This window comes from Hyperoodon ampullatus, assembly GCF_949752795.1.
Source record: "Hyperoodon ampullatus genome assembly, chromosome: 9".
NCBI lineage: Eukaryota > Metazoa > Chordata > Mammalia > Artiodactyla > Ziphiidae > Hyperoodon > Hyperoodon ampullatus.
Window position 1 is genome coordinate 18,181,312 of NC_136922.1, and position 1,153,433 is coordinate 19,334,744.

Consider the following 1,153,433-nt stretch of genomic DNA (forward strand, 5'->3'; position numbering starts at 1 on the left):
GCTACAGACCCACATTTTTCACTATCTGCTGAACACGTGGAGCAGGATGAAGGGGACACAGCTGGCATCCCGGCCCCCTACAACTTGGCTCTAGCCAACTCCCCCACCCCCATGTACACCTCAGTTTGTGGAGCTGACTTTTGATTCCCAGGGTGGTATTTCCCGCCTCCGCCCTCCCCCTTCAGGAAAATTCCTCCCATCGCTGCCTGAACCCCCCTCAGCCTTCCCAGGTAGAATCAAAAGTCAGCGATGGATTCCTCAGCGAGGCCTTCTCCTCCACCCTGCCCCACCCACGGCCACCACTCCTGGAACAGACGGCAGTGCCGGCACTGAAAACTGAATTCAGAAGGCGGAGCATCTGGGGGTAAAGAAGAGGTGAATTGGGGGACCACGCGAGAGGAGGTGCCTGTGGGACACCCAGGAGGAGAGCAAGCTGCCTCTCTCAGACGCTATCTCACTCCTCGCCCAGCACCATTCTTCGCAACGCCTGACTAGCTACCCCGGCGTCCGGCTCCGCTCACCTGCAACTCCTCCACTCCCGCCCAGATACCGTCGACGTCACGGGATTCCCGCTATCTCATTGGTCGACATATCCTCTCCCAGCCCGTGCGTGGGAAGGAGGGCGAGCGATGGTCCCTGGGGGTCAGGGAAGGGGGTTTCCGTGCTGATTGCAAACTGGCTGCACCCGAAGCGCCCACGTGGGCCTCCCCCAGTGCGCTCTACTGGACGAGATTCCCCCAGGGCAGAGGTTGCTACATCCGCTGTGCCTGGAAACCGGAAACCGGATTCGCCCTCCTCCCGACGGGACCCCTAGCACAGCGCGTCGAGGGAGGCTCGAGCGCCCAGCCTCCAGCAGAACTAGAGTCTGGTGGCCTCTAGATTTGTTTTTCGCATCATGGCCTTGGATTAGTCTCTCCTCTGGGCATGTGTTTCTTATGTCTAATCGGAGAAAAGGGACTGTCCGCTCTGATCCGCGAGCAGCTTCCGCGTCAGAATGAGAGGTTCTTAACCAGGAGCCTGCATTCCTAACCCGGCCTTGCCTCTGGCCTCAGTTTCCTCACCTGTAAAATATGAATGTTGCGATTTGGAACATGGGAGAGGGGCTGGAGGGGTACTAGAGCCCTTCCAGGCCTGTGGCTGTAAGCCTGGGATCTCTCTCAATGGCCAGGTGTCTTGGAGGGGTTCAAGATGAAGGCACCTGCCCCAGGTCCCACAGTTATGAAGTGACTGAGTCATTTCCAGCTCTTCTAAACAGCAAGACACTGAGTGATCTTTCAGAGCCTCAGTTTCCTCATTTGTAGACTGAGGACTGTGAACCCCTCTTCCCTGGGGTGTCCCTATAATTATGTGAAAAATACGTAGAGTAAGTGCCAAGCACAAGGTCCTTAATAAAAGCTCATTATAATGGATTTAATTAATTTTTAATAACGAAAATGCAGTCTCATTGACTATGTATTCACTGTTGTGTTCCCACGCTTATTCTGTTAAATCTCTTTTCCCCTTTGGCTGGTCTGGTTTCTCGTGCTCTTCTCCCCCACCCCCGCCCCCATTTCTGTTATTCCCAGGGACTCAGCTTGCTTCTCTCTCATGCTGGTCACTTTACAATCCCCTCCTTGAGATCTGTACTGCAGCCTGCTGTAGAGTCGAATAAAACCCTATCTCTTCCTGTCCTCACTATACCCAAAGGCAAGGGCACACAACTTTGCTATAATTAGGGGTTATGTAGTTTTTACTATAGGAACACAGTTGGGGACAGGAAAAGTAAGGAACCAGGGGCAATTATGAAGCTCAGGGAAATGATACCAAGATGTAACATGACTCCTCTGTCAGGTACTTAAATAGTAGCATCCCTCTGGGTACTGACCCAAGCTCACTTCTCACCTCAAGTGCCATCTCTACAGATAGTCCCCAAATCTCTGTTGCCAGCTGACCTATGGACTGAGCTGTGTATTGTATAACGTCCTCATTCTTTCATTCAAGAACATGGATCTCTCCACTTCCCTGGGTAGGTCTCCAGAGGAATAGGCCAGTGAAAGACCAGTCCCCACTTCTGATCTAACGGCCTGCAGAGGGATGGACCAGACAGGAACCAGCCTACCTCTGCCAACAGGAATGAGGCCATGCCCTGTGAGAGAACCAAGTCCCCTGAAATACACATTTTGCTTGTTCTTTTTTTTTTTTTTAATATATTTATTTTTGGCTGCGTTGGGTCTTCGTTGCTACACGCGGGCCTTCTCTAGTTGCGGCGAGCGGGGGCTACTCTTCATTGCGGTGCATGGGCTTCTCGTTAAGTTGGCTTCTCTTGTTGCGGAGCACGGGCTCTAGGTGCACAGGCTTCAGTAGTTGTGGCTCGCGGGTTCTAGCGTGCAGGCTCAGTAGCTGTGGTGCACGGGCTTGGTTTCTCCGTGGCATGTGGGATCTTCCCGGACCAGGGCTCGAACCCTTCCGTGTCCCCTGCATTGGCAGGTGGATTCTCAACCACTGCGCCACCAGTGAAGCCCCATTTTGCTTGTTCTGATGATGAATTGAGACCCGCTAGACTCTGTTCCCCGCCCCAGGGAAGAACTGAAAGTAGACCCCAGAGCAGTGAAGCCTTGGTCCCAGAGTGGTCCATGTGGAACACAGAAATCTTTCCATATGCTGTTTTCTCCTTTCTCACTCCTCTAGTTAATTTAGGCCTTCTGGAACCCAAGGCTCACAAAACCTTTCATGAAAGGGCCACAGTTTACGTCATCACACTCATCTCTCATGGATCCCTTTCTCCTCAAAATGTACCTTGAAGTCTTTGCACGAGAGCTTCCTCCTGCCTAGAACTTGCCCTGCCCCTTGTTCCAGCCCTGCCACCTGCATTTCACCAGGCTCTTTGCTGCTACCCATCTTTCTGACCTCAGCGTAGACGTCACGTCCTCTAGGAAGGCTTCCTGAACCTCAGAAATTGGTTGAATATTATTCACAGGTGCCTATCAAAGGATATAGGAATGCAGTGACACAATGTGTAGGATTTGTTTAAAATACAAGAAAGAAAGAGAAAGAGAGAGTTAGGAAAGAAGGAAGGAGGGAAGGAAGGAAAGAAGAAAGAAAGAAAGAGAGAGAAAGGGAGGAAGGTTGGTTATCAAGGGTGGGCAAATTTTTATACTTATTGAAGTTGGAGAACTGTTATATGAGGATTCATTATACTATTCTCTCTACCTTTGCATATATTTGAAATTTTACCAGTTAAAAAAAAAGAAAAGGAGGGACTTCCTTGGTGGTCCAGTGGTTGAGACTCCACACTTCCACTGCAGGGGGCATGGGTTTGATCCCTGGTCTGGGAACTAAGATCTCACATGCCGTGCAGCACAGCCAAAAAAATAAATAAATAAAATAAAATAAGATAAAAACATTCTTAAAAAAAAGAAAGAAAAAAGAGGAAAAGCACATATACACATACACAAAATCTTGATTAGAAGTGACAAGGCCAGACACAGACCCTTCGACTTTTGTGTCTCTGGCCAATGTCCTGTTTTTTGTCTCATGAGTGATTAACTAAGATGAGAACTCTCATCCCCTTGAAACTAGCTAGACACAGAGATAAACATTTTCCGTTTAGCTGACTGAGACTTCCCCTGATGCAAAACCATCCCAACTGTAAATTCCTCACACCTGTAACCTATCTATTCCTCCCTATAAAAGTCTGAATCAAAACCACCCTGCCTAGACACTCTGATCTTTGTATCTGTGGGGCTCTCCCTGAGGAAATGGACTGAATAAAATCAATCTCCTTATTTGTCCACATTGTCTTTGACAGGAGTCCCTTCTATGGTTTTCATAGAATTCTTCTCCATCATACATGTCATGCTGAACTGTAACTGCTTGTCTGTCTTCCCCAGTATCCAGCATGATAAAAATGGGGAATTCCTTCGATGTCCAGTGAAGGAAGGACTCAGCACTTTCACTGCTGTGGGCCCAGATTTGATCCTTGGTTTGGGGAACTAAGATCTCAAAAGCCATGCAGCATGGCCAAAAATAAATAAAATTAATTAATTAATTACATTAATTTAAAAATGGTCAATCTGTGACTGTTCTTTCTGGTAATGACTATCTACCGGACAGCGTAATATTTTATTCTGGCCCTCCTAGTTTGAAGGAATAATGCATACCAAATGTTTATTGCAGAAAGCTTATCTTTCTGTTCTCTGTAACAAGAAAATGGAACCCAGCCCATTTAGAAATTTTATACTTTTAATAAACAAATTGAAAAAAAGGACGGCCAGATCACAGCCTTGTGTTGGGTTTGCTGACAGTTCACTTTGAAGACTGTTTCCATAGAGATCTAGCCTCCCCTTTTCCAGTGACAGACAGCTAACAGTGGTTCTCAATCTTAGCTCACCTGGGAGTCTTAAAAAATACTGATGCCTGGGCCCCAGCCCCAGAAGTTCGGATGCAGTTGATCCAGTGTGTGGCCTGGGCAACAGATTCTTGAAAGTTCCTCAAGTGATTCCAGCATGCAGCCAAAATTGAGAATCACTGTTAGATCGAAGCACAGCATCATCAGTGTTCCCTCCTGGCAGACGGGTGGGAGCATCCTTGGTGGGACAGTGGATGGCACACTTGGATGGCACATCACTGGGACTGGCAATCTGACTGGCAGTGATGCCAGCAATCTCAGTGAAGACAGTGCTAGACAACTACAGATAACCCAGCATCACCAATCTCGACTGGTGGCAGGAAGCCAGCTCTGATCTCATCACCAAGAGGCCCAGACAGGGAGACTGATCTTCAGCCAGACAACAAAAGCAGCTGAAGGAGCTGGATGAGGACCAAGTGGAGTAGGGAGGCTTGTGCTATCCAGGTCTGTGCAGTTGTCAATCTCAGTTTCCTCATCTGTAAAATGGTGATAAAAATACTACCTGCCTCATAACCCTCTCAGACTTCAGACAATACTACAAAACTATAGTAATCCAAACAGCATGGTACTGGAACAAAAACAGACGTATGGATCAATGGAACAGAATAGAGAGCCCAGAAGTAAACCCACACACCTATGGTCAATTAATCTTTGACAAAGGAGGCAAGAATATACAATGGAGAAATGACAGTTTCTTCAGCAAGTGGTGTTGGGAAAGTTGGACAGCCGCAAGCAAATCAATGAAGTTAGAACACACCCTCACACCATACACAAAAATAAACTCAAAATGACTTAAAGGCTTAAATGTAAGACATAACACCATAAAACTCCTAGAAGAGAACATACGCAAAATATTCTCTGACATAAATCATACCAATGTTTACTTAGGTCAGGCTCCCAAGGCAATAGAATTAAAAGCAAAAACAAACAAATTGGACCTAATCAAACTTAAAAGCTTTGGCACAGCAAAGGAAACCATAAACAAAATGAAAAGACAACTTACGGACAGGGAGAAAATATTTGCCAATGATGTGACCAACAAGGTTGCAAACAGCTTACACAACTCAATAACAGAAAAACAAACAACCCAATCCAAAAATGGGCAGAAGATCTAAATAGACATTTCTCCAAAGAAGACATACAGATGGCCAATAGGCACATGAAAAGATGTTCAACATTGCTAATTATTAGAGAAATGCAAATCAAAACTACAATGAGGTACCACCTCACACTGGTCAGAATGGCAATCACTAAAAAGTCTACAAATAATAAACCCTGGAGAGGGTGTGGGGAAAAGGGAACCCTCCTACACTGTTGGTGGAATGTAAATTGGTGCAGCCACTATGGAAAACCTCCAGTATGGAGGTCCCTCAATAAACTAAAAATTGGGCCATATGATCCAGCAATCCCACTCCTGGGCATATATACAGAAAAAACTATAATTCAAAAAGATACATGCACCCCAATGTTCATAGCAGCACTATTTACAATAGCCCAGTCATGGAAGCAACTGAAATGTCCACTGACAGTTGAATGGATAAAGAAGATGTGGTACATACATACAATGGAATACTACTCAGCCATAAAAAAGAATGAAATAATGCCATTTGCAGCAACATGGATGGACCTAGAGATTATCATACTAGGCAAAGTAAGTTAGAAAGAGAAAGACAAATACCATATGGTATCACTGATATGTGGAATCTAAGATATGACACAAATGAACTTACCTACAAAACAGAAGCAGACTCACAGACACAGAGAACAGTCTTGTGGTTGCCAAGGGGTTGTGGGGAGGGATGGATTGGGAGCTTGGGATTAGCAGATACAAACTATTATATATAGAATGGATAAACAACAGGTCCTACTGTATAGCACAGGGAACTATACTTAATATCCTGTAATAAACCATAATGGAAAAGAAAAAAAAAATACTAACTGCTTCATAAGTAGTTATAGGGAATAAACAAGTTAACATATATGAAGTGTTACTAAGTGGTTTGTAAGTCGTAGCTGCTGTTGTGGTTTGGAGAGCTGAGGAAATTGGGCACTGTTTCAGTGGATAAAATAAGATTTTTTACATACATCTCCTCCCCGACCAGTATGGTCTCCTCATATGAAGGTGTTCACAGTTTACATTGTTTTTAGTTCCTATCATAATGAAAAACATTGTAATGTTCATACTGTCTCAGTGTAAATGAACTTTGGCTTCATAAGTCATGTAGTTTTCATGTATTGATACCAACAGGCTTCATGTTCTGGCAAGCTTGTGATCATTGCAATTTCCTCCTTTGGAGCATCAGCAAGACACTGGGGTTTATACTAGGACTTGCTGTGTTGGAGAAGGCAGCTCTTACCCGCTGGGGCTGTGGAGTGGGTTTGGAAGGGACCCCAGGTTTCTCTACCAACCAAATGCTGTGCTTATATCTGTGGCCTGAACCCCTGGTTTAGCTTATCGGAGAAAAGACACTTAAGAGGCTGAAACTTTGGGGCCAGGACGGTTGGGAGTGGCAGGCCCTGTCTGTGCAAAGTCACTAGGTTATCTACCTGAGTAGAGAGATAGAATGATGAAGGCACCCACCTGCTATTCTCCAGGGATGCTGACCTATGCTGGTCAGGTCTGTGTTACCACCAGAGCGCCTCCTATTTCCCTGAGGTGTTGGCTATTCAGGTATCAAACATGGAGCACAGGCACAGCAACTCCACCTGCTGACAGGATTAAACTAGAATATTCTGTCCTCACAGGGCAATCCCATTTCTCTTGCCCAGCTGAAGGAGAAAGGCCCAAGAAGTGTCAACAATTTTGATCAAAAGCAATCGACACAAGGGAAAAAAATACTTTATCAGAACAAGAGAGACTGTAGACTATTTTCTAATCCCCTGGAAAAGTAAGCATCTTTTGAAAGGATTTGTTGTATCTGAAATCCAAATTCTGAAATTCAGTTCCTGGTACCTACCAAAAGCAGGGCAGTGACATTCACTGGTGTCTCAGTCAAGGATAAATACTTTACATATGTTGAATCATTTAAAATCCTCTTAACATAATTATCTTCATTTTTATTGGTCTGGAAAAGGAAGCTCTTAAATTGAGGTAACACCTCCAAAGTAGCACATCTAATATGGGGTTGGGGCCAGAACACCATTCCAGATCTGTCCATAGACTCTGGCTTCTCAGGGAGGAAATTCATCTGTTTACCTAAGACAGTTGGGCTGTCTTAACATGAATAAAACGATGAAATGTCTTTTCAAAGATATGAGTTTTATGGAAAAGTCAGAAAATATACAGAAGCAAATGGAAAAATAATCATTCATCATCTCCCATCCAAGTTACTGCAGAAAACATTTTGGGGTTATATTTGAAAACGTTAATATGTTTACCTGCTTTTGTCATCTGAGCCTTTAGAATGAGGTTTTTTTTCTAGGTCAATAAATGTAGATATAGGGGCTTCCCTGGTGGCACAGTGGTTAAGAATCTGCATGCCAATGCAAGGGATACAGGTTCGAGCCCTGGTCTGGGAAGATCCTACATGTTGCAGAGCAACTAAGCCTGCATGCCACAACTACTGAAGCCCACGTGCCTAGAGCCCGTGCTCGGCAACAAGAGAAGCCACTGCAATGAGAAGCCCGCGCACCTCAACGAAGAGTAGCTCCCACTCACTGCAACAAGAGAAAAGCCCGCACACAGCAATGAAGACCCAACGCAGCCAAAAATAAATGTAATAAATAAATAAATAAAAATAAATGTAGATCTATACCATCTACAGTTGGCTGGGTAGTATCTCAGTGTACATGTGCCCTAAATTATTCACCTGGTTCCTCTATCATTAGACATCTAGGTTGTTTCTAATTTTTATTTATTATAAACAGTGTTCAATACATATCTTTGTACATCTTTGGGTGCTTTTGTTTCTTCAGGGGAAAAAAATCCTAAATGTGAAATTGCCAAGTCAAAGGGAATGCACGTAACTTTCTTAAAATACAAACTTTTGTTTTATTTTATTTTGTTTTTGAAAGGCTTTTTAAAAATATTTATTTATTTATTTGTTTGTTTATTTTGTTGTGCTGGGTCTTAGTTGCAGCAGGCAGGCTCCTTAGTTGTGACATGCAAACTCTTAGTTGCAGCATGCACGTGGGATCTAGTTCCCTGACCAGGGATTGAACCTGGGCCCCCTGCATTGGGAGTGTGGAGTCTTAACCACTGTGCCACCAGGGAAGTCTCTGAACTTTTTTTTTTTAATTTTATGTACAAACAGCTAGCATTGTTTCTGCTGTAAGGATGTCCTGGATGACCCATTCAAGGAAGTTTACTTGGTCCAGTTTAATGAAGCCAATATCCTTTGTGTACTGACAGATCATACTGTGCTGGTTTGAGCAGAGGCAGCAAGAGCAAGAACCCTGGCTGAATTTTCTCAAATGGCTCCAGAAGAGCTGCTGGCTACCCATCTTGTTTCTCGAATGCAAGGAGGCAAAAGGAAAGAACTCCAAAAACAAACTTTTAGATTCAAGTATGTCATGTATACAGAAAGTGCATAAGTTATAAGTGGACAGTTTGATCAAGTATCACAAAGGGAGCACACCTGTGTAAATACCACCCAGATCAAGAAATAGAAAACTATGATCCCCCTCAATCCCTCTCAGGCCTCCCCCCAACCTTTCCTGCTCTCACCTTTCCAGACATAACAACTCTTCTGACGTTTAACATCACAGATTGATTCTGACTATCTCTTAACATATAAACATTATCATCCAGTGTGTACTCATTTGTGTCTGATTTCTCTCACTCAGTGTTATCTTGGTGAACTTATGTTGATGAGTATAGTGGGAGCTCATTTTCATTGATGTATTTTTTTTAATTCTAATATTGAATTTTTAGAAAGTGAATACTCACGGGCAACATCATACCAGAAGCATCTCTTGTGCCTTCTACCAGTCATTGCTTTCCTAAAAGGTGACCTCTCTTCCGATTTCTATAACACTCGATTTGTTTTACCTTTCTTTAAATCTTATATATAAGTAGATCATACAGTAAGTACTCTTTGATGACCAGCTTTTCACTCATATTTTTACCTATTGGATTCACCCACATTTTTGGGTGTAGCAGGTGTTCATCCTTTATTGTATAGTAGATCCGTTTATGAACATGCAGTAATTTATCCATTCGACTGTTGATAGGCATTTGGATTTTATATGATTTTTGGCTATTATCAATAATGCTACTACGAACATTCTTGTGCATGTCTTTAATGTTTAGAGGGGGGCATGTCCCCCCTTTCATTATTTTTCTTTTTCAGAATTTTTGGGCTATCTTTGCATATTATTCTTCATAGAGATGTACTTTAGTATCATTTGGTAAAAATCTTAGAAAAGTTAATGTTAGCATTTTGATTTGGATAGTGCAAAACACACAGGTTAACTTAATATTTTAATTTTGCTGATTCTCATTCTGTGTTTATTAAAATCCTATGTCTCTTGACAAAGTTTTACAGTTTTCTTCATATCATTTTCAAGCATTTATTTTTAAGTTTATTCCTCAGTAGTTTATACCTTTGGTTGCTTTTGTGAATAGGATCTTCTTCCAGGGAGGTCTTTCAATGACACTGTATGAAAGAAATAAATGAGTGCTGTTTAGAAATTCAGTATGTTACAGAAATTCTGCTTGTCTCTTTTGTTTGTAAACAACTATTTAGAACTTTCATAGTTGCTTAGTAACGTGTCCCCTTGGCTTTTCATTCTGTGGTGGTACAAAGATAACATGGATTTCTGGAGAAATCCAAAATTGCATGGCGGTGTTGGAAGCTTTCCCAGCTCATGAGTCCCTGCACAAGTTTCTACTCAGGCTGACGGGAAAGAACACCTAAAGCCTGGGCCATTTCTAGGTACTTATTCTGTACCAGTTACTACTGAGTGTGGAGAAAACAGACAGATGATCCTCAGAAACATGTATAGAGCTTTCAGTTTTCTATGGAGAGAGATTCAGCCTGTAAGGCTGAAGTACTTTCCAGCAGGGGACCTGCATGGGGAAAGGCCCTGAGGTGGGAGGGATTTAGCACATTCAGAGAAGGGAAAAGAATGCAGGGCAGGGATGTGCTGAGTGAGGGGTGTGTCCTGAGATGAGTCATGATTGGGGAAGTGCAGGCAGGATTATCTGCTGAGATGATGCTCTTCCCACTCTGGCTGATGGGGACCCAAGCAAATGCGATGGGCTGGGGGCTGGCAGTCAGGCGGCCCTGGCTGCAAGGTGGTGTGGGCCCAGGGAGACTGAGTCTCAGCCCCAGGGTTGCCTCCTTCTAGCTGTGGGAATGAGGGCCAGTGGCCTAACTCTCCCTGGGTCCCATACTGAACTGGACATCTGGCATTGTAGCTTCATTGTAGCTACATTACATAGAGAATGGATGGACAACAAGGTCCTACTGTATAGCACAGGGAACTATATTCAATGTCCTAGGATAAGCCATAATGGAAAAGAATATAAAAGAGAATGTACATATATGTATAACTGAGTCATTTTGCTGTAGAGCAGAAATTAACACAACATTGTAAATCAACTATACTTCAATTAAAAAGAATTACTAATGAAATTAACATTTAAAGATCAACATATAAAAATACTTTTGGGACTTCCCTGGCGGTCCAGTGGTTAGGACTCCACACTTCCACTGCAGGTGGTACGGGTTCAATCCCTGGTCAGGGAACTAAGATCCCGCATCCTGTGGCATGACCTAAAAAGAAATAAAAATATATTTTCTAGCATCATCCTTGCAGACTAACTTTATCTTATTTTTAAACTACATTTAATAAGCAGCAAGTTGGAACAGTTAAGCTTTGGGTTCCTCCCTCTGTTAAGCATGTAACCATCTGTAAGTGTACACATGAGAAGCTGCTTCTTCAAGGGGCCCTTTTGAAATACGGGCAAGCATTTTCTCATGGGAATAACATCACCCTCTAATTGGATGCAGTAAGAGAGGAAACGGTTTGATCATGCAGAAGACAGCCTAGTGAGGGAGAGGGTATGTTTATACACACAGGATTCCTTTGATTCACACTCTGCTGTGTCCTGTGTTTCTATGACAGACATCCGGTCATTCCCCTCCCAGAAAGCCATTGTGTGGCACCAAAGAGATAAAGCGTGTGAAGAGGCTTTTTAACAGAAGCGCTAGACAGGTTGGGGGTTATAATTAGGTTGGATGACTTCCTGGGGTCCCTGAGCATCTGGGGAAACGGGTGATAAGGGCCCTGACAGGTAACCCACTGAGAAAGCAGAGGCCATGCCAAAACTGAGATAACTGAGGCAGCTGGAGATCAAATAAGACCTTTAACTTGTAATTGTTTCTAAGCTGGCCTGCCCACAGTTCAAAATTTGGCACTAGTTCCCACGGAAGAATGCTGGTTGCATCAACCATGAGACCTTTCACTGCCCCTTCACCCTCACCTTGTCCAGCTTCGACCTGGGCTCAGCCTAGCCAAACCCAGCTCCTGAATGCATGTGGGCCCAAGTGTTGCAGGAAAACGCGTGGGGCCAGCGAGGATGGCCACGTCCCACGTCTCAGGCGAGTCCCTGGGACGGCCGCCAAGTGTGGGTTCTTAGCTTCGCACAGGAAAGAATTAAACAGCGAGCCATAGTAAAGTGAAAGAAGGTTTATTCAGGGAGATACATATTCCATAGACAGAATGTGGGCCATCTCAGAAGATGAGAGTGGCCCCAAGGTATAGGGTTGCCAGTTTTTATAGGGGTGGGTTTTTATAGTGGGTAGTTTTATAGGCTAATGAGTGGGAGGAATATTCCAGCTATTTTGGGGAAGTGGTGGGGATTTCCAGGAATTGGACCACCGCCCACTTTTTGACTTTGTATGGTCGGCTTGGAACTGTCATGGCACCTGTGAGTGTGTCATTTAGCATGCTGATGTGTTACAATGAGCATATATTGAGGCTCAAGGTCTAGTGGAAGTCAACTCATCAGCCATCTTGGATCTAGTTCGTTCTAACCCATTTATGTTGTGTCCTCAATGGCCGTCATTCTTTTAAAGGTTGTGTCCTGCCCCCTTCCTGTCTCACAAGCACCCATGTGGCTCAGAGATGGGGTGAACACATCTGGTTTTCCTGTGACCCTCCCCATTTGTGCCTGTTGCCCTGGTGCCATTACTAATACTCCCCCTTTCATTCTCCGCAGTGCTCCAATATAGGTGATAAATTATAAGTTCTCCTTATTGAGAACCCAACTACGGTCTGTTACCTCAACAGTCAGCAAGACTTGGAAGCCTAGGTTTGGAGAGCAAGGGTTCAGGGATACAGCACTTGTTCCCAAAAGGTAAAAGGAATGGACAGCAGAGGAGGGTCTAAATTGTTCAGCCTAACATAAGAAAGACCCAGAAGGCAGTGATAATGCTCTGGGTCACCTCCCCATCCCAGGCATCCTCATCTGTTTGAGCACCAGTACTGCTGCCTTGCGTACTAGGAATCTAGATGCGTAAAGCACGGTACATGATCAAAGGCAATCAGACATTCATTCCATCTCACAAAACTGAGTCCAAGCTCGCTTTGCGTACCACACAACAGGCCAATGAATCTGGAAACGAGGTGTTGAGGCAAGGAATAGCGACTTTATTCAGAAAGGCAGCAGACCAAGAAGATGGTGGACTAGTGTCCCCCAAAAACCATCTTATCAGGGTCTGGATGCCAGTTTCTTTTATAGAACAGAGAGGGGGAGGCAGTGAGGAACTAAAGTAAAAAGGGCCATTAGTTTTGCCTGGCTTGGCCAGCATCAGGGAGGGGATGTGTTCATTTCTTCTTTTCTGCAGCCATCCACCGGTGGGCAGGGTCAGATCGTCTCCCTGTGAGCTGAACAAAGGCACTTTACTTTAACATTCAGGCAGAGGGGCAGGGATCCCTGAGGCAGGCCATTATGGATGATTATAATAACAAAAGCAACGAAAAGCAAAGGTTAAAGCCAAAGAAACAGACCCAACATGGAGTCAGATTTTGCTCTTCCCTGTTACACATTTACTGACACGCTACTTTGGTCCAGGAACAGACATAGATACTGGGAATCCAAAAAGGATTTCAGGCAAGTCACTGGACTTATAGTGCAGTGAGGTAAACACTATGAGGTAAGCCCAAGGGGTCATGGGAGCCCAGAGGAAGAGCTGGCTCACTTTTCCTGGAAAGCCGGCGGGGGGCAGGGGGTGGTGCGGTTACCAGGAAAGCTGTCACAAAGGAGCTCTTGGAGCCAGGCTCTGCAGACAAGACAAGGTACCAGATATCTCCCTGTGGGGGCAGGGAGTTCTCAGCTTTCAAGAGCCAAACAACCAGTGTGATGAATTGGGAAATGGGGATTGACATATATACACTAATATGTATAAAATGGATAACTAATAAGAATCTGCTTTATAAAAAAATACATAAAATAAGATTAAAAAAAAAAAGAGCCAAACAACCAGAATTGCAAGTATGTGTGAGCCAGCAGGAGGACCCAGGCAGGCAGATGAAGCCATGGATGATGCAGTCCCGGGAGGGTGGGGCTGGTGTTCCTTTCAGACCTTCCCCTTAGGGGCAGCTTGTGCCAGGCCCCAAGCCGGGTCTGGGGCTGAAGTTCAGAGCATCCAGATGGCCTGCGGGAGGTGAGAGTGGGCCTAGAATCAGGCAGGCTCTGAAAGAGCTGATCCGCTAACAGATAAACTTCCTGGGAAGAAGGGTGGAAATCTCGAGTGTGGCCATTCCGAGAAGCAGAAAGAATAGGCAGGCCCCAAGGCACTGGTTTCCCCTTAACTAGAGGGCAAGATTGAGAAACAGGCTGGCCCCAGCTCACCCTTCCCACCCCTCCACCCTCTGCAATTTCTACCACTGAGGATGCCATTAGGTTTTAGGGTCTGGTTGAGGTAACCCAGTGGTTCTCAAGTTTTAGCATCACCTGGGGAGGCCTGTTAAAACACAGATGCCGGGCTTCCCTGGTGGCGCAGTGGTTGGGAGTCCGCCTGCCGATGCAGGGGACACGGGTTCGTGCCCCGGTCCGGGAGGATCCGGTGAGCCATGGCCGCTGAGCCTGCACGTCCGGAGCCTGTGCTCCGCAACGGGAGAGGCCGCAGCAGTGAGAGGCCCATGTACCGCCAAAAAAAAAAAAAAAAAAAAAAAAAAACCACAGATGCCTGGGGCCCACTCCAGAGTCCATAGGTCTGGGGTAGAGACCCCAAAACTGTACTGTATACAAGTTCCTAGGTGCTCTGGTTCTCATGGCGCTTTTTGGTTTATTTGCTTTTCATTGAGGTATAATTATACAATAGTATACAAATTTCAGGTGTACAACATAGTGATTCACAATTTTTAAAGGTTATATTCCATTTATAGTTATTAGAAAATATTGGCTATATTCCCAGTGTATAGTATATCCTTGGAGCTTCTTGATTATATTCTCATGTTTTGAGAAGCACTGAGGTAACCCAGGCGTGGTCTCTCTTTGATGGGGCCCCCAGTGAGGCTGCCTGGGGCTGAGGACGTGGGATTCGGAAGCGGGAACTGGGCTTGTGGGCTGGCTTGTAAGACTCCTCAGTTTCTACCTCAACAAAACGGTCATTCTGGGGAATATCCTGGCGGCCCAGTGGTTAGAACTCCGTGCTCTCACTGCCGAGGGCTTGGGGAACTAATAAATCCCACAAGCTGCGCAGCATGACCGAAAAAAAGAGAAAAGGGTCATTTTGAGTCCCAAACAAGACCTGTGATATAAAAGCCCTCTGTAAACTGAGAGGTGAAATTCAATGTCAGTTATCATGCCCAAGCTGAAACTGTGTAAAACTCAGATTGGGACTCGAACCCACGCAGCCGGGGCTCAAACCCGGCCAAAACCCAGATTGGGACTTCAACCTACGTGGCCAGGATTTGAACCCGGCCAAAACCCTGCTTGAGACTCTAACCCACCGTCTTTTAATTAGAATCACTCACCTGACGTCTGGACTTACTGAGGCTCAGGTTCTTTGTGTCTCTGCACAGAAGGAATTCAGCGAGAGGCAAAGTGATAGGAAAGAAGTAGATTTCTTAACTTAGGACGCTTGTAAGAGATGCAGGCGGGCAGGCGAGGCAGCTCTGCCCTGAGAATTAAGTGGGCTACAATTTTATGGTCAAAGGAAAGGGGGAGGGGAAAAGACGGTTTTCTTCCAGTAGACATGAGGCTTACATCACTAGTTCCTCCTTCATATCAGGCAGGAGAGTGTCTGACCCTATGAAGTCAAACTAGGATTATCACAGCGCTTATTCAAATCAGTAGAAGGGTGGTGACATTTTTCTTCCACCTAATGGCCTGGGGCATATCTCGTACTTTTATTTATGGCTTTATAGTTAAGCAAGCCTGCTTCGTTCCAATAGCTTTCTTGAGCGATCATTAACTTACGGTGGTCTCCCAAAGTTTCCTAGGTTTCCCTCTCTATCTATAATCCCCTACTGGGACTTCTACAACTACCTGTATAACTATCCTATTCTATGCGTATCACAAACCTGAAGTTGTGAAATGTGCTTGTTTCTCCAAAAATAATTATGGCTGTGACCTAAGGACCACACCTACATCAGGATCCCCTGGGGTGCTTCTTTCAATGTGAACTTCATAGATCTGAATCTTGGGTTGGGGCCCATCATTACATTTACATTTTCAAAACGTCTTGGGTGGTTCTTGGACACCCCAAGGAGTTTAAGAACCACCAACTTATTTGAGGAGTGAGTGGGAGATGGAAAAAAAAAAGTCATTCTTCATTTTTCTGATTTGCCGTTGGGCCAGTAAGGTCCCTCCCACCGCAAACCCCGCACTCCCTCAGTCTCCTTGCTGCCAGCAATGCTGGAGGAACCTCACTTCTCTGGAAGGTCATGGCTCACCGGATTCACTTTTCCAGAAAGCTGCTTCTCCGTTGCCAGGCTCCCAGCTGCACGCACGCCAGACGCCCCCTCCTGGCCACATAGTTTTGTCACTTTTCCTCCGATGGTGCTAATCTGATCCTCCCACGTATGAGTTCAGAATCCTTTTAATGTCAGAAGGAAATATGATTCTCTTGCATTTAAGAAGTTTGAATGCCTCTTCAAATGTCTCAGCTACTTGTGATTTTACTGTTCCAGTGTTCTGGAATGAGCTCTCAAGAAAAAAGAGGTTCACGCATTTAGTTTGCAGAAGTGAAATCAGATTGGGGAGGGGGGGTGGTGCGGGCGGGGTGGACTCCACCTTCCGTAGGTGGGGTCTTTTCTTTAAAAGGGCCACATCTGCCAGGGTGTAGCTCATAACTCAGAAGTGAACTTGGTCCGTGGAGGATGTTGGAGGTGTGTACCTGTGTGCAGTTTCCTTCCGTGGCTTTATTTCAGCAGTATGTGGTTTTCTGTGTTCAGTTAGCGTTTCTTGCAGAAGAAATCATGCATAAGCAATGTAAAATTCCCATTATCCTCAGATAGTTCCCTAATGTATCAATTGTACTGGCACAAATTCGTGCTCTTTTATAGCAAATCTGACTGTAATGCATCATTAAGAATGTGCTGATATGAAAATACCTCTGAAATAGATTGTAGAGTGAATAAAACCAAGGTGCAAAAAAAAAAATGCCACATTTCGGTAGGCTGGCAGAGAAAGTGTTCGTGGATTCAGAAAATCTAATTAACAACATGAGACTTCCTCTGAGTCTTCTGTTGACTGTCTGGTCACTTTCATCACAGCATCCTGGAGCTGGAGGGTGTCCTAGAGCTGTTCTTCCCAACTGTGTGCACACCCAGCACATAGTGACTGTTAGAAGATAAACTGATAAACTAAGGCACATTACACCTTTGAAGAGTTTATTTGAGCAAACATCAGTTTGAATCGGGCAGTACCAAACCAAAAGCTGTTAGGAGCACTCCACCTACAGGAGCTAGTAGAAAGGCTTTTATAGGAGGAGACTTGGAAAGAAAGCAAAGAAATTATTTGATTGGCTCTAGCTTGAGCAGTTGCTTTTTTGGGGGGAAAACTAGCTGACTGTTCTTGTGTTTTTTTGTTTTTTTTGCTTTTTGGCATGTGGCATGTGGGATCTTAGCTCCCCGACCAGGGATCAAACTCACACCCCCTGCATTGGAAGCGTGGAGTCAACCACTGGATTGCCAGGGAAGTCCTGACTGTTTGTTCTTAAATTTTATTTTCTGGGATTTGAGTGGCTAGGTTTTGGTTTACTTAGATAGGCTACCAAGGCATTTGAGTCACCTTAGTCCATATATACATTAGGGGCCACCCTTGGTGTTGTACATTCTATGGGTTTGGACAAATGTGTAATGACGTGCATCCATCATTAGAGTATCACACAGAGTATTCTCACGGCCCTAAAAACCCTCTGTGCTCCCACGTAGTCAATCTCTCCCTTCTCACTAACAACCATTGATCTTTTTATTGTCTCCACAGTTTTGCCTTTTCCAGAATGTCTTATAGTTGGAATCATATAGTACATAGCCTTCTCAGATTGGTTTATTTCACTTAGTAATATGCACTTAAGTTTCCTCCATGTCTTTTCATGGCTTCATACCTCATTTCCTTTCCGTGCTGAATAATATTCCATTGTCTGATGTACTGCACTGTACTTACCCACTCATCTACTGAAGATTCCAGAACTTTTTCATCTCCCCAAGAGGAAGCTCTGTACACATTACACACTTACTCCGCATTCCCTGGCCTCCCCAAGCCCGGGCAACTACTAATTTACTTTTAGTCTCTATGGATTTGCCTATTCTGGATATTTCGTGCAAATGAAATCTCATTAATTCTTTGTACCTTCCTTACTATACAGTCTTTTTTTTTTAACATCTTTATTGGAGTATAATTGCTTTACAATGGTGTGTTTGTTTCTGCTTTATAACAAAGTGAATCAGTTATACATAAACATATGTTCCCATATCTCTTCCCTCTTGCATCTCCCTCCTTCCCACCCTCCCTATCCCACCCCTCTAGGTGGTCACAAACCACCTAGCTGATCTCCCTGTGCTATGTGGCTGCTTCCCACTAGCTATCTATTTTACATTTGGTAGTATATATAAGTCCATGCCACTCTCTCACTTTGTCCCAGCTTACCCTTCCCCCTCCGCATATCCTCAAGTCCATTCTCCAGTAGGTCTGTGTCTTTATTCCTGTCTTACCCCTAGGTTCTTCATGACCTTTTTTTTTTTTCTTAGATTCCATATATGTGTGTTAGCATACGGTATTTGTTTTTCTCTTTCTGACTTACTTCACTCTGTATGACAGACTCTAGGTCCATCCACCTCACTACAAATAACTCAATTTCGTTTCTTTTTATGGCTCAGTAATATTCCATTGTATATATATGCCACATCTTCTTTATCCATTCATCTGTTGATGGACACTTAGGTTGCTTCCATGTCCTGGCTATTGTAAATAGAGCTGCAATGAACATTTTTTGATACATGACTCTTTTTGAATTATGGTTTTCTCAGGGTATATGCCCAGTAGTGGGATTGCTGGGTTGTATGGTAGTTCTATTTGTAGTTTTTTAAGGAACCTCCATACTGTTCTCCGTAGTGGCTGTATTAATTTACATTCCCACCAAGAGTGCAAGAGGGTTCCCTTTTCTCCACACCCTCTCCAGCATTTATGGTTTCTAGATTTTTTGATGATGGCCATTCTGACCGGTGTGAGGTGATATCTCATTGTAGTTTTGATTTGCATTTCTCTAATGATTAATGATGTTGAGCACTCTTTCATGTGTTTGTTGGCACTCTGTATATCTTCTGTGGAGAAATGTCTATTTAGGTCTTCTGCCCATTTTTGGGTTGGGCTGTTTGTTTTTTTGTTACTGAGCTTATACAGTCGTTCTTTCATTTGCTCTTCACTTCCAACCTCTCCTTTTCCCGAGGTCCCCCAGGCTCCTCTGCTGCACGACACTGTGTTATCTTTCCTTGGAATATGTGCACTTTAAACCCATGTGAATATGGCAAGTATAAGGCAAAACGATATTTGAATCATATTTCTGGGCCTCACTGTGACCCTGGAGATCCAGTGGTTAGGACTCTGTGCTTTCACTGCTGAGGCCGTAGATTCAATCCCTGGTCAGGGAACTAAGATCCCACAAGCCCCTTGGCATGGCCAAAAAAAAAAAAAGAGGCCTAATACTTGGAACAAATAGAGCCAGGGAACTTGGGTCAGCCTCAGAGTCACCTGGAAAGTTTCATGAAATGCAGATTCTAACTGCCCACCGGGGAAGTCTCATCCAGGGTGTCTTTGGTATGGTTTCGACAATGTCTTTTTTCTTTTTTTTTTTTTTTTTTTTTTGCGGTACGCGGGCCTCTCACTGCTGTGGCCTCTCCCGTTGCGGAGCACAGGCTCCGGACGCGCAGGCTCAGTGGCCATGGCTCACGGGCCCAGCTGCTCCGCGGCATGTGGGATCTTCCCGGACCGGGGCACGAACCCGTGTCCCCTGCATCAGCAGGCGGACTCTCAACCACTGCGCCACCAGGGAAGCCCTCGACAATGTCTTTTTGTTCATGCACACTTGTGAGCACTCTGGGGAGGGGCTAGAAGTACAGTAAGGGCAAACCCTGGGGCACAGCATTTAGGGAAGCACTTGCCCTGTACCCCTTGCATCACCCAGTCAGGGCCCTGCACTGGGGGCTTCTAAAAATGTGTGGAGGAAAATGGGTCTTTCCAGTGAGCTGGAACCAGTGACGAGGGTCAGAAAAACCCAGGTTATACCTATAAGGTCTCCTGACATGGCAACTCGATGAGTTTTCACTGTTATCTTTTAAAAACTCATATCTTTAAAGGTCACAGGCATAAGGCAATATTTCCACCTAAATCTCAGACCTAGAGATGTCTAAGAACTAATTAGAATTAATGACATTGACTTTTCTCAAATGGATGATTTTTAACATGCTGTATTAGTTTCCTAGTGTTGCTGTAACAAAGCACCATAAATGAGGTAGCTTAGAGTAACTATTCTCACCCAGTTCTGGAGGCCAGAAGCCTGAAATCAAGGTGTTGGCAGGACCATGCTCCCTCTGAAACCTGTAGGGGAGAATCTCTCCTTGCTTCTTCTAGCTTCCAGGGGTTACTGGCCATCCTGGGGATTCCTCAGCTTGAAGTTCCATTACTCCAGTCTCTGCCCCCACGGTCTCATGACCTTCTTCTCTCTGTGTCTGTGTCTCTGTCTCCCTCTGGTTATAAGATGGCCTATCCCAATCCAACATGTCCTCATCTTAACTTGATTATATCTGCAAAGATCCTATTTCCAAACAAGGTCACATTCATAGGTCACGGATAGACATGAATTGGAAGGGAGGAGGAAGGGGACACACTTCAACCCAGTCCTTGTGCTCGCTTTGGCAGCACATATACTAAAATTGGAATGGTGCAGAGAAGATGGGCATGGCCCCTGCACAAGGATGACATGCAAATTCGTGAAGGGTTCCATGTTTTTCAGATATCATATATCACATATATGGAATCTAAAATATGACACAGATGAACTTTCCTACGAAACAGAAACAGACTCACAGACATAGAGAACAGACTTGTGGTTGCCAATGGGGAGCGGGGGTAGGGGAGGGAAGGATTGGGAGTTTGGAATTAGCAGATGCTAATGATTATATATAGAATGGATAAACAACAAGGTCCTACTGTACAGCACATGGAACTATATTCAATCTCCTGTGATAAACCATAATGGAAAAGAATATGAAAAAGAATATATATATATACATATATATATGTATATAACTGAATCACTTTGCTGTACAGCAGAAATTAACACAACATTATAAATCAGCTATACTTCAATAAAAAAAAAAATTTTGGAGGGAGCTATGCCACGCAGCTTGTGGGATCTTAGTTCCACGACCAGGGATTGAACCCAGGCCACGGCAGTGATAGCGCCAAGCTCTAACCACTGGACCGTCAGGGAACTCCCGAATAAATTTTTTAAAAAATTGTTCACCTCTTGGTTTTTCATTTGATTTGGATTCATTCTCTTCACTTACCTCCAAATAAGCGGGGGTCTTTTATAAGGATTTTAATGGATGTTGCCCATCATCTAGCACCAGTTTAAAAGATGAGAAGATCCTATTCTCCACAGGTGAACTAACACAGCAGATTATCAATGTGTTCTGCTCCCGTACAGAAACGCACATTTATAGGGGAGCAGCCTTGAGGGTTTGACCACCTGTATCCACTTGTATGTTTCCAAATGTAGGAGACAGTATACCGACAAAGGAGTTTCTATTTCTAGGAAGGTTGGGAAAAAATAAATAAAACTCCTACTCTTTACTTGAATCTAGAAAGGAATGAAAGCTCTCTTTAAGTTAGCAAAGGAATGAGATAGTGACAGGCAGACCTAATGGGCGAATTTTTATTGTAAGCGAAACAACAAGGAATCATCACTGTTTCTCAGTCTTAAGGACCACCAGGTTCACCTCAGTTTATAGTCAATGGAAACCCAGAGAAGCTAAGTGATTTCCCAAGGTCACACAGTTCGTCAGTCACCTGAAAAATACTTACTGATCCTCGGCTACATGTAAATTTCTATGCTGGGTAGCATAGGGGCCAAAACAGAACACTTGACTCCAGGTTCCTAGTCTCTTAAAATTGCTGGTGCCTCAACACCAATCAAGGGAGCGGCACCAAACCACCAGCAGCTACGGCATTCTTTACCTCCATGTACTTTTTTAAAAAGCCAGTATCACTTAAGAATGTTCTTGATCAAGCAGTAAAAAGTCATTAATTTTATCAAATCTTGATCCTTGCATACACATCTTAATATCTTGTGTACAAAATAAACAGGCATAAAGCACTTTTGTTGCATCCTGAAGTTGTCCACGAAAAGCCCTTGAGTTGCAAACTGAACGAGTTGCATTCTTCATGAAATACCATTTATACTTCAAAGAACACCTCCCCAAACTAGAGTTATTCACATTTGAGTATTTGGCAGGCATTTCCTCAAAAATGAATAAAGTGAAGACAATTAACAGCATTTGTTGCCCATGATAAGATTTGAGCCTTCAAGTAACAAGTGAAATTTTGGAAAACTTGTGCCTACCACCATGAGCTTGACAGGTTCCCAATGTTTAAAGACTTTTCTAATAAGATCTATAGTCATATTCCAAAGGTAATCTTTTCTATATTATATAATGAAGTGTGTTAACTTTTATAAGACTTGCATAACTCAGTTAATCAATATTTCCCAAATTATCAATCCATGATGTTAAAAACCAAGCATGGGTAAAATATCTATTCAAAGTGCAAGATAAAAAAAAAAGTGCAAGATGGATTTTAATGTAGCAGAGTAGGAAAAGTTCATTGATATGGTTTTAGATTACACACTGCAACTTAGGAAACCACCACTTGTCAAGCATTGGGGGTAGTATCACACAATAGTCACAATTATCTAATAATCATCTAAAAACAAAATTTTCTTCCCCTTTCTAACTACATACCAGTGAGGATGAATTTTCTTCAAACACTTTAACCAGAACAACACATTGCAACAGACTAATGAAAAAGTAGATGAGAATCAAACTGTCTTCTATTAGGTGAGGCCTTAATAAAACATTTTTAATGTAAAAAAACAACATTCTTCTCACTAAATCCTTCCCTATTTTGAAGAAGATCATTATTTTTTATTTTTAAAAATGTGTTGGGACTTCTCTGGTGGCACAGTGGTTAAGAATCCGCCTGCCAATGCAGGGGACACAGGTTCGAGCCCTGGTCCGGAAAGATCCCACATGCCACGGAGCAACTAAGCCCGTGCGCCACAACTACTGAAGCCCACGTGCCTAGAGCCCGTGCTCCACAACAAGAGAAGCCACTGCAATGAGAAGCCTGTGCACTGCAACAAAGAGTAGCCCCTGCTCGCCGCAACTAGAGAAAGCCCGAGTGCAGCAACGAAAACCCAATGCAGCCAAAAATAAATAAATAAATATATTATTTTTTTAAAGTGTTATTGTTTTACCTAACATGAAATGGGTTTATTATTGGTATTGTTCTGGTCATCCCATGGAAGTATATGGATCCCACAAGCAAACTTTGACTCCGGTTTTGAGACTGACACACCACACACACTAAGAGGGTATGAAGAATGCTATTACTCACATAATCAGGCTTTCTGGGAAGAGCAGGGCAGGCTCCAAAAGAGGTCCCAAAAACAGCTGAAGAAAGCAGGGAGAGGCGACTGGAGTCTTCTGGTGGTTAGGGGTGGGGCTGGAGTGAGGGCTCCCTCACATGGACCAGATCGTGCGTGGGCTGAACTTTTCCTTGGCACAAAGGGAGGCAGCTCCTTGAGCTTTGTCACTGGCTTCAGCTGGGGGGGTGAGAGGGCCAGGTTAGGCACAGAGGCTGGAAGGTGTCAACACTCAAATAGCAACAACGGGGTCGGACTCCTTATTAAAATTCACCCTTGATAGTGGACTGATGACTGAAATGTGGCCATGTTTCATTTAATTGAATTTGAACTTGTAAGAAACAAACCATTATGGTGTTCTATGAAGCCTGTAGGCTGGTTAGGGAGGTGAAAGTTCTGCTGAATGCCTTAAGAGCCCAGTGTTCTGTATTTTGCAAAGTGAAATGTGTGCATTGGTCGCTATCAATAATATTTAGAACTGCAAAGGAGATAAGAAGGGTCCTGGTGAGCCCTCATATTGTGGCTTTCGAAGGTGCAGAGATATGGGTGACCTTCGTTTATATTTTGGGTATCTGTGAAGCAAGAGATTCCTAGAGTTTTTGACCCATAAAGATGCAACCTTGGATAAGGAATTGTTGCTGCCACTTGGCTGGACCAGATGGCTGACTATTGGCAATGAACAACCCACGCATCTGTAAACATGTGCAGCTGAAGCTGATTGTTGGCTAGGGATCAGGGCTAAGATGACTGCCTGAAGTCCAGCTAATTGTGCTGACACTGTGTCCTGTCCTTAGTTAGGGATGACCCCATAAAGGGATAAAAAGCAGTAGCTCTCCAGAGAGCTCCATCACGTATAGTGATGGCAGTGATGTCTGTAAACCATTCAGACTCCCATTGCTATTCACTGTATCGACCCCAAGGCTCCCCAAGTAGCCATGAGGTCTGGAAACGGGTGACATCTTCCAGCATGGTAGCATCTGGCAAAGGCTGTGAGACAAATGACCCAGGGCTACTTGAAAGAGGGTCTCAATGACATTCTCCAGGCCTTAAACATCAATTATCAAAACTTTCAACTTAGGTTGATTACATGTGTAACAGAGGTGGACTTGGGTGGACTCAGCAGATGCAGCATGAAGCAGCCAACTCAGGGTGTAAGCTCCCTAGCAGGCAGCAACACTGCTCAAAGAGCACACTGGCCAGCCAGCAGGCAGCAGCTCAGAATGCATGCCTGCCAGCAGGTAACAGACCCAGTTAGCAAATCAAAGCAGGAGAAGAGAGACACTTGGTAGTGGTCACCACCTAGATACTTAATGGTTGGGTTCACTCTGCCTCCTTGGGGTGATCACAACATTTATTTACACAGAAATAAATAAACAAATCAATCATTAATTTTAAAATAAATTTTTGAATTCTCAGTTTTAATTTCTAATACAGTAAACGTCAATAGAAATATCCCCACATAAACAACTTTTTGACGCCCTCTCTATATTTTAAGGGTGTGAAGAGATCCTGAGACCAAACAGTATGAGACCCATTGGCATATCTATTTGTAAAACTGAAGCAAAAGTCTCACAAGACAACAGTCACTCATCTATCATGGGATACACCCGGTTTTCTCCTCTATTCTTTTCTATTTCATCCTATAACAAATGCTGTTCATGCCCACGAATGGTTCATTAGCTACAGCTTGAAATTCACAAGTAAAGCATGAGGATAGTATAATGTCTTTGTGGGGCACTTTTTACTTAAATTAAACTTGGTTATTGTTGGAGAAAGAAGTGTCTAAGGTCACATTGCCCCTGAGAATCAGGTTCTCACTTCTAAACAGAGTTGAATATACCGTGAAGTTAATGAAGCTTGGCTTTACATCTCCTCATTCGCACAGCCCTTCTAGGGTCCTGTACCTATTTTTTACGGGTAATTTGGCATTCCTTTTTTTTTAAAGATGGCCACCCAATCTGTATAAGCTTCAGGCCTCACCAAACCTAGATCCATGCCTGCTTCTAAACCATTTTTCCCCCAGTATATAAGCTGGATTGTTTTAAAATAAATGCTTTGCTTTCCTAACTAAAAACAATGGTAGCAATTAGAAACACAGCTGCTGTTCGCATCAGGTCCCTTTAAAGAAACCCACATGAGTTACTTATTTCAAGAAAAAGGGAGTTGATTCTAAGGATACATGTGCACTGGGACTTGAGAACCATCCAGAACAAGTCCGTCCCTTTTTCCCCTTAGCAGCCCCATGGACTCTCTGCTTCTTTCTTGTGAGTCTGTCCGCCTCTCTTTACAACCAGCCTTCTTCAGACCCTCAACCCCGTGGTCCACAGTGAGCCCCTACTTAGTTCTCATCCTCCATCGACCCAGCCTGCTTCGGTTTACTCCCTTGATTTACAAATTGCCAACCCCTGGATGAGCAATCTGATTGGCTCATCTCAGGGTTCCAAGCCTGGCCATGTCATAGGTTGCTGGGGAGCCTGAGATAGGCCATCCTTGGACCAAGTGCCCAGTAAACCACAGCGGGGAGTGTGGGCACAGGGCCGGGCGACACAAACCTTAGCCAGTTAGGCCACAGAATCTGTAGACAGGGCCTCATCCCTTAGAAGGGCTGCTCAGCAGACAGAAGTTATTCTGGTCATTCAAGCTTTGAGTTTTTGCTCTATATTCTTCATTAGATTTTAATTCAATTTTAACTTGAATGTTTTTGCAGTGCTGCTTCCAAATGTATGTGTATGTGTGGGTTTGTGTTGACCTCACTTTTCACTGTTTAATTTTGGAGTACAAAGGAGAATTTTTATTTTTGGTATTTTCTATTTTTAAAAACATGTTTCTTTCAGAGCATACTGATGTTCCAATTGTATTCCTCCTGGATTTTTTGCTAATCATTGGACAGTTGATGCAAGTGAATTATTTCAGAGAAGTATGTGCTACTCAGTTTCACCTAGATGTCACTCTAAAAAGGTGGTTAAGACAAAAGAATCAATAGTATGTGTAAATAGGAGTTTCATTACGATATTCTTAGCTGCTGGAGAATTTAATTTGTGAGAAAGACACACAAACTCACTGTGAGATCAGTTCCAAAAGGTCTCCAATTTCCTTTGTCTCTCTTTGGTGACACCCTAGGATTCCCTGAGTGTGTTGTGGGCTGCATGCCATTCCATGTTATTGCTTTGTTTGTTGTTGATGGCAAAATGTGTCTATGACTTTTTTTAAAATCTGGAAGCAGAAGTACCACATGAAGCATGTTTACAAATTTTAAGCCCTTCTGGATAGTTGCAGGAAAGAAGGCAGGAGAGAAAGGGAATTCATGCACAAGAAAGCCTACTATGGGCTTGGCACTATTTTTTTATTTTATAGCTGGTCTCAGGTAAAATTCTCAGGTATTACCCCTTTCTGAAGGTCAGCTCAGTAGAAGACTGCTAGACCCCATCTTTCCTCTGTAGCACACACCCCTGTAGGGCCGTGGTTTTCCAAGTGGGGTCCTAGGACCAGCAGCATCAGCATCACCTGAGAACTTACTAGGAAAGCACATCTCCAGGCTCTGCCCTAGACCTACCTAATCAGAAACCCTGGGGGTGGGATCTGACACTTGGTTTTAACAAGCTCCCCCAGGTTTCTGACGCAGGCTAGAATTTGAGAACCACCATTTACAGCAGCAGTCCCCAACATTTTTGGCACCAGGGACCGGTTTCTTAGAAGACAATTTTTCCACAGACAGCTGGAGGGTGGGGGGTGGGGATGGCTCAGGAGGTAATGTGAGCGATGGGGAGTGATGGGGAGTGGCAGATGAAGCTTCACCTACTCGTTCACCACTCACCTCCCGCTGTGCAACCTGGCTCCTAACATGGAAGTACTACTATGGACCAGTACCAGTCCACGGCCCGGGGGTTGGGGACCCCTGATTTACAGGCTTACATGTCAGGATATAAGGATATGCAACACAAACAAACAGTACTTGGAGTAGGATCACAAGGGCCTATAACTCACATGTTACTTTGCTACTTTCCTCACTGAGTCCAAGCTCACACTTCTCTCGGCACAAATAGGCCAATAAATTGAGAGACGAGGTGTTGGGGCAGGAATAGCAAGTTTATTAGGAAAGCCAGCAGACAGAGAAGACGGTGGACTTGTGTCCCAAAGAACCATCTTGTCCGAGTTAGAATTCAGTCTTCTTTTATACTAAGAGGGGTGGGAGTAAAGTCAAACATTTCCTGGTTCCCATCAGCCTCCAGAAGGGATGTGTTAATTTCTTCCTTCCTGCAATCATTCATAGGTTTGCATGGTCAGGATGTTTCCTGTAGCTAAACAAAGGTATTTCAGCTTCATGCTCATTACCTGGGAGGCAGGGGTCCCAGAGATGGGTCATTATGTGTAATTTAAGCTTATAGGCAACATCCCTTTGGTGATTAACTTGTAATAGAATACAAAGGTTCTTCCCCATTACACTTTCAGGCCTTTATTTAGGTTACTCCTCTAACTAGAATACTTTCTCTCTCCATGTCCAGGCCCATCTGTTGGAACCTTGTTTGTTTTTCAAAGTCAAACCAATTCAAAAGCTACTTCCTCTAAGAAATTTTTCCAGACTCATTCACTCCTCTGAAATGTGGTGTCTGTCTTCTATAGGGAGTTCAAAATAGAACAAATTTTGGTCAGGAAGAAAAGTTAGAAGCTGACACATTTCCTTTGCTTTCTATCAGCAAGTCATGCTGCTGCTCCTGCCTCAGGGTCTAACTGTTCCCTCTCCTGGAATGTGTTTACTTGAGAGCAGGAATCAGAGATCAGAGGTCAACAAACATAGCTCACTGCCTATATTTGTACAGCCTCTGAGCTAAGAGCGTTTTTTACATTTTAAAAGGGTTAGAAAAAAATCAAAAGAAAAATAATGTTTTGTGACACATGAAAAGTACATGAAATGCAAATTTCACTGTCCATAGATAAGGGATCGGTAGAACACAGCCTCACCCATTCATTTATATTGTCTATGGCTGCTTTCTTGCCCCAAGGGCAAAGCTGAAATAGTTGCAACAGAAATTGCATGGCCTGCAAAGCCAAAAATCATTACTGTCTGGCCCCTTACAGAAAAAGTTTGCAAACTCCTGCTCTAGGTAACCTCATGTTTCATGCTTTCACTTTATTTGTCTCTGCTCAGATCTCACCTCATCAGAGAGGTCTTCCTGGACCACCCTACCTAAATGAAACAGATGCCTCTCGACCTGTCCTGTCCATCCTTAAGATGATTTGTTTTTCTCTGTAGCCCTTATCTTTCGTAGTTGTTATGTATTTTTAAATTATGGGTCTCTCCTCATCAGAATCCAGCTTCATGAGATCAGAGTCTTTGTTTTGGTTCATTACTACATGCCCAGAATGCTCTTAATTAACATTTAAATGAATTAAATAAATATTCTCTAATAAGAATTCCTCCTAAAACATTTCCTGGTAGTTAAATTATTTTACTTTTATATTTGAAGGGACATGGGGTCATGTGTAACTAAGTGTAGTCTCTAGACTAAGTGATAGTAACAGAGGAAACTGGAGATATTGTTTGCCTTAACAATAATGAACATACATTGTAGAATTTTTTTTAATTAGAAGAACTGGAGGCAAAGCTTTCAGACATGGAGGCCATTTATCAAAACAACTCCTCTAGTTTGTAATAAGAACATCCAGAGTTGCTGACTGGAATTCTAGAAATTAATTTTGACCACTTGTCTTTTTAAAGAGGTTTTAGAGACTACTTTGTCCCATTCCGTTTCTATTTCAAAATTCTTCCACATTTTAATCCAATTTTACAGATGTAGAATGTAGGCAAAAAAATGGGTTTCAAGACATAATTGCTGTTTGCTTTAGGGTAAGGAATTTTCTGGAGAAGTAGCCAGCATCACTCAAGAGCCTCAAGTGATCTTCCCATGCTCTCCCAATTAGAAGTCAGAACAGAGTTTGTAAAGGAATAATTCATCTGCCTTTTCCTCCTTTTGTAAAGGCGTGGTGTCTTCTGTAGTTTTTTTTTTTTTTTAATTTATTTATTTTTAGCTGCATTGGGTCTTCGCTGATGCACGGGCTTTTCTCTAGTTGTGGCGAGCGGGGCTACTCTTCGTTGTGGTGCACAGGCTTCTCAGTGCAGTGGTTTCTCTTGTTGCAGAGCACAGGCTCTAGGCATGCGGGCTCAGTAGTTGTGGCGCACAGGCTTAGTTGGTCCGCGGCATGTGGGATCTTCCCGGACCAGGGCTTGAACCCGTGTCCCCTGCATTGGCAGGTGGATTTTTAACCACGGTGCCACCAGGGAAGCCCCTGTAGTTTGTCTTTTAAACAGATTGCCTCATGTTTACTTTGTGCTGGGTGAAGATAGCATGTTCACTAGGAATATGCCCTCTTCCCTTCCCCACTCAAATAAAAAGAAGTATAGGAAAACAAACAAAAAATAAATAAATAGATAGAAGTATCCACATGAAAGGACAGGCTTTATCATTACATTAGGGAAGTTTATACAAATGACTTCTATCTGGAAAATCTGAATTGTGAGATTACAGACTTAGGGTGGTTCTCTCAGGAAGACTGTCACTGTCACTTTGGGGAGAATTATGACTTTTGTATTAAATTCTGAAAGTTTTTTCTTGGATATCATAGTCTAACTCCCAGAAAGTATAAGCAACTTGGCTGTGGTCACACAGCTAGATTAGGACCTGGATGTCCTGCCTCCATCTCTGAGGGCTCTTTCCTCTTCCCTGCATCCTTCAATGCTTTCCAGAAACACTTTCCTGCATTTTCCTCCTTTAAACCTACATGACAATGCAGGCAGGGTTTCCTTTGTTTATTATTAGTCTAGTTGTTGATTAAAAATGGAAGAGACATTTCAATGCAATTCTTTTTTTTTAAGGCATTTCTGGTCTCTGCTTAGTGGAATGTAAAAAGTTTACTACAGAAAATAAAAAGGAGTACATTTCTATATCAAGGAATAGTAGAACATTTTGAGGTTCAGCGACTAGTGGAATAAAATGTGTGTGCTTGAAAGTACACTAAACAATTAGGTTCAGAAAATACTTTTCCAAATACTCTTTGGATCTAAAACAAGAAATCAGTTTGTCCTGGTACAGACACATCTGACAGAGCTAATGTTACTGGGCTTCAAGGAACTGCCCATGAGGATTTCCCTGGTGGCGCAGTGGTTAAGAATCCACCTGCTGGGCTTCCCTGGTGGCGCAGTGGTTGAGAGTCCGCCTGCCGATGCAGGGGATGTGGGTTCGTGCCCCGGTCCGGGAAGATCCCACATGGCGTGGAGTGGCTGGGCCCGTGAGCCATGGCCGCTGAGCCTGCGCGTCCGGAGCCTGTGCTCCGCAACGCGAGAGGCCACAACAGTGAGAGGCCCGCGTACCGCAAAACAAAACAAAACAAAACAAAAGAATCCACCTGCTAATGCAGGGGACACGGGTTCGAGCCCTGATCCGGGAAGATCCCACATGCCACAGAGCAACTAAGCCCATGCGCCACAACTACCGAGCCTGAGCTCTAGAGCCCATGAGCCACAACTACTGAAGCCTGCGCGCCTAGAGCCCGTGCTCCACAACAAGAGAAGCCACCGCAACGAGAGAAGCCCACACGCCACAATAAAGAGTAGCCCTCGCTGGCCACAACTAGAGAAAGCCCGCGTGCAGCAACGAAGACCCAATGCAGCCAAAAATAAATAAATAAATGGATAAATAAATTTAAAAAAAGAAACTGCCCAGAGACAGGACTGAGAGCACGGAAACAAGACTGAAGATCTGTTGTGACAGCAACTGACCATTCAGAAGCTTTACAATCCGAAGAAAAATGAGCTTGAGAAGAAACATGGGACAGCAACAAATCATCACCCTACACGGCGAGCCCTCCGATTTCTATGAAAGATGAAAATTCTGACATTTGAAAAGGCAGGAAAAAATAAACATTCTAGAAAAAAAAAGAAGAAAAAAAACAAAAAAATAAACATTCTAACAATGAAACTTCTTAAGATTTTCTTTTTGTGATAAACTGAGAGGAAAGTAGCACCTAAGTTATTTTAAAAAGATCACAATTTCAGAAGTCCTGTGGCTTGGAACAAAAAAACCCTGAGTTTAAGTTTTTGCTTGAGTTAACACTTTGTAAAATGATTTCAAGTACATACTTTTATTTTTTTAGGACATACTTTTCAAAAGGCCTGCACTTGCCCAGCGTTAAGACTGAAGGAAGAGGGACTTCCCTGGTAGTCTAGTGGTTAGAACCCCACACTTCCACTGCTGGGGGCCCGGGTTTAATCCCTGGTTGGGGAACTAAGATGCAGCAAGCCACGCCATAGTGGCCAAAAAATAAAAAGACCAAAGAAAGAGCCCCAAGTCAGCAACAGAGACATCAATGGTTTAATGGATGGGGAACTTACACGTCTGAAGCAAGGTCCTGGAGTGACACCCCATCATGTACCCAGCGGGCAGGACTCGGCGGCAGGCTTTACTCCCTGGGGAAGGGGAGATTCCCAGTTATAGGGGAATTGACATCAGATGGGCTCACTGGTTACCAGGGAAACCAGCAGAGAGGCACGCCCCCTCACCGCCCCTTTGATAAGAACAATCACCAGCTGGAGCTGGGGCAAGTAGGAAGGTCAGTCATACAAGTAGGTGTAGGTGAAGCAGGCCCTGGTCAGGCAGGGGGTGTACAGAGAGCAAGAGGACAGCCCCCTTGACTGGCCTGACCATACGATAGGCCGTTTCCTGCTGCTACCTAGAGCTGTTGTGATTAATTAAATTAAAACACAAAATAAAATTAAACAGAGGCTGTACCTAGATCAAAATATCTCTGTGCTATGAACAAAAGAAGGGACATTAAAACATTAACTGCATGAAAATGAAAAATGAGGTTGGAGTCTACCTATGCTCTAGTTTTGATAGATTTGTTTTTGTTTTGCCAAGCTCAGTAGACATTTGTTGTTTTGGTGCATATGTGTAGGTTGGATATCCGTTAAGGGGAGAGTGTATTGGATATTTGTTGTTGCTGCTGTTGTTTTTACCCAGCTCTACTCTGTAGTAATAGTTCCCTGATTTTGCTTTGGGGAACCACCCCCTACGCCACACTCTGAGCCCACATGTTTCAGGTGAACCTGAATCCACTCTGGCTCCTGGGAAGAAGTATGTGACCCAGGGTAAGCTGATCAGCAAGCCTATGTCTCCTGACAACAGTAATTGGTTCAGAGAAGAACACATGAATCAAATCAGACCAATCAGGGCATAAAAGATTCAGTTCCAAGAAACTGAGTTTATTGGTGGGTGACCTGGACCTATTTTTTCTCATTGGATGTGAATAAGAATAGAGCTACTCTTGTAATACATTCCGGGGGGGAATGCAAAATGTTACAACCTTATGGAGGAGAATTCAGCAACATATAAAGAGACTGACAATAGAATGCAACTCAAAACCTGTGATTTTTCCCCCTATAAAAGGTGTTATTGGAACAATTAGTGAAATCTGAGTTATTATATCAAGTTTAATATCTTGTTTTTATCACTGTGTTTTGATAACTATACTGTGGTTGATAGTCTTGTTTTTAGATAATACACACTGACGTATTGAGAGATAGTCATCACATTTGCAACTCATTACCCATGGTTCCAAAAAATTACACTACACACATACACACGCAGATAGTATATGTATCAAGTAAGGGACAAGAAAAAGAATGATAAAACAAATGGGGTAAAAAGTTAACTAGGGAACCTGGCTAAGGGGTGTGGTATAATGAGAAATATATTTGGTCTTTGTCATAGCTCCTGGCTCTGAGCTCCTAAAGCCCTTGCCGTTCCCTGAGTGACAGGAGGGTCTGATCTCTCATAAGGAGTCCCTCTCATGTACACCTGAGTTTATGCTAATGAGGTGACTTAGGGTGGGCCCCGAGATAACCTCTGGATGGAGCTGGTCACCAGAAAGGCAAAGTGATTAGAAGGCTGGAAATTTCAGCCATACTCACCAACCTCTGGGAAGGTGGGGAGGATGGAGATTAAGCTCCATAAAAACTCCTGAACAAGATTTGATCAGCTTCCTAGTTGGTGAAAGCTTCCACACACTGGGAGGTGGTGCACCCCAGTTCCGTGGGGACAGAAACTCCTCTCCTCAGGACCCTTCCAGACCTTGCCCTATATACCTCTTCATCTGGCTGTAAATTTGTATTCTTTATAATAAACTGGTCAATGGAAATAAATATTTCTCTGAGTTCTGTGAGTCACTCTAGCAAGGTAATTGAACTTGGGGAAGGGGTTGTGAGAACCTCCAATTTATAGCCAGTTGGTCAGAAGCACAGGTGGCAACCTGGAATTTCTACTGGCATCTGAAAAGGCGAGGGTGGGGAGGAAGGGGGCGCAGTCTTATAGGACGGAGCCCTTAACCTGTGGGGTCCGGCGGTATCTCCAGGCAGTGTCAGAACTGAGTTAAATGATAGGACACTCAGCTGGTGTTGCGGAATTGCTTAACGTGTGGAAAAAACTACCACACACTTGGTGTCAGAGGTGGAGTGTGCGAGTGGAAGGGTGAAGGACACACAAAGGAAGTGAGTTTTCCTTTACAGACGGGCACACAGAAATCCCTTATGCTATTCTCGTAACGCTTCTATAAATCTGTAATTATGTCAAAATAAAGTTTACTTGAGGAAGAGCAGGAGAGGGAGGAGGAAAAAGAAGAAGGTGGCTGTTGGCAGCCATTTAAAAGCAAGCGGGGAAAGGCGGTCTCAGAATGGAACAGACCCAGAAGCAGCAGAGCAAGAAGTGGATTGGGGTGACTTTATGGGAACCCTGTGCTAAGACTTAAATGAGTGAATCTGCTGTACCTCTGTCCTTTTCAGCTTGCATGAGTCAAATGATTCCTTTTCACAAGACTTGCTTGTGAAATATATAATTCACCAAATTCCAGAAGCTACCACGTGTCTTTTGCTTTCTTTAATTCTTTTTTTTTCAGTTGTGTGTTTTCATTCCTAAATGAACACTGAAACTACACACCAGAGTTCTAAGAAGCTACACACTTTGCTGAAAAGAAAAAAGAAGAAAAGGAGGACAAGGACAAAACTTACTGAAACACAACCATCAGGAATTACATGGACAGGGGTTTCCCTGGTGGCGCAGTGGTTGAGAGTCCGCCTGCCGATGCAGGGGACACGGGTTCGTGCCCTGGTCCAGGAAGATCCCACATGCTGCGGAGCGGCTGGGCCCGTGAGCCATGGCCGCTGAGCCTGCGAGTCCAGAGCCTGTGCTCCACAACGGGAGAGGCCACAACAGTGAGGGGCCTGCGTACCGCAAAAAAAAAAAGAAAAAAGAAAAAAGAATTACATGGACAGGACTTCCCTGGTTATCCAGTGGTTAAAACTCCATGCTTCCACTGCAGGGGGCACAGGTTCAATCTCTGGTGCCCCTGGTTGGGGAAGTTCCACATGCCATGCAGTGCAGCTGAAAAAAAAAAAAGAAGAATTATATGGACAACTCAACAACAAAAAACAACCTGATTTAAAAATGAATAAAGGACTTGAATAGGTATTTATCCAAAAAAGACATACAAGTGGCCAACAGGTATGTGAAAAGATGCTCAACATTGCTAATGATTAGTAAAATGCACATAAAACCACAATGAGGTATCACCTCACACCTATTAGGATGGCTACTATTAAAACGACAACAACAACAACAGAAAATAACAAGTGCTGGTGAGCATGTGGAGAAATTGGAATTCTTGTGCACTGGTGGTGAGAATGTGAAATGGTGCAGCCACTGTGGAAAATAGTATGGCAGCTCCTCAAAAAATTAAACATAGAATTACCGTATGATGCAGTATATACCCAAAATAAATGAACCAGCATCTCAAAGAGATATTTATACATTCATGTTCACAGAAGCATTATTTGCAATAGCCAAAAGATGAAAGTAACCCAAATGTCCATTGATGGATGAATGGAAAAAGAAAATGTGGTATATACATACAATGAAATATTATTCAGCCTTAAAAAGGAAGGAAATTCTGGGGCTTCCCTGGTGGCGCACTGGTTAAGAATCCGCCTGCCAATGCAGGGGACACGGGTTCGAGCCCTGGTCCGGGAGGATGCCACATGCCGCAGAGCAACTAAGCCCGTTCGCCACAAGTACTGAGCCTGCGCTCTAGAGCCCACGTGCTACAACTACTGAAGCCTGTGTGCCTAGAGCCCGTGCTCCACCACAAGAGAAGCCACCGCAATGAAAAGCCCACGCACCGCAATGAAGAGCAGCCCCCACTCGCTGCAACTAGAGAAAGCCCACACGCAGCAACGAAGACCCAACACAGCCCCAAATAAGTAACTAAATACATAAAAATTAAGAAAAAAAAGAGGAAATTCTGACACCTGCAACAACATGGATGAACCTCGAGGACATTATGCTGAGTGAAATAAACCCATCACAAAAGGACAAACACTGTGTGATTCCACTTACATGAGGTTCCTAGAGGAGTCTAATTCACTATGAAAGTGAAATACAGAAAGTTAAATGGTGGGTGCCAGGGGCTGGAGGGGAGGGGAGAGTGGGGAGTTAGTGCTTAATAGGTACAGGTTTCAGTTTTGCATGATGAAAAGTGTTCTAAGGATGGATGGTAGTAGTGGTAGCACAACACAGTCAGTAAACTTTTTAAAAAAATTTATTTATCTATTTTTGGCTGATTTGGGTCTTTGTTGCTGTGCGTGGGCTTTCTCTAGTTGCGGCCAGTGGGGGCTACTCTTTGTTGTGGTGCACGGGCTTCTCATTGTAGTGGCTCCTCTTGTTGCAGAGCACGGGCTCTAGGTGCGCAGGCTTCAGTAGTTGTGGCACACAGGCTCAGTAGTTGTGGCTCGTGGGCTCTAGAGGGCAGGCTCAGTAGTTGTGGTGCATGGGCTTAGTTGCTCCACGGCAGGTGGGATCTTCCCAGACCAGGGATTGAACCCATGTCCCCTGCATTGGCAGGTGGATTCTTAACCACTGCACCACCAGGGAAGTCCCAAAGTCAGTAAACTTAATGACGCTGAACTGTACATCTAAAAATGGTTAAGGTGGTAAACGTCATATCATGTGTATTTTACCATTTAAAAAAAATAGTTACAAGGACAAAGAACTTGCTGCCAGACAGACTGAACAACTTACATAGTTCGGCCAGAGAACAGCTAGAGTAAAAAAATAGATCACCTGGGGCTTCCCTGGTGGCGCAGTGGTTGAGAGTCCGCCTGCTGGTGCGGGGGACACGGGTTTGTGCCCCGGTCCGGGAAAATCCCACATGCCGTCGAGCGGCTGGGCCCGTGAGCCATGGCCGCTGGACCTGTGCGTCCGGAGCCTGTGCTCCGCAATGGGAGAGGCCACAGCAGTGAGAAGCCCGCGTACCACAAAAAAAAAAAAGATCACCCAAAGGAAGTAAAAATTTATAAATCCTGAGGAAAAATAAAATTTATTGTAAAACTGTAAGGTAAATTTATGTAGAAAATGTAGCAGAGGGCTTCCCTGGTGGCGCAGTAGTTGAGAGTCTGCCTGCCGATGCAGGGGACACGGGTTCGTGCACTGTTCCGGGAAGATCCCACATGCTGCGGAGCAGCTGGGCCCGTGAGCCACGGCTGCTGAGCCTGCACGTCTGGAGCCTGTGCTCCGCAGCGGGAGAGGCCGCAATGGTGAGAGGCCCATGCAAAAAAAAAACAAAAAACAGAAAATCAGGAAAGCAAAGTATTGTGGTGGCGAGGGGAGGAAAAGGATAAATTAGGAGTTTGGGATTAACATATACACATTACTATTTATAAAATAAACAACAAGGACCTACTGTACAGCACAGGGAACTATACCCAGTATTTTGTAATAACCTGTAAGGGAAAAGAATCTGAAATGGAATATATATATATATATATATGAATCAGCTGTACACCTGAAACTAACACAGCATTGTAAATCAACTATATTTCAATAAAAACAAAAACAAAAAAACAAAACAAAAAAAAACAAAAAAGTATTACTAAATATGCATCCCTAGACATGGGCCCTCTCTGCTATTCTAGAAATTCTGAGAAAGATTACCTTCCCCTGACATACCCTTCCAACCTTCTCACTGATGCCTTAAATTTCAGTCATGGAGGTTTATAACTTTGGCTTAAAGCCTTTCCCTCTGGCCTAACCATGATCCTAAGTTCAGAACTACAGTACAAAAGCCTAGTCAACGTTTTCCACCAGGTCTTCAAACCAACATATCCAAAAGTATTACCTTATTCTCCTCAGAATTCGCTCCTTCAGACCTTACCAGTTCTGCCAGTCGCTCCCCTATTCCCTCCAAATCCCGCAGTAATTTTCCCTCCTCCACCTCCCTTGCCCTAACAGGCACTTGGCAGTTGGGTCCTGGCATGTCCCTTCCCTGCCATTTCCATCTCTTCCACTCATCCCCATTGTCACTACGCTTTGTCTCCTCATTCCTAGATTGCTGTAACAGAATCCAAATGGGCTCAGCCTCTGCCTGTCCCACAGTAGGAAGACTAAACAGAGCCTACAGCAGCAGGAAAGCAAGACAGAAGGAAGAAAGGAAGAGAGGGAGGGAAACAGAGGAAGAGAGGGAGGGAAACAGAGGAAGAGAGGGAGGGAAACAATATTGGAAAATGTTCAATAACTTGAAAATAAAATCAAAGGATGCATCATGAGAAAAATATAAAAGCTACCTTGCTTAACAAATTCCATTCCTCAAACACAATCCTTGTACACATATATTTCACACTTTTCCCCCAAATTTTCAAAAGATAGTCATGGATACTTCCTAGTAGTCTAGTCAGACGCTAGTCTATGAATCACTGTAATTAAAGAAAGCCTGTAAGAATCAATCTGAATATATAACATAATGTATTGAGCCTGAGATATTTTTTATCAAAAAATGTTCTCCAAGAATTACCAGCCTTTTAGAGTCCAGGGTGTCTTAAGAGGTTATAATACAAAGATTATTGTTTAATAATAATTTTACAGGTTCTGATTTAAATGTGCTCTCTGTATCACTGGATCCTTAGGTAAAACTTGAGGGAAAGGGAGTCTCAGCTCAGTATAAGAAAGACATCAACAACAATAGTGTCAGGAGTTCCCTGGTGGCCTAGCGGTTAGGATTCTGGGCTTTCACTGTCGTGATCCAGGTTCAATCCCTGGTCAGGGAACTGAGATCCTGCAAGTTGTGCGGTGTGGCCAAAAAATAAAATAAAATAAAATAATAAAATACAAACCCCCCCAAAACAACAATAGTGTCTACAACAGAATGGGCAGAATCCGAGGAAAGTAAGCTGGGGATGGGGTGGGGGATAAGTATTTGTTAGGAAATTGTAGGACCGACTTAAATATACATTAGTGGAGAAAAGTAAAGGAACTCCTTGATCAATGGTTTCTCAACCTAGCCAGTCATCAGAATCACTTGAAGAGCAGGTTACAGTTCAGATTCCTTGGCCTCACTCATAGAAATTCTAATTTAGCAGGTTTGAGATGGAGCCCTGGCTCATATATTTTTACAGAAATCCTCAGAAGACTCTAACACAAAGCCAGCTTTGGCATCCACTACCCTATGTTGGTTTCTCAAACTGGAGAAACCATGATCTCCCCCAAATATGTCCATAGATTGCATGCCTCATCCTGGGATCCACAGACCTCATTTTAAGAAATATTGCACCTAATCACCCTGCATTTGTGATTTTATTTTGGTAGAATTATTTTATTCAGTTATAGAGCTAAACCTGTATGTTTTCCAGCCTGACACTCTTAGCTTTATTCTGTACAGCTGTATATATAGCTGGCCAAGCTGTGTGGCATGTGGGATCTCAGGTCTGCGACCAGATGTTGAACCTGTGCCCCCTGCAGTGGAAGCATAGAGCCTTAACCACTGAACCGCCAGGGAAGTTCCCACACAGCTATATTCTTAATAGTGAACATATTCACTATATTTGTAACCCAAGCTCATAGTTGGAGAAACCAGTTTGAGAAACATTGTATTAGAAATTGTCTAAAGGCCCTGAGATTTAACAATGTGGTAACTGGAGTTTCTGATTTGGGCTCAATTAATTCCTAAAGAAAGTTCTTAGGGGGAAAAAAAATGAGGACTGTGCGTGGGGGTCCAGGTGGGGGGCAGGGAAGGGAGCAGGTAACATATTAGTCCTTGAGGACAGAAGCTGTGGCTTTTAAAAGCCCTTTCACCAGGGCCTGGAGCAGGGTCTGGCATAGTAGGCAGTCAACAGATACTTAGGAAGGAAGGAAGGGAGGGAGGGAAATTATGTTTGTCATAACCAGATCCTTTGCGTGTATTTGTGGCTTAGCAAGCCATATTAAAAAAAACCTACAAAAAGCCATTTTTGAGATAATCAAGGACATTTGAATAGGGTTTGAGTATTGCATGTTATAAATTTATTGAAAATCTTATTAATATTAGTTTATTTTTTTTTAGATGCTACTAATTTACTATGACTTTTGCTAGGTGCAATCATGGCATAGTGATTTATTAGCGATGTAAAAGGTCCTTTCCAGTGAGAGATGTATGCTGAAGAATTTATGAGTGAAATTTCAGGATGTCTCAAGCAATAGATGAAACAATATTCACAAATCGTTGCTAATTGCTGAAGACGAGCGGTTTGTATTCAGGGGTTTGTTACAGCACACACTGTGCTAGTCTTTCTATGTCCCTGTACGTAACAAAAGGTAAACCGCCTCTTTCCTGAGAGAAACCGTCTTCCTGTGCTAAGGCATGCGTATGTAATGAATTAACTTTGCTGCTACATAACCAGATCAAAGCATTTCTGCGTGGTCCCTGTGGTTCCTCCTCAACGACTGAGAACATTCTAGAGAGAAGTAAAACCCGTAATCCAGAGGGGGTGCCCCGTGAGGAAACAGGAAGGCACAGTCAGGGCTTACCTAACCTTTCTTTGCCTCAGCTCATGCACATGTGAAATGGGGATAATAATACCCACCTTGTAAGTGGTTGAGATGAACTGCCTGTCCTTCTTGTTGTCCTGGACAATTGATTGTGCACTGTCTGAACATGGTGGCTTCTGCCCAAGGCCAAAACAGGGGATGAGGGAAGAGGAACCATTGGAAGCAACGGTTGTGGGCACACGCCTCTGGACACAGCCCACAAGGACCTGCTTTCCTATCCTGACCCCATGACCCTTAAGCTGTGTGATTTAGGGCAATGACTTAACCTCTCAACATCAACTGCTTCTCCCGTGAAACAGAGATGGTATCACCCAACGTGCTGTTGGGAAGACTGAAGCACTGTAGGTAATGGGTTTGGCGGTCTGCATGGTATACAGCAGATGCTCCATAAGTTAGTGATACAGGCAGGAAAAGCCTCTCACGGCTGATCTCCCACCATGACCACTCAGACCTCACAGGATTCTTTGCCCCTTGGGTTCTAGATGCTGGTAACTGGTTTCTGTAAGGTGAGGTCAGGGCAGAGAAGACCCAGGGAAGGGTTGGTAGGCTGCTCAAAAGACACCCTCCATAAGGGCTGATGGTGGGGTTTTAGGTGAGGGAGATGAGAAGGAGAATGCTTGCAAGAGAGGCCAGGGGAATTCCTGGAGCAAATAGTGAGGGGAAGGAGGGCAGAGGTCTGCTCCAAGGAACACACGGAGAACTGGCATTACCTGTGAATATGAGCATCTCCTATAAATAGAGAAGAAAGTTAGATCGTGCTTATTATATGCCGATGATTATTCAAGGTGCTTTATGTATGTTAATTCATGCAAAACTCTCAGCAACCTCTGAGGTATGTACTATTATCACCTCCATTTTACATGTGCGTGAACTGAGACAAAGAGCAGTTAAGTAACTTGCTTAAGGTCCCCCAGTTGGTAAGTGGTGGGGCCGGGTCACACCAGGTAGGCTTATTTTAATGTCCTTCCACCAAACCATGAAACTGATTGTGATTGTGCGCCCCTGTGTTAGGATGTCACAAAAAGTCAGGGTTACCACATCTTGGTTGATCTTTCTTCCCCTGAAAATTGGGTCACCCTAACAGTCCCTGGTTTACTCAACCAGGGCACTTTCAGTCTCCAGCATCTTTTTCCTTTTTTTTCCCCTTGGCTTGTCCATTGTCTGTTCTCAGATGGGATGTCCTCTCCATTCCCGTAGAGCAGTCAGGGTTCAATTAGAGAAAAAAACACCACCACTAGGAGTGATATATAACATTATAAGCACTAAATAATGTTGTGAGCTAAACAGCCTATGTACTGGGGCCTGAAGTCTCCAGGGCAGGTATTCCAGAAGTGAAGATGAAGATGGCTATGAAGTGGGGGAGATCAAGGACAAACTGGAATGCACAAGCATGAAGCTGGAACCAGAGGACAGACTGGAACTCACATATGTCTTCTAAAAGCCTCCAAGTTCAAGGGAGTGGGTGTCCTGTAGGAAAAGCCAGAGCCCTCCACTGTGGAATTAACCACACACCTGGCTCAGGAGTCAGAAGCTGAAGGAGGCTCCCACGGGGATTGGAGGGGGCAGTGAGCTCAGTGGCTGCCCACACCAACGAGTTGAGCCAGGAGCTTGGACTGCGACGGTGCCTCACACCCCAAACCAGTCTCCGGAGAAGGAATATGGCTCCTGTTTCACTTCTGCCCTCCAAATTCCACCCCAGAATGTCTCTTGCGGTCCACGCCATCCTGGAACTGGGCAGGGAAGGGAATTTGGGGAAGCGTAGTTCCAGTTTAACTAAATTGCTACAATGAGGGTCACCCTACTTTTGCCGGGGAAGCCCCATCATTCTTTCTCTGGCTGTCAAGCTGAGGGGGAAAAAAATACCTCCTGCCCAGGCAGTTTCCTCTTTTTAACATTTACTTTATGTTTTGTTTTAGAGCGAAAGTGGACTTATTCCCTGCTGCCAGCCTCTGCTCTGGACCCCTGGGTGTGTCCCCTGCCTCTCTTCAGAGCCACCGACACCCTCTGACCTTGGGCCTCTTCTCTCCAGAAGTAGGTTGTTATCCTAATCAAAACAGTCACCAGTGGTTTGATGAGTTTTGGAAATGAAGCTAATTTTATTAGGGTCTTAATTATATAATTGCTATGTTCCAAAAAAGAAAAAATATATATATATATTTTTAAGTCTCGGAAAGTGTCTTTTGAATATGCCATAATTATATGAAGTAACGTAAACAACAGTGTAATATGATCTACCATACTGATCTCCAGGGTAGATGTAGGCACAGAGTTGCTTTTATCTAAATATACTAACAATTAGAGGTAGCATAGCCTAGATGAGTGGTTGTCACACTTTGGCCTGTGGCAGAATCCTCTGGAGGGCTGGTTAAAACTCTGCCGGTTCCCATCGCCAGAATTTCTGGTTCAAAAGGTCTGGGGTTGGCTTCCCTGGTGGCCCAGTGGTTAAGAATCCGTCTGCCAATGCAGGGGACACGGGTTCGAGCCCTGGTCTGGGAAGATCCCGCATGCCACGGAGCAACTAAGCTCATGGGCCACAACTACTGGGCCTGCGCTCTAGAGCCCACGAGCCACAACTACTGAGCCTGTATGCCACAACTACTGAAGCCCACACACCTAGAGCCCGTGCTCTGCAACAAGAGAAGCCACTGCAATGAGAAGCCCTCGCACTGCAACAAAGAGTAGCCCCCACTCACTGCAGCTAGAGAAAGCCCGCGTGCAGCAACAAAGACTCAACGCAGCCCCCATCCCAAAAAAAAGGTCTGGGGTAGGGCCTAGGAACTTGCAGTTCTATTGAGTTTCCAGGTAATGATGGTGCTGCTGGTCTAGGGGCCACACTTTGAGAACCACTGGTCTTGTGGTTAAGATCACAGGCTTCTAGGCCAGACATCATGGGTTGGACTCCCAATTCACCATCTGTTTGCTGTGTGACCTTGAGCAAATTTCAGTATCTCCATGCCTCAGTTTCTTTATCTGTGAAATGAGGATAATAATGACACTTACCTTTGGGGGTTATTGTGAGGCTTAAATAAATTAATCCACATAACATATGGATACTTTATTTTTTTATTTTGTAATTTATTTATTTTTGGGTGTGTTGGGTCTTCATTGCTGCGTGTGGGCTTTCACTAGTTGAGGCGAGTGGGGGCCGCTCTTTGTTGCAGTGCGTGGACTTATTGCAGTGGCTTCTCTTGTTGTGGAGCATGGGCTCTAGGCAAGCGGGCTTCAGCAGTTGTGACACGTGGGCTCAGTAGTTGTGGCTCGCTGGCTCTAGAGCGCAGGCTCAGTAGTTGTGGCACGCAGGCTTAGTTGCTCCACGGCATGTGGGACCTTCCCGGACCAGGGCTCGAACCCGTGTCCCCTGCTTTGGTAGGCAGATTCTTAACCACTGTGCCACCAGGGAAGTCCATATGGATACTTTATGCATCTATAAAATACTTTTATCCACATAAAATATGGATATGGCACACGGTAAATATCAAATGTTTGCCATTATTTTAATTCAGAATGTTTTGTGGGTCAGTGATTACATAGCAAATGCATATTATAAAATATTCCAGATCCACAGATCTTTTACAGTCACAAAGGCTGAGTCTAGAAAAAAATGGAAGTTTTAAATTTAATTTCTAAGTAATCGGTTGTGGACTTCCCTGGCAGTCCAGTGGTTAAGACTCCGTGCTGCCAATGCAGGGGGCTCGGGCTCGATCCCTGGTCAGGGGAACTAAGATCCCACATGCCACGGCGCCAAAAGATTCTTTAAAAAAAAAGAAAAAGTAATCAGTTGTGAAACTGTCATGTCTCTTCCTATTTGTCCCTTAGTATTTCTCTAATGATCACGGAGCTTGGAAATACCCAGCAAATGCATTAGGAAAAAAGAGAAATATAGCAAATGCCAGTTCTTTTACAAAACGTTATCATTTAAGGGAAAAGGTAGCATTATGGCAAAGTTTGAGTTCAATTTCCTAGTTGACCACAGGGCGGCAGCACCACACGGGATTTTGCAGAAGAGTAGTATTGCTCAATGTCACCTCCCGCATACCCCCTGCACGAGGCTGCCCTCTTGGACTCTGAACTCCACTTCCTGGATCTCAGTCCCTTTCTTATCCTTGTTTAGGCTTTAGACCATCCGTGGACCGAGCCCCATTCCTGTTGGGCACTCGAGGGTCAATTCACGGGTTAGAAAAACAGAGTTTCACTGCAAGACTAACCTGATTTGTAATTCGGAACAGCTCCCTGTGCGACTCTGAGCCTCAGTTCCCCCGGTGTAAACTAAGACAGTGGAATAGGGGCTCTCCGTGGTCATCAGCCCAGCGTCCCAAGTTCCGAATCAGGCTTGTAGGAGGTGTCCACAGCAGGCAAGTGGGTTCACAGTCCCCGGTGATTTCTGGCTGCAGGAATCCAGGACCCGCCACTGTGTGCCAGAGGCCAGCACGACGCCCTCCGGAGCATCCTGTTTAGGGCCTAAGAAATGTAAAACGTTGTGTGCTATATTAAAGCAAACCAGGATGTATCAGGAGATTCCGTGGAAAGTCGTGTCAATTTTTAACGTAAAACGGATTACTTCAATGAGATTACATGCCTCAGAAGACTTTTTCAGGGACCACCTGTCCACTCTCTTCTGCCTTTAGGGTTACCTCGGTGGAGCCTGTCGCTTTGAGCAAATGCTTTTGTTTAATTGACGCCTAAAGGGTTTTGTTGAACTGAAACTTCTTTTGGAGAAGGATGCTCCGGCGCCCTCTGGTGGCTTATCCCAAGTAATGCACCACTCGCCTTAAAACGCCTTGCTTTCAACTTCTTACACCAAATAATCCAGTTTTTGCTTTCTGAGTCCTATGTTAGCCTGCTTCTGGATTATTACTTTTATTGCTAACTCTATGAACCACACCCCCGCCAAGTATGGTTATGAGATTCCGTGTTGGAAATATAGACTCCAGGCGAGCTTAGAGCGGAAGCACGAATAAACTAACCTGGCAGGAGTGCCAAGTCTTTGACGTTGGCTCATTTCATAGGAAAAGAACATGCCTTAGGAGAGATGGCTGTCAGTCCCAGCGGGGAGAGGGAGTGTCTGTGACGAGCCTCATATTTTCTGTGCTTACGGTCCAGGTAGCTGGCTCTCTGGAATCCCCCTGCCCTTTCCTCTACCTCCCATCTCCTTGGTTCATGCGGTATGACTTGGTGGCCACCCAGTTCCTCGCAGGCTGGCCCCTCTTGGGACCCTGACTCTATCCTAGCGCTCCTGGCTAGTGAGGGGCCAGATCCTGATCCTTGTGCCTGGAAATGTTGCTAGAAATACCGTATTTCTCCAGGGACCAACGGCATCAGGATCTCCTGGGATGCTGCTTACATCCAGACTCCTTGGGTCCAGCCCCGGACTTGCTGCATTAGAATCTCTGAAAGTAGAGATGAGAATTATGCATTTTAAACAAGATCCCTGGGTGATTGTTAGGGAAGCCAAGATTTAGAAATTGATTCATAGACGTGTGACTTCACAGACATGATGATGATCACGATACCCTCTGTCCACATAACAAGTGTCTGCGTTTCCGCTACCACTTCCCCACCCCACCGCCAATATGATTGTGCACCTTCTTAGATCTGAGCATCAGCCAGAGTGCACAAGCATGAACCTCCTGGCTTCCGCCCCAGGAAGCACATCATAGAGTAAGTTTTCTATCTCTTTCCTGAACCCCTTTTTTCATCAATCAGGTTAGTGTTTCTGACCAAGACTCTTTGCTGAGCAACCTTTAATTATACCCCTAACATTAAACTTAAAATGTCAAGGATTAAGAAGTTGATCTTCTATGTGGTACATATGTACAATGGAATACTACTCAGCCATAAAAAAGAACAAAATAATGCCATTTGCAGCAACATGGTTGCAACTAGAGATTATCATACTAAGTGAAGTAAGTCAGAAAGAGAAAGGCAACTACCATATGATGTCACTTATATGTGAAATCTAAAATATGGCACAAATGAACCTATCTATGAAACAAAAACAGACTCTCAGACATAGAGAACAGACTTGTGGTTGCCAAGGGGGAGGGGGAGAGGGAGCGGGATGGACTGGGAATTTGGGGTTAGTAGGTGCAAACTATTACATTTAGAATGGATAAACAACAAGGTCCTACTGTATAGCACAGGGAACTCTATTCAATATCCCGTAGTGAACCCTAATGGAAAAGAATATGAAAAAGATACATATATATTCAGTTATATATATATAACTGAATCACTTTGCTTTACAGCAGAAATTAACACAACATTGTAAATCAACTGTACGTCAATAAAATAAAGTTTAAAATAAATAAAAATAAGTAAAAGCTACCTACCAAAACAGTTGTGTGGTATTTTGGTAGCTTTGCTGAGGCACCTTTTGTCTATCTGTATCTGTCTGTCCTTCTGTCTATGGAGGGCAGGGCATGCCATTGTGCACTTGACATTAACAGGAATAACATGAAATTGAGCACCTGCTGTTTCTGTTAGACAGAAACTATGAGGTCCAGGGCCTGAAACCCACCCTAGGGTTCAGGGACTCCGTGGTGGGAAGGACAGTGAAGTCCAGTTTGTTGGCCAGGGCAGGAATCCCATCCCCTCACGCTCGCTGAAGGGACATTGTCTGAGATGCCGACTTCTGCAGCTGCCTGCCCTTGGACCTATTTTCAGGTATAATTTTCACCCGAGTACCCAAGTCCTTCCTCACCCAGCAAGGCTCAGAAAAGAGGTGGTGAACAAAATAGCCTAGGAGGTCACTAACACTGGTCACTAGTGCTATAAGTGCGGACACTCATCTCAGACTCTGAGCAGTGCCGTCCAACATGGTAGCACAAGCCACATGTGGTCACTGAGCACTTGAAATGCGGCTCATGAAGAATGTGCTGCAAGTATGAAAACATAAACCAGACTCTGGACACACAGTAAGAATATAAAATATCTCCTTGACAGTTATAGATAGATAGATAGACAGATGGATAGATAGATAGATGGCATGCTGAAATGATAATATTCTGGATATATTGGGTTAAACAAAATATATTATTAAAATTAATTTTACTTATTTGTCATTTTCAAATTTGGCTACAAGGCAATTTAAAATTATATAACATGGCTCGGACGCTACTGGTCTGGACCCATGGTATTTATCTGATGGTTTCCACTGTTTCTAACCTTTTGGAACTTCACCACTTCCCTAACATGACCCTTCTGGTTTCTCCTAGTTCTTTCCCTCCTGGACAGCCCTATTCTATTGCCCATGGAGCTGTGCGACACATGCCAGCTCTTGCTAAAAAGTCCTGCTGGAGGGCCCCAAGTTGCCCACTCCATTGCTACATGACTCTAGCTGTTAGAAGATTCTTTCTTATACATAAACCAAAATAGGCTTCCCTGAGACAGCTTTCCATGAGAATGAATGAGCCATGGTTAATAACCTGATAGCAACACATTTATGCCATTTATTTAGTTGATTCCCTATTTAGTTTGTTTTCAGGTTTCTAAAATGTGTATTATGATAATCATCCTTATGCTTAAATCTTTATACACATATTAAATAATTTCTTTTGGATAAATTCTTACTAATATAATTTTTTAAGCTTTTGACACTGTTCTGTATTACATGAACAACATTGGGTATTATAATTTTTAAGATCTCTGTAATTCTTATAAAATGGTAAATTTGTTAAAAATTTTACATTAAAATGGTTTAAAATAAGTTTAAAATGGTAATTTATTGTTTTCTTTTGCTTTAGTGTTAGTATATTTTAACTTTCGTTGTTTATTTAGAACTTAATTTCATCTCAAGCTCCCTTTCTGTTGATGGTAGAAATTAAACAGAATTCAAATGCTAGTTCCTATGTGCGTGTTTTCTTCTAGAGGTGATCTATGCATTTTCTACACAAATGTACCATATAATACACGTTTTTCTATGCCTTTCATTTTCATATTTTTTAACATCTTTATTGGAGTATAATTGCTTTACAATGGTGTGTTAGTTTCTGCTTTATAACAAAGTGAATCAGTTATACATATACATATGTTCCCATATCTCTTCCCTCTTGCGTCTCCCTCCCTCCCACCCTCCATATCCGACCCCTCTAGGTGGTCACAAAACACCGAGCTGATCTCCCTGTGCTATGCGGCTGCTTCCCACTAGCTATCTTCCTTACGTTTGGTAGTGTATATGTGTCCATGCCTCTCTCTCGCTTTGTCACAGCTTACCCTTCCCCCTCCCCATATCCTCAAGTCCATTCTCAAGTAGGTCTGTGTCTTTATTCCTGTTTTACCCCTAGGTTCTTCATGACATTTTTTTTCTTAAATTCCATATATATGTGTTAGCATACGGTATTTGTCTTTCTCTTTCTGACTTACTTCACTCTGTATGACAGACTCTAGGTCTATCCATCTCATTACAAATAGCTCAATTTCGTTTCTTTTTATGGCTGAGTAATATTCCATTGTATATATGTGCCACATCTTCTTTATCCATTCATCTGTTGATGGACACTTAGGTTGCTTCCATGTCCTGGCTATTGTAAATAGAGCTGCAATGAACATTTTTTGATACATGACTCTTTTTTTTTTTTTTTTTTTTTTTTTTTTTTTTTTTTTTTTGTGGTACGCGGGCCTCTCACTGTTGTGGCCTCTCCCGTTGCGGAGCACAGGCTCCGGATGCGCAGGCTCAGCAGCCATGGCTCACGGGCCCAGCCGCTCCGCGGCATATGGGATCCTCCCAGACCGGGGCACGAACCCGTATCCCCTGCATCGGCAGGCGGACTCTCAACCACTGCGCCACCAGGGAGGCCCCATGACTCTTTTTGAATTATGGTTTTCTCAGGGTATATGCCCAGTAGTGGGATTGCTGGGTCGTATGGTAGTTCTATTTGTAGTTTTTTAAGGAACCTCCATACTGTTCTCCGTAGTGGCTGTACCAATTCCCATTCCCACCAGCAGTGCAAGAGTGTTCCCTTTTCTCCACACCCTCTCCAGCATTTATTGTTTCTAGATTTTTTGATGATGGCCATTCTGACTGGTGTGAGATGATATCTCATTCATTTTCATATTTATTCTGTTTTTAAAAAAGAAAATCCTAGGCTGGCTTTTAAAAAATACTTAGTTGGCTGCACTGGGTCTTAGTTGTACATGGGGGATCTTCGTTGCCATGTGCAAGATCTTCAAGGGCCTGGGGATCCAGTTCCCTGACCAGAGATCAAACCCGGGGCCCCTGCATTGGGACTGTAGAGTCTTAACCACTGGACCACCAGGGAAGTCCCTAGGCTGACTTTGTAAAAAGCCCTCCTTCACAAATGTCACTGATTACCTTAGTCTTGTAATAAACACAGGAATCCACTTTAAGCAGCAAGTTAGTTTCCTTTTTTTTTTTTTTTCATTTCACCCTTCTTTCCTTTATTTCTACTTGTCTTTTCTTCAGATGGAAGAGTAAGCAGTCAGATCCTGAGTGTCCCGGAACCCCCAGTGGACAAGTTTGCTCACCCCTGCATCTTGTGAGCTGGAAACAGTGGGTATGAAGGCCCTGGGCCAGGCTGCAGAATCTCTCCACTAAGACCTGCTGGTGGAGGCAACAGGTAAGAAATGACTGAATTCTTCTTCTTGTAAGAAGTCCCAGCCTCTCCTCCTCAACCCCCCAGGTTCATTCCTTTCTTTTATCTCTTTATCTCAGTTTAACAATGCTTTACATATAACTGGCACTATATAAATACTTGTTGAATGAATGAATTAATAAATGTAAATATCAATGGGTGAATGCTAACCCTGGAAATATCTGGTTAGGCTTGTTAAAGCAACACCAAAGATTTTCATCTGTGTGAATGACTTACCATGAACGACCAGTGATAGGGTAGCACAAACACCATTGGGATATCATAAAATCATATATTGTTAGAGCTGGAAGGGGCCCTTGAGCTTCTCATGTCCCAAGGTTCCCAACTGATGAATACCATAAGAATTTAGCTGGCAGATGTATTTATTTAGCTTGTATAGTCTTGCTGCTGATGTTGGTTTTCACCTTTGAATTAGTTACCAACATATAAATACTGGAAGACTTCATAAAAAGTGTTTTAAACTGGAAAGTCTGGCACTGCTAGGTCCGTAGCTACACACAACAACCTGGGCTGAGTCGCTGCTGCCCTATTTTAGATGGGATGTGTTCTATTCATCGACAGAGCCCCCAGCTGCACACAGTGCACCTGACACACACACAGGACTTGTCCGGCCCTGGTAGAGGTTGCACTTGTGATGCCTAACCTAGTCCAATGCCAATGTAGATAAGGAAACTGAAGCCCACTGAATTTACCTCCCTCAACAGTTGGCTTGATTTTAGCCTCATCCCTGCACTATCTTCCATCTACTTCTAGAGTAAGCTCTGGAAAATACAAATTTGGCTAGGTCACACCCCTGATTAAAATCCTTTGGTGGCTCTACTAGACCTAAAGATCCCAATCTTCTTATCAGGGATTATGAGACCTTTCAGTGGAAAGCCTGCTTTGCCAACTTTAACTCAGACAACTCTGACTCACCGGCCACACCAGGTACCTTCATGTTCCTCTACTCTGCCATGTCCTCTTGTGCCTCAGGGTCTCCATATCCGCTGTTCCCTTTTCCTAGAAGGCTGCTCCCTATCTGTTTATGTGTCTGACAATGTATTCATATTCAGTACGTAGCACAGGCACCTGTGATTCTCCCCGGTGAATCCTTCCACCCTCACTTCATCGTCTCTGCCATGGGACACAGTTCACAGTCCTCTTTATAGCTCCTGGAACAGTTATTATGACTTCCCCACTAGACTATGTGCTCCTTGAGGAAAGGACCCATAAATCATTCATTTTTATCTTCATTATTTATCCCAGTGCTCAATAAATGTTGAATGAATGAATGACAGCCTTGCTCCAGGTGACTTTGTTAGTGACATAGCTGTGAGACACTATGGTCTTCCCCTGATTTCCTGTAGGGTTATGACCAGGAGTCCTTTGCAAACAGAAGAGAGTGTAGGGACAAGCTTCACTCTTCCCATATTACCAGACTGTCTCAGGAACCTTAGTCTTCAGTGTTTGTTGATTTTATTCCTTCTCTTTCTTCTATGCATATTGTATAACTCATCTTGGCTTCAGCTTCTCACTTAAAAAATTGACTCCCAGGGCTTCCCTGGTGGCGCAGTGGTTGAGAGTCCACCTGCTGATGCAGGGGACACGGGTTCGTGCCCCGGTCCGGGAAGATCCCACATGCCACGGAATGGCTGGGCCCATGAGCCATGGCCACTGAGCCTGCGTGTCCGGAGCCTGTGCTCCACAACGGGAGAGGTCACAACAGTGAGAGGCCTGCGTACCGCAAAAAAAAAAAAAAAAAAAAAAAAAAAAAATTGACTCCCAAACATCCATTTGACTCCAGATAATTAATACAAGCCAATCATGGAAATTCTATACTCCTTGCTAGTGGGTTCATAAATGGTTTGTGGCCAAAACCTGGCCAGTGAGACGTGAGGAGAATCCTGCTGGATGGAAGACAGCTCTGAGACATTGTCCGCCATCCTAAAGAAAAGCCATGAGAACAGATGTCTCCTCCCTTTATCATCTGGACATTGTCATTTCAGAATTTGATGTATAGAAGTGCTAAAAATATCTTCACAAGCCTGAAAATGAAGCCAATATCAAGGATGACAGAAAGATGGGAAAAATCTGGAATGAAGGTATCACTGAACAAATGAATTAACCAACCCTGATTCTTATTACCGAATGAGGATATATTGGGTTAATTTTATTTTATTTTATTTATTTATGTAGTTATTTATTTTTGGCTGCGTTGGGTCTTTGTTGCTATGCGCGGGCTTTCTCTAGTTGCAGCGAGTGGGGGCTACTCTTCATTGCGGTGTGCGGGCTTCTCATTGCAGTGGCTTCTCTTCTTGCAGAGCATGGGCTCTAGATGTGCGGGCTTCAGTAGTTGTGGCACACGGGCTAAGTAGTTGTGGCTCAAAGGCTCTAGAGCGCAGGCTCAGCAGTTGTGGCTCACAGGCTTAGTTACTCCATGGCAGGTGGGATCTTCCTGGGCCAGGGCTTGAACCAGTGTTCCCTGCATTGGCAGGTGGATTCTTAACCACTGCACCACAAGGGAAGTCCCTGAGGGTATACTGTTAATTGCTACTTTAGATAATAAACTTCCTTCCTGTTAAGCCAGTTTAAGTCTTGTTTCTATAATTTGGAACCAAAACATGTTACCTGATGTAGTTCTTCAATTCCCACTATCATTCCTAAAATAACTACATATAATCCTCAACTTTCTATTCCCTTTTTTAGTCTGTGAATAGAGTATTAGATAAGCTTTGGATGATCTAAAATTGAGCACCGAGGAGGAACCAAGATGGCGGAGTAGAAGGATGTGCTTCCATTCCCTCTTGCGAGAACACCAGAATCACAACCAGCTGCTGGACAGTCATCGACAGGAAGACACTGGAACTCACCAGAAAAGATACCCCACATCCAAAGACAAAGGAGAAGCCACAATGAGACGGTAGGAGGGGCACAATCACAGTAAAATCAAATCCCATAACCACTGGGTGGGTGACTCACAGACTGGAGAACACTTATACCACAGAAGTCCATCCACTGGAGTGAAGGTTCTGAGCCCCACATCAGGCTTCCCAACCTGGGAGTCCGACAATGGGAGGAGGAATTCCTAGAGAATCCGGCTTTGAAGTCTAGTGGGAATTGATTGCAGGACTTCAACAGGACTGAGGGAAACAGAGGCTCCACTCTCGGAGGGCACACACAAAATAGTGTGCACATCGGGACCCAGGGGAAGGAGCAGTGACCCCAGGGGAGACAGAACCAGACCTACCTGCTAGTGTTGGAGGGTCTCCTGCAGAGGTGGGGGGTGGCTGTGGCTCACCGTGGGGACGAGGACACTGGCAGCAGAAGTTCTGGGAAGTATTCCTTGGTGTGAGCCCTCCCAGAGTCTGCCATTAGCCCCACCAAAGAGCCCAGGTAGGCTCCAGTGTTGGGTTGCCTCAGGCCAAACAACCAACAGGGAGGGAACTCAGCCCCACCCATCAGCAGTCAAGTGAATTAAAGTTTTACTGAGCTCTGCCCACCAGAGAAAACAGTCAGCTCTACCCACCACCAGTCTCTCCCATCAAGCCTCTTAGATAGCCTCATCCACCAGAGGGCAGACAGCAGAAGCAAGAAAAACTACAATCCTGCAGCCTATGGAACAAAAACCACATTCACAGAAAGATAGACAAGATGAAAAGGCAGAGGGCTATGTACCAGATGAAGGAACAAGATAAAACCCCAGAAAAACAACTAAATGAAGTGGAGATAGTCAACCTTCCAGAAAAAGAATCCAAATTAATGACAGTGAAGATGATCCAGGACCTCGGAAAAAGAATGCAGGCAAAGATCAAGAAGATGCAAGAAATGTTTAACAAAGACCTAGGAGAATTAAAGAACAAACAAACAGAGATGAACAATAAAATAACTGAAATGAAAACTACACTAGAAGGAATCAATAGCAGAATAACTGAGGCAGAAAAATGGATAAGTGACCTGGAAGACAGAATGGTGGAATTCACTGCTGCGGAACAGAATAAAGAAAAAAGAATGAAAAGAAATGAAGACAGCCTAAGAGACCTCTGGGACAACATTAAACACAACAACATTTGCATTATAGGGGTCCCAGAAGGAGAAGAGAGAGAGAAAGGACCAGAAAAAATATTTGAAGAGATTATATTCGAAAACTTCCCTAACATGGGAAAGGAAATAGCCACGCAAGTCCAGGAAGCACAGCAAGTCCCATACAAGATAAACCCAAGGAGAAACACGCCGAGACACACGGTAATCAAATTGGCAAAAAATAACACAAAGAAAAATTATTGAACGCAGCAAGGGAAAAATGACAAATAACATACAAGGGAACTCCCATAAGGTTAACAGCTGATTTCTCAGCAGAAACTCCACAAGTCAGAAGGGAGTGGCATGATATACTTAAAGTGATGAAAGGGAAGAAACTACAACCAAGATTACTCGACCCAGCAAGGATCTCATTCAGATTCGATGGAGAAATCAAAAGCTTTACAGACAAGCAAAAGCTAAGAGAATTCAGCACCACCAAACCACCTCTACAACAAATGCTAAAGGAACTTCTCTAAGTGGGAAATACAAGAGCAGAAAGGGACCTACAAAAACAAACCCAAAACAATTAAGAAAATGGTCACAGGAATATACATATCAATAATTACCTTAAACGTGAATGGATTAAATGCTCCAACCAAAAGACACAGGCTTGCTGAATGGATACAAAAACAAGACCCATATATATGCTGTCTACAAGAGACCCACTTCAGACCTAGGGACACATACAGACTGAAAGTGAGGGGATGGAAAAAGATATCCCATGTAAATGGAAATCAAAAGAAAGCTGGAGTAGCTATACTCATATCAGATAAAATAGACTTTAAAATAAAGAATGTTACAAGAGGCAAGGAAGGACACTAAGTAATAATCAAGGGATCAATCCAAGAAGAAGATATAAGAATTATAAATATGCACCCAACATAGGAGCACCTCAATACACAAGGCAACTGCTAACAGCTATAAAAGAGGAAATCAACAGTAATACAATAATAGTGGGGGACTTTAGCACCTCACTTACACCAATGGACAGATCATCCAAAATGAAAATAAATAAGGAAACAGAAGCTTTAAATGACACAGTAGACCAGATAGATTTAATTGATATTTGTAGGACATTCCATCCCAAAACAGCAGATTACACTTTCTTCTCAAGTGTGCATGGAACATTCTCCAGGATAGATCAAATCTTGGGTCACAAATCAAGCTTCAGTAAGTTTAAGAAAACTGAAATCTTATCAAGCATGTTTTCTGACCACAATGCTATGAGATTAGAAATGAATTACAGGGGAAAAAACGTAAAAAACACAAACACATGAAGGCTAAACAATACGTTACTAAATAACCAAGAGATCACTGAAGAAATCAAAGAGGAAATCAAAAAATACCTAGAGACAAATGACAATGAAAACACGATGATCCAAAACCTATGGGATGCAGCAAAAGCAGTTGTAAGAGGGAAGTTTATAGCTATACAAGTCTACCTCAAGAAACAAGAAAAATCTCAAGTAAACAATCTAAACTTACATCTAAAGGAACTAGATAAAGAAGAACAAACAAAACCCAAAGTTAGCAGAAGGGAAGAAATCATAAACATCAGAGCAGAAATAAATGAAATAGAAACAAAGAAAACAATAGCAAAGATCAATACAACTAAAAGCTGTTTCTTTGAGAAGATAAACAAAATTGATAAATCAATAGCCAGATTCATCAAGAAAAAGAAGGAGAGGACTCAAATCAAAATTAGAAATGAAAAAGAAGAAGTTACAACAGACACAGCAGAAATACAAAGCATCCTAAGAGACTACTACAAGCAACTCTATGCCAATAAAATGGAAAACCTGGAAGAAATGGACAAATTCTTAGAAAGGTATAACCTTGCAAGACTGAACCAGGAAGAAACAGAAAATATGAACAGACCAATCACAAGTAATGAAATTGAAACTGTGATTAAAAATCTTCCAACAAACCAGGACCAGATAGCTTCACAGGTGAATTCTATCAAACATTTAGAGAAGAGCTAACACCCATCCTTCTCAAACTCTTCCAAACAATTGCAGAGGAAGGAACACTCCCAAATTCATTCTATGAGGCCACCATCACCTTGATAGCAAAACCATACAAAGATACTACAAAAAAAGAAAATTACAGGCCAATATCACTGATGAATATAGATGCAAAAATCCTCAACAAAATACTAGCAAACAGAATCCAACAGCACATTAAAAGGGTCATACACCACGATCAAGTGGGATTTATCCCAGGGATGCAAGGATTCTTCAATATACACAAATCAATCAATGTGATACACCATATTAACAAATTGAAGGAGAAAAACCATATGATCATCTCAATAGATGCAGAAAAAGCTTCTGACAAAATTCAACACCCATTTATGATAAAAACTCTCCAGGAAGTGGACATAGAGGGAAACTACCTCAACATAATAAAGGCCATATACAACAAACCCACAGCAAACATCATTCTCAATGGTGAAAAACTGAAAGCATTTCCTCTAAGATCAGGAATGAGACAAGGATGTCCACTCTCACCACTATTATTCAACATAGTTTTGGAAGTCCAAGCCATGGCAATCAGAGAAGAAAAAGAAATAAAAGGAATACAAATTGGAAAAGAAGAAGTAAAACTGTCACTGTTTGCAGATAACATGATACTATATATAGAGAATCCTAAAAATGCCACCAGAAAACTACTAGAGCAAATCAATGAATTTGGTAAAGTAGCATGATACAAAATTAATGCACAGAAATCTCTTGTATTCCTATACACTAATGATGAAAAATCTGAAAGAGAAATTAAGGAAACAGTCCCATTTACCATTGCAACAAAAAGAATTAAATACCTAGGAATAAACCTACCTAGGGAGACAAAAGACCTGTATGGAGAAAACTATAAGACACTGATGAAAGAAATTAAAGATGATACCAACAGATGGAGAGATATACCATGTTGTTGGATTGGAAGAATCAATATTGTGAAAATGACTCTACTACCCAAAGCAATCTACAAATTCAATGCAATCCCTATCAAATTACCAATGGTATTTTTTACGGAACTAGAACAAAATGTCTTCAAATTTGTATGGAGACACAAAACACCCTGAATAGCCAAAGCAGTCTTGAGGGAAAAAAACGGAGCTGGAGGAATCAGACTCCCTGACTTCAGACTATACTACAAATCTACAGTAATCAAGACAATATGGTACTGGCACAAAAACAGAAACATAGATCAATAGAACAAGGTAGAAAGCCCAGAGATAAACCCACGCACCTATGGTCAACTAATCTATGACAAAGGAGGCAAAGATATACAATGGAGAAAAGACAGTCTCTTCAATAAGTGGTGCTGGAAAAATTGGACAGCTACATGTAAAAGAATGAAATTAGAACACTCCCTAACACCACACACAAAAATAAACTCAAAATGGATTCGAGACCTAAATGTAAGATTGAACACTATAAAACTCTTAGAGGAAAACATAGGAAGAACCGTCTTTGACATAAATCACAGCAAGATCTTTTTTGATCCACCTCCTAGAGTAATGGAAATAAAAACAAAAATAAACAAATGGGACCTAATGAAATTTCAAAGCTTCTGCACAGCAAAGGAAACCATAAACAAGACAAAAAGACAACCCTCAGAATGGGAGACAATATTTGCAAATGAATCAATGGACAAAGGATTAATCTCCAAAATATATAAACAGCTCATGCAGCTCAATATTTAAAAAACAAACAACCCAATCCAAAAATGGGCAGAAGACCTAAATAGACATTTCTCCAAAGAAGACATACAGATGGCCAAGAAGCACATGAAAAGCTGCTCAACATCACTAATTATTAGAGAAATGTAAATCAAAACTACAATGAGGTATCACCTCACACCAGTTAGAATGGGCATCATCAGAAAATCTACAAACAACAAATGCTGGCGATGGTGTGGAGAAAAGGGAACCCTTTGCACTGCTGGTGGGAATGTAAATTGATACAGCCACTATGGAGAACAGTATGGAGGTTCCTAAAAAAACTAAAAATAGAATTATCATATGATCTAGCAATCCCACTACTGGGCATATACCCAGAGAAAACCATAATTCAAAAAGACACATGCACCCCAATGTTCATTGCAGCACTTTTTACAATAGCCTGGTCATGGAAGCAAACTAAATGCCCATCGACAGACGAATGGATAAAGAAGTAGTGGTACATATATACAATGGAATATTACTCAGCCAGAAAAAGGAACGAAATTGAGTCATTTGTTGAGACGTGGATGGATCTAAAGACTGTCATACAGAGTGAAGTAAGTCAGAAAGAGAAAAACAAATATCATATATTAACGCATGTATGTGGAACCTAGAAAAATGGTACAGATGAACCTGTTTACAGGGCAGAAGTTGAGACACAGATGTAGAGAACAAACGTATGGACACCAAGCGGGGAAAACCGTGGTGGGGTGGGGATGGTGGTGTGCTGATTGGGGGATTGGGATTGACATGTATACACTGATGTGTATAAAATTGATGACTAATAAGAACCTGCAGTATAAAAAAACAAACAAGCAGAAAAACAAGTAATACTAATTTTTCTTTGGGTTATTTGTATGGAAATATGTTAATATAAATGTTTCAGACATTACATGGAATTTCTAAAACTCTTATATGTTCTGGTATAATGTTATAAGTCATAATTCTATTTATTACTTTAAAATGTACATCTCAGAAATAACTAAATTTCCTTGTCAATTGCATTATTTTGAACTTTCATCAAATCTTTAACCATGGTCATTTTTAAGTCTTTTGTCATTACAGACAGTTCTGGGTGTATTCTGATGCTTTTGCAAAAATGTTCCTATAAAAGGGTTTCACCTTCAAGGAATTCATGGAAAAGACTCTGACAAGTACAGGTTTCTGGTAACTGACTATACTGCTGAACTGAATGAATAAGCATTTTCAGAACTCTAATGGAAAACTGATGAATTCATAAAAGTGCTAACAAAAGATCAAGATGAAAAAAAATTAATTACATGGGACTGAGTGAACTGATGAGGATGATTATAATTTTTGTGACTTTCTGTTTGAATAAAAAAAAATCCCACAAGGACTCAGAGGCAAAAAATATACAAATCAATTTTCACTGCAAAGTAAAGGAGCTGTTACTGTGGAGGATTACTGGACTGAATGTGAACATTATGACATAGTATGAGTGTGTTTCGTGTTTGGTAATTGCAATCATTGTTGCTTTTGTCGTGGTCATCCATTTACAGTGCTTGGTGTCAGTATATTAAGCTCTTGTAAAAATAAAATACAATGTGTGTGAAAAAAATTAATTAAATAAATAAAATTGAGCAACTATAAAGGGGGGAGTGACATGAAAAGGAATTCTTTAAGTATTAGTTTTCTTTGTATCAGTTCTACACATGGCTCTTAATTATTAATAAGGCATATCTTAGAGGGGGCCACGAGTGAGCCTCACTTCATTATTCCCTACTGTGGGCCACGCTGTCAGTTTCTCTTCAGGCTTCAGCCACAGTTTTTCCTTCCTAACTCCACCCAGGTTTTGTTTATAAGAATACCCATCCTCTTTATAGTCACAGTACCCCCAGTTCTAAGAGTAAAGCCTGATTCTTCCATGGATAATCCCTCTGCCCCTTGTCAACGATCAGTTATGAGTGATCCCATGACTGAATTCTGGCCAGGGAGACATGAGGGGAAATCTATCAGGAGGCTTCTGGGAAAACTTCCCTCATGCCTAAGAGAGAAGTCATCCTTTTTCCTCTTATTTCCCTGTGGGAATGTCGATACTGGAATTGCTGCTGCTATTTTATTATGAGCTTGAGAATAAAGCCAACTCCAAGGATTTCAGAAGAGAAAGATGAAAAGAATCCACGTCCTTGACGGCACATTGAACTGTTCAATGGACCAATGCTGAAGCACTCCCCATCTTAGTTGAAACCTTTCGTAGTGCAAGATAATGAATTTTCTTATTTTTAAGCCAATTTGATTTAGACTTTCTGACATTTGCTCTTAAAACATCCACATGATACATCTCCAAAATGTGGAAGATGTCTTGCACTTAACCACTTATTACTTTCCTCATAGCCCTAAGTTATTTTTGTATATTTTGTTTGCTGGTTGAAAATCAACTTTTCATTAAGCATCTGACATGTGGGTGATATGACTTGAAAAGGATATTTCAGGAATCAGCTATTGTTCAGTTCTCCTTTCCAACACAAATCAAATGGTACATAATTGTGTTAGTCAGGATAGGATAGGATATGATGCAGTGACAAACCCTAAATCTCAGTGACTTGGCATATATTAGACGAAAGCTCTTCTCCATCTGGCGACTCAAGAATCCAACTTTATTCCAGGCAGAAATGCCTGCCTTCTCAATCTGGGGCTCCCAAGGTCACCATGGCAGGAAATATAGTACAGGGAGACAGCACACCAGCTATTAAATATCTCCATCCAGAAGTGACACACATCACTTACATTCACATTTCTTTGGCAAGAACTGGATACACATCTTGCCATCTTTAATAAAGGGACTATATAAAAGATGATGGAAGTGATCCTGTGCCAGCTCCAAGCTTTGAACCTTAAGAAGGTCTGGCATCCTCTGATTTTGCAATTTGGGGATCCCCCGAGCCACCAGGTCCTGCTACTCTTCTGGCGGGACCACATAGGGAGACCCTGTGGAGGGGCCACACGGAGAGGGCGAGGCTCTAGGACTACTTGGGGGGGTGAGAGAAGTCTCATCTTCTCAGAACTTCAGCTGAGCCCAGTCTTCCTCTGCCTTCACCCAGGGGCCAGACATGAGAGTCAGGACATCTTGGACATTCCAGCCCCCGCTGGCAGGTGACTGCAGCTTTATGAGAGACTATTCATAAGACCAGCAGAAGAGGCATTCAGCTGAGCTTTAGTCAACTCACAGAACCAAGGAAAATAATAAAATGGTGGTTGTTCTAAGTCACTAAGGTTTGTGACGTAACTAAAATGGCCACCAGGCAGCAACGCCCCCAGAGAGGGAGCCTGGGGATAAACATTTCAACCTCACTCTTCTCTCTCCCTCTGATCTCCTTGTAGGTGCTCCCCATAAATTGAACCTAATTGGAAGCAGAGGGCTAGGGAAGCTTTGATGTTATCCATAAAGGTCAGCCTCTCAGGGCACAGATCAGGGGAGAGAAGAACGGAGACTGGATCTGGAGAGGCGACCAGAAGCTGTTCAGTAGGGTTCACCTCCTGTGCCCTGCAGCATCAACTCTTGATCTCTGTGCAGGTGAAATTTTGTCTCCCAATCATGGGAGATACTCAAAGTCCTTCAGCTTCCATATTACCATAGGAAAATGTTTATTCAGTCATAGTCCCAACTGAACCTAAAATATTAGCAATACTAGAGCTTTTTATTTTATTTTTTGGCCATGTCTTGAGACATGCGAGATCTTAATTCCCCGACCAGGGATCGAACCCGTGCCCCCGGCTGTGGAAAGTTGGAGTCTTAACCACTGGACCACCAGGGAAGTCCCGACTCTAGCATATTTCATATCAGGTGGCTAGGACAAGGGGGAAAGGGATGTGGAAAAATAATTAATTGATACGTAAAACATAGCTATGACCATCCCTGCTTCTGTGACTGGTCATGAGGTCTAAGCAGGTGGTAATTATAGCTGCATTCTTCCAGATTAGCTTCATGTTTTTCTTATCCTCTGATACCATGTCAGCTGGATGGGATCCTTTACCCAGTAGGGTGACTCAAACCTTCTTTCCCGTGGGGTTTCAGTTCTTAGTGGTTTTGCTTTATTGCGCCGCTACAGTTTCCCATTGACTAGGAGAGCTGGCCAAGTGAGTACTACGAGGCCTCCAGTGAATCCTCTGGGCTCCAAACATAGTTCTCTGCCTTCCTTCCTTGTGTAGCAGCAACCCAATTTCTCCCTGGTCATCAGGATCAATGACCCAACCAGCATTGTAGCCTCATTCTCTGCATTCCTCCCTTGGGCACTAGGATCTCTAAGGGACGCTAAGGTCACAGAGACGGAAAGCAAAAATTCTTCACGTGTACGGTGTAATAGGGAGAAGAGGCACTCTCATCTTTGACCCTTGGTGCCCACGCATTCTGGCTAGGACAAAGAAGGCACCAGAAATTGACCACCGGTTAAAAGCATACCTCGATTTATAAATCGGCAGCCCAACCTCACAGGGTGGTGTCTCCCAGCTGGTGTCTGGACTGAGCCATCAGCAAGCCACTCCACTGTTCTGTCAAGCAAGCTACTCCTGTGTAATGGAGCATGTGGTAAGGTCAGTGAAGTCCACAGATGCTGAGAGCAGTGCTCCACTTACTGCCATAAGATGCATCCCCTCGTCTCAGGCAATGCCGTGTGGGATACGATGGTGGTGGATAAGGTGTTCCGAGAGAACAGAAGCTGGTGGAGCTGGTAGAAGCACTGAGCTCTTGCCACTGATTTTCCAAGATTGATCTTTCCAAGCTCCTGACCAACTGAGTCACTGTCCATGTGTCACTATAGTTTTGCACCTCAGGCTACCTCTTCTTTTTTCTTTATTGAAGTATAGTTGATTTACAATATCGTGTTAGTTTCAGGTGTACTGCACAGTAGGTCCAACAAGAACCTACTGTACAGCACAGGGAACTATACTCAGTATTTTGTAATAACCTATAAGGGAAAAGAAACTGAAATGGAATATATACGCATACTCTCACTATATATATTGAACTATACTCTCTCTCTCTATATATATATACACTCAATTGAGTATATATATACATTGAGCAGAGTTCCCTGTGCTATACAGTAGGTCCTTGTTGGTTATCCATTTTATATATAGTAGACAGGCTGACTCTTCTTCCACAGGAAGTGGACCACCAGACGCAACATCCAGAGTTCTGCCCATGGGGACTTTGCCACTGTGTCTCTGGGCCGCCCTGCGGCAGAATGCTAGTGCGGCAACCCTCACTTCCGGCTGGTGATGGTACAACAGGCAGGTCCATCAATAAATCTGGCCTATGTTTTTCCCTTTTCTGTCAACTGGCGGTATGGAACTCCTTGCAAGGCACTGGTGTGGATTGAGAAAGAGGCAACAAAGCAGAAGGAGTTTTATGCAGTTTCCTTGTGTCTTCCTGACCTGCTTATGAGACCGGGCATACCATTTCTATTTTATAAGAAATCTGCTGTGCACGTCCAAATTTTGATGTTTTGGTAGAACACATACCGCTGAGTTTCTTATGGGCAGTTTGGGTCACAGGTGCCTGTCAGGGCCTAGTTATCCAGGAGCTTTGTTTTGTTTTTCAGTACATAGTAGTTGATGGCCTTTTAGGAGCTGAATCCTTCTGTTGAGGGATGCAGCTGAGTTCTTAGAAGGGGGCTGGAGGAGTAAATATCCTAACGTCCCTCTTCTTCCTCTCTCTGAGCTCCTGGTTTGTCATGGGCTGAACCCAAATGGAATCCAGAGAACAGGGGGTTCATTGGTGATTGTAGACCATATAGGTCACCCTCCCAGGGCACAAAGCAGGGTGGAGAAGGGTGGACGGTGGATCTAGAGAGGCAAACGGAAGATATCCTGCACATCGGGTGAGTACAGTAAAGGGAGACACAAAGGAATTAAGAATGAAGTGAGGGACTTCCCTGGTGATCCAGTGGTTAAGACTCCGCGCTCCCAATGCAGGGGGCCCGGGTTCAATCCCTGGTCAGGGAACTAGATACTGCCTGTGGCAAAGAAGATCCCGCGTGCCGCAACCAAGACCCGGCACAGCCAAATAAATAAATAAATAGTAAAAACAAAACAAAACAAAAAAAAGAAGTGAAAGATAACATTTAAGCTGGGTAGGGGGAGTGATGAGGACGTGGGAAGAGGGGGACAGCAGTGAGAAAGATGCAGGATCTTATAACTACAGCTCCAATGGGGGTTACAGAGTATTTAAGTGGGAATACTAGGGCAAGTTGGGAAGACAGAAGGTGTCTGTCAGAGAAGGGAACCGTTTAAAATAAAACTCTTGTGTGAAATACTGGTCATGATAAGGTTTAGAATAGCCCTGGCCCGTGGAACTTTCTGTGTGATGGGCGTGATCTATATCTGTGCTGTCCAGTTCTGTAGCCACTCGCCACATGTGGCTATTAAGCACTTAAAATGTGGCTAGTGTGAGGACATCCCTGGTGGACCAGTGGCTAAGACTCCATGCTCCCAATGCAGGGGGCCCAGCTTCAATCCCTGGTCAGGGAACTAAGATCCTGCCTGTGGCAAAGAAGATCCCGTATGCCGCAACTAAGACCCGGCACAGCCAAATAAATAAATAAGCATTAAAAAAAATGTGGCTAGTGTGACTGAGAAAATGAATTTTAGATTTTATTTCATTGTAATTAATTAATTTTAATTTTGATAGCCAAATGGGGCTAGTGACTACTGAATTGGATAGTACACGTCTAGAGTGTGATCACGTCAGCTGCTTTATTGGGAGGTGCAATCTAAGGGCAGCAAAGAATGACGGAGAGAAGGGAGCAGAAGCAAATACACGTGGTGAGTTACAGAGCTGGTCACAGCCTCACAGGAAAACACGCCGGTCACACAGGACATCTCTGGAGGTGCCACGTGGCAGTGCTGTGGGAACAGCCCGTCAAGGGGAGGAAGGAAGATACACTTGTTTGCTGGCTTCTTCTCATCTCCAAGGGTGCCCCACAGGGTGTTAATTACTCCACACTTCGGGGCTGTGCTGGGAAAGCAGCGCTTCATCTAATCTGGAAGCTGTGCAAGGAGCCAGTCAGTGGGTCACTTTGGACCTGGGTGCTGAAGCTGTGGCTTCCTGAGTGGGCATGAGGGACCTCAGGCCAATGCCATGCTTTCACCCCCAGGGAGTCTGAGTCACCTGGGGCATTAGGAGATGAAGTGAGCTCCACTGAGCAAGAGGCCAAGGTCAGGAGGTAGCATCAGGGGGAGCCAAATGAGTCTGGAGTAGTGTATGAACTCAGTCTGGTATACTGTGAGGGACCTTGGGCAGGTTGGCTAAGTGCTTCAAGTCTTAGCTCCCTTTTTTGTACAATGGTAACAGGCCCTACCTCGTATGCTGGTTCATATTATTCATGCACATTACTCAGTATTATTTACAAGAGCTTTGTAACAATAGGTGAGACAGCCATCATTCTGGCCATTTCACAGATGTGGAAACTGAGGCTAAGAGAGAGTAGATGAAAATACTTACAAATGCTATAGCCAGAGTCCCTCTGACTCAACCTCTTACTCTTTCCACCCCGTCACATGTCCCCTTGAGATTTCATCCGAGGACTGAATTTCAAAACCCTAAGAGAGAGGATTCAAACGTGAAAGTGAGTTAAACGTTATACACAGGGGCAGATATTATAAAGGGTAAAATGTGTGTCCAACGACATTGACTTTATAAAGTAAAGCGTACTTTGAAATCAGTTTACAAGCATAGTTTTATTTATTTTTAATTTTTTTCTTTTTTTTAATTGGAGTATAGTTGCTTTACACTGCTGTGTCAGTTTCTGCTGTACAGCAAAGTGAATCAGCCATACGTATACATATATCCCCTCTTTTTTGGATTTCCTTCCCACAAGCATAGCTTTAGAAGCACTCCAAAAAAATGTTTGTTTTGAACAAAGTTATTTCTGTTGAATCGTAGTGATCTGTTGAAGCGTAAAACATAAGACCTGCTCTTCCAAGCAATTTTCAGAGGACGCAGTCTCCTTTGCCAGGCGAGCGCAGCAGGACAGCTGCTATCATTGAGACCACACATGCTCTGACTTGTCAAGACCTACCTTCGTGTTTCCCCCTGCCAAGTAACAGGCTCAGCTATCATGATCTCTAATCCCTTGGATGCAGCTGCCTGTCAAAGACTGTTAGAGCCCAAGCCACACAGCTTTCACTGACAGCAAACCTCTTTCCGATCTGAGTTCCGAGGAAAAGAACGCAAGATGGAGGGATTAATTGAGCAAAGACCCTCCAGACAGTATGAGTAAAAACTTAAGGATGAAAATGAGATGTGAACTGTTAATTTTTTGCACTTAATGTACATATAGAGTGAAATCAAGACTCTCTTAAAAATAGGGTTATTACCTTGTAGCCTTCAAACTCTCTGAGTAAGACGATATGGGAGTGACAGTATGGGACATAGACAGAGCTCTTAAAGAAGGCTGGCAGTTCCCGGGAGTACACAGCACAGATGAGCCCTTTCAAAACTGAAGACATTTCCTGTGAATCATACAGACGCCATAGGGCTATGGAAACAGAAACTGGCACCTATCAACTGATGTTCTTACCCTGAGAAGCAAATGGTGGAAGGGATGAGAAGGTCATCCAAATGTTAGACTGAGTCAGGTGTCCTGGAGACCCAGGGCCTCCTCATCAAGAGAGAGGCAAATGGGGGCTCTGCGTCTCCAAACTTGCTCCCCTAGTCCTAAACCAGAAGGTGATGGTGGCAGTGCCAAGATACAGTGAGGATCAGCACGGGCTCCCTTCACGGGAAGCTAAGAGGTCGCCTACTACTGATGTAAACACTTCCACTTCCATGAACTATCTCCAAGGCCACTTTTTTTTTTTTTTTTTTAGTAAATTTATTTATTTACTTTTGGCTGCTTTGGGTCTTCGTTGTTGCACACGGGCTTTCTCTAGCTGCGGCGAGCAGGGGCTACTCTTTGTTGCGGTGCGTGGGCTTCTCATTGAGGTGGCCTCTCGTTGCAGAGCATGGACTCTAAGCACGTGGGCTCCGTAGTTGTGGCACGTGGGCTCCGTAGTTGTGGCACGTGGGCTCCGTAGTTGTGGCACGCGGGCTCAGTAGTTGTGGCATGCGGGCTCAGTAGTTGTGGCTCGCAAGCTCTAGAGCGCAGGCTCAGTAGTTGTGGTGCATGGGCTTCGTTGCTCCGTGGCATGTGGGATCTTCCCAGACCAGGGCTCGAACCCGTGTCCCCTGCATTGGCAGGCGGATTCCCAACCACTGCGCCACAGGGAAGTCCATCCAAGGCCACCTTTAATGATAAGGAAAGAGAGTCTCAAATATGTTATAGTCTGGAATGGTAGAATTTCAAATAAACTTTCCACCAGAAGAGATAGAAATGGTGCTGTCAGAGAAGATACATGTCTGCTTTACGTGTTTGTGTTCTTGTGTCCAGAACGGTGCCTGCCATGGATACAACAGGCCAATCTCTGTCATCAATGCTGATAGTAACAAGGCTTGATTTAAAAAAAAATTTTTTTTCCTGGGCTTTCTGGAGTAATTATTTGTTTACCTTTCACTTTCAGTGGTCAGGAGATGAAAACACATATGTTTTGACTTCACATTATCTTGTGAGGCATTAACCAGCTGTCCTTTCATGAACAGCTGTGAATGAACATAAAAATGTTTCAATACTATTATGTCTTCTTTAGACAAATTCTCATTTTATCCCCCCCTCCTTTCTCCTTAAGTATACAGATATCATTCAAGGTTCTGCTAGTTATATGATGTTGAGAAAATTATCTAGTTTCTTTGATGTTACATTTCTACATTTGCTTAATAGGGATGATAGTAATGCCTATCTCACAGGGGTGTTCTGAACAGTAAATGAGTTATTATCTGTGAGTGTCTTCAGCAGGAGGTTTGGTGGACTGTAGGTATGCATAGGATTATTGGATTAAAAAACATGCAAAAATGGGACTTCCCTGGCAGTCCAGTGGTTAGGACTCCGAGCTTCCACTGCAGAGTGCGATCCCTGGTCAGGGAACTAAGATCCGGCATGCTGCGTGGTGAGGCCAAAAGTTAAAAAAAAAAATGTAAAAATGACAATGAAGTTTTACTTAGCTGACATTTAAAATTTCTCTTTTGAATCTGCTGTGAATATCAGAAGAAAAAGGGAAAGGAGCAGGAAATAGTCAATATTTTGGAAAATACTTCAGAAGAAAATCAATGTCATATGGCCCAAACTTTTTTTTTTCAGATTTAGGCCAATTCTACCTTTCCTGAAATATGGTCAGTTTGAATTTTCTTTTGATTTTGAGGAATTTTCTTTAAATCAAAGACCACCAAACATCTAGATTTTTCAGAGAAAATACAAAGAATTAGGAAAAGAAAATCCTGCAGCATTTCTGGTTTCATCTGGATTGGAATTTATAGATTCTTTTTAAAAATTTTTACAGATTTTTAAAATTTATTTATTTATTTTTGGCTGCATTGGGTCTTCGTTGTTGCACGCCGGCTTTCTCTAGTTGCAGCGAGTGGGGGCTACTCTTCATTGTGGTGCACGGGCTTCTCACTGCGGTGGTTTCTCTTGTTGTGGAGCATGGGCTGTAGGTGCATGGGCTTCATTAGTTGTGGCATGTGGGCTCAGTAGTTGTGGCTTGCAGGCTCTAGAGCGCAGGCTCAGTAGTTGTGGCACACAGGCTTAGTTGCTCCGCAGCATGTGGGATCTTCCCAGACCAGGGATCGAACCCGTGTCTCCTGCATTGGCAGGCGGATTCTTAACCACTGAACCACCAGGGAAGTCCCTGGAATTTATAGATTCTTATCAAATGTTTTACAATTTTTTTATAAAATGGGAAAACTATTTAACTTGCATGAATCTTGTCATTCTCAATTAAAATTTTGTGCAACAAACCTCATACAGTAAGTTACTGCTAATAACTAGAGAGGTAAATGGAAATCAAGTTTTTAAAAAAACATCAGCAATAAATATTTAGTGATTGCCTACTACTTTATGCTAAGAAATGGGAATATAATTCAAATTTTCAGGAAACTAACATTCAAGTCATTCAAAAGGACAGTTAGAAGAGTTGACTGTGAGTGCATTATTTTATGAGAAAACAATCCTCTTTCTTTGGTAGAAATTTTGTTTGTTATGTTTTTTCTACTTGATTTTGTGTAATTTGGTGTTTACCCGGGACACCCCTTGTGGGGAGTAGAAACAGGGTGATTGGATGTAAAGGGATTTGAGGGTGAGGCTAGGCAGAACAGGCAGGGGCTTGATTATTCATCAGGCTTGGAATTTGTCTGGTTTATAAATGAGCTGAGAACTAAAGTCATTATTTAGAAACAAAAGGAGAAACTTTCTCATTAAGACCAAATTTATGGTCATAAGATTAAAAGTCCGCTGGGGAAATTAGGGTCAGGAGAGAATGAGTGAAGATGCCAATCTAGGATGAATTATCCAGTAAGATGCTGTGGAAATACCCAAGACAGCATGTGGAAATACCCAAGATAGCATACATCTCAGCTTTGGAGAGATGAAGAAAGTCCCTCCTTGGAGGAGGGGAGACTTAAGTTGAACTTTTGTGGGCACATAGGAGGAACACAGGAGTCAGCCATGGGAAAGAGGATTGAACAAGGAAGGAACCACGACCAGGAGCTCTGGTTCAACGACCAGCAAGCAACACATTTGGATTGACTGGGATGCTGAGAGGTGAGGCCAGAAAGGTGAGCAGAGATTAGATAAAGAAAAACCTTCAATCTGTCATGAAGGCAATAGAGATCCATTAAGGGATTTAGGTTAGGGGAAGACTTTAAACAGATTTGCCTTTGAGTAAGATCCCTCAGGACTAGTGTGAAGAAGAGATTGAGGGAGATAGTCTAGATATTGGCCAATATCAAAGTCTTAGAGGGAAGAAAGTGACATATAATAAACCTGTTTTTCAAGTTTAATCCAATTTTAATTTCCTCGTGTTGCTCTTAGAAGCAACACAGACATCTTTTTTTTAAATTAATTAATTAATTAACTTATTTTTGACTGCATTGGGTCTCCTTCGCTGTGCGCGGACTTCTCTGGTTGTGGCGAGCGGGGGTTACTCTTTGTTGCGGTGTGCAGGCTTCTCATTGCAGTGGCTTCTCTTGTTGCAGAGCATGGACTCTAGGCATGCAGGCTTCAGTAGTTGTGGTACGCGGGCTTCAGTAGTTGTGGCCTGTGGGCTCTAGAGCACAGGCTCAGTAGTTGTGGCACACAGGCTTAGTTGCTCCACTGTTTGTGGGATCTTCCTCGACCAGGGCTCGAACCCATGCCCCCTGCATTGGCAGGCAGATTCTTAACCACTGCGCCACCAGGGAAGTCCCAACCCAGACATCTTGAGTAACTACCTAAATACATAAATTCAATTTGCAACCTTCATGTAAATATATACTGCTAATGTGTTGGTAGATTTTTATAGAAACAAGAATTTCAAGACAAGCTGGATGTACTTCTAGATATGATTTTCCCCTTGTGCAAGCTCAGTGGCTGGATTCCTTTGATTTATCATTTAAAATCATTAGTCATGTCAGATGTTATGAACAATTGTATAATTAAGGATATATATTCCCTCTCTGAAGGGCACAAGTATCTCTATGAAACACAGATGGCACTTTCAGGGTTTTTCATAGATGATTTAAAAATGAATTCACCAGTGATTTAAAAATGAATTCTTAATTTTTTAGTTCCTTGACATTGTAAACCATAACATTATGAAACTCAATGGTTTCATTTCTATAGTTTAATGCAGACTCAGGATTAAGGACTATCATGATCTTCATAAAGATAAATTCTGGGAAACATAAAAGTGTGGAAACGTGTACATTCTGTCTGTTCTTTGAAAGGTACTAAAATCTATTTTTCTCCAGAGACAGGAAGTGCCTTCTGCTACTCCTGGAAACTTTACTCAGCCATTGGCCTCTTCTATTATTACTGGCAGAAAAATTTAGTTCCTTACCTTCGAGAGCAACTTCCTGGCAAGGCTGAGAGTAATACCTACCTACCTTTCAAAACCAAAGAATATAAAAGAACTTATAACTCAAAGTAACAGTTACCTGCCCCACCCCTGGACCATTTTCCAGAGGCAACTACTTGGAATCATTTTCTTGCTATTAATCAAAGTTAGACATTGTCTTTTTACTTCCTGCTACGACAGGAGAGTATTTAGCACACTTATACCTCAGCTCAGTTCACTTACTCCCTTCTCATTTCTGTTAGTCATCTTCCTACACTGTATTTAGTTTCTCTATTGCAGAGGTTGCAAATGGATGGCCTGAAGGCTAGATCTGACTGTAGATGTGTTTTGTTTGAATTGCAGTGAGTTCAAAAACAAAACAAAAACCAAACAAACAAAAAACCCCAACATGAAAAAAATGATAAGATTTAACATTTAAAAATTCCAGGGCTTCCCTGGTGGCGCAGTGATTGAGAGTCCGCCTGCCGATGCAGGGGACACGGGTTCGTGCCCCAGTCCGGGAAGATCCCACATGCCGTGGAGCGGCTGGGCCCGTGAGCCATGGCCGCTGAGCCTGCGCGTCCGGAGCCTGTGCTCCGCAATGGGAGAGGCCGCAACAGTGAGAGGCCCGCATACCGCAAAAAAAAAAAAAAAAAAAAAAAAATCCAAATGTTTAGCCCCACAAAAAAGTCAGATGCAGGGGACTTCCCTGGTGGTGCAGTGGTTAAGAATCCGCCTGCAAAGGCAGGGGACACGGGTTCGAGCCCTGGTCTGGGAAGATCCCACATGCTGTGAAGCAACTAAGCCTGTGAGCCACAACTACTGAGCCCACGAGCCACAGCTACTGAAGCCCATGCGCTTAGAGCCCCTGCTCTGCAACAAGAAGCCACCGCAATGAGAAGCCCGCACACCACAACAAAGAGTGGCCCCCACTCGCCGCAACTAGAGAAAGCCTGCGCGCAGCAACAAAGACCCAATGCAGCCAATAATAAATAAATAAATTAATTAAAAAGTCAGATGCTGCATGTTTTAGTTTCCTAGGGCTGCCATAAGAAAGTACCACAAACCAGGAAGCATAAAACTTAAAACAACTCTCACTGTCCTGGAGGCTCAAAGTCTGGTATCAGGCTGGTAGCAGGACCATGCTCCCTCTGGAAGCTCTAGGAAAGAATCCTTTCTTGCCTCTTCAGCAATTCCTGGCATTCCTTGGTTTGTAGCTGTATCACTGAAATTTCTTCCTCTCTCCACATGTGGCCTTCTTCCCTCTGTGTGTCATGTCTCTTAGTCCAAATCTCCCGTTCTTGTAAGGACACCAGCCATTGGATTTAGGGCTCACCCTAATCCAATATAACTTCCCTTTACTAATTACATTTGCAAAGACACTTTTTCCAAATAAGATCTCTTTCTGACGTTCCAGGCGGACATGAATGTTGGGGGGACACTAACCGAATACATGGCAAATAAGGCCCCTTTCCCATGAATTCACCAAAGCTGGTTAAATGGCTATACTCTCCAGATGGGGCAAGCACTGACTCGTATGCCACAGTTCTCTGCACATCTACCAGGTAAACACAAGCAGCAAAACCTGAGCCCTGTTTCTCATTTATGTTGCTTGCTTTTCTCCTATAACTATTTCAGTTTGCTAATCATGCTATTGGTCATCTTTATAACTTTTAAATAATATACCCAAACTCCTATTTCATGTTTTATAAACTTTTGTCAATATCTCATGGCCACCTTCCTGTTTTGTGGTACCAGGATATTAGGGTTTTCTCCCACGTTTCCCTCTATCTCTTCTGCTCCCTTTCCACCTCACGGATTTTTGTCGGTAGCATCTTAATTATTGTTATGGGTTGAATTGTGTCCCCCCCACCCCCACCAAAATTCATATGTTGAAGTTCTAATCCCTAGGACCTCAGATTGTGACCTTATTTGGAAATAGGGTGACTGCAGATGTAAGTAGTTAAGGTGAGGTCATACCGAAGTAGGGTGGGTCCCTAATCCAATATGACTGATGTCCTTAAAAATGGAGGGGGAAATTTGGAGACAGATACACACACAGGGAGAATGCCATGTCAAGGGAAAGGCAGAGACTGGGGTGATGCAGCAGAAGCCAAGAAATGCCAAAGACTGCCAGCAAACCTCCAGAAGCTAGGGGTGAGGCATGCAAGAGATTCTCCTTCATAGCCTTTAGAAGGAACCAACACTGCTGGCACTTAGTTCTTGGATTTCTAGCCTCTAGAACTGTGAGACAATAAAATTTCCATTGTTTTCAGTCCGCTGTTTGTTGCACTTTGTTACAGCAGCCCTAATGAATTAATATAACTTCATTATACATACATATTCAATGTTAGAGCACTCATATTACATTCTAAAATTTTAAGTATACTTTATGCTCTATGGCTCTCAAATGTCTGCTGATTCTGGTTTATCCATTCATGTTCAAAATGAGGTGATAGACTTTCTGCTTCTGCTCATGAGGAGGTTACCAGTATGGGGCTGGCCACCTGCTGTAAACAACTAGAAAACTGGACACAATGGATGAAATAAATGTTCAAAGCCATTTATTTTTAGCCACTGAAAGAAAGGAGGGAATTCCCTGCCAGTCCAGTGTTTAGGACTGTGTGCTTTCACTGCCGAGAGCCTGGGTTCAATCCCTGGTCAGGGAACTAAGATCCCGCAAGCCATGCAGCGCGGCCGAAGAAAGGAAGGAAGAAAGAAAGGAAACCGATAAGGTACACCTTTTGACGGTTGCAGCTTTCTCCCTGGGGGCAATTTCTGGACCATAGTGCCAGGAGGAGAAATCCAGACATCACCTGGGAGATATCACTGTGTTGAAATCCAGAAATAAGGACTTGGGGAGGCTGAGGTGGCTGCAGTTTGTGGGGCAGAACACCAAAGAGGAGGGAGACATGCATAGGGAGTCCCTTGATTATTTGCCAGGATAATACTCTGAACCTATGTAAGATGAAACTACATGAGGCTGGGCAAAGAACAAAAGCTGGGAGCTATGAGCTAAACGAATCTTAGTGCTCACACAGGGCTAAGAGACATTTGATCTCCTACTAACTAGAGCGAAGAAAACATATGAAAAACCTGGGGCATTCAACAGAGAACCCAAAAGTGTTATGTCTTAGTAGTTACGCTAAATAAGCATTAGAATAAAGCTACTTTAGATCTACTCTAACAACGCGGAAAAGTAGGCCTTGATGTGATCAAGCTGATCCCCAAGTGACTAAGTTGCCTGCCAAGCAAATTTAACATTAATTAAATAAGACAACAAAATTCAAATTTTCAAAAATATAACATTCATAATGCTCAACTTCTAGTCAAAAATTTCTAGACAAGTGAAGAAGGTGAAAATATCCCTAGCCAGGAGAAAAATTCAGTATGAAAAAAAGGGGTGGGGGTTAAATTCATCAGGCAGATATAATTTCTCAATGTGTATGCACCTAATAACAGCATTTCAAAATACATGAAGCAAAAATTGATAGAATTAAAGAAGTGAAAAATCCACAATTGCAGTAGATTTCACTCAGCTCAGTAAATGACAGATTAAGTAGCAATCTGTGAGAATATAGAACACCTATAAGCCAAATTAACCTGTTGACCCTTATAGAACACTACCCTCAACAACAGAAGAGTACACATTTTTTACGTGACTATAGAATAATCACTAAAATAGGCCATATATTGAACCATAAAACAAGTTTTGATAAATTTATACATATTGAAATCATAGCGAGCATGTTCTTTGACCATAATGGAATTAAATTAGAAACTAGTAGTCAAAAGATATATGAGAAGAGTCTAACTATCTGGATAATCTGTATATTTAAAAAATATAGCATTTGGGGCTTCTCTGGTGGTGCAGTGATTAAGAATCCACCTGCCAGTGCAGGGGACACAGGTTTGAGCCCTGGTCTGGGAAGATCCTACATGCTGCAGAGCAACCAAGCCCGTGCACCACAACTACTGAGCCTGCGCTCTACAGCCCGTGAGCCACAACTACTGAGCCTGTGTGCTGCAACTACTGAAGCCCACGTGCCTAGAGCAGTGAGAAGCCTGTGCACCAAAATGAAGAGCAGCCCCCGCTCGCCACAACTAGAGAAAGCCCGCGCGCAGCAACGAAGACCCAACACAGCCAAAAGTAAATAAATAAAATAAATAACATTTAAAAAATATATAGCATTTGTCATTAGGGAACTTCAAATTAAAACAACAATGAGATACTACTACATACCTATTAGAATTACGAAAATCCAAAAAAAGTTGACAACACCTGTTGCTGGTGAGGATGTAGAGAACAGGAACTCTCATTCACTACTGATGGGAATGGAAAATGGTACAATTTGGCAGCTTCTTACAAAGTTAAAAATAGTCTAAACATAATCTTACCATATGATTCAGCAGTTGCACTTCTAAGTATTTACCCAACTGATTTGAAATTTTATGTCTACCCAGAAACCTGCACACAAATGGTTATATCGTCAGCTTTGTTCATAATCACACAAAACTTGGAACAACCAAGACATCCTTCAATAGGTGAATAGATAACCAAACGGTAGTATATCTGTACAGTGGAATATTTTTCAGTGATTAAAAGAAAAGAGCTATCAAGCCACAAAAAGACGAGGATGAATCTTAAATACACATTGTTAAGTGAAAGATGGCTGTCTGAAAAGACTAAATACTGTACAATTACAATTACAATTACATTCTGGAAAAGTAAAACTGTAGCGATGTTCAAAAGATCAGCAATTGCCAGAGGTCTGAGGGGAGTGAGAAATGGTTAAATAGTAGAAGCACACGGGATATTTTTAGGGCAGTGAAACTATTTTATATGATACTCCAGTGGTGGATACATGAACTTCATAGCAGTCTTATTCATAATAGTCCCAAACTGGAAACAACCCGAATGTCCAACCACAGGTGAATGGATAAACCATGTGGTATATCCATACACTACTACTCAGCAAGAAAACGAACTGAATTACTGATACAGACTACAACTTGATGAATCTCAAAAACTTTATGCTAAGCAAGAGAAGCCAGAACCACATACTCTATGACTCAATTCATCAGAAATTCTAGAACATGAAAATTCATCTATAGTTAGTTGCCTGGGACTGGTGGTGGTAGGGATTGATTTCATAGAGGTAGGAGGAAACTTTTTGTTTTTGTGAAAAACTTTTGTTTTTGTTTTACTTTGATTGTGTGGTGTTTATATGCCTTATATATTTGTCACTATATTATACATGAATTATACATCAATTAAGTTGCATTTGTTTTTAAAAAGGAAGCGATGGCAAGACTGGATGATTTGTGCAGAGAAGAGATTCGCAATTCATAGGCCTTTATTGAGAGGTCAAGGGCTGCCCTTTACGCAGGAAGCTTCTCTCATGCCACAGTGGAGAGATTTTCTCCGCTATACCGAGTCCTTCCTAGCACCCCCAGTTCTCTCTAGGCTGTTCTTTACAAAGGAATTCTCCTGTCCTCCCTAACCTCCACCACCGCCCACCCAGGTGTAACCACCTGCCTGCCAACAATTTTGTTTCACGGAACGGGTGCGGCTGGTCTGCTCCCTATAGACCTTGAAATCATTCGGATTCTGCCCCAATTCTCTTTCCTTCCTTCTGTAATACTTCCTATACCCAAGTCCAGAACCGCTCCAAAGTTCTGCAAATCCAAAGTTGTTAATTTGTTCTCAAGATTTTTACTTCTTGATGTGCATCCATTGATTTAATCCCAGTTGAAAGTGTATTTGTTGTCTATCACTGCATGACAAATACCATAAAATTTAGTGGCTTAAAACAACAATAAAAAGGAAATGAGGATCACTGGGGATCATCTTGGAGGCTGACTAATATACAGTCAGTAAATGCTTACTTGTGTATTTATGTCCATCTACTTCATTTTATTCCTCAGCGAGCGTTTTACCTGCTACTTGTGAAGAAAATGCCAGTCATTCTTTATTAGTATGATGGATACTATGATAAACTTAACTAAGAAATATATACTACTTAAAAATTACAAGTGTATTGATACATAATTCTCTCTTTTAAAAAATTAATATACTTAAAAAAAAGCCGTTGTATTAAAAATTGAGCTCTAAGTTCCCGTATATACCCCACTCCCAGTTTCTTCTATTAACGTCTTGCATTAGCACAGTACATTTGTTACAATTAATGAGTCAATACTGATACATTTTTATTAACTAAAATCCAACTAAAGTTTATATTAGGGTTTATTCTTTGTGTTGTACATTCTATGGATTTTGACAAATGTATAATGACATGTATCCACCTTTACGATATCATGCAAAACAAATTTCACTTCTTTAAAAGTATCTTTTGCTCCATCTATCAATCCCTCCCTTGCCCCTGAAACCCTAATCTTTTTACTGTTTCTAGTTTTGCCTTTTCCAGAATGTCATATAGTTGAAATCATAAGTACGTAGCCTTTTCGAACTGGCTTCTTTCACTTCGCAAAATGTACCTAATTTTCCTCATGTTTTTCTGTGACTTGGTAACTCACTTCCTTTTATTGCTGAGTAATATTCCATTGTCTGAATGTACCAGTTTGTTTATCCAATCACTTATTGAAGACTATCTTGGTTGCTTCCAAATTTTGAGAATTATGAATAAAGCTGCTATAAACATTGATGTGCAGGGTTTTGTGTGGATGCATACTTTTTCACCCCTGGTTCTTCAGGTTTACACTGGACTTTCTTTCTTAGATGGTGCATTTCTTCCATAGCTAAGAAAAACCCTTCATCTTGTTTATATGCCTCCAAATTCCTATTGGGTTTTCAATAAACATTAATTACCACAAGGTTTCCTCAAAACTCATATAGACATTTACAAATTTGTTGAGTGATTTTCAGTCTTTTGGATTTCTAGGTTGATGGCTATTTCCACAGGAAGGTAGAATTGTGTGCTATAATTGAGATTGGAGTCTCACATAACTTCTGTGTAATGTAACTAAAAGTATTTTAAGTTCTTTTCAGTTTACGTTTTAAATGTCTACTTTGTAATTTCTCTTTCTATCCTTAACTGAGCACTTCATTAAGTAAAACTTCTAGCATAGCCATATTTGAATTACTGAATATTCCATTTGACTACAGAATGAAGATTATGTTTCTCTAAAAACATCACACTCAATTCATGTGTTTTTATTATTTTTTAAGCCATTCTAGAGGCCTTAAATACACACATGGCACCAAAACAAACTGTTCTGTGTGGGAACACATATTTTGCTCTAGTTCTAGACAGCTGTAGCAGACAGCTGTACTTTCTTAGCTGCACTGTATCCAACCCTTCTTCCCGTTCGAGGAATTCCTCCACAGTCTTGGTGAAAGGCATGCTCTCCTTCCCAGTCTGAAAGCGTGAGAGGCCCTACCCTGATGTTCCTCAGCTCTAGCAGCCTGGGCATGGCACATGATCTTTAGCCAATGATCACTTTTCCAGAAATTTAAATCTTGACCAAGAGACACAAAGGGGCAATGAATCTTTTTTAAACATCTTTATTGGAGTATAATTGCTTTACAGTGGTGTGTTAGTTTCTGCTTCATAAGAAAGTGAATCAGCTATACATATACATATGTCCCCATATCTCCTCCTTCTTGTGTCTCCCTCCCACCCTCCCTATCCCACCCCTCTAGGTGGTCACAAAGCACCGAGTTGATCTCCCTGTGCTATGCGGCTGCTTCCCACTAGCTATTTTACATTTGGTAGTGTATATAAGTCCATGCCACTCTCTCACTTCATCCCAGCTTACCCTTCCCCCTCCCCATGTCCTCAAGTCCATTCTCTACATCTGCGTCTTTATTCCTGCCCTGCCCCTAGGTTCTTCAGAACTTTTTTTTTTCTAAGAATCCATATACATGTGTTGGCATACAGTATTTGTTTTTCTCTTTCTGACTTACTTCACTCTGTATGACAGACTACAGGTCCATCTATCTCACTACAAATAACTCAATTTCGTTTCTTTTTATGGCTGAGTAATATTCCACTGTATATATGTGCCACATCTTTATCCATTCATCTGTCGATGGACACAGGTTGCTTCCATATCTTGGCTATTGTAAATAGAGCTGCAATGAACATTGTGGTACATGATTCTTTTTGAATTATGGTTTTCTCCGGGTATATGCCCAGTAGTGAATGGGTCATATGGTAGTTCTATTTTTAGTTTTTTAAGGAACCTCCATACTGTTCTCCATAGTGGCTCTATCAATTTACATTCCCACCAATAGTGCAAGAGGGTTCCCTTTCTCTACATCCTCTCCAGCATTTATTGTTTGAAGATTTTTTGATGATGGCCATTCTGACTGGTGTCAGGTGATATCTCATTGTAGTTTTGATTTGCATTTCTCTAATAATTAGTGATGTTGAGCATCCTTTCATGTGTTTGTTGGCAATCTGTATACCTTCTTTGGAGAAATGTCTAGGTCTTCTGCCCATTTTTGGATTGGGTTGTTCATTTTTTTGATACTGAGCTGCTTGTAAATTCTGGAGATTAATCCTCTGTCAGTTGCTTCATTTGCAAATATTTTCTCCCATTCTGAGGGTTGTCTTTTTGTCTTGTTTATGGTTTCCTTGGGACAATGAAATTTAATTCCCAGCAGTGGGGAGATTATCTCCAAGGGCAGTTGAGGTGGAATCCCAAAGAGGCAGCAGCAGGGCCCTAAAACAAAGGTAACTGTGTCCTTCCCAGGCTATTGGGCTATTCTTGCTAACATTTTCCAGCTTCTTGGCTGCTCGAGTTACCTGGGTCTTTACCTATTTTTCCAGCCTGGTATTACAACTTCCTGTCAATTCATGAGCCCTTTATATCCTTCCAACAAATTCCTTTAAGATTGTTAAAGTAGCTGTTACTTTCAACAGAAGTCTTTTAATTGATCAATCAGCAAAATCAATCCATTCATTAATTCTCCCATTATTCATTCAGAAACTACCAGGTACCGTACATTGGGGGAGGCTTAATATGATGGTGAGTAGACACTGTTTCTGTTGTGTTGCAACCTACAGTCTATTGGAGGAAACAGACAAGGAAAGAGAAGACTGCAGTACATGCTTGATGGGGAAGGACATTATTCATCAGGAACACAAAAGAAGAACATTTAATCCAACCTTAGTGATGGTAGTGGTGGGGGCGGTTGGAGAAAGCTTCAAGTGGTACCTAAACCTGACATTCGAATATGTAAAAATTACACCTAGGGCTTCCCTGGTGGTGCAATGGTTGAGTCCGCCTGCCCATGCAGGGGACATGGGTTCCTGCCCCGGTCCGGGAGGATCCCACATGCCGCAGAGCGGCTGGGCCCGTGAGCCATGGCCGCTGAGCCTGCGCATCCGGAGCCTGTGCTCCGCAAGGGGAGAGGAGAGGCCGCAACAGTGAGAGGCCCGCGTACCGCAAAAAAAAAAAAAAAATTACACCTAGTTGGGCGGTAAGAGGTGGGTTGAGTATTCCACACAGAGGGAGCAGCCCATGTGAAGGCCCAGTGTTGAGAGACGAACAGGACCTTCAAAGAACTGAAAAGAAGTTCCAGATGACTGAAGTGCAGAGTTTGAGCAGAGAGAGAAAAAGAGCAGTCTGGAGCCATAAGTGGGACTCGGATCATGCAGAGTAATGTGAGCCCCCTGCTGGCGTTAGCACTTTCTCTTAGAAGCAGTTGGGAGCAACTGCAGTTTTAAGCAGAAGCCTCAGTATACACGAGCCTGGTGCCTGGGTGCCTGCAGAAATTGTGTAAGAAAATAAAAGGTTGCAAAGTTTAGGAGTGGGAACAAAAATCTCTATTTCATGCCTTTAAAAATCTTTTTTTTTTAAAGAACAATGATAACGTGCTTTCCTCTATGTGTGGAAATGATAATATTGAGTTAAAAATTAGCAGACAGGTTTGTTGAGAATTTTTTTCTATAATGGCAATGGATTTACTATGAGTCATCAATATTCTACAAAGGATTGCTTATGACAGTGGTCTTCAGGTTTTTTTGCTTATACTTCCTAAAATGATTTGAAAAGCCTATATATACCTTTGCACCTTTTTATGTTGACATTTAAGATTCTTATATCACTCCTGTGTGTATCCAAAAGACTCAAACGATGGCTGTTTGATACCAACTATCATTCTTTTAGAAAAACTATACCTAACCTTCAACAGCCAGAATTTTACATTGTTCTCTTTTCCATTCCACTTCTCTCACATAATTTTATCCTAATGTAATATACTAACATACTTTTTTTGCTTTAAAGTCTTTTACTCATCACCTTATCATACATCCTGCCATAAGAAAAAAAGTAAGTGAAAACTGGTAAGTGTTAAAATTTTTCTTCTAGATTGAGTCATAATTTCAATTATCAGTAATATATAATTGATTAAAACAGCAAATACATTTCATGTTTTTATTAATCATTTTTAAATATTAGTAAAGTTAAAGGAGTTCCCTGGTGGCCTAGTAGTTAGGATTTTGGGGTTCCACTGCTGTGGCCTGGGTTCGATACCTGGTGGAGGAACTGAGATCCCACCAGCCACATGGGGCCCAGCAAAAAAAAAAAAAGTAAAGCTATTCTATGTGTTCAGAGAGGAATATTACTTATTGCTACAATGAGACAGGTTGTCTTGATTAAACAAGTCTTTCCCAGACACAATGTTTCAACTGTGCCTTGGTTTGTCTTTGTTCTTACGCTTTTGGGCAATGTGCCATTAAGATTAGAGAATGAGAGTTCTGTCTTTGTTTTATAAAGTCGGAGAGAGAACCAGCAAGACACCTTGACTGCAAGAACATTCTCAGGCAGATCAATTTTAGAAGTATGGAAGTTGATCATTCGAAAACACATTTCCTCAAAACTTTCCCAGCCTATGTACTCCTTGGAATGTCTTTGAATACCGCCAGCGAGTTTGAAAACCATGAGTCAAATGTAAAGAGTACTGGATGGGAGACAAAATAAACAAGGCTTCTTTTACAAAATAGCTTTGGGACCTTAGACAGGACATTTGATTTGTGTAAATCTCAGTTTCCATCAATAAAGTGAGTTGGGGGGGGGTGAACTTAAATTTTAAAGATTCTTTCCAGCTCTAAAACCCCTTGGTTTCCATTGGAAAATTTTAGCTATGCCCAGGACACTGGGAAGAAGGCCAGGCACCAATACAGAAAGGGAAAAGGGAAGATGGATAGCATTTATGTGGTCACTAAGGACATGATAAAGGAAAAGGAAGGGATTGTGTGGATATAGATCAAGAAATTGTTTTGTTTTTTTTTTTTTGCGGTACGCGGGCCTCTCACTGTTGTGGCCTCTCCCATTGCGGAGCACAGGCTCCAGACGTGCAGGCTCAGTGGCCATGGCTCATGGGCCTAGCTGCTCTGCGGCATGTGGGATCTTCCCGGACCGGGGCACGAATCCGTGTCCCCTGCATCAGCAGGCGGACCCCCAACCACTGCGCCATCAGGGAAGCCTAAGAAACACTTTTTTTTTTTTTTGCGGTATGCAGGCCTCTCACTGTTGTGGCCTCTCCTGTTGCGGAGCACAGGCTCCAGACGCGCAGGCTCAGCGGCCATGGCTCACGGGCCCAGCCGCTCCGCGGCCATGTGGGATCTTCCCAGACCAAGGCACGAACCCGTATCCCCTGCATCGGCAGGCGGACTCTCAACCACTGCGCCATCAGGGAAGCCCAAGAAACACTTTTTAAAAAGTGTTTTTATTTGTGTTTAGGGTATGTTTTGGGGTTGAAAATTCAAGTTTCACATTACTGTTTATGTGGCTGTAGACAACTCAATCCCCTTGAGCTTTACTTTCCTCAACTATTAAATGGGAATAATACTGTATACTTTGTACCTTAGGTGATGATTAAAAGACAGAAACTAAGGCTTATTTCCCTTAGCAGAATATTTTCAAAGGTCCTCCATGCTATAGCATGTATCAGAAATTCATTCCTTTTTATTGCTGAAAAAAAATACTATATTGGGCTTCCCTGGTGGCGCAGTGGTTGAGAGTCCGCCTGCCGATGCAGGGGACGCGGGTTCGTGCCCCGGTCCGGGAAGATCCCACGTGCCGCGGAGCAGCTGGGCCCGTGAGCCATGGCCGCTAAGCCTGCGCGTCCGGAGCCTGTGCTCCACAATGGGAGAGGCCACAACAGTGAGAGGCCTGCGTACCACAAAAAAAAAAAAAAATACTATATTGTAAGGATGTGTCACATTTTGTTTATCCATTCATCTGCTAATGGACATTTGGGTTGTTTCCACTTTTGGGCTATTATGAATTATGCTGTTAACATTTGTGTACAAGTTTTTTCATGGAGATATGGTTACATATCTTGTGGGTACATAGCTAGGATTGAATTTGCTGGGTCATAGTGTAATTCTGTGTCTAACATTTTGAGGAACTGCCAAACTGTTTTCCAAAGTGGTTGTATCACGTTTACATTCCCACCAGCAATGTATGAGGGTTCCATTTTCTCTGCATCTCTGACAAAACTTGTCTATTGACTATAGCCATCCTGGTGTGTAAAGTGGTATCTCATTGTGGTTTTTATCTGAATTTCCCTAATGGCTAATAATACTGAGCATCTTTTCATCTTTCCTTTTTGGCCATTTGTATGTCTTCTTTGGAGAAATGTCTATTCAGATCTTTTAACCATTTTAAAATTGGGTTATTTATCCTTCCAGTGTGGAGTTGCAGGAGTTCTTTATATATTCTACATGCAAATCCCTTACCACATAAATAATTTGTAAAGATTTATGCACTGTCGTTTTCATTTTCTTGATGGTGTCATTTGAAGCAGCACAAGCTTCTTAATTTTGGTAAGTCCAATTTATCATTTTTCCTTTTGTCATCTGTACTTTTGGTGTCTCATCTGAGAAGGTTTTGTGTAACCCAAGGTTGCAAATATTTATTCCTATGTTTAACTTCTCAGAGTTTTACAGTTTTAGCTCTTATATTAGGCCTCTGATCCATCTTGAGCTAATTTTTGTATATTGTATGAGGTTGGGGTCCAACTTCATTCTTTTGCATGTGGCTGTCGAGTTGGCCTAGCACCATTTTTTTCTTTGCTATTATTTATATTGTGATAATGGGGAAAATGGAAATGAGGAGGGGGCTGGGCAGTTGTTGTTTACACCTATCAACAACAATCTCCTTCACCATAACCATTTGTTGAATAGACAATTCTTCCCCATCAAATTGTCTTGGCACCCTTGTTAAAAATCATCTGACCATAAATATAAGGGTGAATCAATTATTAAATGCCGATTCTAATAATTTTATTGCAATGCTCTGAACACAAAATAAGATTCACATTGTCAGTTAAAAAGTTCTGGTAGAAATTATTTCCTTTGACCTATATCTCCAATAGTGTATTTTAAGGCTATAATGACCTTATTAATGAGAACTTTTAACACAACATAAATGAATTGTTTGCTTGTTTATCCTTTCTCCATCAAATGTTAGTTGATATAATTAGAAATTTAAAGTATTCTTTTTTTTTCAGCTTGAAAAGTTTTTTATTTATTTCTATCTTATATCCACTTCTCTCCTAAGCATTTTCACACTTGCCCTTAAGTCCTTAAACTTTTAAAAATAATTGTTTTTAAAGTCTTGATGCACTAATTCTATCATTTCAGCATTTTTAGGTCTATTTCTTTTTTTTTTTTTTTTTTTTTTTGCGGTGCGCGGGCCTCTCACTGCTGTGGCCTCTCCCGCTGCGGAGCACAGGCTCCGGAAGCGCAGGCTCAGCGGCCATGGCTCACGGGCCCAGCCGCCCCGCGGCATGTGGGATCTTCCCGGACCGGGGCACGAACCCGTGTCCCCTGCATCGGCAGGCGGACTCTCAACCACTGCGCCACCAGGGAAGCCCCTTTGTTTTTGTTTTTAACATCTTTATTGGAGTATAATTGCTTTACAATGGTGTGTAATCTGTAGTCAAACTTCCAAATATTCCTGAATAACTATCTCCTAAGAGTACATAAATATTCTTATGAGATTAGACATTAACAAAATATTGATTCCAATAAATTACGTACCCTTTAAATCTTGACATAATTCAATGTATTGATTTGTCTCTATAACAAGGCATAACAATATAACATAACTAAGACATGTAGTTTTGTGCCAGGGTGTGAACCCTGAGTTTTTGGACCAGGCAATTCCCCAAATAATGACAAAAATTGCTCCAGGACAAGCCTGAAAAATAATTTCATTACTGGTATCATTTCTGACTCAGAGGTAGTAGGCTTCTGAAACTGTGTGAAAAATGAGCATGGGAGTGACACATCGCTTCAGTTTTACTAGTGAAATTGATCTTAAGTTTTCATTGCAAATTTTGTGTTATATTTTCTTTTATTCTGGAATATATTGCTCTGCGTGTGTGTCTATGTCCCAGGCTTCTTTACTTAAGAACAAAGTGATGAATGACATGGGGATTATAATCAGGAGCATCCCTGAACTTCACCTTCCCTCCAAACTCCCTGTCCCCACACCTTCTCTGCTGCCAATTCTTTTCGTAGTGAATAAAGAACTTAATCCCCAAAGCCCTGGTAGAAACCCCAAGGTTTCCCCCTAGCTCTTCCCTTTCCTTTGGCCCCCATTCTTCGGTTTGAAGGCATGGGAAAGCCCAGAGTGGTGACAGACACAGAGGGAAAGGCTTCACTCTCACGGAAAGAGACTGAGGAGTACAGCGTAGTGAAGTGAGGGTCCCTACAGCCTGGGGTGACAAAATAGGGCCCTGGGGCCAGAGGAGAGGGTACTGGTTCCCCTGAGGAAGGAGACTGCCCAATAGCCTCAAAATCCTCTCAGTACGAATATTCACTTGCGTGATCCTTTGCCCTTCTGGTGACAGTTGCAGAACCATACTTGGACCATGTCCTTCTCAAGCCTGAGCTGCTGGACGATGTGGCTGATCTGCTGCAGTGTGGGTTTTAGACACTTATGTTGAGACAGATTCTGAGGCTATATTTAGGATGAGCAGGAAAGAATGCTCTCATTAATGATATCCACCACTGAAGTGGGATGGGAGCATGGGGTCACACTGCAATAGTTAGGAATTTAGTTTATCTGTAATAAAAATGGAAAAAAACAGTGGCTTAAACATATTACCAGTTTTATATGTCTTTTTCAGTCCAGGGTTGATTTGATAGATCCACAATGTCCTCAGAGAGCCAGGTCCTTCTCTCTTACCTTCACCTAGCCACATGTGCTTGTTCCTTTGTAGTCACAAGATGGCTGCTCAAACTCCAGTATTGCATTTGAGTTCCAGATGTAAAGAAAAGTAAAAGGCAAGGTCAGCTAAATTGGCCTTCCATTTTAAGAAAGCATTCCCAGACGCCTCACCCAACAACTTCTACTTACATTTCGTTGGCCAGGACTGCATAGCATGGTCAGGTCCTTCATCTGCAGGGAGTGCTGGGAGATGTAGTTTTAAGCTAGGCACATTTATACACCCAACGAAACTCGCGTTCTGTTACTTATGATCAGGGAGAATCCCTATTAGGAAGGTCTCTAACAGTTTGGTCCACCTTTCCTGTTTTATAAATAGGCATCCTTCAGCTTTACTGAACCAGCAAGAACTGCACTCCCCCGCAAGCCCCAACACAGAAGCAGCATTGGTTTTCTGCAAAGTGTTGATAGCAAGTGTGCACCTCTGAACTGTGTAAAAGATGAGTGTCAGAACAGCACATCTATCACATTAGTGTTTTACAACTGAAACTGAATTTAAAATTTTATCATAAATTTCTGTGTTCTACTTTCTTTTATTCTGGAATATATTACTATAGTTGGGGTCAACATAAATCTCAGGAGCATTGATATCAGTCAAACAGTTTGTAATTCTTTAAAAGGCTGAACTACAAAGCTAGACAGACCTGGGTTAGGATCCCACACCCACATTTACTAGCAGTGTACTTTGGGCAAGACACTCAATCTCTCTATGCCTCAGTTTCCTAATTTGTAAACTGTGGATAGTAATTTTTACAGGGAGGGTGATCAGATAATTTATGTCCAAACTTATGTGCTGGCAGGGGGATATTATTAATAATTATATTTGAACAAATGGCATAAACCAGGACCACCCCAGGCAAACTGAGGACTATGGTCACCCTATTTTTAGGCACTGGAGAGAGGATTAAATGAGAAGATAAATATAAAGCACTTAGCACAGAGCCTGACACATAGTAAGTGCACATAAATACTGGCCACTACTGTTTTTTTTTTTCACTACTTGTTTTTATAATTAAATTGAAAAGTTCCATTGTTTTGGCTTTGCTTTTCTCTCTTTTAACAATAATATGCTTGATATTCTTCCTTATGATAAAGAATAGTGGGCTGAAGTAAGGAGAGCTTAAACTTTTTCAAGACTGAGAAAAACCTAATAAAAACTCAAACAACCAATTTCTCTAAAGGAGAAGCAATGTTGAAAGACACTGCAGAAACTCCTAGTTATAAGGAAGATTCTGGAATGATAGTGCATGACCTATCTGTGAACTGTTTGCACCACTAGAAGCATGAACAGAAGCACTGGAATTTTAATGATTTTGTATGGCATTTCTCAAAGGTTTTGCTCTGAAGATCCTTTTACACTTAAAAAAATTCCTGAGGACCACAAAAGAGCTTTTGTTTATATGAGTTATATCTGTTGATATTAGAAATAAAAATGGAGACAATTTAAAAATATTCATTTAGGGAATTGCCTGGCGGTCCAGTGGTTAGGACTCTGCACATTCACTGCCGAGGGCCTGGGTTCGATCCCTGGTCTGGGAGCTAGGATCCTGCAAGCTGTGCAGCGCGGCACCAAAAAGAAAAAAAAAAAGTCATTCAAATTAACAATAACTTCATCATATAGTAACACAACTAACACATTTAAATGAAAGAAACTATATATATATATATATTTTTTTTTGCGGTACGCGGGCCTCCCACCGTTGCGGCCTCTCCCGTTGCGGAGCACAGGCTCCGGACGCGCAGGCTCAGCGGCCATGGCTCACAGGCCTATCCACTCCGCGGCATGTGGGATCTTCCCGGACCGGGGCATGAACCCGTGTCCCCTGCATCGGCAGGCGGACTCACAACCACTGCGCCACCAGGGAAGCCCGAAAGAAACTATCTTTACAAAACAAAAATATTAGAGGATTAATGTGTTACCTTTCTACAGATCTCCTTTCGACTGGTTTAGTAGGACTGAAACTGATTCTCATATCAGCCTTTTTATGCAATTTGTTGCAATATGTTATTTTGGTGGAAATGTATGAAAAAGATATGTTGTTGGAAAAGCGAGGGAGTATTTTAATAGCTTTTCCAGATAATTGTGGTTATTCTTTGATACTACACCAAAACTCCACAGTAGCTTCTTTATTTATTTATTTAATTAATTTATTTTTGGCTGCATTGGGTCTCCGTTGCTGCGTGCGGGCTTTGTCTAGCTGCGGCGTGCGGGGGCTACTCTTCGCTGTGGTGCGCCGGTTTCTCATTGCGGGGGCTTCTCTTGTTGCGGAGCACGGGCTTCAGTAGATGTGGTTTGCGGGGTCTAGAGCGCAGGCTCAGTAGTTGTGGTTTGCGGGCTCTAGAGCGCAGGCTCAGTAGTTGTGGTTTGCGGGCTCTAGACCGCAGGCTCAGTAGTTGTGGCACACGGGCTTAGTTGCTCCGCGGCATGTAGGATCTTCCCGAAGCAGGGATCGAACCCGTGTCCCCTGCATTGGCAGGAGGATTCTTAACCACTGCGCCACCAGGTAAGTCCCCACATTAGCTTCTTAAAGGTTAGTTATAAAGTGGAATCTGAGGTCAGATCTATGAACTTTTTGTATGGTTACATTAAAAAACATCAGTCTGTCCTGCACTTTGAATGAATCTTTTGCTCATAATTTTGTAACATCATCCATTAGTCAGTTGGAAAATATCGGGTCACTGAGTTAGGCAGATATTCCAAATGTTTACACATTTCAGAAACTTAATACCTTAGAACATTCTAGAAAACATACGAACACACAAGCACACATTCCATTAGCCATCAGAACAATGATGTCATCACATGTCATGTTGCCTCTGGAAAACTCCATGGTGCATTTGTGAAAAAATAAGAATGCTAAAGACAAATCATGTCTTACTATGAAAATAGCTTTGACTGCATGATTCATTGAAAAAGCATTAGTCTCAGGCCACACTTTAAAAACAGGTGATTAGGGCTTCCCTGGTGGCGCAGTGGTTGAGAGTCCACCTGCCGATGCAGGGGACACGGGTTTGTGCCCCAGTCCGGGAAGTTCCCACATGCTGCGGGGCGTCTGGGCTCATGAGCCATGGCCGCTGAGCCTGCGCGTCTGGAGCCTGTGCTCCGCAACGGGAGAGGCCGCAACAGTGAGAGGCCCGCGTACCGCAAAAAAAAGAAAAAAAAAAAGAACAGCTGATTAGGTATGTTATGACCCATCAGATAAACAAAAAAAGCAAAAAACTTACCACCTCCTTCTCTCTCTCTCCCTCTCTTAAACCAATAGACAGTATGTCATAACACACAAACAGTAAAATACTAAAACACAGTCCCAAGTGGCAACTTCAAATCTCTTTACATGAAGATAAGTAGACAAGCTTATAGAAACAGATGGCTTCTAATTTAAAGGTCTTTCTCATTTTTTGGAGTTTGAACCCTGTTAATCATTAGCATTTCAATGCATGGGGGGCAGGTATCTTTGGGGAGTTCAAAATGCTTCGCTTCTGCCTCTTTTCCCCATCTCACCCCCCAGACTCTTTGCAGAAACATATGGGGTGGCAGAACCCCACTAAAAATATTTTAGTACATGTTTTCTGTTTGCAACCTGGACTGGAAGCTACCCATTTACTTCGGAACATGTTTTCTTTGCAAGTATAGAACAGAAGATGATATTCTTACCTGGAGTTGGTCATATGTGACGGACTGCTAGATAAATCCATTTTGCTCTCCTTGTTCTGCTACTCCAGGCTTTTCAAAGTAGGATGATGGGGCAGGTTGATCGTATTTTTTTGGAAAAAGCCATTCGCTAACTGGTTTAGGCTGTAGGAACTTCAGGCAGCAATACTGCCAAGGAGAAACGTTTTTAGGCACCTTGTCCCTTACTTTTCTATTCAGTTTCCCAGTGCATTTACCATATCCTTCTGGCTGCGTGGTAGGTCCCACTGTGTGGCCCACCCGGGGCCTATCCTCCTGGGAAATGAACTGCCTTCAAGATTACCTACTCCTTTGCCTCCTCCTTTATTCTGCAGCAAACACCCTTTGTATTCTTTCAGTGAAGTCTGATTTTAGCTTAGGTGAGTCCAGACTGAGATACAGTGTTAGTGGATGTCAAGCCAATTAAAATTATTTACACGAAGGCATGAATGATGGATGGGTACCAAGTGTTTAAGAACTAAGAACCAACTGATGCACTGAACAAATAAACTTGAAAACGGGTGACTACATGTAGCCATTGAATGCACTGCTCAGCTTCTCTTTGCAACCATATTAAAACCCCATAAGCCACTAATAAGGACCTGCTGTGTAGCACAGGGAACTCTACTCAATACTCTGTAATGGACTATATGGGAAAGGAATCTAAAAAAGAGTGGGTATATGCGTACGTATAACTGATTCACTTCGCGTACACCTGAAACACAACATTGTAAATCAACTATAATCCAATTAAAAAAAAAAACCCAAACCAATAAGCCATTTAAGTTTTAATCTATGATAATTGTCCCAAGTGCCCACTCTGTAACTGAAAGGCTAACCTGGTAATGCAAGAAATGAGACGTGAGGTCACCGAATGGTTATGCTTTGCAGCCCCACAGGTTTGGATAGTTAAGGTGAAAGAGGGTGAAGTGCCAAGAGGGCAGCTCTCATTTGAGCGAGATGTTTTGACTTCAAGGCCGCCGGTAAAAATTCTGGGGTTTCCAGGAGTTCCTCTCGACGTTTCATTATTCCTCGTATTAACTTTTTTTTTTTTTTTTTTTTAAACTTCAGTGTTATGGAAGCGCCAGACTGGGATTTCCAACTGTGTTTTTAGGTCAAGATGGGGCCTGGAACTTGGGTGTACAAGAGATAGTTTAAGCTAACGCCATCTCCGCCCTCCTTTGCAGGGTGCCCTCTCTTCCTCTCTCGCAGCTGTTCCAACCTCCGTCCGGGCTTGGCTGAGGGGAGACGACGGGGTGATTATCCAGCCCAGAAGGCCATTAACGGCATTATTCCTGAGTCTCCAGATTCTCGCTCTCGCCGTGACCTGTCAACAGGCAGGCGGTGCGGTGCCTGCGAAGATCCAGAGCCGGTGCTGCGCGCTGGACGCAAGCAACAGGCACGACCGGCGTGCCGTCACTCCGAGACTCTCCAGCGACAGCAGAGGGCGGCGCACGAACCCTCTCCTTTCTTTAACTCTTCTTCACAGAGTCCCACCCCCATCGGAAATGGAGACGTCTCTACGTTCCCTCACTTCCGGGCCAGACGCCCGTCGCTTAGCGGGAGCGAGCACGCCCGTGCGCGGCAACTTTGTTCCCGCCTCCTTTGCCCCTGACACCACTCACCTTGGGCTTTCTCGGAGCGCGACGTGCGTGCGCGTCTCCGGCCTTGCGTCAGGGCCGAAGAGGGGAAAGGCCGAAAGAGCGAGGCTAGAAGGAGGGGTTGTGGAGGTTAGGGCCCAACCAGCAAGTCCCATCTCCCTCCCTCCTCCTGACGAGGAGCGGAGAGGGAAGGGGAGGAGCGAGCTGGGCCGGCCGCGCACATCAGGAGCCTCCTCGTGGAGGGGGGGGGAGCGGAGGAAAGGGGCAGCACCGCCACCTCTGCTCGCCGCGCCGAAGGAAGAAGAAAGTCAGGGCCCATACCCACCCCTACAGACTCAGAAACGCCCCCCCCGCCCCCATCTCCCCGGAAACAGCCCCCCGCCCAGCCCCGCACACTCGCTGCCCCAACCGTGAGCCGCAGCCCGGTCGCCCCCGCCTCGCCCCGCCCCGCCCCGCCGCCCGTCCCTGTGGGCCGCAGAGTGCGCGAGGCCCTAGGCCGGGAGTTGTTGTCAGGCCCAGGCCACTTCTGAGGCGCCCGCCGTGTGTCGCCGCCACCACAGGAGGACAACGTCGACGAGGAGAAGGAGGTGGCGGAGGCGTGTTGTTGTCTCGCCCACTCCCCTCCCCTGAACTCGCACCCAACGTCAGGGCCCGATGGAGTGAAGCGAAGACGAAGGTGGTACTTCCGCGTTGCGCTGCCCGAGCCGAGAGCGCGGCCGAGGTCGCTCTCCCCCACCCCCGGGGGCACTTGGAGGACTCCGGACTCCCCCGCAGGTCAGCGCCCGGCGCATCTGGTGTTTTTGCTGCCGAGGCTAGGAAGACGAGCACGATCGGGAGCTCCTTCGCCCGGATTCCTTGCTTCCCTCGGGCCCGGAGGCCGCTGCGTACCCCACTGTGATCTGGAATCCAGGGACCCGAGTCCCGACCCGGATTATCGTGGCGCGTCTCCCGGCCGGCCCTGGTGCTCGGTGTCCCTCCGCCACCGCCGCCGCCGTTCCCGTTTCCGGCGGGAGAGATGGCCAGGATCTGACCCGGGAGGAGGCCGCACCCGCGCCGCGCTCTGCGGCGGGCTCTAGGCGATGCCGAGCAGCTCGGACACGGCGCTGGGGGGAGGCGGGGGCTTGAGCTGGGCGGAGAAGAAGTTGGAGGAACGCCGCAAGCGGAGGCGATTCCTGTCCCCTCAGCAGCCGCCGCTGCTGTTGCCGCTCCTGCAGCCGCAGCTCCTGCAACCGCCGCCGCCCCCGCCGCCTCTGCTCTTCCTGGCTGCTCCCGGCACGGCCGCCGCCGCAGCCGCCGCCGCCGCGGCCTCCTCCTCTTGCTTCAGCCCGGGCCCCCCTCTGGAGGTCAAGCGGCTGGCGAGAGGCAAGAGGCGCGCAGGAGGGCGGCAGAAGCGGCGCCGCGGGCCCCGCGCCGGGCAGGAGGCGGAGAAGCGTCGGGTCTTCTCGCTGCCCCAGCCGCAGCAGGACGGCGGTGGCGGTGCTAGTAGCGGCGGGGGTGTGACCCCGCTGGTGGAGTACGAGGATGTAAGCTCCCAGTCCGAGCAGGGGCTGCTGCTGGGGGGGGCCAGCGCGGCAACGGCGGCGACGGCTGCCGGGGGAACGGGGGGCAGCGGCGGGAGTCCGGCCTCCTCCTCCGGCACCCAGCGGCGCGGGGAGGGGTCGGAGCGCAGGCCCCGCCGGGACCGCCGCAGCAGCAGCGGCCGCAGCAAGGACCGCCACCGCGAGCACCGGCGGCGGGACGGGCAGCGCGGCGGCGGCGGCGGCGGCGAGGCCTCCAAGTCCCGCAGCCGCCACGGCCACGGCGGCGAGGAGCGGGCCGAGGCCGCCAAAAGCGGCAGCAGCAGCAGCAGCGGCGGCCGCCGGAAAAGCGCCTCGGCCACGTCCAGCAGCAGTAGCAGCCGCAAGGACCGAGACCCGAAGGCCCACCGGAGCCGGACTAAGTCGTCCAAGGAGCCGCCGTCGGCCTACAAGGAGCCGCCCAAGGCCTACCGGGAGGACAAGACCGAGCCCAAGGCCTACAGGCGGCGGCAGCGGTCCCTGAGCCCGCTGGGAGGCCGGGACGACAGCCCGGTGTCCCACAGGGCCTCGCAGAGCCTGCGGAGCCGCAAGTCCCCCAGCCCGGCGGGAGGCGGCAGCAGCCCCTACTCGCGGCGTCTTGCCCGCTCCCCGAGCCCCTACAGCCGCCGCCGCTCCCCCAGCTACAGCCGGCACAGCTCCTACGAGCGGGGCGGCGACGTGTCCCCCAGCCCATACAGCAGCAGCAGCTGGCGCCGCTCCCGGAGCCCCTACAGCCCTGTGATCAGGTGAGTCCGGCGTCCCGGCGTCTGTCTCGGGCTGGGCCGGCCAGAGCCCCGGAGGCAGGGCAAGAGGCGATGGGGCGCTGCAGCATTCCAGTCGGCCGGCGAGGCGAGAAAACCTCACCTGGCACGGGGCTTCCGGTGGGGAGGGGCGTTTTCGCGCGCCCCGAGCACCTTGTGGGGGCTTCGGAGGGGACAAAGCAACAGGTCCGGCAGAGTTTCTCCTCGCTCTGGCGGGGAAGGGTTCTGGGGAAGGGTTCACCGTTTTAAACGTGTTGCGTTAATCCATTTAAACGGGTTTCTCTGAACTGCTCTTTGCTTTTCCAGCGCAGTTGCTTTGGGTCAGCCTGGAGGGTGATTTGTCACAGTTTTGAAAGCCCTCCGAACAGGTTTCGTTGCTGGAGACTTAGGAGTAGATTGCAGTTTAGGGAGTAAGCATTTGTAAAGGAGAATCGGCGCCAGGTGCTGATGTCAGAGTTAGATGTGGGTTGCAAATGTTTCATATGATTAGTATAGCGGTGGGAAAAGCAGCCTTTCTGTCAAGTTCATTCTTTCAATATGTGAAAAAGCTTACGGTTCTTAATTCGTAAGATAAGGAAGATACTCATTTTATGGTATTCTTGTGTGGAATAGTTTTTTTTTTTTTTTTTACCTGATCTTCCAAAGTCATGATTTTAAAAAGTAGAAAAAAATGATGAGATTGTGGTTTCTGTGTTGGTTTGTGGTGACACCCAGTTGCTAATAACGTAATATAAACATAAGCTAGTTGGTGTAATCCAGTGTAGCCACCGAGTGAATGGCTTAGTACTGGACGTTTCTTAAACTATCACACTATCTGCTAGTACTTTAAATTACTGTTTACACTTACTTTAAAGTTAACTAGACCTTTAAGTGTCAGGATCTTTGTTCAGATATCTTTGAAAGGTATACTTTAATCTAGTGAAATTGGAGTAAATCTTTAATACAGCTGTTAATGCCTTGCCTGTTATATAATGCTGTTCTCCAAAAACGGTGTGTGCATTGATATATATTTATCTGTTAAGCAAAATGAATTAAAAGTAACTTCTGAGGATATTACAGGTTCTTAAATTCTTTTAGATGTCTAGAAATTCTAGGCCTTATAGTTTAGGGTATTACGAATTGTTTGCATCCGTTGTTTTTTCCTATTGGTTTTACTTTTCAGTAATGCCCAGCAGCTGCTGAGTACCTCTAAGCACGGTTATGTTGAATCTCAATACAACATGTGTACCAGTAAAATTAGATCTCTTTGAAGCGTCAGCCTAGTAAGTGTAAAGATGTGATGCGAGTGGAGATCTGTGTGTGTTTGTCTTTAAACCAAACCAGCTGTATAAATCTCTTCATTCTTGCAGGGTTCAAGCACACTTTCAATGCTAGTAGATGCCTTAAGCAAAGACTATCAACATTGAAAACTCATTTCACCATATCTAGCTTCTGTGTCTTGTACGAGTTTATATTTTACTTAATTAAAATAAGTTTGCCAAAAGGCTTGCATTTTTTGCAGATGAATTTGTTTTTGACGGAGTAGGTCAAAGTTTCAGTGCTTTAGATAGCAATTTTAAGTGTATGATGCAATTTTAGGAATGGATTTTGTGTTTATCAGGCCTTTTAGTTGCTGGATACTTCAGTGAGGTCCTTTATTATCTGATAGTGCTGTGTATTTTATATTTATTTCAGAGCAGTGGTATGTGCATTTGGGATTATTTGTATTTAGCAAATATTTATTGAGCACGTATTATATGCCAGATACTGTTTTAAGGACTGGAATATAGCGATGAAGAGAGACAAGGTCCTTGCCCTCATGAGGCTTGCGTTCTAGAGGACCATTCGTTACTGAATCTTTTCCTGGTGTCTGTATTGACCACCAGTGTTTCTAAGTGGATGGATTTGGAAGAAGCTTTAGAATATTTTGGCCAACATTCCTGACATCCAGCCTTTTGGTTGTGTGCCTGTATACATCTAGAGGTGGGAAGATGTTACTTTGAGACAGCTTATTCCATTAGAATTCCATGTATTCTGGTTTGCCCAGTGTCTTAACAACACCCTTGGAGACTCAGTTTCCTAAACTGTAACAGCGAAATACTTGTTTTTTTTGATTATTCCAAAGATTAAATGAAAATTTGTGTTTTATGTACACTTAAAATTGGTGAATTTTGCTGTACTTAAATTACATCTCAATAAAGCTGATTTTTTTTAAAGGGAAAAAAAGAAGATTTGTGTTGTATTCCTAGTGCTCAATGTAGTATCTGGCACAAGTAGACTCAGTAATTGTTGAATGGGTGAAGGAAGGGATGATGGCGTTTATTGAGCATGTGAAATATTGTGGGCCTGGATATGTAAGGATTTAATAGAGACTGTGTGTTTTGCTATAGGAAATAGCAGAGTGGTCTTTTTCCAGCCCACATGGAGCTTATATATGAATGAATTGTCACTGTAGATATTTTTAAGGAAATGCATGCACATTCAAAATGGTATTGAGACCATGGAAAGAAGATTTTCTCTGTGTTAGTTCCTAGAATAAATCCTCTCTATTCTATTGACTTCTACTTCACAACCTGCTCTTTGCCACCATCTGAATCTTCAGCCCTCTGTTGCTCATGCTTTTCATCAAGTCCCTTCTTAGCTTTCCTTTTTCCCCTGTATAACCGGGTTACCGTATTTTCTTTGCTACTTGACTGTTGGGATGTGAGAAGTCATATAATTCTGCTGATTGACCTTATAATAAATGTACAGGTGGACTGAAGAGACGGGCTGTTCAGAATGAGAGGCAGCAGTACTGACATTTAGGTTTTACTGAATGCCAGGCATTGACAAATACTTAACATATATTCACCTCCAAAACCCATGTTGTGGTTGGAACATTCCTGTTGATAGATTGGGAAACGGAAGCTCTAAAAAGTTAAGTGATTTGTTAAGTTAAGTTAAGTGATTTAAGTTAAGTGATTTGTTCCAAGGTCAGCTTGGATTCAAACCCTGGGCTGATTCTGAAGTACTAGCTCTTGATATTGTGCTGTATTGAACGTCACATGGGGTTCAGGGGAGCTGACTACCTCACTTAATGATCTCTTTTGCTAAAATTCACCCCGTTTGGATATTTATGCGTTAATTTCTGTTTCCTGGCCATCTTTGCAGCATTTTGAAGATTAAAAAAACCAAATTATTCTAAAGGTTCTTTCAGCTCATTTTGTCTTTTAATTTGTAGGTTTTATGAATAGGAGGCTAAAAACATTTTTTTTTTCTTTGCGGTTCGCGGGCCTCTCACTGTTGTGGCTTCTCCCGTTGCGGAGCACAGGCTCCGGACGCGCAGGCTCAGCGGCCATGGCTCACGGGCCCAGCCTCTCCGCGGCATGTGGGATCTTCCTGGATCGGGGCATGAACCCGTGTCCCCTGCATCGGCAAGCGGACTCTCAACCACTGCGCCACCAGGGAAGCCCCTAAAAACATTTTTTGAAGACACTAATAATAGTTATTGAGGGTTGTTTTGCAATGGGATGTCTTGGTCTGAAGTCACTCAAGTCAGACCAGTTACAATCAGTACAATAAATTGTTATATATAATTGATTTCTCTCTCTGAGCCTGTGGAAGTTCTCTCCCACCAAGAAGCAGCAGAAACCTCTGTAATGGAATAATATTGAGACCCTGAGAATCTAAAAATGGGCATACCCTAGGTGGAAATTTAAATGAATTTATTAGTATTCACTTGCATATGATACGCGGTATCTCTTGTTGTGGATTATTTAGTGTTTTGTCCTAAAAACTAGTGCTCAAAAATATATGAAATGAAGACATTCCAGAATTTTAAAAAAGCTATTACTCATAAAATACTGATTTGATATGTACTTACTGGAAATAAGTCATGAATATCCCTAGATGAATTGAATTCTTAAAATGCTTTTCAAAAGTGTTAAAAATACAGGATAGTTGGATAAATGCAGAAACACTCAGAAGGCATGGGAATTTAAATGAACTGTCTTAAGTCTCCCAACTGTAATCCTCTCATTCCCAGGATGGGCTTGTGTTTTGCTGCTTCTCTGACCCAACCTTGCCTGACATGTACATCTACTCGTTCTCTATCACATGTTTGTTCTAACACTAATATTTATTCCATTTCCAGTACCTTGGTTCAGGCCCTCATTTGTAATCAGACTTCCTGTTATTCTTTTCTTCCCAATTCATTCTTTATTCAGGAGAGTTTGCTGAAAATTTTGGTTAGATTGTATCACTTCCATTAATTAAGTTCAAATTTTCTAATGCATTGTCAGGTAATGCCTTTTATATCTGGTCCCATTGTATCAGAGTTCTATTTTTAGAGGCACTTTTATTTCTCTACATTTTTCCTTTTGCTGTTCTTTTAGCTTGAAATGCCATTTTTCCTCTTCTCTGCCTCCAGCTTTGCGTTCAAAACCCTGCTCAAATTCCACCATCTTGAGACCTTTACTCCATTCATCCAGAAAAAGTTAATTCCTTTTCTTATATTCCTATGGCACTTTGGTTTATCTTTGCTGTAGAGCTTTTAAAAGTTTGTGTTTTTCCTACGAGATTGTAAGCTCCTAGAGGACAGATTCCAAAGTGTATTTATTAGTGGTTGAATTAATTTGAATATTTTTGTCTGCAGATTAAGGCAAACCAGCTTTTGCATAAATGCCAGTTGTATCTCTAAATTTAGTTGCTGTTTTGGTTTACGTATACTCTAGGATGGGGGACTAATTGTTTTGATTTATAAGGAGAAAATTTAAGAACCTCCCCCTTCTAGCTCATGCTTTACTGGAATGAGTCAAGGATGCTGGGAGTCATTTTTAGTGTGAACAGAATAAATTCAGGGACTTCCCTGGCAGTCCAGTGGTTAAGACTCTGCATTTCCAATGCAGGGGGCACGGGTTCCATCCCTGGTCCGGGAAGTAAGATCCCACATGCTGCCTGCCCAGCGCTGCCAAAAAAAAAAAAAAAAGAATAAATTCAGACTTAGTATTTATATTTGTACTCTGTTGTATGATCAAGATAAATGATCTGTTTTTCTTGGTGAAAATTTTCTGAGTAGACTGTATGTCAAGCTTTTATTTCCTGACTCTGAAAAATTAATAGCTATTTTTGAGAAACCAGCTGAAAATTAATGTTGCTTAATATTCATATTTATGGTCATTTAAATCTTTTCTCTTATTCTGTATGTTTTCTATGAATATCACTTAAGTGTTTGTTGTTATTTTTGTTTTCGGTTGGCTTTGTTTCATATGTAGATATCTGTGAACTTTAAAGTGGGTGTTGGAAGCAAAAGTATTATGAAAAGTATTACTTATTCGCAGTGATTTTGTTCCTTGGATTTCTGCACATGCAAATTATGGTAGAATCTAGTGTTCTTAATATATTTGGAAAATAAATGTAGGTTAGAGGATTAAAGTCTAGGTTAAAAATTGGAATTTGCATAAAATGGAAATGAAAAAGGTGCTGAGAGGAACTGAAAACGAAAGTAGTTAATGGGCTGCATGCCCATTTTCTGTTTCTTTTCCGTTTTTTGCATTTTCAGTTGCATAGGGATACTTTCACTGAAGTATTTTATTGACACTTCAAACTTAATTTATCCACCATTAAATTAATTATTTCACTTCTCTTGGAGTCATTTCTTTTTCTGATATTGCTCTTCATTATTTTTCACACAGCTACAAAGAATAATAGAGGCTCATGGTAGAAATTTTGTTAGTGCAGAAAAGTATGAGATTAAAAGTCCCTTTGAATCCAGCTACCTGAGATGATCATCCCCATGACATTTTGATGAACATTCTTCTAGACTTCTATGTGTATATGCATAAGGACATAAGATTTTACATAACATACTACAATGCTATTTTGTACCCTGTACTCCATAGTATATTCTTTATATTGGCTCCTAGTATTCTGTTGTATGGATATACCATAACTTCTTTGGCGAAGTTCATTTTGCTAGATTCTTATTTTTTTTATTTTTTTTCTATGTTTATGCATCTGTCGCAGAATTTTTGTGTGCATTTGCCCATTATCTCCTCTAGATTGGATTTCCTAGGTATAAAATTGCTGGGGTCAAAAATGGTTTACAGGTTTATAGTTCTGATACACTGTCATATTGCCCTTTTAGAAAGGTTTTACTAATTTATATTTCCCAACAGTGTGAGAATGCCTGTTTCTTCAGTCCCACGATCACTTGGAGTTGTCAGATGTCCTGTTATTTTTTTTCATTTGTGTTTCTTTAATATCTAATAAGGCTGCCTTTCTTTTCATCTGTATGTTGGATGTTCTCATTTCTTGATTCATTATTTGATGTTTTTCTAATTTGTAAGAGCTCTTTGTATTAGATATTAAGTGTTTTTTGTGGTATTAGTATTTTTGTGAGTCTTTTAACCTTGTTTGTGTAACGTCTAGTTTTAAGAACTTTTTGATTTGTGTGTGCGTGCACACGTGTTTTAAGTGGCAGTAGTTTCTCCGAAGCATCCAGTGCCAAAACCTTAGTAACCTTAGTAAAACCTTCTTAGTAACCTTAGTAAAAGGTTAGTACCTTTACCTTAGTAAAACCTTCTCTTAGTAAAACCTTCTTAGTAACCTTAGTAAAACCTTCTCTCCTCTCCCTCCTGAGTTCTACTGAATTGCTTGTTCTAATTTGTCCTTCTGTAATGGTCTTTGGTCTACTCTTTAAAAAAAAAAAATTGATTAATTATTTTTGGCTGCGTTGGGTTTTCATTGCTGTGCGCAGGCCTTCTCTAGTTGCAGCGAGCAGGGGCTACTCTTCGTTGCGGTGCGTGGGCTTCTCATTGCGATGCGTGGGCTTCTCATTGCGGTGGCTTCTCTTATTGCAGAGCACGGGCTCTAGGCACGTGGGCTCAGTAGTTGTGGCTCACAGGCTCTAGAGTGCAGGTTCAGTAGTTGTGGTGCACGGGCTTAGTTGCTCCATGGCATGTGAATCTTCCTGGACCAGGGCTTGAACCTGTGTCCCCTACATTGACAGGTGGATTCTTAACCACTGTGCCACCAGGGAAGCCCTTTTATTTAGTTCGAAACTCTTATTTAGTTCGAAACTCTGTAGCTTACATCCTTATTGTTGATTCTGATTGCATTTGGGCTTTTCCTCTTTGAGCCCTTCCTGTTTTCTGCATTCAAATTAATCTCAAAATACCACTTTGATTCTGTCATTTTTTTGTAAAACATTTTTACAGAGTCAAATTCTTGAACTGGGCATTTAAGATTTTCCACCATAGACGGACCCAAAATAACCTTATTTCTCACTGTTTGTGTTGATGACAATGCAAACTGGACTCCTTACCATTTTAAAAACATGGAGTTGTAAGCCCCCTGTACGTTAGTTTATGCCCTACCCTCAATTGGCCAATCCTACTTGTCCATTTTTTCAACCGTAGTTCATGTGTCATCCTATCTATGAAGTCTTCATTAATCTCATCCCAAAGTGATTTCTCTTAATGCTTATTGCCCTGAGATCACTTTTATGAATCCTTATTATATCCAGGGTTGGATTAATTAGAGTTCTCCACCCCCACCCCTGTATATTGGACATGTTTCATTCATTCATTTTAAAAACTAGTTTTATTGAGGTATAACTTTACATATAGTACAGTTCACCAGTTTTAAGTGTACAATTAAATGGGTTTGATGAATCACCACAGTCATGATAACTGGAACATTTCTATTGCCCCCAAAAGTTCCCTGTGCCTCTTTGCAGTCAGTCCCCTACTCTTATCTGTGGTCCTTGGCAACCACCTATTTACTTTCTGTCACATTAGTCTTACCGTTCTTGATGTCATATAAATGGAATTATATGGTATGTAATCTTTGTTGTCTGCCTTTCACTTAGCCCACTTTTGAGATTCACTGATGTTGTTGCATGTTCAAGTGGTTTGTTCCTTTTTATTGCGGAGTCATATTCCATTTATGAATATACTGCAATTTGCTTATCCCATTACCCAGTTGATAAACAATTGAGTTGTTTCCAGTTTTGAGATGTTATGAACAAAGCTGCTGTGAACATTTGAATATAGATCTTTTGCTCTTATTATTTGTGAGCAAGTTAGGGGTGGGACTACTGTGTTGTATGGTTAAGTGAATGTTTGACTTTATAAGAAAATGCCAGCCTGTTTTCCAAAATGGCTGTACCATTTTGCGTTCTAGTCAGCCGTGTATGAGCATTCCAGTTGCTTCACATTCTCACTGAGACTTCAGTTTTTGTCAGTCTTTGATTTTAGCTGTTCTAGTAGAGGTATAGTATATCATTGTGGTTTTATTTGCAATTCCCTAATGACTAATAATGTTGAGCATCTTTCTGTATGCTTATTTGCTCTTCATGTCTTTTGAGAAGTGTCTTAAAATGTTTTGTCCATATTCTTTATGAATTGGGTTGTTTGTCTCATTGAGTTCTGTAGATATTCTGGATACAAACTCTTTATCAGATACGTGTTTTGCAAAGGTGAGCCACTGGCTCACCTTTCCTTAAGAGTAATTTCAAAAGCAGAAGTTTTAAATTTTCATGAAATCTCATTTGGCAATTTTTTCTTTTATGATTTGTGTTCTTTGTCATCACCTGTGCCCTCAAACTTTGCCTAACTCATGTTCACAGGTTTTTTTCTCCTTGGGTTTTTTTTTAACTTTTTTTTTTTTTTAATTGAAGTATAGTTGATTTACAGTGTTGTGTTTCTGGTGTACAGTGAAGTGATTCAGTAATTTATATATACTTTTTCATTATAGGTTATTATGAGATATTGAAAATAGTTCCCTGTGCTTATACATCCTTGGTTTTGTAATATACATCTTTAATTTATCACAGTCTACCTTCATGTATAATATAACATTACAAGAACATACCTCCATTTTCTTCTTCTTGTCTTTTGTACTGTTCTTGTCATATGTTTTATTTCTACATATGTATAACATGTATGTTATGTGTAGACATGAAATATAAAATGAGAAAAGTATTTACCTACTTTTATACATACCTTTTCAAACATTTCTCTTTCCTTTGTGTAGATCCAATTTTTTTTTTTTTTGTGTGGTACGCGAGCCTCTCACTGTTGTGGCCTCTCTCGTTGCGGAGCACAGGTTCTGGACGCGCAGGCTCAGTGGCCATGGCTCATGGGCCCAGCCGCTCCGCGGCATGTGGGATCCTCCCGGACCGGGGCACGAACCCGTGTCCCCTGCATCGGCAGGCGGACTCTCAACCACTGTGCCACCAGGGAAGCCCCCAAACTTTAATGTAATATTTTTCTCTGGCCAGAGGGATGGCTTTGAACATTTCTTTTAGTGCAGGTCTGCTGTTTTGTCTGTCTGAAGAAGTCTCCATTGTGAAAGATATTTTTGCTAGGTATGGAATTCTGTATGTATGTATTTTTCCCCCCAGGTACTTTGACTTATTTCACTCCTGGCTTGCGTAGTTTGATGAGAGTTTCTGTCATAATTTGTTTTTGTTTCAGCCACTGGATTTTTTAAAACATTTGTTTTTATTTATTTATTTATTATTTTTGGCTGTTTTGGGTCTTCGTCGCTGTGCGTGGGCTTTCTCTAGTTGTGGCGAGCGGAGGCTACTCTTCGTTGTGGTTCGCGGGCTCTAGAGCACGCGGGCTTCAGTAGATGTGGTGCATGGGCTTCGTTGCTCCACGGCATGTGGGATCTTCCCGGACCAGGGCTTGAACCCGTGTCGCCTGAATTGGCAGGCAAATTCTTAACCACTGCGCCACCAGGGAAGCCCCAGCCACTGGATTTTAAGTTCCATGAGTTTCTTTTTTAATCTTAGTGTCTCTTAAGTGCCTGCCACCTGTTGTATCTATAGGTGATAGATACCTGACAAGTAATATTAAATTGATTTGGATAATAAAATATCAGTACCTCAGAATTTAAACAATTTCACAGGGATTGCATTGAATCTGGAGATTAATTTGAGAGTATTCCTATCTTAATAATGTTGTCATCTTATACATGAAAATGGAATGTCTTTCCATTTATTTAGATTTCCCTTAATCTTTTCAATTTTTAAAAAGTGTTTCAGGGTACAATCCTTGAACTACTTTTAAAAATTCCTAGGTATTTTTTAAGGCTATTATAATGGGTATTTTTGTAATTTAATTTTGAGTGTCCATTGCTAGTGTATAGAACTGCAATAAATTTTGCTATCACCAGGGTCTAATATTGGCCTATGAATAAATTCATGATGACTAGAGTTAGACTAATCAAAAGTATGTGCCTTCGTGCAAATCAAGTATTAAGCCCTTCCTGTGCTATTCTCACCATCTTTCCTTTTTCTCTCTTCAAAAACACGTGTCAAGGGCTTCCCTGGTGGCGCAGTGGTTGAGAGTCCTCCTGCCGATGCAGGTGACACGGGTTCGTGCCCCGGTCCGGGAAGATCCCACATGCCGTGGAGCAGCTAGGCCCATGAGCCTTGGCCGCTGAGCCTGCGTGTCCGGAGCCTGTGCTCGGCAACGAGAGAGGCCACAGCAGTGAGAGGCCTGCGTACCGCAAAAAAAAACAACAAAAAAACACGTCTCAAGACATGATTCAGTGAAACATGAAGACAGGGTTATGCTCAGTGGATTAGAACTTGTTTGCCGGAGCATATCTGCAGAAAGTCAGCCATCTGTCTTTTTTTTTTTTAACTTTCAGTGTTCCATTAGGAACATAAAGGAAAGGAAATACACTTTTAGAATAAACATGAAACATTTCAGTGTTACGTTATTTACTTTTTCTAGTTTTTGAAATAACTATACAATTTACTTTTATTTTAAATAGTACAATCAGTGGTCTTTAATGTATTCACAGAGTTGTGCAACCATTGCCACTAATTTTAGAACATTTTATCAAACCTGGAAGAAACTCCGTGGTAGTCACTCTGCATTCCCACCTCCCCAAGTCTCTGACAACCGCCAATCTACTTTCTTGTTTCTATGGTCTTGCCTTTTCTGGACATTTCGTATAAATGGAATCATACAGTTTATGGTTTTCTGTGACTGGCTTTTTCCATTAAACTTAATGTTTCTAAGGTTCATATATGTTGTAGCATGTATCAGTACTTCATTCCATTTTTAGCAAAGTAGTGTTCCATTATATGGATATACCATATTTTACCATCAGTTGATGGATACTTGGGTTGTTTACACTTTGGTCTGTTATGAATAATGCTCCTTTGAACACTTGTGTACAGTTTTTGCATGGAGATATGTTTTTATTTATCTTGAGTATATACCTAAGTGTGGAATTTCTGAGTCATATGGTAAGCTTATGTTTAACATTTTAAGAAACTGCCAAAGTATTTTTCAGAGTGGCAGCATCAATTTTTATATTCCAACCAGCAGTATGTTAGAGTTCCAGTTTTTCCACATCCTTGACAATAGTTGTTTTTTTTTAATCATAGACATCCTTATGTTTAAAGTGCTATCTTATTGTGCTTTTGATTTCATTTCCCTAATGACTAATAATGTTGAGCATTTTTTCATGTGTTTATTGGCCATTTGTGTATCTTTTGGGGGGAAATGTTTATTCAAATCCTTTACCTATTTTAAAAGCTGGTTGCCTTCTTACTGTTGAATCTTAAGAGTTCTTTGTATATTCTGGATCCAAGTCCCTTAATATGACTTGCAACATTTCTCCTTCTCCTAGAGAGACAAACTCTTGTGTTTGGGAGAGTCAACTTTAATTTAGTACAAAGAAATGGAGTCTTCCACAAGTAGCTTGTTGGCAACCACTTGGGCTATTGTAGCAGTATAACTTTGGACAAGTCACTTAGCTTTTGAGACATTGTTTGTGGACCCAAAAGAAGAAGAAGAAAAAAGAATTCCTAGGGCAGCGGTCAACAGAACAACCAAAAGACTACTATGTGGTTGGCAGATCTTGTGCCTTGGGTTGTCTGGGTAGAGATACAGTATAAAGGAAAAAGCAAAGACTTAGAAATAATACAGATGTGAATTTAGGCGCTAACTCTGGTGCTTTTGTAGCAGAGCAATATCAAGCAAGTTATTTACTTAACCTTTTTGAGCCCTAGTCTTTCTACTTGTAAAATGGATTGAGTAATTCCTACCTAATAACGAAAACTGGAAACAACCTAAGTACTCTGAATAGGGGGGCAGATAAATAAATTATGGTACAGATACTTGATTTGCAAATATTTTCTCCTGTTGTATCACTTTGTTGATGTCTGTTAAGCACAAAAGTTTTAAATTTTGATGAAGTCTAGTTAATTTTTCTTTTTGTTGCTGTGCTTTGGTATCATACCTAAGAAGGCTTTACCTAATTAAAAGTCACAAAGATTTGTTCCTATATTTTCTCCTAAGAGTTTTATAGTTTTAGTTCTTACATCTTGATCTTCGATTTATTTTCAGTTAATTTTGTGGACTCTCAGTTCTATTCCATTGATTTACATGGCCATTCTTATGCCAGTATGACACAGTCTTGATTATTCTAACTTTGCAGTAATTTTTGAAATCAGGAAGTATGAACCTTCCAAATTTTCTCTTTTAGATTAGATTTCTCTTTTAGATTTAGATTTCTCTTTTAGACTTTGTGTTTTTTGTCTTTTTTTTGTGGGGGCAGGGGAGGGCGGTGGGGATATCCTTTGCACTTCCACACAAATTTTAGGATCAGCTTGCCAATTTGTGCAAAAAAGGCAGTTAAGGATTTTCATAGGGATTGCATTGAATCTAGAGATCAGTTTGGGAGTATTACCATCTTAATAATTTAAGTCATCTAATACCTGAACATGGAATGTCTTTCTGTTTATTTAGATTTTCCTTAGTATTTTCAATGGGGTTTTTAAGTATTTTCAATGGTGTTTTTTGTTGTAGCTACAATCCTTGCACTTCTTTTGTTAAATTTATTCTTAGGTATTCTATTTAAGGCTATTGCAATGGGAATTATTATTGTAAGTTAAATTTTTGGGGGTAAATTAAAAAAAATTGTATTGAAGTATAGTTGATTTACAATGTGTTAATTTCTGCTGTACAGCAGTTACTTAGTTATAGATATATATATATTCTTTTCCATATTCTTTTCTATTATGGTTTATCATAGGATATTGAATTAGTAGTTCCCTGTGCAATACAGTAGGACCTTGTTTTGTAAGTAAATTTTGATTGTCCATTGCTACTGTGTAGAACTACAGTAGTGTTTTTTTTTTTTTTTGGCTGCTTCGCGCATCTTTCAGGATCTTAGTTCCCCGACCAGGGATTGAACCCCAGGCCCTGGCAGTGAAAGTGCTGAGTCCTAACCACTGGACTGCTAGGGAATTCCCTACAGAGGATTTTTCTATATTGATCATGTATCCTGCCATCTTTCTGACTTATTAGTTCTAATAGTTTTTTAGTGAATTCCTTAGGATATTCTATATACAAGATATGTTATCTGCAAATAGAGAATGTTTTATTTCTTTATTTTCCCCTGGTCTAGTTCTTTTTCTTGCCTAATTATAACAGCTAGAATTTCAAGTTCAGTGTTGATTAGAAGAGGTGAAATTGGACTACCTTGCCTTGTTCCTGATTAGGTATGGAAGACATTTAGTCTTTCTCCACAAAATGATTTTAGTTGTGAATTTTTCATAAATGCCTTTGTTTTATTTTTTGATTAAAGTTGTTTCCCTCAGAGTCTAATTTTTGGTGTCAGAAAAATTCCAGATGCTTTGGTTGTCCTTTATACACAAGCCTGTGTAATTATCCACTATTGTCCTATGGTGTCCTTTATACACAAGCCTGTGTAATTATCCACTATTGTCCTATGGGCTAGGAAAAGAGGAAGTCTCCTGTTTTGTAGTATGTGCGTAGTGATTGGCCACATCAGTTTCCTCATAGACTATGCTGGAAGAAACATATGAAATATGTTTCATTATGGAAAATATATGCATTAATATTGATAGTGTTTCCTTTAGTGTTACTTAAGCATACATGATTTTCTAAATTTAATTCTTTGGAGTTAAGCAGTTGGTGTACTGGAGTAAATAAATTGATACAACTTTTTTCACTTTTATTAAAGAAAGTAACATTGTAAAATACCATACATTCTGGTTTGTAGTGATTTCTGGTAGTGTTCATCTTTAAAGTTTTCTGTTGGTGTTTATCCTTAAATTTTTCTGCATTTTTCAGTTTTATACAATGAAATTGTGTGACTTTTTTTAACCTATACTCTTTTTATATTTAAAACATATGAAATGCTTGAAAACTGTACAGAGGTGTAGCAAGATGTGAAAGCTACCCTCTATGCCCTTTTCATTCCCATTTCCTTCCAAATATATAACCTTTTAAATAGATTGGTATACATCCTTTTTCTGCATATATACTTACATACAAACATATATACACATAAACATTAAGAATGTTATTATGCCATAAGTGTTGTTTTTTACTTTTTTTTTTTTAACAGTATGATTTGAAGATCTTTCCAAACGGCCACATGGAATTCCATAATGAAATCTATCAGGCTTTATTTAACCATCAACTGTTGGGCACTAAGCTGTTTTTTTGTTTTTTTCTTATATTACAAACAGTCCTTTAAGGGATATCTGAGTGATAACTTTTGACACATTTGGAAATGTTTTTGTAGGATATGTTCTTATAAATGAAATTGCAGATCAAAAGCATTTGATAGGTACTACCGAATTGTCTTTTTTAAAAAGGCTTAGTTAGCAATTTTATATTCCCTCTGATAATTTATATGAGTGACTGTTTCTCTAAATTCTGGTGAATACTTGATGTTTTCAGAATTTTTCTTTTTGCCATTGTGATGGTTATAAATTTATTACCAACATTTTATTTTGCCTTTTCTGGTTACCAGAGAGGAGACAACGTTTAAATTTCTTAAATGGCCATTTGTATTTCTTCTGTGACTGAATTATTTTTTTAATCAAGAAGACCCTCTAGTTATTAAAAAGAAGGAATAAATATAGTTTTACATTAGAAAAATTAGTTTTGCTTATTAAGTCCCTGTGGGATAATGGATGTAAAATGTTTGGTTGTTAATAAAAATAATAAATTTATCTCAATGTTTATATGAAGAAGCTAGTTAACTAAATGTAATTCTGTCTCCTAAATCTTCTTAGTTTAAGTAGAATTTTATCAGTGGACCTATGCCTATTAGTTAACTAGCTGGGTATCAGTTACCCAAAGCATTCTGCTAGTATTTGCAGACTTTCAGAGAAGTAGATAACTTGTTCTTTACTTTTATTAATCACTTCAGTAAATATCTTTTAACCTCTTATTATATGCCAGACATAGTTTTAGGCACTGGGGTTATAGTGGTAAATAAGACATTGGTGGAGAAGAGGGGTGTATATGTGCTAATTTATCTTTCTAATTTATCAACCTCACTATGAAGTTGATAATTAAATGGAGACCTAAATGACAAGCGTCAGCTATGTGATGATCTAAGCATCCCAGGAAGATAAAAAACAATGTTTTAAGGTATCAAATCAAGAAGAAGTGTGACTTTCATTTTCTTTTTTCTCATTTTTTAAAAAATTGAAGTATTTATTTACAATGCTGTGTTGGTTTCAGGTGTACAGCAAAGTGATTCTGTTATACATCTCTGTCTCTATCTCTATCTCTATATATCTGTTCTCATTCAGATTCTTTTCCATTATAGCTTATTATAAGATACTGAATATAGTTCCCTGTGTTATACTGTAGGTCCTTATTGTTTATCTGTTTTATATACAGTAGCGTGTATCTGTTAATCCCAAACTCCCAATTTATCCCTCCCCTCCCTTTCCCCTTTGGTAGTTTGCTTTCAATGTCTATGAGTCTGTTTCTGTTTTGTAAATAAGTTCATTTGTATCATTTTTTTTTAGATCGCATATAAGTGATATCATATGTTTGTCTTTCTTTTTCTGACTTAACCTCACTTAGTGTGATCAGCTCTAGGTCCATCCATGCTGCTGCAAATGGCCTTATTTCATTCTTTTCTATGGCTGAGTAATATTCTATTGTATATACCTCATCTTCTTCTTCTTTTTTTTTTTTTGTGGTACGCGGGCCTCTCACTGTTGTGGCCTCTCCCGTTGCGGAGCACAGGCTCCGGACACGCAGGCTCAGCGGCCATGGCTCATGGGCCCAGCTGCTCTGCGGCATGTGGGATTTTCCCGGACCGGGGCACGAACCCATGTCCCCTGCATCGGCAGGCGGACTGTCAACCACTGCGCCACCAGGGAAGCCCCTACCTCATCTTCTTTATCAGTTCATCTGTTGATGGACATTTAGGTTGCAAAGTGTGACCCTTTGAAGACTCAGAAAAGAGGCTTGTGTGGCTGGAGCCTAGTGAGTGAAGGAGGGTATAATAAAGATGAGAGGCAATTTGGGTTTTGTGGATCACAAAAAAGATTTTTATTTTATTCTAAATGCATTGAGAAGCCATTGGAGAGTGTTAGGCGAAGGTGTGGTATAATCCAATTTATGTTTTTAAAAAACAAAGACATAAAATACAAGGCAGTATGTAACAAGTGTTATATGATTTCAGCAAATGAGAAGGCCCATAAAGACAGATAAGAATTAAATAAATGGAGGGGAAGGGTGTAGTATGGTGTGGTAGCAATAAATAATGCCTGGCTTTGAACTGGAAGACTTGCTCTTGAGTATTGACTCTACCTTTTCATAGCTCCTGGCCTCTAAGTAAATTTCTTGACCCTCTTTATCTTAGTTCTTCCATCTGCTTCCTCTATGCCTTGGTTGATATAAAGAGCAAGTCAAATGAAAAATGCCTATAAAAGTATTTTGTAAACTGTGGGGTTCAGTGTGGTATGCTTGTTTATTTAATAAAAGACCACCATCTGTGTGTTCTTACTTTAAGGGCTGTGGAGTGATACAAAAATGAATTAGATCTGGTCTTTGCTCCTTACAGAGGATATAGTCTAGTAGATAATGTAGTAATATCTAAAGTGCAATGTTACGAACGATAAAGATCTTAAGACGGACGCAGATAAGGTGCCATAGGGATTCAAAGAAAGGAGAGCTTGCTTTTTTCTTGGAGTTGGTGGTACGGCTTTATGAAGAAGGAAGGACTCTTGAACTAGGCCTTGAAAGGTGGATAGGACTTCAGTAGAAGATGGAGGAGAAGAAGATAACCTCAGTGGGTCAATCTGTGGGAGTAATGGTGTGGAGCATTAGGCAAATTCAGAACTTGATAAGGAAAAGTAGGTTAGGACCAGACAGATTATGCAGCACGTTAATATTAGACTACGGAAGGTGAATTCTATTCAGTAGGAATACTACCAGCAAATATTTATTGAGCATCTGCCAGTGCCAGGCCTGTGCTAGTCAGGGCTTTGAGAATTCAGTGATCTCAGTTTAGTTGGGGAAGACAGATTATTATTTTAATGAAATGTGAATGAAGTGTTGTAGGATCATAGTTCCAGGAACATCTGCAGCTGCCTGGCATCATAAGGGGAGGCTTTATAGAGGTGTGGTAGACATTTGTGCTTAGCTATGAAGTATCCCTTTGCTTAGCAGATAAAATAGGGAAAGAGAGGAACATGAGAGAAACATTCTAGACCTGGCACTTCATGTGCTTTGGGATGGCTGGACAAGGTTTTGTGTGCAGTGCAAGGCTATGAAGAATTTTGATAGAGGGTAACTGAAAGATTCAGGTGGCAGTAAATTGGAAAAGGTAGAGACTCGAGGTGGGGAAACTGGTAAGGAGACTATTACACTGGGCAAAGTAAAAGATGAGGTAGGACCTCATGTGAAATAGTAGCCAAGGGGATAAAGAGCCTCGAAAATTGGAGACATTGCTTGAGATGTAGAATTGACAGAAGTTGGAGATCAGTTGGATATGGGAGAAGGGAGGAAAAGGATCAGGTGGAATATGGAATGACTTCCGGATTTCTGCTACTTCAGTGGATACCATTGCCTGAGAATAGGGTATATTTAAGGAGAAAGGGGGTGGATTTGGAGAGGAAACCTAATAGCCTCAGCTGTATTGTGTTGAAGGTGCGTTTAGGATAATTGGGAGGGGTAGAGGATGACTTCGGCCGGGGGGGGTAATCACTGTTTAGGGGATAATTTAAGCCATACCTACGTATGAATTAAGTTATCATGGGGATGTGGGAGAATGGGTGTAATGAAGAAGAGGAGCCTTAAGGGGCACTGAGAAACGGCCATAGAAGTAAAAACACCATCAGGGAAAAACGGTAGTGGAAGTGGTTAGAAAGCGTTTTTTAGGGGTATAGTCAACATTGTCATCATAGAGATTGATAGTTTTCTTTCTTTTTCCCTTTATTTTTCCTCCAGAGGTAGGTCATTGGTCACCTCAGTTATTACAGTGAGGACATATAAGCCAGATTAGAGTGGTTTGAGGAGTATGTGGGGTGGATGAGAATTTGGCTGTAATTGGAAGGAGAGATAAAGATACAATATCAAGGTACCATTTATTGCTTGTTTTTTCTTGTCTGTTTTTAAAGATCTTAGAGTCTTGAGTTACTTATTTCCTGAGGGGAAATAGTGAATAGACAGCAAAAGGTTGAAGTCACAAGTAATGGAGTAGCCATAGAGGAGCCTAGCATAGAGCATCTCAAACTATAATGGGGATTTTGTTGAAATGCAGATTCTGAATCAGAAGATCTGGGTTGGGGCCTGAGATACAGCATTTCTCATAAACTTCCGGATGAAGCTGATGCTGCTTTGGTTTGTGGGCCAAACTCTGAAGTAAGGATCTAAAGAATATGGGATTGAAAGTATTATTACAAGAGTTAGTCTTAGATAGAAAGAGGACCATCTCTGCTCTGAGATCAGGTGGAATATAAAGTGGATGGAGATACGGATTAAGTTTGCAGGCAGGGTGGAGCAACTAAGCCCACGTGCCACAACTACTGAGCCTGCGCTCTAGAGCCCGCGAGCCACAACTACTGAGCCCATGTGCCACAACTATTGAAGCCCGCGTGCCTAGAGCCCATGCTCCGCAACAAGAGAAGCTACTGCAGTGAGAGGCCCACGCACCACAACGAAGAGTAGCCCCCGCTCGCCGCAGCTAGAGAAAGCCTGCGCGCGTGCAGCAACAAAGACCCAATGCAGCCAAAAAAAAAAAAAAAAAAGTTTGCAGGGAGGAAACATGCCCAATAACCTTTGTTTTTTTCTGTTAAAAAGTGATTTTAAGAAAAGACTGGGAATGTTGTGAGCTTGAAGAAGGTGTGAAGGTTTGGAATAGTTACTAAAAAGAGAAGGAAAGTGAGTGAATTTGAGACATGTAATAATCACTGAAAAGTGAGGATTAGTGTGGTTATGGTGTCTGTAGAAATAATTGGGGCAAGGAGAGATTTGATTTAAAGAGATCAGTTATTTTTAAGATGATAAGGTAACCTAGAGGAGAGGTAATGAGGTCTGAAATAGAACAGTGGCCTTGAGAATAGAAGAGGAAGATGTGAATAATGGCCCCCTCAGAGATGTCCATGTGAACCTGTGATATGTTACTTTACTTGGCAAAAGGGACCTTTGTAGATTAAAATAGGGATCTGGAGATGGAGAGATTATCCTGGATTGTAGGTCCTATGTAAACACAAGGTCTTTGTAAAAGGAAGCAGGAAAGTCAGGGTCAGAAAAGGCCATGTGATGATAGAAGCAGAGGGAGAGGGGAAATGTGATGATGGAAGGACCATGAACCAAAGTCAGTTGATGTGGGACCATGAACCAAGGAACGGACAGTCTTTAGAAGCTGGAAAGGGCAAGGAAACAGATTTTCCCAAGAGACTGTAGAAGGAACAAAGCCCTGGTGACGTGTTGATCTTAGCCCAGTGAGACTGATTTTGGACTTCTGACTTCCAGAACTATAAGATAATACATTTGTGTTGTTTAAGCCGCTAAATCTGTGGATAATTTTTTACAGCAGGAATAGGGAACATACAGGGAATTAATGGATGTAAGGGAATGTAGAGTTAGAATCAATAAAATGAGACCGTTGATGGCATGTGGTATGGGCAGCAGAAAACTGGGAAGATTTCTAAGCTGGGTAAATGGGTAGAGGAGAGTGGTGAAATTAAAAATACAGAATGGCAGGGAGCAGATTTTAGAGGAAGGTGTTCACTTTGCATGTAAGTCTGGATTAGATACAGATTAGTTTTGAAACAAGGGGTAAATTTAAGAGGCTGCCATAGTACTGTTAAACTTAATAGAGCTGTTATAATACTAATGCATGGCAAATTTTACAGGAATATTTAGAGTTTTGACTGAGAGAGTGACTAAAGGGATGATTGAGAGAGACCGGTTTTTGAAAAATAATACCACGTTTTATTTATTTAGTGCTTGTTTTCTCTTTGGGAATCATTCCCCCCCACCCCCCGGTTTGTTGAGATATAATTGACAAATAAAATTGTAATATATTTCAGGTGTCCACAGTGATGACTTGATATATGTATACATTGTGAGAGGCTTCCCACAATCAAGTTAACACATTCATCACCTCACATATTTACCTCTTTTTTGGGGGGGAGGTAAGAATACTTAAGTTCAACTCTCTTAGCAAATTAATTCTAATTATACAACACTGTGTTATCAGCTATAGTCACCATGTTATATACATTAGGTTCTTAGACCTTATTCATCTTTTTAAAAAATATTTATTTAGTTGGTTGCACTGGGTCTAAGTTGTGGCAGGCGGGCTCCTCAGTTGCAGCTCCAGGACTCCTTAGTTGCGGCTTGCCAGCTCCTTAGTTGCGGCACGTGGGCTACTTAGTTGTGGCATTCAAACTCTTAGTTGCACCATGCATGTGGGGATCTAGTTCGCTGCCCTGGGATTGAAGCCAGGCCCCCTGCACTGGGAGCACGGAGTCTTACCCACTGTGCCACCAGCGAAGTCCTGACCTTATTCATCTTAAAACTGAAATTTGTACCTTTTTACCAACCTGTCCCCATTTCCCCCACCCTCTAGCCCCTGGCAATCACCCTTCTCTTCTCTCTTCCTTTGAGTTTGACTTTTTTTTTTTTTTTTTTAAGATTCCACATATAAGTGATACCATGCAGTATTTGTCTTTCCTGGCTTATTTCACGTAGCATAACACTCTCCAGGTTCATCTGTGTTGTCACAAATGGCAGGATTTCCTTCTTTTTTTAAGGCTGCATAATATTAAACACATGCCCACATTTTCTTTATCCATTCATCTGTTCATAAACACTTAGATTGTTTCCATATCTTGGCTCTTATGAATAGTACTGCAGTGAACATGGGGGTACAGGCATATCTTGTTTTATTGTGCTTCTCAGACACTGTGTTTTTACAAACTGAAGGTTTGTGGCAACCCTGCATTGAACAAGTCTGTTGGTGCCATTTTCCCAACAGCATTAATTTTTAAAAGTAAGGTATGTACATTGTTTTTTTAGGCATAATGCTATTGCACACTTAATAGACTATAGTATGGTGTAAACATAGCTTTTTATGTGCTGGGAAACCAAAAAGTTTGTGTGACTTTATTGAAAATTTGCTTTATTGTGGTGGTATGCCGGTACAGATATTTCTTTGAGATAGTGATTTCATATCCTCTGGATATATGCCCAGAGGTGGATTGCCAGTAGTTCTATTTTTGACTTCTAGATTCGCTTCCACATGGTTTTCTATGGTGGCTGTGTCAATTTACATTCCTAAGAACAGTGTACCAGGGTTCCCTTTTCTCTACATTCTCACCAGCATTTGTTACCTCTTGCCTTTTGATAATAAACATTCAAGCAGGTGGGTGGAGGTATCTCATTGTGGAATTGCATTTCCCTGATGATTAGTGATATTGAGTACCTTTTCAGGTACCTGTTAGCCATTTGGATGTGTTGCAAAGTCTCTTCAGGTCCTTTGCCCACTTTTTTTTTTTAAACAAATGTTTTTTAAAATTAACTAATTAATTAATTTTTGGCTGTGCCACATGGCATGTGGGGTCCTAGTTCCCTGATCAGGAATTGAACCTGCACTCCCTGCATTGGAAGTGCAGAGTCTCAACCACCGGACCACCAGGGAAGTCCCCTTTGCCCACTTTTTAATTGGTTTATTTGCTTTTTTTACTCTCTGAGTTGTATGAGTTTCTTGTATATTTTGAGATTTATTTATTTATTTATTTTTGGCTGCGTTGGGTCTTAGTTGCGGCATGCGGGATCTTTGTTGCATCGCGTGGGCTTCTCACTAGTTGTGGCGTGTGGGTTTTCTCTTCTCTAGTTGTGGCACACAGGCTACAGGGCACGTGGGCTCTGTAGTTGTGGCGCGCGGGTTCCAGAGTGCGCGGGCTCTGTAGTTTGCGACACACAGGCTCTCTAGTTGAGGTGCGCGAGCTTAGTTGCCCCGCTTCATGTGGGATCCCAGCTTCCTGGCCAGGGATCAAACCCATATCCCCTGCATTGTGAGGCGGATTCTTTACCACTGGACCACCAGGGGAATCCCCCTTGTATATTTTGGATATAAACTCCTTATCAAAAATATTTTCTCCCATTCTATAGGTTGATTTTTTGTTTTGTTGGTGGTTTCCTTTGCTGTGCATAAGTTTTTTAGTTTGATGTAGTCCCACTTGTTTATTTTTGCTTTTGATAAACCTTTGCTAAGATCAGTATCAAAGAGTTTACCCCCTTCTTTTTCTTCTAGGAGTTTTATGGTTTCACATCTTATGTTCAAGTCTTTAATCCATTTTGAGTTGATTTTTGTATATGGTATAAAATAGGGGCCCAGTCTTATTCTTTTGCATATAGCTATCCAGCTTTTCCAATGCCATTTATTGAAGAGATCATCCTTTCCTCATTGTATATTCTTGACTCCTTTGTAGAAAATTAATTGGCTATATGTGCATGGGTTTATTTATGGACTCTCCATTTTGTTCCATTGGTCCATGTCTCATACTGTTTTGATTATGGTAACTTTGTAATATAGTTTGAAATCAGAAAGTTGATGCCTCTAGCTCTGTTCTTCTTTTTCAAGATTGCTCTTGCTGTTCAGGGTCTTTTGTGGCTCCATATGAATTTTAGGGTTTTTTCCTATTTTTATGAAAAATGCCATTGGAATTTTGATAGGGATTCCATTGAATTTGTAGATTACTTTGGGTAGTATGGACATTTTAATAATTCTTCCAGTCCATGAGCATGGAATATTTTTCCTTATATTTCTTTTTCAATTTCTTTCACCTCTTTGGTTAAATTTATTCCGAAGTACTTTATTCTTTTTGATACTGTTATAAATGGGATTGTTTTCTTACGTTTTCTTTCCAATAGTTTGTCATTAGTGTATAGAAACACAACTGATTTTTTATACTGATTTTGTATCCTGTAACTTTACTGAAATTGTTTATTCTAACAGGTGTTTGGTGGAGTCTTTAAAGGGTTTTCTGTCTGTAAGTTCATGTCATCTGCAAACAAAGAACATTTTCCTTTTTACTTTCTGATTTTGATACCTTTTATTTCTTTTTCTTGCCTAATTGCTCTGGCTAGGGCTTCCAGTACTGTGTTGGATAAAAGTTGCAAGAGTGGGCATCATTATCTTATTCCTGATCTTAGAGAAAAGTTTTCAGTTTTTCACTGTTGAGTATAATATTAGCTGTGGGCTTGTCATGTATAGCGTGTATTGTGCTGAGGTGTGTTCCTTCTGTGCCCAATCTGTTTAGTTTTTATTTTTATTTATTTTATTTTATTAAAATTTTTTTTATTGGAGTATAGTTGATTTACAGTGTTGTGTTAGTTTCAGGTGTACAGCAAAGTGAACCAGTTATACGTACACATCTATCTACTGTTTTTTAGATTCTTTTCCCACGTAGGTCATTACAGAGTGTTGAGTAGAGCTCCCTGTGCTGTACAGCAGGTCCTTATCAGTTACCTGCTTTTTTTTTTTTTTTTTTTTTTTTTTTTTTTTTTTTTTTTTTTTTTGCGGTACGCGGGCCTCTCACTGTTGTGGCCTCTCCCGTTGCGCAGCACAGGCTCTGGACGCGCAGGCTCAGCGGCCATGGCTCACAGGCCCAGCCGCTCTGGGGCATGTGGGATCTTCCCGGACCGGGGCACGAACCCATGTCCCCTGCATCGGCAGGCGGACTCTCAACCACTGCGCCACCAGGGAAGCCCCAGTTACCTGCTTTATATGTATTAGTGTGTATGTGTCAACCCCAACCTCCCAGTGTATCCCTCCCCCGCTTTCCCCTCTAGTAACCGTATGTTTTGTTTTTATAGTGAAAGGATGTTGAATTTTATCAGATGCTTTTTCTGCATCTGTTGAGATACTCATATGATTTTTATCCTTCATTTTATTAATGTGGTATATCACATTTATTGATTTGTGTATGTTGAACCATCCTTGCATGGGAAGCACTTTCATACCTTTATGGGGGGCTTAGCAACAAGTGTTTGAATGGACATAGCTACTATTAGCATGTGAAATAAGCAGGGTAGAAAAATTAGGCTAAAAAATATTGTGAATAGTGACTACCATAGGGGACATCACATGTATTGAACGTTTCCACCATCCCAGAAAGTTCTATTGGATACTGCTGTTACATATTATTTTATATAATGAGGGATTGAATATTATTATAGTAAAAATTTTAAGAATCAGTGTTTGCTTATTAGGCACAATTGCAGAAGATCTGGGCTCTTGGAGAGATTGTGTGATGGAGTCCAGTGAACAGTACACCATGCTCTCTCTCTAAGGAACACTAACCAAATTAACAGTGAGCACTAACCAGTTGGGTTTTAGATACTGGCTTTTTATCCTGGTTCTGCTTTTTTTTTTTAAAAATAAATTTATCTATTATTTATATTTGGCTGCATTGGGTTTTCATTGCTGCGCGCGGGCTTTCTCTAGTTGCGGCGAGCGGGGGCTACTCTTCGTTGCGCTGCGCAGGCTTCTCATTGTGGTGGCTTTTCTTGTTGTAGAGCATGGGCTCTAGGTGTGCCGGCTTCAGTAGTTGTGGCACGCGGGCTCGGTAGTTGTGGCACACGGGCTTAGGTGCTCTGTGGCATGTGGAATATTCCTGGACCAGGGCTCGAACCTGTGTCTCCTTCATTGGCAGGCGGATTCTTAACCACTGTGCCACCAGGGAAGCCCCCTGGTTCTGATTTGAGTTGTATGAGTTTGGGAAAGCTTCTAAAAAGATTCTGTAACTTCTTTTTTTTTAATTAAAAAATTTATTTATTTATGGCTGTGTTGGGTCTTTGTTGCTGTGCACGGGCTTTCTCTAGTTGTGGCAAGTGGGAGCTACTCTTCATTGCGGTGTGCAGGCTTCTCATTGTGGTGGCTTCTCTTGTTGTGGAACACGGGCTCTAGGCATGTGGGCTTCAGTAGTTGTGGCATGCAGCTGCAGTAGTTGTGGCTCGCGGGCTCTAGAGTGCAGGCTCAGTAGTTGTGGCGCATGGGCTTAGTTGCTCCGCAGCATGTGGGATCTTCCCGGGCCAGGGCTTGAACCTGTGTCCCCTGCATTGGCAGGCAGATTCTTAACCACTGCGCCACCAGGGAAGCCCCGTGATTCTGTAACGTCTTAAAAACATTAAAAACAAACAAGAAACAGCTAATATATGGTCACTGTAAATTTTACAGCACAGAAATATTAGAAAAAACATTTTTAAAAAGAAGAAAAATCTTACCTATAAAACAAGGATGTGCTATCTCCTATCCATTTAAGTTCTTTTTATAAGACATGACATAATTCATTATGTAGTCTTAGAGATCCACTTCTCTCTTACTCTCATAACTTTGTATGGCTGAAGTGTTAGATCATTAGTAAAAATAACCTAAACTTGAGTTTTGTGTTTTTATTTAATTTTAGATCCCCAAAATATGTTTGTTATAAATAGTAAATATGTAATTGAAATTGATTAGCAAATATGTAATACCTGAGAGAATACAAGTTTACTAGGGCAGGAAATTTGAAAAGTTAAGGAACTTCTGAAGAGAAATAGAAAAATTGGAGAAGAATGGAGTGTGTGTCTAGAAGAATTTCAGTTGGTTTAGGGGTCAAAGACCATAAAAATGTCATTTCTGAAATATGTATTTTATAGGTCAAAAATTTTTGTCTTTACTGATAACTTCCTTATCTAGATTCTGTGCAGAAGAGAATAAGAATTTAATAGGCCAGAGGAGTTAATTGTGTTGGGATTTTATCTTTGTATCTGTTTTCTTAAGTAAAGTTTACTGATTATAAATTTCTTAGTTAAATATAATTTCTGTGTTTGTATGAAGCTGATGACCAGAATCTTGCTAGTGTGGGAAAGTTAATTTAAGAAAAGTTCTGTGCTGTTACCTCTGATGAGACAACAGTCTCTTTGCTTTCTCATGCTATGTACCTTTCTACTTCTCATTATTACCTGATCAGGGGATAGAAACTTGACATAGCAGACTTATTTTGAGGTCCAGGATTCTGAAGGCAAAGGAAATTAAAAGTGTGGCCAAGTGTTTCATATTACGACACTTTTTGTTCCTATATTAAAGTTATCCAAGATATTTTATAACCAACTTATTACTTTATATTTAGCTAAACATTTCCTCTCATTTCCATGAATAGTTGTAAGCTCATTGATGATTTTAATGATTGATGTATATGAATATTTAATGTTAAGCGTTAGATTAAAATGTTTACTAGGGGCTCCCCTGGTGGCACAGTGGTTGAGAATCCGCCTGCCAATGCAGGGGACACGGGTTCGTGCCCCGGTCCAGGAAGATCCCACGTGCTGCAGAGCGGCTGGGCCCGTGAGCCATGGCCTTTGAGCCTGCGGGTCTGGAGCCTGTGCTCCGCAACGTGAGAGGCCCGCGTACTGCAAAAAAAAAAAAAAAAAAAAAAAAAAAAAATAGTTTACTAAACCAGTGTTCCTGTTAACCTAAAATAATGTTACATAAATACTTTATGTAAAGTATGGGGTTTGAAACACTAGCTCAGTGCTGAACACTAATTGGCCCTACGTACATTTTGAAATATTTCTGAAAGAATGAGGGAGAAGTTGAATTTGTATTTGAGTTTATCCTAAATCTAACCATCAGTTTTTCTTCATACTAGAATTGTGAAATGTATTGGATAATATATATGTATATATTACATAATATATTAATGCCAAATATAAACAAAAATTTCTAGTTCTTCCTTTTCTCTTCCCACTTTTAATTATGGGTTCTTAGGAATCTCTTTGCTTCATTTACCACATCCCCATACAAAATTTCAATAAGAACTATCTCCATGGTAGTGTGTTAATGTGTTGAATGTGACTCTGCCTACTTTAGAATCAAAAGATCTGGGTTTAAGATCTGGCATACAGTTAGGTTCTAGAAGGTAACAGAATCCAACTCAGATGGTTTAAGAAACTTTAATGGAGGACTACAGAGATAGAGGTGGATTGAGAAAACTGGCAAGGGATGTTTTCGTTAGTTACAGAGGGAAGCTCGAAGGGGCAAGGAAAATATAGTGTTATTAGAGCCTGGTGAGAGCTGTGGAGAAGGTGGTGCCTGACAGGAGCCAAGGTGGTAGAGGGCCAGAGCTTCTGCCACAAAATGTGACCAGTAGGAAGGAGGGAGCTGGAAAGAAATAATCCAGCTTTTCGCTGCCTTCTGATCTGCCAGTGATGGATAGCACTGGAACCCAGAAGATGCATCTGTTGAGGTCAGCCTCCTTTGGGCACAGGGTAGGGCAGAAGAGTATTGGAGGGATGGGGTAGTGGCAGTAAGATAATAACCAGTACAGCTACTGACGAGATTGGGATTTGACTTCAGGTAGTATTTTAGATTCAAGTTTTATCTACAAACTGCAGATCCTTTACTGGGGTTGATGTGAGCATTAAGTGAGCCATATCAAATATGTCAAAGTACTCTAATAGTGCCTTGGTCTTATATTTTTTAAAAGTTTTGATAAGGTGTGGATTTGAAAAGCTCAGCTTCATTTCTCTTGGTGCTGTGCTGCATTTGTTTCATAGACACTTTGGTTGCCACCATACTTTTGAATATATGTTAATTTTTGTGTTTTCCAGCGATTTTGGAGAAGTGAAATGAACAGTCATTGTTAGATAGTTCCCAAGATTTAGACTTTTTCTTACTGCCTAATGACAGGTTTCGTTTTTTTCACCCTTGGTGTAGACGGAACACTGCTTACTCCTGAACTTATGCATGGGGGGCGTTTGAGTTGTAGAAATTGTCTCCCTGGTAAAAGTTTGGTCAGACTTCACCCTGCTACTTCTGTCATTGGTGTTGTCCTTGTTGACTGCTTCTGTTTTCTTGAGACAGCAGTAGTAGTGCCTTGTCATAGTTTTTCCTCTTAATTCTTACAGTATTTCTGTTCATAGAGATCTACTTTCATCCAGCCTCATCTTTGAGCATTTGTAGGCCAGACTGAGATCAAGCATTGAGTCTATTGTCAGGAAAAGTATAACCAGCAGTTAATATTCTACTTAAAAGCACTTTCTGCTTTTTAAAAATTCTCTCACAAAAACTATATTATGATTTTGAAATTAAGTAATTTCTATTTCATTTCACAGGCTCAAGTTTTTGTACACTTCAAACTGAACTTTTCTGAGTTACTGACTAAACCTTAATTATCTTCCACCAGACGGTCTGCCAAATCCCGAAGCAGAAGCCCATATTCATCTAGGCATTCAAGATCTCGTAGCAGGCACAGATTGTCTAGATCCAGAAGTCGTCATTCTAGCATTTCTCCTAGCACACTAACTCTGAAGAGTAGCCTGGCAGCTGAATTGAACAAGAATAAAAAAGCACGAGCTGCAGAGGCAGCACGAGCTGCAGAGGCAGCGAAAGCTGCAGAAGCAGCTAAGGCTGCCGAGGCTGCTGCCAAAGCTGCCAAAGCTTCAAACACTTCTACACCTACCAAGGGGAACACAGAAACTGGTGCCAGTGCATCACAAACCAACCACGTGAAGGATGTGAAGAAACTTAAAATTGAGCATGCACCTTCTCCCTCAAGTGGTGGAACTTTAAAAAATGACAAGGCAAAAACAAAGCCACCTCTTCAGGTAACAAAGGTGGATAATAATTTGATTGTAGATAAAGCCACCAAGAAAGCAGTTGTAGTTGGAAAGGAGGGTAAATCTGCTGTTACAAAGGAGGAGCCAGTATCTCTTAAAGAGAAAACCAAACCACTTACACCAAGCATAGGAGCCAAGGAGAAGGAGCAACAACATGTGGCTTTAGTGACCTCTACCTTACCACCCTTACCTTTGCCTCCCATGCTGCCTGAAGATAAAGATGCTGATAGGTAAGTGCAAACAATTTTGTCAGTGACTGTTTAAAGAAAAAAAATCTAAGTTTGAAATGAGAAATTATTTGACCCCCACCAAAAAAATTTTATAATGACTGTTAGTAAGTGAATTAATTGTCTTTATTGTGTACAACTTAAAATGAAGCACATGGCTTGTAGGATGAAAAAATTATAGCTTATGCTAAGAATTCCAGGTAAAAATTGCCATTGTCGTGGGATACAATGTATGTTTCAGCTTGAGTTTGAGAATTAGAAATGTTGGTATTTTCTTTGGCTGAGTATTCCTTGGTGATACTGCCTACCGGAGACAGGACATTTTATGAGAAAGTCTGTCCTGGTTGATAATAGCATGTCTCTTGGTTATTCTAAGTGTTTTCATTGGCCTTATAAATTTATTACTTTAGGTGGCTTTATGAATACATCACTTTTTAGTGTTTTGTTGACTTAATGTTTTGCAATTAGAGATTAATTACATATTACGGAAATGTGTTTATGCTTTTGTGCTTTATGCTTTCCTTTAAATTGTTTACACATTTCTGCTGTGAATGTTGGGGGTGTGGCTTGTACTTTATTTTGAAACATTTTTAAGAGGATGAAGGTAAGAGTAAATGTAAATGCAGTTCTAAGAATGTTTCTCAGATGTATGCTAGGATAGAAGCTTTATGCTGTTGTGTGATATTTGCCAGTTGACTTAACCTTTTTCATTCTTATTTTTATGAAGAAATTATAACTGTTCCCCTCCCCTTCCCCTTTTTGTTAAAAAGCAACTATATGGTCAGTTTTCCTAGCTGACATCTGAGAATTTGAAAACAAGTGGATAGAAATTCCATGTGGGCAGGTCTTTCAAGTGCTCACTTTGGCTAGCATTATGACCATTTTATAATTTAAAACAAACAGAACATAAAGTATTGAATATAATTTCTGTGTTTCATGCCCTCTGAGGCATCTTTTTTCTACAATCAAAAATGTTGCTGAGGGACCCCAGCCAATTTGATCAGGTGTTATCCAGTTATACTATTCTAATTGTGGTATTTGCAGGTTTGACTGTTCTCTAGGAACACCAAAGGGTCATAACAGTAGTGATTTGTAATTTTGATGAGTCCTTCAATGGGCTGTCCAGGACAGAGAGGCATGAATGCAGAATTGAGTCACTTCATTAGTGAGAATAAGCCAGTTGCTGAGAATCTAGTGATTCTGGACCAGTGAGACTGGTTGTTCTCTGCTTTATTTTTCATATGTGCTTCAGGGGTAAATTTTTAGTGGTGATGTTTTTAAGAGCTCAGGATGTGCCCAGGTGACTGCTTATTAAGGAGGATATTCTTTGTGCATCTGTTTTTAACAAGATGGTGGCACATTTCATACTTGGCCATTAAAAAATTTTTTTGACCCACCTTCTTTTCTGTCTTTTCTCTTTTATTGTGTCTTTGCTCTTTTTGCTTTGAAAGTGTTTGTGTGTTTCAAGCATATTGAAGTTTTTTAAGACTCCTGAGTACTACTACTGACATATGCGGCCAAAGATTGATTCAACATCACTTATAGCCACTCTTCTTTTTTTAAAATAATTTTATTATATATATATTTTTAACATCTTTATTGGAGTATAATTGCTTTACAGTGGTTTGTCAGTTTCTGCTTTATAACAAAGTGAATCAGCTATACGTATACATATATCCCCATATCCCCTCCCTCTTGTGTTGCCCTCGCACCCTCCCTATCCCACCCCTCTAGGTGGTCACAAAGCACCGAGCTGATCTCCCTGCGCTATGCGGCTGCTTCCCACTAGCTAACTATTTTACACTTGGTAGTGTATATATGTCCATGCCACTCTCTCACTTCGTCCCAGCTTACCCTTCCCCCTCTCCGTGTCCTCACGTCCATTCTCTACGTCTGCATCTCTATTCCTGTCCTGCCCCTAGGTTCATCAGAACCATTTTTTTTTTTTAGATTCCATATATATGTGTTGGCATATGGTATTTGTTTTTCTCTTTCTGACTTACTTCACTCTGTATGACAGACTCTAGGTCTATCCACCCCATTACAAATAGCTCAGTTTCGTTTCTTTTTATGGCTCAGTAATATTCCATTGTATATACATGCCACATCTTCTTTATCCGTTCCTCTGTCAGTGGACACTTAGGTTGCTTCCATGTCCTGTCTTGTAAATAGAGCTGCAGTGAACATTGAGCCACTCTTCTTTTTGATGCTCCAAGTTTGATTGTCTGAAATTTGGCCAGTGGGAACTCCTTTATGCTACCTCCTTTGTCCTTTTGATATGACTCATTTTATTTTTGAGCGCTTCCTTGCTTCCTAGCCAAACAATATCTTTTAGGCTTACTTTGAACTTTGCTTCTCTCCCAGCCCTGGAATCCATTACTCTCCGAACATCATAAGGTAGACTGTTAACTATATGTTTGCATTTAATAAATCATTTTTAAAAAAAATTTGGATCATACCATGCATAATATTCCTTCACTTCTTTTTTTTTTTTAATTTAATGTGTTGTAGATCTTTCCAGGTTGGTCGAGATAGGTTCAATATTCCTATACATGGAAGTGGATGCATCACTCTCTTATTAACTATTCTGTTGATCAGTGGATACTTAGATTTATAATTGTTTGCTATTAAATTCTCCTTATACATTAATATTTTATGTACATGTGAGCAATTTTTATAGGATAGTTGTGAGGTCAAAGTATCCACATTTAAAAATTTGATGGAAACTGCCAAATTGTATCTTAGTAAGATTGTGTACCAATTTATGCACCCAAGTATATGAAATTGCTTCAACTAACACTAAATATTGCCAATTTTGAAATGTTGAAAATCTTTAAAATATATGATTAATTTTGCATTTTTCTGGTTTTTGAGATATAGCATCTTTCTAAACACTTGTTAGCTTTTTTTTTCAGTGAATTGCTTGTTCATGTTTTATACTGACTTTTCCTTAAGATTATTATCCTTTTTCTAATTGATTTATAGGTACTGCTTATGTTAGGGATCTTGACCTGTGCCTCTCACAGTCTGTTGCTTGTCTTTGAGACTTATTTTTGTTTTTGGCTACATGGGTGTTTGCCGTTATGAATGTAGTTGGATCTATAATTTTTCCTTTAAAACTTACAGGTTTAAAACATTTTTAAAAGTTAACTCACATCTCACAGAAATTTGTTTTTGGTTATTATATGTAGAAGAAAGACATGGTCTGATTATGTGCTGTCCTGCATCACCCCATGGACTAATAGATCAGTTGTTGCTAATGTCATTTATTGAATAATCTATCTCACTGATTTGTGGTGCCATATATAAAAATTCTTATAGACATCTGTGTGTTTCTGGACTCTTTTCTATTAACATGTTTTATTATTTCTTTGCCAATACCTTTTTGTTTTAACTTCTTTAGGTGCATAGTATTTTGGCTCTCAGAGTCAGATTTCTATTATAGGAGTAGGCAGGTAATGTAAAAGTAAAGGGATGGAGTAAATTACTGGTTAGTGAATAACCCGGCCATTCAGCCTCAACTTCAGCACTGCTATAAATGAACTTGGGCCCAGTGTTGGCATTTTTTGCCTTTATTCTTAGACAGATTTTATGATCATTTGGCTTGTCTTGCTTGATTTTTGTTTGGGACTTGGTTAAATGCAATGCTTAATTTGGAGACTGACAGATTTACAGGATTACGGTTTCCCATATGAAAACATCATTTCTTTTCATTCATTCTGGTCTAGTTTTATGTTCATCAGCCATATGTTTTAATTTTCTTCTCTTGGTCTTATACATTTCTGGTTAAAGCATTTTGTTGTTTTTTGTTTCCGTAGTATATGGAGACTTTTAAAAAACTCATCACATACCCTACTTGGTTATTGCAGGTATTCAGTGAAAATATAATGTTTTTAATTATATAGTGTTATTTTTGGAAACTAATATTTCATTTCTCTTAAGTCTGGGAGCCTTGCTGAATTTGGTAGTTCATATAATGATATATTTGAATATAGGCAGTCTTTTAAATGTTAAATTATAAGTAAAATTAAGACTTCTAGTCTCCCCTCCCCCCCTCCATTGATTTGAATTTTTGGACAAATGCAAATTTTGGACTGAGTTCTAATTACAAGTTAGAGACTACAGTTCTCTAAATAAATTATTTTAAATAGTATTATTTTCAGACAGAGTTCAAGTGGTACCTTTTCTAGAAAGAAGCTTTTACTGTCTTTCAGTCCTGAGTTAGCTACCCTTTAGTACCATAGTACTCTGGAAATTAGTCTGTACAGTACTTTATCCTGCTGCTTTCTGATGTCCTCCAAAAGACTGTAACCTCCTTTCTGAGAGGAACTGTATGTATCTTAATGTATTTGTGAATTGTTTTTGTTGTTAATCTATAGTGCCTATGTAATACCTAGCACATAGACGTGTATAATGAATATTTGTTGAATGGAGGGACATGAAAATTGAAAAGTGGGCTATATGACACCATTACTATAAAAATAAAACTGCAATCCAATTTCCTTTTGAGCTTGTTTTCCCTATTAAAGATTACTTTCTAGTAACACGGGGTTGTGAAGAAAAGTCACAATTTTATTGATAAATAGTTTTTATCAGATGGTATTAAAAGACTGTATTGTACAATAATATTAAAGTCCAACATGAGTAGGAGAAGTTATAATTAAAATGAAATGATTTATATTGTTAACATCATTAGTAGCTTCTGACCACAGCAGTGTAGTTTCACTAAAGTTTTTAATTCTGGGACTCATAACTGCTATGAAAGTATGTGAAGTCCAAATTTTATTATCATTATAATATTCTCTTTCAACATGTTCTATTGTTAAACAGATTTTGTAGTGTCTGGGAGGTTTAAAATAATCAATTACCAGGTTAAGATATAGTTTAAAAAATCGGAGCTCTTAATACATTCAAAAAAGTATAAAACTAACTGAGCTTAATTTTCACCTGTAATTCTGATAAGCTAGAGCCTTAAAAAAAATTTTAAAGAATCATTGTCCAATTCAGGAAAAATTAATTCTGGAAAGGGATGAAGCTAAATTTGTTATTTGTAGTTATTTAAATGGAGCAGATAAATAATAGCATGTGGTTTACTTATTTCTTACAACAAAATAGCTTTTCGTCTCTCTACCAGACTCAAACCAAATGCTATTATAAAACTAATGAATTTTCCCATAAAGCATGACTAGTTGACTTTCAGTTTTAATTTACAGTTTTATAGTAATTCTATATCTTTTTAAAAAGTAGACTATTTTTTAGAACAGCTTTAGATTTACAAAAAAGTTATAATGATATTACAGAGGGTTCCCATATACCCTCCATTCAGTTTCTTCATTATTAACATCTAGCATTATTAGTATAGTACATTTGTTACAATTAATGAACCAATATTCATACATTATTAGTAACTAAAGTCCATACTTTGTTCAGATTTCCTTAGTGTTTATCTAATTCTGTATCGTTTTTGCCCCCAAATTTTATATTTTTGCAGTTGAATATAGTATATTATTTTAGCTGGAAAGTAAAGAAACTCAGTTTAGTCTTTTGCCATTGTGTGCTATATAAATGCATTTTTATTTCTCAGTGAAATAAATTTTTGTGTTTTATTTGTCTGACTCCTTTCTTTTTAGCTTACGAGGAAATATTTCAGTAAAAGCAGTTAAAAAAGAAGTAGAAAAGAAACTACGATGTTTACTTGCTGATTTACCACTGCCCCCTGAGCTACCAGGAGGAGATGATCTCTCAAAGAGTCCAGAGGAAAAGAAAACAGCAACACAGTTACATAGTAAAAGGAGGCCTAAGTATGTGCTTACTTTCTACCTGCTCTTAAATTGGCCAGAGATGATTCCGGATCATCATAAAATCATAAAATCCAAAATTAAGATTCAAAATAATAAAAAGTGTCTTTATTCTTTCAACTTAAGTATATGAATAACTTTTATTGGAGCTTTGAAAAAATTTTTTTCATAATTGCCTGAGTACTTATTCAAAATGACTAATAAAACCAAATTAAATTTTCTCTCTCAGTTTGTAATGTATTAATTTCTTGAGATATATGTTGAAGAAAATTTCTATAATTAAGGTATTTAAAAAACAAATACTGAAATTGGGCAAGGTGGAAATCAGCATTCAGTGAGCCCAGACAAAATTAGTAATGGGCAAGCTGCTATGTTTTCCTTTGCTTTTAGCTCCATTTGCTCCCATAACTAAATGACTTCTTGATTTTGCAAGAGGTGGAGTGGAAGAAGGTTTGAAATCTGTATCCTAAATTAGCTTCAAGTAAGTGCCTAGAGATAACTCTTTCCCTTGAAACCTGTTCATCAGTTAAGGACCGAGGGAGAATGATGCTTCCTTTTTTTTTACTTCTGCTTAACCAAGGGAAAGTGTAAGTAAGACTTTGAGTTAGATCTGGTTTTAGAATTGCTGTTTCAGGTAGTGTCTAGTGTAAGAATATGAGGTGATTTTCTAGTGTGGAGTAGAAAGCTAGAAAACTTTTAAAGTAGTCTCTCCTTGAGTACTGTAGCTTTATTCCTTTACTTAAATTCTCTTACCTGCCAGAATATTAAGATACTACAGAATTACATATCTTTTTGAAGAATATCAAATATTTGTTATATATAATACATACTTAAAGTATAGATTCCTAAGGGTTGATAATATTTTTATACTCTCCTAGACTGAAAATCTTTCTGGTGCTTCCATTTTAAAAATAATTTTATCTAGCCATAAGTCTAAATTTGTCAATATGCTTTATAGTTAGATTTTTGGTAATGTTCATTATTAAACTTCTGGTTTTTGAAAGCAGATAAATATATACACGTTGTCAATGAATGAAAAAATACTCTGGAGGTTATTTAGAGAACTTTGAGTCTTTGAACCAGTGTTGGTTTTGTCCCCTCGCTGAAAAATTATATTGTATTTCTGAAAGTCCTTCATACAAACTTTATTACTTCTCTTTCCCACTGTAAGTGTTAGTCTACAGAAGGAGAGTCAGTATGGAGAAATACCTTGACTTTCATGCTAATTTATAATACCACCTCACAGTGTTGCCTGTCTTGGATGATCACAAATATGCAAGGGTGAGGGGAAATAAATGATTTAAGATTGGGTATGGAGGGTGGATATTGAGTATTAAACAGTTTATTCACTTTGCTTGATTGTATATAAAAACTTCAGAACTATATTTGATAGAATATGTGGGCCTCGCTATGGTGAAATCAAAGAAAAAGACATTGACTGGGGAAAACGCTGCGTGGATAAATTTGATATCATCGGAATTATTGGAGAAGGTACCTATGGACAAGTTTACAAGGCCAGGGATAAAGACACTGGTAAGAATGCCAAATGCTTTGGATCTTTGGGCCTATGGAATGTGCTTAATTCATGTTTCTCTTCTAATGTATAACTTGAGGAATTTTCAGAAAAAAAAGTTAAATTTGAATTTATCATGCTATTGTTTCATCTTGTTTTTTGTTTCATTTTATATATGCACTTATGTAAGATATGGGTACATGTAATGGGGTGTATATACATATATGTTTTTTTTGTTTGTTTTTTTTTGGCTGCATTGGGATCTTCGTTGCGGCACGTGGGCTCTTTGTTGTGGCATGCAGGCTTGTCTTTGGTTGTGGCGCGCAGGCTCCAGAGCATGTGAGCTCAGTAGTTGCGGCACACGAGGTCTCTAGTTGTGGTGTGTGGGCTCCAGAGCACGCAGGCTCAGTAGTTGGGGCACACGGGCTCAGTTGCCCCACGGCATGTGGGATCTTAGTTCCCCAATTGGAAGGCGGATTCTTCTTCTTTTTTTTTGTTTTTAATAAATTTATTTTATTTATTTATTTATTTTTGGCTGCATTGGGTCTTCGTTGCTGCGCGCGGGCTTTCTCTAGTTGTGGTGAGAGGGGCTACCCTTCCTTGCGGTGTGCGGGCTTCTCATTGCGGTCGCTTCTCTTGTTGCGGAGCATGGGCTGTAGGCGTGCGGGCTTCAGGAGTCGTGGCTCACGGGTCCTAGAGCGTAGGCTCAGTAGTTGTGGTGCATGGGCTTAGTTGCTCCGTGGCATGTGGCATCTTCCCGGAGCAGGGCTCGGACCCATGTGCCCTGCATTGGCAGGGGGATTCTTAACCACTGTGCCACCAGGGAAGCCCCGGAAGGCAGATTCTTAACCACTGGGCCACCAGGGAAGTCCCCTGAGAGAAAGTTTTAAAAGGCCTTGGGGCAGAGGAAAAAGTAACTGTTAGACGCCGTGTATTTTACTAGTAAATAGTGCTTAGAGTCAGTGTTTAATCTTTATTTATAATTTCTTGTTGAAGTAAATGAATAGATAAAATAGCGTAGGTGTTTGAGGGCGCTTAGCATAAGCGAGGTTACCTTATGCATAGAAACTCTGAAGGCAGTTATAGCATGCAGCAATAAAGTAATATTTATCATGATGATTCTGCATTATCAAAAGAGATTAAATTATAAAACAAGGAATCATACATTTTAGATTTCTATTAAAAAAATCAAGTAATTTTTAATGATTAAAAGGAAAAACGTCCTTCCTTTGGAAAATTTGTAAGTACAGAATTCCTTTTTTTTCCCCTACAAAGACGTGGAATGAGCAAACTTCTATTACAGTGAATTTTTTCTTGTAATAGGATTTGTGGGTGTTTCAATATTTAGATTATCTGATACAAAACTCACTCATATGTAAGTTATTAGGCCATTTAGTGTTGTGGGAAGAGCACATAGTTTTGAGAGAGCTAAACCAGATTTTGAATCCCAGTTTTACTACTTGGGTAACTGGGCATCTTTGGACAGTTAATATATCTGAGCATATTTTCTTATCTGCACAATGTCCAGAGTTTTCTCATCTGTTCACAGAGGTTTTATGCATGTATAAGCATATTAGGTATATTTAGCCTCCCCTCTTCACTTTTTAAAAAATGGCAGTGTAATATATCTACTCTTCGTTATCTAGCTTTTTTCATTTAATATATCTTAGTATAAAATAACAGTACATATAGACCTACTTTATCCTTTTTAACAGTTGTATAATATTCCATAGTTTGATAAATACCCCTTAATTTATTTAACCAGAGACTTTTTGAACCATAAACATTGTAATTTGGTATATTGGAAACTAAGATATATTTTGTGGTTTGTAAGTTCAAGAGGTAGGAACTGAAATTACGAATTAAAATAAAAATTTAGGTAATTCCCTGCTGGTCCAGTGGTTAGTACTCCACGCTTCTACTGCAGGGGGCGCGGATTTGATCCGTGGTCGGGGAACTAAGATTCCTGCAAACTACCTGGTGCAGCTGAAAAGAAAAAATAAAAATAAAAAAAAATATTAAAAAATAAAATAAAAATTTAAAATGTTACTTAGTTTTGTCAGCTGGTAACCTGATTTTATTTACTTTTCTAATAGGAGAAATGGTAGCCTTAAAAAAAGTACGCCTGGATAATGAAAAGGAAGGCTTTCCCATTACAGCAATTCGAGAAATTAAAATTCTCCGGCAGCTTACCCACCAGAGTATTATCAATATGAAGGAAATAGTGACCGATAAAGAAGATGCTTTGGATTTTAAGAAGGATAAAGGTATGTGTGCATATTTACATAACCAATTCTGTGTATTCATGATTTTTCTAACTTATAGATTTTGATATTGACCATTTGAGTTTTTATTAGGTACATTAAAAATATTGCCTTAATATCAAACTCTATTAAAAATTTTTTAAAATTTATTTTATTGAACTATAGTTGATTTACAATGTTGTATTAATTTCTGTACAGTGAAGTGATTCAGTTTTACGTATATATATTCTTTTTCATATTCTTTTCCATTATGGTTTATCACAGGATATTGAATATAGTTCCCTGTGCTATAAAGTAGGACCTTGTTGTTTATTCATTATATTTGTAATAGTTTGCATCTGCTAATCCCAAATTCCCAATCTATCCCTCCCTCTGCCTTCCATCCTCCTTGGCAACCACAAGTCTATTTTTTATGTCTGTGAGTCTGTTTCTGTTTTGTAGGTAAGTTCACTTGTGTCATATTTTAGATTCCACATATCAGAGATATCATATGATATTTGTCTGACTTATTTAGTATGATAGTTTCTAGGTCCATCCATGTTACTGCAAATGGAATTATTTCATTCTTTTTTATGGCTGAGTAGTATTCCATTGTATGTATGTACCACATCTTCTTTATGCATTCATCTGTTAGTGGACATTTAGGTTGTTTCCATGTCTTGGCTATTGTAAATAGTGCTTCTGTGAACACTGGGGTGCATGTGTCTTTTTGAATTATAGTTTTGTCTGGATATATGTCCAGGAGTGGGATTGCAGGATCATATGGCAACTTCAGTTTTTAGTTTTTTGAGGAGCCTCCATACTGTTTTCCATAGTGGCTGCACCAATATACATTCCTACCAACAGTGTAGGAGGGTTCCCTTTTCTCCACACCCTCTCTAGCAATTTGTTATTTGTAGAGTCTTTAATGATGGCCATTTTGAACTGGTGTGAGGTGGTACCTCACTGTAGTTTTGATTTGCTTTTCTCTAATAATTAGTGATGTTGAGCATCTTTTCACATGCCTGTTGGCCATCTGTATGTCTTCTTTGGAGAAATGTCTGTTTAGGTCTTCTGCCCATTTTTTGATTGGGCTGTCAAACTATTTTTTTAATTTATGTTTTTGAATTTTATTTTTTTATACAGCAGGTTCTTATTAATTATCTATTTTATACATATTAGTGTATATATGTCAATCCCAATCTCCCAATTCATTCCCGCCCTCAACCCCCATTTTTTGATTGGATTGTCAAACTATTTTAAAATAGTTGAGTTGAAGAATTATTTTACATGTTTTACTTTACTGGTTTTCGAGTCACCTAGGTAACATCATACTTATTGGTATTACAGATGAAGTATTCACTAGCAATATTTTTTGGGGGGGGGCCTCAATATGTACTTTTTAGTCTTTATTTTTTAGTGATTTAGAAGCAGTTTATAGTAGTATTAGAATATATTTACCTTACATTTTTAATGTTATAATGCCTCAACATACAAGGAAACTTTGTGGTAGGCATATGTATTATTTCTAAAAGTATGGTGGCAAAAATGTCAAGCTGAAATTGCTTTTGATAATCTATAGTGGTATATTGTTGGCTTTTAGCAAAAAAAAGCTGAAAAGAAATTAGTGTGCTTTTTAAAGTAGTTAACATAGGGTATTTGAAGGGTGAAAGAAATGCTCTACTTCCAGCAGGTTTTAGATCTTTAGTGTAAGATTTTGGAACTAAGGTTGACTCCCTTACAGTCAGTGGTTTTCAAAGAGCAGAATTCTTTTTGAAACTAAACCTAACATAAAACAGATTAAAAAGTAGGTATGTTCTGACTGAACATGGTGCTTATCCTCCTCCCATCCCCAGCTATAAACATGCACCATCTTATTCTTCTGGGGAACACAGTAGAAAAATGATTGTTGTTATGTATGGTAACCATTTTTTATGAAGGAACCTCTGTTTGAAAGTATTCTGTATGCCCTGTGGAGATCATCAGAATCATCTTTTTAATTGATATAACTTCCATTAGTTGTTTTCCCATAATAAAGCCCATATTTCTTAGTCTGACTTTGAACTGGGTTTGTCTTTTTCATGTTATTTTTCACTACTTCTTATTGTGTAGTAGAAAGGTTACCTGTTTGACTTGGGTTAGAATGTCTGGGATTAGAGACTTAGCTTTTCAGCAAGGCCTTTAGCCCTTCTGAGCCTGTTATTTCTTTACCCATTAAAGGGAAACATTATTTCTCTTACTGTGTAGTAAGAATTAAATTAAGATTTTATGCATGAGGGTGGTGTGCAAATACTGTTTTTCATTAATCTTGTTCTATAGCCAAATTAATATAGTTGCTTTTCCTCCACATACCCTGGACCTCTGTTTTACTGATCTGTGTGATCACATCCCTGTTTATTTCTCCAACCTCAACCCCAATCAGTTTTTCTCATTGCTCACCAAACTCCATTCACATCACTCGTTTGAGTCATCAGATATGCCAGTGCACTTCTCTGCCCTGAAGCCTTTCTTTACACTGGGCATACTCCTCTCCAGCCCCAACACACACACACACACACACACACACACGCACGCACGCACGCACGCGCGATTTAAAAGGCAAATTTCTCATTCTCTAGCTCTCTGCCTGAATGTTGCTTTATTCATTAGTGAGGTCTTACCTGACCAGTCTTCCCACTTTCCACCACAGTGGCCTTAAGAAAACAGGGTTAAGTGATTTCACCATGGGTATATTTTTGTGCAGAAACCTATAGATGCTGAAGGAGCTTCCTCTGAAATAATCAAGGGAATGCAGGCGAGACAGACAAACTAATTCTAAATTTTATTCCTAATGTTTTCATCTTCAAGCAGTTCCATTTCTTTTTATTCTCTTTGAGGGAATCTTTGAACTATTTTGTCTGTTTCTCAGTCTTTTTATTGTTAGTGTGAGGTATAAGAAAACATTTCCTATACCTCTAGGTCTTTAGTTTCTACGTGGGATGCAGTTACTTGTATTAATTTCAGTAGTCTTGTGTTCATACTTCCCTGTTCATAAGGTCTTTGAACTAGACAATTATTTTGCAACAGAAGCTTTGCTTTGTTATTTTCTCCTTTCCACTGAGGATTATGAATTTACAGAAAAATAATTTCTGAATGAATGTAATAATATTCAATGAAAAATTTTAATGCAGTTTCTAATTCTCTGGGTAGAGGACACTTTTTGTTTTGCAGTTATATGCAGTATAAAGTAAAACGTTAGTCATTGATCTCCATATCAAAATGTAAATATTTAGTATTCAGATGAAAAACAAACACTGAAATAATGGTATCACTACAACAAAATAGTATTTTGGTACTTAAAATTAACATAATATCCTGGGTAACGAAAACCAGTATTAAAATTACTTTGCACAAATTAAGTTAGCTGTAATGCTCTCAGTACTAGTGTTGGTTTAATGAGGGAATTTGAGTAATCTTTTAATTTGGAATTTTTCTAAAAATCAATAAAACAGTTTTCTATAGTAATGCTTATGGCAGAGTGTCATTATATGGTTGAGGGAAGCAGTCTTAAGTGTCACTTCCTCTGTAATCTCTTGATTCTCACATGGTGCTCCCCTATGCTTGCATTCCAGGTTATACACAGTTCTATAACGATATTTTCTATTTCAACTTAGTCATTATGTTTTTATATCTTATTCCTATTGAAGTGCCTGCCTGAGGACAGAGACTGAGTTTTATTCTACTTTGTGTTCATAGTGTGCAGCACACAGTAGGTTATCATTAAATTTTGAATAAATGAATGAATGAAATACAGAGGTGAGAATGTTCTGTGGAGTAGATAGAAAGTTAAAGATGGGTGCTATTTGGATAAGTAGAGAGGAGGCCATTCTAATTCATAATTGTCATAACGTGTTTTATGAGGCAATGAAAAATTGGCATATCCCTTAAAACAAAGTCTTGCTTCAAAATTATCTTCCCTGTCTCATTTTCCTAAAAATCTGAATTCATTCCCATAATATAGAACTGCTAATATTTTGTGGGTTTTGTGATGAGAGCATTGTTGATTGATTTGTTCGTTCTTTCCATACATGTTTATTGTGTCAGTTCTAGACTTGGGCTGGCCAATACAGTAGCCACTAGGCAATATGTTTATTTAAATTTAAATTAATTAAAATTAAATAAAATTAAAAGTTCAGTTCCTTAGTTGCATTAGCCACATTTCAGGTGCTCTGTAGTTATACATTACTACTGACTGCATTTTGGATAGTGCAGCTAGAACATTTTCATCAAATCAGCAAGTTCTAATGAATAGTGCTTAAGATATACAAGGTAAAAAAAAAAAAAATCTGGTCCCCGACTCAACTGAGTTTCTGGGAACCAGGTGGATCAGTACTTGCTAGAACTAAATCAGACTAATATATGAATGACAGGCTTTTTTCTGCCCAGAAGTTTTCCCTTATTGTTAACTCTGTTAATCTGTAATTGCCAGAATTTCAGTTGTAGGTGGTGAGTTTCAAAAAAAGAGAAAAAATTTAATGCAGGCTGTGGGATCTACCAAATAAGGAAGAGAACTTTGTTAAGGAGTCTGTACTTACCAACTGTGTACTGTGTCTTCTTTTTTTTTTTTTTCCTACCTTAAAAAAGAAGTGAACTTGCAGGTTATTTTATTAAAGATAAAATTTTCCTGTGATGGTGGGGCCTCCAGCAGCATGTTGAGGCAGGATGGAAAGTCACTTGTAAGTTTAAATTTTTTATATATGAGGGCTGCCTATATTATGTTATTCATTTTGTCATGTAAAAGATAAAACTTAGTCTCAGTTGTACAATTTATTTGTATCTAATATTTTATGTGAAGTTTCCAGTTAAGGCTCTAGGCCAGGGATGCATAGTTTTAAGATCCTATACCCTCTTTTTGTGCAGCAGTACTAGAATTAGTAACTTTTTTTGAGTGGGGCAGGGAAGGAGAAAGAAAAATTAGACTTTCTTTTCTTGATTATAAAAGTGATGTTTATTGTTATAAATTTGGAAAATAAAATGACCCAGATATTATCACTATTAAAATTTTCTATATTTTTCCTAATATGTCTTCTCTCATATTTATGATTATTTATTCCCAAGCTGAGGTTCTGCTTCTTTCATTAATAACATGCTTTTTTATTGGAATAATATGTCACTTGGATGGACCATATTTCATTCCTCCATTGTTGCATATTTAGGTTCTTTCAAGGCATTTCAACTACTGTTTTCTATATTGAAGTGTTATACTGGGAAATTCTAGCAGTGATTTGTAGCTGTTCATATACCTTTAACCAAACAAGGGACTTTATCTGCTAGAAAAAGTCCTAATGAATTCTGAATTATAGGTTTGGTGAGAAATGAAGTAGTGAGTGACGTAGTGAATGATAAAGGTCCTGTATAATGAGCATATATAATCCTAGCAGTCAGTGAGTCCATAGACATTGGAACCAGATTTCCTTCCATTCTAATGTCCTTTTGCATAAAACTTTTATTCACATCTGATTATTCCCTTAAATTGATTATAGAAATGGGATTATTAGGTCAGAGGATTTGAACTTTGAAATTTCTTAACACATATTATCAAGTTGTTTTCTAGAAGGGTTGTGCCAGTTTACACTCTCAAATGTAGGGCAGGAATAGAACAGACTAGGAATAGAAGGGAACTGCCTCAACTTGTTAAAGGGCCTCTATGAAAAATAAGGATGTCTGCTCTTGCCACTTCCGTTCAACATTGCCAGAGAAATAAGGTAAGAAAATGAAATAAAAGGTAACCAATTGGAAAGGAAGAAGTAAAACTATCTCTAATCAATTTGTGTGTGTGTGTGTGTGTGTGTGTGTGTGTGTACATACACACAATATAGAATTCTATGTAATCCACTAAAAAACTCTTAGAACTAATAAATGAGTTCAGCAAGGTGGCAGGATACAAAATCAATATACCTAAATCTGTTGTAGTTCTGTACACTAGCAGTGAACAATCTAAAGTGAAATTAAGAAAACTTTAATTTATAATAGCAGTAAAAAGAATAAAATATCTAGGAGTAAATTGACAAAAAAAATGTAAGGCTTTGTACCTTGAAAGCTACAAAATATCATTAAAAAAAATTAAAGAAGACCTAAATAAATGGAAAGACATTACATGTTCATGGATCAGATGCATACTACTCCCCAAATTGATCTACATATTCAATGCAGTCTCTCTCAGAATCCCAGCTAGCTTCTTTTCAGAAACTGACAAGCTGATCTTAAGATTCATATGAAAATTCAAGAGGTAAATTGTCAAAAAATTTAGAAAAACAAAATTGGAGGACTCACACATAGTGATCTCAAATCTTACTACAAAACTAGAATGGAATAGAATTGAGGGTTTAGAAACCAACCCTCATGTTTATGGTCAGTTGATTTTTGATGACGATACCAGCACAAGTCAATGGAAAAGAACAGGCTTTTCAACAATCAGTGCTGGGTCAAGTGGATATACACATGCAAAAGAATGAAATTGGATCCCTTTCTCGCATCATACACAGTAATTAACTAAAATGGATCAGTGATCTAAATATAAGAGCTAAAATCACAAAACTCTTAGAAGAAAATGTAGGAGTACATTTTCATGATGTTGGATTAGCCAAAGCCTTTTTTTTCTTCTTTTTGAAAATATTTATTTATTAATTTTATTATTTATTTGGCTGTGCCGGGTCCTAGTTGCGGCATGTGGGATCTTCTAGTTGCAGCATGTGGGCTCTTAGGTGTGGCATGCGGGATCTAGTTCCCTGACCAGGGATTGAACCCAGGCCCCCTATATTGGGAGTGTGGCGTTTTAACCACAGGACCACCAGGGAAGTCCCTCCAAAGCCTTCTTAGTTATGACAAAAAAAGCAGAAACTAAAGGAAAAAAATATATTGGACTTCATCAAAATTTAAAACTTTTGTGTTTTGGTGGACACCATTGGGAAAGTGAAAAGACAACTCAGAATGGGAGAAAATATTTATAAATCATGTATCTAAGGGGCTTGTCTCTATAATATATGAAGAATTCTTACAACTATATAATAAAAAAGATAGCCTGTTTAAGAAGTAAGCAAAGGATCTCAAAAGACATTTCTCCAAAGAAGATATGCAAATGGCCAATAAGCATATGAAAAGATGTTCAGTATCATAGCCATTAGGGAAATGCAGATCAAAACCACAATGAGATACCATCTTATACACACTGTCAGATGGCCATAATAAAAAGGAGAAGTATTAACAAGTGTTGGGGAAGATGTGGAGAGATTGGAAGACTCATACATTACTGGTGAGATTGTAAAATGTTACAGCTACTTTGGAAAACAGCCTGACATTTCCTCAAAATGTTATGTGTAGGGGCTTCCCTGGTGGCACAGTGGTTGGGAGTCCGCCTGCCGATGCAGGGGACACGGGTTCGTGCCCCGGTCCGGGAGGATCCCACATGCCGCAGAGCGGCTGGGTCCGTGAGCCATGGCCGCTGGGCCTGCGCGTCCGGAGCCTGTGCTCCGCAGCGGGAGAGACCGCAGCGGTGAGAGGCCTGTGTACCGCAAAAAAAAAAAAAAAAAAATGTTATGTGTAGATACCATGCGACCTAGAACTTCTACTCTTAAGGATATATCCAAGAGAAATAAAAACATGTCCACACAACAACTTGATACCAATGTTCGTAGCAGGATAATTCACAGTAGTCCCAAAGTGTAAACAACCCAAATGTCAATCTGTTGATGAATAGATAAACAAAATCTGGTATATCCATACAGTTGAATATTATTCTGCCATTAAAAGGATTGAAGTACTTACACCAACAAATTGGATAACTTACATGAACTGGACACATTTGTAAAAACACACAACCTACCAAGAATCATGAAGAAATAGAAAATCTGAACAGACCAGTAAAGAGATGACTCTGTAATAAAAAATCTCCAACAAAAAAAAGCCCAGTACCAGATGGTCTTACTGGTGAATTCTACCAAACTTTTAATGAAGAATTAACACCAGTCCTCTCCAGACTATTCCAAAACACTTCAAACTCATTTTATAAGGCCAGCATTACTCTTGTACCAAACCTAGGCAAAGACTACAAGACAAGAAATCTATAGACCAATAATTTTTCTGATGGATATTCAGCAGACTAAATTCAGCAGTGTATTAAAAGGATTATACATTATGACCAAGTGAGATTTATTCTCGGAATGCAAAGATGATTCAATATATGAAAATCAATCAATGTAATATACTACTTTATTACAGTGAAGAGGAAAAATCTACATGATGATTTCAATAGAGACAGAAAAAGCATTTGACCAAGTTTAACGCACTTTCATGATAAAAACACTCAACAAACTAGGAATAGAAGGAAACTGCATCAACATATTAAAGGCCATATATGAAAAGTCCACAGCTAACATCATACTTAGTGGTGAAAGACTAAAAACTTTTCTAAAGTCAGGTGGAAGACAAGGATATAGTTTTCCCAAGCTATCCGAAAGTAGAGTGTTCTTGTGAAACCCTTTGTAAGCTCAAATGGCATAAAGGGAAGAAGCAATTACCTTAGGACACATCTTGCTAATGGAATCACAAAATAAATTGAAATAAAGCACAGGTGCTCACAGACACAGTTCAAAGTTATGATGGCTTGATGCTGAGTGTACTTGCCAGGGAGGGGGCTTGGTAGTGCCACTCTCACTGCTTAGGGTACATGCTGCCTCTATAACAGCTCACTGCAAAATCAACACTGAATGCTATTTTTGCTTTTTACCTTTCTTTTGTAAAAGCAAAATTCCTCTGATTTCTTTTGGTTAGCGAAAACATACTAATGCAGGTCTGTCATAAAAGCAAAGTGGCATAAAGCAAGCTTTTCAGAAATGGGGGATACCTGTACCTGCTTTTGTTGCTTCTGTTCACAGTAGTGCGGGAAGTCCTACTCAGAGCAAATAAGCAAGACAAAGAATAGATGCCCAGATTAGAAAGGAAGAAATAAAATTACGTCTGTTCATAGACAGAATGATCTTATGTGTAAAAAACCCTAAAGATTTCACATACACACACACAAAGTTAGAATTAATAAATGAATTCAGCAAAGTAGCAGGAAACGAAATTAATATGCAAAAATCAGTTGCGTTTCTATACTCTTAACAGTGAAAAATCTGAATAAGAAATGAAAACAATTCCATTTACAATAGCATCAAAAAGAATAAAATACTTTGGAATAAGTTAATCAAGGAAATGAAAGTATTGTACACTGAAAATTACAAACCAAGAAGTTAAGAATGATACCAATAAATTACAGATATTTGTGTTTATGGATTAGAAGACTTAATAGTGTTAAGGTATCACTACTACTCAAAGTGATCTTACAGATTCAGTGCAGCTCTTATGAAAATTCCAACATTGGTTTTTGCAGAAAAAGGTTTATTTGCTTTATGTAATTTTAAAAGTATTATGTAAAATATCAAACATATACATAAATTTAAAAATGGTATAATGAAATAACACTCCATGTACCCACTGCCCACCTTTAACAATTATCAACTCACGGCCAATCTTGTTTACATATAGTCCCATATCACAGTGATCTAAACTACAATCTTGGGCTTCCCTGGTGGTGCAGTGGTTAAGAATCCGCCTGCCAATGCAGCAGACACGGGTTCGATCTCTGGTCCAGGAAGATCCCACATGCCGCAGAGCAACTAAGCCTGCGTGCCATAACTACTGAGCCTGTGCTCTAGAGCTCGTGAGCCACAACTACTGAAGCCCGCATGCCACAAGTACTGAAACCTGTACTCCGCAACAAGAGAAGCCACCACAGTGAGAAGCCTGCACACTGCAACGAAGAGTAGCCCCTGCTCACTGCAAGTAGACAAAACCCATGTGCAACAACGAAGACCCAATGCAGCCCCATGCAAAAAAAAAAAATTTAGGCTATTATCACAAAAGTAAAAATAAAAACAACAAAAAATAACAAGTGACAAGATGTGGAGAAATTGGAACCCTTGTTCTTTGCCAGTGGGAATCTGCAACAGTAAAGCTGCTATGGAAAATGATAACGGTGATTCCTCAAAAAATTAAAAATAGAATTACAATACCATATGATCCAGCATTTCCACCTTTGGGTTTATACTCAAAAGAATTGAAAGCAGCATCTTCAAGAGATTTTGTACCCCATGCTTATAGCAACATTATTCACAGTACCCAAAAGGGGAAAGCAACCCAAGTGTCCTTGTATTCATGTATTGATAAGCAAAATATTTATATGTAATAAAGTATTATTCAGTCTTAGAAAAGGAGAGGATTCTGACATATGCTACAACATGGATGAACCTTGAGGACATTATGCTAAGTGAAATAAGCCAGTCACAAAAGGACCAATATTGTGTGATTTCACTTCTATGAGGTACCTGAGGTAGTCAGATTCATAGAAACAGAAAGTTGAATGGTGGTTACCAGGGAGGGAGGTGAGAATGGGGAAGTATTTATTGTTTAATGGTTGCAGAATTTCATTTTTGCAAGATGAATTCTGGAAATAGATGGTGGTGATGGTTGCACAACAGTGTAAATAAGCTTAACGCCACTAAACTGTACATTTAAACATAGTTAAGATGGTAGATTTTATTTTTATTTTACCATGAGTTTTAAAAATGAGAAGGAAATATTGATATATGCTGCAACATGGATGAACCTTAAAAATATTATGCCAAGTGAAAGAAGCCAGTTACAAAATATGATGTATTGTATGATTCTGTTTATATAAGATGTCCAGAATAGGCAAATCGAGAGAGATATAAAATAGATTGGTGGTTGCAGGAGACTTGGGGAGGGGCTTGGAACTTGAGAGTGACTGCTAATTGGGTATGAAGTTTTTTTGAGGTGATGAAAATTTTCAAAAATTCGTTGTGGTGATGGTTGGATGACTATGAATACATTAAAGATGTTACTTATGACAAGAAAACCCCAACTAGCTCCCAAGAATTTTGATAAAAATACTATATAAATTGAGAGGGGTAAGTATTGTGGGGAGGGACAGGGTCTTTTATAGAAGATGAGGCTGGAAAGGTAGGTTAGGACCAAAAATGATGTTTGACCTTAAATACTATGCAGAGGAACCAAAATATTAATTTGCACTTTTTTCCAAAAAAAAAATAGTGTGTTTTGACCAATGTTTATAGTGATTTTATTTGATCTTTGGCAATCTGATAAGTAAAAATAGTATTCAATCTTTTTAGTAATTATTTTTATTACTATGCAGGTTGACTGAACAGTTTTCTGTGTAGAGGCCATTTATATTTCTTTATCCATATATTACCTTTTGTGTCCTCTGCCCATTTTTAAATTAGAGTATCAGTGTTTTTCTTAATTGATTTTAAATGTTTTTTTTTTTTTTTTACCTAGTACAAATGTTCATCTTTTGAGTGATTTACATAAAAACTATCCTGCCATCTGGTTTTCTTGCTCTCCATGTGTTTCTTAGGTTACTGATCAAAAAGTGTTTGTTGAGTTGAATTGAGGAGAAAAATATTTATGAAACAGATTGTAGTGTGTTCCAGAATAACTAAATGAACCTTTCATGATTGTGAATTTTGCATGATCAGTAAAAGTTATAGGAAGGTGCTTTAGTTACATCAATAAAATATAGCAAATAATGCTTTTAAAGGAAAAAAATTAAAATCTTAACTAGTAATGACTTCCTCCTTTGGGTTACAAGGAAATACAGAGTTAGCATCATGTGTTGAAATTTAGAGGTAAAGAACATAGATCAGAATGTGTAGGTGCCTGTCAGGAGATACGATCTATGACGAAAGGATTGTCAGGAGTTTAAAAGGAATCTGTAGGAAAGTAGGTAAGGGGTAAGTGGAGATGGAAGGGGGCGGGGGTTTCTTTTCCCTGCCACTATTTCCTGAATAGCTGAACAAGAAATATGTTATTTTGGGACAGATGTTATAAGGTAATAGTAATGGGAACTATGTATAATGGTTAAGAGTATAGTTGGAATCCTTGCTTCTTCCACTGTTACGTACTCTCTGTTTTCCTCATGTGGAAAACGGAATAACAGTACCTAACTCATAGGTTTGTTGTATCAAATGAGATAAACTGTGTGAAGCACTTAGGTTAGAATATTGCACATAGTAAGCACACAGTAAAGTTTACTGTTATTATAGCTTGGTGGTAGATTGATTGTGAGGGCAGAAATAGATCAATTATATAATAATTTTTTATAATTAAGCAGAGAGGGTGGATGTTTGGGAAAAATGAATATTTCAGTTTTAGTTCTTTAGTGAAATTTTATTTTGTGGATATCATATATCAGGAATGGTGCTGACCCAGAAGTTAAAAATAGAGAAACTTTTTCCTGAAAGCTTAGAAGTAGTCGCTATTTCTAAAAGTTGTCAAGAAGGGTGAAAAATTTGTCACGTCTGACTAGCTGTGATTGATTGGTTAACCCACCAGAAGTTAAAAAGTGAGTTCATTGGTTGATCAAACCCAGGCAGCGAAAAGGAATTCAGGAGTGTGAAACTCAATATCAGACAGTAGGACAGATGCCAGTTGCAGAAGCCATAGATTGCTATGACCATCAATAAGGGGAAAGAATTCTGCTACATTCTGTGGTGGGGAAAGGCAGGTGGTGCGGGGTGGAAGTGGCAGAGCGCCACGTAGGGCATCATTACCATGTAGGGCACTGAAATAAAAGACAGCTGTTATATCGCCCTGTGGTTTTTGAGCCCTCTCTGAGGAAGCGAATAACCCCCTTTTCTTCATGGCATAAAGAGGATGGGACACTCAGGCTGGGGGATTGTTTCACTTTTGCCATTTCGTAGGTGTGTGATAATGGGCAAATCAGTTAGCGTCTCTATGCCTTGTGTGTTACAAGGAGATAATAATACTTTTTGAGTAATTGTGAAGCTTAAATGAGATAATATGTGAAGTATTTTCACCTCTGTAGTAGTTTCCCATTCTTTATGCTTACCATAAAGTCAGCCTACGTACTAGCATGTCTTAATATGCTAGCACTACAGTACTAGAGTGCACTACAGTACTAGAGTACTCTAGAGTACTAGAGTGCTACGTACTAGCACTCTTAATATGATACGTTATGGAAGAGACTTAATATAATAGTTGATCTTTCATGCAGTTACTACGTAAGACTTTCAGATTTCTTATTTCTTTTAGTTTGTGTGTAGAATTTTGTTGAAAATCAGATGTTAGAATTTGGAGGGTATTATGCCATGTGTCATACCTTTAGAGGTATATCTCATGTTAAAAAGAAATATCTGTGGCACAAATGTCCTTTTTAATACATAGGCACAGTCCTCCTTTATAGCTCAGAAAAGGACATGAACAAGGAACAAAAAACCGATAATTTCCAGTAAATATTAGCAAAAATATTCAGCCTCACTGTAGTTAAAGGAAACATAATTTAAGTACAACATATTTTTTACCTGTCAAAAACTGGGAGTGTTTTTAAAAGAACTTCTCTTACCTGATACTTTTTAGAATTATTTAAATAACATATCTGGTTGAAATAAAACCCTGGACACGTAGAAATAAAAAACATAAATGGGTAGACGAGAGACATATGCATAGATGCTCTGACATTTGGCCAACAATGAAGAGACACCAGCGGCTCCCTCTTCTTTAGTTTCTTTTCAGACATTTTTTTGTGAAAAACAAGTATACACCTTGTTTAATCATTAATTTTTACAGAGTTGAGGACATAATACGCAATGTTCTGTAAAATAGACATTTTGTGTATCATGCAGCCATTTAAAAAAACCAAGATAGTGTTTTGTAGTTTGTTTTTTTTTTAATTCTAATGTGAATTTATTTATTTACTTATTTTAAATATTTATTTATTTATTTTTTTACTTGGCTGCATCAGGTCTTAGTTGTGGCATGCGGGATCTTTCGTTGTGGCGTGTGGGCTCTCCGTTGTGCCTTGTGGGGCTTCTCTCTAGCTGTGGTGTGTGGGCTCTAGAGCTCATGGGCTTAGTTGCCCAGTGGCATGTGGGGTCTTAGTTCCCTGACCAGGGATCGAACCCTTGTCCCCTGCATTGGAAGGCGGATTCTTAATCACTGGACCATCAAGGAAGTCCCTGTAGTTTTGTAATTTGGATATATTTTATTTTACTAGACTTTCCCCGTAAATGGGTCTTTAGGTTATTGGTTTTTAGCTTTTATTAACAGTGCTTTATCAAACATCATTAAATGTAAATCTGTGTGTATTTCTTTGAGTCTTTCTGTAGATACATTCTTTTTTTAAAAAATTAATTTATTTGTTTTTATTTTTGGCTTTGTTGGGTCTTCGTTGCTGCTTTCTCTAGTTGCGGTGAGTGGGGGCTACTCTTCGTTGCAGTGTGTGGGCTTCTCATTGTGATGGCTTCTCATTGCAGAGCATGGGCTCTAGGCACACGGGTTTCAGTAGTTGTGGCGTGTGGGGTCTAGAGCGCAGGCTCAGTAGTTGTGGCGCACGGTCTTAGTTGCTCTGTGGTATGTGGGATCTTCCCAGGCCAGGGATCGAACCCGTGTCCCCTGCATTGGCAGGCGGATTCTTAACCACTGGGCAACCAGGGAAGCCCTGTACATACATTCTTAAAAGTGGAGTTGTTAGGTTAAATGATACAATTCTTTTTTATGTTACTAATTATAGCCCAATTAACTTATAAGAAAGCTTATACCAGTTTACATACTCATTACAACTTTGTGTGAATGGCTAGTTTACTGAATCACAGTACATTATTGATTTTACATTTTTTGTCCAACTCATAAGAGAAATTAATACTTTTTTTTATTATTACTTGTGAGGTTAAATATTTTTTTCATGTTTTTTCCATTTCTTCTGTGAAGTGCCTCTTCCTTTGGCATTTTCTTACCAACTGGAGAGATTTATTAAAATATGGATATTAATGCTTCATGTGTTTCACATATCGTAGATAATTTTTCTCCTTTTTGTTGCTTGCCCTTTTTCTCTGTTCTTTGTTAATTTAAATCTTGTATATGGTCATTCTGTCAGTTTTGGGGCTTTTTGAGGGAAAGTGGTTCGTCTGATGCTTAGCCTTTTGGAAAATTACAAGAATATTTTTCTGTATTTTTTTCAACTTCTATTCTAGTTCAAAAATTTTAGATATTTAAATGGTTTTTATTTTATTCTCTTATGCTGTCTTTAAACAAGTTACCATATGTTCTGGGCTCTCCTGTTTTACTGATCCTTTTGCATATCCTGCTGCCATATCACTTTGTTTCAATTATTGCAACCTTATATTACCTTTTAATTTCTGTAGATAAGGGTCTCCTCTCCTCTCCCCCCTTAAGAGAAGATCTTGCGTATTTTCATGCATTTAGATGGATATGAGCTGTGAAAACTTATCAGTGGAGATTTGACTGGAATTACATTGAGGTTTATTTGGAGAAGGGCAAGGATTTTTTAAAAATCTTGGTCAGTGTATAGACCATAGATGGGTATATTTATGTAATGCTTGAGAGTGAAAATTGGTATAACTTTCAGAGAGAGTTTAAGGGCATGGTAGGGTATGTGGCACATACTAAATGCTCTGTACATATTTGACGTTGATATTATAATATTTCTTAGAAGGTAATGTGTCTTGTAAATTAGCAATTCTATTTTTAGAAGCATATAAGGAAGTAATCATGACTTTACATAGATGTAGCTATGAGACTTCTTCATAGCATTGCTTATAAGTAGCAAAATGTTGGAAACAACTTAATCATCTAACAGTAAAGGATTATTAAATAGAATTATGGCATATTATTACTGTGAAATACCATATAGCTATTAAAATTAAGTAAAAGTTAAATGATAATAAGGAAGATTGTTTACCCTCTGTATTATGAACTGAAAAAAGTTTAGAAAGGAATATATAAAGTTTATTCCAATTTTTGTTTTACAGATAGATATATTCTGGGAGTACTAGGAAACCTGTTGGGGTGATAGATGTGTTCAGTATCTTAATTGTAGCCACAGTCTCACAGGTGTATACCTGTGTGAAAACTATTTAAAGTATACCTTCTGAATATGTGCAGTTTATTATTGTCAACTAATATATCAAATCTGTAAAAAAATTTTTGTTCTTTAAAATGTAATAAACTTAAGGAAAACTATTGAGCTTATTGCTTCAAGAATTAAAACCATTAGGATATATACATATATACAGAGAGATTGATTTTAAGGAATTGGGTCACATGATTGTAGAGGCTGGCAAGTCTGTCATTTGTAAGGCCTACTGGCAAGCTGGAAATTCTGGCAGGAGTTGCTGTTGCAGTCTTGAGTTCAAAGACAGTCTGGAGCACAATTCCTTCTTCTTTAAGTGAACTCAGTCCTTTCTCTTAAGACTTCAAATGATTGGATGAAGCTCACCCACATTTAAGCTCTCCTCAAAGTCTCCTGATTTAAATGTTAATTAAATCTAAAAATACCTTTACACAACATCTAGACTGGTTTTGACCAATCATCTGGGTACTATAGTGTAGCTAAGATGACACATAAAATTAGCCATCTCACTTGTATTAGAGTGATTTCAGCAGAGTAACAGAAAATCCAATTGGAATGGTTTAAACTGTGTGGAAGTCTCTTAGCTTTCGTAGGAAGAGGTCCAGAGATTGGGCAGGCTTTAGGGTAAGTTGATTCAATGGCTTAAGGATGTCACCAGAGACCCAAGTTATGCTATCCATACTGTCTGTTTCATTCTCACTGTAGTATGGCTTGGAGAGGCAGTTGTTCGTATCTGGTGAGAGACATCCTGGCTTCCCATGGCTCTTTGAAGATGTACTTATGCCTGCATATCTGTAAACCAGTAACCAGCAGGAGGGTTGCCAAGAACCTACTTAACATAAAATGTACCCAAATTAGAATATCATAAAAAGGAAAGAAACTAAGAAAAGTACCACTTTCAGAACTCAGGCGCTTACTTGGCGAGAAAGAGATAGCTGAGTTATACAGAGGTTGATTCATTGGCTTTACGTGAAATCTGAAGACACTAGAGTATTATGTAAGAAGATTGAGAAATACCTGCTCTGCTGAGCAAAATAAAGGTTACACACATTTTTTTTTTCATTTAAGTTAGTCTGTATCTGTAGGACAGGTGGGAATTGGCAGCCAAACATGCTGAGTTATAAAGGTAATGGAATTATTGACCATTTTTAATTTAGGATGTGGAAAGTTGCATTGATATCCTCTTTTTTTAATGTTCTGACTTTAGTGTTTTATTTTAGTGAACGTAATAGTTATTTACTGACTTGTCTTCCATCATTGGACTTGTTCATAGGATTTAAGTTCATTTCACTCCTAGGTTTTCAGGTACCAGACTTCCAATTTGGGGATTTGGGGTCATTTTAGTGTATAAAGGGATTTTCTAACAACTGTTATACACTCATAAGATTTGTCCATTTTTACAGATACTTGGGGTAGTAACAGGAATTGAATGATTTTTGTACTTCAGAAAGCTTTTTTGTTATTTGTCTCTGGCTTTACATGAGTTTTCTAAAAGGGAATTGGAATTTGACATGATGTTCTAGATTTAGTATAACTTGAAAAACTGAGCTTCATGAATATAGCTTGATATTGGCCCTACTTTGGGGTAGATATTGTATTGGACATGTTTTGGTGTCCGCTACCACCAATTTACCCTACTTCCTATTTACTTCATATAATAACCTTGAGCTTTTTGTTTTTGTTTTTGAGGTTCCAGCTTTTTCCTCTTCTTAGTCCATGTAACTGTGGAACTCACTTCACTTCTAGCTCCCGAGATGCATGTCATTCAGGTCTGGCCAATTAGAGCCTTACAGTCTTTCTGTCGCGAGGCTGAGACTTTTCCTGAGATCTCACGTATTTAGTGAGGTCCTCTTACTTGCGAGGTGTGAGCCCGAGAGCAAGAAGGGGCTATTGCTGCAGCAACCACCTTGAGCACCGCAACAAAAAGTAGCCCCCACTCCCCGCAACTAGAGAAAGCCCAAACGAAGACCCAACACAGCCAAAAAAAAAAAAAAAAAAAAAAATAATTTCCCATTTCTCTTGCTACTTTGCCCAGCCCAGCCAGGGTTAACAGCCTGTTATATATCCTTCAAGACCGTTGTCTATGCACAAAAATGGAAATAGAAATAATAAAAACATATATTTAAATATATAAACAGAGAGAGAGAGAGAGTCAGTCAGGCAGTCAGTCAAGTGGAGATACAGAGTCCAACAAAAACACAGTTTGATAGACCCACAGACGGGGACACAGAGAAAGAGAGATAAAGACAAGAGGCATAGAAAGCCCCACAGAGAATCTGACAGGAACACACACACACACACACACACACACACACACACACACTTACTTTCACTGTCTTAAAAATCCTGTGTTCTACCTATTCCTTGCCCACTCCCACCCCCAACCCCAGTAAACACTTGATTTTTTAACTGTCTCCATAGTTTTACCTTTTCCAGAATATCATCAAAGTTGGAAACATACAGTATGTAGCCTTTTCATATTTGCTTCTTTCACTTAGTAATATGCATTTAAGTTTGCTCTATGGATTTTCATGGCTTCATACCTCATTTCTTTTTAGTGCTGATCAATATTCCATTGTCTGGATGTACCACGGTGTATTTATCCATTCACCTGCTGAGGTCTTGGTTGCTTCCAAGTTTTGACAGTTATGAATAAAGCAGCTCTAAACATTCATGTGCAAGTTTCGGTGTAAATATAAGTTTTCAGCCTCTTTGGGTAGATGTCAAGGAGTGTGATTGCTGGATTGTATGGTAAGAGTATGTTTGCTTTTGTAAGAAACTTCAAACTGTCTTGAAAAGTGGCTGTATGATCTTGCATTCCCACAAGCAATGAATGAGAGTTTGTTGTTCCATATCCTCACCAGCATTTGGCATTGTCATTGTTATGGATTTTTTCATTCTGATAAGTATGTATGGTATCCCATGGTTGTCTTAATTTGCCATTCTCTATTGAAATATGATGTTGATAATCTTTTCATATACTTATTTGCCGTCTGTGTCTTCTCTTTGGTGACGTATCTTTTCAGATCTTTTGCTCATTTTTTTAATTGGGCTTTTTGTTTTCTTGTTGTTGAGTTTTAGGGTTTCTTTGTATATGTTGTACACCAGTCCTTTATCAGATATGTGTTTTATAAGATTTTCTCCAGTCTGGCTTGTCTTTTTGTTCTCTTAACAGTGTCTTTTGCAGAGCTGAACTTTTTAATTTTAATCAACTCCAGCTTCTTTCACAAGCACACCATTTCTTTTTTCCAGATTGTGATTTTGGTGTCATTGTCAAGCCCAGGATCACCTGGGTTTTCTTCCTTGTTATCTTCCAGGAGTTTTTAGTTTTGCATTTTGCCCTTAGGTCTGTGATCCATTTTGAGTTAATTTTTGTGAAGTGTGTAAGGTCTGTATCTAGATTTGAATTTTTTTTGTTTTTCCCGGCATGTCTGTGTCTGCTTGTTAAGCAGCATTTATTGAAGACTTTCCCTTTCGTACCAAAGCGCCTTTGCTCTGTTGTTGAAGATCAGTTGTCTGGTTTTGGTATTAGAGTAATGCTGGCCTTATAGAATGAGTTAGGAAGTAGTCTGTCTCTTTGTATTGTCTGGAAGAGATTGTAGAGAACTGGTACAATTTCTTCCATAAATGTTTGGTGGAATTCACCAGTAAAGCCATCTGGGCCTGGTGCTTTCTGTTTTGGAAGGCTATTATTGATTCATTTTCTTTAATAGATTTGGACCTATTCAGCTTATCTATTTCTCATTGTGTGAGTTTTGATAGATTGTGTCTTTCAAATTATTGGTTCATTTCATCTAGAATATAAAATTTGTCGGCATAGAGTTGTTCATATATTCCTTTATTATGCTTTTAATGCTTTGGGGTGCAATAGTGATGTCCTATCTTTCATTTCTGATATGAGTAATTTTTTCCTTAGTTAACCTGGCTAGAGGCTTACCAATTATATTGTTCTTCTCAGAGAATCAGTTTTCGGTTTCACTGACTTTTTTTTTTCTCTTGATTTCCCATTTTCAATATCTTTGATTTCTGTTCCAATTTTTATTATTCTCTTCTGCTTACTTTGCTGTTTTTCTGGTTTCCTAAAGTGGATGTGTAGGTTACTGATTTTAGGTCTTCTTTTCTAATATGTGTATTCAGTGCTGTAATTTTCCCCTAAGCAATAGTTTTGTTGTATTCCATGTACTTTGGTAAATTGCATTTTTATTTTTATGTACTTCAAAATATTTAAAAATTTATTTTTAGACTTCTTGTTTAACCCACGTGTTATTTAGAAAAAAATTTAAAAAGTATTTTGCAGTTTTCCAGCTATCTTTCTGTTACTGATTTCTAGTTTAATTCCATTAGCATACTTTGTATGATTTCTGATCTTTTAAATTGGTTTAGGTGTGTTTTATGCCTGTGACTGTGGTCTGTCTTGGTGAATGTTTCATGGGAAGTTGAGAAGATGTATTCTGCTGTTGTTGAAATATTAATATAGTTATAAATTAGATCCAGTCGATGGATGGTGCTGTTTAAATACATTCTCACTGATTTCTTCCTATTGCATTTGTCAATTACTGTTAGAGGAGTCTTGAAGTCTCCAGCTGTGATAGTGAATTTATCTATTTGTGCAGGTCTATAAGTTTTTTCCTAACACGTTGTGACACCGTTTTTAGGAGTATACACATTAAAGCTTGTTATGTCTTCCTGGAGAATCGACTCCTTTATCATTATGTACTGCCCCTCTTTATTCCTGATAACTTCTTGTGCTCTTAAGTCTGCTCTGTCTGAAATTTAATGTAGTTACTCCTGCTTTCTTTTGCTTAGTGTTACTCTGTCTTTATATTTAAAGTGGATTTCTTGTAGGCATCATACAATTGGGTCTTTTTTTCTTTTCTTTTTTTAATTCACTCTAACATTCTGTGTGTTTTAATTGGTGTATTTTAGACTGTTGGCATTTAAAGTACTTGTTGATATAGTTGGATTATTATCTCCTGTATTTGTTATGTTTTCTGTTAGTTGCCCTTGCTTGTTTTTCTTCTACTCTTTTTCTGCCTTCTTTTGTCTTAGTCTTTTTATATGACTCTATTTCTTCTCTTTTCTGAGCATATCAACTATTCTTCTTTTAAAATTTTTATTTAGTTGTTGCCCTTGTGTTTGCAATATACATTTAGAATTTGTCCAAGTCCTCTTTAAAATAACATTTTACTACTTTTGGGCTTCCCTGGTGGCACAGTGGTTAAGAATCCACCTGCCAATACAGGGGATGTGGGTTCGAGCCCTGGTCTGGGAAGATCCCACATGCCACAGAGCAACTAAGCCCATGCACCACAACTACTGAGCCTGCTCTCTAGAGCCCACAAGCCACAACTACTGAGCCCGCGCGCCACAACTAGTGAAGCCCGCATGCCTAGAGCCCCTGCTCCACAACAAGAGAAACCACTGCAATGAGACGCCTGCTCACGACAATGAAGAGTAGCCCCTGCTCGCCACAACTAGAGAAAGCCCACGCACAACAGTGAAGACCCAGTGCGGCCAGAAATAAAATAAATAAAATAAATTTAAAAAAAAATAACATTATGCTACTTTAGGTTGTATAGGTACCTCATAACAGAGTATTCCCATTTCCTCCATCCCATCCCTTATAACATTGGTTTTCATTTTACTTATCCACAAGCTATACTCAGTGAAAGCATTTTTTTTTTTTTGCGGTACGCGGGCCTGTCACTGTTGTGGCCTCTCCCGTTGCAGAGCACAGGCTCCGGATGTGCAGGCTCAGCGGCCACGGCTCATGGGCCTTAGCTGCTCCGCGGCATGTGGGATCTTCCCGGACCGGGGCACGAACCCGTGTCCCCTGCATCGGCAGGTGGACTCTCAACCACTGCGCCACCAGGGAAGCCCCAGTGAATGCATTTTTGCTATTATTATTTTGAACAGACTGTTAACTGTTTGGTCAATCAATAAGAAAAATAAAGATTTTATTTTACCTTCATTTAAGTTGGTAGGTTTTTTCTTTCAACACTTTAAATATTTCATTTCAATCTCTTCTTGCTCGTATGGTGTCCGAGGAGAAATCCAGTATATATTTTATCTTTGCTCTTGTAAAGGTAAGCTGTTTTTTTTCCTTCTGGCTTCTATCAAGATTTTCTTTTTGTCTTTGATTCTCAGTAGTTTGAATGTGATATACCTAGGTGTAGATGTTTTAATATTTCTCCTCCTTTATATTCTTTAAGTTTCCTGGATCTGTGGTTTGATATTTATCATTTGGGGAAATTTCAGTCATTCTTACTTTTAGTATTTTTTCTGTCCTCCCTCCCTCCCTCCTTCCCTTCCTTCCTTCCTCCCTTCCCCCTTTGATTCTAGTATTCCCATTTACATGTATGTTGTAATTGTCCCACATTCTGGATATTCTTTTTTTCTCTTTTTATTTTCCTTTGCATTTCAGCTTTTGGAAGTTCCTTTTGACATATCTTCAAGCTCACTGATTCTTTGCTCGCGTATGTCTGGTGTATTGATGAGCCCATCAAAGGCATTCTTTATTTCTGTTACAGTGTTTTTGATTTCTGTCATTTCCTTTTGGTTGTTTCTTAGAATTTCCATTTTTCTGCTTACAATACGCATCTGTTCTTGCATATTGTCTATTTTTTCCATTAGAGCCCTTAGAACATTAATCATAGTTACTTAAAAATTCCTGGTTTGATAATTCCAATTTCTCTTCTATATCTGAATCTCCCTAATGCTTGCTTTTTCTCTTCAGACTATGTTTTAGCATGCCTTGTAATTTTTCATTGAAAGGCAGATAAGAGGTATTGGATAAAATAAACTGAGATAAATCGGCCTTTAGTGTAAGGTTTTATGTTTATCTGGCTAGCAGTTAGGTTGTGTTTATTGTTTGCTGAAGCTGTGTCAGAGGCTAAGATTTCCTCCCCTGTTGTCTTTTGGTTTCTCTGGAGACTTCTTAAATAAGGTCTGAGATATGCAGTTCTTTCAGATGTTGTACCCTGTTATTATATATGATGGTAAGTTATGGGGGGAGGGGAAGTGTTCTGTAGTCCTGTGATTTGGTCTCAGTTTTTTAGTGAGCCTATATCCTTCAGACATGTTTATCAGTTTTCTTGTTTCTTTTCCCTCTGAAGTGAGACAGGAATGCTAAAAGGTGCTGGAGTTCAGTGTTTCTTTCCCCTAAGTCAAAGGCTAGAGTGTTCTGGAGTTGGATCTTTCCTCTTTGCCAGGCTGATAAGGCTCTTACTGAACCCCAGTTGGTTAGGCTCTGGTAAAATAGTTTCTCTTGAGGGCAGACCTTGTTAAAGAACAGAATGCTTTGGGTGTATTTCATCATAACTGTTTTTCCTCTCCCCTTGCTGAAGAACAACTTGATTTATCTCTGATCTTCAGTTTGATAAGCTGGTAGGGTTCCTGGTGATAAAACTCACAAAAGGTGGTGGTGGGGGCTTCCCTAAGACTGGAACCCCTGGAGTTTTTAACTCTTAAACTTGTTCACGCTGAGCCTCTAGCAATTTGTCAATTACAGTTTAGGTTTTCCTACCAAGGTAATGGTTCTTGTGGAGGTTTCTGCTTCTGGGCCTCTGCTCTGGTGAACTGGTGATTCTCTGTATCTGCCTGTCTCTCTTACCAATTTTGGGGGCAGTGCTTTGCTCTGTGACCTCAGTCTCTGATGGATCTAAGAAGAACTGTTGATTTTTAGTTTGTTTTGCTGTTTTCTCATTGTGAGGATGGGTGTGGTGACTTCCAAACTCCTTACTGTTGGACGAGAAACCATAAGTCCTCTATGCTAATTGTGGTTTTGTTTTTTTTTAGTTCTGTATTTTACTTTTCTTATTAAGGAATACAACACATGTCTAGGTGATAAAACTTTCTTTTATCTAGCTGCATAATATGCCATGGTATGGATATACTGGGCTTATTCAACCATTATCCCTTGATGGGCACTCAATTTTCCCCATCTTTTTTCCATTACAAACAATACTGCTAGAAATGTGCTTATACATGTATACTTGCATACTGGTGCTGGTATTTCCTTAGGTTACTTCCAAAAGTGGGATATTCAAGTCAAGGGATATTTTCTTTTGTCAGCATACTTTGCCAAAAAATTGTAGCAGTGTATGAGTTTCCTTTCATTTGGACATCACTGGATATTGCCAATCTGATAGGTGAAAATGGTTTCTCATTGTTTCTTTGATTAGTACTTTCCTGATTACTAGTGAGGTCTGAAGCACCTTACATATGTTTACAATTTTGATTTCCTATGTGCATCTTTATTTGTGATATTGCCATTTCTTTCATTTGGGTTATTTGTTTTTTCCTTATAAATGTGTATATTAGGCACAGTTGTTAATATATTTAGAAATTATTAGTTGTGCTCCTTGTAGAAAAGTCAGAAAATGGCAGCATAAGAAGAAAGTAAAAATCACCCATCTGCTCACACAGAGATAAACTGCTCTTACAATTTTGATATTGGACATTTTTCTAAGCATATGTATGTATATAAATTCCTACCAAAGTGAAATTTTACTTGGCATGCTATATAAAAAATATTATTACGTATGATTTTATTAATGTTTAAATACAACATAGGAAAAAATATCAAGCAATAGAAAAAACTTTTTGAAATGCAGATCATGACCTACTAAACTGATTTCATGACCCACAGTTTGAAAACATTGCTTAAAACTACGTAAATATACAACCTCGATAGAAATAAAAAATATGGGAACAATAAATATATCCCTTAATTCAGCATAATTTGAATGCCTTCTAAAATGTTCATTTATTTAGTTTTGTTTCTGACATTTAAAAAATTCAGTATTACTGAAATGTTCAAACATACTTAAAAGTAGAGAAGATGGCATGATGAATCCCAGTGTCCCCATCCCTCACATTTAGCAATTATCACATTTTGCTAATCTTGTTTATTTCTCTCCCCTGACTTGTTTTTATTTTGCTGGGTTATTTTTGAGTGAATCCCATGCATTATATTGTAAACATAAATTCTTGATTATCTACCTATAATCTATAATGAAATTGCTATTATGTTAAAAAAGACAAGAAAGAGGCCTACCTAACAAAATGGGCAATTTTATAATATTATCTAACTGTCCATATTTAAATTTATGTAGTTGTCTCAAAAATATTTTTAATAGTTGGCTTTCTTTGAATCAGGATGCAAACAAGAAATCTGCACATTGTATGTGGTTAATTATTATCTTAAGTCTGTTGTAATCTACAGTATTCACTCTTGCCTTTTAAAATTTTTACTCCTTTATTTGTTGTAGACCACAATTTGGATTTGACAGATGCTTCCTTTTGGTGGCGGGTAGCTTGTTCTTCTAACCCTGATATTTCCTATAAATGGAAGTTAGATCTAGATGATTATTTAGATATAAGTTCACTTCTTTGGCAATTGTACTTCAGAGGTGATGCTGGAAGCTATTATCTCTTACAGTTTCTCTGGGAAGGAATTTGGGAGCATCTTGGCTGGGCGGTTTTGGCTTGGATTCTCTCATGAGATTGCAGTGAGATGTTGACTGGAGCTGTAGTCACTAGAAGGTGTAACTAGGCTTGGGAGAATCTACTCCAGGGTGGCTCCCTCACGCTAGCAAACTGTAGTTCCACTGTTGAGGGGAGGTCTCAGTTCTTCTTAGCACGGGCCTTTCAAAAGTGTTGCTTAACTTTTCTGACAGCTTGGTGGCTGGCTTCTCTCGGGGCAAATGATCCAGGAAAATAAGATGGAAGCTGCAATATCTTTATGACCTAGCCTTGGTGGTCAGTGACATTACCACGTCTTCAATATTCTGTTGGTCACACAGGCCATCCTTGAATGGACGGCATGGATACCAGCAGATGAAAATTACTGGGGTCACCTTAGAGGCTGGCTACTGTAAATGATTTTAATTTAAAATTAAAAGTGCAGGATTTATAAATTTTTGATCCTATACTTCTCTTTTTTTTAATACTAAAAACCTTGGTTCCTAAGAAATGAGCATTGTCCTACAATATACATAGAATAATCTCAAGATAACAATGTTAATGTTAATTACTAAGAAGACTACTGAATGCAGTTTAAGATTTCTTATTGGTTCTTTTTGTCCTTAGCATATGCCCCACTAGGGATAATATAGTCAGAATACCATAATCAGTTAATGTTAATATAGATGGTTTGATACACATGTAGGTTCATCTGTTTCTAATTTTTCAGGTACTGTTTTTTTAACCTTTTCAGTTTGATGATGTATAGTTAATCATGTGAAACATTTACATGGTTCCAAACTCAAAACTGTAAAGCAGGGCACATTCAGAGTAGTCTCATTTTCATTCCTTTTTCCAGTTCTCTCCCTTACCCAGGGACACCCCTTTTTTTTTTTTTAAGTGTTCATCCTTACAGCTTTTCTTTGCTACATATTCACCCTCCCCCTTTTATATAAAAGATGTCCTATTAATAACTGCTCTACTGTTCCTGGTTCTTTTCATTTAATTATATATACTGAAAATTACTCCATATCAGTAGATAGATATGGCTACACAGTACTCTGCTGTGTGGATGTATCATAGTTTATTCCGTTAGTTTCCCACTGATAGATGCTTGCATTGTTTCCAGTCTTTTGCTATTAGAAATAATGCTGCTTTGAATAGCTCTCTGCCTACACCATCTTGTATTTTTGTCAGTGAATTGTTGGGACAGGCCCCTAGAATTGGGCTTGTTAGGTCAAACAGAAATGGAAATGCTAAATATGATTAAGCTAGCTAGATATTGCCAAATTCCTAGCAGTGTATGAGAGTGTTCCTTACAGCTTTGCCATTAGGGTCTGGTGTCATACATTTGAGTTGTTGTCAGTTTGTTATTGTGGTGAAGTTTTAGCTTGAGAAATAAATTTTTATTATGAGCAAGGCTAAGCGACTTCCCATTGGTTTAAGGGCAGTTGGCTACTGCTTGTGTGTGTGTGTGTGTGTGTGTGTGTGTGTGTGTGTGTGTGTGTGTGTGTGTGTGTGGTGTGGTCTGGGTTATCTCTGTCTTTTGCCCACTTTTCTGTGCGGTTATTAATCTTTTTCTTTTCAATTTAGAGAGGCTTTTTTAGTGGGTATAAGTAATTTATCTGGAATAAGTTGCCAATGATTTTTTGCCAGTTTGCTATATTTTTCTAAATTTGCTTACAGTGTTTTCATCCACTCAGTAGATTTTTGTTTTTACATAGTCACATTATCAGTCTTTTCCCCCTTTTCCCCTGTTGCATCTTGGTTTGATTCCTAGTTAGGAAAGTTTGCCCCACTCTGAGTTTATTAAGGAATTCATGTTTAAAAAAATACTTTCATGGTTTTATTTTTTATATTTAGAACTGGTTCATTTGCTTTTTATGCTGGTATATATGTTGTGAGGAACAGACCAGTTTTAACTATTTTTATCTGGCTATTCACGTTGTCCCAATATTGCTGATTTATACTAAGTTGATCTTTTCTCCCACTGAATTAATATGATGCCATCTTTATCATTTACTGAAGTTCCATATATACCTGGGTATAATTCTGGATTTCTGTTTTATTCCATGTTCCATTCGCAGTATCACACTTTTTAATTATAGGAATTCACTATTCTGTCGTAAACTGTCTGGGCTGCTAGAGCCTAGTGCCCACCCCGCCTTTCTCTTTCAGATATTTTCATTGCTATTCTTACTTAGTTATTTTCCTATGTGGATATAACGTCAGCTTATCTAATTGTAGGAAGAAAACAAGGTATTTTTAAAAATAGAGCTTTGTTTAATTTATAAATTACTTAGGGAAAATCTTTATCATGTTGAGCCTTCCTAAGAATGTATCCATTTTTTTCATTTATAGTTCTTTGCCTTTTAAAAGTGTTTTGTAATTTATCTCTGAAGTATTTTGCACATTTCTTAATGTTTTATTTTTTTAGATCTTTTTTTAAAATTTATTTTATTATTTATTTTATTTTTGGCTGCGTTGGGTCTTCATTGCTGTGTGCGGGCTTTTCTCTAGTTGCGGAGAGCAGGTGCTACTCTTCGTAGAGGTGCACAGGATTCTCATTGCAGTGGCTTCTCTTGTTGCGGAGCACAGGCTCTAGGCATGGGGGCTTCAGTAGTTGTGGCTCACGGGTTCTAGAGCGCAGGCTTAGTAGTTGTGGCACACGGACTTAGTTGCTCCATGGCATGTGGGATCTTCCCGGACCAGGGCTCGAACCCGTGTCCTTCGCATTGGCAGGTGGTTTCTTAACCACTGCGCCACCAGGGAAGCCCAATGACTACTGTATGTTTTATTTCTGCTGTTTTTCTAAATTGTGTCACTGTTTTTAACAGTTTTTTAAATTGGACGTATATGTCCTTTCAGAGAACAGACATTCAGGTCATCTGCATGCAGAGATAGTTTCAGCTCTTCTGTTTCAGTTCTTACTCTAATTCAGTACTGTCTAATAGAAACAGAATGCAAGACATTATATTTTAATTTAAAATAATCGGTTAGTCTCATTTTTTAAAGCTCTGTTCATTTTTTTTTTTTTTTTTTGCGGTACGCGGGCCTCTCACTGTTGTGGCCTCTCCTGCTGTGGAGCACAGGCTCTGGACGCGCAGGCTCAGCGGCCATGGCCCACGGGCCCAGCCGCTCCGCGGCATGTGGGATCCTCCCGGACCGGGGCTCGAACCTGTGTCCCCTGCATTGGCAGGCGGACTCTCAACCACTGTGCCACCAGGGAAGCCCCAAGACTTTGTTTTATATTAAGAAAATTAATCTGTTATGTTGCAAATAGGTTTCTTCAGCTTGTCATTTATTTGCCTTTTACTTCTATTTCATATTTATTTCTTACATATGTGTTTCTAAATTTTTATTTAGTGAAATTTGTCAGTTTTTTAATAGGTTTGTTTTTGGTATAATTCCCAATCTGCCTTTGGGGTTACACATTTGTCCTAGTACTATTCTGCCTCTTTTTTTCCTTCACTGATTTAAAATGGCTGTTTCCATAGTTAGTAGATAAGTATTTGGGATTTTTTTTCTGGTATATATTATATGCATTTTTCTGTCTGTCCCAATAGTACAGTAGGTCATATTAATTTCTGGTAGGGCAAATGTTTATTTTCAGAAACGTTTTGGTTGATACTCTGGTTTTTTTTCTTCAAGGTGAACTTTAGAATTAGTTTTTCAAGTTAAGTGTTCTTTCAGCAAAAGAAGTAACAAATCATTGGTCCTTTTACTGAAACTGCATTAAAATACAGAATTTTACAATTTGGTGAATCCTTAGTAAATTTGTATAATTGTTAAAGTTTATTCCTAGTTGTTTGTAGTATTTCTTTTTCTATTGCAGAGTCATTTAAATTTGACTTTCTAATTGTTTCTAATTTTAATTTCTAATTGTTGCTGGCTTATATAAAGTCTTATTTTTTGTGTATGATTTTTTTCTAATGCAGCTACTTTTTTTTTTCTTTTGGACCTTTTAGAATCATCATCTCATCTACCAATAATCATGTTTTTGTCACTTTCAGTATTTATACTTTGTTTTTAATTTTACTTACTAACTTCTAGAATAGTTAGTAATAATGAACATTCTTGTCTTGTGTACAGCATCTGGCATTTTACTATTAAATATGACAATAGTTGTTGGTTTCAGAGAGGTACCATTATAAACTTTTAGGAAAGAATCTTTCTATTGCAAGTTTTCTGTGAAATCTTTGCTCTGTTCTGTTTTTTTTTTTTTTTTTTTGGCCGTGCCACACAGCTTGCAGGATCCCCTGGACCAGGGATCAAACCTGGGCCCCGCCGTGAAAGCACTGTGTCCTAACCACTGGACTGCCAGGGAATTCCCTTTGCTCTGTTTTTAATCACGAACTGATCATTAACTTTCTTCAGATGCCTTTTTTTGGCATATTGATAACTGTTTTACTTTGAAAGATAGATATATTGAATTTTATTAGCTTTTCCATTCTTGAATTAATAAATTAAACTGCCTGATTGAGATATTTGTAGATATTCAATTTGTGCAAGTTTCATTTAGGAATTTTGAATCTATTGTATGTATGTTGTGTATGTGCCATGTGCTGTTTTAGGTTTTAGTAGCAGGATTAATAAGCTGGTATTAAAAAAATAAAGTTGTAATTTGTATGCTTTCAAATGCTCTGGAGCTGTATAAAAGAATTAAATTATATGTTTATTGAAAACTTAATAGAAGTCATCTAAAGCCCGACTGGGCCCAGACTCTTTTTTTTATTAAAAGTAATTCTTATAACATCTTTAAATTTTCTTTGATGAACTATACTGATTTTATTCAGCTTCTGCTGAGAGACAATTTGTTCAATATGTAAAACAGCTAAGAATTTATTTTACATCAATCATACCCAGAAACTATGCAGTGTGGAAATTAGCAGTGTTGATTTTATATCATAGCAGTTTTCTTTGGGAGAAGAAAACGGGCTAGATAGTTCCTTGGGATGGTATTGATATTAAATTCAGAGAGAAGGGGATGAACATTATTAAATGACAGAAGTAGCAGTTCTTTTCAAGGATTAATTTTCTCCCCAGCATTTTATTTTTTAAGAACTCTGAACCTATAGAAAAGTTGTAAGAACAAAATCTTTAATGTATTAATTGTTGTCCTTAGGTGCATTTTATCTGGTGTTTGAATATATGGACCATGATCTGATGGGACTACTGGAATCAGGCTTGGTTCATTTTAATGAAAATCACATAAAGTCATTTATGAGACAGCTCATGGAAGGTCTGGATTATTGTCATAAGAAGAACTTTTTGCATCGAGATATTAAGTGTTCAAATATTCTTCTAAATAATAGGTATGATGTGAGTTTGATATATATATATTTAAAATTAGTCTTTTATAATGTATACCTTGATTCTGTTAAAAAGATTTAAAATTTAGGTTTTTATTGCTCAGACTATTTTAACAAAATCAATATTACAGCTTGGGCTACGTCTGAAGTTGTGTTAAACATACTTTAGTTAATTAACTTCCAATAATAGTTTGTAATGTATGTAAAATAATACTTAGTTGACTTGTTGAAGTTCCATCCATCCCCTCAGTCCAAGCAATTTAATAGGATTAATTGGATCAAACCTCTAAAGAACTTTACAGTCCCTTTGACCTTATATAAATAGGGATTTTCGAGTCATAAAGACCTGAGTTTGAATCCACATAATAGCTTGAATCAATATACTAGTATACATAAACCATATATTAGTTTAAGTGACCTTGGGCAAACTACTTAACCACTCCTTTTCTTTTGTTGTTGTTACTCAGTAACAGCTGTCATACCTCCATGGCGGGGCAGGGAGGGAGGGAAGTAATAAAGATTATAGGCATCCCCCCAACCAAAATACTTAGTTGACCCTCTCATTTGATAGTCTTCCAAATAATGTGAATGGTTCTTCTAATAATTAATGATGTGATTTCAGTTTTAGGTTAAGAATAGGTTTTAGCATCTTTTTTAATTTGGAATTTTTTTTAAAAAACAGTCATCACAGTTTTAAAGTGAACTTTTTTTGAAGTGTATATGCACGTACATACATACATACATATTCTAAGCTTATGTTAAATATTTCACTGACAGCATAACCTGAACTCTGATAATTCTCTTGTAATTGGTACTATTTGTTGGTTTAAGTGAGGCATGCCTGGTCCTGATTTTAGTTAGTAGAAGGTGTTCTATAGAGCACCATGTCACTCTAAGAACTGGAAAGTTAAACATAAATTTAAAATGATGTGATTAATTTCTTGCGCATTATTGTGTGGAATTGAACAAATAATTCGTCTTATTACTAAAGTAGTATGAATTACCTCATTTTGTTTTATTTTCATTGAAGTGTACTTTTCTAAATAGGAACTGAATAGTACTGAGAAACTGTTATATTAGTACTATTATTACTATATATAATAATATAGTATATATATATCATAATAATATAACAACAGTATAGTGTAATAGTAGCTGAAATTATCCAAAGAAAAGTACTAATTTTTGCCTTATATTGTTGTGAGTTTATCTATTTGCCTTTTCCTGTAGAACCTTGGGTACTGCAGTATAATCGAAGTTTCAGTTATATCAGTGAATTTTTGGTTAGTTCTAGGAATAGAACATGAATATGTAAGATCAATTCAGAGTAGACTAATATTTTTTGTTCATTTTATCTTCCTTCCACCAGAGGGCAGATAAAACTTGCAGATTTTGGACTTGCTCGGTTGTATAGCTCAGAAGAAAGGTAAGAATATTTTCAAATGAATATTATAGACATTAGTGACCAGTTTTAGAAGCTATATTAAGAATACCATATTGATAGTTTATTTTTTAACAAAAGGGAAATTTTCTTTTCATGGTTAAATACATAAAATAATGAAGTTTTATACCATGTTGGGTTGACTATTTTAATTACAAAATTTTATACATTAAATCAATGTAAAAATAATAGATTTTTTCATACTTAGAGGTAAATATAATTTCTTTTAAAATGTGCCATTTTAAATGTTTCTTAAATGAACTTAGGAATTTTTAAATAAAATTCATGCTTAAATTTCTAATGCATGTCCAGACATTAAGATGTTTGTAATTTTTGTGTTTAATGAAAAACCTTAGTAAATGCTTTTTATGTTACATGTTTAAACTTGTATATTTTGTTTTAATTATTATTTTGGACTTACTTAAAACTTTTTTTTAACTATAGTTATATCTATGTATAGATGTGTGTTTGTTTTAAACTCCCTAGAACCTTTTATTTAAACAAACTATTGTGAGGAAGTTCAGTGTATAACTTCTTTATGTGGAACTTCTGTGGCTAAAGTTAGGGATTCGTATCCCTCTTGGCTCATTTTGTGCCTGATGGTAGTGAAATTGATTTGTCTTATTAGGATTATTCTTAGAAGAATAATACGGAATTTCAAAATAAAGTATTTTTGTGAAGTAGGGAATTTTATATAAACTATGAAATTAACTGGGTTTAATATCTCCAGTTTATTAGCCCATTCCTTTCTTGTCAGACAGCATTATTTCTTTATATATAATATATATACATATATGTATAAATTCCTTATGACAGTTCTATAATTTATTTAGTATAGTCATAATTGGATATAATAAAATATCAGTTAATTGGAATTGTTAGCAATAGTTATTTATGTTCACTGAATCTTTGCCAGTTTCTGGTTAGTTGAAAAAAAATCCCCTTTTTGAATTTTTTTTTAAGAGTGAAAAATTTGTTTGTTTTTTAATCTTGCAGTGCCTGTGACATAATTCTGAAAATTATTTTTAGTGTTTAGAGGTTTTTAAATGGTATGTTTTGGATACATTAGAGTTCTGTTAAACTCAGACTGTGGTATGGACAGCTTGTTATGGACAGGGCTCCAGTCCCCTATACCTACTTTAGCCAGAGCTTTTCGGCCTTTATTTAACTTACTACACTTCTAATTAATATTTTATTTTAAGAAAAGGTTGTATGTTTTTGCTTGTTTGTTTGTTTGAAGTTGTTCTAGAGCTTAACAGCTCTAACCCTCATTTTGCGTTTGAGAAAACAGAGACCTAGAAAGGGTTGAGTGACTTGAAAGATCCAAAAATATTTGTTAGTATCATCAAGAGTGTATAGCTCAAAGTTTCCAACTCCCAATTATTTATTCTTTCCATTGTGTATAATAGTGCCTTTTGATAGAATTTCAAGGAAAAAAATAAATTGGTCCTTAAGTATACTTAACCCAAAACTTCACTTGAAGTATACTTTTTGAATGACTAAATTTCAATGACTGTTCTTTAGGGGGCAGTTCTTCTTAATTAAGGATTCTACCTGCTTAGCTGGTTAACTGAGATTTCACTGTAGTTTGGTTATCCTTTCTTAATAGAAGTATATGTCTATCATACTTTGACTATAAATCCCTTTCTTCTTGTTTTCGTGTTAGGTTTCAGTGGAGATGGAGAACAGCTAAATTACCATTTTCCATCTCATAGATTCTTTTTATGCAGATATTTGTTCACATTGGAATAGATATGTTCCAGAAGAACTGACTGTAGAGCCAAATTTTATATGTCAAAATCCATTTTCCCATTGATTTTTTTTTTCTCTTTTAAAATGGAATGTTGGGTTTCAGTGGAGTGTCAGGGGTGTGGCGTGTTCACTGAACCTTGGTCCCCATTGCCTTGCTGAATTGATATAAGAATTTTGAACTTAAGGAAGTAGGAAATTTAAAATCCCATAACTTTGCATCTTCAGGTAATGTATACTGAAATTTTCTGCTTAATCAAATTTGTAAGTTAAAAACTTGGTATATCATTTTGTTTTATAAGCAAATATCCTTTCCTTCAGGGTTATGTACGTCTTTAAAACTACTCTTTTTCAGATTCGAATAATTCTAGTTTCTTTAAAATCAGTTAGAAAAGTAGGCTTAATTTAATGGAATGACTTTAAAATACACATACTGTTCTAGTAAATTTTAATAACATACTGAAATTCACTGCCTTTAGCAGATTCACTGTATTATCCTAAGTTTTCTAGATATTTCTTGAAATAAACATACAGCAAATGATTTCCATCCATATTTCTTTGTTATTATAAGCAGAAAGAAACCATAATACCCCCATCCAAATATTTTTTTTTTTGCGATACGCAGGCCTCTCACTGTTGTGGCCTCTCCCGTTGCGGAGCACAGGCTCCGGACGCGCAGGCTCAGCGGCCATGGCTCACGGGCCCAGCCGCTCCGCGGCATGTGGGATCTTCCCAGACCGGGGCACGAACCTGTGTCCCCTGCATCGGCAGGCGGACTCTCAACCACTGCGCCACCAGGGAAGCCCCCAAATATTTTTTGAAGTATTTTCTAAGTAATTAGCTATTACAGGTAGAATGAAGTGTTCAAGAAATTATTGTAGGGTTTCTTGTTTTTTTCAAAATAGAGCAGATTTCAGCTTATCACTGTAATAGCATCAATTACATCTCTCTCACTTATTTGATTTGGTATATCTTTTTTTTTAATAATTAATTTTTATTTTTGGCTACGTTGGGTCTTTGTTGCTGCGCCCGGGCTTTCTCTAGTTGCAGTGAGCGGGGGCTGCTCTTGATTGCGGTACGCAGCCTTCTCATTGCGGTGGCTTCTCTTGTTGCGGAGCACAGGCTCTAGGTGCACGGGCTTCAGTAGTTGTGGCACATGGGCTCAGTAGTTGTGACTCACGGGCCCTAGAGCGCAGACTCAGTAGCTGTGGTGCACGGGCTTAGTTGCTCCACGGCATGTGGGATCTTCCCACGACAGGGATCGAACCCGTGTCCCCTGCATTGGCAGGTGGATTCTTCACCACTGCACCACCAGGGAAGTCCCGGTATATCTTTTTTGAATATGAGGAAAACTTGATGGAACTACAGCTAGTATGTAGGAATTGAGCATGGGGTTGTGGGTGACCAGTGTGGATCTCCTCTGTCATGTGTGCTACAATAGAGGAAAGGAGAACCACTGGGCTAACATTAGGGGGGAAAATGATTCCTTTAAACGTGAAGAATCATTTTCTTGTTTTGAACATCAGTATTCATGCTTTGCTCTATTTGGCCTTGGGAAATATAGAACTTGAGAACAGAGGTTTTTGCCTCATTTCTTCATATCTGTTCAGTTTTTTAGTAGCTGTTTTAAGTCCATCTTTCCCCAAGACTTTTAGCCACAATGATAAATCCTCTTCTGAGTTTTTATTTTACCAAGTCTTAGCTACAATGCTTTTCCAAGTAACAGAGTATCTTTTTCTCTTTATGTGACCGTCTCATATGAAAAAATATGCACTTTACATGTAAGTTGAAATTAATTTCACTTTCTAGAGAAGAAACTAACTTAACACATTTACTTTTTTAATGGAAGGAACTCAAAATCCTAAGGCCTAAATTAGGAAACTTTGGCTCTAGTCCCGGCATTTCTATTTTACCAGTTGTGAAATATTGGACAAGTCACTTAATATCTCTGTATGTCATTATTCTCAACTTTAAGATGAAGGATTTCAAATCTCTAAGATATTTATAGTGTATTGGAAAGCATTTCTTTCGTGGTTTTGAAAGTTACAGTGAACAAAATAGCTTTTTAAACATTTTTGAAGGCAATATCGCCATCTAGTGGCTTTTCATAAAATTGCCATTAAAACCAAAACTAAATTTTCCCAAACCTATGTAGGGTGTGAATGGAAGAATTACCTCTTGCTGCTTGTCCAGGGACTAGATGAAATTATATTCAGAATTAAAATTGCCTCCTTGGTGCTGGTCTTTTTACTTTTGTTCTTGTCTTTTAACTACAGCTAGGATTGTAGTTATTTTAAAGACAGGGATCATTATTTTAAACTTTTGTGTTTTATATGCCTTAAAGCATAAAACACATTCATAGTAACTGCTCGATTAAGTCTGATCCTTCAAATGTTATATTAATTATATTAATATTAATTGTTGGCCCTTAAAATATTATATTTTATTTTTGCCAAATAAAGTATGCTCATTTAGTCTTCTAGAAAGTTGTATGATATTTCCATTTCTGAATCTCCCTTAAAGCTCCTCATGTATCTAATAAAGTCTATAAATGCGAAATATTTTGATAGCATCAAATATTTAACATTACCTGAGATTTCATGAAAGTTTTATGATGACTTTACACTTTAATATCTTGTTAACCACATTAAAGTAGAAGGTTTGAAAAATAAAAGAAGTATTGCTGGTGGTGGTGCCACTTCCCTAGTAGACAAAGAAATAGTGTCTGCTTTCTTTTCAAAAACTTAATGAGACTTATTTACAGACGAAGATATTCAGTAGAAGTTGAAATTCAGAATATTTAATGTCGAGACCATTATTTCTGGATTTTTACAAAGGTAGTTTCTAGCCGTCCAAGAGGAACAGCTTGTTGGAGTTACTGTTTTCTTTTTCTAATTTAATGTCAGAGGGATTTTATGTGTGTGTGTTTTGCTAGGTTATGGAATTATTGCTTGGGATTTAACTTTAATTGTGGGAATAAATTGGAGTGGTTATTTTTCTATTCTTAGGGTTTTCTTTTTAAAGTATTAATTTATTCTGTAACACCTAAGAACCTCACTATATGTTTTTCCATCCTGTTTCTTTTTCAGTAGGGATGAATTTGTTTTTTGTGAAAAGACTGGGTAGATATCTCAATAATGTAATTTTTTTTTAGTCCATGAAAGAAAAAAAAAATCGCATGTGTGATGTCACATCAGTTTGTGTCTTCTCTTTGTGATGTAAACAAGACTGTCTTTAGGATGTTGACAGTGGGTAGCCAAACCTAGTAGCCCAAGTCCTAAATGTTCAATTTTGAGGATTCTGGATTTTATTTATCTGTCTAACTTTGGATGAACTATTTTCATTATTACATCAGTACTTTAGTTTTCTTGGGATTTAAATGTCCTAGTTTCAGAACAGTTTCAGTGTCTTATACTTCTCTCTTTACATTGGTAAGCACAACAACCTAATCATACCGTGGAATATTTTCTTCATAATACTATAAACGAATATTGAATTGGGTGATTTGGGATTGGCTTTATTCTCTGCTAACTCCACCCACCTTGGAATTTTCTTTTATGATTAAAGTCCTTCTGTCTGCATACTTTCTCAGTGTTTGCTTTTTCCTCATTAAGCACTAAGGTAAAAAGTTAGGTATGGCACCTATTTTGTAAAAATTTTGAGTAAATTATCATGAATTTTTCCTTGAGTTTAATAAAACCATCATTTTCATTGTCTTTTGTCAGTGTTAACTTTGAAAAGTACATTAAAAAGCTTATTTAGGGCTTCCCTGGTGGCGCAGTGGTTGAGAGTCCGCCTGCCGATGCAGGGGACACAGGTTCGTGTCCCGGTCCGGGAAGATCCCACATGCCACAGAGCGGCTGGGCCTGTGAGCCATGGCCGCTGAGCCTGCGCGTCCGGAGCCTGTGCTCTGCAATGGGAGAGGCCACAACAGTGAGAGGCCCGCGTACCGCAAAAAAAAAAAATGTTTATTTAAAACATAATTACAGCACCACTATCTTCTTGAAAGTTTTTTTGCCAGCTCTGTTCTCTCCCTGGCTCTATCTCCTAGCTCTAGAAAGTGAGCATTTGCTCAGCCTTCTCAGGGAACTGATAGTTCAGTGTGGGCAGAGCAAGAGCCAAGTAATAATTTTGTAGGTCTTGTGTGGATATTCTCCCAGAGGCAGCAGTGTGTATTGAAGGTGTAAACATTGGCATTTCATTTTATACTATCACTTTGCACTTTGGAAAGTAGATTGACCTTGTAAGTCTGCAAGCAAGGGTAATCAGTTAGAAAGGGGTTGCAATAAACCTAGGTAGGATATGGGGGACTTACTTCCCTGGCTGTCCAGCGGTTAAGACTTCGCCTTCTATTGCAGGGGGTGCGGGTTTGATCCTTGGTCGGGGAGCTAAGATCCCACATGCCTCGTGGCCAAAAAACCAAAACATAAAAGAGAAGCAATTTTGTAACAAATTCAATAAAGAATTTAAATATGGTCCACATCAAAAAAAAAAGTAGTGATTATTAAAAAAAAACAAACAAAACCTAGGTAGGATAATTATGGCTTTAACTAGGCATAGGTGTTGGAAAGATGGAGATGAATTATATCATAAGATATAGAATAGTTAGAACTTGATGGTTGACTATTGTGTTGGTAGATACATCCTGCCTTTACCCCTACAGTAAGATTTCTGCTTAAGGAATTGTATAAATGGTTTATTAATTAGGAGAAGCTAAACTTAAAACAAAGAGAACCTCAAAATTCAGTGGCTTAAAGAATAAGAAATTTATATTTCTCACTCAGTAATCTGGAGCAGTTGTTACTTTACCTTGCTGCACAATTGATAATATTTCACCATATTGTTTGATCAAATGGTGACTCTGCTTCATACAGTCATTTAAGGATCCAGATTGGAAGATTTGCTGCCTTTCTTCACATGCTTTCCAAGTCTATCACCATGTCTGTCAGCTAGAAGCTAGAAAAGAGGAGGGAGGGGTGTTATGAGCCAGGCCAAGAAATGGCACCTGTGTTCACGTTCCATTGGCGAGAACTTGGTCATGTGGCCACACCTAACTGCAGTGAGGGTGGGAAATGTAGTGTAGGTGGGCAGCTCCCATTGAAGAAAGGAAGAACAGATTTTAGAAGACAGCTTAGCAATCTCTGCCATAAACTGTGATGCTGTTTGCTGAGACAGGAAACGGGAAGCAGGTTTACGGCAGAAGATATAAGTTTCCTTTTGGATATGTTAAAATACAGGTACTTATAAGACCTCTAAATTTGCATGTGTAATAAGAATACGCAAGTGATCCTAAGGTAACATCAATTGGAAAAAAATTACTTATGTTTTTCTGTAGCAATGTTATGGTACAGAAATTTAAGTCATTTTTCTGAGAAAAAATCAAAAGGAGGAAAGTAGGGTAAAATTAGAAGGGAATGGGGAAAGGGCATGAGGGAAAAGACTGTGTTTATTGTTATGTAGTTATGGCATAAATCAGTTGATTAAAAAATATTGATAAGTACTTACTGTATGCCAGACACTGACCTAGGTAATACCTATTGGCTGCGTAGTAGAGATATGAAAGACAGATCAATCCCTGGTCTCATTACATAGTCATGAAAGAAGGTAGACAACGAACCTGTTGGATAGTGGAAAGAATTTAAAGTACCAAGTGCTACAAAGCAAATAAAATAGTTTCTGTAAGGACACTATGAGCTTGGGGGTGGCTGCTTGGCTAATTTTGGCTAAGGCAGTTAGGATAGAATTCTTTGAGAAGTAAAATTGAGCTAAGACCTGAGTGATGAGGAGAGGATAACTTAATGAAGACCTAGGCAGATAACATTCCAAGTAGAAGGAACTCAGCAACTGCAAGGCCTGGAAACAGACTTGGAAAGTTTAAGGGGGCCAAGATGTTGCCCAGTGTAAAACTAGGAAGTGAGATACTCCAGGGTATAGTCTTATCACCTGAGGTAAAGTATAAATTTTATTTAGTTGCAGTGGGAGATCATTGGACAGTTTAAGCAACTAACTGATATGACTTGGTTTTATGCTTAAAACACTTAAAAGTGGGGGAGGAAAGCTAGAGATCGAGGCCAGGAAACTAATTAAGAGACTGTTGCAGTAGCACCAGAAAAAAGATAATAGTGGCTCCGACTAAAAGTTGGTAGTGGCTCAGATTTCCTTGAAATCGTGGGAAATGGTTGCATTTAGGACCTATTTGGATGTAGAGTTGACAGAAGTTGTTGATAGATTAGATGTGAGATTTGAAGGAGAAAGGAAACAAGGATGACTCCTGGGTTTTTGACCTTAGAAGTTGGGTTGGTGTTAAAAATAGGTCCCAAATTTCTTTTGTAGTTTTGGTAGGTGTTTACGTAGTGGATTCTGAAGGAGACATGGCATTTGGGCATACGATGAATTTAGTTAGCTGAACTCTTTCCATGTTTTTCTCAAAAATATAAGTTATGCTCTAAAATAAGTGTAGACTTTATGTATTGTTGGAAAAGTGAAGCATTTTAAAGCTAATTTAGGTATTTCCTATTATATGGTGTTTTTTTCATTTCTTAGAATGGTCTTTAACAGAGTTACCAACTGTGGTTTGTGAATTTTAATTTGGATTATCCAGGATCTCCAAATACTTCAAGGGCCTAAAATCTTGCTCTGATCATCTGTTTGCCTTTTACCTATTCAGACCAGACAGGAGGCTGAGCTGCCTGCCAGCCTGGGGATATACCTTTAAGGCAGTGCTCCTTGTGGTGTGTAGGGTAGGGAAGACCATTATCATGTCACACCTCCGCTGAAGGGCAAAGTGTTGGAATCTATTACTGAGCAGATAATCTTTGATCTCTATTCTGTTGATACTTCATTGATTGTAAAGAGAAATGTTGGGATGGTACTTTGTTTTACAAAAAATATATATCAGTTTGAGTATTTATTTACTTCATAAATGAAAGAATTTCCACAAGTTAGATATTATATTAGTGTTTTAAAATTGAGCTTTCTATGTCAAATTTTACTGTTGAATGTTTCCAGTCTTTACGTAGTTCTTATTTTTCTTCTGACAGAAACTGAGCATTTGGATATATTTGGAAAAGCTGTTAATTGGTATATATTAAGTACTTTTGCTGTACACTTAGAAGTATAGTTCATTTAGTTCTATGTTTAATCATTTTTGAAAATGTACTAAATATTTTCACTTCTGAATTTGATGAAAGTTAATGAAAAAGTGAACTAGTCTAATTTTAACTGCTAAAGATGACTGTGTTCTAAATGTTGCCTAGAACTTGATATATAATATGGTTAAAAACCAAAATTCAACTGAGTAAATTTGAAGATCTAATTGGTTTTATTAAACACTTCCTGAATCAGGCCACATCCCACCTAGTAAGTAGAAGGGAGCTCTGAGGAGCTATACAAAATGGAAGGTTTTTAAAGGCAGAAGGGGCAGGGACAAGAAAGTTATACTAGCAGAAAGCAGATTGGCAAGGTCACTTTCCTTTAAGGGATGGGAGGGGTCTGTGTGTGGCAGGTGACCTCGATAGTGCTGACCAGGAAATTCCAGACCGATTGGTTAAGATGCCTGTCCTGGGAGGGGCTGAATCTGCAGTTAGGTTAGGTAGTAAGTCTTGGTTTGCTGGTGTGGGAGTTACACAAGTAACTCCATTTTGGATCTGTTGTTTCTTTTTAACACACATATAAAATAATCTTTTATTTAAATATAAAATTTACTAATCTTAATTTGTGTAATTTCTCCACATAATACAGCAGACTTTTATTTTTTAAAAATATATTTAAAAACATTTCTAAACATAAAAAGATAAAAAATTAACTATTTACTGACAGATTTACATTAATTTAAACATTTTTCTTGAGACTGTAGATACCTAGTTATACCTTAGTAGCAAGACCATAGGTTTCACATACTCATAGACCTTTGAAATGTTTTAGAAAACTACTTATCATAATTTTCCCAGACTTTGTTCCCCCACCCAGCTAATTAATGTATGTCACCTAAAGTTGCAGGGCCATATACAGTAAAAGGTCTGACCTATGCCCAACATTGTTCTGGGCTTAGTGTGGGGGTACTATTTTTTTCATAATAAAGAATGGTCTCTGAGGTCTTTTGATTTTTTGGGAACATAGAGAAAACAAAATAGTTCATTACAGTGGTAAGTATGGTATAAATTTAAGAATATGAAAACAAATCTTTCTTTAAAAATAAATCTGTTGTTAATAAAAGATTAGACTTTATGGAGATGGGTCTTTCACCATGTTTTAAATAAGCTTGAATGAGAAAAATGGGAAGGAATTTCAAATTTAAAAGGTGTTAAGACATAAAGAGGTGAACATATTTTTAAATGATTAAATCCAGCTTAATTAGAATAGCTAGAGTTTAAAAGATTTCCTCGTTATGTGAAGATAAGTGATGCTAGTGAAAACAAGCAAAAATCGCTAAGAAAAGTAATTTAATAATGTTAGAAAAATCTAATCCTAGTTGGCTATCCAAAACATACTTCTTAGACTATCTTCTCTTTTCACAATTTATACCAAAGTCAAGTATCCTTTTTTCCTGACTTTGGCACACTGTTACTATAGTCCTATCTGTGGTAATGCTGTGGTGTCCTTGATGGCTTACAGTCTAAGTGTTTAAATTATTTGGAGAAATTTGGCAGTGTGGGAGCAGGCTACTCAGGTCTTAGGCTGCCTGGAACTTCAGACCTACAGTTGGCAAGAGGGAATTGCTTCATAAATTATATGCTCCTTTTTTTCCTTCCCCAAACTGGTCCGAGTCCAAGCCAACCTCAGGTAACTGGGCTTGGAATACAGCCATTCTGGGAAATTTCCTGTGATATAGCCTTTGCATCCTTGTGATTTGGAGGATATTTGGAAAGGAAGAGAAGTTTAGAATTGACCTAAAGACATACGTGATCACACAGAACAGTCGAAGAACTACCTCTAACTTCTTAGACCGTCTTTACTCATGTGAGTCAGCTACAACAGGATCATTCTCGGAGGAGTGAAAACACTTATACAGCTTACTAGATAATATCTTCTATGACAAAGTGGTAGTAGTATATATATGTATGTCCTCATTGTCAGAAGGTGACAAAGGAATCATCTGATAAAGTATCTTCCCTATCATTAGTGGTTCCTGGCAGAGTAGACCTGAACTACTACAGTCTACATTTCTGTACTTTCTATTCACATACCAAAGTGGGTTAAAATCAATGAAATATTGCCAAGGAAAGATATGCCCAGTTGAAAACTTTTGTTAGGTGGTGGTTACAGTTTGAACTGTATCTTGCCATACATTAGTGATTTGCCAGATTTGGTCAAAATCATCAATGCCAACAGTTGATATAAAGATCTTTCTTTGACCGTATTACAGTTAAAATGAGCCAACAACTTTTAATTTTTATATATTAAGGGAATTTTTCAGGTAATCACATTGCTTTCAGATGTATTTTATGATCATATATTAGATGCCATAGCATGTCTGTAGGCAGATGAAAGTAGTTTTAGTTAGGATTGTAGGATTGCTTTGATTAGGCAAAATAATATTTCTTAGAAGATTTTCTCTTATTCTAACACATACTAGCTCTAAAGAGTGCTTTCTGTGTTTTTTAGTCGTCCATATACCAACAAGGTCATCACTTTATGGTACCGTCCGCCTGAACTGCTGCTGGGAGAAGAAAGATACACACCAGCTATTGATGTATGGAGCTGTGGGTAAGATAGGCTTATTGACTGGTTAATTTACTTGAAACTTGGTAGTGAAGTAAAATCATACCATTTGGTAATGGTGGATATTTTTCCCATTAGATGTATCCTTGGTGAACTCTTCACTAAAAAACCTATATTTCAAGCAAATCAGGAGCTTGCACAACTAGAATTAATAAGGTAAGCTTGTGATTTTAATATTTGTAATATCTGTAGGAAATTAAAATTTTTTCACGCTTGTGTTTCTAGGAGAACATCATGTTTCTATTGAAGGCTGATGATTGCTGAATGGAGGAGAAACTAGAATGCAGGCACTCTGATAATTGTTCAAGTAAAATTAAGGATCTTAAAGTCCCTAGATATTTTGTGATTAGATTAATGTGTTTGAGTCCCTAAAGATAAGACTGGGAAGGAGGAGTGAATATGAGGGGGGAGAGAATGAATGGTAGATTCTGTTTTTTTCGGAGTGTGGCAGTATGGAAGAATTAATGTTTGGGGATATTTTAAAGATATACTCTTTTATATATGTATATGCACATGTGTTTATATGTATATGTGTATGCAGACACACCAAAATACATCTATGTACTCACTAGCATAGGTCTTCATTATTTGGAGCCTATTATAGGACCTAGGTCATAGGACTTACGTGTTAATCATCTCTCTCTTTATCTAATATTTTAAATAAATTTCTTTTTTATAAAAGAGCTTTGGTTTTCATATATAATAATATTAATTTGCAACTTGTAAGATTTGCATGAGTGTTTCAAAATATGGATGAGAATTTTCAGGGAAGATATTGGTATAAGGCACATACATACCCATGTACTGTGAACCTTCCCTTCAGCAGAGGTATTGGACTAATTGATGCTCTACATTCCATCTGTAAATAATACTAGCTTGATAACATAGCAAGCTGAATACTTGCAGCTAGTAGATTACCACTCTATAGTAAGACTACGTATTTATTCTACCAGTTGAAGAGTATGACAACCAAGAGGTAGTTTCCCATTTTGTATACAAACATTTTATTATTGTACATATGTTGTTTAATTAACTATAGACAGATGCAGTGCTTTGCAAAGACTTAACAGAGTTGGCTAATGTAGAATCCCATTCAGTGAGTCCTCTGATGAAAGAGAAGGCCATGGCCCTGTGTCAGAAAGTTGGGAAATAAATGCACATTTATACATTTTTAGTTAAAATAAAAGGTTTAAATCATGTATCTGTGTATCTTTCTTTTTCTTTCTTTTTTTATTTTGGTAATGATTTTCTCTAACCCATTTTTTCAGTTAGCCAACTATTGTTCCTAATTGTATTGGATACTAGGGTTTCTATTAATGATGTTAGTATTTATTAGTTTATACATGATACAAGTATTGTTTTAGGAATTTCACCTGAATTACTTCAGTTAAGTTGTGTCTTGTTTTTATAGTTAAGAAAACTGAACCTTACAGAGGTGAAGAATTTGCTCAGAGTCATACAACTAGCAAGTGGCAAAATTGAGATTTGAATCTAGATAGTTTTACCTTACTATCTAAACTTATAACCAATTCTCTATACTATGTAGGAAATAAAACTTCCTGGAACTTTTAGTTGGTATGACACAAACACCAAGAATTAACAAAGACAGCATGAAAAATTTCTGCAGAATATTAATACAAAATTTCTAAAAGGAGTGATTAGCCAGTAGTATGTAATGTTTTATTAAAAATTAACTTGCAGAGTCAAGTAGGGTCATCTTAAGAATACAAGAATGTTTTAGTTTTAGGAATTCCATTATTATAATTCATCATTTTAATAGACATAAAATAATATGTCTATCTTGATAGTGTTGAATAGGCATTTGCTGAAATTATAAACTGCTAGTTAAGTGTAGAGGCATATTTCTTTAACACAATAAAATATGTATCACAAACGGACTAAATAATATTTAGTGGTGAAATACTAGAAGTAAAGGCAAGAATGAGAAAAAATTGACTAGCAGTATCATTTTAAGAGTGTTTTAGAAGCACTAACTAGTTAACTAGTAGTGTTAGAAAAGTGAACCCAATAAAAGGTATACTATCATAATTTGTATCTGATAGCATTGCATACATGCAGCGTGCAAGGAAATCACCTGAAATTCCTTGAATAAAAAATTTCTAAAGCAATAGCTTTTAAAGACTATGTACCAGTAATAACCAGTTAGAAACATAGGGAGTGGAGAGCATGTTTAACAAAACCACCACCATATATACTCCAGGAATATTGAAAACTATAATGTTTCACCTAAAATTGTAAAGAAGATTGGAAAAGTGTTGGAGAGGCATATCTCATTTTTGGCTAGGAAGCCTTTTTTTTAAACATCTTTATTGGAGTATAATTGCTTTACAATGGTGTGTTAGTTTCTGCTTTATAACAAAGTGAATCCGCTGTGCATATACATATATCCCCATATCTCCTCCCTCTTGCGTCTCCCTCCCACCCTCCCTATCCCACCCCTCTAGGTGGTCACAAAGCACCGAGCTGATCTCCCTGTGCTATGCGGCTGCTTCCCACTAGCTATCGATTTTGGTAGTGTATATATGTCCATGCCACTCTCTCACTTCATCCCAGCATACCCTTCCCCCTCCCCGTGCCCTCCAGTCCATTCTCTACATCTGCATCTTTGTTCCTGTCCTGACCCTTGGTTCTTCATAACCATTTTATTTCTTTAGATTCCATATATATGTGTTACCATATGGTATTTGTTTTACTCTTTCTGACTTATTTCACTCTGTATGACAGACTCTGTGTCCATCCACCTCACTACAAATAACTCAATTTCGTTTCTTTTTATGGCTGAGTAATATTCCATTGTATATATGTGCCACATCTTCTTTATCCATTCATCTGTCAGTGGACACTTAGGTTGCTTCCATGTCCTGGCTATTGTAAATAGAGCTTCGATGAACATTGTGGTACATGACTCTTTTTGAATTATGGTTTTCTCAGGGTATATGCCCAGTAGTGGGATTGCTGGGTCATATGGTAGTTCTATTTGTAGTTTTTTAAGGAACCTCCATACTGTTCTCCATAGTGGCTGTATCAGTTTACATTCCCACCAACAGTGCAAGAGGGTTCCTTTTTCTCCACACCCTCTTCAGCATCCATTGTTTGTAGATTTTTTGATGATGGCCATTCTCACTGGTGTGAGGTGATAGCTCATTGTAGTTTTGATTTGCATTTCTCTAATGATTAGTGATGTTGAGCATTCTTTCATGTGTTTGTTGGAAATCTGTATATCTTCTTTGGAGAAATGTCTATTTAGGTCTTCTGTCCATTTTTGGATTGGGTTGTTTGTTTTTTTGATATTGAGCTGCATGAGCTGCTTGTAAATTTTGGAGATTAGTCCTTCGTCAGGTGCTTCATTTGGAAATATTTTCTCCCATTCTGAGGGTCGTCTTTTCATCTTGTTTATGGTTTCCTTTGCTGTGCAAAAGCTTTTTATGTTTCATTAGGTCCCGTTTGTTTCTTTTTGTTTTTATTTCCATTTCTCTAGGAGGTGGGTCAAAAAGGATCTTGCTGTGATGTATGTCATAGAGTGTTCTGCCTATGTTTTCCTCTATGAGTTTGATAGTGTCTGGCCTTACATTTAGGGCTTTAATCCATTTTGAGTTTATTTTTGTGTATGGTGTTAGGGAGTGTTCTAATTTCATTCTTTTACATGTAGCTGTCCAGTTTTCCCAGCACCACTTATTGAAGAGACTGTCTTTTCTCCATTGTATATTCTTGCCTCCGTTATCAAAAATAAGGTGACCTTATGCGCATGGGTTTACCTCTGGGCTTTCTGTCCTGTTCTGTGGATGTATATTTCTGCTTTTGTGCCAGTACCATACTGTCTTGATTACTGTAGCTTTGTAGTATAGTCTGAAGCCAGGGAGCCTGATTCCTCCAGCTCCGTTTTTCTTTCTCAGGATTGCTCTGGCTATTCGGGGTCTTTTGTATTTCCATACAAATGGTGAAATTTTTTGTTCTAGTTCTGTGAAAAATGCCAGTGGTAGTTTGATAGGGATTGCATTGAATCTGTAGATTGCTTTGGGTAGTATTCTCATTTTCACAATGTTGATTCTTCCAATCCAAGAACATGGTATATCTCTCCATCTATTTATATCATCTTTAATTTCTTTCATCAGTGTCTTACAGTTTTCTGCATGCAGGTCTTTTGTCTCCTTAGGTAGGTTTATTCCTAGATATTTTATTCTTTTTGTTTCAGTGGTAAATAGGAGTGTTTTCTTGATTTCACTTTCAGATTTTTCATCATTAGTGTACAGGAGTGCCAGAGATTTCTGTGCATTAATTTTGTATCCTGCTACTTTACCAAATTCATTGATTAGCTCTAGTAGTTTTCTGGTAGCATCTTTAGGATTCTCTATATATAGTATCATGTCATCTGCAAGCAGTGACAGCTTTACTTCTTCTTTTCTGATTTGGATTCCTTTTATTTCCTTTTCTTCTCTGATTGCTGTGGCTAAAACTTCCAAAACTATGTTGAATAAGAGTGGTGAGAGTGGGCAACCCTGTCTTGTTCCTGATCTTAGTGGAAATGCTTTCAGTTTTTCACCATTGAGGATGATGTTGGCTGTGGGTTTGTCATATATGGCCTTTATTATGTTGAGGAAAGTTCCCTCTATCCCTGCTTTCCGGAGGGTTTTTATCATAAATTGGTGTTGAATTTTGTCGAAAGCTTTTTCTCCATCTATTGAGATGATCATATGGTTTTTAATCCTTCAATTTGTTAATACGGTGTATTACATTGATTGATTTGCATATATTGAAGAATCCTTGGATTTCTGGGATAAACCCCATTTGATCATGGTGTATGATCCTTTTAATGTGCTGTTGGATTCTGTTTGCTAGTATTTTGATGAGGATTTTTGCATCTGTGTTCATCAGTGATATTGGCCTGTAGTTTTCTTTCTTTGTGACATCTTTGTCTGGTTTTGGTATCAGGGTGCTGGTGGCCTCATAGAATGAGTTGGGGAGTGTTCCTCCCTCTGCTATATTTTGGAAGCGTTTGAGAAGGATAGGTGTTAGCTCTTCTTTAAATGTTTGATAGAATTCACCTGTGAAGCCATCTGGTTCTGGGCTTTTGTTTGTTGGAAGATTTTAAATCACAGTTTCAATTTCAGTGCTTGTGATTGGTCTGTTCTTATTTTCTATTTTTCCTGGTTCATCCTCGGAAGGTTGTGCTTTTCTAAAAATTTGTCCATTTCTTCCAGGTTGTCCATTTTATTGGCATAGAGTTGCTTGTAGCAATCTCTCATGATCCTTTGTATTTCTGCAGTGTCAGTTGTTACTTCTCCTTTTTCATTTCTAATTCTGTTGATTTGAGTCTTCTCCCTTTTTTTCTTGATGAGTCTGGCTAATGGTTTATCAATTTTGTTTATGTCCTGAAAGAACCAGCTTTTAGTTTTATTGACTTAGACTTAACTTAGTGTGTTTGGGGTCTCCTTTTCACAGCCTGCAGGTTCGTAGTTCCTGTTGTTTTTGGTGTCTGCCCCCAAGTGGCTAAGGTTGGTTCAGTGGGTTGTGTAGGCTTCCTGGTGGAGGGGACTAGTGCCTGTGTTCTGGTGGATGAGGCTGGATCTTGTCTTTCTTGTGGGCAGGACCACGTCCGGTGGTGTGTTTTGGGGTGTCTGTGACCTTGTTATGATTTTATGCAGCCTCTCTTCTAATGGGTGGGGATGTGTTCCTATCTTGCTAGTTGTTTGGCATAGGGTGTCCAGCACTGGAGCTTGCTGGTCGTTGAGTGGAGCTGGGTCTTAGCGTTGAGATGGAGATCTCTGGGAGAGCTTTTGCCATTTGATATTACGTGGAGCCGGCAGGTCTCTTGTGGACCAGTGTGCTGAACTCGGCTCTCCCACCTCAGAGGCACAGGCCTGACACCCGGCCGGAGCACCAAGACCCTGTCAGCCACACGGCTCTCTCTGGGCTTCTATTTCGGCAGCAGCAATGTGACTCTGGACGGTGTGAGCCACTTTTCTCGCCAGTTGTCCAAGGAGAAGTGTGAGGGCGCCCAGTGTCTCTTGAAAGTCCAAAACCAGTGCTGTGGCTGTGCCCTCCTCCAGGATGCGCGGAAGCCTTCTCAAGATGAGTGGGGTAAAACCCGGGACACTGTGGAAGCCGCCATCCTTAGGGAGAAGAACCTGAACCAGGCACTATTAGATCTGCATGCCCTGGGTTCTGCCTGCCCCCCCCTTTTTTTTAAGATGGCACTTCATCGTATATTAGTCATTATAGTCCTATTGAGAATTTCAAAAGACTTTTTTAAAACAACAGTTGATTTTAATGTTTATCTGGAGGCGTGAACCTGAAAATAGCTAGGACAATTCTTAAAAAATAAGGACAATTTGGCATATCCTATGTTAAATCAAAATTTTAGTAACTAAAACCATTTTGTACTGGCACAAGATACACAGTTGAATTAGTACAATTATATGGGAAATTCAGAAGTAAACAAAGTTCATATGGACCTTAGAATATAATACAGTAGACATTTCAAATCAGGGAGTTAATTGAATAGTATTTATTGATTGCTGGTTGTGTACCAGTTACCAGTACTGAGGATGCAGTGGAGGTTGGGTGCCTAGTAACTGGCACACAGCTGTTTCTGCTTTCTTGTTGGGGGAGACAGAGAAAACAAACAGATTAATAAAATACATCAGGTGGTGATGAGCGCAGGGGATAGAAAAGGATAGCAGGAAGCGCTGTGTATGGAGCCAGGGAAAATCTCTCCCGTAGGTACCATCTGAGCAGAGAGCTGAGTGAACAGCAGAGTCATGATCCTGCGGGGGGCATGAGTGTGTTTGGATTATTTTATGGACATGTTAAGTCACTTAGGGAACTGTATGGGAAACAAAAAGAAAGCTCAAGCCATCCAGTTAGTGGCATACTGTACAGTTACTAAAAAGGAAATGGTAGATCTGGAGATGTTGATATGCAAAAGCAACACCGTCACGTGAAAAGAGCAGTTTTACAGAAGGCTCTGTTTGGTTTGATCCCACATGGGTGAGACAAATTAAACACATCAAAAGAGTCTGGAATTGTTAATCTGAACATGGACTTGTGAGAGGGTTAGGGAAAAGGGACTGTTTTACTTTCTACTTTATATGTTTCAAAATGTCTTTGGGTTTTGGTAAGATATCAAATATTTATAATAATACAAAAAAGATGCTTCAATTTTGATTTTATAGCATTAATTATTTTTAAAACATGAAGAAAAAAAGGACGTTTCTGGTAAAAGAGACACGTCTCCTTGATTTGAAGGAGGTGGCAGAGTATACTAAAGGGGCAGGCTTTGGGATCTTACAGGCCTGGGTTCTAATGCCAACTCAGCTACTTCCTGCTCTTGTGACTTAGGGTAAGTTCCATAATGCTATAAGTTTCTTTCTTCAGAAGTAAAACAGGACAAATAATGTGCTTAGGATTGTAAAAACTAATGTGTTTCCTGGTACATATTTACTTCTTCCCCTCATCTTATTTGCGGTAATGCTGGAATGTTTCCCCAATCTAAAGCCCCAGGAATGATGAGTTCTAGGGTCTACATTGTACAAATACATACAAATGGATCAAGGATGGTAATCCTAATGAGAATCTGTCAAAAAGAGCTTTACACTACAGTGGTCAAGTTATTTGTACTTTACCTGGTTCCAGAAAATACTTTAGGCAGATTACAAAAATTTTGTGATAAGAAGTAGCATGAATTAAAAGTAATGGCAAAGAGAGAGAAAAACATAGGTGGGGACAAAAAAGGGATGAATGAGAGCAAAAATGTTTTTACATGAGAGTAACACTTTTAACTCTAAGTGTTCTGGCAGCCAGTGAAAGAACCTTTATATCACACAATGTATATTGCTTATGGAATAAAAAACAATCATGGAAGAAATTAAAAGTAGATTTGGAATGAGAAGAAGTCCCCGCACACATGCACAAAGCCTCAGGTCACACAGGTAAAATTTTTACAACTTTAAAGGCATAGGCTTTGGTTGTTCCAGAATATAGGAAGAGAAGGAAAGTTCCCATATTTTAAAAAGTGAAGCATGTATACCTTCATAAATCAATAGCATAAAAATTTGTTTAGACTTGTACTTCTTAATCTTTTCGGTCTCTTCTTTATACTCTTAAACATTGTGAAAGATACCAGGAGCTTGTTTATGTTGATTGTATGTATTGAAATTTAAAACTAAGAAGTAAAAATATTTATGAATTCATTTTAAAACAATATATTAACATAACATTTTAATTGTAAAAAGTTTATATTTCCCAAACTAAAATAAGTGTTGGTGAAATGAATAGCATTGTTTCACATTTTTATAAATCTTTTAATGTCTGGCTTAAACATCTGTGATATGCTGTTTTCAATAGTCTTTTCAGATAATTGTGCATATTCTTCCTTGAAACTTCAGTAAGTGGCAGTTTTTTTTTACAGGTTAGTTGTAATGTGCAGTCTGTAACCACAGATTTTGTACTCTGATATATTGAAATCCATTGGTTTATCTTACACTCTGAATAGATCTTTTACCTGTGATGATTTTATAATATTATGTATTGGTCATTTGATAATATTGGATCACTGAATTGAGCAGATCTTCTAAAGTGTAACATTTCATTATATAGTATTTGTTATGACCACTAATCTCATTAGAAATGCCTTTAGGTATTTATTTTGAAGCTGTCAAGTTCATGGTGTAGATATAAGTCTTCTAGTATTCTGATTTTCTCCTGAAACCTTGAATTTTATAATTGACAGTAAATGCTGCAATTGTCTTCCTTGAAGTAATAAGCTGACTTTGTTCCTGTTTAAGAAAATGTCTGGCAAATACCCAAGTATGAATGACCATAGTTTGTTAGTTGTTTTTGCAGGTAAAAATGGTGGTTCATGAAAAAAGCAGCTACTTCAGCTTGCAACTCAAATAATTGCACAAGTGCTTCTCAAGATAACTATCACTTTGTTGTGCAACTGAAGTGCTTTATGAGTATTTTCTATTTCATTACTCAGAATATTGAAAAGATACGTACTCAAGTATAAGGGTTTAATAATAATTTTTACTGCTTCAACAAGTACCTTCTTAAGTGAAACTGTCCCCCTCTCTGCCCACCAAGATTGTGTGGTAGTGAAGAGTATTTACTGCTAATAGTCTGGTGCCACTGCCTCAAGTCATGCTAAGGTGCCAGTAGTTTTACCCACTACTGGCTTAATACCATCAGTGCAAAGTCAACACATTGAAAAGTATAAATAATGTCTTAATAATACCTTTGGCCTTCCAGACCCCTGAAGGGTCTAGGGGACACCGAGTGGTCTTTGGACCCCATTTTTGCAAACTGTTGATGTATACCAACTAAAAAGTAGAATACAGTATTACACTAAAATAACAGTACTTTGATTAGGCCCAAGTGGTATTCCTCTTTTGAACGTATGGATGACTAAATATTCGAAAATCTCTTAATCTCTTACTAATGTCATAAATATAATTCATGACATTAGTAACTCAGGGAAGAAAATGCAGGTGATGATTATAATAGAGTTTCTAAAAATCAAACTGATAGAACTAAAGAAGTATCCTTTTAAAATTTAAAAGCCACAAAAATAAAACCCATAGTCAAAAGGAAGAAATCAATGCTTTCTAAGCAGGAGGTATATGTGAATTTGTATGTGTCTGTGAATATCTTGACTCTGTGTTGTGTTTCTCAAACTAAAAGTTATCATCTTTCCCAGTTGTAAACAATGAAAGTACTCCCATTAAAATCAGAAACCAAACAAAATTACCTAATATTGTGTGGCATGATTAGCATTTTAACATTGTTCGGAAATTGCCACATAATGTAGCATACCATGATGATAAAGAGGAATACATGTTTGAAAAATGTAGATGAATTGTGATTATAGGTGATGATAATAAACCTGGAAAGCCTCAAAGAAACAACTGTTAAAAGAAAACTATGTTAGGAACCATAGGATCTCAGATGGCGATCTAAATTTTTTATGTCAAATTTCAACCATTTCCTATAACAAAACTCTTCTAGTTATTGCTTAGGAAATATAATAGGGATAGGAACACATTCAAAAAGCAAAAAGTAAAACCCATAAAAGGAAATATACAAGATCTAATTGAAGAAATTTATAAGTATACCTTGGAGATATTGCAGGTTTGGTTGTAGACTACCACAATAAAGCAAATATCAAAATAAAGTGAGTCACACAAATTTTTTGGTTTTCCAGTGCATTTATGTTTACACTATACTGTAGTCTGTTAGGTGTGCAATAGCATTATGTGTGTATACCCTAATTTTAAAATACTGTATTGCTAAAAATACTAACCATCATTTGAGCCTTTGGCAAGTTGTAGTCTTTTGGCTGATGGAGGGTTTGAAATACTGTGAGAATTACCAGAATGTGACACAGAGACACAAAGTGAGTAAATGCTGTTGGAAAAATGGCGCCAATAGACTTTCTGACACACGGTTACCACAAACCTGAAGTTTGAAAAAAAAAAAAAATCTACAAAGCACAATAAAATGAGGTATGCCTGTATAAAACCAAAGGAAGTATAAAAATGGAAATATTAAGCTTTGTAAAGATAGCAGTCCTTTCTAAATTGATAAATTCAGAGCAGCAGTGGAATCCCAACAGGATTCTCTTACTTTTGGAGTGTGACAGTATTGATTCTACAATTCATCTATAAGGAAATACTGAAAAGAATAATTAGAGGAATGAGTAGATAGAGGGGTTTGTCCTTTAAGTCTTATAAAAAATGTAAAGGTATCATATGATATTGACACCCGAGTAGATAAATCAGTAAATCAAAATAGATTCTCAAAACAGACCTCAGATATTTAGGGATTTAGCATATGATGCATTTCAAAATGTCTTCAGTAAATGATTTGGGATAGGTAATTGACCATCAGGCACTGATTTTGCCAATATGCAATTATCAACTGCTGTCATGTCTGCTTACCTAATTTCTAAAACTCTTCCCTGTCTTAGAATGTCTATTTCATCCTGTATGCTGCTACCAATTAGATAACTTTCCCACTCAACTGTCTTCCCAGAACACACAAAAAAATTAAAACTCTTTAGCTAAGAGGTATTGAAACTGATTTTTATTATAAGGCTATTAATGAGCCAGGTGTTAGCTCATTTAATTTCACAGGTCCAAAGTAAAATTAATCCCCATTTTACAAAAGAGCAACAGATTGTAAGCAATGCAATTTCACCAATATCACAGACAGGATTCAGTTCTAAAGTTTGTTTTCAAAGTCTGTCTCCATTATAGTTAGGCAGACTGCCTCTTGAAACTGTATTGTATGGCCCCTGTCTAATGCTTCCAACTAAATGTCCCTTAGCCCTAAATTCCACCTATACTGATTTCCTTAGTCTTCCTCCCACAAATGTTTATACTTTGCTACTTCCATGACTTTGCCTATGCACTAATCTTTGCCAGTAACGTAGTTCTCTTATTCCCTTTCCCACCTGTCTATTGTTTACTTATCCTTTGAGTTGTAGGCAAAATTCTGCACCTCTTCTCTAACTTGAGTACGTTTTCTTGTATTTCTATAGTTGAAAGTATCCCTCATTTTCTTTATTCCATTATATTTTATACTTCTGTTATGGTGCACATAAATCTGCCAGGGATTGATTATATTCATCTAGTTACTTGGGTATATTATGTAGTATACAAAAGTGAGAGAGTGGTTCCGACATAGTGTTCTTAAGCTCTGCTAAAGGATGTCTGGCAACTTTGTCACTTGCTTATGTACATTGGTGCATGTGTTTATATTTATGTATATATGGAATATTTTTACTTTTAGTCAGTGATGCATGGACGTTTTCTTTTTCTATTTGAAGACTAGCTGATAATTTTATATAAAATGTACATTTATTCTTGAGATTCAGTATACTCAAGTTAAGCATATTTAACCAATTTTTCATCTACATATTACCAAAACATTAGTTTTAAATGTTTACCAGCCAGAGCTATCTATTTGTTATAGCATTTCTTCAGTTTACCATAACAAGGACTTACTAATTAATATAAAAATAATGAGGGATTTCAAGATATAGATAGAGAGTAAAGCAGTTAAAATTTCTAAATACCTTGAAATCAGAGGCACTACTGAAATTGAAGAACTTCTATGTTTCAGGAATGTGACTTTTAGGCTCCTCCTGTTGATCGAACAGCAGCAGTCTATAGTTCAGTTAGCTTCTTCAGTGTAGGAAATCTTTTCTGCTATTATTGCAAACTTCCTTATATTCATAAGAGGTGATGATTAGGTACCTATAAAACCAGAGAAAGACATATACTAAACTCTAGTTCCTCAGTTTATTGGCATAAGAATTTTAAATTTTGGTTCAAAATATGCTCAACATATTTTGAATGTTGCCTGTGTTTTTAAGATTTGATTTTGCAGATATGAAGTTTTCTTTCTAGGAATTGGAATGTTTGGAGTGTTAGAAGCATTCACTGAAAATAAATTGAATTCTTAAAGCAAGTAATTGATTTGGGATGACTAAAATATTTAATGAAACTAGTATACATTGTATCAGGACTTCAATATTTGTATATTTAAAAATGAGTTGATGTTTTATATAGCAGTTGTATGTATGATTTTTTTCTGTGTAGTTTATATTGATTTACTTCTTTTTGTGTGTTGTTCAGCCGTATATGTGGAAGTCCATGTCCTGCAGTGTGGCCTGATGTAATCAAACTACCATATTTCAACACCATGAAACCAAAGAAGCAATATCGTCGAAAGTTAAGAGAAGAATTTGTTTTGTAAGAAGGGGATGCTTAAACATCCATATTGCGTTGATTTTTTTTTTAAGTTATTTCATGAGAATTCTAAATGTCACTGTAGCCTCTGTTGACCTAAGGTCGACCTATCACAATTCTTCTATGTCATTTAATTTTGAGTTCCCTTTGCTACATGCAAATTACCATTTCACCATCATTATGAAATCAGTGCTTTGGAGTTACGTGTTTGATTTAGTGTTTACCTGAAAGAAGTTTAATAATACCATTTAAAATTTTAATGAAACCGCTTACAAGATACTTGAACTGAGTTTTTTACTTTGTTGTAGGAAACTATTCTGTTAAGTTTTTAATTTATGTTAAAATAGCAAATTGCCCATAGAGCAGTAAAATATACTATTGTTTGCCAAATTTCAAATTATTTAGAATAATAATTATAAAATTATGTAAAAATAAATATTTCTTTAAAGGGATATTTGGAACTTACTGGAATAAAGTATCACAAACATGTTATAAAATGCTAATATTTAAAATAAGCTCCTAAAGAAACATTAAGCTTGAGTCAAAGAACATGCATGACTTTTGTAATCCTCTCATGCCAGTATTCCTGCAGCTGCACTAGACTTATTTGATTACATGCTCGCCTTGGATCCTAGTAAGCGCTGCACTGCAGAGCAGGCTCTTCAGTGTGAGTTCCTACGGGATGTGGAACCCTCAAAAATGCCTCCACCAGAGTAAGTGACTTTTTACTATATGCAGAATCTGGACAATATTAATAACATCATTATGTAGCTATCAAAAGCTATTCCATGATTAGTTAATTCAAAAGAAAGAATAAATCAAAAGGAATAGAATAGCAATAGTGTACATAATTTGCACATCTAGAATGCAGAGCCTTGCTTTATGTTCAGCTAACCATAGTACTAGCAAAAGCAGCCTTCCTCTAGTTACTTTTATTAATATATTTCCACCCTAAAAAAAATGTTATTGCTGCTGCTCTTGTAGTGCTGTTTCTGCCAACACTAGTTGCTTAGCTAAAATTTTGAGTGCTATGCTAAGCATTTCTCATGTATTACATTAATCTTTATAATCTTAACAGGTGAGTATTATTATCACCATTTTACAGAGAAGGAAGCAGGCTCAGAGAGGTTAAGAAACTTGCCCAAGAATACAAATCTAGTAAAGGGTGAAGCCAGCTCTCAAATTCAAGTTAGTTCTATAACAAAAAGAGGTTCTGAAATACTCCTTAGCAGACTCTACAGTAGAAAATTCTTATCATTGAATAAAAATATTAGTGTCAAAAGCCTGTATGGAATGAGTCTACTGTCTGATGGTGGGAGGTGGGTGTCGGGAGGCGGGGAATGCACAGAGTCTGGGTGTCAGAGTGGCTGGGTTCTTGAACCTTCACTCCCTTGTGGCTCCTGTAATTTCTCTAGGATTGATTTGGGGAAGGGGACAGAGCAGTCTATCTGGTTCTCCTTGATAGGATCTAGAAAGTTTGTAGAGATTTTCTTAGTAATTTTAAAAATGATGATGAGTGTCACAGAAACAAGCCTGTCCCTATAATAATAAAATGTGTCCATGTAATAACAATTAGCATATTGTGAAGGAACAGATATGGGATTTGGAGTTCAAATCCTGGCTCTTCCACTTAATTAGTTAGATTGGTCTTATTATAGTTCTATGAGACCATCATGTTTGGCTTTAGTTTTTACTGAATTGTATGTGAATAGCCTTTGTGAGATGATTTGGAAGGCAAAAAGGATCTATCATCTGACATGTTGAGGGACCTGAATCATTCACTGTTGAATTGTTTCATGGATTTTTTTGCTTATCAGTATATATCAGCAGTCTTGAAACTTTGGCTTTAGTACCCCTTTAAAGAATTTTTTTTAACTTTTGATTTGGAAAAATTTCAACTCTATACAGAAAAATAGGAAGAATATTACAATGAGCAGTCATATGCTCATCTAGATTCAACACTTAACTAAAATTTGGACACATTTGATTTATCACTCCATATCTTTTTTTCCTGAACTATTTGCATATTATATTGTGGGAATGACATTTCACTTATAAATAATTCACCATGTTATCTATAAGAACTGGGACTTTATTCTGTATAACTACAATATCATTATAAAGTATAAGAAATTTAACATTGTGTTAGCTAATAGTTTATATTCAGATTTCTCTAGTTGGCACAGTAGTTTCCTTTGTAGTCTGTTTTTCTGTTTGTTTTGCTTGGGTTTTGGTTTGGGTTTTTTTAGATGAAGAATTTATTCCAGGCTCACACATTTCATTTAGTTGTTATGTCTCTTCAGTCTCTGGGGAAGACTTCTTACGATATTGACATTTTTGAAGAGCTAGCTGTTTTGTAAAGCATTCTACAGTCTGACTTTAACTACTTCCTCATGATTAGTAATTAGTGTTTCTTTGTTTTTCTGGCAAGAATTCTACCTAGGGTAGTGATATGTGCTTCCTGCTGTATCACATCAAGAGGAATATAATGTCATTTTTCTCCCATTGTTGGTAGTACTAAATTGATATCTTGGTTTAAGTGGTCCACATGAAAGAATTCTGGTAAAACTGTATTGAACACATTTTAAATAGACATCTAAATTTTTAAAATCAAGGGTTCAAATAGTTGCAAAAGGTATAATTTTCAGTGTATAAGTGTAGACACTTTAAAATAGAGCAGTTACATCATCTTGTAAATGTATTCAGTGGAATCAAAATACCTTAGCATTTGATATTCATCAACATTCACTCAGAAAATGTATGAACAAACTCTTCAACAATTGGACACCATTGGGTTTTTGTGTGTGTGTGTGTGTGAACTTACATTGCTTCTGCACATTTTTAATGTAGCATATATTTATGCTTGAAAGTATTTTATTGATTACCCTATAGTACTTCTTTAAAACAAATATATGTATATAAATGGAAATTTAATTTAAAAATTTCCTCTGACTACAAAGCTCTTTTTTCTTGATTAAATTATTGTGCATGTATTAGTAGTGCGCATTTCAGTTAAAAAAAAAAGAAAAAAATTAGTAAATTTTGTTGGAGATGCAGCCTTAATGAAATAGCACTGAGATTTTTTTCCTCAAGTAATTTGCATATCCATTAATTAATATTACTTATTCTAGAGTGAGATATAGTTCCACATTAATTGTAATTTAAAAATTTTTGTAAGTACTCTTTTAAATAATCATTTGAGACTGGATGGAGTTTTGTCATAGTTAAATCACTGAGTTCTTTGAACTTCTTCCACATTATGTCCCCAAAATCACAGTGCTCTGTCATCAAAAATTATTTTAATGACCTTTCAGATGTCAACTTAAGATTCTTTCTCTAATTTTCATGACAGTAAAGAATTGGAAACCACATGACTTGCCAAAGATTTCTTATCCAGTCATTAATCTTTTTTTTTTCAAATTTTAAGAAAATAAACCAAAGAAGCTTTACCAGTATTTATTACATGACTTCTTCTTATACTTGTTGCTTTTTCTTTTATTCACACTTTCTTAATCCAGTATACTTAGAAAAGGTTAGGAAGTCAACATGTAATTTCAGTGCTACTTAACCAATCCATTTGCTAAATTGTGTTTCTTATTACACTTAAAAAATATATGCTTTTGTCAAAATCTTGGAACTGTAGATGTATCCCATTCAATTTATGGAAAATGTTTGCCACATAGTAGGAAATTCTGTTCATATTGTCAAACACATCACCTAAATTCACTTAACTTTTATGAGAACACACCCGACTGTACTTTTGCATTAAAAATAAACATGTTAGTACACATTTTGGTAAACATTCTGTAAACCAGCAATAAATTATGGTATATCTTTGTTAAGTACATCACTAAAGCAATCAGGTTGAAATTATAGTGATATTGATGTGATATTTAAATAAAAAATTATATAAACAATATAACATCTCATTTTGTCATATGTAATGGGTAGTTAAAATTATAAAATGTGAAGGTAAGGACTATGAAGAAAGGCATTGGTATTCCTTTGGGAAATAGCTGTGTGTATTAAACTCGTTATCAGTTTTTTTAGGAATAAGCAAATGAGTGGGGTAATAAAAAAAAACTCCCATTAATTTTATTAGATGTCCTGTCACACTTTTTTAATGTACTTAATGAAAAGAGTATGTATTGCTAAGAAGTGAATTAAGCCAGCAGCTTGTCTATAATTTTATTTTTTCTTAAAAGCATTAAACAATTCATAAGATAAATATGATCAACTATAATTGGAATAAATATTTCATGATATGATATGATAAAAAATACTTTTAAACTACCTTGCTGAATGATGAAACATGAATATAATTCTTACTATGTGAGAGGCACTGTCCAAGCGCTTACATATGTTAACATATATTACCTGAACTCCACAAGGTAGATTGTCTTGTTAACCCCATTTTTAAAGATAAGCAAACTGAGGCACCGAGGTCAAGTTACTTGCCTATGAGACACAATAAGTAAGAGGCTGAGCTGGTATTTGAACCTTTAGAAAAGAACACATTAAAAATTTGGTTGTCCTGGAAACATTCCTGGTACATCTAATAGTCAGCATCACTAACCTCTCTATCCTGTTTAGCTATTTGTTAGGTAATGTTTATCTTTCCTACTGTTGAGATCATCCATAAAGAATCTCTTAACGTCTTAATTGTGGGAGGGAACAGAAGCCCTTTTTAGTGGATTTCTTTGCTTTATTCTCATGGGACTCTCCCACAAGAGCAATGCATTCCTTGAACATCAGGATGGGAAAAAAATGAAATCACTCCAGTCCCCCCACTCTGCAATACTGCAGTATGTCTGAATTCAGAATAACCCCAACAGAGGCTAAGGTTACACATCTTGTAATACACAGACACACACACACACACACACACACAGAGGAAAGTCTTTGGCAGGTTTTTGATGCCTTAAAGCTTCCCAATATCAATATTTCAAATTGTCCCTTTGTTTGTTACTCCAGGAGGTTTTTACACGCTGAGGCAATGCACCATAGTAAGATGGCTGAGAGGTATGCCTTTGTTTTGTTTTTGGACCTCAGGTGCATAGACTTGGTTTAATCATAATCCTTGTGTCACTCATCATTAGTCCATGCATGGCTCTCTTTTTTTCTTTTAGTTACTTAATTTAATTAGTTATTTTAAATGATGTTAATAAGCAGCCATGAGCTTACCAAATAAAAGCTAGAATCTTGACAATAACCTACTTTACTCATATCATACCCTCTCCGCCCACGACCTATCCCCTTGCCTTCCTCCACCTGAGGTAACCATCATCCCTGTTTTCTTTTGTATATACTTTTTGTTGCCATCTATATGTACTCATAAAAAGTTATATTTTACAATTTTAGTTGCTTTTAATTTTATGAAAGAGTGTCATGCTGTTTGTAATCTGTTGGGAATGACTTTTTTTTCACTTAATATTATATTGCTAAGATTTGACCATATTGTTGCATATGCCTTTATTTTATAACATGAGATAAGACTAATTGTGAAAGAAGACGTGTGAAAGAACTTTCTGAACATGCAGGCCCTTCTCAAAGATCCATTTTAGGAAAGAGGACATATGGATATGGAATTTCTTTTAGAATAATTCCAGGTAGACTCCTTCAGAAAGTCTTCATGTATCCCTAGAGGTAAACATATCCAGGTTGAAGACCAGGTTGGGGCTGCTTAAGGGAATTTGTAGATATTCTGGGCAAGTTTATTAACCTTTCCAAGCCTCAATTTTCTTATCTTTAAAATAGATATCATAGTAACTTCCCACTGGATTTTTTTATTAGGGTAAGAAGAAAATATTTATAAATCAAATATTTGTCTTTCTTTAAACAAAAGTTATTCTGCAGTGTTTCAGTTTTGTGAAATTACACGAGGTAGAATTGTTTTAGAATTATGGATAACTTTGGTAGTTGCTAGTTATTCAGAACTCTCAATGATGATTGATGAACCTGGATTACAATCTATTTTTGAAACTCCTCTGTAGCATCAGTTTAATTCTAGAGCATTTGACTATAGAAGCAAATAAGAGGGTCTCAAAAAGTAAAAAGCTTGTACTAGAAGGTTTTTCGCAAATTTATGTCCTAGCCTTTGCTACTTTTTAGTTCCGTGTCTAGTTCCTGCAAGTGGCATATTTTTCACCTTTTTTTTTCCATGTCCTATTCAATGTATGTTGTACTATGATAAGAATTGGCTTTAAAAGATTGCACCAAGGCTAATAGTAACCTATTTTTGTGAACATATATTCTTCATTCATAGTTTTAATAAGTTATTATGCATTGGTTATCCAGAAGCCACAGACAAATTGTTTGTCTGTATAGGTGAAGCCCTGAAGGAGGGGGTCATTAAGGGTGATTTGTGTTGGAGGAGTTTACAAAGCCTGTGTGTGAAATCTTCAAGAATGACTTGTGGGGGAGTGGGGGTGGCAGCTTTGGGGCTATGTAGTAAATACTATCATTTTGTTGTTGTTGTTGTTAAGAAATGCCATTGACAAACAGTTTAATACTTTTTTTTCCAGCCTTCCTTTATGGCAAGATTGTCATGAGTTATGGAGTAAAAAGCGAAGAAGACAGAAGCAGATGGGCATGACTGATGATGTTTCCACAATTAAAGCCCCCAGAAAGGACTTGTCTCTGGGCATGGATGACAGCAGAACTAACACGCCTCAGGGTGTGCTGCCGTCTTCACAACTGAAATCTCAGGGCAACTCGAATGTAGCACCTGGTCAGTAATGCTTCCATGGGTTGATTTTCTTCACATTGTTTTGTGGCTGGCGTTAATTATATTGCTGTAGTGTTAAAGCACTTGTGGCTAAAAGTTGAACACTGAATTCAACATTTCCTTGTTATTCAGTTGTGCCAGTACAGATGTTTCACTGCTACCGGCACCACAATATTAAGCAATCTCAAGGTAAGATTAATTTATAAAGAAGGCATCAAATTACATATGATTAGTGATGGGTCAGGTTTCTCTGTTTTCTTTTTTTCCCTAGTGCAAGAGTCAGTAGGTCTTTTACTGACACTATTCTGTGAGGCTCAGCATTGAATGTCTGTGGATGCTTTTCAGGAGTAAGAAGAAAGATAAAGGAAAACAGCCAGGAATCAGAGTAGAAGCTCTTTCATACTGTTTGTAATGTCCTCAGGTCACTTTTAATATATTTCCCAATATATTATAGAATTTCAGACTGGAATCTGATATTGTGCCAAAAGTGACTTGAAGTATGATAAAGAAGGGTATTTTGGGGAAAGTTAAATTTCTTCGTCTGACTCAATCTGTTATAAGAGTAAGCTTCTTCATGAGGAACGAACCTCTTCAATGTTGTCAGAAGTGCTGTTAAATTCATTCTCTCATTCAGTTAACGACTTTTAAAAAAATGGAATCCACTCCCTCATTTTGCCTCAAGAATCCAGAAAGCATTCAGCTTTAATGTTTTTATGAAGACAGAGATGATAAGAAATAAATACATGTATGTGTGGAGGTGGTGTTTTATTAAACATGAAAACTTATTAAGAGATGAGTAAGTATTGACTGATCAGTTAGGTGATTAAAACAGATCTGTGGATCAGATTGAACTTTTGGTGGTTGAATGTAGATTAGCTGAGAAAGCTTGAGAAAGATTACCTTAATGCTTTCCCATGTAGTCTACAAGCTTAGAGTTGACCTTGGTCAGACTACATTAAGGTGCTAATAATACATGTTACTTTAAAAACCAAAATTAATTGTTATTTGTTGTTCAAAAGTATTCTTCAGAGTTTCTTGAAATAGTAAATTCCTCTTGTACATGAAAATATTTGATGTATATGTAGCTTAGGAGAAAACACATTTATTTGTTGTACAAAGTGAGGGTTGTCTATATCAAGTTCAGTATTATTTCTCTTCATGGTAAAAATATGTAAAATTTGGAGAAAGACAGAAGCAACAAGAAGTTATCTTGGTTTGTGTTTATGTCACCTGTTTTATATACCATCTACTACTGAAAAAGGATTTGAGATGGTTGTAAAAGGAAGTTTGGATGGTGGTCACTTGTCCCAGGCAACAGTTGTCATATTCCTTAATAAGACTACCAGGTGTTTATTTCTGCTTCTCTTCATGGAACTGAAGAGGAAGCCTAGTGGAATAGAGGGTAGTTATTTTACTCTATTTTAGCTGATAAAAAATGAATTCTGGGCTCATTTTCTTATTGTTTCTTAGCTTTTGCATATTTGAAACTCTGTTAATTTTAGAATTTCATTTTATCCCTCCCTCCCTCCTTCCCTTCTCTTTTCAAACTGTCACTATTAAGAAGTGAGGGTTCTAGTTTTGTTTTTTTTTTTTTTTTTTTTTTTGTGGCACGTGGGCCTCTTACTGTTGTGGCCTCTCCCGTTGCGGAGCACAGGCTCCGGACGCACAGGCTCAGCGGCCATGGCTCATGGGCCTAGCTGCTCTGCGGCATGTGGGATCTTCTCGGACCGGGGCACGAACCCGTGTCGCCTGCATTGGCAGGCGGACTCTCAACCACTTGTGCCACCAGGGAAGCCCAGGGTTCTAGTTTTTTGAAATAGGAATGAATCCTCTTTGCTCCATTTTCTACATCATCAATAAGTGCCATGAAATAAAAATGCCCCTTCTGTGTAGATGAGACACCACAGTTAAAGTGTACTTCTCTGAGCTCACATGGAGACTACCTCTGTTAATAGAGAAATGAAAGGGAAAATGAGGAAAACTGGCACTTGGGGTGTAGCAAACAAGCATGGTTCCTTATTAATACCTGTGGATCACAAGAGGAACTTGCAAGAGTTTGTTTTGAATTATTCTAAAAATATTAAGAAGTAATAAAAAGTATCTCAAAATATATAAAGAGAGAATATATTTAAAAAAAGCATTAATCATCACTTTTTCATCTTGGAGTACTATTAGTCTGTCATCTGTGGTTATGGAAATTGCTTATCAGTATCTGTATTATCACTTAGCTTATATAGTATTATGTACATTTGAGCCTTGTTATGTATGACTCAGATAAACTTGCACAAGAACCTACGTAAACCATCACAAGTCTAAACTGAATATTAGAAAAAGAAAAACAACTGTTTTAGTGGTCATGAATTAATGCCACCTTATATGTACATGATAAGCATGCTTCTGTAGTAGTTCCTAATTTACCAAGAGTGCTTAACTTTAAAAAAAGCAGTTTGAATAAAAGACATTATATCAGACAGTCTACAAATTCCCAGTTTGAATTTACTGCAAAGATAAGGTTAGGTTTTTAGAAAATACATGTTATTTTATATAAGCAGTACAGGGAGTGGTTAAGAGTTCAGACTCTGGGGACTTCCCTGGTGGCGCATTGGTTAAGAATCCGCCTGCCAATGCAGGGGACACGGGTTCAAGCCCTGGTCCGGGAAGATCCCACGTGCCACAGAGCAACTAAGCCCATGCGCCACAATTACTGAGCCTGCGCTCTAGAGCCCGTGAGCCACGGCTACTGTAGCCTGCGCGCCTAGAGCCCGTGCTCCACAACAGGAGAAGCCACCGCAATGAGAAGCCCGTGCACCGCAACTAGAGAGAGGCCACACACAGCAGTGAAGACCCCAAACAGCCAAAAATAAATAAATAAATAAAATAAATTTATAAAAAAAAAAAAAGAGTTCAGACTCTGGAATCAGAATACCTGGGTTCAAATCTCAACTCTGCCACTTACAGAGTTTGTGACCTTGAGCAAGTTATTTAGTCACTCTGGATGTCATTTTCTTCTTCAGTAAAAAAAATGGGGCCAATAATAAAGCATGCCTTATAAGGTTGTTGTGAGGAATAAAGGATATAAAATGCTCAGAAAGGAACCTAAAATTGTAGTCGTCATCGTCGTCGTCGTCGTCGTCATGATCATCATCCAGTACCCATTCTCAGGTGCTATTTCCTGGTCATGTCTATAGTATGGGGTTCTAATGGTGGTCTTGGTTTTCCTTTCGAAGTATTTACCCTTAAAGATAATTTATTCAAAAGGCACTGCAGTTCTTTTTCTTTTTTTGTTTTAATTTATGTGCCGTTACATCTTAAATGTACGTGAAATTGAACTAGAAAGAGATTCCCTTTTCACAGTATTTCTCAAACACTGTCCCACGAATGTACATTTTAATAGGGTAATAAAGAGCCATTCTGTGGGGTGGGGAGAGCTGTGAATCATGGCAATTCTAATTAATACACGTTTTGTCTTTAGTAAAAACAGGCCCTGGACAGCAGTTAAACCACAGTGAATTGGCAATCCTACTAAACCTACTACAAACTAAAACAAGTGTTAGTATGGCTGATTTTGTCCAAGTGTTGAACATTAAGGTAAACTCTGAGACTCAACAGCAGCTAAATAAAATAAACCTTCCTGCTGGAATTTTGGCAACAGGTGAAAAACAGACAGATCCATCAACACCACAACAGGAGTCTTCGAAACCGCTGGGAGGAATTCAGCCTTCTTCTCAGAACGTCCAGCCTAAAGTGGAGACTGATGCTGCCCAGGCGGCTGTGCAGAGTGCATTTGCAGTTCTGTTGACTCAGTTAATAAAGGCTCAGCAGTCAAAGCAGAAAGATGTGCTACTGGAAGAGAGGGAAAATGGATCGGGACATGAAGCGTCATTACAACTCAGGCCACCTCCAGAACCTAGCACTCCGGCGTCGGGTGAGTGTACAGATAGCAGACCACTAACACGGCTGCATTCACACTGTTTTCTTGCTGTTGATGATTAGCTATAACGCATAGTGTTTAGTAGCTTTGCTAGGAGATGTCCTGAAAATTCTCAGGTCACTGGTTATAGGTTGGTTTCGTAGTCTGTGTACTCCTAGGAGTTGATTCCTTAACGAATTATCTGTGGGTGATAGAATTCATTATGAATGCTCTCAACGTTTCTCATGTGAACCTATGGTTAAGAAATCATCTTTCACTCCAGTTGCAGCAGGATGATTGACCAAGGCAGAAACTTTATGTATACAGTAGCTTTTGTTCTTCAGGCAGTAAATAGGTACATGTGAGATGCCTTTGAAAAGTCAAATACAACAAAAATTTTCTGTCACCATAGACTCAAATGGTAGCAGGCGATATTTTAATACTTACATATACCTTTTTCTTTTTCATTTGACTTTTGGGTTGTTTTTGTTTGTTTGGTTGGGTTTTTTTGTTTGTTTGTTTTGTGTGTGTGTTTTTTTTTTTTTTTTTTTTTTTGCCAGAGATATAACTTCTAATGCTCTTTAGAAAACATTAACTATTTTGAAATTTTTGTTTTCCATGGTAACTTTCGACTCTCTTTTTTTGCCTTGTTTCACTTAGGGCAAGATGACCTCATCCAGCACCAAGACATGAGGATATTGGAGCTCACGCCAGAACCTGATCGGCCTCGTATTCTGCCTCCTGATCAGCGACCTCCTGAGCCACCTGAACCACCACCAGTCACTGAAGAAGATCTAGATTATCGGACAGAAAACCAGCATGTACCCACCACTAGTTCTTCGTTAACTGACCCTCATGCTGGCGTGAAAGCAGCCCTGTTACAGCTACTTGCTCAGCACCAGCCCCAGGATGATCCCAAAAGAGAAAGTGGCATTGACTACCAAGCAGGAGACACTTACGTACCCCCTTCAGACTACAAGGACAGTTTTGGATCCTCCTCTTTCTCTTCTGCTCCTTATGTTGGCAACGATGGTCTAGGAGGCGCCTCTGCCCCACCATTGGAACGACGTAGCTTCATTGGGAACTCAGATATTCAGTCCTTGGATAACTACAGTACTACTTCATCTCATTCTGGTGGTCCACCTCAGCCTTCTGCCTTTTCTGAGTCATTTCCCAGTTCAGTAGCTGGATATGGAGACATTTACCTCAATACAGGTCCCATGTTGTTTAGTGGAGACAAGGACCATAGATTTGAATATAGCCATGGCCCCATTGCAGTCCTGGCAAACAGCAGTGACCCTTCCACAGGGCCAGAGAGTACTCATCCTTTGCCAGCAAAGATGCACAACTATAACTATGGTGGTAACTTACAGGAAAACCCAGGTGGTCCTGGCCTCATGCATGGACAGACCTGGACTTCTCCTGCCCAAGGACCTGGGTATTCACAAGGATACAGGGGACACATTAGCACATCAGCTGGCAGAGGTCGAGGCAGAGGGTTACCATACTGAGTATCTGTTTTTCCTCAGGCACATCATTTTTATCTGGAAAGACTTTTCTAGCTGCAGTTTAAGGCAGCGATCCAAGAGACTTGAATAATATTAATTCAACAACAGCTTTATTTTTATGTGGAAAAGGGTCTTGCATACAATAGTTTAAAAAAAAGACAAAAAAAACCACCTTTGCTTAAATTCATGCTGTTCTAAAAAACTAGATCTATTGATTGTACATCTTCACAAATTCTAGTTAACAATTTTATTTTGTATTCTTGCAGTTTTAAGTGGATGCTAATCTTAGGGACATAAAAGTCTTTTATGGCCCTCTTGCAGATCTTCTGAACTATGCACATTTGTGCTTTTTTGTAAGTTTGGACCAACTTTTATGTAACAAACAAACAACCCCTCCCCCCCTCCAGTTTTACAACAATCAGAAAGGGCACTGATTTATTTGGTATTTTTCTTTTTACAAAGCTACCTTTAGTCAAAGGTCACTGTCAGTCTTTGCACCTGCTTTCAGTGTTATTGTGAAAGGTGTACTTTGTGCTCATTTCAGAAAATAAAACACAACCTTTCTCTTGATGCAACAGTTTTATAAAAAAAAATGGTCAACGTTATTTTTGTTTTATTTTGCAGATTATCATAGCCTAGCAAAATGCATTCAAATGAAATAGCGGGTTTTATATGAAAAATATGGGTGGGGTGGGGAGGGTAAGTAAGTGCCTTAACAGGTAAGCTTAAGGTCTGAGAAAGTAGTTAACCTTTACACCCATTTGTCTACTAAAGGGAATCAATGCATTGTATTGAAGAGACAGGGAGCTCTCAAGTGTCTAGGGGCTGCCTGCTCGGTTCCTGTTAGGTTCATTCCCTCTGCCTATCACACTTTCTCCTTTTCTTTGGGTTGTGTTACCTTCCACTACCACCTTCTCTTGATAGGGGAGTGAGAGCAAAGAAAGGGAGTCCAACTCCCAACAGTACCTTTTGTTACTTCTGAGAAAAAGTTCTGAAAAGTTGTGTCATTTAAATGGTTGAAAATAATAGCTAAATGAGAATTTTAGAGTACCATTTTCTTTCAGGCTGCCACATTGTCCCTGTTTCCTTTTGCCATGCATAATTGGAGGGCAGTAGCATAGAAACAAGACTTAATAACAGAATTGGCATAATTCTGTTAAAGTTCATGGGGGGAGGGATGGCGAACACCATATTTTAAGTTATACAGTTGCCATTTTAAGACGAAGTTAACTGTTCATTTTACTCGTTAACTAGAAGCATTGCTTAGGTTGAATTTACTGAAGTAAAAAGAAAAAGTAGTGCAAAAAAACCCTCTTATTCTCTCTCCTCTCACTTTCTACGAGGTTTACTACAACTTCTGCCACACTTAGAGTAACTTTATTTTAGTCCATTTTAGAATGATGGATAACCCTTATTTCAACTGTAATGGTGTCAAGTTTAACTAACTTTGTGTGTGCACTCAAACACACATACCATTATAATAATCCTAGAAAGGAACCAAAGGTAAACAACCAGTGTTGCCATTAGCACTAAATGGCAAAACAGACTCTGGAAAGGAGAGCTGTGCCAACTCACCGTTTTAACTGTTCTCCTGGTAACTTATTTTTTGATTGGAATCTTAAATTGGAACAACTGTTATCAAATGGAAATGGCTCCAGTTCTAAAGTCAGTCTTTAATCCTGTGCCCTCTATCTGACTTGTGAACCTTCATTTCAAAACAGTACATGGGAAGCATTATAGTTTGGTAACAGTAAGAATAGTTTAAAGTGAATAATTCACCATTTTACTGCTATAAAATGAGTTGATGTCTTTTGATGGAATTTTTGTTGGGGAGAAAGAAATGAATGGAAGAAAAATTATTTTGCTTTTATTTGAACATTGAATACTAACAACTTATAATAAAACTACATTGCAGGAAGTGAAGAAATATTTTGAAATTTAGCAAAATAGCTACAGTATTCAAGTATCTGGAATTTTAATATGGTGAGTCTTAGAGCTTTAGACTTTCCTATAAGTGACAGTATCTAAGTTATTCTTAATAGTCACACTTGATAATTCTGCTGACCGTAGCAGCTAACCTAAAATTGAAGATATTTATGTGACATGAATAGCCTGTGTTTTAAAAATTAAATATTTTATATAAAATTGAACTGTGTTTGGATAGTTTTTCCTAACATTTCAGTTACGTATTTATGTTGGGAGAGTGGCTGGGAGGACAAGGAAATTGTTGCTTGAAATTGAAGATTTGAACTATAGCTCCTAATATTACCCTAAGACAGCATTGATTGTGAGACAACAATATTTTATGCACTAGTTAGGAAAAGTGTTGCCAGTTAAACCACAACTCAAGGCTAAGATACATCAATTGTAAGATACTTCCCAAGTTCAGAGATGTTATATGAAAGAATGTTTCTTAAAATTGATGAAATATGGTAGTAAAAATCTTAATGCATCCTTTCATATCATTTAATACTTAAGTAAATTTGGATTAATGAAAAGAACAGGGTTGGGAAATCACTAATTCTGTATGTTATAATAACTGCAGTAATCACTGAGTATTCTTGGGTGAAATTTAAGGAACATAAAATGTTAAGTTTTTTTTGAAAGAAACAGGTAAGTCAGATTGCAAATGAGAAGATGAAAATAGAAAAAGATTGGACCTACCAAAAGAAGAAAATATTTATTATCTCCCATGTGAAATTCCCTTATGTATTTCTTGATACAGCAGCTTTTTCTGCATGCAACTCGTGTTTCCCAAGTCTTCATTATTTGTTAGAGAGTTGCTGTCACCCATGAAATTTTAAGACTCATTTTAAGGGTTTATTGATTAAAATAGTTTGTGGATTGTGAATTAAGATAGTGCTTTAGCTGTGATTCAGAGCTCCACTCCTTCAGTAAATATATATTCAGCGCCTACCAAGTGCCAGGTACTATTCTAGTACTTGGGGTACATCAATCAACATGAAAGGCTTTAAATCCTACTTCTAGTGGGCTGACAGCAAGAATATTTAAAAAGTGGAGAAGCTAATAGTACTTGCTACTCTTGAGCTGTATCTAAATTACACCTAAGTGAAAGTAAGATGAAAATGTGTAAAATTTTAAAGTCAAATTTGAATAGAGAAAGTTCTGGAAAGAAATAGAACAATTGGAAACTCATTGATGAAAACAAAATTTAAGTTGGAGCTGGCCAGTTTACAGTAGGCCAATTTGTAAGAAGTATCAAGACTTCTTGAGAAAAATGGAAGGTAAATGGGTTAAATGCTTCCAAACTAATCTTTCTGGTTCTTCTGAGTTAAAGTTTTGCTGTATTTGCTATGAACTTAATCCAATTTTAGGTGATTTTTCTCCTGAGTGCCCCCCCCCTTTTTTTTAAAGGTAAAGCTGAAATAGATTTGAATAAAGATCTCCTGATTCCCTGGGATAATGATTTTGATATTTTAAAAGTCGGAACAGGATGTCCCAAAAATCTAAAATCATCTGGTCCATCTCTTCACTTTACAGCTAAGAAAAATGAGATTTAGATGGATTACCAGGGTTGTTCCTCTAAGCCATAACTAAATTCTGTAGTAAATACTTAACTTTTTAATGAGAAAATTGACTGTTAAAATACTTAACCAGTGTTATAGTAAAATAAAATAATTAAATTTAGAATATTGAACAGCTAGTTTAACACAGATGGCTTTGAAAAGTCAACTTAAAAAAAGGCTTCAGAAAAAACAGGGAAATAAAATTTTAGAAGGCTTAATTAGGACCCTGTAGAGGCTGTTTGTTTCATATATAGATAGTCTTTAAAAAGGAGGTGCCTCATTTTCTTTTTTTAAAACAATGGTTACCTAAATATCTAACAATTAGATAATAAGACTGAATCTTTCGCTTAAACATATTTTTTGTTTGTAGGAGCAAGGTCCATATCAGCAGGCCTGCAAACACTGCCTTTAAATTCTTGCAAGTTTTTATAGTTTTAAGCGGTTTATAAGGGGAGCAATGGTTTGTCATTTACCAAAGGCCTCTCCAGATAATTTCTTAAACTGTTTCTAGTTTAATTAAAAATAAAAACTATTAAGAGAAAAGCTATCAAGGGATCTAGTTGAAGGTGGGGAAAACAAAATTTTGATCATATGAGAAAAGAACTTGCTCTTTGAATTGTGTAGACTAACACTTTGTGGGTCTTATTCCTTTCACCATATCAAATGTCCCATTAAAAAATTTTTTTCTTACTGAAAATGCCACATTGAAAATGAGGCTCTGTAGTGAATCACACTTTAATTTTTTCACAATTAAGTTAATTTGTTGTAAAGGTGTTCTTTTTTGCAAGAATTTTTAGTAAAGTCTCATAACTCCTAAATCTAATGTGTTTAATATAAGCCATTTGTTTAACAAAAGAAAAAAGACTGTATTTGATAGTCTGTAAATAAACTGCCCTAAAAATCCAGGCTATTTTTATCCTTGTTTTCTTCTTGCTCATATACAGAACAGACTCTTAGAAATAATCTTATCTGATGAGGATGAGCACTTGTTACAACCGCTGTGTCATGCTTTATAGACAACGCTTTAAACCTGGAACCCTTCTTTTTTCCTTTTTGTACATATCCGAAAATGTAGGAACACATCCAGAGATAACCACCATTAATATTTTGTGTGTGATGGATGTCTTTTCTTAAAACAGTGGGATTATACTACCCATAGCTTTGTAATTAGAGTTTTTCATTTAATAATAATTTGTGGACATCCTTCTATGTCAGTAATTAAATTCCGTCCTCTTTTTAGTGATTGTAAATTACTCCTTTATAGAAGAACCAAAACTTAACAATTCCTCATTGCTGGACACAAAATATTTCTAACTTTTCTGTTATAAATAACAATGTGAGGAAAATCTGCGTAAGTACAAACACACAAATGTATGTAATTTCCTTGGAGTTGCTGACCTAAAGAGTGCCCATCTAAACTTTTGCTATATCCATATAGCCCTCAGGAAAGGTTTGCAAGTTTTACATTCCTATTACTTTCCCTTTTCATTTAGTTATGCTGGGTATTTAAACATTTTAAATCTTTGCCATTTTGACAGGTGAGAAGTCATCTTGTTTTAATTTGTATTTCTCTGATTAGCAGTGAAATTTATATACATGCTAGCTGGGTGTCTTGTTTATTAACTATTCATATGTTTAGCTATTAGGTATTTCCTCTCTGTTGCTTTGAAGAGCTTTTTATAGAAGGTAGGTAGCCCTTTGTGAACTATAATCTTAAAAATACTGTGGTGTGTTTTGATAAAGGAAAATTTAATAGGTACATGTAGTCGAATCTATTCATCTTTTCCTTTTGGTTTCTCCTTAGAAAAGTTTTCCGTAGTCCAAGGTTATTTTACTTTTTACACAATTTTATTTTACTTCTCTGGCTTTCTGCTTTTACACTTAATTCTAAACTGTTCTAGAATTTATTTTGCTAAATGTAGTGAGGTAAGGATCCAACTTTATACTTTTTCTGAATGGCTATACTAACTATGCCAACAGCATTTGTTAAATAGTTCATCCTATCCATAGTTTTAAAATGTCATCTGTCTTATTTGGGTCTGTTTCTGGGCTTTTCGGTTATGTTCCACCCTGATATTTCTCTTCTGGTTAGAAGTACATTTGTATTATATCTTCATAAACTACGTGTAGCACATAGCAGGCGACAGTATTTGTTTTAAGATGGAACGTAATTTAATTGTCCATTGTTTCAAAGCTTGTCTATTTCTGCCTGTTTTTCCTTGGGACTTTCTGAATCACTTTGATCACTTTCACCAAGTATCCTTTTAGGATTTTAACTAGAAACATATTAAGTGTTTAAATTAGTGTGGGTTCTTTTTGTTGTTTGTTTTTGTTTGGGTTGGTGGTTTTTTGCATGTTCCTCATTAAAAGTTCTGAAAGTTTCCTTACTGTAGTTCTGATATGTTGGTTTTTTTAAGAGTTTTCAAAAAAATTTTTTTTGTTTTTGCTTCTAGAAATGGGCTCTTCATATTGTTATAAATAATATAATATTTTAAACTAGTCTGCTTATATAGGAAAGCTGTCATTTTTTAAAAACTGGCCACATTACTTCTATTATTTCTAATAGTTTTCAGTTGATTGAATATGATAATGGGCATTCTTGTTTCTGATTTTACGAATGTCTTAATTTTTTAGTATTTCACTCATGTATAATTTAAGCTATAGATTAGAAATAGAATAGTTTATTATGTTAAGAATATTCATGAAGCCCATTTATCATGATTAGATGTTAAATTTTTTTAAATGCTTTTTCATTGTAAAGCATTTTCTCCTTTGATCTATTGATGATAGGCACCAGTTATATTAGTAGAATCTAATACTGAGCCATTCATTAGAAATACTGCTGTATTCTATTGACTAACCCTGTATTTAGTATTTTGTAGTTATGTTTATGAGGTAAGTCTGGTTTTAATTAACAGGTTTTGATAGTGTTGCAGAAGAAACTGGAAAACTTGTGTTTTATTTGATTTAGAATGGCTTATGTGTCCTGAGAATGATTTTTTTTTTGAAGTTGATGCTGTTTTATTTATATCCAAATACACCTGACTTTTTTCTTGAAGGTGATTCTTTCACTGTTTCTCCATTTCCTCATGTGTCCTTGATCTTTTCAGGGTTCTGTTTCTTGAGTAAATGTTGGTAATTTTATTTTTTCTGAAATTCATCATATAGTCCATCTTATATTTAAAATGTTTTTAGCATACAGTTGTACTTAATAATCTCAGTGTTTTAAAAACATTATCATCTATTGTTACATATCCTTTGTGTGTTTTTTCTCTTTTCCCTGATTAGACTAGTTAGGATTTGCCCCATTCTACCTCTGTCCTCTCACCACCAGGGAATAAAAATCTATCATTTACTTCTCGTTTAACAGTTTGATTTTGATTCTTTTCTTCTACTTCCCTTATTTATCCCTACCTCTTGAGTTGAATAATTGGTCCATTTGTTTTTCTTCCTTCCAATTCTAAAAGAAACCATTTTAATGCTATGAATTCTCTGATTATTTCTTTGCTTCCATCCAGTAGGTTAAGAATGTTGTGTTTTCAGAATATTTAATGGTTGCAAATTTGACTGCTTGTTTGATCCAAGGATTATTTAGAATAGGGTGTTTCAATTTCCAGGTCGTTGGATATATTTTATTTTTTATTTTTTTGTTAATAACAGATTTTCTGTTACATATAGTCAGTGTATGTAGTCTGCTTTGGGGAATTTATTAAGGATTTCTTTTAAGCCTGCCAAGCAAATAAATTTTGTAAATACTTCTTTAGGATAAGTATGTCATTTGATATAATTTGTCATATAAGCATTAAATCAATATTATTAAACACTGGTAAGATTCTCTATATCTTTACTTATTTCTCAAGGAGTGAGAAATGTAAAATAAATTCTTATACTGCTATTACATATTTTTCCTTATATGTCTAATTCTTTTTGCTTTATATATTCAGTGCTATATTCAGCACATATAGGTTCATAACTACTTAATCTCTGTTCCATTTATTCAAGCTTTTAAAACTTTTATTTCTACTAGGTCCAGTTTTAATATTACTACAATTGGTCTTCCTGTGAGTTTATTTCACACTCTCTCTGCTTGCCCCCCCCCCCCTAATGCTACCGTGCTGGCTTTGTTTTTAATCTTTTGCTAAAACTGTTTTTTTCTCTTTTTTAGAAATTTGTATTTTGAGGCCTTCTGTTGGTTTGTAATGTGTATACAGACTTTTCTACTCAGCTTTAAATATTTCAAAGACATACACCTATTTCTTGAATGAATAACTTCAGAAGTTACGTAAGAGTTGCTACAGACTGTCTGCTATAAAAAGGTTGCCAAATCAGTCACCAAAAAGAGGAATGGGATTACCATGACTGACTTAGACCAGGGTCGAAGGAATGTTGGAGAGTCACTTGTAATTATTATTAGGCATTCATCTAAAAAAAGGCTGACAAAGTAAGGATCAGTGTTCTTGGATGTTAAAAACATGATTGTAAACAAACAAAAAGTGGATGGGCTGTAAAATAGAATATCCACAGCTGAAGATCAAATTAGTGAGCCTGAATATCAAGCTGAGTGATGCTGGGAATGATCCTCCCTAAAATTCACTACTAAAAAATTAAAGTTTAAAGGGAAAGTTGAGAAATGGAGGCTAGATCTAGATATCCCAATATTCATCTGATAGGAGTTGCAAAAAGAGAGAACAGGTAGAATGGAGATAAATAAATACTAGAAGAAAACTTTCCAGAGTTGAAAAAGACATGAATCTTGTATTGAAGAGGTCCACGGAATGCAAAGCAAGATATATGATGAGAGTCACACTTGATATACGTCAAAATAATATCTCAGAATTTTAAATTTTATTGGAACTTTACATTTATTTATTGTATACTGAGAAAATAAAAACAGATTGTTTGCAAAAGACAGAGAATCATACTGGCACCACACCCCCTCACCATTAACACTGGATGCTAAAAGTTTCTGCAAAGTCTAAGGGAAACAACTTTGACCTTAGAATTCCATCCTCAGTGTGTTAGGGAATAGTGGTGTTCCCTCGGCCTTCTTGCTTTGACTGAAATCTAGCTCTTCCCTGAGGGGACGGACTGCCCTGCGGCCTTCTCAAGGGATGGCTGTTTTTTCTCCCTTGGACCACTGGGCCTGGAATCTAGTTAAGTGTCCTTTTTGATGCTCATTTTCACTTTCAGACTGTTCTTGTTGCTCCCTTAAAACTATGGAGATTTGCCGCTTGTGTCATCAGACTGCTTCACTCATGCCTCCCTGCTGCAGTTATTTACTGACCTCTGACCTGTCCTTCCCCTTTCACCCTCCCTGCCTTTCTTTGAAGATTTTAATTCCTGGCTCACTCTCACTGTGCCCTATTTCTATCTTGATTTCAGCATCCGTGTGGATGATCCTTAAAATCTTGGCTTCTCTGTTTCTCTGCCGCTCCTCTAATGATCTTATCCTCCGCCTCATCTCAGCTACTCATGTCCTTGTCATACCCTCGACTTTATGGCCACGAGTTCCATGACCCCTGCAAATCTCAATTCAAGCACACTACTTACCCTACGCTGGAACCGTCCTCCCCCCACCCAAGTTTGCAGCCCACTCTGATACTCTTACTCCAACCACCTTTCTCACTCCCTTATACACATTCTGCAACTGCCTTGTCATGCTCTTGCTTTCCTGTATTCATGTGAAAAAGCCAAAACTGTTCAGACCCAACATCCCCAAGGTTTAAATCCACTCTGTCTGCATCCGTGCAGCTGAACATTGCTGGAAAAACACTCAACCATGCCCACTAGTTTCACTTTACTTCATGATCACTAATCTCACATGGGCCCTTAAGGCTACCCAACAGTTATACTACCATGGTTCATCAGTTCTAAAGCATAGATTTTCACACTTAATATCTCTGAAATGAGGATGTGTCTTATATATGCCACTATGGTATGTCATACTTTAATTGGTAGAGTTTTCCCCTTTTTAGTGTTACCTAAAAAATAGTGTGTCTTACAATCAATGGCATCTTTGATAAAGTAAAGCATAATTACCTCATACTTTTCATTCTCTCGTTTTCCCACATGATCATTTAATACATTTTTCTTCTCTACTCAGATCTCCAGTATTTCCTTCCTGTATTAGTTTGCTAGAGCTGCCAAGGCAGCATTCTTGCTGTGTCCTCACATAGTCTTTCCTCTGTGTGAGTGCATGTCTCATGTCTGTGTATCCAAATTTCCTCTTCTTATAAGGAAATCAGTCATTGGATTAGGGCCCACATCAAGGGGCCTCTTTTTTTTTTTTTTTTTTGCAGTACGCGGGCCTCTCACTGTTGTGGCCTCTCCCGTAGTGGAGCACAGGCTCCGGACGCGCAGGCTCAGCGGCCATGGCTCACAGGCCCAGCCGCTCCGCGGCACGTGGGATCCCCCCGGACCGGGGCACGAACCCGCGTCCCTGCATCGGCAGGCGGACTCCCAACCACTGCGCCACCAGCTAAGTCCAAGGGCCTCATTTTAACTTAATAACCTTTTAAACGACCTTATCTCCAAATATAGTCACATTCTGAGGTACTGAGGGTTAGGACTTAAACATGTAAAGTTTGAGGGGACACAATTCAGCCCATAATGCTCCCCCATTCTCACTTTCAGTTGGTGACTTTGTTCCCTATTTCCACAGATACAGAAATAAATGAGAGAAATACCAAAGTTCCTACTGTATCACCCCCACCTTTCACTGTCTTCATTTCATTAACTTCTTTCCTGTTACTATGGACAAACTATCCGTATTCCTAGAAAAATCTCTTGCCAAACAAAGAAGTTCCTTCCAGCTCAACTTTCTCTATGGCATTAACAATTTTTTTCCATATAAGTTCTAAGGGGGCCAGAGTTTTGTTGTTTTGTTCTTCTCTACTCCTAGCACCTAGAAAAAGCTCAATATTTAATGAACAAATACAGATATATAATAAATATGTCCCTTTATATGCAAGATAAAGGAATGCACTTAGAAGGGAAACCCTTCACTGGAAGCAGAATTATAAGAGTATATCAAGTAAGAGAATAAAATGGAACAAAGTTAAGTCAATCAGTTCTAGAAAGGCAGAACACTTCATAAGAACAAGAAGTAGGTTGCTAAAGAGTGGCAGTCACTTGAAGGATAAAGACTCCTCAGTGAGCATCTAAGATATGGTCATATAACAAGGACAGAGGGGATTCAGAGAGGAGAACCACAGCTGATCAAAAGCCTCACTTTACTGCCAAGACAGGGAGTCTTTGCTATTCTTCTCAATTAGGATATGTTACATGTATATGGTGAGCACTGTATGTTTTCATTTGTCTCCCATCCTAATGGAAGTTTCTTTTTTCTTTTCTTTGCCTTCTTTCTTTTCTCTCTTCCTTCCCTCCTTCCTTTTTTCTCTTCCTTCCTTCTTCTCTCTTCCCTCCCTCTCCCTCCCTTCCTTCTCCTCCTCCCCTTCATGTCTTTGTCTTCCTCCTCCTCCTTTCAACTGCAATTACTCTGTTTTCTTTCTATCACTGCATATTAAGTATGGTGGAATTGATTGAGTGTATAATTTAGCCATAGTTTGCCATAATGAGTTGTGCTATATCTAGAATGGAAAAGAGAAATACAAATCATCCAGAGTTCTGAACTCCAATATGAATGAATAATGAGACTCTGAGTTTTCTTTATAAGGAGATGTTTTGTCATACATATACATTAGTTACATTTTATGAGGTGTGACTATTTTTAAGAAGTGTATCTATGCTAAATGCAATGTGGAATCCTGGGTTGGATTCTGGAACAGAAAAGAGATCATTGTTGGAAAGACTGATGAAATCTAAATAAAGTCTGCATTTTAGTTTTAGTTTAGTATTCTCAGTTTTAACAAATGTACTATGGTTATGCAAGATGTTAATACCAGGCAACGTTGTATGAAGGCTATATGGGAACTCTCTGTACTATCTTCACAACTTATCTGCAAATCTAACATTCAAAATATAAAGTAAAAACAAAACAAAACCAAAAAAACTACAAAAAAAGTGTATAGAAGGAAGCCTATATATGGAACTTGGGCTGCTGGGAGGTGGAATGTCTTTTCTTACTTAGCATTCATTCCCCCTTTGTCAATAATATTCTGCTTTCTATTAGGAAACTATGCGTCCTTCTACTTTCAGTCTCTGTGGTTCAGAGGGGACTACTAACTTTACCTCTGCTTCTGTGATGGCAAGTGCCCCAGGCTTGACCCACTGATCGACAAACACCACATTCTCTTGGTCACAGTTGCAGATTCAGGGATGGACATACGACTCAATCAGTGCCAGTAAGACTCAATTCCAAGACTCTTGGAACACTGTTAAGAAGCTAGAATCTCTCCTTTCCACTGGGGTTGCTAAGAGGGGTTGTATCAGCCTTACTGTAATCATGAGGCAAGAGTCTGCTGGAAAATGGGACCAAGACAAGAGAAGAACAAATAGCAAGAGACAGCAAACCCAAGAGAAAGCATCTTAGCTCCTCTGTCCAGACAGGACCTAGACTTTGTCAATAAAATGTTTGCTGTATAAGTCAATTTACGGTGGAGTTTCTGAACCTTGCAGCTTGATGGAATCTAGACTAGTACAAAACTTAACTGTAGTGGGGTACTGCAAAACTGCTCATCTAGTATGACACCATTTTTTAAAAAAAGGATTTGTTTTTGCATATAAAATCTTTTGAAAGATTTAAGCCGTTAACTGGACTGGGGTTACAAGAGATTTTCACATTCTGCTTTACACATTTCTGAATTGTTTGAGTTTTTCACCAGGAAAAAACATTATTTCCATCATCAGAAGTAGCAAATGTTAACCAGAACTGCTGTCTTAGGAAGTATCTATGATAAAGAAAAGCAGACAAAGAAACCAAAACCAGTTGAAACCTTAGTAATTTTAATTTACCTTGTTCAGTTAGTCAGATGATTTAATCAATTCAAGTTATAGACTGAGACCCAAAAGTTTTCTTTTTTTTTTTAAACGAATGCCATATAGCTGGAAAGTGATAAACACTTTGCTCATGACAGTATATAGAATTTTTCTTGAAAGATAGGCATGAAAATGTGTGGCTTTTGAGATAAAACTCTAGCAATGTAGAAACTATTTATTTTGTTAACTTCTCCCTAAAGCTTTGAATTTTAGTCCAGTTCATTTCCTAGGGTCATAAACTTAAAATGATTACAGCGTAGTGCCAAAGTTTGAGAAGAAATCTGCCGTTACTTTAAATTCAGGGTTTGTAATATAATAGTATCCTTCAACAGGAATCTCATCCCATATTCTATAGGCTCATGTGGTGTTAGTTACATTAAAGAAAAAAAAATAATCACAATCATTCATTCCCAATAAACTGTTGAATTTCAAAATGGCCCTAATATGTAGAATGTCAGCCAACAAGAATTCCTTTGTAGCTACATATAATGGGAATATTTACAAAATTTACTCAATTGTTTCCAGTCCCATCTTAAAAAGCAACCCGCCCCCCCCTCCAGAACCCTGGTCTAATAAATTTATAAAAAGCATTTACTAAAAATGTGCACATTTTTCTGTTAATTACTCAGAACAAAGATCTTAAACTGGTGATCCAGGGTTGGGATTCAGCTTATAGGTAGTTTTGTTTGATTCAGTGCTTAAACATTAAAAAAATTAGTTTAAAACTGGGAGGGTTTGTGTAAAAAAGTCCAGATTTCTGCCAGTTGTTTAAAAAATGGGAAAATCTGGCAACACTGCACTTCTGTATTGGGCATTAAGTTAGTACAAATATAAAAAGTGACTAATTTCTCAGCTTTCACATGTAATGAGAGCTAGGAAAAAGATGGCAAGTGTTTCCTCTTGCCCCTTCAGTCCTCTCTGGTAGCTGAATGTTGAAGATGCTTCAATAACATTAGGGATTCTGACTTTCAAAGGATTAATAACATTTTAAAGACCAAAGGGAAAGGTAATATGCAATATTTATTTCAATGTTGCTTTTGCATCATCAAATTACAGATATGTTTAAGAGTCATTTGATAAAATCAAAACAAAACCAAAGAAAGTCATGCTGATATTTTTTTATGATGAAAGCTTACCCTAATTATAAAGTAAAAAAAAAAGAAATGAAATTTGAGTGCTGGAGTCATAAAACCCAACCAAATACATTTATCCCAGATAATGTGCTCGCCTAAAGAAAAATAAAACTCTGGCAGTTTCCTTTGAACTCCTATTATTATCTAGCCTCATAAGCATTGGGTTTGATGTCATTTCTTTAATTACTTTCTTATTTATTTAATTATTCTTTATTTTTATTTATTTCTTAACTATCAAAAAGTTAGTGACCCATCAAGATTTGGGTATTCTATGTGGCCCAGACATTCATTGATATTGTACACTAATGTAATGCAAGTTGGTCTGAAATTTAACAACTTCAGCCTCACAGGACATCCCTGTGTTTTTCTCTTCCCATTTCTCATTCCTCTTTCCAGAAACAAACAGGGATTTCCAGATAACAGATAAACTTTTACTTTTAACATCTCTATAGATTGTGATATATTTAATCAATCGGGGTTCAAGGCATAAAACAAAATTCACTGTAAGTATTAAGTGGGAAGGGACAGACATTCAGGTTATGACAAAACCACTGGAAAGCCTGAAGGAGCAGGATCTGAGTTGGGCCTTCTGGAATGCTCTCTGAAAATACAGAAAGTAGTCCGCTAGAGAGGCTACTGCATCTAAGGCCAGGCTAAAACTGGAAGACCCCACCACCAGCAACAGCATCCAGACAACAGGAAGACAAATGAAGCTGCAATGAGGAACTAGAGAATTAGATCAAGAAGCTGGAGACACCTAGGAAGCTGCCAAACGAACACTGGAATCTCAGGAAAACTGCAACCTTCCTAACCACTGGTGACAGCCAGAAGCCAATTGAAGACGGCCTCTGACTCACTTTTGTTTTCTAAATCTTAAGCAAGTGCCTCTAATTGGAAAGCATGAATTTATATTCAGAACTCTGTGGGTGCAAGGGAGTCAGGGCATTCAAAAAAAAATTTTTTTTTTTCTAATCTTTCCAAATGGAAGGTGAAATGAAAGTTGAGGACCAATTTAAGTACTTACTATATACATAATTTTTAAAATAATTTGTATTGAATAATTTTTACAAATGTATACTTAAAAGTATACTTAAAAGTATACAGAATTAAAGGATTATAGTGACAGTTCAATCTGTGGCATTGGCATATACAAATATTTAACACAGATTATACATAAGGACTGAGAGAAAAACAAAGAAGGAATTATACTTCCTCTCACACAGAGACAAACGACAGGATTAATACCTTCAACCTTCTTATGCCTGGAACCGTCCATTTCCAGCTCTACTGTCATTACCTTAATGTAATGCACAACCATCTCTGACCCTGACTATTTCAGTAGTTTACTGAATGGTCTTTGGGAATCTACTCTGTCAATCTTCTATTCTGTTTTCCACAGAGAAGCTGGAGCAAAACAAATTTTTAAAAATCAGTAGACTTTATTTTTCTGAGCAGCTCGTGTTTACAGAAAAATGAGGAGGAAATACAGAGAGCTCCTCCATACCCTCTCATTCTCCTCCCACTTCCAGTTTCCTCTGTTATAGACACCTCGCATTAGTTGCACATTTGGTACAATTGATGAACCATTATTGACACATGATTAACTAAAATCACAGAGTAGACTCTGTAGTGTGTTGTACATTCTATGGGTTTGGGCAAATGTATAATGACATGTATCCACCATTACAGTACCATAAGAGAATAGTTTCACTGCCCTAAAAATCCCCTGTGGTCTACCTGTTCATCCCTCCCTCCACTTATCCACCCCTCGCAACTCCTGGCAATCTGATCTTTTTACTGTTTTTGTAGTTTTGTGTTTTCTGACTGTCAAATGTTGGAATTATATAGTATGTACCCTTTTCAGTTCAGCTTCTTGCACTTAGTGTTATGCTTTTAAGGGCCGTCCATGACTTTTTGTGACTTGATAACTTTTTTTTAAATTGCTGAATAACATTCCATTGTATGGATCTACCAGTTTGTTTATCCATTTACCTACTGAAGGACTTGACTTGTTGGCTGCTTCCAAGTTTTGCAATTATGAATAAAGCTGTTATCAACATTTGTGTGCTGGTTTTTGTGTGGACAAATATTTTCAACTCATCTGGGTAAATAACAAGGAATGAGATTGCTAGGTTGTTTGGTAAGAAAGAGTATGTTTAGTTTTCTAAGAAATTGCCAAACTGTCTTCCAAATTGGCTACACCATCTCGCATTCCCACCAGCAATGAAAGTTCATGTTGCTCCACATCCTGTCAGCATTTGGTGTTGTCGGTGTTTTGGATTTTTGCCGTTGGACTTAACCATAGTAACAATGGTATCTCATTGTTTTGCAAATATTTTCTCGCCACCTGTGGCTTATCTTTTCATTCTCCTAACAGCATCTTTTGCATAACAGAAATTTTCAGTTTTAATGAAGTCCAACTTATTTTTTCTTTTATGGATCATGCTTTTAGTGATGTATGTAAAAAAGTCGTCACTAAACTGAAGGTTACCTAAATTTTCTATGTATCTTCTTTATAGGTTTGTGTTTTACATTTAGGTCTCTGATTCAAGTTTATTTTGTGAAAGGTGTAAGGTCTATGTCCAGATTCACTTTTTTTTTTTGCATATGGATTTCCAGTTGTTCCAGCACCATTTGTTGAAAAGACTATCCTTTCTTCATTGAATTGCCTTGATCCTTTGTCAAAGATCAGTTGACTACATTTTTGTGGGTCTATTTATGGTCTCTGTATTCTGTTCCATTGACCTAGTTGTCTGTTCTTTCACTAATACCACGTGGTCCTGGTTACTGTAGCTTTATAGTAAGTTGACATCTGGTAGTGTCAGTCATGCAACTATGTTCTTCTCAATGTTGTGTTGGCTATTTTGGGTCTTCTGCCTTTACAATTAAACTTTAGAATAAATTTGTCAATATCCATAAAATAACTTCCTGCAGTTTTGATTGAAATTGTGTAGAATCTATAAAGCAAGTAGGGAAGAATATCTTGACAGTATTGAGTCTTCCTATCCATGTATATGGGATATCTCCATTAAAAAAAAAAATTTCTTTCACCAGTTTTGTAGTTGTCCTTATATAGATCTTACACATATTTTGTTAAGATTTATACCTAAGGTTTGTTTGTTTTTCTTTGGTGCTAATGTAAGTGGTACTTTTTTTTTTTTTTTTTTGCGGTATGCGGGCCTCTCACTGTTGTGGCCTCTCCTGTCGCAGAGCACAGGCTCCAGACGCGCAGGCCCAGTGGCCATGGCTCACGGGCCCAGCCGCTCCTCGGCATGCGGGATCCTCCCGGACCGCAGCACGAACCCGCGTCCCCTGCATCGGCAGGCGGACTGTCAACCACTGCACCACCAGAGAAGCCCGGTACTGGATTTTAAGTTTCAAATTCAAATTGTTCATTGCTGGTATATAAGAAAGTGATTGCCTTTTGTATATTAACTTTGTATACTGAAACCTTGCTGTAACTGTAACTGCTTAATCCTGCTTCCAGTTTTTTTTTCTTTTTTCTTTGTGATTTTCTACACAGTCATGACATCTGTAAATGTTTTATTTCTTCCTTCTCATTCTTTACCTTTTACTTCCTTTTTTTGGTCTTATTGCACTGCATTAGCATGATATTGCAGTATTATGTTGAAAAGCAGTGGTAAGAGGGGACATTCATGCCCTGTTCCTGATCTTGGTGGAAAAGCATTTAGTTTCTATTTAGTATGATATTAGTTGTAGGTTTCTTGTAGATATTTTTTGTCAAGTTAAGGAAGGTCCCTTCTATTCCAAGGTTGCTGAGTTTTAATCATGAATGGGTGCTGGATTTGGTCAAGTGCTCTTTCTGCATGTATTGATAAGATCATATGATTTGTCTTCTTTAGTCTGTTGATGTGATGGATTACAGTAATTGATTTCTGAATGTTGACCCAGCCTTGCACACCTGAAATCCCACTTGTGTATGGTGCATAATTCTTTTAATACAGTTAAGTATAAAAACAATGAGGTCATGGTCAGCAGGTTATTATACAAAGTTCATGAGCAAATTCAACCTACTATAACAACTCTAAGTAAACATAAGTTTTATGCACAAATATTTTTTAAAGTTTCCTTTTCTATCATCTCATGTTGACAGGTTACAATACTTGGAGGACAATATTAAATATAAATCTAAGAATGTTATAGGAATAGTCTTTGTTCTTCTGAGTAAACACATAAGTACATTTAACCTAGATTTTATGGTAACTGCTACGTAAATATTCTCTGACCTTTAAAAAAAACCTCTAAACATATTTGCATTCCCCAAAGTACTTCTGACAGTCTTAGAAAGCTTTCTCATTACATCCTATTCTGTACAATTTTAGACAAGTCTCAATTGCATTAATTGGGGTTTATAATTTTTTTCATAATCACAAAAAACTGACCTATTACCACTTATTATCTGTCCTTTCCCCACTCATTTGTAGTGTTATATTAACAAAATATCAAGTTTTTATGTATGTGTAAATTTGTTTCTGAGTTCTCTATTTTTGTTTCTTTAGTCTGTTTACTCTTACACCAATCAGTCATTAGATTTACAAGTTTCTTTATCTGGTAGAGCAAGCCTGCTTACATTTTTCTTCTTCAACATTTTTATGACTAATCTTGACACTTTTCCCTTCCATATAAATACTGGAATCATTTTGCAAGGTCCACAAAACTTATTTTGAGATTCGATTGGAGTTGAATTTATAGATTTAGGGAGAATGGACATATGTACAATATTGTATCTTTCCATCTATGAATAATATCTCCCTATTTAGTTGTGCTTTTTAAGAAGTTCTTAAAAAATGCTTTGTAATTTTCTCTGTTGTCTCCCCCAACCCCCTTCCCACCGAGATTTATTGCAGATTGCTATTTGGAGGCTGAGGCATTTTATTACATTTTTTTGACTGATGTGTAGGAATGCTGTAATTGTATATTTTTCTTGGATCCAGAATAATAGTTCAAAAAATTTTGCCTCCCTTGGAGTTATACAGACAGTAATATTATCTGTACATAAGATCAGTTTCATCTCTTCCTTTGTAACTTTCACACTTCAGATATCTTCCTTTCCCACTTCTGGAAGACTTCTGTGTATTTAATTTTAAGCAATGCTTTTTCTTCATCTACCGAGTTATTAGTATAGATGTTTTCCTTTAATCAATAAGATTATAGAAATAAATTTCCAGATGCTGAGCCATCACTGCAATGCTGAGATAAACCCTATCAGTTCTTTTTTGGTTTGTTTGTGAGCAACTGCTGAATTGTCATATCTTGTTTAGGATTTTTAGCAACTATGTACATAAGTGAAATGATCTATAATTTCCATTTATACTGTCCTTGGCCTGGTTTGAGATCAGTTAATACCACAGGTGTAAGATGTGCTGGATACTTTTTAACGAAAAGTTTTTAACCAAAAGTTTTTATAATACAGGAATTAAGTATTTCATGAAGGCTTAGTAAGTCTGTATCATCTGTGGGGAGTACTCATGATTATCAACTCAGTCTCTCTCATGGTTATTGGTTTATTCTGACTTTCTATTCCTTTCTGAGTCAATACTGATAATGTCAATATTTTTTTAAAATATAACACATTTCATCTATGCTTTCAAATACTATGGTGTAAAGTTGGTCATCCTGTGTTTGCGTGACTTTCAAAGCCTTTATTGGTACTAATATGACTTCTTCATTTAATCATCAGTATACCAGAAAAAATTAGTCATCATTTGTCATCTGGGTCCAATGGACCCTTTTAATTTTTAAAAACGTTTAAAGTTATTTAGCAAAATGTAGAGAATAAAGAGATAGTTAGAAAGAAGTTTGTTAGACATCTTAATAAGAATGTAAACATAGGAAACCCAAATTTTTATTCAGTATTTTCGTGGTTTTGGAAGTATTTAATACATAAGATGGGTAGCATCTTAAACATAAATAGGTGTTCATCTACTGTCACAAACTTAGAATATATTCATCTTATGAACCTTGATTCCAGAGTTTAAATATATCTCTAATGGGCTTTAGTTTATTATTACTTCTAGTTCTTTTTACACTTGCATCTTCAAAATGCAATACATTTAAGAACTATGATGTTATATTTTTGTTAAGGAAAGGATGGTCATTTCTTTTTGCTTCGTAATTGCAAAACACTTTCACTTTCAGATTTATAAACACCAATCAGAATGGTAAATCCAACTGATTTTTCACTTTTACATCATCTATTTCCTTTTAATCAATTCTGAATACACACCTGCCTTTAGTATTTGTCTACCTACAATTCTGATTAACAAACATAAAAGATGTTCGTCACAAAGTTCTGTTATGAAGTCTTTCCTTTTGGATGACTGAGTAAATGAGAATATCATAATTCTTTCGTCCTTAGAAATATATTGTTCACTCATTGATTCTTGAATTTGAGAAAAATTTTTCTAGGATATTATCATCTGAAAATTTATAGTCTGAGAGTTTGCTTATAAGAGACCAGAGTGCTGATTAGTTTAATAATCATGAAATACCTGCTAATTTTCTTTTCTTTGCCATTATGGGTGAAAAATGAAAAACGCCAAATTCTTAATTGTGCCCAAATAAAAGCTTAAAAAAACATTTACAGAGATTGTGTCCCTAGACTTCTTTTATCCCTTCTTTAAAGATGATGCAGGATTTAGGGCAATGCAAAGAAAACAGAAGGATGATGATCCTTGCATTATCCTTCTAGGTGATTCCATCACTTTGTTTTCTTACTGTAGTTCTTTTTTTTAAGCATAGTTCCTGATGTTACACCAAAGGTTAACATTGTTTATATTTTTCCTTTTGTCCTTTTTTCATCAATCTGTTTCTTTTTTCTTTTTCTTTTTTTTTTTGGCTCCACAGTGTGACTTGAGGGATCTCAGTTCCCCGACCAGGGACTGAGCCCGGGCCACAGCAGGGTAGGCCTGGAATCCTAACCACTAGGCCACCAGGGAACTCCCTTTTCATCAATCTTTATCGACTTTAGTTAATCCAAGGAATAGGCTTTTTTGTTGACAATCTCTATAGCTTTGCCTTGTTTCACTGACTTATTTTTTTGAGGGTACTTTTTGTTTTTAAATTTATTGAACATTTTGGTCAGAAAACATGATCTGCCTATCAATCAACTCTTTGAAATTTGCAGTCTTTGTGATTTAGAACACTTATAAAAAATTTATTATATACTTGTGTACTTGAAAAAATGTGTATTGTATATAAATATATAATTTCTATTTTATATACCAGTTCTTCATATCCCTACAAATTCTACATCTGCTTGTTATATCCATGTCTAGTAGAAATGCGCTAAAATCCCCACTGTGATTGTGAATTTCAATCTTTTTATAGCTTTTTATTTCAGACGTTATCTTTTCTAAACCAACAAATAGATTGATACCATCTATCTAATCCAATCTGAAAATCTGCCTTCTAAGATTTTACTTTTTTAAGATTCATTGTTATTACTGGAATATTTGGACTTACTGCTGTCATTTACTTCTTTTCCTGACTTCTCTTGGATTTATGGTTTACTATATTCCTCTTTCTCCCTCCTCTGATGATTTGAGAGCTTTAAAAATTTTAGTCATATATTCCCTAAAGTAATTTTGAAAAGTGATGTCCCCTTTCATATTTTTCAAGTCAACATAAATACACTTTTATTGTAAGTTTCAAAAATTGCAAAGGAAGTCATTTCAGTAATATTGATGTTTTAAGCTAAATCCATTACATTATTAAAGAATCCAACTGAATCTAATTATCACAGTAATTTGCTATCTAAAAACACTCCTTAACACAGTAGGAAATTTTACACTATTTTATTCCCAACTCATATTTCCATTTTACTTTCCCACGTAATTTTTATCTCATTGTAATAGTGTAATGCTTGAAAGTCCTTTACTAATATCTTGTCATACATCTGTTTCTCAAAAATGTATGAAAAATACATTTATTGAAATTAAAAAATATTTTTGGAAATAAAAAAAAAAATTTCCAATGGCTATGAACTACAAAGTGTTGAAGTTATCTGTTATCTGGATTATCATTACTATTTAAACAATAAAAACACCATAAATACTGCTAATTGCTAGAATGAGACATTAATTTTATTACTATTTTTAAACTATAGATATAAATGCTGAGAAAACTCATTTACGCATACAAATAAAAAGGGACAGACTTTTGTTATAGTGATGTCGCTTAATTCTTGTACACCTTTTAAGTTATATGCCAAAAATAATAAACTGATCATCAAATTATTTTTAATGATCTTTAACTAACAATCTGATTAAGTTTTCTTCAATTTTGTTGAAAACAAAGAATTGAAAAACCACCCTCACTGAAGACCTTGCTGTTCAGGCCATTTTCTTTCTCATATCCTTGGAAAGTTAACCAAAGGCTTTACTGAGACTTATCTATAACTTTTTCACTGACAGTCATCTTGTTTATGGAGCCTAAAATTAAGACAACCCTGAGTATAAACACCCCCATAAATTCCATATAATTATTGAGGATAATTCTACATAGATTAGAGAACAGAATATAAATACCTGAGAAGGAAGAATTAATCCTAACTAAGTAAAGCTGGTTTTCCAAAGTTAAATGCACTGTCCTCGACTATGTTTTGTGGACATTTACACCCAAACCTATACGTAAATACATGTTCTGCTTTTAAAAGTATTGTTTATGGTATTTTATCAAACTAAGATGTACATTTTAACATCTCTGAAATTGGGATGTATATTATAGTTGACAGCATATTATAGTTTAGTTGGCAGTGTTTTTACTAAGTGGTATATAATGGATTATATATAATTATAAATAATTGTTTCTTAGGTTAGATGAAAAATTAGACTGTGGAAATTAAGAGCAAAAAAGAAAAATGTTGGGTCACTACTAAGTTCTGGGTTTATATAACGTATACTTAAGACTATCATGTGTTTTATTTACAGTAAAATCCACAATATATTTCTGTTAATTTAAACTAAACACATAGTAGGAATGAAAAATAAAACAGAGAAATGGCTCAGAGACAATAAGCAGGAGACTTGGGTCAGGTAAAAAATTAATATGGATTTATAGAATCTAATAATGAACTGGCAAAGGATAATAAAAATGTTTCTCCTAAGAATCTGAAAAATGCTCTAGAAAATATAAAAATCATGAACTTACCTCTGAAATATGATCTTTTAACTTTAAGATGTAAGGTTAATATGTCAGAAAGAAACATGGAAATTTTAACTTCTTCCTCCTTGAAATCATGCAAATTATGCTATTAAGACAGGTTTGAGACATATTCATCAGGTTCTTTATCATTATTGAAAATGGGGAAAAGACAGTTTGCTTGACAGCAGATTCACCAAAACACATCATGCTTGTATACCAATCTTAAATATTCTAAGATAAATGAGGCAAGCAACTTTTTCATTGTTTCCTAAAAATAAAGTGCCTTTCCCTTCATATTATGTTCATGCTCTTTGATTTCACATGATTCACCCACAGGAAAAATGATTTTTGAATAGTTAGGAGACAAAAAAGGCAAGACCTATAAACAAAAACTGTCATCACTCTATCTCCCTACTTGACAACACATCTGAGTTCTGAATATCTCCACATGGGCCAACATAACTCATTTCTAAGACCACACTTCACCTGTGATGAAAATACGTTAACTTCCACTGTACTTCCTTGGGCAGTCTGCTTGAGTTCAAAGGGCAGGGACATAACTCTCTATCTTGATGAGGTAGAGGCAAGGTTCTGGAAGAGTCTGAGGGACCTGAAATATTGTTGGCATCATTTTTGAAAAACACAACCTGCCATAGGTTTCTTCTGTCAAGTGGGAGAAGGGTAATTATGAAAAGGCAGAAGGGAGAAAAAGAGAACTGGCATAATCCACTGATCATGCAAAAGTTCTTTAAGCACATCATTTAAACTAAAGAGTGCATTTGGGATTTGAGGATCTGGATCAAAATCCCCTTAAAGCTATCTTTGCCTTTACAGTTAAATACTCCCAGAAGTATAAACACCCGTGTTTGAAAATCCAGCTATAGATTATACTTCCATTCTTTAATTATATAAATATTTAAGATGCATACTTAACTATAAATTTCCCTAACACAGTTATTTAGCATCTCTGCGGAGGTAAAAATGTGTATTCTGGAACAATTTAAAAAATCATTTTCCGGGGCTTCCCTGGTGGCACAGTGGTTGAGAGTCCGCCTGCCGATGCAGGGGACACGGGTTCGTGCCCCGGTCCGGGAAGATCCCACATGCTGCGGAGTGGCTGGGCCCGTGAGCCATGGCCGCTGAGACTGCGCGTCCGGAGCCTGTGCTCCGCAACAGCAGAGGCCACAACAGTGAGAGGCCCGCGTACCACAAAAAAAAAAAAAAAAAAAATCATTTTTCATTTAAAAGAATGATCAATTCCTTTCACTCAGCTAAACAAAAATAGGCTAGTAATATAAACAAACCAATATCAATGTCGAAAGACCTTTGATAACTATATACACTACCAATCAGAGCAATAAAGCAATGTATCTTTCCTGAGGACAAAAATGTTTCTCTTAAAATCAGGAAGGTCAGACCTCTGGAAGATGTTGGTAACTTGGCAGAAGAGAAATTTTACATTTAGTTGTTTAACATTACACTTATAAAGTAGTAAAATAAAATACACATAAGCCATTAGAACAATTATAATTTGAATGTTTTCCAAATATGATACGAATACATTAGCATAAAACCTTTCTTGACTTCCTTTTTTATTTTTGCCAATAATCCAGTGATCTCCAAGCAATGGCTTAATAATTATTTCTAAATGTCACTTCCTAGAGATAATATTTCTTACCTATTAAGTTCAATAAAACGTATGCAAAAGTATTGTACTTGCTCTAATTTTCATCATACATCATGACCTCAAATCATCTAGAAAGACAAGATGTTAGAAAATAAGGACATTCCCTTTAAAACATTGGGGGGAAAATTACTATTCTCTTTATATATAGGAAATAAAGGCAGAGCAATATAGTAATTATAATCAGAATGTCTGCATCCACTCACCAAATATTTATTAAGCACCTACTATTTTCCAGGCATCATTCTAAGAGCAGAGGATATAGGGGTAAGTGAGAAAGTAACAGCTACCATTTAGAGTGCTTACTATGTGCCAGGCTCTGGCCTAAGAATTTTCACACATGTAAACCCATTTAATCCTCAAACACAACACCTCTATGACATGGGTACTGTTAACTTTTTCATTCTATATATAAGAAAATTGAGGCACAGAGAAGTTAAATAATTCACCAAGCTAGTAACTGATAGTAGTCGTCCTGGGTGTCATGGAGCTTTTATTAATCTAAAATCCTTCCCTTTTCATTTTCTGTTTTGCCTCTGTGAAAAGACCTAACATACAAATAGAAGTGGTTATGGCTCAAATAGGTGGTGTAACCTTTTCACTTTTAAAGCTTTCTTTCTGGGAATGTTTAAACAAAATTTTAGCTATACTTGCATCATATATTGTGACCCTAAAATATCTAAAAAGCCTGACTGTTATAAGACAGTTGGGGAAAATGAAAATCCCCAACATTTTCATTTTTCTCTCCATTACTGTAGGTATAGGTACATAGCATTCCTTCCTTTGGAAAGCCTTTCTTAATCCAGGGAGGCCTGGTGGGGCTGAAGACCATGGGACCCTGCCTCATTGTAGGGGTGAATCCATGTCCAAGCTAATCATGCCACACTGCCTTGATCATAGTTATTGGATTAAGACTCTAAAATATGACCTAAGCATGGCCAATCTGTCTTCACTGAGATTGACAGAGCTGGGAAATGTTCTCTTCACAATGGAAGTGACTTCAGACTGCTAGTAGCCATCTTCCTGGGCCTCAAGAGAAAATGACTCCACAATACTGAGCGATGTGGAGTAGAGAAATTCAGACGCAGAATTCTTTAATATAGCTATGCAAGAAGTAGGTCTATCCTTGTCCTCTGCAGTTAAATGAGTATAAAGGGTATGAATACTTTTTTTTATTTAAGCTTAAGCGGGTTTCTGTAACTCTCAATCAAGTTTCAATGCATTTTTACAAAAGCATTACATAAAATATGCATGCAGAACAATGATTATAATATGAATAGAAATCTCCTTTATTCTTTTCCTTTACCCCCTTTCCCTATGAACAAATATAGAACTGTCTACAGGACAAAGGACAGTCTATTTCATTTTCAAAAGTAGTATGCAAAATATATACTTACGAATTCTAACTGTGTGATTACAAAGCATTATTTTAATAATTTTTTGGCATATGACAAAAGCACAATATAGCTAGAAAGACAAAATGTTTTATTTTGAAACATTGGAAAAACATTAAAAGACAAATGTCCATCGTATAACCAAGAATGTTAAGTATTTGGAAACTGTCAATCTTCTAAAATTGGTAGGCACTTCCAGAGAGCTAAATATTGCAAATTATCCTACCATATGTCTTCTCTAACACCAAAAATACTTGGTATGATGAAGGAAGACACAACTAATTATTCAAAGTCACCATGTTAGGGTTCAACTTAATTACAAGCAAAAGTTTTGTCCAAGATGTTCCTGACAAATGAAGCTTCCAGTTGAATTTCAGAAATGTTAACAAAAGTATCTTCCTTTTTTGCCTGTGAATGTTTGAGTATTGCTGTATTGTTGGCTTATATCCACTACAGATACTGGTTCTAGGCCAGCCCAAGGGTCTTCAAGCATTGAAGGCTTGAAATAACTTTCCAACTCATTAGACATTCTCTTTTCTCTACCACGCCCTGATCCAAATGGTGTAGATGTCCTTGGAGAACCCTTTAGAAAAAAAATCATCAGTTAAAAAGACATTTAGTAGAGGTAACTGGTACTTTTTCTTTAGAGGCTAGAGGGGATCACACTGCTAGTTAAAAGTTGTGTCTGGAACCCAAATACGTTCACTTGCAAAGTCCATGCTTCGTTCACTCTAGTGTTTTAAAAAAGTATTTAAACCTATTTGATATACTAATTTATTGATAGTTTTATGCCCACTGTCACTTCAAATCCTTTTGGGTTTCTAATGTAATAACTTTCCCAAACTATAAACTGGTGATGAAGTAATAAATTACTTGTACTGTAGTCTTCCCTCAGTATTTCCCTATTGCTTCTGGAAGCAAATTAAACTTTTTTTTTTTTTTAACCCTACAGCTTCAAAATTTCTAGAACCCTCCCATCTCATTAGCTCCACACTCAAAGGGATGGGTTTGGTTTAGCATAAGTTGGAAAACTACCAAGCATATTTAAGATGTAAACCACAGAATCCTAGACATACCAGAAAGAAGCCTTAGAGCAGAAGCCAATGTAGTTGAAAAACTAAGGCCAAAAGGAAAAAAAAAGAAAAAAAAGAAAAGAAAAAAAAAGGGAAAAGGTGCCAGCAACAGCAGAAGAAAAAAAAAAAAAAAAAAAAGGGAAAAGGTGCCATCAGTAGGATGATGGCACTAGCCTGTAACCCTAGAGATGAGCTCTATGCTGGGGATTCATTCGCTTTTTTTCCTCTTTGAAGACCGGGGACTCAGAATAATTTACTGCAACGAACTGGCCAGGCCCCTGACGAAGGAGAGGGAATTAGGGAAATCTGTGTTTGAGCGGCAGTGTACTGGCTAAAAAAGCAGGAAGACTATAGAAACAAAGCACAGCTCTGCAACTTTTTAGAGCATTCTAAAGAAAGTTATACTTAACTTCTCTGAGCCTCAGTTTATTCATCTGCGACATGGGGCTAACGATAGTATCTCACTTCATAGAGGATTCAAAATAATCCACGCAAAGGGATTATTAGTACCATGCCTGCCATACAGTAAGAGCTCGGCAAACGCTGACTATTATTACCTGGGGGTGGGTCTGCTGCTGCCCTGGGGAGTAGCCGAATTGCTGCTGGGACCCCGCGGGGGACTTGGAGTAGTTGCCAGGGTAGCCGCCAGGGGACGGAGACCCGAATCGGCCCCCAGGGAAGCTGCCGCCGTGTCGCGGAGAGTGGCTGCTCCCGTAGGGCCTAGACCTGGGCCCGTACGGCGGCGTGTGGTGTGGACTCCCGTACCCGTCCCGCGGGGATGGCGGCCGCGCTCCGCCTCCGCCCGGGGTACCCCGGAAGCTGCTCCCGCTACCCCAGCCTCCTACACCCGGGCCGGGGCAAGGAGGAGTCGGGGGTCGGAAATTCTGTCGGTGCATCTCAAAAGACGAAGACGAGTACCTCACTGGCGCGTTCTCCCGCCGGAACTGTCGCGACCTAACGTTCACAGACACTTGGTGGTCCTTCACCAAAACAGTCCTCCGCCCGCCAGCCCCATAGAGCACATTGGTTCCGGCCTCACAAAGGTTCCTCTGGGGCGGCGGGATAAGTAGGTTATCGAATTGGGTACAGATTCAGCTGATTTAAGTGAAGGAAGGAGGAAGAAAAAGGATAAAGGAAAGGGCGAATCCCATTGCTGGGTCCAAGCAATGGCCTTTGCAGTGTCGCGGGCTTTGGTTGCCACTGACTGACGGACTAGACTCCCGCCGACCGGATAGAGGGGGGCCCGGAGCGCTCGGCAGGGCCGAGCCCCTCCCACCTGGCGGGGGGCGGAGACCGAGGTGTCCGCGGGCGCCCCCAGTGGCTGCGGGTCGCGCGCGCACTTCGTTCTCCCCTCACGCAGGGAGCGAGGATTTCAGAGGGGTTCGCGATGCTGGCGACGCTGGCGAGGGTCGCGGCTCTGCGGAGAACCGGCCTTCTCTCCCGCCAGGGCGGCGGGAGGGGGCTGTGGACCGGCCGCCCGCAGTCAGGTATCCTCCGAGACTCGGTCCGGGCGGCGAAAGGGACCCCAGCCCCAGCCTCCCCACTCCGGCGGCATCCCGAGGAGAGCGCCGCGCTTTCCAGAAGTATTCGCTGCCCCCTCCGCCCGCCCTTTGGCCTTTCGCGTCTCCCCTTGCCCTGGCTCCGCGGTCGCCCCGTGGTCACCCTGCCCGGCGTCCGGGCCTGGGTCCGGCCCCTGCGCGGTCCTACTGGGCTGACTCGCCTCTCTCCCTTACTCCTCCCCCCTCGTCCCCCAAGTTTAAATACCTTGAAAAATGCACCCCCAGCCACATTTCAGGAAGGGTTTCAGACTGCACTTTAAATAACTCGGGGGCGAGGCTGTGCTCGCAGAGGCCGGGCTTTACTCCCTTCCTTGTTCTTGTTAAATGCAAGCGGGTAGGCGAGTTGGTTAGGAAGCAGAGAGCCTGATTTTCAAAAGGAGGAACATTTGGCTAAAGCGCTTAAAATAACGATCGTTTCACAGACTTTTGGTTAAAAAGAAAAGTGTGATCATTCAAGAATGACCCCTAATGTATAAACCCACCTTTGTACCGAATACCTGTCTCAGAATTTTATTTAGAAGATGAAATTTAGATTTACTCCAGTTTTCTAGAACTTTCTTTACACCCTCCGAATCTGGGAATGATAGTCCACTGTGAGTCTTGAAATCATCTTGTAGGAAACAGAATCTTAAAGAATTTTCGGACTCATTTAATCATAGCCTAATGGGTAGCCTGGACCTGTGCTTTTCAGCCTGTGAACCTTCTTGCAGGTGCCACTCCTCACTGTACATTTGACACATTCTGTGATGTGGCAAGCCGCAGAATGGGATGTTTTCTCAGCTTCCATCCTTGATGAATGGAGATACACACTTTTCTGTGGTTGTTTGTTCTGAGGGAATTCGGTTCATCAAGCTTTTCCTTTAGATACAAGTTGTAGAATCAATCAAGGCAGGATAATGCCATCAAGGCTTTGTGATGCAGTTAAGGCCCGGGGATCCCAGATTATTCACTTTATTATATACTTTTGTCCTGGCCAAAGCTAAGCACCTTTCTGGACATTGTCTTTGGTGCTTAGCTTAATGCCTGGTAATTGAGCTGTCAGATATTTATTGAATGAATGAGTGGGTCACATCATATTGGTCAGTGATTCTCACCTATAATGCCCCCTTTAATATCATCAACTAATCTACATTTTGGGGGGAGGGAGCAGAAAAATGAGGGTGGCAGGGATCAAAATTACCTTTGTTAATTTTTAAATAACTGGCAAATGTTTTACAGAATTGAATGAAGTACTGTAAGTTGTCATTTTACTTGCCTTACACTTTTGGAATGCTCTTTCCTATAGTGATACACTGCTATCTTCTACACATATGAACTTGCATTAGAAACGGGGGAGGTAGATTTTGACAGGTAGATTGCACATGACAGTGTGCCTGTCATTATGTTTTCAGGTATATAGGAGGATTGAGGAAGAGTACATTCTTAACAATTATGTGAAAACTCCAGATTCCACTTGGATCACTTCTGAGAATAGGCAACTTGCCTTTTCACAGATGAGAAATTGTCCAAGAAAAGTGAAGTGACTTGCTTGAATTCACATAGCAAATGGATGTGGGACCAGAACTCAGGCTTCTTGAATCCCAGGCAGTTGTCTTTTTTCCTAGGTAAAGAAATATGAATTGACACTCAGTCCATCCTTTGAAAAATGCAATAGATAAATAAACATGTAAAATTCTGATAGTGGTACCACGTAGCATATTATTTTAGATATTTAGAGATTAGTAGATACAACCTTAGTATTGAACTTTTGTGAATGTAGCTAGAATCTTCCTGAGTATTAACCTGGGAATTGCAGTCTGGCTGCCTGAACTGGTGGGTCTGAGGTCCCCGGATACATACTTGTGTTGGTTATTTATATGGTGGTGAGTTCAGGGGAAGAGAGATGAAGGAAGTTTTATGTTGCATTACCCGGAAATAGAAAAGTGAATTGGGGTGATGTATATGAGAGTTTGGTGGCTGCCCCATGAACTAAGTCTGACTCCTGTGGAGAGAAAAGAGCACGTTAACATTTTTGTGAGTAACACAGATATTGTTCCCACAAAAAGAGAATTGCAGCACTCTTTAGGGAGGACCAGCATTAGAAAACAGGATCCTCAGTAGGATAGTGCTTTTATTGAAGACGCTGTCAGTGGCTAGGTGCTGTCTTCAAGTGGCAATGTACACAGAGGACATCAACAGGCAAAACGTCAGGAACTTTCTCAGTTCCCATGAGTTATATGGGGAGCCCCCAGATTAATTGGTTAACTTTGTGGTGTTGCATGTTTTATAAGTTTTGCATGAATACAAGTAAGAGTACCACTAAGGAAATTTAAGTGTAAGTGAAAATGGGGCCTTGTCTATTTCTGTAAGACTGAGGATCTTCATTTGGGTTACCTAAGATTTTTTGGTGTGTCTTTTTTCAGTAGATTAAACAAATTTTTTTTTTTTTTTTTTTTTTTTGTAGAGCCTTTATGAGAGCAGAAGGCTTTGTGTTTGAAGCAGGAATTGGGGTCTCGTAGCTGCTCCCTCTGTCCCCTACTTTAACTGCCTCCCTGAAAAGACACTTCTGGGGCACTGCTAAGGAATTCCTAGGGCTCTCCAGAAAGGGTTTGAAAGCCAGTATTTTAGGTAGCTGTCAGGTATTAATGAGTGCTGCAAAAGTAAATACTTTGGCTAGTTTTTTTTTTTTTTTTTTTTTTTTTGCGGCACGCGGGCCTCCCACTGTTGTGGCCTCTCCCGTTGCGGAGCACAGGCTCCGGACGCGCAAGCCCAGTGGCCATGGCCCACGGGCCCAGCCGCTCCGCGGCATGTGGGATCCTCCCGGACCGGGGCACGAACCCGCATCCCCTGCATCGGCAGGTGGACTCCCAACCACTGCGCCACCAGGGAAGCCCTACTTTGGTTAGTTTTACTACTTATTACCAAGGAGTAAATATTTTCATGTTTCTGCATCGTCAGGGCTTTCTAAGCCAAGGAAACTAGAGCCTGGGTTAAAGGGCAAGCCTTGGAAGTTAAAGGGCAAGCCTTGGTAGTTAAAGGATGACTGAAATGATTGTTAGAGAACTCTCAGGAAGTTTATGTTTATATTTCAAAGGGGTATAAAACTCAGAGCCTTGGGGCTTCCCTGGTGGCGCAGTGGTTGAGAGTCCGCCTGCCGATGCAGGGGATGCAGGGGACACAGGTTCGTGCCTTGGTCCGGGAAGATCCCACATGCCGCAGAGCGGCTGGGCCCGTGAGCCATGGCCGCTGAGCCTGCGCGTCCAGAGCCTGTGCTCCGCAACGGGAGAGGCCACAACAGTGAGAGGCCCGCATACCACAAAAAAAAAAAAAAAAAAAAAAAAAAAAAAAAAAACTCAGAGCCTTGGAGACATTCCCGAGATTGAGATTGTAAACCCAGGGAAGTTTATCTTTCCCCCTGGAGACATTTATTTATATTCCAAAGGGTTAGAACCCAGGGACTATCCCCTTTTCTTCCAAAGGAGAATTTGCTTACATTAGGGAGATAAGCTTTCTCTGCTTTTCTTGGGGGAAGGTGGCTGCTGGGCAGCTATCCCATACAAACTAATAGATTTATAATTTTGGGGACCTTTCCTGTGGTTCAGTCCTTGGATGTGCACGCCTAGTCCACCAGCTCTCATGACGCCTGTGGCATATTAGGTGTGGGAAAAATGGTGCATTTCTTGATGTAAGTAATAGAACTCTGATCTCTGCTTCAAAAACTCATGTTTTTTTTTTTAGATGTTGCGGGCAGGAGTTTATTAATTAATTATTTTTTTTGCTGTGTTGCGTCTTCGTTTCTGTGCGAGGGCTTTCTCTAGTTGTGGCAAGCGGGGGCCACTCTTCATCGCGGTGCACGGGCCTCTCACTATCGCGGCCTCTCTTGTTGCGGAGCACAGGCTCCAGACGCGCAGGCTCAGTAGTTGTGGCTCACGGGCCTAGTTGCTCCGTGGCATGTGGGATCCTCCCAGATCAGGGCTCGAACCCGTGTCCCCTGCATTAGCAGGCAGATTCTCAACCACTGCGCCACCAGGGAAGCCCCAAAAAAACTCATGGTTTTGAATACATATAGATATTAAAAACATATATATATATATATATATATTTTTTTTTTTTTTTTGCCACGCCACACGGCCTATAGAATCTTAGTTCCCTGACCAGGGATCGAACCCGCGACCCCCTGTGTTGGAAACACAGAGTCTTAACCACTGAACCACCAGGGAAGTCCCCCCCAAAATTTATTTTTGATGATGAAAGCACTTCTTAGGACAGAAGAATGTATTTAATAGTTTCTATGTATAGAAATTTTTGTTCCGATTTTAGTATATGTGCTGCTGAAGGGAGCCCTAGAAATGTTTGTACAGTCATCCCTCGATATCTGCAGGGGATTGGTTCCAGGAACCCCTTTGGATACCAAAAACTGAGGGTGCTCAAGTCCCTTACTATATAAAATGGTTTAGTATTTGCATATAACTACACAACGTGTGTATACCTAAAATCATCTCCATATTACTTATAATATCTGGTACAATATAAATGATATGTAAATAGTTGACAATACGGTACAACTGCTATGTAAATAGTTGAGGGAGGTGCAGCATATTCAAATCGTGCTTTTTGGAATTTCTTGGCATTTTCTTCTCCCAAATATTTTCGGTACACTGCTGGTTGAGTCTGCAGTTGGGGAACCCACAGATACAGAGGGCCTACTGTATGTATACTTAGAGCATAAGCTTTGTCTTAATATTTCCTGAAGCCTTTCAGGTTACCTCAGTTTTCCTTATATAGGTTCTGTTGTCAGCTGTTTCATGTTGAAGGCTGTCAGTCGTAGAATAGTAAAGGCATCTCTGGGATTGATTAGCTCATTTACTGATACGGTGAGGCCTGCCTTGAATGCAGTAGACCACTTAACTATCACTTATGTAATGTTCTCATTGATAAAGCAGGTATTAGAAGTAACTTGTTTTTGCCTCTGAGAGCCAAACTACTGTTAATGATCTTCTTTTCAATTCTAAGCATGTATCCACCGTCCATAGTAGTCAAGCACAGGTGAAAAGTATTATACATATTTATTTCTTTTAGACTAATATTCTTCACCCATGGGTAATGCAAGTGTTAATGCATTAACTCACACTTATAAAAGTTTTCATTGAAAATAATAAAATTGTTGACAGAATACTTTGACATGAAGAAAAATGTAAAAGTATGATTATTCTTTTCCAGACACAAATGTTTGTTTTAAAAGGAGTAAGTAAAATTTGAATGTCGCCAGAACTGGTATCTTTGTATTTTTCCAATTGTAAAAACAATATGTACCTTTTGTAGAAAACCTGAAATGTTTAGGAAAATAGAAGGCAAGAAAAAATATTAGTCTCTTATCTAAGAAGCAAATACTTAATATATATATAGAAAAAAATAAACCTCACATACTTTAAATCTTCAAATCGGAAAATAAAAGCTTTTTAAAAGGGAAAACCAACTATACATGAGTATTTATATAATGTGGGGTTGGAAAAACATAATACCTGTACAGAAAAGAGTTAACATAGCAGGCCTCAGGCTGCTATCTTTAGGAAGACCTTCTTACAAGTGTGGCCCTTGTTTGGTATCTGGGAACTTGGCACTCCAACTGCTTCCTAATTAATAAGGGTGCCTAGATGATTTGTACAATCAGTGTGATTTATGGATTTATGGTGAGCACCTGCTTTTCTTCTGGGAGTCCAGAATTTTGGTGCATGATGAGCAGAGAGTGCCTATGTGAAAAGCCCTCAATAAAACCTTTGGATTCTGGGTCCGTAATAGACTTCCCTGAGCAGAAACATTGCACATGTTAACTGAATTTTTTTTGTTGCTGGAGAAAGAAGCAACAAAAGAAGCTTGGCGTGGCCCCTCATGGGAGGGAGAGAACATAAGAAGCCTGTGCATGGATTTTTCCAGACTCTGCCCGTCTTTTTCACTGACTGATTGGGTCATATATCATTTTGCTGTAATAAACCTTTAGTCATGAATACAACTATGTGCTGAGTCCTTTTAGCAACTCACTGAAGGTGTGGGTAGTCTGAAGGAACCCTGAAACAATAGCAAAGGCAGAAAGTAAAAGAAATGATTTTTTGAAAGTGAAATTCCAAAACCATCTAAAAAACCAAACAGCAGATAAAGAAAAATTACTTTTGCTAATTATGACTCATAAAAGGTTAATATTCTTATTACACGAAAAATCCATACAAATTAATAAGAAAAAAGATAAACATGCCTGTAGAAATATGGGCCAACAAGAAGAATAGATTATTTTTGAGAAGAAAAAGAGCAAGTATTAAAAACAATGTAATTTAGAGGTCATTAAATAAATGCAAATTAAAATGGTAGTAGCATGCAAATTTGTAACTGTTAAATTTACAACAAACAAGTAAACAATATGCTCCCCAAACCAAGTGATCGTATGCAGGGTTATGGAAGATGGTGGAGAACACTGTTTTCATATACTGCTGGTGCCAGTATATGTTAATACTGCCTTTCTGGTGGACAGTTTGATGAAATGTGTGAAAAGTTTGAAAGAGTTTATAACATGAACATGGCTAGGCCACCTTAAGACCTTCCTCTGTCCTTGGAAGCATGCTCTTCATCTCCTTTCTCCATCCCCCAAAACTCTAAAAGCCTTAGAGAATAATTTTTATCTTTACTCCTTAAAGAGAAGTTCCTGGGAGGGCTCTGTAGCCCTTCACAGAAAGCATCCTAAATTCCCTCTAGACATCTCCTGCTTGTCAGAATTACCCATTGGAAGCTGTTGAAAACAAATCATGGGCTTGTTTCTTTATTGTTTTTGGCCCTGCCATGCAGCATGCGGGATCTTAGTTCCCCCACCTGGGATCGAACCTGCGCCCCCTGCAGTGGAAGCGCGGACTCTTAAATCACTATTTCATAGTGATATTCGATCAGTTTGTTTTATGATGACTTTTTTTTTTTTTTTTAATGTCTCAGTAGTTGACTAGTACCGTGGGGGAGGGATGCCATGATTGCTGTCATACAGATGAGCTACTTGTGTGGGCATCTGTCAATTATATCTACTCTGGTGCTGCTGAAGTTTCTTTGTGTCGTGGAAACCTTAGGGCCAAATACCAGGGGAGTTCCTAGAAGCAGCTCTGGCAAGCATAGATTTGATGGCAACTTCATTGTAGTTATACTGCTTTATATGGTTACTCAGCTGTGATCATCATAATAGCTTTCCATCCTAGAGGCCAAATAAGTTAGAGCAATATACTAGCTGCTCAGTATATCTTAACAAATTATGTTATAATAGATGCTCTTTTCAACTGTTTTTTCCCCCCGTAATCAGCCTATTCTGGTCTTTCACAAACAGGCAAAATATGGCTGTAGATATCTTTTTAAAGTATAGAGTATTGAGAATCATATATGTTATTTTCTGTTCTTTGAAATAATCATGAGTCATGTGTTTTTCTTTTGTTTTCAAATCTGGATTATCTACTTTAATGGGTATTGTGACTGTATAATACAATGATGACGATGATGATAACAACAATTGTTGATTTTTAGTGAGCATTTACCATGTGCCAGGAAGTGTACTATGCACTTTACACACAACGTTCCATTTAATCCTTGCAAGCTCTATGATATAGGTGTTTCAAATGAGGAAACTGAAGCTCAGAGAAGTGAAGTTACCTTGGTCAAGGTCACTAGGGTAGTAAGTAGTGAAGCAGAGAATTAAATCCAGTCAGTCTCCAGGGTTTATGCTCTTAACGTTTAAAACTCATTAATTGATTTTGACTTAATTGTGCTCTAGAAGTCCTTTCTGGTTATCTTCTCAGATAATAAAAGTAAAATTCTATTGCCTGATGTTAAATTAATTCATTTGAAAAGTTTTGTGTCATTAAACAAAATTTATTATGGTTGTGAGTTGATATTGGTAGAGAAATATAGACTTCTCTTTATAGATTTATAATGAAATGAGATTTATGGGTTGAAGAGACTTCTAAATATATTTCCTGCATCATTTGAAATAAAACAAGGGCCCCAAAAGAGATGAGTACATAAGACCAGTAGTTTTGGAGTCTTATGTAACATAAAGAATTACTTGTCCATTCATTCCTAATGATGTCAAAATATCTTCTCACATTTGAGGTCTTTTTCTATGTTTTATTTTCTCTAAAATATCTTGTTTTCTCTCTCATTTTGTTCTTTATGTTTTCACTTTTTGATTTTCCTTTGTCTTTTTTTTTGCTGATTATACACTTAATCACAGTTAAGCAAAATTACAGAAATAAATAACTTAGCTAGTGAAAGTTCTCCATAAATTCTTACCGCAAGATTTAACCACCAGTAGAATTTTATGAATGCTCCTAGAAATACCATGTATTATTAATATTATTATGTATCTTTACAAATATAGGATCATATTATACATTCTATTCTACAGCTTGATTTATTTTTTAACTTAGGAATATATCTTGGTGAACTTTACATGTCAGGGTATGTAAATGTCTCATTTTACTTGACATCGGCACGGTATTTTTTTATATGGATGTGCCGGTGCTTATTTAACGTTTCACCTGTTGGTGGATTTTTGCACTGTTTTGAATATTTTGCTTCAGTATTGAAAACAGTGAGGCAGGGGAAGGGGTAGTTAGGGAGTTTGGGATTGACATGTACACACTGTAATATTTAAAATGGGTAACCAACAAGGACCTACTGTATAGCACAGGGAACTCTGCTCAATATTATGTAACAACCTAAATGGGAGAAGAATGTGAAAAAGAATAGATGCATGTATATGTGTAACTCAGTCACTTTGCTGTACACCTGAAACTATCACAACATTGTTAATCAACTATACTCCAATATAAGATAAAAAGTTAAAAAAATAAAAGCAGTGAGGCAATTCACAATAGAAGATATATGAATGGCCTATTATTACATGAAAAGATTTTTAACAGCATTAGTCAACAGGGAAATGCAAGTTAAAACCACAGAGAAACATCATATACGCATTAGAATGGCTAACCTTTAAAAGATTAACAGTACCTAGCGTTGTGAGGATGTGGAGTTTCTAGAACTCGCACTGTTGTACAAACACTTTGGAAGTCTGTTTGACAGTTTCTTAGAAAGTTAAGCATAAACTTACCATATTACCCAGCCATTCCACTAGGTATTTACTCAAGAGAAATGAAAACATGTCCACACACGGACTTGTACACAAATGTTCATAGTAGCTTGATCCACTGTAACCTAAAACTGGAACCAACCCAGTGTCCATCAACAGCTGAATGGATAAACAAATGTGGTATATCCATAGAGTAGGATACTACTCATAAAAATGCAATAACGTTGGGCTTCCCTGGTGGCGCAGTGGTTGAGAATCTGCCTGCTAATGCAGGGGACACGGGTTCGAGCCCTGGTCTGGGAGGATCCCACATGCCGCAGAGCAACTAGGCCCGTGAGCCACAACTACTGAGCCTGCGCGTCTGGAGCCTGTGCTCCACAATAAGAGAGGCCGTGACAGTGAGAGGCCCGCACACTGCGATGAAGAGTGGCCCCCGCTTGCCACAACTAGAGAAAGCCCTCACACAGAAACGAAGACCCAACACAGCAAAAATAAATAAATTAATTAATAAACTCCTACCCCTAACATCTTAAAAAAAAAATGCAACAACGTGGATGAGTCTCAATATCATAATGCTGAATGAAAGAAGCCAGACACAAAAAGGGTACATAGTGTATGATTTCATTTATATAAAATTCTAGGAAATGCAAACTAAAATGACAGAAAGCAGATCCATGGTTGCCTGAGGTTGGGGATGGAGGGAGAGGTAGTTTGCAAAGGGCAGGAGAAAACTTTCAGGTAATGGAAAGTTCTGTTTCTCAATTCTGGGTTTGGACAAATGTGTAATGACATGTATCCATCATTACAGTATACGGAGTATTTTCAGTGTCCTAAAAACCCTCTGTGCTCAGCCTATACACCCTGTCCCCCCATTTTTAAATTTTTCATTAGTTTGTCCCATTTAAAAATTTTTCATTAGACAGACTATCTTAAGTGTAGCTTTGGACTTTATTAAATTGGGAATAATCTGGTCTTAGAGGCTTTAATTTTTACCGATTGATTTCGTTGGACTGGGTCAAGGTTTCTGTGTTACATATAAAGCAGAAATGTGAAGGAAAATTTATTTATTTGGTAGTAATAGATATTACTAAGAATATGAAGAATTCTGCATTATTCCTTCTGACAATTAGTAATCAATTTAAGTATTTTCTGTCTTTGCCAGATACTGACAATATGAAGCCATTGGAGGGTGTAAGAATTCTGGATCTAACAAGGTTTGTATTGGTTCACTTGTGTTTTGGTGATTGAGTTTTCCCCCTTCTTTAAAAAGACATTTATTTCTTGGATTATAAGAAGGTGTTTATAAGCTTATCATTGAAATTTTGGAAAGAAAAACCAAGAAACTTTCTTGCAATTTCATCATTCTACGAGACAATTAGTATAATACTTATACATTTCTTTCCAATCTGCATATTTATATATAACTTTTGAAAATAAAAATTGGAACCATATTGAAATTACAGGTTTATCCACATTTTAAACATAATGTTATATTTTGAGTATTTTTCCATGTCATTCAAAATTCAACAAAAAATATAAGATATTTTATTACAGTATATAGTTATCACATAATTACTTAGTCATCCCCCAGTGTTTTTATATTATAAATGAGAGACTTCCTTGTACATAAATCTTTGCCTCAGGAAATCGTTCAGTTTCTTCCTTAGGATAGAATTCTGGAAGTAGAATTACTGCATCAAAGGGAATATACTTTTTAAAGCTCTTGATACATATGGCCAAATCACTTTTTTGAACAGTTTTAACAATTTTAATTCTTACTCACATTATATGAGCTTGTCTATGTTGATGGACTATTAAGAAAAGAATTAATATAAAAATCTTAAAGATGGTAATGAATTTATCTATCATTGTTAACATTGTAGAGTACTGGCGGGACCTTTTGCTACTATGAATTTAGGAGATCTTGGAGCAGAAGTTATAAAAGTGGAAAGACCAGGTAAAACTACTGCTCTCTTTTTTTTTTTTTGCGGTACGCGGGCCTCTCACCGCTGTGGCCCCTCCTGTTGCGGAGCACAGGCTCTGGACGTGCAGGCTCAGCGGCCATGGCTCACGGGCCCAGCCGCTCTGTGGCATGTGGGGTCTTCCCGGACTGGGGCATGAACCCGTGTCCCCTGCATCAGCAGGCGGACTCTCAACCACTGTGCCACCAGGGAAGCCCAAAACTACTGCTCTCTTTAAAACATAGAAACCAACTAATAAATATTTTTAATAGTTCTTTAAATGTCCATGTACCTGTATGTGGGATGAGGAGAGAATTGAAATGAAGCGATTATTTTCCCTTCTCCTTTCTTTATTTTCCTCTGAACCTATACTAATATTAGATCTCTTTCTACTCTTTATACGTGCCAAGGGCTAAGGCCTAAGCCAGGTCCTTCACATGCACCTGGAAGCCTCTGGTAGAAACTGACATGCAACACGTAAATAATGATGATGCTAACAACAGTTAGTGCCAGGCACAATTCTAAGCACTTTGCCCGTATTAATTTATTCAGTCTTTACAACAGCCTGTGAGCTGTTATTATTCCTAGATTATAAATAAGAACACAGAGACACAGAGAGGTCACGGGATTTATCCACGGTCACACAGCTAGTAAGGAATATCCAGACACTCAGCTCTGATCCTGGCCCTCCTGAGCCCCACACAAGCCTTGCTGCTGAGACTGAGGTTAGAGTGGGCCTGGCCACCTTCCCTCACCGGGGGACGAAGAGAAGGCAAGATATTAGCATTATTATTTATTCTTCAAGATATGTTGCTTATGGATCTGGAACAGAATTCCCAAATTAGTGAAAATGGTCTAGTCTTGAATAGTGTGCATGTATCTATAAGACCCATAAGAGACTAATTTATAATTACATCAACATATTAATTTACCGTAAGTGATTAAACGCTATAAAGTAGAACACATGATCTAGAAGATTCAACTTTCTGCTACATAGATCTTCTTAAGAGGCCAAAGCAGTTAGCAGAAGATTCTCTGATCAGCATGGGGAATGTTATATATTTTATATTATATTTATCTGGCCCTGTGCTTGTCAGGCTCCAGGTGATAGAAGAGCCTGGTGAATTCTGCTTTCCAGAGATAATGCTTCATTTATCCAGTCAGTGATATTTATCGCTTTTGGTCATTGCTGGATACATGCTGAATAATGTTTACTTTCTAGCTGAACATCTTTTTTTTTCTTTTACAGGTACCACAAAACTTCTAATTTTCACATTGCTATCCAGTTTTAATACCACATACTTTCTAATTTCAAGCATTGGGTCTTCCATTTCTAGATGGAATAGCCAATCTAATTTCTGTTGCTATTTCATTTGATCACTAGGTTAAATATTTGTACAGTTGGCCCTTCGTATCCACGGGTTCTGCATTTATGGATTTAGCCAGCCACAGATTGGGTACTTTTATGATCTGCGATTGGTTGAATCTGCGGGTGCTGTTCTGGTGGATATGGAGGGCCAATTATGGGACTTGAACATCTGCCAATTTTGGTGTCCTCAGCGGGTGCTGGAGGCAGTCCCTCATGAATACTGAGGGAATGACTTTATTTTTATTAATTTTAGAAATCACTACTCCCTGTTTGCTTAGTCCTGTTTCTCCTTTGTACTTTTTCATTTCCACCCTGGGGGACCCTTTCCTCAGTCTAGGCCTTTATTATGTCCCATAGCCATACACTAGGCATCAAGCTTTGTTCCTAGCAGACGTTCATTGCTCTTTTTCTTACTAATTGGTCTCTCTCCTTTAACCCTTTTGCTCAGTACGTTTTAATGTTCATATTATGTATTTTGTTTTTTCGAGATAGTTATTCAACAGACATGAAGAAAAGTCCCTTGGCAGTATTTTCACATTTCAGTCTCTTTTAGTGTCCACTTCCTCAGTTCTTAAATTAAATTTCGTTGTAGTTTTCTGACTTGGGACTTAGATTATTCTTATTTGAGTAATCAAAGAGCATATCAAGCTTAAGTATATTTTTTTCTTCTCTTTTTAGAGTCTTTCGGTGGGTGTAAATGCTATGCCTGCAGGGCCAGGCAGGTAACCTAAATGAATGAAGGGGGCTGGGCAACCAATGATGCTGCTGTTACTCCAGGGTTGTCACCAGGAGGCAGGCATACCCAGGCAGGGATGTTGGTCTTTGTTCACTGCTGTGTCTGCTCTGCAGAGAGCAGTGTTTGTGACATAGTAGGCACCCAATAACTATTTGCTGAATGGATGAATGTGTTGAAATATCATATAAGAAAGGCAGCCTGAATTTTTATACTATCTCTAGATTTTGAAATCACGGCAGATAGTTAAAAACTTTAGGTTGTGTGTGGGTCAAATAAAACATGTCTCTCAAATTGCCAGTTTTACCAGTTTGTGACCTTTAACCTTTATTTCATTTCATGGGCCGTCAGCACATATCCTATCCTTCCGCGTCTCTTAAACCCAGGTTATACACCAGGACCAGGTGGGGCAGGAAAGCCATGTAGGCCTCCAGTTTAGATTTCTGACATTATTTCCACCCAAGAGATGAATGTAAACATTTAAAATAAGCTGTCTACTTTTGGCCTTATCTTGACATTGCTCTCTTAAAAACAAAAATTTTTTTTTATTTAATGTATTGAGACTTTGGAAAAAATGGATGTGGCTGGACTCTCTCCTGCCTCTGGGAGGTCCTGTCTGATCTTGAAGATCCAGATTCACACATACATTTTTCCGTGAAGCCTATAACCGGTTTATTACTAGGAGGTTGTCTTTGTGGATTCTTGTAGTTTATTTTTTCCCCTGACGTTTTGAGCATGCTGTTCAGTTTGATACTTACTATTTATTGCTTTGTGTTGTTTATCAGTTCATCCCCAGTTAGAACTAATGCTTCTTTTCTCCTCTGTCCTGTGTTCTCTCTTTCTCTTGTGAGGTTTTTAGATTTTTGTTTTTAAGTAAAGGAGTCTATTCTTTAGCTTCTGTTTTGTTTTCTAAAAGGCTGTGTCTGTTTTTCTTGATCAGTTTCAGTGGGTAAAGTCTAATGGGCTAATAAATTAATTATATCATTTAAATGAGATTAGAATGTAAACTTGAACCCATATTCACAAATTCTCTCTTATTGGGGGGCTAGTAATACTTAGGTAGTGATTAGTTTCTAATATCAATATTTAATCAGAAGTCATAAAAATCTTAATTTAAGTAATACTAATTTGTGCCTATTAATTGTTGATTCACTTCTGAGCTCCATCTACATTGTTTGCTTTTTGTGCAAAGAAAACTTTTTTTCTGTAACTTGATAGTGTTATCTTTGAATCAAACACAGGTACTTTTCAGAATCATTTGAAGTAGATGTTTCGAATAAAATACCCTATTTTTTATGTTTTTAAACTTTTACTTTGAAGCAAGACATTTGAAGCAAGACCTAGACGACTAAAACTTTATTCTAAATAGCATCTTAAATTATTGACATTTACTATTCAGTAGCTTATTTTGCTTTTTCTGATTTATTGCTACAGAATTTTAAAAATAGAGTTATTTATCATTGTTTTATACCTAGCCTCAGATACCACTTTATCATAAAGACTTACTTATCATTATCCTGATTTAAATTATATTTAACAAAAATATTTTGTAGACCCAACATTTTGTTTGCACATTTAATGCTAAAAACATTGAAAGAGCTGACTTGTTTGTTGAAGTAGGAGAGTAATTTTTTTCCCCCTCAGACTTGCCATTTATTAAATCTGAAGACTGCCAGTAGGATGTTCCCTTCCGGATTTTGACTTTCAGGGATGGATTTTAGTGAAAGAAGCTATGGGAGGATTTAGTGATTTACATGAGCTTTTAGCCTTAAAGAGTTTGGGCAGTCCTAACAAGGTCCCAAGGCCACTTTAGGTTGCTAATTCCGCTGATCTTGTTTAGGCATCTGTGAACTTACATATGAGTAAGCCTGTTGATTTGAAATGTCTCATGATGTTTCAAGGTTACATAGTTCATACTATTATTTTCAGGAGCTGGTGATGATACACGAACTTGGGGTCCACCTTTTGTGGGGACAGAAAGTACTTATTTTCTCAGTGTTAACCGAAATAAAAAAGTAAGAATATTATCCCCTTTTTGCTTTCTTTGTGTAATTCTCTCTTTAAAAAAAAAATATTTATTTATTTATTTATTTATTTTTGGCTGCCTTGGGTCTTCGTTGCTGCACGCAGGCTTTCTCTAGTCATGGTGAGCGGGGGCTACTCTTCGTTGCGGTGCGCGGGCTTCTCATTGCAGTGGCTTCTCTTGTTGCAGAGCACGGGCTCTAGGTGCACGGGCTCAGTAGTTGTGGCTCAGGGGCTTAGTTGCTCCGTGGCATGTGGGATCTTCCCGGACCAGGGCTCGAACCCGTGTCCCCTGCATTGGCAGGCAGATTGTTAACCACTGTGCCACCAGGGAAGCCCTGTGTGATTCTCTTGTAATAACAAAACTTTTGATATCATTGTGGCTTGTTTATTTCTACCCCTTTTTGTAGATATAAGTAATATTCCCAATAAGGTGAAATTTTATTTTATTTTATTCATTCACCAGTTACCAAGTAGAAACAGTAGAGCTTTTTATTAATTTTCCTTCTCTACTAACTTAAAACATTTTTTGAGAATTTATAATGGTTTTTAATGGAAATGATTTTATTAAAGTGAGGAATCACTTGATTTGTTACATTTGTTATTCTTTTGGAGATTACTAATTGCCTACATTTGGTATTATTATTTGAAAAATTTTTACTGTAATCCTTACTATCATCCTAACATATCTGAATTGAAAATAAAATCAGTAAAAATTATTTAAATGTTTCTTCGTGAGGAAAATGCATTTACTTTAAGAGGAGAAATCTATAATATGAATGGCTCTCTTATTGAACTGTCAGCAATAAGAAAAATTTTTAAGATACTATTTTAATATATATATTTTTAATTTTTAGAGTATAGCTGTTAATATCAAGGATCCAAAAGGGGTGAAAATCATCAAAGAGGTACAGTATGCTCTATAGAAGGCATCTTGTCACCTGGGTTGTAACTAGGGATTTGAATATGAGTAAAAATGTTTTAAAACATTATTTCATTGGCAATCTGAAATTTTGCTTTAAATGCCATTTGAGTTTAACTTCGTTTTTATACTAAGTATAATTTGCTTTATAATTTCTGGTATATTGTGTTTAACATTTCTCCATAGTGTCAGAGTGTTCAGTTATGGCACTAGTGTCCATTGACTGAGTGCCTGCCCTGTATCAGATCTTAGGCCTGGGTACTTTATTCGTATTATCTTCTCAAATCTTCAGAATTTTCCTTGTAAATGAAGTATTATATCCTCATTTTCACAAGAGGTGAAATGAGTCTCAAGGGGCTTGAGTGATTGTCTAAAGATCACATAGCTAGTAAAGGGAGGAGCTGAAATTTGTACCCTAGGTCTACATCACTGTAGAGCCCAAGATTTTTCTAACACTTATTCAGATGGCTGATGTGTGCAGACCTGATCTTGGCATCTTTCCTTGAGGGGCCAGCACAATGGTTAGGGGCATACCCCAGTGCTCTACTGCTGGGATTCAAATCCTGCCTTCTTTACTTACTAGCCATGTGACTTCAGGCAGGTTACTTAACTTCTTTATGCCTCAGTTCCCTTATTAGCAAAATGGGGACAGTAATAATACCTACTTCTTAGGGTTGTTAGAATTGAGTTAATATTGTGTAAAATGTGAAGAAGGGTGCCTGCCGTAGTCATAGTCAGCACTCATTCAGCATTAACTATTATTATTGTTCCCGGTGCACATGAAGGTGGATTCATCATGTGAGATAAAACTTGTTTGCCATACTTGTTTTTTTTTTTTTTTTTTTGCGGTACGCAGGCCTCTCACTGTCGTGGCCTCCCCTGTTGCGGAGCAGAGGCTCCGGACGTGCAGGCTCAGCGGCCATGGCTCACGGGCCCAGCCGCTCTGCAGCATGTGGGATCTTCCCGGACCAGGTCACGAACCCGTGTCCCCTGCATCGGCAAGCGGACTCTCAACCACTGCGCCACCAGGGAAGCCCTGCCATACTTGTTAAAGTTTGAAGTCTAGGGCTTCCCTGGTGGCGCTGTGGTTAAGAATCCGCCTGCCAAGGCAGGGGACACGGGTTCGAGCCCTGGCCCAGGAGGATCCCACATGCCGCGGAGTGGCTGGGCCCATGCGCCACAACTACTGAGCCTGCGCTCTAGAGCCCGCGAGCCACAACTACTGAAGCCGCACTTAGAGCCCGCGCTCTGCGGCAGGAGAGGCCACTGCAATGAGAGGCCCGTGCCCCCGCTCACCACAGCTGGAGAGAGCCCGTGCGCAGTGGCGAAGACCCAACACAGCCATAAATAAATAAATAAAATTAATTAAAAAAAAGTCAAATGTAATGGATGTAAATCTCCTTGATTAGAGAACCAAATGTAATGGATGTAAATCTCCTTGATTAGAGAACCAAATCCCCAAATTTGTTTTATAACAAAGTACCAATTTTAGCTTCATTGCTCTGATGCTTCTTTCCTTATCATCTGGCTGATTGAAAAATAACGTCTTCTAATTATTAAGATCAGAATCAGTGATCATCCGCTCTGGTTCTGTTGGATCAGTCCAACAAATTTAGAATTTTACTAGATATATGTTGAACCCAAAGCTTGATAATTGTCCTGATCTCACTGTCCTGTTTTCCTACATCTTTTCTATAGCATAACTTAGGTTTATTTGCTTGTTTTTTTCTTTTTCAGTTGCAACTTAATATGATTTTTCTAAATTATTCTTTGTTATTATTGCCTTGCCTTGTTTTTTTTTTAATACATTTATTTATTTTATTTTTTAATTTTTGGCTGCATTGGGTCTTCGTTGCTGCGTCCGGGCTTTCTCTAGTTGCGGCAGGCGGGGGCTACTCTTTGTTGCGGTGCGCAACCTTCTCATTGCAGTGGCTTTCCTTGTTGCGGAGCACTGGCTCTACGCATGCAGGCTTCAGTAGTTGTGGCATGTGGGCTCAGTTGTGGCTCGTGGGCTCTAGAGCACAGGTTCAGTAGTTGTGGCGCACGGGCTTAGCTGCTCCACGGCATGTGGGATCTTCCCAGACCAGGGCTCGAACCCGTGTCCCCTGCATTGGCAGACGGATTCTCAACCACTGTGCCACCAGGGAAGCCCACCCTGCCTGCCTTGTTTTTCTATGGCAGCGACCCTCATCTTGGACTCAACTCCCATTGTCTTCATTCTCAGGCCCTTCTTTTTATCTTTTCAGTAGTTGTTATTATGATGATGATGATGATGGTGATGATGATGAATCATCTAGGAGATTGTTCTTAATTCTTCTCTTTCTGGTTTATGTTTCTCAGTTCCACCTTCAATGTTTACAGTTCCTGCTTATTTGCTTCCATTTCAGAACATTTTGATATTTTATCCTGAATAGTGAAGGTTTCAGATTTGATTTAACAAATACTTTACAAGTTCATTAGGGTTTTTCAATGGGGCAGTGTTAGGTGGAATTCATAACTCTTGCTCCTAAGACATCAGTATACATTGGAGTATTTTAGGCCTACATGTATAATTCTAACCGAAAGAAATGAATTTGCGGGGACATCTTTCTCACTCTCTTTGGATCCTGCCTGTGTCCTCCATCAGATTGTAACAGTTTTAAATTGTTTCATTATGGGCATGGTTTCTCTTCATGTCTGATAACAATAAAGTACATTTCAACTCATATTAAACTTTAATAGATTGTCTGCAGTCATTTTTCATATCTATTGCTTTCAGCTAGTTATACAGTTCATAAGTTATATATCTTACTGCCTAGAGGAAAAGTTATTTTTTGCCTAGTCTTTTTATTCTTTCTGGCATGGATTTCTCTTTTGGTCTTAAGAGTAGCAAAACAACCTTTGTATTCAGAACTTGGTGGCTATGATTGCTAATCTAATGAGTCTAGTTTATAGATACAGTTCCAGAGTATTATACAAAGCAATCAGCTAGATACATGAGAGCTCCAAAAAGTATGACTCCTTTGTCAACCAGGCTAACCAAAAATAGGTTGTGTAGAAAAGAAAGCTCTGGTTAGAAAAGTCTATGTATTTTCATGGCAATATGATTTGATAACTTCCTAACACGTCATCTATATTTCAAATAATTCTCTATGTTAATTAGTTGACAGTGACAGTATGCATATTGTGGGTGTGAATCATGGCCAATAGAGCAGTGTCATGGGTTTTATTTTCCTCCAACATCTTATTATGAAAAATTCAAACATACAGAAAAATGGAAAAAGTAGTATAATGAACTCTTATTTACTCTATGCCTAGATGCAACAGTTTTAAGGTTTTGCTATATTTGTTTATTTACATATGAATACATGTGGTATGTGTGTGTCTGATTTTGAACTATTTGAAAGTAAGTGAAAGATATGAAACTTTGTCCTTAAATCCTTCAGGAGACATCTCCTGGGGGGTATAGCTCAGGGGGAGGAGCATTTGACTGCAGAATACATCTAAGAGTAAGGACATTCTTTGACAAACATTTAAAAATTATTTTATGATTTTTTTTTACTGATAAATTATTATTGTCACCTCCCCTCTATTTCTGATCTTGCTCATCCAGTCTGTTCCTAAATTTTTTTTCCCAGAAGAAAAGAAAAAGATGATGAGTTCTCTAACATGCAAAATTGTGCTTGTTTCTTATTGTGGGTGAGATTCTAGAATAGATTATTAGGTGATCTGTGAGAGCCAAGATGAGGAAGAGGTGATCACCAGCAAAACTGGGAACAAGTCTTTTCTCCCCCCTCACTTTATTTCCTAGTAGATCCTTGTATCAGGGAAATGCGATAAATGTTTGGTCTCCACTGAAGCAGTTGACTTATATATTACTTGTGTGGAGATCCATATAACTCAGGGAGGTTTGTGATGTCTCTGATTTCAGCACTGCACTGCTTAGACTTTTAACGAATGCCTTGGTTAACGCTTTAGGGAACATACGTGATCTTGAAATGGGTAAATATCCCGAAAGAGAGAGGGAGGGAGAATATGTTGGATGGCAGACTCGCTAAGAATCAGTATCTAGTAAATAGATAGTATGTGTTTATTTAAAATAAATATTTATAAAATGGAGCAAAGAATAACTTCTGCGCTATACACTTTTCTAGGGATATTTTATCAATAAGTATCATAATGCATACATATTGAGTTCTTGGGTAATAATAAAAAGCTACTGGGCATCTTTATCAGTGAAAGTCTTTAGCTTCTAAATTCAACTTTTCCATATTTTTCTTATAACTTTGGAGAGTCATACTACATGGTACTCTGAGCACACCTCTTTTTAGCTTAAATTTTTTTTCTGTTGCTATACAAGTAGTATCTGCTCATGGGCAAAAAGATTAACATTTTAGTGTATCATATCAAACCTTTTTATGTCCTTGTATACTCATTTTTTCCAATAAACATGAGATAATACCATGTATATTGTTTTTTAATGTTTTTTGTTTATACATTCTGAATACTTTTCTATTAATATAACTTATTCATTATATTTATTTTCTTATTGAAACAGTGAATTTGTTTGTGATCCATCTGAATACTTTATGTGAATTGAAATGTGATTTATGATGGTATAGAAATCTAAAAATACAAATATCATTCCTCTTCTGATAGGTGGTCAACTGGGCCCCTGGTACCTCAGTTTCAGGAGCTCTGGAGGATAACAGCTTATTTCCCTGAGATGCCTCCTAAGATCTCCTTCCCCTAAATTTTGTTAAGTCAAACAGTTCCATGTATACACTCCAAATTTGGTGACACAATAACAAACAGGCACTCAATTTATTTACATGTTTCCTTCTAAAGTTTATGTAAATTCAGTTATTTTCCATCTAGAGCAGAGGTTGGCAGACTGTGTGGGCCAAATCAAGTTTGTTTTCGCACAGCCCATGGACTAATGGTGAATTTTACATTTTTAAAGATTTTTTACATTTTTTACATTTTTTAACATTTTTTACATTTTTAACTTTTTTTAAAGATTTTTTTTTTTAAAAATCACACTTTTGTTTTTGTGTGTTAAAGAAAAATAAAGAACATGTGACAGGGAATGTATGTGGCCTGAAAAGGCTAAAATATTTACTTTTTGACATTTTATGAAAAATGTTTGCCCACCCCTGGTCCAGAGTCTTATTCTATTACATTAGTTTGATGTGTGAGAATATATCTATGTCAACATGGCAATTAAAAAATTATTGAATAGTTATTAGGCACTTGGATATGTTTAAGAATTACTGTAATGAATTTTTCTGGATGACCTAGTACAATTTTTGTGATGACTTTTCAAAAGATATGTAGTCACAATTGAAATTTGGAAAGAATTTTAAGATTAAGGTTTACGATGGCTTGTTGCAGTGATCTGGGAATCAGAGTTGGGGTTTTGTTTCTGACAGTTACTGATTTACTGGGTTATAGTTTAGCAGTTTTTTTTTTTAATGGTTCATTAAATACATATAAAACTCTTTGGAAAGAAAGCATCTGGAAAGTGTGAAAGCCATTCAGAATCATGTTTACATGAGTTAAGTGCCTATATGTACATGTCGTAATGAGGAATATTACATAATAAGGATAGAGTAGTAAAGACATCGTATTTAGTTTTATTTTAAAGGGGTTAAAAGATATTTTTCATATATTTTATGTACTTATATTCTAATTTTTTTACCTAAACTTCTGAGAATATATTTTGATAGACCATGTAGCCTAGATATTTCTTACATTTAATGTAAGCAGAATCCACTTAATACCATGGTAGTAACTGAAAATTTTAATAGCCATTGTTTTACTGGCAGTAATACCTCAAGTAGTTGACCAGAGCCTTTGTGTTTATCTAAGAATACTTTGTAATTCTACTTTTCCTGTGATTTTTCTGGGCTTTTACAAAGCGAGGATCAATTGTGTTTACTGAAATCAGAATTCTATCATGTGGGGATTTGTTGAAAGCTGGGAAGTCCCTTAAGAAGTCTGACTCATCTTCACCTCTTCTTTCAGCTTGCAGCTGTTTGTGATGTATTTGTGGAAAACTATGTCCCTGGCAAATTGTCTGCAATGGGACTGGGCTATGAAGATATAGACGTGGTAGCGCCTCACATGGTCTACTGTTCCATCACAGGTATTTCAGCACCACACCCTCGTCAGCGGCGAGGTTTTCCAGTTTCTGTGTATATAAGAAACCTCTCGCTAGTGTTGGTTTTCTTGAGGTGGTTCTGCTCTCCCTCCCTGCCAAGCCATTTTAGGTTGTTGAAAATCACTAAAGAACATTAACCTAAATGAACATTTTTCATATTTCTTCTGTGAATTGTCTGCCTGTAGTTTTGCTAATTTTCCTATTGATATTTCACAAATACTGACAAGGTACTATTATTAACTTATATGTAGAATTACAGGTGAAATATTAATTGGCTTTAAGATAACATAGGATCTCAACATACTGCTTCAATATATTCAAAAGTGCTAAAGCCAACTGAAGGAAAAGAGTGCTATAAAGTCTTTTAGATTGTTCAGCCCTTGATGGTGAACTCTGTGTGTGTGTTTGTGTGTGTATAAGTATGTCTTTAGGCTAAAGGGAAAAAAGTCATTGTATTAGTTATCTTTACATAGTTTATAAGCATTTAGGTATTAATTAGGAATACAGTATTAAAAAGTTATTCTTAAAATAGAAAGTTACATTAATAGCTTTTGTCAGAATAATTTATAAGATTTTCATAGTTTTTAAATTCATCCACCAAATATATACTGCAGACCTGTGATCTGCCAGGCAGTATTCTAAGCTTCTGAGATACGGCAATGAATAACACATATCGATGCTCTCCAGCAGATTTACATTCTAGGTTAGGGAGATAGATAGTAAATAAGTAAACACATTCTTTTGTGTTTTGTTTTTTGTAATTGAGTGCAGTAGTGATAAGGTCAAAAGAGAGAAACTAAACAGGGCAAGGGGGATGAGGTGAGGAGGGTCTATTTTATACTGGGAGGTGAGACAAGGCTTCATTGATAAAGGGGACATTTAAGCCGAGACCTGAACGAAGTAAAGGAGTGAATCGTATCATTATTGGCAGTGAGGGTTTCGGGCAAGGGGAACAGCAAGTGCGAAGGACCTGGGGCAGGACTGTGTTGGGCCTGTTTGAGGACCAGCAAGGATGGCTGAAACGGAGTGAGTGAGGGGGAATGTAGTAGGAAGAAAACCAGAGAGGTAATGGTTAGTTAGGGCTTGTGGGCTGCTCTTAAGGAATTAGGCTTTTACTTCGAGTAAGATTGTAAGCTAATGGAGAGTTTTAAGCAGAGGAATGATGTGATCTGACATTTTAAAAAGGATCACTCTAGCTACTGTGTTAAGAATAGACTGTCGAGTACAAGGGTAGTGGGAGAACAATTACAAAGCTATTGAAATAGTCCAGGGTAGAGATGATGGGGGCTTGAATTAGAGTAGCAGTGGTCGAGGTAGTTAAAGAGTGATAGAATTCTGAATGTTTTCAAGAAAAGGGGGTAAGGTTTGCAGATGGATGAGATGTGAGTATCAGAGAAAGACTAGAGTTAAGGATGTCTCTAGGGTTTTGGCCTGAGCGATTAGAAGAATTGCTGTTTACAGAGTCGAGTAGGACTTTGGAAAGAAGCTTTGGGAGGGAGAACATCACATTTGGACTTGGAATGTCAAGTCCAGGTCTGGCTTGAAATGTAGAGCAAGGGCTTGGATCTAAGAGTCAGGAGATGTAAAATTTTATAGTTATGAGCAAATACATGGTATTTGAAGCCTGTATTTCATCTTTTACAGAGTGAGTGTAGATAGAAAAAGGAGAGTCTGAGTGGCTGAGCCTGATGCACTCCCATGAGTAGATGTTTAGGAGACGATGATGACGCAGTGAAAGAAGTTGTGAAGGAATCATCAGTGAGGTGGGAGGAGAACCTGGAGGCGAAGTGAGGAAAGGGTTTATTTTCATAGACAGTTTAAGCAGAAAAGCATAAAGCATAAAGCACTTATGGACCTGAATTACTCGCATCTCCTAAATGCATCACCCTCGCTCTCACGGCAGAGGCTTTACACACGATGTTCCCGTTGCTTGTAACACTAATCCCCTGCCACACCTGGTAACTCTGTCTTTGTCCTTTAGATCTCACCTTGGATGTCATTGCTTCTGTGCAGACTTTTTCTCTCGATCCCTGAAGACTGGGTTGGCTGTTTTCTACCATGGTTTACTCTTGTCTGTCTCCCCCACTATCCTTCAGGCTCTTGTTCAGCACACAGTATAGAGCACATGGTAGGGAGTTTCTTACCTCAATGAATGAATAATCAGAACTTGGCTAAAGAGTTTTTAATAGCTGCCTTTTTTTTTTTTTTTTTGCATTGTACTTTTCAGAGATAAGTGTAAGTGGTAAATGTTATGTTTACATTTTCCAAAGAAACTTTCAGAGGATAGCCTGGGGTTAGGGCATAGTTGGCCTAATCTGTTATTTCTTATGTAGTTCATCCATAGCACTAACGTAATGGTCATTGCTTTAAGGTACCAAAAGAGTCAGTACCATGAAGTAAATATTCACTTATTGTCATTAGGTCCCTATGCATTAGGTTTTTTCCGAAGGCAGTAAGGAAACTAGTACATTTAAAAAATATTTTAAAAGGGAACCAAACAAAAACTTTACTCCTTATATTTCAGTAAATTTATCTTAAAATAGGTATCTGAAAATCTTGTTTTACTATAAAAGCCACAAAAATGTTATCTTAAACATGTTTGTTATTCGTAAAATTATAAGAAACAAAATACTCCTATTTCTGTGCATCCAGGTTAATTGAGATATTATAATACTTTGACTGTGACACATTACTTTAGTATAAATAGTGCTTTTCATGGTATAATTGTCTTTGTGGTGGTATTTTCATATAAAATAAGCTATAATTGCAATATTTGGACAATTGTTATTATTTTAGATTTAGATCAAAGAGCCCAGTGATCATTAACTTCTCTGCTGAACAGCATGACAGATAGGTTCTGTACATAGTAGATCTTTGCCACTAGATCTGACTTTTTCAGATGTACTATTACATAGATCTGTAATCACACTTTTGTTTTTGTGTCTGTGTATCGAATACTTATATGTGTGTGAGAGAGGGAGAGATTTATCCTTAGAATCTCACAATCTAATGGAAATGCTGAGGTCTAAAATATTAAAATAGGTGAACTATTATCTTCTGAATTACCCTATAACCATAAAAATTCTGCATAACTAACAAATGCAAAATCTTACATGACAGTAAGTATTTATTTCTCATTGTCATAAATGTGGATTGGCTGGGATTCAGCTGATCTAGACTCGTTAGGTTTGGCTCCAAGTTGCAGGTCTGCTCTGCACGTGTCTTACACTCCTTGGACCAGTGGCTACCAAGTACGTGTTCTCCTTATAGTGAAAGGCAAGAGCACAAGAGAACAAACTTAATCTCACAAGCACGTTTAAAGCCTCTCTCTGCTCACATCACATCTGCTAGTATTCATTTGGTCAAGGCAAGTCATATGGCCAAGCCTAATACCAAGAGGTGGTTAAATATAATACTCTAGTGGCAGGAACTACAAAGTTGCATTGAAAAGGGCATGGGATCCGGGAAGGGTGAAGATTGGGAATAATAATGTATTTCATCACATCATCCAGCTAAATGAAATGCTAATCCACTTGGGAAGCCTCACACTTCCCCAAAGTTTCACATCTGTATCTAACTACGGTTAGAATCAAAAGTTCTTCTGGGCCTTGTCTTGTGACTGGAGAATCTCTTAAGTTTTCTTCCAGTTCTCAGATCCTGTATTAACATTTTAGTGTGGCAAAGGCCCTTAGAGATAGATTATAGTTCTCAGTAGTTCTCAGCTAAGGGGAAAATGGGAGTATCATATGCTTTTCGGTAATAGGGATGGGGCATAAAGGGGTGATGGGGAGAGGCATGTGTAGTCTGAAAAAGCAGCGCTCTTTATTCTCTAATCCTGTGTATCCCCACCTCCTGACAATCCTTAGAAAAACATTCACACAGCTCTCCTTTATTTCCTGATAAGGAAGCAGACCCAGAACAGCTGAGGGACCTAAGGTCACACAGCTATTAAATGGCAAATGGGTTTAAAACTCAGGCTTCTTGACTTGGTATTAAGTGCTTCTACGCTTTCTCTGTTTAGACATGTATCATTGTTAAGTGATGACATGGACTTTGTGATTACAAGACACTGAACAGGTCTCCTTGAGAATATATATTTTTGTTATTCTCTTTCATTTGTTGTGGATCATATTGGCAGCGGTTGGAGTCATGAACAGAGTTGCTCATCAGGGAGTCTAAATTTCAACGGATTCTTTTGGAAGCAGCCGTCATTTGTGAGTCATGAGTTTGTGTGTATATAAAGCAAGGGCCATCTCTCTTTTTTTTAGAAGTTTGATATTCTTGGTAATCAATGTTTGTTTTTTTTAATAAGACTGATTAGATCAGTCTACAGTTGCACATGTTATTATTGGGATCCTAGACTTTTCTGATGTTTCCCAGTGGTATTGATGTCTTGTCAGTGCTTTCCAAGCCCAAATGGTCTGTTCTCACTCACATGTTGCCCTTACTGCTGATGAGAGTGACCTTGGAGTGGTTGGGAGTTTACTCTAATGCATTCTGACCGTTGTGTGGCTGAGACTGCCTCAGTCTGTGAAATCTGGTCTACAGGACAAAACTGCTACACTGATCACAAGGAAGGAAGGACCCGATTATTTTTATTAGCACGGTCCTCTTGTCATTTCAGAAGGAGCTGAGTATGAACATTAGGGGGCAGTGTTTAAAAAGCTATCAATAGAATTCACTACGAATTCCTTTTTGAGAAAACTGTAGTGTTTCCTGTGTACCACTGGGTGGAGAGAATCTCTGAAAGAACATATCTATATTTTTTCAAAGTATTTGTTTTTTCAAAGTGACCATTCTCTACCTTTCTATACTTTTAGAAGTACCATGATATTTTCCTTAGCAATTTAATTTAAACTTTTATCTTCTTTCCTTCGTGTCTTCTGTGCATGTTATTAATTATACACACTTAGCAATAAGAATGCTACCACATTTTAAAGAATTTACTTTTTTTCTTCATGTTAACTTCATTACTCTTTCTTTCTAAAAGGATAAACATTTCATTATGTTATTTACTAAACTAATTTTGTGGTAGGAACATTGTGTTTACCCTTTAAATAAAATTTCTCGTCTTTTTTTTTAAGGAAAGTAGTTTGCAAAGCAGTTTTTTAATTTTTGAGAACAAGTTACAAAAGATGATATACAGAATGATATTATTCATACAGAGTTAAAATTATATAAAATATATATTTTTTGGTAGTTTACTTGTATGTGAGTAAAATATAAAAATACTCATAGTAATGAAAAATACTAAACTCAAGAGAATGATTACCCCTGGGGAGTGGGGAGGGAGGGAAGGGGGACAGGGACACACACAGGACTTCAGCTATATTTGCCACATAGCCAGCTGGCAGGTGCATGAGTATTTGTTATGTTATTCTGTATACCCTTATTTATTTATTTATTTTTGGCTGTGTTGGGTCTTCGTTGCTGCGCACGGGCTTTCTCTAGTTGCAGCGAGCAGGGTCTACTCTTCGTTGCGGTGCACGAGCTTCTCACTGTGGTGGCTTGTCTTGTTGCGGAGTGTGGGCTCAGTAGTTGTGGCACACGGGCTCAGTAGTTGTGGCACGCGGGCTCAGTAGTTGTGGCTCGCAGGCTCTAGAGTGCAGGCTCAGTAGTTGTGGTGCACGGGCTTCGTTGCTCCGCGGCATGTGGGATCTCCCTGGACCAGGGCTCGAACCCGTGTCCCCTGCATCCACCAGGGAAGCCCCATTCTGAATACCCTTTTATGCTTGAAATAACAACAGCAAATGATTCAGAAATGCCCACATAATCCCTTCCTTTCTCATTCCTTTCCTTTGTCTGCTCCTCACCCCCACCACTCCAGTACATGTGTCTTGAGCTTCTGTAGATTCCTGGCTGTGTTGAGTGTACAGAGTGAACAATGCAGACATGGTTCCTGCCTTTAAGGAGCTTACAGCCTAGTGTGAGAGACACTGCATAAACAGGTTAAGAAGAGAGTATGGCATGTACTAACAAATTGTGCTGTCATGAGAGAATCAAACAGGGTACTGGAGTGGAGGTTAGTAGAGCAGGAGATGCATAAGTAAATGGGATGGTCAAGGAAGTCCTTTCTGGGGAGGTAACATTTAATAGACTTAAAGTATGAGAAGGAGCCAGCCATGCAAAGAGCAAGGGGAGGAGTGATTCAGGCAGAGAGAACACCACGTGCAGAGGTAGGAAAGATCTCGCTATCTTTAAACATGTTTTTATTTTTATTTTTTTTTGCGGTAGGCGGGCCTCTCACTGTTGTGGCCTCTCCCCTTGCAGAGCACAGGCTCCGGAGCACAGGCTCAGTGGCCATGGCTCACAGGCCTAGTCGCTCTGCGGCATGTGGGATCTTCCCAGACCGGGGCACGAACCCGTGTCCCCTGCATCGGCAGGCGGACTCTCAACCACTGCGCCACCAGGGAAGCCCGATCTCGCTATCTTTAAAGGCCTAAGAGAAAGCCAGTGTGCCTTGAATACCAGTAACTGGGAACAGCATGCTTGAGAAGACACTGCATAGAGGTGTGCAGGTGCCATGGTGTGCTGGAAGTGGTTTGAGCAGTAGAGGAATATGATTCAAATTACACCAAAAATGATCTTTGAAAGAGGTGGGAATGAAATACTGATTGTCTCATTGAAGAATTTCGTTATAAACATTGGTCTTGAAATAAGGTTCATGTTTGAGAGAGTAGCTATAAAGATAAAATTTCTTTAGATTACTAAAGGCTCCCATGGTGTTTCAGAGTCAATAACAGAGAATGATGAGCCCAGATGGATATGGCAAATCATCTAGCAACTGCATCCAACACTATATCATGGCAACGATAATACAAAACAAAACACTGCTGCACTTGGATTCTTATGGAGTGAGTTAGTCTGGGTATATGTATATTCCATCATTTTCTACATATTCACCACATAACCATGTCTTTTAAAAAAGAATAATTAGAAATCTGCCTGTACTCCAAACCCATAAAAATTTTGAAGGGGAGAAAAATAAGAAAGAAAGGGAGGGAAGGAGGGAGAGAGGACAAAAGGGAAGGAGGGAAGAAGGAAAGGAAGGAAAGAAGGAAGGAAGGAAAGAAGGGAGGGAGAGAGGAAGGAAGGAAGAAAGAGAAAGAATCAGAACTAAGTCAAATGGAATAACAATGGGCAAGTTGTTTTTAACCTCTGAAAATAATAGTCCAGTTTAGTTCATTAAGCATCCTTTCTAGATTGAATAAACAACCAGTTACAGACACGACATTAAAAGAGGTCCTCACAGTCAAAATAACTGGAAACCACGGGTCTAAATTATAGATGTCTCTGTCGTCTCCCCTTCTAACAGAACACTTTTTTGCCCAGAATTTTGGAGTGTTGTGGTCATCTGTCCAACTTTATAGTCAGTGATCCCTAAAAAAAGTGTGGTTTAACATATTTACCATTTCGTACCAAACTCATTGTTTAAACAATGACACCGTCTCTGCAGGGGAAGAGAAACTGAGCACATAAATACAAGATTTCAAAGCACAGCCCATAAAACTAGGGACTGAGATTATATTTTGTCTGTAGACATGGACAGACTCCAGAAAGTGACTTTATGCCTTCATTTTATCCCCCAAGGGCATAATCTTTTTATCTTTAAATACTTCTTTTTACCCTTACACATATAACAGATGTGTTGTACAAGTTGGACTCAGTGGAGTGTAAGCAGAAACTTTATTCTTTCCCACCCTACCTCTGCAAACCTGCACTCCTGACTCATTTTCCTTGCTCACTGGTGAAATCCCAGGAAAGTCCTACAGACATTTTTTCGGGTTATTTTATTTCAAGTATTACAAATTCCAGTCCAATCTAAAGTCAAAACTTCAGACTCTTGTACAATTTATGACTTTTCCCTTTCTCCAACTTGTCCTGACTTCTTGGAAACCTGAAGAGAGAGAGAGAGAGAGAGAGAGAGAGAGAGAGAGAGAGAGAGAGAGAGAGTGTGTGTGTGTGTGTGTGTGTGTGTGTGTGTGTGTGTGTTGGAAGAGGATAGTTTCTTCATTCCTCCATGATCCATCTCTTCCCTGTTGCTAGCTTCTCTTTGTGATTCCTTCCGAGTCAGGCCCTCTTAGGGAAGAGAGTGAGTTAATGGGTATAAAAGAGCTTCTGCTTGATGGGGGTAGTTGGGCCCTGCATTGCGGCCTACTGTGTGCCTGAAGCTCAGTTGGTGGCAAATTGTACTATGGGGAGCTTTGTAGGCTCCTCAGAGACTTCAGACTGTAGTTCTCCCTCTTTAGTCCTTGGCTTTGTGCGGTCTTATGTATACAGAGGCCACCTGTTCAGGTCAAGGTCACTTTGTCCTATAGGCAGCCCTCATGGATAGAATTCCTTTTTTATTTTATTTTATTTTTTTTTGTGGTATGCGGGCCTCTCACTGTTGTGGCCTCTCCCGTTGCGGAGCACAGGCTCCGGACACGCAGGCTCAGCGGCCATGGCTCATGGGCCCAGCCGCTCCGCAGCACGTGTGATCTTCCCGGACAGGGCCACGAACCTGTGTCCCCTGCATCGGCAGGCGGACTCTCAACCACTGCGCCACCAGGGAAGCCCTAGAATTCCTTTTTTAATTTTTTAATTTTTTTTTTTTTTTTTTTTTTTTTTTTTGCGGTATGCGGGCCTCTCACTGTTGTGGCCTCTCCCATTGCGGAGCACAGGCTCTGGACGCTCAGGCCCAGCGACCATGGCTCACGGGCCCAGTCGCTCCATGGCATGTGGGATCTTTCCGGACAGGGGCACGAACCCGCGTCCCCTGCATCGGCAGGCGGACTCCCAACCACTGCGCCACCAGGGAAGCCCTAATTTTTGTAATTTTTTAATTGCAGTATAGTTGATTTACCATGTTGTGTTAGTGTAAGGTGTACAGCAAAGTGAATCAGTTTTATGTGTGTGTGTGTGTGTATGTATATATATATATATATATGTATTCTTCTTCACATTCTTTTCTGTTATAGAAACATTCCATTATTAGTACAAGATATTGAGTAGAGTTCCCTGTGCTCTACAGTAGGTCCTTGTTGATGATCTATTTTATATACAGTAGTGTATGTATGTTAATAGAATTCCTTTTACAATGAGCTAGTTCTGCTCTCCTGTTGGCCCACTTAGCCCATGGGGAAAACTCCTCCTTGCTCTTCCTCAGCGTTGGGAGTGAAGTTTACTCCCAAATCTTTCAGTTCTGCTGCCTTACACTGATGTAACCATAGCCTCTTGCTTTTGGTACTTTTTTAGGCACATGTCCAGTCCTTATGTACTTTCGTATTCCTAAACTATAGGCCCAGACCTCAGATGCTTTTTTTGAAGTGTCCCTCATGTGGCTTGAAGTAAAGAGGAAGCAGCTTGCCCCTACCCTATGGCAGGGTGAAATGCACAGCATGCTGACAACGCTTTCTTTTATTTTTTAAAATTTATTTTATTGAAGTATAGTTGTTTTACAATGTTGGGTTAATTTCTGCTGAGCAGCAAAGTGATTCAGTTATACATATATACATATATATATATATATACATTCTTTTTCATATTCTTTTCCGTTACGGTTTATCACAAGATATTGAATATAGTTCCCTGAGCTATACAGCAGGACCTTGTTGTTTATCCATTCTCTATATAATATTTTACATCTGCTAATCCCAAACTCCCAATCCTTTCCTCCCCCACCCCCCTCCCCCTTGACAACCACAAGTCTGTTCTCTATGTCTGTGAGTCTGTTTCTGTTTCGTAGGAAAGTTCATTTGTGTCATATTATTTATTTATTTTATTTTTTCTTTTTTAATATCCTTATTGGAGTATAATTGCTTTACAATGTTGTGTTAGTTTCTGCTGTATAACTCCTTTTTTTTTTAACATCTTTATTGGAGTACAGTTGCTTTAAAATGGTGTGTTAGTTTCTGCTTTATAACAAAGTGTATCAGTTATACCTATACATATGTCCCATATCTCTTCCCTCTTGTGCCTCCCTCCCTCCCACCCTCCCTATCCCACCCCTCTAGGTGGTCACAAACCACCGAGCTGATCTCCCTGTGCTATGCGGCTGCTTCCCACTAGCAATCTATTTTACGTTTGGTAGTGTATATATGTCCATGCCACTCCCTCACTTTGTCCCAGCTTACCCTTCCCCTCCCCATATCCTCAAGTCCATTCTCTAGTAGGTCTGTGTCTTTATTCCTGTCTTATGCCTAGGTTCTTCATGACCTTTTTTTAGATTCCATATATATGTGTTAGCATATGGTATTTGTTTTTCTCTTTCTGACTGATTTCACTCTGTATGACAGACTCTAGGTCCATCCACCTCACTACAAATAACTCAATTTCCTTTCTTTTTATGGGTGAGTAATATTCCATTGTATATATGTGCCACATGTTCTTTATCCATTCATCTGTTGATGGACACTTAGGTTGCTTCCATGTCCTGGCTATTGTAAATAGAGCTGCAATGAACATTTTGGTACATGACTCTTTTTGAATTATGGTTTTCTCAGGGTATATGCCCAGTAGTGGGATTGCTGGGTTGTATGGTAGTTCTATTTTTAGTTTTTTAAGGAACCTCCATACTGTTTTCCATAGTGGCTGTATCAATTTACATTCCCACCAACAGTGCAAGAGGGTTCCCTTTTCTCCACACCCTCTCCAGCATTTATTGTTTGTAGATTTTTTGATGATGGCCATTCTGACCGGTGTGAGATGATATCTCATTGTAGTTTTGATTTGCATTTCTCTAATGATTAATGATGTTGAGCATTCTTTCATGTGTTTGTTGGCATAAACCCACGCACATATGGTCACCTTATCTTTGATAAAGGAGGCAAGAATATACAGTGGAGAAAAGACTGTCTCTTCAATAAGTGATGCTGGGAAAACTGGACAGCCACATGTAAAAGAATGAAATTAGAACACTCCCTAACACCATACAGAAAAATAAACTCAAAATGGATTAAAGACCTAAATGTAAAGCCAGACACTATCAAACTCTTAGAGGAAAACATAGGCAGAACACCCTATGACATAAATCACAGCAAGATCCTTTTTGTGTCATATTTTAGACTCCGCATGCAAGTGATATCATACAGTATTTGTCTTTCTCTTTCTGATTTACTTCATTTAGTATGATAATCTCTAGGTCCATCCAGGTACCTCCCAGTGGCATTATTTTATTCTTTCTTATGGCTGAGTAGTATTCCAATGTATATATGTACCACATCTTCTTTATCCATTCATCTGGATAAAGGTTGTTTTCATGTCTTGGCTATTGTGAATAGTGCTGCTGTGAACATAGGGGTGTATGTAACTTTTTGAATTATAGTTTTGTCCACATATATGCCCAGGAGTGGGATTGCTTGATCATATGGCATCTCTATTGTTAGTTTTTTGAGGAACCTCCATACTGTTTTCCATAGTGGCTGCACCAATTTACATTCCTACCAACAGTGTAGGAGGGTTCCTTTTTCTTCACAATCTCTCCAGCATTTGTTACTTGTAGTCTTTTAATAATGGCGATTCTGACCGGTGTGATGTGGTACCTCATTGAAGTTTTTATTTGCATTTCTCTAATAATTAGTGATGTTGAGCATCTTTTCATGTGCCTGCTGGCCATCTTTATGGCTAACAACTCTTTGTAAGGAAATTCATGCTAAAGGTCTCATTTATCTTTCCAGCTTTTCTCACATACCCTGAAATGGATGGTAAGCTAAGAGCAGCAAAACTGGTTTCATAGTCTTTAGCATGACCTGCATTGGTGTTCTGGCACTTACGGCATTCTTTTTGGGTTTGAAGCCTCAGCTGAAACTGAGGCAAGAGAGTCCTATTTGAACATTCTTTAACTCAAAGTTTGTTGAAGAAATATGTTTTTCAGGTAGTAAAGAATAGCATTAAGTAGAGTAAACCTGAGATATCTGTGTTCGAAATTTTTAAGTATGAAAAGATAATATTTAGTAAACTAAAAGTGTTTTGACTAATTTTGTATACATTTTAAATTATTTAGACACAAATGAAAAAGGTCAGTCATTTCCATATACATAATTTCTAAATCAATATTTTTTCCCAATAGCAAATCCCACTTTAAAGCTGATACTGAATTGTTACTGGGTATAAGGAACATTATGTTAATTTTCCTTGGGATTAAGAAAATCTACTGGACTGGAACATGGATAAAATGATTCCCCATTATGCTGAAAGAGACAAAATTGCTGTTCTTAAAAGATCTCTGCTGGGTATAATTAGGGATATGCAGTGAGCACCATCTCATGACACAATTTTATACATAAATATGTGTTTGAGCTTCTTCAGTTTTCAGACACTTTCATTTCTCTCGTACCATTGATCGATTAAAGAGAAACCCATGACTTGAAAAGGAACTTCAGTTGTTTTCTCAATGCTTTAAAATTCTAAAAGCAAAGAGATAACCTGAGCCTAGAAATATGGTATAAATCTAGAATCAGTTGGTTTCACCTTTGGTCTCTGATTTCTAATATATGGATATATTGGTTCCCAGTTCAAAGAACCACTTGGGGCCAACAAAAGGGAAAAAGATGACAATGTTAGTTAATGTCAAAGCAGTAGTTATTTCAAAACCTTCACAAATCGAATGTTTCATAGATCGTGCCAGATAAACATGCCAAGACTTAGCCACAGTCCAAAAATCCTGTCATCAAAACTAAATTGTTTCCCCTTATGGTAATAGGTCTGGGATATAAATCCACAAATTAAAGAAGCAGTGCTAGATAGGAAGAAATGTTATGCTTAAAAGGATAAAAAAAAGAATGTTAGATAAAATTTAGATAGCATTTATTTCATGAATGCTAATGAATTTTTTCATTCTTTGGATGGCCTTCCAAGCCAGCATTAGTGCAGTACTACAACTTTTAGCCCTTAGTTGAACCATAGTAGCTTCACAAAGGTCGAAGTATGTTGAGTAAGTAACAGTTATACACCCTGAAAGATAAGGGATGTTGATAGAATATCAGATTGTGGAATAAGTGAATTCATTTTGTAAAGAACATAAAATTCACAAAAATTTATCAAGTGAAAAATAACAAAGTTTAAAAAATTTGGTAAACATTTGGTTATAAGAAAGACTAATAAACAGTCTGATTAAAAAATGGGTCAAGGGGGCTTCCCTGGTGGCGCAGTGGTTGAGAGTCTGCCTGCTGATGCCGGGGACATGGATTCGTGCCCCAGTCCAGGAAGATCCCACATGCCACGGAGTGGCTGGGCCCATGAGCCATGGCCGCTGAGCCTGTGCGTCCGGAGCCTGTGCTCGGCAACGGGAGAGGCCACAGCAGTGAGAGGCCTGTGTACTGCAAAAAAAAAAAAAAAAAAAAAAAAAGGGTCAAGGATGTGAACACATTTCTCCAGAGAGAATATACACATTGCCAATGAGCACATGAAAGGATACTCAACATTACTAATTATTAGGGAAATGCAAATCAAAACCACAATCAGATACCACTTCATACCCACTGGGATAGCTACTATCAAAAAACCAAAAGTTAACAGTGTTGGTGAGGATGTGGAAAAATTGGAACCCTTGTTCACTGTTGGTAGGAATGGGAAATGGTGTAAGCCACATAGGGGGTTCTTCAAAAAATTAAACATAGAATTACCATATAATTCAGCAGTTCCACTTTTGATTATATATCCAAAAGAATTGACAGCAAGTACTTGAACAGATGTTTGCATTATGTTCCTAACAGCATTATTCAAAAAGAGTCAAAAGTTGGAAGCAACCCAAGTGTCCATCAGTGGATAAATGGATAAATAAAATGTGTTATACATACAATGGGATATGATTTAGCCTTGAAAAGGAAGGGAATTCTGACACAGGCTCCAACATGGATGAACCTTGAAGACATTATGCCAAGTGAAATAAGCCAGTCACGACAGGACAAATACTGTATTACTCCACTTCTATGAGCTACCTAGAGTAGTCAGATTCGTAGAGATAGAAGATAGAATGATGATTGTTAGAGGCTTGGGGGAAAGAAAAATGGGGAGTTACTGTTTAACGGATGTAGAGTGTCAGTTGGGAAGATGAAAAAGTTTTAGAAATGAATAGTAGTGACAATGTGAGAACCACTGCACTGTACACTTAAAAATGGTTAAAATGGTAAATTTTGTGTTATGTATACTTGATCATGATCAAAAAAATTAAAGTTAAAAAAAAAGAAAAAATTTAAAAAGTAAAAAAAGAAGGCTAGTCTAAACTACAAAGTGTACTGTGAAATTCTAATTACTATGTCACAACCACAAGAAAATGTTGTTTGTACTGTGTTTTAAATAGTGGTCTACAAATACAAATATTTGATGACTAGGTATTGAATATATAAAACACTCCTTTGTTTAATAATCAATTGATTCATGTATGTATAAATTAAAAGCCCTTTTTGTCTTTTATTTCTTTTCAGTCTGATGGGATTAGCTTATAGTTGTCATTTGCTTAATACTAAATATTGACTAAAATACCAGGTTTTTTTTGTTGTTTTGGTCAAAATCTTACTCCATATGCTAATCTTTAGATTCTTATTGCTATTCACCCTATATTTATCATTCTGTTGTAAATAATTTCGTGTTCCTAACATTGTTTAGGAAATACTCAAAGGACTGAGGAAAGAGAATTTAAATGAATTCTTTCTGAAGAGAAGAATTGCCTGTTAGGATGAACAGTTATAATAATGAGAGTTCTATGAGAATTGCTGATTTTACTTCAAAATAAAAATATTATAATTATTTTAAAAATTTCAATCTGAGAAATGAAATTTTACAGTCCCAAATATTTCTAGGAGGGCACATTTCTCCTACTCCAGTCAGAAACTTCAATCATGTTTCTTGCAGCTCTCCGAGGAAAGCCACGATGGTAGTGTGGGACATGCTCTCACCTCAGTTACATACACCCAGAATCTTATTTGTTCAGTTACCATCTTTGTATTTTGAATCTTTCATTCTATTTCTCCGACAGTAACTTGGGCCCTTGCCTTCCACATACCTTCAGTTCTGTTTCTAACCCAGCATATGGAGGCAGTGACTACACTAATGTGTACATGTCCACAAAAATACCCTCATTTAGAGCTTTTACCTATCAGTGTTTAGTTGAAGGTACACAGTATCAATTGTGAACAACAAAGTCCTCAGTTGTTGTCTTCAGTGTTTCTGTGGGTCTTTTACTTCTTTCAGTGGGATACGATATACTTCTGCCCTCTAATCCCTCTGCCATTTCATATCTGATCTGTCATTTGGACTTGAACTACTTATTACTCCTGAAGGTCATGGGGATTACTGGACATAAGCTATTTGGTCCATTATTTTGACTATCTTGAGTCACAAAGTTATCTAAAACAATCAAATTCTAATTAGAAAAGCATTGAACAAAGGACAATGTGACCTAGACACTCCTCAGGTGAAGGTAGTGGGGCACAAGTGGGACAAGGCACAGGAGGAATCTCAGATTGTGAGACACAGGTGTGGAGAGGCAGTATGTTAAAATACATTTCCCTCTCATGGCCCTACCTCTCCCACCTCCGCACTCCCGACATTTCATTGGATTCCTTGCAGTTCTCAGACTCGCTTATTTAGAGCAGGGGGCTGGAAGTGCCTGTGGGCCAAATATGACCAGCTGTCTCTTTTAAAAAATAAAGTTTTATTGGAACACAGCCACGTCCATTTGTTTACATATTGTCTATGATTGCTCTTGCATTGCAATAGCAGAGATCAGTAGTAGCCAGCAGAGACCCCCAAACCCCGAAAAGTCTAAAAAATATTTTCTGTCTGGCCCTTAATGGAAGAAATTTGCAGGTCCCAGATCTAAGGCATTTGGTATTCATGGCTGGAAGGCAGGATGACACAACAGAATGGACAGAAAAAAAAGTACTTTATTTGTTCCCTTTTGAGTGTAGGCCCTGAGGATACTTAGGTTAGAAAATACATTATGATGTAAAAGCCAGGAATCTGAGTCCTGTGCCCACATTCCCAAGAATGAAAGTAATTCTCTACAATGAAAAGGCTTACAGAAGTAGGCAGAAATGGAAACATGAAAAACTTTACATTTGGCTTGGCTATATGAAATAATATCTAATATTTATTGAGTGTTTACTATGTATGAGACATGGTGCTAAGCATTTATTATATATTATCTCATATAAAATAATACATAATTGACATAATTTATATATAGGCAAGTCTTGTAATCATGGTATCAATATTAATTGCTTAGCAGTTATAAAAAATATCATGCAACATAATTGAGAGCGTTCAACAAGGTTTTATGAGACTTGTATTATAGTGCCATGTGACCTTGGAGACATCATTACACCGATCTGAGCCTAAATGTCCTTATCTCTAAAATGGGAATAAATTTGTCCTGCTTACTTCATAGGCTGCTAGTGAGTCTGAGATGTAATTCATAAAAATTCTTTCAGAACTGCAAATTATTCTATAGATATTAAGGACATGAAGTCACTAAGTATATTTCAGATTGTGTTATATAAGTTTTATATTGGGTATATCCTAGTCATAAACTCTTTTTCATGAGATTACATAATGGAAAGCAAAGGCTTGGTGGTCAGAGGACCTGGGTTGAATTTCCAGTCCTGTCATCATTGGTTATGTAGCTTAGGTCAAGTAATTTAATCTCTTTTAACCTGTGTTAGCTGGCTGTAAAATGGGGACAGTGATGCTGGTGCCTCCCCCTAAAATGTTATTGTAAGGATTAAATAAGAGCGCAAATGGAATCTACAGAAGTGATGCAACCTTAACATGAAGAGGACTATAAAAAAAAATAATTATGAGATACAGTGGCACCACCCTGAGATAACTACATAAGATTTGGTGCATTTTTCCATAGTCATTTTTTTTTTTTTTACAATGACAGATAATTTATTATTCAACAAAAACTGAGGCATAAGGACTCAAGTAAAGAAGTTAACAGAAAATATTTTACAAGGGACCGTGAAGACAGAGCCCAACTAAAACAAAATTAATGCTTTACCATATACTACAATAGGGATTGAAAAAACAAATTTTTCCATTCCACGTTCATAAATACATTGGAAAATTTTTTTTTATGTAGCAGGTTCTTATTAGTCATCAATTTTATACACATAAGTGTATACATGTCAATCCCAGTCACCCAATTAATCACACCACCACCCCACCCCCCTGCGGCTTTCCCCCCTTGGTGTCCATACGTTTGTTCTCTACATCTGTGTCTCAATTTCTGCCCTGCAAACCGGTTCATCTGTACCATTTTTCTAGGTTCCACATATATGCGTTAATATACAATATTTGTTTTTCTCTTTCTGACTTACTTCACTCTGTATTACAGTCTCTAGATCCATCCATGTCTCAACAAATGACCCAATTTCGTTCCTTTTTCTGGCTGAGTAATATTCCATTGTATATATGTACCACAACTTCTTTATCCATTTGTCTGTCGATGGGCATTTAGGTTGCTTCCATGACCTGGATATTGTAAATAGTGCTGCATTGAACATTGGCGTTCATGTGTCTTTTTGAATTATAGTTTTCTCTGGGTATATGCCCAGTAGTGGGATTGCTGGATCATATGGTAATTCTATTTTTAGTTTTTTAAGGAACCTCCATACTGTTCTCCATAGTGGCTGTATCAATTTACATTCCCACCAGCAGTGCAAAGGGTTCCCTTTTCTCCACACCCTCTCCAGCATTTGTTGTTTGTAGATTTTCTGATGATGCCCATTCTTTTTTTTTTTTTTATTAGTTTCTGCTTTATAACAAAGTGAATCAGTCATACATATACATCTGTTCCTACATCCCTTCCCTCATGCATCTCCCTCCCTCCCACCCTCCCCATCCCACCCCTCCAGGCGGTCACAAAGCACTGAGCTGATCTCCCTGTGCTCTGCGGCTGCTTCCCACTATCTATCTACCTTACGTTTGGTAGTGTATATATGTCCATGCCTCTCTTTCGCTTTATCACAGCTTACCCTTCCCCCTCCCCATATCCTCAAGTCCATTCTCAAGTAGGTCTGTGTCTTTATTCCCGTTTTACCCCTAGGTTCTTCATGACATTTTTTTTTTAATTCCATATATATGTGTTAGCATACGGTATTTGTCTTTCTCTTTCTGACTTACTTCACTCTGTATGACAGACTCTAGGTCTATCCACCTCATTACAAATAGCTCAGTTTCGTTTCTTTTTATGGCTGAGTAGTATTCCATTGTATATATGTGCCACATCTTCTTTATCCATTCATCCGATGATGGACACTTAGGTTGTTTCCAACTCCGGGCTATTGTGAATAGAGCTGCAATGAACATTTTGGTACATGTCTCTTTTTGAATTATGGTTTTCTCAGGGTGTATGCCTAGTAGTGGGATTGCTGGATCATATGGTAGTTCTATTTTTAGTTTTTAAGGAACCTCCATACTGTTCTCCATAGTGGCTGTACCAGTTCACATTCCCACCAGCAGTGCAAGAGTGTTCCCTTTTCTCCACACCCTCTCCAGCATTTATTTTTTCTAGATTTCTTGATGATGGCCATTCTGACTGGTGTGAGATGATATCTCATTGTAGTTTTGGTTTGCATTTCTCTAATGATTAATGATGTTGAGCATTCTTTCATGTGTTTGTTGGCAGTCTGTATATCTTCTTTGGAGAAATGCCTATTTAAGTCTTCTGCCCATTTTTGGATTGGGTTGTTTTTTTTTTTTTTTTTTTTTTTTTTTTTTTTTTTTTTTTTTTTTTTTTTTGCGGTAGGCGGGCCTCTCACTGTTGTGGCCTCTCCCCTTGCGGAGCACAGGCTCCGGAGCACAGGCTCAGTGGCCATGGCTCACGGGCCCAGCCGCTCCGCGGCATGTGGGATCTTCCCAGACCGGGGCACGAACCCGTGTCCCCTGCATCGGCAGGCGGACTCTCAACCACTGCGCCACCAGGGAAGCCCGGTTGTTTGTTTTTTTGCTATTGAGCTGCATGAGCTGTTTATAAATTTTGGAGATTAATCCTTTGTCAGTTGCTTCATTTGCAAATATTTTCTCCCATTCTGAGGGTTGTCTTTTGGTCTTGTTTATGGTTTCCTTTGCTGTGCAAAAGCTTTGAAGTTTCATTAGGTCCCATTTGTTTATCTTTGTTTTTATTTCCATTTCTCTAGGAGGTGGGTCCAAAAGGATCTTGCTGTGATTTATGTCATAGAGTTTTCTGCCTATGTTTTCCTCTAAGAGTTTGATAGTTTCTGGCCGTACATTTAGGTCTTTAATCCATTTTGAGCTTATTTTTGTGTATGGTGTTAGGGAATGATCTAATCTCATCCTTTTACATGTCCCTGTCCAGTTTTCCCAGCACCACTTATTGAAGAGACTGTCTTTTCTCCATTGTATATCCTTGCCTCCTTTGTCATAGATCAGTTGACCATAGGTGCGTGGGTTTATCTCTGGGCTTTCTATCCTGTTCCATTGATCTATATTTCTGTTTTTGTGCCAGTACCATATTGTCTTGATTACTGTAGCTTTGTAGTATAGTCTGAAGTCAGGGAGGCTGATTCTTCCAGCTCCGTTTTTTTCCCTGAAGACTGCTTTGGCTATTTGGGGTCTTTTGTGTCTCCATACAAATTAAAAAAATTTTTGTTCTAGTTCTGTAAAAAATGCCATTGTTAATTTGATAGGGATTACATTGAATGTGTAGATTGTTCTGGGTAGTATAGTCATTTTCACAATATTGATTCTTCCAATCCAAGAATGTGGTATATCTTTCCATCTGTTTGTATCATCTTTAATTTCTTTCAACAGTGTCTTATAGTTTTTTGCATACAGGTCTTTTGTGTCCCTAAGTAGGTTTATTCCTAGGTATTTTATTCTTTTTGTTGCAATGGTAAATGGGAGTGTTTCCTTAATTTCTCTTTCAGATTTTTCACCTTTAGTGTATAGGAATGCAAGAGATTTCTGTGCATTAATTTTGTATCCTGCAACTTTACCAAATCCATTGATTAGCTCTAGTAGTTTTTTGGTGGCATCTTTAGGATTCTCTATGTATAGTATCATGTCATCTGCAAACAGTGACAGCTTTACTTCTTTTCCAATTTGTATTCCTTTTATTTCTTTTTCTTCTCTGATTGCTGTGGCTAGGACTTCAAAACTATGTTGAATAATAGTGGTGAGAGTGGACATGCTTGTCTTGTTCCTGAACTTAGAGGAAATGCTTTCAGTTTTTCACCATTGAGAATGATGTTTGCTGTGGGTTTGTTGTATATGGCCTTTATTATGTTGAGGTAGATTCCCTCTGTGCCCACTTTCTGGAGAGTTTGTATCATAAATTGGTGTTAAATTTTGTCAAAGGTTTTTCTGCATTTATTGAGATGATCATATAGTTTTTATTCTTCAATTTGTTAATATGATGTATCACATTGATTGATTTGTGTATATTGAAGAATCCTTGCATCCCTGGGATAAATCCAACTTGATCGTGGTGTATGATCCTTTTAATGTGTTGTTGGATTCTGTTTGCTAGTATTTTGTTGAGGATTTTTGCATCTATATTTATCAGTGATATTGGTCTGTAATTTTCTTTTTTCGTAGGATCTTTGTCTGGTTTCGGTATCAGGGTGGTGGTGACCTCATAGAATGAGTTTGGGAGTGTTCCTTCCTCTGCAATTTTTTGGAAGAGTTTGAGAAGGATGGGTGTTAGCTCTTCTCTAAATGTTTGATAGAATTCACCTATGAAGCCATCTGGTCCTGGACTTCTGTTTGTTGGAAGATTTTTAATCACAGTTTCAATTTCAGTGCTTGTGATTGGTCTGTTCATATTTTCTATTTCTTCCTGGTTCAGTCTTGGAAGGTTATACCTTTCTAAGAATTTGTCCATTTTTTCCAGGTTGTCCATTTTATTGGCATAGAGTTGCTTGTAGTAGTCTCTAAGGATTCTCTGTGTTTCTGCGGTGTCTGTTGTAACTTCTCCTTTTTCATTTCTAATTTTATTGATTTGAGTCCTCTCCCTCTTTTTCTTGATGAGTCTGGCTAATGGTTTATCAATTTTGTTTTTCTTCTCAAAGAACCAGGTTTTAGTTTTATTGATCTTTGCTATTGTTTTCTTTGTTTCTATTTCATTTATTTCTGCTCTGATCTTTATGATTTCTTTCCTTCTGCTAACTTTGGGTTTTGTTTTTTTTCTTTCTCTAGTTCCTTTAGGTGTAACGTTAGATTGTTTACTTGAGATTTTTCTTGCTTCTTGAGGTAGGCTTGTATAGCTATTAACTTCCCTCTTAGAACTGCTTTTGCTGCACCCCCTAGGTTTTGAATCATCGTATTTTCATTGTCATTTGTCTCTAGGTATTTTTTGATTTCCTCTTTGATTTCTTCAGTGATCTCTTGGTTATTTAGTAATGTATTGTTTAGCCTCCATGTATTTGTATTTTTTACGTTTTTTTCCCTGTAATTCATTTCTAATCTCGTAGTGTTGTGGTCAGAAAAGATGCTTGATATGATTTCAATTTTGTTAAATTTACTGAGGCTTGATTTGTGACACAAGATGTGATCTATCATGGGGAACGTTCAGTGCGCACTTGAGAAGAAAATGTAATATGCTGCTTTTGGATGGAATGTCCTATAAATATCAATTAAATCTATCTGGTGTATTGTGTCATTTAAAGCTTCTGTTTCCTTATTTATTTTCATTTTGGATGATCTGTCCATTGGTGTAAGTGAGGTGTTAAAATCCTCCACTATTATTGTGTTTCTGTCGATTTCCTCTTTTATAGCTGTTAGCAGTTGCCTTACGTATTGAGGTGCTCCTATGTTGGGTGCATATATATTTATAATTGTTATATCTTCTTCTTGGATTGATCCCTTGATCATTATGTAGTGTTCTTCCTTGTCACTTGAAACATTCTTTATTTTAAAGTCTATTTTATCTGATATGAGTATTGCTACTCTAGCTTTCTTTTGATTTCCATTTGCATGGAATATCTTTTTCCATCCCCTCACTTTCAGTCTGTATATGTCCCTAGGTCTGAAGTGGGTCTCTTGTAGACAGCATATATATGTGTCTTGTTTTTGTATCCATTCAGTAAGCCTGTGTCTTTTGGTTGGAGCATTTAATCCATTCACGTTTAAGGTAATTATCGATATGTATGTTCCTATGACCATTTTCTTAATTGTTCTGGGTTTGTTTTGGTAGGTTCTTTTCTTCTCTTGTGTTTTCCACTTAGAGAAGTTCCTTTAGCATTTGTTGTAGAGCTGGTTTGGTGGTGCTGAATTCTCTTAGCTTTTGCTTGTCTGTAAAGCTTTTGATTTCTCCGTGGAATCTGAATGAGATCCTTGCTGGATAGAGTAATCTTGGTTGTAGGTTTTTCCCTTTCATCACTTTAAGTATATCATGCCACTCCCTTGTGGCTTGTAGAGTTTCTGCTGAGAAATCAGCTGTTAACCTTATGGGAGTTCCATTGTATGTTATTTTTCATTTTTCCCTTGCTGCGTTCAATAAGTTTACTTTGTCTTTAATTTTTGCCAATTTGATTACTATGTGTCTCAGTGTGTTTCTTCTTGGGTTCATTCTGTATGGGACTCTCTGTGCTTCCTGGACTTGGGTGGCTATTTCCTTTCCCATGTTAGGGAAGTTTTCGATTATAATCTCTTCAGATATTTTCTCTGGTCCTTTCTCTCTCTCTTCTCCTTCTGGGACCCATATAATACGAATGTTGTTGCATTTAATGTTGTCCCAGAGGTCTCTTAGTCTGTCTTCCTTTCTTTTCATTCTTTTTTCTTTTTTCTGTTCTGTTCCGCAGCAGTGAATTCCACCATTCTGTCTTCCAGGTCACTTATCCGTTCTTCTGCCTCAGTTATTCTGCTATTGATTCCTTTTAGTGTAGTTTTCATTTCAGTTATTGTATTGTTCGTCTCTGTTTGTTTGTTCTTTAATTCTTCTAGGTCTTTGTTAAACATTTCTTGCATCTTCTCGATCTTTGCCTCCATTCTTTTTCCGAGGTCCTGGATCATCTTCACTATCATTATTCTGAATTCTTTTTCTGGAAGGTTGCCTATCTCCACTTCTTTTAGTTGTTTTTCTGGGGTTTTATCTTGTTCCTTCATCTGGTACATAGCCCTCTGCCTTTTCATCTTGTCTATCTTTCTGTGAATGTGGTTTTTATTCCACAGGCTGCAGGACTGTAGTTCTTCTTGCTTCTGCTGTCTGCCCTCTGGTGGATGAGGCTATCTAAGAGGCTTCTGGAAGCTTCCTGATAGGAGGGGCTGGTGGAGGGTAGAGCTGGCTGTTTCTCTGGTTGTCAGAGCTCAGTGAAACTTTAATCCACTTGTCTGCTGATGGGTGGGGCTTGGTTCCCTCCTTATTGGTTGTTTGGCCTGAGGCAACCCAACACTGGAGCCTACCTGGGCTCTTTGGTGGGGCTAATGGTGGACTCTGGGAGGGCTCACGCCAAGGAGTACTTCCCAGAACTTCTGATGCCAGTGTCCTTGTCCCCACGGTGAGCCACAGCCACCCCCTGCCTCTGAAGGAGACCCTCCAACACTAGCAGGTAGGTCTGGTTCTATCTCCCCTGGCATCACTGCTCCTTCCCCTGGGTCCTGATGCGCACGCTACTTTGTGTGTGCCCTCCCCCAGTCCTGGCGAAGTCCTGCAGTCAAATCCCACTAGGCTTGAAAGTCTGATTCTCTAGGAATTCCTCCTACCGTTGCCGGACCCCCAGGTTGGGAAGCCTGATGTGGGGCTCAGAACCTTCACTCCAGTGGATGGACTTCTGTGGTATAAGTGTTCTCCAGTCTGTGAGTTACCCACCCAGCAGTCATAGGATTTGATTTTAGTGTGATTGCACCCCTCCTACCATCTCATTGTGGCTTCTCCTTTGTCTTTGGATGTGGGGTATCTTTTTTGGTGAGTTCCAGTGTCTTCCTGTCGATGATGGTCCAGCAGCTAGTTGTGATTTTGGTGTTCTCACGAGAGGGAGTGAGAGCACGTCCTTCTACTCCGCCATCTTGGTTCTCCATAGTCATTTTTAAATGAAAATTGTTTATCAAACATTTATAGTTTCAAAAGAAATAGTTCTATAAAATGTATAACCTCAAGCCAAGAGAAGGAGCCTTCAGTGGAACCTCTGGGAGGATTTGGTTTTTGTTCCCCAGAGCTTTGTAGATAGTAGATGATATGTGATTCATGCCTGCGATATTTAGAGAGCCAGAGGATGTCTGGAGGGCTGTGGTTTGGGAAGCCACTGCTGTCCTGCGGATCAGGGTGAGAAAGAGAAAAACATTGTGTGGTTAAGACCCTGTCCAAGAGATCAGGAGGAAGCTCGTGGTGCTGATGACACCTGGGACTGAGGAAGGACTCAAAAGTGTTCAGCTGGAAAAAAGATAGATTCACCCTGGAGGTGAGAGATGCCCACTGATGGGGTGGGGGAGGTCTTTGAAGAACCCAGTGAAGTGCCCCATGTGACAAGTAGGCTTTAAACTCCTGTCAAGCCCAGAGAGCAACCAAACTAACTCACCATGATAGTACCAGTTAAGTAAGACCTTTCTTGCTGACCATACCTCTTCTTTTCCTCACACCCCTCCAGTTCTGGCCAACCATGCAGGCATTAGAAACTGAGCAAATGGGGAGCTACAGAGAGCTGTATTCTGTCACTCTTGGGCACTCATGGTTTTTCCCAAGTGCTACTGATTTTCTTGAAAATACTATTTCCACATAGTTGATGTTCAGTAGCTATTTATCCAATCAATATTAGTGGAGCGCACTGTTGTAACTAATTTATTAGACATGAAATGACTATCCAGGTTCCTATTTGGGATCTGAGCACTGTGGTCAGTGCTCTTTTCCTTTCTCAAGTTTTGCTTTAAGGCCCTAGAGTTGGCGAGCAGCTTTAATTAGCTTGCCCTGATCTCTTTATAACCTTAGTCTTGTGTCAGAGATAAGTGATTCTCTAAGTGCAGCCAGGAACATCGTGAGGGAGAATAGTGTAATCTAGTGTTCTGAGGTTATCACACCTTTTCTTCAAATATCTTACATAGAGACCCAACGCAGATAAAGGTGGAACTGTTCAGATTCAGACAGGGCAAAGAGAGGTGGGGGCATTGTCCCCTGTAGATTGGTTGAAATATTGGCTCCACCACTTATAACTTAGGTGACTTTGGATAAGTTAGTTAACCTTCCCAAGTGCAGTGGTCTTACCTGCAAATTCTAGGGTTTATTGTAATGTCTTCCTCTTCTTCCTCAAACATGGGGGCAAGTTGAATGGTTTTCAGGTTCCTGTTCTAACTAATTACTTGTACAGTCTATTATTCCATGGATGTGGATATACAAATAGTTTTGCTTTATCCTTTCTGCTTGTATCTGTGTATCTAGCCGTGTATCTATCTACCTACCTACCTATCATCTGTATCATCTATCTAATCTACTTACATTTTTTATGTACCGTATAAGACACAGACATGTGATGCCTTTTCACCCCTTCATTTTTCAGTTTGTATTTTATAAAAAAATGGAATTCTGTTATGTAGCCGGAGTACAATTACCAAAATCAGTAAATGAATACTGAAACAATATTAGTGTATAACTTACAGACCTTATTGATAATTTGTCAGTTGTTTCAATTAAGTCCTTTATAGCAAAGGAAAACCCAAACTCTGCATTGTATTCGATTGTCATGTCACGTTAGCCTCCTTTAATCTGGGTTTTTCTTTGTGGTTCTTGGGTCTTTCTGTGTAGTTCATGGTTTGACATTTTTTGAAGCGTGCAGGTCAGTTATTTAGTAGAATGCTCCTCAATTTGGATTTTTCTCATGTTTCCTTATGAGTAGATTCAGGTTAAGTACTTTTGATAGTCATGCCACAGAAGTAATGCTGAGTTCTTCTTGGTGCATTGTATCGGGTAACACAAGCTGTCTGTTGCTAGCAATGTAACTGTGATGATTGGGTTAAGATGGTATCTGCTAGGTTTCTCCGGTGTAAAGTTATTGTTTTACCTGTTACAGTTAAAAGAATATAGTGTTGGCAGGGGGGCTATACTTTAAGACTATGTAAATATTCTCTTACTTGCTCAAACTATCTCCACTGTTTTTATCATACATTGATGATTCTTGCCTGAGTTTACTATTATTATGATGTTGTTAAATAGTGATTTTCTAATTCTACCATTTCTTTTACATTTATGAACTGACTTTTTTACTACAAGGGAGAGCTCTCTCTTTCCTTTATTTATTTACTTATTTATATCAGTTTGGACTCTTTTATTCATATGTTATTCAATCAGTTACAATCCTTTACTATCATGATTTATTTTTGATGCTCAAATTGTCCAGATTTGGCCAGTGGGAACACCTTCAAACTATCCCCTGTATATTTTTGATATGTCCTCATCATCCTTTGAGCACTTTCTTAATTTTTGGCGCAAGATACTCCACATTTATTTAGGTCCTCCCCCACACCCCTTCCCCCAAGCCTGGAATTAACCATTTCTCCAAGGAGCCCTGGTTCCATTGAGGGGCGAATTGTATTTAAGAACCAAGATCTGAGCACTAGATGTGCTCATAACTGCAAACTTTTAAAACCCATTAGTTTATTCTACAAGTGATTATTTTACCCAGCACCATTACATGTTATACTGTTTTTCCTGGCTTCATGTAATTTATTTCTCTGTTTTTGGCTTTGGTGTAACTATGTGTATTTGCTTACTCAGGAAGCACTGCTTACTCAGAAGTCTGCATTTTTGGAAAGACTTTGTTCCCAACTTTGGGCAGTTCAAAGATTACTGGATTTTGTTTGATATCATTCTCACTTGGGTCACTTTTATTCTTTTTTTTCATTGATCTCTATTAAATAAAGATGTAGACTGTGCTTAATTGAGTACTTTTCTCTTGGCAGTGGAACAAGGCTAAAGGTGATTCTTGTTAATTTGTTACTCAATTGAGTTATCCATTTATCTGGATTTGATTTGAGATGATGTTTAGTCTCTGTAAAGAGGTCAGTACTGAACATTTCTGTGTTCTTTGCCTAAAATGTCCCTTCATAGGCTGACGTAGTGCTGCTATTTGGAGTGTGGGAATCAGCTATAGGGAATTGGTTTTATGTGAGAGTCTGGCTGGGTTTTTATTTTCTTTTCTGCTCATATTTTATCTACTCATGTTTTATATTTATGTCATTTAAAATTTGATTTTTCTCCTGAAAATGAAAAATATATAAAATGGTAATTCTCTTTATTCTTTAATAATTTTATGGGGCATCTGTCAGAATGTGAGCTGCATTCATCTCGTACAAAATACTGTCTCTTGGTATGTAGATGTAACTCCTAGTAGTTTCTTTCGAATAGATTCCATGAAAATATATTTGAATTCTTAATTTAAGGGCAGATTCTGCAATTTATTTTCATTATATCATTGTGATTTATGATAGTTTTTTCCCTTCCTATTTGAATAAGTTCTGAGATTTAGGATAATCTGTGTGTGTGTGTGTGTGTGTGTGTGTGTGTGTGTGTGTATGTGTACTTACATGATTGGGCATGTAGTTAAAGTCACTTTTAGCGGGATGCGTTGGCATGATCACCAAAGTTTTTGCAATTGTAGACTGTTTGGATGATGAGAGTTTTGAAGACTTTTAATTTCTTTTCCGTAAAAAACACACTGTATATTATAAGCAAGATAGTATCTTGACACCCAATTACCTCTTACTCTTGTCTGCCCTGTAAAAAAACATTTATTTTGATAGTTCATGTGAAGAATATCATAGGCATGCATGAAATAGTATAAAATACAAAAATATGCACCAGTCAGCTGATGAGTATTTATTAAGTTTCCACTGTCTGCTTAGTGTTATACTAACTAGTTGGGGAAAATGAAACCTATGCATAAGAAGCAATTGTCAAACAAAATATATTTTCAAATATTAGTATCATCAAATTGGATATCATAAAAAAATGGTAATTCCGTATTACCAGCTATCATCAGTATAAGCATTTTTCTTAGTATGCTTCTTTTTGCTGCATTGTAGTAATACTGCTTAATTTACAAATTTATTTGCCTTTTCTGACTAGGAACATATACTTATTAGTATTTCACATGTTTTAGGTGCTGTATGATTAATCAACCAATTTTGCTGCCTCTCTGTGATAGAGATTGGGGGATATAATTTCATAGGTTATTGAGGTAGCAAACCATATTAGTCACATTTTTGGTCTTTGAACAATGTGTAAACTATTAATACTCATGGAAATACTTTTCAAAAATGGTTACATTGTAATGAGTGTCAAAACGTCAATAATTAGTTACAGAATCACAGCAAATAGCTTTGTGACCTTGGGTAAGGCACTTAATCTCTCAGAACCTCATTTTTCTCAGTAGTAATTCAAATAGGATAATAAAATTTACCTCATGTAATTCTTGTGAGACTTAACTCAGATGACACCTACAAAGCACCAGCACAGTTCCTGGAACATAGCAAATGCTCTGTACATGTTAACTATTATTATTATCATTATTATTACCGCCATCACCCTCAATTACCACTCTTGCTTTATGGAGTCCTTGGTTAAGTGTTAGTTTTGATTGGTTAGCATGTTTGCAGCGGGGTCTCTTGCCCTATTGAGGTTTACAGGAATCTCAATGAATCCTGCTGAGGTTAGTTTTGTAATCTTGCATGTAGAAAGGTACGTATCTTACAGTTAAAAATGCTGTATCTGTGACCTGAGGGAAAAAGAAAAAATAATCCACCAAAACAGGGTGTGACTGTGAGACTCTAAATCCTTATGCATGTGACAGAAGGACAAACCCTATTAAACGCGAGGTGTGATTGTGGGGAATCTTTCAAATCAACAGGAAGGTTTTTCACAATGCCAATTGCAAAAGTTGAGTGAAAAGCCATAAGAATGTGAAACTTTGGCCCATTTACTAAATGTCTCATTTAATTGTCACGGTGGAGGAAAAAGGTATGATAAGGGAGATGTCTACAAAACAAAGCACGCAAATTAGAAAAACCAAAAACATTTATTGAGACTGGGTCTTGAATTTGTTTCTGAATTAATCCTATAAAGTATAAAGTAGAAAGTGGCTAAGAGTCTTCAGACATCCTGTTCAGATGAAGGAGAACCAGATTGGGAAACTGAAAACTTCAGTGTTCTAGTTTTGCTATTGACTGGCTTTATGACTTTAGACAAGTCACTTAACCTCTGTGGGCCTCAGTTTTCTCATCTGTAAAGCAAGAATTTTTGCCCCAGGTCCGTTCAGCTCTAATATTCCTTGGGGTACTTTTAGACATACAAAATGAAATTTGCATGCCATTCTTAAATTTATTTGTTTTTTGGCATTTTATGGTGGAAAATTTTAAGGTTACATAGAAGTAGAATGAATAGTATAATGGCTCTTGAGGTGCACATTATCCAGCTTAATAATTATCAACTCATGGCCAATCTTATTTTGCCTACAACCCCACCTATTCTCCCTCCCCTGATTACTTAAAAGCAAATCTCAGACTTCATATCATTTCATTTCTAAATATTTCAGAATATGTTTAAAAGAAAAGGACTCTTTTTAAAGCATAAACACCCAGTATCATCACATGTAAATTAAAAACCCCCTATAATTCCTTAATATCATCAGATATGCAGTTGATGTTCAGATTTTCCCAATTCTCTCTCTCTTTCTTTTTATAGTTTGTTAATTTGAATTGGGATCCAAATGAAGTCTAATCATTGTGGTTGATTGATATGTCTCTTAAATCTCCTTTAATTTATAGTTGCTTCTCAATCTCTTTTTTCTTAAAATTTGTTTAAAAAAACCCACTTTGTCCTGTTGGGTAGGTTGAATTTTGCTGATTACATTCCCATGTTGTTCAATTTTTGTCATTGTTATTATTTACAAATTGACATATCTATAGGTTTGCTCAGATTTTGGTTTGAGTTTTTTTTTTTTTTTTTGGTCAAGAATATGTCATAGAAGGTGGTGTGTAGTTCCCCTGGAGCATATGGGCTGGCTATTGCTCTTGTTTGTGATGTTAGCAGCCATTGATGGTGATTGCCTAGATCTGTTAATCCATTAGGAGTTACAAAATGATAACACCCTGATTCTGCCGTTCCTTCTTCATATATTGATCGGAACACTTCCAGAAAAATAATGTTCCCTTCATCAACTGTCTGATTACCCTGAGTATAGATCATTAAGGAGAGGCAGGATAGATGCAAATTCTTTCTATTTACCAATTGTCATAATAATGAATTTATTCCCTAGTATCTTCCAAGGGTGACTAATGATTAAAAAAATATCATTAGGAACTCAGAGAATTTAACATATTTGTTGTGTTTCAGTCCACTGCAGCTGTTATCCTTACTGATACTCAAAATGGTCTCATCTTTGGCCAGTGGAGGCCTTTTTAAGTTGGCTTCTGCATACTCTTGACATGAGTAATAGTCTGATAGCTTCTTTGATTTCTGGTATAACAATATATTCCAGGTGCATTTTGTACATTTCCTGCCCTATCCTGTAATCAACCATTTCCCCAAGGAATCTTAATTTCTTTTAGTGGAAGATGGCATTTAGAGACCACCGTCTGGATACTGGTGACCCTCACTGCTGCTGGGTTAGTCTTTGCTTCTAGGCCTTTTCAGTGGACAGATAAGAAAATAAATATTTTTAAAAAATAAAATGCATTGAGTTCATAATCTTTTAATTCAGAAACAAAATTCAGAAACAATCTATACACTAGAAAATGATCAGGGAAAGAAGTCCAGATATTTGTATACATTTGGAAGGATTACATTATTTACTGTAAAATATTTTATTGCTTCTGTTCTCCTTTCAAGTAAACAATCTATTTTTGGAGTTTCTATAGCTGCTGGAATGATACTAACTTTAAACATACTCCTGTTTTGGTTAAGGAGAAAAGGGAAACAAAAAGTTAGACATGATTAAGAAGAAAAATGAGTGAAACCAGGAGTGGGCAGGCCAGAGCATCTGGTATTCAGGGCAAATATTAAAAGACAAGAAATCTTTTCCATTTAGTTTCCTTCCCTTGCATTTTTTACTTATGTCTGGAAGTTCAAGTTTTGGTTTATAGTCAGTGTTCGTAAAAGCCACAAGATGGCGAGATTGCTCCTTAAAATGAATGTGGGTGAGTAAGGGGGTGGGGTAGTGGAGAGAGAGAGGAGAGAGAGAGAAAGATGTTCCTCTCTGATTTTCCATAACCTCCTTGGTTTTCCTTACCTTCTTTACTTGAATATAAAATAGAACTAACATGCTTAAATTTTTCCTCTGTAATTTGGATTTTGATCATGGTCTTTTTTGGAATTGTAAAACTAAAAATAAAATTAAAAAGAACTCTCTGGATCCTGTGCTTACCATTTTTTCAGCTCTTTGTTAAATTATTAATAAATGATTCAGTCTTCACATTGCCACCAGAGTAATCTTTGCAAAATACCATTTTGGTAATGTCAGTGTCCTGTTTCAAATTTTAAAATTTATTGTTATAAATATTTGTTGATTGTGGTATTGGTTGTCAGTATTTAAGTAGTTAAGGCAAGTGTAAGGTGAAAGGTGGAATAATTTTTGACTCCTATTACCAAAAATATATGTTATTATTATCAAGTTTCTTTTCTCAAATGAACATGTGCTAGTTTCCAAGTACAAAAACTTTCAATTTTAATGGGTTGTTAAACAACATAATTGCAATGCTTAGAATATTTATTCTCCTCATCATTTAAACATACCTCAAGGCAATTTTTGTTATTCTCAGTATTTTGTGGAAAGGGCAAGCTACTATGTTATTAGTATATTAATCAATGCACATTTATTAACTAAGTATATTTAGCTCTCAATGTAAAATGTACTTCGCTTATGCTGTGTTATCAAATTGAATCCTCATAATATATCTATGAGATAAATGTGAATACTGTGGACATTGAGGCTCAGGGAGATTAAATGAATTGTTGAAGATTTAGTAGTTAGCAGAGCTATAATTTCAATTCAGATTTTTTTCAATCCTAAAACTCATCCTCTTATTCACTATGCCATACTGCCTCCGTGAGAGTAACTATTTATATTTCTCTTTAATAGAAATACTTGGAAGCGGTAATTTAAAGTAATTAGGATATTTGTGCCTCCCCCTTGTTGTAAGCTGAACAAGCGAATTTATATCACAAGGCAAGTATTATGGTGCCTTTTTATTTAGCAAACTGCTCATTTTTTTGAGCATGTTTTCCTGCAGGCCTTTGTTTAGAAGACTTCATTTAGAGTTGTGCTGATGGGTGAGGGGCCTCTCTTTGTCTCATTTGAGGCATTTGGGCTCCTGGCCAGAAGCCTGAGCTCCTGATATTCTCTACCTAGAGTGGACTGAAGCTAATTCATTCTCTTGACTTCCTGTTGAGATAGCAGGTGGTTCACTAGCACTTAGTGTTCCTGCCTTACGGCGGAGCTTCTCTCTGCTCCTGGAGGCCTGTTTTATGCTGGGGATACTGGTGGTTTAAAAGCCATTGTGTTCAAGACTGGAAGTCTGGTCTAGGTTGCCCTTTACAGCTATAAACTAGCTGCTCTGGAATAGAAATTATTTAAATATTTTGTAGAATTCACTAGTGAAGCCTCTGGTCTTAGACATTTGTTTGTTGGGTGGTTTTGGATTACTGACTTAATCTCCTTACCAGTAATTGGTCTGTTCAGATTTTCTGTTTCTTCATGATTCAGTCTTGAAGTTTCTAGAAATCTATCCATTTCTCCTAGGTTGTCCAATTTGTTGGTGTATAATTGTTCATAGTAGTCTGTTTTGATTCTTTGTATTTCTATGGTGTCAGTTGTAACATCTCTTTCATTTCTGATTTTATTTACTTGAGTTCTTGCTCTCTTTTTTTGGTGAGTCTAACTAAAGGTTTGCCAATTTTGTTTACCTTTTCAAAGAACCAGCTCTTAGTTTCAGTGATCTTTTCTATTGTATTTTTAGTCTCTCTTTTATTTATTTCTTTTCTGTTCTTTGATATTTTCTTCCTTCTAGTAACTTTGGGCTTCATTTGTTCTTGTTTTTCTGGTTACTTGAGGTACAAAGTTAGGTTGTTTATTGGAGATCTTTCTTGTTTCTTGATATAGGAGTTCATCATATGAACTTTGCCCTTAGAACTGCCTTTGCTGCATCCCATAATTTAGGTAGGTTGTATTTCCATTTTCATTTGACTCAAAGAATTTTTAAATTTATGTTTTGATTCCTTCTTTGACACATTGGTTGTTCAGTAACATGTTGTTTAATCTCTATATATTTGTGAATTTTCTACTTTTCTTCTTGTAATTGATTTCTAGTTTCGTACCATTGTGGTCAGAAAATATGCTTGACATGACTTCGGTCTTAAGTTTATTAAGACTTGTTTTGTGGCACATGATTTATTCTGAGACGGTTCCATGTGTGCTTGAGAAGAAATGTGTATTTTGCTGCTGATGGATAAATGTTCTGTAAATGTTTGTTAAATCCATCTGGTTTAACATGTAGTTTAAGTCCAATATTTCCTTATTATTTTCTGTTTAGATGATCTAGCCATTGTTGAAAGTGGGTTATTGAAGTACCCTACTGTTATTGTATTGCTGTCTATTTCTCCCTTCAGGTCTGTTAATATTTGCTTTATATATCTAGGTGCTTCTCTGCTGGGTGCATAAATATTTACAAATATTATATCTTCTTGTTAGACTGACCCTTTTATCATTATATCAATATAAAGACCTTCTTTGTCTCTTATTTTAGTCTTTGTCCTAAAGTCTACCTTATCTGATATAAGTATAGATACCTCTGCTTTCTTTTGGTTTCCATTTGCATGGAGTATCTTTTTCCATGCCTTCACTTTCAGTCTGTGTCCTTAAAGCTGAAGTGAATCTCTTGTAGGCAGCATATAGTTGGGTCTTGTTCATTTTATCCATTTAGCCACTTTGTGTCTTTTGATTGGAAAATTTAGTCCATGTGCATTTAAAGTAATTATTGATAGTTATGGATTTACTATTGCCGTTTTGTTAATTGTTTTCTGGTTGTTTTGTCATTTCTTTGTTCCTTTCTTTCCCTCTTGTTTTTCTTCCTTTGTGATTTTCTATAGTGGTATGCTGAGATTTCTTTCTCTTTCTCTTTTGTGTATCTACTATAGGTTTTGCACTGTGTTACCATGAGGCTTACATAAAATATCTTATAGCTAAAATAGTCTGTTTTAAGCTGATAACAACCTAACTTCAAATGTATAAGAAGATTCTACATTTTTACACTCTTCTCCAACATTTGATGCTTTTGATGTCACAATTTAAATATTCTTAATATTGTGTATTCATTAACAAATTATTGTAGTTATAGGTGGTGTTAATATTTTTAATTTCAATCTTTATACCAGAGTTATGTAATTTACCCACCACCATTACAATATTCAAGTATTCTGAATTTAACCATATATTTATCTGTACCAGTGAGTTTTACACTTTCATATGTTTTAATGTTACTAATTAGCATCCTTTTGTTTCAGCTTGAAGAAATCCCTTTAACATGTCTTGTAAGACCGGTCTAGTGGTGATAAATTCCTTCAGCTTTTGTTTGTCTGGAAACTCTTTATCTCTCTTTCAATTCTGAAGGACTGTTTTGTTGGGTAGAGTATTCTTGTTTGGCAGTCTTTTTTATTTCCTTTCAGCACTTTGAATGTCTCATCCCACTGCTTTCTGACCTGCAAGGTTATTGTAGAATCCACTGATAGTCTTATGAGGGTTCCCTTGTATGTAACAAGTTGCTTTTCTGTTGCTGCTTTTAAGGTTTTTGTCTTTGACAATTTAATTATAATGTCTGGGTGTGAATTTCTTTAGATTCATCACATTTGGTACTTCTTGGGCTGCCTAGATTTGGATGTCTGTTTTTTTCCCCCAGGTTAGGGAAGTTTTCAGCCATTATTTCTTTGAATAAGGTCCCCCCTGTCTTCTAGGATCCTTATAATGTGTATATTGACCCATTTTTTAGTGCGCTATAAGTCTCTTAAGCTATCTTCACTCCTTTTTTAGTCTTTTTTCTTTTTTCTTCACTGAGTGGATGTATTTCACTGCTCTGTCTTCTAATTCACTGACTCTTTCTTCCACTTGATCTAGTCTGCTGTTGAACCTTTCTATTGAATTTTTCAGTTCAGTTATTTTATTCTTTATCTGTGTACTTTCTGTTTGGTACTTTGTAATATTGTCAGTCTCTGTTGAAATTCTCACTTTGTTCATGCATTGCTTTCCTGACCTCTGTGAGCATCTTTCTGAGCATTATTTTGAACTCACTTTTCTCTGTTTCATTAAGATTGGTTTATGGAGATTTATATTGTTCTCTTGTTTGGAACATATTCCCTTGTTTCTTCATTTTCCTTGAATGCTTGTGTCGGTTTTTGTGCATTAGCTAAACAGCACCTCTTTCAGTCTTGAGAGTATGGTCTTGTGTAGGAGATGAATCCTGTTAATCAACCCAGCCTGAATTCCTGGATGCCTCTCAAACCTTTGTGACTATCCAAGCCACTGTCCTTCTTCATGCCTTTTAGTAGTTGAGGGTATGAGAAGACCCATCTAAGTTCCAAAGGGGATGATTGTAGTCAGCACTTAGATACAGGCTGATTAGAAGCCAGACCCTCAGGCAACAGCTGGGAAAGTATGCCATCAGGCACTTTCTGGGGAGAAACTGGGAGGTAGGCTTTTTGTCTTCTCCCTTGCACTGAGCCCTGAGCCCATTACAAACTGCTTATTTGTTTGCTATAGTCCAGTGGGACTTGTTAACTGCAAGCACTGTTGACAGTCAGAGCCAGGTGATCTGGGGGCCCATCTCCCAGGTGGTAGCTGCAAAAGGTGGGGCACGAGACATGTGTAGAAGGTCCTTCTAGAGAGATGATGGTGACCTGGTTTTATTGTTGGAGTGAGCTGGATGGAGAAAGTGGGGTAAGTGCCCACTGATTCTTTCAGGTTCCAGGTAGGATCAGTTAGATGTTGTCAATTAGTGTCTAGATCCTTAGGCAACAGCTTGTAAGTATGAAGTCAAACCCTTTCCAGGGAAAGACTGGGAGATGGATGTTTTTGCTGCTCCTTCAGTCCTGAGACCTAGGGGGATAGTTGCGGTTAGTGCTTATGATCCTATCAGTAACTTCTTTGTTTGCCGTAGTCCTATAGGACTCATGAATGCTGGCTATCAGAGATAGGAGTTTTAGGGGTCTGTTTCTCAGGTGGGAGCCTTAAAGGTTGGGACACTAGGTGTCCGTACTGCCTGTTCCTCAGGGAGAAGCTGGGAGTTTGGGGTTTCCTCCTGATTGTATGGTTCTATGCCTGGAGTGAGGTTTATGATGAGAGTGTCTCAGCCTTTCCTACCAGTTTTGATATGGGTATTGTCTCTGTTGCCCAATGTATAGGAGTCATTCATCTGGATTTCTCTAGTTTCTCAGTTCCCAGATTTCTCTCAGAGAGAAGTGCTTTGTGTGTAGCTGTACAATCACTGTGTCCATGGGAGGAGGAAATTGGCCTCCTATATCATCATTTTGGTCAAAAACAAAACAAAACAGAAAAAAAGCCTCTTTAGTTTCTTTATTAATTTGTTTTTTAAAGATAATTGTTTTTATATAACCAGTACTCATTCATTTATTCATTTGGTAACCGTTACTGAATTCTATTCTAGATGCTGGCCATACAGCAGTAAATTAAATAGGAAAAACTCTTTAGAGCATACCTTTGAGTAGGGAGGATACAGAAAATAAATAAATAAACTGTATTATATATCTTGTGGTGATAAGAGGTGTGAAGTCAAATATAATGAGGTAAGGGGGCTTAAGAGTGAAAAGTGAGAGTGATCTTTCATAAAAGTTCTTCAGGGAAGACCTCTCTAGTAAGGAGACATTTCAGTGCAGACTTGGAGGATGTGAGGGAGTGAGGTATGTACATATATGGAGTGAAATAGAGGGAGAGTGTTCCAGGTTGCTGGAGATTTGGAGACAGAGTTATGTAGCTCTTCATATAACCTTTATTATCCAACAATAAGCACCAGGACTGAGGAGAGCAGGATAAAATATTTTTATGTTCTTTTCTTTCCTTTTATTTTAAAAATATTTACTTATTTATTTGGCTGCGCTGGGTCTTTGATGCGGCATGCGGGATCTTTTAGTTGCAGCACGTGGGCTCTTAGTTGCAGCATGTGGGATCTAGTTCCCTGACCAGGGATTGAACCTGGGCCCCCTGCATTGGGAATGTGGAGTCTTAACCACTGGACCACCAGGGAAGTCCCTTTATGTTCTTTTAATTTTTGCCGATGGCAAAAAAAAAGTGACACCTTCACCTCCTCTTTGTAATCCTAAAAAACACTGGCAGGAGATGTATTAATTCTATTTATGTTCAAATTTTAAATTATCATTTATATTTTCTTTGCATACTTGAAAAAATATGTAAATAGAACCTAGGGAGACATTGTTTTCTTTTACTTTGTATATTGTTTTATATACAGCAGGAGTAGCAAATACCTATTGGAGTCTGGAAGGTCAGTTAATGATTGAATCACACTGAAGCATAAAGGATTAAGGAGGGGTGCAGAGTGCGGCAAATTGGAGAATTTATGCCCTGTGTAAAGGGAAGAACTATTACTCAACTCTAATTGATTATTGCCGTGTGAGGATGTGAGCCTAGTTTTGAATGTATTTTCTGGTTTTTCAAGAAAAGCCAGAAATTTGTGTATTATGTGCTATCTCCTGATCCTTAAATGTTGGAAACTAAGTAAAAACATTTCAAAACACTCTTCAGGCCAGACAAAACATTTGTACAATGGTGATCTGGCCCACGAGTCACCAGTTTGCAACCTTCTGGGGTATAACACCATAATTAAATTTTACAGCCTCCTTCAAGGGATAGCATAGACCTAATAGTAACAAAATGCTGTAGGATTTCTAGATACAGGTGGTTTTAACATACTATTGTACTGTTGCTCTCCCTGGGTGGTGCTGAATATATCTATTCTTGTTGTCTTAGGGTATGGTCAGACAGGTCCACTGTCTCAGCGAGCTGGGTACGACGCTGTTGCCTCTGCTATTTCTGGTCTGATGCACATCACAGGGCCTGAGGTAGGTATCCTTCTTTAGAATATTCATATTTTTTCCCCTATTTATTTCAAAGAGATTTTCATCTTTACTAACCCCATAGGCTTAAATATGAGTTAATTTTAGGAAAAAACCACGGAAAGTGAATGACGTTAAAAATGGAAATGTTTGGGCTTCCCTCGTGGCGCAGTGGTTGAGAGTCCGCCTGCCAATGCAGGGGACATGGGTTTGTGCCCCGGTCCGGGAAGATCCCACATGCCGCGGAGCAGCTGGGCCCGTGAGCCATGGCCGCTGAGCCTGCGCATCCGGAGCCTGTGCTCTGCAACAGGAGAGGCCACAACAGTGAGAGGCCCGTGTATGGCAAAAAAAAAAAAAAAAAAAAAAAATGGAAATGTTTATTATGAATGTACTTGAGGCTTAATGTCATTATGGCCCCATGGAAAAGAACAACCTTTTTAGCAAGAAGCAATAGATCAAGTGGTGAACACATTTTCCATAGGTATTATATCATTCAAGCTTAGTAAAGGCATCTTTGTGTGACTTAGGAATATTCCTCGTGTGAAGTAGAATGGCTGACCAGACTAGTCCGCGGATGTCCATTTCTACCAGAGTACTTTCATTTGATGTATATACGTAGTGGAGGGTTTCTTTTTCCCTCTGGAGTATTATAAGTGGTTGTTTATTTTAAAATTGTTACTTAATGCTCGGACATAGTTGTGTCTGATTGTTAATGCATTAGATTCTGACAGTGAAAGAATTATTTGATTTTATAACCACATTCCTTCTCCATTGGTGATAGGAAGTTCCCCAAAAGTATATATAGACGACCAAAATGTGGATGGTTAGATCAAAGACTCTTAGAAAATGGACTCTTGGGAAAAACTAAATAAGCCATTAAATAAAGTAAAAAAAAAGTGTGAAAGCTTAGTAAATAAAAATACTAAAAAAATCCACTTCCAAAACAAATTAGATTGATAGCCTTAAAAAACTTTTTCCAGTAGGTATTCCTTCCCTGAACCACTTTCTTCAGTTAATTCTTCAGGAAATATTGCTGCAGTGTTGGGATAAAATGAGGCAGAATGACCTCAAGTCTTTTATTTCTTTTACAGATTTTACTTCTTTTTATTATTTTAAAGTAGGTGTTGGGATTTCAGTGACTTAAAATATATGGTCTTTGTACTTTTTTTCTTTGTTTCATTTTCACAAGTCTTAGAAAGAATGTGTGTGGCTTTTCCTTACAATATTCAAGGACACCAATTTTCTTTCTATCCATTGAGAGAATGAAGCATGGATATATATACATCTCTTTGCTCTTTCCCATAGAGATACTTATATGGTCAAGACATTATTTTTGTGAGTGGTTTTATTTAATAGCATTGTACTCAATTGTGAATATGTGGAAAGATATGGGACTTTTAAATTTGTATATTCAAATATTAAAATGAATTAACTCAAAAACACCTGAGGTGGATGAGGTGAAAGCTTACTCCTTTAGTACACTGCGCTGTATTCTGACAGGAGTAACCACACAGCGTGTGCTCAACCATATTATTTATCAGTCAGTAACTCACCTCTTGTATTATCCTCAGGAGATTTTTGTCCTGGCTAACAAATAACAACAACACTAATTGCATGCTTACTATGTGCCAAGCATTATTTTAGGTACTTCACGTGTATTACATTAAATAAACTCGGCTTCCATATACTGTGTTTCTTTCACATGGACACATCTCTCACTTCTCAATTCATCCACCCAATGAATGGTTATTGTACATATACAGAGGGAATCCTCTGTATGCTGGCTACTATGGCAGTTACTGGGAATTAAACAGGCAACAGGTAGGCACGGTCCTTAAGTGGAGAAGACAAACACTAACAGAAAAGAAATATTAAACAAGTAAAAAGAGCTCTAAAGAAGATTACAGGATGCTACTGACGTATGTAACAGTGTGCCTCAGGCCATTTTAATACTTCCAGGGATTCTGCAAAATGTGGTTTGACAGCAAAGGATAAAAGCAGCCTGAAGAGAATCAGTCCATGCTGGGAGTCCTCCTTTAAGGGGTTGTTTCCCCCTGATATCAGCAGCATATGACAGTTCACTAAGCCTCTCAGCAGAGGTTCCGCAGGAGGGCTCACCTCTGAGAGCCCTGGCTAATATTTTTAACCAGCCAATGCTGATGCACTGTTGCCAGTTATATCATGTTGCGTATGAAGTTTTATCTACCTGCCCAGCTGTGTATCTGTGCTGTAGCGTAACTCCATGTTGTCAGATGACTGATTGGAACCCATGCTTCCTCACCCTGTTCAGTGCAGCCTAATGTTGTCAGGATGGTTGGTCAGGAAAGGCTTCTCTGAGGGCCAGATATTTAAGGTGGGACGCAATTAAGCACTAACCTGGTGACTCTAGGGCAACACCATGCATGACATCTAAATGCTGGAGAGTCTGGTGGGTTTGAGGAGCTAGTCTCATTGGATTATTGTGAGCTAGCAAAGAAGAGGAAGAGTGAGGTTGGAGTTGCAGGGAACTTATTGTTTATGGACCTGCTATATTAGTTAAGAGTTTGTAGAGACGGAAAGGTATGTTATCATATATACATATTTTTAGTGATGATCTAATATATTTCTGCCTGGAAAATGAGTGATGTTCCCAAAGTATAGACTATTATTATGATGAGAAAACTCAAAATGCGTGGTTTTTCTATAGTGGACTCATAATATTATTTTTATCCCAAAGGGGCATCAGCTAAATGTGTAATATAGGATAAAATCTATGAAAGTAGTCTTTATGGTGAGATTTAAACAAACTAGTTACAGTTACCTCCAACTAAATCTAAAATCTAGCCTTTAGGTAATGCTGTGGTATTGTTGGATATAATTCAGATTTGATAATGGAGAAAAGAGAACTGGCGTTGAGTACCTACACTGTGAGAGACCCATGTGCGATGTTTTCCATGTGCTTTTACGTTTTCATTCTTACATTGATCCTTCCAGGTGTAGGTAATGATAAATTCTGTAACTGAAGCTTAAGGGCTTAGGTAACTTGTACAGGGTGCCCAGGTATGTAAAATGCTAAAGCCATGCTTTGAGCCCAGTGTGCTTTACATCTTCTAGCTATATATAGTACCTTCTGTACTATAGCCACTCTCCATGCTGCCTGAAGAATGAAGCCTGATTTTTATTGTATTTGCATCTTGCTTATGCTTGCTATTGATATGATATGTTGCACTGTAGTGAATAGACCATTTGGTGGAGTGAGAAAGCAGTCAACTAAGAGTCTGGAGGCCTGGCTGTGTCGCATTCACTCCTGTGTAATGTTTACCTGGCTGCATAAAAGGGGCACCAGGAGGGCATAAGCCTCATAAGACCATGGTCTTTGCTTGCTCACTGCGGTATCTCATTGCCTAGAACAGAGCCTGGCACTTTCTAAGCACTCAATAAATAAATGCTGAATGAATGAATAAATGAATACTTGGCACTGTGCTGTGTGATCTGGAACATATCGTATAGCTTCTCTCTTTCGGTGAAGTGCATCTGGAAGTGATGTTCACACAGCTCCTCTTCCAGATACTGTAAAGAGAAAATTAATGTCTTTTATAGAATGTAAGAGTATAAACATGTATAATGTAATGTAGTACCCATAAGAATCAGCAATTGCTTGGTATATCTGTAGATTCCTCAGTTCCACCCTCAGAGATACTGATTTGTGGGTAGAGCCCACAAATACGCATATTTAATGATGGCCCCAAGCACTTCTGATGGAGATGGTTGTGGATCGCACTTGGAAACATTGTGAGAGGTGTTATTATTAAAAATCCCTTTGCACAGACTCTGACAGAAGTTAATGACTTGTTAAGGTCTATATATTATGTTTAAATTAGAGTCTTGTGCTCCAAATAAAATGATGTTCCATTATTTTTTATGTTCATGGCTCTATGCTAACCAGTTATTACTCAAAAGGGATATCATCTATCTTATCTATCTATCTATCTATCTATCTATCTATCTACCTATCTATCTGTCTATCATCTATCTAATTTTTTTAATGCATAGGGAATATGGAGAAAGTATTGAGAATGAAACCAATGAGTATGAGAGATTCTGGAAAGTAAATGACTCAGACATATGTAATACATGTTCTAAGTAATAATTCACCTTACATTTAAACATCAAGAATTATATCAATCAATGAAAAAGATGTATTGACCATATGTGAATAGTATTGTTTTACATACCATAAAGAATTTAATAAGTTACTCTAAAAGTAATAATTTGACTGACTAGATTAGATACATACTCATGGAAAAGTTAGAAAATGATAGAAAACTGCATAAAATTAAGTGGAACATTATGTAGCAGGCAATATAGAGAACAGTAAGATAGAGAGTTTCTAATCCTTTCTTGGGAATAAACAGCCTTTGAAAGCCCTTGAGTTTTATGATCCTAGAGGCCTGGGGCTGGGGAATGTGTGTGTATGTGTGTGGGTGAGTGTTTGGGTGTGTGTGTGTCTGCATATGTGATGCTGGCAATGAGGTAAGTTTTTTGCAAGCAGCCAGGAGGGGTAGATGTGTGAGGGCAAGGGGTATGGTGCCAGTTGTGAGCTATTTCTGTGCGAGCTTCCAGGGTAGGGAAAACCTCTTCTTCAACTTTATGTCCTTGTGCCCCGTATAACAGATGCTCTTCAAAAAAATTTTTTTAATTTAATTAATAAAATCTTCAAAATCTAATTTATGGCCTACATGGAATCTGTTGGAGAGAAATCACTATAACTTACTGCAAGTAAAATATAAATGTGGCTCAGAGTGGGATTTCAAAAAGGTGGTGGGATTTGAGTTGAATGGTACCTGGAAAGGTGAATAGGATTCAGATGGCTTGAGGCATTCCTAGTGGAGATCGCAGAGTGAACAAAGATAGGGAAGTAGAAGGGAATCAGGCATACCTAGAGAAGAGCAATAGGCCAGCCACGGAAGAGCTGAGAGTTAAAGTTTCAGAATAGTGGGGGAAACTTGATTAAGGCCGTGCTTTGGAAAGTCTTCAAGGTCAAGCCAAGAAATTGAGATGTTATTTGCTCACAGTGAAGTTAGGGAGGTTTTTCAGAAGGGGAGTGACATGATGAAAGCTGTGCTTCATAAGTTAGTTTGGTCCATATGTGCAGGATGGATTACATCAAGTTTACAAGCGATGCTTCTTAGATATTTATCTCCTCCTTTAAAAACTAAGGACACGCAAACAATTACACAAAAGGAAAATAGTCTTACATTGCTATCCAAAGGCACTGTATTGTATTTAGTTTGTATTTTTGAAGAGGTAATACATTCATATAATGCTAAATCTACAAGAAACAAGTATGTTGACTATATAATTTATCATACAAATCAGGACTCTTTTAAGAGTGAAAGAGAGCTCTCTATATAATAACCAGGTTTGTCTTTGTCACTCTGTATCTGAGTTTACAATGTAAATCTCCTTCCCTCTGTCCTCAATTCACCTGCTTCTCCTCAGAGACAGTCAATGCTATCATTTTTTTTGCATCCTTTCAGAGATGTTCTACTGAAAAACAAGCACAATAGTCTTCCCCCATCTTTTTTTTTTTTAAATAAGTGGTTCTTTTTAAAAAAATATTTATTTATTTTATTTTTGGCTGCGTGGGGTCTCAGTTGCAGGACGTGGGATCTTTGTTGAGGCATGCGGGATCTTTCGTTGTGGTGCGTGGGCTCCTCTCTCTAGTTGTGGCGTGCGGGCTCTCTAGTTGTGGCGTGCGGGCTCCAGAGCACATGGGCTCTGTAGCTGTGGCACGTAGGCTCTCTAGTTGTGGCTCACATGCTCAGTAGTTGCGGCGCACAGGCTTAGTTGCTCTGCGGGACGTGGGATCTTAGTTCCCCGACCAGGGATCGAACCTGCATCCCCTGCATTGGAAGGTGGATTCTCAACCACTGGACCACCAGGGAAGTCCCTAACCTACTTATTTCTTATGTCATTTCTGAGCTTGAGGTATCCTATGCTCTAGCAATGGTTTTCATCTGTGGATAGTCATCTTCACCCCCACTCCAGGGGAGTTTTAAAATGATGTGTGGGATGGTTGGGTTGTACTGGCATTTAGTGCTGGGGTAGGGATGAGTAAACATCCTTAAGGTATGGGACAGGCTCATGAATCTAGAATGTCACCTCCAAAATGCCAGTAGTGCCCCTATTGAAAGCCTTAACTAGATACACAGGACTTTTGTTCATCTTTTATGACTTGTTTTTTTTCTTAGCTTCCTTAGGGAAAATTTGCCACTTCTTTCTCTATGCTCCAATGTAATTTTCATTATGTTGCTTATTGTATGTCGATCTGTCTCTGACTTTGGAATGTAAGTGCCTGAATTCAAGGAGTGTCTTTGGGATACTTTTTTATATCCCTAGAGTATAACACAGATCCACTACAGAGTTGGTGCTCATTGATTATTTGTTATATATGAATTTGGAATCTTTAAGGATTCAACTTCAGTTTGATAATAACAGGTTGATACATGTAACAATAGCTATAGTATTTGAGATTCCTTTTGGAGTTCTTTAAGGGACATACTTAAAAATAAAAAGAGAGTCTTCTGTTAGGTGGAACACTTCATATAAGCCTCATACTCAGAAAATGTGAATAGGGAATTTTTGGGTTGTGACTGGAAAAATATGGTAAAAAATATTTGGAAAAAACATTCAGCTTGAGGTAACGATTAAAAGTCATTTAAACAAGTTTCTTCCTAATGTTTTTGCTTTCTGAATCTTATGAAAGAAAAAACCTCCCCCTCTTTTTTTTTTCCTATCTCAGTAAGTGGTTACTTTTGAGAGCATTGTGTTTGTTTTGAGTCATCATACTTTGAAAAAGTGTTATAATCAGAGAAAATCCTAAAAAGAATGGCCAAAATTATCCCAGGGATATAAAATAGTTTCTCCAGTGAGAAAGTCTATAGGGACTGGATTTGTTTGCCATAGATAAGGCAAAGAAATGATTTGAGTGCCGTTTTCATCTGTTTTGGGGAGGACGTGGAAGAGTTATTTTTATTGTTCATAGAACAATGAATAAGAGAAAATGAGCTCATATCAGAGAAGATATTTTAGTTAGCTAAGTGAAGAGCTTTTGGACCATCAGGGTATTGAACCTTGCCATGCATGAAGAAACAGGTCATGCGGTTTCTGTTAGCATGGCAGAGGGGAAGATCCTGTCCTGGCTTGAAATCCCAGTCCCACATGACATCTCTGAACCTTGTTTTTTTCATGTGTAAAAATGAGAGTACTAACACACGTCCTGGAAAATGTACTCAGATTAAATGAGATAATGTGTAGGCAAACACCTGGGAAATAATGCTAGTTCCTTTTCCCTTTCTGGTGCATGCCTGGCATGTATTAGATACTCAATAACTGCTCTGTTTCCTCTGGAGATCTTTAAGGAGAGAGGGATAAGCATCTTCCTGGATGATTTAGAAATTTACCTGCCTAAAGGCAGGAAGTTGGACCAAATGATCCTTTGAGAGTTTTTCAGCTTCAAGAGTCTTTATGTACTGTTTTATTTTGGAAACTAATACAATAGAATTTCTTTCTCTTTTTTAAAAGTTCTTTTGTAGGAAAGATTGGCTAGTCAAGGATGTACTGTTTAATTCATACTGTCATTTTACACAGTAAAAAGGAAAATGCAGAGCGTCTTGAGTGGCTGTATGAACCATAGAGACTTTTGATGGAAAGTTAATGAGAGCTTAAATTCTGAGTCAGTAACTTCTCTAGGAGACTGGACTGCATGACAAATCACAATGTGTATTCTACACTCAAGCATTTTCATCTAAGTAAAATCAGGGTGAAGTGACTATAAAGGAGGAGCTTAAAGAGGTCCCTGAAGGGGCAATTGTGCAGCTTTGAAGAAATAAAGGGAAATAAGGTTTAGCTCAGTTAGTCTTAGTTCTGAGCCATGTTCTTCTCACCCATGTTGCCCCCTGGACTGGCTGTCGAGAACCATAACCCTGTTTAGTTGTAACTGAGGAATAGTTTCCACGTTAACTTTTGAGAAAATAGTTTAATTTCTGTCTTTCATTGCATGTTCAAGGAGGAGGAGACTTCTGCACTTTTGGCATGAAAAGTTCTAAAATATTAGGAGGATTAATATTTATATTAATTTATATTATATTTATATTTATATTATAATTATATTTATATTAATATTAATAAAATCTGTGTAAAAACGATGCCTTTAAGTAGAGTCAGATGTACTTTTAGTCATCTCTAAGTCATTCCTTTTATAGATTGAGGATAAGCAAGTGCAAAAATAATAAATACTTGGCCTGAAGTCATGGTCACTGGAAAAGAACTTTGAACTTGTAATAAAGCTAACATTTGTGCTAGTAAATCATAATTCCTGTCCTGAGGGATAAGAAATGTTGAGAAACTTTTCACTACAGAACTATGGGATGTAATCCTACAAGACTTTCAGAGCCTGATTGAGTTAAGGATTTTCAGGTTTAGGCACACTGATTCTGATTTTACTCTATACCAGAAGTCTTTAGAATTGCTTAGACAACTCTAAATGATACATAAATTCCCATGTCTTAGACCTAATGAAACAGAAACCTGAGGTGGTGTTACTTGTATATCTGTATTCTTGAAAAGCCTTCTGAGTGATTCTGATAATCCACCTGGTTTTGGAATCACTGGTTTAAGTAATAAGAGGTACTGTTAATACTTTGTGAAAAAAGGGCATGTGGTTTCTGTTTCTTTTCTCCATCCATTGCATTCTGGCTTCCATAGCCCCCTCACCAATGAAATTGCTCTTGGGAGGGTTACCAGTGACCTCTTAATTGGAAGCTACAGTGGATACTTTTCCTTTCTGTTTGTTTATTTATTTATTTTTTACAGTAGGTCCTTATTGGTTATCTGTTTTAAATATAGCAGTGTGTACATGTCAATCTCAAACTTCCAATCTATTCCTCCCCCCACGTTTCCCCCCCAGTAACCATAAGTTCATTTTCGAAGTCTCTGAGTCTGTTTCTGTTTTGTAAATAAGGTCATTTGTATCATTTTTCTTTTAGATTACACATATAAGCGATATCATATACTTGTCTTCCTCTGCCTGACTTACTTTTCCTTTCTTATCTCACTTTTTTTTTTTTTTGAGGTACACGGGCCTCTCACTGTTGTGGCCTCTCCCGTTGCGGAGCACAGGCTCCGGACGCGCAGGCTCCGCGGCCATGGCTCACAGGCCCAGCCGCTCCACGGCATGTGGGATCTTCCCAGACCGGGGCACGAACCCATGTCCCCTGCATCGACAGGCGAACTCTCAACCACTGTGCGACCAGGGAAGCCCCTACATATGTACTTTTTATTTTGCTCACCTTATATTTCTATTGGGTAGCACTGTTCAATATGTTCCTCCTAGATAATATCTCAAACCTAGCGTGGTTCTAACTACCACACATAATGTTTTGGCTCTTGAATTTGTATCTTTCACCCAGTTCTTTTTCCCTTGGGTTTTAGGTTTGCATATTCAACTCTTGATTGGACATACTCCTTAAACTGAACAAACAAAAAACCAGTTCAGCAGACTTATTTCTCTTTTCCTTTATCCTATCTCAATTGAACTATTAACCCAAACTCAGAAACTTAAACTTCTGTCCAAACATTCACTAAGTCTGGGTTCTGTGTTCTAACTCTTGTGACCATTTGTTCCATCCTGTCATTCCTACTGCTGTTGACTTAGTTTGGCCTCTGATCTTTTTCATGAATAATTGCAGTAATTTTCTCCTTGGTTCCCTGCCTCAACTCTCAAACCTTATGATTCTTATGACTCCTCTCTAATCTACAAAGTGATGCCAGTGATATTTAATTTGTATTCAATAAAACTGACCTTGGAACTATATTTTTCTGGAAACCTTTCAGTTATTTCCTATCATAGTTAGGGAAGCAAATGAACAAATAAACCTAACCTCATTAGATATATAATATCAGGCCTTCATGATTTGTCTTTGGTTGCTATGCAGCCTCATTTCTTTCTTTTTTTTAAATTTTTTAATTTAATTTTATTTATTTTTTTATACAACAGATTCTTATTAGTTATCCATTTTCTACATATTAGTGTATACATGTCAATCCTAATCTCCCAATTCATCACACCACCACCATCCCTGCCTGCCACTTTCCCCCCTTAGTGTCCATACGTTTGTTCTCTACATCTGTGTCTCTATTTCTGCCCTGCAAACCAGTTCATCTGTACCATTTTTCTAGGTTCCACATATATGCGTTAATATATGATATTTGTTTTTCTCTTTCTGACTTACTTCACTCTGTATTACAGTCTCTAGATCCATCCATGTCTCTACAAATGACCTAATTTCATTCCTTTTTATGGCTTAGTAATATTCCATTGTATATATGTACCACATCTTCTTTATCCATTTGTCTGTCGATGGGCATTTAGGTTGCCTCCATGACCTGGCTATTGTAAATAGTGCTGCAATGAACATTGGGGTACATGTGTCTTTTTGAATTATGGTTTACTCAGGGTATATGCCCAGTAGTGGGATTGCTGGGTTGTATGGTAATTCTATTTTTAGTTTTTTAAGGAACCTCCATACTGTTCTCCATAGTGGCTGTATCAATTTACATTCCCACCAACAGTGCAAGAGGGTTCCCTTTTCTCCACACCCTCTCCAGTATTTGTTGTTTGTAGATTTTTTGATGATGCCCATTCTAACTAGTGTGAGGTGATATACCTCATTGTAGTTTTGATTTGCATTTCTCTAATGATTAGTGATGTTGAGCAGCTTTTCATGTGCTTCTTGGCCATCTGTATGTCTTCTTTGGAGAAATGTCTATTTAGGTCTTCTGCCCATTTTTGGATTGGGTTGTTTGTTTTTTTAATATTGCGCTGCATGAGCTGTTTATATATCTTGGAGATGAATCCTTTGTCCGTTGATTTGTTTGCAAATATTTTCTCCCATTCTGAGGGTTGTCTTTTCATCTCGTTTGTAGTTTCCTTTGCTTTGCAAAAGCTTTTAAGTTTCATTAGGTCCCATTTGTTTATTTTTGTTTTTATTTCCATTACTCTAGGAGGTGGATCAAAAAGGATCTTGCTGTGATTTATGTCGAAGAGTGTTCTTCCTGTGTTTTCTTCTAAGAGTTTTATAGTGTCCAGCCTTACATTTAGGTCTCTAATCCATTTAGAGTTTATTTTTGTGTATGGTGTTAGGGAGTGTTCTAATTTCATTCTTTTACATGTAGCTGTTCAGTTTTCCCAGCACCACTTCTTGACGAGACTGTCTTTTCAGCCTCATTTCTTATCATACCTTCACATTCATTGTTTGCTTCAGTCATCCAAACTAGTTGCAAAGTCTTCTCCAAAATTATAAATCAATTTTTAATATATCTTAAAAGAGTCATAGACTTCTTTGAGGATTTGATGAAAGCTATGAAACGTCTTCTAGGAAATTAACATACAGAATTTTTGCATATAGTTTCAGAGGGAAGTTGGAACACCTAAAACTGGGATAAGAAGTGTAGTTTATATCCTTTTATTTCCCAGGTATTCCTTCTGCATTGTAGCCTAGTTTTCTTCTTGGTCATTTGTAAGCCTTGATCTCTATTCTGCTAATAATTATTGTGTAAAAAATCACCTTGAAACTTAGTAACTTAAAACAAGAGCAATCGGGGCGTGGTTGAGAATCTGCCTGCTATTGCAGGGGACACGGGTTCGAGCCCTGGTCTGGGAGGATCCCGCATGCCGTGGAGCAACTGGGCCCGTGAGCCACAACTACTGAGCCTGCGCGTTTGGAGCCTGTGCTCCGCAACGAGAGGCCGTGATAGTGAGAGGCCCGCTCACCGTGATGAAGAGTGGCCCCCGCTTGCCACAACTAGAGAAAGCCCTCCCACAGAAACGAAGACCCAACACAGCAAAAATAAATAAAATAAATTAATAAACTCCTACCCCCAACATCTAAAAAAAAAAAAAACCAAGAGCAATTATTTTATGAACTCTCATATTTTCCATGGGTCAGGAGTTTGGGAAGGACTCAGTTGGGTGGTTCTGGCTTGGGGTTTCTCAAGCAGTTGCAGTCAAAGCAGGAACAGTGGGGGCTGGAGCAGCTTGGGGCTGCCAGGCATCTCCCCATCTAATCTCAGGACTTTTTCACAGCATCTCTCTGCATGGGCTAGTTTGAGCTTCCTTACAGTATGTGGCCTTAGAGCAGTCAGACTGTTTATATGGGGGCTCAGGGCTCCACTAACACAAGTGTTCCAGTAAACAAGGCAAAGTCACCAATACATATGTTCTATGACATACTTGTGGAGGTCATGCTGTAACCTTTCTGCAAAATTTTATTGGTTACAAGCATGTCACAAACCCACCCAGAATGAAGGAGAAAGGAATTAGACTCCACCTGTTGATGCGGGCAGGGAATGTTAAGGTACTAAAAGGGCATGTGGAAGGGGATATTGCAGCCATCTTTGGAAAATACAATCTGTCACAGTCTCTCAACATGCTGCAATGCTACGTAAAGAGCAGGTGGGATTTAGGCACAGTCTTTCCACTTGGTGGAGAAATCTGCTAGTAACAATGGACTTTTTGTAGCTTTAAATGATCTTTTCATGGCTTTGCCTGTGGCAAAAATTGGTTATGGACTAAGCTTTATGATCTCAATATAAACATTTTCTACTCTTAGTGTCTGAACCTAATTATCAAAGAGAGAACCAGAATGAAAGGAACAGAGAAGCTATCTCTTGATACATTAGATAGCAATTTTGAGCGAGTAAAAAAGGATATGTTTTCCACTTTTTAAAACTTGTATCTTAATGACTTGATAATCCATTTGGATGAAACAAATGTACTGCCATAGACAGGAGAAAGTTAAATGTTCTCCTATGTGCTGATGGTTTATTATTGTGTTCCGAGACTGGCCTTAATAGGTCACTGGTTCCATCTAATTTTTGTCATAACTAAATAAGACTAAAATAATTTTTTAAACCAGATCATCTGCTGCATTTATTTGGCTTATTCTGGCAACTCCATGCATGTAGCCACCACAACTACACAGAATGATTCTATCCAGTTTATCTTGGAGGGTTCAGGAAGCACTGTATTGGATAACTTGTAACACTGGTGTAGAAAGATTTTTCATTCAAAAGTAATTGCATTCAAAATCCATAGTGTAGTTCTTTGAGACATCATTTATTGATGAGAAATGAAAATTAAATGAAATAGGTAAAATTATAGGACAGGGAACATCCTCAAGAGTTCATCTGTTTTGTTGCTTCTAGGTATGGCTTACCTAAATCATACCGGAAATAGACAACTCTTATAAAGGTCTGGAGCTACTTCTGGAATATGTAAGACTGAGTTCAGAGGAGGCCTGTTAAATATAGGATTGACTATATGCCGATCTTTTTTTTTTTTTTTTTTTTTTTTTTGCGGTAGGCGGGCCTCTCACTGTTGTGGCTTCTCCCTTTGCGGAGCACAGGCTCCGGAGCACAGGCTCAGTGGCCATGGCTCACGGGCCCAGCCGCTCCGCGGCATGTGGGATCTTCCCAGACCGGGGCACGAACCCGTGTCCCCTGCATCGGCAGGCGGACTCTCAACCACTGCGCCACCAGGGAAGCCCTATATGCCGATCTTAGTGGGTGTGAAAGTTGTTTTGTCTCAGAAATTAGAGATCTTGATGTTTAGATTTGTTTCTGCTTTTCTCTGATCCATTAGCACTGAAAGCTGTAGCACAGAAAGTATAACTAGGAAACTTTTTCTTGAAGAACAACATGGAAAGAAGCAAAATAACTTTTCAAATAGTTTCTTAGGCCATCCCTTAAAATATCACAATTCCCCAACCATCCATTCCATTTTCTCTCAGTCTAGCCCTATTTAAACTCAAGAGGACAGCCAGGCTAGATGATATTTTGGGCATCTCACTGTGGGAGCTAACTCAGAATAATTTAGATGGTATTTAATCTCTGGACAAGAAAATAGTATGTTTGGCGTGTTAAGGGATCTTTGAAAATTTGTAGTTTTGTCTACTTCAAAAATTTTTTAAATTTTAAAATAAATAAATTTATTTATTTATTTATTTATTTATTTATTTATGATGTTGCTGTTGCTGTTGTTGTTGTTTTTGGCCGTGCTGTGCAGCATGAACGATCTTATTTCCCTGACCAGGGATCGAACCTGTGTTCCATGCAGTGGAAGTCTTAACCACTGGACCGCCAGGGAATTCCCAGTTTTGTCTACCTTTTTAATTTAGCAGGCTCCCAGTGAATGGATTCTTCCAGTTATTTTCTGAAAAAGGTTTTGGTTTACGTTTTTCAGAGTGGTAAAAGCATGTTTTTCTGTAGATGCATTCGATTGCTTGCCATTCACTTAAATTTTGTAGAACAAACCAGCCCACATCAGAACTGATTATTTCTTAATTGTAGTTGTAGAAATGACAAATCAACTCACTCATTTAAAATTTTTGCTTTCTAGTGATTGTCTGTAAAGGAGAGATGATGAATATTGGAATTATTCATGGAGGCAAGGTGGTAGTGAAAAGATCAGGAGCTTTGGGGTCAGAATTTCTGAGTTCCAGTTCTAGTTGTACCATTTGCTCTCTGTGACTTTGACAAGTTAATTCATCATCTAAATGTTTCTTTCATAATCTGTAAGATGGAGATACTATTGGTACTTACAGAATTCTTACTGAGAGCTAAATGTAACAGCATATGTTAAAGCACTTTGAAGAGCATGAAGTTGTACATGACATTATGGACATGCAGGAGACCCGAAGCTAGCTTCTTACTGGTTTACTAAATACAAAATAGTTAAGTATCCAGACCTGGTCATGAAACCTTAAGGAAGGTAACTGAATCCAGTAATGTGGTAGAGGCAGTGGACTCAGGGTCACTTGGGGTCTCCTTCTGACTTAGCTGCTAAACGCTTGTAACATCTTACGGTATTTAGGTAACCTTGCTGTTCCTCATCTGTAACAAGGATTGCTTGCTCCTAAGTGTTGTGCAAAAAGTTAGGTACTGGTTTTAAAGTGCAGTATAGAATTTTGCCTTCTATAAGTCCGATACCTCTAAGTTGTACCTTTAATGTTTGGAAGGGTAGAAAGTTTTAATTTATTATCAGAAAGAAATTCTTAGTATTAGGTCAGCAAGCATCCACGTGGGATCCAGAGAATGGCACAAGTCAGTTTGTTACGTTTTCTCTTGAGTCGCCTATCTGGCGTGGCAGGTGCATCAGGAGGATGGACTCTTCTCTCCCTCATCTTCTTAAATCTTTCTTTACTTCCCTCCTTCTGGCATCCCAATTTCTTGTGTTTGTGGCTTCTGCCTTGTGCTCTGTCGAGGCTGAGAAGGAGGTATGTGGGTGGGAGGTGGGGTGGAACTTTGAGCCTTTCAGGATGTGATTAAAAAAAATAATCTTCCTCTTCCAGGCTCTAGGTGAACATTCTAAAGACTTTCTCTTGTTGGTATTGTGCAACACTGTTAGCCTAAAAGAAGTGCATTACAATGCTAGCTCTCTTTTCTCTATCTTACCAGGGATCTGTTTGCCGGTAAGTAGCAGAGACTGATCTCTTAACAACTGTATACTTTCCTGCTTCTCTGCCTCCATTGATATGGGGATTTAATTATAGGATCCTTTCAAGTTCTAAAAATATGTGATTTAGGTTGGAGGACTCCATAATGTCACTGAGGCACATAGGTGATAGATTTTGTTATGCCTATTTATAGGTGAAAAAGTGAAGGCACCTACTAGTAGAATTTACAGCTTTGAGTTCCGTGTTTTAGCCATTCAACAGAACTTCCTTCATGTAGGGGAAATGTTACTCTGTGACAATTTGTATGTAACTGTGCTAAAAGCATATTCTTTAGCATCAGTGAATGGCTCGAGTAGATTTTGTGCTTGGAACAGAAGGTTCAGATACTGTGTAGTTCCAGAATCTGTGCTCATCAAGCGTGAAGGCAGTGACTGTGGTGTCGCTAAAACCCTCGTTTGATCTGAATATACCACCTTTTGTTCTCTGTGCTGCTCTTTCTATTTCTGCTAACGATACTTTTCCTAACTAGGGCTGCAAGTCATACTTATGGTGGCTTTCATAATCAAAATATTACCGTCATATTAAGAAGCTTAATTTCCTATTGATTTCCCCCCAATTGATTTAATTTAACCCCTCCCTCACCCAATCAATAATCCAAGTCTATGAATTCAAATTTCTAAGTATCTCTTGAATACATCCGTTCCCTCTTTCCTCTGTCCTTGATTGAGGTTCCCATCTTGGCTCTCTCCCCTGAGCCCCTGTCAAATCTTTCTGATGGGTCTTCTAGAGCACTACACCAAGTATCTTGAAAAAGTCACATTTGTGCAGCCTTTTACATTCATAAAAAGTTTTTTTATACACCTTTTCTTATTTAATCTTCATACCAACTGATGAGGTAGATTTTGTTATTAGCAAGATTTTACAATTGACAAAAAAACTAACAAAGGCTAAGAACTTGCCAAAGGTTATGCAGTTAGTAAATAGTAGAAGAATTCATATTTCGGAAAATAGATCATTAAAAAATTCATGTGCCCTAGAGTAAAAACAAAATTTTCTGTAGATTACATTTATATAGTGAATGCCTCATTTTGAAATAAAAATATGACATAGAGACATGGACATATTTAACAATAACTTTTTATTTTGAAAATGAAGCCAACTACTTTAAAAAAGTTTTAACATTTTTTGTTGTTTTATGAAGTAATTAGGTTGAGTAATATGATTAAGGAGAAAAATTCTTGGTGACTTTTCAAATTCATGCCTCTTTATTGAACGTGTGCCAGAACCGATTTAAAGTTTCTTATGTACTTTTTAACCAGATGAGGTTTTAATGAATAACTTAGAAAAACACGTCATTTTTCTTTTTCATTTGGCAAACTCCGAAAGTAGTGAGAATAGATATGGAGAAATGAATGAAATGTTAAAACAGTCTTAAATTGTGTTTGGGAAATAAACTTTTTAAATTCTTAATTTTATAATTTAGGAGATTGTGATGTAAAGGAAACAAATGAACACCTTTCTAGGTGGTTACCTATTTTTTTCCCCTTCTTTAGAGATTGCATACTTTTCTAAAAATAAAAACCATTTTGAAATTGTCAAACTTTATTTTCCAAAGAACTAATTCAGGTTCTACTTATCAACTTTAAAATTTTAAAACAATTTTGTACTTACAGAAGAGTTGCAGACATAGTACAGAAAGTTCCTATACCCTTCATCCAGTTTCCTCTAATGTTAACACTTTACAAAATCATAGTACAATGATCAAAACTAAGAAATTAACACTGGTATGATACTATTAACCAAACCCCACATTTTTTTCAGACTTCCCTAGTTTTTCCACTAATGTTCAGGTTTTACCTGTAATGAGTTTTTGAATACATGAATGAATGGGGGATGAGAAAATATATGAAAATAACATGGAAACAGTGAGAATGGAGAGATACTCAAATGAATATGTAAAGTGAATGATCGGGAAGACTCTTAATATTTTTATATTATACTTTGTCCTCTAACTATAACTCTGTGTCTTAACTCTTAAGTAGAATCTTCTTTTTCTTGTACTTTTGTTGATGAGAGGCACACTCATTTTAGTTTTATAGGAAAATCATCATAAATTGCTCTTACAAAAAGGTTACATTAACTTATCAAAAGAACCGAATACACTTAAAGCAGTTTCTAAGTGACCATGAAAAACAAAATTCTACTATTGATTTCTAGAATTAAAATTTAATAAAATAAAAATTTTACTTCATTTCCAAAAGCCTACTTATAAGTTTAAATCCACTTCTTCCAACAAACTATGATGAGATTCTAGGGCGTATTGCTTAACAAGGTCAGTTACCCATTTTTCCTCAAATATATTTTTACTAAAGATTGTGAGTGATGAATTCCTGTACCCATTGACATAAAAAGTACCACCCCATTTATCCCAGATTTGAGGAGAAGAGGCACACTGGTTAGTACTGTCACGGCATTAGGGCTCCTATGGAGCTCCAGATGGGGAAGGGGAGTTTGATTCCATGAGAACACACAGCCCCTTCTCTGATACTGCCTGATTGCACCTGGGAAGACCTAGTCACTTCACAGCCACAATGTGGTTCTCTGTGGGATTTTCTGCTTACTAAATGGTAATTTATTTTCACTTTCTTATTCCTCTGGCATGCTGACAATTCTTAGATGACAGGAATATGATTATAAGGGATTTCCAAAGTATGAGCATAGTCATCTCTGAATTACAATAGAATACAAATGGTACATCTTCTTTAATTATCGCCACCAAGCAGCCTTGAATGAAATGTAACTTCTAGAGTTCCCACTAAATACATGTTCTTTAGCAGGCCTTTAAAAAGATTTTTTAAATTTATTTTTATTTATTTCTATTTTTCTGCTTTAATTACCAGCATTATAATGGTATTTAAAAAATAAAACAGCTTTATGGAGATATAATTCATATACTGTATAATTCACCCATTTAAAGTGTACAATTCAGTGGTTTTTTTTTTTTTTTTTTGCGGTACGCGGGCCTCTCACTGTTGTGGCCTCTCCCGTTGCGGAGCACAGGCTCTGGACGCGCAGGCTCAGCGGCCATGGCTTATGGGCCCAGCCGCTCCGCGGCATGTCGGATCTTTCCAGACCGGGGCATGAACTCCTGTCCCCTGCATTGGCAGGCGGACTCTCAACCAGTGCGCCACCAGGGAAGCCCCAATTCAGTGTTTTTTAGTATATTCACAGAGGTGTGCAATCAACTTTAGAACATTTTCATCATCCCCAGAAGAAACCCCAGGCCCATTAGCAGTACTCCCTATTCCTACTTGCCCCCAGCCCCCAGTTCTACTTTTTCTCTCTGTGGTTTTGCCTATTATGGATATTTCATAAAAATGATACCATATAATATGTGACATTTTGTGACTGGTTTCTTTCTCTTAGCATACTGTTTTCAGAATTCTTCCATGTTGTAGTATGTATTAGTACTGTTTTTATTGCCTGAAATATCCCGTCATCTGGCTGTACCACACTTTATTTATCCATTTACCAGTTGATGGGCATTTGGGTTTCTTCCACTCTTAGGATATTGTGAATAATGCTGCTATGGAAATTTGTACATATGTTTCTTGGGAGAACATATGTTTTCATACTCTTGGGTATATACCTAGAAGTGAAGTTTCTGGGTCATATGGTAACTCTATATCTAAGTTTTTGAGGAACTGCCAGTCTCTTTCCACAGTGACTACACCATTTTACAATCCTACTAGTGGCTTATGAGTTTCGATTTTTTTCACATCCCTGCTAACACTTGTTATTATTTCTCTTTTTCATGAAAGCCATTCTAGTGGGTGTGATGTGGTATCTCGTTGTGGTTTTGATTTGCATTTCCCCAGTGACTAATGATGTTGAGCGTCTTTCAATGTGCTTATTAGCCATTGGTATATCTTCTTTGGAGAAATGTGTATTTAAACCCTCTGCTTATATTTTAATTGGGTTGTCTTTATTGTTTTGAGTTATAAGCACATTGTGGTTTTCATGTGCATTTCCCTGATGGCTAATGATGCTGAACATCTTTTCATGTGCTCAATGACCATTTGTAGATCTTCTTTGGAGAAATGTCTGTTCAATTCTTTGCCCATTTAAAAAATGGTTATTTGTCTTCTTATTGAGTTGTAAGTATTCTTTATAAATTCTGTTTATAAGTTCCTTATCAGATATGTGATTTGCAAAAACTTTCTCCCATTTTTTGTCTATTCATTTCCTTGATCATTTACTTTGAAACACATGTGATTTTTATTTTCATGATGTACCACTTATCTTTTTTCTTTTGTTGCTATTAGGTGTCATATCTAAGAAATCAATGCCAAGTTGAAGATCATGAGGATTTACTCGTATATTTTCTTTTGTTTTATAGTTTTAGCTCTTATATTTAGGTCTATGGTCCATTTAGAGTTAATTTTATATATAGTGTGAGGAGGGAGTCCAGCTTCATTCTTTTGCATTCTTTTCACCAATTTTTGAGTACGTTGTTTACCGTCCACATATTTTTGAGTTTCTCAGATATGCCCGTTATTGATTCTAATTTCATTTCATTGTGATCTGAGAATATATTTTGTATGAACTCACTCATTTAAAATTTATTTTAGCTTGTTTTCTGGCCTAGGATATGGTCTGTCCTAGAGAATGTTCCATGTGCACTTGAGAATGTGCATTTTATATCTATTAGGTATACTTGGTTTATGATGTTGTTTAAATTTTTTATTTCTTTTTGATCCTCTATCTAGTTGTGCTGCTCACTATTCATATTTCAGTATTGACATCCCTACTGTTATTCATGAAGGGTTTATTTCTCCCTTCAAATCTGTCACTTTTGCTTTTTGTATTTTGGTGGTTCAATTTTTGGGTGCATGTATGATTTTAATTGTTATATCTTCTTGATGCATTGACCTTTTCCATTATAAAATCTCTCTCTTTTTCTCTAGAGCTTTTTTTGTTTTAAGTTTATTTGTCTGCTATTAGTATAGCCACTCAAGCATTCTTATGGCTGCTGTTTGCATGATATATCCTTTCTCATGCTTTTATTTTCAGCCTATTTATATCTTTGAATCTAAAATGTGTTAGCAAGCCTCTTTAAATTAGTATTTCACTAAACATATTTGGCACAAATGGTCATTTTTAACAGTGACAATGTTGTCTCTAATATATGGATGACAATATTTATTTAATGTTCATACATATCATGCTATTATTCTGGATAATGTATTGATATTTTTAGAATATTGGGTATAGTCTTTGTTTTTCAGGAGACTTAAAATGTAATATAAAGGACTTATTATATGATTTGTTCCTACTGGCCTGAGAAGTATAGAAAACTTCTCAAGAAATGTGATTATATTAATATTACAGTAAGAAAGCAGATGATTTCTATAAACTTAAATTTGAACTTACCTCTCACTTTTAATACATTAAATAATCTTAAATCCAAATGACGGTATTAATTTTAAATTTATGGATTCACGCCACTACAAGTTTTTCCAATAATAATAGTTAGAAGGCCCCCAGAAGTTTCCAATTTTTATGGCAATATCTTCCTTGAAATTGTGTTGAAAATCAGGGAAAAATAGTTTAGTCGCTATACAGTCTCACTTGCTTTAAACAAATTTAGCTGTCTTGTAAGATGATTAACATAGTTTATGTATGGGCTTCAGAAAAGGAAAAACTAGCTTCTGAAAATGACTGAACAATAGCTGGAATTAATGAATAAGGAAGTGAATGAATGAATAGATCAACTAGGTGAAATATAGGTTTTTTAGGCATTATGTGCAATGAAAGACTTGGCAGAATTCAAGGTAGTGAAAAATAGGAACTATCTGATACAACAATGATTAATAATAATGTTGATGAAAAATTTGATAGCTAATTTTTATAGGGCACTTATTGTTTGCCTGGTACTGTTCTAATATCTTTACATATGGGTCAAGGATTGGATTGTCAATAAGACTGACATGAATTGGTATCAAGCTTTACTTGTAATTTTAAGGATTCAAGCAATAAAAAGGCACAGGAGAAGCAGAAGGAGCTCCTGGACATTGAGATAAGCCCCCAGTGCCTTTCTTCTCACAATAACAAAATTCTCAACCCCAGAGCAGTAGATAAGATCTGAAATGGAGTTCATGGGTTACCTCATATTACACTAAACTGATGGGCTATTGGAACATTTCCATTTTATACCCAGATAGTTGCATAGCTCATGCCTTATGCCCCATAAATCTATAGATGCTAGGTTTCTTCACCATAGTAATTCTAAAGCAGGAGTATCCTGCTAAAAGCCTTTTATATATAAATACTGTCTGTTTTTTTTTTTTTTTTAAAGCAAATACCATTAGTGTATTTGCCAGTTATTAGCATGCTTATAAGGAGATTAAACCAGGTCTTCTGCCCTCTTCTTTCCTGGGAGAACCTCCTAAGCCAACAAGAAAAAAATACTTCTTTAACTCTTTCCTCTCCAACAGATTAACTCATTTAAATTCAAATTCACTTATTTACTTTTTTTGGTATAAATAATGTAAAATAGATTAAGAAGGAACTTTAGACATGTTTTTAAAAGTCTTTTATTTCATTTGGTTTGGTTTAGTTTGGTTGGTAGGGGGTGGGTTCAGAAAAATAATAAATATACAGCAAATGTAAATATATCCTTACCACCAACAGATATCCACAACAGCAATTTGTTGTATTTCTTGTGTGTGTATGTATGTGTGCACATGATATATAATTCTTTCTTTTATTTGACCTTAGGATATTTGTGAACTCATATGATGGTTTTAATTTTCAGTTTCTCTGTTTTTCTCAACCTAACCCTCAAATCAGGATGGAGATCCAGTTCGTCCAGGAGTGGCCATGACTGATCTTGCCACTGGCCTTTATGCATATGGAGCCATTATGGCTGGATTGATACAAAGATATAAAACCGGAAAAGGACTGTTCATTGATTGTAACCTACTGTCATCCCAGGTACCAATCCAAATAACATTTTAGATAGTGGCATAAAAACATGTATCTCTGTTACACTTTTTCATACCAAATCCTGTGGTCACATGTGCAAAAACAAAAAACAAAACAACAGAATTTCCCCCACCCCCCAAAAAAACAAAACAACAACAGCAAAAGCTGTTCTGTTTTGGTGTCCTTGATATTGTCATATTAAAATAAATGGACCACGAAGGTTTTGTTATAATGTAGACATTGCTGTTGAACCAGAATTTTAAAGACTGTTTTTATTAGAATAGGTCTATTACTGTTTTTGAGACAGGAGTACAGTTGTTTCTATTTCATTGTCATGCGAGCTCTGTAACTTCTTTTTACCAGAGTTTATTCATCTTTTTTGCGCTATGGACCCTTTGGGTAATCTGGTGAAGTCTGTGGACCTTTCCTCAGAATTATGTTTTTAAATGCATAGAATGAGATACTTAGGATTACAGAGGGAGCCAATTATATTGAGATGTAGTTATTTCAATGTAAAAACCAATTTTGTGTTATAATAGTACATGTGATGTTTTATTAATACATTAAAACAGGATATCTGTTAGTGGGTTCAATAACTTGCAATTTTGAGGTAATGTTGAGCATGAATAATATTTTGAGATATCTGCAACTATAATATAAGAAAATATGTAGAATATGTACTGGTGATCAAGTCATACTTAGGTACTGCTAATACTCCTGTGGTTTGTTGTCTACATTCATAATTGAAAAAAATGCTAAATTTTAGTTAGAGGTTGATGAAAATAAAGATATAATTTTTTTTCCATTCAAGTTAATTACTTCCCCAAATTTTTACCATAAGCTCCAGATTAAGAACCCTTGGCTTAGATAGCTGTCAGTTATGTTATACTAAATACTAAGCTGGTGGAATAAAAGGGTTAACTTACTCCCAGATTGACTCTTTGCCTCCTTTTCACTGGATCAGACCTAGATGCTGTACCATATGTGGAAGTTGATTTTGAATAGGTAATTTTTCAAGGAGGGGAAAAAAAGAAAATATCTAACTTGTACAAGGAGACATTTTACTGTGGGAAAAATTACTTCATAGACAAAAACCTCAGTTGGGAATTTCAGATTTAAATGGCATACATGGGAAAATAGTAATCTTGGAACTCTGCTTTGGAGATTTTTTTCTTTTAGACAAAATTAAGGTAGTGCATAGAAGTAAAAAAACATTAATACGATTGAAGGCGAAATACTATTTATGAGTTTTCAACACTAGCTTTGAGTCATAGTCAGGGTTTTAATGGTTATAATAAAAGGCTAAAAGAACTCTTTCTCCAAATGAATGATCTCTCTTCTTAACAGAGAAGCAGATGTCAGGTCTGGGAAGAAGCTGAAAGTTTTTTCCTTCCTCCCCTAATTTTATAGCTGTAAGGAACCTGAGGTAGGTTAAGTGATTGGGTAAAATTGCACATCCAGTAAATATGGAAGCCGTGAAGATTTCATAGGTGTGTGACCTATGCAGTCACAGAAGGCACTAGGCTTAACTTAAATGCTCTGCTGTCACTGCCTTGGAATTCTTAATATTTTTTGAATGAGAGGCCCTACATTTTTCATTTTGCACCAGTACTCACAAATTATGTAGCTGGTCCTGTATTTGGGGCTCTGCTTAGGTCTTCAGATCTCTACCCAGATTGCTTTTCTTATGTCAATGATGAATTAATTAGCTTTGGAAAAAATTCTCTTGTAGAGTATTATAGAGTTGAATTCTCTTCTAGCACCTAACACAGTGATTCACAATCTGGAGGTGTGTGGTTCCATGGGGGTGGGCATGGAGGTGGGTGGAATCACTGGTAGGGCTGTTTCAAAGTGAGGGTACAGTAAATGCAAACTCATGCACACTTTGGTTGTGTGTCTATATTTAATTGTTCATGTTGCTCCTTGAGGCTGTAAGTTCCATGTGTGCAGGAATAATGTTTGTTCTTGCTTACAGCAGTATCCTCAAAGCCCAGCCCAGTATTTGTCAAAAAGCAGGTCTAACAATCTTTGGAGATCAATCAGAGAACCACTGTTACCAATGGGTATGCCTCATAACCCTTAAACTTGCTTAGGGAAAATTAGAAAAAAGTAGAAAATCATCGACTTAGGGTAAGTCCTCGATAAACAACAAATGATGAAATGATTTGCTTTTGGCAAACATGGTAGCGGTGGTTTAGCCTATTGTGCTGTAGCTAACCCAGTCAAAGGTAGCTAAAATTATTAGTGTATTTAAGGCTCATTAGCTACCTTTTTATAATTGACATATAACATTATATTAGTTTCAGGTGCAAACATAATGATCCGGTATTTGTATGTATTGTGAAATGGTCACCTCAATAAGTCTAGTTAGCATCCATCACCATATATAGTTACAAAAAATTTTTTTCTTGTGATAACTTTTTTTTTTTTTTTTGCGGTACACGGGCCTCTCACTGCTGTGGCCTCTCCCGTTGCGGAGCACAGGCTCCGGATGCTCAGGCCCATCGGCCATGGCCCACGGGTCCAGCCATTCCACGGCACGTGGGATCTTCCCGGACCGGGGCACGAACCCGTGTCCCCTGCATCGGCAGGCGGACTCCCAACCACTGCGCCACCAGGGAAGCCCCTCTTGTGATAACTTTTACGATCTACTCTTTTAGCAACTATCAAATATGCAGTATAGTGTTATTAACTGTAGTCACCATGCTGTGCATTACATCCCCGTGACATTTATTTTATTATTGCAAGTTTATACCTTTTGATGCACTTTGCCCATGCCCTGTCCCTCACCTCTGGCAACCACCAATCTGTTCTCTGTAGCTATGAATTTGGTATATTTTTTAAATAAAAATTTCAAAAAATTTTAGATTTTATATATAAGTGAGATCACATGGTACTTGTCTTTCTCTGTCTGACTTATTTCACTTAGTGTAATGCCCTCAAGATCCATCTATGTTGTTGCAGATGGCGAGATTTCTTTCTTTTTTATGAATGAATAATATTCCAGTGTATGTACATACCACATTTTCTTTATCTCTCATCCATTGATGGACAATTACATTGTTTCTATATCTTGGCCATTGTCATTAACTACCTTTTAACAATAAAAATCTGTTATGCCTTATTTTAGAGCTTTGCACTTACACACCTACTATTTTATTTTGCTCTCATAATTATCATTGGAGGTACGTAGGTAGATCAGGTATTTCTATTCTCATTTTACTTATAAGAAAACTGAGGCTAGGAGAGGTTGACCTACTTGAGCAGCAGAGTCACCGCAAGACCTCTGGTTTCTGACATCCTGAATCATTCTCTTTCCCCTGCGTAATGAAGGAAAAGCTTTGACATGGAGGGACAGGCAAGCTCCAGCTTTCCCGTGGTGAAGCTAAAGGGGAGAAGGCAAATTGAGTAAGAGGCAGGGGAAGCAAAAGAGCATTCAGTAATAAGGAAACACATAGTAAGACTGCCCCCGCCTCCCAAAAGCATGCCAAGAGCTACAGTAAGGTCGTGCAACAAAGTGGGCTTTTCTGGGTCATTATCTAATCATGTTTAGACCCACTGAGTGAAAGCCATCATGGACTTTAACCTGATGGACAAGTGTGTTTTTTTTGAAATATGAGAATTTTGAGAAAAAATAGCATTTGGAGTCATGGGATGACTGGATTTTTTGTTTCAGCTCTAGTCCACTGAGCACTAACTGTATCCCAGGCTCTGTGCTAGGTAGCTTGGAGTGGGAGGTGACATAGCTCTTCAAAGTTTAGCAGTAGGGGTAGCCAAGTTGTATGGGAGAGTTGGAGGTGATATATAGTTCCCTCTGTTTCCCTAACGGGGTTGCAGAATGTGGTTGGGCCTCATATATCATGCTTAGGAATCTGGATTTTAACTTTTTAAGGCTTCTGTTAGGTGATGGTCTTTCAACCAAAGACTATGTCTCCTTGGATACTGCTACCGTTGCCACATTCATAATAACCCCTGAGCTGTGAGCAGTGTTACAGAGTTTCAAAGGGCAGTGGTACAGGTAATAATTTATGCTGAAGCCTTCCTGAAGTGCAACACCATGGGTGATAAAAGCCTTTTCATTCTCTGAACCCACTACAGCCTAAGCTCCATTTTTTGTTGATCCTTTGCCTCTGCCCTATTCTTTGGCTCTGGACTCTCTCTTTTCTTCTCATGTGTGCTTCTCTAGCCTTGGGCATCTCTTTTCTCTGTCTTTTTTTTGTTTGTTTGTTTGTCTTTCTTTCCTGTTTTCATTCCTTTCTTCTTGTCTCTCCCCTTTTCTCCATTCTTCATTGTGAGGAGCTAAAGTTTTAGCAATTCTTGTTCCAGATCTTACATCCTTCCACTGTACCACCCAGGAAAGTTTCTGAATTGTTCAGTAGTTCCCATGGAAGAGAAAGGAAGTGCCCTTTCCTAGAAGTCCCAGAACACAAGACTGTGACTGTTAAGTGACTGGGTTAAGTGAACTATTCCTGAACCAATTAATGAGTCCTGAAAGATAAAGTATATTGATTGGCTTAAGCCATTCCTGATGCAAGGGACAGGGTTAACTCCACCCAGACCACATGGCTTTGACTGGGGAGAGATGATTTCCTTGAAGAATGGTGGAGTTATTTTTTGGCCAGAGGAAGGGGAAAAGGATGATGGGGAGCCAATCAACAGATGTTCACTATACTAACATAGTGGGTTGTTTTGAAGTTCTAGTGCAACAAAGGATATGGCAAATTCTTTGTCTGTTAGAAAGTATACTACTGGTGAGTAGCATTAATTTTATTAGGTTATTGAAAAAATATTTCACAATGTTAGAAATATGCTGAGATTAAAAAGATGGTTATTGACATGATTTTATCATAATTATTATATCTTTTAATATTAGAGAAACCTTGACTAACTTAACTTTGTTTGTCAATTTAAGATAACATTTGTAGATTTTAGATCTAAAAACCAAACCACAAAATGATTAAAATCCGCTTTATGTAAATGGGAAGTGCTATTTCTAGATACTTTTCAAAGTAACGTAATAGGAAACTTCACCTTTTAAAAAATGTATTCATTTTCTTTTTTTTATATAAATGTTCACTTGCATTAAGCAGATGACATTTGAACTTAACTTCAGCTGCCTGGAAAATGACTGCCATTTCATGCAGTGGTAAAAAACATAGTTTTCTACTCATTTTGATTGTATTGCATAGGATGACAAATGAATGATTATAACATTCAGTATCAGTTGCTAAAAATGAAATTTTGTCCCCTCTCTCTTAGAAGTGATCTAATGTACAATAGACAAATTGCACTTGATTTGAATAGTAGCTAATAATTAACTCAGAAATGATTGCCTCAACCACAACAAAACCATTTCACCCTAGAGACATGACAGTTGTCGGGATGTGGTTGGTAGTGGGCACCAAATTTTTTGTAGTTTCAAGGCTATAAACTTTTAACCCTTGTCATAAAATTCTTTGATTTTTTTTTTCTTAGTCTTAATATGATTTAAAGTTGTCAACTGAAGATTGTCTAATGTCAGCATCTAAACAGTATTCTTTACATGATATTGGTAAATAACAAGGAAGTGGGTTTGGATGTGGTTCCAATTATTCTGTTGCTCTTATTCTTCTGTTGTGGCTTACAGAAATATCTTTTGAAAGTTTTAATATCCTTCCTGTACTTAATTGCAACCAGGCTCCCCTAATTACTACTACAATGAGTTAGTTTTTTTTAGCACCAAACTTCTATAATTATTTTCACATATAGAATGTTTTGGAATTTTTTATTTCACCTTATTTTCCTTGTTTGTAGATTGTTCATATTTAGGGTAGATGAGATTTTAACTTATTATTATAGCACATTTTTATGGATAAACTTTTGAATTCAAACAAGTATAATAATCTGATACTTTTGTGTCTTTAGATACACCTGTGGTTTTGCATTTCCTATTTAATCTATACCTTTAAAAATTTATTGAGTTATATTTTACATATCATAAAATTCATCCTATTTCAGGGGTGACCGTTTAACAGTTTTTAATGAATTTACTGAATTTTTCAACCATCACCATAAATCAGATTTTGAAATAAATACTTTATAGTCACCTCTGGTCTGGGTCTTACCCATGAGGCTAGAATGCACCAGTTTTGACTGGGGAGGGATGTAAGGCTGGGCTGACTCAGAAGAATTCAAGGGCTATTAAGATTTCTGTGAGCCCTAGAAAATTTTGCCTTTATGGGTCCTTTCCTCCATAAAAATGTTAAGAATTATATTTATAACTGCATTCGTATAAAGATGAATATAACTAATTATTGTGTGTTTACTGGTATTACATTTTCATTTTTTTCTTCAGATTTTAAAATAAATTAAAATTAAAACATTTTTGTGTACCCCTAAAGTATTGTGGGCCTTAGGCACTCTACCTAATTAATAAGTCAGCTCCAGAAGAATTACCTTGAGAACAGTCTCAAATGTCCCAATCTGTGAGGAAAGACAATCCTGTATACAGGAAGGAAGTGGAAGCTGAAAGTTAAGATTATCCTGAAGGGTTAATAGAGGGTGGAAAGATGGAGAAGCAGCAGTCTGTGACCAAAGAAGTTGAGAGACTGGAGTAGGGAGAGGAAGAAAAAAAAAAAAAAAAGGATAATATCAGAAAGTTGAAGAAATCTGGGAACTACAAATTTGCATTTGAATTTCCCTGAGGAGCCTAATGCATTCCTGTCTGGAAGGCTCATGCCAGCCTGACAGTCTTTAGTTACTTGTGGCCAATTTTTAATCCTCATCTAACTTCAGTTCTTTAATTCTCTAAGGTCTCCCAGTGCTCTATCAATTTAATTTCAGGGGATATATGAATATTAAAATTTAACTAATATTAAGATGAGTAAGTAGGTAGATAAAGACACACACAAAAAATGAAAAATGAGATGACTTCCAAAGAAAAGTGCAAAGATTTTAGATAACCTATTATTTTCTGTTATTATTTTATACTATTGGTTGGATTGAATACAAGTTGACTGCATTACAAAACGGTTCACTATTTTTTTTTTAAAGAAGATTCAGCAAAATATAAGTGTATTGAGAGGATGCTCTGGTTTTATAGAACTGAAATCTTTAGTTATATTCGTGGACATGTCATATTTTTATACGACATGAGCCATAATGAGGGAAACCAGGGGTTTTAACTTGTAATAATTGATAATTACTAGTGGGAGAATATCTCAAAGGAGAATAGAATAAAACCAGAAGACAAATTTCATTGTGATCTAATTTAATTCTCATTAGATACTTTAAAACAATTTGGTGCTTTCAAAATGTTCTGAAAAATAGAAATATAAGTAAGATAAAGATATAAAAGAAATAGGAGGAGAAAGAGCCATTGGTGTTGATGGATATTCCCCAAACTTAGATTTTGTCTTTGAAGGATCTTGTAGAATAGTGAACTTAATTGACTGTTCCTAAAGGTGGGTTTAACAGTCTTAGAATCACCTCTGTTCTCTATTACTAGAGTAGAACAGTTTGTTTTTGTTGCTAAGTTAATCACTTCCACCTTCATCTTGGTACTTTCTAGGGTCAGAAAATTTTATGTAGAGTAATTACATCCTTATATATTTGCTAATTAATGGTGACTCTTTACCTGTCCTAAGTTTTGGACCAACTGATTCCCAGTGGAATCTATTTGGCCCCAACTATTATGTCATCATTGCAGCTATAGGATAACCACTGGCAGCAAGCATGGTGACTGAGATTTGATTTCCAGGGAAATCACTTTGGTTCTTCACAGAATGTGTATGAGGCATAATGCCGAATAATTTTTAATTTTTTTCCGTAGCCTAGAGTCATTATATACCACCAATGTAAAATAAGATCTTGATTAGCTGAAGTGCTTAGAAATTTTGATATTCTGGTTGATTTCATTTTCTAGTTAATTGAGGGCTAAAAGGAAACTGCTTTGGTTTCAGCCATTTTTATATGCTTAGTTTACTTTTCCATTATGGTAAATGCCATATACTAAATATATTTTCACTTTAAAGTTATGATTTTGGTCTCTATTTTTAAAACCTATTGATACTCACTTTAGGGACTAAGAAATTAAGTTGAATCTGCACTCACGGAATCCATCCATCATCCATCCATTATCCATCTTTCCATCCATCCACACTTGTTTCTTATGCCAGATTATACAATAAATGATAAACAAGCCAGCAAGTTTCCTGCCCCATGGAATTTACATTGTAGTTGTATATACAGACAATAAACAAGTAATAGTGATACATTTGCATAAGGATATGCAACAGTTTCATAAAGATAGCAGGGACACTTCTGTTAGCCAGGGCAAGATGTTCCAGATGGAGAGAACAGTTAATGCAAAAGCCTGAAGCAGGACAAAACTTGGCATGTTCTAGGCACTGACAAAAAGCCCAGTGAAAAACATTCCTTAGAAGTTGGCATTAGCAGTAAATCTGGCCATTTATTAATACTCATCTGAAGAGCAAACATGAGGTGTGACATTTAATTTAAATAATAATCCAATATTCTATGACTAGCAGGCCTGTTAGAAGTCAGTTAGAGTACTGTTCTTTTTTGTGGGGAGTGAATTTATTGGCAAGGTACTAGATCAAGCCTGTAGAGCAGAAGTTTCTGTAGAATGATAGTAGAAGCAACACAGAACGGCAAACAGTGTTAGTCTTTTCTGCCTCTTGGGCTGACTGGAGACTGGTATTGAGAAGGTTGAGACAGTTTCTGGAAAAGGAGTGCTGTGATTATTAACAATAATAATATAAAGGTGCAACATTGGGAGAGTGCTATGAACTTGCTGACCTTGGAGTAGATGCTGTATTGTATAGGCTGTTTATATTCTCCAAAGTTGAATCATTGAGAGTGACTTTAAAAACATAATAAAACTTAGGTAACATTTACTTTATATACTAAACACAGTTCTAAGCACATTGCATATATTAACTGATTTATTTCCCCAACAGTTTTATTATTCCCATTTTACTGAGGAGGAAGCAGAGGCGTAGAATAACACTGTAATTTGCCCTATGTCACACAGCCAGTAAATAGCAGAGTTGGGACCTGAACTCAGTCTGGATCCAGAGACTGTATTATACTTATCCTTAAGGGTATAAGGTGCTCCCAGTATTCATTCATTCATTTATTTATTCACTTAAGTGTTTATTGAGTGCCCAGTGCCAAGCATGCTGTTATTCTTGGCAGTGTTATGGTGAATAAGGATGACCGGGGAATATGTTTTAGCTTTTAAGAGGAGTGTACAAATATAACAAATCTTGACTTGTCTTTTGGGAGGATGATTTTGGTAAGTAATGTGGTCAGCACTGAGCAATGGAGCTTAACATAACGACTGTATATTGCTCTGTATCTTGCAACCTTGCTGGGCTTGTGTTTTTAGTTCTAAGAATATTTTAGTGGATACTATAGGATTTTCTATATACAAGGTCATGTCATCTGTGAATAGAGATAGTTTTTCTTCTTTCTTTCTGGCATGAACACCTTTCATTTCTTTTTCTTGCCTCATTGCCCTGAATAGAAAGAACCCAAGTACAGTGTTGAATAGAAGTGTCAAGAACAGACATCCTTTTCTTTTTCCTGATTTCAGGGCAAAAAGTTCAGTTTTTCACCACTAGTATGATGAAAGGGTGTTGGATTTTGGCAAATGCTATTTCTGTAACTACTGAGATCATTAATTGGTTTGTGTCACTTATCCTATTAATATGTTATTTGATTATTGATTAATTAACATTGATTAACAATTGATATTGATTTTTGTATATTGAACCAATTTTGTAACCCTTGGAAAAATCTCACTTGGTTATGCTTTATAATTCTTGGTAAAGTTGCTATATTTAGTTTGCTTGTATGTTGCTAAGAATTTTGGAGTCTGTATTCAAAAAGGAGAATTGCTCCATAATTTTCTTTTTTTGTGATAGTTTTCTTGGTTTTTGGTGTCAGAAAGATACCTCATAGAATGAGGTGTTTTCTCCTTTTCTAGTTTTTGGAAGAATTGGTGAAGAATTGGTACGAATTCTTTAATTATTTGGTAGAATTCACCAGTGAAGCTAAAAAAGTCTGGGCTGCTGCTTTTTTTTGTTAAGTTTTATGATTATTAATTCAGTCTTTCTACTTGTTATATGTCTATTCAATTTTTCTATTTATTATTTAGTCAGTTTCAGTAATTTGTATCTTTGTAGGAATTTATCCATTTCATTTAGGTTATTTAATTTATTGGCATATGATTGTTCATAGTATTCTCATGGAATCCTTTCTATTTCTGTAAGGTCAGTACAAATATTCCCTCTTTTATTCATGATTTTAGTAAATGAGTCTTCTTTATTTTTTTCTTGGTGAGTCTAGCTTAAGGTTTGTTAATTTTGTTGATCTTTCCAACAAACCAACTTTGGATTTCATTGATTTTTCTCTATTGTTTTCCTATACTCTATATTTCATTTATTCCACTTTTATCTTTAATAGTTCATTCCTTTTGCTGGTTTCAGGTTTAGTTTGCTTTTCTTTTTGTAGTATCTTAAGGAGGAGTGTTAGGTTATTGATTTGAGGTCCTTTTCTTTTTTAATGTAGTTGTTTTCAGTTATAAATTTCCCTCTAAGAACTGTTTTAGCTTCATCTCATAAGTTACTGTATGTTGTGTTTTGTTTCAGTCATCTCAAATCACTTCCTAATTTTCTTTGAGATTTCTTCTTTGATCCATTGGTTGTTAGGCATGTGTTGTTTAATTTCCATCTGTTTGTGAATTTCCCAAATACCCTTCTATTTTTAATTTCTTACTTCATTCCATTGTTGTTGGACAACATTCATTATGTAGTTTCAGTCTTTTTACATTTACTGAGCCTTGTTTTTGGTCTGTCTTGGAGGATGGTCCAGGTGTGCTAGAGAAGAATGTGTATTCTGCTGATGTTGTGGAGTGTTATATAGATGTTTCTTTGGTCTAGTTGGTGTATATGGTAAAGTTTTGTGTAACATTTGAGGAGCTGTCAATTTTTTTCTAAAACAGCTTCAGTATTTTACAATCCCACCAGCAATTTATTAGGTTTATAGTTTTTTCACACTCCTGTCAACACTTGCTATTCCCCATAATTTTTACTTTAGCTATTATAGTGGGTCTGAAGTGGTTTTGATTTGCATTTTTGCATTTCAAGTCTTCTATTTCTTGGTTGATTTTCTGCGTAGTTGCTATATCTATTATTGAAAATGGTATATTTAAGTTTCCATCTCTTATTGTTGGATTGTTTTTTGCTTCCTTCAGTTCTGTCAGTTTTGCTTCATGTTTTTTGGTGCTTTGCTGTTAGGTACATATACATTTATAATTCTTATGTCTTATTGATAAATGGACCACTTTATTATTATAAAATGTACTATTATTATAATAATTATTATATATTATTATATAATTATTATTATAACTATTATTATAATTATATAAATATATTATAAATGTATAAAATGTAATTTGCTTCTAGTAACAATTTTTGCCGCAAAGTCTATTTTTTCTGATATTCTCAATCTGTTTTTGGTTACCATTTTTATGGTATATTATTTGCTAGGGCTGCCATAACAAAGTTACACAGACTGGGTGTCTTAAGCAACGAGGATTTATTTTCTCACAGTTCTGGAGGGTTGAACTCTAAGAACTTTAAGATCAAGGTGCTGTCAGGGTTAACTTCTTCTGAGGGCCATGAGGGAAGGAACTGTTCCAGGCCTCTCTCCTTGGCTTGCCAATGGCTATCATTCCCTGTGTTTTCACATCATCTTCCTTCTGTATATATCTGAATACAAATTTTCTCTTCTTGTAAAGACATCAGTCATACTGGATTAGGGCACATCCTAGTGATGTCATTTTAACTTAATTACATCTTGAAAGACCCTATCTCCAAATTTTGGCGCATTCTGGGATGCTGGGGTTAGGACTTCAACATACGGATTTTGGGAGAGACACAGTTCAGCCCATTACACATGGTATATTTTTTTCATATTTTTACTTTTGATCTCTTTGTGTCTTTGAATCTAAAATATGTCTTTTATAGACAGAATATAGTTGGATCAATTTTTGTAACATATTCTGCCAATCTGTGCTTTTTTTCTTTGCCATTTTGCTATTGTTTTCTACGTCCTGTGTCTTTTGTATTTCTCTGTCCCTCCATTAATGCCTTTTTATTGTTAAATAGTTATTTTCTAGTGTACTGTTTTAATTCTCATTGCGTGTTTATGTGTGCACATGTGCACGTGCGCCCACATGTATTTTCCGTATTTTCTTAGTATTGCCCTGGGAGTTACAATTAACATTTTAAATTTATTTATTTATTTTTGGCTGTGTTGGGTCTTTGTTTCTGTGCAAGGGCTTTCTCCAGTTGCCGCGAGCGGGGGCCACTCTTCATCGCGGTGCATGGGCCTCTCACTGTCATGGCCTCTCCCGTTGCGGAGCACAGGCTCCAGATGCGCAGGCTCAGTAGTTGTGGCGCACAGGCTTAGTCGCTCTGCGGCACGTGGGATCTTCCCAGACCAGGGCTCGAACCCGTGTCCTCTGCATCGGCAGGCAGACTCTCAACCACTGCGCCACCAGAGAAGCCCACAATTAACATTTTAATCTAAAGCAGTCTAGTTTAGATTAATACCAACATCATTTGAACAGCACGTAAAAACTTTGCTTTGTTATAGTATAGCTTTGTTCCCTCCCTTCCTCTTTGTGCTATTATTGTCATACAAATTACGTCTTTATACACTGTATGCCCATCAACACAGGTTTACCACTATAGCTCTCTTCAGTTATTTTAAAAATCAGGTAGGAGAAGAAAATATTTATAAACAAAGTACATTTATACTGTCTTTTATACTTACTTATTTTAGTTAGTTTTACTGCTTCTCTTTATTTCTTTGTGTGGATTTGTGTTACCGTCTATTGTTTTTTGTTTTTCATTTCAGCCCTTTGGTATTTCTTATTGGGCAGGTTTGCTTGTAACAAATCCTTCCTTTTTTGTTTATCTAGGAATGTCTTAATTTCATCTTTATTTTTGAAGAATAGTTTTGCCAGGTATAGAATTCTTGGTTGACGTTCTTCCACCCATCCCCTAGCATTTTGTATATGTTATTCCACTGCTGACTGGCATCTATGATTTTTTGTGAGAATTAAGGTGCTCATCTATTGAGGATCTGTTGCGTGTGATGAGTTGCTTCTATTTTGCTACCTTCAAGATTGTCTCTGTCATGGGGAGGGGGAAGAGTAAGCTGGAACGAAGTGAGAGAGTGGCATGGACATATATACACTACCAAATGTAAAATAGATAGCTAGTGGGAAGCAGCTGCATCGCACAGGGAGATCAGCTCGGTGCTTTGTGACCACCTAGAGGGGTGGGATAGAGGGGGTGGGAGGGAGAGGCAAGAGGGAGGAGATATGGGGATATATGTATATGTATAGCTGGTTCACTTTGTTATAAAGCAGAAACTAACACAACATTGTAAAGCAATTCTACTCCAATAAAGATGTTAAAAAAAAAAGTTAACTAACAATTATAAAAAAAAAAAAAAAGACTCCGTGCTCCCAATGCAGGGGGCCTGGGTTTGATCCCTGGTCAGGGAACTAGATCCCACATGCTGCAACTAAAGATCCCGCATGCCGCAACAAAAATCCTGCACATGGCAACAAAGAACTCTCATGCTGCAACTAAGACCCAGTGCAGCCGAATAAATAAATAAATAAATATTTTAAAAAATAAAGTCTTTATTAGGTACAACACCAGGCTTTCTCAGAGACAGTTTCTATTGTCTGCCTTTTTTTCCCCTATGAATGGTCATACTTTCCTGTTTCTTTGCATGTTTCATAATTTTTTTGTGTGTGGTTGAAAACTGGATATTTTAAATAATAGAGTGTTGAAACTTTGGAGTTCAGATTTCTCCCATGCTCAAGGTTTCATTGTTGTTGCTATTCATTGTTGTTGTTTTTCTGTTTAGTGACTTTTCTGAATGAATTTTATAAAGTCTTTATTCTTTGTCTTTTGAAGCCACTGTGTTCAGTTAGCTTAGTGGTCAGCTGATGATTAGGCATAGAATTTCTTAACTGCTTTGAACCAATGTATTTCTTCACCTTTGCTGAGACACTGTGTGTGTTGGGACAGAGTTTACAACTCTTCTTTCACTCATGCTTGTGCAGAACCTCAAGGTCGGCTATAAGTAAAATATTAGGCCTTCTTGGGTCGCTCTTGTGCATGCACACAGCTCTGCACATGCATGTGGCCTTCTAGATTCCCAGGAATATGTTGGAGCTTTCCAGTATTCCCTGTGGACATCTCTTTACCCAGTGTTTCCTTTTCAGTTTTTGGCTAGCCTCTTGTTTGCTCCAGTTGGTATTTCCACCTCAGCCAGCTAATTCACCACCTTAGCAGGTGGAAGTGGCTATAGAAAGTGTGGGTTCTATTTATTTATTTTGAATTTTATTTTATTTTATTTTTTATACAGCAAGTTCTTATTAGTTATCTATTTTATACATATTAGTGTATATATGTCAATCCCAATCGCCCAATTCATCCCACCATCCCCCCTTCCCCCCTTGGTGTCCATACATTTGTTCTCTACATCTGTGTGTCTATTTCTGCCTTGCAAACCAGTTCATCTGTACCATTTTTCTAGATTCCACATATATGCATTAATATATGATATTTGGTATTCTCTTTCTGACTTATTTCACTCTGTATGACAGTCTCTAGGTCCATCCACGTCTCTATAAATGACCCAATTTTGTTCCTTTAAATGGCTGAGTAATATTCCATTGTATATATGTACCACATCTTCTTTATCCATTCGTCTGTTGATGTGCATTTAGGTTGCTTCCATGACCTGGCTATTGTAAATAGTGCTGCAATGAACATTGGGGTGCATGTGTCTTTTTGAATTATGGTTTTCTCAGTGTATATGCCCAGTAGTGGGGTTGCTGGGTCGTACGGTAGTTCTATTTTTAGTTTTTTAAGGAACCTCCATACTGTTCTCCGTAGTGGCTATATCAATTTACATTCCCACCAACAGTGCAAGAAGTTTCCCTTTTCTCCACACCCTCTTCAGCAGTTATTGTTTGTAGAGTTTTTGATGATGGCCATTCTGACCAGTGTGAGGTGATACCTCATTGTGGTTTTGTTTGCATTTCTCTGATAATTAGTGATATTGAGCAGCTTTTCATGTGCTTCTTGGCCATCTGTATGTTTTCTTTGGACAAACGTCTATTTAGGTCTTCTGCCTATTTTTTATTGTTTTTTTTTTAATATTGAGCTCTATGAGCTATTTATATATTTTGGAGATTAATCCTTTGTCAGTTGCTTCATTTGCAAATATTTTCTCCCATTCTGAGAGTTGTCTTTTCATCTTATTTATGGTTTCTTTTGCTGTGCAAAAGCTTTTAAGTTTCATTAGGTCCCATTTGTTTATCTTTGAGGTGGGTCAAAAAATATCTTGCTGTGATTTATGCCAAAGAGTGTTCTGCCTATGTTTTCCTCTAAGAGTTTTATCGTGTCCAGCCTTACATTAAGGTCTTTTGAGTTTATTTTTGTATATGGTGTTAGTGAGTGTTCTGATTTCATTCTATTACATGTAGCTGTCCAGTTTTCCCAGCACCACTTATTGAAGAGGCTGTCTTTTCTCCATTGTATATTCTTGCCTGCTTTATCAAAAATAAGGTGACCATATGTGCGTGGGTTTATCTCTGGGCTTTCTATCCTGTTCCATTGATCTATATTTCTGTTTTTGTGCCAGTACTGTATTGTCTTTATTACTGTAGCTTTGTAGTATAGTCTGAAGTCAGGGAGTCTGATTCCTCCAGCTCTTGTTTTTTTCCCTCAAGATTGCTTTGGCTATTCGGGGTCTTTTGTGTCTCCATACAAATTTTAAGAATTTCTGTTCCAGTTCTGTAAAAAATGCCATTGGTAATTTGATAGGGATTGTATTGAATCTGTAGATTGCTTTGGGTAGTATAGTCATTTTCACAATATTGACTCTTCCAATCCAAGAACATGGTATATCACTCCATCTGTTTGTGTCATTTTTGATTTCTTTCATCAGTGTCTCATAGTTTTCTGAGTACAGGTCTTTTACCTCCTTAGGTAGGTTTATTCCTAGGTATTTCATTCTTTCTGTTGCAATGGTGAATGGGGTTGTTTCCTTAATTTCTCTTTCTGATCTTTCGTTGTTAGTGTATAGGAATGCAAGAGATTTCTGTGCATTAATTTTGTATCCTGCAACTTTCACATTCATTGATTAGCTCTAGTAGTTTTCTGGTGGCCTCTGCAGGATTATCTATGCATAGTATCATGTCATCTGCAAACAGTGACAGTTTTACTTCTTTTCCAATTTGTATTCCTTTTATTTCCTTTTCTTCTCTGATTGCCGTGGCTAGGACTTCCAAACCTATGTTGAATAAGAGTGGCGAGAGCGGACATCCTTGTCTTGTTCCTGATCTTAGAGGAAGTGCTTTCAGTTTTTCACCATTCACAATGATGTTTGCTGTGGGTTTGTCATATATGGCCTTTATTTTGTTCAGGTAGGTTCTCTCTATGCCCACTTTCTGGAGAGTTTTTTATCATAAATGGGTGTTGAATTTTGTCAAAAGCTTTTTCTGCATCTACTGAGATGATCATATGGGTTTTATTCTTCAGTTTGTTAATATGGTGTATCACATTGATTGACATGCATATATTGAAGGATCCTTATATCTCTGGGATAAATCCCACTTGATCATGGTGTATGATCCTGTTAATGTGTTGTTGGATTCTGTTTGCTAGTATTTTTTTTTTTGTGTGTGGTACGCAGGCCTCTCCCGTTGTGGCAATTTCACTGTTGTGGCCTCTCCCATTGCGGAGCACAGGCTCTGGACGTGCAGTCTCAGCGGCCATGGCTCACAGGCTCAGCCACTCCGCGGCATGTGGGATCTTCCCGGACCGGGGCATGAACCCGTGTCCCCTGCATCGGCAGGCGGACTCTCAACCACTGCACCACCAGGGAAGCCCTGTTTGCTAGTATTTTGTTGAGGATTTTTGCATCTGTATTCATCAGTGATATTGGTCTGTAATTTTCTTTTTTTGTAGTATCTTTGTCTGGTTTTTGGTATCAGGGTGATGGTGGCCTCCTAGAATGAGTTTGGGAGTATTCCTTCCTCTGCAATTTTTTTGGAAGAGTTTGGGAAGGATGGGTGTTAGCTCTTTCCGGGAAGGATGGGTGTTAGCTCTTTCCTAAATGTTTGATAGAATTCACCCTTGAAGCCATCTGGTCCTGGACTTTTGTTTGTTGGAAGATTTTTAACCACAGAGTCAATTTCATTACTTGTGATTGGTCTGTTTATATTTTCTGTTTCTTCCTGGTTCAGTCCTGGAAGGTTATACCTTTCTAAGAATTTGTCCATTTCTTCCAGGTTGTCCATTTTATTGGCATAGAGTTGCTTGCAGTAGTCTATTATGATTCTTTGTAGTTCTGTGGTGTCCTGTTGTAACTTCTCCTTTTTCATTTCTAATTTTATTGATTGGAGTCCTCTCCGTCTTTTTCTTGATGAGTCTGGGTAAAGGTTTATCAATTTTGTTTATCTTCTCAAAGAACCAGCTTTTAGTTTTATTGATCTTTGCTATTGTTTTCTTTGTTTCTATTTCATTTATTTCTGCTCTGATCTTGATGATTTCTTTCCTTCTGCTAACTTTGGGTTTTGTTTGTTCTTCTGTCTCTAGTTCCTTTAGGTGTAACGTTAGATTGTTTGAGATTTTTCTTGTTTCTTGAGGTAAGCTTGTATTGCTATAAACTTCCCCCTTAGAACTGCTTTTGCTGCATCCCATAGGTTTTGCATCGTCGTGTTTTCATTGTCATTTGTCTCTACGTATTTATTGATTTCCTCTTTGAGTTCTTCAGTGATCTCTTGGTTATTTAGTAACGTATTGTTTAGCCTCCATGTGTTTGTGTTTTTTATGTTTTTTTCCCTGTAATTCATTTCTAATCTTACAGCATTGTGGTCAGAAAAGATGCTTGATATGATTTCAATTTTCTTAAATTTACTGAGGCTTGATTTGTAACCCAAGATGTGATCTATCTTGGAGAATGTTCCGTGTGCACTTGAGAAGAAAGTGTAATCTTCTGTTTTTGGATGGAAAGTCCTATAAATATCAATTAAATCTATCTGGTCTATTGGGTCACTTAAAACTTGTTTTTCCTTATTAATTTTCTGTTTGGATGATTTGTCCATTGATGTAAGTGAGGCGTTAAAGTCCCCCACTCTTATTTTGTTACCATCAATTTCCTGTTTTAGAGCTGTTAGCAGTTGCCTTATGTATTGAGGTGCTTCTATGTTGGGTGCATATATATTTATAATTGTTAGATCATCTTCTTGGATTGATCCCTTGAGCATTACATAGTGTCCTTCCTTGTCTCTTGTAACATTCTTTACTTTAAAGTTTATTTTATCTGATATGAATATTGCTACTCCAGCTTTCTTTTGATTTCCATTTGCATGGAGTATCTTTTTCCTTCCCTTTACTTTCAGTCTGTTAGTGTCCCTAGGTCTGAAGTGGGTCTCTTGTAGACAGCATATATATGGGTCTTGTTTTTGTATCCATTCATCAAGCCTTTGTCTTTTGGTTGGAGCATTTAATCTAATCACATTTAAGGTAATTATCGATATGTATGTTCCTATTTCTATTTTCTTGTTTTGGGTTTATTTTTGTAGGTCCTTTTCTTCTCTTGTGTTTCCCACTTAGAGAAGTTCCTTTAGCATTTGTTGTAGAGATGGTTTGTTGGTGCTGAATTCTTTTAGCTTTTGCTTGTCTGTAAAGCTTTTGATTTCTCTGTCGAATTGAATAAGATCCTTGCTGGGTAGAGTAATCTTGGTGTAGGTTCTTCCTTTTCATCACTTTAAATATATTGTGCCACTCCCTACTGGCTTGTAAAGTTTCTGCTGAGAAATCAGCTGTTAACCTTATGGGAGTTCCCTTGTATGTTATTTTTCATTTTTCCCTTGTTGCTTTTAATAATTTTTCTCTGTCTTTAATTTTTGTCACTTTGATTACTATGTATCTGGGCATGTTTCTCCTTGGGTTTATCCTGCCTTGGACTCTCTGCGCTTCCTGGACTTGGAAGTGGCTATTTCCTTTACCATGTGAAGGAAGTTTTTGAGTATTATAATCTCTGCAAATATTTTCTCGGGTCCTTTCTCTCTCTTCTCCTGCTGGGAGCTCTATAATGCGAATGTTGGTGTGTTTAATATTGTCCCAGATGTCTCTTAGGCTGTCTTCATTTCTTTTCATTCTTTTTTCTTTATTCTGTTCTGCGGCAGTGAATTCCACTATTCTGTCTTCCAGGTCACTTATGCGTTCTTCTGTGTCAGTTATTCTGCTATTGATTCTTTCTAGTGTATTTTTCATTTCAGTTATTGTATTGCTCATCTGTTTGTTCTTTATTTCTTCTAGGTGTTTGTTCTTTAATTCTTCTAGGTCTTTCTTAAACATTTATTGCATCTTCTCAATCTTTGGCTCCATTCTTTTTCCGAGGTCCTGGATCAACTTCACTATTGTTATTCTGAATTATTTTTTTGGAAGGTTGCCTATCTCCACTTCATTTAGTTGTTTTTCTGGGGTTTTACCTTGTTCCTTCATCTGGTACATAGTCCTCTGCCTTTTCATCTTGTCTATCTTTCTGTGAATGTGCTTTTCATTGCACAGACTGCAGGACTGTAGTTTTTCTTGCTTCTGCTGTCTGCCCTCTGGTGGATGAAGCTATCTCAAAAGTTTGGGTTTTATATATAAATTTTCATTAATATTAAAAAAAAACTCATGTTCTGTACAAGTGAAGGTCCATATCACTTCTTATTCAAGCTTTCCATCAATGATTTTTCAACAGTTTTATATTTTAGGTGGATTTTCATAGGGGCACAGGATTAAAACATTGTTGAGAGGCAGTTGCCAGAAATTTCGGGCAGCTCTAGAATCCATATAGTTATCTCTAAAATTCCAAGAACACTGTGTCTTCTTGGTGGGATAGTTTGTTTTCAGTTCAGTCAATTCTTCCTAAAACTGAGCCACACTTTTCTTTTTTTCTTTATAAATTTATTTATTTATTTTTGGCTCTGTTGGGTCTTTGTTGCTGTGTGTGGGCTTTCTCTAGCTGCAGTGAGCGGGGCCTACTCTTCGTTGCGGTGAGCGGGCTTCTCATTGCGGTGGCTTCTCTTGTTGCGGAGCACAGGCTCTAGGCACGCAGGCTTCAGTAGTTGTGGCTCACGGGCTCTAGAGCGCAGGCTCAGTAGCTGTGGTTCACAGGCTCAGTTGCTCCGCGGCATGTGGGATCTTCCCAGACCAGGGCTCAAACCCGTGTCCCCTGCATTGGCAGGCAGATTCTTAACCACTGCACCACCAGAGAAGCCCACTCCCCTCTTTTTTGTCTGTTGTCATATTGGTAATGAGGATTTTTCCATGTTTAATTCTTACTTAATGTTATTTTTTTATGGCATTTTAATTAGGTCTTTTTTGTTGCCACCATGACGAACTGGGTAGTAAACATTTTTGTTGTTGTTGTTATTGTTAAAAATCTCAAATTGAGTGCTGCATGACACCCAGGAAGTCTGAATTTGTTCTCTAAATTGCACTTTGAGGCCTTATAACACTGATGATTAAACTTGGCTGTACGTTGTAATCATCTGGGAAGTTTCAAAAACTGCTGCTCTTGTCCCACCCCAAGCGATTCTGGTTTAATTAGTATGGGGCATGGCCTGGGCACTGGGATTTTAAAAAGCTCTCCAGATGATTATAATGTTCAGCAATGTTTGAGAATTGCTGTTCGATAATATGATTCCCAAACTTATGATGTATGAGTGTTACCAGTGAGCTTTTTTTTTAAACCTAATTTTTTAGAGCAGTTTTAGCTTTACAACAACATGGAGAGGAACATACAGAGATTTCTCATATATTCGCTGTACCACACATGAATAGTCTACACTCACCACAGTGTATTGGCATCATTCACCAGAATGGTACATTTTTTACCAAGGATGAACCTACATTGACACATCATAATCACCCAAAGCCTGTAGTTTACCTTAGGGTTCACTCTTGGTGTTGTGCATTCTGTGGGTTTGCTTAAAAGTGTAATGACATATATCCATCATTATAGACTCATACAGAATATTTTCATTGCCCTAAAAATTCTCTGTTCTTATCTATTCCTTTCTGCTTTCCCCTTCACGCAACACCCAGACAACCACTAATCTTTCTACTGTCTCGAAAGTTTTGTCTTTTCCAGGAAGTCGTATAGTTGGAATCATACAGTATGTAGTCTTTTTAGACTGGCTTCTTTCACTTAGTAATATGCATTTAAGTTCCCTCCATGTCTTTTCATGGCTTGATAGCTTATTGCTTTTCAGTGCTGTATAATATTCCAGTGTCTGTATGTACCAAAGTTTTGGCAACTATGAAAAAAAACTACTATAAACATCCATGTGTAGGTTTTTGAGTGGCATAGTTTTCAACTCCTTTTGGGTAAATATCAATAGTGTGATAGCCAGATCATATGGTGAGATTATGTTTAGTTTTATAAGAAACCACTGAACTGTCTTCCCAAGTGGCTGCACCATCTTGCATTCCAGCCAGCAATGAGTGAGAATTCCTGTAGCTCCACATGGTCACCAGCATTTGGTATTGTCAGTGTTCTGGATTTTGGCCATTCTAATAGGTGTGTAAGAGTCCAGCGAGCTTTGGAAAAAACCAGATTCCTGGGCCTCACACTCAAGCATTCAGATTCAGTGGGTCTGGGACAGGACTCAGGAGTCTGCCACTTGGAAGCAGCATCCCAGGTGACTTTGATGCAGTAGACCTGTGGGTCGCAATTTGAAAAGAAGGTGTGTCTTAGAGTAAACTTGCAAGGTGTATCCCTATCATATGTTGTCCCGATACTCTTAAAATTAAATAGCATTAAAGTTCCCCAAATAATTTTTACTCAAGACTCCAGTCATATTTGTAACAACTTTCTTGGCTGGTTCCTGTGGATTTAGTTATGGGCATCACTGTATTTGAGGTTTTGCTCTACAGGGTCCCAAGGGGCCTATAGCTTTATGACTATATGGTACATTGAACACAACTTTAGCAATGATGATATGGACTAACTGCAAGTCAGCAGCTGATTTGTCAATGGGACTTGCAGTCTCTAGGAGTGTGTGAACTCGTCATCTTCAACCCTTGACTTGAAGGGAAACAGTTGCAGAGAGACATTTCAGGGACCACAGAAATGAACCTCAAGACTCCACTTCTCATATACTGGTGATCAAAGTTCACATATTTGTCTTTTTAATCATGTTTACTCCCATAGACATGTTATCAATCACGGCATTTTAAAAATGAAAGAATTTAAAAGCTAGCTTAGCTGCTAATTGACAAATATACTTTATAAAATAATTAGATTTGTAAGTAGTTCTGTGGTGAAGGGTATTATTTTAATTTAAGCAAAAGCTGTGTTTTATTAGTGTATGTAAAAATATCGGTTGCACAATGATTGAAATGTATAAGGGATATATAGAAAGTAGAGACAAATGTCATACTGTTCAGGGTTTCTTCCTAATGATTATAATACAGTGGAGCGCAGGACTTTTCCACACTTTTAACAAAAGAAATACATGTCTGGAAAACAATGCCAAAAATATACAAATGTGTAACTTGGTAACTCAAAGTTATTTTGTCATTCTACTCCTTAGCAATAACTACTATTAAATATTTGGTGACTATTTCAGAAAAAAATCTTAATAGAAGAAACTCACTGATGAATCTTTCTTGAATTCCTTCCAGGGGTATATAGCCCTGTCTTATTTTGTCTTAGTAGTATAATCAGTTGTAATGTTATGGTTTGGGATGAAAACTAAACTTTAGAATTCAGTTTTCATAATGTAACCGTTCCCTGTAGGAGAATTTTTTTAAAGTGATCACCTGTCTATTTAGGTCTATAGATACATTTTGTCTTGCTTGATGCTTGCCTAGCTTCCCTCCTGACCCCCACCCGCTTCCCTCCTCTACCACGTGCCTAATTGCTGCATCTGTTTCTTTTTGGAGGTTCCATAGTGCAGGTACTGCTTGCTGATGGGGGACCTGCTCACATTTTGCTTTGCTGTTTGGAGCAGGTGTTTTCAGCCCTCCTCACTGGCTGCTCTGAACTCCATACTCAAGTAACTGAAAGGTTATATTAGGAAACACTGAAATACCATATATGGTGACAACATTATGTACTCACTGGGTGAATGAAATGCTGTAAACAAATATTTTGAATGATTTCTTGGGGAAACTGAAATACTCTTCTAAATTTTCAGCAAGCAAGCTCTCTCAGCCCTCAAGTTAATAGTTTTGGTTGGTCTTGTCACAGTCATATGTTAAGAAATAATGGAGAGGAAATTTAAATGTAAGGGCAATTTGGAAAAAAGTTATAGTAAAATAAAAGATAGGTTATTACTAATCCAAGTTTCCTTTTTTATGTGAAAGTTCTGTATTAGTTATAGAAAGGATTATGGAAACTTGCAGAAGAGGATACACACGTGGTTCACCTCGACTATCACTGGGTGGCACTGCGGGCTCACGAGATGCACTAGAAGTAGGACCTCTTGGGTGGTTAAAATACTGTGCTCACATCTTTCTGGAGAAGGCTTCTTATATTCATTCTAATGTTTGTCATTGCCCTTGTTATCCGTTGCCAAGTACCTGTTAAATTTATATTGTGTTTATTAGGTAGAACATTTTAATCTGCATGCAACATATATATTTTTCTCTAAAAGGTAAAACCTCAGTTGTTGTTGTTTTTTTTAAACTTAATTTTAACCTTATTGTTGAATTAACTTCTTACCATTGATAACTTTCCTCTTCAGGCCTCTGGGATAGTGGTTAGGAACATGGACTCTCAGACTAGTTTAAATCCTCAATATGCTACTAAGTAGTTGAGGCCCTTGGGCAAATCTTGAAATGGGCTCTGTGCCTCAGTTTCCTCATTCATTAAATGGGGATGATGGCAGTGTTTGCCTCCTGGATTGCTATGAAGATTAAAATGGGTTTATATATGTAAAGTGCTTACAGCAGTGCCCACTACATAGTCAGCACTAAGTAAGTGTTAGCTGTTATTGTTATATTATTATTACCATTGTCTCCACCTTTTTTGTTCCTTTTCCTTCAGCCCCCCTTTCAGCACACTCTCACCGTATTACTACATTCCTTAACCCTGCATATACTGACGGACAAGCATGTTGGTTGCAGCAGAGACTGATTTCTTTTACCCCAAAGGCTTTACTTTTGATGACCTATTGCAATTATTTAGAATGTAAACATTAAAAAATAAAAGTCTTACTTTGCTACCGCTTTTTTTTTTTTTTAAGTTGAGGGAATGTATATGTTAAAATGCCTCAACCAAAATTAAGTTAAAAATACCGATGACATATTGCTTACTGTAAATATGCATGTGAGGCCCATGGATGCTGGCTGGTGCTTTAGACTAGGCGGAGAACTGAGATAACTCGTTATACATCCAGGAAATACTTCTTTGCTAGTCAGCTGCGGTACAAACCTGAGAATTTTGAGTAAAAGTACTCTGGTTCACCTCAAGTTCTTCTAAAAGAACTCAGTTATTCTTGAGGTAACTGAGGTCTAGGCCTTTAGCTTTAAATCGGTAAAAATCAATACGCTGAAGAAAGGCTCGACATAAATCAGTGTAGCTGGTACTTTACCGAATACAGGTAAAACTCTTTTTCTTTCTGCTGTTGTTTTCCTTTGTTTTGTTTTTGGTACTATCGCAAACTCCTCTTGACTTCATCTGGATCGTTTCTTGAGCTTTCCCGTGTTCACTCGAGACTGTCTAATGTACATAGGAGTGTGCAAACGATTAGAGGCAACATTTTTACAGGAGGATCAGTAATATCAGTATTTGGATTCTACCCCCAAACTTTACATTAAGAGCAATCTAAAAGGACACAGGACAGTTGCTTTCCTCCTTCTCTTTTTAAAACTGTGTCCCTTTCTCTCATGTTAGCTCAAAACATGCTTTCTGTCCTTTTTTTTCTTTCCTTCCCTTTCTCCCTCCCTTCCTTCCTTCTTTCCATTCTTTCTATTTCTTTAATCTTGTTTTCTCACCACTGTAAAAATGGCCTTATTATAATTTTGGGGCTAGCCTAGAAGTCCAAATATTTGTTATTTTTGAGCATCTTGAAAAAAAGAAAAGACCAGTAACCAAGCTAAAGTAGGTCTGAGACTGAAAACAAATTTAGCAGGAGGTCGAGGTGGAAAGAATTTTAAAAGTGGTGTGTTGAGACAGAGACTCCTGACAAATGCTCACACGGCCCCTTCCTTTTGGTGGTAGTGATTACTGCGAAGACAGTGTCCAGAAATACAAAACCCGTTGACTGGAACTGTTTCAGGACCTTCCATTGGTCTGTGTTCTTTCCTTAATTTTTTGTCTTTTATTTTTGTTCTTGGGACCTTGGAAGTGGTTTTGGGAAAATGCTTTTCTTGTAGTGGGTAGGACTATGATACTCTTGCCCCAAGGGAAGGGAGTGATAAATGAAAGTGTTATTGTCTTTGGAAGCACAGACCTACGTATTAGGGCAGGCTAGGCAGCAGTTCTCTGTGTATGAATCCATGTAATGTGACATGAAAGGGAATTTTCCTGCCCGCTATCATATCTGGTTTCATATTCAGACATTCTTATTGATAGAGTAGAGTCATTTAATCAAAGGTTTGCCTTGTGTAGGAATTTTTCTGCCCAGGTTTTCAAGATTTCCATCAAATACCCATACAAGGTCTTCAGACAAACCAAAAAAGTCTTCATAGTTTTGAGAAGCAATGATGATTTTACCTCTAGAAATAAAAATTCTCAGGTTTTCGTATTTTGTTTAAGAATATACAATTAAATAATATTTTTATCTTTTAAAAATATTCATTTTGCTAACTGCTCAATTTATGGCTTGAAATCTGTTACAATGTTCTTTTTTACTTAAATAACACAATGGTTAGAAAAGGGAGAAAAAGGAATCTAAAGATGGTATTTCAGTTTGTTCAACAGTGTTGAATTTAAGCCTGCTCTTTGTTTTTAATTATCAAACAAGCACAGTGACTTGGCTTTTTTTCTTTGTTATCATCTAAGAGTTTTATTGAAAAGAGTGTGACTGTAAACCAGGAGTTGCAAAATCAAATGCTTAAATATGTGGGGCAGGTAATTAAAATGAGTGAACTAAGCCAGACAAAAAACAACAGGGAATAGTGGTGGATATGGACTAAAAAGTCCACATCCTATCTGAGGGCATAGTTACTACTCAGTCCAGCCAGTTGTTGCCCTGTGAGATTATGGTCCCAAGTGTAGGGTGTGCTTGTAAGTATTTAACTAGCTTTCTTAAAGAAAAAAAAAGCTGTGATCTATAGCATTTGCCAAGTCTCGTGGTGTAAATATTCCTACATAGCTCATTTCAAGCCTCTAATGTGATTGTTACTGAACATGCTTGGAAGAGATATTAGCAGTTGCTCTCATGGGCCAGTATAAGCCTTCTCCACCACTAGAGTAGCCAGATTTGCATTTTTTGATCCAAGAAATCTGAATTTGTATATAAAACCTTTCAATTTTTGAAATACTGTGTAGGCCAAACAAAACACATTAATGAACTGAATTATGCTCACTGAGCTGCCAACCTACAACCTTTGGAGGTAAACTGATAGCACTTGTCTTAGAAATCTTATTAGAAATCAAATTTTGGGGCTTCCCTGGTGGCACAGTGGTTAAGGATCTGCCTGCCAATGCAGGGGACATGGGTTCGAGCCCTGGTCCGGGAAGATCCCATATGCCGCGGAGCAACTAAGCCCGTGCGCCACAACTACTGAGCCTGTGCTCAAGAGCCCGCAAGCCACAACTACTGAGCCCACGAGCCACAACTACTGAGCCCGCGTGCCTAGAGCCTGTGTTCCGCAGCAAGGAGAAGTCCGAGCACCGCAATGAAGAGTAGCCCTCGCTCACCACAACTAGAGAAAGCCCGCGCGCAACTAGAGAAAGCCCGCGCGCAGCAATGAAGCCCCAACACAGCCAAAAATAAAAACAAACCAATAAGTAAATTAATTAAAAAAAAAGAAATCAAATTTTGCTACTTTATAGTCAAACTGCAGATGTTTAATCAGTGGTTCCACTGGTATTTTTCTAAACCAATTGTGTTTTGTTGTTTTTTTTGCGGTACGCGATCCTCTCACTGTTGTGGCCTCTCCCGTTGCGGAGCACAGGCTCCGGACGCGCAGGCTCAGCAGCCATGGCTCACGGGCCCAGCCGCTCCGCGGCATGTGGGATCTTCCCGGACCGGGGCACAAACCCGTGTCCCCTGCATTGGCAGGCAGACTCTCAACCACTGTGCCACCAGGGAAGCCCACCAATTGTGTTTTAATGTGTGTTTAATATTTGTAAAAGGTAAAAAATTTGCAGTTCAGAAATTCTTCTTTGATTAATAAAAACAATAAATATACTTGGAATTTCTAAAGCTGACTAACCTGGTTTGCAGTCTGTGGGAGTTGTTTTTCCTAGATGGATTATTTGTATCAGTGAAAGATGGAAAACACCAATCTAATTAATTGAAATTACTAAATTGTTGTGTCATAAAACCCTATGTTTGCTGTTTGGCCTGTATTTGCTTGGATAATATGTTTTTTAAATGATAATTTTTCATTATTCACACTTTTGAGTGTTTTCAAAGCACTTTTACAATATTGTTTTGAAGTCACAAACAGAGCTATGAGGAGGTTAGTGATGTGTTGCAAACTTGACTCAGGACCTTGCAGTAAGAGGCTAATAAGCTGAGACTGAGACTCAGGCCTGTTGACTCAGGATCCAAATTTCTTTCCACCAGACTGCTGAGGATATCAAAAAGGCTCAGAGACTATGCCCTCTTCAGAAGTGTCTAGCCCTCCAGTTGTGGTTAAGGCGTAGGTGGAGGATGTGGCTGGGAGAATGATCATTGTCTGATGAACATGAGAATTGACACAACAAAGAAGAATGACTCCTAAAGGGCTCTATCGTATTACAGTCTTCTAGCATATAAGAACATATTTGTGGATATGTTAGAATGCAGATCATATGCAAATGTGCTGAATTAGAGACATGTGAGACTACGGATATATGATACAGTGTATCATCAAAGGCTGATTATGTTGATGTACCTTTGAGGTCTCTTAGAGGTGATGTTGAAAAGCCCAAACTCATCTGCAATTTGCAGCTTAGATCTTAAAAGCCATCTAACCTGTGCCATGTGGGCTGTTGTTGATGAGTTCTGACTGTGATATAAATTAGTGAGGTTCTAAAATCAGTTGACTTGATTTTCATCTTTGCTGAGATGTATTAGAACAGAGGAGAGATTGGCCAAGTGTTTGTGTAAATATAGTGAAATATTCTGATTGTTTCTGTTCCTGTGACATGACTCCCAAATTAGTAAAGATGACTGTTACATTTGCCAAACCATTTTGTGTGTGTTGGTAGGAGGAGGGGGAGAGAAAGTGTGAAAAGAATGTGCTTGTCCTGCAAACTCCACTTTGAGCTAAGTCCCCTAGGCCTGGTTCCAATCACATTTCTGCCCCTAAACTCCTCACATCGCTGGGCTTTAGCGTGTTTGCTGTGTGTCTTCTCACTAGACTCTGTTCCATGAGGGCAGAGAATCCGTCTCTTTTCACCACTGTATACCCGGTACCTCACAGACTGCCTGAACAAAGTAGTCACTCAATAAATACTTCCTGGATGAAAAAATGAAATGTAAATACAAGATTTTTTAAACTTCCAAATAAAACAGAAATAGTATATAAAGTATAGAATATGTTTTCTTTCTTTCGCTTTTCTTAGAGTTGTTGTTTTTCATCACTGAGTTGGTTTCTGTTAATTAACAGGGCAGTCCTTGGCACTGTGTATCTGTATTCATTGCATGAATTTTTGCTTGAAGTGCAGTGACATAATACATATTTTACCTGCTGAATCATTTGATCACTGACATGATTTCTTGTCCTAATCCACACCTGGCTTTGCACCTTTCCCCAGAACTCCCATGAGGTCACTTTAAGAAGAGTCACCAGTAAAGAACTTAATTATGTATTACATTCTAGTGAGTCTTCCCTGTTATTCTGGGAACCATTCCACAGAAGCTCAGGAGAGCAGTGCAATGTGACATGGCCAGACAAAAATCATCATCAGATTCACTTTGACATTCTTAGATTTTAGTCACTCAGAACGATCAGATGTAGGCAGAGTGTGTAAGTTAGTTAATTTTGTTCTCATGCCGAGGCTTGGTTTATAAACTGTTGTTATATTCAGGGTTGTTTTATATAGTTCTGTGACTTAAAGTTTCTAGGAAAATGCCTCCCTTGATTATAAAATCTTTCTCCCATGAACTTGGGAAGATGCCTGAAATTCCAGTAAGAGAGATTCATTTCTTTAGCTGCAAGGTTTTTGGGCTTTCATTAATTTTCTATTAAAGTCTGTATACCCTGGAAAAGGTAACATCAGCACAATCTTCATTTACACCCTTTTTGGTGATTTGGCTATGCATTCCAGCTATTGTTCTATCTCTTTCCCCCTTTCACTGCTAAACTTAACATATTATTTGTATTTGAGGTTTCTGCTTCCTGCTTTTCCTAACCCTTTGCATTACGATGTCCACTCCAGTTCCTCTGCTGATATTGCCTTTAATGGCTAATTTCCCTTTTTTCTTTTGGCATTTAAAATTAAGCTCTAAGGAATATATACGAATATGAGGAAATTCTCATTAAGTGTAAAAATCAGGATATGAAAGTAAGTATAATCCCAAGGGTATGTAGTCCTTTCCATCTCCTGGATATGAGAAAATCTATATTTAGAAGAAAATGCAAAAGGTTTTTCTTTTAATATTGAGATGGGGAAGGCTTTTTTTTTATTGAGGTATAGTTTATTTACAATATTATATTAGTTTCAGGTGTATAGCACAGTGATTCAAAATTTTTATAGATTATACTCCACTTATAGTTATCATAAAATATTGGCTGTATTCCCTGTGCTGTACAATACATCCTGTAGCTTATTTATTTTATGCATAGAAGTTTGTACCTCTTAATCCCTTACTCTTATCTTGTCCCTCCCCCTTCCCTCTCCCCACTGGTAACCACTAGTTTGTTCTCTATATATCTGTGACTATGTTTCTTTTTCGTTATATTCACTAGTTTGTTTTATTTCTTAGATTCCACATATAAGTAATAACATACAGTATTTGTCTTTCTCTCTCTGACTTATTTCACTGAGTTAATACCCTCCAGGTTCCAGTGACAGAAGGTCACCAGGACATAAAGTCAGAGGTTATCAGAACTAGAGGAAAAATGTGACAAAATAGAGAATTGGAGAAGGTAACCTGAACTTGCATAACTAAACAAAGTGTAGGGAGCTCTTCGCAAACTGAGCACAACCTTCTGTAGAAGAAGCATCCTGGGCTCCAGGGAACAATGAAGGAAATATACAGGGTCAGCGGGAGTCACCCTTTTTTTTTTTTTAGCATCTTCATTGGAGTATAATTGCTTTGCAATGTTGTGTTAGTTGCTGCTGTATAACAAAGTGAATCAGCTATACATATACATATATCCCCATATCCCCTCCCTCTTGCGTCTCCCTCCCAGCCTCCCTATCCCACCTCTCTAGGTGGTCACAAAGCACTGGGCTGATCTCCCTGTGCTGTGCAGCTGCTTCCTACTAGCTATCTGTTTTACATTTGGTAATGTATATATGACCATGCCACTCTCTCACTTTCTCCCAGCTTAACCTTCCCCCTCCCCAGGTCCTTGAGTCCATTCTCTATGTCTGCGTCATTATTCCTGTCCTGCCCCTAGGTTCTTCAGAACCTTTTTTTTTTTTTTAGATTCCATATATATGTGTTAGCATACGGTATTTGTTTTTCTCTTTCTGACTTACTTCACTCTGTATGACAGACTCTAGGACCATCCACCTCACTACAAATAACTCAATTTCCTTTCTTTTTATGGCTGAGTAATATTCCATTGTAGATATGTGCCACATCTTCTTTATCCATTCCTCTGTCGATGGACACTTAGGTTGCTTCCATATCCTGGCTATTGTAAATAGAGCTGCAGTGAACATTGTGGTACATGACTCTTTTTGAATTATGGTTTTCTCAGGGTATATGCCCAGTAGTGGGATTGCTGGGTCGTATGGTAGTTCTATTTTTAGTTTTTTAAGGAACCTCCATACTGTTCTCCATAGTGGCTGTACCAATATACATTCTCACAACAGTGCAAGAGGGTTCCCTTTTCTCCATACCCTCTCCAGCATTTATTGTTTGTAGATTTTTTGATGATGGCCATTCTGACTGGTGTGAGGTGATACCTCACTGTAGTTTTGATTTGCATTTCTCTAATGGTTAGTGATGTTGAGTATCCTTTCATGTGTTTGTTGGCAATCTGTATATCTTTGGAGAAATGTCTATTTAGGTGTTCTGCCCTTTTTTTGGATTGGGTTGTTTGTTTTTTTGATACTGAGCTGCATGAGCTGCTTGTCTATTTTGGAGTTTAATCTTTTGTCAGTTGCTTCATTTGCAAATATTTTCTCCTATTCTGATAGCTGTCTTTTCATCTTGTTCATGGTCTCTTTTGCTGAGCAAAAGCTTTTAAGTTTCATTAGTTCCCATTTGTTTATTTTTGTTTTTATTTCACTTTCTCTAGGAGGTGGGTCAGAAAGGATCTTGCTGTGATTTATGTCAAAGAGTGTTCTGCCTGTGTTTTCCTCTAAGAGTTTTATAGTGTCTGGCCTTACATTTAGGTCTCTAATCCATTTCGAGTTTATCTTTGTGTATGGTGTTAGGGAGTGTTCTAATATCATTCTTTTACATGTGGCTGTCCAGTTTTCCCAGCACCACTTATTGAAGAGGCTGTCTTTTTTCCATTGTATATCCTTGCCTCCTTTATCAAAGATAAGCTGACCATATGTGTGTGGGTTTATCTCTGAGCTTTCTATCCTGTTCCATTGATATATAGTTCTGTTTTTGTGCTAGTACCATACTGTCCTGATTACTGTAGCTTTGTAGTATAGTCTGAAGTCAGGGAGCCTGATTCCTCCAGCTCCATTTTTCTTTCTCAAGATTGCTTTGGGTAGTCGGGGTCTTTCGTGTTTCCATACAAATTGTGAAATTTGGGAGTCAACCTTTATTCAACGTTTTGACCTCTGAACTGAATTGCCTAGTGCTTCCTCGAAGAACCTATTGGTCCTCCTGTTACAGACTCACCCCACCCCTATTCCTAGGCCAATTCTGACTTAAGGGAAGAGTTATTTTGTTTCTCTACCCATCCATGAATCTTTTGCATAATCATATACTCACTTTTAGCTCAATGAGGTCTTGACTACTGAGGATTCCGTTGTTGTTACTAAGCCATCTTTGTTGCTTTCCTCACTCTGAATGTGAGGCCTCAGGCAACTCAGCCTCTGTGTTGATCCATTTGGTGTATGGTAAAAAGATGAATGGACTTGCTCTGTGTGACTCCATTGCACAGAGGCAGGATTTAGAGGAAGAGGCAAATAGCAGCGTGTCCTCCTTCTACGAAGATGCCTCCTACTGTTCTGCTTTTCTGTGGGGATTGCATCCAACTTTCCTCCTTTTCACCTGAAAGATTTCTCCTTCTTCATTAAGATTCTACTCCAAAATTAGAGGAAAACTGTATCATTCCTTCCTTTATTTACCAGTTTAACTAATAATGACTGCATGCCTATAGTATGTCTCAGATTATGTTCCTGCTGCTGGGGAGAGAGCATCAAACACATCGGACAAGTTCTTTCCCTCCCGAAGCTTCCATTGTATTAATACTAATGGACAGAGAGAAGAGGAAATGACCCCATCTGAGTGAGTTAGCGAAGACCTCACTGGGAGATGGTATTTTAAACCATAACCCATTCACGTGTATTTTCTTTCTTGTCCTCTTACTCCTTGCTTAAGATTCCACACTTTCAGTTATTCTTTTTTCTTGCATAATTAAATGAATTTCAGGTTTTTTCCCCCCCATCTTCAAAAATAAAACCTGTCTTCCTGCTCACCTGTTTGAGCTACTGTCTAGTCTCTCTCCTTCCCAGACCTTTACACAAGCCTCTAAAATATTCTTTCACGTCCCATATTCTTTTCATTTTCTTAGCCCCCTTGAATCTGGCTTTTGTTTCCACTGCTTTATTGATATTGCATCTTAATGAGCATTTATGATTTCCTGGTCATCAAATATAATGCCTTTTTTCAGTTTTTATTTCCATTCGTTGATTCATTCATGTATTCACTAAATAAACCCCCAATACTTGTCTATCTCTGCTGTGACATTGCACACAGTATTTCTTTCATACGGAAGGTCCTTTTCCTTGTGTTTGCAAGGCTAAATTCCCTTTATTGAAGGGACTGCTCAAATGTCACTTTTTTTAATCTCTACTTGATTTTTTAAAGAAAAGTCTCTGTGGAACTAAGTATTTCTATTTTGAATGATAGATTTTAACCTTACTGAGAGATGAAACTCTGTTTTATTGATTTGGGGATCTTCCACTGTACCTGACAGAGTGCTTTGCGTGTAATAAGTACTTATTAAATATCTGTTAAATGCCTGAAGGAAACAGTAAATAAAAGTAACTTCATTCTTTGAACTTCTTTTAAAAACTAGTGTTGCAGAACAGTGTATTATTTTATTCTAAAAACAGATATTTAAAGAACTAAGTTATTTAAAATGTGGAATCATATTTGAAGAAGATGTTTGAAACTGAAGACATGCCATCATAGGGATAAATAAGTAAATCATGTCACTAAATGTTACTTTTCTACATTTTCACTTACTCATCACACTTTTTCAGTCAAATGATTGACTGGGTCAGTGGTTCATGGTAAAAAATATGTTTGATGTATTATCCTAAACATGCTTTTGAAATTCTGTCTCTCTTTGCTGTCTGGTCTTACCTTCTGGCATTGGATATCCAGTTTCCTCATATGTCTGATTTTCATTCAGATGGATTGGCAAAATTATTCTGAGTGTAATGCAAATATGTTTTTCTTTTGAGTTCAGTATATAAAGTAAACATCAATATGCTTTGACTATCGTTAGTGATAATTCAGAGGAATGTGAAATGTGTGTGTTTCTTTCATTAAGTTAAAAAATTGCCATGAAGAGAAGGATATGGTAATATGTTTCTTTTTGCTAAGTAAATAAAAGTAGAGATTTAAAATTTACATAACAGCTCTACTGGCTTATTGGTGTTTACAGGTAAAATGTTTGTAGGTTGAAGTTTATTTCTAATTACATTGGAATAGAAGCCAAGGCATAGTTGTAGCAAAGCAGAAAACTTTGAATGAGTACTACTTTAAGTGTTCTGTAATAATTAAGATCAAACTTATCTGTAGATGTTTACTTAATTGAAAAGGATGCTTAATCACTTTTTTTTTAAAACCAAGTAAAACCAGTCCTATAAAACTTTTCCAGGATCAGGGCCACTCAGAAATCCTAAGGAGTCTGATTCTGTATGTAATTTAGTATAGAATGCCAGAATCCAGAGTAGCTGAGTTCAGGTCCTGGGTTGTCCATTTACTAGGTCCATAACCTTGGGCAGATTACTAACCTGCTGCATGCCTCAGTTTTCTCATTTGTAAAATGGGTCCATCAAAACATGTCTCTCATATAGTTGCTATGAAGATTAAATGAGATATTTCACATAAAATGCTTAGAACAGTGCACAATAAGTGCTTAGTAAGTATTAGTTTTGATCATTAGTAAGTAAAATGATAAATGTAGTATAAATAGGTAGAATTCTTATTCTTCTTTCAACCTGAGATAGCCAAAATACCTTCTCTACTCCTGAATGTTTTTCCTCATTGGTCCTTAGTGGTTCTGAAGAAATTAGTCTACATTAAGGTATGAGGGACAAAGCAAAGCAGATTAAATTGCATAGGAAGTTTGACATACAAAGTAATGGAATCAAGATGAAAAAGAGAGATGTCAGGACCTCAAACACTCCGATGAAGGCTCTTTTTGAAGAATTTTCCATCTTGAAAGGTGTATTCTCCATGAATGCTAGCCTCTTAATTTCCCTTTTAACATATTTCTCCCAGAAAATGTTTTACAGTTAGTAAATGCGTGAGGTTGAGCAGAAGAACGTAAGGAGAATTAATCGATTCAGTTAATGACATGCTTTCTAAGCAAATGCAGAGGACAGCTGATTGTGGAGGGCTTCTAGACTACTCCAGTGATTTGCGGGGCCCAGCAGGGAATATAAAATGTGAAGTCAAGAATATATATAGGACACAGACGTAAAGCTGAGCACTCCTAGGGTGAGAGGGGCTGGGAGCAGAGAGGTTAAATAGACAGGAGGCAGCGGTGTAAGGATGGCTTAGAGGGTAGAGTATCTGAGTGTTAGTCATAGTTTTGCTCTTCATCAACTGTGAGATCTAGACAAGATACTTAATCTCCCTAGGCTTAGTTTTCCCATCTGTAAAATGGAAGTTGTAATACCTACGTCATGTGAGATAATTTGGTTTCATTCATTGCCTCTTTATACTCCATGTAAGAACCAGTTTATCTAATTATATAAATCAATGGCTTCCCATGACACTTAGAATAATATCCCAGGTCCTTACCAGGCCTGTAAGGACCCATATGATCTGGCCCTTGCGTACCTCCCTGACCTCACTTTATACTACTGCCTCTTTTACTTACTGTGTTCCAGCTACAGTGAGCTTCTTTCTGTTTCTAAATATGGTAAGCTTTTTACCACAATGCAGTCTTTTAATTGGTTGATCTTGTTGCCTAGAAAAGTTTTCCCTAGATTTTCACGTGCCTTCTCCAGGTCTCAGATAAGATGTAATATTGTCGAAGAGGCCTTTACTAACCTGCTAGTCTAGAAGAGCCCTCTCTGTGATCATTTCATTTTCTTCACATTAATTATCATTTCCTGATATTTTCTTGTTTATATCTGAATGTATCTTACACTAGAATGTGGGCTTCATGCAAGTGTGACCAATATCTGTCCTGTTCACTGCCGTATCCCTGTGCCTTAGAAGAGTTCCTGGCATGTAGGAGGTGCAATATGAAGATTTTTGAATAATTGAGTGAATGAATGTGGTTCTCGTCTACACTGAAATAAATATTAGTTCCTTTTTTTTAACTGCATGGCTCCTCTCCTCTTTATGCTTTCTTGTAAGACTGCAACAGAAAATATAAAGATGAGCCTGGAGCATCTTGTAGTGCCACAATGGAAGGAAGGTCTGAAAACAAAAAAACACATAATGATGGGGTGTATGTCAGAGGGGCACAGGAGCCAACTGAAGAGCTCCCAATAGCCAAAACTGAAATGATTTGAACAATAAAATACAGTAGTATTGTATTACAACCCGAAGTATAAAATGAATATCCATGAGTCTGTGCTGATATAAATAAATGTGATTGAATGAATAAATAAATAGGAAAGGGCTTCCCTGGTGGCGCAGTGGTTGAGAGTCCGCCTGCCGATGCAGGGGACACGGGTTCGTGCCCCGGTCCGGGAAGATCCCACATGCCGCAGAGCGGCTGGGCCCGTGAGCCATGGCCGCTGAGCCTGCGCATCCGGAGCCTGTGCTCCACAACGGGAGAGGCCACAACAGTGAGAGGCCCGCGTACCACAAAAAAAAAAAAAAAAAAAGGAAAGAAGGGACAAATCTCCTGTGCGGAAGAATTCCAGATGGTTTATGTAGACGCTGCCCTCAGGAAGGAGGAGCATAACTCCCCACACCTTAAGTGTAGACTGTGCGTGGTGACATCCTTCCAAAGAGTATGGCGTGGACAGGGGGAGGAAAAAAGAGTGATTTGACAGTGGAGAAATCTTACTAACATTACCTCGCCAGGTGATCAAGGTCAATACCAACAGTGATAAATCATGTTGATAGTATGTACCTTTGATATGCTGTGTTGAAAATGGCACTTTACTTTTATCGTCTTCCTTCTCAAAATCCATAACCCCAGTCTCATTATTTGAAAAACATTAAAAAAAAATCCCAGTGAGGAATATTCTACAAAATACCTGATCAGTAGTCTTCAAAACTGTCAAGATCATCAAAAACAAGGAATGTATGATAAATTGTTACTGCCAAGAGGAGCCTAAGGAGGCATAAACATAATGTGGATGAGGATCTTGGAACAGAAAAAGGACATTAAGTTAAAATGAAAGCTATCTGAACATATGCACTTTAATAATAATTCATCAATATTAGTTTTTTAATTGTAAAATATGTATGACATTGATGTAAGATGTTAATAATAGGGAAACTGGGTGTGTTGTATATGGAAACTCTCTGTAGTATCTTGGTATTTTTTCTATAAATCTAAAACTGTTCTAAAAAAGTTTAAAAAAATTTGTGAACATTTTCTCACTGTATTCTTCTGTTGCATCATTTTAAGTGGGAAGCCCGATGAGTTTTAAGTAGAAGGATGACATGATATGATTTGTGATTTTAAAATGATCATCTGAAAGATGTGCAAAGAACAGTTCCTTACCATGATCTGCAAGGACTGGCATGGTCTGGCCTCTGTAAACCTCTCCAACTTCATTTCCTGTCTCTTTCTTGCCATGCTTCAGTTGCACTGGTCTACTTTCAGTTTTATTTTTTTTCTTCCTGTATGCCAGTCTCTTTCCTGCCTTAGGGCTTTCACACATGTTATTCTCTTTGTTTTTAAAGTTCTCCTCCATCTCCTCTCCCCATGGCAGTTCCTATGACTGTTTGTTTAGTTGTCTTCTCCACTATTCTTAAGTCCAAAGTGGGCAGGACTACTTCTTTTTCATTTACTTATGTATAGCCAGCACCTAGCATAATGCCTCACGCAAAGCAACATTCAGTATTTGTTGAATAAATACATAGTAATTACTGTTTTCATTCACGCTTTAAAAAATATTAGTGTGCAAGTTCTGTTTTAGCTGCTGAGTACATACAAAGGGTTTATAATACATAATTCTTACCCTGAAATAGTTCCCAATTTAAAAGGAATGATTGAATAATATTGTAGCATGGAGGAAGGCGCTATAGTTGGAGTGAAGTTCTGCCACTAGCCAACAACGTGACATCAGATAAATTGCTTACCTTCTCTGTTCCTTTATTTATCTATCTGTAACGTTAAGGAGTTTGACTGGAGTTTCCTACGGCTTTGGTTCTCAAATCTGTGTACAATTAATGGTACATTGGTTCATTTATTTCTTCCCAGGCTCCAGTCTGAGTCAGTAGGTCTGGATGGGGTCCAGGAATTCCCCAGGTGATTGTGATGTACCACTAGGTTTAGGAACTACTGATTTAGGTCTTTCTAGTTTAGGGGAAAGGCAGGGGCAGGGGAAGGGAAATAGTCTTATAATTCTATTGTAGTATGTAGCCGACTGTGAAAGTGCAAAAGTCAGGAGACAGACAAATTAAGGTGTTGTATTTGTTCAGAGGCAGGGAAAATATTTTTTTGCTTGGGTGATGTGGGGACTTAGTGAAACAGCGATGTGGAAATGGACTTTGAAGAGAGGATGCAGATTTAGGCAGGTGCAGAAGCGATCACGATTGGTGTTTAGTCTAGCTTAGTTGGAGGCCAGAATATATGAAAAGAAGCAGGAGGGAAAAAATTACCCATTTTGATGCGACGGACCATACTTCTGATCTTGTTTTCCCCATTTTACCTGTGATACTTGGTTGTCCTTTTGGAGATGAAAGATTATATTATTGCAGCTTGATCTTCATTAGGTAGAGGTAAAACGAGGTGATGGACACCATGAGGACGCTTTGGGAAATAATTGGGCATATTCTTCCTCAAGCCTTTTAGGGCTGTGCCCTTTGAGATCCACTTTGACAGCCCCACTGGTTTCCTGGTTAGACACAAAGAATATCAGGACCCACTATGTTATCTAAAATAATAATTTTGCTGTCAGAATGATTATTATTAAACCAAAGTTGGCTTTTTTATTTAGATGAAACCGTATAAAAGCAACATTCTGAGTAAATTATATGGCATCCACATGATGAAATAATGAGCTTAAGTTTAGGGGATGAAAGTAACGATCTAATGCAATATTTAGAATAGGTATACAGTATGTAGTTATTAACCTAGAAGTCACATCCTGCATTCTTTTGATGTGTGGAAAATTTGTCATTAACTGCCAGGAAGCCTCTGATTTTTCATACATAATCATGTCATAGCTGTTGACTTTTTCCCCCTTCTCCTGCCTTAAAAATATGTCTTTGTAAATAGATTACTTTCAGATCTGTAATGCTCCTTTTAAACATTGGGTTGCTAAGTTTGGCCCTGTTGCTCTCTTTTTTAAAATTGAATTCCCCCCGACCAACTTTGCCTCTGAGTCATCACTGACAAATCACACTTTGTTTTTTCTTGGATGGCAACTGGCGTAAACTCTTATTTAACCTTCCTGCCCAGTGGGAGCCTGCTAGTTCTGAAATGCTTTTTGTTTTCATGAGCTACCGTTGTGTGGAGAAAATGGGTATGATCTTCCATTTGGAAACAGTCTGTGAGATGAATTCTGACCCTTCATTCAAACTCACTCTAAATGGGGCTGTTTTTATTCAACAGTTGTCAAAGACAGCTTTTCAAGGCAGGGTCAGAAACACCAAAGTCAAAATTGAGAAGAAAGAATGAAGTAGTGGGCAAGAAATGAGGCAGCTAGGCTGACCTTTAGCCTAGCATCCGGCCCATTCCCACCCCTGGAAACCATTTCAGATCAATCTAGGAGCTACACGTTAACCTGTAACCATCCAGTCAGCCCATTACTTCCTGCAGCCCTTGCTGTTTTTGGCCTATTGACTATCACTTGACTTTGAAATTAGAAAAGTGGAAATACCAAGCCCCTTGTGACTTTTTGCTTGCAAAGAATTGCCTTTATTAATGTGAATTATTGGCCTCCAGTAGCACCAGAGCTCCTTAGAGAGTGACTTTCACTAGGCTTTTTGAAAGGGACAATTCCCCCCTCGCCAACATGGCTAGATCAAAGAAACACCTTTCTTACAGTAAAACCTCAGACTTGAGAAAATTTCCCCAGTTTCAGGAAGAGCCTTCATGGGAAAGTAGCTACTGTTGCATCCCTGGTAGCTTTTTATCTGCTATATTGTTAAGAAGAAGAACAGAGTCAGAAGTATAGACCTTGGAAGCAAATTTAAGACCATTTACTAATCTGCAAATTGTGTTCTGTGTTCACATTTCCTAGGGTGGCATTGTAGGCTTGCCTCTACTTCAGCCAGACCATGTGGGGTATTATCTTCTTATGTATTGTTCGTGCATTATTTGGTTTGATACAGGAGTTATGCTTTTTTTTTTAAAAAAAAGTCTGAAAACAATTGGTTTAGGTCAAATGCCCAAGATTTTATAGAGAAAGTATCTGAAGGTCAATGTGGTTAAATTAAATACCTACAGTTGTACAACTAGAGGTTGACAGAAATTAGGAACCATGAATCTGGACTTCCCATCCAGTACATTTTTACTACAAAATGTTGATTCGATTTTCCATTTTGAAAGACACAGAAGTGATCTGTGAAATGATGATTAGCACCAGGCAGCCCCAGGCAGCCCTGGAATGCTCCATGGTTCAAATGCCCAAGACCAGATGGAGGTCCAGAAGTGGATGACTCAGAGTTTATTAGTTTTGCCACCTGGGCAGTATAGCCAAACCAGCTGCCATAAGGCAGTTCCAATTTCAACAAAGCAGTAAATGAACATAAAAGTGAGTGTAAATCCCAAGGAAAAAGTAAAGGAGAATGGCTGCTGCTGCAAGGAGATTCATCCAGGCTGAGCCCCATTGACGGCCCTTGTAGGAGGCACATCTGCCATGCTAGGTAGAGGGCAAGGACAGGTTGCAGCACCAAGCCCTGAAAAGTCACCCCTTGAGTCGCTCCAGGAGCCAGTCTCCATTTGGGATGTTTGACTTGCTGGCTTGGTAGATTCCTAATCGCATCTGATGATAATAGAAGGAGAAAAGCCAACGTCTGTTAGATCATGATGATGCTGTGAGGCCAGAAGCTTTTTTCTGGAAACTATGGAAAGTTGTTATTTGGTCACCTCCTTTCTATAGTTCTGGGCCCTTGGAGGCATGGATAGTCATTGGAACATAAGCCCTTTGTGGCAGACGACCAGGAATCAAGTCATTATCCTCATATGGAATTGAATTATTGTAGGTTTTTAAGACCTATATATGAAATAGTGCAAGAGTCAGAGGTTGACCCTACAGTTTTAGATGACCCCTTTAATAGATCTGTAGTTCTTGAAACCTGAAGCAAGTATAATAATGAGGATATGATCCTAGGACCAAGTTGAAAGAGGTACAGTAATTTTTGTTTAAATGAGACTGATTCACTAATGAATTTTAAAAAGTTAAGTAATCTTGATCCTCTGTGCCAGTAAGAATGCTTTGGGCAACAAGGAACAGAAAACTTGATTAAACTGACTTAAACAAAATAGAGGTTTATTATTATTATTTTTTCGTGTTATGAGAAGTTTAGAGGAATGTGGCTCCTGACTAGTTCACCTGCTCAGTGATGATGCAGGCTCTTTTTGTGTCATCTTGATGGAAAGTAAAAGGGGAAGGGAATGTACTAGTTGCTGATGTATTTTGCAATGGCTTCGATGCTAAAGGCTGGACCAGGGTCCCATCCGTTGGGTTAACCTCTGCCTTCAGGTGATCTTTTCAGGAGCTGAGTGTTTCCGTGTTTTTATTTCTCAATTGACCGTTCGTTACTCAGTACTTAGTCTCACGCAGTAATGTAATACTGCTCTTCTTTTCTTTGTATGATGAAAGTGTGGTTGCCTGCATATTTTCTAACCAAGCAAGACAATTTTTTCTCTCTCCTTTTTCCTTCTACAATGACATGAAGTGAAATCAAACGAGAATATTCCTATTGTAACCTTCTGTTTATGAGTATAGATAAAGTAGCTTTTTTTTCTTCTTCTTCTTCTCGTAGGTGGCATGTTTGACTCACGTCGCTGCGAATTATCTTATTGGCCAAGAGGAAGCGCGGCGCTGGGGCACAGCTCACGGAAGTATTGTTCCTTACCAGGTAAGAATACAGCAATATAGGATCAGTCTATTAGAATCTGCAGTTCTGTATGATCTGAGTTTGAGAGATGATTCCTTTTTAAAAAAAGACTTACAGGGTTTTCTGTCATATATCTTTGTTTGACTATAACAAGGTTCTGTTATTCACTTCAAATTCTGTGTTTTGCACATTTCTTCCTCAGAAGATTAGTAACAGGACACTTGAATGGATCAAAAGAACTTGCTGAAAGTGAGTGACTTTTAGACTCAGATGATGGTTTGCTTTTATTTTTTTCACCCAAAAGACGCACTGATTGTACACATTTTATAAAGCCTGGTTTGTTCGCCATGTCAATTAAAAACCAAATGTTACCTACCCCAGCTGACAATAATATTCTCACAGGGTTGGAGGAAAATGAAAATTTGCGTGTGACAGATCTTCAGTTCTTGAGCAAAGCAGATGGTTCAGGAACTGCTGTTCTTTATTAAGTGTCTAAACTTGTCCTCAGAAATTCTTGACTTTGGCTAGTGTGAATGAATATGTGAAGAAACTATGACTTTTCAAAAATAAAAACAAAAACTCCTCTTCAGCCTTTTCAACAGAGGACAATGTTGGAAACCATGGGAATTCATCTCAAATGTTGGAAGTTCAGGCTTCAGTTTTTGATGAGTATGGAGAAAGTATCTGTGAGTCAGAAGGCTTTACAGTAAAGTTCCAAATCATGTCACATAGGGAGGTATTCAGTATGTTCAAGTATAACGTTTATAGTCTATTTTTTGCTTATTTTAAAAAACAGAATGTCTTTAAAAAATGTTTTGTGTAGACCTCAGTATCCCTCCTGGGTGTTTACACCGAGAGCTCTGGCATCTTGGGTGTGCTCTCAATTATTTCACTGTGAGGTCAAAAGAAATTTAGAGTCATCGGCTATTTTTATTATAGGTAAAAGATATGGGAGACTCTGTGTATGTGTGTGTATGTGTGTGTGTGTTTCTTTTCATTGAAGACAGAAATGTGCTTTTCCTTCTTGAATTGCCCCAGTTACGTAAAATGGACACTGTGCTTGTTTGATCTAGTTGATTGCAGCTTTATAATCTGTAAGAAATAAAAGAAGATCTACTAGGGTCTTTCCTCAAAAGCCCAGAATTAATTTGTTTCCTCTTGATGGAGAACGGGTTCAGCACTGTGATTAAGGAACAAATGCACATTTAGCTTGAATGAAGCTAGTGTACCAAGATGGAGCCTAGATATGTTTGTAGACCCTGGTCTGTTTTCAATTTTTAAAATAGATTTGGGAAATATTTTTATGGGTGAATTACAGGGCAGTTATAATTCAGTTTTCTACAATAATTAAAGCTTTGCATCTCATTTGAGTTGTCTGAGTTTTGGGCTGAAAGCCTATAATGGAAGACTCTGATGGTCTCAGGAATTAGTTACAGTGGCCACCTCACTCTCTTCAATTTTTATATTTTAATTGAAGTAGAGTTGATTTACAGTGTTGTGCCAGTCTCTGCTGTACAGCAAAGTGACTCAGTTTTACACATATAGACATTCTTCTTCATATTCTTTTCCATTATGGTTTATCCCAGGAGGTTGGATATAGTTCCCTATGCTACACAGTAGGACCTTGTTTATCCATTCTAAATGAAAATAGTTTGCATCTACGAACCGCAAATTCCCAGTCCATCCCTCTCCCTTCTCAATTTTATTGAACTCTGAAGGATTCTGGGGATCAAGGACCTCACATGCATGAAATGAAAATTTTTGAAAAGTAGTGCTCCTTGATTTGTGTGTTATTTTGTATACATGCAATTTTTTTTTTTTTTTTTTGGCCGCTCTGTACAGCATGTGGGATCTTAGTTCCCCAACCGGGATCGAACCTGTGCCCCCTGCAGTGGAAGCACGGAGTCTTAACCACTGGACCGCCAGGGAAGTCCCTGTATACATGCAGTTCTTAACTTCTCGGGTTGATTATCCACTTGGGCTCTTTCCTCCCTGCTCTTTGGCTGCCACCTTTTTGAAAATGAGTAAATTAAACAAAGTATACAGAATTGAGATAAGCATTTTGCTGCTTGAACATCTTAGTGGAGGCTTTTCTGAGAATTCAGATTTTTAAAAGGAATTTTTGATTCCAGTGCTCCTTTTGTTCCCATTATCAGTGGGTTTTGCCCCTGAGAAGTGCCTAGCCCAAGGGATTGATCACTACATAATGCTCATGTTAATATTTTTAATGCATTCATATTAGTTCAATGTTTCTCAACCCTTCAAACAATTATATTTGTAAAGACAGGAGTGTTTTAGGGACAGGAGAGGAGAGTGCAGAGAAAGCAGCTGGTTTTCAAAAAGAATATATTTTGTTTATTACGTATATGTGCAGTTATCAGTGTGGCCACCCCTCTTTAGATATATGACTAGCATGATACACATCGAGGACCAAAGCAACAGCCTGGCTGCTCATAGCCTCCTATCGCTCTTCATGATCTTTTCCTATTTCAGTTGTCTTCCCCACACTTATTTCTCTTAAACATGCACATGAATCATTTGGAAACCCCGTTAAGATGCCGATTCTGATTCCAGGTGATGTTGATGCTGCCCATGACAATGATAAGATTGTAGACCTAGACTTTCTTATTATTGATGACTGCACCATCTCGTTTATATTTCACTGGCAAATCCCAGTGCTGATTGGATTTAATAGTCCATCTATTCCGTTCCTGACTGAAGCAGTGAATATGGCTGGGGGAAAAACATAACCACCATGTTATGTTCATGGCTGTCTCTCCCCAGCCTTACTCAGCAATCTTGCCACATTTATCTACATATTTATCTTCTCTCTCTGATATGATTATTTCACATCTTCTCTCTCTTCAAGTCTTCCTCCTCTCTCCTCATCCTTAGGCAAAGACTTTGTCTCATATGACACTAAAAATTGATGCAACCAGAAGAGAACTGCTGCATTTTTTTTCTACCATAACTCTCAAACTTCACTTCCTCCTACCACAGTGAATGAACTGTCCCTTTCCACATTTTGCCGATTTAAAGGCGTTGCTCCTGCACTCCATCTCTTCCATCACCTGTATTATCTGTCAGTGGTTAAATATATGATCATGTCCTTCACTTTAAAAAAAACCAGCCTTGGACATCGCCCCCCCATACCCTAACCCCCCAACTCTGGGGCATGTCTTATTCCATTTACCATCCCATTTCTTCGTGCTCTTATTTATAGGACAAAACTCTTCGAAAGTTTTGGGTGGTGTCTGCTGGAAGGAAACACTGCAACCTCTATTCTGCAGTGCCATTTGTACCTCACAGGTAAAGAGACTTTACAGCACTCTGAAGCCTCAGGAGTTTGAGTGCAGCAGACTAGCAGGGGACGCTGACTTTCTGGGCAGTTCATTAATAAGAATACTCTTCTTAAGCTTTCTCTTGAGCCTTTCAAATGTAGGGCCTTCAAAGAGAATTGTTCCTTTAAATGGCCTGATAATTCACATGGTGATTTCTTTCAAACTTTCCCCTCCCCCACCAAGAGCTTCCGATTCAAGAGAGTGAAGAAAACAATTATTCAGATGATTAAATAAAACCATGTCTCCCTTTCTTCAGTTTGGGCTCATTCAGCCAAGGAATAGAGCAGGAAACTGTGCTATGTTATTTCTGGTAGGGACCTTATACTGTGTATTTAATTTGGCATAAGCAGAGACTGAGACAGGCAGTAAATTCCAAGTTTGAAGAGATACAGCACTTTGCTATCATTCCTTAGAAAAACATCAAAATGCTGTTAAATCATAGCAGATTAGGTAACCTTGGGAATCTTTTTCTTTTAACCCATGTTAAGGATGTTTTAAAAAGCCAAAATGTGAATGATGTACATCTGTTTCTTGTGTGACTTTTTCTTTGTACCATAGTAACAGTAAAGCATTCATTTGCTGAAGTTTGCAAGTACAGTTTAAACAAGCATATGATTACATCGCACATCTTATTTAATTGATGCATTGATAATAAGAGTAATAATAAACATGCTGGCTTCCATTGAACACATATCATGCAACTGGGATATATATCTACATATATGTATATTTTTCTTTTTCATTTTATATGGATGAAAGGGACATTAAGAGAGGTGAACCAACTCTCCTATGGCTATAGCTAGAAAATCAAAGGGCCTGGATTGGAACCATGGTTTTAAGTTTTCAAAACTTGTTTCCTTTCTCACTATATCAGAACTAGTGGTTCTTTTGGTGCTTGACACATTGTAGCTACCTGTCTTTTAGTTTCTTTGGCAGATAGAATTCTTCTGATCTGTTTCCATCATCTCTTTGACAAATGACCTATTTATTATGATTTTAGAGGGTCCCAAACCTAATAAGTGACCTGGCTATGGAACTATATTTGCATTCTGAGCTATGCGGCAACTGTAGGTTTCCCTCTACCCTGTTTTCATTCATGCTTTCAAATGACTCCTGATAAATAAGCAACAGTTCTTGAGCCCCCTATGGAGTAGGCACTGTTTTAGTTCCGGAAGGCTTCCAAATGAGGAAAAACTAGGCCCTTGATTTCAATGAACTCAGAGGCGATATAGCAAGCACAGCTGAGAGGCTTTGAGCTTTGGCGTCAGACAGGCCTGGGCTCATAACTTGGCTTTGCCACTTCATGGCTGCGAAATCTTGGACAAGTCTTTTAATATCCCTAGTGTTAGCTGCTTCCTATGCAAAAAGGTGATGATGATAGTTGTTTCCATGTTCATTGCTGGGGTTAAATGAGATAGTGCGTGCTAAGTGTTTTGTGTAGTACCTGACTCTAGTAAACATGTGGTGGAAGGTGGCTCCTGTTATTATTTCTGTAGTTGAAGTAATAATTATAACTTTGTGAAATAGTTTCTGGGAAACTATGAAATAGTCCCTATGAAAACTATCCATGGCAGCTTAGGGGCAGAATAAATAAAGAGACATAGCTGATTTTCTTTCTTAATGGAATTTCCACTTTAATTTCTTTCTTTAAAAAAGAAAAAACAAAAAACGAAAAGGAGGGCAATGTACTGTGCTACTTTTCTATTAAAAAAAAAAACTGTTCTCAGATATTTTTTAGAAATTGTAGTATTGAGCCATTGCTCAAATGTAGCATTATTGAAAGAAATACAGTTTGAGGAGAATCATATATAACACCACCACTCAGTTGTCAAAGGGAATAGGGCTTCTAGTTTACTGACGTGTTTATTAGTAAATTGAGATTTAGCATAATTTCATACTTAACTAAATGAAACATGGTAAAAATGATTTTCAGAAGTATTCTCTGAGGAGTCCACAAGATGGGAACCTGTTTCTGTAAAAGATACATACGTACCCTTTTGAGAGCCAAAAATTGTGGAGATTTCTCTTTCAGTTTTTAAAAGTGAGAGAACTACAGAATATTCTGAACATCTGTTCTTATAACCTTAAGATTGCAATGAACTTTGATAATCTCTAACCAGTAAAAAAAATACCTGAAGATTTTTTATTGGGAACAAAAGTGCAGGTGACAGCAAATACATTAGATTCTGTCTCAGAGGTTTCTGCAAACTTTTGGATTACTTAGCACTGACAAGTTAGAATATTCAAAGTTTTTTTTTTTTTTTTAATTTAAGGCATGAATTGTCTGAATTTTCCCCGCCCCTTTTGTTCTAAAGGTTTTGTCCAAGTAGCTTTTGATTATTTGCTTTAGAGCTTATATTTGTCTTAATCCTTATGAATTTGGAATTCTTGTTAAAACAAAACAAAATCATTTACTTGAAGATCCTGGTTACTTTGAAACCAGTTGGCTAGGATTTTGTCTCAGTCCTAAGAATATAGGTAATGGGGCAGTCCAACAGGCAGATAAAATTAGAGCAGACATGCTAGCTACTGGCATGATAGCTGCCACCCTCTCTGCTTCTCCCTAGAAAACCTTCAGCTTTCTTTGATTTCAAATAAAATCCCTAAATTTAAAATAAATTAGGCAACATTATGTTTAAGGAGAGCATATTGCACAAAGAATAAACATATGTATGACTGCAAAAACCATTGTGATTTTTAAAAAATCAGTATTGCCTTCAGTTGACAAATATGGTCTTTTTAATGCATTTCACTAAGAGGTAAAATAGAAAGAGGCACAAGGAAAGACAATGTATCTCAAGGAATAAATCTGAAATTCCTTTAGGATCTACCAGCTTCTCTGGGATTCTCAATATTCTTCTTGTTATATATGGATAATTGATAGGATTGTATGTTGTTTATGCCTATCAAATTTGGCTAAAATTACCCCAAAGAATAAAATGCCATTTTGAATATTCAGTGAAGTAAGAATATTAATATTATTGATTTAATAACATTATATTAATAATAACCATTATAATCACAGCGATAACATTTATTGAATGATTGCTATGTGTCAGTTATTAAGTACTTTATATATATTAATTCCATCCTCACAGCAACCCTGTGAAATAGGCAAAGCTATTATCCTCACTTTCAGATGAGGCACAGAGAGGTTAAATAACTTGCCCAAGGTCACATATAAGTGTGTAGCTGGGATTCTAACCCAGGCAGGGGAACTATACTATAATAGGCAGATGATGTGATGCTACTTACTTAAACTGACTTGTTTAGTTTCGTTTTCTATCTTCATCCCACTTTTGAGGAAGAATTCTGTGACCTTTTCCTCTACATAATTTCCCCTTTAGGACTGCCAAGAGCAATTGAAGAGGTATAAACAATTCTGTTGTTTACTCATTACTGAGATCCTTAATTATGACTTAATTTCATTCAGGAAATCAGGTTGTACATCTTCTGAAGAAATCCTTTGATTGCCTATGCTAAAATTGTATTAGAATCATAATTAAGTCAACTCATAGTGAAACAGCTATCTCTCGCTCCATCTGTGTAATGAATGAGAGCAGTACCTTCTTTGAGCAGGCTGGGAGCTCGGGACGGCCTTAGCTATTGTGAGACTCCTAGTTTCTGGTTTTCAAATGGTATCTCTGTGAGTCTGGAGGTCCAGGTGGCAAGAAGTGGACATTCAGGGGTATGGGGTGGGGGGAGAGGCCAAATAGGCAGATCTCCAGTGTTCTAACCTCATTTCAACCAGAACAGCTCCACTTTTTGTTTGTTTGAAATACAGGGTCCACTGGTTAAAAATGATTATTTGTCCTAGGTCAACGGACTTGTACTGAAGGATTCTACAGGACTAGACAGTAGGTTTTGTACATGTTTGTGGTGTGTTTGGGAAAAGAGAGACTCGTTTTCCTTGATGTTGGTGGTTCCTAGAACTGTGACCTAGAACCTTTCTTAAAGGGTCTAATCCAGCTGAGCTGGAGGCCTTGGCAGGAGTTGGTGTGATGCCTGGCAGAGGTCCTCTGTAGGGGAGCACACACATTACCTCCCAGCTGAGAGTCTGGCCTGGTGACTCTGCATGGAGGTCAAGGCTCTTTGGCTCAAGTAAATCACGGACTGGATTCTGGAAACAGTTGTACTTGGATGTAGTTACACATCCTGTTCCGTTCTTAGGCGTGTCCAGGGCAAGTGTTGTTGAAATTCTGAGGAGGAGTGCTGAGCGCTGATACAATACCCTGATGCCTCCCTGTTCAGGTGCAGGCTACCTGGGGGAAAAAGAACTGAGTTCTGATATGGTACAAATTACTGTTATAATATAATTCAATATTGGGCAAATAAAATCATACAGTGGAAGAAAAACTATACGATGTTAAGTTTTGAAGTGAACCTGTGTTGGAGACTTGAGCACATCATGTCCACATATATAAATATGGCTGTGAAGTATGCTCTTTTCCATCCTAGTTTTGTTTCTGGCATTTAGGGAAAGGGGTACTGGTGCAAGGACTCTGCTTAGACAGGAGATGCTAAGTGTGTATTCTGAGTGGGGCTAGTGAAATAGGAACTTTTTTTTTTTTTTGAAAAATCATGTTAATAATTCATTTGACCTTATTTTAACCTGGAAATGATTCTCAAGTGTCCCTTTCCTCTCTTCTTTCCTGAGGGTAAAAGCTGGTGTGAAATGCTCTAGGTCTTTGCCGCGCCATGGAGCAGTGGCATAGGCATTACCTGGAAGCTTGCTGGAAATGAGAGTCTCGTTTATTCTACTGAACCAGAATCTGCTTTTTAACAAGATCCCCAAGTGATGTGTTTTCACATTAGATTTTGAGAAGCCCTGCTCTCAAGTATGCCTGTGAAATCCCTTTGGTCATTGCATTATGGGTCCACTAGATGTCACTCTTGTAACCTGGTAATGGAAAGTCTTTTTTTTTCTTTTTCTTTTTTTTTTTTTTTTTTTAGTGAGGACTTGGAAGAATCTGTGAATATGAACACGTTATTAGGTGATTTCCTCCCCATCCTTAGAGCTACTGATATACACGTTGATTATTTAAGGTGAAACTACCCTTTCTGGTTCACAGTCCTGGAGAGAGATGCCTGGGAATGATTTTCATTTTGTGGAATTAGCGCTCGTACCTTCCATTTTTCCGTCCTTCAAGCCTCCTGTTGCTTGGGTTAGTTCTGTCATTATATAACCTTAGCACAGACTATGCTGCAGTCGCTCTGACTGACTGACTCACCGAGAGAACAGCATCCTGGCCTGCTCAGCACAGTGACGCAGAATAAACGTACAGGTTTGATCTCTGTAGAAATGACTGAGAGCAGAAAGGAAGCAAGGCTGTATCCTGAAATTAGCATCAACCTCTGTGTGATTGTTGGAGGAAGGGCATCCCTTTCTGAATTCTTGGGGTGTCTCAGGGGCGGTTTTACAAAAAAGGCCACTTCTGCTTAGAAAGAAATGTCCCAAGTGTAGCCTTGAAGGGCGTTGGCTTCAGCCATGAAGATGGATATAAGGGACATTTACAGATAAAGTAAGGTCCAGAGGGAGATGATGGACTTTCAGAGATATATGAGACCCCTAGGACAAGTCCTAGGTCTGAATATTAGGAATGAGAGGTGAAAAGGTTAAGGACTATGCTTTAGACTACCCAATTTTTTGCCGGATGCCCAGTTTGAGAAAAGTTAGTTCTTGAAATAAATCAATCTCTTGCAAAATTCTCCTCCCTCTGAGTCTGATGTGGTTTTTCATCTGTTTCAGTTAACAAGGGTAGCAAACAAGTAGTAAAGTAGCAGGTGTGTGTGTGTGTGTGTGTGTGTGTGTGTGTGTGTGTATGTGCACTTAGGTGTGTTTTGTGACTGTTTTTTGTGTGTATTTCCTCTTCTTGGTGTGTGGCAGGGGCATTTATAATTTATAATATCACTAAATGAGTAAAAAATGTTTAATTTGATTTCAGTCTAGTAAATATTCTTATTGATGTGAAAACAACACGGTTTTAGCTTAAATATAACTTTCCTTTGTTCCAAATAATTAAGGTGGCCATAGTATTTACTCTGACTCTTTAGAATCCTTTTTGCAACATCATTTATTATGAGGTGATTTCTAATGACCAGGAGCAGAATTAATTTTCAAGCATTTTATGGAGAATCAATTTCATTTTTTAAAGTAGTATCTAAATTATGGAAAACAAGCCTGAAATGCTCATTTCCCATTCCTAGCCACGGTCTAAATTTCTACTTCTGCAAGTTGATAGGATTTTACACCACCATCCCCATCACTGTTGGGTTTCCTTTTTAACTGATGCTGCTAAGACTGCAGATGCTACCAGATCTAGCAGCGTACTTTAGATGTATTGTTTAAAAGCATGGGCTTTGGAGTCAGACAGACCTTGGGCGAATTGCTTCATTTCACCGAGCCTCAGTGTCTTCATTTGTAAAATAGGGACGATCCTACCTGCCTCATGGGCAGTGGTGATGATTTAGTGAGACAGCGCATATAAAGTACGTGACCTAGAGTCAGGCATGTGGTGTATGTTCAGCAGATGGTAGCTGTTATCCCCATATTGTACCCATCCCACAGACCCCAATCCTATAGTTTTTGTCTCCATCTCTCGGTTGTTAAAACGCAGTCCACCAACTGTGACAGGAGCCCTTGTTCCTACACTTTTTCTCCAGCAGAGGACAGATCCAAGTCAAGGAGCTGTCCTTTCCCTCTGCCTGGCAAATACTTGTGTGTGTGTGTGTGTGTGTGTGTGTGTGTGTGTGAGAGAGAGACGAGTGGATGGGGAGCAGATCAGTACCATGCAGAGTGGTAGGGGGGACGTTGATCCCAGCACTGCAACAAGGAGAGAACCCACCCTGGAATCTTACAACCCACCCTGGAATCCTCAATGAAGATTCCCCTCAGTGTCATAAAGTGGTGGTCAAGTTCACCAGAACTGAGCACAGTTAGCACTGTTAGTATTGTCAGTACAGCCATATCACAGGCTGAACCATGGTCCTATTCACCAATTTAACCATTATTTCTCAAGAGAAACAAACTGGAAGCCACAAACTGAAATCTCAATTGGATTTTTGCAGTGCAAATTCCGGATTGCCTGCTCTTCATTACCTTTACTGCTTTGGAATGACCTTTCTGGTTCAGAGAGGACCTCTAGAATTCAAATAGTTGTAACTCATATCTTGGGGGGTCACTGGAACATTACCTGGTTTAGCAACAGCGTCAGAAAGCTACTGTGAGACGGTCCGAGGAGATCTTTCATCCTGAAAACACCCTTGTAGGAGTTTTTGCAGTTCCAGCATAAGCTGCCCTGTGGTTTGATTTGATAATATCCTGTTGATGAAGAACAATGGAGATTTCAATGTAACCGCAATAGTGTTAATGTGCTGCCTCAAACAGAGGAGGATATAAAATATTAAAGAATTAGGAGCACTCTGTATCTTAAAAATATACTCTTATTCTTCTTGCTAGACTTTTGGAGTCTGCATTAGTTTTTTTTTGTTTGTCTTAACAAAGTTAACTTTAATATATATTTTTGATAATTGTTCAAAATACTTTCTCAAAAAAAACCTTAAAAGGGGTATGGATTATTCTTTTCTTCCTACCATATCATTCTTGTTTCCATTGCAAGGAGTCAAATCAGTAAGGTCAGTCCCAGTTCAAAGAAGCTGGGGGGTAGGGAACAAAACTTATAATGGTGTTACTGTGTAGATTGCAAAAGAATCTGAGGTTTGTTCAGCAAATAATGGTGCATTGAGGTGTTGTGTTAATATGGGGGGCCAGAAAATGAGCTCTGTGTGTAGTGAATCTGTTAGGTGGCAGTTTACAGTTTAACCTAAAAATTGGGAGAAAGTTGATAAACGCAGAGGAAGCATGAGACCCCATCTGACAGAGACTCGCTAGGGTGGTGGTGGTGGCGGCTGGAAGAAGGAGGGAGAGGAGAAGGGGGTTCTGTGGTGTACTGGGTGAAGGTGGGGATGGCGACACTCTCCATCCATGTAAACAGGAAGTTGACAGTTTTGTAGAAAAGCACAGCCCCAAGTGTTTAAATGCATGTAAACTCTAGTATAAAACAGAGTGGATAGAATGATTGGTGGTAGGTAAGGATCACAGTTCCATTTGGTTTTCACAGGCTTGATAGAAGGAGAAAATGTAGAAACTAGTGAGAACTGGTACTGCAGAGTTAGGAAATCTATAGGACTCTTAGGGATGGATGAGCTGATGGGATTATGACATTTTATATATAGAAATGATGAAAACAGAATAAGTATAATAAAAGCAGTAAATGAAAATTACAAAATAATGCTGGACAAAGAAATTCACTGAGGATGAGAAATTCATGCTCACTAATAAGAATATATTTAGAGATATTAAGGACCAGTGGCTTTGAAACATTTTTTCTTTCTTTCCTTTTGCTCAGAGTTACTTTGAGAAGCTGATGGGAACTATGGAATCCTTGCTCAGAAAAGTACACATACCCATATACATGCATGATTTTGCACATGATTTCAGGAGCTTCTCAGACCTCTTGGGACCCATCCCTGGATTCCTGCCAAAGACCAACTGCATTAGGGTCAGGATATCGAAATGCTATTGATAACACCAGAAAATTAGACCAAATAGTAATTACGAGGGAAATCGTACCCTGAGACTGAAAGATCTCACACAAATGTCTGCTTCATAGGGGAATAAGTTTTAGAATTAAGGAGGGAAAGGAATTATACTGGACTTGGGCCTAAGATTAGACAGGGATTGGTGTAAGAAATTATCTGTGACTATTGTAATAATGCTCACAACTCAATTACATTCAACCTTCTGAAGGGGAGTGAAAGAAAAAAAATTCCGTTACATTATTACTTGGTTTTAGAAAATGGAACTATGATCAAATCAATGTGTGCTTTAAGTTAAAATTGAAAGTAATATTTTAAGAAGTCTGTAACTTGTAGGAAACCTGGAAATGCTTTAAACACATTAGTGGTAGGGCGGGAAAATATGTCACATACCAAAGATTAGGAGCTCCTATAAAAACTTTTGCATCCATCTCATAAAGTAAAAGAAGCAAATACAAGGGGAAAAAGTAGGCAAAAGATTATTCAAGTGAGAACAGGGAATGCCTCAAAGTGTGACAGGTCAGGTGTAAATAAGAAGCCAGTCAGACTGTAAAGGAATTCAAGAAACAGCACAGAAAAGACTGCAATCCAGAAATAAAAGCTTTTTTATACATGAAAGGCAGAAGGTCACTTGGAAACTCTATGGGACTGCTTGATGATCAGGGTGCAAAAGACGTGCTCATGGGGAAGCAAGGAGATCTAGGGGCTCAATGAACTCTTTGCTTTGGTCTTTGTTGAAACATAAAAATTTCCTCTGTCATCATGTCTTTTGAAGCAAAGAGGTGAGAGATATAGTATTAGATCAAATAGTGGTCAGGGAACAGGATGTTCTACCTGATCGACATGCTGGATATAAGTAAATTGCTGAAACTTTATGGCATCCATTATAAAGGGCTAAAGAAACTCAAGGGAATAAATTGACCAAAATGCAAAATAAGTCTTGTACTCACTCTTCAGTATGAGTGAATTCCACTCTTGCTTCCTTTCTAATGAGGACACCCTACAGTCTATTGGTGAATCTCATTCATACTGGTGGACTTCAAAAGTGGTAGGATCATTGACTACTTGGTATAATGAATGGAGGAAAGTCGTCTGTTTTCTATGACATGCTGGATTGTTTGAAGAGGTAAATAAGCACCAGGAAAAAAACAACAAATGTAATTTGTTTAGACTTTCAAGGAGTCAGTTAGAAAGTTTCACAACAAAGCTATTCCAAATTGTGTTACCATGGTATTAGGAGGAAGATTTTGTCACACATAGGTATCAACAGAGGAAACAAAACGTAGGGTGTATGAGCCTGCTGTTGATGGAGACATGTAAACAGTGAGGCGCCTCCAGGGGTTTCGGCTGGACTTCATTATTATACATATTTATAGATCATTTAGAAGAGTATGTACACGATGAAATACCTGAGGGTGCAGGACTAAGCTCCTTTGGCTAGTGAAATTATAGCTCAACAGGAATAAGCTTTTGAAAGATCATATAAGTGGACAAGAAAGTGGCAGGGAGGCTGAGTAATGTAAGCAGTGCTGCCAATTTAGGGAAAAAGAAACCAAACTAAACTTGTAAAACTATGGACTCTGAATTATTTAGAAACCTGCTTTCCTTTAGGGACCAGGAAAGGAATTTGGAGTCCTTGTATCAATAGTTGCATCCTTCTGAATAGGCCAGTGAAAGTTGGAAGGTTGTGAAACCAAAGGTGCACTTGAAGCAAAACCATTGTGCCTCTGCATTCTTTTGGTTTTGATTGTATGAGAAAGACCTAGTTTCAAATCCTGACTCAATCTTTAAAGGATTTTTGTGAGGACCAGGGCCTCCCTGGTGGCGCAGTGGTTGAGAGTCCGCCTGCCGATGCAGGGGATACGGGTTCGTGCCCCGGTCTGGGAGGATCCCATATGCCGCGGAGCGGCTGGGCCCGTGAGCCATGGCCGCTGAGCCTGCGCATCCGGAGCCTGTGCTCCGCAACGGGAGAGGCCACAACAGTGAGAGGCCCGCGTACCGCAAAAAAAAAAAAAAAAAAAAAAAAAAAAAAAAGGATTTTTGTGAGGACCAAATTGAATATATGTGAAATTGCCTAGTACGGTGGTCCGTGGCAAGCCCTGAATGTAGTATCAGGGGGGACATGATGGAAGTAGAGTCTCCTGGTTGGACCAAATCATTCAGGCTCTAACTTGGTATAGGAAGATGGTGATCTATCTTCTCTCCAACTCAGCTACAAGGAACTTGCTTCTTACAGGGGAGAAAATTTAATTTTTGAACAGCTCTAATTGTCACTAAGGACTTTATACTTAGTTGAAAGCTACCTTTCTTGTGATTTGTAGGCAACAGAGTAACAGAGAAGAAAGGGGACTTGAGAGATCACTCATTCAGAACCTCTTATTTTATGGATGAGGATGAGGAATATAAGGTGGGATGTATTTCTGCCCACATGACTTCATAGAATTTTGCCTCATTGATATTTCTGTTTGCATTATTTATTAGTATGTTTATTTTACCTTGATATTTGTATGGCCCTTACTATGCAGGCCTATCTTCACCTTCCCTTGTTTAGCATCCATTACCAGTTTTTAATACTGATCCCACCCTCAGGCTGATTTATTTTATTTTCTGTATTGCAGCTGCTAGTCCTTTAGAGCAGCGGTTGGCAAACCATGGCCCATGGACCAAATCCATCCTGTGCCTGATTTTATGTGGCACGTGAGCTAAGAGTAGTTTTTTTAAAAAATAAATTTATTGATTTTATTTATTTATTTTTGGCTGCGTTGGGTCTTCATTGCTGCACGCAGGCTTTCTCTAGTTGTGGTGAGCGGGGGCTACTCTTCCATGCGGTGCACGGGCTTCTCACTGCGGTGGCTTCTCTTGTTGTGGAGCACGGGCTCTAGGCACACGGGCTTCAGTAGTTGTGGCTCGCGGGCTCTAGAGCACAGGCTAAGTAGCTGTGGCACATGGGCTTAGTTGCTCCGTGGCAAGTGGGATCTTCCCGGACCAGGGCTCGAACCCGTGTCCCCTGCATTGGCAGGCAGATTCTTAACCACTGGGCCACAGGGAAACCCAAGAATAGTTTTTACATTTTGAAATAGTTAAGAAAAATCAAATGAAGAAAAAAATTTTGTAACTCATGAAAATTATGTGAAGCTTAAATTTTAGTGTTCATTAATAAAGTTTTATGAAATCGTAGTCACACTCCTTTGATTATGTATTATCTATGTCTGCTATTGTGCTATAACAGAAGAGTCTTGGCAGAGACTGTATGTCCTGCAAAGCTGAAAATATTTACAATGAGCCCTTTACCGAAAAAGTTAGCTGACCCTGGTTGTAAAGTGTCTCCAAAGACCCGATCAGCGTCACTCTATATTTCTGCATTGGCCTTTTCCTTTCTCAGAGTTCCAGCTTGAATTCCACTTCCTTCATGACCCTCAACAATTTCTCTTTCCTCTTTACCTAATACACACTAGTGTTTGATTGATTGCGTAGTTCTCTAAAAGTTTTACATACATTGTTTTGTCCTTTTCCCCCTTTTGTAAATGTAATCTTTTTGAAGGCAGGAACCATATAATGTGTTTAGCAACATAGCACTCAGCCAAGGGTGAGGCTCATAATACTTCTCTCTAATGAGGTATTTGCCGAATTTAATTGAATTTCTTTTAGTGGTATCCTCCAGAATTCATTTAAGGAGTCACAGCAGGGAAGACAGGATTTTGATATACAAATAATTTATGTGATTACTGCTTTAATTGTGATTTGTGCAGAGAACTGTGGGAGCCCAGAAGAGCAAGTAACCCAGGGAGTCAGAAAAGACTTCCAATAGGAAATAAAATTTGATCTTAATCTTGAAGACTGAGTAGAGTTTGCTAGGTGAAGAAGGGAGAATGGGGAAGAGAGGGCTTGAGCATTCCACGACCAGGTGTGTACAAAGCATGGATGGAAGAATGCATCCAGATGACCTCTCATTCCCTTTCCTCTTCCACAGAGGGATGAACACCATCCCAAATCTGGTGTTATCAATATCATGAATACTTTTATCCTTGTATTACATAGGTATACATCTTTATAGACTATCTAGTACTGTTTCACATATTTTTAAAACTTACATAAATAATGTACTGATACAGCATTCTGAAAATTGCCTTCTTTTCTTTCAACCTAATTTTTATGAGTTTTATATGTATTAATACGTGTAGTTCTAATACATGCATTTTTCATGCCTTGCATTATTCCATTCCTTCAGTATGACATGATTTGTTAACCATTCACCTGTTGAAAGATGTATGTATTGTTTCCAATTTTTTTACTTTTATAACATTGCTATGAGCATTCCTATACATTTTTTTTTTGTTGTTCATATGTCTGAAATTCTCTGAAATCTATAATTGAGAGTAGAATTTCTGGGTCATAGGTGTGTGTATCTTCAACTTTGCCTGGTATTGCTAGAAACTGAATTATATAAATAGATTTTCTAATATCACATCATCTTTTCGTTCCCAGGAGAACCCATCGGTAATAATGTATTGTTTTTCCTCACTTATCAATTTATTTTTCTAGAGTTTCATATAGGATTTTTACATCAATTTTCATAAGTAAGCTGGCTCAGAATTTTCTTCTCTCATATTGTTCTTGTTTGGTTTTGGTTTTTATGTTATTATGTAAGTCTCATAAAATGAGATAGGGACTATCCATTACTTTTCTGTTCTCTAGAAGGTTAGAATTATCTGCGTATTAAAAGTTTAGTGGAAACAATCTGTTAGACCATATGGGCTTAATGGTTTTTGGATGGATGGATTTTAAGTTACAGACTTATTTTTTGGTTAAAGATCTATACAAACTTTCTATTTCTTTTTAAGTCAGTTTTACTGAGTTATATTTTATTAGAACTTTGCCCTTGTATTCTAAGTACTCTAATTTATTGTCATAAAGTTAAGCATATTGTCTCATAATTAAAAAAGAGCAACTTTGTTGTACCCATTGTTTTGTTTTTTGTTTTCATTCCTAACATAGAGAAAGGAATGATAGGGTAGTGGTTAAAAGCAGACTATGTAGCCAGATTGTCTAGGTTTGAATTTAGGTTCCACGATTTTCTGGTTGTATGACGGTGAGAAAGTTATGTAACTTCTCTATGCCTCAGCTTCTCAGCTGTAAAAGTGATATAAAATAACATCTACCTCATAGGCTGTACTTAGACTTTTATAAATATTTGAGTATATGTTGTAGACCCTTTTGATAACTTAATGTTAATTTTTATAGATAATAAAATTAAAGAAGAAAAATTAGCTGAAATCCGCCATTCAAGAGATAATATAACTGCTACTAAAATTTGTGTGCATTTTTTTCCAGTCAGGTCTTTCTCTTTTTTATGTGTGTGTGCATCTGTTTCTGTATATATGTGTATATCTATCTGTGTGTTTATTTGCATTCCTAGATTTGTAGAGATGTGTATATGTATGTATATGTATACACATATAAATGTAAATATATCTTCAGTTTTTCTTTACCCGGTACATCTGTCATATTAAGGATCCTTCAGAAACGTGATTTTTAATGTCGCATGTGTTAAAAATGAGGCTGTGTTGAATAGACGTGTGTATAACTCTGTCAAAGATTTTTTAGAAAATACAAGATGGAAATTACCCAGTGGGTTTTTCTAAAAGTTTGTATGGATTTGATTTTTGTATTTGATTATTGTCCCTGATCTCATTGAAAAGCATCAATGGCACAACTTTGTCACTTGAGTTTAAATGTAAACTCCTTAACATGTCATAGAAGGGATCTGTCCTCTGCTTATCTTTCCTGTTTCAGTTCTTAGTGTCCTGTCACACCCTTTCTAGCTGTCGTCAGCACTTGCTGTTTGTGACTGTGCCATACTCTAGCCCAACCCTAGAGGTTTACCTGCTCTGCTTTCTTTGTGCTGCGATTTTTCTGTTGGTGATTGGCTAGTGAATTCATTTGCATGTTTTGTTCAGTTAACCATTTGTGGAGTTAATCTCTTATTGATTTGTAAAACTTTTCATATGTTGAGGGTATTAATCTTTTGATATACAGTTGTAATATTTTTTCTGATGTTATTTGCATGTGAATTTTATATGTGGTGGTTTAATTTATGTAGAATATTTTGATTTTTTAAAATGTAATCAAATCCACCACTTTTCTTTAAAATTTATATTTTTAGAGTAATTAATTTTTTCCCATTACAGTTATACTTTTGTTTTCCCATTTTTTGAGTTTAAAATTCATCTATAATTTATTTTGGTATGTAATATGAAGTAAATTTTAACAATTTTTTCTCTCTTAATAATATACTAATTATTTCAGAATATTTAATTAAACAATTTATTCTTTGTCCACTGTTCAAAGTGTTAATTTTATCATATATTAAATTTACATATGTTGGACTTTTTTCTGACCTCTCTATTCTCTGTACTCCTATCTCCTCTCAAATCTGTGTTACTCTGTGACTCATAATGTGCTCTAACATTCTGTGGCGAACATCTACCCCTTGTTTTTCCTTTTTATCTTTTACTTAGATATTTTTGTTGGTGACTTCTTTCAAAATAGGTAAAATTATTTTTTCGAGTGAAAAAATCCCTTTAATGTTTTATTAGGAATTGCATTAAACATATACATTGTTTTGCAAGAATTTTCTCTCTCACTTACTGATTAATGTATTAGTATAATAGATTTCTTAATATTGAGTTATTCAAATATTTCTGGGACCAGTTGTCTTCAATCACAGTTTATTTTTCTTTTTAAATGCTGCTTATCTAATTTGGTAGCATTGTGCTTAAATTTTTTACATGTTTTTCAAAGAGTCATTAGTTTTCTTTATTGTGTTTTAGGTTGTAGTATGAGGGCAGTGCTAGATTTTGGGATCAAATTAGGCACTTTTCCATTTTTATTGTTTTGAATTTCTTTTTTATCTTCTTTTTAAATTATTTATATATTTAGATATAATTTACATACAATATTGTGTAAGTTTAAGGGGTATGATGTGTTGATTTGATGGATTTACATATTGCAATGAGATCACCACCATAGTTAGTGTTAGCCAACACCTCTATGATATCACATGATTATCATTCTTTTTTTGTAGTGAGTACATTAAGAGCTAGTCTCTTAGCAGTGTTGAAGTTGTACTTCTTTATGTAACAGAAGAAGTATATTTTCTTTGAGTGTTGATAAAAGAAATCTTTTCAAAAAACTATCTGGTTGCAGTGCCTTTTCTTGGGGGTAAGTTTTAGTTTCTAATAGTTATTTGTCTATTCAGGTATTTGGCTTAATTAATGATCATTGCTCTAAATATGTTTTCTCTTGTTTTATGAATCACCTCTATTTGTCACCAGGTCTCTCTAATTTTGTGTGTTTGATGATTGATCCTCTTTTTCTTACTTCAATTTAACTCAGGTTCTTTTTTTAAAAGAATCTCATCTTTATCAAAATGGTGATTTCTTTTTCTTAAAATTTATAGCAGAATATTTTTAGGATGGTCTTCATTTATCAATGTTTTGAGTCTTTTAAATTTACAATTTTTTTAAATTAGGAAGGTGAACTTCCATTATCTTTTAATCTATTTTTAGAAATACCAAATTATCTTTATTTTGGGTCTCTATCTGTCCTTCTTATTTATTATGTCTCTTCAATTTCATTCTTGTTCCTTTTCTTCTTTTTGTTTGATGGTGTCAGTGCACAAATTCTGGGGCTTCCTCCCCAAGCCCTGCTTTCAAATATTGCTTATTCTTAGTTGCAAATGAAGGCTGTACCCCTTGCTCCCCACCTGTTGTATCATCATCTCAGTCCTTAACAAGATCTTCTTATATTTTTATCAATGTTGTTTTCAAGTTGTGAGTTTTCAGTGGATCTCCAGTGATTTCATTTATTTTGGTTCATTTAGAATATACTTGGCAGAAAATCCTTAACATTTCTCTTCCAGTGTCCTTTATTCCAGTACTGTCCTTATTCTTCTTTTTAAAATAATTTCTAATATATAAAAATTAATGACTAAATAAATAAATAAATCCATTGAAATGGGGATCTAGGAAGAGTAACAGATAATACTTTTCATGTCAACTTCTTACTTATAAGTTACACATCGTTTAAAAAAATCTTTGCCTATCTGGTAGGTGAATCATACTCATTGTTTTATTTTCATTTGTTACATTATTAGTGATTATGAATGTTTTTCTCATTTATTAAATAAGTAATGAATTACCTGTGTTCTTTGTTGTGGTGTGAGTCTTCTTATGAGCTTCTTGCAGGTTGACAGTATCATGGCTATCTCACAGTTGTTGTAACTACTCTTTCCCAGTCTGTTTTAAAATCCTATTTAGGTTTGTAATGTATAAAATGTTATGTATAGATATTAAATTTGATAATTTTTCTTTTTTGACCTCTTTTATTGTTTTTATGCTTAAAAAGTATTTTCCACCCTGAAATATGACAATAATTTATCTCTGTTGGTCAAATTTTTATGATTCCACATGAAAATATATATGTTTATTTACCCCCTTTTAAAAAGTAAACAAATTGTGTTACTGTTTCCTTGAAAGAATTATTAGCTTTATTTTGGGATTCAGCATAATGTACTAATAATAGTGTGATGGTCTTTTTTTCACTATCCTTCCAAGATTCTCCAAGCTTTTATAAGCATTATCTTGTTAATTCACATAGCACCCTTTTGAGTTAGGTAATAACTGTGATCAGAGTTCCACATGCTGTTTTTAGAAAACCTCTTAATTTTGTTAACAAAACATTTGTAAGCAGTCTTTAATGACTAGCTGACATCACATTTAGAGTTTGGGATAAAAACATAGTTCTATTTAATGGCAGCTTTGTCAACTCATCTTTTATTTTCTGTCTTTATTTTTTAAACCTATGAAGAATTTGCTACACTTGTACCTCTTTCAGAAATGACAGGGATTATGATTGAGGAAATGGAGATTTAAATTTTTATATTAGTGGTTCTCAATCTTAGCTTCACATTGAAATCATCCAAGAAGCCTTTTAAAAAATATAAATACTCAAGTTTCATGTCCAGAAATTATTGTTTCATTGTTCTATGATGGGACTGGGCATTGAGAGTTTTCAAAAAGTTCCCCAGGTGATTCTAATGTGCAGCCAGAGAAGAAAACCATTATTTGACATCAGTGGTTTTCAAAGTGTGGTCTCTAGACTTGCTGCATCACCTGGCAACTTGTTAGAAATGTGAATTATCAGGCACCATCCCAGATCTATTGAATCAGAAACTCTGGGGATAGAGCCTAGCAATCTGTGTTTTGTGGGGGATTTACTGTGTTTTTCTTTGTTGTTGTTATGAGATAACTGTAGATTCACATGCATTTGGAAGAAATAATGCAGAGATCCAATTTCAGTATTTTTACATGCACTTATGTGTATGTCTTTAGTTCTACACAATGTTACCACATGTGTACTACCACCACAGTCAAAATACAAGAATCTGTGGTTTCCCAAGCTGCCAGGTGATTCTGATGCAGCCAAGCCTTTGGAAACATTTCTAAAATGAAACCATAAGAGCAGGAACAGATCGTTTTTTCATAAGGATTCGTCTGAGTACTCTAAGTGTGCTAACAGACCAGCAACATAGGTCTCACCTGGGAGCTTGATGGAAGTGCAGGATCTCAGATCCCATCTCACACTTAGTGAATCAGTCTTCATTGTAATAAGATCCCTAGGTAATTTGTGTGCACACTGAGCTTGAAGGATACCTAATGAATGGGTAAAAACAAAACAAAACAAACACAAACAACAACAACAAAAAACCCAAATCAGTTTTCTGAAATTGGGTTCAGATATTTATTCTTGTAGTAAATAACTCTTATAGTAAAGATAATTTCTCTTGTAGTAAAGATAAACTGAGTTTTTAAGCAAAACTGGTATCAATTTTTCTGCTTTTATATCTTAGTCATTTCAAGATACATTTTGTTAGGTTTTTTTTTTTTGATAGACTTGGATTTTTTGTTTTTGCCACATATGATATAAAATTTGAGATTTTCTATTAATTCATCTTAATGTTACAACATCTTAAGTACAAGAAATATGACAACTATCATCGGCTTCATCAATCTCAAACATGAATGTATCTGAATCCTTTTTTCCCCATCTCTTTCTTTTTTTCTGCTTCAGTCACTAACTTCTGACAAAATTGGAGATACTAGGTTTGTCTCAGGCTCCTGTTGAAGCTCTTTGGGTGTCTATCGCTATTTTCTGCTTTCATTTTTATATTTGTTTTGAGATCCTGAGAAAGAATTTTTAGAAAAAAGTGCCACACAGATGGAAAGATATACCATATTCATGGATTGGAAGAATTATTATTGTGAAAATAACAGTACTACCCAAGGCAGTCTACTGATTCAGTGAAATCCCTATCAAAATATCAATAGCATTTTTCAAAGAACTAGAACAAATAATTTAAAGATTTGTATGGAAACAAAAAAGACCCCAAATAGCCAAAATAATCTTGAGAAAGAAAACAGAGCTGGAGATATCATTCTTCCTGACTTCAGATTATATTACAAAGCTACAGTAACCAAAACAGTATGATACTGGCACAAAACCAAACACATATATCAATGGAACAGAATAGAGAGCCCAGAAATAAACCCACACGGTTATGGTCAATTAATCAAACACAGGAAGCCAGAGTATACAATGGAGAAAAGACAGTCTCTTCAATAAGTCATGCTGGAAAAACTGGAAGCTACACATGGAGGAACGAAATTAGGACCTTTTCTCACATCATATACAAAAATAAACTCAAAATAGATTAAAGACCTAAATGTAAGACTGGAAACCATAAAACTAGAAGAAAACATAGGCAGAATACTCTGAGGTAAATCGTAGCAATATTTTCTTGGATCTGTTTCCTAAGGCAAAGGAAAGAAAAGCAAAAATAAGCAAATAGGACCTAATTAAACTTAAGAGTTTTTGCACAGCAAAGGAAACCTTTGACAAAACAAAAAGACAGCCTGCTGAATGGGAGAAAAGGTTTGCAAATGATGCAACCGACAAGGGATCAATCTCTATATATAAACAGCTCATACAACTCAATATCCAAAAAATGAACAGCCCAATTGAAAAATGGACAGAAGACCTGAATAGATATTTTCTCAAAGAAAACATACAGATGGCCAACAGGCACATGAAAAAATGCTCAACATCACTAATAATCAGAGAAATACAAATCAAAACCACCAGGAGATATCACCTCACACCTGTCAGAATGGCAGACTCCAAAAAGACCACAAATAGCAAATGTTGGCAAGAATGTGGAGGAAAAGGAACCCTTGTGCACTGTTGGTAGGAAGGTAAATTGGTGCAGCCACTGTGGAAAACAGTATGGAGGTTCCTCAAAAAACTAAAAATAGAACTACTGTATGATCCAGCAATTCCACTCCTTGGTATATCTCTGAAGAAAACAAAAGCACTAATATGAACATCCCAGTGTTCAGAGCAGCAGTATTTACACTTGCTAAGATATGGAAGCAACCTAAGTATCCATCAGTAGATGAATGGATAAAGAAGACGTGGTGTATATACACACAATGGAATACTACTCAGCCATAAAAAGAGTGAAATTTTACCATTTGCAACAACATGGATGGACTTGGAGGGCATTATGCTTGGTGAAATAAGTCAGGCAGAGAAAGAAAAATACCATATGTTATCACTTATATGTGGAATCTAAGAAATGAAATAAACTGGTGAATATAACAAAATAAACCGACTCACAGATATATAAAACAAAGTAGTGGTTACCAGTGGGGAGAGGAAAGGGGGAAGGGGAGGATAGGGGTAGGAAATTAAGGTACAAAGTACTATGTATAAAATGAATAAGCTACAAGGATATATTGTACAGCACAGGGAATATAGCCAATATTTTATAATAACTATAAATGGAGTATAATCTTTAAGAATTGTGAATCACTGTGTTGTACACCTGAAACTTGTTGTAAATCAGCTATACCTCAATTAAAAAAAAAAACTTCCACTTTGTACAACCACTGGGAACACCCTTCTAGCTGCTAAATAAGATGCTGCCCCGTTCATGAATTGCCTAATAAAGCCGATTAGATCTTCAAAAAAGAAAAAAAAGAAAAAGAGCTACATTGAGGAAAATAAATAAGACCAGGCTGGGTAGCCCTATTGATAGATGTATTTCTTATTTTAGGACATTTTCCAGCTCTTTTCTGCCTTGATCCCTGTCAAAGAATAAATAAGGATATTTACAGTTTTTTCCTCTCACCCTTTCTCCATACTACATGTAAGGTGCCAGAGATTTATCAGTAAACAAGATATGATTCTGTTTCTTAAGGAGCTGACTGTCTATTGGGGATATGTAAAATCAATCACAATGTGCTGAAGGAAGTGTGAGAAGAAAACCAACAGGGGAGAGTACCCAGCTCATCCTGGGGAAAATGTTGTCAAATAGGGTTTCGTAGAGGTGCATCTATTCAAACTGAATGCAGAAGGCTGAATAAGAATGCTCTAGGCAGATTTATCAATCAGAGGGTCAGCAGAAGACAAATTCAGCTGTGATAGTTCAAATGGATAGTTCATACAACAGTGAGGCAGAGGGCAAAGAACAGATAAAGAAGTAGGAAAAGAGGGAGACTATTATCTCTCCATAGGGCCAAAGGGACAAGAAGGAAGTAGAGTTCTTGGAGGCCAATGAGAGCTGAAACTGCAGAAGAGGCACTGCCTGGTTGACACTGTAGTCGTGGAGACAGCTGGCTACTTCCAGAGGTACAGTGCCTAAGCTATGAGGGAACTGCAAAGAAATTCTGTGAACTCTTTCTCTTCCCATTGGTGCCTCCCATTGGCTAAACCTAATGAAAAGTCAGCTGGCAAGGGAACTGGGACTGCAGCCCATTGGGTCAGTGTCCAGAACACTGAGCAGGGCAGAGCAGGCTGAGAAAGGATGGAGGTTGAAGGTAAAGTAAAATAACCAGGAGATAAGGGACAAATGTTAATTTCAGGGAGAAGGAATATGATGTACTGACGCACAGAAACGTAAAAGATGATTGGCAACTCTGGGGAATGACAAGGAGCGCAGGAGGCAGAAATGGGAAAGGAGAGTAGAAGCAGGAGATTTATCCAGAAGCAGGCTGGATAAATATTAATAAATAGCTAAGACTTTTGGGGACAGGCACTTTGTTAAATACATAATTTACTCCATTCAATCCTCACGTGGTTAGGAAGTTGGCCATGCCACATAGGAGTTATGACTCTTGTCCACAAATGTAATTTTTTTTTTTTTACATTAACTCAGATTTGGCTCTGAACCTTTATCCCATCTTGGTAAATTGTATTTCAGCCATTATTTTGGTGCCTGCCTTCTCCTTTGAGTTGCATATAAATCCAGGAGATGAGCATGGTGCTCACATAAATGGGGAGGACCCTAATTTTCAGGCCACCAGGTTCTGCTTACCTTCTCTTTGTTACTTGGAATCCCTGGATTTTCAACCATGAGTGGGACCCCGGAGTCTTTGTGGAGGCTGTGAGCCCCATTGAACCTTAGTAGGTTCTTTCTTCATCATTCCTAAAGTCATAATCTGTGTCGGAATCTTTTGGTAAGAGTCTTAGGAGGTATATTGTCTCTTGTTCCTCTTTTAGTCAAGGTTATACTTAGAGTTTTTAATTTATATCAGTTATAATCTGTGACCATTTTTTATTTTTATACTTTTGTAACCTATTCTACTTTTGGAAAATATAAACAGTTACTGCTCCTTGGAGATTGCGGGGTGCTTTACCACTAACTCTCCTGAGCAAGGGTTGGCCAACTTTTTTGGTAAAAGGCAGATTTAGGCTTTGGAGGTCAAGAGGTGAAGTTGAAGATGCTATGTAAGTACTTCTACGATATGAGAAAAAAATTTCAACAAGATTTTGATTGATTAAAATAATACTAATTGAGAACAGTTGTTTTGGTAGTACAGATTTGCGAATGAGAAAAGTAGAATTATTTTTGAGGGGGATAACATTTCACTTAATTGGGGTGCAAAGGTATTGTTCCCTGTCATCAGAATTGATTGCAAATGTTTATCGCTTAATGCTGACCTGTAATAAGAATTTACATATTTCATCTTTGAAAATGTCTTTTCACACAGTAAGGTGTTGCCGAATAGTGCTATCAATCCACAAGCTTCTGATTTTAATTGAGCATATTCATTGCCTGGAAGGCATTTATAGGATTTATTAGATTTTTTTCTCCTGATGTTTTCCTTTTACATGTCATTATATTGCAGATTAATCACTTAGAATGGAAAGTTAGGTGGAAGCTCCTTAATTGCACAGTTAAAAGGATTTTGAAATATGGAAATTTCCTTTGCACTTGCATCGAAGTCTGAAAAACATTGCTGTAGTTTGAGCTCACAAAATATATCTGCTGTAAATTTGTGTGGGAATGAAATCTCACTATTTTTTTTAACCTTTGCCATCATGGGAAATATGTAAAGTAGCCCAACCTTACTTTTGATTCAAACAACATTAGTTTTTATTGAAATGACTTAACATTAATTGTCATTGAAATGACTTTACTGTTATAAAAATTTGGCATGTATGTGCTGTTTTGCCTTGTAATTTTAGGTAGAATTCATTGAAAAAGATTATCAAGTCCACAGGAAAAGCTAATTTCCGAAGCTATTCAGTGGTCAATGGTAGTGGTTGGGGGTTGGGTTGTTTTTTTTTTTTTAAATTCAGAAAAGACTCATTCCTGACCCTGAGCTTAAAAAAATCACAGTAAAACTTTATACTGTTAAGCCATAGAATTGCTGTGTGGTAGAATGAGTCAGGCTGTTCAGCTTCTGTTTCTGAGAAAACTTCATAGGACTAACAATGGTTAAGCTCACAGAGCAGATGAAGGTTACTATTAACACTATTGGTTTAATGTCACATGAGAGGTTCAAATATTTTCCTCAGTGAATAACCTCCGTGAATTTCTGATGAATAATACAGTGAATAACCATAGACTTTAACCCTACATCTTTACAAGCTCTGTAACTTTGTCCAGCCAAGTCTTTTTTTGCTCCACACATAATTTTTACCACCCTAAGTTGTAACACATCTTAGCAGATTCCACTTAAGTTGTATTGAATTATTGTTTTTTTTTCAATCCATGTGACTATTCTTGTTTGTAGCTGTTTTGTGCAGCCTTTCATGTAGGCTAATTCTTCAGTCACTTCAAAATTGGCATTGGCTCCTGGTATAAAGAACAACTGAGCAGTATCCATGACATCTGTCATCTCACCAAAGCCAAGGGAAACCTCTCAAAATAATTTGTCTCATTTTTAAATTGACTATATTGATATTGCTCCCAGTGTCTTCAACTCTTTGAACAACTGTTCTTACCAAGACTAAACAAGTTTATTTTCTCTGGACCCATTGCTTCAGCTGCTGCAATCAAACATGACTTAATTAAGTTACCATTGGTAAATGTCCTTCCTTGCTTGGCTAACAAGTGAACCACCTACAAACTCACTTTGGTTGCAGTCTCATTGTTATTTATTTATTTATTTTTTACTTCTGTGAAGAAATTCTGCTGTGATGAAATAGTCTGTTTTGACTTTGTAATATTTCCTGCCCACTGGATTTTCTGTGAGTTGGGAATACTGTGATGAGTGCTTAATCTGGCATATATTGTATTCTTTTAGTACAGATAGAGTGTCATTGAATAATAAAGTGCTTTGTCATCTAATTCAGTAACAGCATGGTCCATCTTCCAGTGTGTGCTGAAAGTATGGCACACTTCTCCTCTTGTTTTGGTATGATGGGTATGCACTGGTAATAAAAAAAAATTATGGTAAGGTAATACACATGACATTTGAAATGCTGTTAAGTTATAACTGCATCACTGTGATTCATAGTACAACAAGTAGGTGTGCAAAGCAGTGAGAGTGAAAGAGCCACATGTGGCCTCTATCACAACCAATAAACTTTTTTAATTTTATTTTTTATTTTTTTATTGAAGTATAGTTGATTTACAATGTTGTGTGAATTTCTGGTGTACAACAAAGTGATTCATATATATATGTATATATATATATTCTTTTTCATTATGGTTTATTACAAGTTATTGAATATAGTTCCCTCTGCTATACAGTAGGACCTTGTTGTTCACATATAGTAGTTTGTATATAGTAGCTTGTATCTGTTAATCCCAAACCCCTAATTTATCCTTCTCCCACCCCCTTTCCCCGTTGGTAACCATAAATTTGTTTTCTATGTCTGTGAGTGTGTTTCTGTTTTGTAAATAAGTTCATTTGTATCATATTTTAGATTTCACATATAAGTGATATCATATATTTGTCTTTCTCTGTGTGACTGACTTCACTTAGTATGACAATCTGTAGGTCCATCCATGTTGCTGCAAATGGCATTATTTCATTCTTTTTCATGGCAGTATTCCATTATATATATACCACATCTTCTCTATCCATTCATCTGTCAATGGACATTTAGACAACAACTAAACTTTTGTAGTGCAAAAGCAGACATAGATGTAATCAGATGATCATGTTCTAATAAAACTATGTACACTGAAATTTGAATTTCATATAATTTTCATCTATTATGAAATATTTTTCTTTTGATTTTTAAAAACCATGTAGATATATAAAGATAATTCTTCTCTGTGGTCCTATGAAAATGGACAGCAGGCTGGATTTGGCCTTCAGGCCATTGTTTGCTGACTCTTGCTACTGACAATCGTTGATCTATGATAATTAGTAAAATCTCAGAGACACGGAAAAATACAGATGTCTAGGTCTTGCCTTAGGACTTGGCATACAAAGTTAGGAAACCCTGGCTATCTTGTTTACCATTAAATCCCCACCACATAGATGCTCAGTAAGTATTTTTTTGAGTAAGTAGAAGACAATTTCTGGCATATAATAAGCCTATAAAGGTCTATTGGATGAATGAATGATTTACTGTATATCTTACACAATATATGGGATCCTAAAGATAGTGAGATTAAAATGAATTGTTTAATCTTAGAGCCATTAAAATAGAGAGAGGCTAGTCCCGAGGAGCATGTAGTATTTAGTAGCTGGGAATCATTTTGGCCAGGTTACTAATTTATGTAATAATAACTGGAGAGCTAATATTATTTTGCTTAATTAAGGTGTGAGGGAGGTGTAGCAAATAAAACAATCTGCAGGCTATTTCAATAAGTTTCTTTACAGTTGGATTTTATAATTAAATTCCTTTAAAAAGTTATGTGGAGAAAATGAAAGAATTTTCAACAAGACAAGGTTTTCAAGCCAAAGAAGCTAGTAGCTAATTGCATTTTTCAGGAGGGTGAACTCAGTATATTTTAGCTATTTTAATATGCTAGACTATTTAACCAAAGACCCCCCCTCCCCAATTAATATGGACTTTCAGGAATCTGGTTTGCCTCTAAGATATGGTAAATGTGGGACATATGATTGTTAACCAGAGGTACATTTTATACTACATTTTCAAACTCATTTACATTGCACTCAAAGAACTCAGTAAGCTTTTTTTTTTTTTTTTTGGTCACACATCTGCCTTTATTGTGAGTGGCAGGTGGGACACTTCCAGCATAGTAAAATAAATGATTTACAAAAGCAGGGATTCAGTGAAGCCGCCTGGTTGGGACCTTTGGGAGCTCATACATAGATGCCGACCCAGAGCAGCGGGAAGAGGACTCCAAAGCCCATGAAGAGTGAGGCCACCGAAGATATGAGGAGCTTTTTGTAGATATCCCAAGTGTATTTGGTGGAGGTGACCTCATAAACTAAGAACCAGGTGGTGAAGAACATGCCAGTGGCCAACAGCACCACGGTCAGATGGGGGAAGACAGCCGGGTTCACTGGGCTGGTGTATCTGCTCAGTTGCCTCAAACTCTATTTTGCTGGGCACAAGGTCCTCAGTGAGCTTTCAAGCATCCTCTCTGGCATGGGGCTATGTTCCATGGATACACACCGATTTATCAACTTGGAGGTGTTTCTCACCCCAGCAGCCTTAACTTTGTGTTCTGTCACTTACTAGAGCAAGATTGGACATGACATGGCAATATTAAGTACAAGTTTCATGTTCGGTTTATGTTTCTGCTATAAGGGTGGGATACTGGCTAACACATCCTAACCATATTGTTGGAGTCTAGGTGCTTACACTTCGCAAGCCTTGGTTTCTTCCACTGAGAAGCTGTAAAATGATCTACTTCAGAAGAGCTTGATTGTGGAGATTAAATGAGACAATATGTGTCAGCTGCTGAGCACAGTGCTTACAGAATGGTAATGGTAGCTGTTATTTATATTAAATGACAGATTTCATACTGTAATGTTTCTTAATTTAAGATGACTAGGTGACTGTTGACACTGCATAATACAAGCTTATTATGGACAGAGTGAACAGTAACTACTTACAAATGTTGGATGAATGAACTCCAGCCTTTTTTTTTACATCTTTATTGGAGTATAATTGCTTTACAGTGTTGCGTTAGTTTCTGCTGCACCTAGGGGCAGAACTCCAGCCTTTTAATATCCACAGGATAACGCATGGCTCTGCTGTGCATGTGTGAGCAAGACTTCTTTTTAACAACTATTTTTCTTGAATCCTAACGTTGCTTGGAGAGGGTAAATGCAGATTTCACTAATGAGATTTGCGAGGACTACAATGGCTATTATTCATTCATTCATTGTTTATTTCAACAAATACTGAGCACTTACAGCGCGCCAAGCATGGGCAGCCATGAAGAATAAGACATTGCCTCTGCTTCTGAGGCGCTCACTTGTAGCGGGGGAGACAGTCAAGTTAGTGACTGATGCGGTAACAGAGTAATTGCATGGTGACATGGCCATGAGTGGAGGGGGCACCTAACCTGGCTTTGGGAGACTAGAGAAGATTTCCCTGAAGAAAGAAATCTCTGCTGAAGCGAGGTGAAGGAGTGATGAGGGGATGGTTCTAGCAGCAGCAGGAGCAGTGAAGGCATCTGGAGAGGTTTCTAAGGACCTTGGAAACCATGTCATGAAATGCAGACACTATCCTAAGGGTGGAAGGAGCCTCTGAAAGGTTTTAAGTACACAAAAAACATTTGTGTTTAGAAATATTATTTTGGTAGTAGTGCAGAGCAAGTAAAGACTGTGGGCAAGGAGACCAGTTCAGAGGGTGTTGTGGTACCCCAGGCAACAGAACACAGTGGCCATGGGGATGGAGAGAAAGCAAACAGATTCATGATCTATTAAAGGTTTAGAATTATATTACTTGGCCAATAACTGAGGGTGAGGATGTGAAAGATGGAGGATTAAATCCTGATTCCCAAGTCTTTTACTTTAGTTGCTGGTCATTTGGTGAGAGGAAGAGCAGGTTTTGTCTGGGGACATGGGAAAATGATGAATTCTTTTGCAGGCATATTGATTTCTTTTAGTGCCTATGGGACCTCTGAATTGAGACCCCCACCCCCACCCCCCGCCGCCAGATGTCTGCAGTTTTGGAAAGGCATGTTAGCACGTGTTCCATTTCCCAGGAGGGAGTCTAATCAGTTTTTTGGGATACGAAAAAAGTACAGGTTCTTCACCCCTCAAAAAAGAGAGAAAATTAGAAAAGTCTAGAAACAAATAACTTAAACTTCAACATATCTTAAAATTGTGTGTCGATTAAAAAAATGAAATTTTATTCTGTGGTTTAGTGGTTGTTTTATTTTGAATGACCAAGGTGGTGGGAACTAGAGATACAGATTTGTAAGTTATTGGAATAAAGATGATAATTAAAATGACTGAGTGGATGAGATTATTGGGGGGGGATGAGGAGCAGGGGTTTTCTTTCCTGACTGCACATTGGAATCACTTGGAGAACTTAAAAAAAAAAAATCCTGATGCCTAAGAACTACCCCCAGAAATTCTGACTGAACTGCTCTAGGATGACCTGGGGCAATGTTTGCGAAACACTGGCCTAGAGTGAGAAGAGATCCCAGTAAAGAATATGGAGGACCACGACATTTAAGGATCAGGCCAGAGAGGAAAGTTAAGAGAGCTGGGCTGCCATGGAGTTCAAGGAAACACTACCCTTCAGGAGCATCAGTTGTAGCTGCATCATATATGCTTGATTCAGAGAGTTGAGAAGTTCAAGAACCAACCAACCAGCCAACCAAACAATCATCATAGTTCTCCAAAGTGTCCATCACTACCAACTAAAGTGTTCCTCCTGGGATGTATAAGGATGAAGATGACTGCTATGGTTAAAGATTCTGGCACTAAGTCTGCATGCCAGAGAAGGGAGATTGGGAAAGGAATTCATGTATGTATCTGCTCTCTCTGTCTTTCTCCATATATACATACATTTATCTTTCTCTATTATAGTATAGCAGCTGTAGTATAATAGTATAGTATAAGACTTCCCTGGTGGCAGAGTGGTTAAGAATCAGCCTGCCAATGCAGGGGACACGGATTCGAGCTCTGGTCTGGGAAGATCCCACATGCCGTGGAGCAACTAAGCCCGTGCGCCACAACTACTGAGTACTGAAGCCCACGCACTTAGAGTCTGTGCTCCACAACAAGGGAAGCCACTGCAGTGAGAAGCCCGCACACTGCAATGAAGAGTAACCCCCGCTCATCACAACTAGAGAAAGCCCGTGTGCAGCAACAAAGACCCAACACAGCCAATATAAATAAATTAATTAATTAAAAAAGAAAAAGAAACTCTCAAAAAAAAATAGTATAGTATATATAGCTGTTAGTGTTAACAATGATCACATCCAACATAGGAGAAAAGTTGAAAGTAGAAACTTAAGTCTGGAAGCAACAATGTAGTTTTTAAAAATTGAGATGTGATTCATATGCCATAAAATTCATTTTTTAAAAATGAATTTTAAAACGTACAATTCAGTGGTTTTTAGTATATTCATAAGGTTGTACAACTATCACTACTATCTAATTCCAGAAAACAAATGTAATTTTGACCTATGTGATGGGATTAGAATGTGCTCTTAGTCATTTTATTTGTAAAATATAACTTAGTCTAATAGTATATGAAAACAGTTCCAGTTTTAAAAAATAAAAAGCAAAAATGCAAAGAAACCCCTCTATTAAAACAACTCTGGCACTGAGATATTTATTAACTCACTAAACAACACCAAAAAACAAACAAACAAACAAAAAACCCACTCACTAAATAGCACCAAAAAACCCCCCACTCTTATTAAAAAAATGTTACTTTACTTCCAGGTGATAGAACCAGCATCATTTGCCATTAATAGTAGGTAAGAGTAAAAATAAATGTAAATTATTAATGTAAATTTTTAAGTGAGGCAAAGATATTTCTCCTTAATACCTCTTAAATTTCTCCTTTTACGTCCACTTACCTCCATCACTGCTGCCCACACTCTCGTCCATCATCTCTCTTTCTTGTCTCCCTGCTTCCATTCTTGCATCACAAGGATTAAAGAGCTAACCCTTAACTTGGCTTTCCTGTCTTGCATGACCTGTCTTTCCTTCCTAGCCCATCGTCATCTCCCACCGTTCTCTTCCTTCTTTACTGCACTCCAGGTAAATTGCCTCTTTCGCTTCCTCAGATGAGTCACTCCCCTTTCAGCCCCTAAGCCTTTGTTCGTGCCATTTTTTCCATCTCCCTGGAATACTCTCTGCTGCCTCTCTTCACCTGGTAAACTCCTACTTAGCCTTCAGATTTTATCTCTAATGTCAATTTCTCAGGAAGTCTTCCCTGACCGCACTTCCATGCTTCTTGCTCTTCCCTGATGAGTCCAATATCCCATTGTAAAACTTTAGTCTAAATGGTTTGTGTTTATTTTTGTGATTATTTGTTTGATGTTCATGATCTGTCTCAATAGATTATAAATTCAGTAAGAGCAAGGGCTGGGTCTGTTTTGCTTGTTCTTGTACCCCCAGATATAGCACAGAGTCTGGTACACAGGGGGCTCTCAGTACATATTTTCTTGAAAAAAATAAATGAATGAGTAAATGAATGGATCCATTGTCCTTGATTGGTTGTATTCTGAGCTCCGTATTCTTTCTTGTTTTATCCTGACTGGAATGTTTATCTTATACTGAGGTCGATATGATGATTGCACAGAGTTATCATCTTTTGTCTGTAGTTGCCTCAAGTTCAGACTTTCTCTTCACCAGCCACATATCTATAGCTGAAGCTAGTATCAATTCTAATTTACCACTATTCAGAACTAGGCAACCACAGAATGGAAGGAAGTCTATTTTCCCAACTTGGCTCGTTTTCAAAATCATCTGGAGACCTTTGCAAAATGCAGATTCCTGGGTTTTAGGCTTACTGAATTAGAACTTTTGGTTGGAGCCTGGGTGTCTACTTTTTTTTTTTGCGGTACGCGGGCCTCTCACTCTTGTGACCTCTCCCGTTGCGGAGCACAGGCTCTGGACGCGCAGGCTCAGCGGCCGTGGCTCACGAGCCCAGCCGCTCCACGGCATGTGGGATCTTCCCGGACTGGGACACGAACCTGTGTCCCCTGCATCGGCAGGCGGACTCTCAACCACTGCGCCACCAGGGAAGCCCGGGTGTCTACTTTTAATAAGTTCTCCAGGTAGTTCATATTCAGTGACACTAGCACTGCACTGCAGAGTGGTATTTGAGAACCACTGCACACACACAAAGTGGAGATACATGTAAATGTTAACTGTGGTAATCTCAGTTTTAAGATTTGGGATAATTTTCGTTTTTCTTCTTTTTGCTTCTTGGTGTTTTTCTAAATATTTCTACAATTTAAGCATATTACTTTTTAATAAGAAAATATATTTTTATGAAGCACCTCAGCTATAACTTGCATTCATGCAAAAATGTGAGCACTCTATGCTTTAAACTAACAATAACAAGCTTGGTGTTAATTTATCGAGCACCTATGGTATGTTAAACACTTCATCTTAATGAGCTCTCAGTAACATTGTGCACGATTTATTATTATTATTATTATTTTACAGGGGGATAAACTGATGCTCAGAGAAGTTATATGACTTGCTCAGAGACATGTAACAAATGGCACAGAGCTAGGTAGTCCCGACTCAAAAGACCATGAACATTTCTTTTATGCTAATTCTTTTCACTATTATGAACATGTAGAAAAAAATACCAGAAAAGAAGATTCCATTTGACCATTTGACCAGTCCTCAGCTGTGACTTATCCAGTTTGCATTCTCTCTCTCTCTTTTTGTTACTTGAACAAGGTTTATTGCTGCAAATCATAACTGCTCAGTACATGTTGATTGGTTACTTTCAGTGACTGCGGAAGTTGAATACAGTACAGGATGAGACAGGAACTCTTTTTTATGCTTTGCATTCAGTGCTTTGTTTGATTTGTTATTTGGATTTCTTCTACAGCTGGTGAGCACACAGTAAATGGTGACGCCAGGTGAGTGTAGAGTTGGAAAGGTTTTTTACTGCACAAAAGAAAATCAGTAATGAATTTTAAGGAATGCAGCTGTGGAGTCAGATGAAGGCAAAGCATGATTTCCTATGCACTTCAACTTCCTAAAAGTTATTAAAAAATAGAGAAAATGAATTAATTATATTTTGTTTACTCCTGCTAAATGAGCAGGTTTGGGAACTTGCCAAAATATTGCACATTGTTTGAAAATATTACAAAGAAATCTCAACTATGCACCAGAGATTCGTTAAATTTAATATTTTTAGAAGATGTTTTCAGTCATTAAAGACTGTTGATATTGTTTCCTTAGTATTTTAATTGTCACTGCTCAGAGATAACACTCAACATTGTGCTGATATTTGAAAAGATTATTTTTAAAAGTCCATTTCATTTCCTGAGGTATAGAAGGAAGAGAATCTTCTGATTTTCTTCTCTCTAATTTAAAAATCATGTTTACAGGAAATCCTTCATAATTGTTTTAAGTAAACAGGAAACAATTATTTGCTTGGGGGTGTGTATATATGTGTGTTAAAAATAGTATAACTTAAGGAGTACAATGTGCTTTGTTTTTTTAATATCAAGATTACACAACACATCCTTCAAATGAGACCTAAGTTTGTGTGTATGTTTTTGATGTGGTCTTACTGGCTTGAGGTTTTTATTTCAAGTTTTGTTTGGGGGTTTTATTTTTCTGAGGCTCTTCCTGTTGTCTTACAAGTCCAGTAATGAAATAAGAGTTGAAGAGCTGACAGATTCACACAGAGACAGTCTTTGTAACATCATCTGTCAGGTGTCTCTCTTTCTTATTAGTTATCTGGAATTTTGAAGACCGATTGAGGCCATTACAAAATGTACTGCACATCTTAGACCCTACATCTTTGATGAATTTATGTTCACAAAGCACTTTGCAATTGATGAGTAAAACTGGCTGTTGAAATATACTGAATGATTCACTCTTTTTGTATTTTTCTCTTATTTTCACACTAAATGCATTACTCTGATTTTTAAAATTGTGCCATGACTGGTCTTAAGCACTTTTTTCCTTTGAGCTCTTTATACATTATTTACCATTTGAATAGGGATATCCTTCAGAGTTTTGCTTCCTCTGATTTTCCTGGTACATATATATTTCTCAGCTGGAAAACACCATTCAAATGTTATTTTAATTCTTAATAGAATTAATTTTTTAAGTCAATGGAAAAATCTGTAAAATTAATTCAGACAAATAAACCATACATCTATATAAACCTTTAAAGAGAAACCTAAAGATCACAGAGAATGCTAAGAGAACAGATTATCCCATGAAAAACTCTTATTTACAGGAAAAGTTAATATATGTCTGAAACACAGGGACAGATGTGACTATGAGGACCAGGTACATTCTTGATCAAATAACTGCAAAGTTTAATGCAAGTAACCTAGATATACTGTGCCCAAGAATTCATAATCTCAAATTCATATTGATTTTTCATAAAAGAAGTCATAGCATAAATATATATATACAGAGGGTTATTAGTTTGCAAGAGCCAGCTCTAAGAATCAAGATTTATACTGTGTATAAAAAACATATCATGTGGTTTAATTGTATGTCATAGCAATAATTATTACTAAACAATTTCAGAGAATTCGTAGGTGAAAACTACTACCAGTGAAGTCCAAAGGAGTAAAACTATGATAGTATAAATTCCTAGATGATGGGATTTAAAGTTAAATTAGGAAGCTACATTTTTTTTCCTTCTTATACTTTGTATGGAGAAGTTGAAGATTCTAGAAATACAGGTTTTCCACTTTGCTATAATAGAATGATTTATATCAATTTTAGATCAGTGAAAAGTAACTCTAAAGCTTTATAGATTTTTATCCCTGAAGAGCATTATGATATTTAAAAATTACTTTTAAGTTAATAATACCCTCATAATTTGAGGACACTCATTTTGACATGTGAGAATTTTCAGTGGGAGAGTATGTACTCCTAAAGAAGGAATATAATACAAGGAAGTCCTTCAATTCAAATTAGGAAGATACTGAGGGCTTCATTCTGTCTATATATGTGTATTTCTGATTGTCCTTGATATTGGAAGTTGAGTGCAAGTTTATTTTTGTAAGTAACAGCAGAGATAAACAGGTGATTTATCTCTGATTGACTTATTCTGTTTGTGGCAAATTAATTTTGGAAAGTATTTTCAGGAGTTTTGACAAGATAACTCAGTTTTAATAGAAATGAGTCAATGACAGGAATAATAGAAATCTGTGACGGTGTTTCACATATTCCATAGATAAAAAGTATTTGCAAGTTGAATTATCATAAAGAGTTCATAAAGGTAGGTACCAAATAGCTATATTAATTTTTTCTTTTTATGTCTGCTATTATTGGCATATATAACTAGGACCCCATCTGTTATCTGGTCAAATACAAAGATGTTCTGGTTAATATTTTTTCATTTCTTATTTTTTTTGCTGTGAAGTAAGACTTGAAATTCTTAGTGAAGCAACAGAGTTACATGGCACCATACATAGAGATGCATATAAACCCATAAGGCAAAATATTAATAGTGCGTCAGGCACTTTGTTGGGCAAGTGCTCATACAGGACTGAGAAAAGAGGAATATTAATCTCGCCCATGAGTGAAAGCCACTTTCTGGGATGAAGATGAGGAAAATCAGCAATTATAGTCTGAATTAATATTTGTATGGTGCTTTTTACATGTATTTTCGATCCAACCTTCAAAGTGACCTTGGGAGGTAGGTGTTGTTATCTTCATTTTACAGATGAGAAAATTGAGGTTCAGAGGTATTAATTACCTTAAATCATAGATGAGCAGATAGATTTATCCCAAATCCTCTGGCTCCATATTCTTTACTTTTTCTTTCCATCAAGTGGAGACAGAGGCAAAGTATTAATCCAAATTGAGGGGATCATCACAATTTTAATGGGAGAAGTAGTACTTGAAAGCCTTAAAGGAAAGGCAAAATCTAGATCTGTAGAACCAGGGATGTCACAAACTGAAAGAGTGGTTCATGGACTGAATTCAGCCTGCAGATGAGTCTGGTGTGACAAGTCCGGTGTTTTTTTAAAAAGTCTGAATTTGAATGACTTAGTTGAACAAGCATTTTCTAAACATGTGGCTTTTGTTAAATAGATATTTTCTAGTGTACCATTTTAAGTCCTTCCTTAAAAAGTTATATTCTTTTGAGTTATTTTCTTAGTGGTTATCCTGCTACAATGAATATTTTAGCTTATAAAAATCTAGTTCATGTTAATAGTAACTTAGTTTCAATATTATACAAAAACTTTGTTTCTACAACTCCATTCTCTCCCCCTGTCTTTTTTGATTCTTTTCCTTTTTTGTATTTATTTTATTAGGTTTTTGGGGTAGAGGTTGTATGACTCACTTCTTTCTTTTTACTGTCTTCCCCTGAAATGATATAGAATTATTTACTTTAGTAAATGTCTATTAAATGAGAATGTTGGTTTTAGAAAAATGAGTGTGTATCCTTTCTTTTCTGGCTTGTAATTAGTTAGTAAGACCCGTTGCTTACTGTGATCACACCTAGTTTGTGCTACTGAAACAATGCTATCTGCATGAAAGATGTATTAATATCTATTCTCAGCAGGTGGAGTACAGTAGAATGCGTTGAGAAGAGTGAGAGATAGAATTCATTTTCTTTTACCTCTTTAGGTTCATTGAATCCTTTGCTTCTTCAAGAGTCAGTTTGATTTTTATGATAGTATTATGCTGCAGGTCTGTGTGCTCCTGAGTGTGGCGGGCTGTAATAGTAGTAGTAGTTGTTGTGGTAGTAATAGTAGTAGTAATAATAATATTAATAAGAAACTTTTGATAATATGTAAATTGTATTTTTAGCTCACTTTTGCAGGGATATTATAAGAGAGTTGTATTACTTAGGCTTTTTTGCCCAAGTCTTATAATACTTTGATCTTTTGTTCACACGGGTAAAATATTAAAATGTGATTATGAAACCTTTACAATTTTGTTTTTTAAAAGTCCAGTTCTTTTGAAAACCGGCTATAAAGCATTGCCATTTTTGCTTTTGTAAAAAAAAGAAGAAAACCCTATATTTGTTGACTCGTTGTTCAGAAAAAAATACAGAATTCAGTAATTTCCAAATCAGTGTGATGAGATTGTTTCTATGTCTTAGGAGACACCCTAGACCCATTCTAGCTAGTATGGATGTAATAAAACTTAATACATTCTCACGCACCCTGGAGCCCACGTGCCACAGCTAGAGAGAGAAAACCCACATGCCACAACTAGAGGCAAGCCGCATGCCACAACGAAAGATCCCGCACACCTCAACGAAGATCCCGCGTGCCGCAACTAAGACCCGACGCAGCCAAAAAAACCAAAACAAACAAACTTTAATAAGGAATATATTGGCAAGTCCATATCATATCATCCCCCCATCTCTCCCACTGTACTAAAAATCCTAATCATTAAAAATCACAAACAAATGGACACACAAAAGTCCCATCAAACCATATACCTACATAACCTCTGGAAAAATGTCAGTTTTGTTTAAGTAACCAAACAATGAGTGGTCTTTTTTCATGTCAGTCATTTGTGCTTATATGTATTTTATATTTTTTTCATTGGACGGTTATAGTATCTTATTTTATTTTTTAAGATTTTTGGCTGTGTTTTGGGTCTTCGTTGCTGCACGCGGGCTCTCTCTAGTTGTGGTGAGCGGGGGCTACTGTTAGTTGCCGTGTATGGGCCTCTCATTACAGTGGCCTCTCCTGCTGCGGAGCATGGGCTTCAGGTATGCGGGCTTCAGTAGTTGTGGCCCGTGCGCTCAGTAGTTGTGGCTCGCGGACTCTAGCGCACAGGCTCAGTAGTTGTGGCATGTGGGCTCAGTAGTTGTGGCTCGCGGGCTCTAGAGCTCAGGCTCAGTAGTTGTGGTGCACGGGCTTAGTTGATCCACGGCATGTGGGGTCTTCCTAGACCAGACCAGGGCTCGAGCCCGTGTCCCCTGCATTGGCAGGCGGATTCTTAATCACTGCGCCACCAGAGAAGCCCTGGCCAGTTATTTTAGAAGGGGTCAATGAACTTAACTTACTCATCCAACGCATCATGCCAAGTGCTGCCGACTATGCAGAACTGGTGTAATTGTAGTTCCTACCATCGAGGGGGGGGTGGGGTGTTTGTATAACTCTAAAAATTTCTTGAGTGTGATAATTAAGACATACAGTAATAATTTTTATTTAATAGTGCTGTTTTTATTTTTCAAAAAACACCTAAATTATTTGAAAAAATAATCATTGCTCTTTAGTATATTTATTTTCCTATGTCTCTATATAACCTGTTTTAAGAGCATGTGGCTTTTCTGATAGAATGAATATGTTTTTCAGAATCTTGCATGATCTGGTGACTTTCAGAATTATGTTGTCAGGAATAGAATTTTATTGCTTGTAGGTTTATCCTTCACATGTTTATACATGTGATTAAAAAAGTGAAAACCTATTTTAAGGTGGAAGTGAGCTTAGCTCATGCTGTGTCATCCCTTGAGGGAACATCACTCTCAAGGATTGGGCACTCCACTTTATTGGATAGGAAGAGGTCATGTGTCACTAGTTTCAGTCAGTTTCTCCTTTTTATGGAAAGGAATATCCCCCAAGTGTACAGAAAGGAGCACGTGAAAGAAGATAGAGAGCTTTGGCTTTGTGTCTAAGGTCATACCTTTAACTCGTAATTATAGTACTAACTATAATGGTTTGTGTGGAGTTAGAGAGGTATAAAATGTTACAGCTTGTTAAATCAAATGTATTTGTGTTAATTCAAAAGTATTCATGGGATAAAGAAAAATAAACCAGTAAGTTTCAAATGTTTATATCAAGGAAAGCATTTCAGATTTTATTTCCTACTGCTTGGATTAGTTTTATCATTAAGATAAGTTTTAGACTTTCCTTATTCACATTGAAGATTTGCAGTGTTAAAAGATGTTGTCATTCCACCTAGAGGGGTGGGATAGGGAGGGTGGGAGGGAGGGAGACATAAGAGGGAAGAGATATGGGGACATATGTATATGTATAACTGATTCACTTTGTTATAAAGCAGAAACTAACACACCATTGTAAAGCAATTATACTCCAGTAAAGATGTTAAAAAAGATATGATGTCATTGATATTTAATTAATTCTTAAATCTTTTAAATTTCTGTTTGTTGATTTAAAAAAATCAAATATAGGGCTTCCCTGGTGGCACAGTGGTTGAGAGTCCACCTGCCGATGCAGGGGACATGGGTTCGTGCCCCGGTCTGGGAGGGTCCCACATGCCGCAGAGCGGCTGGGCCCGTGAGCCATGGCCGCTGGGGCTGCGCGTCCGGAGCCTGTGCTCCGCAACGGGAGAGGCCACAGCAGTGCGAGGCCCGCGTACTGCAAAAAAAAAAAAAAAAAAAATCAAATATTAAATTGTAGCTGTTTACAAAGAAACATTCTTGTTTTTCCTGCTCATATTAGGGGGCTTTCTACATCATAAAAAGAATCTCTAAATTGGTATTTTTACCTAACTAATGATCCAAGAAAACACATGGGATGAGTTGTTTTATAGATAAATTTCTTTAGAATAGAGAAAAAAAGTACAGATAAAAATAAGAAAGAGCTGAAATAAAACAAAAGAGATATCCCATTTAGAAATAAGCCTATCAGAGGGACTTCCCTGGTGGTTCAGTGGTTAAGACCCCACGCTTCCCGTGCAGGGGACACGGGCTCAATCCCTGGTTGGGGAACTGAGATCCTGCATGCCACTCAGCATGGCCAAAAAAAAGTCTATCAGAGACCATATTCTTTGAACATATAAACTTTGATGAAATGACAAGCTAGGTTCTTTGAAAACTATGTTAACTCTTTGAAGTTGTGACCACCTAGCTTTGTCCATCATCTTTGGAAAATATTTAAGTGCTGAAACATATGTGATTATATAACTACAAAGAGAAATACTGAAAAAAATGTTTTTGCTTTGTAAAACCTTATATTCTAAAACAGATTACACTCATTCATTCATCTTATTGAATATACAGGGGATGAATAGGGATAGACTTTAATTAAATAATCATAGAAACAAAAATGATAGGTATGGTAAATCCTGCAAAGTGGAGGTTTATGGTGCTGTGTGAGTGCTATGTGGCGGGGTTTGATGTAGTCCTGGTCATCAGGGAAATTTTTCTGGAGAAGTGGTGATGAGTGGAACTCTGAAGAAAGACTGAAATTTACTAGACAAAGGTAAGGGGAATTGTGTTTCCTCTGCTTGGAATTATCCACATATTTTACACTGTCATATTTTTACATATTGGTAATGGCCTGAAAGATCAGCTGTAGTTCATCTTTTCTTCAGATGAGGAAACTCGAACCCATGGAGTAACCAGCCTGAATTTCATAGCTAGTTTATGAGAAAAACTGAATTAGGATTTATGATGTATGGATGAGTAATGCTATTTTCGTTAAGCCAGATTCAAGACTTAAGAATAACTGAACAAAAAATGCACTTAACCTTTTTTTCATTCCTTTATTCACTCAACTTATAAAGCAGCCACTATGTAGAAGGCCCTGTTCCACTTGATGTGGAAGATAAAGAAGTGAATGATGTATGGCCTTTGCCTTTAGGGAGCTTACCATCTAGTTGAGAATATAAAGCAATATCTGAATTTACAGAGTAAAGTTATGTCTGTCAACAAAAAAATACAGATAAAATGTGGGAATTGTGATGAGGAAAGGGTTATATCCATTTGGAATGAGTTTGTGAAGCCTTCCTGGAGGAAATGATAGTTGAACTGGGCTCAGGTGTGAAAATGAAGAGCATTTGGTGCAAAATATACTGCATGAGCAAAGGCAAGAAAGTTGTCAGGGCATCAGCAGGTATAGTTCTCTTCAGATGACACTAAAACAGGTGAAGGGAGGGATAGTGGGAAATAAATTTGGGATATGAGTTACAGCTTGATTGTGGATAAAAACTATGGATACAAGAGAGCCATTATAAAAAGGGGCATAAACTAATAGTAGCTGTTGGTCAATGCTAAGTACACTGGGTAGAAGATAGAGAAAAGTTGAGTATGTAGGTGCTGTATGGTGCACTGATGATACAAAGATGAATATATGCAACTTAGAGATGGAAGTAAGTGTGATGTTCAAAACATGGAGAAATCAAGTGTGAGACTTTCATGCCTAGGTTGAGGGGGTGGCCATTAGTAAAGAGTTTTCAAAGGCTTTGTAGGTAGGTGGGGCTTTAGTCACTGTTGACCTCTGCTCTTGCTTTGTCTCCTTTGACCATAGATTCTCTACAAGTCAATCATGATCCAGCAGTTGACAATGAAGTCTTACTGAGCCAGGTGCCACCACTGTGCCACGCTTTTCTTAGCTCACAAGGCTGCCCTGGCACCTTCATTCATTCATTCAACCAAGTTTTATTGAGAGCCTACTCTGTGCCAGGCACTGTGCTTAGGTGTTGAGACTAGTGGTAAATGATGGTGAACACTTTCTGTCCTCAAGAGTCTTATAGTCTGACAGGGAAGACATGTTAAAAAAGTAATACCTTAAAATAAAGCATGATTAGTATTAATGATAGGGGAAGGGTATTGAGTAGCATGGAAGATAAAGCCAGGATTCTTTTCCATGATCATAGCATTTCAAGGAAGTTGAAAATATGTCCTATCAGTTCATGCTTTGTCACTGCCAGAGTCCGTGATGGCTACTAGGAATAATCAGTATTAGTTCTGAAATGCATACAGTCTCTTCACTGTGTGAGGGGTAAAGAGAGAAGGAGGACTCATGCCTGGGAGCATAGGCTTTGAGTCCAACAGTTCTGGTTGGAATTCTGTCAGTACTTGTTTGCTGGGTGATCCCATGTAAACTACTTAATGTCACTGCCTTCAGTTTCTCCAATTGTGAAATGAGGAAAATTACATCTGTCTCTTTGGATTGCAGCAAGATTTAAGTGAGAAGAGTATTTAAAGCATAGTGATTTGTATGAAAAGATGCTCAACATCACTAATTATTAGAGAAATGCTGCAAATCAAAACTACAATGAGTTATCACCTCACACCGGTCAAAATGGCTGTCATCAAAAAATCTACAAACAATAAATGCTGGAGAGGGTGTGGAGAAAAGGGAATCCTCGTACAGTGTTGGTGGGAATGTAAATTGATACAGCCCCTATGGAAAACAGTATGGAGGTTCCTTAAAAAACTAAAAATAGAACTACCATATGACCCAGCAATCCCACTACTGGACACATACCCAGAGAAAACCATAATTCAAAAAAACACATGTACCCCAATGTGCATAGCAGCACTATTTACAATAGCCAGGACATGGAAGCAACCTAAATGTCCATCAACAGAGAAATGGATAAAGAAGATGTGGCACATATCTACAATGGAATATTACTCAGCCATAAAAAGGAATGAAATTGGGTCATTTGTAGAGACATGGATGGACCTAGAGACTGTCATACAGAGTGAAGTAAGTCAGAAAGAGAAAAGCAAATACAGTATGCTGATGCATATATGTGGAATCTAGAAAAATGATATAGATGATCTTATTTGCAAAGCAGAAATAGAGACCTAGACGTAGAGAACAAATGTATGGATACCAAGGGGGAAAGGGGTGGGGAGGGAGGAATTGGGAGACGGATTGACACATATACATTATTGATGCTATGTATAAAATAGACAACTGATGGGAACATACTGTATAGCACAGGGAACTCTGCCTAATGCACTGTGGTAACCTAAATGGGAGGGAAGTCCAAAAGGGAGGGGGTATCTGTATGTGTATGGCTGATTCGTTTTGTTGTGCAGCAGAGGCTAACACAACATTGTAAAGCAACCATACTCCAATAAAAATTAAAAAAAAAAAGAATAAAGCAGCGTGACTTGTACATAGCGTTCAATGAGTGTTATCTTTTAAAAAGGTGTAGTGCTTGTAAGAGAATGGGATTTCACAAGCGTCTTAATCCTCATGTAGTATTTTGACCCCATCTCCACCAATCACTGCCTTAGGCAAGTAATCTGAATTTGTGCTGCTTCTCCCAAAAGGGATCATGTTGCCCCTTCTTTCCTTTTAGCAGAGAGGCCTCAAGATTAATTATATCCTGTAATGGTTTTCTTCACTTTCAGAGAAAGTGCTATATAAATGATGTTTTATTCCTTTCCTCCAACTAATTTTTCTACAAAAGTTGAAAATGCTTCACATCTCTTTCTAATTCTATTTTTTAAAAAATGTATGTGGCTGTTTACTTCACTTTTAATGTGATGTGTGGACATTTCTCGTGAAGTAATAATTTGTGTCACTTTCTATAGTGTTGCCAAAGTCCTTTCTTGCCAGTCTTCTCCTGACATGTAACAATTGTTAGATGGGATGGATGCATATACAGATGCTTAACCATATTTTATTGATTATTAATAACATAGCTTTAAAATAAAACTTTAAAAATATAATCACTGCTTCCATTTTCATAAAAAAGTCAGCACAAAGAAATATGGATGTTCTCTTAGGGACAAGAAGGATGGCTTGGATTTTTCTTCATTGAACTAGGACACAGATGCAGTCTGGAAAGTCACCTTCAGAACCATTACAGTGCAAAATGCAGTGCATCTTCAGGAGTGTGCAGGAGACAGGATGAGCGAGAGCTTATCATGCTTTCAGAAAGTCCCTGACACCGTATTCTTAAAAATGAAATATCTATGGGTCATATCCGTCTCCTCATTAAGCTCCGGTGTGTAAGAAATGCCATGTTACTTATTTCTTTTCAGTCAACCTAATTCCGACTCTGAGCTCCGATCCCACCAGCTTGAAGGGAGTTCATTCTCAGTCATGCGGGGACCCCCGCTCTTCCAAAGTTGTGCGGACGAGATCATGGGGGGTTGCACAGAACAGTGCTCGAGGGCAGTCCTTGGCCTTTTAGTCCAAATCCGTTTTGCCCTTGATGCCCATTGTTTACCAGTTTCTCTCAACAGAGTGTACTGGCATCTGGTGGAACAGCTTTTGTGGTGCTGTACACTGCAGAGTGTTTTTAGCATCCACGGCTCTCACTCACTGTGACAGTGAGAGTCACACGGAGTGAATAAAGCCTTCCCCGCCTTTCCAAAGCCCCTTGGTTGCGCCCGTAATGGACCTACTTTTATCTCGCCAGCCAGTCCCTTGGAATCTGATGGTGTTGGGATTATTGTGTGACCTAGTATTTGGGGACCCAGGTGGACTCAGGTGCTCTGAATGGAGCCATGCTTGTAGGGCGACTTTGCTGTTATTTCCTATGGAGGTGGAACTTCCTTCCTGGAAGTCCGCAAGGGGGAAGCTGTGGGTCCCTTCTCTGGAGGTCCCACAGACCTCCAGCTCTCCCTTAAGCTGGGGGCAATCTTTTTCTTCCTCTTGCTCTGTGCCACACCTGTCCCCACCTTTATCCTCCAGTCTCACCCCAAACGCAGTGACTTCTTTTTGTCTCCATAGCACAAGGCTTTTGGAAAACTCTAGCAAGGAAGGGAGGTTCTCTTCAGGCCACTTCTGCTTGAGCCTTGCAGCCTACCTGTGGCAAGGGAGTGCGGAAAGTCTGGCCATCTTCTCAGAAGGTAGGGGTGGAGTATAAGAAATAGAAAATAAGAACTACTTAATGTTGCTTCACTCTTGGGTTATTCAGTAGCTGCAAAATCAAAAAGCTAACTAATATCTCAACAAATTGTCGCACCGTGTCCCTAAACATAGATCTTGTATCACATTTCCTTCAAAAACAAATGTTCCTGTCTGACTTCTAAGGTTTGATTTCTTTACCACAGGGAATCGGAGCTCTGTAATTTGGGCAAATAGGACGTATGGCTATTGGTAACATGGAGGCAAAGGCAGAGAACAGTTTGACAGGGTTGAGGGTTGTACTGCCTTTTCTCTATTGGGGCTCCTCTACTAAGCAATGGAACCCAAAAAACTACTTGAGCTACTATTTTTTGTTAATTCTCCTGTGGATAGTACTTTCCAGTTTGATAGAAGGGAAGTTAATTCACTCCATGCAGTGGCTGTTGTAGGGCATTAGGTTTTATTTCCCTTACTGAACCCCCTGGAGCGGCTAGTGCTAATCCCTGTTTATCTGGTCTTGTTGTCTTGTGAAATAATCAGAACTGTGATTGACAGATGGCTTCTCATCTGCTACAGGAGGATGATAATAGTGCCTGTCACATGGGGCTGTTAAAGGATTAGAGGAATTAATATATGTAAAGTGCCTAGAACCCTGCTTGCACTCAGTAAGTGTTGTGGAAGGGGATACTATTAATGTGCCCAGGCACTATGCGAGTTACCTTTCTGTGGTGGACATTATTATCCCCATTTCACAGAGGAGAAATAGGAGACTTAAGGAGTTTTTTCATTGCCTAAGGAAACAGCCTGTCAGTGGGTGAGTTGAAATTGGCGGCAGGTACAGAAAGAAGTACCCTCTTCCTAGATGTGGTGGAGAAAGGAGTTTGGGCGCATCTAATTGTAAAAGCCTCTGTTGGTATCGTGCCGAGTTTCGTCCCCTACATGCCTGCACACTGCTTTCAACTGAAAGTAGAAAAACGAAGTAGAAATCTAATAAAAATTACCACAATATTAAGACTGAAATAAAAATGAATCTGGTTGTTTGCTGAGTAGAGTCCACACCTGGAATATATTTGTTGGGTCCTCCTTACACACTCCTGAAAAATATACTGTAATTACAGGCATTATTTAATGAAGCAGGCAGGTGGGCACTATGGTAATAGATTGCATTTTATTTTCCTTAGGGTAATGGACAGGCTTAAGATATAATGAGAAAATTTGGGTTTTGGAATTGAAATACATTTTTTTTTTTCTTTGCGGTATGCGGGCCTCTCACTGTTGTGGCCTCTCCCGTTGCGGAGCACAGGCTCCCGACACGCAGGCCCAGCGGCCATGGCTCACGGGCCCAGCCGCTCCGCGGCATATGAGATCCTCCCAGACCGGGGCACGAACCCGTATCCCCTGCATCGGCAGGCGGACTCTCAACCACTGCGCCACCAGGGAGGCCCTGAAATACATTTTAATACAAATCACTGGAAAAACAAAATTCAGAATGTTTTAACATTTTAAAAATTAACAGATGTTCTTTTAGAACAACACATTTTATTTTTTCACATTATCATGCTCTGAAGTAAACTTAAAGCAGGATCTCCTAGTTCATGTGTGGATAATTCATAATAATTTAATAAAAGGGATAATTTGTTCCCCAGAAAGTCATCTATAGTTCTTAGTATGTGTTTTTACCAAGTAAGAACTTTAAAAATATGTTTGAGATATTCATTTATTGTGAGAAATACTACTTGAGTTGGAGTCAGGCTTAGGAATCATAAACCTTTATGGTAGGTGCAATTTTTAGAGTGACTGAGGTCATGGTACAAGTGAGAATAGTGGGCTGCAGGTGGACCACTGGGTTACCTGGGTGAAGAAAGGGGAGCCTACCAAGGAGACAGAATAAGAGTAATCAGAGATATGGTGAACCAACAGTGTGTGGTATCAGAGACACAGAATTTCAGGAAAATGATAAATGGGTGGCAGTGCTGTAGAGCAGTGTTATGAGATAAAGGTTGAAAAATGTCCACTAAATTAGGCAACGTGGATAATTTGATTTTTGCAAGAAGAGATCTAATAGAATAGTGTTGAGGGAAACTATGACACATTGGGTTTAAAAGTAAATGTTAGGCTGGGAATTGAGATGGCAAGTAAGGAATTCTGTTTCAAGTATTTTGGATGATAAACGGAAAAGATTGAGTAGTAGCTAAAGGTGAATCTTTATTTATTTTTTTGTGGAGGGGACCAAGTAGAATTTAGCAGTTTTCTAGGATGTGGGAAAGGAGGCCACTGAGAGGGAGAGGTTGAAGATACAGAGGAAGGTATGACCAATGTGGAGGTCCCAGATGAGGCCCTAGGGCCGGAGTAAAGAGACATGGACCCGCATGGGTTTATAGGGCCATTCCTTTACAGAAAGAAAGGAATCATGATGGATACGCTTGTAGATCACTTATAGGTCACGTGCATTAGACAGTCCAATGACAACACACCTGCTGGTTTCAGCCATCCGGAGGAAGAAGTAAGCAATGATAATTCTTGAAAATAAATGTGGTGAGAGATGAAGAGAGTAGTGAAGGTTCTTACTAGTTTTGAAGTGCTGGAGTTAAGAAGAGCAATAAAAAATCCCCAAAGACTTGTGCTAGGGACTGTATCTTAGTTCGTAGTGGTTGTGCAGGAACAAGCTGTGAATAGTTGAGGACTTGGACCTTTGTCCAAGCTTTGACTTTGGTGACTTTGTTTATAGATGCTGAGACGGGTAGGAAGGGGATATTTCCTTTAGATCCGTGGTTTTTGAACATGACTGCTATAGGAATCACTTGGAGAGTTTTAAAAAAATGATGCCAGGATCACCCCGTGAGCTTCTGGATTGACTGATTTTGTGTGGTAGAAGGTCATAAATACTTTTTAAAGCTCCCAGGTGATTTGACTATGCAGCCAGTGTTAAGAACCACTGCTCTAGACTGGTGGTCAGAAATGTTTTCTGTAAAGGGCCACGTAGGAAATATTTTAGCCTTTTTGGGCTACACAGTCTCTATTACAACTACTCAACTCTGTCATAGCTCAGAAAAAGGAGCCATAGATAATACATAAATAGAGCGTGGGTATGTTTCAATAAAACTTTATTTATGGACACTGAAATGTGAATTCTATATAATTTTCACATGTCATGAAATATTATTTTTCCTTTGATTTCCATTAGCTCATGGGTCATACAGGTATAGCCTGCAGTTTGCAGGTCCCTCTGAGCACCTTTGCTGCTCAGTGTGTGGTCCTGAATCGACAGCGTTGGTATCACCTCAAAGGGAGTTAGAAATGCAGAATTTTGAGCCTTGAGTGAGTTCTGCTGAATCAGAATCTGCATTTTAATAAGATTCCGAAGTAAATTGTATGCAATTTTGAGAATCATTAATCTGCTGTAGACCATACTATCTCATTCCCACTCAGCTCAGAAAATAGGGAATCGTCTTCATCCCTCCCTGTTGTCTCGGTGACCTTTTAATGAAAGTTAGAGAGCATTTAAGGAGAAGTCTGTGGTAAGAAGCTGTCGTCCAGGTGTTCTGAATCGCTTAACAATTCAGATAGACTGGTTTTAGGGCTTAGAGACACAAGTGGAACATTGACATTCTGTTATTAAAAGGAAGGTTTAATTTATATTCCAGCACATATACAGAGATCTGTCTTCATACAGACCAGGCAAACTGTGGTTCTTGGCGGCAGGGCCAAACTTTTCTTAAGAAACACCTTGAATTTAATCAGTAGCCTCTAATGAGGACTTTATTGAGACTTGAGAGAACTACAACCAAGAACGTGTAAGAGGTCATCTTAGCCTAACTTTGCGGGAGAACAGTCATGGAAATCGTGGAAGAATATTACATGTCTGCAGACTAGCTCATACCCTCCTAATGAGCCCATTCCTAAAAGAAGTGACCCCCACCTTTTCTTTCATTGCATAGATTAAAAAAGTGAATTATTTAGCAAAGTCTTGCTTTCCAGACTCAGGAACCTAAGTTGGAAAGAAAGTTCAAGTGGGACTTAACACACTACGTTACAACTTGGACGTGAGGAAGCCTATTAACTTTTTTTGAACCTTGCTTTTTTAATCAAAATGAGGATAATGTTTTTTAGACCAATTTTCTTTCCAGAATTATTCTAAAGATTAAATATATGGGAGTGTGCTCTGAAAAGTACTAATTGATATTCTGATGTAGATTAACTCATGCTATTGTGTGTTCATAAGAGCTAGACTAAGACTGTGTATTTGTGGGTTGACAAAACAACCATTAGGACTGTTTACAACAGTCCTCAAGCTGAATTAAAATATTATTCTGTAAGAAAGAAAGAATTTCCTTTTAGCTTCAGTTATTACACTTCAGCAGGTTTACTTCCCATTTGACTCTGGTAAGAATAAGATTAATAATGGAACTGTAGCAAGTCTAAAATGTTAATTCCCCCAGGATGTGGGAGAAAAACCACATGCATACAAATGTGTTTAATATTGATTGCCCACGTTATTTACTTTGGCTAATTTCCTTTTAAACTCACATATATGTGTAGATTCAGGCACCTGTTGAGAACATTAGATGTTGACTTATTTTATTCATTCATCTTTTTTTATTACCTCATTCTACCTCTTTTGTAAAATACAGGCTATCACTTTGTCCTTTGAGCAGTATTTGGACAAAGAAAGACAAAATAGATAGTAGGCTTTTAAAATTTAATGCTATCCTTAAATGACCTTAAGGGAATGATCCCCTTCTGACTTCCTACATTTGCTTTCAACAAGTTTGACCTTGTAGAAATTTTAAAATATGAATAGTAGCCTGGTATTAAAAAATAATATGCAACTGGTAGACCTTACCACAAGAGATAGTAACGTCATGCCACTTTTAAACGTTGAAAGCTCTGATGATAGATTACTGAAAGGGTTAAAAATACATGCAGAGTAGACTTTTCTAGCCATATCTCCCAGTACACCTCTGTGATGTGTACATTCTGCTTCAGCCAAACCGGACTGTTTCTCAAAGGAGCATGCATTTTTCTGTGGTTGGAGCTTGGCTTATAATATTCTCTATATTTAGAAAGCCCTGTAGCCACCTTTTGCTGACAAAATCCCATCCGTCCTTCAGAGCTCAGCTCACAAACCCCTCATTCACGTATCCTTCCTGATCCTGCCAACTAGACGTGATATTTATCTCCGTTGAGCCCCCAAAGCACTTTGTATGTACCTCTCTTATGGCACTTAGCTCATTCTGCCTTATGTTTTAGTTATTTGTGACCTTGACATCTTTCCTTTGCTAGGCAGCTGGAGAGCTGGAACCATGTCTTCTTTATTCTTGAAACTCTTGGAAGCTAATGCTCCCGTTTCCTCAAGAAGATCATTCTTGAGAAGACTAAAAGTAGACTGGTTAAAAAAGGGACGGTTTGGGCTTCCCTGGTGGCGCAGTGGTTGAGAGTCTGCCTGCCGATTCAGGGGACATGGGTTCGTGCCCCAGTCTGGGAGGATCCCACATGCCGCGGAGCAGCTGGGCCCGTGAGCCATGGCCGCTGAGCCTGCGCGTCTGGAGCCTGTGCTCCGCAACAGGAGAGGCCACAACAGTGAGAGGCCCGCGTATCGCAAAAAAAAAAAAAAAAAAAAAAAAGGGACTGTTTATATCAAGTAAAGTTTCTTTTATCTTTTGGAGAATATTGATCAAAGGGGAATATGTTATATTTAATGTGGGAGTTGTATCTATGTTAGAAGTTGCAATATAATATGTTAAGAAGGTGAATGAAGAGGCATGTGGAGACTGTAGAGAAATCCATGAGATCCTAAGGAGGAGGAGACAGAAGAATGTTGGTATTTCTGTGATCACAAGGATGAGGTAACTTGCAAGCTCAGTTGGACTGTGTAACCGATGCTGTTGACATTCCATTCTTCCATCTACTTTTGAGTTCTGTGTGTGGTAGAAAGTTCCTATAGTCACTGACAGCTTCCCAGCCCAAGCATCTGTGTCTCTCTGATTTTTTGCCTCAGGCCCCTACTTCCATGTCATACATGCTTGCTTAACTTACACAAGGCAGCTCAGAAATGCCATGGAGTTAAGGTGCCCGTGGGCAACCCTCAACCAGTGAAGGATGACAGTCAGTGGGCAAATATTCCACCTTCTCGGTTCCTCAGTAAGGTAATTCAGAGGTATATTGTATGTGATTTGTCAGTAAGTCCCCGGTGGGATTGAGTCTCAGTTGGCCACAGCAGTAACCTGATCATAACATGTTCTTTATTTGCTTTTCTCCCATCCCGATCTCACTTTTATTTCTCCCTAATTTGTGTTTTCTGGGATCATGTAACAAATAAGGTCTTTCTCTGGGTTAGCCCATCCTAAGACAGTCTGATCAAGTAGAACTAAGGTCTTAGCAAAGAATAAATTACTTCAATTATGAGGTTCAGTCTTCATATTAATAATTTTATAGTGACAGTAGCCACAGGTAAAACAAGCATAGTGTAATCAGAGTGGGAAAAATGTAGTTTAGTTAGCATCATTTTGGAGAAGGATTTTTGGAGGGGTCTGGGAAGAATTTGTGCAGTGAACAAGGGATGGACTTATAAAGAGATAATCTTGGGTTGTAAGTAAAAGAATTATATTGAGCCTTCATGCTTGAAATGTAATATGTACCATACTGCATACTTCTCATATTTCCTGATGAATTTGGTCATAATCAGTAAAAATAAAATAAATGTCTTATATATCTACATTGCACAGATTTGCCATGTCTGATTGCCACTCCACTGCTATTGTAGTATGGAAGGTGAATCTAGAAGGAGTATAACAGATGAATCTACACTGTCACTCTTTTACATTGGTGAAGAGGTTTACAGAGGACTGACTTTGATTTAAAATTTTCTTTTCATCAATTACATTTATTTATCACACGTGTGGCAGGATAATATTTATATATACTGATTTTTGTGTTGTTATTTTACCTATTCAAGTTAGATTTATAGTCAACCTTCAGGCAAGAAAAATATAGCAGCAAAAGAATTCAAAAGTCTAACCCCTGAGGGGATTTAAGGTATGAAAGAAGATATGAGAAAAATTATGACTCTTAGGTGATAACTCACATTGTCTTATGCCAAAAAGGTAATTTATTGTTTCATATAACTGAATGGCCCAGTGATAGAAGTACTCTCAAACCAGCTTGATTCATGGCTTGATGTCACTAGGATCCTTCTTAGGCCCTGTACCTAATGGAGTGGTTCTATTTTCAGACTGTATTATGGGCTCCAGAAGCTTGAGGGTCTCTTCACCACAAAAAAAGCACATGAGAAAGAGAGTTATACTCAAAATCAGGAGTTGAACCTCATTAGTCAGATTTGGGTCATATGTCCACTTCCAAACTTAAGTGAGCACATTAACTTATTTTACTTTCTCCTTTCCAATCTGTATGTCATTGGTTTCTTTTTCTTGATTTACGGCAGTGGCTAGGTCCGCCGCAGTATAATGCTGAATAGAAAGAGTAAGAGCAGGCATCCTAGCTTTTTCCTGATGACTGAGAAAAATGGTTTAGTGTTTCACCATAAAGCATGGTGTTAGTTGTAGGTTTTTCATTGATTTCATCTATCAGGTTCAGGAAGTCCCCTTCTATTCCTAGTTTGCTGAGAATTTTTTTTAAAAGTCATGAATTGGTGCTGAATTTTCTTAAATGCTTTTCTGCATCAATTAAGATATTATGTGAATTTTCTTCTTTATTCTGTTAGCATGGTGAATTATGTTAGTGAATTTCACCTTGATTCCTGGCATAAACCCTAAAAGGTCATGATGTTTTGGATTTATTTTATAAGTTGCTGAATTTAATGTGTGTATGTTTAATTTTTATGTCGATGTTCTTGAGTGATATTCGTTTGTTATATATTTTTTGTAATATCTTTATCTGGTTTTGGTATCAGGGTAAAGCTGGCCTCATAAAATTAGTTGGGAAGTGTTCCCTCTGCCTCTATTTTCTGAAAAGAGTTTGTGTAGGAAGATTAACTTATTTTAATTCATGATCTTGCTTTGATTCTCAAGGAATAAAGTCAGTTTTACCCAAGTGCTTGACTTGACAGTGGGAGAAGGATGGTTTCCCAGAAAAAATTGAGGTAGCTTTGCCACAAGAAAGAAGAATGGAACTGGAGTAAGGCTTCTCATCACCAAAACTAGATAAGATTCCCTGAGTTGGTGGGAGAAATGGAAAAGGGTGGAATGAGGAGATAGGGCTCTTAGATAGGGCTCAAGAACAGGAGCACAGTTTATATCTAGAGGTTGCCCAGCACCCATTCTCATGGGATTCTCTTGGGAGCCAACTATAGTCTGCATCGGAGCAGAATTTATTAATGTGTTGGAAGTGGCAAGGACTTTGCATGAATTGCTCTTCTAATTGGCATTTAGTGAGAACCTCACCTCCTGCCAGCATGTCTTCCTTTGACTTTCAGCTGGTGTCATGTGATGCATTTCTGTGCCTCCATAGTTTGCTTACTTCCTGCTCTACTTACCTAGGTGGCAACCCACTTCTCAGTGTCCTTTGCTACACATACCACACATCACATCAACCCAGTCCCCAGAGATGAAGGGTATGAAGCTGTACTCCAGGGCATTGGTGGGGGTGGAGAGGTACTTGGATGGGTTTGAACAGAGCCAGATGAAAGTCTCCAATACAGGTATTCATCAAAAAAGAAGCCTAGGGAATTCTCTGGCAGTCCAGTGGTTAGGACCTGGCGCTGTCATTGCCAGGACCTGGGTTTAATCCCTGATAGGGGAACTGAGATCTCCCAAGCCTCACCGAGTGGCCAAAAAAATAAAATAAAATGAAAATAAAAAGACAGCCTAATTCATCCCTTTGAAGTTGCTAAAGTACTTTTGTTTTACACCCTTATTTCATTTTAATGTTAATCTTTAACCATGATTTACTCCTTCTTGTCAATCCTGAATTGTTTTTCTTAAGTTCTGAGATTAAGAAAAGATAACTGGCTGGTTTTTTTTTTTCCTTTTGGCCTAGCCCATATCTCACATATCTATTTTTAAAAAATTAGAATGTCTGGTCATAAAAAGGAGAATTTTTCCTCATTACCAGCTGGTCAAAAAACCTACTTGGGCTTTTATTACACTTAATCTAAGAATCTAGAGCCTGTGCTATGAAGCACTCTGTGATTCTGCCTCAGTCTTTCTGTTGAGCTGGTTGAGACATTAGACACAATTTAGTATAATCTGTTTTCGTTTTTTAGATGAGTAAATAGAGAAGGTTATGGAGCTCAGTTCATGGCTGACATAGAAGACCAAGCAGCCAGCTCTTACTGTGCTTTCTGACACCCTGTGGCCTGGAAATCACCTGCTTCAATTAAGACAGGCAACTTTTGTTGTGAGAAGCACATATTTTCTTTTTTTCTTTTTGTAAACTTCCCTGGAGTAAAACTGATGATAAGGTAGAAAAATAAAGCCCAGTAACAATGTACTCATACAAAGACAGTGAAATTTTTCTTTGTTTTGCAGATATTGTTTATCACCTACTTTCTTTCTGTTCTTTCCTAAAAATCCACTTTTGAGAATGTATCTAGCCTAAATGTGTTGGGATGGGAATCCATATATGCATTTTATGAAGAGCTACAATACTTTAAATGGTTCTGGAAGTAAAATATCTGTCTGTCTGTCTCTGTCTTCTAAGCTTTTAAAAAATTCTGTCTCATTGCTTCATCGTGATCAGGTAGGATCCACCCTCCTTAGGGTGAGAGGAAGTTCAGTCTCCAAACAGCCTAAGCCCTGTACTCGCCAGAACAAGTACTGCCAACTTGCTGATTTATGCGTGGTTTTAGTGATGAGGACTACTGTCTTCCATGGATTTAGGTGGGAACACCAGAGAGTTTACTGGAAAGTTCACATTGTACTTTGCAAGTTCCAAAGGGCTAGAGGCATGATTGTATGCATAGAGGCATTATCTGGTCTCTATATCTGTGTTACATTTTAAACTGTAACCATATCCCTCACTTCCTATGTTCATTCTTACGTGTATTTCTCCACCTTCCTTCTGTTTTTTCCTTTGGGAAGTAGGGGACTATAAACTATATGTGAAGCATAATAATTGTCATTTTCCATAATTTTATTAGGTTTTGTACAAAAATGCAAGTGCTTTTGCTGCCGACCTGGCGTAAAAAACAAGGAAATAGATAAGCCAACTAATATAAAAATCCTTCTGTCAGTAAGTAAAGAGTCCCATGCAAGTCTTTTTCACTAATAAATACGACAAGACTTGTCATGCTGAATGAAGCTGGCTAGTGTTTTATCCATCACATATTTGGATGTGGTACAACTTATTTATCTCATTGTATTAAAAACAGTGATAACACTTTCAGGAACATTGACTTTTGTCCCTTTTGCAAGCCTAAAGGTACAGAGGAATAGTGTTTGCAAAGAAGGAACATTAACTATATTTTAAACTGTGAGTATGTTGGGCAAAAAAGGGAAAAGTTACACAGTCATAAAAATGCAGGAGCCATTCTAAGATTCAGGAGGAATGTTTACACAATCCAAACAGGTCACTGTGACCTGAACACAGGTCAGAGTAGCTAAGACTTTTAATCTCTATCTGAGTCTGCCCTTGCCTCTGGTTTTGATGTGCTTAGATGATTCATAAATTATTTCTACTCAGTTTCTTCATAGGGGAATGGAACTCATTTGACACAGTTTGATGGGAAGCATGTTTTCCTGTTTTCTCTATCTGTGTGGCAAACAGGTTGAGTTTACCGTGTGAACGTGCCCTTTTAATCTCTTTGAAGATTAATTTTCGAAGCAGCATCTGCTCCTGGAGATTCTTTTTGACTAGCTTGCTGGCTGATGAAAGGTAATCAATCTAGATGGAATCATGCATTCTGGTCTTGGCTACTTATTTCTTTTCTTTTGTGAGTTGTCTTTTTCAGGTTTTAGCAACACAGGAAAAGGAGATAAGGCAGGGATCAGGTGAGGAACTGCACTGGCTTCATTCAGGGTCCCAATGCAAAGTGCATGGGTACAGGTCACTTAGGAACTGAGGCAGACACAGGAGCACTGCTCTGTGCAGTGGGAGAGCCCCTGCCTGTGTCTCAGGAAGCTCTACCTCTGACTGGGTGACCTTGTTCAAGTTGCTGAATTTCGCTAGGGCCAAGTTTTCTCATCAGAGAGATGAAGAATTAGAGCCATTGAAGTTCCTTACAGAGCTACTGTTCCATGATAAAAGAGGGGAAGTGACATGATAAACATCATGTAAAAGAGGGAAAGTGACGTTGGTCTTTCTCATTAGGAAGTCAGGCAAGGCTCTTGGCACCTTACATAGGAGTGGGTACCTCAGCAGTGATCTTTGTTGTTCTTCTTTGTCCTCCTTGGTCTGAGGAAGACATTCCTTTGGGAGAGGTCTCTAGTTGCATTTGTTGGTCTATCTTTGCACATAAAGGGGATTCTGATGTTCTGGTGTCTTGATAACATAGCTTCTCATAGAGAAAAATACTTTCTAGGCCAACAGAGACTCTTTAGGATCATCCCATGCTCTGCCAGGTCTGTACTGCTGATAGATGAATGTGCCTTAGCAGTGCTGGGACTCAGTGGTACCTGTTCCCAATTCTGGTATCTTTATAGAATTAGCTGGGCTTTAGTCTAAAACACCACAGCAAAGCTCTGTGGTATGCTGAGCTGGGGTATGTAGTTTAATTTCTAGGCCTCTTCATCACCTAAAACCCAACACTAAACCTCATCCCCTTTCTGCAAGCCACGTAGGAGATCAAAGATATGAGAGCTGCTTCCCCCCCTCAGTGCCCCCAACATGTCCCCAAGAGCAGCAGAAGAGTTTAATAGAAGGGCCTCCTCCTGGACTGTTCAGACGGGGCTATGGCATCAATCTGTTGATACCGAGTCACAGGGCCGTAGGGAGTAAGAGAGTCCCAATTGTGAGGATGCAGTGACCTTATCCCCAGGTGAACACAATGCATTCAGTGTTTTATGCTGGTTTTAAAGTGATAGGTGATATAAGGGTGATAGGAGATGTGTTATATGACTATGAACCTCAATTTCTCCATTTTTATAATGAGGATAATGTCTTTTCCTTTTTCATTACCATTAAGATAAGATGTTTCCTGCTTTAAAATTAGCATTTGAATATGTAATGTTTCAAGTATTACAGAGCACATTTACTTTGCTTCTTATAATATCGATGTGTCTTATTATAGAAAATATTTTATAAAATTAGCATTTTTAACAATCGGAATATCCTTTACAATTTATGAAATCCTGTAATGCTCTCACAGCAAATTTTAACTGTGATGCCATTAGGAAAGTAAAGTGGTTTATTTAGGTTCACTAGAGAGCTAATCTGTTTAGGATTTGTTCAATTCTGAGTTAATTTATACAAATCTCTTTTATTCAGAATATTGTAACTTGGTTAGAAAAATATAGCTCAGGGATAAATATGCCAAAAATCTGTCCTAGTCTATTGAGAAGTTTTTAAAAGAGTAAATAATATAGCAAAATATACTGATTTTTTAGGTGCTCATTCATATTCAGTGACAGCTTAGAGAATTCTGAATTTTTACAATGATCATTTGGCTTGGGAATAGAAACAAAGGATCCCTCTCTTTTTCATTTGCTATTTTTGCTGAGCTTTAAATTATACATATGGACAGAAAACTGGGTAATATAATGATAGTCTAGGTTCTTGGTTTAAAACATGTTGAAAAAGTCTACCTCACAAAAATAAAAACTTAAATACATTTTTTTTTTTTTTTTTTTTTTTTGCGGTACGCAAACCTCTCACTGTTGTGGCCTCTCCTGCTGTGGAGCATAGGCTCCGGACGCGTAGGCTCAGCGGTCATGGCTCACGGGCCCAGCCGCTCCGCAGCATGTGGGATCTTCCCAGACCAGGGCACGAACCTGTGTCCCCTGCATCAGCAGGCGGACTCTCAACCACTGCGCCACCAGGGAATCCCTTAAATACATTTTTTTGAAGAAAGAAAAGAACAAAAGGAACTTTAGGACCTTCTTTTGAAAGACAGCAAAGAAAACAGGAAATATGAATGAAAATGAGAATTCAAATTCATAAGTGTATAGAAAAATACTTACAATTTACCTTAATGTCATAAGATAAAACTTTGCTGTCAACATCTCTTTGTTGATTCAAGCCACATTTTTTCCTGAGTTACTTGGCTCTGAATAAAAATATAATAAATGTAGCTATGTGATAATTTCAAGGGCTGGATGAAATGGCTTTTAAAGTTTTAAAACTATTCCAGTTATTTTGTTTTATTAAAACAATAAAAGTCAGAAAGCATTTGTCAGTATATTATCTGAAATAAAGGTAAACATTCATTTAATCATATATCTTTTAAGTTGATGAAGACGTAAAATTTTGTGTGTACTAAAATGTGGCAAAAATTAAAAAACAAAATGAATGTCATTATTTATTGTCTGATATATATTTTAAAAGTGGTTCAGTTTAAGTCATAAAAGGATAGAAATAGCTTCAGAACTTAAGAAGACCATGCCAAAAAAAGAATTAAAAAGTTACATTGATTTCAGTCTATAAGTACTGAAGAATGGAAAACATTGGCAATACTCTGATTTTGATCTTTCCTCGTTCAATTTTGGCAACTTTCAGCAAAAGAATTTGGCAGGTCTGAGCTTTTAGAAGGCTTTTACAGGAATATAGGTAACAGGAGTGCTCTTTTTTTACTCCACCCCCTACCCCCCAGTTTATTTCTCAATGCACACAGAAGAATTGGTAACATAGACTGGAAGAGCATTTTCATTTGTATTTCTTCTAAACTATACTATATTAGCTTAAAACAGGAAACTTTCTCTGAAATAAGAGCCATCCGATTCGTTCCCTAGTGAGGCCGGAATAGTTTTCTATTACCATAACTCACTAAGCTACCCCTGGGTTCAGATGTTTTCTTTAGTCCTGTTTTACCTATTTTCCTTGGAAGGATACTAATGATTTGTTGATTTTGATGCTAGGAAACTTTTCTAAGTCATTCAAATCAAATGTACTTTCCTGTAATCTTTTGGTAGTCATTATGTAAAAAAAAATTAGGAGGTAAATTGAAGGTGATGTCTTTCTTTTTTATAGGACAATGTTTCTAGAGGAGTCTTTGACTTGAAAGTAACTTTCCCATTACAGTTTCTTTTAAATGCTTTCTTTTAAATACAGTTACTTTTAAATACTTTTTAATACTCCTTTCTTTTAAGTGTCAGATGCTCCTGGTTATCAGTGTATATCATGGCTGTGGCACTTAATTCCTATATAACTATAGGCAAGTTGATTAACTAGTTTATGCCTCAGTTTTGTAATCTATAAAATGGGGATGTTTTGAGGATTGAAATGAGTAAGTAAATATAAAATGCCTGTGATAGTGCCTAGAGCATACTAAGCACTATATAAGTATTTGCTATTATTGTTATTATTCTTATATTTATTTTAAATTTTTGCAAATAATTTTGATTTAGATATGCTTTTTATTTTATTTAATTAATTAATTTTTTTGGCTGTTATACTTTTAATGGAGGGAGGTACAAAATACATCAATGCAAATGAATGTTTTACATACTCATTAGCATAGTGATTAATGTTAATTTAGGGAGATACAATGTGTTAAACCTCAAAAACTACAAAGTTTCCTGCAACCTAAGATAATGGAAAGACTCTTTAAGTTTGTTGTTGTTTTTTTGTTTTTTTTTTAAGACTCCTTAAGTTTTTACCTACCACCTTTAGTTTTAAAGTTCTAAATGGTGTCTGGGGGAACTAAAAAATAATAGCCTCATTTCAGCTGTGGTTCAAGAATTCTAATGAAGCTGTATGGCAATGACACTGGGACTGTGAAGTTTCCCCAAAAGGCCTTTCTAGATGACCACATCACAAGCTTTAAAAGTATTTCCAGTAACATGTAGGCAAGTTGAGTGGCTTAATAGTTTAAAAGCCTGGAAAGCAGCTAAGATGTCTCATCTTAGAGGATTTAAAAACATGGTATAAATACCATTTCTCTCCTACGGAGAAACTTTTTTTTTTTGAGGTACGCGGGCCTCTCACTGTTGTGGCCTCTCCCATTGCGGAGCACAGGCTCCGGACGAACAGGCTCAGCGGCCATGGCCCACGGGCCCAGCCGCTCCGCGGCATGTGGGATCCTCCCGGACCGGGGCACGAACCCGTGTCCCCTGCATCGGCAGGCGGACTCTCAACCACTGCGCCACCAGGGAAGCCCCGGAGAAACTTTTTTTTTTTTTTTTTTTTTTGCATTACGTGGGCTTCTCACTGCTGTGGCCTCTCCCGTTGCGGAGCACAGGCTCTGGACGCGCAGGCCCAGCAGCCATGGCTCACGGGCCTAGCCGCTCCGCGGCATGTGGGATCTTCCCAGACCGGGGCACGAACCCGTGTCCCCTGCATCGGCAGGCGGACTCTCAACCACTGCGCCACCAGGGAAGCCCCCCGGAGAAACTTTTTAAAGCCTGGACATAACTTTAAGGATACTAAGGAAACATCAGTAGTTTCCATAAAGCTTCAATAAACACCCCAAGGAACAAGTGTTCAAAACGGCCTATTCACTAAAATGTCACTGCATTATACTTTTAGAGGTATAGGTGTGCTGTGCTTGCAGTGAGAGGACATTTAATTTGTGCCTAGTTAAAAGCACCAGGTTTCAAGTTCAGCTTCCATTTACATAGGATATACCGATAACACTTAGATAGTGAATAGTTCAAGTACTACATTTCCAACATGCCTTGCCTTTTGCTTTTTGATTAGTTGGCACTGGGGCTCTTCTGCCCGTAGTTATTCAGAATATTTTGAAAGAGGCTAGGACTACCCTGAATATAGTCTTCAAACAATATGGAGCCCTTCTGAAAGAGCTGTCTAGATACTTTAATAATAACATTTAGAGAAGGGAATAAAGATAAAACTTGAAATAGCTGAGTTTCTTTCAAAAGAAGAAAAATAATGTAGAATCTGGCATGTAAGCTAAAATGTTTTGTAGTTAATGCCCAAAATTGCCAAGATTGTTAATACGTGTTTTGGTATGAAAAAACCACTGTATTGGCAAGGTTAATTATTTGTGTGAAATATATTGTATCTTAATTAAACAGAAGAATTCACCATTAATGGAAGAAAACCCACTACAAGGGAAGCATCCAAAGAAGGGCAATCAAAAAGTTAGGTAAGTTTACTAGCTTTAGAATACATCAACACACCTTGATTATAGAACTATTTTCATTTTTTAAACTACAGTGTTTTAATGTACTTCTAATAACAACCCCATCTAAGGAGCCATGGAGGCTTAAGAAAAAGACCTACCCACTAAGATGCTGTGTTTCTAGTGTAGGGGCAAATTAATACTTCTGTAAGAAGGAACTGAATCACCTCAGCATCCACAAACCCCCTTTTTCTTTTACACAGTAACTCGTAATTTGATGACTTATTATTTCTCTTCACTAATTCGAAATTAGGCAGGAAAGGAACTACATCAGACCCAGAAACACAATGATTTGTGTTACTGCAGTTACTCAGCTCATGGATTTGTGATAATCTGCAGAAAATTTGCTTGACTCGAGTACTCCATTCCTTCACATCTGTAGAGGAGTTCAATACAACCATTTTTCTTTATCAACTTTAAGCTGCATACAGGCAAAGAGATGCAGTTTTATTCTTTGAATACTTATTTGTATATTACTGATACATTTCATTTTACTCACATATGTGATTTGAATTTATGAAAATCTTTTCTGCTGTTTCCTTTCTTTTGTGTCTTTTGAAACATTGCTGTTTTGCCTTTTTGTTCTTTCTAGTAATTTAGTGGGTCTGTATTTGCTCTAAAGACTGTTCTTCTGTTTTAAAAAAACCTTACTTGAAAATATACTTTTCTGATTACCCATATTACGAAACAAACCATATTGTCTCCCTTGATGTGAATCGAAAGAATTTGCATTCTTTTACTTTCATTACCCCACAACTTCCAGATTTTTGTTTGCATATTTTATTTGATCTCAGTTACTACTTAAATTGCTATTTTTAACTCATGTATCTTTTATTTCAATAATAATTATTCGTTTTTCTATTTATATTTTAGCATCTATTTGGATGTAATTCTGAGATTAAGTGGTGGCAATACTCATTCCCATTTCTTTTATAGCACTGTTTGCATATCATGAGTTATTTTGTCTTACTTAACCTGTCCATGACTGAAATATGCCTCCAAGCATTTTATTTTTCCTCCAGCATTCATGGGTGGTATATTTTATAAGCCCTTACATATCTGATAATATATTTCTGTTGTCTTTATAAGTGAGTGAAAGTTTGTCTGGATATAGAATTCTTGAGAAGCAGCCTTTCCCCATTAAAAGGCTATATATTTTACTCCATACGTAGTATTGTGAAGACGTGATCTAGGCCAATCTTCTGTTTTAAAAAATACTTTTCTTAAGACTATTAAAAATATTTATCAGGTTTTATCTAGGTTTATTTAGCTGTGTCCTATATAGGGTAGAGTTTTTTGGTTAGCAGATACAGATTTTTATTCAGCTCAGTAATTTTATTTGTTACAGAAAAATGCTGATTAAGCTACAAGACTATAGACTGGGCAAAATGGCTCACTTTTCCCTAACCCACTGACAGAAGCCAATGAATCAGACATTTATAAAAGGAAATTTACTGGGTATCATGGGCCAAACTATGAAAGGGTATTCTTCCCACCCCCTTTCCTCCAACCTCATCCACTTTTCCTAACCCTGTTCAAGTGCTCAAATGCTGTTCCTCTGGTTGGGCATTGTTGATGGCAAATACAATGTAAATGATGTCTTGTTCTAAAGTGGAAATCAGAGGGCACCGGTAGGGTTTCATGTCTGATTATTCCTTTTATAGTGTTCTCAATCCACAAAATCTTGTCTATTAGACCAGAGGCTCTGCTGGTTGTCCAAAGTCCTCATGACTATCACGTCAGAAACCACTGTCCCCTCATTGGCTTTTTTTTCTCCTAAGTTTGACTCAAAATAGAGTGCTTAATTCTTGCTGGTGCATCTATTTTATCTTGTTAGGAAGACAAAGTTTAAGCAGGAACTAAAATCTTTTAGTGGCCTAATGTGCTGACCAAGACAAAAATTCTTGTTATTGATCAGAGTAGTTGTAGTTTGTAAAACTAGCTGATGCTTATTCTCCTCTCTTCATTCTTCCAAGATAAGAATAAAAAATAAAAACAGTAACAACTATTCTTTTAAGTGAAGCTTTTCATGCAATATTAGATACTTTTGTATCATTTGTTTAGATTTCTTCTTTAATAAAATACATTATTTATATATTGAATCTCCATTTTATATCTTCCATAATTTTTTATCATTTTTGACCATTTTACTATTTTTGTCCCTTTCTTTGAACAGTGTTAGGTAGGTTTATAAGTTTGTCTTCTGCATGACTTATTAGATTTTCTGCAGTTTAGAGTCTGACCTTTACAAATTTTAGTGTAATTTTAAGTTCTATTAAAGGCATTCTTTATTTCCTCCCTACATTCTTTTAGTGAATCTATCAATTTCCTTTTTTTGTATAAGTGTTTTTCTTAGTTCATCTTTTCTCCTTTTGTTCAGAGTGCACAGTTTTCTTTGATTTCCTTGAGAGCATAGATAAATGGTTTCTTAAATTTACTTATGTTTCCTGCCATAGTTACATTAAAATATTCTCTTTACCTCTTACATGCTGTATTTATTTCCCTTGGTAGTATATAATATCTTTATGGGCATCATTTCATCTTTATACTTTTTTTTTTTTTTTTGCGGTACGCGGGCCTCTCACTGTTGTGGCCTCTCCCCTTGCGGAGCACAGGCTCCAGACGCGCAGGCCCAGCGGCCATGGCTCATGGGCCAAGCCGCTCCGCGGCATGTGGGATCTTCCCGGACTGGGGCACGAACCCGTGTCCCCTGCATTGGCAGGCGGACTCTCAACCACTGCGCCACCAGGGAAGCCCTATTTATACATACTTAAGTGAAAAAGATTTATTCTGATTTTGTTTTTGCCAATAAATATCATGGGTGGATTCTTTTTGGGTTTTGTTAATATTCTCTTGTAAGATGTTAGGATCCTTTCCTAAAAGCTACAGTTGAATGGTGGGTAGGGTAAATTTATATTAGTGCCCCAGCAATCTGGAAGAAGTTGGAGGCAAGGGACATCCAAGCAGGAAATTTCCTCTGCTTGGTTTATTCTCTGTACATGGGGAAACTGCTGTGCTGTGGGTCAGCTTTCCATAGCTAGGTCTTTACCTCCTGGCTTCCCCTCAAAAGTACTGTTTGGCTATGTCTGACCTCCTTCCTGGAGCTCCTGCCTGCTGTTTCAGGCAAAAGCCCTACTTCAATGGGAGAGTCAGATTCCTAATTCACTTCACCCACCAAAATAAACTCCAGATGGATTAAAGATTTACATGTAAAAAAATATAAAACTTTATGATTACTTGAAAAATATATGGTAAAATATTTCTGTACACTTTGGGTGGCAATGTACATTTTAAGTCCAGTACGAGGGCAAATTAAATTACTGATAGATTTAACTATTTAAAAATGTGTATAACATCTGTATGTGAGGAAGCTCACTCCATATACAATTATATGGTGAATAAAAATGTTTATAACATGATTTGATGGTCAAAGAGTGAGTCCTTATGTATAAAGAATTTTTGTAAACCAATAAGGAAAGTATGAAAGTTCAAACAGAAAAATGAGCAACATTAAGAGATAATTCATAAAAAAAAGAAAATACAGATGGCTAATAAGACCATGAAAAAGCCATTTAGTATCATTAGTAATCAAATAAATATAAATCACAGCAATGAATTACAATTTTCTTTATTGTATGGATAAATGGAAAGAAAGGGTATTAATACTTATTTGGTACATCATGAAAATTTCTCTTTCCAAGACATTCTTTTGTAATAGTTGCATAATAATTCAAGGCTTGGATGTAACATGATTTATTCCTCTATTGATGGACAGTATATTGTTTCCATTTTTCCCACTATAATGCTGCAATAAACATTCTTTTATATATGAATAAACTATGGCTATTATGTCTGCAGGAGAGATTATCAGGAGTGGTATTGTCATAACTAAGGGAATGAAGAAGCAATTCACATTTTTAAAAAATATTTATTTATTTATTTATTTGGCTTCATTGGGTCTTAGTTGTGGCATGCGGGATCTAGCTCCCTGACCAGGGGTAGAACCCGGGCCCCCTGCCCTGGGAGCACAGAGTCTTAACTGCTGGACCACCAGGGAAGTCCCACAATTCACATTTTTGCCAACAGTATATGAAAATGCTCTTATCCCACTTTTACTTTTCTCTAATACTGGATGTTACCACCCTTAAAATTTTTTGCCAACTGAATGGGTAAGAAATTGAAGAGCACTGCTGTTTTGATAGTTAGTCCTCTGACCCTTATTGAGTTTGACTCTCTTTGTATATGTTTATTGGATATTTGCTTTTCCTATTCATATATCTTTTTGTTTGCTTTTATATTTTCTTTGTCAGTATGTAGAAATCTTCTACTACTACTACTGATATTTTATTAAATTTTTAATATGTAGTATTTTCCAATCCACTTTTCATATTTTCTTTACCAATATATAGAAATCTTCTTATATTAATAACATTTTATTTAATATTTTTCCAATCCATTTTTCATCTTTGACTGTGTTTATTTTTTATATAGTGAAATGTGTCTGGTTTTTCTCCTAGAACTTCTGGGTTTTCTACCTTTGATTAAAAAGGCCTTGATTGAAAGTTCTACCCAACATTTATTTCCCTAAATTTTACTCTATTTTTGTTTTATGTTTTACAATTGTATCTTTACCCCGTTTGAATTATGTTTCTTTCTATGATGGGAACTAAAGTCCAACTTAATTTACTTACACAGGGATAGTTTTGACAGCATTATGAATAAATAGATTTTTCTTACTAAATTAAAATTCTCCGTCATATTAACTTCTTGTATATATTGGGAACTACTACTCATCCTCTTCCATTCCACTAAATTATTTGTGTATTTCTTGTTTAAGATGATATTTTAGTAGGTTTTAGTAGATGGTTAGGGAAGTCCTCAACTTAAAATTGTTTTCACATTTTTTCTCTTCTTAGACATTTTTTCTTCCATTTGAGTATTAAAATCATTTTAACATAATTCAAAATGATTGTAATTCAAATGGATTGTTTTCAAAGTATATGCTTTTTGAAGGATATACATTTATAGTATTTTGGCATAAAATCTTCCTTTCCAAGGACATAGTTTGCCTATCTACTTGTTCAAATCTGATTTTGTATTTAAGAATAAAATTTTATAACTACATAGTTTTTTTTCCTTCTGTGAATAGCAATTTTTTTCTATTTTAATATCTGAATGGTGTTTGTTAGGTATAAAATGTTGGTTCTGTGTATAACATACCTAGTCACCTTATCAAATTAACTTATGAATTATAGTAGCTTTAATTTTAGGGTCTTTTGAGTTTTCTGGGTATAAAATATTTATCTAAAAATATAATTTAAAAAATTTATTTATTTATTTGATTGCACCAGTCTTAGTTGCGGCATGTGGGATCTTCTAGTTGCGGCATGCCATATCTTTTAGTTGCAGCACGCCAGATCTTTTAGTTGCGACATGCAGGATCTATTTCCCTGACCAGGGATCGAACCCAGTCCCCCTGCATTGGGAGCATGGAGTCTTAACCGCTGGAGCACCAGGGAAGTCCCAAAATATAATTTTGTATCATCTATTATTTCTGACATTTACTTTTTTATCTTCATTTTGTCATTTCAAGAATATTATATAAATAGAATCATATGGTATGTGACTTTCAGAATTGGCTTTTTTCATTATGCATAATTCCTTGGTGATTCATTCAAGTTATTACATCTATCTATACTTTACTCCTTTTTATTTCTGAGTAGTAGTCCATGGTGTGAGTATACTACAATTTTTTTAACCATTCACCCTTTGAAGGTCATCTGGGTTGTTACTGGTTTTTGGCTATTATGAATAAAGCTGCTAAGAGAACATTCATTCAGATTTCTTTGTGAACCTAAGTGTTCATTCCTCAGGGATAAATGTCCAGGAGTGCAGTTTTAGGATGTATGGTAGTGGCATGCCTAGTTTTGTAAGAAGTGGCTGAACTATTTTCCAGAGAGACTGTATCATTTTACATTCCCACAAACAATGCATGAGTGGTCTAGAATCCCTTCCTCCTTACCAGCGTTTGCTGTGAGCACCATTTTTCAATTTTAGCCATTCTGATAGATTAGTAGAGATATCTCATTGTGGTTTCAATCTGCATTTCTGTAGTCACTAATGATGTTGAATACCTTTTCATATGCTTATTTGCATATGTAGATCTTCTTTAATGTCTCTTGTCTTTTGCCCATTTTCTCTTTTGATTGTGTGATTTACTTATTTATTTTTACTGTTGAATTTTGAAGAGCTCCCAGATATGTAGTTTGCAAATGTTTTCACACACTTTGCAGTTTGCCTTTTTATTCTCTTAACAGGGTCTTTCTTAGAGCAAACGCTTTTAATTTTGAGGTCCAATTTGTCAATATTTCCTTTTATAGATTGTGATTTTGGTGTCAAGCCTAAGAAATTTTTGCCAAGCCCTAGATCCTGAAAGTTTTATTATATGCTATTTTCTACATTTTATGTTTTGCATTTAAGTCCATGATCCATTTTGAGTTAATTTTTATATAAAGTCTGAGATTCTTTTTCTTTTTTCTTTCTTTTTTTGACCTATGGATGTCTAATTGCACCAGACCTTTTGTTGAAAGAGCTGTCATTCCTCCACTGAACTGCTTTTGTACTTTTTTCGAAAGTCAGTTGAATATGTTTGTGGGGGTCTGTTTCTGGATTCTCCATTCTGTTCCATCGATTTATGTATCGAATCCTCTGCCAATACCAGCCGTGCCCAGACCTTTGCCATACAGAAACTGTCAAATAATAAGTGAGTGTTGTTTTAAGCCACTAAGTTAATAGTAATTTATTATGCAGCGGAGAAAAATAATATATCTCATAAGCATTGTGTATTTCATATGAGCCTCAAGCTTCATGTAGTATCAACTGGTTTAAGACAAATATATATATATATATTTTTTGTCACTCTAACCCTAAATTTGTATATATTCTTGATGTTTAAACAGAACAAATTCTTCCCTTTGGTTATGGTTTTGTATTTTACATTCCTGTGAAATAGTCTTTTTTCTTTTCTTTCTTTCTTTTTTTTTAATTCTGGAAGAGCTGTACTAATTATCCAGTAGACATTATGGCAGAAGTCACTATGTTTCTGATTGCAAGCAGAGAGCTACTCTGTAAAAGGAAGTTTATTGTAAGGATTCACAGATTGGAAGTCTCAGGAACTTGGTCTTCTCTGGGAACTGGTCCCTCTGCCTCTCTGCTTCTCTTTGGATGGTATCGTGATCTCCACTGATTGGCTTCCTTACCAACTACTCAGTATTGTTTTTGCCCCTTTCTTATTTTGGGGTGCATGTATTGTTGCCTTGACATGTCCCTGACTCACTTTCATAGCATATTTTTACTACCAGCTTCTTAAATGGCTCACTCTCTTCTTTTCCCAGTATCAAGTGTTTGGGAGACTAATGAGGTTGGACCAGCTCAAAGTTTTGGTCAGGCATAGGCCACTGGCTAGCCTCTGGATGAGCTGTCACTGGTCAAGTGCCATTTTTTAACTCCCACCAACTATGGTAAGATTGGGATCCCGTGGTAGAGGACTAAGCCACTTTGGGGGCAGGTGTTATAGGCAGGCAGATTATAGTAAGTGAGGTGTGATCTGGATAGATAGTGACAGCATTATTTGTATAATCTGTCAGTTACCAAGAGGTTCTTTAAATGAAGAGCATTGTCTTTTTTAGTTTTCTCATTTGTAAAACAGAGGAAGTGACATTTTTCCATTTGCTCTCTGAGTGTTGGACAACTTAATTCTGAAATAGTGAAAAGAAATTACAATGCCTTGTTAAGTGTTGGAACCCATAAACTGTTAATACTTTTCTAACCAGAACTTTTAACATTCTCCAGGGGCCTGAAATGATGCTTAATTCTTTGCCTTACTCTGCCTACAGTAGAGTCCTGTAAATATATTTGGAAGTTATTATGGCAAGAGATATAATTTTAAAGAAGAACATCAGTGTAAAGTATGTTAACTGTTTTTTGGTGTAATGAGATGCAGCAGAATCATAACGGAATGTGGTCATTCATGGAGCAGTGAGTTCCTGTTGAATAGAACAAAAGGCAAGGTTCATGTTTACATATTGCAAATGGATGTTGTAAATGGATAGTTCTTCATGAGTTTTGCTGATTGAATTTCTTTGGCTGATGACAAAGGTACTAAAAACTAATGCAAAGAGAGATCTGATAGCAGGAATTTAATTTTTTTCCCTTTACTTAATTAACCACATCCACTTTTGTATATTGCTTAGGCAACTCTGAGCCTCGACAGAATCCCCAATATACTCGTGAATCACCTGATTTATTACAGAAAGAAAATATATAATTTTGGCTTGAATTAGAAGGGAAGGGAGGAGAGTTATAATTATTAGTCTGTAAAAAGCTACTTTCCCCCGATTTTTTTTCTGGCCACAAAGATATGCTAAGTTCAGTTTGTACTTTAGGTAGCTCTCTCTTTGCATTTTTTCTTGTGTGATATCTGTGGGAGGAAAGGAGGAATTGATTCAAGAGCTTGCATGTCTCCTTGTGAATTTACAGTCTAGATCCACTGTTGAGGTCCAGTGCCAAGAGGCATATCTGGAAGCAAGGGGGTGGAGAGACTGAGGTCTTGGTAGAAAGTCTGTCTGGTCATTGATTTGGGGGGTCACCTCAGGCAGATAGCCTGGTCTGCTTCATTGTTTAATCTGCAGTGCACAAGAAGAGTTAATGAAAGAGCTGTATTATTCAATACTTCCGCCATGCCAGTCACTGTATTAATCAGTTCCCACTTATTGTTCCATATACTTCTTGCAGTATTCCTGTGAGGTACAATAGATATTCTCTGCATTTCACAGAAGAGAGGAGGCCCAAGGATGCTATGTAGCTGGTAAATTGCAGAAACAGGAGCCTGTGCTCCTAACCAGGGAGAACAGAAAACCTGAATCGACACTTAGCACGCGGTAGGCACCACGGTAGAGATATGGAGGGCTGCTATGGGAGTATATGGACTGCAGGGAGATCAGAGAACTTTAGGGAAATCAGTTGCTGAGGTGAACTCTGAAACATGAGAAAGAGTGGATAAATGAAGAGGGTAGGGGTAGGACATTCTGATGACAAGTAATAGCATTCTGTGAAGTTAAGTGGGTAGGTAACTAGATGGGGTGTATTGCTGCTCCTTTCTGCGGTAGAAGTTTTTCGAGAGCAATGATGGGAAACGGAGGTATAGAGGTGGGCAGGAGTCAGATCAAATTATGTCAATTGCCTTTTACAAAGATTATGTCTGCACATTTCGTTTGAGGTCTCTTAAGTGTACTATGGGGGTGATTCTTCTACTGGCTCTTTGTGCTGCTGTGATTTGCATCACCATTTCCATGGACACAACCCTACCTTATTATCTAATTTTCATTTGCCTGGAACCATTATACAAGCCACACCCTTTCCTCTTTTTTTTCTTATATATACTCTCTTGAACCTGGAAGCAGAGCTCTGATCAGGTCTCTCTCCTGCTCGGGAATTTACAGAGGCTCTGTAAGGTTTATTGATTAAAATCCAGCTCCCATAACCCGGAAGCTGTTAAAGAATCCAAGACTTTTTTCTGACGGTGTTTTCGGTATTTCCTTTATTTAACCTATGTTCTTATCAATCCATTGTTCTTATCTGATCCATTTGTTCAGTTTCCACCCTATGCTCTCTCATGGAGTCCCCTTCTTTATCTTCCCCCATCTTTGCATCTGCAAAGTCTATCTTATCCAGCCAGCTAGAGAGCTGTAATACTAGATGCATATCAACCCACTGAGACCTCTGGACCCTTCAAAGATCTTTAGGAGCTATCCTTTGCAGGTCTGGGGATTTTTTTCTAGCGTTAACCTTCTCCTTTCCACCTTGATCTAATTATCTGAGTCTCCATCTTACTGTCAAGTTCCTGGAGATCTGTTGCCTGCCTTTTCCTTTGTCTTCTCCCCAGTACCTCACCTCTAGCATCATCAACATTCTCGCATTGAGTGCCCAAGGGCAAGTGACAATTTACCTCTTGTCCTGACCAGACCAGGCTCCAGGGTACTTTACCAGAATCCAGGCTCACCATTCCTCCTGCCCTCAGTCTGGAAGGATGATTGGCCCTAATTCCATGTGCCTGTTGATTTGTTTTGTCATCTGTCCCTTACTGATTACCTACTGTGTGCCAGGCACTGGAGACCTAATGTTGCGCCACACCGTTAAGTATGATCCTGCTTTCTAAGGAGGTCAGGAAGTGCTTCCTTGAGAATTCCCCACAGCTGATACTTGTCACCATCCCTAAGACTGTGCACTAGCACTGAATTGTGACTCATTCACAGAAAGTGGCAGGTCCTTCTGAGCAGTTCTCAGAGAAGGGCTCTGTTCCTCTAGCCTTGAGCCCTTAGTCTTGCCCCAGCTCTCTCCCTTAGATATTAAAATATTGACCATGTTTTGGTGATCTGGTGCCTAACATTTGAATTCTAATATCTCCCGCTTGTGTTATTTGTTCCTTTATCAAGACCAGGTCTAGGTGACCTGAAGAACTCGTTGTACCTTTTCTTTTGATTCCTGGAAGTTGGTGGAATACAATTAAAATGGATTTTAATGCTTCTAAATTAGTCTTAAATTTATAATATACAAGATGGTGGGAGCAGGTGGGGAGGGGCTAGAAATATGTTGCATGATTCCATGTTTATGTTGATAGTATTTTGTTAGTGTTAAGAATGGGGTGTAATTAAATGTTTAATAAATTATTTGTTGGCCAGTATTTTTTTAGTGGTTAGTATGTGGCAGGCACTGTGCTAAAAGTTACCATATGTATTATCTCATTTAATCATTTAAACCTTTGGAAAAACTGTCAACATCTTTCATCGAATCATGTGTAATCGCTTTCTTGGGATTTTCACAATTTGGCCTATAATTTCTTGTTCAGACTCATTTTCCACTATCTTTGAACCCTTTGTGACACTTAGTTCCTGGCCATTTTCCGTGCTGTATTAGCATATGTCTTTTTTTCCTTTATGTAGAATTCATTCTGTTTGTCTTTTTTTTTTTTTTTAAGATTTATTTGGCTGCATCAGGTCTTAGTTGCGGCATGTGGGATCTTCGTTGTGGCATGCAGGCTTCTCTAGTTGTGGTGCACAGGCTCCAGAGCAGGCGGGCTCAGTAGTTGAGGTGCACAGGCTTAGTTGCCCCGCAGCATATGGGATCTTAGTTCCCCGACCAGGGGTCAAACCCGTGTCCCCTGCATTGGAAGGCGGATTCTTAACCACTGGATCACCAGGGAAGTCCCTAGAATTCATTCTTTTCTCTTCACATCAAAATCCTACACTTGAGAGAATGGATCTGTGGACACAGCAGGGGAAGGGGAGGGTGGGATGAACTGGGAGATTAGGTTCGACATAAATACACTACCACGTGTAAAATAGATAGCTAGTGGGAACCTGCTATATAGCACAGGGAGCTCAGCTTGGTGCTTTGTGATGGCCTAGTTGGGTGGGCTGGAGGGGGAGGTAGGTCCAAGAGGGAGGGGATGTGTGTACGCGTATGGCTGATTCACTTCACTGTGCGGCAGAAACTAACACAACATTGTAAAGCAATTACACTCCAAAAAAAAAAAAAAAAAAGAATCCTACACTTGGAGTTGTATCTCTTCAAGGCACTCCAGTCAATTTATACTGAATATGATCTTTGGCACTGTCCTTAAATAAAGTAGATGCTCAGTGAATATTAGTTATATTAAACATCAGGTGCTTTGGGTAGATTTGCTACCTTATCTCATTTACACTAAGCAGATGTTCTGCAATAGCCAAATAATCAGTGAGATTTAAGACTGTTCATTGCACTTCATCCCTGCTGTCTTAACGAACTAACCAGAGTGAAAGCAAACAGCCTTTCTAGAACATGTAATCACTAAGAATCACTAGTACTTATTCTGAGAACTTTCCATGATTTAAGAAGGCCATAAACTGTGTTTGAATAACGCAAGTTCCAAGAAGTCTAGTTTATAGCTATTTGCCCCAGTAGGTGCTCAGTTTTGTGAATGAATGAATCCTATGAGACAGGTACTATTATTATCAGATTAAAAATGGGATGCCTGAGGCACAGAGAGGTTAGATACCTTGCCTGGGTCGCACAAAGTAGCAAACAACAGAGCTGTCACCTTAACCTATGTGTCTTTGATGCCTGGCCCATATTTCCAACTCTGTCAACAGATAGCCAGGTAAACACTTAAGTGGAGTACCATTTCACATTTAATTCCATTACTCTTTGGTATACTCCCCTTCTAGGAATGCCTAGACACCCAAATACTGTGACTAGTGACAGGAGAAAAAGATTAATGTTGCTGCTGAGCCATGTCATATCTGGTAAGAACATGTATATCAAAGTACCTGAAATCACAGATTATTTTGTAGAAAAAGATAAGACTATATTTAGCAACAAACTTTCAAAATATATTTATAAATCTAATTGCTAAAAGCTTTGGTTTAACTTTCTTTTATAGTACCTGCTCCTCAAAATAATTGAAAAAAAATCTTCTAAATGGTCAACAGTTGCTTTTTTCTTTCTTTTCACTTTTAAATATGTTACTTACTAAGAACACACATGCCAGATTTCATTTAACTGCATTTTTATGGTCCAGTCATTAGCCTACTGAAAAAAGTAGCTTAAATGGAAATACTGACATAAACCTCATTACACTGGCTCCAGTGTGTTACTATTATAAAGTATCCGTCTTGAATATGTGTATGTTTTCATAGGATACTATTGAAAAGGTAATGGAAAATTAACATTGCAGTGGAGAATTTGATTCTGTGTATATATATTTAAACACTCTAGCACAGTGTATGTTTACAATATCAAGGAGTTTATTTGGAATTAATGATATTTAAAACATATTTTACAACTGGCCATATATTATTTATGCTCCCTATTTTGAAGTTTTTCTCATTTCTTGGACAAAATATTTGTTATGTGTCTCTCTTTGGGCTGGTACCAGACTACTTACACTCAATTTTCAGTAAGTAAAAACAAGTCTTAGGTGATCAACTACACTATCCCTCATAAATTATTTTTTTGACATTTAAATTTTAAAGTACGCTCTGCCATGGTGGGATAGTGTGTCAAATGTTAGAAATAGCTGAGCATGAAAGAATTTAAAAGATATCATCATCGAAAGGGAACCTTCCTACACTGTTGGTGGGAATGTAAATTGGTGCAGCCACTGTGGAGAACAGTATGGAGGTTCCTCAGAAAACTAAAAATAGAGTTACCATATGATCCAGCAATCCCACTCCTGGGCATATAGCTGGAGAAAACTCTAATTTGAAAAGATACATGCACCCCAGTGTTCATGGCAGCACTATTTACAATAGCCAAGACATGGAAGCAACTAAATGTCCATTGACAGATGACTGGATAAAGATGAGGTATATATACACAATAGAATATTATTCCGCTATAAAAAAGAATGAAGTAGTGCCATTTGCAGCAACATGGATAGACCTAGAGATTATTATACTAAGTGAAGTAAGTCAGACAGAGAAAGACAATTATCATGATATCACTTATATGTGGGATCTTTAAAAAAGATACAAATGAACTTATTTACAAAACAGAAATAGACTCACAGACATAGAAAACAAACTTATGGTTACCAAAGGGGAAAGGTGGGGAGGGATAAATTTGCATTTGGGATTAACAGATACACACTGCTGTATATAAAATAGATAAGCAACAAGGTTCTACTGTATAGCACAGGGAACTATATTCAGTATCTTGTAATAACCTGTAATAGAAAAGAATCTGAAAAAGAACATATATATATGTGTGTGTGTATGTGTGTGTGTGTATATATATATAAAACTGAATCACTTTGCTGACACTTGAAACATTATAAATCAATTATGTTTCAATAAAAATCAAATGCAAATGAAAAAAAAAAAGATAACATCATCATCATCATCATCATCATTGGCCTTACTGGTATGGGCAGCGAAACTTGCCTATGTAGTTTTCATAAAGAAGGGAAGCAAGGTGTGGGGAACTGAATCAGTTGAGATGGTGACAGGAATGTGCGAACATGTGCAAGGCTGGAAGGTAATTTCTTTTTATACATACTTGATATATGTGTGGCAAAATAGTAGATGTGGAAGAATTCCATGATTTGAGACTCTATAATAATTGCCTTATCAGTCTAATCATCTTACATATCAATTTGTGAAACTTGAGAAGAAATGAGTACGTTCCCTCTAGACCTAGAGCGTCTGCCACATTGTAGGTGGTTTGCAGGAAGGGGTTTGAAAGCATTGATCTTTTAAAACTGTGTAACTCTGGGCAAATTACTTAACTTCTCTATGCTTCAGTTTCCATACCTGTAAAATGGAGATAATAATAGTGTCTAACTGAAAAGATTGCTGGGACCCTTACAAGCATTATTCCACAATAAGGATTCAATAAACTTTACTACTATTATTATTTAAATAGCAAGCAGATTTAAGTTACTTTGAGAAGAATGGCAGAGCGGAGCCCAACACACTTGGGTTCTTGTCTTGGTTTCTTACTTAACAGTGTTTAGCTAAGCTGTTGTACTCTCTGAGACCTGATTTTCTTATGTGTAAAGTGGGATCGTCATACATGTTTTGCAGGCTTGTTGGAAGAATGAGATTATGCATGTAAATTACCAAGCATAGAGTCAGACCCAATAGTGGGTGCTTGATGAATGGGACAATTATAATTATTTACAAAAACAAACCAACAACAACAAAAACAAACCCACAGTAATAATTAGATTGAGTGCCTAAGGACACTATGTCTTTACGAGTAGTATTACTTTACTCAGCAACATAAAGAATGAAGGTTAGTGTTCTCAGAAGCTCAGGTAGTTGACATTACCTCTCAGCCAAAAGAAATATATTGCAGAGTAAGTGGTTGTAAATGCTATGTTCTATTTATACATGATGAGGGTGTTGTGAACTCTGGAGCTACATTTTACATCTCATGTGTGTGAGGGCTTTCTTGTTTCTTACCTTATAAAATGTCCTCATTTTAAATGTCTCTAAGTGAATGTAAACATATATAAAATAGCCCCAAACACTCATAATAAAATAAGCAAGATCTTCTAGACCAGACCATTTTCTTTCTTTTTCATTGTTTTATTACAGTTCTCCTATCAGGATTTCACGTTTGATCTTAAAATCACAAAATTTAATAGCTGGAAGGGACCAGTCCAACACCCTAAATTTATAAGTGAGGGAACTGTGACCTGACAAGTTTAAGTGATTGCCTAAGGCTGTATAGTAAGTTAGTAGCAGAATCTAGGTCTTTTGTCTCTAAGACAGAACATTCAGGGGCGAGAAATGACAACTGGATCCGGACAAAATTGAGGCTTTTATTACTTAGGAGAGGTGGCACTGGGGCTCTACAAAGTGACCCTCAGCATACATATGTGTGACATTCAGCATATAGCTGAAAGAAAAGATTGGGTAAGGCTTAAAGTAAGGGACCCTTACCTGGGTGTCAGAGGCTGGCCCTCGTGAAATTTCCTGAATGGACTCATACACCGTTTATAAAGGGTATTATGATCTTGGTTATGATCAGGTAATAATTATCTAAGGATGTCAGGTTGAACCAGAAAGGCCAGCATCAGGTAGATATTGAAGTAGTGGGGTGGTATATTCAAAGTCAGAAAAGCAGTAGCACCTTAGCTCCAGGGAGGCTCTGCTAACTAATAGCTTGAGGAAGTTGCTTATCTTTCAGGGCTTCAGTTTCCTCTACAGTAACTTTATAATAATACTATCTACATCTGACGGATGTGCTGATAAGCAAGGTAATTCATGAAATGAATTTAGCATAGAATCCGGCAAGAGTATAACCACTTAGTAAAGAATAGCTATTGCTATAATCCCAAGTGATCAGTCTCTTCGTGGTGGGAGATCTGTTACAGGGAGAAAATTCTATCCCTTGAGACAAAAGTACTTAGAGAACTTATTAGGTTCTCAGAGTCCTGGAAAAGTCACTCACAATTTAGGATAACATTCTAGTCTGAACAGATAAAAGAGGTACGTAGTAGAGAAATTGAGTCAGAAACCTGTTCCTTGAGCAGGGTAACAAGGTGGGTATTTAGTATTTTCAAGGAGTGCAACACAGGGAATATTACGCTTTCCAGTGTATACAAGTGAGCTGGGTACATCCCAGACTCAAAAGAGATTCAGAGTGTAAGACAAATTTCACTGACCTTATCCTGACTAGATTCAAAGATCATTGGTGGCCTTCCCTCCTGGACTCTTATACAAAGATAACTGTTGAATAACACCAAGTTAATATCTATTGTTATTAGCTACTTTAAAACTTATCATTGATGGCCAGTAGACATCTTCTTTTCGATATGACATTTTCTTTCTTTCTTTTCTTTTAAAATAAATTTATTTATTTATTTATTTTTGGCTGTTGGGTCTTTGTTGCTGCGTGCGGGCTTTCTCTAGTTGCAGTGAGTGGGGGGCTACACTTCGTTGCGGTGCATGGGCTTCTCATTGCGGTGGCTTCTCTTGTGGAGCATGAGCTCTAGGCACGTGAGCTTCAGTAGTTGTGGCACGTGGGCTCAGTAGTTGTGGCTTGCAGGCTCTAGCGCGCAGGCTCAGTAGTTGTGGCACACGGGCTTAGTTGCTCCGCGGCATGTGGTATCTTCCTGGATCAGGGCTCGAACCCATGTCCCCTGCATTGGCAGGCGGATTCTTAACCACTGCGCCACCAGGAAAGCTCCTAGATATGACATTTTCTAAAGGTTTTTTTTCTGCTGCTTCAAAATGAATTTTTAACTGTTATGATGACTGGCTACAGCTGTATTTATAGTTTAGTTCTAAAATGCGGCTCCAGGTTTCAATAAGGCCATTTAAAAATCCATTTGAACTCCAAAAACCTGAGCAACAAATTTGTCCCCACCATAAATTTCTGATGTATTCCAATAAACTTGGAAATACTTGTTTTTTTCCTAAGCTCTTTATACATCTTAATTTCTGTCTTTTGATCATGGAGTTTTGTGGGAAATCTGTGCAACCTGAAGCAGCTAGAGGGGGTAAATCACATGGGCATGATATATGCCAAGCCTGTGCATTAAAGATTAATAGAGAAGACACAAATAAATTCACCAATAATAAGAAACATTTATTTGTATGTTATTTGTAAGCCAGAATACAACCATGAAAAGAAAATGTTGAAACCAAATGAGACGGAAGACATTTCGGTTCTGTCAGCCCTCTCATTTCTCCCTTTATCCACAAGATCATAAGCTTTTACATTGGACTTTTTGAGAGTATATTATTCATATTTGTCTCCCCCTGTTTCTAATATATTACCCAGAAGAAGATATAGTAGGTCAACAATAGATATGTATCGAATGAATGAATATTGGTGACTTGAATAAATATTCTGGGACAAGGAATAGTTTATTATATCTGGAGAACTTTTGGATGTTTTGTGGTATGTGCTGAATCCTTTCTTTTAGTTCTCTTAGTAAGAGAACCTGTCTGATCAAATAAAATAACATCTATGAAAATTCTTTATAAATTGCGATGTGCTCTGCTAAAAGTAGGCTTTGTCAATACTTTGTACTATTATCTTGGGAACCTGGAAAGACTACACCCTCTGAGTAAGGACCAAAGTCTAGGAGTAAGGACAATACTGAAATAGACCAACCTTAACAAAGGCTAAAGCCAATTCTTGATGAGATCAAGGTGATCTTTTAAGTAATTCAACCTGCCTATCAGAACAAAACTTAACAGAAACATCCCAGAATTTTATAGGAAGTTAACATAATCCAGAACCTTTGCAATATATCCTTTATAACGTTTAACAGACACATTTGTAGACATGTGAAAAATCTGGAAAAAGTGACTGGTAAGGAAGGTATAAAATAATCAGTTGAAGCAGACAAAGAGATGATCCAGATACTGGAATTAATGGACAAGGACTTCAAAATTAATCATGATTAATATGTTAAAAAAATAGAGGAAAAGATGGACAAAATGATGATAAAAAGATAGGATATTTCAACAGAAATATGAAATGAATTAATAGGCATTAAAGAGTACCAAAATATATCTGACATTCAAACCCACTAGATAAATTTAACCACAGTTTGTACACAGCAACAGAGAATTAGTGAATTCATAGAGAAGTCAATAAATAATATTCTTTTTTCTATCTTGAACTTCAGTTTGGAATTTATTCATTCAGCCACTCTATGCCTTTGATGGGAGGGATTAATCCATTTATATTTTGAGTAATTACTGATAGGGAAGGACTTGCTTCTTTAGGTTCATTCTAGTTGAGGTTTTTTTGGCTTCTTGAATCTAGATATCCATTTCTCCCCCCAGATTTGGGAAGTTTTTTTAAAAAATTAATTTAGTTTTGGCTGCATTGGGTCTTTGTTGCTGCACACGGGATTTCTCTAGTTGCAGAGAGCAGGGGCTACTCTTCATTGTGGTGCATGGGCTTCTCATTGCAGTGGCTTCTACTGTTGTGGAGCATGAGCTCTAGGCGCATGAGCTTCAGTAGTTGTGGCACATGGGCTCAGTAGTTGTGGCTTGCGGGCTCTAGAGTACAGGCTCAGTAGTTGTGATGCATAGGCTTAGTTGCTCTGCAGCATGTGGGATCTTCCTGGACCAGGGCTCGAACCGGTGTCCTCTGCATTGGCAGGCGGATTCTTAACCACTGCGCCACCAGGGAAGCTCTGGATTTGGGAAGTTTTTAACCATTATTTCTCCTGATAATCCTTCTGCACCTTTCTCTGTTTTCTTTCTGGGACTCCCACATGTGTATATTGGTCTGCTTTATTGTGTCTCGTAAGTCCCTTATGCTTTCTTCATTCTTTTTTCTTTTTGCTCCTGTGACTGGATAATTTAAAATGGCTCATCTTTGAGTCCACTGATTCTTTCTTCTGTCTGGTTAACTCTGCTGTTGGTTAACTTAGTGAACAACAAACTCTAGTGAATTTTTTCAATCAGCTACTGTATTCTTCAGCTCCATAATTTCATTTTAGTTCTTTGTATTTTCTATCTCTTTAATGATAGTCTCATTTTATTCATGCGTAGTTTCCCTGAGCTCATCAAACATCTTTATGATGGCTATTTAGAATTCTTTGTCAAGTAATTCATAGCAACCTTTTTTTTTTAGGGTCGCTTTCTGTAGAATAATTTTGTTCCTTTGATTGGGCCATGCTTCCGTTTCTTCATGTGCCTTACAACTTTGTGCTGGGATCCATGCATTTGAAAAACTACAGCCACTTTCCAGTCTTTATGTGCTGGCTCTGTAAAGGGAAAGACCTTTACCAATCAGCCTAGCTAGAGATTCTGGAGGCCTTTTAAACCTTTTTGGTGGATGCATCTTCCCTGGACTGCACTTTCTCTTTTCAGGATCTCATAATCTTTTCCTCCCTCTGGTGTCTGTTTGCAGTACTGCAGGTTCTTTAGATGTGCAGCAAACTCCCAGCTCTCTTTTATTCTCAGCATCCCCCAGGTATCTAGTGTATGTTGTGTCACATAAGTGCTCTGAGACTGGAGAGGCAGAAACCAGTTGCTTAAGCAGCACCCTGAAGAGCTGGAATATTGGATGCATACTTTACTCGTCTCTTTCGCTGTTTGAGTGAGAGGCCACTTCGTGTATACCTCTGTCTGTCATACTGTGGATCCTCTGGAATAGTAGATGCCACCCAGTTCTCTCTCTCTCTCTTTTTTTTTCGTCAGCAGCCCTCAGGCGTCTAGAGTATACTGTGTCCTGTAAGTTCTCTGAGACAAGTGAGACAGAAACCTCGTCCCTCAGGCAGCATCTCATAAAGTCTGCACAGTGGCTGTACGTCTCAGTCTTCTCTTTCCCTCCCCAGGAAGAAGCCAGCAACTGGGAGTTTTCTCCCAATAATGATGCACTGAGTAAGGGTTGGGGGGGTATGGCAGACGAGTGCCACACATTTTCCTACTGGCTTTGATGTGACTGGTTTCACACTTGCCTGGGAACCTGGCATGCAGGAGCCTCTTAACCATTTTCTGGATTTCTCACAAAGGGAATTGGTCTATGTACTGTTGTTGAGGGAAGGAGGATCTGGGGCTTCCTATTCTGCCATCTTGCTGATGTCACCCCACATCAGGTTCTCTCTTGAAGGGAGATCTTAGTGGTTCATCCCCATTACTGCCTTACTAATTATTATTATTATTATTTTAATATTAGTGTTTTAGACTCACTCAAATACTATATTTTATTTTACTTTCTCACCATTCCCTTTTGTATCTCATTCTTTCTAGGTTTAATTTCCTTCTTTCTAAAGCATATTTTTTTAGAAATTGCTTTGGTGAGGATCTGGTGGTGATAAACTCTCTCGGACTTTATTAGACTGAAAATGACTTTATTTCAAGATTATTCTTTAAGAATATTTTAGTTAGGTATAAACTTTTATGTTGAAAAGAAATCCTATGTTGTCTGATATTATATCTCAGAATTATCACCTGACTTCTATTATTGCTATAGAGGTTTCTGCTACTGATCTAAACGACATTCTTAAAAAGGACAGATTATCTTTTTATTTGGATGATTGTAACATTCTTACTTTGTCTTTGATATTCTTCAGTTTTATTATGGTTTATCTAGATGTACGTTTCTTCTTCTTTGTCCCACTTGGGATCCGTTGAGTTTACAGAATTAATTCTCGGGCATTATCTTTTCATGTATAGCATTTCCCTCATTTTCTCTGTTCTCTCCATCTATAACTCCATTTGGGTGCTTTAATTTTAACCTCCTTGTCTCTTAATATCACTTTTACGTTTTTGATCTCTTCTTTTTTATGCTGAATTCTAGCTAATTTTTAAAAACCTCTATTCCAGGCAGCAATTCTTTCAGCTTTCTGATATGCTCTGTAACCTGTCCATTGAGTTTTAAATATCAATTATATATTTATTTTTAAAAATTCTATCTTGTTCTTTAAAAAATGTACCTTTTCTGAGAGTAACTTATACTTTTCTCATATGTTTGAATCTACCGCTCATTTTAAAAAACATTTTAGCCATGGTTATTTTATGTTTTCTATCTGGAAACACCATTAGTTGAAGATCTTGTGATTCTGATTCTGCTCTTTATTGTTTCTGCCAACTCCTGCTCATAGTAGCTTATTTCCTTGTGTATTGTGTAATGTTGGATTGTGGGCTCAAAGATAATTGGGCTATCTCAGTGTAAACCCTTTCCAATTTAGGTTGAGGGTATCCTTCTAAATAAAGTTTGTATTTACTTCTAGCATGGCACCCTAAGGGACCTAATGGAAAGCAGGGACCATTTTTTTGGCTTTTGCTTTTCAGACCCTACTGATAGATTTGAACCTCTTTAAGGAAAAGCCATGATTCGGATTATTCAGGGAAGTCTTTTTGCCTCCCACCTTTTCTCATGAGTGGGTCTTTCTCATTACACTTTTACCCTTTATGTGTTCCAGCTTTATGATGGTGTTCCCCAAGTGGTTTTCTAACCTGTCACAGTCCTGGTTTAGATGGTAGTTAAGTGGTTCAGTTTTGATTACCAACTTTGAAAAATTTAGGACAAGAATTTGGAAGTGGGTCAGTGTTACAAAGAGAATTCCTGTAGAAGTCATGGTTCAATCTCTGGGAGTGAGTGAGGTCACAGAGCTGAAGGAGAAGAAAGAGACTGAGGAGAAAAGCACAGAAATCCCACAGAGTAGGAGGAATTGGATTGGAAGGAAGGATGATTGCATAGTTTCTCTCCAGGGTAAAACAGGATGGGGTGGTTAGGAGGGGCAAGGAGATCCAAAAAAAGTGAGGACTTTGAGAAAAAAATGCTGTGATTAAGATGTCAGTTGAGAGTAGATTTGGTGAAGTGCTGAATAGGAGCCATCCCAGGCAAGGAAGGGAGGAATGAATGAATGGTAGGGAATGGAAGCAGAGACGGACTACTATCTGAGAGCAAAATAATTTATTATATCTAGTTAGGTAATTAAAAACTGAATATTAATTGAACAACATGTAGAGGGAGGTTCCTGAAGAACTTCAACTATTTGGTCTTCGCAAATGTCATTTTCTTCTCAGAACACCTGATGAATGAGATTTCATGATCATTTTTAAAAAGACACCCTGTCTAAATAATTAGCTATCATATTTAAAAAACTGAACTTTATTGGTTGGAAAATATGGATTAAGGCAAAATAAATCAGCATTCTCTTGGCGTTTAGCCAAAGCCTTCATTTAGGGACTTGTATAACATTGCAAACATAGTTTATTCTTTAGGGGATAATATTAAATCAAACTTTAAACATATCAGTTAATTTGTGAAACAACACTGAAGAAAATGAAAGGTCACACTCTATATATTCTTCTGGATGTCAGCAGGGTCCTTGCTTCTGTATAGGCCTGACAGTTTGCCTGGCCCTTTTTAAACTTTTCTGTGGAACACTCTTCTGGGAAAAATTAATTGACATTCTTACCAAAAAGAGTTTCATGATCAAACTAATTTGGCAAACTCCTTTTTAAAAATTCTAGGCCCCTTTTGGAGATTCATAAATTTGCTAGCACATTAAGCGTTTTGAAAAGTAGAGTAAAAAAGCTGTTGAGCTTGCATTTCTCAAACTTATTCAAGTGAAGAAAAGTTTTGTGTGTGTGGTGCTGAGAGAGAAAAACAGAGGGAACATTGTTATTAACACCCTACAGAACAGTGTTTTGTGAAACTAATTTGGGAAATGCTGGCTTAAAATCTTCTGTAAAGAAACATTTTCAAATAAATATGAGATCCTCCTATATGTCAGGCCCTGTGTGGAGCAAACAGATCATAAGTCCATAAGATATAGACCCAGCCTTCTTGTTCACTACTCCCCCAAACTCCAGTGTGCAGGAGAACTTCAGTCACATACTGACCCTGAATTTGCATCATATAGCACAGTTTAGGAAATCTAGGATTAAATCTTTTTTGGTTCTAACAAGCAGAAATGCAGTCAAACTAACTCATAAACAGGGATGGGAGTGGTGGATAAGGGGAGGCTATTGTAAAGCTACAGAGATTTTGCAGAAAGGAAAGTACAGTTCCATTTCATGAGAATCAGGATGCCATCGGGCATGCGGCAGTTGCTTAGTCCTTTGCTGTTTCTTTGGTGTAGTCTGGTCTTTTGTCTCAGTTTTAGTCTTTCTGAGGCTTTCTTACTTACTTGCTTAAGCCTCATATGGTCATTCGAGCCCCACCCCCAAGTGGCCTTCTGAATTATCAAGCTGATGTAATTGATTCCTGATCGGTGAATCTATTGGCTGGCTCGGGAGTAGTATCCACATGAGTCTCGTCAACCAGGGATGAGGAGTGGTCGGTCACACCATGTACAGAGCTGCTTCTTCGGGGGTGTTGAGGGAGGAGTGGAAATTAAACATTTACGGTAATTGAGATGAAGAGTTTTAGTGTTTGAGAAGACAAGCAATGGTAAATTATTTCCAGCACATTCTATTATGCATAAAAATGCTTAACTAGCTCCCATCTTTATTTACAGAGCATGAATCCCAGAGGAACTGAAATGAAACAATTATTCAAACAGAGTATAAACTCTGAAATAAAACAATCTCCTGTAACCCCTGACCTTTTAGCTAATATGACCTGTTAATGTTGGCAGGGGTCATAGAAATACCAAATACCTTTTCTTAAGTGGTTATGGAGATGAGAAAAGAATTATTGCTTTCTTCACCTTTTGACCTACTGGAAGGACTTACTGAAAAATTTTTTTCAGGTTGTTTTGGAAGAATGCTTCTAATGGCTCTGATGTTAAATTACTTTGGAAGGGACAACTTCCTAGTTGGTCTAAATTTTGACGCAAAAGAACCTTGCATAACACTCCCATGACCTCAGTTGTGGTGTATGTGCCCATGTGAGTGAGTCCAATGCTTTTGGGTCACCAGTGATTGAAACAGGAATGTACAGAATAATATTCAGAGTACATATTGTTTTTCCTTGTATGTCATGAAATGGAAATAGTTGAGGCACATTTTGAGACTTCAGTCCTCCAGCAATTCAGCACGACTCCCTCTGCTGAAAAGCCTGGGCTCGTTTTCCCCTGCTTCTTAGAGGCACACGCAGAAGGGCCTACTGACCTTTCCATCGACAGATTCAGGCTTCACTCAGTTTCCAGATTCCTAAGGACTTGAGACAAGAAATAATTAATCCATGCTCAATTCTGTTAATTTTGCCTTCTGATTTTTAGCTTCCCAGGGAGAGAATTCATTGATCATTGAGTCTTCAAAGATTCTGGCCTCTAATATAGTTATTTCTCACTACAGTAGCAATTCATCATTCTGGTCTCTACCTTAATCTCACATGCGTGACAGATGGCCTGGGTTGGGCTCCCAGGTCCTGGTCACACAGAAGAAGGAATGAGTCCTTTAAAGAACTGGTTCAGATCCTGGAATGTGGCCATCTCATCAAGGTCCTACCAGCTGCTTGCAGCCTACCACCTTTTCCATCACTTTCCTTAGTTAGAGATGTCTATAAATATTTAAGATGGAGCCTTCCTCTAAGCTTCTTTGGACCCTGGAGTTAACTTGTTTAAGATACTTGGTTATCCCATGAGGACTACATTTCACTTGTTCCTGTGAGTCAGCCGGGCCTTACCCTAAGCACTTATTCTTCACTGCATAAGTTGAGTAGCCATTAGCTCTTCCCATGGTCTTTGGGCCAAGCCCAAAGATGTTTTTTTTTTTTTGTGGTACGCGGGCCTCTCACTGTTGTGGCCTCTCCCGTTGCGGAGCACAGGCTCCGGACGCACAGGCTCAGCGGCCATGGCTCACAGGCCCAGCCGCTCCGCGGCATGTGGGATCCTCCCAGACCGGGGCATGAACCCATGTCCCCTGCATCGGCAGGCAGACTCTCAACCACTGCGCCACCAGGGAAGCCCCCAAAGATGTTTTGCGAACCTGTATACTTTAGATTCCAAGCCTCTGTACAGGAACCCATTTTATATTTGGATGCAAAAGAAATTTTACTTCCAGTTAATGTTCAATTATTTGGTAGTAGCTCTCTGGGTTATTTGTTGGAAAAAATACTAAGGCTGATCCTATATCCTTCAAGACAGAGTGCCAGAGTTACATAGCAACATCTGCTATGGGTGCCAGTTTGGGGTGATGATGATGGAATTGATGGTTGGAGGTGATGGCAGTATGAATGCATCCTTGATGGTCCTGCCCTGTGGTGAGATGCTAGGAGATTTCTCCTCACCGTCCTATAGGATAACAACTTCCTTGCCTCCAAACACCACAGTGGGTTAAGAAACCCTTGGCTTTGAGTGTTAGGGAGGTAAAGGAAGAGATCTTTCAGGCCAACTAAATGGCCTCTGAAAATGGGAAGGCTGTCTTGTGAATGGGCTAAATTTTGACCATGGTAGAATGAATAAGTACTTAATTAGGGGGACTGAGTCTTGCACTGTTCCAACTACAGGATACATCCAGAACTCCTAATGGAATTATAGTCTCCATCTCCCTTTAAACTTACCTTCACCCTTAAACTTAGGCAATAACCTGCGAAGAAGGAAGTTTGTTGTGGGAATCAATTCTGAGTATGTTTGTCATTCTCAGTGAGTCCTCACCTTTGGGTCCCTGACACTTCCTCCTCTTTCCTACTTCATGTTTCCTAGTTTTGCCAGCAAGCCTTTTGTATACTGTCTAGTATTTCTTGAATTTCTTGGTTTGCTGTGATTGAGCATTAATACATCGGCTTTGATTTAATAAAATGTATTAAGCTTCTGTTATGCCAAATATTGTCCTAGATGCTTGGTATAGCTGCAGCAGGCTCTAAGTTCTTATCTGCCAGCCAGACTCCCATGCTCACCTGATGTCACTGTCATTGCTTCATATGTCTTTGTTCAAAGGCTTGGGCTTCTGCTTTTGCTTATATTCTCTGAGGTTCTCATCTAGTTAACTACCTGGTTACTATCCCTCCACCCTTTGGCTTTCTTTCACAATTCTTCATGTGGGAATTTGGAGGCAAGTCTCTGAACCTCATTCCCATAACTGGGATCCTGCAGCCTCTGCCTGTAAATCTCAGGAGCCGACTGCCTACTGTCAGACTTTCAAGAATTAGTCTGTCAAAATTTCTTACTCCATTCCCTCCCTATACCCCCATACTTTATCTGGCCGAATGCCTTCCTAAGCCATGCTTATTCACACTTTCTATACTCTGGGCTGAAATTCCACTTTCAACTGGACCCGTACCCCAGTGCCTCTTCAGGCTTAGTGGGTAGGTCTAATGTCAGGCCTCTCCCCTAATCCCAGTCTCACCGTGTGTGCCTTACATTTTATCATTGATAAATCTCAAGACATGATGGAGTTAAAATATGTTTCAAAAATCTTATTGGCAATCCACTCTGTAATCCACTTTACAATAATATTCTTATTGTAACTGTGGTTAATATGCTGTTCTAGCTATATTTTTTGCTTGAAGGTGAACTGTTATGGTGACAGCCTGAATAAAGTTCTAGCCTATGAATGCTTTTAATTAGTCTTAGATAAATGTAGGCTCATTGTCAGAAATGATATTCTCATGTATGGTACATAACTAGTACAGAACTATGACTGTTGTAACATGTTGGAGATAAAACAAAGAGCACTTAAAAAATGCTTAACACAGTCAAGGAATTTTTACCTTGAAGTGCTCCTGAAAAATCAGTGGACTCTTGTCCAGAAATTTTTGTTACTTTCTGTTAAATAGTAGGTGCTTTTGGCAGCCTCTTCCAAACAATCTGGCTTAAAACAATCAATTTATAAAACAGTTAATTCAGAATCATCAAAACTGGTTTCTAACCCATACTTTCCAGGAAAAGCAACCCCATGTGCCATTGTACATTATGTCCCAAGATACACGATGGCTGCCTTCTTGAATAACAGCTGGCTTTCCTCACAAAGGACTTCTTTTTTAAGAAAAATAATATCCACTGATAATTTGTGAAGAAGATACAAAATAGGACAGTTTCCATTTCCTTTCTTGCCCTTGCCTCCATACCTACTATCAAATAATGAGTGATTGAAAATTCTAAATATTTTTGATTTGAAATGGGATTTAATTGATTTGAAGGACCTCAAGGAACATTCAGACTTCCTATGGTATTGGAAAATCCTGACCTGGATCTGGGGTGGCAGGAAATCAGTACATAATACCGCTTTCAAAGCTATTCTAGAATTCAGGACAAGGGCTTGTATTTAGTGTTTAGAAATGGGTGTTCAAAACTGCTTATTCCCCATGAAAAAATGTGTAGAGAAGTAGGTAGTAGGTGAAATTAGGGCCTCCCGGGCTCCTTTCCCACTTTGCACAGTCCCGTCCCATAGATGACACTGTTCTTGAGCTGTAAGCAGTTTGTGCCTCATTGCCATCTGGCTCAGCCATAAGGTGAACTGAACTGTTAGTGGTAGGAAATAGTGCTCTAAATTTGTCACGATGTACTAGCACAGACCCAAAGTCAGTAACTTCTTGACATTCCAGAAAACATTCTCATGGCCATGAGTTAAACTTCATGGAATGTCTCTTTCCAGTGGATGCTGAAGTCATTTAGCAATGGTTACCTTTTGTGGAAGAAAATCTTGTTAAAAATTAAGTAGCTCCAGGAGGGTTTGAAGTTTGTGCTCTTGTTTTTGAAGCAGACACACTACCGACTGTATGTACCTTTTATAGATCAGAGAAAATACTGATGCACCGATACGGTAGTTTGAGAGGGTGATGGAGGAAGTTCCTCTTTTCCTTTTCCCATTTGATCGTCTGATATTATATTGAGTTGATGCAGAACTTCTAGAAGTCCCTCTGTAGTTCTGTCAGCTCAATAATGAAGACATCGTCAGAGCAGGTTAGCGTGGCTGGAAGCTCAGAAAGCAGAGTATCTGGGGATCAATAGCAACTTCAAGAGCGGTGGGAATTCCCGACTGACCCTCTTACTTCTCTGCTCTCATGTCTGCTCAGTATTCTCTACCCCTGTATGTTACATCTCTCCCCTTCAGTTTCCCAGGTGTGGTCACGTTTTACCTCTGAAACTGCTCTAACTACAGGAACTAAACTTTGAACCCCTGTGTCCTCTTTACATGTCTCCCAATGTGCTCATAAGTTGTGCAGTTTCCTTGGGATATCTAATCCCTTGTTCCATCAGTATTTTCTCAGCCTGACAACCACCTTTCTACCGAGGAGAAGGGGTTGATAATGACTAGAATGTGAAGGAAACCATGCAATTTGTGTGGTCTCCCTACCAGTGCAACTTGTCACCCTTGAATAAGCACAGCTCTCAATGAGCGGTGTTTATTTTCTCAGGAATAATGAAATCTGGGCTCCTATGAGGAAAGGCTTGGTGCTGGCCTGTCCTTTCAAAACTACAGACACCTGCTCCCCCTCCTCTCATCATTTCATGCAGAAGCAATTGTTTCTTTCCTCTTGAGGCTTAAATTCTTTACAAGAGAAACATCCCAGCCCTGAGTGTTTGCGGGCCAGTCTGATGCTTTGGATTTGAGTTCTCCCTGTGATGGAAAACCTGCTAGAGGTGTGTGTGTGCATAGCATGTGGTCACTAATCTTGCCTGGTATGGGGAGTGAGGTGACCAAGGCAATGAGGTAAGAGAGTTTGCAGAATGGATAAGGGCCCAGGAATCAAGATCCAAAGGCTTAGAATGCACTACGGAGTTCCGTTTATGTAGGAACCAGCATATTAGTAACTATTTAATAATAATGATATTTATTGCGTCCTTACCTTTTATCAGCAACTATTCTATTCACCTCACACCGTAGCCCTCACTTCACATTGAAACTGCTTCAATTCAGTAAACACTAAATGAGGCGTTGTACGTTTTGACCATCCATAGTCTCCTGTCTTCCACCGTGCATGTTCAACTACTCCCACTATGGTTGGTCTTTGACTTCATCAGGATTTCTTATCCACTGACACCTCTCCCTTTGCCCAATCCATAACCTCCGCCTATCCCTACCACCTTCTTCCATATCTAGATAGTCCATAGCTCATGGTTCAATAACCTTCTGGCTAGTTTTCTAATTTTTCTACACCTGTATCTTTTGTCATATCCATCTGACAAAACGCTAGAGAATGCAAATATCCATTTATTCGATGTCTGAAACTGAGAGACGATGGAGAAAATCACTCATTTGGGCTCTCAGCACTTCAGCATTCCAGTTATGCTTATCTGCCACTTTTCTGTCCCTTTCTCTTCAATGATACATCAGAACGTCTCCACTCTTTTTGGTCTTCCAGTCTCATTTATCCCAGCGCTGCTCTCAGCTGATGACTTCACCCCTTAGTTCACAAGCATATAGAAGCACCGGGAACTTCCTCAACCTCCCATCACCAGACCATCACGGGGACCTGTATCTGCACCTCTGCCCATCCTGTGTTCTCAGTCTTTTGCTTATTCTCCCTCTTCACAGTCAGACTTCTCAAACAGATGTTCACATGTTCTCTCTCCATCTCCGTATCTCCGTAACTGTTCCTTAATCCTTGATCCATTTCAAACTGCATGCTGTCCACTTTGTGACACCAGCACAGCACTTGCTGAGTTGATGAAAGACCACCTTGTGGGCATTCTTCAGTCCTCATCTTATTCCCTGGCTAACTCCTCTTCTGCCTGGGTTTCAAATGGGGGTGGCCTTCAGATTATCCCTTGGCTCCCTTTTATTCCCACTCTACAGTCTGAACTCTCTTCCTAAATGACTTCATCTATGTGATAGCTTCACTTATAGATTATAAGCCAGTGGCTCCCAAGTTTTATCTACAGTTCAGCCTTTCATCTGGTCCCCAAGTCCTGCTCACTTGAAATTTCCACTGGAGTATCTCAGAAGTTCTTCAGAATCCTAAACGTTACCCATGACACCTTCTTCTTCCTCAGCCTTCAACTCTTAACCATCATATTCAAGTCATTACCAACTAGTAGATTACCAAATGAGTAGATTTTACACCTAAATATTTCTTGAACCCATTTTCTTCCTCCTCTGTTGTCAGGGCCCTAATCTAATACGCCATCATCTTTTTAAAAAATTAAGAACAACTTTGAAATAATCGTAGATTCACGCATATTTTAAGAAATAGTAGAGATAGAGCCTGTGTACCCTTTACCCAGTTTATCCCATTGGTAACATCTTGCAAAACTCTAGTGCGATATCACAACCGGGATATTGACATGGAGATACAGAACTTTATCACCACCACGAGGATGCTTCTTGCTTTTCTTTTTTTTAAATTAATTTTTTAGAGCAGTTTTAGGTTCCAGATTGAACAGAAAGTATAGAAAATTTCCCGTATATCTCCTCCCCCTACACATGCACATGTAAAATTGGTATAACTGCATTGACATATTATAATCATCCAAAATTCATAGTTTACATTAGGGCTCACACTTGGTGTTGTCCGTTCTATGGATTTAGACAAATGACACTTATCCACCATTGTAGTATCATACAGAGTATTTTCACTGCCCTGTAAATTCTCTATACTGTGCATATTCATCTTTCCCTCCCCACAGTCTCTGACAACTATTGATATCTTTTTGCTGTGTCCATAGTTTTGCCTTTTCCAGATTGTCATATAGTTGAGAATCATACAGTATGTAGCCTTTTCGGATTAGCTTCCTAGTAATATGCATTTAAGGTTCCTCCGTGTCTTCTCATGGCTTGATAGCTCATTTCTTTTTAGTGCTGAAAAATATTCCGTTTTCTGGACGTATAACAGTGCATTACCCATTCACCTACTGAAGGACATCTCCTTAAACAGTCACTTGGCCATCCCCTTAGTGTTTCCTTCTGACCATACCTTCTCATTTTTTACAGTATTGATGGGCTGAGAATTTTCCAAATCTTTCATTTCTGCTTCCTCTTTGCTTGTCTTAACTTGCACTATATTTATATTTATTTATATTGTACAGTCAGGAGGAGCCAAGTCACACCTTCAATATTTTGCTTAGAAATAGCTTAAGTTAAATATCCAGTTTCATCACTTGCAATTCTACCTTCTACAAAACGCTAGAACATGAACACAATTCAACTAAGTTCTTTGCCACTTTATAACAAAGATCACCTTTCCTCCAGTTTCCAGTATCATGTTCTTCATTTCTATCTGTGACCTCATCACTATAATTTTAAGCCCAGCATTCTACCAACATTCTGTTCAGCATTACCTAGGTATTCTCTGAGAAGACTGAGGCTTTCTCTACAACTCTCTTTTATTTCTGAGCTTTCAACAGAATTGCCCCTAAGAGTCCAGTCACAGCAATGCAGACTTTTTCTAGCATGCACCTCAAAACTCTTCCAGCTTCTACCCATTACCCAGTTTTAAAGCTGCTCCCCCATTTTTAGGTATTTGTTACAGCACTCCATTTCTCAGTACCAATTTCTGCTATAACAGAATGCCATAGACTGGGTGGCTAAAACAGCAGACATTTATTTCTTATTTCATTATTTCTTGACAGTTCTCAAGGCTAGGAAGTCCAAGATCAAGGTGCTGGCAGATTTGATGTCTTGTGAGGGCCTACTCCCTGGTTCAGAGATGGCTGTGTTCTTGCTCCTAATACCATCACACTGGGGGGTTAGGATTTCAACCTATGAATTTGAGGAGGATATAAACATTCAGTATATAGCAAAATATAGTACTTTAAAATTCTTACTTAAATATATTTATTAAATAAACACTGTAGCAATAATAACAGGGAACAAATAATCATGTAAAGAACTCATAATCTTACCTTCATCCTAACAAATCTACTTGGTGAACCTTAGTCTAATTATATCCTGGTGGCTGAGCTGCTATTCAGTATTTACTTTCCAATGGTCATTAACTAATTACCTCTGCTTAAAATTAAAAACAAAATTATATTGGTAAAAATATGTTTCATGTTATGGTTCAGGCTTAAGGAAGAAACAGGCACTTCTTTATTAATTAAAAGGAAATGAACACCCTCCAAAATGTAAACTCATTGAACATGTCACTGATCCAAAATTTTGAAAACCTTTCTTCATGTTATACTTGGCAACACACATTTGTTACTTCACATTACTTATCCACTCCCCAACTCACCCTTCCCCCATAAAAAAGAAAGCCAACAAACAACCCGTGTAACTTCGTAATTATCAATGGTTTGTTGAGACATCTCTGCTCAAAATCCTTGTCCTCACTCATAGCTCTGTTGTAGACCTCCTTTCTGCAGTTTAAGAAACACTAATGCATTAGGTATAACACTAATTTTGCTTTTATATTCCCTTGCCTGGTGGATAAGGGAATACAAACATTTAAAATAGTTCATGTAATATCTCAGTAGCATTAATTTCCAAATCAAGCAAAAATGTAAATAAAATAAAACCCGATTATAGTGTTTTGCTTGAGATCCATTTTAGCCACAACTCTATTATACGGAAGCAATCATTTGAGTGATTTATTAACATTTTATAACCATTTATTAATTGCCTCACATTCTTCAGATACCACATAGTATATAGGAAGAATAAAAGAAAAAAAAATACAGTCAACCAATTGAGTCTACCTACACTGTACTACAGAACTTTCTGTGATGTTCTCTATCTGGACTGTCTCACATGACACCCACTAGCCACATATAGCTATTGAATGGTTGACATGTAGCTAGTATGTCAGTGTAACTGAACTGTTAATTTTTCTTAATAACAGCTTTATTGAGATATAATTCACATACCATACAATTCATCCATTGAAGCTGTACAATTCAGTGGTTTTTAGTGCATTCACAGAGTTGTGCAGCCATTACCACAGTGAATTTTAGAACATTTTCATTGCCTCAGTAAGAAAGCCGGTACTAGTGCAGTCACTTTCCAAATTTCCCCAACTTCCTCAGCCCTAGGCAGGCACTAATCTTTCTGTCTCCATTGATTTGCCCATTTTGGACATTTCATATAAATGGAATCACAATTTGTAGTCTTTTGTGACTGGCTGATTTAATTTTAGTTTATTTAAATTTAATACTCACATGTGGCTAGTGGCTACCATAAGAAGCAAGTGAAGTAAAAGACCAAATACAGATGCTTAAGTAATGCTGAAGGTTAGGAGAAGATAATCCTGTAAAAGGGGCATGTGGAAAACATGTCAGAGAGATTGGAGATGAACCCAGACAAAGCCTAGAGACAAGACAGTTTCCTGAAGGAGGGTATGGTTAACAGTACCAAATAATACAGAGGGGTCAAGAAAGAATTATTTCAGTGTAGTGTTAGGATAAGAATCCTGATGACAAAGGGCACTGGAATGTGGTGGTTGGTGAAGAACTGGCACTTTAATATTATTTAGAGATAGAGGGAAGGGAGAAAATTTCAAGATAGCTTGAGAGGGGTGTCAGGATTGATGCAAATTTTATTTTATTTTATTTATTTATTTAAAAATTTTATTTATTTATTTTTGGCTGCATTGGGTCTTTGTTGCTATGTGCGGGCTTTCTCTAGTTGCGGTGAGTGGGGGCTACTCTTCATTGTGGTGCATGGGCTTCTCATTGCGGTGGCTTCTCTTGTTGCATAGCATGGGCTCTAGGCTCGCGGGCTCAGTAGTTGTGACATGCAGGCTCTAGAGCACAGGCTCAGTAGTTGTGGCGCACGGGCTTGGTTGCTCCGCGGCATGTGGGATCTTCCTGGACCAGGGCTTGAATATGTGTCCCCTGCATTGGCAGGTGGATTCTTAATCACCGCACCACCAGGGAAGCCACAAATTTTATTTTTAGTGTAAGCATGAGCTTACATGTAAGCAGAAGGAAAGGATCCAGTGGAAATGAAGACATAAAAGTTAATTGAGCAGGGTTCTGAAGGGTGTGAGTGAAGGTAAAACTAAGGTCATTAGCCTAGGAGTAAGATATGCCAAGGAAGATAGAAGTTATCTTTCTCAGAGGCAGGAGTAAGTGAAGAAAAAGTAGTTGAAGATACAGAGCAAGTTTTACATAGAGAGGAAACTAAAGCAACTCATTTACTTAAAGAAAGCAGGAATGAGGCCTTCTGAGGGTAAAATTTGTTTCCTCTGACCATCCTTGTGATCAAATGTGGATCAGGGAGGGCCGCAAAGTACTCCATGGGGCTAAGGCTATGGGAGGTGGAGGCATCAGTTACTAATATGTCTGGCTTTTACCAAATGAACATGTCCCCTAAAAGGAACAGGCATTCTCAGGTATATAAGGCCACATGAGGTCCAGGTGTGTCATTTTTCACTTACTAGAAAGTGAAAATTACCCAAAAGTTTATATCTAAGATTTTCAAAGACAAAAATATAGCTCCATTCCTCATCTTCCTTCCACCCCACTCTCCTTTCTTTCCTCCTTCTCTCCTCCCTCCCTTATTTCCTGCCTTTTTTGCATGTATTCTTTGTATGCTTTGTAGAAAACAATGTACCATCATTCTTTTTGCCCTATGAGAAAAACTGGGAACAAACTAAACACAGAGTTTTGGGAAAATCCAACATTAATCCATACTATAATGAATATAGAATTTGATGTTATGAATTATAATAAAAATCCAGTATTTTCTTTATTTTTCTAAGTCACACATTTTCCCCCCTGCTTCCAATGGTATAACAGTTAGTAGAAGAGATAGGAAGTGCTTTGAAAACCTCAAATGACAACTATGCAAATATAAGAGAAATATATACTAATTAGTTGATATTGATTTAACTAATAACATTACTTTAGAACAAGGATTCTATATAAAAGTTTGAAAAATTAAAGACAATTTTTGTGGTATTCTCAATATGTAAAATTATATATTTATGTATGTATGTATTTATTTTAGGCTTTTAAAACCAAGGATGGATATCTTGTAGTCGGAGCAGGAAATAACCAACAGTTTGCTACTGTGTGCAAGGTAATCTATAATATTTGGGATGGGTGGATAATATATGCAACAACTCATTTTGCACAAAGCCAGGAAAATTCAGTTTTGCCTAGAACAATGTTGCTAAGTGTATACTCAAGACTCCCTGTGTTAGCACCTAAAAGTATGCTTTTTCTATGCTTACAAATGCTAAGGACAGGGTCTAAATTAGCACTCTGGTTTTGTAAAATTGATGTATCTGGCTGTATTTTTATTTTTATTTATTTTATTTTATTTTTTTTTAAATTTTTTTGCAGTACGTGGGCCTCTCACTGCTGTGGCCTCTCCCGTTGCGGAGCACAGGCTCCGGATGCGCAGGCTCAGCGGCCATGGCTCACGGGCCCAGCCGCTCCACGGCATGCGGGATCCTCTCGGACCGGGGCACGAACCCGTGTCCCCTGCATCGGCAGGCGGACTCCCAACCACTGCGCCACCAGGGAAGCCCTGGCTGTATTTTTAAATGAAGAATCATAGTAGCTTAAATTATACTAAAAATTGACCTACTAGTCCAAACAAAAAGGAAAAAGTCATTTTAAAGGGATTTTTAATGCCAGGATTTTTTTTCTGAGAAAAAGAAAGGAACAGAGGAACTAGAAAACAATCAGAATACAATTAACAAAATGGCAGTAAGTACATACCTATCAATAATTACTTTAAATGTAAATGGACTAAATTCACCATTCAAAAGACATGGAGTAGATGAATAGATAAAAACACAAGACCCATATGTATGCTGCCTACAGGAGACTCACTTCAGATGTAAGGACACACACAGACTGAAAGTGAAGGTATGTAAAAAGTATTTCATACAAATGGAAACCAAAACAAAGCTCTGGTAGCAATACTTATATCCAACAAAATAGACTTTTGTGATAAGAGACAAAAAAGGGCATTGCATACTGATAAAGGGGTCAGTCCAACAAGAGTATATAACATTTGTAAATATTTACACACCCAGCATAGGAACACATAAATATAGAAAGCAAATATTAACAGAGCTAAAGGAAGAACTAGACATCAATACAATAATAGTATGGGACTTTACTACCCCACTTACATGAATGGATAGATCATCCAGACAGGTAATTAATAAGGAAACATTGGTCTTAAGTTAGGCCAGATGGACTAAACAGGTATATAAAAAACAGTCCATCTAAAAGCAACAGAATACACATTCTTTCTCAAGTGCCCATGGAGCATACTCCAGGATAAATTATATGTCAGGCCACAAAACAAGTCTTAATAAATTTAAGAATATTGAAATCATATCAAGCATCTTTTCTGACCACAGAGGTATGAAACTAGAAACCAATTACAAGAAAAAAACTGGAAAATCACATATGTGTGGAGATTAAACAACATGCAACTATAAAAATGACTGGATCAATGCAGAAATTAAAAGAAATTAAAAAAATACTTTGAGACAAATGAAAATGGAAATCCAACATACCAAAACTTATGGGTTGCAGTAAAAGCAGTTGTAAGAGGGAAGTTCATAGCGATAGATGGCTACCTCAAGAAACAAGAAAAACCTCAAATAAACAACCTATGTTTTCACCTCAAGGAACTAGAGAAAGAAGAACAAACAAAGCCCAAAGTTAGTAGAAGGAAGGAAATAACAAAGATCAGAGTGGAAATAAATGAAATAGAGACTAAGAAGACAATAGAAAAGATCAGTGAAACTGAGAGCTGGTTCTTTGAAAGGTAAACAAAATTGACAAACCTTTAGCTAGGTTCAAAAAAAAATCAGAAATGAAAGAGGAGGTGTCATAATTGATACCACAGAAATACAAAGGATTGCAAGGGACTATTATGGACAATTATATGCCAACAATTTGGACAACCTAGAAGAAATGAATAAATTCCTAGAAATGTACAACATTCCAAGACTGAATTATGAAGAAATAGAAAATCTGAAGAGACTGATTACTAGTAAGGAGATTGAATTAGTAATCAGAAACCTCCCAACAAACAAAAGTATAGGACCAGATTGGAAAATTCTGCCAAACATTCAAAGAAGAATTAGTGCCAGTCATTCTCAGACTCTTCCAAAAATAGAAGAGGAGGGAACACTTCCAGATTCATTTTACAAGGTCAGCATTACTGTGATACCAAACCCAGCAAGGACACCACAAGAAAAGAAAACTACAGGCCAAAACCCAGCAAGGACACCACAAGAAAAGAAAACTACAAGCCAATGTCCCTAATGAACACAGAGGTGAAAATTCAACAAAATATTAGCAAACTTAATTCAACAATACATTAAAAGGATCTTACACCATCATCAAGTGGGGTTTATTTCTGGGAGGCAAGGATGTTTCAACACAACACAAATCAATCAATGTGATATATCATATTATTAGAATGAAAGAAAGGAATCATGATCATCTCAATAGGCATAGAAAAAGTATTTGACAAATTAAATATTCATAATAAAAAACTCTTAGATTAAGTATAGAAGGAACATATTTCAACATAATAAAGGCCATATATGACAGGCCTACAGCTAACATCATGTTTCGTGGTGAAAGGTTGAAAGCTTTTCCTCTAAGATCAGGAACAAGACAAGGATGCCCACTCTCACCAAAGTTACTCAACATAGAATTGGAAGTCCTAGCTAGAGCAATCAGGCAAGGAAAAGAAAGAAAAGTTATCAGAACTGGGAAGGAAGAAGTAAAATTGTTTCTACTTGCAGATTACGTGACTTTATAGTTAGAAAATCCTAAAGATTCCACCAAAAATCTATTGGAACAGTAAATGAATTCAGCAAAGTTGTATGATATAAAAATCAATATACAAAAATCTATTGTGTTTCTGTACACTAATAACAAACTACCAGAAATGGAAATTAAGAAAACAACCTCACTTACAGTTGCACCAAAAAGAATAAAATACCTAGGGATAAATTTAGCCATGGAAGTGAGAGACCCATACACTGAAAATTTTAAGACATTGATGAAAGAAATTAAAGAAGACACAAATAAATGAAAAGATATTATGAAAAGATATTCTGTCCTCATGGATTGGAAGAATTAATACTGTTAAAATGTCAGTACTATCAAAAGCCATCTATAGATTCTGTGCAATCCCTATCAAAATTCCAGTGGCATTTTTTACAGGAATAGAACAATTATAAAATTTGTATGGAACCACAAAAGACCCTAAATAGCCAAAGTAGTCTTGAGAAAGAAGAACAAGGAAGAACAGGGAGAAGGCATCATGCTCCTGGATTTCAAACTATATTACAAAGCTATAGTAATCAAAACAGTATGTCATTAGCATAAAAATGGACACACAGATCAATGGGACAGAATAGAGAGCTGAAACTAAATTCACTCATATGTGGTCAGTTAATTCATGACAAAGGAGCCAAGAATATACAATGGGGAAAGGACAATCTCTTCCATAAATAGTGGTGGGAAATAGACAGTCATACGCAAATGAATTAAACTGGACCACTATCTTACATCATATACAAAAATTAACTCAAAATAGAATAAAGGCTTCAATATAAGACCTGAAACCATAAAACCCTTAGACGAAAACATAGGTGGTAAGCTTCTTGACATCAGCCTTGGTGAAGATTTATTGGCAAAAGCAAAGGCAATAAAAGCAAAAATAAACAAGTGGGACTACATCAAAGTAAAAAGATTCTGCACAGCAAAGGAAATCATTGACAAAATGAAAAGGCAACCTACTGAATGGCAGAAAATATTTGTAAATCATATATCTGATTATAGGTTAATACCCAAAATAGGTAAAGAATTCATACAACTCAATAGCAAAAACCCACACAATCCAATTAAAAAATCGGCAGAAGTTCTGAATAGACAGTTTTCCAAAGAAGACATATAGATGGCTGACAGGTACATGAAAGATGCTCAGTGGGAGAGTGACAATAAATAAATACACAAAACTCCAAAATGATCCATGGTAAGTGCCATGCAGAGAATTAAAATAGGCTACTGTGTTAAAATAGTGGCTGGCTTGTCAGGGGAAAGTCTCTCTGAAGAAATAACATTAAGATGAGATCTGAGTGACATTCATAAAGCAATAGCGATAAGTTTTTTCAATATAAATATTAGCAAAAAATGTTTGCCATGCTAATATAAATATAGTACTCAAAATTCACAAAAAAGCCTGGAAGTATTCCATAATGCTAATACAGACCATATTTGGGTGGTAGGATAGAAGTGGGTTTTTCTTTCTCCTTCTATGAAGTGGTAAAATACAAAAATACATTTAGGCTTTGTCCCCGATTTCTTACACAGAGTTCCTAAAACCCTCGAAATTTCCTGAATGATGGAAGTGTTTTTTGTTATTCACAACAAGCTCCTTTCAATCACACCTGAGCTTATGCTACTGAGGTGACTTAGGGTGGGGTCCCTAGATAGCCCCAGGATAGGTTGGTCCCCAGGATTAGAAATTTTAGCCCCACCTATGAACCTCCAGTAAAGGGAGAGGGGACTGGAGATTGAGCTCTATGAAAACCTTTGAACTCTAAGATTCAGAGAGCTTCTGGTGAAGACAGCAAGGTGATGGGAGGGTAGTGGAGCATGGAAGCTCTGCACCCTCCCACCGCATACCTTGCCCTGTGCACCTCTTCCATTTGGCTATTCCGGAGTTGTATCCTTTATAGTAGTAAGTAAAAAAAAAAAAAAAAAAAAGGTGCTCAACATCTCAAATCATCAGGGAAATGCAAATAAAAACCACAGTGAGATCTCACCTCACCTGTCCAGAATGGCTATTATGAAAAAGACAAGAAACAACAAATATTGGTGAGGATGTGGAGAAAAGGGAACCCTTGTGCACTGTGGGTGGGATTGTAAATGGGTGTAGCCCCTGTGGAAAACAATATAGAGATTCCTCAAAAAGTTAAAAATAGAACTACCATACAATTCAGCAATTCCACTTAAAGGTATATATCTGAAGAAAATGAAAACACTTAACTTGAAAAGATATATGCACTCCTATGCTCACTGCAGCATTACGTATAGTAGCCAAGATATGGAAGGAAAAATATTTTTTTCTCTTCTTTCTTTTTCTTCTTCTTTTTCAAACCCCACAAGATATAATTAGGCCCAAATATAGTTATTCTACTACCAAATTTATTTACTTACCACTAGAAAATTAATTTTTTTCTTCAAATTAGTCTTTGTTTAATGAGTACCTTTCCGCAAAATTCATGTTTTAAGTTTTTAGCAATTGTCATGTTAAAAATATTGTTCCTGGGGACTTCCCTGGTGCAGTGGTTAAGAATCCACCTGCCAATGCAGGAGTCACAGGTTGGATCCCTGGTCCGGGAAGATCCCACGTGCTGCCGAGCAACTAAGCCCATGTGCCACAACTACTGAGCCTGCACTCTAAAGCCCGCGAGCCACAACTACTGAGCCCACGTGCCACAACTACTGAAGCCCGCGGGCCTAGAGCCCGTGCTCCGCAACAAGAGAAGCCACCACAATGAGAAGCCCGTGCACCACAACAAAGAGTAGCCCCTGCTCGCTGCAACTAGGGAAAGCCCGCGTGCAACAATGAAGACCCAACACAGTCAAAAAAAAAAATCAAAAAAAAAAAATCAAAAAAACAAAAATCAAAAAAACAAAAATGTTGTTCCTAAACAAGGCCTTAAATAAAGACCTTGGAATTATTTAAAGTAATTTTATGTTGAAGATATACTCAATTTTTAGCATTGCTTGGACATTTTTTTTCAATTTGATGGTTTTTTTTTTTTTTTTTTTTTTGTGGTACGCGGGCCTCTCACTGTCGTGGCCTCTCCCATTGCGGAGCACAGGCTCTGGACGTGCAGGCTCAGCGGCCATGGCTCACGGGCCCTGCCGCTCCGCGGCATGTGGGATCCTCCTGGACCGGGGCACGAACCCGTGTCCCCTGCATCGGCAGGAGGACTCTCAACCACTGCGCCACCAGGGAAGCCCAATTTGATGTTTTTATTATTTATCCAGACTCTGGTCTTTTGTTTTTATTTAAGGCTCTAGTTTTCAGTTCACTTTTTAGCGTTCTAATCCCAGGCAAATAATCTAGTTTAACTGTGTGTGTGTGTATATATATATATATATATATATATATATATATATATATATAAAAGTTTATTTTTCTTACATGTAGGGAAAGGCCTTACCTGTTGAGGATTTTTTACTGGTTGGGAAAGGTTTTCTTTTTCCTTGTACCATGAGCTTTCAGTTTTAATAAAGATGCCTGTGAATTCCTTAGAGGAACCTTATTTACTCCAGTTAACTTATTATGTACAAAAATTACTTATTGCTATGCCTCTTTTGTATGAGAGGTTAACGAGCACAGCTAAAAACCACAGCAAAGGGGTGGGAAGTACCGCAGAGAAGGTGACAAATGGAGATAGTTCCAATTGCAGGAAGGGCTGGAACATCTGAGGTGGGAAAGAGGGGAGCTTTTAGAATGGTTACTCTGAGTAAGTGTAGAGAAAATTGATTCAAACATTTGATCTGGGATCAAAGAACCTTTATTATGAACGGTCAATGTTAAAAATATAAAACATACGGAAGCCGTTGCCTGTGAAGTCATTTGCGTACTCTAGCTGCAGAGATGTAAAAGCCAGTTCATTGCTATAAACAAGGACAGATTTTCTTCCTGGGCCATATGTTTTGGAGTTTTCTCTCTCCAGAATCAGGGTGGGGAGGGGGTAGAAATTACTGGTTGACATATTCTTCACTGTTGAAAATAGCTGCACTGAATTCTTTTTATTTTTGATTCATTACTGATGATCAATTTAAAACTTTTGAACTTCCTCATAAATATCCATAAGAACGTTTTTTTGAAAAAGATTTTTATTTCAAAGCAGAATATTTGCCATCAGTTTTAGTACTAAAATATGACTTATTGTTATGGTGTGTTATGACACATTTTTTAAAAAGGAGACTAGCAGAGGGCCTTGGAGAATGGCATACTTGACCTTGTTTTTCCCATATGTGAGTTAGGAATGATAATCCCTGTTATGAGCCATTAAGGCAATGTCTATAAAACTCTTTGAGATCCTCAGAAGAAAAGTTTTATGTGTACAAGATTTTAATGTTATCTACATCATTTACTAGGCATCTTCAGCAAACGTTGCAATCTGATTGAGTTTTTCACCTTCATAATTATACCCTTACATGTAAACTTGTTCTAAAAACCTTTTCTAAGGAAAAAAAAAATCATCTGTTTCCTTATTTGATGCAAGGTTCTCCCCCTTCCCATATATAGTGAGCGAGCTTTTTCTAGGTATTTTTTATTCAGCTCTGTCTATTACGGAGGGTATTATAGTTCAGGCTGGCCTTGTAGAAGTGGAGGACCCCAAGTTAGACAGTGAGCCTATCAAAATTATTCTTTTGCCACGTAAAGTCCATCATGAAAGACAGGGCTGCTCTGCCTCCTGGGGAGGAATGTGGCAGTATTGTTGGTGACAAATGAGTAGAATTTACTTATGCCCAATCTCTTTCCAAAAGAGAGTTTGATAGACTGGTTGACTAAAAACTCCATTGGGAGGGGCCCTATTAGAATACCCTTACTGTCAGGGATTATAGTGGCAGTGAGAGCTTTGGGTTCAAGGCTTGGGCTTCAGAAAATCTTCTCGCATATAAAGTGAACCTTGGCTTATAACAAACCCTATTTTATGTCCCTTAACATGATACGGAAGGGTAGGGAACATGAGCACATGTAAGCTATTTTAAGCTGATTGATGCCAACACTAATGGGTATTCCTATTTGAAATACACTGACATCCTTTTAAAAGTCATATAGACTGAAAGTTTCTTTTATTGGAGGCAATATACATTGGTTCTCAACTTTAGCATGCATAGGAAATCTCCTTGAGCCCCTGTCCCCAAGATTTTGACTTAGTATGTGAGGTGGAGCACAGGAAACTTCAATTTTAACAAGCCCTATAGTTGATTTTAGAGCAGGTGGTCTGAGGACATTTTCATTCTAGGGCATTCTGGGAGTCTTGAAACCAGTCAGGTGATCTCTGGCAAGGTACTTAATCTTTGCTAAGCATCAGTGTCCTCATGATAAAAATGAAGGTTATAATACACAACTATACTAATATATAACTTTTGGGTTTTTTTAAAAAGTTAGATTAGATAAGTAAAACACTTAGTACAGTCCCTGGCTCACAGCATGAACTTAATAAGTGGTCTTTCTAGCAATTAGGTGTGGAGATTCTGTTTCTGGGTAAAATGGAGTAAGCACATTTCTCCCTGTCTTACCCATGGAACACAGTGATAAAACCTGTACGGAATGCATGGAACATCTGTATGAGGACTGTGAAAAGTAAGTAATAGCAGGAAAATTGGGAAGGAATACCAGAATTTGAAATACCTCTAAACTGGCAGTAAGCTTACCGGTTTTTCCCTCTTGATTATTCCTTTCCATGAACACAGCCTGAAACCTGGCAGTGGGCACCAGGGAACAGAGCTGAGTTCCAGGAGATGCCTCATTCCTGGTGTGAGGAGCATAAAAGTGGAGTCTAATGTCAGAGAGAGTGTGGACGTCCTCCCTTTTTGTCCTCTCATTTTCTCACACCCCAGCCTCCAAGCAGTCCTGTAGCAGCAGTGGCGGGTGAGCAGCAGCCAAAACTCTGAGGAAGGGGACCTTTCTTTCATCACTAAGCTGTGATCCCAAAAGAGAGGGGTAAATCCTTGATGCTTTTTCCTCTGTCCTCCCACTGACTGGCCTCTGCCCTGGAAGTATGCTGGTGAGTAGGGTAACTAGAGGGGAGCTCTAGGGAACTGGAAAGAGGTTGCAGAGAGGGAAAAGCTTCAGAAAGGGATCCGTGAAGTTGTTTGTGAACTCCTGAGCTCACCCCTGAGCTGCACATGCATTGATCTGGTCCTAATCAAGACACCCAAGATGTTGAGAACTATTAACAAATAGACAACTTCCCAGGTTGCAGCATGACCATTAAGTAGGGCACAGGTTCAAAAAGCAATTGCAAAGGCTTTGAAAACTGAACTGACAGTAGAACCAAAGCACATAGAAGGTGAGTTGGGACTTGCAGACTGAACTTAACCAGGTGAACTGCTTGCTAAAAACAATAACAACAGAAATTTTCTGTAGGATTTAAACAAGAATCAGAGGCTTATAACATAATATTCAAAATATCCAGGATACAATCCCAAATTACTCAGCATATGAAGAACCAGAACCTGCATGAGAAAAGACAATCAATAAATGCCAATGCCAAGATGATACAGATGTGGAAATTAACTCATGAAAACTTTAAAACAGCCATTATAAAGATACTTCAACAAGCATCGCAGACACTTAAAATAAATAGAAAAGTAGAAACGTCCAGAAAAGAAATAGAAGATTTGAAGAAGAATCAAATGGACATTTTAGAACTGAAAAATACAGCAACCAAATATAGGAACAAACACCTCACTGAATGAGCTCAGTAGCACAATGGAGGTGACAGTTAAGGAACTTGAAGATGGATAAATAGAGATTATTCAGTCTGAACATCAGAAAGGAAAAAAAGATAGTCCTCTCCCCAAAATGAAAGAAAGAACAGATACTCAGGGACCTGTGGGACAATAACAAAAAAATCTAATATTTATGTCACTGTAGCCCCAGAAGGAGAGAAGAAAGAGAACAGACTGAAAAAAATTGAAGCCATTGAAGAAACGATGGCTGAAAACTTCCCAAATTTGGTGAAAGATTAAAAACGTACAGATTTAATAATTTCAGCAAACCCCAAATAAGATAAATCCAAATAAATCCATGCCCAAGCACATCAAAATATTACTGCTGAAAACTAAAGACCAGGAAAAAGCATTTGAAAGCACCCAGAGAGAATGACGTATTATTGATACATTTGGGGGAACACTGACTCAATTGACTGCAGGTTTCCTGTCAGAAACTACAGAGCCCAGAGAGAAGTGGTACAACGTGTTTAAAGGGCCAAAAGGAAAGAACTGTAACTGCAGAATTCTATATCCAATAGAAATATCCTTAAGAAATGAAAGTTAAGTAGATAATCTCCCCTACATTCTCCCTTCTTTCCCATCCTTCTTTTTTGAACAAACACATGCTTTAGTATCTCTTTGGGGAGAAACAGTACCTACTTGGAATATTTCACATTTACTTAATGCTTAATATGTCAAGCACTTTCACTTACATTGTTTCATTTTGTCCCAGGCAGCATTCTCTTTCAAGCACCTAAAGCATGGTTATGACCACAGCTCTTAAAGCAGTCTCTCTAGAAACATTTTGAATGCTGGCATAGTTGAAGACAGAAGGATAATTACTTTACCCACTATTTAACACCAACTTTCAAAGAGAAAAGAGGTCCAGTAAGTCATATTCAGAGAAGGAGACATGAGTGCACCCCAGTTACCATTGAGTGCAAACACTGAGTAGTTTTTTATGTAGCTTACAGTGTATTCTGGGTGAGGCCACATGTATAAATTTAACGTGTGATCTAGTGAAGGCACTTGCTTTTTCTTGAAATGACTTATTCACTCTTGGTGGGGGAGGGTGTGTTTTGATTCCTGGATAAGCCTTGAGGCCAATTCTTGGATCAGGTGTGGTGACAGGGAGGTTTCTAGAAAGGGCACTGTATGTGGTGTCACTTTTTAAAATCTTTATTATTCCTAAAGGAAATGAATAAGTGAAACATGTGAAAGAGAAATTACACCATTGAGATGCTCTCTTTACTTCAGGGCATCTTCTTCACTTCTCTCTCCTTTGTAAGATGATTAATGGATTGACTTTATTTAAACTGTGGGAAACAAATGAAACCATTAAGTGTTTATATTTAAGGCAAATACATTAGTAGAGGTAGAGAAGCTTTCTGTGGGCCACATGGCCTGCCCCTAGCCCATAAATGCTCCTTCTGACTTTCCAACACAACTGCCAAACTCTGCCTCCACACATTCTTTTTAAAACTTCTTTTCCATTCCAAATCCACTTGGTACTTTCATTATGGTCTTGTTAAAATTGCAAGATGCCCGCTGGGACTTCCAGGATAGATTTTCTCTTTACTGAGGAGGAGCAAAAGAGGAAGAATATAAAAGCACTTCTATTTGTTATTCCTTCAGGGAGTCATAGTAAAGAAAAATAGGGACACTTCTATAGGAGGAGTATCTTTTAATTTGACATTGTTTTAACGGTGAGCATTTGGGGCAAGTGTGTATGCTTCCCCTTTATTTTAGCACCTTGTACAACATCCTGGATAGGACTACTGGGACAGATAATACTATTTTATTTACATGTGGAACAAATAAGTGAATGTACCTACAAGATATATGTTGATTATGAGCTTCATGTAAGTGCAGACTTGCACTTATGTCATTGGTTCTTAGAATTAGGTCAGTTTTACCCAATTTGTACCTCTATCTCTGTTTCCTCTAGATAAGACTTACTGTGGGAATCTGATAACTCTTTTCCTATATTCTCATAAATGGCTACAAGATATTATGGGGGGTCTGATAAATGTTTTTTTGTTTTCCTGTATGTAGGCACATGCTTAAATGTAGTAAAAACTTCTTATAAATGAGAAAACCAGTCACCAGCATGACCCATCCTAATCTCATGATCCTTCCCTCTATATATCCTTGTGTTAAGAAGTATAAAGACCAGCAAGGAATGGTCTTGAGGATGGAGTGGTAGGTCCTGAACACTAGTACCCACAGGCAGGTACACAAAAATTTTGCGAATTACACTTTAAAATTCTCTTTCCCTTCTAGATCTTGAATTTGCCTGAACTGATTGATGATTCCAGGTATAGAACTAACCACCTTCGGGTACAGAATAGAAAAGAGCTTATTAAATTACTATCGACACGGTAAGCTTGGCTCTACTGTTTGTACGTTTAAGAATTAATATGTTATTAGCATTTATCTGGCATTTTGTGGTGCTCTTTTTGGCTTATTTAGATTAACTTATAATTATCTTTCATTTTACAAAATTGGTTAGTGGAAATATATTTTAAAGCTATGTTTTTCTTTGTTTGAAAGCGTTTGAAAGTATTTCACATGTCTTACTAAGTATTGCATCATAACAATGATACAAATAAGAACATCACAATAGCTTGCATTAGTTGCTTCTCTGTGGCATGTGTTTGGGTTTAGTCTATCATAAATACTAACTAATAATTCAACATCATTTTTTACATTTACTGTATGAATCGCTCTACATACATGATCTCATTTAACCCTTATAATCATCCCGTGAGGGAAGTTCTATTATTTCCATTTTACAGATAAGGAAACTGAGATAAGGGAGGTTCAGTCAAGAGCTGGTTGGCTTTTCTGAGCCTCTCTGTGTAGTTTGTCATGATGATGTTTTGAAAATGGCAGGTTGAGTCATAATGGATTAATGCTGACCAATTAGAGTATTTGATTTTCAAATTATTCCATTCATGTCAGGTTATACTTTTGTTCAAACCTGTATCAATTTTTCAAGTTTGCCTCAGAAAAAGTTAATAATTCTTACTCTTTCCTATCAGTTTCACTTTTGTTTACATCTAACTTCTCAATCTGTAGGAATAGATTGTGGTTTTTGTGGATCTCAATGCCCATGTGAACCGTTCTTCAGTATGAACATTTGCTCTCATCAAACCAATAAATTAAGGACTTTTGTTCAAATATAATATCTTGTCTTTTGAAAATGCCCTTGTGTTTCCATGTAGCATAGATATATCAAAGTTCTTAGACTCACAGATATCAAGAACAAACTGAGTACCAGTGGGGGGGGGTGGGGGAGGGACAATATAGGGGTAGGAGAGTGGGAGGTACAAACTATAGGGTGTAAGATAGGCTACAAGGATGTAGTGTACAACACGGGGAATATGGCCAATATTTTGTAATAACGAAATGGAGTGTAACCTTTAAAAATTGTATTAAAAAACTAACAAACAAGCGAAAGTTCTTAGAAAAAAACTTCTGCTAATGTTATGTTTATTCCTCTTCCCTTCTCCTTTGGGGATCTCTACATGAGTCTTCATTCATTACCTATTTGCTTTTTCCTGGATTTTAAGCACTTCTTCTCTACGCTGCCTGTCTCTCCTCCTTCAATCAATGGGGCCTCTGTGTGTGGGACTGATATGCAGAGAAGAGGGGAATGAGAATTGGGCTCCCCTTTCTTGGTCATTAGTTAAATAAAACTCAGATTCTACTGCAAAGCCGGAGAGCCCTCAGTCATTAACATTTCACCCCATGAGAATTGGCCCTTTATCTCTGCTTTTTGCCTCTTTGCCTCTCAAGCAGTTTTTGATTCATTTAATTCATTGATACGACTTTTTCCTTTCACACCATGGTTACCAAGTTTCAATAACAGGCACTTGTGAGAACCTTATCAAAAGCTCTTTGAGAGTCTAAATAAATCATATCCATGCTGTGAGAAGAGTGGACCCAAGAAAAATACAAAACCTAGGCAGATATGTGTCATCTTGTTATTGAGTTGCCAGCACTCTTCTAACTTTAAGAACCACAGAGTTAAATTACTGGTTTCCTGTGTCCTAAAACCTGTATTCCTTGCTACATTCTGTTATAGAATTCTATTGTGGACAGACTTCTAGCAGCATCTGTAACAGTTTAATTTCAAATTTCTCTTTTTGGGGTGAATTAAATAACCTAACACCTTCTTCTTTCTCCTCTTATATACCCAGAAGTGGGAGTTTGAGCATTTTGGAACCCATAGGTTCTTATGTCTTTATTCAGACTTAAGAGGAATCAAACTTGTAAAGAAGAGACTAGAGGGTAGTCTTAAGAGAGGAAACTTGATAAGGGAGTTCCCTTCATCATCATCCTGCTGTTAAAACACAGACCACAGAGAGGCCCTTGGGTGCCCAGAGGCCAGGGTCCCTGCTCTCTTGGGCTGGTGTGTGGACGTGTTTTGGTGGTGTCTTGTGGGATGCAGTTCTACAGTCTCTTCCAGCTCAGGTCTCTTCTCCGTGGTGGATCAAACAATGGTGACCAGGGAAGATTAGGATATTGATTCAGTCCCATCGATAACCTTATCATTTGTTTTTCTGAATAAATATCCCTGGATTCACTAGTACCGTTAAGTGTTGGGCTTTCAGAAGTCTCTGTGAATGTTGTAAAATGTCTCATTTTCATGATATGATTTTATGTTTTTCCAATATTCAAAATATTAATGGCTCTATATTAATTACATGATCAAATCTGGTCATTTTATTCTGACATCATGGCCTTCCACAACCTGACATGACCTTTCCTTTCCACCTTTCCCAATATAAAGGAATAATATAGGGAGGTGGGTCCAGAGGGAGAGAGTAGGGGGAGATGGCAGGAAAATCATGCTGTAAAAGTTATAATAGAGTTTATGATAAAGGAGTTTCTGAAACTTGTGAAACAAAGGAAATTTTTTGTCCATAAAATGAGTTAGCTTGTCAACAACTTCTGTTTTCGGTGTAACCTGATGATAGGTCTTTTTTTTTTTTTCTTCCAGTTTTATTGAGATATAATTGACATATAATGTTGCATTAGTTTAAGGCACACAAATAATGATTTGATATATGTATATATTCTGAAATGATTACCCTAGTAAGCTAACATCTGTCACCTCACAGTTACAAATCTTTTTCGTCCCTTGTGATGAGAACTTTTCAGATCTACTCTCTTAGCAACTGTCAAATATACAATACAGTAGTATTAACTATAGTCACCATGCTGCACATAACATCCTCAGGACCTATTTATCTTAAAACTGAAAATTTGTGCCTTTTGAGCACCTTCACCCATTCGCCCCCCCACCCTGAAGAGACGTCTTGAAGGGAATACGCAACCTAATAGAGTTTGAAGTTTTCCAGCAACTTAGAACAAGCAAAAACTTCCTTCCACACCTGAAGAGACCTAGGGACTCAAGAGTTTCCATCGAGCATGCTTCTCATTTGTTCCTTCTCTTACTCATCTATTTAACACGTATTTATTGACTACCTACTATGTGCCAGTGACTGTTTTGGGCACAAGGAAGATGGTTTCAAAAACAAAACAAAACTAAACTCCCTGCCTGCCTGGACTTGCATTAGAGTAAACCTTGTAGACGTTCTAGAAGACTTTTCTTTAAGACCTCTTCCATAAAAACATGTGTTTTGATATGCCTAAGAAGTTAGTTGTCCATATTTTTCATATAAACTTTTTGTAAATTTTGCTTTACAGAAGTATTGCAGCTACAGTCTGTGCCTGTTAATAACTTATTGTCTTTCTGTCTTTTTGTAAGCATATTACAGTGCACATGCTACAGTTTTTTTGTGTGTGGTTTTCCTGTCATTTCTATAGAAAAGCATATTTTTTGTAACAGTAGCTACATTACCATGTGAATACACCATGTTTTTCCCTGTTGTCTGCTATTAAACGTTATATCATAAAACTTTCCTTTAATGCTCATAGACACTTTCCTCAGCCTATATTTCTATTTTGGAAAATCTTTAAAATACATAAAAATGTAGAGGGATTTGTGAGAGTGAATTTGCACTTCAGACAACTTTAAAAAAAACTCTAGTAATGATGGACTCATGGTGTTCCTTAAAAACAAAAAGCAAAACAAAACGTTGCACCCCTTTCATCCAATTCGATATCCAAAAGTGAAAACAGAAGCATTTATGGATTTTTACAAAGTTCGCTCTCCTAAATACACATAAAGCTTCCCTCTTGTGTTTCAAAATCTTCCTTCCAAAGTATGTTTCCTAAGTTTTGATTAATTTCCTGAGTAATTTCCCAAAGTAACTTTCCTGCCCATGGCAAGCATTCATTTAAGTGTTTTAGAATCAGGTGATTCTCTTTGCATTCTCCTCTGCAATTCATAGACTCTTTAGAAAGTGCCTACCAGAAATGTCAGTCATTTACCTCACTTTTCTGTCACTCTTGCTAAATTCAGTTTGATGCTGCTCTCTGAGAGTGGTCGGCCTCACGTGGAAAGGCAGCTGCATGTTTTTGTCATCAGCGGTGTTTTCCATAGCCAGCACAAACACAATCCCTCTCAAGTGCTCTCAGGTGTTACTATTCCCCAACTGTGGCCGTGAACAAGATTTTTTTTTTTTTTAATTTAAAGGTGGAAGACTTTCCCCTTGAACTTGCCATTTTGTCCAGGGTGTTTCAGAAAGTCTGTTTACCCAGCTGCTAAGACCAAAAACGAGGCAAAACTAAAGCATGTTCAAAGTTCCCAGCTAAAACACAGAAGAAAAGATAAAATCGAGACTAATGCAGGGTCTGTTACAACAAACCCCTCCTTTGCAAAGCTAAGGAGCAACAAACTCCTCAACCTGTGCGACCCACACACACAGGACCAGCATTTTTGCAATAGTTTAGACCTCGTGGGAGAGACTAAAAATCATGATGTGTATTGATACTAAGAAGAGAAGGATTATGATGATGTATTAGTAGTTGGGGAGAAATAATAGGAAGACATGAAATGAGGATGAAGGAAAAGAGAAATAATAGGGAAAATAGAAATGCAATTCATTTTATTCCTCCTGCTTCCTCTCTTCATCAACGTTAATGGCCACTGACTGTGTGCCTTTGTCCTGCAGATACAGAGATGAAAGATGAGGTGGCTCTTGGTCTAAGTAGGAAAACAAACAAGTAAAGCAATGAATTAAGTAGTGTGTGTGAAGTGCCACTATACACATATGCACAGGGTGGTGGGAGGCCAGAGAAGGGGCGACTGCCTCAATCTGGGCAAGTCAGGGAAGGCTTTCCTGCAGACAGTGCCAGCTGAGGTGAGTCTTTTTTTTTTTTTTTTTCCAGTTGAGATGAGTCTTAAAGGACGAATAAAATTAGGCAGGTGAGGAAAAAAGATAGTTCACATCAAAGGAGGAAATATCAAACTGAGTGTAATTTTATACGGAGGAAAAAATAAATCATAGGAGAAGAAAAAAAGCTTGGAGAGAAACTGATGACAACTTTTAAATTGCTTTTTGAAAAATGCTACACGTTAGGGAAGCGTATGTCAGTATAGTCCTAGTGAAGGCATTCCTAAAATGTTGGTTACCCTAAGTTGTCATAAATAAAACTAACAGTGTGAGACAAATTTACCTTTTAAAGTACTGTGGCATCTATGTTCATCAGGATATTGGTCTATAATTTTCTTGTGATATCTTTGTCTGGTTTTGGTATCAGGGTAATGGTGGCCTCGTAGAATGAGTTTGGGGGTGTTCCTCCCTCCGCAATTTTTTGGAGGAGTTTGAGAAGGATAGGTGTTAACTCTTCTCTAAATGTGTGATAGAATTCACCTGTGAAGCCATCTGGTCCTGGACTTCTATTTTTTGGAAGATTTTAATTACAGTTTCAATTTCATTACCTGTGATTGGTCTGTTTATATTTTCTAATTCTTCCTGAGTCAATCTTGGAAGGTTGTACTTTTCCAAGAATTAGTCCATTTCTTCCAGGTTGTCCATTTTATTGGCATATAGTTGCTTGTAGTAGTCTCTAATGATCTTTTGTATTTCTGCAGTGTCAGTTGTAATCTCTCCTTTTTCATTTCTAATTTTTTTGATTTGAGTCTTCTCCCTTTTTTTCTTGATGAGTCTGGCTAAAGGTTTATCAATTTTGTTTTTCTTCTCAAAGAACCAGCTTTTAGTTTTATGGATCTTTGCTATTGTTTTCTTTGTTTCTATTTCATTTCTTTCTGCTCTGATCTTTATGATTTCTTTCCTTCTACTAACTTTGGGTTTTCTCTGTTCTTCTTGCTTTAGGTGTAAGGTTAGATTGTTTATTTGAGATTTTTCATATTTCTTGAGGTGAGCTTGAATGGCTATGAACTTCCCTCTTATAACTGCTTTTGCTACATCTCATAGGTTTTGGATCATTGTGTTTTCATTGTCATTTGTTTCTCGGTATTTTTTGATTTCCTCTTTGATTTCTTCAGTGATCTCTTGGTTATTTAGCAGTGCACTGTTTAGCCTCCATAGACCAATATCACTGATGAATATAGCCGCAAAGATCCTCAACAAAATACTAGCAAACAGAATCCAACAATACATTAAAAGGATCATACACCGTGATCAAGTGGGATGCAAGGATTCTTCAATATATGCAAATCAATCAATGTGATATACCATATTAACAAATTAAAGAATAAAAACCATATGATCATCTCAATAGATGCAGAAAAAGCTTTTGACAAAATTCAACACGAAATGGTTGGAAGACCTAAATAGACATTTCTCCAAAGAAGACATGCAGATGGCCAACAAATACATGAAAAGATGTGCAGCATCACTAATCATTAGAGAAATGCAAATCAAAACCACAGTGAGGTATCATCTCACTAGTCAGAATGGCCATCATCAAAAAATCTACAAACAATAAATGCTGGAGAGGGTGTGGAGAAAAGGGAACCCCCTTGCACTGCTGGTGGGAATGTAAATTGATACAACCACTATGGAGAGCAGTATGGAGGTTCCTTAAAAAACTAAAAATAGAACTACCATACGACCCAGCAATCCCACTACTGGGCATATACCCTGAGAAAACCATAATTCAAAAAGACTTATGTACCAGAATGTTCATTGCAGCTCTATTTACAATAGCCAGACATGGAAGCAACCTAAGTGTCCATCAACAGATGACTGGATAAAGAAGATGTGGCACATATATACAATAGAATATTACTCAGTTATAAAAAGGAATGAAATTGAGTTATTTGTAGTGAGGTGGATGGACCTAGAGTCTGTCATACAGAGTGAAGTCAGTCAGAAAGAGAAAAACAAATACCGTATGCTAACGCATATATATGGAATTTTAAAAAGCGGTACTGATGAACCTAGTGGTAGGGCAGGAATAAGGATGCAGACATTGAGAACAGACTTGAGGGCATGGGGGTGGGTGGTGAGGCGAAGCTGGGATGAAGTGAGAGAGTAGCATCAACATATATACACAACCAAATGTAAAATGGATGGCTAGTGGGAAGCTGCTGCATAGCACAGGGAGATCAACTTGGTGCTTTGTGATGACCTAGAGGGGTGTGATAGGGAGGGTGGGAGGGAGGCTCAAGAGGGAGGGGATATATGTATACGTATAGCTGATTCAGTTTGTTGTACAGCAGAAACTAACACAACATTGTAAAGCATTTGTACTCCAATAAAGATGTGAAAAAAAAAAAAAACCCACATATGAACTATTTAGAAAAAATAAAGTACTGTGGCAATACCTTTAGTAAAATAAATAATTATTTTTGGTTTTGAATGATCTGGTTTTTCTGAAGTCAAGTTTCTGGTATGCAATTGAATATCTACTTATTTTCACAGTTTACTGTATTAAAATACTGTGAAATTAAATGCTGTAGTTCAGAGCCTTCTAAACAGAGGTGCTAAACAGACATTTGTTGAATTGAATCCAGAACTTATTAAAGAGCTTCACCTCTTTAAATTTGGTGTCAAGTTATTTTTAATATACTTGTTCAGAATATTGGAGAGTTGGACCTGGAGCATTCTTGGGCTGTTCATGGAGGGCTTGTGACTTCAAAGATGCCTAAATATAATGTTAATTTTTAAAAACTGACATCTTGGTTCCATCAGACAAATTTGGTCATTCCACTTCCCTGCCTAGGTCTTTCAGGGAGTCTCCACAGCTTTTAAGATAAAGTTTAAACTATTTATCTTAACACATGTAATTGCATCTCCCACTTTTGCCTTAGAACCATCTTATAATTTGGCCTGGTCTTTTAATCTGCTGTGTCTTCCCACAGGCTCATTGCTTTTCACTAAAATGATGAAGCTTCTTCATCTCACTGGCTGCTACTAGTCCTTTAAAATGAGCACAAGTTTTGGGAGCTCCTCCTGCGTCTCATTTGTCTGTTTAAAGTGGCCCCTCCTATGTTGCTGAATCAAAGCATCTATTGCGTTCAGCTGTCATTCATCCTCCACCTTGACGCAGCAGTCAACTTCTTAAGGCAGAGACTATCTTTGTTTTTAGAGAGTTTTTTTAGAGCAGTCTTACGCTCATAGCAAAACTGAGAGGAAGGCACAGAGAGTTCCCATGTACCCTCTGCCACCCCCCAACCCCTGCCCTCTCCCCCAGCCTCCCCACTACCAACATCCCTCACCAGAGTGGTACACTGAGTATAACTGATCAGCCTACATTGACACGTCGTAGGAGACCATGCACATGGTAAGAGACTGCCTTTTTTGATTTTATTTCTGGTGCCTGTTTGGGTCCCTGGCGCTAGATGTCCTTTCAGTTAGTGAATGTATGAACCAGTGATGGGCAAAGCCATCCCAATTTGGCAAACTGGCCAAAGGGAAGAGACCCAATGTCAGGTCAGAATAAAAAGAGGAGAGCAGTGGTAGCTAGAAATGAGAACTTTTTCTAAACTAACCCAGGAGGCCTGTATTATGATCACAGAATGTCAGAAGGCCTGAATTTGAAACCAGAGCCTTCCATTAACTCTGTGGTCTTGAGCAGATCCTCTGATTTCTCTGAGCCTCAGGTTCTCATATATACGGTACGTATAAGAATACCTGCATCACTGTGAGAATTAAAAAACAGAACAGGCATGAAGGCAGCCAGCATAGCCCTCAGCAAACAACAGTGCTCAGTATATTTGAGGAGAATCTCAATCCTCAAGAATCAGAAATTACATTTCCCACATTTTTTGCCATCAGAGTTCTCCTATATCATTTTTTTATTCATGGATGCCAAGTTTTGAGAGATTTTCCTCTCCCAAACTGTAATTATTATATGAATTACCTTCCACAATTTTTATTTAATAAAGTTTCATTTAACTGCCAATCAGATCCTGATTAGGACGATATAACTAGTGTTATTGTACTGATTTGATTTAATTCTAGCAGAAGTAAAGCATGACATTCTAGTTGGCGTGTATGACCTTTTTGCAGCTAAACAAATGATTTCTGTTCAACTTCTTAAAAAAATTAAAAATAGCTCATAAGACTCAGGAATACATTTAACTTTGTACAGTGCTCCTAATAAAGGCTATTAATAGTGCTTTTTTTTTTTTTTTCAAACCCAAAGTGGACCTTAATAGTTCATATACTATTCCCTTTCAAGAAACACTGTTTCTCAGTGTGGGCAATGAATTTGGAACTTGTGAACATTCCACTTAAATTATTCCATGCATTTGTGGTTGTACCCTCATAAAGAATGAAGCACTTTCGTGTGTTCCTTAGTTGCTATGCTGTGTTAATAGACTATGAAAAGCTTCAGTCAGGGGCTTTGAACTCTGAAATAAAATACATCCATGAGTTCTCCTGTGTCATTTTTATGGTTAAGTTTTTCAAAGTTTTAATGGGTATCTTTGGCCTTCCTGAAAACTGTTGACTTTACTTTTCTCTTAAATAATATCTATAATATCATTAATTTTCATTTTTAGTGGAAAATAAAACTACCACATATTTCATCTCAGACAACCCTCTATCTCTTGCCCCTTCCCCCACCCCCCATCTTAAATCCCCATTTCAACCCTCCCTCCTGCCTGCCTTCCATGCCCCCATCTTCCTGTCCTTATCCTGTCATTCACAATTTGAACTCTTTTACAATTAAATAATACATGGATATCACTTATCACTTTCCTAGGTGGGTTTTAGCTACTTGCAGGAAGGCTTCATTGAACAAGTGGTTTGCTTAGAGAACAGGGAGGATTTTAATCAGTGGCCACCTATATGATGTAATTTAGAAGGACTGGGAGGAACCTCTGTTCCATGGAATATAACCCTTCCTTACACATAGTTTGCTGATTTCAGGAATTCTGCAATTATAGATTTTAAGGGCTTAAAAGTTTGTCCGCTCTTAAGCTTCAAACAGCACAGAGGTGGGGGGGTGTTAAAACATGTAGTCTTATTCCTTAGAGTAAATAAAATTCCCCAGGCCCTTTCCTCAGACTAGATTTTAATATGGGGAAAGCGGAGAAATCATCAAAGCCCTGCCTAAGGTGAGTGAAAAGCAGAATGAAGGCTGAGAGCAGTCAGGAGCCCCAGAGATTAAGTTCCCCTCACTGACACTTTTGCCAGGGCTGGGAGGCTATGGGAGTCTCTTTTAACCCGGATTAATTCCTCCCCTCTAAACCTGGCAACCATCGACTCTCCCATGTCTACATGTTTTTAATATACGTAGAGAAACTTATTGTTTTCTCCCACGGAAACTTTTTTGTTGGTCTAATATTCTCTTTCCCATATGATCACATTTTAAAATCTTTTCTGCCAGCCTTTTTTTCTTTTTCTGCCTACTATTAGTATCTTATGAGGCTGCATTTCACGTGATTTTTATATATCCTCAACCTACATATTTAGTTTATTGTAACCTTCCCCCCAATCTTTCATAATGCTTTGAATCATATCATTGTAGGTTTATCTGGGATCCACTGTAGAGGGCTGATTTGGATAAATGGATCTGACGTTTGGTGAGGGTCACATTTGTTTTCTTATGCATTCCAGGGCAGCTCTGCCATTATCAGCTAATAGATGGTCCCTTGTAAAATGTCTGTATTTTATGTGGTACATTTTCTGAATGTTGGTTATTTGGAGATAGATTTAAGTGGCTATTTGTTGTTACTATAAAATCAGCCTGGAGGGGAAAAGAATGAAAGAAACACAGCCCTGGAATGCATCCCTTTTGGCTTACAGAATGCAAAGGGAACCACTGCAACTCGAAGCAAGCTCCTCGTGACCAGGGCTCTTTCTACCCTGTTAAGAGAATTCTTTGTGACTGAGAATCTAATGATATCTTTAAGTGAGTCAGGGTGGAATGGAATGTCATCCCACTCCTTCTCTCCCCCTCCTTTTTTCCAGAAGGGCTATAAAACATTCCACACTGCCTTTTAGTAGAAAGAATTAGGTGGTAGTGGTGGGATATTTATATGTATGTGCAGAGGGGTGAGGATGGTGGCGGGAGGGAGTCCAGTAAACTCTGTTTCCCTGGATAAAACATTTAATACCCTCATTTCTCCTTTGGAACTTAATGTATATTTTTAGATTTATAGAATGTTAGAGCCCTAAACACTTGGGGAGCTGGATAGAACCTGGGATATCATTGAACTTAACCCCTTCCTACGTGTAAGAACTTAGAATTTAACAGCATCATGGCCACAGACCCCTTGAAATCTGGTGGGAGATTCCACAAGGCCAACTCGAAAGGCCTTCCTTTTGGAAGGGTGTAGGCACAGCTCTCCAGACTTTGCTGGCTGACCTTCTTTTGCCCTTGACTTTTGAACTGGATAGAGAATCTGGAGTTTGACTCGGTCTCCTGACACTTGGTTTGCTCCGTAGACTCCCAGACTCATTCCTGCCCTGCCCAATTTCCTGCCTGCCTTTGGCTCAGACTGAGTTCTGTTCTGCAACTACTTTGCCCCCACTTGGGTTCTATTCTTATCTCTTCTTAGCTTCAGCTTTCCAGCGTAGGCCTTCCTTGGGCCTTTGATCTGACATCAACTGATGTTTCTAGTGAGAGCTGACTCCACCTCTCTCCCGGTGCTGACAGCTGACATCCCTGCTGAGCCTTGATTTCCACCAGCTGTCCAGCATCCTGGAACATTCCCTAGCGACCAGCTGCTCCTGGCCATCTTCACCTGGACAATCCACAGTAGTTTTGGCAAGCTGCTCACTGCTTCCAAAGCCAGACTGGACCTACCTTAGTTCTGGTTTAATATGTTTTCCCCAGTATCACACAGCTCACTGGTGTGTGAGGCTCAAATTGGAATCTCCTGATTCCTTTTTCCACAGTACTCCTGGGGCAATCACTTATTTCCCTTTTCTCTAACTAGAAATTTTGTATTTAGAATAATCCTAGGTAGGAAAAGAAATTAAGTGAACATTCTGCACGCCCCCCAACCCAGACACACACACACACACACAACTTTTAATCTTTCAATTTATAAATTTGCATTTTTCTTTCTTAATGATTTTTCTTCCCTCTATTGTGAATTGTTTTTCTTTTCTCATTTGCTAACTTTGGAAAAAGAAAAATCCAGACATTGGAATGTCTGAGTTTATTTAAGTCTCAGCACTCTGTACAATTTAATGAAGGGAAACAAAAAAGGAAAATCAGAATGCTGGCCTGGATCTTTGTGGCTCTGGGATTGGCCCTTTTTGGTGGCCATTGATATATACTATATTTGGAAAATAAGAGTAATTGGTGGTTCCAAGCTATTTTTAAACACATTAGAATATAGAAATAAATTCTAAAATATAGAAATTTAGAACTATTAGAAACAGAAACGGTGAGAGACATAATCATTTTGTAATAATTTAACTATTTTCTAATATAGGTAAATAAAAAGAGGATTTATTTAGCATATTTAATGAGGTGGCGGTAGTAGACATATGTCACACTGCATACCCTGCTAACAGCACATATTCTTTTTTAGTGTCTATGGAACATTTACAAACACTGATTACAGACTAGGCTACAGAGAAAATGTTAGTAAGCTTCAAGAAAGAAAAACTAACCACAATGAAATATTCTAAAAATTAATAACAAATTTAAATATACAAGCATAGATATAACTATAAAGCACAGCATGTAAGCCAAAAAATTTAATATGGGATGAAAAATTTAAAATCATAGTTAACAGTTGTGGTATAGCAAATCATCCTAAAACTGACTGTTTTAAAATGTGTCTGAAAACATTTTCTATGAAGAGTTAGATAGTAAATACTTTAGGCTTTGCGGACCTTGTGGTCTTCATCATAGCTACTTAACTCTACTGTTGTAGCGAGATGGCAACCATAGACAATACTTAAATGAGTGAGTGTGACTGTATTCCAAAAGGACTCTATCTATGGACATTGAAAGTTGAATTTCATACATTTTTGATGCATTACGAGATATTATTCTTTTGATTTCTTTCAATCATTTAAAAATGTAAAATCCATTTTTTTTCTTGAAAACTCACAGAATTCACTCTCTTAACAATTTTCCTACATATCATATATAGCAGTGTTAGCTATAGTCACCATGTTGCCTTGTATATTACATCCCTAGTATTTGTTTATTTTATAACTGGAAATTTGTACCTTTTGACCACCTTCTTCCAATCTCCCTTCCTCTTACTCTTTGCTTCTGGTAACCACAAGTCTGATCTCTTTTTCTATGAGGTTTTTTTTTGTTTGTTTGTTTGTTTTTGTTTTTTTTAGTACTGCATATACGTGAGATCATACGATATTTGTCTTTCTCCGTCTGACTTATTTCACTTAGCATAATGCCTTCAGAGTCCACCCATGTTTTCACAAATGGTAAGACTTTCTCACTTTTTATGGCTGAATAATATTCCATTGTCTGTGTATACCACAATTTATTTATCCATTTATCCATTGATGGACACATTTTTTCCAAGCCTCGGCTATAGCAAATGATGCTGCTATGAACATGGGGATGTAGATATCTTTTCAAGTTAATGTTTTCATTTCCTTTGGATATAATCCCAGATCTGGAATGTGATAGTTCTATTATTAATTTTTTGAGGATCCTCCATACTGTTTTCCATAGTGCTGTACCAATTTACATTCCCACCAACAGTCCACAAGAGTTCCCTTTTCTCCACAACTATGCCAGCATTTGTTATCTCTTTCTTTTTGATGATGGCCATTCTATCAAGCATGAGGTGATATCTCATTGTGGCTTTAATTTGCATTTCCCTGATGGTTAGTGATGCTGAGTATCTTTTCATGTGTCTGCAGGCCATCTATGAGTCTTCTTTGGAGAGATGTCTATTCAGGTCCTTTGCCCATTTATAAATTAGGTTATTTGGGTTTTTTTGCTGTTGAATTTAATTAATTATTTATATATTTTAGGTATTGACCCATTTTCATGTATATGGTTTACAAATTTTTTTTCCCATTCCATAGGTTGTCTTTTCACTTTGTTGATGGTTTCTTTTGCAGTGCAGAAGCATTTTAATTTGATGTAGTCCCACTTGTTTATTTTATTTTATTGGAGTATAATTGCTTTGCAATGTTGTGTTAGTTTCTGCTGTACAACAAAGTGAATCAGCTATATGTCATATATCCTCTCCTTCTTGGACCTCCCTCCTACCTCCCCCACCGCCCACCAATCCCACCCATCTGGGTCATCACAGAGCAGCGAGCTGAGCTCCCTGTGCTATGCAGCAAGTTACCACTAGCTGTCTGTTCTACACATGGTAGTGTATATATGTCAATCCTAATCTCCCAATTGGTCTCACTGTCCCCTTCACCCCTGTGTCCACATGCTTTTTCTCTACATCTGCGTCTCTGTATCTGCCCTGCAAATAGGTTCACCTGTACCATTTTTCTATTATTTTTGATATTGTTGCTTGTACTTTAGGTGTCATATCCAAAAAATCATTACCAAGACTCATGTCAAGGAGCTTTATTTCTGTTTTTATCTAGAAGTTTCATGGTTTCAGGTCTTACATTTAAGTCTTTAATCCATATTGAGCTAATTTTTGTGAGTGGGTGTAAGATACAGATCCAGTTCATTCTTTTACATGTGAATATCCAATTATCCCAGTTTCATTTATTTAAAAACCTGTCTCTTCTTCACTGAGTATTCTTGGCTCTCTTGTGAAATATTAGTCAACTGTATATGCTTGGATTTATTTCTGGGCTTTGCATTCTATTCCATTGGTCTATTTCTCTGTTTTTATGCCAGTACCATATTGCTTTGATGACTATAGCTTTATAGCATTGTCTGAAATCAGGAAGTATGATGCCTCCTGCTTTGATCTTCTTTCTCAGGATTTCTTTGGCTACTCAGCATTTTTTATGGCTCCATGTAAATTTTAGAAGTATTTTTCTACTTCTGTAAAAAATGCAATTGAAATATCAATAGGAATTGAATTGAATCTATAGATGGCTTTTGATAGTATTGACATTTTAGCAATATTAATTCTTTCAATTCACGAACATGGAATACCTTTCCATTTATTTGTGTCTTCATTGTTTTCATTAGTGCCTTGTAGTTTTCAGAGCAGAGATCTTTCTCCTCTTCAGTTAAATTTATTCCTAAGTATTTTATTGTTTTTGATCCTATTGTAAATGGGATTAATTTCTTTCTTTTTTTAAAAATTCATTGTTAGTGTAGAGAACACTACTGATTTTTGACTGTTAATTTTGTATCCTTTAAAATTACTGAATTCGTTGATTAGATCTAACAGTTTTTTGGTTGAGTCTTTAGGATTTTCTATATGTAAAATTATGTTATCTACAAAGGTAGACACTTTTACTACATCCTTTCCAATTCCAATACCTTTTATTTCTTTCTCTTGCCTGATTGCTTTAGTTAAGACTTCAAGTACTTTGTTGAATAAGAGTGGTGAGAGTGGGCACCCTTGTCTTCTTCCTGATCTTAGAAGAAAAGCGTTCAACTTTTCACCATAAGAGATGATGTTAACTGTGGGCTTGTCATTTATGGCCTTTATTATGTTGAAATATGTTCCTTCTATGTCTAATTTGTTAGGAGTTTTTATCATAAATGGATGTTGATTTTGTCAAATGCTTTTCTGCATCTATTGAGATGATCATATGATTCTTTTTCTATCACATTGATTGATCTGCATATATTGAACCATCTTCACATGCCATGGATAAGTCCCACTTGATCATGGTGTATGGTCCTTTTAATGTGCTGCTGAATTCAGTTTGCTAGTATTTTTTGAGACGTTTTTCATTTGTTTTCATGAGGGATATTGCCCTGTAGTTTTCTTTCCTAGTAGTATCAGTTTCTGGTTCTAGTATCAGGGTAATGCTGGCCTCATAAAATGAGTTTGAGAGTGTTCCCTCCCCTTTTATTTTTTGGAAGAGTTTGGGAAAGATTGGTGTTAATTCTTCTTTAAATGTTTGGTAAAATTTACCAGTGAAGCCACCTGGTCCTGAACTTTTCTTTGTTGGGAGATTTTTTATTACTAACTCAACCTCCATAGTAGTAATTGGTTTATTCAGACATTCTATTTATTCTTGATTTAGTCTTGGTAAGTTATATGTTTCTCAGAAATGTTTTTCCATTTCTTCCAGGTTGTCCAGTTTGTTGGCATATATTTGACTATCGTAGCCTCTTATGATCCTTTGAATTTCTGTGGCATCAGTTGTAATGTCTCAGTTTTTCATTTATAATTTTGTTGATTTGGTTCCTTTCTCTTTTTGCCGTGGTTAGTCTAGCTAAGGGTTTTTCAATTTTGTTTATCTTTTCAAAGAACCAACTCGTACTTTGGTTCATTTTTTTCTTTTTTTTTTTTTGTTCTCTTTCATTTACTTCTGCTCTAATCTTTAGTATTTTCTTTCTTCTGCTAATTTTGGCCTTAGTCTGTCCTTCTTTTTCTAGTTTCTAAAGGCATAGAAGGCTTCTTGGTGGCAGTAGCAGCAGCCTGAGCGTCCGATACCCGTCTCTGGGGTCCGCGCTGATAGCCCGCGGCTTGTGCCTGTCTCTGGAGCTCGTTTAGGCGGCGCTCTGAATCCCCTCTCCTCGCGCACCCCGAAACAATGGTCTCTTGCCTCTTAGGCAGCTCCAGACTTTTCCCCGGACTCCCTCCCGGTTAGCCGTGGAGCACTGGCCCCCTTCAGGCTGTGTTCATGCCGCCAACCCCAGTCCTCTCCCTGGGATCCGACCTCCGAAGCCCAAGCCTCAGCTCCCAGCCCCCGCCCGCCCCAGCGGATGAGCAGACAAGCCTCTCGGGCTGGTGAGTGCCGGTCGGCACCGATCCTCCATGCGGGAATCTCTCCGCTTTGCCCTCCGCACCCCTGTTGCTGCGCTCTCCTCCGTGGCTCCGAAGCTTCCCCCCTCCGCCACCCGCAGTCTCCGCCCGCGAAGGGCCTTCCTAGTGTGTGGAAACCTTTCCTCCTTCACAGCTCCCTCCCACTGGTGCGGGTCCAGTCCCTATTCTTTTGTCTCTGTTTTTCTCTTTTCTTTTACCCTACCCAGGTACGTGAGGAGTTTCTTGTCTTTTGGGAGGTCTGAGGTCTTCTGCCAGCGTTCAGTAGGTGTTGTGAAGGAGTTGTTCCACATGTAGATGTATTTCTGGTGTATCTGTGGGGAGGAAGGTGATCTCTGCGTCTTACTCTTCCGCCATCTTGAAGCTCCTCTGCCCTGTCATTCTTTTTCATTTTTGTTTTCCTTTTGCTTTTTTGAATGGGTAATTTCCAATGTCTTTTCCTCCAGGTTGTTGATTATTTCTTCTGCATGGTCAGGTCTATTTTTGAAACTCTGTTGAATTCTTCAGTTTAGTTATTAAATTTTTCAACTCTAGTATTTCTGTGTTTTGTTTTGTTGTTTGATGCTTGCTATTTCCTTGTTGAACTTCTTCTTTTGTTCATGCATTGTTTTCTTAACTTTGGTTAGTTGTCTGTCTGTATTTTCTTGTAGATTACTAAACTTCCTTAAGAGGACTGTTCTGAATTCTGACAGTTCATATTTCTCCAATTTTTAAGGGTCAGTTATTAGAGTTTTTTAAATTTCCTTTGGTGGTGTCATATTTACGTGATTTTTCATGACCTTTGATTCCTTATGCTGGTATCTGTGCATTTGAGTAGTCAGGGTTCTCTTCCAGACTTCAAAGATTTGCTTTGGCAGAGACAGTTCTTCACCAGTTAGCTCAATTTGGGTTTCTGGGTGTGTTGCTGGTAATGTTCTTGGGCAGTTGGGGCCTGATATGATGGTCTGTTTTGGGGCAAGGCAACTGTTCCAGTTCTGAGGATGGGGATGGTGGTGTGTTCCACTGGCTAATAAGAGTTAGATAGGACTACTGACTTGGTTTCCTACCCAAATGAGGCTGTAGGATGGACTCTGCAGTTGTCTGGATTCTCTGGTAAAGCTTACTAGTTGGTTGGGACTGGGTACAATATTCAGTAGTAAATGGGGGTATAAATTAGCTTCCGTGCCCTGGCAGGGCAGCAGGACAGGACCCAGGGACTGTAAAGCTTGTTGTTTGAGGACTCAAATCAGGCCAGAGTGTACACTGAATTCCCTGGTCAGGTGAGACCACCAGTTTTGCTCTGCACATGGGGGAAGCCACGGACTGTGCTTTCTGTTCAAGAACTAATGTACATAGGGCTGTTGAATAGGCTGTGCAGCTTCTCATGTGTTTTGGTTAGGTTCCCTGGTTGGACAGGCTGAAGGCTGTATTCAGTAATGAGCAGGGCTATGAATTAGATTCCCTGCCTGGGTGCAGTGAGAGAGGCAACTCTGAAGCTGGTAAAGCTTTTTTTTTTTTTTTTAAATAAATTTATTTATTTAATTTATTTTGGCCATGTTGGGTCTTCGTTGCTGCACACGGTCTCTCTCTAGTTGTGGTGAGCGGGGGCTACTCTTTGTTTCAGTGCGCAGGCTTCTCATTGCAGTGGCTTCTCTCTCTCTCTTTTTTTTAAAGAAGATGTTGGGGGTAGGAGTTTTATTTATTTTTGCTGTGTTGGGTCTTCATTTCTGTGTGAGGGCTTTCTCTAGTTGTGGCAAGCGGGGGCCACTCTCCATCACGGTGCATGGGCCTCTCACTATCGTGGCCTCTCTCTTTGTGGAGCACAGGCTCCAGGTGCGCAGGCTCAGTAGTTGTGGCTCATGGGCCTAGTTGCTCCGTGGCATGTGGGATCCTCCCAGACCAGGGCTCGAACCCATGTCCCCTGCATTAGCAGGCAGATTCTCAACCAGTGCTCCACCAGGGAAGCCCGTGATGGCTTCTCTTGTTGCGGAGCACAGGCTCTGGGTGCGTGGGCTTCAGTAGTTGTGGCTCGTGGGCTCTAGAGAGCAGGCTCAGTAGTTGTGGCACACGGGCTTAGTTGCTCCACAGCATGTGGGATCTTCCCAGCCCAGGGCTCAAACCCATGTGCCCTGCATTGGCAGGTGGATTCTTAACCACTGCACCACCAGGGAAGCCCTAAGCTGGTAAAGCTTTTTGCTGTCTTAACTCAAACCTACCCACACCCCAAGTTCCTTGACAGAACAGGGTCACTGGCTTTTTCTATAAACTGTCAGCTCTATCTCCTCACTCTTGGCTTGAGTACTGCTGGGCCACAAAGCTTCCAGGAGTTGTCACCATCCCTTCTGGTCAGATGGGGACAGAGGACACTCCACAGCAAGTGGGGCTATATCTCAGCTCCCTTACCTGGGCAGGAAGGGGAGGGGTAGCTCTGGGATACCCTCAATTTCCTAAACAGGGTCTCCTCCCTCTGGGAGGAGCTGCTCTCAGCCTTAGTTATGAATGAATGCCCCTGCCTGTGCATAACATGGGGATGCTCCACACGGGTTTTGCTCTGGGGGTGATTAGCTCTGCCTGCTGCACAGCTTCCAGGAGTTGTTGCCAGCCCTTGTGGTCAGATGGGGCCAAAGACACTCTCCACAGTGCATGGGGTTGTGATTCAGATCCTTGCCTGGGCATGGGCAAACTCCTCATATGAGGATATGAATCAGACAGATCTGCACCCCTCTGAATTTCCTGGTCAGAGCACACCCCTGACTTGGTTCTGCAGATGAGCAAGGCAGCTGGTTGGGATTACTATGTGAGCACTGCAGGTATGAGCTTAGTCTGCCCAGATCAGTGTGCTGGTTGTTGCAAGCCCCTCCCCCTTCTTCATCACAGTCAGATTCCCAGTGGCTGTGGCCTGAAGATTCCCCTGCAATCCCCGTGGTGTGAGATCGAAGTAGGGACTCCTGCAAAGCAACCAGCAATGCTGGGGTCGGGGTTGGTTGTCTCCCCAGCTCTCTTTCCCACTGAAGGAACCAGAGGCTCAGGAGAGACCTCTTTGTGTGGTGCTGCACTGGCCTTCTAATGCAGTCTGTCTTGGTCTCTGTGGTACCGGTGAGTGCTTCAGACTCTAGAATTCTCTCATTGGTGTCTTGTTCTTGAATAGTTGTTAGTTGTTCTTCCGGTGAGGGGGAGTGAAGTCAGGAACAATCTATATCACCATCTTAATGACATCACTTCTAAAATTCATTTTTGGCTCAAGGGTTTCACAAAAAGAGGTGGACTAAAATGTGGCCCATGGGTCACAGTTTTCTAACCCCTGTTTTGAAACAACAGTGATTTATTATTTTTTTGTGATTCTGAGGGTTGACTGGGTGGTTCTGCTGGATTTGGAGGAGCCCATTTATGTGATTGTTTTCAGTTAGATGGTTAGCCGGGCCAGAAAGCCCAGGATGGGCTCTCTCATTTGATGGGTTGGGGTTGGCTCCTGGCCACAAGGAGTGACTTGGATGCCTTCCTCATCTTTTTCACCTGTCAGGCTAGAGATGCTTTCCTACACGGTGATCTATGGACACTGGTTCAAAAGGCAAAGGCAGAAGTGACAGGGCCTCTTGAGGTGTTGGCTCTAGAACTTGCACAGTGTCTCTTCCATCACATTTCTATACTCAAAATGAGTCATGAGGCCAGTGCAGATTCACACTGAAGACAAATAATTTGCTAATGTGTATTATGAATCTCTTTGGAGAAATGTAGCAGGCAGTGGTTTCCAAGCTTATGTGGCCAGAGAAAGTCTCTTTCTCCTCCCTACTCCACGAATCCTAACTCCTATTAGCATGTCAAGGGATCCTAGTGTGCCTTGGAACACAGTTTGGGAAATCAGAGTATCTAATCTAATCTGATTTAGAGAAATATGTACTAAAGTGGTATCAGGTAGAATATAATATTATATTGAAAGAATAAATCACTGCATTTAAGTAGAGCTTATCTTGGGTATGAAAGTTATAGAAAACCTAGGACTTGATCTTGCGTAGGAGTTCTGAGTTTTACTGTTTTATTACACTAGAGTAGAATTATGTAGTTCTTGGACTGGACTACATTATTTTAATACCAGAGCAAAAGGACTATGCATTCATTACCTAAGACAGATTGGAAAGACTGTGGGATCTTTCCCAAATTTTATCCAGGGTTTGGGAAATACTAAATCCAGAGAGTGGGTTGGAGATTGGGAGAGAGAATAAAGTTGGTCTCTGAATGTGTACTACCAAGTATAGCTTGTTTATGAAAATGATTCACTAAGAAAGAAAGTATTAAAAAATAATACTGCATATAAAATTAAAAGAGTTATATTTTTAAGAAAAATTTACAACAGAGCTAAGCTTGTGACCAAATGCAAAGTCAGTGTATAGAAAATAGTACTTGCCTATTTAATCCAAAAATTTAATGAGGGAGAGAGATTCCATACATGGTTAAAAGTAGCAACATCAAATATGAAACACCTAGAGAAAATAGTAACAAGATATGTATGGGATTTACCTGAAAAAAAACTATAAAAATTTCTTGACTAGGAAGACTAAATATTGTTAAGATGTCAATTTTTCTTATTATTGATAGTTTACCAAAATTCCAAATACCATTTCAACAGGGTTATTTTTGCAATTTAATAAATTCTAAAGTTTATCTTGAGAATAAATTGACTAAATAAATTATTAAAAATTACTGGAGAGGACAATCCTATATATTAGAACAACTCTAGTGTTAAAACACCATAAATAAATTGAAAAAAATCCCAACAAAGTAGGGAAAATACTTCCAACAATAACTAAAGGTAATGGTAGCTATTTTACAAAAAAAAAGATCAGAAAAAAACCTACAATAGATTAACTTGAAGAAGTAATTCGTAAAAGCTGAAATCCTGGTGTCAAATATGAAAAAGTATTTGGTGTTACTAGTAATTAAATATATGCAAATAAAAATGGCACAAATAGGTTTTGCCTCTTTTTAATCATTCAAATATTTAGTAAATATAAACAATTAATGTTGCCTAATGTGTGGTAAGACATATAGGTTCATACTCTGCTGAGGAGAAAGCAATTGGACAATAGACATATAGAGCTTTAAAGTGTTCATTCTTACTGACTCAGCAATTCTATTTCAAAATATTCATCCATGATGTCCTAGTAAAACACTTTAGAGGAATCAAGATAAATACACTTGCAGAGTTGTACACAATAATGAAATACTGCAAAGCACATAAACATCTAGCATTAGGGAAACAAGTAAATACTTTGGAATATTGTACATTCACCAAAAATTAAATTTACTGATAATTTTTCATAGGAAGGAAAATGTTTATTATATAATATTAATTTGAAAAGGCAAAGTTATTAACTATATTAACAATGACAACTAGAAGGAATATCAGCAAAAGAGAAAGCACTGTTGAACAACACAGATTGGAACTGTGCACGTCCACTTATATGTGGATTTTTTCAATAGTAAATACTGTAGTTCTACATGATCCACAGTTGGTCGAGTCCACAGATGCAGAACTGAGGACATGAAGGAACTGCTTATAGGGAGGGCCCACTCTAGGTTATACTTGGATTTTCGACTGCGCACAAGGTCAGTGCCCCTAACCTCTGCATGTTTGAAGATCAGCTGCATAGTTAAATATTAACCGTGGTTGTCTCTGGATAGAATTATAAGTAAGACTTGTTTTCACATCCTTATATTTCTTTCTGTTTTTCAAATTTTCTAATATGAACATATTAATGATCAATAAATGGATAAAACTAAGAAATAACTTTGCAGTACACACCCATTTTTAAGAGTGCAAACAACATGATACCAAAAATAGCCACAAAAAAAAAAAAACATCTGCGCTCTGACCTAGTTGGTAGACATACGAGAGATTTTATTATAAACTTTAGGTCATTAAGGGCCAAGAACAGCACAGACCACAGAGGTCAAAATAAATGTAAGAAGTTTATGCTATTTAGGGAAATATTTCTTGTCAATTAATTTATGTTCTTAATTTCTTTTAGTGTGAATATCAAAATCAAAGGTATTTCTGATATTTTTCTAACTTTTATGTTACTGTGGATAAATACCTGAACTTTTATCATAATGTCCTATACTTTTCACTTGTTTTCAGTTGTAGTTTTCTCCTTTATAAATTCATTGCGAAAGTTGTATATTTTCTTGCTTTGACTTATGGTGAGGGAAAGGGAAAACTTGGTAAGAAGAAAAAGGCCCACGTCTTTTGTTTGCGTGCTACAAAACTTTTCATTTTTCAGTGGGAAAGAGAATGTTTTGATGAAACACAGTCCACCAATGAATTCTGCCATAAGTAGCGGAATCTACTAACAATTTACGCATGCCTTTTGTGGTTGTTTACTGTATTGTTCAATAAAACTTACATACTTATTTTAACTGTAACCATATGAAGCATCTTAAAGCAACATGTACATGCAAAAGCTGTATATTTGAGAATTGTCAATAATTTTATGATAATCGGTTACCTTATTTTTCTCAGGCAACAATAGCAGTTGCATGTGACATTCAATTATTAAAATACTATTTTCCAGTATAATAAAATAGCTAAAAAGTAAGATCGCATTTAGGATACCTCCTTAAGTAGCCTTTGTTTTTCCCATTTCCAAAGTGTTTCTAAGTCTGAATTGTTCGTTCTGTAAGATAGCAGCACCCTAGCATTACTGACTTATCAATGGCAGTTTCTACCACCTCCTGAAAGTACTCCTGGAATTAGAAGACTAGGACTGTGATCTACAGATGTAGTAACAAATGGTAGCATGATTTAACCAACGACCAAGAAATGGTTTTCCAGTTTCACCAGCCCAGTTTGATTTACATTTCTAACTACCAGTAACTTCCTTTGAGCATATCCAAAAATAAAATGAATTAAGGAATTAAGGACTTCCCCTTTCAGAAATATTCTTGAGAATGAGCCAGTTTTATAATTTGGCACTGGGAGTCCATGGGTGGGCAAAGACCTAAATTTTACTTGAGTTATAATGGTTAAATTCAAAGTTCCTGTCTCATGTTCCTCTCCCACTATTTTGCCATTTTCCCTTTTCTTTCTTTCTCAGCTGCCTTTGGGTTTGGTTGGTGGCTTACAGGAAAATCATGTTAGTACCTTTTATCTTCCTCCAAGTCATGCTCTAGTGTAGCTAAGAACATAGAACAGTCAAATGTATATTTAATGCCAGAGCTATCTATGGTATGCTTTATAAATTATTTAAATTCTTAAAGTAATTAAATTAAGTAAATACTTACTTAAAGTTAGTAGGTTAACTAACCACTTATTCAACCTAAATGGTATCTTAGGTTGGGTCTCCCCAAAAGCAGACCCTGATCCAGGGACTTGGGTACAAGTAATTTATTAGGGAAATGATCTCAAGAAGTACAATCAGCAAGGAGGAAAGTGAGGCAGAGGAGGGTGCAGCCTAGCAAACTTTCATGGTATGGGAGAAGCCCACAGATGATGAAGAGGTGTAAGCATTTGAGATGGGAAGCTGTCAGCAGGCTGAAACTGTCTATAGCTGCTGTAGAGCTCATTCCTGTTGGTTAAGGGCACGTGGAGTGTACCGTCTACAGCCTCTACAACTATTCGTGTCAGAGGGCCTAAAAGACTGAATAGAATCGTGGTTAAGATAAGTTGAAGCTCCAGTTAGACTGTTCATCTTTCAGTATTTGCCCTGGCTTATTAGTTATGAGATATTAGGCAAGTTGTATGACTTTTGTGTTTCATATTTTTTTCATCTGTAAATTGGGGGTAATAATAATCCTTACCTCTAGAATTATTGAGAGAATTAAATGAGTAAATATAGGTAAAGCCCTCAGCAGAGCACCTGGCATATGGCAAACACTTGATAAGTATTACTTATTGTAGGAATTTCGCTGGGTGGCAGTATAGTGGGGTGCTAGTTAATTTGAGTAACAGAATTCTGTTGAAGTTTGTGTTCACTCTTATTTGGCAGCCATGTGGCATGTTGACTTGTATTAAGTAACCACAAAAACGTCCTTTAAAAAAAAATCTTGGCGGCTCCTAAGCCTTGTTTCTCTTTGTGCATTTATTATTTTTGGACTTACGTACGTTTTTAATTAATTTTGTTTAAAACAAAATTGGCTCCGTTGAAACCAACGTGATAGCTGTCTTTACCAGCTTCTTGTTATTCACAAATCTGACCAACATGACATCATCCAAACCCTCATTTAGCTTCAACAACAGGAACCACCCTTACTCCCCAAGACTGAAACTGAACTTTCTGGGTATATCTTTACTGGTTTCCAATTCACACAATTACATCATTATACAAACTACATTTTCTCCATCTTATCCATGAAGATATTTTGAATGACCTTGTTAGTAGCCTTGTTGAAATCCAGGAACACTTGCCCGTTGTATTTCTCTCACATGCCTGTTTAGAACCTAATCAAAAAAAAATGAGATTGGCTTGGTGTGATTTTCCTCTAAGAAAACCATATTGGCTAACTAATACTACTTCCCTTTCTCAGTATTAAAAAAGGTACTTTAAAGTCCTTCATTCAACAAATGTATATTGAGCTCCCACTCTGTCAAGCATCACTTTGAGTCCCAGGGTTACTTTTCCAATATTCAACATCTACTGAGCAAAACCCAGTTTCCTCGTATTCAAAAACGGGCAATAATCATGCATCCTTGCAAAATTATTACTGTGATTTAGCGAGGTAATTTATGAAAGCACCTGGCACGTGCCAGAGTGGAGAAGGTGCTCAATATATCAGTGTCCTTTCCCAGGTTCCAAGAGACTAAACCCAAATAACTCATTTATCCATTGCTCGATCAAGCCATCCATCCATTCATCCAGATATGCATATATTCAAGCCACCTTTTATTACTCACTTCATTTATTGAGGTGGTGTAGCATGGGAGGAGGATGGGAAGAGCTTGGGTTTTGGAGCTCATACTATTTACGTTCTAATCCTGGCTCTAACTCTTACTAAAGGTGTGGTCTTGGCAAGTCACTTAAACCTGTCTGTGCTTTAGGCTCCTCATCTATCAGATGGAAACAACGATAGTATTTATGGATATAGGGTTGTTGTATTAAATGTATAATCTATGTTAAGTGCTTAAAATAGTGTCTGGCACATAGTATATGCCATATAAATGTCAACTGTCAAATGTCAGGCTCTGTCCTGGTAAAAGGCTATAACAGGGAACAAGCCAGACTCATTTCCTGTCCTGTAGTACTTACAGAAATCCCCATATGCTCTATGAAGCCATGAGACTGCTTTAATCAAATCTGCTTGCTTTTTTGTTGTTGTTGTTAAGGGTTTGAAAAATCTTGAAAAGAAAGAGAATGTGATGAACATTTAGTTCTATTTATATCTTGCCAAATTGTTTCTGGAGTTTTGTTAATGTATATACACAATTAGATATAATTATATGCACATATAATTGTGAGTTCTGTTTTTGCATTTGCTAAAGTATTTTTGTGTATATTTTATAAAGCGTTCAGTGTATATTGGCTATATATTTACTTTAAGTTGCTTGTATACTAATCTGTTGTATAAATATTCTGCAGCATACGAAGGTATTTTGCTATTTTCTAGGCATTTAGGGTTTATAAAATGTTTTTGCTGCTATTGAAGTCTTTGATTTGGTTATTAGTGTACAAATGGAGTCATTCAAACTGAATGAACAGATTTATAGTTCTTATTACTTCTTAACCAATTGTTTTCAAGAAAATTTGAGTTAATTTGTAATACCTCAGTAATATGTAACCATTAATTTTTGCCATTTCTTACAGTATCTAATGATACCTCAAATATTTTAACTTGCATTTCTTAAATTATAAGTGAGATTGAGCTTGTTTCCTTGTTTTGACTTATTTTCATCTTTTCCCTTTGAATGAAATATTTCTTCTGTTGATGTGTGAGCTATGGGTTGGTTAAATTATATAAGAGAGGACTTTTTAGAAGGGCATGGCTGTTGTTTTAAAATACTGAAGCACTGTTATGGGGAAGAACATGAGGCTCCTCAGGACTCAGCAAGGATCAATAGTAGGAAGTTTCCAGGGGCAGATTCTAGGATGAATGTGAACATTTGTGCTAACATTTACAGCACTGGTTCTTACCTGGAAGGGATCTTAGAATCTCTAACAGGGAAAGGAGACTAGTGTGAGTGGAATTAGGGAAAATGAGAAAGTGCAGAAAGATTGGGAAGCTGGAATTCTTATTAAGAGATTCCCAAATATGAGGTGAGTTGCTTCTGAAAGTACTGTCTTTCCTGGCTGAGAACCTCCTCTACTGTATGCCTGCCAAAGCATGTTGGATGACCACTCTTCTGGGTTTCAAAGATTGGAGGAAATTGCCAGAAAAATTCATTCTGCCTCTGGGATCCTTTGAAATCAGAAATAGCATTGTATAGCCTATAACTTTTTCTTTATGCTGTTTTCATGTTAGTGTATTATGTACAGTAACAAAATAATGTTCTTTTTTGTAAGGCTATTCATGAAGACACCAGATGAGAAAATGGGTAGATTTGTGAAGCAGCAGATTTTCATACTTCACTTGAAAATTTCCTTTGTTTAATATATTTAAATTAAATTCAGTGGAGACATATTAAAAACAGGATTTTGAAACAGGAAAATGAAGGAGAAGTTGCAGGCTTGCATTTAATGGTGTGTTGCTTTCTATTACCATATACTTGTAGTTAGATTATGTTTGATATGATGCTGATGGTCTAAATGTGTATTTTAAGTGGCTTTTGGGAACTAGAAGAGGTGGACCTCATAAATCACTTGGGTGATACGTTTTAATCCAGTGCAAGACTGCAAGGAAGTAATGAAAAGATGCGTGTTGGTCAGGAGATAAGAGGTTAAACTTGGCCCAGGAAAAGGAATACAAATTGAATTATAAATGATTGTTTTTTGAGCTCAAAATGGCACCTTATTAGTGTCTGTAAGGAAGCCTGTACAATTTTCTTAAAATAATAGCCTTGAACTTCTGGGAAGTTGGTGGTGGCTGTGGTAGATAGTTTTTGGATCTTTCCAAATCTCTCCTTAAAAATAGAGCTACATTTTAGTGAACAAAATGAGAAAAACATGGAAAACAAAATATGACAAGGAATCCTCTTGAATTCCAAAGTATAAGTGAGTGGGAACAAACCATCAAAAGCCATGCTATCTGAACAATATCAGCGTTTGTAAGAGAAAAAATAGAGGTGTCCAAAATCATCTACAGATATTCTTTGGAAAGCACAGGGCAATTCTGAGAATAGCAACTAAAACTAGGCGGTGAGTGCAGGGGGTCTCTGGGAACATCTGAAGAGACTGGGGCAGTATAGCTTCTATGAATTCTTGAAAACCACCCTCCAGGAGAGGGCTTCACATTGAGAAACTGCAGGGAGTGAAGTAAAAATTGCAGCAGGGTATGGATAAGAGAGATAAGGACAGAGAAGATACAGATAAAAGTGACAGAGGTGAATAGAGCCAGGAAATTTGTAAAAGTAAGCCTACCATATATTTCTTTAACACTACACACACACGCACACACACACACACACACAAACCTAAGAAAGATTTCTATGAAGTTAGCAAGGCTATTTGAGCCAAGCCTTCTTCTAAAAGTTCAGGAAAACTAATTTTACATAAAAAAGAAAAAGCAAGAGAAAAGTGCTGAGATCAAATCGCACACAAAGTTATTATAAGAATTAAAAAAGGGAATAAACAGAATAATATTTCTATAGGTAATGAAAACATGCCATAATGACATGCCTATACAATAGATAAAAATGAACAAAAAAAATTAAAAATGATATAGGACATTAAAAAAACGAGCTTGACTAAGAATTAGAAAAACACAGAAATTAAGCAAAAGAACTCAGGAAAGTATTAAGACACAAAAGAAAAAAAAATCAAGATTAAATTAGAAGGCACACAAGAGTGAATCGACAAGAGATAATTCTTCAGGAAAATAGAGAGTGAAAATAAAGACAATTAAAAAATTAAAAGGTAGTGGAAAAATATATTTCAAAAAAGAATTGGAGGAAAAGTGTCAAATGTTGAAGAGAGTGACAAAAATCTACCACATGAATAATAGGAGTTTCAGAGGAACAAAACCAAAGCAGGGAACAGAACAAATACTAGAAACACTAGGATGTCTATAATTTCTGGAAGCATCAGCTAATGTACATAATGTTATAAGAGACATTTTCAATATATAAAACCATAATAATATTATCTATGTTTCCACACTTTTTAGATAGTCACTAAAATTTGAGGAAACTTCATGGAATTAAAAAAGTAAAGGATTTGAAGCTACTGAAAATAAAAATGAAATAGTCCACCATGTATTTGAGAAAACTGACTCCCCCCCTAAATCAATGCTAAAACATAGTAAGACAGAGTAAAATTATTGGACTTTAAAGAAAAAAAATCTTTCAGGCATTTAGGCAAAAAGAACACATAACTTACAAGGGAAAGAACATTAAATTATGAGGTTTTTTCAGGAGCAACACTTTTTGCCAGAAAAAAAGGGAGTAATATTTTTAAGACACTGAAAGAAAGAAAACCAAGGATTTTTATAACCACCAAACCTGACCTTCAAGTATAAAGGATACAGATTGTTGTTAATATGCAAGCATTGACTAATCTGCTAAAGGATAAGCTTCAGATAAGGAAAATGACTGAGAGATAATGACGTAATGACTGGTGGTGAGCTATATATATATATATATATATGTATATATATATAAATGAGAATCATAGGGAAAGAGGATAATATGCAGTGGCTATATATTCTGACCATGTAGAAACATAAATATGGTATGTTAAGCATGAGGGTGGAAGTGGGGTAGCATAATCAAAATTTTTTACAGAATCATAACTGGTTTTGGTAGGATTAAGATAGTTATTCTGAGATTATTATTTATGTGCTGTAGGATAAAGCAAATGACTAATTATGGGATATTCTAATTCTATTATCACCTATGTCCTTGAGAACCAGAATTATTCTAAGAATTCTGTAGACTATAAATAAAAGTTTAAGGTAAATATCAATACAAAACTGGTCCAACATTCTTAATATAAAAGACCTTTTACACATTAATAAAAAAAAGGAAAACTCAATATATAATTGTTGGAAGAATATAATCAGGCATTTTATAAAACAAGATACACAGATAATCAAAAGCATTAGTTTAAGCATTTTGCCTTAATTTTTGTATATGGTATTAGGTAAGGGTTCAAATTCTTCATTCTTTTGCATGTAGATATACTATATCAGTTTTCCCAGCATCATTTGTTAAAAAAACTGTCCTTTCCTCCATTGAATGGCTTTGGCACTCTTGTCAGAAATCACTGGACCATAAATGTGTGGGTTCATTTCTGGGCTCCCTCTTCTTTTCCATTAGTCTGTATATCTGTCTTTATGCCAATACCATACCCTTTTGATTACTGTAGCTTTGTGGTAAGTTTTGAAATAACAAAGTGTGAGTCCTCTAGTTTTTTTTTTTTTCAGGATTATTTTTGCTATTTGGGGTCTCTTGAGGTTGTGTATTGAATTTTAGGATTGGTTTTTCTATTTCTGCAAAAAATCGTCATTGGGGTTTTAGGGATTCCATTGAATCTATAGGTTGCTTTGCGTAAATTGACATCTTAACAATATTAAGTCTTCCAATCCATGAACATGGCATGTTTCCACTTACTTATGTCTAATTTCTTTCAGCAACTTTTTGTAATTTTTATTCAGCCTTAAAAAGGAAGAAAATATGCTACAATGTGAATGAACCTTGAAGACATTATGTTAAGACACATATTGTATGATTCCACTTATAAGAGGTACTTAGAGTAGTCAAAATCATAGAGACAGAAAGTATAATAGTGGTTGCCAGGGATCGGGGGAAGGGAAGAATGGGGATTTATTGTTTAATAGATATAGAATTTCAGTTTTACAAGATGAAAAGAGTTATGGGGACAGGTGGTGGTGATGGCTGCACAACAATGTGAATGTATTTAATACCACTGACTGTACACTTGAAATGGTTAGGATGGTAAATTTTATGTTATGCACATTTTAACACAGTAAAAAGGGGGAAAAACCATGTGATCTCTAAAATTTTTAAGAAATATAAATTCATACAAAATGCTAAAGGATATGCTTAAACCAAAATTATTTCTGTGTGGTAAGGTTATAGTTGATTTTGTATCTTCTTTTGTGCCCGTTGACATCTAAATATTTTCCTGCAGTAATTATGTATTGCTTTATTAGTAGTCTTTTTTTAAAAATAAATTTATTTACTTTTACTTATTTATTTTTTGCTGCATTGGGTCTTAATTGCTGCGCACGGGCTTTCTCTAGCTGCAGCGAGAGGGGGCTACTCTTCATTGCGGTGCGCGGGCTTCTCATTGCGGTGGCTTCTCTTGTTGTGAAGCACAGGCCCTAGAGCACACAGGCTTCAGTAGTTGTGGCACGTGGGCTCAGTAGTTGTGGCTCGTGGGCTCTAGAGCGCGGGCTCAGTAGTTGTGGCGCACGGGCTTAGCTGCCCTGTGGCATGTGGGATCTTCCCGGACCAGGGTTCGAACCCATGTTGCATTGGCAGGTGGAGTCCCAACCACTGTGCCACCAGGGAAGTCCCTGTTAGTCGTCTTTTACAAAGAGATCTTGATTCAAGAGGCTTATTTTTTGATATAAGGAGCCCTGGTGTGAGGTATTGCTGGACCTTGGCAGTGTAGGCAACTTTTCCGCATCATATTTGCAGTGATGCTGCTGAGGCTGTAGGGACAGTCACAGCAATGCTGGTCAGTCCAAACCATTATCAGATATGATCCACTCTTCATTTAAAATCTGTGCAAAGCAGAACATGTTTTGGAACTGTGAGTGATCATTAGTATGGACTCAAATTCTTAATGTGGTAATAATAATTAGTCTGACTCGTAAGACATAGTGGCTGATCAGCTTAGTAAGTGTCCTGTTGTATTTAAGAGCAAGTTGTATGAAAAGTCCATAATGACCCTGCACTAGAAAGCAGTGGTTGGAGTCCCTGGATGGACTCTTTCACCATCTTTTGTGTGGCCTGTGAATCGACATGCAGACAAAGGAGAGAGCTAGTGAATACTAGCGGGAAAAAAAAAAGATAACTTTGACCATAATTTATTAGTAATATGTAGAGATAAATTCCTAAGAGGAAATAAGGTCTAAGGAAATTACAGGAAATATTAAATCTGTGATTCTGTTTATGGTAGAAACGCCGACCAACAAATTCCAGCTGTTTCTCTGTGGGTTATAGAAGTGTCACAGGCCTATTTATAGTTGCTGCATTGTAGACTCCAGCCTGGTTGTTATGGAATCCCACTGGTTTGGTTTGGGTTTACTCAGATTTGTCCAAAGACACATTTCCTATAGGCAATATATTTATGGAATGTACCAAATTTTTGTTTCTATAACTTCTATTCTAGTTTCTTCCTCTTCCTGCCAAGTTTGCCTCCCCAGAAATGTTAGTGTAGTATTATTTATTTAACACTTATGTACCACTTAATTGTACAATTACACTGTTCTAAATACCTTCAAAGTATTAATTCATCTAATTCCTCATGACAAAGTTATGAGCTAGATACTATTTCTTAAACCAACACAAAAACCAAAAACCTTAAAGGACAAGAATCATAATTTGTCTACATTAAAGTTAATTTTTTCTATATGAAAAAATAAATACTGATAAGCCAAAAGACAAGCTATAGTCTAGGAGAAGAAATTTGCAATGCATGTAACTAATAAAGGATTTGTATCTAGATTATGCAAATGTTCTTATAAGTCAATAAGGAAAGAAAAGCAGTTCATCTGAAAAAGGGGCAAAGGATATAAAGAGGAAAGAAACAAAAGAAAAACAAAAGTCTAATAGCCCTTAAGCTTATGAAAAGATGCTTAATTTCTCCAGTTGGGAGAAATACAGCTTAAAGTAACCATGAGATGCCATTCCACCTCTATCTGATTGGCAAAACTTTTTCTGACCGTAAAAGTTGGTGAGAATATGGAGCATGGTAGAAGCAGATATTGACATCAACCACATCGCAGAGCAATTTGGCAAAATCGAAGATAGCTGACAATGTGCCTGCTTTATGACTCAGCGGTTCTACCTCTATATATACCTTGGGGAATCAATCCCATATGACCAAACAGAGAAATGTATAAGGTTCCATTGAAGCATTGTATGCAATAGTAGGAAATTGGAAACAATTGATCATTAATAGGAGAAAAGATAAATTGTGGAATATTCACACAGGGATGTGCCCAGTGGGTAAAATAAATGAGTCAAATCTATATGCATGCATATGTATAGATCTTGAAATTAAAATGTTCAATAAGAATAGCAAGTTACAGTGTAAAGGTTAAAAACACACAACATGATACTTTATAATGCCTATGGATTCATCTAAACAGACACACACATATGTAATATAAGTGCAGTAGCATGAACAGAGAGATGCACAAGATCTCTAGGATGGTGGTTACTTCTGACATGAAGAAAAAGGGGAAAAAAGGTCAAGGAGAGGCACAAAAGGGGGCTTTGCCTGTGTCTGTAACATTTTGTTTCTTAAAGATATGAAGCAAATATGCTAAGATTCATTAACAATGTGAGTGGGTGAGGGCACATAAGTATTTATGTTATTTTCTTCTCTATACTTTTCTATTCCTACACTTTTTGGCATATTTGAAATATTTCACAACAGTAAAATAAATAAGTTTTTTTTTTTTTCCTTTTTGCGGTACGCGGGCCTCTCACTGTTGTGGCCTCTCCCGTTGCGGAGCGCAGGCTCCGGACGCGCAGGCTCAGCGGCCATGGCTCACGGGCCCAGCCGCTCCGCGGCATGTGGGATCCTCCCGGACCGGGGCACGAACCCGCGTCCCCTGCATCGGCAGGCGGACTCTCAACCACTGCGCCACCAGGGAAGCTCAATAAATAAGTTTAATATATTTTTTTGTATTTACCTGTATTTTTGCTTACTATCTTTTTTATTTTTTTTAACATCTTTTTTGGAGTATAATTGCTTTACAATGGTGTGTTAGTTTCTGCTGTATAACAAAGTGAATCAGCTATATATATACACATATAGCCCCATATCTCCTCCCTCTTGCGTCTCCCTCCTACCCTCCTTATCCTACCCCTCTAGGTGGTCACAAAGCACTGAGCTGATCTCCCTGTGCTATAAACTAACTCTAGTGGCTAATACTCCTAAATTTTCTTTTAAAAATCTTGGGGGGGAATTCCCTGGTTAGGACTCTGCACTTCCACTGCAGGGGGCCCGGATTTGATCCCTGGGGTTGGGAACTAAGATCCTGCATGCCACATGGGTTGGCCAAAAAAGAAAAAAAGAGACATTGAGTAAAATAGACAGTACTTGGAGAAGAAGAATACTTCAGAAACAACCATAATAATAAAAAAAAAAGTCTTTGGGAAGCATTGCTATGATATTGACATAAACTCATCCCCAAACTTTTATGTTATATGGACAGTATGTCTTTCCAAAGTTTTGTATTCACTTCTCACTGGCTTACAGAGTAATGGATTTTGTAATTCTCCAATGTTTTTGTTAAGTCTCTGCAAGATATTTATTTAGCTTTCTGGGTTTTTCACAAAATTATTTTGAATTTAAAGACACAATTTTCTGGGTCTAGTTTTCTGTATATCAAGAAGGTGGTGTGTTAGGAGAGCTTTGTCTCCACTATCCTGGAGAGACACCCTCATGGTCTAATAGGGAAGTCCACCATTGTAGTTGTATTTTATTTGTTTAAGGGGATGGAACTAGTATGTGCAAATTTTAAAAGATTGATGGGTTTTGGGTTTCGGGTGTATAAACATCCAAACTTATTTTCAGAACTCTGTAGTTGGCAAGTCCACAACTCTACCACAGAGGTAGTATAGCAACAAGAGGTGTACCTTTCTACTTATGCATAAATATACAAAACTTTTTTGAAAGTTGATTCATATATCCAATTATATGAAGAAATCGTTGTGTGAATTAAAGAATACTTTTGTAACATAAAGTCATATTCTAATATGTTAGTATGTTACATTTGAATTTTCCTATAAAACCTCTATGAAAAGACAACTAACTAGACTCCAAATTGGAGCCCTGAATTTGTATGTGGGAAAATGCCAGGATTCAAAGATTTAGAATATTACCAAAGAATCTCCATAAATAGTTTATCCTTGAAATCCATTTCTGTTCTGACGCAAAAGTGGGGAAGAGTTCATGAAGCCAAGAGGGATATGATTTCATTTTTGCCCCACACTTACCCTATTTTCTGCTCCGGGAACTTGAAAATTCATGGAGGAAAGTGTCATTGAGCATCTCATAAAGTCTAGCAAGAGATAAGGGTAAAGAAAACCTTTCATTTGCTCCAAGTTGCTGTCATTGACTTTTTTTTTTTTAACATCTTTATTGGAGTATAATTGCTTTACAATGTTGTGTTAGTTGCTGCTGTATAACAAAGTGAATCAGCTATATGTGTACCTATATCCCCATATCCCCTCCATCTTGCGTCTCCCTCCCACCCTCCCTATTCTATCCCTCTAGGAAGGCACCAGATTTTGTCCAGGGAGCACCCTGGGCCTTTTAGGGAAATGAGGCCTTGTCCAGGTAAGGACACAGCATGAGCCATAGCAGGCATTTTCTTTTATCACTGATAGGAATCGAAGCCTTGGACTTTGTCTTAACCATTAGAATGAGGCAAAAATACAAGATCTTTAACTTCTGTGGCTTTTCCACAAGCTATATTGATGTTGGTACCTCTTTAAACTGTTTCAACCATGCTGATTGTTAGCCTGGTAAAATGTGTTTATTTTATTACTCCCTGCCTAGTTTGAAATCTCTGTATTATCACTCCCTCCTATGGGATCTCTAAGTGTAATGAAGGCTGATTGGGATTCCCGACACTGGTGTCATCACCAATCCCCTAGAGGCTTCAGTGCAAACACTGATATTTTCTAGAATAAGAAATGAATAAACAACAACAAAGTAACATGCTAATATATTTTAGAACTCCCAAAAGCTTAGACTTAAATTTTTAGAATTGAGATCTTATTGATATATATTATATATTATTAGTTTTAGGTGTACAACATAGGAATGATTTGATATTAGTATGCTTAGACCTTTATAATCAGAAAATATTTGAGCTATGATCAGCAAGAAGTAGGAGTTGCTATATAAATTGTTAAAATTCCTTCCTTGGATTTGAAGTTATAGACATATTTTATTATTGTATTCATTTTTGTTATGTGACCTTACAACTAAGTAAATACCATTTTGAGTACTTACTACATGCTAGGTGATGTGCTAAGCAATTTACAACTGATTATAATTTCCTTAGAACAGAAGAGAAAATTGGAGCTCAGAGAAGTTAAACAATTTACTCATGGTCACAAAGTTAGGTGAGCTTAGGATTAAAAATCAGGCTTGTCTTTTCAATAAATTTTATTTATTGATTATCTTTTATAAATGGCAACAGTGTATTATAGTGAGATGAGCTCTGAGCCTGAAATGTGGACTTGAGTGTGAGTCTCAAGTTTTTCATCTTCAAAATAAGAGTAATGAGTCCTTTCTCATAGAATTCTTGAAAGGCTGAGATTAAAAACTGGTGGCCAATATTATGAGACCTTATCAGACCACAGGATTGATCAGTTGTTGGTGGGAAGGAAGTCACGAATAGCTGGAACCCAGACAGCTCAGTACAGAGTTAACCTCCCTTCCTCCCCCAGCTCTGGGGCGAACAGTAGCTGCATTGCCAATGGCCTAAGGGTGGCACTGTGTGCTAGATTTGACTGGATTGACGCTGACATCTAGTGGGTCTACCCTACTGAAGGAGCACAGACAAAGACCAGTTCAAGACCTCACCAGCTTATAGCTTTGAGCCTTCTGATCCATACACTTTTGCTCAACTTCTCTGTGCCCTGATTTCCTCAATCATGAGGATCATAAACCTCACCTCATGGGACTATGAGGACAAGAAATAATATATGCCAAGTATTTCTTGTGGTGTCCAGTACATATTATAAAAGGCTATCAGCTAACAGTAGCACTAAGGTGCTGTACTGCCTTTTCAAGCCCTTTGTCGGCCAGGTCTTCAGCAGCACATCACTCACAAAACTTTGTCTGATCTGCTCTCCTGTACTCTGCTGCCCAGGGTCAGGCAGTAGAAAGTGATGGTTAACGCATGAGCTCTGGACTCAGGATAGTCTTCTAGCTTGACTACTTCATGTTGATACGAGTTAAAAAGGCTACTTAAACTCTCTAAATCTCAGTTTGCTCATCTTTAAAATGAGCATGATAATGGTGCCTACCTAATGGGATTGTTATGAGAATTAAATGAAATAATGTGTGTAAACTGCTTAGCACAGAGCCTTGCAATCGGTAAATGTTTAATAAATGTTTGCTTTGATTTGAAAAAATTGTGAACGTTTTTAATTGATATTTTTATTAAGGTCATATAGATAGGAGGTGCTGGGGCTGTGACTCAATCCCAAATCTATCCACATCTCATGCCTGTTCTGTTGTAGCACACTTCTTGTGTTTGAATACTTCCAGTAACAACTGCCAGTATGGTCCCTATTACTAGAAATATTTTCAATATACATAATATAATGACTTTGTAGGATCATAGAAAACAATAGATGATTTTTAAGATCCTTTGAATTCCTGGGATCTTATGATTCTCTGGATCATAGGAAGTCCCTAAATTGAAACATTATGTCTGAAGCATTTACTTGTAAATTGATCTTTGGGAACTAGCGATCTATTTTCCATAAGACATACTTCTATACAGAACTTAGAGACCAGTGTAGAAGAAGAAGGAAGAGGAGGTGCTGTGATATTACATTTAAAGCTAAGAGCCTCAAACTGTCTTCCTTCTCCCACCCTCAGTATCTGAATAAAACTAGTCTCAGCAAGGTTTTAGGAGAAGATACTCCACCCCACTAATTCAAGCTAATGTGATTGAGATGAAACCAAGGGTAGTTATCAGTTAGCCATTGATAAATGGTGAATTGTGACCTGCCTTCACTGGTTAGGCTTACTTTGATTGTTTCTATAAAAGCTTGTATGTCCTCCAAGGGTCACATAGCCTGGGCAATAGGATGTTTGCCCAAGTTATTGTTTTTTAGGAACTTGGAGTCAGCTTTGTCCAGTTTGAGCTTGAGATGATTAATCAAGACTGGTTAAGAGCTCCCACCCTCCATCTGGGCATGTGCAAATGTCCATTCGGTGACCTTGTGATGTCTGAGGGCCAAAATCTCCACCCTCACAACATGCTAGTGCTGCTGTTTTCTGAGCATGTCTCCCATGAAGAAACCTGTGGCTTGGTTGCATCTGCACAGAGCAACGATTGCCTCTCCTTTTTCTTATCTCAAATTACCTTTCTCCATGCTCCCCCTGCCTCAGTTTTTATACCATAAATATCCCCAGCCCCTCGCCTTCAGGGAGACAGATTTGAGACTTTTCCTGTCTCCTGACTTGGATGCCTCAGGAATAAACCCCTTCTATGCTGCAAACCTCATCGTCTCAGCGTTTGGCTTGCTGTGCACCAGGCAAACAAACAAGACCCTCTTATTCTTCCCAAATAGTCATATATTCATTCATTTAGCAAATATTGAGTGCCAACTATATTTTAAGTTATGGGGCTATAACAGTCAAGAAAACGTCTGTGTCTCTAGTGTGAGAGAAGGTAATGATCTTGGGGAAGGAAATAGTTGGACAGATTGGAGACGTATCTAAAATGAGTGGTTTATGGAAAGGGGGAAAATTGGAGGCAGTAAGTTTTTAATCAACTATTGCCATAGTCCATGTGTGATGAATCAAGGGCTTGAACTGTGATGGTAATAGTGGGAATAGAGGAATAAAACTTAACTTTTGAAAAGTTGATTCTACAGGACAATTATGTATAGTGATAAATGATGAGAAGAAGGAGTTCCAGATTTAGCCAAGGGTTTGAGTTCAGGCAAGGGAGAATATTAGGTTTATGGGGCAAATGGAAATTTTAATCATCCATGGGCAAGTCGTGTTTATGGGGATGGTACTACATCTGAGTGGAAATATTCTATGGTAACTAGAAAAGGGGAACTGAGGTCAGGGCTAGAAATAATAGATTTGGGTATCATCTGCATAGAGATGAAAGGATTACTTAAGTGCTTAAAAGAAAATGAAGAATATTGGGACTGGAAGGAAAAGGTAAAAGAATTAATTAAAAAAAACAGAAATGGCCAAAGAGGTATTAAAAGTCCAAGAAGGTATCATAGGACCTAAAGATAAGATAGTCAACAGCGTCAAGTACTGCACAGAAAGCAGGTAGGCTGAGGACTATGAACAGAATATTGACAGACCCAAGTGGTCACTGGAGACCCTTAGAGACTGGGTAAGAAAAGGTGTTGGTGGGCAAGTCATATATCAGAGGCTCAAGCAGTAACGATAGATTGGAAACATAAATAGGATAGTAACAAAAAAGGGTAAGAATGCCTGGAAAACTTATTTCTTCAAATGAAAACTTATTATTTCTGGTTGACAGTAATATGGAAGATATTGATGGAGAGGCAGGTTTAAGAAGCATCAGAGGGAGACAGCATGGTGCCTCCTGTCAAGTTTCTTTTTCTCTAGTCTCATCGATATTCTTCCCTTCTCTGTATCAATGCTGATTATGTCAGTCCCCTACTGAAAGATCTCTCTGGGTTCCTCATTGCCAGTGGAAATCCAATATCCTCAGCATAGCTCACCAGATGCCTCACAGTCTTGGTTCTAACCTCCCTTTTCCATTTCCTCTTTTGCCTCTCAAGGCACAGGAGATTTCAGATTCTTTCCAGATTGAGTCTTTGTACACATTGCTTTTTCTGCCTGGAAGATCCTTCTTCCCACCTTTCACGTGGAAAATTCTAACTCATCCTTCAACACCTGGCTCAAATGTCACCTCATTTTTTTTTTTTTTTTTTTTTTTTTTTTTTGTGGTACGCGGGCCTCTCACTGCTGTGGCCTCTCCCGTTGCGGAGCACAGGCTCCGGACGCGCAGGCTCAGCGTCCATGGCTCACGGGCCTAGCCGCTCCGCGGCATGTGGGATCTTCCCGGACCGGGGCACGAACCCGTGTCCCCTGCATCGGCAGGCGGACTCTCAACCACTACACCACCAGGGAAGCCCTCACCTCATTTTTGAACGCTTTCCTGACTCCCCAGGCCCAGTGCAGGTCTCCCTCTTTGGTGCTTCGACTGGAAGTTGTTCATTCATATTTTTGTCTCAGCATCCTGCATTGTAATTCATAAATTTCGATAGCTCTGTTCTCCATTAGACTATATGATCTCTGAATACGACGACTGCCTTTTTTTTTTTATCGTTGTAATCCCCATGACTGGCACAAAAAAAACCCTCTTGCTAAAAGCATCAGGAATGAATAAGTATTAATGTAAAGAGATATATCATGAGATATATAGGATGAAAATGAAGAAGCATCTTAGTGCTGAGCGAAATAAGCCAGACACAGGAATACAGATACTGCATGATCCCTCTTATGTGTGGAATCTAAAAAATGTCAAACTCATAGAACGAGAGTGTAGAACGGTGGTTGCCAGGGGCTAGGGTGTGCGGGAGATTGGGAGATGCTGGTCAAAGGGTACAAACTTTCAGCTATAAGATGAAAAGTTCTGAGAATCGAATGTACAGTATTGTGATTATAGGTAATAATACTGTATCAAATACTTAAAATTTGCTGAGAGTAGTTCCTAAGTGTTCTCACCACACACACACAAATGGTAACATCATTTCACAATGTATACGTATGTTAAATCATCACATTGCTCACCTTAAAAAATCATGTTGTACAAATTAAATACATATGATTTTTATTTGTCAATCGTACCTCAAAAAAGTTGGGGTGGGGGAAGCTATATGAATTTGAGCAAGTTAATTTCTCCAAACCTGAGTTTCCTATTGGTCAAAGGAGGATAATACTTACCTTATAATGTGCTGTGAGGATAAAATCTACAAAATATAGATCAAAAAATTAATGACCAGCATTTATTAATCATTAATGTTATAATTATTTCCAACTCCCACCTTCATGGCATGGATCTCTTATTAGTTGCTCTCTGGCCTTGGATTTGGCTGCAACTTTAATCCATTCTCAAAAGAGAAGAACTTTTGGTTCGTTTTCTAAGTTAAATTTTCATGTTAAGAAATTGAAACTCAAGTCTATCTTTAAGCAGCAGTGTTTCATCGGCCTAAATGATGTAATCTGATTAATAATAACCATTCAGCATCAAGTGAATCCAACAAAAATCTAGAATTAAATATATGGGTTGATTTAATATGTTTACAATTAAGTCTGAATTGTTTTATGAGTCTCCAAGGAACTTCCCAGAGGAGGCCCTAGCTTCGAGGCTCACTACACTGGATCCAGGGACACCCTTCTTGTCTTATTTTCAGGATTCTGTTGCCCTGAGTGAGTTAAATCAGCTCTTTCCATTTTTTTTTTTAGCAGAATTTTTGTGGTTCATAAAAACAAGCACTTACAGCTTTTCTTGCGTAGATAAAGGAAAGGATTCTACATCAGATTTAGATCAAGAGATAGATTTTCAGAAGAAAATGATGGATGCATCCTCTGGGAGTAACGGAATGCAGTGATGTTCGTCTCTGACTGATTGAGTTTAAGGCATTTGTGAACACTTCCACGCCCACACCCACTCAAATACACAAACAGTGGTCACAACTGCAGCTCCAGACGCTGCCTCTCTCCCCAGTCTCATATCCAGAGTGCATCCGTTGTTTTCCATAACATGAAATAAATCCCTCTCTTTTGCCCAGTGGTGAAAAGCTTATATAAATACTAAAACTTCAACTATTCCCCTGAGTTTTCTGTTGGCAAGCCTGCAGCTATGCGTTTGTTTAGATATTGACATGCGTTTTCTGTGCGGATCTTTCAGGCCACTTGGGTGAGTCCAGTGGTGATAAATTTATGTCTTGAAAATTCATCAGAGAAACCATTATAACACTCTGTTTATGAAAACTTACATAATTAACACCCTGATTGAAAAGGCTCCAGGTTCAAAGTACCTCTTTTATTCTTTCAACATATATCATTCTGGTGATATAAATCTATATATATCTTAGCAAGTCTCGGCCAGGAGATGACTTTAATAGTCATTGAAAAGAAAATGTGGATGCGAAGAACTGACTAATTCAAAACATATAATCTTGCATTGTGGTGTTCCCATGAAAGAATATTTTTCAATATTTAGAAGTGAAGTATTTTATTGTATACTAAATAGGGATAGTTAACATTACTGGGCCATAATTAATGTGTATAATGAAAAATCTTTATCATAATGGAAAGAAAAGGGAAGGCATTATTTTTAAAGACAAAAATCAATGCCTGGTGTAGAGTAGGTGCTCCTTAGGTGGTTATAGAATAAGTGGATGTGTGAATAGGATTAATTATATTCCTAGTGAAATGTATACTACCTTCATTAAAATTTTTACCAGATTCTTATGTAAAAAATTCATATGATTGAACATAGTTGTTCATATAGTAGTCTGTCTTTTAGAGAGTATGTTAATTCAAACTTCTCTTTTCTTTTTATTAGATGGCAATTAGAGAAGTGTTCTCAAAGTATTGACACTTTTTAATCTTTTTTTTTAAATAGTGGGAAAAGTGCATTTCTCTGACATAAATTCCCATAGAATCTGCTGATCTGAAATTAATTCTAGCTATGTCTGAGAGAGCTGAATAGAAGCCCATGAATATTAACTATTTCTACTATACTTCCACTAGCCCTCCCATATTAGTGAAGCATTTTACTTGCTGCCAATAACTTACTATAGCTAACGCTTTTTAAAAATTTCTTTTAACCTAGATTATTACTTACCTAAAAATAGTTTGCTATTTTAACAATTAGCAGTTGTCAAATTCTTCATATATTACAAACTATGAGTGTTGATTTGTCTTTGAGGATCCAAGATTTTGTTTCTGTGCTCTGTCTTAACAGAGAACTAAAAAACAGTAAATCTCATGAATGAATTAGGTCTCCTTTCCTTAAAACCTAATAGAAAAAAGAAAGGAAATCAAATAAGCTTTTGTGTCTGTGAAGTCCAATTTTAAATTATAGTAAAAATAAAACAGAGGTAAAGGACTTGGATGAATTTGAGGGTTGTTGGCTAAATTGAGGTATTAGTCTTTACATGTCTCCATTTGTTCTAATTAGTAAACCACAGTGCAAGTAAATAAGTAATTAAGGTTTTTTTTAGTCCAGTAGTTGTGGCTGTTAATTCTGTTGTGCTTTAAGAGTAATGGAGGTAAAACATACAGCTTTCTATTAAAACCAATTCATTAGTTTATTTTTTGTTTTGAGGAATAATTTAGCATATCTGTGTCTATCTTAACCTCATGTACTATTGCCTGAGACCTAAAAAACACTGCAAAATGACGTTATGCTCAAAACTTCGGTAACATTATATTATCATCATTAAATTCATCAAGTGCTCAATACCACACTTGAAGCTCAGTTAATACCATTTTCTACATAATCTCTCTTCTCCAAGGGTCTCTCTGTCAAAAAGTTCATAGGGTCAGAAATAGGAGGAATTTTAACTCTAATGGTGGATTTGCAAACAAGGGGATGGGAGTGGCTATTCTTATCACTTACAGGGCAACTCAAGTTGTTTCATATTGGCAACATTCTCTCAAAACTAGGCACAAGGAAAGTTAAAGAAACATGTTTTTGTCATTATCAGTCGCTTTCAAAGAGGGCCACAGGAGAAAACAGGTTGTGTTAACATTCTTTAGAGTATAAAAGTGCATCCTTTTTTGGTCTCTTCCTAGGTTTGAAGAAGAAATGACCAGCAAGTGGTTACACCTCTTTGAAGGCAGTGGAGTCCCGTATGGCCCAATTAACAACATGAAGAATGTGTTTGCAGAACCCCAGGTTTGTTTTTTGAAATTTTTAGTATGTTTCAGTTAAAACCACAAGAATTTGCCTCTCTTTTCTATCCAAACTGATTCATATAAGTGTACATTAGCCATTGATCTTGAGCTTAAGTCACATCACGTGATTTTTTACTCTTACATTAAAGTGTGGGTCTGAAATAAAAATAATCAGAATTTAGCACTGGCAGCCTACAATCATACTTTTATATGTATCTGATCAAACATATTTCTTCAGCAGCCATAAAGTATCCAAGATCAGGGCATATGTTTTTCCTGAAAAATAGAAATATAGACAATTGAAAGGTTGGAGTCAGGCACTCAGAGATCATTCTCTGCAGAAAGAAATGGGAGGACCTTCACAATTATAGTCCCCCTCTCATCGTATGGCTGTCTTAAAATGTACAAAGCAAGTCATCATTAATTCTGCTGATGAGAGGCTTTTATATGCTTTGATTAATGTGCATTACTTGTGAAGAATAAATGTACTTGAATAGAGATTTGTACTGTACATTGCTTACAGACTCTTTGGGGTACAGAAATAAGGATCATCTGAAAAAATATTTCTTCTATAACATTGTTCAAATGATTATTTTGAGATAATGTCAAAATAATAAGTTTTGATTTTATTACTTTAATCAGTATCACTGCAAGCAATTTACCATTTCTCAGATTCACATATTAATCCCACAATGTAGAGGGACTGCCTTTTTCTCTGAAACTTTCACTGTGATTATTCATGTATCTGTCAGCTTCCGTCATTTCAAAATTATAGTTTTTCTCTTTATTCTTTTCATTTTTTATAGTGGTAGATTTTTCTTTGAAATGAATTGTTGAAAATGGAATATACTTTTTTAAGGGAGAAAACTGACCTAATTCTAACTTTGGTACCTTCATGTTACATGAATATCTGTTTAAAGGATAACTGAACTGTGTTCAATTCAGTGATTATAATATTTACTGGAGAAAAACAGGTGAATGAATGCAGGAATTCTGCTCTGTGCTATTTTTTTCTGCCAAGATTGTGAGTATGGCAACACTTTGTTCCTAATGAAAGAATGGTCAATAAGAATTGGAGAAAAGGTGGCCTACTTGATGTGGACTGAGCCTTTGTGAAAGGGTCCCCACTACATCAGTGATTAATGCTGGTGATTCCTTGTGATGAGGTAGCAGTGTGTGCACCCTGAATGTAATAGACCAGAGGGCCAGTTTTGTCACTTCAAGCTTTGGCTTTAAGCTGTTGTAGGGGAATGGGTGGGTTTCACCATTATTTTCCTGCTTAAAAGCAGAACCAAGGTGTGTAGGACTTCCTGTTTAACTCAATTTGAGGGCACATTTCTCTAGAGAGAATTCCTGAGAGTTTTTCCATTAGCATTTCTGTTGGCTCTGTGTTTCATCAGGAATAAAGGCACCAAAGCAAAAAATGTTATTTAAAAAATTATTAGATATATTCAAGTGTTACTTATTTTTTAGGCTTTGATAAACAAGGATCCAAGGTCCCACTCTTAAAATTGTATACTTTATAGACTGGTTCGGATTGAATATTGGGTAATTAGGATTTTCATTCCCAATTTTCCCTTGTAGCTCACTTTAATTACTTTAATTTTTTGTATCTCAACTCTTTTGGACCTGCAGGAAGTTTCTATTATTGGTCTATGGCTTATTTAAGTTCTTAAACAATTTTTCAAATGGAGAATAGTGATATTCTAAGTCAGGATACCAACTTTTCCTACTACCCCAAAAATCTTTGAAAACTGCCTTCTTATCCACCAAAAAGTAGATTCTAATTGTTACAATTCTAACATCAAAAATTCTTAATCGTACAGTGATAGTTATTGACAATAGCATAGAGTTGGTCTCTTTTATATACCATTTCATTCTTCTTTGGAATTTAAACACCAAAATGTGTGTATGAAATTATCTGGATTTTTAGAAAGACTAGAGAGCAGTGTAATATTAGTACAAGGACCTACTGTATGGCACAGGGAACACTGCTCAATATTCTGTAACAGCCTAATCAGGAAAAGAATTTGAAAAGGAATAGATACATGTATATGTATAACTGAATCACTTTGTTATACACCTGAAAGTAACACAACATTGTTAATCAACTGTACTTCAATATAAAATAAAAAGTTGAAAAAAGTAAAAATAAGCAAAGATGACTATGGCAATTGTACGTAGGACTGTTTGGCACAAGAGGTAAGGGCACCATCTTTCCCCTATGCCTGGGAGTGTTTGGCTCTTTTAGAAGGAATTCCCTATCATTATGTATTTTGAAAGGAATGTAGAAGCTGAAAAAATCAGGGAGTTAAAAAAAAATTTGTATAAAATAAATTATTTTTAAAAAGTACCTTAAGATGACATCTAAAAAGGAACTACCCTGAAAGTTCATTTGACAAACTTTTAATTGTATTTACTATGTTCCAGTTGCTAGGGATTTATCATGAATTTAGTAATTCTTTTCCTTTCTGAAAAATAAATTCTAAGTTGACTTAAGTAGCAGGTACCCAATAAAATGTCATTGATGCATGAATCAGTGGATGAGTGAGTTGGTTAACTCTGTAAAGTATAGGTTTCCAAATGATCAAGTGGCTACTGTGTCCCCCTGTGTGGGACTGAAAGACTCTATCTGTAGAGCTCGCTGAGAAGCCTTTGGTTGGAAAGCTCCAGAGACTAAAGCATAATACAGTAGTAAGACCATGGAGTCAGAAGTGTTGGGCAGTTGTTTTCTAGGCTTTGGTTTCCTCAATGGTAAAGTGATGAAATAGAATCTTTTCTCTATATTTTAAGTGTTAAATGTGACAATGTTTATCAAAGGCACATAGGAGGGATTGCTAGATGGCAAAAGTTTAGAAAATGGTAATAGCTCTGGTTATGGTGCCCTTTATGGTTATATTTTTATTAAAAAACACTTTCTTTTACTTATTATTTAGTGGATAGAGGCAAATCCAGTGTAGCTGCAGGGATGCGGATCATTAGCTTAAAATCAAGGTCTAATATCCTTTTAAGAAAATCCGTCTTCAGACTTTGTGCCAAGAAGTTCTCAGCCCTTCAGTAATTTTTCTGATTACTGAAAATCTTTTTGTCTTCCGTAAAAGTATGATTTCCGTTCAAGGTGTCCTCCCTTGTTTTTCCCCTGATGAGCTGTGGAGTTTCTTGGCCCTGGGTACATGGAACTGGCCACTTCTGTTCAGACGTGGGACCGCACCGCTGGCGCCCGTGGCCCAGCTCTCCATGTGCGCCGTGCCAGCACAGCTGCTAGTTCAGCTGAAAATTGATTTGGGTGAAGTACAAGGCCTGGAACATGGCGCAGGAAGTGAGACTTTGATGAAGTGAAAAGGGGTATGTCTAACCAAAAAAGGAAAGAAAAAAAAAGATTAGAAGCATCAAAGAGCAGGAGAGAATTTTCTGTGGGCCTACTTATCAAGTGGACCATTTATGTTTCATCTGTGGTTTGAACGTGGTAGACAACAAAAATTTGCTTGATGGTCGAAACTGTTCCTAACCAAAATAATTTCCTCATAGTCTCATGTTCCGAGAAAACTTGCCTTTTTGACTCAACTGAAACAACAAATGATTCTTTTTTTCTTGGATAGATGCAAGGGTGTCTACCTTTTATCCTCTGATTATATGCTGCAGACCTTTGCACAGTTAAAATGATCCTGCAGGCATCCACTGTTAAGTCAATCAGCAATACTACAGGAGATTTTGGTCTGTATTTACTGATATCTCTGAGAAATTTTGATCCAAAACCCTTTTAGTGGTAGTTTTATTGTTTTTTCTCCCTCAATGATAAATTATCTGTGGAAAACTCTGTGCATTGTGGAAGTATAATATAGATTATCTGCATATAGATTTTAATAGTCATGTTTCCAAGTGCTTTCTTAAAATATCTTCTTTTAATCAGGCCAAGATTGTGTAGTACATTAAAGGAATTCTTAAAAAGTTTAAAAAACTTACTAGATGACCTCAGTATGGTCCTATTTAACATACCCTTGGGAACATGTGCATGAAATACATTGTGGTTTGAGGTTTTCCAGCCCAAACAAACTTAAAAGAAAATGCAGCTTTTAATAGAAACTATTCAAATTCCTGCAAAAATAGGTATGGATCTCACCACCAAGAGGGTTTAAAAGCATCATTATCTGCCATGAGAATCAAAAGAGAATGTGTTATCCTGCTTTTTCTATTTTGCTCAAGACCATAAATTTGGCGGTTCTAGTGTATCACCATTTTTGAATGAGTTGCTCAATTTAAAAATATATATGTATATGAGTGACTGAACCTCTGATTAATGTTTTTCTTTCTCCTTGATGCCATGACCTGTGGGTGGGGAAGAGAGGGCAAAGGGTGTCGCAAAACTGGTGTTATTTAACAGAGTCTTCACATTTATACCACACAAGTTGAATCCATCAGGTGTAAGACATCACCCTGAAGCATCACTTCTGAGAACTATTGGGAGGGAAATATCAGAACTGCAATATCACAGCTGGCCCTGATTTTAACTGGTGCCAAACACCTGCAGACTCTAAAAGGATACCAAAATAAAACCCCACCCTGTGGCAGCAAGCCAGCCCTTAACAACCCTTCCTTAACTTTGCATCATGATCAAGATTAATTTAACATTTTCTACAGAAACCTTATTCTTCCTGTCCCAGAAGGCCATTATAACTACTGTAGCCAATCTTTCATATGGGATAAATATGTCATAGAAACAGAGTGAAGTCTTGAAATATTTGATAGCTTAAAATTATCTGTTGTTTTCATATCATTATTTGTGGAAGCCTGTGAAGTTGGAGGCTTTATTAATCTCTAGGCTAGCTCATATTCTCCAAGTGACTTTGTTTTAGCACATTTTGGCAAAATATCTGAGCATCTGGGGGGAAAAAGCCTTCAGGATTCATATAGTAAGTGTCAGAAGCTCCCCAAAATACAGAGCTATTTTTCAAGCCCTTTCTCCCTTACACATGCAGGCATGCATGTGCGCACATGCACACACATACATACACATACACACATGCATTACTGATGCATTTTAAAGATTGCCTTTTGAATGACATTAGTTAATATTTATTGAAATGGAGTTGCATAGCCCTGGGAGGGTTATACAAATCAAGCAAAATTATATCCTTGTTTCTAATACTGCTGGGAAATACATACATACAGTGCTTCCTGTAACTGGAAAACAGTTGATGAAGATCTGAGGTAAAACAGTATGTCTGGAAATAATTCCTAGTAGACAAAAGAGATATAAAAATAAAATTTATGTGTATCTCTGAGTATATATGACACATTTCGGATAGTGAACAAATTCAGACATTTTGTTTTGTGATACCTGGGTATAATATTTTCAGTTTTGGAAAAAATAATCTGTTTCATACGTAAGTGATTAAATGAAATAAAAATTGAAAGTTTAAGGATTCAATTTTATATTAAAATATAAAATATAAGACAGTAATATCCAATTTTATTTTGTTGTGTTGAAAAGAATCGTAATACAAAAAAAACCTCATGCGTTATCATGTAAGAGGAAACCTATTGAAATGTCAAATAAAAGTTATGGTCTTAGTATTACATTACTGGCATTTTATGTTCATTCTTTATGTATACCTAGGAAATTTGGATGCATCGGGTTTTTTTAAGCTATCACACTTACGTATTTAGATATCTAACTGGAATGCCTTGGACATTACCTGATTGACTTGATGGAGAAAAGGTAATAGAATTTATGTTAAAGAAAAAAAGTCTCTCTTTTTGATATTTTCATGAAAGGCATGGTTCAGGGCAGAGGAGACTGTAGTCACTTTTTCATTCAGTCAGTCACTCAGTTATTTGTTCAGCAAATAGTAATTGTTGGCCTGCTATATATGTATGGTCTTTTAATTTTTTTTATTTTTGGCTGTGATGGGTCTTGTGGCTGCACGCAGGCTTTCTCTAGTTGCGGCGAGCAGGGGCTACTCTTCTCTGCGGTGCGCGGGCTTCTCATTGCGGTGGCTTCTCTTGTTGCGGAGCATGGGCTCTAGGCCTGCAGGCTTCAGTAGTTAGCATGTGGGCTCAGTAGTTGTGGCACGTGGGCTCTAGAGCGCAGACTCAGTAGTTGTGGTGCACGGGCTTAGTTGCTCCACGGCATGTGGGATCTTCCTGGACCAGGGATCGAACCCTGTCCCCTGCATTGGTAGGTGGATTCTTAACCACTGTGCCACCAGGGAAGTCCTGTATGGTCTTGTATTAGGTATTTGGCCAGGGGAGGTATGATGGAAAACAGTGAAGCAATAGGACAAAGATGAAACTATTAAGCATTCAGGGAGGTTGCACAGTCCAGTTTAAGGTAGAAAGTGTCCAGTGTCACAGAAGAGTTACACAAAAATGCTCTGGGTATTTTTAGTAGCAAGAAATAATAGGTATAAAGCATCATGAGATTCTCCTATTTAATTAATTAACAAAAGCTTAAAATCTGACAAAGACTTGCAAAATGTCTTAATCATGAAATTTACCAAAGAACTCTTTATCCTTTTAAATACTCTTTGTAATTAGCTTATCATATTACTAATAAATTCCTTCTCAATGATTAAGAGGAATTTAATGGAGGGTTTCAACTTTGTTCAGTAATTTTGAAGACATTTGTGATCTGAGAAAGTCTAAAGACTTTTTTTTTATTTTTGGCAAAAGTTATTTTCTCTGTCTGTCTCTCCTCTTTCTCACAGTTTATTCATCAGGCTCCACTTATCTCCTATTTCAGAGTAGAGATTCATAGTATAAGCATTGACTTCTACCAAGCCTTGAACTTTCAAGCCAAAGACATAATTTATTATTTTGATGAGTAAAAAATAGAAATCAAGAAAGAGTAATCTTAGGAAAGTGCCAAAAAAAATCACAGTGAGGAGCTTCCATACTGTCTTCCATAGTGGCTGTACAAATGTACATTCCCATCAGCAGAGCACAGGGTTCCCTTTTCTCCACATCCATGTCAGCATTTGTTCTCTCTTGTCTTTTTCATGATAGACATACTAACAGGTGTGAAGTGATATCTCACTGTGGTTTTGATTTGCATTTGTCTGATGATTAGTGATGTTGTGTACTTTTTCATGTACCTGTTGGCCATTTGTGTGTCTACTTTGGAAAAATGTCTATTCAAGTCCTTTGCCCATTTTTAATAGAAGTATACATTAAATAATTTGAAGTTTATCAATACAATGGAACAATATATTGCCTTTATCTCATGGTTTTGAGGAATGACATGGAAAGTGTTCATTTATAAAAATAAAAATGCAGCATACAAAACTGTGTATATTGTATGATCTCAAATTTGTAAAACTATTTTCTTTAAAACAATTGTATGTTACTTTGTAATCAGGAAAATAAAGGGTTTAAATATTCCCATAGCTTAAATAGTTTCTTAAGTGGAAATTTAAAATGAATTTTTGTTATTTTTAAATAGTTAAAACAGATGCCAAAACGGAATGCTATGATTTCACATATGTGTTCAAATGAAAATACTTTTTTATTAAGGTGTAATTGGCATATAACATTATATTAGTTTCAAATGTACAACATTAGATATTTGTATATAGCGTGAAATGATCATCACAATAAATCAATTTAAAATCCATCACCATCCTTAGTTAAAATTTTTTTTCTTATGATGAGAGCTTTTAAGATCTACTTTCTTAGCAACTTTCAAATATACAGCTTATTAACTATCCTCCCCATGCTGTACATTACATCTCCATGACTTATTTATTTTACAGCTGGAAGTTTGTACTTTTTGACTCCCTTTGCCCATAAAGATACTTCTAAGTATCATTTACTGTAGTTATTTACATACATTAGAAACATTCTAGTTGTACTGTTGGTAGTACTGAACATGAATGATGATTGACAAGGACTGAGCACTATTGATATTTTAAGAACTTATCTAAAATGATTGATAATGAAGGAGGAACAGATACAAAATGGTGTATTTGTCACCTAAAGGGAGCTTGGAATGGAGTTCTACATTCTTTCAGAACTCAGCAGTTAAAAATGCACCCTGAATTTGCAATTTATCTCTTTTATTTTTGTCAGTATGCTTTAGGTATTGTACTAAGAAACCATTGACTAATCTAAGGACATGAATATTTACATCTATATTTTCTTATAAGAGTTTTACAATTTTTAAGTCTTATATTCAGGTCTATGATCCATTTTGAGTATGTGTGTGTGTGTGTGTGTGTGTGTGTGTGTGTGAATTTATCTCATTGTCCCAGCATCATTTGTTGAAAACATTATTCTTTTCCCATTGAATTTTCTTGGCACTCTTGTTCAAAATCCATTGGCCACTAAAGAAAGGTTAATTTCAGAAGTTTGATTAAAGAATGTCTTGATTAATTTTCATATTTGTGTGAATTTCTCAAACTTTCTAAGTTTGATTTCTAATTATATTCACTGTGTTTGAAAAACATACTTTGTGTGATTTCAACTTCTTCAAATTTATGGAGGCTTATGTTATGCCCTAGCATAGAATGATCTGCAGAATGTTCCATGTGTTCTTAAGAAGAATGCATATTTTGTTGAAGTATTCTGTAGATGTCTATTAGGTCTTGTTTATACCATTGTTTAACTCTTGTATTTCCTTGCTGATCCTCTGCCCAGTCATTATATCCATTATGGAAAGTTGGGTGTTGACTTTTCCACCTCGTACTGTTGCATTGTCTGTCTAACCTTTCAGTCAGTTTTTGCTTCATGTAATTTCGGGCTCTGTTGTTATGTGCATATATGCTTATCATTGTTATATCTTCCTGATGGATTGTCCCTTTTATCATCATGTCTCTCTCTTTACTTCTATAACATGTTTTGTTTTAATATCTATTTTCTGATATTTCTGATATTAATATTTATATATATTTTAATATAACCACCCATTCTCTTTTATGGTTGTGGTTTGCATTGTACATCTTTTTCCATCCTTTTATTTTCAGCCTGTTTGCATGTTTGAATCTAAAGTATCTCTCACATAGATAGTATGTAGTTGGGTCCTGGTTTTTTTAAATCCAATTGGCAAATATCTGCTTTTTGATTGAATTTTATTTTTTTTAACATCTTTATTGGAGTATAATTGCTTTCTAATGGTGTGTTAGTATAAAACAGTGAATCAGGGCTTCCCTGGTGGTGCAGTGGTTGAGAGTCTGCCTGCCGATGCAGGGGACAAGGGTTCGTGCCCCGGTTCGGGAGGATCCCACATGCTGCGGAGCGGCTGGGCCCGTGAGCCATGGCCACTGAGCCTGCGCGTCCAGAGCCTGTACTCTGCAACGGGAGAGGCCACAACAGTGAGAGGCCCACGTACCGCAAAAAAAAAAAGTGAATCAGCTATACATATACATATATCCCAATATCCCCTCCCTCTTGCATTTCCCTCCGACCCTCCCTATCCCACCCCTCTAGGTGAACACAAAGCATCGAGCTGATCTCCCTGTACTATGCGGCTGCTTCCCACTAGCTATCTGTTTTACATTTGGTAGTGTATATATGTCCATGCCACTCTCTCACTTCGTCCCAGCTTAACATTCACCCTCCCTGTGTCCTCAAGTCCATTCTCTATGTCTGTGTATTTATTCCTGTCATACCTTTAGGTTCTTCAGAACCACTTTTTTTTTTTTTTTTTTTTTAGATTTCATATATATGTGTTAGCATACGGTATTTGTTTTTCTCTTTCTGACTTCACTCTGTATGACAGACTCTAGGTCCATCCACCTCACTACAAATAACTCAATTTCATTTCTATTTATGGCTGAGTAATATTCCATTCTATATATGTGCCACATCTTGTTTATCCATTCATCTGTCGATGGACACTTAGGTTGCTTCCATGTCCTGACTATTGTAAATAGAGCTGCAGTGAACATTGTGGTACGTGACTCTTCTTGAATTATGGTTTTCTCATGGTATATGCCCAGTAGTGGGATTGCTGAGTCATATGGTAGCTCTTGTTTTTAGTTTTTTAAGGAACCTCTATGCTGTTCTCCATAGTGGCTGTAGCAGTTTACATTCCCACCAACAGTGCAAGAAGGTTCCCTTTTTTCCACACCCTCTCCAGCATTTATTGTTTGTAGACATTTTGATAATGGCCATTCTGACTGGTGTGAGGTGATACCTCATTGTAGTTTTGATTTGCATTTCTCTAATGATTAGTGACATTGATGATCCTTTCATGTGTTTGTTGGCAATCTATATATCTTCTTTGGAGAAATGTCTATTTAGGTATTCTGCCCATTTTTGGATTGGGTTGTTTGTTTTTTTGATCTTGAGATGCATGAGCTGCTTGAATATTTTGGAGATTAATCCTTTGTCAGTTGCTCCGTTTGCAAATATTTTCTCTCATTCTGAGGGTTGTCTTTTTGTCTTGTTTATGGTTTCCTTTGCTGTGCAAAAGCTTTTAAGTTTCATTAGGTCCCATTTGTTTATTTTTGTTTTTATTTCCATTTCTTTAGGAGGTGGGTCAAAAAGGATCTTGCTGTGATTTATGTCATAGAGTGTTCTGCCTATGTTTTCCTTGAAGAGTTTGATATTGTGTGGCCTTACATTTAGGTCTTTAATCCATTTTGAGTTTATTTTTGTGTATGGTGTTATGGAGTGTTCTAATTTCATTGTTTTACATGTAGCTCTCCAGGGTTCCCAACACCACTTATTGAAGAGGCTGTCTTTTCTCCATTGTATATTCTTGCCTCCTTTATCAAAGATAAGGTGACCATATATGCATGAGTTTATCTCTGGGCTTTCTATCCTGTTCCATTGATCTATATTTCTGTTTTTGTGCCAGTACCATACTGTCTTGATTGTTGTATCTTTGTAGTATAGTCTGAAGTCAGGGAGCCTGATTCCTCCAGCTCCGTTTTTCTTTCTCAAGATTGCTTTGGCTATTCGGGGTCTTTTGTGTTTCCATACAAGTTGTGAAATTTTTTGTTCTAGTTCTTTGAAAAATGCCAGTGGTAGTTTGATAGGGATTGCATTGAATCTGTAGATTGCTTTGGGCAGTATAGTCATTTTCACAATGTTGATTGTTGCAATCCAAGAACATGGTATATCTCTCCATCTGTTTGTATCATCTTTAAGTTCTTTCATCCGTGTCTTATAGTTTTCTGCATACAGGTCTTGTGTCTCCTTAGGTAGGTTTATTCCTAGGTATTTTATTCTTTTTGTTGCAGTGGTAAATGGGAGTGTTTCCTTAATTTCTCTTTCAGATTTTTCATCATTAGTGTATAGGAATGCCAGAGATTTCTGTGCATTAATTTTGTATCCTGCTACTTTACCAAATTCATTGATTAGCTCTAGTAGTTTTCTGGTAGCATTTTTAGGATTCTCTATGTATAGTGTCATGTCATCTGCAAACAGTGACAGTTTTACTTCTTCTTTTCTGATTTGGATTCCTTTTATTTCTTTTTTTTCTCTGATTGCTGTGGCTGAAACTTCCAAAACTATGTTGAATAATAGTGGTGAGAGTGGGCAACCTTGTCTTGTTCATGATCTTAGTGGAAATGCTTTCAGTTTTTCACCATTGAGGATGATGTTGGCTGTGGGTTTGTCTTATATGACCTTTATTATGTTGAGGTAAGTTCCCCCTATGCCTACTTTCTGGAGGGTTTTTATCATAAATGGGTGTGAATTTTGTCGAAAGCTTTTTCTGCATCTATTGAGATGATCATATGGGTTTTCTCCTTCAATTTGTTAATATGGTTTATCACAGTGATTGATTTGCATATATTGAAGAATCCCCTTGCAATCCTGGGATAAACCCCACTTGATCATGGTGTATGATCCATTTAATGTGCTGTTGGATTCTGTTTGCTAGTGTTTTGTTGAGGATTTTTGCATCTATGTTCATCAGTGATATTGGCCTGTAGGTTTCTTTTTTGGTGACATCTTTGTCTGGTTTTGGTATCAGGGTGATAATGGCCTCTTAGAATGAGTTTGGGAGTGTTCCTCCCTCTGGTATATTTTGGAAGAGTTTGAGAGGGATAGATGTTAGCTCTTCTCTAAATGTTTGATAGAATTTACCTGTGAAGCCATCTGGTCTTGGGTTTTTGTTGGAAGATTTTTAATCACAGTTTCAATTTCAGTGCTTGTGATTGGTCTTTTTATATTTTCTATTTCTTCCTGGTTCAGTCTCAGAAGGTTTTGCTTTTCTAAGAATTTGTCCATTTCTTCCAGGTTGTCCATTTTATTGGCATATAGTTGCTTGTAGTAATCTCTCATGATCCTTTGTATTTCTGTAGTGTTAGTTGTTACTTCTCCTTTTTCACTTCAAATTCTATTGATTTGAGTCTTTTCCCTTTTTTTCTTGATGAGTCTGGCTAATGGTTTATCAGTTTTGTTTATCTTCTCAAAGAACCTGATTGAATTGTTTAAGCCATTCACACTCACTGTTATTATTGATGGGATAGGATTTCCAGCTGACATTTGCTTTCTGTGTGTTTCATGTGTTTATTTTTCTATTTCATTTTCATTGCTTTCATTTGCATTAAGTGGGTATTTTCTAATGTACCATTTTAATTCTTTTAGTGATATTTGATGATATTTTTGAAATTTTTTTATTAGTTTCTCTAGGCCTATAATGTGTATCTTAACTTATCAGGTTTGACGTCAGTTTTATACCAACTTAGTTACAGTAAAATATGGAAACTTTACTCCTATGTAACTCCTATAGATATGTATGTATATTATAAACTCAGCAATACAGTTAAAATTGTTACTCTATAAATGTTGTATAATATTAAGTCTTTCAAGGAAACTGATGAAAGAAATGAGAGCTAATTTATATTTGTAGAATTTTTAATATTAATTTTATGTATGCTATTTTGTCCTCTTAATTTCTTCTCATTGACCTGAGTTCTAGATTTAAGTTGGATTTGATGTCCTTTCCTTACTCCAACACATATTTTTTTGCTCGTATTCACCTCCCTTGTGCTCTTTATTATGAAGTAGATTACATTTCTGTATGTTATGGGTTCAACAGTACACTTTTATACATGCTGTTTATTGCAGTAGCCTTTTGAATAAGTCAAGAGAAGAAAGGAAAAGAAATATGCAGTTGCACTGTTGTTTGTAAGTGCCTACATGATTATCTAACTGGTATGCTTTATGTGTGTCAGTGTGTGGATTCGTAGTGCTGTATGGGTCATTTACTTTCATCCTAAATAATTTTCTTTGGTGTTCAGTGTAATATAAGTCTGCTACCAACAAATTCTCTCAGCTTTTGTTTATCTGGGATTATCTTTAGTTTGCCTTCATTTGTGAAAGATAGTTTTGCTGGATACAATATTCTTGTTTGATAGTTTTTACTTTCAGCATTTTGAGTATGTTGCTTCACTGCCTTCTAATTCCCATGGTGTCTGATGAGATGTTATATGTTAATCTTATTGGGTTCCCTTTATGTGATGTCATCTTTCTTTTGCTCTTTTCAGGATTTTCTCTTTGTCTTTTTTTTTTTTTTAAGAAGATGATGGGGGTAGGAGTTTATTAATTTATTTATTTTTGCTGTGTTGGGTCTTCGTTTCTGTGCGAGGGCTTTCTCTAGTTGTGGGAAGTGGGGGCCACTCTTCATCGCGGTGCGCGGGCCTCTCACTAACGCGGCCTCTCTTGCTGCGGAGCACAAGCTCCAGATGTGCAGCCTCAGTAGTTGTGGCTCACGGGCCTAGTTGCTCGGCAGCATGTGGGATCCTCTCAGACCAGGGCTTGAACCCGTGTCCCCTGCCTTAGCAGGCAGATTTTCAACCACTGCGCCACCAGGGAAGCCCTTCTCTTTGTCTTTGAACGTTTTGAGTATGATGTGTCTGTGTTGATCTCTTTACATTTATCCTACTTAGAGTTCATTGAGCTTCTTGGATGGTAGATTAATGTTTTTCATAAAATTTGTGAAGTTTTAAGTTATTATTTCTTTGATTCATCTTTTTCTTCTTCTGGTACCCCAATTATGTGTATTTTGGTGCACTTAATGGTGTCTCACATTTCTCTGAAACTTTGTTTAGTTTTCTTAATTATTTTTTCTTTCTGAAATTCAGATTGAATAATTTCTATTAGTCTACCTCTGAATTTGAGTTTGCTGATTCTTTCTTCTTATAATTCAAATATATGGTTGAGCCCCTCAAGTGAATTTTTCATTTCAGTTATTGTACTTTTCAACTCCAGAATATCCATTTGATTCCTTTTAATAATTTGAATATTTCTATCTCTTTATTGATATTATCTCTTTGATGAGACATTATCTTCATATCTTCCTTTAATTCTTTAAGCATGGTTTCCTTTTGTTCTTCAATCATGTTTATAATAGTTGCTTTGAAGTTTTTTTCTGCTAAGTCCACCATCTGGGCCTCTTCAAAGGCAGTTTCTACTGCCAGCTCTTTCTTTCTGTGTATTGGACACAGTTTACTGTTTCTTTGCATGTTTCATAATTTTTGGTTGATATCTGGACATTTTAGATCCCCCTACCCCAGAGGTTGTTTTGTTTGTTGCTTACTAGGTCACAACAGTGATTTGGCTGTGCTAATTCTGTGAAGTCTTCTTATCAGCAGTTCACAGCTTCTGATGTGCCAGCTCAGATTGGTTCCACTTGTTTTTATCTTTTACCTAGTGATCACTTCTGGGCAGGCATAAGCCACTGAGTCAGAATATCACACTTGGCGGTTTCAAGGTGATTGGGCTCAGGCTACATGTTCTGATTAGCTTTCTGTGGGCCATGGTTCTAATGTCACTTCAGTTTTCCAAACTTCTGTAGAGCTATCCAAATCTGTGATGTGTATTCACCACCTAATAGCCAGCCTGAGATCTGGGTGGTGTTGTATCTGTTAGTTCTATTCTCAAAGTGTGATTTGTTGAATTCAGTATGTGCATATGCCCAGGAATTCATAAACAGCCTTATGCAGTTATATTCCCAAGTTCCTTTCTCATGACCTCCTTGGTAATTTCCAGTTCCCTGGGGTGCCTCTTTTTGGTCTTCTGGCCAGAATGCTATGGCTTTCGTTATCCTGTTCTCCTGTGCACTTCCATAACTGCCCCTGTCTTTGGGACCAGGTGGCAGCCGGACAGAGATAGGAAAAGAACAATGGATTTAACTCCACTTTTTGAACTGCTGTTCCATCAAACTTAAAGGGGCGTTCCCCTTTCTTTGGATTTTGGCTTTTGCTGGTTCCCATTGCCTCTTCTAGTCAAAGCTGCTCCTACCACTGTCACCTCAGTACTCCCTGAGAGCTGGGGTAGGGAAATGGATAAAAGAAAGCAAAAACCAGGAGATTTCCACACTCTCTTTGAGTGTTATGCATTCCCTTTCCTATTCCTTGAGCCAGAACTAGGAGGCTTCTCCTGGAGCTTTCTTTGTCTGCACCTATTTTCATTCTGGCTGCTATAATAAAAATACCATTGATAGGGTTACTAATAAACAACAGAAATTTATTTGTCACATTTCTGGAAGCTGGGAAACCCGAGATCAAGGCACTGGCATATTCACTATCTGATGAGAACCCACTTCTTGGTTCATAGGCGGCCATTTTTTTCACTTGATCCTCTCATGGTGGAAGGGGTGAGGGAGCTCTCTGAGGTCTCTTTTATAAGGATGTTAATCCCATTCTTGAGGGCTCCATTCTCTTGAACTAATCACCTCCCCAGGACTCCAACTCCAAATACTATCCCACTGGAGGACTAGGTTTCAATGTATGAATTTGGCCAGGGGTGCACAAACATTTATCTATAGCAGCGTCCCAGTGCTCAGTTTGTTTCCTATGTGATGGGTTCAGACCTGGGGATACAACAGTAAAAAAAAAAACTGATAAACTTTCCACTTATATGGTGGTATTTGAATTCTGTTCTTCCCCTCTCTATCTGCTGCTGTTGACTTTTGAGTCCTTAAAAAGCTGCTTCATTTATTCTGTCCAGGTTTTATAGCTGCATTCAGTGGGAGACAATGTAGAGTATACTTATTTCTTCATAGTACCTGGAACCTGAACATTTCAACTTTAAAGCAAACATTTCTTAATATTTTAAAAAAAGTTTCTAGATCATTTTTCTTGAAGAGAATCCTAACACAGTTGTTAAGTTGAAGTAACTCAAAAAGTTCATGTACTTTGTAACTACTTTTCAATGCAAATTAGAATTTTCAGGAAATGTCTAATCAAAACAAAATATAGAAATAAAATTGAATGAAGAGGTTAATAAATAACTGGAACTAGAGTGGACTCCAAATTTTATAGTGATTGTCGGGTAAGCAGATGTTATAGTTTCGAACATTTATATGAATATATTTAGATTAATACATTATTGCTTTTGAATTCTTCTTATATTGGGATTTTGTTTACTTTTTTGTTAAAGTGAAGTGTTTCCTGCTACAGGAAAAAAGAACGTCTTCTGACCTATGGGAATGAGTGGTTAGGTTGTCCTTAAACTATTTTCCTTAAATGTCAATTTTCTGTGTTGGTCATTTGACAGTTACCTAGCACTTATTCAGCATTCTCTGGCAAATGCAGTGTTTTGGAGTCTGAAGGAAAACAGAATTCTCAGAAAGAGGAGTAAGGTATCAGAGCCTGAAGTGGTCAGGGAGACGAAGCAAAAGTTTTTTTAAGAAAGAGTCTGTTTTCTTGTTTCTGAGCAGTACTAAATCATTCACCAATTTTCACGGCAAATATAATACAAAGCTGGGACCTCCTGTGGTGCTGGGAAGTAAGGAAGTGCCCACATAATGATGGGAACCTGTGGCAAAGGCATTAATACAAATGAGCCAAGTTCAGAGAGGCCCCAGTAGCCAACGCAGGACAATTTGAATAACAAAACAAATATAAGATAATTATAGTAATGGACTATAATCCACAGAATAAAATAAATATCCATGACTCCATACTGATATAAATAAATAATTGAATCAGTCAGTAAATGTGGAAGAATGCAAAGAACTCTTTAGATTGTAGAATTTCAACTAATAAACATAAAAGAATGAGGGAAATAGGAAATTATCTTTAGGTAAACATCACAGTAATAATTATTGCAACAAGGAACTGTTGAAGGGTACTAAAACTATGGTGGACAAGAGGATATTTGTATAATCTCAATGTATCTCTTTATCTTCTCAGTTATAAAGAAAAACTAGGAACTTCACCGTGGGGAACTCTTACTGACATCAGCTTAACCAAGTGATTCAAGTTAGTAGCACCAGTAATAAGATCTGACAACATCATGAATCTTTCGTTCTGATGCATAGCATCGCTTTCTTGCCCCAAATCTAATTGTGGGAAAATATCTGACCAACTCAAATTGAGAAATTCTATAAAATGCCTGACCAGTGCTCTTCAAAAGTGTCAAGGTTATGCAAGACAAAGACTGAGGAACTGTCCTAGATTGGAGAATGCTAAAAAAATATGACAGTTATTTGCAATGTGGGATCCTAGATTGTATCCTGGTCCAGAGAAAAGGGCATTTATGTGACACTTGTCAAAATTCCAAGTCTCTAGATTAGTTAGTGATATTGTTTCGATTTTAATTTTTTGCTTTTGATAACCAAACATCTGATATTAACATCTTATATGTTAATATCAGAAGACAGGTGATGAGTATTTGAGAATTGTGCTTTGCAACTTTTCTGTCCACCTAAAATTATTTCAAAATAAAAAGTAAAAAAAAAACACAGAAATTTTATTTCAAATACCTCACATTGTATAAATACAAAGGTAAAGAGCCTTGCATTAAAAAAATGAAAGTGTGAAGTGTCAAAGGGGAGTCCTCTATAGAACATGCAAAATAAAATTTCAAGTTTTATTGCTTCTCAGGTGTCCATCATTTAAAAACAATGCTTATCAAAATATCAGAGGGCTCTTATATGCCATTGCATTTGTTTTTCTCACATTTCAAATTGACTGATTATAATAATTCTCTCTTTGCTGTTCAGGGACGTGAGACTCTGAGTAGTATGAAGCCTGAACTATTATTGATATTTCTGCATCATAGTTGAGATTTTATTTCTGATGCCTGAGGACCACTAAGACAGCAACACACGCAATCAAATGTTCAGATCTTTTCAACACAACTGTAGTTGATCCCTTGTCAAGAATTTAAATGAAAGATAATTTAAATTCATTTTTCTTTAGAAAACAGATTTTTGCTAATTTATAAAATGTAATTAAAATGTTACCAGAATGCAGTTACTCTTGGAAATACTTCTCTACAGATTCTCATTTTTGCAAAATAGATATGTCTCGTTTAACTTTTATGAAAAATGGTTAAATTTTCACAATTGGTTTCAGAAGCTATCCAGTTTCTTAGTGGTACACTAAGTGTCAATAGTTGTTGTAAGCCCTTTTATATCATCAGGCAGTGATTCTCAAACAGGATGTGCATTAGAGTCACGTGGGGAACTTTTCCAAACCTAGTTCCTGGAGCTCTAGCATCAGGGATTCTGATAACACAAGTCAGTATGGAGTTAAGGATATCTGGATTTTTAGAAGATTCCACAAGGCTTATACTGTAGAAATGTAGAATGCTTTGGAGAGGGGAGAATGTCATGGTTATGAACATGGTCTTTCTAGTTGTGACAGACCTGACTTTTTTTTTTCCACAAATAAATTATGAATTTAATTTAGAAACATGACAAAAATGGGCAAAGGATAAGATAGAAAACTCCTACCAAACTGAAAAGAAGGTGTATGCAGTTTATATTGTTAGATAAGCAGACCTGACTTTTATTTGGGCTCTGCCACTTATTCACTGTATGACTTTGGGCATTACTCAACCCTCATATGCCTCAGTTTCCTCCTGTATAAAATAGAGGTTTTAATGATTTTGACCTCATCTTTTTTTTAATATTTCAATGAGAGAAGATATTGCATATAAAGTGTTTACAATGAAGGCAATTTTTATTGATTAGTTTTTTAAGATGATTAGATGTTTTCTGGAAAATGCCATAGTGGAATGGAAGGTATTTCAGGCAGAAGCAGCAACCAAGCAAGGAAATGGGATATGGGAAAAATGCCTGGGGAAATGTGAGAAGGGCAGGTGGTGTGTTATGGCTGGAGCATAGAGTGTGGATGAGATATGGTAGGAGGTGAAAATGGAGAACCCAAGAGTTGTTTTGTGGAATACTTTATGCCACGCTGAAGAGTTTGATCTGTATCCAAACTGTTTGTCAGAACATGTAGTATGATGCTAGCTCCTGGAATTGCAGCAGATGTACTCTTACCAGCAGCAGTGTATTCTGGTGATCCTGGGTAGCTCTGAAGCCCAGGAGAATGTAGGATGTAGGTGTGCCTGTGCACACCTACATACGACATATGTTGTGTCTGTTAGTCCCAGAGTAGAGATTCAGTATAGAAAGTAGAAGTTCTGGGGCTCCCCTGGTGGTGCAGTGGTTGAGAGTCTGCCTGCCGATGCAGCGGACACGGGTTCGTGCCCCGGTCCGGGAGGATCCCACATGCCGCGGAGAGGCTGGGCCCGTGAGCCATGGCCGCTGAGCCTGCGCGTCCGGAGCCTGTGCTCCGCAACGGGAGAGGCCACAACAGTGAGAGGCCCATGTACAGCAAAAAAAAAAAAAAAAAAAAAAAAAAGAAAGTAGAAGTTCTAAGGTTCAAGCCATATTTGACACAGCCTACCAAAAGAATACATTGTCAGAGTTAATGGGAACTTAATCATTATAGCTATTCATTCTTTGTTTTATACCTTGTCAGCCAGAAATCTGGGGCTGAACCTCTCATCAACTCTAATTCGGGTATTAATCAAGCTATATATGACCAGTGAACGAGCACTGGGAAGAAGTACGCCCCAGGTTACAGGAAGTCAGCTACGTTAATATATAGATGTGAGCGGGCATGTTGGGGAATGGTATTTATTGAACTGCAACTGGACTGACATATCCCATTCTAAGCTCTACTCCTAGCCATCTTGGATTGTGAAATCTGTTTTAAAGAGCTTTCCCCAGAATAAGATTCAGTTCCTAGTCCCATGGAGCTCCATTTTACTTATTCTCAAATTGTCACTAAAGCAGGGGGAAGCCAGGACCTGACTGTGTGGGGACACCCGTATGCAGGGGCAGACACAGGCTAAGCATGATGCCATTCTGTACTCTGGGATCCTCTGACCCAAGGCACACAGGGCCATCGTGTCATTGAAAAAGTTAACTTTTATCCCGAAAAAGTTTATGAATGCATCTAGGGTTTATTTAAATTAGAAAATTCTTACACAGTTAGTGGTAGCTGCAAGGTATAGAGGCTCAGAGAAGTATATACAAACTATATTAGAAGTACAATTAAATAAGGATTATATTTTTTCAGAGTCTGAGAAACTTGGACTTGGACAAGAAGATGCCTTGGATGGTTACGATGATGATGTGTCATTGTCAGTTCTTCAGTTGCAGCAGTGGGACTCTGGTGGCAGATGTTGATAATGGGGGAGACTATGCATGTGTGGGAGTTGGGGTACCTGGGAACTCTGTTTTCCTCTCAATTTTACTGTAAACCTAAAACTACTCTAAAAAATGAAGCCTTTAAATATGGAAAAAAGAAGATTCCCTAAACAATGTTGATGTTACCTTTAGACTAGGCTTTATAGTATTGAAATGGAGCTCAGTTTGTTGTCTGAGACCTGAAGATTCAGAATTCATTCATGATCAAATATTTCATGAGTGCCAACTGTGTGCAAATTAGTGTGCTAAACAATGGAGAGAAAGAATAGCAATACTTGGTTGACTCTAAGCAAATATAAGACTAATTAATAAACAGGAGACCAAGTTATTTCTTTGCTATGAGAAACGTATTTGCTTCAAAGCCTTTAATATGTTATATCTATTTCCCAGGGTATAAATTTTGGGTATTAAGGAACTCATGGGGAGCTAAGTTAATAATTAGGCTATTGTTGATAAAGGTGAGATTTGAAGATCACTGGAGTTCAGAAATTTTTTTCCTTTTTTATTTTGAAATAGTTAGATTCACAGGGAGTTGCAAAGATGGTACAGAGAGGTCCTGTGGACTCCTCACTTAGTTTCTCCCAATGATTGCATCTTACATAATTATAGTATAATAACAAAACCAGGAGTTTGACTTTAGTACAGTGTATGTATACAGTTCTATGCCATTTTAATACACAAGTACGTAGATTTATGTAACCATGAACACAGTCAAGACACCGAACTGTTCCATAACCATAAAGATCTCCGTTATGCTACCACAACTGCCTCATTCCTAATTTGTCTTCCATCACTATAATTTTGTCCTTTCAAGAATGTTATATAAATGGAATCATACAGTATGTGACTTTAAAAAAAATGGCAGCTTTATTGAAATATTGTTCACATACTGTAAAATTACCCTTTTAAAGTATAAATCCATGTTTTTTAGCCCATTCACAGAATTGTGCAACCATCACCAGTGTCTAATTTCAGGACATTTTCGTAACCCCTGGTAGAAACCCCATAAGCATTCACTCCCCATTTTTCCTTCCCCCAGCCCCTGGTAACCACTAATATACTTTCTGTTTCTATGGATTTGCCTTTCTGTTACATTTCATATAAATGGAATCATTTGACATGTGTCCTTATTTGAGTGGTTTATTTTACTTAGCATAATGTTTACAAGGTTCTTCCATGTTGTAGTATGTGTCAGTACTTCATTGCTTTATATGGCTGAATAGTATTCCATTGTATAGGTATACCACATTTTACTTATCCATTCATCAGTTGATGGACATTTGGGTTATATCCACATTTGGCTATTATGAATATTGCTTTTATTGTAAATTCATATATAAGCTTTGTGAAGACATAAGGCTTTATATCACTGGGTATATACCAAGTAGTGGAATTGCTGGATCATATGGTAACTCTAGCTTTTTGAGGAACTGCTAAACTTTTTTCCAAAGTGGCTGCCCTCTTTTACAATCCCACAAGCGATGTGTGAAGGTTCCAATTTCTCCACATTCTTGCCAACACTTATTATCTATCTTTCCTTATTTATTTCTGTCCTTCTTTTCCTCCCTCCCTCGTTCCCTCCCCCCTCCCTTCCTCCTTCCTTCCTTCATTCTTTTGTTCCTTCCTTCCTCTTTACAGCCACATTACTGGGTATGAAGTGGTATCTCATTGTAGTTTTGATTTGCATCTCACTAAGGATAATGATGTTAAAAATATTCTAAAGTGATTATTGGCCGTTTGTATGTCTACTTTGGATAAATGTCCATTCAAATATTTTGCCTGTTTAAAAATTGGGTTATTTGTCTATTATTATTGAGTTCAAAGAGTTCTTTACATCTTCTGGATACAAGTTCTTAAATATATGACTTGCAAATATTTTCTTTCATTCTGTGGGTTGTCTTTTTATTTTCTTTTTTATTTTTATTTATTTTTTTTTGCTTTATAACAAATTTAATCAGTTATACATATACATATGTTCCCATATCCTCTCCCTTTTGCATCTCCCTCCCACCCTCTCTATCCCACCCCTCCAGGCGGTCACAAAGCACCGAGCTGATCTCCCTGTGCTATGCGGCTGCTTCCCACTAGCTATCTACCTTACGTTTGGTAGTGTATATATGTCCATGCCGCTCTTTCACTTTGTCACAGCTTACCCTTCCCCCTCCCCATATCCTCAAGTCCATTCTCTAGTAGGTCTGTGTCTTTATTCCTGTCTTACCCCTATGTTCTTCATGACATTTTTTTTTTCTTAAATTCCATATATATGTGTCAGCATACAGTATTTGTCTTTCTCTTTCTGACTTACTTCACTCTGTATGACAGGCTCTAGGTCCATCCACCTCATTACAAATAGCTCAATTTCGTTTCTTTTTATGGCTGAGTAATATTCCATTGTATATATGTGCCACATCTTCTTTATCCATTCATCCGATGATGGACACTTAGGTTGTTTACATCTCTGGGCTATTGTAAATAGGGCTGCTATGAACATTTTGGTACATGTCTCTTTTTGAATTATGGTTTTCTCAGGGTATATGCCCAGTAGTGGGATTGCTGGGTCATATGGTAGTTCTATTTGTAGTTTTTTAAGGAACCTCCATACCGTTCTCCATAGTGGCTGTACCAATTCACATTCCCACCAGCAGTGCAAGAGTGTTCCCTTTTCTCCACACCCTCTCCAGCATTTATGGTTTCTAGATTTCTTGATGATGGCCATTCTGACTGGTGTGAGATGATATCTTATTGTAGTTTTGATTTGCATTTCTCTAATGAGTAAAGATGTTGAGCATCCTTTCATGTGTTTGTTGGCAGTCTGTATATCTTCTGTGGAGAAATGTCTATTTAGGTCTTCTGCCCATTTTTGGATTGGGTTGTTTGTTTTTTTGTTATTGAGTTGCATGAGCTGCTTATAAATTTTGGAGATTAATCCTTTGTCAGTTGCTTCATTTGCAAATATTTTCTCCCATTCTGAGGGTTGTCTTTTGGTCTTGTTTATGGTTTCCTTTGCTGTGCAAAAGCTTTTAAGTTTCATTAGGTCCCATGTGTTTATTTTTGTCTTTATTTCCATTTCTCTAGGAGGTGGGTCAAAAAGGATCTTGCTGTGATTTATGTCATAGAGTGTTCTGCCTATGTTTTCCTCTAAGAGTTTGATAGTGTCTGGCCTTACATTTAGGTCTTTAATCCATTTTGAGCTTATTTTTGTGTATGGTGTTAGGGAGTGATCTAATCTCATACTTTTACATGTCCCTATCCAGTTTTCCCAGCACCACTTATTGAAGAGACTGTCCTTTCTCCACTGTACATTCCTGCCTCCTTTATCAAAGATAAGGTGACCATATGTGTGTGGGTTTATCTCTGGGCTTTCTATCCTGTTCCATTGATCTATCTTTCTGTTTTTGTGCCAGTACCATACTGTCTTGATTACTGTAGCTTTGTAGTATAGTCTGAAGTCAGGGAGCCTGATTCCTCCAGCTCCATTTTTCGTTCTCAAGATTGCTTTGGCTACTCGGGGTCTTTTGTGTTTCCATACAAATTGTGAAATTTTTTGTTCTAGTTCTGTGAAAAATGCCAGTGGTAGTTTGATAGGGATTGCATTGAATCTGTAGATTGCTTTGGGTAGTAGAGTAATTTTCACAATGTTGATTCTTCCAATCCAAGAACATGGTACATCTCTCCATCTATTTGTATCATCTTTAATTTCTTTCATCCGTGTCTTATAATTTTCTGCATACAGGTCTTTTGTCTTCTTAGGTAGGTTTATTCCTAGATATTTTATTCTTTTTGTTGCAATGGTAAATGGGAGTGTTTCCTTGATTTCACTTACAGATTTTTCATCATTAGTATATAGGAATGCCAGAGATTTCTGTGCATTAATTTTGTATCCTGCAACTTTACCAAATTCATTGATTAGCTCTAGTAGTTTTCTGGTAGCATCTTTAGGGTTCTCTATGTATAGTATCATGGCATCTGCAAACAGTGACAGCTTTACTTCTTCTTTTCCGATTTGGATTCCTTTTATTTCCTTTTCTTTTCTGATTGCTGTGGCTAAAACTTCCAAAACTATGTTGAATAAGAGTGGTGAGAGTGGTGAGAGGGCAACCTTGTCTTGTTCCTGATCTTAGTGGAAATGGTTTCAGTTTTTCACCATTGAGGACGATGCTGGCTGTGGGTTTGTCATATATGGCCTTTATTATGTTGAGGAAAGTTCCCTCTATGCCTACTTTCTGCAGGGTTTTTATCATAAATGGGTGTTGAATTTTGTCGAAAGCTTTCTCTGCATCTATTGAGATGATCATATGGTTTTTCTCCTTCAATTTGTTAATATGGTGTATCACGTTGATTGATTTGCGTATATTGAAGAATCCTTGCATTCCTGGAATAAACCCCACTTGATCATAGTGTATGATCCTTTTAATGTGCTGTTGGATTCTGTTTGCTAGTATTTTGTTGAGGATTTTTGCATCTATGTTCATCAGTGATATTGGCCTGTAGTTTTCTTTCTTTGTGACATCCTTGTCTGGTTTTGGTATCAAGGTGATGGTGGCCTCGTAGAATGAGTTTGGGAGTGTTCCTCCCTCTGCTATATTTTGGAAGAGTTTGAGAAGGATAGGTGTTAGCTCTTCTCTAAATGCTTGATAGAATTCGCCTGTGAAGCCATCTGGTCCTGGGCTTTTGTTTGTTGGAAGATTTTTTTATCACAATTTCAATTTCAGTGCTTGTGATTGGTCTGTTCATATTTTCTATTTCTTCCTGATTCAGTCTTGGCAGGTTGTGCATTTCTAAGAATTTGTCCATTTCTTCCAGGTTGTCCATTTTATTGGCATAGAGTTGCTTGTAGTAATCTCTCATGATCTTTTGTATTTTTGCAGTGTCAGTTGTTACTTCTCCCTTTTCATTTCTAATTCTATTGATTTGAGTCTTCTCCCTTTTTTTCTGGATGAGTCTGGCTAGTGGTTTATCAATTTTGTTTATCTTCTCAAAGAACCAGCTTTTAGTTTTATTGATCTTTGCTATCGTTTCCTTCATTTCTTTTTCATTTATTTCTGATCTGATTTTTATGATTTCTTTCCTTCTGCTAACTTTGGGATGTTTTTGTTCTTCTTTCTCTAATTGCTTTAGGTGCAAGGTTAGGTTGTTTATTCGAGATGTTTCCTGTTTCTTAAGGTGGGATTGTATTGCTATAAACTTCCCTCTTAGAACTGCTTTTGCTGATTCCCATGTTTTGGGTCGTCATGTCTCCATTGTCATTTGTTTCTAGGTATTTTTTAATTTCCTCTTTGATTTCTTCAGTGATCACTTAGTTATTAAGTAGTGTATTGTTTAGCCTCCATGTGTTTGTATTTTTTACAGCTCTTTTCCTGTAATTGATATCTAGTCTCATAGCATTGTGGTCGGAAAAGATACTTGATACAATTTCAATTTTCTTAAATTTACGAAGGCTTGATTTGTGACCCAAGATATGATCTATCCTGGAGAATGTTCCATGAGCACTTGAGAAAAATGTGTATTCTGTTGTTTTTGGATGGAATGTCCTATAAATATCAATTAAGTCCATCTTGTTTAATATATCATTTAAAGCTTGTGTTTCCTTATTTATTTTCATTTTGGATGATCTGTCCATTGGTGAAAGTGGGGTGTTAAAGTCCCCTACTATGATTGTGTTACTGTCGATTTCTCCTTTTATGGCTGTTAGTATTTGCCTTATGTATTGAGGTGCTCCTATGTTTGGTGCATAAATATTTACAATTGTTATATCTTCTTCTTGGATCAATCCCTTGATCATTATGTAGTGTCCTTCTTTGTCTCTTCTAGTAGTCTTTATTTTAAAGTCTATTTTGTCTGATATGAGAATTGCTACCCCAGCTTTCTTTTGATTTTCATTGCATGGAATATCTTTTTCCATCCCCTTACTTTCAATCTGTATGTGTCTCTAGGTCTGAAGTGGGTCTCTTGTAGACAACATATATATGGGTCTTGTTTTTGTACCCATTCAGCCAATCTGTGTCTTTTGGTGGGAGCATTTAGTCCATTTACATTTAAGGTAATTATCGATATGTATGTTCCTATTCCCATTTTCTTAATTGTTTTGGGTTCGTTATTGTCGGTCTTTTCCTTCTCTTGTGTTTCTTGCCTAGAGAAGTTCCTTTAGCATTTGTTGTAAAGCTGGTTTGGTGGTGCTGAACTCTCTCAGCTTTTGCTTGTCTGTAAACATTTTAATTTCTCCATCAAATCTGAATGAGATCCTTGCTGGGTAGAGTAATCTTGGTTGCAGGTTTTTCTCCTTCATCACTTTAATTATGTCCTGCCACTCCCTTCTGGCTTGTAGAGTTTCTGCTGAGAGATCAGCTGTTATCCTGATGGGGATTCCCTTGTGTGTTATTTGTTGTTTTTGCCTTGCTGCTTTTAATATGATTTCTTTGTGTTTAATTTTTGACAGTTTGATTAATATGTGTCTTGGCATATTTCTCCTTGGATTTATTCTGTATGGGACTCTCTGTGCCTCCTGGACTTGATTAACTATTTCCTTTCCCATATTAGGGAAGTTTTCAACTATAATCTCTTCAAATATTTCCTCAGTCCCTTTCTTTTTCTCTTCTTCTTCTGGAACCCCTATAATTCGAATGTTGGTGCGTTTAATGTTGTCCCAGAGGTCTCTGAGACTGTCCTCTGTTCTTTTCATTCTTTTTTCTTTATTTTGCTCTGCAGCAGTTATTTCCACTATTTTATCTTCCACCTCACTTATCCGTTCTTCTGCCTCAGTTATTCTGCTATTGATCCCATCTAGAGTATTTTTTATTTCATTTATTGTGTTTTTAATCGATGCTTGATTCATCTTTAGTTCTTCTAGGTCCTTGTTAACTGTTTCTTGCATTTTGTCTCTTCTATTTCCAAGATTTTGGATCTTGGAAATAGAATCTTGGATCATCTTTACCATCATTATTCTGAATTCTTTTTCAGGTAGACTGCCTATTACCTCTTCATTTGTTAGGTCTGGTGGGTTTTTATCTTGCTGCTTCTCCTGCTGTGTGTTTTTCTGTCTTCTCATTTTGCTTATGTTACTGTGTTTGGGGTCTCCTTTTTGCAGGCTGCAGGTTCGTAGTTCCCGTTGTTTTTGGTGTCTGTCCCCAGTGGCTAAGGTTGGTTTAGTGGGTTGTGTAGGCTTCCTGGTGGAGGGGACTAGTGCCTGTGTTCTGGTGGATGAGGCTGGATCTTGTCTTTCTGGTGGGCAGGTCCACGTCTGGTGGTGTGTTTTGGGGTGTCTGCAGACTTTTTATGATTTTAGGCCACGTCTCTGCTAATGGGTGGCGTTGTGTTCCTGTCTTGCTAGTTGTTTGGCATAGGGTGTCCAGCACTGTAGCTTGCTGGTCGTTGAGTGAAGCTGGGTGCTGGTGTCGAGATGGAGATCTCTGGAAGATTTTCGCCGTTTGATATTATGTGGAGCTGGGAGGTCTCTTGTGGACCAGTGTCCTGAAGTTGGCTCTCCCACCTCAGAGGCACAGCACTGACTCCTGGCTCCTCAATTTGGGATGATTTGTTGTCTATTCTTGTATTCCACAGATGCAGGGTACATCAAGTTGATTGTGGAGCTTTAATCCGCTGCTTCTGAGGCTGCTGGGAGAGGTTTCCCTTTCTCTTCTTTGTTCTCACAGCTCCTGGGTCTCAGCTTTGGATTTGGCCCCGCCTCTGCGTGTAGGTCCCCGGAGGGCGTCTGTTCTTTGCTCAGACAGGACAGGGTTAAAGGAGCAGCCTCTTCGGGGACTCTGGCTCACTCAGGCCGGGCGGGAGGGAGGGGCACGGAGTGCGGGGCGAGCCTGCAGTGGCAGAGGCCGGCGTGACGTTGCACCAGCCCGAGGCGCGCCGTGCGTTCTCCCAGGGAAGCCGCCCCTGGATCCCGGGACCCCGGCAGTGGCGGACTGCACAGGCTCCCGGAAGGGCGGTGTGGACAGTGACCTGCGCTCGCACACAGGCTTCTTGGCGGCGGCAGCAGCAGCCCCAGCGTCCCACGCCCGTCACTGGGCTCCGCGCTTTCAGCTGTGACTTGCGCCCGTCTGTGGAGCCCCTTTAAGCAGCGCTCTTAATCCCCTCTCCTCGCGCACCAGGAAACCAAGAGGGAAGAAAAAGTCTCTTGCCTCTTCGGCAGCTCCAGAGTTTTCCCGGACTCCCTCCCGGCTAGCTGTGGCACATTAGCCCCCTTCAGGCTGAGTTCTCGCCGCCAGCCCCAGTCCTCTCCCTGCGCTCTGACCGAAGCCCGAGCCTCAGCTTCCAGCGCCGCCTGCCCCGGCGGGCGAGCAGACAAGCCTCTCGGGCTGGTGAGTGCCACTCGGCACCGATCCTCTGTGCGGGAATCTCTCCGCTTTGCCCTACCCAGGTATGTGGGGAGTTTCTTGCCTTTTGGGAGGTCTGGGGTCTTCTGCCAGCGTTCAGTAGGTGTTCTGTAGGAGTTGTTCCACGTGTAGCTGTATTTCTGGTGTATCCGTGGGGAGGAAGGTGATCTCCGCGTCTTACTCTTCCGCCATCTTACCCGGAAGTCCTTTTTATTTTCTTGATGGTGTTCTTTAAAGCACAAATGCTTTTAATTCTGGTGAAGTCTCATTTATCTATTTTTTCTTTTGTTTTTATTTTGGGTGTCATATCAAAGAAACTATTGCCTAATCCAAGGACATACATATTTATGATTATATTTTCTTCTAAAAATTTTATAGTTTCACCTTTTATATTTAATTCCCTGATCTATTTTGAGGTGATTTTTGCATATAGGGTGAGGTAGGAGTCTAACTCTTTTCATTTGCATATGGATAACCAATGGTACAAAACCAGTTTTTGAAAGACTATTCTTTCTCTCATTGAATTTTCTGGCACCCTTGTTGAGAATTATTTTGCAGTAAATGTGAGGCTCTATTTATATTCCATTGGTCTGTATATCTATCCTTTTGCCATTACCACGCTGTCTTGAACTGTAGTTTTGTCATAGTTTTGAAATGAAGAAGTGTGAGTACTCCAACTATGGTTTTCTTTTAGAAGGCTGTTTTGTTTTTCCAGGTCCTTTGCATTTTCATATGAATTTTAGGAGTATCTTGCCAATTTCTGCTAGTCTATTGGGATTTTGAAAGGAATTGTGTTAAATCTGCAGATCAGTTTGGTAGTATTGCCATTTTAGTAATATTAAATCTTCTGATTCGTGAAGATGGATGTCTTTGCATTTATTTAGTCTTCTTTATTTCAAAAATATTTTGTAGTTTTTATTGTATGAGTCTTGTATTTCTTTGTTAAATTTTACCTGAATATCCTTTTCTGTTTGATGATATTGTAAATATAATTGGTTTCTTAATTTTACTTTTGTATTTTTAATTACTATCACATGGAGATAAAAAAGACTTGTATATTGATCTGTATCCTTCAATCTTGCTGAGCGCATTTATTTGTTTTAATAACATTTCTTTTTGGAAGGATGGGGATTCTTTGGGATTTTTCTATATATGAGATCATGTCATCTTCCAGTCCAATCTGGATGGTTTCCTTCTCAAGTTTTGCTAGAATTCCCTGGATGGAACCTCTGGTACAATGTTGAATAGAAGTAGCAAGAGCAGGCATCCTTGTCTGTTCCTGACCTAAGGGGCAAAGCTTTCAGTCTTTCGCCATTAGGTATAACATTTGCTGTGGTCTTTTCATGGATGCCTTTTATTAGGATGAGGCAGTTACTTTGAATTTGTTGTTGAATGCTTTTATCATAAAGATGTGTTGGTTTTTGGTATCTGTCGAAATGATCTTTTTTTTTAAATTGACATGTTGTATCACATTAATTGATTTTTCAGCTGTCAAACCAAACTTGCATTCGTGGGATAAATTGCACTTAGTCATGGTATATAATCCTTTTTATGTGCTGCTGTGTTTGGTTTGCTAGTATTTTGTTGAGAATTTGTTTTGTCTATATTCATAAGAGATATTAGTCTGTAGTTTTCCTGTTATGTCTTGTCTGGTGTTGGTTTCAGGGTAATACTGGCCTCATATAATGAGTTGAAAACTTATATAATGAGTTGGCCTCATATATGTATAGGTATAATTTTTTTTAATTAGTTAAGAGAAGAAAGAAGAAGTGTATATTTGTTATGTCTTTTATATTTTCACATTTGTCTTTACTAGTGCTCTTTATTTTTTTCACATGGGCTTGAAGAATTTTTAATATGTCTTGTAAGGCAGGTGTGTTAGCAACACATTCTCTCAGTTTTTGTTTATCTGGGAATGTCTATAATTCATCACATTTCTTGAAGATACTTTTTTTTTTTTTTTTTTTTTTTTTTTTTTTTTGCAGTACACAGGCCTCCCACCGTTGTGGCCTCTCTCGTTGCGGAGCACAGGCTCCGGACGCGCAGGCTCAGTGGCCATGGCTCACGGGCCCAGCCGCTCCACGCGGCATGTGGGATCTTCCCAGACCGGGGCACGAACCCGTGTCCCCTGCATTGGCAGGCGGACTCTTAACCACTGTGCCACCAGGGAAGCCCTGAAGATACTTTTTTTGTATGTAAAATTCTTGATTCACAGTTTTTTTCTTTCAGAACTTTTCTAAACTTTCAATATAGCATCCACTGCCTTCTGGCATACGATTGTTTCTGGTGAGAAGTCAGCTGCCAGTCTTACTGGTGTCCCCTTTGTGTTCCAAGTTGTTTTTCTCTTGATTTCAAGAGTTTCTCTTTCTTTCTGGTTTTCAGCAATTTGATTAGGATGTGTTTGGGTGTGGATCTCTTTACATTTATCCTACATGGAGCTCATTGAGCTTCTTGGATGTGTAGATTAATGTTTTTTTATCAAATTTGGGAAATTTTAGCCATTATTTAAACATTTTTATGTTCTTATTTCTCTCCTTTTCCCTGGTTCTCTCATTATGCCTATGTTGGTGAACTTAATAGTATTGCACTTCTTACTGTCCTTTTTTTTCATTATTTTTTCACTGTTTCTCAGATTGCATAATCTCTATCAACCTATCTTCAAGTTTGCTGATTCTTTCTTCTCCCAGTTCAAATTTACTTTTTAGCCCCTCTAGTGAATAGTTTATTTTAGTCATTTTACTTTTCAACTCCACAATTTTTATTTGGTCCTTTTAAAATAATTTCTTTTTCTTTATTGATATTCTCTATTTGGCAAGACGTTTTCATCATTCTTTCCTATAATTCGTTAAGCATGGTTTCCTTTAGCTTTCTGAATATACTTATAAGGCTATTTTGAAGTCTTTATCCATTAAGTTTGACAATTGAATACTCTCACAAGCAGTTTCTGTTACCTGCTCTTTTTCTTGTGTATGAGTCACATTTTCATGTTTCTTTGCGTGTCTCATTATTTTTGTTGAAAACTAGACATTTTAGATAAGGTATCGTAGCAACTTTGGATATGGAGTCCCCCACCAGCCCTCTGCAATGCTTCTTGTTTAGTTGTTTAATGACTTTCCTGGACTGATTTTATTGAGGTCTTCCCCCTGCCCCCCCCAACCCCCCCCCCCCCACAGAGATGGCCTCTAATGTTTCCATTCAGAAGGTATAACCTCAGACATGTGTAGGAGTCACCCTGGGATTACAGTGGTTTTAGCAGAGCTCTCTTTGCCTCTCCTTAATCTCTTCTAAAGCCTCTGTTGTTATCACATCCCCAGCCTGCTGTTAGGCTCCATTAATGTCCAGGTTGTTCCTGTATTGTTTTTAGCAATGCCCTTGAGCATAAATAACTCCACAGTATGATCCAATTAAATTGGTCCCCCTTTGCAGGGATGGTTTTTGAGGCCAGCCTTTGCAGAGGCCAGTCCTGATCACAGGAGGGATCTACTTAGCTTTCTTTTTCCCTGGTACTTGCTGGTAAATAAGCTGGCTTTCAGTTTACTTTTTTTTTTTCTTTCATGTAGCTACTAGCCTCCTATTAATTGCTTACCAGCAAATCTCTATTGTTTTGGAGAGCATCCTTACTCATGAACTTCCCCATACTCTTGCCAAATACAGTCAGTTCCTTTGGGAGAACTCTTGAGCTTTCTGTTCTTATTGCCTTCTTCTCTCATCAGGTGAAGTCTCTGAGGCACTGCTCTGGAGTTGGAGACAGGAACAGTGGTCACTTCTCTCAGAGTGACACCCCTGCTTTGTGAGTGGGGCACTGGGTGGGAGTGGTAGCTTCTGGTCTTCTTTGTTTGCCTTTCCCAGTATGGAACCTCTATTCTATGATCAAGCTATGAAAAGAGTAACTGGGATCTCAATATCCTTGGCCTGTCATACCTGAGGTAGATCCTCTGGTCTATGGGTCTTTGCTGGGTGGAAGAAGACAGCCCTGGACCTCTAAAGTTCTTGCCTGAAGCAGAGACTCTGCAATACTGAGCTGGGGGATGGAGTAGGAGGTGAGAAGTGCTGTTGGCATGCATTTTCTGAAGAGACACCTTAGCCCTTGACTGGGAGCTGGGTGGGTGGATCAGGAACCCCATGTTGTTGAATGCACCCACTCGGAATAGAGCTTCTATCTTGCTGATTTCAGGAGCCACTAAGAAAGGGGAGTTGGTGAAGTTGTGGTCCAAGTGCCACAGAATTTTTCTGTTCTTACTGAGATTTAGTAGATTTTATTGAAAAAATATTTCTTCCTTTGCTCTATGTTTTTAGGATAATTTGTACAAACTTTCAGTGGTTGTTTTTGGTAATGATTTTCACCAGCTGTGGTTGTTTCACTGAGGAGTGGATCTGTGGAGTTCCTCATGTCATCATTCTGGAAGTCACCAAATACCACCCTCCCCCCTCCCCAACATACCTGCCAAAGTTTAAGTGCATGTTGCTATGTGAAAGAAGCCAGGCACAAAAGGCTGCATATTATATAATTCTACTTATATAGCATCCCAGGAAAAGCAAAAGTATAGATTTGGGAAACAGATTAATGGTTAAGAGTGGGAGTAGAGATTGATTACAAAGGGGCAGCATGAGGGAATTTTGGAGGTTATTGAACTGTTTTGTATGGTACTACAATGGTCAATACAGGACTTTATGCATTTGTCAATATCCATTCAACTCTACACTGTAAAGAGTATGTGCGTTAATAAAAAATCAACCAGGATGTCAAAAAAACCCAAGATGCAATCTAGACTGTGACAAGTGAATGACATAACTACACTGAAAGGGGTAGGGAGGAAAGGAGCTGACCTAAAACTTTGGGAAATGGTGTTTTGACTGGATACTGTAAGGGTAAAGACAAAAATTATCACATACAAACAATGTACTCTATGTAGTTGGTAAATTTGTTTTTCAAATGGGCATGGGCTAGCGATTCTCAAACTACTTTGCATGTATATTAGGGTTGAACAAATAAGTAAATATATTGTAGATAATGAAAGCCAGGTTTTTTATGTTGTAAAAGAGGTTATCACTAACCATCGTAGGAATAATAGAATGACATGTGGTGCTGGATTGAAATCAGAGACATCAGTATCAATCCATGTGTTCTTAATATACACAGATACATAGATACAGAAGTAAATATAGATATGTGTGCATGCATTGGTTAATATGCATACACATGATGTCCTGGAAGCAGTGATTCCCCAGTAGTCCTGAACATACTTAACTTCCAGGTCTTGCTTTCTAAATATCATTCTCCTATTAAAAAGTATCAGAGCTTCTTGGAGTAGTAGTTGATTCCAGGGCTTGCACAGGAAAAATCTAAGATAAGCTTGGATGTCTGGTGATGCCAGAAAATAAGGAAATGCTAAAAAAAAAAAAAAAAAAAAAAGTATGGGGACATCGAAAGGATATAGGAGCTAACCTGAAAGAACTCCCAGCAGCCAAAGTTAGAACAAATTGAACAAGAAATGATTCAAACAACAGCAAAAAACACAAAATTATTTGAATTACAACTCAAATAATAAAATAAATATCCATTTTTTATGTTGGCATAATAAATGAGTAAATAAATAAATGGGTGATAAGGGACAAGTCTTCTTTACAAAAGTAGTCTGGTTAATAAGTGTAGAAGGAATGAAGGAAATAGAAAATCACCATTAGAACATCACAGTAATGATTACTGTAGGCAAAATCCACCAGTGAGTGCTTAAGTTAGTGGGTAAGTGTTTAATGAGAAACATGATATTTGCAATACATCACCATTCTCCCCTCCAAATATTCATTAATTACAATATGAAGAGTAATAACTTTACAGCAGAAAGAACTGGAAGCCATGTTAACTCTGTAGTCCCAGTAACATCACCAGTAGTAATAATAATAGTAATTTAGTAATGTGGAATTAGACTCTGGTATAGGAAAAGACATTAGTGGGAAAGTTGGTGAAATCTGAATAAAGTCTATAGTTCACTTAATAGTATCGTACCAATATTAGTTTCTTAGTTTTGACAATTGTACCATGGTTATATAAGAGGTTAGCATTAGAAGGAGCTAGGTAAAGAGTACACAGAAACTTTGTAACTATTTTTGCAACTCTGAATGTCTGAAATTATTTCAAAGTAGACAATTTAAATAATTAAACAAAAATACAATGAAACAACACTGTGTAAGACGTGTCATAAGATGCTATACAGAGAGTAGATACAAAAAATTCTTTGAGCTGAGGATAGGAAAAGGTTGAGAAAATCCTGACAGCATATGTCTGAGTTAAATCTCTTAAATAAATTGTTAGAAGAGTAGAATTTATAATAAAAAGTGTTATAATGGGGTCAATCCATAAATGATGACAGGCTATTGATAAGTTTTATTCGCTTATAATAAAAAATTATTTTGCTTAATAATACAAATGGATTTTCCTTCCAGTAGGGGAGGTTTACATTGCCAAGACAGAGGCAGTGTGAATTTGATGAAACTCTAGTGCAGAATTAGGATGATTTGTAAAGGTGTCCAACAAACTTCAACTTTGTTGAAAAACTCATTCAACTGTTCATTCATTCCAGGTACTGAGTAAATGACAGTTACCAATAGCATGTGACTCTGTTATACTATATGATGCTTTAGAATTTAGACTAATTTTTTGAAAAGGAAGCTGAATAGCTTCTAATTTTAAAGTTTGTGAATAAAAAGTGGGAAATCGGCTTACTTAATATAGACAGAAAGAATAATCAAAAGAAATTTTTTTTTATTGAGCTAGAAGAAAAAGAAAAGTCCAAATTAGGATTGTCACCCAATTCGTATTTAGGGAGGGATAGCAATAGCAAGTTTCCTAGACATGTGGAATAAAAACAAAGTACTAAAAAGAGACATAATATTCTTACAACACTAAAATGCCTATAATTGTCAGCATTTAGTGTTGATATAATTAGAAAGGCTAGAGATGAGACAGGTTGAAGAAATTCTGGTGCCAATTAAAGTTAAACTTTCTAGGGGCTTTCATGGTTTGGAAGAAATTTGGGTGAGAAAATCTGAGTTTCAGTCCTACAATCTTGAGTAAGTCTACCCCTGTAAACCTCAGCTTTGTGATTTGTGAAATGGTGATAATATTGATCTCCCAAGGTTATCATGAGATCAAGTGAAATAATGGATATGAAAGGACTCTGGAAAAATATCAGTCATTATATTTTTAAGAAAATGTTACAAAATTTAAACAACTAGGACTCTTCCAAGTCATTTGCTCAGTAGGAAGGAGAGCAGAACAAATTCCTGGCCTGGACAAACCAAATTTGAGATGAGAAATTCGCCACCCCATCTGTGCTCTCACTTCTGTAGTACTTCCGGTTTGTGGACCAAAGTATCCCAGGTAAAATAACTTGAATCAGGGTATCATTTTGCCCTCAGAAGTTGACACCTCACTCCTGTGCCGCGGCAGAGTCGCTGAAGGAGGTGTTTATTGCCACAATTTACATTGCAGGAGAAAGGATGGAAAAGTATAAAGGCAACACATTCTCTTATAGTTATCCTTCAGATTGGATAACTTCAGTTATAATTGCTAATATTTTGGTTCTAAAACAAGATTTCAACCCAGAAGTAGTAAATAATTTTGTTGCAAGAGTGGATAAAGGATTTAAAATAGCTGGAATTGTCATGCTCTGAGGAATATAGGTGAAAAACCTAGATTAGGGAAAATATGATAAAAGTAAAACTGGGAGTGGTCAGGATAGAAGCAATTCTCTTGTTTCACTTGTTCTGCATTTAAGGGGGGGTGTACATATGAATTTATTGTCGCACAGTCTTTCAGGTCAAAAGTATTGCCATTACTAATTGGGACAATTTAATTTCAAGGACTTCCGTCTCTTGTTTTAACCCTCCTTCCCTCCCTCCCTTTCTCCTGTCTCTTTCCTTACTAATCAAGCACATGGCTTTTGGAATCAGTAGCTGTCTCTGTCACTAGTTGTGTAATCTCGAACAAGTCACTCTTCTCTAAACCTTGGTTTCCTCATTTGTAAAATGGTGATTATAATCTTGGCAATCGTAGGGTTGTTGGGATGATTAAATGAGATAACATAAATATTTCTTAGTCCAGTATCTGGTCCACAATAAGGCCTAATAAATGTAAGCTATTATTATACTTACTACTATTGTCACTACTACTAATTACTATTTGTTTAGTGTCTCCTATGTACCACTCACTGTCGCTGGGTGAGTTCACATATCTTTGAATAATCCATGGAGTTCTGTAAGTAGATACCATTATAAATTACTATAATATCTAATAATATACATTCTCAGAATTTTTGCTGCTCTCTCCACCACTTTAAGCTCTGCTGTTTTGATGATCTTGTTTCCTAAGGAAAGAATGCCTCTACCAGGTGATGCAGTAATAATTCATTGAATGGAAGATGAGACTGCCACCTGACTATTTGGGGATTCTCTGAATCCCACTGAAGCAACAGGCTTCACTGAACCAGTGTGGTTAGTGCTGGCTGGGGTAATTGATCCTGAATGCCAAGGGAAAATAGAGTCAGTACCACAGAATGGGGGCAGGGAAAACTATGTCTGAAACCCAGGGCATTCTCTTAGGAGCCTCTTAGTACTTCCATGTTCAATAATAGTGAAAAAAGGAAGTTATAAACATCAGTGACAGGCTCCTGACCAGTTACATAAATGTGACTGTAGCAACTATGTATATTTTCCTCTTTGCTTGTTTTTCATGTTTGTATGAATATACATATATATTTGTATATATTAACTTTCTTCTGTCTTTTTCTTAATTTATAGCTTTTCAGAGATTATTTTCCATTTAATGCTAGGTAAGAGAAAATTCAAAGGGGATTGACTCATTTTGGGGAATAAACGTTGCACAGGGATGGATACCATGATTTTTGAGATTTTTGTCTCCACTGAGTTTGGAGAAAGCATGTCTTCATTTGCATCCAGCTTTTTAACTGGAAACATTGAGTAGAGTTGTTGTTGTTGTTTTTGAAAAGGTATTCACGGATAGGAGTTGTCAAAAGCAGCGGACCAGTTACTAAGTCGTTTCTCAGCTGCATATCCGCCCTTCTAATATATACTGCTTGGTGAGGCTGGAGTTGGGATTCTAAACCACATTTCTACTTTGCAACCTGACTCCCTGTTGGACTCTTAGAGGAGGCACTAGAGGGAGTCAGCAAGGTAGAGAGAGGAAGGAAAGACCTTCTCTTTCCTATTTTTTTTCTGCTTTCTTTCCGGGGACTCCGGTTCGTTTGTGGTTCCCCATAATCATTGCCCCAACAGCACTTTTTCAACCTGGCAGCAGCAGTTCTTCCAGGTGGCAGCAGCTAAATTAAGCTTGAGGTTTTCCCAACACTTGCAGAATTAACTTCAAAATGTCCTGTCTCAGAGAAACCAGCTGTAATTCGCCAGCACTGCTCAGAGATCTGAGTTTTAGCTCCATCGCCCCATCCTCTCAGGTTCTAAGTTTGATAATTCTAAAAATTTCTATTTTTTTTCTTATTAAAAAAAAAATTTATTGGAGCATAGTTGCTTTACAATGTTGTGTTAGTTTCTGCTGTACAGCAAAGTGAATCAGCTGTACGTGTACATACATCCCCTCTTCTTTGGATTGCCTTCCCATTTAGGTCACCACAGAGCACTGAGTAGAGTTCCCTGTGCTATAGAGTAGGGTCTCATTAATTATCTATTTTATACATAGTATCAATTGTATATATATGTCAATCCCTAACAATTTCTAGCAATTGTTTCCCCTAGTCCTAGGAGTGGTAACTGCTTCCTGTAGTTGCTACCTTTGGAACGCCCTAGAGTTCCCTTTTTATCTGTTCAGTTACCTAGCTAACAGCTTCGGTGGAGAATTCTTCTAATTAGATTGTCTCTGAAAAGAGGAACAGTATGATTTCTGTCTTCTGACTTGACCCTAACTGATGTTGAAAGTCTTATGGAAACAATTTAATTTGGAGAAAACTTGGTGTAGGAAATAGTAAATGTACCCCGAAGGAAAACATCTCATAAATATTTGAAATTTACCATGAAGGGAGTGTCTAGACTGAGCTGCCCTGTTCCCTCTGAGTTTTGGTTGACTAGTAGGCCTACTTGCTGGTGCTGTAGGAAAAACCCCCAAATTACAAGCTAAAACAGTTCTTCCTATTCGCCTATTTACAAGTCATTTTCTGTCTCTGCTGCCTACTGGTTCACACTACTGTTGTGAGGCTCTAAACACCCGTGGGCAATGCCAGCAAGTCTCTTCCTCAGTAGTAAATTCCCATGTTGTTTATTGATTAAATCCCATTTAAGAAATTCCAACTGACACAAACATTTTGCTTACTTTCTAAAAATTTCAGGATTCAAAAATATGACATAAACTATTTTATGCACAAATGCTCAGTGATGTGTCATAATTAATGTCTGCCAAACTGTTAAGTGAAGCTGACAATGAAATATAGAAAATTTGTCCCTTTTTATCCCTATTTCAATAATAAATAATTTATAACATTATCAATAGAATTCAGAAGGACATGAAGAATGTTCTAATAGCAATGACTGAGATATTTAGAACAAAGTTGTAAGTTTTATTTCCTTCAATCAATAATATCAAACTCCCCAAATCAATTTTATTTAACACTCAGGCATCTAGAACATCTAAAGATTTCTAACGTGAGAGTATCAGCAGATATAATGAAATTATGCATAATTTAAAAGAATCAGAAAGTCTTATACCTTGACATTTAACATCTATCTTAAGAATTATAATTTCTATCTATTTCCTCCACTGAAAGAACTGTGATCTCAAAGGCAAAAAGCTATCTTAGTATTTTTATCACCTAATACAGTATCTGATTGTATTAGTTTTCTATTATTGCTAAAACAAAATTTCACATAATGGCTTAAAACAATACAAATATATTATCTTATAATCCTGGAGGTCTGAAGTCTGAAATAGGTCTCGCTGGGCTAAAATCAGTTGGAGGCTCTAAAGGAGAATCCATTTCCTTGCCTTATCCAGTTACTATAAAGTGCCGACATTCCTTGGCTCATGACCTCCTTCCATCCTTGCATTCCTGGGATAAACCCCACTTGATCATGGTGTATGATCCTTTTAATGTTCTGTTGGATTCTGTTTGCTAGTATTTTGTTGAGGATTTTTGCATCTATGTTCATTAGTGATATTGTCCTGTAGTTTTCTCTTTTTGTGACATCTAGTCTGGTTTGGGTATCAGGGTGGTGGTGTTCTCACAGAATGAGTTTGCGAGTGTTCCTCCCTCTGCTATATTTTGGAAGAGTTTGAAAAGGATAGGTGTTAGCTCTTTTTTAAATGTTTGATAGAATTTGCCTGTGAAGCCATCTGGTCCTGGGTTTTTGTTTGCTGGAAGATTTTTAATCACAGTTTCAATTTCAGTGCTTGTGAATGGTCTGTTTATATTATCTATTTCTTCCTCATTCAGTCTCAGAAGGTTGTGTTTTTCTAAGAATTTGTCCATTTCTTCCAGGTTGTCCATTTTATTGGCATAGAGTTGCTTGTAGTAATCTCTCAAGATCCTTTGTATTTCTGCAGTGTCAGTTGTTGCTTCTTTTTCATTTCTAATTCTGTTGATCTGTCTTCTCCCTTTTTTTCTGATGAGTCTGGCTAATGGTTTATCAATTTTGTTTATCTACTCAGAGAACCAGCTTTAGTTTTATTGATCTTTGCTATTATTTCCTTCATTTCTTTTTGATTTATTTCTGATCTGTTCTTTATGATTTCTTTCCATCTGCTAATCTTGGGGGTTTTTGTTCTTCTTTCTCTGATTGCTTTAGGTGTAATACTAGGTTGTTTATTTGAGATTTTTCTTGTTTCTTGAGGTAGGATTATATTGCTATAAACTTCCCTCTTAGAACTGCTTTTGCTGCATCCCATAGGTTTTGGGTCATTGTGTTTTCTTTGTCACTGTTTCTAGATTTTTTCGATTTCCTCTTTGATTGCTTCAGTGATCTCTTGGTTATTTAGTAGCATATTTTTTAGCCTCCATGTGTTTGTATTTTTCGCAGTTTTTTTCCTGAAATTCATTTCTAGTCTCATAGCGTCATGGTGGGAAAAGATACTTGATACAATTTCAATTTTCCTAAATTTACCAAGGCTTGATTTGTGATCCAAGATATGATCTATCCTGGAGAATGTTCCATGAGCACTTCAGAAGAAAGTGTATTCCGTTCTTTTTGGATGGAATGTCGTATAAATATCAGTTAAATCCATCTTGTTTAATGTGTCATTTAAAGCTTGTATTTCCTTATTTATTTTCATTTTGGGTGATCTGTCTTTTGGTGAAAGTGGGGTATTGAAGTCCCCTACTGTTATTGTGTTACTGTTGATTTCCCCTTTTATGGCTGTTAGCATTTGCCTTATGTATTGAGGTGCTCCTATGTTGGGTGCATAAATATTTACAAATGTTTTATCTTCTTCTTGGATTGATCCCTTGATCATTATGTAGTATCCTTCTTTGTCTCTTGTAATAGTCTTTATTTTTAAATCTATTTTATCTGATATGAGGATTGCTACTCCAGCTTTCTTTTGATTTCCATTTGCATGGAATATCTTTTTCCATCCCCTCACTTTCAGTCTGTATTTGTCCCTAGGTCTGAAGTGGGTCTCTTGTAGACAGCATATATATGGGTCTAGTTTTTGTATCCATTCAGCCAGTCTATTCTTTTGGTTGGAGAATTTAATCCATCTACATTTAAGGTAATTATCGATATGTATGTTCCTATTACCATTTTCTTAATTGTATTGGGTTTGTCATTGTAGGTCTTTCCTTCTCTTGTGTTTCCTGCCTAGAGAAGTTCCTTTAGAATTTGTTGTAAAGCTGGTTTGGTGGTGCTGAATTCTTTTAGCTTTTGCTTGTCTGTAAAGTTTTTAATCTCTCCATTGAATCTGAATGAGATCCTTGCTGGGTAGAGTATTCTTGGTTGTAGGTTTTTCCCTTTCATCACTTTAAATATTTCTTGCCACTTGCTTCTGGCTTGTAGATTTTCTGCTGAAAGATCAGCTGTTAACCTTATGGGGATTCCCTTGTATGTTATTTGTTGCTTTTCCCTTGCTGCTTTCAATATTTTGTCTTTGTATTTAATTTTTGATAATTTGATTAAGATGTGTCTTGTCTTGTTTCTCCTTGGATTTATCCTGTATGGAGCTCTCTGCGCTTCCTGGACTTGATTGACTATTTCCTTTCCCATATTAAGGAAGTTTTCAAGTATAATCTCTTCAAATATTTTCTCAGTCCCTTTCTTTTTCTCTTCTTCTTCTGGGACTCCCATAATTCGAATGTTGGTACATTTTATGTTGTCCCAGAGGTGTCTGAGACTGTCCTCAATTCTTTTCATTCTTTTTTCTTTATTCTGCTTTGCGGTGGTTATTGCCACTATTTTATCTTCCAGATCACTTGTCCGTTCTTCTGCATCAGTTATTCTGCTATTGATTCCTCCTAGAGAATTTTTAATTTCATTTATTGTGTTGTTCATCATTGTTTGTTTACTTTTTAGTTCTTCTAGGTCCTTATTAAACAAACGTTTCTTGTATTTTCTCCATTCTATTTCCAAGATTTTGGATCATCTTTACTATCATTACTCTGAATTCTTTTTCAGGAATTCTGCCTATTTCCTCTTCATTTGTTTGGTCTGGTGGGCTTTTACCTTGCTCCTTCATCTCCTGCATATTTCTCTGTCTTCTCATTTTGCTTATCTTACTGTGTTTGGGGTCTCCTTTTAGCAGGCTGAAGGTTCGTAGTTCCTGTTGTTTATGGTGTCTGCCCCCAGTGGGTAAAGTTGATTCAGTGGGTTGTGTAAGCTTCCTGGTGGAGGGGACTGGTGCCTGTGTTCTGGTAGATGAGGCTGGATCTTGTCTTTCTGGTGGGCAGGACCACATCTGGTGGTGTGTTTTTGGGTGTCTGTGAACTTATTATGATTTTAGGCAGCCTCTCTGCTAATGGGTAGGGTTGTGTTCCTGTCTTGCTAGTTGTTTGGCATAAGGTGTCCATCACTGTAGCCTGCTGGTCGTTGAGTGGAGCTGGGTCTTAGCGTTGAGATGGAGATCTCTGGGAGAGCTTTTGCCGTTTGATATTACATGGAGCTGGGAGGTCTCAGGTGGACCAGTGTCCTGAACTCTGCTCTCCCACATCAGAGCCTCAGGCCTGACAGCCAGCTGGAGCACCAAGACCCTGTCAGCCACATGGCTCAGAAGAAAAGGGAGAAAACAAAAGAAAGCAAGTAAGAAAATAATAAAATAAAATAAATTTATTAAAATAAAAAATTAAGAAAATATTAAAATAAAAATGTAATTTAAAAAAAAAGAAGCAACCAAAGCAATAATCAAGTCCACTAATGATAACAAGCGCTAAAAACTAAACTGAGATAAACATAAAAATCAGAAACTGGTCAGTCGCATACAGCAAACTCCAAGTCTGCAGTTGCTCCCAAAGTCCATTGCCTCAAGTTTGGGATGATTTGTTGTCTATTCAGGTATTCCACAGATGCGCAGGGTACATCAAGTTGATTGTGGAGTTTTAATCTGCTGTTCCTGAGGCTGCACGGATAAATTTCCCTTTCTCTTCTTTGTTCACGCAGCTCTCCTGAGGTTCAGCTTTTGATTTGGCCTTGCCTCTGCATGTAGGTTGCCCTCTGGCATCTGTTCTTCACCCAGACAGGAGGGCGTTAAAGGAGCAGCAGCTGATTCGGGGGCTCTGGCTCACTCAGGCCCGAGAGAGGGAGGGATAGGTACAGAGGCGGGGCGAGACTGGGGCGGTAGAGGCCAGCATGACGTTGCACCAGCCTGAGGCACGCTGTGTGTTCTCCTGGGGAAGGTGTCCCTGGATCACGGGGCCCTGGCAGTGACGGGCTGCACAGGCTCCCCGGAGGGGAGGTGTGGAGAGTGACCTGTGCTCGCACACAGGCTTCTTGGTGGCGGCAGCAGCAGCCTTAGCATTTCATACCCGTCTCTGGGGTCCGCGCTGATAGTGGCGGCTCACGCCCGTCTCTGGAGCTCGTTTAGGCGGTGCTCTGAATCCCCTCTCCTCATGCTCTCCGAAACAATGGTTTCTTGCGTTTAGGCAGGTCCAGACCTTTTCCTGGATTCCCTCCCGGCTAGCTGTGGTGCACTAGCCCCCTTTAGGCTGTGTTCATGCAGCCAACCCCAGTCCTCTCCCTGGGATCCGACCTCTGAAGCCCGAGCCTCAGCTTGCAGCCCCCGCCCATCCCGGCGGGTGAGCAGACAAACCTCTCGGGCTGGTGAGTGCTGCTCGGCACTGATCCTCTGTGCTGGAATCTCTCCTCTTTGCCCTCTGCATCCCTCGTGCTGCGCTCTCCTCCGTGGCTCCGAAACTTCCCTCCTGCCCACCCCCCACCCCGTCTCGTCAGTGAAGGGTCTTCCTAGTGTGTGGAAACCTTTCCTCCTTCACGGCTCCCTCCCACTGGTGCAGGTCCCGTCCCTGTTCTTTTGTCTCTGTTTATTCTTTTTTCTTTTGCCCTACCCAGGTACGTGGGGAGTTTCTTGCCTTTTGGGAGGTCTGAGGTCTTCTGCCAGCGTTCAGTAGGTGTTCTGCAGGAGTTGTTCCACATGTAGATGTATTTCTGATGTATTTGTGGGGAGGAAGGTGATCTGCACGTCTTACTCCTCCACCATCTTGAAGGTCCTCTCTTCCTAGTTTTTTAGTAGTTATATTCGAAGGACTCAGTTGAATGGTTTTTATAGTTGGAGGGTTATTTCCTAAGGACAAACAGGAATTCCTATTCCTTCAGCAGTGAATTTGGTCAAATCCCAGGAACTGTGGCTCTAGCAGCAGTTTTATGCAGAGAGAAAGGAGAGTGCTTCAGTGAGCCTCTGGAGCCTCTTCCCTTATAAATGTGTTTATCCTTGGCATCTGGAATAGCACTTGCTTAATATTTAATCCAAATGCTATTATGTAGGTTAACCGAAGACCTCTGTTAGACTTTTAGATACTTATTTTTTTTTCCTAACAGTTGTAAATTCCATATAGCAGAATAATCAAATTGGAAGCTCTGATCTATAATTAAATCCTGGCTAGTAAACAGACTTTATTCTCTGCTTTAATGGCTATTCTCCCTTTAGCATTTTACATCTATTATCTTTTGTCTGAAGCTGTGGCCGGGGCTGGAGAAGAGTTGCTGGAACATTCATGACGTGTTTTAGAGACAGTATAGAACTGTGATTCGTGTTTAGGATTCACATAAGGAGACAGTTGGAGATAAAGCTGGAGCCAGGCTGTGAAGATGTTTATGTTTATGTTTAAGGAGTTTAGACTTTACCCTGTCAGTAATGGAATATTTCTGATGGGTTTTAGAGCAAGGAAGCATCATGTTCAAAGCGCCTTTATTTGACAGTGGTCTCCATAATAAATATAGGGGACAAAGAGATTAAGAGAACATTTTGGTAATCTAGCATGGGGTGATAAGAGCTTGAGATAAAGTAGGGGAAGTTGGAATGGAAAGAAAGTGACATATAGAAGAGTCTGAACAAATAATTTTAGGCTTTAGTGATTTGGATGAGAGCATGAAGAAAGAGGGGTGCTCAAGGAGACACACAAAGATTCAAGCCTGGGTTACTGGAAGAGGTAATATAACTAAATAAGGAAATAAAAAAGAGGCAGCTGTTTATTTCCTGATTTTAGCTGTCATTTAAACACTTAGACACAATCATGTTTTATATCTTGAGTTCCTTTATATTTCCTGTCCGCTGATGCTAAGAATATCCATTGATTATACAAGGCTGAGAGGATGAGAGCAGGGTCATAAAAGATGGTGTTTGAACTTTGTGCTGGTCAGACCTGAGAACAATCTGGTTGCAATATCTTCCATCTTACTTGTGACCAAACTATTCAGTGCAGCTGGCTAGCTGGACTCAGTCCAGTTCACATTCTGGACCATAATGAAGGATATCAGACTGGAACCGTTTCAAGAAGTTAATTCATGAAAAAAATTAGACCTCGACCTGTTCGTCTATCAAGAGAAATTTCAAATTTTTATGAAGATTTTTTACCAGTGAAAGTTGCTTTAAAGCTACATAAGAATTTTCTTTTCAGGCTTCCTAGTGTTTATGCTTCCTTTGCTATTGATAAATGTACATTCAAGAAACTCATTCTTCTTATAATAGCACTGTCTTTTCTCAGTAACTTAGTTTCACTGTGTCCTGTCTAGCTAATGAGTTGCATGGGCATAGTAGTTAATAGGGTTGCATAAGGATTAAATGAGCAGATACAAGTAATGTGTCATGAAGCGTACTTTGCTCATAGTAAGCTCTCAATAATTGTGATTTTTACTACTATTAGGATTCAGACGGAAGAAGGGCATCTCTACTTTTTTACTGATCAGGTTGTGATGTTTAAGGCAGTGGATCTCAAACTTTAGTGTGCATTAAAATCATCTTTAGGGTTTATGAAAACACAGGTTACTGGGCCTCATCCCCAGCATTTTTTATTCAGTTGGTCTTAGTTGGGGCCTGAGAACTCTGACAAGTTCTCAGATGATGTTGATGCTGCTGGTTGTGGGCTGAATTTTTGAGAACCAGTGGTTTTGGGGGTGGGAAGAGGGGAGTGAGATTTGTATTCATAATGGATTCAGTTACTTTGCAGTTAGGAATTCCATTCTCTTCTGGCTGTACATTCTGAACCCCAGTCTGCTGTACACTTTGTTTTCTGAAGCAGCAGAAACCAGTCAGCAGGTGACAAATTTCATTACTCCACTTTCTTTGAATTTTCCCAGGGATTACTAAGTGTACCACTGTTAGTGCTGGCACTTCTCTGTTATTTTAAGGATTTGTTGGTTTTTCCAAGGTGGACTTCCCTTGATGCCAGAAGATGTGAATAGGAACATTATGATGGTGTTTGGGTCTATCTTGGTATTTGATATACTGTAGAATGTATATTTGTCATTTAATAGTAATTTTAATCTGTGCTTTTTTTCTCACCCTTTTTAATTCTCATTTAATTAGTCAGAGTTACAAGTGGCATCACTTATACTTGTAAGCACAGCAATGTGGCTTTCGGCATCTCTGTAATGAAAGTTTAAACTACTTGGAACTCTAGCTTACATTCCTTTAAGTCATTATGATCTAAATATTCTTTTCCATGATGCCAAAAAGGTTCTGTGTGATCATCTAAAGTTTGAAATTCTTTTCAAATCAAAGGCACTGCCAAACGCAGAAGCAACTGTGTGAAGAAAATGTGTGGAAACACCAGTCATTACAGGTTGGTTTATAAAAAGAGTTGCAGATTGATAGGTCTTTGAAAAATGTTTGGTGACACAAAACTCTTTCAATCAGTTTCAAATCTGGCAACTCTCTTGTTGCGTTAGATTTTCTTTCCTTCACTTTTCTTCTCTTTCTAACAGAGACAGACACATCCCTTTTCCCGCGTCCCATTTTAGATGACTGACGGAAAAGTAAACACCAAATATGAGCATGTGGGGATGGTTTATTTCTTTTTACATTGACTAGAAGGCAGTGTTGAAAGGGAGACACTGCTGTCATTTCACAATGTAGGAAATTTAGAAAAGGTGTTAGAGCTGTTTTAAATAATTTCTTTTTTTGGATTGTGCCATTCATGAGGGTATGTAGTCTTTCCTTTATAGCAGGAATTTGTTTAAAGTATATCTGAGATCTCTTGGTGACAAATAAACAATGTGTTCAAAAGAAAGCCCTGTAATTTTTTCATTAGATGATTCATGCTTAAAAATGTCAAATGATCAGAAATGAAAGACCCAATGATTGGGTCATATGAAACATATGGTTCTGGGAGTTATTTTGCATGCCAGCTCTAAATATGGAATCTTAGTCCTTTCTTTTGTCCTTGTAAAGACAGCAGAGTCTTTTGTGCTTAGTTCTTTCCTTTTTGCAGTTTAAACTCAATGCCCCCCACATGTCCTTTACCTATGAGGCAGCACAGAATAGTGGTTGGATGTAAAGACTAGGGGTGAGTTTGCCTGGCTTCAAATTCTGACTCTAGTGCTTATTCATTGAGTGATGTTGAGAAACCTACTAAGCCTTTCTGTGCCTTCATTTCCTAGTTTGTAAAATCAAGATTATGAGTATACTTCCCGTGAAAGAGAAGAAATAGTACATTAATGTCCTTAGAAGAGTTCCTGGCACATAATAGGCATAATCAATGTTAGCCTTTACTGTTTACCTTGAGTGGACTTCCTTGCTTGATTGACTATTTCCCCAGAAGAGAGATTATGACAACTTCAGTGTAAATTGCTATTTAGAATATCATTTGGGAATGGTTCAGACTTAAAATGGCTTAAATATTATAAAATCAGACCCATGTTTATGAAAACTGAGTATGTGATATTTTGGTCATGGGTTATATTTCTACATATTAGAAACCATGTTCCATCACAATAATTTCCCCATATGTTGACAACAGAAAATTCTTTTAGGCTGGTAGGGTTTAGATTCTTTTGCTTAATGAGAAAGGATCTGTGATTTTTATTTTTGTTCTCTTTTCTCTGATGAATGAAAAGTTTGTATGAAAAAGGGTAATTTTTAAATTATATTGAAACTGTTAAGAATGGCTCAAGTTAAATATAGCTTCACATAAAGGAATTTTTCTGAACTGTATATTTGGACTTGAGATGCACATGGAAGATATTTTGGAGAGACTAAAATAGTGGGTCTAGATTACTTATAAACCCAAGTTTCTACTTGTTCCTTGGGTCTTCCAACTTATTAAATCAATAATATCCATTACTTTTGGGGAAGGAATGACCCAGCTGAGAACAATACAGTCATCATTCGGCTTTGAACTTTCAAATAGAATTGGTCACATCCATAGCAAGATGATAGTCTTGAAGTAAGCACCTTTTGCTTGCAAAAGCCATTCTTTTTTGAGAAAGAAAAAAAAAAACAGATGTGTGTTATGATTTTCTTATAAATCAGAATTTGGAGTGGGGATCATGAAGCAGAACAGATCAGAGCAGAGAACAGGTCAGAACATATGGGAAGTTCCCATAACACGGGAAGGACAAAACCTCCCAGGACTGGAGAGAATCAGTGCAAGAGAAGAAGGTCAAGAGAGCTGACAGAATACCTTCAGCTCTGTATCCTACCACCTTAAGGTGGCATCTTGAATCTGGGAGGGGAGAAGTAAAATATTTATAGATGTGTCTGAGTTCAAGAACATTGAAAGTCGGGACTCCCATTTACTTGGGAAAAGCCTGGGAGGTTGCAGAACGTTTGTCATGGCAAAATGTCCAGCATGACACTGGAATGGTAGAGGACCAATGACTGATGGGAGAGGCTGAGGGTACATGGGTGGAGTCCTGCATCCTGCACAGTGCAGCAGAGAGATCAGCTGAAGGCTTCTTCTTCCCCATTCCCTCTCCACTATCCCTATCCTGGGAGGATGCAGAACGTGGAGACCTCACCACCAAGGCACAGTGGCAAGCTCCATGGTCAACAACAGTTGGTGTCAACCTAACACCATAAAAATCCAAGCCAGGGAAATCAGTGTCACTAGCAGAGGATTCCCAGTAGACTGGGCAAATTACAGGACATCTCAGCAGAAGCCAGAGAGAACCCAGAGGATAAAGGAACCAGTTGCTCCTCTTCACACAGACAACACCGTCTTGGGAAGAAGGAAGAGGAAAAAGAATGATTTCCTTTTAACTGTCAAGTTAAAAAATTTTTGTTTTGCCATCAGTAAGAATGAGGCTTATAAAGAAAATATAATCAGGGATAGAAAGTAAAGTGAGTTGTAGAATATAAATTTCATCCCCACTACAGAAAGTATTAGTTAAGATAATCATTCTGTGTTCAAAAGTACATAAAAGGTTGTGTTTTCCAAGGTCTGGAAATGGGGCAGTTTATAAACACAGTTCATTCAGCCCAGTGTGGACCACACGCCCCCAGAATCCTAGTGTCTGGAGATTTTTAACCTAATTGTTCACCTGACTCCAATTTCTCTCCTTTAAATCCTATCCTGCATATTTCTGCCCACATAATCATCTGCCTGCAGTCTGCCTCTTTTGTCAACTAGTTCCCTAATTCAAGAAGCTCAATGATGCATTTGTTTATACCTAGAAGGACTGTGATTCACTCTTAAGGTTTATTTGTTTCTTGCTTTCTTGCTAATTTTTGTTCCTTTTGAACAGTTCTAATTATAACATAGCAAGTTGGGAGTAGTTTGTTCTGTAATTTTTAGCCACAGAAGATGACTATTTGGAATCAGTTTTCTTCCTATGCCTTTACTGTTATTCAAAACATAGTATGTATTTTTTGACATGAAGATATAATTGTTTTAATAAAGAATCAAGCTGACCAAAGCAGGAAGTGTATATAACCCTTCAGCTACTACTGCTAAGCAGTCGAATTCAGTGACCATACTGAAACTTGAGAAAAGCATGCTTACAATTTAGCTTTGTGGTATATTGAAGTCTTGTGTGTCAGTTTGCCTGTTTCATGGGATTTGTATGCTGAAAGTTCTTGATGCTAACAATACAAACAAGAAAAAATATTCTTCACAGAGTGTGCTGACCATATGTGGTATTCATTTGATGATGCTTTTCATTTTCTTTATAAAACCTATCTCAGGACCACGGGTGGTTATTTTTCATTAGTTTAAGTCACGAAAGTGAAGTTACATCATGGTGATCCATAGGACCCATCATCTCTGAGGGCTTACATTTCAGACTCAGCTAACCTACACTGAATTCCTACTCTATCGCAAATAACTAAGCTCAATTCTGCTGTGTTATGTTATGCATTCATTTAATCATAATCCAGTTTTTTTTCCACTATGGGTTACATGTGCTAGGTACATGTTGAGATGGAAGGCGTAATTTAGGAATTCAAGCAGTGTAGAGAGTAGTCAGGGAGTTGGACCAATAAACAGGTAAATATTAGGATAAAGATTTGTACAGGTTGATCTTGGGGCCTAGAGGATGAGCTCATTCAACTTGGAGGTGGTCAGGGAAGGGTTCCTTGAGTGTTAATGAATGAATCCATATTATCTAAGTAAACGGAGGAAGAAGACATTCAAAACAAAGGGGAAGAATGAAGGTGACACCTTTAGAGAATCTCAAAGACTTTGAAGTGACCAGAACATAAGATGCATGTTGAGGAAGTGGCTAGATATGAGAGTTGAAAAGTAGGGTGGAAGCCAGATCATAAACTATCTCGAGATTAACCTCCCAAGAACTCTGTCAGGTAGGTGGTGTCATGCCTGTTTTATAGATGAGGAAACAGACTTGGAAAGCTTAAGCATCCTGCCTATGGCCACACAGTAAGCAGCAGAGTTGGATCTTCTGACCACAGATCCAGTGCTTTTCTCACTACCACAGCAAAGGAGTTATTGGACTTCTCAATGGCCACTTTTGTTTTTAACAGTATTATCTGTCATAAAATATGATCAGTCATAAAATGTGAGCGAGTACTGAATTAGAATTGCATTGTGGTTGTGAACAATGCTATTTAGATAAACTACTCAAAAGCTGGGGTGAAGTGAGAGTAGCATCGACCTATATACACTACCAAATGTAAAGTAGATAGCTAGTGGGAAGCAGCTGCATAGCACAGGGAGATCAGCTCGGTGCTTTGCGAAGACCTAGAGGGGTGGGATAGGGAGGGTGGGAGGGAGACACAAGAGGGAGGAGATATGGGGATATATGTATGCATATGGCTGATTCACTTTGTTATACAGCAGAAGCTAACACAGCATTGTGAAGCAGTTATACTCCAATAAAGATGTATAAAAATGTATTAATAATAGTAATAGTTGTTGCTCTTATTGTAACAGGCAAGAAGTTCCTATCTACCTCCATAGACATATGCTTATAGTTTGTATTGAGCATGAGATATTTTAAAACTGTTTCTACCACATGTATGGAACAGTACTTAGTTTAGTCTTTCTGAATGCCCACTTGTCCAGAAGCCTCGGAGGTGAGATCAGATAGCTGAGGGAACAGGCCTAAAGGATAGGGCAGATTGGAAGGCTGACCTCATTTGGATTTTTATTATATGAGGTTGGTCAAAATCATTGCTTAATTTCTTCAGGAATAAGGATCCAATACTACTGAATGGTTTAATGTCTTACAGTGACTTTACAACAGCAGAAACATTAAAAGAATTTATTTTAGAACTCAAGACAAAACAAGACAAAACAAAATTCACCCATGTCTTATGCTTCTTTGGGGACCACACATATGAAATAATCTTTTTTAAGGGCACATTGATTAACCTAGGGCCCATTCTCCCTAGGAGAGGTCCATGTTAGGCTTTAGCCAGGTGTATGTATGTATGTAATTTATCTGAAATGGAGGGAGGGAACCTATAGGATTCCTTATATATATATATATTTTTAATATGTAACAAGATTATTTAAAGGGACCCAATAAAGCATGAAAAATTAACAAACATTTCCAATGTGGCACCACAAACTGAGTGTGTGTGTGTGTATATGTGTGTGTATATTTATGTGTTTTTGTGGGTGGCCTCAGATTACTTTTCATCTGTAGTGTTGAATTCTCCAAAGTTGATCCTAAGTAAGCATGCAAGAGGTTTTAGAAGACATTTCATGTTAACATTTGACAACTTTTTTTTTTAATATTAAGGGAGGATTTTCATAAAGTAACATACTGATTCCATCATGTCATCCAAATGGTAGTATCAGCATTTTGTTCCAGAACAATAAAGCTTTCAGACCTATAATGTTTAACATGTGAATTTTAAACACAATATTTTAATTATGATGAAATTAAATCAGTACCACATCATTAGTCTCTCTGCTTGTGCAGATGAATAGAACTGTGGTATTTTAGTTCAGTTTAGTTGGTTAAGGTTAACAGTTCCTGCTTTTTAAAATTTGTGAGGGTTACTAAATCTCTTGATAAACCCTTCCTTCCACTCCAAAAATGTTTTTGGGTAATTGAGAATAGAACATGAGTTACTAAATAACACTAGAAGCTAAAGTAATATACCACGTAATAGCCATGAAATGCAAGGAGCAGTGTTATAAAGTTTGTATTAAATAAAGAGCCAGAGTATAGAAAGATGATTCAACCATAAAAAAAATTAATTAATTTTATGTTGAACAATAAAATTAAAATCTGGGAATCATGTTTGCATCATCTATAAAATTTTTGCACATCCTCAATTGTTTAAGTGTTTATTTCTTTTAAAGAGTAGCTCTGGGGAATTCCCTTGTGGTCCAGTGGTTAGGACGCCGCACTTTCATGGCCAGGGCTGGGTTTGATCCCTGGTGGGGGAAGAAAGATCCCCGCAAGCCATGTGGCGTGGCAAAAAAAAATAACAAACAAAACAAACAAAAAAGTATCTCTGATGTTCCTTTTATTTTGCTCAAATTATTGACCTCAAAATGTAAATTTCAATTTAATAATATTGAATCTAATCTAAGCAATACAGTTTTAGAATAGTAATTAAATATCAGTATTTATCTTTCTATGAAACATATGGAGAAAGGTATAAGTAAAAAATTTATAATCTTATCCTCTCTTAGCTGAAGGTTTTTATGCATTTGGAGAATATTTTTTGATATATTTTCCACCCTTTGGCAAATCTATTTTGAAACCACTTCTACTTTTAAGAGTAAAGAAAATTCTGTAATTCTATGTTTAATCTCTTTAGAAAGAATTCTTGTAACTTAGCATATGATAAAAAATTTTTAAACCAAATGTAAATTCAGATTTACAAAACAGTATCATCAAATCCTGTGATTTACCAGCCACCTATTTATTTGATTGAAAAATCATTTTCTACAAATCCAGTTTCGATAACCTTTGGAAACATTTCAGTCACACCCAGTAATGCACCGTAGTGCAAGTCTAACATGTTTTTAAAAATTACGTAGCTTCGGGCTTCCCTGGTGGCGCAGTGGTTGAGAGTCTGCCTGCCGATGCAGGGGACACGGGTTCGTGCCCCGGTCAGGGAAGATCCCACATGCCGCGGAGCGGCTGGGCCCGTGAGCCATGGCCGCTGAGCCTGCGCGTCCGGAGCCTGTGCTCCGCAACGGGAGAGGCCACAACAGTGAGAGGCCCGCGTACCACAAAAAAAAAAAAAAAAAAAAAAAAAAAATTACGTAGCTTCTTGCATGTTATTTATTTATTTATTTATTTTAAAATCATCTTTATTGGAGTATAATTGCTTTACAATGGTATGTTAGTTTCTGCTTTATAACAAAGTGAATCAGCTATATGTATACATACATCAGAATATCTCCTCCCTCTTGCATCTCCTTCCCACCCTCCCTATCCCACCCCTCTAGGTGGTCATAAAGCACCAAGCTGATCTCCCTGTGCTAGGCGGCTGCTTCCTACTAGCTATCTATTTTACATTTGGTATTATATATTAGTCCATGCCACTCTCTCACTTCGTCCCAGCTTAACCTTCCCCCTCCCCGTGTCCTCAAGTCTGTTCTCTACATCTGCGTCTTTATTCCTGTCCTGCACCTAGGTTCTTCAGAACCATTTTTTTTCTTTTTTTTTTTTAGATTCCATATATATGTTAGCATACGGTATTTGTTTTTCTTGTTCTGACTTACTTCAGTCTGTATGACAGGCTCTAGGTCCATCCACCTCAATATAAATAACTCAGTTTCATTTCTTTTTATGGCTGAATAATATTCCATTGTAGATATGTGCCACATCTTCTTTATCGATTCATCAGTCGATGGACACTTAGGTTGCTTCCATGCCCTGGCTATTGTAAATAGAGCTGCAATGAACATTGTGGTACATGACTCCTTTTGAATTATGGTTTCTCAGGGTATATGTCCAGTAGTGGGATTCCTGGGTCGTATGGTAGTTCTATTTTTAGTTTTTTAAGGAACCTCCATACTGTTCTCCATAGTGGCTGTATTAATTTACATTCCCACCAAGAGTGCAAAAGGGTTCCCTTTTCTCCACACCCTCTCCAGCATTTATTGTTTGTAGACATTTTGATGATGGCCATTCTGACTGGTGTGAGGTGATACCTCATTGTAGTTTTGATTTGTATTTCTCTAATGATTAGTGATGTTGAGCATCCTTTCATGTGTTTGTTGGCAATCTGTATATCTTTGGAGAAATGTCTGTTTAGCTATTCTGCCCATTTTTGGATTGGGTTGTTTGTTTTTCTGATATTGAGCTGCATGAGCTGCTTGTAAATTTTGGAGATTAATCCTTTGTCGTTTGCTTCATTTGCAAATGTTTTCTCCCATTCTGAGGGTTATCTTTTTTGTCTTGTTTATGGTTTCCTTTGCTGTGCAAAAGCTTTTAAGTTTCATTAGGTCCCATTTGTTTATTTTTGTTTTTATTTCACTTTCTCTAGGAGGTGGATCAGAAAGGATCTTGCTGTGTTTTATGTCATAGAGTGTTCTGCCTATGTTTTCCTCTAAGAGTTTTATAGTGTCTGGCCATACATTTAGGTCTTTAATCCATTTAGAGTTTATTTTTGTGCATGGTGATAGGGAGTGTTCTAATTTCATTGTTTTACATGTAGCTGTCCAGTGTTCCCAGCACCACTTACTGAAGAGGCTGTCTTTTCTCCATTGTGTATTCTTGCCTCCTTTATCAAAAATAAGGTGACCATATGTGCATGGGTTTATCTCTGGGCTTTCTATCCTGTTCCATTGATCTATATTTCTGTTTTTGTGCCAGTACCATACTTCCTTGATTACTGTAGCTTTGTAGTATAGTCTGAAGTTAGGGAGCCTGATTCCTCCAGCTCCATTTTTCTTTCTCAGCCAAAGATTGCTTTGGCTATTCAGGGTCTTTTGTGTTTCCATACAAATGGTGAAATTTTTTGTTCTAGTTCTGTGAAAAATGCCACTGGTAGTTTGATAGAGATTGTGTTGAATCTGTAGATTGCTTTGGGTAGTATTGTCATTTTCACAATATTGATTCTTCCAGTCCAAGAACATGGTATATCTCTCCATCTGTTTGTATCATCTTTAATTTCTTTCATCCATGTCTTATAGCTTTCTGCATACAGGTCTTGTGTCTCCTTAGGTAGGTTTATTCCTAGGTATTTTATTCTTTTTGTTGCAGTGGTAAATGGGACTGTTTTCTTTATTTCACGTTCAGATTTTTCAGCATTAGTGTATAGTAATGCCAGAGATTTCTATGCATTAATTTTGTATCCTGCTACTTTACCAAATTCATTGATTAGCTCTAGTAGTTTTCTGGTAGCATCTTTAGGACTCTCTATGTATAGTATCAAACAGTGACAGTTTTACTTCTTCTTTTCCGATTTGGATTCCTTTTGTTTCTTTTTCTTCTCTGATTGCTGCGGCTACAACTTCCAAAACTATGTTGAATAATAGTGGTGAGAGTGGGCAGCCTTGTCTTGTTCCTGATCTTAGTGGAAATGGTTTCAGTTTTTCACCATTGAGAACAATGTTGGCTGTGGGTTTGTCATATATGGCCTTTATTATGTTGAGGAAAGTTCCCTCTATGTTTGCTTCTGGAGGGTTTTTATCATAAAGAGGTGTTGAATTTTGTCGTAAGCGTTTTCTGCATCTATTGAGATGATCATATGGGTTTTCTCCTTCAATTTGATAATATGGTGTATCACGTCGATTGATTTGCGTATATTGAAGAATCCTTGCATTCCAGGGATAAACTCCACTTTATCATGGTGTATGATCCCTTTAATGTTCTGTTGGATTCTGTTTGCTAGTATTTTGTTGAGGATTTTTGCATCTGTGTTTCTTGCACATTATTGATCTCTATTTTTCGATATTTTGAAAATGGCTAATCATTTTGCAGATGCATGTAAAGAATTGATAGTAGTGGGGACAGTTTGCAGTTCTTTAATTACCATCTCCTCTGAAAAGTTTATCACTTCTAAATCCAAAGGATATGTATAACCGAATACATACACTTAAATTTGCAGCAAAATGTCTACATGTGTTAATTGTATGATGTTAGGCCTGATTTAAATTTTTAGAAAAGTAACTTTGAATTGGTGCAATTAGAAAAAAGAAAAAACCTATGTAAGACAATTTCACTGTTCTCACAATTTCTGTTTAAGATGGCTGCTGATGCCGACTGAATGTATCTTACACAACTAGATTCTGTTTTTGTGGTGGACTACCTATTGTCATATCTGATACTGAATAAACTGAAGGACATTAATCTCATTAACAGTATTCAATAAGAATTTGTTATACCAATGATTTCATATTGAATTTGGACATATTTGTAAGAATCCAATCACTAAGTCTTAAGTTAAAATGATTTTCTTTATCTTTCATTCCAATAATTTCCAAAAGCTTTTAGTCAAGAGTTGAAAAATTATTTATGCCATGTTAATGGTAAACATGTTTTCAAGAAATAAGATGTTTGCAAACCATGAGTTTCACCTACTCTCTGTTTTTCTTAACATATTTTTATAATTTATTGGTGACAGTTGATCACAAAGGAATTCACTCCAAAACTGCAGTTATTTTTAATATACTTATTTGTGTACTTAATGAATATTTTCAATGATTTGTGAGTGCTGCTCCTCTGTAGATTAAACTTTTGATGGCAGGACACATTTGTATTGATTTAAGTGTAGTATCCCAATTATCATTTATCTATTTAAATAGTAAAATGCTTTAAAATATATTTTGTGTTTAAATTTTTATTATTTGAGATAAATTCTTACATATAGTATCACTTAATTTTTTGAATTTCACACTGTATGCAGAATCCAGGCTTAAAACAGCAGTGTTCTCTATGAATACCTTGATGCCAGATCTCTATGAACAAAACATGCAGTTGTTTCACCCAATTGCCATTAGCACTATGGCTTGACTTACCCATTTCTGTGAAACATTATAACTCAGACTTTTATTTTAACATTATTGCCAAGTAACTAAAGTTAATAAGAACCCCAAATCATTGACTAAAGATCGAATTCTTGGAGGAGATAAATTTGCAGAATTGTTCCAGTGCCAGCAAATGTTGTTTGTGTGGGTGTCCGTGGAATGGGAGAGGCAGAACCCTAGTGGAATGGGTCTAAGTGTTCATAGGAGTGAGGAAACCAGTTGCATTGATCTTTCCAGAAGCTTGGCTGTAAATGGAAGGTCATAGGGATAATTAAAGGAGGATGTTGGACCAAAGATAGGGAGACTTGCACATTTCAGAGAAGGCATTAACAGTGAGGAGGAAGAGGTTGCATATTCTAAAGAAAGAAAGAGTATAAGAAATTGAGTAAGATCTTGAACATGAAGGAAATGGGAAGAGCTATATTCTGAACCAAGGAGAAGGGGTATCTTATACTCTGAGACTGCCAGGAAGAAGAGAGGGGGGTGGATTAAAGGTGAAGGGACAGGAAGCAGAGGGAATTCCTGCTTTGTTCATTTTCTCAATTAAGTAGGAGGAAAAATTATTTGTGACTGGTCAGAGGAGAAGCAAGGCAATCATGAGGGATGTGAGGATGGGAAGTTTTGGAGTGGCTGTTCTCAGAATTGGAGGTGAGCTAGCCAACTAGGGCCAGGGAGGTAGTTAGCTGGGTGATACTGAGACCCATTAATTTAACTAGCATTTCCTGAAGGCATGCTACCTGTTAAGTATCTGGTTGGGCTCTGGGGATACAGAGATGAAAGACCTGGTCCTGGTCCCCAAGGAATTTACAGATATGAAAGTCACTAGTTTCCATGTGGTGCTGCTATGGGAGCTGTGAGGAGGGATGTCTTTCTCAGCCTGGGGAGAAGAGAGAAGCTGATACATTTCTCTTAAAGGAGACTTTCTTAGACCCTTTTATGTGCCTGGTTAGCTTTACTTTATGCATTTGAGACAAGATTATCTAGTTTTCCAGCAAATTAACATCAGAAGATTCTAAAGGTCTAAGTTATGCACTAGATGACATCTGACAGAACAATAGGACATAAACCACAAAATCTAAAAAAAACAAAAAAAACCCCAAAAAACCCCCACTGACATCTTAGACTCTTTCAGTTGTTAGTGACCAAAATCCAATTCAAAATAGATTAAAGACCAAAAAAAAAAAATGAAGCTATAGATTCACACCATTGCTAATGTCTGGGAGTCACTCTGGTTTCAGGAATGGTTGCATTTAGGGGTTCAAGTAATGTCACCAGGGTCCTTGTCTTTCTACATTTTTGAGAAAATAGCCTCTTTCTCCTGCAGTTCCATACCATCCTACCTATAAGCCTGTGTCCCTTTGGGAATAGTACTTTTCTTTTGCCAAAGCAGTGTGGCAGACTATGGAGCCCCAGGTGCAGGAAAGCTACATTTCCTATCAAATCTGGCCACTGAATCTGATGGGAAATATTTGCCTTACCATTACAAAACAAAACCCAAAACTGGTATTCTTCATATTTTTGTTAAAATTTGGAATAAAACTATAAAGTTTACAATTAAAGCTTATCAGGAGTTTTTCTTGTGAATTAGTTGAGTACTTTTAAGGCTTTTTTCATTAATTCTGAAAGCTTCACTCTTATTAACCAAGTAGTCACTAACTAGTTCAATATAATTCTAAATACACACCATGTGCCACTCTGGTGTTTAGAGTGAGTAATTTATAAACAGTAGAAAACAAATATGCATTAGAATGTTAGATGTGGATGGAGACTAAATCATATGTGCTTGTTTGAGAAATAATTTTTGTGGTTATACAGCTCTGAATAGATAAAGCATTATAAATTCTTCATTGTGAGGTCCCTTTAACATTCACATGTACTGGCGTCTTAACAGATCTTGAAGATTTTGAATTTCGTATAATCCAAATGACTATTAAACACTTTTTCTAATAATGTTTAATATAAATGGGAAACTACCAGATAGTGAAAATTTAATATTCTTAAAGAGATTTTTAAAAAGTCAAAACATAGTAGCATAAGCCTAACTTCAGACTGTGTTATGAACAAGAGAATTTCTATTTGGGGAAGTTTGGAAAATAATATATATGTCTTATATGATTAATCATCATGAGTCATTTAATGTGCCCCATTGCATATATTTGAATTTCTTTTCTTCCTGTTGTTAGACTAATGGCCAAGGATACCTACAAAATATATCGTTTCCTTTACCAGAATTACTTTAATCCCTTTACAGCCTCAACAGCATTCATCTGTAGGTGATCAATTTAATTGTATTATTGATGTTGCTCTTATAATAAGTCAAGTAAGAAAATACATCTATGGCAAAGCACACCATGCTGTGTTTTGGTAGTTCAAATTTATTACTATGATTAATGACAATGGTAACTATTATTTTTGCATCATTTAGCATTGACATTTTTGACATAAGAAACCATCACCACAATCAAGGTAATGAACATATTTATCCATTTAATATTAATTTTTAATACTTGGATTTTGAAACTATGAGAACAGTTTGAAGGATGAAACCGTTAGGATTATTACTGATTACCAAATAAATATCCTGGTATGGAAGATATAAAACAATATAAAAAGTTTAAAATTTGTGTACAGCCTACAGTAGAAAATGAAGGCTTATGACTTGATCTTCACAGTCAAAATATTCTCTCCCCTCCTTCCTAAAATATACTTAACTAGATAAGGTTACAGGTCCGGTCACCAAAGTTGTTTTTGGTTTTGGTTTTTTAATTAGAGCAGGGCATTTTGCCCTCTAAGTTCCTAGTTAGAGGTGGAAGCTCTGTAAAACAAAGTAAGAACCACTGTTATATAAGCACTGCATGTAGGCAAGGTAGGTTTAGTTTTAAAGGTAGTTCAGAATATTAAAGATTAGAATATGAAAGCTAATAGTCTGGGTAATGTTTTCAAGAAACACTTCTCCACAAAAACCAAAGCAAAGATTAAGGCTAGGTGCCGAAGACACAAAGGAATGGTAAGCAGTAAGCGTTAAAATTTCACCAGAGACATTTTCTTGAGCGAAGACTGAATATATAAGACCCCCGTCTCTGTAAAGTGGGTGTGCAAATGAAGAAGGATTGAGTGAGATGCTTTGGTTCTGCCCAGGGGTAGGAGCAAGACACACAGATAAAGGATGGCTCTCCTTTAAAAAGCTCTAAAGTGAAGCCCCAAACTCACTTCTCCCTAGTCATTGAGATTGTTCTGTTTATTTATTTTTAATTTCCTTGCTCAAGAAGATGAAAGAGCAAGTAGGAAAATCTGGGCAAAGAAGAATATGTGTAGGCAAACTACAGTACGTCTACAAAGAGGTGGGAACACAAAATATAAAATGCTGTGTAGCCTGACACATTCAGACGTGATCTCAAATTTCATTCTGAGATTTCTAGCAGCCAGCAAAAAGAAGGAAACCAGATCACTTACAAGCATCAGGATTTTCATAAGATTAAAGTAAACAATTGTTCTAGAGAAGCAAAATTCTTCACTGGCGCTAAAGAGACGCATTTCTCTTGTTAGTCCTTATAGAGTTAGGGAAATGGTGGTTTCTTTCCTTTTGTCTCAAATGTTATGTAGAATCTTCTGATTTCCAGAGTTCTAAATGAAAGTTCTCAATGATAAGGTGAAAGATAAAAAATTTTACCAACATTATTTAATCCCTAGAAAAATGCTTCTGACATTTTGAATCATGGAATAGATTATTGTTTTGAGCACCAGCTAAGTGCCAATAATAACCAAGGTGCTGTCAGACCTTGGAAACAAATGATATTGAACATGTTTTATGGATGCTGTTTTGCAGTTTGCAAAGTACTTTCCCATTTATTATCACATCAAATTTTTACAGTGTGTCTGCAGAGTAGATAGTATTTTCCCTATTGAGAGCAGTCTGCATACTGGTTTGAGGTCAAGGGACTTACTTGCTTAATCTCACACAGCATGGAAGTGGTATAGCTGGGACTCAAACTAGAATCAAATCTTTCTTAAGATAGTGTATTTTCCCCACTGCAGCAAATACAATTCAATTTTGCAAGGAAAACCTCTCACTTAATCATTTATCACACGCATAGACCTTTCTTTCCAAGACTTATTTCATATGTTAGTAGCATACTTTCATCTATTGCTTTCATCCTGATAGTGTAGAATAAGTTGGGGGAATGATAAGCATAATAAAATCGCTTCCATTTATCAAGTACTATACCATTGTTTCATTTGGTTATTACAATAGACCTATAAAGCCAGTCTCATTGTTCACATTTTGCAAATGAAGAAACTGACGGCAGAAGAAATAAAAAAGTAACATAGCTGGCATGTGACAGAGTCATAATTCTAACCAGGTCAGTCCGACTCCAAAGACCTTGTTCTTGATCATCATGCTGTGTGGCTTGTCAGCTTTCATGATGTTAATCAAGCAAGTGTGCATGATGGTAGAGTTAATTAAGTGTGAGACCATTGTTGCTCTACCCTTATCAGGAAAGTTATAGAAAGCATAGTTATCTGCATGGGCTACTAGGTAAATACCTACCTACTCTCTAGGGCAAATTAATGTTGGCAAACAGGAGAATCTTCTTAACCAGATTTTGTATCTTGTATTTAAGAGCAGGGCTTTGGGGGTTCCTAAGATGAAGCTGCCAGTGTAATTTCCATTAGGTCCTTAAAGTGAGTAATGAAGGGAATGCACTTGCACATCTGATCGTGGGGGACTGATTGTAGATGTCACAGTAGAATCTCCACTTGAGAATCAGCATATTAGCAGCTTCTTCCTACCCTTCACTATGGTGTTTGAGGTAGTAAATGGGTGCTGTCATTTTCAGTTCAGCTGACCAAAGGAAATCACAGTTTTAGCAAGAAAAGGATGAACCATATCCCTCTTATTTTAGATTTCAAAGCACTCATTTTCTCTGTAACTGTTCCTATCCACACATACTCCCATGCTCTCAGTTTATTGTTGTGTACATGTTTTATGTCTTTCTTCAGGTGCTATGGTAGGCTCTCTATTGTGTGCAAAAATTAGAAAAATAATTATGCTCCTACCTTAAAGGAATTTATGATCCTGCAGAGAGCGAGGAGGAAAGACAAGAGTTTCAGATGAAAAATCTTCAGGCTATGTAAGCCAAATGCCCAAGAAAAATAGAACCATGAAGAGTAAATGCATTAGTAAGCAGAGACATGCAAGGGAAAACAATGATGTCAGTTTACACTGAATAAAGTAGCAAGACTTAGAAGGCTGGATAGAGCCACATGTTGGCAGAGATGTGGGTATGTAGAGGCCAGTGTGCACCTCTGTTGAGAGTGCATATTAGTGCAGACATTCTGGAGACTGGTTTGACGGTACTTGGTCAATAAGGCTTACCTATTACGTAAGTCCCCTACATATGAACCTTCAATCTGCAAACTTTCGAAGATGCGAACATGCGTTCCATCAACGTCAGGCATGAGTGAAATTGCAGCTTGCCCTCCGTCCCCTATTGCTGACGATCCTGCAGCTCTACCATCTCCCATCTCCTCTCCCCACTCCAGTCAGTAACTCTTCTTTCCTGTTCACTTGGTGCCAGCCCCTGTAGCCAGCTTTGTACTGCACTGCTGTACTTTTCAAGGTACTGTACTGTAAGATTAAAAATGTTTTATTTTTTGTGTTTGTTTTTTTACATATTATTTGTGTGAAAAGTATTATAAACCTATTACAGTACAGTACTATATAGCCGATTGTGTTAGTTGGGTACCTAGGCTAACTTAACTGGACTTAGGAGCAAATTGGACTTATGAACATGGTCTCAGAACAGAACTCGTTCGTATGTAGGGGACTTACTCTGTGACCCTGCAATTCTACTGTTTGGTTATATCCCAATAACAATTCCCAAACAAGTCCATGAGGGGTCATGTATGAAGATATTCTTTTCTGGTGGCCAGGAGTTCATTGTCAAGAGTGTGGGTAACATGTAGGCAATGCACATCATGGAGTATTATGCAGCAGTTAGAAATACCCATAGCAACACAGAAGGATCACAAAAGAGCACGGAGAAGTAGAAGAACCAGAATGAAATCGATCACAGTATTCATTTAAATAAGTTTGTGTGTGCATAAAAACAATACATCTTTTCCAAGAATAACTATTAGTAAAAACTTACAAACTTAGTATATTAGAATGTCTTCCTATGGGAAGAGGAGACTAGGAATGGGGATTGGGAATAAAAGGGAAAATAAATATAATTCAGGGACTATCCATGAAGCAATGATTATAATTTGTGATAGTAAATGAGTATTATGTTCAATTCAACCCTCTACAGCAGAAATAAAAAAAATCATGGGGATTCAAAGCAGTAAAAGGTCAGAACTTGAAGAGTTCAGGAAATATTTCATGAGGAAGTGGCATTTGATCTGTGTCTTGAAGGATGGGTAAATTTGGACAGAGATTGGAAAAGATGGGATGCTGGTACAGGTAGTACATATTGGGACGTATGATGAGAGCCTTCCAGGGAAAAGGATCAAGACCAGCAAATGATTAGCAATACAGTGGCGGGGGCCAAGGGTTCAGTGAGGAGAGAGGGGGGTCACTTTGGTTGGAACAAAGGGTACAGGTGCGGCAATGCAATAATAGCTAACGTGTAGGACTAAGTTTGAGGCTGTTTGCTGAGTCCTTTATGCATCTTTCCTAATTAATCCTCACAATGGCCATATCACATCTATAATCTACTCATCACTGCCACCACCACTATCATCATCACCATCTTTACAGATGGGGAAACCATGTCTTAAAGAGGTAAGTAACCTTCCAGCCACACATCCTATAAGTGCTGGTCATGACGAAAAGCCAGTTATATTTGACCCCAGAGCCTGTGCTCTTAACCCGTATGCTAGACTTCCTTTCACGGCCATGCTCTCTATTTCTCTGTCAGGGTAGATGCAGAGGGGCCTGGGTAGTGAAGTGGTTAAAGTAGTCCAAACTCAGCCCTATGCTATGCATGGCTTTAATTATCCCTTACTGCTGATTAATTTGATAGCAAAAGGATGTTCGAGAAGGAAGCTGCCCGTATTTTTTATAAAGGCCTTTCTGCTCATGTGTCTCTCATTGAAACGATGGCGGGGCCAGTGCCAACATCCAGCTATGTCAGGAGAGAACATTTAGAAGCGCCCTGCTAACCCTGTTAGAGCCATGCCTTCTGAAACCCCTCCAAGTAACAAATGGATTAGAACAGAAGGGGCAAAACGGCCTTTCAACTACAAAGGCAGAGGGTTAGGCTACAGAGAACCCTATTTATCATGCTGCCTTGATACTGTTAAACTCCAGACTTCAATGCAGTTAAAGATGGGAGAAATGGCCACATCAATAAGACAGGGTTCCTTGCCTTAGCTTACTGAACTGGAATATAGGACATCTCATTCTGGTCGATATAGGGATATATTTGGTTTGTTGGGAATGAATAGCCAGGCCAATGGCTATGACTGTTCCCACATTTTGGAAAGTGACATTTGCAGCATGAGAAACTGTTATGTATAGAAGTCCACCCATGGAAAACAAAAGCCAAAATGTTTAGAAGGGGCTTTTAGTGATAGCCTATGAGACCTGAAGTTTCAAAAGGTCTGTTTTTCATTTATGCCTTCCTCTTTCTTGCATCTCTACCCATTTCTCAAATTCTTCCTTTGCTATTTACACATCGCAACATCTGGGGTTGGGCTTCCAGCACCTGCTATAGGAAGCAGAATTTTCCTGCTAAAACATGCTCTTAAATGGCAAAATTTAAATTAATATTTCTTATTTAGTTCAAAAAGAGTATGTTTTAAAATCTGGTTCTAAACAAACATGCAGCTTAAGAAACAATAACAAGATAATTAGAAGAGATACCCAAACCTGAAGATCTTTATATAAGAATAAAACAAATGGAGGACTCCACACACAGACTGAAAACAGACTCTTCATAGTTTAGACCTGGAAGACTCTGCAGTACATCTGTTTAACATCTTGCAGTTTGAAGAACTCTGCCTTGAAAAACCTTCTGTACCAATGACACACAGAATAAAAGGTTATGTTATGACTTTCAGATGGAAACCTGCAAAAGTTTATCTGCTGGACTGAACCATTAACCCTTACTATTTCTGATTCCAACTGTTACAAAGATTTCTCATGTGTGAATTATAATTAACGTTTTAAGTTTACATCCGAAACAACAGAAAGAATTTTTAGTTGGAGAGAGAGAACGTGCTGTGGAATGAATTGAATGTTTGAGTTGTGATGTCCAAATGGAACTAAAATCTCCCACAATCGGGATTTTATAGAGTGCATTGGAATAATAAGCATATATGCTTATATATTGGATTGGGAACAAAAGCACCCTATTTGAAATAGGAACATGTTACAAAACCTCCATCCGTGGCAACATTCATTGAAAGTTTTGTTGAAAGAATAGGATTCTGTTTTCTTCCAAGTTTGGGTGCCGAAAAATGCCCTTGCATTGATGTGGCAAAAATCATCCTGGGTAAGGAGGTACTGTCATTTGGAATAAAGTAGTAGAAAAATTGGAAATCCCTTTTGTGATCACTTTGCTACCAGAACTGTATTGTCTTTGCTTACAATTTACTTGGCTCTTGGGGGTAAAAATAAAAAAGAGCAGTTTGTTCACATACCGGCTTCTCCAGTATTTAGCTGTCATGTGGATGTGCATTTCCTTGATCTGCAGGAAGGAGGTATTTGCTGCTTCTCCTACCACACAGGAGGCTCACTGCCAGCCTCTTGCCTCTGTGCCCCCAGCATCCAGCAGACACATCTCTGAAATGCTATTTGAAGTTCACTGTGCAGCAAGTGTGTGTGTGTGAGCAAAGGAGAGATATCATTTCCTTCAGAGACATACACTCACCCTCGAAAACAGACGAAGCAAGAATCTGCTATGCAAGGGGCTTGCTGCAAGCGATTTTTCCATGTGCATTTTATTATGCTGAAGCTGACCGTGGTGACAGGTTACACATTAAATAACTATCTGTCTTTTCTGAAATTTCACATTCTCTTCTCTTTGTAGCGAAAGTGATGTAATACTCTATGGCTTGTATAAACGATATTATTTAATTAGTGGGTGTCGTTTTCCCTTGCATACCATGAAAGCTGCATTCTCCTCGCTTGGATGCACCATGGACTTGGTCGCCTTGTGATTACCTGTGCTCCAGGGGACAGTGAGGTGCATATACTGACACCGTTGGTAGCCAAAAGTTTTCACTGGGGAAATAACTTTAGTATACTGTTATTAATTTGGTTTAGAAAATAGCTACAGAGTGCTCAGACGAATAAGATGTAGCAGAACACATGGTCTTCGTTATTCAATAACTATCCCTCTGCAAAGGAAACATGGTCTATTTCCCATTTGAGAAGGAGCTTACAACAAACTAGTAAATATGGGAAAAGGGCTACACATGTACTATAATTTTATTGAATTGTTCTCCTCAGGCGCTTATAGAGCCCTGCCCCACTCCACACACTCACACAGCAGGTCCACATAGATGTATTCCCAGCTGGTATTAGCATAATCATTACCACATTATAAACAAGCTGGTGGAAAAATAGCCTGAGAGATTTAGATGGCTTGTTTTATAAATGAAGGCAGGTGGGGATGGAGAACCAGAGAGTTTTGGAAGAAATTCTCCTTTTTCTCCCTCTTTAGAAGTAATAGGTTAGAGCACATAAACCTCAATTAATAGCATGGAATGAGGAGGTAGAGTTGAAAGGAGTCATGACATATTCAGTATTCATGGATAAAAGTCAGGGAAAGGTTCACCATGGAGCCCCTCCCCTGGAAGGAGTCCTCATTTGATGATGGAAATGTTGAGCCTCTCTTTTTTCTTTTCTATTGGATCACAACTAGAATACTTTTCTTCTGGTTTAATATAGTTCCTGTTGGTCAGGGTCTCTGGCTCTTTCTTCCTTTCTCTATTGTACTTTTTCCTGGAGTTGACTAGATGAGAAATCCGGACTTAATAGCTAATTCCAAGTTTACTGCCAAGACCAGAAATAAAATATGATGTAAAATATGGCCTTACCTGAAAGCTTCAGGACATTAAATACTGTTAGATCCAGGTTTAGTTGTAAAAAAAAGAAAAAGCACCCAAGACAAAGGAAGGAAAAGGACTTTATGAAAGGAAGGACTGGTCCATTTGTCCACGTTCTAAGAGATCAGGCAACAGGCTGAAAAGAGATTTAGTGTGCCGTCCCTTTTTCCATCTTTCTTTTTTTCTGTTGATTTTTCCAGGCATACGGAGAATAACTAAGTAGTATGCTAGCCACAGAAGAATCATGGGTGTGTTCTTTCAAACTTCTGACTCAGGAAATACCCAGAAAACTACGATTTGGATGAAGGTGGTATTGGTGAATGTGGGTGAGGCAGTACACTCTCTGTGGGTTTATTACTTCTTCTGTGGCCTAGTGATTTGTTTGTAAGATTGTCCTAATTTGATCAGATGGGCTTAACCATGAGTATCTATAAAATTCATAGATAGAATTTTATATATAAGATTTTATATAATCTTATTTTATATATAAGATTCATATATAATATGGATCACATGAATTTCAACATCCGAGGAAGTTAATCTTCAGATACAGTACTCAAGCGCTTCTCAACTTTGACATGAGATTTCTATTTGGAATAAAGTTAAGGCTTTTTCCTCCTAAGCTAGCTTAGGCTCAGATATAGGAGGCCATTAAGCAGAGCAGACCTATGGGAAGGGAATGCACACATATCAAACTGGCATGACTGTGTGGTCTACTGGAACCTCACCTAATGCTTGTGCAATAACTTCAAATTGCATCAAGTCCTAAAGTGACTTAATGTTTCATTATAAATAAATTATCTGATATGAAATGTGTTATTCCTCTAAATTGGCTTTTTCCATGATTAAGAAAGAGGATTGGATTAAAAGAGGCCTGTTTCAAAGTAATGTGCCCATTTTTCCATTATATGTTTGCAAAGTTAATAAAGTAATCGATATTGCAAAGAGTTTGCCAAAAGGCAGGGCATTTCCAGGCCTTACAATTAAACCGTGATGTCCAAAAGAGCTTGCTTAATGTATTATTTATTGAGCACTGATAGAATATTCAGTATAATATAAGAACAAAGTTAAGCCAGTGTATTCACAGTTTGAATAAAAGCATCTAAATATTGTTTCCTATCATAATAGAATCTTAGATTTATAGAACAGAAAAGGACCCTGGAGGATTTCTGGTGTAAACAAATCACTTTTATAGATGGCGAGAATCAGAATCTTAGAGAGGGGAAGTGACTTACTTACTCCAGGGCATAATAGCCCAGCTAGAATTAGAACTCAGTCCTATTGATTCTCTGAGCACCAAAAGCTTCCCTTTCTCACTGGCTTCATCCCTGGCCGTCTTCCATCCTCTCATCATTTTTACCCACTTTCTGCAGCCATCTTTCCAGCTGGATTCTTAGCCTCTGGCCTTCCCCAACTCTAGTCCATTCTGCACACAACTGTAAGATTAACCTTCTTTAAGCATATTTAAAAATTAAATATCCCTTATCTGCATTATTCAGGGTTCTCCAGAGAAACAGAACCAGTAGGAGATAGACAGATGGATATAAATAAATAAATAAACACATAAATAAAATAAGCAATTGACTCACATAATTATGGAGGCTGAGAAGTCCCAAGGGTTGCAGTTGGCAAGCTGGAGACCCAAGAAGTCCAGTCATGTAGTTCCAGCCTGAGTCTGAAGGCCTGAGAATCAGGAGAGACAATAGTGTAAGTTCTAGTATGAGGGCAAGAGAAGACCAAGGTCTCAGCTCAAACTACCAGGCAGGCGAAGTTCCCACCCGCTTAGCCTTTTTGTTTTATTCAGGTCTCGATTGGATGAGGGCCACCCACATTAGGGAGAGCAATCTGCTTTATTCAGTCTGTGGATTCAAATGTTAACATCATCCAAAAACTTCCTCACAGACATGCTCCGATTAATGTTTGAATAAATATTTGGGCACCTCGTGGTCCAGTCAAGTTGACACATAAAGTTAACTATCGTACCTTCCTTAAGAAATTAAAATGGCTGTCTTCTTTTTTTCTTTTTAGTAGAGCATTTTATTCATTTTAAAACTTTCTCATGGACTTTAATCTTTTTAGATCTTCTCTTGGACACAGAAAGAGGAGGGAATGCTGACTTTGAGTGCCAGATTGCTCTGAGGTACTCAGAAACCCTTTTGGTGTTTATTTTTCTTATTATAAAAGAAATACATGTTTACCATAAAAATGCAGATAATAGAGATCAACAAAAGAAGGAAATAAATATTTTCCTTAATTCAAGGATCAGAGGTAACCTCTTTTATAGCTTTTTAGGCTTTCATGTGTGTAATTAGCTTTATAAAATGTTATATATAATGCTTATTCTGATACATTATTATTTTCCATTCACATACACATATACCTATGAAAGGGTTATTTTAAATTATTTCATAGTACAGTTGACCCTTGACAAACACCAGTTTGAACTGCACGAGTCCACTTACATGTAAATTTTTTTCAATAAATATGTACTACAGTACTAAACAAACCGTGGTTAGTTGAATCCGTGGATGTGGAATCTCAGGCATGGAGGGCCAACTGTAATGTTATATGTGGATTTTACATTGTGGGTGGGCTGGTGCCCCTAACCCTCGAGTTGTTGAAGGGTCAACTCTATTTGTTTTATGGATGTCCAATAATTTGTTAAGTAATTCAGCCCCTGGATACCAAGATTATTTCCATTTTATGCTGAGATACAACTTTGCACATGCAGCTTTGTGCACATGTATAATTATTCTTTTAGAAAAAAACTCTTACAGGTGAATTTTTTAACATCATTATTGGAGGATAATTGCTTTACAATGGTGTGTTAGTTTCTGCTTTATAACATAGTGAATCAGTTATACATATACGTAAATCCCCATATCTCTTCCTTCTTGTGTCTCCCACCCTCCCTATCCCACCCCTCTAAGTGGTCACAAAGCACCGAGCTGATCTCCCTGTGCTATGTGGCTGCTTCCCACTAGCTATCGATTTTACATTTGGTAGTGTATATATGTCCATGCCACTCTCTCACTTTGTCCAAGCTTACCCTTCCCCCTCCCCATATCCTCAAGTCTGTTCTCTAGTAGGTCTGTGTCTTTATTCCCATCTTACCCCTAGGTTCTTGGTGACCTTTTTTTTTTAGATTCCATATATATATGTTACCATATGGTATTTGTTTTTCTCTTTCTGACTTACTTCACTCTGTATGACAGACTCTAGGTCCATCCACCTCACTACAAATAACTCAATTTCGTTTCTTTTTATGGCTGAGTAATGTTCCATTGTATATATGTGCCACATCTTCTTTATCCATTCATCTGTTGATGTACACTTAGGTTGCTTCCATGTCCTGGCTACTGTAAATAGAGCTGCAAGGAACATTGTGGTACATGACTCTTTTTGAATTATGGTTTTCTCAGGGTATATGCCCAGTAGTGGGATTGCTGGGTCATATGGTAGTTCTATTTGTAGTTTTTTAAGGAACCTCCATACTGTTCTCCATAGTGGCTGTATTAATCTACATTCCCACCAAGAGTGCAAGAGGGTTCCCTTTTCTCCACACCCTCTCCAGCATTTATTGTTTGTAGACTTTTTGATGATGGCCATTCTGACTGGTGTGAGATGATATCTCATTGTAGTTTTGATTTGCATTTCTCTAATGATTAATGATGTTGAGCATTCTTTCATGTGTTTGTTGGCAATCTGTATATCTTCTGTGGAGAAATGTCTATTTAGGTCTTCTGCCCAGTTTTGGATTGGGTTGTTTTTTTTTTTTTTGGATATTGAGCTGCATGAGCTGCTTGTAAATCTAGGAGATTAATCCTTTGTCAGTTGCTTCATTTGCAAATATTGTCTCCCATTCTGAGGATTGTCTTTTCGTCTTGTTTATGGTTTCCTTTGCTGTGCAAAAGCTTTTAAGATTCATTAGGTCCCATTTGTTTATTTTTGTTTTTATTTCCATTTCTCTAGGAGGTGGGTCAAAAAGGATCTTGCTGTGATTTATGTTGTAGAGTGTTCTGCCTATGTTTTCCTCTAAGAGTTTGACAGTGTCTGGCCTTACATTTAGGTCTTTAATCCATTTAGAGTTTATTTTTGTGTATGGTGTTATGGAGTGTTCTAATTTCATTGTTTTACATGTAGCTGTCCAGTGTTCCCAGCACCACTTATTGAAGAGGCTGTCTTTTCTCCATCGTGTATTTTTGCCTCCTTTATCAAAGATAAGGTGACCATATGTGTGTGGGTTTATCTCTGGGCTTTCTATCCTGTTCCATTGATCTATATTTCTGTTTTTGTGCCAGTACCATACTGTCTTGATTACTGTAGTTTTGTAGTATAGTCTGAAGTCAGGGAGCCTGATGCCTCCAGCTCTGTTTTTCTTTCTCAGGATTGCTTTGGCTATTTGGGGTCTTTTGTGTTTCCAGACAAATTGTGAAATGTTTTGTTGTAGATCTGTGAAAAATGCCAGTGGTAGTTTGATAGGGATTGCATTGAATCTGTAGATTGCTTTGGATAGTAGAGTCATTTTCACAATGTTGATTCTTCCAATCCAAGAACATGGTATATCTCTCCATCTATTTGTATCATCTTTAATTTCTTTCATCAGTGTCTTATAATTTTCTGCAGAGAGTTCTTTTGTCTCCTTAGGTAGGTTTATTCCTAGATATTTTATTCTTTTTGTTGCAGTGGTAAATGGAACTGTTTTCTTAATTTCACTTTCAGATTTTTCATCATTAGTGTATAGGGTTGCAAGAGATTTCTGTGCATTAATTTTGTATACTTACAGGTGAATTTTAATTTACTTTATCCTACTAACTGTGAACTCTTTTGCCTCATTTTCACCTTCTAATTCTAACTATGATTTCTACATGTTTCTAAAACAAATCTAATTCAGGGACCTCAGTTTTATATTGCCTTGTATTCTTTTCTTTTTTCACGTGTGAATTTTAGTCCTCCAAATTAGCTATCAGCTGCTTAAAGGGAAGAATTGTATTTTATATTTTTGTGTATGCATAAGCAAATATATAGTAATTGATTTGAGTTGTTAGTAAATTTATTGTGGATTGTTAGACTATTTTCAGTTTCATAGTCTAAAACCTAAAGAAATTATCTTGTATAGTTTTTATCAGCTTTGAAAATTTGATAGCCCACAAGACAATTTAAATGTAAATAGTAAGGTTCTCAATCTTTCTGTCAACTGACACATGTTATTGAGCAGTTTGTGTAGATTATTGCAATGGTTATGTTTGAAAGTGCAATGAAACCCAAGAGACACTATTTCCACATGTAAACATACAGCTAACAATCCAGGTCATATACAATAGATACAAAATTATTTGGGACACTCTTGTGCTTGCCCTGGTATGATGTTCTGTGAGAAAATTGTTCCATTTAATTAATGACATGGATGTGGCCCTTTGTAAATAAGACATTCACTGTCATTTTATTGTTTGGGCTTTTACTCGATATTTGGTCTGATCTAGACTTTCTATAGACTTGATCAATGAATTATGGATAGAAAATATTGTGTTCTAAAAATAGAGCACTTTTTATAATAACTAAGGATATACCCTAATAAGCCTTGGAATGATCTCTAAATTTAAATTGAGTATGCAAGTAGAGCAAGCATTAAAGAAATGCAAGCACCTGGCTGAAATTTTGTTTAGTAGAAAAATGTAAAGATCATCATTAGTGTACTTCTGCCTAAGGAGTTTATGATCCAGCTGGAAGTTTGGACACACACAACTCTCTAGTATGTCAATTTCCTGTGGTGATGTAATTAGCCATTAATGTCATGTTATTCAAAGATATAGGCAAGAACAATTATTGTGACTAAGAGGACTGAGGAAAGATTAATTGAGGAAAAGACATTTAAGCAGGACCTTGAACGGTAGGATCTTGGTGTGTGAGTTGTAGGAAGTGAATTATAAATGTGAAGATGGGATGAAGGGGAAGTATGAACATCTGAAAATACATATTTGTTCCTGCAACGTTGAAGAGTCTAGTTTAGCATTAAAAAAAAGGGATGATGGAGGAGGAAAGTGTTAGAAGACAAAACTGGAAAAGTAGATTGCAGTCGATTCTGAGGAATGTTCAGCGCCACCCTCAGTAGCTCAGAATTCATTCTATAGGTATTGCAGGCAATGAGGAGAGGATTTTAAGCAGGGGATGGCATCATTGGGTTTCTCTTAGGATAACTACTCTGATTTTGTCACAGAAGATAGACTGCAAGGACTAGACACTTGAGGTGAGAGAACAGTTGAGAGTCTTTACAAACAATAGTTTAGGATGACTACCCACAGTCATAAATTGAAAAGACAACCTACAGAATGGGAAAAAAAATTTTCCAAACCATATATTTGATAAGGGGTTAATTTCCAAAATAAATAAAGAGCTCCTACAACTCAATAGCAAAAACCCCCAAATAATCCAATTAAAAATGCTCACAGGACCTGAATAGACATTTTTTCCAAAGAATATATACAAATGGCCAGAAGGTACATGAAAAGATGCTCAACATCACTACTCATGAGGGAAATGCAGCTTAAAACCACAATGAGATAATATCCCTTCACACCTGTTAGAATGGCCATCAACAAAAAGACAAGAGATAGCAAATGCTCGTATGAATATGGATAAAAGGGAACCCTTGTGCACTGCAGGTGAGACCGTAAATTGGTGCAGCGACTGTGAAAAACAGTATGGAGGATTCTCAGAAAATTAAAAATAGAACTACCATACTATCCAGTGGTTCCACTTATGGGAATATATCCAAAGGAACCGAAAATACTAACTTGAAAAGATATGTGCACCCCCATGTTCATAGCAGCGTTATTTACAATAGCTAAGACATGGAAACAACCTAAGTGTCCATTAATGGATAAATGGATAAAGAAGTTCTGAGATGTATATATAATATATATACGATTGAATATTATTCAGTCATAAAAAATAAGGAGCTCCTACCGTTTGTGACAACATGGATGGACCTTGAAGGCATTATGCTAAGTGAAATGTCAGACAGAGATAGACAAGTACTATATGATCTCACTTATATGTGGAACCTAGGAAACAAAAACAATGCCACCAAACTCATAGAAAAGAGATCAGATTTGTGTTTACCAGAGGCAGGGCACGGAGGGGGGCGCACTGAAGGAAGGTGGTTAAAGGCACAAACTTCTAGTTATAAGATACATAAGTACTAGGGATGTAATGTACAGTTTGATGACTGTAGTTTAACATTGCTTAATGATGTATAAGAAAGTTGCCAAGAGAGTAGATCCTAAGAGTTCTCATCACAAGGAAAAAATTTTCTTTTTACTGTATCTATATGAGATGATGGATGTTTACCAAACCTATTTTGGTAATCATTTCACAATATATGTAAGTCAAACCTTCGTGCCGTACACTTTAAACTGTACAGTGATGTATGTCAATTATTTCTCAATAAAATATGGTTATTTGGAAAAAATGGTTATCTATAATAGTGGCTCTATTGCCTGATGAAGGGACACTTTAATTGAGTTTAAACTGTCCTGGATTTCCTCTGTGACTTTGGGTCTTCCAGTAGTTTTATGGGATATCAATGTCTTACATCTTCTCCTTTGCTATTGGTTGCATCTCTTTTTATAAGAAGGGAGTATTTGTATGGTAGGTGTGGCTAGTGGTACTAAGTATTCCCGATATCTGACAGTCTGGATTTCATCTTCTCTTAATACTTATCTTTTATGAGGTTGCGTTTGCTTTGGGGGACAAATTCTGCTCCATTCCACCTCTTCTACTCTTGGACAGGAAGGCAGGAGCAGAGGCAGATCCAGGCAAGAACTGTTTATTCCTGCTTGGAGAGAGGATGGCTATTGTGGCCCTCACACTGAGGCATTTGTTATAATAACAATATCCTAACAGCGGTCTTACCCTGAGACTTGTAACCAATAAAGATTCAGTTGAGAACCATGTAATCTTATGCTATGGAGAAAACATTAAATTTACTGAGTGATTATTTGAGCATTCCAGACGAATACACACATACTAACATACTTCCCTTTGGCCCCCAACTGTAGCCAGAACAGTCGTTGTTCCTTTCCCGTTCCCTGTTACCCTCATGCTCTCTCTTGCTGTCCTGCAAGGTGCTCTAGATGTTTTGCAAGGTTGCCATACATTTCACCTTCTTTTTCTCAGGACCTATTTACTGTGTTACTAGGGCTCTCCTGATCTGGCTTGAAAGTCTCCCTGGAGCGTTTCCCTTCCTCTTGCTTTCTCTTTTACTCATTTGGCCTCTTTCCTTTTCTTGCCTCCTCTGTGCTTTTTTTCCTCCCGTGGCAGCCTGCTCCATTTCATCAGGCTGCAGTGTCCTGTGTCTCTGCAGTGGCTTGCTGCCTGGAGGCCCTCGCTCCGCTGTCTCAGGCCCTCTGCCTTCAAGCGGGCATGCTCTTTGGCTAATAGGCACTCCTAGGACCCCCTCCTGATGGTTCGCTTGGGCCACTTTTGTTTTTATGGATTACAACTTTCTTGCCCTCCTATTCCCCACAGCTTCTGCTGAATTTGAAGTCCTTTTTATTTTCCCTCCAAATATTCCATCTCTTTGGAGGGAAAGAATTGACTTCTGGGCTGAATGCTACCAGGAATACTATCACCTGTATAAACATATTCAACCTATACTCACATATAATGTTAAAACATATTTAAGTTTTCTCTCACAAGGTTTGTAAACAGAAAAATGGTTTCATTAAATCACAAGGAAGCATACAATCTAAAATAGAAAGAGAAACAAATGTATATTTTGCTAGGTCATAATAAATATTGACAATTCAGACTGAAGTATATTCATTCATTCACTGAACATACATGAATGGGATACTGTATGTGCTAGGTTCTGTGGATTCGAGGCAGTAGAAGACATACTTTCTGTCCACAAGAAGTAACAGTCTAGTTTGAGTCACAAACATAAATATGGGTGATTACAGTGGGACAGCATGAGTGCCATAATATAGGCACATACAAATAATCTTGAGAACACAGATAAGAGAGTGAATACTTATGACCCAGCCCAGGAAGCTAATGCACTGCAGTGGTGCTCAGTTAGCCAGCCTGAGAATGACAGAAAGACTGTTATTTCACAGGTCAGCGTCACCCCTGGTTTGCCAGCTTTTAGGGGCCACTTTAGCTCACATACACACTTTATCAGAGTCATTAAACTTGAGCTACAGGATCTTGGAGAGCTTTATCAAACATTCAGGATGCAGATTGTCTAGAGGCCAAAAGCATCTTTGAGGTGCTTGAGAATTGTTCTGGAGAGGTCATAGGTCACCGTTTCCCATGTCACAGGGACAGTTTCCCTTCACAGCCTGATAGCAAAGCCAGAACATCTGTTTCTATGTGACTATCCTGTGAGTACATTGAAGGGGACAGGCAGTGGTTTAGTGCAGCATGTGACTTGTAAGGAATTTCATATGGAGAGAATTCTACTCTGTGGTTCTGAAACTAGGGAAAAGAGGAAGTTACTTTTATTACTGTGGCATAAGAGGCCCCTTTGCCCAGGATTCCTCTTTCTTTTTCTAATTTGTAGCCATTTCCTGACTGACGTTCATGTTGCATGCTTTCTCATAAGTTCCCCAACGCTCACATCGGTTAACGGCCAGGCCTGCACGTGGCGAGCCTGGAGCCTGGTCCCTACACCTGGGCTCACGCTGCGAATAGATCACACGGGGCCTGGTGCTGGCCTGCCAGGGCAGATGGAACTGTTCAACCCTGTGTTCATCCGTCACGATTACCAGGCGCTGGGGGTTTGCCCGGCTTGCTCCACTCATTTTCTTTGTCAGATCAAAGTCCAAGAAGGATACATAAATGATAACCTAGAACTTTGCCCGGACACAGAGGCTGCTATCTGGGTAACGTCTTCCATCACACTTTCCCCGAAGGCACGGAAGGAAAAGGGCAAATTATGTTTAAGTCCGACCTCTGTTGCACAGCCTCATCCAACCACCCCCCTTGCTTTGTTTCCTGAAGCCATCATAGTCGTATTAATCAATTGGTTCAGGGATTTGAGATTTCCTGACCTAATCACAGGACTTGGGAAATACTGATTTCTGTTTATATGAAGCTGTGGCTGTGATTGCAGACTTTGTACCCGCCTGCGCTCACATCTGTCATTCTGTGTTCAGGGTTTGAGATGGTTCTGGCTTTTCTCCTGAAGAGTGGGGATGAAGTATCTCTGTTTGTGTTGGGAGCAGAGATAATTTACTTTCGAATGCATTTTGTTTAAAACAATATTGACAAACAGTGTTCATAATGGCAACAACAGTTTATGGAAGTAATTGGATGGGAAATACCTTTGGGCTTGTATTCCAGATTTTAAAGAATACCTTGCAGTGTTTATTGTCATGTTATACTTCTCTTCAAAATGAATATTGGTGCCTTAAAGAAAGGGAGAGATGGATTGGGGGAATGGCCTCAAGTTAGGGAATAAGTAGGAATTAACTATGAGGAATGATTCTTTTAGAAAAATTACATGCAGATAACACAAAAGGCCTTTATTTAGTTAGCAAAATCTATATGATTGTTCTCTAGATTGATGTTGTCTCTGAGATGTTGCATCATGTAGAATAAGACCAGGAAAGCTGAGGCTGAGTGATGCAGTGCTTGTTTAAAGCCATTGTAAATGCTTAATGCTTTCTTTATCAAGATGATTATGTTTTATAATAACAGATAATAATTCCTCCATGGATTTTTAGAAATCACAGCTAGTCCATGTGATTACTCAGTTCTTTCTGAAAACAGTATCTATATATTTACCTATATCTATATACATATATAGCTGTATATATTTATACAAATACATATTTACATTAATCATGGTAGAAAGCTAAGTGTAGAATCTTCCCACACCACTATTACCTTTACTAAGCTGCCACATTATGTGTGTGTGTGTGTGTGTGTGTGTGTGTATGTGTCTGCACGTCCATCTTCAGTGCTCTCATCTATGCTGTATTTCAAATGTTCTACTTCTTTCTCAGAAAATATTGGTATGTTTTAGGAATACTGAGGACGCCCCCAATCAGAGTAACTCCTGTCGCAGGCAGTAGAGCAGAATGCCCTGGGAATAGATAACTCTGGTTAGATCGTCCTGGTGGACTCTTGTTGAACTTGACACTTAACTTCTTTGGGTCTCATCTTCCTCACCTGTAGAATGGTGATAATGACTACCATAAAGCATTTTTAGGAAGATTAAATGAAAAGAGATCACGTGTAAAGAGACATTGCTTAGTACTTTGAACTCTGGCTCTGGAGTCAGCAGATGTGGATTTGAATTCTGACTCTCCTGTGTAAAAGCTGTGTAACCTTGGGCATTTCAATTAATTCTCTGTGCCTCAGCAATAAATGATGTAAAGCATGTAAAGAGCATATGGCCTGGCACATAGTAAGCACTCAATAAATATTTGCTATTATTGTTAAATTATAAACACTATGCAGTTGTTAACTTTTTTATGATGAGCCAACAATAAGACCATGTCTAACTCCGAGGGGGAATGGTTTCTCTAAACCTATCCTAACAACAGATCTGGAGAGTTTAGTGGCACGTTGTGAGGGAATGAGTGTATTTGTAGGTTTAAGCTAAAAGTGTGATTGCATGTATTTGTCTTAAAGACACTGGGAATCATTTAGCTTGTCCATGTTTTAGAACTCTTCTATGATAAATATGAAAGTTAATCAGCATATGTATGGCTACAGCTTCTCTGTACTGTGTTTTGCTGGGTGGATGATTTTAATGACCATTGTTTTGAGGGTAAGGATAGATTTTCTGTTTCAGCCAAAAAAAAAAAAAAATCAGATTTCAGTAGAAGAGGTTTATCATATTTATTGATAACTGCAGAAAACTGTCCCCTATCTTTCTTTAGCCAAATATTTGTCAATTTTTCGTATATTTTTCTACCTTTCCATAGTTCTGCTTCTGAGCCTCCTAAGAGATTTCTCTTCTTCCAGGACACTTACCTAAAGCTCAGTCTCTGTTCGTTTCACTCCCAGGACCAATGGTTCCTCACTCTGACCTAGGATGCCTGTCCTCCCAAATCATATTTCCATGACTCCTTTCTGTATGTCCTGTCCCACTAGACTATGCTATTCTTTCATAAAGTATACTTTTACATATTACATATTCATGGTCTCTTCGAATGAATCACTTCCTCATGTCTGTAGGAATGACCTGGTCTCCTAAATGGTGTTTGATACGTGATTTCAAACTTTGGTGGTGCTGCCTGTCCTCATCCCCCGTTGGCATAAACCATTAGCCTATCATCTTCTGGAGTAAGGTGGGTATTTGTGAGCCCCTGGAGCTGGCCCAGTCCTCAAGGAAGGAGGAAGAGCAAGAACTTCTAGAACTTCCAGGAGATGGATGGGGAAGATGGCTCTCGTGGTGGTCCACACTCTCCCCTCTGATCAATGAAAGTGTTCCTCTCTGTAATGTGTTTTCTCACTGAATGGAACTCTGAGTCATCTGGGCCTTAAGCCTGTTGATCACAAGAGGCTGCTCTTCGGCATGGCTGTCCCTTCATCGAGTCCACTTTCATGCCTTGCTGTTACTCACTCCAGAGAGGGAGTGGGAGGGTATGGTTTGGGCAGGCAGCAGGGCCACAGGTGGCCTGGTGCACATGCAGCTCAGTTGCGCTTTCCCCCGGCTGTAGTCCAGGGGGTGGGACAACAGTGTCTCTCCAGTGGGAGCGTGCGTCAGAGTCGCCTGCTGGTCTTGTTAAAACAGACCGCTGGACCCCATCCCTGAACGTCTGACAAAGTAGGTCTCGGTGGGGCCTGAGATTTCGCATTTCTAACCCTTTTTTTGGGAATGCATTACGTTTGGAAGTACAGTGTTGCTGAGCACTGTCTGTCTCTTCCTACCTCTGTGTGGCTGCACATGTAGTGTGACTGATCTTGAAGGCTTTCCCCAGGTCTTGCCATTTGTAACACACAGGTCAAAGGCTACCTCTTCAATGATCTTTTACGATTCCCTCAGCCAGGGCATAAAACAGTTGTTGTATGGTCTCTTCTCTCCAGTTTCTTAGCAGTGTGTTTGCCCTCTTATAGTATTTACTGCCGTCAATTCTGTATAAAGGGTACATGTCTTGGCTTTGCTACCAACATATAAACTTTTTGAAGGCAAACGTATTAGTCTCATTTATCTTGCTTCTTTACATGCTCAGTACAGTACAGTGCCTTACACACAGGAGGTTCCGTTGGTTCTCTACCCAGATTCCTTTGGATCCACTTGACCACTTCTGTGTATCCATCCTCCAGCTTCTGCACACTTTGTCCCTACCAACTCGAACTGTACCTTTCTTCAGAGGACTGAACTTGAACTACTAGAGCCGCTTCACTCAGACGTGTGGAGAGCTGGAATTGTCTGGGAGTTTACATCCCTAGCAGAGTGACCTCTAGCTCAGTGACTGATGCAGCAGTATGCAAGCTCAGCTACCTTGCCTTGGAAGCTCCACAGCACTCACAGGGTCAGGCTGAGGCAGGGGCCTCACCTGAAATCAAACCCTTGTTTGGCTTCTTCCCTTTCTGTATCCCGCTTTTCTTATTCCCTTAAAGGGTTTCTCCTGGGAGCACTTCCTTAATAAATCGCTTGGAAGGTGTTGTGTAAGTGCTTGTTGAATGAACGAGTGCTTGAAAAGATGTACAGCGTCGTAGTTAGGAGCATGGACCCTGGAGCCAGACTGTCTGAGTGTAAGTCCCAGTTCTACCAGTCACTGGCTGTGAGACCTTGGGCTTTAACCTTTTTGTGCTTCAGTTTCTTTATCCATAAAACGGAGTTAAAATGGTAATTCACTGGGTTGTTATGAGGATTCAATATATCAATATTTGTAAAGCACTTAAAATGTTTCCTGGCACAGAGTAAATGCTGATTTGAAAATCATATATTTGATAAGGATTAACACCCAGAATATGTAAAGAACACGTACAACTCAACAACAAAGAAACAACCCAATTCAAAAAAGGACTTGAATAGACATTTCTCTGAAGAAGATATACAAATGGTCTATAAACAGATGAAAACATGCTCAACATTGTTAGTCATTAGAGAAATGTAAATCAGAACCACAATGAGATACCACTTCACACCCATTAGGATGACTATTGTAAACAAACAAAATAGAAAGTAACAAATGTTGGTGAACATGTGGAGAAATTGGGACCCTCATGCTAAGTGGGAATGTAAAATGGTGCAGCTGCTGTGGAAACAGTATAGCAGTTTTTTCAAAAAACCAAACAAAGAATTATCATATGATCCAGTAATTCCACTCCTAGTTATATATCCCAAAGACTTGAAAGCAAACACTCAAATATTTGCACACCAATGGGCACAGCAGCATTATTCACGATAGCCAAAAGGTGGAAACAACCCGTGTCCATCAACAGGTGAACGTATGAACAGAATGTTGTATATGATAGAATATTATTCAGCCATAAAAAGGAATGAGATTCTGAAACATGCTACAATGTGAATGAACTTCGAAAACATTATGCTAAGTGAAATGTCAGACACCAAAGTATAAATATTGTGTGATTCCATTTATGAGGTACCTAGAATAGGCAAATTCATAGAGACAGAAAGTAGAGTAGAGGTTAGGAGGGGAAGGAGTGGGGAGTTATTATTTCATGGTCAAAGAGTTATTGTGTAATGGGTACAGAGTTTCTATTTAGAATGATTGAAAGAGTTTTGGAAATAAATAGTGGTGATGTTTGTACAACATGGCGAATGCACTTAATGCAGTTGTATACTTAAAAATGGTTAAAATAGTAAATTTTATGTTATATATATTATACCAGAGTAAAAAAGAATGCATTAATTCTAGTCTTTCATTTTGTTATTGCTGTTCTGCCTCTGGGACTTTGATATCTGTCTCAGTAATATTTCTTTTCTCTCGCACAAAAGAAGTACATGTAAATTGTCTGTGAGAATTTAAACAAAGTTTCTGAAGAGCTGTAAAGTTTTAAACATCCAATTAAAAGCAGAGAAACAAAAGAACACTGTGGATAAACATGAATAAATAAAGGAATAGTTAGATTATTTGAAAATTCTTTAGGTTTAGTCAGAATTTGCAGTAACCCCACGAGTGCAGTGAGTCTGGTTTAATTACTGATGCCATAAAGCAGTCCCAGCCTAGAGTTTTCTTCAGCTTTACCGTTTATGATTTTATAAAAGCTATCCATGTGAGTCCACTTGGTTTGGGCTCATAGGCAAATTGGTCTCCAGCCAGATACTCCATCTTCTTATGTATCACACCTCTCCATAGAGCTGAAATGTTCCCCTGAAGAGTAACTTTTAAAAACCCCACAAACTCTAATTCAGATTTGGCAGTCACTGTACTATGGTATTTGAGTGTTTTAGACTTAGCAATAAATAGTGTTTTAAAACTTCCAATGTCTGTGTCTTAGTTGCTGTGCTCTGTATCTATAGGCAGAAGCCCTAGTGTAAGAATAAATTCAATCACACAAGAATAAATTCAATCACTCATTGGTTAAGATGGTCCTTCCCAGCCCATAGCCTCAGATTCTCCTCATTTTATCATAAATAGTGAAGTGAAATGAAAGAAGGAAGAAAAAGAGAAGGTGCATTTGTTTGTGAGGTGCTGTTCCTCAAGGAAATCAGATGACATTTGACAAATCTCCATAACATTTACTCTGACATATTTTTGCCTTTGCCTCTCATACTTTTTACATCTTTATCTTAAGACTTTTTGATCTTCACTTGTGCAGTGCTGGGAGTCTGTGGGACAGAGGGCTGACTCATTCAAATATACGTTATTTTACATCAAATTTCATCAAAAGGAATATAATGGGAACAAAAGGCCAAAGTCCATTTAACAACTTTCCAAACTTCAGCCAGTCTCACATTTATTTCACACAAAACTACTTTAAATCTTTTCTGAAACGAGACAAGGTATAAAAGAGATGGAACGATAATATGTCAAACTAATACAAAAAGTTTTGGCCTTTGGATATGTCATATTATATTTGCTACTTGGATTCACATCAGCTTTTCTTCTGTTGTTGGTCTAGGGTTCTTAGGTGAAAGGGTGGTGTGTTATAAATTATACTGTTTAAAACAGGTTGATGTTACTGGTGGATCTGTTCTCGAAGAGTGTAAATATAATACATCTGTCCATCCCTTGTGTGTGGAGTTAAGTCTGACAAGAGATGAGTGGTACATATACCTAGGTTGACCATGTGAATGCTTAGTCAGTACCCACTGGTTAAAATCTGAGCATTTGGAAAGCGACACACACACACACACACACACACGATACATGCATGCATACATATGTGTATACTTATATATACATTCCTCCCACTTTTTGGGTGGAGAACCTTACAAACAATGACATGGTCAATGGACAGGGAGACAGAAAAAGGAATGGCCACAGGGCAAAAGGCAGCATTGAAGTGTAACTTGTACAAGTGGCTTCTTAGCATTCCTTGCTCTTTTCACACAAGGCAGAGAATCATTCTCATACACAGAGTTAACAGTATCAGAGCATACTCCCCTATGGCAGGCACAGAACTCGTGGAAAGTCTCTTAGGACTGATGTATCTTAAGTTAAGTGGAAATCCTATACCCCAAGGATCTTAGATTCCTGATTAGAGATTATACTGATAGAGGCAAATTGGTTATTTCCACCCAACCCTCCAAACCTCACTGGTTGGCTTTGTATTGACAGTTGAAAGTAAACCTTTATTTATTTACCTTCCTTGAAAAACTTGCACAGTGGAAGTTTGTTGATGTGCAGTGAATCCCTAGTGGGAAATTACTAGAACTAACAAGACAAGTAATATTTGTTTTCAAATGGATTTTTAAATTGACCTTGATAGTTTTCAATGTTTCTTAATTAGTGTTTGCAAATCTGCTGATTTTATGAAAAATCTGTTTCTTACTGTATTAGAGTATAGCATCACAACAAAATTAGTATTCCATATGTTGTTTGTTAAACATACTTGGTGACTTTCTTTAAAATCGCTTGGGAAATGTTTTGAAATTTGTTGAAACAAATATGCAACACTTGAAATTAAATGGTGATTATCACCACACTGTCCTTTCTTTAAAGCATTGCCAGTATTTAGACTCAGGAATGCTGTCACTGAACATGTATCCTGCAGAAATTACTCACAAATGGGTAAGACCTAGATACAAGCCTTTTTGCCCAAGTAAGTAAAAGCAGCTTGCTACAGAACTCTAGCAATGCCATGCCACCATGATGAAGCACATCTATTTTACCAAAGGCTGGAGTGTCAAAAAACATGTATAAAAGCCTTTATTGGTGTTTTCTCTTCTCTAAATGGAATGAGAAAGTTCAGCTCCCTTTTCCTTAAATCTCCTTCAGAAGGTCTAAGTAGAAACAGAAGAATATATTTCATTTGATATGGAGAACTGAGTTCCCTCTCATTGGTAGTACTAATCATTATCAGTCAATCATTTATTGAAAGTGAGGGACTTCCTGGTGGCACAGTGGTTAAGGATCCTCCTGCCAATGCAGAGGACACGGGTTCGAGCCCTGGTCCGGGAAGATCCCACATGCCGCGGAGCAACTAAGCCCGTGCGCCACAACTACTGAGCCTGCACTCTAGAGCCCGTGAGCCACAACTGCTTAGCCCGTGTGCCACAATACTGAAGCCCGCGGGCCTAGAGCCCGTGCTCCACAGCAAGAGAAGCCACCGCAATGAGAAGCCCGCACACCGCAACGAAGAGTAGCCCCGCTCGCCGCAACAAGAGAAAGCCCGTGTGCAGCAACAAAGACCCAACGCAGCCAAAAATCAATCAATCAATCTAATCCTTTAAAAAAAAAAAGAAGAAAGTAAGACGTGGAAAGAGTTGTCCTGTCTGTGTCTTCACTTTTGGCTTAAGATTTAGTCAGCCCACATACTGAACATCTACTGTGTGCCAGGAATTGTGCAAGGAGCTGAAGTTACTGACAGGAATAAGACACAGTGGCATCAACCGTTCTGCTCTGAGAGCGTCATAACTTAGCCGAGGAGGTAACAGGTAGCACATCAGGGCTGGGGGAGGTGTGCTCAGCCACAGGGAAGCACAGGGAAGGTTGCACAGAGGAGTAGACGCTTCAACTTAAAAGGTGAATGCAAGGTTACCAGGTAGGAAAGGCAGGAAAGAACATTCTAGGATGAGCAAGTGACCCATATAAAGCACTGAGGTGTAAAGGGTGCAGGATGTTGGTGTGATGGTAATTCATTCAGTGTGGCTGGACAGGGCGTTCAGGATGGGCCCTGTGTTTCCTGCCGTGCTGAGGAGTTTGGACTTCATCTTGTAGGATATGGAGAAACTAAAACATTTCAAGAAGGGGCAGAAATTGATCAATGTTGTATGAGCAGAAGCTGAGGAAACTGAAGATACCAATATTGGATAAGAAGCTATTTTAACAGGCTTGGAGAGGACTGTGAGAGTTGGAACTAAATCCTAACAGTGGGAATTAAAAGGCTGTCCTTTTTAGGTCTGAGAGATGTTTAGGAAGAAGAACCAATTTCACTGTGAGGAATGAAGGCCACAGAGGAGTCCTGATGAATTCCACGGTTTGTGGTGTGCTAGCTGGGTGGGTGGCAGCGCTGTTTGTTGTTAGGGAATATAGTAGAGGTTTGAGAGAAGGAAAATGAGTTCTGGTTTGGGCATGTTGAATTTGAGGTTAGAGTGGAATATATTGGAAGTATGCATATTGGCCTTTGCTCTGGTAGCCCAAGCATTTCCTGCCCTTCTCTTGGGAGCTTAAGGCTTTTTTACCTCTTATGAGAGAAGGGTCCAGGGAAGTGAGCGGGGTTTAATGCTCGCCCCCTACTGGCAGCTGATACCAATTGCATGCACGTGCCACTGGAAGGGCTCTCTCCAGCCTCTGGTCCTTATCTGTGTGTGGCTTCCATCCTGTCCTTGGACTTGAACGATTTGTTAAAATTTTAGCTGTTTTCTTCCTAGCTGCTTTTATGGCCGTCACCCCTTCCTCCTATGCTCTGCCAAAGGAGAAATAGTTTCTATGACCCATTTCTCCTTGGAAGGGCTTGTCAGTTCTTTGGAAATTGGTTCATCTGGTTGCCTTGCTAGTTCAGCTCTAAGATGTGCTCAAGAAAAATCATTGTAAATTTTTTGGGTTTTCTCATTATGAGGGTAAGGACTTCTTGTGGCTTTCTACATTCCAAGTGGAAGCATGGAATCAATTTCGATAATTAAAGAACTGACAGTTACTTTAGAACATGATCCAAGAAGCAGGGTTGTGGACAGCTGCTGGCAGGTGTTTAGAGCAAATTAGAAAGTGCTCTCTCCAGGATGCTGAAGAGATAAGCTTGGTGGTATCCATCCTCAGAAATTCATAGTAGGAATCTGGGTACACTGGATAGACTTTTCTAGATTATTCCTCAAATCAGAACTATTTCCACTAGGCTGCAGTTACCTACTGTCTCTTGTGTCTGTCAGCACCTTGAAGATACCACCTTACAACTGAGGCTAAATAAGCAAATTGTAAAACAAAACAAAACTGTGGTGTATTCCTAAACCTTTAATAATTTAATATGGACTCATTGGTTTGGAAACTCATACCATGACAATTAAAAACCTAACCAAGCCAAGATAAAGGTGGAAGAAGAGATAGTTGGACAGATACATAGTACTTTTCTTCTGCAAATTAGATTGGAGGGAGGGAGTGGTCAGCAAACTTCTTCTGTAAAGGCTCAGCCGGATTGTAAATATTTTAGGCTTTGCAGGCCGTACAGTCTTTGTTTCAGTTATTCTGTTGCAACTTAACTCTGTTGTAGTAGAACAAAAGCATCTATAGACAATACAAAACAAATGGGTGTGGCTGGGTTCCAATAAAACTTTATTTATTTATTTATTTATTTATTTTTTTGCGGTACACGGGGCCTCTCACTGTTGTGGCCTCTCCCGTTGCAGAGCGCAGGCTCAGCGGCCATGGCTCACGGGCCCAGCTGCTCCGCGGCATGTGGGATCTTCCTGGACCAGGGCACGAACCCATGTCCCCTGCACCGGCAGGCAGACTCTCAACCACTGCTCCGCCAGGGAAGCCCAATAAAACTTTATTTACAAAAACAGGCAGCAGCTGGATTTGATGTCAGGACTGCAGTTTGCTAGCCCTGAGTTAGAGAATTGATACAGATAATAGGGTTACCACATTTTTTAAAGTTTTTATTTTATTTTATTTTTTGGCCGCATTGGCTCTTTGTTGCTGCGTGCGGGCTTTCTCTAGTTGCGGCGAGCGGGAGCTACTCTTCGTTGCGGTGCATGGGCTTCTCACTGCAGTGGCTTCTCTTGTTGTGGAGCATGGGCTCTAGGCACACGGGCTCAGTAGTTGTGGCTCGTGGGCTCTGGAGTGCAGGCTTGGGAACATGATTTTGATTAAAGGAATAAAGGTCAAATGGTGAATAAGTTTTTATTGGGGCATAGGCTGTCACCACCATATCCTATATTGGTTCATTTTTTTCTTTCATTCAACACATGTTTATTGATCATCTGTTATATGCTAGGCACTGTTTTATGTATTGTGCTGAGGATTTCATAGTTCTGCTTTAGGTAGAAGCTGATGTGGCCTGTGCTAGTCTTTGCATACCACGATCCTCACACCCCTTCTCTGCTCAGATCCTCCGATGGCTTTCCATCACAATCAGCAGGGTTTCCAAGGTTGAACACCATCTCGCCCAGGTTACTTCTCTCACCTTATTTCCTACCTCTGTCCAGCTTTGTCACTCTGCTCTAGCGCCACTGACCTGCTTGATGTTCCTCAAGCAAACTAAGCAAGCTCATGTTTAGGAATCCTGTATTTGCTGTTCTGTCTGTATGGAATACTTGTTTCTACAGACATCCGTGGGGCTTATTCCCTCATTTTATTTGGGGCTCTGCTCAAACGTCACCTCAACAGAAAGGCTTTACCTGACATGGTACTAGTCCTCCTTTATTCTCTGTTCCCTTTTCTTCATCTTTTTTCATAGCATTCATCATCACCTGCTATTATATGTATACTGAGTGTGGCCTTTCTCTCCACTAGAATATAAATATAAACTCCATAAAGTCAGGTATTTTATTTTGTTCATTATATTATTAGCACCTAAAACAGAGCCTGGGCATAATATATATTTAATCAATATTTGTAGATTGTCGAATGACTCTGCTTCTTAATCTTGGGTTCATGTCTTTTGTCCAACTAAACAAAGACGGAATAGCATTACTATACCAAAAATACTCATTAAGGGAATTTAATCATAAGAAGTCTTAGTTACCTACCGAAGATACAACTAATATTAGATCTGCAAGTTCCTGTCCTAGAGCCCCGTTTTTGGGATATTTGGCCATTGTGACTTTGGTTTGGCTCTGCTGTTATTTTTACATGTTGCTAATATGTTCCTGACATATTTCAGAGACCAGGCTTGACATTAACCTTGAGGGGCCCCATGCATATCTCTCTTACACTTTTGAAATGAAATTTCAGAATAGAATCAAATTTATTGTTTCAGTCAAAATGGATTTGATTTACAGATGTCTGATCCCTTAAAAACAGATCTAAGAAAAGAAAGCTTCCATCAACTTCAGTTCTTGTTTTCTTGTCTCCTCCAAACAAGAACTAAGGACTTTAGTATAAGACATTGTCCATAGACTTTATTGTGTTGAAAACATTGGTGCATGTTAAACTAAGTACATTCTATTTGCCTATGTTTCAAGGTTTGTTTCATCGGGGAAGTAGTACAATCCACTAGCAAGTTGTGTATGCCTTTTCAGAATGTGATTATTGCTCATAAAAGTGGTTTTAATTGAAAATTTTATGTCATGGATAGCCTATAGCAATCTTAGATGCACATACCTATATTTATATGTCTATAATTTATTTCTTAAGATTCCCTATACAACACTATTTTGAAATTACTAAAGGGGTTTTCTTTCTTTTTTTGTTATTCATCTGGGTAACTTAAAAAAGTATTGCTGTTATGTTCAACTGTTGGCACTGTTGCAGGCAACTAAAAGCTTAAGAAAATTATTCCCCATCTGTACCCCCCAAAAGCCACATCTAAAAAGGTCACAAAAGGAAACACACAATTCAAATAATCTCCATGCTGTATCTGAGATTAACTTGGACACAGATGTTTTAACTTACAGTTTGATCTGGCATAATATATACATTTAACAAAATCCTGTTTTGTATTGCTTCTATAAACACTGAAGTCTGATAAAAGTGTATTGATTTTTCTGCTATTTAAGAGCTTTTGAACCAGTACTTAAAGCCGGTTGTCTCCAAGGCCTAAATTAACTCTTTCAGCTTTTGACGATGGTTTCCGTGTAGGGGTATGTGTGTGTACATGCAAGTATGTGTTTGTTTATGCCTGAAATGGATTAGAATGGCAAACTATTTTGTGGTCTGCAATATTTTACTTGCTAGGGATAATCATTAGACTTTGTTCTTGATGTTTTTCTTAGAAGATGAAATGATTCAACACTGTTCATTACTGTTCATTTCCTAACCACACTGTAATCATTATAGGCCTAGATATTATCTGAAAAGTTACTGAAAATATTAATGCAACATGAATAGAGTTTTCCTCCTGCACTCTGGGCATTTAAATATGGACATCATACTTCCTCCTCCTGGTCAGTAGGCCTTTTGTCCAACTGATGTTAACGTGAGAGCCTTGAAGGAAGTGACTCAGGGAACATCAATCCAGTTTAAGTCTGTCTTGCTTTCAAAGTCATTCTCACCCTCTCTTCTTCCTTTGGCCAACATTCTAATACACTGTAAGGTAGCTTCTCACCCTTGTGCAGGAGCATAGAAGCCACCACACCTGCAAGTAGGCTTCTCCAAATTATTTGTGTCTTCAGATCAGAATCATGGTAACTCCTGGGGAAAAAAGATATTCCCAAATGTAAAATATCAAAAGCAATGTCAAATTCAGCAAGACCACAACCTTTTGAAGGTACAGAGACTTTTGCTGAGAGGAATCTCTTATGATAGTATAAAAAGGTGGGTTTTGAGTTAGATAAGACACTGGCTAATATGAGGGCTTATTGGACTTTGTCATTTACAAGAGGTCTTCACACTAATGATTTCATTTGAGCCTCGATGTAACTTTCTGAAGTTGGGGTTTTAGAGATTTCCGCATTGCAAATGATGACACAGCCTCTGAGAGAGGCTACGTGGTGAGGCAAGACCCTAAAATCTGTATTTCTTTTATTTCGCCAGGGAGAAAGATCACATCTCTCTGGGTATAATGGACAAACTAGCATTTTAACTCAGTGGAAAGTTAGTCAAATGGCTGTTTTGTGATGTTGGACCACATTTCTTCATTTTTAAATTAATCAATTGGGTACACAATAAGTATATGTGTAAGACTATTTATCTATCAGTAAATATATTTATTTATCTTATCAGTCTTACACACACACACACACACACACACCCACACACACACACCCACACACCCCTCCAGGCCAGGGACAAAAGCAAATGCAAAACCCAAAACTAGAAATCTGTAACTTTTTTTGTAAAGGAGTCTCTTCTTATCTTAAAGGTCTTTCTTGAACAAAACTTAAAGAAAATAAAAATCTGTTCTAGCAGTTGCCTTAAAAACCCTTTTAAAGAGAATTTGCTTCTCAGCTCCCAGAGGTTGGCTGCTTCAATGCCGCCATTGCCAGCAATATCACCTTTGCAGGCCAGCAATGTTGCCTTTGCAGGGCATCAGCATGAGACATGACATTTTCAGACATGGGCTGGGCAATGGCATTGTAGACATGATAAGGCTCTTGGGAAACCCAGGACATTTTCTCAAGTAAAGTTATTATTTATGGATGTCAAGCTTACAGAGTGTTTTACATACTTATGTGGAGATTTTCTTTAATTGACATTTTATAAAAGGAATATATCTTCCTTTAGCAGAAAACACTTAAATTTCTCAGTGAGGGAATTCTATCAGCAACAGTAGAAGGCAAGAGAGTAGTGTAGTTCTGAAGAATGTGGGTTTAAATCCTGACTCTCCTGCTTACTAGCTGTGTGATCTTGGGTAAGTTAACTTTTTTCTTTGATTCTCAGTTTTTCTCATCTGCAAAACATAAATAATAGCATCTACCTTGAAGGTTGTTTAAGAGATTGCAGGGAATATATGTATTGGCCCAAGATGACTTTTAAAAAATCAGATATTTAATTTATGGGAGTAATGGGACTTTGGATCATGAAAAGCCTCATCGTAGGACATTTATACTACCAGGGACATGTAACTCCATTACCTGACATACCAAATAAGGGAGATGAGATTTAGGGGGCAGGAAGTTTAGCAGCAGAACCCTAAGCAGACACCTACCCCTTCCTTTGCTTCCAGGGGCTGCAGAACCTTTGGCAAAGTCACCGTTCACCCAATCGGTAAGATGTGAAAAATCACCCTTTTGTTCAATATCTCTTCCCATGTGTCTTTGACTTGTATCTGCTCATTTTACCCACCAAACTTGCTTTTATCATCTTCAGGTCCTTAGAGCCAGCACATCTCTGCAGGAATGAGCTGGATCTGATTCTGATTCTCACATCCCTGACAGAACTGTCAGCTTCATTTCCATCACAAAATCTTGGTAGCTCTTAAGGGTGTCAGAACTCAATGTTTCCCATTCTGGGTTGAATTGGCACAGCTAGGGCAGAGAGGAATCTTCCTTAGACTTGTGAACTGAGCAACTTGGACTGACAAATCATTGAGAGGATACAAATATGGGTTTGAATTTCTTCTGTAAGATCTCAATTATCTGAATGTGGAAAGATCATAAAAAAATGAACTTTGGATTAATTCACTGATAGTTGAGAGTTACGTTATAAAAAACAATCAAACCATCTGATCCCTTTGACCTGTGGTCTATTTGGAACAGAAAATGGCATCAGAAAGCTTTTAATCTTATTAAACCTTTGATCCCTAAATCATAAAGTTAATATTGTTTTTCATTTAATTATTTGGAAAAATTAATAGGCAGACATTTATGCAGTTATTTTCCCCCCAATATATGAAGTATGGTGTCCAGAGTTAATGATGTGTAGCTTGCTTCCATAAAAATGAAGGCTGCATCACTACACTCTCATCAAACCTTGCTTGCATAGTAAGGAAAGTGCAGGTTTCAAGAGAAATGACTGCATTGGAATAGTGGCTCAGTGGCGATTATATTAGGTTTCAGAAAATAGAACTTTTCTAGTTACCTGGAGTTGCTACTGCTTTTATTCTTGAGAGGGATTCATTGTAAACATTTTTGGTGGACATACTGTATATATTTCACTCTTTGCTTTTTAGCTAGACTATACTAAAGATAGCTTTTTCTGAAAGACACAGGGTTAACATAATTGATATTTATTCTTTCATTAATTTATTCAACACATATTTGCTAAGTGCCCATCCAGTGACAGTTATTGTATAAACTGAGTCTTCAAGAAAGAGGATGTGAATGATGGGGAGAAAAGAGTTACAAGCAGAGAGAACAGCGTGAGCAAAGCCCTCAGGTGGGAAAGACCTTGGCAAGTTTGCAGAACTGAGGAAGAGGGTGGTTAGACCTAGGTGAGGGATGAGGAGAATGGAACGAGAGAGCGCAAGTGATAGACTGAAATGCAGGTTAAACTTGAGGGGTTCTTAATGTGCATAGGGCTGTTGTCCTTAATTTAATGTCACCAGGCTGCTGTACATTTTGTGATGTGTGTGATGTCTTTATTTTGTGATGTTCTGACGTCATCTCCTCTTACTTCTTCCTTCACTGTTGTTCATTCTTTGACTTTGCAGCAATTATTGCATCTGATTCTGGTGACTTGATCTTCTTTTCTTTCTAATTTGCTTTCTGTTGGGTTGAAGAATCACATAACTGGACTAATTAGAATTGTGTCTAAAAGTGAAAGTAAAAAAGCCATGAATTTGGAGCATAAACAGTCTCCTCTGGGCAAAATCTATATGCTTTTATAAATGGACCGCTTTCCTTCTAGACCACAGTGTCCTGTATAAAAGCTGGTTAATGACCAAAACACCACGTCAGTGCCCTTTCAGTTGGTAATTCAGTCTATAATGGTTTTATAAAAGATCTTTAAAAATTAATTGCATTTGTTGTTTTCTGTAGCTAAGCTTACCACATTTTAATTATCTGGAAGTGTTAACTACTTCTTTAAATAATAGCACCCCCAATGCATTAATATTAACTAAGAGAAACTAAACAGTTAAAGTGTTGAGGATCACTATCTAAATGAGTATCAATATTTAACTATAAATCATCTATTCTATTACATTTTTCTTCATCTGACTACAAAATACATTGTGAGAAAATGGGAGCTCAAGTGAAAATTGGAGTTTTGCATTCCATGTCTAATGATTTCTGCAGTTTGGAAATGCATGTAATTATTTTCCTCTCCCAAAATTCTAGACTAAACTTCCTGCACACAGGAGTGCACAGTTGTACATGGACACACAACTATTAACACTTTGAGGGGAGAAGCTGTTTCTTCTATTTTCACATCAACTTCAGCATTTGCCACAGTATTTTGAGCAAATTAGATGATCAAGAAGATGCTCATTGAGTGAATGCATAAATGAATAAAATCCATTGGCTTGAATCTGGACTTGAGCCTTTTCTAAACACATCAGGATTCATCATCTAGATGCTTTTTGGTCTTCAGAAAAGCTTTTGTCAGGCACCAGTTTCTTAAAAATAAGGCGTGAATTTGTGGTATTCTAGAATTCTCTGGGATTATGTAGGAATGTGTAAGATGATCTTCAGCTGTCTCAGGAGAAATGGGTTAGTAAGCAGCACTTACATAGAAATGAAATAGTTTCAGCCAGTGGTCAACCTCAGCAAAGTATTTGCAAAACAGCAATCCAGTGACTTTCTCCCTTGTTTTGGGGATCAGAAGCTGTCTGCTTACCTCCAAACCTCACTTCTGGCTAATTGCAGGGGAGGAATGTGTGGAAGGCCGGGTGCTGCGCAAGTGCTGACAGCTGTCCTGAATGTGGCATCTTATTTCCTGCAGGCCCAGGTCTGCTTAGCATTACACAGTACTTAAGCTTTGGTCGGGATGTGGTCAGTGTTTGTTGGAAGGTGTATGAGAAATCGGCTTTCCAGGAGGAAAGCCCAAAAGTTTACACTGTGCATGCAAATTTTCATGTAGAAAATTGCCTCTAAAAATTCAGGGTGTGTGTGTGTGGGGGGGGGCTATAGAACATTTATTGGTTGGGCAGCAGTGAAAATATTTCTTTTGTCTCCCCAACGAAAAATCCATCAGGTTTGTAGTCTATATTTGAAAAGTAAATTTATTTCTAGAAATATTGGGGGATGACTGGCTCTCAAATGGCTTGGGGTTCATTCATCAGTGGTCAGACGATTCTGGAGAGCTTCATGGGGATCAAGGAAGAAAAGATGAGGAGCTGGAGTAGAAGGCCTTGTAAGGATCGCAGGTACACTTGTGTAACAACAATCCCTGAAGATCATGAAGAAGTAGCGGCATTATTTACTGAATTAATCTGTGCCCAGACTTAATGGGGATTATCTTTAGTTTAAAGAGCAGCAGGGGAAAAAGGCATCTGGGAAAAATGCTTAACACTTCTGGAAGAAATGTATGATTTTAATCTCATCATATTACTGTGGTGTTTAAATTATTAACTCTTCCTTAAGAATAAGTGGCTGGGGAGCCGGAGGAAGATGGCGGAAGAGTAAGACGCGGAGATCACCTTCCGCCCCACAGATACATCAGAAATTCATCTACACGTGGAACAACTCCAACAGAACACCTACTGAACGCTGACAGAAGACCTCAGACCCCCCAAAAGGCAAGAAACTCCCCACATACCTGGGTAGGTCAAAAGAAAAAAAGAATAAACAGAGACAATAGGATATGGACGGGACCTGCACCAGTGGGAGGGAGCCGTGAAGGAGGGAAGGTTTCTACACACTACAAGCCCCTTCGAGGGCGGACACTGCAGGTGGCGGAGGGGGAAAGCTTCGGAGTAGCGGAGGAGAGCACAGCAACAGGGGTGTGGAGGGCAAAGCAGAGAGATTTTGGCACAGAGGATCGGTGCCCTCAGGCACACACCAGCCCGAGAGACTTGTCTGCTCGGCCGCCAGGGCGGGCGGGGCTGGGAGCTGAGGCTCGGGTATCGGCTTTCAGTCGGAGCGCAGGGAGAGGTCTGGGGCTGGCGGCAGGAAGAGAGCCTGAAGGGGTTAGTGCTAGCCCGGAGGGAGTCCGGGGAAAGGGTCTGGAGCTACCGGAGAGGCAAGAGACTTTTTTCCCTTTTGTTGCCTGGTGCGCGAGGAGAGGGCATTCCCCTCCCTCCCCTCTGCCTGAGTGAGCCAGAGCCCCCGAATCAGCGGCTCCTTTAAACCCGTCCTGTCTGAGCGAAGAACGGACGCCCTCCGGCGACCTACGCGCAGAGGCGGGGCCAGGTCCAAGGCTGAGACCCGGGAGCTGTGAGAGCAGAGACGGAAATCTCTCTGTGCAGCCTCCGAGGCAGCGGATTAAAGCTCCACGGTCCATTTGATGTGCCCTGCGTCTGTGGAGTGCATGAATGGACAGCGAATCATCCCAAATTGAGGAAGTGGACCTTGAGGACAAGATTTAAGACTTTCCCCCCTTTTTTTTCCCTCTTTTTACAACGAATTATATCAAATTAAGGAGGTGGACTTAGCAAGATTTCAGACTTTTCGCCCTTTTCCTCTTTTTACAACGAATTATCCCAAATCGAGGAGGTGGACTTGGAGAGCAAGATTTTTGATTTTTCCCCCTGCTCTCTTTTTGTGAATGTGTATGTGTAATCTTCTGTGTAAGATTCTCTCTGTATAGCTTTGCTTCCACCATATGTCCCAGGGTTCTTTCGGTCCGTGTTTTTTTTCAATAATTACTTTTTAATTTTAATAACGCTACTATATTTCATACTTTATTCTATTTTACTTTACCTGCTCTTTCTTTTTTTCCTCCCTTCCCTTCCTCCCTCCGCTCCTCCTTTCCTTCTTTCTTTTTCTTTCCTCCATCCCTCCCTCCCTCCCACCCTTCTTCTTTCCACTTTCTTTTTCTTTCCTTCCTCCCTCCCTCCCTCCCTCCTGTCTTTCTTTCTTTCTTTCCTTCCTCCCTCCCTCCCTCCCTCTCTTCTTCCATTCACTCTTCCTTTTGCTTTCATTCCTCCCTCCCTCCCTCCTTTCTTTCCTTTCTTTCCATCCTTCCTCCCTCCCTCCTTTCTTTCTTTCTTCCTTCCTTCCTTCCTTACTTCCCTTCTTCCTTTCTTTCAATCTCTCTTTCTTTCTTCTACTAATTATTTCTTTCTACTTTTTCTCACTGTTATTCTGAGCCGGGTGGATGAAAGGCTCTTGGTGCTGCAGCCAGGAGTTAGTGCTGTGCCTCTGAAGTGGGAGAGCCAACTTCAGGACACGGGTCCACAAGAGACCTCCCAGCTCCACATAATATCAAGCAGCGAAAATCTCCCAGGGATCTCCATCTCAACACCAGCACCCAGCTTCAGTCGACGACCAGCAAGCTACAGTGCTGGTCACCCTATGCCAAGCAACTAGCAAGGCAGGAACACAACCCCACCCATTAGCAGAGAGGATACCTAAAAACATAATAAGGCCACAGGCACCCCAAAACACACCACCAGACGTGGACCTGTCCACCAGAAAGACAAGATCGAGCTTCAACCACCAGAACACAGGCATTAGTCCCCCCCACCAGGAAGCCTACACAACCTACTGAAACAACCTTAGCCACAGGGGACAGACACCAAAAACAACGGGAACTACGAATCTGCAGCCTGCAAAAAGGAGACCCCAAACACAGTAACATAAGCAAAATGAGAAAGCAGAAAAACACACAGCAGGTGAAGGAGCAAGATAAAAACGTACCAGACCTAACAAATGAAGAGGTAATAGGCAGTCTACCTGAAAAAGAATTCAGAATAATGATAGTAAAGCTGATCCAAGATTCTATTTCCCAGATCCAAAATCTTGGAAATAGAATAGACAATATGCAAGAAACAGTTAACAAGGACCTAGAAGAACTAAAGATGAATCAAGCATCGATTAAAAACACAATAAATGAAATGAAAAATACTCTAGATGGGATCAATAGCAGAATAACTGAGGCAGAAGAACGGATAAGTGAGGTGGAAGATAAAATAGTGGAAATAACTGATGCAGAGAAAAATAAAGAAAAAAGAATGAAAAGAACAGAGGACAGTCTCAGAGACCTCTGGGACAACATTAAACGCACCAACATTCGAATTATAGGGGTTCCAGAAGAAGAAGAGAAAAAGAAAGGGACTGAGAAAATATTTGAAGAGATTATAGTTGAAAACTTCCCTAATATGGGAAAGGAAATAGTTAATCAAGTCCAGGAGGCACAGAGAGTCCCATACAGAATAAATCCAAGAAGAAATACGCCAAGACACATATTAATCAAACTGTCAAAAATTAAACACAAAGAAATCATATTAAAAGCAGCAAGGGAAAAACAACAAATAACACACAAGGGAATCCCCATCAGGTTAACAGCTGATCTCTCAGCAGAAACTCTACAAGCCAGAAGGGAGTGGCAGGACATAATTAAAGTGATGAAGGAGAGAAACCTGCAACCAAGATTACTCTACCCAGCAAGGATCTCATTCAGATTTGATGGAGAAATTAAAACCTTTACAGACAAGCAAAAGCTGAGAGAGTTCAGCACCACCAAACCAGCTTTACAACAAATGCTAAAGGAACTTCTCTAGGCAAGAAACACAACAGAAGGACTATACCTACAATAACGAACCCAAAGCCATTAAAGAAATGGGAATAGGAACATACATATCAATAATTACCTTAAATGTAAATGGACTAAATGCTCCCACCAAAAGACACAGAGTGGCTGAATGGATACAAAAACAAGACCCATATATATGCTGTTTACAAGAGACCCACTTCAGACCTAGAGACACATACAGATTGAAAGTAAGGGGATGGAAAAAGATATTCCATGCAAATGGAAATCAAAAGAAAGCTGGAGTAGCAATTCTTATATCAGACAAAATAGACTTTAAAATAAAGACTATTAGAAGAGACAAAGAAGGACACTACATAACGATAAAGGGATCGATCCAAGAAGAAGATATAACAATTGTAAATATTTATGCACCCAACATAGGAGCACCTCAATACATAAGGCAAATACTAACAGCCATAAAAGGGGAAATCGACAGTAACACAATCATAGTAGGGGACTTTAACACCCCACTTTCACCAATGGACAGATCATCCAAAATGAAAATAAATAAGGAAACACAAGCTTTAAATGATACATTAAACAAGATGGACTTAATTGATATTTATAGGACATTCCACCCAAAAACAACAGAATACACATTTTTCTCAAGTGCTCATGGAACATTCTCCAGGATAGATCATATCTTGGGTCACAAATCAAGCCTTGGTAAATTTAAGAAAATTGAAATTGTATCAAGTATCTTTTCCGACCACAATGCTATGAGACTAGACATCAATTACAGGAAAAGATCTGTAAAAAATACAAACACATGGAGGCTAAACAATACACTACTCAATAACGAAGTGATCACTGAAGAAATCAAAGAGGAAATTAAGAAATACTTAGAAACAAATGACAATGGAGACACGACGACCCAAAACCTATGGGACGCAGCAAAAGCAGTTCTAAGGGGGAAGTTTATAGCAATACAATCCCACCTTAAGAAACAGGAAACATTTCGAGTAAACAACCTGACCCTGCACCTAAAGCAATTAGAGAAAGAAGAACAAAAAACCCCCAAAGTTAGCAGAAGGAAAGAAATCATAAAGATCAGATCAGAAATAAATGAAAAAGAAATGAAGGAAACGATAGCAAAGATCAACCAAACTAAAAGCTGGTTCTTTGAGAAGATAAACAAAATTGACAAACCATTAGCCAGACTCATCAAGAAAAGAAGGGAGAAGACTCAAATCAGCAGAATTAGAAATGAAAAAGGAGAAGTAACAACTGACACTGCAGAAATACAAAAGATCATGAGAGATTACTATAAGCAACTCTATTCCAATAAAATGGACAACCTGGAAGAAATGGACAAATTCTTAGAAATGCACAACCTACCAAGACTGACTCAGGAAGAAATAGAAAATATGAATAGACCAATCACAAGCACTGAAATTGAAACTGTGATTAAAAATCTTCCATCAAACAAAAGCCCAGGACCAGATGGCTTCACAGGCGAATTCTATCAAACATTTAGAGAAGAGCTAACACCCATCCTTCTCAAACTCTTCCAAACAATTTCAGAGGAAGGAACACTCCCAAACTCATTCTACGAGGCCACCATCACCTTGATACCAAAACCAGGCAAGGATGGCACAAAGAAAGAAAACTACAGGCCAATATCACTGATGAACATAGATGCAAAAATCCTCAACAAAATACTAGCAAACAGAATCCAACAGCACATTAAAAGGATCATACACCATGATCAAGTGGGGTTTATTCCAGGAATGCAAGGATTCTTCAATATACGCAAATCAATCAATGTGATACACCATATTAACAAGTTGAAGGAGAAAAACCATATGATCATCTCAATAGATGCAGAGAAAGCTTTTGACAAAATTCAACACCCATTTATGATAAAAACCCTGCAGAAAGTAGGCATAGAGGGAACTTTCCTCAACATAATAAAGGCCATATATGACAAACCCACAGCCAACATTGTCCTCAATGGTGAAAAACTGAAACCATTTCCACTAAGATCAGGAACAAGACAAGGCTGCCCACTCTCACCACTCTTATTCAACATAGTTTTGGAAGTTTTAGCCACAGCAATCAGAGAAGAAAAGGAAATAAAAGGAATCCAAATTGGAAAAGAAGAAGTAAAGCTGTCACTGTTTGCAGATGACATGATACTATACATAGAGAATCCTAAAGATGCTACCAAAAAACTACTAGAGCTAATCAATGAATTTGGTAAAGTAGCAGGATACAAAATTAATGCACAGAAATCTCTGGCATTCCTGTACACTAATGATGAAAAATCTGAAAATGAAATCAAGAAAACACTCCCATTTACCATTGCAACAAAAAGAATAAAATATCTAGGCATAAACCTACCTAAGGAGACAAAAGACCTGTATGCAGAAAATTATAAGACACTGATGAAAGAAATTAAAGATGATATAAATAGATGGAGAGATATACCATGCTCCTGGATTGGAAGAATCAATATTGTGAAAATGACTCTACTACCCAAAGCAATCTACAGATTCAATGCAATCCCTATCAAACTACCACTGGCATTTTTCACAGAAGTAGAACAAAAAATTTCAAAATTTGTTTGGAAAAACAAAAGACCCCGAATAGCCAAAGCAATCTTGAGAACGAAAAACGGAGCTGGAGGAATCAGGCTGCCTGACTTCAGACTATACTACAAAGCTACAGTAATTAAGACAGTGTGGTACTGGCATAAAAACAGAAAGATAGATCAGTGGATCAGGATAGAAAGCCCAGAGATAAACCCACGCACATATGGCCAACTTATCTTTGATAAAGGAGGCAGGAATGTACAGTGGAGAAAGGACAGCCTCTTCAATAAGTGGTGCTGGGAAAACTGGACAGGGACATGTAAAAGTATGAGATTAGATCATTCCCTAACACCATACACAAAAATAAGCTCAAAATGGATTAAAGACCTAAATGTAAGGCCAGAAACTATCAAACTCTTAGAGGAAAACATAGGTAGAACACTCTATGACATAAATCACAGCAAGATCCTTTTGGACCCACCTCCTAGAGAAATGGAAATAAAAACAAAGATAAACAAATGGGACCTAATGAAACTTAAAAGCTTTTGCACAGCAAAGGAAACCATAAACAAGACCAAAAGACAACCCTCAGAATGGGAGAAAATATTTGCAAATGAAGCAACTGACAAAGGATTAATCTCCAAAATTTATAAACAGCTCATGCAGCTCAATAGCAAAAAAACAAACAACCCAATCCAAAAATGGGCAGAAGACTTAAATAGGCATTTCTGCAAAGAAGATATACAGACTGCCAACAAACACATGAAAGAATGCTCAACATCATTAATCATTAGAGAAATGCAAATCAAAACTACAATGAGATATCATCTCACACCAGTCAGAATGGCCATCATCAAGAAATCTAGAAACAATAAATGCTGGAGAGGGTGTGGAGAAAAGGGAACACTCTTGCACTGCTGGTGGGAATGTGAATTGGTACAGCCACTATGGAGAACAGTATGGAGGTTCCTTAAAAAACTAAAAATAGAACTACCATATGACCCAGCAATCCCACTACTAGGCATATACCCTGAGAAAACCATAATTCAAAAAGAGACATGTACCAAAATGTTCATTGCAGCTCTATTCACAATAGCCCGGAGCTGGAAACAACCTAAGTGTCCATCATCGGATGAATGGATAAAGAAGATGTGGCACATATATACAATGGAATATTACTCAGCCATAAAAAGAAACGAAACTGAGCTATTTGTAATGAGGTGGATAGACCTAGAGTCTGTCATACAGAGTGAAGTAAGTCAGAAAGAGAAAGACAAATACCGTATGCTAACACATATATATGGAATTTAAAAAAAAAAAATGTCATGAAGAACCTAGGGGTAAAACGGGAATAAAGACACAGACCTACTTGAGAATGGACTTGAGGATATGGGGAAGGGGAAGGGTAAGCTGTGACAAAGGGAAAGAGAGGCATGGACATATATACACTACCAAACGTAAGGTAGATAGATAGTGGGAAGCAGCCGCAGAGCACAGGGAGATCAGCTCGGTGCTTTGTGACCGCCTGGAGGGGTGGGATGGGGAGGGTGGGAGGGAGGGAGATGCATGAGGGAGGGGATGTGGGAATAGATGTATATGTATGACTGATTCACTTTGTTATAAAGCAGAAACTAATAAAAAAAAAAAAATTCAAAAAAAAAAAAAAAAAAAAAAAAAAAAAAAGAATAAGTGGCTGAATTGATGATGCGTGAGGTCCCCACTGGCTTTAGATTTCAGTGATGCTGTGATTAATGAAGAATAAAGGTTGTGTCTGAGAAAGATCTGGTATGTCCCCTGATTTCGAAATCAAGTGGTGTCATTGGTAGCATCCACTGTGGCATCAAACTTCTGTGAAACAAGAGGAGACAGGATATAAGTAAGCCATGTGGGTAAGTGATTCATCTTGATGAAGAGATCTGTCCTCTGTGTTGTTTGGAGAGTGGTCTGAGAAACCCCGAGACTGAGGAAGATTAGAGTAACAAAAATGCGCCCCATCACAATGTGTGAGCACAAATGTTCACTTTTTGTTTTAACTTGAGCTGTGACCTCTCCAAACTGCTTGCTCAGCCTTTCTTAATACCAGAGCAACTTAAAAACAAATCACATCAAAATTGTGTAAAGCAGGTCCTCTGAGCCCTGGGTTTTGACAGGATTCTTTCTGAAATGGTCTTGTGTCCTACAACCTGTACAGCAAATTTGTTACTTTTATTACAGAAAAAATGAGACAAGATTTTCCAGAGTCCAGCTGTGGATCTTTAGATTGTCGTCATGTTATTCGGAACAGAATAACTGTTTGAATCAAAGCCAAAGATGTCCTTGAATCATTTGGTATCAGGGCACTAATGAGGTCTGCAGACATTTCAAATTCCTTTTCCTTCCCTTCTCTCCCACCCCTTCCACCTTAACCAGGTGTGACTTAATCCAGTCTATTTTGCCCTTAAGTAGTAAGCCATGACATACACATACACACATAAACTTTATGTGTATGTAATTTTTTTTGTACTGTGAAGTGAGTTTTCAAAACAGCAGTTTTTTTAAAATAAGAGCTAAATGCTTTACTGATCTGTTTTTATTAATAGGTATGTAAAAATGGGGCTTCAATTTTCATTGTGTCCTAGGGTTTATAGAGATGACAGATACTTTAATGACCTGCTAAGCCAACTCTCAGTTTTCAGAGATGAGAACACTGAGGTTCAGCCTTTGAAGAGATTTACCCCAGATCACGCAGGTGGTGGCTGGTAGGGCTCGACTTGAACCAGACCATTGAACTCCTGGTGCTCTTTGCCCTGGACCACGTGATCTGAGAGCTTTATTCCTATGTCGTACTCCACCTGTTTTCTTCCACTTAAAATTATACGTAATAAATGGGCTTGTCTTATCCACCTATGATGTTTCCTTCTTCTTGTTTGTCATGGTGAATTTATGGAATTATATAATTCTGAAATCATATGTTATATGAACACACGATTTCTGTGTGGTATGCTCACTGCTCTCCCCCCAGCCCCCTCCTCTCACCACATCTGTCTCATGAACTCACTTATAACCAAGGCTCAAGTCCTCTGCATGTCTCTGTGCCAAGTACAGCCTTCTCCGGACAGCCACCTCCCCTCACCCCCGGCAGCTCGTCCTTTCTGTGTACCCTAGCAACTGTTCGTGTGTGTGTGGCTATGAGCACTGTTTACATTGTGTTATATCTGTTTATTTATTCATTCATTCATTTATATCTCTTTATCCCCATTTCCATAATATAGAAAAATGGAATTCTTTATAGGACAAACTTGTAAATAACTTTAATCCCCTTTAACTTTTATTCCTAATTACGTTTCTGAACATGTATGTCATCTTGAAGGAGGTCCTATTAGTTCACTTTCCCCACAGATTATGGGTGAATCGGTTTTTACTTTCAATTAACTGACATTGATTGAGCACCTAGTATTACAAATAACCGTAGGAGTTGCTCCTATAGACATCATCCCATTAAATCCTCACAGCAGTCCTGGGAAGTTAAGTTGTCCTACTCTATGTATAGATATAGAAACTGAAATGCAATGAGTGCACATCTTGAGTTTACTGAGTGGTTGAATCTGAAATTCAAACCCAGTCATTGGAATTAATGTTCAAGATTTTTTTCTCCCCTCATTACATCCCTCCTTATCTCATTAAGCACTTTTTTTTCAGTATGTCTGATACTTCAACAAGGTAGAAGAGTGGTCGGTAGCTGAGGGGGAGTTGGGAGAAAGTTTGGAAGCTTGCGGGTAATTCTTTGGATTGTCTGCCTCACATACATTTGTTCAAAAATCACCGCCATCCATATGAAAAATGTCTAAACTATTATACTTTTGAAAGAAGGGGACTAAGTCTCCCTCAGTCTTCTTTGTTATTGCTGCCTTTATTTTCATGTACAACTTGTCTGAGTTAACTTCTTACCATCGGTATTTTTTTTTAATAGGAATGAGTTCAGTATCCTAACCCCTGGAAGATAGCTCTTAATTATCTAAGGATCACAGAGAAGAGGAGATGACATTTGAGTTGATAGTTGGTCCAAAACATAGAAGTTGTCCTGTTGCTTCTTCCCACTAAATTCTTTGTCAGAACTTCTAATCAGTATCAAACATAAATGTCAACTCGTTTTCTTTCCTTCTTTTAATCTCAGAAGTCCTATCGGTTCTTTAAGTGGCCATATATAGAATAGTAAAGAGGAAGAAAAGTTAAAAATTTCTTAGGTTTCCTCAAGTTGAATCACCTGTACCCGAATAGTTATGTCATGTGTAATGCTTGTCCTGGGTTGTGAAAACTAGACAATATTGCTGAACACTCAGTCTTTTATAATTCAGTGTTTGCTCGTGTTGAGCATTTGTCAATTAGTACTGAACAGTAAAAGATGGGCCCTTTTATTTACATAAAAATAAAAAATAAGGATCATAAATTTCATTTAGCTTTTTGAGCAACTCAGCTCTAGTGGCAGAGCAGGAATGTGTTTAAAAAGATTAAAACTAATGAAAAGTGTTGATCTTTGGTAGAGCAGCAGCTTGAAGGTTGAATGTTAGCAGCTTTGCAGCTCTTGGTTATTAACTTTATTTTGTCTTCTGCCTTGCAGCTGTCAAATGAGAGTGGCAGGTTTTGAAAAGGCAAGGGAGAAAGAAGATAAAGAGGTCTGTCCTCACCAGAGGAAAATGCTTCTCAGATAGAGTTTAAAAGCTTCTAAGAAAGCTACTTCCAGTCTATTGAGAGCAGAGAACATGTGAATCAGGAAAACCAGAAGGCTCTTGGAGACCTGAGTGTTATTGCGGACCTAGAATGTGAAAGTTAGAATGAGGTCATAGGGGAAGGCTGTTCAGAATAGCTGCTGGGCAGTGTAGTACAGGTAGTGAGCCAGACCAGAAGGAAGGAGTTGTCAGTATTGTCCTCATTTTAAAGGCAAAGGCTTGGCTGAGTTTTGTTAGAGCCATTGTTTTCAAATATATTTCTCATCATTTGAACTCTTTTATCAAATGAAGGATCAATATATAAAACAGGTTTTAAGAGTTGTTTTGGTTGAGGTAGGGGAGAGGGGTGGACACCGGCCTCCTAAGCGTCACCTTTCCTCCTATAGCAGATCCCCAAGCATCAGATTTCTTCAGGACATGGTTTGGAAACCATACAGTCACATTTGGAAATATCATTGGTGAGCTCCCTGATCATCCTGTTGCCCTGGGGCCAAGGGGAGTGAAACGTAGTCTAGTGGTTCTCAAAGTGTGGCCCCAGTGACATCAGGATCACCTGGAAAGTTATTAGACATGCAAATTCAGTGTCAAAATGTCTCAGGTAGGGCCTAGCAATCTGTGTTCTCATAAGACCTGCAAGTGTCAAGAGCACCAAAGTCTAAGAATCATCACCAGGGCATCAGTTCAGAGGTTTAGATTTCTCAGATCAGTTGTGTAACTGGGTCCTCAGAGAAGCAGACACCAAGGTGAGACTGAATTTACAAGGCTTCTAGCAGAGAAAGCACCTGTGAGAGAGGATAGAGCAGGAGCTGGGCAAGGCTGGGAGAGCTGTTCAGACTCGTGCACGTCTACCCTGAGCAAAGGAGAGAGGAAGGAAGATCGAGCAGGAACCCCTCAGAATGTTAGTTCTAATATCTGAGTCATTTCCATTGTTCGTTTCTTTCTCTTAAAAATGTTGTATTTTCCTTAAAAAATCTTTTTTTGGGGTGGGAGAAGGTGTATATTGAGTAAATTTGGATTGTTTTCTGGTCATTGTGAATGATCTGTAGTAGAGACTCTATTTTGGTATACTCCCCTGAAGAGTGCTGATTTTTTTTTTTTTTTAAGAGTGCTGATTTTTAAAAACAGGTGCTGAATTTTGCTAGATTCAAACCGCAAACCCTGTCTCCTTTGCATCTCAAATCTTGGTTCAGTTCTTAGCCTCAACTGTCAGTGCTATATGCATAGTTCGGGGTCGTCACTCATGAGGTCAGGTTTATGGACTCCCGCTTTCTGGCTCTCTCCTTTCTCGGATCTCCGTTCACTTTCCAGTAGCTGTAGTTTCCCTGTGTTCTGTCCTCTGGTTCTCCAGGCCAGTAAGACTGAGACTGTAAGTTTTCTATGAGAGTTTTATCCTCCTCTCATGGATCTGACCATTTTTTATTTGTTTATTTGTTTCTGTTCTTTTGCTTTAAATATTTAGTTATGTTGTGATTTCATATATCCAGATTCATGATTGGTATATATATATATATATATATATATATATATATATGTATATAATTTTTTTTTTTTGTGGTACGGGGGCCTCTCACTGTTGTGGCCTCTCCCGTTGCGGAGCACAGGCTCCGGACGCACAGGTTCAGCGGCCATGGCTCACGGGCCTAGCCGCTCCGCGGCATGTGGGATCTTCCCGGACCGGGGCACGAACCCGCGTCCCCTGCATCGGCAGGCGGACTCTCAACCACTGTGCCACCAGGGAAGCCCGTTATTCATATATTTTTTAAAACTAAATTTTCCTGTCATTATGTTCACCATATTTTTATATTAATATTGATACTTCTTCCTTCTTTTTATTTGCATTTGCCTATCTTTTTGTTCATTTACTTATATTAAATCTTTATTGCTTTGTTTTAATTTTAAAAAATCGAACTCAGCCATAAACAGAAACAAAATTGAGTTATTTGTAGTGAGGTGGATGGACCTAGAGTCTGTTATACAGAGTGAAGTAAGTCAGAAAGAGAAAAACAAATACCATATGCTAACACATATATATGGAATCTAAAAAAATAAAAATGGTTATGAAGAACCTAGGGGCAGGATGGGAATAAAGACGCAGACCTACTAGAGAATGGACTTGAGGACATGGGGAGGGGGAAGGGTAAGCTGGGACAAAGTGAGAGAGAGTGGCATGGACATATATACACTACCAAATGTAAAATCGATAGCTAGTGGGAAGCAGCCGCATAGCACAGGGAGATCAGCTAGGTGCTTTGTGACCACCTAGTGGGGTGGGATAGGGAGGGTGGCAGGGAGGGAGATTCAAGAGGTAAGAGATATGGGGATATATGTATATGTACAGCTGATTCACTTTGTTATAAAGCAGAAACTAACACACCATTGTAAAGCAATCATACTCCAATAAAGATGTTAAAAATTTTTTTTAATAAAATAAAAAATCAAATCTGTCAGTCTCTTTTTAATTGGGAGAATCATGGCCATTCATATTTATTTTACCACTGATATATTTAGTAGGTTTTCCCCTATTTTACTTTACATTTAATATTTATTTCCTTTTCCCATTTTGAAAAATTTATGCTAATTTTCTGTCATAATTTATTTACTTTATTCCCTTTTCTTAGTTTCCTATTCCACTAATGGTTGTCTTCACTTTCCAGTACTCCTAATCTTATATGTATTCCTCGATTACCACATGAAATCAAGATACCAAAGTTTCTTTTACCAATATACTCTATTCTTCTAGGTAGATGAATAAAGCCTATAGAAAACCTTTACTATCTATTCCTCTTTTCCATATATCCTTATCCTGAACTCTAGGTTGTACTGAGCTAACGTAATATTTTAAGTTCTGGAATTTATTAAAATTTCTCTCATGGTAGATCTCTTATCTCAGGAGTATTTATTTATTTACTTATTTTTTTTTTGTTTATTATTTTTTCCCTTCCAGTTTTATTGAGACATAATTGACATACAGCACTAAGTTTAAGGTGTACAACATAATGATTTAACTTACGTACACCATGAAATGATCATCACAGTTAGTTTAGTGAACATCCATCATCTCAAATAGATACAAAATAAAAGAAAAAGAGCATTTTTTTCCCTTGTGATGAGAATTCTTAGGATTTACTCTTTTAACAGCTTTCATGTATGACATACAGCAGTGCTCATTATGTTTATCATACTGTACATTACATTCCTAGTCAGTAGTCCTTATTTAGCATGTGTTTTATACATTTTTAGACAGTCTGTCAATGTGTCATTATCCACAGATTTAATTATATGTGTATAACATATGTGTATAAATATATATATTTGTTTGTGTGTATTTATTTCTCATTAATGTTTCCTCCTTTCTTAATCTTCTCTTGAGGCTTCTGTTCATATTTATTGTTTCAGTGGATTTTTTTCGAGTATTTTCTTTAGTTGGATGTATAGCTCATTTGTTATCTGAATATTTACATATCTAAAGATATGAATTTATTTCCAGCCTAATAATAAGTGGAGGTTCTTTGGCTTGCAGTTTGTTACTTTAGGTAATCTATAGATATTATTTTATTGTCTTCCAACTTCCAACTTTAAGAAGTCTGATACATGTCTGATCTTTTTTTTTTTTTTTTTTAAAGAAACTGTTGTTTCAGTCTGGAAGAATATAAAATTTTGTTTTTAAGTCTTGGATTTAAAGAATTTTTAGTAGTATATGTCTAAATGTATTTTATCATCAATTTTATTTAAAACTCGGTGTACTCTTTCAAGGCTTTCTTCCTCTTGGAGGATTTTTTTGTTGTTGTTTAGTAACTATTTTTCCTCTATTAGTTCCTGCTCCTTAGTGTCCCTCCCCTGACCCCCAATCCCATTATTCAGATGTTAAGCGTCCCTGGATTTGTCTTTAGTTGACTTATCCTTCTCTCATAATTTCTGTCTCTTCATGTGTTTTCTCTTTGATTTTCTAGGCTACTAATTTGACTGTCAACAGAGACCAACCTCTCCTTCAATTTACATCACAAATTTTTAAATTTAGAGATTATGGTGCTTTTTGGTTTTGTTTTTTAAATCCTCTGGTTAGGGTAACACAAGTAGTTGTGGGTGTAGGAATGGTAGAGGGCAGGTTGCCTCTGATCTCAGTGCAGCACCAAGCAGATGGTGAGTTTCATGTCCAGACACCAGAAAGCCTCTCTGTTTCCTGGTTTCCACACTGTCTGTCAGCCTCAGTGGGAGACCACTTCCACCTACCTGTTCAGTACTCCTCAGTGTCTTGGGCTCCAAGGATCCCAGTAGGCCCAGCTTTTCAGAATCAAGTCCAGAGACTCTCCTTGTTTGATCGCCAGAGAAGCAAGAGGGTCCAAAGAGGAGCAATCCCTTTTACGTATCTATAGTATGACATCCCCGAGGTCCTGCTTGACTCCTGCTGGCCTCACCACCTGCTTGGCAGAAGTCAAACGCTTGAGTTGGGAGTGGAGAGCGATGGATTAAGCCACCGCATTTCTGGTACTAAGGCAGCCTTGATGGCAAGACAGAGTGCTTCTCATTTCTGATTTCTTTCAGGAGATTGTAACAAGTACACATTTTCGGACTATGAGTAGTTTTCTTTCGGCATTCTATTAACAAGGTACTCTATTCTTAGGAGTTTCACAGCAGTTTGAGCCTTATGCTGATTTTTTTTTTCTTTTTGCTTCTGATTGTTTAAAAACTATGAACATTTGTTTTATTGCTTGAGCACAATATGCCTTTCAACTGGCTTACATGTTCATAAAATCCAAAGAGACTTTAATATTCACCCCATAGTAGGGGCATTATTAGAAGATATCCTGGTGAGTTCATTCATTCATTCATCTCTCCCTTCCTTCATTCACTCTTCTTACCAGTGTGTGCTTCTTTAACTGTATCTGTATTGTAGACACAGAGTTTTCTTTTGCCCTAATGTAGTGGTTCTTAAACTTTAGCTTCCATGATGTGGAAGGTCTCTTAAAACACAGATTGTTGCCTGCACATCCTCACCCCCAGTGTTTCTGACTCACTAGGACCATTCTTTGAGAACCACTTGTCTAACTAGAGTGATCAACCATTCTGGTTTACCAGGGACAGCGCCATTTTAATCACTAAAAGTCTCACATCCCTGGAAATCCCTCTGTCCTGGGCAAACCAGCATGACTGGTCACCCTAAGTCAGACACAAGACACACTTAGTTGTACATTGGAATCTCCTGAGAAATTTTCCAAGACACTGATGCTTGGCCCTCCCAGCCCTAGAGTCTTTATTTAATGGGTTTAGGGTGTGGTAACAGCATCTGGATGTTTAAAAGCTCTCTAGGTGATACTCATCAGAGGTTTATTAATCATCGCTGAGTCCCGTGGGAAGGCTTTTGTATTAGTTCTTTCTTTGCCTGGAAGGCACTTCCTCTTCAGTGGCTCTCATTCCTGACTGACCATTCAGAGTTGGCTTGGGGACATTTAAACAATACCGATGCCCAGGCCCACCACCTAAGCCCAGTGGAATCAGAGTCTCTGATTCCTTAACTCCCCAAGTCATTCCCATGGGCAGACAAATTGAGAAGTATTGTGATCTTCTCCTGGCTGTCATTCAGGGAAAAGGACCCATCCTACCCACTCCATCTAAATTCGTTCCTCAGCCCCTCTGTCTAACAACTTCTAATAGCACATACTACTTTTTGATATTTTCTTCTTTATTGAATTCTCTATTTGTTTATTTTCTATTTCCTACCCCCAAATAGAATATAAGCTTCATGACAGCAAGAGCTCTGTCTTGTTTTTCACTATATCCTCAGATCTCAGAATGGATCCTAGAACATGTAAGCACTTGATAAATATCAATTTAGGCCTGCGACATACCAAGCACTGTGTTAGGGCCCAGGGATCATACAATAATGAACCACAAATACAGTAACAACGACGACCCCTGCCCCCAAAATGCGGTGCTCTCTGCCCTCATAGAGCTCACAACCTAGTGGACTACATTTTTTGGTAAACATTTTGTATTATTCTGTTAGAACCTCAGAGAAGTAAATGGTTAAACAAATAAAGGGGAAACATTTCACCCTATAAAGACTGCCACTAGCATCTCTTCTTTTCATTGTAGTATCAGCAACACATTCACACGGTTTAAGAGACTCCGTGATTTGTAGAAACTGAAATGACATTGTAACCCTGCCTCATAACAATCTGAGCTGTGGTTTCAGGGCTCTGCAATTCCTTTAGCCTTCCCTTGCTGCAGAGCACTACCAAGGAGCCGTGAGACAGTGCAGCTTCCTCCCCCGCACAGCAGGGCCTCGGTGGCCTCCTCCTGGAGGTCCAAGAAGGGAGCCGAGCTTTCCTGCTGTGGTTGGGCTGCAGGAAGTACTCTGCAGTCCCTCAGTTCAGCCAGACAGACACATGATGAAAGGGCCCAAGAACACACACAGAGAAAACACATAAACAAGTGTACACTCATCCATTTTTATGGAAACAGACATAAATGGTGTGGGGATGCCTTAGCACATGGAGTGTCTAGATTCTAGAGGGTTTAGTCAGAAGCCAGTGACTAAATCTCGACAGCAGAAATTGCAGTGAAGGGGGAGCTCAGTTTGGAGATCAGGACTAGAGCGTTGCAGGCCAAATGATGATCCGTGTGCAAAGTGTAATGGACTTCAGCTAACACAAGGCCGAAGCAAGTAGTCGCTTTTTGCTGATCTGGAGCAGAGTGGCTTAGGGGTTAGGTGGAGTTAGCATTTCTTCATGCTCTCTTTCCTTCTGAGAGAATTCACCTCTCTGGGTCAAGACAAAAGGGATACTTTTATACATAACTTATACGTGGTAACTTATTCAGCCATTTGAAGCAAACTTATAGTCATTGTCGACACCATAAGGGAACCAACCTCAGCTTTGACTAGCTTATCTAGATTTATTACATCTTTAATTATTAAGCCATTAGAAAAGCTTAGTCTAGAGCTTTGTTTCTGTAATACAAACTTACAAAGAGAGGGCTTCCCTGGTGGCGCGGTGGTTGAGCGTCCGCCTGCCGATGCAGGGGACACGGGTTCGTGCCCCAGTCCGGGAGGATCCCGCATGCTGCGGAGCGGCTGGGCCCGTGAGCCATGGCTGCTGAGCCTGCGCGTCCAGAGCCTGTGCTCCGCGGTGGGAGAGGCCACGACAGTGAGAGGCCTGCGTACCAAAAAAAAAAAACAAACAAACAAAAACAAACAAACAAAAAACTTACAAAGAGAAATCCATTAGTAAATTGAAACCTGAGTGCGAACAAGACATAGTTTTCCATGCATGGTGTATATCGTATATCTGTCTGTTGGTTTTCTGTCTAAATGAGATGACAGACTCTTGGTTTGCCAAAAGGTAGTGACTATTCTACTTGAAAAGATGCCCTATAAGCATTTAAAATATTTATGTTTTAGTGAAAAAAGTTCAGTGAAATGCTAGAAGACTTGTTTGTCCAGGTATGACATCTACCTCATTACACTGTCTTTTAAATTGCTGTGTAGGCCGGATACCCAAGCCACTCTGCTAAAGGCCCAACCAGAATCCCAAAACATCCTAGGAGGTGTATCTAGTCCTGCCCTGCACTTTGTTTAGAGCTGAAGTAAGAAATCAGCCCACTGTGACTCCACAAAGCAAAGGCATTCAAATGTGATGGGTCAGGAGGGAGGCACATGATATTTCTTGATGAATTTGTAATTGTGGATTTGTATGAAATCGTACTTGCACTAGCAAAGTATAATGCAATTAAGACTATTTCTTTAAACAGCCTCGTTAAAAAAAAACCTGTTGTTTATTTTCCTGTTTATTTAAGCATTAATGTAATCCATATTTATTATGTGCCAGGGACCGTGATGGGCACTGGGTATATAATGGTTACACTTTCTTTTTAAGTTTACAATTAAGTAGAGGAGGCAGGGCAGTTTACACTTTATAATTACAGGAATGCTCTTACTTGATTGAAAAGGGTGCAAGGAGAGACGGATGTGGGGATATAATTTAAATGGGGGATGGGGCAGGGCAGCTAAAGGACATTTAAGCCTAGAGGGAGTCAGCCAGCCAAAGAGAACTTTACATTCCAGAGTTTCCAGAAAATCTGTAAATCTCTCATACTTTATGTTTTACTCTCAAAACTAAAGGAAGAAGATGGACAGTAACTTGTTTTAGTTTTATTGTATTCTTGGAGAAAGATATAGAAATTAATTTTTCTCCTAAAATATGGTAATTGTGGAGGAAGCCTAAAAGGGGACTACTTTATTTTTGTTTCAAAATTGTGATTTTATCCCACACATTTAATACCCTGCCTCCCAAATGATGTGTGTGTATAATCTGTTTCCTGATGCATATCGAGTAAAATACTGTATGTGCACAGGAAATCAGAAATAGGAAAACCCACAGGCTAGAATATTTGAATAATTTCTGCAAGATGTAGTACAAATAGGACCTAATTTAGGGAGGTTCTGCTCAGCCTGCCATTTACAGTAGGGGAAGGAGAAGTCCACCTGGAAAGTAAGCGGAGAGAATCTTGAAGCTTCCCAAATCATCTCCATGTTTGTAAAGACTAGTCCATGAAACTAAAGACAAGAAACCGTCGGGCACAGAAGTGAATGTTCCTCCTCTTGCATGTCTAATCTAGGGTAACAAAACTTCAGGAAACATAACCTTTCTTCTTTACACTTTGGTACTGAAAGTACTGAACAGGGACGCACACGCAATCTCTCACAGAACCTATTGTAAATTCCAGTCCTAAACAAACATACACCATTCTTTATAAGCATAAAGAGGGAAAGTCACTAGAAGAGATTCCTTCCGGAAACAATAAGCAAACATAAAAACATGCTTATTTTCCTTACATGGAAGATAGATCATCACAGGCTATAAACCTACACCTACAGTCTGGTCTGAAAATGGAGTCATTCATCCCCTTCAAAATGGCCACACTGGCAGGATTGTGAAGTGTACACTTCACTGATAGAATCTAAATGTCACTTCCTAATTGAGGACATATTAACAAATTGTGTAATGGTTTAAGTGTCTCTCAACAATGATGTATTTGAATGCCATTATTAGAGTTCACAACCAGAACCAAAGTTTAGTCACTATTTGCCACTAAACAGTATAGTCAAGCCACAGGGTCTTAAGAGTGTTTTTCATTAATAAAAGTGCTGCAAACATAATTCATAATTTGAATACTTGGTAGTCCTCTTTTTGTGGATACTAGTTTTTCATCTGTCCTGAAGATCCACTGTGGCCCAAATGTTGAGATAGAATCTGTTTATACTGCTACAGCAAAGGACTTTTATTGAAGGCCCGTTCCTCTCTGCCAGTTATTGCTGCAAAGACAAAATTAGGTTGCTGGGTAAGAGCAAGTGTCTGGAGTCAGGTGTCTCCAGCTTTCTCTAAACCCTTTGCCTCAGTTCCTTCATCTCTACATTGGGGAGACTGATGGTAGCTCTTGCGTTGGGCACATGTCTCAGTTCCATGCCTGTCACAGAGCACATGCTTAGTATATATTAGCTCTCTATCCAAAAAGGTTAGGAGAACAGTGATTTAATGATGTCAGTATATGGCATTTTCTATAATAATTCTGATATTATTAATCTTTCCTAGATATTGTCATTTTTTTCCCTCAAAAAACCTTAGGTTAGCTCTATTTAATTTAATTTATTTTTTTATTGAAGTATAGTTGATTTATAATGTGTTAATTTCTGCTGTACAGCAGAGTGACTCAGTTATACACATACATACATTCTTTTTTATATTCTTTTCCATTATGGTTTATCCCAGGATACTGAATCTAGTTCCCTGTGCTATACAGTAGGATGACCTTGTTTATCCATTCTATATGTAATCGTCTGCAGCTACTAGCCCCAAGCTCCCAGTTCATCCCTCCCCCACCCCCTGTCCCTCTTGGCAACCACAAGTCTGTTCTCTATGTCTGTGAGTCTGTTTCTGTTACGTAGATAGGTTCATTTGTGCCATATTTTAGATTCCACATATAAGTGATATCATATGATATTCATCTTTCTCTTTCTGACTTATCTCACTTAGTATGATAATCTCTAGTTGCATCCATGTTGCTGCAAATGGCATTAATGTCATTCTTTTACGGCTGAGTAGTATTCCATTGTGTGTGTGTGTGTGTGTGTGTGTGTGTGTGTATGTATATATACACACCACATCTTCTTTATCCATTCATCTGTCAGTGGACATTTAGGTTGTTTCCAAGACTTGTCTATTGTGAATAGTGCCACTATGAACATAGGGGTGCATATATCTTTTTGAATTATGGTTTTGTCCGGATATATGCCCAGGAGTAGGATTGCTGGATCATATAGTAATTCTATTTTTAGTTTTCTGAGGAACCCCCATACTGTTTTCCATAGAGCCTGCATCAACTTACAGCTCTATTTTATAGATAGATATAACTTACTAGAAAACTAAACCAACACAAAAACAAAAAACTTACTCACTAGGAAAATACAATTTATTGAACACAAAAATTGGCAGCTCTATAACTTACTTTACAACGTTATTACTCTTAAATAACAGTTAACTGGTTATCTGAAACTTTCGAAAACAGGTTCATTAAATGAAGAAGTATACCAGTAAAGAAAGATATATTTTGAAAAACTCAAAACCAAGTAAAGAGAAAGATGAAAAAAATAGCCTGGAAATTCCTGTCTTAATATAAAAACCTGAACTTTCATGGTTAACTTAAAGTGAAATAATTTTTTTTCTTGACTTTAGAAGATGGATTTTTCTTGTGCTCTGAAACAGTTCTACATGGATAAATCTTTCCTTGATTCTTCTAATAAACACATTTTAGCATTATATATTTATCTTAAAGTGATCATTTAAAAATCAAACATCCTTGCCATTGATAATTCAAAATATACCTTCCCTAGAATTGTCTGATGACCTTTAGTGACACTGAGTCAATGATTTTTCCTAAACATCCAGACAATTAAGCTTAAAATCAATTCTTAAACATACAAAATCAAAAAGAATGTTTCCAAATTAAACCAATGGCTCTTTTTGTATCTGCAGCATGCTTTAATTTCTACCCCATATGTGTAAATTGGCAAAGTACCTTAAAGGCTATAATAATCCTGATGGCTTGGAACCAATGTTTTCACCATCATTGAACAAGTCGTGAGCCCAGCTACCCTGAATCTTTGGATAAAGACAAAACTCCATCCTGCCATGCACCTGGTCAGTTGTGCAATGCTGACCAATGAACAGCTGCTAACAATAAGGGTATTGTGCTTATGTAACACAGTTCAGGACCTGATGGTTAGTCTCTTGATAAATGGTGAAACACTAGGGAATATTCTCTTGCCAGGATGCCTGCTTCATGGAAAATACTGTGTCTATGTTGAACTGTACCCTGATATCTTCTGTCTGTATGCTTTGGTGGACTTGGGTTCTAGAAGATCACGTTATCCTTCCCAGTTGGTTTTGAGGGAGTTAAGGATCTCTCAGCCAAGGAATGGCCATACAGTGTTGCAGCAAATGTAATTTTAGGAACTGTTTTCTGTAGACTTGTTTTACCGTGTTAACAAAAATCTGTATTATGTTTCTTCCCCTCGATGTGGGTGTGTCCTTGTGTGTGTATTCAAGAGAGGCTTCCGTTTGTTGAATGATCTTCATGCAAACATCTTGGAGTGCTTTACAAAAGAATTTAAAAAATTAAACCAAACAGGATATGAAACTGTGATGCCAAACAAGTAAGTCTTTAGGCATGATTTAAATTTAGTTAATGACATAAAGAGCTAAATCTGTGAAAGGAAGCAAGTTCCTTGGATCAGAGAAAAAGAAGCAGAAAACAGATACTCATATTTTGTGTAAGTCTTCATTTGAGTAGCTCCAAAAATGCTCTTTTAGAAGTGCAGTTGGAAAACCCCAGGCTAAGTGAGTTCCAAGGAACAGCATTTTAGGGAGAAAGACCAGATAATGGCTCCCGTGTGCGTAGTGATCTGCAGATTACAAAGCGTTTTCCCAGCCATTACCTCATTTGATTGTAACAAAACCCCACCAAAGTCGTTAAGGGATGTGTTATCCCATTTTACAGATGAATAAGCCGATGACAGGAGAAATTAAGGGATTATACTAAGCTAGGATTCGAATATGGATCTTGATCTAAATCTGGTGTTCTATTTACAGTACCATGCGTCTGTGGCAGAATCTTTATGCTGGTTGCTTTTCTCCTACCATTATAGATCTGTCTCTGGTGTAACAGCAGTGACTCTGGCTTCCCAGGATAACATGGCATTCTGCTCCCTCTCGGGAGGGACTGCTGACGTCCTTGTCTAACTGGGAAATTCAAAAACCAGGGTCTTCTAATGCAAGTACATTGCAGATGATATCACGGCTTAATCCTTTCATAATATTTAAACTGATTTTGATTGTTTGTCTTTCAAGTCACCCGCCAGCAGTTCCCAGAATCCTCCCTGAGTAGATGTGATTGGAATGATCCAGGCACCAGTTGCCAGTGGCGTAGGTAGCTTCTCCTGGTTGTAGACTGTAGTGGGGAAAATGGGGAATTCTTAATGGGCTTGCTGTCCTTTGCTGACTTGGACCAAGTGTGGTTATTCTGGAAGCTCTGAAGATTCTATGAGCATTGTGGTTTCAGACAGTGAGTCATGGCCTTGTGCCTGAGGGGTAAATGATATAGTATGTGGATTGATTCTTGAAACATGTAGTGTTCAGATCATTCAGAATTGACTGTGCTACAGCTGCTGAGTTTTGTTGTTGTTGTTTTATTGCCTTTTCCTCTAAAAACACATTTGATTTCTCATCAAAGTTTCAGTCTTTAAAAAGTTCATACTTTCTTTGATATTCCTTTAACTTTAGACAAAGCCAGGAAGAACACTGTTCTGTGACTCTTTCAATCTTTTGGCAAAACACGTGTGGTGGAATCCAACAACGAGCAATTGAAACCATGTCTCTGTAACCAGCTTCTTGAGCAGATCGCTCGAGCCAAATATAAGCCCAACTAAGGCAATGGAAGATGGAGGGACACCATTAGGGCAGTTAGGGCCTTGCAGAAAGCCAGTAAACCTAAGCGTGTTACTTTTTGCCTCACATTTCAGTATACTTTTTTGCAGATTTTTACCTTTGTGCTTAATTTAAAAATATTCATATGAAGACTTCAGCTATCTTGCCTTTAGCCGATAAACACAGCCTATCCAAAAGATTTATATGACTTCCATATGTCATTTGAGCATTTGAGACAGGAAGATAAACCATCCCACGTGGAGCCATCAGGAATAAAAGATAGCTGGAACAGTGTTTCCAAACCGGCTGCATTCCCCAGTCTGGCCTCCTGTATGGGCACTCGTTCTCTCATCCTTCAATCTCTCTGGTGATGAGTTATTTCTGGCTGCATTGTGCTAACCTTTGGACACTGCCTTCCTTCTTGAGCCTGTGTTTATCTCAGTATCACTTTGATTGCCTATTCTCTATTCATCTATTCATTTCTTTCAACCTGACTTGACTTTGCTTCTTAGCCCCTGCCTCTGGATTTGCTCTATACCTACCTTTGCCAATCTGCCCTTAGTTTGATCTGCTTTGAGTATCTGTTTTTTGGATCCTCATCACATGACTGTCTGTCATGTGCCACCCTCTGTAACTTGACTACCTGTATTTATTCCTGTTCCTTATCATTTGGTTCCTCCACTCTCAATGTGTTAGTTATGTCCCTCTGTGTCTAGCACTGTACCTGATGCTCTGGAAAGCATCTAAAGCAGCATACTAAAAGTATCAGATAGGGTTCTGCCCACTCTTCCACCTACCTGGAATATTCCTTCTCATATATGTCCTAAACTTGCAATGATCCACTTCTCTACCTGCCAGACCTTGGTAATCATTTCTTCTTTTAAATTCCTTCAGCATTTGTTGTCCAGGTGGCTAAAGATCACCTGAAAGATGATGCATCATTGCTTAATGTTCATATGATGATAAGCTCTTAGAAGGCCGGTCTAAACATCCTCAGTTCTTGGCAGAGTGTCTGGCACAGAAGATCTGCTCCATGTCTGCTAATTAGCTTTGGATGGAATATAAGACTGTGTGCACAGAAAAACTAAGACTATGACTATATAACATAACCTGTTTTGTTTTGTTTACATCTTTATTGGATGCTTTACAATGGTGTGTTAGTTTCTGCTTTATAGCAGAGTGAATCAGCTATACGTATACATATATCCCCATATCTCCTCCTTCTTGTGTCTCCCTCCCATCCTCCCTATGCCACCCCTCTAGGTGGTCAAAAAGCATCGAGCTAATCTCCCTGTGCTATGCGGCTGCTTCCCACTAGCTATCTGTTTTACATTTGGTATTATATATTAGTCCATGCCACTCTCTCACTTCGTCCTAGCTTACCCATACCCCTCCCCATGTCCTCAAGTCCATTTTCTACATCTGTGTCTTTATTCCTGTCCTGCTCCTAGGTTCTTCAGAACCATTTTTTGTTTTTTTTTTCCTTGGATTCCATATATGTGTATTAGCATATGGTATTTGTTTTTCTCTTCCTGACTTACTTCACTCTGTATGACAGACTCTAGGTCCATCCACCTCACTACAAATAACTCAATTTCATTTCTTTTTATGATTGACTAATATTCCATTGTATATATGTGCCACATCTTCTTTATCCATTCATTGGTCGATGGACATCTAAGTTGCTTCCATGTCCTGGCTATTGTAAATAGAGCTGCAATGAACATTTGGTACATGACTCTTTTTGAATTATGGTTTTCTCAGGGTATATGCCCAGTAGTGGGATTGCTGGGTCATATGGTAGTTCTATTTTTAGTTTTTTAAGGAACCTCCATACTATTCTCCATAGTGGCTGTATCCATTTACATTCCAACCAACAGTGCAAGAGGGTTCCCTTTTCTCCACACCCTCTCCAGCATTTATTGTTTGTAGACATTTTGATGATGGCCATTCTGACCGGTGTGAGGTGATACCTCATTGTAGTTTTGATTTGCATTTCTCTAATGATTAGTGATGTTGAGCATTCTTTCATGTGTTTGTTGGCTATCTGTATATCTTCTTTGGCGAAATGTCTGTTTAGGTCTTCTGCCCATTTTTGGATTGGGTTGTCTGTTTTTTTGATATTGAGCTGCATGAGCTGCTTGTATATTTTGGAGATTAATAATCCTTTGTCAGTTGCTCCATTTGCAAATATTTTCTCCCATTCTGAAGGTTGTCTTTTCAACTTGTTTATAGTTCCTTTGCTGTGCAAAAGCTTTTATGTTTCATTAGGTCCCATTTGTTTATTTTTGTTTTTATTTCCATTTCTCTAGGAGGTGGGTCAAAAAGGATCTTGCTGTGATTTATGTCATAGAGTGTTCTGCCTATGTTTTCCTCTATGAGTTTTATAGTGTTCAATCTTACATTTAGGTCTTTAATCCATTTTGAGTTTATTTTTGTGTGTGGTGTTACGGAGTGTTCTAATTTCATTCTTTTACATGTAGCTGTCCAGTTTTCCCAGCACCACTTGCTGAACAGGCTGTCTTTTCTCCATTTTATATTCTTGCCTCCTTTATCAAAAATAAGGTGACCATATGTGCATGGGTTTATCTCTGGGCTTTCTATCCTGTTCCATTGATCTATATTTCTGTTTCTGTGCCAGTACCATACTGTCTTGATTACTGTAGCTTTGTAGTATAGTCTGAAGTCAGGGAGCCTGATTCCTCCAGCTCTGTTTTTCTTTCTCAGGATTGCTTTGGCTATTTGGGGTCTTTTGTGTTTCCATACAAATTGTGAGATTTTTTGTTCTAGTTCTGTGAAAAATGCCATTGGTAGTTTGATAAGGATTGCATTGAATCTGTAGATTGCTTTGGGCAGTATAGTCATTTTCACAATGTTGATTCTTCCAATCCAAGAACATTATATATCTCTCCATCTATTTGTATCATCTTTAATTTCTTTCATCAGTGTCTTATAGTTTTTTGTATACAGGTTTTCTGTCTCCTTAGATAGGTTTATTCCTAGATACTTTATTCTTTTTGTTGTAATGGTAAATGGGAGTGTTTCCTTAATTTTTCTTTCAGATTTTTCATCATTAGTGTACAGGAATGCAAGAGATTTCTGTGCATTTATTTTGTATCCTGCTACTTTACCAAATTCATGGATTAGCTCTAGCAGTTTTCTGGTAGCGTCTTTAGGATTTTCTATGTATAGTATCATGTCATCTGCAAACAGTGACAGCTTTACTTCTTCTTTTCCAATTTGGATTCCCTTTATTTGTTTTCTTCTCTGATTGCTGTGGCTAAAACTTCCAAAACTATGTTGAATAATAGTGGTGAGAGTGGGCAACCTTGTCTTGTTCCTGATCTTAGTGGAAATGGTTTCAGTTTTTCATCATTGAGAAAGATCTTGGCTGTGGGTTTGTCATATATGGCCTTTATTATATTGAGGTAAGTTCCCTCTATGTCTACTTTCTGGAGGGTTTATCATAAATGGGTGTTGAATTTGGCAAAAGATTTTTCTGCATCTGTTGAGATGATCATATGGTTTTTATCATTCAATTTGTTAATATGCTGTATCACCTTGATTGATTTGCATATGTTGAGAAATCCTTCCATTCCTGGGATAAACCACACTTAATCCTTTTAATGTGCTGTTGGATTCTGTTTGCTAGTGGTTTGTTGAGGATTTTTGCATCTATGTTCATCAGTGATACTGGCCTGTAGTTTTCTTTCTTTGTGACATCTTTGTCTGGTTTTGGTATCAGGGTGATGGTGGCCTCATAGAATGAGTTTGGTAGTGTTCCTCCCTCTGCTATATTTTGGAAGAGTTTGAAAAGGATAGGTGTTAGCTCTTCTCTAAAGGTTTGATAGAATTCGCCTGTGAAGCCCTCTGATCCTGGGCTTTTGTTTTTTGGAAGATTTTTAATCACAGTCTCAATTTCAGGGTTTATGATTGGTCTTTTTATATTTCTTCCTGGTTCAGTCTCAGAAGGTTGTGCTTTTCTAAGAATTTGTCCATTTCTTCCAGGTTGTCCATTTTATTGGCATATAGTTGCTTGTAGTAATCTCTCATGATCCTTTGTATTTCTGCAGTGTCAGTTGTTATTTCTCCTTTTTCATTTCTCATTCTATTGATTTGAGTCGTCTCCCTTTTTTTCTTGATGAGTCTGGCTAATGGTTTATTAATTTTGATTATCTTCTCAAAGAACCAGCTTTTAGTGTTATTGATCTTTGCTATTGTTTCTTCCATTTCTTCTTCATTTATTTCTGACCTGATCTTTATGATTTCTTTCTTCCTGCTAACTTTGAGGGTTTTTTGTTTGTCTTTCTCTAATTGCTTTAGGTGTAAGGTTAGGTTGTTTATTTGAGATTTTACTTATTTCTTGAGGTAGGATTGTATTGCTATAAACTTCCCTCTTAGAACTGCTTTTTCTGCATCCCATTGGTTTTGGGTCGTAGTGTTTTCATTGTCATTTGTTTCTAGGCATTATTTGATTTCCTCTTTGATTTCTTCAGTGATCTCTTGGTTCTTTAGTAGTCTATTGTTTAGCCTCCATGTGTTTGTATCTTTTACAGATTTTTTCCTGTAATTGATATCTAGTCTCATAGCATTGTGGTTGGAAAAGATACTTGGTACGATATCAGTTTTTAAAAATTTACCAAGGCTTGATTTGTGACCCAAGATATGATCCGTCCTGGAGAATGTTCCATGAGCACTTGAGAAGAAAGTTTATTCTGTTGTTTTTGGATGGAATGTCCTATAAATATCAATTAAGTCCATCTTGTTTAATGTATCATTTAAAGTTTGTGTTTCCGTATTTATTTTCATTTTGGATGATCTGTCCATTGGTGAAAGTGGGGTGTTAAAAGTTCCCTACTATGATTGTGTTACTGTCGATTTCCCCTTTTATGGCTGTTAGCATTTGTCTTATGTATTGAGGTGCTCCTATGTTGGGTGCATAAATATTTACAATTGTTATATCTTCTTCTGGATTGATGCCTTGATCATTATGTAGTGTCCTTCTTTGCCTCTTGTAATTGTCTTTCTTTTAAAGTCAATTTTATCTGAAATGTGTATTGCTACTGTAGCTTTCTTTTGATTTCCATTTGCATGGGATATCTTTTTCCTTCCCTTTACTTTGAGTCTGTATGTGTCCCTAGGTCTGAAGTGGGTCCCTTGTAGATAGCATATATAGTGTCTTGTTTTTGTATCCATTCAGCCAGTCTGTGTCTTTTGCTTGGAACATTTAATCCATTTACATTTAAGGTAATTATCAACATGTATGTTCCTATTACCATTTTCTTAATTCTTTTGGGTTTGTTATTGTAGGCCTTTTCTTTCTCTTGTGTTTCCTGCCTAGAGAAGTTCCTTTAGCATTTGTTGTAAAGCTCCTTTGGTGGTGTTGAAGTCTCTTAACTTTTGCTTGTCTGTACAGGTTTTAATTTCTTCATCGAATCTGAATGAGATCCTTGCTGGATAGAGTAATCTTGGTTGTAGGTTTTTCCCTTTCATCACTTTAAATATGTCCTTCAAATCCCTTCTGGCTTGCAGAGTTTCTGCTGAAAGATAAGCTGTTAACCTTATGGGGATTCCCTTGTATGTTATTTGTTGTTTTTCCCATGCTGCTTTTAATATTTTTTCTTTGTATTTAATTTTTGATAGTTTGATTTATATGTGTCTTGGCGTGTTTCTCCTTGGGTTTATCCTGTATGGGACTCTCTGTGCTTCCTGGCCTTGATTAACTATTTCCTTTACCATATTAAGGAATTTTTCAACTATAATCTTTTCAAATATGTTCTCAGTCCCTTTCTTTTTCTCTTCTTGTTCTGGGACCCCTATAATACGATTGTTGGTGTGTTTAATGTTTTCCCAGAGGTCACTGAGGCTGTCCTCAATTCTTTTCATTCTCTTTTCTTTATTCTGCTCTGCAGTAGTTATTTCCACTCTTTTATTTATTTATTTATTTATTTATTTATTTATTATTTATTTATTTTTTATTTTTTTGCGGTACGCGGGCCTCTCACTGTTGTGGCCTCTCCCGTTGCAGAGCACAGGCTCTGGATGCGCAGGCTCAGCGGCCATGGCCCACGGGCCCAGCCGCTCCGTGGCATGTGGGAACTTCCCGGACCGGGGCACGAACCCGTGTCCCCTGCATCGTCAGGCGGACTCTCAACCACTGTGCCACCAGGGAAGCCCCTCCACTCTTTTATATTCAGGTCACTTATCCGTTCTTCTGCTTCAGTTATTCTGCTATTGATTCCTTCTAGAGAATTTTTAATTTCATTTATTGTGTTGTTCATCATTGTTTGCTGTTTAGGTCTTCTCAGTCCTTGTTAAACATTTCTTGTATTTTCTCCACTCTATTTCCAAGATTTTGGATCATCTTTACTATCATTACTCTGAATTCTTTTTCAGGTGGGCTGCCTATTTCCTCTTCATTTGTTTGGTCTGGTGGGTTTTTACCTTGCTCCTTCATCTGCTGTGTGTTTGTCTTCTCATTTTGCTTAACTCATTGTGTTTGGGGTCTTCTTTTCGCAGGCTGCACGTTCGTAGTTCCCATTGTTTTTGGTGTCTGCCACCAGTGGCTAAGGTCAGTTCAGTGGGTTTTGTAGGCTTCCTGCTGGAGGGGACTAGTGCTTGTGTTCTGGTGGATGAAGCCAGATCTTGTCTTTCTGATGGGCAGGACCGCTGGGGTGTCTGTGACCTTATTATGATTTTAGGCAGCCTCTCTTTTAATGGATGGGGTTGTGTTCCTATCTTGCTAGTTGTTTGGCATAAGGTGTCCAGCACTGGAGCTTGCTGGTTGTTGAGTGGAGCTGGGTCTTAGCGTTGAGATGGAGATCTCTGGGAGAGCTTTTGCTGTTTGATATAATGTGGAGCTGGGAGGTCTCAGGTGGACCAATGTCCTGAACTCAGCTACCCCACCTCAGAGGCACAGGCCTGACACCCGGCCAGAGCACCAAGGCAGTGTCAGCCACACAGCCCAGAAGAAAAGAGAAAAAAAGGAAGAAAGAAAGAAAAAAATAAAATAAGTTACTAAATAAAAAGTAAGTATTTAAAATTTAAAAATTTTAAAAGTTATTAGAAAAAAGAAAGAAAGAAAGAAAGAAGATAGCAACCATACCAAAAAACAAATCCACCAATGATAACAAGTGCTAAAGACTATACTTAAAAAAAACAAACAAACAAAATACGGACAGACAGAACCCTAGGACAAATGGTAAAAGCAAAGCTGTACAGAGAAAATCACACAAAGAAGCATACACATACATACTCACAAAAAGAGAAAAAGAAAAAAATATATATATATCATTTCTCCCAAAGTCTACCGCCTCAATTTTGGGATGATTCATTGTCTATTCTGGTATTCCACAGAGGCAGGGTACATCAAGATGATCGTGGATATATCATCTGCTGCTCCTGAGGCTGCTGGGAGAGATTTCCCTTCTTCTTCTTTGTTTGCACAGGTCCTGGGCTTCAGCTTTGGATTTGGACCCGTCTCTGCATGTAGGTCGCCTGAGGACGTCTGTTCCCTGCCTGGACAGGATGGGGTTAAAGGAGCAGCTGATTCAGGGGCTCTGGCTCACTCAGGCCGGGGGGAAGGAGGGGTATGGATGCAGGGCACGCCTGCAGCTGCAGAGGCCGGCATGACATTGCAACAGCCTGAGGTTTGCCATGCGTTCTCCCGGGGAAGTTGTCCCTGGGTCATGGGACCCTGGCAGTGGCAGGCTGCACAGGCTCTGGGAGGGGAGGTGTGAATAGTGACCTGTGCTTGCACACAGGCTTCTTGGTGGTGGCAGCCTTAGCATCCCATGCCCATCTCTGGGGTCCGCGTTTATAGCCGTAGCTCGTGCCCGTCTCTGGAGCTCGTTTAGCAGTGCTCTGAATCCCCTCTCCTCGCGCACCCCAAAACAATGGTCTGTTGCCTCTTCGCCAGCTCCAGACTTTCTCCAGGACTCCCTCCCAGCTAGCCATGGCACACTAGCCCCCTTCAGGTTGTGTTCATGCTGCCAACCCCAGTCCTCTCCCTGGGATCTGACCTCCGAAGCCCGAGCCTCAGCTCCCAGCCCCCCACCCCCCCGCCCTGGCAGGTGAGCCGACAAGCCTCTCGGGCTGGTGAGTGCCGGCCCCGATCCTCTGTGCGGGAATCTCTCTGCTTTGCCCTCTGCACCCCTGTTGCTGCGCTCTCCTCTGCGGCTCTGAAGCTTCCACCCTCTGCCACCCACAGTCTCTGCCCACGAAGGGGCTTCCTAGTGTGTGGAAACCTTTCCTCCTTCACAGCTCCCTCCCACTGGTGCAGGTCCCATCCCTATTCTTTTGTCTCTGTTTTTTCTTTTGCCCTACCCAGGTACGTGGGGAGTTTCTTGCCTTTTGGGAGGTCTGAGGTCTTCTGCCAGTGTTCAGTAGGTGTTCTGTAGGAGTTGTTCCACATTTAGATGTATTTCTGATGTATTTGTGGGAAGGAAGGCAATCTCCACGTCTCACTCCTCCACCATCTTCCATTTCCTATAGCCTAGTTCTAAATGGAACTATACAGTTTTGAATGTTGAGTAGTGCTGTCCAATAGAACTTTCTGTGATGATTGAAATACTCTTTATCTTCACTGTGCAGTATGGTAGCCATTAGCCACATTTTCCTGCTGAGCACTTGAAATGTGGCTACCGTGACTGAAGAGTTGGATTAAATTTATTTAACTAATTAATTTAAAATTTAAAATGCCATGTATGGGTAGTGGCTACCAGATGGAATAGTGCATGCTACAGGAATGTGGAGAATGGAAAGGTAAATGTGGACTATTAGTTGGAAAAGTTCTCATGGAGGAAGATGCACTTGGGTCTTGAAGATGGAAAGCAGAAGGAAGGGGAGATATATTTTAAGTGAAAGGATAGAGCAGAAGCTCTGAGGTAATTAAAGATGTTATGTTTAGGATCAATTTGAAGACCTGAAGTAAAGCAGAGTTTGAGAACTAGAGATCATAGTAATAATAATAGCAGCTACTTATTGATACTACAAGTCACATGCTAATTTAATCTTCACAATATTATGACTCAGAAAATAAAAGAATTTGCCCAAGGGTGTAATTTAACATATGGCTGACCTGGGATTTGAACTAAAGTCTGTCTAGCTTAAAAACCTAAGCTCTTATACCGACATACTGTATTGTTTCATGCTCTGACATGTTAAGAAAGACTTAAAAGTGGAAAAGAGCCCAAATGTCCTTTGTCTGGTAAATGGGTAAACAACAGAATACATCCAATCAATGGAATACTGCTAAGTAATATAAAAAGTAATAGAACTAGAAATAAATGTAACAGCATGGATGAATCTCAAATGCATAATGCTAGGTGAAAGAAGCCAGATGTGAAAGGCTACGTACTGTATAATTCCATTTATATGACATTCCAGGAAAGGTAAAATTATACGGACAGAAGACAGATCAGTGGCTGCCGTGAGCTGGTGGTAAAGGGGGGATTGACTACAGTGAAATGAGAATTTGGGCGGGGGTGATGAGAACATTCTATATTTTGATTGTAGTGGTGGTTACATGATTATGCATTTGTCAAAACTCATAGAATTGTGACCTATAAAGGGTGAATTTTACTATATGTAAATTACACTTCAGTAAACTTGACTGAAAAGGAAAGAAAGGCTTACAAGTAGATCCAAGTTTATTTTCACAAAGGCAGGTGGGAATATGGTTGGTTATTCTGACTCAGGCTATTTTGAAAAATAAATAATTCTAAATTTTTTTGTGTCTAAACATATCTTCATATTTATGATATGTATATACACACATAACAGAAAAACGATGTAGGAATTGAAGACTCAAAAGAAACGTGTGTGTGTGTGTGTGTGTTTGTCTAAAGCAGTTAAATTTGTATTTAACATGAATTGACACAGTAAATGTTTATTCAACTTGGTGTTTATTTGCCATCGGCATGGGAAAGAGGGTGGAGGTGAAAGAGGAAGAGATATTTTAATTAGACCTGAATGGTAGGATGTTATATGCTTTATCCCATTTTCCTTTTATTTAAGTGAAAAATAACTACCATATGAAGTCATCAGCCCTTTTGAAAGCTTACTTTAAAATTTCCCTATGCATAATGTAATTCTTGTTTTTACAATAAAACCACTGTATGAGACAATAGTACAATGGATATCTTTTTGCATATACTTATTTCCTCCTGTAATATTTCCAAGAAAACTGTCATGCAGAATTAATCATCTAAAAGACTTATGTGACTCTGTCTTCACTCATTTTGTTGTGTGTTCATAAAACCATAGATATGTGTAATTTTCAGGCAGAGGGGATGTCAAAATATTTTACAGCCCACTCCATTGTCTATGAGCAGGTTAGGGGTTATCTCTGTTTTATAACTGAAGAGGTGATATACATAGTAGTTAAGTAACTTTCCCATAGTCACATATCTAATGCTTGGGGTTTCATGCTCAAAGAGTGATTAATCTTAATAAAGAACTATAAACAAGATTAATTAACAATTACGATTTAAGCATTTTTCTTGGTTTTCTGCCGTTAGCATTTCTCCAGGTTCAAGCTTTATTAGCATCATATATAATAATAGTTAAATAATCCTGATTAATCTTAAAATATTCTTATTAGGGAAAGCGTAAATTATAGGATGTATTATTCTTTGAACAGACTGCATTTACTTTTTTTGGTAAACACCTTATTATTTTATTTTATTAACATATGATAGATAATTTAAACAAAATTTATTTTATATTGGAGTATAGCTGATTAACAATGTTGCATTAGTTTCAGGTGTACAGCAAAGTGATTCAATTATACATATACATGTATCTATTCTTTTTCAAATTCTTTTCCCATTTAGGTTATCTCAGAATACTGAGCGGAGTTCCCTGTGCTATACAGTAGGTCCTTGTTGGTTATCTACTTTACATATAGTAGTGTGTGTGTATGTTAATCCCAAACTCCCAATTCATCCCCCCTCCCATCTTTCCCCTTTGGTAATCATATGTTTGTTTTCTAAGAATAGACTGCATTACTAATGTGGAATCTGAAATAATGAATATGAAGATGCTTTGCTGGCCTTAAAGCACTGAACAAATGGTATTATTTTTTACCTTGATTTTATCTTTCAGTCATTTGTCTGCCATTTTTTCCTAGAATCCTGAGTAGTACAATGCATACATTTGCAGAGAAAACTGAAGTCTGATGTTTTTGCTAGCTAGGAAATAATTCTGTTGCACTACAAATAAATATATAATTAAATTTCTACATCTACATATAACAAAGTTTCATAGTGATCTAATTAAAATAATATAAATAAAATTGCTTTTGAACTGATACAAACCAGTAATCGGTGTCATTGTGACTTGTCACTCTGTTCAGTAATCTCAGAATTATTTAAGTGTGTGTGTGTGTGTGTGTGTGTGTGTGTGTGTGTGTCTGTGTATCCTCAAGACTGTGATTTTAGGCAACATTTTTTATTCACCCCCTTTAGTTTTCTGTTTATCTAGTTCAGACTCTTCAAATCACCAAATGGTTGCCTTGGGAGAGTGTGCAAGGCTAGGTGTCTTTTCCCAGTGACAATGACTACCACTCCACACTTTAGTTTCCAAAGAAAGACATTGTATTGCTTTTCTCACATGTGGACACAGGTCCTTAGCTAAATCACCCCAGTCCATCAGAGCCTACCCTATCACTTTGTATGAGACATATAAAAGATTTGGGGATAACAGAGGGAGAATACAACACAGGAAAATAACTCTCAATAGCAGCACAAATCCAGATCCAGCCCAGACTCTTTCCAGGCCAGCTGCTGACCTCTCTCAGCCTCCCCGACAAGGCAGGTGTAGCTAATCCTCCACTGCCAAAACCACTCAGGCCTCCAGGCTGGGAATCTGGGTCAAACATTGACCTCAGGTTTACCTGCCCTACTATGAAACTTTCCCAGGGTTATTCATAGTGAGAACAGCTGTACCCTTCTGGGAAACCCCTTCTCTGTTCACAGGATTACAGTCAGGACCTGTGTGGCACCAACAAGAAAATCATAAGTAGGCCATCACTGGTGCATTTCTTTTCTTTTTTTTTTTTAATTTTATTTATTTTTTGGCCACATTGGGTCTTCATTGCTGCACGCAGGCTTTCTCTAGTTGCAGCGAGCAGGGACTACTCTTCGTTGTGGCATGCAGGCTTCTCATTGCGGTGGCTTCTCTTGTTGCGTAGCATGGGCTCTAGGCACACGGGCTTTGGTAGTTGCAGCACGCAGGCTCAGTAGTTGCAGCACGCAGGCCATAGAGTGTGCAGGCTACAGTAGTTGTGGTGCGCAGACTCTAGAGCGCAGGCTCAGTAGTTGTGGCACACAGGCTTAGTTGCTCCGTGGCATGTGGGATCTTCCCAGTCCAGGTATCAAACCTGTGTCCTCTGCATTGGAAGGCAGATTCTTAACCACCACGCCACCAGGGAATTACCTGGTGCATTTCTTAAATCCAATGTTTATATGTGGTCAATATAAAATAGAACAAAGTACAGCTGTGTTGGTTTAAGTCGGGTCAGCAACCCAAAGTCTCGTTGGCTTGGGCTTCCCCAAGTCCACCTCAACAACTCCTCAGGCCACTCTGCTAGGTTTAGAAAGAAGATCACATCTTTAAAGCATCTTTTCTCCTAGGAGTAATTTATCAACAGTTTCCTTTTTCTGTCTCATCGTTGAATCATTTTTGCTTTAGAGCAGCCATTGGCATTGATAATGAAAAAAAGAAGGAATTTTTATCAGATATTAGGGAAAAAAAACCCTATTCTCCATGTACTTAATATTCTAAGGAAGAGACCAAAAATTTTATAGCTTACAGTGAGCTAGGCAGGTGCCTTTAAATATATATTATCTGCCTCAACTCTCTGATGAAACTGTTATCCTGCATATTATAGTTGATGAAAATGAGTGCCTAAAAAAGGTGAAGTTATTTGGCCTACGTCATAATGCTACAAAGTGATGGATCTGGATGACACTATAGGCTGCATTCTTTCCATTCCACCTTTCCATCTGTGGAGGCTTCAGGAAATGTATTGTGCTTCTTTAATTTCTGCTATCATATATTATTATGATCCATTAATGCCTTGAGCAGAGAAGTGAGTGGAGCAGAACCTGTGGAGAAAAGCACTCTGTAGAAAGTGGGGAGTTGTTAACTGGCACGTTGAGCTTGATCAGACTGACAACATTTAAGAAGCAGAGGACATCTACACACTGCTACCTATAAAACAGATCACTAGTAAGAACCTACTATATAGTACAGGGAGCTCTACTCAATACTCTGTAATGGCCTCTATGGGAAAAAACCCAAAAAAGAGTGGATATATGTATATGCATAACTGATTCACTTTGCTGTACAGCAGAAACGAACACAACATCGTAAATCAACTCTACTTCAAGAAAAATTAATTTAAAAGAAGAGTCAGAGGACAAGTCCTCACAGTACTTCTTGGACAGGGGCCTGGAAAAAGAGAAACTTTGGGAACTTTCAGCAACTCCCTTCATGCTCTGTATCTCAATGGGCTACTAGATACCCCCTCTACTTTTTCTTTTTTTTCACTTTTTTCCTTTTTCTTTTTTTGCCGTAAAAAGAAGAATACAATACATTTTCAACATAATGTTAGGAACCAGCTACAGCTATATCACCCACCACTCTCTTCTTCCAAATCACTCAGCGGCCACAACTCATTAAACGTGAAATGTGGAAACCAGAATATAGAGATGGCCTTTGCCAACAAATGTTAAAACATTTTTATATTTATACCTATTTATACCTGTGACTATTTATACTTGTGAGCTGGGTAGGATTTAGAATTTGTACCAATGGTTGATAACCTATGATCTTAAGCTTAGTAGCTTAAACTATTTATATTCATCAAAAGCAGTTACTGGTACCTTTCCCCTGCCTAAAGTTGATGGGAAAATGTCCTAAATAGGACAAATAATTGGAAGGAAAAGCAGCTTAAAATAACACTAGATCCTGGACACATTTAAGGGCAAATGGTCACATTCCCACATAGTGTGAAATCTTCATTTTATTCAGAACATGGCTGACATGTTTATAAGCTAAGCTTATTTTTCAGACCAGAGAATCCCACAGATGTCTCATCTGGGAGGACTTATGAACTGTGTGAGTTACTTTCTTGTTATTGTTAATAAAACCAACTGTTCAATTTAGAAATCATCTCTTATTCTTTTCATGGCTTTTTGCACATTTCCTTTGTGGCTTTAAAAGGATCCTTTGTATTTTAATAGTTTACTCACTCTTTCCAGTAAAAATAGCTAAAAAATAAGACCACAGTAGGCATTGTGAGTACACCACGTCCTTGGAAGCCACGTTGGTATACTACCGAGAGTCAAAGGACCACAGAGGCACAGACACAATTCTCCAACGGCTTTTGTCAGCGTATCAAGAGCATTTTGGTAATGTCGCATGTTGTGGCTGCCAGTGTTAAGTTTTCCTAGTTTGTTTAGGAAATTGAATTCTTTAAATATGCACAAATTATTCTAAGTCAAATACCTAGGAGGTCAAAGGAGAACTCTTTAAGGCCCTATGGGCTAGCCAAGGAAACATAAGGCTTCACCTCCATGCAGGGGCCCCCCACTGACAGCTTCAACTTTACCTATTTTTTAATACTTGGACATATGTTTCATTGCCTGCTTGAGGTCCAGTAGTCAGGGATGGTTGAGATCTTCTCTCAGCTATTCTATTTAGCTATTAAAGTATTCATTTACCTATCTTTTACGTTTCCCATTACCTCCCCATGGGGGCTCATGTACCAGTGCATTGAACAGATTAGTGAAAGTCTTAGTAATTTTCCTGTTATGTTTATCCACACCTGTATTACCACATTCCATTATTTAGAACCAAGTTTGATCACTAGTGGTAAACAGATTATAAAATTCATGAGGTCAAGGATCATGCAGTTTTGCCTCCTAATCGCTGTATTAACAATGCAGCCAAGTGCCTGTATCCAGTGGATGTTAAATGAATATTTGTTACTTGGATGAATTAATGCTATCCATTTCTGGTTAGAAAAACTGAAGCATAGGAGCTTATGAGACTCTTTTAAGTTAAACAGCAGGTAGGTAGAAGGTGAGGAATTAGATCTTATATCTTTTTGTTATTCTAATCAACCTTTATTTTTCATCAGGCTGCCTCCTTTGAAAAAAAATTATTAACTTATGAATATATGATTGTTAAGAGTTGAATTAATTTTTCCCAACATATTTATCAAACAAGGAACTGGTCTGTCCTGGCTTCCTTAGCAAAAGCTCTTAGAGGTGTAATTGTGCAGTGTGTCCCTTCAGGTTCAAATAGGTTTTTCTAGAATCTTTCAGACTGGATACAGAGACTCCTATGACATCGATAAACAACGTGCATTTTATTAATTCAAACTAAATCAATAGGAAAACCTGTTTCAGTAAAATCTAATTCAATTTATTGTAACAACTATTAACTACTTTACAAGCTTGGGGTGCAAATAAGGTCATGTGGTAATCATCGGTGCTGTTCACCAAATATTCCCAGCTTTCTGCCTCCTGGTGACATTGGTGGAATTGTACTTCCTGGCTTTCTTATAGTGGGATGGGACCGTGTGACTAGATCTGACCAAAGTGTGAACAGAGGCTGTCATTTTCAGGCCAAAGCATTTAATACCTGGTCTGAGACCCTACAGAGTTCTCATTCTCTTTGGCACAGTGGACTGTTAAATGCTGGAGATGCTGCTTCTCCATCAACCTGGATCCCTGAGTGATTAAGTGGAGGAGAGTCCACTCCTGACCCAAAGTTGTCCTTTAGCCTGGGAAAGAAAGGAATCTTTGTTGTTGTAAGCCACTGAGGTTTGGGGTTGTTGTTACTGTAGCATAATCTAACCTATCCTGACTGATATAGGAAATACTTTTCTTATTTTTCCACTTCATAGAAGTGATCATTGATTTGAGCCTCAACGTATGTGATTTCTTTTTTCTAGTAGGAAACTGGAGAAAGGCATTACAGGAAGAGGGACTTTTTTTTTTTTAATATTGATAATATATTTTATTTAATCTAATATGAGCAAAATATTATCACTTCAACATGTAATCAGTATAAACTGTATTAATGAGGTGTTTTATATTCTTTTGTTTGTACTAAGTTTTCAAAACTCAGTGTGTAGTTTAAACTTAAGACACATCTCAGTTTGGACTATCTGTATTTCAGGTACGCTACAGCTGGTAATATCATATTGCACAGTGCAGCTTTAGGCTTTTGGTTCTTTACTTACTGAATGATATGATTTGTAAAGGGTATTTTAGCACTCAGTTTTAAAAATTCTAATTCTGGTTAAAACTCACCAGTGGTGATATGCAACGTTCTTCCTCATCTCATAAATGTGCAAAACCAAAATAAATCGTTATTAAATATCACGAAACAAATAAAATGGCGAATTAACTAAAGGAAAATTTTACTTACATTCATGAAATTGTATCATAATTATGGCTATATTAGTATAAAGCTATTCAAAAATTTTGAAAAGTTAGAAACAAAATGCTCAATAGAATTGTCATATACAGGAAGAATGATAAATCTCACTAGGAAGTCTCTGATCGGTGTTTTGGGACTGTTCTTGTAGACATGAAAGTGTTAGGGAAATAGTGAACCCAGAGCGGCTGGGCAGGTGGGGCTCTGATGAGACATCCATTTGGAAAGGAGCTTATTGGGATACGCAGGGAGTAAGAAATAACGGTAGGATATTATTTGGAAAACAAGATGGTAAAGAAGGTGATGTAAGATGGTAACTTCGACCAGTAAATGACAGCCGTCATCCCAAACCCAGCATTGTTGTGTATAGGGTACCAATTTTCAAACCTCTCACATGTGATACATGACTTCTAGAACTGAGAGTATTCTCTTTAAACTGAGTTGGAGGGAGGAAGCATGTTGGACTTTCCAAATACTCATAAAGGAATAGTGATTTCTAAAGAGAATCATCTCCATCTCCCGGACTGTATCCTTTTCCACCCACAATTCTAAAGATGATGGTGGCTGTCGAGATGGGATCGTAAGAGAAACCCAAGTGGCTCAGCTTCCTCCTCACTCCCTTCTGAACAAAATGCTGTCTCTGGTTCCTGCTGCCCACTTCAGTTGCCACAGGAAGCAGCCCTGCTTTGCAGTCAGACGGAAGAAAGGGAGGTTTGAAACCAGCACTTTAAGGGAAGCCTCAGAGGCTGGTGCTTGAGATTTGCTTGCCACCAGTTGTTCTCCTCACCACAGCATACCACGGGGTCGGGGAAATGTTCTGAGAAGTTTGTGGGTAGCTTGTGCATTCTCATTAATTAGGAAATTAGATTGTTGACTATAAATTGGAGAGGTAGGAATGTCTTTATTTAATGTTGAGGAAATGAAGCGTGGGAGGTTAGTTGATAGCTATGCTGTTTACACCAAATTGCAGCGGTTTACTTGCTTTTGCTTTGGGGGTCATATTAACTTCAGCACCAAAGCCAGTCCCTCAGAAGGAGGCTCAGTCCCCGCCGGAAGGGTTTGTTTTACAAGATTTCCTGTATGAGCATGATTCTGAGTAATACAAGTAATCTTATTGATTGCAAGTCTTCTTTCTCTTCCCCCAAAGTGCCCATCTGATTTTCTTCTTCAAGACTCTCTTGTTCCTTCTAGAAACAAACTTAAAGTCCAATTGTTTTTGATTTCTGAACCGTTTCCCTAGGCTTACGAGCTTGTGGATGAAACTAATAAATTGTAGTATCATCGCTGCTCACTAGTATAACTCCAGGTTTCTTAAGAGGCCCACCCTTAAGCAGTCCTTTCTTTTTTTTTTCTTCTTTTTTTTTTTTAAATTGAAGTATAGTTGATTTACAATGTTGTGTTAGTTTCTGGTGTACAGCAAAGTAATTCAATTATATATAGATATAGATATAGGTATATGTTCTTTTTCATATTCTTTTCCATTATGGTTTATTACAGGATATTGAATCTAGTTCCCCGTGCTATACAGTAGGACCTTGTTGTTTATTTATTTTATATATAGTAGTTTGTATCTGCTAATCCCAGACTCCTAATTTATCCCTCCCCACACCTTCCCCTTTGGTTAAGCATAAGTTTGTTTTCTATGTCAGTGAGTCTGTTTCTGTTTTGCAAATAAGTTCATTTGTATCATATTTTTGATTCGACATATAATTGATATCATATATTTGTCTTTCTCTGTCTGGCTTACTTCACTTACTCTGATAATCTCTAGGTCCATCCATGTTGCTGCAGATGGCATTATGTCATTCTTTTTTATAGCTGAGTAATAGTCCACTGTGTGTGTGTGTGTGTGTGTGTGTGTGTGTGTCTGTACACCACATCATCTATCCATTCATCTCTCGATGGACATTTAAATTGCTTCCATGTCTTGGCTGTTGTAAATAGTGCTTAAACAGTCCTTTCTTATTTTTCCCACTCTAGCCCAGGCCCCCTTGTTGGGGACCAAACCCCAGGAAGTCAGTTAGAGGCAGTGCCAGGGCTGCTATAGGAATACTGGTGTCTGTATCAGAAGAGCCAGCACCATGCACTCTTCAAGCTCTTTCTTCAAGGTGACTGTGGTGTTGGGATCCCTGCATGTCCCCTTGTGGGGAAAGCTATACTGGGCTGCACACAGTGAGGAGAATGTCTCTCTTCCTCTCTGAAGTTATATTTTGTCTGTTGGGCCCTGGAGCAAATTCCTTGTGCCCATCAAGGAAAGCACCCTATGAGCTTTACCTGCAGTCCTTCTTTCTGCAGGACTGGTATTGGGAGCTGTACTTGCAAGAGACTAGAGACTGTTCTGCCTGTCACAGTCCCTTCCTGGACATGTACACAAAATCATTTTATTATTCATTTTCAGGAACCCGCCCTCCAAACAAACAAATAAAAGCAAAAAAATTCCAACAAAAGTATAAATGCCAGAGTTCTTATCCATCCATTCATCAGTTATGTGTAAACCCCAATTTAGACTCAAGCTGGATCCCTGCACCTATAAAAAAAGTTACTTCATTGCATGTCTTTTTTTAACCAAACTGAAGTGCACATGTTGAAAATGCCTCCATCAGAATCCAGTGCATCCTTGTCGCTAGATGAATGGGTTGTCAAGGCTGATGTGACCACGTCTTTGCAGAATGTCATCCAAGGTATTAATTCTGTAAATGTCAGAAGTTTTACAAGAGAACCTCTGTGCATCAGCTGAATCTCTAGGGCTTTCACATCAGTTTAGGAGATAAAGTTGTAAAAATCCCTGTTCCTTTTTCTCTGGCCAGAGACACAGGACACTAAATACTTGACTTCCTATGTGATTGGAAAAATCAAGCCTCAAACATTTTGGGAAAAAATAGAATTCATTAAAGTCAGAGTAAACCACTTTTCTTTTCTTGGTCAAGGGGACGGACGTACACATTCAGAATTTCTAAAGAATCAAGATTAGAGATGTTTTTTCCTCATAAGTCTTGTGGATTAGGTTCCATTGAATAAGCATTCATAAGATATGTCCATGGGGTGAGGATGGTGCTCAAAATCCTCTAATTAAAGACAGTTCAAAGAAATCCATTTTTACTTTGATATAGGTGGTATTTAAGTGCCTTTTTCAGTACCTATGTTAAATATTTTGTTCCAGTATTTTTTGGTTGAAACATGACATGTACCACTGTCATTCTAATATAGCGACATAAGTGGAACTCTATGAATCTGATGTCAGTTCTAGAAAGGAAGAGGAGAAAGGGGCTATGTTTTTTAGGTCACATATTTACATGAAATTCAAAACTGCTCATGGTAGTAGGGAAACAAGCACATTCAAGCCATGTGTAAGGTCCTGCACTCAGATGATACAAAAGGAAGAATGTAGCTTCCAGGGTAATAATTACACAAATCAGGAATATGTAGTGTTCGACGTCTGGAGGTACACGTTAAAAATTCCCTGTTACTCAAGTTTATCTTCTGTCTCGTTGTGCTGACTGAAGCTCCTAGCTCATCTGATCAGGAACCACAAGAGAAATCATGGACCTGCGGACACCAGGCTCCCTTGTGGACTGTAACCAGCAAGCACATATGTCTTTGCCACAAATCTGTGTGCTATTAGTGCAATGGATTTCTGAGTGACAAAATAATACTACTTAGAAGCATTTTTCTGAAGGTTTTGAGTCTGTTATGGAAATAACGATGTTAACCACACAAAACCCTGGCTTCACATTGTGGTTCATTATTACAAAATTCCATGATATCACAGTAACCTCACCCTTTTCCCTTCCAGTATTGAATGACAGCAGCCCTGTCGAAGAAAGCCCTGGCCTATAAAATATCACACAAAATAAGACCTAAACATTCAAATGGCCAAATTCAAAGTGTATTTAAAAATCCAGAATTGCCCTTTGCCTGAAAGTTTTCATTTTAAAGCACCTAGCATATCTAATTAGAAATAGTTCCTTTGGCCTTTTATAAACAAACTATTTCAATTTTGTACTGGAGCTAAAAATGTTAATTTATGTCATTATTTTGAAGTCCTCTTCCTATAACAATACTTAGGATCTTAAGCATGGTTTCGCCTTAAATAGTCTCAGCTCAACTTTGTTGAGTGAAGTAGATTTTCTCTCTCCCTCAATGTTGTCTGCTATAATACAGGATTAAATTGTAGGTCTACCCTCAAGCTATGGGTATAGACTTACTCCAGGCATGGGGAAAAATGAACAAACAAACAAACAAACCACACCCAAAGCCTGAGTCATTGAAGCAGTAGGAAGTCAGAGTGGCCTCATGAGAACCTACTTAGAACTATTTCCTTCCCTTCTGAGATATTTCATTCTTTTTGTCATGCACTTCAATTATTTCTAGGTACACTCTCACTCCCTTACAGTATTAGCAATCCCCTTCTAGACATTATTTATAGTAGTCCCAGCATCCTTCACAACAGAACAGTGGCTTTAGGATTTGCCCACTTGCTTGGTGGAAATGACAGGAGTCTCCCTAATGCTCTAGGTGGCTGCTTTTCAGACCAGCAGTAGTGATGGGATTTCAGAGTAAGTGGGCTGACATCATTTTAAGCATAAGTAGGTCCGAAAGAAAAGAACTATAGTCTGAGCTTCTTAAATTCTAGGAGAAATTTAAATTCTAGGAGAAATTAGATACATTTTTCATTTCGTTATTCTCAAACTTGGTGTAATGTGCTTTTAGAATATCCAGCCTCTATTTTTAGGAGAAATACAACCTAAGAATGTAGAAAAAATATTGATTTAAATTTGATTTTCCTAAATTCAAACTGTATGTTTATGCTTGGAGAATTGGGTGTTAGAGACTAAAAGAGCTTAGATACATATGAATATATTTTACAAATGCATAATAACAAAAAGTACTTGCATTCGTATTTTTATTTGCCCAAGATAACACATTTAAAAAAAGTGTTTTCCTTTTTACTTGATTTGAGGTAGTCTGTGAGTTTCTAGAAGAAAGAGATTGCATTTTATTAACCTCAGAGTTCCCAGCAGAGTCTTGTACGATGGTTTCAACACAGTAGCTGCTCCAAAAATATTTGTGAGAGTAAATTAAATTCCTGTATAACAAATGATACTTTTATAATTGGAAAGTAGGATTGCAAGTCAGTTCGCTTGAGATTTTATTCTGAGTTTAAGTGGGTCTAGGCCTTGTGGTCTGTATAAATGGTGGCCCTTAAGCTTGTGCAAAGCATGGGGACTTGGGTCGAGGGGTAAGGCAAGTGGACTAGAAATGGAAGAAACTCCCCACTCTTATTTGGTATGTTTTCTTCTTCAAAAACCAATCCATGATCTTGCTATGCCTTATCCTAATTAATAAGCATGACATTGGATTGAGCATTTCATATTTGATCTGTATAAGCCTGCCCCACTATCTGCTATTTCTAGAGTGATCTTCCCACCATGAAAATCTAATCATGTCACTCCCCGTTTAAAATTCTTCAATGGCTTCTTATGGCATCAAGATGTAATCACACCCCTTAGCATGATTTACAGTGAGTTACACCAGGCTTCACCCTCACCACTCCCCAGCTCCCTACTCTGTCCTCCAGGCAGCCGGAAGCACCCACAGCCTTCCAACAGTCACTTCCCATTCTGCTCCTAGACCCTTGCCCAGGAGGGGACGGAGGCTCCTCAATGCAGGGGTAAGATTCTATGAAGACGTCTCCTCTCTGCCTGAGGTGTATTTTGAAGGGATAAGACACTACTCCGTGTGCCCTTTCTTTTTATTTTATTTTATTATTTTTAACGTCTTTATTGGAGTATAATTGCTTTACAGTGGTGTGTTAGTTTCTGCTGTATAACAAAGGGAATCCGTGTGCCCTTTCTGAGTGTTAACAAGTAGCCCTTGCTCTCTGCTTCCTCTCAACGCATTTTGGGGTTAACAGAGCAGACAGACGAGCTCCCCATAAGGACTGTGATGTTGCTTTGTTCTCCTCAAATAAAGCACAGAAAGGACACTTGTGCGTTCCTTGAGAGCCACATGAATCTGGTTTATTTTGTATTTTTTAGTTTGCCTTTCGAGATCAGTGGCCCTTACTCTTAAGTTGGACACCAGAAGCATCTGTCTTTAGGATGTGAGAGGATGTAGTATTTTTTTCTCCTCTTATACTAGTTACCCCTCATAAAATGTAAATATATATTTAGGGGAAGGAGTTTACCCCCATTCAGCCTTATAATAGCCTGACAACCTTAATGTTATCCTTCTGATGCCTAAAATGTCGAACTAAATCATTAAGGGCAGAAAATCATTTTCCTTCGAGTTGTGGGGAGGGGCATTTTGAAAGCCTCCACTTCTGTGCTCCCCTATTCACTCTTAGGAGGGAGGAACCCGAATGTATGATAGAACCAGTTTGGGATGCTTTCTGTAGCTGCGATGCTCAGTAGAAGTGAGTTAAAGTTTCCTTTTCCAAGAAATTGTCACGCCCCTACGTGAACAGCCTCCCCTTTGCCCTCTCCCCATTTGCTCCAAAACTGGTGTGCCTGAGATCTGGAAGTTCACTAACACCTCATTGTGAGTGGGAAGAACAGAACAGAGTGCCAGGGAGCAGGCGAGGACAGGAGGTCACCCGGATTCCGAGGCTTTGGTTTCTTGAACTTCACCCCGGCTTCGCCGGCTTCCTTGACCCGCCTTGCTCGGTGTTGGGGGCTGCGCGCCCTCTGCTGGGCAGAGCAACACCTGCGGCCGCCGCGCAGCACCTGGCCTCATGGAGTTCAAGCTTTTGCCAACGCAGGGGCAGGTTTTCTTCTCAGGGGTGATGCTCTGCTGGTGCATCATGAAAAAAAAAAACAGGTGGTCATGAAAACAGAGACTTGAGTTGTTTAGTGTAATTTCAAGTCTAATCTGAGCAAATAAACAGACACAAACTCATTTTATGTTCTACGCCGGTCGACTCCATACGCACCCGTTTCCTTTCTGTGCCCAATGTGGCTTTAATCTTGTTCTAATGGCATTCAGTTCAACGGCGCTATTACACCAAAGTGTATGTCTTTGTGTTCAGAGTAATTGGAATCACAAGGAGAATCACCTATTAACTCACACCCTCTATTGAACAAAAGTCACGTTTTGGGGGGAGTACAAGATTTTTGACATATTTGAACACTTTTCCTTACATTTAACATAGTTCTTTTTAACCTTAATCTTCCAATTTCAGGGCTTAAAATTGTATTTGAATTTCATGTGTTTATTTATTTATTTTTGTCATTCAGCAAACATTATCTATACCAGGCACCGTGCAGGGTTGTGTAAGACACTAGGAGATGGGGGATGAAAGAGATGCCTAGAATCTCGAGAAGCTCCGTCTAGAGTGGGACTTTGAGACTCTCAACATAAAAAGACACTAATAAGAAAAGGCACCAGTTGTTGGGGACACGCAAAGGTCTGGGTCACAGCACTACAAAGGTGCAGAAGTTAAGATATACTTGGTAGGATGGGAGAGGTAAATCCTGAGAGATGTTTGTGCGTTTGCCTGTTGGACAAAGTGGGACATAGCAGACAGTAGGTGGTGGAGAAAGAATAGTACTGAGTGTGACTCAGGAAAGGCATGGGATTGACATGTATACACACTGCTATATTTAAATTAGATAACCAACAAGGACCTACTGTATAGCACAGGAAACTGCTCAGTATTGTATAACAACCTAAATGGGAAAAGAATTTGAAAAAGAATAGATACATGTATATGTATAATTGAATCACTTTGCTGTACACCTGAAACCATCACAACATTGTTAATCAAGTGTACTTCAATATAAAATCGAAAGTTAGAAAAAGGAAAAAAATTTGAATTCATTCAAAAAATAAATAAATAGTTCTAGGGGGAAATGTATAATTATAATGGCGACTAACGATAATGGGAACTGTTTTGAAATGCTACATTAAATCATAAAATAAATTTATATTTATTCAGCGATTACAATTGCAAAAAAGAAAAAAAAAAAAGAGAAAGGCAGAGTCTCTTGAGAGTCTGGAGCCCAAGAAGTGGAGAAGAGAGTGGAGCGAGGCTAGAGTGGTTGTTTAGAGCCAGCTTGTGAAGGGCCTTATCTAGCATGCTAAGCAGATTGGATTTTGTACAGCTGGAGATGGGAAGTCATGGAAGCATTGTAACCAGGAGAGTATAAGGACTGCTCTTCATTTTAGAAATATCTTGGGAAGGTAGAAGAAGGATAGTGGCTGAGGGAATGTCAAAATACCAACAAGTAGGAGGCTATTTAACAAACTATTGGAGTAGAAAAGAAAAAAGAATGAGAGTGGGGATCCAGGGAAAAGGATTAACTGGAAAACGGAGGTGGAAACTGATGAGATATGGAGGATGAGGAAGATGGAAGAAGGAAGGAAAACATGAGTAGTGGATCCGGCAGTGATACCAGGGTGAGCAGAAAATGATTCGTAGCAATTATGTGTTTCACTTTGAATTTGAGGTGACTGCATGTAAGGATACGCACTAAATATGGGTATGGGTCTTGAGCTTAAAGAGAGAAAATGGCTAATGGGGGAGATTTGGGACTCACCACGTGGAGCCCGAGGAATCAGTGAGAATGCCAAGAAGAGTCTCCGTGTGGAGAGAGGGGGACAGGCAAAATTGGAGCATCTCATGCTTCTCTTTTACTCAGTAAAGTGACAATTTCATTACCTGGTTTTTAAATGTCAGATGTTTTCAAGGATGTGGATTTGGGTAACATTTGATCTTAATGAGAAATCTATTCAGAAGTAAGCTTGTTTGTTTGTTTTTTAAGGTACTCCTACATGATTGAGTCTTCATTGTGGAGTTTGTTAGCTTTAATATCTTGGATTTAATGTCAATGTATGTTTTCAAAAAATCATATTAAATCAGAAACAACTTAAAAATAAACTCTCCATGAACTTGATCTATTCAGGTTAAAGCCAGTATTAAGTTATATATGTGATAAAGTGTCAAAGATCGTGTTCATTTAGGGTGGGCTTTGGAATGGGAAAATGGAAAAAGATCTAATTTGTTCTGATCTCAAGGGGGAATCAGCATTCATTTTTTATCTATACTCGTATGCATAACTAGTTCTGAAAAATGCCTATAATTCTAACCTCTCGACAAGGAGGGAGGAATTTAGAAATCATACTGTAAAATCTTATGTCTTCTAGATGAGGAAACTGTACAGTAAATTTAAGAAGCACTGAAGGCTGTATCTTATACCTCTTTAGAGGATTCATAAATCATATCGTCACATTAAAGGCTCTGAGAAGTTCTGCGGGAAAGAAAATACTGATTTTGTTTAACTTAGATTTCCCAGTCTTATTTGATGACCAACCCAATATTTCCCAGAGTTTGAATAATGGTGCTTTAAAGGTTTCCTTTGTAATTAAGTGGAGTAGTGTAAGATTTCAAACTCTTGGCCACAAAGCTCAGTTCAGTTTGCAAACATTATTTATTCCTTAATATTTATGGGCATTGTGTTAGGTACTAAGAACACAATGATTATTCATAAAATAATAATAATAATAATAATAATAGTAGCTAAAGCTTGAGTGCTTACTAGCTGCTAGGAAATTTGGTAAGTATTTTACATATGCCATCTCTTTTAATCCTCCCAACCCAGTGAGGGAAGTGAGTAGTATTTGAGTATTGAGTATATAAGAAATGAGGAAATTAAGGCTCAGAGAGGTGAAGTGATTTTCCGAAGGTCATGGACCTCGTGAATTACAGAACTGGGATTCAAATGTAGTTTCTGATCCCATTGTTCACATTCTTAACTATGACAGCACTGCCCTTGGAGAATTTACAGCCTAAATAATGTCCACAAACATCCCCAAGATGGGCTTCAGGTATCTTGACTTGAGAACCTCCAAACTGTGATGTTTAATGTTAACCCTTGACATTACCCTGACAAGTCTTCCATATTAGCAGCCAGGGTAACCCCTTTCTCTCCGAATCTGAAGCTCTTGCTATCAAGCAGTTCTTTGTTGGGATGTAGTACCTCGTTTCTTCCACGTTACATAATGCAACATATATGAAGTAGATCAGGATATAGCTAATTTACAACTTTCCTGTATGGTTCCTGAATGTACCTTTTTTGTTTTTTTAAGTGGGAAAGATGAGCACTATATTTTAAATTTTCTTTATACACTCTAAGCAATACTTAAATATTTAACTCTTAGCAATTTGTGTTTTTAATGGAATAGGGTTTTCCTTTTGGGTCATTTTCATAGAGTAACTTTGGTTGTCCAAACATACTCTGAAATACATCGGGGATTATGGTTTCAACACATGTAAGCCTAAGGCCAAAGTATGAATAACACATGATATTTTGTTACATTTCGTGAACAAACCACTGTTTTGTGGTATAATACAAAACACAGCTAAGTAGTTTAGATCACTATCAGGCATTACAAGGTTAGGTTTTCAATTTATGTGATTACTCAAAGCTCGTTAAAAGTATATTCTCTAGCTCTAGGGAATGTAGCCTAGAAAATTGTGGTTTCCCTTGTGAAAATGGTATATTTTTAGTTCATTTATTATGTTTTTAGTTTATCTCAATTATATCCCTTTGTACTTTTAGTACAATAGTTGAATTCACTAATAAAATAAATTTACAAAGTCTATTTACCAATGAGCCACAAAGGGTAGAAAAAAAAAAAGAAAGGAAAGAAAGAAAACACATTATTTTTATTTATTAACTTAAGCTCTGTCTTCAGAATGTTGCAGACTTTCTATCAATGAAACCACTCTTACAAATTATTCTCCTTAGATCATACCAACTGTGATGTGGTAGGAAAACTGTAACTTCTAGTTCCAGCTCCAGCGTACACTAGAAAGGCAGTTTGACTTTCTGATTTTTGGTTTCCTCACTTAGAAAATGGGCCTACTATCACGTGCCCTGCTATGTGAGAGTTCTTTTGAGAATGCTGGGAATAACATGAGCTTCACAATGACATATATATGGAGTCATTTTCTCTTGCTGGCTCTGTGATCTTGATTAAATTATTGAATCTCTGAGCATTGGTTCCTTATTTGTTAAACAATGGTAATGATAGTGTCTACACAGTAGACTCATAGGCGTAACTCCTTTCATTGCACTATGCTCTGTTGTGCCTCCAGATATTGTGTTTTTCACAGATTGAAAGTTTGCAGCAACCCTACATCGAACAAGCCTACTGGCACCATTTTTCCAACAACATACGTTCACTTAGTGTCTCTGTGTCACATTTCAGTAATTCTCACAATATTTCAAACCTTTTCATTATTATTATATTTGTTGTGGTGGTCCTTGATCAGTAATCTTTGATGTTACTGTAGTAACTGTTTCTGGATGCCAGGAACAGCGCCCGTATCTGACGGTGAACTTAACTGATAAATGTTGTGTGTGTTCTGACTGCTCCCCCAATGGGCCAAGCCCCTGTCTCTCTCCCTCTTCTCTGGCCTCCCTATTCCCCAGGACACAAAAATGTTGAAATTGGGCCAATTAATAACCCTACAGTGACCTCTAAGTCTTCAAGTGAAAGGAAGAGTCTCACGTCCCTCACTTTAAATCAACAGCTAGAAATGATAAAGCTTAGTGAGTAAGGTACATGGAAAGCTGAGATAGACTGAAAGCTAGGCTTCTTGCCCCATACAGTGAGCCAAGTTGTGAGCTCAAAGGAAAAGTTCTTGAAGGAAATTTAAAATGTCTACTCCAGGGAACACACAAATGATTAGAAAGTAAAACATCATTATTGCTGATGTGGAGAAATTTTAGTGGTTTAGGTAGCAGATCACACCAGCCACAACATTCCCTCAAGCCAAAGCCTAATCCAGGGCAAGGCCCTAACTCTCTTCAACTCTATGAAGGCTGGAAGAGGTGAGAAAACTACAGGAGAAAAGCAGCAGAGGCTGGTTCATGAGGCTTAAGGAAAGAAGCTGTCTCTGTAACGTAAAGTACAAGCAGCAAGTCCTGATGTAGAAGCTACAGCAAGTTATCCAGAAGAACTTGCTAAGATAATCAATGAAGGTGGTCACACAAAACAACAGATTTTCAGTGTAGACAAAACAGCCTTATTATTGGAAAAAGATGCCATCTAGGACTTTCATGGCTAGAGAGGAAGAGTCTGTGCCTGGCTTCAAAGCTTCAAAGGACAGGCTGACTCTTCTGTTGGGGGCTAATGCAACTTTAAGTTGAAGCCAGTGCTCATTTACCATTCCAAAAATTCTAAGGTCCTTAAGAATTGTGCTAAATCTACTCCTTGATCTATAAACGGAGCAGCAAAGCATGGATGACAGCTCATCTGCTTATGACATGCTTTACTGAATATTTTAAGCCCACTGTTGAGACCTATTGCTTGGAAAAAAAAGATTTCTTTCAAAATATTACTGCACGTTGACAGTGCATCTGGTCACCCAAGAGCTCCGATGGAGATGAACAATGAGATTAATGTTGTTTTCATGCCTGCCTTAGCACACAATAACCATTCTGCAGCCCATGGACCAAGGAGCAATTTCAACTTTCAAGTCATTATTTAAGAAGTACATTTCATAAGGCTATAGCTGCCATAGATAATGATTCCTCTGATGGATCCAGGCAAAGTCAGTTGAAAACCTGCTGGGAAGGAGTCACCATTCTAGATGCTGTTAAGAGCATTTGTGATTCATGGGAAGAGGTCAAAATATCAACATTAATAGGAATTTGGAAGAAGTTGCTTCCAACCCTCATGGATGACTTTGAGGGATTCAAGACTTAATTGCAGATGTGGTGGAAATAGCAAGAGAACTAGAACTAGAAGTGGAGCCTGGCGATGTGACTGAATTGCTGTAATCTCATGATAAAACTTCAACGGACGGGGAGTTGCTTCTTATGGATGAGCAAAGAAAGTGGTTTCTTGAGATGGAATCTATTCCTGATGAAGATGCTGTGCAGGTGGTTGAAATGACAATGAAAGATTTAGAATATTATATAAACTTAGTTGTAAAGCAGAGCCAGGGTTTGAGAGGATTGACTGCAATTTTGAAAGGAGTACTACTGTGAGTAAAATGCTGTCAAACAGTGTTGCCTGCTCCAGAGAAATCATTCGTGAAAGGAGGAGTCACTGATGCAGCAGACTTCACTGCTGTCTTATTTTAAGAAGTTGCAGGGGCTTCCCTGGTGGTGCAGTGGTTAAGAATCCTCCTGCTAATGCAGGGGACATGGGTTTGAGCCCCTGGTCCGGGAAGATCCCACATGTCGCAGAGCAACTAAGCCCATGCACCACAACTACTGAGCCTGCACTCTAGAGCCCGCGAGCCAGAGCTACTGAGACCACGTACCACAACTCCTGAGCCCATGTGCCACAACTACTGAAGCCCACATGCCTAGAGCCCGTGCTTTGCAACAAGACAAGCCACCGCAGTGAGAAGCCCGTGCAGCACAACAGAGAGTAGCCCCCGCTCGCTGCAACTAGAGAAAACCCACACGCAGCAATGAAGACCCAACACAGCCAAAAATAAATAAAATAAAAAAATAAATTAAAAAAACCCAAAGTGACCACAGCCACACCAACCTTCAGCAACCACCATTTGATCAGTCATCAACATCAAAGCAAGACCCTCCCTCCACCAGCAAAAAGATAACGACTTGCTGAAGGCTCAGATGATGGATAGCATTTTTTAGCAATAAAGTATTTTAAAATTAAGGTATGTATATTTTATTTTTTTTTACACATCTTTATTGGGGTATAATTGCTTTACAATGTTGTGTTAGTTTCTGCTGTATAACGAAGTGAATCATCTCTACATATACATATATCCCCATATCTCCTCCCTCTTGCGTCTCCCTCACACCCCTCTAGGTGGTGACAAAGCACCGACCTGATCTCCCCATGCGATGCAGCTGCTTCCCACTAGCTATCTATTTTACATTTGGTAGTGTCTATATGTCCATGCCACTCTCTCACTTCATCCCAGCTTACCCTTCCCCGTGTCCTCAAGTCCATTCTCTACATCTGCGTCTCTATTCCTGTCCTGCCCCTAGGTTCTTCAGAACCATTTTTATTTTTTTTTAGATTCCATATATGTGTGTTAGCATACGGTATTTGGTTTTCTCTTTCTGACTTACTTCACTCTGTATGACAGACTCTAGGTCCATCCGCCTCACTACAAATGACTCAATTTCATTTCTTTTTATGGCTGAGTAATATTCCGTTGTATATATGTGCCACATCTTCTTTATCTGTTTATCTATCGAAGGACACTTAAGTTCCTTCCATGTGCTGGCTATTGTAAATAATGCTGCAATGAACATTGTGGTACATGACTCTTTTTGAGTTATGGTTTTCTCAGGGTATATGCCCAGTAGTGGGATTACTGGCTCGTATGGTAGTTCTATTTTTAGTTTTTTAAGGAACCTCCATACTGTTCTCCTTAGTGGCTGTATCAATTTACGTTCCCACCAACGGTGCAAGAGGGTTCCCTTTTCTCCACACCCTCTCGAGCATTTGTTGTTTGTAGATTTTCTGATGATGGCCATTCTGACTGGTGTGAGGTGATACCGCATTGTAGTTTTGATTTGTGTTTCTCTAATGATTAGTGATGCTGGGCATCCTTTCATGTGTTTGTTGGCAATCTGTATATCTTCTTTTGGAGAAATGTCTATTTAGGTCTTCTGCACATTTTTGAATTGGGTTGTTTGTTTTTTTTGATATTGAGCTGCATGAACTGCTTGTATAGTTTGGAGATTAATCCTCTGTCCTTCATTTGCAAATATGTTCTCCCAACCTGAGGGTTGTCTTTTCATCTTGTTTATGGTTTCCTTTGCTTTGCAAAAGCTTTTAAATTTCATTAGGTCCCATTTGTTTATTTTTGTTTTTATTTCCATTTCTCTAGGAGGTGGGTCAAAAAGGATCTTGCTGTGATTTATGTCAAAGAGTGTTCTTCCTATGTTTTCCTCTAAGAGTTTTATAGTGTCTGGCCTTACATTTAGGTCTTTAATCCATTTTGAGTTTATTTTTGTGTATGATGTTAGGAACTATTCTAATTTCATTCTTTCACATGTAGCTTTCTAGTTTTCCCTGCACCACTTACTGAAGAGGCTGTCTTCTCTCCATTTTATATTCTTGCCTCCTTTATCAAAAATAAGATGACCATATGTGCATGGGTTTATCTCTGGGCTTTCTATCCTGTTCCATCGATCTATATTTCTGTTTTTGTGCCAGTACCATACTGTCTTGATTACTGTAGCTTTGTAGTATAGTCTCAAGTTAGGGAGCCTGATTCCTCCAGCTCCATTTTTCTTTCTCAGCCAAAGATTGCTTTGGCTATTCAGGGTTTTTTGTGTTTCTATACAAATGGTGAAATTTTTTGTTCTAGTTCTGTGAAAAATGCCACTGGTAGTTTGATAGGGATTGTGTTGAATCTATAGATTGCTTTGGGTAGTATAGTCATTTTCACAATGTTGATTCTTCCAATCCAAGAACATGGTATATCTCTCCATCTGTTTGTATCATCTTTAATTTCTTTCATCCTTGTCTTATAGTTTTCTGCATACAGGTCTTTTGTCTCCTTAGGTAGCTTTATTCCTAGGTATTTTACTCTTTTTGTTGTAATGGTAAATGGGAGTGTTTCCTTAATTTCTCTTTCAGATTTTTCATCATTAGTATATAAGAATGCAAGAGATTTCTGTGCATTAATTTTGTATCCTGCTACTTTACCAAATTCTTTGATTAGCTCTAGTAGTTTTCTGGTAGCGTCTTTAGGATTCTCTATGTATAGCACCATGTCATCTGCAAACAGTGACAGCTTTACTTCTTCTTTTCTGGTTTGGATTCCTTTTATCTGTTTTCTTCTCTGATTGCTGTGGCTAAAACTTCCAAAACTATGTTGAATAATAGTGGTGAGAGTGGGCATCCTTGTCTTGTTCCTGATTTCAGAGGAAATGGTTTCAGTTTTTCACCATTGAGGACGATGGTGGCTGTGGGTTTGTCATATACGGCCTTTATTATGTTGAGGTAAGTTCCCTCTATGCCTACTTTCTGGAGAGTTTTTATCATAAATGGGCATATTGTTTAGCCTCCATGTGTTACTATTTTTCAGAGTTTTTTTCCTGAAATTGACATCTAGTTTCATAGCGCTGTGGTCAGAAAAGATACTTGATATGACTTCCATTTTCTTAAATTTACCAATGCTTGATTTGTGACCCAAGATATGATCTATCCTGGAGAATGTTCCATGAGCACTTAAGAAGAAAGTGTATTCTGTTGTTTGTGGATAGAATGTCCTATAAATATCAATTAAGTCCATCTTCTGTAATGTGTCATTTAAAGCTTGTGATTCCTTATTTATTTTCATTTTGGATGATCTGTCCATTGGTGAAATTGGGGTGTTAAAGTCCCCTACTATGATTGTGTTACTGTTGATTTCCCCTTTTATGGCTGTTAGCATTTGCCTTATGTATTGATGTGCTCCTGTGTTGGGTACATAAATATTTACCATTGTTATATCTTCTTCTTAGATTGATCCCTTGATCATTATATGGTGTCCTTCTATGTCTTTTGTAATAGTCTTTCTTTTAAAGTCAATTTTGTCTGATATGAGGATTGCTATTCCTGCTTTCTTTTGGTTTCCATTTGCATGGAATATCTTTTTGCATCCCCTCACTTTCAGTCTGTATGTGTCCCTAGGTCTGAAGTGGGTCTCTTGTAGACAGCATATATATGGGTCTTGTTTTTGTATCCATTCAACCAGTCTTTTGGTGGGAGCATTTAATCCATTTACATTTAAGGTAATTATCAATATGTATGTTCCTATTACCATTTTTTAAAATTGTTTTGGATTTGTTATTGTAGGTCTTTATCTTCTCTTGTGTTTCCTGCCTAGAGAAGTTCCTTTAGCATTTGTTGTAAAGCTGGTTTGGTGGTGCTGAATTCTCTTAGCTTTTGCTTCTCTGTAAAGATTTTAATTTCTCCATCGAATCTGAATGAGATCCTTGCTGGGTAGGGTAATCTTGGTTGTAGATTTTTCCCTTTCATCACTTTAAATATGTCCTGCCACTCCCTTGTGGCTTGCAGAGTTTCTGCTGAAAGATCAGCTGTAAACCTTATGGGGATTCCCTTGTATGTTGTTTGTTGCTTCCCCCTTGCTGCTTTTAATATTTTTTCTTTGTATTTAATTTTTTAATATCTTTATTGGAGTATAATTGCTTTACAATGTTGTGTTAGTTTCTGCTGTATAACAAAGTGAATCAGCTATATGCATACGTATATCCTCCCTATTTCGTCTCCCTCCCACCCTCCTTATCCCATCCCTGTAGATAGTCACAAAGTACAAAGTTGATCTCCCTGTGCTATGCAGCTGCTTCCCACTAGCTATCTATTTTACATTTGGTAGTGTATATATGTCAGTGTTACTCTCTCACTTCATCCCAGCTCACCCTTCCCCCTCCCTGTGTCCTCAACTCCATTCTCTACATCTGTGTCTTTTTTCCTGTCCTGATAGTTTGATTAATATGTGTCTTGGTGTTTTTCTCCTTGGATTTATCCTGTATGGGACTCCCTGTGCTTCCTGGACTTGATTGACTATTTCCTTTCCCATACTATGGAAGTTTTCAACTATAATTTCTTCAAATATTTTCTCAGACCCTTTCTTTTTCTCTTCTTCTTCTGGGGCCCCTATAATTCGAATGTTGGTGCGTTTAACGTTGTCCCAGAGGTCTCTGAGACTGTCCTCAATTCTTTTCATTCTTTTTTCTTTTTTCTGCTCTGCAGTAGTTATTTCCACTATTTTTTCTTCCAGGTCACTTATCTGTTCTTCTGCCTCAGTTATTCTACTATTGCTTCCTTCTAGAGAATTTTTAATTTCATTTATTGTGTTGTTCATCATTGTTTGTTCGCTCTTTAGTTCTTCTAGGTACTTGTTAAACGTTTCTTGTATTTTCTCCATTCTATTTCCAAGATTTTGGATCATCTTTACTATCATTATTCTGAATTCTTTTTCAGGTAGACTGCCTATTTCCTCTTCATTTGTTTGGTCTGGTGGGTTTTTTTACCTTGCTCCTTCATCTGCTGTGTGTTTCTCTGTCTTCTCATTTTTCTTAACTTACTGTGTTTGGGGTCTCCTTTTCACAGGCTGCAGGTTCGTAGTTCCCGTTGTTTTTGGTGGCTGCCCCCAGTGGGTGAGGTTGGTTCAGTGGGTTGTGTAAGCTTCCTGGTGGAGGGGACTGGTGCCTGTGTTCTGGTGGGTGTGGCTGGATCTTGTCTTTCTGGTGGGCAGGGCTGCATCCATTGGTGCGTTTTGGGGTGTCTGTGAACTTATGATTTTAGGCAGCCTCTCTTCTAATGGGTGTGGTTGTGTTCCTGTCTTGCTAATTGTTTGGCGTGGGGCGTCCAGCACTGGAGCTTGCTGGTCGTTGGGTGGAGCTGGGTCTTAGCATTGAGATGGAGATCTCCGGGAGAGCTCTCGCCGATTGATATTACAGGGGGCCAGGACGTCTCTGGTGGACCAATGTCCTGAACTCCGCTCTCTTACCTCAGAGGCTCAGGCCTGATACCCAGCCGGAGCACCAGGACCCTGTCAGCCACATGGCTTATGTTTTAGTATGTGACCTAGGAAAATATGCCTTCTCTGGCTCTCGTGAGCCGTCGGTGTCCACACGGCTGAGGTGGCACTCCAGGAGGGGACCATTCGCCTCCTAAAGTCCCAGGGTATCTGTCAATGAAGGAACCAAGTGCCTAATATAAGCCACAAGATACGATCACGGGGACGACGGTCTCCTGCCAGGCCATCACCCTTCTTACCAGTCCTTTAAAGACCCGCTGCAGGTCCACGCCCATGAGCATCTTCCTGACTCTCTCATCAGCCACAAGGGCTCAAGGTATGTACATTTTAAAAGTACTAATGCTGTTGCACACTGAATAGACTACAGTATAATGTAAACATAATTTTTTGTGCATTGAGAAACCGAAAAATTTGAAACTCACTTTATTGCAGTATTCAGTTTATTGTACTGGTCTGGAATCGAACCCATAATATTTCCAAATTATGTCTGTATTGTGGGGAGTAAATTAGATAATGTATGTAAATATTAGAGACCAGAATGAGATACAGGGTAGTTTTTCACTACATGTTAAATTCTTTTCCTTCTTCCTTACAAAATATATATTACAATGATTTTATTCTTTCATACACTTTATTTTATAAATATGAACACTTCTAAAATTGCACTTAAAACCCTTAATAAATAACATGAAAAGAACAGCTGTGGCTTATAATAATATATCTGATACCTGAAGAATTGGGCTAATTTGACTCAGCACATTTACTGAACTTTTGCCATGCAAATACAGTGGACTAACTAATGAGAACTGATCTCTTTCTGAAATCTTGATAAGTCCACAGTACAAAACAGGGAGTTTTTTGTTTCATTTGTTTTGTTTTGTTTTTTTTTTAGCGAAGTAAGAGTGCAATATTGGCAATATAGTGGCCATTACTTGGTAATAATCCATGTCTTTGGTTTAAAATAAAAACATCGACCTATCTTAAGAACTGAAATATTGTCTGTGGAGACCATCCTTCTGTAGAATCTAGAGGTTTTTCTAGGGGAAAGGGCAACAGGATGTTGCTCTGAAACAATTAATGTAGCATAGGTCTGTGAGTCTTAAGTAGACACACATTCGCTGGAATAGTCTGACCTGTAATTTTGGAATAATCATTTAAATCTGGCTGTTTATCTTCAGTGCCTTTAACTTAATTCTTGGAGACCTTTTGTCCTTCTTGCATTGAACATCAGGAAGCTTAAAACTGAATCTGTCGTCCAAATTATGTTCGCCTTGTGATATTTTAGCTGGGGTCTTAGTTGTTTTGGCCCTGATTTTTAAAATGTGTTTTTTATTAGTGATCTCATAAAGTTTTTTGAGTAGGGGGGCGTATTCATCTAATAAATAAATAAACAAACAAATAAATAAATAAATAAGAAAAAAATCTAGTTCACTCCTTTGTTAGAAGAGATCTAGTTCCTAAATGAGCCAGACATTTGACTTGTAGTGGGTAAGGAAAACCTGGGTCAGTTTATACCTACCTCATCTGCTCTCTCTTGGAAAAGGCATTTGTTTTGGCACATCCCAAACTGAGTGTTTGGAAATGGGGTATTCTTAGAAGAGACCAGCAAATCCCCATGATTTCTGGGCTTCCCTTGGGATCAGAGTGCTGGTTTGAAGAATAATCCTGATTTTTAACAGCTTAGTATGTGTGCCTCCACTTTGGGTCAAGGGGATTTATTCGTGCTCCTGGCTTCAAATTCCATTGTGGGGCCTCCCTGGTGGCGCAGTGGTTGAGAGTCCGCCTGCCGATGCAGGGGATACGGGTTCGTGCCCCGGTCTGGGAGGATCCCATATACCGCGGAGCGGCTGGGCCCGTGAGCCATGGCTGCTGAGCCTGTGCATCCGGAGCCTGTGCTCCGCAACGGGAGAGGCCACAACAGTGAGAGGCCCGCGTACCACAAAAAAAAAAAAAAAAAAAAAAAAAAAAAAAAAAAAAAAAAAAAATTCCATTGTGAGCCTCAGTGTTGCCCCATGTCAGTTTAAGATTAATTATGGTAATTCTCAAAGCAACTGAGTACAGGTCAGAGTTACCGTCTGGATCAACACTCCTCCCCTGATCCAAAACTGGGAAGGCTGGGGAAGGAAGTAGATTTTAGGGAAGGCTGTGCTTTTTAGACATTACCCCTAAGCATGCTTGGTTCCCCACGAGGCCTTGATGTCCCCTTGTTAACAGTACATGTGGACACCTTTATGTATACTTGCTGTACATTCTCGTTTTCTCATACTTTCATATAATCAAGGTACACCAGATTTAGTAATTAAACTCCAGAATGACCATATGCTTTGAGGTATAATTCCTATTCCAACATTGAAAATGAAAAGGCTATTAGACTGTGAATCTGTGAACAGTTATTCCCTTGTTCAAGTAAAACAATTACCATAATTTATCAGTAAATTCAGTTTTCTTTAAAGTGTCATTTATATCCCTGTGCAATATCATGGTGGTTGGTAATGACTTATTAAGAATAACACCCTAGGAAGTTTTCCATTTTAGATCACTGATTTTGAGATGTGATTGAAAGAGAACCAAAACATACTGGATGTCATTTTGCAAAGTTCAGGAAATGGAGATATTGAATCTTCATGCAGAGTGTTGGGTTTATTTTAAATCAAATGCTATCCCTATGTCATATGTGCCCCATCGTTTCTCTTGGGGCAATAATCCTATGAGGAAAACAGTCACAAGATATACTGAGTTATGTAGTAGAACTGCACAGCAGTAGTTGTAATGATAGTAGTGATAGTACTACTACTAGCTGTTTTTTGAGTGTCTGCCAAGCTTTTTTATAAATATGCTACATATATTATCTCATTTAAACCTCATAATCTTAGGAAGCAAATATTATTATTATCTTCATTTTGCAACCCTCTAAGGGCAGGCATTTTTATTATCTCCATTTTACAGGTGAATAAACTGAGGCACAGACAGGGTAAACCACTTGCCCAAAGTCACACAGCTGTTAAGTAGCAAAGGTGATCTTCCAATCTGGGCAGCCAGTATGCAGAGCTGCTGCTTTAACCACTAGCATAGAGCTGCCTTCTTAGTCATTTTTTATTGTTATTATTTTATAAATTTATATTGAAAGCATTGCTGGAGACCTAGATTACCCCCTCCTTTTAAAAAATAATATACCACTGGTTTTGTGCAGCATCCCTCTGATGCTGTTATGATGATGATTATGATTGTAATAATATGTTATGAAGTTTCAGTGTATGTGGCGATATGTTTGATGGCTAACATTGATCGATTATGGTATGTCAGGCATCATTCAGAGTTCTTTACATGTGTTAAAACCTTTAATTCTACCATTACTGAAGTATCATTAAGGATAATAACAGTTCCTACTTCATAGAATTAAATATATTAGTATATGCAAAGTATATGAAATGCATGGCATATAGTAAGTGCTCTATAAATGCTAGTTATTATTATCCTTATGTTACAGATGAGGAGACTGAGACTTTAGTAAGGTTAACTTCTTGCTCACAGGCATATAGCTGTTGAGAGGCAGAGCAGGGCTTTGAACTGAGGCAGTCATGCTCCAGAGCACACACTCAACCACCACACAAGCAAGAAAAACCAGGACCTTTATGAATTATTCTTTCATTTTTACTTGCTCCATTTGCCAATCAGAACTGAAGCTTTTGCTTTACTTATGGGAAGCAGCATGTTATCAGGGTTTAGAGAAAACCATCTGGAGTTAGTCTGCCTAGACTGGAATATCATCTCCGCGAATCTGTAAAGAGTTATTGATAGCTGTGCAATCTTGGGAAATTTACCTGAACTCTCTGTGCTTTGGGTTTCTCATCTGTACAATGGGGATGATTATGTCTACAGGGCTGCCATGACGATTAAAGGAGAAAAACCTGTCTAAAGCTCTTTGTATAGTGCCTGGCATATGGTAGCATTCAAATAAGATTAGCTAACATTATTATGGCTATTAGAAATAAAATTACGTTTGTAATTCACAATTATACTTTGAATTTTAGAGTCACAGATTAAATCCTGGGAGCCAAATTCAACGAATACTTCTATAAGCTGTACCAGATTCCCTCTGAAAGTCTGTGTGTGTGACTGTCTTACACTGAAAGTCAGAGCGTGGGCTATTATCACAGGGCTTTAGGAAGGACACGATGAAGCTGCTTACACAGCTGGAGTTGATAGTGGGAGCACCAGATGAAAATGCCAGAATGATTGCTACATTTATTTTGGGCCCTTAGAAATTGTGTTTAGGCAGTTTATTTCCATCAGAGTTCACTTAGCCCCATCATGACTATTTTCCAGACCTGGGGTAGACTGAGAAGAGAGAGAATGACAAAGAACACACACAGTGACAAAGAGCACACCTAGAGAGTGTCATAGTGAGTGAAGTAGGTCAGACAAAGACAAATATCGTATGATATAGCTTATACGTGGAAACTAAAGTATGACACAAATGAACTTATCTACGAAACAGAAAAAGAGTCAGAGATGATGTAGAAAACATCAAACCTATAGTTACCAAGGGGGAAATGGGGGGAAACTAAATTGGGAGATTGGGGTTGACATATACACATGACTGTATATAAAATAGATAAATAATAAGAACCTACTGAATAGCACAGGGAACTCTACTCAATACTCTGTAATATGGGAAAAGAATCTTAAAAAGAGTGGATATATGTATATGTATAACTGATTCACTTTGCTGTACAGCAGAAACTAACACAACATTGTAAATCAACTATACTGAAAGAATATTAATTTTTTTTAAAAAAGCACAGATGATGACTTCTTGACACTATGCCTTTCTCGTCTTTGATTCTTTTGTTCTTGGAAGATAAGCCAAGTGGTGTAGGCTTCTTGCAACAGCTGACATGCACATTTGCTCTTCCCTCCCAGTCCCATCATGCACCCAGTATTTCTAAATAGTACAGTAGTGAATGCTATAGGTTATAGTTTTGATTTAATTAATTTTTAAGTTATTTCCATTGGATTTTGAACACCTTATCTATGCTAATTCATATGCCTAGGATTTTTACAGTCTCTCCTGTCTGAAAGCCCACAGTTTCCTTCAGGGGATATCCCTGGGAAGGAAGGAAAAAGATAAACCAAAAACCATACACAAACCCAAGGCAGTGTTTGTTTCAAAACCCATTCCGTTATCCAGTTGACTTTAAGGGACGTTGCTACATTTTTCTTGCTTTCTCTTCCTTTTGTTGAGTTCTACATTCAAGAATACAACAGGTTTCCACGCGGCTACAGCCTTCTTCCTCGGTCTGTTTTGTACAATGGCACTTAAGAGGATGTTAATAGATACTCTGCTGAAAATGTGCAATTTTTTACATTAGTTTGGGAAGCACTGGCGTATGCAACATAACCAGGTTTCTCTTCTGCTGGACTTTGTAGAGCCTTTACTAACCCAATGAACATGTCAGTCTCCAAGAGATGATCATAAGCTCTGTTTATTTGACTGGCATCTTTATTTCTTGCAACGTCTTACAGTTAATGTTTGAGGGCCATGCTTTGGGAAATGCTAGTTTATACAGTAGTCATTTTCATAGACAAAAATAAGGAAAGGTGGCCACAGCTTAATGGCAATTGTGCTGTTATTTTTAAAAGATTAAATAAATATCATACCACAGCTTATCAACAACAAGAAAATCCTAAACTCAGAACTTACTAGAGTGTTTTTCCTTTGTATCAAATTTGAGGAAATGACAAAAAAGAGAAAAAAGAAAAACAGAATAAACTTAAAAACACTCTCTAATTCTATACTGAATCCTGCATCCATCAGAAATCCAATCTACTAGTTTACATACCCTATTTACAGTCAGGTTGCCGAGGGTACTCTAAGCTCCTCAATCCTCAAAGATGTTCTTTTTCCCCCTCCCTGACCTGTTCCCCCTCCTCTTATTCTTCCTCCTCCTCTTTCTTTTTACAAATGCAAGGCAGTCCAATATAGATTAGTAAATTACTGATAATTTTTTATAATAGGGATTAAAACAAAAATATTTCTGGACATCGTTAGGTACCCAGAAAACCATTTTCCCAGAACCTCTTAATCCTAGTACTGTAGTAAACAGGATGACTTATTATGGTGGTGTTTTAATCTGCACCCTTTAATTCTTAGGTGAGAATAAATTTAATTTTTGCTCTCAGGTTATAGGTACTCTAGAAGAATAGGGGACGGGAAATCAGAAGGTCTTGGTGACCTTGTTAAGTTCAGACGTAGATGGGCTCCCTGACTGAAACAGAGCAGGTACCCAACACCTGTTTGTGGAGTGAACTTCATCTGCCTAGTCTTTGACTTCTCATCTGTTCAAAGAGCTTGGGCAGAATACATGACCTCTTAGGTTCCTTAGAGCATGGGAATGTGGGTTCTGTGGTATTCTGTAATTCTTGATTGTTTAGGGAACACGTAAAGATCATCTGGGAGCAAATACAATTTTTAGATTGCAATGTATAATAATAAGACCTAGTATAAACTTTATTTTTTATATCTTTATTGGAGTATAATTGCTTTACAATGGTGTGTTAGTTTCTGTTGTACAACAAAGTGAATCAGCTATACGTATACATATATCTGCATATCCCCTCCCTCTTGTGTCTCCCTCCCACCCTCCTTATCCCACCCCTCTAGGTGGTCACAAAGCACGGAGCTGATCTCCCTGTGCTATGCATTTTACATTTGGTAGTGTATATATGTCAGTGCTATTCTCTCACTTCATCCCAGCTTCCCCTTCCCCACCGTGTCCTCAAGTCCATTCTCTACATCTGTGTCTTTATTCCTGCCCTGCACCTAAGTTCATCAGTACTGGTTTTTTTAGATTCCATATATGTGCGTTAGCATCCAGTATTTGTTTTTCTCTTTCTGACTTACTTCACTCCGTGTGACATACTCTAGGTCCATCCACCTCATTACAAATATAAACTTTATCTTAAAAATTGAGTCTTCCTCCCCACTTCAGCTTTGTTCTATTGATTGTACATGACATGCTTTCACATTTAAAGAGTGAGGCCCTTCTCTGCACAGAAAGTAAAGCACATCATTATTGCTGGAGATATAGAAGAACTTGCTTTCTTGAAAGTCACCCATACCATTTAAAATGTTTAATATCATTAGGGCTTAATTGATGCCCTTAATTAACTCTTAGAAATGGGAGCAGTTTCTTTTCCTGCAAAGGTCTCTGTATACTTTTGATTTCAGGATCACTATCTAAAATGTCAAAAATATAAATATATGACTGCAGAATGCAGTTAATATTTATTAAATGCCTATTATATACCAGATACTGTATAATGCATTTACATATTTACATATGCTATCTTCTTTATTCTTTAAAGAAACCTAAGAATTAGGTATGATAAATTAGTTTTGAGAAAATCAAGGCTAAAGTTCAAGTGATTTGCACAAGATCCAAGAGCTAGTAAATGATGGAATAGGAATACAAAGCTAGTTACCCTCAGAGAAGAAGAAAATTATTTCAGGAATAAATAGTCCCTTTCAAACACGTTGTGGACTACGTCACTGTGCAATTAATAGGAAGAGGAAAGACCCTGAAGGTAGCAGTGGACTAAGGGCTCTTATGGTCCTTGAGCAAAAGTCTTCAGTAGAAGTGGGTGTGGCCCCCCTTTCCACCTTTCACCTTGAGGGGAGTTGAAAGCTTCAGGTGACATTCCATTCTGAATGTTGTGGGCTTGGGAGCAACACATTTTTATATGATTGGTGTTGGTTGTCATGGCAAAAATCTAGATTTTTCATTTGCATATAAATGAACCCAGATAGTAAACACTTCCACTTCAAATATGAAAAGCCTACCTTTAGCAGATTGAAGGTCAGGAATATTTATGACTTTTTTCATATCATGCTACAAAGCAAATGAATATTATGTCTTTTTTTTTTTTTAACTCAGACTTTATTTTTCAACTTCTTTTTAACTTCTTGCTTAATATTTGAAAAAAAAAAATTCCAAAGGCATTTGCGTCTACATACTTCTTACTATTTTGAAGAAGTCATTCCTAAAGCCTGGAATTCTGTCTTTAAAAGATGGACGAACACCATTTTAATGTCTAGAACACCTTTGTCATATGGGTCGTAATGAAAACCCTTAGATGATCAAGGTTAGATGAAAGCATTGAAAGGTCATCTAGTCCTGGGCTTTGAATAATATCTCTTCCAAGGATTCTCTCAAGCTTGAAGCTTTTTACTTTTGTGCTATCTGAAGTTTGCCCATGAAATGTATGCTTTTGACATATTTTTTTAAAGAAGAAGTTTTGATTCTCATGGTAAAAGAGCTCAGATGTCCAGTAAAATTCAGATATAAATTCAACTGGTTAGAGTTCTTTAAAAAAAAAATATTATTCACTGACCAGCTCTTCAAGGAAAAAAAGAAACTTGGCTACTTAAAAAATTAACTGTAGATCCTCTCTAAGGATACCATGTATCAAAATAACTGTTAGTGGTATTAAAGAGTTAAGTTTTAAAATCTTGGAAGACTTCAGTCAAAATATCTCAGAAATTTCATAACCTTTAGGTCTTTGCCTATAAATTGATTGTAAATATTGAAAATCAATAACTACATATATATTTTTTAGTGGAAAACTATGACTGTATTTTCTTCTTGATGGTTTCACTGACATCCCCTCTGTGCTGTTCAAAAAATGCCAAATAAATTATTATTTCTTACATTGTACCAATTGCTCAAAATCATGTCTTACTTCAGGTTTTTCGTATTTACTGCATTAGGTTGTCTCAGATCATATTTTTCTTCCGGTTTTTAGTTGCCTTTCTGTTACATACTTGAGAGAAAAAATATATATTTCTACTTTTTGTAACGCTGCTCCTTGATTGCACCGTGTACTTCTTGTAATCCATTACATTCTTTTTCTAGAAGGCATTGTTCTTGGAGATTGCCACTGATTTCCTATTTTAATTTTGACCAATTGTTTTCTAAGGCCTGTTGCAAAGCTAACATCTCAAGAATTATTTTCAAAGAACTCTTGAGCAGGCTTCGACATTATATACCACTAATGTCTTTCTAATAGGTCTTTTCATTCCTATTTTGTAGGAGTACTACTTGACATCTCTTTGTAGTTGTCTAATTAACATCTCAAATTTAACTGATCTTCTCACTAGACCTGCTGTGTCCACAGGCTTCCTTCCTCATTTCCTCTGTTAAATGACAACTTCATCTTTCCAGTTGCTCAGGCCAGAAGTCTTAGAACCACACTTGACTCTTTCTCTCACACTGTACATCTAATCCAACAGGAAATGCTTTATTGCCAGAATATATCAGAATCTAACCAGACCTTTACTGTAACCATGTGCATCACTGAAGTGGTAGGCATACTGCTGTCTCAGAACTGTACATGGCCAAATGACTCTGTTATCGTTAACAAACTGAAACACTTAAGAGGTGACAGCTAGGCTGGTAGCATGTTTTGATACATTCTGATTTGAACATGAAATTATCTCCCATCAGATACCCTTGGCGGCATTTGGTAGCTATTTTCAAATAATTTAGGGACTGTCAAATAAATGGAAATAGTAAGAAGTAATTGTTGGAGTTCACATTATCTGTCATTTATACGGCAACTTCCAGTTTATAAAGCACGTTTCATAACTATCTCATTTGATCTTCATAATCTTTCTAGGTAGCTATGTATGTCACTGCTTTGCCGATGAAGAAACCGAGGCTCAGCATCTAAATGATTCGGCCTATCCTTGTTAATGGCGTTGACATCAGAATTTGAGTCTGATTGTTCTGTTTCTAAATCTTATATTCTTTCCATTGCTTGTCTTCTGTCTTCTAGGAGGCATAATTAGGACCAGTATTCTGAATGTATACACATCTTGTAATTAGTGTTTAACGTCAGAATGTGTCCCAGAGATGGCAGATTTTCTATCAGGGCCAGTGTTGGGGTAGACAGGGGTCTCTTCCCACTTCCCCCAAGCCCCCTGCCCCTCTACCAACTTGCCCACCCTGGCCAGGGATCCTGTGGAGATTCCACATTGATTAGGTAAGTCTTTGGGATGCCTTCCAAATATTCTTTCAGAGAGGAAATTCTGTCATTTATAAAGGCCTGTGGGCATGTTTGCTTCTATAAGAACCCATACGTCAAAGATACTGCTGGGCCTTCTTCTTGCATTCTCATTTTAATAGAGCTACTTTTTATTAAGTTACTGAAACTACTAAATTTTTGTTAAACTATTGAAACTGCTAAATTATTAGTCATAACTCCTTCTGTCTTGTCTGTTAATTCTTTAATATTTAGTATTTGTATTATTTTCTTCCATCCTATATATTTCGCCCGGTATATTTAAAATGGAAGAACTTTCCTGACAAACGGCTGAGAAAATAAATTCTGTATTTCACATGGCCAAATGATATTCGTCTATTAATTTTTCTTGTTTTTTCTTCATTTAGAGTACTTCAACATTTTATATTAAAGTCTCAAAGCAGATCATTTCTGACAATTTTATGATTTGTTTTTTTTATTTGCCAGTCTTTATACATTAATAATAAGTGGTCTTCCCATCAGGTTTATGATTTTTTTTGAAATGTTGAACATATTTTCATGATATGGTTTATGGAATCTGTTATAGAAGGAAGATTCATTTTAGTTTTATAATCGTACATAAAGTAATTCTTGCCTTTTATCTCGTAGATTTTTTCAGCCAAGCAAAGCCTTTTAAAAATTCCTTTCCCCCAAATTCATTTGCGATGAATTTGTGAATTCACCAGGGTAATGACTGGTTTTAAAGTTGATGTTGGAGGCGTGCCTTTTCCTCTGCTCCTCTGTCTGTTTATTTGGGAAAAGTCACTTATGGATGACTTAGGCTCATCTTTCAAAAGGTAGATATGCTTTGGCTAGAACCATGGGAAAGAGGCATTCTCCTTCTGCTGGGTTGCTAGACTCGTAGTCTCTATACCTGAAGCTACTAGTAGCTATCTTTGTGACCATTTAGGAAGAGCTTGTTTGAGAACAAAGCCTGTAAAGGGAATTGGAGTGTGGATGGAGAGAGACAGAATCCTAAGGACAATCCAGAGCATCTGGGTTCAGTGATGCCTGGAGATGTACCCCTGAACTATTACTTACATGAACCATTATGTTCCAACTGTTCCACCAACACTCTCCTGCCACTCCTTCACAGTTTGCTTTTTTTTTTCTCACTTGCAACTGTAAGTTTCCTAATACTTGCTATATAGACTATATGAAACCATTTTTCTCCCTCCCTCAGCAAGACTTCTGTAATCAAAACACCAAATAAATTAACTTCTATTTAAAAAAAAAAAAAGGTAGATATGCTTTTCTCCTTTCTCTTTCATTAGTAGTCGTGAGTTAGACTGGGATTGTAGACATTGACTTGATTTATAACTTTTGCCCTAGAAGATGAATATTAGGGTATTTTGGAAAGTAACCAGTCAAAGACATTTGAATGATTTTAGCACAGTGTGGTATACAGATGAAAGAAACAAAGGAAAAAATCCCTGGGTGTTACAGCTGAGGACTGGGTAGTATGACTTCTCTTTATTGGATTATAACGTTTGGTTTTGGGAAAAAATGCAAAGAATGCTGATATTTTCCATTAGTAGACTCATCATACTTTATATGATGTTTCTTGGCTCTATTACTTCCACTTCAGTTTTCAAAGTTGTCCACAGAGTTTTCACATTTGATTCTGTCTTTATACGGTAACAACAGGGTAATTTGGTGGATTTCTTCTGTATTTTACCTTTTCAGTGAATGAAAAAATATGCCATCTTCTACAGATTGTTTGGTACCGTCAGGATAGAGACATGGCCAGTGTCCAATTTCCAAACTCATGTATGATCACAGGAATGCTGCAACGAATGAATTAGCACTTTTTGAATAAGGTTGTCCTGGATTCAAGCCATGGTGTGCTGGGGCCGATGTCATAGCTGACAAGATGGGACCATGCGCATCTTTTTCCAACTCCATGTTCAGTGACATCACCTTGGCAGTTTGAAATCCCTTGCTGGGAGTATTTACACCATGGGAAGCAGCAAATATTACAAACCAGAACTCTCCCCTGACCCCAAAGAGCTGGTTGGTAAATACAACACTAGTTCAAGCACACTGAATTCGCGTGACTTTGCTCACATATTTAATCTCTCTGGGCCTCATTTTCCACTTCTCTAAAATGTGGGAAGCTAGTACCTACTTCACAAACTTTTTGGAAAAAATTATGTGAGATAACATAGATTACAGCTTTTAACATAGCACTTAATGAATGGCTGTAATAATGATAGTGATAAAAATAATCATTTCAAACACAAATAGATTGTTTACATTAATTTACAGGACTGCTTTAGTCACTATTAGCTAAGTAAGTAGCACGAGGAACAAGGTGGCAAAATGCTGGGAGAAATGTCTATTTTTAAGTGGACACATTCATGGTAAGCTCTTTCTTGTATTAGTCTTTGAATTTTTTGGTTTAATTCAGCATCTAATTTCAGTATGTATCATACGGCAAACCACTATGGTAAGTCCAGTGAGGAGTATGTTTTGTGTTTTGCAGCCCATTTCCTTTTGCTGCTTCTGAAACAGTGAGTCAAACAGTTCTTTTTCTTTTTTTTAATATTTATTTATTTATTTGGCTGCACCTGGTCTTAGCTGTGGCATGCGGGATCTTCGTTGCTGCGTGTAAGATCTTGGCTACGGCATGAGTGCTCTTAGTTGCGGCATGCATGCAGGATCTAGTCCCCTGACTAGGGATCGAACCCAGGCCCCCTGCGTTGGGAATGTGGAGTCTTAACCACTGGACCTCCAGAGAAGTCCCAGTAAAACAGTTCTATAAGTATGCACCAACAATTTATTTTGTGTTTTTATTCATTCTATTTTCTAAGACAATTTTATTATATTTATTTATATAATATATATTTTCTATATAATTATGATTATAATATTTATTATCATAACAGGTTGAGAAATAAATGGGAAGCAAGAAATTTAAGATATATAAAGAAATCAGCAGTTATAGCCCAGTGAATACAACAGGAAGATCACTGTAAACGAGGGAACTTTTCCGTGTTTGTTATTTTCATTTTTCCTGACTTTCTCCTTGTAATGATCAGTGATAAAACTGGGCTGGTGTGAATACTCTCAGGGAGTCAGCTGGGGATGCTGAGCTGCATTTTGCTCTTTTGCTCGTTTCTTGAGAGAACAGAGTCTCAAGGGTAGAGTGGGTGGAAGTAGCTACCTAAGGAGAAGGAACTAGGTTAAATCTCTGGGGCTTATGCTTATAAAGCAAAGGAGAACAGGGGAGGCTGGTCTTGACCTGCACATCAGCCCTGAGGCTGATCAGAAGGGGCTAGAGTGTGGTTTCCTGACATATGGAGCAGTTAGAGAAATCTGGTGATAAAAGGAAGAAGGTGCCTCGATAGCTTGAGGAGAAGGTAACAGGCAAGGGAAAATCAGAGATGCGGGATGTGAAATCAAATGATGGAACTTTCCGTCTTAATGTAGACCATCTGGTCATCTTATCTTTAAAGCAGTGATTTCTCAGACATTTTCCATCTTATATCATGATGACCATATGTCCCAGATTTCCTAGGATGGGCCAGATTTCAAATATTTTTGCCATTGTTAGGCCATTAGTCCCAAATTAGGAATGGAAAATATGATCACTGTTCTTACACACCTCTCTTCCAACTTCTGTCACCTTTATCACATTCAGTTTCCAAATAGTTAATAGCATCACTAAGCAACTGTCCAAAGCAGTGGTTCTCAAGTCTGACTGTGTATCAGAATCATCTGGAATGTTTGTTAGAACACTGGTTCCTATGGCACCTGCTCCACCCCTGTAGCCACCCCCCGCCCCCAATTCAGATCCATTAGGATCTGGAAGATATTCAGATATCTGTATTTTTAACAAGTGACCTATGTGACACGAGGCAGCTGGCTCATGGACAAGTTTTTGGAAACCAGTGGACCAGTCAATGCCATTCACATCTTCCTCTGAGCATTGCAAAGCCTCTTACAACAGGACTTCTCATAAGGGGGTTCTTTGACTTAAGGAATCTTTGAACTCCTAAAATTTTAATATTAAACTTGTGAGTATGAGGCCATAAACTATTCCCTGGGAGAGGACCGTAGCTTTAATCAAGTTCTCAGTGGAGTTAATGGCCAAGAAAGGATGCAAACCCAAGGCTTTTAGGCCAAAAAATACAAGGAGATCATTCAGAAAGTGAAAGGTACTTTTTTCAATGGTCTTAGACTTCACTGCCTTCACGTTTCGTTTCGTTTCATTTCGTTTCGTTTGTTTTCATCTTCTAATTGATCAGAACTAATTATTGACCTAATAGGAGTCTTTTTTCTGGGTTTAAGGAAAACACACACACATACACACACACCAATGACTTATTCTAAAGCAATGATTCTTCTCTCAGACAAGTATTTTCAACCGGGAACGTTTAATAGAATGTGTGTGTGTGTGTGTGTGTGTGTGTGTTTGAAGGGTGATGGTTTGATGTAGGACTATCTGATCACCTCATTTAGCTTCTCTGTTTTCTCAGCCATTCCTGTCCCCCCAGCCCCTTGCCCTCCAGTTTTCCCCGTGTATCCACCAAAAGAGGTTATGGATCTGTGATGCAGTGAAATCCTGTCTGTTTTAAACTTATGGGTTAATATTCTCCAGCTGTGTTGCCTCGGCTCTAGGGAGACTTTTTCCTTGACAAGCATTTGTGGTTTAGGGAGCCAAGCAATAGATTGGAAACTTCAGGGCTAAGAGTTCTAACTCTGGGTCTGCCCTGACACAGCGTGTGACCTTGGGCAATTCATTTGATCTCCGTCCAAACTCTCTGATGCTTGATAACAGGATTTTCTAGAAATCTGCCTGCCAATAAAGACATATGGAACCACTCCTTGGTTCCACAAGGGAAGGCTACACTTCATTATCCTTCAGGCTTTTAACTCTCTTTCTCCATTTGCCCACCTCCCCATGCCAGGGACTCCAGAGTCTTACTATGGGCTGTTTTCCCAAGTCTTGGTACTACTGTCTTACTTTTCTTTCCAAAAACACATCAGCAGTGCTATTCTATTTCAGCCCTCCCCAGGATTCCAAACTTTGTCCCCAAATACATACCCCACAGAACTAAATTGCCTGGGCAGTGTGAATTGTGCAGAAGTGGACTCTGCCCTGGATTTCACATGGCTACTGTAAATAGAAGAGAGCTAAATTTCTCTCTCGTTTTTCTGCATTCTACAAAGTACCGTTTGTTTTATGAGCCTACACAAATCATTTTTATACTCCATCTACTTTTTAACATCTCCTTTTATAGAAAATGATTAATAAATTTTTTTAAAAGCAATACAATTCTGAGAAATTTTTTTTATAGGAAACATGGACTTTGGACTTTGTTAGAAGATTATTTGCTCAGATAACATGTGTCTTTTAAGTTTTGGGAACACACGCACATACGTCCCAGTGTGTGATCAAGAATTTGGTGGGGGGCTTCCCTGGTGGCGCAGTGGTTGGGAGTCCGCCTGCCGATGCAGGGCACGCGGGTTCGTGCCCCGGTCTGGGAGGATCCCACGTGCCGCGGAGCGGCTGGGCCCGTGAGCCATGGCCTCTGAGACTGCGCGTCCGGAGCCTTGCTCTGCAACGGGAGAGGCCACAGCGGTGAGAGGCCCGCGTACCGCAAACAAAAAAAAAAAAAGAATTTGGTGGGGTGGCATGAGAGAAAATTATGTTTTGTAAGGAACTTTTAGATTCCTGATAATTGCTCTTTCCACATTTTAGAATAAAGCTGGAGCAGTAGAGTTGTGAGTATTTTTTTCTCACTGATATTTTGTTCTGCCTTCTGTCTCAAGGCATCATGTCTCACTGGACATTGGGTTTTGATATTTTAGTCAGTTTATTTCTGCTAATGATAATTAAGTGTCCTTTAAAATACTAAGAAGAGTCAGCATGTGGTTCTTAGTAAGTCAATCCAGTGGACTTGAGTTGAACAATTAGTGGAGTTAACTTAGGTTGTGTGTTATAAGTCAGACGCCCTCTGGCTTGGCATGGTGTCAGTGGTTACTCTTGTGGGGTGGAGGACCTTCCTTCCCCTTGGAGATTCCCTCACTCTCCCCTCGGTTTGAGGCTGCCCCAGAGCCCCCCCACCCCTGGTGTGTCTCCCAAGTAGCTTCCTTTTCGCTGTGGACCGTCTCTCTACTGAGATCTCTTTTGGGTAATTGCCAACCTGGAAATAGTTTGATAAACCACCTGCTTATTATTCCTGTGCAAAGAAAGTGTATTACAGTAACAGTAATGGTTAAGCACTTTTTAATATACTTTATGCATAATTTTGCATTTAATCATCACACTCATCCTGTGAGGTCTTTTAAATACCCACTCTGGATGAAGAACAAAAAAGTGTCAAGGTAATTTGTCTAGACTCACACAGGGAGTAAAGGCTGTCTGATTTGAGACCTGTTTGCTTACCTCATGCGCTCCTTCTTTGAAAAATAGCCAGGTGCACCTTTATATATGGTTTTAAAACCATGATGCTTAGACCACAATCACGGGAAGAACTGCGATATGTGTGAGAGGAAAATGGAAAGTGGAGGAAACAAGTAGATACGGCTCTGCCTCTCCCCTCTTTCTTCTCTCTCTCTCTCTCACACACACACACACACACACACACATGCACACACGCATCTGCACACACACACACCAAGCTGAACAGATGATCTTTTATTTGTTTTCACACTGGACTTCCAAATAATGTTTCATATGAAGAAAAAACGTTCTCTGTAAAATACAAACAAGCCTTGAAAATTACTGCTTTCTACAATCCCACCTATCATAGTGCTTTCTTATCTCCCGCCCCGCCCACCCCCTGATCTGGAATTGCTAATGTGACTCAGATGTTAGCCGAGGTCGTCCTTGTCTCTGAGTTCGCCCTGTCCTTTGAGATTTAAATAAAATTGTCTCAATCCCCCATTTCACATCTCCTGGAAGGTTCCAGTGCCATCCTCTAGATTTCTGCACATTCTCGACCCAGTTCTCCCAATTCCTGGTGAATTCTTGACCTCCTGCATCTTATCTCCCCCAGCCACCTTGCTCCCTCCCGGTGCTCCACGCTGACCCCAAGGGGAATGCCGTCCTCTTCGCTGAACCAGCATCCCTGCTTCACCCCCAGCTCACGCCCACATGGCACTCTTCCGTAACGCAGACCTGCAGGCAACAGGAGAGGGTTTATATCCCAGCAAAACCTTTAAGCAGAGTATGAGGCATCCTTGTTCGTAAACATTCTTAAGCCACTTTGCCACCAGAAGGTTCCTATTGGCTGCATTCCTTTGCCACCCCAAGTCCAGCCCTCTCAGCTCCTCTCCCCCTCCCACTCCCTCCCCCACTCCTACCCATTCAACCCCCTCCCTTTCTTCTTGTCATCCCTCAATTCAGAATCCCTGGCTGCTCTTCAGCTAGGCTTTGTTTGCTGCCTCTTTCTTAACCATGTCTCCCAGAACCTCACCTTTTCTACCCCAAACAACTTATTAGGGTATTTTTCTAAACAAAGACAGTTTTCTCTCCAGGAGGAACCCTGGTGCCCGCTATTGAGGTGAGGTTCCCCCCAGCTACATGAACACAGTATAGCTCTATGGGAGGGATAGAACCAGGCGGAACAGCAGACCCAAACCAGAGGCTAGCTATCACCCTTGTTGGAGAAGAATCAGGGGCCTGTGTGAAGTGCAGGTAAATAATTTGTCTTTTTCTTGAACATTTACTACTAAGAATGATAAAAACAATTTATTAAGCAGGTGCTCAGCATCAGACCCTGTGCTAAGAACTTCACAATTTTAATTTAATTGAACTTATTTACAAAACAGAAAGAGTCACAGATGTAGAAAACAAACTTATACTTACCAAGCGGGGAAGGCAGGGGAAGGGTAAATTGGGAGATTGGGATTTATATATACACACGACTATATATAAAATAGAAAACTAATAAGAACCTACTGTATAGCACAGGGAACTCTGCTCACTATTCTGTAATAACCTATATAAGGAGTCTAAAAAAGAGTGGATATATGTATATGTATAAGCTGATTCACTTTGCTGTACACCTGAAACTAACACAACATTGTAAATCAACTATACCCCAATAAAAATTAAAAAAGAAAAAAATGTCCACATTCTGTGGAGTACATATTTGTATTTTCTTTTAAGTAATAAAAGAGGTTAAGCAGCTTGCCCAAAGGGCACAGAGTTAGAAAGCAGTGGGTCCTGCTTGGGCCAGGCACTGACACTTCCAAGCTCTTCTTCTTTACAGTACTGCGCTACTCAACCACCTAGTGGTCAAAAGAACACTTCTCTTCCTAAATGTTCTAGTCCACCTTCTGGCCTCCTTGCTCCCCTGGGGCAGTTCCTCAGGCTCCGTGTCATTTTTCTGGCTCCTGAGAGCCTCTCATAGAATTTGAGGGATGCAACTATTTTCAGCTCCCTTCTGGGAATATGTGTTTTTTCCAGTATCCAGCAAAGAACGGAGCTTAATCTGCAAGTCATGTTAAGTGTATATTTGGATATCTGTATTTCTAAATGAAATGTGCTTAAGTAAACATTCTTTTTTTTTTTCCTTTTCAACAATAATGAGTGAGCTCATAGGGAAAGGGCCCAGTCATGGGCCTAATCCTGGTTCGACATCTTCTTGTGTGTCCCGTGGCCATTTGCTGATCTTCCCTTAATACCTACTTCCCTACCATAGTGCTTGGCATTCAGAAAATGCTCAATAAATATCAGTTTCTTTCCCTTTATATTACTAGTTGAAATTCTCCCATCAGCCTATTTTCTTAGTATTTGTTCAAAATATCAGATAGTTTCAACATTAGAAGTGGAAGGAAGGTGATGTGATGAATATATTCTACTTTTCCAGTTCTCCTTAGCTTTTTACATACATTTTTCTTACAATAAGAGATGAAATGATCATATGGTTTTCATTCTTCAGTTTGTTAATATGGTGTATCTCACTGATTGATTTACGTACACTGAAGAATCCTTGCATCCCGGGGATAAATCCTACTTGTTCATGGTATATGATCCTTTTAATGTGTTGTTGGATTTGGCTTGCTAGTGTTTTGTTGAGGATTTTTGTATCTATGTTCATCAGTGATATTGGCCTGTGATTTCCTTTTTTTGTGATATCTGTGTCTGATTTTGGTATCAGAGTGGTAATGGCCTCATAAAATGAGCTTGGGAGTGTTCCTTCCTCTGCAATTTTTTGGAATAGTTTGTGAAGGATTAACTCTTCTCTGAATGTTTGATAGGAGTCGCCTGTGAAGCCATCTGGTCCTGAGCTTTTGTTTGTAGGAAGTTTTTAAATCATAGTTTCAATTTCAGTACTTGTGATTGATCTGTTCATATTTTCTCTTTCTTCCTGGTTCAGTCTTGGAAGGTTGTACCTTTCTAAGTTTTGTCCTTTTCTTCTAAGTTGTTCATTTTATTGGCGTATAATTGCTTGGACCTACTGTATAGCACAGGGAAGTCTACTCAATACTCTGTAATGATCTATATGGGAAAAGAATCTTAAAAAGAGTGGATATATGTATACGTATAGCTGATTCAATTTGGTGTGCAGCAGAAAGTAACACAACATTGTGAATCAACTATACTCCAATAAAATTTTTTTAAAAACCCACACACTTAGGAAGGCCTATTTTGAGCTGGAAAAAAAGTTGGGGGTACTTTAATGAAATAAAGATTTATTTACATATTAAAAAAAGAAATGAAAATAGAGCTCTTTCTAAATGCCAAGAGAAAAGGCCTGTTATCCAGCTCCTACTTTTGGTGAAGATTGAAAAACATGTAGACAAGAGATGGAGGTGGCTTCAAGCCCCATGAGAGGAAGTCCTCTGCAGGGTTGGTGGCACATCGTCTCTCTAAATGTATGAAGGAGTGAGCGTGGTTCTCACATCCCCAAAGGGAAATCATGTGCCTGTGTTCATTGGAATATAGCAGTTTACTGACTTCTAGATTTTGGATTTTTATATTATCAGCATTGACTATATTGAATGATTTTATATCCAAATATACTGTGCTTTGTTGCTTAAATGGGCTCATTCAAAGGCAAGGTGCTCACCACAGTGAGGCTGGGTGGTTAGTACCAACCCAATGATTTGGCAGATATCTTCTTTTCATTTATGTATTTATTTATTTTTAATGGAGGTATAGTTGTTTTACAGTATTGTGTTAGTTTCTACTGAACAGTGGAGTTCCCTGTGCTGTACAGCAGGTTCTCATTAGTTATCTATTTTATACATATTAGTGTATATATGTCAATCCCAATCTCCCAGTTCATCCCACCCCCCGCCTTTCCCCCTTTGGTGTCCATATGTTTGTTCTCTACATCTGTGTCTCTATTTCTGCCTTGCAAACTGGTTCATCCTTACCATTTTTCTAGATTCCACATATATGCGTTAATATATGATATTTGTTTTTCTCTTTCTGACTTACTTCACTCTGTATGACAATCTCTAGGTCCATCCACCTCTCTACGAATGACCCAATTTCATTACTTTCTATGGCTGAGTAATATTCCACTGTATATATGTGCCACATCTTCTTTATCCATTTGTCTGTTGATGGGCATTTAGGTTGCTTCCATGACCTTGCTGTTGTAAATTGTGCTTCAATGAATATTGGGGTGCATGTGTCTTTTCTCAGCCAGAAGCGCAAAACATCCCCACTGTGCTTCTCTAGAAGCACTGATCAGGCAGATAGGATTGAATCATCAGAGGATGCCGTTTAATTTCTCCTTAAGTCAGTGCTTCCCGTCAGATGAAACAATCGCAGCCTGCAGGCTCTCTGGCTTGCACAAGGGTTCCTGTCACCGTGAATGGAGAGATCTCACCTGACAGCAAATCCTGCTCCTTTTAGCATCAATAACTGCAAGCCAGAAGGGAACGTGTGTCCTAGATAAAGTGGTCTTTCTCTTTTCAGGTTCTAAATTAGCTCTGAAAGTGAATAGTTGTAAAAATGTTGACATTTACTCTCTGTTTGGTTCTCAAACCTCACTCTATGGTATTGGTTCTTAAACCTCACTCCCCAGCACAGTTGTCAGATTCCTAGGCGTTTCATGTAAGTTCATCTGACTGGTGAAAACTAAGAACTAAGTCTTGCCTGGACCCCTAATTACAAGAGTGTCTTGGATTTTTCCCCCCAAGTTTTAACTCTTCAGTCTCTTGATAACTAGAAGAGAGTTAGAATAGATCTTGGACCAATATATTCTCAGCATCCAGTAATTCCCTTGAAGCTTGAATATTTTCACTTCACTTTATTACATTTTCCTAAGTATCATTGTTTATAAAGTTAATTTGGGTCCTAGAATTCTGTGATTATTTTATTATAGTCAGTGTTTCTGTGAGGGGAAAAACATTTCTAGGATCAAAGAACATTCGTATCAATATATTTTTAGATTGAAGCTCTTTATAATGTGGAGGCTGACTTTTTGGAGAAACTATCTTGTTACACACATGTATATGCATATGTATAGGTGTTTATGTTATGTGTGTTCTATGAGTGCAAATTATCTCGAATAGTACATATGCTATAATTAGTATTGAGGTCCATAATGATCCACTGGAGGCCCAGCCAGATTCTGAGTGCCATAATAATTAGAGTAGATAACATTTATTGAGCCCTTACTTTGCACCAGGAGTCATGCTATATGTCTGTGTTCTTAAATTTAATTCTTACAATTCTATGAGTTTGATATTATTATTATCATCCCATTTCACCAAAAAGGAAACTGAAACTAAGAGAGAATAAGTAACTTGCCCAAGATCCATACCTGGTAAGTGGCACAGCCAGGACTTGAATCTAGGACTCAAATCATCTAACAAAATTAATATTAGTGTAACTTTAATGTAGGTATTTTATTTTAATCTAATACCAGATTGTGAAATTTGTTTTCTCTGTTTCTTTCTGCCTCTTTGCTGGTGTGTGTGTGTGTGTGTGTGTGTGTGTGTGTGTGTGTGTGCGCGTTTTGGACATGTTGAGTTTGATGTCCTATGGGGCCTTCTTTTATCTTCTCATCTTTGTTTAGCATGAAATTTAAGATAAAAATGTTTATTCATCTACAGCTCCAAAAGAAATACTAACCCACATTTGTCCAAATGATAAGCAGGAAAGGAGAATGTATAGGTTCACAGCTCATCAAAAACTAGAACACTCTTGTGATACTTCACCATCTGGTGGTCAGAAACTCAAATGAGCCATCTGGGCACTAACTAAGCAAAGACCATGTTATTGAGGTACCTTCTAACTTAGCTGAGAATTCTGTTATATCTTGGCCATTAGCCAGTTCTGAGGACTGCTGGTTAGCTGTCATGTAAAAGTGGAATTCTCAATTCATGCTCTAACCCATGCAGATCTTAGCATATATAAGAATTGTGTGCCTTCCTGTTTGCCACTGTCAGAGGTTCTGGTCCTATACTACTCCACTGAAAACCATTTACTCTCAGGCCACGGATGACCCTTGTAGTTGTCATATCCAGTTGCATTTTATACTCTTGACTACTTGTCCTTTCTAAATTCTACCCTCTCATGATTTCTAGAAATGTACACTCTCTTGTACTTTTCCTTCTGCCCTTTTAGTCTTCCTTCTCAGGCACCTCCTTAAAAGTTTCTCTTTGTTTTGTCAGTTCCTAAAATTTAGATATTTATCAGCATCCTTTGTTTGGTCTTTTGGGTTCAATGGGAGCTCTTGGCAAGTCTTAGTAACTTCTGACTCCTAACTTCATCCCCAAGGAAGAGGGATGATTAAGTGGGATCAAGGGCAATGACATTTATTAGAACCACGTGCAGGGGAGCCTCTCACTCTCTATCTCTTAATTATTACCCTTAGACAGTCCCTCTCTTCCTCCCATGAAACTGGGAGCAATATGGGTTTGGAGCCATTACTGCTAGGGAAATACCTTATCCTGAGAATACCTTGGTGTCTGGATTAAACAGTCTCTATTCTAGACCATGGCAAAACCCCTTGCTTTGTCCTCTTGTTTACCTCAGTTTGCCTTTCCTTTGACACAGTTTTCCTTGACACCAGAGTGGTCAGTTACAGAGGACTGAGACTTGTGTTTCAGTTTAGGGCAAATGGACTAAGCTGCCTCTCAGCTTCTTGTATGTGTTGTAGATCCTTTGCATCTGCCTCTGATTTTAGAGCATGGATGGTCCAGTCTCGCTCACCCAGAGACTTTCTACACTGGTGAAGGTATAGTGGTGGAGTGTTACAGTGGGAAAGCATACACTTTGGCCTCATCTTAGTTCTTGACCTCTAAGCTTGTATTTCCTTGAGGAACTCGTGATGGGAGTTTGAGGGTAAAGGGTAGAGCTTGGGAATTCGGTGGCAAGACAAAGTTTAGGATTCTGGCTTCTGAATATCTCTTAATAGATTTCCATCATAGTCATAACATACACGACCTACTTCTTATTCTATATATTCTTCTTTTGCTTCTAAACAGAACTCAGCAGCCACATATATGCCAGCATTTCCAGTATTCTTGTTTTCAGTCCAATTGTCTCTACTATAGGCCAGACACATGTAGTCACGTGTCATCTGGAAATTCTGCCTTGGATGCTCCACAAGACCTCAAACATGAGCCAAACTAAACTCATAATCTTTCCATCTCTCACCTCCTGAACCTGACTTTCTTTCTGTAGCTCACCAACAACAGGCATTCAGGTCAGAAACAAAGAGGTCACCCTTGACCTGGCTCTCTCTTAGCCCCCGCATTCAACCTGTCATTAAGTTATACAGAGAGAACCTTGATGGCTACACAGCTTGTGGGATCTTAGTTCCCCGACCAGGGATTGAACCCGGGGCTGTGGCAGTGAAAGCCCCGAGTCCTAATCACTGGAATGCCAGGGAATTCCCCAGAGAGAACTTTTAAACTAGCTTCCTTGAATCCACCCTCCCTTCTTTACTCTCACTGTCACTGCTTCATTTAGGCCTTCATCGCTTCTCACGTTTTATAACAACAGCATCCTAAGAGGTCTCTCCAATTACAGCCATCCCCCAACAGCTTCCAGCTATACACGGGATGGAGTTCAGTATTCCAGAACAAAACCGAAAACCCTCGTCTCGCTCTTCTGTAATCACCTCTTGTCCTCTCACTGCCCATGCTGTGTTCCTATGGATCGGCGTCTGGTCCCAGAGTGTACGCTCTCCATCCGTGGCCCAGGGATCGCCACCCCCCTGCTCCTGCTGCCCCAGGTGTCCTCACTCTGAAGATGCTGCTCCAGAGCCACTCCCTCCTCCCTTCCTGACCACTCTGCTTGGGACTTGTTCCTTCCATATCATCTCTCAGCACCCTTTGGTTTTCTCTATCATAGTACTCGCCTCATCACAGTATGATTTTCCATTTCCCCAACTGTTTAATCATTTTCTACTAAACTGTGATCTCCATAAGATCAGGAACAGAAGCCCAGCCCAACACACAGCCTGATGTTTACTGAGCATAACTTTTGTGGTTTAAATCAATGAACTATATATTTGTCCAGAAAGAAAGAACCTTGTGTGCCACCCTTCAGGACATGTGAGATCTAAATAATTCAGCCAATCATTTGAAATCAGAGAGTCCCTCATATAGAGAGTAAGTGATAAATCAAGGGCAGAGAGAAAATTCTCTGTTCCTCTCTTCCCGAGGGCCCTCAGTGTGCTCAGATGAAGACCGTTGAGGACGGCCTTGAAGGTAGACTCAATTTGTCAGGAGGTAGAGGGACTTCAAAACTCCAGCTATGAACATGATTTTGGGGACCTCCAGGAATCCTGTGTGGCGTGGAAGGAGGAGGGGGTCAATTTTGAAGGACCTTGAGAAGGTTGTCCTTGACCTTGACCTTGACCGTGTTGTCCACGGTCACATAGTCTGTAGTAACTGAGTGGAGAATCAAGTTATTTTATTTGAGATTGAGCCAGGAAAGTTATTGCTCAGAATTACTGATGAGAGTTCGACTGCCTCATCTGTCAGATTATGTATGTATCAAGAGTTATCAATCTTGAAATCTGGATTATATATTTTATCCAAATATAAAATTGACATTACATGTAAAATATGTAATGACCCTTCAAAAGATCTGTCAGTCCACAAGCAGAGCTCCATTTTGTGAACTGCAGAGTTAGAATGAGAAGCTACAGAGTTTGAGGAAAAACATCTCTAAATTTTTGAGGCCAATTTCAATGGGGGAAGTCAAACCCCAGCACTTCAGGGGAGGAAGATTTCAGGGGTAGCCTGCCTCTATTCCCCCTGACTTCCGGCTTCCTGCTTCTCTGCTTAAACCTACACTTAGGCACAGAACGGCCCTTACCTCCCCCTCAGTTGGTCAGCTCAGTCCTACACTTTGTGCTTCCCCAAATTTCCTCTACCCACTTCTTTGTGCTGTCAGGAAACCCCTGCTCTGCCAGCAACTCCCTGACTTCACCTGCTCTTCCCTTTCGCTCCTCCAGTAGCTGTTTCTCAGACCAAGCCTAGAGTCGTCTGATGCCAGCGACCTGTCAGGTCACACTGAAGAAGGAAACCCCTTGTGCTGCTCCACTCAGGAAGTGGGGGAGGAGATCTGCTTCTTCATTATCTCCTGCTTCTTCTGTTTACATGATAAACTACCTGCTCTCTGTCCACAGTTGCTCAACCCAGTATCTGAGAACCAAGATACTATTTCTTAGAAAGGAGTAACCACAAGACAAGGATAAGCAGAAACTAGAAGTAAAAGATCTCTCACTGTAACATCATTTGTGATAAAAGGATCTTGCATGTGCACAATTGTGATATTGGAACTCAGGTACTGTCTTCCTCTTGTTCTCATTTCCTTTCTTAAATGGAGGAGAGGGCTCTTGTGACATGGACACAGTGAATGTTAGAAAAACAGAGCCAAAAAGGAACTTTTTTTTTTGAGTACCTGCTCTATGCTAAGACCTTTCTGAATCCTCATGACAGAAGGATAATGAGATATATGTTCCGTCCCCAAAGAGCTCTTGGTTTAGTAGAGAAGGCAAATTTATAACAGATATGTTGAAAGTTGTGTAATAGCGTACACACAAGATTCAGAGCTAACAGAATGGGAATTAATTAACTGTTTGGGGTGTGCATGTGTGGATATGTGGATGTGTGTGTCTGAGGGAGAGAGAAAGAGAGAGAGGGAGAGAGGGGATCTCATTTGTTTCACGCGAAACTCCTCTGAGAGAGTCATTAATATCTCTCTTTTACAGATTAGAAAATTGAGGCTCAGAGTGGTTGTGTAATTTGACCCAGGTTATCTAGCAAGTGGTTACCCTGACATTCACACCCAAATCTGTCCAAAGTCCAGAGTTGTTTTATTTCACTTCACTGTCTCCTGTCTTCATAACCCCACGATCTAGGATGGTAGAAAAGAACAACGGAGTGGAACTAGGAAACAGTATTTGTTATCACGAGCGCTCTATTGTAACCTAGATGTCTTGTTCAGCTTTACTCTGGATGACTCTGGGTTTCTCTCAGCACTGTTTCTATGTAACAAGAAACCATTTAGCCTTAAACAGGCACTCCTGATTTATGTTTAATAACACTTTTTCTTCCTAACTTTGGCCGTATATGCATGTTAATGGGTCTTTTAATGTAATGTGCATCCTGGATGAGATTACCCTGGGACATTTGTTGTCCTGTCACCAGCTGTTTAGATTTAGTTTTACAGATTGAACCTTCAAGGGGTTGTTTTTACTCATCAAAGAACCAAATCAGTAGTTGGCCTACATGTTGGCAAAAGAGCCCTTTCATGATCGGAAACGCTGTGCCTGAATTTGGATCTGGGTAACTGTGGGAGGGATAAAGTGATTGGATTTTAGACTTTTTCTGTTTGTAATCAGGAAGGTAGTACCATGGATTTCTTGGATGAGATTCTTCTTGTAGATGTCCACCACTTCTGAGACCTAAGACCAGTTCTATCTCAAAATTCCAGGTAGAGTATGACAGACATAGTGAGAAGACCACTGAGTTGAGATTCCCTTGCTTGTGGACAGGGCTTTCTCTTTTCTCTAGGAAAATAGAGGTCTGCTTTATTTCTACAGGGATTTGAACTTTTTCCTTTGAGAACTTGGAGTTATCCCCCATTTGCACCCACCTTTGACTCTTAACCCAGCATGGTTGTTGAAGTTACTGGCTTCTTTCTTTAGACTCTGACCTTACCCCCTGCAAATGCCCACAGCCCAGAGCCCTTTCTAACTGTTTTACTGGAATGCTAGCTCCAAGGAAGGAGGACCTCATTCATCACAGTATCCCTGGAATGGTGCTTTTCATAAGTATGTGTGTAGTAAAGTTAGTACCACTAGTTACTCAGGACAATCCATCTGAGCCTGAGACTGATTTCCTCTTGGGATAGAAGTCCCCCTCCATTCTTGGCCATATGTCAGCATCACAGCAAAGCCTTTTTTTTTTCCTTTTCTTGAATTTTTTTCCCAGTTTGATTGAGATACATTTGATATATAACATTCTATTGGTTTAAGGTGTACAACATAATGATTTGATACACATATATATTGTGAAATGATTACCACAAGTTTAGTTAACGTCCATCACCTCGCATAATTACAAATTTTTTTTCTTTGTCATGAGAACTTTTAAGATCTAGTCTCTTAGCAACTTTCAAATATACAGCCTTATAGCTGGAAGCTTGTAACTTTTGCTGCCTTCACCCAATTTCCCCATCCAGCACCTCCCACTTCTGGCAACCACAAAATCTCTTTTTCTATGAGCTTGTGTTTTTAGATTCCACATATAAGTGAGATCACACAGTTTTTGTCTTTCTCTGTCTGACTTATTTCACTTAGCATAATGTTCTTAAGGTCAATACATATTGTTGCAGATGGCAGAACTTCTTCCTGCTTTTTATGGCTGGATTCACATTTTCTTTATCCATTTATTCACTGATGGACTCTTAGGTTGTTTCCATGTCTTGGCTATTGTAAATAATACTGCAATGAATGTGGAGGTGCAGATATCTTTGGGATAGTGATTTTGTTACCTTTGGATATATCTCCAAAGTGGAATTGCCAGATAATCTGGTAGTTCTAGTTTTAATTTTTTGAGGAAACTCCATACTGTTTTCTATAGTGGCTGCACCAATTTGCATTCCCAGCACCAGTGCACAAGGGTTCCCTTTTCTTCACATTCTCACCAGCATTTGTTATTCTCTTGTTTTGTTTTTGTTTTTTGTTTGTTTCTTTGATGATGGCCGTTCTAACAGGTGTGAGGTGATATCTCATTGTGGTTGATTTGCATTTCCCTAATAATTAGCGATGTCAAGTACCTTTTCATGTACTTGTTGGCCATTTGACTATCCTCTTTAGAAAAACGTCTATTAGTGAAGCTCTGATATACTCTTTTGCTTGCCTTTTGCTAAAAGATGAGAATTATGCCCTTTTATCTCGGGCCTGGCATAAAGCTTATGGCTAGTAAATGCCAAACTTTCTCAGCTGAAGCTTCTACCTCTGAGTCCCCTCTTAGGTGCTCTGAGATGGCCACGGGTGTTACTGTTCAAGCATTTGTCTTTCTGCAATTCACGTTTCACTTCCTAGCCATCCTCACTCAGCATGAAGAGAAACTAGGCAAACATGAAAAAGAAATGTGGAGCTTACTTCACTCTGTATGACAGTCTCTAGGTCCATCCATATCTCTACAAATGACCCAATTTCGTTCCTTTTTATGGCTGAGTAATATTCCGTTGTATATATGTACCACATCTTCTTTATCCATTCCTCTGTTGATGGACATTTAGGTTGTTTCCATGTCCTGGCTACTGTAAATAGTGTGAAGTAAGTCAGAGAAAAACAAATATCATATATTAGCACATATATGTGGAATCTGAAAAAATTGGCATATTCGATCTTATTTACAAAGCAGAAATAGAGACACAGATACCAAGGGGGAAAGGGGGAGGTGGGATGAACTGGGAGATTGGGATTGTCATATATACACTATTGATACTATGTATAAAATAGAACACTAAGGAGAACCTACTGTATAGCACAGGGAACTCTACTCAGTGCTCTGTGGTGCCCTAAATGGGAAGGAAGTCCAAAAGTGAGGGGATATACGTATATGTATAGCTGATTCACTTTGCTGTACAGCAGAAACTAACACAACATTGTAAAGCAACTACACTCCAATAAAAATTTTTTAAAAATGTAGAGCCACCCCCATCAATTCTTTTCTTCTGACTTTCTTGCCCTTCTATGCTTGAGCAAGAAGAAAAATATTAAGTTATGTAGCTGTTTCCACACAGGTTGTATAAAATCATGTTAATTTATTCAAAAAACATTTAATGAGTGTTAACTGTGTCACACAAATTTTTGAAAGTATGATTTTTTTTCTGCCTCATAAAAGAGATTTAGAATCTCTCATTTAGAAATATTAAACAACAATGACTAGTTTACGAGTTCTCTTGAAATTGAAGGACAATAGTATTTATAAATTCCACTAAAATTAGTGTTAATAACCTGCACATTTCATAAAACTGGATACAGACTGCATTGTAAAGAGCGTTTTCTTCAGCTAAGGGAACTTTTTTTTTTTTTAAGTGTATCTCTAGGAGAATATCTTCAAAAACCATGAAGGGGAGGGGAGGAGGGAGAGAGAGAGGGGGAGAATCAGAGAGAGACAGATTTATAAGGGTTTCTTCACATATTATAAAACAACTATATTGTAAATATTATAAAATCAGCTAGAGGAGGAATTGTGTCTTACACATTCTTTGTATCACCCGGTGAAGGTACTCAGTAACTTTGCCTCTGAGTTCCTATAAAGACATATTTTAATAAAATTGAAATCAAAAGTATCTGTTTTTTTCTTTCACATCTATTTAATACTTAATAGTAAGGATTAAAAGAGAATTTCTCCCTTTTAAAGAAAGTAAACTTTCTATAAATGCAACGTCCCATATGCAGAATCTGACCTTTTTGTAGAAAGACAAGCCTACCCTGAAATGGACTGACTCAGCTCAGAGTTTTTGAACGTATTAAAGTTTGCTCCCGTTGAACTGACATGTAGACAAGTGTTTATATGAAGTCTGTTGTCAGTGTATGTGTTGAATCATCTGCACCTCCAGCCAGGAAAATGATACTTGGTGCAAAATCAGACAACCAGAACTTGTCTTTGAAAACGAGAAGAGCTGAAGAGCCAGTTGTCACTTGCCTAGGAGCTTGTTTATGCTATGAATCTAAAGCAAAATTCACAAAAAGTACAACAAACTAGTGAATATGACAAAAAAAAGAAGCAGACTCACACATACAGAGAACAAACGAGTGGTTACCAGTATGGGAGGGCCCAATAAACAAGTGGGGGAGTGGGAGGTACAAACCTGTGTGTAAGATAAGCTCAAGGGTGTATTGTGCAACACGGGGAATCTAGCCAATATTGGGTAATAACTTTAAATGGAAAGTAACCTTTAAAATTTATATTAAAAAAATAGGGAATTCCCTGGCGGTCCTGTGGTTAGGACTCCGTGCTTTCACTGCTGAGGGCCCTGGTTCAATCCCTGGCTGGGGAACTAAGGTCCCACAGGCCTCATGGTGTGGCCAAAATAAATAAATAATCAATAAATAAAAAATTAAAAATTAAATTAAGTTGGGAAAAAAAAGCAAAACTCAGTAATTCAAAAGATTTAAAGGCTCCTAAACAGAGCTGTGGAGATCTGCAAAAGGTTTATTTCCCATGTGAGGATGTAACGTGTGTTACATGTCCTCTGCTTTTGCATAAATATGCACACGTATTTTGGTAGTACTAGTACTGAATCAAATATTCGTCAGATCCCTGCGTTACCTAGAACACTTGCTTCATAGTAGTATTTTCAGAGCAAATATATTATTTTATGCAGTGGTAGGCTCACTTTACCTTCTCTTCATGATAAAGATGAAATTTTTAACTATGAAAATTACAGGGATTTTCATTCAAAATTGAGGAAAAGAACAGAATTCCTTTTATCCTAATTTTTTTCTTCTGTGGTCAAGACGACAGAATGGGTGTACCTCCCCATTCATTTGGAACACAGAAAATTGAAAAAAAAAAACACTTTTTTTTTAAAGCAGAGTTTCACTAAAAGCAGAATTTAAAATAAAACTCTCTGATGAACAAAAATAGAATGCAAATCCACATGGTGAGCAGGAGCTGAAGTACCCAGGACACTGAAACTGGAAAGTGGGAGCAGGCCCAGTAGTCCAAGCCCCATGCGGTACTAAAAAATGTACCCACCATGGTGAGTCACAGGGACCCATGCCCTCCATGATGTTGGCTGAATTAGAAATGACATGCAAGGAGAGGATGCAGAGCTAGTTGCTCATTCCAGTGGATTTTCCAATAATGACTTCATTTGCTACTACGCAGACTGGGACTGTCAGCTCCCCATTGGGCAATGTCCCAAGCTTCTAGCATAAGACCTAGTTCTGAGCTGTGGACTCTCGGGTCAGGCTGAGGCAGTGGTGAAACTGCTCACTATACAAATGTGAGTTTAGGAAGGGATAAAAGCAAAGAAACATAACAAATAAAATTTCCCTGGCAAGGGCTTCCCTGGTGGCGCAGTGGTTGAGAGTCCGCCTGCCGATGCAGGGAACACGGGTTCGTGCCCCAGTCCGGGAAGATCCCGCATGCCGCGGAGCGGCTAGGCCCGTGAGCCATGGCCGCTGAGCCTGCACGTCCGGAGCCTGTACTCCGTAACGGGAGAGGCCACAGCAGTGAGAGGCCCGCATACCGAAAAAAAAAAAAAAAAAAAAATTTCCCGGGCAAGAAGAACTCACAAAGCCCAAATTTAAGACTATGTAGAAATTCAAGATTATGAAAGATAGCAAGTGTACCCAATGAGTGGGAGAAATTACACTTGAGGAATTAAAAATAATCAAGCATTTGTCAAATGATTTCAATAAAATTATTTTATATATCTTTGAAAGAATAAAAAAGGACTAGTATCCAAATTAAACAGTAATTCGAAATTGTGAATAAAAAAATCAAAAAATTTGAAACTAGTGTGGATAAATGCATCTAAGAACCCATTAGAAATCTTGAAAATGAATTTTTTGTATAGATTAAAAACTGAAAAAAAACATACTCCAATGAAGAGAATAAATAGATTGGACACAGTAGAAGCAATGGTTAATGAAATGGGAAATAGAACTGAGTAGGTTACGTAGAATATTGAGAAAGGAAGGAAGGAAGGGAAGAAAGAAAAGAAAAGAAAGAAGGAATAAATGAAAAATATGAAAGAGAAGAGTCGGGATGAATTGAGGCATTTAAATATATTTTTAATAAGAGTTCCAGAAGATAGAATGAAGAAAAGACAATATACAACAGATAACAGCTAAGAATTTTCTAGAACTGAAGACAGCCATGAGTTCATAGCTAGAAAAAGCACAGAGTGCCAATCAGGTTAAATTAACACAAAACAACAAAAGTCTACTTGTAAACACATTTTATGGAAGCTTTAAGTTGAAGTAATATTTTGAAACATTAATTTTTTTCTTTTAGCCATATTGTTGCCAGGACAGAGTTTGTTTGTATTATCTCTCTTTCTGCCACCACGATCATCTATTAACCTATTTTTTTCAACAATATTTATTAAGTTAAGGGGCATGTGATTAAAATAGCCAAAATCTGAATTTTGTTTTCTTATCAAGGAGAAATACACTTTGATTTTGCCAGTGTATTAGTTTTCTATGCACTGTTTTCTCTCATCATTGATGTTTTCCCTCATAATTATATGTATTCATCAATAATATGAATATATCTAATGCTCAGTTAAGTATTTTCTAATTTTCTCCCAAGGTTTGAATATTACTAGCTATTGTGCAGATACTCAGGTATCACTAGTTCATTCAAGACTGTTGATTCCTTCCTTCCTTAACTTTGGTCTAAGTTACTATGAACTCATTTAATTGAACATTCTGAAGCCATCTTGTCTCCAAGAGTTCCTGGAGTGAGTTTCTGATTTTTTTGCTTGATCTATTTTATGGGAGACTTAGAGGACGGATATTCAGCTGATATACACCTATGTGATGTTACTGGCCAGCACTGACCCTGATTGGTTGGTATTTCAATTATCTATTGCTGCATGACAAACTACCTCAAAATTTAGTGACATAGAACGATTAAAACATTTATCTTTCTCATGAATTTGAAATGTGGGGAGGGTTCGATGAGGCCAGCTTAGCTCTGTCTCACTTGGTGTCAGCTGGGGTGGCTCCAAAGCTGGGGGCTGGAATTATCTAAAGACTCGCTCACATGTCTGGTGGTTGATGATGGCTATTGGCTGGGACTTCAGCTGGGGCCGTGGCCAGAATACCTATCCTTGATCTTTCCATGTGGCTGCTTGGCTTCTTCGGAGGATGGCAGCTGGATTCCAAGGCCAAGAGACAGAGAGGAAGCCAGGTGGAAACTGCATGGTCTTTGTGACCTAGGCTTGAAGTCACCCAAGGCCACTTTTATTTATTTCTTTAAATTTTTATTGGAGTATGGTTGATGTACAATGCTGTGTTAGTTTCAGGTGTACAGCAAAGTTAATCAGTTATACATACACATATATCCACTCTTTTTTTTTAGTTTCTTTTCCCATATAGGCCATTACAGAGTATTCAGTAGAGTTCCCTGTGCTATACAGTAGGTTCTTATTAGTTATCTATTTTATATATTGTACTGTGTATATGTCAATCACGATCTCCCAAATTATCCCTCCCCCCCTTTATCCCCTGTTAACCATAAGTTTGTTTGCTACATCTGTGACTCTACTTATGTTTTGTAAATAAGTTCATTTGTACCCGTTTTTTTAGATTCCACATATAAGCTATATCATATGATATTGGTCTTTCTGTGTCTCACCTACTTCCCTCAGTATGACAATCTCTAGGTCCATCCATGTTGCTGCAAATGGCATTATTTTTTTCTTCTTTTATGGCTGAGTAGTATTCCATTGTATATATGTGCCACATCTTCTTTATCCATTCTTCTGTTGATGGACATTTAAGTTACTTCCATGTCCTGGCTATTGTAAATAGTGCTGCAGTGAACTTTGGGATGCACGTATCTTTTCGAATTATGGTTTCCTCAAGGCCACTTTTAACTCATTCTGTTAATTAGAAGTGAGTCACTAAGGCAGATCCATATTCAAGTTAGACTCACCTTTTGATGAGCAGGAGTATCAAAGAATGATAGACATTAAAACCCCTATAGTCCTTACATACGTACATAGAATAGGCAAGTTCGTAGAGACACAAAATAAAGTAGAGATTACCAGGGGCTGGGAGTGAGGGGAGAATGGGGAGTTTTTGTTTAAGAGCTATAGAGTTTCTTTTGGGGATGCTAAAAAAGTTCTGGAAATAATAGTAGTGATGGTTGCACAACATTGTGAATGTACTTAATGTCACTGAATTGTATACTTAAAATGGTTAAAAGGGTAAATTTTACGTTATGTATATTTTACCACCACAATAACATAGTCTGCACCCATTCTAATTAATCAGTGCCTGACTTTTGGTCTTAATGTATTTTAAATATTCCTTCTGAATACATGTATGTCCCCAAAGTATTCATGAAAGGTATGAACTCCTAACCCCTCCTTTTACTGGCAGGGATTTCACAAAGGCAAATACTACTAATGAAAGGAGTGCTGACTTTTGCTAGCACTGGGCTGTAAGATCTAGAAAAGTTTGGAATAAGCTATTTCCAATTTTATTTGGTGAGCAACCCAACAGGGGAGCTACTTATAATAGGTAAGGATGCCTGATGAAGCACATGTTTTCCATTTATGTTTGATGAGTGAAATTTTGTTTCACTACAGGGAGAACTCACTAACAGGGAAGTTATAATGGAGATTTTCAACTTTTTTTTTTTTTTTTTTTTTTGTGGTACGTGGGCCTCTCACTGTTGTGGCCTCTCCCGTTGCGGAGCACAGGCTCCGGACGCGCAGGCTCAGCGGCCATGGCTCACGGGCCCAGCCGCTCAGTGGCATGTGGGATCTTCCCAGACCGGGGCACGAACCCGTGTCCCCTGCATTAGCAGGCGGACTCCCAACCACTGTGCCACCAGGGAAGCCCGAGATTTTCAACTTTTTAAACCCAGCTTCCTTTTTCTATTCATCAAGGGCAGGAAAAGCCAAATAGGCTCAATGACTCACAGAATTGCACTGGGACTCCATGAGCACTGTGTTAAGACTGACCACCCAGTGAGCAGCAGGCCCAGAACCTTTATAGGCCTGTGACGCCTGGCACCTCCACCGAAACATTTGAATTCAGTGTCTGGTATCAAGGAGAAGCGTGGCTGCGACATAGGAAGCAGCATCTCTGAAAAGTAATAGAAAAAAGTATTTAATAGTGAATGGAGGTGGGCAGTCAGCCCTGGGATCTTTTGTATGGCTCTAGACCCTAGGCCATTCCCAGAAACAGAAATGACTTTCTGGTATATTTGTGGTTAATTGCTTAATGTCAGACCTTAGTTAGTAAGCTACCACAGCACATGGCTCACTACCCTTAGAAAAGTGGCTGTCCCCATTTCAATTCTTTATTGAAAGAATTGGGATGGTTCTTTATTAGGAATACCAGAGCTTGGTTTCTTCCTGTTTTGCTACTAACTGAGGACCCCAACAAATGTTCTAAAATGTTACTTTGTGGTTTCTTAGTTTTACAGCAGTGATAACATCCTCCTGCTAACTAATTGATTATTATGCTAACAGCATGAAATGTACTCCTTTGAGAATGCATATAGTGGTCGGAAGATTCTTTAAAAGGAAAGGTTTAGTAGATGTAAAACTGAACACAATCAGCCAATGTGGAAAGGAAAACTTCGGGCTCAGTTTCATAGTGTTCCTCCTTCTGACTGTTTTGGAGTTTTCGGAAGTATTTGATAGCATTACTGGTATTTGTGGTGATACTGCTTGAATTTCTCAGAAAATGCTACAGGGTAAATACTTGCACACATGTGTTATATTTTATCAGACCTACGTGTGCCTTCAGATCATGTGCCATAAAAAAAAAGCTGATGTGTGTCTTTATTTTGGAAGTTTACCTCTACCATATAGTAAATTTCCTTAAAAGTAAGTCGGTTGCCTTTAGAAGGCAAGGTAACTAGTCCTTGTCTTCAAACCTCTTGCAATTATTTTTGGTGACAGGTTTGTAACCACAACGCCTTAGTTGTAAGGTGTGTTGTAAGCATAGATAATTGTTACTACTAGTTAAGTGAAATTTTAGAGTGGTTTATTTAAAAAAGCAGATTCAAGGTTTTCCCTTTAATAACATTACTCACATGCATTCTGCAATGCTTTCTCAACAGAAGAGAGTAGGAGAAGCTATGACTGGATCACTCCCATGTGATTGATCATCCATCATGTGCATGTCGAAGAACTCTGGTTAGTTTGGCACTTTGTGTTAATCTTGGCACTTTGCTGGTGTCTGCTTTTGAAAAAATCTTAAGACCAAAATGACTGAGCACATGTCCCAAAGTGGTGAAAGCTGCATTAGACTGCTTCCAGAAAAGTTCTTTTCTGCTTCAAGTGAGGCAAAGACCTCATACCAGAGAATTATATGAATTTGTCCTTTCTGCCTTTGGGAGTCGTTCAATCCTAGTGTGCAGAGGTGCTCTAGAGGTCAGTAAGGGAGGAGGGGAAATGGGATGTGTATTAGGAAGAGGATGGAGCAGGGATGCCGTTCATGGGGTGTAAGAGAACCTTGGAGAAGGGTGATGGAGATAAAAGTGTCATGGTTGGGTGAAGGGAGAGGAGGTAACAGGTTGCTTTGGCGATAAAGGTAGGATGTGTGCTAGAGAGGAGGGCATTAGAAAAATTTGAAATCCAAGGCAAGAAAAGTCAGTTATTCTTTTCTTTGCATTTAAGAGCTCTTCCAGTACCTCTCACCTTACTAACATGCTGAAATCACAGTCAACCAGAGAAAACTGATTGCGTGGTATTCTCTTTAAATAGAAATGTCAAGATATAAAGGTTGAATCGAGTGAACAGTGGGCAGACTTAAAGTTCTGGGGATGAATGTGATGACTCAGCAAGTTTTCTTCTGACCCCTCTGGTGCAGTTTACAGCATTGGAACCATTTGGCCAGGTTTAGCCTGTGTTCCCCGGCATGCTTTACTCTTCCTTAATAACCCGTTTCCCTTGCTAGTACTCCTTGTATGTATGTCTTCCTGGCAAGATTGTAAACTGTGAGGGCAGGACTACATCTACTCTACTAACGACTCCATTTCCAGTACAGTGCCTGGCAAAAAGTCAGTGCTAACTAACTGTTGGCAAAAGAAGCAGCATGATACAGATGCTGTAAGAATTAAAGACAGTGTTTATAAAGGACTTCATTCCGTTTCTGGTTCTTAGTAGGTGCTGAATAAATGTTTTTATTATTTGTAATAACAGCATGAAAATCTTCTTTCTCTGGTTCTTGTTTTATTGGTTAGAAGAGACCACTGCAGTGAAAAAGCTATAATGATTCAACATCACTGTGTTTGAACAAGTATGTGAGAATGTGTAAACTCTCCTTAAGATGCTTGCTAGAAAGTCCTCATTTCAGAAGAATATAAAGCAACGTGTGCACCCTCTTTTTTTTTAATAAATTTATTTATTTTATTTATTTATTTTTGGCTGCATTGGGTCTTCGTTGCTGTGTGCCGGCTTTCTCTAGTTGTGGCGAGCGGGGGCTACTCTTCATTGCGGTGCACCGACTTCTCTTCACGGTGGCTTCTCTTGTTGCAGAGCACGGGCTCCAGGCACATGGGCTTCAGTAGTTGTGGCACACGGGCTCAGTAGTTGTGGCTTGCAGGCTCTAGAGCACAGGCTCAATAGTTGTGGCACACGGGCTTAGTTGCTCCACGGCATGTGGGATCTTCCTGGACCAGGGCTCGAACCCGTGTCCCCTGCATCGGCAGGCGGATTCTGAACCACTGTGTCACCAGGGAAGCCCTGCACCTTCTTAATGAGCCCTTCCTTCCAACTTCTGGTGGCTGTCTTTTTCCATTATACCTAGTAAGTCAGAAAATCAAACAGTGAAACCAAAAAAGCTAAAACTAACCATGGGAAGTGAAATAAATATTTACACATGACTTCCATAAGCATGATATATGTTTATACCTTTAGTATGTTTTGATTTGTGTATCCTACCACCTCAAGCTGTAAGCTTTTAGCAGCTGGGATCCTTATCCTGGACATATTTTGTATGTTCTTTATTGTATCTAATGACTATCAGAGTCCACCAATAAATACACCAGACTTAGTAAAGATGCATGCATGGCTAATTCAGCAAGCATTCTTATCTACAAATTTTGTGTTTTTGCTCAGCTGCTGTATCAGTAGACTCGAAGACTTGGCTACAGCTGTCCTGAGAGGCTATCTATAAAAATGCAGGTGTTCAGCATTAGCAAATAGTTCTTATTATATGGATTGACTTTTGGCAGTTAGTAACGATGTTTCCTGAGATTGAAAAATGATTTTCTACCTTAAACAGTGGTTTCACATTACTGGAATGCCGAATTAAAAAAAAAACAAAACCCACAAAATTCCTCTCATCAAGTAGTGCTGAGACTGTTTTTGTTAGTTGTATACATTTCATGATTTGTATATTTTATAGTAGAATGTAAGCCTTTCTTTTTAACTGTTGTGGTTAGGTTTAGGCCCTTTGCCAAATGAAGCAGACTATGAAGAATTAGGAAGGGTAATGCATCCTAGGGTTCTGTTTCCTTGGCTGGAAGCCAAGGAAAGACCTGGGGCTGGAGATGTTTTCAAGGTTTTAAAAATATTAGGGCATCTTTGTGTTTTACTGTTGTTTTGCATTATCACCTACTAGCAGATCGCCTTTCATTCCTGTTTACAAGGAGTTCAAATGCTCTTTGTGATATATCTGTTAACCCTTCCTTTACCTTAACCTGAAGGTCATGACTGGGCAGAATTTAGGACCTTGCTTAAAATGATTTATGGGAAGTTAAGACATCCTCTGTCTGTATTTCCTCTGTTTCCTATATATGTACCTATTGATTAAGCCAGAGGATGTGCTATATGGCTTGGTATCTGTTAACCTCTAGATCAAAAATACAATACTAGTAAAACACTTAAAGTACAAGGCAGAGACGTTTTCCTTTTGGAATACTGTAGAAAAAAATACAGAGTGGCAGAGGGTTAGTGAAGCTTGCATACAGAATATGAGCTCTTCACTGCTTGCTTGGAGGTTTGCTGAGGCAATACTGTAGAAACCAGTTTAGCTAAACAAATAAATGACAAGATGGTTCTATTGGGTGGGTGGCACTCAGGGACTATAATTGAATTGATCTTAAGGAAGGCTGGTTCTGTTAAATAATTTTCCTTACTTTGGCCACACATCGCTGACTTTTTGGAATCTTTGCAAGGCAGGTAAGCCTTGATATTGAGGAAAACCAAACAAACCAACATCAATTATCTGAACTAAGCTCTACATTAGCAGACTTGAGTTACGGCCCATGGCAGGAGAATTCAGAAATGTTTCATGTGTAAAGGTTTCCCCTTTATCATCTTACCTTCTCTCTCCTTCAGGTCTTTGCAGCAGAGTGCGTTTCAGGTTTTTGTTCGACATATGAAAGGCTCAGTTTCAAAGGCTTGGGTTTTCACATCCATGTCAATATCACAGATTGAAATGTGACACGCGTACCTGGCTGCATACTTTCTTTAAACCTGAGCCAGTAATACTGCAAATGTGAGGGGAGGCACTCTTTCATCTCACACTTTAAAGTGAAAGGTTTGTTGATGTAACCCAATTTCCAGTCTGCGGAGGTCACCCTGTAATGTAGCGCAATGATGATAAGCCCGTCAATTCTGTTTGATGTTCGAGGTTCCCTTCCCCTCGTTTTTACCCCCACTTTGTTTTGTAAAGTAAGTTTAGTAATAGTGATATTCTGGCTTGCTAACATGTGATGATGTGATTTCCCCTGACGCTCACAGAGTGGTTGTTAAACCGTGCATGTGCTTTGCAAGGATTATGCCCTGGATATAATTAAGAGAGGGATAATAGAAATAAGTATGTTCTTACATACTTTTGAGAATATTCTTGGGAAGGGCAAGTGATCAAATGCAGAGATTCTAACTCTGGTTCCTGGCTCTTCTGTGACCTCTAACAGTAGTGAAAGTTGCTCTGCATTGTAAGCATTCAGTAATCGGTATGAAATCAGTTGGTGGTCTCGGTGCAGTCTCTGTGCAGTCTCTGATGCAGGTGTGTGGGCATGAACTGAGGGTCAGGGGAAAGAGGGGGATGGACAGGAACCAGTGTTAGGGAGAGGAAGGGCATGAGAGGATGCCTCTGACATGCACAGTTATCCTTGGTGGAACACACGTAACCTAACATCAAAGGCCACACCATTGTTTCTGGTCCTCGTCCTAAGTTAAGAAGTAGAATTGGGGATGAACATGGACCAGAGCGTATTGCCTGGAATACTGGGAGGTCCAAGTTGGTTGGGGATCCGGCCAGTGAAATACAGGTTGAAACACATAAAAGAGCCAGTATTTAGCCATTTACAATTTATAAAATTGTATATGATTCAATGTTTTCATTTCACTTGATTTCATGATTCCACCTAATTCTGTCTTCACTAGCCAAATAGGTTTTATCCTTCTGGTTTGGAAATACCCCCTTCACCACCCCTTTCTCATGGAGGGCCAGGGTTACAGTGGGGACAGTCAGTTCTAAGCAGCAGCTGTCTATTGTGACAAACATCTGTTATCTTTGTTGACTGGTCCCTTCTGGGAAGGAGAGACAGAAAGACACATTCAAGCTATAGTGCTGGAGGTCACCCCAGAAGCTCCTTTTATCCTTTTTCCTTCAGTTGAATCAGCCTGATGATGATTATTTACCCTTTGGTAAAGATCTCTGTCAGCAGCAATGGCGGTGTTCAGTGTGAACTCTGCTAAGTATAGCCTCTGCTAAGACCAGTGGACATTCGTAGATGAGATGTATGGTAGTAGAAAGAGAAATGAGACCAGTACTAATAAAGATCGCTTCCACGTGAGTTGAAACTCTTTGTTATTTTCAAGCCCTTGTCGAGGTGCAGGATACCATGATGGATTCCAGTAGTTCCATCTTCACCATTGACTCAGCTGCACAGTTTGGGCAGTCATGTAACTTCTCTAGTTAGCATTTTCCTAGCGTAGTAAACCATTTCAGAGGTTTAGAAACTACAGCGGGAAGTCCTAGGGATCCTCTTGAGTTACCTTTGGATGGCTGCTGGGGAGGGTGAGCCATCCTCATTGGTCCAGCCTGGGTTTTCCACACCTCTTACCTTTCAGCCAGAGCAGCTCTGTCTTTTGTGTTTTATATTCGAAGAAAGAGTTCAGCAACTAAAAGAAAAAAAAAATTTGAAGACCACTGGACCAAATGATCTTTAGGCCTTCTTCTGGCTCACTGAGGAATTAGAATTTTTCCCCTAAATATCAAAATGTACAATCTGACAGTATATGCCAGTACATTGCAAGGAGAGTAATTTTCTTCCTTTTCCAGGCATCCCTACTGAGGCCCATAAAATAGAAACATCTGTCCTTCTGGAAATACTGGGAAGGGAGGAAACTTTCAGAACTTCCTTCCAGACCCTTCCCAAAGGAGAGGGGGACTTATTTGATTGCCTGACTGGGGGAGAGTCACTGACTTCATGTGGCTCAGCCCCCCCTGGGTTTTCTTGCTGTCAGCCCAGTCTGCTTACAGGCGAGGTTTGTTCTTTGCCCCTTGTGGCAACCGGATGGGGTAGGCTGTGACCCTGCATTGGGGAAAACCTGCAGTTTGGGATGGGTGTGGGGAAAACCTGCAGTTTGGGATGGGTGCCTGACTGTGACCTCAGGTACTAGCCACAGTTTCTGACGCAGCTTTACCGGTCATAAAGCTGACAGACCGATCCTGGTGTGACTCCTGTATCCATTTCTCTGAACCTGTAGGAGTGACGGGAGATGGAGGAAATTTCCTTGGAGAAACTCCAACAAACTAAGTCCTACTCCTTGGCTATTAATTCTAGATTTCCCCAGTAGAGAGCCCATCTCCCCACTGCCCCACCAATCTCTTGACCTGTAGAGCAGTGGCTTCCGTGTCTAGATTAAGAACCTGTCCTGCTATGCGCCTCTTCCCTCCTCACTTACTGCCTCTTTTGTTCTGGGCTGTGCCTACACCTGGTGCACAATAATTGCACATTGGATTAATAAGCCAATCTCATTACTGACTGCACTCTTCTGTCTTGGTGCCTTGCTTTTCTCACATTGCCTGCAGTTCAATTTAATTCACAGCCTGGTGAACTATCATAGGTGGATCTGGTCTTTACCAGAAAGCAGGGAGTTCAGTCTTGGTTGACAAGAGCAACTGGCTCAAGCACAGTGTTCTGTGCTCAGACATGCGGAACCCTTTCATCTCAGGATCCCTTTCTCTGTTCCGTCACGAGCAGATGTGCCTGCCAGTTGCAAGCTGTCAGGGAAATGTGCCTCCTGGCATGAAGTTTGCAGCTCCAGGAGGAAGCCCCTGCCGTCCGTTCCTTTGTCTCTTCACTTCCCTCTGGGGCAGACTCCGTGCAGCGCTTGCCCTCACCGCGACTTGCCCTCAGACTGGTTCGTGGTGTCCACCAGGGTCCCGTTGTGGGTCCATCTTCATCTCTGCACCTGGGTCCAGGGGGAAGGCAGATCCTACGCCTTTCCTCAGCTGCACTGCTGCTGGGCTGCTGTCTCAGCTTGTCTCCACTGCTTGTGGCACGATACATTTCAGAATGCTTCTCCTGCCCATCTCCTCTTCCCGGCTCCTTCCAGTGTTCCATTCCCACTGGCATGTGAAATTTACTCTAGCTGAGAGAGCCAGTGGACTGCAGGGCTTTTTTTTTTAAACATCTTTATTGGAGTCTAATTGCTTCACAGTGGTGTGTTAGTTTCTGCTGTATAACAAAGTGAATCAACTATACATATACATATATCCCCATTTCCCCTCCCTCTTGCGTCTCCCTCCAACCCTCCCTATCCCACCCCTCTAGGTGGTCACAAAGCACTGAGCTGATCTCCCTGTGCTATGCGGCTGCTTCCCACTAGCTATCTATTTTACACTTGGTAGTGTATATATGTCCATGCCACTCTCTCACTTCGTCCCAGCTTACCCTTCCCCCTCCCCGTGTCCTCAAGTCCATTCTCTACATCTGCATCTCTATTCCTGTCCTGCCCCTAGGTTCTTCAGAACGTTTTTTTTTTTTTTTAGATTCCATATATATGTGTTAGCATATGGTATTTGCTTTTCTCTTTCTGACTGACTTCACTCTGTATGACAGTCTCTAGGTCCATCCACCTCATTACAAATAACTCAATTTCGTTTCTTTTTATGGCTGAGTAATATTCCATCGTATATGTGTGCCACATCTTCTTTATCCATTCATTGGTCGATGGATACTTAGGTTGCTTCCATGTCCTGGCTATTGTGAACAGAGCTGCAGTGAACATTGTGGTACATGACTCCTTTTGAATTATGGTTTTCTCAGGGTATATGCCCAGTAGTGGGATTGCTGGGTCGTATGGTAGTTCTATTGTTAGTTTTTTAAGGAACCTCCATACTGTTCTCCATAGTGGCTGTGTCAATTTATATTCCCATCAACAGCGCAAGAGGGTTCCCTTTTCTCCACACCCTCTCCAGCATTTATTGTTGGTAGTTACAGTAATCCAGACAGTATGGTAGTGGCACAAAACCAGAAATATAGATCAATGGAACAGAATAGAAAGCCCAGAGATAAACCCACGCACATATGGTCACCTTATCTTTGATAAAGGAGGCAAGAATATACAATGGAGAAAAAACTCTTCAATAAGTGGTGCTGGGAAAACTGGACAGCTACATGTAAAAGAATGAAATTAGAACACTCCCTAACACCATACACAAAAATAAACTCAAAATGGATTAAAGCCCTAAATGTAAGGCCAGACACTATCAAACTCTTAGAGGAAAACATAGGCAGAATACTCTACGACATAAATCACAGCAAGATCCTTTTTGACCCACCTCCTAGAGAAATGGAAATAAAAACAAAAATAAACAAATGGGACCTAATGAAACTTAAAAGCTTTTGCACAGCGAAGGAAACCATAAACAAGACGAAAAGACAACCCTCAGAATGGGAGAAAATATTTGCAAACGGAGCAACCGACAAAGGATTAATCTCCAAAATATACAAGCAGCTCATGCAGCTCAATACCAGAAAAACAAACAACCCAATCCAAAAAGGGCAGAAGACCTAAATAGACATTTCTCCAAAGAAGATACACAGATTGCCAACAAACACATGAAAGGATGCTCAACATCAGTAATTATTAGAGAAATGCACATCAAGACTACAATGAGGTATCACCTCACACCGGTCAGAATGACACAGGGCTTTTTAATGCATTGGAACCAATGTGGGTCAACCTTGTTCTGGCCGCAGTTGCTGCCACATGCTATATGTTCTGCTCCTTTCTGTCTAAGTCACCAAGTCAGCACATACTTTAGTGCAGAGGGACACTGAGGCTCTCACACAGACTGTGTCTCAACTCTGTGCCTTCCCTCCTATGGTCTCTGCCCAAAGTGCCCTTCCCACCCTCAGGGATCTGGTCAGCAAGACGGGGAGTCATTGATCTAGAGGGCAAGGGAGAGGATGGTCCTGAAGGAACTCCAAGGCCTGGTGCTGTTGACCGTGGCTCTCTTCTCTCTCCTGGTTGCTGTGTGGTGTGGGAGGGCCAGCTGTGCACAAAGGGCCAGGGACTACGTGGGCAAGAAAGAAATACTCTCAGGGCTACGTTTCTCGTATACCCCTCCATTCACACCACATGAGCGTACATCTGTTCAGTGGAACGCAAAGGAGACCATCCATCCCAAGATTTTTCCCACCCTCACATCCCTCAAACACTGTGATTTATCTCCTGCCGAGAGGCACTGCCTTTCCACCGTCTCATTTAAACTGCAAGCCCCTGATAAAGTGCAGGCATGTGGTCCGGTCCAGGCTGGATCCAGATCAGAGGAGGCAGATCTGGGGTCTGGAATCCTGGCAGGGCGTCTCTAGGTCAGTTCAGTCAGCATGAGGGGAAACCCAGCGGGATCCAAGGGTAGGCCTCAGTGGGCTGCAGGGCCTCCACCTCGGTGAGGAGGAGTGGGTGGGAGGTCCGTCCCCCAGGCCACCAAGCTGGCGTTCAGGCCAAGGCTCTGGTCGAGGTGGGAACTGTCGCACAAGGTCTGGGCAGTTCTGGCACGGACCAGCTTTCACGTTTTCATCTTGAGCTCAGACCCTCCCATCTCAGTTCTAGATGTGTATGTCTAACTGCCTCCTTCATTTCCCTGTGGATACTAGGTTTCCAGGTATTTCAAATATCACATTTGGAAAACTCAGCTGTCATCCCTATTTTCAACTCCATCACCAGCAGCCCCCCAAGAAGATTTTCTCCAAGTCTGTCCTCCCCTCAGTCAGTGGCCCTACCATCCAGCCATTTTGCTCAAGCAAGAATCCAGCAGTGCCCATTGGTTCCTTCCTCTTCCCAATGTACAAAAGAGTGGCAAGCTCTGTCATTTTTTGCCCAGCCTGAAGCTCAAATGCATCCATTTCTTTGCCACCACACTAGTCGGAGGCTTAATTACACTTCATACGGAACTTAATCTCCTTATTGGTCCCCTCATTTCCACTCCTTTCTATTTTCTCTCTATATTCTGGAAAGTAGTCAATCTTATAAAAATATAATTTGAATAACCGTTTAACTGTTGTTCCTTTGCTTAAAACCTATCAGTGCCTTCTTCTTACAGTCAAAACAGAATCAAAATGTATTTCTAACTGTGCCCCACGAGACCAAACTCTGAGATCTGGCCTCTGTTTATCTAACCCATACCCATATCTTTCTTCCTTCCCCTGAACCGCTACGCTGGTTTCATTTCTATTATTTGAACTCATCTGTTGCTTTCCCATTCAGGACCCTGAGCCAACATTCCCTAACCTCTCCCAACCCCAACACTTTGCCTAGCTTGTTCCTCTCATCATTGAGGTTTTTATTTCATTGTCACCTCCTTCAAGAGGTCTTCCGTCTTCCCCCGTCTAGCTGGGTCACCTCTTTCTGTTTTTTTTTTCCCTTTCTTTGCACCCTGTTATTTCCTTCGAGCTGCTCATCACCATGCGTAATTCTGTATTCGTTTAGCACTTTCATTCACTCAGCTCCGGGAGGGCAGGTGCTATTTTGTTCAGTATCTCGTACAGGTCCTTGTATTCCGTGAATGTTTGTTACATGATTGAATTATTTAACCCGGTGTGGGTCAGGGTGAGGAAGGTGGTGGTGCTGACTCCGAAACTGAGCATCTCTGCCTCTGCTAGTGCAGTGAGCAAACGCCAGACTGCCTTGCTCCTGCGGAGAGTGCTCTGAGCACACCGCTCAGCAGGCCGGGCGGGGCTGAGGTCCCAGGCCTTCAGCACCTGCAGTTTGACAGGGCAAGGCAGGAACAGATAGGAACTGGTAATATCAGGGCCTTCAAGCACCTTCTGTGGCCTGTTTCACTGGGGGCTGGACAAGTAACTGAAAGTCTGTAACATTAAATCATTAGAAGATCAAGGCACTTGAAGGATATCAAATAATACTGGGAAATGTATCCGACTTAACCTGTGTGTTTGCTAGGGGAGGGGCGGAGGGACCTGTACAATCACTTTAGGACCTCTATGTCTTGTGTGTCATTAAAGTCATCATACTGCATTTTAGGGAAATACACTCAATTAGGATATACATGTGGACTATTTAGAAGATTCAGTATTACTACCACCACTTCTATTCCTACTAACACTATCAGATATACCTTATGAAACTGCTGGCCCAGTTGTAGATAGAAAGCCACTGACCTGTCATTTTTGTTGAATATATTAGGAAAAACTTTGCTAAAATAATGTTCTGATGTCCTAAATAGCGTCCTATTATATTTCCAGCTTAGAGGTTAGGACTCTGAGACGCAGAGAGGTTAGGTTATTTGCCCAAGTTCATACTGTCAGGAAGTACCATATTCTGACTGTAAACCCAGGTTATTTGCTGTGTGATCTCAACATTGCTTGTAAATTTACAACCACTCCACATCCCATCCAGTCCTGGAGGTTCATTAAATTCCTTCAAAAAACACGCAAGCATATCCACAACCATCTGAAGATGGTTATGAAAAATATACTTTACTTTTCCTGTTAAAAAGAAAAACAGATTAAGAAAGTCTAAAAAAATTATTCTAACTGTAAGAAAATACTGAAAGTATAGCAAATTATGAAGATGATAAAAAAAATTACCTCTCATCCTACCAACCTGTGTTGACCACTATTAATATTTTAGTGCATTTCCTCTAAGGTATTTTTCTATGTATATATATATATGTACATAGATGATTTGAAGTTATTATATCTCTTTACCTACTTAACTATCTATTTATATTTTAATATACTTTATATCATATCACTAACATTTTCTCACATATTAATTATTCTTCCATAATCTGATTTTTAGTAGGATTTTTTTTAACTTTTAATTTTATATTGGAGTATAGTTGATTAACAATGTTGTGTTAGTTTCAGATGTACAGCAAAGTGATTCGGTTATACATATACATGTATCTATTCTTTTTCAAATTCTTTTCCCATTTAGGTTGTTACATAATATTGAGCAGAGTTCCCTGTGCTGTACAGTAGGTCCTTGTCGGTTATCCATTTTAAATATAGCCGTGTGTACCTGTCAATCCCAGACTCCCTAACTATCCCTCCTCCCCAACCCTTACCCCCTGGTAACCATAAATTCCTTCTCTAAGTCTGTGAGTCTATTTATGTTTTGTAACTAAGACAACCCCCAGAATGGGAGAAAATATTTGCATATTTAGTAGGTTTTGAATATTTTATTATATGAATATATGCTAATTTGGCTATCTCCTTATTGTCACATATTCTAATTGTTTCTGATTACTTTTAGGTGTGCTTTTGTAAATAGCACATAGCTGCTCTGGGTTGAACTGTCCCCTAAAAGATATGTTGAATTCCTAACCCTTGGTACCTGTGAATGTGACCTCCTTTGGAAATAAGATCTTTAGACATACTAGAGTTAAGATGAAGTCATACTAGATTAGGTTGGCCCTAAATCTAATGATTAGTGTCCTTATAAGGAGAGAGAGATTTAGAAACAGAGTCACATGCACAGAGGAAAGGTGCCCACCTGGAGATGGGGGCAGGGATCAGGGAGCTGCAACTACAAGACGGGGAGGCCGAGGAGTGCAGGCAGCCACCAGAAGCTAGAGAGACGCAAGGGTGGACTCTTTCTAGACAGTGCTCACCCTGTGCTGGCCTCCAGAACTGTGACGGAATGCACTTCTGTTGTTGTAAGGCACCCAGTTTGTGGCAATTTACTTCAGCAGCCCTAGGAAATAAATACAGTAGTAATATTTTGTTTTTTGACTGAATTTGAAAAACATTTGCCTTAAAAAAGTTGGAGGGCTTAATCTAATTTTCATTTGTTACTATCATTAATATATTTAGTCTAATGTCTTTGATTTATTTGATGTTTTTATATGCTTCCTGTCCTACATTTTTTTTGGGGGGGGGGTCTTTTTATTTGCTTATATCTTCTCCAGTGTTTTGAAACATCTATATTCTATTACCTTTACAATTTTCCAAACCATTCTTGACCTACATTTTTCAAATTGTCAGAATTCAGATTGAAACAACAGTATTTGAGTTGCCTATACTTGAGATTAGGAGTTGAGCAAATTTACTTTTTCCCTTTTCCATTGTTAGCCCTTAAAATAGAGTGATAATACCTCACATTTACTGAGTAAGTAACGTGCTCTAGTGCTATACATGTAATAGCATATCTCTGCTTTACAGGTGAGGAGACTGCAGCGTTGAGAGATTATGGAATTTTCCCAAGGTTATTAGGTATCCTTCCTGGAGCCATCACTCAAACAAGTGTCTTCTACTCCTGGAGCTATGTTCTCTGCCACTGTACTATCAGGCCTTCCAAATAAATTGTGAGGTTTTAGACCTAGATTTGACCTAGATTATGATGTTCTACATTAATTATATCTTCTATTTTAAGATTTTATTGTACATTTTATTTTAGTATCAAAGATAGGTTGATTGATGTATTAATTGATGGATTAGTCTGTGTAGCCCATGGTCAGAGACTTGATGGGCTTGTATTAAGTGCTTGCTGAGATCAGAGGTGACTCCTGTCTCAAGAGCAAGACTCATTTTCTGTTACTTAAAACTAGGCCATATGGTAGAAATTTCAGAACATGAAGTGACCCAGAGACCAGTCAAAGATTTACTTTCTATCTCCTTATTCTTTACTCAGTATCAACTTGTTATATATTGGTTACCTACTGCTGCATAACAAATTACCCAACACTTTGTGGTTTAACACGTTATTGACCAGGGGACTTTTGCAGAAACTAACGCCTGTGGCCGTAATACGTCTCCGGTGAAAAACGTGTTGAAACAACACTCATTTCTTATTGCAGTTCTTGTGTCAGGAATCTGGGCATAGTTTAATTGATGCCTCTAGCTCAAGGACTTTCACAAGACTGCAGTTGACATGCTAGTCAGGGCTGCATTCTCATCTGAAGGCTACTGGGGGGCTGAGTTTTGTTGTCAGGGTTGATTTCCTCATAAATTGTTGGATTGAGGGTCTGAATTTCTCATAGGCTCTTGGATGGTGGCCTGTCTCAGTTCCTTGCCAGTGGTCTTCTCAACTGCGCAGGTTACAACATTGCAGCAGGAATCCTCAGGGAGGGAGAAAATGAGAGATCCCAAGACAGAAGCCAAGTCTTTTGTAACTTAATCTTGGAGGTATCATTCTGCTACCTCTGTCACATTTAATGCATTGGAAAGGCATAACTAAATTCAATCTATGTTCAAGGAGAGGCGATTCCACAAAAGCACATATACCAGGAGATGGGGATCATCAGAGGCCATCTTAGAGGTTTCCTACCACATCTTGGTTTTAGCTCTCTGCTCATAGATAATGTTTTAAAATTATACTTTTGAGGAAGTCTGAATCACCTGAGATCTTTTACAGGAAGCTGAGGGTTTAGACTGCTGTTGGGCATATGCTTCTGGGGGAAATGTTCTGCTTCCTCTTATAACCTGTTTCTGGCAGAAATGGTTAGCAGGGATTACATGGACATGTTTTAACCAAATATTAGCAATAAATTAGATGTTCCTCCAGTGTCATTTTGTATTTAACGTCGCAAAGGATATTGCTAAGAGTGATCAAAATTTGTTGCTTTGTATTCCTGAACTTGGAGTTTTTGTCACCTAATTTTTACTTTAAAAATGTTATCAGGATGTGCCTAGGCATGCAATTTTTCATCTGTTTTCCTGTGAACTATAAACTGTCACCCATTGCAGTCTGGTTACACAGGTCTTTCTTCATCTCAAGGAAACCTTATCTTCTTATATCTTTGATTATTGCTGCTTTTCTTTCATTTCATCCTTTTTTTCAGAAACACCTTTCAGCCTCAAGTTGGCTTTATAATTTTGATCATCTGTAGCTCTCATTTCCTTCTTTCTGCTTGGTTTTTTCCTTTGTACTAAAAAAACTTCAATGCCCACCACCACATAATTTATTTGAGTTTTTTGTGTCATTGCTTCTGCCCTACCCTCAGTGCAAATTTAAATATTATTTTAATTTTATATGTGATTTTAGTGTCCTTGCAATATTTTTTCATTTTGTTGCTACCCTTTTAATTTTGTCCTTTTATCTTTTTATTTTAGCCTGTTGTTTCCTTAAGATTATTTGTTCCTATTCATAGTTGTCTTCTTGTCTTCCATTGAGGAAATCAAACATTTTCTTGAAATTTCTTCTCAGCCTAGAAATCAATGTTATGAAGTGTTTTGTTCTTTCCTATCTCGTGGGTACTATTGTTTTCCTCCCTTTTTCTGAAAATTATTTTCTCCATATTGGTTTTCCTCTCACTTATTTTCAAACAAGTGTCATGACTCAGTATTTTTCAGTGAACAAGACAACTAGAATTTCCTTTATATACCCTGAGACCAAATTGATTTCTTAGTTGTGTACATGGAGGGCAGGTTTATGTATTTGTCTCCCATTTCATAACAGGCTTAAATTATAATGAACCTCTGTCCCATTGAAGGAACAACTGGCTTCTTCCCTGCCTTCTTTTTCTGGTTTTATGAATTGATTAAATACATGAAACACTATAACATTTGTGATCCCAGAGTTGTGTCTATACCTGTGTTCCAAAATTTACTATTCTACCTCTAGACCTTCTCCCCCTATGTTTACTACCATGGCTTTCTGGTTTTCAGTCTCTGGCTGCAGTAGAATATTGGGGAGATGTTAGGGAGATAGGCATATCTCACTCTAGCTCGACTATCTTCTAATTATTGCCCGTTTTCTTGGATTTGGACATTGTCTCTTGATACTGGTTTTAGGTGTATTTTTACTTTTGCTGTGTTTTCATGGAAATAAGTTAGGGGAATTGCACTAGTGGCTGCTACCAAACATTGTTTTGAAAGAAAAATCTGTATTGATATAATAATACTAGCCTCTTCAATGCGTTTGCTACAGTGCTGCCTAAAGCTCTTAATAAAAGGCATAGATCATGTCATCCTCTTCTTAAAGCCCCTGAATGTTCTTTCTATCCAAACTCCTTGTCATGGAATATTTGATCTTTTTCAAAATCTCATATCTGCCCGAGTCTCCAGCCTCATTCCTCACGCTGTACTCCAACCCTCTTTGCTGGTGTTTTTCCCTCTGCTTATTATGTCCTTTCATTCAAGTTTGTCTTGAAAATGCTTGTTCAAGACTCAGCTCCAGCTTCGTTTCCATGAAGAGGAGACATAGTAATTCCATCTTTGTGCATGAGTTGGTTTCGGCACCTCTATCTCCTCATTACTTTTACTTGATTATGGCTTGGCAGAGGAGGTTTCTAGTTTACCTCTGTAATCCCAGAAACTGGTATAGCACCCGGTACATATTAAATGCATTAAAAAATTGTTGCTGATTCAAAGAAATCTTGGATATGTAAATAAATTTCCTCTCACTCCCAGTAAAATAAAAAGAGAGATAAATATGGGGGCTAGTTCCTCTCTTTAGTTCTTCTTATCTCTTAAGGATTTACAATCCAATTCTTGAGGTTTTGTTGTTGTTGTTGACTAAAATTGAAACCTCTGATCCTCTTTAAAAAAGAAAAACATAAACTGCATTGTGACTTTATTGTCCATTACCTCCTCTTTCTTTTTTTTTTTTTTTATAAATTTTTATTGGAGTCTAGTTGCTTAACAATGTTGTGTTAGTTTCTACTGTACAGGAAAGTGAATCAGCTATATGTATACATATATCCCCTCTTTCTTGGATTTCCTTCCCATTTAGGTCACCACAGAGCACTGAGTAGAGTTCCCTGTGCTATACAGTAGGTTCTCATTAGTTTATCTATTTTATACATAGTATCAATAGTGTATACATGTCAATCCCAATCTCCCAATTCATCCTACCCCCCCTTCCCCCAACTTGGTGTCCATACATTTGTTCTCTACATCTCCTCTTTGTAACAGTTGGCTACATCAACCTTCCTGTTGGGCTCAGTGTCTTAAGATGGTAGCTGACTCATGAATGGACAGTCCTTGAGCCTATTTAAAAGGCTGAATTCAATCACTTCTCTCCTTTCCCCTCACCTTCAGCTCCTATTCCACTCCTTTCCAGGACTGTTTATGGTTTCAACAACCGGGATAATCTGGGAGTCGCCTGATCCGTTGCATGTATTCCTAATGTTGGCCCAGCTAGGCTGTAAATCTCAGGGGAAATGCTTTACCACTTTGGGTGTCCCACTTTTAACCTCTGAAAAACAGGTTGACCTGGTTCACTCGGTTGTTTCACGTGAAATCTGACTATTAAGTGGCAGAAAATTAGTGTTGCTTTTCCCTTCCCGAATGCTATAATTAGCTTCTGTGGAAATGATTTAGTTGTCACTACCAGTATTATGGACTCCTGTGTGACACAGTAGCAAGTACACATCAGCTGTTAAGAAACAAAGATCTTGCTTTCCTACTGGAGACATATGGTTAAAACCACCACCACCACAATTACAAAAAGTACCAAAAGGATATTTTGCACCCACAGAAAAAATTCAAGAGAATTAGTTTAAGCAGTATATCCCTGACTTTTCCTTGAAGTATCACGGTCTCTTAAACACTGAAGAACACTGATTGGATGTTTTAAAATTTGATGCTAAGATACCAGTCACTTCAGCAACACGGAGATGGATAGAGTGCATTAGGGAGTGAGAAGTAGTCTTTTGCTGTTGTCACTTATGAGAATGAAAAGTATAAGAAGAGCTCAGGCAAAGAAGAAAAAAATTCATTTCTAATTGCAGTGCAACCCACAAGCTTGCACGTCCTATAACGAGAAAGCTCCCTGTTAGCTGCCAAAATCTGCCATCCAATCTGTCTGGTAGTTGATTTCGTTATTACATTTTGATGTGCCCTTGACAAGCTTTAGCACACAAAAACTCAACACCTCCTCCGGAGCCCCTTCGGTACCAGAAAGATCAGGGAGGGATGACAAAGGCCTGGGCTTGGCTCTTTATTATTCACATAGCTGGAATGTTTATAAACAGAACAGAGTGTAAGGAGAGCAAATGCTCAACCACATCAAGCGGCTCCCTTCTCTCGCATGTCATTTAAGTCTCGACTCCATCTCGTCCCGCACTCTGTGCATCATACACACAAAGACCGAGTCTGAGTGCCTGAGAACTGTCCTTAGGGGTTTCAAAATGTGGACAAACATCTCTCTTTTCTTTTGATACTTCGGATGCACTGTTCCACCACTTTGGGTCGGTAGCATCTGGTGTTTTTGATACCATCTTGACTTGTCACCCTGATCTCCTTGGTCCCAGCAACAGCACCGGGCCACTCTCAGTCCCCGAACTCATCCTCGTTGCTCCTGCACCTGGACTCAAGTGGGGAAAATAGAAAGGATTCAAGATTACTATTAATTTCATGAAATGTATTATCAACCTCAGAAAAACTTAAGGGAAAGGCAATAAAAACGACCCATGTCACGAGGCCTTCACAAATATGGTTATATCCTTGACCTTTCTCTCTTTTCCATTCACTGGTGTTACTGTGATATACATGTTCTGGCTGAGTTTCATTTGAAAGATCGTAACCTGCTCCTCGAGAGTAAAACGTTGCTTTTCAGCATCTTTCTTAGCTACACTAAACTTCTTCACTGCAAAGCAGAATTCCGTCCTCCACGCTGGGCAAAGTATTCGTTTGCCACCTTGTCCACTGGTAACCCCGAATGTTCGAAAGAGATGGATTACAAAGGCAGTTCCAAGATGTATTGTAACCCCAGGGCCCTGAGATGGCCTTGATTTTGGTGAATCAAAAATTGTAATATGCCACTATGGACAATTTTTGGTGGGTTGGGGGTAGGCAGTGGAGAAAGCATAAAGGTACAATTTGCTAGTCATAAAAATACATGTCAGGAGATACATTCCATGAAATGCCTTTCACTACAGTGATAAACTTTTCTGAGATATCCAAAGGCAAATACTTTGAAAACTATGTGTGTGTTTTATTTCTTGTATTCTTTTGTGCTATGCTACTGAAATTTTAAGACACAGGGAACATGTAACCTCCTGTCTCATTGTATTTGCCAAAAAATGTATTGCTTTTAGAAAAATAATTTAATAAAGAATAGAGGAAAGAGAGAAAGGGAGAGTCAAGAGAGTTAACTTTTGTGGAGTACTTTTTATAGCCACGTAGTCCCATAATCATTAGGTGTTTTACATATGCTATATGATTTAATGTAATAACCAGAACAGAGATCTCTTCAAGATAGGAATTATTCCCATTTCCCAGATAAGGAAAAGATAAAGATAGATTAAGTAACATTCCCAAAGTCACACAGCTAATAAAATTAAAATCTAGGTCAGTCTGATGCCAAAACCATGCTTCTGCTCACAGCATCTTTTCATTTTTAAAAGAGACAAGATGTCTGAACACCTAGATTTGACCCTAATATACAAAAACTCCCAGACAAATTGTGCACCTCAAAGGGCCATTTGAAAATTTGCCTTTGTTGATCAACAACTGATAGAAACCTCTTATGGATAGAGTACTAATGATTCTTGTTGAAATGATAAACAAGTATTATTCACTAGCTCAGGAGACCTGTTTGCATTTGAGATAAGCTGGAATTCCTAGGTTACTCTTTCTTGTTTTAAAAATATAATTAAACCAACTGTCCTAAGAAAACTCTTCCTTCTGTTCCACGTATAACCAGTTCCAGATGTGAAACTGCTTCCCTACGATAATTGGTTAGTGTTTTACTTTGACTGGTTTGATTTTTCTTAAAACCTACTCCTCTCTCAAACTCATTTAGATGCTCGTTTCCAGCCTGAAATCAAATTTGGACCCTCAAGTGAGGAATGTCTGCAAACTGAAAATTCCAATTTAATTCACACACTGCCCTCAAAACATTAGAACGTGAAGGTAAGGAAAGTAATGATGATCTCCCAGGGACCAAAGATCCAACCCTACTCTGGTGTGTTCCTGTGGCTTAGCCACTCTTCCAGGCGAGACCCTCGACGGGGGCCTTCTTGGCTTGGAGTCATTTTGCTGCAGTTAACATTTAGTTCACACATCATTAGGCAAAGCCCCGGTTACAAAGATACACTGCTCTTGTCATTGCAGAAGTATGCTGCATGCACCTGCAGGTTGAAGTTTTTGTTGAGGGAATAGACTAAAATGAATGAAAAGATTGAAACCATTTACTTCTTTGTGACTCCACCTGCTGTGGTATATTTTTGTTGGACGGGATAACCAGAGGTGTGTTTATGGCTTTAGGGAAAGGATGCATTAGGGGTTACATGGTTTTAAGGCTATTTTTTTCTTTAAAGCTATAAATCAATTTTCCATGAAAATAGTTATATGTATATGTATAACTGTTATAGACTTGTGTGTGTGTCTGTGTGTGTGTGTTTATCATGCTTTTTCTCCCCTTTGCTGAGTCAGGAAGGGACCATTTCCATTGTTGTTGTCAGCCCAGGAATAATTTGGTCATGGTAGTACTATGTCAGTACTGTATCTGTTCTGTATTTGACATTGACAACAAGGTTAGAATAAAAACTATCCTATCATTTATATAAATGTCCAGTTATCAAATTCTGCTTTAAGTGTCTCTCAGGACTGCATATTCTATATCAAGTGTTCAATTAGGCCCTAGTACATTTTAATTAGTAATCTCATGAAGTAGATTTTCATAATCCCCATTCTCCAGAGGAAGGAACTAAGGTCAAAGAGGATAGGTGACTTGTAAAGCTCTTGTAGCTCTTAAGTGATAGAGCTGGGATGAGATCCTCGGTCTATTCACAACAAACCCAGTGACCTACTGCACAACACCACCACCACTATTCAAAACTCTAAAGCCCCAAATGGCAGTCAAACACATTGTCCCTCTATTAGTATGTATCAAGTCTTCCGTTAACCCATACACTTCTGTCTATTGACGTCTACGTATTTCTTCTATATGGTATTTCTGTATTAACCTCTGAATAGTTACAAGTCAGAATGACTATATGATGTATCACCTCTATATTGAGGAATCTCAACTCATTGAGATGGAAACAGAAAATGGTCTTGATTTTTACAAGCTGTTATGTTGGACCCCTCTCCTGCTTTCCCATCTCTTAACATCATATTGGAATGACTCCAAATATTTCCAGTTTTTTAAATATTAGTCTAACGCCATACTCAATTTAAAGGCTTGTCTTTCTCCTGTCACAGGCTAGACTTCTCCTTTAGAGTGGAAGGGTGTGATTTACCTTCTTCCCACCCTCTTCTAGACTTAGATCCTTATCTGTTGGGGTCATGCAGGAGGAATAGCAGAGGCAGATATCTTATATTTTTTTAAGCTTTATTGGGGTATAATTGACAAATAAATTTGTAATATATTTAAAGTGTACAACATGACGATTTGAGATATGTATACACACACACATTGTGCAAGGATTCCCACTGTGGAATTAATTCACACATCCATCACCTCACATATTTACTTTTTTCTCTCTTGGCTTTGGGTGTGGGGCATACCTGTCTCTCCTTCTCCCTAGATATGCTGTACTCCTCATAAAACCAGCATTCACCTCCCGCCTTTTCTTAGTTCTCTCCTTACATGAGCTAGGGAGGGGGTATGGGGTCATGGTTGGTGTGTGGTAGGGACACTGCATCCTAGTAAATTTTTGAAGAGGTCTCTGGGTCCAATTATGAGACACATGATAGATACATATTGGTCAAAGTAACAATAGCTGCTGTAGTAACTAAACCCTGAAATTTTAGGGGCTTATTCAACATAAGTTTATATTGTTCTCACATAAAGTCTCCTGATCAGAAGACTTGCTGTGTATAGTCCTTCAGGCTGAGAAAGGCTCTGCCGTATTTAATAGGAGGCCTGCAGTGTCACCATGACCTTTACATTCAGCCAGTGAACGGGATAAGACTGAAAGCACGGGAAAGAAGTATTTGTGGGTCAGGCCTGCAGTGACATGCATCACTCCTGTTCATATTGTCCAGAACTTAGCTGCACCTATTTCATGCCTCCATCTAATTTCACAGGGTTGGGGTGAGGGGAGGTATCTGGGACATGTAGTCCCAGGTTAGGAAGCTGCTTCTCATCCTACAATAAGAAAGGAGAGTATGAACCTTCGGTAGACAGCTAGTCATTGCTGTCATAGGACGGCATTCACAAATCTAACATGGCACACACATGTGAAGCAGGATACCTGTGAGCAGAGCACAGCCAGATGTTCTGGGAAAGAGCCCCCCCCCCCCGTAGGTATTGGACCACATTCCCTGGGCTGTAGTATCTGGCAGCCACAGGCCTCCTGGGCTTGCCTGTCACTGAGTGCACACACCCAAGACCGGTCCCATCAGCCCTCACGTCCTCAGTCTCCTTCAGAACTCCCCACCTTCCACCTCTGCCACTGCTCTGTGACGTCTCAGTCTCGTCCCACTTGCCACGCTTTGCTCCCTCACTCTCCTGACTTCCCCATCGTGATCTCTCATCATCAACTTCCCCACAGTCTCAGCCTTTGCTTGGAAAGTTCCCTTCCCTTTCTTGCCCTGAGTAGAACCCAACCTGGCTGTCTCCTGAGCACACTGCCTCTCTTCCAAGACCTGTCCAACGATAGCTCTGATTTCTGCCTACTCCACATACAGCCGGGCTAGAAGTCCAGGTAGGTCTCACCTTTGTCTGTCTTCTGCTTCTAAATTGTCTTTCCCTCTTCTGTCTTTGACATGCATGTCATCAGACTTTATTACTCTTAGCCCTTTCTCTTGTCATCTGTTGGCCTCCTGGCCCCTCTTACCTATTGAAGATGTCAGCATTTGGGTCATTGTCTCACTCGTGACCACTTTTCCTTTTATTTTTAGCAGTTTCCACATCCAAACAGATAATTCAAACAACACGCAGGGTTCTCTGTTCTTTGATCTCTTTGGCTTCCATGATCTCTACCATCACCTGTTGGCAGCTCACTCAGGCAGTGATATCCTAGAGGTTGTACCACTTCAGAAAACTTGATTTCATAAAAACAACCCAGAATGACCATCACCTCCTGTGTTTCTAGCTCACTCCCTCAGTTCTCCCTGAGAACTCTCCCACTAACATCTCAACTGTGTCTCTTTTCAGCTGTTCCTTATGCTCCTTGTGCCTTCACTTCTCTGCCTACTGGCGGGATTCCATTGCCCAGCAGTATGATATTTCTTGCAATATCATGTTCCTTACTTCTCTCTCCTTTCATTGTATTTGACTGGCAAAACCCCAAGTCTGGTTAAATCCAACTGTCTACTTATGTCACAACTGTATCTGTGAAGCTGAACATGGCTAGTGAGAAAACATGCAACTTCACTGACCAGACTCACTTCAAATTTATGACCAAAAATCTCACATGAGCAGTAGTCTTGGTTTCCATACATAGAAAACAGGAAAACTTTAGTACTTTAAGTGACATTAATAAAACTTCAGCATCATGTCCAAACAATGGCAAAACATTAGCATACCAGGGTCTCTCCAATACTGCAGCAAAGAATCATTGCCCTGTTTCATAAAGATACAGAACCGGTCGATGTTATTGCTTCTGTTTGTTTACTTTTTAATTAAGGATAATTCTTTTAAAAATAACATTTCTTTCCACTTATTAATATAATACATACATATTTCAAAAAATACTGAAAAATTTGTGAAAAAAGAAAGTTATGTAAAAGTATTATTTTTAAAGTCATCAAGAGAAAATTATTTCTGACCTTTTGGTACAGTGAATTTATATGTGTTTGGTTACTTAAAGGTCCTCCTCCCATCTAGCTCTCTTAGAGGAGACCCTCTGTGAGTGGGGTGGTCTCTTGTACATGTGTTCTTAAATTAATCCATACCACATCCATGACCAGTAGTCCATTTCTAGCATTCTGCCCACTAGCTGGTTATGCCTCAGGTAGATGCAAGGCCATTCATCTTGGAATACAGCAGGGCTTCAATTCCGCTCAGTCTTAAGCATACGAAACATATCAGGTAGGACCTTGCTATTCAAAGTGTGATCCATGGGCCAGCAGTATGACCATCAGTTGGAGGTTCATTAGAAATGCAAATAATCAATCCCTACCCATTTTGGATGAAAACTGTGTCTCACCAAAATTCTTATATGAAATCCTAACCCCCAGAACATCAGACTGTGACCTTATTTGGAATAGAGTCTTTACAGAGGTAATCAAGTCCAAATCAGGTAATTAAGGTAGGTCCTAATCTAATATGACTGGTATCCTAATAATAGGGGAGATTTGGACACAGAGAGACATGCATAGAGGAAAGATTCTGTCTACAAGCCAGGCAGAGAGGCCTGGAACAGATCCTTTCCTCAGAGTCCTTGGGAGGAACCAACCCTACCGACCCCTTGATTTTTGACTTCTAGATGCCAGAATTTGAATACATTTCTTTTTTAAAGCCACTCAGCTGTGGTACTTTGTTATAGTAGCCCTAGCAAACTAATACTCACTGTAGAGCCATGAATAAGAATCTGCATTTTAAGAAAATCATCAAGTGATTTTTTTATGCATGTTAAATTTTGGAAATATGGAGTTAGAATGCTTTCAAGAGCAAGTAAGGGAAAACCTAACTCAGTAGTCGTCAACAATAAAGAGGATTGATTGTAGTGGTTCTCAGCCTTGGAGGAGTGTTAGAATCATCTGGGGAGCTTTTAAAAAATATAAATGCCAGGACCTTAGCTCAGAACACTTAAACAGGATGGGTCTCAGGTATCCATAAGCGTCCCAGAGGAATCTAATGGACAGCCAGGGATGAGAACTACTGATTTATTGACTTCAGTAACTGAAAATCCTGCATAGTGTGGGCCCTGGGTGTGGTGAATCAGGGCTCGGACTTTGAGTCTCTGTTCTCCATATGTTTGTTTTGTCCTCAGAAGACTTTCTTCAAGGTCACAGAGCTGCTGCCGGCAGCAATTATGGCTGCATGTTTCCTAAGTCATCTTCAGAGGAGAAGGAGGGTGCTTTGCTTTAGTCTGACTGGGCCAATTAGGACATTTCTAATAAACTATAGCTAAGGCCTGAGAGTCACTAGGTGCTGAAAGGTTTAAGACTGGCTTATGTGCCTGTTCCCAAATCTTTAATGCTGATAAGGGCAGAGGGGCACCTGAAAATGGCTTAGGCTAAAGGAGGCTAACCTCTGAAGCTAAAGGTGGGATTATTCCCCTCCAAACGCTGGGCTTTTGCAGAGTAGGAGAGGGTTATGTGAAATGTCTTGGACTTAATAATTCAATCCATTTTAACGTTCTGTGTGCTGATAAATACATAAATACAGTAAAAAACGAAAGAAGGAAGGGAGGGAGGAGAGGAAAGGGTTTTCCTGAAAGAGAGTAAATAAAGCCAGCTAACACAGAAGGTTTAAATAAGATCCAGAATTTCATAACATAATACTCAAATTGCACAGGTTTTAATCACTCATCATACCAAGAACTAGGGATATCTCAAGGTTAATGAAAAAAGACAATCAGTAGATGCCAAAACTGAGATGACAGAGATGCTGGAGTTACCTGACAAATATTTTAAAGCAGCCATAATTAAAATGCTTGAACTAGCTATTATGAAATGCTTGAAACGAAAGAAAAAGAAAGTCTAAGCAAAGGTATGGAAAGTCTCAGCAAAGATATAGAAGCTATAAAAAAGAACCCAGTGGACATTTTGGAACTAAAAATAATAAAATATTTTTTTTAAAAAACCCTTAGTGGATGGAGTCAACAGCAGAGTGGAGGGGCCAGAGAAAAAGATGGAATGTTAGAAATCACCTCATATGAAAAACAGAGAAAATAGACTGGAAAAAAAAAAGTGAACAGAGCCTCAGGGACCTGTGGGATTTAACACTCCTGTTATTGGCATCCTGGAAGTACAGAATAAAAAAGGTGAGGCTGAAAAAGTACTGGAAGAAATAATAACTAAAAACTTCCCAAATTTGGTGAGAGACATAAATGTAGAGATTTAAGAAGTTAAGCAAATCTTGAAGAAAAAAAGCAAAGAAATCCATGCCAAACACATCATAATTCCGAAAACTAAAGACATAGAAAAAAATCTTTAAAGCAACCATAAAATAATGACACCTCAGCTATAGAGAAAAAAACAATTCAAATGTCAGAAGATTTCTCATCAGAAGTCATAGACGCCAAGAAAGAATTGGCACAATAATTTTCAAGTGCTAAAAGAAAAGAATTGTCAACCCAGAACCTCCTATAAATCCTTCAGGAATGAAGGGAAAATAGAGACATTTTTCAGCTGAAAATACCTAAGAGAAATTTGTCACTAACAGACCTACCCTAAAATAATAACTAAAGGAAACTCTCTAAATAAAAATGGAAGTTGGAGGAGGGGGGAGGAGAAATCTTGGAACATAAGGAAGGAAGAAAGAACATGGTAAGTAAAAATATGGGTAAATACACTAGATTTCTCTGGAATTTTCTGAATTATGGTTGAGTGTTAAAGCAAAAATTCAGACACTGAGCTGGTTCTAAATGTATCAATATGTAGAGGAACTAAGTTAGACCATTATAAACAAAAGAGGGTAATGAGATGTAAAGGGTAGTAAGTTTCTACATTTAAACTGGCAAAATGACAATACCTGTGGACAGTTAAAAATAGGCATGTATAATACCTAGAGCAACCACTTAAATATCTATATAAAGAGATGCAGTTCAAAAACACTATAGCTAAGCTATATAAAGAGATACAATAAAAACACCATATCTAAACCAAAATACAATTTTTAAAAATATACAAGTAACACACAGGAAGGCAGGAAAAAGAAATAGAGAAAAACAGAAAACACAAAACAAAAGGGTAGACTCAAGTCCTAAAATATAAAAAAACTACATTGTAGGTAAATGGTTGAAATACACCAATTAAAAAATAAAGATTGGGAGAGCAGATTTAAAAACATGACTATCTACAAGAAACTCACTTCAAATATAATAAAATTTGTAAGTTGAAAGTAAAAGGATTGGAAAAGGTATTTTGAAAACATTAATCGAAAGAAAGCAAGAGTGACTATATTAATATCCAAATAAAGTCAACTTAAGAGCGAAGCAAATTATCAGGGCACAGTGGGGTATTATATAATGATAAAAGGGTATATACATCAAGAAGAGATAGCAAATTTAAATGGGTAAGCAACAGGAAACAGAGTGCAAAATACGTGAGTTAAAACTGATAGAACTGAAAAGAGAAATACTCAAATTTATAATGATAGTAGGAGATTTCAACACTCCTTTCCCAGTAACCTGTAGAACAACTGGACAGAAAACCAGCAAGGAAATGGAAGAACTCAACAACACCGTCAACCAATAGTATGTAACTGACATCCAACAGTAGCAGAATACATATTTTTTTCAAGTGTCCCCAGAACGTATACCAATATAGACTATTCCCTGGACCACAAGAAAAACCTCAACAAATTTAAAAGAATTGAAATCGTAGAGTGTACTTTCTGACCACAGTGAAATTAAACTAGAAATCAATAGCAGGAAGATAATAGAAAACTCTCCAAACACTGGAAGACTAAGCAACACACTTGTAAATAAGTAAGTCATCCATGGATAAAAGAGGAAATCTCAAGAGAAGTAAAAAACAAACAAAAAACTGAACACAATGAAAATGAAAATACAGTGTACCAAAATTTGCAGGATGCAGCTAAAGCAGCACTGGGAGGGAAATTTTTAGCACTAAATGCAAACATCAGGGGGAAAAAAAAAAGTCTCACATCAATAAGCTAAGCTCCCTCCTCAAGAACCTAGGAAAAAAGCAAAATAAAACAGATGCAGAAGCAAGGAATTAATAAAGGTGAGAGCAGAAATCAATGAAATTAAAAATAGAAAAGGCAATAGAGAAAATCATTGAAACAAAGAGCTGGTTCTTTAAAAGACTAATAAAATTGATAAACCTCAACAAAACAGACAAAGATAAAAAGAAAGAAGACAGAAATGAGTAATATCAAGAATGGATATTACTGCAGACCCTCCAGACATCACCAAAAGGATAATAAAGGAATACTATGAACAACTGTATGAATATAAACTTGACAATTAGATGGAAAGGACCACTTCTTCAATAAACACAAACTATCACAACTCACCCAATAAAAATAATTAAATAATCAAATAGATAATTTGAATAGCCCTATAACAGTTAATGAAACGGAAGTCATAATTTTAAAACTCCCCCAAGGAAGTGTTTAAAAAAGAACCCTAATGTTACACAATCTCTGTCAGAAATTAAAAGAGGATAGTGTACACTGCAGTTCATTTTATGATGCTAGTTTTACTCAGCTACCAAAACCAGACAAGACAGTACAGAAAAGGAAACTACAGATCAATATTCCTCATGAATATAGAAGTAAAAAAATCTTTTAAAAATATTCATAAATGGAATTCAGCAATATGTAGAAATCCTTGGATTTTGGTATCTGTGAGGGGTCCTAAAACCAATCCCGTGCAGATACCGAGGGACGACTGTATAGGTTAAATGCAATTCCTATCAAAATCCCAGCAAGTTACAGACAAACTTCTTTTAAATTTTAAGTTTAAAGGCACAGGATATAGACTAGCTAAAACAGTTTTGAAAAAGAATAATACAGTGGGGGAAATTAATCTACTCGATTTCAAGATGTATATAGCTACAGTAATAAAGACTGTGTGGAATTGGAAGAGGGACAACATACATCAATGGAACAGAAGAAAGAACCCAGAAATAGACCCCCCTAAATATGCCAAACTAATTTTTGACAAAGATGCAAAATCAATTCATAGAAGAAAGATGACCTTTTCAACAAATGGTTCTGGATAAATTGGACATCCATAGGCAAATAAACAAATAAACAAACAAAATAAACCCGTCTACCTTATACAACAGTTTAACTCGAAATGTATCACAGGTTTAAATGTAAGACATTAATCTATAAGACTTTTAGGAAAACAGGAGACAATCTTCGGGATCTAGGACTCGGCAAAGAGTTCTTAGACTTGACATAAAAGCACAATCCATAAAGGGAGAAAATGGTAAGATGAATTTCATCAAAATTAGGAACTTTACTCTCTGAAGTACCCTGTTGAGAGGATGAAAGACAAGCTACAGAATGGGAGAAAATATTTGCAATCCACATAACTGACAAAGGACTAATACTCCTAGTAACAAGCAAACAAACAATCAAAAATTCTCTATACCTCAGTAAAAAAAAATCTGATTAGGAAATGGGCAAAAGACATGAACAGATACTTCATCTAAGATGATATACAAATGACATGGAAAAATGTTCATTTTAAGCTCCTACAACTCAACAGCAAAAACCCGAGTAACCCAATAACCAAATAATGGGCAATGGACTTGAATAGACATTTCCCCAAGAAGATATACAGATGTCAACACACATATGAAAGATGCTCAACATCAGGGAAATGCAAATCAAACCCACAGCTGGTATCACCTCACACACAGGAGGATGGCTACTATCAAAACACCAGAAAATAACCAGTTTTGGTAAGGATGTGGAGAAATTATAACCCTCATGCACCGCTGCTGGGAATGTAAAATGGTGCAGCTGTTTTGGAAAATAATATGGCAGTCCCTCAAAATATTAAAAATAGAATATGATCCAGCAATCCCACTTCTGGGTATATATTCAAAATAATTGGAAACAGTTATCTCAACGAAATATTTGCAAACACGGATTCATTGCAATATTATTAACAATAGCTGGTCTTTGAAACAAAATTACCTGTGCTTTGGAGCCAATTTTATGTTTCAGTGCCAAAAATTGTATGCATTGTGATTTTATTAATCTTATTGGAGATAAATAATTCCTCCCCCAATTTTGCACGAGTTTTTGCTACCTTAGAAGATATTACAGATATCTTTCTAGATACCTTTTCTACTCCCCAAACTGATTTCCTGCCAAAGTCACTTAAAACAACAACAGATGAACCAGTTTGCAGGGCAGAAATAGAGACACAGATGTAGAGAACAAACGTATGGACACCAAGGGGGGAAAGTGGTGGGGGAGGGGTGGTGGTGGGATGAATTGGGAGATTGGGATTGACGTGTATAAAATTGATCACTAATAAGGACCTGCTGCTGTACAAAAAAATAAATAAAATAACATTCAAAAAAATAACCCAACAAAAACAAACAACCACAATAGTAACGACAATGAAAACCAGTCACAGATTTTAAACTTCAAAAGTTCTACTGAAATTTGTTTGGAGAGGAAGAGTAGTTAAAAATTAAACTATATTATCGAGGGAAGAAATGTAAAAGGCTTAAGATGTGAGGCTGTTCTTTCTTTTTCTGAAAGAACAAGTTTGTTACTAAAGTACTGAATGCTATTTCTTCCTAGGAGGAGTGAATGTTCTATACGGAGTGACTGCATAAAATGGAGACTTTGACCACAGGAGATAGTCTGTGGAAACTTTGTTTACCTTGCCGTGCCAAGTGCCCTGTTGCCTAATTTGTCACTTCTCTTCCAAGAAATACAGCTGGTTAGTGCCACCTACGGCAGAAGGAGAGATCCTTGAAGGACAGGCAGAGCCTTTCATTTCAAAATGGCATCATATTTACATTTCGTGATATGCCCTTTCCTAACTCAAATACTCATGAAGACGTAAGAAAAGACAAACACTTACGAAAACCAAAGATAATAGTGAACCATTTGATAGCCACAGAGGATGTCCATCAAGCACAGAAGGAAAGAAGTTGGATGGAGACCCAAAATTCTGGCCTCTGTGGACATGCTTGAATTTCTAAGAAAGAATAGCTTCATCCAATGGGAAATAAAAAATTAAAATAAATCTTAAACGGGAATTTTAAAAAATGACTATCATTAAAAAATAGATAAGGGGAGATCCAGGTTAATTTTTTTTGAGGGTGTTGATATAGGGATAGTTTTCAAGAAATATTTAAGTACATAGCAGTATTAGAATCTGTATTGGTGATAGTAAGAAGTATAGAAAATTAAATTGGTGATTTATTAGACAAAGAGGAGGTGTTCTCTGACCCATGGAGTAGAAGGTGGCAGTGGGATGCTAAATATTGGGAAAGCAAGTTTTGATTGAATCTGGTCTACTCAGAGAATTTAGGAAGGTGAGAGAGGACATGAATTAGGCTAACATAACTGTAACATTGAAAGGGACTCTGTTCTGTTAGATAATTATAATTAATTACATATAGAGACTATATAATTATATATATAGAATATTCTAATGTGTAATTCCATATGTTCCATAATACATGTATAAAATGTACATTGGCTATATACACATACATTCTCTTGTGTAGAAAATTTGGTATATTTTACAAGGAGAATGACTAGTTAAATGTGCAAGTTTAGTTAGGCCAGGTGCCTGGGATCTTTGCTGTATCTGTGAAACTAGCAGAATGTTGTTTATATGTGTGGGTAGCACGCAGTGTGCCAACAAAGTTTTACTTTGATAAGATGGTGCTAGTTGTAATATAAATCAATGGATGGAGTACAGCTTCACTTTTGTTCCTTAGCAGTTGTTCACTCTTTGGAATGGGCTGTGTCTTGGTCAATTTTTATTTAAATGAGGGTACAAGCATTTTTTTTTTTTTTAAGAATGAATGACTTGAACCTATATTGAACACCGGGAGCATGGTGGTGAAAATTATTTATACATTCAAGCTAAGAGAGAGACAAGCCAGAGAGGACTGAAATTTATAGAAGCACAAGGTGCTTCAGAAGTGATGTCTAAGAGGAAAAGCCTGTGAGAGTTCAGACCAGAAGAGTCAGAGGAAGTGCTCTAGGCAGAGGCGGCATTGACTGCAAAAGTCTGGGACAGAAAAAGCTTAGGTAAGTGGGAGAAACCCAGCATGGATAGGACATCAAATGAGTATTAAGAGGAGGTATAAAGAGGTGTCAGAACAGGGAGGAATGCAGAGTAGAGGCTGGGGGGCAAGTAAAGGGGGAGTGACACAGAACTCAGAAGTGCCCTGTCAAGGAGCTTTGACTTAATTCTTTAAACGACAGTGTGTAAACATGAGCAAGTATAGACTCGAGAAAGACATCTGTGGCTGCAGTCAGATTGGAGGAGAGCCAAGGAGACCAGTGAGGAGGTTGAGGCCATCAGGGAAGGAGACAACCTTGAGAAATATTCAAGCAATAGAATTAACAGTAACAGAAACATTAGGAGGAATTAGAGCATAATGATATGAGCAGAAGTCTGGAGCCACATGATGGCTGGGCTTACTTTGTAAGCATCCTCAGTTTTCTCATTTGGCAAAAAGGACTGTTAAAACTTATAGAGTTGTTGTGAAGATTGGATAAAATAATGCATATAATGTGCTTTAAAACAGTACAGGATTGATATATGGTTACTATTACTTTTCTTTTCTTCATTGCTGTGCGCGGGCTTTCTCTAGTTGTGGCGAATGGGGGCTACTCTTTGTTGTGGTGCGCGGGCTTCTCATTGCAGTGGCTTCTCTCATTGCAGAGCACAGGCTCTAGGCATGCGGGCTTCTGTAGTTGTGGCTTGCGGGCTCTAGAGCACAGGCTCAGTAGTCGTGGCTTGCGGGCTCTAGAGCGTGGGCTCAGTAGTTGTGGCTCATGGGCTTAGTTGCTCCGCGGCATGTGGGATCTTCCCAGACCAGGGCTCAAACCCATGTCCCTGGCATTGGCAGGAGGATTCTTAACCACTGTGCCACCAGGGAAGCCCACTATTACTCTTCTAATGATTGTTATTTTATTGTAGAGCAAAAAATGAAATATGTTTCATGAGCTCTTATGCCTGCCAACTTTTATTTCCCATTCATGGGCTAAATAGGAAAAGTATAAATCAGAATTTACAAAAAGTTTACTTGACTGGTATTTATCAAAACAGAGGAATGCCAAAAGGAGAAAAATACCTCATGTTTTAAAGTCGCCTATTTAGTTTCATACAAAGACTGTATGTAAACCAAGCATACAAACGCAAAGCCATCAGAAGGACCTGACCACTCAGTGTGTGTGTGTGTGTGTGTGTGTGTGTGTAAAAGTTCTTACTATTTGACATGCCATGCTATAAAGTGCCCAGAAAAGTTACTCACCTCCCCATGTGAGTTTTCCAAACATTTTGAAATATGCAGAAATAGGGTGCTTGGAAAAATAAGCTATTACAACCAGTTTTTCTACATTTTCCCCTAATACTACATATTTTCTTCAGTAGGCATCCCAACAGGCAACAGTTAAAACAAATGCTTCATCAGTGTATAACCAAAGTAATCCTCTTTCCAAACAGGAATACTTGGAACCTCATAGCCTGTTGTCCTCTCCCTTCTCATCAGCCAATTCAGCATTTTAGGGTCTGTTATTTAAAGCACTCCCTCTTCGATTCAGAGTCTGCATCAATTAGGAATACTGTCAGCTGCAAGTAATAGAAACCCCAGCTAGTAGTGCTATAAAAATAGGGTTTATTTTAATCACCTACCAAGGTGGTAGGATGTAGCCAGCACTAGTTCACCTAGACAGCAGTGTTATCAGGAACCTAAGCTCTCTCCTGTTTGCCCCACAGTCCTTTGCTATTAGTTTTTCATTCTCATGCCTACTGCAGCCCAGCTATAAGAAAGCTGCCTGAGCTTCAAGACATTATTTTCAAAGCAGAAACATGGGGACAGGAGCTGTGTAAGTGAACTCTCTTTTTGTAATGGTTCCTTTTATAAGAAAACTACCTTAGTAAACTTCTCCTTATGTCTCATTGGTCAAAATTGGTTCCTGGGCTGCTTGTAGCTATAAGCGAGGCTAATAAGAAAATTAGCATCTTGCTTTTTAAAATCTCTACAGTATATGACAGTCAAAATAAAATAGAGTTAAAAATGCTGTTGGGTTAGCAGCTGTATTAGTCATCTATTGCTACGTAACAAATTACTCCAAAATATAGTGACTTTAAACAAAGTAAGTGGTTTCTGTAGGTCAGGAATTCAGGAGCAGCATAGATGGCTGGTTTTGTTTTTGTTTTTTTGTTTTTGCGGTGCGCGGGCCTCTCACTGTTGTGACCTCTCCCGTTGCGGAGCACAGGCTCCGGACGCGCAGGCTCAGTGGCCATGGCTCACGGGCCCAGCTGCTCCGCGGCATGTGGGATCCTCCCGGACCGGGGCACGAACCCGTGTCCCCTGCATCAGCAGGCGGACTCTCAATCACTGTGCCACCAGGGAAGCCCAGATGGCTGGTTTTGCCTTGGAGTCTCTCATGAGTTTGTGGTTACTTGTTGGCCTGGGCTCTAGTCATCTGAAAGTTTGACTGGGGTTGCATGGTCTGCTTTCAAGATAATCCAGAAACATGGCCAGCAAATTGGTGCGGGCTATTAGTGGTAGGTTTCTGTTCCTCTCCAGTAAGCCTCTCCCCAGGGCATGGCGACTGGCTTCCCAGAGAAAAAGATTCAAGAGGTCAAAGCAGAAGCTGCAGTATCTTTTATGATCTGCTCTCAGTTCACACACCATTATTTCTATAGTATTCTATTGATGATGCAGGTCAGCCCTCAAAATATGGGAGGAAACCACATAAGTGCATGAATACCAGAAGGCAAGGATCATTGGTTGCCATCTTGGAGACAGGCTGCCACAGCAGCAAAAATATAAGGTACTGTTCCTATTTTATCTCCTGCTTCACACTGTTTTATTGGCAACCATGGAGACCTTTTTTTTTTTTTTTTACCACTTTCTTTGCTCCCTATCCATGAGCAGGAATGAATGAATGTGTGATGAAGTAAACAAAAGGCTTGATCTAGAGTTACATTTAGCTGTCAAGAAAAAATTTCCATACCTCCTTACTTCACCAGGAAAATCCTTCTGAACCACCAGTCACCAAATGAAAGAAAACAATCTACAAACAGGGTATCGATGGGAAATCCTTCTTTACCTTCCTGAGTAAATTCACTGAAAAAAGCCAGACATCACTGGGGGATTTTTTAACAAAAGAATAAGAAAAATTTCCACTGCAATAACACAGAGTGAGTGGTGTGAATTATTTTTATTTTTTCCAGGAGTAATCTGCTCATATGGTATATCTATATGAGACACGGGCAGACAAATGTTTTTTCTGACATGAAGAAAATATAGGTATTTTGATCCAATTAATCCCACACTGTAACCAGTTTGGTTTGCTTGCCCCAGGTTTTTAGGAAGGTCTCTTGACCACTGTTGTTAAAGGACCTTAGCCAATTTGGTTATTCATAAATTTTAGGTGATTTCTGGTTGACCTGGCCTGTAGTTCCAGAAAGTGGTGACCAGTGCTTTTTCAAATCAGAGGCTGGACACAAGACTTCTTCAGAGAGCCAAGGCCACCATTCTAAAGAGTTTAGACAACTGAGCTTTAACCAAATTCCTAAACCTCATTTATGGGAAGGTAGAAATGCCATTACAATATTTCTATCACACACCTTGCCACTAATTTCATTGATTCAAGAATATTTCTGTTTTTTAAAAAGTATCCGTCATGCTAATGAACAAAGCCCCTGGTATTTATCAGATTTGGAGATAGCTGAGGACTCTCTTGTGATAATTGTATCTGGAGTTGTCTTTTTTTTTTTTTTTTTTTTTTGGTGGTACGCGGGCCTCTCACTGCTGTGGCCTCTCCCGTTGCGGAGCACAGGCTCCGGACGCGCAGGCTCAGCGGCCATGGCTCACGGGCCCAGCTGCTCCGCGGCATGTGGGATCTTCCCGGACCAGGGCACGAACCCGTGTCCCCTGCATCGGCAGGCGGACTCCCAACCACTGTGCCACCAGGGAAGCCCTGGAGTTGTCTTTTGATTAAGATGTTTCCCATGCTAGCTAACCACCCTGGAGTGTGTACTCCTGATTAGCACAGATGACCAGCCCAAGGGTATAGACGAAAATGAACCCACATGGATACATCACCTGTCCATGCTGTAATACTTTAAAAGAAAGTTATAATATCAGAGCAGCAACTCATTGGAAAACTGGTCAAGTCTGCATCCCATTTCACCAACTACGCTTTATTATGCCAGTCCCTTCAATGAAGTCAAGGTCCTTTTTAACAATGAGTAGTACTCCAGGCAGCTGTTTCTATTTTGCTCCTATTTTGTTGACTTAGTCCCTATTTTAGTGACTGAAGGCAGAGGACACTTTGGCGTAGACAGCGGAAGATAACCAGTTGGTAAAATAGCAAAAACATTGACAAATTTATGATAAAAAAAAAAAAGCCCAGATGTTAGGGTAGAGTCCTGAGTCCAAGGTCAAACCTTTCATGAATTAAAATTTAGTTTGTCTTTGTTAATTTTCCCCTCCTTTTTCCAAACCTCATTTGCTCTCCTGTGATTGATCCCTTCTTACTGCAGTGTTCTCCCATGTTGGGGATTTCACATCCAGTCTAGACAATGCCTTAACTTAAAGCCACTTGCCATGCCATAGCATTTCGTGCCATTATAGAAAGATATACTATTTCATTTTTAAGCCAGTATTGCTGATTTGTGTCCCTCCATCCTGAATTAAAGGGTTAGAGAAAAGAAAATGTAATGTCACATTTTGGACCCTTCAGTTTTTTAAGGAGTAAGTCCACATGAGCTCATGTCTTAATCTTCACGGAAAGTTTATTTTTACAGAGAAATGCAATCGTTTTCCTAGGACAGACTAGAGAGGAAGGATTTACTGTCAAAATAACCTAAATAAATAGAGCTAATTTTTTTTGGTTTGGTAATAGATGGATTTGGTTCTTTAAAAAATTAAAGTCAGCTGCTTAACACCTGCGAAAGATTCAGGATATATTATGCTCAATAAGTGTTAACTTTTTAAAAGGGAAAAAGATCTGCAAACAGAAAAGAAGTTCTTAGTATGGTAAATGTTAGCATCTGAGACTCTCTTTGGCTTATTCATGAGTGTTACTTAGAAGTCTGTCTGAGGCTCATTAGGCCATTTAAAATCACGGGTCTATCCATCTGTAGACCAAATGTTTAAGAGAGGATTGCACACACACACACACACAAAAAAAACGTAAAAGAAAAATAAAAGGCATAATAGTTTTGCTTTGAAAGCCCCAGGATACATCCTATTGTCAAAGGTAATTATATTCCCCACCTCCAACAAAGGATATAACTACTCCTTGTTTCATGAAGTTTTATAGGGAAAAAATTCCATATTTCACATTGGTAAACTGATCTGGAGGGCATTTTGACATTTATGATCGGGAATCACATATCTCCCATTCTGCATTTTGTATGCTCTCTTTGGTTATGGAGGCCATGGTGCCCAGATCCAAATCTGGGATGCGTGGCAGTATAGTCAAGGTCATTCTGTCTGGGGGTGACAGTCTGGTACTAAAGTAGTAGTACAGTAAATGAGGCTCTAGAGACAGTAATGACTAATGAGATGAAGAACCATGTCCAATTTATTACCATGACCCATTCAACATGAGGTAACATTCACACTTACATTAGAAAAGCCCTTGCATTTTCTTTAAACTTAAGCAAAACTTTAAGTGTGTGCACCTTTCCACTAGCAAAGGACAACTGAAGACTTCCTCTGAGACATTAACCTCAAAACATCCTGATCCCTGTCTATAGTACACCCCACGTACTGGGGACCTTGAGGGAGTTACATAGAAAACTGAGACAGGGACTAACCTGGTGGTCCAGTGGTTAAGACTCCATGCTTCCACTGCAGGGGGCACAGGTTAGATCCCTCGTCAGGGAACTAAGATCCCACATGCCATATGGAGTGGCCAAAAGATAAATAAATAAATAAAATAAAAAATAAATTCTCTTAAAAAAAAAAAAGAAAACTGAGGCGAAGGAGGAAAAAAAAAATCCCTTTACTCTCCCTGGGAGGAGGAAGGGAAGTTTTTTTGTTTTGTTTTTTGTTTGTATGTTTTTAAATCTAGCTTGAAATAGTTTTTATTCTTTGTTCATTTTGTGAATGTAGACCTCGTATTATTTCATTCTGATTTTTTGATGTCTCCAAAAGGAGAAAGAAGATCTGAAAATGAAGAGTCAATATATAGTGTGAAAATTGAAAGAATCAATTCCATTTCTGTTACCGTTATTATTTCAGCAGAGTTTAGACCTTGTAACATGTCAGGGGTGGAAATAGGAATCTTTTTATTTTGTAGTTTGTCAGTTTACTTTCCTTGCTTTATATCAATGATTTATTCTTTCAGAATTTACTGTAGATGATTTTTCTGCTTGAGAAAAAATCCTGGACTTTTTCAGTGATTGGAAATTTTAATAAAAGCAATTTCCCACTTACTCTGTGTAAATTCCAAATGGTTTTGATGTTCTAGTTAAGGAAGAGGTCATGAAAAGATGCTCAGTATTACTCATCCTCAGGGAAATGTAAATCAAAACCATGATGAAATATCACCTCACACCTGTTAGGATGGCTATCATCAAGAATATGAGAGAGAACAAGTGTTGGTGAGGATGTGGTGAAAGGGGAGCCCTTGTGCATGGTTAGCAGGAATGTAAATTGGTGCAGTGCAGCCACTATGAAAAGCAGTATGGAGAGTACTCAAAAAATTAAAAGTAGAACTACCATATGATCCAGCAATTTTACTTCTGGGTATATATCTAAAGGAAATGAAAGAAGATATTGGAAAGATATATGCATTCCCAGGTTGTTCTTTTCTAATGCTTTATTTATTTATTTATTTTAGTTGAAATATAGTTGATTTACAATACTGTATTACTTTCAGGTGTATAGCTCTGTGATTCAGTACGTTTATAGTTTATACTCCATCTAACCGTATTACAAAACCATGGCTATGTTTCCCTGTGCTATACAATGTAGCCTTGTTCCTTATCTATTTTATACATAGCACTTTGTATCTCTTCATCCCACAGCCCTATCTGCCCCCTGCACTTCCCTCTTTCACTGGTTTGTTCTCTCTCTCTCTGTAAGTCTGTTTCATTATATATATTCGTTTCATTTTTTAGATTCCACGAAAAGTGATCATACAGAGTATTTTTCCTTCTCTGACTTATTTCACTAACTTAATACTCTCTAGGTCCATCCATGTTGTTGCGAACGGCAGAATTTCATATTTTTTATGGCTGAGTAATATTCCACTGTATATATATACCACATTTTCTTCATCCATTTATCCATTGATGGACACTTAGGTTGCTTCCATGTCTTGGCTATTATAAGTGGTGCTGCAGTGATATATGCATTCCAGATTGAATGAGTTCATGAATATCCAACTAGCATAATGAATATAAAGGATGAATATATCTTTTTGAGTTAGTGTTTTTGTTTTCTTCAGATATATACTCAGAAGTGGAATTGCTAGATCATCTGGTAGTTCTATTTTTAGTTTTTTGAGGAACCTCCATACTGTTCTCCATAGTGGCTGCACCAAGTTACATTCCCAGCTACAGTGTAGGAGGGTCCTCTCTTCCCATCCTCTCCAACATTTGTTATTTGTAGACATTTTCATAATAGCCATTCTGACAGGTATGAGGTATATCTCATTGTGGTTTTGATTTGCCTTTCTCTGATGATTAGCGATGTTGAGTATCTTTCCATGTGCCTGTTGGCCATCTGTATATCTTCTTTGGAAAAATGTCTGTCCATTTCTTCTGCTCATTTTTAAATCAGGTTCTTTGTTTTTTTGATAATGAGTTGTATGAGCTGTTTATATATATTGGGTATTAACCTGTTATCACCCATGTCATTTGCCAGTATTTTTTCCCATTCAGTAGGTTGTCTTGTTAGTGATATTTCTTAATGTGAATCCTTTATCATTGATTAAGCTAGTTGGATATTCATGAACTCATTCAATCGGGAAGTTTTCTTATATATTTCTTTGATAACTATATCACCACAGTTCTTTTCTAGATAGGTTGTCTTCGTTTTCTCTCCTGTTTTCTATTGTTGTCTTTTAAGGCTACAATTCTGTTACATGTATTGAATCTTCTGCTCTCATATTCTCTTGTTCATTGACTGAGAGAACATCTTGGTTTTCTGGTTTTTGTTTTGTTTTCTTTTGTTTTTTAATGTATGCAATGAGTAAATTGAGTAAATGTGTTACAGTTGATTTACGCTTTTCTTCTGATCCCTAGTTGCTTGTTTTCATTGTTTCCCTTTTTTCTTTTTTCCTTGACTTTGTCTCTGCTTTCATTTGGGGGTAGTATGTTGTAGGGATTAGAAGCGTGGGCCCTGGATCCATACTGAAAGTTTGTGAAACTGGCCATAGAAGCTACCTTGTAGCGTAACCTTGAGCAAGTTACTTTAGTGTTTACATATCTCAGTTTCCTACTTGAAAAAATGAGGATGATAACGGTACTTACCTTATAGTTTTTATGATGATTAAATAAATTTATTTGTATATGTGCAAAACATTAAATGCGTACAGCATTAAATGAAATAATTTGTGTAAAAAATTAAAATGTGCCTGGAATGATGCTTGGTGCATAGAAAGACAGCATTTGCTATCTATTTTTTTAAAAATTTTTATTGGAGTACAGTTGATTTACAATATTGTGTTAGTTTCAGGTGTACAGCAAAGTGAATCAGTTATACATATACATATATCCCCTCTTTTTTTTTTTTTTAAAGATTCTTTTCCTATATGGGCCATTACAGAGTACTGAGCAGAGTTCCCTGTGCTCTACAGCAGGTTCTTATTAGTTATCTATTTTATATAAAGTAGTATGTATATGTCAATCCCAATCTCCCAGTTTATCACTTCTCCCCCTTATCCCCTGGTAACCATAAGTTTGAAGAATGTGACAGTAAAAAGCTGACTGGAAGCCTTGTTGACGGGTAGCTTCTTGAGTATAGGCTGATAAGAAGGCTTTTTCATTGAGGGGCTCCAAATATCAACATCTACAGATCTAGATCCTTGGTCTGTTCAGTTCTCTAGAGAGAAATCTTACAAATCTCTGCCTATGGGGTTTAAGCCTGGGTGTCTGTGTTCTATGAGCAAAGCAGGGGAAGGAGGCTAGGGAATTTCATGATGGCCGTGCACATTTTTTATTGAATTGCCTAGTTTCCTGCATGGACTATCTCTTTTGTCCTCAGCTGTGGATGGTGTCACCCTTTCCAGAAAGTACGAGGAAGGGCAGTCAAGAGTCAACCATCTACAAATGCTCTTGTTTTCAGCTTTACCCCACAGCCCCACTATTTGGAGGTTGCTGGTGCCTTGAGTTCCAGGATTTGGATGTTTTCAGCTTAACCTGGCTTGTTTCTCACTGTACCCCACCCTCTAATCCACAGTTTTAGCTTTTTCCCATCTCTAAGTTAATGACCACTCATCCACTGCATTTTCAGCTTACTCAGTGTTGCTGCCATCTCTTATTTTATGTCACTTTCTCTCCTGTTCTCTTTGTCCTTCTAAGTCTATCCTTTAAGAAATTCCTTTACGATCGTTTTTGTGGAGAATTAGAAGGGAGTAATAGTAAACATGTGTGTGTTCCACCTACCATGTCTAATTGTCCCTCTCCAGGCAAGGCCTGGCTCCACTGGTGGAGGAGGAGAGATGGGAAAGCAGAGATATGACATCAGTGGACACTTGGTGGTTGTGAGCAGGTATTCTTGTATCTGGTTCTGTCTTACTTTCACTGACGGATGGATTCTGCTGATGTAGTGGTTGTGATATCTTGTGGTGACTTTCAGCTTTACTCCAGCTCCCCCTCACAGTGGCAAATTCATTTCCCTCTAGCCGTATCAGTAGTTGATGTCACCCCAATCCTTTTTCTACCTGCATTGCCTCCTTGTTTCTCTTTTGGTGTCCTCTTGGGAGCCCCAGAGCTCTCACAGCTCCTCTAACCTCTGTGTTCCTTCTTGAGCAGCTCAGCAACAACTGAGTTCCTCTTCCACAGCTTCAGATTCCCATGGGGAACTGGAATGGGGGTGCCTACACTTTTTTCTTCCAGCCAACACCATACTACACTGCAATTGCTTCATGCTCTGTTGATATGGGCCACTGCAGACCTCCCTCCTTCAGTAATCACTAGATGAGAAGCGAGCATCAGCCTCTACTTTCAATTATTTTTACCCACACATACCTCACAAGACTTTTGTCAAGCTCTTTGGCACTCTCCCATAAGGATCCTCTGAGGGCCTTCCCAGAGGATCTTCCAGATTCTACAAGTCAACAAGTCTCAAGCAGAGGGGAGGTGGCTGTACTTGGAAGTGGAGAAGATAAATTATCCATTTCTTTTGTGTATGTTTGGAGTTACAGGCCCAGAAGTGTTTTTGTTTGTTTTGTTTTGTTTTGTTTCGTTTTTGTCCATCAACTTATTTACTGAGGAACTGATTTGGTAATATGGAGCTATTTGTCCCTCAATAAAGTTTATTAAACATCTGAGATGTTAAGACTTAACCCAGAAGGTGTCATAGAAATGCAAAAATCTTAGTAGAATTCTTAAGACTATGGTGGGTATATATTACTGCTCTGTAAGTAAAGACCTTTGGAGTTCCATGGTACAATGAATCTTGGTCCCATAGAGTGAGCCTTCTTGCTTATGTCTGTATTGCAATAGATGGCATTAGAGACCCAGTCTCCCTCTTTTACCAGAATTTCAGCTGAATCTGCAGGGTCCAAAAAGGGTCACTGTGGCCAGACATCTAAAGTGAGATGATTTAAGACCTACTAGCCATTTTGCTTCTGAGTTCCGATTTGCCCCAATAAATTAAAAAACAGGTATTGTTCCCAATCACTGGAATAGTTGCTATGGAACTTTTATTTATCTTGAAATTATGTTTGTCTCCAAGATACCATTAATAATAAAAAATTTAAAATAACTCCCAAAGCCCCAAAATAGTTGTATTAAATAATACATTATCATCAAACCATTAAAGTATATAATATTTAAAAGGAGATAGTAAGATACAAAATTTCTAGCACACTTTGACCACAATTATAGTAAAGTTAATATGCAAAATTAAAAAGTTTGGAAGGAAATATACTCAAATATTAACACTCTTTTTGTCTGGGAAAGAGATTATGAGTAGCTATTCCCTTTTTAAAAATTTTTTTATGCATTTTCCAAATCTCCTATAATGAAATTTTATTCTTCTTGAATTAAAAAATAATTTATATGTAAGTAACATATGGTATATAATATACATTATATTATCATATAAAAATTTATATGATATAAATAAATTAAAATGACATTTGTGGATGAGATTATTTAAATTCTCTATTCATATTTTAAAGAAACTTTGGGGGCATAAACATTCTGAAGTCCCACTATGGAATTTTGAAATTAAATGGATTTATTTAAAGGCTAACTTATAGGACTGCGGGGCCTGAGTATATAATTTGTCAGTGAATGAAGGAAAGGAAGAAACTTATGTAATTCCATGAAACAAAGACTCAACTTGGTGTTTCTTTGAAAACATAACTAAGATTTGCTCAGAAAGCCACAAATCAATCAATATGTATTCCAGTTTCCACTGCCCTGCATTTTTCTCTCTGTTTACTCATTTTAGGCCTATCAAGTAATTGAAAAAGAAGCTTTTGCTAGGGCAGACATCTTATTGTTCTAGAGAAGATTTAACTGTCCAATTAATGGCAAGTGATGAACCTTCAAGTTCTGGGGAAAATGAAGATAATGGGGAGGCAGTATTTTATCTTTGACATCTGAATTTTTTTAAAAAAATCATACATTTCCAAGCAAAGAGAGAGCAGCATAGTTTGTTTAGAATGTCACTCTCAAAGGACAAGGAAGATTATTATGAGTGATTTCCTAATGAGATAATTTAACAAACTTAATGGAATACCTGTCTTAGATTTCAGATGGAGCCTTTCTGCTACTGGCCTGCTGGCTTTCATAAAGACAAAATTTTCCCTTGATCCATAGCTCTTTCCTTTTCACTCTGTGAAGGGCCTCATATAGCAAAGGCAGGGATCTTTCTCAGAGACCATGGCAGAAGGCTCATTTCTTATAAATAGACCAGGTCTGTTGGTGCAACTCAAATTCTTGTAGCAAACTTCACCAGGCATTCATTTCTCATTTAATTGAGGAGTCGGGGAATCAGATGGATGGAGTGGAAGGTGAAGAAGTGGATGGGGAATTGGATGGGGGAGAATGGTACAGAATGAATGATGAGGATTAGCTGTGCATATTATTTTACTCACGGTACTCTCTTCCTTAATTCCCATGATTTACCCCTGTGGATTTTCTACATTTAAGCAATAAGTAGCCACTGTAAATTACCACTTAATAGGATCAGTTCCTCATGTCAGAAACCTCAAGTGTTCCAAAAGAAAGGGAAATTAATATTTTGCTTTTACTTTCTAAGGATTGGTGCATATGGCCACCACACTCCAAAGAGTTTCAAATTCATATTTAGATAAATGGATTTGTTCTCTTATGCATTTGAAATAGCAACAAAATATTCACATTTGTGCCCTTATTGTTGAGTCAAAAAAACGATGCTGAAAACATGTAGAGCTTGGGACTTAAGCCAACATGGTAAACATAATGGTTACAATTTGGTTGTCTGCAACTATTGCCTTACAGCTCTTTTTAAAACTTGTATTTACAGTATCATCATATATATGAACATGAACATTTTTGTGACATGAGTTGACTTCTGTTCAAAAAAGTTTAGAACAAGAAAATGTTTTAGACTTTAGACTTTCTTCCTAGTCACCCTTATATGTGCTCTATAAATCAAATATTATCTTTCTTACGTGCTGACTTCTAATGGCTGATTAGGTTATACATTAATTGTTGAAAAGCTTCATTTTCATAGGTCTTGCTGTAAGCCACATTAATGGACTAGTAAGAGAGATTGATTCATACAAACGTTTAAGCTGGAGTCTTTAGGAGGACCTAAAGATTTTGACCATAAGTCACTGACAAGGTCTGTTTCTCCTCCAGTGGCAAAGGCAAGAGTCCATAAAGACCGTATATACTTGGGTCTTTTGCATCTGGCTCTCCTTTCCTCTTGGGGGCAGAAGATGAGGACCTAGGAAAAACAGAGTTTGGGGCTCTCTTCTGTTGGAGTGCTAAGGATCTCAAAGAATACACATGGAGTCCATAGGAACAGGAGAAATAAAACAAAATTTAATGAAGTCCTAGAGTGATCTAGAGCCTCCTTGAAGATGCAAGAGATCATTTTTGTGTTTAAAGTCAATCAGTATTGTCTCATGCTGAGATGCCCTGTATATGCATCTGTGGTAGACTCCAGAAAAATGATTAATTTATGTGAAAGACTTTTTTTCTTATCTCTAGGATTGAAATAGGACCAGAGATTTTCTCCTCACAGCCAGATCATAATCAGAAGCCATGCTGCTTTCTGATTGTGAAATATCACAGCCATAGGAGTGCGGAAAGGGGCACAGTCATTAGGATCCATAATTCTCCCCAGAAGACAGGTCCAGATTTCTGGGGAGTGTGGAGTCAGCATAACCATGTTAGATGCATTACATTTTATGGAGCCAAACCAAGATCTCCTGCTATGTCTGCTCCATAGTGGTGATGATTTTGATTTTGTCCATGGGGCCAGAAATCATTAAAGTCCACTGCTTAAGAACACTACCTTCATCTTCATACTAGGGCCATCCTTGATATCAGGTTTGTGGTAGTCAAGTCAGATGGGTATCTCCCTTCTGGACTCTGTTTAGAGGGACTGTCCTATAACATGTCATTATAATTCCCCTTTATCCAGACTTTCAACAGTGGCATTCCTCTGTTCTAAGAAGAAGAAACGGGGTGGGGGCGGGGATGGGAGGAGGGTTACAAAGAGAAGATAATGTACACAAAAGCCAAGAGGGACACGAAACTTTAAGTGGGCACCATGCAGCAAAAATGTTTATATCCCTTTGTTATTTAATTCTACTGTCTTTTCACAGATGAAGAAACAGAGGTTCATAGAGGTAGGTCTTGCCATCACATAGCTAGGAGGTGGTAGAACCAGAATTTAATCCTATATCTCTCTGATATCAAAAATTATACTCTGTCTCACTATACCATCTCTGCCTCATCTATCTTAGTCACACTTTAATGGTCTTTTTCAATAAACCCTACGGAGTGTTTATTATATCTCAAGACTATACTAGGTGCTAAATAGAGAAAGGTTATGAAACAGTGTGTTAATGCTATAGGATTGTGAGCAATTGAAGAATGCAAAGAAGGTCACAGTTTTGCCTTGCAGGGGACACATGTTCACGTGGTCTAGGAAAACTGCAGTGACAGCATGGCGTTTGTCTTCCCCTTGCAGTAGGGGTAGGAGTTTGCCAAGTTAAGAAGGCAAAGAGGTGGAGGATAGGGTAGGGAAACAAAGATATTTCAGGTCTAGGAAATAAGAACAGCAAAAGCAAAAATTTGAAAGCTTGAAGGTCCTGATTTTTGGACTTCCACGGCACAGTCATGGAAAATGCCAAAGGTCTCTTTTAATGTGTACTAAGAATGGGAACCTTCACTGAGGGGAAACTGGATGAGAAAAACAGAGCTGAAAAATTTGTCGATGTTGTGATTATGCTACCACAATGGACACTTTCATTAACCCAAGAACAATCCATAGAGCTTGTATTGGGGATGGGTGTTGTGTATAGGGGATGGGTGTTGTGTATAGGGGATGGGTGTTGTGTATTGGGGATGGGTGTTGTGTATTGGGGAGGGAGGAGGTGTGGAAGGGAGAGTGATAGAGGAGAGAGGGTTCCAGAAGAAGGGCAGGTACAAATAGGGCTCAGGCACCAGCACTAACCTTCACTTAAAAATTCTGCAAGAGCCTGCTAGGCCTCTTTGCCTCCACCCAGAAGTCAGCTGAAGTTGTCTCAGTCGGCAGAATTCTACCAACAACAGACTTAATTGTGACGAGAAGTTTGTTGGGGAAGGAGAGGAGAATGGCGTTCAGATATTCATGCTTTTGCTGAGTGTTAAGAAATGACCTGGTGAAATTGAAGGAAGAAAAGTTTTGATAGGGTTCGTCTTTATAATCAAACCTTTTCACTCCTATTATAAGTGCTTTGGGGAGAGGAAAGGCATTGTAGATGCCCCTAGAGGGTTATGGAGAGCTACTTACCGAACGAAGAACATTCCTAGTCTCTGCCCTAGCAGCTCTTATTTCCTTTAGTAGGAAAGACCAACCCTTGCTCTTCACAGTTATTTTCCCAAATCTATTATAGAATGAGTGCTTGCAAGCTTGAGCTTTGAGAGAGAGATTTCAAGAACCGGCTGTACCCCTTCTGAGCTGTCTGACCTTGGGCAACTTAATGTACCTGTCACATCCTCACTTTCCTCATCTGTGAGATGAGAGTGGTGGATAGTACTTACCTCATCAAATCTGTGTGGAGATGAAATTAGATAATGAGGGCTAGAATTGATAGAACTCTTAAAACATACCAGGTCCTGCTCTTTCAAAATGCTTTACATGAATTCACTCATTTAATTTTTAAAACAATGAGCACATAAGGCAGATACCATTATCATCCCCATTTAGCCAACGAGGAAGCTGAGGGCCAGAGAGCTTAAATAAGTTTCCCAAAGTCACACAAATATCAGAGCTGGGATTTGAACACAGACCTTTGGACTTCAGTAGTCATACTCTTTGATTACCAAGGAGTGTAGAGCATTGGGCGCATTTGCTGGAAGGTATAATCATGGAATAAAGGTTAGCTAGCTAAAGAAAACCTTTTTTAAAAAAAAAAGAAATTCAAACCTGATGTTCACCGTCTTCCTCAGTATTAGAATTTTGAAACCCTCATCTTAACCTTGATGCCACTTTAACTGATATTCAGTTCTTCACAAATCCCAGTTACATGTACGCAGATAAAAGTTACCCTTTCCATCCCTTGGAAAGTTCTAAGGAGTGGTACTTCTTTCAGTTACTGTTTAAAAATGATTTTATCCCAACCTGTGGAAAATAGAAGTCAGTATATCAAGCCATCACAAAAAACATCATCCTGCTGTGTTCGCATCCTACTTTTGGAAAACATTCCCACAGCTCAAACAAATGAGAGGTGTCAGTATCCATTGTATAACCAACATGGATCTGGATATTTCTTGGGGTGCATATTTATATAAGTTCAAGTCCATTCTGGTTGTATCAGCCATTGTCCTCAAAAGGGATCTCCAGATGTTGTAAGAATTAAAATCTTGAATTTGACAAGCTGCCGCCGTTGTTTTGCGTTTTTGAAAGTTTCTGTCAGAGGCCCCAAGTGTGAATGAGGAAGATTGCCTTTCACCAACAGCCTACCAAGTTGTTTCCCTGCTGCAAAACTCTGACGTGGGGGAAGTTCCGCGAGGGTGTCAGGGCTGCCCTACATATCTGTCGTGGTTTGCAAAGCATGTGACCCGGCTCTTGGCAAAACCCTGCGGAGGAGAACGTCTCCAGCTGTGGCTGTAGCCTGCCATCCCTCTCTTGAACTTGGCACTTAATGAATCGATCTTTGGCTTGCTTGCATCTCAGAGTCAGGCTGGAATAAGCTTCACTTCTCAATATAGGGCTTTTCAGTTTTGTCTCTAGTATTTCCTTTGCAATAGAAATTTTATTAACATTCATAAATAAAGTTTTCCACATACTGTCATCTATCTCTCTTACACCTAACTTATCCCAGATTTTCTGGGAATTGTCTGAAAATGATTCACATTGTGAATGAACAATTTCCACATTGTTCTTGCTGGTCTCTCACTAGAACCTTGCCCTTGATTAAGTCAGTGAGAAAGATGTGAATTTGTCCTCTTTTGGTCTTGTTAAACAAACAAACCAAAGAAGACATAAAACAATCCTTGACCAGAATTGTTCAGTGGCCAGATCTCTCCTTTCAGAAGATATCACTGCCTAGGAAATGGTGCTGCACTTTCTAAGATAAAATTAGCACCTGGCCTCAAGAAGTAGCAGGAAGAATCTGGACCATATGCCTAGAAATATTTTGTGGGGTAGGATGGTCCAACGCTAGTGAGTCACATGGTCAGTTCTAGTGGCTTTGGCTTGAAAATCAGCACACATTTGTGCTGACCACCCCTTTGTTTTATGATCTAAGTCTTGGTTTCAGGAGAGATTAAGGTCAACATTGGCCATAAGATGAGTACTTATGAGGTATTACTGAAGGGGGTTGAAATTTCCATCTGTACTCCAATGGCCCCCGCAAAACTGCCTCCAGGTAAGAAGCGTTGCATTAAGGACATGATGAAACTAAGGCCCAGAGAGGTTGAGTGGCTTTCCAAAGGTCACCCAGCTAGTAAGTGGCAGAGGTAGGACTACAAATCTTTTCCAAGTACCAAGTATTTATCTACTACCCTATACCACTACTACTCCATCAAACCATCCTTGTTCTTCTTTTCTTTTTTCTGTCTAATATCATACGTCTAATGAACATCTGCTTAGTACACTGTGTGTGCACACCTGGATGCACCCGTGTCCAGCAAATATCTGTTAATATTTCAAAGCTCTCTTAAACGAACTCTGCATTAATCTTCACACACCATCAGACAGGAATCATAGAAACAGAAACATACACTTGTGTCCCTACAGTAGCTGTCTCTGAGCCAGTAGGTGCCTTTGAGTGGAGGTCTGAGGTCAGAGGTATGGGTCTGAGTTCAAACTAGGAGCCCCCATTGCAGGCAACCCCTCATTTCCTAGGAGGACTCTAGTTCTCACTACCCAGACTATATCTTATGTTTGGGGTAAGTAGACCATCTCAGTCTCCAAAGGATAAATTAAATAATATGAAAAGACTTCCTACCCATTTCCTATTGTGAAATAGAAATGACACCCAGAGCCATAACTAGCCAACTGTAACTTTTATTTTTCTTCCCATCCTGTAGTCATTATCAAAGCCTCCAAACTTTCGGCCTCTTGTCTGAAGCAATTGAGTCTCTAGGAAGGTGTGAGAATGCTAATCCATCTAACGTTGTGTTTCATTCGCTCCTGACTTGACATCCACTCTTCATTACTTCATAAATACATGAATATTTATTACTGTGGGGAAAACACGACTGTCCACAATGACTGCAGCTGAAAAAATGATAATAAACATGAGAGATTAACAGGGCTCTGGAGAGGAAGCAGTTCAGGGATGGTGAACCAGGATCTGTGGAATGTAAAACAACTGTCATCCGAAGAACAGCTAAAATGTTAGACATGCAAAAGGACATTGTGTTGGCAGAAAATAAACAAGGGGAGTTTTAGATTATAGCGTGTAATTAACATTTGCATAAATATTCATACCAGGGTACTTTGCGGATGGTAGTAGCAGATATCCAAAATACACGCGTGTGCACGCACACACTGACACACACACACACACAGCTAAAAGGCTCAGAAAAAGTGTATATCCCTGTACTCATCATCTAAGATCTGCCTCAGAACTCATCTCTGTAGCTAAACCATCCTTATTCCCCCTGCAAAGAACACTTGGCATTTCACTTCGACCTCTGTGACTTCTCTGTTTATGAATCCATTACACCTCTAGACCCTTGGCTTACCTGGCTGTTGCTTCCACAGTGCTTAGTGAAATACATGTATTTAGTAGATGATCAATAATTATGGTCGAATGAATAAAGAAGGCAAGGCAAGAATTATGTGGTTCAGTTTCATTTAACTAACGGCTAACCAGGCTCTGTGCTAGGCACTGAGGAACAGGAACATCTCAGACAACTTTCGGCCGTTTCTTCGCAGTGGTCCGAGGCGATAGCTGTGACTGCACCTCATTGCTGTCAATTCATTCGATTAATCAGTCAGCCAACGAGTTTTTTCCTTGGTGCTCACAACGTGCCGGCCCCTTGCAGGATCTCCGAGGACACAAGGTAGAGAAGTTAAGAGGAAGTACTAGTCAGCGTCATAAATGCTGTGCTCGGTATATGTCCAGGATTTTCAGAAAACAGAGAGGAAGGGATTCCAACTCAGCCTTGCGGCGTCAGTAGAGACTTCCAGGTGGTGTGAGCTGAGCCTTGGAGGGGGAGTGGCAGTTACTGGGGTGGGGCTTCCAGGTGAGGTGCAGCATGAGTGAGTCCTGGAGATGGAGACAGAGCTGTGAGGAGACGCCGGCCAGCACGGCACGGCTGGGGCAGGGGTGCTGGTGGCTCAGAGGCCGCTGCGATGAGAGTCGCAGGTTCTGGTGGCCTGAACCGAGGCTGCTGGAGGTGCCAGGGAGGAGGTGGCAGGGGCAAGACGGATGGCTCAGAGTGTAAGCAGAAAGGCTGAGGCTAGAGGGTGGACCTGCCTTGATCTGAGTCTTGGGAATCTTCAGGATAGTATGCAGACACCTTAGCGTGTCCATTTGTAACCGGAACACAAGCTCAGGGCTGAGAAGGAGCTCAGGGTGTTGCCTGCTTCATGACTGGGCCTGTTCACATGGTCCACGTCAAAGAGGAAGAAGCATAGGGGCTGCATCAATTTATATTCCCAGCAATAGTGCAAGAAGGTTCCCTCTTCTCCACACCCTCTCCAGCATTTATTGTTTGTAGACTTTTTGGTGATGGCCATTCTGACTGCTGTGAGGTGATACCTCATTGTAGTTTGATTTGCATTTCTCTAATGATTAGTGATGTTGAGCATCCTTTCATGTGTTTGTTGGCAATCTGTATATCTTCTTTGGAGAAATGTCTATTGTCAATGCCCAGTTTTGGATTCGGTTGTTTGTTTTGTTGATGTTGTATGGAGGTTCCTTAAAAAACTAAAAATAGAACTACCATACGACCCAGCAATCCCATTACTGGGCATATACCCTGAGAAAACCATAATTCAAAAAGAGTCATGTACCACAGTGTTCATTGCAGCTCTATTTACAATAGCCAGGACATGGAAGCAACCTAAGTGTCCATCGACAGATGAATGGATAAAGAAGATGTGGCACATATATAGAATGGAATATTACTCAGCCATAAATAGAAATGAAATTGAGTTATTTGTAGTGAGGTGGATGGACCTAGAGTCTGTCATACAGAGTGAAGTCAGTCAGAAAGAGAAAAACAAATACCGTATGCTAACACAGACATGGGGAGGGGGAAGGGTAAGCTGGGATGAAGTGAGAGAGTGGCATGGACATATACACACTACCAAATGTAAAATAGATAGCTAGTGGGAAGCAGCCGCATAGCACAGCAAGATCAGCTCGGTGCTTTGTGACCACCTAGAGGGGTGGGATAGGAAGGGTGGGAGGGAGACGCAAGAGGGAGGGGATATGGGGATATATGTGTATATGTATATGTGATTCACTTTGTTATACAGCTGAAACTAACACACCATTGTAAAGCAATTATATTCCAATAAAGATGTTTAAAAAAAAAATGAGAAGCAGTTATACCCCATGATTTGTGTGGACTGTTCACAGATGCTTTGAGTTACACATTTCAGGATATCAACATCATCTTTTTAAATAGTTTACTCTTTGTCGCTTGGACTTTTACTTTGATTTCAAAGTCAACTCTGTCTAATTGGTTGCTGAGATTGGCTCTAGCATTCAGTCAGGGTTGAAACACTACATTTTACTATCCAAATAATTGGTGAGTTAAAAATACTTCCAACAGTTTGTGACTCATACTTTTCAACTCATAGATGAAGAAAACCAAGGTGGGTGACTGTAGATGCCTGTGATTTTGGCACAGGCTGAATGAAGTGCCACTGTGTTCTCAGTGTGATTTCTGGCCTGCTGGGAAAGCCCTAACACTTCCAAGTCGTCCCTGACTTTCAGGCTATGCCTGGAATTAGTAGAGCCACATCCATTTAGATTCAAGTTCATTATCTACAGTGGTGTACATCATTTTAAGTTCTTCTCAATCACAAGGTACTTTTAATGTATTTGAAAGATCTCTGAGTAGGTTTTGATAGATAGGAGTTGAGGTTGAGAACAAGAGGTTACAGGATATGGGATGCACACAATTGACCTGTTTTGCAATTTTATGAGATTGGTTACATTTGGCTCAATTTGCCAGATATTTATGGGGCACATGCTGCATACACGATGTGGTACCACCTCCTCTGACCACCAAAGATGGGCCTCACAGGTTCCTTGTCCTCAGCGAGGTTTCCAACCTTTAGGAACACAAGATAAGTACACAAATGACTGAGTGACAGTGCCTGGTGTGGTGAGACCAGCTTCTAAGGGTGCGGAGGGTGGAGAGTGAGTAGGTATGTGTGTGCAGGTGAGAGCAGTAGTGACCTGGGGAGACAGAGAGCTCAGGCCACACAGGATGGGCACCCAGCAAGAAGGCTGTGTATGGCAACAGCTCTGCCAAGATAGAAATAGGACCTTTGGCAAGTCATGCAGACCTCAGAGGCTGCCTTGCTCATCTGTCAGTTCGGGATGCCAGAGACTTCCCTTCTCGCTCAGAGGTTTGTTATGAAGGTCACATATGTTGCTTCATGTTATCGAACTGGAAATATATAAAGCGTGCTTACATGCTCTTCATTGTTTAATTGTCAGCAGAATCAGGATTGGAACCCAGGCTCTTTGATTTAACCCCTGAACCACTAAATTCTGGGAGTGTTCCTGGAATTTTTTTTTTTTCATTTTTTGCCGGGATTTGCTTCATTGGAGAAATCTTTGTGATTGCTGTCGGCAGCTGCACGTGCCTCTCGATTCACAGAGGAAGGTAGAACATGGACGAGAAGAAGATGGTGTGGATGGACGATTCTAAAGTTTGTGAGTCAAATGCAATTCCTGGGACTCTGAAGATGATTGGAGCCTCTTGAAGGGCTTCCTTACACGCTGTGTTTTAAATTATGCAGCGTACGTGCTTTAGCTAAGTGGGCCTGCACTCACGTCCCCGGTCCCATCTTAGGACTGGAGACTCTTAAAGCATCCAGGAGAACTTAGCTTTTTCTTAACTGATGGGTTTTTCAGGCCTTACTTGAGTAGAATCTTATATTAAAGGACTTAAGTGATCTTGAAATGAGAAATGAAGCATTGAATCTATTCAGGGTATTCATTGTGGAAACCTTCCCAACAGACTAGTGCTTGAGTACGTTGGAATGCTGAAGGAAATAGGCCAATCATGCTGTCTGAGTATTTTGGACAACTTTCCAGTTGTTCTGCTTCAAATCAATTATTCGTATTTTTGTTGTGACTGAGAATTGACATATCTCAAAGGGAATGCTTCATGACTTTCCCTGGTCCTGGAAATCAAGTGAAAGAAATGTATTCATTGACTCTATTGACGGTTTTATGTCTAAGTTATAGCCTCTGTTTGAATCAGTTTCTTTCCTGATTTGAGATAGCAAGGGATACTTGCTGAACAGGCAGGACATTTTGTTAGAATCACTAGGAGGTGTGTGAGGCAAAACGAAGTCATTGATTCTTTTTTTTTTTTTAAGATTTTTTTTTAATGTGGACCGTTTTTAAAGTCTTTATTGAATTTGTTACAATACTGCTTCTGTTTTTTTGGGTTTTTTGGCCACGAGGCATGTGGGATCTTAGCTCCCCAACCAGGGATCGAACCCGCACTCCCTGCGTTGGAAGGCAAAACCTTACCTGCTGGACTGCCAGGGAAGTCCCCATTGATTCTTACTGAGCTTCTTAAATGGATCTATAGTGGGAGCATGAGAAGACCAGGGACCACTGTAATCAGTTATTGAGGAAAAGAAGCATCCCAGAAACTAAACCGAACCTCACATCTCTTCTGAGGAGATTCCTAGAGCAGACCCAGTCTGAAAATTATACGCAAAGGTTGGGGTTGAGGGGGAGCCTTCTCTTGCCCTTCTTTGGTTTGGTTGGTCGTGATCCTGCTAAAACTATGGTTCTTTTTTATCATTCTTTCCTTGATAGTTTCTTCAGGAAAGCCCAGGCCTCTGAGGCCAGCTTCCTCTTCCCTCAGAGATTTTAAATATGAGGACAGGAAGCATGTGTTTGGATTTTTCAATTTATGACACAGTTGCCTACTCCCCTACCCACGCACCCTCATTTGGTGCCTCCTGGAAAGTTCTGCCGACATTAAGCAACCACCTTTCAACGTGGCTTTGGCTGAACTTGTCCTGGGACGTGAGTGTGGCAGGGTACTGCTGTCTCAGCCACTCCAGCCACTTCTGAAAGCTGAGCTCACTCCCCTCTCACTCCAGTGTTCAGAGGTGTGGGCAGCTGTGAAGAGCACTGCGGGGCACGCTGGCTGCTCCGGAGAGTAACACTGCACTTTCCAGAGAGGTAGCTGCTACCTGCTTTTCAAAAGACAGGTATCCTGGAAAACACTGATTATATGCCGGCTGTATGCAGAGCATTTTCCAGATGATCATCTGAAAAATGCCACAGTTTATTTAGGGAAATAGAGAGATACATAGAGATTGAAGGAGCTATTCAAAGTCCTCGAGCCATTTCAGCATCAGTAGAAGGTGAATTTCCAGATCTGCATTCTACCATATTTCATCTCGTGAGCTGCGTTTAGTAGCTGTGTGTTTTCGACTCTGGAGAATCTTTAGAGCAATTCTAAAAATGTAGCATGGTCTGCCACTTCGATTCATTATATCTCCCCTGAGAAGCTCTGTGAAGTAGGTAAGTGGGAGCTTCCCTCTACCTTGCAGCAGAGGAAACTGACCTGTAGAAGAATTTATGTATGGCCTGGAGCCAAACAGTGAGTTAGTGGGAGATGTGTTCTAGAAACTCAGCCTCGGGTTCAGAGCCCCTACTGTACCTCTGGGCCACAGTTATAACCCTTAGCTGACACAGACTTGCCAAGGTGAAGCAGTCAAAATGCAGAAGAAACTCAGAGATTAGGGTGAGATCCACCTGGGCTACATCATCACAGGATGCGACTCTCTCTCTGTCATTAGCCTTTCTTTAAAACCAGCCAAGGACTAGCTTCCCCAAAAAACCCTCACCGCCACCAAAAGCCTGAGAATTCTGCAGGACGCAGGGCAATTTGAAGGCAGCTGGCTTGCCTCTGATTGCCTAGGTGGCCATAAAGAGATAATTATCAGTGACCAGATAGGTCTCTTTTGCATCTTACTACTTGGGCTGGATGGGCAGGCAGGCCGTTAGAACAAGTAAGGAGAAATTTAAAATCAAGTTTCTAACCTTTCATTCTGTTGAGATTTTTTTTTTCTAATGTGAAAGAAACTTGGCACGGTTTCAGAGGAGGGAAATAATGGAGTAGAAAACACATTTTCATGTGACTTTTTCCATAAAAACATCAAAGTCAAGACAGCCAAGTTAAATCATTATTCATTACCTCTAAGAGCTTCAAATTACCTTCTCAGCTTCTTGGCTGATGGGCGTCCATCCTCATTTTCCTCCTGTGTGATCAGCAGTGTCGAGCGCGTGGTGTTGGTACATTAGATTTATGCGTATTTTAAAGGCACTGAGTCCACCTCACTTTAACCTTCTATTTTAAGGGTCAGCCTACTGTAAAGCTGCTTTCAGTTTCATAGTAATTTATCAAATTGAGTCTGTTTCACGCTTCCGGGGTTGAGAGAACTGTGGGTAAGGTGTTCGTTCTTATTAATACTCTGCTAGCTCCAGTGTGGGATTTCCAGCTCAATAAAAGATCACTGAAATGCATTTTTCTGGGCTGCTTTCTTATCCTGCAGGGCCCTCACCTATAAACCAGAGCTAAACATGGAATTCTTTTACAGTCAAAAACCATGCTACTCTTAAATCAGCCCACATGCTGTGCAAGAAGATTTTGACTAGAGGTTGGTTCTGTTCTGTGCGCATAACAGCCATTCTAACATTCCTGCCCCCGCTTTTGTTATCCCAAGGAAAAGCATCTAAATGATATCCACATCGAGTATTGTAACAGGAGAAGTATACATTCTGTATGTGTGTGGGAGGGGAATATGTGTACGTATACCTGTGTCAGCCTGTCTCCTCTATGCGTGGTGGTTATTGCCTGGGTCCAACTGACATGGTTCTTTCAAATAGTTTTGCCCTGGAGAGCTCAGCACAGGTGAAGCTCTACACTGGTCCATAGCATTCCCTCAGAATGTGTTTTTTGAGCCCCCTTCTCCTCCCACCTTCCCCTTTCTCTCTATAGATACTCAAATTTATTTGGCAATTGGAAGGATTGGAGGTACCCTCTTATAGAGTAGATTTCCTGCAAAGGGATAGATTCCTTTTACATTGTGCAAAGAGAGATCCAGTAAAGTTTATCCACTTGCCCAAGGTCACACTAAATAGTGATTTTAGAAAAGTTTTGTTCTTGGCCCCAGAAGCTGGCAATAAAGCAAATCCTCTTCCTCTTTCTTAGTATCAGGGTACCTGACACTCAGGCTTCCATACTCATAATCCCAGGTGGTCATTCATACACACAAGAGTTTCTCAAACAGAAACATGGATCATCTTTTTAAAACACTGTTCCAGATTTGGGGGCCAACGATCTGAATTTACAGGCCATGGCACTAATTGTTTTGAGTGGGTACCAGATAATGTCAATACGTGGTCCCTGTATTCTGTGAGCCTCCAATCTATTTGGGGAGACAGAGCTCTAAAACACCATAAGAGCACGGAAAGCAATGTGTATTCCTGTATAGAGTGTGACCCAACTATAGGAGCGGCTGACTTGTCCAGATGAGACTTGTATGGTGTGTATTACTTTCTGGAACACTGACAAGAAACAGCAAGAAAAAAGTCAGGAGTCAAGAAGGTTGTCCAAAAGCCCATGCTAGAAAAAAGTGGTTTTGAGCTTAGGTGCTACTACTTGCTGGCTATGTGATCTTGGTCAAGTCAGTGACTTCTGTGAGTTACCATCTTTTCTCTAAATGGAGATAGTAGTAATATCTACCTAAGGACACTGTGAGGGTTAACAGAGCTAATGTATGGGAGTGTGCAGGTGACGACCCTGGTTATTGACACCAGGGGCCTCTTACAATTATCCTGTTACGAAATTACAGTGGACTAGAGGCACAGCACGAGAAGAGAAGTGGATGCATAACCACAGAGGTGGACACATCGAAGAGAGAAGAGATCCAGCTCACAGGTCACCACAGGGGAGAGGTCACTTAATACAGATCATCAGCTATTGGGATAAATGTCCAGGCCTGACTCAGCCTGAGGATTTCTTTATATCAGGACAGTCTGTCCAGTCTTATCCAGAATGAGTTTAGCCAGCCAGATCCTGAATAGCAGAAAGCCTGGCATCACAGAAGGATTTATCTTTTTTTTGCACTGAATTGTATTTATTATAACAGCAACAACTAATTCAGCTAATACTGCACATGTTACTATGTTCCAGATACTGTTCCGATACTGTGTTCCAGATACTATTTCACAGATGGTGAAGTTGAAGATCAGCGAGGGTAACTTACTTAAAGTCACACAGCTATCAAGTGATAAGAGTCATAATTTTAACCCTAGCGGTCTGGCTCCAGAGTCCACACTTTTAACCACTATATAAATCATATTAATACTTCTAAACCCTCATTTGTCAGCTGTGGGGAAAACATCTTAATGTTTGCCTTTCCAGTTTGTATTTTTGGACATTCAGAAATTTCCAATTTTTATGTGGTTAAATTTATCAATTAAAAAATGAATTCTTCCTTGCCTACATCAAGTTCAGCCACTCAGTTTTACCTTATTCTATTTCTTTTATGATTATGTTCAATTTTTATTTTTATTTTTGTTTTCTTTTTTGAGATAGAGCTTCACCAGAAGTTTTAAAAATAGTACAGAGGAGTCCTGTGTACCCTTCACCCAACTTCCCCCAAAGGTTACATTTTACATAATTATAGCACACTATTAACATCAGGAATTGGTACAATGTGTGTGCATAATTCTGTGCCACTTTATCACATGTGTAGATTCATGTAATGATCACTCCAATCAAGATGCAAAATTATTCCATCATCACAAAGCTTTTTATGCTTTCATTTTTATTCAAAATGTTTTGATTCATCTGGAATTTATTTTGGTGTTATTGAGAGGTAGAGAATCTATCTTCTAATTTCTAATTTTCTCAGAACCATTTATTTTATAGATCATCATTTGACACTAATTAGAAATTTCACCCTTATATTCCAGCACTGAATGATTATAAACCCCAGATCTTTCAGAGCTCAGGGCAATTGTTCTTCCAATTTACTACATTACCTCCTAAAATTTGGGTCATGGCAGAAGTGGGATTTGATTTTTATGCCATGAGAAACAACAGAGCTTACATCAGGGTCTTGGGCTACTTAACTGTGCTATTGTTGTGAAATGATTGCCTTTATTTCTTTGAATTTATCCATGAGTCTCATTGGTACAGCGGGGAGGGCTGGACCACCTGCTGCACCTACTGGTGTCTCCCATTTAGGGTAGCACATCTCAGAAACTCAGAAGGGACTGGGCATGAGTTCAGAGTCACAAAACTCAAGGTTCCATCACTTTTCTTATTTCCTTCATTTTTCTTCAGCCTCAACTTCCTCATCTGTAAAATGAGAAAACTTGTATCTGTCTCAGGGTTATAATTCTTATGAAGGTTAAAGGAGGCAATGTATTTCATTTATTTATTTATTTACATGTAATTATTTTTATTCTCTTTTTATTGAAGTATAAATGACATACAACATTGTATTAGTTTCACATGTACCCCATAATGATTCAATATCTGTACCTATTGTGAGAGGATCACCACAATACGTCCAGGTAACATCTGTCACCGTACATAGTTGCAGATTGTTTTTTCTTGTGATGAGAACTTTTAAGATCTATTCTCATAGCAGCTGTCAAATATGCAACACAGTATTGTTAACTACAGTCACCATGCTGCACATTACATCCCCATGACATTTGTTTTTTAACTGGAAGTTTGTCCTTTTGAATCCCTTTACCCATTTTTGCCCACCCCACCTCTGGCAACCACCAATCTGTTCTCTGTATCTATGAGCTTGTTTTTTGTTTGTTTGTTCATTTGTTTATCTAAGATTCCACATGTGAGATCATATGGTATTTGTCTTTCTCTGTTTGACTTATTTCATTTAGCATATGCCCTTGAAGACCATCTATGTTGTCACAAATGGCAGGATTTCCTTCTTTTTTATGACTGAATAATATTCCATTGTATATATACCACAACTTTTTTTTTAATATCTTTATTGGAGTATAAATGCTTTACAATGTTGTGTTAGTTTCTGCTTTATAACAAAGTGAATCAGCTATACATATACATATACCCCCATATCCCCTCCCTCTTGCGTCTCCCTCCCACCCTCCCTATCCCACACCTCTAGGTGGTCACAAAGCACTGAGCTGATCTCCCTGTGCTATGCAGCTGCTTCCCACTAGCTATCTATTTTACATTTGGTAGTGTATATAAGTCCATGCCACTCTCTCACTTCATCCCAGCTTACCCTTCCCCCTCCCCGTGTCCTCAAGTCCATTCTCTACATCTGTATCTTTATTCCTGTCCTGCCCCTAGGTTCTTCAGAACTTTTTTTTTTTTTTTTTAGATTCTGTATATATGAGTTAGCATATGGTATTTGTTTTTCTCTTTCTGACTGACTTCACTCTGTATGACAGACTCTAGGTCCATCCACCTCACTACAAATAACTCAATTTTGTTCCTTTTTATGGCTGAGTAATATTCCATTGTATATATGTGCCATGTCTTCTTTATCCATTCATCTGTCAATGGACACTTAGGTTGCTTCCATGTCCTGGCTATTGTAAATAGTGCTGCAGTGAACATTGTGGTACATGACTCTTTTTGATTTACGGTTTTCTCTGGGTATATGCCCAGTAGTGGGATTGCTGGGTCGTATGGTAGTTCTATTTTTAGTTTTTTAAGGAACCTCCATACTGTTCTCCATAGTGGCTGTATCAATTTACATTCCCACCAGCAATGCAAGAGGTATACCACAACTTCTTTAGCCATTTATCCATCAACACTTAACTTGTTTCCATATTTTGACTATTGTAAACAATGCTGCAATGAACGTGGAGGTGCATATATCTTTTCAATTTAGTGTTTTCATTTTCGCTGGATAAATGCCCAGAAGTGAAATTGCTGGATCATATGGTCATTCTATTTTTAATTTTTAAAGGAACTTTCATAATGTTTTCCATAGTGGCTGCACCAATTTACATTCCCCCCAACAGTGCACAAGGGTTCCCTTTTCTTCACATCCTTGCCAACACTTGTTATTTCTTATCTTTCTGATAATAGCCATTCTAACAGATGTGAAATGATATCTCATTGTGGTTTTGATTTGCATTTCCCTGGTGATTAGTAATGTTGAGCATCTTTTCACGTACCTGTTGGCCATCTGTATGTCATCTTTGGCAAAATATCTGTTCAGATCTTTTGCTCATTTTTGAATCAAATTGTTTTTTTCTTTGTTTGTTTTGCTGTTGAGTTGTATGGATTCTTTATATATTTTGGATATTAACGCCTTATCAGATATGTGATTTGCAAATATTTTCTCCCATTCCATAGGTTGCCTTTTCGTTTTGTTGATAGTTTCCTTTGCTGAAACTTTGTAGTTTGATGTAGCCCCCCCCTTGTTTATTTTTCCTTTTGTAGCCCCATTTGTTTATTTTTCCTTTTGTTGCCTTTGGATATATAGCCTAGGAATGGCTCAATGTAGTCTAATATTTTTATGATCATTATGATTTCCAACAATATAATATTTTCTTTATTTATGGCAAATATGTCTTTATTTATTTATATTGGTAAGTGCCTTCAATCTTGATGGTATTTCTTATTCCCTCTTGAAAGGTCAGCATGATAGAGTCTTAGAATTGAGGGAAAATATGGTTGTTATAAGAGTGAGGTTGAAGTTGATGATCAATGTCTTAGTCCATTTAGGCCGCTGTAACAAAAATTATATAAACTGGGTATCTTATAAATAACAGAAATTATTTCTCACAGTTCTAGAAGCTAAGAAGTCCAAGATCAAGGCACCAGCAGATTCAGTGTCTGGTGAGGGCCCACTTCTTTGTTCATAGACTGCCATGGTTTCACTGTCCTTACAGGGCAGAAGGGGAGAAGAAGCTCTTTAGGCCTCTTTTACGAGGGCACTAATCCCATTCCTGAGGGCTCCACCCTCATGACTTAATCACCTCCCAAAGGCCCCACCTCTGTATACCATCACACTGAGGATTAGGTTTTGAAATGAATTTGGTGGGGGGGACACATGCATTCAGTCTGTAGCAATCAATAATCGGAAACTTCCTCTTTCCTCCCTGGGTGGTGTTTTCATGGCAGTAGCTTCTTCTATTGGTAGTAATATCCATTCAGCAGCAGGACAGCTTGCCTTGTTCCTGAGACCACCCCCAGTGGGCAGCTGTCTCTCAGGATCTTGCTAAGGCTTAATCTAGAGGAAACCACAACACTGTCAGGGGTTTACAAGATAGCTTTGTATGATAGCTTTGTGTTCAGAAAGCTAGGCTATGTAACCCTGCTGCCCTCTCTTTTTCCTTTCGTGGATACAGCCCCAGAGACTCTCACTTAGGTCAGATGAGCAGTCCTATTCCTTCAGAGAGTTGTTACAAAGATTGTGGTCATGACACAGCTCTGACACCTAGAAAACTACTCACCCTCATTGTTCATCTTCACCTTGGAACACACCAGCACCAAGAGCAGCCCTGGGTATTCTATAATTGCCTAAGGTAGAGCTTCTTTGAACCAAACTCTAATAGTGACTCAGATTACATGAATCTGTCTTACACTATAGGAAGAATCTGCCTTTAAATGAAGGGTATAGATTTGAAATCCCAATGTAATCTGTGAAAATACTGCAATAACTCCTCTTAAAAAAAAAAGCAGTTTGGGAAAAGAAGAAAATATCTTTATTCTCTTTTTTCCTGCTTCATCCTCATTTTGTTTTGGGAGGTGTTTTGTATATGCATATATGAGTGTTTTGCTTCTAAGTTGTCACTATAAAACGCAGGATGATGCTGTGATTATCATTTCCTAAAGAGGCGCTCCTACAGGAAATTGGGCTGCAAGAAAGGAAAAGTGTGTGTTTTCCTGAAGGAAGTGCTTGTAGAAAGCTAAATCTGGGAAACAAATCATGGAGAAGGTATAAATAAACCTCTGGTGCTTTGCATTTGAATGGTGAGATAGTACCTTTGGTCCCAAGGAAAGCAATTTCTTTTTGGACACAATCCTTAAGGCATGTTAAAGATTCAGGTTTAATTTTAAAACCAGCACCTTCATTCTTCTCATTTTCCCTAAGCCACCTGAGCACAGGCACATACTCCACAACCACCAACACCAGGATGCTTACAAATGGGAAAATTGAATTCCACTTAGAAGAGAAGTATTAGAAATCTCCATGGATGTAAGCCTTAAATATTGTTTCTAAGTAAGCTCTGGTGGGTTTTTGTTCCTTTCTGAAGAATTGACTTCCTCTGTTAAAACTCTCTGGATTATAAATTGTAAATGAAATCTTTTTTCCATGCATTTAAAAACTGACAGTAAAATTTTAGCAAAGAATAGATGTTATTGGAAGCAAAAAATGAGATAGAAATTTTTAGCTTTTAGCATAGATGATATCAAATGTCTTCTTTCATGGTATTGTTTAATAATATTTATGTACTTTGAATAAAATGAGATGGAAATAAATTGTTCCTTACATTGTGGCTTTAGAGAATAGGACTTGGTCTCAGTGAAACTTCCCAGAACTTCACAGTATCCACACAACGATAGGAAGCAGGGAGCTGTTTTAGGAAATATAAGCGAGCTAATGTCATCATGGGGGACCAGGACTGAAAGGCTTCCTGGGTCATTAAAGCACAGAAAGTACTTTAATGATGTCCTGTTCCTAACTCAGTCTGGATGGCTGAGACTCAATGCCTTCGTAAATCCTTCCTTTCCATTCCAGCTTGTGGTAAAGAAGGAAGGAGATTTGCCTAGAGTGTGCACGTCTTGGAGGGCCATTCAGAGCTCTCACTGAATTAAAGAGGTAAATGATTAGGGACTTCTCTGGTGATCCAGTGGTCCAGTGGTAAAGAATCCACCTTCCAGTGCAGGGGACACGGGTTCGATCCCTGGTCAGGGAACTAAGATCCCACGTGCCGCGGGGCAACTAAGCCCACATGCCACAACTACTGAGCCTGTGCTCTAGAGCCCGCAAGCCGCAACTACTGAGCTTGTGCGCTACAACTAGAGAGAAGCCTGTGTGCCGCAACTAAGACCCGATGTAGCCAAAAATAAATAAACAAATAAATAATAAATAAATCTTTCAAAAAAGTAAATGATTAATTAGGTAAGTAAACTTGCCTGGAAGATGTTAAGTCTTCATCTCAGTCTTGTCGAGTCAACACTGCAGTGTCCTCTTACCTGTGGTCTCTGATTCTTTTGTCTGTCTTCAGCCTCTTCTCTATAAGGACAGACGTTTCAAACCGAAGTCCCATCATGCGACCACCTGCTCAGAACCTCTGAGGGCTTCCCACCACACCGTGTTTGTACTATGACCTACCAGCCCCTACATGGTCAGGGCCCTGGCTACCTCCTGAACTCACCTCCTGCCACTGTCTTCCTCACTAACTGAGCCCCCGCCAGGGTCTTTACACTTGCTGCTGCTTCTGTCTGGAACACTCCCATGACTTTCCTACTGCACTGAAGTATCTGCTCAGGTATCTCCTCCTTGGTGAGCTTCCTGCCCTCCCCCCGAGTTATCACTCTCTATCCCCTTCCCCTGCTTTGCTTTTCTTCATAATATTTCTCACTCTTTCACATTAGATTATGTGTATTCATCTGTTTATTGCTTATCTCCCTCATCATGATGGACGCTCCCTCAGGGTAGAGACTTTGCTCGTAGAGTTTACTGTGGAAGCCCCAGTGCCTGGCACATAGGGGCTCAATAAATATTTGTTGAATGAGTTGTTTTATGTCAGTGAACATGAATGCCAAGCCCTCTTAAGACTTCTTGTCCTTTCTCTTCATACAGTTGAACACAAATAAAATTGTACACTAAGTATCTCTTACTGACTACCAGGGATTGTCATGACACATACCTTTTAGGAATTGAATGGTCAGTAGAGATCATTTGGTTCATCATTCTTCAACCTTATTTACTGAGCTGAAACCGAGTATAGTTTGGTATACTTAGACTCCTATGGGTATCTCCTATTTAGGCACTCCTTTCCTCACCAAACAATAACTACTCCCACCTGTCGTGGCCCTAAGAAAAGCTTTGCAATCACTTCTAATCATTTAATAATGTCTTAGTCTGGTTCCCTAGAAGGGGAATGTGAGAAAGGGATTTGGGTGCACTGACTTAATGAGGGAGTAGTCTTTAGGCAAACCCTGTGAGAGAGTGAAGAGGGCAAGATAGGGGAGGAGAAGGATGTGGTCTTAGGTAAAGTCTAGCTTTGGCCTGAAGCACAGGACTCACAGGCATGAGCTGTCCTGCCCTTCAAAGGGTCCAGCTTCAGTTTCTTATGTCAGTTGGTCACTGGCTGCCCCAGGGGTGAGGGTGGCGGGTAGGTGGCTTCCCAGCCACCTCTCATTCTGTCAGCCACGGGTAAATCCCTGGAAAAAGTCACAGGACTAAGTGCTCAGCTTTACTACTCAAAGCAGCCAGAGGATGGGTGCACTGGCTGGTCAAGGGGGTCTGTATGGCTGGACACCAGCGTCTCCACTACACACGGGTCCTCCATAATGGCTGCTCGCTCTAGGTTATAGTAGTAGTTCTCAGACTTCAGCATGCATCTAAATCACTTGGAGGGCTACTTAACATACATATTGCTGGGCCCCATCCAAGAATTTCTGTTACATATCTGGGGTGGGGCTAAGTTCCCAGGTTTTGCTGATGCTAGTCGGGGATGGGGGAACAACTTTGAGAATGTATCACATTGAAGATTTCCTTGAAGTCATCCTCAGACAAAGAAACCCAAATCTTAACTCCAGAAGGCATTGGAAGTCACATAAATCTTTACTGACATTTTCTTGAAGAAGGGGAAGGGGTGTATGTCCACTACATCACGTTCAGCAAACTTTCTACGAAATAATTTGTAGATATTGTTCCTCTCTGCAAAGTTTTACTTCTCACTGTTAACTGCCATCTCTCCCCGAGTTCTAAAACACTCTCTGAGTGTTAGCTGTAAGGTGGGACACCTCTTTCCCATTCCAGAAAGTGTTGTCGAATGCAAGACAGAAATACATTACTACAAACATAATCTTAAATTTGCTTTTGTTTATTTATATAGAAACAAGTTATTAGTACATTTTTATTCTACAAGTCTTAGGAACAAATTACTTGTGATCCATCTCACAGTTGATGGAAAGAATAAGATACAGTGCCAGCCTCTATTTTATAGCTGATGAGTAAGGGTCACCGAAGGGGGTGAGGCTTCATGTTTTATGCTAGAGTCTTTATCTTCTACTCCATTCCTCCTCCATCCTCATTCCTCTAGATCTGGATAAAAGGAATGGTTTCAGGGATTTGTGTGTGTGTGTGTGTGAGAGAGAGAGAGAGAGAGAGAGAGATTAATAGAGATTTCTAAAATCATGCTTGAAGAAAAAAGGATAAGAAAAACTTTCTAGTCCAGGAAAAAAAAAAAGATTCTAAAATGAGATACTTTTATTTGAGTGGGGAAGCCTAGCTAATAATCATCAATTTATTGGAAATTCAGCCCTAGTCCTCATCAGAGCTTTTATTATCATTTGGTTCTCTTTTTCAGTGGGATCTTAATTTAAGAAAATTTCCAATAAGAATTTTTGTTTGCAAAGATGCCATCTAAAATAAATCCAAGCTTTGCCTATAGTTCCTCTATGTTTAGAGTGTGGCACGCAACCCTTGAGGTGTTAGAATATGAGTTCCTGCCAGTGAAATGGGGTCCAGAAAGGAAGAGGAAGTAGCTGGTGGTTGCCTGGGTAGGTTGGTGTTCAGTCAGGTGAGGATCGCTGTTCAACAAGGTCAGTGGCATTTCTGACTCAGAGAATAGCAATCCCAGGTACCTACAAGGGCCAGCCAGGGACCACTGGTAAGGGGAGGCCGAAGGGTGGGAGAAGCTCAGCTGGAGACTGCTGTGGGGAGCTAGAGGGTGGCACACCTCCTCTTCTGGGGGCAACTCAGACTCAGACTCTGTGTTTAGAAGAGAAGCTCGAAACCAGATTTTGTTGTGAAATCTTACAACTGAGCCACCAGTTTGCAAGGTCCATATTAAACATTCCCATGCCTGTTCCTCTTTGCCAATTCAACCCCCTCACCAAGCTCTGCATCCCTGTCGTTTGAAACCCGAACACTGCTCCTCATGTCCTTCACTTCCTCCTGTGGAATCCTAGCACTCACTCTTTGAGCCACTCATTGGAATTGACACTGTTTTGTGAATTCAGTTTTTATCTGGATGGTGTTTAAATGTCTCTTTGTATCCCCAACGAGATGGGAAGCTTGTGAACCCTTTGGGCACAATATCCAATCTCGTCTTTCTCACTTACCCTGAAGGGACTCAGACCTTGACGTGTGCAGGGGAGGTTCCTGGTTTACGTATAGGTAGTCCTCACCATATGGCAGGGGTCCTTACCATGGCCCTGTAAGAGAGGCCCACATCGAAGGGAGGACACAGCCTCAGCAAGCCTACCTGACCTACAAGGTGGCCCAGTCTCAAGGGGAGGAGCTGGCACTTGACATTGACTTTGACTTTGTTGCCCTCTATGTGAACGTCTTAGCTCAGGCTTCTGTAACAAAAATGCCACAGACTAGGTGGCTTAAACAACAGGCATTTATTTCTCACAGTTCTGGAGGCTGGAAGTCCAAGATCAAGGTACTGGCAGATCCTGTTTCTGGTCAGACCCACTGCCTAGTTTGCAGAGGGTCATCTTTGTACCCTCACATGGCAGAGAGAGCAGAGTAAGGAAGCTGCTCTCCTGTATCTCTTCTTTTTTATTATTATTATTTACATCTTTATTGGAGTATAATTGCTTTACAATGGTGTGTTAGTTTCTGCTTTATAACAAAGTGAATCAGTTATACATATATATATGTTCCCATATCTCTTCCCTCTTGCGTCTCCCTCCCACCCTCCCTATCCCACCCCTCTAGGTGGTCACAAAGCACCGAGCTGATCTCCCTGTGCTATGCGGCTGCTTCCCATATCTCTTCTTATAAGGACACTAATCTCCCTCGTGCGGGCTCCACTCTCATGACATAGGTATCTCCCAAAGGCCTCACCTCCTAATACCACCACATCGGAGGTTAGGATTTCAACATGGGAATCTTGGGGGGGGGGCGGGACAAACATTCCAGTCCACACCAATTTTATAGACTATAGCTACTTTGCCTAGTAAATAGGGATTTGACATGATGACTCAATGATTGAGTATTCAAATTATTTTATACTGATTGCTAGACAATCATCTTGTAACTTTTAGGATATGCTCTTTGCTAAAGGGGGGATACTAACAGAGAAGGAGGTTAGTGAGGTCTGGTGAAAAATATAACCTACCTCCTTTTAGCCACAAGTAATTTTATAAGAACAAATCAGCTATATTTTCTAGTCAAATAAAGCATATTGCTTTTCCTCAGCCAGAACTGGAAAGCAGTGTGTATCTGACATTATGTAGCCTAAATCAGTTGATTTCTCCTCCTAATTTGTGGTAGGATGTTACGTAAAAGCCCCCATAGCATAAAGCAGTGTGGAAGGAAAACTACCCATTGCCTGTGTAGAGAATAATAGAGAATTTAGGATCATATAAAACTTGGTTTGAGTATGCAACTCTTACTTGTAGAGAAATTCTGGCCATATACTAAAATGTAAGTATGTTTGTTTTTATTCTATTTATTATAACTACTAGTTATATGGTATCCTTGCAAAAAAGTACGTTGAATCGCAGTTTCAACATTGAGCCTCTGAATGTGCCTCATTCACAGGATGGAGGCTCTGACCCAGTGGAGCCCTTGGCATTTGCAGGCCTCACATCTCCCTAGAGTTAAACTTAGGAGCAGATGTCACACCTCTGTGCTTTTTAAACCCTTGGGTTTTCCTGCCATTGCCTCTTGGGAAGATCCCATCACTTTTTCAGTGATCTGCTAGTAAGAAGTCTCCCACATTGCTTGCAATCACAAGATTCATCTAAAATGTAATTCCTGTGTCAGTTACAGTGGAATATTAATATCGCTGAACTTATTTTAAAACGATAACTCTTATATCCCCCCTAGCCCTGGCCCACTTTGATTCAGAAGTCCACTGGGGCGGGGGACAGAAGAGGGACACACGGCTGGCTTCGGTTGCCTTTCCTCACCTGTCATTTATCCCCTGACCCTCATTCTTGCCAGGAGAGGGACCCAAGGAGAGAGCAGGGCAGAAAAGGCCTCACTTGACTGGTGTTGGATGATCTAGTGTAGACCTTCCGGGCCTGGAGACAGCTCAAAGCTGACCCTCTCATGATGTGCTTTCATGAATTACTCTCAGAGTCTCCCACCCAGAAAATCTGACCACGGGTCCCTTAGCTCAAACAGTGCCTTCCCTGCACCTGATCTGTTAGCGTTTCCTCAGCCACAGCCTCTGAACCCAGCAGGTATAATAAACCTTTCCTCTTTTCTTAGTTGTCTTATTTAAACCTCTCTTATTAAGCTTGAGGGAAAGAGGATTTTTACAGGGCCAGAGGGTATTATTACAATAAACACCATCACTCGCCAACATTTCATTGGTGGCTGTTAAGAGTTACGAAGCTAATTTTTGCTACCTCCTTGCAGGTCCTACAAAGGTGGTCTAGAACCACAGCAACCTGTTATTTTGTGTTCACCTTTGTTTGGTCTTAACCAGAACAGAGGTGGAAGTCATTCTATTTTAATATCCTGTGGCACATGTGGTCCTGCTCTGGACTTAGGTATCTAGCGGTGGTCAGTTGGAGTATTTTTCTGGGAAGTATCGGTTGTGTATAGAAATGTTTGAATTATTCTTTCAAACACTTATTCCTTCAAACTCCAGCTTCTCAAACCCCTACCTCTCCCCCGACCCTCATGCTTTATATTTTTCTTCATATCCTCTTTCCTCTTTCAGAAGGGGGGCACTTTGACCACATAAGGGGATGTAATTTGGCATCCACCTCCCTTTTGCCAGTAGAAAACTATCCAAAGTTATTAAACTAAGAAATATTTTAAACTTTATTTCACTTCCCGTGGTGAAACTATTTAGCTAACATTAATTATCGAAAACAAAACAAAACAAAAAAGAAATACAGCTACTCACTCTCCCCCCACTCCAAAAAGACAAAAGATTTCCTGAGGTTTGTCATATACTGCGTTCAGTGTCTCTGAAAACCGAGAGCTATGGCTCCGCTGTAGTTTCTGTTTAATCTCCCAGTGTTGCCCGAAGCCATGAAGTCAGCCTCAGAGCTGAGCCTTTCTCCAGCCCTAACTCCCCAAATGAAAACCATGTGCTTGTGTGGGTTTTCTTTGTTTTCCTTTTTAAAGTTCTTCTCCATTATTTAATGAAACCATTTAGTAATGCATAGGTCTTGAATAATAAGGTTCACATTGGCTGTTATCAATTAAGTGACATTAACACTTGTTCTCAGAAGCAAATTTAACTCTGGACCTGTTTAAAGCCAATTGTAACACCCTGGAGGAAGCGAGAAAATCTTTGAATTTTTACAAGTCAAACGGCACAGGATAATATATAAAACTAATATGTATGTGAAATACTTAATACTTGCACAGCTCCCATCCATCCTTTCCTCCTTTCGTGAAGGCAATTTATCAATCGAAACTCCCACCCTGGATAGTGTTACTTCTGACTTACTTTAACGGGAGAAAAATCGAATTCACAGAGGAGTTATATCATATTCCAGAAATCGGGTCGCAAATCACAGGTCTGTACACCTACTGAGCTGTGAAGATGCCTCCTCCTTCCACCTGCCAGGAGCTAAGATTGTCTTGAAAAAGAAGAATTACAGGGGTGTGACTTGGATTATGAAAATCACACTTTTAATACTATTGAAACAGTCTTTTAAAAAATCTCTCTTTTGTTCTTCAAACAGACTAACCTAGTACCAACAGGTCATTCTTGAGCGCTTACTCATTTCATTTGTACAGCGAAGAATGAGTAGTTTATGGACAGCACAGCAAACACGACAGGGGTGTTGATGGTTGGGGGGGATGAGATGGGGAAATTTCGCATCTGTGGCCTAATTTGCACAATTGCAAAGGACAGTTGGCTTGCTTTTGTTGCCTTCCTAAAGCCCCTTCTCCTGTTTTCTGACCTCCCCTCTCCTGCCTTTTGGGAACCCAATGTCTACTCCATCCATGGATTCTGCTTCCCACAAAACAAACAAACAAGCAAAAAAGCTCAACTCTCATTTCTCAAGGGTGCTCTCACTAGGAAAGCAAGTGAGCTAAAGTAATTTACAGTTGGATGTGACTGACTCTCTCCTGAGCCCCAGATACCCAACTGTGAGCTGAGCACAGCTACCACGATATATCTGCCTCAGCGGCTCAAACTCAACACGTCTAAAACGGAGTGTATCATTGCCCCTCCTCCTGTGTTTTCTGTCTCAGTGGATGGGTCCAAGCATGTTCTCAAGCCTACAAGCTACTAAATGGATAATCTGCCCACACTTCTCTCCGTCCCTTCCTTTCCATATGCAATCAGTTGTCAAGTCCTAATTTCACCTCTTCACAGTATCTTCTATCTGATTCTTTTTCAGTTTCCCCCGACTTAACCCTAACCCTCACTGTCATTTCAATGCCCAAGCCCACAGGTCAGCTTTCAGTTTCCTCAACCGAACAGCCTGCTGATACAGACCCCATATCTACATGTTAAGGTGTTCCCAGCTCTCATATCCCTACTCTGCATCTTCAGATTTCTCTGATTCTCTCAGATTCCTCTTCCATGTGGTTTTTCTGTTCTCCTCCCTTCCTCTTGGACCACTGTTTACTCCTTTGTTCTCCCATTGTACATTAGTAAACTAAGGACTGGATTTTATAGCACTTTACTGGCTGGTCTCTGAGAAACATTTTCAGACCTATCTGCCTGTCATTAATTCGAGGCACAGAATAGCTGCTCATCAAAGGTTAGTTGAGCACACCGCCTGGATGCAGGCATTGTAAAAGATGAACTTGTGAATGCAGCTGCTGGTCAGGGTGAAGGGTGTGTTCTGACTTTAGCATGTTGCCCTGGTGGGCTCTCAATCCATTCCTGTGGAGTTTTGTTGAGTACTGAAAGCAGAGACTTTCCAGCCCTGCACAGTAAGCCCTCCTGACTGACTCCGGTTGGCCAGAAGAATGGATGCCGACAAGGGGGAACACTAGTTTTCAGTTTGCTGGGTCCTATTATATATTATGTGAGTGAAGCAGTGATAGGTCAGGGAGTCAAAATGGCCGATTGGCTTTTGACCCCTAAAACCAGAGTCCCTTCAGAAGCCCTAAACTGTGAGTTCAAAACCTTAACCTAGAGCAACCTCTACAAATTGTTTCTACAAATTTAATTAATCAATCAATGAAAATCTATTAAATGGTTGTGTTTGAGACATTGAAATTATAGGAATTATTAATATCCATATAGAATAAGCTTGGTGATATATGCACAAAATTGATTTATTCAGTAAACATTAGGGTAATTGGCTAATTCATTTGTGAAAAAGTAATTTTCAAGTTTATTAAAGATTTAAATGCAAAATATAATAACAGGAGGAAACACAGGTGACTATTACACAAAATCAGAGAAATCATGAGCATGACAGCTAATGAAGACACTATTGGACTATATAAAAACTAAAATCTTCTGTGTATCTGTTAAACCTAGCCACACGCATGAAGGCAAATACTAAATTTTGTGACACTTAAGACATTGATAATACGATACAACATTGTAAGTATCACCAGAAAGGAAAAAAATAAAAAACAGAATTAACAAATATGATATGCCATCAATTGTAAAATGTGACTTGTTTTTAAGGATGAGAAAATGTGCCTCTTGGTATCAAGAAAGTATGATAGCAAACTAGAAAAAAACCAACATGACAGAAAAATGTCATTTACTCACCTCCAGTGTGAAGGTAACAGTACAATCTTTCTGGCTGCAATTTAGCAGTTATGTACCAAAGTTTTTAAAACATGCATCCTTTTGACCCACAGATTTTACTTCTTGGAATTTACGCTGAGGAAATAATCAAGAATGTGTAGAAAGATTAAGCTACATATTTGTTCTTTGCCATAATGTTTATAAAACCAAAACATTGGAATGATTTGTGTTCAGGAATCAGTGATTAGTTAAACAAACTATAGCATATCTACATCAGGGCACTGTTTCAGTCATTAAAAATGATGCTGTTGATGAAGATTAATTGGCATGGAAAGATCTTTGCTGGTTTGATTCCATTTCTCCAAGAAAAAAAAATATATATATATGAATACAGAGAAAAGAAACCTGAAACTAACTTTCTATGTGAGGTGGTTACTGAGGGTGGTGCCATAAGGAGAATTCTAATTTCCTCTTTTTTATATATTTTGATTTTATTTATATATTTTGATTTTATTTATATATTTTGGTTATATCCTCTTTTTTATTTATATATTTTGAAAACTATCATCTATAACTATATAATAATGAAAAGTTATTTTCTATTTAAAATGAGAGTCATGCCTTTAATAATTTAAAATTATTTGAAATTTTAAGGGGAGAATACAAATGAAAGTTATAAAACTAAAAATATAAACTATGCCCTTGATTTCGGTCATTTGTGTAAAATCATATTGCATGCAAAGTAGTGAGCCTTCTGGTATAAAAACTAGTTTCTCCCTGTTTTATTGCTACTTTGATTAATAACAAGTCAAGTTCGTATTTGTGTCTTTTGTACGTATTAAGACTCTAACCCCTGCAACCAAATCCAACAAAATCTTGTGAAAATTTTCAGAAACAATTCTTGGGAAGTAACCAGGCGCTTAAAAATTTACAAGTATTTGATGTAACCTGACTTTGTCACATTTTCACATCTGTTTTTCATGTTGTGATACTTATTTGAGATTTGGTATTATTAATAATGAAGAAAATATCTGTTACTATAGGTAACCGGGTAGTAACTTGAGGCCGATGGGTCGGCATGCTTTGTCTATATAATGTAATTCAAATAAAGTCATAACATTATGGCTATTGCCTTCATCTGTCAAGCATTTATACACTTTTTTTCCTCTGATAAATGAACTGCTAGGTTTTCTGGCTGGTTAATAATAGTACAGCTTTTGGTCTTCTATTTAAAATTGCTATCTGCAGTTTGGAGATTTAGGTATATACGTAAACTTTTTTTTTTTTTTTGAGGTACGCGGGCCTCTCACTGTTGTGGCCTCTCCCGTTGCGGAGCACAGGCTCCGGACGCGCAGGCCCAGCGGCCATGGCTCACGGGCCCAGCCGCTCCGCGACATGTGAGATCTTCCCGGACCGGGGCACGAACCTGCGTCTCCTGCATTGGCAGGCAGACTCTCAACCACTGCGCCACCAGGGAAGCCCTATGTAAACATTTTAAAGTGATCCTGCAGTGACATTTTTTTTCGGTGAAAGAACTTTGAGTATTTTAAATAACACTTATTGAAATGGATTCCACATACTTGTGTTTGAGCCACTTTCCACACTATTGCCACAAACTCTGGGAACAAATTCTTATAATATTAGAGACTACAGAAATATTCCTTCCTTCTCAAAGACTATATAATATAAAATTTTAAAGAAAAAAAAACCCATTGATATGAAAGGAGACCACTTTGAAAAGGTGATTGAATATGGTTCCTTCAGCAATTAAGGTTGATCTGGAGAATTCCTCGGCAGCATTCCTAAAATGCAAATTTCACTGAGTTACTGCATGTTTAAACTTTTTAATATCCCTTCATTGTCCTTAGGATAATGTCCAAACTCCCTAACACAGCCTACAAAGCCATACATGATCTGACACTTGTCAGCCTCCTAAGCTCGTCTTCCCCCACTGACTCCATCCCATTCTGCCTTCTACCAGGCAGGGCTTCCATTAGGGCATTGGCTGTACCCTGCTCTCTGGCATGTGGGCCTTTGCTCATGCTATTCTTTCTGAGACTGTCTGGCAATTCTTTCCCTTCCCTGTCCCCAGTACTCTGTATCCCAGTCTACTTCCCAGTCTGTTCCAGGCTCTTTGCTTCATCTGTCACTGTCATCATCATCATCATCATCATTATCATCATGAACTCTTCTGCTGCTCTAGCTGTCTGGTGTTTGCATCCAGGCGATTTCTCCATTTCTAATCTCCCTTGGGAGCTTTTGGTTCCTCTTGTTCTTCCCGCTTTGTTCCCTTTGTTAACATATCCAGCTGGAGCTAGCCCTGAAGAGCCATGTGTCAGGGGGCCTCAAGATGTATGGAACCTCTACAAGCCACTGATTCAAGAACAGCAAAGCTGAAAACTGGATCAGGCAAAGAGTTACCAAAGACCACAACAGAAAACCTGAAAGCAGAATGAGATTGAGAATTGGGTGAATACAGAGGGAGGATTGGGATAAATAAGAAAACCTGATGGGCAAGTTGAGGCAAGAGGCAATCAAGCTCCTGAAATAGGAAGGAATGGGGTTCTAGTGCAAGGACACGCAAGCTCAGATGAAATGTTCGAGGCAGCCTTTGGTTACCACACAAGGCACATGCAATGCTGGTGTGACAGTCGTAAATCTAGATTCCAGTCTCTATACTGCTATGTGTGACCTTGGGCAAGTCACTTAATCTCATGTGATTTTCGAGTCATGTGACTTGGTTAAGTCACCAACTCTTGGGGCTCGAGTATTTTCTATCAACTGAGCAACTTGGGTTAGATCTCTGTTTGTCAAAGTTTGGCACAGAAATATCCAGAGGTACAAGAGGATGTCGCAGGGGTTCACAAGGCTATAGGATAAAGATGTCACAACTGCTTGGTGCATTCATTTTATATAGTGAGGTAATGTTAAATAGTATTTTTTTAATCCATAGAAAAATGGATATGCAGTAGAGTCAAATGCAAAATTTGAATACAGTTTTAGGGTAAGGTGTGAGATTACAAAGAAATTTTATCCATGGTCAGCCCCTGTAGGATTTTCCTCAACATCTTTGAGGGGTCCCTGTTTATTCCTTTCTACCGTTTGGGGCCTTTCAGTGGACACGTGTGAGAACAGACACTATAGCATTTATTACTCAGGCTTCTTCCAGCTAAACAAGAAATGTTTTTTGGGTTTTTTTTTTAATAAAAAGATTAGGGTAATGTGTTAAGTGTAAGCTTTGTTAATAGTAGTATTCTCTTTCTTTGACACAAGTAAAACATAACCTTACTGTGACCAAATACCACTTATCTATTTTACATTTTGCTTCTTGAATGCATATATCTTATATTAAAGCTCTTCTTTTACCTGTCATCTTTGAAATAGAACAAGAAGCTACATGGTGTTTTGACAACACAAAGGAAGGTCTATCAAATGTTACATAAAAGATTTTAAAACAGACCTGTATTTTCTCTATGTCTTTCTAGGTTCTACCTGGATTTATAGCAATAGAAATTTTTTCCCTCCTGGTCTTTATGAACTTGAGCTTCCAAAAGCACAGCTAAGGTTCATTTTCCCAAATACTCCAACAATGAGTCTGGTGACAGTAATTGGGGCTTTTGATGTGCCCTCTTGAGTGACTGTTTATGCAAGAGCCCTAAATAGGCAGGTCCTGGAGCCGGTCTGCAGCAGCTTTCTTCACTCTGAGGATGTGTTGATGGGTGAAAGCAGAACCTAAACAATCACTACCTGTCAGTTGCTGTGTAAATGAGAACGCTTTGATTAAAAAAAAAAAAGCTGAGGGGTAAATCTTGGTGCTGGGAGGTAACAAACCAGATTAGCACAAAATGGTGCTTTCATTTTATCCTATACCTCGCTCAAGTGGCACTCATTCAAGCTGCATTTTTTTCTCCATCTCTTGAGAGGCATTATGGACTTTCTTCACTGAGTGTTACATGGAAGCCATTTGAATAGTTTGCTGTCTGCAACAGCAGTGGCAGATAAGGAATGCTATCAGTGCATCTCACTGTGAGACATAATGGTGAAATGCTGCAATGCAGGGAATTTATTTGGGACTACAATTTAATAAATGATGGACTATCTCTAGGTCAAATCTAGTCCAGATCAGTCACTACCATCTGTCACCAAGCTATAGCCAACTGGCAGCTGCTTGGTGGCCATTATGAAATCCATTAGTAATTTCAGTTCATTTCTTAGTTAATGGACATACTTATGCACAGAACATTCCATAACTGACCATTTTCTTCAGCGGCTTCATTCCATTCCTATAACCTGGACATTCTTTGCCTCAGAGGAGTGTCCTCTGGTTTGCAGTTGCTACAGCGGGGATCAAGTTTCTTCTATCACTGTTTAGGCATATGTGTACAATCTGTGAACGGGTGGAGGCTTTTGAAATTTTGTTCTGCATAGCTTGAGGTAGAAAATACGATTCCCAATGAGACTTCTAGAGTTGGAAGCATTTCAAGACTGCCCTTTCATGAGAGATTTTAGAACTGCATATATAATTCTGTTCCAGGATGAAAGCAGGCCTTGTAGAAGCCTATGACCAAGAAAACCTATCCACTTAAATACAAAGAAAGCTGGCCTGTGTTTGGGGTCATTTTCCCAGTCAATTTTTATTTTATATGAACAATTCCATGCACCATAAATTGACAGAGTTGAGGACTTCCTCTTTTGGGGTTGCCAACAAGCACATTTTGCTACCAGTAAATTCTCCTAAATATTAACCACAATGAATAACACCAATTGGGAAAAAAATTAAACAGAAAGAAGGCTGACAGCTGTGAAAACAATCATGCAGCTCTTCAATTTAAAGAAACCGTAGCTCACTCTTATACTATAATGTAGGAGAGTCTCTTGGCAGAATCATACTTTTGCTCTATTTTTGTATAATAAGTACACATATAATCAAGTGAAAATAGACCTTGGTGCAGGGCTCAGCCATTCCCATGCTGTGACGACAGAGCTCATTTAAATGCTCCTTGGGAATGTTGGCTCATTCAGTGAGAAAACAGTCAGTTTTAGACCAAATATAGTCAATTCCAACCAAGCAGTCAAACCAATTGCATGAAAATGAAATTCTCACTTTTCCACTGGTTGTTTTGGAGTCGCATCAACAGAGACAGAAGATGGAATGACCATTCTAAAACCACCTGTTTCTCCACTCCAGCTATAGTGGCCCTGAAGGAGCTCTGATGAATCTGCATTTTCTTAAGATGCTCATGGTCCCCTTCTGGAGGCAGGATCAGAGCAGGTCTCTCTTGGATCTGATGAGTTGTAGTATGGATGCTGTGAAGGCCCTGGGCCAGGGTGTGGCAAAGGGCCAGAGAGTGTGCTGTTCCCCACAACCCTGGGCACAGAAGTTTCACCCCTTGTACAGCTGGTGAGTCTGGAACGCAGGCTGTGTGCAACTGTCCTGCCAAGGCAAGAGTTTCTCCTTACAAGGAATTAACTTCATGAGGAAAGTAAGTCAGATTTGGGGAGGGCTCACCCTTTATTTTGTACATAAACCTTGATGATGGCTTCATTTCAGCAAGTAGCATTAGAGGAGAGACACCTGGGCTCACAATGTCACTCTTAGTGACCAACCACGTAGAGTTGCTTCTTCCTGGATTGACAGCCAATGAATGATGGGCAGGACTCAGTGATTTATTTATTGATTCCTTCATCTGATGAATGAGACAAATGAAAGTTAAGGAAAAAGTGAATCCAAGTCTTCATGTGGTTTTCAGCATACTAGAATGCACAGGCTTGGGCATGAGAACAATGCACCAGAGTACAAGTGTGAATCAAACGTGTAAGATTCCTGGCGGATGAGTGCAGACAGAGACAGCTAGTGTGTCCGTTCCTGAGGGACTTTGGTGTTAGCCTCACTTAAACCAGTGGTGATTAGGTTAGCCTTGCTCAAACCAGCAATGATTAAGTTGGCCATGCTTAAACCAGCTGTGATTAGGTTGGCCCTCACAAAGCAAAACAAAACAATCAAAAATCCTCTTAGCATTTTTAAAGCCTCCTCAAGCTGACCTAAAACAAATCGCAAATCCCTGAAAGGTACTACTTTACATCTATCACTCGGGAAACTGGTCCAAACAGACCAAACGGATAGTTTAATCCTCTTTCCTAGAAGGTCAACATTTTGAAGTTTCTTGGCTCAGAGAGGGAACTACAAAGATCATACGCATATTCATTTTAATAGCTCTGTGCACTTTATAAAAATGGTGCTCAATGATCTATCATGCCAGTGAAGACAGAGAAAACTAGGTGTTCCTAAAAGATGCTTGGCTTCTAGTTCTAAAAAGCTCACATGTGGAAGTCTACATTTATTTGACCGTGTTCCTTCAGACAAATAATAACTGATTTTCCTTTTACTGAATAACATACTATATCCCATTACTTGAGACATACATTGAGGATATTGATCCCTTAACCACTACACATTGCAATCGTCTATTTTCCCTTTGCATTTTCATGATAGGAGAGCTTCCCCTCTTCATTCCCAGTACCTATCGCTTAATAGACACTTGGCAGCTGTTGGTGAATCAACAAATGCATCAATATTTATGTATTTCCTGTCTATTTCCTTAAAGGATTCAAGGCAGTTGGTAACAAAACACATGGGCAACAAAACAAAATTAAAATAAGAAAAAGACCAGACACCATGCAAAGAAAATGAGAAGATATTTATTCCAAGGGCCAGGGCCTGGGATGAGATCCCTTGAGCGCTAGACTTAACTCTCAACTGAGGCAAAAAAATGAGCACATGATTGACTATGTTGTTCTCTTAACCTGAGAAATCAAAACATACAAGGAGGATTTGTTCACATGGGAGCACTAGCAAGTGGGAGGACATGACACAGATGGCTTTTGCCACATCTGAGCCTATTTGTGTCTATGTGGCATACTTGGTCCTTCCTCTCTCCTATTAAGAAGATCTGGGGCTGGCTGAATGCAATGGCTTGGAATCTGAGATCCAAGTACAGCAAGTGGTTTACTAATCTCTCCTCTGAAGTCAGTACAATGCAATTTAAATATGTATTGTATGTGTAATATATATGTTTATTATGCATGTGACATGTTATACAGAGTATATGTATATATATGTATATATAAAATTTATACATACAAAACATATGTATGTTTCTCTCATATGCATGAAAGCCAGACTTCTATTGGAATCAACTCGATATCCTTTATTTACAAAAAACACAAATTGGAAACAGATAAAACATTAACAAACTCATTTTATTTAAGGTTTGAGAAAACAAAAGGAAAATCCTTTTAAACATCTATTCTGCCACGATAAAAACGCCTTTGGCTGCATTTGCCAGTAGCCCATTTTTACAGCCCTGTTAAAACTCTAAAAGGACTTAGAGTGGTTGAGAGAAGTGCTTGACCAGAGCAGTGCCTTCTCGGATGGGAGCTGTTGTGGACTCCTTCCAGCTCCGGTTTCCCCTGGTCACTGCAGCCTGGCCTTGTTTCCCCTCCCAGGATGTGCACATCCAGTGGTCTTCTCGTGCAGTTATATAGAGTTTTGCTACTCAAGGTGTGTTCTGGCAGCAACAGCGTCACCTGGGAGCATGTTAGGAAGGTAGTCTCAGAAATGTAAATCTTCTAAACCAGCTCTCCAGGGGATCTTATGCATGCTAGGGTTTGAAGCACTGATCAAGAGCACACTTCAGCCTAAGTAAATGAAGGAGTGAATGAGTAAATGAATGAATGGATGATCGAAAAATGGGAGACCTTTCTTTATTCTGTTACAGCTACATATGATCTGAAATTTTCTTCTTAGAATGCTAATATCTAAATGATACAATTCATTTTCTGTCCTGGTAGAGAGGGACCAGCTTAGAAGTCTTACCCATTTTTAATCTTTTAATCTTTTTTTTTTTTTTTTTTTTTTGCGGTACGCGGGCCTCTCACTGCCGTGGCCTCCCGTTGCGGAGCACAGGCTCCGGACTCACAGGCTCAGTGGCCATGGCTCACGGGCCCAGCTGCTCCGCGGCATGTGGGATCCTCCCAGACCGGGGCACGAACCCATGTCCCCTGCATCGGCAGGCGGACTCTCAACCACTGCGCCACCAGGGAAGCCCAAATCTTTTAATCTTTTGAGTTCCTGCTTGCTCACTTTTTCCTTTTCTTTCTTTAAAAAAATCTGATCTTGTTTTATTTATTTTCATTTTTATTTGAAATATATTTGACATATAACATTTATTTAAGGTGTACTACATGTTGATTTGGTGCATTTATATATGACACTATGATTACCATTGTAGTGTTAGCTAACACGTCACATAATTATCATTTCTTTTTGTGTGTGTGGTGCAAATAATTAAGATCTAGTCTCTTTAGACTTTTCTTTGTAAAAGTATTTTCTTCTAGATTAAAATCCTACCTATTAAGTAGGTGACCAGTATGACACACTAAGAGGCGTGGAACACGAGGGCGTAGAGACGTGTCCTTTCCCACAGCCTTTCCAAACCTTTCCATTTGTTTCTTCTCTCTCTTTTAACTATTAGAATTTACCAGAACTTTCTGTCCTAGCGCTTGGCTGATATGCTCCCTCCTAGAGATAATCGCTTGAATCCTATAATTAATCGTTTATACCTACCTTACAATCCTATTTCTCCACAGACTTAATCCAGGTCTCTAGTTTCCAGAATTGCTGTGCTCTTGATGGAAGTCCCAGACTCTTTCCATGGAGAAATTGGATTTTCCTCCATTTTCTACTACCTCAAACCCTTTGACGGTGTTGATTTGTGACACTAAATGTTTTAGGCAAGGAACCCACCAGAGGGAGTAAGGAGAGTATAGAACTTCACAGAGAGAGGCAGCAAGCAACTCCTGGTGAAAAATAATAGCTAACTTTATAGTCAGGAAGGCAGTAAGTGGAAGACAGTATAGAACAGGGGTTGGCAGCTTTGGCTCTGGCACCAGGCGCTCTCAATTCATATCCCAGCTCTGCCATTTAAACTGGCTGGGTGACATTAACAAATTACATAGACTCTGTACCTCAGTTTCTTTGTCTGTAAAATGGGGCTAACAGACAGTGAAAGGAAATAATCCATGCAAAATGCGTGGCACACAGTAAGCACTTATTAAATACTGGCAATGGTTACCTAATACAGACTAATCTGCACACCCCAGTTACTAAACTCTTTTTTAGATGTCTATAAAGGTCAACATCTTATATTCCAGCATAATAGTTCATGGAGTGAGATTACCTTTAGAGCGGGGTAAAAGAGAAGCTGAGGCTCCACAACCGTGCAGTAATCTACCAGCTGAGTTGCCAGGGTTTTTTTTCTGGAGGACCTTGGTGTTAGGTTGGCTCGCCACCACCATGGTGGTACACACTATAATGAACTACACAGGTGCTGCTTGGAATAGGCATTTCCATGCGAGGAACAAGTTTGATCATCAGGGGAGGGTTTAATGCTTACAGCCAAAAGCCTGTGCACTAAGAAAACAAAGAATGATATATAAACAAGGCACAACACTTGCATGGCAGGTGAAAGATGGATGAGGTGCTTAAGCAAAGCTCTTGAGACAGAGCAGTATGTGTGATTGAAGGGCTGCACTGACTGTGTATATTGTGTTTGGAGAAACAGGTGAGGCCCCCGTGGGCTGTCAAATACTGAATAATAGATTAGTAGGATGGTATCGTGTTATTGTTAGTGACTCCTTTGCTCACTGTTAGCTAAGGCAGTAACTTTCCATACGAGGATTGCAGACCTTTGAGATTCTTTTTGCCTTTTGCAAGTATACTTTTCCATGCCATGATTTCTTTAGTAGGAAATTTATTATTGCTGTCCCCTGGAAGTTATTCTTTGGCTTATCCAAGAGATATGAATTCATTTTTGAATGCAAAATCTAGTTCCCAGAATGCAAAGTCTCAGTGGATATAAAGCTGCAACATTTTGGAAACTATTTTCCAGGCAACCTTCTTCATCTTCAGCAATAGAATCTGGCCCACTGGACTGCTCTCCTCTTTCGTAAGCACTTTTCATTTAGGTGAGTCCCAAGGGCCTTTAGAGTTCTTTTTCATCCTACACTCCTGCTTTGACAAATGCAGACCATTCCATTGAAAACATTCAGTTATGCCCTTCATATCTGATAGCTGTGCTGGGGCTCAGCAAGAAATACCATATTCTTCCACACAGGTGTGGTTTCTTCCAAATTAGTCATCCTGTTCAGGTGAGAACTGAGGTTTTCAAACTTTGATTCTTGACAGTGTCACTGTAAATTTAATATAACCTTTTTATCTAGTTCTGCATGAGTCATAAAGATGAAATATTTCATTACAATAGGCAGAGAGAGAATTTTGCATACCCTAGGAATGCTGAGGTTCTAGACATGTGTGTACAAAAGAAGTGAGGTATATTTCCTTCCATTCTTTGTTTTCCCTTAATATTTGGGACTCTCTTCATACAAATTTGTATCCTGAATTTTTAACTTTCCTGTGTCATTAAACAATTTTGTGAACATAATTTTAATAGCTGCCTACATATTTGTATTATTATTTATTATTCTGTATTTGAAGATTTAGGTTATTACCAATTTGATAATGCTACAATGGGCTGAGGTGAACATTTTTATGTGTAAGGCTTTTTTCCTTTTAAAAAACTGTTTGTTTAGAACAGAGGCACAGAATTAGGATTACTTGGTCAAATGGTATATTTTTTTAAGTTCTTCATATAGATATAGACTAAAAACTTCTCAAAAAGATATATACATTTAGATCTTTACCTTTAAGGTGAAAATTATGTGTCTCCCTTCACCCTTGAAAGGTACCTCCTTGTTTAAGAATATACATATTTACAAAGATTGCCAATAAAATATGGTATTTCATTGTTGCTTTAGGCATATAGTATCTTATTGCTTATGTTTAACTAGCATGGCTTTTCTCCTATTAAGTATATTTGTTTAGGATTAAATGGAGCTTAAAGAAAAGAGGAGTTTCCTGAAGGCCTCACCTATGGGAAAAAAGGGGGCTTTACAACTTCTTTGAATATATATATATTTTTTACCTTATGTAAGTAAAATAAGACACCTCAGAATATAGTTGTTTCACTAGAATGCTGTTCTGTACATCCAATTCATGGGTTTGTTACCCAAGGGAGATGGCTTCATTAAGAAGGCTTTACATAACAAAATAATAACAACAATAATAATAATTAACAGCTAAATGTATTTAAGGCTTACTGTGTGCCAAAAGCTGTCTAAGACTTTATAAATATCTTATACAGTCATCTCAAATCATGCCTTCATACACTGAGGAAAAACTTGAGAAAGTCAATATTTGCGAGTCATCAGAAAACAACTGCATCCTACAAATGACCCAAAATAGTGAGGGTAATAAGCATCTTCGTTTATATGGTGCACATTCCCCCACGAAGCACCAACCTGTACCTGAGGTCAGGTAATTTGCATAAACAAATCACTGAAGTGGAAGAAAGAAATATTTGAGGTGGAAATAGTATGTAGGTTTAAGTTTCTATCAGGTTATTGAAAGTGACAAAGCTAGTACCAAAAGTGTGCAAAAATAGGATTAAAAAATATTCCTTCATGAAAATAATTTCAGTCAAATACCACCTAGTTGATTGAAGCATGGCTGCATGCTGCTCAAAATATTCCTGTCTCCTTTATGTAGAAACTCTGAGTCTCATTTGGCTTTATAAATGAGATTTATAAAGATCAGGCAAAATTTTGATGTTCAGATTGGGGTGCATGAACTAAACTGAGAATTCTAGCTCCTGACGGTGTATCTGGATTAACTCAAGAGATAGGTACTGTGTATTTTAGGGCTGTTGTATCAGATTACCACAAACTGGGTGGCTTAAAGCACGATATTTATTCTTTCACAGTTCTAGGTCCAAGGTGTCTGGCACAAAGCCCAGGCCCTCTGACAATGGTAGGGGAGAATCTTCCCTGCCTCTCCCAGCTTCTGGCGGCTCCAGGTGTTCTTTGGCTTGTGGCCACTTCACTGCATTTTCAGCCTCTCTGCTCACATTGTCACCTCCTCGTAGGTGTGTTGGTGTTGTCTCCTCTTGCCTCTCTCTTACAAGGACACTTGCGATAGCATTTGGGGCCCTCCTGGATAATCCAGGGTAATCTTGCCATTTTAAAATCTTTCATTTAATCACATCTGCAAAGACTCCTTTTTTCCAAATAAGGTAACATTGACAAGTTCCAGGCATTAGGACTATATCTTTGAGTGGCTACTACATACAATATAAGGTTTGTTTCAATGACTGGGCTAAAAACAAGATGTGTATTTGACCACAGGGCTCAGCTTGAAGGAAAGTCTTCGTTGTGAGCAGAAGCAAAATGACCAAATCGGGATAGTAGTGTCAAGTGTCAATTCCAAAAGATAAAGCCAGGTTATAAATAGGAAGATGGATCACACAGCTAGGATTATAAGACAGTGTTTCCCATGATACTCAAGTTAAGCAAAGCAGAGGCAAGAACCACTTTTCTGGCTGCTCCATTGAGATGTGACAGTGCTGTGACTATCCAGGCTGAAAAATGTGCCTGTAAGGCAGGTTGATAATGTGTGATTGAAATTATGAGCCACTGGATGCAAAAAGTCAGCTGGGAAAACAAACGTGTCTGAAAGGGGCTCAGGCCTAACTCTCAAATGGGTTCATGTCTCTTCCGTTTCAGTTTCTGTGTATGACCATCCCTAGCCCTCCATCCCACGCTCCAGCTAATTCAAGCCAAAATTATATATGTGTGTGTGTGTGTGTGTGTGTGTGTGTGTGTGTGTGTGACTCAGCCCTTTCTGGATGATAAAAATCTCTTGGTGTATTCCAAGGGTCAGTTGCCCACAAAGTTATCAGTGGCCCTTCTCACACTGATCAATATCATCCCCCCACCCATAGTCATCCAGGCTCCTTCCTAAAATAGTTCTCCTAATCTCTTGCCCTAGAGCAAACGCTCATCCGCCTGCATCAAGCAAGATATTTCCCCACCAACACAAGTTCCTGTGAAAACCAAACCAAAATATAAAATGAAAACACAGAATTCAGTGAATTTTAGAACCACCACCTTAGTGGTTTGTGCTTAGAGACATGCTAATTATCATAACAGTTCTGTTGTCTTCCGAACCTGAGCTGATTTTGTGATTGATGAATCAGGTACACGGAGGATGTGGTATGCAGCATCCATGATCTTTCTGGAGCCATAGGACTGTCACTTGATTGCCTCTTGGGTGGCTGTGGTTCTCTGGAACGTCTGACATAAAGTAAACACATGATATTGCTTCCTCATGGTAGAGGACTGGATAATCACATTTATCAACTGGTGTTCTGCTTTGTGGCTGTTTAGATATCATGTGTGCCACATCATTTCCTCTGTGGTTTCCTGATGCTGAAAACCTTTCCTGGTTAAACTTATATCATACTGTGTAAAGAGTGATAACGAGTCTTAAACACATTTGGCACGCATGACTTTATTAAAGAAGAAATTGTTAAGGAAGCAGATGCTGATGCTCTGTTACACCCTGCTGTCCTTCATATTCCAGTGGACTTACTAAGGGAACACTTTACAACTCCAAATAAGGAGATGTCTTATTGTCACTAGATCCCAAGTGGAGTTTACAACACACTACCATCAAGGAGGCAGAAAGGAAGCCCCCAATAAAATATTACTTGCATCTTACTATACCCGAGCTTCTAGGTAGCACTCAAGCCAACAGAAGAAATGACAAATTGTTTAATCACTTAGAATATTTGGTGCCCCCAATGATTCCTTCCCCTTATATCTGTGTGGGACCCAGATCAGGAACACTAGAATCTTACTGTAGTGGGAAGTGGTATTGAACACTTAAGAGACAGCATAATTGATAGAAAGAGTGTAGGCTCTGCCATCAGAGAGACATGGGTGAGCCACGTTTTCCCTCTATTTGTGATCTTAATCAAGTCATTTTACCTTCCCAAGTCTGTCTCTTCATCTAAGAAATGGAGATAATAACACCTATGTCACTCGGCTTCTGTACGGATAAAATGAGACGGGGCATGCACATTGCCCCATATGAGGTAGGCAGGGCTATTTCCTCACACTCACCCCTGTCCTTTCTTTACACTCATGCCGCTTACACTGTCTAACCTTGACACGTCACTTAGAAAACACTGCCCACTCAGAGGGTCCACATAATTTTTTATGGTCGTGCTATATTTTCATCCAACTGACTTTTTCCCTTCTCACACTCTTTTGTTCTCTGAAAGAGGAGAGTGGTTGGCAGTGATTCACATTAAAGTGATGATTTCTTGATCAACTAATGGATATTAATAAGAAAAATGTTTACTTGCACGATATTGAATGAGATCAAGAACTATTTCACTAAATAAAGTAGATCAGGTTATGCATCCTGGGGTGGACACCCGAACTTTGCCTAGCATCTTTAGAGTGTCCTGGGGGCAGAGGACTAAATCCAGCAAGAAAGATGATACATTCACAGCCTCCTGACACGTTCTTAGAACTAATCAAAACTCACTTCTCCCAGGGGCAGTTGAATAATTCCTAAAAAAGAAGGAATTATTTGGTTCATGCTAAGTGAAGACAGCACACACAATCACCCTGCTGATCACCTCTTGGAATGGTTCCTTTTATAGGGCTTTGCAGGCCCCTGTGCTGGAGGGAAAAGAATACTTTCTCAACTTTCACCAAAGTTTATAGCAACTGGTTCTGGGATAATTTCATTAAACGTCCCAGTGCCAAGGAGGATGTAAGTCTGGGGACTTCCCTGGCGGTCCAGTGGTTAAGACTCCGTGCTTCCATTGCAGGGGGCATGAGTTCGATCCCTGGTCGGGGAACTAGGATCCCTGCATGCCTCGAGGTGCAGCCAAAGAATAAAAAATACATGACGTAAACCTGGACTTCTAATATCCTGACTTTAAAGTTCATAAATCACCTTTATATTTCACTGGATTCTATTATATTCTCTTTCATTTAATAGTTATTTTTCTTATTCCCCAGGCTAATTAATATTAGGAAAGTTTGGAGTAGCAAATTAAGCCTGAAAAGTGTAGCTTAGAGAAGACATGATGACAATCATAAGAACCTCTGTTTCTGTCAAAGTGGAGGCGTATGTGAGCAGAGAAAACCTGCTGGTACAGAAGTCATTAGAAGACACACATGCATGGAAGTGTACACTGACTGATACCTGTGGGCTTAGAACTTGAACTTCCCGGGTCATAAGAAATGGGGATAGGACAGAAATCCTGAATCACACACTAGGTGGGGAGTTGGATTTCGGAATAAAACTTAAAACATCCAAAAGTCAACATTCTCAGTGGGTGAACTAGGTGAAAAAAACAACAACAACAAAATAAATTTAAAACCTGTGTGGAAGACTGAAGGCGGAAACAGTAGGGATTCTGGCCTGTTTGACTTTGGCTTCTGCAGGAGAGATGGAGAGAAAAAAATCTCTCATGAGATGTCTTAGACACATACCTACCATCCTGCATATAAGGCAGGAATTAATTCCATTCAGGACCTCTAAATCTATAAGCGTGAAGTTTAATTTAATGTGGTCCCATTTTGCTGGTGCTTCACTTGGATGAAACAAATGCAAATCATCTCTGGATAAAGCATAGCTGAACAGCAGACACATTAAATGGTAGATTAGACACAGCATAAGAGAGAATTTGTGATCTGGTACATAGATATGAACAGGTTAATTAGAACACAACCCAGAGAGACAAAGAAAAGAGAGTACGTATAAGAGTGATCAAGTCTGATATCTAGCTAATATATATCTGATTGGAATTCCAGGAGAAGATAGAGAGTATATAGGTAGAGGCAATATTTGATCATAGTTGAGAATTTTCCAGAACGTTTGAAGACCTAATTCCTCAGATTCATGAAGTATTGAAGGCACAATTGATTACATAAAAATTAGATGAAATAAAAAAGCAATTGAGGCCTAGAAAGATGGTAGAAAACCAAAAACATAGAGCAGATTTTTCAATCACCCAGAGCCATGGGGGGAGGAGGATGGGGGCTGGGGAACCAGATTACAGACTTGTTCTCAACTTACTAGGGTTAGACTTAAGATTTTTCAATTTATCATGGTATGAAAGTGATAGGCATTCAATAGAAAATGTACTTTGAATTTTGACTTTTTGAACTTTTCTTGGGCCAGTGATATGCAGTAGATACTCTCTTGTGATTCAGGGCCGCGGCAGCAAACAGCTCCCAGTCAGCCACTAGATCTCGAGGGTGAACAACCAAGAGGCTTAAAACCATTCTGTACCCAGACTACCATTCTGTATTTCACTTTCAGTATTCAATAAATTACATGAAACATTCAACCCTGTATTATAAATCTGGCAATATGTTAGAAGATTTTGCCCAGCCGTAGGCTAACGTAAGCGTTCTGAGCATGTTTAAGGTAGGCGAGGCTCAGCTGTGATGCTTGGTAGGTTAGGTGTATTAAATGCATTTGTGACTTATGGTGACTTTATCAGGACATAACTGCCTTGTTAAATCGAGGTAGATCTGTACATACAAAGGAATGGCAATTAGACCAACAACCGACTTCTTTTGGTTGTTGTTGTTGTTGTTGTTGTTTTTGCGGTACGCAGGCCTCTCACTGTTGTGGCCTCTCCCATTGCGGAGCACAGGCTCCAGACGCGCAGGCCCAGCGGCCATGGCTCACGGGCCCAGCCGCTCCGCGGCATGTGGGATCATCCCGGACTGGGGCATGAACCCCTGTCCCCTGCTTCGGCAGGCGGACTCTCAACCACTGTGCCACCAGGGAAGCCCCAACAGCCAACTTCTTGAAACAATGATGAAAACCACGTGACTGTGGAATAATATCATCAAGGTGCCAAAAGAAAAGAACCATCAGCTTAGAAATGTGTAACCAGTAGAGCTATCTTTCAGAATGAGAGCAAAATAATGTAACTTCTAAGAAGATAAAAACCAAGGGAATTTACTATAAACAGATGACTATGGAAATTCTAATGACTATCCTACAGGAAGAGGGAACACAACCATGGAAGGAAGTCCTATGATTTAAAAAAAAAAATGAGCAAAAAATCTGGTAGACATGAAGTAAGTTAAAAACATTGAAAACAATATTAATTCTGTCTAATTTTTGAATTAAAAAAAGAGATAGAACGCAAATTTTGAACAATAACATATAATTGTTGTTCCCAATCTATATACTGAGGCACCTGTGGCATCCCCATAAATGCACAGGGGTACCAGAAGATGTTAACATTTTCTAAGGGACACAGCAATATCTATTGTACAGCATGGAATGCTAGCTCAAGGCAGTTTATGGTTTCAGTGTTGAATTGTACTACGTTCCTTTTGATTACATTATTTCTTTTTGAAACTGCATTTTTGGATGGATGTTTCTGTGAAAAAAAGTACCAAGATAAAATCAATATGAAACAGGAAATGAGAGTGAAAGTATTCAGTTTTATTCCAAGATCTGAGAAGTTGTGCCGTGCCTTTCCTTTCAATTTATGTCTGTTGCTTTTTTCAAATGGCTACTAAGTTATTAGGACACAAATATGTGTTAAGTTGTTTTGACACAATCACTTAATAAACAAAACAAAAGATTCTTCTTTTTTGCCTAGGAGCATTGTGAAAAAATTACTGAGACACATACCAGGAACTGCGAAAATCTGAGAACAACTGACATGTAATTTGGCATGAGGATAACTGGATTTGTGTTGGTCAAATTTCTGTTTTGTTCAGTTAAATATGCATGTTAAAATTTCTAGAGGAAAAGAATAGTGAAAGTATAGATATATATCTTCAAACTAGGAAATCTCAAACAAGGCAAAATGGGACTTTTCTTTTAATTGTGGGACACATGGAGGCACTAAGATGCTAGAAATGAATTCAAACATTTTAGTAACCTCAATTCATGTAAATGCGTGAAATCCTCCAGTTAAAAGACAAAGAAAAAATAAGATAAAGACTGTGATTTTTCTATTTTCAAGAGACACACCTAAAACTTAGAAAGGTTGACTGTATAGGCATAAAATGACATATGAAGAAAATAGAAACCAAAATTAAGCTAGTATAACTTTAAAACACTACTTATATGGAATCTAAAAAAAAATGGTACTGATGAACCTAGTGGCAGGGCAGGAATAAAGATGCAGATGTAGAGAATGGACTTGAAGACATGGCGGGAGTGAGGGGGGGAAGCTGGGGAAAGTGAGAGTAGCATCGCCATATATACACTACCCAATGTAAAGTAGATAGCTAGTGGGAAGCAGTGTATAGCACGGGGAGATCAGCTCGGTGCTTTGCGATGACCTAGAGGGGTGGGATAGGGAGGGTGGGAGGGAGGCTCAAGAGGGAGGGGATATGGGGATATATGCACACATATAGCTGATTCACTTTGTTGTACAACAGAAACTAACACAGCATTGTGAAGCAGTTATACTCCAATAAAGATGTATAAAAAATGCATTAGTCTGCAACAAGTAACTGCATAATAATACAAATTTCAATTCACCAGGAAGATATAAGAATTCAAAAATTATATGACAAGTAATAAACAATTTTAAGACAGTAAATTTGACAAGTTGGTGGAGTGGTAAATTGCTTGCAAAATATGTATTATTGAAACTTATTCAAGAAAAAATAGAACATTTGAATTGCCCTGTATGATTAAAAGAAGACATTGATAATTAAAAACATTCTCACTAATAAAACACCAGTTCCAGGTGGTTTGTAGGTAAGTTTCCACCAGGTATTGAAGGAAGGGCCAGTTAATTCCAAGCTTACATAAACACTTTCAGAAAATAGGAAAAGGAGGATTACTGTAGCTCCCTTTATGAATTAAAGTTACTCTTGATACTAAAATTAAACAAGGTCAATACAAGGAAGGAAAATTGCAGGCCAATCTCATGGCAATAGATACAAGAAAATTTTAAACAAAACCTTAGCAAACAGAACTCAAAAATTCGTTTGTTCTTGAAATGTAAGTTTGGTTCAATATTAGAAAATTAGTTAATTCCTCATGTTAACAGATTAATGGAGAAAAATTATATGATCCTCTTAATAAATGGATTAAGATAATTTTATGAAAGTCAACATCCATGATACAAGTTTTCAACAAACTAGGAATAGATTTCTTAACCTAATAAAGTGTGCCTACAATACCTTGGTGCAAACATAATGATGAAACATTAAGTGTATTTCCTTTAAAACTGGGAAAAAGATAAAAATGCTTTCTACTAAGACTCCACCAATTTACTGGAAGTCCTAGCCAGCAATATAAAAAAAACAAATAAAAGTTATAAGAATTAGAACGGAAAACCAAAACTATAATTATTCAGAGATAATATAATTAATTTTATAGAAAATCTAACAGAATCTACAAATTAATAAGAGTGTTTAGGACTTCCCTGGTGGTGCAGTGGTTAAGAATCCACCCGCCAGTGCAGGGGACATGGGTTCCATCCCTGGTCTGGGAAGATCCCACATGCCACAGAGCAACTAAGCCTGTGTGCCACAACTACTCAGCCTGTGCTCTAGAGCCCATGAGCCAAAACTACTGAAGCCCGTGCACTCTAGGGCCCACGTGCCGCAACTACTGAGCCCGTGTGCTGCAAGTACTGAAGCCTACGCACCTAGAGCCCGTGCTCCGCAACAAGAGAAGCCACCGCAATGAGAAGCCTGCACACTGCAACAAAGAGTAGCCCCTGCTCTCAGCAACTAGAGAAAGCCTGCACATAGTAATGAAGACCCAAAGCAGCCAAAGAAAAAGAAAAAAAAAAAAAAAGAGTGTTTGCCAGATATAAAATCAAAATTTTAAAGTTAATTTCATTTCTATATGCTAGCAATAAACAAAGTTTTCTATTAAAAAATGATTCATTTTACTGTATCAGCTAAAATAGATTGTTTTTGTTAGGGATAAAGCTAATGAAAAATGTGTAAATCCTTTATGGAAAAATGCTTATACTTTATAAAAATATTAAAAACGACTTAAATAAATGGAAATTATTAAAGTAAATGTTTAATGGGGAGTACAGTAACATTGTAAGGTTATTATTTCTGCCCAATGGGGTTTTCCTGGAACTTGACAGGTTGACGTTAAAATTTATAGAGAAGAGTAAAGGGCCAGGAACCCCTGAAAACAAAGGATAAGGCAGGGGTGGGGTGAGAACCTTGACAAATGAAACACTGGTACTTACGATAAATCTACAGTGATTTAGTCAGTGTGGTGTCTGCAGCAGGGCAGACAAACAGACCCTTAGGACAGGACAAAGAGCCCAACATGTGTAGAAATGATTTGCAACAGAGCTAGTATTGCCTATTCATAAGGAAAAAAGGACTGCTCAAAATTGTTCTAAGGGAAAAAACGAAATCAAATTCCTTTTCAGGTTATACACAAAATTCAATTCAGTTTTTCAAAAAACAAACTATGGAAATCCAAATTTAAAACATCTGAAAATAAAACTTTTTATTTTGAGAAAATTGTAGATTCTCATGCAGTTGTAAGAAATAATACAGAGAGATCTCATGCACCTTTTACCCTGGTTCTGGGAAGGGTAACATCTTGCAAAACTATCTTACAACATCCCAACCAGGATATTGACATTGATACAGTCAAGATACAGAACAGTTCCATCACAAGAATCCCTCCTGTTGCCTTTTTAAAGCCACACCCACCTTCCTCTCCTCCACTCCCATCTCTCCTCTAACCTTGACCACTAATCTATTCTCTATTTCTAGAATTTTATTATTTCAAGACTGCTATGTAAATGGAATTATATACTATGTAACCCTTGGGGGCTGGCCATTTTCACTCAGCATAATTCCCTCAAGATTCATACAGGTTGCTGTATGAGTCAATAGTCTGTTCCTTTTCATCGTCTGTGAGTATTTCATACTATGGATGTACCGCAGTTGGCTTAATGATTCACTGGTTGAAGGACATCTGTGTTGTTTCCGATTTTTGGCTATTACAAATAAAGCTCTATGAACATTGAAGTGCAGTTTTTTGTATGAACATAACTTTGACTTTATCAAGGAGAAATGCTCAGGAATGCAACTGCTGGGTCGTATGCAGCTGCACGTTTACTTTTTAAAAAACTGCCAAGCTGTTTTCCACAAAGGCTATCCCATTTTACATTCTCGCCAGAAATGTATGAGTGATCCAGTTTCTCTTTGCCAATATTTGCTGTCACTTTAAAAAATCGTGGCCATTCTGATAGATGTATAGTCATATCTCCTTGTGCTTTTAGTTTGCAACTCTCTAATGGTTAATGATATTGAACATCTTTTCATGTGCTTATTTACCATCAGTATAGCCTCTTGAGTGAAATGTCTGTTTATGTCTTTTGCCTGTTTTCTAATTAGATTGCTTTTTACTCTTAAGTTGTAAGAATTCTTTATATATATACCAGATATTAGTCCTTTATCAGATATATTGCTTGCAAATATTTCTCCTAGTCTTAGCTTTTTTCATCCCCTTAACATGATCTTTTGTAGAGCAATACCAAAGATTCCTTTCTAAATTTTATAGTTTTAAATTATTCAGTGAAGTCCATGATCCACTTTGAGTTAACTTTTGTATGAGTTATGAGATGAGATTTAGGTTGGGGTGTTTTTTTTGTTTTTTTTCTTCCTAATTGTTCCAATACCACTTGTTGAGGAGTCTATCCTTCTTCCTTTACACCTTTGTCAGGCATTATTTGGGCATGTTTGTGTGGATATATGTCTGACATCTATTCTGTTCCATTGATTTATGTGTTCATCCCTCTGCCAATACCATACTCTCTTAAAGTATATAGCAACTATATAGTATACCTTAATATCAGGTAGACTGATTCCCTTTCACTTTTTTTGTTTGTTTGTTTGTTTTGGTGTTTTTTTTGCGGTACGCTGGCCTCTCACTGCTGTGGCCTCTCCCGTTACGGAGCACAGGCTCCGGACACGCAGGCTCAGTGGCCATGGCTCACGGGCCCAGCTGCTCCACGGCATGTGGGATCCTCCTGGACCGGGGCACGAACCCGTGTCCCCTGCATTGGCAGGCGGACTCCCAACCACTGCGCCACGAGGGAAGCCCCCCCTTTCACTTTATTCTTGTTTAAGCTATTCTGGGTCCTGTGTCTTTCCAAATAAATTTTAGAATAAGCTTCTTTATATACACAAAAAACTTTGCTGGGATTTTGGTAAGAATTGCGTAAACCTATAGATAAATCTGAGGAGAACTGACATCTTTACTGTCTTGAGTTTTCCAGTCCAAGAACATGGTACGCTTCTCCATTTATTTAAGTCCTCTTTGATTTCTTTCATCAGCAAGTGAGTGAGAAATAAAGCCGTAATATTTTCAATTTATGTTCCAATGAGGGATTCATAACTGGAATATGTAAAGAACTCTATGAATAAATGAGAAAAAAATAATTAAGCCAATAGAAAAACATGCAAATGATTTGAACAAGTGTTTCACTGAAGAAATATAAATAGCTATTAAGCAGGGAAAATATACTCAACCTTATTGGTAATCAAGAAAATACAATCTAGGGCTTCCCTGGTGGAGCAGTGGTTGAGAGTCCGCCTGCCGATGCAGGGGGACACGGGTTCGTGCCCCAGTCCGGGAAGATCCCACATGCCGCGGAGCAGCTGGGCCCGTGAGCCATGGCCGCTGGGCCTGCCCATCCGGAGCCTGTGCTCCGCAACGGGAGAGGCCACAACAGTTAGAGGCCCACGTACCGCGAAAAAAAAAAAACAGAAAATACACTCTAAAGCCTCAATAAGATAACATTTCACAGTGATTAGACTGGCACTCTGATGATATCAAGTTTTGCTAAGGATGTAAAGCAACTGAAAATAATATTCATTGCTGGTGGGAATGGTTGGTAAACCAATTAGAAAAATAAGTTGAAATTACCTAACAAGTTGAGATGCATGTGCTCTAAGTCTTTGCCATTCTAGCTCTAGGTATATGTTGCATGAAGAGATGGGTTAATAGCAGCATTGCTTGCATGGTGAAATAACTGGAAACAGCGTAAGAGCAGAATGAATTAATACATTACGATACATTTGTATAATAGTATACTTTACATTAATGGCCATAATTGTTCCATGGCCACAAGCTTCAAAATAGATGAATCTCACTAACAATGTTAAGAGAAAAAGCAAATCAGAGAAGAATACACACTCAGGATTTCACTGATATACATGTTATAAATAGGTGGAAACAAGCACTAAATTGTTCGAGAAAATGAATATGGAGTACAAATATTTAAAAAGTAAGGAAATGATAAAAAATTTAGGAGAGTGATTATTTGGTGATAGAGGAGGGAGGGACTGGGACAAACTTGGGGCTTTAAACATTTTGGTGATGTTCTGTTTCTGAAGCTGGGTGTTGGGTGCATGGGTGTTCATTTTGTTAGCACTCCAACAATAATATATGTTATAATACCTCTTTGGATGATTAGTATTCATATTTTTAATTAGAGAAAAGAAAGAAAAGTCTGAGTCGTGTGCATTATTAGCACCAGCAAAAAGGTTACAGTAGTTGTTTCAAAAGAAATAAGAAAACCAAAAATGTCAGCATTTAAATCTGATTTCCATTATGTAAGTAAAGTTAGGAGATTACATGTCAATTCTTTAATGAATTTATATGTTATTTTTGCATTTTTTGTAGTCATAGTTTTCAGTAACAGTTGAATTAACTTTTAACTGGTTAATTGTAAGTTATGCCTTTGATTACGTAACTTTTCAAGTATTATTCCAAGGTTATTTTCTGTTGAGCTAAAGGAATGACTACATTGATAAAATATACTATACAATAAATGAGATTACTCCAGTGCTTCTTTTGCTTCCTAAGATACTATTGCTTTTTTTTTGTTTGTTTTTGTTTTTTTTTTTGTGGTACGCGGGCCTCTCACTGTTGTGGCCTCTCCCGTTGCGGAGCACAGGCTGTGGACACGCAGGCTCAGCGGCCATGGCTCACGGGCTCAGCCGCTCCATGGCATGTGGGATCCTCCAGACCACGGCACGAACCCGTGTCCCCTGCATCGGCAGGCAGACTCTCAACCACTGCGCCACCAGGGGAGCCTACTGTTGCATATTTTGAAAATGGTTTTCTGAGTTTTCCCAACGAATTAGAACGCTATGATTATTGTCTTCAGTGTGGCAGATTGACTGTACATGTATAATGTGCGTGCCCGTTGTTTCTGCTGAATTCATAGGTCACCCTTTCTGGGTTTTCTTCATGGTTAATGGCCATGATCCTTGCAGAGCTTCTTCAGCATGGCCTCTGGAATGTGCAGTATCTAGGACAGATTCAAGATCACCTGGAAAGCTTTAGGAAACTGAGGGAATTGCAGGGCAACAATGGGACTTAATAACTAAGTTCTTAAAAGTGAACATGTTTTGGAAACCCAGTAAAATAGTTCTGTGTCTAGAGAACTTTAGGTATTTATTAAAAGCTTAAAACAGAGAACTCCCTACCACTCCTCCACCCATATAATGAAGAAACCAGGAGGAGCTACTTGCTACTTAATTAAACAAACAAACAAATAAATAAATTTAATTCAATAGATCCTATAAAATACTGTTGAGCATCTACCAGTTAGTGCCAGATAATGTTCAAGGCACTGGAAATATAACAGAGAACTAAACAGATATTATGTAATAATAATAGACCAGTGTGTATCATTTAATTCAGAAGTCTCCCTTACAGGCCTATAAGCTTTTTGAGGGCAAGGACCTTGCTTGTTCTGTGACCCAGTTTTTCCTTAGCACTTAACAATGTCCAGCACATTAATATGCATTTAATACTTATTATTATTCATGACCGTGAATACATTTAACATTTGTTTGTTGCATGAGTGAATGTACCCCAAAGCCACACAGCTCATCCTTGGTGGAGCCAGAGTTTAACCTAGTCTATCAATAATGATAAACAGTTGCCATTTATCTTGAGCTTACTCTGTCCAAGGCACCATGCTCACTGCTCTACACTCCTCATCTCATTTAATCCTTACAAATGCCTGAGATACAGGTATCATTGCCCCCTTTTGACTGAGGAGGGTTCTGAGCCTCAGAGAACTTGTGTCTTGCCCAAGGTCACCCTCTAGGTCTGTCCCCTTCAACATCTGCACTAGGCTGGGACCAAAATCCTTCCTCTTTCCACAGCCTTTATTTCTGTGGGAGCCAGACTATCCTTGGCTACCTAGAAGGGAACAGTTCAGTTCATTAATTAATTGGGCTGCATGGTGCAAAGCCAGCCATTTGGCGGATTACCTTTCCCCTCCCCGCAATGAACTGACTGATTTATTTTACAGAATTGACCACATCAGCTAGTTATTTTAATGGTAAATCAAATTTTGCTCGTCTATTTTTTTCTTTTACTATGTGTCCAGCTAGCTAAGAGTTTAGGATCAGATACACCTAAATTATAATCCAAGGTCAGCCACTTATTAATTATGAAACCTTGGGCAAGTATTTACCCTCTTTAGGCTTCCATCACTTTATCAGTGGAAATGCAGGTGATAGTAATTCTACCTAGTCTAGTTAATCCTCTCACTAAGAGGTAACTTTTAGCTCCTAACACAATGCCTGACCCTTAAGGAGTTTTGTTGAGCAATAGCTGCCATTATTATACTTATCATTGTAATTGTCAACCTCATGTTTTATTTCAATATCTTCTTCTGTGACTTTTACTGACCTCCTTGACCTACAACCTCAGCTTCCTCCAAGGTAGACAGTTACTTACTTTTTGCTCATTGGATATTACTCCTTCATTATGGAACGTACACTGTTATAAAAATTGGCTCAAGGGCTTCCCTGGTGGCGCAGTGGTTGAGAGTCCGCCTGCCGATGCAGGGGACGCGGGTTCGTGCCCCGGTCTGGGAGGATCCCACATGCCGCGGAGCGGCTGGGCCCGTGAGCCGTGGCCGCTGAGCCTGTGCTCCGGAGCCTGTGCTCCGCAAGGGGAGAGGCCACAACAGTGAGAGGCCCGCCTACCGCAAAAAAAAAAAAAAAAAAAAAAAAAAAAAAAAAAAAAAAAAAATTGGCTCAAGTCTCATTGCCTACCTTCCAATTATAGGCACTTTGAATGCCAGTTCATTCATCTTTTTTAGTCTCAGCCCTTCCATATCGTCTAGTATGTAGGTGCTCTATGATGTTTGTCAAATTGAATTGATAGGTCATGTCTCTATTCATAGTGAATGGATAGATCGATTATCTTTTGTGCATCATTGTTAATGTCATTGAGGGTATTACATTGACTTTTTTTTTGGCATGTTGGGTCTTTGTTGCTGCGCGCGGGCTTTCTCTAGTTGTGGCGAGTGCGGGCTTACTCTTCATTGTGGTGCGCGGGCTTCTCACTTGTGGTGGCTTCTCTTGTTGCAGAGCATGGGCCCTAGAGCACGCGGGCTTCAGTTGTTGTAGTGTACGGGCTCAGTAGTTGTGGCGCGCAGGCTCTAGAGCGCAGGCTCAGTAGTTGTGGTGCATGGGCTTAGTTGCTCCGCGGCATGTGGGATCTCCCTGGACCAGGGATGGAACCTGTGTCCCCTGCACTGGCAGGCGGATTCCTAACCATTGCACCACCAGGGAAGCCCCCCATTGATTTTTGATAAGGTCTTCACCCATATCATTTGTGTCCATCTTTTAATGCTAGCACTCTTTTTATTTGAATATGGCTTGCTAATTCTACTCTGGACTCAGATCTCTTGCTTTCCGTAGAGATTTTCACTGCTTATATAGTTAGTATTGATTTTTGGTTTTTTCAACTTTTTTTTTTCTTGCTACTGCTGTATTACAGACTTTTTGCTGCCATTCCTGCCATAGGATTTTATAAAAAGACTTTCTCACTTCCACTTAAAATTTTATTTCCCACATTGCTTTAAGGTATACATTTTTCTCTTCCCCCCATCATTAATACATTACCATTTGACTCTGTCATTAGGCTGTCAATCTGTTAAACTCTTGAAGAAGAGAGACCTTATTTTAAATAGGCCTGATACTTTGCTAGAAAGATGGGTGAAGTGTCTACAATTCTATTCTTGTCAAGAATAGGCTTTTGAAATTTCAAGAAGAAATGAAAGTTAGAAGAGCTACCGATCCATGAAAGACCGAAGGAGGATAAAATAAGTAAGAGAAGGACAAAGTCCACATCGGAGTTCTTGGGAGGCCCCTTGCCTTATTTTAAAATAACTAATTATGAAACAAAGACTATCCTGAATGGCCAGACTGCGGTTCCAGGCATGAAATTTCCTTCAAGGAAAATGGCAGTTTGAGGTCCCTAAGCCTGAGGTCCCCATTCTGCTGTTAATGGTCAGAAAAAGAAGCACTTTACATTTGAATTTCTTGGTTAAGGTAGTAGAGAATGGGGCACTGCACCTGGATGAGAAAAGGAAAAGGAAACATTTAGTAACTATTCCCAAAGAAATGTTATACAAATGGTGACAAGTGGCAGTTCCTGCATTTCCCGTGAAGTCAGGATGCGACACAGGCCTGAAGTGCAGCGGGAGAGAGTTATGTGAAAATCCAGACAGACTGCCTGGGTTCTGAGATTCTTGAATACGTTACGAAGCAGAGCAGGACTTGCCCCACAAACAAGGCTGGAGAGTTTTCCAAGGTTCCGAGTCATCAGGCAAGGTTTCCAGGGACAGCAGTGCCACAGCCTCAGTTGTTCTGAGATAATCTGACCTGATTCATGAAGAAAGCCAATGGAATTTGATGGACCTCAGACTTCACAGAAAAAGGTGGGTGGCAACCAAGCAGGGAGATAAGTCAATTCTTTCTGAAGATGGGAGCTCAGACTAGCCCATTTGCCTCATAATTGTATAAAATACTACAGCAAATGAGAGGCTGCAGTTACCTTCCTTTCAAGCGTAAGAAGAATTTGCATTTCGGCTTAAAACTGAACAATTGTCAATGCAAAGGAATTGATCCAGTTAGATAAGAAAGTTTCATATTGGGAATATCACCTATAGACAGCAGTGAGGGTTAGGGCTGAAGGAACTGCACTCCTTAAGCTGCTTCCATGAAAAACTTCAATCAACTGCTAGCTTTTGCTTTACAAACTTTGACGTATGTCCCTTGACCTTTAACAACTACCCCTTCACGTTTGACACTTAACGTTTGCTACATGATTAAAATTCAGCGTTAATTAATTTTAACACTATCAGTTGAGTTATATTTAGCTGAGAACACTCACTTTTGTCTTTTGTGAGTAGCACTGCAGCGTTATTACAAAGAGGTAGTCAGGAGGGCAACAGAGATACGAGAAGAGAAGAATGATTCAGTGTGCAGATAATTGTTTCGAGTGAAATTTAGCGTGGTATTTTTGTTCCTGTCCTCAGTAGAACTGAGATTTAGCACCTCGCGTTGGCTTTTAGCCCTCACCCCCACGAAGGAGGAGGCTGTGCTGGGCGGGTGCTGAGAATGAGGCACACCAGAATTAAATTATAGCACAGCTCGAACGCCGGCAAGAATTTTCTCTGGCCAGCTCTTGGGTGCAAAACTGGCAATTCCAAAAGAAAGGCAAGGCATCCCTGGAAAGATCTCCTTATGGTGTGGCATCACCCATAATGGGGAGATTTGACGTGGTCGTGTAAAGAGCATTGCCCCCAAAGTGGTGACCATGCCCAAAGAAAACAGTGGAAGCCAGGATATTTAGCCATAGCAGAGTTACAGTTCTAACCTTAAAAAGTCATCCAGGAGGTTGTCGTATGGATGGCTTATTCCATAGCGTCATCAAGAAGCTCACCAGAAATGGATAAAAGCCAAGAAATCTGTCCTCTCTCCCTGAGTATTCCAAGTGAGAAAACATTTTTATTGGTTTATTTATTTCATGCTCTTTTGCTCTGTGGCAAGATTATGATAGGATAGGCATGTGCAGATCTTGCTTTTACCTGAGGCTCCAAATGCTAGAGAACCATTACTGCTGCTACTCTTTGGGGTATTAGCATGAAATTGTGGTCCACAAGTTCTCTGGGCCACTGAAATACTTCTTTGTATGGAACGGGAAGAGAGAAGCTCTGCATTTGGTAGATAGTACAGGTGAAGCACTGTTCATATGTAAGTCACCTATATGTGTCTCACTGAAGATCCAGTAATAGTAATAAAACACTGAATTTGGGGGTTCTTTGAGACAGTATACTCAGGTAGCCTCCAGTTGTTAAAAACTAAACTAACAAAAGAAGACAACTCTGTAGCATTTCCCTTTGTGTATGACAGACATTTTGCCTCCAGTAATTCATGTTTTATGTTCTAGAATCTAGTTCCATACCCTCATCTCATCCTTTACCTACAGCTGGAGGGTACTTGATCTCTGGCAGATTTTCTTTTCCTGCCCACCCCCTGGGAAAAACTACAGCCAAGGATTTATGTAGTTTAAAGGATTTAAACTCCGGTGCCAAGGATTTCAGTAGCTCTGTTTCAGTAGCCGAGCAATTCAGCATCAAGTCACATTTCTGTTGGTTGGGCTCTGCTAGAATGTCCCTGTCCTAGTAACTGCCTTGAGTCTTAACCCCGAGGTCAAGTCTACCTTGTGTTCTTGATGGGACACCAAATACCTATCTTGGTCCAATGCATGAGATTGAATCAGCTCTCTAGGATGGGGTTCCTGGCTTTTTGTTTTCTCAGTTGTCTCCATCCCCCTGACTCCAGGGTAGTGGAGTCCTAGTTATGAAAGCTAGTCTTATGAGTAAGGTCTTGTTACCACTGGGAACATCTCTGGTTTCAGTCTCCTGCTCAGGCCTCTGACCTGGTCCTACGCTGTACTCCCTGTCAGCTGTCTCTGCTCATTGCTTGTCACAGCAGCTCTGATCTGTCTACTTCCCACAGTCACTGGGCCTTCTGGATACTCTGATTCACCTTTCAAACTGGACTGACTCCCCATCCCTTCTGCTGAATAAACTCCCAGGGCTCCTCTCTTCCAGTTCCTGGTTCCTCCCATCCTGTCCTTCTGCAGTTGACCTTGGCCCAATCCTGCTATGAGGTCATGCAGGAGAAGGCTGAGCTTTAATATTCAGAGGATCAAGCATAGATGAAAGGGGGGAAATCATACCCTATATTTAGGAGCAAATAACATTTTTAAGGGTGGGAAGACTTTATAAAAGTCAAGTTTGCTAGCCCTGAGTCTTCTAATTCTTTTTGGCTTCACTGGGTTTCATATAAGATGGAAACATTTTAACCTCAAATATTTACTTTCAAAGTAACATTTCAAGTGAGAGAGTGGCATGGACATATATATTATACACTACCAAATGAAAAATAGGTAGCTAGTGGGAAGCAGCCGCATAGCACAGAGAGATCAGCTCGGTGCTTTGTGACCACCTAGAGGGGTGGGATAGGGAGGGTGGGAGGGAGACGCAAGAGGGAGGGGATATGGGGATATATGTATACATAGAGCTGATTCACTTTGTTATACAGCAGCAACTAACACACCATTGTAAAGCAATTATACTCCAATAAAGATGTTTTAAAAAATCTGTTTCACAATATCTTTCTTCAATGGATTGAACAGGTGGCTTTGCATATTCCTTGAGATTGAAGATAATTTTACTTTGTAAGTTATTTTTCTCTCTGTTTTTACATTTTAAGGTGTTGCACAATGGCCTTGTTATGGAGATGAAACATCCGACTGTGGGGAAGATATCAATCCCAGGTTTGAAAATTTTTATTTTTAGTAACTCCTTCCTTCATGAACTTGTTCCTTGTGCTGATCACTGCAAGTAGCTGATGACCCTCCAAACAACTTGTCTAGACATTATCTAAACTTTTCATTTTGGATAAAAGGGGAACCCTAGAATCATACCCACAAGCGTGTTTGCTGAGGCTGTGGACTTGTGTCTTCTCTCTGATTGTCTGGGTGACAAAAAAATGCTTGTATTACCTAACTCCATTCTGTGGAATCACGTACTCACACAAGTGCTTTATGGCCAACAGATAGATGGCGATAGATATGGAAAATGTTCTGAAATTACGCTTGGTTTGTATGAGAATGAGAAAGAAAGCCAGGCACCATAGAGGTGGTGTCCAAGCAAGGCTACTGACTGCTCAGGCCAGGGCATTTTTTTTTCTTTTTTTTTTTTTTCTGAACTGTGGTTTAAGGTATGGATCTTAGCTTTGTCGATCAAGGAACTAAATGTTTTCAGTAAACTCAGAATATATTGAATTTTTGTAACTTGACTCATATCAAACAAACTCACTGAAGACATTTTGGCCTTAAGCCAAAGTGCCAGGTTTTTCACTTCTAGGGAGAAACCTCAGGCCTGACTCTCAGAGCATCCAAATTGTAGTGAGAGCTTGTGATCGACCCATTGGCCCCAACAGACTGCACTTCTCTAGTGATCGTGACATTACCGTTCCTCAGATCTGCTGCCTCTACTCTGATCATTGCTAGAAAGACACTCCACATTCTTGTCCATTGCATCCCTATTTTCTAGGCTATACAAAAATCATACACATTTTTTTTCTCTTCTTCTGACAGAGAATAAGGAAATTAGTTAGAATATAACTTTGGTCATTGTTTTCCTGAAACTATATCCTGGTCGCCTTGCTTGAAATTTGGGTATTTCCCAAATCCCTCAGTCACGTCTGTCAAATGACAGAAGTATTTACTTCTATAGGTATCAGATCTCATTTCTTGAATAATTGCTATTGTTAAGTTGGTTGTGGGTATAACCTAATTGTAAGATTTGGGATCAGCTGGATAATAATGTCCTAGAACAGATCAGATCATGGCCACTGGCCAACAAAAAGAATGAGAGGAAGGAAGTATGATGAATAAAGCAAATTGAAGGAGAAAGTTCTGATATTCAGGAGTATAAGGAACGTTATACATGAATTAAGGGAGGTAACTAAGAGAGAGAGCAGGTATAAGCATATCAGAAACTGGGATCACATGTTAACAGGGAAATGCTATATGACATAGAAAAGTAGTGGGAAAAAAGAATGTTGATAAAAGCTAAGAAAGTCATTTATTCATTTATATTATTGAGTATGTACTATGTGCCAGGCTCTGGGTCCTGGGAATGCAAAAATAAACCAGGTAACTTGGCCCTTGGCCACATGAAGCTCATACTCAATGGAAAGTCATATAATAAAAGCAACCAACAAATGTTCCTATAACTGTAAGTCATGATAAGTGCAAAGAAGGGGTATGAACAGTGTGCATCATAGAGAGTAATGGGGACAGAGGGACCTGTGATAGTTTAGGTTGATCAGAAAAAGCCTCTCTGAGAGGATGACTTGAACACTGAGAATTGAAGGAGAGTTAGAAGTTGACACTGAAGAATAGGGGAAGAGCATTCGAGCAGAGGGACCAGCTTATGAGAAGGCTCTGAGGTGGGAAAGAGCTGGGTATGCTTTAAACGAGAACAGAAAGTTAGGAAAGATTTCTCCACAGAAGACGTACAGATGGCCAACAAACACATGAAAAGATGCTCAACATCACTAAGAGAAATGCAAAACCACAATGAGTTATCATCTCTCACTGGTCAGAATGGCCATCATCAAAAAATCTAGAAACAATAAATGCTGGAGAGGGTGAGGAGAAAAGGGACCCCTCCTACACTGTTGGTGGGAATGTAAATTAGTGCAGCCACTGTGGAGAACAGTTTGGAGGTGCCTTAAAAACCTAATAATAGAACTACCATATGACCCAGCAATCCCACTACTGGGCATATACCCTGAGAAAACCATAATTCAAAAAGAGTCATGCACCACAATGTTCATTGCGGCACTATTTACAATAGCCAGGACATGGAAGCAACCTAAATGTCCATCGACAGATGAATGGATAAAGAAGACATGGCACATATATACAATGGAATATTACTCAGCCATAAAAAAGGAATGAAATTGAGTTATTTGTAATGAGGTGGATGGGCCTAGAGTCTGTCATACAGAGTGAAGTCAGTCAGAAAGAGAAAAACAAATACCGTATGCTAACCCACATATATGGAATCTTAAGAAACGCTACTGATGAACCTAGTGGCAGGGCAGGAATAAAGATGCAGATGTAGAGAACGGGCTTGAGGACACGGGAGGGAAGGGGAAGCTGGGACAAAGTGAGAGAGTAGCGTTGACATATATACACTACCAAATGTAAAATGTAAAGTGCAACAGCAGAGCTGTTGCATAGCACAGGGAGATCAGCTCGATGCTTTGTGACGACCTTACAGGGGTGGGATAAGGAGGGTGGGAGGGAGGCTCAAGAGGGAGGGAATATGGGGATATATGTATACATATAGCTGATTCACTTTGTTTGTTGTACAGCAGAAACTAACACACCATTGTAAAGCAATTATACTCCAGTAAAGATTAAAAAATTAAAAATTAAATAATAAATAAATAAGTAGTGAGGAAAGAGGGGCAGGAATGGAGACTGAAGAGAGAAGCAGAGCCTCAAGGCCCCACTAGGTTTAGTTTTACTCTAGTTTTAAGCAGAGGAGTGAAATGACACAACTTGTAACTTAAAGCAGGGAGTCAAGTTAGGAAGTTATTACAAGACTTCAGGTGACAGTTGGCATCTGAAATTAAGGACATGGTAATAGCGAGAAAGAGAAGGGGGTAGTCAAAGCAAAAAATGTGATCCTAGTGCTTTCAGTATGAGAAGACTTTAAAAAGCATTTTGTCCAGTAGTTTTTAACTTTAATTTTTAAACAGTGGAACTGATTTCTCAAATGAAGTCTAACTATCTAAAACAGATCAAAGTCGAATTTTGCAATTGATAAGTTAGCACTCCAACTCTTTACCTTTTTTCCCCTGCTTTCATCATGCTATACTCCTCCAAACACCTCTTTGGAACCATGGGTCCCTAAAGAATAATTCAAGAAACACTGATCTAATTTAATTCCACAAGTTTACAGATGAGGTCATACCACATTGATATCCCCAACACATGAGAGAATAAGGTAAACATTTGAAAGTTAATAACAGTTATTAGCATGATAGTAAGGGAAAAAGTAAGTCAGAGGCCAACCTAGAATGAACTCATTGGATGTAACTCTCTATCAGTCAGATGTGCATTTACTGACTTTCCTTGGTAAATAAATAAACAATCAATCAAGAAGGAAATATTTTTTCAGACTCCTAAAGGAGAATGCATACCTCTTTGCTCACTTTAATGTATGTGTATCAGTTAGCTATTCTCACAATAATGCTGTGTAACAAATAACCACAAAAATCTCAGTAACATTCAAGCATAAGCATGTATTTATTCCGTGCATGTGGATTGGATGGTAGACGACTGATCTAGGCTGGACTTGCCTGGGTGGCTTTGCTTCTAGATGCAGGTCTGGCTGGACTTGGCTCCAGTGTGAGTTAGGCCCAGTTCTGCTCCATGTGCCTCTCATTTCTTCTCATGGCAATGCCAGAAGAGCAAGAAGGCAAACAGAAACCCCAATGCCACTTAAGAGCTTTTGCAGAACTAACAGACCCTTCTGCCCACAACTCATTGGCCAAAGCAAGTGTTAGGCTACATGGGGTTGGGGAAAATATATCTCTCTTTTTAAGAGAAACTGTAAAGTTACATGGTGAAGCCATGGGCAGAGGGAGGGGTAAATAACTAGGGCCCAATATTCAATTTACTACAATATAATTCTCAGGTCTACAGCAATCTCTTTTTAATCTCCTTTTGGAATTTTTATTTTTGTTTCTTTAATTTTTATAGGGCTTAGGCATCTTTTTGGTATGTCTATCTTATTGACTGACCTTATATTCTCTCTATAGAATTACCAACAAAGGAAGTCTCAGATTTGAGATGAAATGGATGTGTTTAGATTATTTTTGGAATTAGTATCTGAGTGTCTTTTGAGGGCAGCACGTCCGGACTCCCCATGAAGGGGAGAGACAATTCTGCTCATAGACATAAGATAAGAAGTTGCTATCGTATCTCCTAGTTCAGTGTATCCCAGTAAGAGACCACTCAGACAGGATGAGATATTAAATGCAAAGAGAATTCATCAGTAAATAATTTAAAATTTTCCTGTGGTTTGTCCTTTTCATTGATATTATTTACGGATGATAGTTCCGCCTTTTTTTGTAAGGAGTGACCTCATTGGGAACCTCATGAATGCTGTAGAAATAACTCAGATTCTCCCACAATGCCTCAGTGAGGCGAATCTGCCAAAACAGGAAAGGTGGGTGGAGTTAAAAGTGGTGTTTATGCTGCGCTGTTTTCTAGTTAGCCAGTGGACACACATTTTTGGATTCATTAAATGTAGTTCTGCTGATTTACATATATGTCTGCATCTTTATATTTACAGTGAAAATCATAATTAAAACTACTTATTTATATTACCTTTGTTATTCATGAATCTCTTGTGAACAGCACTGAATTTTCTACATGTTGCACTAATTTGCCTGAAGGATTTTCCATCTTAGTCATTATGAGAAATTTGTCTCTTGGAGAACAGTATTTATGGCACCTTTTTTAGAGATGTATAAATCCACAGCATTCCCTCAGATTCTCACATTAGAGTTCCTGTATAGGAGAGTGCTAATTGATTAAAACCTTAAAGGTGCTCGTCCACCAATGTTGAAGATACTTTGAACAGGAACGGGAAATTATTTACCTCTTCAAAATTTCTTTTTGCTACTTAAATAATTATTGTCAGCACTTAATACATTGTTCCAATATTTGTAACCATTACTAATATTAAAATAATAAATGAAGTAGTGTAGTCCAAACTATCTCCTTTATTAATTTATATCTATTGTAACATGCTCCCTTTTCATATCGTTTCCCACCACCTCCAATCTCTAGTAAATAGTTAAGAAATTTCATTTGTGTATATACGTGTCATAGTTAAAGCATGCAAACTAGTTAATAGTCATGAATTATCTCTAAATACGAGATGTAGTTCTGCTAATACTATCATTCTTTTTTCAAACATTGTTTATTAAACTACTCTCTCATTCGACCTTTAAATCCTATTTTATAGTTAAAGGTAGAAAGATACAAAGAAAACTAGTTATTAATTGGAGTATAAATGAGAAGATGCATCATATCTCTCTTTGCCCAGCTTAAGTAATCTGGTGTTCTATGAGTCCCTGGTGAGTGGAGTAGTCAGTCAGTAGTTTTAGCTCACCATTGGATTAGTGACAGAAGTGTCAGCACAGTGGGCACAGTCTACTAATTTGCTCATAATTAACTATGAGCAACTATGGTTGAGTGCTAAAACCTTAAACACACCCACACTCACGCACACAACTTAACTCACGAAACCTACCGTGTCCCATACGTTATATGAAGCTCTGGTGTTAGGGTTGTACCCAGGACAGGCCCAGTCACTCATGGAGCTTACAGTTTGCCAGGGAATTTTTTTGTTATTCTGAATAATAAATTCAGAGAAGTGAGATGGGCGTTTCCATGGAGAACCAGAGGCAACAGCAGGATGGCCTGAAAGCACAGATGAGGGAGACCTCACCTAGAGCATGGGATCAGGAAAGGTGTCCCTGTGAATGAAATGTAAGCAGACACGTGACCTACGACCAGTTGTCAGCTGGGCCAAACTGGTGTGGGCTGAGGGAGGGACGAGGAGGTGCTGAGCGTGGTGCTGGAGGAGCTGAGAAAGGGCAGGAATGGAGATGACCCTGGAGAGGTAGCCAGAGGCCAGGAGAATAAGACCTCAGGCAGAGCTAATGATCACATTACAAACAGATCAAAATGTAAAGGAGATCTATGCTGAGGTCTCAGGTCTCTACTATCTGGGGGTGAAGTGGGACCCAGAGGAGGAGATTGGGAGGAATCTCAAACCTGGCTCGGCAGGTGTTCTCACTGACTGCTTTTAGGTATAATTTCTAAAATGCTTCTAACTCCATTGAAAATTTTTATAAAACTTCTAATGTCCTGAATTTTAAACTGTGAAATTGATAAAATTCTCATTTGTTAATTATGGAAGTAAAGAAGGACATTGAAGGTCATACCACATTTCCTCAATAAGAGATGGGCCGTCATATAAACATCACCTTATTTGTGATTTTAGTGGGAAGATCTTACACTAGTTATCACATTCCAAAGGACTGCCACTTTCCACTGAGCCACTCACCATTTGCATCTTCTCATAATACCGCTGGCTATTGGCCTTTTAGCCAGAAAGGAACACGTTGTCCTTCCGTGTACTGTGTAGATGCCAGAACAGCCTTGGTGCTGAGTTCCAAACTTCAAAGGATGTCACTGAAATAGAGTTTGATGCATACCTCTAGTTTCTCACCATAACCTTTTACCAATACCTCCCCGTAAATGTGCATGGTGGTCATTTGATTCCAGCAGCACTTCTGGGGAGTATTTGAGTGGTGAGTGTGTCAGGGCTGTGAGAGGGAAGCCGTCTTCTATCGTGCAAAATGATTTTAAATTGAATTACCCTTGCCTGCTGGTCCCTTGATCTGTGTTTTCAGAAAGCAGCTCTAAGTTCTTTTAAATAAAACTTTTCTTAAGTTTTTCCCCACAGTATTTTAATATTCGTATTTGGAACCTGCAACAATTTTTAGCTAGTGGGCATTGGATACAGGAAGAACAGTCACCACTATGAATTAATGTAGCTCAAACCAAAGTATTCGAATATTGACATTTGGATTTTTATAGTGACTTTTTAAGAAGCTGAATGTACTTCTTTATTTGATTATCTAACATACTGTATTTCTGAATGTTTTGCAAGACTTTTTATAAGTGATGATCTAAGACACCTTTCTTTTGTAAAGCTCCTGAAGGGCAAAGATGCTGTCATTTTAACTCTAACCAGCACCCTCTGTACCAAGGAAGTACCTAACAGACGTTTTCTGGATGATGGTTAGGATAAAAAACTACTAGATGAAAAATAACTAAAATGATGATTTGTGGCAATTTAAAGCAGTATGCATTTTTTTATGAACAGATTGACTACCTGCGGAAGCTATCTGAAAGAGATCTATTTTACTTCTTTAGTTTGTTTCTAGTTTGAAGTACATATACTAAATGGAGTGACCACCTAGTCTCTTGCATGGTTACAGATCTTCCTCTTCTGTGCTATACACGCCTTCAGCTTTCCCTGTTACTTTTAGCTTTTTTCCCCCTTTACATAGAAAATTAGATGATGCTTCTGAAATCACAAATCCTCAAAGTTTAGTTAAATTTCGATAACGGATAACAGCAATGGGGAAAGCTGTCACAAATCTTACTAGGGAAAAAGACAAATTAAAGAGGCACAAAAGTTTCAGCTTATCTTCCTCCATAAAGTTTAAATATGTTGGTTCTCATAAGGAATTCTAAGTAAAACCAATCTGAGAGTGAAAGGTGAGATAAGTTATTTCTTCCAGGTAGAAAAATCTTTCAGATGACAACAGGAAGAGTGTGCAAAGTTTTCACATTGTGTATAGTGCATAATCTATGTTCTAGAAAGATCATACTCCTTCAGGGACCAGGCTAAGCTGTAAAAAAGAGGAAAGATGAAAAGAAGGGTCTATAGTCTGTCAACAGAATGAGAGAGAGTTGGCAGGGAAGTGGATTTTTGAATAGACTAGCCATGGTACTTCTCAAAGTCCTCAATTATTTTTAACTTGATTAAACCCTTAACCCACAGCAAGGCCCTGAGAGTTAAATAAATCAGCATATTCTCAGGTGATTTGACAGAGTGCCTGCAGCCTTCCCTGGAAATCCCGTTCCCATGAGGCGGGGTCATAGACATTGTTCAGTGAGAAATGAATAGCCAGAGTGACTTTCCTTCCTAGGAGAGCAGGGAGGAAACAGGAGGAGTGAATAGCATCCCCAGGAATGTCTTTCCATCAGGAACTGGAGAAGCCCTAAGAGCCAAGTTACCATCGCTGATATGACTTAGGGATCTCCATCAACGATGCTTATCTGTGCCATGAGGAAGAAATATTCCGTGAGAGCTGGACTTTCACGCTCAGGGAATTCACGTTCCTGTTACTCGGGACTGGGAAGGTGGCCAAGATCTCAGTTGTTCCTCTTCAACCATCTTCATCAACCTAGGCGCTAAGATAAGTGCATCTGTCCAAAAGGCCGGAAAGTCATGTTCCAAATCAGTCCTAAGTTATCAATGAAGTTCTGGGGTGCAGAGTTGTTTTCACTCTTAGAAATTTATATTTCTAAATATGGCTAAAGAATTTTCCTGGGTGCATACTTAATTGGACTCCTACATTGTTTGGGGTGTTTTCTCAAGTATCACTGCAGAATGACCCTTGAGGTTAGAGGTGTATTTGACATCATCTGAGTAGACCACTGAATGCCACCCCAAACTCAGAAATCAACGCAAAATAAAAACAAATAAAAAGCCACAGGAAGCACAGGAAGAGTGGAAGTCTCAACGATGGTAAAGCATTTTTTGTCATTTTCGTCTTAAAAGGTGGATCAAACATTTTCTGGGATCAATTCTTGAGTCGTTGCTGTATTCGCTGCTGCCAGCTTTCATTGGGTACCCAGAGAAGTCTTTTTCTGGATCTAATTTAAATACTGACTTTATGCTAGATTTTTAAAGAATAAATTAATTAAATGTAATTAAGCACGTAAACTGGCTGGAGAAGTAGAATCAGATACTATGTAATAGCTAAATACAAAAGGCTTGAAATTATCTTCCAGTTTGGACTTCCATGTTGTGGAATTAACTTGGATAATTAGGAAGTGACGTTAACTTTGCCTCCAAGTGGGCTTCAGCCGGGAGGAGTTGCTTGACCTCATTGCTGGGTTTATTTAGGGTTGGAGAAGGGGTCATTTTAGTCCTCTCTGAGAGAGGAATGGCTTTGCTGTCCTCCAGCATTGCCAGGTAGGGACTCTGTGGTCCATGAAGAGATGACAAGTGGGCTGAGTCCCAGGGGAAAGTTGTTTTCTTTAAGTATGGTTCCTTAAGGTGTCAAGATTTACTCCTGTTAAGAAGACTTAGCCAGAGAAAATATCAGTAGAGTTAGCTATCTTCTTATTTCAAAGGATTATAGTTTAATTTTGAAGAGGCACACACTGTACTGTAAATATTAATAAGTGTTGGTGGAGGTGAAGAAATGGTAGTAAAAGGGTTAAATAAGAACCTTCAGATATTTTAACCTAACCGAGAGGTCATGTGCAATATCCCACTTATGCCATCACCTCCAAACCTTAAGGATTTATTTGGCATTGAGCTGGGTCTTGAAATTCATTGCTTATCTCCTTTTCAGCAGGAGCGAATGCTGTCTTCTCTGTGTTAGCTGTGTACCGACTTTTTTGGGACCATATCCCCCTATAGTCATATCTTTATCTGGTATGGCATTAGCAGTCACCGTGTCCCTGGGCTCATCCTTTGCGTAAGACTACTACACTGCCTAGAGGGGGAGGGATGAGGGGCCTTGAAATGCTCCCCAACGTGTCCTTCATCAGAGCATCATGTAAGACACGGTGGCCACGTGACTCTCAGGGTGGGTGACCCGTTAGTCAAAACTACTCAGAACCCTGTGTCTGTTGAAAGTGTTCCAATGAACCCTAGACTCCAGCTTATTGCAAGAAGCCATATGCTTTTCAAGCAATTAAGAGAAAACCTAATTTTAATTAGATTAAAAATGAAAAAAAAGGTAGTAGAAGACATTTGGGGGATTTCAGAAGCGTGTATAGTGAGATAAAAGCATCAACAAGATGCTGTAGCCACAAAAAGCTAGAGAAATACTACCCCATATAGACTTAAAGAATATCCTCAACAGTTTACCTCCCATAAACTCTTCAGAAACTGCATTCTCTTGGTTGCTGGGCCTTCAAGTTGATACATGAACTTAAGTAACTGACTTTACCTTTTAGTGCCTCCTCTTGCTTTGATGAGATTGATTTTTGCATTCTTTCAGTTTAAAGGAAAAATGTAATTTACAATACTGCATATAAGGTATTTTGTGAATAGATTTTAATAGCTTCATTGCTGTGGAACATTCAAATTTGAAACAAGGGAATGTAAGTGAACATCTGTTGAGTAGTTCTCTCTCTCTCTCTCTCCCCACCCCCGAGCCCTTTATGCATACGATTTGTTTAATCTCTAGGAAGATCCAGTAAGCCGTACATTATTACGTCCATTTTACAGTTGAGAAAATTGAGACTTGCTAAGTGTTGCAGCACCAATGGGAACCCAGATCTGAGTATCTCTGAAATCTGTTGTCTTTTTCCTCTTTCCTACTGTCTCCTCAAGTTGAGCCCAAAAGGAAGGTTGAGCCAGTTATTGAGTTTTTTATCTTACAACTTTAGTCTCTAGTCTAAAGGCTGATTAACATATTTTAAATGTTTTATTTAAAGAGGAGCTTGGAAATTTATTTAAGAATGTTAAAATTCAAGAATTTAAACTTTGATTGAGCCTCCATCCTTTGGGGATTAAGTTTGGTTTTAGTCTATTATTGTGTTTCTATGAAAAAAAAAAGCCATCAGAAAATATATTGTTAGGCCATTTTGATATTCTCAAGAGCATATAAGTGTAAACGCACCAAAACTTGTGGATTACATTTCCCTCAAGTTGTGCTGTTTTCACACATTAACAGAAAAGCAGTTTGAAAGTGGGGGGGGAAGAAAAATATTTGCGGCATATATGCAGGTTTCAATCATCAAAAGACCCGTGACGTTAAGCGCCACGCTGACTTACCCAGATTTCTCATCTTTGCAGTGATCTTTTTGTGGCACTGGTATATGTGGGCAAATTTCTTCTTGCTCACTGGGGGCTGGTTTTATTTTCAAGTTAAAGCCAGTTCCCTTCAAGCAACTTTAATTAACCTGCAAACAGTGTTGTGCTGGTACAAGAACGTTACAGTGATATTTTTTCCAAGTGAGTGGTTGATACTATGGCCAGAGCAGGAATTTAAAAATTAGGGACTTCCCTGGCGGTCCAGTGGATAAGACTCAGTGCTTCTACTGCAGCGGGCACGGGTTTGGTCCCTGGCTGAGAAACTAAGATCCTGCATGCCACATGGTGCTGCCAAAAAAAATTAGTGACAAATTCTGTACAATTCCACTTATATGAGGGACCTAGAGTAGTTAAAGTCATAGAGACAGAAAGTAGAAGTGTGGTTCCGCAGGTCTGGGTGGGGGAGGAATGGAGAGTTAGGGTTTAATGGGTGAAAAGTCTCAGTTGGGGAAGATGGAAAAGTTCTGGAGATGGATGGCGGCGATGGTCTCACAACAGTGTGAATGTACTTAATGCCCCTGAATTGCGCACGTGAAAAAAGGTTGAAATGATAAATTTTGTGTTATATATATTACCACAATAAAATATATGATTACTAGAAAAAATTAGCGAACTTCTATGCTGTTTTCCCATGTGCATGGGGCGTATATGTGTGGTGTAGAGAGGAGTGCATTTAGGCTCCGTCAGGGAGACCTGAGTACAAACTCAGCTCTGCCAGAAATGATTGGCGATACTAGGCCTTCCTGACCTGTCTCAGTGACATCTGTCTTCTCTGCAATATGGAGATCAAACACTGAAGATAATTACGATAATTAAATAACAATACATGCCAAGGACCCAGCAGGTAGGAGTAAGTGGAACATGTTGTAGATAATTAATAAACTCTCAGCAGTGTCTACAGTAGCCACAACTCTTGGGGGAAAATAAAACTAGCCACATTGTTAGTTATTTTTCAAACATGGGACATTGAAATAATCATGCATATTTCTCTAAGAAATACAGTAAAATCATTCTTTCACTGAACATTTATCTAGTACCTACTCTGGGCCAAGTGCTGACTGACAAGGAGCTCGTCTAATGAGGCGTTTGACAGTGACCAATCAAATGAAGTGCAGTGGGGACCAGGGAACCCTGGACCGTCGCTGCCAGATCTGTGTGTAGGGCCAAACCAGCTTTGAAGCTCTTGGATAAATGTGTTGTACACAGCGTGTACAGTGGAGACCACAGCAGTGTGAGAGCATCCTCCAGAAACAGCACTGTGCTAGACAGATCGTGCAGGTGAAAATGATTCAGAGACTACAGATGAGAACGTAACGGCTTGTTTAGGGGGAATGAGAGCAAGACCACAAAACAGTGCTGCATTTCCAAAATACACTCTGCACACACTACAGCTTCTTGACGTCCTCATAGTTGTCTCACCAAGAAATGACTCTCTTGTCCAACACCTTTGGGAAACTGCCTTAAACAAAGGTCCATGGATTTTCTTTACCTTGGCATTTCTCAGATCCATGAATGTTCTAAGATAGCTTGGAGTCTCCAAGAGGGAGATGTCATGTTTCCTGAAGTTACTTGACAGTGGTGCCCTTTTCTTTCCAGAGCTCTTACTCAGATCCCATGGAAAAGCATTTTGTAGGTCGCTCCACTGAGCACGTGTGTCCCTTGGAGCCACATGGAACAGGTTGTAATAGTTATTCACTGGAGAAATTGGCTAGTTGACACTAACAAAAGGGTAGGGAAGCCAAAATAGAAAGCTGCCCATCTTCTGAGGATCAGAAGTTTTTCTTGTTTCTTAGTTCAAGGGACCAAGGGTCCTGAAGAATATCAGGAGGGGTTTCTTTCTCCTGTGAGGGCTGAACACCCATGAACACCGGGCAGGAGAGGGTCGGCCAGGAGCACGGCCACGGGGGTGTCTGGGTGGCTGAGTGTCTGTAGTGGGAGTGGGGCACCTTTACTTCAAGCTGGTGCAGCCTCCACCCGTGAGAGCCTTGTTCAAAGGCATTAAAAATGGAAATGGATTGAGGGCAACACCGAAGTGCAGATCAGGAACAGCTCACATGGTGATGCTCTTGCACTAGAAGCAAAAACTATCCTGGGATCTAAAGAAATCACTTAAGAAGAAAATGCTTCCTCTTCATTGAGCCTCAGGAAAGCTGCTTTAGTAGAATCCTGCACAATTGTTCGTACTCTAGCTTAGAAAATGGAGTTGATTAAGTGGAAGGAAATTTTTTAAATGTGACAAAGATGATGAGGTGATTAAGGGGTAGGGTTTAAGTAGCAAGATGTGGAGAATTTAAGATGTATGACTGAGTAGCAATGACAGTGGGGTGTATGATAGCTGCCTCTAAAGACCCAATTAATTGCCTAATGTGGCAGATGAGAAGAAATGGGCTTTAAGCACCAAAAGGGAAGCTTGAATTGAAGCCTATCAGGGAAACAGTATTTACCCGTAAGGGTGATTCGACTGCCATCACAGCGGAAGTCAGTGGAGTTATTTGGATAAAGATACAGGATGAAACTTTTCTTTCTTATATCCTGGTGTCAACATTTTTTTTCCTTTAAAAAGGATGCATATATTTCATGTTTCCTAGGGGCAGAAGTTGAAGAATAGAGCACGATATTTAATTTGCTCCAGGATGTTGTGAGATGGTAACACACTTAGGATTGCTTCAAGCCTCTACATGTGTTTTCCCTTAAGCTGAATTATAGTAATATCCTGGCTGGTAAGAATCATAGAAAATCTGTGCATTCTGTTACACTGTGTGTGGAGATATAGCTTATGATGGAAAGCGTAGTAAGGATAGTTACCATCAAGGGCACTTGATGAAACTAGCGAACTCTCTGTGACTCTGCATTTAGGTGCTTTACCTATATAGATGCTAATCTTCCTATGGACACTCTGAGAGAGACACTAGCATCCCCATTTTACAGATGAGCAAACTGAGCCTCGGAGAAATCGCATAACCTGACCGAGGTCACACGACCCCAGTAAGTGGCAGTGAGTTTGCATTCAACTCTGAGTGACTCAAACATCCATGTCCTCTTGTTGCCTTCTGAAGGCTTCTTTGGTCATCGCTTTTATAAGCTTGTGACCAGTGGCTTAGCGTGTGAGGCGCTTCGCTTGTGATTGAGAGTTGGGTGGTCGCTAGGAGCATTACCCGCACTTAACCCAGGCAGGGCCATGGCTCAGCTTCACCAAGCAGCTTGGCCAGGGCGATGCAGAGAATGCAGCAGGCAGGGCTAGACGAAAAGGCAGTTGGTCCTAGCTCCCTGCGCATTCAGAGCGGGTGTATGGAGCAGCTCTGTCAGATCTCAGAAACAGCATCCAGATTTGATTATAACTTCTCTTTGTGGTCTTTGAAGCTTTTTGTTATTCCTTCCCTTGCCTCACGGAGTTCAGATCGATTTTCACATAAACAGAAACAATTCCTCCTTTCTGAGCACTTCATTGTTGGTGGCATTGTGGAATGTCCCAGGAAGGGGGAAATGGGGCCAATTATAAAGGAGAAATTTCTCTTCGGCTTGCATGTTTATACGAAAATGCCAAAGCCACCAGCTGTCACAATAGCAGGCCTCGGGTAAGCCCTCTTTCCAACTGTCCTGCAGCACACATACAGCAGGGGGAGATAAATCCAGTAGACTCGATTAGAAGATGCAAAGTGGCATCCTGCATTCAAGAGTTTTACAGGAAATTGAGGAAATATGCACCTTGGTATCGTTTTTATTTCAGTAAGAAGTTCCCAAATGACAAGCATGGAAATGACAACTCAGATTTTAATTTAAACACCTAACCTCAGCTTACCACTGAAGAGCATTTTCCTTCAATAGAGAGAATGTAGATTGAAAAAAAATTAATTTCACATTCCTATTTATAGGACATTTGAGACAAACAGCCATCCGTGTTGCTGTTACCTCATTCGCCTTTTTTAGCCATCAGGACTGACTGCTTATGTCTTTTACATTCATGGAACGCATTTCAAACTTAAGGAATTCAGTTCCATAGCAGGACCTTAGCAGAGATGATATATATCATCTTGTTTGGCTATCTTTATAATGCTTTCTTCTTTTCTTAAAAAAAATATATAAACGGTATATTAAGACTGATGGAAAAACCAGATCTGACAGGAAGGTTAAAAAAAATAAGTTACTTAAACAATTCTTCTGGAATCATTCAAGAGAGTAGGGTGGAGTAGACTTTAAAAACAAGACAATATAATCCTGAAGATTATATTTTTAAATGTAATTTAATTGGAGCCGTTTCACTGAATTGAACCGGTAAGGCCTTTACCCTGTCAACACTTCCCGTGGAAGTAACCCCAGTCCGATTTCCTCCCTCTGTGGCCTGGAGTTGAAGGTGAGCTGTCAATTTCTTGGACATGAGCAAGATTACAGCTGGGACTCTCACCCAGCTCTTTAAAGCAGACCACGGGTTGTGGCAGCATGCTCTTCCGGAGGAGAGAACTTATTATTCCAGTTTTATTTATTTTTAAAAACTTTTATTGGAGTGTAGTTGATTTACGATGTTGTGTTAGTTTCTGCTGTACAGCAAAGCAAATCAGTCATACATATACATATATCCACTCTTTTTTAGATTCTTTTCCCATATAGGTCATTACAAAGTATTAAGTAGAGTTCCCTGTGCTACGCAGTAGGTTCTTATTAGCTATCTATTTTACATATAGTAGTGTGTAGATGTCGGTCCCAATCTCCCAATTTATCCCTTCTCCCCTTTCCTCCCTAGTAACCATAAGTTTGTTTTCTACATATATGGCTCTATTTCTGTTTTGTAGATATATTATTCTTTGTGCTTATGGTAGCTCAAGTTATACTCAGAATGGCACCAAGGTTTTCCTCAGTATCTTTTGCCTGTGTATAGCAGTAGGGTCCCTGAGTCCTCAGAAAGTGTAAGTGACAGCTTACTCCATATTTGACATTTGAGATCCATGAGTTTTAATTAATGTCCCTTCATTTGCAGTGAATTACAGACAGTTTTCTTTCTGTTCTATTTTCCTACATCTTGAATTGTGAAATTTTCCAGTAAGTCCAAAAAAAACAAAAGAGGTGTCATTTAAACACACTGGTCTTAAATCAAACCAAAGCTATAGGAACTCCAAACCAAAGGTAGCCATTCCAGTTGAAATACCAAGATGCTCTCTATGACACTGGATTCTTTTCATTAAAAAACAAAACAAGGGGCTTCCCTGGTGGCGCAGTGGTTGAGAGTCCGCCTGCCGATGCAGGGGACACGGGTTCATGCTCCGGTCCGGGAAGATCCCACATGCTGCGGAGCGGCTGGGCCCGTGAGCCATGGCCACTGAGCCTGTGCGTCCGGAGCCTGTGCTCCGCAGGGGGAGAGGCCACAACAGTGAGAGGCCCACGTAACGCAAAAAAAAAAAAAAAAAAAAAAATCTTTGGGCTTCCCTGGTGGCGCAGTGGTTGAGAGTCCGCCTGCCAATGCAGGGGACACGGGTTCGTGCCCCGGTCCGGGAGGATCCCACATGCCGCGGAGTGGCTGGGCCCGTGAGCCATGGCTGCTGAGCCTGCGCGTCCGGAGCCTGTGCTCCGCAACGGGAGAGGCCACAACAGGGAGAGGCCTAAGTACCGCAAAAAAAAAAATAATAAAAATAAAAAAAAACAAAACAAAACCGAACCCAACTTTGCTTGAAGATGATCCTTGGGCTCTTTGCATTCCGTCATCCCTCAAACCCTGTGCCTGGTATCCAGAGTTGGATACAGATGCTTTCAGGGGCAGGATGTTTTAAAAAAGAAAACAAAAACCGTGTGTCTCCCCTGAAATAGAAAATAACTTATTTTTAGGCCTTCATGTCATCTATTTGAATATTTGAGCCAAAAGAAAAATTAACTTTAGATAAAATCAGAGATTTCCAAACCAATGTAAAAAGCAACTTTGACTCCAGTTTATCATTGGTTTCCATTGTCTTTATTTAAAGGAGCACAGGAGGTAATAACAAAGAAGACTAAAGAAAGGCAAATAAAGGGGAAAAAAAAACTGGAATTCATGAGGGAAAAATAGAGTGGATACACATATTTGAACAGTTTCTGAAATGGTCTAAATCTTTCACTTCTGTCAACCAGTGCACCTTCTCTTATATGCAGGGAAATGCTCTGACAACCCAGCCTCTTCCAGTGCTTTTCCTGAATATCAAGCATCACCCTCTAAGTTTTCAGCCATGTATTTTCTTTGGACCACTCTTCTTTACCCTTATTAGATACTTCACATATATGAATGGGAATGTCAACATTTAAACTTTCATGTGAGGTGGGAAAAAGGGAGAAGTTTATCTCAGTGCTCTTCTATTTAAACACATGGAACTCTGTTATAACTTTGTATCTTTGCAGTGTAATATATGGTTGAAATCTAAAAGGCGGTTGAAACCATGACCCCCCAAAAAGTGTAGAAAAAGCAATCTGTACCATCCACAGACAAATTCTGGTGCCGATCCTGGTGTTACAACAAAATTCAGTTTTATATTTTTACATTATAGGTATTAATGCCTGTTGGGTTTTTTTCTCCCCCAAATCTACATTTCTGTGAATCCTAAGGTCAATTTACTTTTGTTTTTCTAATAAAAATGTAAATCTCAATATGTTAGTGAGAATTAAGTCTTTGAAACATATTTTCCCCCCTATAACACTCTATTAGGACTACTGATTATTTGAAAATCTGTCAGTTTTTTAAATATCTTTTTAAATTTTTTTAATTTTTAAAAATTTTATTTTATTTTGGAGTATATTTGATTTACAATGTTGTGTTAGTTTCAGGTGTACAACAAAGTGATTTAGTCATACATATATATATATCTATTCTTTTTCAGATTCTTTTCCCATATAGGTCATTAGAGGGTATTAAGTAGAGTTTCCTGTGCTATACAGTACCTCCTTGTTGATTATCTGTTTTATGTATAGTAGTGTGTGTATGTCAATCCCAACCTCCTAATTTATCCCTCCCCCCCGACCCTTTGGTAACCATAAGTTTGTTTTCTATGTCTGTGAGTCTGTTTCTGTTTTGTACATAAGTTCATTTGTATCATTTTCTTAGATTTCACATATAAGTGATATCCTGGGATATTTGTCTTTGTCTGGAAAATCTGTCCGTTTTAGACTTTAGTGGATATACATACTTTTATTGGATATACATATATACATATACATATTTTTAATAGAAGTAATCCAATCCTATACTTCTGGCTAATATACCCAATTTGAAGTGTATGTGTATTTATGTGACGTATTTGAAAGTGTTGTGTTAAATATTTTAAGTATTATACAAATGTCAGTTATTGTTGTTATTATATATACGAGGTCTACTTTGTGCCGGGGAAAATTTAGTTATGTTAGCTGGAGACAACGGACTGGGCATAGTAGTGTAGGCATGAAAACTGGAGTCTGTACTTAAGGGAGACCTTATTTTAATAATGATCATTGTATAATAGCAACATCTCTACCACTAAAGTAAGAAATGTTTGAATATGTATTGTCTGCCTTATTTACTTATTAGGTGCTTTTGAAAATGTTTCAGTGAGTTAAGACCTTTAAGTCTTTATTTTGCAAAGAGAAAAGTTCACCTAAACGATAGGGCTAAAAACAAATAGATTAGTAGAAATTAACCTATCTTTTTTGTTTTTAATAACATAGATGGTCTCTTCATAGAATTTTCTAATAAAAAGTATAATATTGATTCCTCTACTTGGAAAAAAAAAAACCCCTCCTTATATACTTCCATACACACAAGATGTGCATCTAGAATGTAAATCATATGTTTTGTTTTGTTTTTTTAACTCACAAATAACCTGTGTATGTTTATTTACTTTTTATTTTTTCTTATTAGTCATCCATTTTATACACATCAGTGTATACATGTCAATCCCAATCTCCCAATTCATCACACCACATGTTTATAAAAGAGAATTATATAATCATGTGTTATAAAAGAAAAGTGTATGGTATTCCTAAGCCTTAGCACTCCAAAAACTATCTTAATGGTGCATTTTGAAAAATGCCATTAATCCGAAGGATCGCTCATTGATCCCTGGGTCTTATATCAAACCACAGAGCAGAGTGACAGGGTTGGTCGCCCTAGCAGGATAGAGCAGCCCAATGATGTAAGAACTTGGACCTGGACACATTCACTGGTGTGGGTCAGCGGAATGGCAGGGGACAGCCTGTCCACGGGCAATGAAGAGCATGCCAACCCGTCAGGAGGGACATGATAACTGGTAAATACGGTGTCGATTTACCAAGAGATGGCAAGGGGCCCTGAGAAAACACACAAACAGAGATTGTAGGTTCAAGGAACATCACAGAACCCTAGCAAACAGTATGCAGTGGACCTCAGGTAGATCCTTCTGCTTGGCAAGGCCTCAGCCACAGGGCTGGAGCTCAGGAGCAGAACTCAAATCCTGGCATAAGAAGGAAGAAGGCAAGAGCAAGGTGGAATCATCGATTTTCCCAGATTCTGGAAGGACAAGGTGGCCAGAATGGTTTTAAGGACAGAACGAAGCTCCCGGGGAGAAGGCAGAAACTACTCTTCAGAACTTGAGCAAAAGGCAAGACTTGGGCTTCCCTGGTGGCGCAGTGGTTGAGAGTCCACCCACCGATGCAGGGGACACGGGTTCGCGCCCTGGTCCGGGAGGATCCCACATGCCACGGAGCGGCTGGGCCCGTGAGCCATGGCCACTGAGCCTGCACGTCCGGAGCCTGTGCTCCGCAGTGGGAGAGGCCACAGCAGTGAGAGGCCTGTGTACCGCCAAAAAAAAAAAAAAAAAAAAAAAGGCAAGACTTGGCTTCAGGACAAAGTTGAGCAAGTGATGGGTGCAGCACGCAGTGAGGACTGGACCAGCTCTGCATCTTCTGAGCACAGTCCCCAGAGTTTGCAGAAGTGGGGGAAGAGGATCAAGGGACAGAAAGCCAAGCAGAACATCACCCAGAACCTGCTTCCAGCTCATCCTGAGCGTTTTCCTCTCTGTTCAGTAGAGTTCAGAGGCACTGGCCTCTAGCTGCTTAACAAGCTATTTCTCAGAACTTCCTCAGCTTCAGTGGAAGAGGCAGAAACTGCTCCTGGAGGGATCGTGGCAGTCAGTGCAGGAGTTCAAGGCTGTTTCCTGCACCCTGAACCAGTCCCCAGGAGTTTCCTGGGGTCCTTAATAGCCACCTGGACAAGAGTGGCTTCTCTCTGAAGGATGTCAAGGTGAAGTTTTAGCTTTCCTAGGCCACTCTACGGGAGTCATCTTTTGACCAGAGGGCAAAGCCACCCAGAAATCTGTTCAGTTTATTTGGATAGCTAGATGCCAACAACCAATATGTTTTAAAGAACCCATACGCCACCCTATCTTTCTGTCGTCATTTCTAGGAAGTGTTCAATATGACCAAGACCGAATGGTGCTCTTTAAAAGAATATTTGCTGTGAAGACCACGCTGGATGCTTAAAAACCGAGCCCTACAGTTTATTTACTTTCAAATAATGTTGTGTTTGCCATATTACAATCCAAACACCTTCACGTTCATTATGTTTTATGCTGCTGGCGACACATTCATAATACCCCTAATCTGTTTATGACATTCCTTTTGTATGTAAACGCCTAATCATGCATCCAAACAAACATCAGCACCCTGCACTGTCAGACTACTGCACAGTGTACCTTGATGGGGGAGGCATGTGTGACAAATTGTTCTTTAAAGAGAGAGCAGCCAGCAGAGGGAGGACCTTGAACTCACGTCCTGCCCTGGGCAAGTTTATTAGACATCTCGGATACAGTGGTTAACTTAGCAAGGCATATGCCTCCGGAGGACAGAGCTGAGACTGTGAGATGTTATAGGGTAGGGAATTGGGCTCAAAATAAGGACAAACTTTTTACTTGTGGAGCCGTAAAGAAAAAGGGGGGAGGGGAGTGTAGAATTCCTGGACAGATAGTGAACATGGCAGTAAGTGTAGAGTTCAGTCAAAGCAGACAGTGGGTGGGGCCTTAGCGGGAATGTTATATTTAAGTATAGAGTAGAGAATTGACCTAAATGGCTTTTAAAGTGAGTGAATTTTCCATTTTGTAATCTGAGTTTTTTGCCTGATTCCCTGCTGTGTAGTAGGCTGAACAGTAGTCCCCAAACATGCCCATGTCCTAATTCCTGGAACGTGTGAATGTTACTTTATATGGCAAAAAGGACTTTGCAGATGTGATTCAGTTAAGGATCTTGAGTTAGGGAGATTATCCTGGAATATCCTCAGGATAGTTTTATAAGAGGGAGTCAGGAGGGATTGGAGTCAGAGGAGACGATGTGATGGTGGAAGCAGAGGTTGGAGGGATGTGCTTTGAAGATGAAGGAATGGGCCACAAGCCAAGGAATGCAGGCCGCCACTAGAAGCTGGAAAAGGCTCTGCTAGAGCCTCCAGAAAGAATGTAGCTCTGCCCACACCTTGACCTTACCCTCATGAGGCTCATTTCAGACTTCTGACCTCCAGAAATGTAAGAAAATAAATTTGGGTTGTTTTAAGCCACTCATTTTGAGATCGTTTGTTACAGTGACAACAGGAAACGAATATACCTACCTTCCTCTAGACTGCGTTTGGAATTTTATTTGAGCTCTGAACAAGCTAGCCAAGGCCAAAATACATACATCAGTGAAAGAAATATAGCCATCTCACTCTCCTCCCCCAATACCAGTTGTAGGTTCTTAGATTGAGCCTTATGTAAAGTTACTCCTTTATAATGGAATTTTTCCTTTTTAATTTACTTATGTGTTGGAATGACTTCTATGCATGTGTAATTAAATCCAAACTTCTTAGCATGATGATCAAGCCTGCTACTTGCCCAATCTGTTTCCTTCCTGAACCCCTGTCATGCTGAACTTCACAAGTTTCCTTAAAGCACCGTGCTCCTTTGCCTCTGTTATTTTGCACGTGTTGTTTCCTCTGTAGTGAATGGCTTTTATATTCTGTTTTGTCTAGATAACTTCTACTCGTCTCCATCAGGATTATGTTTAGCTATATCAGAGACCCCAGATAACAACGTTATTAAATAGAACTTTAATTCTCTCCTGTGACAATTCAGAAGACGACAGTTAGGCACTGGTATGGCATCTCAGCTCTGGGATGTCCACAGGAAATCAGGCTTCTTCCAGCTCATTGCTGTGCCTCCCCTACAGTATGTCTTAGTCTTCATAGTACAAGATAGTGTTTAGAGCTCCAGCCATCACATCTATATTCCAGGCAGAAAGATGGAGGAAAGCACAAAGAGGAAAAGGAGCACATTCCAGCTGTCTTCTGGGGGAAGGTTCCTGAAAGCTATCAAATTATACCTCTACTCACATACATTAACAAGTACTTAGTCACTTGGAAAGAGGCTGGGTAATGTAGTTTTTATCTTGGGGTGAGGGGTGGCATTGACCATACTAAAAACCAGATACTCTATTTCTGTGGAAGAAAGAAAGGGATATTAATTGACAACAAACTATTATCTGTCTCGCTATCACTTAAAACTCAGATTATGTGGTTCCTGTTCTGAGAAGATGTTCCTAACCCCAACTGTGTTAGTTGTCCCTGCTCTGTGCTCCCATACATCCTGTGAATACTTTACCTGCATCAAATGCCTTTGTTACCTTGGCTGTCTCTCACATGGGAATGTGAACGATTTGAGGCAGGAACTCTGTTTTTGTCACTGTATTGCCTAGCAAAGTAGCTATTAAAATTTATTTATATTGAGCGAATGAATAAATTAACCCCAGAGTTTTCAGATGGCAGCATCCCAGAAATTTTGAGATTTGAGGAGATACTTTAATTTAAGCTGTACTGTATTTTATGCTCTTAAAATAGTTTTGCAGCAATTCCTAGGAAATTATTTAATAGAGTGTACATCCAAACATATAGCCAATGTAGCCGTGTGTGTGTATTTTATGATTCTAAAAGTTAGAATTCTGCATATGACAAGACATACAGTAGTACCCCCTTATCTGTTTCACTTTCCACAGTTTCAGTTACCTGCAGTCAACTGAAGTCGATAAATATCAAATGAAAAATTCTAGAAATAAATAATTCATACTTATTTGGGTTGTTTTTTGTTTTTTGGCTCACCGTGCAGCATGTGGGATCTTAGTTCCCTGACCTGGGGTTGAACCCGTGCCCCCTGTAGTGGAAGCGTGGAGTCTTAACCACTGAACTGCCAGGGAGTTCCCTGCACAATTGATACGTTTTAAACTGAGTGCTAGTCTATGAGTAGAATGATGAAATCTCGTGCCATCCTGCTTCATCCTGCCCGGGATGTGACTCACCCCTTTGTCCAGCGTATCCTGCTCCGTACTTGGTAGCGTCTTGGTTATCAGATCCACTGTCCTCGTATTGTAGTGCTTTTGTTCAAGTGACCCTTAGTTTACTTAATAATGGCCCCAAAGCACAAGCGTGTGATGCTGGCAATTCGGATATGCCAAAGAGAAAGCCTAAAGTGCTTCCTTTAAGTGAAAAGTTCAAAGTTCTCGAATTAATAAGAAAAAAAAAGGTTCGTTGAGGTTGCTAAGATCTACAGTAAGAGCGAATCTTTTATTCATGAAATTGTGCAGGAAAAAGAAATTCTTGCTAGTTTTTCTGTCACACCTCAAACTGCAAAATTTATGGCCACAATTAAGGTAGAAAAGGGATTCAATTTGTACAATAAGACATTTTGAGAGAGACTACTTTCGCATAACTTTTATTACAGTATGTTGTTATAATCGTTCTATTTTATCATTATTGGTTTTTTTTAAAGTGTAAATTTTTTTAAAATTTATTTATTTAATTATCTATTTTATTTTTGGCTGTGTTGGGTCTTCAATGCCACGCACAGGCCTTTCTTTAGTTGTGGCAACCGGGGGTCTTTCACCGCGTTGGCCTCTCCTGCTGTGGAGCACAGGCTCCAGGCGTGCGGGCCTCAGCAGCCGTGGCACTCAGGTTCAGCAGTTGTGTCTCACGGGCTCCAGAGCGCAGGCTCAGCAGTTGCAACACACAAGCTCAGTTGCTCTGCGGCGCGTGGGATCCTCCCGGACCAGGGCTCGAACCCACGCGCTCCGCCTTGGCGGGTGGATTCTCAACCACTGCGCCACCAGGGAAGCCCTCTTATTATTGTTAATCTCTTATTGTGCCCAATTTATAAATTAAACTTTATCATAGGTATGTATGTATAGGGAAAAAACATAATATACATCGGGTTTGGTACTGTCTGAGGTTTGAGGCATCCATTGGAGGTCTTGGAACTTATCCCCCATGGAGAAGGGGGTGGTGATACTATACTTAGATTTCCTTTACATTCCCACTCACTTTTCCCTGTAAAGATAGTTTAGAAAAAAATGTGATCAAGGGAAGTTTATGTCAGTTTAATCCATTAAAATGCAGCAGATTGCATGTGGACCCTAATCTGTATTAATGTAACCAAATTATGTAGGTAACTGTAACACTATCCAGTTAAGAGGTAGACTGATAAATTTATTGAGTAAAAACCTGTTGAGTGATAAAAATACATAATTTTGTTTCTAGCGATCTTTCTTCTGATATCCCTCTTTTCTGAAATGTGCTTTAACAGTGTCATGAGATCATAAATACTAGAAAGGTACTATGGTCTGGAGAAATCTAGAATCCTATAGCACTCTTTCAGCTCAAACAACTAGTTTGACCCTAGTAAGATTAAGATTAGATGGGACAGTAGAAGTGTCATTATTGTCCTCAGTATATAGGTCTTCATTTTTCTTAAGGATACTCTTTTGATCATTAACAGATATTTATCATCTACTGAAGAAATAAAATACACCAGACTTGAAAGTCAATGTAATAAAAAAAAAAAGACATGATACTTGCTCTTAAAAACTTGTAATCTCGTGGGCTTCCCTGGTGGCGCAGTGGTTGAGAGTCCACCTGACGATGCAGGGGACGGGGGTTCGTGCCCCGGTCCGGGAGGATCCCACATGCTGCGGAGCGGCTGGGCCCGTGAGCCCTGGCCGCTGAGCCTGCGAGTCCGGAGCCTGTGCTCCGCAGCGGGAGAGGCCATAACAGTGAGGGGCCCGTGTACTGCAAAAAAAAAAAAAGAAAGAAAGAAAGAAACAACTTGTAATCTAGTAGGGAAGAGAGATTTTATTGAAAATGGTAATGTGTTACAGTAGCTATCAACTGAGGTTAACTGAGGGAATGACTGAATGACCATAAGAATCTGGGAGACCATTTTTTAGGGTATTCTATGGAATTCTTTTGTCAATTACCTGTTCATATGTTTCCACGATCCCCTACCTCAAGAATTGTTAGAGTACAGTTAATTAGCAGAGTATTTTTCAACTTGCTCCTTAAAATTAGGGTGACCATATGTTCTAGTTTGCCTGGGACTGTCTCAATGTACGCCTGTTGTCTCAGCATGATTATTAGTAGTGCTCATTTCACTCCCTGGAGTCGGCCGTACATAGCCTGCTTCTCCATCCTCAGCACGATGTAGGTCCCCTCACTTCTCCCTTCTTCCTCCCTTTCCACACCAAAAGCATGTAAGACTAGGGAAGAGGGCAACTTACTCTTCCTGAAAGCTCAGTTTCTGGCTGTGGTTCGGATTTTCCTGTTACCACCTGCTGAGTATTAGCCCATACTCAAGCCTTGCAGATTGTTTCAAGTTCCTGTGGTTTGTAGATAAAAGCCTTTATTCTTTGGAGGAAAACGTGCTTCTGGTTTAAAAAAAAGATTTCCATGTTTGAGTTCACAAAAAACATTTCTTTAAATTACTATTAGATCATCCAGCACTGGATAGATATGCTTTTTCCAAATTCAGTAATTCGATCTACTGTAATTAATTTAGCTTTTGGCCTTTAAAAATCTTTTTTTTTCCCCCCTGAGGGAATGAGTTATTGTACAGAGGTGAATATCCTGTATAGATTTATCAATCGATGGACGATAGATAAATCACCAGAGCTTATCCTTTTTGATAATCCTTTTGAAGTGTTTTTCTTATTCGATGAAATTTTATAAAATGACTAAATGCTTGCTTGGCTTTCTTAATTAATGTGGTTTGAATAAAATGAAAAGTTTTCTGTTTTTATAATCATTAAGAATGCTAATTATTATGTTTTAAATAAGTGATGTCTTCATAGACTTAGGAGGCATATGTGGTTGTTTGTCCTTTTGCTATAATCTTAAATTAGTGCTTTTTAAAATTAGCATATTGTTCTTACTTTAATGCTTCAAACAGTCCCTCTTTTGCCCTCATGAATTGTTTCTTCCTATCTGCTGCAGGTTCAAAAACAACTTCAGTATAGTGATCAGAACTGTAAATAAAATCCAGGTAAATGAAACTATGATGGGGAAAATCTGTGGGTTTTTATGACATCACTTTTGGCTGCACAGAGACTTTTTTCCTTGCTTTTTGTCTGTGTTCCAGGTAGTTAAGTTTGTAGAATAGTTGACCTCTAGATAAGTAAAGTGTTTTTGTAATTCCATTTGAAAATTAGTGTGGAAAATTAAGGTGTGCACCCCTATGGAGAAAGTTGAGGTCAAGTAATTCATTCCTGAAGCTGTGCGGTCATAAAGATTCACATATGGGGCTCAGAACTACTATTAACCAATCAAATTGCTCCCAGAGGGGTGCTCACTTCCTAGATCAACTCTTAAAACACTCCACATAGCCATTGTAGTCTTCCAAATACTTGGTTGGTGGATGGACAGAGAAACAGGAAATCAGAGTGAAAATGGATGCTATAAATCTGTTTTGTACAGAAATGTGTTGAACAACTTTTAGTGAGGGCAAATGTACTACATTAGATTTTAGGATTCCACAATACTGCCTAATTCATCTGGGAAACGAAATCTTTCTTTTGTTACACTTGGGTTTTTTTTTTTCCCCCTAATTTAAGACTCACCAAAATTGTGTAAAGTTTGTGATTATTTCAGAGTTTTGGAAATCAGTCTTCCTTCCGTTTTATCAAAGGTTACAAAACAATCCTTCCACAAGTCACAGGGGTGATAAGGAGTTCTATAAAGTAGATTTAAATTATCTAGTGAATGCCCAAACATTATTGTTGCCAAAAGAATGCCTTCAAAAGTAGCAGGCAAAACAAAAACTGAAAGATTTGCTCTAATTTATATAAAAGAGAGCTCAATAAGTACAATATATTACATATTATAAATATCATATTTATATATATTATAAGTATTATATGAAGTTAAGATGATTCACAAATACTATATAGATTATTTAATATATATCTGTGTGTATATATATGTGTGTGTGTGTGTGTGTGTGTGTGTGTGTGTGTTGCATCTATTTAGGAATAGATGTTAAACATTAACCCTAAAAGTTTCCCAGATGCCAGTTGTTCCAGGAAATTAATTTGGCATTTTCTCATCTCATTATAGAGATGGGGAGACAGCTGATCATGTGGATTTTTGCTACATTTTGGTTTTTTAGATGCTCACATAGAACTTGTAGGTCAAAGACACTGTCTTGCCCAAATGCAATTAAATTTCCTAACAATTATTTCTGGTGTTGATGGTATTTGAATACAGATTATAAAACCTTGAAAAGACTTCTGGGTTTTGATTTTATGTTGGTTTTTCCTACAAATTTCATACTTTCAATTACCCCAAATACTGCAATTGTGAAATATAACAACTAAGGCATTTTGGCAAAAAACACAAATTTGTCCTGATCCTCAAGATGTTAAGTATCTTGAATTTTCATGGTCATTAGTGTTCTCCTGTTAGTAACATTCAGGAAAGAAGGGAGGAAAAGTTAAATAAAATGGTTCACAGCTTTTAAATTGCAAGACAATTTGGTGCTTCAAATGGACCAAATGCTTGTTTTGGGAAAATGCGTATTTCACATATTTCACAATTTGATACTTATTTTTGGTAACAGCTTGCCATACCATGCAATTTCTTTTTTTTAAATTAATTAATTAATTAATTTTATTTTGGGCTGTGTTGGGTCTTCACTGCTGTGCACAGGCTTTCTCTAGTTGTGGTGAGCAGGGGCTACTCTTCATTGCAGTGCATGGCCTTCTCATTGTGGTGGCTTCTCTTGTTGCGGAGCACGGGCTCCAGGCACACAGGCTTTAGTAGTTGTGGCACTCGGGCTTAGTAGTTGTGGCTTGTGGGCTCTAGAGCGCAGGCTCTGTAGTTGTGGCGCACAGGCTTAGTTGCTCCGTGGCATGTGGGATCTTTCTGGACGAGGGCTCGAACCCGTGTCTCCTGCATTGGCGGGTGGATTCTTAACCACTGAGCCACCAGGGAAGTCCCATACCATGCAATTTCAACTGTGGTATTACTGGGGTTTGTTTCTGCAAGGAAGAGATAGCAAAAGCAAACAGAAAAAAAAAAAAAAAAACATTTATTTAATAGCCATAAGAGTTGCCTGAATACCTCTGAAGGTTTTGAAAATAACCTACTTTACCATCAATAACCATTAATGTAACTTGTACTAAAAGGAGGTGGTCTTAAGGGCCAGCACATTCTAATGAGCTGTGCTCATAATGAGTGGGGTGTCCTTGGTCCAATTACATACCTGACTTACAAGTAGGTGTAACCACTGACTTATACCTGAAGGCTTTGACAGGACATGGAGTCCCAGTTTCTCCTCCTGAAAAGCGAACATCCACAAGCATTCTCAGTTGACAATACTAAGAGTTATATCTCTATGCTAATAGTTACTATGCATTGAGTACTCTCTGTCAGACACTGGATCAGATGCTTAACATACACTATTTAAAAAATATTCTTTCATCTTGCAAGGTAGATACTATTTTCTTTGCTTTAGGGATTCGGAAACCAGGGTTCAGATTAAGGATATGTTTAAGGTCACACAGCTGGTGAGGTGCAGGACCAGTATTCCAACTGAAGTGAGTCTGATTCTGTAATCACTGCACTGTACCAACCTTTTGCTTTCCTTTTCCAGTGGGGAGAATCTGGTCTGATTTTAGACAGATGCACTTTATCCTTTCCGAGGGCAAGCCGAAGATATTAAACTGTCTCCGGCTTAAGTGTAAAGTAAGTGGATTATTTCTGTACTTTATCCCGTCTCATGAAAGTATAAATAAGCCAGTATAGGTGCAGTCTTCCCAGTTCCTTTAAAGAAGCAGCAACATAGAATCAAGTCATCATATAATGTCAGAGGGAGGTGCTTGATACATATTTTGAACACAGATGAGGCTTTCAGAAATGGTTCCGCTTCTGGAATTGTTACTGCACTTCTTTTCCTGGTTCTAAAGTTTCTGTTCTGAAGACTCTATTCAGTTGAGATATACTGTCCTTCAGACCAGTAATTTCCTGACCACTCACCTGAGCCCCGCCCACCATGAACCTTTGCCAGTCTCCTGCCGGGCCATATTGCAGTTTTCAAGGAGATGCCCAGCGGTTGCCTTCATCCTGTTCTGTCAAAGTCAGCCGTGGAATCCAGGTGTCTGAGAGCTAAAACAAGTCAGCTACAAATCAGGTCTTATATTCTATGCCCAGAATCTGCTACTGATTCACATCAGGGCCTTTGAATCAGTTTTTCCTTTTCACTATGCCTCAGTTTCTCAATTATCAAAATAAGGAAAAAAGAAAAAAAAAACACTTTTTTTTTCTGAAGGGAGAACTTAGCCTTGGAGTGAGAGAATTTTTGAGTTTTTTTAGGACTTAAGCCCAAGTTTATTACATCATTACTTTTTATTTTTCTCATTTTTATGGTTATTTCTCTTTAACTGGCATATGATTCTTTCAAATCATGAGAAAAATCTTCTTGGATTTGAGTTTTCAGATTCTTCTGGTAGTTTCCAGTTATTAATTGGTTACTGTTACTTTTTCAGAACTTAGAGGCAACATTTCATATCAATGTTATTTTCTGTATATTATTTTAGTTTTGAATGTCAGCACCTCTATCTGGAAGGGAAAGTCGAAGCAGAAAAGTTTTGGGCTCAGCTCGAAAATGCAGTGTGCTGAATCAAACACTTGCCGATACATTTAAGGTGTAAACTAAAGGTGATCAGTTTCTAGCACGCTGGCTCTTTTCCATCCCATGCCTGTGCCGGACATTGCTAATCGATCCTGGGTTCTTTCTTACCAAACATAGAGGCAATTTGGCTTTAAAGAACCTTTCTTTGCACAGGGCTCAAACAATCATTTGGAGTTGGCATGCAGGGTAAAATCCATTTGCCATTCGTGGAACCATGCTCTGTGTAATAAACACCCAGGTAAACAGATTTTCCTCCTCAGGGAGCACTCCGAAACCTTAATGAAAAGATACTTTGTAGTAGAGTAGAAATCCACTGAGAAGGCCCTAAAGTTCTTAAAAGTTCTTGAAGGGTGTCATGGGGAGCTCATCTGTGGAAAATACCTTGTGAAGAAATGAAGTTTTGAGTTAAAAATCTCACTAGCAGAGGCAAGGATAAGGAAGTATTTGCTTTTCCACTGTAGATGGCTTTTTGTTACACTTCATCGTCACAGGTTGCTTGGATTCACGCTCACCAAACACTCACAGATCTCATATCCTTGTGCCTGGACCCAGATATTCATCTCTAGGGATTGGTCCTACTTATTTTTTTTTTCTCCTGAGCTTGAACACAAAGGCACATATGGAGGTGTGCATCAGATGGGGCGCCGTTACCTTTTCCACGAACATCAGGAGTACTCCTTAGGAAGTGGTAAAATTAACCCCTTAACATTCTTGTTAAGTCTTAGAGTAAAAAGACATCAGATCCAAAACTAATAGCTATATCCCTATCTGTGTCTCCTTGGTGGGATTTCTTTTCGTATCCATTGGCTTTGTTTTTGTCATCTTTTAATCTAAGTATGAGTAGTATTACATTTCAGTGACAATTCTTGTTAACGAGAGGAAGAATGACCAAGTGGCTTGAAGTAGTCTAAGCAACCAGGAGCTGCACTAGGGGGCGCCCTCTTCCAGGAGTCCCGACGTTGCCCTGGGCCTGGGGAGAGCTGTGTGTGCCTGTTGCTGGATGCAAAGGTTGGACTATCCCATAAGGTCTTTAATCATTTCCTTGGGGGCCTTTGTTCTTCTCAAGGCTCTTTTGGTTACAAGAAACAGACATGCACTTAAGTTGCCTCACGGGAAGCAGGATTTATTGAAAGTTTGTGCGTGGGAGAAGCTGAATGACCAGCTTCAGCAAGGGCAGAAGCTGAGCTGTACCACCCTGGCATCTCTGTCTCTCTGAATCATCATGCCCTCACCCTCCTCTCCCTTTCCCACCTGGCTTCCTCTGTGCATCCGTAGTCACTCTCCACTCATAAATCCAGCAGATGGCCACCCCAGCTCCGCCTACCACTACCTGTTAGTTGCAAGGCTTAGCTTCCCACCTCTGATTCCACAGAGAGGACTTAGACCACTTATCATTTCCAAGCCGACCCACTGATCATAATGTCACACAGACGGAGACCCCTTAGCTCCCCTTGAGTCAGGGCTCTATTGGTTTAATCAGCTATGGCCAGAGGTTGCAGAATCAGACCATACACATCATAGCTGGCTTTGCAGCCTCTTCAGGATACCAGTGCTCCCAGCGCCCTTACAGGTATGAGGATAGAATGACCAAGGCCAGAATTAGAATCGTAAGAATCAATTGGATTTGCCTGGGGAAGAGTGTAACAGTACAGGAGCCAGCCGCTTCCAAAGCTGGCTCCAGAGGGTTGACAGTAGGTTTAAAGTTACGTTTAGAAATTTAGACCATGTGAAATTTACATCCATCTTCACTATGTTTTTCCTCTGGCTGAGATAGAATCCTTTCAGAAGCACTCATTTTTCCTGTAAGTATTGCCATTGGCTTATCTCATAATTTAATGATCTAGGAATGCCCTCTGTCACCCAAAGGTAAGGGGGGACTACAAAGAAAGGACTCAACATTCTGCTGTACACTCTGTCAAAGATCAGAAAATAATCAGTGGATCGTAGGCTTGGAGGCTGAGGAATATTAATTAATATTGTGGACCTGCTTGGTAAAAAGCTTATGCTTTTCTTACCCTGACCTTTCTAATTAATGATACATGATGTTAGTAGCAACTAGGGATCAGACCTGAGAAGTAAGTTTTCTTTTTTTGTAGGAACATGTTTCTGTGGTAGGTAAGATGAGGCTGAGAGTCTTGGTTAAGGAGGAGATTTTCCACTCCACTGTTATTTTCTGGATGGCTTTTACCAAGTACGAGTCAAGCCATGATTACAGGCCATTTATCCAGCCCCTTTGGCCTCCTTCCAGCCTCCTAAGAAATGTTAACATGGACATTGACCAATACTGCCACCCCTACCTTGAGAAGAGGAGGTAAGTAACACTGTGAGCCTGTGAGCAGCATCCTTGGAGAAACAGATCAGGCGGGATGGCTCAGGGGTCTGAGATCCTGCTGCGTCCTGCTTGTTCTGTCTCTGTTTCTGACCTTACCTTTGAAAAAGTCACCCAACCTCTTTCCAGGTCTCAGTTTCCTCATCTGCAAAATGGGAATCAGTTCCTCTCGATGACCTCTAAGGACCATTGTGAGGTTTGCAATTAATGATGCTAAGAATGCTTGGAACTTATAAATATTTCCTAAGAAGAGCTGGTATCTTTCCTCTTGCTATAAGATTGGAGGAAGTATGCAGCATCTCCTCTGTTCATCTGTAATTTAGTCAGCTTGTGTACAGACTGCATTGCATTAAACGCTGAACTCCGATCCTAGTGTTTAAACATATTAAATACAAAATATGAGTAGTATAAATTGTGTGAAACACTTTGGTCTCCTACTTGGAGGCCTAACAAGATTTTGATGCAGGGTCACCACAAACATTATACAGATGCTGCTAAGAGTAAGTGGAAGTCTTTTAGTCGGTGGCTGGAAAATAGTCTTACAGCAAAAGTACTGGAAGCCCATCACTGGGGGATTTATAAGTGGGCCAAGGAAAACTGAGGGGGACCAGTCTGCATTGCTCATGGGTGGGCAAGGCCTGGAGGTATTTGTTTATTTTATTTGCACATTAACTTTTATAATGCTATTCCTCTAAAGAGCACAAAAAAGCTTTACAGATAACAGACTCCAAACTTTAAACTCCTCATCCCCCAACAGCTTTGTAGGGGTTTGCTGCCATAATTAATCAAAAAGAACATCCACCTATTTCTCCCTTTAGAAAAATAAAACTTTAAGACAAGGGAGTTTTCCATTAGTGTTTAGGGATAGAGGATACCACTGCATGTCTCTTATTTCTGATCTCTCGGTTCAGGGTTTTCATTAATAAAAATACAATGGGTTTCACACTCTGGTTGAGTAAAGAGGAGCAGAGAGCCATGGGGGGGCTGCGGAGACGCCATGAAGATGATTCTCGACCCCCATTGTTGACTGGTAACCATCGTGGTTTTCGTTATCCACAGATTCTTTAACTGATGCATTTTTCTTTCTTTCTTTTTCCAAAAGAAGTGGTCCTTTGTTGCCCTCCTTTGCTCTTACGTTTGAGTAGTGACTTGTGGTCTCTACATCACTACCCTTGTATTTCTCTGAAGTCACATCAGGTATGAACTGGGCACCGAGTGAATGTTTATGGCCTAAAAGAAATATGAAGCTCTTTGCCCCTTTCCTTTTTACATCATGCTGTTTTCTGTTTCATCCTGGCCTGTATTTTTCATTTTACTATAAAAACCTAAGGTCTTTAATATTTTCCTCTGGGGCAAAGCCCAAGAAGAAAAGGAACACTGAAGAGTGGTAGAAACTGTTGACGGGGAAAGTTTGAAAATGACCGTGTTTCGTTGCAGTTTTCAGAAACCGTAAGCTGACACAGAGAAACCTCGGTAGTTACACATATCAGCCCACTCCTCTATCCTCTGAGGAGAAGGGAAAGATTTATGGAGTCCACAGGGGCTGGGGCCACATAACCCAGTTTGAGCTTAGAAGGCTCTAGCTCCTTAATGCCAAGGAAAATTTTGGAAATGATTCTCCTTTGCTGACAGTACCCTCATTACTGATTGTGTAGAGTAATTTATCAGGCATTTCTTAAAATAAACCCTTCATTTATACTAATAGGACTTGGCAGGAAGGAAAAATTGGCAGGACTTGGAGTTCCTAGTGTGGGTTTTTTCTTTTCTTTTCTATTTTTTTTAAATTTTCTTGTCTTTAAAAAATTTAAAAACACCAACGTAGAAAAGTTTTAAACATTTTGGGGAAACAGTTTGAAGTTCATTAAAGCATAACGGATTACATTATAAATCTTCGAAATGGAAGAAGGGAAATATTTCCGAGGATGAAGTTCACCACAAGAAAAAATAAAGTGCAACATCACTGATTTTATCTTGCTGCATTCTTTGGGCGTTGGGTTCCTCATGTTAAAGACTTTGCTACTTATTTTTGGTGCCACATGGGCTTTTGAAGAGAGCTCATCTCAGTTTTTCTTCTCCATGTACAGTTATAGTCTCCTTCTCCTTGAAGTGGTATCAGCTAGCTGTTTCTCTTTAGTTATGCACATAATGTAGCAGTGTTGTTTATATATACCCAAGATAGTTATTCTCAAGGCTTTCTGACTGCATATTTTTAGCCTTGGGCTTCTGACAATACATTTCATCTTACACTCCCTTGGAATTAAAAGGACATCATCAGAATTGATAACCTTTACTCCTTTAATACAATGATAGCCATGTTATCATAATAAAACTTACATAACAATCGAATCTTCAGGCTCAGGAAAAATGCTTCAGTTGTCCACCAGCACTAGGGATGAGCCAGGACTAAGAAACAAACTCTAATAAAATGTTCTGGTTTCTGGTACAGGGTATATATATATATATATATATATATACATACACACATATACATATACCTATGCACATATGTGTAGTACATGTACATAGACATATTACATAACATATATACTTATACACACATATATTTGTGTGTATATATATACACATATATGTATTATAGTGGAGTGTTGAGTTACAGCATGGGTTGAGGCTTTGGCATACCAGTAGTTGTGTGAGTTCAGACCGAAACAGAAAGAATAAATGTTTTCTGAGAATGAATGGAATTCTTTAAAATTTCAGGGCTAATGTGGCCCAAGTGGAACGTATAGTAATGAGGAACGTACAGTAACGAGTTAGCAATTGTTTCCCTACCACTGAATTAGCAAGTCTACCAGCTTCGCAGGCAAGACTACTTCCTTAGCTTCCTTAGCTGACTTTTTAACATCAAGTGGTAGTTATGTCTCTTTTATTTTAATCTTCTTTCCTATCAAGGTGTTAGAGCTTGTTATTTGTCTAAAACTCAATTTTTAGATTGTATGTAATATTCAAGCTTTTGTATAATTGGTATAATGTTTATGCCTTCCCCAAAAAAGTCTAGAAGAAGGAAATACATCAAAATATCAATAATAATGTTATGATGTTAAAGATAACAACTCTTTCTGGGTGGCAAGATTATGGGTAATTTTTAACTTTTTTATTTTATTCAGTATTTTTTCTAAATATTTACAATATTACTTTCACATTTAGAAAAAAAATATTTCCAGAAAAACAAGAGAAAAAGGTATATACCGTATTTTTTAGAAGTACAGTATAAATAAATAGAACATTGTTTTTCCTAGAAAGTTTAAAGTATTATTTTTTCTCAATACACATTTATCAGAGTTTTACATAGTGCTACTGTATCCTTTATATCCTTATTTTTATTTTTTTATATCCATACTTTTTAAGTGTGCTTCACCAATTCATCAATAACTTCTAATTCTTTAGTTTTCTCATACTTTTATTGCCAGTATAAATATTTTTGCTTTGTTTCCTTTCTTTTCACTTTCAGACAGTCTAGTAAGATAAACCTATGCAAAAATTTTCAGGTATCATCACCAGTTTATTTTGGTTATTGTCTGTGGTGTATGACATAAAGAAGCTAAACAGTAAATACATGAGATTTGTAAGCTTCCTTCCTTTCCTAACCAAAGGATTCAAACAAAATCTTTAGCAGAAGTGCCCCTGCAGCCACCAAATTTTGATCATTGCTTTTAATTTCACACTAAAGCACTAGAAAAAGTCTAGAAAAAAGAATTTGAGGGCTGCATGTGTTTGGATTGGCACACAGGTTCATTGAGTCTGAACATAATAAGGAGAATCCAGAAAAAAATTCATTGTTGTCAAGGTTAAAAGTAGTGCCATGGGCCTCATTCTTTGCCCCTTTCCAGACTAAATCCATCTCATGACATTGCCACATTCTCGTTTAGCAAGAGCAACAGGAAGCTGGAAGAACAGTTAATTCATGATGAAGATTCTTTTTACCCCAGTACCTTGGGATGTCCAGCAAACTCAAGCACTTTCGTTCTCCTCCTTTATTTAGTCTTTCTAACAACCAGTTGCCTTTTCCTTCCCTACCATGCCTTTGTGGAAAAGGGAAACGGTCAACAGGAATGAGTGAGGGGATAAGTTCCCATGTGTAGCTCTTCCCACACCAGGGCTGTGTGGTTCCAGTGCTGTTGTAAGATACGGGTTTTGGTTGCTTCTGCCCTGAGGAAAGTTCATCTTGATCAGGGATTTCTTCCTGGTATCAATGATTAGTCAGACCTCCAGCTAGAAATTGGAATGGAAATTGTGTCTTTTGTTAAAAACTCTGGGTGGGGACAACATTCTGAAGCTTACGTGTGGAGGCCAGCTGGTGTTAGGAAGGGGACGTTGGGCTTCCTTGGTGGTGGAGTTACTTTAGTTCTTGGGGTCTAAGTAGTCACCCCTTTTTCAGGGAATCCCATATAGAAGGGGATAGGATTTTCAAACCCCACAGGCCAACTGGCTCTGACACAGTCAGAAAGCTTTTCCTAATCAGCTTGTCTGTGTGTATCAACTATAATTCAATAAAAAAAACAGAGAGAAGAAAAGCTGAAAATAACAAAATGACAACAAAAATGAAAAATAAAATATTCTCCAAGGAAAATGGTAAGAATAAAAAACTTTGACTGTTTAATATTCTTATTTCTCCTTTGTTCTTCTGTAATATTGAGGAAGGAAACTTCAGACAGTTTCAGCCAGTGTTAGCTGAAACTAATGAACAAAACTAATTGGTTCATGTCTATTTTAGGGCACTAAAGAGAGAGTCAGTAAGGCGTGCCCAGGACGAGTAGTAAGATGCCCCTTCCTTGTGGTAGACTCTCTGTTCGGTGCTAACTTCTGAAGGCCCCTGACTATGTCCTACTAAAGGAAATGGCCCTTGGTGAATTATTGAGAAGACATACCAGTGTTGATGTGGATATGACTCAATGTCAGTATATTTAGGGTGGGATGCTAGATTTGCTCTCGCCTCTGAACTTCTCAGAGCTTTCCTCAGTTATTCGACCTGGATCGCTATGATTTACTCACACAGGAGGTTTTAGGGCCTGAGAAAAATTGATTCATACCTTTTAAAATCACATAAAAGTAATTTGCACCAAAAAGCCAGTTAGAGTCTAAGCTTGTAAAGGGCAATGGTATCTTTATTTTATTTTATTTTGATGCCTCAGCGCTGAGCATGGGTGTGTGATTCAATCAGTGCTTGTTGAATGAACATGTATTAAATTGTTGAGCAGGAAAAGCCTTTTACAATGCTTGGATATTTCTATCCATGCCTTTAGCACCTTCTTCCTAGTCTAAAAACCTAGTATGGCAAGTTGGTATTAGCAAAATGGTTTGAGCCTGGTTTCAGAGCAAATAGAAGCAGATAGTTTAGAGCAGTTGTTGGGGGAGAGTGATCTCAGAACCTTGTGAAAGATTATTTCTGCTCCACTCATCGGTGTGTCTTTGTAGTTATCTGAGACTTAAGCTCCTCTGATGATGTCTCCCTTGGACAGGGCTAACAGCATTCTTGTCATTCTCATTTTCAGTGTTTCAAGTGGACCATTCAGCACTGCTTAGGTCATTCTCTTCTCACAGCTATTTCTAACACTTTTATATCATTAAAATCCTACATTACTAAAGATTAAATTTGGAGGACTAGATTCACTTGCTTTGGGGAGGAATTCTCATAGACTAATCCCTTATTAATACCCTGGGAATTCCTGATCGCTTAGACCAGAGGGTGCCCCTTCTTTGACCTCTGTCTAGTTCATCTTTTCTGTAAAAAGGACTGAGGAAAAAAAATAAGTTTAAAACAATTATGAATGTAATACTGAAATGACTTAGAAATTCCTTGTTAATTATTGGAACAGCATTATTAGACGTGATTAGAGTATATGCAGGTATTACTCAGACTGTGGTCAAATGGAAAGGACATTGAACTAAGAGTTAGAACCTGGCTTTTCTACTTACGTGTTTTGTTACCTTGAGCAAGTCACCAATTAGGCTGAGCTTCCATTTCCTCACTCTAAAATAAATAAAGCTTTACTTACTGTCAGAAATCAATAATATTAACATACATCTATCTATAGGATCCCATAAAGACAAGGTAATATTGCATATTACATCTTGATAGCAAAATATGTTTGTAGAGACCAATTAGAAGGGAACATTCACATTTCTAATCATGGCCAACAGCTAGGTGGTTTTAGCCTGTCAATTCCTGCCATTGCCATTCTCCCCAGGCCCCCTGATACTGATAAATTTTGCATTTTCTGTGTACATTTTATCAGCTGAAAACTGCCTCTCAAAGTGAACCAGAATGTGTACAAAATTGATATGAACTGTTTCGTCTATAAGGAAGCATAAACTGCTTTATTGTCCATGGACAAGAGGGCTGTTCTCAGGTTCACTTGGTCTGACTACCTGTTTTTCACTAATTCTTTAGGGGTAGGAAGCATGACTAAATTAGCTCAATGAAATGAATTCCGACCAGCTGGCAGTCTTCCTGTATCTAGTAACCCAATCATTACAGTAGTTTCAGATATGTCAGTCACAAAGAAGTTTAGTCCTAGTTAGACAGGATAAATTTGATATTGAGATTTCTTTGCACCCAATTAGTAACCAGGAACTTGAGGTAGGTCCAAGAAAAGCCTCCAAGGCTTTTTTTCACAATAGTGAAAAAAAGTGGGCACTAGTAATACGTATATATAAGCACTTTGCCCTTTTACTTGCAGTGCATGGCACCATTTCCAAAGTTGCATATGAAGAAAAAAATTTAAAAAATTAAGGCATTAAAATATTGCATGCAATATCCTCTAAATGGGTCAGTTTCAGAGTGAAAAAATATGAGGGAGCAGAGATTTTGCCACTGCATTACAATTTAGCAAAATCATTACTTAGGCTTCTGCTTGTATTTTAGTTCAAAGCAAAATAATTTAGCTTAATGAATGCCTTGAATCTCCCTATAGAAAGTTAATAAGCGAAATATTGATTAAGGCTGGTAGGAAACATAACACAAAATTCTCATATGTTCTTGTGAAACTTGAGCATGTTATCACAGAAGCATAATGGCACTAACACACTGAGACCACAGTTTGAGAAGTAATTACTGTGAATAATAGAAAAATAAAGATGGCCACTATTAATGAATTTGCAACGATTATTTTCTGTAAGATGTGTTATAGAGTGTTTTTATTTTCATGTGTTCAGCATAGCATTTTTGATTAACAAGAAAAAATTATCTCAGCTGTGAGGCTGGCCTTATCAGGAGTTATTTGGCTTAACCTGGCAATTAGGTTTGATTTTAATTATGTTAATGAAAGGTAAAGATATTCATAGACTAGAAATTAAAATAGAGTTCACTAGCAGAAACAATTCTGAATATTTTTGCTAATTATATTGTTGCATATCATTCAAATAAATGAAAAAGCCATGCCAAACAATTCTCTATGGAAATAACCAAGAGGAAAATAGAATTAATCCCTACAACAAAAGAAAAAACAAACATGGCTCATGCGTACGTAGGAGTGGTATTCAAAATACTTAACAACAGCTAAGCCTGGACCCTCATCAAAAATGGTAGGATGCTAGCCTTGATATCAGAGCAGTACTGTTGAAGGTGCATCCTGATCAGCTGTTAGACCTTTATATTTTGGATCATTAGAAAGTTCAGTGGGATCCCAAGGAGGTATAGAAGGCAGCAATTATTGAGTAATTAACATATTGATATTTTAGTAACCAGTATGGATGTACCAGTGCACACAAGCTGAATATCAGCCACAGGAAATACCTACTAACCCATTAGTAAACATCTTATTCATTTCCCAGTAAACTTTACAAATGGAATCTGTCTAACTGTGGCCTTCACCATCAGTATTAATTTATTAGCCCAGGGCAGGTGCAAAGAAAGAAAATACCAGGTACAATGCTATATAAACACCCTTTGGACATATCTGAGAGTTCCATTTCTGGTAATGGGAAAAATAGCTTGTAGTTTACCAACCCTCAATTGAATAATAAAAATAATAAAGTTTGGTAAATTTAAAAAATCTGTTTGAAAAGCACTGAGGAACTACCAAGAAAGCTAGGACTTCAAGGGTCAACATCTCAAAAGGAAGGGAAATGTACTAAAGTGACACCTATACACTGGTTCATTTTGCCCGCCCAAGAAAGTACCATTTTTGATGCACAGCATAGAAGCCCACCAGAAAGTGGTTACTTAGAGCTTTCACCAGTTTTACTGGGTTTGAGTTTAGGGATTCTTAAGGCAGTCTGGATTAAGGGGCCAAAATCTCAGAGAAAAGTGAATATTAGAGATAAACATAAGAAGACTAAAAGGTGGCAAAAAGAAGGCAAACCAGCTAGGGATCTAGGGACCCAAGGATCGACATGGCAGTGAGTTCCCTGGGATTTCTTTTTGCCTCATGTATCCCCAATGGGGTGTTGAAGAAGCTGGCAACCAAATAATTCTAAGACAAAAAATCCCACAAAAAAACGAAAAAAACAAGCCCCAAGAAATGCCTGTTCTCTCTTGCCAAAGGACTAGAAAAGGTGCAGATCAGAATGACAGAAGACTTTTCGGGCTTTTCGACAATAACCTCCCTACTTCACTCAACTACACACACATACACACACACACACACAATCCCACTCCCACCTCTGTCAGGGAAGACAAAGTAGGAGGCCTAGAGTTCTGCCTTACCCAGCTGAAATGAGAGCCTTTCCACAGCACACACCCATAATAGGTTGGTGTCAGAGAAGGCCAGGAAGGGTGCCTGGACCTTCATTCCTGCCTGGCTGTAATGAAGACAGCCCCCATGGTGAAAGTGGAGACCCATGAGGAACATGGACCTCCATTCCCACCCAGTGGTAACAAGGCATTCTTCCCCATCCATGCTGGAGTGGTGTCAGAGGAGGCCAGGTAGAAAGCCTGAACTTTAATTATCTTCCAGTAATGGTAAGCCACCCCTTCCACCTGCCATGTCACTGGAAGCTACATGGATAGGAGTAACCAGGCACTCTTTTTTCTATGCCAGAGTGGTATCTGCAGAGGCCTAGTGGGAACTTGAACTTCCACCCCTGCTTAGCAGTACTGAGGAGCTTTCTCCCATCTCTTTTGCCGCCATCACCACAAGGTGTCAATGGAGACCAAGAGGGGAATATGGGCTTCCACCACCACCTTGAAGTAATGAGGCAGTACCTCCTTTCCCCTGCCATAACAGATTTAAATAACATCTAGAGTCTCGTAATACCCGTGATGGTCTAGGATACAATAAAAAATTACTCTGCATCCCAAGAATGAGGAAAATCTCAGCTTGAATAAGACAGTCAACAGACGCCAGCACTGAAGAGGCACAGATGTTGGAATTATCTGACATAGGTTTTAAAGCAGCCATCATAAAAATGCCTCAACAAGCAATTGCAAAACACTTGAAACCAAGGAAAAAGTAGAAAGTCTTAGCAATGACATAGAACATCTATGCAATGACATAGAACATCTATGCAAAGAAACAGAACATATAAAGAAGGACCAAATCGAAATGATAAAACATATTGAGCCTATAAAGTTTCCATTCTCTTCAGATGAATCTCTGTGTGGGATGGGGTGTATATTCAAATTCAGGCATTTCTCACATTTGTGTCAGCTTTTACTTCCCAGTTGTCCCTCTCATGTTTCTTCCTTCTCATCATGGTTCAGGTAGGGCTGCTACCTTCTCCCTTGGTCAATGAGGAATCATGAGTCTATTGAAGTCTCCTGGCCAAAGAATTTAGTTCAGGGTTAGACACATAACCAGATAAGATAATCAGAGAAAATTCTGGAATTCTTGCTGGAACCATTGGCAAAGATACCTCTTTTTCATCTGGAAGTCTGTACCTCCTAATCTTCTTCACTTATTTTGCTTGTCTCCCAAAACAAAACAGAAACAGACTCATAGAAACAGAGAACAAACTGGTGGTTGCCAGAGGAGAGGGGCATGAGTTACGTTTTGAGTTAGGTCACTTGCTTCTTAAAAAGCCCCCCAAAATAGAGAATTCTAAAGAGAAAATGTCTATTTTATATTATAATTCTATTGATTAAAATATAGAAAGAAATGGAATTTTTTTTGATGTGGACCATTTTTTAAAGTCTTTATTGAATGTGTTACAATATTGCTTCTGTTTTATGTTTTGGTTTTCTGGCCATGAGGGATGTGGGATCTTAGCTCCCCAACCAGGGATTGAACCTGCACCCACTGCATTGGAACGCCAAGTCTTAACTACTGGACCTCCAGGGAAGTCCCAGAAAGAAACTGATTTTTATCCTGTACCCTTTGTTTCAAAGCACTGCACTAGGTATTATACTGATCAACTTACCTAATCCCCATAAAACTCAATGTGTGGTGAGTGTGATTTCCACATTGAACAAATGAGTAAAGAACAATGCTCAGAAAGGTTAGGAAAGTGTTCAAGTTCCCTTGATTAGTAAATGCCGGAGGTAAAGTTCAAGGTCAGAAATGGCTGATCCCAAAGACTGCCTTCAAAATAAGATTTATCTGTATATATATATATATGAGGAAGATAAAATGTACTGCAAGTAATTTCTCCATCATTGAATTTGCACTGCTTGTTGCACAACTTTTAGATATATACTAATATGAAAAACCAAATACTTAGTAAAAAGCCAACATATAAAGAGAAGGATTTTATTAAAAATCTTTGCTCTGAAGTTCTAATTCAGATTTAAAGAACAATTCCAATGGATAATAGAATAACAGGATGGGCAGTAGAAATTATTTTCAGACAAATAAAATTAATTTCAATGCAATAGTGAAATAATTCAAGAATATTATGTCACTACATCTTATGTGCACAACTCTGATCACTTTACCTTGGAAAAATATAAATTTGAGATATCATCGGTGATTTTTTCAGGAGGACTCCAACTTATAGGGTGATGAAAAAATATATGAGTGTGATCTGTTTTAGATAGAGTATTGTATTCTGTCCTCAGACAATGACTGATGGTCATTACTTCCACCTATAAGCAATGAACTAAATTGCTCTTTTGATGCCATCCTTTTATTTGCTAGTCAAAGAATATTACGAATGATTGAAAGGATTTATAAAATGAGGTGCCTGAGATTTGTTCTTATTTGTTTCCAGCTGAAAACATAATACACTTAATGCTTCCAGGATATGGAGATGCTAACAGATGTCAAAAGAGCAGAGAAAGCTATTTTGCAAAGATCATTCAAAAGCCAAACAAAAATCTTTTCTCTTACAAAATTCATAAACTTTATTTATAAGACATTACTTATATTTGACAGAAAATGCATTTGCTGTTTACATAAAATATATCTTTTCAATTGAGAAAATAAAAGTTGTTATGATAAAGGTAAGACCACTGGATTAAAATTAGGGTAACATAAGTTTGTCTTCATCAAATAACCGTTACTGTAAACTATTTGTGTAACTCTTTACTGTCTATACAACATAGATGAGTAATTTTGCTTAAAGATGGAAACAAAATTATTAAAAATCAACGAATGTTTTTACTGGCTAGTTTGCTTAACCATCGTTCTAACTGATCTGTTTCCAGGAACTACCATTTCATGCTGGATATTTTATTCCATAAATGCAGAGACTGTGGATTTACTTTAGTGATCAGAGGTCTGTAAGGCTTGCTAACTAGATCAAGTTGGTATGCTTGAAAGAGTAACCATAATGTTGCACATTAGAATTGTTTCAGAGCAAGATGGTAGTTTGAAGGAATAAATTTCTTAATACTGTTTCCATAGGTCCCATGTAAACAAACAGTAGAATGTTGGCAAGTTTTTGCAATCAAGGCCAATGTTTAATAAAGGCAGGAAGGAATAAAAAATGGAAATATTATTCCTGGATTTACATTTTGTCTTACCTCAGTTCAAATTTCCACTGTTAAAACAATCTAAAAATATATTTAAGATCTCACCTGGGCTGCCACCCTGCTCTTATAAACATGTTACTTTAATGAATTGGTTTGTTTCTGACAGATGCTGCCTTTGGAATTAAGAATACTGTGAACACAGCACCTATTTGGCCTTACAGACTTCTACCTTACTTCTCTGTCTTGTTGGTCTAGTCTCTCATTTTTCTGGGGAAATTCCTCCCACACACATGGAGATTGTGAGCAACCAGTTTGATCCTGCCCCCCTGGCCACACTTGACTGGTTAAGGGTTGACCCGAGATGGGTAAATAGAAGGCATTACAGGAAATTTTTCAATTACAATGGAAGAAAGAGTTCCTATCTGGTGGCCAGAGCTGCACTGATGTGATTTTTTTTAAGTCACATTAAATCTATACATCTATCTTTAGACACATCATGACTTTAGAAATATGAACATGTGCTCCTGTCTTAGAATAGATAAGAGCAATGTATATTAAAAAAATTTTCATCTGAAACAGGGCTAGAGTGGTGAGCTAGGGAGTTTTACAGAGGCCATGTCACCTGTGCCCATCACAATCCCGTCCAAGTACCATCAGCCCAATTGTCAGGAGGCTCCTGAAGCCATTGACCTTGTCCACAACACTGGTCATTGTCAACAGACTTGAATATTCTGAGCTTGTATTGAAAACCATCCCTTTGGTGAGAGAAATATTTCAAGGGATCTTCAATTGACCTAACTCCCCTTGTCCAGATTCTGCATTCACGAGCAACCTATCAATTCCCCAAAAGAAAATATGCTGATGGAATATATGGACTTAAGGTAGCTATCTGGTCCGTGTGACCATGGTTGCTGTTGCAGATTGATAGAGCCTCTTCTTCTAATTTTGTTTCCATGTAGTTGACTATAGATGGAGAATGGGCCAATCATGAAAACATGAATATGTGTGCTCCATGTGACAGCTGTATACATTAAGGAGTGGCAGTCTGGTGTCTATTTCAGCCTTAAAGCCAGTTTGATTTTGAGTGTATCTGCTTTCTTGGGACAGAGAGCTGATAAGAACCAGGTTCTGGGTCTTTGAAGCACAAGGCTGGACCTGGCTGGAATTCACTTAGACCAACAATGTTCAAATCTGTCAGTGTATAAAGATCACCTGGAGAGCTTTTTAAAAGTATGATTCCTGTGCTTGGGATTCGGATTCAGTAGAGTAGGTATGGTACAGCTATTCACATTTTTAAAAACACTCCCTGGATGGTTCTGCTGTATAGATGTGTTTGGGAACCACCAGCTTAAACTCTGTCTCTATGTGATATTTCAGATGTGCTTCTTTATACTGATTTTTTAAAAAGCCATAATTAGATTTAGTGAATTACTAGATGTGCCTGTGTTATACTCATATATATGGCCCTAGACGGAATTTCTAATTGAATAACAATAATATTTCTGACTTTGTAGTAGAGGTGAAGGGGGCAATGGCAGCAAAAGTAGGAAGTGGCAGTGGCAACTTCGATGTGGTAAATAGTGCATTGCTCCCTTCCCTAGAGACTTCCATTCAGAAATGATGAGTGATGGCCCTACCCTTAACATTAATGATATCCTCTCTCTAGTTAGTCACTTAACTGATCAGCTTCTTGTTTGCTTCACTTTGTTTTCATGATTGCAGAATATTTTATGTGGTCATTTGCACCGACTAGTAGCATACCCTTAGCTTCACTTTTTAAAAAAATTTTATTGGGGTATAGTTGATTTACAGTGTTGTGTTAGTTTCAGGCGTACAGCAAAGTGAGTCAGCTATACACATAAGTATATTAAAAAAGGGTATAAATGAACTTATTTACAAGACAGAAGTAGAGTCATAGATGTAGAAAACTTATGGTTACCGGGAGTCAGTGGTGGGGAGGGATAAATTGGGAGATTGGGATTGGCATATACACACTACTATATATAAAATAGATAACTAATAAGGACCTACTGTATAGCACAGGGAACTCTGCTCAATACTCTGTAATTGCCTACATGGGAAAAGAAACTAAAAAAGACTGGCTTCATTTTTTGCTCTTGAGAAGTCAGCTATCTGTGTTCCTTTGCAGGAATTTTTCTCTTTCTCTATTGCTCAATTTAAACTTTTTTCTTGGCCTTTTTTTTCTTTCAGTTTTACTGAGCTGTGTCTGAATATGGATTTATTGATTTTTTTAATTATTATCTTGGAATTTGTTAGGCTTCCTGAATCTGAGAAGTCATGTCTTTCACCAATTCTGGAAAATTCTTCCAATGTTGACTCTATATTCTCTCCTTCTAGAGCTCCAATTAGATGTGTGTTAACCCTTAACACTTTATCTTTCATGTCTTTTAACTTCTCTTTCATATTTTTAAATTCTTTGTTCCTTCCATTGTATGCTGAGTAGTATCATCAGTTCTGTTTTGCAATTGACTAAATGCCTCTTCAGCTGTGTCTAATGATGTTTAATTTTTCCACTGAGTTTTTAATTTAATGATTTTATTTTTCACTTTTAGGAGGTATGTTTTCAAATACTTCTGATCATTCTTATAGACTTTTGCTTTTTTCTGATAACTTTGATTCTCCCTTTTATTCCTTTAAACATATTTATATACTGCACCTGATAATCTAATATCTGAAATAACTGAATATCTCTTGTTTGCTTGTTTTGCTCTCTTATTTTCAGGTATGTTTTGTGTGTTATGTTCATTGGGACTTTGTTGGAATTCTTTGAGGCCTAGACTGAGAGCACTTTCCTTTGTATTGGATTCTGGTAGACATATGGCACTTCAAACCTAATGACTCTTTAAACTACATTTCACCTTATAGTTTTTGTGACTGTCAAAATGGTATGAATTCAAGCTTCAAACCTGTATGAGGACTGACTTGTGGTTATACATTCTCAAGGAAATTATTTTATTAATATTCATCAGAATGAGACATAGAATCTTGCTTGCCATTGTGCCATGTGAGGTGGAATTTTATTGCTAATTAACCATTTTATTGAGCTTATAACAGTTTGGGTGGATCTCAGCTTTATGGAATATGGGGCCCAAATATGACTTCTCACCTTGTACAACCCTTAGGCTATGTCTTCTATTATTTAGTGGTCATTTATACCACAACTGTAGGACAGTAAGCAATGGTAAATGTTCTTGGGGCAGCTGCTGGCTTCAGAATTCACTGAATTAACTTTTTATGATTTTCTCTGTTTATTGGGTCCTCCCTACCCCCCACCAAAGGATTTCTTGTCCTTTCTTGTTAACTCAGCCATACAGGTAAACTATTTAAAAAATATATCCTAACATTTAAAAATATCTTTTATCAAGAGGTTTTTCATGATAGTTAATCCACCTTATTTCCATAACCAGAAGTTCCATGTCCTTTTTAAAATTTAATTAAAAGTTTTTTTTCATTCTCCAATTCTCATTTCATGCCACAGACATTTTGAGCAATCAGGCAATGCAAAAGTTTACAGAAATCTTAATATATGGACATACATTGGAGGTTCAATTCCAGACCACTGCAGCAAAGCAAATATCACAATAAAGTGAAGCACACGGGGTTTTTTTGGTTTCCCAGTGCATGTCAAAATTATGTTTACACTATACAGTAGTCTATTAAATATGAAATAGCATTATGTCTAAAAAAAACAATAAAAATACCTTAATTAAAAAATACATTATTACTAAAAATTGCTAACCATCATCTGACAATGCAGGGATGCCACAGACTTCAATTTGTAAAAAACACATTATCTTCAAAGTGCAATAAGGCAGAGAGCAATAAAACAAGGTGTGCCTGTACATCTTTTCTAATACCCTTATTTTTTTTTTCTATCGAGTAAATATATACCTAAAATAATACTTTCCAAAGTGAGTTCTATGGAACACTAATCTGTAATTACATGGTCAAATAAGCTTGGGAAACATTGAGTTAAACAAAGTTACAGATTTCCTTAGTGAGGAAATTGTGTGTAATATGCATGTGCATCTTTGAGAGTAGGGTAACTCATAGGATGGGTGTACTTCCGGAGCCACTTGAGGAAAGCTGGCAGGACCTCCCTAAGACCAAAGAAGTAGTTGATAGCAGAATCAAGACTAGAACCCAGTTCTTCTAACTTTCCCTTCCTCTTTATTATGACAAGGGAACATTCTGTAAGTAGCTACTATTTCCAATAGTACCCCATCCTCAAATTGAGATGCTTTTAGAGCCTGTCTTCTTTCACTAAGTGACAGGAACATTGGCATCATTCCCAAAAACAGCTAAATAAGAATGCTCCAGAAGTTCTTAAGGAAAATAAAATCTGAAGTAGAAAAGCAGGGGCTCCAGGTCTTGACCTGCAGTAGAAAATTGATATTTTAATAGGGTTCCCATTCAAATCAATGCAGAGATATTGTCATCTTGTCTGATTTTTAAGAGGGTTTGTGCTCTCCTGAAAATCATAGTTTTTAGTTGGCAGGGAGCAAACTCCCAAGAATAAGTTGTGACAGAAAACTTTTTTAAAAACTACTTTTGGATTCCAACCAACAGAATGTGCACAGTTTCTGACTGTTAGTGTATTCTTCCCTCTATTACCCAGAAAATGGACTGTGGGAACTTGGGAAGGTGAAGTGCAATGTTATTTACATTTTTGTGCCAAAACATTATGAAGCGAAATAGTCAAGCACTCTGAGTGAGTGCAGTGTATGAAAATTAATAGGAACATTTTGAATATGTGATCTTTTACTTGAAGCAATATAAATGAAAAGGGTCCTGTCGAGGTAATTTTTCGACTTCTTTTAAATGTTTCTTTTGTTGTTGTTGTTAAACACTCTTAGTTGTTTATAATAACCCCTTTGGATCCTAGACCTCAAAATTCTTTCCTTTCAGAATTTCCCTTTCTCTGTTTGTCTGTGTACCAAAAATACTTTTCAGGGAAAAAAAAAAAGATGGTGCCTTGAGTCCACTAAATAGTAAACGATGTCTAATAGCATTGAAATAGGACAATGAGGGTGAGTATTGGGTTTGGAATCCAATTGGTTGGTGTCCCATTTAGCCATAAACCCATGTAAACAAGTGGATATATACAAAGAGATTCCAGGGGGATGAAAACATTATAGATGTTTTAAGGAGAGAACTTCTAATTGAAAGGTAGGGAGTGACCTCAGCATTTCTGAGAAGGTGTTTTGTACAATGGCAAGTTGGTAGATTTTTGCATTAATAGGAAGCATATTCTGCAGAATTCATAATAATGAGAAAACAGAAGAGGAAGTGAAGAAGAGATATTGAACTTTTACTCTCTGCTAGGTACCAGGTTAGGCAGTGGTCATATATCATCGTATTATTGTATTTGTACATCAAAGGTAGGAGGCTGCTTCTATCATCATTATCCCTATTTTATAAATGAGGCTTAGAGAACTACCAAGCTAAAGTAACATGTTCAAAATCTTACACCATAAATGGCAGATCAGGGATTTGAACCCAACTTTTTATTTCTGACACCATAGCCCCGGTCTTCATCACAAAGCTGTATTGCCTTCTACAGCAGGTGTGGCTACAGTTCATATCTTTTTTTATATCTTTGCCATTTTGGAGAAAGTTTGACTTTATGCAGTGACTCAAAATCAGTGAACCAGTGAAAGCCTGGTGCCAACTGGTAACCCCAGCGGTTTGGGCGCGAGGCAAGTGCTGAAAAGAGAGGATGGTGGTGAGTGGAGAGCAGCAATGGATGAGCCCCTGGCTGGTCCCTGGGGATGAGCCATGGGCAGCCTGGAAGCTGAACGTCCGAAGAGCAAGGCACGGTAGAGCCAGGGTTGGCTGGGGTATGAGCAAAGTCGTAAGTGGATCAGGACATTTCTGCAAAAGCATTTTCTACTGGTCATGACTAAGTTTCCTCAATCTGTAGCCGACAGGGCAAACTGAGGGGTCTCATTTAAGTCCTGTGATAACTTTTCCTATGTCTGATAGGATAGAGAGCAGAGTAGGTGAGGCACAGTTTAATCCTATGCATTTTAGGTTAGTGTTTATGAAGTAGCACAACATGAACTGATTTTTTAAACTATGAAACTAACCTTTGATATCAGTATTTAATTTAAAGTACACAGCAGTGGGCTCTCGTAATAGCCCAAGTTGAAATATATACCTCCCTATTTTCTCACAAAAAAACCTGCATCCTAGGCAGGTCCTTATAAACCAGTTTTTCATTTGGAAAATATAACCACTCTCTTCATAATATACAACTCAGTTATTTCGGTTTCCTAACTCAAGATCTCTCAGATTACATGGGTCATCTGTCCTCTGAAATCCCTTCCTCTTCCTGTGTGTCGTCTCTGAATTATGGGTCCTATCAGTCACTGTCACTAGAAACTTTGCAGCCATCCTAAACTGCTTCTTTCCCCTCAATCCCCACATCCATCCAGTCAACAGAATCCTCAGTTCCAAGTCCTATACACCTCTCAAATCGATCCCTTCCTCTCCATCCCTAAATTTCCCATCCTATCTACCTGGTAGGCGAATGGACTTTCTCGTGTCCACTGGTTTGAGTCAGGCACTGATTCCCAACCCAGTCTATTGTTTTCAAGCTCCCAGGATCACACGATAAAAAACATGGATCCCGGAAGGAATGGCCAGTGGTTGCTTTGCTTAGAAGAAGTGATGCAAATAAGTGGTAGGTACTTTTAAGATTCTGGGCCTCTCAATATTAGATTGGCCCCCTGTATACCCTTGACCTACAGGTCAGAATTCAAATGCCGTAGCCTAGAGTACAAAGACTTCATAAGCAGGACCCTGTCCACCTTCCTTGCCTGTCTTGCCCCACTCCCAAACTCTTGCTGCATGCATTAGCCACTCAGACATATTTGCAGCATTGTGCAGATGCATGGCTTCATGTTATTTCCTCTGCTTGGAGTGCACACCAGGAAAGCTGTAATCCCTCCTTCAAAATTCAAGCATCAGCAACTTTGACGGAATCCCCAGCCACACACAGATTCGCCAAGCTGCCTTACACTCCTTACACTTCCTAGCAGTTATCAAACTGTGTTATAATAATAACTTGCTATTATGTCTTCCTCTCTAGCCAGTGACTTTCTTGAGTGTAAACCCGTATTCTATTTATCTTTTATCCCGAGCTCCTTGCATAAAGCTTGGATCAATTAAAGCATATGTCGAATGAATGAGTGTGCTAAGATTAATTAATTATGACAAATGACTCTGGCACCTTTGATACAAATTCTGTTGTTTTATGTGGTGCACTCCTTTTTGTGAGTTACTTTGAGATCTGTACAAATGAATAAACATAAATAAAAGAAAACTATGTGTTTAGGATTGCTGAGGCAGAACATTAAGATAGTGAGAAGATATAGGAAAAAATTTTAAGTTAACTGTAGTAAAAGGTAAAGTCAGCATTCATCACTTGCTAACATAGCTTTAATCAAAATAAGAAGTGAATTTTAATCCGTTTTAGCAAACAATACCTCCTAGTGCTAGTGGGTAGGATTCCAAAGTGTTTGGGTATCTTGGATTTTAAATAAACATACATTGTTTTCTCTAATGCTATAGGGTTCAAATACCACCATTTATTTTCTCTTTATCCTACATGCCTTGTGAACGCTACTTAATCTCTCTGAGCATCATAATCCTTACCTTAAAGTGAGGGAAATGAACTTATCTCACAGAATTATCATAATTATCATGTGGATCAAAGGAGCTAAAATATCTAAGTTCCTCAAACACTGGCTGACATAGCACTTAGTAATAAATGTTGCTTTCTCTTTTGTTTAAAAAAATATTTTTGTTAAATGGACTCTACCCCCAAAACGTTAGGTTCACAAATAAGTAATAACTTGTCATTCCTTATTACATGCTACCCTAGCACCATTGTAAATCTCTGCAGATCTTTGCTATAGGAAGATGGCTGTTGACTACGTGGATGAATAGCTTTGCTCTACTAGAGGATGCCCACAGCCATCTTGGACAAAGGGACTCCTACAAGGCAGAGTAGATCCTGGGCCCAAATCCATCTCCAGCCACATCTCCAAAGTCCCGAAATATTGCCAGAACTGCTTCTCCCAAGCAGGGAGTCTGGAGCCACCCGCCCCCTTCCCTTTGTGCACCATAAAGCCCTTTGGATCTCCTGGAATTGGCCCTCTGACTCATCCACACACTTAAACCAACACGTTTTCATTTTAACCGACATCAAGGTTATTGCAACATTTTGATAGATGTGCTTAGGAATAGCGTGCTACTTTTGAAAACTTCTAAAGAAAGAGTATGAAAAATATCCTGTGTGTTTTGTTTGAAATATTGACAGAAGTATGTTTTTTTAAAGGAAATTATCAAAACAACCAGAAGCAGAGACAGAGGCAAGGGATAGACCAGGGTGGGTTGGTTGATAGTTGACACGTGAAACCCTTTACCATTAATAAAATATTTAGATTATTTGAGCTAAGGAGGAAATTGCTAAGGATTAGGTTTATAGCACTTGACCACGTCTCAGAAGTGCTACTCTGTAAAACTTGTCAAAAACAGAAAAAAAAACAAAATAGGGGAAAGCAATCCCATTAGGAAACCTGGGTTTTGTATCCTGTCGTTTATTACATTTGTCAGTTGAGGCAGTAAGGATTATGGCCGTAGATTTATTAATTTTTCAGAAAACCTGGCATGGAGAAGCCTTACCCTTGGCAGTAGCTTGCGAAACACAGTGAAGGAAGTTTGTGAAACAAGCAGAATACTGAATACCTGCCGCGAAAAAGTCATTACCATCGCAAACCTGTCACAGACAAAGCCAGGTAACAAATTTAGGAAGGACTCTCTTCCGGGAAATCAGCAAGATTTTCTTCAGAATCTTTTTGTCCAAAGGAACATTCTTTCTTAGCACAAGTGCGAGGGTGGCTTTAGTCACTGTGGGCCTCGAAAATGACACTGTGCTCCAGGCAGACATTGGTTTTCATTTCTGACATTCAGGAGTCTTTGTCATGAGTGTCCAAAGATTCATTCTTGCCTACCCAGCCAGAAAGCAGGACATACTCCTCTCCTTTACATGGTGGTGGGGTCTGAGCTGTCTGGCAGCCTCTTGCTAATGTTCTCTGCCCTGAACGGTAGGGGTGGCCTTGTCTGAGGGTGTCTGTGGTCTGGGGCGTTGCACTCATGTTCTTGTAAGGTCTTTTGCTGTTCCTGCTAGATTCCACAGAGACCAACGTTTCTTTCTTTTTTTTTTTTCTGCCACTGCTCACCATAGATTCAAATTTCTCTATTTCTTTATTTTCTACCCAAGAAGGTATACAGGGTTTACAGATGGTTCTATACTGTGTACAGAAGTTGAAACCACAGAGTCCTAAATTTACCGTGTCTGCAATTATAGAGAGTGGTTTACTGTATCTCAGGCTTTATTTTAAGCCCTTTACAAATATTAATTAAGTGAATCATATAGTCCTTAAACTAGCCCATGAGGTAGGTGCTATTATTACTACTATCCGAGAGGTGAGGAAGCCAAGACAGAGGCAGTTAGACGGCATGGCTAAGGTCACACAGCCAGTAAGTGGCAGCTGGATTCAAGTTCAGTGAGTGGCAGCTGGCTTCATGTTCCCAACTCCCTTGCTAGGCTGACCTAGAGCAGTCCCACAGTTCTGGTTGTCTGCATTTCTGTGAACCAGATCAGCTGTCCGCATGGAGGATGGTTCCATTGTGAGTATACATAGAGGAAAGGGGAAAGACAACACATGTAAGGAAGTGCATAAATATCAAAAGTTTCTAAACACTCTCCTGGATGGAGTCAAAAAGGTTGACTCCATCAAGGTCCTCGTGCTTGAGCGTGCATACACATCCCCCAGGGCATTTATTAGCTTTGTCCCCATTTGCAGGAGTTTCTGATCTAGCATGTCTTGGAGCCTGGGGTCTACATTCATGTAATCACTCCCATCAATTCAGAGCATCTTGAGGGCGCCTGAGATATATTTCATTAGAGACCTGTGCCTTGTACTCACAGGCTTGGTTTATTTCAGAGAGGATGGAAAGAAACTAAAATTGTATCCTAAACCTCTCCCCTGTCTTCCGGAGGTGTCCTAGATAAGAAACTTTGTAGAACTCAAGTTCATCTTCCTGGGCAGGTTTCACTTGGGCAGTGAGGGAAGGGGTTTGAAGAAGCTGGCAATAGTCTAAGATCTTAACCAGGAAAATGAAGACTTGATTTTTTTTCAAGAGAGGATGGCACAGCAGATGTCAGTGTGCTCCTCTGAGGAAGTAAGTTTAGAAATGAAAGCTTGTGGACATTTCAAATTGGGCTGAACTTTAAACTCTTATTTATGTATCTTGGGCATAGGAATGGGGAAAAAACAACCCTAAAGATGTTATGTAATGTATGGTTTATCAGATGTTCTTCAGGCCCCTGTGAGCCAGGGTAGATGCAACTAAAAATGCCCTCACAATTGAGCTCGATGAGGATTTGACCTCACACGTGAGCCAATACAGCTCTTTTGAACCAGAAAAGAACTGGCTTATAGTCTTGTATCCCTTCTAGCAAACGTTAGGCATAGCCTCAGAGAAACCCAATCATTAAAACGAAAAGAAAACAGAAACTGTTTCCTATGACATGAATTTAAAGAACAGGCTTCCTTTTTTTTTTCCCCTTGAATAGAAACAGTGAATTGAAGTGGAGTAAAATTAAGCTAAATAAGAGGAAACAGGGCCTCCCTGGTGGCGCAGTGGTTGAGAGTCCGCCTGCCGATGCAGGGGATACGGGTTCGTGCCCCGGTCTGGGAGGATCCCATATGCCGCGGAGCGGCTGGGCCCGTGAGCCATGGCTGCTGAGCCTGCGCATCCGGAGCCTGTGCTCCGCAACGGGAGAGGCCACAACAGTGAGAGGCCCGCATACCACAAAAAAAAAAAAAAAAAAAAAAAAAAAAAAAAAAAAAAAAGAGGAAACAGTGAAATTTTGTAGACTGTGGAATAGTCTCTCTGGGAACATTTTGGAAACCCCATCACTTAGTCATTTCAAACTAGACCAGACAAATGACTTGAAGATATGCTGTGAGAGGCAGGGTTGTAGAGAATGGGTGAATGAATTTTTTCTCTATCCCCTATGGAAATTTCCTCAGTGGTGTCAGCACTCACACACACACACACACACACACACACACACACACACACACGGTCACGCACTTTCAGATTGTCTCCTTTCTGACTTCTCAATTTGATCATCACCAAAATAGCATTTTAAAACTTCAAAAGCCTCTTTCTACTGATGGGTCTACATTTACTGTCTATTCTGATCCCCCTTTTCCTTCATTATGGATTAGGTTTTCTGTTCAGGCTATAAAATCCTTCTGAGTTCCCCTTTGTCATTTTTAAAGCCATGTAAACACCTTCCCCCAATGTGTCCTAGTGATTCCAAGTAGTAAGCAGAAGAGCTTCCTCTCTGAGACCCACTGGGGAACCAAGAGGATAACCCAACTCCCATCAAGTGGGGATATACAGAAGGTGTACATTTCATCAGGCTCATTAAAAATACCCACCATAAAACCACTGAGCATCCTTTGCATCACTAGGGTAGCACATTCTTTCACGGCTAGCTGGTAGAAAGCACAATATTGAAGAGCCAACTTCTTGTGAATTTGAAGCTCAAAGTGGGGACGTTCAGTGTAACCATTTGCCCTATTTCCTATTCAGAGTTCAGCCCACTTTGCACCAGAAGATCTATAAATGACTGGATTTCATTTATTGTTTTGTTCTATTTCGTGTTGGCTACAATAAGAAATACGAATGAAATTAAAAGATTACTTATGGTTTTCCATTTAAACATGTTAACTTTCACTCCCTGATTATGGGAAGTTAGAAATTGGTTCATGTTTCTTTTAAAAAGATATTTAGTCCAGGTTGTTGATCACAGCGAGATATAATAAAAATATCAATTTTTATTTTCAATTGTAATTTTGTTTTGGAAGACAAAACTTTTCTATTATACTTCATTCTTTTTCTTCTTCTCCTTGCTGCATGTGGTCAAGATCAAGCAAGATTCTCTACTTGATCATGTAATAGTAAAATAAAATAACAATATTTCTGATTATAATAATAATAACAAGCAGCTACCATGTATAGAGTACTTACAGACATGCCAGACCTTGCTCTAAGTCCTCCATTTGATATTGTTCCATTTTACCCTCACAACTGCTATCTCTATAAGAAAAATGTTCTCATTTTACTGATGGGAAGATTGATCTTAGAGAGGTTCAACTATGCCTAAAATTATACAACTGGTGTAGCAGGAGTCAAGCCAATTTTTTCTGACTCCAAAGCCTGTGTCGTTAACTACCTGCCATATGCCTCAGAAAGACACATTTTCATTTAAATCTTAATGAAATCACATTTCCTGTGGTCCTTCCTTCCCTCACGTCGTGTCTTCTTATTCCATCCTCAAGAAGGAAACAAGAGTATCTTCCAAAATAAGATTTTTGAACTATTAAAAATAGTAGACACTATTATCATTAATTTTTTTTCCAGCTATTTAAAATAGTCACATACACAATATAATCATGCACCTAGGGAGAGATTTGTTTTAGGTGAACTGAAAGAAATCAAGCAGTAGTTCTAAAGAAAATCGTATAGTAAATTGAAAACCATTTTTGGCACATTCATGCTATCGCATTTGGTATTTTTTAAATGCTAGTTTTATTTGAGAGTATAAAGCATATTATGACAATCCATAGTGGGCAGAGTAGTGCATTGATTACATTTGCTTTCAGAAGAGGAAGAAAAGAGTGATTTCTATGACTTTTTCTATCTAGTCATTTAAAAAGATCCACTTCACTGCACGGAATTTAATCCATATAGTAGAGTGACTAAATGGAACATGGGATTTTGAGACAATAGTATTTTATTCATTGTTTCAAAGATGCTGATCATAATCATTTAGGAATTGATGATTGCCTGGAAAAGAAAGGCACCTGGACCTCATCCTGCGTTCCAAAACCTTACACATTTTGGCAGCATTATACACCTAGTGCAGAAATCTAACATTGGACTTAAAACTAGAGAAGAGATGCTGAGCAAAAATTTAAGCAAATGCTGAATTGAACAATGAAGTATTGATATATTTGTTTATTTTCTCCACACCAAATAAAATGTAGGCTCCATGAGAGAGGACACTTGGTAATTTTTTAATTAATTGCTATCTCTCTAGCATCTAGAAAAGTACCTGGCGCGTAAAAGATGCTTAATAAGTATTTCTTAGATAATGTGAACTTTAAGAGGAGGAATCCAAGGGATACTGCACCTCGCCCTGCATCTATTTCTATATTTAGGGGGGGCAAGAGTGGGATTGTCCTCCTTCTTCTTCTTAAGAACATGACTGTCCGGGCAGTTGCCCTTCTCAGACAAACACACACATTCTTTCAGTGTAATCAGCATTGTGGGGATTCAAGGAGTGAATATCTTAAGTGAAAGCATCTGTTAGAAAACATGATAAGGTATTCACAAACAAAGTCCTTGTCATTTATGTGTTCCGAAGGATGCCCACCTTCCCATGGGTAAACACCGAGTCCTAAATTGCCGTAATAAAAGATCAGGGCCACTGTCATGGAAGTGCCGTGTTTCTCCCAGCTGGAGTGCAGAAAACAAATGTTGGCACCATGGGACTGATTCTGCACCCATGTGGAATAATTTAATTCCATTAATAATGCTAGAAATGCTAAGAAAACAGTTTTAGGGGAAAAAAGGCAAAATATGGGGGCATACAAAACCAGTCTCGTCATCTGAACTCCAGAATCCATTTGTTTTCCATTGTTTACTGTACTTACTCTGGATCTGTTTTCACTTTTATTTGTGGTCAGCTTAGATATGTCTACACGAAAGCACACATCAGAAGTAAAATGACTCTGTCTTGTTATAGTATGACTTCAGACAGTTGGACAGTTTTAGGGTTCACTGGCTCCTGGATCAGTTTTCCCATGCCTGCATGAAGCATGCTAGTTAATAGACTGCAAAGAAAAAAGGCATTGTCTTTAAAGGCCCATGCATCCAACCCATTGAGCTAAGTTCTGGGCTCAAACCCTGTTCTTGGATCCTCGTGCATAGCTCCCTAGCTGAACTCTGCCCCCCAGAAATTCTCACATAATTTTCATTGGCTACAGTGGGACTCACCCTGGTATGTCCACGGGTAGAATCTGGCTGGCTGCATGTAACATACTGTTTGGGTTGAGGCACAAAGCTAGAAAGGCATTGTTTACTATTTTTGTGGGCCTTCACGAATTTCTGGACGCCAAAACAGATGAACTCACTGCTTCTGAATAACTCATTCATCAAAACAGACACGAACATTCTTCTTACTTGGGTTTAGTTAGGAAAAAAACCCATTTGCTGGTTTCCTGTCTGGAAGCCAAAATATGTTTGGGGTTCTCCACTTCAACTCAAGCTGACCCCCAACCTGACCACACCTTAAAAGCAACGAGACTTGCTTTTATGCAGAGAGGGGTATATGCAAGCTCTTGTGCCCATGAGGGTACGACAAAGACACTGAGACTGGTTTGAACCTTCTCGAAGCTTTTCTTATAAAGTTCAAGTTCTTGGAAACCATTTGGGGTGCAATCACTTTGGTATCATCCAAACGTGAATCCAGCCTAGGAAACTGTTAATGCCTCCACTGTCAGGAATCAATAGTTCTTCTGTGCAGTTGACTTAATGGCAGCTGTCATTTGTTTCATGTCCTTGTGAAAAGAGCACATATTCCTTTGGATTTGTTTTTAATATAAAAATGCTAGTGCTTTGCTTTTGAACATAGTAAATGGTTCCATGTGTATTATCAAGCTATTGCAGTAACATAAAATAGGGTGTTGCTCTGACTTGGTCTCAAGTCATTGTGTGTGTGTGTGTGTGTGTGTGTGTGTGTGTGTAATGTTATCTAAGGAGCCTCAGAGACAAACACCAAAAGTGTAGAGCAGTGAGAAGAAAAGGCTCCTTGAGACAGCACATGCATCGTGGAAAGCACTTGGGGAACCTCCTGAGAAGCAACGAATAGATATACTTCCAAACCCTCAAAAATATCAAGCATCCAAGTGAAAACCATTAAGTTTAATGAGATCTTTTGTCTATAGAATAAAACTAAAAGCTTAAAGAAATTTCAAGTTTATAAGTACCTAGGGCTAGAGATTTTGGACTAAATTCCAGCTTTTAAGAAGGAGGGTGTCTAAACCCTGCAGTATTGACAGGGTTTTGTTCTCAAAGGATTCCAGGTGGTCCTGAAGAGTCAGTTTCAGGGTTTCATCAGACTCGTGGTCAAGACTTAACAGATGTTCACCACAAAGTCCACCCTGTTTTAAATCTGTTTTATCCTGTCCATGCTTCTATGAACGTTGAGTGTAATTTATTCCTGAGGAACTCTTTGAGTACCGAGATTCTATTCAAGACAGGTTTAGCCTTCTCCTCTCGACCACCATCACTGTAACCTCTCTCCTTAACCTGATTTCCCTCTCTTTTCTGGACTTTGTCACTCTTTTCTCTCAATTTTATAAAATTACTGAAACTATGGTGATTCTGATTAATCCTGCTCTCTTATACTCATCCTTGGAGAATTATATCTTGGTTTTATTACTCCCTCCCCTTTTATTTGTTTCACTAGGAAAAAAATCATTATGAATGTTTGTCTTGAGCTCAGGTTCTGATTTCCACAGATTCAAATTCAGAGTGGCTCTACCACTTAACCAAGTTGCTTAAGCTAAGGCTTCGCAATGTTTTTAATGTCATGGAATACGTTTAAAAATGATCATATTTGTACAGATGCTGGGGTAAGAACCCTGGAGTAAACAATTGGGGCTGCTTGAGGTAGAGGCCAGAGAGTCTGGCCCAGCTGCCTTAAGGGATGAGATGATGAATATCTCAGAAGACTCCTAACCTATACTCCATGTAGAACCACTTCAACATTTATATATCAGTTTCCTGATCTACCAAATGGAAATAAGATGGATATCCACTACCTACCTCTTAAAGTTGTAAAGATTAAATGAGTTCATGCATGTAAAGCACTTAGCACAATGCCCATCATCCAAAGGATGGTAATTAGTAATGGTAGTAGTAGAAGTCATGGGAGCTTAGCAGCGGGTGCAGTAACTGTTTCTTTATAATCTCACAAATTGGAGAGAATCATTTACAACCCACAGGCCAGTTCTATTAGCATTTTCAAAAAACAGATATTATTTGAAGCCTAATGCTATAGAATGGTAAATCTTGATATGAGGCCTCACCTGATAGATTTTCAATAAACCAGGGCCACTGAGGAGGAAGAATCTGTGGAGAGCACAATGCCAAGGCAGGTAGAGTCTGGAGGAAATTACTCAGTTTCTCAGCAGAAGTAAGCAGACTGCCCAAGGACCAGGTCATATAACTAAAACTTAGTCAATGAGCTGAGATTTAAGAAAGGATAGTAGCCCTTGAGGAAGGGTCTATGGGAGGGAGCTGGACAGCCAGACAGAAGCTCAATACCATGAAGAGGCTAACTTGGGGGCAACTTGAGTTTTGATGAAAGGGTGGAAGGGCCATATAGCTATACTGGACACGTCCCTAGGCTACCCTGTCCTTACCCTGTCTGCCAGCAAGGGAAAGCACTGGAGTAGGCTTAGCAGTGGATTCCAGATCCCAGAGAGCTGCTTAATTCCTGGGAGCATTGGAAGGACTCCTTTCTTGAAGACTGGCTCCCAGCCTCACCTGTAAGTGGAGGATATCAGATAGCTTGCAGCAGAAGCCTGGGGTCTCGGACAAGTGGGAAGGCTATCTAGAAAACTAGGAAGCCTTAGATTTGAGAGGACTGTGTTCAGCCAGGTCTGAATACAGAGGCATCCATGTGCTTGGGCACCGTCTCCACCCTCATGGCCCAAACGGTCTACGTCCAGCCATGCTCCCAGGGGACATTGCCTCCCTTCCCCAAACCTTACTCTTCTGAGCTTCACAAGGCCTAGTTGGTTTAAATTCTTTGCCCTTCCATTGTCCAAGCCTAATAAGGAAGTCAGTCAGCTGTGGGTTGGGATAAGGAGCTGGTGGTGAGGAAGAACATTCTTCCAAGGGCCTTTTGATCTTTAAGAGGCTGTAAGTGGCCCAATTCCCTGCTTTTATGCAAAAATATCTCTTGTATGTGTCATTCAAACAGACTGTTTTTCCTTCCCATGAGTGTAATTGTTGTCTCTTGGCAATTTTATAGGAAACAGAATGCAGGCCATCCCAAAGTCAGGCAGAAGCGGAAAGCATCTGACTTTATTTTGCTCACTTCCCAGACTTTTCTTTCTTATTCATTGTTATCTGTCTTCAGGAATCACATATTTCCATGGCAAGGCAAGCTACCCGTAGGTAGTTCATGCCTAGTCCTGACTCTGTCCCTAACCAACTGTGTGACCTTGGACAAGCTGCTTCACACCTTTGGGCCTCAGTTTTGTTATCTGGAAACTTAGCAAGTTGGACTTGATAAGGTAAATTTGATCAGCAGCATGTTATAGCTGTTGAAACATGATTTGAAGATGAATCCACCTAATTTTAAATCCTGGTTCTGTTACTTTGCCAAGTGACTCAACTACATCAAAGGCTCAGTTTTCTTATCTATAAACAAGGTTGTTATAAGAATTTTTAAAGATAATGCTTGTAAAGTTCTTACTAGTGTCTGAATATTATAAGTGTTAAATAAATTTTAGCTCATATTATTTTTCCCATCTATAATTTTTCATGTAAAATTTTATATAAATCTATTTTTCTCCACCATATATGCTAATACCTTTTTCCGTTAGTGTGGGCAGATCAAAATGGACAATGGTGACTCTATATTTTATTCTACACATACAAGTGCATTTGTGTGTGTACATGTATTCTCTCTCCCTCCCTCCCTCCCCCTTCCTTCTTTCCTTCCTTCCTTCCTTCCTTCCTTTCTCTCTTTCTTTCCTTCTCTCTCTCTCTCTCTCTCTCACACACACACACACACACACAGAAAAAGGTAACTGGATTTCCTACCATCAACAGAGTCTAGGATTAACTTACGTAAAGAGGCATCATACTAGTATTTGGTTCCTCAAGCTCTTTCACAAATCCTTCCTTTTGAACCAATGGCCCATGAAGACAAACAGGTCAAGTGTTAAGACTAAGGAGGTTGTTAAGGCCATTCTTCAGCAACCCCACTGTGTGCAAAAGTAAAGGTCCTCCCTACATATGGAATGAACAGAACCTTGACGAGTGAGGTCATCACAGCTCTACGGTATTAGCCGTGGCCATTAACTTAAGAGCCACGCCCTGTTTGGTAGGAGTCCCCACATAAGTCAAATAAGAGCTGCATGAAGGTCTTGTAAGGAGAAACTCTGAGAAGGGGAGGGATGGGAGTCAGGAGGACGTGTTTGTCTTCTAGTGTCTTTTGAGAAGAGAGGCCCTTTTGAGGGGAGAGGTTTGGAGATTATGAACTACAGAGGAAATATGTCTGCCGCACAAGCCCTCAGCCACTGCAGCCACCTGCAGCAGTGGCCCTGAGGGGACTCAGGATGGGAAGGAACATGATACCGGCCCTAGATACCTAAGCTGCACACCAAAGGAATGATTTCAATGAACCCAGACTCTTGCATCTTTCCATACATAGAAAAGCGCTAAATTCCTTAACTTGCGATGTCTGATTTTCTTTAATTAACAGTAATCTTTTGATGTTCCCACTGCCTGGTCTTTGATGCAGAACCCCGTGTATATCCTGGCTCCTCCGTTACCCCTTTGGAGCAATCCCTCAGAGCTATCTGAGAGGCTGCTTCCCGGGCTTGAAGTCCTCAGAAAGACCACCAAATAAAACATAATTCTCAACTTTTAGGTTATGCATTTTTTTCAGTCGACAGAACTAACCCCTCTGTTGTTGAATATTACATTTCCCAGTTTTAGTTGAATGGGTTTTGTTGCAGTTAGGAGGCTGGAACAGTGCAGGCAAGTCTGACTTTTTATTTGTTTAGTCATTTATTTATTATCTACTCAACATTAATATGTACCTGTAGTGTGCCATCATTGTGCTCCGTGGTAGAAGTACAAATGTGACTAAACCTGGATCTTTACCCACGAGGAACTTGCAGTCTTAACAGAGGCAGATGGGGAAGCCAACAGCTGTCAGTATAGCAGGTTGATGCTGTGGAAGGTATACAGAAGGCACAGTGGGAGTACCCAGTCAGAGCAATGATCAAGGGGGGCTCAGGGGAGAAGAACCAGAGCGAGGCAGCAGTGGAGGAGGGCCAGGGTAAAGATCTATTGGAAAGTAATTAAAGCATGGAGTGGACTTCCTGGTGGTCCAGTGGTTAGAACTCCACGCTTCCACTGTAGGGGGCATGGGTTCCATCCCTGGTTGGGGAACTAAGATCCCGCATGCCACGTGGCATGGCCAACAAGTCAATAAATAAATAAAGAGCCTGTGTTGTATTTAGAATTGTGTTACTGGCTGGGGCTCTTAGGATAACAAGGGTATCATCTGTTAATGGAAGGAATTCAAGACAAAGAGGTATTTTGTGCAAAATCGTGGTGACCTTGGTTCTCACCATGTGGAACTGGAGGATCTTGTGTGACGTGCCATGAAGATAAGTTGTCCAGCAAGCAGCTGTCATTAGGATTTAAATGGAGGTTGGAGCCATGACTATGTATGTATGTACTCTTTTTTTTTTTACTTTTACTTAATTATTTTTTAATTAAACTGTAGTTAATTTACAATGTTGTGTTAGTTTTAAGTGTATAACAGAATGATTCAGTTATACGTACACACACACATATATTCTTTTTCAGATTCTTTTGCATTATAGGTTATTACAAGATATTAAATATGGTTGCCTGTGCTATACAGTAGGTCCTTGTTGTTTATCTATTTTGTATATAGTAGTGTGTATATGTTAATCCCAAACTCCTAATTTATCTCCCCTCCTTCCAGTAACCCCTTTGGTAATCATAAGTTTGTGAGTCTGTTTCTGTTTTGTAAATAAGTTCATTTGTGTCGTATTTTATTTTTTTAAATAAATTTATTTATTTTTGGCTGTGTTGGGTCCTTGCTGCTGCACGCAGGCTTTCTCTAGTTGCGGCAAGCAGGGGCCACTCCTTGCCGAGGTGCATGCGCTTCTCATTGTGGTGGCCTCTCCCACTGCACAGCACAGGCTCTAGGCATGCGGGTTTCGGCAGTTGTAGCACGTGGGCTCAGTAGTTGTGGCTCGGGGGCTCTAGAGCGCTGGCTCAGTAGTTGTGGCACACCGGCCCAGGTGCTGTGTGGCATGTGTGATCCTCCTGGACCAGGGCTCAAACCCGTGTCCCCTGCCCTGGCAGGCAGACTCCCAATCACTGCCCCACCAGGGAAGTCCCTGTGTCATATTTTAGATTCCACATATAAGTGGTGTCATATGGTATTTGTCTTTCTCTGTGTGACTTACTTCACTTAGTATGATAATCTCTAGGTCCATCCATGTTGCTAAAAATGGCATTATTTCATTCTTTTTTTTATGACTGAATAACGTATGTACTTCTTAAGAGAGATAGTATATATTGATAGATTTAAGAAAAGTGGATCATGGGCTTCCCTGGTGGTGCAGTGGTTGAGAGTCCGCCTGCCGATGCAGGGGACACGGGTTCATGCCCCGGTCTGGGAAGATCCCACATGCCACGGAGCGGCTGGGCCCATGAGCCATGGCCGCTGAGCCTGCACGTCTGGAGCCTGTGCTCCGCAATGGGAGAGGCCACAGCAGTGCGAGGCCCGCGTACCGCAAAAAAAAAAAAAAAAAAAAAGTGGATCATTGTATGCCTGAGGAATAACCATTTTTAAGGGTTGAAATGAGGAAATAGAGATAGTGAAGAAAGAAAAGACAGAGCCATAGAATTCGAATACCAAGAAGAATTGTACATAAGCCAAGGGAAAAAGAACTTCTAGAAGGAGGTAGTGATCAGCAGAGTCAAATATCACAGACATAAGATAATGTCTGCTGGGTGTTTCTATTACTTATGTGGGCTTTTTGCTACCAAAGACTATGTTCCTTCAAATTTTATGAAGCAATAGTGGCTTTATTGTAAGTACACACTCAGGAAAATGAAGTAGACAGGAACCCTAGTTATGCAACCAGGTTTAGGGAGAATAGGAACTCCAGTAAAGTCAGGCCTCGTAGAACATGGAAGACAGTCCAGAAACTAGACGTCCATTCAAGATACAAATAAACTCTTGCACTCAGGATATCTTGTTGCCTCCTGAAAAAAAACTATGGGAACATAGAGGAGGTTCCACAATCCCTTTGTGTAGGAGATGCTTCATGATCTCTCTTTTAGGCTGCCTGCCATCAACCTAACTCTTTGGCTGTCTGTGGAGGTCTGCATGCTTTGGCTGCACTGCCATTTTCCATCTCTAGACCAGGCTTTCAAGGACAGATTCTAGTTGGACTAAGTCATCCCCATGTTTCTAATTAGACAGGGACCTCTTAGTCTATAGATTGGTAGTCTTTGGGTCACTGGTATACACCCACCCCCTGGGGTCAGCTGTAGCCAGGAGGCAAGGTAATGTGGTACCCACAATATGAACTACCTCTTCATAAAGAACCACAAAGAACTGCTTTCTTCAGCAAGCGGCAGTGGATCTGGAAGATGCTTCCTGTTTTAAAGCCTCTTCTTTAGTACCGTGGACATTGGTAATGTGGAAGTATTGGTCTACCAAGGGGAGTAGCTTCAATGGAATGGTGGAGACGGAAGCCGGGTTTTGGATTTTAGTAGGTTGAGGAGTTAATGGGAAGTGAGCTAGTAGGGACAGGGAATATAGACCAGTCTTTGTGGGAAGGAAGGTAGGAAGATACAGTACCAGAGCTAATAGGATATATGCTTCCAAGACAAGATTGTCTTTTAAGATAGAAGATACTTGTAATAAGAAGAAATGAGTAGAGAGAAACAAAGGGTGCATATACAGGGGAGAAGATGATTAATAGACCAGGGTCCCTAAGGAGCTGGAAGGGAGCCTGGCAGAGCACCGTCGTTCACTTGATCCATATTTACACTCCCCAGTGGACTCACCTATCTGAGGCAGCCAGATATTACTGGGTGTGGAGAAATTCTGAGAGCAAAATAAAGAAGGGCTAAAATGTAAAAGTGAGTGTGTTAAAGACATGGAGAAATACCATGGCAGTGGGCAGCTAGGAGGACTAAAGGGAATAGGAAAAGAGGAAGACTGGGAAGCTGAAGAATCTGTAGGCAGGAGTGTGACCAAATATTCCCAAGGGACAAGTCATGAGTCCCCTTGGATGTTCTGATGACTCTCAGGGTTGCGTTTATTTCTCTGGCTGCAAGAAGAAAAACAAAAGCAGGCCTTGGTTGTGATGTCTCTCATAACTCACAACAATAGCAGGCAAATCCCCAGATATTCCAGAGCTTCTTATTTTGCATCAATAAATATTTACTGCTGTTGTATCACCTTAGTGATGATTTTTACCATACATCCTGTCTGAATTTCTTGGAACGATCTCTTTTTGAAAATTTTAATACCAGAAATAATCCCTGTGGATAAGCCAATTAGGTCTTAAAAATAGAACCTTTGTTAAAAAGCCATTAGAATTTCTCTTCTGGTGTTGGGCTCTGTCATTGATAAATTGCCCCCAGGCTTCTCTCTTAATGTCTTAGGTTAAGACTGTCTCTAGTACATACATATACCAGAAGCACTAAGATTTTTTCATTTAAAAATAGATCCAAAGGCAAACATATTTCAAGTGGATTTCCTACTATGGGGATTTCAAAAACTAACACCAGAGAATGAAGGTGGAAACTGGAGTTTTACATTTGTACTCGGCAAACGCAATTTCCACTCCTGTAGTTTTTCATTTCCTCCACCTATCTCTACTTCACTGCTGACTGTAAATGTGAGATGGAAGCGGCAGATTTTGTAAGCATTTGAGACCTCCACTTTCTGCTTGGAGAAGAAAATGAGCCTCTTAGAAGTCTCCTTTCCTTTTCTTTCTTTTCCTTCTTCTTCTCCTCTTTGTCTTTCTGCTTGTCTTCCTCCTCCTTCTTCTCTTTCTTTTGAGAGAAGAGAAAAAGAAAGAGAAGTTATTTGAAGGTGAATTAAAAAGTGGTATTTATATTTAAAATTTCATTTCCTTTCAGTTTCAGATCTGCGATTCAAATAACCATGAGAAGGGCCAGACAGCTGTCCTAGTCCCATGAAATTGTCTTAATTCCTCTTGATAGAGTTAAAGCTGATTTGTTTCCTGATTTATAATGTTATCATTAAAGAATAGCCAACATTTATTGAGCACCTAGTAGGTGCCAAATACTGAGGATAAAAGGGGAGTAAGCATTGGTCCTTTTCCTAAAAGAACTCAATGTTAAAGTGGGGATCACTGGGTGATTGCTAGATTAATCAATAATTCAGGGGAAGTAGAAGTTAGAAAGAGAAAATGACAGTGAGTGGTGAGTAGAAAAGTTCTCCCTCTTATTCAGGCTTATGACAAGTAGCTAGCTACATCCTTAACTTCACTCTGACTGGAGAAAGCAAAATATATCCCTTGCTTTATAAAAAAGTGTTCCCTAAGGAAAGAACTTTGCCTATAGCTATGAAGCTGATTGATGTTCTGAAAGCCCAAGAAATCTTTGCTGACAAGCCTGCATACCAATTCAAAACTGAAAAGGGGTGTGTAAAGGTAAAGATGTGTGTGTGTGTGTGTGTGTGTGTGTGTGTGTTGGGGAGCCAAGGACAAAGGAAAGAAAAAGAGGAAAAACATCAGGTAGGGAGAAGCACTTGTGTGGATGAAGTAGTTTTCCTATTTTTTTTTATCATAAAATGATGACTATGGGTGAGGCAGGAAATAAACAACACAGAGAACATATGTGGTAGAATATGGTGTGCATTATTGGGGCAATAGTGCTAGCTGCTATAATAAACAACCCCTAATCTCAAATAATTATTTCTTGTTTGCCCCTGTTATAGTCCAGTGTGGTGATGGGGAAAATGACATCATCTCATGCAGTCTTTCAGGCATCGAGGCTCTTCTTATCCACCTTCAATATGTGGTCCCCTGGTTACTATTAAAGGGGCAGAGAGGAGAGAGGCTGGTAGCCAGCTCTGGAAGTGGCATACAAAACCCTCACTTGTTTTGTATGGAATTGGATAGAATTCAGACTCATGGCCCAAAGCTAAATGCCAAAAAAAACTGGGAAATGTAGCTTCCTGTATGCCCAGGAGGAAACTAAATTGTTTTTGGTGAACATATGGCATTGTCTTTGACATGTGGTCATGCTTTTGTCAAGCTAAAATGAACAGTGATAAGACTCATGAGACGGGTGAGGTCTTGCCCTTGTTGGAGCATTGGCTGCCTCGTTTTTAGCATTACATAGAAGAGTTTGAATCTATATACTTATTATTTGTATCTCTCTGTGACTTGAGTGAAAAAGATTTTTAAAGTTTCAGATTTTCTGAGGAAACCTAATTTGAAATGAGTAACGTAAGCTGAAGATTCCTTCTTCTTTCCCTCTTTCTTCCCTCCCTCCCTCTTTCCCTTTCTTTCTTTTTTTAAAAAATTATTTATTTTATTTTTGGCTGTGTTGGGTCTTCGTTGCTGCATGCAGGCTTCCTCTAGTTGAGGTGAGAGGGGGCTACTCTTCATTGTAGTTCGTGAGCTTCTCACTGTGGTGGCTTCTCTTGTTGCGGAGCAGGGCTCTAGGCACGCAAGCTCAGTAGTTGTGGCTTGAAGGCTAGGCTCTAGAGCACAGGCTCAGTAGGTGTGGCGCATGGGCCCAGTTGCTCCGCGGCATGTGGGATCCTCCCGGACCAGGGGTAGAACCCGTGTCCCCTGCATTGGCAGGCAGATTCTTTTTTTTTTTTTTTTTTTTTTTTTAATTACTTTCTGCTTTATAACAAAGTGAATCAGTCATACATATACATCTGTTCCCACATCCCCTCCCTCATGCATCTCCCTCCCTCCCACCCTCCCCATCTCACCCCTCCAGGCGGTCACAAAGCACCGAGCTGATCTCCCTGTGCTCTGCGGCTGCTTCCCACTATCTATCTACCTTACGTTTGGTAGTGTATATATGTCCATGCCTCTCTTTCCCTTTGTCACAGCTTACCCTTCCCCTTCCCCATATCCTCAAGTCCATTCTCAAGTAGGTCTGGCAGGCAGATTCTTAACCACTGCGCCACCAGGGAAGCCCCTTTCTTTCTTTCTTTCTTTCTTTCTTTCTTTCTTTCTCTTTCTTTCTTTCTTCCTTCCTTTCTTTCCTTCTTTCTTCTTTCTTTCCTTCATTTCTTCCTTCCTTTCTTTCTTTCTTATCTTTCATATTACATATATTCATTGTGTCAATTACATTCAAAAAGGAAAAAAGAAAAACCTGACTTTTCAAAAGTACTACCACTCCCCATGAATAAGGGAAAATGGTGGGTGGAATTCAATGTGTGTTCACTTTGAAGGAGATACTTCCTCCCAGCTCTGACTGTCAGAGTTGACTCGGCTCATTGAGTAAGTTAGGGAAGGTACCCCATCCTGCCCAGATCTCTGATGGTCAAAACAGAGAACCTTCCAGTTAGAGGAGCTGTCTCCTTGGATTAAGATGGCATAGGTACTTGCATTGCCAGTTAGAACTACCAACAAACCCCCGTGGAATAGGAACCAGCCTTTCAATTGTAGCATTGCTGTAGAGATAATTAAATGAGTGTGGTAGAAAAAATAAGGAAAAATAAATCACTCCGAAGTTCCAACATTATGTATATGTATTTCCTTCTTTTCCATAAAAGTTCATTTTATTAAGTGCTGCAGACAATATAATTAAGAAGGAAACTTACACTCAAAATGTAAAACCATAATAAGCAATCCAGAGGCTGTGTATTTTTAAATCCTCAGATTGCTCAGCTAGTTGTCTCTAAGTTTTAAATGGTAGTTGCTAAAGCATACCATCAGAGATTACTTTTAGCAACAATAACAGCTGGCTTTGAAATTAATTTTAAAATGAATATAATTTATAACAGGTACATGTACACGGGGTGAAGTCATTCCTGGCATCCTTCAACTGATACACTATCTTAAAGTTTAGGGCAAAGCACTTAGTATTCAGGAAAATTACACATAAGATTGTATTTTATGATTTTTTTTCCCTGAGAGTGTATGAACAAGCATTACAAACATGCTCTACACCTGTAAGACCTAGTATTATGGTAGGTAACTAGGGAATATCCACTACACTGGGAAGAAATCTGCACAATGAATCAGGCAGAGAACAGCTGGCGGAGAAATCAGTCAGAGAATCAGAGTAATCTATGGAAGGTATTTGAATTTGCTATAAATATTTTGCAAGCGTTGGGTGAAGAAGCTAGACCTCTGGGCCTCACAACCAAAGCCCGGGCCTGCTGCGGGCCAGAGAAATGGTTTTCAGAAAGTACACAGCTCAAGAGAAAGAATTATTCTTTGAACAGTATGTGGGGAATGCAGTTCATTCGGACTTGGGTTGTTTTTGAATCACCCACAAGGCGTCCATCTTCAGAGGAATTGGCCCCGGGTTTCCAGAGAGTTTGCCTCTTGGGTGCCCTGACTTTCCACTGCTGGCAACAGGTACCTCACCAGACAAAGAAAGGGTATTTCTTTTAAGTATTAAGTACGTGCTGAGCAGGAAGGCATCTTTGCCTATCCCTTAAGGCACAAATAAGTGGACTTTGGTGAGTAACTGAGAATGTGGCCAAGAAAAGAAATATGGTCGAGGTTTGGGAAAATGGGATGCAAGTTTGCTTTTCTTCACCTCTCCCCTGCCAAATCCACTAGATTCTCCTGTCTTATTTTTCTTTTGGACGCATCTTTGTGTCATACATAATTAAAAAACAAAACAGGGGACTTAGAAGGAGCTCCCCCTTCATACAGACAAAGGAAGAAGCTCCAGAGCTTGGGCCACAGTAAACAGGGGAGAAAGAAAAACATAGGAAAGAAAAACACAAAGACACAGATTCTGGAGCGAAGTCAGGGTGCAAGGTCAGATGAAACCCACAAGTGCGTGTGGCAAAGGACCAGAGGTGATAGGGTGGATGGGAGGCAGGTGCTGCTTGGCTCGGAGACATTCCTTGGTGGGAAGATCCCACTGGAATCAGGCACCTGCTGCTTTAAGATTGGAGCCTCAGGAAAGGGGCGAGAAGCCTTAAGTGGCTTGGCAGGAGGGAGGGAGCAAAGAGGCGGGTACAGTCTGGGCTAGTACAGGCTAGGGGCCCATGGAGCTGCTCACATTTAGGGGCCAAAGTGCTGATTCTCTGCTCACCAGCTTCAAGCTGATTCTGATTTGGGGCATCCGGGGCTTTTCTCTAGTCAATTAACATGTTAAAAGCTCTCATGCCCAGCCTGCCCTCAGGGGAGACTTTACCATCCAACTCTCCTTGGGGCCCAAGCAAGGCTGGCAAAAGGGAAAAAGCCACAAGAACTTGAACTTCACAAGAGCAAGAGCAACAAAACTCCGCCACACCATGTATACCATCCCGCCACAGAGGGGCTCGCTTGTCTCTCGGCGCTGCTTTGATACCCCCAGCGCAGAGGTTGCCGTTCGTTCCAATGCACGTTGGCAGCAGGGGCTTGGAAACTAGTCCTGTCCTCCAGCTTAAGCTCCACGACGACAAGGGTCAAACTGCCACTTGGAAGTTCATGCCTGGATCCTTATGTGGAATGTGCCCTCTGTCTCCCCACGTCTCTTTGGAACTGAAATCCAAACATTGCCTGTTCTATGAAGACTCTGAAATAAAAATACAACAGATAATTGGAATATGAGAGAGCAGAAAAATAACAGTAACCAGCAAGTATCGCTTCTATGTTCAGTTTTACTTTGCTGGCAGAAGTGAGTGTGTTTGTGAATTCATGGGTAATATGAAGCTGCTCTAGCGCAAGAAACTCCTTGGAGTGAGGACTGGGTCACCCACTGTATGGCTGTTTATCATGAGACAGGCTGGGATCTGGGACCCTTTGCTGCAAATACTTGCACCTGGACACACCTCTTCTGGAGAAGAAAATACAAAGAAACTGTATGGGACTAAAAATAACTGCATGCATGCCCAGCTGGGGCAAATTCTGGACCCCAAAGATACAAAGACACCAAAAAACCCAACTGCCACTTTTGAAGAGCATGGAACAAAAAATGGTGTGGGGAAAAAAGCAGGGGCACCTCTCCTGGAGCAACAAAATACAAAGAAACTATATGGGACTAAAAATAACTGCGTGTGTGCCAGCTGGGGCAAATTCTGGACCCAAAAGATACAAAGACACCAAAAAACCCAACTGCCACTTTTGAAGGGCATGGAGCAAAAAACGGTGTCGGGAGCAAAAGCAGGGCACTGCGTGTGCCCCCTGCACGCACCACCACCTAAGGGGTGGGCAAAACACCCAAGCCACCCCTCTGGACAGACCCCTGGACACACCCCTACCCTCACCCCATATAAGAAACAAGCTTGCACCCCCTTCAGTGAGCGAGCAAGCAGGGGAACCTGTGGTTTGTTCTCGCTCCCCGCTGCTGCAGTAGGGATCCCAGTAAAGCCTTGCCTGAATGTCTTGTCTGGCCTCTAGTCAATTTCTGTTGATTGGGGAAGGCCAAGTAACAGCTGGGGCTCGGGCAGTGGAGCGAGTTGGGGGCTGTGGGACCACGTAGTCTTCAGGGTTCCTTCCTGGCTTGAGTGCTTGTGAAGCTAGCATTTAATATGGCTTCAACATTGAGTGAGACCCCCTTCCCCTGAAATAGCTACACAATTAAGGAGGGAGGAAAAGAATGAAGGGATGGACAAGGTGCTGGGGAGCCGGTGTGTCTGTTGGGATTTCCAAAGCTTCCTCACGTTACTCCCTTTGCAGAGTTTGTTTCCTCCTCCTCTTCCTCTTGTTTCCTAAACTGTGTCTGACTTATTAGATTAAGAAATGACATCTCAGGCCTTCCCTGGCGGTCCAGTGGTTAAGACTCCATGCTTCCACTGCAGGGGCACGGGTTCAATCCCTGGTTGGGAGACTAGGATCCTACATGCTGCGCAGCACGGCCAAAAAAAAAAAAAAAAAGACAGCTCAAGAACACAGTATTGAGTTTTAAAAAGCCAGTTACAAAACAATATAGTCCAAAACTCAACCATTTATGTTAATTTCAAAAACCACACCAAACTGTACTATACATTGTCATGAAGATATATTTATGTAATAAAAGGTAGAAATTGCGTGAGAAGGATCCACACCAGTGTCATCATAACGGTAACAACCATGTCACTCCTCACCAGCATCACTGTACCTGACCTTTACTGAGAACTTTCCACGTGCCAGGCTCATTGGCTCACTGAAGCCTCTGGAAAGGAAAGGGGGCGGGGGTGGGACTGGAAGGGCGTGACTTCTGCTGCATTTGAGATGAATATAGCAAAGTGTTCACAAATTACAAATTGGGGTAGAGTGTCAGTCATTTTATTTTTGGTCTTCAGTATGTTTGCAATGCTTCATTTTTTTTTTTTTTTAGTTAAAAGAAAACAAAAGCAATAACCAAAAGAAACATGCAGACCTTTAGTTAGAAAGGGTCCCTTCTGCTAATTTCCACTGATGGAGTGTGTCCCCTCCAACTACAGACCTTTAATGCTGCCCCAGCGTGGCTCAGTCCTCTTCCCTTTTCTCTATTTCCACTCCTCAGACAACCGGGTCTGGTCCCTGCCTTTCAGACCATTACCCTGCTGAGGCTTCCGCAGCGTCTGTTCAGACCTGCGCCCTTCCCCTCGCTCCAGGGTCTGCCTTACCTCTCTACACAGCCCGCCAGAGGGTACATCAAATGCAACCTGCTCAAAATAGAACACTCATCCCCCCAAGCTATTCCCCATCACAGTAAACAGCATCACCTTTAGAGTGAAAACAGTTCAATTCTGTCTTTAGCACCCTTCTTTCTGTCCCTGTCCAAACCAACCCATTGGCAAATCTTACTGGCTCTAAATCCACACTCGACCAGAACACAACTGGGCCTCCTGCCGCTGCCCCCCTGGTCCAGCACCACCACCTCTGACCTTCACCACTGACGGCCGTCACCTCCCAGTGCTTGGGCCACTCCGTCTCTTTTCTAGATGGCTTCTTCGAAAGCTTCCCAGGGCCTCCCTGTACTCAGAACTAAGTAGAGAGTCCTTTCTGTGTCTGCAGAGTGCACAGTCTCTGGGCCACCGGGGCCTCCAATGCCCATCGTTTCCCTGCTCCCTGCCCCCCATCACTATGACCTTCTGAGACCTTCTCGCTGATTCTCAATCAGGCCCACACAAGCCCCAGGGGCCTGGCCTGTAGCTTTGGTCTTCCTTCTGCCTGGACGCCTCTTTACCTAGATTTTTTTTTTAATTTTATTTATGTTTTATTTACTTTTTTCTTTCTTGGCCACGCTGCACCATGGGATCAAACCTGCGCTCCCTGCATTGGAAGCACGGAGTCTTAACTACTGGACTGCCAGGGAAATCCTGTTACCTAGATATTTTCATGGCTCTCTTTCTCTTTACCTCTCTCTCTCTCTTTCTCCCTCTTTCCATTTCAGGTCTCTGCTCAAATCTCATCTATTCAGAGAAACTTCCCTGCCACCCATCTAACATAACAGGCTGTGGCTTTCTTTCCCCACACTCCAGAATCATTTTTCTAGATCATAGTTGGGCAGTCAACACACAGTTGTTGAAATGTTGAACTCATAATCCTTCTCAAGCACCAGCTGGTGGCAGGCATCCACACACATATTAATTCATTTACTAGCCACCAAAGCCCTCTGAGGAAGTCCTGTTGGAGCAGCACAGGTGACTGACACTCAGAGGATGTCCACAGGCTCTCACTGGTCCCCATTCCAGAGTGGAATTCCTTTTTACTCTAATCTTCCCCTGCATCACACTGCATCTCTCAAGAAAAGCTAGAAAAAGTAACATCCCTGCTATCTGCTGCCAGGGCTTGTGCTGGTCACATTTACAAAATTATTATGATCTTCACGAATACTCTGAGAAGTAAACATTATCTCCATTTTAGAGATGAGAAAATTGAATCTTCTGAGAGGTTAAATATTTAGCTTAAAATGACCATTCTCCCTCAGTGACAGAATGGACCCCGGCCTGCCTCATCCACAGCCTGTGCTTTCTTAATGACATGCATCCTGCTTGCCTAAAAGTTCCATTTTAATTCCCGTAAAAGGCCGTCTCCGTAGCCTGTCTACATCACAGGCTTACTGATCCCTCGTTGCTGTCCCGTGAATAAGTCCAACTCTGTCTTCTCCCCTCTCCTCACTCCCTCCCTCTACTGCGGAGACCTTTCCCCAGAACTTTCACCTTCTACTCATTGCTTACACCTGCTGCAGTCTCAGAGGAGCAGTAGTTTTCATGGGCCACCCAGAAGTTGGACGTGAGAACACAGGTTATGTCAAGGGGAACAAGTGGGAGAACAGCCAGTACTGGAAGACATACGGTGCCCGACTTGCAAATGGGTTTGTTTGCTCGAACTTCTTTGGAAGGGTTGTCATGTGAAACTCGAAACACATTTCCCCTTAGAAACAATATTATCAATGATGGATGGGGTCTTGGGGTCATCCATGAAACCCTGTGTAATGTCCAACCAAGATACTACTAGATCCTCCAGAATTATTGAAGTTCGCTAGCCAGTCAGCATCCATCACATCGATTCTGTGGGAAAATAGGCTTTTGAGTTCCAAATGGGGACACCAAGGACACTTCTCTTCACATTATTCAGCTCGTGCTCCTATCTCTGGGCAAGATGCTCCTTGCCACCGCCCCCAGCCCAGCTGGATTCAACAGGGCTGCTTGTCTGTCAGCCTTGGGTGGTGGAGGATACTGGACATTTGAAGGATGGGGGAGTAAAGGGCTCCAAGAGCCAAAGAGGGTTCCCAAAGTAGGGTCCTCTGGCAGGGCAGTAGGCTGCGCTTAGAACCCATGTGTAGTAGTGGCTCCAGTTTCAGGGCCCAGAATGTGTTGGAGGGTCTTCTGTCATGTGGTACAGTGACCTGAGCAGGCTGAGTCATGACAGAACGTGAACAGTAAGTAGGGAGCATGGCCGATGTGGGACTGTTCCCTGTGTATGTCCTGACATCTCTGGAAAGCTCTGATGATGTGGGTGGCAGTGCAGAGTCCCGAAAAGGACCCCGAACAGGTATCCATCCTAAGGCCCTAGTCCTGGCTCTGCTTCCTTAACTGGGGACTCTAGGCAACACATAGCCTCTCAGAGCCTTATTTTCCTTTAACGTTAAGTGGGAAGAATACTAATCACCCTTAACTCCACAGGGTCACTCTGAGCATCTGTTGTTATGATATGCGTGTGAAAACACTTTCTATCCCGTTCAATGCTATGTTAGTATTATATCTAGTATTACACAGTAGAACACACAATAGAACACACGGTCTCCAAAACTCCAGTATTCTTTGTTCTGACACAAAACAAAGAAGGGAGGGACATGCACAAACTTCCATCCATCCACTGTGGTTTTTTTCAAGCACTCCTAGCAACAGAGAATTATCTGAAGAGGAAGATTTTGGCCTAGACACCCCATTTGTTCCAGACCATCTCCATTTCCGGCCACTCTACCTCCGGTCCTCCACGTCTACTTGCCGTGGTTGCCTCAGAACACACAACGTTGTGCTCTGTTGGCTGCATGTTCTCCCTTTACAGAATCTCCCTTTCCAACAGCCTATTTTTTCTTTGTTGTCCTGCTAGAGGAGACTCTAATACATAGTCCTTTTTGTTTTTAATCCTCCAAATAATAATCAAACAGATCACATTTTAGTTGCAGATTCTTGGAGGAAAAACAAATCTTTATCCAAACTCCAAATGTAGGAATGTTGAACTGAGATAGTTTGTATTCCAAGACCCTGGACAGAGCAAGAAACATTAAGAACTCAAGAAGCTTTCCTATTTGGAAAGCATTTTTTTCCTACCTGCAGAATTATTTCTCTCCAGTTTGTGACGCAAAATTCTATGTGGAAAGTAAACATCGACTTGATTGACTCCTTTTAAATGACTATTTTCTGTAGGAGAATGCAACCTAGTTAGTGCTTGGCCACTTCAGCATGTGTTCATAAACTTATTAGTTAATTAGCCACATTCTCTTAAAGTCCCAGACTGCATTGTGTCTTTTGAAAACTGAAGTCATGGACACAAACCATTTTCAAGCTGGAGAAATGTTAAAAATAATGGTGTCCTGCAATGTCTACAACCATGCCTTTCAGGATGGTGGCACATGCTACATCATTACTGTACAGCTGCCTGCTTTGAGATCAGCTGCTCTATTTGTCTCTAGACTGAATGAGTCAATAAGAGATTTGGTTCTAAAACATCCCAGCTGGACAGTGGTGGAGGCAGTGCATACTCTCCTACCGCCAGTTCAGATAGTTTTGTACAAGAGGGTTAGCAGGACCTCACCTTTATTAATGTTTGAAAATCAGTAGGATCGTTAGAAATTGTTCTCAGAATTGTTTTAACATAAAATGTGACAGTTGCCCGCTCTGGGGTGCCAAGACTCTTAAGTGCATCCTCTGTTCTCCAGGGTTGATGAGTTGTCTTTGGGGCTGTAAAAGCCTCTTACTTTTCTTAAACTAAAAAAAAAAAAATTTCAGTGTCTGTTTTTAGATTTCTGGAAAAGGTAACATGTGTTGTAGGAAATTCAGTAAAAAATCTCGATTACCAGGAAAGTCTTTGTGAATAAAACAGAGAAGAATGGATTGGATACTATTAGAGTCCAACTGAGTTGAGGATGGTTGGATCCAAACTGTGATGATTTGGGGGCTAAGGGTGGGTGATGGTGAGAGTTTTCCAAGGATATATCCTCGGTTCCTGTTGTCAACATTTTTATCAGTTACATCAGGAAAGATGTAGGAGGCCATAAATTTGCATCTGTTACAAAACCAATGACCTTAATTGAATTTGGCACCTGAAGTATTCACAAGTATGCAGGTGGCCCACTTCATGGGGACATTATTAGAATTAGGATACCAAAAAATTTCAATTAGCTAGAGCAATGTCCACATTAACCCTATTGCAGGGTTTTATTTGACTGAAAACTCAGTGCAAATAAACTGATTGGCGGGGTTACTAAAAGATACCATTTGATTTTAGTCTGTAAACATAGAGGTATAATATCTAGAATAAGGGAAAAGATAAATCTTTCATATTCTGAGCACCTGAAACATGCATTTAGTTTTGATACAGGATATTTGATTAGAGATGTAGAGAAATTGGAATTCAGATGGGAATCCAGCAGTGAAGAGCCAAGGTGATGAAAGACTTAAAGCCCTAGAATAGTTTTAAAGAACAGAAAAGTTTCTTTTAACTTGAAAAAGAATGAAGAAAATAACAATTATTTGCTATAGAAAAAGATATTGGAACATAAACTGAACAACCAGAAAGATTCAAGCGTATGACAGATGTCTTGACATGATGTTATTAGGGTCCTTTCCAATGCTGCTCTTCTAGGCCATGGGTGTGCTTCTAGGGAGGTGCCATTTTGTAAAATGGTGTCCTTTTAAAAAGTTTTGGAGCTTTGTAGTATTTTAAAAAATTATCTAGATTGGGGTTGCTCAATACTTTATTGAGATGATGAAAATGTTTTCTGCACTGTCCAATATGGTAGCCACTAGCTACATGTGACTCCTGAGCACTGGAAATTTGCTAGTCCAATAGAGGCACTGGATTTTAATTTTATTTAGTTTTAAATTTAAGTCCCCACATGGAGCTGGTTGTTATGATACTGGGCAGTATAGGTCCAAATATTGTCTTTTTCTCCCATTTCTCCTGCTAACAGCTTTGGAATTTGGTCCTTTGTCTCGTCCAGATTCACTGAAAAATTTAAAAGCAAATGTATAACAGAATTAATGTCTAATTTTCAGATTACTAAATGTGGACTATTATTTTTATATTGCTTCTGAATATTTCCTAAGTTCTTCAAATTTTTTTATCATCTGCTTCAAAACACCTTCCCTCGTTTCTTGCATGTTGAAATATTGATTGCAGAAGTTCTGCAATCCATATTAAGTTAACTGAATGTTAAGTTCTGTTAGTACCTTCCTTCTGACAGCACCCACATTTTGCTGCCAGATCTTCAGAAAGAGTGTTTCCAAGAAAGGACCTGCATTAACTGCCCCCAACCCAGTATGACCAGATTTGTATGACATGGTAGGCATCCCCCAAGGCTTCCCAACAATTCAGCAGGAGAACATATTTGATGGTTGTATTGTATATTCTCATATGGTTTCAAGTTTTTTTAAAAAATAAACATCTTTTTGGATTCAAAAAGCAAAGTTTATTCTTGGTTTGATGTACATCTTCATTGACCTATTATTAAGCCCTCTGGTCCAGACAAATTACTTCTCCATGCCCCAATTTCAGGATCCACCCAGTTAGGTTAGAGAAATATCCAGTATCTTCTATTGGGAAGAAATCATTAGTATCTTCCATTTTCTTGAGATGTGGAGTTATATAGGAAATAATTTGTAGTAAAAAAAAAATGAAAATCACTAATCAAATGTAAGTTATTGCTTTTGTTTGTTTTCATTGTCTTTTTACGGCTTTAAAAATGTTTTATTTTAAGATAATTGTAGATTTATATGCAATTGTAAGAAATAATTCCTTCATCCAGTTTCCCCCAGTGATAACACCTAACATAACTATGAGGCGAAATTATAGACAGGAAACTAACACTAATACAATTCACTGATCATATTCAGATTTCACCAGTTTACATGACTCGTTAGTATGTGTGTGTGTTTAATTCTGTGCAGTTTTATCACACATGTAGATTCATGTGACCACCACAATGGCCAAAACAAGAGCTCCATCACAAGGATCCCTCATGCTATTCTTTATAGGTACTGCCATTTCCCACCCTTCACGCTTCTATACAGTTTTGTCATTTCAAGAATTTTGTCCCGCTCCATCTATATAGTTTTGTCATTTCAAGAATGTTCTATAAATGGAGGCATACAGTATGTAACTTTTTGATTTTGCCTTTTTTTACTCAGCATAAATTCCTTGAGATCCATCCAAGCTGTTGCTTGTATCAGTACTTCATTCATTTTATTGCTGAATGATAGTCCATGGAATGGATGTAACACTGTTTAACTCTTCACCTGTTGAAGGACATTTGGGTTATTTTCAGCTTTTGCTATTACAAATAAAGCTGTTTTGAACATTTGCAAACAGATTTCTGGATGAACACCAATTGTAATTTTTCTGGGATAAATGTCCAGGAGTACAATAGTACAGTAGCTGGATCATATGGTAAATGTATGTATACTTTTGAAAGAAACCTGTCATACTTCTTTCCAGAGTGAGTGTTAACAGTTCACATTTCGGCCAGCAGTGTATGAGCGATTCAATTTTTCTGCATCATCACCAGGATTTGGTGCTATCACTATTCTTTATTTTGGTCATTCTGATGCAGTTTTCATTTACATCTCCATGATAACTGATTATATTGAACATCTTTGCATGTGCTTATTAGCCACCTATATATTTTCTTCCGTGAAATGTCTTTTGCTCATTTTCTAATTGAATTGTTTGATATTTCCTGTTTTTCAGTTTGTCAGTGTTTGGTTTGCAACTATTTTTTCCAAGTCTGTAATTTGTCTTTTCATCCTCTTAACATGGTCCTTCAAGGAAAAAAAAATTAATTTTGATGCAGTCCAATTTATCAGTTTTTCCTTTTGTGAATTTTACTTTTGGTGTCAAGACCTATTCACCCAGTTCTAGGTCCCAAAGATTTTTTTAAAGTGTTTATTCTGAGTTTTATAGTTTCACATTTTACATTTATTTCTGTGACTTACGTTAAGTTAATTTTTATAGAGTGTTGAGGTTAGGTTGAGGTTGAGGTTAGGCTGCCTATAATAGCCAGTTGCTCCAGCACCATTTGTTGAAAAGGCCATCTTTCTCCTATTTAATTGATTTTGCAGCTTTTTCAAACATCAATTGGTCATGTTTGTATGGGTCTATTTCTGGATTCTCTATTTCCAATGACTTTTGTTTCTATCTCTCCACTAATACCACACTGTCTTTATTATAGCTATATATAATACTTAAGAGTGGGGAGAGTGATTCCTTTCACTTCACTCTTTCAAAATTGTTTTAGCTATTCTAGATATTTTACTTTTCCACATAAAATTTAGAGTATGCTTGCCTGTGTTTACAAAACAAAACAAAACAAAACAAAACTTTCTTGGATTTCGATAGGGATTGCATGGAACACATATATCAATTTAAGGAGAATTGACACCTTTACCGTATTGGCTTCCAATTCACGAACACAGTATATCTCTCCATTTACTTAGTTCTTCTGTGATTTTTTCATCAGCATTTTGTAATTTTCAGCATACTTATTCTGTACAAGTTGAGTTTACTTGTTAAGTTTATTTTCTTTGGAGTGATTGGAAACATTATTGTGTTTTAGTTTCCACATTTTCCTTGTTAATACATAGAAATGTGATTACTTTTGTGTATTTATGTTGTATCCTGCAACATTGCTGAACTCATTTATTAGTTCTGAAAGGTTTTTGTTTGGTTTGTTTGTAGATTACTTGGGATTTTTTACATAGACAACCATGTCATCTGCAAAGAGGGACAGTTTTATTTCTTTCTTTCTAACTCACATGCTTTTTACTTCTTTTTCTTGCCTTATTATGATGGTTAGAACTTAGAGTACTTTGTCAAATAAGGTGGTAAGAGGAGACATCTTTCCTTGTTCCTAAACTTGGAAGAAAGTATTCAGTCTTTTACCATAAATATGATGTTAGCTGTTGGGTTTTGCAAATGCTCTTTATCAGGTTGAGGATGTATACTGTATTTCTATTTTGCTAGGAATTTTTTTCACAAATAGGTGTTGGATTTTGTCTAATGCTTTTCTCTATGTGAATTGATGTTATTGTAACATTTTTCTTCTTTAACCCATTGGTATGGTGGATTGAACCTATTAATTTTCAAATGTATATTCTGCTCCTATTGGGTGGAATGTTCTATATATGTTAATATAGGTACATTGGTTGATTGAGTTATTCAATTCTATATCCTTGCTGATCTTCTGTTTAGTTCTATCAATTTATGAGAGTGGGATGTTGAAGTCTTCAACTGTAATTGTGTATTTGTTCATTTCTCTTTTTAGTAGCATCAGTTTTTGCTTTGTGTAATTGCTGCTCTATTGTTTGGTGTATACACATTTAGGATTCTTATGTATTTCTGTTGAAATGATTCTTTCATCTTTACTCTAATTTCCTTTTTTGTATCTAGTAATTTTCTCTGCTCTAAAGTCTGCCTTGTCTGATATTACTATAGTCAACTGCTTTTGTTTAAAGGAGTATTTTCATGATATATATCCAACCTTTTACTTTCAACTTACCTCTGTTATTAAATCTGAAATGAGTTTCTAATAGTCAGCATTTTTTTAATCCTTTTTGCCAATCTCTGTCTTTTAATTGGTGAGTTGAGACCATTTACATTTATGTAATTAGGAATATGTTACAGCTTAAGAATTTTTTTCTCTGTTTTTGCTGTTTCTCTTCTCTTGCCTTTCTGTGAGTTATTTGAACATCTTCAGAATTCCACTTTCATTTACTTAGAGTATATCTTTGTATAGAATATTTAAACTGGTTGCTTTAGGTATTATGTAATACATACATAACTTATCACAGCCTACTGGTGTTGACATTTTACAAGTTCTTCACTCCATTTAAGTCCTTTAATTTTGTATGGGTACAGAATGGTTGTTAATGTCTTGATTGTTCACCCTCATGATTGTGTGGCTGACTGGGGGCTGTGACTTGCTGCCACTGCCCAGCATCACAAAAGACTATTGTATCATGTATCGCTAGCCAGGAAAAAGATCAAAATTCAAAACTCAAAGTGCAGTTTGTACTGAATATGTATCACTTTCACACCATTGTAAAGTTGAAAAATTGTAAGTAAGTCAAACCACAGTAAATTGGGGACTATCTGTATATTTACCCCTATTTTTACCCATTCGGATATTCTTTCCTTTCTGAAGCTCAAAGTCTCCTTTTGTTATTATTTCCTTTCTGTTAAAAGAATTTCCTGTAGCTATTTTTTAAGGGTAGGTTTGTTACTAACAAACTCTTTTAGTTTTCCTTCATCTGAGAATGTCTTGACTTCCTCTTCATTTCTTAAGGATATTTTTTTGCCAGATATAGAATTTACAGTAGACAGTTCTTTTCTTTCAGTAATTTTTAAAAGTGCCACTTTCTCCTGTCCTCCGCGGTTTCTGATGATAAATCCCGTCATTTGAATTGTTTTTTCCTTATAGGTAATGTGCTTTTTTTTTTTTCTGATTGCTTTCAAGGTTTTTTTTTTTTTTTTTGTCTTTTGTTTTCAGAAGTTTAATTATGATGTGTCTTGGCATGAGTTTCTATGGGTTTGTCCTATTGGAAGTTTGTTCAAATTCTTATAGCTATGAACTTGTGTTTTTCACCAAATTTGGAAAGTTTTGTCCATTATTTGTTTGAATACTTTTTCAAAGCATCCCACTCTTTCCCTCTCTTCTTCTGAGACTCCAATGATAGAAATGTTAACTCTTTTGTTATTGTCCTGATTCTCTCTTCATTTTTTTCAAATACATTTTCTCTCTGTTGTTAGATTGATAAATTCTATTGATTTGGTTTCAAGTTCACTGACTCTGTCCTCTGTCATCTCCACTCTGCTGTTGAGCACATCAGTAAGTTTTTTCATTTTGATTATTGTGTCTTTTAATTCTACAATTTCCTTTTGGTTCTTTTCCATGATTTCTATTTTTGCTGAGTTTTATATTTTTTCATTTGTTTCAAGAGAACCCATGATTATTTATGAAGCATTTTTATGATGTCTGCTTTATGATCCTTGTCAAATAATTCCAACATCTGGTTTATCTTGGCATCAGCACCTGGTGATTGCCTTCTCTCATTCAAGTTATGATTTTGCTGGTTGTGGTTATAATGAGCTATTTTCAGTTGTATCTGGGACATTTTGGACATTGTATTCTGAGATTTTGTATCCTAGTCAATATCCCCTTTTTTAAGCAGGCTATCCCCCTGTTGAGGTATAGCGTGAAGGCCAAGTTGGTGTGTATGGTCAGCTTCCCACTGGGTTTCCCAACCCCACTCAGCTCACTTCCAGATTTCCATGACACTATCCTGGCAGAGTAAGTAGATTACCATCTGCCCTATTGGATGGGAAATAAGAGATTTGCTCACCCTTGGTCTTGGTGACATTACAGAGCTGGGAAATCAGAGAGCCACTGGCTGCTTCTGTGGGATTAGGATGAGGCTGGTAAGATAGAAGATCAGCTCTCCGCTTGGCTCCACTGGAACCATGAAGCTAGAGGGGTCTCCCTCACTGGTGTTTGGCCAGAGTACAGCAGATACTGACAAAAAATGTTTAGGGTTCATTAGGCCACCCTTTTCCTAGTCTTTTGGCTAGGAGGAATAGGCTTTTGTTGGCATTTATTTAGTCTATGTCTGTTGGTGGTTTTGGGCTGGTGGATTCTGTAGTGTCCCGTCCAGGATGTATGGGAGGCCACAAAGAAACCCAGAAAAATCTCCTCAATGTTGTTCCTCAAGTCTCAAGATCTCTTGGCAGTCATATTCTTGTTTCCTATACTTTTTGTTGCCTTATGTCCAGAGTTTTTTAGTTGCAAGAGGAAGGACTTGGGAGGAAAGAGGTCAGAAATGAAAATCTAAGGTATTTCTTTTATGTAATACATTTTTAAGATTTCACTGTCCATTTCCTAATGGTGAAATAAACAGCCTCCCTTTAGAAAGAGTCTCTTTGTACTAAAATTCAGACTAGACCCCAAGCATAAGTTTGAATCACTGCTAGCCATCATGAAGCAGAAACTCAATTCTCATTGCCCCTGCCCCTCAGACCCTGTGATGTTAATTACAACAGGACGAATTAGAAGAATTAACAGTTTGCAAGGGCTTAATAGGTGCTTGGGTTAAGTGCTTGGCAGGCATTTTCTCATTAATTCTCCAAACTAGCCTATGAACTAGATATGGTTATGACCCGCATGTTATAGATGAGGACACTGATGCTGAAAGAGGTTAAGTAATTTGCCCAAATCCACAAAGCTAGGAAGTAGCAAGGCTTTCCACTTTCGTGATTCAAGTTCAATGCTTATTCCATTTCAGATAACAAGCCTTACTCCCAAAGATTCTGATGTACTAGGTATAAGGCCAGGCCCATCAATATGCACTTGTGACTTGTCAAGCTGGAAAATTGAGGTAGGAAGCCCTTTTTTCACACTTTGACAAACCCCAAGGCACTGAGGCATCTGTCTTGTCTCTGGCAGAATGGCTTTGACCAACAAAGGGTGGAGTAAACAAGCACACCTCTTCTTTCTAAAGAAAACAGGAATTTGGAGATGCTCCCCTCTTATGGATTTTGCCCAAGAAGGTGCTCAGGACTTTCTCAGACATGTTTTGTGTGGTTTACTACACATTCGCCATCATACCACTGGGCTGGGCAATTGGACTCACTTTAGAGTGGCCACTAAAAGGTTTTTTGAATGTTCTGTTTCATAGGAAACAAAATTGTGGTTCTCCTTAAAATATATATCATGTATTTGGATGTTTTCAAGTCCATAATATTCTTTATACAGAGTTTCACCTCCAAATCCTTTTCTAGTGAACAAAAATAGTCTCTTTCCTCACATAAACTGTTTTATACCCCTTCATGTCATTTTAAGGTACAAAAACTTTCAGAGAAAGTTTAATCCAGGGAGGACTCTTAAACTTAGTATTGTTTAGACTTTTTCTCCGGGATTCAGAATGTCATGTAGAAACCTTTTCACTGGAGTATTTCTGATTTATTTTTTTAAGGATACAGATGATAAATTATTCCTATATCACTGCTCATCAAGGACCTTCTTATTCATGATAATCTACAAATCATTATCTGGGACCAGGTCTGGTTTTATGGACCTTGTGAACTTAGAGACCTAAGAACAGTAACATTTTGAATTTGGTTCTCATTAATTTGGAATATATGACCATTTAGATATTTAGATGATAATTTTGAGGTTTATCTTTGTGCTATCTTGTTTTTTTAAAAAAAGTTCCTGAACGAATTATTGACTTAATTATGATTACACAGGAAACGTTTCAACTGCTCCTAAAAATAAGCATGCTGAAACAAAGAAGTACCTTTTGTGGGCAAAGAATTGATTTATTCATTACAATCCACTTGTGTATATTATTAAGGAAGTTTTACTATGGATTTACAAGACATCTCTGGCCTAGTTTCATTTATTTGTAAGAAATGATAGGTTTCATATTTTTCATTTACTTAAGCTGGATTGTTACTCAGGCAAAATTAATGAAGTTCCAATGTGGTAAGAATGTCTGCTCACCCAGCATGTACTGAGGATATCCTAACATATTTCATAGACAATAGCCAGCCCTACCCTTAGCGGAAGAAGAGAACCAAGTTTGTGTTCTTGGAAACTGTGCAAAGAGCTCCATGAGGGGAAAGAATATTACTCATGCATTTAATTAATATATAAAAAGTCAATGACTCTCTTCAAATTTACAGTGCAACTGTAAAAAACGAAAACAACATTTCAGATATTCAATAGTTATTAGCCCTTTTTACTGTTGTTAAATGCTTTTAAATAATTTGAAAGATACCAGGAAAGAGTAACCACAGAATTTATGTGCAAGAGAGTCAGCAGGGCATTTTGTAAGTAAGACTCTAAATAGCTAATGAGGAGCATGTGGGAAAGGAAAGAAACAATAAATAGGAAAGTGTTTGTACGCCACAACAGACATGTATTATTATTATTATGTGAAATTCACAACACCCACTGACAAAGAGGAACATGGGAAACAAAATTAAATTAACGTGCAATTGTAAAAATTATAGTCTCATATAAATAAAAACCAAGACTTACGTTTTCGAAACAGAAAAGCAGTCATTAAAAATCCAAAAGAACTTCTGTCTTTCCAAGAAGGAATAATAAACAATTTTTTAAGTCTGACAATGTTTTCTGAGCTATTTTACACTGTTCATAGGGTCCCCATATTATTGTCATAATAAAAAATTAACTTCTAAACAAATTAAATTGAGGTAAAATTTGGTATCATTGTACCAACATCCAGGTGGTAAAACCTTCCTTTGTGTGAATAGCAAAATTACTTTTTACTGCCTTGTTTATTTCTGAAAATAATAGGGATCCTTTCTCTTTATTCCTACACTCACACGAAAAATATGTATTGAGCATCCCAAGTTACTGGCTTCTAGACAGTGCAAACAAGACAGATATGATTCCTGCCCTCATGGAGCTTAATAATTCTCCTGAACACCTGTTTTCATCCAATCTGTGATATGAATCTCTGTACTCAAAAATGCCACACAGCTGCTGGAATGTTCCATCTTTAGGATGTTGCAGGTGTCTGTCCTCATGGGTAACATACATGCAACTTGCACCATTGCATAGACCAGATGCAGTGAGAACAGACACATTGCATTGAACACTTTTCTGCTTACATGTGACTATTTTGGTTCATAGTCAGTAACACTGCTTCACCTTACTTTGGGGTCTATTTGACAAGATTTCTTTTTCTAGAATCTTGCGGTCTGAGGGTATGACCTCATTGTTTAAGAAACCTGAGAACTGAATTTAGGACTAAAGCACTCACTTATTCCTTCATACATTTGCATTCAGCAAATATATTGTTGAGGAAAACAGTCGTAGCTCCCTGACATTGTAAAGCTTACATTCTAGCAGAGGGAGACCAAGAATGGCAGACAGATTTGAAAAGTACTACGGAAGAAAGAGGAAATAGAGCAGAGTGAGGATGATTGGAAGTGACAGGGTCAGAAGGGCAGGTAGACATGTTAAAGGTGGTCGTTAGTTAGGGTAGACCTCACTGCGTGAAGGCTTGGTGGATTTGAGGAAGCAATCTATGTAGATATCAGAAAGAAGAATGTTCCAAGCAGAAAGAAGAGCTGGGCAGAGTCCCTTAAGGATGAGCGTGCCTGGTTAAGAAAACCAGCACAGTGGAGAAGAGTAAGTAAGGGCAGGCATGCAGGAGGGGAGGTCACAGGGATACCTGCTTAGTGGGGAGGTTAGAAGGTTATTTGGAATCTCAGAGCCCACTGTCAAGAGTCAAACAGGGAAAGCTTTGCAGAATTTTTTTTTTTGATGTTTGCGCACCAAAATTCACTTGATATGGTACATAAGTGGACAAATCCTGAAGTCTGGTGTGTATATAAAAGTGCTTACAAGGAAACAGATGATACAGAAATGAAAAAAGTTAATTGGATCCATCATTCTGTTTGGGGTTTATAAACCAAATATGAACATGTTTTTTACAGTTATGGAGGAGAGATGGCTATCCTTCAACAAAATTCTGAGCCATCAAAAATTACAAAGGTATAACTTTGCAGAATTTTGAGCAGAGGAGAGGCTTGATCTGAATTATGTTTTTAAAGGGTGACTGCAGCTGCCTTGTTGAGAATACACTGCAGGGAAGCATGCAGGCAGGGAGACCTGGTAGGAGGTTCTCACAGAAATCCAAGCAAGATGTGATGGTGGCCAGGAATAGGCTGGTTGTAAAAAGTGGTTGGATTCTGTATATGTTTTGAAGGTAGAACCGGAAGGATCTGCCGATGGGTTGGTAATGGGATGTGAGAGGAAGAAAAGAGTCAAGATGACTCCATTTAGATGCCTAGGGCAAAATATATTAATTGGCAAGTCTTAATGTCTCTTTCCTTCTGTATTTCACGTATTTCTAGTAGTCTCATTTCCTAATATAGGAATATGTTAGGGTTTTTTGGTCTAATCCTTCCACTAATTATTTACTGAACATTCACCGTGTGGTAGGTGCAGTGGGGGATGGAAGATGAGCAAAACATTGATTATGGTCTCAAAAAAGATCACAGGAGGCAATACTATTAGAGGTGGAGATACACCGTAAAGGAGAAGCAGATCAGATGTTACAGGGAGTCAGAGAAGAGAGCTGTTCCTTTGCACTGTGAAAAAAAGGAAAGGCTCAGCATCAAGTTAGCCTGAACGGAACTTTCAGAATAATTGGGCTTGAGGATCGCCAACCTGAGATGCCTTCTAGGTGGGCACAGGGACCCGCATGGCATCCAGTCCAAGGCGGAATGAGGGCAGGTTGCCTGGAGGGAACAGCTGGGGAAAAAGATTAGACAAGTGGTCCTCCTATTTCAGAGTGCTTTGGGCCAAGGAGGTGGCAGAAAAGATCAGAAGTGTGGGGATGTGTGAGAGACATTTCAGAGACAGGACCACTGGCGTAACAGGGTCTCAAAGGGAAGACTGAGGATTAGGATGCTGTTATTGAGAGGCTGGTGATGCCAAAATGGAAATAGGGGCATAGAGGGAAAGGACCTTCTCCTAAAGCCTTTCCATCTGAACTGCAGAGACAAAGTGAAAGAGAAAAACTAAGATCAATTCCTGTGACAAATAATGAGCACCCCCATTTTCCCAGCAGCAGATTTGAGGACCTAATTTTCTTGATCCACTATTTGCCTGGGCTGTGATTGTGATTTGTGTGATCTAAGAAACTCCTGGAAAAGAAAAAAATATGGTAGATATAAGACTTATTCCTTTAAGATAAAAGGCTAAGAAGCACAGGCAATTTTTATTAAATTAAAAAAGACCTTCCAAGATTTACAGAAGAACTTTTCAAAGCTCATTTGAGGTAGGAGCCACAAATAACTACCTGCTCCAGCTCTGTTCAGTTCCTCCTCTCAAAATTGAACCGAAATGCAATCTGGCTTCTCTGCCTGGAAACTTCTTCCGGTATTTTCCTTAATGGAGCACAGAGGCAGAGGGGGTGAGGAGAAGGTCACTACTTTGAAGGTCTATGAAGCTTAAAACGTTCTGGCTACAGACTTCAGCTGAACCAATTTTGTTTTCCATGGTGAAGTCGAACCAAACAAAATCTTGGGAATGTGCCCAAAGAGCTTGTATTGAATATTAGAATTTTAGAAAAAGCAAAAGAAGCTGGAGGATTGATTATTTTGTCAAAGAGCGCATTGTCAGCAAGGTGTTTCTTCACCCTTCCTAGCGTTTTCAGAAGTGTTGAAAATAATTAGAAGCAAACACAAATGTTGGAAAGAAGCATTCAGGGGGTAGTTTCTTCCAGCCCGACATTTTTCAGAGACCTCAGCTGAAAGTTGGGGGAGCACACTTTGAGGGGAGATGGCCTGTTCACTAATGAATATAAATAGCATTTCCTTATGGGCCGTATATTTTTTCCAGCAGGAAATGGATAATCTACTATGACATTTCAGTGGGTTGGAACAAGATAGATAAATCAAATGCAAGTTACCCTGTTTCTTTATCAAATGAAAGATAAATGCCTTAATGGATTAGCAATCATGAAATATATAAGTATTTATAATACAGTACTGCTTTATAACACCATCTGCCAAAGAATGGTATTTATTCAGCCACTGATATGCGAACAGATTTTCTTCCACATTATGCAGAGAGGAAATATATCCTAGTGTTAACGAGCATGCACTTTGTATTTAGCCAGCCTCAATTCTAACAAAATTCTTTAGTTGACTGACTGTGTTGTTTTGATAACGTTACTTAACCCCACTTTCCTTTGTTGATAAAACGATATAATAATCGTCCTACTTTTAAAAGTCATTTAGTCTATCAAACAAGATAATATATGAAAAGCATTCCACCAAATGCCTAACACATGTAAGTACTCAATAAATAATAGCTGTTCTCATCATTCCACTGGTCACAATTGACTCCACACAAAATGAGAGTTTCAAAGTATTTGGAACATCTGAACTGAATGCTTTTCAAAGAAGTGCTGAGGGACTAGATGAATGAGTCTCTCATCTGGTTCAGGCAAATCGGTCTCTGTTTTAAAATTGAGGCATAGAATCAGTCTCCATAAGCTAGGTCATGCTGTAGTAACAGTTCCTGAATAACATTGGCTTAAAACAACACAAGTAGATTCCTTGCTCACATCCCATGTTCATCAGGGTTTGCAAGGTGGAGTTGTTATACCAGAGAGACCTGGAAGGGCTTACCTCAGCATTGAGTGTTCTGGCCTGGAGGTGGGGCATACACCTACCTCCCATTCACAGTTTGTTGGCCAATCCCATGGCCTCACACAAAGGGATCAGGACATGTCACACTATCGTGGCCCTGGAAGGTGGAAACTGGACATCTGATGAACACTGATGACTACCACAGGACCATAGACATAGTTGAAAATACACTCTTACCTCATAGGTAGTGGGGCTTGAGGCATCTTTATTGAGCTCCAAAATAATGAATTAAAGTCTGTTACAGCAGTAGTGATATATGGTGCTTCTGAACCCTGGGCAAGACTGGGTGACTCGTCCGAGTTGGTGGTACACACCACATGTTGCCTCGAGTTTCTGGGATGCCGGACCATATAAGCAGTGCCATCGATTGAGTCCTTCTGTTCAAGATGTCCAAAGCCATTTTTATTCTCTATGGCCTTTTTTCACTCTTCCATGCTAGTTGAAATGGCTTTATCTGTTTTTATCTCACATCTAATGGGTTTAATGTGTTCTAACTGTATGGCTCCATTTGGCGCCCTGGATGCTATGGCTGAGAGGCACCATATAAAAAATATTGTTATTGTTATGATGATGAGTTCAAGCAGTGGAGGGGAAATTGTGAAATAACTTGGTACTGGAGCTATCATTATTTTCAGTGAAATGAAGTTTGGCTTCTTATTACACTAGTAAGCCTTGAAGATTAAATGGTATCTATAGTACGTATCTTAGCAATAGGCCAAAGAAGTCAAAATAAAAACTTTCGATATAGCATTTCATATATTATGAAACAGATGTTTGCTTTTAAGTATTCTTAATTTTTTTAAAAAGTTGACATCCATATCAGACATTAAAAAAACCAACAAATGAAAAGACCCGCACACTTAGTTTTAATTGTATTCATTCTCTCTTCCATTATGATTGGACTGGCCAGCTTTGTTAATTAATTTAACCCTTAGTGCTGATCCTTTGCCAGTTTGCTGTGAGGTTGAGCCATAAGTTGTTTCATCACTTTAGAAATGCATCATGAAGACGGAAGGTGCATGGAGTTCTGGAAAAAAGGACGGTTGAGGTCCCTTCCCTCATGATGATGTGATATTATGTTCCCATTACTTGAATATTCATTATGGTTTCCCACATGTTTTTGGCTACCTCTGTTTCCTGAAACTGTTTACATTATTAAGTTGGTCTGGATTATAGAAACGTAGCTCAAACTCTGTGTATAGTTAGAGTAGCTTGGGATGTTTGCATATATGGGGTAGATTCCCTTTTCAGCCTAAGAGAATCGTGGAAGGTTTCTAAGAGGAGATGAGACAGAATAGTCAGGGTCTTGTTACCGAAGGGCCTCAAACCACAGATGGAAAACACGACACAGGGCTAGTCTGAGGAATTTTCTGGCACACCAGGAACTGGGCCCTCGCTGTGTCTTGAACCAGATAACTTTCCACAGAGAACACAGTGAAGGCTTCATTCCTTTTGGGGTGGGTAGAGAGGAACGCTTTGGAGAGCATTGCCTGACTCAGAAACATGAGAAATCAGAACGTATCGATGCTGCTGTGTTTCCAGGACCTCCTACAGCAAAATAGGCGGAGTATGACAAATTAATGTGAAAAGATGAAGTAGTAATGAGTACCTATTGCATAAGAAATCTGGTAGAACTGTGATCTAGAAATACAGAGGGAATAGACTGTCAGAAGACAAAATCTGAAGCTGGCATGTTCTACTCCTTGGCATGTTCTACTCCAAGACCCCGAGTTTATTTTCCAGCTTAGATAATTCTCTCTTCTTTTGCTTTTTCCTTTTTTACTGGGAAGCAGCGTGGCCCATTGGCAAAGATTCGGGATTTGGAGCAAAACTCTCTGGCTTGGAATCCTGGCTCAGCTCCTTTTAGCTCTGCGACCCTTTTAGCTCTGTGACTTCCCTGCTGTGTTGCTCAGTTTTCCCAATTTTACAAATGGGGATCATAGTAGTACCTTCTGGGCTGAATGAATCAAATGTGCAAAGCACATATAATAGTGTTTGGCACAGAGTAGGTGTTCGTTAAGTAAGTAAAATAAGTCCCATGTTTCCAAAGTTCCTTTTAACATAACTAGTTAAAATTCAAGAGAGTATAAAATTAATTTCTGGTGTATGTTATGATGCTGTTGGAGTTAGTAAATATGTACTTATCAGATGATCAGGTAATCATTCAACCTTCCTTAGCCTCCCTTTTGTTATCTGTAGGAAGAGGAAAACATACCTATCTCAAGGGGTTGAAGTGAGGAATACATGAAATAAACATTTGAAAAGTGCTTCTTATGTCTGACGTGCTTAAGAAAAGTTTCCTTCCTTATAGCACAGGGCACTCTGCTCAATATTCTATAATAACCTAAATGGGAAAAGAATTTGAAAAAGAATAGATACATGTATATGTATAACTGAATCACTTTGCTGTATACCTGAAACTAACATGACATTGTTAATCAACTATACTCCAATATAAAATAAAACTTTTTTTAAAATTAGTATTTGAAGACAAAAAAAGCTGCCCTTAACTAAAATGAATGAATAGAATTGATTTTTTTTTTAAAAAAGGGTTCCTTCCTCCCTTTTCCATTTCCTTTAAATAATCTTATCCTTGACTGTTAAAGATTTTTAAAAGTTAAGGCTTTTATCCCTAACTTGCTGTCATGAATCTGAAACGCAGCTCACGTGTCCATGTTCTGGGAAGTAGAAGCCTGAAATTAACAGGTGACCAAGGCTCTACTTAAGGAATCTAGGTTGCTAAGGTCAGCACTGCAGCAAAGAAGGAAAGGTAACAACAGCAGCTAGCATGTATTGAGTGCTTGTTGTGTGCTTGGTTCTGTTCTAAGAAGTTCTAAAAATCCTCACAACTTTATATGGAAGGGACCATTTTCATCCCCATTGTACAGAGAAAGATGCTGAGGCACAGGTGATTAAGTAAATTACCCAAGGAGATACACTCAATACATGGCAGAGCCAGGATGTGAATCTAGACCCTCTGGCTCCCCAAACCCACGCTCTTAACCCTCTTGCCATGTCACTTCTCGAAAACAATGGCTATGAAATCAGCAGATCTATATGTGTGTCTGCTGTGTGCTGTGTGCCCTTGTACATGTTTCATAACCTCTCTGAGCTGCATGTTCCTCTTCTGTGATATAGGAATAAAAGGCACTGATAAATGCAAAAACTCTCTGAGGTTATTGTGGGGATCAAATTAGATTAGCAAATACAAAACTCTTCGCCCCAGGCCTGGTATACAGTAAGGGCTCACTAAGTAGTAGTTGCCAATGTCATCATGTATGACTAGAGACTGGGGCAGGTTCCTCCTCGTCTACCTTTGCATTTTGTCAGCCTCCAGCTCTTGACCTATGGGTTCCTGGAGGTTTATTAGTTCAGCCTCCCAAGAACGGGCATACGCAGAAGTTGAGGTCAAAGGCATTGTCACTTTCCTAGAATCTGACACACTGTTCCTGAGGGACCAAGGGCAGTTCACACACACTCCTCATGGAGAAGTGGGTCTAACCCACAAGCTGTGCCACTCAAGCCCCTTCCTGGTGAGGGCTTTGCCCACCAATCCTTAGACTAGGTAGACTCCTCACGAGGACAGCACTTGGGGTTCCAGCTTTGGTACCAGCTGATGTGCTGGAGATTGCTGTGGTGTGCATTTCTTTTCAGCATTTTTTGGTTTGATTGCCTTTATTAATGCAGATGAAAAACATCCACACCTTTGGTAATCCCTAAGTATCTATGACTCAGTCTCAGAGAACTCTGCGTTTCTTTCTCTGCCTCTTTCTGTGAGCACAGAGTCCACAGTTCTTTCACAAGTAAAACTGCCCTAATTTCTACCCCTCAAGTCAGTGGAGATGTGTCTGTTCAAGGCCAAGAATTCCTCTTTGCAAGAAATGCATTTATCTCCGAACTTATGAGCTATACAGATTAATTTTTCATTCATTTAATTTGCTTCCTGGGGACACAAACCATTTTGATGCAATAGATCTTGATATAGAACTTAGATAATAGAGGAGAGGCTGCCTAAATAATGAATTTAAAACCTCAGCATCAGAGATGTTGGAATAAATACAATTGCCTTGGAAATATACCGCTTTGGAATGAAGACATTTAAATGGTAAATGACCTCCAAATTTACATATCCTGGCCCAAACTCTTCCCTGAATTCCAGACTTGCATAGCTAAAGGCTTCTCTCCTCAGATATCTCATTGGCAAGTCAAACAGCATCTTCAAAAAGAATGTGACTTCTGCTTCCACCCAGGCTTGTCTGTGAATCCATTCAGCCTTCTGCACCTGGTAAATGGCCTCACCAGTTACTCAACTCAGAAAGGGGAGTTCTCCTTTGATCCTTCTCCCTCCCTCCTCAACTACCTTGGGTGGGCCTTTTACTTCATCAGCAAGCCCTCTCATTCTATCACCGAATAGCTCTCAAATGCATCCACTTTTCTTAAATTCTGTAAGCACCATCCTAGTCTAGGCCACCATCATCTCCTCCTCTGATCTCCCCAGAACAGCCTCCAAGCTCATTTGATCGCATTCTCTGCCCAGCAACGGGATTATTTAAGTCTTGTCACTGCTCTGCTTAAAGCCCCAGCTGCTTCCCAGTGAACTCAGAATAGGATCCAAGTTTACTACCATAGCCTATAAATCCCTGTGCCTCTCCCTCCAACGTCATCTAGAAACTACCAAATGATGTTTGAGCCACGCTGGAACTTTTTTCAGTGCCTTGAACATCAAGCCTGTTCACACAAGTTAGCCTAGGTACCCAACTAACACAGTCAGCTCTGTAGTACTGTAATAGGTTTATAATCCTTTTCACACAAATAACACATAAAAAACAAACACAAAAATAAACATTTTTAATCTGACAGTACAGTACCTTGAAAAGTACAGTAGTCCAGTACAACAGCTGGCATCCAGGGGCACGTTGGCATCTTTGAAAGTTCACAAATTGAAGGTTCGGATGTAGGGGACTTACCGTAGTCCTTTACTACTCTGTGACCCCTCTCCACCATGCCTGCAATATTCTCCTCTTTTCAGCTAGGTTTCTACTCATTTAGTAATTTCTATCAAATTAAAACTATTTATTTGTTTGCCTATTTGTCTGTCTTCCAAATCAGAATGTAAATTCCATGAAAGAAGGGTCTAGATACATTTTGTTTGCTAACGTATATCTAGATTATATAGCTCAGATCTTGACACAGGGATACTCACAAATTATATGTAGAATAAATTAGTGGATAAATGAATTAATAAAATAATATAAATAGTATTTATTCAAATGTCTTTAATTGTTAGCAATAATTAGTTCAACACATTTGTATTGAATGACAGAGCATGGACCGTGGAGTCTGACGTATAGGACATTTTGTCCTGGTTCTATCTCTTACTTAGCTGGGTAACCTTAGACAAACTAACCCTTTAAAGGATCTCAATTTCTTGATCTGTAAAATGCGAGTTATAATGCTCTCTATTTTATAAGTTGAAAAGTCCAGTGAGATAATGCAAATAAAAAGCAGAGTCCACAGTCATCACAAGCGTTCAAGAGAAGATGCTTGCTGTTATCTTCATTAGAAGGACCACAAAAGGCATTGAGGGCCAATTAGCAAATACAGTTGGCATTTTCCTGCCTGCATAGGGCATACAGCAACTAATAGACAATCTAATGCACTATGCTTTGTGCCATTATAGAGGATACACAGATAATAAGTGCTTCTTGAATGTTCTTGGCATCAAAGTCAAATGGATTTTCTTTACTTATATTCCATCAATTACTTAAAATCTTGCCACATTGTAATTTGCTTCATATTTGAATATGAGTTTCTTAGGCAAATTTTGTTTTTTTCTAGAGTTCCTAGTTCTTATATTTTTTCTTGTGTATGTAGCTTTATCTCGTTATTTTACTTTTTCCAACCTCTCAGTCATACTGATTATATAGTTAAGGCTCTTTTGCCTCCTTAGTCTCCCCATTTTGAAGATCTCTGTCCTTCTCCATCTCTACCTTGTCCAAGCTGTCGTTCTGGGACCTTCCTTCCCTACACTTCTTGGTTGGTCCTCAATGCGTACCAAAATTTTCCTCTTATTTCATTTACTCCAGTATTTTACTGGAGTCAACTTCAAGAAACATACTTAGTAAGTTTAATCTTTGAGAGTTTGAAAATACCTTCATATCTGATTAATCATTTGACTGGATGTACAATTCTAGGTTTAACGTCATTTCAGTTTAGAAATTTGAAAGCAAGCTTCACTTCTAGTTTCTAGTAGAAACCAGTGAGACTGGTCTATATTGAGGCGTTTAATCCTTCTGCTTTCAGCCCTACTTCTAGTCTAAGATCTGTCTCTCTCTTAACCATTGATTTTAAGAAAAGAGGCTCAGGAATTCCCCAGTGGTCCAGTGGTTAGGACTTGGCGATTTCACTGCCAAGGGTGTGGGTGCGATCCCTGGTCAGGGAGCTAGGATTCCGCAAACCATGCACAGAGTGGCCAAAAATATAAAAAAAATAAATTAATTAAATTAAATTTTTAAAAAAGAGGCTCTTGAGGAGGTGAAATAGAACAACTGGCATCGACTTCCTCTCAGTGTCCTTGTAGAATAGTCTGTGCTTCAGCTTTCTCTACCTCTTTTCCCCATCAACATGATTCCATCCATGTCATTCTTAAATTTGTTGGAATATCCCATTCACTAGTGATGCTCTCTCCCATCCTTTTCCGTCATATGAAGTTTTATGTTGGTTTGTTTAACTCGTGTACTTTTATTTCAGTGGTTTATCAGGAGAGAGTGAAGGCAGTTATGGCTGTTCACAGCCCCAGAATACACAACTTGAAATTATAGTACAGTTTGCCATCATTTAGATGTACTGTAATTTATTGAACCAGTGCCAACGTTTTGGACATATTTTCCTAATTGTTTTTCAGTATTACAACTATTTGACCTCTTTATCTGGAAGGAAGCGGTTAGAGATAGGCCTTTGAGGACAGTACATGAGGGAATGATTGCTAAACACCTACTCTTAACAAGGTAACCTTTGGAAGCTAAGAAAAGATGGAAAAGTTTTCTTTCTTTTTTTTTTAAGTTCAGAACGCCCCACAAAGAACCTTCACAGGCTGTGTGTTAGAAAGCCTTGTGGGAAGGAGAGAGGTATTAAGAGTATTAAGGAGATTTAGAAAGTTGTTTATTTAGATCCTTGCCAATAAAATTTGTCGATATTCCTGATTACATCCATAGAAAAAAATTTTTTAAGCAGGATTTCTCCATCTAAGTGTGTGAACACTTTTAAAACTCTTGATGTTGAGTTGACAAATTTCCCTCCAGAAGGATTGCACCCATTTGCATTCCTACCGATCACAGACCTCTTTTTTTTTATTTATTGTTTTTGGCTGCGTTGGGTCTTCGTTGCTGCTCGCGGGCTTTCTCTAGTTGCGGCGAGCGGGGGCTACTCTTCGTTGCGGTGCGCGGGCTTCTCATTGCGGTGGCTTCTCGTTGCGGAGCGTGGGCTCTAGGCACACAGGCTTCAGTAGTTGTGGCACACAGGCTTCAGTAGTTGTGGCGCATGGGCTTAGTTGGTCCACGGCATATGGGACCTTCCCAGAGCAGGGCTCGAACCCAGGTCCCCTGCATGGGCAGGCGGACTCCCAACCACTGCACCACCAGGGAAGTCCCAATCACGGACGTCTTAAACACACACTAAGATGACATCCACAAGATGATTTGCTAGCTTTATAAACAAAATTGGGGCTCAGTATCTTCATACACATTTCTTTGATTATTACTGATGTTATTACCCATACTGTATTACCCAACTGCTCAAACCAATCCTCCATAGGTACTGCCAACCTCAGTTTAGAAATCGATAGACTGAGACTCAGTGGCTTTTAAGAATTCTCAAGATCACACAGCTTTCGAGTGTTTGAAAGCATATGCGGGTGTAGATATTGCTTTGCCAAAAAGTAATTTAAGAACCATGTGACTTATCCGCTCATCTTCTTTTTTAAACAGAAAATCAGATCATGTTTTCTGGACCTTAGATGTAAATAATTATGTCAAACATGTTCTACTTCTTGAAACAAATAGTTGAAGAACCCTTCATGCAAAGCCTAGACTGGGAGGGACATCCCAGGTCCATAGGATTATTGCACAGGGTTACAAGGACGGGATTCAATCAATGGACCCATGAGAGCTTAGCTTTCTCTGGGATCTAGATATCGCCTTCCTTGTCTCACGGTGCACGCCTATGTATATTTGTAAGGGACTGTAAATTTCTGTTTCTTATGAACCACGTGGCAAAATGGTCCTCCACAGTACCTCCTCACTCTGCACCATCCCCAGGTTCACTTTCCAAAGTTTCAGTTACTTGTTGTCAACCGTGGTCCAAAACTATTAAACAGAAAATTCTAGAAAAAAATCATTCATAAATTTTAAATTGTGTGCCATTCTGAGGAGAGTGATGAACTCTCCTGCCATCCCCCTCTGTCCCTTGGATCATCCCTCTGTCCAGCGTATCCACCTGTTAGTCACTTAGTAGCCATCTAGGTTATCAGATTGACTGTCAGTGGCAGCCCATGTGTTCAGGTGACCCTTATTTTACTGAATAATGTTCCCAAAGCACAAGAGTAGTGATGCTGGCAATTCGGATATGCCAAAGGGAAGCTGTAAAGAGCTTCTTTTAAGTGAAAAGGTGAAAGTTCTCAACTTAATAAGGAAAGAAAAATAAACTGTAAGCTGAGGTCGCTGAGCTCTACAGTAAGAGCGAATCTTCTATCTGTGAGATTGTGAAGAAGGAAAAAGAAATTTGTGCTCGTTTTGCCGTCACACCTCAAACTGCAAGAGTTAAGGCCACAGTATGTCATAGGTGCTTAGTTAAGATGGAAAAAGCATTACATATGTACAGTAAGATATTTTGAGAGCCCACTTTTACATAACTTTTATTATAGTATATTGTTATCATTGTTCTATGTTATCAGTAGTTATAGTTGTTCATCACTTACTGTGCCTCATTTATATATTAAACTTTATCATAAGTATGTATGGATAAGAAAAAAGAGTATACATAGGCTTTGACATTATCTGTGGTTTTAGGCATCCACATGGGGTCTTGGAAACTATCCCCTACAGATAAGGGAGCACTGCTGTATTTAAGAAACGTATAGGAAATTACAATGTGAAAACTGCCAGTACAGTACAGATACCAATACCATACTCTGATATTAAATTACATGGACAAACCGCAGCTTCAGAATCTTTCTAAAATCAATCATATGCAAAATACCTGGTTTCTGAAGGGGCATATGAAAAAGGATATACAATTTCATAAACTGCAATATGGCTTACTTAGTAACTTATATTTATTTAAAGAAGCCTAGGCTTTCCAAATATATAGTATCTTCCAGGTGTCTTTATCCTAGCAAGTCTAAAAATTACCAAGTAATACCATTCCACTAACCTAAATTCTCGAAGATTTTTTTGTGCAAAGTGTTAAATGCCCTTCATCCCAAACTTGGTAGCACAGTGTTCGGTGTGGATCTGGAAACTCCCAAGGAAGGAGGGTGCATAGTGAGGGTGACACAAGTTGAACTGCCCTTTCCTATGGCTGGACCTGAAGAATTCCCTTATACATCATCCCTGCAGGGAGGTTAAAAGTCCAAGTTCTCGGGCTTCCCTGGTGGCGCAGTGGTTGAGAGTCCGCCTGCTGATGCAGGGGACATGGGTTCGTTCCCCAGTCCGGGAAGATCCCACATGCCGCGGAGCGGCTGGGCCCGTGAGCCATGGCCGCTGAGCCTGCGCGTCCGGAGCCTGTGCTCCACAACGGGAGAGGCCACAACAGTGAGAGGCCCGCGTACCGCAAAAAAAAAAAAAAAAAAAAAAAAAGTCCGAGTTATCAGTACCAATACCACAGTACTCCAGTGTGGATGAATCTCAAAAACATTATGCTAAGTGGAGGACAACAGACACTTAAGGGCCACATATTGTATGATTTCATTGATATGGAATATCCAGAATAGAGAAATCCCTAGAGACAGAAAGAAGGTTAGTGGTTGCCAGGGGTGTGAGGGGAGGGGAGAATTGAGAGAAACTGCTTAAGGGATGAGGGTTTTACTGAGAGTGCAACTGAAGGTGGGGTCTGGCTGCTTGCCAATCAAGAGGCAAGGTTGGCAGAAAGGAAAGTTTGCCTTATTTTGGTTGCCGGCGACTGGGGGCCGTGCAGGAGAGGGCGGATGCCTGTCCAAAGGCCGACTCCACCCCTCACAATCAGGGGGCAAGAGCTTTTATAGGTTGAAGGAAGGGGCTACGTGCAGAAACAGCACAGCCAGCTCCGACAGTCATCTTGAAATCGGTCATCGCTGGTCTGACCAGCGTCATCCTGGTTGTTTTAAGTACAGTTAATCTTCAGTTCCAGGGTCGGTTTGTTCCCATTTCCTTGAGGCCAGTTCTTGGAATTGCGGCAGCTAATGTCACGGCTATAGTCTGGCCATCACGTAGTTAACTTCTTCCACCTGATGGGGTTTCAGTGTCTATAAGACAGCTCACAGGATAGGGCTCAGAATATTATCTATAGCCCTTGAGAAGGAACGAAAGGTCCTTAACTACGCTTAATGACTAAACTATTATTATTTAGTCTTGTTGTACGGTTTTCCTTTGTTTCTGCATTTTCTCATTTCTCTGATTAAACTTATTCTTTGGTTAAAGTTTTTCCACAGACAAAAGGCAGGCGGAGGACATGGGGGGCAGGGACCACAGGTAGGGTCCTGCTCCATTTCAGGAGCAATGGAAATATTTTGGAACTAGATAGAGGTGGTAGTCACACAGCATTGCAGATGTGTTAAATGCCACTGAATAGTTCACTTGAAAATGGTGACTTTTATGTTATGTGAATTTCACCTCAACCCATTCTTTTTTTAACAAAACTCCAAGTTCCTAAACCCAACAGACCTGGACTTGGAAACTGACAGCTTCCTAGCTGTATGATGTTGGGCAAGTTATTCTCATTTTCTAACCTGGATCCTAACTTTAACACTTTTACCTTAAACCTCCGTCAACATCCATACAGGATTGCCGTGAGGATTATAGGAGATCATGTATGTAAAACCTTTGGCACAGTGACTGGCACATCCTAGATTCTTAGGAAATGGTAGCTACCACTGCTAATACTCCTGGCGGCGGCAGCAATAGCAGTAAATGGTAGCTGTGTTTCAACCCAGATTCCTGAATAGTCAAGTGACTATTTTCCAGTTGATCGTCTTGCTTCAGGTCATCCAGTTAGGAAAAAACCACATACATAACTTCGACTTCAGCCTTGTATTCGCTCAGCAGAGTCCTTCTCTTGAAAGACAAGTTTTAGATGAAAACCATGGTTAATGTCAAAATGGAACACATCCCTAAAACACCAAATTATCAGCTTTCCCGGCAGCATAGGGGACACTGCTTCCCAATGTGTGCTCCTTTCCTGAAAAGGGACCAACCCGTGAAAACACAGTCATACGCTGGAGCATTTGAAAGGAAGTGTGAGAAGGGGGAAAAAAAGGAATTTCCCTGAGCTTCAGAGAAGGAAAACTGTGGAATCAGTTGGAAGTTGCCGTTTATCTGGAGTGGGTGGTATGGGTGACAGAAAGGGGCGGCTTGATGGTTTCAGGAGGTCTGTGTCCTCTCTCTCCATCAGCAATGGCTTCCTCAACATGACCTTTTCTGAATGGAATTCTCCGAAGACCCGGGAGCACATTTGCTGCTTTACTGACTGACATTCTGTTACCCACATGTGCTTTGGTTTTATTTGTTCTTCCTATGAGCTCCCCAAATCGAGAGGAGGCTGGAAGAATTTTTATGAGATAGAAATGTACTGTTTTGTAGTCTCCTTGTGACTCCCTAATTTGTTTTCCCGAAGCCTAATCAAGTGAGATGTAAAGGACAGCCAACATAAATACCAGTTATTGAATGAGGCAACAAAAGTAAAATCTGTTGAAACAGCATGTTCCCCAGCTTGTCCATGGAAGAGTGAGAAGCAAGATGAGGCTGCTAAGGTTATGGAAAGTACATGGTCTTCAATGTGAGACAGCTCAGGTGGACATGGATTTGCTTCCTGGTGCTATTAATTATTAGCCATGTGACCTTGAGCAAAAACCTTATTAGCTTTGGGGACTTTAGTGTCGTTATGTGAAGATTGGGGATGATAAAATGCATTCCCAACAGGTGTTGAAAGCATTTCTTGAGTTACCCTGTTTGCAGTGGCTCAGTGCTCAGCAAAGAGCTGACAATAAACATCCTTTTCCCCTTGCACTGAAAAGCATCAAGGGAGGTGATGGGGCAGCTTTTGTCATCATAGTGGCCGGCAGGTTTTGTGCATTGTTGTGGGTTAGGGGATGCTTACTTCGTGCTTTCTGTCCATTATCTCATTTAAATCCTTACATCAAGTCTATGTGGTAAACTTTATCATACCCAGTTTAGTTGCAGAACACGAGGCTCAGAGACGTTAAGTAATTAGTCCGAGATGGTGCTGCTCAAAAGTAGAAGAGCTGATATCCAAACGGAAGTCTCTCTGACAATGAAGCTTGTACCCATAACCTCTTCTACCACCTAAAGTCTTCACCCAGGGTCTGGCTGAGGTGTAGTTCATCTGTGGTCTGTTGAACTGAATCTTGGAACCCTACAGTAGATGCTGAGTAGTAAACCTTTGTGTTACCTTCATCTGGGGTCAGATTTCCAGCTTCAGAGAGACACTGTGTACCCCTGGCCACTGTTCTCTGGGACCCAGAAAGTCAACTCAGTTGAGTGGCCTACCCCTGTGAGTCTTTGTGACATGCCAGGCGCACCCATGTGGCCCCCTGCATGGTGGTGAGCAGGTCAGATGACCACTGCACAGTTGGATAAAGCTAAGTCAAGAAAAGCCATGTGTGCAAATGCAGTTCTTTCCAAAATGATGGTCCATCTGCAAGGTTGTAACTGGCAGTGATATTCCTGGCATTCATCGCAAACACCCCAGGCTGCTTGGGTAATGAATTTCTGAGGGTTAGTCATTAACAGGTTTCCTGCTTTCCTCCCCCTTTGACAGGCCCAGCTGTGAGATACAGTGAGTTAAAGATGTCAGAGGCCAGCCCGCCCCCCCTGCTTGGGCAGCACACGACGCACATCCTGAAGGAGGTCCTCAGATACGATGACAGGGCCATCACAGAGCTGCTCAGCGCTGGAGTGGTGACCCAACATGAGGTTGAGTGACAAAGGAAATATGCTTTTTTGCAAAACCACAGTTTGAATGCATTTTGCTAGCAAAGGCAAAATAGCCTTTCTGGACCCTTCTCCCCAATTCTGGTGCCTGCCACTGAAAAGTTAGAGGAATTCCAGATTTCCTGCCTGGCGTCTCCAGAATGGCTCTGGTATCAATGAATCTAGTGCTTTCTGAACGTACCCCACCTTTGATTCCTTACTATTTCCCCCCAGATAATAGATTAATTGTGGATTTGTGGGATTTTTTTTTTGGGGGGTGAAGATTTTTTTTTTTCTGGAAAAATACATTCCTCATTCTAATTACGTTAATAGCCTAAACGTTTGCCCCTCCAGCCCACGCAGGTCTGAAAAAGAGCAGATCTCTTGACGTTCTTTACTTGCACATAAAGTCCTCATTTAAACCTTTGTTAGGAAGTCAAAGCAATAAGCAGAATGACAGTCTCGGTGATTGATTTTAAACAGAATAACTTAATTTTGAGCTCATGAACCCTTTGTTAATCTGTAATTTAAACCATGGAATTTGTTAATGTCCATTATAAAACTGAGCTCCGTTCTCCCCCATGGGGGTAAATAATGGCTTTATGTTGTATTTCTTTGATTATTTCATGAGACATGGCAGAAAATCAGTCTCCACCAATGAATTTTGGGATGTAGGGGGTGAAGAGTGGTTCCTTACTTCGTACCTTATTTTGAGCCAAGTACAAATGCAACAGATTTTTAAATGAATGTCAGATGACTATCTCGGTATTAAATAACGTCTAAATAATGATAAATTGGAGAATGAAAGGAAAATATTTCTTTGTGATCTGAGTATCCACTGTAGAAGAACATACCATGCCTTAATATTAAGTATTTGCATTTAAGTATTTGTCAGTGAATTCGAAATATAGAAACATCTTCTGTCCAGAAGGTGGTAACTGATTTGCCTATATGTTCCAGGATGAATTGTCACTCAGACTGCCAATCACCCAAGCCCAGGTACAGACCAAGGAATCAGATGACCCCATGATCAGTATCCTCATATGAACACAATTCACGCTGTTAGGCACATATATCTTAAAGCCATGTCATTACATGCCAAGTGGTCACTGAAAGTTAAATTACAGATGTTCGTTTTTCAAACTGTGATTTAGAGCTAGTTTTCTTATGGGGTTCTTTTTTATTGGAAGGATTCAAGCCATTTATGCATGCTGTAAGCCCCAATATGTTTGTAGAATCAAGGACTCCAAATAAATAGGAAGTTGGTCTTCTCATGAGGCCTCCTAGGACCTTTTAGAAGAATGCCTACTAATTCTTGAAACACTTATTGTCCTCTCTGCTTTCCTCTTTGTGGACAACTTATTCTGAAGAACTCCTGCTGTTATCCCACTAGTTAGAATTTCATCATGCAAGGGTAATTTGATACCTTCTTCAGTACTTTTCCCCCAGTGGCTAATTTGTGGATATATATTTGGAGACATTCACTTCAGGCCAGACATCTAAATGAAATTCTTCCATGTATATACAATTAGTAATGAAAATGGTAAAAGGCTGGATGACAGAGAATTGGCAAAACACATACCTTGAAAGACGTTTCTCCACCATTTCTCCTAGTGATCCAAGTAGATGTCTTGAAATGCAAATTACTTGGTTACTGAACAATAACCCTTAAATATCCGGGTCGTCATATGTAGCAGGATGTTGATCATTCATTGAGGGTCACAAAATGCCTCTAAAACCTTGAAATCAATCACGGTTGATTGATTGTGCAGTCTTGGTCCACAGCAGAGTTGCCGTTGGAGACCGTCTCCAGTTTAATCATATATGTAGCTGTCCAGATTTCCACCTACACACCTCAGAACGATCCAGGAGAACTTTGAACCTGTTCATTACCCAACAGATAGCACTTACCCAACTGATTTAGTGAGAGAAGTAATTTAGAATATATTTCAAGTTCAGATAGATAATTAGTCCTGCAAGAAACACTGCTTGCTAAAATTTCTAGCAACATGTCCCAGATCAAGTTACATGTATAAACAATGTGCTGTTTTAATTATCAGGACCTATTATCTTATGCATTTCCAAAGCCAAACATACTATTAAGATACCATATGCTCGGGCTTCCCTGGTGGCGCAGTGGTTGAGAGTCCGCCTGCCAATGCAGGGGACACGGGTTCGTGCCCTGATCTGGGAAGATCCCACGTGCTGCGGAGCAGCTGGGCCCATGAGCCATGGCCCCTGAGCCTGCACGTCCGGAGCCTGTGCTCCGCAACGGGAGAGGCCACAACAGTGAGAGGCCCGCATACCACACACACACACAAAAAAGATACCATATTCTCCAATTCACTTTGTGTCAAGGCCTACCTTCTGGCAGATTTGTGTCTGAGGTTGGCCTAGAAAGTTCTTTGAAACTTCGCGGGTTAATCATTATGTGTGTCCACGAGCAACTGGTCTCCTTCCCTTGATTTTTTTCTTAAACTTTCTGCTGCCATGATTTTCTGGTTAATCAAGCATGATATTTTCCATCTTGCATTCTGATATGCTGAATGTTTCCCCAGAAGAAGAGAAATGAACATTGACCAGTTTTGTGTGACTCCCCCGGGTTACTTGGTGTTCTTTCGTGTTCAGTCCATCTACTAGGAGTTAGAAGCCCAATCATGATTTTTAAAAAAAAACAGAAAAACAAAGGAGGTCTCACATAGGTTATTTCATACTAGCTCATTAGACTATTAGACTATGTGGGGTTAACCTCTTAGATAACCCCACAGTGGGGGGCTTTTGCATAAGACTTTAAGACCCCTGCTTTCAGCCTTTTGCACAGAAATTCACACCTGCTTGTATCTCACCTGAATTTGATAGCTCACCACTGACTCTTTGGTCCCATGACGTTGGCATGTGGTCTGCTTTTATGGATGTGAGTCTTGCTTGTCACTGTCCCATGTGGCTCAATGCTGCCTTTATCCACAGGACCCGTTCTCCAGATCCTGGGCCAGCAGGTGCTGAGAAAGAACGTTAGGTTCAGATCATCTGCCTCTGCTCTGACAGCTCATGTGGCAAAGGAGACGAGAGGGAAAGAAAGGCACAGTCCTCACCCTCCATTCCCTGGCCCTGGGCTATTCATTTTCAAACTCATCCCCCAAGATTAATAGATTCTTCTTGCATTTGCTTCTGTTCATGGGGGAATATCCGCTATACTGAGTCCTTAAATTTATGAGATTCTTCAGACACGAGATGCCTGCAGAAAATGGTTGTTCACCTTGATTGTAGTATCAATGCCACTTAGGAGGCCAGAATGTCAAGCTCACTTCTTTTCCCTCTCTATTTTGTGGTACAATCATTATTTGATAAGGAGCATGAAAAGGTTCTGGAAAAAAGGTACATAATTCCATTTCAAACAGCTGTTGGGAAAATAAAAAACACATCACAGGGGAAATGTAGAACTTTTCTCAGACATCAGGATAAAATTGTGTCACTTCTTACAATCCTAGTAGAGAAATACCAGGGTTCAGTGTTTTATAAATTCCTACTCTCATATGATGCTTAAATGGTTTCTCTGTGTAGACATACCAGGCTATCTTCTGGGCACAAATGGACCTGAACTTTTAAACTAGGCTGGCTCTATGCAGGACAGGTTTATGTGGTGAGATTCATGGAGTATAAGCACCTCCAACAGACACGTTTCCCCCAAAGCCGATTCAAAACCGTGTCTTTTAGTATCACTGTAGGAAGTTAACGTATTATTGACAAATGAATGCAAATACTTTGAAACCATATATTTTTTCTACACACTAGGGGGAGAGAATGTGAGTTTTAAAGGGAGGAGAGTTGGAATAAGTGAATTTGATGAGGAGGAAGGGAGGAGAGAGCACGCCCAGGTCAGGCAGACCCAAGGGTGTGTTGGCCCTGGGGACCCTGGGGAGCCCATCCCAGTGTGAACCCAGCCTGACCTGATGTGTGAATGCCAAGAGGGGAGGACGGGCACTGGGAGAAACTCAAATGCTACCCAGGAAACGGAACTCACCCACCTCAGATTTTTTTTTCTGGAGAAATAGTTCTTTTTTCCCATTCTTTAAGATCTTAACATTAAAGGGACTACCCAGCCTCCTGACCCTTTGCAACATTTTAAAAAAATTTTATTTTATATTGGAGCATAGCTGATTAACCGTGTTGTGTTAGTTTCAGGTGTACAGCCAAGTGATTCAGTTATACATATATCCATTCTTTTTCAGATTCTTTTCTCATATAGGTTATCACAGAATGTTGAGTAGAGTTCCCTGTGCTGTACAGTAGGTCCCTGTTGGTTGTCTGTTTTATATAGAGCAGTGTGTATATGTCAATCCCAATCTATCCCCCCCCACACACACCCTTCCCTCCTGGCCTCCTGGTAACCATAAGTTCATTCTTTAAGTCTGTGAGTCTGTTTCTGTTTTGTAAATAAGGTCATTTGTATCTTTTTTTTTTTAATAAGAGGCGCACCAAAGAGGCCTATGTCCTAATTCCCAGAACCTGTGGATAGTGTCACCTTCCATGGCAAGAGGGAATTAAGGTTGCTAATCAGCGGACCTTAAAATAAGGAGATTATCCTGGATTTTCCTGGTGGGCCTGATACAATCACAGGGGCCTTTAAGTGTGGAAGAGTCAGTGTCAGAGTGACATGATGGGAGAAGGACTTTTCCGATTGTTATGGGATTTGAAAATGGAAATGAATGAAGGAACGTAGGCATCTTCTAGAAGATGAAAAATGCAAAAAAAGAAAGGATTCTCCCTTAGAACCTCTAGAAGGAAAGCAGTCCTGCTTGATTTTAGTCCAGTGAGACCTATTTTGGACTCATTTTGGACTTCTGATCTCCAGAACTGTAAGATAATAAATTTGTGCTGTTTTAAGGCACGGCGTTTGTGATATTTTGTTACAGCACCAATAGGAAACTAATATGGAGGCTGCTCTTCCTTGGTTTGAAAGTCTAAAATGACAGGAGAATCACTGCCATGCAGAGTGACTAATTGACACCTCCCTGTAAGTCCATTTTTTTCTACTTTCTCTTTTTTTATTTCCACTTCCTTTTTGACTTTTCACTTTTTACCCATCCTTCCTCTATAGTAATGTTTTCTTTCTCCCTCTCCTTTATCTTCCTCTCCCTCCTCCTCCGCTTCTTTCTCTCTTTTTTTCTTTTTGTCCACGTTACATAAGCATGGACACCAAAAGCCACCACTGACCTCGAGAAAAATAGGACTTGCTCAGTGATCTGGAAGATAACTAGTGGTAATTCTGACCATGACTTCAGCTCCACAAGCGATTTTGGCTTAATCCATGGGCGGGGTGAGCCCTGAATAACTGGCTGCCTCTCCTTCTCCCTCAAAACTCAGGGAACGAAGTGAAGTAGTGTTCCAGATGTCACCCCAGTCTGGGGCAGAGCCCTCGGGCTTGCTACCTGTCACATGCCCCCAGTGCTAAGAAAAACATAGATAAATAAAATGTAATACAGAGCAGAGACTAGACTCTGTGACAGCCTGGGTCTTGCTGTTGTGACTGAGTTTTCGTCAGAGAAAGGGGAAGGAGGGCATGAAGGTTCATGGTTCTGCTCCAGCACTCAGCCTTGGCCTTTGTTTCTGGCTTTTTCTTTTCTTTTGTTTTTTTGGCCTTGCCACATGTGGGATCTTAGTTCCCCAACCAGGGATTGAACCTGTGCCCCCTACAGTGGAAATGCATGGAGTCTTAACCACTGGACCACCAGGGAAGTCCCTTTGTTTCTTGCTTTTTCTTGGAGAAGGCAGCTACTCGGCCTTCAAGGGGGATTAGTAGTTTGCCCCTAATCACTGCTGTCAAACGGCCTCCAGAAAGGCGGTACCTTCTCCACCTTGGTTTTGCCATCTGTGAAATAGGGAGCCTGGGTCCTCACAGTTCCCTTTGCTTTATTCTTTCAACAGAATGAAAAACACTCAGATGCACCCCTCCTTTCTCCCCCCACCCCTTTCTTTTTATTTGCAAATGAACCACATGACAGTCTGTTCAACTCATATTGGTTTCTTTGGCTCTTGACCACAGAGATTGGAGGAGCAAAGCTTTCTTGCTACTCGTCTGCAGAATGAGCACAACTTGCTCTCACTCAGAACTTGTGCACAAATGCTGCCCATGAAGCAAGACATAGATAGCTTCAGAACTCACAACTGTAGAGGAAAGATATTAATGTAAAACGGCCACAGGAAAATATCTTTCTGTCCGCCCCTTTACCTCTTTCTGAACCTAGAGAAAAATTCGGATTGCCGTAGCATCTCTTGGTATGGGACATGGCAACATGTGTGACACACATTCACCCCAGTAGACTTGGATTTATGTTTATAGGTTTTACAAAGGACTTCCTGGCTGTTCTTGATCAAAGGTTTGAAATATACTACTAATGGACATTATTGTGTTCTTTCTTCTCAGAGGGTCAAGAAAATTGTAGCGTCTATTTTGGGGGGACTGCTAAAGATTCACTATTTGGGGGGTAGAAAATGAACTATATTTCCAGGATTGTCATTATAGATAGCCAAACGCTTGCAATGGCATTGACACAGATGAGGGGGCAGAACAGAAATGCAGTGACCCACAGGTCACCTCTGGAAACAGTGCCCAGTGACCCAGGACCCTGAACCTTCTCAGCTTGATTTGCTGAGCTGTGCAAATGGGAAAGTGTTCCATTCTTAAAAAATATGACAGAGTTGGAAATATCCAGTCACTAGGGTTTCCATCTCTGGGCCCCTGTTTCCCATCGTCTGCATCCCAAACATTTGTCTGGTTCTCCAAATTTACTTTCTGGGAAAACCTAAGTGAAAGGATGCGGGCCCAGCACGCGAGCAGAGGTGGTGCTCAGGCCTCGCTAAGTGACTCAGTTAGCTGAAGTCACCGACAAAACCCTGCATAGATGACAGTGATCAAAACTCATCAGTTTGTGCAGGTACACTCATACGACCCAGGTGACGTGGTGAAATGAGTAGCTTGGTGGGCCTCTGTGTGGGTACATTTCTGGGGGAAGGTTTTTTAACTTGGGAGAATGAACAGTCAGAGCTAGAATAGGCCCAGCTGGGGGAGGAAGAGGATTCTGCTGGTAGAGTTAGTACCTTTCATTTCCTGTGCAAAGTTGAAGTAGACTTACTCTGCATCCACGTCAAATAAGAGCTCTTATTATATTCTGTGTTTTCCTCTCTCTCTCTCTCTTAGGATACATGATAGATGTAGTTCAGCAATGCTGGAAGATCTGCTTATGGGTTCTGTGACTGGGGTTAAATTTGATGCTTAATAATAATAAATAATAATAATGACACCAACAACAGTATCTGTTAAGGTCTTATATGTAAAGCAGTATCCTAATAGATTTATGTGTACTAATGCACTTATTCAATGTGCCTGGGAAGCCCTGAAGGCTACTGCCTGAAGATGGAGGTCGGGGCTTCCCTGATGGTCCAGTGGTTAAGACTCCACGCTTCCACTGCAGGGGGCACGGGTTCGATCCCTGGTCGGGGAACTAAGATCCCACATGCTGCATGGCATGGCCACGAAAAAAGAAGAAAAAGATGGAGGTCATCATGTTAAAGTGGACACACTCACAGGTCTTCTTCTCCATCACCTTCCATGTGACTAAGTGGTACCCTGCCGTCATTACCACGGACACTACCCTCACATTGTGTCCCTAAAGCTCATGCACCCCAGGACTCCGGGTTCTTCGAAGGGGTAAAGGGCAAGACATATCAGGAGCAGAAAGACCCTAATCCATTCATTTCAACCTTTGCAAATGCTCTAGAAATAACAGGGTTCCCAAAAGGATCAGCTTAACTCAAACATTGTCAGCAAAACCCTCAGGAAGGTCTCCTCAGGCTGCCGTCTCGGGGAGATATCACAGTTTTTCAACGGTTAAACATCCTAAGAACATATACGTCTACCAAAGAGGACCTGAAAATGTTCCCCCCACTCCAGAAGATTTTTCTGTGTATGAATTTACAGAGATAGCCTGCCATTTGTGAATCTTTTTAAAGGTTCAGTGGAGCCATAAGGTTGCTGAAGAAGTAGGTCAAAAGCAGCTCTCCCAAAGGCCGTTGCTGGGAAAAATGATAGAGCCTAGAACACTTGGACTTAACCACGTAGGGGGCACCATTTAGTGCCCTAGAGAACAACCAGCACACTGCTGAAATCTAGACCTGGAGAGAGAGAGAGACATCAGTGTAAACAAAGGATAGCTTATTAGAGGTACTGAACGTCAGGAAACGAGTGACACCCATTTCCAATGAAATTTCAGATTCTCCTTGGACAGATGAAAGAAGTACGACAGATATCTAGGATGATATATATGACTCCAGCTTGAATTACAATTTTTATTAGTAGGAAAACACTCATTTGTGTAAACATCTACTCTAGAAGCAAATTCAGTGAAAAATGTAATTCCCCCCAAATGAAAGATACAGCAGTGAACCATACAGATAACTTCTCTCGACTTGTTTGGAGCAATTTCAAAGCGTTGGAGTGGAGGGGAGAGGGGAGTACCTCTTGGTGTTTGTCTTAACCCATGAACGAAGCGTTTTCTGATCTCCACAATTGGAAGTGACTTCTGCATCTTGTTTGCCATCTCAGGCCTCTGTATGTATCTGACCATAACAGTTATCACACACGGAGTTATAATTACTAGTCACCAATTGCTCTTTCCTATTAACTGTAATATTGTGGGCATCTTAGTCACCACTGCATCTCCAGTGATGACCATGATGCTTACTCTATAGGAGACACACAGTAAATATCTGTCCACTAGACATTCTCTCACTCACCAGATTACATGTTCTATGAGAGAAGAACTGGTTATGTTCATTCTTTTTTTAACTCATAGTGCCTGTAATAAACACTTTTCAAAGATGGTCACCATCAATTCCTCCTTCCCGATAGGCACATGCCTCTCTTCCTATCAAAAGATACACTTTATTTTCCTTCCCCTGGAACCTGGGCTGGTCTGGTGACTTGCTTTTTTTTTTTTTTATTTGAACTTTTTATTTAAAATAATTGTATATTTACAAAAACTATTAAAATAATACTTAGAATTCCCATATACCGCTCACCTAGTTTCTACTAATATTAACATTTTATGTAACCAATGTACAAAATTAGCTAAGCCAGCAAATTAACGTTGATACAATACTATTAATTAATGTACAAACATTATGCAAAGTTTACCAGTTGTCTCACTTTGGGAGGCAGAATTCTATAGTCCCCAAGATTCCCAGCCCCTGAGGTACACATACTTTCTCCTAGTTATTCAGTCAAACACTAATCTAAGTACTGCTGTGGAAGGATTTTGCAGCTATAATTAAGGTCCACAATCAGTTGACCATAAGGTAGGTAGATTGTCTGGGTGGGTCTGACCTAATCACATGAGTCCTTTAAGTCTGGGTCTAGAAGTCAAAGATATTAGGCCAGAGATTTTTAAGCACAAAGGGGGTTTGATATGAGAGAACTTTTCAAAAGTGACTCATTTTGACCAACAGAATGGGGTAGACGTGATACAGTGCCAATTCTAGGCTGAGCCTTGAAGAGGTTTAGCATCATCCTCTTTTGCTCTTGGAAATCGACCACCATGAAAGGCCTCTGACCACTATCCTTTGAGGAATCCCGTGATACCCATGCCCACTCTCTTCAGAGAGCAGCCACTTGGAGGAGCCCAAAGACACCAGATATGTGAGTGAATCTCTCCCAGACTTCCAGCCCACCTCTGCAATCACATGAATACAACTGAGTAATCGACAGCAACCACTGCCCCGTGGAGCAGAAGAATGGCCCGGCTGAGCCTTACCCACATTTCTGACCCACATAAACTAAGGTGGTTTTATTCCACTGTTGTGACGTGGTTTGTTATAAGCAAAGTTCTAACTCAGAGAAGGATCTCAATATTAAATGTTGTTTGATAAAGAGATTTTTTTTTTTTTAGCATCACAATCTTTTTATTATGATTTCCACTGTGCCCAGCCTCTGGGAACATCAGCTCCTTCTGGAGTGAAAGCTGAGCCATGGGGAGGAGCATGCAGCTATAGTGATGGGAAGACAGGGCTTGAGGATGTTCCCCTCAGCTTACTGTCAAGTTACCATCCACAGAACAGCACATAGGAAGGGCATGAGGGACCAGAGGCCATTGGATCCTCCATTATTACTTGAGTGCTTTCAGAGTCCTTCTCACGAGTCTGTGTTTGGCCAGGAGACAGATCAGAGACCATCTCTTATAGGAGGCTAAGCTTGATGCCCTTTATTTTACCATGGATCTGGAAAGGCCTTGCTACTTATACCTTGATGTTCTTACAGCACCATGATTAATTGAAATAATGAATAATAAGTGCTATGGTTTTTAAATTATTTTTTCCTATTGAAAGAGGGCAACCAAAAACCTGCTTTGGTTGGAAATTCTTCTAAAATGAATTGACCCACTATTGTCCTGTAAGGAACGGAATGTGTTCCTTTAGATGATGTGGTGCCCCAGGTCATTGTTCTGACCAGATGCACATTCCTTCCCATCCTCAGGTGAAACTGAGGATACTTATGATCAGAAATTGTCATGTTCTCAATCTGGGAAGAGCTTAAACTCCAGAAAGATTTAAGTTACTGAGGGGTTTCCACAGTAGGCAGCCTCTAAGCTGGCACCCCAGTGAGCCTCACCCCTGCTTCACACTTTTGCGCTGTTCTTTCCCATGTTGTACCAAGGGTGGTCTGTGGACACAACAGCATAGAGCAGAGGGGATGGTGCGTCACTTCCCAGATGAGGGTAGAAAAAACTAAAGCATCTTTTCTGCCTCTCTCTGTCTCTGTCTCTCTCTGTCGCTCACTTTGGGGGAAAGCCAGTTGCCATGGAGTGCGGCATCCCTATGTAGAGTCCCACATAACAAAGAACTAAAGCTTCTGTCCAACAACCAATGAGGAAGTGAATCCAAGAACCACACGAGTGAGTTTGGAAGCAGATCCTCCGGCCTTAGTACAGCCTGACAATGACTGCAACCCTAGCCAACAATTGACATCTCAGAACCGTGCAGCTTACCCAGATTCCCAGCCCTCAGAAACTGTGTGAAATAATACATATTTGTTGTTTCAGCTTTATTTTTAATAGGTTAGGTTAGCTTTCATTTGGGGCAATTTGTGATACAGCGATAGATCACAAATACAGTTCCCCATTAGATTATGGCAAAAAGTCATTTTTTAATATGTGACTTTCAATTTTGACCTTTCGACGTGATGATTTTCATCAGTTATCTCCACTGTTAAGTGTGATACACCTGTATAGCCCTGTGAGGAGGCATTATGAAGAAAAAGGGACTGAGTTGCCTGCTGTGCGTTGGCCTCTTTGTGGGAGTCCAGGGTGGAAATGATAGCAGTGATGTCAGAGTTGGCGGGTGGGAGCCTTTGGAACACAAATACTGACAAGAAACTTCTGAAAGGACCCCTCAGAGTCACCTCCGCATACATGGTGTGTTCTAGACCCTCTGGTTCTCAAGAAGGATGGGATCAGCTTTTCCACCATGGGACATTTAACAAGGTCTGGAGACATTTTTGGTTCTCATAAGGGGGGCAGCACAAGGATAGTGCGCTCCTGGTGAGGGAGTGAGCAGAGGCTAGGGATGGTGATAAACACAAGCAATGCACAGCCCCCAACAGAGAATTGTTCACCTGAAATACTAATAGTAACGCTGTTGCGAAACACTGTTCTGAAGGAAGCTGATGCTTGAGAGAAGAGCAGGTGTCTGACTCATCAGCCCTTTGTCCTTTTTTTTCTTTTACATTATGTAAGTTTAAGAGAGGAGGGAATTGGGCTCACTGAGCTATAATATGATCTCCAGATAAAGCCTACATGTGTTTTCTTTCTTTCTTTTTTTTTTTTTTTTTGATGGAAATGTGAAATTCTTGTTTTGACTTCTTGCAGTAAGTGTGCTTCTATAGTAGAGGGAGCAAGACATTCTCGTTAACGGAGGGAACACAGGTGTTCTTCACAATGGCAGTTGCATTAAGGACACAGGTCAAATTGTAGGAGAAAAGTATTAGTCCATAATAGAATACAGAGAACTGTAAGATGCTCAGGTGAGAGTGGCCAGGCCGTGTTCCCCTCCGGGGCCGTAGGTGACTCTACAGAGTAAGGGGCTTTGATGAGTTGATCTCTGAGATCCTTCTGAGATTTCAAGTTCTTGCATTCCGTGGTTCTTTCATTTAGGGTCATACTGTGGATGAACGGAGAATGCCATACATATAGACAAAACTGATGGACAGGTTTGAATAATACTGTTTAAAGAAGAAAGACACTTTAAATGAGGAATTAAGAGGACCCCTTTCGGGTGTCTGGTGATCCAGAACTGTAGAGTAGTAGAAAGTTTGCAAAGTTAACAAATAAGTAGGATATAATCCACACATTCCTCGGCACATCTTCCTCTCTTTGCTGTATGGACCCAGTAGACAGCTACTCTAGGAAGAATCGAGGTGAGATTGAGGTTGAAATGTTCTGCATGGGAAAGATCTCAGGTCAGACCTAGTGGACTGGATCTCAGTCTCAGCCTCAGTGGAACCCAGCTGACCCCTTGAGCAGCACATGCCCCGTGATATCCCCTGACACCCCTGAAAACCTAGATAGCAATGTCACAGGGTCTTTGCTACAAGGTGGAGTTTTCGAGGGGGACCCAAGGGCATGAAAAGCAGAATAAGTATGTGTGCAAAACAGTAATCAGCGTTTGCACTTCTGCCCAATTGTTCTGACAAGGTTAAAATGAGCAGCAAACAACTCAGGAACGAGTTTCCCATTGGAAAAAGTTACGTCACCCGAGGAAATAATATTTCAAAGAATTAAATAAAGCAGCACATTTAAAGGTCATAAGATAGAATGTAAACCTCGATGATGACTTTTTCTTGGCCCTCATTGTCAACTCTATGGCCCTAAGCAAGTTACACCTAGAAGATATGCAAAGGGAAGGGCCTGTGGACCCCAGACTTCCGTACCCATCTGTTGATTTTACTCAACTATCAGAGCACGGTCAGGCTCTCAGATCCACCCGTTCCTTCCCACGGCCACCACCTCCATTTTAACCCACACCCTTCTTGCTTGCCCTTCTGCCATTCCTGTCCTTTCTTCCAAACGCAGTTTGCAAAGTCACCTGCCTAGTAAGGCTTTTTAAAATTCATTCTAGTCCATTCTGATTGTAACTGATTACCTGGCTCCATAGTCAGTGCCTGACTTTATGTTGCCATCGACAACACTGTTGAAGATCTTGTGTTTGTTAAGCTTTGGGCAGATAGGATTGGGCAAGGCACTAAACATCCAGGACCTGGAAACCCAGGTGGGAAGGCAAGACCCTTATATAAGATTGATGCAGAATGACTCACAGTGCTACCTAAGAAATGCCAGTGCTATTGGAGTTCAGAGGAGGGAATGATCTCTGTAATCCAGTGTGTTTAGGAAAGTAATGAGGTAGGAAACAGATTTTCCTCTTTAAAGAAAGAAGAATGAGACTTAAATAAGTAAAGGCAGGAAGAGTATTATATGCACAGGTGAGCAAGCCTTGGAGGCAGGGCAGCCACGACATATTTGGAAATAGAGATCTTGAGTAAATGAATTTAGTGAAAGAGGGCTGCTCTATTGGCAATAGACTGGAAGACTGGAGAGGAGCAGATATTAGAGGGCAGCTGGAGGACTGGAGAGCCAGGAGGGTAATTTTTTGGTGGGCGCTGGGATGCCACGTAGTTGTTCCAACAAGGAAGTGACTTGCCCACCGCTGTACTTTGGGAAGATGGCCCTGTGGATGTGATAGAGCACACGGATTATAAAAGGACTGGTTCCAGAGAGACTGACTGCCATGATCTGACTGTGAGTCAGTAAGGGCCTGGACCAGAGGTCGTCGTCTTATATGTTGCTTTATACATAGTGTTCCATACATCTATGTCGTATCAGCTTAATCAGATTATGAATTCCTTGTAAACCAGAAATACATTTCCCTAGTTTTATAGCATGTCCCTTCTTGTCGATCCAGTGCTCAGAATTAATTATCTGTTGGTGAGTAAATATTATTATTATTACTCAATACATTTTTATCAGACTTAGCTGCTCCTCATAGGTTGTAAACACACAGCATCGGGATGGGCAATCACGTAAGTATTTGTGATTTCCAATATATTCTCTATGTAATATATTCTCTAGGGCCAAGGGTACAGAGCCAATTAGATCAGATCAATCATATTCGAGCTGTGAATCCGGAGGGTTTGTTGGAAGATAGAGCCTTGAGAAACCACTGCCACACTTTCAGAGTTCTAGAAACTTACCACCTCATCAGGCTTCAGGATTCATCCTTCTCTGGAAGAAGATGTATTTATATAAAGTCAAGGTTGTGATTACAGTTAGCGCATGGGAGACATTGACGCAAAGTCTGAAAAACTCTGAGGCCATCTGTCTGCCTGCTCCATGGAAAGTACCAGTCCCTAGTACAGATTGAGGCCGAGCCCATATGCCAATCTGCACAACAGCGCTGCAGTTAATTATGGGATTCTCCCTGGTTAGTTTAGTCATGGCCAGTTAAAATGGCTCTAGCAATTTCCCTGGACCCTGAATTCTAGGTTGCCTTGTTCTACTATTTAACACTGGACTCTCCATGTGCTTTCTTTTCTGAGATAGATTGGACATTTCTTAAGGACAGAGTTTGTGTCTTGCACTTCTTTTGGATTCTGCTAAGCACCTGGCACAAAATAGGAAGCTGAGTTAGTGCTCAGTGAATATTGTTGAACTGGTCTGCTGAGAAAGCTCACACTCTCAGAAATATGGGAGACCAACTATTCTGTCAAACTCATTCTTCAGTGGTGAAGATGCACTCCTGGTTTTAGTCTGAAACTCTTGAAGAGGTAGTCCTGTGTGTTCTAAAGGTTAAAAAGTGGCAGAGAAAGAATGCAAGTAGACACGCCCAGCTGTTCAGTTCTACCCTTGGCATTGATGATGCCATATCTTGCACCCTTGGCCAATTCCTGTAACTGATTGTTTTACCTTCCCCTCCCTGGCATAGGTGGCGTCTCAGAATCTTTCTTAAGCATCACTTTAGACCACTACTAGAAATAAACCTGAAGTGACACACACACACACACAAATTCATTTTCTATTTCAAGACCTTTGAAGCAATAGCCAGTTGCATCTTTGGAAAAACTGTCTGTAAAACCGTAGGGGCAACATAACATGGACAATAATGCTAATAAGAGGCAACCTTTACAGGTATTTAAATGATCTTTCCCTACATCCTTTCCTTCTCCAAAGATGACTTTATTCTGGTCATGGTGATCCTGTTCTACTTCCACTGATTATTTTAGGATGGGCTTGTGATCCAATTCTAGCCAATGGGATGAGAGAATTCTACTGGAAGCTTCTGCAAGGTTTACCTTGCCCTTTTTTTATTGAATATGAATAAGAAATAATGTAGTCCTACTTGCCATAGGAAGCCAAAATGTGACCAGGAGAGGAAGCAGCTTTGGGATGAACCAATGCCAAGAATAGCATACGGCAGAGGGAAAGAACCTAGGTTTTTGACAATCCATCAAGTTGTCAATCATTTTGTGCTGGAAGCCTGCTCTTCTGGATTCCAGCCTGTATGAAACACACATTTAGTTATTGTTTTAGCCAGTTTGAGTTACTATTTCCGTTGTTTGCAGCCACAATACCTCTGGGCAGGGGAATATTTTAACTTATGAAGATTATCTCAATTAATCCTCATAGTAACTGTTCAAGGTTGATACGACCTTCATCCACATTTCTCAGGGGAGGAAACTGAGAATTAGATTGCTGAAGCAAATTTCCAAAAGTCATGGAGCACTTATGCATTGGAGCTGTCATTTGTACTCAGGAACCCCACTCTCTTAAACATTATGCTAGAGTCAAGCTGTCTGTCAATTTATTCCACAGGAAAAAAACAAGAAAAATGTACAGGCTGGGCATGTTTGAATTTCTAGGAAGTCTTTTTTAACACATTAAAGGGAAGGGGATTATGTGTCTGTACCAAGCTGAAGACATAACTAAGCGCCCGATGCCACCTGTGACTTAGAAGTCTACATACAGAAAGTGTTTTATTTGGCTTCTTTCCTCCTAGCAGGCTGGAGCTCTATTTGAGAAGGAAAGAAAGCTTCACCACCGTAAATCAGACATTCCTCTGCGAACTCCATATAGGTTGTCTCAGGCCCGTGGAAGGTGGACTTCGTTTGCTGGGATAGTAAAGCCCTTTGGGTTGGGTTAGTGAATCATTGCGCGGAATGAATTTGTGAGTGTGCGTCCCTCCCAGGGCTGCCACTCTTGACAAATGCTGCTCAGCACCAGGGTCCCCACTGTGAACAGACACTGTCTGTGCTGCTTCTGGAGGGGCCTGTGTTTCCTGGAGCCATTGCGGGGGAGCCATTCCAGGATTCCACGTTGTCAGCCTTCTAACTTCCCCTGGGTCAGCCATTCCTTTTTTGACAGTACCCTCCCCCAGAATTCATAAAAAACATTCTCTTCTTCAATATATACAGGGATTCCCACCCCCTTTTTAAATTAGAGCCTGGATGAAGTTCAAAAACGTTTAAAGTTGAGGGCTACTTGTGATTTCTTTTTTAAGGGATAACTTCCTTTTGTGTATTGATCATTTTAACCAGCTTGAAGCCTCCTTTGGCTAAAGGATGGTCTCAGTTGAACAAAGTTTCTCTTGAGTTACGGCTTGTCTTCAAAACTTGAAATGATCTTCAGATAAAATGTAATAAACAATTTAGCAAGAGCTTCTAGAAAATATCTTCCGTGTCGTATCCACGTGTGTGTCTGGGTCTGTGTGTGTTGACTGGAAATCACATGCGATTTCAAGGTTCATCACTGGATGTTTTGTCCCCAGACATTACCAAGTGGGTTCAAACACTTTGATAAGCATTTTTAGGCAAAGCCTGTGTGAAAGTAATTTTGACATGTTTTGTGGATTTTCAGTAATGTACGGCAGGCATGAATGTGTACTCCGTGAGTCAGGGGGTGGTGGCGGAGGGTGTGAGTAGAGTTTTTCTCAATATGTAACTTTTTTCATTTTACAAAAATTTCAAACATAACTCTCCTCCAAAAACGGCCAACTTTCAAAACTAAGATCACAGAAATTTCTCTAGGGAATTGACTTCAGTGTGAGAGAATTTTAGATTTTTTTTTTTTGGAACCTTAACCTTTCTATACCAAGTGCTCACCATTAATATAGAGGCTAGACTTTGAGATTTTCGGATCTAGAAAGAAAAGCCTGGCTGAGTTATTAGATACTCGAGGATTTACTTCTTATGATACTGACTCTTGTTTGGCTTAACATTTCTACAATATGCTCATCACGTTAAATTGTTTCTGCACATGAGTGTGCCATATATTCTGAAAATGCATGGTGACACACCAGACATGATGAAAACACCAAATATCTAAACAAAGCTCTGGTGTCCATTGTTCTCACAGATAAATGGCTATTCCACCCTCCTCTTATTCGCTTAGTTTTATCCCTCTTCTGTGTGTCCCAGTACTTCCTTCACCTTCCCAGTGATGGAGAGTATCCTATTTCTCTTTCTTTTCTGGTAGGGCCTACATTATCTTCTTTTATCTTTTCTTATCTGAGGGTTAAAGTTGCATTTTCATTTCTAACAGTACTTGCTTTGTCTCTGACTTTTCCTTTTTCATTGAAACCTATTCTTGTTTTCTGGATGCCATCTTGTTTCAAATCTCTGAAGACTGTTCATCAAAAGTTTTTCCTTTTTTAGAAACAAATTGTCCTCTGTTTCCAAATTATTTCTGTTTTCTCTTGCGTCATTTTGCCTCCGTGTTTATCTCTGTCATGCTGCACATTCTCCCCAGTTGGACAGTGAGATCCTTAGTAGTCTGCTCATATTTATGAATGAAGCAGTGGTGACCTGGTTGGTCTTCCTCTGGGCAGGGATGACTGTCTAACTGTTAGGCTCTACTTTAGGGTGAATATGTGGCGAGCTGACCATGACCTGAAAATGCCAGATTTTGGAGTGCTTTGCTCTTGGGCATCAGTGCCTACATTAGCAGGTTTTGTTTTGGTTTGGAAGCCTGTTTTTCACCTGGAAGACAAACACTTTATTGGGCATTATTCATTCTGTTTGTAGGTGTGTGGGTGGGTGGATGTTATAAACTATTGCTTTTGTAGACTCTCTCACACCCATTGTTGTCACACCTTTTTTTTTTTAAGTCACACTCATTTTAAGGATACTGTTCCCTGTCAACCCCCAACACACACACACACACACACACACACACACACACACACATGAATGATGCTTTCTCAACTTTACTTTCTAAATAACCACTCTTCCAAACACTACATTGTCCAGAAATTTTGGAATTCTTTGTCTACAGGAGACTCCCATCATGTCTTGTCTGCCATTGTTTGTTAATGCCCTTTAACTTATTTGATATGATCTAAAACTTATTTGTAAGGAATATTTTAAAATATACATAAAATTAGAGATAATGGTATAACTAACCTCTATGTGCTCATTATCCAGCTTCAACAATTATCAGTATTTTGTGAACATTTTATCTATTCCCTTACTATTGTTTCTTGGAATATTCGAAAGAAAACCCAGACACCATACCATTTGACCCATAAATACCCCAGTATACATCTCTACCTGAGAAATACATGCATATATGAGCATTCTCGCACCTAAAAATATTAACAATAACTCCTTAATACTACATAGTACACAAACATTATCCAAAGTGCTTCAGTTATCCCCAGATAATTTTATAGATTGAGTTATTTTAATTGAGGTCCAATCATGGTCCACAACATGTCTTCAATGACTATATTTATTAAGTTTCTTTTATTCTGTAACAGTTCCTCTTTGTGTGTGTGAGTGTGTGTGTGTGTGTGTGTGGTATTAAATTTATCAGCTTCACATGGTAACAAATAACCCCCAAATCTCAATGTCTACAACAAAAAAAGGTTACAGGTTTTTCTTTCTGGCTCACACTGTACATTGTATTCAGAGTTTTGACAGTGACTCAGCCTCTCTCCATGGGTCTTCTTATTCTGGGACCCAGGCTGTTTGTGTAAGGATGTTCTTGTGGCAGAAGTGAAAGGGCAACATAGCTGATCATGCAGTGATGGGCAAAGCTTTGACTAGACATGACATAGTCTCTTTTCCTCATTTGCCATTGGCCAAGGCAAGTCATGAGGTCCTGTCAAGATTGATGGGGCAGGAAGGTATACAGTTCCACCAGGAGAGTGGCCAGCCGAAAGGCAGTAGCCGTGAATGTATGATCCTCTGACAAATGTATAATCCTTCCTCTTACAGGAAGGGGGAATGAACATTTGGGAAATAATAAAGTCCACTGCACATGCCTTTGATCAAGTAGAGAAACTAAGCCAGACTGTCCTACAGTCTGAATTTAGCTGATTGCTTCCTCATGGTATTGCTTGATTTATTTTTTATGTCCTGGAAACTGATATTTAGGATTAATTAGATTAGGGTTCAATATTTTTTAGGCAAGAGTACTTCATAGATACTTTTCATACGTACTTCCTGTCACGCCACCTTCTGAAGTCACAATATAGTTGATTAACCCACTTTTTCTAAGGCTAAATTTGACCCCTGGGCTCAGCTGAATTAATCCTTCCATTGAAAAGTTCCCCATCAACCTCCCATCTTAGGTTTTTAGCATCTATTTATGATTATTGCCTAGATCCATTGTTTCATTGGTGACTGTAAAATGATGATTTTTCCCTAATTAAATCCATCTTTATTTATTAGATAGGAATAATAAAAAGTTATGATCAAACTGCCATATTGAATTATAGCTACTGTATTTATTTTATATTTTTAGGTGTAAGAAAAATTTCATTTGAAAAAATTTTACTAAAAACAGTTTAGAAATCATTGAGCCAGAGGATCTCTTGGGTACCTTCCAGCGCTAACGGTTTATGATTCTGTGACCTGTGCCGAACCAGTGTTTCATGACAGGACAAAGAAGTCCAGCTGATAGAGGTTCTGTTGTGATGGCACAAAGGTAGCCAGTTAGATTCTTCCTCTGTTCTGGAGGAGACTGGATTATGATGAAGCCATGGACGGTCCCCCTGGCCATGAACCTCTTGTTGACCCAAGGGAGAATGACCTTCAAGCCTTCAGTTCTTAGAAGCCATGTAGAATGATTTTTATGCCAAGTTGTACAAGTATGTAAGATATAAAACTGGGATTGAAAAGCATAATGAACATAACCTCTACCCTTTTCTTCCTCCCATCGTCCACTATGGGACCTTTAGTTTCCTCTAAAGTACCCTGAAACTATTCCCATGTTTTATGGGATAACATGCTCTCCCATGTTCTCAGAAACATGGAGGTATCCGTCATTCACTCATGACCCGTCACCCAAAGCCTTGGCTGCTTTGAAACCATCACCTGCCACTCCTGAAGAACACAGCTCTGCTATATTCTCTGAACTCCCTGATGTGCTGCCCTGATCTCCTTCTAAGTAGGAAGAATTCCTTTCCTCCATACTTATGTTCCATTTTATTACACAAATAGAAAAGCTACTCTGTTGGGCACTCAGTGATTTTCAGGGATTTGAGGGAAACAGCCCTCTCCAGTTGCACCCACTGCTTCCTCTCTTGTGACTCAGGCACCTGTTTATGGGGTTTAGGAGACTGGATCCTCTGAATGACAGTCGACTTTATTGCCTATCAAATGCTCCTTCTCTTGCTTTAGCTTGGACCTGCTGGAGGCCCCGTGTCCCGATATGAAAGAGGATATTGTCAGGCCCTTTCTTAACACGAGAGTTGCAATGACTCTAGTCATGCCAAGTAAAGCAGCGGGCTGGGAGATAACCTCGGATGTCTTTTCCAGACATTCTTTTCCATGTGGAAGTTGACACTGGCTTCTCCCAAATAGGGTGGTCCTGGAGAGAGTCAAGATGGAACCTTGTTGTTAAAAGGATTGTGTTTATTCTGAGGTCCTCACCCCCACTTTAAGGAAAGTCGACTGCAGAAAGAGCAGGAGGAAAAACTGAGTTGGGAAGCCTTGGGAAGTGGCATAATCTAAGGCAACATTAAGGGCTAATGTAGTAAAAAGGTAGATGCAAAACCAGCAGAGAAAGAGAGTCACTTGGTTTGCTAAGTAAACCAACACTGGTTCTAATTATTGTCTAAATCCCTGAGAAAGGTTCCTTTTCTCACACCTTTGCTTGCTTCCAAGTTTCCTTTTAGACAAGGTCTCGGAAGCTCTGAAACGTCCTTGTAGAGATGAAAGCAACTGGCTAGACCTGCCACCAACAGGAAGTTCTCCTGTTACCCTCCAGGCATCAGGGGATGATCCATCAGGCTGAAACTGGGGCCGGGGGGTGGGGGGGAAATTCATTAATTTATGAAGATTATGAAATATCAAACACTAAGCTTTAAGTTCTTGAAGTCTGGCCAGTAGAAACAATTTTACATAAAGTTCTATTTACTCCTAGTCCGAAGTAGGCAAAATGACCCAGTTGTTCTGCGGAGCATAATCAACTGATGGGATTTCTTTATGGTCAGGTTATAAATGGACCATCCTAGCCGTGTTCGCCATTTCCTCCAGTGAAAACTGATCCTCTTTCCCCCTATGGAAGGCAATACCCAATGATCACTGTAGCATTTATATTATTTGTAGCACACGTCAAGGGTGTGTGTGTGTGTGTCTGAGTGAGCTCTCAAGATCCCCAGTGTCATAAACAGAAGGCGAACGTAGACGTGCTCACTATCAGAACAAACAATAAGGCACTTAGAGGGTTAGTCACACCAAGGGCATGTAAAATCTGCTTCCCACTGAATTCGGGTTAAAGTTGACTTAAAAATAATAAAGATGCTACAGGGGAACATTGGCCTTTTTGAAGTCGTATCCATTTTGTTGCATAAACGGAACAATAAAGTCGCCGATTTCTTGTTGCCGATTTCTTGGTCTAATTTTAAAGAGGAGAAAAAGGAGTGATCAGAATTGGTGTTTTAGCAGGTAAAACCAGTTTCATCTTATTTCATTTATTCTAGAACCACTCATTTGTCCTTGGCTATTTCTTAGAAAGATTCCCTATGGTTTGGGGCCTCAAAAAATTGGACCCGTATCTCCCTGGCCCTTTTCCACCCTCCTAGATTATATGGATCGTTTGGTTTGCTCCTTCTCAGCAGAGCTTTTTTTTTACTACCTAGCCCTTAGCTCAGACAACAGAGTGCCCAGTGAGAATTATCATCACAATTCGCTCTCTGAGTCTCCTCCTCGTGGCTCAGCTGTCTTGCCTCACCGAAAGCAAGAGGTTACACCACGGCAATCAGAACTTGGCGTCCCCAACTTGAGTTTGTGTGGTCAGTTCACTAGGCCTCTCCATGCTGGCTTGTTAAGAGCACAGGCTTGTTAATTAGGTATCCATCCAGCTCATGAGATGCAAGAGGTGAAGACCTTTCCCATGTGTATTTGGAATCAAAGCAGCATGCCTCTGGTGGTTTGGGACCTTGGCCCTGGTCACTCAGCTGCTATTTATTCCTTAACTCCATGTGTGACTTGAGGACCTTAAGGATGTGGGATCAGCAATTCCACTGAGAGTTTCTTTGATCCAGAGGTAACATTACATGGAAGTTAATCGCATAGACCCTGGAGTCCAACTGCCTTAAGATCGCATCTTTGTTCTGACATAGATTCTGTGTGACCTTAGAAACGTGTCTGAACCTCTCTGTGTCAGCTTTACCTATAACTCTAAGGCAGTTGATGTAGTTCTTCCTCAGCCCGGAAAGGACAGAAAAACCTTGTCTGCTTACCCCAGGGAGGGTCCCGCTGACCTGGCACCCGACTGCGGAAGCAAGACACACAACCACAGACATGGTCTCCAGTTCGTTCAGTTTCCAGGAGCTTCAATAGCAGAAAAGTTCTGTGTTCCAGAGAGAGGCATACTATGATTATGACTCTTAAAATCAGACTGGGCTTTCCTTTCACATCCTCTCTCTTGTAACCCTAGTGAAAAAAAAAATCTGACTGTCAAGGAATCCCTACCCTAGGCAAGTTTTATGTTTGGCTTTCCTGACATTTGGTTCTTTAACTGGGATCAGACTCATTCCAAGATGTTTATGCCTGATAAGCCCACTGGAAAATTTTCCAAGGCAGCAACAGGAGCTGCTACCTGGCCGATCCTCTCTTTCATTGCTGGCATAGGCAGAGAAAAGACTCAGGAACCTTCCACAGACTCTTTATCTCCCTGGAAGGGTCTGTGTCAACATTAACTCTTTGCAGTTCATGATTGAAAATGAAATTCTAGGCTTCCTGACTTGTCTGTTTTTCCCTCGCCTGTCACCTTCCAGTGAGGGAACAAATGCTTTGGGATTCCTGGAGAGATGGGCCTTCCCTCGGACTGTGCAGCCCCAGCTCAGCGGACAGCTGAGGCTGGCAGGTGCCCGTCAGCTTGGTTCACTCCTCAACTTTTAAGATTTAGCTCGTGCTTCCTGCTATGCTAGATGGTGGGGAGCTTTTGTGAAAGGAATTATTCTTTCCTGAAATCTTCCAACAGAGGTCACAGCGACCTGCTGAGGATGCAAGAATGGCCGCGGCCATTTAGACCAGTAGAAACATGGTGAGCACCTTTTGCTTGGTAGAAATGGGCAAGGGAGAGATGGCCCCAAGGGACAGGAAGACAACTGGTCATTCTAAAGGGTGGCATGGAGTCACCGAACATGTGAGTGAGTAGCAGGAGAACCGTGACTGGGAACGGGAGAGGCCTGGAGTAGGACTGGCCTTTGCTTTATGGTTGTTTGCTGGTTCCTCTGTACCTTGCTTTTCTGCCCTGAAGGAAATCTTCCATCTGGTACAGCTGTTGAGAGCACAGCCCTGGTGTTAGACACACCTGGGTGAGAATCCCAGCTCTGCACTTGCATGATATAGACCATGGTCAGGTTGCCTGAATTCTCTAGACCTTGGTTTCCTCATTATTAAAGATACATTAAATGAAAAGTAAACACAAAGCACCTTGAATGGTACCTGCCAAATAATTCAGTGGCACTGAAGGGTAGCCGGTGGTAGTGATGGTAGTGGAGGGGGTGTGGAGCAGTGAAGACGGTGTTCAGGTGGTGGTGATGGTCACAGCATCGGAGGAAGAAGAGACAATCATATCAGTAAGCTCTAGACTTTTCACCACCTGATTCAGTGGTCCTTCAAGGGTGCCATAGCAGAGGTACTGGCTTGGAGAAGAACCAGAGCTTGTTGGCCTCACCCCTCTACTGCCTTCTCCGAAGTACACTTGTCCACCACTTCTGCCTGCTTTTCATGCAACCAGACCTACAAATGGAAAAAAATAAGACGGGTCAATATTCCCAACACCTGCCTCACCTGAGCTCCTCAGAGACCTGGCAGTGAAGATTTCCTAAGAGCCCTGGCTAGACCCTGGCCTTTGAGTCTTCCTCTCTGGGGACCCCCGTTCCCCTTCCTGGATCCCCAGCCAGACAGACCAGGTGGTTTTCCATGGCATCAGACTGAGGTCAGACTCAACCTCAGTCCTGCAAGGGAAAGGTACCATTTCCTTTCTTCAGTCCTCTGGAGACAACCTTCCTCCTGTGATGATTGGCCTTCTCCCAGTGTGAGTCATCAGCCTGGAGCCCGGCCTGGTGCTGACCCCTGACGTCTTCCTGAGACAGGGTGAGACCTGCTGGGAGGGAAGGCAATCATTATATCATTTTGAGGCCATGTAAACACTTCCCTTCTCTAATGAATGGGCTCCAAAGGGCAGGATGACTTGTCTTGGTGTGGCCTGCCTCAGCCAAGGGTGTGGATGAGAATTTAAACTAACGTTGGCGTTGGGAACATTTAGATATCAATTTCCCGACTTTTTCTCATTACAACAAAATGCTGTTGTGGAAGGACCTTCGCCTCTTTTTTTTTTTTTTTTTTTTTTTGCGGTACGCGGGCCTCTCACTGTTGCGGCCTCTCCTGTTGCGGAGCACAGGCTCCGGACGCGCAGGCTCAGTGGCCATGGCTCACGGGCCCAGCCACTCCGCGGCATGTGGGATCCTCCCGGACCAGGGCACGAACCTGTGTCCCCTGCATCAGCAGGCGGACTCTCAACCACTGCGCCACCAGGGAAGCCCCCACCTTTTTTTTTTCCCCCTTTTAAAAGACTTTACAGAAGCACAATAAGAAACCAGCCTATTAACAGTGCACTGTCCAAAAAGTGTCAGTGTATCATATGGCGTGGAGGCCTAGGATATGTGAAGATGAGTCTCAAGGGACGTGGGAGAGAAAGCCATGCTTGTAAATGAGGCAAAATAATGCAACAGCTAAGACAGTGCATGATAGAGTCATGCAGAGGTGGGTTCGGATTGTCACCTCGAGGTGGGAAAGAGGACCAGGGGAGACTGGGCATAGCTAGTGGTGGGGAGAGTGGCTTGGGATGAAGTTGAAGAGCAAAGCAAAGGCTGGATGCTATAGAGCATCCCAAGTCCTGGAGAGTAATGTGAACTGAATTCTATGTATAATGAGGAAGTTATCGGAGGGGGGACTGAAGTGGCTGAGTGACATGATCTGACTTTTGAGAAAGAAAGACCACACTTGTTTGGAAGATGGGCTGAGTGGTAGCAGGACCAGAACCTGGAAATCAGCTGAGAAGCTACTGCGTTGCTCGGAATAAGAGGTGATGATCATCTAGATTGCTGAGAGGGTAGCGGCGGGGGTCATGTGGACAAGTCTAGATTCAAATTTATTTTAGGTCTAGGACCACAGAGTTCAATAATGGATTAGAAGAGTAGTGAAGACAGAGAGGGTGGAATCGAGACAATCTGTTAAGTTTCTAGATGCAGCCATCAGGCCGTGAGTGTGATTATTGACTGAAATGGAATATATGCCTTGAGGATCTGCTTTGGCAGGAGAATACTGAGTTCTGTTTTTGAGACATTTCAATGGTGTCTCAAGGAGGCATTTGTTTATCCAGGACCTTTTGGCGTCTCAGGAGCGGTGTGGGCTGAAGACACAAAAGTGGGAGGGCTGAGCTTCCCAGGGGAGAGGGAAGGGATAGAGCTCTGGGGCTCACTCCCAGTACCTCCGAAATTTCATGTTTGGGAGGAGGAGGCAAAGGACACAGAAAAGAAGCGTTCAGAGAGTTTGGATGAAAAGCAAGGGGGTGTGGCACCCGGAAGTGGGAGGGGCCAGTGCCTTCCCACGTGGCCGGCCTCTCGCAGGACCAGGTGCCCTAAGTGCTCACTGGGAAGGCATGGATCTAAGTGTTTGGAGCTAAGCATCTTATTTGATCCCGGAAGTGGCAGAGCTGGGGTTGAAATGGGGGCTTCCTTGCTCTTAAATCCATGTCTCTTGGCCTACAGCAGCCCTCCTCTCCTCCTCTGCCCACAGTGTGGACTGAGAGGCTCTGGGAAGATACAGAAATGGCTCTCCATGCAGTTCGAACCACAGAGTAGAGAGACACCCAACGTGAGGGTGGCAGCAGTGTTTTCAGACGATCCAGATAAGCTTGATTTGCATAGGACGCAACGATGAATGACATTCTCAGCCTTGTGCTTTAAAGCAGGGACATAGGTTTCTTGAAAACCCTGTCACAGAATATTGAAGGCCAGGTGCCCTTTAGGGATGGCAGCTGGGAATATCTCAGCGGGGACCTGATGGATGGATGGATGGATGGGTAGATGGGGTGACCTGTGTATTCCCGAACCTCAGAGGGAAGAACGTACAGCCCAGATGGGCCTGCTCACTGCCTCTGCTGGAGTTGGGGCAGCCCAGGAGGGGCGAGGTGCCCGGAGGAAGCCTGAGCAGAGCCCTGTGACCCAGCCTGCACGTACTGAACGCATCCAGCTGGGGCAGGGCGGCAGCCACTTCTGCTCCCGGACCCTGAGCCCTGGCTGCGGCCCTCCTCCCCAGGCTGTCAGAGTGAGTGAGGCTGAGACAAAGAGCCTGTGGCCTGATGCCCCATGATTGTTTCATTTGACTGATTTTATTCTGGCACAAAGAAAATGCAGGGAAGGACATGCAGTCGCGCTAGAGCTTGACTGTGACACTCTGACGGAGGGAGCTGGGAGATCCCGGCATTAAGCCGCGACCTGAGGCAGGTCCACAGGCCGCGTTGGCAGCGCGGAGCCCAGTGGGCAGGGATGCGGGCCCTACCTGACCTATAGGTGGGTTGACCGGCCACCGTGGCCCCGGGGGGGGACATCTGGAAAGCAGGGGCCATCGATCTGTGGCTTCTGGCTGCGCTAGGTGGTCTGGAAGCCCACGGCCTGCAGGGCTCCCTGGGAGCACAGCTAGTTTCAGACTTGAGGGCTGTGTGCTCTGTGGGGCCGGCCTTCCTGAGAGGAGTGGGCTGGGAAACAGGGCCCTGGGATGCTCATACCTTGTCTCTGAGCACCGCAATCCTGACACGAGGGCCTCCTGCGCTGTCTGACCACGAGCCCTCACTGTCTTCAGAAGCAGAAACAGAGCGATGGCCAGGCCTCACACCCCACTCCTCACACTTCCTGGGGGCCTGGGAGGGGACTCCTGGCCTCACAGACTCAGATCCCTTGCTGTGGAATCCCACGTGTACACGTAGTACATCTCACCATCACCAACATCTCCTCCAGCCAACGAATCAGTGAGCGGACCTCCTTTGACTCTGCTATTGCCTGCTGGACACAGTCCTGTTTCACGGGGCCTTTTCCCAGCAAAACTTCAGGAAGGATCTCTCCCCTCGCTCTTACTTCCCATTCATTCCTGGGCCCAAGCGCCTCCCTTCTGAAATCGCCAGTGGGCAGAGGTGGGAAGGAAGCGGGGCTGTGAAGCCTCTTCCCCACGCTTCCCTCCCCTTGGTGCACAGGCCTGGGGTCCTGAAGAGGCCACCCCTCCCCCATCCCCCTCTATCACTTTGGTCCACACAGCAACTTGGAGGGGGGCTGTCTTGAAAAAGTGGAAATTGCTTCCAACGCTCCCATAGTTTCCTTTCACAGTCGGACAAAATCCTAACCGTCTGCCCTGGCTCTGACCCCGCGCACCTCCCTGGCCTCGTCTCCTGTTTCTGGGCCCCCAGAATGCTGCCTCCCCAGGTCCTGGCCTAGCTGCTCACCTGTCAGGTCTCTGCTCACAGGTTATCTGCCCAAAGGGTCCTAGTCTCACACCCTATACGAAATGGCCCCTCTCTTCTCCCCTACCTTGCTTTCTGTGAAACACCTGCCGGCCATATGATGTGTGTGGTCGTGTCTCTGCCCCTGTTCTCCTGTGGAAGGCAAGCTCCATGCGGGCGGGCATCTTTCCATTTCTCATTCAGCATGGACAGCATGCCAGGCACATAACAGTTGCTCAATAAATACGTATCAATCACTGGGTCAGTAAAGGGTCCGTGAGGTTGCCATACTGGGGGATGAGGGGGAGGCGGGGGGGCAGCTGGAGAGGCGAGCAAGGCTCAGAGTGTGCAGGCCCCTGGGTCTGTGTGAATGTGATGGGTCTTGACCTTCTAGGAGGTGGCTGAGCCGCAGAGGGGCTTCACCCGGTTTGGGGACGGGATCTAAGTTGTGTTGTAGAATGATCACTCCAGTGTCTGGGGAGAGTGGGTTGTATCTCCTAGAAGCAGCGAGCCCATGGGGGACCGTGGCAGCAGGTCACCAAGAGCCTTCAGTGAGGGACAAGGCCTGGAGGATTTCAAGGGCGGGAAGCAGAGAAGGGGATGCAGTAGGGGGTGCGGAGGGCCAGAGAGCAAACTTGGTGATGCCTCAGGGGGCCCTGAGATGGTTCATTTCTTAGGAGAGGAGAATTCCCATAGATAAGGGACAAACCTTGTAGGTAAATGAAGAAGACTTTCTGAGAACAAAATTAGAACTTCCATAACGGGTCAGATCAAAGTGGAGTGGCTCTCACTGGGGGCCGGGGAAGGGGTCCAGAGCCAGGCCTGCCCCCCTCCACAAGGTCCCCCCCACTGCTCCTCCCCAGCTGTGGCCTCCCAGCCACTCTGACAGCACCCCAGGCTCTGAGGGGCAGGGTGGGAGAGCTGGACAGTGTGTAGCTCCGCCCTTCTCTCTGCAGACAGACTGGCACCCCTGGCCCCCTCCCAGCCTGATGGGCAGGACAGAAGTGATCTGTGAGGCCCTCCCTACCCATCCTAGCCCTCCGTCCGCCTCCAAGCCCCCCTTGGCACCCCGGCTGCTATAAATACACCGTGTGAAGGTAATGACGTGATGGAACAGAAGTGGCTCCAAAGCCTGCTGGCTCCGGGCTATTGTGTCAGCAGCGAACCTCAGAGAAGCACATAAAAAGACCAGCGACTCAGGGCGTGACTAAACGCACTGGCCGAAAAGGAGAGAAAGAATGAAGGCGAAAATACAACCACAAACAAAACTCATAAGACTACATTGTGGGCGTTCCCGAGAGAATGAAAAGGCTCCCAAAAGGTAACCCCAGTCCTTTGAGCACACAATACGGTTTTTATAAACTTCCAAGACTCCCTGCTACTTTTTTTTTTCACATTTCACCCCCATAATACACTTTTTTCTTAAGGAAATTAAACACAAAATACCTACTGTACGTTTAATTTAAAGAGGGAAAAAAAACAAACCAGAAACCCTCTCCATGTTGAAATGTCATTAAAAAGGGTGACGCAGAGTGGCGAGGCCAGGAAATTGAGTCTTTAACCTGGTACCTCCCTCCCCGAGCCCGGCTGTGCGCCCTGTTACATATCACTCTGCTCCAAAGCAGAAACTAAGCCTGATTCAGAAGACAAAGGGCAGCCTAGTCAAGGAGGAGCTTCCACATCAGCTGCCCCCCAGGGCTGGGGATCACAGCAGCACGGGGACCACAGCCTCTGTCATTGTGGAGCTGCCGCCCTGCGTCCACCAGGAGGAGAGAGCCCTCACGGGACAGGCTGTGCTTTCTAGCTCTGCCAAGTTGGCTTGTGCTTCTCCTTAAATCCTCTCCCCATCTCTGCTCGTCTCAAATCTTGCTGTCCTGCAAGGTCCACGGCAAGCACCATGGTGTCTGTGAAGCCATCTTCAAGCCCCCAGCTTTTTCTTCCTCCGGCCCCTCTCTGCCCCCATGCAAACCTGTAGTTCAGATTTTGAATCCGGAGTTCACGGCCATGTTCCACCATGTTGGACGGATTACTAAACCTTGTCTGTAAGGTGAACTAGTTGGGTGGATTAAGTGAGATGGTGCCCATGAAACACTTAGCCTGGGGTGTAGCCAGTGCAATCTGCCAGAGTTCCTTCCTCACCTCCGGCATCCTGTCAGCCACCGGGAGGACCAAAATGCACACAGTTGTCAGGGCCCCGGACTTCACGAGCTCACAGCTTCTTGGGGAAGCTCATCGCTTATTTGCACTTCTTTCTTGGCATTGGTCACCTCTGTTTCTTTTTTTTTTTTTTTTTTTTTTTTTTTTTTTTTTTTTTTTGTGGTACGCGGGCCTCTCACTGTTGTGGCCTCTCCCGTTGCGGAGCACAGGCTCCGGACGCGCAGGTTCAGCAGCCATGGCTCACGGGCCCAGCTGCTCCGCGGCATATGGGATCCTCCCAGACCGGGGCACGAACCCGTATCCCCTGCATCGGCAGGCGGACTCTCAACCACTGCGCCACCAGGGAGGCCCCACCTCTGTTTCTTATACTGGCATTGTATCTCCTCTCTCCTCCCAAGAGGGTTGGTTTTATCGCTCCCATTTTGCAGGTGAGAAAACCAAGGCCCCTGAGAGGTTAAGTAGCTTGTCAAGGTCCCTGCAGTGAGGAAAAGCTGTGGCTGGGGTCACCCCACGTCCATCCGTCACCAAAGCCTCAGCCTCTACTGCCCACTCTCGCCTCTCAGCGATTTGCAGATAGAGAAGTTTGGATCCTACAGACATCAGGTGTTGCAGGGCTATTGAGTGTGCATTTGGTTAGCATCCTATTTGAAATGAGAGTGAATAATGCTCATTTGAGTTTTCATCTTTCCTGCGTTTCTGTAGTGTGTTTTCACGGTAAAGGAGAGATTTTGGTTTTCATGAAGAAACTGTTAAGTTTTTCTCCACGTCCAGCCTTATGTGTGCCCTGCTGGAGGTTAATGTGGACAGTTGTCTTGTTCATCTTACAACCGTGAAGAGGAAGTGACGGATCCAAGCTCATACCGGGCAATGGCAGTGGAGTTGGTTAGAGCACCCACCTCCTGCCCAGCTCTGAGGGCATCAGGCTTGGGGGTGGAGGTGTCATCTTCCCAGGAGGACAGGACTTTCCTTCCAAGCTACTCTTTATTCTTAACCCGTTTTGCTGGGAAAACCCGGCTTAGAATCAGACGGATGACTTCTTAACCCTACAGACTCCTGAACCCAGCATGGGCCTTCTGCATCAGGCCCTGAGGGGAGCTGGGAATTCCCATACTTAACTAGTCCCCTGGTGGCCCAGGACCCTGGAAAGAACAGTGCTTTCTCTGGGGGAAAGTGGCCTTTGTGAAGCAGGCTGCCCAGACTCGTGCTGATGTCTCACTCACCACCACCTTCTTCAAAGATACTCACTTAGTCCTCAAAAACTATTACTTAAACCATGATCGTGGGCCCAGTAGATGTGAAAGAAAACTAGTTTTTGATGCTGTTGATCTCCAGAGGTCATTCTACAGATCTGGCTGGCTAAAACAATAGAGCTTGTTTGGTTACCAAAGGAATATTCCTGGCCCAGGCCTGGGCTGGGTCGGTGCCAAGGGACCCTGAGAAAAATGCAGAAGAAATACGAGGGCCCTCGTCCACGGAGAGCATGGGGTCCTCTCAGGAAACCACCTGTGTGCATGAAACCATGGGGAGCAGAGAAGCTTGCTTCCAAGAGAGCTGAAGGAACTCAGGACAGAGTGCGAACCGCAGGGCAGGGGTGGGGGCCTTCGCCAGAAAAATGGCACCTTATCGATTTTTCATTTAGGAGGTGATTGGTCTGTACATTATTTTTCCTCAAAGGATTTTAGGTGGTTTTCAAAAGCACATGCAATTTAACATGATAAACGAGGGCAAATATACATATAATAATAAGTCCAGAGATTATTTATATTTGGCCCATTGGGCATAAAGAAATAAATACATTTGGAAGGATGTGTGTGTGTGTGTGTGTGTGTTTTAGGGGTGGGATGGGGGAGGGTGTCCCGACTCTGACCTTGCTGTTTCAGGTGTTTCATCTTGTGATTCATATTCTATTTGGCTTTGGGAAGCTTGAAGTCCATTACAGAGTAGATATTCCGAATGACTTCCAGCTCTGACATGAATTGTAAGCAGAGCTTGGTTACAAAGAATTGGGATAGTCACCCAGAGACTTCAGTGACCAATGGCTGGGGAGGTCACTAGTGAGAAATGGATAGTAGCTGTGGTGCACAGGCTTAGTTGCTCCGTGGCATGTGGGATCTTCCCGGACCAGGGCTCGAACCCGTGTCCCCTGCATTGGCAGGCGGATTCTTAACCACTGCGCCACCAGGGAAGTCCCAAGGCAGCCGTTTTCTTTAGTCAAACTCTCCTCCTCTGAAGGGCTGTGCAGCTGTATCTGGGGTGAGAAGTAAATCTATATGGGCCTCAGCCAGAACGAGTGTCACCTGAGGGACAGCTCCCAGTGCAGGGGACCCCACGTCCACACTGTCCCCTGGGTAGAGACTCACAGAAAGTGAGGGAGAGAGAGAGTTGAGAAGAGGAGAAAAGAGCTCCGGGGAAGGAAGAGAGCGGTGGTCTTGGTGAGATTGTAGCTCTGTTCAGACTCTGGTCTGTTAAGACTGAGATTCATTATGAGAACTTCCTTGGACACCGAGCCTGCACGGCAGACACAGGCCCCCTGGTACCAGGTCACTTCCGGTCCTGAAGTCACTTCTGACACAATTTGCATTTTGGTTATATCCCCCCCACCTCAGAAAAAATAGAAATAACCTTCTTTCTTGGCTAAACCTTCCTCTGGCAATCCCTGGAGAAAGGAGAAGCTTTCTTTCGTCACACAAAAGGTGAAGGATGGCATCTAGACTCCCAATCAGAACAGTTTTTAGCATGAAATGGCCTCCATCTCTAGCCTTCATTTCCAAATATTGCTCCACATCCTTTTGTCAAAAAGAAAGATCAGTGTTCAAAGGACTTGAGGGTCTTGAAGGGAGCCTCTGTCCCCCCAATAAGGCTGATCGTGTTGACCCATTTTGCCAATGACCATGAACTCATTAGCGCTTGGTATAGGTGGGCATTGAAGATCACGGGAAAGGTGAACCTCTCTAAGGGCAGTCCCGTGTGGCTGTCACCCACTCTTCGCCCAGCTTCCAGCGGACGTACCATGCTTCATGGCCAGCCAACCATTCACAGCCTCTCCGACGGTGCTCACACCAGCAATCATTATGACTTTATTATAGCTCCTTTCAGCAAGTCGTGAATTTTTACAGCCAAATTACAAGTCTATTTACAGTTAAGTGGCAGCAAGTACTTTTAAAGCGAGTACTGTAGATGTTTTTTTACGACTGAGTTTGCACCATCAGAAACACAAAGTATATAGGCAGAACCCAGAACGCCAGTCAGACTGTTTAGGGTTCAACTAAATAGGGTAAAGAAAGGGGCTTTGTGTTTGCCTGATGGAAGCAGGTCCCCATCAGGCCGAGGCTTAGATTCCATTGCCAAACCATGAGGTCTTTGTATATGTACCAAGGATGGGTTGATCCTATAGTTTAAAGGACATAATTTACTTGGTTAACTGTACTAAAATTAAGATAATTACACTGCAGTTAAAAACATTCTTTGCTATTGTACGATTCCACTTCTATAGGGTATATAGAATAGTCAAATTCATAGAGACAGAAAGTAGGATGGTGGTTGCCAGGGGCTGTGGGAGAGGGAGGAATGGGGAGGTATTGTTTAAGGGGTACAGCGTTTCAGTCTGGAAAGATAAAATAAATTCTGGAGATGGATGGTGGTGATGGTTGCCCGACAGTGTGAATGCCCCTTAACTTAAAAATGAGCAATTTCATGTTAATATATATTACCACAATACATTTTTTTAATTTGGAATACTATTGTCTTCAGGTACAGGATAGAGATTTTGGATTGGAGAAAAAACAATATATATAGTAACCCCTTTCTTATTTTTAGCTTCATATTCCAGTCTTTGATAACACTGATATCCAGGGTTAGTATAAGACAATTAAAACATTTTAGGTTTATCATTTCAGCCAGGTTTGCCTGAGTAACAGTGGAAGATGGCATTTTTATTTATTTTTATTTTATTTTTCAATCCTCAGTAATGCTTATTATTAAACATAAATAATAATAACCATAACTAAACTTGAACTTCGTTTTAAAATGTATAATTAAACAAATGTAATTAAAGTAGAATAAAGCAATGTTAAATGATCTGTAGATAGAGATAATTGTTTAATATAAAATGGAATAAAAGTAGAATTATTGAGTTTAAACATTTATGATTTTATGTAACAGATATATCTTTTTCAGTGGGCCTATTCCAGAAAGCAAAGGCAAAACCAAAATTATACATATTTAGAAGTACTAAACATTTTAACTATGAACATAAACAATTTTCTATGCTGTATTCCAGAACCAGATAAATGCTCAGATATTTCATCTTAGAAGTTGGGCCAGATATTTAGTAAGTTTCAGTCTAAGTTTGCTCACCTGAAAGCAAAAATGAGACTTTACATTTTTTAAAGGGGTCCTTTCTGCCCATGAATTGCTATCAATGAACAGCTATAAAATTTCAAAATAAAATAAATAATAAAAATTCCTACCATGTGCTGAAAATAAAGCTCAGAGTAACAGAAAGGAATAAAAAGGGTAGAGAGAAGTTTTAGATCTGTGTGAGTTAACTTTATTTATTTTTATTTTTTTGATGTTTTCCAGCTTTATTAAGATATAATGGAATTTTACTCCAATTTTAAAAAATATAATGGACATAGAACGTTCTGTAAGTTTAAGGTGTACAACGTGCTGATTTGCTGCACATATAGATTATGAAATGGTTACCAAATTAAGTTTAGTTAACACATCCATAAGCCCATGTAATTACACTTTTCTGTGTGTGGTGAGAACATTTCAGATCTACGCTTTCAGCAACTTCCAAGTATATAATACAATATCGTTCACTATAGTCACCATGCTGAATATTAGATCTCCAGAATCTACTCATCTTATAACTGGAACTTTTCATCCTTTGACCAACCTCTCCTCCTCTCCCCCATGCCCCAACCCCTGGCAATCACCATTCTACTCATTTTCTATGAGTTTTTTTTTTTAAAGATTCCACATAGAAGTGAGACCGTTCAGTATTTGTTTTTCTCTGTCTGACTTATTTCACTGAGGATAATGCCCTCCAAGTCCTAGATGACAGTATTTTTTTTGTGGATAAATAATGTCATCACTTTCAACTTCAATCTCTGTAAAATGGTAAATTCGTGGAGTTAGAAGTTCAGTTATAAAGAAACTTCTAATAGGAATACAATTGTTAAATATTTTCTTTGTTGGAAGTAAGGATCTATTCATCAGGAGAAACATTTGTCCTAAGTATGAGTGTGTGCGTGTGTGTGTGTGTGTGTGTGTGTGTGTGAGAGAGAGAGAGACTTGTGAGAGTGGGGACTTGGCTTTCTGGTGTGTGATCAGGAGCTTTCCTGGCTTCTGCACTCTTTCCTGAGCACACTGAAGATTAGATGCTTTCTCAGCTCAGAAATGCAATCTCTGCACCCTGACCTAGCCTACCTACTAGCATGTTCTGTGTCGCACTCCCAGACAGAAATCGATGTCACTGAGACAAAGTTCTATAGCAGGTGGTGCTTAATCTAGCTTTTACCTCCCTGGGCTTGGAATTTCTCATTCTAATCATTAGAGCCCATGAAGAACAGGTGTAATAATACGAGTGTAATACAGCCACCGAGTATTAAGTTATCATTCCATGTCAGGTGTATGACTGTAAAGCTGTGCCTAAATGTAGTTGTCATGTAGCCCTTATTATTTTTATGCAAGTTGCCTCATCTAATGCTCACAAAAACCCTATGAAATTGGCGTTATTACTCTTCCCATTTCACAGCTGAAAAAACTGAAACTGAGATTCAGTACATTATATTGCCAATGTCACATGGCTAGTAGGTCACAGAAAGAGCTCGAATCCAGATTTGTTTAACATCACAGCCCATTCAGTTAACCACGATGTTATTTCTGGATGGGATCTTTGACTCGGGATTGTGTCAAGATGAGAAGGGTATGTGGACGATGCTTGAGACACACTGCATTTTACAACTATAATCTGAGATAAAAGTCTGGCATCCTCACCACAACTGAAAGAGTAAAGCAAGAAAACCTTGTTAATTAATTTATCTTATGAGGGAGAGTCAATTCTTACTTTTAATTCTTAACTTTAATAAATAGAAGTCTAGTTTCATTATTTTATATTTTCAAAATGTTCAAAAGTAACTATTTTTTTGTAAGATATGTATATAACTCAGTAAGAAAAAGACTCACACTCAACCTCAGTCTAAGAGAAAAATGGGAAAGGCATCATCAGGAAACTCATTTTAAAAATATGGACCAAAAAATTGGTTAAGCAAATGTTGGAAGATCCCTCTAATTAAATATCAAGTGGCTGTTAAAACCCAGTGGACTGTTTGTAGCTGTAGAAACCACAATGAATTATTAAAGAAGGAAGAATTTACAACGTAATAGGGATTGTATTGAGTTGTTCACTTTTTAATGCCCTTTTCTGTATATATGTTTTATTTACATTTTTAAAAAGTACTCTGGATAGTATGGTTCCAGTTTTGGAGAATATACACCGGTCTGTCTTATGCAGAAAAAAATCTTTGGAACGGAATACCCTAAAATCCCACAAAACTATGTCTGGGTGGTCACTTATTCTTTTTTCTTTATTATGTGTTTTTTCTAAAATGAACATATACTGCAAGCATAGTAATAACATTTTTATTAAGTCAAAGAGAGTGGAGACCCGATCATTTGTTGTGGCAGAAATACGGCCCCAGCCTTTTCCAAAATCAACAGTTCCTCCTCGGGTCACCTGGACCAGGGCTCTGCCCAGGGCAGGCTGAGGTCTGGAAAGCCATAGATCACTTGGGAGCAAAGCTGCTGGACACTGGGTTTGCTTTCCGAGTGTGACTTGGACAAACGGGATGTCGCTCCACCTGCTTCTTTGACTTACTACCCTACAGGGCAGCTGCATGTCACCCTGGGTTCACTCAACTCCTGGTCTCGGGCCGTGGGCCAGTGCGCACTTGCTGAGTGTTGCTTTATTTTATGACAGTCAGAGCCGGTCACTAGATGCAATGAAACATGAAGACGGCAGAGGTGTGAGCTGCTGACCTCACCGCAACATCCCAGAAAGGAGAGGGAGGGAGGGAAATTTATGCTGAAACATCCTAATTCTCCTGCACTCGTGGTTGCCTTTGCTTGGCTTTTCTTTCTGTATAACTTCATCTGGAATTCTGTTTTCTCCTTATTACCTGCTTCCAGATATTTCATGAGAGATTTTGACGAGACCACTTGTCTGGTTATTCTGGCACCTTCCAAGGTGATGAGGTAGTTTGGACTCATCGAGTGCCTTTATCAGGGACGCTTCCAGAAGAGGCAATTCATCCTTTCAGTTTCCTTGTTGGAAGCTCATGACAAGAAGAGAAGCATCCAGAGTTGGAAAATTTCGATCTAATCCAGCTGCTCTTGTACTAACCTGGATGTCCAGTGTTTTGGTTTTTGTTGGTTGTTGTTGAGGATTTTTGTGTGTGTTCAACATGGAACGTGCTCTTCCATGGCCTATAAAGGGCCCATTGAATAGATGAAGCCTCTGAGACAGGAAGCAATCATAGGCTTAACCAGAAATATATCTTAAACTGTAGACAGAAAATTAAGACCAAGGATGATGGATGTTAGGTCAAAATATGAGAAAAATGGCAAAATGCCCAGGCTGAGAAGATGAACTTTTAATGGAGGGTAGCAAGAATTATAAACTTAGGTTGCTATTTGCTATCTGCAGAAAAGAGTTAACTTATCACGTGTTGGGTTTAAGAGACATTGAGATGCCTGCCTATAGATGCCTATAAAAATGTGGACCATTTTATAATGAGATATAAACTTGACAGTTGATTCATGTTTTTAAAGTGTGGTTGGAATGCAAACTGAGAGGCGACATAAGGGCATTTAGAAGGGATAGGAAGTAAGAATAACTATCTGTGTGCCGAATGTTGGCCAAGAATTTTAGTGCGCTGACGGATGCAGTTCTTTTGGTGAACTTGACAGTTCTAACCAGCCTTTGCTGTATCGCCTTCCAGTTTGCTCATCTGCCCTTCCAGCTATGGATCAGCAGTTCATTATTTATGGTGATCCATGTTTCCCTTCTTATTCTTTACCCCTCTGTGTCCAGTACCCAGTATAGCCGATGGCACATGGTAGATCCCAAATACATTCAATATTTTAGCATTTATTTAATGATTGACTTTTACACATAGAAACTATGGTAGGCCCTGAACAAAGTCAAAATGCCTTTACAGAGAAACTTGTGGGGTTTTGTTTATTAGTTTTTGGTTGTTTTCTTGTGACAGAGACCATGCTGACACTGGATTGTGATTTAGGGAAAGAAGGAAGGCATTCTGTTAATAGGTGTTAAAAATAAGCCTGGACTTTATTAATATATATCATCGTGTCCCCCTCCCCATTCCAGCCCCTTCCCTGTGAGATGGCTAGCAGGCATAATTTTCCAGTTTTTCCTGTACACTTCCCTCAAAGTAGCCAGGGTGACTCTTTTGCCAGGATATTGCTTATGGCTGGGGAAAACCCAGAAGACCAAAGAGGATAAACAACAAAGCAAAACAACGCAAAACAAACCAACAACCTGCCAAAAACTTGAAGTCCTAGGTTCTTTAGATGTTGTGATTGCTCTTTTGAAAATAATCTTCTAAATGTTGAGTACCATTAAAAGTCAATGACAGGGCTTCCCTGGTGGCGCAGTGGTTGAGAGTCTGCCTGCCGATGCAGGGGACACGGGTTCATGCCCCGGTCCGGGAAGATCCCACATGCTGCGGAGCGGCGGGGCCCATGAGCCATGGTCGCCGAGCCTGCGCGTCCGAAGCCTGTGCTCCGCAACGGGAGAGGCCACAGCGGTGAGAGGCCCGCGTACCGCAAAAAAAAAAAAAAAAGTCAATGACATTATTTAAAAATCTTCGATTTGTGAACTGCTACAAGAACCATTGTATAGTGATTGTCAATAACAGTCCTTTAATTACTACTAACACAATAAGTTAAATATGATATGCCATTAATGGCAGTAATTAGTAAACAATAACTGTTAGCTGAACCTGTGCCTATTGATTTTCTGAAAGACAGTAAAGGAAAGGGAAGCAAGTTCACCAAAATCGAGCAAACTTTGGTCCTAACACCATCCACTTCCTTTTTTCCCCCTTCTTCCTTTCTTTCTTACTCTTTCATCGTCTTCCCATCCATTTATTCCTTTTCTTAACAAATATTCGTTAAACCACCTTAACATGCCAGACACTGGGCTAAGATCACTGTGATGAACAAAATAATCCAGTTTCCTGCTTTCTTTGCACGTTAACTGTGATAGGGCTACTGATGAGTGACACTTCCTGCTGAGCAATAAGATAGATGGTCAAGAATTATCCAAGTGGGCTTCCCTGGTGGCACAGTGGTTGAGAGTCCGCCTGCCGATGCAAGGGACGCGGGTTCGTGCCCCGGTCCGGGAAGATCCCACATGCCGCGGGGCGGCTGGGCCCGTGAGCCATGGCCGCTGAGCCTGCGTGTCCGGAGCCTGTGCTCCGCAACGGGAGAGGCCACAACAGTGAGAGGCCCGTGTACCACAAAAAAAAAAAAAAAAAAAGAATTATCCAAGTAAGCTGACTGGCTGAATCCACCTTTCTTCTACAATACGAACCTTTGTGTAAAGCAGGGTCTTTCAACTTTGGCAACACTGACATTTAGAGCCAGACAAGTCCTTGTTATAGGGGACTGCCCTGTGCGTGGTCGGTTATTTGTCAGCATCCCTGGCCTCTACCAACTAGATGCCAGTAGAACCAACCAGTTTTGACAGCCAAAAATGTCTCCAGACGTACTCAATATCAAGAAAATTCATGTTAATTAAGAACCGCTGGTGTGAAGGAACCATCAAAAGGAGTTTTCTTGGTGTTGTTTCTCACATTCCAATGTTTAGAGATGGACACTAAAGGAATTATGGAGGAGGGAGGGTGTGTGTATGTGTGCGCACACGTGCTCACACATGTCCCACGAGCCAGCTAATTATATATGGAGGTAGATGGGCATATCAATAATTAAAATTTAAGATCTGTTGGTATTTTGTCCTAAGCAGTCCTCCCCAAGGTCTTGCATTTCAAGAAACAATATTGACTTTTATTTGACATATTTACAGCAGCAGAATTTACTGAGGAATAAAGAATGCATTGGTTAAACTTACTGTGAGAAATTGCTTTTCTTTCCTTGAGGACCCAGGCCGTACACATTATCCTATGAAGGTCTTAATTCAGTGTTTACAATAGCTATCTTTCTATTAGTTTCAGATTGGCCATATTTATGGTACATTAGGCCTGTATTTTATGTTATTTGTAAATCCCTGCCCATTTTATGGGCCTGGGATCATAATTTTACTCATTCAAATGATTCTGGAGGTTTCTGGTAACTGTATCTTGCTCGTATGACATATTGTTGGTTATATCTATGATTTATTTGCTTCTGAGTCCTTGGTCAGGAACACAACTTCCAATTATCCAACTAATTATAACATTGTTCCATGGGAAAACTTCAGCAGCTGAAACTGTTGACTAGCTAAAATCAAAAGGAGCAGCTTAATATCAGATAAACTAAAATGAAAATTTTCAGTTGACAATCTCCAACTTTCATGAGGCAAGAACGAAGTAGCCCCATCTATCATGAATTGATATGGTGCAATTTCCCATGCTGGATGGGGCCACACTTGCTTTTATGGTCAAGATGGCCAATTGGTAAGAATTGTTCTGAAAAATTTCCAAATTGAAAATAATTGCTCTGTTACTACATGATACAGTAACCTGGATTCTGAAAGACTACACTCAGGCCATTAAGCATATTTTCCAAAAAAGGTGACTTCACCATATTCCAATGCGGACTTTTGTTTTCACAACAGAATGCTCCATTGCTTTCAGTTAACTTGTACTCTATCAATATTAAATGATGCTTTTTAAACACTTGATGCCCTGGTCTGGAAGCACACCCCTGATCTGCTCCAGCCCTGCCAACCCTATTGTTCTTCTGAGTTGCTGGGCTGCAAGATACTACCTTTCAAGGACGCAACACCGAGGGTGGGGCTGAGGAAATGAAGAAACTCTCTCATCGACCACAAGGCCACATGCACATTGATTTTATAACACATCCTGGTCCAGCAATGTTAGAGTGGAAAAGAATGTACACTTTAGAACTAAGACCATCACACCATCCCCAAATCTCAACTAACTTGCCCCAAGTAAATATACAATCTGAATAAGAACAGTGTCCTTGCTCTGTAAAGGCAACTTCAAGATAAGTTCCTTTGTCCCATATTCCTAACAGATTTCTTCTTTTAGAAAGAAATTCAGGTACATCTACTGCGAGAATGTCTGAATGGGCTATTGCCAAAATAATTCTGCGTGATTCTTTCAAGGCTCGGCGGCTGATAACACCAGCCTTTGCCCTCCTGCTCACAGTCCTGCAGGCTGACCGCCGCTGATCTAAAACGGGCTCCTCTGGCACTGTGAGTTGGATTCAGGTCCTCTGTACCTGTGTTTATTCTGGAATCCAGGCTGCAAGGGCCTCTCTATCTGCAGCAGGCTCTTTTCATGGAAGATTCCCAAAGCAGAAGAGCCAAACCAAAATGCACAAACTCGTTGAAGACCTGTCCACCGACATTCCATTAGCAACAGGAAAACATAGGGCCAAGCTAAGCACCAGTGGGGCAGGAAAATAAACTTCACCCACACGGGAAAGGGAAAGAAAGAAATATTTGCTGAACAAAATAATTAAATAATAATAATAATTCAAACTATCACAGAAAGTCGTTTGAAAAAGAGACTGAAAGAACTGTTAGAGTTTTTTTTTTTTTCTGGTTATTATTTTTTAGCTCATTCTTGAGTTAACCCAGGCAACACTGCTATTTCCACATATCCAGTTTTCATCCAGGGGTTCTCCCCTCCCGCCCCTTCAGTTCTGAGTGTCTGGGGAGGGTTCTACCCTCATCCCAAGAGTGGGAGTCCAGCACGTGACCCAGAGAGCACATTGCTTTCCCTTTGTCACAGTGACTGGTGTGTCTTAGGACAGGTTGCTAAAGCTGGGACAAGGACTCACTTTTTTTAAGTCATATGCAAAGCCATACTTTCTTCTGGACTCTCAAGTTTTGTGAGTCGATTAATGTGTTTACTTGTTATACTTTATATTTAGGAACTTAAGCACAGATACTATCTTGACTGACACAGAAACCAGGAGTGAGGCATAGTAAGTAACAGACCTAAAATATGAAAATGCCGAGCTGAGTCAACAGTGTAAAGCACTGAGAACTTATTCACGTCAGGGAATGGGCGAACCAAGTTATTCAGTAGGGGAGCCGTCTCTTAAACTGCTGCATCTTGGACCTCAGACCAGATGCCTACAGATGCTTCACTGGGGAGTTGGTAGGAGAAATTCAGGATATTAGAACATGTGAACCACTTTTAGTGGCCTTTTAAAAAATACAAATAAAGATCCCACCAGAATTTTTAAAAAAATATGTTGAAGCTGGTGCATCTGAAATCAAAAATGAAGGAAAGGGCAATTTTGCTGAAAGATGACCTTCTGCATGAAAGCTGTAGAATAAGAAAGTTGGGATTGACATGTACACACTGCTATATTTAAAGTAGATAACCAACAAGGAACTACTGTATAGCCCAGGGAACTCTGCTCAATATTCTGTAGTAACCTAAATGGGAAAAGAACTTTAAAAAAAAATAGAGGGACTTCCCTGGTGGCGCAGTGGTTGGGAATCTGCTTACCAATACAGGGGAAACGGGTTTGAGCCCTGGTCCAGGAAGATCCGACATGCCGCAGAGCAACTAAGCCCGTGCGCCACAACTACTGAGCCTGTGCTCTAGAGCCCAAGAGCCACAACCACTGAGCCCACATGCCACAACTACTGAAGCCCACGCCCCTAGAGCCCATGCTCTGCAACAAGAGAAGCCACTGCAATGAGAAGCCCACGCACAGCAACGAAGACCCAACACAGCCAAAACTAACTAACTAACTAAATAATAATAATTTAAAAAAAGATAGATACACGTATATGTATAACTGAATCACTTTGCCGTACACCTGAAACTAACAACATTATTAATCAACTATACTCCAATATAAAATAAACAAAAAAAGAAAGTTGAGAATTGGATACTCTGGATCTTTGTGGGGTTAGTAAAGTTTACTCTCTACCCTGATCAAAAGTTAGTGCAAAGCAAGTCAGAAAGGTAGGAACCATATCAGAAATTATTATTAGAATATGAGGCAAACCTGTTTTCATATCACTGCCAAGCTCTTCCTGTTGTATGTTTCCTACATGACAAAGAGGATGATGATCCACGCTGATAAGGCATGTGTGGTTGCTGCCTGAGTGCCAGAGGAGTCTTCTTACCTCAACAATTGTTTCAAATTGTTCTGGGGCAGCACAAAGATGAAGGTTACTAAAGGAAGGACTTCAGGGCTGGAAAGAGCACCTATTCTATTCCTGAGAAACAGAAGTTCTCCAGTGGGTTTCCAATTTAAAGGACCATGACCCAACAAGATCTCTGACTTTGGATACTAGCCTATGCAGTTCTATTTGGAACTGGGTAAAACCTGAAACATTTCTAAAGGAGGAACCAGAACCATTGTTTATGAATGTTTAGTTTCTAAGAAAGCCCTCAGATCTGAGAAATAGCAACAAAAAAGTGGGCTTATATGGGGGCATTTTCATCAATGCCATCGCAAGATATGGCCACAGAGGACAATAGATCAGGAAGGTTCTATCAAAGGGCACAGAGGTTGGCCACTAAGGCAAAGGACTGGAGCCACCCTCAGAGAGAAGAACAGGGATGGCTAGACCAGCTGAGCAAGTACTCATTCCCACTGCTGGGACAGGAAGTCCTTTCTCTTCCTGTCCAGCTGAGTATTCATTCATTCATTCATTCATTCAACAGACACTAGTTACCTACTATGTCCCAACGTTATAGAATGACATGAGTAAATAAAACAGAAGTTTATATGTGCAATGAAGCAATGACTACTAATGTTTCCCACCCACTCTGGCTTTCTGTTCTTTCTCCAGTATTGTATTGCGTGTGTTGGGTCCCTGGCTGTGAGGACTGCACATCACCCAGTAACCCAAACCTGAAGTGGGGTTCAGGCCTTCAAATGAGACTCTAATTTCTTTTTCTGGGGACTGAGTATGTTAATGTAGACATTAAAGAAAGAAAAAAATGTGTATATATACACATAGTAGTACTAAGATTGTGTATGAATGTTGGACAGCTAAGAAGTGTATCATAGTAGAGGGTTGTTGTTTGTTTATTACCTGTTTCTGCTTTTTTCAGGAACAGACCTAATATTTTGTTTGGGGCCCACTCCTTCCTCTCTCTCAGTCCACACAGTCTGGGCATGGATCCATTTACAGCCCTAGGAATGGAGGCCTAATCCAATCACTGTGTTGCATTCTGGTCACAGTGGTTGATTTAGGGATGGATATGACCAGAACAAATCCAATTAAAGTAAATCCCAGGGCTCTGAGAAGGCTAGGGAAGACCCTTATGAGTTACCACTGGATTCGAACCTAAGATTATGCAGCCCCATGAGCTTCTGACATCTTGTGACAATGAGAGAAGAGTCCTTTTGAGAATAGAGCCAAGCAGATAAAGAGAAATAAACCGAATCTTGCTAACATCATGTGAGTCATGGCACGCTCTCAAAACCAAAGCTACGTCCAGCCTGGAATGGTTCTGTTATTGAACCAGTGGGCTGTCATTTTTATTGCATGCCACCATTTGGTGTCTGTATATATGTGTCAGCAAAGATGAGACATGCTACTGGTACTTTTTGAGTGTGATACAGTATAGGTTTTTAACATTTATTATTCATTTGTTTCGTTGTATACACAGATAATATACTTTTAAAATATCCATATATGAAGCTATTGACAAAACCCTAAGGAGTCTGGAATAGTTGTAGGGTGTAAGACACATATTTGACCATCACTAAGAATGAAAAAGGCACAAGCTATTGGTTCAAGTACAGAAGGAGTCAGAAAAGACAGTAGAAATTCAGAGACTGAATTTGTCAAGTACTGAGAATAGCCTGGAAATACCCGACACAACAATAAGCAAAGCAGTTACTCAAACAGTTATTCAAAGGCTTCATTGAGGAACATCAAGAGCTTCTCCATCATACAATTTCCGTTTCTCTTCCTCTGAGTTGAGAAGCATTAGCCCCACATAGGGACAACTTCAGACAAAAATGCATGGCTATCAAATATCTGGTAAACTTTCTTTATATCTTTGACATCTAATCACTATTAAACGGCCTTCCAGTGTTCTCTATAATTTCTTTTAATGACCAGTCTCCCCTGAAAGGAAGGAGGAGATCTTGGTTTTATTACCCATTTCGTACCTACTACTTCTATCTTCCATTAGTTAGGGGAGGTAGGCTGCTTTGGCAAAGATATTCCAAATATAGAGACTCAACGAACAGAAAGTTTGTTTTTCTCTAAAGTTCAAGGTGAGAGTTCAAGGTCAGTGGGATCCAAGCAGGCACCCAGATTTCTTTCATCTTGTGACTACACTGTTCCTTAGGGTCTTGTCATCTTCTGCATGGTAGAGTCTGAGGTCTAGCCATGCCCAGGCTCTACCTGCAGTGGGGACAGGAGAAGCCTGTCCACATCCTGGAAGGTCTACGTGCAGGAGTGTCAGGCTCTTTCCATTGGAGAGAACCTAGTCAGTTGGTCATTGCCAGGGGAAGTGGGAAGTGTTGACTAGACATGAGCCTAGAGAGAAGAGAATGAAATTGGATGGAAAATAATAGTCTCCACCACATAACCCCACCCTCCTGAAATCTTTAGTAAGAAGGGGATAGGGAGGGTGGGAGGGAGGGAGACGCAAGAGGGAAGGGATGTGGGAACAGATGTATATGTATGACTGATTCACTTTGTTATAAAGCAGAAACTAATAATAAAAAAAAAGAAAAAAAAGGGGAATAATATAGAAACTCTATTAGTTTATTTTAGCATCAAGGCTATGCTTACCAGAAGAGACCCAAATTAGCATGAGAATGATTTACTTGTATGAGGGACACTTCCCTCTGACAGACCTTGCAACTGTTCTCCAGGGTGAAATGCACAGCATCCCCTGAATGAGACCAGAATCCTGGAAGGAGAAGGTTGGAATAAAAGGATGGGGCAAGAATGGAGAGGAGAGGGAATGTACCCCTTGCTGCCCACCTTGCCTTCAAAACTGTATACACCTGAAATTTCATTCTTACTGGTTCATTCCTTGGCATTAAAATACTCAACCAGCCATAGTCCCTTAGAGTCTAAATTTCACAAGGAGGGGTAATGCTTTTAATCTCTTATACTATTGTTTGGTGCAAATCTTTTTTTTTCTTTGCATTGTCAGAAAGATCAGATGCCTGGGGGCGGGGTTCTGAATAGATGAAAAAGTCCCCCCCAAATTGGCGATGGGACAAAAGTGACCCTAAACACTCTGATTTAATTCAGAGGAATGGAAAGCGTTGGGCCTCACTGTTGAGGTTTTCCAGAGTTTTTCCTTTCCCCTCTCCTCATTCCTGAGTGAGTCATTGAATCGCATGCCCTCATCCCCCTCTTAGGTGCAGATGACTCACACATTTATTTCTGTCACTATGACCTCTCTTCAAGCCCCACACTCCTATGCCCCGTGCCTACCAGCCATCCACCGGGAAGTCCCCTGGGAACTCCCAACACAAGCTGCCTGATGTTCTCATTTCCTTCAAAGTCAGTTTCCATCTCCCTTCTCTATGCTATTGCTGGGGGCCATCATCCATCTAGTCACTCACCCGGGAGTTACTTTTGCATCCTCCATCGCCTCGATTTTCCATGTAATCACTCAAAAAGTCCTATTAATTTTACCTCATAAATAACCCCATCCCTAGGGGTTCTTAAGTCACTTTTTATTACCTCTTAGCCACAAATATTGTAATAACTGATTGACAGTTCTCGTCCCAGCGTTCTCGACCACCAGCCATCCCCCCAGATTCATTTTCCAGATTCCTGCTAGAAGGATCCATCTGACCATCTCACTTCCTCATGCAAAACCTCTCAGTGACTCCCTGTTACCTCACTTACAAAGCCCTGCCCGCCCCAGAATGCATTCAGCTCTCCACAGTCCGGCCTCCCCTGATTCTCTGAATTCATCTTCTGCAGGTCCTGGTCCTCTCTTCCCCCATGGCTTTTCTTACAATGTCCCCTACTTGTCCTGTACAACTCAGCCTAGGGGCACCTTCTCTGGTGCTTGACTTTTGTCCTCGACTACCTTCCCCCACCTCCTCTTCTGGGTTAAAGGTCCTTCCATGGGACCTCACAGTGTCCTAGGCATTCTAGAATTCAGCCACTTATGACCTGGCATTGAAATGATGTATGGGTCCAGCTCACCTGCTAGATGGTTGTTTTTTTTCAGGGGAAGGAACCATGTCTTGGTCACTCTTGATTCCTAAGTGTACAGCTCTGGCACATCCCCTGCTGTGACAAAGACTTCTTTCTTTGGTGTGGCCGCATCTGTGGGGAAAGTATGCCACGTGCAGGACAAACAGCGACTGTGAATGAGATTGACAAGAAGGTCACGAGAAGCCGGAGAAAGTTCAACATTGGTTGCCACCTGCCTTCAACCTGCTGATATTGCCAAAAGGAAAGGGCTGAAGGAGAGGATGGAACTTTTCCTCCCGGAGTGGCTGGAACGATGCACCCTCATGCAGCCTATCTGACAGCGACTTCCTGTCTGCAGGGGATTTTGTCAGATCCTCGGGCATGAACTGGGCTTCACTTTTGCTGCTGTCGTTGTTGGGCAGGTGAGATGGTTTTGCTTCTTCTCCCTCGTCCACTATTCTTGCCCTGTCTCTGCAAGAAAATCATCAGCCCCAGTTGCTAAACTGGCAGATCTTCTGTTTCCTCTCAGGGATGTCCCAGAATCCTTAGATGGAAGAGAAAGGATGGCAGCTTTTCAGATGTTATTAGAGAGAGAAAGAGAAAGTGTGAGAAGATGTGGCCAAGAGGTAAATGAAAAATCAGCAGCTTTAAGATTGAAATACTTAATAGCTTTGTTTTCTGAAAGTCTTGGAAAGAAATTTAGAACAGAAAAGTCAAACATGTTCATTCGGTTGGTAATTGAATTGCAGTCCTGTTTCTCTGATGAGCACTCCTGCTCCAAGCCCCTCTGAAGAAGGAACCAGGCCGGAAGTGGACAGCTTGGTGTGGACCTCAGGGTCACTGTTCCTGGTTGGGGACCTCAGGGGCAGCCTCTGTGCATGCATCTCCCACCAAAGGTCTGGCAATATTGGCACTTCCAATGCCAGCGCTCTAGAGATATGGGTGGAAATGCACTAACATAAACCGAAAACATGAATGCCTGCAAGACTCGCTTTAGTAGGTGCTAGCAAGGTGGAATTGTTATTTTTGTTTATTTTCTCCCAAGAGGAGTTGTTACAAAGAATGGTGGGTACATTTGCACATGGAAAGCAGATCCCTCCTAAGAGCCAGGAGGCACGGGTCCTTGAACACTGTGTTTTTAAAGTTCAAAGTTGTTGGCACCTGTCTGAGTTAAAAAGGTCCTGGGGAAGAGGAATTACAAGGCCTCTGGAATAGAATCTCCATGGCGCTAGAGAGAGGCTGGGCTCGGTGCCCCTTCTCCTGAGCCGACGTCCACATGAATAGTGGTTCTGAGGTGTCACGGGACTCTGACCCGCCCCTAGGGGAAGGAAGGTTCCTGGCCTAGGGAGAGGAGGCAGCATCCTGGAGGCCGGTTTAGTGTGGGCAGGAATGCTTTCACCTCGAAGAACTGCCACTGTAGCCAGGTGAGGAGACTAGACTTTCTCCAGGGGCAAAGAAGGACCCAGTCAGGGCCCAAGAGCAGGAGCAAATGCCTCCGCTTTCCCCAGCCAGCATCTGCTGCAGAGGCCTTTGTTTCCAGAAGCTTCCAGGAGTTGTGGTGGTTGTACCCTCCTGACTCGCAGGGGCCCCAGCTGGAAAGGGAGACGTGTGTGTGTGTGTGTGTGTGTGTGTGTTTATGATTATCAGATGAAGGAAGGTTTTAGACTGGAAAAAAGAGCAACTTCACAATAGGCCCCAGACATTTATTAAAATCTGATATTACCGTCTTTTCCACTCCAACCTGGAGAAGTGATCAATATTAATATAAACCACACTAGAGTCAGTTAATTTGCAAATTCAAAGGAGACTCGAGGTGTTCCAGTATTAGCTCAGATATGATAAAAAGAAGAAAAGCTTGCTATCACCTGAATTGTTTCCTCTTGGTTAGGCACATCTGTGAGGGGAGACCCTTGATTTTTATGCCAGGGTTTAGAGGAGTGTAGGGCTCTTTGATGAATAAGGTTAACTTTTCTCTGAATTGGACTATACGTCTCCCAAGGCTTAGGGCTTAGTGAAATGATTGCCACGTACCCCAGAGTCTCTGTGGAATTGACCAGCGGTAAAGATGTCATCCACCTGACCCCCTGGTGGAAGAAGCACCAGCACCCCAGCCCAGGTATCAGGAAACTCTTCAGCCCTTTTTGAAGACCTGGGCGCTTCAGAAGGAAACGCCCTCCTTCTCTATCAGGTGGCTCTTGGAGCCCGCCTTCGAGTTCACACCTTGGTGGTCAGGTACTGACTCCTGGGGAAGAGTTCTTAGTCTTCACTCAGGAGCTGGAGACAACAGCCTCGGGCAAAACTGAAATCACACGCCTGCTTGTAAAGAAGCAAAGAACTCTGGCTTTCCTCACTGTCTCCAAGTCCACCATGACTGCCTCTTCCCTGGAAAGAACCCGCCGGTATGTTTCGTCTCATCCCCAAATGAGCAGGATTCAAGGAGGAGCTTAGTGAGCTCGGAGTTGATCAATAGAAAGGTGCCCTTGCACCTTGCCCCAAGTTGGAGTTAGCAACTTGCTGATAACAATGAGTAGCATTTACCTTGCAGCAAAATGAACATGTAGCTGCCCTTATAGACCTCTACTTCCCCTGTGTGTCCCATTGCTATTTACTGCTTTTTGCCTGCTTTACACAGGCATGGGCAACATGAAGTAATTACCAGTGGGAGATCTGCTTCCTGAGCTGTCATGGAAGTCCCAGCCCTTGGCTACTGATAGACCCGGAGCAGGCACTCTGGTACAAGGTCATTTCATACGTGATCTCGGAAAGGTCAGAAAGTGAGCCAGGGTGGGAGGTAGACAGCATGGCAGGTACACTCAAGATTCAGTTGGAGCCTCTATATAAGGAGTTTAAGAAAACTCCTTAGCCTGAGGGTGTGTAGAAAGAAAAGAAAGAGATAAGTAATGTTTCCTTCAGGATGTGTACCCTGTGGGGTCTCCATCTGGGAACTCAGAACCCCTGGTCCCCTGCCTGGATTTTTTATTTTATTTTATTTTTTTAAACTTTTTATTTTATATTGGAGTATAGTTGGTTAACAATGTTGTATTAGTTTCAGGTGTATGGCAAATTGACTCAGTTATACATGTATCTATTAAAAACATGAGAGTTGCTTAGCAAAAAGTGACTGCCAGAAGCCATCAGAGAATTGCGTGCTTTGTATGTTGAAGATAATCCATGCAAGAGATATTTGGTCTGGAAAATGCTCTGAAGAATCAGAAAATCAAGGTCATTAAGCAGTTTTGACTCAAATTCTAAGTCAAAGTGACTTTAGTTTGCTCATTGGTGATAATGAACCACATTTTTGCATCATTCATTCATTCATTCATCCACAACACATATACATATAAAGAACTTAGCCAGAGACTTACCATCAATAAATGATGGTAAAAGAAGCATGTGCTTTTACTTTAATCCAAAGAGGAAGAAAATACTTGTTATAATTTCTAGCTTCAGAAAAAAACCAAAGGCTCTTCAATCTGCCCTTTTCCTAGACACGAGCGTTGACTGGTCAAGGTTCTTCTTTGGGACCATAAATGTCTTCTGTAAATCTGCAGTTTTCTCTAGTCCAACACTGTTGCCTGCATCCTTAAAATAATCTGGCATTTGGTATTGCTATCCCATTTTGAGTTATGTTCTCTGCTTAAGTGAATCCTGGTCTCTCTTCTAATCTTCACTCAGTCAAGTCACTCTTGAGGCTGTGGACCCTGATCTCCCTGAACTGTGAATGGAGGCTTTTCCCTGTTGGTGATAAACTTCCTCACTTGGCCTTCAGCCAAGTTTAAACCCTTCAGGAATATCCCCCTGGACTGGATGGGAGGATTAGCCCATCAGCCATCAGCCCAGGTCCAAGGACCTCAGCTCTCTGCTTCACCTCGGTGCCCATTACAGGGCACATTTAGTAGGGAAGACCACCTCTGGGGCTCGAATACACAGCCTTGCATAAAACTCAGTCTACGTGCCCAAGAAATGCATAGTCTCTCTAGGTGATGTGAACAGAGGAAGGAAACATGGAGAGTGCCTGTTGCTTATTAATTCTGTGCCATCAATACTTTGGTAAAGTCAAGGTGAACCTTCTGCACTCACAGTTTCTAAGATGCTATCATGGTGTTATATGCGCACTTATTTTTACTGCTATATAATATTCTGTCGTAACATCATAATTTATTTATCCATTCTCCAGTCATGTGGACAGTATGCTGCTATGAATAGTCCTTGTGGACCACGTGTAAGTTTCTCTAAGTTTAGTGTTTATGCCCAGAAATCTTTGTGGTCTCTGTTTCAAGGAGGAAGAGAACTGTAGCAGACCACAGCTTGCCAAGCTTAATTGGTGATGTCTCTGGGTTATGAGTGAGCTTATGATTCCAAGACTTTCCCTTGGAATCATTTTATTTTTGCTTAAGTGCATCCTGACTCTTTTATTAAAGTTTTTTTTTCTTTTTTAACTTTCACACTGAGAATGGTTTTTCATCTTACGGGATGAACCCACCTGGTATTCCCCCATGTAAAGCCTGGTTTCTGCATGACTCCTGCAATTTGGATTGCTTCAGGGAAAGGAATGAGCCTTGTTTGACTTACCCTTTAATACACTTAATAGATGCAATCACAATGCATTCATTTCCCTCAGTTATCCGCATCTATATTATCTTCCCAGAGACAACCATTGTGACAAACCACAGCATGCTTTCAACTTTCCTGCGATATTAGCACCATTTATTCCAAGTGTTACCATTCTCTTTACTGCAAAGCCTTTCAGATAGAACTCAACAAACGCACTCATGAGCAAGAATAGCTCTTTGGGGTTTGTGCTTTGTGTGAGACTGGCAGACCTCCAGTTCAGAGTGGAGCGGACGGAGTAGCTGCACCAGAAACCAAGATAATGAAACTAGATGGCTTCTTATTGCCTCCAAAATGGCCTCTTCACAGTGCAACTTTGGTGTTTTCCGTGAAGCACAGAATTCAGGGAGCCTAATACTCAAGCCTAACAAAATGAACATTGGATGAATTATCATTTAAAAATTTCCACTCCATTGCTCATTCTTCTAATTAAGAACTAACAGTAGCTAGTTAATGCTGAGTAAATACTATCTAATACAGTTTGACTCTTTCTAAACAGGACCATGCTGTTACTCAATATTTCAATAATAATAATGGGAATCATGAGGCTTATACTTCTTAGCTTATAATGGAAAACAGAAAGAGCTCTTGAGAATTGAGTAACATTGTCTTTTTCTTAGACTCTTTGTTTGGTGTTACTCAGCCAAACATCCACAGAATTCCTCTTTATGGGCTCTTTATAGATAGTGGATCAGGTGATTTCCTGAAATTGCTGATAGAAACCAGAAGAATGTGAAAGAGCAAAAATGAAAAGTGGGGATAAAGGCAATCAGAAATTTTCTAGATTCAAATAGTTTGTTTTGCATTACGGACTAAATGTTTGTGTCCATCCAAAATTCATGTGTTGTAGGCTTAGCCCCCAATGCGATAACATTTAGAGATGGGACCTTTGAGAAGTGATAAGAGTTAGATGAGGTGATAAGTGATAAGATCTCATGAGGGTGAGATGCTCACGATGAGATTGATGTCCTTATAAGAAGAGACATGAGAGATCTTGCTGGTTTTCTCTGCCCTGTGAGGACACAGTGAGAAGGCAACCATTTACAAGTCAAGAAGAGAGCTCTCACCAGGAGCTGAATTGACTGGCACCTTGATCTTACACTTCCCAGCCTCTAGAACTGTTAGGCTATTTCTTCTTGATTCAATTTTGATAGTTTGTATCTTTCTAGGAATTTGCTTATTTCATCTAAGTTATATAAAATGTTGTCATACAGTCGTTTATAGTGCTCCCTTAAAATCCTTTTTTCTTTCTCTAAGATCAGTAGTAATGCCCCCTCCTTCACTCCTGATTTTAGTAATTGGAGTTTTCTCTTTTATTATTGGCCTGTCTAGCTAAAAGTTTATCATACTTGTTGATCTTTTCAAAAAACCAACTTTTAGCTTTGTTGGTTTTTCTATTATTCTTCTATTTTCCATTTCATTTATTTAGGTTCTATTATTTAATATTTTCCTCCTCCTTCTTGCTTTGATTTAGTTTGCTCCTTTCAATCCTTTTTTTTATTTTTTATTTTTGGCCATGCCCTGTGGCATTCAGGATCTTAGTTCCCCAACCAGCAATCAAACCCGTGCCCCCTGCCATGGCAGCGCAGAGTCTTAACCACTGGACCGCCAGGGAAGCCCCACTGATAGTTTCTTAAGATAGAAAGTTAGGTTATTGATTTGAGATTTTCTCCTTTTTAAATATGTATGTTTAGAACTATACATTTTCTTCTACATACTGTTTTAGCTGCATCTCATATATTTTGAAATGTATTTTTGTTTTCACTCATCTCAAAATATTTTCTAATTTCCCCTGTGATTTCTTCTTTGCCCCGTTGATTGTTTAAGAGGGTGTTGTTTTATTTTCACATATTTTTTAATTTTTCAAATTTCTTTGTTATTGATTCCTACTTTATTTCATTCTATGGAATGTTATATTTTATATGATTTCAATCCTTTTAAATTTTTTGTGACTCCTTTTATAGCCTAACATGATGTATCCTGCAGAATTTTCTGGGTTTTTTTGCATTCTCTCTTTTTTTTTTAAACATCTTTATTAGAGTATAATTGCTTTATAATGGTGTGTCAGTTTCTGCTTTATAACAAAGTGAATCAGTTATACATATACATATGTCCCCATATCTCTTCCCTCTTGCATCTCTCTCCCTTCCACCCTCCCTATCCCACCCCTCTAGGTGGTCACAAAGCACCGAGCTGATCTCTCTGTGCTATGCGGCTGCTTCCCACTAGCTATGTATTTTACGTTTGGTAGTGTATTTATGTCCATGCCACTCTCTCACTTTGTCACAGCTTACCCTTCCCCCTCCCCATATCCTCAAGTCCATTCTCTAGTAGGTCTACATCTTTATTCCCGTCTTGCCCCTAGGTTCTTCTGACTGTTTTCTTTTTTTAGATTCCATACATATGTGTCAGCATATGGTATTTGTTTTTCTCTTTCTGACTTATTTCACTCTGTATGACAGTCTCTAGGTCCATCCATCTCAGTACAAATAACTCAGTTTTGTTCCTTTTTATGGCTGAGTAATATTCCATTGTATATATGTGCCATATTTTCTTTATCCATTCACCTGCTGATGGACACTTAGGTTGCTTCCATGTCCTGGCTATTGTAAATAGAGCTGCAGTGAACATTGTGGTACATGACTCTTTTTGAATTATGGTTTTCTCAGGGTATATGCCCAGTAGTGGGATTGCTGGGTCATGTGGTAGTTCTATTTTTAGTTTTTTAAGGAACCTCCATACTGTTCTCCATAGTGGCTGTACCAATTTACATTCCCACCAACAGTGCAAGAGGGTTCCCTTTTCTCCACACCCTCTCCAGCATTTATTGTTTCTAGATTTTTTGATGATGGCCATTCTGACCAGTGTGAGATGATATCTCATTGTAGTTTTGATTTGCATTTCTCTAATGATTAATGATGTTGAGCATTCTTTCATGTGTTTGTTGGCAATCTGTATATCTTCTTTAGAGAAATGTCTATTTAGGTCTTCTGCCCATTTTTGGATTGGGTTGTTTGTTTATTTTATATTGAGCTGCATGAGCTGCTTGTAAATTTTGGAGATTAATCCTTTGTCAGTTGCTTCATTTGCAAATATTTTCTCCCATTCTGAGGGTTGTCTTTTCGACTTGTTTATGGTTTCCTTTGCTGTGCAAAAGGTTTTAAGTTTCATTAGGTCCCATTTGTTTATTTTTGTTTTTATTTCCATTTCTCTAGGAGGTGGTTTGCTTGCTGTGTTTTATGTCATAGAGTGTTCTGCCTATGTTTTCCTCTAAGAGTTTGATGGTGTCTGGCCTTATATTTAGGTCTTTAATCCATTTTGAGTTTATTTTTGTGTGTGGTGTTATGGAGTGTTCTAATTTCATTCTTTTACATGTAGCTGTCCAGTGTTCCCAGCACCACTTATTGAAGAGGCTGTCTTTTCTCCACTGTATATTCTTGCCTCCTTTATCAAAGATAAGGTAACCACATGTGAATGGGTTTATCTCTGGGCTTTCTATCCTGTTCCATTGATCTATATTTCTGTTTTTGTGCCAGTACCATACTGTCTTGATTACTGTAGTTTTGTAGTATAGTCTGAAGTCAGGGAGCCTGATTCCCTCAGCTCCATTTTTCTTTCTCAAGATTGCTTTGGCTATTCGGGGTCTTTTGTGTTTCCATACAAATTGTGAAATTTTTTGTTCTAGTTCTGTGATAAATGCCAGTGGTAGTTTGATAGGGATTGCATTGAATCTGTAGATTGCTTTGGGTAGTAGAGTCATTTTCACAATGTTGATTCTTCCAATCCAAGAACATGGTATATCTCTCCGTCTATTTGTATCATCTTTAATTTCTTACATCAGTGTCTTATAATTTTCTGCATACAGGTCTTTTGTCTCCTTATGTAGGTTTATTCCTAGATATTTTATTCTTTTTGTTGCAGTGGTAAATGGGAGTGTTTTCTCAATTTCACTTTCAGATTTTTCAGCATTAGTGTATAGGAATGCAAGAGATTTCTGTGCATTAATTTTTGTATCCTACTTTACCAAATTCATTGATTAGCTCTAGTAGTTTTCTGGTAGCATCTTTAGGATTCTCTATGTATAGTATCATGTCATCTGCAAACAGTGACAGCTTTACTTCTTCTTTTCCAATTTGGATTCCTTTTATTTCTTTTTCTTCTCTGATTGCTGTAGCTAAAACTTCCAAAACTATGTTGAATAATAGTGGTGAGAGTGGGCAACCTTGTCTTGTTCCTGATCTTAGTGGAAATGGTTTCAGTTTTTCACCATTGAGGACAATGTTGACTCTGGGTTTGTCATATATGGCCTTTATTATGTTGAGGAAAGTTCCCTCCATGCCTACTTTCTGGAGGGTTTTTATCATAAATGAGTGTTGAATTTTGTCGAAAGCTTTTTCTCCATCTATTGAGATGATCATATGGTTTTTCTCCTTCAGTTTGTTAATATGGTGTATCACGTTGGTTGATTTGTGTATATTGAAGAATCCTTGCATTCCTGGGATAAACCCCACTTGATCATAGTGTATGATCCTTTTAATGTGTTGTTGGATTCTGTTTGCTAGTATTTTGTTGAGGATTTTTGCATCTATATTCATCAGTGATATTGGCCTGTTATTTTCTTTCTTTGTGACATCTTTGTCTGGTTTTGGTATCAGGGTGATGGTGGCCTCATAGAATGAGTTTGGGATTGTTCCTCCCTCTGCTATATTTTGGAAGAGTTTGAGAAGGATAGGTGTTAGCTATTCTCTAAATGTTTGATAGAATTCGCCTGTGAAGCCGCCTGTCTGGTCCTGGGCTTTTGTTTTTTGGAAGATTTTTAATCACAGTTTCAATTTCAGTGCTTATGATTGGTCTGTTCATATTTTCTATTTCTTCCTGGTTCAGTCTCAGAAGTTGGTGCATTTCTAAGAATTTTTCCATTTCTTGCAGGTTGTCCATTTTATTGGCATATAGTTGCTTGTAGTAATCTCTCATGATCCTTTGTATTTCTGCAGTGTCAGTTGTTACTTCTCCTTTTTCATTTCTAATTCTATTGATTTGAGTCTTCTCCCTTTTTTTTCTTGATAAGTCTGGCTAATGAGAATAATATGTGTTCTGCTGTTGCTGGGTGACGTCTATAGTTGTCTGTTAGATCTAGTCAGTTTACAGTGTTATTGAAATCTTCTATATTCTCATTATTCTTCTTTGTAGTTGTTGTAACCATTATTGAAAGTGTTGTATCAAAGTCTCCAACCATTATTGATGAATTGTATGTTCTTCCCTTTAGCTATGTCAGTTTTTGTTTTATGTATTCTAGGGCTCTGATTGTATGTGCATGTGTTTATAATTGTTATATCTCTTCTTGCTTCTGTAGAGCATCAAGTTCATTCGTAGTTTCTTGGTAGAATAAAGAATAACAGCAGGAATGTCTGAGCTTTTATCCTAACCAGTATGCAGCAAGACAGCCTCTTCTTTAGCCAGTGAAGCCTCCATTGCCATTTTGAAGACCGCAAAAAAGTGGCTAATCCTTTCTCATTCTGTGTTTGGCAAAGTACAGACATACCCTTAGGCTAGTTTGCTTCTACAAAGCAACCCCATGGAGTCTTGGAGGTCCTCCTGTACTGTGATATTGCACAAGTCTGAATGTGAAACAGAAAATAGTGTTTATAGTTTATCTACTTGTTATAGTCATGTCATTCCTTCTACACATGAAATTACCAACACGGCTATAATTTTTAAAAGAATTGCCACCCGTGATTGTGTTCCAAGGTAGTTGCAAGATAGATCACTAACGCAACATTTAATGGATAACTTCCTCCATCATTCTATTATTCATGTCACTCACACTGGAATATGACCCACAAACAGATTTAGTGTCAAATCTGGCAGTACCTCTACTCCCCCAGAAACCTTTGATGTTCCATTGCTCAACAGCCAGTGATAACCATTAGATTCTGAGCCCTTCGTGTGGTGGGGAAAAACAACTACCCACAAAAGGGCATAGCACCTCATCTGCACTCCCCACTTCAAAGGTTGTTCCTCATAGTGGTCTTGGCTATTTCTTTGGGAGCTGAGACTTGAGATGTATAGATTTTGTGTTCATGTCAGTCTTTTGTTCCCATCTAAATTTATTCTTGCAGCCACCATTGTACATAATGACATCAGTATTTGCAAGGAGGGTCCCACTAGTGCCATCAGAAGGATACTCCATTTTGCTTCCAGGCCCAGACAATACTGTTTGAAACCCGAGAAAGTCTTGCACAATACACAAGCTTTCCAGATACTGTAATACTTTCAAGTGCCCCATGAATCTAAAAGACGTTGGAAATTCAGAGGACTGATCTTTAGAGGCACTAAAAATACTTATTTTAAAGAGAAACATTACAAATGTATGGTACATCCACTTGGAGAAGTTTGGAGTGTCTCTTTCCATTTGTTCTTCTTCCAATCTTTCCAATGCCTCTACATATTTTCTCTTTTTGTATTTTATTTTAATTTTTTTGGCCATGCCATGTGGCATGTAGGATCTCTCTTAGTTCCCTGACCAGGGGTGGAACCCATGCCCCCTGCAGTGGAAGCACAGAGTCCTAACCACTGGACCACCAGGGAATTCTTTTCTCTTTTTCTAAATGAAATTTTCAGTATTATATTTTATTATGTATATACTACCATACTAGCACACTGCTTCTCCTCCAGAACTTTAATGCATCAGTTCGCACACATATATATGTGTTTCAGTGAGTGTTCAGCAGCAGTCACACACATATCAATGGTGATATGACATGTGAGCTGGCACATCTGAAAAGTATTAACTTACCCTAAGGATTTTTGAAGGTGAATGTTTATTCTTGGAAGATTTGGATGCTCTCTTAGAAGGGAAAGATACTATGTACACACAGATGATATTAGGAAATGCCGCTATCCGGGTTTACTGTAAATGGATGAATTCTCCCCACGTCCCCCGTATCAGGTCACTTTCAATTACATAGTGAAAAAGTATTTAGAAATAGTTGCAAAACCTTGAATGGTGGAAGTTCCCTGGTGGCCTAGTAGTTAGGATTCCAGGCTTTCACTGCCGTGGCCTGTTTTCAATCCCTGGGGTGAACTGAGATCCCACAAGCCAGGAAGCGAGGCCAAAAAAAAAAAAAATCTTGAATGGCTTCAAACTGAAATAGTTTACCAAGTCCAAGTTAACTCTTTTTCAAAGGCTGAACTTCTTGTCTACATACTGGTGCTCTCCAAGTGAAGACTCTGAAGGCAGATGGGTTCATACACAACACCCCTCCCTGCCCTCCAAAGAAGATGAAGAAGTGTGACCAAGAGGTCCCTCACTGAGGACTCCATGGTGCCTCCAGGACCTTGTCATCTGTCTCTTGCTTTTCTCCTTTGTTATCAGTCATTCCACTCCCTGGCCTTGGCTTCTGCTAGGATGGCCTTCTTCTCCCACCTTTTATTGCTGAAGAGACAGGGGAGGACTCAGAAGACTCCAGCTCTTCTATACTTGCTTCAAATACAATAGAACCTAAGATAGAACCGAGCTGGGTGCTTGCCGTCCTCTTTCCTCAAGTGGCCAGTTGGTGTCTCCAGATCTTTCAAGTTGAGTGACACCCAGTTCAATAGACTCCTCCCCAAGAATTCCCAGCCCCTACCATGTGGATTCCTTCAAAGACATACACACACACACACACACACACACACACACACACACACACATACAGATACACAAAGACACACAACTATAACAACAATAACAACAACAACAACACTCAAGAAAATAGTGAGTTTTGCTTGGGTGGCAGCACACTTGCATGACTGCTGAGGAGTTCTAAGTTGAAAAGTCCACCATCAATGTAATGAAAATAGCATGCTTTTCAATGGGAAATAGGTGGGTGACTTGGCCCTTCCTGGGCAGATCACACAATAGCTCCAGGTTGACTTTCGATAAGGAACATGGCAGAGTTCAATGTTCTTGTTAGATAGAAATGTCACAGATCAGCTCCTGGAAACTTTTCTACCCTAATCGGCCTCAGCCTGTTTATTTTCAAATCTACATGTCGCCCTTTTAGGCAGGTTTCCAGGAGGATCATCTGGAGATGAGTGTATTTCCAGCTTCCTCCCCTTCTAATAATGGCCAAGAAGAAACTGACCAAACCAAAGGGATTGTACTTTAAGCATCTATGGCACCTTTGCTGGAAATTTCCACAAGTTCTTTATTCTAAGTTATACGATTTCAAATTGTACCCAGTTCTTAATTATTTGAATTATTCCCACACGTACGTATTACACTTGTTTCATTTTCAAGTATTTCAGTTTGTGTACCCAGAAGTGAGAGATGTTTTTAGCAGATATAAATATAGTGTTGGCTGGCCAAGTGCAGGCTGTCACCAAGGTCCTCTGCCCACTGAGCAAGACTGTGCCACCTCCCAAATCAGCTTCCTAATGAGACAGAGATGTTCTTCATTGATTTTTACTTTTTCCAAAGCAACTAATGCATGGTTTACTTCAATATTAGGCTCCAATTAGATAGCTTTTTGACATCAATTTTTTTCCTCCACTTTTAAGAATGTGTCTCCGGAATTGTCCCTGGAAGCCTGAACAGTAGGATACGCTTTCATGCCTTACCTGGAGCCAATTTGTAGGGGAAAATATTTGTGTGTTGTTCTCCTTAAGGAGAGCTGTGTTGAATTAAATGGAACACTCCTTTCCAAATGCTTTTGCATACAAAATTTAATAATGTTAAATGGCACTCTATGGGATAAATATGGGGAAATATTACTTGCATATATCAATAGTCTAGTACAGCTCATTCTGGTTATATGCAATCCTTAGTGTGTGTCCGTTCTCTTCATTCTTTCTGGCAGGGCATGTGCATCTAGATGATCTAGAAGCCATTCCAAAGCATCAGGATAGAAGTTAAAAATAAGTGAAGACAAACCCAGCAACGTTTTATGCTGTTCAGTATTTTGATCCTTTGAAGAGATGTCAAATGCAAGTTTAGATCACATTTACATAAAGCTGATCTATCCTGCTTCGGACCAGGAGAGATTTCCTGGACTTGTCCAGAGCAACTATTTTTCCTTCACCTTGAAGCAATGTCTCTCAGCCCACTAAATGACAAATCAAACAAGTGGTTTTAGGAATTCTCAGAAAGGTTTTCATATTCTATATAGTATTTCTTGTCGTCATGAAGATATTGAAATGTCTTACTAACTTCCCTGTTCATTTCCTATCAGCAAACCATCCATAGATTGAAAAAGATTTGTCTCACTATGTCTGAATAAACATGGGTCTTGCTTATCTAGTTCTTGGTTGGGAAGGTCTTTTGGGGTGCAGAAATCCCCATTTAGGTCAAAAGGACAGTATATGAAGGGAAACAGATGGGAACTTACTAAAATTTAAACTTGATTTTAAACACTGTATTACATCCTAAAAGCAGAAGTATATCCGATCTTTGTGGGGACGTCAGTGTTGGCTGTGCTGACCAGTGAGAGGGTAGGTTCTGAGACCCAGATTCTGGGGAGGGGTTGAGGAAAGCTCAGCCTAGGAAAGTGCCTCAAATGTCATAGGCACTTGGCCCCCTCTGGTTGGGACCCAGTCACCCTGCATGACAAAGCTCACTTTGTAAAACATCATCAGTGGTGTGCAGCACTGGGTGAGGATGCTTCGTCCCCTAGAGCTGTTCCAGTTTCAGTCTCTGCAGCTCCACAGGGATGATCCCCACTGCACAGGCCCCAAGAATATGCTCTTCCTTGTTTGCAGAAGGTGCATACTCAATCCTTTATATGCTGGAAATAACTCCCTATGAGAAGTTGTGTCTGTATTTACCCCTAGGGCCTAACTCCAGTGGGGTGGGGCAGCCATGGATGAGTGGAACAGCTGCCGGAGAGCCAGATGTGGTTGGTGGTAAGAGTCCCGAATGTGGTTGGTTGAGTTTCTCTGGTCTAGACCATGGATCTGCTTTCAACTATCTCATCACATTGCTGGCCTTCCACGCCCGCACTGGAAAGGCAATAGTAAACCGCCTGTGATCTAGTCTCAGCAAGAGTGTCTAAAGGTTAAGCACTCCATTAGTGCCTTCACTCAAGCTGGTGGACAGAAAGCTTCACACTTGGGTTTAAAAATTGCCTAAATTAGGTTGTGTTTTAATGCTGTACCCTCGATTTTTAAGGGGGACTCTCTGTGGCATCCTTGCCTGTAGAACTCATCTCTCAGTGTCCCCCAGATGAGACCCCACCAGCATGAGTTCCTTGTGAAATTAATACAAGAAAAATACATTTGCTTCCCTGAGGAACTAGTACATTTCTTCTTATCTAATAATAAGACCGTATCTCCCTTTCTTTGCTTTGGCTGCCCGGGGACTTCAAGCCAAAGTTTTATGTGTGTGGCTATATGAGCCCATGTTGCCATTGTATTTTCATTCTTTTATCATTGTTCCTTCTTTTCTTTCTCTTTTTCCTTTCTTCATGAATTTATTTATTTTAGTCTTACCCTCATCAATTACTCTGAGAAAAGAGGCAGAGATACATTACTATTGTTAAAAAGTAGAACAATGTTTGGTCATTTTCAAAGTAAAGATTGTTTCACCTCAACATAATTATTGGCCAATTTCTAATGACAACACTATGAATCATATTAATTGAGCTGCATATGGTGTTTCTTTTAAAGTATTATATATCTACATTAAAACACAGTAGATGGGCTTCCCTGGTGGCGCAGTGGTTGAGAGTCCACTTGCCAATGCAGGGGACACGGGTTCGTGCCCCAGTCTGGGAAGATAGCACATGCTGCGGAGCAGCTGGGCCCATGAGCCATGGCTGCTGAGCCTGTGCATCCGGAGCCTGTGCTCCGCAACAGGAGAGGCCACAACAGTGAGAGGCCTGCGTACCAAAAAAGAAAACAAACAAAAAACCCCACAGTAGATAAAATAAAAAAACACTTTTGTGTTTTGGTAAATTTAAGTTTCAGGAATTTGTCAATTCTACTTCTGAAAGACATATTACACCCTTTTGAAAGGACTGATATAGAATCAGATAATCTATGCAGCTACTATCAGAGATTGAATCCTTCATTTTAAAATAAAGAATAAAAAATGAAAAAGAAAAGTTATTTATATTAGCTCAACATCACTAATTTGCAGATACTATGAAAAAAACAGTGTCTGAAAATCAAAAAAATTATAAGAATTTAGTCACAGTAATGGCCTAGTTTCAAATGTCACAGAACAGAGTTTTCCCCCTATTGTCACTCCCCTTTTTCTTTTCTTTCCTTTTTTCTCTTCGCTCCTTCTTTCCTTTCCTTTCCTTTCTTTTCCTTTCATTTCCTTTCCTTTCCCTTTTCCTTTTCCTTTCCTTTTCCAACACTCTCTTACTCAGAAACTTTTCTTTCTTTTTTGTCAGAGAATAGAGAATAGAGATGTATTTGCAGAGAACATCAAGGTCATGCAATAAGAAGTGGGTAGTATTGGGCTTCCCTGGTGGCACAGTGGTTGAGAGTCCGCCTTCCGATGCAGGGGACACGGGTTCGTGCCCCGGTCCGGGAAGATCCCACATGCCGCGGAGCGGCTGGGCCCGTGAGCCATGGCCGCTGAGCCTGCGTGTCCAGAGCCTGTGCTCCGCAACGGGAGAGGCCACAACGGTGAGAGGCCCGCGTACCGCAAAAAAAAAAAAAAAAAGTGGGGTAGTATTAACAAGACAAAGGTTTATCATATGCGTTTTAATTTTGAAGAACCTAAAAGACGAAGAGGACCCTGAATTTTTGATGGAGACTTTACAGGTGGAAATTAAATTGGACAACTACTTGGGAGGCAGGGTTCTGGGAAGAAGGAAGCAGAGTACAAAGACTCTGAAGAGAGAACAGGAGAGAAAGGACTCACAAGGAGGATTCCACATCAATGGAAACATTGAAGACAAACTAATAAACAAGCAACATGGCTTTGCATCATCCTCTGGGCATCCATTAGTGATCCTATGACAGGAATATTTTCTTACTGGTAATGGATAGTCCTCTTTCACCCCTTCAGAAGTTAAGGACTTTATAAAGGAGTGATCAAAAGTTTAACTTAACCATAGAGCAATATGACTGCTCTATGTTGGAAAGAGATTCATGGTTTGGCTGAAAAAGTTTCTGAAGGAACAAATGGAGAGAAAACATATGAAACTGTCCTAGAAGCTGTTTCAACCAGACCAGAGATGTTTCACTTAGCTCCTTATCTGTTATCTAGAAAAATGAACTTGTGGATCCATCAGATCTGGTAGTACCTCCCTTCTGCCATCTTTTGGAAAGTTTGGTGCTTAGCATCCCATGACCCTGGACGTGACCGAGCATATCCTTCTCCAAGCTCAATATCCGTGGAGCACAACTTAGGAGTTACTCAGACAAGCTACATGTTGCCCAAGTGGGGTGAAAATGGACATGCCCTGGGCAATCTCTCCTGTTACTGTTGAGTCCTGTGCTCTCCCTCCTGTAGTTGCTGCTTCTGCACGGGTCAGAGCTCAGTCTCACTGGCAGGGAAAAGGTGCCGCCAGGCCCCCCAGAGCTGGGAATGTTATCCTTGTCACAGATGGAAAAGAGCAAGTTGAGATTGGATCACAAAGTGTTATTGTAAGTCACTAAGTTCATGTGTAAGTCATGAGAGAAGCGCAGAATCTCCATTGAATGACGATGACAAGCAAGAACCCCTCAGCACGGAGCGCGTCTCATAGGAAACTGATAACCAGATCCGCTCCCACCCAAGCAATTAAAATAAAATAGCCTCCTCCCCATTTCCCGATCTCATACATCCCCACCCTCAATCAAAATGAAGTCGACGATATACTTGTATAAATTCTGGCTATGCAGCTTTGAAGAACTTTTCCCAAATGATGGGAATTTCTGGAAATAAAATACAGTGATTTCTCATCTAGAAATACATTAAATAACCACAAAAAGACACTCCCCCACTTTTTCTTCCCTAGTATAGAGCCTACGACTTAAATCAAATGAAGAAAAAATGGATACAATGTTTATTTCTAATCTGTGGAGTGTGATTTTAATAATTTCAATAGATTTCTCTATAACCCACCCATTTTTTTTCCCTCTTTCATTAAGGAAATTTCCAAGTGAAACACATGCTATTCTATGAACAATGGACCTGATAAGGGTTGGAACAAATTCCTCTTTCTGTCCCTATCTCTGAGTCTTATTTACCTACTTTTGTGAAACTAGAATGAACGACATAGGGTAAGATAATCTAAATATCTCTGACCTGTTTATGAAATAAACCCTTGTGCAAAAAATCATTTACAACACTCACAGACTAGGTCACAAACTGAACCATCCTCTTCATGTGCCCGTAACTCTGGATCAAAGAATGGCACTGAGTTTGCCATGTCAGCTGTGACAAGTGCTTCAAGGTCAGTCTCCTCCTGTTGTCATGTCTGAGCTCAGACCGCAGTAGCACTGTTAGTCACCATCAGTGAAATATGCTACTTCTGTATATGTGGTTCGGAGGGTGCTTCTCGCTCTGGGTAGCTGAGGAACTGATGCAGTGTGGAGTTTCCAACCTTGATGAGACCACCTCAGAGGTGAGGGGCAGCTCCTGAGGCCAAAAGAGACTTCAGATAACCAAACAAAGTCCTCCAGGGCTTGTGGGAAAAGAAGTCAGGCTGATGATAAGACGAAAGGCTGTGCTCGCTAAAGGTACAGTGAGAATTCAGGACTCAATGTTTAGTAAACCAAGATGGAGGAATCCAAAGCAGGGTGAGCAAAAGCGTTTTCGGAAGCAAAACCTCAAGTAGCAAGAAGGCTGCTGCTGCTCCATCTTCAAGGGCTGGCTGCCATAGACCCGCCGCAGGTCGTGGGAAGACTCCTACTTTAAGTGCTGCCAATATGGAGGCCTAAGGGAGTTTAAAGCTCACCTCGTGAGCCTCTCTGGTGGCCTGCTTGTAGCCCTGTGGGTCCTTGGCCACCCCCAGAGACCCAGTCCCTTCCAGCAGCCCCTCTGTTATGCCTTCCTTCCAGCTCCTGCTCTAACCAGCTGAGAGGCCAGCTCAGGGCAACATGGGCGTCAGGATGGCTTCTCCTGCTCCTGACTTAAGAGGGAGCTCTGTAAACGCCACTGGCTGTTGCAGAGCCTTTCTCAGCAAAAATCCTCGTGCTAGAAATTGCTTTTCAAGGCCTATCACAGGATCTGTCTTGATGTTTTAAAACCTTTTAGGAAGCACTGTTATATGATGCTGTGCTTCAGATAAAGGGTCATCCTGAAGAAGTATAGTTCAAACTTACATTTGGTCCGTGTTTTGTCCCAAATGATACGTTTTCAATGGAATCTAGAAACCTGTCCAGTTTCAGGCTCACATCCTATTGGATCACTCATTCTGTCTGAAGTCTTTTGCTTGTTCTATTTCCCACACCTGCTTTGATCTGCCCGGGTTGCCATTTGTTTCTGTCTTTGAATGTTTTCATTAATAATAAATTATTGAAAAGGCTTAAAGCATCTTAGTATGCTTAGTTCCTAAGATAATCTCATGACGCATAGTATGCCATTACAGGGTCAGTTTTTCCCCATGGCTTTTGTCCCAGGGATGTGGACTTTGCCAAGGTGTTCGTTCTCCCTCTAATGGCAGCAGAGGGGGCCACCCTGTGTCAGACAGAAACAAATATTTCCAGAGCAACATTCTTTGCAGGTAGGAATCACCTGTTTTATTCCTTTCCGGGCAGCAAAACATTGATGGCAGCACAGTGGGTCCATCAGGTGGGGTCCTCAACTTAGAACTTTTCAGAATTAAGATTTGATAGTATGAGTGAACTCGGGCTCTGAAGTTTTCACTGTTTTCGTTTATGTATAAATAGTCTTTTTGTGCCCAGAGTAGACTAGATGTGGATGATAGAAATATAAATAAGATGTGGTCTCTGCCCTCAGAGAGCTCACAAGCCAATAAGAGAGAAAGATAGGACACAGGATAGTAAGTTTGGGGTTTTTCTTTTTTTTTTTTTGACTGCGTTGGGTCTTCATTGCTGTGCGTGGGCTTTCTTTAGTTGCAGTGAGCGGGGGCTACTCTTCATTGCGGTTGCGCGGGCTTCTCATTGTGGTGGCTTCTCTTGTTGCGGAGCACGGGCTGTAGAGCGCAGGCTCAGTAGTTGTGGCGCACGCGCTTCATTGCTCCGCGGCATGTGGGATCTTCCCGGACCAGGGCTCGAACCCGTGTCCTCTGCATTGGCAGGCAGATTCTTAACCACTGCGCCACCAGGGAAACCCCTGGTAAGTGTTTTGATGAATTTGCATAGGATCTCGTTGGGACTCCAAGGAGAAGGGACTTCAACTTGGGGCGGTAGTTCTGACACACTTCCCCGGAGGAGTTGAATCTTGAAATAAGCGTTTGCCTAACAGGGTCAGGGTGGGGCATTCCATAAAGAAGGGGCAAGGAATCAAAAGGAATGAATCTGGGGGGCCGAGCAAGGGGGCAACATCAAAGAAACTCGGTGAGGCCGGCAGGAGCAGATGACGGGGACTTTTTGTCAGTAGTTGGGAGGCCCTGAAGTATTTGAAGCAAAAGAAGGACATGCACTGAACTGTACAGTTATATATGGTTAAAATGGTATGTTTTATATTATGTGACTTTTAACCACAATAAAAAAAATTTTTTTAAGTGACATGCTCTGATTTATGGGCTTTTTTTTTTTTTAAGAAAAATTAATGTGGCAGCAGAGTTATAGATGGGCTAGGGAGATGTGGAATGGAGACAGAGACCAGTTCAAAGATGATTGTAATCTCCAGGAAGATGCTGGGGAGGATCTAGATCGGGCCAGAGCTGGAAGGGAGGCATCTAAGAGATTTTAAAAGGATCCACGTAGCCATGAGTCAGCAAGATTGAGGGCCGACTCAGACTTGGTGGATGAATTATGGTATAATTCGTAGTGGTAGCAGATCGTCTTTTTTAATTTCAGCTTTACTGAGGGATAATTGACGTATAAAATTATAAGATATTTAAAGTGTACGTTGTGGAGATTCGGTACACATATACATTAGGCAAGCGCTTCCCCCATCTAGGTAATGAACACACCCATCACCTCACATATTTATCTTTTTTTGCGTGTGAGAACATGATACAGTGCTTTCAACCATAGTCACCATGTTTTACGTTAGATCCTCAGACCTTATTCATCTTGTAGCTGAAAGTTTGTGCACTCGTACCAACCTCTCCCTATTTCCTGCCAACTCCCAGCTCCTGCAACTACTTTTCTACTCTCTGTTTCTGTGAGTTTTTTGTTTTTTTGTTTTTGTTTTTTTTTTTAGAATCCACATATAGGTGATGCAATGCAGAATTTGATTTTCTCTGTCTGGATTATTTCACTTAGCACAATGCCTCAAGTGTTTTTTTTTCACTCAAAAATAAATTGTTATATTATTTCCATGTCAATCAATATGCAACTTGAAGTCATTTTAAATGCCTGCATCATACTTTGGGTACATATGTACCATAATTAACCTCATCAGTTTTTCCTTGGAGCCATTTAGTTTCATTGCTTTTTACTAAACAAGACTGTCTTAAGTGTCAAGTTTGGAATTTGATTTTACCCTACTTACCAGCTCAGAAGTAAGCTTGTTCCTGTCTTGTGGATGCTGGCAGATGACACAAGACTCCTGGATCAGAGACGAGGGACTTTATTTCCTACAGCACAACAGACAGCAGGAGTATCAGCCTGGCATTGGTTCCATTGGTTCCATTGGCCCCCAAACCCCACAGCAGTGATTTCATGGACCCAGATGGATGCTGTGCTTGCGGTGGGTTGGCATTACAGCTGAGGAATATCGAGCTTAGGGAATCTACTTCTGCTGGGTAAGCAGTAAGCAAGCCCGCTCTTTGCCCCTGGAGGAGACGTTACCTCATCCTTCGAGGTCACTTGTTTTAAGCGCAAGTCTGAGAAATGGCCTGGGTAAAGAGTGGTAAGGATTTTGCATTCTTGGCATACCCAGCAAGGTGTGCAGGAGCACGAGAGAACGGTGAAGGACTGTCTCTGAACAATAAGCATCCTTTCCTATACATTTAAAAATATCTTTAGGGGCTTCCCTGGTGGTGCAGTGGTTGAGAGTCCGCCTGCCGATGCAGGGGACACGGGTTCGTGCCCCGGTCCAGGAAGATCCCACATGCTGCAGAGCGGCTGGGCCCGTGAGCCATGGCCGCTGAGCCTGCATGTCCAAAGCCTGTGCTCCGCAATGGGAGAGGCCCGCGTACCACAAAAAAAAAAAAAAAAAAAAATCTTTAGGAGGGAATTCCCTGGCAGTCCAGTGGTTAGGACTTGGCACTTTCACTGCCGAGGGCCCGGGTTCAATTCCTGGTCAGGGAATTAAGATCCCCGCAAGCTGCTCAGCACGACCCAAAAAAAAAAAAAAAAAAAAAAAGGACGGAAAAATATCTTTAGGGTAAATACAGAGGAATGAAATCACTCAACCAAAGAGTTTGCACTGCTGTAGAAATTCTGTACTTGTTACCAGATGACCTTCTAGAAACTTCCTCCTGCAGGTTTGCTTTCTCAGTTGTGTTCTGTGAAATGACTGTTGCGTTTCCCATGTTGGCCCAGGAATGACTTCCTCTCATCTGAGCGCTCAGGCCCATGTTGGTGTTCTCCGCTTTTCCAGGGATATGTCTCGTATTAACAGGGGAGATATTTTAGCAGAGCCGTTTCCTGATTGGTGTCAAGCTGAAAATAGATTGCTTGCCCCAGGTTGGTGGGAACAGAAATGCTAAGATAAGCAACAGCATCTCCTCCCTGCACCCTACCCTGCCTGTAGCAGGTCAAGTCTCTTCCTATTCAGGAGGCCCAGGGCTCTGTTTTCTCATTTGATCTAACACTGCAGACAGGTGGTATGTTGTATCTGTGCGCTTGTAGGTGAATTTTAATGACATTTCAAGGCATCCTGAAAAACAAAATAATTCTTTGGATTGCTTTTGTCAAATAATAAAAATATTTGACATAAATCTCATTGGGAACAGATGTGGAAATATGCAATTCTTACTCTTTTACTATCCTTCCCTGGGGGCTCTTGGTCTATGCCAATCTGAATTTTATTGCTGAAAGTGCTCTCTCTTTTCTAGGTGTGTTGTCTTTAATATATAGGAAAACTTCGGGAGAGGACCCTAGAGCAGTAGCTAACACTGCTAAAATCAAGACTGAACCATCAGAGAGTTACATCAGGACGGAAGGTTTGTCCTTGGATCAAAGCCTCCCCTGGGCAAGGACCCTGGTACAGGCGTCCTGGTAGTGGCTGCAGTGGTCTGGGCCATATGGGAAACTCTGTTGTTATCACAGACTCTTCCCATGACTTTGGTGTATTCACTTCTTTTTGGTTTCCTCTTCTGTCAAACGAGCATGCGAATCTCTGACCCTGACCTCAATTAGAGAACCACCTTAGAAGCCCTGGCTTTTATTTATGTGTGTGAGACTCAAGTGTAGATCCTCAGGCACATTTTGTATTCTACGGGGTGCCCCTCTCCTTAATCCACCCCCTACACCCAGCCCCTCGGCCAGCAGTGACTCTCCATGGTTTGCCATGCGTGCCCTGGCCCATCAGGACACATCATTTGAAATACCTGTTGGCCATATGTGGTATCTCCTTAATGTGGATAAGCCTGATGCTCCGCAGGGAAGAGACTCTGAGGACTGTGCCCTCCAGGTGGTTTATTTGTGTCCGCCCACCAGGGAAGCACATCCTTTCCTACTGAAATGTTTGAAGGAAAAGTCCATTGTACCTAAAGAGCCACGTTTGAAGAAAATTGGCCCCAACTTTCTTCCTGATCTTGCGGTAATGTCCATAAAGAATGTTCTCCAGGCAGGAAGAATCAGTCATTGTTATGGACTGAATGTTTCTGTCCCCCCGCCCCTAATACTCATACATTAGAGCCCTAACTCCCCATGTGACTGTATTTGGAGATAGAGCCTGAGAGGAAGTGAAAAAGGTTAAATGAGGTCATGGGGTAGGGCCCTAATCCGACAAGGTTGGTGCCTTTATAAGAAGAAGGAGAGATACCAGTGCTTTCTCTCTCCACCATGTAAGACCACAGCAAAAAGGCATCTGTCTGCAAATCAGAAAGAGAGTTCTCACCAGAACTTTAACCTGCCGGACCTTGATCTGGGACTTCTGATGTTCAGAACTGTGAGAAAAGACGTTTCTGTTGTTGAAGCCACACACGCTGTGGTATTTTGTTATGGCAGCTGGAGCAGCCCTGGCAAAGTCATGTAAACACTCCAGAAACAGCCACCATGACTGGGCAGGAGGGAATCCTTCCAAGATTGGCATTTCACCCTGACTGGTCTCAAACCAATCCTCTCAAATCTTTTCTTGGGAAAGCACAAAAGCTAGGTGAGCCAAAAAAAAAAAAAAAAAAAAAGGTGATGATGCAGGCTCAAAGTTTTTGTTCTTAGCCATGCTGAGCTATTTTTTTCATTTTTCTATGAAACATATGCAGATCCCAACTACCCAGATGCTCATCAGACTTTTTAGGAAGTAATTGCTGGATCATCTACCTTCAGATCTAGATGTTAAAGTTTTCTGAAAGGGGATAAACCATATTTACCGTGAATCCGTGAACCTGGCATTACTATTTGTGGTCAATAAACGTTAGTTGCAAGATGAATAAATCCATGAATGAATGAATGAATGGGCAGTAAATGGAATGTAAACTGACTACAGTGTCTGGTCAGTTTTCCAGATCATTCCACATTTCTTCTATATTCGCAATAACCTTTTTTACCCAAGGTTTTTTATACATTTCTTTTCAAATAGCCTAAAGAAGCCTGACCAGGATACCTTCATCGAGTTCCAATCTGTAAAGGAATGAAAATGTAGAAGCAGTCATCTCAGGGACCATCCTTCTTAGATACACAATGTGTTCCACTGGATCTCTACATATGGATGGCTTCCTTGGTCCCCATGTCACAGTTGAGATATTCAGATCATTTAAGTCAGTTTGCTATGTTTAAAAGGGATTGCAAGGTTCTGTTAGTTCTAAGCTCAAGAAGCTGCTTCTTCTTTTTGTAGATCTCAGAATATCCAACTCACAAGGTAGTAAACTAATAGTTGTATTTCCCTTTCTATATATGTTATAAGTCTACGGTAGGCTTTCCAGGGCTGATATCCTGATTCAGTGATCTTTCAGCTGTGCAGCTTTTTAAAAAAACTGTTTTCCAGATGGTTTCTGCCCCTCTAGGCATAACATCTGCTTCCCAGTCAGCCAGAAATGGGAAGGGCACATCTTTGCCTTTTTATTTTGGATCCCATAATCCAGCCCAGGGAGTAGTGCCTACATCTGCTTGGCCAGAACTCCACAGTATAGCTCCCCTTAGATGCAAGAACAAGACATATGCAAGGAAGGACTTGGTTGAGAATGTGTGTTGACTGAACCAACCTCCACTGTCTTCCACACAATCTCCAGGAAGAAGAGGAAGCTTTTGGGGAACCCCAAACGAGGCTTGGAGACAGGGAGATAAGAGTGGCTTCTGAGATTCAGCAATAAGAGATTATGGGCATTCCCTTCTCAGCCTTAAATAAGTTCCATGGAAGCCCAAGTCTGTGTCACCTTGTTCCAACCTAAATAGCCAACCCAGGATGAGGTGTCCCTCCCAATGTGAACTAATCATGATTAGGGGGCCTGCTAGCTGAGGGTCAGAGTTGGATGGTTCATTCGTAGGGGCAGGGGGTCACTTGATGAATTGATGGCTATTCTCAGAGAAGGAGGGTCATTTTGAATCAGGGAGCCAGCCAGGGGGTCCACCTAACCTTGAGGGGGGAATGGGAATGGCAAGCAGCTTCTTCCAAGATTGCTTCCTGAGGCTACTGATTGCCCTCAGTATCCTCCTGAGGTGGTTTTAGGGACCTTGAAGAACAGAGTTCTGGTCTTAGCACCCAAAAACAAGCTCGCATCCCAGCTCTGGCCAATGACTTTGGGCAGCTCATTCCTTAGACCTCCATTATCTCCTGCGTGAAGTAAGACTAGAAATACCCATGGATAGAAATGGAATAAGCACACTCTGACAGGCCTAAAGCTTTGTGGACAGAGAAGGTGTCATTATGATATCCAGAGCAGTGCCGAGTTGTGACTACCTTTGCCAGCCATTGATATGTTTCATGTCACTGAATGTGATCTCACGAGAACATAGGCCATTAATATTTACAAAAAGAATCTTCTTTCCCACAACCCGTCTTCGGTTTTTCCAGGCTCTGTCACTTCTCACCAGCCATGTCCTCTTTCAGGAGTGGATGGGGAGAAATACATTTGTGTCTAGAGCATGCGTCTGCTGGAACCAAGAGCTGTGTATCATCATTTGTAGTGTACATGAGTAGAGAAGGCAAAACCTGATCGTCCCCTGCTCATTGGAGCTCACACAGAACCCAAAGGGTTAAAGCAACTTTCCAAGGAGCTGCACACAAAAGTCTCTAACAGGCTGTCCGGTGAGATAGTCACTTGACCACGCTACATTCAATGAGGTCATGGTCCCACATGCATCCTCTTCTCCTTGGGAGAAGGTGCATAAAATATAAATAAATGATCAGGTTACAGAATGAACTCTGAATGACCAATTTTGGCTCAAGTCAAGGCCTTCTCCTGCCTCACAGTTCCCCCACGATAAATCTTTCAGCAGCAGGTTGATCCTTTTCAGAAACAGACTGTCTAGCAATGTTTCCACCTCCTGCCCCCATCAGGATGGAGTGAGTACGAGGCGGAGGCCTGGACGCACAGACAACCCACCGCAGACTCATGCCTGGAACAGCTTTCCTCTTTCAAGGGCCGACTGGTCGATACTCTGGCTGCTGCTGGGAGGGAGAGAAAAGGGAACAGGTTGCAATGTCGCTAATAACAGCAAACGCAATAGACCATCTGCAGGAGGGAGCTGCTGATCTGTCTCCCAGAGAACGAAGCTACAAGGTTGAAGGGACCGGACCGAGCACTACTACTAGAAAGAATGGCAACGTCCTTGCACATGTTTCCATCCTCTTAGTTTTCCCTTGGGGTAGATTATTTAAAGTCTGTCATGAGTCTTTGCAAATTCATAACTTGCATGTGCTCATTTTCCCTGGGTCCATCTGTGCCCATGGGAAAAGGAATATAAAGTAAAGGAAGGAGGGATGCTTTGGTGACAAGATGCTTAGGGTTGATGGGGGAGGGGGGAGGAGGACCCAAACTTATGAAGCTGCTACTCTGACCAGAAATGGAAACCACCCCTTCCAATCAGCATGTTGTTTTTGATAAAGAAATAAGACAAGGTTACTCTCCTTTGTCTTGTTTCTCTGGTTCCCTTGGTGTTTGCTTTTCTCTCCAAATTATGTAGGGCCAGAGTGCATTAAAGCAACCAGTGAACTCCTACTCAGTGCCACCAACTCCTGCCTCTGTGGGAAGTTTTAATGTTGGATCTGGCTGCTGTCCTGTGCTCTAAAGGCTAACTCTGCAGCCTGATGGGCTGGCCACTTGACCCTTAAACCTCAGCCATCCTGAGACTCAAGTTCTTTCTGCTCCCACCTGGCTTGCTGGTCTGCACTCCCCTGGGTTATTGACAGGGTCCTGGATGGTCCTACTGTGTCTTTGTGTGGATTACCAAAGGCTCCCAGCTCTTGGCAGACTGACTAGAAAGCATCCCTTTTCAGACTGAGGCAGCTGAGCCAGGGCACACGGCTGGCACGTGGCATGCAGGCCGGTCCTCAGCCCCCAGGTGCACCCCTGCACTGCACGTGGATGCACACTGTGGCCCTGATTGGCGGCAACACCTTTCTCTTTGCCCTCCAGCCCAAGCGTCACTGAGAGGTCGGCCAGGGGGCAAGTCAGGCAGTGCTCACTCTCCAGGCTCCTTTGACTCCTGTCAGGGGTCACAGGAGGGGACTGCCATATCCTGGCACGAACAGGGATAGCTCAGCTCTTGTCACAGAGATTTTCATCTCATTCATTCACTCAATAAATACTCAATGAACATCTTCCAAGATGTTCATCACACCACGCTATAACCATGCACCAACTCTTTACCAAGATGCAAATCTGGCCCCCAAATACCTGTGAACCTGATATATTGTACTTGTTAATCTAAAGACCAGGAATGCTGTTGCAAAATGCTTTACCTTTATACCTAACTGTATATTTGTGTTTTCTCCAAGTGCTCCCTACTTAGGAGACCACAGGAGGTCAGTGCACAGTGGTCTGATGCGTTGCTTGGAGTATGCGTCATCCATGGGACCTCCTGGATTCACGGCAGCTATGCGGTCCCCTTGGGGGCCAGGCTGCCTCTGGTGAAACTTCATTTCAGCACAGGTGTTGGTGACATGGTCGTGTCCTGTAGTGAGAGATTCAGTTGCCCCTTCCCTTGGTGGCCTGTCTACACAGCTTCTTGAAGGGAAAGGTGGGGGAGTTTCTGTCCCACCACTGAGCTACAGAAGGAAGACTAAATCCTAGCACCTGGAACCTTCAATCAATTCACACTTTTCTCTATCCCTTGGTATAAAGGAAATGTTGGAGACTGAAACATACTCTAAGAAAAGATAAGGCTTGCTTCCTAGATATCTTTTGGCAAAAAGGGTTATTGAAAGTCTAGTGTTGTTGGTCGAGGGAAAAGTCCTCAAATCAGACTTCTGGGTTCAAATCCCAACTCAACCATTTCCTAGGTATGTGTCTTAGTCTGCTTGAGCTGCCATATGAAAATACCATAGACTGGATGGCAATTTATGGTAAACAACAGAAATTTATTTCTCACAGTTCTGAGATGGAGATGGACAGGTTCTGGTGAAGTTCTTCTTCCTGGCTTGTAGATGGCTGTTTTCTCATTGTCTCCTCACATGGAAGAGAGAGAGAGACAGAGAGAGAGAGGGAGAGAGGGAGAGAACTAGTGTTCTGGTGTCTCTTCTTACCAGGGCACTAATCCCACCATAAGGGCCTCATCCTCATGATCTCATGTAACCCTAACTACCTCCCAAAGGCCCTATCTCCACATACCATCACATTGGGTGTTAGGGCTTTAACACATGAATTTCAGGGGGACGTAAACATTCCGTCTGTAATATTCTGCCCCAGCTCCTCAAAATCACAACCTTTTCACATGCAAAATACATTCTTTCCACCCCAATAACCCCCAAAGTCTTACCTCCTTCCAGCATCCACTCTAAAGTCTAATGCCCAAAGTCTCACCTAAATGTCACCTAAACCAGATACAGGTGAGACTTCAGGCACAATTCATCTGGAGGCAAAATTCTTCTCCAGGGACTTCCCTGGCGGTCCAGTGGTTAAGATTCTGCACTTCCAATGCAGGGGGCGCAGGTTCCATCCCTGGTCAAGGAGTGAACTAAGATCCCACATGCCGTGCAGTGAGGCCAAAAAAAAAAAAAGAAAAGAAACAATTCTTTTCCAGTGTGAATCTGTGAAACCAGACAAGTTACGTGCATCCACAATACATCGGTGGGACAGGAAGAAGATAGACATTCCCATTTCAAAAGGGAGAAATTAGAAGGAAGAAATGGCTGACAGGTCCCAAACAGGTTCAAAACCTAGCAAGGCAAATTCATTAGCTCTTAAAGCTCGAGAATCATCCTCTTTGGTTTGATGCTTCACTCCAGCCCACGGGAGAGGCAGCGTCGCCTCCAGGGATCAGTGGGGTAAGCCCACCCACGTGGCAATCTGTGAGGGTGCAGCTGGGTGGCAATCCTGATCTTTGAAACTGACATAAAGGCGGCCTTGCCCCCCCGACCCCAGGACAATATGAACCTGACATTGTACCTATTGAAACTAAGAAAACTTTCCGGGCTTATCTGCGATTGGAGCAAGTAATGCTACCTGCACTAGAAGCACTTCTGAACTGGTTAAAAATACACATCCGAGGCCCCCCACAAAAAGTACTATAGCAGCCCCTATTGGGCAAGAGGCCCAGGAATCTGCATTTTTAACTCAGATCATTCCGATGTACCCTAGATGCTGAGAACCACCGCCACCAGGGAACTCAGCACAGGATACTGAGTCATTATTTCCCTCCCTATGTTTTATTAAATTTATTTGTATGTGCTTTAATGTTATTGCCCCATGTGAGTTTCCGTTAGCATTTTATCCCTCTTGTGTTCCCTAGTTGTATATCTTTTTCCTTCAGGGTGGGGTTCAGGACAGTTTTCTGCTTTGGTTGATGCTTGTGGTCCAAGACTTCCTCCCCGCCAAGCTTGTTTACTGCTACCAACCACATCATCCCCTTGCTACCCTCAACCATAACAGACAGTCCTGCCCACTCCCTCCTGATTTATCCTGTATTGTGTTACCTTCTCACCGCCCCCCCCTTGGTGATTTAAGGAGCTGTTTTTATTGTTTCTAGCGCCAACACATCTGTCATATATTTCCCTCCAACTTAAAAACATTGGAGAATCACTGGTTACTTAGCGCAAAGTGATGTCTGCTCTAGATGACCATTTCTTTTGTAACTGGCTCTCACTCAGTGAGACTGGATATTTTGGGCTTCTCCTTTCCCACTCCCACTGCCATTTCGATCAGACCCTTGAACTCAGAGAATACAAAGATGCTCTCAGCCTAGGTTTGTATATATAATGACTTCATTTTGTGACTCAAAGTAAACTTTGTGGTTCATTCACAGTTTCTCATTTTTTTAAATTAATTTTTATTGGAGTGTAGGTGACTTACAATGTTGTGTTAGTTTCTGCTGTACACCAAAGTGAACCAGTTATACATATACCTGTACATATATCCACTCTTTTTTAGATTCTTTTCCCATATAGGTCATTACAGAATATTGAGCAGAGTTCCCTGTGCTATATTGTAGGTCCTTATTAGTTATCTATTTTTTATATAGTAGAGTGTATATGTCAATCCTAATCTCCCAATTTCTCATTTTTGTAGACTACTCTTCCTCCATGAACACAGAAAATCAAGCCGTGGTTATAACTGAGGAAATGATATAGTGCAAAGTATGTTAACAGCAGGCGGTAAATAGATTGGTAAGGATCGGTCTGCCTCTATCGGAATTGTATCGATGGTGAGAGTCTTACTAGTCAGAAATAGAAATAAAGTTGATTTAACCTAAACAAATGAGGAATTTGCTGGAGGAGATCAGAGAGCTCCTGGAAATGTCAGACTCAGAGCATAGCTAGGAACCAAAGGGGTCCGGATAGCCAGTCCTCATACAGGATGCGGTCAGGGCAGGAGACTGGTGAGGGTGCTGGGCGGTGCCCCTGCGGCTGATCACTTCCAGATTCATAGCCCCAGGCAGAGGTTCTGATTGGTTGAGTTCTACCATGTGTCCGCTGCCCCCTCTCCTCTCCCCGCCACACACAGGGACCCTCCTGTAGAACCTCCATAGTGGAAGGTGAGCCTTCCTCTTCTCCCCCATGGTTCCTTCAAAATACTAAGAAGATTTGGATGTTGTGTAGCTTTATGGCAGAAGTCCACCCCAGGTATGATTCATATTCCCCTGTCTCCACTGCAGTAATCTGTCAGTTATTGAGGACATCTGTTTTTTTCAGGCACTGGGCTAGATGCTCCATGTGTAGAATCTCTAGTCATTACCACAACCCTGTGAAGTAAATAGCAGGATGTACTTTTTACAGTTGAAGACACTGAGGCTTGAAGAGGTTAAGTAACTTGCCTATGGCCGGACAGGTGGTAAGAGATGAACCCAGGATGATCTGACCCCAGAACTTGTGGCCTGTCCACTCCGTCAAATTGCCACCTCTATGTATTATTTTCACCTAATTTTTTTCTCCATATCCCAAGTAGTTTATGCAGATAGAACTTGTTTCTAAAGTATTATGTCCACATCTGAATAATAAAGGGTATTGACAAATTTATCTCTAAGGTTTTCATCTGTGTCATCCTGTGTTTCTGTAGCTATATTCTGATGGTTGTTACCGTTTTAAAATGGCATTGAGTGTATAACTGCAGAGAAGACTTGGATGATGTTGGTGGCACCCTTATCAATGTCAAGTGTGACACCATTTCTCTGGCCTTATGCAGCCTTCCCCATAAGATCGTACCTCACCTCCCAAATCAGGTCCCTGAAATCTGTTTGGAAATTAACCACAGGCCTGAATCCCTGTGGAAGTGGCTGCTGAACATACAGTACCTGTTGTCTGGTTGGTGACATGCTAATCACCCTTTCTTCTTCTAAATGAATACTTCTCAGCAGAGACTCAAAGGAACTTTTTCAAAGAAGACAGTGTATGTGTTCACGCCACTTTAATGTGGACAAAGTTGGGAGGTGGGCATCATTCAAGTAATCACCCCTGATGCTCTCTCGGGCACACATGGTTTTAACTAGAAACTAAAGCTCCCTGGACACTTTTCAGAACCATGTCTCTGGCTTTGGTCTGGAACTCCTGTCTGGAACAGCAACTAGTATCAGGGCATTAAAAGGCATATGCTCTGGGTGTGTTTCTTCCTCATGAGAGGCGGTTTGTGATTCATTCATTTAATTGTGCTGTAACTGGACATTTATGGAGGACCTGCTTGGGGCCAGCAATTGTGTCAGTGTTGAGCTTTTACTTACAAAAAAGACAAAATCCTGAGCAGGGGGTGTAGAGGTGTGGCTGGGGGAAAGTAGACATTAAAACATAATGAAAATGCAGGGTGATGGAAATATGTTATGAACGCCTGAAGAATGTATTAGAGGAGCACAGAGAAGGGAATGACTAGATGTTTGGGGGTAAAGGTGAAAAAAAAATCATAGAAGTTGCATTTGAGTGGAGTGGTAATGAGAATTTAACCGGAACTTTAAGTGGGAGTTTATTTGTAGGCTGAAGGGCAAAAGTTTGCAAGTTTTAGGACATACAGAGTTCAGGATGACTGTGAATTACATAGGAAGGGAGTAATAACAGAGTGAAAGGAGAATTTTAAAAGGAGCTAAAAGAGGCAATGATATGAATAGTCATATTCATATATGTCCTGCAAGGGGCTTGGATTATGTTAATGGTGAACCACTGAAGGTTTTCACCTGGAGAGGGACGTGATCAGATTGTATTTTAGAAAGACCACTCTGTTGACAGAATAATGAATTAGAGCAAGAAGGGGACAGGAGACTTTACAGACAGCCAGATTACAGGTACAATTTTACCATTTTGGAAAGAATTTATGGAGGAATGAGAAGACACCGTTTTTCACAGTCTCCTTAAAAATATGAAGGCCATAAGGATCTGATAGGAAAATGTGTAGTATTTTCATTAGGAAATAATTGCGGTGCTTATTTTCTTTTACTGGCCTGAAATCTTAAAAAAAAAAAAAAAAGAAAGAAAAAGGACAGTAAGCCAGTACAGTATATCTTGACTTTTTAGAACATAAATTTTATATAGCATGAGCCAAATTTTGTTCTCTAACCCATAAAATGATTAAGAACAAAATCCTCGGTTATGGATAATTAATAAGTTATTAAAGAATACTAATTCTTAACAGAAAGCTTTTACACCGGTTGTCCACCCCCTGGAAGTACTTATTTCCCATTCAACGCTATATTTAAGGACCACTTTCAAACATCTATCATGTATCATTGAAGTAGATTGGAAGATGTGAGTGTGGACTGCATTAAGACATGTCAAAATGAATAAGTGTTTTAGTAAGCTGTTCTATTTCTAATACAAGCCAGTGAAAGAAAAAAAAAAACAATGAGCCAGTCTCCAGTGTTAAGATGGGAAAATATGAAAACCAACCCAGCTTACTCCACTCATCACCATGGTTTCATCATCTATTACACAGTAAAACAAACATAGCCACTGACTATAACCCTTAATGAGCATATGTGACTCTGATAATATTTATCGGGTTTATTTGTTTGAGGCCAACTGAAATGAAAAGAAAACAGTGCAGCGTTGGGTCATTAGTCTCTTCTGACGTGTGCTGTAATTCTAAGGAAAACATTAGTAGCCTATTTTTAGCCAGTACCTTCATCCACTGAAGCGATAATGGCCCAAGGAATAATCCCTGGGATGGAAAACAGAAATTCCCAGAATTAAATGTTCTTGCTCATGTGTTCTATGGTCACAGGAACTCTATCAGCACCATCATTTCTCATCAACATCGAGAAATGTTTTACATCAGGCCATTACGCAATCCTCCCCAACTAGGCTGCCATTCCTCTTCATCTCTCCTAAGTCAGCATCCTCCCAGCCAAAAGAAATGAAAAATATCACCTCCTCCAGGAAGCCTCTCTTTCCCTGGTAAGCTTTATCACATGCACTTGACATTATTTTCACTTCCATAATCTGTTTATTCTGTGTTCTTTCCCATACTCAAAAACGTTAGTTAAAAAACTCATACAGAAATGATAGGAGTGAGACATTGTTCTAGACACCACAGGGCTGGTGGATGTGGAAGGTGGCAGATAGATGAAAAAAGGTACTTCCCTGCAGGGGTACAAACCCAGCAGGAGGGACAAGGTAGATGAATAGGATCTAAACTTGGTCTTCAGTCTTGTTTCAGCTCAGCATCTGAGCAGAAGGCAGCCCTGCCACCAAGCCCGAGGACCCACTGGTTGACAAAGTGTGTACGGACCTGACGTGCTGGCCACAGCCTAGGCTGGAGGGGTGGAAGGAGAGGAGGTCTGGGGAGGCGTTTGAAAACTCTCAGGAGGAATTGGTGATTCAAACCAGGGCCTTTGGAATAAATAAAACAGACAGGAGTTAAAACATGGGACCTTCTCTCTGTGTGATTTTGATGAGTTACATAATCATTTTGAAGCATATATGATGTTATCACTAAGTGAGATACTGTGAAAAGACTTATTATATTATTCCAGGTTATAAGTTCTCAATACAGGGCATTTATTGTTCTTGTCACTATGATTTTATGCTTCTCAGAGGGTGTGTCCCCCCCATTCTTTCCCCCAGTGAGGAATCATTTTATTAAACTGTGAAATGTCTCCCAAGAAAAGCACAGTATATGTGGAGAATTCAGAAGAAAAGGAATCCCATGATTTTGGAGCAGGGGGTCAGAGAAGTCTTCGTGGAAGAGATGCCACTACACCTGGTTTGTAAGGGTCAGGTATGAGTCGAGGAAGCAGTGATCAGGAGACAGACCGTCCAACCATGAGCCCAGTGATAAATGGAGAACATTTCCATGCTTCCTTCTTGGGGCTCCAACGAGAATTACAGGCATTTGCTGGATATTCCCACTGGAAATGGTAAGCTTCTTAGAGCAGGCACCATAATTCTACATTTTATTTATTATCCCCTCAGAGGAGCCAATAGAAAGAAAATAAATACTTTTGTTGATGTTCTGTGGCCTATGTGGAGGCCATTCTTATAACTGAGAGGTTAATTGAAACACTTTGAAACCTCTCTCTCTCTCTCCCTCTCAAGAACAGAAAAGGAAGCTTGGAGAAAGCTGGGGTGGATCCAGGGAGTAGGATGCCACCCTCTTGTTCTAGATGGTTTAACTTGTGTGAGCGCCATCTCTACTCCCTAAAGAGCTGGGTATGTGTAATAGAATCATGGTGTTTTGGGTTTATTCATTTTTTTGTCATTCATTGGTAAATTCTTTTATTTTCTTTGTAAAATTTCCAGCATGTTTTCAGCTATGCAAAGAGGCAACTATGAACAGTTGTTTAGTTTGAACATGAGCACAAGTGTTCAAGTCTAAGAGCACCGTGGACATGGTAGGTGGGGATGAGGCCTTATGGAAGGGCAGATCCCAGGGAAAGGAAGGCAGACTTAATTGCCTCATCACCCCTCCCCCATGTAGAAGATTCTCCTTCTAGGGCTAACAGGTTCTGGGCTTCATTTTTCTAAAAGAAGATGTGCTTTCCTTGAAGGCATCTTTTGTAGAAGGGACTAAGCTACTGAGAAAATAACATCCCAAAGCGATGTTTCAACAAAACTGATTTTATTTGTACCCTTTTTTAAGATTCCACGTATAAGCGATATCATATGCTATTTGTCTTTCTCTGTCTGACTTACTTCAGTCAGTATGATAATCTCTAGGTCCATCCATGTTGCTGCAAATGGCATTATTCCATTCTTTTTTATGGCTGAGTAATATTCCATTGTGTATATGTATGACATCTTTATCCATTCCTCTGTTGATGGACATTTAGGTTGCTTCCATGTCCTGGCTATTGTAAATAATGCTGCAATGAATATTGGGGTGCATGTATCTTTTTGAAATATGGTTTTCTCCCAGTATATGCCCCAAAACAAATAGAGTTACAGATATAGAAAACAAACTATGGTTACCAGGGGTAAGAGCAGGTGAGGGATAAATTGGGAGATTGGGATTGACATATACACACTACTATATATAAAATGGATAACTAATAAGAACCTATTGTATAGCACAGGGAACTCTACTCAGTACTCTGTAATGGCCTACATGGGGAAAAAATCTTTAAAAGAGTGGAAATATGTACAGGTATATGTATAACTGGTTCAGTTTGCTGTACAGCAGAAACTAGCACAACATTGTAAATCAATTACACTCCAATAAATTTTTTTAAAAGGCAAAAAAAAGTAAAATACCAAAAAAAAACCCAAAACTAATTTTATACAATACTGTAGAACTGGATGGGTCCTAAAATGTGGATACTGATGTTGAGGATAATAATGATGCTAAAGAAAGAAAGTTTGTGTTTAAAAATATGTTTGTTATAGAGAAAAAAAGTAAAAGATTGAGATAAGCATCAGGAATAAAATAAAAATCTCCCATAAGCCTATTATTCTTAGCATTCTTTTATATATCCTGTTTTATAGATAGATAATTAAAGAAACAGAAGAATGCTGAAAATCCTGTTTTTACGACTTGATTTTTTTTTCCAGTTAATATACGACCTTGTCCATAAAAATATTTTTAGCACAGTTTTAATTTTTGTAGAGGTTTTTTGGTTTCCTCCTCAGCATATATCCTCATTTCACCTTTTGTATCCTTATTGATTTGGGGTCGGGGGTGAGGGTGAGAGGGGACTTATTTCCTCTTGTTGAGCTGTGAGATGGGGTGGAAAGACCCCACCTGCAGTCCTAGGACTGTGCCCTAAGTGGTTTATATCTGTCAGTGCTTCCACCTTCAGCCCCGTGATCAGTATAATAATGGGAACGAAACAATCTGGGCCAGTGAGTGATAACGGACCCCAGGACAAGTGGATATCACAAGGGCCTTTCTTTCTTTGGATGGTGTTTGAAGTGGTGAACTTTGAAGTTCCCTCAGCCATGTTGTGACCACGGAGGGGGAGCTCTGGCCTGATGGAGGAAAGCTTCCTCCTGTGGGCCGATGGGATGGGTGCTGGGCGGTGCCCCTGCGGCCAATCACTTCCAGATTCAGAGCCCCAGGCAGAGGTTTTGATTGGTTGAGTTATACCACGTGTCCACTGCCCCCTCTCCTTCCCCCCCCACACACAGGGACCCTCCCGTAGAACCTCCATAGTGGAAGGTGAGCCTTCCTCTTCTCCCCCATGGTTCCTTCAAAATACTAAGAAGATTTGGATGTTGTGTAGCTTTATGGCAAAAGTCCACCCCAGGTATGATTCACATTCCCCTATCTCCGCTGCAATAATCTGTCAGTTATTGAGGACATTGTTTTTTTCAGGCACTGGGCTAGATGCTCCATGTGTAGAATTTCTAGTCATTACCACAACCCTGTGAAGTAGATAGTTTTACAGTTGAAGAAACTGCTTTTCCCTTGTTCTGAAAAGGCTTCCCTGGAAAGAGTGGGCCAGAGAGGCCTTGTATGGAAGAGTTCTGGTCATTGAGGGAAGAGATCTGGCTCTGCTGTGAACCAGACAAAGGCACAGTCACGCCTACTGGCAGTTTAACCCTAGTGAAGTGTTCTCTGTCTATAAAGAGGGGAAAGAAAACATCTGCAAGTTGCAAGAATTCCAGAAGTATATTCCAGAGCTAAAGTGTCATGAGTTAGACGGACAGACACCAAGATAACAGAGGAGTGAGGGGAGAGAGAGAAAGTGAGGGAGACAGAGGGGACAGGATGAGGAGTCAAGGCTGGGGGATCTTGTTAAAATGCAGGTTCCAATTCCAGAGGCTGCAGAAGAAGCCTGAGTTTCTGCATTTCTAGTCCCCACCTCCTGGTGATGCTGATGGGCTGGTTTGTGGAGCACTTGTGTAGTCAGGTTCTGGGTCACGAGTGAAGCTGGACCTCATCGCCCTTATTTTCACTCCCTAGAAGCCCTCCCGGCCACCCACGACATGGCACTCCTGGATGTGTTCAGTATTCTGTGTGCTATGTTTGCTCACTGCGTAGAGGACAAAGCTTAATCATGGCAGGTGAAGGGGATGCCCCATCGCCTCTGCTTATCCTGTGTAGCTTAACTGGAAACTCCTTCGCCAGTGGAGCTCCTGAGTCAGAAAGCATTGGTGGAATCGTGGCCAAGCCCTGGGTGGAGGGTTTCTGGGGAGGAGAGGTGGGAAACGAGAGGCTCTCGGTGTCACCAGTTCTCACCACTGTTGGATGTTCACATCTCACTGCACAGGAAACAGCTTCATCTGCAGTTTCCTTCATGAGTACAGGGAGATCAAATCACTCCCTGGGTAGAAGGTAGGTAAGAAGGTGACTTGTTTCCCACTGGCAAGAATTTTCACCTGTGGCCAAGATCCAATCCCAGGGTTCCATACATTTAAGATGCAGTTGAAGAGCAACAGATTCAGAGTCGAAAGAACTAGGTGTCACTCAGGGCTCCCAAGTGACCTTCTCATGTCCTTGGACTAGCAACCCAGCTTCCCTGAGACCAGAGTTTTCATCTGTAAAACAGAGATTTTCAAATAGCACAAGCTTTCTAACAACCCTACTGTGAAGAACAAGTGAGAAAATAGGAGAGAACTTTGACAAACAAATAAAACATTATACAATTATAAAGGATTATTGAGACAAGGGTTCTAAAGCAGCTTAGCTACCCAATTGCCTGACTATAGAATTATGTCCTAGACTCTAAAATCTAATTAGGTGGGACCTAAATATACCCGAGGAAGGGGCAAAGCAGAGAGAAAGGTGTGTACACTGCTCAGGAAATCTGTCGTGTACCATCCTTTTTCACATGGTGTGGTCACTCCTGCCCCCAAGGTTGGGACGCTAATCAGGACAGGGACAGCCAAGGCCAGACTCCAAATTGTGTGCAGGGTGCATTTAGCTTAAAGGTAAAGCCATCTACCCACTTTAACAAGGCACATTCAAGTAAGAGGATGGAGTCCAGTTTCTTCCATATCATTGATACTAAAAATGAAAATACCCCCCCACACACACCCAATCCAATGTAAGGAGGGAGAAGAACAAAGAAAGTATTCACGGCCCACTTCTCCCAAAGAGTTACACCCACTCTGGAAGCCTGCCAGCTTCCTACCATTATTCTTTTCCAGCTCCTTGACCTGAATTAACAAACCCCATGGCCTTATTTTGAAGAGATTGGTGCACAAGCTCTGGATAGGTTTCTTGACATTTTTGGAAGAAGCAGGGAATAGCTCAGAAACTATGTAGCATACAGAGCAGGAGATCTGGGACGTGGCCAGAGGAGAGCACAGAAGGTAGGCACTGGTTGTAAATTCTCCCTGTGTTTCAGTCCACCCGGTCCCACAATCAAAAGATGTCCCCTATGAAACTGAGGATACTGAACATGAAGGGTACACCAGCTCAGCTCCAAGTCTAGGAAAAGAAATGCTGAGGAAGTCAAAGAATCAGCTCTGTTTGCCCAAAGAATGACTCTTCCCTTTAGCCATTGGAATCAGCTGAAATGTTATCTTCTAGGAGTCCCTTTCTTCAACACCATTAAACAAATTAACACCCACCCCTAGACATGTACACACATGGCCTCCCCCCGTACCTCTTCCTCTATCTCAGCAATTGGCATCCTATGTTTTGTTTTGTTTCTGTTTTCTCTCTTCCATCACTATAATGCAAGTTCCATGAATGTCTGATTTCTTTGTTTATTATTATATCCCCACCACTTCTTTGTTTATTATTATATCCCCACCACCTAGCATGACCTGAAAATAATAGGTGCCCAGTAAATATCTCTGAATGAATGATACCCCGGTATCAATGTCCACGAACATTGCCCTCACCTTACTGTTTTAGATTATTGTGCTTTTTTCTCACTCTTCTTACCTCCTTCAATATTTTCCTTAGCCTATTCTACCATCATCATCATCATCATCATCATCACCATCATCATCATCATCACTACTATAACCATCACATAAAATGGTTTGCATTTCTATTTGTGGAGAATTTGAAGAGCATGGCTGTCCATGGCAAGAGCCTCCTGGCAATTCTTCATCAAGAACAAGAGAGACCAATAATTGCACTTCAATTAAACATTTCCCAACCTCCTTCAGGCAGGTTGCTTCCTTTGTGAAACCCACTTCTCAGGGTATGTTTCTCTCCAGGGCATTTACGAAAAGTGACTAGCTTAGTTAGATAAAAGGAAAGTCATAAAATCACTTTCCTGGTGATGTCATAAATCAAAGGCAAACGGTATGCCGATCTTCTAACTCCCTGAATTGCATAGTGATTTCTAAGTGGCAAGAAACACATTTCTCTAGTGTGAGCAACTGTGTCACAGGCAGGAAAATATCTTTGGAAAATGTCTGACATATAGTAAACACTCCACATTTTTGGAATGAATGTGTGGATGAAATCCCCCTGCATGCTTCCTTTCTCCCTCCTATCTTGGTGGCTTGAATATGGGGATTTGTGGTAGAGTTAACTACATGTCCATACTTTTTTTTCTCCAAAGCCCAGCTGTCCCAGTGTAGCCTCTGTCTTCCTGTACATAAAACATTCCCTGTGCATCTGGAGACTCAAAGAAAGGACCCCGCCAGTCTGCACATGAAATTTGCAGCACTCTGCTTCTGCACCTGTGGGCTTTGTGATCTGGAATATATTTGTGTTTCCCGCTCACACTTGGAGCAGTGAGATTTGACCTTTAGAAAGCAGTGGTTGAAAAAAAAAAAGAAAGAAAGAAAGCAGTGGTTGAGAGCCTGTTCTTAGCTCTTTTAAAATTATGTACACATTGCAAGAGCCGGACACCTCTGCCTACTGAAAGCTGAAGGAATGTGCCTTGAAGCCAAGTCTAGACAGAATTCCAAGGCAGGGGAGTCAGTGGGACAGGGAAATCACCACAGGGTCCATGCCAACTTTCTGTCCTGCAACTTTACCATTTTTGTGTTACTGGATTTGAGCCAATATGGGAGGCCTTTGGTGCCAAGAATGACCATAACAAGTAGGCTGGAGTTTCCACTGGAGGTTAATTTAAATGTTCCACCTTCCTTCAGCTCCTCGTCTAGAGTGCATTTCATTTCCCAAGGCAACCCCAAGATTTTCCAGGGCTCTGGTTTGCTGAGGGAAGGAGAAAGGGGAGGCTAAGCCACACTCCATCATTTCTTAGTTTATAGCCACATGTAATCAATCATCAGACCGATGGGGATTTACAAAAACAATTGAATTAGGAAAATACTAATTCCAACTGTCAATGCGATGAGTAAAGTACAGAATCAAAGTGAAGGACACAGGCACCTAGCTTTCCACCTCACTCTCTGCAGACGCCCCATCCAGCTTAACCACTCAAGGCTGTACCATCCTGAGCCACACAGCTGGTGCCCCATTAAAAGCTGGCACCCCAACCCTCATGTGGTTCATAGCCTTTATCTTAGACTGCCCATCTCCACCCATTTCAAAATCCATGTCCTGAGAGCAACATTCTCCCAGTGCCTGACTTTTTTTATTTAGAGTCTACTCTCTCCCACTCAAGCCACACATCCAATCAGTCCTGAAGTTCTGATGACTTGACTGACTGCTCATTCACACCAACCTTCACCACAATGGCACTGGTCCAGTCCTGGTCCCACCATCTCTCACCTGGCCCTTTCTTTGTCCACTTCCTGGGCATCTCTAACTTGCTTCACTGACATTCACTTCTCAAGGATTACGTAAGGTTGTATGTTCTAGAAGTTCTACTCACATGCATCACTTGAGACCAGATATCCTTTCTCACTCTGCTCATAACTTCCCATGTAATTTTGAAATTATTTGATGATATCTCCTCCTTAAACTCTCAGCTCCTAGACAGTAGGATTGTACCTACAATGCCTGGCCCAATATCTGGAACACAGTAGGTCCTCAAGAAATCTTTGTTGGACAGAAATGATTATCTTCACTCTCCCCCTAAACCAGTATTCTTGGCGTTGATCCCTTGACTTGCTTTATTCCCTGCCTTGACAATGGTGCAGACTGCCCTTCCGGTGATGCTGCCCTTGGTATCTTGATGAATGACCACTTCAATCCTGACTCCTAGGGGACCTCTCAGTTGTCCTGGGATCCAGCCCTGGGCTCTCAGTAGCCCTTCTGCAGTTCTAGACACTTTTTCAATGAGGATCTAATTCCCAAGTGACTTTGAAACTAGGATTAGTGAGTTGAGTAGATAATCACTTTAAATTAAAAAGTCATCCCAGAATAAAGACAGAGAAACGTAGGGTTACATGGAAGAGGTCACAGCTGTACAGCACCCCATTGATACAAAGGGCTGGGATGTTAGTAGTCCTAGTACTCAGTTGGTATGAAATCAGTGCTTTTTGTTTGTTTGTTTTTTCTCTCCCTGTGCCATACAGTAGGTCCTTATTAGTTATCTATTTTACATACAGTAGTGTATACGTGTCAATCCCAATCTCCCAATTTACCACCCACCCCCTTCCCTCTTGGTAACCACAAGTTTGTTTTCCACATCTGTGACTCTGTTTCTGTTTTGGGGCATATATCTGGAGAAAACCATAATTTAAAAAATGTTCTTTGTAGCACTATTTACAGTAGCCAGAACATGGAAGCAGCCTAAACATCCATTGACAGATGAATGGATAAAGAAGATTTGGTGTATATATACAATGGAATATTACTCAGCAATAAAAAAATAGCAAAATAGTGCTATTTGCAGCAACACGGACAGGCCTAGAGATTGTCATACTGAGTGAAATAAGTCAGATGGAGAAAGACAAGTATCATGTGATATCGCTTATGTGTGGAATCTAAAAAAATGGTACAAATGAACTTATTTACAAAACAGAAATCAGTGTTTTTTCTGAATTCTGGCTGCATATCAGCATAGCCTAGGGAGCTTTTAGAGAAGTTGATGCCCAGGTACAATCCCAAAGACTCTGATTTAATCAGTCTGGGTAGAGCCTGAGGGTTGGGATCTTCTAGAAAGCCCCCTGGTTTTTTGAGCATCGACGATTGAGATGGGATGGTCTACAAAGAGCTTCTTCCCATCAGGTTCTCCAGCCAGAGCAAGTCTGGTTCACTGTGGACTTCACAAAAGCTCAGGTGATCTCTCTTTAGCACAGCTTCAAATGATACTTCAGCTTGAAATTTCACTGAGAGGAATTCATTGAAAAGAAAAGAAAAAGACTACAAAAGGATCACATTTACGTTTTTTGTAACAGTTAATTTAATCACTGATGGGCACTGGCACACGTAAATATAAACCCAATGTGAATATGACACGTTACGGGCATACCTCCAGAGAATGCGGGGTGACAGGCACTGCTGTGCTGTGACCTGCTGAAGTGACACATGTTTAACTTGACCTCATATTTGGGGAAAACTTGGAGATTGGTCTTCATTAAGGTAGGTTGGAGGACATCTTCTAGGGTGAGGGAGCTCCTTGAAAGACACAAGACACTCCCAGATTGCTCACAGCTCACCCTTCCTTCCTTCCTTCTTTCTTTCTTCCTTTCTTCTTTCTCTCTTTCTTTCTTTCTTTTCTTTCTGTTTTCCTGAAACAAGATGAACACCACTGAGGACATTATAAGTATGTCAACACTGGACACTATAGCTTAAGCTTAAAAACAGTTTTTTGGTTGTTGCTTTTCAGCTATTTCATGCCTGCTACATTGCAGTTACAAGTTCAAAAATCTGTGTTTACATTCCTTTCGGTCCTGGAAGAACATCCACCTTGAGAAGGAGGTAGCCTAGCAAAGGTTAAGCGAAGGTGTTTGATACTCACTTCATGTTCACCTAGGAGACAGTAGATTACATGACTTAGTGATTGCAAAGCAATTAGAATAGTGTCTTGCGTCCAGTGAGCTTTAGGTAAGTGTCTGTTAAACAAAAATGAAACAAATGTAGCGGAAAGCCGCTATTTTTGCTTCTCTGTGTCCATTTGGGTTTCATTTGGCCTTCCCCAATCAGTGAAATTCAAGTGGGACCAGAAATCCTGAAGCCCCTTCCCCAATTTTTTCTGCAGAGAGCAAGGCTTCCAGGAACAGGACTATACTGTGACCTTCATGGGGGCCTTTCCAGCATATTTGCCTTCAGGGACCCCTTCCTCCACAAAAAATAGTAAAAATTATACTTTATGACTGCTTTAGTATAAAGATGAATATAATACAAGTTGTATTCAGTATTATATATTCATTATTATTATATTATGTTTTCCTTCTGATTAAAAAGAACGTAGAACATTTTTGAGGCCTCCTAAAAGTATCGTGGGCCCTCGGCAACATGCCTCTTGTGCCCTAGTCTCATACTAAAGGCCTTTATTTGCCGGTTCTTTTCCTCTCCAGGACAAGATGGGAGGGTTTTGTTTTGTTTTGTTTTTGAGGTTTGGGAGAAGGCAGATTTCATAGAGAAATTATAAGTCAAATTCAAAGCAATTCAACAAGTTCTTATTAAGTTTGAGTGCCTGTGTACATTTTCATCACATTCACACACACACACACACACACACACACACACACATGCATGTACACAATCTGGTTGATAGGTCCATAATTTACCCACATCCCAAACGTTTTCCTATGAAGAGCCAGACATTCAGAGTAATTCTAGTCCCAGGCTATATAATTATAGTCCTTCAACTGTAAGCAACTAAGACTCTGGCTAACTTAGGTTAAGAAAGGAATTTGTTGGAAAGTTACTGGAGAACTCTCAGAATTAAGGAGAAGCCTCATGTCATTTTTCTTAAAGATACTCTGTTGTGTTTTGAAAGCCAGAGTGAGAAATGTGGGCTAAGTTACAATGTGAAAGGAAGCCATCGGATAGATTTAAAGGAGAGAAGTGATGGAAGTGATCCGATTTATATTTTCAGATAATGTCTGTAGCTGCTGCGTGGCTAGTAGATTGTAAATGTGTGGGATGAGATCAGGCTAAGTTAGGAGACACACTTTGGCTGCCATGTAAGGAATGATTGGGTTTTGCTAGTGGGAAATGTCCATGTAGAGATCCATGGGCAGAAGCAGAACATGTTTTTAAGGCTGAGAAAGGAAAAGAAGCATCCAAGTCTCCTCCTAGAGGTTCCCAGGCTTTTGACATGACAAACTGTTCAACAGTCATGCTGCTTACTGACAAAAAAGACCAAAAATCAAACGATTTAAAAAAAAAAAACTGGACAAGGACCATGTTTGAAGATGGTATCAAAATTATTGTTGTGGCAGTTTGAGGTCCCAGTATATTTCCAATGGAAATGACAAGTCAGGAGGAGGTATCTGAATCTGGAGTTTCAAGGAAAGGCAGGACTGGGGAGATCTTGTTTCAACTTTTATGAAAGTGATATTTAAGGCGATGAATCTGGATGAATTTCCCAAGTTAAAGATACAGATAGAGATAGAAGAGGGCTAGGATGGAGCCCTCAGGTGAGCCCATCCACACGTGAAGGTTACTCTGAGAAGGTGGGTGAGTGGGGAGTGAAAGCAGGAGAGCGAGCTTGGTGTCCCAGCAACTCAGGGAAGATGCATTAAACTCTGCTGAGAGGTAAAGCCAGGAGAGAGAGGCCGCCACTGGATTTGGTGGCATAGAGGTCATGGGTGACCTTGACCAAGGCAGACTGATGGGTTTGGTGGAAATAGAGGTCTTATTAGAATGAATTGTTTTTTATCCTTGTTGTATCTAGGACAACAGGGAGCAGAAAATGGGAGTTAACTGGAGGGGGTTTAGCCTTGAGGCAGGATTATTTTAAGGTTGCATGTTTGTATGCTGATGGCAGTGATCCAGGAGAAAGGGAAATTGTGATGATTTAGCAGACACAAGAGCCAAGTCTTTGAAAAGACTAGAGGACATGAAATCCAGGTGTGTGTGACTGGAGCCCTTACCATTTGATGGGAATGGGAACTTCATCCCTTATCAGAGACAGAGGGCGGAGAACAGGTAGGTCAGCAGATATGGCTGGGGATAAATGAAAAAGCTCTTAGCTAATTGTTTTCTCAATAATGAGGCCAGTTCATCAGCTGAGTGTGGAAGTGGTCATGATGTACATGATATGAGGATAGAGGGGTGGGAAATAGTTGTTCGGGGGAATTTAAAAGTGAACATGGAAAGCAAATCCATGTAGGATGGTCTAGCACTGTGGAGTGTCCATTTGAGATTTATGGACATGAAGTGTATGAGACCAGTCATTATAGTGGGGTTTTTGTCCAGCAATGTTTAGTTGCACTGAGGCAGTAGCTGTGGCTGCTATTATTAAAAATAGTACTAGCTGGTATATATTGAATGCTTACTATGTGTCAGACACTTTTTAAAACACTTTACAAGGGCTTACTTTATGAGATATGTACTATTACAATATCGCTGTTACTATAGGTACAGAGAAGTTAAGTAATTTGTTCAAGGTCACACAGCAAGTAGGGACTGGAGCCCATTACAGATCCAAGCAATTAGACTCAAAAGACCACATAAGTCACACCTCATAATATCATTATTAGGAAAAACAAGGCAATGTTATGTAAAGCACCTAGCACAGTCCTCTGCCCATAGGAAATTTTAGGTAATATGAACAGCCGCGTCTCAGGAATAATATCATCTACTCCATAGAATTTTTGTAAAGTTTTTAAAAAGCTGAAATACGTGAATTGGGAGCCTGGTACCTGGAACGTATAAAGGCTGGTGCACATCCGCTCTGTCCCCCACCACTAACCCAGGTGATAATGTGATCTCTAAATCCTTAGTCATTTAACTGCTGAGACTGTGTTGCCATGTGAGGCCACTAGGTGGCGCCACCAAAGAACAAGACTGTGTCATTTACTTTCAGATCCTTAACTCAAGATATAGGTGGGCCAGTGGAAGTTAGACCTTGACAAGCAAAAGAAGAGTTGTCATAAATAAATAAATAGGTGGCTAGAGAGAGGGATAGAGTTGCATTTCAACCATGTACTGGGGCAAGCAAATAAAACAAAGAGTATGTGTATCCACAGAGACTGTTATGGGATAGGCAGGCAACAAGGACCAGTGCAAGTTTCTTGGGCTTGCAAGCTACATCATGAGACAGAAACCTTGCCTACTCTGTCAAAGCCAAGCTATACTGCAAAACCGATAGATCCGTGGGTCAGACAACATTTCAAACGGTGGCTCGGACACATATGTATTTCCTTTGCGTACCGCCAGCACAGGTAACTGACACACAGAGCTGTAACTCAGGAAGGGCTGTGCTCCTGCTATTTCTCTAGCTGCCACCTCCACCCAAGGTCAACACATGAAAATACCTAGTGTTCCAAGGAACGCTGCCTCATCAGGACTCCATTCCGGGCATCCCCCTGTGTGCAGCACCTACATTCCAGGCGTTGTTCTCTGAATGGCGACAGTGAGCCGCAGAAACAGCCCTGCATACTTTTCCTCTTTATTTCTCTCTAAGCAGTGATGTAATGAGATTGAAATCTCTGCCTGTTCACTGTATCATCACCAATAGCTCAATGACTCTATGGTATTCTGGAAAAGGCATAGATACAATTAAAATATAAGTAAAACAAACAGGTAACCACCCCCACCCCCCGCCCTGCCACATTATCATGGCCTGGGGGTATATTTTCCAAGTTCACCCTCCCCCCATCCCTGGCCATCCCCATGCCTTTCTACTGTTTCCTGGATCACCCCACTAGGGCCATATGTATCCGTTGAAGCCAGTGCAACTGAGCTCCCCAAACACAGATTCCCATGAAAACCGAACAAAAGAGGAGGGAGAGGGAGAGCATGTTAAATGTCTCATTAGGCCTTCTGTCTGATTCTCATTAGACTCGCTGACTGCTTCTCATTAGGCCCATTGCCTCAACTTCTTTCAGGCCCTGAATATGTAGGCCAGTGCTTATTGTCATGGCTGGTCGAGAAGATCCATTTCATTTATTCATAAATTGAATGTGGCCTCTGAAAAGTCCCAGGCAATTTCTTTTGGGCAAATTTAAGACAGCCTTACTGTTGTTAGTTGCTATTTTTTTGAGCAATCCAAAGCAGGGGAGGCAGAAGAAATAATTTAAAAGACCCAGCACGAAAACTTCTAACCCTGCTGCCGAACTGGGGCACGGGGAGGTAATTGTTGCAGCCAAGAGGCCGGCCTGATGTGCAGACATCAGTCACGGGTGACATCGTGGGCAGAGTCACAAATACCACTGGGTTCAGAAAGTAACCGTTGCGGATATAACCAGAGGCCCAGCGGGCAGGGTACGGAAGAGGAGAGCTGTCAGGGCCCATCAGTGAGCTACAAGTTCTGTCTTCTCTGCCCTCTGGGAACGTTTGTCCAGTGTGTTGGATTAAGAGGCAGATAATAACACAGAAAAGTCACCATGCAGTTGAATATTCTACAAGTTACGTGTGTAGTGCTTTGCCCTTGTGAAAAGAAATCACCTGTATCTCAGTGTTCCTCTGAATATAAAACAAGTGCCTGATCCCTTCCACTGGGAAGAAAATTCTCAAGATACGGCAGGTCGGGAATGGAATTTACGGATGACATGATGTGGGTGACCTCGGTGGACGCAGCCCTGATGGTCATGTAAAATACGTATCTCCAGTGGGAGAAACAGGTATTGATGAGCATTTGCTCCAAAAGTGGTAAACAAATGCCTACTTTCTCTATTCTCTCTTTGCTCTTGTTTTCTGTCTTGATGTTTGGATTTCTCATTCAGCGAACACCATGTGGTCCCAAGATGGTTTTGAGAGTCATCTGGTGCCTCAAGTCAGAGAAGTGATACTCCCAAGGAATTACTTTTTTTAAAAAAAATTTATTGGAGTATAGTTGATTTATAATGTTGTGTTAGTTTCAGGTGTACAGCAAAGTGAATCAGTTATACACATATCCTCTCTTTTTTTTAGATTCTTTCCCCATATTGGTAATTAAAGAGTATTGAGCAGAGTTCCCTGTGCTATACAGTAGATCCTAATTAGTTATCTATTTTATATCTAGTAGTGTGTATATGTCAATCCCAATCTCCCAGTTTATCCCTCCCCTCCTTACCCCCTGCTAACCATAAGTTTGTTTTCTACATCTGTGACTCTATTTCTGTTGTGTAGATAAGTTCATCTGTACCCTTATTTTAGCCAAGGAATTATTTTTTTTCCCCCTAGACAGTCAAGTTCAAAGGAAAATCAAATGCTTCCCCCTCAACTGAAATCAAGTACTTCCCCCTCAAGTACTGAATGTACTTGATCTGGGGAATGTATGATCTGGGTTTGTTAGAGGCCTTTAGAGGAAAGTCAGACTGCCCAAGAGAGACATTTGTGAAATTACTTGTCACCCTAAGATTGGACACCTTCTCCCTTCCCCGTGCCCCGATGCAGAGGGCAGAGAATAGGTGCCTCCGTATGAAACCTATTCCTGCTCAGGAAGTGAGGCGGGTATTCCCTAATGAGGGAGGAGGGGGATGAGTCAGAGAAGAGGCAGCGGGTGTGGTTCCTTCCAGACATGCTCCAGCTGCTGCATAAGCCGGAAAGACATGGTCACTTCTCCTTTGTGGGTTTTGCCTGAATTTGCAGTGTCCCATTTTTGAGATAAAACTGGAATCCTGTTTATATCCTGTGCTATACGAAGAATTTCTGTCTCGGGACATGGCCATATCAATGAAGTTGCATAGTTTTAAGGTTAGTTGTTGCCGTTGTATCAGGGTATGTGGTCAGTCGTAGAAGGACCTACATCGAGTTTAAAGAATAGAACTTTCTGGTATGAAAGGGCATGGTCATGCCAAAGATGCTTCTTTGAAAGTTTTTCTTTCCTTTTTTTTTTTCCTCCACCTTCAACATTGACTTCTAACTAAGCGAGTTTCAGCAGCCTTGGTGAGCTGCCTTCATCCTGCTGTAAGCGCTCTCACTTTGGAGGACTCGACCTCTGAGCATTTCAGGAAATCTGTATCCCAGACTGTGCTCATTCACAAACCTTCACCAACAAAAACTGTTTTTCTCCCAGTTGGCTCATGGAGTTCACTGTTTCATGAAGCCCTTCTAAGATGGCAGGTCTCTGAAAGAGAGATTCTTATTGGTACCTGTGGGCCATGATTTTGGGGATGACATAAAAATTTTGGCTCCAAAGCTCTTTAGCAAAAGCCCAGTTCAGAGACAGGCTAGGACAATGGGCTGAAAATGATCTTGGCCTTTCAAGTGCTTTATCCTGTCCAAAGTTCCAGTGTGAGAACCTGATCTCCCAGAAAGTATTTCTTTTATTTGCCAACCACAGAGAATCACTGACAAAACTAATTAAAGAATTTGAACCTCATTCTGTCTTTTGTTAGCTGACCCTCAACCAGGGGCTGGACTTGAAACAAAGACGGTCTGAGCCAACAAGATATAGAATGTGAGGCTCTCAACCAGGGTAAAGAGGGCTGCGTGCGCTCATTTGCTTAGAAAGAGCTACTTGAGCACAAAATACCTGGCCTTTTTTTTTTCCCCGTTTTTACAATGGAAAACGCGTTGGGTTGCCATCAGAAATAATGAAGTTTGAAGTTCCTGAAAGTTATTCATTTATTGGACTCGACTTTCCACCCTTTTCTTGAATTCCAGGAGCCAGGTCAAGGCAATGAGCTCTCATGGAAAATTAAGCAGTTTTGCAAAGGTGCTTAAAGAAATATGCTTGTTTCAGGTTTCAGACTCTCAAGGGGATGATGGTCGTTGACTCCAGGTTTAAGACAACGATAAAGACTTCCAGATAGGAATGGACTTAGGTAGAACCTGACCAGTCTACCTGAAAAGCCTCCTGCCCCAAAATACCTGGTCTTATCCTGGATATTCACCCTTCTTGCTTTTTTTTTTTTCCCCCTACATTTTAAGATTGCACAGTTTGGCAGTCATAGTAATGATCACATGGAATGGCACTTATTGACTGAATATCTTGGCTGATTCAAGAATGACTATTCTAAGATGGTGGAATGATTTCTGAAAGTTACATCGTCATCCACTGAAGTGAAGGGATCCATTATAACATGCATCTTCATTAGTTTGTTAGCTGACATAAATTCAAAGAAGAGGGGCCTCAGGGAGGCTCCTGGAAAAAAATATTATTTTATTGATCTGGAAAAATATTAGAATTAGAGATTCATAATTTATTTTTAAAATTAAAGAATAGAAACACAAATACAATTTCATTTTCAAACATATGTTTTTTCCTTTTTAACTTTGGTAACAATAAAACAAAGATTTTCGCACAGAATCATCAGATAAAAATAAAGGGTGGGTCTCGTGTCTCAAGTTGTCCACTAACCCGACTTACTGTTAACCTACCGATCAGTCTGCATAGTCTGGTTTGATCAGTGGAGATTGCCCTCATTGAAAAGACTTTTCTAAAAGCACTTTACATCAAGTCAAGGCCTCCTTAATCCAGAATAAAGCTAAGTATATACAAGAGTGACTAAATATAAACAAAAGGTCAACTCAAGCATGAGCTCAGAATGGGGCCTCACGTACTTCTCTCTGAGTCTGGCTGGAGCATCATTTCTGCTGTGTGCATGCCTTAGGATATCACCCAGGGAACCGGATGCAGTGCTGTGGCTTGTCTTCTAATCCCCTCACTCTGGAGCCCTAGCCTTCAATGCCAGATAGATTCTCTTGCAAATGACCAAATACTTGACTTTGAACTTTTTTTTTTTTGGTACGCGGGCCTCTCACTGCTGTGGCCTCTCCCGTTGCGGAGCACAGGCTCCAGACGCGCAGGCTCAGCGGCCATGGCTCACGGGCCCAGCCGCTCCGCAGCACGTGGGATCTTCCCGGACCGGGGCACGAACCCGTGTCCCCTGTATCAGCAGTCAGACTCTCAACCACTGCGCCACCAGGGAAGCCCTTGACTTTGAACTTTTAAGGAAAGATTTAATATGGGGTGATCAATGAGTGAAAGTGCATTATGCAATCCCAGAAGTACGCAAAAAGTCAGGCAAAGAAAAGGGAAATAAACATTCTTGGACGATTTGACCATGAGAGCATGAAAATTGCTTTCAATAAAGCCTTCTGTGACAATGGGGTCTTGAAGGAGTTGCAGCTGAGATCCAAAGAAAAATGCAATAGCCGTGTGTATTTTTTGTTTAAATCTCTGTGTTCAATTGTGCTATGTAGAAGCCACTATTTTCTTCTCCCTTAACAAAATCTTGGGTGTATTCCATAACTTCCTGGTCACATTTGGTAATTAAAACTTAGTGTGGCTTAATTTAAACCCTTAATTGCATATCCAATTTACAGCTAGAGCTGCGACTCTGACTGTTTAGAAAGAGGATGGGGGGCAAGATCTGGCTCTGGATCAATGCTGTCCTCTTCTTCCTCTAGACCTAGATACTTGGAAGCAGGGCTAGGGCACTCAAGAATCCTTCCTTACATGTCCACTCACTCTTGGGAGAGAGGTACCTCTGGACATTGTTCTGATTCTTCCTGGTCCCATCTACTACTAGTGGTTTCCCCACAGGTGGAGTATGTGGCTTTTTAAGCTTCCCCCCCACCCTCCCCAATTCAGCCATGTCTGCCATTAGCCCTCCATCCCAGGTCTTGACTTGGTGACTATTGAAGGAATCCCAGGGCTCCTGCACCCAGCACCTCCACTACTATCTGGGCTCCCTCAGGTGGAGCCAATGAAAGGCAGGGGTCCTCTTTCACATCATCCAAGAATGGAAGAAAACTAGGTGGGCTGGGGATCATCCTGCCCTTCCCAGGTATTTCCACCACAGTTCCTCCAAGTTCTGATACTCAAGCCTTCAGAAATTTCTAGGCTGAAAGAAGGTCAGGGACTTCCCTGGCGGTCCAGTGGTTAGGACTTCACCTTCCAATGTTGTGGGGCGTTGCTGGTTGAATCCCTGGTCAGGGAGCTGGGATCCCACATGGCTGGCAGCCAAGAAGCCAAAACATAAAGCAGAAACAATATTGTAACAAATTCAATAAACACTTTAAAAAAAATGGTCCACATCAAAAAAATCTTTAAAAATATTTTAAAAAGAGGGTCACAGATTGCATATTCCTACATGCTTTGCCACCCCTCAGGGCTACACATCAAGCTCCCCCAAGAGCTCTAGCAGCCACTCTTCAATGGAAACATCCTAAGGGAAGGTCTGACATCTTTGGAGGTTCAGAAGGCCTCCAATTAAAGAATGAAATGTCAATTTCCCTTTATTGCAAGTACCCCAGTCATTATAAATGACTCTTCTGGAGCCCCCCCTCACTTTGTTTCAGAAGTGGAAACATACTCTTCCCAGCCCCTTGGTTAGGGCAAGAACAGACTGGTACCAGTGCACTGTAATTCCCACATTGCCCTTACTAAGCCATCTTCTCTAGACTGGGGAGGGCCTGGTAGGATGGTGCTTGATGGCAGTGGGACCATCCTACTGCCTCTCAGACACCCTAAAGTGTAGTTTCTGGTCCTAATGCGTGATGGTTTCTTTATGGGCCTTGTTAGAATATGAAGCTTCCTCTGATTCCAATGGTATTAAATATCTTGTTATACTAGCAAAATTGGACATGACTTAAAAGTGACTTGTCTCGGGGGGGAAATGTGGTTCCAAAAAATGCAAGTACTATGGTAAGTGACGGGCAATTGAATGAAAGATTACATTTCACACACCCTGTTTAAACCAATTTTTTTTTTATATTTGGGGCTCAAAGAATAAGCTTTTTCTTCACGAAAATTAGAGAAAGGAGACTGAATTGAGCTCACCTTCCCAAATCGCAGACATAGAGCCACAGGACAGATAAAGGTAAAGTCATGAGCATATGTTGTATCACATGCCCCCTGAATTCAGCTTCTAACTTACAGCTTAAAGATCTTTGGGTCACCCAGGCATCCACCTTTCCTTCCATCCTTACACCCATCCATTCATCCATCTCCGTGTCCTGATTGTTATCAATTAAATTGCTATAACACAGTGTTTAGTTATGTGGTCCAAAGGTCAATTGCACTAGAATCATCTGGAGTATTAACAAGTACCCCAGATAAATCTGATTAAAGTTTGGAAAACTAATGAGAAATTAAAGTTTGTGAAACTCTGGGCTACACTGAAAACGACAGCATGGCCCTGTCTCGCCAGTGAAATCAGTGGTCAGTCTCCTCAGTGACATTTTCCCAGGCATGAATGGCCTCGTGAAGAACCTTCCCCTGAGACCTGGTCCAACATGTTTTATTCACATGCAAACTGGAATGTGCACATCTACATAAAGTGAGTCTACAAGTGTTTGCTCAGTATGTGAAAGGTTTTTGTAAAGTGCATTCAGAGAGTTCAGCAAAAGTAAACTGACTTACTAACCCTAACCCAGCCCCATAGACTTATACCACCCAATAGCAAGTACTCTTCACCACCTGAAATTATTGTTTATTTATTTGTTTTTGGCTCATTCTCCACCTTTGGAAATCTGAATGTAAACTCTTCGATATTAAGAACGTTGCCTGGGGCTTCCCTGGTGGCGCAGTGGTTGAGAGTCTGACTGCCGATGCAGGGGACACAGGTTCATGCCCCAGTCTGGGAAGATCCCACATGCCGCGGAGCGGCAGGGCCCGTGACCCATGGCTGCTGAGCCTGCGCGTCCGGAGCCTGTGCTCCGCAACGGGAGAGGCCACGACAGTGAGAGGCCCGCATACTGCAAAAAACAAACAAAAAGAAAAAAAAAAAAAGAACGTTGCCTGCTTGTTCACTGTGACCCCAGCACCTGGATTAGTACCCAGCACATAAGAAGCATGAAGTTAGCGTCTGTTAAGAACTCAGTGAGCCACATAAATATATACGAGTAGAACACAAATTCTGCCAAAATAATCAGAAGGCACTGAAATGGACTAGGGATCACAGAAGGTTGAAGAGTGGTCGGGGTTGATTTTGGAAATATTCCTAGAGGCATCAATCTTGAGCTGAGATCTGAAAACCCTTCTGAAAGGTGTAGAGAATGGAGAGTAGAAACTTGCTCCACCTCTGTAGACTAATTCAGGCAGAGGCCTTGAGGCAGAAATTGAGAAATGGGTTTTGAAAAATCAGAAGCCCAGCTTTGCTGGAGCAGAGAGACCCTGGAGAGAAGGAACACATGAGATGGGGCACCGAGGTGGAGCAAGTGGAGGCAAGTTGGAATCAAGGGTCAGAAGTTTCTATTTGGTCCAGATGGTAACACGAAGCCACTGAAGGGCCATGTTTACACATTTTCAAACTCCAATTAAGATACCACATGTTTTTATGGTCTAATCCCCCATTTTGGACCCATTAAATAAATTAGTTGAAAGAGAAAAACAAAGGGAAAAATAAAATAATGTGTCATTCAATAGCATTAGGAAAGCATGGGATAAATGTGTGAAGTTGGACTGTTTGACCTGGAACCAAATTAATCCAAATGTGGTCTTGATGGCCGAGTCTCCAGCTGAACAAAGGCCTGCGCCAATGTTTGAAAATATGAACGGCTAAGAAGGATAAAAAAAAAAAAAAAAGGATGGTGGTTTGGGTGAGGAAAATAGGCACCTCTCGCCCTTTGAATGGTTTAGACATCCGCCTAATGAGGGTGGAAGGCTAGGCCACCTGATTTTGCATGCTCGATTCCAAGCTCTAGAGTCTAACGCTTCTGTAAGAACACTGCTTGAGACACAGGAGGAAGCAGCTGTTTGAGTGGAATTCCCTCTGGAGAGGAAGGAAAGCCAGCCATCCAGATGGGATCAGACAAAGAGAGGATGGGAGAGAAAGCAGCACTAGACAGAGAGCAAGACCAGGACTGTGGCACCTACTGCCTTTCCTTTCCTCAGCCTTCGCCACAAATTAGAACCTCTAGAAAATGGTGTGTAGTGGCCCAACAAGAGTGGGAAGGCAGAGAAAAATGCTGTTTTCTTGAGACAGTCACCGTCCTCATCCTCCTGTGCTAGGACGATTTCACTGTTTAGAACCCCGTGACTCAAAGTGTGGTTCCCCAACAGGGGCATCCATAACCCCCAGGGGCTTCTGAGAAATACAGCGACTTTGACCTCACCCTAGACTTACTAAGGAAGACTCTGCACTTTCACAATCTTTCCCAAATGATTCATAAGCACGTTAAAGTTTGAGAAGCGCTGTGTCAGAAGATTTGGAGCAAAGTAGATAAGATCAAATCAGAGGTGAGAAAATTAGAGGTGAGAGCATGACTGTAATCCCCTGGGACAGGAAGCAGCGCAAGTAGTCCCACCCCCCTGCCAATGGAACTTGGACAGTTTACAAGAATTGCTGCAGACCCACCCACTGCTATCCAACCATGGGGACTCAGACTCACAGATGTACACTTGTGCACACAAGTAGAAGTCCCTGGGAATGCATCGGTGGGAGAATTTCTGCTGTGTCCAACCTCAGATCAGCTTGTTTGTCTGCTTTACAATATGACTTCGGAGCTACTGTCTTTTCCCTGAATGACACCCAGTTCCTTTCATCAATTATGTTTTATGTTCTTTCCCTGTTTTACTTCATACTCCACTCTTGAATCTTTCTTGAGTGCAGCCCCAGGTCAACCAATAACTGGCAAAGCCAAATCAAGAACAGTTAGAACCGCAGTTCTTTGCCATTCAGCTGGAAAAATAATGATTCCCCAGCTTCTCAAGTGTGGAAATTTCTCAGAACCAGCCTCTTTCCAGGGCCTAGGGACCCTCCCGCGCTAGTTCAATGAGCTTTCCATCACTCGTAAGTATTTTCTTATACTCCTCAGGAGGGTCCAGACTTGATTAGCTCACCCTCCACTGCCTCTTCCCATCACCTCGAAAGCTCCTTATTGCCTTTCTGTGTAGTTTTTCAGTCTCTGTCAAGGGCAGGACACTAGCCTGACTTAGGGCAAAGGTTCACGTCTGACGAATCTGGGTTCAACCTGGCTCCAGGTGTCTGTGGCCCTGGTCAAGTTCCTCAGTCTTTAGGAGCTGCAGATTCTTTACCTGTAGAATGGGAATAATAATACCAGCTGCACAGAAATGTGTCATTATCAAAGAGGCAATGTTACCTAAAGTTGTCAGCATGGCACCTGCCCATGGCAAGTGCTCAATAAATGATAAGTGACAGCTAGTTGGGGCCTTTGATGGTAAATTAGATAATCTTGACTTATAAGAAGCATTAGTCTATCCAAATGCCTCATTTATACTGTGGTTACTTCACTTCTCTCTGGACAGGGCTACCCTAAGATTCATGTAGGTTTTAGGTGAGAAGATTGTCCATTCAATTACACTACTCTTAAATCCAGAGAAACTGAAAGAAAAATCCAGTAAAAGAATGTGAAGTCAGGAAATGTATCAGGAAATGTATCATGATGAAGCTGTGGGTGTACTTTTTGACTCTCAGGATCTACGATGAAAATTCTCAATAAAAGGCAAAAGAGCTCGACCTTGTTTAAGTATTTCCACATTCAGAACTCTTGTAAATATCTGTATAAGCGGATTACACGGCTGTCAGCACACTAAGGCCATCTGCAAGCCACCATTGATAATCCAAGTAAAGAATGTCTGATAAAATCTTATACTGTGATTTTGTTTTTTTAACTAAAAAGTCACTTCTGTGATTGCAGAAAGTTTTGTCCCATGCAATCGACTGTGCTGTTTCATAACAATGATAAACACAAATGGCATTTCACTACAAACTGTGGAAATACTACATGATTTCTGCTCCTTTGGCTGACCAGTCATTTATCAGAGGTCATTTACATAGGGCTGGATGGCTTGGTAAACTAATCACTCACCTCCTTCATGTGGTACTGCGTTCTTCTTAGTACATCATGTGAAATTAGTTTAATGATTCCAGTTCCTTCTCCTGGGAGCCACAGCCCAGATCATAGACAAACCAAAAACAATTTGGCTGAGCCCACCAGCCTGAGTCCACATCAGGGGACAAGAGTGTCTTTTCTTTTTTTTTTTTAAGTGTACATTAAAAAATATTTATTTATGTATTTGGCTGTGTCACGTCATTGTCACGGAGCACGGGCTCTCCAGTTGTGGCGCGCCAGCCTTAGAGTGCATGTGCTTAGTTGCCCCATGGCATGCAGGATCTTAGCTGTCTGACCAGGGATCCAACCTGTGTTCCCTGCATTGGAAGGTGGATTCTTAACCACTGGACCACCAGGGAAGTCCCGACAGTAGTGTCTTGATGTTGGATTCATGGACAGATAGTGAGTCAGTTCTGACTTCTGAGAAGGAAGCTTTGGCTGAGGACAGAGATAAAAATACAGTAATAGAAAAAAAAAAGTGATGTCTGTGTGCATGTGTGCATAGGTATACATATGCATATATTTTTGTTTTTTAGAGCTTTGCAACGGGTTTTCATTTTTGCTTTATATCTATTACAGTGTCTGAAACCTAAAGAAATACATTTTCTCTTCAAATTTGGATGTGTGTGTAAATATCATTTGTCTGGACTCAGCACACTCAATGCCATGGTTTCTTGGTCTCTATCTGCTCTGAAATCATCAAGCTTTGTCTGTTCATGTGTGTAAACGTGTGTGTGCATGTGCATGTGCGTGTGTGTTTGTGGCTGTAGTTATGAGCTAATGGAGGAAGGCAAATATTCTGACAGAATTTCAAGGGGCTACCTAATAAAATTTTGATCATGACATAGGTTATTTGCTTTGAAAAAAAAGAGAAACATCTCTTTAGATTTTTTTTCCCACTGGTTTGTTTATCCTCCTAATCTCTCACAACAACATTTCTGGTCTCACACGCTCTTCCAAAACTTTGCAACGCTTCAACAAAAGGTGAGGTCTAAATCCCCTGTCTTTGAAAGTGTGCCTTTTTGTAACTACCCCAATGAATAAAACATCATGGATGTGAGGCTACATGACTTCTGAGGCTGCACCATTAAGAGCTTACAGCTTCTCTCTCTCTCTCTCTCTCTCTCTCTCTCTCTCTTTCAGCCTCTCTCCCACATGTCTTGGGAACCCTGAGCTGATATGTAAGGAGTACACCCTCCCTGAAATAGGGAACCCTCCTACACTGTGGGTGGGAATGTAAATTGCAGCCGATATGGAGAACAGTATGGAGGCTCCTCAAAAAACTAAAAATAGAGTTACCAGATGACTCAGCAATGCCACTCCTGGGCATATACCCAGAGAAAACCATAATTCAAAAAGAGACATGCACCCCAATGTTCATTGCAGCACTATTTACAATAGTCAGGTCATGGAAGCAGCCTAAGTGTCCACCAACAGAGGAATGGGTAAAGAAGATGTGGTACATACATACAATGGAGTACTACTTAGCCATAAAGAGGAATGAAATAGTGCCATTCGCAGAGACGTGGACAGACCTACAGACTGTCATACAGAGTGAAGTAAGTCAGAAAGAGAAAAGCAAATACCGCATAATATCACTTATATGTGGAATCTAGAAAAGTGATACAGATGAACTTATTTGCAAAGCAGAGGTAGAGACACAGATGTAGAGAACAAACTTATGGATACCAAGGGGGAAGGGGGTGGGTTGGATTGGGAGATGGGGATTGACCTATATTACACACACTACTCTGTATCAAAGAGATAACTAATGAGACCCTACTGTATAGCACAGGGAACTCTACTCAATGCTCTGTGGTGACCTAAATGGGAAGCAAATCCAAGAAAGAGGGGATATGTGTATATGCATAGCTGATTCACTTTGCTGTACAGCAGAAACTAACACAACGTTGTAAAGCAACTGTACTCCAATAAAAATTAAAAAAAAAAAAAAAGAAGTACACCCTCCCTGAAGCTGCTGTGCTGGAGGCAACCTGAGGAGAGACCACACTGCAGAGGGAGCCGTGCCCGTGAAGCGCAGGGGCCCAGCTCCCAGCTCTCTGACTTTTCTCAGCTGAGGCAGTAAACTTCCAGAGGGCCGAGGGAGCTTTCAGAGGACCCCGCGCCCCACCTTCACGCTGCCCTCACCCGTGTCAGGTGCAGCCAGCCTCCCAGCAGAGAGGGACTCATCCAGATGGGCGGAGATCAACTGTCCCCACCAAATCCTGTCCCATTCGCAGATTTATGAGCAAAATAAATGTGGTTAAGTTACTCCATTTGGGGGTGGTTTCTTACACAACAACGGATAACTGGAGCACACACCATGTGAAATTAGCTTGATGATTTTTTTTTCCCTTTGGGGATTTTTTTAAATTGGGGGAACCGTCATCTAATTCCAAGACAAACCAAAACGTTTGACTGAATCCACCAACCTGGGTTCACACGGGAGGGCAGTTGTGACTTGATACTGATTTGGCGAAAGTCAGCGGCTTCTGAGAAGGAGCCTTTGCCTAGAGAAGCAGATAATAATATATATATTTTTAATGTGTGTGTAACAACATCGTACCCATGCCAGTTTCCTGGTTTTAATACTGAACTGTGGTTACATAAAACAAAAACATTGGGGCAAACTGGATGAAGGGTACACGGGATCTCTCTGTGAAGTTTTGCAACTGCATGTGAATCTAATTGTTTCCAAAAAAATTATAAGTGGCTGTATATGAGTATGTGTGTGTGTGTGTGTGTGTGTGTGTGTGTTGGGGTGGACGATGTGGTGAATGGATTGACTTGAAATGGCCAATATTCTGGTGGAACGTCCGGTGACTCTTTAATAAAAGTTTGATCATTACATATATTAGCTACTGTTTAAAAAAGAAACATCAGATATTTTTATTAATTAAGTCACGGCCGCCCCATCAGTCTCACATCAGATTTAAGAAGTGAGAAGGGGCATTTTACTTGCACCTCAATTTGCACCACTTTCATACTGGAAAACCATGATAAGTATTGATAAGACGGATCTGAAAACTGTAAAAGAATCCCAGCCTCTCCTGGTGGGTTCCAGTTTCTTCCAGGCTACTGAGAGGACTTGGGGATGTGCTTGCCAGGCTGGAGGTGATAATCCCTGAAGGGAAAAGCTACCAAACTTGACATTAATCCCAGGAATCAGTTTGAACCGATGACTAAAGAGATGTTTTTTTAAACAAGGGAAAATGAAACTAGGGAGAGTTGCACGGCCACACAGGATCCCTAAGAAAACTTTTGCTCAGCTTTCTGAATTCCCTTTCCGTTTTTATCATTAGATTTCTTTTACTGGTAGGTGGAGGAAGATGGCAGACATAATACCTTAGGGATCTGACACAGCATTCACAGCACCCAGAGAAGCAGGTTGGAGAAACTGGGAATGACCAAATGAAAATGTAGAGCATAGATTAGCCCACGTATGGCATATGCTGGAAATCTATTCATTTCCCATAACATAGCTGAGAATTGTGGGGTTCTTTAACTAAAAAAAATTTTTTTTAAATTTTTGGCTGTGCCACGCAGCTTGCAGGATCTTAGTTCCCCAACCAGGGATCAGAACCGGGCCCCCAGCAGTGGAAGCGCGGAGTCCTAACAACTGGACTGCCAGGGAATTCCCAGAATTGTGAATTTCTTTTTTTTAACAAAAAGACAAGTATTATTGCAAGCAGAACTTTTTAATTAAAGGAGAGATACAATTACAGGCAGGAGATATTGACGTGGATCCTTAACACTGAGAAGACTTTTTCTCCCCAGCAGTCTGGTGGTCATTGAAGGAGTCAGGAGTGAAAAGACGGACAATGAATTAGAGCTGGAACTCAAATAAGAGCCTCTTGTCTCAGAAAGAAGACTGATTAATTGATAGTGGCGTGAATGGAGGCTTTTTGCTTTGCATGGTTTGATGGCGTGTGCACGCTTGTGTGTGTGTGAGTGTGTGTGTACACATGCTGATTTTAAGCGATTGATGCAGCAAAATAAATTAGTGTAGATGATTACTGAGAACGGTTGTGATCAGAGATTTTCAAACTTGGCTGATCATTACCTCCTGTAGTGTTTTTACAGTGTAGATTCCCAGGACCTGCTCCAGACCTTGTGAGTCAGAACCTTTGAAAGTAGAGCCCTAAATTCTAGATTTTTAAGTGCTCCCCAGATGATTCTTAGTAGCGCTCAGGTTTGGAGAACTAGGTAGGGATGAATGGATGTTTCAGTTTCCCATCCTTCAAGTGACACTGGCATCAGGCCATTTCTATTCAACTGTGCTGAGGTAACAGGACTGTCCATGGGCCATTCCTGGTGGAGCCTTTCAGACAATGAACTCCCAGAGACAATGGCAGACCCAGTGTGAACTCTCTGCTGTGTGGGAAACACATTCAGAGTGACTTTATTTCTAGATTTGTCTATTTTAACCCAGGAATCCATTTACACATACCTCCCCAAATCTCTTTCCTGCTTCCTCCCTTGAAGGCCAACAGTTCACCACACAAAACGTCCCCAGGCTGTGTGTGGCAGTAGGAGTGTGGCTGCCAGGAAGCAAGCCCTCAGGGCAGAGACCCCTTCTCAGCCCGGTGTCTGCATTCAGTTAGGACGGTTTCCAAGATCTGGTGTTTCAGGGAGTCCTCCAGACCGGAAGGACTTGTTGTTAAAGGGAATGGGTACTCATAAGACTGGTTCTTTTTTTTTTTTTTTTTTTTTTTGCGGTACGCGGGCCTCTCACCATTGTGGCCTCTCCCGTTGCGGAGCACAGGCTCTGGACGCGCAGGCTCAGTGGCCATGGCTCACGGGCCCAGCCGCTCCGCGGCATGTGGGATCTTCCCGGACCGGGGCACGAACCCGTATCCCCTGCATCGGCAGGCGGACTCTCAACCACTGCGCCACCAGGGAAGCCCAAGACTGGTTCTTTATGAAAACACCCTGACTGGCCAGATGGACAAAGGAGAAGGGGTTTTACTCAAAAATGAATTCTTCTCAATCTTGTGACCAGCATAGAGCTTCACCCTGATCATCTCTATATGATTCAGGGAGGGTTAGCTTCTGTTTCTTACAGTCCCCAAACCTCAGTGGTTTAACGAAGGTTAACTTCTTATTCCCAGCCCAGTGTACTGCAAGCCACTTAGGGCTGTGCTCCATGGGGTCATTCAGGGACCCAGGATCCTTCATTTGCACTGTTCTGCCATTTCCCAGGGTCTCAGAGTCCTCCACTGAAGTCTTTGCATTAAACCAGCAGGTGAGGAATGAGGAAATAATATGGAAAATCCATGGGACGCTTTTTGTGGTTAAAGCTTGGGGATTCTGTTAGCTAGAGCCCAGGTTCATGACCTCACTTAGCAAAGGAGGCTAACAAATGTAGGCTAGCTATGTGCTTAGGTAAAAATAGAAACAGGTTTTGGTGAACACATAGTCTTTGCCACCATCTCTTTGGCAGCCTTAAAAATATGATGTGATGAGAATGAATTGATCTGTGAGGTTTTCCTCCCCCAAACCCATAACCCCCGACTAATCCTGAGAAAAACATCACACAAATCCCAATTGATGGATATTCTACAGAATGCCTACGTAGGACTCCTCAAAGCTGTCAAAGTCATCAAAAACAAGGAAAGTCTGAGGAACTGTCACAGCCAAGAAAAGCCCAAAGGGATATGACAGGTAAATGTAATGTGGTGTCCTGGGTGGGATCCTGGAAAAGGACTTTACATAGAAACTAAGGGAATTTGAATACAGTGTGGACTCTAGTTAATAACAAGGTATCAGTATTTGTTCACTAATTGTGACAAGTACATCGTACGAGTGTAAGATGCTAATAATAGTGGAATCTGGGTCTGGGACACATGGGGACTCTCTGTACCACCTTCATAACTTTTCTATAAATCTAAAACTGTTTAAAAAATTTTTTAAGTTTGTTTAAAATTTTTAAAAGTGAGTGCCAGGAAACCCTACAACAGCTGTTTTCCTGCCATAGCCATGAAAAACCACTTTGTCTACTGAGAAATTATTACTCTGGTCTTCCCCTTACAGTCATTTATTTTACTTACACCTGTTCCCTCTACCTTTCCTCATCTCAGAGTGATCATGTCTCAAGAACAATTCTTGTATTACCTTTTTAATACCATGCTTCCTGTTCCTCTAAGAACATGGACCAAAACAATAAATAATGCAAAAATTAAAAGCTCTTATACTTCTGTGCTAAAACACACAAACATATCCTTAGACACACATGCATACGCATACACATGCACAGGAGTCAGGAAACCTCTCCCCTGGTTTTCACTGGGATCACTACTTTTAGATTTTCATATCACAAACTCTATTATTAACAACAGTAATTTACACAGAAACTTATTTTCATCATATTTTGCCCCTTTTCCACGTCATCTCAAAATGTTCTGTACAGAATCTGTCAAATATATTTGAAAATTTCGCCAAATGGTAATAGAGTAGAACTTCAAATGAATATTAATCCAGAAAGATTTCCCATTAAAAAAAAAAGATTTCCTATTTAAAACTCCCCAGAATAGTTTGGGTAATATAGTATTTCATACCACAGTTTCGGAGATCTATATGTGGAAGAGTCTGAGAACTCCCACAGTAAATCAATTTTTCTCATTTGGTTTAACCCAACATCACCCAAACTGCTTTGACCTGGAAATTTGTTTTGTTTTCATTTTTCTTTTTCCCTTTCTTGTCTATTATGCATTAACTTCTTGTGGAACTAGTGATTCTTCAACGGCATTTAGATAAAGTTACACTCAAAAAATGGTAAGTTAAATAATTTTGGGTTTTTTTCACATATTCATAGAGAAGAGAAAAGAAGAAAGAACCTATCTTTTTCCAGTCTTATTTTCAAAAATTAGACACTCATCTTGAAATTAGAAAAAAACAGTTTGGGTTATTTTTCCTATGTGTGTTTGGGTAAGTTATCCTATCTGAGCCTTGGTTTACACATTTTATAAAAATAGACTAATAATAATACCTATTTGAGGAGCTTGTTGAGTGGATTAAATTAAAAACAGCCTGTATAGTTATCCCTCTTCCTGGCTGGTGGAGACCAGTGCAAAACGTCTGGGTGACCTGGCAGCTTAGTATTGACTGAATAGGCTAAACCTGATGATTTTCGTTAAATCAAGAACACCAATCTCAGATAAGAAGCAAGAAGATTGGTGCCTGGTGGTCAACAAGCGAGGACCCAGGAGGGAAAGCAAGTCAGGAAGTGGGGTAGAGAGGTGGGTGCAGAGAGAGATTTATGACCGCCCACCCACAGGCCTTAACACCTGTCCTCAGAGCTGACATTCATCCACCACGTACTCTGTGCTAAGCACCGTGGTAAGCGCTTTCCTGCAATAGCTGATCTAATGTTCATAGTAACCTGTTAGACTGGCCCCCTGATGATCCCCATTTCACAAATGAGTGTGGTTAAGAAACGTGTTCTTTAATGTGAACTGGTGCAGCCACTATGGAGAAGAGTGTGGAGGTTCCTTAGAAAACTGAAAATAGAGCTTCCATGCGATCCAGCAATCCCACTCCTGGGCACATAGCCAGAGAAAACCATAAATCGAAGGGATGCATGCACCCCAATGTTCATTGCAGCACTATTTACAATGGCCAGGTCATGGGCAACTTAGGGGTCCCTCGACAGAGGAATGGACCGAGAGGATGTGGTACATATGTGTGGTGGAATATGACTCAGCCATAAAGGGCAACGATATAGTGCCTTTTGCAGCAACATGGATGGACCTGGAGATTGTCATACCGAGTGAAGTCAGTCGGGCAGAGAAGGACAAATATCATATGATACTGCTTATATGTGGAATCTAAAAACATGGTTCAAACAAACTTATTTACAAAACAGAAATAGAGTCACATATATAGAAAACAATCTGTGGTTATCAGGGGGAAAAGGGGGAGGGATAAATTGGGAGATTGGGATTGACATATACACACGACTGTATATAGAGTAGATAACTAACAAGGACCTACTATATAGCACAGGGAACTCAACTCAATACTCTGTAATGACCTATATGGGAAAAGAATCTAAAAAGAGTGGATATATGTATATGTATAACTGATTCACTTTGCTGTACAGCAGAAACACAACATTGTAAGTTAACTATACTCTAATAAAAATTTAAAATGAAAAAAAAGAAAGAAATGTGTTCTTGGTCATTAAGTGGCAAGACCACGATTCAGATTCAAGCAGTCGGACTCCAGAGCCCAACCTTGTACCACTGTATTATCTGGGTGTCACTTCGGTCAACCCACTTTATTTTATTAGACTGAACCAGTGACAGCTCTCTACTGCTCTCCTCCCACCCTCCTTGTCCTTTTCTCTCCATCTGTTAGGATTCCCTAGTAAAGGAAAGTCTACTCACCTAAACCAAGGCCCTTTTCCAGGAGGAGCCAGGGCACTGGCATGTCCCCTCCTAAGCCTATATTTCTGATCGAGGTGGAGAGTAAGACCTTTCCATACACAAGGCAAGATGTACCTCATCTCTCCAAGTGTGGTTACCTGGGGACCACTCTTGTTTACAAGCAGCGCTAGCTTTGCAAACAATTCTGCCCATTGGCACCTACAGCCTCGGCTACCAGCTGCCATGACCTTTGGAAGACCTGCCCCCGAAGCAGCCACCCTCCCCCTCTATACCCCTTAGGAAACAGTAGACACGTGGAGGGAGGTTCTGTGAAAATCAGAGAGCCATCGCCAGGTTGGAACCCGAGGACCAGCCCCACCACTATGCCCGGCTTTCTTCTTAGGGGACAGAATGTCCCCACCTTCCCAACACCCACCAAGATGTATCTTGGGAAAGGTTATAGTTGGCTATCCAAAGGCCCTGTAAGAGAACATTTTCCTTACTGAAGTCACTACAGTTTGATGTTTGTTCCTTAGCTTTCTTGGCTCTTCAGGGAAATACATTTTTGAAAATTACTATTTGTCTTTATTTTTATTGTTTGGTAAGTGCCTTCAGGATGGATGCATGTTACCTAATCTCAGAGACTGATGCATATATAAAACAAAATAGAAATATACTGTTTTACATTTGAATGTGTAATGGCCAACAGGTCATTACATCTAGAATGGACTTGCCAAGGTAGAGCCCATGGATTCCTGTCTCCCTGACTCACCTGGTTCTGATTCATATTTTTTCTTTTATTTTTCCTTTAAACTCAACTTTGCTTTTTTTCTAATTACAAAAATATGGTAGAAGAATCTAAGAAACATATATTAGTGGAAAAAAATGAAGAAGAAAGTAATGATCTTTTATAATCCCACCATTCTGCCATAACCACAGTTAACATCTTCCAGACATTTTAATATGTACACTTGTATGCACAAGCCAGATGTCAACTGGGTCTCTCTGCTCCTTATTATCTAGATAAGATGCCTTGGTCCTTCATTTCATTGCTTTCCTCGGGATTTTGGCAACTTCCCAGGGTCTCACATTCTAATGATCACCTGTGACTCTAACTTCCTGCTTCTTCTCAATTCCATTCTCCACTCTTCAGCTTACAGCTGTTCCTTTATTTTGCTTTGGCCACAGACCCAAATGTGGAAATAAGGGTCTTTCCTTGATCGGTGAGTAACAACAAATCATCCAAACAAGGATTTTTTTGATGCGTAGCCGACTTCAAGTTCAGGGTGTGAAGGCCATTACACTTGAATATTGGACATCCTTTTCCTTAGGGATCATTGGTCTTTAAGCCACGTTACTCAGCCACGCACTTTCTCCCCTCTTCCCAATCTGTTTTTGCTTTCCCCCTCTCACAAACAGAAATCATATTCTTCACTTTTTTTTTTCCTCTAACAAAAGAGTTCAGTTGACTAAAGACCTTTCCCACAAACTTAACTTCAGGAATTCCCTTTCTATACACAAAGTCTCCCCCAAAGCTTCGACACTCACATTATCAAAGGGGCTGGAGTGATTGGATAAGGGCCATTCACATCCCCAGATGTGGCATGAAGTTTCCACTGAGATACAGATATGCAACGCATGGCAAAGACAAGGGAGTGAAAATAAGACATTCCACATGGTGGGGATTTCAAAGGGGATGTTAAAAAATGAGTTTCATAGTTCTTAGGCCCCTTCCTCACATCAAGTATATAAAGAGACAAGCATGGAGATCGAGAAAGGTTTTAGAAAGACTTCAATGAATAGAGCAGTTAGGAAGCTATAAGGATCCGCATCCCAATATGGGGACTGGGATGCTTTCCATTCCACATCAAGTTCTTGATTAAAAGAGAAAAGCTTCAAGGACCACTCAGAATTGATTTGATATGTGTTCTCCTCTGTGGGGGAGATACACTAGGCTGATGTCTGACTTTTGCTTGGAAAACTTAAAAGCGGAGCTGGGCTAGATGCACTTGGCTGAGCCTACCTGCCCTCAGAGAAAAGGAAGGTGGATGTTTCTTATGGACCAGAGGTGGCCTCATAGTCAGGGAGAGCTGGTCAGACCATCTTTAATGCAGCCCAAGAGGAGTTCCTGGGGGCCTTGGGACTTTATTAAGTCTCTGTCTAGTGGGCTGCTGTGAAAAGAGTGGCCAAGTGGTAAGAACATGTGAGAGCATCAAGAGAAATGCAATTAAGCGAGTCCAGTGGTGGGTCTCAGGAAAGGCCAGCAAAGGGCCAACCAGAGAAAGAGAGCTTCGACCTCCAAATGGGCTCCAGGAGAAGGGCTCCTCTCATTACAGAACCAGTCAGAAGCTCTTCTGTTCCCTCCTCCTGCCACCCCCTGACCAAAACCCTGAACAGGTCAGGAAAATGGGGGAAAGTGAGGAAACAGAGTGGAGAAGGAGTAAGAACCACCAGCCCTTCCAGACGTTTTGCCTGCAGAGGGTCCGAGTTAGACAGATAAGTTTTATATTAAAACCAGGTGCTAAAAAAAAAAAACAACCAGGTGCTAAGATTTGAGAATTACTTGCTAAGAATGGTTAAAACAAAACAAAACAAAACATGGGGCTCCCGGGCTTCCCTGGTGGCGCAGTGGTTGAGAGTCCGCCGGCTGATGCAGGGGACGCAGGTTTGTGCCCTGGTCCGGGAAGATCCCACGTGCTGCGGAGCATCTGGGCCTGTGAGCCATGGCCGCTGAGCCTGCGCGTCTGGGGCCTGTGCTCCGCCATGGGAGAGACCACAACAGTGAGAGGCCCGCATACCGCAAAAACAAAACAAAACAAAACAAAAACAAAAACCATGGGGCTCCCTAAGTTTCCATCTGGAGAATTCTCCCTACCTAATAAAGTCGGAAGAAGCTGTGGAAGACAAAAATAAAGATGCTAACTGAAGAATTTCCCTGGGTTGCATGCACTATATTGTAACATGATTTTGAAATTATTAACAATTACAAATAATTGTGAGCAAGTATTAACAATTCTTTAACCAACATCATTGACCTTTGGTTATTTTTTATTTTTCTCTATAAACAACACTGATGTGATTACTTTGTATATCTTTAAGGATCTCTTTAGCACAACTTGCCAGGTTACTGGATCGAGGTTAAGATTCATGATGAAAACTTTAGCAACAAATTGCCAAATCACAACAATTTACAGGTCATCCATGCATGCACTTGTCATAGATACATTGGAACCTTCAAGTTCTGCCATCTTAAAGCGACTTTGCTCTCCTGACCCTGATCCCTTGTGGGTTGATTTACAATGTGACTCTCAAAGGACTAAATTGTCACCCAGTTTTTGAGCTGGTCTTCCCTTCATTCTTGTTCCTATACTTATGAATGCATTTCAGAGATCCAACCTGTTCATATATTAGCAGCTGCCTTAACGCTGTTTTTGTAGTTTTCAGGATTATAAGAGAGAACTGAAAATGCACCATTATTTGTATATTTGGATAGATCCCCTACACTTGGGGTGGGAAAACAAATTCTGCAGATCAAATTTTCCAACCTCATGTTTTCCTTCTGAGAAAGATGTGACTGCTTCTCTTGACCTCACAACCTCAGCTAAAGCTGTAATTAGGGTTGATTCAGTAAATATAGTTTCTGGCTGAGGGGGTGTTATTGGTAATGGTTCTTGTCTTGAATGGTGCAAGGAATAGAACTGCTATGGGTTTTCTGGGGGCTTTGGCTATAGGAAAACAAACACATCTTTTAACAATCTTAAGGAATATTTCAAAACAGGATTTCAATGAGCAGTAATCTCCTCTGTCTATATTTGGCTGTGAAGTACCTTCCCATGAAATATAATTCCTAGCTGGCTGTCACTTGTCATTCTCCCTGTGTTCAATATTCACCAACATAAGAGTCCTATTTTGCCAACTCCCAGCACTTAATTTTCATTCTCATTCGTTTTACCATTTCTCTTAGAGTGAAAAATAACACTCAATTGTCAAGGGGATTGAATGGATTGTAAATAACAAATGTTATCTTACTCCCTGGAACTTATCTCAGGTTATGTTATGGATTTACCAGGTCCCACAAAATATCAAATATATGAGTCTTAAAGGGGAAAAGTCTCCATACTAGTATAGGAAAAAATGCCTAAATTCCAGAAGGGTGAATGAACAGATGGATACTTTGGGGACATGTGTGTGTGTCATTTTTGTTTTACATTTCTTTGGCTGTGCAAGAGAACGCATTTTCTACAAAGTATGGTAGCTGAAGTGAAGGATAATATTAAACTAAACCTGGAAACAAGAAATGAGAAGTAAATAGTTTAGCAAAAGTGTGGTTCCATATGTTAATTTTGAAAAGTTTCATTATCGAAACACAGGTTTAAAACAACGTGGCCATGGACTAAGACACAAAAGGTAAAAGTGACTGATGCAATGGAGAACACTTTTCTTACCTGGAGGTGTAGATGTCATTCTGACACACTCACATATGTATTTCCAGGTTTTCTTCATTATGAAAATTCAATGTTTTAATAAGCTTCTATAAAAGTAATTATAGGTTGGCGATTCTTTTCCCTGAGCAGTGATTTCTCACACAGAAAATAGAGCACCGAGTGGTTCTAGCAACATGGAGCACTGAACTATTGCACCTTTCGCCACAACATAAGAATTCTGGATAAGTTATAACAACACAGCAGTTTCTAAAACATATCAAGGGGAACAAATAAATATTAAAATGAATCTCTAGTTGCCAGAAATGAAAAGAGAACTCCCGGCCAGCACAGACCTAACGTAGAGGCAGCCTGATGTGGCAGTGGGGTAATTAGATTTAGAAAGGTGTCCTACCATTCATGGGCGGAAATACTGGTGCTCACACCTTGACAGGAAACGTGGACTTTGGCCCCATGAGGCATGGTGCTTGAATTGAGACTGGCATTGAACCCTAGAAGGTTACTCGCTCTGTGAAAGACCTTCACAGAAAAACCACCAGGACCAACCTGGCATGCTGCACCAAGCTTGCTCTGCCCAGGGCTCAGGGAAGAACAGAAGAAGAAAGAAATGTGTCCAGCCTGCCACATGCACAGTGACAATCAAATTAACACTTGTAGCTAGTGCAGAATCTCAACTCAGAAATTAACGTGAAAGCTGCTCTTGCCCAGGTGGAATGTTTGGGTATCTTGAAAACACAAAACCATTAAGGACTCAGGGCTAAAGCGACTTACAGAGAAAAAAGAGATGCTTTCTATTCTTCCCTCTCAGATAGGTTTTTAAAACTGTGCTGTTGTTATAGTTTATCCAAAATTTTTGTTTGTTTGTAGTTGAAGGTGGGTCTGCAATAGTTTGGGTCTACATGTTGCTAGAATCAGACAATGAGTTACTTTCTATGTAAGAAATCACCATTCAGGAGAAAACATGCCAATCTGAAAAATGTCAAGATATACTTGGAAGGAAAACATTGCGCATAATACAAATAATTACTCACCACAGGAAAGTCAACAGGGACAGTCAAAAGAGGATGAATGCCTCCCCTCCCTCCAAGAGCCAGAAGAAATAGAGCAATCTGAAAGAAACCAGAAAACAAGATTATCTAAAATTATTAGATATTTTATTTAAAAGAAATAGAAAATATGATGAAAGACATGATGTCGTGTAAAAGAACAATCTAATTAAACAAAAGAACTAATTGAGCTTCTTCCTACAAAGAGAAAAAATACAATAAAAAAAATTCAAAGGATAGACTAAAGACCACGTTAAATATAGTAGAAAGAGAATCAACAAACAAAAATATAAAATCTGGGAAATTACTTGTAATACAGCATCTGGAAATACCTGAAAGGTAAAAGGGAAGTTAAGCAATAAGCAGGATAGATTTAGGCAGTCTAAAATATGTCAAATTAAAATTTCAGAATGGAGGACTTCCCTGGTAGTCCAGTGGTTAAGACTCTGTGCTTCTAATGCAGGGGTTGTGGGTCTGATCCCACAGTTGGGGCACTAAGATCCCACATGCCGTGCAACATGGCCAAAAATAAAAAATAAAATAAAATACTAGAATGTAGAAATTTTTTTAACAAATAAAAATAAAATTTCAGAAAGAAAAAATAGAATGAAGAGAGGCAACATTCAAAAGGATGGCAAAGGATTTCCCAGAATTTGTGAAACACATCAATTCTCAGATGTAGGAGTCCCAGTGAATCCTAAGCAGGATAGATTAAAACAAAATCCTCACTTAGACACATTGTAGTGGAGCTATGGAACAGCAAAGACAAGGAGAAGGTCTTAAGAATAGCTAGAAAATAAAAAAGATATTTTAAATAAAAGAATGATAATTAGACTGATGAACTTCTTATCACCAAAAATAAAGATCTGAAGACCATGGGATAATATCTTCAAAGTGCTAAATAACCTTATGTTGCAAACAACTGTCAGTGTAGGATTCTACAAGTAGCTAAAGTTCTATTCAAGAAAAAAGGCAAAATAAAGACATTTCCTGACAAACAATGAGCAGAACTTATTTCTTTAAAGATGTTTGATGAGATAACTACCTACGATTGTGATCAAATTAGAAGAAAATTAACCCTGGAATGAGGAGTAGGATGAAAAAAAGCAGTGGTGAGCAAAGGCTTGTTAAAATGGGAGGAAAGGCTAAAGAGTACTGACTGTTAAAAATATTTTTAAAAACAATTTTGAGAGAGCCTTAAAAGCAAGGTGGAACTAATATGCTAGAAAATAACACCATAGAGGATGGGGGATACTCCATATAACTATTGTATTTTGAGTTCCTTGTAATGTTTGGGACAAAAGTAAAAATATTAATTTGCTGCATTAAATATACTTATTAAAAATTTAAGATAAACTTATAAACATAGAAATAGAATATGTATTTTTTTAACCCCAATAGATGAGAGGAAAGGAAAAGTACAAGAAAAAGTAAAGGCAAGGGGGCTTCCCTGGTGGCGCAGTGGTTGAGAGTCTGCCTGCCGATGCAGGGGACACGGGTTTGTGCCCTGGTCCGGGAGGATCCCACATGCCACGGAGCGGCTGGGCCCGTGAGCCATGGCCGCTGAGCCTGCGCGTCTGGAGCCTGTGCTCCGCAATGGGAGAGGCCACAACAGTCAGAGGCCCGCGTACCGCAAAAAAAAAAAAAAAAAAGAGGACAACAGAATTACAAGGAGAGATGGACAAAGCCACAATAATATGTCGATTATTGCAATCTTATTTCTCTTTGCCAGGCACAGGTGGATGGCTGTCTATTTCACCTGCAACTGAGCAATGGCATGTAAAGAGCAATCCCTACCAGGGCTTCTGGGAAAGGATAGTTTTTTCTTAATAAAAATCAAGGGATGCCTTTTGAGCCTCCACCCCTTGTCCTGTCTTTGAATGGGACTTCATGAGAAAGTGAAGGTTGGAAGTAGCACTAGCCATTTTCCTTCAGACTTATTATTATATGGCATTTTATAAAACCCCATTTCTTATGCCAGTATTAGTGCAGCCCAAAACATCCTAACAATACAAAGATGAACTTGCCTTATTTGGTATCAGTAATCATGATCAAGTTATGACAATTAAAACAGCAGGGTAGGGCTTCCCTGGTGGCGCAGTGGTTGAGAGTCCGCCTGCCGATGCAGGGGACGCGGGTTCGTGCCCCAGTCCCGGAAGATCCCACATGTTGCGTGGAACGGCTGGGCCCGTGAGCCATGGCCGCTGAGCCTGCGCGTCCGGAGCCTGTGCTCCACAACGGGAGAGGCCACAGCAGTGAGAAGCCCGCGTACCGCAAAAAAAAAAAAAAAACAACAGCAGGGTATTAGTGAAGAAACAGACAAGTTGATCAAGGAAAGGCAACATACACATACGTGAAATTGACATATGACAGAAATGGCATTACAAGTAAGTGGAGACAGAATGTGCTATTAAACAGATAATCCTGAGAAAACTCCATTTGGAAAAAAAATGTTAGAAATACTAACTCAGAAATATTACATCCTACCTAATAGAAATATTACCTATTTCTGTAATACAGAAAATTACATTCCAGGAGGATTAAAGACATAAATATGGAGAGCAAACTTTGAAATGTTTCAAAGACTATATTGGAGAGATGCTAAATTTTCTCTTATGTGTATTTTACCACAATTAAAAAAAAATACATGCTTATGGACAAAGACTTAATAATCCATATAAAATTATGAAGTTAAGTTTAAACGAAAGAACACATTGGAGAATATCTTTATACACATGAATTAGAGAAGAATTCCCTAAACAAGACACATAAATCACAAATGGTAAAAACAAAGAATGATACATTTAGTGACATTCAAATTAAAATCCTCTGTATAACACAAGGCAATCCAAAGTGAAAAAGCAAACCACAGACCACGAATAGATATTTGCTACTCTTACAACCAACAAAGAATCCATATTCAGAATATAAAGAACTCCTTCACAGTAGTAAAAGAGAGAAAACAATCCACTTTTTAAAAAAGTGACAAAGGATATAAATAAGTGTTTAGCAGAAGAGAAAACCCTAGTGACCAATAAATATATGGAAATACATATCAATCCCATCAGTGACAGGGAAATGGAGATTCAGTCAGCAATGAAGTGTCTCTTCACACCCACTGGCTGGACAAAAAAATAGTGTCTCATCATAACAAGTGTGGGCGAGGATGTGAGGTTTGGGAATTCTCAGATCTGACGTGGGGAGTAAATGGGAACAGCCCCTGGTGGATATCACCAAGCTGCTCCCAACTTGCAGATGTTCAGACTCTACCACTAGATACAGATCCTTGAGAAATGTACCTGCTCGCACGAGACCCAAATAGCAGGACCCTCACTGCACATTGTTCAAAACAACAAAAAATCAGAAGGAAACAGAAAGACTCATACATGAGGCATCAATAAATTATCCTTCATATATATAGGGGCTTACTAAACAGCAGTTAAAATGAATACTCCTTGACCTACTGTATCAACATAGATCTATTCTACGTTGAGGGAATAACAAAACAACTTGCAAATATATGATTTTGGTAAATTAAACAGAAAAAGAAAATAATACTATACATCTCCTTAAGTGTCAAAACATAAAACCTTTGATGGGAAAGTTATAAAAACTTCAAGACTGGTTAATTCTGGGTAAAAGAGAAAGGGGTATATGGAACATTTCAAATATATCTGTAAGATTTCCTTCTTAAAACAAAGATATGGATCTGAAAGAAATAGGTCAGATGCCAGCATTTATTCAATCTAAGGTTAAATATACTTGGAGGTCTGTATATTCTATTTGAAATGTAATTCTTTTGCAAGTTTAAGAGAATCAACGCATAAAAATTTTAAAATGAAACATTAATAACAAATTATAAAATAAACAAAAAGTTAAATATACAACGAGTTATAAAAAAAGGTGAAAACATTTAATACTATGGTTGTAAGAAAGACATGCATTCTGTTTTAGAATGGAAGGACGAGAAAGGAAGAGGTATTAGGTCTCTACCCTGAGTCTACCTATGTGCCCGCAGCTTTTGGAAAAGTTCCTTGCCAGGTTATCAAAGACTCAGGTGCAGTTGAGCTCAGGCTCTCTGAACAGGTTTGCATTGGTAAGTCTGGAAGCAGGTGGTAGCGGTGGAGGGGTGGACCCCAAGAAAGGCAGCAGAGGATGGGGCCCTTGAGTGCTGACCCCTCAGCAGGCCAGGCCACCTCCTACAACATCCAGGCTGGGCCTTCATCTGGGTTTAAAGGTCTCAAGAAGCGAGCAAGCTCTAGTCTCTGTGCGCTGCTGTTGTCAACTTGGCCTGACATACCCGTGTGGCCAGGGCTGGCTTTCTGGGCCCCCTGACCTGCATGGTCACACTCTGTACCGCACTGAGAAGGGCCCTGTGCTTGGTTTCATGCTCCGCTGTTTCTGTCTTAACAAAGGCCCCTGCATTTTCATTTTGCACTGGGCCCTTCGTATCACGTAGCCGAGGCTGCTCGTGGCACCAACCGAGTGGTGACGGCCTGTGTCTAAAGGCCTTCGTTCCTCTCCTGGTCACCACTGCTACTGACACTCACATGGCATCTCCCGTTTACATTACTTGCCAGGTCTCTGCAGGTATCTGCACTGGCTGCCTCTATTTTACAGCTTTGATCTTTCAGTTCCATCTCTGTAGCACTAAAGAGGGTTTGGAGAAAAGCTGCCCTTTAGCCACGGAGCTCTGGGAAACTTTGGTGTCTGGGGCAAAAGACCGCATTCAGTTTGATTTTGACATGCTAATTCTGTCTATCTTCAGTGAAACTCACGACAAGAACTTAAAGTAAAAGTCGAAGAAGAAATACAGTTATGGTATTTCAGAAGTGATTATTTGGGGTGTATTTAGGTAAACACGATCTGATTGTATGTACACAGCATTAACACACACACCTAGGCGGAAAGTCTTGTACAGTCCGTATCCATGTCAAAGGCACCTTCCTAATGCTGGCTTTCATAGATACTGAGTATCTGATTCTTAGGTTTTATACTTGAAAAGTGTTTTTTTTTTTTAAGATCAATATTATTTCCAGAACCCAGCAGAGGTTCACTTTTGGAAGCTGAAGGAATTCTGGAAAAAGAAGTTCAGGCCTTCCACCTAGGGCCTTAAAGGGCTGGTCCTCTAAAAATCTCCAGGCTTCATCCTTTGCCACGGCCTTCTGTAGACTTCTCAGGGAATTTTAAGGCAAGAATCCCAGGGAAAGGAGGAAAGGATGGCTCTGGGTGCCATGAGTGGAGGGACCAGTTCTAGAAGGAAGACCTCTCCCAGGGCAGGGCTGAAGATGGGCACAGGGCTTTGGTGCTCCTGGTCTTGGTGGCTCTGTCGTGCTCGTGAGCAGAAAAATGCTAATCCTGCCTTGTGGCTGCCTAGGTTTGAAGCTTGTATTATATTGGGGGAAGGGGGAGTTCCCCTTTGCAGACTCATTCATTCCTCTGTATACATAGCATTCTGTGGTATAAGAAGCATGCCTGGAATGGAGGGGACAAATATACAGGAAATTTGTCCGTGTGTTTTGCACACACTGTGCTCTGTGGTCATGAGGGAATCGGGGACATTCAGGGCAATGGCAACGTCACCCTTGACATGCTGCAGGGCTCCTGGGGAATATAACGCAGCTGTCTCCCGTGGAGCCGTCTCTAACTCCCACTGGGAAAACATTAGAAGAAAATAGACATAACAGGGACGTATTTGATTTTTTTAATGTCACCTAAAGACCACAGAGAGTCTGTGATATGAAAGACTGACATTCCTCCTTGGTCTGCTTATGTTGAGTAGATACACGTTATCACACGTGGGACTCAAGCATCTGGAACATGTATATGTATCACTGAATCACGTTGCTGTACACCTGAAACTAACATGACATTGTGAATCAACTGTACTCCAATAGAAAATAGAAAGTTTAAAAAAAGGCAGATTGAAAAAAAAAAAAAAGTCTGGAACAGCGTAGTCATCTCAGTGCTGCTATGCCTTCTACCCTTTGCAAGGCAGTTCACCTCTCCAAGTCTCACTTTCCACATCTGTGGAAACGGGGGTGATACTGGGATTTTCATCATAAGGCTTCGGGGATGAGATGAGATCCTGCATGAAAAACGCTTAGCTCTGAATCCGGCACTCGGGAAGCCTTTGGTGGATGATTAGGGCACAGGCTGCCAGGCAGTCAGGCAGGGGCCTCGCATGTCTGGACCCTTTCTCCTACCCCTAAATTCAGTGTGGAGGGTACCTATGTTACAGCAGTAGACCTAGAAGCCAAGAGAAAGGAGATAAGCTTTCGTTCTTCTGAGGCTGAGAGCCTAGATACGTGGGGAAAACTAGCATGGAACAGAGGAAGCGGAGGAGGTCTAAGAAAGGCCTCAGAAAAAGAAAAGCATTAGGATTTCCTGTTTCTGTTGAACGTTAAATAATCCCTGAGAGGACTAAACTCATCACGGGCCATCCTGGGTTACTAATGCGGAAATCAGTATGTCTAATCCACTCAGCTCTCCAGCTCTGGAGACAGGCACCCACAGTGTGCTCTGGCTGGGTGCCTTAGACCTGCCCCTTCACCTGTGTGAGCCGAGGTCTCCTCACCTATAGCATCAGGTTATCACTGGTGCCTCCCCTGTGGGCTTATTGAAGTGTTGAAGGTTCAGTCCTCGGTAGTGGTAGCCTGTATTCTTCTTAGCATGTCCCCAGAGAAGATCTATGCTCAGAGGACACAGCAGCACCACAGTCACATTTTCGGCATGTCTCTCAGACAATGGATCACAGGGTTAGCGTTTCTGACTGTTTGCAGCCCATTTCTGTCAGCCTTTCCTCTTGCCCTCCTCCCCTGGGGTCCCCAGGGATGTGGGAGCCCCCATGAAGACTCCTCAGCCAGCCAGCCAGCCTCCATGCCGTGGGATGACCTGAAAACCCAGTCATCTGAAGACTCTGACGTGAGCATGAGTCACCTCACTCAAAATGTTACACTTATGAGGACAGTGCTATTTGTTTGCACAGACAATGGGGTCATGTCTCCTTGAAAATTCCTAGTCATATGCTAGAACACCCCCAAGTCAGAGGGGAGAGCTTACCTCCAGATTCTGCAGGGGACTTATCGACCCTCCTGAGTAAGCAGTGTTAGGCTGCGACTGAGTGAATGGATGTCCATGAAACTGTCCCTTAGCTTGTGAAGCCCCCGCCTCTGCCAGGTCCACCACCAGCATCTGAAGCTCCTGTGTCTTCCTTCTAGGAAAAACTCATACCAGAGACTTTTTTTGAATAGACTTTATTTTTCAGAGAAGTTTTAGGTTTTCAGAAAAATTGCACCAAAAGTACACAGACTTCCTGTGTACTCTCTCCCCAATCCCAGTTTCTCCGGTTACTGACATGTGGGACATTTATGATAATTGATGAACCAATGTTGACACATTGTTATTAACTGAAGTCCAAAGAAGACATTAGGGTCCACCCTCGTGTTGGGCATTCTCTGGGTCTTGACAAATGTCTGCTGTCACGTATCCATCATTACAGTATCGTACAGAATGGTTTCACTGCTCTAAAAATCCCCTGTGTTCCACCTCTGCATCGCTCCCCCCAACTCCTGGCAACCACTGATCTTTTTCCTGTCGCTATAGTTTTGCCTTTTGCAGAATGTCATATAGTTAGACTCATATAGATTGTACCCTTTTTGCACTGGCTTCTTTCACTTAGTAATAGGCATTTAAGGTTCTTCCATGTCTTTGCATGACTTGATGACTCATTTCCTTTTATTTCTGAATAACACTCCACTGCACGGTTGGACCACAGTTGAGCCATCCACCTATTAAAGGATATCTCAGTCACTACCAATTTCTGGCAATTATGAATAAAGCTGCTATAGACACTCATGCACAGGCTTTTGTGTGAACATAAGTTTTGTGAAGACTGTTTTATACTATTAGGATCTTCAGGTTGATTTGAGGTCTTCTGCCCTACTTGGTTTTCTTAGAGAGTACACAAATTGGGTTTTCATTTTAAAGCCTTTCTCATTGGAGGGGGTGGATGATGTGGGCGACGTGGGCCTTCATCCTTTAGGATTTCATTTAACCTCTCTGAACTTCGGATCGCTCATCTGCTGGACGAGTGCAAACATAAAGGCTGGGGTGTGTGTGTGAAGGTGGTGGTTACAAAGGACGAAGCAGCCAATAAATACCTGCTTTATTTCCTGGCACGCTTTACTCTCTCCTCCCATCTCTCCCTTCATTTTTTTTCCTGCTGAGAAATTCAGAAAAGTAGGTTTCCAGATGCTGTTCTGTTTGTCTCTTCATTCAGTATCTAAGGATTTTCAATACCACCCCGATTTCCATCCTAGGTCAATCACATAGAAGAAGTTCTGAACGTATGCTGACATTTCTGTTTGGGCTCTGCACTTATGATCAGAAGAGAAACTGGGTTAATTCCAAGGTGAGTCTTATTGGCCGGAAGTAGCTAGTTGCCTACCGAGTTGTGGGAGGGGCTTGGGAGGGGCTGGTGAGGGCAAGGGAAGGAGGTAGTCGGGGAGCGCTGTAGTGCTGGCTCGCAGGGGAGGATTCTTAACACGACAGTAGGTTCTAGGCCAACAGTTTATGCTAAGTCTCGATGGCTCAGTGACGTGGCTTTAGATGTCACAGGCCAGAGAGCACACTGGCAGTGTGATCTGGTCTCTCCGATTCATAAATTTTAGAAGCTGAGTCTACACGGTACCTACCATAAAAGACTGAAAAATAAAATCATCTGTTCTCCACCCAGTTATTTCACCAAATAAGATGGAAACCATTTAGAATGGTGTTATCGGAACTGACTGATTAAAGGCAGTGAAAACAGTCCTTCCCGGACAGGCTACCAGAATTGAGAGAGATTGCAGTGTGACCTTCTGCAGCCATCTGTGACTTCTGCTTCAAGCCTTTCATCGGATGCGCATGCTGCCCCAACAAGGTCACCGTGACCTGACCCTTGCCTACCTCTCGCCTGACTGCCTGCCCTTGCATTGCAGGCAATATTTCAGACATTCTGAACTTCAAAACGTTCCAGAAGACCAGCATTCGTCCCCTACATCCTTTAGAAGAGGCTGGCCATTCCGCCTAGAAAAATCCACCCTCTCATCTCCATTACCCTCTTTACTACCCTCTGAGCAGCTCCCTCACCCGTCGTGGGTTGAATGTCCCACCATATTGTGTGTCCCCACTGCATCATTTACTTCCCTTGTCATGGCTCTGCTCTCTCTGTGTGGTACCCACCTGTCCTTGTGTCTCCCTCCCTCTGCTGCAATGCAAGCTGCATGACAGCAGAAGACAGCTTCACCCCATCGTGCCCACTGGGTGAGGCCTTAAGCCTGACACCAGGTAGGGTCTCAACCAAAGAACAAATTGAATGAACCTAAAATTAGGCTCAAGAAGCTTGAGGCACATGTTAAAAGCTGGGGGATTATGTAAAGAGGGAAGGAGCTTAGTATTCCTGTTATTCAGGTCATAGCTGTGAGGACAAGCAAATACACATCAGAGAAGAGTCATCTTCCCCAGATAAACTGTGTCTCTAGGCGTGGGGCACACACTGCTTACCTCCTCAGTATCCAGGTGTCTTTTCTTCCTTACTAAAGCATCCCAATGTTATTCAAGGAGACAATGTTCCAGATTTTTAAAAGAAGAGCTGCCTTTATCACATTCCCTTGCAACTGAGGTGGCTATTGCAGGCAGTTCTCACCAGTGAGGAGCAGATTTCTGGGGATTCAGGGGAAGTTGGGTTTTCCTGAGAGAAGTGGCACCTTTCCTCCTTGTGCTTTCCCTTTGCCTCTTTTGGTCTGGAATACAGAGGGAAGGTGAGGATACAACCGCCGTAAGGACGAGGCTGCATTCTAAGGAAGGCAGGTCGGAAAGACAGAAGGAGCCTTGGATTTTAAAAATGTGGCAGCCCCTACCTGCAGCTGTATCATCGAATGAGGAAAAGAAACTGGTTAAGCCACAGCAGACTGATTTGTGTTCCATGAAGAACCCAGTTTCTAAATGACACAGGGCTGTATCTCCAGGCTCCTGAAGTGAGTGTATTTGAATGGGGGAGGGGAGTGGCCTAATGTACATGGGGCAAAGGAAATGAGCAGGGCCCCAACGTCTAGTCATTCAATACTCAAGGCCCACTTAATCCCACCACGGTGGGGGCATCCTACTAATACATGTTCAGAAGTTGCAGGAAATCAGATCAACAAGTACAGACCTTTCCCCCCTCATCCCTCCTGTCGCATCTCCCTTTGCCAGCATTCCTTTCCCTCTTTCACTCTTACCGTACCAGCTCCCTCTTTTGGCCTTTGGGCGATGAGGTACGGCCACTTGAACTTCTCCAGTTGGCCTTTTGTGGAGAACTGGATGTGAGAAGCTCACATACACAGCAGGAACTCTATCATCCACACATGTACGTACGTCTCCCAGCTGAGACCAACTCTTAGAGCATTCCTTGTCCTGGAAGTGCCAAGTCTGTATGATTTACAAACTTCTCGTATAGCCCCGGGAGGCCAAATGCTGTATCTTAGCGGTTTTTTCACGTGTGTGTGTGTGTGTGTTTGTGTGTGTACGCAGAGGAATAACCTGGGAAACAATTACAATGCTTATTTCGATTTCCCACTCCTGGAAATTGTGATTCATGAGTGGAGCCCAGGATTTAAACTGTTGACACGCACCACGTGTTTCAGCTGCAGGCGGTCCCGGGATCAGACTTCAGGGACCTCTGACCCACGGTGGGCCTGTGATGACTCTGTGTGAATAAGCTGGTCCCCGCCTGAGAGCAAGGTTTGAGGAACGGGAAACTGAAATCGAGCCAGGGCGGGGGGCACGGCTGGGGGTTGCGAATAAGGAATGTGGGAAAAGAAAATGGGCAGTGTGGGGGGGATGAGAATACTAAAATGAAAGGATGAAACTGTCAGAAGACAAAGTGTCCATCCCCGCAGAGGTCTGGACCTGTCAATCCTGTCCTTGTACCTTCCAGGGTCAGGATGTTAGTACCGAATTGTCTGCTTAGCTTAAGGGCTGCAAACTTATCATCATAGGTGTTAAACCAACAGAACACAAGAGGCAGAAGCCATTTAAGGATACTATTCATTTTGCTTAAAGCATTTAAATTAGGCAATATCGACAGGGTCCAGCTTCTCACTCAGCATCAAATCATGTGCATTCAGGAGACTGAGTGTGTAAGTGTATGCAAGGGACAGGGGGCGTGGCATGTCTTGATTCGTGTCATATTTGTGCAGTCGACAGAATTCTTATTTTAGAGAAAGATGAGACAGACTTGGAACAGTTCATTACCTCTGGGCCACGGGCTCTTTTTTCTTGGGTCAAACCAGCAAGAGTTTTAAGCCGAGTGTGAGCTTTGAGAAAACATGGTGCACAGTGGGGTGCTTGGAGCCAGGACCACAACCCGGGCTGGAGCTGGAGGGGCCAAGAGCGCTCAGAGCCCCACCGAAGCCGAGCTAATGAGGATTAATTGGGCCTTCCTGGGCATCAAGCGGAGGGTAATTGGGTCCCTGGACGAGCTGAGCTTTTTGTTGACTCACCATTTAACAGGAGCTCTTGGCTCCCGCGTTGGGAGCTCAAGCGGTGCCACATTTGAAGCAGCAGCAGACACATTCTTCTGCGTTTCCCTCAATCCTTCTTTGCTGCTTTTCTTTCTTCCTTCTTCCTTCCGTCGGGCCCTTCTCTGGCCTTTTGGGGGAGGCAGAGTGGCCGGCTAGTGGACTTGTTCGGCCAGCGGAAGACAAGCATTACTTGCTGTCTGGCCCTCTCTCTGTGGATGCTGGGAGGCATCACTTAATGGGGCCCCGGCCACAGCAATGGAGCTAAGAGACTGAAGAGGCTCTCCTCCTGGTTGGTGGCTGCAGTTTCCCTCTCCCCCGCTCTCAGCTCGGCTTGCCAAGCCCCTACCTCCCTGCTCGTGCCTGGGGGCAGTGGCCCTGCTTGTGCACCTCGGTGGCTTCCTTTTTTTCTTTTGCCACGAGCTGCCTGCTGGGCTAACTCAGTCTTTCCCTTCAGCCAGTAGAGGGCTGAAGTCCCCACCTACACAGGCTGAGGCTGATGTTGCATTTTTTTTTAAATTGGGGTATAGTTGCTTTACAATGTTGTGTTAGTTCCTGCTGTACAGCGAAGTGAATCAGCTACACGTATACATATCTCCCCTCCCTCTTGCACCTCCCTCCTCCCCCATCCCATCCATCTAAGTCACCACAGAGCACCGAGCTGGGAGCCCTGCACTATACAGCAGTTTTGCCTGGACCTCTTAAGGCTGCCGTTTTCCTGTTGCTGAGATGACAAAGTTTCTGAAATGATACCTCTGGCTATTGAGTGCAACCAGGTGGCCTCCTGGGATCCAAATAAGAGGAAGAGCAGGTGGATTCAGCTTTGCTCTTTCAGGCTTTAGCACGACCATTCATATTGCATTCCGCCTACTCCTACAGCAGGGTACCCCGACCTCTCATCCAGGAACCACTGCCCCCCTCCCTTCTTCTTTTTTTTTTTTTTTAAAGATTTTTGTGTGTGTGTGTGGACCATTTTTAAAGTCTTTATTGAATTTCTTGCAATATTGCTTGTTTTATGTTTTGGTTTTTTGATCGCAAGTCATGTGGGATTTTAGCTCCCCGACCAGGGATCGAACTCACACCCCCTGCATTGATTGGAAGGCAAAGTCTTAACCACTGGACCTCCAGGGAAGTCCCCCACTACTTTCTTAAATAACATGCAAAATACCACACGTGAGGGTGTGTGCTAGTACCCACAGGGTTACATCGTTTCCATTATACTCTCCAAGTGCTGTGTGAGCCCCCAAAGTTTAAGACCCCCCCAATCTGGACTCTCATCTCTATGCTCTCAAAGAGGATTCATACTTTATTAGGCACACGACAGGTGATTTGTAAGATATACCAATGGATATTTTTTTACTTTAACATCTTACAAAAGAATAAATAACCACGGATCAAAACAGCAATTTTGTGGATTTTTTAAATTTGAAGCTAGGTTATTTTTAAAGAGGTGGCATAGATAAATATAGCCCTCAGATACTTATGCAGGTGCATGCTGGTATATCAAAAAATCAGGAAGAGGGCAGCTTCTTGATGCTTGAGAACTCACCCTAGCCCACTTGGGCTTTTTGTGGCTCCACATGCTACGCTGTTCCTGGCCCGGAGCCTCCTCTCACAGGACTGCCCCTGCCTGCCCCGCTCCCGGTCCCAGCCCCAAGGGGAGTCCACACAACACCGACTCACCACTGACACTCAGATCCGGCCACTTCCTCTCTGAATCTTTTCTGACCTTCAGGAAAGGCCACCTTTTGCCCTCGGTGCCCCTGGGTGCAAACGTCTTCCCGCACGCTGCCTACCATAGAGAAGTGGACATCTTTGTGGTACATGTTTGCTCTGAGGCTGAAAGCTCCTCCAGGGAGGAATCAGGTCTCCTTCACACGGGGATCTTTGCTGACGTGCCTGATGTCAGGCTCATTATAGATGCTCAAAGAAATACATGTCTGTGGAATGAATGAACGAATGAATGAATGAGTGCATGGGTGAACAAGTGATGGATGAACAGCTCATGTCCACCTCATCAGGAGGGTAATCACATTAAAGCCCCTTTCTAGAAAGGTTTGGTAACTATCAAACCTTTTGTGACAATTTACGTCAGCAATCTCTCTACATCAGGAAAAAGGTAATATTTAAGAGCGTGCTGTTATGAGACAGACAGACCTGGGTTCTAAATCTGGTTCTGACAAACCAGTTTGATGATCTGAGGCAGGTTTCTTAACAAAACCTCAGTTTCCTTATTTGTAAACTGGAGGTAACATCCGCAACAATTCATACTGGGAAAATTTAAATAGCCCATATATATAAAGCTATTAACACAGTCCTGGGCACATAGAATGTGTCTGAAAAAATTATCTACTTAAATTGTTTTTCTTAGCATGCACATTCCTGTCTTCATCCACGGAGGATACTGGGTATAATGTAAAATGTGCTTCATTCCTTGGTGTTTCTGGCGAGAGCATCCCATATCGATTGGCACAGAAAGTCACTTCTCTGTCTCTGCTGGCATTTCACTGTCTCCCCCATGGCTATCAGGACACCAGATGTTATTCTTTCTCGATCTCACCTGCCTCTGACAGCCTCCCACTGCACTTCTTCATTCCTGTAAGTCCCATCTTCCTCAGTAGCTCCATGCCTCGCTGGCCCTATAAGACTGGTCATTCTCTGGGACTTCCTTGGGAGTCCAGTGGTTAAGACTCCGCCCTGACAATGCAGGCAGTGCGGGTTCCATCCCTGGTCGGGGAACTGAGATCCCACATGCCGCGTGGTGCTGCCATACACACACACATAAAGGTAAAGATTCCTCGTTCTCATCACAGGCTCCCGCCACCAGCTTCGCAGCAGGCAGGGCTGTTCCCTGAGTACCTTTCACACTTGCTTGCATCACCTCTTATCTCTCCAAGGCTGACTTCTACGCCTTTCCCTTTGGGGTTCTGTTCCTTCTCAAACCTTCGGCCTCTACGTTATCCCAGAACCTTTTCTTCTTCACGGACAGCCTGCCTTCTGCATGCCAACTTTCTTAAAATTCCTCCACCTTGAAGGAGACCCACAAATGGAGCAGAACCAGTTTTGCTCTCTTGTCCCACTTTCCTCCTTGCCAGGTCCTCCCCTGTCTTCTTTCCTCGGTACTCTACTGAAAGTCCTGCTACGAAAGTCCCCAATAACCTTCCAAGTGCCAAATCGAATGGCTGCTGTCATCCTGTGTAAGCTCTTGGCAGCATTTATGGCATTTGCTGGCCCTGTTCATTCCTGAAGACTCTCCTCTGTCTTGGTTTCCATGGCTTTGCCTCTCTTTTTACTGCTTCAGCCGCTCCCCTATTTTCTCTGTCCGTCTTCGGGCTCTTCCTGTTGCCCTGGGGTTCTAACTACAAATGCTTTTCTCACCACATGCTGGCCTGGGACAATCTCACTCACTCTCACACATGCCCCAGCTGTCACCAACCTGCCCATGCTCCTGAATCTCGCCCCCAACTCTCTTCCAATCCCAGTCCTTATTTCTAGCTAATCTATTCCTACGTGTACCTCGACCTTGATGTATTCAGAGCAGAATTCATTCCTTTCACGTCTGACCAAAGCCTGTTGGCCTCCATCTAGATCTAACTCCCAGACTGTGACTTAGACGCCTGTGCAAACCGTGGTTTACGGTTTTGTAACCCTGGACACGTAACCGTCCCTCGTTGCCTCGGTTTCCTCACTCATAACACGGAAAGACTAATTCTGTAAGGCCGGAAACCCACCTGGTGTGTGTGGATGAACAAATATAAAGTACGTCAAATTGGAGGCACAAAGGAAGCCCTTTCACTTGGGAATGACTTCTTCCCCTTGCCAGCCAAGGGCATCCATCTTCATCCTTTTACTCCAGTCTGTCCTGACTCCCTGAAGCAGACTCATTTTTCCCCACAGAGACACCCCTTTCCTTGAAGCATGGATTCCTTACCTCCACAGATCTCCCTTTGCAGGCTGCCTTCCCCTCTACATCGTGAGCTCCTGAATTCACACTGAATCTCTGAATTTTCACATCAGGCCTTCAACAAACCAGACACACTTAGACATTCGACAAACATTGGGTGAATTGCATTGGGTAGAACGCAGCTTTTTAAAAATGACAAAATAGGGGAACGGGAGGTGGTGAGATGAATTGGGAGATTGGGATTGACATATATACACTATTGATACTATGTAGAAAATAGATAAGTAATGAGAACCGACTGTATAGCACAGGGAACTCTACTCAGTGCTCTGTGGTGACCTAAATGGGAAGGAAATCCAAAAAAGAGGGGATATATGTATACATATAGCAGATTCCCTTTGCTGCACAGTAGAAACTAACACAACATTGTAAAGCAACTAGACTCCAATAAAAATTAATTAAAAAGTGAGAAAACACACATTTTCAATAAGATTCTAGAAAGAAGACAATACACTCCATGTCCTTAGATCTTTTTTTTTGCTTCGAAGTGCTGAATTCCAAAAAATTGAGTTTGCTGACAGGGGAACAGTGCAAATTTCTTAACCAACCTGGGAAAGTTCACTAATCAAGAGGGCTATTTCAACTGCAATCCCAGGAAGATTTCTGGAGTTGGCTTCGGTGTTCTTGGCAAATCTCTAGGCGGGCCCTCCCATCCAATGCGGAATTGGTGGAAATGGCTTTGTTATCCGTTCACTGCCGTGTGTGCGCTTTTTTTTTTTTTTTTGGAAAGATAGGTTGGAGGCTCCCTCCAACTTTTCTTGAGAAAAGCTGAAAAGATGGAAACTTCTTAAGTAATTGATTTAGCTTCCCTGAAGCTCCTGGTTCTTGGCAGGTCAGATATTGGAAACTGCAATAAGATTCCTTTTTCTGTTGTGTTTTCAACATTTGGTTCTTAATCCATATAAAAGTGCAGTTGCTATGAAGGAATGTTGTCGGGTCACTCAGAACACAGGAAAGGGAAAGAATTATCTTATAATCCATACACACCCTGCAAGGGAGGCGAACGGTTCTTCTTATCCTTGTATTTTTCTTCCCAAGAAATCCTGAACTGGGGGGTGAGAGGGAAGGGTTGGGAGAAGACCTTGAGGATTATACAGCCCAGGTCACCTGGATGCCAGCCCGTTGCTGGGACAGGAGGAAAGGGAGGTGGAGGTGAGGGAAGGATAAAGGAAAAGCAGCACCCAGAAGGCATCGGGGGAAGTCTCCAGGAGTCCCTGTTCCCTCCCTTCTTCCCTTTCTGTGGGTCCTGGATGAGAGCAAATGGTTGCTGCAGGGCTGTTTGGGGGTGTTGAGGGACTCCTGGAGACTTCCCCCTGATGCCTTCTGGGTGTTGCTTTTCCCATATTCTTCCCTCACCTCCACCATGCTGCAGACAGTAAACTGAGGCCCTGAGAAGTTAACCCTCAAAAATGGCACCTTGGCCAAAAGCCCAGGTGAGGCTTCTTGTCTCTGACCCCTCAGGGTATGCCCCTCACACCTATTCGTACGTGGGACACGAATGACACTGCTCTGAATAGACCAAGCAGGCATATTTTACTCAGTAGTTGTGGACTCACCCCTTCTGTGATCAACAAGGGTTTCAGAAAGAAGAGGGAGAGAAGTCGCCTCTCTCAACAGTGGCAGAGACCTGTGCAGCATGCCTGTGCTTTAATCAACCCAGACTGAACTCCCCCAAAGCTGGGTCTATCCACAGAAGGAGAACAGGTTAATCAAAGGAGGCGAGATCTCCGCCGCTCAGACCCGACCTCATAGTTTCCATAAAAGAGAGCATATGGGCCTCCTCTCTCTTCTCTTCAGTTTCATCATCAGCAAACTGAAGATGGTAGCATTTACCGTGCAGTGCACTTATCAGAATTAAACGACACAGTACACAGGACCCGTGTGAGGTACAGCAGGGAAATACAAATGGCTCTTTAAAGCATAATTATTAAGTTCTTTTAAATATGTTTTATTATTTTACTTTACCGCTATCATTTTGCTCATTTCTTTCTTGGCAACTCTTTCTCTACAAGAGACCCCTGTTCTTTTCTTTTTAACTTTCTATTTTATATTGGGGTACAGCCCATTAACAATGTGGTGACAGTTTCAGGTGCACAGCAAAGTGCCCCAGCCAAGCATATGCATGTGTCCATTCTCCCCCAGACTCCCCTCGCATCCAGGCTGCCACATACGTTGAGCAGAGTCAGAGAGCCCTGTTCTAATTCAAAGTCCCCCATGCCTCTCTGGCTTATCCAAGTGAAGGCATCCCGAGGCCACCTGTCAATCAAGTGTTTGCCATTGACAGCCAATCTTTAGCATCCCCTGGGTGAGCGACACCCGGGGAGCAGGTGTTTGTGAGACCAGGCTCAAGGCAGGAAAAAGGGAGAGTCATGTGTGTATGTGTGTGTGTGTGTGTGTGCATGTGCACACGTGTCTAACGTTTGTTAAGGGTTGAGGTGGGGGGAGGAGAGGGTTTATTTAGAAGCCAAGGGTATCTTGGAAGGAGAGACCACAGTGATGATGAACAGGGAATACTTGGGAAGGAGAGAGCTTCCGGGGGTGGGAGAGTTATGGAGCAGAGTGATGCTCCACCGTTTGCCTCAGGCTACCTTAGGAAGCCTGCTGGTGCATTAGGACCATACTTAGGGTTAGCACTGGGACCCTGGGACATCTCTGTAACCACCACCTGGGTTTGTTTTTATTCCCATCACTGCTGTTCTTGTCTTTTTGCTCATGTTTCCTCAGCTCTGGCATTACCGCTGGTCTCCAGGCTCCCATGGACTCTCTTCCACCACTCTCTTCCAATGCGCTAACAGTATTGTCTTTTCTCATATTTCTTCGATTGTATTTTTTTTAAGGAAGCAGAAAAGGTTTCCACCTCCACTCCACATATCCAGCCACAGTGCCTTGGACTGAAACAGGTATTTCCTACGGAAATTGGTGTTTTTGTTCTGTCAGGCTTTAACCCTCTGCCTCTAAACTGAAAACTGGAGAGGGAACTCCATTTTTTTTTGAACTGCCCCAACCCTCTATGGAGCTTCCACAAATCTCCTTCTGTTTACTACTGATCTCCTCTGCCCTGCTGCTCTTGGACTCCCAATTTTGAGGCTGGGAATATAGTACAACTTCCATCCAGAGCAGCTCAACTAACAAGAAACTCAGCCAGGACCCTGAGTAGCCAGGAGAGTAGGGATAAGACAGGGGACAAGGCAGGGCTAATTCTAAAGTCAGTTGACCTAACTTATGAAGGAGGGGACATTTTCAAATTCTTATAAAACGTGATCCTCTCAAACTGAAAGATGGTTCTGACATCTATACTCATTGATCCTAAGCAAGCAAAATAGTTTGTATGTTTAAGAACTCCATTCCCTTTCTGGATTTTTAATAATAAACAGTCATTATTATCTCTTCAAAACAGGTCTTTTGATAGACAAAGCAACCTTCACCAAGAACAAAATTGGAGGTCTCACACTTCTTGACTTTCAAAACTCATTACAAAGTTACAGTGATCAAAATAGTGTGGTACTGGAACAAAGACAGACGTATAGACCAATGGAATAGAAGAGGGACGCCAGAAAAAAACCTTTGCATATATGGTCAAATAATTTTCTATAAGGATGCTAAGACCATCCAGTAGGGAGAGGACAATGCTGGGAAAACTGGATAGGCACATGAAAAAGAATGGAGTTGGACCCTTACTTTACACATATACAAAAAGTAACTGAAAATGGACCAAAGGCCTAAACATAAGACCTAAAGCTATAAAACTCTTAGAGGAGACATGGGGAAAATATTTACGACATTGGATTTGACAATGATTTCTTGGATTCGACGATGATTTCTTGGATTCGACATCAAAAGCACAATAATAAAAGAAAAAATAAACTGGACTATATTCAAATTTAAAACTTCAGTGTATCAAAGGATACAACCAACAGAGTGAAAAACAGCCTATGGAATGAGAGAAAATATTTGCAAATAGTATATCTGATAAGGGTTTGATATCCAGAATATATAAACAATTTCTAAAATGAAACAACAACAAATAAAACACATAACCTGATTTAAAAATAGGCAACAAATTTTAATAGACATTACTCCAAAGAAGATATACAACAGTCATATGAAAAGATGCTTAGCATCACTAATTATTAAGGAAATGCAAATCAAAACCACAAGATAACACCTCACACCCATTAGAAAATAACAAGCATAGGCAAAGACATGGACAAATTGGAACCTTTGTGCACTGTTGGTGAGAATGTGAAATGGTGCAGCCTCTATGAAAAACAGTACTGCAGTTCCTCAAAAAATTAAAAATAGAATCATCGAATGATCCAGAAATTCCACTTCTGGATATATATCCAGAAAAAAATTAGAGCAGGGTCTGGAAGAGCTATTTTCACACAGATGTTTACAGAAGCATTATTCATGATAGCCAAAAGAAAGAAGCAATCCGAGTGTCCATTCATAGATGAATGGATAAACAAAATGTGATATGTACATATAATAGAATAGTATTCAGCCTTAAGAAAGAAGGAAATCCTGACACATGCTACAACGTGGATGAAATCTGCAGACATTATGTGCAGTGAAATAAGCCCATCACAAAAAGATAATTATTTTAAGATTTCACTTATATGAAGTCCCTAGAGTAGTCAAAATCCTAGAGACAAAGAGTAGAATGGTGGTTGCCAGGGGATGCAGGGAGAGAGAATGGGGAGTTGTTGTTTAGTGGGTAGAACATTTCAGTTTTGCAAGATTAAAAAGTTCTGGAGATTGATTGCCCAACAATACACTTAACACTACTGAACACTTAAACACAGCAGAGATGGTAAATTTTATACTATGTGTATTTTAACATAATTAAAAAAAAAAAAACAACCGAAAACACAGGTCTTTTGTTGAAAGCAATGGCTGGATGCTGTTCTGCCTCAAGCAGGTCCAGGATTGAATCTTATCACATCACTAATGTTCAGTAGGTGGCTTGACCTTGGTTAAGCCTATGCTTCATCTGGTAATGTAGGACATTCCTTACAGGGTTGGAGTGAGGATTAAATAAGATATCACTATGTGTAAGGTACTTAGCACAAAGTCTAGTACGTCGAAGGTGCTCAATAAATGTTTGTTCCTTTACTTAATATTCATGAACACACGCCATTGAGGGCCAACTGGAAATGAGGTCTATGTGGAAGGTCTCATGCCAGGAAGGAGTGTACCTTGTGGACCATCCCTGGCGATTGCTGTACTTGAGAGAGAGGCCAGTGATGTTTCGAAGCTGTGTATCTTGTGCTTCCATGGGGCTCTCCTAACTGAATTGGCTCCTGACCTGTGCTCAGAAGAAGGCAGACGCTCTCCCACACAGATGTGCTTATTTTCCCCTGGAGATGATGGCTGGCGGGGGAGGGGGGAAGGAGATTATTTACACGTATGGTCAACATACTGCCATTTCTTTCCATAGCTGGTATTTCCTAGTTTTACTCAGAAGTTCTCACTATGCTGTGGCTTTTGCTGGAATAGTGGTGGTTTCCCAGAAAAAAAGTCTCAGCTTCTTTCCTAAACCTCCGCTCGGCAATCGCAGGATCCTTGAGTGACAGACTGGGGTTAGGGTTTTCTGTTCTTAAACCTTAATATTTAGACCTTCAAGAGGAAGCATCAAATTTTGAGGAATGTATTTGACCTACCACCAGTGGCAACTTGTCCATGCTGGGTTGGATGTCACGATAACTGATGCTTTGTCTATTGCAAAAGGGTCAGTCAAAGCTGTTCTGGAGTGCCCAGGGCAGTACTCTCCTAGGTGAGGAGGGGAGGGGGAGGGAGAAAGAAGAACAGATGAAAGAGGGACTCTTGAATTCTGCGGTATTCATGGGCCAGGTGAAGGCAGTGATCTTTTTGCTACGTAGGAATATTGACTACATTTTATTAGCCAAGAAATTCTCAGACTTCCAGTCATCTCACCTAGAGGAGAGGTACGATTTCAAAAGCATTATCAATCCTTCCTTCCTCCAAGCCCTTTTCCACTTCATGACCGAAAGCTCCTGAAATGAGTTCTACCCTTGGACTTTCCTCATTTATATTAAGTAATAGGTAGTAAATTAATGGCTTGTCTGAATCTTTTCCCTGGATGAGTTTATCAACCCCTTCTCTCTGAGTCTACAGTTGCAGAAGGAAGTAAAGGCTCAGAGTGGGTGTGTCAAGTGACACAGCACAGAAAGGCAGTGTGGCCCAGTGTAGGTATCCCCACGGAGCAGTCCTTGGACCAGCAGCATCGCCCAAGGATGCTAACGTCCTGGCCTTCTCCAGACCTACAGAAGCAGAAACTCCTGGGGGGGCAGAGGGGGCAGCAATCTGTTTTAAGAAGCCTCCAGGTGATCCTGATGCAACGGTGAAGTTAGAAACACTCCTTTACTGTCCACAATCCACAACTCCTGTGCTCCAAGTACAGACTGGGCTCCCGGCTTTGTCCTAGACTCATATATTTTATCTACTATTTACAGCAGTCCTTTGAGGTTGGGAAATCTGGTTGTATACCCGTCCTGTCCAGGGATGGAAGGACAGCCCTGTGCTGAGCCAGTGGTTCAGACTTTTCTCCCAGGACCAAATAGATATGATGAAGGATCTCTTATCGGCCGTGACTGTCATAACCTCTGTTTCCTAAAAATGTCACTTATTTTCTTTAAGGCCATAAAGTATGAAAATATGAGCATACTGTCTGCCTGACCCTTGTACTGACTGACACCACATGTGATTAAGAGGTGATTTACTTAATTAATGCCCAGGACGCACTTAGCATAGTGCATATTCTGGACACATTATACTCTTCCCTGTAATCCCCCCCATGCCTCAAATTTTTATCCTTAGACTTCTTTTTCAGGCTACTTTTTCCTCCCTAAAAGGTCATTTCTCTAACAATTCCTTCCACCCGGCAAACCCATCAGCGATGGGGACTGTGTCTTCAGGTCCGTGCCCTGGGTCTCACTGTTTCCAGCAGATCCTGCACTTAACGTGTTTTCCAATGAATGGGTAGATTGTTGGAGAGACAAGTGAGTAAAGAAATCTAAGTTTTGGCCAATGAAGGATGGTGTATCCTGATTATACAGTTCCAACTTAATCTATCAGTTTGCTTGGAAACAATAGAGCTGAAGTATTGTGAGTTGGGGAAAATGTGTGATTCGCATTTGCTATCGATGTACTAAATCTACCTTATTTCAACAATAAACATTCTAAGGGTTATCAGGGAAGTGAGTGGGTGGGAAAGCTGTTTCTGTTCACTCTTCGTACAATCCAAGAATGGCAGGGTGTAGACACATGCCATTAGGGCAGGGCCTTCCTCTGCGAAGCGGGGGGCACGGGTGCTGTTAGAGGCAGGACTTGATTTCAAGTAGCAGCTGAACCTCGGGGACGGCCCCTGGCTCTCTGCGCCAGGAGAGAGTCTCAGGAATTACAGACAGCAATGGGCTCGGAGAGTGAGTCATTTCCTCCTTCTGGCTCTCTGTGGGGTTGGCCTGCGAGACTGATTCGGAATGGATTTGGAGTGACCCCTGATGTATTCTTACCCGCCACAAAGTAGCCTTAACAAATATCTCTGTGTCTAACCGGATGTGAGTTAAACTAAGAAATGACTCTGTGCTCGCCAGTAATGTAGGTCATCGAGCCAAGGGGCGGGGGCACAGTGGGTGAGGGTGTGTGTGTTGTCTCACCAGAAGTGCCTCTTGGGGAGGGGAGGAATGTCCGGGGGGCACACCCTCAGAAGAGGGGCAAGCTTAGCCCTTGGCCAGAGTTTCTTAGAACAGCTACTGAGGCTGTGTCACTTCGACTCCTGCACTAGTGGGACCCATGGGAAATGTGGAATCTCGTGGGACAGCGGGACACACAGGTGCACGCACACAGGCTCGCACGCACGGACACCCCAGGGTGGGTGTGTTTTGTAAAGGGATGCCTTCTCTGTCAGCACCTGACAAGTGCTGAACCTGAAGACTAGCAGGGTCAGAAGGGCTGAAGGTGTGCGGAGGGGTGGATGGAAAGCACCTGCCCCAACACATTTCCTTGGTGACAACAGGTCTTGGTGACAATGCACAGGCTTCCTAATCGGCTGAGCGTATCTGTGGGATAGCCATTGAGGGCCCACTGGGGAGAAAAAGCCAGAGGGAGAGAAGGAGCCAGCTCCAGTTTGCTAAAAGAGAGATTAAATTTCAGCCCCTGGAGGAAATCAAAAAGTGGAAACGAAAACCGAGTAACACTAAACGCCAGGTTGATTTTTCACGCATATTTTGTTTTTTTAAATGCGTCCCTGTCTTTTGACCACTCATGAATGACAGACATTGTGTTTCGACCGCACCCAGCCACCAGGATGCTACCAGACACGGTGGGCATCTCCCTGACCTTTCTTTCTGAACAGAGTGGTGACGGGAGAGGGAAGCCTGACCCTCCACCTTCTGTCTGATCCAGCACAGATGCGTTTTCTCATCCCTGAGAACCAGACGAGTTTCCTGAGCCCTGGGTTGATATTCTGTACCATCTTTGGTGCAGCTGTAATTTTTAACAGGGGCAGCTGACTTGAATCTCTCAAATCCTTACTCCAGACCCCTCGAACTCCTGAGACTGGTGTGCATGCGTGTGTGTGTGTGTGTTTTAAGGGGTTTTCAGCTGTGCTTCTGAGAACGTGGCTCCAAAAACAGTTTAAAAAAAAAACAGAAAAGAAAAAGAGGAGAGGGTGTTAGTGACACATCTCCCCTGAGTCCAACCACAAATTATTTCTGTAGCTTTAACACTTACAACAGCAAAAATAATATTATGCTATGCTCACCTACATATGTCTTTGAATTCCTCTTTCCTTTTCTGGGGTCGAATGATGGATACCATACCCCTCTTTCTGCTTTGAACCATGGAAGAATTAACCCAGAATTAAAAGTATAAGATGCTTGCAGAGCTGGGGATGGTGGAGGGGGGTGAGGTCTGGAAATCAATTGCAACTAGTCTCAGAATTGCACATCCAACTTTGAATTTTTTTTCTCAAGACTTATATTTGGGGATTGGAAGGGAGCTGTTTTATGAATGGATATAGGCCTGACCCATGAAACGCGTGGGATCTGTCTGAGGGCCTCGTCTGGGTCAGCTGTGACATCTGGCCCTTATGAATCTGGCATACTGTGATTCACAGATACGCAAATAGTAATCCCTGATAGCGGCCACTTGTGATGCCGACAAACAATGTCAAAGGCCAGGGAACTGCAGTGGCCGCCTTGGCTGAGCTGCTCGGACCATTGCGGCCCCTGCTGCTGTCAGGGAGAGTCACCAGGCTCCAGGGCTTGTGTCCCACTAGGACCCCAGGCAGCCAGCCCCGAGCCATTGGCTGGACAGTTTACAGCCTGGCTGACTCCGAACTTACCCTGCAGGAGAGCCAGGTTGGGGGCATGTGACTCTGATGGCAGATGGTCTGGATTTGAACCTGGCTCAGCCACACCTCCGCTGAGAATGTAATAAGTTATTTAACTTCTCTGAGTCTCAGTTTCTCCATCTGTTTACAAAAATATATCAAAAGGTAAAACTTCAAGTAATTAAAGGAGCTAACATCGACTGAAACTTCCTTTGGGCCAGGTGCTGTTCTAAGCATGATACAGAAATTATTTCAGTTACATTTTAAAAAATATGTGGTGTGTACATTTGCCAATGAGGAAACTAAGCCACAGCCATACCAGCAGTGTTGGAGCTAGGATTCTCTGTTCTTTTTCTGAGAGTCTAGAGCCGTGATCCTTCACCAGGGGTAACTTTGCTCCCCAGGGGACATTTGACAATGTCTAGAGACATTTTTGGCTGTGACGACTGGGACAGGGGAGGGATATTACTGGTATTTACAGGGTTGAGTAAGGGACGTTGCTTAACATCCTACAATGTACAGGACAGTCCCCACAACCAGGAATTACTCAGTTCCAAATGTCAACAGTGCTGAGGTTGAGAAACCCCACCCCAGAGCCTGTCCTCTTAGCCACCACTAAGAGACATCTACACTAGATGTTGTCTCTCACTAGATAACATCTACAGGAGGAGTTTGGGAGGATGAAATGGGATGATGCATATAAAGCACTAAACACAATGGCGGGCACATAGTAAATGTTCGATAAATCAAGCTGCCATTGTTGTTGCTGCAGCCACTACTAAGTTTTGTGTCCCCAGCCTGTTGGCTCTGTTATCAGCAATGTCTCCAAGGCTACCTGGACCATCATTTCCCTTTACCAGAAGGGCCTGTGAGTTATAGTAAGAAAAGACAGATTTCCTTTTCTTTCCTAGGGCTTGCTGATGTTGGTGTCTTCCCACCAAAGGCCTTCTGTGCTCGGATATCCACGGGGACATATGTCTGGGTTCACCAGGGACCTGCAGCTTGGGAGTTCTGTTGGAGGGTGGCTCTCACCTATACTTCTTGTGAAGATCACCGGGGACACCTGGACTTGGTCCTCTCCAGTGATGGGGAGGGAGCAGTTTCATCCAAGAATGGGTGACGCCAGTTGTCTGAGGGTTAAGAAACTGGTGTAAATGAAAAAAGTTTCACAAATTAAGACTCGTAAATGAAGGACACATGTCTTCCTGTTATGTGTCTCACCCCTGCTCAATCCTACAACATCTCTGAAATTCTCTTTTCCCCTGGAAGTGGAGTGGGTCAGGAGAGAGTAAATAAAAAACTCAAAGGATCAGCAAACACCGTACAATAAAAGATAATTTGAGGGGAATAATGATTTGAATTTCCTCTTCTTTGCACCTCCTTTCAGTCAGGAGAGCAATTCCGAGCCCCAAGTGAACATTTGTCTCTGCTGAGAGCTGCCCGAGAACCTGTGGCTCAAGTGTGCATTGTGCCGTCGGCGGCCGGCAGCGAGGCCAGCTGACACCCAGCCCCAGGCTCCACAGGGCTCCTCCCTCGGCCACCCCACGGGTCAGAAATGGGGAGCTGTACACCGAGAAGCTTAGAGCACTAGGTAATAACCACAACTCCGCACCTACAGTGCCTCTAGAGACTGTCTGCCATGTGCTTGGCACTCTTCCAGCCACATAACATGTATTAACTAATTTAACCTTCATAATAACCAGATGAGAGGTTCTATTTTTAGCTCCATTTTAGATCCGGGGAAACCAGGGCACAGAGAGGCTAGGCAATTTGCCCGCAGCACAAAGATAGGAGGTGGCAGAGCTAGAAAGTCAGCCCAGGCAGTGCCAGAGGCCACATTCTCCACCACTGGGATGAGCTGCTTCTACCTAGAAGGGGTCAGAGGTCATCTAGCAAAGGTGGGCAAAGGTCCCAAAGCTCAACAGATCAAGAAGGTCAAGAGACAAAACTAGTAACTGAAACACACACTTAAGTCACCTGTATTTTTATGAGTTTTTTTATAGTTCCTATGAGGGGCAGAAATTGGTGAGTGGGTACCTCTAGCCATGGGTGAAGGAGACTTACACAAGTGTGGTTTCAGATGGGAGGAGAACCAACCAGCAGCTGTCATCCTGACTGGGGTATGGGGAGGGAGTCTGGGGTTACAGAGAAGGTCTGAAGTGTTGATCTATAGCTGTGGACTACATCTCACCCTAGCCAGGTATTCAGAAATGCACACCTTCCACGAACCACCCGACACATTTTCTAAGTCCCTGCTGTGCACCCAGGGAACCAGCCAGCACACATGGGTATATCAACACACGGGCATCACAACTGCTACAGGAAGTAGTGACCACATACTCTCTGAAAATAAAGCTCAGCCTGTTCAGAGAGATGTTTTTAAATACAGAGTTGCTCTATAATTCTGTCGTATGTTAGAACTGCTTAATCTACATTTTAAAGGATCCAAGGATTTGTAGAGACTGAGTTTGGTAGAGAAACTGAGTTGAATCGATATCCCTGCAAAATCTCTTGCACACAAGTGAGGCTCTGGAGTTGTAGCCATCTCTGAATATCACTTCTCATGTCTCGTAACTGTAAATAAAAGATTCCTGACCATTCGATTACATCTTCTGTCACCTGAAAATGCTGGTATTAGTCATCTATCAACCTGCTATCCAACAGCCAGGAAAGGGGGGAAGAGAGAGCTTTGTAAATGCATTGATGTTCCTAGGATCATCAATGAGTATTGATCTTTAAAATTCTTACCTTTCTACATTGAAAAGAATCTGAGTCTTTTCACGTTCTTGGGGCACACATATCTGGCCGTGTACGTGTGTCTTCAACAGAGACAGGTTTAGGATGAAACCAGAGACTAGAATGATGCTCTGTACTCAGTGCGTTTCCTGGGCATTCACATGGATTTGCCTTTACACGGCCTCCCAAGCTTTTCTAATCCCTTTTGTAACTAAAGGCCATGCAGTTTCAGAACAAACGCCAAGATTACTGTGATGATCTGTGTGGCTACAGTCACGACCACTTGCCTAACAGCCTTCTACCAACTCCCAAACTCTCCTCTGCTGTCTTCTTTCTCAACATGTCACAGCAGCTGCCTGGGGAGAACCACTGTTTTGCCAGATCTAGTGGATGTGTCCCAATCCCTGTCTACAGGATACCCACGCTTCTCAACATAGCTGTCCACTCACCCTTCCTTAATTCTTGCTCTGTTGTTGACTTACATGATTTTACTCACCTCTCCGATGGGTCATTCTTCTGCTTTCCAGCAGGGATTTCTCCTTTCAGCTTCAGACTCCTCGACATATATGAGGGCTGGCTGTATATATATACTTGGAATTCCCGTGGTAATCTCCAATGTAATTTGTCCCACACTTAATTCATTCTGTTTCCACCCCTGTTCCAGTCCATGAGTTCTGTATCTCCATGAACATCAATGCCATCTTCCTAACAATCTGGTCAGATAAAAGGGAGTGAACGGAGACTCAAAACTTTGCTTATCCCCCGCCAATCCATGGAACGACCAAGTCCTACAAATTTACCTTTGAATATATCTTGACTCCATTCCCTTCCCACAATCATTTTCTTGTTTAGGTCATTGTCATTTCACTCTTGCACAACTGCAACAGTGCCCTTTGCTACTCTTCTTGCGTCCAGCATTTACCCCTTTGAAATCATCTTCACCATGGTCAGTTACATCTCGGCTACATGTGGTCTTGAGGTCAAAGGCCCTTTCATTCTAGATTCCAAAAAATGTTGTTATTGTTTAAAGTAAAGCATGATCACAGCAATAGACTGGTATTGGCATAACAAACAGACACATAGATCAATGGAACAGAACAGAGAGCCCAGAAACCCATGAATATATGGTCAATTAATTTACAACAAAGGAGCCAAGTATATAATGGGGAAAAGACATTCTTTTCAATAAATGGCGTTAGGGAAACTGAACAGTCACATGCAAAAGACTGAAACTGGATCACTATCTTACACCATATACAAAAATTAACTCAAAATGTGTGAAAGACTTGAATGTAAGATTTGAAACCATAGAACTTCTAGAAGAAAACAGGCAGTATGGTCTTGGCAATGATTTTTTTTTTTAATGTGACACCAAAAGTGAAAGCAATAAAAGCAAAAATAAATAAGTGGGACTACATCATACTAAAAAGCTTCTGCACAACAAAGGAAACCATCAACAAAATGAAAATGCAACTTACTGAGTGGGAGAAAAAATTTTCAAATCATTTATGTTAAGGCGCTAATATCCAAAATATATAAATAACTCATACAACTCAGTAGCAAAAAGAAGAAAAAAATCCAATTAAAAAAGACAGAAGATTGGAATAGACATTTTTCAGAAAAAGACATACAGGTGGCCAACAGGTACATGAAAATATGCTCAACATTGTCAGTTACCTGGAATGCAAATTAAAACCACAATGAGATATTACCTTATACTGGTTAGAATGACTATTATCAAAAAGACAAGAATTAACAAATGTCGGTTAGGATGTGGAGGAAAGGAAGCTGTTATGCACTGTTGGTGGGAATGTAAAACAGTACAGTCGCTGTCAAAAACAGTATTGAGATTCCTCAAAAAATTGAAAATAGATCTACCATAGGACCTAACAATTTCACTTTTGGGTATTTATCAGAAAAAAAAAGAAAACACTAACTTGAAAAGATAAAATACACCCCTGTGTTTATTGCAGCATTATTTACAATAGCCAAGATATAGAAACAACCTAAGTATCCATTGACAAATGAATGGATAAAGAAAATGTGTGTGTGTGTGTGTGTGTGTGTATATATACACACACACACAGTAGAATATTATTCAGCCATAAAAAGGAGTGAAATCTTGCCATTTGTGACAATGTGGATGGACCTTGAGCCCATTATGCTAAGTGAAGTAAGTCAGACAGAGAAAGACAAATACCGTGTGCTCTTTGCTATGTCTGGAATCTTAAAACAAACAAACAAACAAACACACAAAAGCCAAGCTCACAGGTACGGAGAACAGATAGGTGGTTGCCAGAGGTGGGGGGCAGGGTCAGAGAAATAGGTGAAGGGGGTATTAAAAAAAAGACAATCTATGTCATTCATTTGGTTAACTGCAAAGTACCATTTCAAGGAAAGTGCTGCTCAGCATTTCCTAGCTAAAAAAAATATTTTTTAAAATTAAAAATTAAGTAAAGCATGGTTACAACATAGAATCTGAGGTTGTTACTTTGGATATCCGTGCATCTTTGTGTGTGTGTGAGTGCACACATATACACATAGATGCACGTATTCCCCACCTTCCCCAACTACACAAGAGTTAAAGTGTCAGTTTGCAAGTTTCTAGAAGCATTTGGTGGTCTTTTTTTCTTTTTTGGAGGGGGTACTCTACGGTAGAAATTGAGAAAATCAGACAGGCAGTTACATGGAAATTAAATTAAAGTTAAATTACATTAAATTAAAATGTAAGCTCCTTTAAGACAGCTGTTCATGATCCCTTGTTATGCCTCAGAACACTTAGCAAAGTACCTTGTTTAATGTGATTGGGTTCAGACCCAGGAAAGAGGGAACTTGCATTAATCAAAAGCAGATGAGGGCGGTTGAACCTCTACAGGTTAAAATATGCCAGTCGTCAAGGAGAAAATGGAGTGGATTTCAGAAGCAAAATATTTGTGTGTGATGAGTTGAAGTATGGGGAGTTTTGATTTTTTTGATTTTTTTTTTTGTTTGAATGGAAAGAAAGAAGCCCAAAGGAGCCAAGAAGACGCTAATGGATGAAATGCTTTGCACATATGGGATGGAAAATTGTGCTCGATTAAGTCAAAAAGCAGCTTCTGAAGAATGTATTATGGCTGCGGCTTCACAGGTGCCTGACCCGCCGGCCCTGCTACATCACTGCTCCATGTGTGTGACCCTGGTCCTCCACTCCAACTGCCATGCAGGAAGATCATATTCAGGGAGGCAGAAGCTTCTAGAACTGCTTGGAACCACTGCTGGGGCCAAAGAAGATCCCCTCCTTCTCACCCTTTTATCCACACACAGGAGCATTAAAGAACTAAACAGTTCTCATCTCAACTTCCTCCCAGCCTCACTCTTTTGGCTCATCCTCCTCTGAAGAGCAGCTGTTTTTCAGCTGATGTTTAAGCTCACATACTCTGAGTTCAATTACCCGATTTCTTTACAAAGGAACGTGCTCCTTTTCTCTGGTTTGTTTTAATTTCTCCTAAATATCGTTCCTACAGGGGTACCTCACTTTACACGTTTTTAATCCTCCTCAGGAACATATGGTTTATGCACTGCAGTATAAATCCAATATTTGCAAATTGAATCAGGGTTGAAATTCACCAAGAAAGGATACCATTTAAACAGACCATGTGGGGAATCCTTTTCAAATTTTTTTTTTACTTTTTTTTTCTTTTCTTTCTTTCTTTGTGGTTTCTTTTCCCCCTGAAGCAAAGAATCCTTTGATAATGCAAATGTTGATTCTCTTCACTCTTTTTCCAGAAAACTACACTCCTTTTTTTTTTTTTTACAAGATTAGCAGCTTTTGATTGATGTGCATTGGGATTTCTCAAAATGGGACACCCATGTTCACAGGCAAGCAGCAACTCTTAGGCCTGGGGCTAGCTTCATGTGTCTCTTCTTCTTCCCATCTTGTTCTTTTTTTTTTTTTTTGCAGTACGCAGGCCTCTCACTGTTGTGGCCTCTCCCGTTGCGGAGCACAGGCTCCGGACGCGCAGGCTTAGCGGCCATGGCTCACGGGCCCAGCCGCTCCGCGGCATGTGGGACCTTCCTGGACTGGGGCACGAACCCGTGTCCCCTGCATCGGCAGGCGGACTCCCAACCACTGCGCCACCAGGGAAGCCCCTTCCCATCTTGTTCTTAACTTTTTAAAAAGTGGTGACTGGGTAGGAATGTAATATTTAATAAATATATTTGAGAAAAGAATGTATATATATGTATAACTGAATGTCTTTACACAACATTAATCACATTAACACAACATTGTGGATCAACTCTACTTCAATTAAAAAGAGAAATTTGAATTCATAGATCCAAAGGAATGCCATCCCCTACAAGTCATCATGTTGAGACAACCTAAAACGTTCTGGCAGGGTACTTTGGGAGTTGTTTCTAGTTCTAGTTTAGAAACGATGCTAAAAGGACAGGCTACCAAGCCTATAGTCCCAGCACGCCAGTTCCAGGGACAGGTAGGGTCCTGCTGTGTCCTCGGGCCTGGTCATCAGAAAGCTGATCTTCAATGACAGGACCAATGACACCTTCCCTCACACCAGTCCCCTTGTCTCTGCCTTTCCTCTACTTTAGAAGTATCAGCAGCTAAACTTAAATATCAGTAGTACCTATTAGACGCCAGGCACCATTCTCACCAATTTACACAATTTCATGTGCACAGTAAGTCGATGCAGAAGGTGCCTGGTCAGCATATCCATTTTGCACAAAGGGAAGCTCAGGCACAGAGGGGTACAGGCCACGCAGCGGCGGAACTGGAACTGCAGGCTTCTCCGGCACACAGCATGGCCTGGGGTGAGAAGGCACCCTGTCCGTGAGCCGTGTCAGTTTGTCAGCATCCTGTCACAACGATCACAGCTTACGTTTACTTTGCACTTAGCAGATGTGAGGCTTTGCTGCCTTATTTTATTCAATCCTTACAATACTACTTACAACCCTTGCAGTTATCATCATGTACATGCGAGGAAGCCAGGTACGGCACGTAACCCGCTCAAGGTCACAGAGCTGTCTTGTTGAGAGGGAAGGTGTTCTACCCACAGATGTTCCCCACTGTGGTGCGTACGGCTACGCTGAACAGAAAGAAAGAGTCGAGTCACCATTAACGAGATTCCAGAGCAGTGGGATGGGTGAGAGGATGGGGTTAGAAGCCCACGACACTTTTTCAGGCAAATTCGACTCTTCTTATTGCACCCACCTCCTCCCCTCACACACACATACACATGCATGTGCACCCATGCACACCTGTGTTCTGGCACACACACATACACACGTGCACATATACCAGAAGAAGCTGCTTCGTGAAATAAGACTGTCCGTTATAAAATGCAGGACTCTTACAGCAAGCTAAAATAAGCTGAGCAAACTTCCACGCCTAAGAAGAGTCTGTTAGGATTCCCTCCCTTCGCGAGGCAGTGCTTGGCTGGCTCCGTTGGGAGGGGGGTGGAATCTCAGGCCTCACACCTGCCGCTGGGGGCAGAAGCGGCTTGTTCAAGTACAGCTGCAGGGAAGGCCCTGCCCCCTGCCTTTGAGCACCTCAGGAATCCCCCACAGTGACCAAGAACGCCTCGTCAGCCCCCAGGGGAGTCCCACTGCTACTCACATCGTCCTCCTGTGTCCTCTAAGCCAGCAGGGGGGTCTCCCTCCTCCCACGTGCCAGGACCTTGAGCCTCACAGTCTGCTTCCGTTTGAACTTCTCGCTCACCCCCTCGGCCCTCTGGTCACTGCCCTGTCCACTTGTCTGCGCTCTGCTGCCCTGGGTCAGACCCCGCCTTGACTTACCTGGCAGGAGTCTCCCTGTGCTTTTGCCATTTTAGTCTTCCGAACTGCCTGCTCCTACAGTTTTTCAAAATATGAACTTATTTAGGTTATTTTCTTAGAAACTTACCAAGGCTTCCCATTCCTTATAAGAACACTTCCCAATTCCTCGGTTTATCACTCGGGGTCTTTTCTAATCTATTCCAAACTTAAATCCCCTGCTCACCCTAGCTCACTTTCCTGCCTCCATGCACCCAACTCTCTCTTGTCCCCTGGGTGACTTAATTAATTTCGAACATACTGAGAACTTTTATTCCTTCATCACTATGTCCATGTGTTTTCTGCGGCCTCCAGTTTCTCTTCTCCTCTTTTTTCTTTTTTTTTTTTTTTTTTGCGGTACGCGGGCCTCTCACTGTGGTGGCCTCTCCCGTTGCGGTGCACAGGCTCCGGACGCGCAGGCTCAGTGACCATGGCTCACGGGCCCAGCCGCTCCGCGGCATGTGGGATCTTCCTGGACCGGGGCACAAACCCGTGTCCCCTGCATTGCCAGGCGGACTCTCAACCACTGCGCCACCAGGGAAGCCCTCTCTCCTTCTCTTGAGTTCATTTGTCTGAGGCATGGCTTACACACGCGTCTTCTCTGGGGCCTTCCTGGTACCTGCACCCAGACACCATCACACGAAATCCCTTTCAGATATGAGAAGCAGCACAACAGCAACATGTATACGTCACTGAGTGTGGCCAGGGCCTGTTCTAAACACTGCATGCCTATCAACTCCTTTAATCCTCTCAACGATGCTATCCTCATCTTATAAATGAGGAAACTGAGGCACCAGCAGGTCATGGACCTCGAGGTCACACATGGACAGCAGCAAAGCCAAGAACTGAAGCCAGGCAGACCAATTCTGATTCCACCTCTTTTGTAAAGTGCTTACCCCTGGGACTTCCCTGGTGGTCCAATGTTTAAGACTCCGTACTTCCCCTGCAGGGGGCACGGTTTTGATCTCCCGTCAGGGAAATAAGATCCCACATGCCGTATGGCCTAAAAAAAAATAAATAAAGTTCTTGCCCCAGTATCAGGCAGTATGAAGTCTGAGGAGGGCAGGAAACGGTCCACATTAAATTTTGTATCTCGGAGCTCCGCATACGAGGTGCTTGGGTGCCTGCCTATGACCGAGGGAGGATGTGCTGATGCTTAATACAAATTTAGGAAATAATGAAGAAAGCTTTCTTGATGAGTCAGATCATTCCAGTTCCTGCTGCCTCGGGATGGCAGTGAAAAACCAGAGAGGGAAACATGTTCTTGATGATAGCTTTTGTCTGACATTTACTTTAAACCAAAGAATGCTGATGGAAGAAATTATGACTCTTGGAATCTCTATCAAAACAGATCTAAGAGTCATCCCGAGCAACATGGGGTATCTTTAAGCCTCATTCCTTAACTTCAACGTAGACTTCACTCTCAAAGCCCTGCACGATCCAAGCGACTCATCAATTTTCCCTGCATGCACCACGTTCACCTGGGCATTTCCAGGTGGCCAGGGTCACGGCAGAAGCTCCGAGGTTCACCTGGGCCTTCCTGGGAGGTGATAGCCTGCGCTACGCTGCGTAGGTGTGCTCTGTGTGGGGCTGAAGTGACGGTGGGCCCCAAGGGGAATTCATCAGTCTTCATTTCACTGCATAGAGATAATCAAGCCAGAATATTAATATTGTGGTAATTGCTTCCCCCCTTCATGTTTACAGAGAGAGAGAAACAGCTGGGGCGGTTGACATCTGAAACAGGAGCGGCTGATCGTTACTTGCGCAGCAGATGGGCTTGGGTTATGAATAAGCAGCAAATGTGAAAAAGAGATTCACAGGGTTGAGCCAGGCTCGCTTCGTGCAAAACCAGTTAACCCTTGCTGCTTGCCACCGTACCAAGGTTTGGGTCACCGGGCTGCTGCTTCTCATGGTCAGAGATCTGATAGCACCGGGTGTGACAAGCCCTGGAGCAAAACTGTGCTGGGGAGAGTGCACGAGAAGAGCCAATGTGTGTTTGAGGAGTGAGTTCAAGACAAACACAGACCCTACCATGCATGGCTGGAAAGGAAGTCGGAAGCCTGTATTCAAGCTCCTGGCAGGTGCGTAAATCCACACCTCCCAGGTGGGGCAGCCTCGTGAAGAACAGGGAGTTCGTCAGATGGGGATCCTGGACATTACGTGATTTGAGGGATGTCAGAACGTTCCCGTTTTCCACCAATACGTCCCCGGCTAACTTCTCATTTATGCCTGCAATTTTATATTTGGGAAAGTATTCCTTCACCTTATATAACCAAATGAAGCTCATTAAAATGCAATGTCCTTGAGAGGGGTGACATGTTGAAACTTATCAGCATTGAATGTTAGCATATGTAGATTAATTTCTCAGATCCTTTTCAAACTTCACGTTCCCAGCGCTCAGAGAGCAGCTCTCTCCAGAGCTGGGCAAATGATGGAGAAGACATTAAATTATGGAGGGACTTTGAGCACTGTGAATGCCTCGAGCATCTGTTTTTTTCCAGGTCTGCCACTTACTGGCCCTGTGCTCTTGGGCCAAGTCGTGACCCTGGGACATGTAACCTTCAGGATCTTCACTTGGAAAAAGAGTAATAACAGGTGCTATGAGTAGGTCATAGGAGGTTGTGCAGATCAAACAGGGTAGAGATTGTGAAAGTACCTTGAAAACTGTGAAGTAATATACAAGTATAAGGTAGCAAATTTGTGGTGATGATGGTTGGAGTGGTGGCGTAGGCAGCAGTAGTCCTTATAATGGGAGGTGTGTATGGAACATTTCAATAACTACGTATAATATTTGGGGATGGGGGGTGGTGGTAGAAGAGCTTGGACCTCTTTAAAGCTCAAATAACTAACACCTTCACTAAAGGAGGTATAAAGTGGCTCAACAGAAACAATTCCCGAGTTACAGTTATTGAGGGGATTCCTGCCAGCATTACACAAAAAAGGGCATCAAGTTCGTATTTCTGTTTAATATCAGGGATGCTCTGACCTAACCCAAGGGGCAGAATTTAACTCCTTCCATGGCCACCAATGGCAGAGAATACAAAGCAGGAAACTCAGGGCTAATTTGGAACCACACAGAAAGAGGAAGAGCTGGAGGGAAAATGGAGAGAATGCCAACCCCTAGGGCCCCAAGCAGAGTAGATTGTCAATATTTCCAGATGGGATTGGCAGGAAGAAAAAGTATTAGCCATTCCTGATGAAGACTGTCCTGAAAGTTAACTTGGAGCAACTTCGTCAGCAGGAATTATGAGGAAAAGCCCTGACACAATAAAACGGATCTTGATTAAAGATCTACTTGTTAAGAAGAGCACCGCATAGGTGGAGGAAAATCAGCAGAGCTTGAGAGCAGATCATCCCCAACAGCTCCTAAGTGAAGAAAAACTGCAAATTTATACTAGAGCCACTTTTACCACTTTTTCTTTTTTTCTTTGAGGTATGCGGGCCTCTCACTGCTGTGGCCTCTCCCGCTGCGGAGCACAGGCTCCGGATGCGCAGGCTCAGCGGCCATGGCTCACGGGCCCAGCCGCTCTGCGGCATGTGGGATCTTCCCAGACCAGGACACGAACCCACGTCCCCTGCATCGGCAGGTGGACTCTCAACCACTGTGCCACCAGGGAAGCCCTAGAGCCACTTTAAAAAAATCATTGAATGATTTATAGTATATATTAATTGCATTGACTACTATATTAAAATATAATTCAACAGATCTCTTCCTTTATTGCCATAAGACCTCAAGTTAAGGAACACTTGCAGGTATTTTTACAGGCAAACACATGGCCTGGTGGGTTGGCATGGCGATTATAGTCAAGACGTCAATGTCTAGAGTGCACAATTGCAGGCCAGCAGCTCATATAATGGAATATGATTTCAACTGGGCTGGCAAGTCGGTTTGCTCCATAAGACACAGGATTACAACACGAGTTCTCTGCCAATTCCAGCTCTAAAGCTCTCACCATTTTTAGCCCCAAGCCTTCACTTTATGGCACTTTCCTTATAACTTCACTCACGCTGGCTCCCCACCTGGCATGATGTATATATGACCTCTTGGGTCTCTTCACTGCTCTAAGAGTGACAGTAATTGCTCTTGGGTTGGGCTTTATTTTGGATCTCTTTCTAAACTCCTGAGTGAATGAAATCTCAGAACTGCCTGCTGATTCCTACACAGCACAAAGCTGAAGTTCTTACCCCTTAGTTCATTTTTCTTTCTTTCCCTACTCCTTTTCTTTGGACTTTTTCTTGTCCTTTTCCTTATCATAGCACATGTTTTAGTGGCTCCTCTTACCCCTGCCGGTTTAGGGCCCCAGCCTTTCCCAAAAGGCCCCACAATCAAGTCTTAGAGTCATTGTAGGGTTTCCATATGTTCTCATAGGCCATTCTCTTCAGGCTTCAACCGCCCAGTATCCTAGCCATCTCCTGCTTTGGCTCGTCCAGTGTCACCTCTTTCACTCCCTCGGATCCCTCCTACGGGCCACATTCACTATGAGGCACTGACATCCTTGGGGTGCTGAAGCTTAGCTCTGTGGTAAATTCCCCATATGCCAAAGCTGCCAAGGGTCCCTCCCAGGAATTAGGAAAACGCTCCTCATTTTACTTTCATGTGACCATGAGAGGAGACCCAAAGCCAAACTTTTGGTGCCTCAAATTATTTAGAGTATTTAGCAAACAACCACCCTTTCCCACACCACCACCACCTCAACACTGCCTCTGCAGGGCAAAATATGATACCGACTGCTTGCCACACTTATGGCCCCCATCCAAGGCCATGAGCCATGGCAATCCCTCATGCACAAATGAAGCATACCATGTGGTCCCACTAGCTGGTCTCACTTGTGGGCCAGGGATGGGCATCGGGGCCAAAGGCAGCCATCTAGATAGAGGTCAGCCAACTGGCAGACGAGGGAGAAGCTCTGGTCAACAGGACACTCTATACTAGATGGTGACTAACGAGATCATTCCTTGGGGAGTTTGAACCCAAGCTACATAGTAACTTGATGACTTGACTGCAGAGATGGGGAGACAACACAGCACCCTGATGGCAGAGCCCTGGAGTAGAGAAAATCACAGGTAGCCAGGTCTGTGCTTTGTCCTATATGGCATTTCAAACCCTGGTAAAGAATGGTCCCTTCCCACGTCTTCTTTATCCATTCATCTGTTGATAGGCAAATATACAGTGGAATATTACTCAGCCATGCAAAAGAATGGAAAAATACTATTTGCAGCAACATGGATGGACCTAGAGATTATCATACTAAGTGAAGTAAGTCAGAAAGGGAAAGACAAATATCATATGATATCACTTATATGTGGAATCTAAAAAATGATACAAATGAACTTATTTACAAAACAGAAGCAGACTCAGCGACTTCTAAAACAAACTTACAGTTACCAAAGGGGAAAGATGGGGGGAAGGGATAAATTAGGGGTTTTGGATTCACAGATACACACTACTATATTTAAAATAGATAACCAACAAGGACCTACTGTATAGCCCAGGGAACTCTACTCAATACGCTGTAAAAACCTATACAGGAAAAGAATTTGAAAATGAATAGGTATCTGTATATGTATGACTGACACACTTTGCTGTACACCTGAAACTAACACAACATTGTAAATCAACTATACTTCAGTATAAAAAAATATAAAAAATTAAAAAAAAAAAAAAAACCCAAAACAGTCCCTTCCTTTCTCATCCTTATAAGAAGTAGCTCCCAACTAGAGGGACTGGACTACATCTGCTCTCACCTGAAAGGTTCAAAAGACTGCCTCTTGTTCCATTATCAAGGGAGGAGAGTCAGTGTCCCCTTCTCCACCCTCCTGCTTGAGTGACATAGGATCTATGTGTCCTCAACTGGGCTGCTTCTGGAAAAGAGAACTCCTTGCTTCCTTCCTTCCTTTGACGCCAGAAATTAGAGCTCACAGAGGAAAATGAGAGCCTCAGACGCACCTAACGCAAAGCCAGTCCTAGCCAGGGTGCTGTCCCTACCCTCTCTGTGTGGGCAAACTCCCCACCAAAGCCAGGGAACCAGGAACTTTGGGTTTAAGTAACGACAGCAGAATTGGGCCCAAGCTGAGTCAGCCGCAGCCCTTGGCATGTCCCCCAATGAAAGGAACAGCAGGTGGAGGGTTACTTAAGATAGGAACTTTTTAAACAGTCTCCTGTAGGGGATGCTTTGTGCCAGCCAAAGTGCCTCCTTTCCCTTGCCCCGCCTCAACCCAACAAATGACAAAGTACAGGCTGTTGCCTCCAGGTGAGTTCTGGGGAAACAAGGAAAGCAAACAAATACTCAGTGTGGTTGATGGGTTCCCAGGCTCCATTTCAAAGGCAGTCCCTTATGGCTTTGTTTGTTCCTGTTTTTCCCAGCATAGGTGTTTGATATCACACAGAACTATTCTGAGGTTTCCAAGGAGAGTATTTAGTTTACAGTGAGTAGCCAAGAGTATCTGAGTTTGAAAAAGGGAATAAGTTACCTATCCACCGGGTATATTTAAAAGCCCCCAACTGTGCTGGTATCAAGGTGCTGATGGGACATGAGAAAGTTCAAAAAGCACCTACTGCAATGGCCATTTCCTGGACAACTTAGCAGCAGTGGACCTTGGCTAAAGGGCAGCCTCTTCTCTGGGAAGTCACTCCTCTTGCCCAGCCTCCAGCGTGGCAGGAGAAGGTCAGCCCATGAGGTGATCGTCTATGCCGGTAAATCTGGAAAAGTTCAACAAATTTTAGAGAAAACAGAAAGTGAGATTACTATAATACTGGGACTTGCCGATGTGTGGCACTCTTAACACTCTTCCCCACTTTGTCTCTGACCCAGATGTGATGAAGGTGTCAGGGGACCTTTTATTTTGCTTCCTTAACTCTAGCTTAGGCAGGGACCAAGATGTGCAAGCGTCCGGTTTTATGAAGGAAATAAGAAAATGTCTTCAACCATGAGGAAGAACCTACAAACATCCCTAGGGTTTGCTATGGGTCACGGAGGGACAGAGATGAAAGGGGTGGAGCCCCCGAGAGGGGGTGCATGCAGAGGGGGCTACACCCCTGTGCCCTGTGCTGCAAAGTGTGGCCTGGAGCAGCCATGGGAGATAAAGGGCAAGGTCTTCAGCTCCCTCCCAATGTCCCTCCCCAGTGGTGGGCTACATCCTCACCATTTCCTCTTGTCCAGAGACTAGCACCACTCGCCCCAGTAAGCCTGCTCTCAGAAACTGTCCTCAGGAAGGTAGGAACCATAGACAGGGTATACTATGTCTTTTGCCCACCCCATGTGTATTTGCATTTTAACAGAGGAAGTGGTTTTAGTCTCTAACTTATTGAAAACAGTGCTTCAGTTGGAGGTCTTAAAAAGGGACTTGGGGCTTCCCTGGTGGCGCAGTGGTTGAGAGTCCGCCTGCCGATGCAGGGGACGTGGGTTCGTGCCCCGGTCCAGGAGGATCCCACATGCCGTGGAGCGGCTGGGCCCGTGAGCCATGGTTGCTGAGCCTGCGCATCCAGAGCTTGTGCTCCGCAACGGGAGAGGCCACAATAGTGAGAGGCCCGCGTACCGAAAATAAATAAATAAAATAAAAAGGGACTTGTAGGAAAGTAAACACACCATGGGCAATGGCACCTGCCTAAAGATTACGTTAATACTGGTACTTGTTCCTGGAATATAAGGTAGCATTGTTAGCAAAAACTTTCTTTAAAAATCGAATCACTTAGAAAACAAAGTTCTTCCCTCTGTCCATCAGAGCCGCCCAGTCCAAAGCCCAGCCCCAGGCCACATGCAGGAAAGGGCCCAAGGCAGTATGCCTGCACGCTTGGGTAGGTAGTTTGCTAGCAGTTAATACAGCACATTCTCAACTTCAGATTATTCTAAACTTTAGGCCATTATGAAGCAAGACCAACAATGGCAACCAGGGTGTGAATTGTCTTCACGTACACTGGCCTTGTGTTTGAGTGACAGACAATACCTGCGCAACAAGCGTGGGAATTCCTTACCTACTACTGCTATCAGTAAATGATTCACAAGGCTTACAAAAGAATGCATTTCTAACCATGGGGCCAACCGTCAGAGCCACTTGGACAGATGCCTCTGCCCTGAGCGTGTCCAGGTCATGTTCTTCTGAAATGAAGCACAGCCTGGGCAGAAGAAGATCTGGGACATGGGCCCAGCCACAGAGCTGGCACCATGCTGCTCTATGTCTCTGACCTGCCGTGTGGCGCTGCTATCGGCCAGGGATGCCAGTGAGAGTCAGCAGAGCTGGAGTCCACAGTGCTTGCTGTGACCAGGCACTCTTTTAGACGTTGATAGTGTCACATAATTCCCATTTTACAGATGATGAAACTGAGGCTTAGACAGGTTAAAGCATTTGTTTAGCTAATACACCTACAGATTAACTGAATGAATGAATACCCAATAGGATACCACATATTATGAGAGAGTTAAACACTTAAGACACTTAATTTCAAAGTTTAAATCTTTACTCTTTTATGCCATAGATGCTGTCTAAGCACAGTTATCAGGAGACCTCTGGAAGAAGAGTGATTCCTTCCCTCCCTCCTTTATAGTTAAGGTGACAGAAATAATCCACATAAAAATTCATGTGCAACTGACCTTGGTGATCCTATCTCAAATGATGTCTCTGAAAAAGACATTTTTAATTTGAGGTTAACTTTAAATAAAATATATAAAAGTACGACTATCTGTATGTTTAATAAATCCAATTTATGAAAAGTAAAAATGCATGCCATAGAAAATTCACACATTTATGTATAATCAATGTATAATTTGATTAAGGAAATAAAAAATCCTGACACTTTTAGGTTGTTATATTAATAGGAGACAATCTAAAATGACTAACTACAGTTTTGCCTTTTATATTCCTTCCTGACCTTCCTTTAATAAAAAAAACTAAAATATTTTTTAGTTTAGTTATAATTAACATACAATATTACATTGATTTCGGGTGTACAGAATAGGGATTCAGTATTTCTGTACATTATGAAATGATCACTGCAATAAAAACAGTTACTATCTGTCACCATACAAAGTTGTATCAACTACATTCCCTATGAGCACAGTACATTCCTGTGACTTATTTCTTTTGTAGCTGGGAGTTTGTACCTCTTAGTTCTCTTCACCTATATTGTCCATCTCCCTACCACCCCTCCCCCTCTGGCAACCACCAGTTTGTTCTCTATCTAGGTGTCTGTTTCTGTTTTGTCTGTTCGTTTGCACAGTGAAGAAAACCAGCAGCAAAATGAAAAGGTAACCTACTGAATAGAAGATATTTGCAAATCACATATCTGATAAGTGGTTGATATCCAAAATATATAAAGAATTCATACAACTCAATTGCAAATAAACCCCCCTAAAAACCCAATTAAAAAATGGGCAGAGCAGGGCTTCCCTGGTGGCGCAGTGGTTGAGAATACGCCTGCCAATGCAGGGGACATGGGTTCCTGCCCTGGTCCGTGAAGATCCCACGTGCTGCGGAGTAGCTGGGCCCGTGAGCCATGGCCACTGAGCCTGCACGTCCGGAGCCTGTGCTCCGCAACGGGAGAGACCACAGCAGTGAGAGGCCCGCGTACTGAAAAAAAAAAAATGGGCAGAGGAAATGAATAGTATTTTTTTTCAAAGAAGACATACAAATGGCCAACAGGTACGTGAAAAGGTGCGCAGCATCACCAATCATCAGGGAAACGCAAATCAGAGCCACAGCGAGATATCACCTCACACCTGATGGATGGATATCATCAAAAAGACAGGAGAGGGCTTCCCTGGTGGTGCAGTGGTTGAGAGTCCGCCTGGCGATGCAGGGGACACGGGTTCGTGCCCCGGTCTGGGAAGATCCCACATGCCGCGGAGAGGCTGGGCCCGTGAGCCATGGTCGCTGGGCCTGCGCGTCTGGAGCCTGTGCTCCGCGATGGGAGAGGCCACAGCAGTGAGAGGCCCGCGTACCACAAAATAAATAAATAAATAAATAAATAAATGAAAAGACAGGAGAGAACAAGCGTGGGTGAGGATATGGAGCAAAGAGAACCCTGTGCTCTTTTGGTGGGAATGTAAATTGGTGCAGCCACTAGGGAAAACAGTAGGGAAGTTCCTCAAAAAATTAAAAATAGAACTACCATATAGTCCAGCAATCTCACTTCTGAGTATATACCCAAAGGAAGTGAAAACAGGATATTGAAGAGATATCTGCACCCACATGTTCATTGCAGTATTATTCACAATAGAAAGCAACCTAGTGAATGGATAAAGAAGTGTGTGTGTATACGTAAAATGGAATATTATTCAGCCATGAGAAAGAAGGAAATCCTGTCATTTGCAATATGGATAGAACTGGAGGGCATTGTGCTGAGTGAAATAAGCCAGACAGAGAAAGACAAATGCTGCACACTACCACTTATATGTGAATTCTAAAAACAAAGACAAAAAGCGTCAAACTTAGAAATAGAGAGTAGAAAAGTAGTTGCTAGGGGTGGGAGGTGGTGGAAATAAGGAGAGGTTGGTAAAAGGGTAAAAACTTTCAGCTATAAAATGAATGAAGTCAGAGGATCAAGTGTTGGTGAAGATATAGAGAAAAGGAAAGCCTCATGTACTGTTGGTAGGAGTGTAAATTGGTGCAGCCACTATGGAAAACAGAATGGAGATTCTTCAAAAAATTAAAAGTAGAACTACCATAAGATACAGCAATTCCACTCCTGGGTTTTTATCCAAAGAAAACAAAAACACTAATTAGAAAAGAAATATGCACCCCTATGTTCACTGCAGCATTATTTTCAATAGGCAAGATATGAAAAAAACCAAGTGCCCATCAACAGATGAATGGATAAAGAAGACGTGGTATATATATACAATGGAATATTACTCAGCCATAAAGAAGAATGAAATAATGCCATTTGCAGCAACATGGATGGACCTCAAGGGCATTATGCTAAGTAAATAAGACAGAGAAAAGCAAATACCATATGATTTCACTTATATGTAGAATCTGAAAAAACTTTCATAGTAATGAAAATAACCTATAATTATATCACCTACATTTAATAAATAATATTCTTTATAATGTTACAAATTATATAACTTTCAAAAATTGTTAGAAAATATATTTGTGATTTTTAAAAAATTGAAATGGATGTATTAAAATTTATTTATTCAGTTGGGTCCATTTTTGTTGTTTTACGTAAAGCCACCCTGAACTATCTTGTTCTTACTGGTGTGTTTAGACCTCTGATTGTATCCGCAGGATGCATCCTACAGCAGAATCACGGGGTCAAAAAGTCTGAACTCTTTAAGGTTCTTGATACTCATGACCTAATTGCTTTCCAGGAAGGTTTAAACAGTTTTCTTTCCCTTTAGCAGATTGCAGGAGTTCCTGTTTCCTGTATTGATCATTTAGAATTTATCTCTTGCCCTGAGAATGATCATCTCATCTCCTTTAGTTAGGATTCTGTTAGTAAATACATATTTTCTTTATTGAATTGGAAAAAAAAGTTTATATATGAAGAATATTAAGCTTCAGATATTTGTTGTAATTCTTTTCTCCAGTTTGATGTTTATCTATGTCTTCCTAGGATGTGTTGTATATAGCCCAGGTAACTTACTAATCATTTCCTGTGCAATATCTTCCTGTACATTCTTGTCTTTCCTATTTTTCTATTTCTTTTAATTTTAGAAAGTTTGTACTTATTGCAAGTTCAGCTAAATATTAAATATTTAATAAATAAAAGTTAACTTCATTTCCTGCCAAATCATCAATTTCATAAACCAAATTTATTGAACAATCCCATTGATTCATTTTACAGTCAATTTTTATACCGTAATATACCATTTGTATTGTTGTTGTACTAAAATATATTTTAATATCTTTTAGAGTAAGTCTTAGCGGTTCTCATCTGCTTTTTTTCCCCATGAACTTTAAAACCATTTGGTAAAGTTCCAAGAAAAAAGAAGAAAAATAATCATTTCAGGAATTTGTGCAAATATCAAATCTATAAATTGTTGTTCTATCTATCTACCTCGTTTTGTGGCTAATTTTAATTAGAACGCCTTTACTGTTTCATCACTAAGTATGATGTTTAAAATAGATGTTCCTGATTATGATAAGGAAGTAGCCATCCATTTCTCCTTAAGTCTTCTGTTTAAAAAAAATCACATATGGTGTTGGAGTCTGTCCAATGCATTTTCAGCATCTATTGAGACGATCATATGGTTTTCTCATTACTCTCCTATATGGACCCTCACTCTAGTTAAATTAATCTGCTTGCTCATTTTTTAATTTTATGCTTTTGTACTAGTCCCCCCAGCTCTTTTTTTTTTAACTTGATGCTGTTCTGTATTAGGATGTCTAGGTGCATGTGATGGAAAACCAGACTGCACCCAGCTGAAACAGAAAAAGAACTATTTCTGATTGCTTACCTGGAAAGTCCAGGAACAGAGTTGATTCAGGAACCCAAAGGATGTCAGGAGGATTCAGTTTTACCTTGCCTAGTTCCTGAAACTTCAGACTTTCAGCCTCACAGGTACAAGTCCAAGGGGAACAGAGCTTTTCTTTACCAACAGCTGACACAGTCTTAAGCAATTCTCTCTTTGATCCCAAATCATTCACATGCTCCAGCCTTTACCAATCACTGTTGCCCAGCAGCATTAACTGACTGAGGCTGGGGTACTTGTCTACACCGAGACGGAGTGAGGTGGGCTGAGAATGGGGGAGAGTTTCCACAGGGAAAATAAAGGTGCTATTACCAAAAGAGCAAGGATGGAGTCCAGATGGACATACACATCAAGTGTCTGCTTTAATAGCTTGAAACCTCCCAGGACTGAAGACCTGAAATAATTGGTTTTCTTCTGACCAAGAAGGGTGTTGTTTCTCCACGCTCCACAACCCACTGGGCTTTTACCTCCTTTCAGTGTGATGGCGACTCTGCACCAGTCACACTATAAAACTGAGGGTCCTAGAACTCCACAGCTCAGTCTGCTTTTAGCCTGAGTTGCTTCTCTGGCTCAGGGCTCACTTGGCATTCCTCTTAGAAATTGTCCGCTTTTTAAAAAAATTTTTTTAATTTAATTTTATTTACTTTTTTTATACAGCAGGTTCTTATTAGTCATCCATTTTATACCTATTAGTGTATATATGTCAAGTCCAGTGATGAATTGGGATATTGTCTGCTTTGAGGAGAACCTCGGAGAACTGTGGCTCAACATAGGGCTGTGGGCTGCGGCGTGGTCTAACCAGCTTCCCGACTCGGTGCTGGGTCTCCTGCAGGACAAGGATTCAATTGCTGATCCCAATACAAGCACAAGGGGCATAAAATCAAAGTTGCACGGGTTCCCAGGTTTTCTAAAATCTTTCCCATCGTGATTCTTGATTGATGGTGCTATTTCCTTGTTGAGCTAGTAGGTTGCAGCTCCCCCGTTTTCTCCTAAGAGCTCCCCAGACCTTATTCCTTCTGGCACTACTTCTCCACCCCCAGCATTCTCCACAAAGGCCCCTCTTCTCTGGTAATCCTCGAAAAGAAACTAGAACCGACACTAAATGTAGTCCCTCCCAGTTTAGAATGGCACTTGGCCTTAACAGGAGCCTCTCTCCAGGGAAATCTACCTCAGTTGAGGGGAGACATCCCACCTCATTCATAATATATTTGGGGCATTTCTGAGTATTAAAAAGGGAAACCCACACAAGGTTGAATGGAAACCACTTCTAATCGCCTTTAACACGTGAAAAATTCAATTAGAGGGAAATACCTTGGATCTCCCTACCTCACAGATGGGTTGTAAAAATTAGAAAATTAAATTTTAGAAGCTGAAACTGCCCTTTGAAAGACGTAGGAGTGTGATTGCCAACCGTGATGACACCAACACACTGTGAAGGGTTTACTGGTGACATGGCGATGTGCAGATGGCTGCTTTGTGTGGCTTAGGGTAGGGCTGAGCTGAGCTGCTCAGAAGCAGTTTAATGCCTGGAGGCTGTGGGTGGAGAAGGAGGTAGGTAGGGCTGGTGAAGTAACCCGGGTAAGTTGGACAAGGTTCTGAGCGGGGTTTGGCTGTGCAGGCTAAGACTGCCTCAGTCCGCTGCTAAGTACAATTCCTTCCTTGTGAATCTGTTTGTCTTGCATTGGAACCAGGAAAGGGATTTGGTGGCTCTCACCAGCTAGGAAACCAGTCAACATTCTTTACTTACTTGGTTTCTCTTCTCCCTTTCATCTTTTGTCTCTGCTTTCCTTTACTTGAAAGCTTGTTATACCTCAGCAAATCACCACACCCACCAGGAAGGATTTAGGGTTGTAGGCAAAGCACCGTTTCCGTGTTGGCCCTTCGAAGATTCACTACCAGGGTTTCTGACTGTAAAAGTGCACAGGGGAGGAAAATGAGCATCATCTGATACACGCTCTGACTGAGGAAAAGAACAATGTGAGTTGATTCTGTGTTGTTTTGAACCTGTTTTCTTGCTCCAGCTTGAAAATAAAAGATGCATAGTCCTGGGACTTCCCCGGCGGTTCAGTGGTTAAGACTTTGCCTTCCAATGCAGTGGGTGCAGGTTCGATCCCTGGTCGGGGAGCTAAGATCCCACATGCCTCACAGCTAAAAAACCAAAACATAAAACAGAAGCAATATTGTAACAGATTCAAATATATGTGGTACATATATACAATGGAATATTACTCAGCCATAAAAAGGAATGAAATTAGGTCATTTGTAGAGATGTGGATGGACCTAGAGATTGTCATACAGAGTGAAGTAAGTCAGAAAGAGAAAAACAAATATCATATATTAACACATATACGTGGAACCTAGAAAAATGGTACAGATGAACCGGTCTGCAGGGCAGAAATAGGGACACAGATGTAGAGAACAAGTATATGGACACCAAGCAGGGGGGAAGTGGTGGTGGTGTGATGAATTGGGAGACTGGGATTGACATATATACACTAATATGTATAAAATGAATAACTAATAAGAACGTGCTGTATAAAAAAGAAATAAAATAAAATTCAAAAATGAAGAACAAACAAAAAAGCACAAATTCAATAAAGACTTTAAAAATGGTTCACATAAAAAAAATCTTAAAAAAAAAAAAAGATGTATCGTCCTTTCTTGTGAAAGGGGAAATTTGCAGTGTTGTTCTTTTGTACAAGGCAAAAATCTTTGGACATTTAGCGTAAGATGCTATGCATTTTAAAAGATAGTTATATAATATTTTACATTAATGTCTAGTTGTCCAATCTGATTATTATTCATCTATGTCATCAGACTTTCTAACCAACAGACATCATAATTGTTGTTGCACTGTCTTAGGTAAGAAATGTTCAGGGAATGTGGCCTATGAGAACATTAACCCAGGCTAACTTAACTCTGCACTGCTGGGCTTTGTCCATCATGGCACGACTGTCCATCCTCACTGAAAAGTGAGAATTCAGCGTGCGTGAATCTGGGAATCCCATCTGACATATCACCCTGCACTATTCTCTCCCCTTTCACTTTCTATAATATGAGAATGTGAAGATAACAACCCTGCCAAAGGCTTCTCTACTACCTGAAGTGTATTTGGTTATTAGATGCCCTCAGATCCTTTGAGGTATTAGGTGCCATTGGCACAAGAAATTTGAACTGATTTGGAAATGGGCCATGAATTCTCTTTCTTTATTTTTGAAAACTCTGAACACAGACGTTATAGCACAGAGAATATTAAAATCACATATTGCTCCGAAATACAGTTTTTGTTTAAAAGTACATAGAAGCTGGTCATCTTGAATCTATAGCATTTTAATATTTAGGGGAAAATAACGAATGGGGAGGGACTGTGATACACTTCTCACTGAGCCACTCTCCTTTGCATTCTTCTGAGCAGTGACCACACAGGGATTCTTAGCCTGCAGGGCACAGCCCCCTAGGAAGCTGTAAAATCATCTCAGAGCAAGGGAGATTTAGTTTGGAAGAAAGCATATTCAATGATATAATATGATTTTATATTGGGGAAAGTAAAGTTGGTCAAGATTATCTGACCCAATAGAAATACACAGAAGGTAAAAGGGGTCTCAGCCTGTGGCCTGGCAGAGCCCCAGTCTTATGTAATGACAGAGACAGAGACAGAAAGCAAGAGACATAAAGTGAGATACACTGAGAAAAGAGTCTGCGAGGACTTTAAAAGCTGCTAAAATAGGTAGATCCCTCTATTTCCTTCTTGGAGTCGTTAACTTTTCTGGAACTGATGATGAGAAAGACCACGTGTTGTGATATTTCTCTGGGAAAGGGCATATATGTATTGTATGTGTACTTGTATGTGCCCCATGCAGTCATAAGTGGTTTATTTTACCATGACAGTGTTGGAGGGTAAATTACTGCTCTAAGATTATTTATAGATAGTGGTTTGAACCAGAGGGTTTCTTTTCCTTGTTTGGGTGATGGACCCTTGTATATCAAGTTTCCTCCTTCTGCACTATTGTCCCATGAAACTACTTGATTCTGGTGAACACAGAGCTTGGCAGTACTTGATGAAGCATATTTATGAGTTAAGTCCAAATGAATCCAAAACATATGGATTAAATTTCCCTTGAAATATCTAAATTAAAGGTGGAAAGCACTTCGAAGAAGGCACCAGGGATCTGCTGTTCCTCAGGCCAATTGGATCTGCTGTTCCAATAGCCAAGTTTGAGCTATTTTTTCCCAATCAAGAGAGTTGCAAGTTTGCCCATGTGGCTCAGTACTTGAAGGTCTCCATCTTGGCTCTCCTATGGCTCCTGCTATCCCAGGACAGACAGACCTTGATATTCCAACAGTGACCCCACCAAGATCCAGAAGGCCATGCATCAGGCTGAACAGAGAATGCTTTATTGAGTGATACAACTTAATGTCCCTTCTGGGTTCCTGCTTCATCCAAAACCTTAAGCACAATTAATGCCAAATGTATAGGAGTAAAGGAGGAGTTAGGAAGTCATCCAAAAAGCATTTTGAGGCAGAACAAGGGTCACATTGGCGTTCCCTCCCACAAGCCAAAGCTATACTGCATGTAGCTCAGTAATGTTTTAAAAGAAAAACAAAACAAAACAAAACAAGAAAAGCTATACAGTCCTCACGGTTTCTTCATTTACAGATAAGCCAATCTCTCTTAACATTTGGGACAACTACATGATAGCTGAACTTTATGCTGAATTTATGTCTTTTGGCATTTGACATCTTGAATTGTAATAGTAATAACTTCAAATAAAGGTGCTTCAAATAGCTCCTAAAGTTGTATTTCCTCCCTGTTTATTTATTTATTTTTGTACCTACTAAGGGTCATCCAAGGATCTCAAACCATCATGAATCTGAATAAGGTTACTTCTAAAATCACCATACCTCTTCTATATATCTGTTTGCCTAGGCTTGAAAAAAAAAATGCTTCTTGTATATTTTCTTATCATTACAAGGACTGTATTTGTTTGTTGTTTGTTTTCAGGAGATTTCCCCCTGGTCTTTGGCCTCAACAGAATATTCCAATGAAGTTCAGGCCTGTCTACAAATAAGTTGAAATTTGGAAATCAACATCTGGTTATTAGCTCTATCAGTGACCGAAGAGATTGATTATGTTTTCACTGGAAAGAGTCTGATTTTCCTCAGGCTAATGCCCACTTCATTGAGGCTAGTGAATTGTCAGAATTCAATATTCTTAAAACCTGACCATGTGCACATTTTTTCAGAATCTTAGGTTGTAATAGTGTCTTTGGAATCAATCAGAATCAGGCATTGTGGGCACCAAAAATGCTCTTTCTGATCAGCAGTTGGTCCATGAGATTGCAACTGGATCAAGGCAAGTGGCTATAATTTTAACATACCTAAAGGAAAATAGTTTTCTCCCTCTCACCAGAAGGAAATGAGAGAAAATGCCTGCACTTAATGACATTTTTAAACCCATTACAAATGAGATTGAATTTTATTCTTTTATAATTAGCACTCATCACAAGTAAATATCCTCATCAAAATAAACCTGTGCTGGGCTTCCCTGGTGGCGCAGTGGTTGGGAGTCCGCCTGCCAATGCAGGGGACACGGGTTCATGCCCTGGTCCGGGAAGATCCCACATGCCGCGGAGCGGCTGGTCCCGTGAGCCATGGCTGCTGAGCCTGCGCATCTGGAGCCTGTGCTCCGCAAGGGGAGAGAGGCCACAACAGTGAGAGGCCCGCCTACAACAACAAAATAAATAAATAAAAAAAAATAAAAATAAACCTGTGCTGAATAAGTTCCAGTTGTCAGGAACTAGAAAGTTGTCATCGTTTTAATGTTTTTCAAAATTTTACATCAATCTTAACACTCAAAGTCCTTGTAAATCTACATAGACGAACTTGGAGGTGAATTTTTCATAAACTGACATTTTAGGGAAAGCAAATTTAGAAAATTTAGATCAGAAGGCATGTTTTATGGCCAGAAATCACTGATACTGTTGTTTTTATCCAACAAATGAGCAAGGTAATAGCTAACTTGTTCCCTTCTCTATATGGTCATTACCTTTATGTCTAGATTTTATCCCAGTCAACCTTGCATAGGGGGAAAATTATGAAAACATTGGAACAGATGACACCCTTGTAATGTATTCTCAATGACCCTCAAGTAACAGTTCAGACTTCGGTCTAGAACAAAGCAATACCTCTCCTGAGTTTATGAGCTTCCCTGGAGAGCCTGAATGTTTTAATAAGAGGTCATCCTAAATAGAGATGCTAAATGTATGATGACTGTTTTAGGGTGTATCTGTTCTGTGCAGATATTTCCTCCATCCTGTCGTCATCCTCCGGGCTCTTTGGGCCAGACCTCCCTGTGCCTTGACCCCCTGGCTCTCTCCCTCAGGCTTTAAATCTGGCTCAGTCTTGCTCTCTGACTGGAGGGAGCAGTGGGATTCCCCATTAAGTATTCAAGACTCCACATCTGGTTTTTCCTCCATGTTTCTCTAATCAAGTTATTGGAAGCCAACTTTTCATGGCAACCCACTCTCAGAGTACTGATATTTCTCTGTTTCTCCTTGTCACACACTGAGCATTATTATCCTTTTAGAGAGAGGAGGCAAGATAAAAATCAATTCTCTTCAAACAACAGAAGGACAATTTTCCTGTAATTTTACATGTAGAGGTGATCCTGAAGAACAGTGAAATATTCATTTCATAGTTTCATAGTCATTTTCATAGTCATTTTCACCTCGTGTCCTTTGTTCCAAGTACATGGTAGGTGCACATGTTTGTTATGGACACAACTTTCTTTTTTGCACCAATAGACCAAAATTAACTTAATTTCACTAACATTTGAATAATTCATTTATTTAAAGCAGTAAATTTTATGAACAAAATCAGCTATATCGAATGGAGAGTAGTATAGAGGTAAAATAATACAATGAAGGGTTTGTTTTATTTTGTTTCTTTCCTTTTTACACCCACTTCTTAAGTCTGGCACTTGACCTAAATAGTCGTATATGATTCTTGTGTGAACTTTCATGACATTACCTGCATGGCGGAGAAGTATGCATGCTTCAGACATTGACAAAAGGTACAAAGTTTCTGTTTTCGTTAGTTTGGCTGCCTTTGTAAAGATTCAGTGAGTCTATGGAAACAAGGTTATAAGGTCAATTGTCCTTGTCCCTTGTCACTGACATTAACTCTTGCTGACTACTTTTTATCTCCCTCATAGCCTCCAGATAGCATCTAAAGAACAAGTCCTACCAACTACAGTGGCCGTAGGTCTGACTCTCTGTGGCCACAGACACAAGAACTAAGTAGTTCATTCTTGAGAGTAATTGCAGTTTCCAAGGATGGAGTGTTCTTGACTGCTTGGGGAAGCATTATAGAACAACCAAAAGGGTTCAGACTTAAACCAAAAGTCTGCCAACACCCGTTATTAGCCCTGTGATCTACAGTAAGTTCCACCACTTCTCTGGGCCTCCATTTCCATACTTGTCAAATGGGGATCCTGACACCTGCACCTCAGAGTTGTCATGATAATTAAATGATACAAGATATGTAGAGCTTGATCGAAAGTAGGTCCCAGCACATGTTGATCAAACTTCTCAGTGTTGGTGGACTAATTTCAAATCGCTCTGCTTATCATTTTATTCTCTTCCAGTATAAGACAGAGAATTCAGTACAAAATTTCTGTTGTTGTAGAATTTGTTTTGATCTGCCCAATTTTACTAGGGACCAAAGATTATTTAGGGCAATGCTTACAGGTCTTGCCTGCCTTGATAGCAATGGAAACTAGCATCTTTAGGTTTTCTGATCCTTACAAAATTTGCAAACTTGGTCAAGGGAAATGGAATGAGCAGAACTGTCGCAAGTGTTTACCTATATCTTGTAAATACATAATTGTATTTTTGACATAAAAATCACCTGATCTAAATATGTGCATTTCAAGGTAGGTTTAGTAGATACTAGATTGGTCGCTTTTCATGTTGTCTAAAATAACTAAATGTAATTCCTAATATCTTATCACACACAGTTAATGAACTATTGTTTTCCCCACAGAACAATTCCAATCCAATCTGAATTTCATAGTCACTTGAAAGGCTTTTGTGAATTAAAACCAGTCAATATGCATGTAACCGGAAGCCACAGTTTTTCTTGAACTTGAATCAGCCCTATTTGAGTAAATGGAGAATGGTAAGAAAAATGCTCATCCATTTCTATATTACACACTCAATAATATTATTAATATCATATCTTATTTTTCTTTGACAAGTATAATCAAAAAATGGGGCCAAAAGGAGGAGATTTCAGGCAGGAAATATGGTAAAGAGAAAAAAGATCATATAATATCTATTTACTAAAATGTAACAAAATGAACTCAGAGCGAGTATACAGCATCAAACATACACAAAACCTTACAGAAAAAAAAAAAAGGCACAACTTTAGATCATAATCTTTGCAAAGTTATGAATGAGGAAAGAGAAAAACAGATAAGCAGTTTTGAAAATTGATGTGCCTCTTAGTCATGACCCTCAGAGTTAGTCTTGGGAAAAGATTTGAAAAAACCCAGAATAAAACTTCATGAATATCGCCCAACCAAGAGAGACTTAGACAAGAGGGATTGTGTAGGTATTTAGGCAGGAGGTGGGGAGAAAGAAGAAAGCTCTGAAAAATTAGAAGACCCTCTTTAACACTCCAAAATCTCACCTGAGGTCAAAAAGCAAAAAGCTGGGCAAGACTCCTCAATTTGCTGGGAGGGGGAGGGGAAAGCTGCTTGAGATCTGTGGGTAAAGCAGAGGAGGGGAACATTGAGAGCAGATTACATACCTTTCTAAGGATCCACCTTGAAGGGGTGTGGAAGAAGGGACTTCTGTACTGGGAGGTAACTCACACAGGATGAGGAGAGGCCCCAGGCCAGGGGAAGTGAACCCTATCGCACACCCCTTAACCAAGCTGGTGGAGGCGTAGCAAAGATCAGGCTTCCAGGCACAGTGGCTTATTGAGGGAGAAAAGCGCCGCCTTCTCTTACTCCCTCCAAACTCTTGGGGAAGAGAAGTAAAGTTCAAGAAAACACACGCTATCCTGACTCCAAAGTGAAGCTCTAAGGACAAAGTCAAGAAAAGGTGACAGAATGTCCAGGAGAATTCATCTGCATGTTATCAGAACAAAGATCTAATAGACGTTAGACCTTGCTCATAATAAATGAGGTGAAAAGAAATATTATGGTAACTGGTTATATGGTATTAATGTCTATATTATGTTAACTAGGATCATGCTGGTAAATGTTTTAACAATAGGCTTTCTGGGGGGAAAAAAAGCAATATGTAACCTTTGCCAATTGCCATGGGGTAAATACTCCCACCATAGCCAATTCAACCTGCCAAGGTGACATCACTGAATGTGAAGTTGGGAAGAGATGTGAAGGTTTGACACTTATGAATCAGCTTCACACACCACTGATGGTAACTACGCAAAAATTCTGCTGCGCTAAGTATGGAGGAAAGGAAAAGTAGGCCTAAGACAGATAATGCTTGCATTCTGTAAGATGATACCAGCCAGGAACTGACTGGAAATTCCCTGAAATGAGTGTTTTTCTTTCTGGAACTTAAACAGAACAAAAAGTTTTAAAAATGAAAGACATCAAGAACAAAACATTAAAGCAACAGAATACAATTTCAAAGCTAAGGAAACAAATACAGGATCAAAAAAAAAACAATTACAAAATCACTAAATAAATCAGAAAGATCAAGAACCAAATGGACACCATTGAAAATTAGTAAGCAAGGATCAATGAAAGAATGCAGAAAAAAATGGGATTAAAACAATTTTAGAAAGCAGTAACTAATATAAAGATAAGTGATATATTTGAAATCGAAAACCCAATAAATGGTAGAGAAAATATACTCTAGGGATCAATTTCATTTATAAATATGAATTCAAGGATCTTAAAACATTAGCAAATAAAATTCAACACCACCTTGAAAGAAAAATACAGCATAATCGAATAGCTTTTCCTCAAGAATGAATCATATAATTCATCATATAAATAGATTAAAAGGTAAAAACATAATTATTTCAAATATATCAAAATATAATTTAATAAAATTCAACTTTACATGCTAATTTAAAAAAAGAAGCACTGACAGAACTCAATGGATACTCCTGTGACATTCTCTGTTTGTACATGTATGTGGGTATTTGTATATGTATATGTATAAATACCTGCAACAAAAAGCCACCACCATGTTAAAGATGAAATACTTAGAAGCATTCTTACTAAGAATCAAGACAGGGATGCCCTCTATAACTACTATATTTAACATTTTCTGTAAATAGTAGCTAAGGTAATTAAGGAACACATATAAATCAGGTATAATAATTGGAGTACAGATGCAAAAATTATCATTATTTGCATAACATACTACTGATACTTAGAAAACTCAAGAGAATGAATTGAAAAATGATTAGAATGATATCATTTAATAAGGAGCTATTTACAAAATTAAAACTCAAAAAAATCAATAGCCTTTCTAGGTGCAAATGATACCCACTTAAAAATAGATTGGAAAAAATGTTTCCTGTACAATAGAAAAATAGGAATTATATATTTTTATGTAAGTACAGGACTTGAAAGAAAACTCAAGTGTTAAACCATATCATGTCTTGAATAGGGACACTGAATTTTGAAAAGATTCATTCATTTATTCATTCACTCACTCAAAAAGTACTTACTGAGGATCTGGTATACATCAAGCACTGTTCTAGGCCTAGGAGAGACAGCAGTGAACAAAATAGACAAAAGTCCCTGACCTCATGGAGGGGGATCTAGTGAGCGGAGACAGACAGTATACCATAAGTGATGCGGATGAGTGCTGTGAAGAGGTGTAAAGCAGCGGATGGAGATAGAGTGCTGAAGATTTGCCTAAAAGTGTGTTCTTTCAAACAGCATGGCCGGATGGTCAGGGAAGGCCTCACTGACCGGTGGCATCTAAAGTTGTGACCAAAGGAAGCAAGGATGCAAGTCATGTGCAAAGTCCTTGAAGTGAGAGAGGATTCAGGTGTTTAAATACAGCAAGCAGGCCCAAATGGTTGGTGTGGAGTAAGAGAGAAAGTTACCAGAGATGGGTTGAGAGAGACAGCCAGGAGTGAACCACATCAGGTCCCTTGGCCAAGTACAACTCTGGCTTGCAGCCTGAATGAGACGGGGGCCCTAGAAGGGTTGTGAGCAGAGAAGAGACATGCTCAGACTGTATTTTATAGGGATCACACACTTTAATAATCTTAATACCCAACCTATACAATTTGATTTGTTTAAACGACTCACAGTTTGATACCTGTTTTTTTTTTTTCTGCTAGGGAAATTAAGAAAATGATACTAAACTGCATCTGGAAAAATCCAATGTGCAAGAATAGTTACCAAAATTATGCAGAAAAACAGAAAGAAGGTAATATCCATCAAACCAGATATTAATCATATTGTGAAGCTCTCATAATGAATTCATTTTGATACTGGAGATCATGTAAACATGTGGATTTCAGTATTTGATAATTCTGGAATTCCAAATCAGTATTAAAAAGACAAAATAGTCAATAAACAATGTTAAGAACAGGCTGCACATTTCAAACACAAACAAAATGCTTGTGAAGAAGACCTGTGAGGTCTTATACCAAAAGAAATTTCAGTTCCTTAAAAATTGGTACACACAAAAATAAATTCACAAAAGATCTAGAAGACAATTTGTGGGAGATATATACATCTATAATGTGTGTGTGTATAGGAGTGCAAACAATCTTTATAAACAGAAATCCCAATCATGACCCTATCAAGGAAAATACTAAACATTATATAAAATACTAGTGTATAATAAAAATATAAAAATTGAAATTGAAAGATAAATTTTAAAAACAATACTAAAACACATTGTTGACTAAAGGCATTGGCATAACTTATAATCTTTTTAAATGTATTTACCATCTGATGAAAATGGTGTATAAGAATAACAATATAGATCATTAAAATAGAATAAAGATTAAAAACAGACCCAGATATTCAACATCACTAATTATTAGGGAAATGCGAATCAGAACCACAGTGAGATATCATCTCACACCTGTTAGAATGGCTATTATTGAAAAGACAAGAAATAAAAGCATGTGGGACTTCCCTGGTGGCGCAGTGGTTGAGAGTCCGCCTGCCGATGCAGGGGACACGGGTTCGTGCCCCAGTCTGGGAGGATCCCACATGCCGCGGAGTGGCTGGGCCTGTGAGCCATGGCCGCTGAGCCTGCACATCCGGAGCCTGTGCTCCGCAACGGGAGAGGCCACAACAGTGAGAGGCCCGCGTACCGCAAAAAAAAAAAAAAGAAAAAGAAAAAGAAAAGCATGTGGATAAAAGGGAACACTCATACCCTGTTGGTGGGATTGGAAATTGTAAATTGGTGAACCCACTATGGAAAACAGTATGGAGAGTCCTCAAAAAATTAAGAATAAAACTACCATATGACCCAGCTATTTCACTTCTTCATATTTATCTGAAGAACACAACAACACTGATTCAAAAAGATACGCGCACCCCCATGTTCATTGCAGCATTACTTACAATAGCTCAGATATGGAAACAACCTAAGTGTCCACTGACGGATGAATGGATAAAGGAGATGTGGTATATATACAATAATGGAATACAGCTCAGCCATATAAAAGAACGAAATCATGCCTTTTGCAACAACATGGATGGACCTTGAAGGTATCATGTTAAGTGAAGTCAGAAGGGAAAAAACAAATACTATATGATTTCACTCTTATGTGGAATCTAAAAAACAAAACAAACAAACAAAATAAAACAAAAACAAACTCATAGATACAGAAATCATATTAGTGAGGAGAAGGGGATGGGGTGTGGGTGAAATGGGTAAAGGAGGTGAACTGTGTGGTGACGAATGGTAACTAGGTTTGTGACGATGATACAGTCATCGTCATATAGTATGTAGTGTATACAGTATATACACTACAGTGTATATACTGTAGTGTATATACTGTATATACACTGTAGTGTATACAGTAGGGTATACAGATGTCAAATTATAACACTATACACCTGAAACATATAATTTTCAAAAAATATCCAGAATTTAATATATAACAAATAAGCTTTCAATTCAGTGAGGAAAGGATGTTTTATTTAATAAAATTTGCATAACTGGTCATCAATCTGGAAGAAAACAAGACTGAATCCCTACCTCACAGCTTACCAAAAATAAATTCCAAATAGATTAAAATTTCAAATGCTAAAAATGAAAAAGTAATTTAAAAAATACATTTATTCTTTGACCATATCATCCCACTGCTAGAAATTTACCACTGAGATAACGTTAAAAATTTTCCAAACATTGTCTATAATAGAAAAAAACTGGAAACACCCAAATGCCAGTCAATAGAAGTCTAATTAAATTTTTGAAATGTATATGCATACAATAAAAGGCCATGTAGCTATTTCAAGAGGATAAAGCAGATCTGTGCTTACATGGAAATATCTTGTAGCTATTTCATTTTGATGAAAAAATAAAACAAAGTTAAAAGTATCATGTTTATGTGTAAATTTTTTAAAAGGAGTTATATGTAAATAATAATTATATTAATTGTATTAATAATAATAAGTAATAATGCCCAGCACTTATTTAATTATGACTATGTGCCAGGTACTATTTTAAGCCCTTTACATGCTTAAATAACTCTAAAAGGTAGGCCATCTGTGAGTCAGAATGCCAAAGTAAATTACCCAGGGTCTTAGCAAATGATGGAGCCAGTATTCAAAACAAGGCAGTGCAAGTCTAAATCCTGCACTGTGGACTATTAATCATTGTGCTGTGGGGAGACACACACACACACACACACACACACACACACACACACACACACTGTTGTTTCCTAGATACAAAAAATTATTAGTTGTAGCCACCAGGGGTAGAAAAATAAAAGTTGGGACTGGAATATGGGATACTTACAATCATTTTATAACTTTCTGTACTTGTTTGATTTTCTAAAAACCATATGCAGATTTTTAATTTTTCTTGATGAAACAAATAAGAAAATTTAAAAGAAAGAAGAAAAAAAAGAAGGAAGGGATCCCAAGCGTCCTCAGGAACTCCAGGGAAAAACGACCCAGGCTGGCATAAATCTCTCACTATGGCACGGAGTGATGAAACTTGAAGTCACTTAACCCCTGAGAGCAGCAGGCCCTTTGCTTTGCGCCTCCTTTCCTGAGCTCGCCTATGGGACTGACTTGCTGGAGCAGAACGTGGGCGCCACTGTGTTGCTTCTCCTATCGGCAGAGAGATCAGAGAAGGATGCTGCCCTCTCTATCATGTCTATCCTATCAATCGATCGAATTCTCTCCTTTTCTGTGTGCCTGACATGGTGATACCCGGGGGCCCAGAGAGGGCTGCTGGACTCCGAACAAACAACAATGCCGGGGGGTGCTCACTTATCGTCCCCTGGGAAGGAAGGCCTGAGAGTCAGCACTGGTTGGCTAAGTCCCTGGCACAGGGGCTTGGTTTCTTTGGCAGGGAAGAAGTCACCATATGTCTCCAGGCACCAGTGAGTTGGCCACCTCCAAAGGAGGAGTTACTGTATCCATCACTAGAGGACTCAGGTGTCAAGCATGTTGGCAAGCTCTAGCTGCTACCTGACACCTCCAGAATGCTGCATTGTTCTCTCCCAGGTTCTGAGAGAGAGGGTAAGGGAGGCGAGCAGGCCATTATTGCTGGGTCACAGAGAAAGAAAATCAGCCCTTCTGCAAGTCCACAGTTGGTGTGAACTGATAGAGTGTCTGGTGCAAATGGCAAAAATAAAAGGACTTTGTGGTGTTCCAAATCCCTTCCTCTATGCACTGTTCAATCGTTTTTTTCCCCCTGAATCTTGCCTTATTTTCTCCAGTGGTATAAGGAATGGGTGCAAGTCAAGTCCTAACAGTGAACCCTTGACCTACAAAGCTGAGTGCTGAGAAAAGTTACAAGAGGAAAGTAGAGAATTATGTTTATAAGGGTGTGTGTGTGTGTAAAAAGAAATTACTTTCTTCCAACAGTGAGGCATCAGAGGGAATGTATATATTTACAAGGATGGGGTTTAGGAAAGAGTGTGCAAAAACAGTTTGCTTAGACTCAGGAGGAAGTATTTGGAAGCTGGCAGTGGAGACAGGAGTAGTTTTTCCAGATATCATTGTTCTGGCTTCTTCATCAATAAAATTTCTAAAAAACAGTTAATCAGACTCATATCAAGTTTTTGACTCCTTCCTTGACAAGAAATTATTTACCTTGGTCTAAGATCAGTGGTTCTCAAACTCTCTGGTCTCAGGACCACTTTGCACTCTTAAAAAGAGCTTTTGTTTATATGAATTATATAGTTACCATATTAGAAATTAAAGCTGAAGAAATTCTAAAATGTTTAATAATTTATTAAAATAACAATAATAAACCTATCCCATGTTAACATAAATAACATATTTTTAAGAAACTATATGTTCGAAAACAAAAATAGATTTTACATTTTTCAAAATCTCTTCAATGTCTTCCTTAATAGAAGACGACTAGGTTCTTATATCTGCTTCTGTATTCAATCTGTTTTGCTATTGGTGTTCTAGCAGTCTCTAGAAAACTCCACTGTACACTCTTCAGAAAATGAGAATTTAAAAAGACAAATAATGCCTTATTATTATTAAGCAAAAGTTTTGACTGCAAGGATCTTCTATAGAATTTCAGGGACCCACAGCTACCCCCAGGCCACACTTGGAGAGAAGCTAGTCTGATTAACAAGCAGACAATTGAGTAATTGAGATGATGTATGGAAAAATCACTGGGATTATTGGAGTGAATAAAGTATTCCTAGCACTATTATTTCCCCTGCTAAAAAGCTACGCATTGGAGGATGAGTGCTCTGGGTTTGAGGAAGGCCAATGATGATTTTGAAAATCAAGCCATGTCAGGTTGTGATTTGAGAAAAGCATGTGGAAAAAACACACGTCCAGTTACCAACAACCCAGCTTCCCTCACGCCCAAGGCCATGGTTTCAGGGCTGGGCAGTTTGGGGCTTCTAATGAATTCAGTAATTGAGAGTTTGGGAACGTTCAGAAATTAGAAATCAGTGGCTTTTTTTCCCCCTTAAAATGTATTGTATTTGGAACTCTGTACCAAGTTCATTTTGCATAAGTGGCACCCTAATTATACTTCAGCCGCAGGTGAAAATGGACAGGGCAGGTCTTTGTCTTTTGGTTGGAAGCTCATATTTATCTCTCAAGAATTTGTGGAGAGCTGATGAGAAAATAGGTGGGAAATCCCGCTGAGAAGTTAGTGCAGTAAAATGTAAGATTTATTTGTTTGTTTCTATGTTTGTTTGATTTTTGGAAGGGTCTGTGAGGGATAGCTGCCATATGAAAGTCCAAAATCTGACCATCAGGGAAAATATGGACCACACAGAAATCTGACCTTCAGGGAATATATGCACCACACAGATAGTTAAAAATGGGAATACACAATAAGAATTTTAACACATTCAAATTCAATAATAATTACTCACAAGGTCAGGAAGCCTGAAAAACACAAATTGGCTTATGGCAAATAGACCCAAATAAGCTTTCTGAAATATTGGATTACTTGATAAAGAAATTTCTTCCCCCAGTAACTAAAGAGACTTGTATATATTAAGAAAACTTGTGGGTTTGCAGCACAAGAATCCCAAAGAACAAGAACACACACACACACACACACACACACACAAGAAGGTATCCTGGGTTTGGGTGTCCCTGTTTTGTGGGGTTGTTCAACTCTAGCCTTGCTTCTAGATTCAGAATCCTGAGATAACATCATAAAGATTTCTGATCTTTACTGATGAGCATATTCTTTCTAGCTGTAAAATCTTTGGCAAGTTAATCAACCTATAAAGGATCCATTTTATCATAAAATAAGTATAATGATATATTCTTTGCAGAGTTGTGAGGATTCAATGAGATAAAATATGTACTGAGCCTAGTTCATTGCCTGGTACTTAGAAAACACTCAGAAAATTCTCTCTAGCCCCACTCACTCCCTCCTAGTTCAAAAAGACAGGGCAATCCACAGTCTTAAGGCCCTCGGAACTTTGTATTTTGTTCTGCTAGAGAAATAACTTATCAGGAGAAGTGTGAACCTGTCCTGTAGTTTAGGGATGGGCAGAATGCTGCAATTGTGAGCAACCATTTGTAATTGGTGTGAAATGTGATAAGATTAACTCTGTGAAAGCAAACTAGACTAGAGTTATTATTCAGTGTAATCTGTTAAGCAAAAGTCTGCTTTTCTGAGTCTCAATAACCTGCAAAGAGAAGTAAGTTTGGAAAACACAGCACAGAAATGAATCAGGTGAATTGAATCTTGGGATTACACAAGTTCACAGATAAGAGCCCCATCTCCAGTTGCACCAACTACAGGGGGATGACATTACTGGGTCTAGCGGACCCTACACTGCCCAGACTGCAGACTATGCAGTCTGGAGTTGGTCAGAACACAGTGCTTCCCATGGTCCAGCACAGTGTATGGGAATAACAACAACAACAAAAAGGGATGTGGCAACTTTAACTTGAGGTCCAGAGATGGAGACTCTACTGGTGACAAGACAAGAATATCCATGTGTAATCTGCTGGTGAATCTTCTCTTTGTGTGCCATAGAGTAAAGTGCAGGCAATAGTTATTATCCTTGACTAGCCAGGGTACACATACTGCAAAAGGAATTTTCTTTTCATCTTTTGGAGGTTGAGATTTCTTTCCTACAGGGAAGGACAGACTGTCTGTCATTTGGGTAAAACTGCTAACTTTTTTTTTTTTTGTGTGGTATGCGGGCCTCTCACTGCTGTGGCCTCTCCCGTTGCGGAGCACAGGCTCTGGACGCGCAGGCTCAGCGGCCATGGTTCATGGGCCCAGCCGCTCCGCGGCATGTGGGATCTTCCCGAAACGGGGCACGAACCCGTGTCCCCTGCATCGGCAGGCGGACTCTCAACCACTGCGCCACCAGGGAAGCCCCAAAACTGCTAACTTTTGAGTCTGTTTAGTATTTGATGAGGAACCTGTGGATGAGGAGCCAGACTTGACCTTCAGACTTGTTTTTCCTGCCGTGATCACCTCTGCTTCAGTGCAGACACATATATATGGAATTAAAAAAAAAAAAAATGTCATGAAGAACCTAGGGGTAAAACGGGAATAAAGACACAGACCTACTTGAGAATGGACTTGAGGATATGGGGAGGGGGAAGGGTAAGCTGTGACAAAGCGAAAGAGAGGCATGGACACATATACACTACCAAACGTAAGGAAGATAGCGAGTGGGAAGCAGCCGCAGAGCACAGGGAGATCAGCTCGGTGCTTTGTGACCGCCTGGAGGGGTGGGATGGGGAGGGTGGGAGGGAGGGAAATGCATGAGGGAAGGGATGTGGGAACAGATGTATATGTATGACTGATTCACTTTGTTATAAAGCAGAAACTAATAAAAAAAATAAAATAAAATAAAAATAAAAAAAAGAATGACTCTCCTAGAGGCTGTGGTGTTTACACGGTTATATCAGGCAGAGGAGAGACTCGAGTTAAGGAGGAGAGCCGTCCGACAGCCATGCCTAACCAGTCATTAATAGATGCTTTACATGGCCAAGGACCTCACATCCAGCACAGCACCAGGGCGGGGCCTCGAATGCTAATCTTAAATTCCCAGAGGCTCTCCTTTATCTCAGCCTGTCTGTCTCATTGTTTAGTTTTCTCTGTTCCTCTAGAGTCTTTCTCTCCCTTCTATTATCCAGTTCTTATTTCATATATTATCTTTTTCTGTATTTCCTCTGTTCTCCTCTCTTCCCCTTATATCTCTATTTTTTATATTAACTGGTCATAGCATGAACAAATCTTTAAAATAGCTCTACCTTAATAGGACAAGTATGGCATTTTCCCTCAACCTAACTTTACACCAGTATGTTTGAATACAGCCTCTGTACAGCCTGTGTACTTTCCAAATTGCAGTTTTCTCTTCCTTGAATGTTGAGTACATATTCCTACATTTGAATATTTTGCCAGAAATTTCCTTTCTGACCTCTCTGCCTACTGATATATTATCAGTATTTCATGTCTAAATTCAGATGTCACTTCCTACATGAAGCCTTTTGCAATCCTCATAGGTACTCTTCCTTTTTTTTTGGTACTCTTTTTAGATGGTCTCCATATTTTCTCATTTGGTGATCTAATCCAGTCCTATAACTTTATCTACTATCTACTATTACTAACTTTATCTACTACAATACTAGATCTAACTTTGATTCTGATATGTCTATCAACTATTCATTGAATATCTCCTTATGAGTGACCAGTTTAGCCTGGAGGACAATACATTTCCAATAATATATTAATAACACCTAAATTCATATACATCCACGCATGTGCACGCACCTGCACATGCACGCATGCACACACACACACACACACACACCCTGCAGGATGTTAATGAACACATTTTCCCATTCAATCCTCAAAAGCAGTTTGGGTAATCTATTTTAAAAATCTCCATGTTATTCGTGCAAATTGTTGTTTTCTGAGCTTTTCCTCATTCACTGCTTTGTGTGATGTAATTACCCTCTGACTAAGGCATACTTGATCCATGGTGCCATTGTCTGACCAATCCCTGAGGCCCCTGTCCTCCTCAGGCTCTGAGGAACCTCTTTTGGACATTCACGAGAGCCCTGTGCCATACCTCTTTTGAAGAACCTGGCCCTTGGTGAGGGACTGTGAAGTGTGGGATGCTCTGGGATTCTTCTAATGCTCTAAAAGTCTGTCTGGAGGGAAGCCTGCAGCCCACTTTAAAAATGTACCTCATGAGCCAAACTATTAGAAGTACTACAGCCATAACACAGCTGGGGATTTGTTCCAAGCCCAACTATGTAGGAGACTAGAGAAAGAGGTCAGACTGACACGTATTGCTAGTACCTTCCAGATACAACAGAGCAAATGTGTCTCTGTTTGCTAGAAATTGCCATGGTAGTTTCCACAAAGAGGGTTTGTGCATTCCTATGTTGTCTGTCTGTCAGTAAGGCTGCTTATGGTTTAAGAGGAGGATTCACAAGCCAGAAGGAACTCTATTATGTAATTTTCCTTTGTCAATTAGACTAGAGTGAACTATAAATGGATGACTTATTGATCATTTAACAAAGGCGTTCAATTATGTAATTAAACTTGAAGCCCTAGTAGAAGATTTAAATTTTCTATATTGTGTCCATGCCCTGTCAATTTAAAGCTACCTAGGAGTGGATTATTTTCTTCAATTATATTAAAAATCAAACAAATACATCCTGAGTGCACAGATAACCAAAAATAAATAAAAGCAATTATTTGCAGATTTATTAATTGGACCAGTGGGTATCAAACTTGTAATGCAACAACTTTTTCAGAAGGAAGAAAAATTTTAAGAACTAGCCCTCGATGGATTTGCATTATTAAAGTATGTTGGGGAAGCAGCATCAGGGAAGCTCAGGATGAGAAGTTTGTTTCATCAGTTCTTGTCAAAGGTCCTCACTACTACCTTCAACCTACTTTCTGGATTTCTGAAAGATTCATCTCTTTCTTTCACTAACTCCCTATATAAACTGAACCCTGACTGAGACCCACTAGATACAATTTATTCTTCTAAATGAAAATTTTAAAGCCACCAGTATGTAAAAAATTATAGCTACATAATAAAATAAAGGTTGTATTCTCAGTTTCCTTTCCTTTACAGAGTAGAGAAGCCAGCTTTATGAGTAACTCTTAGCAATGCCCAAGTTAAAATCTTCTGGTGTGTTGGAAGCTAAAACCACTGATGAATCATCTTATTGATGAATGGCCACACAAATTCAGACCACACAAGACTTCAAACAGGGCCTAAAGTAACTGAATTGTCAAGCATTTCAATTTCCTTGTGAAAAAAATTGATTGTTGAATTAATATTTTAAACCTACAATCTGGAAGAATTGACCTGACATAAATGTCTCTTCACGGTCCTTTTCCTCTCTTTGATTCAATTAATAGTTTCAGTTAAATGACTGGTATTAGTTACTACAGAGTTGCTTTAAAAGTAAATTGCTATATAAATTAATTCAACTTTTTTTCTTTCCTCAAAGAACGTTTGTTTTAAAATGTTGTTTGACTTTTGTATTTGTTATGTTTCATGTTTTTCATTAAATGGTTTACAGACTTTGAAAATCCCAAAATAAATTGTACGTTAAAAGTACACATAATGTTGCAACATATAAGAAGGATTTTAAAAATTAATGACCAAGCTATTGAGACTCAAACAGTCATTTCTTAGAGACATGTTAGGGCCATTATTATTACTACTTTTGTCAACTACAGTTTGGATCATACTACTTCCAAACTGGAAAACACTATTTCTAAATTGTATTCTAACATGTTCAAATATAACTTTTATTTTTATTTTATTTATTTATTTGCGTTACACGGGCCTCTCACCACTGCGGCCTCTCCCGTTGCAGAGCACAGGCTCCGGACACGCAGGCTCAGTGGCCATGGCTCACGGGCCTAGCTGCTCCGCGGCATGTGGGATCTTCCCGGACCGGGGCACGAACCCGTGTCCCCTGCATCGGCAGGCGGACTCTCAACCACTGCGCCACCAGGGAAGCCCTATCTTTTATTTTTCACGGGTTTGTGAGTCAGATTATTGAATCCAATAAATCATACAACTTGACTTCTATTGTCATTTATAATTGTACATGGTTCAATCACAGCTTAACTGTTGTTGATTATTGTTTTCTCTATGGCATCTTTTTCCTATAAGTTGGATTCCAAACTTGACAGTTGAGCAAGTGGACACTTCCCAGACTTCAGGGTGGGGGTGGGGGGATGGGTCCCATTTCTCCTGACAATGTAAATCACATATAACTTTCCTTAAATAGACTTTATTATTTAGACCAGTTTTAGGTTCACGGCAAAATTGAACATAAGATACAAATTTCCCATATACTTCCCACTTCCACATTTGCACAGCTTTCCCCACTAACAACATCCCAAACCAGAATGGTACATTTGTACGATCAATGAATATTGCTACATCATCATCATCCAAAGTACATAGTTCACATTAGGATTCACTCTCGGTGGCCTACATTCTATGGATTTCAACAAATATATAATGACATGTACACACCATGGAATGTCCTACGGAATAGTTTCACTGCACTAAATGTCCTCTATCTATGCCTGTTCATTCCTTCCTCCTCCCTAACTCCTGGAAACCACTGATTCTTTTACTGTCCGTATAGTTTTGCCTTTTACAGAATATCATATAGTTGGAATTGTACAATATGCAGACTTTTCAGACTGGCTTCTTTCACTTAGCAATACACATTTAAGGTTCCTCCATGTCTTCTCATGGCTTGATAGCTCATTTCCTTGCAGCGCTGAAGAATATTCCATTATCTGGATGTACTACGCTTTATTTACCCATTCACCTGCTGAAGGACATCTTGGTTGCTTCCAAGTTTTGGCAATTAAGAATAAAGCTGCTATAAATATTCACGTGCAGGATTTTGTGTGGATATAACATTTCAAATCATTTGTATAAATACCAAGGAACATGGTTGGTAAATCATATGGTAAGAGTATGTTTAGTTTTTTTTTTTTTTTTTTTTTTTTTTTTTTGCGGTTAGGCGGGCCTCTCACTGTTGTGGCCTCTCCCCTTGCGGAGCACAGGCTCCGGAGCACAGGCTCAGTGGCCATGGCTCACGGGCCCAGCCGCTCCGCGGCATGTGGGATCTTCCCAGACCGGGGCACGAACCCGTGTCCCCTGCATCGGCAGGCGGACTCTCAACCACTGCGCCACCAGGGAAGCCCCAAGTATGTTTAGTTTTGCAATAAACTGCCAAAATGTCCTCAAAAGTGGCAGTGCATTTTTTTTTTTTTTTTTTGTGGTACGCGGGCCTCTCACTGTTGCAGCCTCTCCCGTTGCAGAGCACAGGCTCCGGATGCGCAGGCTCAGCGGCCATGGCTCACGGGCCCAGCTGCTCCGCGGCATGTGGGATCCTCCCAGACCGGGGCACGAACCTGTGTCCCCTGCATCGGCAGGCGGACTCTCAACCAATGCGCCACCAGGGAAGCCCTGGCAGTGCATTTTGAATTCCCACTAGCAATGAATGAGAGTTCTTGTTGCTCCACATCCTTGACCGCATTTGGCATTTTCAGTGTTTTGGATTTTGGCCATTCTAATAGGTGTATAGCAAGATCTTATTTTACTTTGAAATTCCCTGAGATATGATGTTGAGAATCTTACCATATGCTTATTTTCCATCTGTAGATATTCTATGATGAGGTGTCTGTTCAGATATTTTGCCCATTTTAATTGGGTTGTTCATGTTCTTATTGTTGAGTTATAAGAGTATTTTTGTGTATTTTGGATAAAGTCCAATGTATCTCTTGCAAATATTTTCTCTGAGTCTGTGGCTTATCTTCACATTCTCTTCACTATGTATTTCACAGAGCAAATTTTTAATTTTAATAAAGTCCAGCTTATCAATTATTTCTTTTATGGATTGTGCCTTTGGGTGTTGTATCTAAAAAGTCATCACCATAATCATTGTCATCTAGATTTTCTCCTATGTTATCTTCTAGGATTTTTATAGTTTTTGCATTTTACATTTAGGTCTATGATCCATTTTGGGTAAATTTTTGTGAGGGCTGTAATGTTTGTGTCTAGATACTTTTTCTTTTTTTTTTTGCTTGTGGTTGTTCAGTCATTTCAGCACAGTTTTCTGAAAAGACTATCTGTTTTTCAACTGTATTGCCTTTGTTCCTTTGTCAAAGTTCAGTTGACTACATAGTAAGTCTTAAAGTCAGGTACTGCCAGTTCTCCAATTTTGTTCTTCTCCTTCTATATTATGTTGGCTATTCTGGGTCTTTTACTTCTCCATACAAATGTTAAACTGTTTGTCTATGTCTACAAAATAACTTTCTGGGATTTTGGGATGGCAGTGAATCTATAGATTAAGCTGGGAAGATCTGATACTTTGAAAATGTTAAGTATTCCTACTCATGAACATGGAATATCTCTCCATTTATTTAGTTCTTTCTCAATTTCTTTCATCAGAGTTTTGTAGTTTTCCTCATATAGATCTTTTACATATTTTGTTAGATTTATACATAAGTATTTCACCTTGTGGGTGCTAATGTAAATGACACTGTGTTTTAATTCCAAATTCCACTTTTTCATTAGTGATATAAATATTAGAAAGCAATTGACTTTTATTTTTTATATATTAACCTTGTATCCTACAACCTTGCTACAATGTCTTAACTAATTTCAGGAGGTTTTTTTTCTTTTTTTTAAAATTTTTTCAGATTTTCTACATAGATGATCATGTCATCTGTGAAGAAAGTTTTTTTTTCCTTCCCAATCTGTATAACTTTTATTTCCTTTTCTTGTCTTGTTACATTAGCTAGGACTTCAATTACAACGTTGAAAGAGTAGAAAGAGGGGAAATCCTTGCTTAGTTCCTGACCTTAATGGGAAGGTTTCTAGTTTCTCACCATTAAGTATGGTGTTAGCTGTAAGTTTTTTGTAGATATTCTTTATCAAGCTGAGGAAATTCCCTTCAATTCCTAGTTTGTTGAAGTTTTTATTATGAATGGATGTTGTATTTTGCCAAATTCTATTTCTGTATCTATTGACATTATCATGTGGTTTTTCTTCTTGTACAAGATAGTGATAAGTGCTAGTAAGAAGAATAGGATAATCACTGAACATTCTCTGAGGAAGTAATAACTGAGTTAAGACCTGAAATATGAAAATAACCCATTCATAAGAAGAACTATGGGAAGAGTTTTCTAGGAAGAGGGAATTAAAGGGGAAAGGGATTAAGAGGTACAAACTACTAGGTATAAAATAAATAAGATACAAGTATGTAATGTACAGAACTGGGAATATAGCCAATATTTTATACTAACTTTAAATGGACTATAATTTGTAAAAATATTGAATCACTATGTTGTACAACTGAAACTAATATAGTATTATAAATTAACTATACTTCAATTTAAAAAAGCTCAGAGGAGAGATTCAGACATTACTTTGATAGATATAGTCATATGGATGGTATCTAAAGCTATGAGATAAGATGAAAACATCAAGGGGGAAAATGCGGATAGAAAATAGGTCCAGACCTAAACCCCAAGGACTTCATCATTCAAGTTAGATAGAGAAGAAGGAACCAGCAAGAGATTAAGAAAGAGTGGTTGGGAGGTATGAGGACTAATAGATGTGTGTGGTGTTAAAGAAGCCAAGGCCAGTGCTCAACAGTGTCAAATGCTGGTAAGGGGTTAGAGACAGTATCAGAGCTTTAATGAATCAAGAAAGGAGTTAATACTTTGATGCAAATTAGGGGCACCCATGAATGAATAAATTACTGAAAAGTGGTTATAATAAAGTATTCAAGGGAAGGAGACATACAGTTTTTGATGACCCTTTAAAAAATGGTATCCCCAAAGACACTCCTTTGAATTTTGTTCTCTGGGAGAATGATGCCTAAGGATAGCATGTACATTTAAGGAGTAATCTTTGCATTTGCACATAAATATATAGAACATGCTATTGCCTTTGGAGGAGGTTAATTTTTTGTTGACTTTTCTAAATATAGAAAGAAAGATGGAAAGTGATTGCTAGGAGGAATAAGGGCACGTTTAAATGTGTTCTTACTGAATAACTTTGCCCAACGAAAGTTATTTGTAATAAGGTGATGAAAGTAAAGAATTAGATCCCTACAGAGGAGACCAGTGGTAAAATTCAGGACGATGTGAAAAGACAAATGGAAACATATTCTGATAACTGGCTGATGAAATTCCATGTGAAGAAATGTCAAATAATGAAGACAGGGTCAAAGTTCTAGAGAAAGGAACTATATAAAGCTTAGCGGCATTAGGACAGAAAGAGTTCTGAGGAACTGGAAAAATAAATTCCCAAGTCTCCAGCACAGATTGAGAATAAACAGTATAAAGAGAAGACTGGGAACCAGAAAGAGAGAGTCTGAATGAGTGTAAATGGAAGGTACTGCAGCCCCCTATAAGGGATTGATGGGGCTACATATGAATTATGGTTAGTGAGTCTTGTCATACTATGATTAAAAGTGTGTGGAGATGGCCAGGGATGAAAAAGGGGCCTGAGGACCGTGAAGTATTCAGTCAGGTCAGAGAAAGTACAGCATCCTCCTGACAGGGCTAGATCACATTCCTTGTCCCAGCTAGCTTGCAAGTGTAGTGAGCAATGCCAAACGATGACGTCATCCACAGTGGAGCATTTCTACCGTCTTTTGGAAACTGCTAGCTGGGGAGGGGTCAGAGGACCATATAATTATAAAGCATGAGGTGGAGACCAGAGATGGTTAGTTTGGATGATAATTGTCTGACTCTTTTAGAACTTTTGTCGTACTTTCTTACCTGCCTCCCTGTCACCTCACCCCACCCTGGAATTTGGCATAAAATGTCTTTCTTTGTAACTGTGTTCATCAGGGCTGTGTTTACCCAACTCTGTTGTTAAGTTCCTTGAGGACCAGGGAGTCTGTATTAGTCATCTTAATGTTCACACAGTTATAGCTCAGGATCTTAAATGTAGAAGAAAATAAGCAGAATTTGTAGGCTCATCCTTCACCAAAATATGAGTGGTTTTTCACTGACGGGGGTTTCAACAGACTGGAATAAGTCATTTGAGGTTTTGGATGTGCTGAATCTACGTTTTTTAGACACTAAAAAAGTACACGGTCAGTCTATTTTAGGCACTACTCAAGATGTAGTCATTATTATGAGACATGTGTTTAAAAAGATATTTTCTAACATTTCTTTTTGAATAACCATTTCAGAGGTGTGTGTCATTGTGGCTAACCAGTATTAATACGACTGACGATTACTGTTATTCTGTGTATATCTGTCCTTATATGACTGTGGAGAGGAGTCTGCAGACTGCTTAATTAATGCGTTTGAAAAGTAATTCCTCCAAAGACAAGAAAGAACTTGTTCAAAATTACAAAGAAATGATCTCTTGATACAAATACCAGTATTCTTTCTTTGAGCTCACTTAAAGAGTACATACCTAGGACTATGTGTTATAGAGTGACCATTTAATGCACTTTCCAAAATACCAAGAAGTTGTTGGTCTTTCCACTATCCCACTCAATCCTCAAAATAATCTCAATTTATTTTCCTGTCAACAGACAAGGAAACTGAGGCTCTGAGAAGTCAAGTTCCTTGGGACAATACTGTGAGTTAGGTGAAAGTCTGGCATTCAAAGGCATGTTTTCTGACCCCAAAGAACATCCTTTTTTTTTTTTTTTTTTTTTTTTTGCTGTACGTGGGCCTCTCACTGCTGTGGCCTCTCCCGTTGCGGAGCACAGGCTCCGGATGCGCAGGCTCAGTGGCCATGGCTCACGGGCCCAGCCGCTCCGCGGCATGTGGGATCTTCCCGGACCGGGGCACGAACTCGTGTCCCCTGCATCGCAGGCGGACTCTCAACCACTGCGCCACCAGGGAAGCCCCCTTTTTTTTTTTTTAACTAAACAATATTAATTTTCCTTGTAGTAAGGACTTAATAAATATTCATTGAATTGAGTTCAACAATCCAAATATAAATTAATATGTGAAAAGTCATGACCAAAATGCAACCAAAATGTAATCAAATGCAACTTTACTTTGTCTCCCTTTGCTCTTTTAAAGTTTATTGGGGGTAAGGGGTTGTTTCTTCTACTACCAAGACTTTTCCAGTCAATCCTGGGTCACAGGCAGACCTAAAATCACTTTAAATTGCAAACCAGCCAATTGAGAAATTAGAATGTCCAGGTTAAGATAACAATTATAATTTCAGTTTTCATTCTAAGATTAGACGCCTGCATCCCGTCCTCCTGTTAAGGCCTATATTGGACAACCACCTACCATCTGGGAAGGAGGGTGGTTAGCCTTTTCTCTCCTTTCCCCCCAAATTTTATTCAGCTGGTGACTGGTAAGCAGGCCCCTTCCCACTCAGATGATGGTTCTCAGGGGGTCCTTTCCATGCATTCTCTTCTGATGAATCTCCTTCCTTCCAAGCATCCTCTCAAGTAGGACTTAGATAGCTCTAGGCCTTCTCTTTTCTGTGTGGTACTTGAGAAAACCTCTCACACCATTTGCCCTGGAATGAATGAGAGTCCTTCCCACATGCAGTCTTCTATTCTCTCTCTTTCCTGCCATAAACCATTTTAAACTGCTTCCTTCATACAGCCTTCTCAGGCATGAATAAAGGCTGCAATCCAAGAGGAACCTATATTCCAAGAACATGCTTCAAGCTCTTCATATGGCTCTAGAAGTGAGGCCGAGTAAGCAGCAACATCCCACTCCCAGACCCCCACCTCCCCAACAAATCCCCTTAAGGTTGGAAGTGGCTCATCCACATAACAATTCTCTTGAAAGACAAGGCCTCAAAACTCCTTTACTTACTCTGATTCCCCCTTTCTGGCCTTAGTTTGATGAAGGTATTGTGGGATTGGTTCTCCATAAGTTCCTTTATGAGTTCTGCATTTTGGTGTGGTCCTTCATTTTGAGATTCAAGACTCAATCTTGTCACTTAAGCAGAAATTTTAGTTTTAACATCCTGTTCTGCAAAGGATATTTATATTTTATTCCAGAATGAACTACATTAATAAGAAAGGGCTGCTGACTTGTTGACATTAAAGCAGAATTTAAATGAAAAGAAGTTACTAATTATGTTTATGGGGTCATCAGCTCTAAGAATTGAGGAAGAAATCGGTGGGCAATTGAATTAAAAGGGGCTTTCAATTCACATTTTATTTGGTCAGTTATCCAAGTCTACACAATAACTTGTTGACTCACGTCCAGAATTTACAGATACAAACAGGGGTGATTTGGCCGACTTGATAAATGATATCACTGAACTTTTATAAATTGTAGGCATCACTGAACTTTTATAAGTTGTAGGCAATCTCTCAAGAGAAGACTCCTATGTTTTCCTATTTTCTAAAGATATGCCATTTGTTGGTATGGCAAGGAAGAACTGAAGGAAAGAAAGAAATTCAATTTCCAGAACAAGGCACAAAATTTTCTTCCTTACTTAAAAAGCAAAGTGCAAGGGCATTTCTAAGAGTCTAAAACTGAGCAACAAGTACACTCTACTCTTGTTACCTGACATCAATTCTACAGAAATTGAAAGTTTGGATATTTCTTTGGTGAAAAGTATTCTGTGGTAAAACAAGGTGTTTTCTTTTTTTTTTACATCTTTATTGGAGTATAATTGCTTTACAATGGTGTGTTAGTTTCTGCTTTATAACAAAGTGAATCAGTTATACATATACATATGTTCCCATATCTCTTCCCTCTTGCATCTCCCTCCCTCCCAATCCTCAGTTTCTGCAAATAATAAGCCAGTCTATTGTTATGGAAAAAAATGTTTGATTGTTGTATGCACATGGGGATAATCTGAAAGCACTAGGACTGAGGTTTTCTTACTCCTCACACAGACTCTGAGGTTGTGCATCTATGTCTATGCCATTGTATAGGTCAATGAAGACCCATCAACTTAGATTTGGGGGGTTTGAATAGTGCCTTAGGCCACCAACCCAATCAGCTTAAGCACATTAAATCCAAGTCATCATGAACTCATCATTAAGATATTTGGAGAAAGGGGGCAGAGTTAATTTTGGGTACAGTTGCATATGTAATTTTTCCTCTATGGAAATGTGGACAAAGATTATCTTTATTATGATTTATTTCAAATTATAATTTCCTAGAACACTAGAGTTCTCCAAAGGCTATAATGGAATCTACCAAGAGATGCCTAACCAGCGTTAAGCACATAATTCCAATTTTGCTTTACATTTCGATGTCAAATAAAATTGTTAAAGAAAGAGTTCCACTACTTTTTAAAAAATGTCCTGTCGAAAACCACTTCTGTATTTGCCATGCATGCAAGATTTTTCTGTATGTACCCTTGGGAATCAGACTCATAGCTTGATCCTGACATCTCAATACAAGTGTTACATGTTTTCTCTATGTGAGGCGACCAAATGGGCTAATCATGGGTACCAGGTTCACAGGTAAGAGACTTTATGAAGTGCTGTGACTCCCTTCCAACATGATATGCTTCAGAGTTTCATAGACCAAGTTATTTCATTGGAGGTAGTGATTCACCTAACTCTGCTGGTCTGACTTCTGCTTTAGGTGCTATAAATCTAAAAAAAAAAAAAAAAAAAAAGGTGATGAGGAACCTAGGGGCAGGACAGGAATAAAGACAGAGACGTAGAGAATGAACTTGAGGACATGGGGAGGGGGAAGGGTAATCTGGGACGAAGTGAAAGAGCGGCATGGACATATATACACTACCAAATGTAAAATAGATAGCTAGCGGAAGCAGCTGCATAACACAGGGAGATCAGCCCGGTGCCTTGTGTCCACCTAGAGGGGTGGGATAGGGAGGGTGGGAGATGCAAGAAGGAGGAGATAAGGAGATGTATGTATATGTATAGCTGATTCACTTTGTTATAAAGCAGAAACTAACACACCATTGTAAAGCAATTATACTCCAATAAAGATGTTAAAAAAAAAAGAGGCAAAAAATAGTAGTATCCTTTTGGCTTGAGATTTACCTTTGATGGAGCTTAGTTGAAAATTTGCCACTTAGAAGGACCTCCAACTACCTCTGGATCTCTTTCAAGAAGGGACTTTACTGCTCTGTCAGGAGCCTCTTTGTATCCTTAATATTCCTCCTGCTCTAGGATCCAATGGAAAGAGGATGAGAATGTATCTTCCTGACTTTCATATATGGGTAAAGTACATGGGAAATCCTGAAAGTCTCCTGGTGTCCTTTGCACGTTTCTGATATACTCAGGCAAGCAAGGTCTGGCATGCATCCAGGTGGCAAGTAGAGGCATAGATTGTGTCCACAGAACTACATTTTGTTTGTCTAAAGTATAGTACAGGAAACATTGGCAAAGTAGAAGGGCAAAGCAAAGGTCAGAGATACGCCCAGCACTGATTGGTGTGGATATAAAAATTAGAATGGAGTATAGAAGTCAAGTTCAGAAACACAAGAGGTCAGGGATGCAGGAAGACTTTGCTGAACCTGGAGAGACAGTAATGTACGGGCATCTGACTATTTAAAAGAACAAAACGCTTGCCTTCCTAGTAGTGCTAGAGGCTATATGAAAAGTACCACTCAGTGGCCAAAAAAGTCTGGAATTATCAAAATAGACACAGAAGAAAGATATTATGAAGTTAAAATCGGCAAGACTTAGCAATAGATTGCTTTGGGAATGGTGAGAGGACAGAATGAATGAAAATGGATGGTAACCTGAATGTTGGTAGAGTGATTAATTTGCATGGAGAATTGCAGGGTCTTGGTGACTCGGGGAGGGAAAAGTAGTTTGGGATATGATAAATGACAGGAAATATAGAGATGAAAATTAAATACTGGAAATCAGAAGAAAGGATAAATTTGAGAGACTCTGTGTAAAGGTGAGACCTGAAGCTATAGCTTTGGGTCACTGATAGAGTATAGATGAAGAGACCGTAGGAACGGACTTTGGAATTGGGTGGATGGAGCAAAGAAGGAGAAGGAAATGGAGAAGAAGTCAAGAGGGAGGCAAGCTCCCAACTTTTTCTAGCATTACACAATACAACATAGTCCCTCTCTGTCACGTTAACTATAAAATACAACCAAATATAAAAGAAAGTAAAACATAAAATACAATTAAACTTTCACAAATCCAAACATTTGATGCTATAATTTTTAGGCAATCTTGAATGTGTTTGTAAGTATAATTCAATGAAACTTGATTTCTGTGCAGAGTTAACAGATTTTTATTGTTTTTGCATATTTAGAAGAATATAATCCAGTTTTCAAGACAAGTTTACATGTTGCCATATATTTCTGCCATTAAGGGTTTTGGTTATACGGTGACCAGCAATCAGTGTGCCCAGAGCTGTCCCAGTTTTAGCAATGAAGTACCCACATCCTGAGAAATCTCTTAGTTCCAAGCAAACCAAGCTGGTTGCTAACCCTAGTTCTGGTTACTAATATGTCCTATAGAAAACTGGGAGTAAAGGAAAGCAGACTACTATTAGCAGTTAGTTCTTAGATATAAACTTTTCTTCTTTTTAAAGCATGCTTATGGTAGGAAACTTGCTAATAAATGATGAAACACACAGAAAAGCATAAAAGTCACTCATAATCCTACTATTTAGACATAACTCCATCTATACATGTATTCTGGCATTGTTTAGATCCCACCATATTTTACATTGTTCTCTTTGTTTTTATTATAAGATAAGCATTTGTTTCAATGTTAACATTTCTTTGTAAATATAATAGTTGATGACTGAGTAACATTCCACTGGAAATTTTTTGTATGTTCTTCTTATTTAATTGATCATTGAGAATATAGGCTGTTGACAGTTTCTCAAAATGACTATACTGCAAAGAACCTATTCATTGTTTAAATTTATTTATTTATTTTTTTGTGGTACGCGGGCCTCTCACTGTTGTGGCCTCTCCCGTTGTGGAGCACAGGCTCCAGATGCGCAGGCTCAGCGGCCACGGCTCACGGCCTCAGCCGCTCCGCGGCATGTGGGATCTTCCCGTACCGGGGCACGAACCCGTGTCCCCTGCGTCGGCAGGCGGACTCTCAACCACTGCGCCACCAGGGAAGCACCATTGTTTAAATTTTTATCTGTCCTTTTTATTTTTTCTAAGGGTTTATTTTGAAAAGGGAAATTGAGGTGAAATTTTTACGATTTTGCATAAAACTGAAAGAGTATGCTCTTTGAAAGAAGTAATCTCTAGATAATCTGACCAACCAAAAATAACTGTAAGGATATTGACATACTTGGGTTTTTCAAAAAAAGTGAAGCTCAAAGTCAACATGATTCCACACACACTCTGAGAATGTAATCGTCTTATTAGTTTTTCACTTTTATCATGATCAAGAAACTAAATACTATCAAATAACCAAGGAGGCACTTAACATTGAAGAATAAAAGCAACTTGGAAGAAACAGAGACTATGCAGGGAGAAGAAAACTATATTAATACACATACACACACAGACATACATTATATTATGTATACAGTTTATTCTCATTATTAGTGGTGGCTATATTCTGTAATGTCACTACAACTTTGAAGTAGAGAATACTGAATCATTGTTCCCTAGGGGAAAATACAGGTTTAGACTCCTTTGAGCCTCTGACAACATTTTCATAAACTGATCAGTACATAAGCAACAAAAAGCACAAAAATGTGGAATATGAGGCACTAGTTATACCATGAAAAGGACACTTGTTTATGGTATGAGAGCTGAAAAAAGAAGGCAAATTATCACCTTTTTTGACCTCAGCTGGGAATGTGTGCATCACTTACTCAAATTTTCTTGAAGTTCTACACATCTATGAATGGTCACAGAAGTGCCACTACAAATTCTGTGAATAAGGAGGATCAACTCTGTGTGTGTGTGTGTGTGTGTGTGTATTCATAGAACAAAAAATATCTCTTGGAAATTAAAAACATTATAGATAGCAGAAATGGAAAAACTCAATAGTGGGTTAGAAAATTAAGTTAAGGAACTCTTCTAGGAAAAAGAACAAAACCAGCAGTTTTAGAAGCCTCCAGAGAGAAAAAATGAAATACACATAAAGGATCAATAATCAAAATGGAATCTGACTTTTCTAGATCAGATTGAAAGCAAGAAAGTGATAGAGTAATTTCTTTAAACTTTTGAAGCAAAAGAAATTCCCTGTTAGGATTCTATACCTAGCCAAACTATCAATCAATTGTATGGGTAAAAATAAAGTCATTTTCAAACATTCAAGGTCTCAAATATTTTGCCTCCCTTGTACCTTTTTTTCAGGAAGCTAATGGAAGAAGTTCTCCACCAGAGGAGGTAGTAATCTATAAATAGGTAGAAAAAGGATTCAGACAACAGACAAGTCAACACAGAAGAGAAGCAAGGAAATATTCATAATGATGAAGAAGGGAAATTCCAGGATGACAAAAGGGTCCCCAGAACTGAAGAAATCAGTCTAAATTAGAACGCTGTGACTCAAAAGGCAGGCGTGTCGAGGGCATGTTATCATCATGATACCTGCTCTAAGACTATATTTGTAATCTGACAGAATGGCTAAAGGAATTGCTCCTTCAAAACAAAGGAGCATGTCATTACAGATGGCATCATGAGACACAGGGAACAGGAAGCCCAAATAAGGAGAAAGGGAATTCTAAGGATGATGGACAAAGGGAAGTACCAGGGTGACACTTATGAAACAGACCTAGAGATGTCTCAAAACAAAACGAAACAGAACAAGGCATTGAAAGATAACTGATGTGATCTACCTTGTGAAAAATTAGTCTTCACAGACAAGTTTTTGGAAGATGTTTAAACAATTAACAATACATACAAAGAAAATTAACAAAAATAAGGCCTGTATTAAGGAAAAACAAAAGGAAGGAAGGAAATGGAATCACAGTACACCCTATTTTCTGGGGCATAATAATGTTAACACTGAATATTGATTCAATCTCAAAATATGGTACTAAGTTATGAGTGTGGGAGAGTGGACCCAGAAGGAATGTTGGTGTTAGAGAGTTAAAGCCTGATCTATCACCACAGGAAGTCAACAGATAATGTTTACAATTGATGAATCAAAAGAGAGTACTATAACATTATTTAATAAATATGAAAATGTGTAAATACCAGAAGTAATAGATGAAACAGTCAAAAGTGGGTGCTTTGGGGCAGGAGGACTAGAGCAAGGGAAAAGGAGTAAGACAAAGAACCTCTATGTTTTTCAATAAGCCTCTTCATATGATTTAACTTTAAAACTTGTACATTTATTTTTAGATCAATTAATAATTCAGTTGAAAATGTTGTACAGAATTCATACTTCTTCTGGCGGATAAATCAGTTAAAATTGACTACTGATAACAGTAATCTGGATTGGTAGGATCATCTGGTCCAGCAATTTTGACCAAATTGATTGCTTACCTCCAGGTACTGCAGTTGTGCTTGTACCAAGGGTATAACAAAGGAAACTCTCTGGAGCTGGTTTCCAGCTACCCAGACCTCCCAGTATTTTGGCTAAGAATGCCTTTCACTTCACAAAGAATTATGACCAGAATTGGATTGCAATAAGTTAACCTTTCATTTAATTTAGTTCCTAATGTTAGATTGGTACTAAAATCTATTTATGGGCTTTTTCCTTTTCTAGTTTCTTCCAGGAACATTATCTGGCATTCTAAACTTGGGGAAAGTCTGTTTAAGCAACCTCTAAATCTTGGCAGAAAATAAAGTTGTTAGAGGTCTCATGAGTAAGACCAAGCTGTGGGATGTTTCAGAACTGACCTTCAAGATCATCTTTTCCAACCTCCCCATTTTACATGTTACAAGAAACTACAGCCAAAAAGGGCTAAGTGATTTATCCAAGGGCCATACAGCTACTAATGGCACAGAAAAGATGAGAACTTAAGTTTCCTGACTTCTAGCTCAGTGGTTCTTTCACTGCATGACATTACAGTCTACTACAACAAACTACGCTACAGCACATGATACAGCAGAACGCTGCTCTGTACTACACTGCGCTACTCTACACTACAATACACTACACTACCGTGTTACACCTTATGCTGTACTATATGATCCTGCAACAAACTATACCACACAGCACAACACTACATCACACCACACACTACTGTACTACTCTGTTATCACCATTTTGCACTATAATATACTACACTACAGCACACTACACTAAATCACACATGATAATATTAAAGAAAGAACCTGAATAAATTTTAATGTTCTACCATCTAGATTTAATCCACAGGAGTCTGCTGATATCCCAAACGTGCAAGCTCAGTCCAGCTCCAGCTCTTGAAATGATACTGACCCTATCCTGTCCCACTTTTCCCATGCCTCCTGACCTGGGTGTTAGGATTCAACTACCTTCCATGTAGCAGTCTATGCTACTCTTTCCTAATTTCCTTGATTGTGTTGGATGATAATCCAGGGCCACTGCCCCAGGGCTGATCCCTGAGCTCCTCCTTTGCTACCTGCCCACACACATGGCACCCCATTTTGAAGACTGATTTCTATTGATGGCCCCTAGTGCTCAAGTCCTTTCTATGTGCTACAGTTTATAAGGTGAACTTTGTTTTTGGTGCCCTTTCCAACAAACTGAGCAGGACCCCAGCTCTCTCTCTCTGGACTCAGAAGAAGACCAGAGCCTTGCTATGATCTTGCTCTCTCTCTCACCCCAAGCACTGGAGTTGTACACTAGGAACTTGGGCCAGGAACATCATCCCCAACCCCTACAGCCGTGGTAGGGGAGTTAGATTTTTCAGAGGGGATATGCATTTGGCTAAACTCTTGGTCCTTGAAGCCAGATCTGGATTAATCCCTTATCAGCTGATGACCTGAGTATTAGTTTCCTCACATATGAAATGGAGATAATCGTGACATTTATCCCATAGGTTGGCCATGGGGATTAAATATGATTATACATAGCAGGCTCTTTGCACAGTACCTAACATATAGTTAGTGCTGAATAAATGTTAGATATTTTTATTATTTCATTTCACCCTTAAATAGTAAAAGCCTTAGTAACATTATTTGAAACGGAGGTTCAGAAAGGTTAAGTAATTTGCCTAATCCCATAGTTAGAAGGGAGGCAAATGAGACCAGAGGTCCACGTTCTCCCTCCTTCCATATCCTGTCTCTTTAATAATCAAGCCCCTGGCCAGTCTGAATTTCTGAGCCGTGCTCTGCCCACCTGTTGGGTGGCTCCAGCTTGGAACCCCCTGGTGCCAGGCGTCTGTCTGAATCGTGACGGGAACACGTTGATCCCTGTTGGGCCTGTGCCTAGCCCACCCAGCAGTAACTTCCCTGCCAGCCTCTGCAGCAAGGACAGCTCTCTCAGCTCCTGTTCCAACCTACAGAGCAGGGCTGGTGCCAACTCTGCTCTCTGCCCCAGGCCTGTCTGGCTGCAGGTAGGCTGCTCTGACTCACCAGAGAATCCTGAGTTCTGACTAATCCTTTGTCTAATGTCTTTTTCAGGGTCAACGTGATAGCCACAAATGGAAGGGGAGCAGGGAAGAAAGGAAAGAGGGAAAGGAAGAAAGCTTGTGTTCCCTATGGGCTCCATGAAGTCAACAGAAAATGGCTCAGGGTAGATCAACCACCTTGCTGCCCTGAGTAAAAGGCAAGAATGATCTCTTCCTGAGGGACTGAAGAGTTAATCACGACCCAGGCAAGAGTTGATCACCCAGAGTTCCATGTTTGAATTTTGGAGAATTCCCTTTGTTTCATCTCAGCACATTCATTTCAGTGTCTGTGTCTATTTTAATAGCCTGGAATGCAATTCCCTTTGCCCATTATTCTCATGCACTATGGGTTTCTCTGACCCTCAGGGTAGATTTATGCTTCTAGCTGAATGATTACTCAGTGAATCTTCGCCAAGGGATGTTCCATTCCAAGAATGACACATCTCTCTGGGGATGACTCCCTACCTAACAGGGGTGGGTGGGAGGTCAGGGGAAGCCCCTACCCAGAAGAAAATAGTGTCTTTGTGTGCTTGAAGAAAAACACTCAGATGATGAACAGCCTGATTTGGGGGCTGTGAGTGGGTGAACCACTTCACTGGAGTCCTCAATGCTCCCTCATAAGGAGAGATGATGAATTTAATGAGCAGAAGAATTCTGACAAGCCTTAAAGCCAAGGCAATTAGCAAAGGCTGAATTACTTGAATTCCTTGCAGTTATGAAATGATTCCATCCTAATGAAATTATATGTCCATATATCTTTATATTTTATCTATATTCCATATCACACACGAGACTATATTGCATTCTTTTATTTGCATATACGAGCCTTTCTTACTATGTTCAGTGGCCCCCTGGTCCCAGGATATGCTACATGGAACAAAAGTGTTGTGGTCCAATATGATTGGAAATGCTGCAGGCTAGAGCCCCCTCACTGCTAGGAGGTGGTTCAGTTTTTAGAAACTGCCTTCACTCAACCCTGTGTCTGTTGAGTGAGGTGACTGATTACGCTGGGCTGTTATAAGTCAACAGCAAAGTATCTATGTATGACTGAAAAGAAAAATTAGCTATTGAGGTCTTTGTCACTTCATAACTAGATTATTACACTAACTTCTGGCCTGGATGCCCAACTCTGCCCTTTCCCTGCTTTATTCCACATCACCATCAGACCAACCTTTCTAAGTCCAACAGTAAGTGGTCACTTTTCTTGATCAAAGCATGGGGTGGTCCCCAAGGCAAATCTTTCCTGCATTACTTCATTTTAAAGATCTTCCAGAATTCCCGTCCATCCAACCTTATTTTCCTCCACTCCCTAATCCCTGACTTTGCCAACTACTGTTCTTACCATCTCACAGTTTCCTAGGTCCTCCTTGTTCTGTTCTGACTGCCTGAAATATTCAGCTTTTCCCCTTGAACCAATCAGTAATTCTTTAAGTTCCAACTTATTTCTTATCTTTCTTGAAGCATTTACTAAACATGCACATATTCATTAATGTAATTGTTCTCTAGATGCCTTTAAGGTTTCCAAGCTATATTAACGGTGATTATATTTTCTAATCCAAAAAAAATGTTCATCTGATGAAAAGGCACCTATGAAAGAATGAAATAAAATATTAGAAATCGTTATAATTCTGGAATATATGAGATATCCTGGAATACCTGAGATAGTCTCAAATATATGTGACATGTTCTCATGTGACACTATTTATCAAATAATTATTTACCCCCATAATAAGTTCAAATTGCTGACTCTCAACAGCATTTTAGGTCATTAGATGCCCAAGAGTCATATTTTTTAGTCCTCCTGACTTCCTCTTGCATATAGTACATGTATAAGCTTCCCAAAGCTTTTCTAGTATAAAAAAGAAAACAGGGCTTCCCTGGTGGTGCAGTGGTTGAGAGTCCGCCTGCCAATGCAGGGGACATGGGTTCGTGCCCCGGTCTGGGGGGATCCCACATGCCATGGAGGGGCTGGGCCCGTGAGCCATGGCCACTGGGCCTGCGCGTCCAGAGCCTGTGCTCCGCAACGGGAGAGGCCACAACAGTGAGAGGCCCGCGTACCGCAAAAAACAAAAAACAAAAAGAAAAGAAAACAAAATAAATGAAATGTAAATACTTCCTAGAAATGTATTGATCATTTTACATTGCAGAGCTTCAGTAGGAACAATAGAGTTAGGTAGTTTCTGCTTAGATTAATGTTTTGACGATTTCTCCATTTCCATATTCTATCTTATGATCAACCCTTTCCTCATTTATAAATACCATCCATTAGGGAGAGACATAGGGTTTCTTGTGCTATTCAAGAATCCACTTAAATAGAACTCTCCCCAAAATGATAAATCAGGATGATGTAAAGAAATATGAATGCATAGCCCCCATCCCTGTCTGGCTCCACACCTGGCTATATCCCTTCTATACATTCACAATATTGCCCTGAGGGTGTGAGCCATGACTCCTCTCTGGAAAATACGTTATTATGTAATGTGTGATTGAGTCCCTGACAAATACTCTAGACACAGGGTTAGACGAATACTTTATGTAAGGAAGATGAAGTATCGGTGGTTTGTCACTAACTGCAACACTGTGGATCATGAAATGCACCCACATTCTGTCCATATTTCCATTGAAACCTTGTTAGTAAATTAACTCTTAATAATTATTACAAGATTCCAGTGGACTGGCATAGCATAATGGTAGATCCTAGATTTTGCCTCACACATTTAGAAACATATAAAAATTAGGACAGAATTGTCTGATTGTGTCTCTCCATGAATCCCACATTTCCCATCAAAGACCAGAAGATACAGAATTTGAGTAACTCCATGAGGACAAAACAGACAAACAAAAATCCCACAAAAACAAAACCAACCAACAAACAAAAAACTCTAGAGCTCATAGCAGGCCAAAACCTACCTGTGTGCTAAGATGAGAAATGAGCAAAATATTTATTAATAAATAGAAGGAGGTCTTTAGTCCTACTGCACACAGCCTGCTACTGAAGAATACTTATTATTACGGTCATCATGGTTGGGATATCCATATGATCCTAACATGCTACAGTGACCTATAAAACCTTTACTTGGAAAACGTTTTCTTCCACGATTCCTCGGGTTTCAGAGGCATGCATGTGGAGCTGGAAGTGAGAGAAGAAGAGGAAAGCCACTGTGCCAGTCACAGGAGTCAACTATAATATGACAATCAGCAGAATATTAGAGGGCAAAGCCCTATTGATCTCTTACCCTGGTGAAAAGTAAAAGATCACATAGCCGGTCTTCCAAACTTGTAGAAATGTGGAGAAGCCTGATTTAACGTGTCATCTATTTTTATCCATCCATCACTAAATCCACTAACATAAAAAATGTAACAAGAAAAATAATGTACCGTGTATTATTTTTCCTGGACAGAGACTCTTTGTACTTTGGGTCACGACATAATTTATCTTCCAAATCAGGCCAATTTTAAAAGGGGAAACAACCATTGTTAATACTTTGCTGGCAAAGCACATATAAATTGGGATATTATGCTAAATTGAGATTCAGAATATATCCTGAAAAGTTAAAATTCAGATGGTACTTAAAAGGATGCATGGAATATAATAAGAGATGCAAAATTAAATTACAAACAGATCCCCCCAAAATGCATATCAGTCTTAGATATTTTAAAAATGCCCCCTCTTCTTTGAATCTCAAGATAGTCAAATTTTCACAAACACTTCTTGCTGGGAAGAAAGCATGAGAAGGGCGGCCCTCGGACATGTGCCAGGTGCACACAGACCAGAGCTACAGTGTTTCTCACAAATGGGGTACAGGAGGACCCCAGCTTTGACTCCTCTAGGACCTTCCTTTCCTCCTCACTGGCGATTAGTCATGCCGTGGTGTTTAAAACTGAAACATTCATTTTAAATACTACAAAAATGTGGCACAGAGCGCAGGCACGGCATCTGTTCCAGCAAAATGTTATGTTTTGATCATTTTCAAAAATGATTTTTCTGTTTTTAAAGAAAGTGTGTGGACATGGAGATGAGTCAGTCAATCTGAGGGGTACTGTATGCTGGGTTATTTTGAAAGCTGTAAAACTTAAAAATACATGGAAAGAAAATAATTTTCCTTAAATATTATTTCAATTTTATTCTTTGACTTAGTATTTTTTTCTTTTTTAATCTTTCCATAGCATCATATTCCTTGCCAGAAGGAAAAAAAATGTCATCTTGAAGGCAGCTATAGAATCATCATCATATGGAAACCTAGATGCCGGCCTACAAAAATGGTTATACTCGTATTTGTAGATCTAGGTGATCTTTACTGGAAAAGAATGGCATATATAATGCAAAGGTGATTTACTTAGGTATATAAATTATATTTCTTTTTGAAACATTTCCTGATTATGTAAATGTTACCAAAAACAATCTATTCCCTGACTAGGGCTCTTACCACTTTAATATTAGACCTAGCATTATTCAAGTGAAATTGTACATAAAGTGTATCATAACCTCAATAATTTCTATCCTCATCTACATACCCCTTAATTTCCTAAATGAAATGCATTTAGTATATTAACATTGATAGCCTGAAAAAATGTAGGCTAGTCTCCAGAATTAGAATATTCGCAAACTCCAACATAGTACACTCTGTAAAACAGAATTTCAATACAATTTCTCTTACTTTTCTGTCTTTTCTTTTTTTAGCCTTGCAGTAATTCTATTCCTCAGAGCCTCAGAAGTAAACTGTAGTGTGCTGTCTGTGAATACTCATGTGTAGTTTGGTCTCATTTGGACAGTTTGAGGCCCCACTGAGAGAGGAACACACAAGTTCTAACAGAGAATGAACACACCGACTCGTGTTTTTCCCAAAGAAAATCATGTTACTCCTGGTTCCATTTCTTTTTCTGGAGAACTGGAGAGAAATGACAATTATCTACATCCTGATAGATTACTGAATTCTGAGATGTCAGAAATTATTTTGCATTTGTAAAGCACTTAGCTAGAGTTCACAATACCAGTATATCAATTGAAATAAATCGGAACAGCTACCTAACCAACTATTTTTATCTTGATCTGTTCAGTTTGGCCATGTAAAGCAGAACAATCAATTGGTCCAACCATTCTGAGATACAAATTGGCTGTTAAGAAAGCCAAAACACCAGATTGGCTGCTTTTTTTAATTGGTGTTTTTCACGATATGAAAATATTGGGTGAAAATGGAAAAACTGAGTCAAAGATCCAGATGTTTGATCCTTCCGTTGCCAAATAGCCACACATTTTGTAGCATTCAGATTTGCAACTGAATTTCTCAGCTTTCACCAGAAAGCCTGTCATCATATAGATATAGCCTTCTAAGGAGCTATAAACATGAAACTGATATGGTCCCAAGAAAAGCATCTCTTTTACCCAAGATAACAGTTGCTTGTGCATCTGCTGTTTTCTCCTCACTAGGCAGCTTCCTGGACAGGAAGGGCACAGGATCCATTGTTCAAAATCCTATAGTGTTCTTTTCTTTATTTAGACCTAAGTCTGCTTAGAAAGGAGAATACCTGTGTAAGCCAGATAACGGCTATGACAAGAAGAGCTTCTTTCCTAAATGGGTCCATTTAGTCATTCAGATATAGATGCAAGAGCTGTCATTGCAACATCAAGAGGGGCGTGAACTGGATGCATGTTTTCTGGATTGGTTTGTCTTATTATGTCCGGACTACGGCTTCTATTAGACAGCAAAATGGTGTGCATCAAGCAATTCTACCTGTCCTAAATCCAGTCTGCTAACAACATTTATATAGTTCAAAGGAGCTTGGCAAAAGTAAATAATACTAGCTTTAAGGGTGTATGTTGAGGAAGGTGGGGTGGAAAAGGTTACTAGTTAAATGTATTGTTATTTTGCCTTTTTTTTTTTTTTTTTTGCGGTACGCCGGCCTCTCACTGTTGTGGCCTCTCCCATTGTGGAGCACAGGCTCCGGACATGCAGGCTCAGCGGCCATGGCTCACTGGCCCAGCCACTCCACGGCATGTGGGATCTTCCCGGACTGGGGCACGAACCTGTGTCGCCTGCATTGGCAGGTGGACTCTCAACCACTGCGCCACCAGGGAAGCCCTATTTTGCCTATTTTTAATGGCTGACATTTGTTTGCATTACTTCTTCTGCACCCAGGCACATATTAATTCAAAGCCACAACCACAGTATGTATTATCTGAAATTTTTCTTTTTTTCCTCCTTGGATTCACTCCTCTTGAAATATCACATTTTAATTATGTGCATAGCAATGACTTCATTGCTTCTTAACTCAGCAGCAGCCAACTCATTTTCCCCTGATGGTATGATGACCTGTCCTTGTGGGAGAAACCCATCTGTTTATATTCTTTAAGCTGTATCTACACAAGGAACAGGTTTTGTATGTTTTGAAACCATCTTTCCTCATTTCACTACTCACTGCTTGCCTAGAAAGGAGAAACCAAGGAAAGAAGAGGGAATCACTGCATTCAATAAATATTTCGAGCAAAACCAATGAACTGTGAACACACCTGACATAAAGTACATGGCCTGAAAATTATCAAAGGTCATGGATTTCAACCCATTTAAGTATTTGATCTTAGTGTCAAATACAAGCATAAACCATTTAGCACAGACTTTGGTACACGGCATAATAAATAGTAGTTATATTTTTCACTGGGTATTATATATGGAGGGAATAGGAGATAAAATATTTGTCTCTTGGTAATGTGCAAATGCTAATGAAAACTCTTTTAGCAGCCTGCTTGTCTATCTGATGCTAATAATAGGTTTATAAAGGAAAATGATTCTACCTGTCTGGCATAAATTCCTGGCTTGACAGTAAACATTGGTTGAGATATACTTAATAGAGTATCTTCAAAAGAAATTTTGTACTGTCAACTTACTTTTACAAGTAATTGGGGAAGACTGTTATCACCTGTCACAAGAAATCTTTCCATGGGAAGGATTTATTCCAGGAAGAATGCAGTGTTTATGTGTAGAACTTTTTGCCCCTCTATATAGTTTCTAGATTCTACCATGAGTAGAATGTCTTTGGTAATTATGGTCTGGTTCATAGTCAACTGTGGGGATTCCATATAAATAAGATAATATCTCAGATTTTATCCAGATCTAATTTAGTTTCAGTCCTGGAACAGAACTGGTAAAAGATTAGAAGTCTCTTTCTCAATCCATAGGGGAGGCAGATCTTCATAGGAAAGATTGGATATAATTCCTTTACACATAGTAGCTTATTAAAGAACTAGGTAAAGACCTATGAGGATACAAAACATTGTCTAATCTAAGCAATGTCAAATTTAGCCAAACTCCAGAAGCCCATAATGATATCAAGCACAGCCTTAAACATGCCCAGTCCTGGAATTAAAGCAAACTTGGATCAGCAGGTTAGCCTTACATTCTTCCTCAAGAACAGTTAGGAACTGGAGATTGTTTATTAGTGTCCCATGCCTAAGGTACAAGAGCTTGGAGGTGAACAGGGCACTTGGTACCAGTGAGAGCGGATTGCTTCAGCTTCACTTCCTAGTCCTACCACGGGATGCAGACTGCCTGGTGAGCCTTTCTGCCCAGGCCACAAGTTTTCCCCACCAATTCCTTCACATTTCCTTCCAGTTCCTTCCAATTTTTTCTCTAGGTCAGAGAGATCTGAGCCTGGCTATGGACCCCAGCCACATTACCAAGCATATCACCATTATTTGTAAAAAAAAAAAAAAAAAAAAGAAGGAAAAACATAGAAAACGTACTAGGAACTAAGAAGGCAGAAAAATCACTTTAGTTTGGAAAATGCTCCCAAAGGGAAAAGAATATGTGTTGGGTTTTAAAGGTAGACAACAGCTGAAAAAGACATTCTGTGAAGGCAAAGGATGAAAGAGAAAGGTGAATCTGAATTGCAGGGAACAGACTGGAAGTGAATAATTACAGCTAGAACTTGGGAAGGTGATCTGATGGCATCACACGGACCCTAATGGAGACAAATGACTAGTGTTTCCCCGGGGAGGGGCAAGACCTTGGCACCTCTAACAGTGGCCTCATGAGATTGAGTTTTCACTGCAAGAAGAGACACAATTTTTAATAAACAACTACTCCTTTTCAGGGAATGTTCTTCTCAGACTAGTGTCAATAATATGCCCCAAATTCTGCTGACATACATTTCATCATCCTCATAGACGGCCAATTATTAAGCTCTTGTTCCCCAGCTCCAAACCCATCTTCTGTGATCAGCTTTGTGTTCAGGGCCTGGGACTCTGAAAGTGCATTTCTGCCTGTCAGTGGGCTCCATATTAGGCTCTGTTGATAGAGAAAGCTAGAAGGGGACGGCAAGGCTGCAGGGCTTGTTTTCCCTGTCAGTGAGTGTCACCGGAGCAATGCTTCTTCACCCCAGCAGTGACAGTGGACTGGAGCAGGAGCTGAATCTAGCTGGCAGTGTTTCCTACACTGAAAGAGTATGTCTCACGAAGCCCCCTCAGAGGCACCAGCACTAGCTGAGGGACACCTTCTCAAAGGCCTGGCTTCTGGCCCCAGCAGGCTGCTCCTCTACGCTTGGAAGTGTTAATAATTCCCACCTTCCCTTGGTTCCCCCAGCCCTGTGGGCAGTGGCTATTTCCTGCAGTAGCCATCTCATGATACCTTAGAATTCTCCTTTCACTCTTTTAGTTCTTTCACACATAACTAACAACCTTTTACACTGGATTCTCTCTGTTAAAATAACTGGGGTTGGGCTTCCCTCTTGGCGCAGTGGTTGAGAGTTCGCCTTCCGATGCAAGGGACACGGGTTCGTGCCCCGGTCCGGGAAGATCCCATGTGCCACGGAGCGGCTGGGCCCATGAGCCATGGCCGCTGAGCCTGCGCATCTGGAGCCTGTGCTCTGCAACGGGAGAGGCCACAACAGTGAGAGGCCCATGTACCACAAAAAAAACAAAAACAAAAACAAACTGGGGTAGTTTCTGTCTCCTGACTGAACTTAAAACTTACATAGATTAACTAATCTATTTAACTTTTTAAAGTTTCCACAACTAACTTGTAACTTATAAACTGTAGTTTATCTGAAGAAATCTTTTACTCTTTCAGCCTTCACTATAATAACCTCCAGTTAGATACTTGCAGAGAGAGAGTATTTTTTTATTTTTTGGCTAAGCATAACTCACTTGAATTAGTAAAGACTTTTATGGTTTTAGGTGACAGAAATCCAAATAGGACGAGATTAGGCCAAGGGGAGAACTCCTTGACCCACACCCACACGTGGGGAAAGGCAGGGCGTTCGGCTGGGTGCATAGCCAGGCCTCAGATGTACGCCTGGAATGAAGAAGTCTTTCACTGTCCCTACCACCCAGCACAGTATACACACATGCCCACAACTCTGCTTCCTATTTCATTTTCTCAGATTGAAGGAAATCCACCTGCTGATTTATATGTTCCAATTTCACCACCAGAGAGAGTTAAGACTTGCTTTTTCTCTCTCTGATCTCAAGCTCAAAAATCCCAGGAAAGGGCTTTATCCATACATGTACAGAAAAGCTGGAGGGTGACAAGAATATCATTCCAGCTTGGATTATATGTTTTCCCCTGGAACAATAAACAGTGTGTGAGGGGGAAGGATTTATAAACCAAGAGAAGCTCCTGTTTACACCCCAGAGTTAAAGTGGAAGAAAGATTTCCCAGCAGAAAGGTGTACGCTAGTCTAGGAAAGCGAAACAATAGATGTCTACTGCCCCACTCTTACAATAACATCTACATTCATACTTTGTGTGTCTACAGTACATATTTTTAATAGCTCACACGCCTCTGCTTTGTAGAAGTATGCAATCAATCATTATTTATAAAATTTGTCGATTGTTTTGGTAAATGGGCAGTCCTATAAATTGTAGATTTTGAAATGTCTTCCTTTTAAAAATAATACTGCTATAAAGTCTTTCTTAATAGTTTAAATGGTAAAAGTGAAACTTATAATCATAAACTTCAAACTTTAACGAGCTTTCAGTCAGTATTTCTGGGGCTAACTGCGGCATTCTTTAGTATGGAAAGAATTTATTTTAAAACAAATTTTAAAATATTAAGCACCATTTCCTAGGCAATGGCTTAGTTTTACAAACATTCTATTTAACCTCCACAATGACCTCGTGAAGTGATCATGGTCATTCTTCTTTTTCAGAGGAGAAAACGAAGACCTGGTAAGATTAAAGAGCTTAGCCAAATTTATGAAATTACTAAGTGGTGGATTCAGGATTATAACACAGATCTAAATGAATTAAACCCCCATCTTCTTTTCACCACGTTAGTGGTTTCCCAGCTGAGCTCTGTGGAGTGCTGTGTTTGGCAGTGTCCACTTGGGGCGACCTCCTGCCCCAGTCAGCGGCTCTCATGCATCTGACTCCACTTTGCTCCCTCCTCTGCGTCAGGCAGAAGCTGTCTCTATACTGTGCTCATTCCAGGCTTCTCAAACCTCTCTTTAAGATAAATTACTCCATAACAACTTAATATTGGCAGCATCTTTAGACTGTATGCACGAGATGCCAGTAGCATTCCCTTCCCCAGTTGCAACAGTCAAAAATCTCTCCAGACATTGTCAAATGTCCCCTGCATAACAAAAATCACCCCCAGTTGAGAACTATTGTTTTAAACATACCCGTCCCTCACCTAATACAAAGGCCAGGGATGCTGTGAATGAGTTCTAAAGATGTCTTTTTAAAAAATGAGTTTAAAAATATGGGACCATGGTCTCATAACATGCTGTGTCGCATAAACACCTGAGTACAAGATGATGCTAAACGCTAGTGTTTTTATTGCAACTTTTATCTGGGTCATTTCATTTTCATAGCTTTAAAAGGTTATTTAAAAAAACACTGAGCAATTATTTCAAGTGTTAAGACACGTGCTTGTAGTCTATGGCACTTGATGTAGTCCTTCATTAGTAACATGAATATATATGGTTGGGGAAGAAACATGGTAAACTGGACTTTGACGCATGAATAGGAGTCTGTCTGGTAGAGAATGGAAAGGAGAAGCCTTGCAACAGTGGGAACGGCAGTAGCAAAGGCATTAGATGAGCTTAATGAGGTAAAGAGTGGCCCTTTCTGCATGATTAGGAAATGAGGGCAGGGAGGGCATGAAGGTTTGAAAGCTAAGTTAGACTCAGGCTGTGAAATGGAAAATGATTAAGGGACTGATGTCACAAAAGTGGTGTGATCAGAATGTGCCTGAGGAAGGGAACTCTAGCGTCCCCGAAGAGGGCGGAATGGAACTAAAGGAGAGCATGAAGGGTGTGAAGACATGTGTCAGCCCCAGCCTGCTGCAGCCCAAGCTCAGCATCCATGATTAGGTTTTCCACCAGGTCAGAGCCTGGTTCAATGAAAACTAGACCAGGAGATACACTGAGAGTCTCCTTGCCTCAGAAAACAGGGTCTGAAAATATCCTGCTGCCCTGTTCCTGGAGTCCTGTGCCGGCGAGAGCCAGGATTTACAGTCTCCCCATCTACCTTCATCCCACAGGACCCATCTGTGCCTGAAATCTCTGTTCAAGCCCTAGGTGTCCATTCACTCTTTTCTTTCTATTCTCTGGTACCCATTTCATCATTCCATGTCATCAGCTCTCCACGTACTCCTGTCAGTTTCTTTTTATCTAGGGATATACCATGCAACCAGTATTCTCACTTCTTTACTTGAATGCCCTACCGTGGCTTGCAGAATCACCACATACAGAGAAGAGCTGCCACCTGGAACTCTGGATACCACACCCCATTTTCCCTGCGCTCATTATCCACTGATTATTGATCTAGGTAAGGGTTGGACCTAAATTTGATGCACCTCTTTGTACGTGGTTTTGGACTGTTGGGTTGATGGAGTTAGAGCTCGAAGATTAGCCCTGCTATTCTGGTCCATTTTCTTCAGTTCTTACTTCTGTTAATCTTGTGATCATAGCCTATTTAATTCCCCTGAGGGGAACTCCAAACATGTGATGAGCCTGAGGCTAGCTCATTTACTGACGGTAAGGAATCTATTGAAATACTGTTAAAATAAGAGCTGGAACTATGACAGCAGAAAGAAAGAGTAGGATTGAGAGGTCTTTCTAACAATTGAAATGGAAGTGAATTGAATTGAGATTCAGTTGTTAGGACTTTATGATTGGATAGATCAAGCATCAGAGAAAGTTCTTTGTTTTGGAACTTGGCGAATTGGGTTCTGATGATGGCATTGGTTTGTCTCATCTTCATCCCCCTCCCCTGCTCTGTCACTGCCAGGCTTCTTGGCTGTGTGCGCTGAAGTATATCCCCTTTATCATCTCCCACTCAATCTGCACGACTCCAGTCTGTATCAACCTCCAGTCTGTATCTCCCACCAGCTTGTATTCTTCCTCCACCTTTTCACTGAAACTTTTCTTGCCGATACATTGATAATTGGGGAACTACATGATGTCAAATCTCATGTCAGGAGATGTCTCAACAGCACTAGATGCCATTGATCACTCTGTTCTCTGTGAAACACTCCCTTCTCTTGGCTTTTGTAACACAATCCCCTCCTGGTTTTCTTTTTTTCTATGACCCGCTCTTCTTACTCATCGTTATTTAACAAATATTTAGCGAGTTTATACTCTACATTATATTCCAAGAGCTAGGATGTAGCAGTAAACAACACTGATAAAAACTCCAACCTCATAGAGCTTGTATTCCAGTGTGGGGAGACAAATGATAAAATAGATACAAAAATGTACAGTATATTAGATAATGATAAGGGTAAAAGAGAAAAAAACTAGGAAGAGGCATGAAGGCGTTCAATTTCGAGAGGGGAGATTAGGGAAGACCTCACTGAAGTGATATTTGAGCAAAAAAGTTGCAGGAGGGGCCCCGTGAGTAAATGGTGGGAGACCTGTTCAGGCCGAGGGAATAGCCAGAGCAGATGCCCAGTGTCAGAAGCACTCCCGGCTTGTCGAGGACCAGCAAGGAGAAGAAGGCAATGTCAGGGATGAGGACAAGGTGGTGAGAAGAAAGGTTATTTGGGGGCTTGGTAGGCTTTTTGTTAGGAATTTGGCTTTGTAGGCTTTGTATTCTAAGTGACATAGAAATCTGGATTATTTTGAGCCTATAAGGCACACGATTCAACTTGTTTCGCAGAATCACTCTGGCAAAAGCCAGCTGAGAAGAGTACTTGGGGACAGGGACAGGAGCGAGGAGGTGGATACTGTTGTTCAGTCATTGGACCAGGGTGGTTATGGTAGATGTGGTAAAAAGCATCTGGATTCTGAAAATACCTGGAGGTACAGATGCTGGAATTTCTTGATGGGTTAGATGTGGCTGTGAAAAAGGGAGAGAAAGAAGTTAAGGATGACTCCAAGCTTTTTGACCTGTACAAAAACAGCACAGATTTGCATTAGCTGAAACGGGAAGGATCACAAAACAAGTTTGGGGAGGACGTTCAGAGTTTTTGGTTGTAGAGATGGTATACCAGTGTAATTGAATATTTGTGTTTGGAGAGATTTTCGAACTAGAGAGATACATCTGAGAGACACTAGCACACGGGTAGATCTGAAAGCAAGGCTATTGGATGAGATCACCAAGAAAATGGGTTTTGATAGAGAAGAAAAGAAGTCTGGGGCCACTTTGGAGTGCCCTCCAAAGTGGTTTGGTGGATGAGAGAAACATCACAGGAGACTGAGAACAACTGACAGTGGGGCAGGAAGAAAACTAGATGTGGCGCATTGAAAGCCAAGTAAGACACATACATCAGGCAGGGAGTGAAAACCTGTGTTTACTGCTACTGATAGACAGGAAGACTACAGGTCATGGTTTGCCCAGCACAGTCTTCTCTCATGCCTGTTGTCTTCGCATAGTTATTAAGAGTACCACCTTTCATCCTTATAAGTGAAGTGGTCAGCCAAATGGTAGGTCAAGTAAGATCAACTGAGAATTGATGCATACTTAGAAATGTGAACGTTGTTAATGACTTCGACATAATCAGTTGCGGTGGAGGCCATGGGGGTAAGAACCTGGGCAGAGAGAGCTCAGGATAGAACGTGAGTAGAAGGATTGGAGTTAGTGAGTAAAGACAACTGAATCAAGAAGTTCTGCTTAAAAAGGGAGCAGAAAAGTAGCTTGTAGCCAGAAGGCATTTTGCTGTCAAGGGTGGTAGGGGTTGATTTCATATAGTACAATTTCACCTGCTTTGAAGGTTGATTCCGTTGATTGACTAAATGAAAATACCTACCTTCTCATTTAATGTGCCTCAGCTCTATTTTACCTTACACTGAATGTTCTCAATATTATTTGCTATCTGAAATAATGGAAAAAATGCAGCTTACTTTTATCTTTGATTATAAGCTAAATTATCTTGCATACATGGAAAAACTGCTATTTAGAACAGTTCCCATAAATAGAGATTAAAAACTGAATTAGCTCATTAAGGTTCTTTATAATTCTGTCATTCTCCCAAGGAATACTACCTATGCAACCTTTATTCTTTACTGCTTATCAGAGTGAATGGATATTTATCTGTTTATAAGACTGCAACATAATATTAAAATGCAAATAAATAAAATATTCTGATCAATTAAAACGGAAAAGTGTAGTAAATTATGGTGATTCTCCACATATTATCACTCTTGAACTTTATCATCTATAAAATGAGAGGTAAAAATATCTCACTGGACTGTTGTTTACATCAATTAAAAAAATTTTAAGTGCCTTGAAAATAGTAATGTACTAAATACATGTATGCTATTCTCAGTATTTCCTTCTACAAACTATTCTTTGGAAAGATGAAGCTATACATGAAATTTTAGTATCACACTCTTTACAGAAGACTTCATGATGAAAGGTTTATGGTAATTCTCAGAATTATTTCATATTAAGAATTTCATTCAACTTAAGTTCTAGTTTATTGTTCTTATTATAAAATATAACTGTAAAGTGACCTGTCTTACATTCTTATGTTATCATAAAATAAATATACTTGCTCTTGGGAAAAAAAAAAGAGTGGTAGGGTTTTTTGGTTTGTTTTGGTAACATGGGCTTCCCCATCTCCTTTTCTATTCCTCCTCCTGTGTCTGCTGTCTAAATGGTGGGCTTCATGGAGGTAAGTCCTAGCCATCTTTTTATTTTAAATTCTCTTCCTTGGTGACCTCATTGATTTTCATGGCCGTAAATACAACCTAAGTGTTGACGACTTTGAAACCAAAAGCTCTGACTTCTCTTTTGAGCTCAAGATCTATAAATTCAACTTCCTGATTTAAATGGCTTCTTGAATATACATCTAATGGGCATCTTACACTTGACCCCTCCCAAACTGAAATTTTTTTATACTCTTCCTCACCAAATCTACTTCTCTCCCACTTCTTCCTCGTTCTGCATATGGTACCAGTTGCTCAAGCCAAAAACCTAGCGACCATTCTTGACATTTCTTCCCTGCTCATCTCCCTACTCCTTACTCATCACCAAGTCATGTCAATTCTACCTTAAAATACAAGTATCATATTATACCAGTCCTGGGTCTATATGCACTCAGAGTCACTCTTTATCTTTTATCTTCTCTGTTCTCTACTATAGGGGATTGAGCCCTGAAAATTATGTTTCCAGGCTCCCATGCCAGATGGCTTCTGGTTGTGTTGCATAAATGGAGGGCATTGATAGGATAATGGAGAACAGGAAGAAGGGAGAGAAAAGGGTATTTCTTCCTCCACCCCATGATAGGTGGCATCTTTGCAATGGCTCCAACTTTCAAGCAGGTGATTCTAGCCCAGGAGCTCCAGTGGTGCCACCTTCTCTCCTGGTCCCTCTCGCTAAGAAGGATGAAAGTGTCTTGTTTAAGCTCAAGGTTGTCTCACTCTCCCCTATAGGCTTAGCTCTTCCATTGCCTGACAAGCAACTCCACAGATTACATTTCCTCTACTTTAGAGTGCTTTCTAGTTGCTTTTTCTAATTGGATCCTCAGAAATACTCATACTCATCTGCTTTTCTGATGTTTGTGAGCAACTCTTTTCTAAGCGATTGTTTTCTCTTCCCTAGACCACTGCCCTCTAGCTGGTGTTCTCCACCTCTAACCTTTCCTTCCTCTGATCCATTTACACCACTGCCAGAGTGATCTTTAAAAAACTTAAAGCATCCCATTTAATGGTTTTCAATTCCATGGAGAATAATAGACTATCCCCTTAAGCTGCCTACAAGTCCATGCCTACTTTGGTTCTCACTATTTCTCCAACGTCATCTCACTCATTCTATCACACACCCTTCTCCTTCCACCTCCTACAACCTTACCCTTTTCATGAAACTCCTACTCACATATCATGTAAAATTGTTCCTCTCCCTCTACCCTGTTATTTTCTCTTTTGGTTTTCTGGTCTTTTCCTTCATTTGATGTATCATGATTTATAATTATATATTTACTTACATGTTTATTGTTTTTCCCTTTTCAACAAAAGCTTCAAGACGTCACAGAACACAATTGCAATGTTCTTCATCATTTAACCGGTGCCAGGCACAGTGCTTGGCCTGTAGAATGTGTTCCTAGCAATAGTGTTTGAATAAATAAATAGTAATTATTCACACTAGCATTGTCTTCACTCTTTGGTTACAGTGGTCCTTCTCAGAAGCATAACTAATAATGAAATCAGCTGTGAGTTATATTTGGAGTCAGTAAATTGATCAGGCTGCACTCTACTAGGTATTTATTGGCTTTAAGCTTGGAGGGGAACTAAGGAAGCTCTGGTTTGGGGAACCAGAATTTAAACACTCATTAATCCTTTCCCTTCCTACCTTCTCTTACCCTCTACTAAGTAAACTTATCACTTTATCTTTCCAACTCTTCCAAATGTGCTATACTATCAAAGGAAAATCCAAAGTTCCTAGCATGACATGTAAGGCTGGTACTAGCCTGCTTCCATATTCTTGGATGACCACTTCCTGTCTCCACAGCCTGTTCTCAGGCAGTATCACTGTCTCAGAAGTATCACTGTCTCACCCTCGAGTGGGGTCTTCCACCCATATATCCATGCCATTGCCTTGCCGCTCCCTTTGCTGAGAACGCCCTCTCCCCCTTGTCATCTGGGAAACCCTGATCAACTTCATGATCCAACTCAAGTAACTCCTCTTCTGTTGCGTTTCCTGTAACCTTCACCCGTTGAGTCACTCTTCCCTCTGTGTCCCTCTATCACCTGATGTTTCTCTTTAGGCAGTTTATCACATCATATTTTAATTCTACTTTAAAGGTCTTACCTAGGTACCAAGACTATGAGCAGGGACCGTATCTTGTTCCTATTTGCGTTCCAACACACAGTGCAGGGTCTGAAAGGTGCCTAACAAGCTTTGAATGGATGACTGGGTGGATTGTAATTTGGCTTTTATACACTTTCATCATCTCAAAATTTTTTTTTTCCATGGAATCTTCTATTTGTTTCCTCTTTCATTTTAGTTCCCAAGTTGCTCTTAGTGGGTTGTTCCTCTTTCCCGAAACTCTTCACTTTGTAGTTTGAGCTCAGCCACCACCTACCCATCTGCTCCCCCTGCCACCTGGTCTGTTGACTCTCCCTCCTGTTCTCACTCTGCCGTCCTCCCTGCTCAGTGGCAAATCTGGTCCCAGTGCCTCTACTCTCCAGTGCAGGGACAGGAAGAAGCTGTGTTAGGGCTGCGATTCTGCTTCTGGGGGTGGGACGGCACAGAGTGGCCTCTCCCCACCTCGTCTTCCTCAGCACTCAGAGCAGTCCCAGGGCTTGAGGCGCTAATCCATTTTGCCTCAATCAGGAGGGTACGGTGGAAGGAGACATTCTCCGAATGAAAGAAATCATCAGAGGCTCATTTGCATGCACTCTTGATTTTGGTTCCAGGACATGTTAATAACAGCAGAGAGTGAGACCCTCATACCTCTTTATGTTGACAAGCAACCCTTCTTCGTTTTCAATTCCAGCAATATTACTGGAGAACGATTCTGGCATTTAATTAGTGAGAATTTGCAAGGCCAAATTCCTCTTTGTGGAGTAATCATGATGAACTCTAACCTTGCCTAATGAGACAGCCTCTTAGCTTCTTCAAAATCATTTCTTTTATGAAGGCGGACATAAAGCAATGGTGCTTATGTATGTTTATTGCTCTATTTCTATGACTGGTGCCAGAAATTGTCTGGCTTTCTTTCCCCAGTGTTCTTCCTCAGATGAAAGGACTAGGAGAAAGCCCTGCAACCCCACAAGTCCGCCCGTTTGTTGAAATCAGTTCAAGATCATCCAGGTCTGCAAAACTCGGCTGAAGCAGCTTGTTGCATAATTTACCAGAGAAAAGAGGGCCATCTGGAGAGCCAATCTGGAGAACTAAGCAAAGGCAGAATCTTTTTTTTTTTTCCCTCTTAAGTTCTCCTGATTGACTCCCTGCCTATATTAGGCCTCAGCAATCCTTGGCCTGCAGCCTGAAAGATGGTGGTCCAGGTCAAAAGTCTTGGCCTTCTGGCTTTGAACCCTGGCAAAATATTACCTGGCCCAGAACTACTAGTAGCCTCCACCCGTCATCGGTGTTCAAAGTTCTCAGTCAACTCCCACCAGTCTTAACCCATGACACTGTGAGGGCCTGTGTCATAACAAAGGACAGCTGTTTTACCCATATGCAGAGGAGGCAGCTACCCACGAGGGATGTGGGAATGCTCCACCAAATTTAAAAAAATAATAATAAAAAATAGAAGGAAAGAAAGAAAGCTGCCTTAACCTCTAGTCAAGGAGTAAGTCATTTCTTCCACAGAGATTAAATCCTTTGTGTTAAAGCAATCTATTTCCTTTGAATGTAGAGCCTGTAAATGATTCAGTGGAACAGCTAACACAATAAACTATTATCAGAGGATAATATCTTCTCAGTTACTTAGGTGATCTTTTAAGGAGTGTACAGAGTTGCTATGGAATTGCCCCTCCGTGGAGCCTGGGGAAGAGGCTAGAAATCGGGGCTCCATCAACCAGCCCCTGACTACCTTCTCTAGGGTCTCACCCTTCCTACCGCTCTTGGCTGCCCTGGCGGTAGGTGTTACCCATGTGCTAACTCTAGTTGATCTGTAGTGATTTCCTTGAATGTTTCATTGGGCACATTTCTGGGCCAGAAAGGAAAAAAAACGCGGTGATCGATTTACAAGATCTGCCTCAGGTATGAGTTGAGAGGATGTGCCAGGAATTTTCCAATGCTGTTCTCATCACTTTTCTCAGTCTGCATGTTCTAATCTGATCATATACAGATGTAGTCAATGTCCATCCTATAATTCAGCCAGTAAAAAATAAAATATATTTGATTCTGACATTGGACAAGTTATGCAACTAGGCTTAATTTCCCATCTATATGATAGAAATAATAATATTTATTCCATTAGAGCTTTGAAAACCTACTATATGCATAAGTCCTGCCACATAACTCTATGTTCAATTAAAAATGTTTGTTTTCCTTTCCTTTCTTAGGTGGTTCAAAATGTATGGATTTAAACAAGCCAATTTTGTAGGTCCAGCAGTGTAGAATTTCTTCCATGTGTCCCTCAAGGGTACTAAAGTTCAGGCTCCAGGACTCTGTTTCTTGAATGGCAGTGCACCTTCGGCTTCCTTTCCTGCCAAAACCTTGAACTCGTCCGTGTGGGGCAGGGGAGGATTTGTGCAGTCTTGCATGAACCTCTACCATGCCTCCTCTGAACAATGTTTTAATTATGGCCTTTCAGTTTCAACTGCACCTGCCCATTTCACTATCAGAGAGAAAAATCTCTCTTTTCTTCCTCGCTTCACTGTTATACTTTAGAACCATGATTGTTTTGCTGTAATAGATATTGACTAGAGAAGAACAAACCTCAAAGGGTTTGGATTAAGTTCTCTTTCTGATAAACATGATGGAGTTTAAATGCTCCAGGGAATCCTATTCAAACTATGTTAACTTTTGGAGCCCATGAAAACTAGAAGAAAAATTTCTTTCTCATCACTTTCTTTGGTTTGCTACCATCAGAGGAGACCAAACTGCAAGCATGTGTGTCACTCCAAGGCTTTTTAGCTGCAATTGTTTGATAACATATTTTGAGATCCTAGAAAGACAATGTTTGTGTACATGCGAAATATGAATAACAAACTGGTCTTTGGTGTATCGGGGTCCTTAACATTTTTTTTTAAGTTGGACTATCTAAGTGACAGTCTGGTGAGGTCTATAATCCCCTTTTCTAAGCAATATTTTTAAATGCATAAGTCAAAACACATAGGATTTAAAAGACACCAACAGTACTAAAATATAGTTTTCTCTGTGAACAAATTAGCTTCTGTTGGGATGCAGACAGATCTTTAAAAATAACATTTGTTGAGCTTTTATTATTAAAAAAATACATGTTCATTTTTCAGTAAAGTTATAAAATTTAGACATTATAATAAGAGTATTAAAAAATTAAAAATCACCTACAGCTTCATTTAAAAATAATTTTTGAACATTGATTTATATCTGATAGGTGGTCACATTACAGAAGAGAATTGTTTTGCTCGTTTTAAACACCAAAACATAGTAAAGGTGCAGACGAATGGTGAGCACAATCTTTGAGAATCTTTCAATCAACACCTAGTCCTGGAGTTTTCCAGGGAGATGGGATACAGGAGCTCATCTAATCCCAGACTATCGATCCCGGCATGAGTATCAGATTCACCTGGGAAGATTTTTTTAAAAAGTTACATTCTCAGACTCTATCCTAGACCTCCCGGCAGAGACTCTCCAGAGACAGGGCCAAGGAATCTGTACTTTTAAAGGCTGCTTAGAGATGCCTGATTATCAGCAAGTCTTGGGAACCACTGATAATACAAGCCCCGAAACCCATCCAGTGCAGAATGCTCTCTGACAAGGTCTCTAAATGCTTCTTCTAAAGCATTTTTGGTTTGGAGATTCAGCTCGCATGCCCCAACACAGACTGTCCTAAACTGGTAGCATCATGGCCTGTGACAGCAACAGAAAAACAGGTTAACACTTGAGGTTCTAAAATCGTGCTTTCTGCTGAGTTGTGTCCTTCTACTCCCCGTGCCCAAGTGCGCAGGGGAGGGGCGGGCTTGCCGGCCCTGGCACAGCACGTGCCGGGCAGGGAGAGAGCGACAGCTGACGGGGGACCGGCGTGGGGGACTGATACTTGGAGTGACTCTCTGGATCTGGATCGTAGGCTTTTTCATCCTCGTGAAGTCTACGTGCTGCGTTTTATTCATTAGCACCTACGAGGGACTAATTGCCATCAGGCATGTAGGTGGAATTCCTGGCAGGGAGCAAGAAATGGAATAGGTTTGATGACAACCAATGATCTGCCAAAGCCCTGTCAGAAGGAGAACAGAGTCTTGCTGTCACTCATCCACCCCTTTAAATTCAAATGAAGATGCTTCTGGGTGGGGAGGGGGAGGGGGTTGGCACCTGTCCAACTTTGCATTGAAGATACTGTACATTTTTACTGTATATGCGAAAGTCCCTGCTCCTGGTGGTGCTGTTTCTAAAATCAGAGAAAGAAAGAAAAAAAGAAAGAGAGAAAGAGAAAGAAAATGTGAGGTCTTCAGTCTGGCCAGTTGCACTTGCTACTTTCTGTAACGTCAGTGGCCCGAGGTGACTCAGATATTGACCAACGGGCTGATACCAAGGGGTCTGCACACCTCCTGGAACTGTCTGCATAGTTTTCCGTGTATCCTGTACATATATATATATATATATATATACAGTGTTCCTCATCTTCACGAGGAGGCTCTCCTCCAAAAAGGACGAAGGAGCCTTGTTGTACAGTATCGAGGCCGTCGTGGGACACTCGGAGGTCACGGTCACACAAACTGAACCAAGATCCCCTTGCAGGAAGAATTTCAAGCTGCCGGTAAAGACCCAGTGATCCAAATCGCAATTTTCAGTAATTTCACGAAATTATAAACAACAGGCATGAGCTGCCGGGGTGTGGAACCACATCCCCCAATGACAGTGGGTAGTAGTAATGGTGGGTGGCAGTGCTCATATATTTAAAGCAGATCAAGCAATCCCTGATAAATGCCAAGCATGCTCCTAACACTCCCAAGTAATAAACTTCAGCAACTCAAGTCAAACTCAGCCTTTTCCACAGGGTTAGCCCCACCTGGCCTTCTCCTGTTTTGCAGCTCATTCTCCTTCCTGCTATTTTCTGTGGCTGGGAGGGAGCAGACCGCTTCCAACCTCTGTGGCGCAGATCCACTGCTATTCAGTAAAGTCAAGGGATGACTCAGCCACCTCACACTGTTTTACAGAAGCAAAACTGCAAAATCTCTGGTCTCAAATATGCTTAGCAGAATGCTAGAAAACAAGCTATCTTGGGTACGTCTGTGGCTGAAGAGAAGGAGTTCAAGTAGATGACCCCGTAAACGTCTTTTGAAGCTAATAAGTCAGTGATTGTTTAGAATCGTGCCGAGTTATGACTAAATTCTATGTAACATTATGGAATTTTTCAGCAAATGTGTTTTCAAGAATCGTATCTTATTAAATTACTTTGCTATTTAATTCACAAGTACTCTATTTTGCTTTTCCATGCTTGGAATGACTACATTTTCTTAAGATGACCGCACATGTTATGCCAGTGACATTTGTAGGTGGAATCAAATCAGCATTAATTAGTTTTATTGAATTGTTCCCTGACTTTAGCCTGGGTGTCAATGACAAAGACACCGTATATTCCCCTTAGTTCTTCTGGGTAACTGATCCTTCATGGCTCAACATGATACCTTAAAGCATCTCTGCCTCAAACCGAAAGAACCACACCAGTTACAGAGATCCCATGCGGGAACATGTTCCTAAGAGAACTGGTGGTTAACAAGCAAGTTTATCCTTATTCTGTTGGATAAGAATATTTTTATCCAGTTCCAAAGTGGTGCCCATGAGCTTTACTTTAATTACATTAATCAGTTGACGTTTACATATTTTCAAGAAGGAACATTTAAATATCAGATGTCAGTGAACCTTCTATTAAAACCACGGGATTAGTGTAAATGGGTAAAGGATAAAGAGGAACTCAGGGTGTGAAGTTAGGGCAAGGGAAAGTCTGAAAAGAGAACTGCTGCTCTACATACCATTTCGTGCCCTGGTGTCTGGAAAACACAGCCTCATCTTGTGGTGCTGTCTGTGTGGCACTGTTGTAAAGCAGGAGGGAGATGGAGGGAAAAGAGGATGTGAATGAAAGAGCAGAGAGAGGAGAAGGGCAGACACAGGATTACACCCAACTGGCTACAGCGCGGCTTTATCTGACAGACAGTAGGGAGAAAGGACAGTAATGTGTGGGAATGATCCTTCAGAAACCCACTATGAACTCTTTTAATCCACTCCCACTGAGTGGATAAACGAGTCCTCTTATTTTCAACAAGATGAATGATGGATTGCGGTCCAAGCAGAGGCTCCCAGCCTCACAAGGGCTTGCAGGAAGTGAGAGGGCTCTGACGAGGCCCTCTGATGTGACGTGATGCGATGTTCCCAGCACCTGTCTGCAGTTGCCCAATCCTACAGCCCTCTCCTTTCAGCTCCTCTGGGTAGTCACTGTGTATCTCATAGCTGGATAATATCCCAACGGAATCTAGACAATGTTTCATTTTTAATTATTCCCCAACTTCCTTTTCTCTCAAAACTTACCCATTCTCTTTCTTATCCCATCAAGCTTCTGCTTTCTGCTTGACTGACAGCAGGCATTGTTGTCATGTCTTTAAATCTGATACAACAATCTCTGATCAAATGCCAAGTTGCTATTCCACCAGATTTGACTAATTCGGGTTAAAAAATGGCCGTTTCCACAAATCACCCAAGGAGGAAATACGATGGGTGGAGATTCAAAGCTTTGGGGATGTATTTTGGGTAAGTCTTTAAATATCTCAAAATCTTTAACAGACCCTCTCTCTTCTTGTGGGGTCAGTGAAAGCTGCTCCAAGCAAAGTTGACCGCCTACCCCTACTGATGCTTCACAGGGCACCTGCAGACCTGCTCCTCCATTCAATGCATTCCGTCTTATTTAGGATCTATAGTCAGTCAGTATGCTCACTCGTAGATCTTCAGCTTTGGATTTGTTCCTACGTTTTACCTTCCACTGTAGACATGATATTTCATTTACTTCATCCCTTTGTCCCAATTGCCCAGTCTTCGACTCAGCCAGCCCACTCCCTCTCCTGACTGTGGTTTCTGAGACTCCGACTCATTGGGATTGGGTGATTATAGAGCTAGGAGTTTATTCATCACTCTTCAAATTATATCATGTAGGCAGGGATTGATAGGTCTGGAGGAGGAAACAATATTTAGCACCTTCTAGGTGCCAGACATTTTGCATGGATCATTTCAGAATCCATACAACCACACCACGAGGGAGTTATTATCATCCCCATTTTGAACATGAAGAAACTGAGGTTTAGATAAATTAAATGATTTCCCAAATTCACACAAATAAGAACTAGCAGAGCTGGGATTCAAACCCAGGTCTGATTTCAAAATATTTGCTATCTTTAAATACATTAACTAAAGTCTCACAGGAGCCACCATGTGTGAGAACCAATATATATGCCACTGTTATTAGATTAAGCAAATTCATTACTCATTCAAGAAACACCTGATATATGCTTGACACAGATACTATAAAAGATCTAAGGAACCAGAAAGTCATGGTCCTTTCTCTTAAAATTCTCTCAAGTCTAAGGAAAGAAATTTAAATAAGTATGTAACTATAATACAGTATAATATATATATAATAATAGTTGTCCATTAAAATGCTAAGGGGCTAGAAAGGTTTATTTTGTAAATTAGGATGGGATGTATTCAAGGAACGTTAAAAAAAAAAAAGAAAACTTTTTTGATCCAGACCCAATGCTTTAGTAAGGATTCTCAAGAGAAATGAGATGGGGCAAGGGTTCTAAATAGAAGGAACTTATGAGCAAAGGTACAGAGGCAAGCAAGCGTCTGGAATGTTCTGGAAGCTGTGAATAATCCGGTGGAGCTAATGAAGTACTTCTCAGATATCTGTTCCTAAATACCCCTAAAGAATAGAGTGAAAGTTTTTATGCAAGATTAGGGTCAGGATAGAAATAATCTTACCAAAGTAGAATGTCTTTGACGTTTTTTGCTTTATTTTAAAAATTAGTAAAGATTAGTATCTGGAATTCTAGTCCAAACTTCACCTGTATTTGTTTATAGATAATGTTTTAAAATTGCTTGCCACGTGAATCAATGTTTTCTTGAGGAATATTTGAAGCTCTGGGAAGATGTATCAAGTGCGTCCCTTGGGTTTTGTGTGTGTTCTGGTTACTTCATAAATTTTGTGTTGTCCTGGCTACCTCATAAACTACTACCTCAGAGTTTATGCCATTCCACCTCATTTGAGAAGCATGGACTCAAATAAATAAGTATGACTAAATTGTGTCCAGAGGTGAGGCTGAAAATGGAAGCTGGGCTTAGTTTACGAATAATTCAGATCAGTGAGGTAAAAGGATCAGATCCAGACTTTTATAAATTTATCAAAATAATCTTTTCCTGTAACATGTATTTTAAGATACTACCTAATTATGCAAAGCAGCTGGTTATGTAAAGACAAAATAGGTTATTTGACCAACATTTTCCTAATGATGACGATGTCATATTCTCCTCCAGCCATTAATTTTTTCCTCACTGATCTCTACTGCACACATGTAGCCACACCTGACTCGGGGATTTGTAAAAGCACTCCTTGACCAGTGTCCTTAGCACAGTGATAGCTTAAGGATGGGCACGTGGAAAGGATGATTAATTTCACTTTGAAAACATAGAAATGCTGGGTGGTTTGCAAAATAGTTTGCCTGAATCAAATTAACATCTGTAACAGGAAAGAAATAAATCAGAAACTGACTTTCAGCCTGCCAACGTTAGTGCAATAAATTCTATGAAAAAATGTAGTTCTACCACACTCATTAATATTTGATAAGTTTGGTTCAGATTTCCTTCTTTTTAATTTTTCCCCCTTGGACTACCTGAGCTCATGACATCAAGGCTGACCTTACCCCTAGGTCACTGGGAAGGCCCTCTGCCTCCCTCCCACCTTCAGTGATGCCTGAAATACTTTAAGTAGGAGACCAATCAATCAATTTTGCCTCCACAATGTGAGGAACACCTAGACCTAAATTCATACAAAGAGATGAAAACTGAAATCAGACGTTTCCTAAGGCAACAAGTATGGGTCGATAGAAAGAAGGAGATCACACAGGGGTGCTCGAGGCCAGAAGGAATACCAGCTGTACCAAGTTTCAGAGAAAGCAAAAAAAAAAAAAAAAAAGATGAGATTATGAATAGCAAAGCCAAATGTCACCTATTCCAGTTTTACCCAAGGCTTGTATTAATGAAACTCTACAATCTACTCAATGACCCCATGATGTAAAACATTCTTCTTAGGCTGGCAGCTTGTGCTGTTAAAGGTTAAAGACATTAAAATTTTAATCAAATATAAACTTCATACAAATTCTAAGGAGAAATTTTCATGTGGACTCCCTGCAGTCAAATTTAAACCATCTCCCACAAATCAGTTGTAAATGCCTAAAAAACATCCTTAAGTTTAATCCCAAACAATGAAAATCCCATAAATGGAAACATTAACAAAGTAATAAAAACTAAAATCAAAATCATCTTTCAGAATGCAAGTGGTATGCTAAGACTATGTACCACTGGTCTCACGTTCAAATCACCTTTTGTGTTCTCTTCAAGTACACTCAAAATGTCAATAGAGAAAGGACGTGTGATTATCACGCTTGTACGAGTGTCAAGGGTTAATTTGATGAGTCTCAAGTACTTTGTATAGGATAATTTCATATCCTGAGGGAGGAACAATTTTAAATTTTACAAAACAAGTTTACTGTCTACTGATGTTCATTTGTGTTCTAAAGGCCATAACTGACTCTAGGAAAGAAATACTACCTAGATGTAATAAGGATACTTGTGAGACGTTAGAGCAATGATAAGGCCAATGGCATATCTGAATGCATCACCAGTTTGCATTGTCTTGCCCTTGAACTTTTTGGAGTGCTGTTTGCAAATGTACACTGGTGGAGGACATATATATTATTTGTACTAGTTTGTGATAGGTTGGCAACTGAATTTGTGAAGTTTTCCTCAGCCATACAAAAATTGGGCATGCCAGTACTAATTTATATTATTGAGGCATAATCTTTGAAATATGGTTTCAGTTGATAAATGTCCCCCATTGTCATCACTTCATTCACATCATTCTTTCTGGTATGTTCTAGGAATTGGTTTCCTTTTTAGCTCCCATGCTTCTAGCCGTCTCTGCACTTAAGGTGCACCTTTTCAAGTTTTTCTGTTCTATCAAGCAAGGGTAAATTTAGAGGAAGAATAAAGCACTACACAGAGCCTCTCTGTGTGCACAGGTTCTGCATCCTCAAATTCAACTGACCAAGGATAGAAAATGTTCAGAAAAAAAAAATTCCAGAGAGTTCCAAAAAGGAAAACTTGAATTCGCTGCACACCAGCAATTATTTACATAACATTTACATTGTATTTACAACTATTTACATAGCATTTATATTGTATTAGGTATTATAAGTAATCTAGAGATGATTTAAAGTATATGGGAGAATATGCGTAGGTTATATGCAAATGCTATGCCATTTTTATATAAGGGACTTGAGCATACACGGATTTTGGTATCCGCAGAGGCCCTGGAACCAGTTCCCCAAGATACTGAGTGATGACTGTATGAATTAGTTGCAAAATGAATAAGGTGGTAGAGGAAGGAAAAATCACCTTTCATCTTCTTGCTCTTTTTTTTTTTTTTTTGTGGTACGCAGGCCTTTCACTGTTGCAGCCTCTCCTGTTGCGGAGCACAGGCTCTGGACACGCAGGCTCAACGGCCATGGCTCACGGGCCCAGCCGCTCCGCGGCATGTGGGATCTTCCCGGACCGGGGCATGAACCCGTGTCCTCTGCATCGGCAGGCGGGCTCTCAACCACTGCACCACCAGGGAAGCCCTTCTTGCTCTCTTTTGTGACACTGAAAATAGTTGAAATTCTAGATAAACAGAGTCTTTCTAAAATAATTTCATGAACTCTTAGATTTGAATTCAGCTTATTCTATATGATATAGATCTTATTCCTATATTTTCTGACTTAAAAATGGGGATAAAATATTAGGAAAAATTAGATGAGTATGTTTTATGGTGTTTCTAAGTTAGAACCACAGATACGAAAGAGCCACAGAGAATGAGCTGCTGGACATAAGTGGATTTTTCAGTTATATGAGTTTACCACTGTAAGCACCCTCACATAAATATTTAATTTATTCCATTAAATATTTTTAAATGGAAACTTCCTAAAATGTGTTAAAAATAACCTATTTTTAATGACTCAAAAATATCTGTTCAGTAGAATATTCTTTAGTATTATTGAAGTATAAATAGCTACTTACCCTTGAACTGAATGACTTCATGTTTTTCGTGAGATGCTGTATGTTTTTTATGGTTTTCCGGCATCGTCAAAGCCAAGCAGGTGATGACCTGACTACACTTATGTCTTCTGGCCTTACCCTCCTAAAACACACAAATTCTAATCTGCATGGGTTGAGAAGTCAGTCTCTCAAACTTGTTGGAATTAGATTTAAAGTAGGACTCGATGGGAACCTGAAAAAAAAAGATTATGAACTTTGTGGTTGTTATTGGCCACCTTTTTGTTTAATTTCATATCTGTGGTCATATTCCAAAGATCTAAACTGTTTAATGACCCGTGGATAAGTGAGTTAATAAAAGATGTGTTAGCTATAATTTAGATAAAGCACTCATATTTTGCAAAAATAACATGTCATTTCATTTACGTTTCAGGTGTAAAAGATATCCTGCTTGATTTTATAACAATGATCTGCTGAGAAGGAGTACCAAGGGCAGAAATCTCATTATTTAAGTCCCTGGCTTTTTCTTAAAGAGGCCAACCTTGTCTAGGGATACAATAGTTCTTTTAGTCTTTCAGATCCCTGAAGCAATTAAAGGAAACCCTGTGTTTGAATTTGCTAATGCTGCTTTATTTCCTTGGTGTTGCCATTTCATCATGGTTACTGGGAGAGGCCAACAATGCATTTTTAAAAAATGAAACGTAGTTTTTAGTTTTAGTGAAAGGGGATGACCAAATGTCTGACAGAATCTATTGAGATTAACGAAATGGGACGATGTCCAGTTTCAGGCCACAAAACGAGAGAAGAATTAATGTGATATGCCATTTCTAATAGGGTAGGACTCTGCAACAGTCTACCTTTTTATTCTGGTGTTATTCTGGTGTTGATTATAAACAGGGATTGCAACTTGCCAGACTTACATACATGTGACTACTTGTACACACAAAGACTACAGCCTTGTGTAACACTATCAAAACATTTGCATTTTATTTACATCTGTATAATTGGTTTAAAAACCATTACTGGGAAAAATTGTTTGAATTGTCAGAGGATACTCAGTTATGGATTTTTAAATAAAACAACAGAGCTATTTTGTATTCTAATTTTAAAAATATCCAGGTATATACAAGGAAACAAACTTAAAATGAAACTGTATTTTAGGAGAACAATGTCTTATATATTAGGTAACTGAAGTGTTAGATATTTTCATCTCCATGAAACAAATCTAGTTTCTAGAGAGAGGACAGTTCGACCACTGACATACTTGATCAAGGTTGATATGCCACTGTCTTCCTGAGATTTCATTTTATTTAACAAGCACCTATATGGCACTTACTATGAACAAGATACTATTCTAAGCATTTTATAAGTAATAAGTCACTTAATCCTCTTCACAATCTTAGGAAATATGTAATATTAATATTCTCATATTACTGGTGAGTCAACTGAGGTATGGACAAGTAGCTTGCCCCAAATGGATTTTGAGGTCAGCAATCGGCTACACACTCCATGTGCTTGATCATCACTGTATGTTACCTCATTAATTTACATTCCATGGTACCTGGGGCTCTGCCACTGTTGCCAAACAAACCACTATATCAGCATAGCTGGGTCACAAGAGGAGTTAGGACTCAGTCATATGTCACATGCAGACCAACCTCCTCACTCAACAGACAAGGTAGCCTCTGGCTTTGAGGCCCATCTTCAGTCCACACTCCTTTCCTTCCATCATAAGACCCCACCATCTCCTTTTGTCATCCTTTTAGGTTGGAGAGGGGTGAGGCACATGGGAAGGTACTCATTTCCTGGCAAGGAATTTCATTTGCATGTATTGAAATCATTCAGAAAATATCTAATAATATAGAAACTCAAAATAGAAGGAGTTGCGGTCTCCATCCATGTGTTCCTGGGAGGTTCCTTGGTTCCTATGCAAATTCACACCCAGCAACGAGCTCTGCATAAAAGGAGTATTGAGAAGGATACCATTTGTCAAGCTATAACACCCGTGTATTAAAGCAATGCAAAACAACTTGCCTGTCGCTCGCTTACTTTAGAAAGGCCACTCAAGTGATGCTTCCGGACCTAGCATTAAGTGGCAAATTACATAATTTCAGTTTCAATCAATCAATGATAAAAATTTTAGATCTGCTTAACCAGATAACTCTTCCCACCCCAAAATATGCAAGATCCAACAAGAAATATTCTAGTTAATCATATCAGAATACCTTCAATTCCCATAGCTATTCATTCCGGGGCCATTAGGAAGCAAACTCTGTTTATGTGCTCACCGTCACGTTATACTTATCTCTATTTATAACGTGTCTATCATTTACCAATCCTTAGAGGATTGTTTTAGGAGGATAAAATAACAAAAATGATTAATATGATTTGGGCCATTTTGATCTTGAAGTGTTTGTAAGAGACATTCATGAGGAATAGCTCTAAGGCATTTGGAAATGTTGGTCTTGAACTCACAAAATGAAGTAGCTTAGGGACATACTTTAAGAGTTTTGAACTATTTTCACATATTTAAGTTAAAAGTTCATTGGAAAAAGTTAATCTGTGGCCAGATGTGAAGGATTTTAGATTTTAATAGCAAGAAACTTGTAATTATTTTATAAGCAAGGGACATGAGGCATCCCCTCTGCCCCCAAGGAGTCTGTGACTATACTTTAGAAAGACACCTGGTCATATTAAAAGGATGTAAATAAGGGGCTATAGGAAAGTCTTAAAAGAAATGATGAAGTCTAGAACCAGAATCACGGAAATGGAAATTGCTGTACAAGAGAGGTAAGAACAAAGAGAAAAGATAATCTTTATAAGAAAATGGAAACATTTTGGTTTTCATAAGAGAAAGTTTTGCTGTTTTATTTAGTTTAGATAGATAGGCAGAAGAAAGAAATCTGGGCAGAAAACCAGGATGCTGGACTGAATTTGAAGAAACAGGAATTTTTATGAGCATGGGGATGTCTACTACCTGCTTTTATGTGGTTGGTTTTGTTGTTTGACAAAGGAAGAGCATACATGGTATAGCAATGATAATTCATAAATCAAAATGAATCAGCAAAATCCAAGCTCCCTCTGCTTATAGATTAGGGTTTGAGTCAGTTTCATCCTTTATCTCAAAGGGCAGGTTTCCCTGGAATACCTGGGCTACTTGAGTTTAGGGGCAGCAGAACTACATGTGCTCTTGGCTTGAGCAAGGACAAATATACACTCTCCCACAGCCTCGTGGAGCTCTGCAGCTAAGTTTGCCAAACTGAGTACATAAACAACAGCTAGAGAGAACGTAAACCTGACATGAAACATTAATCCTCTGATAAAACATAAGTTTAAATGTCCAAACACTGGCTGTTGTCAGTCCCGTGACAAACTATGGTTTCCTTCTACCAACCTTCAGGCTGTAGGTACAACACTGCCAAGGTACCAGGCAGTGGTACTGACCTCGAGCCAGATGGCGTTCAACAAGAGGGATATAGGGGTGAATAACATGTGGTCCCTGTCCCTGTGACACAGCTCAGAATTCAAACCCTTATCTGCCCAATTCCAAAGTCCTCACTTTTCCCACTGTGTCAAACTCAATCCCCCAAGGTGGGATTATGAAACATGTCCTCATTGTGTAAAACAGTATGTGCATTGTAACACTTGTCCTAAATAAATATATGCATGCATATATATCATCGTTATACATAGACACACTTAGACACATGTAAAGCATCATTAGTCATTAGGCAAATTTAACTGAAACCGTAAAGAAATATAACTACACACATTGTACGGCAAATTAAACACCCCCCCCCCCACACACACACTTCCCAAACATGACAATATCGAGCCCTGGTGAAGATCTGGAGCAACTGGTATGCTCATACCTTGCTGGGTGGAATACAATCACCAGCAAGGTTCAGCCATGGTGGAAAAGTCTGGCAGCCTATTATAATGTGAAATATACAATTACACAATCTACCAATCCCACTTCTATAGGTATTTTATATAAGGTAAATGAAAACATTTGTCCACACAAAAACCTGTATGTGAATGTTTATAGTCTTTTTCTTCATAATAACCAAAAACTAGTAATAACTGAAAAGTCCATCTATTAGTAAGGAAATAAACAAATTGTGGTACATCCACACAAAAGTGTATTGTGTAAATATATACCCATAAAATGGAATGATACTCAAAAGAAATAAGGAACTAGTGACACATGTAAAAACATGGAGGAATTTCAAAAACTTCATGCTTACTGAAAGAAGCCAGACACAAAAGGCTACATACATGTTTAATTCATTGATAGGACTTTCTGGAAGAAGCAAAACTATAGGGGCAAAAATGTTGTTACCGTGTAGGGTAAGAGAAGGGAATTGACTACAGAGAGGAACAAGAAAACTTTTTTGGATCAATAGAAATATTCTATAGCTTGATTTCAGGAGTGCTACATGACTGTTCATGTTTGTAAAAACTTGTGCTTGCAACTAGTCACTAAAAAGGACAGATTTTGCCTTATGTAATATATGCCTTATAAAATGCATAGAACTATAAACCCATAAAAGGTGAAGTTCTCTATATCTAAGTTGACCTCAGTAATCCTTATGTTAACACCTTACCCTGACACACGCACAAAGATCTTTCTACAAAAAGGTATTTTAATACAAAATCTCTTTAAGCCATTCCTATTTTGTCTTTTTTACAAATCCCACCCACAAGATGCCATCTTTTATGGAAGAGTTTGTAATGAGCAAGGCTATCAGGAAACAATAAGAGTAATTTGTTCCATCCACCGTCACCCTGCTGCAGATGCAGACAAAGCATGAATGTAAAAGGATTTGAGCCTGTTACTAAGATTAACGGAAACCCATATGCGGGACTCCTGAGGAACTACCAGCTTCATCTGAAATCCAGTGGAAAACAATTGTCTTAGAGTCATGTTAAATGCTATAAAAGTTAAAACTTATAACTAAGTCCTACTGCCCTCTGGCACCACTTGACAGCCTTGTGGGGTCTGAGACCAGAGGCCTGAGAACAGAGATTTATGCCACAAATTAAGCTCTTAAAACCCCAGTGGAATATTTTGTTAGCCCCTTGGCCATAACTAACTGCACTGCTAACTGTCACTGCAAGAGAACATTCTGAAAATGAGGTGGAGTGGGGTGCAGGACAGGGAGTATTTAATTGAAAAAAAAAACCAGCTTTGTAAAAATAAAAATAAAAACTTAAGAGCTTATTTTGCAATTCCTTTAAACTTGCCTCATGCTCCAATGTCTAAACATGCTTGCGGCCATCATTTAAATTATTTTCCTCAACCAGTGGGGTGTACTTTTTAAATTACTGAAGATGTCCAAAGATAGTTGTGTTTTTCATCTATGAAAAATACAGGTCTTTTTCTGAGAAGTTCTACTTACCCTACCTATTACTCATTTTCTAAGTCAGCTAAGACCTTTGAGGGTAAGGGGTGTAACCGACATAAATAATGACACATTGTTAAGGAAATTAACAATGGAAACAGGACAGAACCAGAAATTTTGTCCCAAATGTGTCTTAACAGAACCACATATGGTATTAAATATTATTGAACAGCTCATGCGTTTTCAATTCACTGTAATGTTTTCCTCTGTGCTCACAAGTTGTTCAAACAAGGCTACGTCAGCCAGCAAGAGGAAACACTTATTTAGAGCCCATGTGAAAAGCCAGAATCATGAACAGTGAATAAAAAGGTGGAGGCAGGTACATTACCAACCTCTATGCATTTTGCAAGTTTGTATCCTCTCTCTCTAATCCCAGGGGCAGGATTTCAAAATATAGGCTTTACTGGAAGATTTATCTCATTTCTCATCACCTGACTAAAGCCAAATGCTAACCACAATAAATAACTGTTTCATTAAAAATATTAGTTGTAGCAGCTCCAGCAGATGAATCATTCAGCTATATGCACACACATGTGTGCCGCTTCTGGCTACCCATATGCAAAACAAACAAACAAACAAACAAAAGCTAAACAAAACACAGAGAAAGCAGAATGAGTCTGACAGGAAATTCCCACTATAATTGGTCCCTAACTCTTCATCCTTTGTAGATGCTATAGGCTAAATTCATACAGATTGTTGTGCAAATGCCCCGGTGAATGCATACTACAGAAAGCCTAGTATTTCCTTTGGGGTGTAAGTGAAGCGTTGCAGAGGAGACTAGGAGAGGTACTTTTCTTCGTGCAGTTTGTTTCTTGGACTCCTCATACTGCTTACTTCTGCGTATCTGCTTCCTTAAACTTTAAGTGTACTCTTTTCTTTCCAATCGTTTTCATTTCTTCTCCAACTTTTTATATCCACATCTCCTTACGTAGATTGGTGGGTTATGACCGAGAAGTACCAAGTGCTTTTCAAGATACATCACTAGTACTTTCTAGAAGGGCTTTTGAATACAGAGGCGGTGCAGCCAGGGCCTAGGTAACCCCATAGTCGGGATGGTCCTTTTGTCACTGCTGCTCAGCTGGCAATATCCTACGACTGCTGATTATTTCTGTCCCAAGATATGTGAATCTGGTGTCATGCAAGAGCTTCCAGAAGAGACCGTAAATACAGAAAATGTTTCCTCCCCAGGCCCATGGACCAGAGCAGGATGTGGAGCAGCACCTGTTACGGGGCTCCGAGCAGTTTGCTTTCGGCCTGCTTGATGACAGCTTCGAGACCCGCGCAGTCAGGGATGCGCGCAGGAGACTAAGGCCACCAAGTCCCCGTGCTTCGAGGCTTCATCCAGCAGCGGTCAACCACGGGTGCCGCTGCTGTCACGGTTCCCACCCGGGGGAAGCCTGCTCGCAAGGCCAACGAACTCAGAGCTGCAGTCTGCTTGCCAGGCTTGCGCTCACAGCCCAGCTCCCCAGGCAGCTTCAGCCGACCTGGAACAAACCACGCACTCCCTGGCACCAAGTCAACAAAAAAGCCTACCAGGTGCAGCGCCTCCCGGCAAGCCCGGTGCCCGCCCACCTCCGTCCCGGCAGGCCTTGCGCTTCCGCCCAGCCTCTCCCGCGGGGGCTGCTGGGTAGGGCTTTTGTTTCCCGTTGGCTCTGGCGCTTCCCTGGGGCTTCACCAAGCGTTGTCAGGTGACCTGCGGACGGGCCCTTAACTCTTGCAAACCAAGTCCGGGGGACCCCACTGGCGCCTTGGAAGCTGCAAGGTAAAGGTTAGTGTCTCTGCCTTTCCACCTGCCCTGCTTGGCTTGCTTGGCCTCCTCCCACGGTTTCTTCTTGTCTTTTTTTTTTTTTTTTAATTGAAGTATAGGGCTTCCCTGGTTGCGCAGTGGTTGAGAGTCCGCCTGTTGATGCAGGGGACGCGGGTTCGTGCCCCGGGCCGGGAAGATCCCACATGCCGCGGAGCGGCTCAGCCCGTGAGCCATGGCCGCTGAGCGTGCGCGTCCGGAGCCTGTGCTCCGCAGCGGGAGAGGCCGCAACAGTGAGAGGCCTGCGTACCGCCAAAAAAAAAAAAAAAAAAAAATTGAAGTATAGTTGATTTACAATGTGTTAATTTCTGGTGTACAGCAAAGTGATTCAGTTATACATATACATACATTCTTTTTCATATTCTTTTCTGTTATGGTTTATCATAGGATATTGAATATAGTTCCCTGTGCTATAAGGTAGGACCTTGTTGTTCATCTGTTCCGTATATAATATTTTGCATCTGCTGATCCCAAACTCCCAGTCCGTCCTTCCTCCCATAGTTTCTGTAGCTTTTTGGGGACCCTAGATTACCTTGATTTAAACAGATCCCTTATTTAAACGGTGTCAGTGAGTATAATGGGTTGTTTTAAGGTGACACAGATAGTTGGTGATCTGAGCTAAAGCAAGGATAATACCTTCATTTTTTCCCCACTACCACACACGACAGAAACAAGCTCCCTTGTCCAGGATTGAATGCAGTGCCATTATATTCATTCGAATCCCACCCCATTACCCGAACACAAGAAAGCAGACCAGACTGCAAGTGAGCAAGGGCTCAGTAGTGTATTTTATTCACAATCTTTGCTTTAAATATTATTTATAAAGTGCATGTGCTTTACTTGTGAAAATGAATGCCAAAGAAGGCCGAAAATCCCTGCTCAGCAGTGTTCAGCCTCTGTGGAATCACCATGCCATCAATAAAAAATCCTAATATATTTTCATCTGTTGCCTCAATAATTGTTAATCCTCAATCCACAAAGTAAAATATAATTTTACTTTGGTTGAAACAACTAAAAATTTAAAGATTTTCTCTTCAAGTATCCTCCCAGAAGAAAGAAATGTGTTTTTCTAGAGATGGCAATAATTTAAATGTATTTTATAAGACAGTGTGTCCTACCTTTGAAAGGGATTATAAATCCTAGGTGTTAAATTTCTTGTTAAGTGCGAGCTCTTTTTATATAATTTCTGATATGTAGTTTCCTTTTTTCTGCTTGAATGCCAAATGCGGATTGGAGGGGAGTGGTGACAGGGTTGATGGGTCAAACTTGGAGGAGTCTGAGGGAAGAATAATCATTTTTGTCAAGAAGAGAAAAATTGTAGCTGGGAAGAAAAAAAAATACCCAAAACTGTATGAAGAGTAAGGCAAGAGCTGAAATGATAGTTGAGAGTAAAGATAATAAGGGTTAGTTACTAGAAATCAGAATGTCTATTTTTAGTGCAGCACCTGGCCTCTTTGAAGGCATGTATAAGAACTTTAAGGAGAGATGCTGAGCTGAAGACTAAATTGAGAATGCACACTTTCTCAAGGCATCAGGCTTTGTTGGAAAGATTTGATATCTGTATTGCTGATGTATAAATCTCTAATCTCCTTCCTTATAATGTTCATTCTTTTTTCCCCTAGTCCTGCCTTCTGACATACCACAGAATAAATCTGTTCTATTAACAGGTGAATATTCCAAATATCAAGATCAGCTAGCCTGTCTCCTTTCAGTATCTTCAATAAAAACCAGGTCCATCAGACATTTCAATTATAAAATAATGTGCAGGGCTTTCACCATTCTGGTGGTCTTTTTTCAGTTTCTCAAAGATTCCTTAAAGGCACAGCCCAAAAATTCACAAAGAACTCTAAGTAAGATTTGAAAACCATAAGTTCCAGGAGTTCTATTATCTGGTTTGTAAATTTATATTAATATTAGAAGTAGCTGTGATTATGTTCACTTCTTAACAACTCTGCTGTGTTATTAGCTGAGGTCCACTTGATGTGAGATCCACTTGATCCCAAACTCATCAAGCAGGTCTTGAAAATGTGTGAAGGCAGGTGAATTACAACCAAAGATGTAGAATGGGACATTACAGTGCACTTCTCAGAAGTGCTGTAGATAGTTCGTGGGTGGTATGCATACCTAAGGCTGAGCTCGTCGGGACTCATACAAGTCCTCAGTGAGTCTGGATAGTACCCCTTAAAAACTGGGTGGAATGGGGGACTAGTAAAGAGGCTACCTCAGAAAGTATCTGATTTGTCTCAAAATCTTGATCTCTTTAATTCCTCTGACCAGTTCTCACTCCTGTGTGCCTGATTTCCTTCTGACTTCATAGTTCCCCTGAGCCCTCAACTTGTGATGACAGTGTTTTTCCTGGTTCATCTCTTTAGCCTGGTGACTTGGTTATTTGCTCTCCTATTCAGCTTTAACACTGTACCCTTTATTCTTCTATCTCCCCCTCCTCACTCATTGTGGTCTCTTGCCCCATGTCACTGATTTCATCTTCTCTTAGATATATTTCTGCCTCCTTCATCACTTTATGACATTTGCCTCCTTTTGTCACTTTATGACATTCACCTTCGGCACCTGTGTAACCCCATTGAGGCTAAATTGTCACTTTGGGTTTTGATATGAACCACTCGGCATCTGGCGTTGGATTAATATAGTCAGTTTCACATAAGTAAAATCCCTATCATGGCTATCACCGAGGTTTGGTGGTCTGAGTCTTAGGGGTATTTGATGGCAGTGGAAAAGGAGGTGAAATCCGTCTTAAGAAAAGAGATCTAATGTACAAAGTGCATTGGCGTTAAAAGTACCTTGATATGTTAAACAGTGTTCTAAATGGATATGGACAAATGAGAGGAGAGATAAAAATGAATGATGTTGCGACAGAATGCTGAGAGAGAGAGAGAGAGAGGAGATACAGCTGATGCTTTCCTCATGTAGATTATAACTCAAGGTTTCAGGCTGTTAGTGTCAGAAACCTTATCTCTTTCATCTTTGAGTCCCCCTTAGATTACAGCAAAATGCTTTTGGAATTGAATTTAGTCTTCTGTTGGCAATGTCATTCTTCTAAATACTGAGCAGTTGATATATTCTTGAGTACCCAGAAGAATTTTTTATGACTGAAGAACCAGAAGGATCCACAGATGAATGGTTACTCTGGCCTTGAGTCTAGTCAACAGAATGGGATGGAAGAGCTCACATTCATCAGACTCTTCCAAGTTTTCTATAGCCATCATCTCACCACGGCTTCGTGTTTTTTTTTTTTTTAATTTTTGAATTTTATATTGGAGTATAGCTGATTAACAATGTTGTGATAGCTTCAGGTGCACAGCAAAGCGACTCAGCCATTCATCACCAAGTCTTCTTAGAATCCAACTGAAGAAACACTTATTAGCCCTATTTTTCTGATGAGGAAGTAAAGACTCAGATTTATAACTGTGTGATAGGCAGTAATTATTAATGCAGGGAGTTAGAATGGAAACTCTGGCTTCAGAGTCCATACTGTGGGATCCACTGTGGTGTCCTTCAGTGGCTGGTGATTAGAAAATGAGGAGGACCTTGGGAAATAGATGATCATGTCATTCCAGTTCTCACTAGAAAGCTGAAAGATCATTTAGAGCACATGGCTTCTGGGAAGAAGATTTTCTATGAACTCAGATTTCAAAAGAAAATGTGTATTTAACCACCAAAGAAGGCCAGAAAGTGCTCTGTGGCCCTAAGGATGGTACCAGGAAAAGCTCAGAATAAACTCATACAAATGTTAATTAAGCACAACCAAATAAATAAATAGATAGATAAGATTTTTACACATATGATTGGTATAAGAAAGTGGGCAAAGTATGGATAGCCCTGTTGTTCAGAGGTTGTATAACACCACACAATTTAAAGAAAAGATAATGATTTAACTCCTACTTGTTTTTATCTTTTTGATTGAGGGTAACGGCCTTTATGTAGCAAGGGTTACTGTTGCAAATTACATAGCAAGTGTTATTAGGAGGCTATTGCTATTCATGGTAAGAAAAAATAGAATCAAACAGCATTAAGAAAAGTCTTGATAAGTTTTGCCATCAGGTGTGAACAAAACTTGTATATGTGATTATGAAATCATTCTCACTATGAGATAACATGGAGAAAGGAGAGTGGTGCCCTAAGACCAGGTAGAGAAAAGTGTTGTACTTAAAGACTGGAACCCCAGTTGTACTTAAGAGAGGGAGGAACTGTGTCTTTCATTTTTTCATAATTCCCAAACACTGGGCACACTGCCTATCACCTAGTGTCATTTAATAAATGTCTTTTTTTTGTCCTAAATGGGAATAATTTCCCAGTTCAAAACCATGTGAAACAAGTATTATATACTATAGTTGGCAAGGTTTATAGAATGCTTCCAGTTTATCAGAGAGATGGTATTATCAAGGTAAACCCCAAGTGTTACTGTTCTTATCACAATAATATATTTTCAATCCAGCATTTCCCATGGTTAGCATTTTCCAGATGCTGTGTGGGGCACTGAGATGTTGAAGTAAATGAAGCACTTCCTCTCAAGTTTCTCACTCTCTTGAACTAATAAGAACCAGACTGTGACTTAACAGAGGTCTTCATCTTTAGGAAACTATGCTCACAAAGAAGCAGGACAGGTGTCCTAGGCAATAGCTGTCCTAGTCACTGATGAATGTGTGGATTATTATATATAAAGAGAGAAGCAAGTGAGATTTCAACTGTGAGTCCATTAAACATCAGGACCCTGGTTCTGAGAGCTGCGCTTTTTGAATGAGACGAGGTAGAGAAAAGCAAAGGAAGGTAATGTTGAGTGTTGATTCTGTGCCCTGCAGTGTCCTAAGAGTTTATATGCACTGCATCATGTAATGCTCACAGCAACTCTGTGAGATAGGTACATTGTTTTCATTCTACAAATGAGGAAACCGTGGGATAGAAAAATGAAGTACTTTTCCCAAAGTCACAAATACAGGAAGTAGTAGAGCCTGAATTTGAACCTAGGCAGTTTAACAAGAGACCCCGCAATCTTACTTTTCACACTAAACCAAGATATAGTTATGTGCAAAATTAGGAAGGCCAAAGGAAAGAAAATGGTGAGCTGATCTCATTCTAGACGTTGTCTCCCTTTTCTTTGACCATCCATTCTCTTCTCTTTGCACCTAGAACTCTGATGAGACCGCTGGGCCAAAGGGACATAGTCCAATCTTATCCATACTAAAGTATTAAGGGTCTCGTGTTTGACCTTCTCCAGATACTTGTATTTTCAAAAGAGGATTTCAAGGAGAGGGCGATGTCTAATGCACAAAAGGGTCTCTAGTCATGAAAAGTTAAGAAGTGAGAGAGAATTTTGTGGACTATAAAGGGCATGGCTCACTCTCCTAGGAATTATAATCAACTTTCTTACCTGAGAGTTGTCAATAGGGTAGGAAATATTTTTTTTTGGTGGGGGGGATATTTAGGAGATCCTTCTTTAAAACATGAGCTTTGAAACAGGTCATGAAAGAAGCAATAGATGTGGATTCTCAGAACAGGAGGGCTGGGAGCCATCATAACCACAGGGAGAGCAAGAACAAAGTTCACAGAGAGGAGGGTTTCTCAAACACAGACTTAGCTCTAATGAGCCTGAACCATCCTGGAATCAGTGAGTACATTCTGAAATGTATTTTCTGATGGTACGATGGGTGAATACTTAGTTCTCTCCACTATCTTACCTTTTAAAATTGTCCTCTATACACAGAGCAAATTGAGGTTAACACAGGGGTCACACACAGTTTTTCGATACTTTGCTCTGGAAACTTAACTGTTCTATCTTTCACTTTTGAAACATGTTTTATGTAGAAGGCCTATACTGGACTCTATCCAAGGGTACTTCATCATTAAAATCCCCAAATTTCTATCATGCAGTTTAATTTATGATAAATATATTATTTTACTTTAACACAACCTGTGGCATTTTAATGTTATTTATTTCTAGAGTTTCATAGCCTCACAAAATAATTATAGTACATGCTTCATTTGAGAAATAGAATAGTCCATGATAACCGCACACATATATGTAAGTTGCAGTGATTTTCCAAATCTTTTATCCAATCTCCCTCTTAGTAAAAGGTAAGACCCTCTTGTGACTCATTCTTTCTCCCTATTTTTCAATTCTCTAACTTCCTGGAAGCTCCTCTGTTCTGGTGCTCGGGTAGAGAAACACTCATCCAGAAAATGAACTCAAAAGACTCTCCCATGAATTCTTGGTTCACTGTTTTATTTTGTTTTTCCCATGTACTTTGCCTTGAAAGAAAGACCGGAATAAACAAAACAAACAATATTTAGATGAAACTTAATTTTTCTGTGTTGTTTGTCTAGAACATCATAGGCCAGAAGATTAGTAAGTAAAAGGATAGGTTTTTCTAATTTTTCTAGAACTGTTCTTAAAGTATACATCTGTATATCATTCCAAATATGTGTGGTAGGTTTGGGAATGAAATTAAGAATGTTTTTCCATTTAATCAAAATGATATAGCGGTATATCAGTGTTTATTCCCAGTGAAGTAAAAACTTGATGAGAACTATAGGGAGTGTTCCCTCTAATATTCATGTGGATAAAAACATATGAAATGTCTGATTTCCTGGTCAAAACTAGTTGGATATTGGAAATCTCATGTAGTCCAATCCACAGATGGATTAACTGGTTAATTCCTTCAACATTTGAGGGAAAGTTATAGGTGGTCATCTCTTTTATTCCTGGGTGAAAATGTGACAATTTATTAAATAATAATATTCCATAAAAATAATTTGAGAAAATAGAGATAAATTTCACTTACAAAAGTAGATAAGAAAGCCTTAAATGAAACATGCAAAAGTAAATAATACACAGTAAAAGAATGATCCACCATAATCAAATAAAATATATCCAGTAATATTGATGTTTAGATATGAGACCCTGTCAATATAATGCAATCTGCATAAAGTTCCTATAGATGCCTTGAAAAAATACATATACATTCCTTAAAAAAACATTGATTTCAGGTAATTACAAAAGCACATTGATACATATTTTAATAAAAGAAACACCATCTATTGTAAACTAATAGCCAAAATTGTTTGTAGTGGACAAAGATTAGATTAATGATTTTCAACATGGAGGGAAATACACCTATCAGAAATACCTGGGAATAGATTTTAGTCTCTGGCAAGATAGTGAACAAATATAGCCCTCTGATTCCCTTCTTGTAGATGCTGCAAATAATATCGATGCCATAAAACCAAGAGCCATATTGCTACATCCTGAGAGACCCCTAGGAAAGAGAAGATGGGATTGGGCAAAGGGTGATGCAGCAACCCAGGAGGAAGAAAGTCTAGGAGCCCAAGGGGTTAGACCTTTTCATTGCATTTATGTGTGTGTGTTTGTTTACAAACCGCCTTTCCACACACATCACAGGGCAAACGTCCTTTCCTGTGCTACTGTGAGATAGAACACAGGCCACACTTCCCAAGGGCGGTCCAGGGATTGTTCCCTGCACTGTTGTGGATTACAACAAGTAGCCCAGTCAACTCATGAGTATTCCTTCCTTTATTCCTCCCCATCCACCCCAAAGTCTAAGTGATTAGAAGCGAGGGGTGTAGCTTTGGGGAGGAAGCAGTTTCCATATGGGGATATAGGAATTTTCTGTGCGGCAGGGCCATCGGCTGGGGATCTGTTCGATAAAGAACAATGAACCCAGACTTTCATGACGGGCTTTTTTCAATGAGCCCTGATACACACACCCCTAAACTTATTGGAAGGGGCAATAAGTTCAGTTCTGGACTTCAGTCCCTCCCTACGGGTGTATACTGCCAGGTAAGGAAATATGAGATCCTAGGGAATAATAACAAAACCCCTGAGTAATACAACTCCTTTGAGAGGCAAAAAAAACTAAACAACCTATCCCCATGAAGAATCGTCTAGAGGGAATAACTTTTTAAAGTCAGAAAGTTTCTTAAAGAGGTAAGAAAGGATATTGATAAAAAGAAACACGTGAATAGTTATCAAGAGCCAATTGGAAAAATTAAGTATGAAATGGCATAGTAGATTAGAAACAATAAAAAGTCATTGAATAGTAGAATGGATACAGCCACCGAACAAATAAGTTTCTGTAAAATCAGATGAATAAACTATTATAGGAGCCAACAAGAAAGGAGAAAGAGATGGAAATTTTTAAATAAAATTTAAGAGATAGGAAGGATAAAGGCAGAGTTGTCAGCATTCATATAATAGAAGTCTTAAAATGAGATTAAAATAAGTAGAAGAAAGGAATTAATTGTCAAACTAATCATAGAGATTTTACCATAATTTAGGAAAAATGAAATGCCCTCAGGTCAAAATGACTTAGAGAGTGAAAGAGTATTGCTAAAGGGGGCAGGGGGAATCTATTAAAATGAAATTTAGGAACATCAAACACAAAGATCAAAAATACAAAAAAGTACTCAAGGTTATCAAATAGAACAAGGTAATAGATTTTAACTGATAAATATATAGGGAAATTTATATTCAACAGAGGTTTCATATTATTTTTGAGCACTCATGTAACCCCTCCCCCTGCATACATAAACTGTGTTGTATGCTATCAACATCATACAGACTATTTTCTAAACTTAAGGCAATAAAATTAGATATCAGTAATGAAATAATGGCTTAAAAACTAAAAATTATACTATTTAATAACATTTTTGTGAAAGAAACCATTAAAAATGACAAAATTATTTTTATGAATGAAAATCTATCAAAATTTCCTAGATACAGTTAAAGAAGCACATAGGGAAAAACTGAAAGTATTAAATATACTTATCCAAAAGGAAGAAATATGGAAAGTAAATGAGCAAAGCGTTCAACTCAGTGGGAGAAAGTGTTTCACCATAAATCCAAAGATATCAAAAACAATATTAAATATAATAGCAGAAATTAATGACATAGAGAATAAAAACAATAGGGAAGATTAACTAAAGAAAAATCTGGAGTTTTTTTAAGATAAATAAGATGGAAAAATCTGGCATTGAGGAAAAAAGATAGAAGGTAAAAATATAAAAACAATTAAAAAGAAAATAACTATATGTATAATAGTTTTAAAGTAAAAATTCTGTGAACAGTTATATGAAAATATATTTTAAAATCTTGTTAAAATATGTATCTTTATCATAATATTGCCAACGTGGCACAAAAAAAAAGAGAAAAGCCATTAAATAAATGGAAGTACTGTTCAACCTCCTTTGTTGCTAATGCAGAAGCTCAGGTGTTAATTTTATATATGTTCTTTCAAATTTCCAAGGATCAGATAATGTTTATTTTATACAAGTTGTTTTTAAAAAATACATAGATAGGGAGAATTTCTCAACTTATTTTACGTGACTTGTATTACTTTGATACCAACAGAAGATAAGTTAATATAGGGAAACAAAATGTAGAGTCCATTTCATTTATTAAAATACCGGCAAAATACTACATAAATGTTAGCTTATTTAATCTGTATTGTAGTCTATATCTTCTGTATAATACATATCACATATGTTTTACACATACGTTTATAATATATTATTCTAAGTATATATATTTATGATTATATATAATATTGCAATATATCACCTTCAGGTTTATCCCAAGAAGGCAAGTATGTTTGGTCATCAAAAAGCAATCAACATGATTTCCCACACTAATGGTCCATGAAAGAACACATGATTATCTTAAAAATTGAGAAAAAAACACATTTAATAAAATTTGATTAAATAACATTTATAATAAAAAATCAGAGACAAAAGAAAATCATCCTTTATGTTAATAAAGCCTTGTATCAGAAACTTGGGTCAAACATTTAACTCAAGAAAGTATGAAAGAACTTACTTTATAATGTGAGACCAGATGAAGATGCCCATTATGATCACTTTCATTCAAGATGTTTTCAAAAGTCCTGGACAAGACAATAAGATGAGAAAAAGGAATAGGATGTAAATATCTGAAGGGATGATGCAGACTCTACTTATGAATAGACTATATGATCATTTACCAAAGAAAATCCCTCAAACGCATCAGACAACCTTTAGAAATAACAGGTCAGCAAAATAACCATATACACAAGATTAACTGAGAAATATTAACTGTTCGGCTATTCCAGCAGTAGTATCATAATAAATAGAATAGAAAATATATCATAACTCATGTGTAAAGCAAGTAAGAAATAAACTTTAAAATACATTGAACAACAGAATGAATAAATGGAAAGGAATAGCATGTTCAAGGGTGGAATGAATTAATACTGATGCATCTGTAAATTCATGTCAGTTCTAATAAAAACTATGATAGGATGTTTTTAAGAACTCTACATACTCACTGTAAAATTCATATACATGACACAGAATCACAAATAACTAGATCCGTTTTTAAAAGGTAGGACAGAGAAAGATGACGTGCACCACAAGGATTTAAGACAAGCTGTAAAGTCTTATTGATAAAATGTTGGCACAGGAACACACAACTCATGGTGAAATAGATCTGTGTACGTGTGGAAACTTAGTATATGAAGTAGATAGCACAAAACTCAAGGGAGAAAGTGTGGCTTACTTAGGAGTGTTGAAACTGCCTCACTTTATAAAGAAACATAAGTTTAGACTATTCCATTAAGTGAGAGAAGAAGCACAGGAGAATTAAATATTTAAAGATGATGGCTAAAAATATAAGTCTAAAAAAATTTATAAGCTAATGGTTTTGTATCTTGGTGTGGAGAAGGACTCTTTAAACATCTTAACGAACCCAAATGCACAAACACTAAGGGGAGAAAAGGATGTATTTGTCATAATACTCAGAATTTCTGTTTAATCACGTCATTGTAGGCAAAGCAAACAGACATGGCACATTGCAGTGGTATTTGCAACATACAAAACTAACAAATTCACACGTGCAAAGAAATTTATTCTTTAAAATGTAATGTATACATATAGTAGAATATTATTCAGCCTTAAAAAAGGAAATCCTGCCATTTCCAACCCCATGGATGAACCTGGAGGTCAGTACACTAAGTGAAATAAGCCAGATACAGAAGGAAAAATACTGCATTATACCACTTACCTAAGGCATCTAAAATAGTCAAACTCATAGAAGCAGAGAATAGAATGGTGGTTGCCAGGGGCTGGGGGAGGGGGAAACGGGGAGGTATTAATGAAAGGGTACAAAGTTTCAGTTGCGCAAGATGAATAAGTCCTGGAGATCTCCTGTACAGCGTAGAGCCTACAGTTAATAATACTACTGTATTGTACACTTAAATTTTTGCCAAGAAGGTAGATCTTATGTTAAGTGTTTTTGTCACAAAAAAATGGTAATAAATAGGGCAGAGAAAACTTTTGGAGGTGATGAATATGTTTATGGCATAGATTGTAGTGTGGTTTTATGATATATATTTATCTCCAAACACATCAAGCTATACACATTAAATATGTACAGCTTTTTTTTTTTTTTTGCGGTAGGTACGTGGGCCTCTCACTGTTGTGGCCTCTCCCGTTGCGGAGCACAGGCTCCGGACGTGCAGGCCCAGCGGCCATGGCTCATGGGCCCAGCCACTCTGCGGCATGTGGGATCCTCCCAGACCTGGGCACGAACCCATGTCCCCTGCATCGGCAGGTGGACTGTCAACCACAGCGCCACCAGGGAAGCCCCTATGTACAGCTTTTTTGTATGTCAATCATAGCCTCAATAAAACGGTTTAAAGAAAAAAAGAAAATGAAAAAGAGAAAAATACATGATCAAATAGAATAGTGGTCCATATATATGGATAGGTGATTCCTAAGAGGGAGTCTTGAGTAACTAACAGGTACATGAAGTGCTCAGCCTTACTTGCTAGTAGGTATGTAAACACATGAAGCCAGTCTGGGGGGCAATCCGGCAGTTCTCGGTTAAACTAAGCATGAAAAATTTTCATAACGCAGCATGTTGTCCAGTGAAATGCTTATTTCTCTTCGTTTATGGTGGTGGGTCACTGGAGGCGACCTAGATGTCGCTCCTCAGGGACGTGGATACATGGATAAATGAAATGTCTTTGATGCGAATGCATGCTGTGTAATCCCTCAGGACAGTGAGAAACTGATTAGCAAATGAATTACTCTGAACATGCAA

At 39.4% G+C, this 1,153,433-nt stretch overlaps 4 protein-coding genes and 1 long non-coding RNA gene across 8 annotated transcripts; 2 read left to right on the top strand and 3 right to left on the bottom strand.

The window, feature by feature from the left end:
• Positions 1-87,328: 87,328 nt before the first annotated feature.
• Positions 87,329-91,392, bottom strand: LOC307058043. The gene is made up of 3 exons (XR_013811079.1): positions 90,423-91,392; positions 89,569-89,733; positions 87,329-87,467 (listed from the first exon to the last, which is right to left on the bottom strand). It is a non-coding gene; the product is annotated as an uncharacterized lncRNA (long non-coding RNA).
• Positions 91,393-92,263: 871 nt separating this feature from the next.
• Positions 92,264-200,907, top strand: CDK13 (cyclin dependent kinase 13; the record flags this gene model as incomplete). Of its 2 annotated transcripts, none has more annotated exons than XM_079711397.1 (14): positions 92,264-93,486; positions 121,952-122,614; positions 128,242-128,412; positions 129,803-129,942; positions 132,019-132,189; positions 162,762-162,951; positions 164,318-164,374; positions 175,742-175,843; positions 175,937-176,014; positions 188,515-188,631; positions 189,210-189,341; positions 195,153-195,358; positions 198,828-199,280; positions 199,926-200,907. In XM_079711397.1, 14 exons carry the CDS (start codon positions 92,264-92,266, stop codon positions 200,774-200,776), a joined length of 4,554 nt encoding a protein of 1,517 aa, XP_079567523.1. In that variant the 3' UTR covers positions 200,777-200,907. The 2 variants fall into 2 exon arrangements, with proteins under 2 accessions (XP_079567523.1, XP_079567524.1); XM_079711398.1 differs by having other exon boundaries at positions 199,008-199,280.
• Positions 200,908-226,685: 25,778 nt separating this feature from the next.
• Positions 226,686-228,582, bottom strand: MPLKIP (M-phase specific PLK1 interacting protein; the record flags this gene model as incomplete). The annotated part of the gene is made up of 2 exons (XM_079711202.1): positions 226,686-227,196; positions 228,244-228,582. The coding sequence occupies 2 exons, from the start codon at positions 228,580-228,582 to the stop codon at positions 226,996-226,998; spliced, it is 540 nt and encodes a 179-aa protein (XP_079567328.1). The 3' UTR covers positions 226,686-226,995.
• Positions 228,583-229,073: 491 nt separating this feature from the next.
• Positions 229,074-904,153, top strand: SUGCT (succinyl-CoA:glutarate-CoA transferase; the record flags this gene model as incomplete). 3 transcript variants are annotated; one of them, XM_079711399.1, is made up of 14 exons in its annotated part: positions 229,074-229,173; positions 239,499-239,550; positions 240,220-240,293; positions 244,329-244,414; positions 245,279-245,329; positions 251,350-251,470; positions 289,399-289,490; positions 311,834-311,977; positions 353,910-354,005; positions 451,803-451,874; positions 463,598-463,695; positions 507,332-507,455; positions 799,709-799,817; positions 903,898-904,153. In XM_079711399.1, 14 exons carry the CDS (start codon positions 229,074-229,076, stop codon positions 904,059-904,061), a joined length of 1,383 nt encoding a protein of 460 aa, XP_079567525.1. In that variant the 3' UTR covers positions 904,062-904,153. The 3 variants fall into 3 exon arrangements, with proteins under 3 accessions (XP_079567525.1, XP_079567526.1, XP_079567527.1); XM_079711400.1 differs by having other exon boundaries at positions 507,332-507,434; positions 799,754-799,817; XM_079711401.1 differs by lacking the exon at positions 311,834-311,977 and having other exon boundaries at positions 507,332-507,434; positions 799,754-799,817.
• LOC307057905 (dolichyl-diphosphooligosaccharide--protein glycosyltransferase subunit TMEM258-like) lies at positions 383,547-387,309 on the bottom strand (the record flags this gene model as incomplete). Its single annotated transcript, XM_079711211.1, has 3 exons — positions 383,547-383,773; positions 384,619-384,679; positions 387,249-387,309. The coding sequence occupies 3 exons, from the start codon at positions 387,307-387,309 to the stop codon at positions 383,557-383,559; spliced, it is 339 nt and encodes a 112-aa protein (XP_079567337.1). The 3' UTR covers positions 383,547-383,556.
• Positions 904,154-1,153,433: the final 249,280 nt, after the last annotated feature.